The following is a 1,112,640-nucleotide window of genomic DNA, read 5'->3' as shown; positions in this document are numbered from 1 at the left end:
TCCATTCCATGCTCCATGGTTCCCCAAATCCTGGGGTGTCAGGGCTGGTCCCCACGCAGTGCAGATCCAAGTGGACGCAGGAACTCAAGTGACCCTGGCTTTAAGAGATGGAGAGGGAGTCTGCCCTATTCCAAGAAAATGTTTAGCAAGCTTCCCCTCTGCACCTCTGCATTTTCCTGCTTTCTGCCTCCTACAAGGCTGCTGCTCTTCATTTCTGCTCTCGCTTTAATACATTCCTTCCTTACCTACACTCTTCGGACCTGCCCGAGAATTCTCTCTCATTCAGAGTCAAGAACCCTCCTCTATCCAGGTTGAGGTTTCACCTGGTGTGCAGGGAGAGACCTCCCATGTTGGCAGCCGCGCTCAGAAAATAGCGCCCAATGCAGGGCAGCCGGAAGGCCCCGAACTTCCTAATGACAAATCATCCCACACCACTAAACTACATGCTAATTGCGCCTTGGCATAAGGACCAATGAGACCCACCAAATGGTTATGCTAATAAGGCATATGGAGCCGCACCAACCAGGTCAGAGCATGAGAACTATATAAGCAAGCCTCTCCTTCCCCTCTGGGTCCTGCCCAACTCATTTGTTTCACAAAGAGCTGAAGAATAAAGCTTTCTGCAGAAGAATCCTGCTGTTGTTGCATGCTGTTCTTGCCGGCGAGGACAGGGCACGCGACAAGTGGTGCCGAATCCCGGGAACCAGAACATCACCGGCACAGGGAGGACCCTTCAGACATCTGGAGAGGATTCAGAACTGCAGGTCAGAAGAAAGCCCGGAGGGGTAAGTTCCGAGAAGCCCCTGCTTTTTAGGATGATGGTTGATGGTTCTCTGTAAATAAGGAGGCACCATAGGGAATGCACCGTCATTAGTCACGGCGCTGCAGACAACTCTCAAAGAGCGAAACTTGAAGGTCTCCAGCAAAGTCTTAGGATCTTTTGTGAAAGAGATAGACCATGTGGCCCCCTGGTTCATTTGTTCAGGGTCCCTCTCAATCCCGAGCTGGGACAAACTGGGGAAAGATCTTGATAGAGAGGAGGAGGAGGGTAGCCTGAGGGGAGGCACCAGGCCCCTCTGGAAACTGATTAAAGCTTGTCTGCAAGATTAGAGATGTGAAAAGGTAATAAAAGAAGGTCAGAGAGCATTGACAGATATCCAAGAGAGCATGTCAGAAACGGAATGGGAAACAGAGAGCGCGCGCGGCTGAAAAAAGGCCACAAAAACGAAGGTAAAGAAACCTCAGAGTGAGGGAGAAAGCCCGCCTAGGGCAAAAGCGAAAGAGCCCCGAGAAGCGAGTGACGATCGCCTCGGAGAAAATAGTAAATACCCCTGGAAAGAGTTGAGAGACCTCCAACTCTCCAATAGGGAATCTGAGAAGGAATTAACGTCCGCAGAGGAAGGGGAAGAGAATAAAACCGCAAAGTGCAGAAGTAAGGGAACCAGCAAAGTTGAAAAGCGGACCAAGGAAAAAATGAAAGCAGGGTGTCCCCCGACGCCCGTTGCCCCGCCACCTTACGTGAGTGGCGCACTCTCCTTTTGCCACCCAGATACTCTTCAGGCAATTAGACAAATGTTTCCTGTATTTGAGGATAATGGCGTACGCTCTCACCAGCCCCTGAGCCATAAACAAGTTAAGGAGTTAGCAGAATCCGTTCGGGCTTATAGAGTCAGTGCTAACTATACCATAGCACAAGTTGAGAGATTAACAGAGACAGCCATGACACCCGCAGACTGGCAATATGTAACTAAAGCATGCCTTTCTAGTATGGGGCAATACATAGAATGGAAGGCATTGTGGCATGATATCAGCATGACCCAGGCACGCGCAAACGCGGCCGAAGGACAGCCTGCGTGGTCATAAGATATGCTGACGAGCCAAGGACAGTGGGTAGCCAACCAGACCGCCTTCCCCTTACAGGTATACGCACAAATAAACACGTGCGCCGCCAAGGCATGGAAAGCCCTCACCAACAAAGGAGAAGTATCAGGCAATTTGACAAAAATTATTCAGAGGCTGAGCGAGCCATTTTCTGACTTTGTCGCTCGTATGATGGAGGCCGCAGGCAGAATATTTGGAGATCAGGAACAAGCAATGCCCCTAGTGGAGCAATTAGTATTTGAACAATGTACCAAGGAATGCAGACAGGCGATAACACCCTGGAAACAAAAAGGGATACATGCCTAGTTGAAAGCCTGTAGAGAAATAGGAGGGCCACTCACCAATGCGGGCCTAGCCGCGGCCATATTACAGAGCCACAAACAAGCCAGGATCACTAACAGAAGTATCAAATGCTTTCAATGCGGGAAATTAGGACATATAAAGAGAGAGTGTAGGAGCCCAGCTTCAGAACAAACAACCCAAAAGACCCCTGAGTTGTGCCCTAAGTGTAAGAAAGGCAGGCATTGGGCCAATGAGTGCCGGTCTATTAAAGATATAGAAGGGAAACCCTTAGAGTTGCCAAAAAACGCCCAGAGGGGCCCCCGTCACCAGGGCCCGCAAATATATAGGGCAACCAGCACGCAAGTGTCATTCGGGAACAACCAGGCCCCCCAAGGAGAGCCACTTCAGGTTCCGCGGGATTGGACATCCGTGCCACCACCAGAATAGTGTTGACTCCACAGATGGGAGTTCAGCCTATCCCTTCAGACTTTAAAGGCCCCCTACCACCAAATACCCTTGGGTTACTCCTAGGGCGCTCTTCTGCTGCATTGAAAGGCCTAGTAGTTCATCCCGGAGTTATAGATCAAGATTATGAAGGACAGGTAAAAATCATGTGTTCGGCTCCCAGAGGAATCTATCCTATATCCCCGGGAGACCGCATAGCCCAGCTCTTAGTTTTACCTAGTCTCCACGCCAATTATCCTGCTACCAACACGGAGAGGGGAGAAAGGGGCTTCGGCTCCTCTGACTGAGATTCAGCCTTCATAGTATTAGATTTAGCAGACAGACCAAAATTAACTCTTCAAATAGAGGGAAAGAGCTTTGAGGGAATCCTAGACACTGGAGCAGATAAAAGTATTATCTCTGCAACCTAGTGGCCCTCCAAGTGGCCTGTGACCCAATCCTCACATTCATTACAAGGTTTAGGATATGAGTCAAGCCCTTCAATTAGTGCCAAACCATTGAAATGGCGAGCCCCTGAAGGACAAGAGGGTACAGTCACCCCTTATGTACTCCCTCTACTGGTCAATTTATGGGGGAGGGATGTCATGAGAGACTTAGGCCTCAAACTCATTAATAAATACTCCACCCCCGCCCAAGGCATGATGATGGACATGGGATACATCCCTGGCAAGGGGCTGGGGAAACACCAACAGGGACACATAGAGCCCATCCTGTCCAAAGTAAAGAATGACCGTCATAGCCTGGGTTTTTCATAGGGGCCATTGAAGATGCCATGCCCATACCTTAGCTCACAGAGGAGGCCGTATAGGTTCCTCAGTGGCCCCTATCCTCTGAAAAATTAGAAGCAGCTCATTGCTTAGTGCAAGAGCAGCTCCAAGTAGGACACCTAGAACCTTCTGTGTCCCCATGGAACACACCCATATTTGTAATCAGGAAAAAGTCAAGATCATGGAGGTTGCTTCATGATCTGAGAGCAGTAAATGCTCAAATGAGAATGCTTGGACCCGTACAACGGGGACTGCCACTCCTCTCTGCCTTACCCAAAGAATGGAAAGTGCTCATAATAGATATTAAAGATTGTTTCTTTTCTATACCTCTAAGCTCCAAGGACAGGGAAAGATTTGCTTTTACTTTGCCAGCTATTAACCATGAACAACCCGATGCCAGATTTCAGTGGAAGGTCCTCCCTCAAGGAATAGCAAATAGCCCCACCATATGTCAACTGTACGTTCAGCGAGCGCTAGACCCAATTCGTAAGACCTATCCCACGCTAAAGATCATCCATTACATGGATGACATCCTTCTTTGCTCCCCACAACCAGCGGAAATAGAAGAAGCATATATAGATCTCACTAGATCCCTAGAAAATTGGAGACTGAATATAGCAAGCGAGAAGGTCCAAAAATCTAGTGTTAGCAAATTCCTAGGAGCAACCATTTACACAGATGTAATTTGCCCCCAAAAGCTTGAGATAAGACATAATCAATTGCGAAATTTGAATGACTTCCAAAAACTCCTAGGAGATATTAATTGGTTGCGCCCATACTTAAAGATACCCACCACTGAATTGACTCCACTATTTAAAACCCTAGAAGGAGACCCACAACTAACGTCACCGCGCTCCCTCACACCTGAGGCATTACAAGCCATTCGCAAAGTGGAACAGGCTTTGATGACAGCACAATTAAATAGAGTGCAATCGAATGAACCCTTTGAGTTGTGTGTCCTTCCCACCCCAGAGCTGCCAACAGCAGTTTTATGGCAGCACGGCCCACTGATCTGGATCCATCCCCAAGCCTCTCAGGCTAGGACAATAGAGTACTATCCGGCAGCCGTGGCCAAACTTGCTCTGAGAGGAGTAAAAACCTCCATGACACATTTCGGAGAGGCTCCAGCTAAAATTATAACCCCTTACAGCGTAGAACAGATACAAGTATTATGTGCTATGAACGATGATTGGGCCATACTTGCTTACAGTTTCTCAGGAACCTTTGATAATCATTTCCCTAAACATCCCCTCATCAACTTCGCCAAAAATCATCTCCTAGTATTTCCTCGGGTCACTAGCCTAACCCCGCTGCCTCATGGAAAAACAGTTTACACAGACGGGTCTAAGACAGGCACAGGTGCCTATGTCCATGATGGCAAAGTTGTGACAAAAGGCTACACGCCTGACACTCCACAAATAGTGGAATGTCGCAAAGTCTTAGAGGTCCTACAAATCTTTCCTGAACCTTTAAATATTGTGTCTGACTCCTGTTATGTAGTTAATGCAGTCAAATCTCTAGAAGTAGCCGGGCTAATTAAAGCGTCCAGCCCAGTAGCCACTTTGTTCAAACAGATACAATCAGCAGTACTTCATAGGCAATCTCCTTTGTATATAACTCATATCAGAGCACATTCAGGCCTTCCCGGGCCTATGACCCAAGGCAACCACCTGGCAGACCTCGCAACCAGAAGCATAGCCTTTCCCCTGCTAGACCCTGTCACCACAGCTTCAAAATTCCACACACAGTTTCATGTCACTGCCGAAACGCTGCGCAGGCGGTTTAGCATAACCAGGGCCGAAGCTAAGAACATTGTCCTTAGCTGCCAACACTGCTGCAGCTTCCTTCCCGCACCTCATGTAGGGATCAACCCCAGAGGTATTAGGCCTTTACAAGTTTGGCAAATAGATGTGACGCATATTTCGTCTTTTGGGAAACTGAAATATGTACATGTATCCGTAGATACTTGTTCAGGAGTCATCTTTGCCTCCCCATTGTCAGGAGAGAAAGCTTCCCATGTCATCCAGCACTGCCTTGAAGCTTAGAGCGCATGGGAGTTACCGCAGATTCTGAAAACAGACAATGGCCCAGCCTATACCTCTACAAAATTTGCTCAATTTTGTCATCACATAGGGATAAAACATATCACTGGCCTTCCCTACAACCCACAGGGTCAAAGGATTGTGGAACGCGCGAACCGCACGCTCAAATCCTATTTACTTAAACAAAAAGGGGGAATTGAAGATATACCCCCCACACCAAAAACTGCCATAGCCCTAGCACTTTTCACTATAAATTTTTTGAATCTGGATGCTCAAGGCCATACAGCAGCGGATTGCCATAATCAGTGGCCAAAAGACCCACAAGAACTAGTAAAATGGAAGGACGTGTTATCTAACCAATGGAAGGGCCCAGATCCAATCATAATCAGATCCAGGGGAGCTGTGTGTGTTTTCCCCCAGGGTGAAGAAAATCCCTTCTGGATCCCGGAGCGCCTAACGAGGAAAGTCCTAAACAAAGGAGATGACTTCGCTGTACCTCCTGACCCTGCTCCTGACACTGGAGACCCCGACTCAGGGAGTATTGAGATGGGGAATCCTGTCTGCCTTTCCTAAGCCTATGCCTGTCCATTTCAATGCAGCCGTTTTTCCCCACTTTTTCACCACCAACTCTAGTATGAACTTGCCCTACCTAGTTAAAGACACCCTAGTAGCTCCCCTGGGAGAAAACCGATCCTTCGTAACTAATGGGTCATTATGCTTCACCACTCAGAATCTAGCTGGCTGTATCTCCCTGAAACGGAGGAAATACGGATGGTTCAGTGACATAATTCTAGAGGCCAGTAGCCTCCCCGTTATGTCAGCTAAATTTGAAGGGCCTAATAAGGAAGGGAGCCCGCCCTATAAGAACATGACTATCCACCAGATGGTTCTCTGGATCAATGGCACATTTGTACACTCTCCCAGGAACAATTCCACCGACAGGCCTCGTCAACCCAAATATGCCTCCCATTGTGTGGGCGACTATGAGGGAGAGCTGTGGCCCTGGACTGACTGTCAGTCAACTGTAGTAACGTGGGCAACTGAGAGGCAGGAGTTTACCATCTCCCCAGATATGGAGGGACGGCCAGCCAATGAGGCTTGGTGGCCAGTAAAGGTGCTCGAAGGCGAGTTTCATCAGCAGCTGAGCATGAACCCCTTCCATAAATAGATGCTGTGTGGAGTCAATGGCTCGTGTACCGACCTCTCCCCCTTTTCCGCCCTCCAGGGTGGGGGAATCGGTGTAAAAAATATCACCTTTTGGTGCGAGAATAACCACATGCGCGCACACTGGAACATGATCATGACCCATAACAACGAGAACTACACGTGTTCAGCAAAATCAGGTCCAGAGTCACCTAATTCCCTTTTTCCACCTTCTCCAGTATGCGTATACCCCCCATTTCTGTTTATCTTATCCAATAGTAGCTTTAACTCCTGCTCCAATGAAACCTGCTTTCTGTCTCAGTGTTGGGATGCGCGTAACTTTACCAATGCTTTGGTAGTCCGCATCCCCCGTTGGGTCCCTGTTCCCGTAGACGCTCCTAACACCATGACTCTGTTTCGAGAAAGGCGCGATTTCGGTGTTACAGCCGCCATAGTGCTCCTGATCTCCGCGACCGCGGTCGCAGCCACCGCCGCTGGTATAGCTTTAGACACCTCCATCAAATCGGCTACAGAGCTCAATAACCTTGCAGCCTCAGTAGCTTCTGCCCTGGACCAACAGTCCACACTTGATGGCAAACTGAAAGGAGGAATAATGATCCTCAATCAACGCATAGATCTCGTGGAGGAACAAATAGAGGTGCTCTAGCAAATGGCCCAATTGGGATGTGAGCGGAAATATCGTGCCCTCTGCATCACTAGCATTCAATATAAAAATTTTACATGGGCAGCTAATCTGTCACGAGACCTGTCCCAGTATCTTTCAGGAAACTGGTCCCAAGACTTCGATGGGACACTAGAAGAGCTGCGGCGAGAAATTATCCACATCAACTCCACCCGTCTAGATATCTCCGTAGCGGAAGGACTCTCTTCCTGGTTCCTCAGAGCTCTCTCCCACGTCAAGGAGTGGGCGGGCATAGCTGGGATGGGCGTGTTCCTGCTTGGAGGTCTCATGCTCTTACTCTGGTTGTTATGCAGACTCCGCAACCAACATAAGCAGGACAAGGTGATCCTTGCTCAAGCCCTAATGGCGATAGACATTGGCGCCTCTCCCCAAGTGTGGCTCAACATGCTTAAGAAGGAAGCTCGGCTTTAGCTTGAGGTAGCTCTTGCACCCTGAGCCCATGTGGCACTGCACCAGGCCCGAGTACCTCAATGCTTAATCACAGCTTTCTTTAAGAAGCTCATGCTGCAAGAGGGTTGAGAAAAAAGGTCCAAACCCTTTGTACCAAGCGGTCCCAACGCCAGCCAGAGGATGTGAGGCAAAGCACTGCAAGAGGTCTTGGACCCCTCTGAGAGGCATGCCTGACTGCATAGGGGTAGATGCCCAGAACCCCTCTCCAAAAAGGGGGCATCAGGAAGTATGATGGAGGTCAGGCCTCTGTCTCCGCCTCTGCTGGCAAGTTCCGCCTTGAGCTTCTGTTAGACAAAAAAGGGGGAGATGTTGGCAGCCGCGCTCAGAAAATAGCGCCCAATGCAGGGCAGCCGGAAGGCCCCGAACTTCCTAATGACAAATCATCCCACACCACTAAACTACATGCTAATTGCGCCTTGGCATAAGGACCAATGAGACCCACCAAATGGTTATGCTAATAAGGCATATGGAGCCGCACCAACCAGGTCAGAGCATGAGAACTATATAAGCAAGCCTCTCCTTCCCCTCTGGGTCCTGCCCAACTCATTTGTTTCACAAAGAGCTGAAGAATAAAGCTTTCTGCAGAAGAATCCTGCTGTTGTTGCGTGCTGTTCTTGCCGGCGAGGACGGGGCACGCGACACTCCCATATGCAGCTGCCCAGCAACACTTACTTCACTGGGCAGTTACTGGATGTCGTTGATGATTGTGTAGTCAGACAAAGATTAAAATTTTGGCTCTGCTGTTCATCAGGTCTCTACCCCCAAAAAGTTCCATGATTTCTCCAAGCCTCAGTTGTTTCTTTTTAACCTATGAAATCATTTAACCTATTAATAACATCCCCAAAAATGCTGTTGGGAAGATCACTAGTCACGGTTTATATTTTTAATACAGTTACTGTCAAGTACTAAGATATTAACTGCTGTTATTTGTAGGATCCTGTACCGCTCATAGATGACTGGCCCAGTTTCCCTCAGTGGGCCAGACCTTGTTGCTTAACAGTGAAACAGAGTAAGGAGGAGGCTGAATCCTAAAATCCCTGCAACATGGCCTTACTTACTTACTTGAAATAACAGGAAATGAAATGTAGCCTAGCATGTTACCTCCACAGACAACAGTGAATTGTCAATTGAGGAAATTATGTCAATTTATGTGGAAACTGTGGAAACTGAGGATTTGAGATGACATTAAATTTGTGGTATAGTTATTTGCCCTGAATTATTTTGTAATATTCTGTTTCCCACTTTATTTCATAAGAATAGCTGTAGTGCTTCACCAATATCTGAATAGAATTGCACCTGAGATAAAAATTGTTTTATGGTCAGAGCCTTATTTGACAAAGGTACACATGAGAATATAAAAATAGTAATAAAGATAAGGACAGGAGACAGAGGCTTGATTTTGAATTACATGCAGAGGTTTTCCTGTTATGGCTGACAATAAGTACTTTTGTGTGAAAATGTAGTACCACTTATTTTTTATGCATTCCAATTTCAATTGTATCTAGTAAAAACTAAAATGAACCCTATAATATTATTTTCTTATAAGAAATGTAGGAATAATTGTCAGACTTTTGTGAAACCAGCTTTCATTTTCAAATCAGTGATAACAGTTTTTAATACATTTTCTACTGCATAATGAGAACATGCCAATATTTTAGTACTTGGAAAGAAAATTGACTGAAATTGTTTCAAAAAGTGCTTTTGAGATATGTTTCCATGATAACCATAGTGAAACAAGTTCTCTTACAAAAACAGTGTTATTTGTGAGTGATTCTAAAGAGAAATAATGCATTCTGTGTTGATATGTCATCAGATTGGGAGGAGGTATTCAGCTCTTTTCAGTAGCAAAGGCGAGAGAGAATGTACAAAAACATTTAATACTATTTCTTGACTTCCTATAAAATCTCACCTACCTCAGATTTCATCTTACCTCAGTAAGTTCTCACCTACCTCAAGACTCTTTCTTTATTTTTTCCTTTTGCTTAATAATGAATACTTTTGTTAAATATTGTTAATATGGGCTTACAAAAAAGCAATTTGAACAAATGATATTTAAAAGTTAAAATTGTATATAAAACTTCAATCCAGATAAAAGCAAAAAAGTCACTTCTTCTTTCCAACTTTTTGTTTATTTGTATAAATATTTTGGATGATGATCCAAACACTGTTTAGAAAGAATCAAATTTTCTTTGAATAATTAATGCTGCAGGATTTCTGGAACTCTCCAATATTTTGTTTTCAATGTGTCATTTAATGACTTGCTAAAAATTCATTGTATGAATATAAATTTTAATTTAATCTGAATTATTTTAAGTATATTGTATCTTTGCAACACTATAATGTTCTTTGAATAGTTCTGCAAACAAATCTTTGTGCACTTTCTTATTCCTATATGTTAGCATTTACTATATTTGAAAAGCTAGTAATAGAGTATTCTGAAAGTACATATAAAAGAATTAAATTTCCTAGTTCTTAATTAAGAATGTCACACTTCCTCCTTTTGTCTCAGTATCTACTATAATTTTCTCATTGACAAGAAGATTGAAAGACAATGACTTATAAGTGCATTCATGGCAAAAGAAGAAAGTTATGAGAGTTGAAAAACAATATGAAAAGTAGAGAAAAGCAGTGGCCTTCTTTGTAGCCATTAAATGTATGATGTAAGTTAAGAATCTTTAATGACATGGAAATGTATTTTAGTTTATATTTAGATATTAAATACTATCTTCCTTTTATTTTTAAAATATCTGTGATGAAAATTATCTCAAAGGTTCACATTTAAAATTAATTTGTTCTCTCTAAATACTTAAATACTGATATTATGAATACTTGTATGTAGTGTGTGTATGGTTTTCTTCTCTTAGCTAAGCTATCAGTAGTTTCAGAATATTCAGAAATTAAAATTTAGTTTGTGAATATATATATATATATAATATCTACATTGTTTAAGGGAAAAGTAACAAAACAATTCAAGAGTTAATGGATTTAAAAAATTCTCTTACATATCAAATGTGGTTACATGCAATCAATCTAATAGTTTTTATTCATCTTGCCAAATATTGAAAGGAGGAAAAAAAAGTGGACAATAATGTCAAGGACTGTGGGTGTCATAGTTTCATATTAGAAGACCATTTGGAAAAGGCTAGGAAAAATAAAAACTTCATTTATGACAGCAGCATCCAGTAGCACATTTGGCTAAGTACTAACTTAAAAGCATTTCCCTATAAAATGTGGCTCTATAAAAATGCTTTCTGCAAATCATAAGGCGTTAATATCCAAATTATATAAAGAACTCATATAACTCAATAGTGAAAAAACAGACAACCTGATTTAAAAAATGGGCAGAGAATCTGAATAGATATTTTTCCAAGGAAGATAAACAGATGGCCAACAGTAGCATCTCAACAGTAGCATCAATGTTGAGCAAAAAGCTGCTCAACATTACTGATTATGAGAAATACAAATCAAAACCAAAATGAGATAGTACCTCACACCTGATAGAATGGTTCTTACAGAAAAAAAACAAGAAATTAAACTGTTGCAGAGAATGTGGAGAAAGAGAACCCTTGTGCACTGTTAGTGGGAATATAAATGGTTACAGCTACTGTGAAAAACAGTATAAATACACACACATGCACACACACACACACACACACACACACAGGGAATACTCAGCCATTAAAAAAAGAAGAAAATCATGCTGTTTGTGACAACATGGATGGACCTTGAGGTTATAATGCTAGGCAAGTCAGACACAGGAAGACAAAGCCATGTGATCTCCATTATATGTAGATTCTAAAACAAAACAAAACAAAGCAACAAAACAAAAAAGAACAGAACAAAAAGCTCCTAGATAGAACAAATTTGGTGGTTGCCATTGGTAGGGGGCCGAGGGTGGGAGAAGTGGGTGTAGGGAAGCAAAAGGTACGAACTTCCAGTTACAAAATAAATAATAGGGATATAATGTACAGCATAGTGACTGTAGTGAATAACACTGTATTAAATATTTGAAAGTTACTAAGAGAGTATATCTTTAAAGTTCTCATGATAAAAAAAATATAACTAAATCCATGTTGATGGATATTAACTAGATTTATTTATTTTGGTCAGTTTTCAATATATATAAATATCAAATCATGTACATGAAACTAATATAATGTTAGATGTCAATTATATCTCAATAAAAATATTTAGAGTAAGTTATTAACATGTGAAAAAAATACTTCTCTTTTCCTATATTACACATGTTAATATTTTGCTAAAATACTGATAATGCATAGCATTTGTTATTCAAAAACTATCATTCTATCAACTTTACATTTGATTTGGTTCCCATTTATCATTAAAGAGGTGATTAATAGTTTACAGTGAAGTTTAAAAATACTTCCTGTGATGAAGTTGCATCTTCCTTTAAAGCCATCAGTAGTTTGCTATGGCTCGGGTCCTCCACTCTGGCCCCCGTTCCCCATATGGATCTTCTTTCAGCAGCTAGCGTACAATGGGCTTTTCCTGGCGGGAGGCTTTCCCGGGTGCTCCTCTCCCTCTTTCGCTTCTCTTTTTACCCAATACATTTACATTCAGCTTCAAAGTTAAGCTAACGCTGTCCTTTAAAGTAGGATTCCATGGCCATGACTTTTACACATACTTGGGCAAGCCTCCGATTTTATTCTTTTCTTTCACTTTGTGTTTTTCATTTGCCGCATTTCTCATAATTGAAATGTTTAAAAAATATGATTTTTTTCTTAATTCATGAAATCCATGAAATGTAGGCATATTAAGCTTGCAGCTCTACCGCCACCACCTGACAAATTGAGCCACCCACAATAATGATAAATATTTACTGAGAGAAGGTTAGAAGGGAAGCGGAGGGGGTACAAGTTTTAGAGCCTAGAAATCCATTCTTGTCTTTAAATCACAAAAACTAAAGAATCTTGCATTTCCTGGAGCGGAACATCTCTACATTTTCAAAGTAGTGAATAGCTAGTTTGAGTATTAGTAGGAAGAGATTGTTTACATCTTTTTTTGTTTGGCAACACAGAAAAATACATCAGTGGCTTTAGAGCTGTCAGACCTTAGTTAGCTCTGTATAGTGCTAGTTATGTGACCTCAGGCAGATTTCCTAACCTTTCAGCGTTGAGCTAAGCAGCTTGAACAAGTGTACCAGCATATTCCTTTGAGTAAAAACCTAAAGGTCAAAGTCTAGAAATCTGAGGTGCTCAGCCATATATGACCCCAAACACACATAAGTTTCATTCACATTGTTTTCCCCTTTAAATGATGTAGGAAGGAAACAGTGTTGTTATTTTTTAGGGTGGTGTAATTGTTATTGCCAATATTATTATTGTTATTACTTTAATTACTACTTTTTAATATCATTAATAATATTAGAAAACTTGCAAAGCAGAGTATGGCATTAAAATCTCCAAGAATAAATGTCAGTTAATTTAAAACAACAATCATGCATTTGGGATCTGGTTGTTGATGGTCTTCAAATACTCTAGGATAAATTTTATATCTTGGGATTACATTTACAGGTAAACTGAGACATATAATTCTAAACCATGATTAACTGTAATTTTGGAAGTGTATCTGTCATTAATTTTCCTCTCCACTCTCCCTCTCTTTTGCCCACTTTGTTATTGAACTATTTCAGGCACAGCTATCTCAAATGTTTACCACACTCAAGGTCCTAGATACATAGAGATAAAAAAGAATTCAGTTTTCTAGTTAAGAACTTCAGGCAGCTTAGACTACACAAGGAATTTTATATGCTTTGTGATATTATTTTAGATAAAGCAAAATATGTAAACATCACCTATTTCCCAAAATGAACAACAAGAAAGATTCCTATGAAGTTTATAGGTCTGGAAAAATTCCAGGTACATCATAGATACCCAATTTATCAAATATATTATGGCAAATACATGCAATGATATTCATCATCAAAAATAAACTTGCTACTATGTTGTAATAATTGATGTTACCTTAAGCAAAAATATATGTAGGCACATGCGCACACACACATATGTGTCCTCTTATATCCTCTAGTAGGCATAGAATATATCAAAGTTATAATCACATGCGTATCACTTCTTCATGAAAAAATGTGTAGCTGCTTCCTGATGGCAGAATTGCTGATAACATTATAACCAATGAGAATAACTTCCGAGCTAGGGAACATACATACACAATTGTTTTAAGATTTTTTCAAGACTCGTGAAATATTTTTGCATTAGGGACATATCCAATTGTTCTAAGATTTTTTTTCAAGACTCACAAATATTTTTGCTTTCATAAATGAAAGATTGAAGATGGTTATATATATATGTAATATGATACCTTAAAGCCAGCACTGTGAAAAACTGCAACAAACTGCCATGATTTCACAAGCTGTTCAACCATTCAACCCACCTTCCTACAGTGATGAGAAACGAGGTTCTAATTATCTTTGAAAACATTAAGATCTAATTGTCACTACTTTCAGGATGAATCAATAGTGTAAAACCTAGACTTTTATTGGCTTGATAAAAAAACTAATGTCAGCCCATAAAAATGCCTCTCTTGTTTCCTATGGTTTTGGGATGTCCTTTTGATGAAAGTTGGAATTATTTTGATCTGTTTTGTTTTGTTTTAATTGTTCAAACTCTGTGTGGACTTTCTACAGTGGTTACTTTCTTATAGATGGCTATGCAACATTCTATTCACACACATAGGTTTGAAGCCAATAATATTTTTAACTGAAACACTGAGTTATGAAATAAGAATATTGATCTATAAGGATGTTTTTCTAATTAATTCTTTGAACTTCTGGATTTATGTAGGGATGTCAGAGATCCCTCAACAGTTAGAGGAGGTTGAACAGAGAGGATGATAGGTAGTTTATCACCTGACATGAAAGGACAAAGTTCTACTCTTCACCTATGTTCAAATGCTGGACTTTTTGCATGAAATTTTTTGAACAAAATGAAAATATAATAGAAGAACTTACCCTGCTTCAAACCCACAAAAGCCCTCTTAACTCTGACTTTAAGATACAAGAGTAAGGTTAATTTCTATTTGACATGGATGAAAATGGCTCTCTGATGAGAACCTACAGATACATATATTAAAATGAATGCCAGACTAAAGATGACCTATCTGTCTTAAAGGCATGACTTTTCCTTTGTTGCTCTAATGTTAAAGAATTATTGAGCACTACTTAGAGAGACAGCTTTCATACTATACTTTCCATTGTATGAAATATTAAGGATGTACAAGACAAAATTGTCCTGGTAGTCTAGCTGAGTGACAAACAAAAGTAAATTCAAGACCTGCATTACTAGTTCTGGAAGATAAGTGGAAAATATTTGCACAAATAAGCCTTATTTATCTTTCTCTTAAAACAATTGTGTATGTATGTTCCCTACATATAGGGCATGTTTTCTTCTTTTTCTGCTCTTTGCCTCTAACACACACACACACAGGTACATGCACTCACATACATGTCCGTGTATATGCATGCAGAGACATATCCATAGACAAACCTTTACTTACCTATTTGATCTCTCAGTAAGAAGCTAAATATATATCCAGTTTGATATTTTCTTACTAAGTTCCAAACCTGAGATAGTGATAATCTTAGCCGTTTTGTAACACTTAATGGAAGGATTTACAAGACTTGTTATTGTATTTGTATAGAGCTGAGTTCAGCACTTACTAAATTGAATAGTCAATCTGAATGCCATTAGTCATTTCTCTATTACCAATATACATGTATCTTAGAAACCACAATCAGAATTAAACCTTTCTTCACCACTGTTCTAAGCATTTAACTTGCCTTTACTCATGCAATCTTCATAACAACCTTGACAAGAAAGTAATATTATCATCCTCACTGTACAAATGAAGAACCTAACTGAATTGTTCTTTCACATATAGCTAGTAAGTGCCAAAACTGATATTAAAACCAGGTACTCTAGAGTCTGCCCTTAATAACTAGGTATACATATGCCAGCAACTGTGCTGGAAGCTATCATATAATCCCACTCTACTATGTTGAATATTTTTCTATTGTCACCTGCATTTCATGGACGATGAATCAAAGCTTCAAGTAAGTTGTGCAGTCTCACATACCCAGGGATGAAGTAGCAGAAAACAGGTCATGAATGCAGTCCGTAAGACTCCAAGTGTGTACCCTAATGCATGTCGCTTGGCATTAGGTTTCCTACACTAATGAAAAGTTCTGTTAATTTCTTTAGTATCACAGCAGAAGAGGCATTTGACAACAGATCACAATATCATTCTCCAGGGCTTATGTATAAAAAGGAGTCTAGAAGAGTGAGGGGTGGACTCATTTATGTAGTTTGCAAATCCCTCACAGCACAGCAATAAGTCAGCATTTCCAAAATCCCAAGAGCAGTTTTAGCTTCTCTCTACTTGCATACAGCATCACTCACATAGATCCAATTGGAAACCATCCCTGTCTAGGAGATGATGTTCGAGGACTCAGGAAGGTAATGAATTCCAGATGAGTTTAGCCTCATAAATGTATTCTATTCAGAATTTTAAGCTGTTTATATTTTAACATACTAAACTTACGCTGAACTAATTTTTAAATTTAGCCTGCATCACCTCTTGGTGTCACAATTATTATTTTTTTTTTCCTACCTGCTGTTTGAAAGCACATTTTATTACATCACTTCTTAGCTGTCCTAGTTCTCACTCTCTTGTGGAGCAAATGTGCTTTCTTGCACTAGCTTTTGAGAATTTGGAAACAAAATAGGGTGTGGACATATGCTTGCAAAAGTGAGAAATGGAGAAATCTGAATTTTAGAATTAGAGTGTTTGGTATGGGGTGAGGGTCGTATGGAGATGTTCAGTGTTTTGTCTTGAAGGTAAATTTTTTAAATACATTATTTTACCGAGAAAATATAGGTCATTAACATTTCAGTTTTTTATTTGATTGGTTGATTTTTACATCAAAAGTTACAAGATGTTTATTCTTCCCTATCAAAGTGCATCTCTTTGAAAAAGCCAGCACATATTTTGTCATTGTCCAGCTGCTCTACCTGAGTTCATGACTACATTCCTTGCCACTTCTTATGGATCATAATGTCAATTATTGCCTGTCTCTTGCATAAGATTCTATATCTTCTTCCTCTGCTTTCTTTCTCTCTAAAAATATGTTCACACCATTTAACTTAAAGAAACAGAGCCTCCCTTGATCTGTCTACCTGTCTCCTAATTACCAAATTTCTTCTTTTTTAATTAAGTTACCATTGATATACAATCTTATGAAGGTTTTGCATGAAAAACATGTGGTTACTACATTCACCCATATTATCAAGTTCCCCCAACATCCCACTATCACTGTCCATCAGCATAGTAAGATGCCACAGAGTCACTACTTGTCTTCTTTGTGCTTTGTCTTCCCCATGTGTGCCAATCATAATACCCCTTAATCCCCTTCTCCCTCCGTTCCCACTCACCCTCCCCCACCCCTCTCCTTTGGTAACTGTTAGTCCCTTCTTGGAGTCAGTGAGTCTGCTGCTGTTTTGTTCCTTCAGTTTTTGCTTTGTTGTTATACTCCACAGATGAGGGAAATCATTTGGTACTTATCTTTCTCTGTCTGGCTTATTTCACTGAGCATAATACCCTCCAGCTCCATCCATGTTGTTGCAAATGGTAGGATTTGTTTTCTTCTTATGGATGAATAATATTCCATTGTGTATATGGACCACTATCCATTCATCTACTGATGGACACTTAGGTTGCTTCCATCTCTTGTTATTATAAATAGTGCTGCAATAAACATAGAGGAGCATATGTCTTTTTGAAATTGTGATCTTATTTTCTTCATTTAAATTCCTAGGAGTGGAATTGTTGTGTCAGATGGCACTTCCAATATTAGTTTTTTTAGGAACCTCCATACTGCTTTCCACAGTGGTTGAACTAATTTATATTCCCACAAGCAGTGTAGGAGGGTCACCCTTTCTCCACATCATTGCCAGCATTTGTTCTTCCTTGTCTTTTGGATGTTGGCCATCCTTACTGGTGTGAGGTGATACCTCATTGTGATTTTAATTTGCATTTCCCTGATGATTAGTGATGTGGAGCATCTTTTCATGTGCCTGTTGACCATCTGAATTTCTTCTTTGGAGAAGTGTCTGTTCAGATCCTCTGACCATTTTTTAATCGTGTTCTTTGCTCTTTGTTTTGATGCATGTGAGCTCTTTATATACTTTTTAAATATTTTCTGGTGTCGCTACCAAATTTCTTAGAAATTTTTTTTTACTGCCTCTACCTCCTCACAAATTCCTGCCAACATTATCACATTTGTATTGTTCAGTCCATCTCCTTGGCTGCTTGTAGCTACCACTGGCACCCTATTAAACACCCAGAATATGGCAATCTTCTTTTTACCTTCCCCGTCTCCAGCTTCTTGCCCTCTGATCCTTTCCTCTAATTAACCACTTGAAGTATCTTTCTAAAATTTAATCTTGTCACTGTTTCCCTTGCTTGAAGTCTTTTATTTGCCTCTTAGAGGCTTCTTGGTTCTGTTTAAATAATAGGTTGATAGATAAGCCCTCGAGATAAAAAATAAATCACATGAAACATTCGTTCCACATGCTATCAAGAAATAAAATTTTATAGTTGACATTTTATACTTAGTGATTCTTATGGGAGAAAAAGAAACAGAAGAAAAGTGGGTCAAAACAAAATATGCCCTGAGACTTGGTAAGATCAAGGCTTGGCTCATTATCAATGAGATCATGTGGGGGAATTTTTCTAACTTGTGGCTAGGTAATTGGTAAACAAAAATTTCAAACACCTTTACAATTCTTGGTAGCTGCTATTTTAGGAATACCAAAGCAGCCATCACTGCTGGGAGGGATGCCCTAACCATTGCAATGACAATATATTAAAATGAATTGGAACCAGATAGATATTATTATATGACAGTCACAGAGGTTCCATAGTGATAGTTACTCTGAATATGTATTACTTGTTGGAATTATATACAATATGATTTCCACCAAGAAATTACTGTTTTCCTCTCTATATATGTTTTATTTGTGGAGGATATCTTAATTTTATCTTCAGATTGCTACAAGTGCCTTTGAAAAGAGTTCAGAGCTATATTCTAGGGAAACCAGTTTTTAAGAAATGTTTTTATTTGATATTTATCAAGGTAGATGGAAGAGTAAACATTTATTTGTATATGGTTTTAAACTCTTTTTGGACATTAAGCAATGTAGCAGAAGTAAAAGGCCATAAAGTTAATTTTAGTCAATGCATTAATATTTACTAGTTCTATGATATACCTTACTATTTATACATTTAAAACTAAAAAATATTATGCACATATTCATGTGCACATGCTGACCTGAGAAATAAAAAAATTTTAGGATTAAAAATATGTTTACTACTTCCAAAATGTTTTGTCTACTAAAATGTAGGTGTATAAGATATCAAGGCCTTCCAAAAATAAATAAATCCTTAGATTTATGTAATACCTTGCAGAAGTTCTTTATGCCTATATATTCACTGTTATCCTCAAAATTATTCTGGTCATATTTTGGGTAATAAATATTTAAGTATTTATGTTTACAGAAACAGTATGTAGAGCATATAGCTATATATATGAAAGATCCTAGAAGGAATGAAATGATTAGCTAATAGCAAACAATTGGTCAGAAGAGCTATTAAATACTGACAACTAGGTGAGGGATTATCTGATCTAGAAGCAGGTAACTTGTGAGAATAAACAACCTTAGTTTTGGAGTCTCCTTTAATTCCCAGGTTAAGGATCTCCCTTGTTCACATCCTTGGCATAAATTAAAATATTTAGGGGCTTTTAAAATCTCATTTCCCAGAATGCATTCCAGTCCAATTAAATAAACATCTCTGGAGATGGGATTGGTGGTGTGAGAATATTTATAGCTCTATGGTGGTTAATAGGCATGGCAGAGACTAAGAATTACTGATGTATTACCACTCCAGGTGTGTATACTGAACATTCTTGGAAAACTCTTTCTAACAGATTTTTGGCAAAGGAGAGAGAAATGCAAAAATCTCCTTGCTCTAAACATTCAGCTGCCAAGCCTTATATAATTTGCATTCAGATGTCGTCAAGCTCCTGGGTAGGGTTTGATGGCCTAACAACTTTAGTGATCTCAACAATTTGAAAAATTGACAAAAAACCCTTGTCCAATTACACTCATGACCTTCAAATTTTAAAGTTTAATGAAGTCTAAACTGGTGAGTTACATGGAAATAAAGAAAATGGCCTGGGATTGAGGTGTGAGGTGGAATTCTGTATCCTAATAACATCAGGTCAATCTTTTTTATCTGCATTTCCTGTCTGAATTGTTTTTCTTTCCTATCTTTTATTTCTGATGTATTTTATAGTATCTGCTATTATAATCCCCAAGGTTAAATGTTCTTTGAGAATTCTGCTATACGTTTAAGAAAATCGCATTCATAATTAATTTTTTAGGTATATTCTCACATGAACAATAAAATAAGATGAGAGCTTAACTTGGGCATGGGGATGACATCATCCTATCCAAGAACCTTCTTTATGTCTTCTCATAGTTTTGCCCAAGCTCCCAGATATCCTACATCCATCACTTTCTTTCTTGGTGCCAGTTTGACCACATTCAAACTGATTTTCAGTAAGAACAGGAAATGGTGCCATTTAAACATACTCCAGTTTTATTCTCTTCCCCTGCCCAGTGGTAGTTGTGAAGGTAACAGTCTACATTCCTAGAACAAGAGGGGGAAATAATAGAGCTTGCTCTCAAAGAATTAGAATTAAGTGATTTAATAACAAATAAATGGGAGAGAAGACACAAATCTATGCAAAAGAACTTCAATTAATTTATATAGATGCTCTTCTCAAAAAAGAGGTGGAGTACAAGTTCCTTTTCCTAAAGGAACTTCTTTCTAAAAGTATAGTGTAGATAAAAAGAATAAAAAGTAATTTTGCAGCAGAGGAAAGTGGCAATAACTGCCTCAGTCACACAATGTCAAGGTCAACATCAACAGTTATAGATCCTCTAGATAGTAAGCACCCTTGATAGGCTGTAACAAAAATTGCTCTTTATGTCTGTGGTCTTTTTCTCAAAACCCATAACCTTAGTTTTATTATGAGAAAGCCATAAGACACATGTCCCAATAGAGGGGAGCCTACAAAATATCTGACTAGTGCTCCTCAAAATTACTACAGTCATCAGAAACAAGGGAAGTCTGAGAAATTGCCATAGCTAATAGCAGCCCAAAGAGACCAACAACTACATGTATTTTATAGGATCTTGGAACACAGAAAGAACATTAATTACTAAGGAGGTGGAAATAAAATATGGGCTTTAGTTAATAATGATCTGTTAGTATTGGTTCATTAACTTTATCTGATGTACCAAACCGATGTAATATGTTAATAAGAGCCTGGATGTGAAGTATATGGGAACTCTTGGTGTTGTCTTTGCAATTTTTTTGTAAATATAAAACTGTTTAAAGAGTGAAATATATTATAATTTGCTAAGAAAATAGCTGATATATTTACTTGCTTATTTTAAATTCATTGCTTAAATTTCTAAACCAAAAAATAAAGAAATATTCTTATTCATATGGCCTAGATATAATATTTTTCTGTATTTGTAAAGACCTCCCCCAATGAAAAATCACATAGAAGTCATTCTTTATGTAAAACCTAATATACAAATAAAAATCACGATTGTATTGTTCCTGGTTTATAATAGTTTCTTCACTAGATCAAAATCTGTGGGTTCTAGGAGACCTAAGAACTGATGTATAATAAAATGTTCCCTTCATCTTTGGGCTAATTAGCAGGGATTTAGAGTGCAAACTTTAAATATACACCTTTGTAAGGGATACATTATTGCTGCCTCAGTGATTTGTTTAAAGGACTGCTTCATTTGTGTAACCCTGCTTAATCTCTCTCTGTCTTTATAGTTCAGATAGCCTACATCCCCTAACATCATTCTTAGGATCTCAGAATGCTGTTTCACCCATTCTTTTTGTTTGTTTGTTTGTTTGTTTGTTTGTTTGTTTGTTTCACCCATTCTTGCAGAGAGTCATCAAACTATTTTCACTTTAGTGCCTACTTGGACTGAGTTTACAGTGATATTTTAATAAAAATCATTCTAGGTAGTCCATAACCAGATAATTAATTAATTACTTAATTGACATTAATTAATTACAAAATTGACTTTAGTACACTACAAGGATGTACTAAAAAAGTCTAGAGGTCTTCCTCTTTTTTCTCCCTTTATTTGCTCATTCATTCACCAAACAGCCCATTCATCAGTCCATCTACTACTCCTCATTCTTCCTTTTAAATTTTCACTCACTCACCTATCTATCTATTTTACATACATGCATCTATCCATTTACATACTCACCCATCTATCAATTTCTAATGTGTATGTATATTCATCCATTTGTTCACCTCTGTATTTGTCTACTCATCAATTGATCCATCCACCCACATTCCCACCCAATTTTTATTAGAGCAAATTGTAAGTTGGGCATTAGGAGGGCACTAGAGGTACAGGGAATAATAGCATTGAGCTTATTTAGACAGGAGAGGAGAAATTTTTGCAAATGCTTTCCAAAGAATTCTGATCAAAATGCATTTGTTAGCTTTAATTGCCTAAATCAGGATTCCTTAAATAAATTTTTCTCTATTTTAGCTGCACAGAGAAACTATACCATTTAGAAAAAATAAAGATACACAAGCTTCAAACTAAATATCTCAAAGCAGAATATTCAGCAGCTTAGGTAGGGTATCAATGTTTTTAAATACTTTCATATGGATTTTAGTACACATCCAACATTGGACATAGTTGACTCAGAGCAAGCATATGATATAATTTTTATTCAATACAATATTTCCCCTGGCACAGCTAAGCAGAGCACTTACATATTTTAAACATTTTAGCATCCACTGTAAACCCTATGTAATCCAAAGGGAGAGGAAAATTAAATATTAACATATTGAAAATATGTAGCAAATAAACTTAAAAAAACAAGTCCATATGTATCAGTAAAGGAAAAATAAATGTGTTTTGGAACTGACATATTTATCAAAGGAAAATAACTGTTAAATTTCAGAATAGAAATCTATTTCTCTTCATAGTATTATGAGATATCTCCCCCTTTTCCAAGAGGGAGTGATATTGAAGAAACAGTTCTGGACCCACTCTTCATTTCTTACCTTGGGTAGAGGTAAATTTGTGAGTGGCAGGCTAACAAGAGTCTAAAATGCTTTGGGCACTTTTTTCAGTATATAATTATATATATATATATATATATTTTTAAAAGCATTCTTTTACACATAGAAGAGAACCACAATATAGGATCTCAAAGAAGTAAAATCTGTCCCTCTTCTAGAAATTATAGACTGTTATCACCATTAGGGTAAAATAAGGCATGTTTTTGAAAGTATTTAATGAATAAAATTACTGTATGTTTTATTCACTGAACTAACTTTCTCTTACAATAAAATTTTATAATAAAACTTGCTGCCTAACATGAAGGTTCACATTGGAATTTTCTACATTTTATATAGAGATAATATCCTATTTATAGATGTAATAATTCCCTGGATAGTGATTCTGTAACATCTAACTGCATCTCTAAAACAGGGCCATAATGGCTAACAATAATAATTCAGAACATGAAACATAGTCTCTCAAAAGTATTGACCTTCCAAGTCACTCAAAAGATTTAGAAGATGCGTTACAATTTAAGTCTGAAAAAGTAATTGTAAAGTAAGTAGGATCTGAGGAAATGGTTTACCAGTTAAATGCTGAATTACTGAGACTAGAGATGATAGTAATGAAAGCAATTCCCACAGTTTGATAGTTTCACTCAACAAGACTAATGAGAACTCCACTGTTAAAATACTCAACTGTGGCATTTTCAAACTTTGATCAATTGTCACGTTACCGTTGAGCCCTTTTAAAACAGCTTGGTAAACACTAACACTCATGTAACCTATTTGGGAGGGAAGACCAGGACCATAACTCACCCTTCCTTTCCAGAACAGTGAGAAATGCTCTAGGCTAACCTAAACTCTATTTTCTTTGTCCTGATTTCTTGCATGAAAGGTTTCATTTATATCTTGTCTAACATTCTGTAACATTCTGTAGATTACCAACCATATTCTCTCCAACAACTGGGTGAAAAATGTGACATATTTCCCCTTAAAAAATGGTGAGCAGATCTTCATGGAGAAGGTCAGGAGACTCAAGAGTGGCAATTGGGAAAATATAAATAACTATGGGTCACCCAGTGATGATGACAATTTTCAATGTTGAATTCTAACACTTAATGATTTTTAGGAACTGCTAATACCTGAGACAACAATATTGAAATTAATCTAATTGATAACTCTACAATGGTCTTTTCCAAGTAAAAGGAAAAGTTGCACATCTTTCACTTTAAATCAAAAGCTAGAAATGATTAAGCTTAATGAGGAAAGCATTAAAAGCTGGGATAGGCTGGAAGCTGGGCCTCTTGAGCCAAACAATTAGCCAAGTTGTAAATGCAAAAGAAAAGTTCTTACAGGAAATTAAAAGTACTACCCACTGAGCACACAAGTGATAAGAGAGTGAAGCAGCCTTATTGCTGATATGGAGAAAGTTTTAGTGGTCTGGATAGATCAAACCAGCCACAGTATTCTCTTAAGCCAAACCTAATCCAGAGGAAGATCCTAACTCTTTTCAGTTCTATGAAGGCTGAGAGAGGTGAGGAGGCCACAGAAGAAAAAGTTTGAAGCTAGCAGAGGTTGGCTCATGAGGTTTAAGGAAAGAAGCCACCTGCATAATATAAAAGTGCAGGTAAAGCAGCAAATGCTGATATAGAAGCTGCAGCAAGTTATCCAGAAGATCCAGCTAAGATCATTAATGAAGGTGGCTGCACTAAACATTTTCCATGTGGATAAAACAACCTTCTAAAGGAAGAAGATGCCATCTAGGACTTTCATAGCTAGAAAGGAGAAGTCAATGCCTGGCTTCAAAGGACAGGCTGGTTCTTTTGTTGGGCGCTAGTGCAGCTGGTGTCCTCAAAGTGAAGCCAGTGCTCATTAATCATTCCAAAAATCCTAGGGCCCTTAAGAAATGTGTTAAATCTCATCTGTGTTCTATAAGTGAAACAACAAAGACTGTATGACAGCATATCTTTGTAACCATAGTTTACTGAATATTTTAAGCCCACTATTGAGACCTACTGATTAGAAAAAAAGACACCTTTCAAAATATTACTGCTCACTGACAATACACCTGGTCACCCAGGAGCTCTGATGGAGATGGATAAGATTAATTTTGTTTTTATGGCTGTTAACATCATCCATTCTGTAGTTCATGGATCAAGGAAGCATTTTGACTTCCAAGTCCTGTTATTTAAGATATGTATTCTGTAAGACTTCCATAGATAGTGATTCCACTGATGAATCTGGGCAAATTCAATTAAAAAACTGGAAAGGATTTGCCCGTCTAAGAACATTTGTGATTCATGGGAAGAGGTCAAAATATCATCAATAGGAGTTTGGAAGAAGTCGATTCCAACCTTCACGGATGACTTTGAGGGATTCAAGTCTTTAGTGAAGGAAGTGACAGCATATGTGGTGGAAATAGGAAGAGAACTAGAGTTACAAGCCTGCAGATATGACTGAATTGCTGCAAGGTCACGATGAAACCACAGGTGAGGAGTTTCTTCCTATCCATGAGCAAAGGAAATGGTTTCTCAAGATGGAATCTACTCCTGGTGAAGATGCTATGAAGATTGTTGAAATGACAACAAAGGATTTAGAATACCACATAAACTTATCAAAGCAGACTTTGAGAGGATTGATTCCAATTTTAAAAGGTGTACTGGGGGTAAAATGCTATCAAACAGCATTGCATGTTATAGAGAAATCATTTGTGAAAGGGAGAGTTGGTCAGTGCAGCAAACTTCATGGTTGTCTTAATTAAGAAATTGCCACAGCCTCCCAACCTTCAGTAACCAGAACCCTAATCAGTCAGCAGCCACCAGCACTAAGGCAAGACCCTCCACCAACAGAAAGGCTGTCAGATGATGGTTAACACTTTTTTTAGCAATAAAGTATTTTTAAATTAAGGTATGTACATTGTTTTCTTAGTCATAATGCTATTGCACAATCAAAAGACCACAGTATAGTGTAAACATAACTTATACATACACTAGGAAACCAAAAAATTCATTTGACTCACTTCATGGCAATATTTGCTTTATTTTGGGGGTCCAGAACTGAACACCCAATATTTCTGAGGTATGCCTTTATTTCTGAGGTATGCCTTTACATTCTGTTCATGCATCTGTAATTTTGGGGGTCAGCTTGTCTGTGCTATGACTGTTGTCAGCTGGTGTGGCTTGAAACCCAGAGGAGACTCAGTTCTTACTTGCTGTGACCCAGGCTTATCTGGTCATTGGTTTCCAAAAGCAGACATTCCCCTTCATTTGTGTATTTTTCCTTTCCTCCTTCCACGAGTTTTTTTTTTTCACCTATTCTTCCTTCAGAGCCTGTGTTTCCTTCACATAGCTGTCTGTGACTAGCCTGTCTTCCATAACAGCTCTGTGCTCTGAACTTCTACTACATATTGTTTGTACCTGTCATTTTATGTTTAGCAAATAAAGCATTTATTCACCTATCCCTGCCCAGATAGTCAGTGAGTTGGGTACTGGGATACAAACATTAACAGGGATGTGCTCTTCTTTCATAGAGCTCACATTTTAGAGTAGGGAGGAGTCAGGTAGGTAGCACAATTAAAATACTGTATGATGCAAAACATATAGCCATTAAAAACAATATAGCAGACCCACAATTAATACTCTGGAAAGATGCCTGCATTTTTTTTCTTAAATAAAATTGCAGGAAGAAACATATGGACTATGATTCAATTTCTTAAAGAAAATAATAAAATGATCAACATTTACATATATGTGTGTGAGGCTGCAAAAAATTTGATAAAAATGAGGAGGATCATACAGCAAGTTGTTATATATCATTGCAAAATTTGGGATTAAAATGTGGAATTAAAATTCTCTATAATATGGATTCAAATATGTAATCTTTGAACAAGTACACATTGAACAACTAGATTTTATGAGCAAATAAAAATTGTGTAATCAGGTGATATGATTATGACTAATAATTTTCTTCATAATTTTCATAAATTTAATGTAATTTATAGTTTCCATTATTTAAACCATCTTTTTCAATAAGTTTTTAAATTTGAATTTGTGATATTAAAAATAAAACAAAATAGATAATAGCTAAAATGATACATTAGTACTTCTAGAAGCATATAAAAATAAACTCATTTAATATAGAAGTATTAAAATTTGAATTTTGTTATTGTTACTGGTTACATTTAAGTCCTGTTTCCTCACCCAAACCTAATTAATCTGTCTGAATTTTTTTCTGCATTTCCTATACCCAAAATAGCATTGCACTTGTCATTTATGCTCAAAAATGATTTGTTACTCAAGGTGATGCAATACAAAGAAAGAATTGGAAAATTCAGTGCCTCTGAGAAACATTATTTTGCTTTATTATCTTTTTCAGCTAATTGGTCTGCATTTTGTTTCCAGAGAACATAAAGGAGAAAAGCTTGTCTGCAAACACTGTGCAGTAATTTAAGTCCTCTTAGTTTTCCTAATGTTTTGGCATTCCTGAAAACAGTGGTGGGTTTACAAAACATGCCGTGTTCCTCCACTGAAATACCAGTTTGAACCAACACAGGATTGCTATGATGGCTCCCATTTTGGAACCTCTCCCTGGACTGAGAGCCCCTTTAACTTTAGGAGTATTTTTCTTCAAACATACATACACAGGAAATGTTCTGAGTGAACAGCACAGAGGAGACGCTCAACAAATATGAATGATGCACTAAATATATTGGAGTAGTTTGTGGCCTCAGTGGGAGATCCTTTTATCTAAACCACATAAATGAATCACAAAAATCCACTTGGGGTTCAGAATGGAAAATAAACTGCCTGCTGAGTCCAGACACAGTCAACAGAGTAGCTTTTAAAAGAAGAATTGGAGGGTTTATCTATGAACATAATATTTCAAGTGTAGCATCATTAACAAGAGGTGTCATACATGTCTCTGTTTTATAAGGAATAATGTAACATACTAAACATGCACATGGTTTAGTACTCTGTTGTGCATGAAAATTAATATTCTAGATAAAAGATGGCAACCATTTTCAGTAAAACAGCCCAATAGTAAATATTATATGCTTTGAGGGTCGTATGGTTTCTGTCACAACTATTCAACTCTATTGTCATAACACAAAAACAATCATAGGAAATATATTTTAAAAATTGGCATATCTGTGTTCCAATGAGACTTCATTAATAAATACAGGCAGCAGGTCAGATTTATCCATGGACTGTTGGTTACCATCTTCTGTACTACATGATAATAATGATATCACTACGCCGTACTGAGATTTATGGTAACTTTAGTACCTCCTTTAAATGTCCTGTCTGGCTTTCTGTGTATGTGTTCTTACAATTTCTGTTTGGAGACTTGTTTTTTCCTGTTTAAAGTCCCTAAACTATTTTTTTAATGTATTGTTCTATATTATATTTTATATTAATTATATCCATCATATATTATATGATATTAAATAATATAAAATAATATATAACAAAACATGTAGTATTGAAATAATATGAAATACTATATAAAATAATATATAACATTATTACATATAATATTAAAAACATGCACATTTCTATGTACACTTTTAATTCGAGTATTATTAAGTATGTATTACAGTAAGTAACACAGGTATGAAAGTTTGCAATTTATTTTAGATTAACTATTTCAGGTTATGACTCAAAAAAACATTTTATTTGTTTATATTAGGCATAAAAGATCCTCGGTGTCTTAATATGTGTGATTTGCGTAAGAGTGCCTCTATCATCTTTACTTGTTCCTTCCCACCTCAACATTTGGTTTGGTCATCACAAAGTCCTCTTTCACAATACAGGTTGGCATTGTTTCAGTTATGTGCTAGTAGTCAGTCACTATGCAACTAAGAGGTTTACAAATGTGATTCCAGATGGTCATAAAAACTGATTTAATGCAATCACATGTAGATATATTCTTCATAAAGAGCTCATAAATAAACTATTTTCCATTTGATCAAGTATGTGTCATTCAACTAAAATATTTCTGGAAATGTCATTTTGATGGAAAACTCAAACTAGTTTATGGATCTCTATAGATTACATGTCCATACTGTCTCTTCACTCAGTTCATGTGCTTAATTTATTTTAAGTTTATTAAAATGCATACTCTCTGATCCCTGCCTGACTTTGATGTCACAGCCATGCCCCAAAATAATTTTAGACTCCTTTTTCCCTACAATATTTTTGGTTTTATATTTGCAGATAGCCATCCAATTTTTGAATTTGCTGGTGGGAAATTTTTGGATTCATAGAAGTCATAGATTTGGAAGGAAACTAGTTCTATTGTGTGGTCCAGTCACTTTCAACTGACTATCCTATATATTAACTACAATTAGAACAAAATAAAGCTATTTGTCTTAGTTAAAGCAAAGATAAATTCACTGGTATCCCCCTCTGATCATTCTGTCAGATTCCAAGATGATTAGACTGCAGCAAAATGCACAATGTTTCACTATAAATGTTTATAAAACACTTGAACATCAAAGCTGGAGAGGCATAGGGAAGACTGGCAGACCTGGCCATGGATTTGCATATGGCCACTCAGAAGTGGGCAGTGGTTTTGATGCATTCACAGTCCACTCCAGCAACCTGTCATTCAAGGCAACTGTGTGAAATAACATATTTCCATTAAGCCAAAGGTTATTCCATAACTTCAGAGTCAGGGTATTTCACTTTTTGGAAAGATATCTAGAATTCTATATGATTAAAAATAGACACAGCTGGGCAATTTGAGCCTGAAATCTGAAAGGGACTCACAGCAACTTCTTGTTAGGGCTCCTGTTGTGATTGTTCTTAGGTTAGAAACAGTCATTTTTGAGACATAATAGCACAGGTGACAGAAGAGGGGGTGTTGAGTCTCAAACCAATGGCTGATATAGCCTGTTTCCTCATTATTAGTGCAACCTTTACTTTTCCAATTTAGAAAAAATAAAACTAAGTAGTGCATAAGCCTGGAGAATTTCGTTTCTACCGTTTTTTGAGAAGAGTTGAATAATGCTCCTCTGCATCCTCAAAAGCATTTTCTTATTCTTATCAGACCATCTAGATAACAGAATTTTTGATACTTTCTTTGCTCTCCTAAGAAAAAGAACATATATTATAGAACCATAGCAATGTAATTAAAAACAAAAATAAATAAGATTTGAATTGTAATGTACAAGGGACATAAATGAATGTAATTTATAATGAACATGTAAATTTCAACCTTCCAGAACATGCAACCTTCTGGAAAAACTAATAAAGTAGAGGCTTGTGTGTACATGTAGAATACCATGAATGCAACACCACTTTAAATGGGGAATATTGTCATACTGTCTCATCAACTCAAGTATAAGCAGCGCAGAACTTGGTAAAGTTCTGAACAAAACAGAACAGTATTTCCTAAAAGAAGTGACTCCTAAATTCAGCTGGTAATTGCATGCTTGGAAAATTTAGTGCATACTAAACTTATGAAAAATCTTTCTGTTAAAATAGAATGAGAGGGTATTGTAGGGATTAAAGATGGCTGCATGAGAGGTGAGACAGAGACCTCCTCCTAAAACCACATATAATACAGAAATATAATTAATACAACTAATCCTGAAAGAGCAACTGTAAAGAAGGCTTCACCAGACTGCATACACCTGGAGAAAAGAGCAGAACTCATGGAACAGGGTAACATACCAAAGCTGTAACCCAGCAGGGCCCAAGCCCTTCCCCCACCCCAGTTCACCTGTGGGAGGAAGAGAAACAGAGAGGGAAGGAGTGGAGGCCTGGGACTGCTGAACACCTAGCCCTGGAAATCTGCTCTGAGAGCATGAACCTACATTCCATGGTGCTCTGATGATTTAGTGGGGTTGGAAGGCTAAGACAGGCATAATACCTGGAGAGACTCAGATTCCAGCTGCTTGTGGAAAACAGGGATTCATATCCAGCTGATCTGGGTGGGCAGTCTGAAAGACTTCCTAAAAACTAGAGGGCTGCTAAAGGGGCAAGGGTTGCCTAGAGCTTACTGCTCAGGAGAAAGGACAGGGAGACAAAATTGTCCAGGTGCACCCTGCCCAGTAGGTTGGGAGCTTAAACAATCTTCAGGCTCTCCATCCCCCTGGCTGGCTATGCAGCTCCAAGGTCCCACACCGTGATACTCAGCCTGCTGTGTCTTCCTCCGGCTAGCCTGCAACTTGCTCACAAACCACAAGCCCTGCCCTGGTGTCAGGCCAGCCAAAGGGAAGCTCCGACTATGGCAACTACAAACACAAAGGATAGAGGCTTACACCTGTGTGTTTAGCCCAGTGGTTCTGGGACTGGAGACAGGCAAAGCAGCCGGGAAGCAGGAAACAGCTCTTTCCTACCCCCAAGCACCAACAACACTCCCCTGAGACCCCCAACATTGCTCCAGGGGCTGAGCAGCTCCAGAGAGTAGAGCTTCTGGGCACTAAAGGGCACCACAAATTATGAAACATCAAAGGAACCTGGATCAAAGCAAAATTACAAATACACGTGAGAAAGATTAAAATGAAATCAACCTCATAAATCTTCCTAAAAGAGATTTCAAAATAGAAATTATTAACATGCTCATGGAGGTATAGAAAAATATTCAAGAACTCAGGAATGAATTTAGGACGGAGACGCAATTGTTGAAGAACACAGTGGAGGGTATTAAAAGCAGATTAGATATGGTGGAGGAAACGATAAATGAAATAAAAAATAGGGAAGGAAAATACAAAGCAGCTGAGGCACAGAGAGAAAAAAAGATCTATAAGAATAAAAGAATACCGAGAAAGCTGTGTGACCAATCCAAATAGAACAATATTCATCTTATAGGGGTACCAGAAGACGAAGAGAGAGAAAAAGGGATAGAAAGTGTCTTTGAGGAAGTAATTGCTGAAAACTTTCCCAATCTGGGGAAGGAGATAGTCTCTCAGGCCATGGAGGTGCACAGATCTCCGAACAGGAGGGACCAAGGAGGACAACACCAAGACATATAATAATTAAAATGGCAAAGATCAAAGATAAGGACAGACTATTAAAAGCAGCCAGAGAGAGAAATCATATCATATATAAAGGAAAATCCATCAGGGTATCATCAGACTTCTCAGCAGAAACCTTACAGGCCAGAAGGGAGTGGCATGATATATTTAATGCAATGAAGCAGAAGGGCCTTGAACAAAGATTACTTTATCTGGCAAGATTATCATTTAAATTTGAAGGAGGGGTTAAACAATTTCCAGATAAGCAAAAGCTGAGAGAATTTACCTCCCACAAACCATCTCTGCAGTGTATTTCGGAGGGACTGCTATAGATGGAAGTGTTCCTAAAGTTAAATAGGTATCACCAGAGAGTAGAGAATATAATACCTAATATATAAAGAATGAAGGAGGAAAAAAAGGTCAAAAAAATAAAAAGAACCTTTAGATTGTGTTCGTAATAGCATATGAGATAAGTTAGACTCTTACATAGTAAGGAAGTTACACTTGAACCTTTGGTAACCACGAATCTAAAGCCTGCAATGGCAATAAGTACGTACCTGTCAATAATCACTTTAAATGTAAATAGGCTGAATGCACCAATCAAAATACATAGAGTCACTAAATGGATAAAAAACAAGACCCAACTATATGCTGCCTATAAGAGACTCACTTCAAACCCAAAGACATATACAGACTAAAAGTGAAGAGATGGAAAAGGATATTTCATGCAACTATTAGGGAGAAAAAAGCAGGTGTAGCTGTACTTGTTTCAGAGAAAATAGACTTTAAAACAAAAAAAGTCACAAGAGACAAAGAAGGACATTACATAATTATAAAGGGGTCAGTCCAACAAGAGGATATAACCATTATAAATACTTATGCACCCTACACAGGAGCACCTACGTATGTGAAACAAATACTAACAGAATTTTATTAGACATACAGAGAAGGCATAATACCCATTTTCCTTAAAGTTTTCCAAAAAATAGAAGAGGAGGGAATACTTCCAAACTCATTCTATGAAGCCAGCATCACTCTAATATCAAAACCAGGCAAAGACACCACAAAAAAAGAAAACTACAGACCAATATCCCTGATGAACATAGAGGCAAAAATACTCAACAAAATATTAGCAAACTGAATTCAAAAGTACATCAAGAGGATCATACAATATGATCAAGTGGGATTCATCTCAGGGATGCAAGAATGGTACAACATTTGAAAATCCATCAACATCATCCACCACATCAAGAAAAAGAAGGACAAAGGACAAAACCACACGATCATTTCCATAAATGCTGAAAAAGCATTCAACAAAATTCAACATTCATTCATGATAAAAACTCTCAACAAAATGGGTATAGAGGGCAAGTACCTCAATATAATAAAAGCCATATATGACAAAACCGCAGCCAACATCATAATTAACAGTGAGAAGCTGAAAGATTTTCCTCTAAGATTGGGAACAGGACAATGATGCCCATTCTCCCCACTGTTATTCAACATAGTACTGGAGGTCTAGCCATGGCAATCAGACAAAACAAAGAAATACAAGGAATCCAGATTGGTAAAGAAGTGGTCAAACTGTCACTATTTGCAGATGACATGATATTGTACATAAAAACCCCTAAAGAATCCACTCCAAAACTACTGGAACTAATATCTGAATTCAGCAAAGTTGCAGGACACAAAATAAATACACAGAAATCTGTTGCTCTCCTATACACTAATGATGAATTAACAGAAAGAGAAATCAGGAAAACAATTCCATTCACAATTGCATCATAAAGAATAAAATACCTAGGACTAAATCTACCAAGGAAGTGAAAGACCTATACCCTGAATACTACAAGAAACTCCTAAGAGAAATTAAAGAGGATACTAATAAATGGAAATTCATTCCATGTTCTTGGGTAGGAAGAATGAATATTGTTAAAATGGCCATCCTTCCTAAAGCGATCTACAGATTCAATGCAATCTCCTTCAAAATACTGACAGCATTCTTTAATGAACTGGAACAAATCATTCTAAAATTCATATGGAACTACAAAAGACCCTGAATACCCAAAGCAATCCTGAGAAGAATAAAGCAGGGGGCATCTCGCTTCCAAACTTCAAGCTCTGCTACAAAGCCACAGTAATCAAGACAATTTGGTACTGGCACAAGAACAGACCCATAGGCCTGTGGAACAGAATAGAGGGTCCATATATTAACCCAAGCATATATGGTCAATTAATATATGATAAGGGAGCCATGGATATACAGTGGGGAAATGACAGCCTCTTCAACAGCTGGTGTTGGAAGAACTGGACAGCTACATGTAAGAGAATGAAACTGGATTACTGTGTAACTCCATACACAAAAGTAAACTTGAAGTGAATCAAAGACCTGAATGTAAGTCACGAAACCATAAGACTCTTAGAAAAAAATATAGGCAAAAATATCTTAAATACAAACATGTGCAACTTCTTCATGAACTTATCTCCTTGGGCAAGGGAAACAAAGGCAAAAATGAACAAGTGGGACTATTTCAAGCTGAAAATCTTCTGTACAACAAAGGACACCATCAATAGAACAAAAAGGCATCCTACAGTACGGGAGAATTTATTCAAAAATGACATATCCAATAAGGGGTTGACTTCCAAAATATATAAAGAGCTCACACACCTCAACAAACAAAAAGCAAATAATACAATTAAAAAATGGGCTGAGGATCTGAACATACACTTCTCCAAGGAAGAAATTCAGATGGCCAACAAGCACATGAAAAGACACTCCACATCATTAATCATCAGAGAAATGCAAATTAAAACTGCAATGAGATATCACCTCACACCAGTTAGGATGGTCAACATCCAAAAGACAAACAACAACAAATGTTGGCAAGGATGTGGAGAAAGGGGAACCCTCCTACACTGCTGGTGGGAATGTACATTCAACCATTGTGGAAAGCAATATGGAGGTTCCTCAAAGAACTCAAAATAGAAATACCATTTGACCCAGTAATTCCACTCTTAGGAATTTACCCTAAGAATGCAGGAGGCCAGTTTGAAAAAGACACATGCACCCCTATGTTTATCGCAGCACTATTTACAATAGCCAAGAAATGGAAGCAACCTCAGTGTCCATCAGTAGATGAATGGATAAAGAAGATGTGGTACATATACATGATGGAATATTATTCAGCCATAAGAAGAAAAGAAATCCTTCCATTCACAACAACGTGGATGGAGCTGGAGGGTATTATGCTCAGATAAATAAGTCAGCCATCAAAAGACAAGTATCAAATGACTTCACTCATCTGTGGAGTATAAGGACAAAGAAAAAACTGAAGGAACAAAACAGCAGCAGACTCACAGAACCCAAGAATGGACTCACAGTTACCAAAGGGAAAGGGACTGGGGAGGATGGGTGGGAAGGGAAGGATAAGAGGAAAATGGGCATTATGATTAGCACACATAATATTGGGGGGGGTGCACTGGGAAGGCAGTACAACAGAGAAGACAATTAGTGTTTCTATAGCATCTTACTATGCTGATGGACAGTGACTGTAATGGGGTATGTGGTGGGAACTTGATAATGGGGGAAATCTAGTAACCACAATGTTGTTTATGTAAGTGCATATTAATGCTACAATTTTTTTTTAAATAGAATGAGAGGTCCTAGATTAAGATTATTATAAACAAATTCTTTTATTTTTTGTTTTGTTTGGTTTGGTTTGGTTTATCTTGGTTTTCTAAATGACAGTCCAGCAGGGCATTTAAAAGTTGTAAAGTTGTATGAGCTGTGGAATATTTTTGTTTTGTGGAGAACAGCCCTAGATGGGCTGTACAGACTATCATCTTTCCTGTCTCCATTGTCCACGTCCATCACTGCCCTCACTTGTCAGTCACATTTCCCAGTCATTGTGGAAATAACATGGCCACACCTCCACCACCATTTTTAAAAATTTCTTTTGGACCTGGTGCCATTCCCGTTGAGAAGCACAGCTATGGATGGATTTCATAGTGGATGAACTGTTAAAACTACTGACAGAGCCTATTAATTACAACCAATTACAAAATAGTTGCCTCCAAATAAATGGAAGTTTCACCTGAAATGCTTTTCTTAATTTGCATGTAGTTTTCCTCTCTATTCTTTTTTTTTTTAACTCCTATTTATTGTTAAAGATTTCACTGGGAGGACACCTCATTTAGAAAGCTTTTTTTACCTCCCTAAACTAGGCCATGTACTCTTATAGTTGGCCAGAATAGCTTTCTCAGTCCTCATGTTTACCTTATAATGAAATAATTGATTCCCAAATCTCCAAGATTATCTGTAAGCAATCCCAGAAAACAGAAGCATCCCCAAAACTTAGTGACTATTTCACTGAAATAAACATTGTTATTTAGTTCTGAGAATGAATTAAGCCCTTTATCATTATGTTTCCCATTTAACTGAAAGTTTTGTTATTTTTGTTTCACCCTCTTTTGGATGATTCTAGTTCCTGAAGCTGCTGAAAGTCATTAGTGGCCTTCCAACTTTTAGTTATCCCTTCACAAATTAGATGGTTAAGAAAAAAGATGAGTCTGATTTATAAAGAACTATATGCATATAGTATATATGTATGTGTATATATATATAAAATGTCTCCATGTGTAATTGATTAATAATCAACAAAATATTTCTAACTCAGTAAGTGGAATTTACTTTGTCAATTGATACTAGAAAAATAACATTTAATTTTTCATACTTTACTCTGTTTTAGGAGTTAGGGATTAGAAATGAATAAAAATATGGAAAGATTTGCCCTCATGGAACTTACATTCTAGTAAGATGACATGTGAAAACTTTAATGCACTATCATCCACATAAATGCATTTTCTCATTATCACTATTTGTCCAATTCTGATGTAAAGAACAGCAGGAATACTTTGTTGGTGTGGGACTAGAGAAAGTTGAGGGACCTATTAATTGGTTGAGTTAAAATAAGTGTTATGAAATTGTTTTCAAAGTTTGGAACACACACCAATTCTCCTGATCAATATATTTCTTTACTTAACAATGCCTTTTATTACAGAATTTTTTTGAAATGATAGATTTTAGCCTAGTATTTGTTCAGACTATGGTGATATATTGACACTAAGGAAGACAAATTGTTTTCTCTGGATAGTGTTAGACTGTGGGCTTAAATAGAATTTATATTATGGCTTAAATAGAATTTATATTATAACTTAAAACCAGTAGCTATACTAAATCCCATCACCTATAGCTATCACATGCTTTATGCAAGAACCTGAAATTATTCATGCCCCATTTGAAGGGATATAAGGAAAAGTAGTTTAGAAGAGACTTTATCAAGTGTGGTAAATATCTGTTGTTCCTACCTGCTAGCTAGCCTCTCTTATTCCTTGTTTGGTCATCATATTTTGCAGGGGACACACTCTCCACAGTAAGCTTGTTGGTGTGGGTGACATGAGTCCACTCTGTAAATCAAAGAGTAACATTCAGCACAGCTCTGGCCAATGAAAATTTCATTTATAGTTTCTGCATGAGCCTAACTTCCTAGATGCAAATATGTAACTTTTGCTAGAATTAATAGTATGGCTCATCACTAGAACAGAAATGACTGCTGAAAAACTTCAACAAGCAAGGAAGAATTGAACTACGGAAAGAGAAATACTGACTTGGGATAATACAGCATGCCTGGATACAGCTATACCTGACACTCTGCATTTCTATTTTTTAGTTACATGCATCTAGAACTATTATTACTGGTCAGTTTCTACAATATTTGACTCTTTTTAGCCTGCTATGACTCTTCTCTGACTTTTAAAAAAAGTGTCATTGTTACTACATTATAAATTAAAATAACAGACAGGAATATACAATTGGCTAAGCCTAGAACACATGCTAATGATACAGCTGTAAGGCAAAGGGAAAATGAAGTATCTTTCTATCATTGTCTTCTGCAGCAAAAGGAATTTAGGACTGCCTCTGTACATGAAATATGATCAAATGCTAATAGACCAAATGCCCGCTGCAAACTTTCTAAAACTTTCTAAAGTATGTAAAAAACTTTACATACTTGTAAATTCTGCCTAACTTAACATTATTTATTTCTTTATTTATATTTATTAATTTATTATATATATTGCCCATTATACACATTAGAAATCTCTCAATCTGATAATGATATTGAGAATTCTTATTAGAAAAAAAACCTATTTAACTTAGTTGACAGTTGAAAGGAAACCAAAAATATCATGAACTTGGTAGAGCATATGTGCATAGCTAAAATCCCCCAAAAGCTTTTAGTCTGTAAAACAGAAATGAGTTACTGCAGATCTAGTAAATGTCTGTAATCTTCCTGCATGAGAATTCAAAATTCTGAGATAACTTTGAGGATCCAACTTATACCATACTTTTGTGATATGTATTAAACAGGGTCCTCTTGGGAGAATTTTGGGTAGACTTAAGAGAAGAGTTGGGAACCAAACCTCAGGAAATGGATAAGAAACAAGCAGTATAAAGATTTTAGTACATCTAGATCAGGAGATGGGCTTAACGCACTCTACGCAACTATAAAGTAAGAATTGTTGAGCTCCAATAGATTTTCATGACAAATTTCAGAATCTCAGACTAATTACGGTTGCATAAGTTAAATGTTATGAAAATGTGTACATCACATTGTTTTTAGATCTAAATAAAATTTATCATTGTCTTCAGCTGTAAACATTTCCTAAGTAAAATTAAATTTAAAATGAGAGCAAAAACACCTGCAGAAGCCTTCAATCTAAAAGTAGTTTGCTCTGTCTTACTGTGGAAATTATCTCCTGTTTAAAACGTTACTAAATTGACTGTACAAAGCCACTTTTTTTTTTGACTGGTTGGGCTCTACATACATTTAAATATTTCTTAAAATCCTTGAAAAGGTGATATGAGTCCTTCAAAGATGTAAGTTTGCAAGTGATGTTGAATCATTTACATTGATAAAAAGGGAAATTTATAGTGTGCAATGATTAATATGAAATTGAAATCTTTTACTTCATTAACTCATAGATAGATAATTTTTTTCACCTTTAAAGTTTTGGATCCCAGGATGCCACTAGCAAAAAGATGAAAACTTTTCATGTACTGTTCCTTTTATTCTAGAAAGTTGTATGTAGGTCACCATCTTAGTTAAAATGCAGATTGCATGATAGATGGTACACAGAGAGATTCACAGACCCTCTTGTTTTGAAAGAATAATGAGTTAGCATTCTGTAACCAAAATTTATGTATGTATTGGATTAAACTTTAATATGCTTTTATTGTCAGAAGACTGCCATTTTCAATGCCAGTGCAACCCTTTACTAGGCAATATAAGTATTATGATTCAAGAAGTAACTTACAGCTAGAGCAGTAAGGAGGCCAGATAAATGTGCTGTTAAGTCACTAGGAAGATTAGTTAATTCACCCATAATCACTGCTGAGGATATGTGTGCCCTGACCTACCCAGTTAAAGCCAGTATACCTACCACCTTTTCCTTGCTATTCTGCTGAGAATCCCTTGGCCAATAAAACTGTGTATTCCAGGATTATGGGTACGTGATTACAATGGTAATAAACAGATCTTTTTCTTGCCTCAACTTTGTGGAAATTTTTCTTAGAGTTTTACCAAAAATAATTTTCCTTATTGTTCAGACCAAAGATATAAAAATATATTATATACTTCCAAATCAACAGAATACATTTGCATGGTGCAGTAAGACATATAAGTATCATTTGCCTTAAAAACATTATGCTCAAACACTAACAGCTAGTCAATAGGACATACAAAGGACATCAAGAAATAATTAGATGGAATAAGTGAACAACTTGTTTATTATGTGTGCACTGATTGAAGCTGGCCAAATTTTTACAGTTGTGGACAATTCCTTCTTAATTGATTACTAGCTAAGCTCTCACGTGTACCTCAAGCAGCCAACGAAAAGCTGTTGTGTACTTAGGAAGCAAGGTGTTACATTTATTTGGTTTATTTTCTTCCATAGGCATCATTTGAGAATTCTCAATGCTGGGTAGAATGGGCAGGGTCAAAAAAATAGCAATATCGCCTCCCCTGTTATTTTAAAACAGAGTCAATTATCCTTCTCATGGCATAAACGTATTGCATTGACTGGGGGTATTGTTAGAACAATGTTTGACTTATTCCATGAGAATGACTTTAATAATAATTTAGTCTTTGCCAGTGTGAAGGAGATCAAGTTTGGCTTTTATACCATGATTCCATGTTTCTCTTTCCTCTCCAGTAGTAGTAGCCATCCTGAATTTTGTGGATATAGTTTATCCTTTTAAAAAATAAATACATATATAAAAATATATATTTTGACATATATATTAATATATGAGCATCCATAAACAATATATAGGCATTGTCCTTAATGATTTCAAGCTTTATGTAATGACTGCCACCTTGCTATATCAATGTGTCAATTCTTTTTTCTTATCTTCCTCATATTGTCAAGTAGATTTTCACAATTGATTACAACTTTTCTTTACTAGACACTTTTATTAGACCTTTATTCCTGACAAAGAGCTCCTAAAACCCTTGTAAACAGAGGTACTAGGAGCATCTTCTGTTACAATATTTGGTCTTGAATCCAGTTCCTGTCACACAGCTCCTAAATCTCTTGTATTTTCCTGGGTGATAGGAGCTTCTTTTGTTCAAGTAAAGCAACCCTTGCTGAGCTCCTGAATGGGGACTAGTCATCAGAAAGCATGATTAGATTCTTGGTAATTTCATCCTCACCCTCATTCCAGAGAAAGGAGACAGCGGTGGAAATTGAGTTAGTAATGATACCAAAGTGATTATGCCTAAATAATGAATCCTCCATAAAAGTCCCAGAAGTATGGAGTTGGGAGAGCTTCTCGGCTGGTGAACACATCCCAGCCCAACTCTGTGGGAGCAGAAGATCCTGTACTTGCTTGGGATACTTCCAGACTTCAGACTACGTATCTTTTTTTTATCTGGTTGTTCATGTGTATTCTTCATCATATCCTTTGTCATATAATAAACCAATTAGCATAAGTTAGTATTTCCCTCAGTTCTCTGAACCTTTCTACAAATTATTGAGCCTAAAGAGGGGATCATGGGAACTCTAAAATATAGCCAGATAGTCAGAAATGCAAATGACAACCTGGGGTTAGTAATTGGTGTCTGATGTGGGACAGTCTTGTGTAACTGAACCCTTATGGAATCTGATGCTAACTCCTGATAGATAATGTCAGAATTGAATTTTAGGACCCTAAATTTATCATTGTGGGAAGAAATCCACATATTCCATGTAATAGTATTACATGAGAGTAAATAAAAACTGCGTTTTTCCTAGACAGCTTCAGAGATACCTCACTCTTACAGTCTGGTGGATAGTTGTTCTGCTTGTGCTCCAAAGCATTTATTTTTCCCGTCCTCTTCCTCCTCCACTGGCCACTTCTTGTCAGTGTCTGTTGCTTCCCAAACTTTTCAGCCTAGGAATGACACATGTCTCAGTACTTGGTCCTTCTCTTTATGTACTCCCTGTCTTCATGCTCTCCTTTAAGCATAGGCGTTAAGTACCATCCATGTTAATGAATTACAAATGTATAGCTTCCAAATTCCAAATGCTTACCTTGCATGTCTACTTGGAATTAACCATATCCGACCTAACAGTCTGAAGTATACATGTTATCTGTCTCTCCAAACCTATTTCACCCACAGTCTTTCCCTTTCTATCAATGATAAAACTGTCTTTCTGCATATTCCAAACAAAAGCTATTATTTTCATAAATCACACTTTACACACTTTTTCAAAAAATTTATTTTATGAATAAATTCAGAATCTAGTATCTCATCTGCCTTATTTCATTTTTGTTAGAGACCCTCAATGTGTCATTAGTGTCATATTTACAAGCAAGACACTGTGCTGAGTTATGCAGGTGGTTCAGAGATGAATAAAAGATATTTCAAGGCATCCATAATACTATTATCAAATAAAGTTGCTAAAGTATGTTATCTAGTAATTATAATTCAAGAAAAAATAAACTTTGATTTCATGAGTGTTGACTGAGATAAAGTATTAAGAGTTTTTGTTTGTTTTGTTATAGAAGGGAAACATCTAATCTAAAACCCATCTGCTTGTAATCAAATAAAAACTATAGAATATATTATGTTTAAAAGTCTGAGCTCTACAAATATGCAAGATTTGAGACCCTAACCCCTGAATTTTCCAGCTATTTGATAATGTCCAAGTACTTGATTTCTTTGGCCCTAGTGTCCTAATCTTTAAAATATGATTAGTAATTGCAGGGTTTGAGATAAGGAAGGTAAAGCACTTAGCAAATATTTTGCATATAGCAGGTGATCCATAAATATTAACAGCCATGCTTCATATATATTACCTCTATTCTCAACAACTTTGCTCACTTTGTCTGCATTTCCAAACTCATAAGCACCAGCCTACAATGTTTAGTATTTCTCCTTCTTGCACCTTCCTTAGGCAAGCCCTTCCAAGCCTAGTGAAAATTTGCCTTTTCAGTAAACTTTTATTCTAAATAGTGGTGACACATAGCAATTTTCCTCAAGTCCATCCCCCCAAACTTGATCATTCCACTTATGTTTTGAGCTTTGTCATGCTATTCTTCAGTTTTTATATTCTAATTCCTTTTCATAATTTTACTCTCTAAAGGGACTTTACATTCCTTAAGGTTAAATCTTATTACTTCATTAACATTTTCTTTCCTCAATGTCAGATATGTTATTCATACAGAATGCACTTAATAAAGGCTTAGCCAAATATCTACACTGAAAGCCTAAAAATTTACATTAGGGGAATGTATAACATATGGACAACCCTCATTTATGTTATGATAATTCTCAAATTACACATTTCTGTAAGATAGACAGCTGTGATATCCTATTCCTTAATGCTGTGTGCAGTTTGTGTAAGTTTAAACATTTTTTGAAAGGTAGTATTTCTTAAAGCAAGCTCTGTTTTGATGGGTAGTTTTCAATGAATTCCTCTCTCAAACAAAGATAAAGTCATATTTTATTTTAATCTACCCCAAAATGTATTGCAAACACATTATATTTTTAGGAAGTCCAGTACTCTGAAGTATGAACAATATTGTTTTAATCACAGATCCAAAGATACATTTGCAAATTAAATACATTGGAATGAAAAAATAAATAAGTGCTCTTACAATGAGAAATCCTGAAAGTTTAATGTAAGGCTATAGGGAGAATAGCATCTGGTAGGCAGGTTCTGTTTACCCATGATCTCTAGAGAGAAAGGCTAATGTCACAGATATGTGTAAAAAGATCTAAAGGGCTACAGCTACATTTAAACGAAGACTTCACTGGTTTACAACCTATTTGTTCCTCAAGAACATAGTAGGATTGTTACATTTCATTTATTCCAGAGCTATTTGAATCCCATTGGAATTAAGAATAGGAAAATTAATGTGTTAGTCCTTACCACTGCTTCAGTGATTTTATCTAAATGTCTATTGAAACCATTCTTGAATCTTGGTAGAGATGACAGCTAAGATAAAATATGTAGAGTTTTCTACTAAAATCAGTTAAGAGGAATGAGAAATTTGAAGGTAATTTGACACCAAAATCAAAATATCAGTATGTAGTGTCACATTCCTCTGCTTTATGTCTCCCTCATCTTTGAGGCACCAGTTTGCTCATTCCTGTCTTCATGTCCTTATTTCTAATTTTTAAATAATAGGTATACTGCCAGTTTTGTCCATTTTCTAGTTGATGTGAAACTGAATTTTATAAATTTACAGAAATTGAACAGTGAGTGGCAACACATGCTCTAATGGGAGCAGGTGCTGTTTAAAGGACACTTTTCATACAGTACAAATGTTCCCTCTATTCATTTTTTGGCATGAAAATCACTATTTTCTTCTTGGAGGAAGCACTTGTGTTCATAGCAAACTTTATAAGCCATGGAAGAGACAGCTCCCAATGGGATGATGTTGATACTCCATGGCAGCCACCTCTGTCCGTTGCAATACTAATATACAATGGTGTTTGAAACGTCACCATGAAAGTTAGTGCTCTGGGTTGTGACTGTGATCTGAGATACATCATTTTCATTCCATCACTCATTCATCACTGAAAGTTAAATGCTTCTGTGAACCATGTGCTGAAAATAAAAAGAATCATGAGAAACTACATATGACCTTGGAGATCTCATTGTCTGTTAGGAAAATAGACACAAACACTATAATACCCTTGACTGTAGTAAACAGTTTATGTCACTGTTATGCAAACCACTTTGGACTTCCATGCAAAATGTGGCAGTCCTGAATAATCTCTGAACAATCATTTCAGTGTGGTTACATATAGAAAAATGATGGAGATCTGTGAACACACGTTTTCTTGTTTGATTACTAAAATAAAATAACTATAATGACCACAGTACATGAAGATGGTTACGCACCCTACACTAAGTGCAAAAGAAGCTTCAGCCCACATGTAATTACAGCCCCTGGAGAGACTCCAGCCAAGGCACCCTCGAATACCTGAGCAAGAAAAATCATGAGAGATAATGAATGCTCATCATTGTTTAAGGTAAAAAGTTTGGAATCATTTGTTAATATAGTGTTAGAGAAGTAATACAATTGCAAAGGTATTCGCCATTGCATTCTTCTCTAAATCTTAAAGTCTTTTATTACCTTTTATATCTAAGTTTATGATATGTGACAATTTAATTTACATTTATGGAGAAATAGAAAGTTTCAACTACTATTTTTTTTTTAATCTCAAGCACTGTGGTTAAAAATTTGTTATTTTCTCCAGTTAATTAACTTGATGATTCTGTTGAAAATCAGTTGGCCATGTATGTGTCTGTCAATATTTGCACCCTTGTTTCTACTCACTGGATTGATTTGTTTACCCATACTCTCTGTTTCATACTGCCTTGGTTATAGTAAGTTTGAAATCAGGTGACATAAGTTTTCCAAACTTGTTCTTATTTTCCAAGATTGTTTTGACTTTAATAGGTCCTTTGCTTCCTTGTATAAATTTTAGAAAGAACTTATCACTTAAAAAATATTAATGGAATTTTGACAGAAAGAAAATATAAATAAGTAAATATATATGTACTCAATGCATTCTATAACTTATGCTGAAACCCATTATTTCCCTGTATGCACAATTCATTACTTAACTACATGTTTCATTACATCTATCAGTGTGCCTAGCCCATAGCACCGTTCCAAAATGTTTTGCAGAAATGCAGATGATTTGTTTCATACTTATTTTACTATGGGATGTTTTCTTTTTTCTCTGAAAGTTGAGTTTGCAAGTGAGCCCTATCCTGGATACATATTATATTTTAGGCATTTTTTTTCAATTTAAAGTTTTCCCATTAAATGGTGAAATATTGGGTTGTTTGTACATTTTAATTCTGGAAGAAAAAAGTGTTCCAACATACAGCAGACACTTATTATATTTTTATATAAAAATGGCTTAAACACTTTTTAAAAATAGTGTGTATACTGTATAATGAATGATAAAACAGAATATTTAAATTATGTGTAAAGTTCTTATAAGTTTATACCATACTTTCCATATTGATGGAATATAAGATCTACAATATAACAGTGAAAAAAAAGGCTTCATTTTCATGTGAGAAGCTGTTAATGTTATACTCTGTCCTCTTTCACTTATGCTGTCTCATTGTATTTTGCCTCATTTAAAGTTTCTGAGACATCCTGTTATAAAGAAGCCAATTTATCAGTGTTTGAGATAGAATTTTGCAAACTAATATGACCAGTTAACCCTTTCTGGTAAAACTCCTATTAAAATCACTCAATTACAATGCTGTTTGGAAACTTACAGGCCAAAGCATGGCCCATGCACCAGCAGCATAGACATCAAGTGGGAAATGTTTATAAATGCAGAACCTCAGACACCATCCAGACCAAGTAAATCTGAATGAACAAATTAACAAGATTCTTCAGAATTTTGTTATTCAGGTTACATTTCAAAACCACTGCTTTACAATTTTGAATACTTGCTTGCAAACAAGAACTCTGACTAATAAATGGGAGTTGTTTTTGATATTACAAAAGTCAGTTAATTAGCTTTAGAAACACTCATGTAATAAGTTTGTTTTCTTCAGGAAAGTCTAAAATAGTATAACCACACAGTACATATTGAAAACTGTGTATGTGGATTGACTTATATCTCCTTGCTAGATTACAGAAACTTCCTTAAGATTGTCTTTCCACCAGATGAATGGATAAAAATATATTTGCAAAGATGTATTATTCCACAAAACTATTATTTCCTATCTTTATTGTATTGTATTCCAGATAGTAATAGACTGGCATAATAAGAAAATCTGTAGAAATTTATATCTGATGGTTCATTTCAAATTGCTGCTCATACAGCAATTACTAAAGCCATGGCAATTTTGGTGAAATAATGTGATTTTAGCACCCATCTTGCCAGATTTTTTTGCAAGAGAAAAAGTAAAGAAGGAAGGAAGGAATGAAGAAGGGAGGGAGGGAGGGAGGGAGGAAGGAAACAAATATTGTCACTGGCAAATGCTTTTGATGCCTGCTTATCTCCCTGCAGAACAATTCATACGATATATACATGAAATTGTGATTAAGATGGACAATGTCCCAACTAAAGCACTTACATTTTAAGTTTAAAAGTTGAGAACAAACAAGAATTAGTTGGCCTGGTTCTACACATCTAAGCTTCAGCACACAGAGCCCACAAGATAATGCGTTATTTGTGCCCAGCTTGGCAATTATATGTAAGGAAAGGAAAGACGATAGTGCTATGTTCTGTTGTTCTTCTACATCTATTTTCCTTCTCTACCTTCCTGTGTCCCAGTGTGTCCCAAGAGTGTGATCTTAAAGTTCCCTTGCACTCTGGGTTTGAGTTGTGTTTAGTCATTAGAAAGGACCAGCAGGAAATACAACAGTGGGAGGAAAAAAGGCAGAAACATTTATTCCCCACTCCCTCCTTGCTGGGCTTTGGGTTGGAAATGGATGAGTTCTTCTACTAAAGGGCATGGCTCCCCTTTGGCAACCCTCATCTACAGCTAGAGATTTCTATAAGGTTCTGATACCTGTTTCTGTCCCTTGTGCCTTTAGACCTGGGGGTTGTAACCACTCCTCTCTGCTACTAACCCCCAAGTATTATCCTATCTCTAGTTAATATTAACTTCCGCCGTACTCCTCTTAATAGACTTTTCATTAGATGTAACATGATCATTCCTTTTGAGCACTAATCTATTTCCCTTCTGGGAACCCCTTTAATGCATTGATTAATTCCATGAGTAGCCCCAGGAAGAGATGCTCAATATGCATACCTCAGATTGGGTTATTCATATACTCGGCAAATGAATGGGTATCCTCTTATCTGAAGAAATAGAGCACCTGGGAGATGAAGTGCCTGTAGCACCTTGTCACTATGGTGACAATGGTCATTAAATAGGAGTTTGGGCCTAATTTGATAGCTGTGACAACACTAGAGAGGGTACATAGTGTAGAGGCCAAAGTAAAAGTTTGATTGCCCTACACTGAGGCAAAGAGGAAAAACATAAAGCCTCTTAGGAATTTTAATGTTGAGAATCACACTTGAGGCCTTTCTATTTGGCAGCATAGAGGCATCCACCTGGCATTTAATGTTTTGCCTTGGTGATTTGGAGTTGCATTAACATTCCAATTTCAGGTCTCATCAACTAGAGGAGTTGACTTGACAGAATTAAGCACTAGACTGCTGGAAACTGAGTTACACTCTAATTTGGGAGATGCCCACAAGAACATGGTGCTTTACAGTAGGATTTGATATATGACTCAAACATGCAGAAATATAGTGAAGCCACTCCTGTAGCTGAAATACATGTCCAGGATTCAAAAGGTAGAGGTGAGAATCAGATGACTGATTTGAGTGTCAGAAAACTGTATTTTCACCAGTTTTCTCTAGCCGAGGCCTACTTACTATCTTGTTGTTATTCCATTTAATAGCTGTTAGGAAAGTTTTGTACCTTGTACCTATAACATTTAATTCAGTGAAGGTAAAAGTTGTTCAACATAAGATATTATTTTTAATTATGGTAACATATACAAACATAAATTTACCATTTTAACCATTTTTGAGTGTTCAGTTCAGTGGCATTAAGTATCTTCACATTATTGCACAACCATCACCCCCATGCCTCTCCAGAACTCTTTTCATCTTCCCAAACTGAGGATACTCATTCCATATCCATTAAACAAAAATCCCCCACCCCATCCTCCACCCGACAACCAACATTCTACTTTCTTGCCCTATTAATTTGATTACTCTAGTACCTCATATAATTTTACAATATCTGTCCCTTGTGCCTGACATAATGTCTTCCAGGTTCATCTGTGTTGTAGTGTGCATGCATGTGAGAATGTGTGTATATGTGATGTGTGGTTGAGGCATGGGACTGAGTTCCCACAGCTAAACCCTAACACAAGATACATGATCTTCCCCTAACTCTCGATTAGAATTAGACTCAATTGCTCTGTTATTTGTGCTAGCTATTTATTTCAGGGAATACCTTTCTCTCTGTTCCCAAAAGAAATATAAAATAAAATGATGTTTTTTTTTCACAGTTTCTGATATTTTAATTGTGATCCACAGATTTGCTAATGCAGAACATTCAGATTCACTTTTTTTCTTAAGGTAGTAATTCTTCCAGTACTAAGCATACCAGATAGCTGCTGACTGTGGCTGATTGTCCTTAGTGTTCATCTGAACAAATTAATTTTTTTGTCATAAATGGAAACATATCACTAGAGCACTGGGCCAAGTTTTGGCTTTCAAAGCTTTATCACTTCTAGTCTTTCATGAACTGCATAATAGCTCATCATTTGTCATTTATTGCAATAGTATCTTATGAAAAATATCTGCATTTGTTATTAACTGATTGTTTCTTGAGTGTCTTCACCAACATTTCTATCTGCTTTAGGAATGATTATGCACAAGTTATAAAAGTTCAGCTGGCATGACAGAATGATGAATCCTTCAGGCCCTGAAATGAGGCCTTCATGAATTTATATGGACAGGATGAATTTATTTTTCTCTTCACTTTCATACAATGAAGATTAGAAAAAGGGATTTCCTTTTGGAATCAGTTCTTTTGAGCTTTCTCCAGGTGGTATGATCAGTATCAGCTCAAAGAGCCCAATATCTTTCAAATTAAATTTGCTCTCATTCCAAACCATGATTATCAGCAGTAAACATGAAGTTATTTATAATCAGCCCTCCAGTCATTTCCTTTGCTAAACCCTGAACATACAAACCCAGAGGAAGCATTCTGATTGCTGGTTAGGTGAAGAAGTGAAATATTTACTTTCACTCACAGTGCTAGACATGTTATTTTTCCTTATTTCTTCTCCAGTTTAAGGTCATAATGAATTTTAAGTCCACTGAGGTTTCATTTCATTCAGAAAGTGCTTTTTACTCATTCTGGATCCCAGGAGAAGTTATGAGAACTGTAGCCTTGTCTCTGGAGGCAGAAAAACCTGGATTGAAATCTTGACTTCTTTCAGTGTCAGCTGTGTGATTTGGGATTTTACTTCATCTCTCTCATCACAGTTTCCTCACGCAAAAAGTGAGGATACTCTCAGTGTCTTTCTGGTAAAGTTGTTATGAGGCTTTCATTGTAGGGTTACATTAGGCTGTGCATCATCCATGTTAAATGAACAACAAGTCTTCACTTTCAACAGCATCATTATCATCATTATCACTATTGGCAACAACCTTAAATTCTGTCTATACCACAGTAAAATTGTGCCTTTCTCTTGTACTATTAATTACACATGCATTTATGCATTATCTCTTCAAACAACTTGTAACTTCCATGCTAGCAATAACTGAATTCTTATGTTTGTTGCATGATGGGAATATGGAAACAGAAAGTGTATTAGTTTATTATTGCAGCTATAACAAATTACCACAGACCTGGTGACCAAGACAACACACATACTTTCTCACATGTTATGTGAAGTCAGAAGTCTACAGTGGGTTTCACTAGGTTTGAAACAAGGGTGTCAGCAGGTCCAGGCTTCCTCCAGGGTTCTAGGGGAACAATGTTTCCTTGCCTTTTCCAAGAGCATCAGTGCCTTAACCCATTCTTAACCCATGATTCCTTCCCCAGCATGGCACCTTCATAGCTCTCTTTCCTTCCATTTCACATCACTTTCACCTCTCCTGTAGTCAAATCTCCCTCTGGTTCCCTCTTAAAAGGGCCCTCATGATTACATTCAGAGATCACACAGATGATCTACAATAATCCCCAAAGAATTAATCATACATTTAAAAATCTTTTTTATTTTCTATACAAGTTAATTTTCACAGTTTCCAGAGATTAGGATATAGAAATCTTCAGGACACATTATTCATTAAACAATAATCTGGTCGACAGAGATTCATGTCTAGCCCAATGCAAAATGCATTCACATTATCACCACATACCCCCAAAGGCCAACTCATTATAAAATCAATTTAAAGTCCAAAATCTCAACTAAATATTGTGAAAGTTGATGAAGAGAAACCTCACTGACCTGGCATCAGGAAGCCTGCAGGGGAGCTCTCCACCCCACCACTCCTTGTCAGTTGCAAACCCCACAGGAAAGAAGAGAGGGACACCTGGTACCTCATACTATTTTGGCTGCTTTAGGAGGAAGAGTTTTAGGAGGAGGGAAGAGTTCTGCCTTCCCCAGAAACAGCCCAGCAATAGCACAGCCAATGAAAGACTGTTACAACTCAGCCAATGAGCAGCCATAACACGTGAGACTCCCAGTTACCTCCAATGGACATTTTGCTTAGAAGAGTCCCCCCAACTCTCTCTCCCTCCTTTATTCTCCATACATGCTTGTGGTTTTGCCATAGCTTGCTTGTCTAGAATTGCAATTCTCTAGTGTTCCCAAATAAATCCATCTGACTGGTAAAATAACTGACAGTTTTATTTTTAAAGTTGACAATACCATGACCTGAAAAGTTTCTAAATCGTTACTCAAATCTTCTAAATCAGGTATAGATGAGACTCCAGGTATGATACACCCCCGGCAAAAATTTATCTGCATTTGTGAACCTGTGGAAATAGAAAACAAGTTATGCTTTATTTTTCCAAATTACAATGACAGGACCAGCATAGGAAAACAGTGTAACATTCCCACCCCTAAAGAGAGAAAACAGAAGCAAGAAGGTAATCACTGACCACTTAAAAGCTTGAAATCCAGTTTAGCAAACTCCAATAGAATTCAAAGCCTGGGAAAATTCCTCTGCGGTTTGAGGCTCCACCCTGTGTGCCCAAGGCTGCAACCGCTGGCCAAGCTTTCCTCTCTCACAGTCCTCAAATTCATGCTCCCTTTTTCTTAAAAGGGTCACATATCTTTGCTGCTGAGTAGGTTGATCAGCTTTTTTCCTGCTTATAGAATTTCAGAAGTCTTTCATTTTGTTATTTAATAATTTAGACACATTACTGAGCCAGCCAAATACAGGTGGATTTCCTTAGTCAAAGTGGATTGAATTTTATGTATTTATCTAGGATTAATTAATCTAAAAAACATTGGTACACTAACATGTGACCATCTAAACTACCACATGCACACATAGAAAAGAAGGCTTTTCAAGGGTACACATACACACATCTTTGAGCTATTTGAGATACAGGACTGAGATTTCTTTGTAAGTACTATAGAGGTTCCAGTACAAGTGACAGCTATTGTAATGAAGATACAAAAGTCCAAAGATCCAAGTATGATGTGAAATTAGCATTAGAAAAAGTGGTAGAAAATCCACATGGTATCACTTCATTTCAGTTTAATGTAAAATAATCTTACATATGCTCATACTGAATAAAATATATGTCATTTTGATTCTAATTCTGTAATATGGAATTTAATTAATTGTCAATTAAATCTCATAATTATTTCTAGTGATTTTATATAATATTGAATTAAATCATCTCTTCTATTACAGAAAAAAATGTATATTTAGTCTTGGTTCAGCTCACTCCTTGCAGTTTTGCTGTATCAGACTTCTCCTCTTTGACTCTGTCTTTTAATACATCACCTTTCAAATAAGGATTAGAACAGAGGCCTTCAGCTGAACTGCCCAGGGAAATTCCTTGGAATCACTGTGGAGCTTTGCAGAACTGCAGAAGACTTCTGCATTCTGTCTCTCTGAGGTCCAGGTACCCTACTCATCATCTGTAGGATAGGGAATAAGAGAAAAGGTATTTTCAGATGTCAGTACCTGTATAAATGTTTTAGATTAAATGAACTTCTGAGCTCTACCCTGAATATTATTCTGGTTTGAGGCTAATTTGGATAAAATTAAGGGATTTGGGTTAAAATGTGTCCTTTAAATTTTTCATTAAAATACTTTATCTTTCTTTCAGTTATTAAAAAATTATTTATTAAACATAGGTCACTCTCTGCCATGAAGAATAGAAATTTCTATCTCTCCAAAATTGTTTTTACTCTGGTGTACATGAGCTCACATAAGACTAGTTGCCCAACCTAAAAAGTAAGGTAGACTTGTCTTAATAGCATAAGCTTGGCATCCTGTGTTCTCTCATTTGCTAGTTCCATGACTTGGGAAGGCTACTTGATTTCTCTTTTCTTTGTTCTTCTCATCTGTCAATATAGGATAATAATAATGGCTTTTTTCATGGGATTATCATTAAGATTAATTAAATAATGCATATAAATTGTTTGACATATAACAGATTTTTATATCAAAGTTTTACTATATTTCATTTGACTAATTGAAAAACATGCATATGTGTAGTAAACAACTTTCATTTACCAGGGAAAAATTATTTTTAGTTTATTCACTATAAGATTCTTATATTTAATTGTAATTTAGCAGTGACCTAAACAAGATAACAGAAAATTCTCTGCTAATATCTAAACCTTAAAGTTATAGTAGCAAAATATGAACTAGTGAATTAATCATCTGAATTTATTTTTCATAGGAAATGGTTAACTTACACAAAACAAAATTCATAAAAATACAATTATTTTTATAAAGACAAGTTTAGCAAAATAAAAACTTATAGTCATGTCTAATTTTTGATTAACATTAAAATTGCCCCTACTTGGTACAGTTTCAAAAAAGATATAAAAATGGTTTTACTAAAAAAAATATACCACTTCTAGTATCCTTGAATCCCAAGTATTCATGTTATTAGAACCTAATTATAGATGAATATGGAATGCATTTAATGTATCTCTTATGGGTTCGATTGTGTCCTTCCCAAATTAATAAGCTAATGCTCTAACTTGCAGTATCTTAGAATGTTATTGTATTTGGAAATAAGATTTTTAAGATGAGGTCATACTAGAGTGAAGTGGGTTCCCACTCCAATATAACAGGTGTCCTTATAAAGAAGGGAAATTTGGGCCAACAGACTCACAGAGGGAGAATGCCATTTGAAGATGGTAGTTATGCTGCCATTTTTATTTTCTTATTTACAGCTGGGCAGGCCTTTAAAACAGAAGATGATACCTCCGATGGTGGCCTGGTTAGCAGATCCGCCAGTGGCCCCGCCTCCTCCTCTTCTCCCTTGGGCTCCTCCACCAAGGGCTCCTCCTCCACCATTTCTGGGGCTGAAGGCACTACTCTTTCCTCCCCCTCCTCCACGGCCTCCTGCAACGCGGCTTTTCCTGCTGCCCCCCCTTGCCACTAAGGAGTCTTCTAGGAGCATGATCTGTCTTTTCAGTAACTGTCTCTCTTCTTTAATAGCATCCCATAGGTCATTGCCCAGCTCCCCCAAGTGATCCTGAAGTGTGTTTTTCTCCTGCCTAAGTCCATCTCTCTCCTGTATAACATTTTCCACTATCTTGATCAAAAGAGAAATTATAATGTCAGCCGCTACATGACCCCCTAAGGTCTCCAAGCAGTCTTCCAACTCATGGAGGGTTCATTCTGCAGCTTCCTGTGTTTCTACATTTCCCCAGTTCTGTGGAAGGCCCCAGCCCTCTAAGAAGTACTTTACCCTAGACCAATTCCCCACTAGGGGTTCCCAAATTGGAAACCCCACATCTGGTGGAATAATAATAGGTGAAGCTGCACCCACTGCTGCTGCATCCTCTGGGGCCTCCCCGCCATCCACCAGGGGTCTTCCAGGCATTTTCTCACCATTTCTAGGGCAGCCCTCCCAAAGGTCCACCCATTATGACAGACTTCGGGTTCAGAGGATTCCTGCCGACATCCACCAGATGGAAGTCTGGGGAGGGGAAATCCCGGGGCAAAATACCTCTAAAAACCAAAATCAGTCAAAGGGTGAAATAAAGTTTATAACCCGTTTATTGCTTACAAACCACAGTCCAGCACCATCTCTCTCCCCCTGCTCTGGAAGAAGCAAGCAAGCAAGCCCCTCCCCTTAACCTCTCAGGTTCAAACCCTCCTTGTTGCCCAGGTAACCACCCATTGACATGGAGATGAACTTCTCTCCACCCCTGAGGATGTGCAAATGCACCAAAGCCAAATGAGATATTCTGGAAATGTTACAATTTTACCCACAGGAAACAATATAAAATAGGACATTTGGCAATGAAAGCAAATGTGAAGAGGGAGGAGACTCATCAGAGGTTGTAGACAGTCCTCTTGGGAGAGGCTAGCAGTGGTCTGGGAGCCACCAGGAACCTATGGCCATTTCTCTTTTTACTTCATGTAAGATGGGTTAAATTGGCATAGTTTTTTTCATTTCCTGATTAACAAATATGTTTCAATCAAGGTAGATTTGTAAAAAGAAAAGCTGAAATATAATCAGGTCCAGGTAGAGACTTGGGGAACAGGTGTCTTTACAATTGTCAGCTCCTCTCAGATGTGCTGGCTGGTCTGCAGTTCTGGGAACACGACTTCCTATCATTGTTCTAGAGTGACTGGGAATTATTGTAGCAGCAATTGTTTTAGCACTTACTTTATGGTGGCTATGTAAAACTGCTGTGTGCAATTACAGAGATTATATATCAACAACACTAGGGCCCCATATGCCTTTTGTTCATCATGAATTGGTGTACATATTTTGATAGTCTTCTGGCACATGAGGTGTCTTGAGCAGGTAAGTTATTTTATAATTCTCTTGAAGACAATATAGAGGCACATACTGGCTCAGACCTTCCTTTAAAGTTTACATACATAGTCTATTTATTCTTATGGGAATCCTTTTTGAAGGAGTGATATCCAGATTTTACAGTTGAAGAAACAGAAGTTCAGAAAAATTTCAGTTTACCCAAAGACAGTTTGTCACTGACTAATCCAGGATTTGGATCCTAATCTACTGATAAAGCTTTTATATTGCATTTTATAGTGAAAAATTTCAATCATATACAAGTAACCAGAATATACCCATTAGCCAGGCATTTGGTACCCTGGGGAGTTGAGGGAGGTCCCGGCAGTACTGGTGAGTGGTGGCTGTCACACCTGTGGTACAGCACCTCCCCACTAAGGCAGGTCTCCTTTGTTAGACATCAGCTGTTTCATTTACTCTGAAGACATCATATTCTCAGTAGAGGTCACTGTAAAAATATATGTTACATTTACTTATACAATGTAATCATTTATCCTTATTCTGCAAATTTGAATCATTTCTGTAGGGATCCTGATGATAATAATTATCACTGTGGCTGTAAAGTGGCTGGCAAGGCCAATTTTCTTAATTCGAGGCCAAGCCAATGGAAAAAAAGTCATTTCAAATGGCTTTTTTGTTGCCAACCCAGAATTTGCAATGCTCATTTTTGAATGCATCTGCATTTTCATATCTTGCATCTGTAATTGATTATTTTCATACAAAATCAGCTGATTCCCAAATAGCTAAGAACTCAATAAGCCAGATGCTTTGCAAGCACAAAGTATATATTTAAACACTGTGAAATGTGCCTACCCTAATAAACTCTATCTGACTTGCCTGCAGCTTAAAGATCTAATTCTTAGGCTGTTTAATTTGGCTAAGAGTATACTATCTTGGAATTTTAAGAAGAATACATTTTTCTTTCAAGACCCATTATCCTACAGCCATTCTTACCCAGAGAGAAAACGCACGATTTTGACTAATCATATTAAATGAGACATATAATTAGTGAATTCCTTAAAACATTATTGCTATAATATTTTATGATAAATATAAATGCGCTAGCATTACTGATCCTCTCTTACAACCCACAAATTATGCTGTGCTTCTCTCACCATAGCTTTGACCATAATAGTCTCCTGCTCAATAAAGTCTGTCTTCACATTGCCCAGCAAATCACCATGCAGCCTGATTTTATCTGTGCTGAGCAATGAGAGTGACAAAATGAGGAATGGGCAGGAGGATCTTGTTTCACATGGAATTACCTTTCCTTTATTTATTTAATCCTCTTTCACATTTCCACAATCACATTAGGTAGAGTATATATTGGATACTGAAGTTTACAGAAGGATTTTCTTTTAATGCCATTAATTTATGCTGTTAATTAAGTCACACAGACATATGGAAATGCCCCTCTCCCTAAAGCCACCCTTTTAAATTTTAAACTCCATTATGCTTTGCTCAGCTACTCAGGTTACATTAATGAATAGGCTGTAGGCAATCCCTAATGTATGAAAATATGTCATGTTAAGGGAACATACACTTATCACTAATTCTCAGTACTACATGCTATGGCTACTTCTGTGCTTTGTGGTGTTATTTATCCACACAGTTCCATCAGGTCTGATGCTCTGGATAAGGGAAAAGTTAATTTGAATCTCTAATTGAATATATCATCATTTTTATCTTTTTCCTTAAAACAGAATTTTGGCAGTGTTCTTCCCCAGTAATAAAATGTGTATTAGCCTTCATAGAGTATCCACCAGAAAGAAATATAAAGAAATAATTTATAAATGTCGATACTAGATATGCTGAGTGGATTCATTCACGATAAATATAGCTCATAGATAAATGGCTCAGTTTTGAAAATTGTTTTACCTATAGGTCCTGTATTTACCTGTTATATCTGCTTTATGTGCTCTAAGGGCTGGACTGGGGTCAAAAGCTAAATCAGGTTGAACTTAAATCATTGATCTGTCAATCAGCTGTGACACCTTGAGCAAAGTGTATAAAGTTTCCTGGTTTACTTTCTTAACTGAATGTTGTGAAAAGGATTAACTCACATAACAAGAGTCAGACTCCTAGCATGATGTTTCAACTAACTTCTTTTGGGGTATTGGCTGAGTTCACAATGACACTCTTTAAGAAGGTCACCCTATGGGAAGGATCCTGAAAGCTGTGATCCTAGCCCATAACCATAGGTTCAATGATTGCATAGCAAAAGATCACTATAGTGGAAAGATGGCCCAAGACTCCTAGAAATTTGAAATTGAACCAGTGACATTAGTGAAAGAGAAAAGTTGTGAATTACAATGTTGTATTAGTAAGAAGTATATAAAAGAAAAAATAAAAGGAGCTAGAATGAAACAGCTCAAAGAGGTAAACAAATTAAAGAAAGAAAGAACTTCCCAGAACATTTCCAGATTCTGTTTTACTACAACCTAAATTATCTGCTGTCCATGATACAAAGATATTTTAGTGTCTCATCAATAAAGTCACTGGTCTAAAGTAAATGCATACAACATAATAAATATTCAGTAAATACCAATACAACTACTAGCAAGTTATACAAATGATTTGCCAAATCTTTTACATATGAAAAAGGTGTAAACACACATGTAAATGTAAATTTAATAATTAAAAGAACAATAAGCTAAGATTTGGCCCCTTTTCATTAAGAATGTTTAAAAAATCACATACAAAAACCTAAATTGTTTTTTATCAAAAGGAAAGAAAGATATGAAAAACTACATATTTTTAATGAAAAAATCACAGCGGTAAAGATAAGATGCAGACTTCCCCAAACCTCAGGGAAACTGATTCAAAACCTAATAAAATTTTCAATGTGGACATTAACAGAGTTAATACAGATTCACAGAGAAGTCACATATCCACCCACATGCAAGATGAGAAGACCCCTGACACCAGTCACAGTCTGTTCTGAAGTTATTAGAAGGTGGTGTTCTAGCTTATTTTACAGTATATGAGCCAACTGCTGTTAAATGTCAGATAACAGAAATGCACAGAGGCAGAAATTACCATCATAAAGTATAATCAACAAAAATCAGGTCTCAGCAATACACCAACATTTGTCTTTTTTTTTTTTACTTTGGGAAGAATCTTTATAAATTGTTTGCTTGAACAAATAGACTAGTACCTGAGAAGTTGGTTAAAGATTTTGCCCTCAAACATGCATGTTTCCAGAGAGAGAGAAGCAAACCTTTCAGATCAGATTTTTAAAAAGACTGGATAGAAATAAGCTGCCTACAAAAGAAACAGGTTTACTTGGATAATAAAGTTGAGAAAGGCAAATGTATACACATTTCTGCATTTCTTGTACTTCTTCTCAAATCTAAAGAAAGTCTGTTTCATCAGTCCTACAATATTAAGATCAAAATGTGATTCACATTAAATGTTTTCCTTTCTGAATGGCTTTCTAAAAATTACCATTACTATTCTCCACTAAGATGGGTCATTACCATTTTCTCTCTGAGGGGACTTACTTGATCTGAATTAGGCACAAAGAGCTGTCCCTTTATTATCTAATAGGAAGCTATGTAGGAGAAGCATAAGCATGGGCTTGGAGTCTTCTCAAACCTCAGTCCCCTCATTTACTTCTATGTGATGCTGACAAATGACTCAGTGTGTTCAGTTATTCTTGAGCACATCATCTCTTGAACATTTTGTGTAATCTGAGGTTCAAAACTATCTATATTGCCATACAGAAATGCCTAGAATGCTTTGACCTACTTAGTTTTAGAGTCAAGCTCTAGAAATCAAAATAAACATAGGTGAAGAATGACAGCTACTTAGAGAATTCCATGTGTCCTAACACACTATATATTACACAGCTTTCCAATCCTACTCGGAAAAAGAAAAATGTGCAAATATTTGGTAGATTTCTAAATTTTCTTCCTTCAGAGATCTGTGAATTTAGTAGAATGTAAACCATGAGAAATGGATCCTTTTTTGTTCACAAATGAATCCCAGATATCAACTAGTTCACAGTTGGTGCTCAATGAAGAATTATTGAATTAATAAAATTGAAAAAATAACATCTCCTTAGTGAGTGAAAAAAGGGAAATAAGTAAACCACAAACTAAGAAACTTCCAGTTATAAGAGGCTGTAAAACTAGTTTTCTAGACCTGAAAATATGCACGTCCAGAAAATATGTCCAATGCTTTATGCACTTTATAGATAGAATTATAGGTCTCTATGTCCCAGTTTGGCTAGTGATGAAGCTGTATTTACCCCTGGAGACACCATCCCCAATGTCTACTCGGATTTAATATTAAGTAATACTAGTAATCATTATGAATCTAGGTAAGACCATGTTATACAATGAAGACAATAATTAAATATTAATTAGTGAATTGATAACAATTATTATAAAGACAGAGACCCTTAAGGAAAGGAGACTCAAAAATCTTCCGTGTCTCAAAGAAGAAGTAATATTCCATGCTATACTGTTAGGGTAATTCTTGAGGGAACCACATTGACTTTAGATATATTAGCTTCTAGAATAAACATCCTTCACATTTTCTCATTTTAAGCTTAGGTAATCACTACTAATCACCATCAAGAACAGGATTAAGCAGGGAGGCAATTAATCTCAGGAAACTATCCCTATAGCTTAATTACTGCCTTCCTGACCTCAGTGAATCCCCAATTTTTTCTTATGTTAAATGAGGACACTAGCATCTATTCACAGTTCACCAAGTGTTGCCATCAGAGTAAAGCATAGTTATGTGAAAACATAATATTGTCCCCTACCTAGAGTAACAGGTCATCAAAAGTCAGTTCAATCCTTCCCATGAATTTCTTAGCAGAAAATGATAGCTTAAAAGAGGACAGAAAATCTAAGGGGTTGGTGATTGATAAATTGGAAAAAAGATCCATCTGAATAGTCTGGGGGCTGGGCCCTCATCTTGGCCTTGGCTTTGCCATTGACTTGGCTGGTCAAGACCATGATTTCACATGGGGTCAGCTCATCTCTTCCAGGAGTTTCAGGTTCTCCACCATATAATGTGGTACTACTTGTGCCACTTCTCCCCTTACTACTTCCCTTTTCTTGTTACCTCCAGCCAAAGATATTAAGATAAAATGAGAGCCAATGTGCAAAGATTGGCCTTTCCCCCTCTACAAATAGTCTGCTCTGCAGCTAGTTGTCTTGAATTAGGGCCTCCTGTTTTCTGCTATCAACCACTGCTTCCCAGGTTGAGCTGCATGTGCCACACCCATAGGAGGCAGCCCCTGCCTTACTGTGAGAAGTCTGTGTCAGTATATCAAACTCCTTACACTTGGATAATTTTTATCATATCTAAAATAGAATTTTCCAAATTGTTTTTAATTGACACTATGATAAAGGTAGAAGCTAAGCACTTGTCAAGATCCTTCTCAATGGAGAATTTCCCCTATTTATGTCAATTAAGTTTGGGTTACACTTAAGCTTATCCTTATGTCAATGATTTTGACAAGATATTTATAAAGTTCTTCAATTTCATAACTTTCCAATTTAAATGTAAAGGAAATATATGACATTCTAAATGACAGAATTTATATGTTCAAGAGAAATGAAAACATAACTGTAAAGGTATTTAGAAGAAAACTCTCTTACTGAAGTTCATTTTTTTCTTTTGATACATGTCATTGTGGTGCTGTATTGCTGGAGTAATTTCTACCATTATCTGCATGACAATTAAAAAGACAATTTTTGTATAATTATAGAATAACACAACTATTTTTTTCTTTAGAAAACAGTATTGAAAAGAGAGTATTCTCTTCCATTCCATTGGTACAATGGTAGTTTAAACAATTTTCATAGTTTTTAATTAAGAGTCTGAATGATCTCATATAAATTTTAAAAACAGTGATGAAAAATGGTTAAAACCTTGTTCCTATGTGATAATAGGTTGGGTCCAGTGCCAAAGTCATTTACAGCTAGAATAAACAAAGATAATTAGTTACTGAGTTCTATAAGTCATGGGGCATTAAAATGACTGTCAGACTATAAGCCACTTTAAAGCTGCTTCAATAAAATGATGAGTAAAATTTACATAGCAGTTGTGGCTTATTATCAAAATGACCAAGAGTTATCTTTTCTTATTGCAAACACATGACTAGAGATGAATTCTTTCTGACAAATAAGCAACAGCTTCCAACAACAGCATACTGTGCAACTACTCTACAAGTAAAGATTTTCCTTCATTTTTCTGAGCATTTCCATGTACAAAATACATGGAATCCTCTTCATATAATTGAGAATCTATAATAGACACTTGTGGAGGTAATTAATTTACCTTTCATTCAAATACTCACCTGCATCCCATGACCTTTCATTTACCATGTTTAAACATAGTTACTTAAATGAAGTATTAGAAATTGGCTTGAATATCTAGGGAATGAATCTTCAGGTTTTTTTTAAGTCTTCAGTTTAAAAAATATCATTACTTGACACACTAATTAATTAGATATCTTCAGTCCTGATAAAGTAGCTCTGCTTTATATGTCAGTGATTCACTATTCCTTTGAGTCTCATATGTCTTCGAAAAACTGACAAAAACTATGGACTCTCTCTTGAGATTACATACCTACCCTTTCACTGGAAAAAGCAACACCCATACACTCATTTATAAATCCATACTGTAAACCACAAGACCTATAATTTGCCTGCAGTTTCAGGGGATTCTTAGATCTTTAGGACTCCAGTATGGTCCCAAGATTATAGTATTTGTACATGTAAATATGATTCTTATTATTTACTCATGCAGAAGGACAGGTGGCCAATTTACTTAAAACAACAGGCAGACCATGAATGCATTTGGCAAATAGGAAGAACCTGACACAAACAAAGCTTTTCATCTTTCTACCAGAGGAATATGGAGTGGTAAACTGCATTTCTGTTTTTAAAGTTGTACTAAATTTATGTTTAAAATAATAACTGAGGATTTGCTAAGCCAAGCAAATGTGTGAATCTAATACATAATGATCACATACTCTGTCAGGCATTTGGCATAGCAGATTGGATGAGAATATTGAACCCAGGAGCCACAATACAATAGATTTTTGTCTGATATACTGTAGTTGAATTGTCAAGTGAGGTAGCTATACCCACATGTGATTACTGAGCCCTTGAAATGTGGTAAGAGCATCAAAGGAACAAAATTCATATTTTTTATGTAAACTTTTTAGAACAGTTTTAGTTTCACAGCAAAATTGAGAGAAAGGTACAGAGATTTCCCTTATGCCCATGTATAGCCTCTTCCATGATCAGCTTCCCCCACAAAAATGGTAAGTTTGTTATGATTAATGAGCTCACATTGATACATCATAATCACCCAAAGTCCATAGTTTATATTAGGGTTCACTCTTGATGCTTCTGGTGCTGTACATTCTAAAGGTTTGGACAAATATTTCATAACATACATCCACCATAGTAGTATCATACAAAATATTTACACTGCCTTAAAAATCCTCTGTGCTCTGCCTATTCATCTGTCCCTCTCCCTAGCCCCTGGCAACCAATGTTCCTTTTATTGCTTCCATAGTTTTGCTTTTTGCAGAATGTCAAACAGTTGGAATTATACAGTATGAAGCCTTTTCAGATTGGCTTCTTTCAATTAGTGATATGCATTTAAAGTTCTTCCATGTCTTTTTATGAATGTATAACTCATTTATTTAATTTTTAATAAACATTTAAGGCCATGTATATTTACAGAAATAATACAAAGATATTACAGAAAGGTCCTAGAACCCCTCATCTCCATTTCCCCCATTATTAGTGCCTTACAATGGTGCAGTACATTTGTTATAACTATAACTATGGACCAATATTCATATACCTAAAGTCCATGCTTTATTCATATATCCATGGTTTTACCTAATGTCTTTTTTTCTGTCCCAGTATTCCATCCAGGATACACATTATATTTAGCTGTCATGTCTCCGTAGGCTTTTCTTGGCTGTAAGTTTCTCAAGCTTCTCTTGTTTTTGATGACCTTGACATTTTTGAGGAGTATTGGTATGGGTAAAATTGCAGTATTTCCAGAATCTCTTGCCTGGCCTTAGTGCATCTCCATATCAATAGGTGTTTCCCAGGGGTGGAGATAAGTAGTCCATCTTTGTATGGGGGAGAGAGGGCATATCTTGACCAGAGAGGTTGTGTAGGGTCCCTTTTTGCAGCTGGGTTGCAAGAGACTTGGGCAAGCAGAAGGGGATGACTGCTTGTTAGCAATAAACAGCTTTCTCCCACTGTATTTCTCCCTTTAACTGATTTTGGCTTCAAAGGTAACTTGATTCAGGCTGGGAACTTACTCACCCTGTACTTCCCTGGAGTTAAAACTGGTCAGACATTTTATAGTATTTCTCTTGATAAGGATGTGTCTAATGTTTTCTAATGATTAGACTGGGATTATGAATTTTTCAGAGAAAGACAACACAGAGGTAATGAAAGTGACATTTTTACAATTCACATCAAATGGTTTACCACTATTTATTTTGACCTTAATCAGCCTGGTGATGTAAGGTTTATAATGTTTCTACACGGTAAAGTCACTACTTTTTTCTTCATTTCCATATTGTACTCATTGGAAAGAAGTCACTATGTATTCTATGCTGTACACATTTAAGGAATGGGAAATATCCATTGAGGAAAGAGAATTTCTATAAATTATACACACACATTATATATTATGTAATATAGATATAACAATATGTATTGTTATAAAATTCTATGTTGGTATTTTTGTATTTCAGTACTTAAAATATTTCAGTACTCTTTCTCTTTGTTTACATGAATTATAATGTGAAGTCTGATGTAACTCTTATCCTTGTTCCTCTGTATTTAAGATACCTTCCCTCATCCCTCTTGCTATTTTCAAATTTTTCTCTTTGCCTTTAATTTTGTGAAGTTTGAATATTTTATGCCTCAATGTAGATCACTGGCATTTGTCCTGAATGATGTCCTTTGAGCTTTGAGCACCTGTTCTTTAATGTCTGCCAACAAATTTGGAAGTTCTTGTTTATTATTACTTCAGATATACTTCTGTTCTCTTTTTCTTCTTCTTCTGATATTCTAATTATATCTATATTTATAAATTTACTCTACAGCCCTTGGATATTCTGTTTTGTTGTTTTAAATGTTTTTCTCATGCAGTTGAGTTTTTGAAGTTTTTTGACATACAAATTCACAGATTCTTATCTTAGCTGTTTCTAGTCTACCAATGAGCTCAAAACAGTGTTTTTTAATTTCTAACATTTCCTTTTGATCTTTTCTAATAGTTTGCAACTGTTTTCTTTCATTGTCTATCTTTTCTTGCATAGTGTCTATTTTTCCTTCAAAAACAGAATCATAGTTATTCTGAATTTCCTGGCAAGTAATTCCAAATCTGTGTCTTATCTAATGCTTGCTTTGATTCCTTAGACTCTTACTGCTTCCTTGAAAATGCCTGTGTTTTTTGTTTTTGTAAAAGCCAGAAATGACATGTAGTAACAGGAACTGAGGTTAACAGACCTTTAGTATAAGATTTTATGTTAATATGACCTGATGTTGAGCTATTTTTAATGTTTGCTGTAGCTTTAAGTATCAGGGACTTCAGTTGCTTCTAGCATCTTTGTATTGCCTCAACAATTGTCTTTGGGTTTTCATAAGAATTCCCCCTTAGATAGTGTCTACATATTACAACCGTGTGAGTTATAATCAGTTGCTGTTATACTGGATCTTTGTTAATGTGGTGGTAAATGTGGGAGAGGAGAAGTGTTTTATACGCTTATGATTAATTCTTTCTTTTGGTGGATATGATATGGATATGAACCTTACAATGTCTATTAGATTTATTACTATTTTTTAACCTTCATTTTCTGAGAGAAAACTGGAGGGTTCTGGGGTAAAAACTTTTGGTGAAAAGTACAGAGAACTAGAGAGTAATGTTATAATTTTGTGTTTTTATATTAGATATTAAGAGATTTTGAGGAAAATATAGAACTTTTAGAAGATCTTTAATGTACAATTCCATATTTGATACATATTTAAAAACTCAATGATTTTAGCACCCAAGAAATTATTAGTAAGAAATTACAGAAGTGTCCACCATTATGAACAATTTAGACACATGAACCAAATGATATACTCTGAAATAAGGAATGTCAAAAAGGACAGCCTTCTGATGACATTTAATAGGGAATTTAGCAAAGAAAGAAACCAAAGCACAAAGCCATCTCTTAGTAATTCATTTTGTACAAAATGCTAATGATCTCATTTGTTAACTTCAGAAACCATTTTGGAAATTGTAATGATTTCAGTATCAGAGGTCCAACATAAAATTCTTGCTGTGTGACAGGCTGTTGCTGGCAGAGCAACAAAAAGCTGCAGACTTAAAATTGTATTCATGCTTCATCAATCATCATGAAAATACACATACTGGAATTGTTTTCAAGGCCACAGGATTAAACAGGAAGTTAATGCAGACTGAATGCTTTCGCTTTGTGGACGGGGTCAGGGCAAAGTCAAGTACTAATGAAACTAACATGCTCTCAGCACCTATATAGGGGAGGACAAATATCTTTCTTTCTGCTCTTATAAATTACAGGGTCCCCTATAACAAAAGACAGATTAACAGAAGTACATACAAGTTTATGTATTTAATGTAAGTGTTACATTATATGCAAGCATTCATAAGAAAATGAAGATCTAAAAAAGAGGTTGAGACTGAGTTTTTGCTAGAGCTGATAAGTATGCAAATTTGTGGGAAAATATGATAGGACAAAAAAGATTATGAGCTAAGCGGAGTAAACTAGGGGAAATTTAGGAAGGACTGTGTGTTCAGATTCCTTTCACAATTCCTGTGTCTTCAGAGATACGGAGGTTCCTTTCCTCTGGGTCTAAGGAGGGTCCCTCCCACATGAGGCATGAAGGTCTTAGGACTTACTGCAGGGAAAGTTCAGAAAGTCCTTCCTGCATATACCATTCCTCTAATTCCTTCTGCTTAAAATATTCAATACGCCAAGGTGCCATTTTGGGGGGGATAGTGTTTCCTGAATCCCATGCCCTGCAGGAACTAATCTGCATGTGCTATTCCAGATACACATATTTTATATATTTTTTTCTCACTTTTCATGTGATGACAATGAAAGAACCTACACTAGATGGGGCAATTATGTGAATTTAGTGAAGCTAGTATAGTAATTTGAGATCCCTCATATGAAATGGCATATTTTCATTCTAAGATACTAGAAAATTCCTTTGGAACTGCTTTGGATCTAGGCTAAAGAATAATTTCAAAGAGAAATGTCTAACAATGGGAAGAAATGCATCAAATATTTTAACATCAAAGGATCTCAAAATGATGCTTTAGTGCTACCATCCAAAAGCATCTTAAAAAGACATTTATGACTGCATTCTATATAATACTTTATATACAATTAACCTATTTTTCTGAACAATTCACCTACTTCTTGGATCTTGTTAAAAGATGAACAATGTCTGCCATAAGCACGGGAATGACCACACGTTGATGGTTCCCTGACCCAAATTCCGGCATATAAACAGTCCTCAGTTCAAGTCATTTAGTTTTCTGAGTTCAATCCTCATATATTCAAAAAAATAGTTGCTCATTTCAGGAATCAAAGAAAACATATCTGTGTGTAGCCAAAGTTAATCAGTGCAATTTATAAATTTTAAGAACTGCTATATATGAAGCTACATTGAAAATGGAATTTCTTAGATGTGGTTAATAATAACACAAGTTTCCAGCTTTAAACAAAATGAATACAGAAAGAATATAAATTTCTTAAGAAAAAAAACCCATGGTTTTGAATCATGTAATTTGGCTGATTTGATGTATTATATTTTAAAGGGATAAATATATGGAATTGTGCTAACCAAAGCTACTTCAGAGAAGGCAGATACTCGCTTGTGACCTTGCATGGTCAGCCTTTAGAAAGTTTTATCTTTGGGTCCAAATACCAAAATGATAGGGAGAGGAGAGGATGAAAATAGTGACATGACTTAGCACTATGTCAGAAGCTGAAAAAGGATACAGGATTCTTGATATATGAAAACTTAATATAAGATAATACAATAATGCATTCCCCTCTCTCGCCTCCCAAAAAGTAAGGTCAGTTCAAATGTACAAGAGTCTAATAGATTTGGAATATTAAGAATGAGGTAGATGTGAATTTCTTTGCTCTCCTCCTTAATCAGACCAATCCTTGAACACCAGTTCTGATGCTCTCTTCTTGGTGACAGCCACCAAAGTGGAGTTGAGAGTAAAACATTCAAAATGATGTGAATATTATGTAATTTGAGGAATGACTGAAAGACCTGAGGAAGAGTAAAGGAAAAGAAAGATGATCCTCTGCCCATGTCTGTCCCATAAAGGGTGTGGATTTATTATGACTTAAGCTAGAATACAGAGCTATGAGTAGTTTGATAGATGTAACAGAGAAACAGAATTTGCCTTAATATAAGAAAGAACTTTAATATGACCAGAATTCTTTAGTGATGAAATAGACAAGGATTTCTCAATAGCTGAAAAATTTTCAATGATGGTCAAGATAAGCAATTGGAGAATATCCTGCAAAGCAGGGCCCCCCAAATTTAATGTGTCCAAAAATCACCTGTGGATCTTTTTAAAATGTAGATGTTGATTCCATAGATGAGAAAGGGAAAGGATTGTTTTGTATTTCCTAAAAGTACCATTTGGTGCCACTATTGCTTGTCAATGAACCACTTAGAATACAGTGTAGAGGGACTGCCTGTTTCCTTTGCAGTTTTCTTATAACCTTGAGCCTTTACTAGATCTTGATAGGCATGCTATGAACACATAATATCTCAGGTTAGAAATTTTCTCCCCCACCCCATTCTGGTAATAGAGGTAAATTTTTTTTATAGAATATGCAAGAAGAGCAAGTAAGATTACACTGCTAAATGGGGAGGATCCTTATCCCAATATGTGTTACCAGAAACACTACATTATTTTTGCCTTCTTTATAGAAGTTTTCTGAAAATTTTGCTTGTATAGCATTTCCTGGTGTCTTTTCATAAATCCTTCCATTTTGTGTCACTGCTCCTTGCTTTCATTAAAATTGTTGGAATTGAAACTTCTCACTAAAATGTTTGCATCAAGGTTATACTTAATCCATACTGCATACAAGTTTTGCCCTAGTTTATATTTTAGTAAAACTTTTTTGACAGCCAAAGAAACATATTCTTGGAAATATAATATTGGCAATCTTCAGCAAGAGTTGTAGCAAATTGGTATTTTGATACTGAATCTTCTGAAGACTCTTTATTTTCCTTTGTAATTTCACTAATACCTAGTGGCATGTTAGTATGTGATGAGGAAACAAGGAATAATGAATGGCCCTGCTGAACCAGTGGGGCATCTGTGTCAGGATGCTGTTTTTCTCAAAGACTTTCAGGCCAACATAATTAGAACTTGTGATCACAGGTGGAGTTTATGATCTTAGGATTAATAGAGAAGAAATAACAGGCCATGAAGAGTATGAAAAGATAGTCTGTTCCACTTGTAAAATATCTGGCATTTACAGAGATTATATTGCAGCATTTCTGAAAAATGGAGATATGCTTATACACAGTTTCTTAATAGTAAAGCTCTTTGGCAGAACACATATATATAACATATATATATATATATATATATATATATATATACACAAAATTTGTATTTATGTGTGTAAAGGCCCATCATATTAAAGGTGGCTGCTGGGAGAGAGAGAGGTGTGGGCATCTCTGTGTCTGTGGGGGTGTATGTAAATCAGGAATTTAATTGGCTGGTGTGTGTATTTATTAATCTGTCAAACTGCTTACATTTATATTGCCAAATAACCCAGAGGGACACATGATTATGTGATCAATGTGAAAAACAACTAAGTTCACATTACTGCATGTTTACTATGTCTGAGTTATTCTTTTAAATGTGCTACATTTCTTTTATCATTTAATTCACACATCTCATAACTCTATGAGATATGTTTTATTATTATTATCTTTAAAAATAAGAAACTTGAGGTCCAACGATATGGAATAAGTCATGCATGATTAGGCAGATCATATTAGTGGAATCAGAATTTGACCAAGGCACACTGGCTTCAGAGCCCCTATTCGTCTTTATGTTGCATGTTTTAATAAAAAGAGAAATTTCATCCTGCTTTTCTTTGGACATGAATAACATTCTGTCTCATCTTTGAGAATCTGTGGAAGACTTGCATTCTTGAGAATTTTGAACTGCTGCCATATTTCCACACTCCAGTAGAGGTAATTTGATGGAGACTCTATGGCTTCTGCCTGGGTTATATAGCTGAATTGGGAAATTCAAATACAGAGAATGTATAAATCAGGGGAATTTAAGCAGAAGCCAGTGTAAAGTAGCTGAAACAAATCAAGAATCTCTTGTGAAGAAAATGAGTTTTTCATGGAAATGAGTACAGTAAAGGAACGTAGGAAGAACATGGAATTAGACTATTAATTTTATGATGTTTTCCTTCAGTTTCTGCATCTAAGTCTCTGCATTTCTCTACATATAAATTTCAGTTGTCTGTTTTACTCTTTTGGTCCATAGGCTTCTCTGGCCCACAGGTCAGAGATACGACTTTCCACAGCTCCTAAATTTGTGTGCACAATGAAACTAACTTAACTAATCTTTGTCCTAGTACCAATCTCCCAGAACAGATCCTTAAATCAACACAATGACTCAAGTGTCTGGACATAGAAGTAACAGTTTACTTAGTTGGTTAATTAAAACAAAGATCCAAATATTGGCTACCCCAAATTAAGCTGAGATCTCATATGGGCTTGGAATCCTATAGAGAACAGTGTCCAACTGTTTAAGCAGATCAGAATGTTGAATAGATTTATTATGTAGGACTAGTTAATAACTTCTATCTTTATCAAATAGGACACAAGGTTTTGAAAGATGTAGTAATAAGGGAACAAAGGCACCAAAGGCTTTAAGAACTCTTTAGTGGAGTTTTTATAAGAATAAGGTATTACATAGAGTTTTGTTGTTGTTGACAGCCATTTGATCAACGAGTGCGAGAGATGCCCTCACAAAAAAAAAAAAAGTACACACTTCCATTTGTAAAATAAATAAGTAACCGGGTTGTAATGTATAGCATAAGAAATGTAGTCAAAATATTGTAACAACTTGGTATGGTGATAGCTGGTACCTAGAATTATCATATATATAAATGTTGAATCACTGTGTTGTACACCTGAAACTAATGTAATACTGTATGTCAATTACCCTTCAATAAAAAATAATTATCTACAAAAAAAAAAAAAAGAATAAGGTATTACAATCCTCCCCCTAGTCAAGCAACCACCAAAATTTGGAATTATAACAGCTGGATTCTCACATTTCATTCATATCATAGATAAGAACTATAAATGTGCAGGTATATTATTAACAACTGTTTTTCTGTATTAAGGGAGGGGTCCTGGTTTGTAGAACTTTCCAATTTCCACAATGTGAAAATCCTCACCATGACTGTTTAGATACCAGTGTGCATCACTGAACAAGAAGATGGGAAGAAATGCAAATAAAAGCTTCCTCTAGTCACTGTGTATCAACTGAAGCATAGCACTGGGAAGAGCCATCCCTGCAGCACTTCTGAATTCTTAACCCACAGAATCTGTGAGCATCATGAAATTGTTGTGTTTTTTACTTCTGCCACTAAATGTTGAAGTGACTTGTTACACAGAAATAGTAATGTAACATACCTTGGACTATTTTTTCCTCTTCTCAATTTCAAGTTCCCTGTCAAAAGTAGAACCTTCTCTTTCAAAAAAAAATTAAAAATAAAAACTCATATTTACTTAACTATCCACTAGCAATAAAAATATTTTTTTTCTTTCTACCGCATCTATTCACATTGATTTTTCCAAGGTCTATGTTACCTAACGTATAGCAGTGTAATATGTGTAATAGCCTCATGTTCTAGGATACAGCAAACATATATAATAAATTTCCATACATAATATAAAATAAACAAGCACATGAAAAGAGCACAAAATGGCATTAAATGATGGCATTCATAAAAATCATAAACTATAAAATATTATTGTATTTAATCTGTAAGGATCTAAACATTTCAAATTTTCTTTAAGAAGAAGCATCTATAAAGTACAGAAAGAAATGTATATCATCTCATGGATAAAAATTCTCATTACCTATCAGATTATGCTTCCATCCTCCATACCCTGAAAAGATGGTTCTGCTGAGAGTTAGTCCAGATTCTGGATTTCCTTGTTATCTCCTTTTCTTCTGAGCTCATGATTCCACATCTCAGTTTCTCTGAGATCTTTCTATTCTTATATATGAAGCCAATATCATCAGCCATTGTGGGTCTGAGAAAGGCTTCATTCATTTCCTTTGGGTGCATTTTGGTGAAGTTAATAAGATTTGGGGATGCAATCTAGATGTCAAGTACCCAAACTATAAATGAAAATAAATAGGGACTTGAGTCTGCTTGCCAAATATAGACATAATCCAGAGGAAAGCAGCAGTGGTACACAGATGAAGTAAAGATCACTGGACGTCGGTCACTGGTCACTGGGGAGGAAAATGGAGCTGAAAGTATACAGGAGTTGGTGTTAGGGCCAATAAGGGAACTACAACTGAAGTATATCCCAAAGGCTCCAATGGCACAGGCCTCTTGAAGTCTTCCTTTTATGTAAGGCATTTCCTCTGCAACAAAAGCTTTCCCTAAATACTCAAGGAGCTTGACTATCCAAAGCTACACATTGGTTTGGTAGAATATCATACTTGTAGCTTCATAGTATTTTATCCTTGAAAGGGTGGTGACTTCATACAAATAGTTAGAAATTTCCTATTTTATTACTCTCCTAAAAAGTACATACTGGGAAAAATGAATAATTTTCATAACATTTTAGAGCATTTCAGTGTCGTATTGTTATCAATACATACAACCCTATGAAATAGATAATGTTGCCACCCTGATACTCAAGAGAAGTTAAATAATATACCCAGGTATATGATGGAAATGGTTCTTATATTCAATTTTGATCAAAATGTATATATATTTTCCTTTAGATCACACTTATTCCTTGATGCTGGGTAAATTTTAAATTAAAAATAATGCATATGTAAATCTCTATTTTTTAACAATTTAAATTGCATATACTTTAATAAAATGAAAAGGCTTAAGTGCATTAAATGTCATTTTCAGTAATTAAGTACCTGTCATTTACTTGTATACTGAAGGGTTCAATCACAGCTATTTCAAAGTTACATGACAGCACTTACGATTGAGAATATATTAAAAGGGTTATTGGAAAAACGTATGAAAATATTAAAAAGTGGTCATCTTCAATTTGTGGCATCGACTGTATTATAATGTGTTTTAAATAGTTTAATTAAAATAGCCTAAGTATCTCTAACTTTTTTCTGTATCATTTGAGATTCTCTTTTATAAATAATAAAAATATCTATGTACAAGAAAGAATAACCAACTTTCATGTGTTAAACACAATTTATTCCACATGGCCAGCCTTTTAATTTGAATATATTTGTTTGTATTTTTATGGAAAAAAAGGAGAATCACAGACACTCATTATCTTCTCTTGGAACAAGCATTTTGGTTGGTGTTGGATTTGCCCCAAGGATCTAAATGCACATACGTAACCTACCCCTGGGATCCTAGAGAACATTGACATACGGTTAAAGACTATGCCACACCTCCCTAATTCTTGGGCATAATGGCTACATCAAGCTTTAAGCAAATGAAGTTGCTTGAGGATAAACTTCATCTTTCCAGAAAAAAGTGAAAAGGAAGGAATGTGAATGCATGGATCCCAAAATGCACACCCACACCCAACTCCATCACCTACCTGTTCATACAAATACCAAGTTCCCTCCTCACCAACAGCACCCTTGGGAAGAGCTTGTCCAATTTCATTCTGTGAACACAGATCCGTCTGCATGGCTGGTATTTAGTGTGCTCATTTCCTTTAAGGTTCTCAAAGTGCAATTCGTTTTATGTAGTTCATCAATCATTACTCTTTGATGTGCTTATAGCTTAAGATTCCACAAGCACATAAGCATAGAAAAGGGGAGGAAATAAACATTTTGTCTTAATTATATCATATATCTCTATGTATCTTTATGTATCACCTATCTATCATCTATTTATCCAATTATATGTGTGTGTAAATTTATATGTATATATATTGTGCATATATATGCACATAGATGTATAATTTAAAAATAAATATTTAGCTTGAGATAACTTGAGATTCATAGGTTATTTTAAGAAATAATAGAGAAATCCTTTATACTCTTCACCCAATTTCCCTCACTGGTAACATCTTGCATAACTATGATTCAGTATCACAAGGAAAATCACTTTAGTACAACCCCCCCACTTTACTATAATTGTGCACATATTATATGTGCACTATATATATATATATATATATACATACAAATTTACACACACATATGATTAGATAAATAGATGATAGATAGGTGATACCTAAAGATATATAGAGATATATGATTTCAGATTACACCAGTTTTACAGTTTTACTTCTTTACTACAATTGAGTCTATGAACACATTATGACTCTCCATTTATTTAAGGCTTCTTTGATTTATCTCATCAGCCTTTTGCATATAAATCCTATACATGTTTGTTAGATTTAGACAAGATATTTCTTTTTCTTTGGAGCCATTGAAAATGGTATTGCATTTCTAAGTTGTTTACATGATTGTTTCTAGTATACTTGACCCTTGAACAACACAGGGATTAGGGGTATCGACCCCTCATGAAGTCAAAAGTTCTCATGTAACTTGACTCTCAAAACACTTAGCAGCCTACTGTTGACAGAAGCATTAATGATAAATAGTCAATAAACACATATTTTGTATGTAATATGTATTACACTCTATATTATTACTGTTGGGCAGGCTGCCTTAAAATGTGCCACTTTGACATATTGATTACTTTGAACTAAAGCAACTGGAGAAACAGCTGGTTGCAGGAGGAATACCCTGACTCTGCTCTGTCCCCTGCTGAGACCAGAAAATTCATCTCCCATGTGACAGGTGCACTCCCTGCACCTGGATGGTGGAAGGCATCCTTATCACCAGAGAGGGAATTCAGAGATAGGCTGCATAAACCAATCTTGTTATTTTCCATGCATTCACATTCCTTCCTTACTCCAGCCCAAATGCTGTTTAGATTCCTTATATAATTGAAGCTTCCAAACAAGTTTCTTTATCCTGTCAATATCTCATAGGTCTATTTGTCTTTTCGTCTAAAATGTACAAAAGCTGTCTGGAAAAAAATTTTATGTTTCAGTTTCATTACTGGGCCTCCATACCTATATAATAAACTTTGATTTTATTTCCTGTTAACCTGTTTTATGTCAGTTTGATTCCTAGGCCAGCTAGAAGACCCTTGAAGGTTAGAGTAAAATTCTTTCTGCCCAGCATTACAGTAAAGTAAGCTTGAGAAAAGGAAATGTTTCTGCAAATTGTCTCAAATCTCCAAAATTTTTCTAATATATTTATTGAAAAAATCTGTAAATATGGACATGAGCAGTTCAAACCTATGTTGTTCAAAGATCAACTGTGTATAAAAATGTGATTATTTTTTGTATGCTGTTCTTTTTTTGTGTGATCTTGACTTAGTTCTCAGAGGTTTTCTTTCTTTTGTTGTTTATCATTATATTAGAATTATTAATACATGGTAGCTATAGGTCAATAAGGATTAGTAAGTAAAATCCAAATCCATAGTTGCTAAGTTATGAGTAATCATAAGCAAAGAAATCCAGTCATCTTAATTAGAAAATGTTAAGCAACAGTTCCTAAGTAAACTGATACTCATCAGTTTGCATTTTCTAAACTAGTAATTAACATATTTAAATAACTTATTTATTTTTCTTATTTAATATATTCAGTTAAATAGTTATTAGTCCCGAGCTTAAGTTTATTTCTTTTTGCTTTTTTGTGTGTGAATTATTGTGCCCCTTTATCTCCTCCTCCCTCTCCCCCACCTTACACAACCCCTCCCCGTTGGTAACCAACCACTGGTCTCTTCTAGGTGTCTGTGAGTCCACTGCTATTTTCTTCCTTCTGTTTTGTTTTGTTTTTATACTCCACAAATAAGTGAAATCATTTGGTGTTTGTCTCTCTCCACCTGGCTTATTTCACTGAGCATAATACCCTCTAGCTCCATCCATGTTGTTGTAAATGGGAGGATTTCTTTTCTTTTTATAGCTGAATAATATTCCAGTGTGTATATGTACCACATCTTCTTTATCCATTCATCTATTGATGCACACTTAGGTTGCTTCCATATCTTGGCTATTGCAAATAGTGCTGCGATAAACATAGGGGTGTTTCTTTAAATGTCTTTTTAAATCGGAGATCTTGTTTTCTTTAGGTAAATTCCTAGGAATGGAATTACTGGGTCAAATAGTATTTTTAGTTTTAGTTTTTTGAGGAACCTCCATATTGCTTTCCACAACAAATTATTATGTTTATTTTTCCTTTTCTCTGAATTCCTATGGAATTACATCCACATGCCCTCTGGCTGTTCTTATTACTTCATAAGGTACTTTATATGAATTTTAGACCTACTTAGTTTATAAATTAATGAATGCAAAATTTTCAAAATGATGGTTGCAAAAAAAGAAACTCTAAATTAGAATGCTACCATTCTAATTCTATAATCATGAGAGATGCAATTAAATGTAAGTTAACTGAAACAATATGGTGGCCTGAACAAAAATGGTAGCAATAGAGAAGTGGAAAATTTGAAATTTTGATTGGGATAGATTTGTTCTTATTTATATAGTGAGTATGTTGGGTTGGCTCTTTCCATTTAGAAACTAGCAGTATTAGAGAACTGTACATATTTTTTCTACTGTTTCAGGGCCTTTCAGGGAGAAAATTTAGAGTAAAATCACAATGTTGAAGACCCTAGCAATCTTTTATCCTTACAAAATTCTTCCCTGGAAGTCTTATTTCTGTGGTGGATAGAACCATTTGCTCTTACACGTGAAAAAGGTAAATAGGTAGATGGTAGATGATGGAGTACAAATTTGGAGATGAAATTTAGCATATTATTCCACAGTCATCATTTAGGTACAACCTTTGGATATTTTTTTAATTTTTATGATAAAGTCTTCCCAATCCAAAACAAATTTGGCAATAGGTCAGTGTTTGTTAAACAATATAGTGTGTTATGTTATTTCATGAACTTTTGTACATTCAGAATATTTCATAGAATTATATTTTTTGATTATGTGCTTTTCTCTAACCTATACTAGTTAAATTAAAATGCATCTGATGACCCACCGTAGGATCTGCATCCTATTTCAAGAGAATATCAGGGATAGTTTCCTATTTCCTTTAACAAGAAAAATAAGGGCGAATCCATTGGTGGCCTTGAAGTTTATAGAAACTATGTTTTGCTTCTTGGAAGAGTATTTGTTATTTATCCCATATCTATATGTCATTTTCTCAAGTACAAGGCTTCATTACCACAACAATTTGTTGCAAAATGAAATCTATTTTAGAATAGAAGTAATCTATGTTCAATATCAGATTTGCCATCCACCACTCCTTCTTCTTAGTGTCATTTAATTATCAATATTCTGTTGCAGGGATAGATAGGATCACTGAGAAATTTTTACATTATTTAGCAGATGCTAAAGAAGAATAGGATTTTGTAATTATTACTTAGGCTGTCCTACTTGGTTTCCACAGTACTCTCCTGAGGAATAATAAAAGTGAATGGGAGAATATTAATGGAAAAGCATCTGATTCGAAAATTATTTTAACTCCATAGGAGTATTTGACATGTTCTTTATGAGGAAAAATTCTTAGACCAAGCATAAGAAGTAGAATAATAAAACTTTTTGTGTGTGATAATAATCAAGAAGGATTTGACCAGAGTACAAGCTACTTGTCACTATGAATAAATTGGATCATCTTTATATTCACAGCACCAGAGTTTTAAGGGGCTTTAAGTGCCCTGCCATCCAACTGCTTGATTTTACAGTGGAGGCAAACTGAGCCCCAGAGCAACTGAATGATTTGCCTGGACAAGCACCTGCAATATTCACCTCTTTTATTACATAGAATAAATATTCTTCTAGTTTTACTAATACCTTTTTGGTGCACATTTTCATGTCCTCTGCCACATTTCCTTGTGAAATATATTATTTCACAGCAAATAAATATAAGATTTAAATATGAAATTAGAGGTTGAAAAACCTTAGGTTATTTTTTATTTATGCAAATAGGAAAATTCTGACACCTAGAAATGTAGAACTCCATGAAAAAACAGGTTAAAATATCAATCCTGATCTTTGTCATAAGATTCAGGGTGTTTTTTTTTAAAAAAAACTCTTGCCAGATACTTTTCAGATATTGTCAATTATCTCCCTACCCATCTTTTAACTTTTTTTCTCTTCATGGGAGTTGGAGTTGGAGGGGATCAAATATTGAAATTGTGTCTCTGTTCAAACTTTTGCATTTATATATATATATATATATATATATATATATATACATGTCTAGAAAAACGCATATTAATCTGTCTAGAAAAAAAGCATATATATATATATATATATATATATATATAGATCACATCCTATACATCTTTTGCATCCTATTGTTTTATTCAATATTATATAATCTAAATCTAGTTTATTCATGTTACTTGATGAATAGAATTTTATTATATGACTTTACATAGCTAAATTTGTTCATCACTCTTTTCAGGCACATTTCAATTTCTAATTTTTCAATAATATTCTTTTGGCTGTAACAAACATCCATCTGCACAATGAAATATTGTACCAGATAGTGTTAAACAATCCAAGAAGACTGATTCAACTTTATATAATGTGAGAGACAGATTGAATTCAACTCTCCTGAAACACTTGGAACAGATTTTAAGCTTTAGGGTGAGCTAGTAGAGAATTACTTGGAGGAGTTAGGGGGAGATTGGTCAGTGGGAAATCAACACATTGAGTCATTCCTGAGTTGTCCAGTGTTTCTCTCCATGAAGCAAAGTGTCCTTATCAGAGTCTGATTTCTACCCTCTTACAAAAACAGGGATATAAGAATGTGATCTTTCTTGATGATTAGTTTTCAAAAGAATGGCTCCCTTATAAAACTGGCAAGAGGGTGGGAGAAGATTTACATGTCAAAGAGGCAGAGAAAGAATTTATAATTGCAAGTTTTCTAAAGTATATCCTTAAAAAAAGTCAGGCAACAAAGTTGAGTCAAATTCAGGGTTATAGTGGGACCATCTGGATTAACATGCACAAGTTTATTCTATATTTAGATGTGTAAATAAAATTGTTGTTCACAGGATATCGGTACCTTCAACTTTACTAGATATTGCCAATTTCTCATTGAAGTGTTTTACAAATTTTGATTCCAAACAGTAGTGTATAAATGCTGTCATTTCCTAAAATCATTACTAACATTTGTTTTTTCTCTGATATCTATTAATATTATGCTAGCCATCTATTTTCATTTGACAAACATTTTCTTGATTTCTAGTAATGTTTTTGTGTCTATTTGTGTCTATTCCTCTTTTGTGAAATGACTTTTCAAAGCCTTTTCATATCCAAATTTTTTCCATTAGGTTGTTTGTCTTTTTTTTCTTATTTCTTTGCAGGATTTCTTTAGATACTCTGGTAAATAATCCTCTCTTGCATTAATGTGTTAAAACATTTTTTCAAATATCTGATTAGTTTGTCAATTTTGCTTATTTTTACATAATAAGAATGTATTGATATATAATGTTGAATTTATCAATCATTTCTCTGTGCTTTTTTTTGATTTATCTAAGGAATCCCTGCATATTCCAAAATCATGAAGGTTGCTGCTTAACAATTTCTTCTAAAAAATATACTGCAAACCTTTTTCTTTGAAAATTATTTTTGTTCAGAATGGTTTTTCTCTGTATATAGTGAGATTCTTTTTTCTCCTCACAACACATAAGCAATTTTTATGAACTATTTATTAACAAATGAACTATTTCTTCACTTGCATTATAATGTTAACTCTTCAATTATATATTCTAATATGCTTAGGGATTGTTTGCTCCTGGACTCCACATTCTATTCACATTCCTCATTTGCTTTATCTATCTCTGTACAATGCAAGCCTGACTTTCATATGCTAGACTTATATACAGCCCACTGGAATGGAGCAGTGAACAAAATAGGGAGAATCTTTGCCCTCCACATTATTGTGGAGAGAGATAAGTAATAAAAATGATTAATTAAAAACAGAATGCTTGTTACTCTACAAGAAGTTATGTCAAAGAAATAATCAATCTTCCCATGTTTTCTTCCATCTGCTACTTCTGTAGCTTTTCTTCTTCCTTCCTAATTACAGCTCTTTAGTAGAATTCGTGCCTCATATCGAAAATTACCGAGTATCATAATTCTTCCAAGTGGTGAAGATACCTCAAGACAAATGCTGGGCATAGAAGCCACAGGGCATAAATCTGCAAAGAAGTAAAAAGCTAACCTTTTCAAAGAATATTGCTTCTCTCTCACTTACCAACTTTACATTTCCCTGTATGGCCCTGGAAGACTGCTGGTTAGCCAGAGATGGGTAAGATTCCTCAAGGGAGGAACAACCTAAGACAGGCACAGTCACAGGGGGGCCATCAGGTGAGAAATTGGGGATCAACAGAGGTGAGGCTTAGAAGCTCACCCCCCCCCCCGTTTTGAGAGAAATCTTTTGCATCCGTGGATGTTTTGCTGCCCTTGTCTAGCTTGGATTAATACTTAGTCTACAGGCACACACCTGATCGTCTACATTTGCCCTCTTACAGCACTAAATTATGCTTTCTATCTTTATCTTGCATCTACCTACCACTTCAGCATTTTATTTAAAAAAAAATAAGGGAGAAATTGTGGGATTCACATATAAATCAAGTATAAAAATCAAATGAATAATCATACCTGACTTGATTGTTTATAGTTTATGATGTGTGATCAAAAAAAAAACCATTATGACTTAGGTTTTAGAGATAAATCAAAAAAGAATTCAGAATGGAAGGAATTACTTTTTTTTTAAGGGTGGACAACATATTCATCAATGAAAGAATTATATTTAAGTAAAGATGTAATGTTGCTGAGGAGTAAGCCATTTCCATACTTGGGGGAAAGAGTTACAAATAAATTCAAGAGTAGGGAGACAACACCTGAGGCAGGAATGTGCCTAATGTGTTTAATGAACACCCAGATGGACAAAACAGCTGCAGTAGACTGAGATACCATTTGGCAGACAATTTTAACAACTTTCACTTTTACTTTGAGAGAAATAGGGAGCCAGCAAAAGAATTTTGAGCAAAAGAATGATAATTGCACTTACAAATTAGAAGAGTAATTTTGATCACTAGGTTGACAGTACAGCAGTGAGATAACAAGAACAGGAGCAGGCAGAGAATTTGGAAGCTATTTTAATACTCAGGTATGAAGATGGTGAAATAATTGCTAAATAATATATATTTTAAGGTGGAGATAAAAGTATTTTCTGGTAAATCATAAACTGTCTTGAGCATGAGTGAAAAGTAAAGATAACCTGAAGGTTTTGGGGCCTGAAAATTAGAGGCATTTTCATTTTCCAGCTGTTTCTTTGAAAGAGTGAAATTTTATTAGATGTTAGATTTTTAGTTAGATATTAATAGTTAAATTTTATTTGAATATTTATTTAATTACATAGGTAAATGATAATTTCATAGAAAAAATATTGTCCCTATTTTATTTTTGCAAATCATTTGGAAATTCTTGACTCTTTCATTTTGGAAAGGAAGTTTTCTATTAGCTTGTTCAACTCTGGGAAAATCCTGATATTGTAGCTGTCACTGTTTTGAATACTTTAGCAGTTTTACTCTCCTACAGAATAATTACTAATTATTTACCTAGGAAAACATCATTAATAAAACAAATTGTATCTCTATTGCCTAACCAGAGTTCTCTTAACTAAGATTAATTTCAGATAATTTCCATTTTCACTGGACTAGCCTCTTCAGAAACCATTTTTAATTAAACTAAAACGGGCATTCAAGTAAATCGTATACAATTACCTATATAATCAAGAAATTGAAAACTGTGACATAACTTCTTTTAATCAAAACAGAAATAGCTTTAGAATCTAACATGACAAGCATTCTCCATTAGTAAAAGAATTTCTAACTAAAAGAATCAAAATTATACAAGAATAAGATATTTAAATGCTTTGAGTATGAACCCAAAAAATAGATATAAATGATAAAATGGGCTTTCATACTTAAATATTCTCTTGTGACTTACAGAAATAATTTCTATATAACACATATAGTAATTAAGAAATATTCCATTATTCAGGATTACTTTAGATTTTGATGATTTAAATAAAGAGAACATAAATTACCAAGAGTTATAAATTGATGTAACAAAAGAAAGTCAATTGAAATATTTTAGTCTATTTCAAATGAAATATTTCACAGATATTGCTATTTATCTAAATTTTTGAAAAAAATATACATAATTTCAGGGCAGAAATAATTTTAAATGCTCCTAAATTAACCATGATTAATTTTTACTTCTTTAATTCAATATTCATCTTAATTAGTACATACACATTTAAATACTTAGGTATTTACTGATCACTTTTAAATTATTTTTAATAAAATTAAACACCTACTTGGTTTTCAGTCCCAAGGGAAAAAAAGTGAAAATTCAGAATTAATTATTGCACCAGAACAGTATTTCTAAAAAGTCCCATTGAATAAAAAACTGTATTTGCAAGTATTTATTCCATTTACTAGTAAAAGAACTACAAAACAAATGCCACAGAGACATTAAAAGTATTAATAATTTAAAACTTATTGCAATACACAGAAAAGATATTTATCAATTAACTCCCTGTAACTTCTATGGAAAAGAGTGAAGATGATTCTGTGGGTGAATCCTCACAATCTCTTCATTTGTGCTTGTGTGTTCTATGTTATAAGTATAAATCATTAGTGCAGTTGCAATACTACAGTTGATTTCCTACAAAACTTTGCATCACCTGGAAAAAAATAATTGATTTAGTGACAAGAGGTAGAAATAGGTTAGTAATTATATTCTAGTTGACTATGTCCCATTGCCCACTTAATTTATTTTGTTACCTCATTGCTTTTGAGGGAGAGATAACTGGAGAGAGGGAGAAAGGCAGGAGGGCAAGTGGGGAGTGGAGGAGAATGAAAAGAAGAGAACAGGAAGGAAAAGAAGGGAGGGAGGGAAAAAGGAAGAAAGAAAAAGTAAACATTGGGAGCTTAATCTGAACCAGCCCTAAATTTGAATACTATATATGTAATATATTCAGTTCTTACAATAATATCATAAAACAGGTAAAACAAATATGGTAACAGGCACAAATATGGTGCACACAAACTCAGCAGTGCAAAAGCTAGATTTGAAACCAGGCAGACCACTTCCACGGACTCTCCTCAATGACTCCCCTAAATGCCTATAGTCAAGAGTATGTAGTCTCCAATTGAACATTTCCAACACTTCCTATTTTCCCACACCCTCACACAAGCATGCATTTATTTCTGTGGTAAATGAATTGAAGAAAACAGCACTGTGGAACAGTGAATGATTTCAGACTTAACATACATAAATTATTTTTTTTCTGCAGGCCAGAGTCTAAAACAAACCATGGCTTGGGGTATGGTGGGCTTTATCTCCTTCTCCACCACACTTAGTCCTCAAAGCTACCATAAATTAACTTAATCCAAGTGAATGTGATGTGCTTGTTTTCTAATCATATCTTCAAGACATTTCCCATAAGAAGATTATGGCTCCTGAACCCTCTTTCCTTTATAGATAGTAAGTAAATGCTACAGGTTAAGATATTTGATAATAAAGATGCTTTTGATGCCTATAGTTACTTCAGATTACCAATTTGCCGAATAAGACTTTTATTTCCATCTTTTCCTCAAGAAAAATAGCCTTGATTTCCCTAACACTAACTGCAAGCAGTATTAGAGACATGTGACTATTTACAGTTTCTGATCACTCTGATACCTATTCTAACAAAGAAACCACAAAATAATTAGAAACTCTTCTTTTTTATTATCAATGTGTATAAGACGCCTACTTATTGGTAAAAGTTAGGGAAGGAATCAGGAAAACAGCATACCGGTTTGTCAAGTGTTTATCCTAAGGGCCAAGGTGACAAGGAAATATACTATATATATTTTATATTCTATAAATAGATAACATAAGTTACCCAATCCACCATATACAGTGCAGGTAACTTGCCCAGTGTCAAAATTCACTAATAAATTCAAGATATAGATAATTCTGAACTCCAGGAAATGTAGGGAACATTGATCTTTGATCCTCTGTATCCAGACAAGAATGTTCTCTGGGCCAGACTTTTGTTATGGATCTCTGTAAATGTAAATGCTGTACAGCATCACTTACAGAGAATGAAGCAATTTTGGTGACCACATATCTACATTTTATACTCTGATAACTATATAATATGATACTTTGTAGGGATGAGAAGCACATCTATACATTCCATATATATTTATCACAGTCAATCCTAGACATAACAGGCTCAACCTGCTAAAAAACACTTAATACTAAGTTATTTTCCCACTCCTAATTACCATTAGTGTGTTTTTCAATAAGTCTGTCATTGTAATATTTAGTAATCATCTCTCTTCCTTCCTTCCTTCCCTCCATTTCCTTCTTTCATTTTTTGCTTCCATACTTTCCTTCATGGACTTTCACTGGAAAAGTAGGAAATGGATTTCAGTTTTGCTGTTAACACTTTCTTTTCACTATGCACAGAAAATAACAATCTAAAGGAATGATGACAGGTCTCTGAAATCTCCCCAAGTCATATCAGATGTAGCAGGCACCTAATATGCCTCTGTCAAGCACTGCAGAGGAACGAGGCTATGAAAAAAAATTTTAGTGTCTGGTACCATTTATATGTGGAATTTTTTTAAAAGCTGATTCCACAGAAAAAGAATAGAATAGAATGATGGTTGCAAGAGGCCAGGGGGGAGAGGGAAATGGGGAGATAAAGGTCAAAGTTTCAATTACAGGAATAAATTCTGGATCTAATGTACAACGTGGCGACTATAGTTCATAGTACAGTTTTGTGAACTTGAATTTTACTAAAAGTAGATATTAAGAGCTCTCACCACAATAAAAAGTTAACCATATGAAGTGATGGCTGTGTTAATTGTCTTCATCTTAGTAATCATTCTACAATGTTGATGTATATGAAATAATCATACTGTACACTAAATATATAGAATTGTATTTGTCAATTATTTCTCAATAAAGATGGGAGAAAAAAGAAAAATGTTTGTTTTCAGAATCTGTTCCGAATGTGAAATTTAAAATTTTTTTTATCTAATTAGAAGCATAGATAGAAGGAGCATGCGATTGTAGGCAATGAACCCAAATGCTGTTTTGGTATCCCTCACAAGAAATGACACTGATTTTGAAAAAAAAATTTTTTTAAGTATGTGGAGTCATATTTAAGATCTGAGAAAGTTACAGAATATGGAAGATTTTCTACTCCATTGGGTGTGACCTTTGAGGAAAAGGCAAAAGTTATTCCATATTTTCTAAATTAGGTATTCATTGGTAAAATCTACCTGGGTAAGATTGTATTTTTACAAGAAGGTAAATAAAGATTGTATTTTTGTTGTTTTACTTAATATTGATTCCACTCAGGATTAGAGTAGTTTTTATACTGAAGAACAAAAAAAAATTTATATGGAACTGCACCATTCATTAAAGAAATGAACTGTTTTCATGAAATTGAAGCACACATGTAAAATGAACTAAACCAGTAAAAGAACTGTGGTGTAATAAATAAACTAATGACATGACTAATATTACCATAAAATCAATGATCTAGTAGAAATTGGAAAGTATCTATCATGTGGGAAAAAAAATGAAGTTGGAAATAAGCATCAATTTTAAATTTGGTATTTACATTCTAAATGTATGTCCCAGGAGGAAAATAAGTTCCCAGCCTGGGGCAAATAAATCTTTGAAGCCGAAATCAGTCACAGGGAGAAATAACATGGGAGAAACCCATTTATTGGTTACAAGAACTCAGCCACTCCTGCTCACCTATGTCTCTTGTGACCCAGTTGCAAAAAAAGACCCACCCCACCAAACCTCTCCAGTCCAGGTGCATGCTTGCTCCCCACTCCCCTTGTAATCACCTATTGATTTGGAGATGGACTACTTCTTTCCACCCCTTGGAAACACCTATTGATATGGAGATGCACTAAGGCCAGGCAAGAGATTCTGGAAATATTGCAATATCATTGCAATATTATTGCAATATTGAAATATTGCACTAGATTTTGGAACAAATTTCATATGCAGAAATGGTTCAGGTTAAAATTGAATCTAAAAGTATGTATATATTCTTTCGTTTTTAGTACAAGTACTTCTAATGTGTTCTTTATTCTTTCATGCTGTGAAATTTACTATTTTAGATATCAGTCACACATTGAGAAAAATTAACTTTTATTTTAATCTTACTGAACTGTTTAATCAGTTTTATTATACCTACAATAATTCATCTTTAAATAGCTTGTCCAAAGCTCTGGAGAGATGAAGAATATGATTAAAATGCTGGGTAGAAATATTGTCACATGAGTAACAGCCATACTGAATGAAATAGTGTATCTTCCCTTAAGTTCTTTATTCATATAAATTTTACATAGTTTTAAATGTAATATGTTGCTGTTTCTATTTATATTATAGATTGCATTTCATGATTTAATGATTCAAATCATTCCATCTTGCTTATGTGGAACTGTAGGATCTGAAGAATCAAAAGTTAGCATAAGTACAGCCATCTTAAGGCCTAAATACCACCCCCTAACCCAAAAGAAGGAAAATCATTAGAATCTTGAAAAACAAGTTAGTTAGCCTGTGTCAATTGTAGTGACCTTTAGTTAGCTAACCGTAAATCAGTTAATCATACACGCCTAGCTTATCTTACTAGAACCACCCTAGACATTCCGTAGGTGATCTCATCTAACCAGACCCCAGGATGTGGCGCCAGCAAAAGATTTATGAGCCTATAGAAAAAACCCTGTATTGTGATTATGGAAAATTCTACGCCTTTTGAAAATGCTATAAAACCTTCTGCCTTAGTGTGCTCGGGGTCCTCGTTGAGACCTGCTGCGACAGGCTGACTTGGACCCCAACTAGTTGGCTTCCGAATAAATTCCTCTTGCTTGTTGCATCAAGAAACGTCTTTGGTGAGTGATTTGGGGCGGCGCCTTCCTCAGGGGAATCCAACATTTGGGGGCTCGTCCGGGATCATGCGCTCACCCCGCTTCACTCCCAAAGTCGCTCTTGGAGGAAGAGGTAAGATTAGTGGCGCCTTGGTTTGTCTGTGTTCTGTTTTCTGTTTTTCAGTGAGACCGGTCAGAATTCTGAAAGGGGGTACCCACTGTCTGGCAGCTGTCCCGATCCCGTAAAGGGGTCGAGACTGCGGTCGGTAGACGTACTAGGAGCACCGCAGGCTGCAACCCTGGGGGACGCCTCGGGGAGGTTGGGAGGCCAGGGACGCCTGGTAGCCTCCCGTCTGTTTTTCCGGCAAGGTGAATCTGATGAGATAGGGTTGATTTTCAGGTGCCAGGAATATCAACCCTCTGATTCCTTTCGGTTTCTGTTTGAAAATCTGAGAAAAAACAAAAAGCGGCCGCTGTGTGTCTAATCTGTGTGTGTCTCTGTTTTTTGTGTCTTTCATGTGCCTAATAATTGTTATACTGACAAGGGGACAGACTCAGACAACCCCCTAAGTGTGTAAATGAATATATCTTTCTACCTCCGGATGGTATTAATGAAATTGATTTAAAGACAAGCGCTTGTGAAAATTGAGTGTTCTAAAACTTCCAGAAAACCTGGTAAAAAAGTGTTAAGCATTAATGCTAATTTGAGTTTGCCTGAGGCGGGCATGTCCTGGTAGTTGTCCGCTGCCTGAGTTTACCTAGAGTCATTTGAGTCATGTTATCTGCTAAATCTTTTAAGAATAGAATGCTTAGAAGCTTGGCTTTGTCTAGTGTTCAGTGGGGGTCTTGTGAGTAGGCTAGCATAGTTGTTGCAGGTAGGTGAACTGGATAAGTGTGGCAAGTGAACACCTTTTAAATTGTGTGTTGCAGTGTGTATGCCTACCTGCAGCCTGAGAATCTTTGTAGTAACTTAAAGCCTTAGAGTTTTGTTAAGTTGAGAAGATGTGCTCTGTGTTTGCTGGGAGATTGTGCTGTGAAGCTCATGGTTGCAGAAATTGTAGAATGTGTTCGTGAGTTTGTTGGTCTAGAAAATGTTAGTTTGACAGTTTGCAGTGTCCTGCTTCTCAGTGTTCACTAGAAGTTAAAGTTTCTAATGGTTTTAAGTTCTAATTAAAACCACTTAAAGTAATAAAGAAAACATTTCTCTATGCTAAAAGATGTATGTTTTAATAAGAAAAAGTATAAAAAATGAAAACTCTTCTGCATGCTAAAGAATGTATTTTGTGATAAAAGAAAGTAACTTTGTTCTAAAGTACAGCTATTTATTTAAAGAGAGACAAAGAGAGAAAACAGCGTGGTGCCTTTTGTTGTAGAAGATCCGCTCAGCCTGTTGCTTTGGGGGGAGGGTTAGGATGTTTAGAAATAAAGTGAGATAAACCCAGTCAAGCCGCAGGCAAGCCCAGGCATAATTCTCACCGGCTTATGTGCTTGGGACCATGGGGCAAATGAAGAATAAATTACTATATTCTTACAGATATAGTCATGCCTAGTGAAATTAAAGCAAGTGAGTCTTGATATCAAGTGCACAGCAAAATTAAAATCTCGTTTCCAGTTAAACAGTTTTCTTTAACTGTTAGTCTGCTCTTAATGTTGAAAGATCACAGCAGTTTCTCATGCTTAAAGTCTCAGTGAGTTGCCATGAAATCGTAATGTTAAAAGGACTAAAAGCTAAAGTTTGTTAGTTAACAACTGCATAACCTTTATTTGCCTTTGAAATATTTTGTTATTAAAAATGATTGCATGGCCTGAAAAATTGAATTCCTAAGCAGAATAGTAACAAAGCTTTTTTCAGCTGATTAACTGCACTTAGTTAACAAACCAAAATTTATTAAACTGTAGAATCTGGACAAGATTATGTTTCTCCCAGAAAAACAGGTTTCACTGTGAAGGTTTAGATAGACGAACGTGTGACCACTTTTGAAAAAAGTTGTAATAGATTTTTTGAGAACCACCAGGTCTTCTTGTTTAATTTATATGCTGTATGTTTTAAAAAAAAAAACATGGGGGAATCTACTATTAAAGAGTAAAACATTCTTGAAGCTTTCAGAGAAGACCTGTAAACTTAAGCACTTTCTCTGTTTTTTGTATCTGGTCTTAGACACTTATGCTGAGTTATGTTCTTATTATTTTCACTGTTTGTAAGCTATTGATTGTAAGCCAAAGGTCATCATTTCTCAGTCCCTAAATGAAAAAGTAAAATGCCTGATCTCTTTCATCTCAAAGCATATTTCTGGTCATATCTGAATATCTGTGTGAAAGAAAGAGACATTTAAATTTGAGATTCTGCTTAAACTTTTAAGTTGAATTTGACTATAGCCATATTCATTCTTTGTATGTATCTCTAACAGGTCTTTTGTATGCCTGGTAATATTATACTCTGCCTTGAGTTTAGACAGTTCTTTCAGCTAAATATGAATTCTTATTGTAGCTTTTTTCCCTTCCTGAAGATGAAAGCAGAAGAATCTACCATCTGCTACCATTCTCTCAAGAATGCTTAGTAACCTAGAATTAGTTTGACTTTCTGTATGTTGTCTTTAAAAATTGACAGCAGCAGTCTCCCCTGCTGCCCCACTTTTTAAGATATCTCGTTTACTGTGCTGAGTATATAGACAATAAATGTGTAATGATAATTCTAAAAAAATTAAATGCAAAAAGGTGCTTTTACCTCTAGTTAACTCTGATATTTTCCAGAGGGCCCCTGGAACATGTCAGAAGAATTTTTTCTCACTAGACAAAGTATTTGACTAATTTGGCTTATTTATCTGATATATATATATATATTTATTTACCAAGAAAGCACTGTCAAAGAGAATGATGCTAAACTTTGTTACTGAATGTTTTGTATTACAGAAATATCAGAATTTCCTTATGTCAACTGTTTTACAGTAAGCTCTCATCATATCTTTAACCATTGTCATTTGTAAGTCTTTTGTCATTTATAGTATTATCCCTAAACTGGTAAAGAACTAGATTTCAGCAGAACAGGTATTAGTTACATAAGATTACATAAACTAAAGAAAATGATTTTGTGTCTTTTTGTTTCAAATGTTGCTGGTAAAGTGTTTTAACCTTGTTCTCTTAAACTGACAACAGTTTAGTAAATGACTATCTTTATGAGCAGAATTGAAACATCCTTCTCTCTACTTGATCCCTCCAGAGTTTAAAAACTTTCAGTGACTGTTTTTGTATTCCATGGCAGTATGTTTATTTGCACGAGTTCAATAAGAATCTGCTTTCCTTGTGAGAAGACTACTTAAGAACACTGGTTATACTACCAGGGCTTTGACTGGAATGTCGTACCTGAGAGACATGTGTATTAACTCAGATGTGAACAACTTTAAAGAACTAAGATTGACTTTATAAAGCCAACAAAACCCCTTGGAAGAACTGGCCTGGTACCTTGCTTACAGAGTTCCCAGCAGCCTTACCAGGTGAGTAAAGAAGGTCACTTCCTGGCAGGTGCAGAGACCTCGAGAAGAGAAGAATTCATCCAAATCTACAGGTACTGCAGGCAAAGCCTGATGGCAAGTCTGGCTTGGCTGTCTGGCCTCAAGAGGCCTTTAAAAGTTCAATCTGAAATTCCTTACAAAAAGTTCCAGCAAAGCATATTTAAAAGAGCCTGTGTAATCAATTGCTCTTCTTGCTGCACCTGTGCAAATAATCAAGCCAGCTGTTAATTATTTTCTTAACCTAGTTACTTCTGGTAAAAATGAGAGTGATTTTAGAGAGAAGTATCGTTTCAATAATGCAGCCTCCTTCCAGAATAAAAAATCCAACTCCAGATGTTGCTACATAACCTAATAACACAATTTGTTTTATCTTGCCTAGAAGCCACAAAACTGCAAATAGTAATAAAAATGAAACCCAGAATAGAAGCGCCAGCCTTCTGAAGCCCTCTCAACTGACCAGTGATGGAGACCTAGCTGCACCCTTTACTGCGCCCCCTTCTCAGCATGAAGCAGCCAGAGCGGTCATCACCCCTCTTCCCTAGCAGCAGCTAGAGTCTCTATCTGTAGAAGAAAGAATGAGACCATACCCATAGCCTTCCCTGGTAAAAACAGGTATTTAATCCCTCCTCCCGAGGGATAGTGGGCTTGTAACACTGGAGTGACCCTATGTGTCTCTACTTCTGCCTTCAACTCCTCCCGTGATTTCTGTATCATGGTCCAGCTGGTGCCCAGGTTGATGTATCATGATGATCTCTCATTCGTAGCTGAATTTGAACCTAAGCATAGATATAAGAGAGAGCCGGTCTCGCTGACCTTAGCCGTGTTGTTAGAGATAAGAGTCGCAGCTGGAGTGGGAACGGAGGCAGCCGCTATTGTTCAAGGGAACCAGCATTATGAAAGACTAAGGACTGCTATTGATGAAGACCTAAAAACCATAAAGCAATCCATTACAAAACTTGAAGAATCTCTGACTTCCCTCTCTGAGGTAGTCTTACAGAATAGACGAGGGCTAGATCTGCTGTTCCTAAAAGGAGGAGGACTGTGTGCAGCTTTAAGAGAAGAATGCTGCTTTTATGCAGATCATTCCGGGATAGTAAGAGATTCAATGTCAAAACTTAGAGAAAGGCTAGATCAGAGGAAGAGAGAGCGAGAAGCAGGCCAAGGACTGTTTGAATCTTAGTTCACTAGGTCCCCGTGGTTTACAACCCTGATATCCACTCTGGCTGGGCCCCTACTCATCCTTGTGTTGCTTCTAACTTTAGGACCCTGCATGTTAAACCGGTTAATAACTTTTGTTAGAGAAAGAGTGAGTGCAGTTCATGTACTAATGTTGAAGCAACAATACCACTCACTCAACTCACAAGAAGATACAAACATTCCATGATTGGAATGCCCCAAAAAGAGAAGTGGGGAAATGTAGGATCTGAAGAATCAAAAGTTAGCATAAGTACAGCCATCTTAAGGCCTAAATACCACCCCCTAACCCAAAAGAAGGAAAATCATTAGAATCTTGAAAAACAAGTTAGTTAGCCTGTGTCAATTGTAGTGACCTTTAGTTAGCTAACCGTAAATCAGTTAATCATACACGCCTAGCTTATCTTACTAGAACCACCCTAGACATTCCGTAGGTGATCTCATCTAACCAGACCCCAGGATGTGGCGCCAGCAAAAGATTTATGAGCCTATAGAAAAAACCCTGTATTGTGATTATGGAAAATTCTACCCCTTTTGAAAATGCTATAAAACCTTCTGCCTTAGTGTGCTCGGGGTCCTCGTTGAGACCTGCTGCGACAGGCTGACTTGGACCCCAACTAGTTGGCTTCCGAATAAATTCCTCTTGCTTGTTGCATCAAGAAACGTCTTTGGTGAGTGATTTGGGGCGGCGCCTTCCTCAGGGGAATCCAACAGAACTTTATTCATAGTAAACTTTCTGTAATAATAGAAGAATTGTTCTTCCTTGTGTCCCCCACAGAGCACTGAATTGTCCACTTTTTTCAAATGGATTTGTTTTGGAATTTTTGCCTCTCATGTGTATCATTAATTTCCTGTGCATATTCTCATTTTCATTGAACACAAACATGCTTTAAAAATAACCATGTTTAAAACAAAATCACTCTTCCACCCCAACTCTGCACATATTGCCATTTCCTGAATTATTTTACAATCTCAAAATATTTGCTTACATTTGTTATCTCTCTGTACAATTCATTCTTTTCTCAACTTTTTTCCATTCAAACTTAGTAAGGTCTCTAATGACAATTATGTTGCTAAATTCAGTGAATAATTTTTAATCATCCTCCCACTCAATCTTTCAACAGCCTTTACTATGGTTGGCATCTCCCTTTGTAACATTCTGTTTTCTAGCCTATCCTGAACACCACGCCCCTCTAGTACCATTCCTCCCTCATTGTGCTCCATCTAAGTTTGCTTTGTTATCTTCTTCAGGAGACTTCCAAATGTTGATTTGTTCCAGTGCTCAGTACCCAGTCTTCTGTTAAATTTGTTTTCTCACTGAATGCCAGGTTTTTCATGAGATGTGCACTCTGATAAGTTTCTGATCCACATCTCTAAAACCCAGAAACTGTGACTCAAAGAAGATAAAAACCCTAATATGAAAATTCTTAATTATTTTTCAGAAATTATCAGGTATGAAATAACTATTGACTATGAATATGCGGTGAACAAGAAATCTGGTCACCCCTTCATGAAGCTAATTTGATTGTGATGTCCATTTACATTTTTTAGATAAAATGAGTGTTTATAGCCAAATATACAAATATATCTCTTCTAAATCCTCTTTTAACTCCAGGGGGAAAATATGTTCCCAGCCTGGGGCAATTAACCTTTGAAGTTGAAATCAGTCAAAGGGAGAAATAAAGTGGGAATAACCCATTTATTGATTGCAAGCCGTAATCTACTTCTGTTCACCCGTGTCTCTCACAAGTGCAGAAGGACCCCACCAAACCCCTCTGGTCCAGATATGCCCCTGTTCCCCCGACCCTTGTAATCACCTGTTGATGTAGAGATGGACTACTTCTCTCCACCCCTTGCAAACAGTTATTAAATGTATGTTAGTAATTCTAACAAAACAGCAAAATAGAGTTAATTAGTTACATTAAAATAATTGGATAATATTTGGGGAAAACTATATCTAAAATTTTAGCATTTATCAAAGATTCTCTAGATAAATTATAGAATCCTTTTTTTCTTAAATATCAAAAATGTTACACTGTGGTAAATTTTCTCAAATAGACATCCTGCTGCATAAATGCCCTAATTAATGATATAGAGAAAGACTTCATGGTCAAAAGAAAGATTAGGAACCACGACTGACTTCTTCCTCTCAGAGGTCTACATTACTTATTAGTAACATTTTACTAATAATGTGAATAATTCAGTGGGAGAAATGTACTTCTTAACTTTTGTTAGCCCAAATGTTTTCAAACATATTTGATTTACAGAATATGTTTCCAGTAATACTGACTTTATGTTATTTTGGCACAAGTGTCCAGGGATATAACATGTTGAAAAATATAAATCACAATCATTGAAAAATGAGTCTAAAGATATAAATATTAGAGGTGTGGGTAAAACTGCAGTATTTCCAGAATCTCTCTCCTGCCCTTAGTGCATCCCATATCTGGGCTTTAAAATAGGTAGTTTTGGCATAATTCATTCAGATTTAAAAATCAAATTGTAATTCTGATGAAAAGGAAAAGCTTACTTGGTACCAGTGATCTCATAAAGGTATTCAACCACACTTAACATCAGTTTACTTATGTATAAAATAGGATTGATGAAAGAATCCTCTTTGTAAGGTTATTTTAAGAATTGGATACTCAGCAGTGAAGTTCATGGGCATACTATGCCCTGTCATTATTATAATTATTAAATTATTAGGTTTTTTTGTCCTACAGTTAAGGACATTAGCTCCTGAAGTAACATCTCCTCTTTGTGTTGCTCATAGTGTGGAATAAGAGTTTTGGCTGCTCAACCTGTCTTATAAGTCGAATCTTTTTGATGGATTCATTCACAGAGCTTCTGTGAGACGTTGCTGTCTGGCTCAGTCATACTTAAGTCTTGACACTCTAACAGCTTCTTCTAATTCTCAGCTGTCTGGAACCTCCAAACACATTGGTAATCCTCAGTACCTCCAACGTGCTTCCATTCCCATATTATGTTGCCTATTTATTTACCCACAATAATTTTATCTCCCTGGGAGATTCTGCTGGTGAATTAGAGAGTTCATGCATCATAAGACAGTTCTGCTAAGGAGGCCAAGAAAATAAGCATATAAATAATATGTACTTTTTTTTTTTACTTCAAGCATTATTATCATTCTTCTTGGGAGCATTATGTTTGGTAAAATTGGAGTTAGGTTGGTCCATTCACATGAAGACTCATTCAGAAAGGAAGCCTGGTCTTCAGTAGTGTGTCAGTCACTGACTGAAAGTATTCAGGAGAGTGCTCACTGAATGTCTTCTTTCTCCAAACTCTGACTGAAACTGGATAAAGTGATTTTAAACATACACCATTTTCTCAAATGTAATTTAAATACAAGCAGTTACAAAGTATTTTTCCTAAAAACAGTGATTGCAATTCATTAAATTAGCCTACATATAGTTTTTAAAGTGTAGTAAAGTGTTAAATCATTACATGCCCTTTCATTAGCTTCACTATATATTATTAAAGTTTATAGTATTAGATTCCCTAATAGAGTGCATCCCACTTTTTAAGACCTTTAAGTCAGGTAATTTAAGGTCCCTCTGTGCAGAAATACAATGATTAAAGACCTTCATTCTGACATGATCTTGATTCACTAAATGACATAGTTCATTAGTTCCAAGGTCTCTTCCTGAATCTTCAATTCACTTTACCCATGGAGTTAAAGCATATTTTAAATAAATTTTCCTCTCCCAGCTAAAGTTTTACTACAAGCAAAATGTATTGGAATTGCTGTCAACCTAAGCAGGTAAGAAGCTTAGCTTGTATTAGGAGGGTAATAACAGTTGGAATAATTTTTCCTGTGTAGTTCTGCTGTCTGCATGGGTCATGACTTTGAGGTAGTCATTTTTTAATCAGTGCTTTCTAAGTTTTCTTTATTAAATATTATATATATATGTATATACACACACATATGAATATATATATATGTATGTATGTATGTATCAGCAAATAAAATATTTAAAGTAAAATGCAATTAGTACATATACTATAAATATGAGCTAAATGGAATAAAAAATACCTGGTACAGAAGAATTATATAGTGATGGGGATGACATTGCTGGTTGGGATGACATAATAAATATGAAATAACTCAGTTATTAAACCATGCACTTAATGCTTGTCTATTGTGTGCTAAACTCTGGGCTAGAAACTGGGCATATAATCATGAATGGAGTCAGTCATGATCTCTGTCTCCATGGAGTTAACTTATACAAAGGTGACTAATAAACCATAATTATTATAAATTCATAATATAATTGTGGGGTAAATGGAAGTTTTCAAACAGAATTTCTGCATGGGCTTGATAGAAAGATGTATACAAGGGACTGTTTGCACATCAGTGTGATGTGTACGTATGTCAGAACTACCTCACAGGATTGCCCACCAGGGCTAAGGTTTGGCCAGTAGCCATTCTCTCCTCACTTCTTTTCCTGGTAAGTAATTGGTCAGATGCAGGCCAATTACCAGGAACCTACCCACAGAGTTCCTCCCAGGAGCAAGGGGCAGGGGTAAGTGGAGCCTATGCTGCAGCCAGAGAGAGAGACAGAGCTTGGGGGCTCAAAGAGAGGGCAAGGGCAGGGAATGGAATGCGCTGAGGGAGAGAGGCCGGGTTTGGAGCAGAGTGCTGCCAGGGAGAGAGATTGGGCCATGAGAATAAACCTTTAAACCCCTTCATTTCCAACCCCTAGCTCTTATTTTGGTCTCACTGATTCAATATATAGAACTTGCCCTGGGCAGGGAATTCCCTTCCTCCCTGAGCTACAATAATGAATTTCATCATATACTCCATAAGATTCTAAGAGATATGCCTGAAGTTTTTTTGGGAAAAATAAGAAGAGAGAAAACCAGATATTTGACCAAGTTCAGGAAATATAGATGAAAAGCACAGTAGATATTTTCCTTTAAAGGCTTAGCAAATACAGTTAAGGCAAATAAATCCCAAGCCTTTGAAGTGAATCTGGTTTAATGGAGGACAAAGTTAACATTTGTGTAAGATAGAGCAATGTTGGTATGTCAGGATATTATTAAATGCACTCAAGAGCTCTAGCATGAAATTGCTGTGGAGAGAGCTGAGGCTCTATTTACCAGTTTGTTATAGAAAATAGTGAAATTTTTAACCCCCTTTATGGACAGAAAAACCCACATATCTATATTGGGGGATTTTAGTAGATTAGATTATTTTTCAAAATATTCATTCACCCTTTCCTCCCCTGTGGAAAGATTATTTTACCAGTTGGGTTGGTCATGTATCTTGCTGCAAGTAATGGGATGTCAGCTAATGTGAGATGAGCAGTGGCTTGCAATGTGCTTGTGGAATTGAACTTGTGCTCTGCCGAAAACTCTACTATAGCCATGAGAAAGTAAATATTCCTCTAGTAGCCATGGCCCCTTCAGTGGGAATCAAGAATAAATTCATCCTGAGCGTATTTGAATAACATTCACAGCTAAATATGCAGCTACATACAGAGCCACTCAAGAAAACCCAGCTTGTCAGCTAACACCTTAGGATATGTACAGCTGTGATAACTAGAAAAAATTGTTGCCTTAAGTCACTGAGTTTATGTAGTTTCTTATGCACTCTTATACCTAATAAACATAGAAATTAGTAACAAACAGAGAATGGTGCTTTAACAAAAACCTTAACTATGTGGCAATGGATTTTTCTGCCAGGTAGTAAGGAAAAAGGAGGTGTTAAGCAAAGCACCCTCCTCTTAATGATCATATAAAGAGGGTGGAGTAAGTGTAAAAAATTTTATCCAATTGTATGGGAAAATCTCTGCAGGGTTACCCATAAGAGAGGATTGAGAATGTAAGGTTGTTATTGGTATACTTGTACAAGGGATGAGATTAAAACATTTAATAAGTGGAAAAGAAAAGGTAACATCCAACTTAAATAGGTACAGCAAGTAAAAAATGCATTTTGGTCATAAACAACTGGCATGCTTCTCCAATTTTTTTTTTTGCTTTTCCAATTTCTCTCCATGATGGAAAATTAGGTTTGATTCCCAACCCCCAACTAGATCATGCTAAAATATAAGATATACCCAGAGTCAGTATATGCCACCAAAACTTTTTTCAATTAATTTTTTGGCCACCTTGTAAAGGTCTATTCTGTTCACCCACTATATGTTGCACATAAAGAAATAAAAAGACACTTTGGATATTTGCCTGCAATAATCTCTCCACTCTGAAAGTCTTCCTTATTCCTTACTTAATATAAATCCATTTTTGGTGCATGTTATCAGTTACTTTCCACTTGCTTCACCAAGATCTTCCTTCTACTTTTTTCAGCCTTGTTCTGTGCCAGAGTCAGATGTCAGGATTGCGTGATGCAGGTGCAAGTCCACGCTGGTTTCCAGTTAGACTCACTAACTGAAGAGTAATGGTAATAGGTCATAGGGAGAGGGGAGAAAGACATTTGGGAACTTCAGTTTTATGCTCCACACCCAGCTCTGTTCACTCACTCACTCTGGGGCAGTTATGTTCTGATCCAGATATCATGTTCTGGTAGAATACCCCAATTCATTTACGAGAGAGACTGTACAGCAGACAGCTTTCCAGGAGGCCCAGAGCAAGATAAAGTTTTGCAGTGGACACAAATAATAACATACCAGGCCTGCCAAAAAACCTTTAGGATCTAATGACAGATGAAGTATTCGTGACAGATAGGAAAGTTGTAGGGAACCTTGAAAATGTTCCAATAGGAAAAATGGAGCGGAGTTGTTTCTGGGTTCTTGTAAAGACTTATCAATGCCTAATGGGATACCTAAGGACTATGGAAACAGATGGATATAATGAACTTCAAGTTACCTAATTCACCAAACGATAAAGTAGGATGCATAGTTGCATTCTATTGTTAAACAGAAATCATACAAAACAGAAATACAACAAGTATTACCTTTGTCTGGAAGACACAAAGAAATTGAATGGATACAAAGACACTCATGGTACCTATTCCCACTACTTTGTTATCTCTCCCTCAGCATAATCCAGTGGCTTCATGTAAAATTGCCTATGACAAGTTGATTAGGAAAGAAAAAAGTATAGGCCTAGTTTGCAGACGGGTTTGCACTGGGTGTTCACACCCAACAGCAAGAGGATGGCCATACATTATAGCTGCCCTCAGGGATTCTCTGAAGGACAATGGTGAAGAAAAATTGTCCCAGTTATTAAAGCTACAGGAAGTGTGTCTTACTGTCTCCTTCAATAGGAGAGATGGCAAAAAAGGAGATCTTTACTAACTGATGCACACTGTCTAATGGGTTGGCTAGCTAGTTAGGAAATTGAAATTAAAATTAAAGTGACACAAAAGTATTAGGGCAAAGTGTGAGGTTAATCCTCCTGTAATGAACACGAACATGAAGATATCTGTATCCAAAATAAATCCTCACTAAATGCTGTTCATTGGTTCTTCATAATGAAATAGAAAAGATAGCCCATTCTTTTGAAGTTGTTCTGCCTCTTTCTCAGATTCCAGAATTTACCCAATATCTGCAGGTACAAAAAGACTATGTGGCAGGAATGGTATATATGAATGCACTTAACAACATGTTATTTCATCAAGACTGCTTTGCTCTTACCACTTCTGAGTGCCCAAAATGCTAACGTCAGAGGCCAAACTGAGATCTCATCACAGCTCTGTTACTCAGGGAGACCAGCCCACCACCGAGACGTAGTTTGATTGCATTAGACATGTGAAGCAAGAGGGCAGCAAATTTGCCTCAAATAAATAGATTCTTATTCTAGATAAATTTTTTTTCTTCCCTGAACAAAGCATATCTATCATTAATACCATTTCTGGACTTATAAAATGTGTGTTAAATATGCATGGTATTCCATTATGTATTTTATTGAGGAACTAATTGTTAAGTGAAATATTGGCTCACACACAAAATTGACTCATCTTACTATATGCCACATCACTTAAAGAAACTGACTTGATAGGAAGCAAAATGGTTTATAGACCTTTATTTTTGGCACTTAATGGGAAAAAAACCTTGAATTTTTGGGTATTGTCCTATAGGATGTGAACTCTCTGTCTTAAAATAACGCCAAATTTTGGTGTTTTCCCCGCAGCCAAAATAGATGGATCTAGAAACCAAGAGTGGAAGCACATGTAGCCTGTTTTACTATTTTACCTAATGGTCCACTTCTAAAGACACTTTATTTACTATCCCTACTACTTTGCAGTCAGTGTGTAAGGAGACCTACTAACTCAGATAGGAACTTTTCTACTAAGGAACATGGTTGTGGTTCTAACTGCTAAGGTACAAGCTACTTTGGATTTCTCTTTTTCATGGCTTTAAGCTTTTCTCTCCAGGCTTTACTAACCTTCAGTAACCTCTTCCTTCCTCTTGCTCCTCTCTGTCTAGAGGTGGAGACAACTTCCTGATGTTCCTGGGACTTCATATAGCTTGTAGATACCTTCATTACTATAAATAACCTTTCATTAATTTCTCTTCAGTTGAACTCTTTAACTGTGTCATCCTGCCTATAATGTGACTGCTACATGCACCCATGAAGTTCTTCCAGAACTTTTTCTTCTTTTCTTCCAATTTTCTTTCATTAGGCTCTGTCTGATCTATACTTGCATTAAAATGTCCCAGAAAGAGATGATGCTGTTCTTTGATATAGATAAAATTTTATATATATAATCACTTCTGATTAAATTATATTTTTCTCTTTTTTTTAAGAATAAATCTTTATTTCTAAGATGACTATACTTTTTAATAAAGGTATCATTGATATACAATCTCATGAAGGTTTCACATGAGTAACATTGTGGTTTTAACATTCACCTATATTATCAAGTATCCACCCCACCTGATTGTAGTCACTGTCCATCAGCAGAGTAAGATGCTACAGAGTCCTTACTTGTCTTCTCCATGATGATGCTTTCCCTATGACCTATTTTTACTGTAATTGCTAATAATACTGCAACTTAATACTATTCTACTTCCCTCCCAACCTACCCTCCCACACCCCTCCCTTTTAATAACTGCTAGTCCCTTCTTGGAGTCTGTGAGTCTGCTGCTGTTTTGTTCCTTCAGTTTTGCTTTGCTGTTATACTCCACAAATGAGGGAAATCATTTGGTACTTGTCTTTCTCCACATGGATTGTTTCACTGAGCATAATACCTTCCAGCTCCACCCATGTTGTTGCAAATGGTAGGATTTGTTCTCTTTTTATAGCTGAATAATATTCCATTGTGTAATGTACCACCTCTTTATCCATTCATTTACTGATGGACACTTAGATTGCTTCCATATCTTGGCTATTGTAAATAGCGCTGTGATAAACATAGGAGTGCATCTGTCTTTTTCAAACTGAAGTGCTGCTTCTTAGGGTAAATTCCTAGGAGTGGAATTCCTGGGTCAAATGATTTTTATATTTTTAGTTTTTTGAGGAACCTCCATATTACTTTCCAAAATGGTTAAACTTATTTACATTCTCACCAGCAGTGTAGGAGGGTTCCTCTTTCTTGGCATCCTCACCAGCATTTGTTGTTCCTTTTCTTTTCAGTGTTGGCCATCCTATCTGGCTTTGTAGTATGGGTTGGAGTTGGGGAACATAATTGTATTTTAAGTTTGCATTTCCCTGATAATTAACAATGTGGAGCATCTTTTCATGTGTCTGTTGGCCATCTGAATTTTTTTATCGAGGAAGTGTCTGTTCATATTCTCTGCCCATTTATTAATTGGGTTATTTGCTTTTTGGGTGTTAAGGCATCTGAGTTCCCTATATACTTAGGATGTTAACCCCTTATTGGATATGTCATTTACAAACATATTCTCCCCTACTGTAAGGTGCCTTTTTTTTCTGCTGATGGTGTCCTTTGCTGTATAGAAGTTTTTTAGTTTGATGTAGTCCCATTTGTTCACTTTTGCTTTTGTTTCCCTTGCCCAAGAAGATGCATTCAGGAAAAAGTTGCTCATGTTTATATTCAAGAGATTTTTGCCTGTTTTCTTCTAAGACTTTCATGGTTTCATGACTTACATTCAGGTCTTTGATCCATTTTGAGTTTGCTTTCATGTATGGAGTTAGGCAATAATCCAGTTTCATTCTCTTACATGTAGCTGTCCAGTTCTACCAACACCAGCTGTTGAAGAGGCTGTCATTTCCCCATTTTATATCCATGGCTCCTTTATCACATATTAATTGGCCATATATGTGTGGGTTTATATCTGGGCTGTCTATTCTGTTCCATTGATCTATGAGTCTGTTCTTGTGCTTGTACCCAACTGTTTTGATTACTGCGGCTTTGTAGTAGTGCTTGAAGTCAGGGAGTATAATCCCCCCATCTTGGTTCTTCCTTCTCAGGATTTCTTTGGCTATTTGGTGTCTTTTGTGGTTCCATATGAATTTCAGAACTATTTCTTCTAGTTCATTGAAGAATGCTGTCAGTATTTTTACAGGGATTGCATTGAATCTGTAGATTGCTTTAGGCAGGATGCCCATTTTGACAATATTAATTCTTGCTACCCATGAACACAGGATGTATTTCCATTTATTGGTATCTTCTTTAATTTCTCTCATGAGTGTCTTGTAGTTTTCAGGGTATAGGTCTTTTACCTCCTTGGTTAGGTTTATTCCTAGGTATTTTAATCTTTTTGATGGAATTGTTTTTCTAATTTCTCTTTCTGCTAGTTCATTATTAGTATATAGGAATGCAATAGACATCTGTGTATTAATTTTGTATCCTGTAGCTTTGCTGAATTGAGTTACTAGTTCTAGTAGTTTTGGGTGGATTCTTTATGGTTTTTTATGTACAATATTATTTCATCTGCAAACATTGACAGTTAATCTTCCTTACCAATCTGGATGTCTTTTATTCCTTTGTGTGTTGTCTGACTGCTCTGGCTAAGACCTCCAGTACTATGTTGAATAAAAGTGGGGAGAGTGGGCATCCTTGTCTTGTTCCCAATCTTAGAGGAAAAGCTTTCATCATTTTGCTGTTAAATATGTCACCTGTGGTTTTGTCATATATGGCCTTTATTAAATTGAGGTACTTGTCCTCCATACTCATTTTGTTGAGAGTATTTATCATGAACGGATGTTGAATTTTGTCAAATGGTTTGATGATCATGTGATTTTTGTCCTTTTTGTTAATCTGGTGTATGATGTTGATGGGTTTTTAAAATATTGTACCATCTTTGCATACCTACAATAAATCCCACTTAATCATTTTGACTGATCTTTTTGATGTATTTTTGAATTTGGTTTGCTAATATTGTCTTGGGGATTTTTGCCTCTATGTTCATCAGTGATATTGGTTTGTAATTTTATTTTTTTGTGGTGTGTTTGCCTGGTTTTGTATTGGAGTGATGTTAGCCTCATAGATAAGTTTGGAATTATTCTCTCCTCTTCTCCTTTGGGAAAACTTTAAGGATGATGTTTACTAGGTCTTCATTAAGTGTTTGATAAAATTCAGCAGTGAAGCCATCTGGGACAGGATTTTGTTCTTAGGTAGTTTTTTGATTCTTAATTTAATTTCATTACTGGTAATTGGTCTGTTCAGATTTTCTGTTTCTTCCTGGGTCAGTCTTGGAAGGTTGTACTTTTCTAGAAAGTTTTCCATTTCTTCTAGGTTATCCAGTTTGTTAGCATATACTTTTCATAGTATTCTCAAATAATTATTTATATTTTGTGGTGTCCATAGTGATTTTTCTTTTCTCATATATGATTCTGTTTATTTATGTACACTGTCTTAATTCTTGATAGTTCTGGCTAGGGGTTTATCTATTTTTTGTATTTTTCAAAGAACCAACTCCTGGTTTTAATGATTCTGTTTTTTTAAAATTTATTCTTCTCAATTTTATTTATGTCTGCTCTGATCTTTGTTATGTCCCTCCTTCCACTAACTTTGGGTCTCATTTGTTCTTCTTTTTATAGTTTCATTAATTATGAGTTTAGACTGATCTTATGGAACTGTTCTTATTTTCTGAGGTAAGCCTGTATTGCAATATACTTGCCTCTTAGACCAGCCTTTGCTGCATCTCACATATTTTGGGGTGTTGAGTTGCTGTTTTCATCTTTTTCCATATATTGCTTGATCTCTGTTTTTATTTCGTCCTTGATCCATTGATTACTTAGGAGAATGTTGTTAAGCCTTCATGTGTTTGTGTGCTTTTTTGTTTTCTTTGCATAATGTATTTCTAGTTACATGTGTTTGTGGTCTCAGAAGTTAGTTGGTAGAATTTCAATCCTTCTCAATTTTCTGAGGCTCTTTTTGTAGCCTAGTATGTGATCTATTCTTGAAAATGTTCCATATGTACTTGAAAAGTATTTGTATCCTGCTGCTTTTGGGTGGAGTGTTCTGTAGACATCTGTTAGGTCCATCTGTTCTAATGTGTCATTCAGTGCCTCTGTCTCCTTACTTACTTTCTGTCTGGTTGGTTTGTCCTTCTGAGTGAGTGGTGTGTTGAAGTCTTCTAAAATGAATGCATTGCATTCTATTTCCCCTCTTAATTCTGTTAGTATTTGTTTCGCATATGTAGGTGCTCCTGTGTTGGGTACATAGATATTTATAATGGTTATATCCTCTCATTGGACTGACTCCTTTATCATTATGTAATGTCCTTCTTTGTCTCTTTTTACTTTCTTTGTTTTGAAGTCTATTTTGTCTGATACAAGTACTACAACTCCTGCTTTTTTATCCCTATTAGTTGCATGAAATATCCTTTTCCATCCCTTCACTTTCAGTCTGTGTATGTCTTTTGGTTAGAAGTGAGTCTCTTGTAGGCAGCATATAGATGGATCTTTTTTGTTTTTTATCCATTCAGTAACTCTGTATGTTTTAATTGATGCATTCAGTCCATTTACATTTAGTGTGATTATTGATACAATATGTACTTATTGCCATTTCAGACTTTAGATTAGTGGTTACCAAAGGTAAAGGGTAGCTTCTTTACTATCTAGCAGCCTAACTTAACTCACTTTGTATGCTATTTCAAACACAATCTAAAGGTTTTATTTTTCCTCCCTTCTTTTTCTTCATCCTCCTCTCTTTATATGTTAAGTGTCATATTCTCTACTCTTTGTTTACCCTTTGACCTGACTTTGTGGTAGTTAATTTAATTTTACCTTTGCTTAGTAATTATTTGGTCTATTTCCTTTTATTGGTTTTGTTTTCTCTGGTGACAGTTATTTAGCCTTAGGAGCACTTCCATCTAAAGCAGTCCCCTTAAAATACACTGTGGAGACACTTGGTGGGAGGTAAATTCTCTCAACTTCTGCTTATCTTGAAATTTTTTAGTCCCTGCTTCAAATTAAATGATAGTCTTGCTTGGTAGAGTATTTTGGTTTGAGGCCTTTCTATTTCATTGCATTAAATATATCATGCCACTGCCTTCTGGCCTGAATGGTTTCTGCTGAGAAGTCTGATGATAGACTGATGGGTTTTATTTTGTATCTGATCATTTTTTCTCTCTCTCTGGCTGCTTTTAATGCTCTGTCCTTTTCCTTGATCTTTTCCATTTCAATACTATATGTATTGGTATTGTCTTCCTTGGGTCCCTTGTGTTGGGAGATCTGTGTACTTCCATGGCATGAGAGATTATTTTCTGACCCAGACTGGGGATGTTTTCAGCAATTATTTCCTCAAAGACACTTTGTATCCCTTTTACTCTCTCTTCTTCTTCTGTTACCCCTAAATGCTAATATTGTTCCATTTGGATTAGTCACACATTTCTCTCATTATTCTTTCATTCCTAGAGATTCTTTTTTCTCTCTGTGACTCACCTTTGGATTCCTGTTCTCTAATTTCTCTCTCATTTAACATCTTCTCTACCTCATCTAATCTGCTTTTCAATCCCTCCATTTTTATTTTTCATTTCAGATAATTTATTTTCAAAGTTTCTATCTCCTTATGAAAGTACTCCCTCAGATCTTGATTATTTTTCTGAGGCTTTGTGAGCATGAGTATGATTTTTGTTTTGAAATCTTTGTCAAGAAGATTGATGATTTCAGTTTCACTTAGCCCTCTTTCTGTTGAGGGGTCTTGGTTTGTACAAGTTATTTTGCCCTTTCATATTTCTAATGATTATTATGGAATAAGAACTTTGTGTAGTTGGTGCCCTCTAGTGCCCAGAAGCTCTACTCTCTGGACTGGCCAGCACCTGGAGCAATGGTGGGGGTCACAGGTGAGTGGTGCCAGCACCTGCTGGGAGGAAAGAACTCTTTCCTGATTTCTAGCTGCAGTGCCTGCCCTCCATTGCCAGGGCCAGTGGACTGAGCACACAAGGAGTTGCCTCTGTGTTATGCCCTTGTAACTTCCATGGATGGGCTGTCCTCTGGCTGGACTGACACAATGGCAGGAGCAGCAAGTTTGTAACTGGTACTGCTCAGGAGGAAGGAGCGGCAAGCTGCATATCACAGTGGGCGGCCTTGGTGCTGCATTGCCAGCCATGGGAATGGAGTGCCTGAAGCTTCTCTAAGTTCCCAACCTGCTGGGGCTGAGTGTACCAGGACAATTTTATCCACCTCTTCTTTCTCCTGAGCAGCAAACTCTGTGTAATCCTTGCCCCTTTAGCACCACTCTCGCTATTGGGAAGTCTTTCAATGTTCCTCCTTTTCTTTTGTCCCAGAGTCTCCTGTTGTGGGTACCTCTTCTCCACAAGTGGCTGGAATCTCAGTTTCTCTGAGTACCCCTACTGTCTTAGCTTTCCAACCCCACTAATCTCCAGAGCAGCATGTAATGTGGTTTTATGCTCCCAGAACAGATCTCCAGGGCTGAGTGTTTAGCAGTCTTCGTCTTCTGTTCCCTCTGCACTCCATTTCTCTTCTTCCTGCCACTGAGCTAGGGTTGCAGGAGGTCTTGGGTCCTGCCAGATCACTGATTTGCTACTTTACCATTTTCTGTCTTTGAGGTCTTTTCTTTTACCCAGATGGAGGCTGTCTGTTGCAGTCTTCTTTCCAGTTGCTTTTTCAGGATTAGTTGCATTTTCTGTATTTTTGTGTTATATGTGGTTTTGGGAGGAAGGTTTCTGCCTCACCTCCATGCTGCCATCTTTGTCCACTTATTGATTAGTTTTTATTTAATATTCTTTAGTAAAGAAAGTTCTATCAGTTTAACAGTCTCTTGTCTCCCACAACGAAAGCCATTTTGAGACAGTTTGTATGAGACAATACCTGCCAAATATATTTTTTTGAATGTGTTTGCTGTACCTTGGTACATTCATTTTGTAAACACAATTATTTGTTCATGCTTTTGGTGTTGTAAAATGTATCTACCCAGAAAAGGTGAATATATTCAGAGAAGAACACTTGACTGCTTCATTTAACCCACTTAATTTAACTAGAATCCCCAAGTTCAAGGACCTATCGATCCTACCAATCAAGTAATTAATTACTCAAATGTCAATTTCCTTAAATTTGGGAGCCATTTCCAGTATGTTCAGCAGTGCATTTATTTGATTATTCTGGTCATATCAATACCCTAGTTTTCAGTTATCATTAAAACCATTAATTTAATAATATGTTTGTCATTAAAAAGTATGAGTCTAAGATTATTAGTTATACATGAATGGTTTTCTTCCATGAAATACTGCTTTCTTAAATTTCTCTTTTAAATATAGCATGTTATCTGTTTCTGTGTATTTATTTTCTAGAATTCTTTTTCCCAGTTGACATTCCACTAACTTAGATACAAAAAAATGTTTAAGGATTTTTAACAAGTCAACAGTTTTCCCAAGGTGGAATAAATCCATGAGACCTACATAGAATCATTCTCTTTTTAATGGTAAATTATCTAATAATTGAGTCATTCATTGAGGATTTTTTCAAATAGCCTGGTAAATATCAGTTGTAATGAATTATTATGTCATGTACTAAGTTATTCAATGGCTTTTCTTAAGATTATATAGATGAGGTCCAAAATACTAACAAGTATAGAAAAAAAACCTACAATAAACAATGCATTAGCTAACACAGAATATAGATTTGGGAAAATGAATATAATTGGTTGCTGTGGACCAAACATTTCTGGGATGGTTGTAAATCTGATTCTAATAGTGCCTATAGAATTTCATAATCCACAAAGATTTCAACAACTGGATCACAGAATGACTAGAATATAGAATGAATAGAAATATTAATTGTTATGTAACTTTGGGTTCAAAACAGACAAATTTATAATTGACAAGTTACTGATAAAGTAATACAGTTTCATGAAATTATGACTTGTACATCTACCTCAAATATATTATTGCTAAAGGATCAAAGTTGTTTTCTTGACTCTTGGAAAAAAAGGACAACTCTATAAATGTACATAAAATTATATTTTAAATATCTTGCTTTTCTATCAGGATTATAGTCTAAAACTGTATAAAGCAACAATCAGCTGAGTGTATATAACTCAACTTTTGGTTGGATGGATGAATGGATGGATGGATGGATGGGTTGATTGACTGATAGTTATTCCTCTTTATTTACTATTCCTTAAAACCTGTTCAATTGTATTTCTGTCAGTGTGTACATGTGCATGTATTTTACTTTTAGAGCAAGTGCACTTGAAATTTCTTTAAAAATTTTTTTTAAACAAAGAAGAGTCAAGGTTAATTTAATGAATAAAAATCTATTTCTCTAACAAAATTTAATAATTGACTCATTTGTCTCAATAAATCATAAAACATAAAACTTACACAGAAAACTAATGCAAGACAAAATTTTGAAATCTAAATACCATGTATTTCTACTTAAGAAATGCACAAAAATATTTTGCTTACAAATGGCAGGGTATTTTAATAACTACTCTGAGAAGAATCTAGAAAAACTATTCAGCTCTGATTTATCTAAACCAAAAGTATTAGGTAATGTAGTACTGAAAGAAGTAAAAGCTAAATCTTTCCAGTGACTTTATGTGATTTTGTTAAACACAGAACAATAATCAAAACTCAAAATTATCTCAATTTTCTTTTTTTCTGAGTGTTGGGGTCTAAGTGTTTCTACTTTTTCACCTCTCTAAACATTCTTTTTATCTTTGTTTCATGAGAAATGTGTGCAAGCTTTGTTTTAGTTTTGTTGTTATTTATTTATTTGCTTATTTGTGGGGAGAGGCATTTCCTTCACTCTCAAACTTTTGATAAACAAATGAAGTCACACTGGAAGCCTAGCACCAGTCAGGGTGTACATAAGGTGCCAGAAGAGGAAACTGATTCATTCTAGCATTACATTCCAGCTAGAAGTTCACAGGAAAGGATCTACTATAGTAGATCTAGGAGGTGCTTTCTATAATCAAAACCAAAACCTGCTCATGACAGTAGTGTTGCTTGAGAGGCTTTCTTTGTGCTTCATTAAATAGGACTTTAAAATTTTACCACTTGAGAACAGATCAGATAAATTAAATTGAAGAAAGGAACAGGTGACTCACTCAAATTTTCAGATCACTTTTAAGAAAGTCCTATCACTTTAATGCATATAGGAAGGACAAAATACAGACAAAATTATAAACATTAGTGTGATTTACAAAAGTATATCAGGTACTCAGGGTGGGTTTCAATAGATAAGAAGGGCTTCAGTCAATACAAACAAATTCAATTCTACTGGACAGTTCTTTCTTTGTAATAAGTAAAATATTTTTAATATAAAAGAAATAGAAAAGCTATTTTCTACTAGCATTTTAAAATGGCAATGATCTGTATGCTTTCAGATACAACAATAATGGAAATCATGAAGTAATTTACAAACATAATCATCAATCTCTCTAGAAAAAAACCTCAACATCTTATAAAGAAGATAGTGTCACTGAAAACTAAGATATAATATTTTGTTCATCAGAAAATCTCATTTCATGCATTAATGTCAGTATTTTTCAATAAGATGGAGTGCTTTTACTTGAAAGCACACCAGGTGTTCATTATTTGAACCTTCATTTTTGATAAGCATCCTAGGTAATTCAGAAGCTCAGGGAAGTTTGAATTCTGTGATTTGATAATTGTCAAATATAATATAAATCTTAGAGTATGAAATACAGTGTGAAAACTTTTCTGAATCTGTTCATTTACCCTGAAACCCTTCTTGTGTAGCACATTCCTTAATACCACAGTCATGAAAAAGACACTAGTATATACTGTAGGGTGGGTTACTTTACTAATGTAAGCATAGATAATTATGAGGATAATATCCTTTTATCATTCAGACAAACATCAGTTATTAAATTTGAAAATTAAATAAAATGATTGATGGCTGGATATATCAGCTACAACCTTGTCTGTACCTTGATCTTATTGATAAAAACACCTTTAAATTTGTTTTCTTTGTACTCCTCAGAGATTATGAAAACTTAGTAAGATAGTGTTCATAAAATTTTCATTGTTTCTTGGGAAAGTAAGAGATAAAGACTAATAATTATAACTTGCAAGTATCATATCTTAACTGTCTTATCAACATTGTAGCTATTGTTGAAAACAGCTTTCACTTTGTAAGAATACAAAGAGGGTATGAATTCTTGTTGGCATTCTCTCCTCCTCCCTCTTATTGCAAAAAGCACCCCCACTGCCTTGGAAAAAAATAACCATGAAAAGTGCCCAAGGTGATTTCCAGTGCTGAAATCAAGGAGAATTGCCTCTTTTCCTTTATTATAGTAAAAATTCAACATACCAAAAATAGTACCTGGATTGAAAAGTTACCCTAAGAACAGCATGTGGCCCTGTAGGGAAGTCTCCCCCCACCCCTCTTCCCCTACTGTTCTATGAGGGTAGCTCTCCACTGCTTTACCCCAAATATGTCTGGCCTTGAAAGACCTGAAAACACAGTGTACCCATTAGTAAGGATCTAGATAAGGGCCTTGAAGACCACACACCTGGTCATGAAGGCCACATGCATGTGTGTGTCTTCAATACTGATGCAACCATGAATTAGCACTATAGCAGTATAAGAAGTACAGCTTTATGTGGAATAAAGTGGCTTCTTTTGAGCACTCTCCATGACAACTCCTGCCACCTTCTTTGCTTTTAACTTCACCCCAAACCTCAATGGAACCCCCAGACCTCAACACTTGGCACTGTGAGCAGGATGAGGTAGATGGGAATGAGAGCAACAGTCTTTTCTTGCCTGGGCATGGAGCGGTAGATGGAGGAGATGTGGCCTCCAGCCTCTATTTGGTACCCGGTGGCAACATACTTGACCACTTGGGCAGTGCCAGAGGATTGGGAGTCTGTACAGTCACCCCCAGAGGCTGTACAGATGGTGTTGGAGATGCTAGAGTCTCTAGTTCCTCCAGCCCACCAGGAACCAGCTGGGTGAGTGGCGTGGATGTTCCTGATGGTCTTCTGCCATGCTGCACATGAAACTGTGGAGTTGCAGCAGCAAGTGCAGAGTCTCCAATGGAAGAAGGAAAACTTGGAGCAATGGCTAGTGGCCATCAAACATATGTTACAGGGATTGGTGAGTACTGCCCTGTCATCGCGGGCTGAAAGCCCTGAGTGTGGCCAGCACTGTTGGTTTTGCGTGCTTCCCCCACCATGCAGCAATGCATGGAAATACAAGAACACATAGATGGACGGTCGGGAGGCAGCCGGGCCACCCCCTGATAGCTACTCGGCAAACAACATACACAATGTATATAGCCATGGAATTGCCATATTTGGCCAAGCAGTGTAAGCAACATTTGGGGGCATCTGTGCCTACCTGGCTGTTGTGGCTGTGGGATGAGGGCACTGAGAATACTGAGCTCTCACCCTCTGAGATGTCACAACTTGCCAGCATAGCAGCCATAACCTCTAGGCAGCACATATTGCAGGGCCCCAGTTGCACAAATCCACATGCTGGCAATAAGACCCTGATAAATTGGTTAATGGCTGCAGCAAAGGTGGTGTGGGATACTCCAAGGGACTTGCCATAACATGAAACAAAATGGAGCACCCTTCTAGAGTTGGTACATGTGCTCTGTGAAATGGGTATGAAGCAGATGATGTTTGCTCCCCATTACTGCAGTCCAGATGAAGAACTGTTAATATCTCGTATGAACGATCTTGTTCTAGCCAATGGTCCTGCAGATACTGGAACTTCTGCTGCGTTGCTAGTACCATATACTTACCATCCAGTATACGAAGCAATGTTGGCATTAGCTTACTTGGGAGACGTAGAAGTAAAGCAACCTCAAGTGATAAAGGAGAGAACTAACATAGTGAAGCAGCACAAGGAAAAAATAAAATAAAACAATAGTGCTGGAGATGGCCACAGCCATATAAGAATGGGCTTGGCAACAGGACATTGTATGGCAATTACATGTGCCATATTGACCCCAAGCAGCTGGAATGATAGAAAGATATAACAGGCTGTTAAAGGACAAATTGAAACATTTAAGATGGACGCAGTGGGTGAAGCACTTACTGTAGCAGTACGCTGGCTGAATGCGCAACCAAGGAAAACTGGGGGAAGTCCCATAGAGAGTTTGTTGGTGGCTTGTCGTATGTCTTCAAATATTTGCAACAAGACCCCAGTGAGTTGCACTCCCAAAACCTCAATAGCAAACCCTGGACACTGACAGGCCCAGAGAAGCAACTTCACTTGTAGATGGCTCCAAAAGGGTTTGAATGGGAAGCTTAGTGGCACTAGAAGGTCAGAATAGCAGAAAACTGAACTGTTACTGTAACTAAGACTCAATTAAGTAAGCCAGACCCTAAATGCTAAACCTATTTAGGATAACTGTCTACCAAAATAGGAGATTTATATACTATTAAAAACTCTTCTCTAGGATTCCTTCTAAAATCCCAAGTATGATCACTACCCATACCAAAATCCAGGAAAACAACAATTTGAATAAGAAAAGACAATCAAGTGATGCCAGTAACTACATGAATCAGATGTTAGATTTACCTGACAAGAATTTTAAAGCAGCTATCAAAAATGCTTCAAATATCAATTTAAAATTTTCTTGAACAAAAAAATTAAAAGCCTCAGCTTTTTACTAGAAAAGAAATTATAAAGCAATACACGTTTTACAAAAGACAGGATAAAGAAGAAAAATCACATGATCATTTGACAAAATTCAACACCCATTGATGATTAAAGAAGAAAAAAGTCTTGTTCCCTATGTAAGGAGCTTGGAAATCACCTGTCCATCGAAGAATAAGTGAAAAGCTAAACTGATGAAAAATAAACAGCTCTTCTTGATCCATAAGAGGGGAGGACACAGGGCAAAGAGCTGCCCCCGAGATTGGAGAAACAGGCGACTATAAGGACTGAAGCTTACAAAAGCACTCATGAATGGAAACAGCCTGAGAAGCAGAGCAGGGGTAAGAAATTCCGAACTATAACTAATCAATTATTGGAGGCTCAGTGCTCACAATGCAGAGTTAAAAGCTCCATGGGGATCCAGTCACAGGTGGGGGGAGGGTGCACAATACTGTGAGATTTACCTCCAGAAGTTCAAAATGATTCTACAATAAATATAAGAGAAAAATCCCTTCCTGCTTCCCACAGAGAGAAAGAAAGATGAATTATTTTGAAGTACACCCAGAGTATGTTATGTTATTATCCTTAACGAAGGCTGCCTTCAGGAGGAAGTGTTATCCAGTGCCTGACTGACATGGAGGAAGGAAAATACTCAACTCCATCCTGCTCTAGTCTTCCATGTAGGACCCAACTCCAGCCTGCTCTAGGACAGAGTCCTGTCCCACAAAAGTAGGGAGAAAGAAACTGAGAAACACTTGTGGGGTTCACAGTCTAGAGGCACAGGCTCACCAAGAGTGTGACTGAATCGTAGGACTACAGAATGCTTCCTCTCTGCACTCACAGCACCACCACATTACCAAAGGCCTGTTCATAGAGATTCCTTTACCTCTTATATGTGGCTATAGAGAAAAAATTACAAGTCATATCAATATGAAAAAAACACAATTTGAAGAGACAGAGCAAGTGCCAGAACTATTCATGGCAGGGAAATAGGAATTACCACACCAGCAATTTAAAACAACTATGATTAATATACCAAGGATTCTCAAGGATGAAGTACACAGCATGTAAGAACAAATAGGCAATGTAAACAGACAAATGGAAATCTTAAGAACTAAAAAGAAATGCTGAAGATAAAAAAACTAACACAAATGAAAAATGCCTTCGATAGGGTAATTAGTAGACTGAACCTGATTGAAGAATCTCTGAGCTAGAGAGTTTATCAGCAGAATCTTCAATTATGAAAAGCAAACAGAGCAAAGACTGAAAATCAAAACAAATAAAAACAAACCCAGAATATCCAAGGATGGCAGGGAACAAACAAATGTGTAACATATGCTTAATTGAAGTAAAAGGTTTACAGATCATGAAGAAGAAATAAAGCTGTCTTTGTTTGCAGATGATGACATGATTATCTATGCAGAAAAAACAAAAAAATTATAACATATGATAATACAAATAGTATACAGATAATGTAATGCTATTTAACATTAAAAATAAATGAACTATTATGCCTAAATGCATATTACCAAGTGAAAGAAGTCAATCTGTAAAGTCTATAAACTTTATGATTCCAACCATATGACTGCCAGAATCCAAAATAAGAAGTCTGTAAAGTTGTTGCAGGGTGGAGGGGAAGGATGAGGGTGGATGAACAAGTGGAGCACTGAGGAATTTCATGGCTGTGAAAATACTCTGTGTGATACCATATGATTGATATATATCATTACACATTTTCCCAAACCCATAAAATATACATTAATAGTCAACCTTAATGTGAACTACAGACTTTGGTAGTTATGAGACATCAGTGTAGGTTCATCAATTGTAACAAATGTCCCACTTTGGTGGTGGATGTTGATAATGTACCTGTGGAGTCAGGTGGTATACGGGAAATCTCTGTGTCTTCTTCTCAAGTTCACTGAGATTAAACTACTCTAAAAAAAGTATTAATAAAAAGTTAAAAACAAGTATTAGAAAACCAGGAATAGAAGGAAACTTACTTAAGTTGATAAAGAGCATCCATTAAAAAAGAAAAAAATTACATATGATAAAGGAGCCATGAATATGCAATGGAGAAAAGACAACCTCTTCAACAACTGATGTTGGCAAAAATGGGCAGTTAGATGTAAGACAATGAAACTGAATTATTGTCTAATTACATACATGAAAGAAAACTCAGAATGAATCAAAGACCTGAATCTAAGTCATGAAACCATAAAACTCTTAGAAGACAACATACACAAAAATTTCTTGACTATAAACATGAGCAACTTTCTCCTGAATGTGTCTCCCTGGGCAAGAGAACAAAATAAAAATGAACAAGTGAGACTACATCAAACTAAAAAGCCTCTGTACAGCAAAGGACACCATCAGCAGAACAAAAGACATTCCACATTATGGGAGAATATATTTGTCAACTATTTATTCAATAAGGGCTTAACATCCAAAATATATAAAGGATTTGCTTGCCTCAACACCCACAACACAAATAACCTGATTAAAAAATGGGCAGAGGACCTGAACAGACACATCTCCGAAGAAGAAATATGAACGCCAACAGGCACATGAAAAGATGCTACATATCACTAATCATCAGGGAAATTCAAATAAAAACTGCAATAATATATCACCTCACACCAGTTAGGAGGGCTGTTTTCCAAAAGAGAAGAAACAACAAATGCTGGTGAGGATATGGAGAAAAGGGAACCCTCCTACACTGTTAGTGAGAATGTAAATTGGTTCAACTGCTGTGGAAAGCAATATAGAGGTTCCTCAAAAAATTAAAAATAAGATTCTCAAGATGGCAGCATGAGTAGGGTGGCAGAAATCTCCTCCCAAAACCATATATACTTTGAAAATACAGAGAATACAACTATTCCTAAAAGAGTGACCAGAAGATACAGTACACCAGCCAGGCTACATCTACATCTGTGAGAACTCAACATCTCATGAAAATGGTAAGACACAAAGCCATGACCCGGTGTGACCTGAGCACTACCCCACCCTAGCTCTCTGGCGGGAGGAAAAGACAGAGTGAGGAGGGAGTGGAAGCACAGGATTGCTAAATAACCAGCCCTAGTAATCTGAACGGGGAGCACAGACACACATTGCATGGTGTACTGGATATTAGAGGAATGGTAAAGCAAAATCCGGGACTAAGATTGTGAACAGGTCCCCAGGGCCAGCTGCCCTGGGACAAAAGAAACGCAGGGTCTTTAAAAGCATTAAAGGGAAAAGGGTTTAACAGGATGACAAAATTGGCCTGACACACTCAGCCCAGCAGGCTGGGAACTTTAATGAACTACAAGAACCCTAACCCCCTGGGTGGAAACAAAGCACTGAAACCCCTTATGATGATAAACACCCTGCCACCAGCACTGCAAGTGAACCAGCTGACCTGCCATTGCTGCAGAGTAACCAGAGAGCAGCCCTGCCCACAGCAACCACACAGAGGCTTCTCCCAGCATGCAGCTAACTGGGCCAGACCCGGAGGCTGCCTCCTGCCTGCAGATGACCAACACAGACAGCAGAGACCAGTGCAGAGTCTGGAAGGCACAAAGGGGATTTATTCTCATGATGAACATGTGCTAATTGCCTGCAACCCCCGCCAGTGCCCTAGGCCATTATGAGGGCTGCCTGCCCACAGCAGCTCAGGGTATTAACCCAGAGGCTGCCCCCTGCACATGGTTTACTGGCACAGGCAGAGGAAATTGGTGCAGAGTCCACAAAGCACATAGGGGCTCTGTTCTCATGGCAAACACACACTGCTTGCCTGCCAACATTGCCAGTACCCTAGGCCATGAGGAGGGCCACCCCATCCATAGCAGCTCAGGGGAAAAACCTAGAGGCTGCTCCCATGTGGTTGCCCAGCAAAGGCAGTAGAGATGGACAAGGTAACCAGCAAGCAGGAAGGGACTTTGTTCTCCCAGCTGACACATGTGCCACTAGCGGGTGATGACTTCCATCACCATGGAAACTTGTTCAGTCCAAAATCCTTCAAACACTGGAGGTCCTAGCCACAGCAATCAGGCAACACAAAGAAATAAAAGGCATCCAGAATGGTAAGGACAAAGTCAAACTCTCCCTGTTTTTAGATGACATGATATTGTATATAACAAACCCTAAAGAATACACTTCAAAACTACTAGAACTAATATCTGAATTCAGCAATGTAGCAGGATACAAAATTAATACACAGAAATCTGTTGCTTTCCTATACAGTAACAATGAGCTAACAGAAAGAGAAATCAGGAAAACAATTCCATTCACAACTGCATCAAAAAGAATAAAATACCTTGGAATAAACCTAACCAAGAATGTGAAAGACCTATACCCTGAATACTACAAGACTCTCAAGAGTGAAATTAAAGAAGACACTAATAAATGGAAATTCATCCCATGCTCTTGGGTAGGAAGAATTAATATTGTCAAAACGGCCATCCTGCCTAAAGCAATCTACAGATTCAACGCAATCTCTGTCAAAATACCAACTGCATTCCTCAATGAACTGAAACAAATAGTTCTAAAATTCATATGGAACCACCAAAGATCCCAAATAGCCAAAGCGATCCTGAGAAGGAAGAACAAAGCAGGGGGAATCTCTCTTCCCAACTTCAAGCTCTACTATAAAGCCACAGAAATCAAGACAATTTGATACTGGTAGGAGACTAGACCCATAGACCAGTGTAACGGAATAGAGAGTTCAGATATTAACCCAAGCATATATGGTCAATTAATATGCAATACAAGAGCCATGGATGTACAATGGGGAAATGACAGCCTATTCAACAGCTGGTGTTGGCAAAACTGGACAGCTACCAGTTTTGTAAGTGAATGAAACTGGATTATTTTTTAACCCCATACAGAAAAGTAAATTCAAAATGGATCAAAGGCATGAAAGTAAGTTATGGAACCATAAAACTCTTAGAAAAAAACATAAGCAAAAATCTCTTGGACATAAACATGAGCAACTTCTTCATGAACATATCTCCTTGGGTAAGGGAAACAAATGCAAAAATGAACAAGTGGGAGTATATAAAACTAAAAAGCTTCTGTACAGCAAAGGACACCATCAGTAGAACAAAAAGGCATCCTATAGTGTGGGAGAATACATTCATAAATGACATATCTGATAAGGGGTTGACATTGAAAATATACAAAGAGCACATGTACCTCAACAAACAAAAAGAAAATAAGCCAATTAAAAAATGGGAAGAGGATCTGAACAGACACTTCTCCAAAGAATAAATTCAGATGGCCAACAGGCACATGAAATGATGCTCCACATCGCTAATCATCAGAGAAATGAAAATTAAAACTACAATGAGACATCACCTCACACCAGTTGGGATAGCCACCATCCAGAAGACAAACAACAACAAATGTTGACAAGGATATGGAGAAAGGGTTACCCTCCTACACTGCTGGTGGGAATGTAAATTAGTTCAACCATTGTGGAAAGCAGTATGGAGGGTCCTCAAAAAACTCAAAATAGAAATACCATTTGACCCAGGAATTCCACTCCTAGGAATTTACCCTAAGGATGCAGGAGCCCAATTTGAAAAAGATGTATGCACCCTTATGTTTATCGCAGCATTATTTACAATAGCCAAGAAATGGAAGAAACCTGAGTGTCCATCAGTAGATGAATGGATAAAGAAGAAGTAGTACATATATACAATGGAGTATTATTCAGCCTTAAAAAGAAAAGAAATCCTACCATTTGGAACAACCTGGATGGAGCTAGTGGATATTATGCTCAGTGAAATAAGCCAGGTGGAGAAAGACAAGTACCAAATGATTTCACTCATCTGTGGGGTATAAGAACAAAGAGAAAACTGAAGGAACAAAAGAGCAGCAGCGTCACAGAACCTAAGAATGGGCTAAGAGTTAACAAAGGGAAAGGGACTGGGGAGGTTGAATGGGAAGGGAGGGATAAGGGGGAAAGAGGAGCATTATGATTAGCATACATAATGTAGGTGGGGGGTGGTGGAGGCCTAGGGAAGGCAGTATAACACACAGAAGACAAGTAGTGATTCTATAGCATCTTAATATGCTGATGGACAGTGACCGTAATGGGGTATGTGTTGGGGACTTGATAATGGGAGGAGTCTAGTAACCATAATGTCACTCATATAATTGTACATTAATGATACCAAAATAAAAAATAAAAAATATATTAAATATAGAAATACCATTTGACCCAGATATTTCAGTCCTAGGAATTTACCTGAAGAAAATAAGATCCCTGATTTGAAAAGTCATATGCACCCCTATGTTTATCAGCACCATTTACAATAGCCAAGATATGGAAGCAACCTAAATGTCCATCAATAGATGAATGGATAAAGAAGAAGTGGTTCACATACACTATGGACTATTATTCAGCCATAAAAGGAAAAGAAATTTTGCTATGTACAACAATATGGATGGATCTAGAGGGTATTAAGCTCAGTGATAAGCTAAGCAGAGAAATACAAATACCAAATTATTTCACTCATTTGTGGAGTATAAAAACAAAGCAAAACAGAAGGAACACAAAAAGCTGTAGACTCATAAACACCAAGAAAGAACTAGTGCTTACCAAATGGGAAGGGTTGGGAAGGCTGGGTGGGAAGGGAGAAGGGGACTAAGGGACAGTATAATTCACAATCACAACATAGGTACTTCACTAGGATGGTAGTACAACACGGAGAATACAATTAATGACTATAATATCTTACTACATTGTTAGACATTGACTGCAGTGGAGGGGGTGAGGGCTTGATAATATGGGTGAATGTTGAACAACAGTTTTGTTTATGTGAAACCATTATAAGTTTGTATATAAATGATATTTTAATTTTTAAAAATTACAGGTAACATCATATTTAAGGGTGAAAGACTGCATGTCGCTAGATCAGGGACAAGAGTGTCCACATTCACCACTGCTATCCAACTGAATATTGCAAATCTAGTTGGCAAAGTAAGTTAAGAGAATGAAGTAAGATGATTACAGATTGAAATGGTACTGCTCCTATTTGCAGGTGACATGATCATTTATGTACAAAACCCATAGGTATCTCAAAAAACATTTAAAAATTAATGAGTGAATTAAGTTTGTCTGCAGGATAAAACCTATGTATATCAATTGCATTCCTAGACTACTAATAAATATGACATTACCACATTAAAAATACAATATAACTTGTATCATCCGAAATTGAAATGACTAGTTGTCAATCTAACAATAGATATACATGACATATCCTTAAAACTACAAAATGCTGGTGAAATAAATCAGAAGAATATAAATAATTTGAGAAAGATGCAATGTTATGGATTGCAAGGCTCCATGTAGTAAAGATAGAAATTCTCCTTAAATTGAGCCATAGCTTTAACACTATTCCAGCCAAAATTTCAGCAGAGAAAATTTTATTCTAATATTCATACTGAAAGGAAAAGACCCTAGAATAGTTAAAAGAATTTCCCAGAAAGGAGAAATGAAGTGTGAAGAAACATTCTTCCTGATGATATAGTTAAAACTGTGTGGGAATTAGCTGAAAGATATGCATATCTATGCAATAGAATAAAGAATATAGATATGGAGCTACACAAATATGCCCAATTAATATTTTACTAACAATCTGACATTGAAATCTATCTGGGGAGTCTTATTCCAACTATATTAAGTGCATTTCAACTTCCTAATTCTATCATTGATTTCCTTCTCACTTTATTCCAAAAACAATTAATAATGTGAAACAATTAAAAGTATATTTTAGATAACATTTTGTAGTCAAAAAGAATATTTGTATAAAAGAGTATTTTAGCATTAAACAGATGTACTACGTAATAGAGGAATATAAGACACTTTGAAGTAGTAAATTTTAGTATTAATGTTATCTATTTAAAGTAATGAACTGTTCATTCATTTATAAGTTCCATTTTACAACTGAATAATGAAACCTTTTCCCAAATAAATCATCTCATTTTGTGACTGAAACTCATACGTGTGAAGCTTGATTTATTGTTCAACATCTTTTGTTTCCAATTGTCTTTTTTCCCCCATCTTCTGCACAATACAAAGTGCTTACACAGCAAGATATCATATGATCTTATAATTTTAATGTTCGTTTATCACAAGCCAGGAGACAGTTAACCTTGAAAGTTTGCCCATCAAACATACTGTCCAGAACCTAAGAGGGAAGGATAAAGCAAACAGAAACCAAACAAACAAACAGCAAAATGGTTATCCAGTTTAGCTGCCACTACAGATATACTGTTCCATTGCCTTAAAAAGAAAACTTTGCCTTGACAGTAGAAAATGAATGTTGCTTGATTGCAGGAGGCTGTCTTTCAGTGCACAAGACTGTAAAGCATTTCTCATGAAGCCAACTTAAAAATTCTGAGCTATGGCATCTAGTTCTCTGATTCTGAGATGGGTGCAAGATTATCAGTATAAATAAAGTGATTTTAATTAGAATGTCAAATGTCCCACAGGTTCCAGTGAGTGTGTCAGGAATTCAAACCCTATGAGCATCCCACTCTGTACTCTGGAGTTTTTCCTAACTGCCCATAATGTGGGTCACCTTCAATTCTGCTATAGGTTTTGGGCACAGTTTTACAAAAGTAGCCATGTCCTCTAAGAATTCTAATAAAAATGGGGGTGGGGTTTGGGATTGGGAAAGATCAGATATTGTACACCAGCCTGTGTTTATTTTAGGTTTTGCTTCTCCTCTTACTTTCAAAAATCTTTGGTTCACTGCCAGAATATCTTCCCTGAATTGTTGCATCAAACCACATATTTCTCTAAATTATTCACAGTCAGCCTAAAAAGGTGTTTTCCTAAATCATAGGTCTTACCATATTATGTAATACACAAAAATTATATCAAAATAAGGCAAAAGTAATCATTTTCAGCCAAAACTTGACTTCCCATTTCCTGGTAGGATATCATCCAGACTTCATAGTCCAAATGGTCTACATTTAGAGCCTTTTATCCAAGAACACTATTGCTCCCAGTCCCTGTAACTACTGTGCACTAAATGTTGCAGATTCAGCATGTCACTTGTTCTCCTATCCTGCTCTGCAAGTTCACATTTCAGCACTTTGCTCAAGAACTCTGTAAGGTGGCCCACATGGCTAATGACTACTTTTTTAATGAGCAGTTTAAAGGACAACGCCCCAAAGCTAATGACTTCTGTAGCATTAAAAATGTTATGGGCATCCTTTCTATCCTGCTCTTTTCCCTGATCCTCCACCAGAAAACATTATCACAGAACTTCAAGGCAATTAAGTCTAAATTTGTCTCCCCCTAGAATATTCTTGTGCATATAATGCCAAGGAATAGTAGGAGATTCTTGAGTCCCAAGGAATCAGGTGTGAAGGAAAGAACAATCAACCCCAAAAATAGAGAGTGCCTTCTCTATTGAGAAATACATTCCAAACTGGCTTTTCTAGGTTTCCATGCTTGAGCAAATGTACATTTGGAAATCTGATGCTTTTTATGGTCAGTGTAAAAAACATGGTTTGCCAAATTCTCCATGCAAATTCTACTTCTGTTTGCACCTGGAATGATGAGGGAGAAGGAAGTCAAGTTAAGTATACAAAGATGGATGAGACAGTTGCATTAATTAAGTGAAATGAGATTCAGAATTGTGACCAATATACTCACCTTGATAAATCTTAACAAAGGCATCATCAGACTAATAAAAACAAAAAGAATCTGCATTCACTTATTCAGAAATGCAGGCTTACTTTCCATGAGGCTCGGTATTCTGAGTCAGACAGGAGTTGCAGGAGGGTCCTTGTGCCTTTCACTCAATTTTTCCTGGGTGTCCCTGGCAAGGAGGAGGTCATCTACATACTCGAGGAGGGCTCGGTGTGTAGCTTCCCTCAGAAAGTTGGCAAGGTCTGAAGTCAATGCCTCTCCAAAGAGAGTGGGTGAGTTCTTGAACCCTTGTGGAAGCTGCGTCCAGGTTAACTGCATCTGCCACCCCATGTCTGGTTCAGTCCATTCAAAGGCAAACAAGAGCTGGCTTTGAGGGGCAAGCCAGAGGCAGAAAAAGGCATCTTTAAGTCTGGACAAGTGAACTATTTCGCATTCTCTGAGATCTGGCTGAAGAAGGTATACAGATTTGTGACCACCAGGTGTAAAGAAACAGTCACTCTGTTAATGGCTCTCAGGTCTTGAACAGGCTGGTACTCTCCTGGATTTTTGACTGGTAGAAGTGGGGTGTTCCAGGGTGACTGGCACTCGGTTAGAATGGCTGCCTCTCTGAGTCTGATCAGGTGTCCCTGGATGCCTGCTCTCACCTCTTGTGAGACAGGGTGCTGCCGCTGTCTTTGTGGCTCTGAGAATAGTTGCAGCCTTTTTCACTGAAAGGGGCTACAGGGAGGGTGACCACAGAGTGTTCTGCCCCTGTGTCAACTATAAAAGTTATGTTTTGGCCCCCCATTTTCACTCTGACCGTGGGCTCATGGGGGCCGAGTGTGAGAGAGCCCAGTCCTTGTCAGTCTGAGTCTGTTTCTGCCAGGCCAATGAGCCTTTCCCTGTGAGGCTCCTCCTGGCAGCGACTGGGCCTTGGGGCATTGCCTCAGTTGGGGCATTCATTCTTCCAATGCCCTTTTTCTTTACAGTAAGCACACTGGTCCCTGGCTAAGGGGGTCTCGGGCTTCCCCACTCTTGGTGGCTGGCTTCTCTCTGCTTTCTGCCCCTCTCTCTCTTTCAGAACAGCTGCCAGGAGACTGGCCTTTTTCTTCATTCTTTTTTCAGCATCCCTGTCAGCTTAATTTCTCTGTTCATGTATACTTTGGTGGCAATTTCAGTCAGCTGTGTGATATTCATCCAAGCGAAGCCCTCAAGTTTTTGGAGCTTTCATCTGATGTCGGGGGCAGCTTAGGCCACGAATGAGGTGTTTACCATCTGTTGGCTCCCTGGTGTCTTAGGGTCAAAAGGGGTATAGAAGCAATAGCTTCACACAGTCTCTCATAATAGTCCCCAGGAGACTCTTCTGGTTGTTGAGTGACTGAAGAAACTTTAGTCATGTTCGCAGGTTTTTTGGACCCAGCTTTGACCCCCTGGAGGAGGGTGTCCTGATATTGGTGGATCTGGTGCTGTCCCTCAGGGGCGGTGAAGTCCCTCTTGGGGTGCTCCTTCAGGACAGCAATTTCAGCCCATGCACCCTGACCAAGGACTCCGGCTGCCTGCTCTCTTCCATTGTGTGCAGGGTGTGGAGAAGCTGTTGACATTTTCTTTAGGTTGGCTAATGGATTTGGAAGAGGGATTACATAAGATCAACCAGGGCTTGTGACTTTTCTGATGGGGTGTCAGTTGTGGAGAAGGGTTGATAGTAAAACATGGACTGGCTGGGCTGGATGGCCCCATACTTACTATGTCTTTCAGGCCCCACATCTCTTGCCCTGGCATCTGAAGGGTGCCTGCTCCTGGCTGAGGGTGCAGTCTGGCTGCTGGTCCGGTGGGGAGTGGGTTCACTGGTTCTGGAGTTGGTAGGGAGGCTGATGGTGGCAGGGTATCAGGGACAGGGGGACTAGGTGCTAATGGCCTTTGAGGCACATAAGGCCGGGGCAATATTAGCTCTTCCTCTGGGTCACCTGTAAAAATTTGTGGAGGCTCAGGCTTCTGTCGATTCTTTGCAGGCTTCTTTGTTGAGGCAACTAAGACCCTACCCTGTCCCTGCCTATTGCAAGCGAATCGCACCCAAGGGGGAAGAGTCTGGGCAACTTTTAACCAGGGGTTAAAGTATTGGGAACTGATTAGGAAGACCTGGATCTCTAGGGGTGACCCGCCAGGCTCAGCGAATTGTTGGGATATCTAGGGTTCCTTCTGGAGGCCACCCTACACTAAAGGTGGGCAATACAGATTCACACAGGGTTTTCAACCTGCCAGGAGTTAATTTTACTCTGTAGTTTTCTGAAAATCCCTTCCTGAAATTCTTGATCATAGTGTCGAGGACTGTGGGTTTCCTATGCCCTGACCCCATGATGTGTCTGTGGACGGTGCTGCGACAACAGAGAAGGGATGGGGGCCTCCTCTAGCGAGGAGACCAGTCAGATGCCTGTCTGTTCATGCTCCTCACAGAGACTTTGGCCAGCCTTGACTAAGGTGCACCCTTCTGAGTTCCGGGCCAGGTCAGCCAAAGCTGAATCATCAATATGCCGTGATGGCTGACCGCGAAAGCAGATGAGGGCCCATGCAGATTCCACAGCGCAGGCCATGGAATCACAGATTCAGTGCAGACTGAATGACTTTAGCTGCTCTGCACACACACACACACACACACACACACACACACACACACACACCACACGCACACACACACCAGAGTTTAAACATTCCCCCCCTCGGGAATGTCTACCTGTGAGACTTCTAATAAGTCTCCTAGAGGTGTTCAGGCTCCCCTTCCACCCCAATGGGTGGGACTGGCTGGGTCAGGGGCCCCAGGGCCTTACCAGATTCAACTCTGGAACCAGGTCCTCACCTGCTAAGCCTCCTTGAGTCTGGTGGGAACAGCGGAGCAGGGCTGGCCCAGGGCAACTGGACGTGAGACTGCTGAAAGATCAGGCAGGGCGTGCCTTCTCCACTGCAATTTCCTGTTCCTTCACTGCCCCGCCATTTTCCCCAAACCAGTGGCAACAAAGGGTCAGTGCAGTTGGGTTTCCCAGTCAGGGAACCAAATGTTAATGAAAATACTGAAAAAACCTGGACTGGATCACTGACAGAAGAACCAAGCAGCCCTCAGAGGTCTTGGAGCGTGAGGCTTTATTTCACACCGGCGGGCTTAGAGGAGAGTAATCTCCCAAAAGCCTGAGCCCCAATCAAAGGCAAAGGGCACAATAAATATCTTTCTGCTTCTATAACACTCCTTCATGCACAGCAAGTGAGCAGGCAAGAGGGAGGGAGTTTAGGGAGTGAACATTGGGAACCACGCTCGGCAGAGCAGGAAACCAAGGGAGTGTTTTTTTTGTTGTTTGTGTTGAGGAGTGGGGGAGACAGAGGGGAGCCACCCTGGCTAGATTGCTGTCCTTGTAAATCTTTCCCTATCAATTTCCTTGTGTCCTATTCTTTATTGTCAACATTCCAACATTAAAAGGGCAAGGACCTCAAAATAGATTTCACTTCATGAGGGTGATGTAAATATTAAATGTAATAACAATATAAAGCCCATAGTACCTGGAACATGCTACATTCTTAATATACTTTGGCCACCTATTATCATTATTGTAACAGTTTCCTTACACATAACAGACACATTCCACAGGGACACAGACATGCACATCCACTAAATTATACTTGTTTATTTTGATTATTGTGATCTGTCCAGTTTATAAGAAATTTAGTTATGCATTGACTTTTTCTGACATATTTACATATATTTGATGTCATCCTCACCATTTTTATTTGCCAAACAAAAACAACAAAATAAGCTCACTGTTGGCTAGAACATGATGACATTTAAGTCATTTTGCTCTTTTTCTTGCAATGCTGTTGTAAAAATAAATTGATGCAGAGATTTTGGCTTTAAAGAAAAAATATCTTAAATAATTTTATGATCAATTTTTCACTTTGGAGTTTCCTCTTTGATGTAAGTAATCTTCAATTATGCTAAACTTTTACATGGTAAAAAAGATAGAAAATGAATAAATGGATAAATATAAGTAGATGGTTAATTAAATAATAATACAATATCATAAAATATTTTTAGTCATGAAGAGAGCATTTCTTAGGAATGTTTTAGGAATGTGAAAAATGTTTATGGTAGAAGGATAAAATACAAATTATTTAGATGGTTGTTATGACTATGTAAAACAAGCTGGTCACATAAAAAAAGGAAATAAAAGGTGGCATCATTAACATAGTTACTTTAGGTGGGGGGAGTTAGAGGTGATATTTCTTATGTATAAACCTCTACTGTTCATAATTTTTGCAGAAACTTCTGAGGACTTGAAATCAAATCATTTGTAATTGAGAATCTTTGTTTCTCTGGAAATAAGGTTTCTGATACAATGAAACAAAGCACAAGTGTTTGGATGCTGCTGAAGGTGGTATGAGGAGACTGGACTGACGGTGATTGATCACTGAACATGGAAATTCCACCTTTTGGAAAATGTCTACCAGGTAGTTTTTTCTTCATCACTCACTACAGAACTACAAGTCAAGGAGAACAAACTCTTCTTAATGGATATATTTTGGAATTGTCATATTTGTTGGGGAAGGAGGCAGGGGAAAGAGAGAGGGATGGATGCAGGGAAGAAAAGGAAAAGAGAATGAAAAATATCAAATTATTTCTTTCTCTTGCTCTTTACCTCTCTTCTGTCTCCCTACTTCCCTCCATCTCCTTCTCTCTTATTTTTCCACTCTCACATAGCAAAGGAGGAGAAAAGGACAACAAAATGTAATCCACTGAAAGCAGAACAAACTTTTAGTAAATACTAGAATGAAAATTCAGCATGAACTGATCTAACCTGAAACTCTGTTATTTCCACTCAGTAGAAAACATTCTCTTTGGAAAAATACAGCATCAGTTGAGGTGGGGTAAGAATAGCACCATTGATATTAGGCAACCCTGAATTAAATTTCAGTTCTGCTACTTGATAAATGCCTTCAGAATAACTACTTAAGTACTTGATTTTAGTGCTATCAACAGAAAGAGCAGGCTAATAATATATAGCTCAGGTACTTCTTGGAAATGATATATTCAAGATATGCATTTAAAAGACCTATCATTTAATATTAGTTCAATCTCTTTTTCCTTTCTAAATCCACCTTCCCTTCAACTCTTTGTTTCTTTTATAATGAAATTATTTTTAAATTAGCACATATTAATGTACTAATCTAGCTATAATTAAAAAATAATTTTTATGGAGCTATAATTGTTCTTTCACTTTAAAAAGAAGTACTGCCATTTATAAAAACACAGAATCTCTGTGTATAGATGGTTCATATACTTATTCATAAATATATTTAAACTAGTACAGTGCTTAAGAACACAGGCTCTACATTCTGCATCAATTTAAATCAAAGATTATTTTTCTTGAATAAATGGAACTTTCATATCTAATTTCCCTTTATCCATTTTAAATGAAGCAGTACATTGTACTTTGGAAATAATGCATATACATATATGCAGTGGGTAATTGATTAAACATTTGAGAACTGCTTGCTATAGTAAAGGAAATAAAAAATAGAAGTGGTAAGCTTAAGAATTGAACAAAAGAGTATAATAAAAGCCTAGGCACAGGTCTTCAAAACACACTATCTTGGTTTGTTAAAAATTCAGCTTGATTAGAACAGGTACCTACCTTTGGAAAATCATATAATAAAATATGTGCTTCATTAGGATATCATGCACAAATTCAGCTGCTTCAATATGCAGCTTGCCCATTTAATTATACAGAAGACCTAGGGAGGAGCACAGCTGGGTCTGTAAATTATGAAATGGGATCAGCGGTGAATGTATCTTTATTAAAATGATTATACATCTTCTCTCTAACATACAAATCTCCACTAACCATATCAAAATAATCAGTTTATTTCTGTGTTTTTTGACAACAATCTGCCATCTGCCAAATGTGATAATCTAGTAACGGAAGTATGTAAGTTAATATCAAAACTCTTATATAGATAAGTACTTATTTAAAAGTAAGTAAATCTCCCTAATTACTTACCTCTTTGTATGAAAAGCAATCCATGATGGGAGGGGTATTTTACTGGTGTGTTCCCAAATAAAGTGTAGTAGGGAGAGAACAGGCTTTAATCTAGATTGAGTTCCAACTCCACCTGGTACCAACTGTGAAAATATGAGTTAGTTAAAAATACACAGATTGCTAAATTTTTTTATAACACAGAATAGTAAAATGAAGTACCAGTAACAAAAAAAATGAGATTACCAAGTGTAAATCTGACTTTAAAACAAACTAGAAAAAGGAAATAGATTTCTGGAGAAGTCACTGTTTTATCTCTATTTCCTCATTCTTACAGGTACTTTTTCACCATTTCTGGACCATTGAAAATGTCACAAACTATTCTTTGTTTGTGGATTAGTGTTTGCAAAACACAAACTTAATCGCTCTGTAAATATAAGTATGATGTTTATTCTTAAAATGTAGACCCTGGATTGAAATCAAATAAATGCAACACACATCTGAGAACTGCATAGTAGTTGGAAAACAAATATGAATTAATTTCTGCACCATTTCTGGAGGTAACATAGAGAAAAGAGGGAAGAGTTTTCCCACCCCATTTTCAAATTCCTTCACTACTTATTAATAGTATCAACTTGGGAAAGTTTCTTTATTTCACTGATGTTCTGATTTTTCTTCTGTAAAGCAGATAATATCATTCCTATTTTAAAGGGTTGTTGAAATATTAGATTAAATAAAAATACATGAAAATTTCTGATGAAATATATTGTCCATAGATGATCAATTATGTTGTTTGTCTCATTCCTATTATTTTCCCAGACTTCCTTTCTTTTAACCAAAATGGCTATATGTTAAAAATGAATGCATGGGTCTTATGAAGTTGGAAACTGCAATATTTACTTATTTTTACTTTGCTATTTTTGGTGTCACATTGGCTCAAACATAGCTGTCAGGTAATCAGACCAGACCATCAGATCTACCATTTGAAAGTTTTTGACTATTGTATGTGCACCTTTGGTTTCAATGCAAATATCCCATTTGGAAATTATTGTTAAATCAAATTTGTATTAAGAGGGACATATACCAAGGAGCCCTGTAATGGAGGGTGGCAACTTAATTATGGAAAGGCCTTTAAATGGGACATGCCATTTCTTTGATTGTTTGTTTATTACAGTGACAATTCTCTGGAAAAAATAGGAAGAAATCATAAGTAAAACCAATAGTGGGGTTTAGATCCTGCAGTGATTCATTAACAAGCCTTGGTGTCTTGGTTGAGTTGTTACTTATTCTCCCTCTCTGTATTACTTTGGTTTTATATTATAAGAGAGGCTTATTAAATTGAGTATAAGTCTTTTTTCTGTAAAACCCCTAAGAACACAGCAAAATCCAAAGGAAATTCATAATTAGCAAACAGAAACTATGGCAACTAGAATTATCTGTATCAGATGTGTTTAAGTAATCCTCTGAAACCTGGCCAAAACACAGCCATTTTGATGAATGAAGCATTTTGGGACAATTATTATATTACTACTACCATTTATTGTATTTATTACAAAGTGATACTAGTATTGTTCAGTAATTTAGAAATCTTCAGATATTGGAATAAAATAGGGAAAAACAAGAATGATATGAAGGGAGACAAAAGATTCTGAATCAAAGTGATAAATCTGAGGCTTGTTGATGAAGCCAATAAAGAGTGTTAGACTGGGAAAGAGTACATGGGGGTAGCAAGACTGATTCTCTATTAATTGACCAGATGACTGTAGGCAGCCCGTGCTCCCTCTTTTCTCAATTTCTACTCTAATTGTTAATTTGGAGTACAATAATTATTTTGAGATATGATTCTTTCTAGCTCTAAATAGATATAATTCTATTTAATAAATAATATTAAACACATGCTATGACAAGTCTTTTTATAGATGCTGAAGGGACTACAATGATTTGTATGGTCTGTATTCTCAAATTCTTTCAATATACAACAAAAGAGAGGACATTTAGAGGTAGTTCAAATTCTAGTTAGAGGACTTATGACTAGATAAGATAATGAAGACCCATTTTCAATAAGTACAGCCTCAATTTTGTAATACAATACTAGATGGCGTTAAGGGATATTTCTGACAGGTTGAGAAAGGAAGGCAAATGTTAGGTCCCAGAATCGGGAGGAAGAATATTAGAAGGGATATTTTTTTGAGGTGGTCTTTGAAGGGTAGGATGAAGTCTGACAAACTGAGGCCATAATGAGGGAGGGAATTCAGGCAAATGAAATAACATGGGCTAAGACACGGAGGTGGAAGTCCAAATTATGATCAAGAAACAGTATGTCAGCCGATTTGGCCGGTTGTAGAGTAAGAGGAGTGTAGATAGGAGAGATCATGCTTGAGAGAAAACAAAGAGGCTCCAGTATTTAAAGTGAGTGTGCATTTAACTGAGCAATTCATGGGGAATCATGTAAACATTTTTAATGGAGTATGGCATTATGAGGTTCCTGCCAGAATGATGTGGCAGTATGAGGACTGGAGATAGGAAAGAATTTGATGAGTGAATACAGTTAAAGGGCTGTATATATATCTAAGGGCTGTATATCTAAGGGATGTACTAAGGAGTCAGCAGTGGTGATGTGACAAAAGACCTCTCATTTGGAGAAAAAAACATTAGAACCTGCATAATCTGAAAACTTCAACTGAAATAGAGACAAAGGAAAAGGGGTTTAGTTAAAATAAAAAGAATTTAAAGCATTTGCAACTCCTAGGAAAGACTGAGAGCACTAAAGGCAGGGCATAATCAAGGACCAAGTTAAGTATTTATTCTAAATAACATTTATTTAACATTCAATATTCTTCTTCCTGAGAAAATGTAGTTACACCTACACAATAAAGCTAGTGAGAACTGAAGTAAACACTAACATTAAAACAATAATCTTTTCTGACATTCACAAAATAAGTACATACAAGTCTGCTAAAGAAGGAATTAAATTCTTTACCCTGGGGTATAAAGATGGTGGCATGAGAAGTGAGACAGAAACCAACTTCAGAAACCATATATAAAAGGAAAATATAGCAAATACAGCTAATCCTGAAAGAGTGACCAGAAAGAAAACTGCAACAGACTGCAACACCTGGGGAAAAGAGAAGACCTCACAGAAAAGAGTAAAGTAGAAAGGCAGCCATCTGGTGGGACCCAATTCCTCCCTCCATGCCAGCTCAACAGTAGGAGGAAGAGAAGTGGAGCAGGTGGGTGGGTGGAGGCCTAGGACTACTAAACACTCAGCCCTAGAGATCTTCTCTGTGACCATGAACCTACACTACATGCTTCTCTGGAAATTAGTGTGGCTGGCAAGCAAAGAGAGGCAGAATACTCAAGAGAGACTGAGATTCCAGCCATTTGTGGAGAGCAAGTACCCACAAAGGACCACTCTGGGACAAACGAAAGATGAGCACTTTGAAAGATTCCCAACAGCGAGAGGGCTGCTAAAGCAGCAAGGATTACAAAGAGCTTGCTGCTCTGGAGAAAGAACAGGTGGAAAAAATCATCCCGGCATACACAGCCCAGCAGGTTTGGAACTTTCAGGAGCTTCAAGCACTCCATCCCCCTGACTGGTAATGCCTACTGAGGCACTGCATCATGATACACAGCTTGCCACTCCTTCAACCCAGCCAGCATCAGTTCACAAATCTGCTGCCCCTGCCATTGCACCAGGCCAGCTAGACAGTGGCCCTGACTATAGCAGCTACAGGGGTGTAACACAGAGGCTCCACCCAGCATGCTCAGCCTACTGGTCCTGGCAGTGGAGGTAGGCACTGCAGCGGAGAAGCAAGAAAGAGCTCTTTTCTCCCAGCAGGCAAAGGCACTGCTCACCTGTGACCCCTACCATCACATCAGGGGTTGAGCAGCTCCAGAGAGTAGAGCTTCTGGGCACTAGAGGGCACCACTTACACAAAGTTGTTATTTCATATTATTCATTACAAATATGAAATGGTAAAAGAACCTGGTACAAACCAAAATCCCACAAACACCAGAAACAGGGCTAAGTAAAACAGAAATCACCAATGTTCTTGATAAAGATTTTGAAAAAATATCATAAACATGCTCACAGAGCTACAGAAAAGTATTCAAGAAATCAGGGAGGACTTCAAGAAAGAGATAGAAACTTTGAAAAATACAGTACCTGAAATGAAACATAAAATGGGGGGATTGAAAAGCAGATTAGATAAGGTAGAGGCAATGGTAAATGAAATAGAAATTAGAGAACAGGAACACAAAGAAGCTGAGGCACATAGAGAAAAAGGTATTTCTAGGAGTGGAAAAATAATAAGAGAACTGTGTTACCAATACAAATGGAAAAATATATGCATTACAGGGGTACCAGAAAGGAAGATATAGAAAAAGGGATACAAATTGTCTTTGGGGAAATAATTGCAGAAAAATTCCCCAATCTGGGGAAGGAGATAGTCTCTCAGGCCATGGAGGTACACAGGTCTCCCAACACAAGTGACCCAAGGAAGACAACACCAATACAATTATTAATTAAAATGGCAAAGAACAAGGACAAAGGAAGAGTATTTAAAGCAGCCAGAGAGAGAAAAAGATCTCCTATAAAGGAAAACCCACCATCAGGCTATCATCAGACTTCTCAGCAGAAACCTTACAGGCCAGAAGGCAATGGCATGATATATTGGTATCAAACCAAGAATACTCTACTCAGCAAGACTATTATTTAAATTTGAAGCAGGGATTAAACAATTTCCAGATAAGCAAAAATTGAAGGAGTTTACCTCCCACAAACCATCTCTAGAGTGTATTTTGTAGGGACTGCTCTAGATGCAAATGCTCCTAAGGCTAAATAGCTTTTAACAGATAAAATAAAACCAAAGTAAAGGAATTAGACCAATTAATTACTAAGCAAGTGCAAAATAAAGTCAACTACCCCCAGTTAGTCAAGGGAGTCAAGGGATACACAAAGAATACAGAACATGAGATCTAATATATAAAGAGAGGAGGAGGAAGAAAAAGAATGGAGGAAAAAAAATAAAACTTTAGATTGTGTTTTAAATAGCACACTGAGTATGTCAGACTGATAGATAGTAAAGAGGCTACCACTGAACCTTCAGTAACCACAAATCTAAAGCCTGAAATGGCAAAGAGTACATATCTATTGATAATCACCCTAAATGTAAACAGAATGAATGCACCAATCAAAAAACCTAGAGTTACAGAATAGATAAAAAAACAAGACTCATCTGTATAAAAAAGCAAGACTCACTTCAAACCCGAAGACATACACAGACTGAAAGTAAAGGGATGGAAAAGATATTTCATGCAACTAATAGGGAGAAAAAAGCAGGAGTTGCAGTACTTGTATCAGACAAAACAGATTTCAAAACAAATGAAGTAACAAGCGACAAAGAAGGACAGTACATAATGATAAAAGTGTCAGTCCAACAAGAGGACATAATGATTATAAATATCTATGCACCCAACACAGGAGCACCCAGATATATGAAACAAATACTAACAGAATTAAAGGGGGAAATAGAATGCAATGCATTCACTTTAGGAGACTTCAAAACACCACTCACTCCAAAGGACAAACCAACCAGATAGAAAGTAAGTAAGGAGACAGAGGCACTGAATGACACATTAGAGCAAATGGACCTAAGAGACATCTACAGAACATTCCACACAAAAGCAGCAGGATACACATTCTTCTCAAGTGCACATGGAACATTTTCAAGAATAGATCACATACTAGGCCACAAAAAGAGCCTCACTAAATTCAGAAGGATTGAAATTGTACCATCCAATTTCTCAGAACACAAAGGTATGAAACTAGAAATAAATTATGCAAAGAAAACAAAAAAGCCCACAAACATGGAGAATTAACATGTTCCTAAATAAACAATGGATCAAAGACTGAATAAAAACAGAGATCAAGCAATAGATGGAGACAAATGACAATAATTTAATACCACAAAATCTGTGGGACACAGCAAAGGCTACACTAACAGGGAAGTATACTGCAACACAGGCCTACCTCAGAAAAGAACAATCCCATATGAACAGTCTAAATCAACAATTAACGAAAGTATAAAAAGAACAAGTGAGGCCCAAAGTCAGTATAAGGAGGGAAATATGACAAGTAGAGCAGAAGAAAAAAATCGAGAAGAATTAAGTAATAGAAAGAATCAATGAAACCAGGAGCTGGTTCTTCAAGAAAATAAACAAAATAGATAAACCCATAGCCAGACTTATCAAGAAAAATAAAGAGTGTACACACACAAACAGGATCAGAAATGAGAAAGGAAAAAATCTCTATGGACACCACAGAAATACAAAGAATTATTAGAGCATACTATGAAAATGTATATGCTAACAAATTGGATAACCTCAAGGAAATGGACAGCTTTCCAGAAAAATATAACCTTCTAAGACTGACCAAGAAAGAACAGAAAATCTGAACAGGCCAATTACCAGCAATGAAATTGAATTGGTAATCAAAAACTCCCAGGGCAGAGCCAACATGGTGGCGTGAGTAGGACAGTGGGAATCTCCTCCCAAAAACATTTATTTTTGAAAATACAACAAATACAACTAATCCTAAAAGAGAGACCAGAAGACACAGGACAACAGCCAGACTACAGCGAGAGCCCAGTGCCTGGTGAAAGGGGCAAGATACAAGCCCCAGCCCGGGGGGACCCGAGCACACCTCCCCCCAGCTCCCAGCGGGAGGAGAGGAGTCAGAGCAGGGAGGGAGAGGGAGCCCAGGACTGCTAAACACCCAGCCCCAACCATCCACACCAGAGCACAGACACAGTGCATGCGTGAGGTACTGGATACTAGGGAAACAGAGCAGCAGGACTGGTGAGTGGGTCCCGAAGGTGATGCCCCTGTGACAAAGAAAAGCAAGTGCTTTTTGAAAGTCTTAAAGGGACAGGGATATAACAGCTGGATGGAAACAACACAGGTCACAGTCCAGCAGCTGGAAATTACAGGGAAAGCCAGGGGCACTAACCCCCTGGGCAATAGCTCTGAGACCCCTCATGGAGGTAAACAGCCAAACAGGCCCCATCCATTACCCCTCTTGGATGCTGCGAAAGCAGAGAAGCAGCCTAAGGCCAGCCCCGCCCTCAGAAAGGGAGCTTCCTCCACACCAGCCGGGCAAGACACAAAGACCCAGTCTATACGTAATTACCCAACACAAGCCACTAGGGGTCGCAGTTGTCCCAGTAAAGAAAGGCCAGTGCAAGTGGAAAGTTTGCTCCCCCCCCAGCTGACAGTCAATAGCACCCATCAACATGAAAAGGCAAAAAAATATGATCCAGAAAAGACTAACCCAGACAGCTTTGGCATTGCTACATCTCCCCTGAGAAGGAACCTGGGGAGATAGATTTAACGAGTTTTCCTGAAAAAGAATTCAAAACAAAAGTCATAACCATCCTGATGGACTTGCAGAGAAATATGCAAGAACTAAGGAAGGAGAATACAGAAATAAAACAAGCTCTGGAAGGACTTCAAAAGAGAATGGACGAGATGCAAGAGACCATTAATGGACTACAAAACAGAGAACAGGACCACAGAGAAGCTGATGCAGAGAGAGATAAAAGGATATCCAGGAATGAAAGAATTCTAAGAGAGCTGAGTGGCCAATCAAAATGGAACAATATCCGCATTATAGGGGTACCAGAAGAAGAGAGAGAAAAAGGGATAGAAAGTGTCGTTGAAGAAATAGTTGCTGAAAACTTCCCCAAACTAAGGGAGGAAATGCCCTCTCAGACCACAGAGGTACACAGAACTCCCATGACAAGGGACCCAAGGAGGGCAACACCAAGACACATAATAATAAAATAGCAAAGATCAAAGACAAGGACAAAGTATTAAAGGCAGCCAGAGAGAAAAAAAAGGTCACCAACAAAGGAAAACCTATCAGACTATCATCAGACTTCTCAACAGAAACCCTACAGGCCAGAGGAGAATGGCATGATATACTTAATGCAATGAAACAGAAGGGTCTCAAACCAAGACTACTGTATCCAGCACGATTATCATTTAAATATGAAGGAGGGATTAAACAATTCCCAGACAAGCAAAAGTTGAGGGAATTTGCCTCCCACAAACCACCTCTACAGGGCATCTTACAGGGACTGCTCTAGATGGGAGCACTCCTAAAAAGAGCACAGAACAAAACACCCAAAATATGAAGAAGGGAGAAGGAGGAATAAGAAGGGAGAGAAATAAAGAATAATCAGACCGTGTTTATAATAGCTCAACAAGCAAGTTAAGTTAGACAGTGAGATAGCAAAGAAGCTAACTCTGAACCTTTGGTAAACACAAACATAAAGCCTGCAATGGCAATAAGTACATACCTTTCAATAATCACCCTAAATGTAAATGGACTGAATGCACCAATCAAAAGACACAGAGTAATAGAATGGATAAAAAAGCAAGATCCATCCATATGCTGCTACAAGAGACTCATCTTAAACACAAAGACATGAACAGACTTAAAGTCAAGGGATGGAAAAAGATATTTCATGCAAAAAACAGAGAGAAAAAAGCAGGTGTTGCAATTCTAGTATCAGACAAAACAGACTTCAAAATAAAGAAAGTAACAAAAGATAAAGAAGGACATTACATAATGATAAAGGGCTCAGTCCAAGAAGAGGATATAACCATTATAAATATATATGCATGCAATACCGGAGCACCAACATATCTGAAACAAATACTAAAAGAACTAAAGGAGGAAATAGAATGCAATGCATTCATTCTGGGAGACTTCAACACACCACTCACTCCAAAGGACAGATCCACCAGACAGAAAATAAGTAAGGACACAGAGGCACTGAACAACACACTAGAACAGATGGACCTAATAGATATCTACAGAACTCTACATCCAAAAGCAACAGGATACACATTCTTCTCAAGTGCACATGGAACATTCTCCAGAATAGACCACATACTAGGCCACAAAAAGAGCCTCAGTAAATTCCAAAAGATTGAAATCCTACCAACCAACTTTTCAGACCACAAAGGCATAAAACTAGAAATAAACTGTACAAAGAAAGCAAAAAGGCTCACAAACACATGGAGGCTTAACAACACGCTCCTAAATAATCAATGGATCAATGACCAAATCAAAATGGAGATCCAGCAATATAGGGAAACAAATGACAACAACAACACAAAGCCCCAACTACTGTGGGATACAGCAAAAGCAGTCTTAAGAGGAAAGTATATAGCAATCCAGGCATATTTAAAGAAGGAAGAACAATCCCAAATGAACGGTCTAATGTCACCATTATCGAAATTGGAAAAAGAAGAACAAATGAGGCCTAAGGTCAGCAGAAGGAGGGACATAATAAAGACCAGAGAAGAAATAAATAAAATTGAGAAGAATAAAACAATAGCAAAAATCAATGAAACCAAGAGCTGGTTCTTCGAGAAAATAAACAAAACAGATAAGCCTCTAGCCAGACTTATTAAGAGGAAAACACAGTCAACAAAAATCAACAGAATCAGAAACGAGAAAGGAAAAATCATGACGGACCCCACAGAAATACAAAGAATTATTAGAGAGTACTATGAAAATCTATATGCTAACAAGCTAGGAAACCTAGGAGAAATGGACAACTTCCTAGAAAAATACAACCTTCCAAGACTGACCTAGAAAGAAACAGAAAATCTAAACAGACCAATTAGTAGCAACGAAATTGAAGCAGTAATCAAAAAACTACCAAAGAACAAAACCCCCGGACCAGATGGATTCACCTCGGAATTTTATCAGACATAATACCCATTCTCCCAAAAGTTTTCCAAAGATTAGAAGAGGAGAGAATACTCCCAAACTCATTCTATGAAGCCAACATCACCCTAATACAAAAACCAGGCAAAGACCCCTCCAAAAAAGAAAACTACAGACCAATATCCCTGATGATCGTAGATGCAAAAATACTCAACAAAATATTAGAAACCGAATTCAAAAATACATCAAAAAGATCGTACACCATGACCAAGTGAGATTCGTCCCAGGGATGCAAGAATGGTACAAAATTCTAAGATCCATCAACATCATCCACCAGATCAACAAAAAGAAAGACAAAAACCACATGATCATCTCCATAGATGCTGAAAAAGCATTTGACAAAATTCAACATCCATTCATGATAAAAACTCTTAGCAAAATGGGTATTGAAGGCAAGTACCTCAACATAATAAAGGCCATTTATGATAAACCTACAGCCAACATTATACTGAACAGCGAGAAGCTGAAAGCTTTTCCTCTGAGATCAGGAACTAGACAGGGATGCCCAGTCTCCCCACTGTAACTTAACATAGTACTGGAGGTCCTAGCCACGGCAATCAGACAAAACAAAGAAATACAAGGAATCCAGATTGGTAAAGAAGAAGTTAAACTGTCACTATTTGCAGATGATATGATACTGTGCATAAAAAAACCCTAAAGACTCCACCCCAGAACTACTAAAACTGATATCGGAATACAGCAAAGTTGCAGGATACAAAATTAACACACAGAAATCTGTGGCTTTCCTATACACTAACAATGAACCAACAGAAAGAGAAATCAGGAAACAACTCCACTCCCAATTGCATCAAAAGGAATAAAATACGTAGGAATAAACTTAACCAAAGAAGTGAAAGACTAATACTCTGAAAACTACAAGTCACTCTTAAGAGAAATTAAAGGGGACTCTAACCAATGGAAACTCATCCCATACTCATGGCTAGGAAGAATTAATATTGTCAAAATGGCCATTGTGCCCAAAGCAATGTACAGATTTGATGCAATCCCTATCAAACTACCAGCAACATTCTTCAATGAACTGAAACAAAAAATTCAAAAATTCATATGGAAACACCAAAGACCCCAAATAGCCAAAGCAATCCTGAGAAAGAAGACTAAAGTAGGGGGGATCTCACTCCCCAACTTCAAGCTCTACTAAAAGCCATAGTAATCAAGACAATTTAGTTCTGGCACAAGAACAGAGCCACAGACCAGTGGAACAGACTAGAGACTCCAGACATTAACCCAAGCATATATGGTCAATTAATATTTGATTAAGGAGCCATGGACATACAATGGCAAATGACAGTCTCTTCAAGAGATGGTGCTGTCAAAACTGGACAGCTACATGTAGAAGAATGAAACTGAACCATTGTCTAACCCCATATACAAAAGTAAACTCAAAATGGATTGAAGACCTGAATGTAAGTCATGAAACCATTAAACTCTTGGAAAAAAACATATGCAAAAACCTATTAGACATAAACATGAGTGATCTCTTCTTAAACATATCTCCCTGGGCAAGGAAAACAACAGCAAAAATGAACAAGTGGGACTATATTAAGCTGAAAAGCTTCTGTATAGCAAAAGACACCCTCAATAGAACAAAAAGGAACCCTACAGTATGGGAGAATATATTTGTAAATGACAGATCTGATAAAGGCTTGACGTCCAGAATATATAAAGAGCTCACATGCCTCAACAAACAAAAAACAAATAACCCAATTAAAAAATAGGCAGAGGAACTGAACAGACAGTTCTCCAAAAAAGAAATACAGATGGCCAGACACATGAGAAGATGCTCCACATCGCTAATTATCAGAGAAATGCAAATTAAAACTACAATGAGGTATCACCTCACACCAGTAAGGAGAGCTGCCATCCAAAAGACAAACAACAACAAATGTTGGTGAGGCGGTGGAGAAAGGGGAACCCTCCTACACTGCTGGAGGGAATGTAAATTAGTTCAACCATTGTGGAAAGCAGTATGGAGGTTCACCAAAATCCTCAAAACAGACTTACCATTTGACCCAGGAATTCCACTCCTAGGAATTTACCCTAAGAATGCAGCAATCAAGTTTGAGAAAGACAGATGCACCCCTATGTTTATCACAGCACTATTTACAATAGCCAAGAATTGGAAGCAACCTAAATGTCCATCGATAGATGAATGGGTAAAGAAGATGTGGTACATATACACAAATGGAATGCTACTCAGCCATAAGAAGAGGGCAAATCCTACCATTTTCAGCAACATGGACAGAGCTGGAAGGTATTATGCTCAGTGAAATAAGCCAAGCTTAGAAAGAGAAATACCAAATGATTTCACTCATCTGTGGAGTATAAGAACAAAGGAAAAACTGAAGGAACAAAAACAGCAGCGGAATCACAGAACCCAAGACTAACAGGTACCAAGGGGAAAGGAACTGGGGAGGATGGGTGGGTAGGGAGGGATAAGGTGGGGGAAGAAGAAAGGGCTATATTAAGATTAGCATGCGTAATGGGGGGTGGGAGAAAGGGGAGGGCTCTACAACACAGAGAAGACAAGTAGTGATTCTACAACATTTTGCTATGCTGATTGATAGTGACTGTAAAGGGGTTTATAGGGGGGACCTGGTATAGGGGAGAACCTAGTAAACATAATATTCTTCATGTAAGTGTAGATTAATAACAAAAAAAGAAAGAAAGAAAAGTGGGATTACTCCCTGATAGGATAAAACTAACTGTAAATCAACTATTAATGCATGCTGTAAATAACCTTAATTTTGATCACTTAATGGGTGTCAGATGATTGGCTATGGAGGTACATTTTTCTGATAATATTCCTTTCTCTTAAAAAAACAAAGCAGTTCCTGTGTGGTGACCTCCAGTGAGTTCTACACAATGGTATAAAGGGCATATCAAAGTGTGGGCAAAAGGTCTGTTTGTGTTTATACAGAGGATCAAAGCCTAATTTGGCTCCCCAGAAAATGAATTAAGATATGATATGAAGAAGAACTTCCAACATCAGCATTCTCTGGAAGACTCATACCAGAAGATGATCATCAAAAAACCTCAACAATGATCCAGGTGCTGCTACAGCTGTAGCTGCATTCACCCTACTGGTTCCTGGACTTGCCATGGGAATGAAGAAGGAGATATCTAAGCTGGCCTGTGCATACAGTAAAACAACAAATTTGACTGGATCTATACTGTAGGAACTCAACCAAAAATTAGGAGACGTGCAAGTTGTAGCACTCCAAAATCTTACAACTACAGACTATCTACTGTTTAAATAACACATGGGATGTGAACAGTTCCCAGGAATGTGTTGTTTTAATTTTTCTGATTTTTCTCAGACTGTTCAAGTACAGTTGGACAATATCCATCATATCATAGATAAATTTTCAGAAATGCCTAGGATGTCTAACTGGTTTTTCTGGTTTCACTGGAGATGCCTGGTAATTATAGATCTGCTTTGGTTATGTAACTGTATTCCTGTTATGTTAATGTGTGTGCACAATTTAATTAGTAGTTTAAAACCTATACATGCTTAAGTTACTCTACAAGAAGATATGTCAAAGAAATAATCAATCTTCCCATGTTTTCTTCTGCCTGCTACTTCTATAGATTTTCTTCTTCCTTCCTAATTACAACCCTTAAATAGAATTCGTGCCTCATATCGAATTTACCGAGTATCATAATTCCCCCAAGTGGTAAAGATACCTCAAGACAAATGCTGGGCATAAAACCCACAGGGCATAAATCTGCAAAGAAGTAAAAAGCTAACCTTTTCAAACAATATGGCTTCTCTCTCACTTACCAACTTTACATTTCCCTGTATGGCCCTGGAAGATGACTGGTTAGCCAGAGACGGGTAAGATTCCTCAAGGGAGGAACAACCTAAGACAGGCACAGCCACAGGGAGGCTATCAGGTGAGAAATTGGGGATCAACAAAGGTGAGGCTTAGAACCTCACCCCCCTGTTTTGAGAGAAATCTTCTGCATCCTTGGATGTTTTATTGCCCTTGTCTAGCTTGGATTAACACATAGTCTACAGGCACACACCTGATCATCTACATTTGCTCTCTTAAAACACTAAACTATGTTTTCTACCTTTATCTTGCATCCACCTACCACTTCAGCATTTTATTTAAAAAAAATAATAATAATAATAAAGGGAGAAATGTGGGATCCACATATAAATCAAGTATAAAAATCAAACAAATATTCATATTTGACCTGATTGTTTATAGTTCATAACACGTGATCAAAACTGAAAGTTTCTGTGATGACTGCCATTGTACTGTTCACCATGTAAGAACTTGTTTGTTATGCTTCAGAAGATTGGAGACTGTTGAGAATTAGGCTTGGGGTGGATTAATGATTGTGCATTGAGCATTGACTCCCCTATACAGAATTTTATTGTTGTTAACAACCATTTTATCAATAAATATGAGAGATGCCCTCTCAAAAAAAAAAAAAAAAACTCCCTAAGAACAAAACCTCCATATCAGATGGCTTTCCTGTTGAATTTTATCAAACATTTACAGAAGACCTAATACCCATTTTCCTTAAAGTTTTCCAAAAATTAGGAGGGAATACTTTCAATCTCATTCTATGAGGCCAGCATCACTCTAATACCAAAACCAGGTAAAGACACCACAATAAAAGAAAATTACAGACCAATATCCCTGATGAACACAGATGCAAAAATAGTCAACAAAATATTAGCAAACCAAATTCATTAATACATCAAAAAGATCATCCATGTTGATCAAATGGGATTTATTTCAGGATGCAAGGATGGTACAATATTCGATAATCCATCAACATCATCCCCACATCAACAAAACAAAGGATAAAAATCACATGCTCATCTGCATAGATGCTGAAAAAGCATTCAACAAAATTCAACATCCATTCATGATAAAAAATCTCAAAGAAATGGTTATGGTGGGCATGTACCTCATCATAATAAGGCCACATATGACAAAAGCAAGAAGCTGAAATCTTTTCCTCTAAGATTGTGTACAAGACAAGGATATCTACTCTCCCCACCTGTATTCAGCATAGTTCTGTAGATCCTAACCATGGCAAGCAGAAAACACAAAGAAATAAAAGGCATCCAGATTGGTAAGGAAGAAGTTAAATTGTCACTGTTTACAGATGATATTATAAATAAAAATACCTAAAGAATCCACCCCAAAACAACTAAAACTAACAACTGAATTCAGCAAAGTTGCAGGATACAGAATCAACACACAGAAATCCATTGCATTCCTATATACTAATGATAAACTAGCAGAAAAAGAAATCTGGAAAACAATTCTATTCACAGTTGCATCAAAAAGAATAAAAATATCTAACCAAGGAGGTGAAAGACCTATGCCCTGAAAACTACAAGACACTCATGAGTGAAATTAAAGAAGACACCAATAAATGGAAATACATCCAATGCTCATGGATAGGAAGAACACAGACTGCATGAACAATGGAAGAGAATAGAGCACCCGGAGATAAACCCAAGCATATATTGTCAAATAGTATACAACAAAGGAGCCATGGACATACAATGGGGAGATGACAGCCTTTTCAACAACAGGTGTTGGCAAAACTGAACAGGTACATGTAAGAGAATGAAACTGGGTTATTGTTTAACTCCATACACTGCAGTAACTTGAAATGGATCAAAGACCTGAATGTAAGTCATGAAACCATAAAACTCTTAGAAGAAAATACAGGCAAAAATTTTTGAATATAAACAAAAGCAACTTTTTTCTGAACATAACTAGTTGGGTAGGGAAACAAAAGCAAAAATTAACAAATGGGACAACATAAAATTAAAAAGCTTCTGTACAGCAAAGGACACCATTAGCAGAACAAAAAGGCATCCTACAGTATGGGAGAATATATTCATAAATGAATATATCCAATAAGGGGTTAACATCTAAAATATATAAAGAACTTACACTCAACACCCAAAATGCAAATAACACCATTAAAAAATGGGCAGAGGACATGAACAGACACTTCCCCAAAGAAGAAATTCAGGTGGCCAACAGGCACAAGGAAAGATGTTCCACATCACTAATTATCAGAGAAATGCAAATTGAAACCACAATGAGATATCACCTCACACCAGTTAGGATGCCCAACATGTAAAAGACAAGGAACATTAAATGCTGGTGAGGATGCAGAGAAAGGGGAACCCTCCTACACTGCTGGTGGGAACGTAAACTAGTTCAACCATTGTGGAAAGCAATATGGAGGTTCCTTAAAAAACTAAAAATAGCAATACCATTTGACCCAGGAATTCCACTCCTAGGAATTTACCCAAAGAAAATAAGATCTCAGATTCAAAAAGACATAGCACCCCTATGTTTATCACAGCAGTATTTAGAATAGGAAGACATGGAAGCAACCTAAGTGTCCATCAGTAGATGGACAGTAGATGAATGGATAAAGAAGAAGTGGTACATATACACAATGGAATACTATTCCGCCATAAGAAGAAAACAAATTCTACCATTTGCAACAGCATGGTTGGAGTTAGTGGGTATTTTGTTCAGTGAAATAAACCAGGTGGAAAAAGACAAGTACCAAATGATTTCACTTATTTTTAGAGTATAACAACAAAGCAAAACTGAAGGAAGAAAATAGCAACAGACTCACAGACTCCAAGAAGGGCATTTGTTACCAAAGCAGAGGGGTGGTGGAGGGTAAGTGAGGAAGGAAAGAGAAGAGGAGTGAGGGGCATTATGTTTGGCACACATGGTACTTGGGGTTCCCGCGGTAAACAGTATAGCACAGAGAAGACTAGTAGTGACTCTGTGGTATCTTACTATGCTGATAGTACTGCAGTTGATGTGGGGTGACTTTATAATATGTGTGGTTGTAATAACCACAATGGTTGCCCATGTGAAACCTTCCCAAGATTGTGTATCAATGATACCTTTTGGGTAAACTTTTGGGTAAAGTTTAAAAAAAACTTTACCCAAAGAGGCAACATATCAATTTTAGCATCTTTCATTTTTGTTGAATAAGCACAAAAATGAATAGTGCAACTTATTTCTATGAACTGTATTTGTTGTACAATAGTACTTAAACTACATTAAAAGAAATTAAAAATAGTACTCTTCTATTATTATAGCATTAGTTATTTTTATTTCTCTGGGTTCTCAAAGTCCTTGTTCTTATCCATATGAGCATATATTTTACCCAGTGAAAATTACAATGTCTACAGTATTTTATATTCCATACTTTATACATATAAATTATAAATGTTTTTCATGTTGCTTTGTGGTATATACATTTATATTTTAAGTGTCTGAACAATATTACATTGATGTTTGTCAAAAATTTAGAATTATTCTTCAGTGGCTGAAGTGTTAAGCTCTTTTTTAGGTTTTTGTTTATTAGACTTAATATTGTGATGAGCATCAGTCTGCATATTACAAGCCTCTGCTCTAAACTGATTATAATATTTCTCATATCTTAATATTTTTCATATCTTTCATGCTAGGCTGTTAAATCCAGCTGTGTAGACATCTTTTCTTTTCCTCCATTTCATCTGCAGAAACTGGAGAATAGAATGCCTCTAATAAATGTTTGTGTGTGTTTTATTTTTCCTTTTCATCATTCATGAAAAGGGAGAATAGTATAATGAAGAATAAATACTGAATGAAAGGGAAATGAAAGGTTTTATGGATAGCAGATTAGGGTCAAAATGTGGCAATTTAATTTCCTACATACATATGAGTCAACAAATATTTATTTAGCAGCAACTATGAGACATTTTGCTAGGAACTGAAAATTAAAAAAAAAGAAGAAAAAAAAGAGCCAACCTCAAAGAACACATAAGCAAGTTCGTATTTGTTCTCATTTTCCTTCTTCCTTCCTAATACCCACTGATACCTTTCTGGAGGCTTATTGCTTGTCATGAGAAAGCAAGATGCATCCCATGTACATTTGGCATAATACATGCCTTGCTCTGTCCAACTTATGAGCATGTGAATCAAGTTAATTGAACATTTCCTCCCTTCCTCCCTGGCATTTTATTATAAGACAATATGTAACAGCTGAAAAATGGTGGGGTGCATTCATTCCAGTAGTGGGCATTGCCCAGATCTTCTAATCACAAGACTTTTCTTTTTTTCCCATTCTTATATCCCAGGCTTTGGAAAACCTTTTGTTCCAGTTTATTCGGAAGCTTGTTTCTCCCCTCCTCTCCTTAATACTGTAAGATGCTGAGTTTTCAAATAACCCCCTTGGCTTAATGTGTATCCAGAGTCAGTGTTTTTGACTGTAACCAAAGAGGTCTCTGTTGATACAGGAATCAAGCCAATGATTCCACAATGAGAAAACTGGGCAAGGGCTGAGGTAAAAGTTTACATTGAGAAACTACGAGAGGGAAACTGACCCAGCTCAGAAAGTAATAGCAGCCTAGCCAACACTGATGGTCACTTCAAAATATTTGCTAATATACACCTAAAATAAAGATATATCATTGTTTTAATTAATGTGCATCTGTTTGTTAACTGTATTTTTCTCCTGCCAGTATTGTGCATTTAAAGAAATTAGCTTAGCTTTTAATGTGGAATAAGAGGAAGGACTATGTCCAGAATATAAGGTGCCTTTGTCAGTTTTATTTAAAAATTAAAAAAATTTTTTTTCATGTTGAGATGAAGGTCCTGGCTAACCACATAGAGGAGCAGGAGGGCTGAACTGCTGAGTTAAAGCTGCTGGTACACAGGCAATCGGCAGGAATGAAGGAATGACACTGTGACTTCTCTCTTTAACCAATCCTGCCCATTAAGCAACTGACATTTCTGACTTGTTAACATCTATAAAAGCTCTACAGTTATCTTATTCATTTAACTTTAAAAAGCCATATGAAAATATGGTGACTACTATACTTTGAAACACTTCTATTATGTAATCGAAATTTCTAAGAGGGTAGAACTTAAATGTTCTCACACACACACACACACACACAAAAGTGAAGCAAATGGTGTGTTAATTAACTAGAAAGTGGGAACCCTTTCATAACGTATACACATATCAAATTTTGTATATATACATATATATATTTTTTGAGAGGACATCTCTCATATTTATTGATCAGATGGTTGTTAACAGCAATAAAATTCTGTATAGGGGACTCAATGCACAATCATTAATCAACCTCAAGCCTAATTCTCAACAGTCTCCAATCTTCTAAAGCATAATGAACAAGTTCTTACATGGTGAACAAGTTCTTACATAGTGAATAAGTTCTTACATGGTGAACAGTGCAAGAGCAGTCATATCACAGAAACTTTTGGTTTTGATCACGCATCATGAACTATAAACAATCAGGTCAAATATGATTATTTGTTTGATTTTTATACTTGATTTATATGTGAATCTCACATTTCTCCCTTATTATTATTATTATTACTATTATTATTTTTAATAAAATGCTGAAGTGGTAGGTAGATGCAAGATAAAGGTAGAAAACATAGTTTAGTGCTGTAAGAGGGCAAATGTAGATGGTCAGGTGTGTGCCTATAGACTAAGTATTAATCTCAGCTAGACAAGGGCAACAAAACATCCATGGATGCAGAAGATTTCTCTCAAAAAGGTGGGGGTGAGGTTCTAAGCCTCACCTCTGTTGATCCCCAATTTCTCACCTGATGGCCTCCCTGCAACTGTGCCTGTCTTAGGTTGTTCCTCATTTGAGGAATCTTACCCGTCTCTGGCTAACCAGTCATCTTCTGGGGCCATACAGGGAAATGTAAAGTTGGTAGGTGAGAGAGAAGCCATATTGTTTGAAAAGGTTAGTTTTTTACTTTTTTGCAGATTTATGCCCTGTGGCTTCTATGCCCAGCATTTGTCTTGAGGTATCTTTACCACTTGGAAGAATTATGACACTCAGTAATTTCAATATAAGGCATGAATTCTACTTAGGGGTTGTAATTATGAAGGAAGAAGAGAAGCTATGGAAGTAGCAGACGGAAGAAAACATGGAAAGATTGATTATTTCTTTGACATATCTTCTTGTAGTGTAACATAAGCATGTATAGGTTTTAAATTACTAATTAAATTGCATGCACACATTAACATAATAGGAATACAGCTACATAACCAAAGCAGACCTACAATTACCAGCCATATCCAGTGAAACCAAGAAAACCAGTTAGGCACCCTAGGCATTTGTGAAAACTTATCAATGATATGATGGATATTGTCTAACTGAATTTGAATAGTTTGAGAAAAATCAGACAAATTAAAACAACACATTCCTGGGAACTGTTCACATCCCATATGTTCTTTTAACAGTAGATGGTCTACAGTCCAAGATTTTGGAGCACTACAACTTGCACTTCTCCTAATTTTTGGTTGAGTTCCGACAGTATAGATCCAGTCAAATTTGTTGTTTTACTGTATGCACAGGCCAGCCTAGATATCTCCTTCTTCATTCCCATGGCAGTCCAGGAACTGGTGGGATGAATGCAGCTACAACTGCAACAGCACCAGGATCTTTGTTGAAGTTTTTTGATGATCATCTTCTGGAATGACTCTTCCAGAGAATGTCGATGTTGGAAGTACTTCTTCGTATCATATCTTAATTCATTTTCTGGGGAGCCAAATTAGGCTTTGATCCTCTGTATAAACACAAACAAACCCTTTGCCCACACTTTGATATGCCATTTATACCATTGTGAAGAACTTATTGGAGATCACCATGCAGGAACTACTCTTTTTTTTTTTAAGAGAAGGGAATATTATCAGAAAAATGTACTTCCATAGCCGATCATCTGACACCCTTTAAATGATCAAAATTAAGGAAATTTAAGGCATGCATTAATCAGTGATTTGCAGTTAGTTTTATCCTATCAGGGAGTAATCCCCCTTTTCTTTCATTTTTTTTGTTATCTTATCATTAATCTACAATTACATGAAGAATATTATGTTTACTAGGCTCTCCCATATATCAGGTCCCCCCTACAAACCCCTTTACAGTCACTGTCCATCTGCATAGCAAAATGTTGTAGAGCCACTACCTGTCTTCTCTGTGTTGTACAGACCTCCCCTTTCTCCCACCCCTCCATTATGCATGCTAATCATAACACCCCCTTTCTTCTTCCCCCCCATTATCCCTCCCTACCCACCCATCCTCCCAGTCCCTTTCCCTTTAGTACCTGTTAGTCCATTCTTGGGTTCTGTGATTCTGCTGCTGTTTTGTTACTTCAGTTTTTCCTTTCTTCTTATACTCCACAGATGAGTGAAATCATTTGGTATTTCTCTTTCTCTGCTTGGCTTATTTCACTGAACATAATACCCGCCAGCTCCATCCATGTTGTTGCAAATGTTAGGATCTGTTTTTTTCTTATGGCTGAGTAATATTCCATTGTGTATATGTACCACATCTTTATCCATTCATCTACTGATGGACTTCTTTCGTTAGGTTTATTCCTAGGTATTTTATTCTTTTTGATGCAATTGTGAATGGAAGTGTTTTCCTGATTTCTCTTTCTGTTGGTTCATTGTTAGTGTATAGGAAAGCTACAGATTTCTGTGTGTTAATTTTGTATCCTGCAACTTTGCTGTATTCTGATATCAGTTCTAGTAGTTTTGGAGTGGAATCTTTAGGGTTTTTTATGTACAGTATCATATCATCTGCACATAGTGACAGTTTAACTTCTTCTTTACCAATCTGGATTCCTTGTATTTCTTTGTTTTGTCTGATTGCCGTGGCTAGGACCTCCAGTACTATGTTAAATAACAGTGGGGAGAGTGGGCATCCCTGTCTTGTTCCTGATCTCAGAGGAAAGGCTTTCAGCTTCTCACTGTTAAGTATGATGTTGGCTGTGGGTTTATCATATATGGCCTTTATTGTGTTGAGGTAATTGCCCTCCATACCCATTTTGCTGAGAGTTTTTATCATGAATGGATGTTGAATTTTGTCAAATGCTTTTTCAGCATCTATGGAGATGATCATGTGGTTTTTGTCTTTCTTTTTGTTGATCTGGTGGATGATGTTGATGGATTTTTGAATGTTGTACCATCATTGCATCCCTGTGATGAATCCCACTTGGCCATGGTGTATGATCCTTTTGATATATTTTTGAATTTGGTTTGTTAATATTTTATTGAGTATTTTTGCATCTACATTCATCAGGGATATTGGTCTGTAATTTTCTTTTTTGGTGGGGTCTTTGCCTGGTTTTGGTATTAGGGTGATGTTGGCTTCATAGAATGACTTTGGGAGTATTCCCTCCTCTTCTATTTTTTGGAAAACTTTTGGGAGAATGGGTATTATGTCTTCTTTGTGTGTCTGATAAAATTCCGAGGTAAATCCTTCTGGCCCGGGGATTTTGTTCTTGGGTAGTTTTTTGATTACCATTTCAATTTCTTTGCTTGTAATTGGTTTGTTTAACTTTTGTGTTTCTTCCTTGGTCAGACTTGGAAGGTTGTATTTTTCTAGGAAGTTGTCCATCTCTTCTAGGTTTTCCAGCTTGTTGGCATATAGATTTTCATAGTAGTCTTTAAAAATTCTTTGTATTTCTGTGGAGTCTGTCATGATTTTTCCGTTCTCATTTCTGATTCTGTTGATTTGTGTTGATTCTCTTTTTTCTCTTAATAAGTTTGGCTAGAGGCTTATCTATTTTGTTTATTTTCTCAATGAACCAGCTTTTGGTTTCATTGATTTTTGGTATTGTTTTATTCTTCTCAATTTTGTTTATTTCTTCTCTGATCTTTATTATTTCCCTCCTTCTGCTGACTTTAGGCCTCATTTGTTCTTCTTTTTCCAGTTTCGATAATTGTGATGTTAGACTATTCATTTGGGATTGTTCTTCTTTCTTCAAGTGTGCCTGGATCACTATATACTTTCCTCTTAAGACTGCTTTCACTGCGTCCCACAGAAGTTGGGGCTTTGTGTTGTTGTTGTCATTTGTTTCCATATATTCCTTGGTCTCTATTTTTATTTGTTCATTGATCCATTGATTTTTTAGGAGCATGTTATCAAGCTTCCATATGTTTGTGAGCCTTTTTGTTTTCTTTGTAGAATTTATTTCTAGTTTTATACCTTTGTGGTCTGAAAAGTTGGTTGGTAGAATTTCAATCTTTTGGAATTTAGTGAGGCTCTTTTTGTGAACTAGTATGTGGTCTGTTGTGGAGAATGTTCCATGTGCACTTGAGAAGAATGTGTTTCCTGTTTCTTTTGGATGTAGCATTCTATAGATATCTATTAGGTCCATCTGTTCTAGTGTGTTGTTCAGTGTCTCTATGTCCTTACTTATTTTCTTCCTGGTGGATCTATCCTTTGGAGTGAGTGGCATGTTGAACTCTCCTAGAATGAATGCATTGCATTCTGTTTCCTCTTTTACTTCTGTTTGTATTTGTTTCACATATGCTGGTGCTCCTGTGTTGTGTGCATTTATATTTAGAATGGTCATGTCCTCTTGTTGGACTGAGCCCTTTATCATTATGTAATGTCCTTCTTTATCTCTTGTTACTTTCTTTGTGTTGAAGTCTATCTTGTCTGATACTAGTACTGCAACCCCTGCTTTCTTCTCTCTGTTGTTTGCCTGAAATATGTTTTTCCATCCCTTGACTTTTAGTCTATGCTTATCTTTGGGTTTAAGGTGAGTTTCTTATAAGCAGCATATAGATGGGTCTTGCTTTTTTATCCATTCTATTACTCTGTGTCTTTTGATTGGTGTATTAAGTCCATTTACATTTAGGGTGACTATTGAGAGATATGTACTTATTGCCATTGCTGGCTTCTTTAGATTTGTGGTTACCAAAGGTTCAAGGTTAGCTTCTTTAGTATCTTACTGCCTAACTTAGCTCGCTTATTGAGCTGTTATATACACTGTCTGGAGATTCTTTTCTTCTCTCCCTTCTTATTCCTCCTCCTCCATTCTTCATATATTGTGTGTTTTGTTCTGTGCTCTTTTTAGGGGTGCTCCCATTTAGAGCAGTCCCTGTAGGATGCCCTGTAGAGGTGGTTTGTGGGAAGCAAATTCCCTCAGCTTTTGCTTGTCTGGGAATTGTTTAATCCCGCCATCATATTTAAATGATAGTCGTGCTGGATACAGTATCCTTGGTTCAAGGCCTTTCTGTTTCATTGCATTAAGTATATCATGCCATTCTCTTCTGGCCTGTAGGGTTTCTGTCGAGAAGTCTGATGTTAGCCTGATGGGTTTTCCTTTATAGGTGACCTTTTTCTCTCTAGCTGCCTTTAAAACTCTTTCCTTGTCCTTGATCCTTGCCATTTTAATTACTATGTGTCTTGGTGTTGTCCTCCTTGGATCCTTTCTGTTGGGGGTTCTGTGTAATTCCATGGTCTGTTCGATTATTTCCTCCCCCAGTTTGGGGAAGTTTTCAGCAATTATTTCTTCAAAGAGACTTTCTATCCCTTTTCCTCTTTCTTCTTCTTCTGGTATCCCTATAATACGAATATTATTCCTTTTGGCTTGGTCACATAGTTCTCTTAGTGTTGTTTCATTCCTGGAGATCCTTTTATCTCTCTCTATGTCAGCTTTTATACGTTCCTGTTCTCTGGCTTCTATTCCTTCAAAGGCCTCTTGCATCTTATCCATTCTGCTTATAAATCCTTCCAGGGATTGTTTCACTTCTGTGATCTCCTTCCTGACATCTGTGATCTCCCTCCGGACTTCATCCCACTGCTCTTGCATTTTTCTCTGCATCTCATCCCATTGCTCTTGCATTTTTCTCTGCATCTCTGTCAGCATGTTCATGATTTTTGTTTTGAATTCTTTTTCAGGAGGACTGGTTAGGTCTGTCTCCTTCTCAGGTGTTGTCCCTGTGATCTTTGTCTGCCTGTAGTTTTGTCTTCTCATGGTGATAGAGATAGTTTGCAGAGCTGGTACGAGTGACCGCTGTGAGAGCTTTCCTTCTTGTTGGTTTGTGGCCTTCGTCTCCTGGGAGAATAGCGACCTCTAGTGGCTTGTGCTGTGCAGCTGTGCGCAGACAGGGCTTCTGCTTCCTGCCTGGTTGCTATGGGGTTTATCTCCGCTGTTGCTGTGTGCGTGGCCTGGCTGGGGCTCCTCCAAAATGGTGGAGCCCCGTTTGAGAGGGAGCTGCCGGGAGGCTATTTATCTCCGTAAGGGGCCTCTGTGCTCCCTGCTGCCCAGGGGGTTAGAGTGCCCAGAGATCCCCAGATTCCCTGCCTCTGGTCTACGTGACCTGTCCTGCCCCTTTAAGACTTCCAAAAAGCACTCTCCAAACCAAAACAACAACAGCAACAATGAGAGAGCGAACAGAAAAAAAAAAAGAAGAAGAAAAAAGAAAAAACACGTAATTTTTTTTTTTTCCCCTCAGGCACCGGTCCCAGGCACCCGCTCACTGGTCCTGCTGCCCTGCCTCCCTAGCACCAGGGTCCCTGTCCCTTCAAGGCTTCCAAAAAGCACCCGCCCACTGGTCCCGCAGGGAAAAACGCGCGATATTGTTTGTCCTCAGGCACCGGTCCCTGGCACCTGCTCACCAGTCCCGCCGCCCTGCCTCCCTAGCAATGGGGTCCCTGTCCCTTTAAGGCTTCCAAAAAGCACTCGCCTAAATAAAAAAAAAAAAAACTGCTCCAGTTTCTTTCCACCCGCTGGGAGCCGGGGGGAGGTGCGCTCGGGTCCCGCCGGGCCGGGGCTTGTATTTTACCGCCTTCGCAAGGCGCTGGGTTCTTGCAGGTGTGGATGTGGTCTGGATGTTGTCCTGTGTCCTGTGGTCTCTATTTTAGGAAGATTTTTCTTTGTTATATTTTCATAGCTCTATGTGTTTTTGGGAGGAGATTTCCACTGCTCTACTCACGCCGCCATCTTGGCTCCGCCTCCATCTTTGCCATTTTAATTATGTTTCTTGGTGTTGTCCTCCGGGGGTCCTTTCTTTTGGGAGTACTGTGTATTTCTGTGGTCTGTTCAATTATTTCCTCCCCCAGTTTGGGGAAGTTTTCAGCAATTATTTCTTCAAAGACACTTTCTATCCCTTTTTCTCTCTCTTCTTCTTCTGGTACTCCTATAATACAGATATTGTTCCTTTTGGATTGGTCACACAGTTCTCTTAATATTGTTCCATTCCATGAGATCCTTTTATCTCTCTATGTAAGCTTCTATGCATTCCTGTTCTCTGGTTTCTATTACATCAATGGCCTGTTGCATCTTATCCATTCTGCTCATAAATCCTTCCAGAGTTTGTTTCACTTCTGTAATCTCCTTCTGGACATCTGTAATCTCCCTCCAGACTTCATCCCTTAGCTCTTGTATATTTCTCTGCATCTCCGTCAGCATGTTTATGATTTTTATTTGAATTCTTTTTCAGAAAGATCCGTTAGGTCTGTCTCCTTCTCAGGTGTTGATTCGTGATCTTTGTCTGCCTGTAATTTTGCCTTTTCTTGGTGATAGAGATAGTTTGCAGAGCTGGCACGAATGATGGCTGGAAGAACTTTCCGTCTTGTTGGTTTGTGGCCTTCCTCTCCTGGGAGAACAGCGACCTCTAGTGGCTTCTGCTGGGAAGCTGGGTGCAGACAGGGCTTCTGATTCCTGCCTGGCTTCTATGGAATTTATCTCTGCTGTTGCTGTGGGTGTGGCTTGCCTCTGGCTGCTGCTCCTATATTGTGGATCCCCTTTGGAGGGGGAGTGGCCGGGAGGCTATTTATCTCCATGAGGGGCCCCCGTGCTCCCTGCTGCCCAGGGGGTTAGAGTGCCCAGAGTGTCCCAGGATGCTTCCATCCGGTTTTGGGGTCTCTGTCCCTTTAAGACTTCTAAAAAGCACTCACAAAGAAAAAAAATTAAATAAAAAAAAATTAAGCCACTTGCTTTTCTTTGTCCCTGTTGTTGGCCTCAGGGACCCACTCGCAGGTCTTCCTGTTCTGTTTCCCTAGTATCCAGGACCCCACGCATGCACTGTGTCTGTGCTCTGGTCCGGATGGCTGGGGCTGCATGTTTAGCAGTCATGGGCTCCCTCTCCCTCCCCACTCTGACTCCTCTCCTTCCACCGGGTGCTGGGGTGAGGGGCGCTCAGTTTCTGCTGGGCTGGGGCTTGTATCTTATCCCCTTTGTGAGGCACTGGGTTCTCGAAGATGTGGATGTGGTCTGGATGTTGTCCTGTGTCCTCTGGTCTCTATTCTAGGAAGAGTTGTCTTTGTTATATTTTCATAAATATATGTGGTTTTGGGAGGAGATTTCTGCTGCTCTACTCACACTGCCATCTTGGCTCCACCTTTAAATATCTTACATTGTATAAATATCTTAGAATTCTATTTGTCAATTGCTCCTCAATAAAGCTGGGCAAAAAAGCCATATATGAATTCAAACAATGCAAAAGAATTATATGCCACTTCTCCATTCTCACACTTTATCCACTGCATGAGAACAAAGTAAAAATATTAATTTTCCTTAAGTTCTGAAAGACACTGTCTTGTTGATTAAAGAGCGATGTGTAATTAGAAAAAAATGAGTATGGTCTTTGAAATAGGTTCCTTCTGAAAATGAGATGGGTATTTCTGAAAAGAAATTTTATTGCCTCTGATACATTAACACCATAATGAGATGCCATTAACTTTGGGAAAATAGAATGAGTTTTGAAGTCAGAAAAAAATTGATGTCTGACAGTGGCTTAGGAATTTAAAGCAATGGGATGCCAGCCAAACTGTGTAACTTCTCTGAATCTTGGCTTCTTCATCTGACAAATGGGAACAAGGACACCTTCATGTAGGGTTTTTTATACAAATGGAGAAAATAAGCATTCAATGTGTTAAGCATGTGTTAAGACACTACAGGAAGCTATTGTAGACACTACTATAGCAATTGTTATTTGAAGTCCTTGTTTATCTGAAAAAACAGAGATTTCTACATGTCTCTGGGAGGCATAGGCCAGAAGAGACTTCTCCTTATAGTAATTAGAAACATTTTAGGTACTCATTCCTAAACAGCGAGTGTATTCTAGGACCCAAGTGAAGCTATGCATTTGAATATTCCCTTAATAGAGTTTTCCAAGGTTTCACTTGTATTTTCTGTTGAAAAAAACAAACCTAGGCATTTAAAATCTCCCTGAGAATCCACGGTAAGTATTCTAAAATCTTCCTTAAATAAATGTTTCATAAATTGGTCAAACTAGAATCCATCATGGGTGCTTGTTAAATCCAAATTTCTGAGAAAAACTGTCTTGTATCCTTTGCTTGTCCTTCAGTAGAATGTATAGCATACAAATTACACAGGTTATTTTGCTCTAATTTACCTGCCTTTTTCTGCACTTCAGTACATATTTTTATACAAAAGAAAGGAAATGTAATAAATGATGCCTAAAATTCTTTACAAGGGTAATCTAATTAAAGGAAAAAAGATGAGACACACCAAGCTCTCAGTAGGAGATCCAAAATGATGCTTTGGATGGTGGGGGGCACAAATCTGAAAAATTATTTCTGACACTGGGCTCTCAATTTTATGATATTAGCAATTAAGTACATTAAGTACTTGATATATTCCTAGTAGCTTTATAGGCACTTTATATGCAAACCTTCAATTTATTGTATCAAAACCATATAAGACAACCAGATTCAAAGTATTTAAGTATTTGTCTATGTACTTAATCATTCATTCAGCTACCTTTCCATTCTGCTACATTTGTTCAGCACTCATTCATCCATTTGTGGTTTTCTAAGCCCCAATTTCCTTGTGAGGTGCAGGACCTAAAGAGATAAGTATATAACCTTTTTTCAAAGAGTTCACTATATTTACTATATAGGTATTAAAATAAGCAATGTTGACATCATAGAAGAAGGTATAAGATTATCTCATAAAGTAGGTATAGTGACTACACTCAAGTAGGCATTAAGGACGAGGCTGACACAGAGGACTAAGTTATCCACTCCACATGCACAGAGTTAAAAGAAGAATTCTTGAAGACAACAAGGGTTGAAAAATGTGTGGCAGGAAATGGTGGTACTGTCCACATTGAACATTAAGCAATTACTGTAATTATTTAGTAATTGATGACCTAGGAAATAAAACAATAAACATAATTGTATAATTATGCTATGATATGTATTATTTAAGCACATTTGAATGAAATACTAAACACAAAATATCTGGAAATATCCTTAAAAGGCACACAGTGAGAGTGAAGTTTAAGGCGGAAAAAAGGAACTCCATAGTAGGAGTGACTGAAAAAAAATTGCATTAACTGTGACCAAAGTATTTATTATTGAAATGTTCTTTTTTCTACTCAATTAAGATATAACTCTTTCTTTTTATTTATTTATTTATTTATTCATTTACTTATTTTGATATTGTTAATGTACAATTACTTGAACATTATGGTTACTAGACTCCACCTATTATCAAGTCCCCACCACATACCCCATTATAGTCACTGAACATTAGCATAGTAAGATGCTATAGAATCATTACTTGTCTTCTGTGTATATACTGCCTTTCCCATGTCCCCCCCACCCCCGCCAGCTATATTATGTGTGCTAATCATAATGCCCTGTTATCCCCCTTATCCCTCCCTTCCCACCCATCTTCCCCAGACCTTTTCCCTTTGGTAACTCTTAGTCCATTCTTGGGTTCTGTGAGTCTGCTGCTGCTTTGTTCCTTCAAATTTTTCTTTGTTCTTATACTCCACAGATGAGTGAAATCATTCGATACTTCTCTTTCTCTGCCTGGCTTATTTCAATGAGTATAGTACCCTCTAGCTCTATCCATGTAGTTGCAAATGGTAGGATTTGCTTTCTTCTTATGGCTGAATAATATTCCATTGTGTATATGTACTACATCTTCTTTACCCATTGATCTACTGATGGACACTTAGGTTGCTTCCATTTCTTGACTATTGTAAATAGGGCTGTGATAAACATAGGGGTGCATATGTCTTTTTCAAACAGGGTTCCTGGATTCTTAGGGTAAATTCCTAGGAGTAGATTTCCTGGGTCAAATGGTATTTCTATCCTTAGTTTTTTGAGGAAACTCCATACTGTTTTCCACAATGGTTGAACTAGTTTACATTCCCACCAGCAGTAAAGGAGGGTTCCCCTTTCTCCACATCCTTGTCAACATTTGTTGTTGTATGGCTTTTGTATGTTGGGCATCCTAACTGGTGTGAGGTGATATCTCATTGTGGTTTTAATTTGCATTTCTCCAATGACTAGCGATGGGAACATCTTTTAATGTGCCTGTTGGCCATCTGAATTTCTTCTCTGGAGAAGTGTCTGTTCAGCTCCTGTGCCTATTATTTAATTAGCTTATTTGCTTTTTGTTTGTTGAGGTATGTGAACTCTTTATATAATTTGGATGTCAACCCCTTATCAGATATGTCATTTATGAATATATTCTCCCATACTGTAGGATGATTTTTTGTTCTACTGATGTTATCCTTTGATGTACAGAAGGTTTTCAGTTTGATATAGTCCCACTTGTTTATTTTTGCTTTTGTTTCCCTTGCCCAGGGAGATATGTTCATGAAGAAGTTGCTCATGTTTATGTACAAGAGATTTTTGCCTATATTTTTTTCTAATAGTTCTATTGTTTCATGATTTACATTCAGGTATTTGATCCACTTCAAATTTACTTTTGTGTATGTAGTTAGACAATAATCCATTTTCATTATCTTACATGTAGCTGTCCAGTTATGCCAACACCAGCTGTTGAAGAGGCTGTCATTTCCGCACTGTATATCCATGGCTCCTTTATCATGTATAATTGACCACATATGCTTGGGTTTATATCTGGACTCTCTATTCTATTCCACTGGTCTGTGGGTGTGTTCTTGTGCCAGTACCAAATTGTTTTGATTACTGTGGCTTTGTAGTAGAGCTTGAAGTCAGGGAGCATAATTCTCCTGTTTTATTCTTCCTTCTCAGGATTGCTTTGGCTATTTGGGGTCTTTTGTTTTTCCTTATGAATTTTAGAACTATTTGCTCTAGTTCACTGAAGAATGCTGTAGGTATTTTGATAGGGTTTGCATGAAATCTGTAGATTGCTTTAGGCAAGATGACCTTTTGACCATATTAATTCTTCTTAGCTAAGAACATGGGATGAGTTTCTATTTATTAGTGTCCTCTTTAATTTCTCTTAAGAGGGTCTTGTAGTTTTCAGAGTATAGGTCTTTCACTTCCTTGGTTAGGTTTATTCCTAGGTATTTTATTCTTTTTGATATAATTGTAACTGGGATTGTTTCCTGATTTCTCTTTCTGCTAGTTCATCATTAGTGTATAGGAATGCAACACCTTTCTGTGTATTAATTTTGTATCCTGCAACTTTGCTAAATTCAGATATTAGATCTAGTAGTTTTGGAGTAGATTCTTTAGGCTGTTTTATGTACAATATCATGTCATCTGCAAACAGGGACAGTTTGACTTCTTCCTTGCCAATCTGGATGCCTTTTATTTCTTTGTGTTGTCTGATTGCCGTGGCTAGGAACTCCAGAACTATGTTGACTAAAAATAGGGAGAGTGGCCATCCTTGTCTTGTTCCTGATCTTAAAGGAAAAGCTTTCAGCTTCTCACTGTTAAGTATAATGTTGGTTGAGGGTTTGTCATATTTGGCCTTTAGTATGTTGAGGTACTTGCCCTCTATACCCATTTTGTTGAGAGTGTTTATCATAAATGGATATTGAATTTTGTCAAATGCTTTTTCAGGATGTCCAGAGATGTTTATGTGGTTTTTGTCCTTTTTGTGGATGTGGTGGATGATGTTGATGGATTTTCAAATGATGTACCACCCCTGTATCTCTGGAATAAATCCTACTTGATCATGATGGATGATCTTTTTGATGTATTTTTGAATTCACTTTGCTAATATTTTGTTGAGTATTTCTGCATCTATGTTCATCAGGGATAGAGATCTGTAATTTTCTTTTTTTCTGTTGTCTTTGCCTCGTTTTGGTATTAGAGTGACGCTGGCCTCATCGAATGAGTTTGGAAGTAGTCCGTCCTCTTCTATTTTTTGGAAAACTTTAAGGAGCATGGGTATTTGGTCTGCACTAAATGTTTGATAAAATTCAGCAGTGATACCATCTAGCCAGAGGTGTTGTTCTTATGTTGTTTTCTGATTATCAGTTCAATTTTGTTGCTGGTAATTGGTCTGTTCAGATTTTCTGTTTCTTCCTTGGTCAGCCTTGGAAGGTTGTATTTTTCTAGAAAGTTGTCCATTTCTTCTAGGTTATCCAGTTTGTTAGCATATAATTTTTCATAGTATTCTCTAATAATTCTTTGTATTTCTGTGGTGTCCATAGTGATTTTTCCTTTCTCGTTTCTGATTCTGTTTATGTGTGTAGACTCACTTTATTTCTTGATAAGTCTGGCTAGGGGTTTATCTATTTTGTTTATTATCTTGAAGAACCAGCTCCTGCTTTCAGTGATTCTTTCTATTATTTTATTCTTCTCAATTTTATTTATTTTGCTTTAATCTGTAATATGTCCCTCCTATTGTCTTTGGGTCTCATTTGCTCTTCTTTTTCTAGTTTCATTAATTGTGTGTTTAGACTGCTTATATGGGATTTTTCTTCTTTCCAGAGGTTGTCCTGTATTGCAATATACTTCCCTCTTTGCACAACCTTCACTGCATCCCAAAGATTGTCTGTTGTTGAATTATTGTTGTCATTTGTCTCCATATATTGCATGATCTTTGTTTTTATTTGGTCATTGATCCAGTGATTATTTAGGAGCATGTTATTAAGCCTCCATGTGTTTGTGGGCTTTTTCATTTTCTTTTTGTAATTTATTTCTAGTTTCATACCTTTGTGATCTAGGAAGCTGGTTGGTTCAATTTCAGTCTTTTTGAATTTACCAAGGTTCTTTTTGTGGCCTAGTATATGATCTATTCTTGAAAATGTTCCATGTGCACTTGAGAAGAATGTATATCTTGTTGCCTTTGGATGCAGTGTTCTGTAGATGTCCGTTAGGTCCATCTGTTCTAATACGGTGTTCAGTGCCCCTGCCTCTTTACTTATTTTCTGTCTGGTTGATCTGTCCTTTGGAGTGAGGGGTGTGTTGAAGTCTCCTACAATGAATGCATTACATTCTATTCCCCCCTTTAATTCTTTTAGTATTTCTTTCTCTTACTTGGGTGCTCCTGTGTTTGGTACATAGACATTTATAATCATTATGTCCTCTTGTTGTACTGACACCTTTATGTAATGTCCTTCTTTGTCTCTTGTGACTTTCTTTGTTTTGAAGTCTATTTTGTCTGATACAAGTACTGCAACTCTTGCTTTTTTCTCCCTGTTAGTTGCATGAAATATCTTTTTCCATCCCTTTACTTTCAGTTTGTGAATGTCTTTGTGTTTGAAGTGTGTGTCTTATAGGCAGCATATAGATGGGTCTTGTTTTTTATCCATTCAGTGACTCTATGTCTTTTGATTGGTGCATTCAGACCATTTACATTTAGGGTGCTTATCAATAGGTATGTACTTATTGCCATTGCAGGCTTTAGATTCGTGGTTACCAAAGGTTCAAGGGTAATTCCCTTACTATCTAACAGTCTAATTTAATTCACTTCTTGTGCTATTACAAACACAACCAAAAGGTTCTTTTCTTTTTTTCCTCATTTTTCTTCCTCTTCCATTCTTTGTATGTTATGAATCATATTCTATACGCTTTGTCTATCCCTTGGGTGATGTCTATTTAGCCTTAGGAATACTTCCATCTGTAAGTGTCCCTCCAAAATGCACTGTTGAGGTTGTTTGGGGGAGGTACATTCTCTCAACTTTTTCTTATCTGAAAATTGTTTAATCCCTCTTTCAAATTTAAATGATAACCTTGCTGGGTAGAGTACTCTTAGTATGCAAGCCCTTCTGCTTCATTGCATTAAATATATCATGCCACTCCCTTCTGGCCTATAAGGTTTCTGTTGAGAACTCTGATGATAACCCGATGGATTTTCCTTTGTATGTGATCGTTTTTCTCTCTCTAGCTGCTTTTAATAGTCTGTCCTTATCTTTGATCTTTGCCATTTTAATTATTATATGTGTTGATGTTATCGTCCTTGGGTCCCTTGTGTTGGGACATCTGTGCACCTCCATGGCTTGAGAGACTATCTTCTTACCCAGATTGGGGAATTTTTCAGCAATTAACTCCTCAAAGACACAATCTATCCCTTTTCCTCTCTCTTCTTCTTATGGTACCCTTATGATATGAAAATTGTTCTATTTGGATTTGTCTCACAGTTCTCTCAATATTCTTTCATTCTTAGAGGTCCTTTTTTCTCTCTGTGTCTCAACTCCTTTGTATTCCTCTTCTCTAATTTCTATTCCATTTACCTTCTCTTCTACTACATCTAATGTGCTTTTAAATCATCCATTGTATGTTTCTTTTCAGATGTGGAATTTCTTATTGATTGAATCTCCAACTTAAATTTGTTCCTGAATTCTTGAATATTTTTCTGTACCTCCATAAGCATGTTTATGATTTTTATGTTGAACTGTCTTTCAGGCAGATTGGTGAGTTCAGTTTCATTAGGCCCTTTTTCTGGGGTTTGTGATATTTTGGTCTAAACCATGTTCTTTTAACCTGCATATTTCTGTGTCATGCCCAGTAGTGCCCAGATACTCCAGTCTCTGGAGGTGCTCAGCCCCTAGAGTGAGGTTGGGGGTCATAGGGGATCAGAGCTGGAGCCTGAGGGGAGGAAAGATCTGTTTGCTGATTCCTGTCTGTGGTGCCTGTCTCCAGTGTTAGAGCCAGTGGGGCGAGGAAACAGGTGTAAGCCTCTGTGCTTTGCCTCTCTAGCTGTTGTGGGTGGGGCCTCCCTTTGGTTGGCCTGACGTCAGCACAGTGACTACAGTTTTGCTAACTGGTGCAGCAGGCTAGGGGGAAGGCTCAGCAGGCTGCTTGTCACAGTGGGGGAACTTGGAGCTGAGTAGGAAGCCAGCGGGATTGGGTGCCTGAAGTTCCTCAAAGTCCCCAACCAGCTGGGCCGAGCATACCCAAACAACTTTGTCCATCTCTCTGCTCCCCCCCACAGCAAGCTCCATGCAAACTCCGCCCCTTCAGCAGCCCTCTCACTGCTAGGAAGCCTCTCAGACCACCTCCCTTTCCCCTGACACAGAGTAGCTGGCTGTGGATCCCCTCCTCCACAAATGGCTGGAATCTCGGTCTCTCAAGTACTCCACCTGTCTGAGCTCCCCAACATCCAGAGCACCACACAATATAGGTTTCTGCTTCCAAAGCAGAACTCCAGGGCTGGGTGTTCAGCAGTCCCAGGCTTCCACCCCCTTCCCTGCTCCATTTCTTTTCCTCCCACCAGTGAGCTGGGGTGGGGGAAGGGCTTGGGTCCCGCGGGATCAAGGCTTTCATATGTTACCCTGTTTTGTGAGGTCTGCTCTGTTCGTGAGGTCTTTATGCAGTCTGGTGCAGCCTTCTTTCTTGTTGCTGTTTTAGGGTTAGTTGTATTATTCAACTACATTTTCATACTATTTGTGGTTTTGGGGGGAGTTCTCCATCTTACCTCTCATGCCACCATCTTGAATCTGATAGTTAGCTCTTTCTTTTGATCAGTTTTTAAATACTGGAACCTAACATGTGTTTCTTTAAAAAGATACTGCATTTAATTAATCACAGGTCTCATGTACACTCGAAGTTAAGAAAAGGAGAAAATAACAAAAGAGTAGGGTTTTTGTTAAAATCACTTGGGTGACTCTAATGTCCAGTAATGTATAATGATACTGAGATCCCTTTCCACATATATCTAAAAAGAAATAAATCCTACAAAGGTTTAATTAACACTTCTATGCCTTTGTGAAGTCCTTGGATGAAAGGTACTAAAAGAGTATTAAATATTATAACTAATATTATAAATTTTAGATTTTAGCTTGCTTTTCAATAGTTAGAGATTCACGATTTGAGAGTGTGATACCACATATCAGGGGTGCTGGTTATTATTAGGCACAAATAAATTGTTTGAGTAAATTTGATCACACTGACTCTGAATTTAATTACTAATGGAATTTATAAAAAAATCCTAACAATCACAAAATGTCTTTTGGGCTGAGGGTCAAATAAAATACCTTTAAATGTGACTGTCTTGGGGCTCTACTTGATTTATACTGGAATAAGAAAATGTGAGTGACAAAAAGAAACATTGGTTATTTGGACTTATACTCCCTAAAAACAAAATAATTGATTACAATTAAAACTAATTAAAATTGAATTAAAGTAAAACATTTTTAAATGGAAAAATTTATCCCATTGATTATGGCTAATGATTTGAAGGTGAAGCTTTATGGTTTTATGCATTTTTAAAAAATTTATTTCAACAATTTTTGAGTTTCTGAAACAGATACACACATGTAGGATGAAACTGCACTGTTTTAAAAACATTTAAATGAGAGGAGAATTTGTTACATAATGATTACAGCAAGTCCTAGCTAATAGTTGCTGTATGAATTTATGACATATTACTACATTTTTGTGCCATAATTTTAAAGTTCAAAAACTTGTATATAACTTCAGTTCCTTTTTAAAAGGAGACTATAAAAACAACTATTTCTCTTAAAAAAATCATTCCCCTCTTTCCTCAAATATATGAGGAAGGTAAGTTTGACAATTAGTTTGTCATTCATAGAATTTGGAACCAGGAAGCCTGAAATGGAATCCAAGCTTCAATATTTGGTTGGTTTTGTAGCATTAGGCAAGATATTTATTCTCTGTGCTTTAGTGTTCTCATTTGAAATTAGGTTGATAATAAAATGTATTATTATTATATTTAAGTTCATTTATGAAAAGTGATTAAAATAGTGCTTTCTGCATTGTAAGAATAATCTTTCAGCAAGTAATTACTTTAATTAATATTTAGCTATTCCTATTGAGATTTTTAAAAGTATATTTCAACATATTTCAACATATTTTAAACATATTAAAACATTTTTTGTGCCACTCAGTGAAATATGAAGGCACTTAATTAGACATTTTTGAGAGATTTTGGAAACAAGTGAACAAAAATAATGACTGCTCATGTAGCAGAAATTCAATTTTAAACCCATAAAGGTTAGTTCATAAATATTAAAAAGAAATGCAGACTGCATGAAGTAAAATTTACAGAATATCCCTTAGGCTATCAAGATGGTACAGTAACAGTTCCTGGACAATTAAATTTGGTGATTGAGAAGGAGCATTCACTATGAAAATGGATTTATAATGAACTTTCTCTGCAAGTGGACATCTTCTAGAAATTAACTTACTCTATTTTGGACATTCCAAGCTGAGTGAACAAAATGAACTGAGGTCCCTAGGCATGAAAGTCATTGACTTGTATTTAGATGTGAATGGGGAAAAGGGTAAGTGGGACTGAAGTTAAGAAATTATGGGTTAGAAGGCTGAATTGGGCCACATTGTAACAAGCCATATTTAGACTTGATCTGGTAGTTGCTGAAGACCTGATGGTGGTTTCTAGATTGGGAACTTACACGATGCAGATTGGTGATTTAGACAGGGGAAGCCAGTACTGTTGCCAAGATTGGAGGGAGGGAAGAAATCAAGAGAAAGGAGAGAAGGTCAGAGGCTATGTCTCTAGGCCAAATGATTGGCAATTAAGACCTGATCTAAAACTGTGGCAACTGGAATGTAAATGAAAAGCATTAATTTAAGAGAAATGCACAATGGCTGTGGAGAAGCAAATATATCCTCCCTTCAAAAAGTTCTAATTTTTTCATGAAGTCTTTTAACTTTTTATATATTCTAGAATCTGAGTAGGGGCAGGGCATTTCCTAGTGGTATACACATGAAACCGTGGGGAACCCCTTTGTGTTTTTTCCACACAACAGTAGAGCAGTAAAACTCCTTTTAGTTTCCCAGACCCAATTCCAATGTGGATATGTGTGGGAGGGGGTCTTCCTATGCATAACACCAAGCTATTTCTAAATCACAGCAGGGTGTCACAGAACTAATTCTGATGCTATTTGCCTGGAGACAGCACCAGACTTCTCCGATTAAGGGCTCTGTCCTACAAGACTGACCTCCATTCCCAGTCCAGATGCCAGATGCAAGCCCCAGGCAGTTATCTGTGCTTCTGGAACAACTGGCTACAGATTGAAGGTTCCAACGACCTCCCCTTAGGTTCAATTAATTTATTACAATGACTCAGAGAACTCAGAAACCACTTATAGTTTAATAAAGGATACCACAAGGATACAAGTTAACAGCTAGATGAAGAGATACATAGGGCAAAGCACCAAATAAAGGAGCTTCTATCCTCATGGAGGTTGATACATGGAGGCGTTCTGGTTCCCCAAGCATGGAGGCTCTCTCCAACAGAGAAGCAGGATGGAAGAGAGAGATATGTTCTTCTCATGGGTTTTTCTGAGGGTTTCAATGCATAGTCATCATTCACAAAATCACTGGCCATTGGTTGATTCATCTCCAGTCCACACCCTTGGGTGGAGTCCAGAAGTCTCTCATTAACGTGACAAGACACCCATTTCACCTTCAAGGCTCTGAAGTGTTTTCAGGAACTGTGGATGAAGACCAAATATACCTGGGAAATACATATTTGGTCATCTGACTCACTCAGATGACCAAATATGTATTTCTTATAACTCATTTTATTGCATCCTTAGACTGGTTGGGATCTCCCCCTCTGCCAGGGGGTTTTAACTCTTGGGCTAATCCACACTCAGCCTCCAACGTGTTACACTTGCAAGGAATTTTTAAACTCAAGAATCACAATGAGCTCTTACATTCAGTGGGTAGAAGAACTGTAGTTTAAATGTACAGAAAAATGATATTGGCTTTGATAGACAGTGGGATATTGCTAATGAAGAAAATATTTAGTTTTGCAAAAAGATGAGCATAGACTAAAGTCTTCATCTAAACAGCTCTCCCAGAGGTTCTCAAAGACCTCCATGTTCTCAGATCCATCATTGGCCCACCTCTGAATGTCTGTTGGTAAGCCTCACCATTGTTTGCCATGGTCCCCATGAACTAGCTTTTTCTTTGGCTTCTAGGACTCACTTTTCTGGTTTTCCAGCTACTCTGGCTTATCCTCCTCTTCTTGCCCTTTAAATGCAGCAGGTCCTCAAAGCTCTGCCCTGGACCACTGCATTCTCTCAGTCTATATTCCTACTCGCTGAGCTATCTCGCACACACCTAGAATCTCCACTACCCATCTAGACACAGATTTCTTTTTCACAAACATGTGTCTCCCACCAGACATCTCCTCCCAATCCAAGACCCTGATATCCAACTGCCAACGGACATCTACTCTGGCATAGCTCCTTCTCAGGCTTCAGGTCTCAGCTAAATTTTTACCTCCTCAGTGTTGCCTACTTGACCAAGATACCCCTGATTTTCTCTGTTCTAAAGTTATTATTCTTTCCTTCAGATTACACCTGAATTTGTGAGGTTTCTCTGTTTACTTTACTTTTAAATCCCTATTGAAGAGAATAGTTCCTTGTCTATTTTTGCACCATAATTATCTTACTATTAATCCAATGAATGCCTAGTGTTGAAATGGTAGCAGGCAGTAAGAAAGCCTTTGTGGATTGAATCAACAATGTGGGGAAATTAATCATTTTTTAATGAGAAACATACTATTTAGATGATAATTATATCATTTTCAAATAAGAAGGGTTTAGATAGGCTAATAATGGCCTGCCAACTCTCTGTTAACAACAGCCCACCTTATTAAGAATCCTTCTTCAGCAATGTATGTTCTCTTTCTCAAATTACCCAAAAGCTACTCAATTTCCCTATGTAAGGAAATATTTCTATCGCTGATCAAACCCTGATATTTGTTGACTCCCACTGACTCTCAGTCTTACTGAAGGACAGGAGTTAATCTGATGTGATGATAATAAAGTATAGCAAATATTAACATTAACTTATTTCACATAATAATAATATTCTGTGGATTAGGGGAAGGGTGAAATAGGTGAAGGGCATAAAGAAGTACAAACTTCCAATTATAAAATAAATAAGTCTTGGGGATGAAAAGTCCAGCATAGAGAATATAGTCAATAATATTGTAATAAATTTGTATATTGACAGTTGGTAACTACACTTATGATGGTGAACATTTAATAGGTACATTGTCAAATCACTACTTGTATACCTGAAACCAAAATAATATTGCATCTCAACAATACTTCAATAAAAAAATAGCTGAAGAATCCTTCACATCTAACATTTTATTTGCTCCTTTCAAACAACAAGTTCTGGCATGATGACTAGAATTTTATATATGAAAATCCATGACTCAAAGTTTTCACAAGGATAAACTCTGATTTAGGAAACAAGGCAGAATGAACTAAGACAATTCCTTATGCTCTTCTCTCCCACCCAGCTCTCACTATCAAAAACAGTTAGAAATGCAGATAAAATATAGCCAGAAATACAAATCTGAGCTCAAATGAAAGAAAGTGAAATCCTAGATGACAAAACGAAGAGGGACATAAAACAATAGGGGAAAACTCATATGAATTTGGGAGCAATTTAGGTGGCTTACTAACATTCATTCAGTGATAGAAGTTATGGCTTCGGGGGTAAGAGAGACACAGGTGAGGATTTTCATTTCTGCGACTAAGTCCCCCAAATAACGTGGGACAAAGAGATGACCTCATTACTTAACTCACTGCATCAGTGAAGCCATGGGACTTTATTCTCTGCTTAAGAAAGTAATGCAGAAAATAAATTATAGTCCATGCTTCAAATATACCAGGGATAAACTTCTTAAAACATTTCCTATTATTTCCTTTTCATAAAATCTCCATTTAAACAGAGGGCACCCTGAGGCTTGAAATTACAACATAGGTCAGGTCATCCTCAGTCCCTGGAACTATGATTTCTAATCATATTTGGCATCCAATTTTAAAAAGTATCTTTAAGTACAGCCATAAATAGAAGCAGCCTCTATTGTTGGAGACATGCATTAGAAACTGGACAGATGTGCTTTTCTTACTGATAATGCCTTGCCAAGTCGTCTAAGACAGTATAAGCATCTGAAAAGATGGGTTTGGGGGTGGTGAAAAATAGTGGAGAGAATGCTAAAGTGAATGAATAGCACCTAGAAATGTTTTTCAAATTAATCACTCTGTTACCGTTATAATCATTACCATTTTAATTAATAAACAAACACAATCATAGAAAATGTGTGTATATTGTTCAATATTGTATAATCAATATGTACCTTAGTTCTGACACATGGAAGGGCTCACCAGATTTTCTCAATGAATGATTTAATAAACATGATGCATGTTTATATATGTTTTAGTTTTTTCTTTCCCTTTATGGCAGTGAGGAGAAAAAGGTACATGCTATTTCACTGGCAAAGAAACATCAAATGAAATAGATTGAATTATTGTTTCTATGGGCATTTTTGGCTGATGGCTCCCTTCTGACTCACAGGAGACCAGAAAGCCACAAATTGCCATTTCAGGAGTGAAACCAGCCAGCTGGCACTGAGCAGCTTAAACGTGTCCTCTCTTTTGCATATTGCTGTGGAATAATGGGGATAGTCAATGTGATAGGGTCAAAAATATCTTGACCAGGATCCAAAATCCATATATTTTGAAATAAAAGACATTAAATATTCAGGTCAGGTAGAGAGCAACAATTATTATTATCTTGTTATCCAAGGACCATATATTCTTTTTATTCAAATCTTAGCTCTTCTTATGACATCACGTATCAAAAAATTAGATCTATGCCAGTATTAAGGTAGAGTTTGCCTTAATTGATCTTTCTTGAGTGCATTTTTAAAACATAAGATATCACTGCATTCAAATACTGAAAACAAACAGCAGCCTCTTCTCAGGCTTGGGTTACCCAGTCCCAACAGCAGGATCTGTACATTTACTGTACAACACAATATCACTACATGTTCATTTTGTAATGTTGGGCATAATTGTTTTCAATCTGTAGGTTACTGCTTACCTAGGGGTTTGCTAGATCCAAATGCCTTCTGATGATATCAACACTATACAATGTAATTTACTCCTGATCTTACAACCTACTCCAAGTATAGGCTTGTATTTTGACCTGCCTCTCTCTCCCCATACCCCAACAACAAATCCTTCCAAACTGTTTTGCAATTAATATTAAAATAAAATGTAAACTCCTTACCTAAAGAGCCTATATAATCAGACTCCAATTATTTCTTTAACATAAACTATTACCTACCCACCATGTCCTTTTTTCCTTTCTCAAAAAGAGCAACTTCATTCTCATCTCAGAACCTCTGATATTCCTGACTGTAATATTCTTCTTGCAGTAATTCACATAGCTATCTTCCTTTTAACATTTATGTTTCATTTAAAATATCATCTTCTTGATGAAATATACCTGATAACCCTTGCTTGCTACTTTCCAGTCTAAAAGACATGATCTATCACATTTCCATAGAACTCGCAGCTAGTCTTATCAAAAATATTTGTTTCTTTATTTATTGCACAACTTCCTCCTTTAGGTTGTAATTTATTTGAGGGCAAGTACTTTTTTTGATGTATTTTCTTTATTTTCAACAGTGACTGGTAAATAGAAGACACTCAGTAAATTAAAAAGAAATGTACTGATGAGTGCCTTCTATTTAGAAGGCATGGGTGTCTTAGAACTAAATATAATCCACACCTGTAGTCTTTTCTTGAGCAATATAGGAAAACAGAATGCTTTAACTAATACATCCTCCTTCATCTTCTCTATGATCATTAACTGTTAAATGAAGTATAATGTACATATAAAGAGCATACATTGTAGTATGTGAAGATTGATACATTATCCAATCTTAATATATGCATAACTAGTATCTAGATTCAGAAAAGAATATTACACAGATCAGAAACTGCCTTCTTGCTCCCTTCCAAATAATGACAGTAGAGATAGTCACCAAGAATACTGTAAGGGGGAAGAAAGAGAAGATCACAGAGGGATTTAAATTCCAGGTTAAAAGCTTGTTACTTTCTCAGCAAAGATTAAGAAGCATTCAGTGTTTTCTAATCTGAAAAGTCTTTAGAGTTATGCTTAAGATGGGTCTGAGAATGACAGAAGCCATCTCACAATTGGGAAACTGTTTTATTGTGTATATGAGAGGTTTTAATGGAGAAAACAGAGTAAGTGACAGGGAAACATCTACCAAAGATATGCTGGTGCTGGAATGTACAGGGTTCAATGATTGCTGTAGTGTCAGTGTAAATAGGTAAGGGAGGCAAGCTCAGAAAATAAAGACCACTGTGAAGAATTGTGGAATTGAGACAACAAGCTTGGTTTTGAGACTAAAGGTGCAAGTATTATGTTCAGGCTCAGGAAGCAACTTTTCACTTAGAAACAAATACCTGGGATTCAGGAATAAGTATGGGCTATTCAATGGAAAATTAATACATGTATTATGAAAAGCATAGTAGGAAATATATGAGTACATGTGGTCACTAAAGAAGTAGTTGCAAATAAAATCGGAGCAGAGAATACTATAAAATTCCCAAGTCATGCCAAAGAGAGTAGGATGAGGAGCCAGCGAATAGGTGGGTAGACATAAAAATGGATAATTGAGAGTTAGGCATCCCAGGTGATAAGGGACAACAGAATTCCCAGGAGGCAGTTGTGTTTATGCTGGGAAAGGACACAGAGAAGTCCAGTAAACAGGTGATAAGAGAAGCCATTTAAATTATCTTCTTAATTTATAATTGTCCTTTATCTTTCTGTCCTTGTCTACATTTAAATTGTTTTTAAATTGCCATTTTTCCTGTTAAAGTTTAGGAACAGCACCAGTCTTTAGTTATGGTTTAAATTCCTGATGTCAACATTCAAATTTGCTTTGTAAATGCTGTTCTATTATCAGAATAAATTTATTAATTTCCTTATTCATCAAATGTGGTTGGTTATATAACAACCACTTTTCTTAATATATACGATTATATATTATACATTTATAACGATATGTTATTAAATATATAGCAATAACTTTTCTTTGTACTCGAGGTATAATGACAAGGAAGACAATTCCATCCCTTTATAGAGATTATGTTATAGTCAGAAATATAAAAAATCATGTATAAATATCGAAAGATCATTTTATATAGCAGTAAGTGCTATGAAGAAAATAAAGCTGCAAAAGCAATTAGAATGTAGTAAATTTAATTGATGAAAACAGTTTTTCATCCCTCTCTGGAACTATGTCTTTGCATATAATTAAGGATTCTTTTTCCATCAGGAGATGAAGTATATTTCCCCTCCTATTGTTCTTGAAATTGGCTACTTATATTGGCAAGTAGGATGTCAGCAGACATAATGTAAACAGACATTTGTAAAGTGCTTATGTTTGAATTTTTCTGTATCACTTGTGCATCATCATAAAAGACATGCCCAAGGAACATAGTTGAGAACACTTACCCAATTTCAGGTTGTACTATAAATCTACCATGAACAAGACAGTGTGGGTATTGGTGAAAGTACAGACATATAGATCTATGTAATATAATAAAGAACTTAGAAATAGGCCCACATAAATATGAGTGATCTGATCTTTAAAAAAGGAGCAACACCATCCAACACAGAATGAATGACCTTTTCAATGACTGATGTGGAACAAATGAATATTCACAGGCAGAAAATTCAACCTAGAAATGTACTTTACACATTTCACAAATGCCAACTCAAAATTGATTATATATCTGATTGACAAGTGAAAAACTAAGACCTCTGGGAGAAAATATAGGAGATGTTCTTTGTAGCCTCGGGTTTGATGATAAATTTTTAAATACCACAGCAAAAATAAGATCTATGGGAAAAAATCAAGATAAATTTTACTTTATTTTCATAGCCAGAAAACAATGAAAATATGTCTTAAATTCACATTACTATGTAAAAGTAGTAATCTGAAATGGCTACATATTGTATGATTCCAATTATATTAAATTTTGTAAAAGACAAAACCATAGAGATGCTAAACAGATCAGTAGCTTCCAAGGGTTCAGAGAGAGAGGGATAGAGTTGAATAGGTGAAGCACAGAGGCATATTTAGGAAGGTAAACCATTCTAGGTGGTACTGTAAGGAAGGAATACATGACACTATCCTTTTGTAGAACTTAGAACTTTAAGCACTAAGAGTAAAACTTAATGTATGCACATTCTTAAAATATAATTTAAGACATTGGGGGATGATAGCATAGAAGGCAGAATACCAAGAAAAAAATAATCAATCTAGCTACATTACAAACATATGAAACAATGCCGCTGAAGGGTTTGAGATAGAAAGGTGCTGACTAAAGTAATTTTGGAAAGAAGCGGAGTATCTGTAAACCTCAGGGTAAAAAGGACTGTCCAAAAGTACTATATTCTAGTTGGCAGAGCTATTTCTCTCAGGGGCAAGACTGAAAATTATGAAACTGGAATTGAACAATTTCAGTAAAAGGATGGAAGATGGTGGGAACCAGGGTTCACATCATTGGAGTGAGAATTTACAGATAAACAAGTAATCCAGATAATAATGGATTAGACATCAAAATGAATACATGCTTTATTTGCTACATTTACAGATAGCTATATATGGAAATATTTATAGATGTGTGTGTATACATGCATCAGTATTAACACATGTATATCCTTTGTTAGCTGTGTGGTACTAGAAACAGTGACATCCCAAAGTCAGTGACTATACCTAGTGGCTAAATGCTGGTTTCTAAAGCCATCCCTCCAAAAAAAGGAGTAGGGCTCCTTAGAGAAAAGACTGATTCTCAAACTGGGGCAAGAAATATATAAGAGAATCTTACACAGCCAAAAAGTAAGAACATCTTTAAGACATACCTCACAATAATTGGGGTTTGTCAAAAGTATACAGGAACCAACTGAACTTGAATTTCCAGTCACCAAAGATCGGTTTGAACAACAAAAGAAATAGTTTTGCTTATAACCCAAAGTAAAAAATGAATATCCAGAAGTCCATAGTGATATAATAAATGATTCAATACATACTTTAATTGGGGGAGGATTGACAAGCTCCTGTGCAGGAGAACTCTAAAGAATTTATGAAGGTTCTTTGTCTTCAAGGAAGTAGAATATAACTTCACTTCTTATAATGTTGTCTGCATAGGACTTTCTTTCTCAAAAGTACAAACAGATACAGCATCAGTTCCACTTTACATTGGAGAAATCTCAGATACCACCTCAGTGATGTGATTCCATTCAATATCAACAGTGATATATCACGTTGATTGCATGTTTCTTTGATATTGTAAAATGAAAATGACATTTTACCTCTGTGGTCTTCCTTTCAAAAACATATCACCTCAGTCTAGTCATGAGAAAAACTTCAGACAAATCTCTTTGATGGTTATTCTGGAAAATGTCTAATCAGTACTCCTCAATACTGATCAGGTTATCAAAACAAGGATAATCTCAGAAACTCACAGACCAAACAAGCCCAAGGGGATATACTGGTCAAATGTAATGAGGTATCTTGGTTGGGATCCTGGAATAGAAAAAGGATATAAGGTGCAAAATAAGGAAAATGAATAAATTGTGAATTTTAATAACAGTACATCAATCTTGGTTCATTGGTTGTATCATATGTAACATACTAATGTTAGATGGTTATGGAGTAGAAGGGGACTCTCTTTGAACCTTACATGTTGCATTGTGAGCTAATATCCAGCATTCTTAATGTTATCTACAGTGAATGTTCAAAACTACTTATACAGAATCAAATTTAGCCCGTTTTCTCTATCTATGAACATGCTAATTCCTGAGGTGCTTTTTATTTCTGGAGAAAGAGCAGAGCTGACTTGGTGGCAGATGAAGTTTGGAACAGAAGAGCTGAGGTTTAAATACTGACTCTACCACTTAGAGGTTCTATAACTTGGGCAACTTACTAACCTTTCTATGCCTCAAATCTCACTTCTGTAAAATGAGGGTAATGATAGAAATATCTTCATATGATTGTGATGAGAATTAAATTAGTAATTAAGTTCATAAAACACTTGGAATATTGAGACATCATAAGCATATAAATATTTGATGAATAAAAATGAATATGGTTTTTACTTTTCTTTTACTTGCTATTGACATATCATAAAAAGAGTAAAATTAAGCAGTCCAGAAAGCTTGTGATCTGGCAGAGATAATAAATTCCAACAGAAATAGCAAATATGACTTTAAAGATACAGAGCCACCAGTTCCCAGGATTTCCATTGTTTAAACTGTTCAGGGCCTCGGTGAACCTGGTATAAACTAGCTAAGTGATCTTGGGAGTAGGAATGTTGCAGAAAGAGTAAGTCAAGGTGATTACTGGAATTGTAGATCACGTCCCATGTTGTAATAGAGTTGATCCTGTTCCTAAAGGTATCACCTGTTTGCATTAAAGTCATAAAAACACATATTAAGGGAGTATGATTTCACAGTGTTGAATCAACAGAAGACTTGAGGGTTTAAGGGCTTTATTAATTAGATTTGTATTACTTGCTTTAAATGAAGTTAACTAAAAAAGTTGCAAAATCTTATTTTAAGCTTCTCTGATAACATAGATCATAATATCATAAAACCTATCTTTTTGTACTTAGAGCTTCTAACACAGATAAAATGTTAAAGGCAAACAGAGGCATAGTAAGTCCAGAGACAATATGAACTATAATTTAAGGTGTGACCTGGAGGCAGACTATAAGGATGCAAGTGGAGGGCAGCAGAAAAATGCACTGATAATAAGGTCATAATATTCAATCTATTTGTGTGACTGAGTTGTAAATTTGGTTCCAAACTTCCTCAAAGCCAAGTGTAAAGTAAAACCCAGCCTGGTTTATAATTCTCAGTATTAAGAAATAGAACAGATACCAGAGATATAGAAGGAGCAAAGCTATTCAAAGCAATAAGCTCCAAACAAAATTCTCACAAACCAAGGTCATAATTCAACTCAAGAAAATTGATTATACCAGGAACCAAGATAATATAGTCCAAATCCAAGGTTCCTCTTAAAACAAGGAAAGCTGCAGTATTTTAATGATTTTCATCCCAAGGCACACAAAGTGGCATGAACTGTCAGAAGCAACTCTTTTTACCCAATTATGTGTACTCTATTTCATTCATTCTCACTCACACTTTAGAATGGGCTGAATATAAGCAGGGGAGAGTCAGTTCAATATTCTTTGATGTGAGAGACTAGAATGTTTCCCTCACCATTATGTTTTTAATGCAGCCAGCAGTGTCTGACATATAATAGATATTTTGTATAAATAAACAATTTAAAATGATATTTAAAAACTCAATCTTGAGTAATATTGGGCTAAACTGAAGGGATGTGGGGGCAAGCATATGTTGCTGAATACTGCCTAAATTCTCAGTTTATTCAAAGACAGACTGGTGGGGAAGCACTAAGCAATAAAAGCTAAGTATCAAAATATTCATGTCCACATTGACTCCCTACGGCACTGCCCATTTTTGGAGATACAACTGGGGCTGTACTACTGCAGGTAAGCTCCAGATCAAGTAGATTGACTCTCTGAACACGTAGGTGAAACAGATCCAGGGAATCTTGGTTTACTGCAAGCATACCGGCCTCTCTAAAGTCATAATAAGGTAGTATGGGATTGTCCCAAGACTTGGGGACTTTTGGTGACATATTGATCAGGAACTTTGGATATAGCAGCATAATTAAAAGACCTTGAGAGACAAAGCAGTGAGGACAAGATGTAAAGGTGAACCACAGTTGAGAAATTCTAGGAGAAACATTTATACACAAAAGGTTGCTATTTGACTACTATTAAAAATATGTAACCTGTCCATCACCTTAGGACCGACAACAATGCACAAAAACATAATGGTTAGAACAATGTAGAAACCTGAGGGGTAGTTCAAAGGGTTATGGAAAGAAAATGTTAGACCTTCTCCCCCAATCCCTGCTTCTTTTCCTCTTTCTCTCTCTCTGTATAGATACAGATACGGATACAGATTTAGATACACAGATGATATATAGACATAGCTAGTATATGTCCATGAGTGTGTATGTGTAATTCCTTTATTCCATTCTATTTGGGGACTTGTTTATAATGCAACAGTATAGCAATCATAATAACAATACTGTATTAATAATATCCCTTACTTACTGAGTGTTTAATATATGCCCAACATCGTTGTTAGCACTTAAAACATAGAGTAAACAATTCTATCCTCACCACAACTGTATAAACATTCTTACTCATCTCATAATGAAGTTTACAGTGGCAACTGACAAAATAACTTACCTAAGGTCACAAGGCTAGAAAGTGTCAGAACCATGACAGAATCAAAGCAACCTGGTTTCAGAGCTGGTCCTTTTGACCATTCCTGAGTACACATATATAATTTATAATTTAAAAAATATGAGCAGGAGGTGGAGCCAAGATGGCGGCATGAGTAGAGCAGTGGAAATCTCCTCCCAAAAACACATAGAGCTATGAAAATATAATAAACAAAACTCTTCCTAAAATAGAGACCAGAGGACACAGGACAACATCCAGACCACATCCACACATGCAAGAACCCAGCACCTTGCGAAGGGGATAAGATACAAGCCCCGGCCCAGCGGGACCCAAGTGCCCCTCCCCCGGCTCCCGGCGGGTGGAAAGAAATCGGAGCATTTTTTTTTTGCTTTTTTTTTTTGGCGAGTGCTTTTTGGAAGCCTTAAAGGGACAGGGACCCCGTTGCTAGGGAGGCAGGGCGGCGGGACCAGTGAGGGGGTGCCTGGGACAGGTGCCTAAGGACAAAGATTACCACGTGTTTTTCCCTACGGGACCGGTGGGCGGGTGCCTGAGACCGGCGCCTGAGGATGGAGGAAATCACGCGCTTTTCCCCCTTTTTTTTCTCTTTCTGGCGAGTGCTTTTTGGAAGCCTTAAAGGGACAGGGACCCCGGTGCTAGGGAGGCAGGGCGGCGGGACTGGTGAGCGGGTGCCTGGGACTGGCACCTGAGGACAAAGACTATCCCGTGTTTTTCCCTGTGGGACCGGAGGGCGGGTGCCTGAGACCGGCGCCTGAGGATGGAGGAAATTGCACATTCTTCCCCTTTTTTTCCCTCTTTTTGGCGAGTGCTTTCTGGAAGCCTTAAAGGGACAGGGACCCTGGTGCTAGGGAGGCAGAGCAGCAGGACCAGTGAGCGGGTGCCTGGGACTGGCACCTGAGGACAAAGAATATCGCGCATTTTTCCCTGCAGGACCGGTGGGCAGGTGCCTGTGACCGGTGCCTGAAGATGGAGGAAATTGCGCGTTCCCCCCCCCTTTTTTTTTTTTTTCTCTTTTTGGTGACTGGTTTTTGGAAGCCTTAAAGGGACAGGGACCCCGGTGCTAGGGAGGCAGAGCAGCAGGACCGGTGAGCGGGTGTCTGGGACCGGCGCCTGAAGACAAAGAATATCGTGTGTTTTTCCCTGCGGGACCGGTGGGCGGATGCTTTATGGAAGCCTTGGAGGGACAGGGACCCCGGTGCTAGGGAGGCAGGGCAGCAAGACCAGTGAGCAGGTGCCTGGGACCGGCGCCTGAGGAAAAAAAAAAAAATCGTGTGTTTTTTCCATTTTTTTTTTTTTCTGTTCCCTCTCTCATTGTTGCTGTTGTTGTTTTGGTTTGGAGAGTGCTTTTTGGAACTCTTAAAGGGGAAGGACAGGACACTTACACCAGAGTCAGGGAATCTGGGGATCTCTGGGCACTCTAAATCCCTGGGAAACAGGAAGCACAGAGGCCCCTTACGGAGAAAAATAGCCTCCCGGCTGCTTCACCTCCAAAGGGGCTCCACCACTTTGGAGGAGAAGACCCAGCCAGGACACGCCCACTGCAACGGCGGACATAAACTCCATAGCAAATGGGCAGGTAGCAGAAGCCCTGTCTGCGCACAGCTGACAAGCATAAGCCACTAGAGGTCGCTATTCTCCCAGGAGAGGAAGGCCACAAACCAACAAGAAGGGAAGCTCTTCCAGTGGTCACTTGTACCAGGTCTGCACACTATCTCTATCACCATGAAAAGGCAAAACTACAGGCAGACAAAGATCACAGAGACAACACTTGAGAAGGAGACAGACCTAACCAGTCCTCCTGAAAAAGAATTCAAAATAAAAATCATGAACATGCTGACAGAGATGCAGAGAAAAATGCAAGAGCAATGGGATGAAGTCCGGAGGGAGATCACAGATGTCAGGAAGGAGATCACAGAAGGGAAACAATCCCTGGAAGGATTTATAAGCAGAATGGACAAGATGCAAGAGGCCATTGAAGGAATAGAAGCCAGAGAACAGGAACGTATAGAAGCTGACATAGAGAGAGATAAAAGGATCTCTAGGAATGAAACAACACTAAGAGAACTATGTGATCAATCAAAAAGGAATAATATTCGTATTATAGGGGTACCAGAAGAAGAAGAAAGAGGAAAAGGGATAGAAAGTCTCTTTGAAGAAATAATTGCTGAAAACTTCCCCAAACTGGGGGAGGAAATAATCGAACAGACCATGGAATTACACAGAACCCCCAACAGAAAGGATCCAAGGAGGACAACACCAAGACACATAGTAATTAAAATGGCAAGGATCAAGGACAAGGAAAGAGTTTTAAAGGCAGCTAGAGAGTCACCTATAAAGGAAAACCCATCAGGCTAACATCAGACTTCTCGAGAGAAACCCTACAGGCCAGAAGAATATGGCATGATATACTTAATGCAATGAAACAGAAGGGCCTTGAACCAAGGATACTGTATCCAGCACGACTTTCATTTAAATATGATGGCAGGATTAAACAATTCCCAGACAAGCAAAAGCTGAAGGATTTTGCTTCCCACAAACCACCTCTACAGGGCATCCTACAGGGACTGCTTTAGATGGGAGCACTCCTAAAAAGAGCACAGAACAAAACACCCAACATATGAAGAATGGAGGAGGAGGAATAAGAAGGGAGAGAAGAAAAGAATCTCCAGACATTGTATATAACAGCTCAATAAGCGAGCTAAGTTAGGCAGTAAGATACTAAAGAAGCTAACCTTGAACCTTTGGTAACAACGAATCTAAAGCCTGCAATGGCAATAAGTACATATCTCTCAATAGTCACCCTAAATGTAAATGGACTTAATGCACCAATCAAAAGACACAGAGTAATAGAATGGATAAAAAAGCAAGACCCATCTATATGCTGCTTACAAGAAACTCACCTTAAACCCAAAGACAAGCATAGACTAGAAGTCAAGGGATGGAAAAACATATTTCAGGCAAACAACAGTGAGAAGAAAGCAGGGGTTGCAATACTAATATCAGACAAAATAGACTTCAAAACAAAGAAAGTAACAAGAGATAAAGAAGGATACTACATAATGTTAAAGGGCTCAGTCCAACAAGAGGATATAACCATTCTAAATATATATGCACCCAATACAGGAGCACCAGCATATGTGAAGCAAATACTAACAGAACTAAAGAGGGAAATAGACTGCAATGCATTCATTTTAGGAGACTTCAACACACCACTCATCCCAAAGGATAGATCCACCGGGCAGAAAATAAGTAAGGACACACAGGCACTGAACAACACACTAGAACAGATGGACCTAATAGACATCTATAGAACTCTACATCCAAAAGCAACAGGATATACATTCTTCTCAAGTGCACATGGAACATTCTCCAGAATAGACCACATACTAGCTCACAAAAAGAGCCTCAGTAAATTCTAAAATATTGAAATTCTACCAACCAATTTTTCAGACCACAAAGGTATAAAACTAGAAATAAATTCTACAAAGAAAACGAAAAGGCTCACAAACACATGGAGGCTTAACAACATCCTACTAAATAATCAATGGATCAATGAACAAATCAAAATAGAGATCAAGGAATATATAGAAACAAATGACAACAACAACACCAAGCCCCAACTTCTGTGGGACACAGCGAAAGCAATCTTAAGAGGAAAGTATATAGCAATCCAGGCACACTTGAAGAAGGAAGAAGAATCCCAAATGAATAGTCTAACATCACAATTATCGAAACTGGAAAAAGAAGAACAAATGAGGCCTAAAGTCAGCAGAAGGAGGAACATAATAAAGATCAGAGAAGAAATAAACAAAATTGAGAAGAATAAAACAATAGCAAAAATCAATGAAACCAAGAGCTGGTTCTTTGAGAGAATAAACAAAATAGATAAGCCTCTAGCCCAACTTATTAAGAGAAAAAGAGAATCAACACAAATCAGCATAATCAGAAATGAGAATGGAAAAATCACGACAGACTCCACAGAAATACAAAGAATTATTAAAGACTACTATGAAAACCTATATGCCAACAAGCTGGAAAACCTAGAAGAAATGGACAACTTCTAGAAAAATACAACCTCCCAAGACTGACCAAGGAAGAAACACAAAAGTTAAACAAACCAATTATGAGCAAAGAAATTGAAACGGTAATCAAAAAACTACCCAAGAACAAAACCCCGGGGCCGGACAGATTTACCTCGGAATTTTATCAGACACACAGAGAAGACATAATACCCATTCTCCTTAAAGTGTTCCAAAAAATAGAAGAAGAGGGAACACTCCCAAACTCATTCAGTGAAGCCAACATCACCCTAATACCAAAAGCAGGCAAAGACACCACCAAAAAAAAAATAACAGACTAATACCCCTGATGAATGTAGATGCAAAAATACTCAATAAAATATTAGCAAACAGAATTCAACAGTATATCAAAAGAATCATACACCATGACCAAGTGGGATTCATCCCAGGGATGCAAGGATGGTACAACATTTGAAAATCCATCAACATCATCCACCACATCAACAAAAAGAAAGACAAAAACCACATGATCATCTCCATAGATGCTGAAAAAAACATTTGACAAAATTCAACATCCATTCATGATAAAAACTCTCAGCAAAATGGGAATAGAGGGCAAGTACCTCAACATAATAAATGCCATATATTATAAATCCACAGCCAGCATTATACAGAACAGCGAGAGGCTGAAAGCATTTCCTCTGAGATCGGGAACCAGACAGGGATGCCCACTCTCCCCACTGTTATTTAACATAGTACTGGAGGTCCTAGCCATGGCAATCAGACAAAACAAAGAAATACAATCAATCCAGATTGGTAAAGAAGAAGTTAAACTGTCACTATTTGCAGATGATATGATATTGTACATAAAAAAACCCTAAAGACTCCACTCCAAAACTACTAGAACTGATATTGGAATACAGCAAAGTTGCAGGATACAAAATTAACACACAGAAATCTGTAGCTTTCCTATACACTAACAATGAATCAATAGAAAGAGAAATCAGGAAAACAGTTCCATTCACCATTGCATCAAAAAGAATAAAATACCTAGGAATAAACCTAACCAAAGAAGTGAAAGACCTATACCCTGAAAACTACAAGTCACTCTTAAGAGAAATTAAAGGGGACACTAATAAATGGAAACTCATCCCATGCTCATGGCTAGGAAGAATTAATATCGTCAAAGTGGCCATCCTGCACAAAGCAATATACAGATTTGATGCAATCCCTCTCAAATTACCAGCAACATTCTTCAATGAATTGGAACAAATAATTCAAAAATTCATATGGAAACACCAAAGACCCCGAATAGCCAAAGCAATCCTGAAAAAGAAGAATAAAGTAGGGGGGATCTCACTCCCCAACTTCAAGCTCTATTACAAAGCCATAGTAAACAAGACAATTTGGTAATGGCACAAGAACAGAGCCACAGACCAGTGGAACAGATTAGAGACTCCAGACATTAACCAAAACAAATATGGTCAATTAATATTTGATAAAGGAGCCAAGGACATACAATGGCAAAATGACAGTCTCTTCAACAGATGGTGTTGGCAAAACTGGACAGCTGCATGTAGGAGAATGAAACTGGACCATTGTCTCACCCCATATACAAAGGTAAACTCAAAATGGATCAAAGACCTGAATGTAAGTCATGAAACCATTAAACTCTTGGAAAAAAACATAGGCAAAAACCTCTTAGACATAAACATGAGTGACCTCTTCTTGAACATATCTCCCCGGGCAAGTAAAACAACAGCAAAAATGAGCAAGTGGGACTACATTAAGCTGAAAAGCTTCTGTACAGTGAAAGACACCATCAATAGAACAAAAAGGAACCCTACAGTATGGGAGAATATATTTGAAATTGACAGATCCGATAAAGGCTTGACGTCCAGAATATATAAAGAGCTCACATGCCTTAACAGACAAAAAACAAATAACCCAATTAAAAAATGGGCAGAGGAACTGAACAGACAGTTCTCTAAAAAAGAAATACAGATGACCAAGAGACACATGAAAAGATGCTGCACATCGCTAATTATCAGAGATATGCAAATTAAAACTACAATGAGGTATCACCTCACACCAGTAAGGATAGCTGCCATCCAAAAGACAAACAACAACAAATGTTGGCGAGGCTGTGGAGAAAGGGGAACCCTCCTACACTGCTGGTGGGAATGTAAATTAGTTCAACCATTGTGGAAAGCAGTTTGGAGGTTCATCAAAATGCTCAAAACAGACCTACCATTTGACCCAGGAATTCTACTCCTAGGAATTTACCCTAAGAACGCAGCAATCAAGTTTGAGAAAGACAGATGCACCCCTATGTTTATCGCAGCACTATTTACAATAGCCAAGAATTGGAAGCAACCTAAATGTCCATCAGTAGATGAATGGATAAAGAAGAGGTGGTACATATACACAATGGAATACTACTGAGCCATAAGAAGTGGAAAAATCCAACCATTTGCAGCAACATGGATGGAGCTGGAGAGTATTATGCTCAGTGAAATAAGCCAAGCGGAGAAAGAGAAATACCAAATGATTTCACTCATCTGAGGAGTATAAGAACAAAGGAAAAACTGAATGAACAAAACAGCAGCGGAATTACAGAACCCAAAAATGGACTAACAGGTGCCAAAGGGAAAGGAACTGGGGAGGATGGGTGGGCAGGGAGGGATAAGGGGGGGGGGAAGAAGAAGAGGGGTATTAAGCTTAGCATGCATGGAAGGGGAGGGAGAAAGGGGAGCGTGGGCTGCACAACACAGAGAGGACAAGTAGGGATTCTACAACATTTTGCTAAGCTGATGGACAGTAACCGTAATGTGGTTGTTAGGGGGGACCTGATATAGGGGAGAGCATAGTAAACAGTACTCTTCATGTAAGTGTAGATTAAAGATTAAAAAAAAAGAAAGAAAGAAAGAAAGAAAAGGGGGATTACTCCTTGATAGGATAAAACTATTGGTAAATCAAAGATCAACACAGGCTTTAAATATCCTTAATGTTGTTCACTTAAAGGGTGTCAGATGATCAGCTATGGAGGTACTCTTTTCTGATAATATTCCTTTCTCTTAATAAAAAAAAAAAAAAAAAAGCAGTCCCTGTGTGCTGACCTCCAGTGAGTTCTGCACAGTGGTATAGAGGGCATGTCAAAGTGTGGGCAAAGGGTCTGTTTGTTTCTACGCAGAAGATCAAGGCCTAGCTTGGATACCAGAAAATGAACTAAGATACGATATGAGGAGGAGCTTCCGGCATCAGCACTCTCTGGAGGACTTGTGCCGGGGGATGATCATTAAAAAGCTTCCACAGGGATCCGAGCTATGCTGCGGTCGTTGCTGCGTCCACCCCACCATTTCCTGGACTTGCCATTAGAATGAGGAGGGAGATGTCTAGGCTGGCATGTGCATACAGTGAGACAACGAATTTGACCAGATCTGTACTGTTGGAACTCAACCAGGAGTTGGGAGGGGTGCAAGGTGTAGCACTCCAAAATCTTATGACTATAGACTATCTATGGTTAAAAGGACATATGGGAGGTGAACAGATCCCAGAAATGGGCTGCCTTAATTTGTCTGATTTTTCTCAGACTGTTCAAGTACAGTTGGACAATATCCATCATGTCATAGACAAATTTTCACAAATGTCTAGGGTGCCTAAATGGTTTTCTTGGCTTCACTGGAGATGGATGGTAATTATAGATTTGCTTTGTTTATGTCACCGTATTCCTATTATGTTAATATGTGTGTACAAATTAGTTAGTAGTTTAAAACCTATACATACTTAAGGTACTATACAAGAAGATATGTCAAAGAAATAATCAATCCTCCCATGTTTTCTTCCATATGCTACCTCTATAGCTTTTCTTCTTCCTTCCTAATTACAACCCTTAAATAGAATTCATGTCTCATATCGAATTTACCGAGTATCATAATTCCTCCAGGTGGTAAAGATACCTCGAGACAAGTGCTGGGCATAGAAGCCACAGGGCGTAAATCTGGAAAGAAGTAAAAAGCTAACCTTTTCAAACAATATGGCTTCTCTCTCACCTACCAACTTTACATTTCCCTGTATGGCCCCAGAAGATGACTGGTTAGCCAGAGACGGGTAAGATTCCTCAAGGGTGGAACAACCTAAGACAGGCACAGTCACAGGGGTGCCATCAGGTGAGTAATTGGGGATCAACAGAGGTGAGGCTCAGAACCTCATCCCCCCTGCTTTGAGAGAAATCTTCTGCATCCATGGACGGTTTATTGCCCTTGTGTAGCTTGGATTAACACATAGTGTACAGGCACAAACCTGATCATCTACAATTGCCCTCCTACAACACTAAACTATGTTTTCTGCCTTTATCTTGCATCTACCTACCACTTCAGCATTTTATTAAAAATAAAAATAATAATAATAATCAAGGGAGAAATGTGGATCAACATATAAATCAAGTATAAAAATCAAATGAATATTCATATTTGACCTGATTGTTTATAGTTCATAATGTGTGATCAAAACCGAAAGTTTCTGTGATGAATGCCCTTGTACTGTTCACCATGTAAGAATTTATTCACTATGTAAGAATTTGTTCACCATGTAAGAACTTGTTCGTTATGCTTCAGAAGATTGGAGACTGACGAGAGTTAGGCTTGAGATGGATTAATGATTGTACATTGAGCATTGACCCCCCTATACTGAATTTTATTGTTGTTAACAACCATTTGATCAATAAATATGAGAGATGCCCTCTCAAAAAAAATATGAGCATATTTAGGACTGTGTGTTCAAGAAATTTAATAGGAATGACTTTTTAAAAATACTGAAGACCATTCATATTATTAATATGTTTAAGATCATTCATTTAATTAGGCTAATGAATTAATGAGATAGAAGTACTTAATAGTGACTGGAAGAACAATTGCTAGAATTGAATTGCTATTATACAAGATTCAGCTCCTTTTAAGTATTTACTAAGCACGTGTGTTCTGTTCAGTTACGCTGCTCTATATGCTGTGGGTAACACTTGATGTAGATAGCATACACATAAAGATCATGTCTGCTTGCCACTTTACCATCTTTTTAAGGAGGTGGAAAGTCAATAATCCCTAAGTGCGCATGTGAGTGCGCGCGCGCGCGCGCACACGCACACACACACACACAATAAAACATTAAAATTAAGATTAACTTTGACCCTCAGGTTTGTGTTATAACAGCTGGTCCTATCAATGACGTTATCTTGTGATTAACAATGAGAGAACTGCTCTTGAATCACTAACATATGTGTATGGAGCAATTTAGTTTCTGAATTAGGTGGCAATAGTTTAGCCTAACATCTGGGTAATGTGCTTCTAAAAATGAATTTCATTTTAATAGATTAAAGTTATATAAGTCTCCTTTGGGAAAAAGAGCAGACAAACTGAAATTTTCTCAAATGTATGAATTATATGGAATACAAATTTTTCTAAATGAGATCATTTCTATTAAATTGGGATGTGTATATATGTGACACTTTTGGACATGTAAGAATATCTAAAGTAATGGGTATTCTCTTAGATATCTTTTGTAACATTTTCCTTTTATTCTTTCAAGAGAACATGGTTTTCTTTCTGTTGTTGGCTTTATAGCATGTATGCATATATGTATTGTATTATGTTTTTTTGGTGTGTTTTGTGGGAGAATGAAAGGATCTGTATCACCTATTTTTTCAATGATAGATTTTAGATTGGACTTCCTCATGTACACAGGGTGGCCTATGATTTCTTAAATCAATCCCCTCCATTCAATCTTCCAATAGATTTTTAATAACCTATTAAATTGAAGGCATTTTATAACTTGCATAGTATTTGAGGAGAGAACTACACCTTGCTTTTCTGTCCTTTCCTCCCATCCATCTTTTCTTTCTTTCTCCACACCTTTATTTAGTGTCATTATTTAGCTAGAGAACAGCCAACAAATACAAAACAAAATAAGATAAAATCCCTGACTTCATGAGGCTCATATTAAAAAGCCTCTTTAAACATTTTTTAGTCACCAGTAAACCTATTTCTAGCATACAGCAGTGCACCAAAATGTATTTTTTTGATATCATTAATGTACAGTTACTTGAACATTATGGTTATTAGACTCACTCTATTATCAAGTCCCCCCAACATACCCCATTACAGTCACTTTCCATCAGCATAGTTTTGAGGTTCCATTTCAAGTCTCGTGAACTTCATCTTTACTATTAGAATTTATTGTCAGAAGAGAGATTTTGATCAGGCAGTGGCTGTGCTCTTAGCTACTCAATCTCCTTCCAAGAAGTTACTATATTCTCCACTTTTAGGACTAGGTATGTCACAGTATATTAAAAATTCAATGCAAGCATGTTGTGCACCAATCATGAAGAAGTTTATAACTGAATATTGCATTTTCACAGCAGATAAGTTTGGATATGTCAAGATCATAACCACATTGGCATTATCTTATGTGCCTTGCCCCAAGTAATAGTCATTTATAATAAATTTTGTCTTTCTTTAGTGGATTGACTGTGCCAAGCTCTTTCACATCCTGGGACCTTTGCATGGCCAAGCTCATTTTGCGTAAAAGACTCTACAATTAGGAATATTTATTGGCTCTTGCTTATTCTTTAGCTTTCAGCTGTAATTCCATTTTCTCAAAGATGTCCATCTTTGATCATCCTGGTATAATTTTGACATACAATTGTATTTCTTTTAACATATTATATTTTTCTTCCAAGTATTTTACCTAGATGTGTAACAAATTACATAACAGCAAGCAAGAACCAGTAGAACTGTTCCTAAATGCTGGGCTGCCCTTTTGGGAGAGGTGTTAACCCTTTAGTTTCTGGATAATGGTAAGTACAGAAAGATTGAGAGAAATGGGCCAGGGTGACCTAGGTAATGACTATTTACCAGGTGCTACAGAAGCATTCAATATTTTAAGCATCTTTAATGCTATGCTGGCACATACTGTTGTATTTCAGTCTTCATTATCATGGTTTTCCATTTATCTCTCTACCTGTGTTATTGTTTATTGCAATTTCTCTCACTGGATAATATGCTCAATGACAATAAAAACTGCGTGTGTTTCAATAACCATTTAAACTGTAATGGTGAGGGATACTGGTGAAAAAACAAGTGACTGATGCTGATGCTTGATCCTCTACTACATATTCTACTAAGTAAAAAAAAAAAAAAGGTTCTGTATTCTCTTCCAAAGCACCTTGAATTAGTTTCCCAATCTGTCTTTCTTTGGAAAGCTTTACTCTCTAAAAGTAGTGATGCTCTACGCAGTTGAGAACTGGAACTCACTCTTTAACAGACCGAACAATGCTTCTCTAGGAGCCATTATGGTTCATCGTGTGATTGACTTGACAGACAATAGCTATGCTTCCTTCTACCATGCACAGGAGTTGATAGTTTATTCATATCATGAGCAAACTTGCTGAACAGCTAGGCATAAAATACATAATAAAATTGTGTAGGTGTCGGAATTACTAAGTTAGTGATGAATATTTTCTATAGGTACTTTATCCAGTTTAGTATGATTGAATGTAATGGTCCTCTCTATCTGAGCAAATCATCTTGCTATTTCACGGCTGAATGGACACAATTTTTGAGCGTGTCACTGAAAAAGTATAACAGCTGTACTGGCTGTCGGTCCCCAAAATCCTGTGAAAATATTTGCTTTAACCAAAAGAATTATCTCAAATTCAGCAGGTAAACTACCACATATTAGCTTTTCCAAATCTCCATTATTCAAAAAATATTTTTATATGAATTCATTTTTAATAACTCTGGGAATTGTAACACATTCTTCTGCCTTGTTGCTAAATGTGAATTACTTATTTTCCATTGAATCTACAAATGGAACCAATTATACAGGATGTAGCAATACAAATGGGATGCAAAATCCTGTGAATTATCTGGAGCCTCATAAAGTTAGGGCACCTGGCTAAGATGGGTCAGAGAACTTTGAATCTATGTTAGTATTCAATGTCTTATGTAATTAATCATCTATTGTGTACTCAATATGTTTTTTAAGAAACACATCCATAGTGTTAATTATATGCAAGTCCTTTTTCAAGCAATTTCAAATGTTGTTACATTTAAAACATTAACAGTATGTATTTCAATTTTCACTTTTTCTAAGAAGGGGCTAAGGAAACTAATATGGCTAGTAAGTTACAAAACACAATCATAACCCAGATCTTAATGATTCCAAAGCCCATCTTCATTTCCCTCTACTCCCTCCTGCCTTTTAATTTTTTGTCTGTAATGTTATCTTTGCCCTCCAATGGATACTGCAACCTGCTTTTCCTTCTCTCTCCTGTAATGTCTAAATACCTTACTATATTTTATTTTATTTTATTTTATTTTATTTTTTCTATAACATTTAACTTTCTAAATACCTTACTATATTTTATTTTCTTTTTTCTATAACATTTGGTTTAATATAAATATGTTTTTGAGATGTATTTAGTATTTGGTTCGTAATCATTGGCTATCTCCATCTACTGGAATATAAGCTGCGTCAAATGAGATATCACGTCTCATTTGTTCACTGACATACCATAAACATCTAGAACAGTGCCTGGAACTAGACTTACCATAAAGTGTAAATCCTACAATGTGCAAGATTGACAAAAAAATCAATATAAACCAACGTAGTCACAGTGTGTAATTATAGTTGTTAAAAAATACTACATACATTAATGAAAGGAGAAACCATACATTTTATAATGGACTTGCATTTACCAAGGAAGAAGAAAAGGCCTGATTTCTTTATACTTCATTCTCCTTATGGTTTTATAGGAAATTCCTTCTCCCTCTTCTAGGAGGAAATACTACTGAAATAATACTGAAGTTATATTTCTGGATTTTCTCTTCACTACCCATTAATGGAGGCGGGGGATTTTTGTGAATGGTGAGTTAAGAGTCTAAAATCCACTGATCCTTTATTCTCTAATCAGCAGAGTTAAGGTAAAATCATCTGCTGCCTGGTGATTTCTCTTCGTTCCCTCTTTTGGAACTCCCACCTGGGTCATAAACATTCTTCCCCTCCTAATCTCTGGATAATAAGCAGAACTGATTTTCAGCATAAAGCCTGCTTTCTGGAAGCATATTTGGAGCCCATCTCTCTTTCCTACTTCAGGATTTTATGAAAATTAGGCTGCAATATGCTCTGTAGCTAGTCTGGAATGTGTCTTCTCATATGCAAATATGGATTTAAGAAGCAAAGGTAATGAGTGACAATAATAAATGTGATATAAAATGCTTATGGACTCATATTGACTGCTGTAAGTCTGGAGTGGTAGCTAAGGGGGATGTTCATGGAGAGCTTTGTGTGCCATGGTGAACCAGTAAGGCTTGGACAGATATGAGGGATTTGAGAAAGGAGGAAATGGGCACATCTGCCTTTTGGGCAGAAAACTATTCAATCTGTGGAATAGGAGGCAGGATAATGAAGAAAAACTGGGACAGGGGATCTGTGTGATAGGCACCTCCAATGGTTCAGAGGAGGTGATAAACTCTAGAAAAGAATAGTGGCTGTGGAATGTCGAATAATCTTTAGAGTGAAATATTTATTTTAACTTCATATCCTCATAAATAAATGTACAATCATTATCTCAACATCTCTTATATTCCCTGCTTCTGATTCCCAGAATTAGATAAATAAGATCATCTGCTTCATTGTTTTGGGGTTTTCTTATTAGTAAAGCAACAGGGAGGACGTGGAAGCACTGTGCTTGGACATCTGAATAGTTGCAAAATCTCTGAAACTGGCAAATAGGAATCTCTCCTGAGAAATACTGCTTCTCATCAGTAGCATCTGGCAGTGCATTCTGAAAAATGTCTTGCAGGTTGCAAAGGGCTTAGGATTTCATTGCAAAACTTTCAATGGGGAGAATCTGCCTTTGCTGCTTTCAACATGATTGCCCCTGAGTCAGAACTTTGCGTACATGTGGTTATGGGGATATAAATCTCATTTAAGATGTTCTATCTGTAGTAAATTTTGAATAAACTCAGAAAGCTATTACCACTCATGCATGGTAGGATTTAAAGTCTTTACCATGGTAGACAAGGCTCCTCACTATCTCTGTTCTCGCCGGGTCACCGCTGATGTCTTGCCCTGTTTGCCACATCCATGCTGGTTTCCCACACGTGTCTCTGTGTTTGTTCCTGTCATTGCCTCTGCCCCAGTCTCCCCTCCCAGATTCCTACACTGGGCTGAATCCTTCTCTTTCTAAATTCACTTCAAAGTTTAGTTTCTCTTTGAAACATTTCCGATTCTCCACAACTCTTTCAACCCCCACAGGCTATCTCCTTAATCTGGGCAAAGTTTTCTAACTTGGTACTTTTCCAGTTTATTTTGAGAATTTTACAAATTTTAATGCACACATGATCAGCAAATCAGCATATCAAGTTTGCTTAGGAGAGTCTCAAAAAAGAAACCAGATTATTATAGCAAAAACTCTTTAAGCATTTAATAGAAATTAGAGAGCTTCCATCTGTTATTCCCAGAAAAACATGGTAGAAGCAGTTGATAAGAAAAATGTAATCAGATCTCTTTTTCCAGAGAGCAAAAGGAAACGAGTTAATGACCAGTGCTTAGTTCTTGTTCTCAATATCCGTTTCTCTTCCTTAAAAAGTAGGTTTACATAAAATGTTTATTTTGACAAAATAGTCCAGTGATAATCACATTTCAGAAATGTTATGAAGACCTTGCCTTTTGATAGCATGTTACATACTAGAAAACAAAAGCTGAACCCCCTCTTGAATGGACTTAAGGAGTTTTTGCTTCTATAATGTTTAAATAAACAAAATAAATATTTTACCTCAGGTGAAATCAATGAGTTGCTCTCTATTGACCTGAAGGGACAGCTATGTACCTATAGGAAAAACTGGCCTGAAGTATAGTTCCACATGACACAAAGACTGAAAAATATAAGATTCTGAGCTAAGAAGGTACAAGATATTTCTTCAAAGAGAAAGAATAATACTTTCATACTCTCATAAAATAGTTCAAAAATTCCTTGTGAAACACATTTTTGAAAAGTGAATAGCAGTTCATTGATAGTGGAGGAAGTGAATTTCAAACAGATGGCTTTAAAGAATCTCCTGCATTTGCATAGTAAAATTATGTTTAAGTGCATATCCCCATATACTCTCATTGAACCTGTAAAATAACATTGAAGAACATATATCAATCAAACCCTTTACAGAAAGGAAAATTGATGTCCAACCAGTTTTAGAGAATTTACTATCTCATTTTTTAAATAACGAAAACAACCCAATTTATCTGCATTCAAAAAATATATCAAGTTATATTTCCAGAAAATGACAAGGATTAACAAAATATTCAGAAGAAAAGGCTACATATATGTAATAAATTCTAAGTAAATTGGTTGAGAAGATTCTATATTTAAAGCTGTAAAATAATTTTCTTAGAAGTATTTTTTTTCTGCCTCTTTTACCATGTAACACTTCTGGCCCCTTAGTAGCTTCTCTTTCCTACAGTATATTGGTCATCTGGTTGAATCCACGAAGGTCTGATATCACGAGAGGGATTAACAATATAGAAAAATAATTTCTGATACATCAGAAATGTATTCACATGATTGCCGGAAGCCATGCTACTCAAGCTGTGTAGCAAAGCTCAGGCTGGAGGAAGACCCCCGCAAAGCACCTCTATTACCCACCTTGATTTTGTTTTTCTTCATTATACTATTGGTTTTGTTTTTTGCTTGCATTATTGCCAAGAGCTAAGCTAACCTTTGCTGAGCAGTGTGGAAAGGATGAGAACATAAGTTTCCCAGGAGCTTTTCAGGACAGTGCTCCTAAAGAATGGAACACGCAGGGGCCAAATGGCGATCTTGGCATAAAGTACCAAAACCTGCTGTTAGTTAGTCAAACATTGACCACCCCATTTCCACTGAGAATGCCCCCCTTGTCTACAATGCTAGTGAAACTACTGATGGAAAGTTTTCTAGAAATAGAGTTATGAGAAAATATTGAATAGAATAACCCTGTTGACACTTAATTAATCATCTCATGTTTTCTTCCCTCTGCTACTTCTATAGTTTGTTTTTCTTCTTTCCTAATCACAGCCCATTACTAGAATTTGTGCCTCATACGTGAAATTACCAAGTACCATAATTTTCCAGGAAGTAAAGATACCTCAAAACAAGTGCTGGGCATAGAAGCCACAGAGCATAAATCTGCAAAGAAGTAAAAAACTAACATTTTCAAAGAATATTACTTCTCTCTCACTTACCAGCTTTACATCTTCCTGTATGGCCCGGTAAGATGGCTGGTTAGCCAGAGACGGTAAGATTCCTCAAAGGAGGAACAACCTAAGACAGGCACAGTCGCAGGGGGGCCATCAGGTGAGAAAATGGGGGCCAACAGAGGTGAAGCTTAGAACCTCACCCCCCCAGTTTTGAGAGAAATCTTCAACACCTGTGGATGTTTGGTTGCCCTTGTTCAGCTTGGATTAAGACCTGGTCCGTAAGCACAAACCTGATCATCTACACCTGTCTTCTTACAGTTCTAAATCATGCTTTCTAACTATATCTTGCATTTACCTACTACATTAACATTTTATTAGATTCACATATGAAGTATAAAAATCAAATGAATAATCATACATTTTATTTGACGTGATTGTTTATAGTTTAAGGTTTGTAGTTAAAACAGAAACAGTTTCTATATGAATGCCCTTGCATTGTTAACCATGTAAGAACTTGTTTAGTCCCTGCAGTAGTGGAGTCATGGAGACCTGTGTAGCATATGTTAGGGAGATTTTAGTATCCACACAGAAGAAAGAGAAATGTAGATAAAAAGGGGAAATTTAGTTTGCTGCCTACTGTGCTCTATAAAGGGGTATAAAGTGAAGATATGAGTTTATGATTTTAGATTGATTATAAATTTATTAAAGCTTCTAAGAATATTTTTGTGGGAAAGAATCCTAGCTAACTGTGGCACTAGGTGACCTGTATTTCACCCTGAGTTGATAGACTCCATAGTTGCTGCTACATACTGCACGCTCCTACGGTCACATGCACTACTTAGAAACTGCATTGCATAGAAACATAAAACACAATAGAGTACATGTTGATAGGAAACGTTTTGGTCAAGGAACAGAAAAACAATCACCTGTCTAACGCATCCCCAACCATGAATAGATTAGAAAGGAGAAGAAAGAAAAAAGCTTGCCTATACTTATTAACCAACTGCCTATACTAATTAATCATCAGAATAATAAAAAATAATCATATCCTTGTGCAAAATAGTATAAATAAAGCTGTCATCGGCACTTTGTTGAGAGACCACCTCCATCTGACTCTGTGTCCTGTCTCTCCATACACTGACTCTGTCTCATCCTTTTGGGCTTCACCCCCCGCTGCTGGAGCTGGACTCCGGCACATGATCATTTTCAACTTCAGTAAAATCTCATACTTCTAGTTGTTTATACATAGTGGAAAATGTGGGATGTATACAACATTGTGGACTAAAGGAGAAATTATTCAATGAAGAAGAAAAAGGGCTGTGTATTGGTGGTTGTGGTTTCAGATCAGCTTTGCCCTCTAACTGTTGCCTGGGTGGCATGAGTTCAAAGCTTTAAAACATTGTTAACAGCCTCCTAAAATACTCATCCTATCTTCCACTACTTTTCCCATTTGCCTTCAACCACCATTTAGCAAGAAGTGATTTCTCATTTCTGCTAAAACCACAAACACTCCTGGGAATGGACACTAGGTATTCACCATTCACTTAAATTCTCCTTCCTGAGAGGATTTGAGAAATTGAGTGTAGAGAACAGAGGAGTTAGATAGTGAGAGATGATAGGACAAAATGACATAAAACAAACAAAGACAAGAGAAAGAAGGAGAGGGGCAGCAGCAAAATGGGAAGGAAAAGAAGATGGTGAGTACAGGGGTAAGTCACAGTTACTTTATTTACAAATCTGAGCATATACGCTCTGTGGGTATCTCCACATTAGTTTCTGCTAGGACACAGATGGATTTTCCAACAGACGTAGGTACGAAGGAAATGGTTTAGTTGTGGTGCACTGATCTCCAATCACTTACATTTAAAATAATAGTGAGGGTAATCCTGTTAATATTCTGCCTTGGCAAATTAAAAATTTGACAGTTTCATGTCAGTTTCAGTGGTATTTATTTTCCATGAATTATTAATTTGCATTCTTTGATTTAGATTATGTCTGTGTAATTATACCTCTTATACTACTGTCTGATACTTAGAAGACATTGTGAACCATAATTAATTGAATTGATGAATTAAATTTACCACAAACTCCATAAAAGTGAGAGAACACCCCTATTCCAGGAATGCTAAATTCTAAATGTACACTTTAAACAAGTAAATAGGTATATAAAGCAAATTATTCAGTTATAATGAACACATTGCAGTGCATTTCTATATTATGTAGCATTAATAGATGAAGCCCTTAGGCATTAATAAACAGAAATGTAAATATAATGTGTACCCAAGGTTTTATGAAGAAGGAAGCATTTAAATCATTCTTAAAGCAAAAGTCTATAAAGTACTAGAAAAATAGATTTTTTCTCTAAATATCATGTTAGGTGAAATGCTCTAACTGAAAAGAGTTTTTTATGAATAAGATAAAGTTAATTAAGTTTACATTAAAATTTAACTTAGTTTTATACAAGTGTTTTACATATCACATCTTGAAGGTCTTATCTGAGCAAAGCATAAAGTCTTGTTAAATATTTTCAAATTCTAAATTCTTCATCAGTTCTCAGTGATAAAGCTCTTGTTTCCTCAGAATAAAAGTAAAAAAAAAAGCCTCTTATCAAAGAACATTCCTCTCATGTCCTGGGTACTCTTGAAAAACCACAGCACAGTTTTAAAGTCCACCAGGATACTGTATCATTTAGGGGCAGACTAAATGCCCCTATTATGGCTGTTCACATTTTTGCCCTTTTCACTAGACCAAGCAGCTTCTTACATTTAAGAATTACATTTCCTTAATTTTATTTTATTATATTTAAATTCTTATGTCATCCTCAGTGAAAAGGACAAATTAGACATTCAACAAGTGTTTATTGAATGATTTAATTAAGTACATAATGGAGGAGTTGTGATCTCAGTCTTAGGGCTTTATTTCTAAAATACCAAATATTGAATCATCACAAATATTCACACCACTGGCTACTCTGGATAGGATGTACTATATTACATCTGGATTGCCTTAATCCAGATGCATTCAAAATATTGCCATTAAACAGAAGTATTAGAGGTTTTTCTCTAATATTTTAGAGATGGAAATATTCATAGAAATGTTTTACATGTGTCCATATAATGAATACATTTTAACCTTCTTCTTGACATTCAGATCTCTATTATGAAAGTAAATTAATATACCAGACTCTAACGATAATTTTGCTTCTCTTTTCAGTGGCTCCAAATGTATATAAACATCTATACAGGGTATTTACCTAGATTTACAGTTTTGTAATTATAGAATATTTTAAAATTTCATATTTAGGAATAATCAGTTTTGCAATAATTTATTTCAGATAAAATAAAGTTATGTTACTGTCTAAATGAATCATCTTTCCAGTTGATGTCAGTGAATGAGTTTTTCAGCACCTCATTATGCTAAGTTTAGGTATGAGGTCCCCCATGGCCCAATTCTGATGTGCTCTCAGAACTCAACATCTACTTACCACAAAATCCTTATTCATAAATCAGGATTACAAGACTGATTGAATTAATTGCTACTCACCACTAAGCAACTGCTCAGTTAATAAACAATGATTCCATTTGGTCATCTTAACATGCAAAATAACACATCTATGTCTGTTTATATCTTCCATAAATACCTCAGGGAAAAATAATTTCTATCCTATCGTTTGTATAACATTCATATGGAGTCGTTTTGCTCAAAGCAAAAAAATCATTTGATTGACTGGCTCTTGTAGATGCTACATCAATTGCCTCTTAATATTAAGTTTGTGTATTTCATCTGTTTGTTCTGTGATTATTAAATTGCAGACATATGTTTTGATGAGGACATGTTCTTATTATCACAGCTATGTCCCAATATAATGTTAGGATACTGTACTTCCCTAGTACATTTTTAGGATCATTTTTACGTGTAGTTACCCCATTTAAAATTTATAATTGGCAGTGTTTTTAGTATTCATATGGTTCCCCTCATATCTGGAGGAGATCTTGTATACTAGTGGTCCTATCACCTTCATTTAGAGTATAATGCTTCATGTTGAAAAACAATGTATTTCAATCTTAGCAAAGATAAATTAATTTTCTTTTGTTCATTCTGTCACATCATCAGGTGATTAGGCAGCATAAGGAGTGTTTCAGTAAAAATATTCACAATTTTGGCCAATGTACCTGGACAAACAGGGTCTGAGCCTAGACATGAATATCCACATAGTGACCTATAAATGGGTGGTGATTATGATACCCTGTGGCAGTTAGTAATTCTAGGCAACTGTGTAAAGCAATATATTTCTATCATACTAAATTTCATAATCAAAGTTTAGTAGTTAGAGCAGAGTTTCTCAAACCTTAGAGCATACTTGAGTCACCTGGAAAACTATTAAAACACAAATTTCTTTGCAAAGTCCCCAGCATTTCTGATTCAGTAATCCTAGTATGGGGCCAGATATTTTGCATTTCTAAACAAGTTCCCAGGTGATGCTGAAGCTGCTTTACAGTTAACTACATTTATTTATTGTAAATTAAACAACTTGTGAAATGTATATTGAACCCTTGCGAAATACTTTATGTTGATCTATAGACAGAGTTACATAGTCACAGACTAGGCTCAGGTAATCAGGCCAGTGTGTATGTATGTTTCTTCCATATGGTGATCTGGTAAGAATTTTAAAGTTACATTTACTGTAAGACAAGCCCAGTAATTTCTTCAATTTAGCAAGCTATGGAGCGAGAACTGAATAACTGTTCTTGCACATACATGAGTTTAAGACTATTGGATGGAAAGAAAAAACAGTAATAAGAAATGTTTAATGTTAGCCCAAGGGGTAAATGGGTTTGAAAGTGAAAGTTTTATTTTTGTACAATCTTTAGAGAGATAAGCCTGTTTTACAGGCTGGTTCCATGGGCAGGCCAAGGTGATATTAATTGAAAATCTGGATCTTCCTTAGAAAACAGTTTGGAATGATTGATATCATGCTCTTTCCTATGACTGTTATATGTCATTTATTGCAGAGCAACTTGGAAATAGTTAACTTGAAGAATAGGCCAAATTGGGTTGTGTTGTCTTTACCACTGGTTAGATGCTTTCAGCTTGATGTCTGTTCAAATCATTCTTGAGCCTGAGTAGAGCTAACAGACAGTTTTAATATGAACTGCTTAGCATTTTCCATTAAACAAAATTTGTTCAGGGATTTGGATAGGAAATGTAGAAGTCTATTTGACGCCCAAATCATGATGCACCTTAACTAGAATCACCCTTATCTGTTACAGCCATCATCTTAAGCGCATATTTGCTTTTTCCTATCTGCATGCTTTTGTTTATAACTCTAAATCATAGTATACTGCCAACTTGTCTTTTGGGTTTTAGCTTTTTAAAAACTGAGTAATAGCATTACAGTGATCACAGGCTGAGAGACCAGGAATTTTGTGAGGGGAACAGTGGCTCCTTATAGGAAACATGTTGTGCCACACAAATCTTCTCTTTTGAAAGTTAGTTTCATCCAGATGAACTTTCTGCATGTGAATGAATATTTTAATTTTTCAGGCAACATTTTGTGTCTACATAATGTGTCCTTCTACAGGGTTATATCGGATGAATCTCTTTTACAGGGATACTTCAAGTACTCCAAGCTCAAGGCTACCTTTCTGCATATCTACACTGGCCTCTAACAGCACATAAAATATCACCCTTCAAAGTACTGTTCTTTACTGAGGGGAATCACCACATAGTCATTCATCTATCAAGCACTCATTGAGTATTTGTATGAACTAGGTATGAAGGCATAACTCAAAATGCTTGACACAAGGTTTTCACTTAGTATTGGAAAATGGATATAGAACTTTTTTAAAAAGGGGATATATCACTATTTACAATAAAGCATATTTTTAAATGCATATTTAAATATGCACATAAGATATATATTCTGATATTAGAGAATGATATCAGAAAATATTTGGCAGATAATATTAGCAATTCATGGCTAATAAAATTTCATTATATTTTATGACCATGGAGACATCTGAGCAGATGTATGTGAAGATCTTTTATTCCAATGAATCCTCTGAACCTCTTCAATCTAAACTCTTGGCTCACCCCTCTTTGTAAATGGTAGCGATAATCTCCCCTACCATGGAAAAAAATGTATAGGCCTTTCCTCCACAAGACAGCATCTGCTTTCCTTAGGACCTTCCCTATCTGCCCCTCCTGTTTACTAAGTTTATAATTAGAGTTAAGCCACAGTATAACCCAGCTTGAGATATGATGAACCTGTTAAAGGAAGAAAAAACTAATACTACAAATGAGCTGCAAGACTCAACTAGTATGTTCAACCTTTGGGTTTCCACCACTGCCCAGCCACTCTGACTATACACACAGATCTACATAATCAGTCAGGTTAGGATAAATCATGCTGTGCTAATAACAAGTGACTCTATAATTCAGAATCTAATTAACTTATTACCATCACATTAGTTTATTTACTATACAGCTACCAAGGGGGAACTGCCACCAAAGTCCATGAATTCTTCCCTGTGGCACCCAGACTGATAGAGCAACCCCAGTTTTGAGCAATGATTCTCCTTACAGAGAGAGAGGGACACACTGGCTCTTAAATCTCACTTTAAAAGCTACCCATATCACTTCTCACATTTCACTGGTGAAGCAAGATTTGAAGCCAAGTTGGCAATCATCAGGACAGGTAAGTATTTTAGCACAGACAGGGAGTATTTCAAACAGTAATACAATGTGCCACATCTAACTACTTATTTTTAATGGCTGAAGAGTACTCGAGTATGAATGCACTCTAATTTATTTACCACTTTTTCTACTGATGAATATTTTGGTTGTCCTACGTGCATCATTACAAACTATGCTGAACAGAACATGTATCAACACATACACAGTTGTCCAAATATAATTTTAGATTAGGTTTAATAAATCCAAAGAATAGAATTATTTCTCTGATCTGAAAATCTTCTGATCAGCCTTTATACATTTCTTCCTCTGACATTATTTTTTTTTCTTTTTCTTGCATTTTTAAATAGCTTCATCCCTGTACAAGGATGTGACAAAAAATGCAACATTTCAATGGTAAGGCAGAGTATAGAACCACCTTTACCTCTGGTCTTTAAGAAATGAACGTTTTTATGTTTAGCAAATGCTATCCTGCATTGGAGAGGAGCAAGTATTGTCTGCTATGCTCTGATATTTCTTTGCTTTCCACTGTTTTGTCTTTCTCCTTGCACACAAAAATTGCATAAGAAATTAGTTATTTATAACCCCTGTGACTACATTGGGTCTAATAGGTGAATTCTGAACAACTCTGGGATAACTTCTATTCCCCCACATCCACCCCAAGGCCTAACATTGAGCTGATGTTTCTTGCTTACATAGAATAATACCATTCTTTTCCAATTCAGAGATCAAATTTTGTGTAACATTCTCCTAATCCAGAGAATAGGTGTCAAAGAGGTATTATCAGAAATAACTCAGAAACTGGCAAACATATATCACTATAAATACTTTAAACCCACATGCTTATTTGTGGTTGTAAGTCTTTGCAGTATGAAATAATCCTATTTTGTAGTAGGGTGAAATCACAGTTTACATATTCAAAATTAAATATAATATTTCATGTGCTATACAAAGTGTACCATTTTAAACAATTTTCAATAAAAGACATATATGCCTTCAGTTTTTAATCCTTCATTAGTCATGAAAATTATGTTGAAAGTCATTTCAGGCCGTAAGGACAATTGCTGGTTGAAGGTTTCTGAAAATGAGGGAAATGAAATGGGTCTGTGTTCTCAAGCACACATGGAGTAAGTGGGCTTATGTAAAAGTTGGAAAACCTTCTTTTCTATAACAGAAGAAAAAGGAGAAAGCACATGAGTGGATGCCTGCAAATTTCAAGTTTTTGTATGGATCAGTTAAAGGTTTTCAGAACTGATAGGCTGAACATGGCAGAACCTAATGGTAAGGAATTAAAATTCTGTCATCAGGCACCCTACATTCAGACTTAGGCTCTAATACTTAGGAATTATGTGACATACAACAATTTACATGAACTCATTATACCTCAGTGTACTTAGCTGTAAAACAATAATAATAGAATCTGTGTGTTTTTAATTAGATTGATTAAATCTCAAAACCATTTACTTTCAATATTACTTTAGGCATAAAACATATACAACTCCATTGCTTGGATTCTTTGATTTAAAATGGGCACAAAAATGTCACTTAACTCTTTGGCTTGCCATTAGGATTAAATAAATACATCAAATAAAGTGTTGTTGACATTCAAAAGTGTGACTGCTTCATTGCTTTTAGATATTGAAACAAGCTACTTCAGGATTTTTTTATTATTTTCTTCCCTAGTACTAATTTTAGTTTTATATGGTACTTAAGAAAATTATCAGAAGTAAGGAGAGATGGAGGATACCAATGTAATATGGAAGGTTGGAGGGCTATCAATTCTCCCTTTATAGGCACACCTCAGAGATATGTGGGTTTGGTCCCAGACCATTGTGATAAAGTGAATATACCAATAAAGTGATTCCAATGAATTTTTTGGTTTCCAGTGCATATAAAAGTTATGCTTACACTGTACTGTCATCTGTTCAGTGAGCAGAAGTGTTATCTGTAAAAAAAAGTAATGCACACATTTTAAAAACTACTTTGTTGCTGAAGTATGCTAACCATCAACTGAGCTTTCAGAAAGACATAATCACAAATCACCGTAATAATAATGAAAACATTTGAAATATTGTGAGAGTTAGCCAAATGTGACACAGAGACAGAAATGAGCAAATGCTGTTAGAAAAATGGTGATGATAGACTTGCTCAAAGCAGGATTGCCACAAACCTTCATTTTGTAAAAAGTACAGTATTCTGTGAAGCACAATAAGAAGAGATATGCCTTATATTTAACAATAGTAAACTGTGTAGAATATCTACTCTGAAAATTATTCCCTGGTTTTTATGGCAACAAATTTGTTGTTGAGTTTTTTCTATTTAACTCAGCTGGATTCTCTAAAATAGCATCTGAATATTAAACAATGAAATGATCAAAATTGTTTATAGTTCAATTTTCCTATCCTGGTCTCATAGACTGTTTCTTAACCTAGAGTCAGCACTTGGTGTTTATAATACTTCCCAATGGGCCTCTTTAGGGGTGGACAAAGAGTGGAGTTCTGTAATCACCCTACAGATAGGACTTTCATTCCATGAAAACCTTGTACTGAGTCACTTTAAACAGAGAAGGTTAGTGTCTTCTGATTTTTGGGAAATCGCTCCAAACTTTCCCTGGGAGGCCTGGTCACACAGTGGAGACCTCAGTACCTTATCTTTTGATCTGTGGTTATATATTTTCCCTAAATGGATGGAAAATAACAAAAGGATAATGATACAGGTGAATAACAGTGGGGTGGCAATAAAAGATGCAGTATTTCAGAAAACAGGATGGACAAGGGAAGAGATTTTGAGCCAGAAAAACAAACAGTCTGGTACTACATGCTGTCCTTGGCAGATTAGAGAAAACAGTGGAAAAATTTGCATTTGAGACATTTTTTCAAATGAAAGTCACTAGTGGATTTTAGCAAATGTTTCAAATCCTTAAGATCATGGAGTATAAACCCTTATGGTGTCTATGACAAAACTTAGCCTCAGAGAGAAATAAACACAGACATGGTGAGAGATCCCTCCTGCCTTCTCCTTCATTGCCCTTCTGTGACTAACATTCCCTCTCTGCTGTTGTTTTTTTGTCTCTGTTTATCATCTCATTTATTTCCAGATGTGCTGCAAAATATGGAATTTTTGGTCAGAGTGATGTAGTTTCATCATGTTTATTTTTCACTATTTATCCCTTATAAAACTGAAAACATTTTTGTGAAAATGAGGAAAGTAATAACTACCTCACAAGTCTGAGTGAATTATTATAGGAGCCATGGAGAACAATAGATTAGGAAACAACTCCCAAATAAGCTCTAATAAGGGAACTTTCCTGCCTCGAGTCAACAAATATGGTGACCTATGCTGGCTGGATCTCAGAATTACCTTAGGCATGACTGCTAAGTGACTTACTGTCACCCACAACCTTTTGAAGAGGACTGTGTGGTAGCTAACTTGCTCCTGTCTTAGAATTGTGTGTTACGTTTTTTCGACATAAATAACTTACCATTTTAGTTTACAGGTCTCCATATTAAGAGCAGAAACAACTTCATCCATGTTTGCAATTAAAGCAGATCACTAGATCCTGGACTTGAGCCTGACCCAGTATTAGGTGAGTGTCCCAGGGAAGTGAGTGAATGCATTTTTTAATTGGAGAAAGCGTGACTTCTTTTTATCAGACGTGGACTATGAAAAAGGCTCTTTGGATATTTATTAAGAATTCTTCCTCACTCTGTATGCATATGCCACTCTTCTCATAGGAGATGTCTGTTTTCCCTCTCCTTTAATATGGACTGATTTAGTGACTTGCTTTGGCAAACAGAACGTCGGCACTTGTGCTAGCTATGTGTCTAGCTTTAAAAGACATGGAAGTTTCCTCTCTACTGCTCTTAGAACTTGGGAAATAAGAAAAGAATAGAGTCCATGTGGGGAAGAACTGAGGTGCCCAAGCAAAAAATAAGCACTTACCGGAAGACATGATGAAACCTTCTCTTACCTTTTAACTTCAGCCTAAGTCTCAGCTGTTGCTGTAACCTGATGACCCCAGCGGATGTGACATGGAACAAGAGAACCACCATCTGTGCTCTGACACATGAGACATAAATAGGCATTATTTTAGGCCATTAAGTTTGGGCTATATTTTTATACAATAGATAACTGAAATGGTTTATTAAGAAAACAACTCATTTCAATGTCAGAAAATATAAATGCTTTTTGTTTTCTTTAATACCTATTCATAAAAATCCTTTAATTATCATGATAATAAGAACATAAATGATCATGATACTTTATTCAATGTTATGGATTACATTTAAAAACTTCAATTCTGAATTTGAACACTGTCTCTGCAAATTAAGAGTTATTTTACATATTTCTGGTTCTTTGGCTAATTCTGTGCTATTAATGAATGAAATGGAAAAAAATCAGTTTTTGAGTGGAAATAACATTCTAATTTCAAGCAGAACTAATCAATAGAAAACTACGAATATTTTTACTTATATGAATGGGGGTAGTCTGGTCTTAATCAAGTCCCATCTTCTGCCCCAACATTAGTTTCTGCTTGTCAGCTTGATAACATTCCATTAAAAGAAGGGCTTACTTCTAATTTAAAAACTAGGATACTATATCTCCAATTAATGGCAGAACTATCCTTGAAGTTGGTAAATCACAGCAGTATGCTGGACACCAGTGATAGCTCTTTCATTCATTTTTTTCAAATGAAAATGGATATTTGATCTCTGGTTATATCAAAAGAGTATTTGAAGATGTCACAAGTTACATTAAGAAGTACAAACTTTTATAAAGCACAGGAGAAGAGAATAGCAAGTAATGATACTATCTTTGAGTATATATATACACAGACGTTTTCATACATTTTATATTCACACATTTATATATTATGTATATATATATTTATATTATATACCATATATATTATATAATTATATAATATCATTTACAATAAGTATATATAATATCATATACAATATCATATAACATAATTTATATGCTAGTTAGGCTGAGGTTCAGCTATAAGTAGCCAAAAAAAGTGTAGATTAGAAAAGGATGTATCTATTACATCTGATTTGGGTAATTTCAGAGGCGAGAGTGGGACTCTGCTATGTTAAGGACCCAGGTTCTTTCTACTTTATGAATCTGTTATGCATAGACTCTATTTCTAAATTTACCACATGATCTCCTCCAATATTATGCTCACAATTCAGCCAGGGGAAAATAATAAAAGATGAATTAAGGGAATGCCCTTACCATATAAAGAGATTTCTTAGAATTTACATGTCAGTTACTTTTTATTGGACAAAAATTAGTCACAGAATCACACTTAAGTGTGTTGGAATTCAGTTGTATAGATTTAATACATGACATTCATGTTTTCATTATAAGGAAGAAGGGAATATGTACACTGGGATATAATATTTATAACTCGACTGAGTACTTATTGTAAATGATTTGCTAGTTAATTTCTTGTAGACATTCCACTTACATGATACATGGATACTGCTTTTTAGAAAGTTCACACATTTTATTTTAATCTATCTAAAGAGAAGATACATTCTTTGCTATGTAATAAATCTAAATGCATAGGTATTTATCTTAATATAGCTGGGAGGGGCCAATATGAAATTAATTTATATAATGAAAATGAGGACTTGGCCATTTGATAGATGTTAGAGAATAGAATAGAATAAAATAGAGTAGAATGGAATAGAATAGATCTGAAGATATGGGAGAGGCTCTTCTTGGTATGAACTCTGTAATTTGGAAGAAACTTTAATATACAGTGGCTCAGGCAGAAATTACAAAGGCTTAGAAACTCGAGAATAATCTCTTCTTTCCAGAAATTTAATTTTGAATAACAAAATGAAAAGCGATGTGAGCATAATATCACATGTTTAGTAGAAGGCAATTCTCTATGCAGAAGCCTCTCCTCATGTCAAAAAATACATGTAACATTCCAAAGCTAAAATCAAGAGCAAAGGAAAAAAAAAAAGGAAAAAAACCCTGGACATTTAGGTCACTCTAAATGGTTTGAAATTTGTTTTAAAGGAGATGTCCGACTAGTTTCAACCCATTTCATTTAATAGGTCGCTGTGGTATGATTTTATACTATTTTTCTTGCTTGTTCTGGAAATATAGCATTGTGTTACTAGTCTACAGACTTAAACATGCCCAGGAATTTAAAAAGCAGCCTTTTTCTCCCCCTCCTGTCTTTAGTTTTTTAATCAAGACATACATAATTTATGCTCCTATACATCTAGAACCAGCTATACTCTGCAGATATTTTGACCCCAACCAGATGCATATTGGAACTGGCTCACAACATTGTCAAGCAAATTTGAAAATCTTCAGCTTATCTGTTTTATCAAAATTCATTTTCCTTGCCTTTCCCTGATCCTCACATCACCACAGTTCTCACTCTGAGTTGTTCGGATCTCCCACTTGCCCCTTTTACCAGTGCCTGAGGTCTCCTACCAACTGGTGTCTGAATATCTGACCCATGACTACCTTGAATGGGTGTCCTTAGGTCCTCCTTACATATTTCACAGTCCCCGGCCACCAGACAGTCACCAGCAAGATAAGGCAGCCCACCTCAGACTGTGTACTTTGTTTAGTGGGGAAAACAAAACAGAACAAGACTTATGATTTTGAACAAAAGAAAACAATTTTGTTTTGGAAAAACAATGGCTCAATATATGGGTTTGCCTATATATTGATATTTACTATTAATACATTAATTTAATTGGATTGTCAAGATTTGTATTAAACACTTCTTGTGAGTCCTGCTGTGTAACAGATGACCCCAAAGCACAGGGCCTTAAAACAACATGTTATTATGTCTGGCAGGGGTTTTGGTGTTAGAAATACAATTGGGGGGACTTTGAGTTTCCACTTCCCCATGTAAGGAGCTTGCAAGTCACCACTCCTTCTAATAAGTAAGAAGCTAAACAGGTTGAAAAGTCAAGTTCTTCTCATAAAGAGGCAAATACACAGAGCAAACCACTCCCTCTAAGCCTAGAAAGAAAGGCAAGTGGATACAGGGAGACACAGGTACCAGACCTGAGACTCATGAGCTGAAACCACAATGGAAACCAGTGTCAAGATAGGAAAAACTGAACCCCACGGTATATTAAGGACTTTGGGAAAGAATGATGTGTCAACATGGGTTCATTCTTGGTAAAACATGTACCATTATGCATATGTAGGGACAGGTTATTTGGCAGATTTCTGTACTTTCATCTCAATATTGTTGTAAACTTAAAATTGCTCCATAAAATAAACTCATCATATAAAAAAGGGAAAAAAAGAAATTCAGACAGAGTTCTGCTAAGTGCTCCTTCTCCTTTACATGATTTTGATTAAAGTCTTCAATAGGGTAGAAAAGGGGATAGTCCTGAGCATCCAAGTTAGCTTTATTCACTTATTCAGTGCCATTTATGGAGGGGGACAGCTGGAAGGATGGGTGGGCTTCTCACCCGATGCTCGGTGCTCCCAGGTAGTGCTCATAGAGATGGGAGACGGGATTTGAGTTTCTTAAGTTCTAGTCCCTAACCTTGCACAGGTCTTCTTCACATTTTATTGGTCAAAGTGGTTAGAGTTTGCCCAGACCAAGGAGATGGATGTAGTTACGTCTATGGATATTAGGAGTGTCAAAGAATATATAGGACCATTAATTTACCTCAGTAAAACTTTACTTAGGTTCCAGAGTAATGGGAGCAATTCGTAGTTGTGAAGCAGGCCAGTAAAGGCTATAAAAAGATGGTCATTGACATGACTTCTTTGTGGAGGTGTAACACTGAATAAAGTTTTCAAATGTTAAGGTTCATTTTCATGATCTATAATGGCATGTTCTACAAGTTCTACAAATGTCAAAGTTAGCTGGTCATGGCAGGGCTTGACTGGGGCAAAATGATCAAAGAGTTCAGCCCACGGGGCTCTGCTGATTCTCTAGCATCACTCAATACCACAAGAATGCTTTTTTTTGTCTTAGCCATTCCAAATTTCTTAAAATCCTATGAACCCACTGTCAAAATATATGTTCTTATATCTTTATGGCAATGCACAGCCATCAGCATTCATTTCAATCAGTGAAATCCCATTAGTATCTGTAAATCAAAATTAAGAGTCCCTTTTTTTTTCTTGACTCTCATTCTCATTTAATTCCTATATTTCTGAGTTCCAGTAGCCCATCAAGCATCTCTCTATTAAATCTCAGATGTATCCAGACTGATGTTGCAATCCCAGTGTCTTCTATAAGGCTTTAAGCACCTTTGGCCCAGAGAAATTGAGATTTCATATTTTACCTTTCCTAGCACGCCCCTCCCCCAACAGTGAGATCAGTATCCAATGAATGTTTGCTAATTGAATGACTGGTTAAACAAATGAGGCATATTTATGTCTGCCCTTTCCTCAACTACACAACATCTGCTGCCATTTAGTGTCCTAAATGGTACCCTCTCCTCCTCAACAGCAAGTAGCTTTCTTTTAGCCAGTCCTTTTTCACCTGCTGCTTCAGCACTGTTTCCTCTTTATCCTTTGCTCTACTTTCCCCCCACCACCATGCAAAACCCAATGAAAAACTCTGTCATGGATCCAGGTCCAAACAGGAGACTGCAGCCCTGACTCCAGTACCATTGCCTCTGCCCTCCATTTCTCTAGTCTAGGGATGACAGTGCCTCCCTATTGTTACTCATCTCTGTTCCTTGTTTGGCTTCCCAGCTCTTCCATAACTAATTTTCTAAATTAATTTCCCTCCTATTTTAAATACTCAGAGATGTTTCTATTTTCTTATTTGTAGCTTGACAAATACAGTCCCTAAAGGAGTAAAATTTAGAGCCATGGGTAGAGGTAGCAAAACTTTCAAGGTCAGAATGTAGTTTTCCTGATATATTTTTAAGTAAAAACTGTATGTTTTCTTAAAGACTACCATGATTCCACATAATTCATTTCAATCATATTGACTGAAACTATTACTAGTAATCTATGTACAAATTAAAGTAATAAAAAATCGACATGGACATAATGAATTGACAAAGTAATTATAATTGGATTCACATAATCATTAGCCTAGCTTCTTCTATGTCAATTTGTCACCCACTTTCAGCTACAGAGCCAACCTTAGCTCATAAATCTAGAAACTTAATTTCATTGTGTAAGATGGGACTAAATGTCCATTACTCAAATGCTATTTTCCATGCTTATAGCTACATTTGATATCCTTGGCCCACATTTAATAGATAGTTCATTAATTTTTAAAAAAATCCATGACTTCCACTGGAAATTGAAAAAAAGCCCCTTCCATTACCTAAAAAATGTTTGTAATGAAATAATTTTCTTCTTACAAAATCTGAAATTTGAATCATTCTCAAGAATTAGAAACAAGAGAATAGAAATGACAGTTTTATCAGAATTTCAAGTACCAATAATAGCAATAACAATTATTGAGGAAAACATTCATTGAAGTTAGGTGACATCAACAATTAAATTCATTTTTCTTTCAGTGTTGATCCTGTGAAATACAGTGGGTGGGAATATCTATATACAGTGTATATTTCCCATTAAACTTGTAGTGTACAGTGAATATAACATTCAATATTCCTAATACCTTAGTAATTACTAGCAATTTATTTTTGATGCTACATAGCATTTTTTAAAGCATATACACACTCACATATTTATTTATGTATGTCTATATGCATGGTTTTTGCTTTTGGTTTGTTTAAAGATGTCATCTGATGACAAACTTTCTTTAATTGCAAAAAACAGTATTTTCAATAAAAATTTAAATTAACCAGCTTAACAGACATAATTATTTTTTATGTGTAGTTATTCCTTATCAACATTAATTTGCATACATATGAATATATGCATACAATTATACACTATACTTAAGTAGTAAATTTTGAGTCCTACCATGTACCAGAAGCTAAGAGTATAGATGAAAAAAAGAAAAAAGAGGCCCTTTTTGCCCTTAAGAAGCTCACAAATATGAATACAGAAACTGTTCAATTTTTTTCATTTATGTGTATTTCATATTTGATATTGCCATATAATATTCTTGGGAAATAGGGATCAAGTAGAAAGCTGAAAAAAAAGTTAACACATGAAAAGCTTAAGAAACAAAGTGACACAAACCAAAACTGGAAATGCATGTGCTAGTGTATTGACCTTTTTTTCCTGAGAAAAACACACACACATGCACACACACACAGTTTGCTGTACATATCTATATATATGAAAAGTCTTACAATGCCACAAACCAATATTCCCTCTTTCCATGTTAAGTGGTTCACCAGTATTAAAAGGACTAATTTACATAGTATTGGTACTATTCTTTAAATAACTGAGAGATGTGTAATATTTTAAAGAAATACCATGTATTTTAATAATACATAAATGAGTGAATATTAAATAAATGTTTAAAAAATATTCCCAAGATATAAACTAGAAGAATTAACCCTATATTGAACAGGAATGCAATTTAACTATAAGTTTTACCTGAATGAATTAAATAACCATGAAGCTGGTTAGTCTATCATTGTGCAGAGAATCTTGCTTACACTTTCAAACCAATGCCCTCTGTTGAAAGTGTAGGACTATATAGCCTTTGTAAAAAGAGGATTTTCCAGATAAAACCCAAAGTGCTGAAAGATAAAACAATATTAGAAGGCGTAGGATAAGCTAATTTGCGAATGAGGATCTGACTTTTATGTCATTTTGAGGAGTGCTTGTAATTATTATTCTTATAGTAACTTAAATTCTTTCTTTGGAGGAAACATGTATTTGTGGTGGTGTTCACATTGCTGTTAGAATAAAGGGAAAAAGAAGAGAAAGAGTGGATATTAAAATGAAAGAAAATAAAACGGAGAGGAAAGTTCCTTCTTGCTATATTAACTTAGGGATATACTGAATGGAACAGTCTTGTTCATACTTGCTTGTATTGTCTCTTTTGGAATAACTATGTCTCCTTTTCTAATTCCCTAAGTCTAAGATTTATTTCAACAGTGAACTCCAAGACTATCTCCAGGAAACCTTCCTTGATCTTGCCCACCACGAGTCTGAAGTATGTGCCCTTCCATTGTGCTGCTGTGGGTCTGGGCTGTTTGGCAGCACAAGTAGTTTTCACCCACCTGCATAAAAATCACTCACATCTACTTCTTCCATTAAACTGAGGACTTCCATTAAAACTGAGAAACCTTCCATTAAACTCCCTGACCACAAACATGGTCTGATCTGTTTCTTATCACTAATATTTAACCTGGCACCACTCAGTGCTAACATTAACTTTATACATTAATTCAAGAGCAACAAAATGAGCACCTATTATATACCAGGCACTGTGGCAGGCACCAATGACACAACATTGACCAAAACCAGACACATGGGTACCTGCCCTCATGCCCTGTGCAGACTGAGCAAAACTCCTGGAAGCGATGACAAACACAAACACACACCACCTACATCAGCAACACTGAGGAGCACAGTCATGAACAGCCATGTTCAGTTCGCTGCTATAGCCTTGTAGGATGTCACCAGTCAGCCTGAAGTTCTAGTATCTGGGCAAAAATTTCCTTTCATTTTAGTACTTTTTAATATGACAAATGACATTGGTTCCAAATCAGAGCTCTGCCATCAATCAATCATCCTGAATCTTGAAACCCTTTCTCAGAGCACAGGTGAGAATAATAAATTCATTTAGGACAAATTTTCTATTCTATACAATGCATGCTAACTTACAAGGAAGAAAATTTTCACATTTCAGAAATGGTCAATGATAAATGAAATAAATGCCAACTGAAGCTTTAAAACAATTATAACTGAGTAGTATACTTTGGGAATTTCACAAGGCAGGGAGAATTTGGCCTGTCACTGTCAGCTCGTTTTTACCAGAATCTGCCTGGCGCAGGAGAGACACACTTTTCAAAGATATTTTCTGCCTCTCATCTCCTGGTTGATATTTATGACCCAATGCAGTCTTAGAATTAGACACAGACTCTGAGACTCATGAAATCCCTCTATGAATTATCTAGGAGGATATTGTGAATCTGCTTTACCAAGTCCCTCAATTTTAGAAACAAAGTTGCTCATACTAAGATGTCAGTTCTTCTGAACTTTTTTTCTCCTGTCTCCTTCCCTAGAACTCTATTTCAGATAGTTGGAGATTTATTATTTTTTAAGCATTTAATAATGTATTAACACATATTTATAGATCACCTGCTATATACCAGGCACTGTTCTAGAAACTGAGACTATACCTTTGAGCAAAACAGATCATATTCCTGTTCATATGGAACTTATAACAATGGAAAGTTTATCCAGGTATCATATGTGGTTTTCCTAAGGATTATGTTACTGCTTATTACTTATATTAAGTTTTAAAAAATTGACATACATAAAGTTAAGAGAAAGTGGTCTTAAGTATAGAAAAACAAAAACAAACATGAAATGGGACAAATTCTTATATTATTAAGACCTTCAAAAATATTTCTCTTTCAGTGTACTATAAGAAAGTGTAGAGGTAATATACTAAAAATAAAATGCTGATATCACCCAAACCTCTTATCAAAAATGTTATTTAAATCATACCTTTAAATACTTATATATTAACCTTTATACTTAGATATTATATTTATAGAGAATTTATGTTAAGAAATCCTTATGTTCAGTATGAATGTTGTGAAAACTGTCACCTTAAAAGATTATTTATCTACTTTCTCAATGTCCTTTATTCCACCCTTAGTACAGCAAATACTAAACTACTCTAAAAATATTGCTATCAGGTGGGAGGATATGAAATATTTATTGAGTACAATCACTGTAACTCTCCATAAATGTATCTTACTTGTTTAAAAATGAAGACCAAAAATCTATTTCAACATTCAGGAGTAGTTAGGGCAGATCTATTGTTCAGGTAGAAACCAGTTAACTCTTAACAATTTTCTCTCCTTTCTCTCTGCTAGCCAAAATAATGCTTTTGTGTATCTCTACACATTTTTACTTACTGCATTTCTACTAGGGAAATATCTTGAAAGCAGAAGTGCCTGCCTACACTCTAATTGTTTTGACTAGATTGTGTGTGTATGTAAATTTTATTTTATTATTTCTTTGCTATTACTTGATGCTTATTCCTTGGATAACATGCTAAAATGGGAAATTAGAATAGAAACTATTATGGGGTGAAAAAAGGCAATCTGTGATGACTAAGAGCATAGTAAACTAACGCAACTGTAATGGGATGAATAGGATTTGCTGGAGAATGGAGGAAAGATCCACAATCTAGGAAAACATCTTAAATTTCAGAAAAGTAGCAGGAGTGATCCATCACTCACACAGTACCTATTCTGTGTCTTTCACTGCCCTTTGCAATGAAAATATTTAATTGAAACATATTCACAACACCATAAAAACCCTTTTTAAAGGGTATTTGACTTTTATAGGTTAAAGTGCAGAAATTGAGATAAAAATCAAATAATAATTCATCCAAGGACCCCAAGCAAGGGATTACACATTGATCTGGGATTTGAAACAAGGTGTTTCTGACTCCAAAAGGAGCCCATTAGCTTTTACTTTGATGAAACAGGTCGTGGCAATGCCCGATCTCTGAAAGTTCAAACTGAGGAAAATACCTCTGGAAAGCTGGCTCTAGGAAGGTTTAACTCTATTTTGGTAAAAATAATATACATAAAGTATGTTTTAATGTTTTAATGAAAGCATTAAACCACAAGCACTAGATTGCATGCAAGATATTTTTTGTATTTGATTTGTCATTTGTTATTTTTTAATAATAACAGCTCAAGTTTACTGAAGAATATTTTTTTAAATTTAGATATAAATACAAAATAGTTAAGAATTATACACACACATATATTTAATGGTTCCTGGAATTTAACAGTATTATAATACACTGGTTTCTGGAATATATGGTGGTATATACTCAATATATATTTAGTATACTCTTATAATAGTATGATAGTATAATTGTTTCTGGAAAATATATATATATACCTTTAATCCCCATACATACAGCTCTTCAAGATAGCAGGGTGGGTATCATCTCCATATAATATATGAGAGAACCACGGCTCACAGAGATGAAGTATTTTACCCTAGGTCTCACATCTAATTAATGGAAAAGCCAGGTTTTGCATTGCGTCTAACTACTGACTTTAAAGGTGGTTCATGCGGCCTCTAAGGATGCAGAACAGGTAGTTTGGGCACAGACCTAGTGCAGCGCACAGGCGTCTAGGCCCTCTCCTGCTATAACGCTCTGCTAGAGTGACTGCATACAAGCGTTTTAATTCTCAAAAATCAGAGCCTGGCAATTTACACATGGCTTTTGAAAAGTGTGAACTGCAGCTTAGGTTTATTAGAGGGAAAATCAATATCAGATACAGTTAAAAAAAGACTGACCTTTGAAATCAGGCAGATCTGTGTTTAAATACCAGTTCAACTACTCACTAGCTAAATAATTCTAAGCAAGTTACTTGCCGTCTTTCAATTCTAATTTCCACACGCATAACAGGAGAAGCAGCCTGTATATCATGGCATTGTTTTGTCAATTGTGAGAAATAATGTATATAAACCCTGAGCATAGTGTCAGCTATAGTTCAAATGTTTACTTAAGCGATGACTTCTTCTAATACTTTAAGCTTGATACCTTGGTACGTGTTTTAACTTCCAGAATGCCAAGAATATATTCTTCTTTTTCATCCTAAGGCTCCATATTTGAATACTCATTGTAAGAAAAGCTTTTCTTACTCCAAATATTTTTCATTTCCTCTGAGTGGAACAAAAAATAAAAACCAACTAAGGCAACGTATTAGGAGATTAAGGTCCTTTCAGGGTTTGGTGTTCCTTTATTCATTTATTCATCAAACATCAAATGGGAAACTTATTTTGCCAGACTTTGTACAGGCATATTGTCAGTTTGGTTCCAGAAAATTGCAAGAAAGTGGATATCACAATGAAGTGAGCCAAATGAATAATTTTTTTCCCCAGTTCATGTATAAGTTTTGTTTGCACTATGCTGTAGTCTATTAAATGTGCACTAGCATTGTGGCTAAAAAAAATTAAAGTACATACTTTAAAAATTTTTACTGCTAAAATATACTAACCAACATCTGAATTTTTAGCGAGATCATCTTAACAAATATAATGATGAAGAAGTTTGAAATAGTGTCACCATTACTCAAATGTGACCGAGACATGAAGTAACACTGTTGGGAAAATGGTGCCAATAGACTTGCTCGAGGCAGGGTTGCCGCAAATCTTCTATTTCTAATAACTGTGAAGCACAATAAAGTGCAATAAAGTAAGGTATGCATGTACTATATATGCAAATAAGAAAGTGCATAAATATAAGCTCTGGACTCTAAGAGTTTATTGTCTGGTGGGGAGGGCAGTGCACTTACAGGAAGCTAATTATCCAGCTTAATAAGTAAATCACGTACTTTGAGCACAATAACAAATGCATATCAAGGATATAGCGAGGAACTAGGTAGAGGACAGGATAGAGCTATATAATGAAACATTTTGAAATATGTGCTAGGGAAAAAAAGGATGCTTCTGGAAAAGAGAGATCCACACGAAATAGCATGGGAATGTTTCCAAACACAAAAGTGATGACATATTAGTGGATGGATTTGAAGCTAATTGGAATGCTGGAGAGAAGTCAAAGGAAGGTGGTCCAGCAATTCCACTGAGAAACTGAATGCATTTAAGCCAGCCTGAGAGCAACATCTTGTATCCTCTGGATGTTTTGTTTAAGTGTGTAGGTAAGTCAACATGGTAAACATCCTTTGAAGTATCCTTCCCTACTAGGAAGGAGCTGGCAGATACAGATAAATAGGCCATTTTTATTGGTATATCTAGACTTTTCCATAGCAGAAATAAATTACCACCAAAAGGGGACTTAATAAACTCTTAAAAAAGTTATTAGTATTATATCAGTTATAATGATATGTAGAATCACAATCATGGGAAGGAGGCAATTATTAAACATGTTAAAACTATATCTTCAAATAGGGAAGAATAAATCATTGTTAAAATGTCTTTTTGTTACTTCACTTCAAAACTTTATATTGTTTTACTTCTAATTCCTTTAAGCTATCTCACATGTCTGGGAAAACCCTCACAGCTGATTTAGAAAAGGGGAATGAAAGTAATAATTTCTGAGCAGCTGCCATATACTACATGCTTTCAGGCCCAAAAATTCTGCTGTGTTCTGCCTCTTCCTCCCTCCCTCTGCCCTAACCCCTAGTAACCTTGACCTTTTTACTGTCTCCATGGTTTGCCTTGTCCAGAAAATACCATATAGTCAGAATTGTATATTATACAGCCTTTTCAGATGAGCTTCTTTCACTTAGTAATATTCATTAGAGTTCTTTCATGTCTTATAATGGCTTGATTGCACTTTTCTTCTTAGTGCTGAATATTCCATTGTCTGGATATACCATCATTCACTTATTGAAAAACTTCTTGGTTGCATTATTACCAAAACATTTTTATTACCCATGTTTTGGTAATAATGAATACAAATATTACTGATATCCATTTGCATGTTTTTGTGTGGATAGGTCTTCAGTACATTTGGGTTAATATCAAGGTTCATAAGGTAAGAACATAAAAGAAAGTGCTAAACTGTCTTCTAAAGTTGCATACTATTTTGAATTCCCACCAGCAATGATAGCTTCTGTTGCTTCATATCTTTGTCAACCTTTGATATTGTCAGTGTTTTGGGATTTTGGCCCTTCTATGAGGTGTCTTAATTTTCAATTTCCTAATTATATATGATGTTGGGCATCTTTTCATATGCATATCTATTTTATTTTTGGTTATTATTCTATTATATTTTTTCTATTAGATTTTTTATTCTAGTCATTTTATTAAGAATAACAAGAGTAAGTAGGTTAGAATATAACCTATCTTTATATTCTAGATGAAATTTTCTTCTAGTATACTTTTATCTCTTATTCACTTCAATTCATTTTTGTTCATCTTTTCAATCCTACACTCCAGGTATTTGCGCATGTCTTTTACACATCTTATGAGACATTCATTTCTGAGGCTTTAAATTTTCTCTTTTTTCCTGATCATGATTGACCACTCATGTCTAATCGCTATTTATTTTTTATAATCATTTCTTTTACATGATTAAAATAAAAATAATTTTAAAACAAAGTAAAATATACATCATAAAGATGGGAAATAAATAAGTAAAAGTGTATTTCAGATGACTTGTCAAAAGCCTAAGAAATCTATGAAATAACTCCTAGAAATAATAAGCAACTTAAATAAGGACACACAATACAAGACCAATATTCAAGAATCATTTGAATTTGTCTATATTAGAAGCAAACTATTAAAAATGTATTTTAGCAGTTTATAATTATATACCATCAAAAAATGAAATTCATAAGAATAAATTTAGTAATAAATGTGTAATTGTCTACTTGAATACTTCAAAATATTGCTAATATAAATTAAAGAAGACTTAAATTAATAGATGGACAGGAGAAACTCATATTTATGTATTGTAAGACTCAACATATTTAAAATGATAATTCACCCAATAAATATACACACAGCAAAAATCTCATTTAAAGTCAGCACGTTTTGTCTTTTTTTCAGCAGAAATTGAGAAACTGTTTCTAGAAATACAGAATACTTTCTGTATTTATATTTCCAAATAAATTATGAAAAAGAAAAACATTGTAGAATCACATTATCAAGATAATTGTGAAGTTTTAGTTGTGAAGAGGATGTGACGCTTGCATCAAGATGAACAGATAGATCAAGGAAAAGTACACAAAGCCCAGAAAAGAGCCACACTTTAAAAGGCTAATTGATGTTGTAAATGTGCCATAATAATTGAATGCTTATCAAAATCCACCCTGAGAAAGTAAATAAGCAATCCATAGACTGAGAAAAAACACAATGTGTGTGCATGTATTTATACTTTACTATGTGTGTGTGTGTCTTTGTGACAAACTGTTATCTAGAATATATAATTCCTTAACTTAGTAAGTAAAAGACAACTACCTAATAGAAATATGCTCAAAAGGGGTTGGATCCTTCATAAAGGATGTTATACAAATGGCTGAAAAGCAAATTAAAATGCACTCAAAATCATTAGTCAAAAGTGACTTGCAAAGTAATTACATTACCAACAATGAAAGGTCTTAAATAAAAAAGACTGAAACATAAATACTGGTATGAATGTAGAGTAATAGGAATGCTCTCACATTGCAGATGGGTAATAATAAATACTATATATATATATATATATGTACATATACACACACACACACACAATGTATTCTATAGTGCATAAACTATTATAACCACTTTTAAAAAATTGTGGTAGTTTGTCCTAAAACTAAAATATAGTTCTCAGTGACTTATACTTGGAAAAATACATATATCCACAAAGAGAAATTCATGTGAATGTTCAGAAGAACTTTATTCATGATAAATGATTTTAAACAGTTCAAAGTTCATTACCAGGAGAATGCAAAAAAAACCAAAACAAAAAAACTGTCTATGATACGTTCATTAAATGGTACATTGCTCAGCAGTAAGAGTAGAACAGTCATTGATCCATGCAAAAATACTGATGCTTTTCAAAAACTGTGCAGAGGGAAAGAAGACTTTAGGATATGCTAAGTTAATATATGATAAAAATCATCATATTAGTTGTTGCATCTGGCAGGGGCTAGGAGAAGCAGAAATTGATGAGATGGGATGTAAGTGACTTTTCTGGGGTTATGGTGATAATTCAATACCTTGGTAGTTACAAAAGATGATCATTTGTTAGAACTCATCAGATAGTACACTTAAGATGTGTATGTTTCACTAATTGCAACTCCACCAAAAGAAAAAAAAGGTCAGTGAAAATACTGAACTCTGGTTAAACAACATTTGGGTTGAAATGTCTAGAGGTGAAGTGTACTGAGTCTCTAATTAGTGATCAAATATGCCCAAGATATGTTGCACACATGAACTTCATCCATAAATAAGAGATAGATGAATGGACAGAGAAATACCTGGAAGGGTAGATACATGTTAAAGCAAATATAAATGTTTATTGTAGATTGTATGTGATGTTATACAGTCTTTCCAAATCTTCCATAAATTTGAAGTTTTTATAATAAATATGAGGGGGTATGCAAAGTGGTAACATTAGGATAAAATATGTATTTCGAGGCATCCAATAACTCATCAATTTGGTTAACATAAAGTTCTTCCAGAATAACTTTTTTATAATGCTGTGAATATTTTATCCTCCAGCATTAGCCTGAATCAGAATCAGAAAGACAAGTGTAATATTTGTTGTCTGTGTTAACGAAGGAGACTATCTGTGTCTTTTTTGGTACAAGGGTTTAGAATGAATCTGGTTTAATGAAAACAGAAGTATTTGATGTATTGCATAGGGTAACAAGACTCCTCAGTTTACATTTTAAACAGAGATGTCAAAAATATTCAAGGACACATGACATTTTCTATGCAGTAAAAAAGCTACAATATGCGACATGAGAATATTTTAGAAATTATTGCATGGCACTAATTGAGCTGTTTAAAGCAAGATTTTTATTGCAGTCTTTCAGTTTAAACATTAGAGAACTTCCAGGTCACAGTTTTCTCATTCAAGGGAAATACAATTCATACATTTAGTTTGTGTTTCCAAGAGATTATTAATTCTGACCTACAAAGACAGGATAAAAACAGCTCTGTTCTCTCTTTAGAATTATATAAATACACAATATAAGACTAGGAAAAGTCTTCAAGATCACCTTGTTAATTGCTTTTCAAATTGTTTCCTTGGGCCCCAAACATGTATAAAGCAGCCTCCAAATTTGACATAGGGAATTCTGGTCCCATTTCAATTATAGAAACTTCCTTTTTATCTGTTTAATAGATCTGGGTTAAAGGATTCTATTTGAAAAACAGATCCTCCTGCAGGAAAAAATGCATGCCTCATATAATAATTTATTCATTAACAGATTAAGAAACTGACAGAAAAGGTAGGTTAAATGGAAAGAGGTAAAACAACTATCTCGTACCAGAACTAACATGGCTAGCCTTCCTCCTGCCCTTCAATTCAGTGCTGCATCTGATACTCCCCAAACTACTGTAACATTGCACTCCTCTTTGCTGTTTGATTTTACTGGATAGCATTATTTCCTCCCTATCACAGAAATAAATTAAGCTTCTACAGTGAAAATACAAAACAAACAAACATTGAATTTGATTGCTAAATAGCACCATTTCTGCTGTAAGTGGGGCTGTAATTCTCAAACCTGGCATGCATTAGAATCACCAGAAAAACAACTGTTTAAATGCGAAGCCCTGAGCTCCCAAGTCCCGAGAGTCTGATGTGGTAGAGTCGGGAAAGAGCTGGAGAATCTGTGTTTTTACTATGCAGTTTAGAATACAGGATCCTCATGTATATTTTGAAGCTATTAATTCAAGAAACACACTTTCAATGTTTGGTGTTTCCTAAACCTGGTTGATCAGACACTCATCTGAAGAGGTTTTAAAAATCATGGATTCCTCAGCTAAGAACTACTCATCTCAGACTCCCTAAAATGAGACCCAGGATTTGTGTTTAAAAAATTCTGAGGAAGCCAAAAAAAAAAAAACAAGCATACAAACAAAACCTACATCTGTGGAGTCTGAATTGAGAAGCCATGTTAGTTGACAATATTGTGCACTCATAGACATGCTGTTTTTTAAAAGTTAGGTATCTCAAGGAGTCCCTTTAAATTGTGCTTTCAGGACAAAGCCAGTTGGGATCTACAAAAATTAGAGTGAATGTTTGTTTTGGGTAATATCTTCAATGTCACTGCCACAATTACTGCTTAGATTTATTATTACTATCCTTCTTATTGTAACATTTTTGTAATTCTTTGAAGGTTTAACAAATATACATGGGGGGCTTTACATAGAAACTAGTCTGTAAGAACAACCAAAAAGGCTTTTTTTCCCCTAAAATTAGATGAGAGATAAACTATTTAAATCCTCATCTAGGACAGCAGTATCTGACTAGATAAAGTGTGCCACTTTTCCAGTTCACAGATTCATTTGTCACATAGATTGGGGTCAACCCACAGGTCTGACATGCCAGCATAACTGCTTGTTACATTATTCATAGGGCTTGGTGGGGTATTAAGGGCTTTGAATGTTTTCAATCTAGTCATTTCTTATCAGACTGTGGAAAAGTGGTATGCCCTGAAGCCACCATGTACTCTGTACCCTCTCTGTCTTCAAAGATGTGTAGTTTAGCTGCTGTACAGAGACATGCATAACTTTGATACCTCTTCTTACACTTTCATTCAATCTCTTCTTTAAAAATTAAGATACATACAATAAATGCACAAATATTAGTGTACAGCTTAGTGAATTTTGATCTGTGTGTACCCTCGCGCAACCATCACCTTGATCACAATATCAAACATTTGCACTAATTTTTTCCCCCTTCACCTATTTCACCCATTCTCTCCACCCTCCATCCATATGGTAACCACTAGTCTGTTCTCTGTGTTTATTACTCTATTTCAGTTTTGTTTGTTTATTCACTTGTTTTGTTTTTCAGATTCCACATATAAAATAAATCATACAGTATTTTATCTTTCTCTGTCTGACTTATTTCATTTAGCATAATATCCTCTAGGTCCATCCACGTTGCCACAAATGGCAAGATTTCATTCCTTTTTATGGCTGAGGAATACTCCACTGTATATCCTTGCCACATCTTTAACCATTCATTTATCTTTGGACACTTAAGTCATTTCCATATTTTAACTATTGTAAATAAAGCTGTAATACATATAGCAGTGAATATTTCTCTTTGGATCAGTGATTTTGTTTTCTTCAGGTAAATTCCCAGAAGTGGAATTGTTGGGTCATATGGCATTTCTATTTTTATCCTTTTGAGAAATTTCCAAACTGGTTTCCATAGTGGCTGCACCAGTTTGCAATCCCACCATCAGTGTATGAGGTTCTCTTTTTCCAGTGTCTTCTCTTTGAAATAATCCTCTAACTATCTGCCTGGAAACTCTTTTACATCTTGAGATCCAGTTCAAATAACACATCGTGTTGTTTTCCCTGAAACTCTCTACGTTTCTCTTAAATGCATAATTAAGTCTTATTCTGTTATCATAGAATTGTAGAAACTTTTGATTTTAGCATCTTAATTAAGGTAATGGGTCTGAAATTCCTCACTTGTACAATGAGGTTTTTAACAGTATCCATGCCATACAAATCTTGGGAAGATTAATTGGAATAACCTATATACAGTGTTAGAACAGTGTGTGGCATGTAGTAAGTGTTCTGCAAATACTAGCCATTAACTACTACTCTATGGTACTTATTACCTTGAACTAAAGCAATTGGTCTACAACTGTCTTGATAACTAAACAGCAATTTTTTAAAGGAAGGCAAAGTGCCTGAATAAAATGGAGAAAGCACCTCAGAGCAGTAACTTGTATGTGGTTGCTACTTGGTAAATGTCAACTAGAGTTAATAGGAATATTGAAGTAAAATTTCTAGGGCAGTGATTTATAGTCCAGAACCAGTCAGAATTATGGGGAATCAGGCATGGTAACAAACAGGTTTTCGGTAAAGGAGTCATTCTAGTACCTATGCCACAGAGCCTGCTTTTCTGTCCAGCACTAGAACAGCTGCCAAACCTTACAGTTCATACATATTTCATTAGGATAGCAGATTAGTTTTCCATGGTGGCAGTGACAAAGCCCCACAGCCTGAGTAGTTTAAACAGAAATTTCTTGACTCACAGTCTGGAGGCTACAAGTCAGCAGGGTTGGTTTCTTCTGAGGAATAATGAAAATGTTTCACATCTCTCTCCTAGCTTTTGATGGCTGCTCAGCCGTCTTAGGTATTCCCTGACTTGTAGAAGTACCAACAGATTCTCTGCCTTTATTTTTACATGTCAGTTCTCCCTTTGTGTGTAGGTTATGTGTGTGTGCAGATTTCCCCCCTTTTTTACGAGCATACTAGTCATATTGGCTTAGCGTCCACTCTAATGGCCTCACCTTAACTAACTCTCTGGCCACCAAATGATTTCCAAAAAAGGTCATCTGTTGGAGGTTAGGACTTTATATATAAATTTTGGAGATACTCAGTTCTATCCAAAACAAACTGATTGGAAATTTTAACACAGGTTATCCTATGTAAATAATTTTTCCAATGTTACCTTTGAAAAACATATCAATTCCCAAGACCATTTTACCCCAGGGTCACTGGAATTTCTCTGGTCCAGAACATACCCGTTTTTCTGATGTATTTTCTTTCAAATCTTCATATTTTCATGATAGCCTTGAGTCTCATCTCTGCTTTCATAACAAGACTTAATGGACACATTTGAGTCCCAAGGAATTTTGCACAGGTATGATGAGAATATTTATTTTCACAAAGTGACACCAATCTGATACAAATTTTGCTGAAAGACTGGGGCCAAAAATTATTAAGTAACTATCATATAACATGTATAGATACAACTGAACTCATGAAATTTACACAGGCTGCAAAAGCATTTTTATTAATAAATTTGGATTAAAGAAGAGAAAATACATTGAAAAGATGTATTGTAGTAACCCTTGATTTTGACATTTGATGTCTCTAGTGATACACTGCAGAACTGAAGACTGTCAGATCAAAGTGCATTACAGATGCTGGATAATTTCCAGTGAATACAGATGTCAGTAGCCATAATTCAGCAGCTATTATAAGCCCCATCTGAATCTATATGCGGTCTTTCTTTCTGCTATTTTTCCTGCAAACCACTAACTTTAATGAGTCTCTGAAAACAGCTATAGCATAGAAGACAAGGCTAGCTTAGTTAGAGATGTGAGCAATTATATCATTTTTGTTCCTGTGTTCCTCTTATAATACAAGTACAATCACAAAGATGAGAATTTTAGAACCATTCTAAAAAAATTAAGGTAAATATTAAAAATTATCCCCATTTTGCAAATAAAGAAATAGAAACAGAATTTATGTAAATTCTTCAAACACTTATGCTTAATGAGTGACAAAGCCAGGACTTGGATTCATGAATCTGTTTACTTAAAACTGCACTATGGGATCACAGGAAGATGGCGGCATGAGTAGTTCAGAGGAAATCTCCTCCACAAAACATATATATTTATGAAAATACAATAAATGCTACTATTTGTAAAAGAGACATCAGTGGATATAGTACAACAGCCAGGATACATCTACATCTGTGAGAACTCAACATCACACGAAGGGGGTAAGATACAAGCCACGACCAGGTGGGACATGAACGCTCCCCCACCCCAAAACCTGGAGGGAAGAAAGGAGTCAGAATAGAGAGGGAGTGAGAGCCCAGGACTGCTAAACAACCAGCTCTAGAAATCTGCACCCAGAACGCAGACACAAGGTGCACAGGATGCTGGATATTAAAGAAACGGAAAAGCAAAACCTGTGGGCAGGTCCCCGCAACTGGCGCCCCTGAGACAAAAGAAAAGCGAGTGCTTTCTGTAAGTCTTAAAGAGACAGGGACCTAATAGCTGGATGTAGTTGTCCAGGCAGCTGGGAATACTGGGGAAACTTAGGTGCCCTAAACCCCGGGGAGGCAGTGCAGCTCTGAAGCCTCTCATAGCACTAAGCAGCCTGCCAGTCATTCCTCCAACTGGCACAGACCCCGACACACCGGCCCAGTAGCGGGAGAGTGGCAGTGCATGCCGGGGACGGCAGTGCCAGAAGGGACCAGGAGCAGATCCGTGCGCCGCAGGAGAGGCATGTGCTAGCCTGCAGCAGTGCAACCAAACAGCCCAGGCGCAGCTCGTGCGCACCTGTGGCAATGAAGCCAGAGGAGCCTGGTAGAGGCCTGCGTGGAAGAGACCTGTGTGCACCTGCAGCGGAGCCAGAGGGAGCAGGTGCTCTCTCAGCAGCCAACAGGAATCCCAGCCCAAAGCACAGCTGCCTGGGCCAGACCCAAAGGCCAATGCTGCCACACAGCTGCCCGTCAGGGTCACCGCTAGCATGGAGGAGTGCACCTGGCATGCCTGCCACTCCCCACAGGGCTCTGCACTGCTCTGATGGACCCCCACCCACAGCAGCTTAGGGGACTAACCTGGTGGCTGCTCCAGGAGTGCAGGTAACCATCACAGGCAGCAGAGAAGGGCAAGACATACAGCAAGCAGGAAAGGACTTTCTTCTCACAGCTGACACACCTGCAACCTGCCTCCAGCCACTGCTATTATCATGAAAAGGCAAAAAAATTTAGTCCAGTCCAAGATAGTTCAAACACCTGAGAAAGGATCTGCAGAGGCAGACCTAACTAGTCTCCCTGAAAAAGAATTCAAAATAAAAATAAACATGCTGACAGAGCTGCAGGGAAATATGCAAGAGCTAAGGGATGAAGACCAGAGGGAGATAACAGACGTCCAGAGGAAGATTACAGATGTCCGGATGGAGATTACAGAAATGAAACAAACTCTGGAAGGATTTAGAAGCAGAACGGATAAGATGCAAGAGGCCATTGATGGAATAGAAACCAGAGAACAGGAACACATAGAAGCAGATGCAGAGAGAGATAAAAGGATCTCCAGGAATGAAACAATATTAAGAGAACTGTGTGACCAATCCAAAAGGAAGAATATCTGCATTATAGGGGAACCAGAGTAAGAAGAGAGAGAAAAAGGGATAGAAAGTGTCTTTGAAGAAATAATTGCTGAGAACTTCCCCAAACTGGGGGAGGAAATAGTTTCTCAGACTACAGGGCACACAGAACTCCCTAGAGATGGAATCCAAAGAGGAAAACATCAAGACATAATAATTAAAATGGCAAAGATCAAGGACAAGGACAGAGTATTAAAGGCAGCCAGAGAGAAAATAGGTCACCTACAAAAGGAAAACCCATCAGGCTATCATCAGACTTCTCAACAGAAACCTTACAGGCCAGAAAAGAATGGCATGATATATTTAATGCAATGAAACAGAAGGGCCTTGAACCAAGGATACTGTATCCAGCATGACTATCATTTAAATATAATGGAGGGATTAAACAATTCCCAGTCAAGCAGAAGTTGAGGGAATTTGCCTCCCACAAACCACCTCTACAGGGTATCTTAGAGGGACTGCTCTAGATGGGAGCACTCCTAAAAAGAGAACAGAATAAAACACCCAACATATGAAGAATGGAGGAGGAGGAAAAAGAAGGGAAAGAAATAATCAGACTGTGTTTATAACAGCTCAATAACCGAGTTAAGTCAGACAGTAAGGTAGTAACACAAGCTAACCTTGAACCTTTGGTAACCATGAATCTAAAGTGTGCAATGGCAATAAGTACATATCTTTCAATAATCACCCTAAATGTAAATGGCCTGAATGCACCAATCAAAATATACAGAGTAATAGAATGGATTAAAAAGCAAGACCCATCTATATGCTGCTTACAAGAGACTCACCAAAAACCCAAAGACATGCACAGATTAAAAGTTAAGGGATGGAGAAAGATATTTCATGCAAACAACAGAGAAAAAAGCAGGTGTTGCAATACTAGTATCAGACAAAATAGACTTCAAAATAAAGAAAGTAACAAGAGATAAAGAAGGACATTATGTAATGATAAAGGGCTCAGTCCAACAAGAGGATATAACCATTATAAACATATATGTCCCCAATAAGGAGCACCAATATATGTGAAACAAATACTAACAGAATTAAAGGAGGAAGTAGAATGCAATGCATTCATTTTGGGAGACTTTAACACAGCACTCACTCCAAAGGACAGATCCACTACACAGAAAATAAGTAAGGACACAGAGGCACTGAACAACACACTAGAACAGATGGACCTAATAGACATCTATAGAACTCTACATCCAAAAGCAACAGGATACACATTCTTCTCAAGTGCACATGAAACATTCTCCAGAATAGACCACATAGTAGGCCACAAAAAGAGCCTAAGTAAATTCCAAAAGATTGAAATCCTACCAACCAACTTTTCAGCCCACAAAGGTATAAAACTAGAAATAAATTGTACAAAGAACGCAAAAAGGCTCACAAACACACGGAGGCTTAACAACATGCTCCTAAATAATCAATGGATCAATGACCAAATTAAAATGGAGATCCAGCAATATATGGAAACAAATGACAGCAACAACACAAAGCCCCAACTTCTGTGGGATGCAGCAAAAGCTGTCTTAAAAGGAAAATATATAGCAATCCAGGCATATTTAAAGAAGGAAGAACAATCCCAAATGAATAGTCTAATATCACAATTATTGAAACTGGAAAAAGAAGAACAAATGGAGCCTAAGATCAGCAGACAGAGGGACATAATAAAGATCATAGAAGAAATAAATAAAATTGAGAAGAATAAAACAATAGAAAAAATCAATGAAAACAAGAGCTGGTTCTTCGAGAAAATAAACAAAATAGATAAGCCTCTAGTCAGACTTATTAAGAGAAAAAGAGAGTCAACACACATCAACAGAATCAGAAATGAGAAAGGAAAAATCATGACGGACCCCACAGAAATACAAAGAATTATTAGAGAATACTATGAAAACCTATATGCTAACAAGCTGGAAAACCTAGGAGAAATGGACAACGTCCTAGAAAAATACAACCTTCTAAGACTGACCCAGAAAGAAACAGAAAATCTAAACAGACCAATTACTAGCAACAAAAATGAATCAGTAATCAAAAAGCTACCCAAGAACAAAACCTCTGGGCCACATGGACTTACCTCAGAATTTTATCAGACATACAGAGAAGACATAATACCCATTCTCCTTAAAGTTTTCCAAAAAATAGAAGAGGAGGGAATACTCCCAAACTCATTCTATGAAGCCAACATCACCCTAATACCAAAACCAGGCAAAGACCAACCAAAAAAGAAAACTACACACAAATATCCCTGATGAACATAGATGCAAAAATACTCAACAAAATATTAGCAAACCGAATTCAAAAATACATCAAGAGAATCATGCACCATGAGCAAGTGGAACTCATCCCAGGAATGCAAAGATGGTATAACATTCGAAAATCCATCAATATCATTCACCACATCAACAAAAAGGACAAAAACCACATGATCATCTCCATAGATGCTGAAAAAGCATTTGACAAAATTCAATATCCATTCATGAGAAAAACTCTCAACAAACTGGGCATAGAGGGCAAGTACCACAACATAATAAAGGCAATATATGATAAACCCACAGCTAACATCATACCGAACAGAAAGAGGCTAAAAGCTTTTCCTCTGAGATCGGGAACAAGACAGGGATGCCAACTCTCCCCACTGTTATTTAACATAGTACTGGAGGTCCTAGCCATGGCAATCAGACAAAACAAAGAAATACAAGGAATCCAGATTGGTAAAGAAGAAGTTAAACTGTCACAACTGTCACTATTTGCAGATGACATGATATTGTACATAAAAAACACTAAAGACTCCACTACAAAACTACTAGACTAATATCAGAATTCAGCAAAGTTGCAGGATACAAAATAAACACACAGTAATCTGTAGCTTTCCTATACACTAACAATGAAGTAATACAAAGAAAAATCAGGAAAAAATTCCATTCACAATAGCATCATAAAGAATAAAATACCTAGGAATAAACCTAACCAAGGAAGTGAAAGACCTATACCCTGAAAACTACAAGACACTCTAAAGAGAAATAAAAGAGGTCACTAACAAATGGAAACTCATCCCATGCTCCTGGCTGGGAAGAATTAATATCGTTAAAATGGCCATCCTACCCAAAGCAATATACAGATTCGAAGCAATCCCTATCACATTACCAGCAACATTCTTCAATGAGATGGAACAAATAGTTCAAAAATTCATATGGAAACACCAAAGACCCCAAATAGCCAAAGCAATCCTGAGATGGAAGAATAAAGTGGGGGGGATCTTGCTCCCCAACTTGAAGCTCTACTGCAAAGCCATAGTAATCAAGACAATATGGTACTGGCACAAGAACAGAGCCACAGACCAAGAGACAGAATAGAGACTCCAGACATTAACCCAAACATATATGGCCAATTAATATATGATAAAGGTACCATGAACACACAATGGGGAAATGACAGTCTCTTCAACAGATGGTGCTGGCAAAACTGGATAGCTACATGTAATAGAATGAAACTGGATCACTGTCTAACCCTATACACAAAAATAATCTCCAAATGGATCAAATACCTGAATGTAAGTCATGAAACCATAAAATTCTTAGAAAAAAACATAGGCAAAAATCTCATGGACATAAACATGGGTGACTTCTTCATGAACATATCTCCCCTGGCAAGGGAAGCAAAGGCAAAAATGAACAGGTGGGATTATATCAAGCTAAAAAGCTTCTGTACAGTAAAGGACACCATCAATAGAACAAAAAGGTATCCTACAGTATGGGAGAACATATTCATAAATGACAGATCCGATAAAGGACTGACATCCAAAATATATAAAGAGCTCACACACCTCAACAAACAAAAAGCAAATAATCCAATTAAAAAATGGGCAGAGGAGTTGAATAGACAGTTCTCTAAAGAAGAAATCCAGATGGCCAATAGAGACATGAAAAGATGCTCCACATCACTAATCATCAGAGAAATGCCAATTAAAACCACAATGAGATACCACCTCACAGCAGTAAGGATCGCCATCATCGAAAAGACAGACAATAACAAATGCTGGCAAGGGTGTGGACAAAGGGGAACCCTCCTACACTGCTGGTGGGAATGTAAATAAATTCAACCATTGTGGAAAGCAGTATGGAGGTTCCTCAGAATGCTCAAAATAGAAATACCATTTGACCCAGGAATTCCACTTCTGGGAATTTACCCTAAGAATGCAGCACTCCAGTTTGAAAAAGACAGATGCACCCCTATGTTTATCACTGCACTATTTACAATAGCCAAGATATGGAAGCAACCTAAATGTCCATCAGTAGATGAATGGATAAAGAAGATGTGGTACATATACACAATGGAATATTATGCAGCCATAAGGAAAAAACAGATCCTACCATTAGCAACAACATGGATGGAGCTAGAGGGTATTATGCTCAGTGAAATAAGCCAGGCAGAGAAAGACAAGTACCAAATGATTTCACTCATATGTGGAGTGTAAGAACAAAGGAAAACTGAAGGAACAAAACAGCAGCAGAATCACAGAACCCAAGAATGGACTAATAGTTACCAAAGGGAAAGGGACTGGGGAGGATGGGTGGGAAGGGAGGGATAAGGGTGGGGGAAAAAGAAAGAGGGCATTACGATTAGCATGTATAGTGCATGGGGGGCATGGGGAGGACTGTGCAACACAGAGAAGACAAGTAGTGATTTTACAGCATCTTACATATGCAGATGGACAGTGACTGTGAAGGGGTATGTCGGGGGAACTTGGTGAAGGGGGGAACCTAGCAAACATAATGTTCTTTCTGTAATTGTAGATAAATGATACCAAAAAAAAGGTGAACAACAAAAAACTGCACTGTGCTTATAACAGCAGTTAATTTCTCTAATTCCATTTCATCTTGAACTGACAATTCAGGTAACATTTATTTTTCACTCTGCGCCTAATCCTGGGTTACACCTGGGGTAGGAGCTGTGACAGCATGTGGATGTGGGCTCTCAGGTAGCAGATTGTGGCTTCAATAAGGGAGAGAAGCAGTAAAAAGTAAACAGCAAAAAAAGTTTATATAAATACATATAGCTTTAGTGCTAAGAAAGTAAAAGAAGTAACATGACACAAAGTGTGCCTGGGCAGAAAGATTGCTTTAAATAGAAGAAGATGATATATTTGGGGTGAAACTTTGTTTGTAAGACTTTAGTTAGGAGACAGACCAAGGGGAAAAGTGTTCCAGGCAGTGAGAACTGCAAATTACAAGGTAACAAGTGCTGGTATTTACAACAAATGTTAGAGAACTCAGTGTCCTGGGGAAGCATAGGAATTGGATGAAGTATGTGTGTGTGTATGTGTAAAATGCATAAGATATTTAATAAAAATATAAACACTACTATGGTATTTTAGGAAGTTTGAAAAGAGAACATATAAGGAAAAACAGCATCCCAGTATCAGTGACAGACAGGTATTCATTTCTGAAGGAACCTCACTGAGGCTGTGAAAATTGCCATCGTTACTGAATTAAATTATCTATTAAGAAGAAAAACTGTTGTTTTGTGGTTTGTAGGGAATGATGAGCTGAGCCCTTCAAATTATTTTATTTTATACTAGCCAGTATATAAGATATGGCAAAGCAAGTTTTGGCATATTCAGAAAAGTCATTTCTCTCAAATGTCAATAAGAATAACAGCATTATTTGTAACCTTGTTTTCCTTTTTTCTCTATAAAACTGGAAGTTTATTACTCAAGAAGCCTGGCCACAATGCACCCCTTATTAAATATCTGTGCCAGAATAGAAAATCTCATTCCCTTAAAAGTGTCAGCGGCAGCTATGTCCTGTTAGTGTTGGAAGAACAGATGCTATGCAGATAGAAATAAGGTCCATGACCCATCAAATCTGGGAAAACTGAATCAGGCAAAATGAAGCAGGCTTCTTTCCTGAAAGTCTTACTGGTACCTTCTATATATGCATGGCAACTATAACATGTAGTGTTCCCTGTATTCATGGGAATAAGAAACATCTCAGAGATATGATCACACTGGGGAAAATGAATGTAGCAAAAAAGCCATTTGGCATTTTTGAAATTTGAAATCTGCTTGTCTTTGATAACCTTGGGTAAATTAGTTAACACTCAGAGCCTCCACTTTCTCATCTATAAATAAGACATAATGGATATATACCTTGTAGTCCTTTGTCATCATTTCTTTTATATCTCTTATGTAAGTGACTCATAATGATATTGTTAACATTAAGAAACTGAATTATAGAAGATATCTTATGTACTTTACTAAACAAACACTGCACCTGAATAATTATCTAAAATGAGCTTTCTAAAATTTAGCCTATGTTCTCTCCTCTCTTTGCATTTCTTGACTTTTCTCACAGTTTATGGAACAAATTGATTCTCTTCATTTTCACTTCTCTTTAGATAACTCAGAAATCGACATCTAAACTCTATCCATTATATAGGTCCAGCCTCATATTTTGAAGAGCCTACTCCACATTTTTCCCCAGCTTTTAAATCTTTAAATCATTTCAATTTTACTAGTATGTTCCATAACCTTCAGTATATCATAGTTACTTTTAATATGCCCTATCTGCCCTGATATTTATTTATTCATTTTAATACATATTTACTGAGAAACATGCTCAGTCATTAAAAAAATAACTATTGCAAATGAGGTATCAATTCAGTGAAATGGGCTAAATAAAACAAAATACATATTCATGTAGAAGGCATACCAGAGTTACAATGACATAGAAGGAATAAATTGATATAAATCAATTAATGATTAATAAGTCAACAAAAGTAATTTAAAATTTTAGTGATTATTTAGTAATAAGGATTTTATTATTTATAGTTATGATAATTATATCTATTACATAAAACATGTATTACATAGAACATACAATAGGGAGACAATGTGGTCTAACCATCTGGTTGACTATTTTCACTCATTTCTTCCTTTTCTAATATCTATATGCAACAAACAGAAAATCATTTAAAATGTTTATATCTAATTCTGTTGCCCCTGTCTTACTGCCTATAACATTGCAATAGCTTAATCATTATAATTAGAGAAAAAATTCAAATGTACACTCTGCTTAATATATATGACCTGGATACTGCCTGTCTCTTAAATCCACATTATAGTCTCTCTCAACAGATTTCTAAACTCCAGCTAAACCAGCCTTCTTTCTGTTTCTGAGATTTTCTCCCTTGAAAGCCTTTTCATTTGTTGACTTTACTTTGAAGATGAATATGAGATTAAGAGTGCCATGATGTTCTAGTGATTTTAGTCATCTAACTGACATCCAGGTATAGCTACGTGATTGTCAGTCCTAGTGCAGAATGAAAGTATGAAGTCCTTTGTTAAAAAAAAAAAGAAAGAAAGGTTGTTTTAAAGAAAAAGAAAATATAAAGCTTTTTCCTCTGTTCTGTGCTGTGGTCTGTCTCTCTATTTGTGGGGCACAGCACATGTTATATGGGAATAGGGTGGCAAGGGCCAATAGACAGGATATTGCTTATTTCCCCTGCTCATGTGTCTGGTCTATTGTCTCATCAGACTTCACTTAATCAACAAAGTCAAAAATAAAATAATCAAGAATTTCAAGTATTAATCTAATTTAAACTAATTTAATTTCAAGCATTAAACTAAGTGTGGAGCTTTCTGAGAGCGAAGTTTTGTGAGTTGTACATGAAGCCAGACATTCTCTTATCTATCCTTAAGATGCTCTCTCCTAAGTATAGAGTGAGTGATCTCTTTAAATAAAATACAGATCATGGAATGATCTTCAATGACCTTACATGATTTTAAAAATATTCACTTTTTTTTTTAGTATTAATACCTGTAAGAATGACTGACATAGTAATGGTTTAATAAGTATTTGATGAATAACTATTTATGAGGATTATAAATCTAGGTTAATATAACAGATGAGGTTAAATGCATCATGCTCATTAGGTTTATTTGGCCTCTGCATTGTTCAAAACTGCTCGCAGTGACAGAATTCAAATTTTAATTGAATTAAGGAAATACTATTTGCCCATTAACTATAAAGTCATAGATAATTTGTTTTCAAGGATGGCTGTAAATTACATTCACAGAATACATTGTGTATATGTACCACAACTTCTTTATCCATTCATCTACTGATGGACACTTAGGCGGCTTCCATTTCTTGGCTATTGTAAATAGTGCTCTCTTCTGTTGAGTGTGTTCTTTTATGTTGGCTTTATACTCAAGAAATATATACCCACAGAATAACCATGTTTGTGTCTTGTAGTCCTCTAAGATTTCACCCTACCATTTTTTACTCAAATGAGAACATCATCTCAATATTTTGAGCAGAACTCCTAAAGCTAACTCTGGCTCACATTAAATCACATGTCCATACCTGAATGAATGACTTTGATTCTGTTAGACTAAACCTAGACCACCACAAACCTTCCTTAAAAAAAAGTCTAGGTCAACCATTGTGGAAAGCAGTATGGAGGTTCCTCAAAAAACTCAAAATAGAAATACCATTTGACCCAGAAATTCCACTCCTAGAAAGTTACCCTAAGAATGCAGCAGCCCAGTTTGAAAAAGACATATGCACTCCTATGTTTATCACAGCACTATTTACAATATTCTCTGTATTTTAAAATTAGCTAGTTAGGAAGGAGCTTAATGCCATCTGCAACCTTAATTTCTTTTTTTCTATATTGCATGACATGTTCTCAGGTTTTAGGGACTAGGATGTGGACATATTCGAGGGTCAATATTCTGCTTACCATGAGTATACAAGGAGGATGGTAGGTACTGGCTGTTTCTGCCCAAAATGAGCTCCTCTAAGGGCAATGTTTATGATAGAGCTCTCCACTGGAATGGCTGAAACTTTCTCTGAGCTGTATTGAACTATGGGGATCATCCTAAATGCTCTTCCTTCCTTCCTGACTTCTTTTATGGTCCTCAGGTTTGTATTATTTTCTGAGGTGTTCATCTGTCTAATCTTGCTTCCTCCTCTGTGTTTTACAGGTGTGACCTCCAGTAGATCTCCTGTGCCTCTGCTTGGGGTCAGCATCATGCAAAACCCAAATCAACATGAGTGTTGAAAAGATACCAAACTAACATGAAAAAATTCACTGTTCCCAGTCTGATGAGGGTGTACTACTTTATGAATTCATTTGCTTAAATATACTGATTTACCTACACATTAAAAAATCTACCATTATATTAGAAACATGATGAACTAATATTCACACTAAAATATTTGTAAAACTCATCAGCCTCTTATTGAGTAACAGAATCTTCTTGTCTCAGTGACATGAAATGGTATAAAAAATAAGTATGCTTTTTCTGAAATAAACCACCTTTACTATCAGAGGCAGTATTTTAGCTATGTTGCATGTCCTTACAGATAATCAGCCCTGACTAGTCTGTATTGCCCCTTCAACCTTAGATTAAGAAGGTTCAATAATTAGTAATTCAAGCTGTTTCTTTCCAAGAACCACTGAGGACTTCTTAGGAAAAGGCAGATTTTGAAAAAGGAATAAAACTGAACATTACACACCACTTAAAATTGGCTACTGGCCCACCTGTCTTTCTTAAAGTATGCTCTCTGAATAGTGTTCATTTGTTACTGCAGTGGTTTTACTGAACAGAATCTTGTTTCTGCCTTCTCTAACTAACCAGCAAACCATTTAAGTAAAATGGCACCCTGGCTGAGACCCCTTAAAATAGAATGTGCATACACCTGGGAGGTCAGTGGTTGAGAAGTATGAACACAGTGGCTGCACTTACAGAGCGTTTATTCACTGGTGACTCATTATTTTTCTTTTCAAGTGTGTAGAAGTATCAATGCCATTAGTAGGCAAGGTCAGGGAGGTTATAGGCAGCTATTTGAGGATAAGAAACTTCTAAATCAGTCAGTTCAATTGAAAAAGTCTTTTTATTTTGGACCCTACAGAGGACTTTGGGCTCAAATCCGTCAATCCTGAGGAGCATTGCAAAGCTGTTTTCGTGTCATAGAAATTTCACACCTGAGCTTGTGATCTTGTCAAAACTATAACAACTACACTGTAAAATAGGAAAACAATCTACTTCTGGCAATAAAACTGAAGTTATTCTCTGGTTAAAATAAAGCAGTACAAAAGGCCTGTGTATGAAATTAGATATTTTTGTGTTAATTGTTGAGAAGCTACTTATATAGCTAGTTTCATTAGTTCTACAATTACTGATATAACAATTAACCACTTACGTGTGGTTAAATACAGTGTGTCAAGCAAATTTTAATCAATTAACTTAATATTTAAAATAACCTTCTGGAAACTGTTAAAACAGTAAGAATAGAACATCAGAAAAGGAATAAAGAGAATGATCAACTTAAAGAATGTGAACCTGCATCATGACCTGTGAGTACTATACAGACATTCAGCAACAACCTGCAAGAACCACAGAGCAGTGGCTGGGAGGAGAACTAATGCCTTACATTTTGATCATGTCTCTCAGGGTGTGAGAACCTGATCAAAGAGAGGTACCGTTAAAACCAAAACAACAGGCCTCAAATGGAGTGACTGATGCTAAGCCGTATGTCACCAAACCAAGATTTAATTACAGTTTTGTCTCTCCTAAGAAATGGAACCTTAAATCAGATAATCAGAAATCACCTATTTATCTGATAAGGGGTTACCATCCAAATATATATAGAACTCAACACTAAAAAAACTCAATACCAAAATAACAACTAACCCAATAAAAAAAATGGGCAGAAGACCTGAACAGACATTTTTCCAAAGAAGAAATACAGATGACCAGATGGCCAATAGGCATATGAAAATATGCTCCACATCGTTAATCATCAAGGAAATACAAATAAACCACACAATGAGATATCACTCCACACCATTTAGAATGGCTATGATCCAAAAGACAAGAAATAAAAAATGTTGGTGAGGATGTGGAGAAAAGGGAACCCTCCTTGGTGAGAATATGAACTGGTGCAACCACTGTGGAAAGCAGTATGGAGGTTTCTCAAAAACTATAAATAGAAATACCATACAACACAGTAATTCCACTTCTAGGAATTTATGTGAAGAAAACAAAATCCCTAATTTGAAAAGATACATATACACATCTATGTTTATTGCTGCATTACTTACAATAGTCAAGATATGAAAGCAATCAAAGTGTCCATCAATAGATGAATGGATAAAGAAGATGTGGTACATATACACAATGGAATATTATTCATCCATTAATAAAAAAGAAATCCTGCCATTTGAGACATGGATGGACCTAGAGGGCAATATGCTAAGTGAAATAAGACAGGTGAGAAAGACAAATACTGTATTATCTCACTTATTTATAGAGTCTTAAAAACAAAAGAAAACAAAATGAACAGTAGACTCATAGACACTGAGAAGTGGCTGGTGGTTACTGTGGGGGAGGGGTTCAGATGGGTTGGTGATGAGGGGGAGGAGGATAAAAGGACACAAAAATTTCAATCATAATATAAGTCAGTCACAGGGATGGTAGTATAACATGAAAAATATAGTCAGTGATTCTGTAATACCCCTCTTCATTGACAGATAGTAACCACACTAGAGAGGGTGAGAATTTAATAATATAGGTAACTGTTGAATCACTCTGTTGTACATTTGAAATCAATACAAGATTGTATCTCAATGTTACTTTAATTAAAAAATTTAAAAAAGAAATTCTGCATCCCCTTTGAAGATTGTGGTTGCACAGTGCCTATTTTCTGAACCCAATTAACAGAAAAACATATAAAATTAATAAAAATATAATTAGAAAAGTAAAATGTAAACTAAAAGGTAGATAAAAATGATTACATTTTTGAAGTGTCTAAACAACTTATGATTAAAATATATTGCAGTGGAAATAATACAAAAATTAGATGATACTGAAAATGCTAATTGGTATTTTAAATTAATTTTTGCAATTTTTCTCTGAAATACAGAGAAGACTTTCTGTATTCAGCAATTCGTTTATTTCAGGAAGATCTCTTTGAAATCCTTCCATTTTTTATTTATTCTTTTCCCTTTCAATAATCTGTTCTACTATTAAAAGACACCAATTATGCTACTTTGTTATGTATTTCTGTCATCTATATTTCATGTCTATAATTTGATATTTTATTTAAACTATATTTTCAATTTTCATTCCATTTTTTAAGAATATTCACTATGTCTCTGACTAGACATTCAGTATGATCTGTTTTCCATTTCTTCTGCTTCCAGTGTGACTTTCATGTCCATGGTGCCTTTTTCTCTTCTACTTATTTCTGAATGTCTTCTACCTTACTTTTTTTTCTGCTTTCTCATGAGCAAACTTACTTGTCCATATTTCCGTTTTATAGGAGACATATTTCTCCACATTCATGGGAACTATAACACCATGAATTTCAACAATTGCTGTGGCACAATTATTCTAATGTGATTAGTGAATATTCTTTACCTGCTTTTTTACATGCCTCTGTCATGTTCTACTTCTCTTTTATTTCCTCATTAGCATATTAAAGAAAACACAGTATTGCTTTCCTCTGTTGAATATTTGTACTTAAGAAGCTGTTTTTCTTGATCTTTTATTTGTTAAAGTATTTTGTTAGTGAGTCATTAAGGAAGTGACCTGACTCAGCATTAGTTTTGGATTTTCATCATTATCTCTCAACCTATTTTCAGACATATTTGCCTAAGGGTATATGTTTGAGGTGAAAATAGAAGTTCCTATGGCCAAAATCCTTATCTTACCCTAAACTACTTGATGTTGTAATTAGCCTACTTCTAGGCTACTGCTTCCACGCTTGTAGGCAATGAACTATTATTGAGCAAGTCACTATTTAAAGAGCTCTGCCCAGTGCTCCGGGTGGAGGCAGAGATGGAGGTGGATTGTGGACCTGCAGACTGCTAAATGCAGATATCATCCTACTGCTTGACTTATGTCAGTAGAATAAAGCCAGGTATAAACCCTTTTTACCCCAATAACTTTCCATTGTCATTTTGCCAAGCCGTCTCACTGACTCCACAGTGAACTTGCCTGGGGTTGAAACCCTCAGGCATGCAATGTTCATTGCAGACTAGTAGGAATTCACTCTGGTCATCAAGGAATCTCTTCCGTTCATTTGGCTCTGCTTCTGAAATTTCTCCTTTAACATTACTGGGTCAACTCCTCTTTCCAAATTATGGGTTTGCATTGTGCGTTTTTTAATTTCATTAAAATATCGTTTCTATTTTTTGTGCTTTCAACTGTTATTATAATTACATTCATAGATGAAAAGGCTTTATACATTAACTTTAAAGAGGCCCTGTCCTCTTAATAAAATGTTCTTATTTTTTCAATGAACTTTTCATTGTGCATCAAAAAAAAAAAAGAATGCACATTTTAAGACACTGTTCATGATATGAGTGTGCTACCAATTTCCACAACATAGAGTATTAATATTTGCTGGAAATTGATTTGTGACACAGATATGTTATACTGTAAAACTATTTCCTAATGTTGAAGTTTTATCTCCATTACACAGTCAGCAGAATGAGTATATGACCTTAGTGACCTGAATCCAGCCCTTAGGTAGAAACAGAGCCTAAAAGTTATTTAAAAAATTCTAAAACTCATTGCTTACCTGCTTTCTGCATTCATATTAACAAAATATGTATTATTCAAAATGTCATTTACTTGTTTAAGAATATAATGCATGTCCTTCACTTATAATAGCAAATTAATGAGTGCTTGCTTCTGAATCTTTATATTCTGTTAACAGTACATTAAAATTTGCAGACTATTTAAAGATAAATGAAACAAAATAAAAATTATCTCCTGCACATCAAGTTTTTGCATTCAAAATTTTGACTATTACTAAATAACATTTTATCTTTCTCAAGGAAAAATGGCCTTAAGAAAGGTTTGCCAAATATTCTTAAGAAAAATATACTGAAGAATCACAAAAGAATGGAGAATAAACACCAATAACCTCAGAACCCTAAAGACATGTTGCACAAATGAAATTAAATTTGCTCAGTATTCTGTTAATCCTGAATTTTATCTTATTCTAATTACCTGACTGCAAAGTGTTTAATTCTTATGAACTTCATTTTGCTTAATAGCAAAGTATGAGCAGTCACAAAGTTAGAATGAGGATTTATGAAAATTTCTGCAAAACATTTGACACCCTGGGGTTATGTAGGAATGGCTGAATAAATAGTAAATAAACATAAAAACAGCAAACTCAGTATTAGCAATAGGAAGCAGAGAAAAGGACAAGCAGGAGGAGAGAAGTATGGGCACCAGTCCGGCTTTGTTTGGTGGATTCATATTTTATCAGAACTCCGTTATTGAAAGGAAAGGAGCCACACATAGCAGCAATTCACCGGAGAGTTCCGCTTTATTAGGGAAAGGTGCTGGGTTATATAGGAGGGGGCATGAATTGATTGAGGTGTCACTTCTACGGGGCTGGTGGCTGTTGGCTAGGTGCTGGGATTGGGAGGGGGGCGAGAGGTGATTGGGCTTCAGGTGGCGCCCGCGGGAACTGAGGACCCAGAAGAGAAGCCGGAAGTTTGCCATCTTACTGGTGGGGACCCTTCATTCACCCCTTTCTCCTCTATGGGTTTGTGGACGTTGCTTTCTCTCTGGCTGCTTCCTGCTGAACAGGGGCGGAGAAGGGAGTGAGGGCTTGAGGATTGGGAGGAAAGGGTTGATAGGACTCCCCGCAGTAAGGACGAGTAGATGTGGACTTCTTCAGGTTTGGAAATCAATGAAGGTTTCCTGTAACCATAGGTTGGCCAAGAGGATATGGGTGTCAGGAGCCAGGCGTCTGCGACTATTGTTTCCAGGAACAGTTTCCAGTGGAGAGAGGGGTCCATCTCAGGGTGTGGTGAGGAGGTCACGTGAGGGTGAGGGATCTTCTGTGGCCAGAAGCTGGTAGTTCCTTCTGTGGCCAGAAGCTGGTTGAAAGCTTGATTAGAGATTTTTCCGACTTGGGATTTGATGAACTTTATTATACAGGGTAAGAAGAGACAGGCGAGAAGAATGATTATTATGGGGCCTGCAATGGGCCAGAGCCAGGTGAGGAGGGGGTTTGTTAGTATTGACGAGAATGGGTTGGAATTGGAAGCAGAGTGGAGACTGGAGGCAAGGTCGGTGAGTTTGGTAATGTCAGTTTCTACAATGCCAGATTCGTTGATGTAATAGCAGCACTCTTCCCAGAGGAAGACGCAGGTGCCGCCCTTCTCGGCTGTAAGCAGATCTAGGGCCCGCCGGTTTTGAAGGGTGACTTTAGATAGCAAAGTGACCTGTCTTTGGAGAGAGGCTAGAGAATTGGCAGTGGATGTCAGGGCTCCCTCAAGTTTGGCGTTGAGATCTCTAACTGCCTATAGAGAGTGACCCAAGGCTTCTCCCGAAAACCCTGCCCCAATGGATGAGGTGATCAAAGAGCTACTGACCATGATGGGAAGGAAAGCAGCTCTTTTTGTGCGCGAGGGCAAGGGAGGTTGGAGCTCAAGAAATTCTGCCATGCTGTAAAGTGTTAACTGTGGGATTAGGGTGACGAGAATGCAGAGTGTATCGGAGTTGAGAGGCAGTGAGTTGAAAAGACTGCTATTACACTAAAAGAAGTGTCCCGGTTGCGTAAAAGTCTTAGAGCTGGAGGTAGGGGTGTAGATAGAGAGGCAGTGAAGTGCGCTGGAGGGGGGTGGAGTTGGGCTTACACAGTGGTGGATGGTGAGATTATCTGCGTATTCTGGTTCCCATAGGGGTATGTCTGCCAGGGGGCAGAGGGGTTGTCTTTCTGCATGGAAGGAGTAGTTGGAAATATTAAGGGGCACGGCGGCCAGCAGTGGGCGCTGTAGTGATGCGCACAAGAAACAATTGGCTGTGTTAAGGGTGTGGTTGAGAAAGATGGTGGTGTCCTGAATGAGCTGTAACGAAGAGTAGGAGAAATGGGAAGAGGGGTGGGGATAAGAAGATGAAGAGGCCCTATCAAGAGTTTGGATAATGACTTTTTCAGAATGTCTGCTATCTGATGCAACTTGAGAGATCTGGGAATGAGAGGGAACATACTTTCGAGAGATATGAAGGGTACTGTGGGGGGTCGAGGACTCCCCATAGTAAACTGAGGCTGTGACTCTGGCAGCCCATCGAGAGTCCCAGGGATCTGGGATTGATAAGGAGAATGAGCTGTTGGGATATTTCATGAAATGGTTGGAGGAGTAATACTGTGGGTACTGGAAGTTACCTATGTAGTGAATGGTGCAAGACTAGTAGGGACATCTCCCATAGGTATCTGGCCATCGCCTGCAATAGGCTTGTTTTTGGTCATAGAGGAAGCAGAGGTAGGGAGAATAAGGGTAGCTGCTAGTGAACACTTCGGTGGAGGGAGGAAAGTGGAGGTATAAAGGCTCAGAGCAGCTTTTCAGAGGGCAGTCTGGTGTGGCAATGAGGGCAGTAACTTTTGTTTGATGCTGTGTGTAAGTCTCTCTGACTTTGAATCGCCATACAAAGGAGGCTGGGGTGGTGGGGAAGACAATAGGAATGAGGAAAAAAAGGCGAGAGAGCAGTAAAGGAGGAAAAAGTCATGATTCGGGTATGGATGGCAAAGGGGGTGAACGGGATTTTGGAGGAAAGAGGACAGTAAGGTCAGGAGTCTGGAGGGAGGGAGAGTCTGTAAACTTTTGTAGGTTAAGAGATCTTTTAGGTGATGTGGGGACAGAATGGTAAGGGGCGCCCTGAATGTCAGTTTATGAGCTTCTTCCTGCAAGAGCTGTCTAGCGGCTAATGCTCGTAGGCAGGGGGCTCATCCCTGAACTGTGGGGTCTAATTGCTTGGAGAGATAAGCTACTGGGGGGCAAAGGATGGGCCATAATATTGGCCTAGGACTCTTAGAGCTTGACTGGACCTCTCATGAATGTATAATGAGAAGGGATTCGACAAATCAGGAAGATGGAGAGCTGGGGCTTCCACAAGGGCTTGACAGAGCTTAATGAAGGAGTGTCGGGGTGAGGAGGGTAATGGTTTTTTAGGGGGGCTCTTGCTGAGGTTGTATAGGGGTCTTGCCAACAGGGTGCAGGGAGAAGTTAGGGACCGGGCCCCATCAATCTTCTTCTGCCAGCCCCACTACAGCGGGCTTAGGATGGGGGTTGTTCGTCCAGCCTCCCCTTCGGGTGGTTGGGCAATCAGACCCCCAGTGGCCCTTTTTGTGGCATCTGGGGCATGGGGTGGTAGGAGATCTGGGGGAGGGGCACGCCCTTGACCAATGTCCCTCTTTTCTGCACTTGAAACAAGCTCTTGGGGGGGCTTGTTTGTAGAGGGGTGCCCAGGTTGTGGTTTTATCAGCTGGGCCAACATCTGGAAATTGGCCTGATCAGCCTTTTGTTTACGGCATTCTTTCTCCTCCTCCCGCTTATGGAAGACTTTAAAGGCCACTGTTAGGATCTCAGTCTGTGGGGTAGCGGGGCCCTGTTCTAACTTTTTGAGTTTAGCTTTAATGTCGGGGTAGCCTTGAGCTAGGAAGTATGTCATAAGGACATGTCTTCCTTCAGGTGTTTCTGGGTCCAGGCTGGTATACTGTAATAGGGCTTGAGTGAGTCTGTCTAAGAACTCGGAGGGGGTTTCATCTCTCTTTTGAATTATGTCTTGGAGCTTTTGAAAATTGACTACTTTACAAGCTGCCCTTTTTCAGACCTGCTATTAAGCAGGAGGCAAAAATATCTCGAGAGCGGAGACTCATGGCAGTGTTATAATTTCAGTGTGGGTCTTGTTCGGGGACAGCAGTGGGGCCAGGGGGATAGGTGGGGTCAGTCCTGTGGGTTTCAGTAGCCTGCATTTGGGCGAAGTCCTAAACTCGTCTACGCTCTTCAGGGAGGAGAGTATTGGCCAGGAGCATGATAATGTCATGATGTGTGAGGCTGTAAGACTGGAGGGTCTATTGAAACTCCCTGATGTATGTCATGGGATCAGTGGAAAAGGAACGTAGGCATTTCTCTAGGTGGGCTAAATCTCTTAAGGAGAAAGGGATGTGAACGCGCATGCTGCCTTCGGATCCTGCTACCTCCCGGAGGGGGGGCGATAATTTTGGGAGGCTCTCGGGACTGAGTCTGAGGGGGACTGAAGGGTTCTGGCTCAGTCTGTGGGGGAGTGACGCGGTCTAGCCATGCCTAGTCGAGCAGGTCCTGAAGTGCAGAAGGGGGCAAAGAAAATAAAGAAAGATAGAATCAGACCCACATGTCGCCAGCTAGCAGCCCAGCTGCTTACTTCTGCCGCTCTAGTTGGGCTTGAACTCATGACTCTGAATTAAGAGTCCCATGCTCTATTAACTGAGCTGCAGCAGGGCTCTAATTAATTGCTTATGGAATACGTAAACAGAATGTTCTTTGTTCTCCATTCCTGCCACATCTGCAAGTGGGGGAAGGGCATATTTAGAAGCAGGGGTGGTGTTTCTACACATCTTCAAGGTCTCCCTATTTTCAGAGTGAGGAGTCTTGGCAAGATATGTTTTTGTGGACAGATAACTTCTAAGGACTGCACCGGTTGTTCTCTAGCTTGTGCTTTCCCATGCTGCGTTCAGACATGGGGGAAGGTGCTTTCCCATTCTCCCTACAAACATGTGAGAAGACAAAGGCGGTCCCTAACAGGGGAGAAACAGGTGATGAGGGCAAAGACGGAGGAGGCTCTTGGGACCTAGTTAAAGGGGGGCTGAAAGGCTCAGGCTTAATCTGCAGGGAATGAAGGTGGAGGAGGTGAGATGGGGGAGGAGATGGTTGGGGAGGAAGGGAGAAGGGCTGTTGTAGGAGAAGAAGGGGAAGGGAGTGAAGGGGAGGCTTCTGCGGGGGCGGCGGCTTGCAGGCTAGGAGAACTTGGGAGGGGGCGGGGAGAGGAGGAGGCGGAAAGCTTCGATATAGGGAATCTCCTTCCATTTTTTCAGGTGCTGGCAGTAGTTAAAAAGATCGCAAGTGATGTTAGGATCAAGAGTTCCCCTTGCAGGCCATTGGTTTTTATTGTCTAGGGGGTATGTCGGCCAATCTTGGGAGCAATATTTAAGGAGAAGTTTTGGTTTTATATCAGGCATCAGGGAGAGGGTAGCCAGATGCTTAATCAGGCATTCAAGAGGTGAACTTTCAGGGAGGGATGAGGAGGCTCCCATGGCTAAAGGACAGAGAAGGAGACAAACAGGGGAAGACGAACGGAAATCCTCGGACTGGAAGCAGACCACAAGGAGACAAAGGGCGTCCCCGATGATCCTTGGTGGTCTGCGGAAACTCGTATACGAGTTGGAATTTCTTGGGAAGTGTGGGTTGTCACCCAAACTTCCCTAAGAAGGCAGAGTGCCGGAGTCACGAGGTACCTAGCGCTAGGCGTTTTTGGCGGACGGAGCAGAAGGAGGAGGGGGGGAAAAGGGAGCGTTCTCATCGACAAAGGAGTCACCTTGTTTATGGCTGTTGGAGGGGGGTGCCTGAGAGTCGGCCGCAGTCGTGAAGGCCTGAGGTGGGGATTTATGACTGTCAGAGGAGGGGCCTGAGCGTCCGCCGCAACCGTAAAGGCTTGAGGCGGGGATTTATGGCTGTTTGGGGAGGGGCCTGAGGGTCCGCTGCAGCCGTGAAGTCCTGAGGCGGGGAGCATTCCCTCCTCATCCCCGAGCGTCAGGGCCTTGCCGGACGATCACGGTCAATGGCACTGCGATAGCTCGGGGAAGAGTGGCCCACTCCGGAGGGAAAACTTACCTAAAGGCCAGAGAGGAGTGGTGAGTGTGATGAGCCTGCGCCGGAAAAAGAGGACGAGGGCAAGCTGCTGCTGGTGTCGGGGGAAGACGGGGCCCAGTTGGGGTGTCCCGTCTCCCGGGTTTCGGCACCAATGAAAGGAAAGGAGTGACACATAGCAGCAATTCACCGGAGAGTTCCGCTTTATTAGGGAAAGGTGCTGGGTTATATAGGAGGGGGCATGAATTGATTGAGGTGTCACTTCTACGGGGCTGGTGGCTGTTGGCTAGGTGCTGGGATTGGGAGGGGGGCGAGAGGTGATTGGGCTTCAGGTGACGCCGGCGGGAACTGAGGACCCCGAAGAGAAGCCGGAAGTTTGCCATCTTACTGGTGGGGACCCTTCAGTTATGATACCAGGTCTTTTGTGGAGTCCTCAAGTACACTGGGTACAGCCAATCTTCACTCTGTAAGGGTAAAATCTACTCTGTGCTTCTTGCACAGATTGTTGTTTATTGATTTTTTTTGAGAGGGCATCTCTTCATATTTATTGATCAAATGGTTGTTAACAACAAAATTCTGTATAGGGGGTCAATGCTCAATGCACAATCATTAATCCATCTCAAGCCTAATTCTCATCATTCTCCAATCTTCTGAAGCATAACGAACAAGTTCTTATGTGGTGAACGAATTCTTACATAGTGAATAAGTTCTTACATGGTGAACAGTACAAGGGCAGTCATCAGAAACTTTGGGTTTTGATCACGCATTATGAACTATAAACAATCAGGTCAAATATGAATATTCGTTTGATTTTTATACTTGATTTATATGTGGATCCCACATTTCTACTTTTATTATTATTATTATTTATATTTTTAATAAAATGCTGAAGTGGTAGGTAGATGCAAGATAAAGGTAGAAAACATAGTTTAGTGTTATAGGAGAGCAATTGTAGATGATCGTGTGTGTGCCTGTAGACTATGTGCTAATCCAATCTAGACAAGGGCAATGAAACATCCACGGATGCAGAAGCTTTCTCTCAAAACAGGGGGGGTGGTGAGGTTCTAAGCTTCACCACTGTGGTTCCCCGATTTCTCACCTGATGGCCCCCCTGTGACTGTGCCTGTCTTAGGTTGTTCCACCCTTGAGGAATCTTACCCGTCTCTGGCTAACCAGTCATCTTCTGGGCCATACAGGGAAATGTAAAGTTGGTAAGTGAGAGAGAAGCCATATTGTTTGAAAAGGTTAGCTTTTTACTTCTTTGCAGATTTATGCCCTGTGGCTTCTATGCCCAGCACTTGTCTCCAGATATCTTTACCACCTGGAGGAATTATGATGCTCGGTAAATTCGATATGAGGCACGAATTCTATTTAAGGGTTGTAATTAGGAAGGAAGGAGAAAAGCTACAGAGGTAGCATATGGAAGAAAACATGGGAGGATTGATTATTTCTTTGAAATATCTTCTTGTAGAGTACCTTAAGCATGTATAGGTTTTAAACTACTAAATTGCACACACATATTAACATAATAGGAATACGGTGACATAAACTAAGCAAATCTATAATTACCAGCCATCTCCAGTGAAGCCAAGAAAAGCAGTTAGGCACCCTAGGCATTTGTGAGAATTTGTCTATGATATGATGGATATTGTCCAGCTGTACTTGAACAGTCTGAGAGAAATCAGACAAATTAAAGCAACCCATATCTGGGATCTGTTCACATCCCATATGTTCTTTTAACCATAGATAGTCTATAGTCATAAGATTTTGGAACGCTACAACTTGCACCCCTCCCAACTCCTGGTTGAGTTCCAACAGTACAGATCCAGTCAAATTCGTTGTCTCACTGTATGCACATGCCAGCCTAGACATCTCCCTCCTCATTCCAGTGGCAAGTCCAGGAAATGGTGGGATGGACGCAGCCACAACCGCAGCATTGCCCAGATCCCTGTGGAGGCTTTTTGATGATCATCCCCCGGCACAAGTCCTCCAGAGAGTGCTGATGCTGGAAGCTCCTCCTCATATCGTATCTTAGTTCATTTTCTGGGTAGCCAAGCTAGGCCTTGATCTTCTGCATAAAAACAACCAGACCCTTTGCCCACACTTTGACATACCCTCTATACAACTGTGTAGAACTCATTGAAGGTCAGCAGACAGGAATTACTTTATTTTTATTTTTATTAAGAGAAAGGAATATTATCAGAAAAGAGTACCTCCATAGCTGATCATATGACACCCTTTAAGTGATCAAAATTAAGGATATTTAAAGCATGCGTTAATCTTTGAATTATCAATAGTTTTACCCTATCAAGGAGTAATCCCCCTTTTCTTTCTTTCTTTCTTTTTTTTTAATCTTTAATCTACACTTACATGAAGAATACTATGATTACTATGCTCTCCCCTGTACTAAGTCCCCCCTAAAAACTACATTACAGTCACTGTCCATTAGCATAGTAAAATGTTGTAGAATCACTACTTGTCCTCTCTGTGTTGTACAGCCCTCCCTCCTCTTTCTCTGCTTGGCTTATTTCACTGAGCATAATACTCTCCAGCTCCATCCATGTTGCAGCAAATGGTAGGATTTGCTCTCTTCTTATGGCTGAGTAGTATTCCATTGTGTATATGTACCACCTCTTCTTTATCCATTCATCTACCGATGGACATTTAGGTTGCTTCCAATTCTTGGCTATTGTAAATAGTGCTGCAATAAACATAGGGGTGCATCTGTCTTTCTCAAACTTGATTGCTGCATTCTTAGGGTAAATTCCTAGGAGTGGAATTCCTGGGTCAAATGGTAGGTCTGTTTTGAGCATTTTGATGAACCTCCATACTGCTTTCCACAATGGTTGAACTAATTTACATTCCCACCAGCAGTGTAGGAGGGTTCCTCTTTCTCCACAGCCTCGCCAACATTTGTTGTTGTTTGTCTTTTGGATGGCAGTCATCCTTACTGGTGTGAGGTGATACCTCATCGTAGTTTTAATTTGCATTTCTCTAATAATTAGCGATGTGGAGCATCTTTTCATGTGTCTGTTGGCCATCTGTATTTCTTTTTTAGAGAACTGTCTGTTCAGTTACTCTGCCCATTTTTTAATTGGGTTGTTTTTTGTTTGTTGAGGCATGTGAGCTCTTTATATATTCTGGACGTCAATTCTTTATCGGATCTGTCATTTTCAAATATATTCTCCCATACTGTAGGGTTCCTTTTTGTTCTATTGATGGTGTCTTTCACTGTACAGAAGCTTTTCAGCTTAATGTAGTCCCACTTGCTCATTTTTGCTGTTGTTTTCCTTGCCCGGGGAGATATGTTCAGGAAGAGGTCACTCATGTTTATGTCTAAGAGGTTTTTGCCTATGTTTTTTTCCAAGAGTTTAACGGTTTCATGACTTATATTCACGTCTTTGATCCATTTTGAGTTTATCTTTGCATATGCGGTTAGACAATGGTTCAGTTTCATTCTCCTACATGTAGCTGTCCAGTTTTGCCAGCACCATCTGTTGAAGAGGCTGTCATTTTGCCATTGTATGTCCATGGCTCCTTTATCAAATACTAATTGACCATATATGTTTGGGTTAATTTCTGGAGTCTCTAATCTGTTCCACTGGTCTGTGGCTCTGTTCTTGTGCCATTACCAAATTTTCTTGATTACTATGGCTATGTAGTAGAGCTTCAAGGTGGGGAGTGAGATCCCCCCCTACTTTATTCTTCTTTTTCAGGATTGCTTTGGCTATTTGCGATCTTTGGTGTTTCCATATGAATATTTGAATTATTTGTTCCAGTTCATTGAAAAATGTTGCTGGTAATTTGATAGGGATTGCATCAAATCTTTATATTGCTTTGGGCAGGATGGCCATTTTGACGATATAAATTCTTCCTAGCCATGAGCATGGGATGAGTTTCCATTTATTAGTGTCCCCTTTAATTTCTCTTAAGAGTGATTTGTAGTTTTCAGGGTATAGGTCTTTCACTTCTTTGGTTAGGTTTATTCCTAGGTATTTTATTCCTTTTGATGCAACTGTGAATGGAATTGTTTTCCTGATTTCTCTTTCTGTTGGTTCATTGTTAGTGTATAGGAAAGCTACAGTTTTCTGTGTGTTAATTTTGTATCCTGCAACTTTGCTGTATTCCGATATCAGTTCTAGTAGTTTTGGAGTGGAATCTTTAGAGTTTTTTATGTACAGTATCATATCATGTGCAAATCGTGACAGTTTAACTTCTTCTTTACCAATCTGGAGTCCTTGTATTTCTTTGTTTTGTCTGATTGCTGTGGCTAGTACCTCCAGTACTATGTTAAATAACAGTGGGAGAGTGGACATCCCTGTCTGGTTCCCGATCTCAGAGGAAATGCTTTCAGCTTCTCGCTGTTCAGTATAATGTTGGCTGTGGGTTTATCATATATGGCCTTTATTATGTTGAGGTACTTGCCCTCTATTCCCATTTTGCTGAGAGTTTTTATCATGAATGGATGTTGAATTTTGTCAAATGTTTTTTCAGCATCTATGGAGATGATCATGTGGTTTTTGTCTTTCTTTTTGTTGATGTGGTGGATGATGTTGATGGATTTTCCATTCTTGTTGTACCATTCTTGCATCCCTGAGATGAATCCCACTTGGTCATGGTGTATGATCCTTTTGACATACTGTTGAATTCTGTTTGCTAATATTTTATTGAGTATTTTTGCATCTACATTCATCAGGGATATTGGTCTGTAATTTTCTTTTTTTGGTGTGGTCTTTGCCTGGTTTTGGTATTAGGGTGATGTTGGCTTCATAGAATGAGTTTGGGAGTATTCCCTCTTCTTCTATTTTTTGGAACACTTTAAGGAGAATGGGTATTATGTCTTCTCTGTGTGTCTGATAAAATTCCGAGGTAAATCCCTCTGGCCCCAGGGTTTTGTTCTTGGGTAGTTTTTTGATTACCGTTTCAATTTCTTTGCTCGTAATTGATTTGTTTAACTTTTGTGTTTCTTCCTTGGTCAGTCTTGGGAGGTTGTATTTTTCTAGGAATTTGTCCATTTCTTCTACGTTTTTCCAGCTTGTTGGCATATAGGTTTTCATAGGAGTCTTTAATAATTCTTTGTATTTCTGTGGAGTCTGTTGTGATGTTTCCTTTCTCATTTCTGATGCTGTTGATTTGTGTTGTTTCTCTTTTTGTCTTAATAAGTTTGGCTAGAGGCTTATCTATTTTGTTTATTTTCTCAAAGAACCAGCTCTTGGTTTCATTGATTTTTTTTCTTGTTTTATTCTTCTCAATTTTGTTTATTTCTTCTCTGATCTTTATTATGTCCCTCCTTCTGCTGACTTTAGGCCTCAGTTATTCTTCTTTTTCTAGTTTCGATAATTGTGATGTTATAGTATTCATTTGAGATTGTTCTTCTTCTTCAAGTGTGCCTGGATTGCTATACACTTTCCTCTTAAGACTGCTTTTGCTGCATCCCACAGAAGTTGGGGCTTTGTGTTGTTGTTGTCATTTGTTTCTATATATTCCTTGATCTCTATTTTAATTTGTTCATTGATCCATTGATTATTTAGTAGCATGTTGTTAAGCCTCCATGTGTTTGTGAGCCTTTTTTTTTCTTTTAGAATTTATTTCTAGTTTTATACCTTTGTGGTCTGAAAAATTGGTTGGTAGAATTTCAATATTTTAGAATTTACTGAGGCTCTTTTTGTGAGCTAGTATGTGGTCTATTCTGGAGAATGTTCCATGTGCACTTGAGAAGAATGTATATCCTGTTGCTTTTGGATGTAGAGTTCTATAGATGTCTATTAGGTCCATCTGTTCTAGTGTGTTGTTCAGGGTCTGTGTGTCTTTACTTATTTTCTGCCTGGTGGATCTATCCTTCAGGGTGAGTGGTGTGTTGAAGTCTCCTACAATGAATGCATTGCAGTCTATTTCCCTCTTTAGTTCTGTTAGTATTTGCTTCACATATGCTGGTGCTCCTGTGTCGGGTGCATATATATTTATAATGGTTGTATCCTCTTGTTGGACTGAGCCCATTATGATTATGTAGTGTCCTTCTTTATCTCTTGATACTTTCTTTGTTTTGAAGTCTATTTTGTCTGATATTAGTACTTCAACCCCTGCTTTCTTCTCACTGTTGTTTGCCTGAAATATGTTTTTCCATCCCTCGGCTTTTAGTCTGTGCCTGTCTTTTGGCTTGAGGTGAGTTTCTTGTAAGCAGCATATAGATGGGTCTTGCTTTTTTATCCATTCTATTACTTTGTGTCTTTTGATTGGTGCATTAAGTCCATTTACATTTAGGGTGACTATTGAGAGATATGTACTTATTGCCATTGCCAGCTTTAGATTCGTGGTTACCAAAGGTTCAAGGTTAGCTTTTTTAGTATCTTACTGCCTAACTTAGCTTGTTTATTGAGCTGTTATATACACTGTCTGGAGATTCTTTTCTTCTCTCCCTTCTTATTCCTCCTCCTTCCTTTCTACATATGTTGTGTGTTTTGTTCTGTGCTCCTTTTAGAAGTGCTCCCATCTAGAGCTGTCCCTGTAAGATGCCCTGTAGAGGTGGTTTGTGGGAAGCAAATTCCCTCAGCTTTTTCATGTCTGGGAATTGTTTAATCCCACCATCATATTTAAATGATAGTCGTGCTGGATACAGTATCCTTTGTTCAAGGCCCTTCTGTTTCATTGAATTAAATATATCATGAAATTCTCTTCTGGCCTGTAGGGTTTCTGTCGAGAAGTCTGATGTTAGCCTGATGGGTTTTCCTTTATAGGTGACCTTTTTCTCTCTAGCTTCCTTTAGAAGTCTTTCCTTGTCCTTGATCCTTGCCATTTTAATTATTATGTGTCTTGGTGTTGTCCTACTTGTATCCTTTCTGTTGGGGGTTCTGTGTATTTCCGTGTTCTGTTCGATTATTTCCTCCCCCAGTTTGGGGAAGTTTCAGCAATTATTTCTTCGAAGAGACCTTCGATCCCTTTTCCTCTTTCTTTTTTTTCTGGTACCCCTATAATACAAATATTATTCCTTGTGGATTTTTCACATAGTTCTCTTAGTCTTGTTTCGTTCCTGGAGATTCTTTTATCTCTCTCTATGTCAGCTTCTATACATTCCTGTTCTCTGGCTTCTATTCCTTTAATGGCCTCTTGCATCTTATCCATTCTGCTTATAAATCCTTCCAGGGTTTGTTTCCCTTCTGTGATCTCCTTCCTGACATCTGTGATCTCCCTCCGGACTTCATCCCATTGATCTTGCATTTTTCTCTGCATCTCTGTCAGCATAATCATGATTTTTATTTTGAATTCTTTTTCAGGTAGATTGGTTAGGTCTGTCTCCTTCTCAGGTGTTGTCTCTGTGATCTTTGTCTGCCTGTAGTTTTGCCTTTTCATGGTGATAGAGATAGTTTGCAGAGCTGGTACAAGTGACAACTGGGAGAGCTTTCCTTCTTGTTGGTTTGTGGCCTTCCTCTCCTGGGAGAATAGCGACCTCTAGTGGCTTGTGCTGGGCAGCTGTGCGCAGACAAGTCTTCTGCTTCCTGCCTGGCTTCTATGGAGTTTATCTCTGCTGTTGCTGTGGGCATGGCTTGGCTGGGGCTGCTCCTCCAAAATGGTGGAGCCCCATTGGAGGGGGAGCAGCTGGAAGGCTATTTATCTCTGTAATGGGCCTCTGTGCTCCCTGTTGCCCAGGGGATTAGAGTGCCCAGAGATCCCCAGATTCCCTGCCTCTGGGCTAAGTGTCCTGTCCTGCCCCTTGAAGACTTCCCAAAAGCACTCTCCAAACCAAAAGAACAACAGCAACAATGAAAGAGAAAAAATAAATAAATAGATAAATAATTTTTAAAAAAAGGGAAAAATGCACGATTTTCTTTGTCTTGAGACACCGGTCTCAGGCACCCACTCACCAGTCTTGCTGCCCTGTTTCTGTATTATTGGGTCCCTGTCCCTTTAAGGCTTCCAAAAAGCACTCGCCAAAAAAGACAACAACAACAAAAAAAACTGCTCCTGTTTCTTTGTTCTCCGGCGTCAGCCTCAGGCACCCGCTCACCAGTCCTGCCGCCCTGTTTCCCTAGTATCCAGGACCCCATGCATGCACTATGTCTGCTCTCTTGTCCGGAATCCTGTGGCTGGGTGTTCAGCAGTCCTGGGCTCCCTAGCCCTCCTTGCTGACTCCTCTCCACCCGCCAGGAGCCAGGGGTAGGGGTGCTCGGGTCCCGCTGGGCTGGGGTTTCTATCTTACCCCCTTTGTGAGGCGCTGGGTTCTCGCAGGTGTGGATGTGGTCTGGATGTTGTCCTGTGTCCTCTGGTCTCAATTTTAGGAAGAGTTGTCTTTGTTATATTTTCATAGATACATGTGGTTTTGGGAAGAGATTTCCACTGCTCTACTCATGCTGCCATCCTGGCTCTGCCTCCTTGTTTATTGATTTTTACGATTTTTCACATTACCCTTTGAGTATTTGTCTACATCTTTGTTCTCTCCAATAGACGGAATTACAGGAGAACAAGAAACTTTTATTAAACAATGTTTGATCTCCGACATTTAGCACATTGCCTACTGCAGTTAATGCTCAGTAAGTGAGGTTTGTTCCCTTCCCTTCTCCTGATGAGTGTCATTGAGTAAAAGGAAAACAGCCATAACCAAAATTATTATCAAGGAAATTGCCACTGGATCACACTGGTGTATGACTTTGAATCAGGAAATGTCCCGTTAGAATTCCATTCAATTCTTCCTGCTTTTTGTCAATAACTAAAAACAGCTATGGAATAACTGGGAATAAAAGTATAACAAACACTTAACTTATGAAATGTGAAGTAAAGTATTCTTCATTTCCCAGGTCCACCACTCCATCACACCCCACCTCACAGGGTCATTATTGTCCTACATCTTCATGCCTTGTACCAGGGTTATACATTTTTGAAGCCCAAAGTTGTCTTCATTTTAGGCACTCTCCTTACTTTTACTTCTCAACATCCATTACCTTCATGAAATGTGTCCTGGTACAGCAGTTAAAATCATTAATAAATGACATCTGTAAAGCACTTGTCAGTTAACATATGTAATGTTTGTATATGGCATACATTATTTTACTGGATTATCACTCTGAATGAAATATATGTCAGCTATTACCATCACCCATATCTAATGGAAAAGAAAAAGAATTTCACAGATATTAAAAAAAAATGTTGCCCCACTTTAGAAAGAGAAGTAGCTTATAAACAACATGAGGAAAAACGTATTTCCATCCAGTTGCTTAAATTAAGATTGTTGACTTCTTTTAAAGAGAGCATTTTCATGCTCAACATCATTTAGTATGTGTCTTCTTTGGTAAGCCTTTTGAAGTTAGAAGATCAAAAACTATCTTCTTTTGAAATTTCAAGACACAGACTTCTCTCCAAATTAGAAAAATAAAAATACTTAGATAACAACAGAAGGAATTTATAGCTAAATGCATAAAAGTACCATGATGTCAATTTAGAAAAGAGACCAAGCTGTGCTGAAATACTTGAAACCGCAGTGATTGAGCTGGATGCAAAGATGATTAGAAAAGAATGCAGAGGACATTTTGTTTTGATTCAGGAATGATGGAAAAACTGATATGTGTTTTTAGACAGAAAAGATGGTTTCCCCTGATGAGTAATGTTTAAAGAAGACACTTAATGTCAGAATTTCCTAAATAATTATAGAATAACTTAATTATGGAAATGTCTCGACATCTGCCAAAAACATTTGGAGATTTAAGAGTTGATATGCATGTTTTTTCATTCCTTATATATGATCCTATATTAGAGATCATAATTTTTTCATGTCCATTTATTACATCTTTTTTCCTTTAAAAAAATTCACTATCAGATTCATCTCCACTGGAGCTCAAACATATTTAAGCCTCTTCCATCATAAAAAATAAACACAAATCTTAACACCTCTACATGGATATCATGAGGCATTTTAGATTCAGCAAACTCAACATTTGAATGCACCTTTCTGTCTTATCTTGTTAAACCAATTTCCCAACAAGTTTCATTTTTAAAAATCAACTTTACTTAAAAAACAAAAACAAAAACAAAACCAGCTGGTCATATTAGAAAGTTGAGTGTTGCCTTTGGGCGCTCTCTCCCTCAACAGCTTCCTTTCCATTCTGCAAGTAACCAAATCCCTTTAATCTAGCAAATATTTATTGACTTTATCTACTTATTCCCATATTCATTTCTAGTGTCGTTATTCCTTACCTAATCTCTTAATTGATATATTGCATACATTTTTCCTTTTTCCAGTCTATTTACCACATTGCTAGTAGAGTGATATTTTAAAATGCCAACTTTATTTTGATTTTACTCTACTTGTCCAGACATGATTGACTCATTTATTCTTCCTTTGCTTGGAGTACTAATTCACACTTATTTATCCCATTTACCAAGCTAACTCCTATTTATCATTCAGGATTTATTCATTTTGTGACTTCTTCAGGAGAACAAATTCTAACTTCATTAAAAGAAGAATAGGCAGCATTTTCTAATTACCATTTTTGTTCTATTTTTATGTCATAACACATGGACAACCCAGAAACAAATATAAGTCAGTTCATATAACTCAGATACTTAAATTTGTACTAAAGAAAATTATACTATATTAGGGTCATTAATATACAACTATATTTTAACAGAAAAAAATAACTAGTCAAACCTAATTTTCATCACTAAGTTATGTTATCATATTTGATTTGTTAATTTCTGAACCTCAATCATAAATGGCCTACGATAAATTTTCATGATGATATATAAACTGATCATGAGAAAGACACACAAAAAAAAGAAAATGTAAGAACTATAGTTTCTCCTAAACTATCTTTTATTTAAAAAAAAACAAAGGAATAAAGATTACAAGGAGATGACCCAAATAAAAATCAACTGTTAATGTTGGTATTTGATCAATACTTTCTGGATATATAGATTAATAAATTTGATGCAATTACCATATTACCTTAATTTGTCACTAAACAAAAACCTGATGATATAATTTTGTATGTTTTTTCATATGTTTGAGATTTTTTTAGAACTGAAATAAGTGGCAAGATATGATAATGGAACAAAATGCTCAAGATAATATTTGCTTAGTGGTACCATATGGAAGTCACAAAAGTCAACTGAATAGTCCCTGAATGATGAAAATTTATTCAAAGTTTTTGGGGAGGAGATTTCCATGCAAAGAAAGCAATGATTACCAGAGCCTAATGTAGTAGGATTTAGTTTGATACACATTAGATAGGAACGAAGGCCAATGGGGTTGAACTCAGAAACAAGTGGAGGAGATGTCAGGGAATGAGAGTTGACAGAGAGGCAGATGCCATATTATTTAGGGTCTTGTAAAACAAAGTAAGGAATGAGATTGCATTTTAAGTGAAGTTGGAAGTCATTGTAAGGTTTAAAAATTCACACGACATGAACAATTTAGATCACTCAGACTGCCATGTGGAAGAAAGCCAATTCTAAAAACTTGAGTTGTATACTCATAAACATGAGTAAATGAAATACTTATTTATTGCCCTAAACAAACATGATCACACACCTGAAATTTTTAGGAGAAAATATTAAAGAGACTTTATCTACTTAAATTATATCTGTTGTAATTATATTTTTTGGTTCTATTATGGGACTAACAGAAAGCCTGTTTTGAAATGATGTCTAATATCAGCTCCAAAACCTGTGTATAAGACAAAGATAAGTTTATTGCTTATAGTGAGAATATCTCCTCAGCAGAATTTCAGTGGTATCTTTGAGGTGGAAAGGTGAGATTTGAATTTATGGAAAATTTGAAGTTTGGCTTAAGGTGGGCTTTTCAATATAGGGGTTTGTGGTCTGAGTGAGGACAGGGTGGAAAGTGAGTGCTAGAAAGTGTCAAAGTCTTATAGAGAAAGTGTCTATAACAGTGTCAAAGTCTTACAGACAAAGCACAGCAAGAACAAACCTCCCATTGCACAGACTGGGTAAATTACTTGTAGGGAAGCAGAACACACACCATGGGGAGCTGGGGCTTCTCAGTAAGAGGGTGTTATAAATGATTTGTTGTAAGATTTGGGCTGGTGTTAAGTGATTTGGGGGAGGGTCCAAGGAAGAATGGCTTTGCACTGGATGGAAGGCCTTAAGGAATTGAGGTAATTTTATGATTATTTCAATAATCTTACTTTAGAAGAGGGAAGAATACATTGAGGTTTAAATTGTAACTGGTAAACAAACAGTAGTTATTCATTTTAGCTGAAAGAGGGAAATAATTTGTATTTTGTGGTTTGGACAATTTCCATATTTTTGTCTCTTTATAGACACTTACAAGTTGGTCCTCTTTTGTCCTGATCCATCACAGTCACAGAACGGCCTTGTCTAAAATTAATGCTCCCTGAAGCTGCTTATGTTCTGTATAACACAAAAGTCTGGCTGACAGCACCAGGACAGTGATGGATCTTTTCTGGGGCTGCTTTTCTGTTTCTCAACAGATTAGGACTGGTTTAACATCCACGTCATGGTTTTGAATTGCTGGGTTCAGAAGAGCCTTAGGTCATGCACTACCTAGTAGGGCTCCTTATTGAAGAATCATTACGATTCATTCTAATTTGGGGGAAATTAGTGTGATAAGCCATGAAGACCTTTACCTGGGAAAGAGTTTTCTGGAATCACAGAGTCAGAGTAATGCAGACCATGGGACACTGAAGTCATCCTGGTTTATATGCCACCATCTATGAGGAGAGCTGGGGGGAAGGAGGACATAGGTTTCCTCTTTAGTGTTCAGTGACCAGTCATATTAAATGGAGAAAGAAACACCTTTGTGCCACAACCTTGGAGATTAGTTTTCATTTTATAAATGAGAAAACCAAGTCTGGAGTTGGTTATATAATTAATTGGTCATGTACAGTGGGGGAAGTGGGTAGAGTGGCAGATAATGGCCAGAGCATCTCCAAAGCCCTTGTTAGCCTCTGAGTACGGAAATGCCATACTCCTTAGACGGCTTTATTATTTTAGTTAATTTTTAAAACAACATTTGGTGTCAGTAAATATCAATTTTCAGTTATTTCCTTGGAGTGGGAAAGTTACTAGTAGAACTCCCAATAAAACAGCTGTCTTTTGTCCCAGGCACAGAACCTCAGAGGCAGGCTGCTGAAGAGTTGGTACCCAGGCATACATGATCACAGTTTCTCACTTAGCCAAAAGCAATACAAACCATCACAGGGTTTAAACAAATCAAAATGAAAAATTTGAACATGTCTTTATTTTCTGTCTCCAGCCAACACAGTTTTAGCTAAAATTACAGATATTAGAAATTACTAGAGCCTTTGTTTAACAACCAGGCATATTTAACATGTTGGCAGAGCAACTAAATCTTTTGGGTCTTCTGAGGAAATCTGAAATGTAAATCCTTCTTTTGGGAGTGAGTAAAGTAAGATAAAGTACAAAGTGCATTGATGAAGAGGGAAAATGGAAATTAATTGTTGTTGCATCCTCAGTGTTCTAGGTAATGGGAATTTGGGCTTCTGATCTTTGGTGTTTATCAGTGTAAGACAAATAAAAAACCCCAAAAAAACTGAAAGGTTGGTGCTGTGGCTGAACTGAGTTTCCCCCAAATTCTATACTGAAGCTTTACCTTCCAAAGTGACTGTATTTGGAGACAAGACTTTTAGAGGTAATTAAGGTCAAATGAGGTCATTGGATGGGGCCCTTGTCCAACATGTTTGGTGGCCTTATAAGACCACACCCCCACCCCCACCCCAAGGGAAGGCCATGTGAGCACACAGGAAGAAGGCAGCTCTCTGCAAGCCAGAATAGGGACTTCACCAGACACCAAGTAAGCCAGGCCCTGATCTGAGATTTCAAGTCTCCAGAACCATGAGAAAATAAACCTCTGTTGTTTAAGCACCCAAAGCTGTGGTATTTTGTTAGGGATACCTGGGCTGACTAATTCAGTGGGTTTTATAATTAGATTCCTGTTCCTACCCTCTTTACCTTCTGCTTGAATTTGGGTGAGATGCTTAATTTCTTTGAATTTAGTTTCTAACACTGAGATGCAAATAATAAAGTATGCTTAATTATGTTTTTTTGAGAATCAACTAAGATAGTTCCTAGGACACAGTGGATGCACAACAGTTATTAAATTTCCATCAGCTTACAGATAGTGAAGTGTGCTAAGTACACAGGACACAAGTGTGAAAGAAAGGCCAATGCTGTAATAAAGATAATTGAATCCTGTATTTTTCAGTGAAAGACTTAGTCTTACTAATATTTTTAAATTTTTTCACACATATACAAATGTTTAATCAATGCCTTACTCAATGAAAAAATGTTTTCTTTTCCATTGTCAACAAAATATTTTCTCTATACACAAGTTGTTCAATGCCATTAAATGCTGTGTAAGAGATAAATACCACAGTGCTAAGCAAATTTCTTCATTTCAAAGAGTGACATAAAATCTTCAACCATAATTCAACCAACCCAGTGTATTATTAGATTTTCCTTAGCATTATTGAAGGGAGAATGTAATGCTATATTTTGAATGGCCAACATTTATTTGGGATCATAAGAGACTATAAAATTTGCCACTCTGAGAGAATAAAGTTCACCAAATTCCTTCTTTAAATTGCTAAAGAGTTATGAAATCTGCAATATGGTAGTACATTGTGAAGCTAAAAGACAAGATAATGAAGAATTTTTCAACTATATTGGCCATCGAAATCAGCTTTTAAAATGGCCCTCATAATAATAGTGATCTGTGGATCACTATTGGTAAGATAACACACAGGAAATTTCAGGGGAAAAAAAATTAATGACTTCAGCTGATTTTGAGAACTCTTGGCAACCCCATTGGGTAATCACACTGTGAACTACTTATCTACATTCTCATATGATTAATGAATATCTGCTCCTCTGGATCACTAGAAATTTATCTTGATGTGACTCAATACAATTAGTGTAGTTCTAATTAGCAACTTGTTATTTTAAAACTTCTTGAGCTATAAAGGAATGCATATAAAATTCTCAGTATCTAATTCCAGTTAACTATTACCAGACATGTGAAGAAATATGAAAATGTAACTATAGCCAAGAGAAAATAAATAAAAATATGTCAGGAACACAGATGTGATACAATTTGCATTCAAGGGCGTTGAAATAAAAGTAGTAATATCCTCAAGGTATCAAGAAAATGGGGAAAAAGTAACAGATAAATGAAATATGTATTAAAAAGTGAAACACGAAAGCCAAAAAATGTAATTCCTTAAATGAAAACTTACATAAACTTAGCAGCAGAACAGGTATTATAGAAGAAATGGCCAGTAACATCAAGACATAGCAGTAGAAATTGTCCAAACTGAAGCATGAAAAGGCAATAAAAGAAAAATAAGCCACATGAACTGTGGAAAAAATATCAAACAACCTAATATACATGTTTTTGGAATTGCAAAGGAGAGGGAGGTATTATAAATCCTGGAGACACTAAAAGGATAATAAGGGAATGTTATGTCCAATTTGACTAAATAAAGTAGAAAAAAAATTCTTGACTGAAAGAAATTCCAAAACTATTTAAAAGGAGAAATTGAATATTTACACTGGCATATATCTCTTACACATACTGATTTTATAATTTAAAATTTTCTCATAAATTAATTTCCAGTCCAAAATGACTTCAATAACAAATTTATGTAATGTTTCATAAAGATAGCATGTAATCCTTATAGTTATTCAGAAAATAGATTGGGTTGAATAATTCCCACCTGATTTTATGTGGTTATCATTGCCTTAGTACAAAAACTGGACAAAGGTGTTAGAAGAAAAACAAACTATATGTCAATATCCCTCATGAATAGAGAGCAAAAATTTCTTCAAAAAACTTTAACAAATTGAATCTAGAAACATATAAAAGCTTGTTAATAATTTCCTTTCGATCTGAAGAGATATTTGAAGATAAAGCTACCCTATCTTCCCTCTGAATGGCTTTATTGTGCTATAAAATAGCTTTTTTTTTTACATTACATTTAAATGTGGCTTTATTAAAGCTTGCTCCAGTCTCTGGGACAAGTGGTCTATATTTGGTCCTCATTTATTCCCAGAATAGTCACCCCAGATTCTTAACTGGAAGCCTGGATTATTTGCCATGGACTTTCCTTCTTCATGAAACATAAGCTCTACTTGTTATCAACCCAAGCTCAGAGAGACGACTTACTGCCTTGGAGACTCCTAATTGAAGCTTTCAGATCAGCTTCACATCCTCTCATCTAAGAGTCACTTACTGAAAAGTGTCTTTCTTGGGGAGTGGCACAGAATATCAGGCTTACCTCAGTGTGCTTCTCTTCCACTCAGCCTCTTTTGTCTTTCAGGCAGTTAGTTTCTTGGCCCTCTGAATTCCCAATTATTTCTGCCAATATCATGAAAGGAGAAGCTTTGATCAGGGTTCCAATATTTCAGTTTTTTGGGGTTTTTTTTTTGGTTTATTTCTAGGCTCTCAGCCCAACAGCATTTACACATTAAATAGCTGGAGAACACAAAATAACGGTTTTATCTCAATGGACTTGTCTTTTCTTCCGTGTTCCAGCTTCTTGGAAGCTCTCAGATGTCAAAAAATAAACTAAAAAATAAAACAAAACAAGTTTCTTCTTCTAAGAATGAATTTTTCAGTGAAATGTTTTATGCTAAAATGTATAAATAACCCAAATATTTTCACAAGTACTACCATTTTGCATTCCTTTCAGAATATATTTTCTTCAACAAATAATCTATAAATATTTACATTATTTATCATCATAATATTCTGTTTTATAAAATTTAGGTCCTACAATATTGCAGGTATTCATTCTCCATTCTATTTTAGTCCAGAAAACAATTTTAATTTTAACCAACTAAAGTTTAATCTTCCCAAAATACTGTTTTCCCAAGTCAAAACTTCTCAATGAGCAACACGGAATTTCAGATTTAGATCTTGCACTCTTTGAGTTCTCACCACTCAATTTGTTCAATTCCTTCTTCAACATTGAACGTATTACATGCTAATCAATTTACATTTGCAAATATTTTTCAGTGACTGAAAGTGACTATAGCTTCCAAAACAAAGTTTTTGATATTCCATTATTTTTCTATTTGGTTAGAGATTTCCAGCTGATTTTGAATAAAGTACAATTAAATTAAAATAATTTATTTAAAACGTAATGTCAATTATTAACAGGCACCTACATAGACATAAATAGTAATTTTCAAAGGTTTAAAGGTTTTTTTTAAATCATAGTGATGATGGACTATAAAAGAAAAATTGCAAACTGCCATGCTAACTTTTCTAATATCAAAATTTTCCATGAAATTTATAGATAAATTACAAAAAGTTTAGAGCTGAACTCAACATTGCATGTCTGACCTATAGATTTCTTCTATTTATGAAGCAGATTATCTTAGTTAGTTTGGATGAAATTTTAGATTACCTGTCCTCCATAATTAAATTCAAGTGTGTTTCTCCCACTAGTTCATTAGAGCATTACTTTTAACTGAACCTCTGCTGCACCAGAATTCATTTATTCCTGTAAATTTTAACTTTAATGTTGACTTTTAAATATGCATGCTATAGAATTTACAGTAATATCAAATGCTGCATCTTTTACAAACTGAACTTTTCAAAGTGGTATGATTTATGTATTGGATTTTAACAATGAAATTACTGGAATTAGCTAATCTTATTTTTTCATTTGAAATATATGATTATGCAACATAGAATAGCCATCATTTATCTGTTTGCAAAAGTCTTGTACTAATGAAGCCATCATATTCATAATTATTACTGTTTTTGTAAATATATACTTACATACCATACACAGGTACCACAAACTAGAAATAACATGAGTAAAATGAACTTTTATCAAGTGTTCAATGCTTCATAAAGTGATATAGATATATATATATATCACTGCACTTTCTTGAGTTTTCCTGTCTTAAATTATCTTTGGGCACAGTCTTCTGAAAATAACCAGCAACTTTTGAAATAAATATCCATGATTCTTGAAAAGATTCTTTGCCCACTGTTCTATATAATTAGTGGTGCCATTATGATGCCTACAGAAATTCAACTAATTGGATATTTTTTGATCATTAAACTTTCATTACTAATTATCTTATAAATGGAAAATCATCCATTGATTTTTCATTAAATGAACTTTTTTTTCCTGCTAATTGCTATCAAGTGGGTTCATTGAAAAATAAGAAGTACAAAAATAAAACATGTAATTGTCCATTTGCCATGTAATAAATCATAAATCTCATGTAAGAATGTTTATATTAGCACTTTTCAAATTTTAATGAACGTAACAAATCACCAATGGTGCTTAATAAAATGTAGTAGGTCTGGTGTGAGACCTGAGATTCTGCTTTCCATTTTTTAACTTATTTAAATATCATTGATATACAAAAACTGTACCTGTTTAATGTGAGGTTTTGTATTTCAAACAAGGTGAAAGTCTGAGAACAGCCTAGTAAGAGGCAAGGATTTAGAATACTCTGTTTTATGGCAGGCCTGCTAATATTTTGTCCCACATACTTTACAAACATCTGCCATAATTTTCTGTTTCTCTTGGCCCTTAGTCACTGACTAATGCCTCTTGCAGGCTTTAATACTAGCACTAAGTATCCGCAAATGCCACCACATTAAATATAGCATCCCCACAAACTCACTGCTACCCTTTGAAAGAAGTTATGCATCCCTAGCTTCTTGATGGACATATACATTGTCTTACCAGAGAGCAAACTTCTTGAAAGAGATATTCTAAGTTATTTTGATAAAGAAATATTTAGTGCAGGAAAAATGTATTGTTGATGATTTTCATTCAGTTTTAATTTTGTATTAAAGTGAGAATTATGTTTACTGCATGTGGTTTTACACTGTTAGATGAGACTTCGAAAAAGTTACAAGACAAATTGAGGGTTTACCAAGCCCTTCAACTGTATGTAATACAACTATTAACAATAAGTGTTTGCTGAGAAATGAAATAATCAGAAAATTTCAAGACAGCATAGTAAGTGGGGATATAACAAAAATCGGAACAAGTTCTGATAAACTGGGACATGAGGTCACTTGAAATATGAGTCTTAGCTTTCGTTACAAAGTGGATCCTTGAACTGAATGCCACAGTTGCTTTTCTGTAGTGACTCACACTTTTTTAAAGAACATCCTCTGGACTGACTCTCAGTTAACTATAAAATCCAGTCTCTTGATAGGTAGTTACCAAATTGAGTTTCAGTCTCAGATTTGTGAGCAAATAGCTGTGTGACTTGCAGCTTATTGTTTAACTTCTCTGAACCTCATTCTTCTTGTGGAAAGAAGAGTAAAGTCACCAATGTTTTAGAGAAGTTTAAAATTTATAAATTGTTTTGCTCATTAAGTTCACTAACACAGAAAATTGATTTATCCATTATTTAAACATTATGAAATGTATTATACATTTTTATTTTATAGTGTGAGGTACTGTGTTAAGGTATTTGAAAATGCATAGAAAAAATGTAACATGAACATAAACAAAATGAATCTGTTGTATGCTGCATGATTTCAACCACTAGAGATATTTGTGTTCTGTTTTCATGAGAGTTTGGGAATTATTGCTTCTTGGGAACTATTTATTCATTGTTGCCAAACTTCTTTACAGGATATTTTCTTTTGTGATTGCTTCTGAATGCAAATACATTGAATGGGACATATGAGCTGTATTCTGGGACACGCAGCTGATGTGCAGCAAAGCATCGCACATTCTTCATTTTTTAATTTACATTTCTACCTGTGGGTTTGGGGAGCACTCTCCTTCCCTCATCTCATTGCACTTACAAATTTACATAGGAACAATCTATGAGGTAAATGTGGTGAAGATCCCAATGGGATTCTAAGGCTTAAAAAAAAACCAAACTATATTGGGGTTTGTGAAGCAAATTATCAGGGCAATCTATTCTTCCAAGCCTGAAAGAATGTTTTCTAGTTGTTAATTTTCCCAGATGTGCCATTTTGTTTAAATTCAGGTTAAATGATCTCCTCAATTGGTTTACCTCACTTCCCAACTTATCAAAGTAGATGAGTTTTCTATGATTATTAAATTTTAATTAAAATATCATATACAAAATTTACATAGCACACAGCCTGTTCAAAGATGCCATTTAATGTTTAAAAAACATGAAACCTTTATAACACATGCCTCAGATTTAGTAACCACAATAGACTACTTCATATTCTCTATTTATTTATCATCACCTAAAGTTTGTTCTGGTTTTTACTGAAATCTTATTTCAACCTCTGATTATTCTAATAAACAGAATGTGACCCCTTATTTCCCTGCCATCTGCCAGTACCACCACTGGATTTTTACCTTCTCCAAAATTCACGGTAGCAAATAAATATTCAAGCAAGCAAATATTCTTTCTCTCACATGGGTTCATTTTTATCTCCTTAAGATGGACACAAAACTATACCAAAAGACCGAGACAGTAGGTAAATCTTTTGAAGCAGTTTTTCATAGCTAGCAAATGGAACTTAAATTAATGGTTTCCAAGTTATTTGATCAATGACTTGTCTAGAGAATGCTAAAAATTTCATATTCCATAATCCCACCTCACACTTGCTGAACCAGGAATTCTGAGACTGAGGCTGGACAGGCTGCTCTCTGCATAATCCCAATTTGGGAAAGTCTTTTATATTCAATACAAGCTTTTTTGCTATTTAAAATACTCTATTACAAAATCCTCGATCTCTTATCCTAGTTAATTCCAAAGAATTCAGTTTTAAGTTTGATGGGATCTTAGAGATAAATAATCTAAAATTTAATCTTACTTTAGCATATAAATCTGTAGAAATTAGCTACAATCCCACAGTCAATTAGTAAAAAAGATCAAGGCTGTGTCTAGCCTAAATGCCAGGAGTTGGTAGAATTTTATGTATTTATGAACAGAATAATCAGACACAGATCTAAAAAGACATGTAACTGATTGGCATTCAACTTTAATTACACTGATTTTTCCTCCTTTAATCAAAATGTCTTTTAAGTCCAAATCTAAAGGTTAGTCACTTTATCCCTTCTAGATTTTTCAGAACTTGCTCTGTACAATTACTCACACATGTCGTGTTCACATAATAAAATTCAGTTGCTGAGGATTTCAAAACCAATCAAACTGGTTCTATATACAAATCCATGTTCTCCCAAATTAAAGGTAATTACTTATAAAACAGTAATCTGACCTTACTAAAACACACACTGCACTTAGGGGATGCATATTCCCATAATATTAGTTTTTCCTTCCTCAGTTTCTTTAAAAAGTGTTCAGAAATTAACTTATAAAAAGCACTCCTACAACAAAAGGGGTTTAAAAATTGTAGTTCCAGGGGATTAAAGATGGCCATGTGAGAGGAGAGACAGAGGCTTCCTCCTAAAACAGGATACAATTAGAAAATTTAATTGGTGCAACTAATCCTGAGAGAGCAACAGGAAAGAGGATGGCGTCAGACTGCACACACCTGGAGAAAAGAGCAGACCTCACCGAATGGGGTAACATATCAGAGCTGTGGCTCTGTGGGACTCGAGCCCCTCCCCCACCCCAGCTCACTGGTGGGAGGAAGAGAAACAGAGCAGGGAGGGAGTTGAAGGCTTGGGACTGCTGAATACCTAGCTCTGGAGATCTGCTCTGGGAGCACAAACCTACATTTCATGGTGCTTTCATGAGATTCGCATGACTACCGGGTTTGAAAGTTAATACAGGCAGAGTTCCTGGGGAGACTGGGATTCTGGCCACTTGTGTAAAGCAGGGATCCATATCCGGCTGCTCTGGGACAAAAACATACCTGTGTGACTGGCCCACTGGCTCAGGTAGTGGAGACAGCCACAGTAGCCGGAAGGTGGGGAACAGCTCTTTCCTCCCCCTAGGCAACAATACCACTCCCCTGTGACCCCCAACATTGCTTCAGGGGCTGAGAAGCTCCAGAATAGAGCTTCTGGACACTAGAGGGTGCCATATACAAACATGAAACGCCAAAGGAACCTTGTCCAGAGTAAAATTGTTAATACAAACCCCAAGAAATATTTAAATGATATGGACCTCATGACTCTTCCTGAAAGGGGGTTCAAAATAAAAATGAACAACATCCTAATGGAGGTATGGAAAGACATCCAAGAACTCAGGAATGAATTCAGGTCAGAGATCCAATCATTGAAGAACACAATGGAGGATATTAAAAACAGGTTGGATACAGTGGAGAAGACAATAAATGAAACAAAAACTAGAGAAGAGGAATACAAAGAAGCTGAGGCACAGACAGAAAAAAGGATCTCTAAAAATGAAAGAATATTGAGAGAACTGTGTGACCAATCCAAGTGGAACAATATTCGCATTATAGGGATACCAGAAGAAGAAGAGAGAGAGAAAGGGATAGAAAGTGTCTTTGAGGAGGTATTTGCTGAAAACTTCCCTGAACTTGGGAAGGAGATAGTCTCTCAGGCCATGGAGACCCACAGATCTCCCAACACAAGGGACCCAAGGAAGACAACACCAAGACACATAGTAATTAAAATGGGAAAGATCAAGGATAAGGACAGACTGTTAAAAGCAGCCAGAGGCAGAAATAAGATCACATACAAAGGAAAACCTATCAGGCTAACATCAGACTTCTCAGCAGAAACCTTACAGGCCAGAAGGGAGTGGCATGATGTATTTAATGCCATGAAGCAGAAGGGCCCTGGAACCAATATTACTTTATCCAGCAAGATTATCATTCAAGTTTGAAGGAGGGATTAAACAATTTCCAGATAAGCAAAAGCTGAGAGAGTTTAACTCCTGCAAACCATCTCTGCAGTCTATTTTGGAGGGACTGCTATAGATGGAAGTGTTCCTAGGGTTGGATAGCTGCCAGCAGAGGTAGTAAAATCATGGTAGGGAGGGTGGAGCAGCTGACTGTCAGGCAAATGCAAAATTAAATTGACTATCCCCTAAGTCAATCAAGGGATAGACAAAAAGTACAGAATTTGATACCTAATATATAAAGAATGAAGGAGGAAGAAAAAAGGAGGGGAAATAGAAAAAAACCTTTATATTGTGTTTGTAACAGCATAATAACTGAGTTAGGTTAGACTCTTAGTAAGGAAAGTAACCTGGAACCTTTGGTAACCATGAATCTAAAGCCTGCAATGGCAATAAGTACATACCTATCGATAATCACCCTAAATGTAAATGGACTGAATGCACCAATCAAAAGACACAGAGTCACTGAACGGATAAAAAAACAACACCCATCTATATGCTGCTTACAAAAGACTCACCTCAAACCCAAAGACATGCACAGACTAAAAGTGAAGGGATGGAAAAAGATATTTCATGCAAACAATAGGGAGAAAAAAGCAGGTGTTGCAGTACTAGTATCAGACAAAATAGACTTCAAAATGAAGAAAATAACAAGAGATAAACAAGGACATTACATAAAGATAAAGGGCTCAGTCCAACAAGAGGATATAACCATTATAAATATATATGCACCCAACACAGGAGCACCAGCATATGTGAAAGAAATACTAACAGAAGTAAAGGAGGAAATAGAATGCAACACATTCATTTTAGGAGACTGCAACACACCATTCACTCCAAAGGACAGATCCACCAGACAGAAAATAAGTAAGGACACAGAGGCACTGAACAACACACTAGAACAGATGGACCTAATAGACATCTATAGAACTCTACACCCAAAAGCAACAGGATACACATTCTTCTCAAGTGCACATGGAACATTCTCCAGAATAGACCACATACTAGGCCACAAAAGGAGCCTCAGTAAATTCAAAAAGACTGAAATTCTACCAACCAACTTTTCAGCCCACAAAGGTATAAACCTAGAAATAAATTGTACAAAGGAAGCAAAAAGGCTCACAAACACATGGAGGCTTAACAACATGCTACTAAATAGTCAATGGATCAATGATGAAATTAAAATGGAGATCCATCAATATATGAAAATAAATGACAACAACAACACAAAGCCCCAACTTCTGTGGGATACAGCAAAAGCAGTCTTAAGAGGAAAGTATATAGCAATCCAGGCATATTTAAAGAAGGAAGAACAATCCCAAGTGAATAATCTAATGTCACAATTATCAAAATTGGAAAAAGAAGATCAAATGAGGCCTAAAGTCAGCAGACAGAGGGACATAATAAAGATCATAGAAGAAATAAACAAAATTGAGAAGAATGAAACAACAGAAAAAATCAATGAAACCAAGAGGTGGTTCTTTGAGAAAATAAACAAAATAGATAAGATCTAGCCAGACTTATTAAGAGAAAAAAGAATCAACACACATCAACAGAATCAGAAATGAGAAAGGAAACATCACAACAGACCCAACAGAAATACAAAGAATTATTAGAGACTACTATGAAAACCTACATGCTAAGAAGCTGGAAAACCTAGAAGAAATGGACCATTTCCTAGAAAAATACAACCTTCCAAGACTGAACAAGGAAGAAACACAAAATCTAAACAAACCAATTACCAGCAAAGAAATTGAAGTGGTAATCAAAAAACTATCAAACAACAAAACCCCCGGGCCAGATGGATTTACCTCGGAATTTTATCAGACATACAGAGAAGATATAATACCCATTCTCCTTAAAGTTTTCCAAAAGATAGATGAGGAGGGAATACAAACTCATCGTATGAAGCCAACATCATCCTAATACCAAAACCAGGCAAAGACCCCACCAAAAAAGAAAACTACAGACCAATATGCCTGATGAACATAGATGCAAAAATATTCAATAAAAATTTACCAAACCGAATTCAAAAATATATCAAAAGGATCACACACCACGACCAAGTGGGATTCATCCCAGGGATGCAAGGGTGGTACAACATTTGAAAATTCATCAACATCAGCCACCACATAAACAAAAAGAAAGACAAAAACCACATGATCATCTCCATAGATGCTGAAAAAGCTTTCGACAATATTCAACATCCATTCATGATAAAAACTTTCAGCAAAATGGGTATAGGGGGCAAGTACCTCAACATAATAAAGGCCATATATGATAAACAAACAGCCAACACCATACTGAACACTGAGAAGCTGTAAGCTTTTGCTCTGAGATCGGGAACAAGACAGGGATACCCGTTGTCCCCACTGTTATTTAACATAGTACTGGAGGCCCTATCCACAGCAACTGGACAAAACAAAGAAATACAAGGAATCCAGATTGGTAAAGAAGAAGTTAAACTGTCACTGTTTGCAGATGACATGATATTGTACATAAAAAACCCTGAAGACTCCACTCCAAGACTACTAGAACTGATATCAGAATTCAGCAAAGTTGCAGGATACAAAATTAACGCACAGAAATCTGAGGCTTTCCTATACACTATCAATGAGGGAATAGAAAGAGAAATCAGGAAAACAATTCATTCACAATTGCATCAAAAAGAATAAAATACCTAGGAATAAACCTAACCAAAGAAGTGAAAGACCTATACCCTGAAAACTACAAGATACTCTTAAGAGAAATTGCAGAGGACACTAACAAATGGAAACTCATCCCATGCTCTTGGCTAGGATGAATTAATATCATCAAAATGGCCATTCTGCCCAAAGTCATATACAGATTTGATGCAATCCCTATCAAATTACCAACAACATTCTTCAACGAACTGGAACAAATAGTTCAAAAATTCATATGGAAACACCAAAGACCCCTAATAGCCAAAGCAATTCTGAGAAGGAAGAATAAAGTGGGGGGATCTCAATCCCCAACTTCAAGCCTACTACAAAGCCACAGTAATCAAGACAATTTGGTACTGGCACAAGAACAGAGCCACAGACCAGTGGAACAGATTAGAGACTCCAGACATTAACCCAAACATATATGGTCAATTAATATTTGATAAAGGAGCCATGGACATACAATGGGGAAATGACAGTCTCTTCAACAGATGGTGCTGGAAAAACTGGAGAACTACATGTAGGAGAATGAAACTGGACCATTGTCTAACCCCATACACAAAAGTAAATTCAAAATGGATCAAAGACCTGAATGTAAGTCACGAAACCATAAAACTCTCAGAAAAAAACATAGGCAAAAACCTCTTAGACATAAACATGAGTGACTTCTTCATGAACATATCTCCCCGGGCAAGGGAAACAAAGGCAAAAATGAACAAGTGGGTCTATATCAAGCTGAAAAGCTTCTGTACAGCAAAGGACACCATAAATAGAACAAAAAGGCACCCTACAGTATGGGAGAATATATTCATAAATGACAGATCCGATAAAGGATTGACATCCAAAATAAGTAAAGAGCTCATGCACTTCAACAAACAAAAAGCAAATAATCCAATAAAAATATGGGCAGAGGAACTGAACAGATAGTTCTCTAAAGAAGAAATTCAGATGGCCAACAGACACATGAAAAGATGCTCAACATCGCTAGTTATCAGAGAAATGCAAATTAAAACCACAATGAGATATCACCTCACACCAGTAAGGATGGCTACCATACAAAAGACAAACAACAACAAATGTTGGTGAGGTTGTGGAGAAAGGGGAACCCTCCTACACTGCTGGTGGGAATGTAAATTAGTTCAGCCACTGTGGAGAGCAGTATGGAGGTTCCTCAATATGCTCAAAATAGACTTACCATTTGACCCAGGAATTCCACTTCTAGGAATTTACCCTAAGAACGTAGCAATCAAGTTTGAGAAAGACAGATGTACCCCTATGTTTACCGCAGCACTATTTACAATAGCCAAGAATTGGAAGCAACTTAAATGTCCATCGGTAGATGAATGGATAAAGAAGATGTGGTACATATACACAATGGAATACTACTCAGCCATAAGAAGAGGGCCAATCCTACCATTTGCAGCAACATGGATGGACCTGGAGTGTATTATGCTCAGTGAAATAAGCCAAGCGGAGAAAGAAAAATACCAAATGATTTCACTCATCTGAGGAGTATAAGAACAAAGGAAAAACCGAAGGAACAAAACAGGAGCAGAATCACAGAACCCAAGAATGGACTAATGGTTACCAAAGGGAAAGAGTCTGGGGAGAGTGGGAGGGTAGGGAGGGATAAGGGTAGGGAAGAAGAGGGTGGTGTATTATGATTGGCATGTATAATGTGGGTGGTGGGGGAAAGGGGAGGGCTGTGCAACACAGAGGGGACAGGTGGTGATTCTACAGCATCTTCCTGTGCTGGTGGACAGTGACTGTGATGGGGTTTGTGTGGGGGATTGGGGTAGGGGAGAGCCTAGTAAACATAATGTTCTTCATAGAGTTATAGATTAATGATAGCAAAAGAAAAAAGTTATAAAAAAATTTACATTTTCTAATAAATTGTCGCTGGTGAATGAAAAAAGAAAGTTAAAGGCTTCTGGATGCTTGCAACTTGAAAATCTCAAAAAAAAATTGTAGTTACAATGAAAACATTAAGTTAGCCACCTTACCACAAGTTTTAATGGAAAAGTTAGTTGGGTGCACCAGAATTGTGAAGCATTTACATTAGCTTCACGACTCAGCAAACAGGAAAATGTACAATTCAATATATACCTTGATTTCTTAAATTACCTAAATATTTTCTTAAATCAAAAGTGTTCATTCAATGAAGAAGAAATGAGGATCTGAGTGTTTCTAAAAGTGTGTTTCAGTGCCAAGCAATCAGTTATTGATAAGCAATTCATGAGACTGTGTCATGATTTTATTTGAGAACAATTGAAAGGCTTCATGAAATATAACTACAATGACCAAAGTGGAAGAAAGCAGTTGATTTATACTAAGGGGGGCCTAGATTCCAAGATTCAGATAAGGTATATTAGAATAATCTCTCTATTTCACTTTAGGAAGAGCCTTGGGTTACTGAGTCAGACTGGAAGTACATAGACTATTAGAAATTTAAAGTTCTCAGACTCAAATTTGCACAGTTTTTCAAAATGAAGCATTTATATTGCATATTTTGGTAAAGTTAGTAAGATCATGAAAACATATCAAAAATAAACAGCACCTTTATTTGATTGTAATAGCCTGAAGATGAGATCCTTGCAAAATTATAGACAGTTTAAAAGAGATATTACACTGAGCTATGATATCATGAAAATTGCTTGCTGCAGAGATATGAATATCATATGTCTGACTTCTCATTCTGAATGATGAAATAAGAAACACAGAAAGATGGAAATAGAGATAAATATAAAAGATAGGGGAATGTGCATTTTTCAGTTGCTTAACTTTCCAACAGTGTGGCTAGTCTTCAGCTTGGTTTCTAGGAAACCTAAAGACCACTGGAATCCCATAGCAATGTCCTACACAAAGGAGCCCTGCCACTGGGGTCTTTCTCTGCACCGTTGACAATGAGCACATCAGCTATGTTTCTAATTCAAGAAATGAGCAGTTGAGCAGAACTGGTGGTAGGCTAGAATATGGGTCCCTTTGTAGAGTTTTTGACCTCCAGGATCTCTCATCATTCACTATCTGGATAGAACACAGTCTCTTAAATCTGTCCCTGACATCATAATAATCACACAGGTAGAGATTCTTGCCCTCACTTAAAAGAGAATGGGGTTCACAGCCAACGTGAGAAACAATATGTCAGAGTATCTAAATTCTGGGTTTCTGGAGCAAGGTTAAAATGTGACTTTGCCACTCTCTGGGGTGGCCACAAGAAATTCCTATGCTCTTTGCCTCCCAGTTTTCCCAATGGCAAAATGAAGATAACAATACTACTGACCTCAGAATTTTCTTGTGAGGATTATAAAATACAACAGATAAAAAGCCTTGTAATGAATTTTGCAGTGGTAAGTTCTCAATAAATGTTCATTTTGTTGTTCAGCAAATGTCATCTTACTGTCACAAGTCAGTAAGTGGTAAATCTAAACTTTAAACTTAGGCCATCTTACTCTGTATATAAAGTTTCATTGCTCTATATACCACAGCTGCTTTACAAATCACATACTTTATTTTCATCATAGTCATTAATCTGTATGGGAAGAAAGCTTTACTGTTACAGGGATTATAAGACATTTCACTACACTTGTGCTTTGTAAATTGTGCTATACTAGCTGAGCGCTAGGACACTGGCTGGAGTTGAGTTGTCAAGATTACATCCTGGTTGTATATTGGGCAAGCAAGTTAACATCAACATATTAACCTCCCTGTGTACCTAGGTTTCCTCATTTAGAAAACAGGAACAGATATCTCAAAGGCATCTTGTGAAAATTAAATGAAACTGTGTGTATATATAGACATATCAATATATAGATACTTAATACTTTGTGTGTATATCTAATAAAATACATTTATATTTATTTGAATTATAAATATTTATTAATAAATGAAAATATAAATATCTATAAATAACTATATGTATGAATGTATATGTAAATTGACATGTATATATGGATGCATTAATATATGTATATATAAAATTTACACCATGCTTCATATGTGGAATCCAACCCCAAGAGTATAACCTACTCAGAATTTTCAATTTCTGAGGTCCATTATATCTGCATGAATCCCAAGATTACTTTCTATTTTAGAATATGCCTATCTACCTGGTTCTTTTTCTGTTTTTTAATGTCTTTGAGGTAGCATACGGATGTTGGTTTCTTTCAAGATCTTATTTAAGAGTTAAGTTTTTTCCCTACACATCAATAATCTATATAAACAAGCATTTCACTGATTGATGAATCATAAAAACAAAGAATTTTAAAATTCAAGAATATTTGTCTTTAGTGTTCTCTTCTTATAAAACTTTTGATGGTCTGTCCTTTTTATTTACTCTAAGTGTAGCTGGAATTTCATATTCTAATAAAATATGCCTTCTGGTGACTTTTGAATTCATGGAAAATCATGTTTTTGTAGGCTGGCATAGCACTCATTACCGTACCTATTGATTCTGTATTCGTACTATTTTTAACTGTGAATATGTCTAACTCCTCTCTTTTTTGCAAATCTACCAGAAAGCCCTAAAAATTATTTCAGCTCATATTGATTAAATGTCCTAATCCTGAGGGACTCACTTGGGTATATATTTCATAATCAGATATTATTATTCCTGGATTATGTTTCTGATTAGTTTATATTTGACTAAAAGGTTGAACCCATATTAATATGTTATAGTATAGTATAGCATCCTTGTAGTATATAGATTATGTTAGTGATACGATAGTTATGTAGCAAATTTTTCATGAATGTATGAAAATTCCTAAGATTGGACAGATTTTAGATTTCAGAGTCATGCTGACTTGAGTTTAAATCTAATTTTTGCCAATACCTGCTTGACTTTGATTTCCTAATTAACTCTTAGTAACATTACTAACCCTCAATTTCTTCACCTATAAAATGTGACTAACAATCCTTTTTTTACCATGGTCATTACAGAGATTAAATAAAATATTTAACAAATTAAGGATTTCTGGTATATAAAAGACAGGCAAAAATTTAGTCTTTTCAATCCCATCACCTTTCCAGTCTTTAGAAGAAATTTAACAAGCTTTGGAGATTATCTCTTGCTAAAGAAATGCATTTATTTATAAACCAATATTCAAAAAATTATTAATAGTCTTGGTTTTGGAATCAGATTACTCACTTTTGAAATATAAATATGCCTTTCACCATAGGAAGTTAATTTTTCTCTTTTTCTCTCATTTTCAGTTCACTTTGAGAGTCTTGGCTCTGTCCTCACTTAAACAACCTTTACAATATTTTACCATAGAATTCATCCAATTGTATGAAATATACAAGCAAAGCATGAATGAGTCTGTATGCATATTGCCTATAATAAACCTGTATTATGTAGAATGAGTAGCCTCTTGACAGCTTTCCAAGTGTTTAAATAAAGCTCTTGAATCCAAGTCACTGGCAAACTAGATAGTGAATAAAAAAGAGCAATGAGGTTTTCAAGGAGTCAGGATGCATGGTATAAGAGAAAATTGAGTTTGTGAAGGTAGGAGATGAGATCAACAGTTATTTTTTGTACCTAAAAATAATGCTAACATCCTCCTTTTAAAAATCACACTTAATCACACTAAAATCCACACTTTCAAAAGGTTGTAACTGTTCTGAGGACTTAGACATATTGCCAGAAATTATAAACAGGGAAGTCAGATTCTTTGATTCTACTTTGAATAAAAGCCCCGATCTGTACCGGGATGGCATGTGAAATGAGGACACCACTTTGAGTCTTGGTGTCCTTGCTCATAAAATCTGGATGACATTATTTTCTCATAAATGCATCATCCCCTTAAAAACAAACCAAAACATGAATAAGAATAACAAGAACAAAAGCAGCGCTCCACCTTTTGTGCTTTGCTTGTAATACAATTTTATAATGAAACCAGTCACCTCATCTCACTTTTCAGCTCTCATTTGTGAACCTTCTTTACTCCTGAATTCTCATCCTATGTCTTTATCCCTAACTTTTAGACTTAACACTTGATATGTTCCTACAGTATTGCTTTGGTTATTACCGGAAAAGATGATTTGAACTTATTCTTTTCTGCTTCTTCCTTTTTGATCTGGGCAAAATCTAGGTGAGTGTTTTGGCCTTCCTGATTTCCCCATCTCCCACAAAATGGACAAGTTAAAAAGAAATCAAAAGTTGTGAGGTAGAATCATAGCTGTTTTCAAACATTCAAAACTAAGCAACATACAAAAAGAGTTACATCCTGTAATGTTTCACAGAGATCATCTAAGACAGCAGAGATATAAATAGTAATTCTCAAAACTGAATAAACATGAGCCACAACCATAACTTTATAATCCTTTCCTCATTCCTTTTCTGCTCAGTTAAGACCAACTCATCTTTATCCTTATCACATGCCTTAAAAGACTGAATTGATTCCTCTTGGCACTTAGCTTTAAGCCTTCTAAACATCAACTTTCCTTGTCAGCTTAGAAGTCTCTTTGCAAAAATCCAGATAATAATTTGTAGCTATCAAAGTTGACTCATTGGGGTTTTGTACTATTTTACTTATTCTGATAATTACAAGCAAACAAAAAGCTACAAATCTCAAGGCAAATATACCTTTACTTTTATGAAGAGAAGCCTGCAACTAACTGTGATAGGATTCATTTATGAAAGGCAGCTTTCCATCCTCCTCTCCCTCTGCCTCCTTTCCCTCTCTTTCCTTCTCTTCCTTCCCCCTCCTCCTCCCCCTCCTCCCCTTCCCTCCTCCTCCTCTCCTCCTCCTCCCTCCTCCTCCTCCCTCCTCCCCCTCCTCCTCCCTCCTCCTCCTCCCTCCCCCTCCCCCTCCTCCCCTCCTCCTCCCCCCTCCTCCTCCCTCCTCCTCCTCCCTCCTCCTCCCCCTCCTCCCTCCTCCCCCCTCCTCCTCTCCCCCTCCTCCTCCTCCTCCTCTCCTCCTCCCCCTCCTCCTCTCCCTCCTCCTCTCCCTCCTCCCCTCTCCCTCCTCCTCTCCTCCTCCCCCTCCTCCTCCCCCTCCTCCTCCTCCCCCTCCTCCTCTCCCTCCTCCCCCTCCTCCTCCTTCTCTCCCTCCTCCCCCTCCTCCTCTCCCTCCTCCCCCTCCTCCCCTCTCCTCCTCCCCCTCCTCCACCTCGTCCCCGTCCTCCTCTCCCTCCTCCTCTCCCTCCTCCCCCTCCTCCTCTCCCTCCTCTCCCTCCTCCTCTCCCTCCTCTCCCTCCTCCTCTCCCCCCTCCTCTCCCTCCTCCCCATCCTCCTCTCCCTCCTCCTCTCCCTCCTCCTCTCCCTCCTCCTCTTCCTCCTCCTCTCCCTCCTCCCCGTCCTCCTCTCCCTCCGCCTCTCCCTCCTCTCCCTCCTCCTCTCCCTCCTCCTCTTCCTCCTCCCCGTCCTCCTCTCCCTCCTCTCCCTCCTCCTCTTCCTCCTCCTCTCCCTCCTCTCCCTCCTCCTCTCCCTCCTCCTCTTCCTCCTCCCCGTCCTCCTCTCCCTCCTCTCCCTCCTCCTCTCCCTCCTCCTCTTCCTCCTCCCCGTCCTCCTCTCCCTCCTCTCCCTCCTCCTCTCCCTCCTCCTCCCCTCCTCCTCCTCCTCCTCTTCCTCCTCTCCTTCCTCCTCCTCCTCCTCCTCCCCCTCCTCCTCCCCCTCTTGTATAATACAGATGTGAGATGCTAAACTAGGTGTCCTCTAGGTCTACTGCCTTCGTTCAGAATCTCATCCAGTCTTACATTATTATTTTTATATTTCTGTTTCCACTTGCACTAATCAGCTAAATGTCAAATTTCATACGTCTTCTGTTTGGATTTTTGTTTTTAAGATTTAGAAGTTGAAGAAATACCTTTTAAAATGATTCAAAGAAGCCATAAAAATTGCCTATATCCCTACTTTTAGAATCAACTGTCTTAAACATTTTGATATACTGGTTTCCAACTTTGTTTAATCATTGTTTCAAAAATACTAAAGAGTAATACATGAATACAACAGCTTTCTTAAAAAAATAGATTACAAATAAAGCTAACTTTTGATTTTTACCAACTTGATTTCATTTCTTTACTTAGCACTTTTCAGAAGCAAAGTAGGTTATCCAAAACCTTTAGCTGGAACAAAGGTCTCATTAACTTGCATCCTTTATATCCAGGTAGATTCTCAGTTTTATGAATTGCACTATGATCCCGTATCTCTCATGTTCTAAAACCTTGATGAATTTTCATCACGGAACACACCTCTGTCTGGACAAGAGCCTGCGTTAGACTCTTCAGACAAGGATGATTCTCCTTCTTTCAAGATCACACTATAATCCTTTCTCAGTTATAGATTTTCCCAGTATTCTGGAGTTGTTAGTTTTTATGTGGCCTCCTCTGCTGGACTTTGAAGACCTTGAGAGCAGAGGCCTGCCCATGAATCCAGCAAGATATTAGGCCTTAGCTGAATCTCAATATATTTAATTGTATGAGAAGTAGAAAAAAATGGGATAATGTATGCCAAAGGATAAGAGATGAGCAAGAGTTAACAACTTAGTATTTTTTAACTTATAAAATATAAGATGTTTTTAAATAAAATAATGAGAAGAGATTTAAAAGGTGAGAATATTTTCACAGGTTTCCTCCAGCATTTGTCTAATTCATAACTTTCCTGAAGTAAAACATTTGTTCAAGAGATAAGATTAAGGTTTTAGCACTAGAAAAATGTTCTATTAGGCAAAATGAGATTTAAAAATTTTTTTTAAAGTACCTATCCAAATCTTGAAATCAATATTTATCCTCACAAGAGGGAAAAAATAACAAGTGAATTTTCTATTTCTGTCAACAATTAGGCAGTTGATAGCTCTAAAATAAATCTTTGAAGACCTGATCAAATTATGCAAAGAGTATTTTTGTTTTCAGTTTGATGTAGTTCTAGTTGATTTTTCAGGGTGTTTTTTACATGCAAATACAACTTATTGTAGGCAATCAATGTCTGTTTAATATAAACAGAAATTAATTTGGGAAATTAATAAGCAATTATGTTTCTGGAATTACATTGATTTGGAATTGGGAAATAATTTCATGAAATACCAATAATAAACAGTACTTTAGTAATTCAGTTGCATAAAGAAGGTTAATATAAGTCCAAGAAAAGGAAATGTTATTATTTTTGTCCCTTGCTCTTTAGAATTAATGAACCTATGATCATAGATCAATTAGATAAACACTGAAGGAAAGGAATTAGTTGATCATAAACAAAGCTAAGTAACAGGAAATTGTTTTGGCATATACATATATGGTTGTGTGGAAATTATGGTTGATGTATTTTTAGAGGGACAGACCATCTCATCAATAGCAAAGCTGCCCTGCAGCATAGCAACTGACCTGCAATCTGGGACTTAATTTCAATCAAACCATAAGTTTCTTTGAAGAGTTATATGGTGTTCATAGTTAGATCTTCAGTACATTAAAAGTAATCTTATTGAACTTGCCTTGTGGTCTCATTTGGGTCAAAAAGTCTTTGGCATTTCAATGTGAGTTACACAACCTTGCCAGTGACAATCTCACTAGATATGGGCTACTCTCAGTCATAAAGCACAAGCAGGAATGTCTAACCCAAACAGGAGAATGTCAGTGAAATTAGTTCCAAAGATAGTATTGCTTGGTGTCTCTTAAATGACAGTAATACATCCAAAAAGGAAAATTTGATGACATAAAGGTAACAGTGTGTATCTGTCAGCTTTTCTATGCAAGAAACAAACAAAAAACTTATGACCTACAGTATGCATTCATTTCTTGGTCATAGATGTCTGGGTTAGCTGAGACATGAGGTTGTGGTTCTGTTTCAGGCTGCAGGCTGAGTTTAGATCTTTTCAATTATGTCTCAAGCTGGTACCTGGCTGGAATTAGGTAAGGCATGTTCTTTTCATGGCAGATAAGAACATCAAAACTAAGCACATTTGGGGTTCCTGTTTCTCTGAGTTTCACTAACATTCCTATTGACGAGAGAAGTCTCAAACCAAAGGTAACATCAGTGTTGTGAGGAAGTAAATTCTGCCCTTAATGGGAAGGAAATTGAATGACTATTTGTTAAACAGTAACACAAATGATTACATGAGTCCATTTAGTAAATGGACTTAAAATAGTAAATTGGTTTTTTAAATATCAATTTATATAAAAACTTAAACCTAAACACTAGTCTACCTGTCTACCAGAGACTATCAGTACATGGGAAGAAATTTTAAAAGTAGAGTAAGTATGCCAATAAAGATGGCTACTGAGTCTCACTAAAGTGAAACTGCTTCTGATTTCACACAAAAAAATAATCTGGCCATTCTACCAGTTTATAAGTATAAATTGTGTTTATTATTAATATTATTTCTATTTATTTCTATTAGTATTATTCTTGATGCTATGCAGCCACTAGATGTAGCCATATATTCAATACACACCTTCAGAATAATAGAAACCTGAATTATTATTATTATATGGGAACATGAAATGCCTGAATAAAGATTGCATTTCCCAACTTCCCTTGCAGACAGGTATGGACAAGTGCCAAATTCTTGTCAATGAGATGTAAGTTGTGAGAGCATAGAAGTTCCCAGAAATCTCCTCAAAATTCAGCAGTACATGCAAGGCTGAACAATAACATGGAAGAGAGTGGGGACCCTGAGGACTTTGTTGAGGAAAGCTCTGGGCAACTTAACAGCTGAATGATAAATGAGGAGGAATCAAAGGTACCATGATTAATTGAGTTGCCAAATATCAGGATCAGAACTCCAGTGTCCTGACTTGTAAACTTTTATTCTTTTCTTTCTACTTCTCTTATGAACTAGAAAATGTGCAGAGTATCCTAGAACTTGTGAAACTTTTAACATTTTCATGTTAATTTATCACCTCCAGCATATAAAAAGACTGTAGATACAACCTCATGTTAAAAAATTTTAACATGTGAATATCACTCTCTGTAGCTGGTTTCCTGTTAAGTATTCATTAGAATACTAATTTATAACTACTAACTAGGAGGTAATTATAAATAATAAAATCAACTAAAATTCCATGTTCAGGAAGCTTTCTTTTTTTAGTTATTTATCTTTTATTAAAACAATTGTGCTATATACATACCAAAGATATGTGTAAAAGGATCATATCAGTTTTCAAATGTGTTCCATTTATTTTAAAAACAAGACAGAAGAAGACTTTTCTTACAATATTCTCTTTTCAAGGGGTATAATTGGAGAATGCAGTAGAATTTGTTCTGACAAATAATTACTGCATTCCTCCAGGTCAATATTCAATGAAAATGACAAAAAAATATTTATATTTTATTACTTTACACAATTGTATACAACAATTTTTTTACAAATACCATAGCACTCTTTCTTTGGTGACTTCCTTTTTCACTTGCCTAACTCTTACTCTTCCTTTAATTTTAGTTTTAATGTTACTTCTAAAAAGCCTACCTGGATTAAATCTAGGTTAGAAGGCTCTATTTGCTCTCAATAAGGCAAGCATTTTACTCTCCTGTAACAGTTTATTTCACCTTCTAAGTTTCTAAAGAGTGGGAACTATTTCTCATTTATTTAAAATAGCATCACTGGGAATGACATGTAATAGGTGCTTAATATATTGCTTTGTAGAATGAATAAATAAATAAATAAACAAAATGCTGTACTAGGAAAAGCTACCACTAAGTTCTCAAAACAATCCAGTGGGGAAAATATTTATCTCCATTCCACACATGACGTAGTTGAAGTTTAGAGAGATTAAGTAACCTGCCCAAATTATTATATATGGAGCTACAAACACAACCACTATTTTGTCAAAATTTGTTTTTTTGCCTCACCATCTGTGACTCCCTCGAACTTTTTCTGTGTCTACTTCTTTTTCTGCCATACCTTTAGATTTTAGACTTTCATTGATCTTTTTCTCTCTCCACATATTCTGCCCACTATGCACCCTGCTTCAACTGCCATTTCCCTCCATGCCCAGGTCTGCCCATCTCCTTGACTGTCAGTCCTGAACTTTCAACTTCACATGGGGAATTTCAATTTAGATGTCTCACATTGTCTCAGGCAGCATTTAAAATAAATAAAATCTTAAAAGTCTGTTATTAGTTGTGGAAATATGAACATGATACAGGGAATGCTATCTTTATTCATTAAATTTAGAGATTATGAGTCAAAAATGAAAATTTTATCTTAAAGTTAAGTGAGTCCTCTTTCACTGCCACTATGGCTAAGATCTTATATATCAGCATCTCTATAAATAACCTTTATAAAAGTTGGAAAGAATACACAAAGCAGATAGTAGAAAGCAATGGCAAATAATGAGAGGCAGGCAGATTCTGGTGGCGAAGCACACTCCAAGGGGAGTTATCTGGACTAGGTTTCCATTTTTGCATCTTACAGCATGAGGTTGGGGACACTGGAGGAAAACAGTAGTCCTTCTGGATTATAACCGCAGTCCTGGGTCACAGCAATCCTGGTTGCTGGAAAGAGGGGACAGCCTTAGAAGAAGAAAAATAACTCGAGGAGCCCCCAGATTCTATTTGCCCATATCTCTGGCCATGGTAAAAAAAAATGTGTGCATGGAGATGATGTTTGAAGAGACATAAATACAATTATGGAATAAGCCACATGATTTTTCAAGAGAATAGCATCCTAGTCAAATAAAACTGACCAGAGAGAAGACCACACTTTGCTTGTTTTGAATTTCAGGAAGGATAGTTTGACCATTTCACAATGAAAGAGGTAAAGAATGGTACAGAGTGAAGGTGAGAGGCCAGAAGTCAATCATTTGGTTAAAAAAGAAGCCATTGGATGATTCTGGACAGAGATAGAACTTAATTTGTTCTGTACTTTATACATCTGGCTGAAGTTTAAAGTATTTAATATAGAAGGTCAAACCTGGAATCAAAAAGACTTTTAAGAATCACTTCTAATAATCCAGATTATAGGCTAAAGATACTGTTGAAAGCAATGATACTTGCTACGCTGATGGACAGTGACTGTGAAGGGGTATGTAGGGGGGACTTGGTGAAGGGGGCAGCCTAATAAACATAACGTCTTTCATGTAATTGTAGATTAATGATACCAAAATAAAAAAAAAATACTACCAAACATACAGTTATCAAGTATGTTAAATTGAAAGAAAATTTTTGCTGTGGGACAAGGTACTTCTGATCTATAATGATCAACTAACCAATAAATCATAACAAAGCAAAAAAAAAAAAAGCAGTGATAGCTTGTTGAATTCAGAGTACGTTTTTGAATTTAAATTATAAACATAATTTCATAATGTGAAGCATTAAATAAATTCAATTGCAAGTTGATAGTGCTCTGATATTTCACCCATATTTTAGCACACTAAAGTACATTCAAATCCAGAATCAGCTTTCTTTTTAACACTAATTAACTCTAAAAAGCTATCTTAGGAGATGTTCAATAAATGTCCATTTCAGAATGTTGTTTTTTATTGTGTAAGTATCCATGCTACCTGATTGGACTGCCAGGAATTCAAATCCCTCTTTAATGTCACTAGCTCTGTAATTTCGAGCAAATTAAATAACCTTCATTTTCCCAATCCTCTCATGTGTAAAATAAAAGAAGCATATACCTCAGTCATTGTCCTAAGCATTGATTGGGACCATTTATCTGGAACACTGGGTATAGCCGCTGACACTTAGAAATTCAACAAATAAGTGATTGATTATTTTCGGTCACTGGATACTATGAGAACTGTCATTGAATATTCATGACATGAATCACTTCCAAGGCTTTTAAAAAAGAACATTTTATGAAAGAAAGTGATCTGAATGTGTCCAGTGGTCAAATTATTTTCCAAGCAATTGACAGAAGGACTGGAACAAGAAAAGACTAGGGGTATGAAAAGAGAAAAAAACTTCATTTATTTCATTTGGCATTATTTTTCATAAAGAGGCACTTCAAAATGTACAAGCTCTAGGCTACAAAAAACAGGACCATCCTTGGATGCCATAATAAACAATGGTAACAAGGTCTCTGCACTAAAAGTACTTATCCTTATTTTGAATCTATCAAGAAAGTTTTACCAAATTTGACTAATTTTAGACGTAGTTGAGGCATGGCTAAAAAGATATATGATAAGCCTTAGGGCTTATTAGAGCCTCAAGCCAGAAGCTTGTAATTGGATGGCAAATGGCTCCAAGAGGTAAAGTGAGAAGTTCAGAGCAGCAGGACACAGTCATACTTGGGAATGACCATGGTCGACTCATTTGATCTCCTAGTCTTGCTTTTAGAAGTTGTATTAAGGGCTATTTGATGAATTGAGTAGAATATAATAACAGTTTCCCATATTCATTCTTTCAATTTTTTCTCACATGTTTGGGGGTGTCAGTGAAAATGAATATCTGAAATTCAAAAAATTAGTGAGTCTAAGTCATAATTATAATTAAAAAGAATTTTGAATTTAAAAAAACCTTAATGGTGCAAACTAACTGATTATTAGTTTTTCCACCAAATAAAAGAGGTAATTTAGGGATCTTGACATTTGGATTACTACAGACACGAAGACATAAAGCACTGTAAGCCATATAAAATATCAGTTTTATAAGGCAAAACTTCAGGTAGACTAGGGGGAGTACTTTGGTGGACACAGATCATCTGAAGGAGAATTAGATCCTGATTTACAACTACCCTCCAAATTATTTGCAACATTCTACATGCATTTTATGGACAAAAGTTCTAATGATGTTCTTCAGACCTGTAGAAGTCTCTCCATAGTCCCTCAAATTAAGAACGATTGTTTTGGAGCTTTTTCCACTGTCTTAGAGCAGTAGCTATAATAGCCGTGGTGGTGGGGATGGAGCTATAAACCAATAATTCTCAAACTTGTCTGTAAGACAGATCATCAGAGGTATCTATTCAGCATATAAATTAATACCCTGCATCAAAGATTCTGAATCACTGTGTTTGAGTTGGGGATTAGTATTCCATGTGCTTTTATTTTAATAAATGGGTGGTTTTCTTGCAACTTGTATTTAAGAACAACTGGTTAGAAAATTTTTAAGAACCCCAATCTTGAGTTTGAATGATGTGAAGCTTAATTTAACATATTTATTGGACAGTATCCTCGACACTAAGTAATCTGCTAATAACAGCATTTACTTACAGTCCCCACAATGGATTATTTTATTAATAATCCCAAATTTGAAAGATAAATAATTAAAGTAATTGATTCATTATTGTCTTTTCTTGAATATTGAATTTTACTGTACCTTGTTTGACTCTCTTTCAGGAATAAAAATTAATGTCAAAATATCTAAATTTTAATGTTATTCAATAATAAAGATTTGTAAAAACCCATTCATTGCTTTTTGACAAATTCTATAAGCTATTTCCATCAAAGGATACATTTCTTCACAAAAAAATTAATTAGAACACCTTTGTATTGTCACTCCATTATATAATTTAATATATTGCTTAGATAAATCCTGTGATTGCCTAATGCAATTAAAGTAACTTTTTCAATTAAAAAATTTATGTTGATGTACACACAATAGAATTAAAATAACTTTAGCAAGTATTAGAGTTTATGATTTATAGCACATAAATATCTTAAGGACACAGGAATTTAAACAATCCAGTTTTTATTCCTTAATATTTTGATTTACAAGCTGTCTAATCATTTTAAATTACTTTAATTTTCAAGTTGTTTTCAAATCTGTAAATAATATAAAAGGATCAATAACAATGTCATAAAGTTGTTAAAAGGACTAGCTAGATATGGTAATAAGTGTAAAGACTTTAGGATACTGCATGGCACATGATAAGCATTTAATAAATGTGTTTTACTTATCCTAGTTATTTTATACTAATGTAAAATGACTTTTCTTACTGTGGCAGAAAGATATCACCAATTATTTAATCTTTTCCACACAAGGAAATATGATTTAATGGAAAAAAATACTGACATGATATAAAAATTAAAACACAAATAAGTATGAGAAGTAGGGCTCCCTTTTACCAGCTGTGTGACTTGCTCTTCACATCTGGAAAATGAATATAATACCTGAACTAGTATCTCAACTCAGTAAAGTTCTCGGAGGTGTGTCAGGAATGACATAGTGAGGTCCTGCTGCAAGCTGTTAACTGAGCTTTAATGTGTTCTCACTGTTTCCACTTGAGATGTGCTTCTTAATTGGAATTAGCATCTATCGATATTGCAAATGAACTAATGAAAACAGGAGAATCAAAGCGAGATGGTAGTTTTCACTGAAAAGCACCATGTAGAGAAGTGGAAATAGAATTTGGCAGTTAAAGTTGATCTGGGACAGGATGTATAGTTTGGACTTTTTGAGTTGTTGAGTGAAAATATAGTGGAAAATGACAAGAGGGAAATTTGTGCTTGGTTTTTAGCCTCAAAATAACTGGAATCCATTTATGAAAGGGAAAATGTCATCTAAAAAAGATCTTTTTAAATGTATACAAAAAATATTTTCTTGCATAACAAAAAACGATTTTTATGGTTTTTAATTTGGACTTTGTATACAACTAAGAAATACAGGCAGTACACAGATTTTGATTAAATAAAGAAAGGATAGATAGATAGATAGATAGATAGATAGATAGATAGATAGATAGATAGATGATAGAAAGTTAGACGTGGAAATATAAGGACATCTTTAAAACATGGTCATATTATAATATTGAATACTACAGATCATTAATTAACATCTACTTTCAACTCTCTGATTGAAAAATGACAGGTCTGAGGCCCAGAGAAGTTTGTAACACTTTCAAGTTCAACCCATCTGATATTTGCAGAAATGGGATTGACTTATCATGTCAATACCACATCTCTTTGCTTCATACTGTTTCTTCTTAAGTTCTGGAACTACAAGATTCATCACTGAGTCTGTCTATGATGCGAAAAATGCAGTGATTCTTTTAAAAAACTAACTTACACATATAATATAACTACAACACTAAAAATGTTTGGAAATTTAACCATTCTTTAATAATTTTATAGGTTTCATCTTTTTTACACCTAAAGATTTCAGCTCCCCTTCTCTCCATCTCCTCTTCATGCCATGACCCCCGGCCCAGTATTTGCACAGGCAGGCCATGGCAATATTGCAGATTTGGTTCCAGACCAACCCAATAAAGTGAACATCACAACAATGTGACTCAAATGAATTTTTTTCCCAGTGCATATGAAAGTTATGCTTAAACTATACTGTATCCTATTAAATATGCAATAGCATTATGTCCAAGAAAACAATGCACATACCTTGACTAGAAAATATTTTATTACTGAACAGTGATAACCATCATCTGAGTTTTCAACAAATAATAATCACTGATCACAGATCACCATAGCAAATATAACAAGGAAAATGTTTGAAATATTATGAGAACTACCAAAGTGACAGAGACATGAAGGAAGCAAATACTTCTAGAAGAATGGCTCCAACAGACTTGCTCAACAGTTTCCCAAAACCTTCAGTTTGCAAAAATGCAGTATCTGTGACATTCCATGAAGTGAAGCACAATAAAATGAGATACATGTGAACAATTTAAAGCTCAAAAAGTAGCCTATTTAAATATTAAAACTGAATAGAATGTTTATGGCCTTGTGATTATTCATAATGCATATCATTTTTGCAACAATATACAATAAATGTGAGCTGCTTAAAGATTTCTCACACTATGGATCCCCTATGTTCCCTTGTTCTGGCAACTTCTGTTCAAATCAACTTCAACAGATAACAGAGTAATTTATGGTGATCCCTATAACCTAGATTCAGGAAAATGACAAAATTCTTTAATGGCCCTCAAATTTATGTTTTTAGGAAAGTTTTCTAATATGTGTGCCCACTGTTATCCTGTGAAATTGTATTTTCATAACAAAGGCTCTCTAGACCATAAGTTCTCACAAAGATCATTTGCTTTTCTCACATCGTAGGTCACGGAGATGCATATGGCCCCAAGTAACTGACAAGATTTGAATGTAAATTTCATACAGTTCTTTTGTTCATAATAGGAAAAACACAGTATTTATGATTTACCTGAGACTATTACTAAAGATCTAATTTCATAATATTCCTTGCATTTTAAGTTTCACATTAATTTAAAACTTAGAACTCTTATCAATAATGATCCCTGTTTACCTAAATCACAAACGTGTTTATAGAAAAGAAGTTACCTTACATTTGGAAATGATGGAATGAGCTTAACAATTGTTCACTGGAATAGAATGAATTGACCTCTAACTTGGGCCTATGAAACCCTGCAAGAATTTTAATTAGTTGGTTTTGCTACTCTGACAATTGAACAAACATATTCACATGAAGATAGTCTATGACATAAAAATATGTGCATAAACTGTCTCTGCTACTTAGAAATTTGTTGTTAATATATTCAGAAAAGCAGTTTATTGGATAATTTTCAGCTGCCTTCCATGTAAGCAGAAAACCTTAAAGTGATACTTGAAACCTGGACTGGATATCCTCCTTTGCTCCTTCAGATAAACATCCTACCTTTTTCTGTTCTACTTGGTGCAGAAAGCAGACTACATTAATCATTCATAGGCTTTTGACTTTTGCTTGATTTAGCCAATGGAGAGGAAAAACAATAAGACAGCACGAAAGTAATGAGGTCAGGGTATTTATCCTCACAGCTTCCTCCCCTGTAGAGTTTTCCCAGAAAGCTGCATTTCTGTGGTAAAAGACCACAGTCTCTCTGCACACATATCTGAAACCCCATGCAGGTAACATCTTCCTCCCTTACCCCTAAGGATCATAGTGTTGCCCTGCTTACTGGCCCTTGTGATTTATCTCTTCCTTCTCAAACCTTTCAAAATAGTCTCCTTAACATAAACTCTCTGTAAATTACCTAATATTGGTATCCCATCTACTTTTGACCATATCTGTAACCGATACAACCCATTTCCATATTTTTGTTGCTTGTTGAAATCCAAACAGTGTTTCTCCTTTTTGCCCTTTTCCTGACACTGTTGTACTTTCTGTATATCTTATCTTGATATATTAGCAATATACAGATGAAAATATGAATTTTAGGAATCATCCTAGATTCCTTCCTCTCTCTGGTCTCTTAAAACAGCATCTAACTGTTGGTGGTTTATTGAATATGCTTTTGCAAATGTGACTCCTTACCTTGAAATGTCTTTCCCTTTTGTCTTTTGGAAAATTCCTATTTTTCCTCCAAATCCAAGATCAGAAAAAAATCTCATACATTAAGCTATCCTGAATGTATTCTCCCAACCCACATTCAGATAGTGATTCCTTCTTACTTTAGCTCTGTGGTTTCCTTCTTATTTCACTTTGGTCACATTTTGCCGAATTTTGTTTATTTACATACTAGATTAACTAAATTAGTAACATACCACCTTGAGGGCAGAAAAATGTCTTACTTATTTTTCCATCCCAAAAGATTAGCACAGGACTTGATACAGAGTAAGTGCCCAATAATATTTTCTTAATCAGGTCACTGTAAATCAATATCTAGTTTGTTATTTTCTTGCCACATGGGGAGCCATCGGGATATATAGACAGAGTTCTCGTACTGTTTTCTCATGGTGGGTGGTGGAGAGAGAAGGGCAATTATCAGAAAGTCAAATGGAGTAAGAAATTCTGGGATCAAAAATTCTGCAATACTCTCCAAAAGGACAAAACCCAAGCCCTATGAATGGCATACTGCCAGTCCTGCAAATAGGGTCCTGTCATCATTCTGAGCCTTTGTGACCTAAATGGAAAACCACGACACTCTAATACATAGGCATCTTTCTGAGAAGGGGCCTGCTATTGCACAGACAATAACTTGGTAGACATTTTATTGGGCCCTCTCTCTCATATCACTTTCCCAAAATATTGTAAGTTAAGGAAATGTGTATTTTGATACTAGCATCATTTATTTTGGTAAGAAGTCTTTGGTTCCATGTGCTAGCAGGCTTTATGTTCATAAAGAACGTAAAACATTTTACAGATAGATTTTCTTGCCCTTATAAGACTCCAAACATCATAAATATTTCCAGTTTTAATCACTATTCAATTTGTTCCAATTAAAGTCAATATATTGTCTGTGATCCATTGGCCCTTTAGAGCTATAGGTTTAAATGTCCAAAAGTATCTCATGCAATCAGGACATCATTCATCTATGACCTCTTTTTCTCCCAATTGACAATTAGGACTGGACGTTTCAGTGCTGGCTTTAACAACATTTACTTTTTCATTTTGCATTCAATAATGTAAACTGAAAGTGACAAGACTCCCTACCCTAGAGTTTTGACCTGGTCATTGGTACTTTGGAATCAATAAACAATTCCTTCCAACATATAAACATATTTTTAATTAAGTACTGTAGTATTAGAAACTAACTTTGTTTTCTATAGGATATATTTCAGAGTGCTAGATGATTGAAAATAAATATTTTTTTACTACTTGTCATTTTTTTCACACTAAAAGCTAATATAATGAAACACTCCCCTATTCCATACTGGTTAAATCACTTCAGATTGAGGATGCTTATTGAATGTTTATTTTGGCATGAAGGATTGCACTTAACTTCTGGATTCTGTATTTTCCACTGCACCACAACTTTATGTTCTAAGTGCAAAAATATCTTGATGGATTTTTCAAGAAAAATATCTGCTAACTCTGTATTCTCTTGTTTGGAAAACTATATAGATTTGGCTCTAAATATCTACATTTATACTCTGCTTCCCCATGCCATATCTTACTTGTTACCTTAATTTTCTATTAAAAAAATGTAGTTTGGGAAAAAATTTTGGTAAACATGCAGAATCTTTTTTTTTTAGTAATGACTATTGATCTTCAAAGCACAGCTATTTCTTCTTTTCCCCAGGAAACCAACTAAAAATATCAATCTAGAAACTATCTTAAATTCATCATATTAAACATATATTTAAAATTACAAAGATCATATTCAATATATATTTAAAATTACAAATAAATATATTTGTTTAGTTTATGAGAAAGGCTAGACATTAAAGACTAAAAAAGGAGTCAAGGATATAAACATTTCCAGCATTTATTTCTGATAGTCAAAAAGAATAGTGTAAAATTATGGAGACTTATTCCAAAAATGTACATGCCTGATGAATTGGAGCAACTGGCATTATTTTTTCGACTCCAGTAGTTCTTTGAATTTTGCCGTCAAGTTTACCACATGTGCACTCACACTGGGAGGTATGTCAGATTAAACCTGTGAAGGCTGTTTAGTATTACATTATCAGGAACAAAACACCCTTAGTAAATTCAAAACAATGTTTTGTTGATGAGAATTTAATGACAGAAATCAAGAAAATTAAATCTACACAGGTTTTGGCTGTCATCATCTGTGTTCACAATATCCAGATACTCACTTAGATGATATTCCTTTGGGTTGAAACTTTACAAATTGTAAACAATTACATTATAAGTTCTTTGATCTTTGTTACAAAAAATGCAGATGGTTAAATAGATTGCTGACATTTTCCTTTGCTTATCTGAACTTTTGATACTATAACTTTCATCTGACATTTTCCACCAAAGATTGAGTAGACTATGTCAAAACGGTTTAGATCATTCTGTTTTTGACTTACGAAAATTTAAGTGACTATTTTCCCTTGACACCAAATTTTAATATTTTTGATTAAAAAAATTGGTAAAGAAACCTATAAACCTGTAAAGAGAACCCAAATTTGACTATGTAGACATATTCTAAAGAAAGGATATAAACAATTAGCATTTCCAGGTAAGGTCTTGTTTTTTTCCAACCAATTATTTTCATCTAGTTCATAAGCTAAGTTTATACAGAGAAATCACATTATTAAGCATAATTTACAATTTCAGATTGTACAGTGATATTATAAAGTTTACAAGATGAAGATGTAAAAAAAAGAAAAAGAAAAATCAGTTTTTTTTTTTACAACTAAGCCTTTACTATATAATAAGCTCTATGCCTAAGGAACAAAAAAGCAGCTCTATTTTGTATGACCTCCTCATGCTATGAGGGGAAAGGAGAAGGCACACAGATAATTAGTTAGGATAATGCTAGGACTTTATAATAGAAACATATGCATAGTATTATGGAGAAACTAAGATGTGACATTCGACATTTTAGAGAAAAACATGCTGTGAATTTGCTCCAACAAAAACAATCAGTGCAAGTATTTCAGGAATACCTGTACTTGCAGACTTTAGACAAAGGAAAAGCCTGTTCTCACTGCTACAGTGTACACCCATGTAATACCCTATCTCCAACTTAAATCTATAATCACCCCCCTTGCATTGTACTTATAAAATCTTATTTTTCTTTTTCACAAGTTTTACTCCTCTGGTACGATGACACCCCTCATAAATCCAACTCTCTCTCTATTCCGACATTACAGCCATGCACAAGTCTGGGGAACAACGACAACTGGCTTCACTTTAAATCCATTATTGCAAACCTCAATTTGAGGCATTAATGCTGCTCAGTAACCATATGATATGCCCCCTACCTGTTTTCTCTCCTTTTCTTCTAGATGATTCTTTCAAATTCCCCTCTCTCTTCCCAGATCTCCAATGATAGCTCCTCTCCATCATTCTCAGCTGATTATCTTATTCTCTACTTAACTGATAAAAATCAAAGCATTCCGAAGATAAACTCCACCACTCTAACCTATTTGGAGTTCACTCCTTCAATTGCACAATTATCAATTTCTCTTTCCTGAGTTTTTCCCCATAGCACTAATCACCATCTACACATTATTTTAAAAAAAAAGAAAGGAAAAATGTGTTCTGTCTTTTAGTTTTTCTATTCTATTACCGAAAGCAGTTCCACATATTAGGTAGTTGAACAATTATATAGAACAAGTGAGGGAGTTAGTGGTGGTGGTCTGTGGTCTAAGAATTCTCAAGGGCTTGGTGAGGATGCTGGGGGCCAAGGGAGGGAGCTGAGCAGAAGGTACTCTGGCCTTCACACCCACTTCGAGTAGAACAGCTCTGACTATATTGGCATTACACTCAACTTTCAGGCATTGGGCTTGGGTGCCACTCCCTACAGAACATAACTTATACTGTTCCTCAATCTACATCAAGGAGAATCTTTCCAGAGGACATCAACAAAACATGTAGAAACTTGTCCCCTGATTTGGAAATTCTCAAGATAGAGCAGAAAACTGCATTTTAAGGAATGCTGCTTCCATTTGTTCCAGGTCTAAATTTTGAGAAATATATCTTCAAGAATGTCAGATAGCATTTTTAACTTGTTTCCAACTCCAGTATTGCAAATATTTATTTACAGCTACTGGCATTCCAGCATCCTAAAGGCAATGGTGAGCCAGCATTATTACCCTTATTGTTAATTCATCTTTTCCTTTTCAAAGACATGCACCTGTACTCAGAGTTTAGAATCTTGTCGACATTTGGAGTAAAGGATGAATCTTAGGAAATTACAAAAAGAAAATAGTTGATTAACCACCAAAGCAAATGCTTCCAGGTAATGAAACTTACTACAATTCCTCACTTAGGATGTTTTCACTGTATGTACATATTTTTAAGTTCTTTTCAAAAACATTTTGCTAGCCTTCATTTATAGGGACTCATAGAAAAACTGGAATGTTTGAAAAGCTGAAAGAGTCTTAACCTCCTGATTCAGGAAAGCATCCATGCCTCAATTTTAATTAGCATTAAATAAACCTACAATATTATATATCCCTGGGATATCATAAATCTGTACTCCAACTAACATTTCTCATTTTTTGCTGGCCATTCTCATATATTTGGTTTTTAAAATGAAGTTTCCTGGGATTCAATTTTGAGAATCTTGGTTTTAACCTATGCTAACCCCATTTGTACATTATATAGTCTCATATTTTTTAAAGGCAGCTACATTTAATATTTATCAACATGTCATCTATTAACTCTAGACCCATATATCCAAATGATTACTGATTACCTCAAGCTCATTGTCTAATAGTCTTCTCAACTTAATGTATCTGACATTGAACTCATCTTCCCTTAAACATGTTTTACATTCAGCCTTATCATTTCTGTAACAGTTTCTTCAATTAATGCTTAAAATTATTTTCACTTTTCTCTCTTAGCTGCCACATCCAATCCATCAAAAAATTTTATCTTCGTGTTGTCCAAGTGTATCAATAATATGACAACTGAGCATTCCTCTCCTCCACTACTCACTGTGCTGAAGCTACTCTGGCCTTTATCTGCATTACTGCCGTGGCCTCCTGACTGTCCTCATGGCTTCTCCATTATCCCATTTGGTTCACTGATGACAGTGTAGCTGAGAGCAGCTCGAATGATAAATCAGAATCATGCCAGTCCTTCACTCACAGCACATCAGTGTGTTCCCTTGTCACTCAAAATAAAATCCAAAGTCTTAAGGACTTACAAAATCTGGCTCCAAGTAATACCAGACCTCTTCTACTATTTTTCCTCATGCTCATGCATTTTGAATAACACAGGCTCCCCTGCTGTCCCTCAAGTATAACAGAGATTCTTCAAGTCAACTGCCTTAAAATTTCCTCCCCTGGCGTCTCCTTCCCTGAACAGTGACTGGTGTTGCTCCCGTATTTCCTTCATGTTTTACTCAAACATCACTTATCATGTAAGCCATTACTGAGTACTCTATCAAAATTCCATCTCCTCTCCCCAAAACTCTATCACAATTCCCTGATTTATTATTCTCCACCACACACATCTCTACTGAACATACTTCGTTTTATATGCAATTGGCTTACTTTTATTTTTTTCACTTCTCTAAAATCTTGCATTGTCATCATCTGAGACCCAGTAAATAAAACAGAATCACAAGCCACACCCGGACTTACAAAACTAGCATCTGCATTTGAACAGGATCCTAGTTGATTCATATGCCCATTAAAATGTGAAAAGTACTGCTCTAGAAACATCATCAAAGATCAGATATCAATTATTTATGTTTCTTTGACAGCCTGGCATATAGAAAGTGCTCAATAAATGCTCATTCAATGAATGCGTAAATTAATTCCAATTTTAATAACATCCAGTTATTGAATCTCATGCTCACCTCTAACCAGAAAGATGTACTGTGAGCATAGGAAATGATGGTCCCAAGGGATCTAAGTGTATAAGGAGAATTAACGGATCTTGAGTCCTGCTGATTTTGACGTAGGATGTATTCTCAGGTGGTAGCTTGAAAGCAAAATTCTGAAGCGCAGCTTTTAAAATCAGTGTCATACCTTTTCACAGCCACTCCTATATTATTTCTCTGTGAAGCATTTGAAATTGTAGAACATATAAGCACTTGAGCTGAGAAAGTTATTAAAATATATAAAAGAAATAAAAAAATTTACATTGAAATCTCTGAGCTCAAAAGCAGCTGACCTGCAGAAGGCAAATTTTGATTTGAGCCCTGAGAGGCATTTATTACTTTACATGCTCAAAGCTGTAACTAATTACCTGATAAATAACCAAGTATGAACACAGAAACAATAATTGTCCTTGTTCAAAATTAGAGTAGTTAAAACTGATTAAATTGAAATGAAGAAATGTATCCATGGGTTTGTTTTTCTAATGTACAAAGTCTCCATTTTCATTTTTTAATTAGTGAGATTTTCATTTTTTATAAAATATATGATATACACCAATTCTGCTAACTTGGGCATGTTGATGATTCAATGCAATTTTTTCTGAAGACTTTGCAAGCTCTAATGTGGATCAGAATAGATACTCTAATGATTGCTGTCTCTTAGTACTGTGAGGAAGTAGCCCTGCCTTCTAGGATAGGCCACCATTTGGGCTGGAAGGTAAACAGTCATAGTTGGTACTATTAACCTGTTTTTATCACTAAAATTTTTAAAAGACTTTACTACTATTCATAAGAAATGGTATTTTTCAAAATTAGAGGCTTATTCACAGTCATGAAATTTTAAGTAATTTGGGGGAAAATAAAAGAAGGGTACATGCCTAATACCCAAAGGTTTCAATGTCTTATGTGAAACATTTATACTTGCATTTTGCTTGGTACTTTTGTCACTTCAAAAAACATTATTATTTGAAAAAGAATAAAACAATAAAAAACACAACCCCTGTAGGCTATCACAAAGTTCAAGAAAATAAGAAGGTAAGTTGAATGCACAAAGATAGACTATTCTATTTTTTTAAGTAACAGATGAGAGAGAATCACTCATCAGTTATGATGAAAGAGAACTCCATGTCTTGAACAGTTGGTGAAAATGGCCACCTCCCTGGACTAGGTCAATGTGCTACAAATTGCTGGCATAGTATGTAATACATGTTTTGCAATTTTTGGAGAAATTTCTAACCAACTGGGGCCTCAGTTGCCTTTTATCTAAAATAAAGGATATATTTGTGTCAGGTCCACCCTAGGTGGAATTTGCATTTTTGTAAGATCTCCATTTGAAAAGCCCTGCTGATTTACTATATGGCTTCCTGAATAGCAATTATTACCAACCACTGCTTATGGTAACTTTTTGTTTTGCATTGCTAAACTTAGCCCATTGAGCTAGATGACTTCTACAGCTTTTAATCTGATCCCAAAGTCTATCCTTTGGATTCCGTCACTTTAGGACTTACATAAGCAAGGTGGCAATTTATACTTCAAACTTAAGCTGATTTTATTACAGAGGAGAAAGGAGGTGTAACTTCTAAGCTTCTTATACCTTCAAAATTTCTATACACATCTAAATACTTCTCTCAGGGTGAAATCTGGAATTTTGGTTCTCAAATGGCTTGGCTTTAAAATTACTTTTGCATTTCTTATTCATTTTTTCTTCTTAGAAAACAATGTAAAGAAGGATGTGTTTCAATAAATCCATTTCTCCAGTGAGAGTGGTGGTAAAAACATTCAGCTTTTGGGCATAGCATGGAAGATTTCTCATGTCTAGTGACCCATGTGAGCTGCCGCATCTCTGCCTGATTGCCTGAAGAGGGTCTTTGCTGCAATACCTACATGGTACAGTTTGAGAAATTTCTATGACTGCATACCTCAAAACCTCAATCTTGATCTCTCAGAAATATGGTAAGCTATGTGATATCTTCTAGTAAAGTCCTTGTGTGCTTAAATTAGTCAGCATAGGACTTGTCTGCCTTTGGAAAATCTGACTGATTCTGAAATCAACATTTTTCCTCACTAGTTTCAAAGTCAGTTAATTTCCTCTTGAATGAGGTCTATAATACTTCATGTGTATTCAAAGACATATCAGAACAGTTAGACATGTAATAGATGATTAATTAAATAATTATGAGCTGATTGATATTAACATTACTTATTCTGGGCTCTATTTTTTTTAAATAATGTAAAATCTTCTTACCAAGTTATCAAGATCTCTAATTGATTTAAAAGTGTGTTGGGTAAAGTGTTTCATCCTCTAAATCCTTGTTTTTCCTTTCTTCATTATGCCTTAATATCCTCAGTTGGAAACTAAGGAGTCTAATATAATCAGAGACTGTGCAGAGCATTATCTCTGACAGTTCGTTTCCAATTTGCTGCCAGTGCAGTAGTTACCACAGCCATGGCACTTCAGTGATTTGATGAAATTTTAGTTCCCAACTGGCCTATTTGGTTTTCAAGAAAGGAAGTACAAAACATTATCCCTTTCAAATGAGTCTAAAGCTTGCTATCACTCTGCAAAACAGCTCATAAATAATGCATGTGAAAGTGCAGAGCAGTTAAACAGTTTTTAGGCTGAGATACTTGAACTTCAAGTTTCAGAGTTTGAGAACAAATGAGGGGTAATAGCAGGTTTGGTTCAATGTATCTGAAGATTCAGAAGATAAATTTCATACATGCTGCATTCTTTTGGTTGATCAGGGGGACAACTGCATGCACAGGAGAGAAAGATGACAGTTCCATGCATACGCCATATGCTATTCTAGATCCTTTCTCTATTCTTCTCTACCTTCTTCTGATTTTAGGGAGTGTGATTTTATGGAGCATATCACCTGGGACTCCTTTTGCTTGCCCTGGGTTTTAGCTAGTGAGAGGCAACAACAAGAATTAGAAGGTCAGAGAAAAGAGAGACATTTGTGTTCCTGGTTCTGTACTTTCTGAGCCATGGGTTGGCAATGGGTGAGTTTCTTTACTGGAGGCCACAGCTCCTGATGGCTGGTCCTCACCTCCTAGAGCTTTCTCTCAAGGTTCTGCTAACAGCTCCCATCACCACCACCTTCTCCCTGCAGACTTAGTGAGGGAGGTTGCTTTCCACTGCTGTTACCTCGAGGCTGCTTCAACTTCCCTCTTGATTGACACAATTTGTGCTTTTGTAAATAGTCTCTTCATTAAGCTCTACTCTATCATCTTTTCTGAATGTGTATTTTCCTGCTGGGATCTTGATTGATACAGTAATTGGTTCCAAGAATTGGCCTGAGAAAATAGATCCTAAAAGTAGGAATCTGGGATTGGGTTGATCATATATTTGATGAGCTCATGTTTATGTTCCCTAATAGATGAACCGAGTCATTGATAATCCATCACTTGTGGTGGCATCTTGATTACTTACATTTCCCCCAGGGATTGTTGGGAGTGGTGTGAATAGAGGGCAAGTTGCTGGAAAATGAAGTGTCTGTGCCCTGTATTTACTATTATGACAATGTTGATTAAAGAGAAATGTGGTCTAGGCTGTGGCTTTGAGCAAAGATAGAAAAAACATACAAAGGGAAGGATAAAAGGAAAATATTTACTGCCCAACTCAAGGCACAAGAGGAAACAGAAAGCCTCTATCACAGAAAAAAAAACAAAAACACAAAACCCTTATCTCATGTAGGTACAGAGCAGGCATCACCTGGCAGTCCACAGGCCCAAATGTAAAGGTTTTTGAGTTTCAGAAACAAATAATTAGAACTGCTAAATCTATTAAAAATACAGCATTGGTGGGAAACAAGTTGGACTCTGAGAAATGAAATGGAGCATTTGGGCAAAAACAGACAAGGCTGAGACATGTGGGTTCCAAAGCTCCCTGAACATTCTTTTTCAGAAGAGACATTTTTATTCATCCCTAATTTTATCACCAAACCCTCAATGATGGCTCAACCTAGTATAACTCAGACCAGAAATGAAACGCCTTGTCTAAGATGACCCAGACTAACAACGAAGAGTGATGGGACTTTGCCAATTTGAATTTAGTGGATATTGGGGAGCATGTATGAGAGTGAATCTAAGGGTGCTGGAGGAAGGGCAAAAAATGCAAAACCAGACCAGAACAATTTGATAAGACTGAGTTTATCAACATGGATGTACTTGCCTGAGATTTAATGTGGTGGTTCAAGCACTGGGAGTTGCCTTAGCAGTCTTTATTCATGCCTCATCACTCAGAAAGAGCTGGTTTGATGGAAATCTGGACTGGCTTTATAAAACTTTCATTATAATCCCACCTGGGATAAAACACTGTGTAAGATAGGAACTGCCCGGTGGGATACTGTATAGCCTTGAATATACATAGACACGGCACCAGCCTTTCCTATAGTTACAATGCACATGTCCAAAAGTGGAGATGAGAGTGTTCACTGTCACTAGTCACCTACTAACTCAAGGAATTTTGAGTTTGTTCTTTGAAGCTTGAGCTTAGTAGGTTTGGAAGGCCTACCCCTCTGAGCAGGAATACTTCCACTGGAAAAGTCATTGTCGTACCACATATATAATGCAAGTCCAAGTTACAGGAAAAGCAGTCCTTCTCCTGGTCTGAGTGATTGGCCCTGACTACAAAACAGAAAGCAGAAAGCAGCGAGATGACCAGGACTGTAGAAATCGTTAGGTTTAGTGGGTACTTCTCAGGCATTACTGCCTCGCCTCTATGGTTTCCTACTATCTACAACTCCAGTGAGTGCAAGGTTTCTTATTTCCTCAACAAATTAAAACAAATGAGAACTTTGGTTCTTAATTTCTGTATGCTATCATATTACAAATGATTAAATAAAAACTAAATCTATCAAAATAAGTAAAACCTATGAACTATGCGAAATAAAATTTCTAAAATAGAACATGTTAGCCCAACCAAAATAAAAAATAAAACATCTTTTCTTTTGTATCTTATTTCATGGTAATATCATCTGCTGAGTTAGTCGATTGATTCCTTTCTTTCCCTCTCTTCCTCCATTCACTTCACCTGCAGTACTTGTTTCTCACTTGAATATATATTCGAAGTCCAAGCGTCTCATCACCTTTAGCTTTGCCAGGCTTTACTATTAACTGCCACTTAAGTCTATTCTTCACACTGGATCAAGAGCAATACTTTAACAGTTAAACCCACCTCACATCAACACCCTGATTACACCATGTGAAGTGCCTGCAAGGCCAGGGGTGATGGACTGCTGCCTCTTTCTGTGACTTTATAACCTATCATTCTTCCTAGAACATCTCAAGCTCATTTCCAACACAGTCTTGACCTAAAAAACCAGTATCACACCTTTGCATAACTTTGCTCCTTAACTCCTTCAAGTAATGCTCAAATTTCACCTGTGAAACTTATGACCTAGCTACCTGCATGCACTTTTTTACCCAGTCCATTCTGTTTTGCTGCTTTATTTATTTCCGTTATCACTCTCTGAAATGTAATAGTTATTTGTATGTTGTCTTCTTCATCTCCCACCTTGCTCACCAAAATATAAACTCTAAATTCAAGAAATTTGTCTTGTTCACTTCTGTATCTTCAGCAGTTAGGATGGTGCCTGGAAATTCTGGACATTGAGTGTTGTTATCACGGATAATCTATTGTCTTTTCTTGGCTTGACAGGCATTAGAAACTTTCAGGCTTTTCTTCATTTTATGTTATGTTTGTCAAGGTATTAAATCTTCTCTGAATCTATTTTATCCTCTGTAAATATGGGAAAAGTTATCTTCCTTTTATATCTATGTTGATACATGTGACAGAAGAAAAAACAGAAGTTTCCCTTCACGTACTTCAGCTTTCTCAATGCCCCCCACAAGTACATGCTCCTTTAATTAAACCATAACATTCACAGCTCTAGATCTAGTATCCAATTCATTTCTTCAGTAACAAGGATGATTTTCACCATGGGCACTAAACAATATTTAGGACAACTGTTAATCTTTCTAAAATTTTAAATCACCTGTAAAAAGTAGGAGTGTACGTTGTTACAAATTGTGTCATATTTTCTTCCACGTCAAGCTCAACTCTGTACTTTTATTTTTGCCTAATCTGTATTAAAGCAAATTGTTAGACAAGATTTTATTTCTCACAGGAATAGTTAATATTCTATTGTTATTGAACCATTTGATGATACAAAATTACCAAGGAGAATCAAGGCTAAAATAACTGCAGATCTAATCACCTGCTGCAACTAATTATTACCTTGTCTCAGGTACTATCATAGTGATTGCATTAATAAAGAGCACTGATGAGGAAATGTGAAGTTAGCCCTGTTGTATAATACATGCAATTTGTAATCAGTAAAAAAATGAAATTATTTGTTATAGTTAAGAAAGGCGCTAGACCCAGTATGAAGAGCCAGGACTTTTTATAGTTTATAATTCTAAGCTTGAATCCTGGTAGCCTTATTTACTAACCATTATAATGGTTAGGGGGATAATGACGATTATCTGCGATTATATTGCAAGAAGAGCCTAGCACAAGTTTTAGTACAATAAACGGTTGCCATTATTTTTTATTATTGAAGCTGAATATAGTAAAGCATATGACTTTTAAAAACTGAAAGGCTATTTCTTAAATTATTTGGCATTTGTGATTATTACTAAACCTAGACTCTGAGCAAAACTATGTTGGTTGTAATATCAGCATTTGAAATTTACTCTTTTTTAGTTTTTTACTAGAAATGCTTCATGGTGATCTTATTATCAGGAAAAAAATAAACACATGGAAAGATACAGATAAACATAGATTTTTCTTGATGATATAAATACTTGGCTTTGGAGTACTTGCTTTTAAGATAGGCTTCTGAGTCCCTTGATTTAAAATTCAACATAGTAGATATGGTCCTAAAGAAAATCAGGGAATTTACTGTGATAGTTAATTTCATGTATCAACCTGACTGGATGATGAAGTGTCCAGATATTTGGCCAGATATTATTCTGAGGATGTTGTAAATGAGATTAACATTCCCATGTGTAGACTGAGTGAAACAGATTGCCCTTCCTAATGTGGGTGGGCCTCCCCAATCAATTAAGGGCCTGAATAGAACATAAAGGCTGACCTTAACCCCAGTGAGAGAGGAGTTTTCCTTCCTGATAATCTTCAAATTAGGACATCAGTTTTTTTCCTGCCTTTAGTGTTGATCTGAAACATTGGCTCTCCTGATTCCTAAGATTTTAAACTCAGATTGGAATTAAACCATTGGCTATTCTGAGATAACCAAGACTTTGCCAATTCACCCTGCAGATTCTTAGGACTTGCTAGCCTCTAATTATTTATAATAAATCTCTATAGATGCATGCATACACACCACATTCACTAAATGATGATTGTTTACTTACATACTTTGAATATTGAAATAATTGAAACTTGGGCTTTCAAAGAACTGGGACCATCACTATTGATATGCAGTTCATAATTACTGCAACCAACCTGCTTAAAGGCCACTTATCCATGTCTGGTACTCAACCTGACATACATTAATCTCATTCAATTTCCATGATAAGATTAGAAGACTATAACTACCTTCATGGTAAAGATGAAGAAGCTGTACAATACTTGTTTTAGGATACTATGTGAATAAAAAGATCCTTATCAAGGCTGCCTTATTTCAGAAAAAAAAAACCTTTTTCTTAGGCTAAGCATCTCTTCACCATCTCTAGATTCTTAATGGTAATTTAGATATAGACACTACTTATTAGTCCATCTGTCTTTGAAATGAGAGCCTTATCAATGCTTGGATACCCCTGTGGACTTCTGAGAATACAGGTATTTCTCTCTTGACTGCATAGATCTAAGCACTGAACTGGATATTAGTCAACTTCAGAAATATAAGTATTAATCTGGCTGTGTATCACTATTCTTTACCTTCAATTTCTGCCATATATTAAATGATATTATTTGCCATGAAAATTTCTTCATTTAATGCCTATTTTCTAAGCTACCAGTATTTTGTCATGTGTTCTTATTTTACATTAAATACATCAAAATTGAATGTCACTTTTAGCATTCTTGCTTTCAATTGAGCAAAGAGAGTTAAATCATGATTCTCCATGATATCCTTAATTATTCCTGAGCAAGTCAGCATAAGAAACCACTGTTGGGGCTTCCTGATAAAAAAGGTAAGAGTATTATCCTCGAATTAAGCATAATAGCTTTTATATCTGGAAGGCTTAACAGTAGTTTCTCATGATGTTGGATACAAATCAGTGCCTGCCATTTTTGAACCATTTCCTTTATTTTTATTTCTAACTTATTTATATAGAAAAAAGCCTTTTCTGAGATGCTTTATTGCCATAGGATATGTTTATTAAGATGAAGAGGAATAATAACCCATGTTACTTACATGCTACTTATAATTTTCAAAGCAGTTTTATCAGAGTATCTCATATGATTCTTGCATGCTATGGATAGATGCAGCAAACATTTATTAGGAAATAATATGCCTGTCCTTAAGGATTTCCAATTAGTAGGGAAGACAGAGAGGTTAAAAAGTAATTGAAATATAGTGTGATGAATGCTGGTAACACTGAGAACATCAGAAGCTACATACAAGTGGCTTACTCAGCTAGGAGTAGGAAAAACATTGGATTCTTTGAAGGGATTATATTTGGATTGAAACTTGAAATAATAGTAGTTTTAATTAAGGGAAATTGCAGGGGAAACATCTGAGGCAGGGAAAGAAGCATGGTAAAGGCATGTGAGAAGGCATGCAAGAGACAAGGATAGTTAAGATTACCAACTTGGGGCCAGAAGATACAGTTGCTAAAACCTATGTTGGCTTCTTGAGGTTGTACAACCTGGCTCAAATTATTTATATTGTGTCTCATTATAAAACGGAGACAGTAGTAGGACATATTCCCTAGTGTTGTTACGTAAGTACTTAGTAAGTCAATACATGGAAAACACATAAAACGAACTGGCACATGAGCAGGCACTGAGTACAGGATGTTAATATGTCTGGAGTAAGAGGTGGTTACAGTAGTGGAGAAACATGAAACTCAGCAGGGCAGATTTTGTCTCAATTTTACACATAAAAAAACTGGGGCAAATAAAAGTGATTTCTAATATTAAGCAATCATTTCTCTTTTTGATACACATTATTGCTTTCAGACCCATTGCAGGTTACTATTTTACTAAAACATAACACAATAAACTTTTGTAACATAATTTCTAAGAAACCACTAGCTAAATACCATGTGATTGCAAATAATCATGCCACATATTATAAATGTCACCTTGCTATAGCTGTTTGGCCATGAGATAAAGAGCAGTACAGCCTTTGTTTAGATCCTCTGGCCTAGCAGTTATAGGCTTCTTCAGATATATTTAAGCATTATTAAAAGTGTTACACAAGTTGTGCATACCAGATATCCTACCACTCACATATGGGATTTCCAAATATAGAGCTCCACAGGTAGGGTGCAGCTTCACGAGCAACAAGTTCCATTAAAAAATGTATGCTGCCTTACATGTACAGTTCCAAAAAGACTCAGAAATTTCCTCCTTTGTTTTAACTCTGTCACTAGTAGAATATCACCTTTACATCAGAATAGTTATTATTTTATGCTTTACCAATTTACTAATCCTTCTATCTTTCCTTGCATAATATAATTTAATTTTGTGATAAATCTCTGTTTCTCAGAATAATTAGAATAGGATTCACTACATTTAAATACTGGGATCACCCAACTTATTATATCAATATATGCCTGAAGAAGTCATTAATGTTAAATTTTCAAGACTATCATAAAATAACTAGAACCCTGTTAGCCATGCTGGAGAACTATGAACTTAGGACACAATTTAGCTCTAATTCTTGATTATCATGTAGCTTTTTGTTTTTCTAAGATAGCTCTCAACTTTTCCTTTCTGTAGTTCAAGAGCTACAAAGAAGGGTGATCAAGGCAAAAATCCATAGTAAATTAGTCTGTCAGCACAGTTGTAATGGAAGAACACAGAGCAGTTAACCCAGTTGGTATCCTCAACATACACTGTCACGTCAGCTCCATCCAGGCATCTCAGACTGTATTATAACATGCTGGAATGCTTTGGCTTCAGTCACACAGTTACAACTTCATTTGTGTTATTATTTGTGAAATTATTAATTTAATGTTCATGTTTTTCTAGATTAAATTCCATGATTTTAGGAATTATAGTAGTTAGATTTACCTACTGATCTTTAGTGTTTAGTTGGAGCTTGATTCATAATTGGGCAGTAAGCATTTGTTGGATGAATGAATGAATGAATGGAATGAGTTAGTACTCAGCCTCTGTTAAACAGGTCTTGTCCCCATTTCTTCAGAGTATGAGTACTTAGCCATTGCTTGAGTTTATTTTGCTCAGGTTCCTCTATTTCTTTCAAAGCACTTTATAAAGTCATGTATGTATACTCTGTTCTCCACATTCACTTACCTAAATTTTCCTTTCTTTAATTGATTAAATAACTGGAACACAATCTAATCTAGGATTATTATATAGATGAAATCTTCAAAAGGGCCTTGTGGGTTTTCACAGAGAAGTATGTTTTTATTCGGAAAATTTCCTGTGATAGCTATAGATGAGGGTTGCAGCTCAAAGGCTGGGCTTTGAATCATAATAACTCTTATCCACCACTGAAGATTTGTTCAATTAAGGTCAGAATCATCCGGTACTTTTGTGAGTACAAAGTGTATCCATCTCCCCATCTTTGAATGGAAACTATGAATCACTGGGCATTGTGGTAAACCCAGATGAATTTTTCATTGTTGATTAAAAATAAAGGGCAAAGGTGTTTTAACAGCACAGACAGAATGAGATTGGGAACATGAAAGCCAAGAAGACAGCACTATAATTCAAAAACACAATTGTAGCAGATAATATCGAAGTTGAAGAACAGCTCTGCAGAATAAGATTTGTTGGCTGGAGTAAGTAAGGGTCAGTGCTTCTTTCCCAGATTTTCTCTTTTGTGCTGGAAGCTGAGACATTTAGGCCTGCCAATGACATTACCAATCTTTCTGTGAATCATCTACATTCTTGAAACTAAAAATAATGTCATTCATGTTTTATATAGATTGAATACCTAAAATATATTCTACATAGACAATTTCTGTACTTGAGAATGAGAATTATATGCTAAAGTTTATCAACACAAGATACAAAGTTGCTAATTGTTCTTACTCCTAGATTAAAATCAGGTTTAATCATCCTGTGATTTAGGCTAGCTACTTATGTTAGAGAACACCTCATCTCTTTTTTCTTTGAGAAGAAATTTATGCTGGGTTTTACCACAATATGGAATTATTTTCCCCCAAATAAGGCACATATTGTTGATTCTGAACATTTGACCTGAGTTTTTTTCCCCCAAGATATGGATGGAAGTGATCCATCTTCAACTAAAAAAACAGACTTGAGTTAGGAGTTGGTAGGTTTTTCTTATCCCTCTTGTAGGTCTATCTGTACAGCCTCTCCATTTTGTTACAAATTATGGGAGCATTGTTAGCACCTCTTCTCTTTCTTCTTATCACCTCTAATCTCTGACAAGGTTTTTCTTAGTTCATTTCTTAACATCAGTTGCATTACTATTTATGGAAAAGGCACTGTATCATTCACTGACCAGACTTTTCCTTGAATGTCTAACACAACATTTCTGTCATTTTTGGATGTGATTCTACCCTGGGTATGGTGATGCAGATGGCCTGATTAAATGCTGAATCTTTCAGCCCTTGGTAGGGTTTATGTATTTGCCTGGATAGCCTAATTTGTTTTTCTCTTTATTTTTATCCAAAAAAGAACAAAGGTAAGGGAATTTTCCTTCATACTCTTTGAATTCTCCTAAGGCTTTTGCTGATGATATGATCAAGATCAGTTTGAGGGACCCATTATCTTTTAAATTAATTCTGTTCTAATTCTATTTCCCATGATTAATAGCAGTAAATACTGAAACAGAGATATTTAGAGTCAAATTTTTAAACTAATTTTACCTAATCCCTGAATGTACTGGCCAAGATTAAGAGCAAAGACTCGAAGGAGGTGAGGGACTTTTCTGTATGAGTGCTCAAGGGAAGTTTTCACAGGCACAATAAAAAGCCTGGTAGGGGATTAATGCCTCCTGTGTTCAAAGGACACCAAATAAGACAGCGCAACTGGAGGAAAACAAGACAATGATCATTGTCTAAAGCGGTGAGCAAAGTAGTCCTTTTGCTATTATAATGACTTTGGCAGTGTGTCTGTACTACGCCCTGAGCATTTAAAATCCTTACCCCTTAAGGGACCACATCCTTTAATTTTATCAGGGAGCTCAATGATGCCTCTTCATCCATTCTGCCTCAAAGATGACTCTGAAGACATATGGAAGACTCAATATGAATGCTGTTTTTAAAGGGGTGAAATTTTTATTCTGTGTGCTCCTGCGGCTAATGCATTGGGGTTACATGGCTGTACTTAAACAGAATGTTATCCTTGGTTATTAGGTATACTTTCATGAGCAAAAGAAAAAGGAAGAATGAAAACATTTTATGCTATTTGCTTAGACATGAAAGCAATGAGACCAAGCAAATGTAGACCAGAGCTCCAACTAGAGACAATTCTTTTGATTTCAAGTATAGGGCCCAGTCCACTGCAGCAAGCTAATGCCCTCTAATCTTGATCATGATGACCTGCCTACCAATTCAATGGTGTTCTGATCACTTATGAAATACTTACTTAAAAAATCTACTATTTGTTCGATACTGTTTTAGGCTACGGCACTATAAAAATTAAATCAAACTTAATCTCAAGGAACTCAAGTTTACCCACATATAAATGTATAATTATAGCCACATTGAGGCAGATGCAATTTCAATCATTTTCTTTAGTTACTATCATCTTCCTAAATTTGATGAAGAATAGAGAATTAGAAAACAAAGTTAGGTTTCTACAAGAATAAAGAAAATGTTTAGTTAGATGTTACGTTAAGAAATTAAATATTAAGCACACAAAAATCAGCAATTTTCTTTAAGATAACTTATGAGGATACCTGAGAAGCAGAGAAAAAAGATAGTTTTAGCCAACAATTTCAAAGAAATAATTATATACTGTGTTTCTACCCAACTAAAACAATTCTGAATGTCAATATACTCCAAGATTTCTTGGTTAAATTTGCTCTAATTATGCACTTAGTATGATTAAAGTGCTGATATTTTAGTCCATAGCTACTGGATAGGAAGCAGGGAGTGATAAACTTACATATTTAATGATAGATTCTCCAAGTGTCCAAAAGCACCATTTCTTCCATTAAAATTGTTAGAAGGATGGGTAAAATAGCAAGGCAAAATTACATTTAAGACAGAGAGAAAGATTTCTGTTTGGCAAAAGTATCACATTTTTCTCTTTCTATAGCCATGACTCCCTTCCCTTTGACTAGGCTAGTACTAGGAACTGGACTGGAGTGGGAGTGATCTGTCTGGTAGAGACAGGGCCTTGAAGGAACCGGGTTGCTATTTTCATGGACCCTAACCTTATTCTCCAAGGTTTCCAGAGTCTAGAAAAATACCACCGAAATTTATAGTATTAATGTTTCTACTTCAACTAGGAACTCTTATATCTAGAATTATGAGATTCAGTATTAATCCAAAAAAATTAACAACACTTCCATAAGGTTCAAACTAGTCCTGGAATTATTCATACAGGTATTCATTTACTTAACAAATATTTACTGGGTATCTACAGTATGCTCAGCACTGTGAAAGGCATCAGGAATAAATAGGTTAGCAAAATAGCAAGAACAGCAATATGTTTTTCGTGACCTCATAGACCTAAGCATATATTGAAAGAGATATAATTAACCAAAAATATACAAATATATAAATTCCTATCATGAAAATTGCTACAGAGGGAAAACACAATGTGTTACTATGTTACTTAATGGTGGGTCCACTGAAAGGTGAAGGTGAGTCAGAGCCAAATGATCGGGTGAAACATACCCAAGCAGAGGAGACATGCAAATCCTGCTGTGGGAAGAAACAAAGAATTTAAATGTCAGTGCAGACAGAGAAAGTAAAGAGTAGTAAGGATGTTTCAGGGAAGTATTGAAGGGAAACTTTCCTCCCTGCAGATATATTCATGAAAAAGAAACACCTGTTGGATAATAGTTCTGGCCTCTCTCTGTTTTTAAAAGACATGAATGGAGTAAATTCTCTAATTGTGAGGTTTGAAAGTAGGAAAGAAATGTATGTAAACCAGCTCTTTCCTGTCTATTTTGGAAGCCAACTTGCCTTCAGAAAGTACACATTTTCCTATCCTTCTCCAAGCTATAAATTTCAAAGAGTCTGTCTCTCCTGGGTAGGCCTGCCATTGTGGTTAAATCTATCTAATTTGGGGATGAATCATTTCCAAGTTCACCTGGCTAGCATATACACGTCATATATATAAGCCAACTCTAATGGTATTAGTAAAAGAGGATGTCGTAATTTCTTTCTTCCTGACTCTTGTATCTCAATTATTTCAAACTCAGGTCAGGGAAAAGGAGTATTTACCCACTCAAAACTTTATAGGGTAATAAGTAAGAATCAATTCATGTAAAACCTTGTAGAAAATAGCAAGAATCTTAGTTTTAATTCTAATGGCAAGGAAAAGCCATCAAAGGCTTCAAAACTATTGACTGACATATATATATATATATATATATATATATATGTGTGTGTGTGTGTGTGTGTGTGTGTGTGTGTATAATATGTATACATATATATGTGTGTATAGATTATGTAATAGATATGCACATATGTTAATGTTACATATATATGTGTTTAAATAGATATATAAATAAATAATATATAAATGTTTACTTTGGCTGCTCTGTAGAGAAGACACTGTGGTGCAGAGATTATATAAATTCAGGAAAGCTAGTGAGAAATATTAGAATAGGCAAGGCATATTTGTGTAGGTACATATTAATAGCTCTACTCTACATTTTGGGTAAATAAAAATACATATAAAAACAGTTATATACATAGTAGAGCTAACTATAGGACATTTCAAATCCAATGTCTAGCACAATGTCTGGAACATACAAGTTCACTATAGCTATCTGGCAAATGAAGAAATGAAGATGAAAACTCAACTGGGAAAAGATACATGTATCATAAAATCTCTAACTGGGATTATATATTTGGGAATATATTAATTTGCTTCTCTTTGTTCATATATTTCATACATAAGTGTATAAAACATTTCCCCTACTTAGCCAGAGTCACCAAAGCAATATGGTAAATAGAAATAGTCAATATTTAAGTTTTAATCTTGGAAATATATTTCCACTCTGTAGGATGCAATAGGCTTGAAAACTCAATAATACTGAGACAAATGATTCTTAATGTGATAAAGCTCCTTTTTTGTAGATTAATAGTTACTTAAATCATAGAAATTTACTAGAAGTTGTAATGTAAAGAAAACAGAGAATTAACACAGGTAAGTTTCCATCGGTGGAAGAAAGTAGAAAGTTAATGTGAGAATGAAGTAAAGCATTAACTGGGTGAAAGGCTGCCTGAGACAGGGCCCAGGATCCTGGTTACCTGGATTTCTGTTAAAGACAGAGACGGGATTATTGAGACCCAAAATAATTTATATATACATGGAAACAATCAGAGACATCCAGATACTCTACTTTCCTGCATTAGTTATCATTCATGGAAGAAAAATAATTAAAAGAGAAAAATCTAGAAATATGGTTAAGGTAACACTAACATTACAATAGCTTATACATAGCATTCAGGAGAACCTTCCTGTGATAACTGTGATGAATAATGGAGAGAGGTAGAGATGCTATGAAGATGTTTCATAGAGGTGTGGCATTGGGTGAAGACAAATAACTTTGGAATCTCAGAACTATAAGTAAAATAGAGGAATCACAGATTTAACCCAGTGAAGGCAATACTATGTCCCAAAGAGAATTGATAATTATATCTCAAGAGTTTAGAACCAGGAGAGAACAACCACGTTACAACTGGGAACCATCAAGTTCACGATGGCCAGTATCTAGACTTGACATCTTATCTTCTATCTCCATGAAGATACATAACCTCAAATGCTTTTGTCACTAACTTGAAAAATAGAAAAAGGAAAGAGAAGCCTTGAGAGAATAAAGAAAAGATCCCTGATAAGAGGTTTGGAATTTGATTTAGCTGGGATTTAATCAAAAGTATCTGGAATAACCAGTAAAATTATATTTAATATCTTAGTAATCAGGATTTATTTTTCATCACCTAGATTTTTTAAATCAGTTGTTGAATAGCAATGTGTGTCCTAGGCAAAAAAAAAAAAAAGTCAGTTTCTTTTTTCCTTGGGTTGTAGTATACAAATATTAAATACTTACACATTTATAGAAAACAGAATAATAGAATTATAATTAAGCCCACTGCACATAGACAATAAGTACCAGAGAATTTCAGAGGAAAATTGCTCTCTCTGGGTTAGCATGATCTAAGTTGTCCACAAGGAGAAGGGACTTAAACTGGGCCATGAATTTTGGGGTTTAGAGGCAAAAATTAATATTTGTATGCCACATAGACTGAGTTCATAGCCTAAGGTAGATTGTGCAAGACTAAGGCAGAAGACATTGGATAGTCTAGAAGACAAGATTGTATAGATCTTAGAATTTCAATTTGAGAATTTTAGAGTTCAGGTAATTATAAAGTAAGAACAGTGAAGTGTGTGTGCACACAAGTGTGTGTGTTGTGGGTGGAACAGAAAATAGTATTTTAATTTCACTTAAAGAGATTTTGTGATTTTCAAAGAACCATTAATTATTCCAGGTCAACAAAGATTGAAATTTATACTCTTACTCACATACTTCTTGTACTTGATACAGCTTTTAACCTCTTTTTAAATTCTTTTCATATTTGTAGAAGAGGGGTATAATGTACCTCTCCATGTGAGCATTAACCCATGTATGTCACTTTATGCAGTACATTGGCTTATAGTCAGTGTCCCAAATTAGTAGTTGCTTGTTGCAGAGGGCCTTTTCTTAGAGAACCTCATTATGTAATGTTCTTAGCATTCTTAGTCTTAGCGATCACATTCTTCTAAAGGGAAATTACTTTTTTTCTTTTAAATTAATACCTTGGGAGGATAGAGCCAAGATGGCAGCGTGCGTAGAGCAGTGGAAATCTCCTCCCAAAACCACATATATTTTTGAAAATACAACAAAGAAAACTCTTCCTAAAAGAAAGACCAGAAGACACAGGACAACAGCCAGACTACATCCACACCTGCGAGAACCCAGCGCCTCACAAAGGGGGAAAGATACAAGCCCAGGCACAGCGGGACCCAGGTGCCCCTACCCCCAGCTCCCGGCAGGAGGAGAGGAATTGGAGCAGGAAGGGAGAGGGAGCCAAGGACTGCTGAACACCCAGCCCCAGCCATCCGCACCAGAGCGCAGACACAGTGCATGTGTGGGGTCCTGGATACTAGGGAAGCAGGACAGTAGAAACTGTGAGCAGGTCCCTGCAGATGTTGCACCAGGGACAAAGAAAAGCGAGTGCTTTTTGGAAGTCTTAAAGGGACAGGGACCCCAGAGGCAGATGGAAGCCTCCTGGGACACATAGTCCAGCAGCAGGGAATCTGGGGATCTCTGGGTACTCTAACCCCCTGGGAAGCAGGGAGCACGGAGGCCCCTCATGGAGATAAATAGCCTCATGGCCGTTCCCCCTCCAACGCGGCTCCACCAAATTGGAGCAGCAGCCTGAGGCAGGCCACGCACACAGCAACAGCAGAGATAAACTCCAGAGCAGCTGGGCAGGAATCAGAGGCCTTTGCTGCGTGCAGCTGCCCAGCACAAGCCACTAGAGGTCACTGTTCTACGAGGAGAGGAAGGCCACAAACCAACAAGAAGGGAAGTTCTTCCAGCCATCACTCGTGCCAGCTCTGCAAACTATCTCTACCACCATGAAAAGGCAAAATTCCAAGCAGACCAAGATCACAGAGAAAACACCAGAGAAGAAGATAAACCTAACCAGTCTTCCTGAAAAAGAATTCAAAATAAAAATCATAAACATGCTGATGGAGATGCAGAGAAATATGCAAGAGCTAAGGGATGAAATTTGGAGGGAGATTACAGATGCCAGGAAGGAGATTACAGAACTGAAAGAAAGTCTGGAAGGATTTATAAGCAGAATAGATAAGATGCAAGAGGTCATTGATGGAATAGAAAGCAGAGAACAGGAATGCATAGAAGCTGACACACAGAGAGATAAAAGGATCTCCAGGAATGAAACAATATTAAGAGAACTGTGTGACCAATCCAAAAGGTGCAATATCCATATTATAGGGGTACCAGAAGAAGAAGAGAGAGAAAAAGGGATAGACAGTGTCTTTGAAGAAATGACTGCTGAAAACTTCCCCAAACTGGGGGAACAAATAATCGAACAGACCATGGAAATACACAGAACTCCCAACAGAAAGGACCCAAGGAGGACAACCCCAGGACACATAATAGTTAAAATGGCAAAGATCAAGGACAAGGAAAGAGTTTTAAAGGCAGCTAGAGAGAAAAAGGTCACCTATAAAGGAAAACCCATCAGGCTAACATCAGACTTCTCAACAGAAACCTTACAGACCAGAAGAGAATGGCATGATATATTTAATGCAATGAAACAGAAGGGCCTTGAACCAGGAATACTGTACCCAGCACAATTATCATTTAAATATGAAGGAGGGATTAAACAATTCCCAGACATGCAAAAGTTGAGGGAATTTGCTTCTCAAAAAAGACTTCTACAGGGTATTTTAGAGGGACTGTTCTAGACAGGAGCACTCCTAAGACTAAACAGATGTCATCAGAGAAAATAAAATCACAGCAAAGAAGGCAGACCAACCAAATACTAACGAAAGGCAACAAATGAAATCAACTACCCATTAAAAGCAGTTAAAGGAAACATGAAAGACCACAGAATAAAACAACCAACATATAAAGAATGGAGGAGGAGGAATAAGAAGGGAGAGAAGAAAAGAATCTCCAGACAGTGTATATAACAGCTCAATAAGTGAGCTAAGGTAGGCAGTAAGATACTAAAGAAGCTAACCTTGAACCTTTGGTAACCACGAATCTAAAGCCTGCAACGGCAATAAGTACATATCTTTCAATAATCACCATAAATGTAAATGGACTGAATGCACCAATCAAAAGACACAGAGTAATAGAATGGATAAAAAAGCAAGACCCATCTGTATGCTGCTTACAAGAAACTCACCTCAAGCCCAAAGACAGGCACAGACTAAAAGTCAAGGGATGGAAAAACATATTTCAGGCAAACAACAGAGAGAAGAAAGCAGGGGTTGCAGTACTAGTATCAGAAAAAATAGACTTCAAAACAAAGAAAGTAACAAGAGATAAAGAAGGACATTACATAAAGATAAAGGGCTCAGTCCAACAAGAGGACATAACCATTCTAAATATAAATGCACACAACACAGGAGCACCAGCATATGTGAAACAAATACTAACAGAAGTAAAAGAGGAAATAGAATGCAATGCATTCACTCTAGGAGATTTCAACATGCCACTCACCCCAAAGGATAGATCTACTGGGCAGAAAATAAGTAAGGACACAGAGGCACTGAACAACACACTAGAACACATGGACCTAATAGACATCTATAGAACTCTACATCCAAAAGAAACAGGATACACATTCTTCTCAAGTGCACATGGAACATTCTCCACAACAGACCACATATTAGCTCACAAAAAGAGCCTCAGTAAATTCCAAAAGATTGAAATTCTACCAAACAACTTTTCAGACCACAAAGGTAAAAAACTAGAAATGAATTCTACAAAGAAAACGAAAAGGCTCACAAACACATGGAGGCTTAACAAAATGCTCCTAAATAATCAATAGATCAATGAACAAATTAAAATAGACATCAAGGAATATATGGAAAAAAATGACAACAATATCACAAAGCCCCAACTTCTGTGGGACGCAGCAAAAGCAGTCTTAGGAGGGAAGTATAAAGCGATCCAGGCACACTTAAAGAAGGAAAAATGATCCCAAATGAATAGTCTAACATCACAATTATCGAAACTGGAAAAAGAAGAACAAATGAGGCCTAAAGTCAGCAGAAGGAGGGACATAATAAAGATCAGAGAAGAAATAAACAAAATTGAGAAGAATAAAACAAGAGAAAAAATCAATGAAACCAAGAGCTGGTTCTTTGAGAAAATAAACAAATTAGATAAGCCTCTAGTCAAACTTATTATGAGAAAAAGAGAATCAACACACATCAACAGGATTAGAAATGAGAATGGAAAAGTCACGACAGACTCCACAGAAATACAAATAATTATTAAAGACTACTATGAAAACCTATATGCTAACAAGCTGGAAAACCTAGAAGAAATGGACAACTTCCTAGAAAAATACAACCTTCCAAGACTGACCAAGGAATTGGAAGTTTACCTCGGAATTTTATCAGACATACAGAGAAGATAAAATACCTATTCTCCTTAAAGTTTTCCAAAAAATAGAAGAGGAGGGAATACTCCCAAACCCATTCTTTGAAGCCAACATCACCCAAATACCAAAACCAGGCAAAGACCCCACCAAAAAAAAAATTACAGACCAATATCCCTGATGAATGTAGATGCAAAAATACTCAATAAAATAGTAGCAAACCAAATTCAAAAAAATATCAAAAGGATCATACACCATGACCAACTGGGATTCATCCCAGGGATGCAAGGATGGTACAACATTCGAAAATCCATCAACATAATCCACCACATCAACAAAAACCCACATCATCATCTCCATTCATGCTGAAAAAGCATTTGACAAAATTTAACATCCATTCATGATAAAAACTCTCAGTAAAATGGGTATAGAAGGCAAGTACCTCAACATAATAAAGGCCATATATGATAAACCCACAGCCAACATTATACTGAACAGTGAGAAGCTGAAAGCTTTTCCTCTGTGATCGGGAACAAGACAGGGATGCCCACTCTCCACACTGTTATTTAACGTAGTAGTGGAGGTCCTAGCCATGGCAATTGGACAAAACAAAGAAATACAAGGAATCCAGATTGGTAAAGAAGAAGTTAAACTGTCACTATTTGCAGATGACATGATATTGTACATAAAAAACCCAAAAGACTCCACTACAAAACTAATAGAACTGATATTATAATACAGCAAAGTTGCAGGATATAAAATTAACACACAGAAATCTTTGGCTTTCCTGTACACTAACAATGAACCAATAGAAAGAGAAATCCAGAAAACAACTCCATTCACAATTGCATCAAAAAGAATAAGATACCTAGGAATAAACCTAACCAAAGAGGTGAAAGACCTTTACCCTGAAAACTATAAGATACTCTTAAGAGAAATTAAAGGGGACACTAACAAATGGAAACTTATCCCATGCTCTTGGCTAGGAAGAATTAATATCATCAAAATGGCGATCCTGCCCAAAGCAATATACAGATTTGATTCAATCCTATCAAATTACCACAACATTCTTCAACGAACTGGAACAAATAGTTCAAAAATTCATATAAAAGCACCAAAGACCCCGAATAGCAAAGCAATCCTGAGAAGGAAGAATAATGTGGGGGGGGGGATCTCACACCCCAACTTCAAGCTCTAGTACAAAGCCATAGTAATCAAGACAATTTGGTACTGGCACAAGAACAGAGCCACAGACCAGTGGAACAGATTAGAGACTCCAGACATTAACCCAAACATATATGGTCAATTAATATTTGATAAAGGAGCCATGGACATACAATGGCGAAATGACAGTCTCCTCAACAGATGGTGCTGGCAAAACTGGACAACTACATGTAAGAGAATGAAACTGGACCACTGTCTAACCCCATACACAAAAGTAAATTCAAAATGGATCAAAGACCTGAATGTAAGTCATGAAACCATAAATCTCTTAGAAAAAAACATAGGCAGAAATCTCTTAGACATAAACATGAGTGACCTCTTCTTGAACATATCTCCCCGGGAAAGAAAAACAAAAGCAAAAATGAACAAGTGAGATTATATCAAGCTGAAAAGCTTCTGTACAGCAAAGGACACCATCAATAGAACAAAACAGTACCCTACTGTATGGGAGAATATATTCATAAATGACAGATCCGATAAAGGCATGACATCCAAAATATATAAAGAGCTCACACACCTCAACAAACAAAAAACAAATAATCCAATTAATAAATGGGCAGAGGAACTGAACAGTTCCCCAGAAAAGAAATTCAGTTGGCCAACAGACACATGAAAAGATGCTCCACATCACTAGTTATCAGAGAAATGCAAATTAAAACCACAATGAGATATCACCTCACACCAGTAAGGATGGCCACCATCCAAAAGACAAACAACAACAAATGTTGACGAGGTTATGGAGAAAGGGGAACCCTCCTACACTGCTGGTGGGAATGTAAATTAGTTCAACCATTGTGGAAAGCAGTATGGAGGTTCATCAAAATGCTCAAAACAGACCTACCATTTGACCCAGGAATTCCCCTCCTAGGAATTTACCCTAAGAACGCAGCAATCAAGTTTGAGAAAGACAGATGCACCCCTATGTTTATCGCAGCACTATTTACAATAGCCAAGAATTGGAAGCAACCTAAATGTCCATTGGTAGATGAATGGATAAAGAAGATGTGGTACATATACACAATGGAATACTACTCATCCATAAGAAGAGGGCAAATCCTACCATTTGCAGCAACATGGATGGACCTGGAGGGTATTATGCTCATTGAAATAAGCCAAGCAGAGAAAGAGAAATACCAAATGATTTCACTCATCTGTGCTGTATAAGAACAAAGGAAAAACTGAAGTAACAAAACAGCAGTGGAATTACAGAACCCAAACTGGACTAACAGGTACCAAAGGGAAAGGGACTGGGGAGGATGGGTGGGTAGGGGCGTATAAAGGGGGGAAGAAAAAAGGGGGTATTAAGATTAGCATGCATAGGCGGGAGGGAGAAAGGGGAGGGCTGTACAACACAGAGAAGATTCTACAACATTTTGCTATGCTGATGGACAGTGACTGCAAAGTGGTTTATAGGGGGGACCTGGTATAGGGGAGAGCCTAGTAAACATAATATTCTTCATGTAAGTGTAGATTAAAGATAAGAAAAAAAAAGAAAGAAAGAAAAGGGGGATTACTCCTTGATAGGGTAAAACTATTGATAAATCAAAGATTAACGCATGCTTTAAATATCCTTAATTTTGGTCACTTAAAGGGTGTCAAATGATTGGCTATGGAGGTACACTTTTCTGATAATATTCCTTTGTCAAAAAAAAAAAAGCAGTTCCTGTGTGGTGACCTCCAATGAGTTCTACACAATGGTATAAAGGGCATATCAAAGTGTGGGCAAAGGGTCTGTTTGTGTTTATACAGAGGATCAAAGCCTAATTTGGCTACCCAGAAAATGAACTTAGATATAATAGGAAGAAGAACTTCCAACATCAGCACTCTCTGGAAGACTCATACCAGAAGATGATCATCAAAAAACCTCAACAAAGATCCAGGCGATGCTGCAGTTGTTGCTGCATCTATCCCACCGGTTCCCTGGACTTGCCATTGGAATGAAAAAGGAGATATCTAAGCTGGACTGTGCTTTCAGTAAAACAACAAATTTGACTGGATCTATACTGTTGGAACTCAACCAAGAATTAGGAGAAGTGCAAGTTGTAGTGCTCCAAAATCTTACAACTACAGACTATCTACTGTTAAAAGAACATATGGGATGTGAACAGTTCCCAGGAATGCGTTGTTTTAATTTGTCTGATTTCTCTGAGACTGTTCAAGTTCAGTTGGACCATATTCATCATATCATAGACAAATTTTCACAAACGTCTAGGGTGCCTAAATGGTTTTCTTGGCTTCACTGGAGATGGCTGGTAATTATAGATCTGCTTTGGTTATGTAACTGTATTCCTATTATGTTAATGTGTGTGCACAATTTAATTAGTAGTTTAAAACCTGTACATGCTTGTTACTCTACAAGAAGATATGTCAAAGAAATAATCAATCCTCCCATGTTTTCTTCTGTCTGCTACCTCTATAGCTTTTCTTCTTCCTTCCTAATTGCAACCCTTAAATAGAATTCGTGCCTCATATTGAATTTACCGAGTATCATAATTCCTCCAAGTGGTAAAGATACCTCAAGACAAATGCTGGTCATAGAAGCCACAGGGCATAAATCTGCAAAGAAGTAAAAAGCTAACCTTTTCAAACAATATGGCTTCTCTCTCACTTACCAACTTTACATCTCCCTGTATGGCCCCGGAAGATGACTGGTTAGCCAGAGATGGGTAAGATTCCTCAAGGGAGGAACAACCTAAGACAGGCACAGTCGCAGGGGGGCCATTAAGTGAGAAATTGGGAATCAACAGTGGTGAGGCATAGAACCCACCCCCCCTGTTTTGAGAGAAATCTTCTGCATCCGTGGATGTCTTAATGCCCCTTTCTAGCTTGGATTAACACATAGTCTACAGCCACACATCTGATCATCTACATTTGCTCTCTTACAACACTAAACTATGTTTTCTACCTTTATCTTGCATCTACCTACCACTTAAGCATTTTATTAAAAATAAAAAATATAATAATAATAAAGGGAGAAATGTGGGATCCACATATAAATCAAGTATAAAAATCAAACGAATATTCATATTTGACCTGATTGCTTATAGTTCATAATGAGTGATCAAAACCGAAAGTTTCTGTGATGAATACCCTTGTACTGTTCACCATGTAAGAACTTATTCACTATGTAAGAATTTGTTCTCCATGTAAGAACTTGTTTGTTATGCTTCAGAAGATTGGAGACTCACGAGAATTAGGCTTGGGGTGGATTAATGATTGTGCATTGAGCATTGACTCCCCTATACAGAATTTTATTGTTGTTAACAACCATTTGATCAATAAATATGAGAGATGCCCTCTAAAAAAAAAAAAAAGAAAGAAAAGTTTAATAGCAGAAACACTGTATAAAATTCCAGTCCTCACAGATTTACTCAGAGACACAAAAGGTTTTGTTGAAAGGCTATATAGAATTTATGTCTTTTTATTGGAATGTCAATGCTCTCTAACCTAGACCATCTAGAACATACCTGTAGTTGAAGAAGTTTCAGTAAAGTTGAGCACATTCCTTGGAAATACCAAGGGGAAACCACTGGGTATCTCTATATTCTAATATGGGCAAAGTGCTTTCTGTAATGGAGAAGAAGGTTATCGATGGCTTATTAGAGATTACTCTTTAAAAGGGCTAGTTGTGCATGAAGTCCCTAAAGACAATATTGCCCCCCAAGAATGCTCTGAGTCATCCCATCTATGTGGATTTGAGGAACATTCTTCTGTTTAGATATGTTGTCAATGTTGTTTCCTGCAATCATAATTATATTCTTTTACAGAAGACAGCCATTCCAAATCTACAGAGTAAATTTTCAAAATTTAGGGCAGTGTAAGATATTACTTCTCACAATAAATGTGATCTTCCACTTATTACCTTATTAACTTTGTAATTTATCATGTCCAGACAGCTCTGCAGCAGTTGGCTGAAAAAATCTAGTGAGAATGGTTTACGATTTAAACATGGCAGCAGCTACTAACATCCTTAAGCTGGAGCAGGGGCTATGGCCTTGGGAGTGACAGATGATATGAATCTTTACCACTGCAGTAACTGAGTAGGTCAAAGATCCTTATTCTTTGACTGTAAATTGATTTTATCTGTTGAATCTTCTAGACCCTAAGGCTCTTTATTCTTTGGGTTCTGAATGTTTACAATGATTTAGTTTAATGTGAGGATTTTTGCCATCCTCAGGTTTGGGAAATTGGTGGAAACTTTCTATTTAAATGCACAAATTCAATACAAGAAATTGTCCCTTTTAAAAACTTTTTTTGTTTGTTTATGTAAAAATTATTCTCAGTTCCTGAAAGGAAGTCAGAGTGGAAGGAATTCATTAAAGTGAGAGTAGCAGGGAATGGCAGCTACCTTGTGGGCAGCAGAGAGTGAGGAAGAACAGAGGCAGGAAAGGGAAGCTCACTGAACTCCTGAGCTGCATTGGGCCAATCCCTCGCCAACTCTTAAAGTCTGGATTATTTTGAGGCCACTATCTGCTTGAATCTGCATGGCATGGGAACTAAGTCCCTACCACCCCAGGATTTGGGGGAGCTGCAGAGCACTGGATGGAGTGAGATTATGTCCTGAGAACTTCCCAAAGACAAAGAAAGGAAATTTTCATGCAGGCTACTAAAGACCATGATCGTACAGCTGCAGTCCTGTCTGGGTCACCCAGGTGACAGGTACTTGCAAGCACAGATCAGAGCTCCCAGCAGACCCTCCATACTTATCTGGAGTAGGACAGAGAGAATGACACACTCAAAGAAAGGGGAGTGTAGGCAACCTCAGAGAGGAGGTGTGCATAAGGGTTTAGGGTTTGGGGTTTTATAGGGCTTTTTGGGTAAGGGTCAGCATAGCACATGATGTATACAGCTGACTCATAATTCCTTTGAAGTTTTGTCTTAAGAACATGGTTATTTAGGTAACTGTTCATCCAGATCTTGGCTTTCTTTCCACATAGGTTTTATTTATACCTCAGAGGTCTGTCTCCTGCGCTGGTTACAAAGTTACTTGATAAAGGGCTGGAAGAAGAGGAAGAGTGGTATACAGGTTAAGTTAAATAATGAGCTGGGCCTTTTTCACAGGCTAAGTAGATTTTACAATGGCATGACCCTTGTCTCATTTCCCTGCCCTTGAAACTTCAACTAATTAACTAATTAACTCCGTGAGTCCTTTCTGACTCTTTTGCTTTAATCTGGTTAACTCTTTGAGTCCATTTCAGTGGGTTTTCCTGGCTTTATTCTTCCTCCACCAAGCTCATGCATGGTCTTTCTGCCTAACAGTTATGTTAAAGGTTGAGTTTTGAGTTCATCCATAACAGAGAAAGTTCCCTTTACCAGGAAAGACACATTTCAGACTGTAAATGTATATACACAAGCACATGCACATGCATGCACACACACACACACACACACACACACACACACACACACACACACACACCAGAATCTTATTCAGACTTAAAAAAAGAAAGAAATCCTGCCATTTTCAGCAACAATTTTGCTAAATGCCTCATTAAGTAAGTCAGATAGAGAAAGACAAATACTGTATTTCAACTTAACCTCAGGAGAAAATTGGCTATATTTTTGTGGGTAATCCACTTCTTTTCTGAATATATTGTTTTTAACAATGTGTGACTACTGTGCATAGGGAATATAGCAGTCTTTCATATCATTATTTAGTTACTATTTATATATAGAAATACACCTACTCCTAATGTTTGTTTCATTTCTGATGATAGTGACTTTCTTTACATGAATAATTTGCAGTTTATTCACTTCGGTTTTCTTGATATACAACATTTTAAAAATGATCGTATTGATCCTTTTTTTTCACCTCAATCAATAAAAATCAAAGTTATTAGAGAACTGGTAACAATAATCTGAGGAGTCTTGTGAAAAGAAATAAACTTTCCTTAGATAGAAAATGAAATATGGGTAAATAAGCATATCATGTGTGATCCTAGATGGTGAGTCTAAAAACAGTAAGTATGTTAATTTTTCTCAAGTCCATTTATTGTTTGATTTACAAAATGCCAGTGAAAGTTGTGGAAATAAAAATTATTTGGCTTCCCTCCCATCAATACCCTCTGTGCATCAGATGCTAGCTCTCAGCTGGTTTAGGGGGAAGTCAAGCAAGTAAATCAATACAGAGTGAGGTGTGATTTATAGATTGTAATTTTCCTAGGTGCTTTTAGCTTTTAGAATCAGGTTGTTAACCCATTGGTCATCTGTCTGGTCAGAGTTCAGATATGAAGGTGACATAATGGTTTAGGCAGAAGATATCAAGGCATCTACCAAAAAGTCTTCTAGAAGTAAGAGAGTTTGAACAAGTTGAGAAATAAAGATAGGGCACATATGGAGACCATAATTTCATCTTTAGATACCTGGGGAGGGGCTCAAGATGGCAACATGAGTAGGATAGCAGACATCTCCTCCAAAAATCATATAAACTTTTGAAAATACAACAAATACAACTATTCCTAAAAGAGAGACCAGAAGATATAGTACAACAGCCAGGCTACATCTACATCTGCAAGAACTCAGCATCTCCTGAAAAGGGTAAGATACAAAGCCATGACCTGGTGGGACCCGAGCACTCTCCCCACCCCAGCTCACTGGCAGGAGGAAAAGAATCAGAGTGGGCAGTGAGTGGAAGCACAGACTACTAAATAATCAGCCCTAGTAATCTGCATGGGGAGCACAGACACACATTGCATGGTATACTGGATATTAGAGAAATGGAAAAGTAAAATCCAAGATGGAGACTGTAAGCAGGTCCCCACAGCCAGCTCTCCTGGGACAAAGAAAAGTGGGCACTTTTAAAAAGTCTTACAGGAACAAGGGCTTAACAGCTGGACAAAATCACACCAGCACACTCAGCCCAGCATGCTGGGAATCTTGAGGAACTACAGGCACCCTAACTCCCTGGGATGGTAACACAGCCCTGAAGCCCCTCACGGTGATAAGCAGCCTGCCATTCATTCCCCCTGGCCGGCGCTGTAAGCAAACCGGCTGACCTGCCAAAGTTGCATAGCAGCCAGATAACAATCCTGCCCACAGCAGCCACACAGAGTCCTCTCCCAGAGTGCAGCTAACCAGGACAGACCCAGAGGCTGCCGCCAGTGCATAGCTGCCCAACACAGACAGAGGAAGCAGGAGCAAATTCTGGAAGGCATGAAGGGGTCCTGTTCTCACAGGAGAACACATCTGGCATGTCTGCCAACCCCTGAAGTGAGCTAGGCTATCCCGAGGGCTCCCCACCCACAGCAGCTCAGGAGATTATCCCAGAGACTGCTCCCAGTGTGCGGATAACTGGCACAGGCAGTGGAAACTGGAACAAGGTCCAGAAGTTATAAAGGGGTGCCGTTCTCACAGGAAATAACACCTGGTGCATCTGCAAACCCCCAAAGGGCCTTAGGCTATCCTAAAGGCCACCCCACCCAGAGCAGGTCAGGAGATTATCCCATAGACTGCTCCTGATGTGTGAGTAACCAACACAAGCAGCAGAGAAGGGCAAGGCAACCAGTAAGCAGGAAGGGACTTTGTTCTCCCAGCTGACATATGTGCCACCTGCTTGGAACCACTTCTATTGCCATGAAAAGGCAGAAGAATCTGGTCCAGTCAAAAACCACTCAGACAACCTCAGAGAGGGGGCCTGATGAGATAGATATAACCAATCTTCCTGAAAAAGAATTCAGAATAAAAGTCATAACCATGCTGATGGACTTGCAGAGAAATATGCAAGAGCTAAGAAAGGAAGTCTGGAGGGAGATAACAGAAATGAAACAATCAATAGGTCTTAAAAGCAGACTGGATGAGGTGTAAGAGACTGTTAATGGAATAGAAATCAGAGGACAGGAATACAGAGAAGCTGAGGCAGAGAGAGATAAAAGGATCTTTACGAAGGAAAGAATATTAAGAGAACTGTGTGACCAATCCAAACAGAACAATATTTGCATTATAGAGGTACCAGAAGAAGAAAAGAGAGCGAAAGGGATTGAAAGTCTCTTTGAAGAAATAATTGCTGTAAACTTCACCAAACTTGAGAAGAAAATAGTCCCTCAGACCATGGAAGCCCACAGATCTCCAACAAAAGGGACCCAAGAAGGACAACACCAAGACATATAATAATTAAAATGGCAAAGATCAAAGACAAGGACAAAGTATTAAAGGCAGCCAGAGAGAGAAAAAAGATCAACTAAGAAGAAAAACCCATCAGGCTATCATCAGACTTCTCAACAGAAACCTTACAGGCCAGAAGAGAATGGTATGATATATTTAATGCAATGAAACAGAAGGGCCTTAAACCAGGACTACTGTAGCCAGCACAATTAACATTTAAATCTGAAGGAGGTATTAAACAATTTTCAGACACACAAAAGTTGAGAAAATTTGTCTCCCACAAACCACCTCTACAGATATCTTAAAGGGACGGCTCTAGCTGGAAGTACTCCTGAGGTTAAATAGATGTCATCAAATAAAATTACAGCAAAGAAAGCAGACAAACCAAATACTATCTAAAGGCAAAAAAATAAAATCAACTACCTACAAAAGCAGTCAAAGGAAATACAAAAGAGTACAGAATAAAACACCTAACATATAGAGAATGGAGGAGGAACAATAAGAAGGGAGAGAAATAGAGAATCATCAGACTGTGTTCATAATAGCTTAATAAGAGAATTAAGTTAGACAGATAGTAAAGAAGCTACCCTTGAACTTTGGTAACCACGTATCCAAAGCTTGGAGGAATGGCAATAAGTACATATTGTATCAATAATCACACTAAATGTAAGTGTACTGAATGCACCAGTCAAAAGACACAGAGTTACTGAATGGATTAAAAAAAGTAAAGACCCATCTATATGCTGCTTACAAGAGACCCACCTCAAACCCAAAGATATACACAGACTAAAAGTGAAGGGATGGAAAAAGATATTTTATGCAAACAATAGGGAGGAAAAAGCAGGTTTTGCAGTACTTGTATCAAATAAAATAGACTTCAAAACAAAGAAAGTAACAAGAGATACAGAAGGACATTATGTATTGATAAAGGGGGAAGTCCAACAAGAGGACGTAACCATTACAAATATATATGCACCCAACACAGGAGCACCAACATATGTGAAACAAATACTAACAGAATTAAAGGAGGAAATAGAATGTAATGCATTCATTTTAGGAGACTTCAACACACCACTCACTCCAAAGGACAGATCAACCAGACAGAAAATAAGTAAGGACACTGAGGCACTGAACAAAAGACTAGAACAAATGGACCTAACAGACATTTACAGAACTCTACACCCAAAAGCAGCAGGATACACATTTTTCTCAAGAGCACATGGAACATTTTCCATAGTAGACCACATACTAGGCCACAAAAAGAGCCTCAGTAAATTCAAGAAGATTGAAATTGTACCAACCAACTTCTCAGATCACAAAGGTATAAAACTAGATACGGATTGTACAAATAAAACAAAAAGGCTCTCAAACACATGGAGGCTTAACAACATATTCCTAAATAATCAATGAATCAATGACCAAATTAAAATAGAGGTCAAGCAACATATGGAGACAAATGACAACAACAGCACAAAGCCCCAACTTCTGTGGGATGCAGTGAAGCCAGTTCTAAGAGGAAAATATATAGCAATCCAGGCATATTTAAAGAACAATCTCAAATGAATAGTCTAAAGTCACAATTATTAAAACTTGAAAAAGAAGAACAAATGAGGCCCAAAGTTAGCACAGGGATATAATAAAGATCAGAGAGGAAATAAATAAAATTGAGAAGAATAAAACAGTAGAAAAAAATCAATGAAATTAAGAGCTGGTTCTTTGAGAAAATAAACAAAATAGATAAACCCCTAGCCAGACTTATTAAGAGAAACAGAATCTACACACATAAGCAGAATCAGAAATGAGAAAGGAAAAATTATGACGGACCCCACAGAAATACAAAGAATTATTAGAGAATACTATAAAAATCTATATGCTAAGAAGCTGGATAACCTAGAAGAAATGGACAACTTCCTAGAAAAATACAACCTTCCAAGACTGACCAAGGAAGAAACAGAAAATCTAAACAGACCAAATTACCAGCAATGTAATTAACTGGTAATCAAAAAACTACCCAAGAACAAGACCTCCGGGACAGATGGAGTCACTGCTAAATTTTACCAGACATATAGAGAAGACATATTCCCATTCTCCTTAAAGTTTTCCAAAAATAGAAGAGGAGGGAATACTTCCAAACTCATTCTATGAAGCCAGCATCACTCTAATACCAAAACCAGGCAAAGACCCCACCAAAAAAGAGAATTACAGACCAAATCCCTGATGAACATAGGTGCAAAAGTACTCAACAAAATATTAGCAAACCGAATTCAAAAATACATCAAGAGGATCATACGTCATAATCAAGTGGGATTCATCTCAGGGATGCAAGGATGGTACAACATTAAAAAATCCATCAAGATTATCTACTACATCAACAAAACGAAGGACAAAAACAACATGATCATCTCCATAGATGCTGAAAAAGCATTCAACAAAATTCAACATCCATTCATGATAAAAACTCTCAGCAAAATGGGTATAGAGGGGAAGTACCTCCACATAATAATATGACAGACCCACAGCCAACATCATACTGAACAGCGAGAAGCTGAAAGCTTTTCTTCTGAGATCGGTAACAAGACAGGGATGCCCACTCTCCCCACTGTTTTTCAACATATTACTGGAGGTCCTAGCCACGGCGATCAGACAACACAAAGAAATACAAGGCATCCAGATTATTTGTTTTGGAAGTTAATCCAGGAAAATAATTTTTAAGAAAAGGCCCAGAAGATAAGAGAATGTTGGAAGGGTGGGGGAATGATCCTAAACTTCATCAGCTAGGATTGGCTTTAGCTGAACATAATAGAATCAAATTATAATACCTTAAACAAACAAGGGCTGCCATTTTATTCTATCTCTGCTTCTACAAACTGAGTGATGGTCCACTGAAAGGATCCCATCTTTGTTTTAGATGGGAACAGGTAGGACGAGAGTACTGCCAACTGAGTCTCTCCCAGTTTTTCAGGACAATTATAGCTATCCTGGAAATTCTCCCCATTCCATAGACCATAATATAATTACATGGCTATATCTATTAGCAAGGATACATAGGAAGTATGTACTTTTAATTGAACATAAGGCCATCCCAAATAAAATTGGAGTTTTGTTAGCAAAAATCTTATTCATATTCATATATATATGTGAATATATATATGGATCTCATATATATATTGCATTGCTCTGGATAAAAAATATCATTTTTAAATGTGTGGTATTATTTCAGATCTTGCAATGCTCTATGAAAATAAGAAAAACATCAATGAGAAAGAGTCTAAATAATATACTTTATTTGAGCTTTATTGGGATTTGAACTTGGTCTGCCTAACTATACAAGCTAAAAAATAAAATAAAACCGGGACACACACTCATACTTAGACCTGTTTTTCCCAACTATACAAAATGTATTAAAGATACTGTTTTGACAGACCTGGTAACAGAAGGAACATCCTTATCCATGTCAGTTCGATGTCAAAAATAGCACAGGTGGAGTTGGTCTCGAAGTCCTAAGGAGCGTGAGTCATCACATTTTACCGGAGTGTTAACTAGCCAAAACAGGAGACGTGACTATGGGGAAATTTTACACTTTCAGAACCTTTCTTCAGTATTTATCTATTGCCTTCCATTACAAGGAAGAGAAAGAGGGTGTTTAAATATGGCCAGATAAAAATTACACTGCAGACTAGTCTATTCAGAGCATTCTATTTTTCAGTTCCTATCCTAGTGTTAATCACTTTAATCAGTTATCTAGAAAATAATTGAAAAATAAAAATAAATAGCTTACAACTCAGGGTGTCTCTTCATCATTCTTATGCCATAATTCCATACTGTTTCTTTTTATATGTCCAACTCTTGTTTTGCTTGTCTCCTGATTTATGTTTTCCTTTAAACAGTACAATCCATTATACTTCAAAACAACTTCTGTGCTATTTACATTATGCAGTTCAGAAGAATTACAGTCTGTCTTTTAAAAACATGGTTTCAAGGGAAAGGTTACCTGTTTATATTCTTGACTTTGCCTTCCAAATGCTCATTTATCATATTTCACTTCTTTAATTTAGTTTTGCCCATTAGCCATTTCAAATGCTGTCAATAGGCAGCTTTAGGAAAAGAGCATCTGGCATCATTGAAGCTGTAAACATGATCTAAAGAGTGTCATTCTCCAACTGTCCCAGTCATCTATCAAATATCACTCACTATGACATGATGTATCACTCATCCTAATGGAGGTAACCATGTTGCAAATGGAAATGCCAAATATAACAATATTTTTTCTCTTTTAGCCTTGCAAGTGATTCATAACTACCAAAAGAAGAAAATACCTAAATGTAAATTTCCACATTCATAATGTAATTTTAAAAGTTAAATGAATACAAAGAAACAATTGACACAAAAATAAAAGCAAAATTAAACATGCATGTGGAAAAATGTTCACCCTTGGGAAGCATAAAAAAATATTTATTAAAATAATCCTTAGTTACTACTTTTACACTATTGAAAGAACCAGAAATTAAAATGGATATTGCTAACAAAGTTTCAGTAAAATTGAAACACTGACATAACATTATTAATATCTAAATCAGTATAAGTTTCTTAAAAGTAGCAAGATAAAAAGTCACAATACCTATAAAGACATCAATGTGTAAAGACCTTGGGATCTGACCCCAGGAATTTATTCTGAGGTTTTAATTCAACAAACACAACATGTTAAGTTACAAAAAGATACTTATTAATGAATCATCTATCACTAAAAAAAAAGATGGGATATACTGAAATGCAAAATCATATTGAAATGGCATATAAATACCATTAATATTTATATAATAGTCATTAAATGTATGTTTATTAAAAAGACTGAGGAGAACCATGGAAGAAAGAAGCTTTTGTAATGTTACCTAAAATCATAAACTAAAATTATATTTCTTTCATTATCACATGTACATACCCACACGTTTTCTCAAAGCATAGATTCTCATAAGGGTGACCTAAAAAAAAATTTAAAGAACTATTTATAAAAGGTTTTGGTTCAATATATCAAAGTTGCCCACAATGTGTGCATGTTTTAGAATCTGGGAAGGAGTAGGAGAGGTCATCTAGATTTTTAGTTCCTAAATGAGACAGGGGCCTTATTTCATAAGATTGCAAAATAAACTTGGCAAAGTCCCAAATCAAAGTGATTTAGGACTTTAGCAGGTGTCTTAAGTGAAGCTTTTACTGTTTAACTCGTTTTTCATCTTTCTCTTCTATGGTAACCAATAATCCCGGTTTGCTGGAGAATCTCCTTGTTTTAGTACTGCAAGTCCCAAGTGCCTAGGCACACCAAGGTGAATTGGTCACCCCAAATTCTTTTCTCTTGTTGGAATTCTACCCTGACTCTTTTTATTGCAGGGTTCCATAATTTTTACTGCCTAGTAACCAGTTCTTAGTCTCCACAGTCCCCATCTTTATCCATATATTGCTATTAAAGCAGAGGTGGCATTTTTCTCAGTCAGGGCTTGGCACCTACAGATAGGAGTAGAGCAGCAGGCTAGTGGACCTGGTGGAGTTGAGGGATAAGGGTCAGGTTTGGAAAAATGATACAAGTTTTTTCAACCAATATTGTCTGTGTCTGTTTCTGTCTAAAACACAGTAGCTCAAGGATTTATTATTTCCTAAACCCCTCCCTGACCCCACATCAAGAACGTAGGCAGAACACATCAAGTATATAGAAGGAAAGCACATCTTATTGGAAAAAGTTTTACTCTTTTTTGGTCAATACATGTACTGACCTTATTGTTCTAAGAGAGCATCTGCCCTGTCTTTGCTGCTTTTTCACATACCTTCACTTCATTTGCAATTAGAGATAGGCCAAACTTGAGAGTCTGTTCAAGTTCAGCTGGGTAACTCTTTCAAAATTTTATATCTTATGATTGCATTCTTTTACCTTTGTAGTATGACCACTTAAATTCACTACGTATTTTAGAACACATAAACACATTTCAAATATCACCATTATGAATTCCTTCCTAATCACTTGTATGGTATCCTTAAGCTAATTTAAAGACTAAGTATTTTTCCTTCCCTCCCCCTTACTTTCTTCCTTATGTCACATCTCAATCTTCACCTGACATTTCATGTTATATGTAAATCAGTAGAGATCTAAAGGATGAAATATAGTGAGCAATGATTTATGTTATAAATAAAGTCATGCAGGCATAATTAATTGCCTTTTCCCCTAAGCTAATCTTTCAAGTACTCTACATGCTTTTTTTGAGCCATTCAGGTTATATTTTATGAATAAACTATAGCTAATGTGGTCCCCTAATGCATGAGAATGCAACATTTTAAGAGAATGTGCACTTATCATAATTCTCAGCCCTGTGCACAAGTTCTATCTTGATGTCATTTACCCATACACAATTTCGTCAAACCTAATGTACAAACAAGGAAAAGGTAAACCAAGTCTCTTCTAGAACAGAGAATCATTTTTTTTCTCTTCCTCCTTGAAGATGAAGGTTAAAAGTGTCTATCCCAATAATGGATTTTTATAGGTTTTCTTTAAATGTCCACCATTATTTACAAAGAAGTAATTTTAAAAGCATTAATATGGGTTTTAATGAATCAGTGTGGAATCATTCCTGACAAGTGTAGCTATTTGATTAAGGGACCACCTTCTAGAAAGTTCATACCTGCAAACGGTTTTCTCCTTGTTTTCCTCCTCCTCCTCCCCCTCCTCCTTCCTCTCCCCTACTCCCTCTCTTTACCTCTCTGTTTTTCTCTTTCTCCCCTTCTTTGTTCTTTCTCTCAAAGAACAAATTCAATACTTAAATGCAGTATATTCAGTAGCTCATATTTGGGGAAAAAAGTTCCCCCTCCACATATTTAATTTTTTTTCATAGGGGTTCTAAGGTTTTGCTTGGACTTAAAAGTTACAGTTGACTGGAGTCAGATCACAGAAATGTATCATTGGAGGAGGACCTTTTGCTTCCTAACTGGCTGAATCAGCAAGGTTATTAATAATATTGCTTAGATTAACATATTGAAGCCATCCAGCCCAATGCTGCAGAAGACCTCCAGGGAGTATCCTCCCAGAACGTGATGACACCCTTCCTCACGGCCCCCCACCCCCGCTGATGCACCTTGGCAACCATCACTCTGTTCTCAGCTTCCCCAGATGGCTGTTGAACAGATGGACAAGTCTTTAAGAAATTTGAATCAGAGATTCTGAAGTATCCTTTGTCTGGAACTAGACAATGTAAACTAAGTGTTTTAAATAATAAAAGCAGAAAACTCTCTCTGTCATGAAGGACTACATAAAAGGCATGTCTCAATGAAAAATGCAGAGGAGAGGAAAAAGCAGTGCCATTACCTATTTTCCAATTTGAAATGTTAGCACCAAGTAAATTTGTCTCTACTTGGACTCTGAATGATATCTCAGCACCCCTCCAATAAGTCTTTCTGTTTAACGTGTTCAAGTTTCCTGTAACCTGGAACCAAAATAGCATTTAACAGGATAAATGCCTACATTCAGTGGTTCCCAGTAAATGTCAGTAAAACTACCAGCCTGCCCCACAAAAAATTAGCTTCCTTTTTCAGAAAAACATTTGGAAAGAAAAAAAATTAAGTCTTTCACTGCTAGTCCAGAAATTGGGAAGAAGATCTGTATGCAAAGTGGAAAAGAGGAGAAGCTAGAACCCAACTAGTATGTCTGAAATTATTACTGTATCTGACTAAGATGAACTTCCAATAGTGGTGTTAACTATTTCCCTTCTGCTTTCCCAATCTAACATTAGTTCCTCTTTTTGCCAGCTTGAATGTGAAAACATACATGCAAAGTGGTCCAAGAAAATGTAGTTTCTAGCATAACAAGTTGATATAACACTACCCAGCACAACATTCATTTATTATAAATTAATGATGGACAAAATCAGTACTATCAGTAAGTAAAATTAAGAACCATCAATCAGCTGTGATTAAATATTTCTAGTCTATGTTCACACAGAGACAACAGCACAATAAACTGCAAAGGAAAATACTATTTATTGACCAGGAGAGTATGTGACTAAAGATACCGCAATTGAAATTCCTGATTGTAACAGGAAATTTATGCATTGTCTGCTTTCAATATTTCGAAAACTCACCCAATTATTTACCTTGATCCCCTTTTTAGATATTTGGAAGCCGAGACTCATGGTAATCTATGTATTTTATTCATGTTCATGTGTAGAAATTGATACTACATATGTCATTGCAAGATTAGCCAAGGCAAGACATAAATACTTGAAATATTTGAAATTTACACCATTAGCTTGTCCTTCTTGCCCAAAAAACCCAAAACCTTCTTGCCCAAAGAGACAATAGAAATGAACTTGTTGTAAACAGCCCATTATGTAATTCAGTTACCTAATGTAAAACCATCATATAATTAACCACCAGGGACCTAAGGCTCTTCTGTCAAAATAATACTCAGATTATGGAATCAGACACATTTGAATTTGTAACCTGTTTTGGATACATTTCTTTAACCTCTTTAAATTTTTTTAATGTTTAGTGATTTTAATGTTTACTGTTTCCTTGCCTATAAAATAGGGGAAATGAGTACATATAGTTCAAAGATTTGTAGTGAGAATTAAAATGTGAGGATAATAACGTGCTCAGAAAATATTAACATGTTAAACAAAATAAATTCCAGTTGTTATAATTAATTAAAATGTTTAATGTACACATGTACAAATGACATGCAAATATAACATGAATATATACTATATAATCAAATTACTATTAAGTGTGTGTGTTTATTTAACCTAAACTTAAATAAGGCTCAGAGGCAAAGCTAATGCTCAAATGCAGTAAGCCCATGGACTAGTGTTCAGAGATAACAACTCCCTTAGATTCTCTGTGCATTTTATTCATCTTCTATTTTATAAGTCTTAGTGAATAAGTCTTTTTATAAATTTCCTCAAACCTTTTATTGGGGAGACTCAGTTTAAATTTTCTTTAAAGAAACATTGCATGCCTTTACTATTTCTTAGATAATTTGTAACTTTTAGAATGTTGAAAATATTATTTTGAAATTGAAATATAAGCTATCTCCATAACTCTCTGCACCACATAAAATCCAACAAATTATTTCTCATAAAACCAAGCATAATTTTTCATAAATCTTTCATTTACCTGCTTTTAATATTTCACCTGGCTTTCCACATTTCATGCAGGCAAACTGACCGTATTAAGATTTATGCATCCCTGCCAAAAGCCTGTGTTTGAACAGATTCAACTAAACCCACAAGATATCGCTGATGATCTGTAGTGATGGTAAAGATTGCTTTTCATTAAAGTTAATATCAGACAATATCTAGCAATATTGGCTTAATTCACTATACTCAAAAGTACTTTTTTGTCTGAAGTTTCCAGTAAATAGCGCAAAGAGACCCTTTGTCTTTTAATGATGCAATAGGGTGGAAATAAAATTTTCATGGTTGAGTTCTACAAAACCATTGTGCCTAATAGAGTATTGATTGAAGCAAGTAGAAATATGGAGAAACAGTTGGAAATATTCCCAGGACATCTGAAAACCTAAGTAGCATTACATGCAGGCAATTCTCTTAAGAGCTGCTGTCACTTCATCTCAAGCTGTTCCTAGGGAATGCAAATGTTACCATATGATATGTGAAAAAGACCTCCTGGGAAAAAAAGTTCCTCTTGCTTAACAGAGTAAAGAGAGTGTCAAATGACTCTTTAGGCAATATTAGTCTTTTAGTTTCTCTTTGCTTTGTTTTGTTTGTTTTTCCTACATTTCATGGATGAAATTATGAAGCTTACGCTTCCAATTCTTCCCTATGACATATACACTGAACAGCTATTCTCTTTGAATCAAAGCTTTCACAGGAATAATTTTTATATGTTAAATGTGTTAGCAAAGACTGAATCTAAAGATCATTTGAGCAAGAATTTATTATGTGACAGTACTTAGAAGGTGCTCAACAAATTATCAAAATTGTTATTTAATTTGAATCACTTCAAAATGGTTAAACACCTAACTTAGAGTTACTGCTTTGCTGATGGCTCCATGAAAACTTAGACCAGGCTTGAAAAAAAATTTAGAATTCAATGAATAAAAGAAGAGCTAATGAGAATTTATTTTTCTGTGGTCTCCTACACCATAGCTTCTAACAGTTGTGTGGTGTTCATAGCTCTAACATTTTAGAAAAGAATGGAAATTTAGACATTCTATTATGATAGATCTAGAGATTAATGGTTTCTCTGAATCCAGTAGCAAGCTGTGTCCAAAACAAAAAAGAAACCTTATTTTATGATTCCGAAAGACTATACTATGATATTGTATGGACAATTCATTATAGATATTCTTCTAATCTTTAAAATTTAATATTAATGTCTCTAGTTTTCATGTCCCCAGCTCTCAAGCCCCTGGAGATGTCCATTTCTTTAACTATAAAGCTCTTACGATTTACTGCCACATTCCATGGGAAATGTAGACCTCATAAAAATGGTCAAATCTATGTTCCATTCCTCATATTTTTCTTTTGGAAATTATTCTATTTTGACACCTATAGATCTGATATTGTGTCTGATTGATAGTAACCCAAATGTATATTTTTTAATGACACTAAAAGTAATTATATTAAAGAATGTGTAGATTTGAATTTTATTGAGTCTTTCAGATACTACTGTAATAGAAGTTGATTTTCTAATTATGAAGTCACATGTAGCACAGCAGATATTCCAACTATGTTTGTGAACTTATACATTTATTGAATTGTTCATTATAGTAAAACCTCTAAACCAATAAATATCTTCCCACCTTGTCTTACTTTTGATTATATATATTTACATTGTTATATTGGTGTTAATTCAACATGTACATGTAACATAACTGTATTTTAGAATAAAGTTCAAAAGTATCTAAAGGTATAATTTTCCAAACCTATTTAAAATTATAAATTTCTAGAGGATTGTTCAAGAAAACCTCAATTAAAATACTAGCAGGTTTTGATTTAGAAATTGACCAGCTGATTATAAAATGCATGATAAAATACTAAGGTCTATAATAAAACAACTTTAACAAAAAGAAAAATGGAGTAACTACATTATTATTTTCAAGACTTTTGATGAAGAAAATAGTAATAGCATTTATGAAACAACGAAATAAGAATGTTATGAAATCAGTCAGACAGAGAAAGACAAATAGTGTGTGGCATTACCTACATATGGGAACTAAAAAGAAAACAGAAAAAGAATACAAGTAATAGAAACAGATTGTAGAATGGTGATTGCCAGGGACAGAAGAATGGGGAAGTGGGAGAGGCTGGTAAAAGGATACAAACTTTCAGTTATGAGATGAGTAAATTATGAGGATCTAATGTATGGCATGGTGACTACAGTTAATTATATGGTGTTGTGTACTTGAAGCTTGCTAAATGTTCTCACCCAAAAAACAGAAAAGGAACTATGTGAAGTGATGGATGTGTTAATTAACTTGATTGCTAGAATCACTTAAATATATATACATATATATATATATATACACACACACATACACATATGTATATATAAATATAAAATATTTGAAATGTATGTAATTGAAATGATTATTAAACCTTTTTATTTACAAAAAAAAAAAAAGAAATTATCTCTGCACAGATGATGTAGAATAGGAATTGTGAGTAACCTAAAAAATTCCAGCACAATCTGAAAGAAGAATCCAGCCCAGGTAAAAACAGAGGCTATTCTCTTTATGATCCTGTTAAAAGCAGATTCAAAACACTATTGCACAGACTTTAATATAAGACAAGTTATAGATAAATATATATAAAATACATACCACATACAGTAAATTTTAATCAGCTTGGGTATTTCTAAATGGAAATAATATATGCCCCTAAATCACGGTTAAAATTGAAATATGAGAGGCAAATTAACAGTGATATAGTCAGTATCCAAGCACTGGTTGAAACTACAAATGACCAGCTCTTTGTAACTAGACTATGGTGTGCATTGAGGAAAGGAGGGGTGGGTTGGATGGCATAATGTAATGCCAGTACTTAGTAAGCGTTCAGTAAGTGTTATCTATAGAAACCATATTTTAGCTCACTTTAAAACTTCATGGACATACAGGCTTGCACATCCACATTTTATCCACACTCCTGTTACCCATAATTTTCCAGCTCCTTATTTTATACTTTAAATTTGTATTCACCTATTTTATTGGATACATTTATTTAAATGGTCTCAAATTCTTTAATATATGGAATAAAGTATACAAAATATATACATATGTACTGTAAGATAAAGGGCAATAAACAAGATTAAATTATTTGGGTACTAAAAAAGGAAAAAATATTCTAAAAGATCACAGAGTACCATAAAGAAACACAAAAAGAGAAGACAATGAAAAATGTATATATATTAATGGAAGAGGGCAGGAGTAAAGAATATGTGAGCATCCACCCCACACTTCTGAAAAATTGTTTCAAAATAAGTTTTTCAGTAGCTGCACTGGCAGACCTCATTTAGCTCAAAGAAAAATCACAGATCTATGCAGATTCAAGATGAGAATGGCTTCTCAAGCCATACATTTCGTTTTTTATGGTTTGAACATTGTGTTCTACTTCTTCTATAGTATATTTGTCTATGTGTTTTTTAAATATCAAATAACATGAACAGACAAATTAAAATGGTCATAATAGAGCACAAGCAGCAGTCAGTCAAGGCCCAGCTGCACCAGAGTTTGTTCTGTAAAGAGTCCATAATAATGTACATAATTGACTCAAAAAAATGAGTGAAAGATTCTCTTCACATAAAGGTCCAGCTGCCTTCATAAAACTTTAATCCAATTTTTTGAAAATGTTTGGATATTCACTAAGGAAAATGTTCACCTTTGGTAAACTGAATTTAAAGAGACAAATTATATACATATGTATTATTTCTAATGTGCCTTTCAAATTTTAAAGAACACTTTTCTAAATTCTACTGGAAGGTGAAGACTGGGCCTTTGCTAAATATCTTCTTAGACTAAAAACACTTAAAAAAATAAACATTGTCCCTCTGTAAGATAGTCTGCACACATATTCTGAAGATCTTTCTTTGATCTGCTGTACTAGACATAACAATCTGTTTTTGTATTTTCTTTTAGCTTAATACATATAATGAATGAACATGAATTTTAGAGTCGAGTCTATTCTGAGGTCCTTAATGTATGATCTCATAACTCAGTAAACTACATACTAGCAATGAGATAATTTTTTGTTTGTTAGAAATATATTCAGCAGCACACCTACTTAAACAAATATAGGTGTGTTTTTCACAGCAGGAGTCTTTATAATTGTTGGTTCAACTGCTCTATTTTGCTTGCAGGACTACAACTGCTTTCATTGTTTCTTCCCCGTCATCTATTGTGAACTGGAGTTTGTCCTGTTTGTTCTTTCACAGTCAGGAGATAGCTGCTGGAGCTCCATATTTCACATCAGTGTTCAAGGCATCGGCTGTGGCTCTGCCTTTTATCAGGAAACAAAACTTATCAAGATTTCAAATAACTCCTGGAAGCAGATCTGCAGTTAGAATATCATTGCCCCTAACTTCAAGAAACGCTGTAAAATTAGGGATCATGGCTGTTGAGATTAGCATAAAGCATTTCCCATCACACAGAGAGGTCACATGAAGAGAAAAATGGATTTTACGTAGGTTCTCAATAGTAAGACCACAATAGTACTTATTCTACAGGGTGACTGTGATGATTCTATAAGAATGTATACATCTGCCTTACATGATATCAACTATCTAATTTATCTGCCTTAACTTCTCATATTATATGCCACTTGAGGGCAAGAGGTATATTCATTTTGTGTAATTATATATTTGGGTACATTTCACCATTTATTACAATGAAGATAAGAGCAATATTTTGGCAATGATAGCTTTTACACATAAATGTTTTTCTTCTTTTTTCCCTTTTCTGTCTTTTAACTTGTAAACTATCACCTATATCAATCATTAATATTTCTTGAAAAATTTATAATTAGACTGTAATCTTTGGAAGGTTTAGCACCATGGGTAAGATTCTCCAACTTTATATCACTTTTATCATTAGGAAGCAAAAATTTTAGTTTCCTCCACTTCCTCTGAACACTGAAGAAAAATACATTTTTGTGACACAGAAGGTAAAGCATTAATTACTAGTAAAAATTGAGCTTTTTTATAAGACATCTGACAGGTAAGAGCTACATTTTTAAAAATATTCCTAAGAATAAATCAAAGTAGGGATATTATAAAAATTGTAAGCTTCTTGCAAGCAAATGCAAAGAATGAAAGTGATTTATGAAGAGAAAGACATGGCAAAATAGGTCAGGTCATAACATAGCACATACATCTAATAAAGCCCTTCCAGGAATTCTGAGTGCCCTATACATTGCCTCAATGCCTACAGAGACACCTCTATTTGTCCTTACAAAATTAGTGAAAATGGTTTAAAAACTTCTAAAATCCCTACCCTTTTTGGCTTGTGGAATTGATTATTAAGTAAACTCTAAGGACATTGATTTTTTCATTTATTAATGAAAACAATTATTTGGCAGAACACTGTTCCTCAATAAAAAATATTGAATGTATGAATGCATTACAAATGTGAAGAAAATCTAAGTCAAACAGAGAAAACACCCACTTCTAGGGATTTTGTGACTTATGTTTTTAGACCTTGAATTATGCCCACCCAAACAATGTGCCAAAGGCTTTAAACACTGTAACTTATAAACTCCATCACTGGGAATTTTGCGAAACATATTTAGTGATACAGCTGTATCTACATCTAGAAGCCACACTCTTCATATCTGCTCTTCTCTAAGTTTAGGTGATCAGTAGTAATCACTACACATCTAAGCAAGACTCTGATACCCACAAAATGCAATTAATAAATGCTAGTTAGTGAACTGACGGCAAACATCTAAAAGGTAGAAACTCAATATAAAGAAGCTCAAAATCGGTCTTAAAAAGTGATCTCCACATTTATCGATTCAGAATAAGTGTTTAGAGAAGTACCCGGGATTTCAGATAATTACTGAATTAGAGGCTCTGTCTTGGTTCTAGCTATACAGATCATTTAAACTGAACCCCATCTACTTCATTAAACCCTCAGAACTTGTGTCAAATCCCTGAAAAGTGGACCCATAGCCTCTGCCCAAACACTATGGTTGACAGATTTAATGACAATCAAATCAATATCATTAAAGAGTCTAAATCTCTATATTCTTGGTAAGACTTGATTATTAGAGGCCCAGAGTGCAAAAACCAGAGAAGGTAAAATCCACAAGGAACCCATGACATAATTCTGAGTATTTTATATATCCTCCTCCACCTCACTAGGCATTTCTTTCTCACCAGAGAATTGTTTAATGAACTTGCTCTTAAAAATACCCGAGTTACATGATGTTTTATCTATGGAAATGAAAATAACTAAAAGCAGAGAAACTCTAGACTTCTAGGAGATCATGTTTTACTGACCTACAAAGTACACATTTCAAACAACATTTTTTAACAAAAATTTAACATTGACATTTGTAGACCTCTAAATCTCTTGAAACAAGTTTTAAATTCAATTTACATATAGTTATATTTGACTCCAAAGGAAACACTTTCCATATTTGCTTATTTTAATCTTAATTAATCATTAATTATTACCAACAACCTAGGTAAAAGCCCAATATACACAGAGGTAATTAATAAGTACCAATTAGTAAACTAATGGTACTTATCAAGAAGTTAGCATTCCCCTACTAATAAAAAGATACCAAATTCCCCATGACCTTAAAATTCAGACTCACTGGTTCTTACAGATTCACTGAATTACAGAATCATAACTATAAGGACCCTTAGTTATTATCTAATCTGCTCACAATGAAATGCTTAAATACTACTTCTATCCTCCCTGAGCAAGACCCACCCCCACCCAGTGTTTATATAAGGACCCAGTGTTTATATAAGGACCCAACTCATTTACTATTCAAAGGAGCAATGAGTAGACTTGTAGATGATTTTACAACATAATCAATAGAATCCAATAGATAATGCAATAGAATATTTATAATACTGAAATATATTCCAACTTAGAATATCATATTTAGTGTAAATGTCCTTTAAGAACAAAATACATTTTTAGAAAAAAACAAGATAGTTTGCTATCAGTAACCTGTACCAAGAGAAACAGTAAATAATATTCCTGCAGTAAGAGAGTGTGATTTCTGATGGAAGCTTAGAGACACAGAAAATAACAATGAGAGCTGAAATGAATGGGTAAATGTAAATGACTTCTGACTATATACAATATAAATACTAATGTCTAGTAGGGTTTAAATTATATGGATATAAATTGCTTGAAAATAGCATATATTTTAGGCATTGGATAAAAAAAGATCCATTCTTTCTTCAGGAAGAGAGTGTAAGTATCATTTAAGAGTAGAGTTGCTTAAGATAAAGATATATATATATGAAACTTTAGGCACGCACTAGTGTGTGTGTGTATGTGTATAAATAAAACCAGTCCATCAAAAAGGATGCAAATAGAGAAAAAGACAAAAAGAAAACACATAGTAAGATCGTAGATTTAAACCAAATGTATTGCTGATAAAATTTAGCTAAATCCTAATAAAAAATGAATATATTAGCTGCATTAACAAATGCCATATAGATTAGGAGAGACACAACCAGGATAGAGAAAGGCTAAGAAAGAAATGATGAAAAATTACATACCATTCAAATGAATATAAGATAAAGTAGAACTTCATACAGACATCATTACTGGAGAAAAAAGAACATTTTGTAATATTTAAAATATTGAATGCACCAGGAAAACATAACAATTTTAAATGAGTATCCCTAAATTTGTAAAGGTAGTGGAAGCAAAGTGGCAGATTTTTATCTTTGAGAACAGAGAACTCTGAGTCATACCTGGATATCATCCCCATACTTCTGCAATAACTACCTCTGGTCTTGACAGATTTCATGTTTGTTTATTTCTTAGCTGTGAAATGGGGACAATAACCCTTATCTCATTAGGAGGTCTTTATAATACAACATGTGAAAACATCTAATACTGTACATGTTATAGAAGTAAACATTTCACAGTAGGAAATAGATTTTAAAAACTAAAAATGTAAGTAGTGCTTTTGGTGGTTGGTATCAGGAAGGGATCAAGACTAAGAAGCCCGGGAGCTGGACTGTAGTCTTGGCTTTGCCATTGACTTGCCTGACTAGAACATAAAATACCACACAGGGTCACCCCATCTGCTCAAGCAGCCTCAGGCTCCCTATCATTAAATTGATGTTTAAATATGTGAATTATTACCTTCTATCCCTCTCTCTTTCCTGTTACTTCCAACCAAAAGTGTTATAAGAGAAAAAGAGGCCATCCCAGTACACAGGCATATGCTTTGCTTTTGCTTTTACTCACCTTAGGAGAAGGCATCGTATCTCCTACTGCAGCCAATGATTCCCCAGGTAAGCCCGTACGTGACACATTGTGCGAGCACTCCATGCAGTACCGTAGGAGTCTCAAATCAGCCTTTCAAACTCACTGTTTTCTTAGCCAGAATAATTTCCTACTGTTGAATTCCTTTATTACTACTGGGAGTGACTTTTCTGAATTTTCGCTTGACTCTATGATAAAGCCAAAGATAAAAACCTGCCAGGACATCTCTCACTAGACAATTTTCCCTATTTTTGGAAGTCTGGATTTCCCTCAGTCAATGTTAGTTATGCTTGGGTTATACTTAAATATTTTCTTATATCATGCTCTTGACAAGATACCTAGACATTTCTATAAATGTAGATTTCTACATTCAAATCTAAGTGAAGCACACTTCTTTCTTAATATTTCAGAGAAGTAAAAGGATAGAAAATGGTCAGCATATTTAGAAGATATTTCTCTCCAACCTTCAATGTTTTGCTTTCTTTGTTTCTTTTAATGCAGTTGTCCCAGTGCTGCATCACTGAAATAAATTCTAAATAAAGTAACAGTCTCTCATGTTGATTCAAAAACTCCATTTATGTTCTTATGGAGTGACAAATACTTCCTTTACAAAAATCGTTTAACAAAGATATTCTAATCCTTATATAAATTCTAATCCATATATTTATAACATAATTCATATATATATATATATATATAAAATATAACTGTATATGTATGTTTTAATTATTTTAAAGGAAGACTCCAAATAAGGTTATTCAAACTTCAAAAGCAGTAATACAAAACAGTTAATGCATCTGTGAGCGTGTGATCTTTTGTTGGGATCCTGCCCTGAGTCAGTCACAGCTGGCGCAGTCAAAGTGGATTAATTACAGAGTCCATGAGGCCAGAGGGCATTAAGATGACTCAGACCCTGGGATAGCCTCAATTATATAATGAATAAAATTGGCATATTTCTTCTGTAACTTTTTAATAAAATTAGAAAGAAATTAGCCTCTGATGTTCTCAAACATATGAAAGCAAGTTCAGTTTTAATTTGTAAAGTCAGAAAATGCTTCTAAAATGCTTCATGGCCATACTACAAAATATAGCAATTCTTCATTCATTAAAAAAATATTAAATATTTTCATGGATGAGAATAATATAAACAATATTCATGTCATAAGCATCTATATTGGATGGTCCTGAAAAGAGGTTTTCTCATTTTTCATTACATTTGCCTCAGCCCATGACCATTTCATCTTCAATTGTACATTTATGCAAGGTATTAATAACTATTATAATTTGATTTGAACATATATAGAACAATTGTTTGACAGTGATTATTTTGTCAATTCTGAAGTAGTTAGATATCCAGTATCATGAAAAAATAACTAAGTTTTCAAAATAGGTAGTGGTAGTGAATCAAAATTCTCAGTTGTATATATACCATTTTAGCAATTAAATGAAAATTATGGATCCCCTCTTGTGAATATATGTCCATTCTCTCCCTGGAAAAAATAATAAACATAAACGTACCACCACATACACACACACACACACACACACACACACACACACACACACACACACACACATATATGTGCCATCTGCATGAAATATCTTGGCATCCTCTGACCTGCTAAGATCCAACCATGGTTGTGTCTCTGATATTGAGAGAGATTTATGTTTTTATTTCTTTTAACAGAAGGCCAGATAGCCAATTTAATTAAAAGAAATATTACTCTGTGTTCTCCAGAATCTACTAATGGATGGAGACAGGGTATAATATGCTTATTAGGTGCTTATTCCATAAAGAGTAGGAAGCAGGATCAAACAGAAGTTGAACTGTAATGCAGACACAATCAAGCCTTGGCCAACCAAGAAAAGATTGCTGAAGTGAATATTACCTGGTAGGGTTTCCCTAAGACAGGCTGAAATGTCTGTGACTTTATGCCTCACTCTCTCTTTCAACTGCTGTGTGCACCTTGCCCTGAGATGTGAATGATGTCAAATGAAGTGACTCTCTCCTGAAGAGAGCAACCCTGAGGAGCTAATACCTTGGTATTGTCTGCTTACGACACTCCTCACCGCTAGACAACAACTACCACCTTGGTCAGTCTACTCTGGTGCCACTGAGATCCACATCTGTCTGCACATTTGAAGAGCTGCCATGGGCAACTGTATCTATTTTGGCTCTTCCAGAGCTGGTAAGTGACAAATGTAATCAACTTGATATCAAGCGACTGATCAGTCACGTCAAGGAATAGTTCCATATCAAAGGTTCGTCACTGGCTTCTGGCTGGTAGATTGGACATTTGAGAGCATCTGTAATTAAATTAGCATTGGTAATAGCAGTTCATGTTATTAGGCCAATGCATAACCTCATTCTCTATAATTTTGTTCAATTAGTTCATTTTCCTCTTGTGCTGTCAGTGAACTGGCAACTGCAAATCTGGCTGATGTCACTCAGCAAGATGTTTGTGCCTGCTGGAAAATGTAGTATCTCTTTCATGGTAAATGTGCATTAATGTATAATATAAAGTTCTTTACACTTTATGCTCATGCCCATATGTCTGTCCATATGCCAATTTCCTACACCTCCTGGTCCATAATATTCAAGTCTTTTTGCTTAGCCCCTACAAGTCAGGTAAGCTATCTGCTAAGCCCATGAGTGGGTATGTACTCTAAACTCAGGTTCTCCTTCCACATCAGGTAGACTGACAGATGTGCTTCCCACTCAGAAGAAATGTCATCACTGTATTTTAAGGCCACTCTAATTATGGATATATGTTTCTCAGCTTGCACCTATACAGAGATAGTTAACTTATCTATAAAATAATCACAAGCTTTTTCTTCCTCCAGGCAGACACATGGGATCCCTTATAAGTTATAGGCATATTTAATGAAGGGCATTGGTAAAAGAGTAATGAGGCCCATGGGGGTCTGGGCTACTGGCTCATGTAGTCTGCTGGAACACTCTAGTCACATTCATGTGTACTATTACACAATCTCAGATGTACCCTTTCTATCTTCCAGTGGTTTGTTGCCCAGCTACAAAACCTTATGATTTGGTGGGTCCAGATGCAGTTCATGATGGATAGTTCCCAACATACGGCCACTTGGTATCTCCCAAGATCTGGAGTTATGTCTCTACAAGGGGTTTATAACATGTCAGGGATTGTTTTTCAGAAAGTGTGTTATTCTTCACACATGTAATCTGCTGAATCATGACATCTGACTGAATGTATAAGATAACTGGTAGGAATGCTTTCACCACATCCTGGAATAGGTAGAGGGATCTAGTCACCACAGGAAGGTGAATGTGTAGACTGCAATGAAAGAAAAGGCATGTGCCATGTAAAGGAGATAGAGTTAGTATTAAGTCTCTAAATCTAATCTATGCCCTTCAACATTTGCAGCTCCAATCCTAATTTTCATATGCTTTTAACAGTATAAATCTAGGCTTTTCTGTTATAATATGAATGATTGTGTAACAATATATAAATTCAATCTAGGAGGAGAAATTCCAACAGTTAGAGAGCTGAACAGCAGGGGAGGAATCACCAAGGAAGACTGAAAATAAACAGTCAGAGATGGGAACAAAACTGGAAGTACATTTTCCTTGAAATAAAAAAAATAGCTAAATTAAAAGTATAAATGCTTAAAATATTCCAACAAGAGGGGAAAAAGTCTAAAATTACCCAGGGAGGTGCTTCTGTAAAAGGTAAGAGTTTGATGGAAGGAAAATACTAAAAGAAGGAATTTATATATTGCCAGGAAGCTGAATAGCTTCAGCATCTAAGTAGCAAGAAGGGACCATGGCTTATTAAAATGCAATAAAAATAACTTTCATAGCAACCTAACATTAATCTATTGTTTGGTATATGAGTGGAGTCAATGGAAAAGAAAGCATCAAATATTTAATGGCCAAGAACTCCATTCCAAGGCATTTTTTTATAGTATAGAGAGTAAGAGCACAATATCCAGGACCAAACTGCCTGGATTCAAAGCACAGTTCTAACAATTACCACTGTGTGACATTGAGCAATGTAAATATCCTCTCAATTTCCTTATTCTAAATTGCCTAGTGGTGTTGTAAGGTTTAAATATGCCCCATTGGTAATTAATGTGTATTATTACTACATTATTTAATCTTTATAGTAACTCTCCGAGATGAGTAGTATCAGTTTCTGTTATAATGATGAGGAGAAGGACACCCAGGAAAGTGACTCTTGGAAGATCTACCACTGACATATAAAAGAACAAAAATTCAAGTGTAGTTCCTCTTATTACAAAACTGGAGTTTTCTCATCCTGAGTTGTTGTCCAAGGAGAAGGACAGCATTTATCCAAGCCATACTGACACAGAGTAGATACAATATCAATGAGACATATGTTAACAAATATTTCATCCAAGGAAATCTACCAATGCCTTCTCTAGAAAGCAGTCCTAAATACTGTCCAATAAAATCATATTTTCTAGGCAGCTACTATGTGTACATCTGTCTTGGAGTCTGGTTGAAGATGATACAAGGCAATACCTAAATATAGTCCCAATGATTAATTTTCAAATCAAAACTGAATGTGGAGTAGAGTTGTTCACTTCCATTGATGTTATGGTGATAAACTCATTGTAATCTGTAGTCTGTCTCAAAGTCCTTCAAAGTTTGGAAATAAGACTTTTATAACACCTGAAGAGTAGTGCTGGTTCTCAGGGACACACTGGTAGTGATCAAGACCTGGAAACATCTAAGGAGCATCCCCTATCCTCAAGAAAACATCTCTAAAACATTAAATATATTTGCACCAAACTGCTCCTTAGCAGTAGAACAGAAACAAGGAAGAGAAAATTTCAGTGTTACAAATTTTATACTATTCTCCAGCAATGTCAATTCTTCAACATCAAAAAGTTACTTTCAAGCTTCACTAAATAACTGGATAACTAAAGAGAATGCTTACAATTTTGTCTTTTGTTTGTGTTTTATGTATCAGGAGATTTGAAGAAAAACCCTTCATAATGAGGGAGCTCAGGAATACGCAAATAAACAAACCTTGCTTGTGTTCCCACCTCAGACACTGAAGGGCCTGAGCCATCTGTATGCTGACTCTGTATTTAAACCATCCTTCCTCTCCTGCACAAGAGAGACCATGCACTTGGACTACCTTCCTTTCAGGTGAGTTGGAAGACCTTTTATAAATAATTTATTTTAGAAACTCAACAATATATAAAACCTAACAAATTATCATTATGAGGCTGCAGGGTTGCTGCTACCCTGTGAAAACAGGAATGTCATAAATCACGTTCCTAAAATGACATTTGGTTGAGAATTGATTACAGAGGAAAGCCAAAGAAAAAAATAATAAAATAAAATAATATAATCTTAAAAAGCATGACTTAACTATTATTTTTTCACAAAATGCTAATAATCTCTTTTTCTAAATGCAAGAACCACTGTAGAAATAAGACATAATTTAAAAAATAAGAGCCTGGCATCAAATTCTTGCAAGGCAACTGGCTTTCTGTCAAGACAGCAAAGTGGGAGACAAAGACATACCTTTATGCTTCATGAATCATTATTAAAATCAAACACACACAAACACACACACACTTTTATTTTTATCACAGCCACAAAATTAAATTGCCATTCAGCTTTTCAGGTCTGAATATCTTCATTTTGGGTGTATGGTGTGTAAAAAAAGTGGCTTATGAGGGACTGAAATGTACTGAATACTATGCAAAATTCTGTGTACTTCAAATACATTACCTCACATTTCATATAGAAGAAACATGTTAAGTTCTATAGAGAACACCAAGGTCAGACTGGTTCATTCTGAAACATGAGACATCATTGAATATAACATTATTCGAATTTCTGGCAAGGATAATCCATAAAATAAAGTCCCAGCTGTTAAAAAGCACACTTCTGAGAAACATTTATAAAATGTTCATCAACTGCTTTTAGGTCTTAACTAAGTAATAATTTCCTAGAGAGGTCAGATTTCTGTCAGTGACCAGAAAGTGACCAAAAACATATATATCATAAGGTATATAAGGGGCTTGTTTTGGATTGCACCTAATGATCTTCCGAATTAAAGAAAATTAAATAGCTTATATAATATGAACCTATTTATTCAAACAATTTTTCTATTTCATTGGCCCTGTTGAGAAAGAGAATAAAGGTAAGTTAAATATTATTTAAATTATTTTAAGGGACTGCTTACATTTTTTTACTAATATTCAAGTATCTGGTTAAATTATGTTTCCTTTTTGTTTTTCAGATACAAATTGTTATATTTGTATCTCCAAGGAAACATCACTAAAAAACTTGAAAAACAAGATACGCTCTGGAAAACTCAAAATGCTTTATTAAAGTTAACTGTTATCCAAATTTAAATCACTATGGAAATACAATTAATTTGAAAAGTTTTCTATTATTTTACAGAGTTAAAATATGCCAATATATCTGATTCATCAGACATCCTTAAGATATAAGACACTACCATCTAAACATATCAATAACAGTTTCTTTTTTCCTATATGTTATATAATGGATGACAAGTGAACTATATTTGTTGAGTGCAATGATGAACTTTTTGTAGCTTTAAAGATACTTTTCATTTACTGTATCACAGGATTTTATCCAATGACATAAAGATGAGTAGTAGTAGGAAAGTCAGTTAAATCAGAGAATCATGGTTAGATTCAGAACCGATCAGAACCATCTGAGAGGAAATTAAGAAAAATCTAATTTATAATAGCAACAAAAGGAATAAAACACTCAAGAATAACCTTAAAAGAGGCAAAAGACTTTTACACTAACAACTACAAAGCATTGCTTTGAGAAGATACAAACAAATGGAAAGACATTTCATGATCATGGACTAGAAGAATTAATATTGTTAAAATATCCACTCCACCCAAAGTGATCTACAGATTCAATGCACTCCTTAGCCAAATCCCAAGTATGTTTTTGGAGAACTAGAGAAACAATCCTAAAATTCATGTAAAACCACAAAGGACCCCAAATAGCTAAAATAATCTTTTGAAAGAAGAACACAATTGGAGCCTCAAACTTCTGACTTCAAAACATATTTATAAGTGATATGTGTATTGTACTAGCATATATGTCCATTGGACATACAGACCATTGGACCAGAATAGAAAGCTCAAAAATAAACTCATGCACATACAGTCATATAATCTTCACAAGGTTGCCGAGATACAAAATGGGGAAGGGATATTTTTTCTCAAAAATGGTACTGGAAAAAGATGCCAAAAGAATGAAACTGCAAATGGTAGGATTTGCTTTCTTCTTATGGCTGAATAATATTCTATTGTGTATATGTACAAATTCTGCCATTTGCAACAACATGGATGGAGCTAGAGGGTATTATACTCAGTGAAATAAGCCAGGTGGAAAAAGACAAGTATCAAATGATTTCACTCATGTGTGGAGTATAAGAACAAAGAAAAAAAACCCAAGAATGGACTAACAGTTACTAAAAGGAAAGGGACTGGGAAGGATGGGTGGGAAGGGAGGGACAAGGGAGGAAAAGGGGTACTACGATTAGCAGTCATAATGTAGGGGTGGAGGGCACAGGGAGAGCTGTACAACACAGAGAAGACAAGTAGTGGTTCTACAGCACTTACTATGCTGATGGACAGTGACTGTAATGGGGTATGTGGTGGGGACTCGATGATGGGGGAAGTCTAGTAACCATAATGTCGCTCATGTAATTGTAGATTAATGATACCAAAATAAAAAAAAAGAATGAAACTGGACCTTTATCTAATGCCATTCAAAAAAAATCAACTCAAAATGAATTAAAGAACATAAATGTAAGACCTGAAACTATACATTCCTAACAGAAAATGTGGGGGAAAATCTTCATGCCAGGGATCTTGACAATAATTCTTGAATATGACAAAAAAAGCACAGACAACAAAAGCAGAAACAGGCAAGTGGGAGTACATGTTAAGCTGAAGCATTTCTAAATATCAAAGGAAACAACAGTCAAAAGGCAACCTATGGAATGAGAAAAATATTTGCAAACCACACATTAAACCATATTTATGTTAAGAGATTGATATTCAAAATATGTAAGAAACACACAACTCAATATAAGAAAACAATTTGATTTTTAAAGTACACACAGTATTTGAATATACATGTCCCCAAAGAAGGTATATAAATGACCAGCTGCATGAAAAGGTGCTCAACATCACTAAGCATCAAAGAAATGCAGATAAAAACCACAATGTATTATTACCTCATACCAGTTAGGATGGACTTAAACACACAGACACACATAAAAAAAACAAATGTTGGCAAGAATGTAGAGAAAGTGGAACGTTTGTGCACTGTTGGCAGGAATGAAGATGGAATAGCTGCTGTGGAGTACAGTCCAGAGGTTCCTCAAAAATTAAAAATAGAACTACCATACAATCTAATATTCCTGCTTCTAAGAATTTATCCAAAATAATTAAAAACAGGATCTAAAAATCATTATTTGCTCTTATGTTGATTACATGATAGCCAATAAATGGGAAGAATTTAAATGTCCATTGGAAGATACAAGATAAAGAAAAAACAGGTATATACAGACGATGGAATATTATTCAGTCTTAAGAAAGAAGGACAGCCTGACATATGCTACAACACAAATGAACTTTGAGAACTTTACTCTAAGTGAAATAAGCCAGTAGCATAAAGACAATACTGCATGTTTCCACCTATATGAGGTATTTAAAGTAGTTAAACATAAAAACACAAAGTAGAATGGTGGTTGCCAGGGGCTGGGAAATGAAGGGTAGAAAGCAAAGTTTTATATAATGGCTACAGAGTTTCAATCATCCAGGATAAAAAATTTCTGGAGATTTGCTGGAAAAACATGCATATATATTTAATAGTACTATACTGCATATTTAAAAATTTGTTGAGAGTGGATTTCATGGGATATTTTTACTAAAATATAAAAAGAACTTATACAAAGAGTTCTTTTGTACATTTCAACTTTCTAAACATTAAGAAATTTCAAAAGATAAAGTGAATATTCAAATATAAGAGGATATATTAATGTAAGACATTCTTGGTAGAAATATAAAGCTTAATCCTCAGTCTACATACATATTAGAACTTTTGCCTCTCATAATATTTGTTAATAAAAATACTCGAATATATATTACCTTAGAGTACCTTTCTCTTTTTCCAGGAAGATCTTGCCATCCTCTCTAATCCTCCTCTTTAAATTGAGTAGCTTAGCTTTTATAATTTTGTATGATTGAGTTCCAAGTTAGGTCCAAGTAAGATTTCCTTCAAAGAAGAAAAAAGATCTATATCTTTTAAAAAAGTGTTTGAAAATTAGTGGGTTCTAGTATCTTCTTTTCAGATGAGGCACATAAAGTCCAGAAAGGCTCAGGACTCATTCAGGGTCACATGACTGGTGAGGTGAGGTTGGGTAAAGCTACTGATTTAGATCAGAATCCCTACTCTTGCCAATGTTCTCTATGTACATGATTTTACTGCTATGCATCAAAGTTGGACAAAACAACTGAAAAATTATTATGTTGAACCTAACATGGACTAGAGATGGTGACAGCAAGAATGAAAAATGAGATCTGTGTCTTTTCTCAAGAAATTCCTATCAACATAATCTAATTGAGTTTGGTGTTTTAGAAAAGATAAAATATACATAATTACTAACAAAACAATATGAAGTGTTCACGGTATATTTTCTGAAGTATATATAAAGTGATCTAGGACTAAAGATAAGTGATAATTACTTCTGCTAGAAAAGGGATATTCAGAGAAATTTTCAAAGAGGTAACATTTGAAGAGACAACAGATACTTAACAGGAAGATTAAGAAAGAACAGTGTTCCATGCAAAAGAAACTGCATGAATAAAAATATAGCAGTGAGAAGTCAAATGGAGCAGTGATGAAAACCGTACAGGGTACAAGTAAAGATGAGGCTAGACAGGTGAGCTAGGAACAGACCAATGTAGGAGGAGCATGCCACTCGGAAGAGGTTAAACATTCATTGGTAGGATAATAGCCTGGTTTGTTAGTTTTCTTGTTTTTAATTCTGAAAACACCTATGACATGCAAGTAAAGACTCACCCCTTTTAAAGAAGCTTTTGTGCAAACAGCTATACCTAAAGGTGACTTGAACAAGTGCAGCTTAGTTTCTGGACTAAAGGCTTCTGAGTATTCTAGAAGTGATGCAGATTCCCTAAAAACCACACTGGACTCAGTGAATGCAAATCTTTAGGACTGAGACCCACATTGTGCAATTTTCTTAGAACACCCAGGTGTTTTTCATGGACATTGGAGTCTGAGATCCCATGTTTAGAGTAGTGTTTTTGTAATTTGAAAGGCATAAGAATTACTTGGAAGATTTCTGGGCCCCATCCAAAAAGAGCTTGATTCTGTATGTCTGGAATGGAGGCTGATAATTTGCCTTTCTAGCAAGTTTCTTCATACTGATGCTGCTAGTCCATGGGACACACAAAAAACTACTGATTTAGAGGATTAGGTTTATAAATCCATCTATGCTCTCCCAGTTCAAAATGCCAGCTGAGGTCCAGGTTTGAATTCCATCCACTTACCACAATGCTGACAAATCGATCTCCCTAGAACAGAAATAGGACAGAAACAAAGTAACTTGGTCTATAAGTTTCATTTTAATATACTATCAGGTGAAAAAGAGTCTACAAATGAAATTCCCTTAGTTAAAAAAATTTTTTAAGGCTAACAAGAAAACAGACAAAATTTTTGTCAAGAGAGAACAGAGAGGTGGTTCTCAGTAAGAGATGAAAATGCAAAAATGAGCAGGAACATTTGCTCAGTGCCCCTGACATTTATTCTAGATTTACACTGTTTTCATCTCCTTTGAATTTTCTCATTTTGTATGCTTTCTTACCACCATACTCATCCACATCATCTATGTTAATGATGTTGATTTGTTTTATTTTTTTGATGATTTAACTAAGAGCAAAATAAATAGCATAGCTGACATGGCTGAGAAGATATGAATGTTTTGAAGAGAGTATATAAATGTACTATTCGATTAATACAAAATGAAATAAACATTATCAATAATTTTGGCTTAATATGAACAGAGTTTAGATACTGTAGTGGTTAACTCTTTTGTTTTTAGTGCTTGCAAGCCCCTAGATAACACAGACATCTTTGTTAATGTAAGTACATCAGCAGTAATGATTTTTTAAACACTCCCATTGAAAGTACAAAATGGTTATTTTGTTTTGTTTCATTTCTTTGTCTCCCCCTCCCTCCCTCACACCCTTCATCCCTCTTTCTCCCTCCTTCCCTCCAAAACATTCATCACTACCTGTAATTAACATCTGACATATCTTCTTTGGATGGATTATGGTACAACAAATATTTGCTCATATTTAAATGCTACTTTTACTAACCTTCCCAAGAAAGTAAGACATCTTTGGTACCTTGGAGCTGAAGGCCAACAGCATTATTAAACAAGCTTGAACATTCTAGATGAGTTAACCTCCAGTTAACTAAAGGAAAAGTTCACTGTTTGGGCTACCATTTTAGATTGGAATTAGCAGAGAAAAAAAAATCAATGCACACAACCATCAATTCTGTTTGATACACAAAAGAACCAATTTGGATACAAGATACCTGAGAAAAGTTGATTTTCTTTTTCTAGTTATCTGGGTTCACAAATAGAGACAGGAGCTCTTTTTATTTTTTCTCCCCCAGTGCATGAAAGACCAGTGTTCAGAGGAAAATCACTGAATATACAGGGGAAGCTAATGAGCAGAACTGCCATCAAAAGCTGTTGAATCCATGTCTGCAGACTCTTCCTTCATGACTCCTCAGGGCAGAACTGGGAATTGTTTTTCATCATCTCTAGATCATTAATTTATGAACCAAGAGGAGCAGTAAAAAGATGATCTCCAGCAAAAACAGGCAGCAAAAACTAACAGAAATTATTTAAATAAATTAGGATAATTGAAATTTTTTTTATAACCATTTGGAATGAAGCAATTAAAAAGAAACAAGAAGATGGGACTAAGGGAGGAAAAAAAAGTATGCATTTATTCATTCAACAATACTTAGAGTGCAGTGCATCAGTCTAGGTTCTGGAAATAAAACTTAATAAAACACACAAGAATGCATCTGAGCACACATTAGCAGTGGAGGAGTAAGGGAGTGCAAATGTACAGAGTGTAGGAGGCAAAACTTGCTTAACTCTGCACTGATCATTAGAATATGGCATTTAAAGGGAGAGATCATTCCTTGATTGCAAACCATCAAGGTGGAGTTCATATACATCATCCAACATGGCTAGGGAAATAACTACTTTGTAACGTGAGAAATACTAAAGGAATTAGAGAAGAGTACAGAAGTAGAACAAGTGTTATAATTAGGAAACTAAAAGGCTATCCTGAAATAGGAATAAACCTTATCTTGATTGGCCTAGAAGAATTTGGACCAAATGGATGTAAGTAACATAAAATTGATTTTTGCTTTAATAGAAAGAAGATCTTCATAATCGTTGGAGTTATCTAAAAAAGAAGTAGGGCAGCCATGCTATTGATTACCAGTGACTGAAGATTTGGGATCTGGATAAGTATTTGGAAAAGATGCTGCTAAACAGGGCTTTCAACTAATTTGCTTTTCAGCTAACATGCATCACCTGTGGATGGTGTTTAAATGAAATTTCTGAAAATGTATGACTTTACGTTCTCAACAAGCTTCTAGATGATGCCTCTGCTTCTGGTCATTGCTCACACTTCAAGTAGAAAGATTCTAGAGGAGTTAAATGCTTTTCTTTGTAGCTGATCTAAATATTCTTTCAGCGCTGAGACTTCTATTAGACATTGTCGAGCATGCCATAAACAAAGATGCTGTCTGATTAGGAATTATCTCCTTCACCCCAACCAAAGAAGAACGTTTCTGAGGAGTCAACCAGGAGAAGTGAATTGCCTCATTTAATAAGAAGGACATCCTAAATGCAGTTTGTTTTAACACACATGCTTCCCAATTTCTGCCTCCTATTTGAAGTTTAGGACCAAAATAAAAGAGATTGATTTAGGCCTTTTCCCTGCAGCCTTTTAATAGTGTTCTTTCATTGTGCTTTAGCCCTCCACTGCATTCCTTAATATTGTTGTGGATAAAACCTTTTACTGAGATATTTGAATTAGAAACACTGACTTGCTATATGAATTTTGGCAAATTGTATGTGGCAGCTGAAATTCTCAAGCAGTTTTAACACTGAAAGTCTTCAGTTGGGACTTTTTTTCCTTTTATGGGCCTGCTATAAGAAAGACCCATTAAAGATTTGGATGCTTGGCTATTAATGGTACTGGCTTGTATAAATCTTCTAAACAAGACTGTCTGACCATATCTTTCTTTAAACTTTGAAGATTTTGAACATTATTTAGTTTGACTATGATTAAATCTTTCAGTTCCCTAAAGGAAGTGTTTGCTTTTCCTTTACATGATTGATTTTGGTTATTTTTAGCTTCACTTAAGGAACATCAAGGAATGAAAGAGTAAACACTGCAGTTTTCAAAATCTGTGATAGAATACACATAGCAACCAATTCTTCCATTCTACATTCTAAGGCTTCAAATAATAGTGGGGAAAAAGTTATTATTTCTAAAGTACAATTTTCAACTGTGAGTGCTAGTATCCAAGCTAAGAACCTAGTTAACTTCAAAGAAAATATCTTTGTCATCAGATCCAGAAGGCTTAAAGGAGAAATTTAAGAACAAAAAAATCTAAGAAATGTTTAATTCTGACAGGGGTTTCCAGAAAGTCTACTAATTAACAGTAAAAGATAAAGTACATTAATTGGCTTCCTCTTGGTTACATGTAAATCATGATAAATTAGAGTAAGGAACTAAACTTCAGGCTTCACGTTCAGGTTAATAGAAACCATTCGACTGTTTTTTAAATGATGAAAAGGATACTTGACTTGGGAGGATTTAGGTGACAGTTAACTTGATTCACCCTGTTGGTAGAAAATGAAACCATATTTCCTTCAGGTTCAGATGTCAATCAATGAAAATACAATCCTTTTAAATAAATAGGTTTGCATTATCTCATCTATGTCTTTGACTTCTTTAGGAGGAGGAGGTCACAAAAGCATTGTAGAAGATCAGTTGTGGAACAGGCCTATGAATCAGAAGCACACAATGGTCTCTCAAAAATAGATTCTGAATCAAAAAGAGATTTAAGCATTACGGCTGGGAAAATAATTATTACAGGAAAAAAATGGATAAAAGGCTGATATTCTGAAGAATAAATAATCTTTTCCCCATAAATTATATATTTATACATATAAATTAAAATATATAATTATGTGCTTAAACATTATATATACATTGGTATAAATATATACCTATGTATATACATACATGCATGTGTATGCATGCACATATGTTCATACATACATATTACATGCATGTGCATGCATGCACATATTTACATATATATTTGTATGTGTATCTATGATGACAGCCAAAATTTAAAAAGCAGAATGTGAAAACCAGGCAAACATCAGGAAGAAATGCCACCAGAACTAAACAGAGGCAACACTATGCATGTTTGTAAATTATTTGTGCTAGAATCAACCATAGCAAAGTCACCAACATCAGTCTTATTCTAGACTCTCCATTTTGCATTAAAAAAAATGTTATATAGAAAATGTTTCAGATTCAGCCTTAAGTAATTATTTCACTTTACTGAAAATAGCATCCACTGGAGAGTATGCCTAACTTCTACTTCTTCTACTTAAGACCAACTAAAAAGGAAAAACTAATGTTACAAGGGTAATAACCAGGAACTGAATGGCTTGTTTGGAACTATCCTTATGCTCAGTGCTAACAGCAAATCCTCCTCTGACGGGACGTATGAGGACAGGTATATGTTGCTTGATTTGGCACCAAAGACAAGTTGAAAATCTTTGGAAATACAAAATTTAGAATTTTCTATAGGATGAAATACAGGCTGATTCCAATTTCATGTGCCTCTTTTCTGCCAGTTATTTATTCTCCTCTTAAAAAATACCGAGTTATGACAAAAGATTCTAGTGAGATCAGAGTACATGGTTTGTGGACTGTATAAACTTTGGTAATTTTTAATTTTTAATAAATATACCTTCTGCGGGATCTGTGTCTCTTTTTGACTCTCTTTGCCTCATTAGTATCTAACAATGTTTCAATTTTGGATATTTGATTAATGTATTGTTTGCATTTTTGATATAAATAAAATACTTTTAGTATAATTATTTTACTGCACTTAATTCTCATTCATTATTTCAGGCAGAGTTTAAGCACCTTTTTCTGTCACCTCTTATTTTTAATTCTTATGATCTATATATTTGCATTTTTTATTTAGAGTAAATTTCATGTTTTTAAGAGAGGCATATTTTGGAACCCTTACTTTGGGTAGAGTTTTTCTTGGTTGTTTTCCTATCTAGCATCCATCCACCTCTTTCTGCAAAGAGCACTATCAGCACATTTTCTTCTATCTATCCACCTTTCCACCCCAACCTACTATTACATTCATTTGCATTGCTTCTCTCAATGTCTCCAGCCATCTCTTCACTTAGAAATAGATGTGTCATGGTCCACACATTAAGAATATTTAACCTAGGAATTTGAATTTCCAAGGGGCGAAATTAAATTGAAAACTCAGCAATCAGATCATTTCCACTTCTTGCACCTTGGAGATGCTCTAATTAATTATGTCTATCTAGATTTCTGTACCTGCTCTGATATTATATCTCTGAGACACAGGATCTTGTTTTTCCTTTGTAACCTCCACCTTTTTTCCAGATAAATTAGAGTCCTTTTTCTCATCAGTGTATAAGGTATGTCAGTTCTTTGTGGATTGGTGATCCTATCTTTAATTCTGTTTCAGCTCTGATTTTTTAAAAATAAGTGTGCTTGAGATTCCTATTCATCCCCTATTAACTATTTACACTCTCTTTCTCAGTAATAGAAAGCTGGATATTTAACTAGTTATGTGGCCTTACATGTATAGTCATATGGCTAAGTTCTAGTCAATAAAACACAAGTGTCACTAATAAGTGCAACTATAAAGAAATGTTCTTAAAGGGAAGGTATTATGAGTTACATTGTGTCCCCTCCAATTCATGTTGCAGTCCTTTCCCCTAGAATCTCAGAGTGTAAGCATGTTTGAAGAGAAGGTCTTTAAAGAGGTAACTGAGATAAAGTGTGGTATTTATAGTGGGTCCTAATTCAACATAACTAGTGCCCTTATAAAAAGAAGAGATTAGGACATAGATGTACATGGATGAAAAACCATTCAAAGACAAAGGAAGAAGATGGCCATCTACAAGCCAAGAGAGAGACCTCAGAATGAATTCAACCCTCCCAACACTTTGATTCTGGACTTCTAGCCTCTATAGTTGTGAGAAAATAAGTTTCCACTAATTTGCCTGGTCTGTGGTATTTGTTATGAGCCCTAACACACTGATATAGAATAGGTGTATCCTTCTTTGTGACATTTTCATTCCTTTTTGCTGAAATGCGGAAGCAATGACTAGAGCTTGTGCAGTCGTCTTGAATTAAAGGTAGTATTTGCATATACAGAATGTATAAGGAAGAAGAATCATGACAAATTTATTGTAACACACCTATGTTTATCTGTAATTTTTGTCATGATAAAAATTATACTTTCTTGGAAGTAGTGTTATTTTATTTTCTACCACTACTTGTGATTACTTTAATCTAAGTCAAATTTAACCAAATATAATTAATACGTAGATACTCATGTCTTCATCTCTAGCAGGGAGATAAGATCAACCACACACAAAAAATTGTAACTTCCACTTTAATATTTCTTGTCCATAATAGAGCCACAGATACTACTCATTAACTTATTACTTATTTAGCAAATCTTAACACTGTCTCCAAATTCAGCACTCTGCTACTCCAGAAACTTTTTCTCATGTCAAATTTTTCTCAACTACCTTACTGTTTCTGAGGAATATTGGGACTTTGCAGTTAAAATGAAGACAGTAGGAAAGAAGTAAGGGTTAAGCAATCACAGCAAGGTAACTGCGACAGGCTGTCACATGACTAAGTTAAGATGAGAAGGAAGGATCCCAAGTGCTGATCTGAGAGAGTGTTTTCCTGAGCACAACTGTGCAGACTGCGGATGGGATGGCTCAGGCTCTCATCATGAGCTTCCTTATAAGCCTGACCAATAGAGAGGAAAAGAGGTCAAACCACAGAATCTTGCACATACTTCAACCATGGCAGAAGCTCAAATTAACAATCAACTGTGTTAGGAAAGAGCATTTATTTACCAAAATCTGTAAATTAGAATTAAGCACTCCTGAGCTCATCAGTTTAAATGCTGATTTATTGGCAACTTTGATTCAATTGATTTTTTTATTCTTTTTATCCTTATGAATGCACCATCATAAGTGAACAAATGTGGATAGTTATTGAAAAGGCAATACATGAAAGGCAGTGGCAACAAGGTACGCAACGGAAACTAGTGCCCTGGGTTAGTTCTAGCTGTTTGATTGTGGCATTTCAGACCCACACTCCAAGCTCAGTTTTCTTAACTCTAAGGTAATCTCTAAAGCTCCTCTGGTCCTGATTCTAGTATCCACAACAGGGAGAAGTCTTGCAAAGGGATCTGAGGAAATGAAAACAGTACCACTCACAGAACTACCAAAAGACCAAAAGAAGGCAGCTGTTAAAAACACATAGTTGTGAGCTGGTTTGTCCTTTTGTTTTCTATCATCTCACAGACTTTACCTTATCTGGAGAGACTAGGGTTACATATTTGATGGAGGTAATGAGAAAGCCACAATGAAAGTTTGGGGTTCATAGAAATACATGAAGAAACACAAATACAGCAAACGAAGCCCTCCATTGAGTGACTCAAGTGAACTTAGAAGAATTTACAGACCAAATGGATACCTGCATACTAGTTTATAGGCAAACTATCTGAGAGGAATGGAAAAATGGCTGCATATCGTTAATTTCAGAAGCATCACTATTCCACTGTCTAAGAGCAGGAGCCAGGATTTGTACCAACGCCATCTGACTCAAGTGTCGGCTGTTTGGCCCATATTATAGGCTGACTTACTGATGTGGAATATTTGATCCTGCTTTTCTGTGTAATATATAATAGCATTTCTGACCTATCCTTATGGTGCTGAAATATACAAACCTGAGAATTTAGTATTGCTGGATTATGCAATAGAGTGGAAATAAGAAATTATTTCCTGATATTATTATTTGGAGGAATTCAGATATGGAGGCTGTATTAGTTAGGAAATTTTTTGATAGAAACCAGCCCACATTGGCTTAAACATAGCAAGGAGTTCTTTGGCGGGAGTGGGGCGAACAGTTTTAAAAGGAAGTCAGAAAAGAACTGAATCTCAGAAAGAAAGTGGAGTTAGTGACTAAAAAGTAATGAGGACTATTTCTTTTTGTCTACACTCCACATCTCCAGGTTTCTAATAGTGTTAGATGTATTTTTCTCACTCTAGGACATATTGATTCACTTTGCATCTCGGGTCCACAGGGCAGATCATGATGTCTCTCTCACTGCTCCTGAGTTTGTAAGTCAACTGGACAATAATACAACTCTCTCTTGGTACTAATTTTAATTTCCCAGAAGATAGAAATGTCATTGGCTCTAATTAAGTGTGCATATTTGGTACCATCTGCTGTAGTCAGGGGAGACTTTATGAAGTAAAAACATGCCTATAGGAGGCAGTTCCTGTAAACCAGGAATTTATCAAATATTTGCAAAGTACTGGGTATTTTTGGATTAGCAGGCACCACATTACAGCTGCAACCTTTTTTCAATACAGAGACTGTTTCATAGCAGGGAGCAGAGACTTATATCAATGTTATTAAAGAAAAATCTAATTGGTGGTTTTTAACAACATACACTAACTATCCCTCCACAAGTCTCATCAACTATAATCAATTATTCATTACAATGATATTGTTTTAGATATTGTCTTAGATACCATTTCAGGTACATTATTGGGAATCTAGTAAGTATATATGCAAACTGAGCAGTGTGCTGGATTTTACTTATGTCAACTTGAAATGAAAATTTTATTTCCTGTAACCACTCTCTTGTATGTTCTCAGGTTAGAGTTGGCCAAAAGAGAAGCTCCTGGGAGATTTGGAAAATGTAAATGAAGCCATGGTCATCAGTCTCAGGTTTTCAGCATCAGATATGGTGATAGGCAGTTGCAGAGGACCCAGAAGGTCTTAGCTCACACTTTCTCTCCTCTGCTCATATCCTCCTCAGCTTCCCATTGGATACCTTGCTGACAAACAGTAGCTCTCATTCCACCACTACATACTTACCAGCAGACCCGCAGAAGTGACAGCTGACCAGTCAACAGCTTCCCACAGAGCAATCCAGAGTCTGCCTTCCATGATCGCACATCAGTTCCTGAATTCGCTTGGCTCCTCAGACTTTCTGGCAAACTCCATCATGTCCATCTAAGCCAGTGCATAAGGAAGCGGGGCTAATTACTTTTTTCCCAATTTCCCAACTCAGCCTGCCAGAACTCTTAAAATAATTGTAAGGTCTAATTCCTATAAATAAATATCATAACATAATACTCATAATGATGCTGTAACTGTGCCTTCCTGACTGGAGCTTGACTAAAATAGTGTTTTAGCACCAGAAGAGGTTCCCTCAGAAACAGAACCTCAATGATAAAAATCTGGAATTGGCTTCTTGATTTGACAAGATTAAAAGACAATGAATTCAGATTTAGGTGGACATAATATCGGCTTAAGTTGGTATTATTTATATGACTGCACTGTCAGAGAGTTTGGCTCCACTGTGTTTACTCAGACAGGTTTGAGCTTGGTTACTTGCCTGGAACATGGATGGACTCAAATGTAGCTTATGCCCTAATGAAGTCGGATGCCAGAACTTCTTTGGTATATCTTAAAGTTGTGCATTCCAATGTGATAGCAGTAACCACATTTGGTTATTAAAATTAAATATTATACCACAGTGTTATAGATGATCTGGTTGTTAAAAAATAAATATAGGAATAAATATCATGAAAACTGAATACAATCATGAAAATTCAATAATGTAACAATTATGGCAGCAGTGAAATAAAGACATCAGAACAAACTGAACTTAGACTAGCATGTCACATAGCTCTATCGCAAAGAGCAAACTACAGGGTTTTGTTTTATTTTTTAAGAAATATATTCAATAACATTGTTCTCAGTACAAATGTACATACAATGTATGTAGTAATAAAATGTATTACTATCTTAATTTTATATTAGGAAGCAAAATTTACTGGTAATGACAAAATAAATTTTAAAAAATTAAAATTAAGATCAATTACAATTGAATAAAATTGAAGTTCAGTTTCATGGTTGTTCTAGCCCATATATATTCAACAGCTATATGGAGGTAGTGGTAACACAGACACAGACTATTCACATCACTGCAGGAAGCTCTATTGGGTAGTCCTGCTCAAGAGGAAAATATCCAAAGCATACTGAGATTGGGATGCTGGAATGGATATATTACATAACATCTGCTCACCCACTCACTAACTTTGTGCTTTGGAGATGTGTAATTCCTTAACCAAGGTTTAAGGCATACATTAGTAAGTGGAACACCAGCATCCTTAATGAATTCTGCAATGGCTAATTTCTATAGGAAAGCATGACCCAGAGTTGTTGTCAACAAAAAAATTACTGAACACAACAGAAGTGATAAATGCTGGAGTTGTAGGGGGAAAGTGCTTACCCTTAACTGTCAGAGACAAACTGTGTAATGGCTACTGCGATGGGCAACAAAAACTTAGAGATCTTAGTCCTTTTAAATGTATCATGGTATCCTGGAAAGTGAAATAGATTATCAGACTATTAAATTTTTACATGAAACTCCAAAGCCTGGTGAACACAAGTCTTACTTCAGATGATCAGGGTAGAGACTTCTGGGTCCTTTACCATTTTTCAGGCTCATGCCCATTTACAAATTCATAACATTTAGAAAGAAAGGGAGGATGAGTATCCTTGAGGAAGAAGTCCTGTCCTGTCGAAAAAGGCATTCTATAAATCTTCCTTCTAGTCTTTCCCCAATGAGTCTTCATCATAGATCAGGGTGGCTGTGCACTGGGGAAGTTCAAATAATCAGTTTTCATAGATACTTGGGCATTGACTTTAAACTAAGACTAATTCCAGAAATCCGAAAATGTTATTGTGGTCTACTACTCAGGTGCAGGGTGTCACATGACTAATGGAGTTGCCTCAGGACTATCTCAGAGGATGCAGTGGGACTCACAACTCATGCTATAGCATTTTCTAAATTCTGACATGCATAACTGGAACAGAGATACACAGTAATTAGCAGAAACCTGGCTTTGGTTACCTAATCTGTGGAGTAAAGACTATTATGATAAAGGAGCCCCTAGATTTGTCTCTAACTAACAAAATGGCAAATCAAAGACAATGCTTCCTTCCTAGAGGGACTGGGAGATTAGTTTCACCATCACAAACTTGAATTATGCAGGGTCAGTAATGCCAATCATGTCCCAATTCCACTTGCTTATTTTTCTGTGCAAAAACAAATAGATATTTGTGAAAGACAGTGGGTTATTGTAAACTTAATCAGGTGGTGACTTCAATTTCCACTGTGACTCCAGATATAATTTCTTAGCTGGAACAAATCAACACATCCTGGTACCTGATATTAAGGTATTGATCTGGTGAATGTGTTTTTTTTCCTCTGCCTGTTAGTAGAAGACACCAAAAACAGTTTGCATACAGCTAGCAGATTCAGTAACACAGCATAATTCTCTCACCCCAGAGCTGTGTCAGTTATGTCTTAATCTAGCCAATGGGAACATTGATCTCTTCTCTCTTCTATAGATCATGTGTATCTATTATATTGATTATGTTCAGATGGCAGTTGAAGAGCCAGAAGTAATAACAAGCCTAGATCCGTTTGTGAGACACATATTACCCGTTTGTGTATTTAAGGGTAGAAAATAAGTATAGAGAAATTCGATCACCTTTCATGGTGATGAAGTTTCTAATTTTATACACACATATGTATATTTATGTATTTATTCTGTCATCTATGTATCTCTTCTAAGGTGAAAGGCGACACAATACTTAGTGAGACTCTTTGAATTTTGAGGACTATATGCCCTTTTTAAGAATGCTATTTCAGCCCATTTACCAAATAACCTAAAAGGTTGCCACTTCTGAATGAAACCCAAAGCAAGGAAATCTTGTTAATTGGTCTTGGCTGTTGGGAAAACTACTCTACTACAGGGATTATTTTACACTGAAGATAATTACAATGTTTGAAGGCTCTATGTTGACTAGGGATGCCATGTGAGGACTTTGGTGGGCCCCAATGGGGTGATCACAGCACAGGGCCTTAGGTTTGGAACAATGCTATTCCATTCTCTCTCACTGTATGTTATGGAAAGCAGTTTCTCACTCACAGCATTTAGAGTAGGTGGCTAATCAAATTATCCCATCAAATTATCATGTGACCTGACCTCCTTACCCTGGTGACATGTGAATTACCAGGATGTAATGTTGGGCATGCCTAGCAATACCTACCTAGGAGAAGTGGTATATGAGACATCAGGCCCAAAAAGTCTGAAAAGCATTAGCAACTGGCTCTGGCTATATCTTCTTAAAAGACAATTTTAAGGCATTTAAAAATAACTAAATAATTAAAAATATAAAGACTGTACAATTATATACATATTCCTTTACACAAACTGATGTTTCAAAATAGTCAGTATATTATTATTGTTCTACTTTCGGCAAAACACTCATAAAAAAACAAGTCTTCGCTTCTTGTAGTATCCATCTTTTCCATCAGCCTCCAAATTTTCTAGGTCTATATTATCTAGTAACGACTAATGTAATATGGATCAAGTCTTATTGCAGAAACAAGTACATGCATATATACAGTAAATGCCTAAAGCATAATAGAGCTTGAAATACAAAATATGACAGATTATAACACATGACATATGATCTGTCAAGAAAAGCTATTATTCTATCAATTCTGTGAAAATATAATAACATTTTTGTTCAAGATGGAGACTCTATAAGCAATGATAAGCAGTGTGCACCATCTTGTGGATGAACTTCCCATTAACCCAGAAGATTGTATCTCTATCCCACATTCTGAACAACGGGTCAGACTCTCCCTACTGAAAGGTAGCCTGTACTGAAATAAAGTCCTGGATCTTATTTTCCATCTACCTCTCAGCTGAATACAAGCTCAGAGGCCCTAGTTTTTCAGAGTTCTCTCTAGTTACAGATTGTAGTCAGTATAATAAAGCTGTCTGGGATGGAGGAAATGGCTCATGCATTTCTTTCAAAGCCATCATGGTGGTGTGACTAAAATAATTATATTCAGTCCAGGCATCAGGAACTCTAGACCCATATGCTATAAAGTGAAACAGTGCAGGTATAGGTTTGATTACAATTTGGGGTACAAGATTCTGAGATCAAGTTCTGGAGTAATGCTATGGTATCATAAACATATGAGGTCAAGAAAACTTTGCCCTCAGGAGGAGAATAAGAATTTGGAGGTCACACAAGTCCCTAGTAACATATAAATTGCGATTAAGAGGAATATAGAGATTAAATAGAACAGCTTAAAGACTCCAATAGTATAGACTTCCTATAGTTTAAGAAGAATGCCTAAGTTTATAACCTAACTTTCTGTATGTAATACTTCTTTTTCATCAAATTAGCCCATTTCCTCCAACCATCAGTCTTTCAGAATAGATACTATTCTTATTATCCCCACTCTACCAGTGAGGAAATTAAGTCACTGTGAGTTCACATAACTTGTATAGATTGCAAACCTAATAAAGCCTTGAAACATGGATTCAAGTGCAAAAACACCAGCTCCACAGCATGTGCACTTAACTATTCTGCTATTGCATTTTCATTATATTTTGTGATTTAAGTGGTATAAGGCCAATAATGCTTTTGCCTTTTCTATGAGACATTGCAGGACTGTCAAGAGGTTCCTAGAAGATGTAAAGGGCAATAAATGATGGAAAATAGAGAACTTAGGGACAAAAAAGGAAAATGGACGGGATGGAAGGGTGCCTAAAAAATCACATAAAATCAAGATTTAAAGGGTGTATGACTGACACTGTTTCTTAATAGAGAGATATTATGATAGAACACAGACATGGTCTTCATACAGATCTGAGATGAAGAGATACATATATTCAAATATTTTACATAACATAAACCTAACAACTCTCAGAAACCATTTTTCTTATTTTCAGGATGAGAGCAAAACTACCTAGCTTAATTAAAATATAGACAAAATGTACATATTTAATAAAATCTAGTTTTAATATAGATAAAATGTAGAGATAAGTCAGTAATTTCAATAAATGAAAATTCTTCCTTTTATATTTTTCAATAACATTTTACTTGAAATCACTATATAAACAAATCTAATAAGTTGTCTCGACAAGAGCTCATATTTTTATTAATACTCAAAGAAGATGCTAATTAGACATTAAAAGGAAAATACAAAAAACTGTCATAGACCTTTCTAAACTCCACTATTTTAAAGTATAGGAACTTGTGGATGAGGAACTTTGTAACTGAACATCAGTTTGAGTTGCAAAGAAAAAAGAGGTAATAATCACTTTGATTCAGGCAATTTATAGGAAGATTACTGACTCAAGTTCTCAGTTTATACAAACAAGGACACTGAAGCCCAGCAAGGTTGAAGGAATTGCCAGGTAGCTCGCAGCTAGTTAGTGACAGAGACAGGGTTGAATAGCAATCTCTGGGATGCATGTTATTTTTTTTTTTTACCCTAAATACTAAAAGTATACACCAGATGATAACCTCTTTAAAATAAAAGCTATAGAGAAATAAGTAGAGGGCTAATAAATAAATATACTAAACACATAAAACAGGAACAAAAGGAAAACCAAACTTCTTCATAGTGTAGAAATATTTCAAGTGGGGAATTAGCCACCTAATCTCCATGGATACACATTTACTCCAAATGCCACATAATTAAGATCATTTTTATTCATGAATGTCCTCTATGTGACTAACAGTCTTTATACAGATACATAATAATAGCCATAATGAAAATAATAGTTATTTCAAGAAAATTAAGCAAATATGAAGATAAGCAAAGACAATCTGCTACCACACATTTACTTACAAAGGAGGGCAGGGGAGAGGCAGGGAAGGAAATTGTGGATTTTATTGAACTACTCACAATTTCAAAAATATACCATGTGCTTCCTACATGAGTGTTTCGTACTCTTGTTTCCATTGCTAGTTGCCCTTGTTAGAATGAGTGGTCAAAAATGCATATTCCTATTTGATCTACCACAAATACATAAAAGTCACTTACTCTATGTAGCTTTCCTAACACCTATTGCCCAAATAACACTTGAAGTTCAGAAGTCTAATCAGTTCATCTTGTCCCCCTACAACTACTAGCTAGAACAATGTCTAGAACCTAGTAGATACAAAAATCATTTTTAATTGAGAAGTACTTTCTATAAGCTGAGCTACCTGCCGTTAAAAAAAGTATTTACTTATTTTTAGGGTCACATCGGATAGATAGGGCAAGTGTTCATTTCATGGATAGTCAATTTGATTGTAATTTAACTGGTATAAAAATTTCTGGAACTCTAAACAAAAGGATCATGAACTGTAAACTTTTATTAAGGAATTAGAATTGACCTAATTAGATTCAAAATAGAACTACAAAAAGAACCTGATGAACTAATTTATTTAAGTGTCCAATTCACTCCATACACACATCCGTACATGTATATATACATGAATATGTAGGTACACATGTGTATATATTTACAATTACATAAAAATCATTTTTTATCTAGAACCTGTATGTTTATGTTTCATATAAAATGCCTCATTTATCTAGAATATATCTGTAACTTCATAAATTATTTGATGCAGAGATCAAATCTAAAAGTAAAGAGAAATATCTTCTGAAGAATCAAAATAAACATTATAAGGCCATACACTAAAATCCATGCACTTTACTTACAAAAGAGTTTATTAAAACTCTTCAGGACAAATCTGTTTAGCCTGTTTGTAGAAACACTTGCCCCTTATTTTCTCTGCCCATGGAAGATTCTAGTGGAGGTAATTAAACTATTAATGGCAAGACCAGGAAGTTGACAATGCAGACATAATAGAACATTAATGTGAAAGAGACAGAGATAGAGAGCTGAGGAACCGAAAGACAGAAAGAGGGAAGGAAAGAAAAGGAGGAAGGAAAAAGAAAAAAAAATTAAGGAATCAAAAGAGTAAGATCTTAAATAAAAAGCAGTAAAGCAATTTGGCCCATGTGGAGAATGGCCAGTAATGTAGGAAAGGAAAAACTTGCCCATCACCCTCTGAGGTTCAGTATCTGGGGGCTTGTGAACCAAACTGACAACAGACACATTAACAGGAGAAAAATATACAAACTTACTGTTTTTAATTTTACTTGCACAGGGGTATCACAGGAAGAATTGAATATGCAAAGGAGAGGTGAGATTTGAGAGTTTACATGACATTTTAATAAGGGAAAGAAAACGGAGAAAGTGAGAAAATAAAATTAATCTGAGGGTGAGAAAACGAATTTGAGGATTGACAGATGAATTCTTGGAGGACAGAGGAAAGATCCGATAGTCTGTATCCATGTCTGTCTGGGTGTGATGACTATTTCCCTCCTGTCCTGTGGTAAGAGTCAATCTTCCCTGGTGGCTGAAACTCTCTGGGAGGGGATTTATGGTATTTTGAGTTCTTTGTTGGGAGGATTCGTTTTCAGGTGGGTAAGGGGACTTCAGAGAAAGCCTCTTCTTACATTTATTGATTCTCAGTTGTCTTCAGTTCAAAATAATCATTATGCTACTGTGGCACATTCTGGATGTTTTCATTTGGCAGCTTATTGGTCCCTGTGAATGTTATCATTTGTTGTAGAATATATTGAAATTCATGGTGGGCCTATGTCAAATAATCGAGGAAGGCCTTTTATTAATATGTTTTGCTTAGGAAGATGAGGTATATGGCTACATTTAAGTAATTCTCAAAACCAAAATGATTAAATGTTTTGATGATTGAACATTTAAGATGAGTATCTAATAATATTTGGATAGTAATGTAGTGGTAGCAAAGGCTGTGTATTCATCCAATATATTACTTATTATTTGTGCATGAGTGTATTTAATGTAAGTTCAATCCTCTGAGTTTTCTGTAACACATAAAAGCTCTTAAACATGATGTATTTAATGATACACTCCTCCACAATAAAAAAGTCCATGTGTAATTAATAAGAGTATATAAAGTTCATAAAACCAAAAATTTCCTGTAAGACTTAATAAAATAGGCTAAGCATGGAAACTAATCTACTGAAACCTTCCCATAAGTGGCATAAATGACAAGTCAAACTCAAAATCCACCAATCTTCCCTGACAATTAAATGGAAGCTCCTTTGAACAAGCTCCTTTGCCTTGCATACAAGTATTTATGCCATATTTTGAAGCTTATTAAAAACCAGAAGCATCTTTGAGAACAAGCAGATGTTTACTTGTTATACTAAAAACTGATTGCCTTTATTGTCATTTTCTTCTAATAAATTCCTTTTGTCCTTGAATAAATGATGGCATAAAATATCAGCATAAGTCCACAGATTCTAAAACTATGCAGAGTAGCAATAATTTGAAAATTGAGTTCTGAATTGAAGATCAATAGAACTCTAATAGGAGTATTTCTTAGATTACATTTGTTTTACATAACACATTCAGCCTCCTGTACAATTGAAAGTATAGAGTTGGCCCTACCTACATCCACCCACTACCTTGTGTTTTGCGTTTAATGCCTAAGAAAGTTCATCCATTGTTCTCTGAATGTTTCATATTTCTTTCTCAGAAAAGAAACTACCTCATAGTCTTCATTCTCAACAAATTTCTTTACCAAATATTAAGGTGATTTGCTTCTTTTCTCTTAGCTAGATGTCCACCTTGAAATATGACTATATTCATTCCTTCACCATGCAGGTAAATTGAACAATAGCACTTTTTTTTCTATTTTAGCCAAAACAGTAATATCAACAAGGAAATATTCTATCTTAAATATCTAAAAATATACAGTAACTATCAATTTTTCTTTCATCACCTGAAATCGGGCTGTTACATTCCTTCAGCCAACCTTTATTAGCATGTCTTTAACTTCTGTGCTGTATCCCAGAGCTATAGCAGCGAACAGGAGAAAAGCATCCTTGTCCTCACAGAGCCTGTGGTTGTGAACTGACAAAAATTAAATGTTACATCAACTAATTATTTGCGGCTTGGTAAGGTCTCTAATCAAGAAAATAAGTTGTAAGATAATAGTTTCTGGCTACAGGGGAAGCATGCTTGTCGCAGGTTCCAGGGCTTGGGTTGTATTTGCTTGTTTTTGTAGCCCTAAGCAACCATAGATGAACTAGATACAGCCTGATAGAAAACATTCTATAGATATGGATCCTTGGGCTAGTAAGTACCATTTGGGTATTTGTGGAGGGGCCTGCCATTAGCATTTACAAGAATTACCTTACTTTACTGAGCATTTCCCAAGAAATGCAGGCAGTTAATTGCAGGACTGCTAATTCACTTTCAGCCACTGTGCATAAAAATCTTAGAAAATACCTATGGTATTGCTTTCTTAAAGATCATGTACTGGAAAAAACGAAGGCATTTTTAAACTGTGCTAGAGCATTGAAAAGTTTTTTTTTAATATGCTTCCAGGTGCACTGTCTTCTGCTGTTACAGTAACCTTGTGCAAAAGGTAGAATTATCATTTTACAAAAGAGCACCAGCACACCCAGAGAGGTTAAGTAACTTATTCAAAGGAATTAAGTTATAGAGAAGGTTCCTGAGCCCATTTCTGACTCCACATTCAATATTCTTTTCTCTATATCACACTCTCTCCATGCTGGTTTGTAAATAGTAAATTTAAACACTAGTTGGAGAAATGTAAATGTAACATTTTTTAATGTTGATTTAGATACATTTGAAAGATAAAAGAAACTTAAGTGCCTAGTTTTACATTATTTCAACAGCCATTTCAAGAATTAAGAACCAGTAATTTATTTGTGCATTAAAGGGCTCACTCACAAATATTTTTCAACTTGCATGAAAATGGTGATGAATTTAGAACACATTCTGTGGATTACTGAAAAAAATGACAAAATATAAAAATGGAATCTCCTGTCCTAAGGACTATATATTGTTTTTTTGCTAATTATGTAATTGCAAATTCATTTGCAAAACATCTCTTCCAGATCTCTTCTGAGGTTCATACTAAGAGTGGTGGTTGTTTTCTTTAAGAATAATTCCTATATACCAGTCAATAAAATCCCATTCCACAGAATTCCATAGTTTTATATAATTATTTTCTCTAAACAAGTTGTTTAAACCAATATAATCATCAGCAATTTGTGGAAGACAGAGGAATCATGGAGTAATCAACAACTTTCCGAAAAAACAGATTTTGTGTGATGCTTGAATTTGTACAAAGTGTCTGAAGGATTCAAATGATGATTAAATCAGTTGCCCCAGAGCCTCCAAGGAACAATTTAAGACTTTCCTCAGTCCCGTTTTCTTAGTCAGAACACCCACAGAGGTTTCAAATGAAGGAAATGTCTTCAGGGTAGAACCCTTCTTCTTCATGGGAGAAAACAAAAATTTCCTTCTGCTCTGTATATGCATATATGGTATCTTCCCTGACATCACCCAACAAAAAAATACACACACACACACACACACACACACACACACACACACACACACACACACACACACACTCATTCCTCACAGATTATGCTTGTGAGGAGTGCATGTCTACCTTCATTATACAAATGGAGATCCATCTGCAGATACTTGTTTTGTGTTCCTCAAACTATACTCAGTTTATGTAACAGTTGCACATTTCCTTCAGCTTTGTCCTTGCACCTCAAATTTTTGGCACTGAAAATGGGACAAGAGCATTTTTTTCTAGTTAATTATATTTTATGCCTCAAAAATATAATTAACATAACAAACTAAAATGGCCACAATTATACAGTAATTCCTCTATTAAGTAAGAATCCAACAAAGCAAGGAAAGAAAAGCAAGAACAAGCTAACTCAACAGCACTGTAACTCTAAATTGCCAACGAGGCATGAATATAAGGACTGCCATATTTCCTGTGTTCCTTGTGATGAGTTCAGGACACAGTATTCTAAAATATGGTATCTTGGCATGTGTAAATTTCAAGCTAAAGTAATTTGAGAAATGCCATATATAGGAAAGACTTTTGCCCTTCCTGTGAAGCAAGACATAAAAGCTAGGAGGGAGTTTCTGATATTCTCCTAAAGCAAGTCCTAAAACCTTCATGCCAGAGGTACCCTCCCTGTACCTGAGATAAAGGAGCACCCTTATCTCTGAAGATGAGGGATACAGAGAGCAATGAACAAGCCTTGCTCAGTTTTTCCCTTAGCTCATACTCTTTGTCCTATCACATCTTTCCATGACTTTTCTCTCCTCATTAAATAAGCATAAAAACACTCAGATTTAACTGTGTCTTTGGGTCTTCCTTTCCTTATGATGGCTCCCACGTCATGTAAAACTTAATTTAAATAAATTTGTATGCTTTTCTCTTGTTAATGCTCCTCATGTTACAGAGGTCCCAATCAAGAAATTAAAAGAGTTGTGGGAAAAGATATTTTTCCTCCTTTTCAGCTTCTGGTGACTACGAAGGGATGGCTGGGACGCCCCCACGCACTCTGGAGCCTGAAGAGGGACCTGGGAAAACCAGCAGGAGCTGGCAAAGAGTAAGGATTCTTACCAAAATCAGCTCTCCTGGATCCAGTTCAGGGAGGAAGGTAAATATTTCATGCTATTGCTTCCTTCCAGATTCAGATTTGTGGGAGAAAAACATCCATAAAAAATGAGACCTTTGGATTGTGAGTCTGGTTACATTTGGTTTGGAGACTCCCATTACTTATTGATCCTTTGCCTCCCAGGAAACACTATTGCTTTCCCGTTTGTTTTGTTTTGTGTCCTGAAAGCCTGGCTTGGCTTTCGGCCTGTTGGGGAATGCCAGCCCTCGGTTGGTGTGTGCTTAGGCAGCCAACCATCCATCAGGCTGAGGCCCCAAGAATGTGATCAGGAAGGCAATTACAGGAACCCCCAGACTCAATACATCATGGTTGAAAATAAAGGTATAACAGGGAACCTAATTGAGAAACAGAGTTTGTACAGAACTAGTCACAAACAGGCCCAGCGGCGAGAGAGCACTAACTTTAATGTCAAATACTTAGCAAGAGTAGCAATTGACTTAATTGCCCCTGAATGTTTTAAAATGTAGGGTATTAGTTTATTAATGTGCTTATTTTAATTACTTGTTAGTTAACATATGTAAATTGGTTTTCCCTCATGCTTTTCCATAGAATTACATTTAGATTTTTCTTCAAGCACTTCTTACTCATTATTATTCAACCTACCTCAAATGGTGTTTGGTTTCACATGTCTCATAAATGCCCAAATTGGAAACATTTTTGCTAAAAAACAAAAGGCATATTTAAGATAGGGAGACTGATAGGAAATTAATTGCTACTCTGATGATTATCTACTTCTGAGATGGATGAATGGGTAAAGTAAATGTTGTATATACACACAGTGGTATATTACTTAGCGTTAAAAGAGAAGTGAATCCTTCATATGTGACAGCATAGATGAACCTCGAGGACATAAAGTAAGCCAGTCATAGGAGGACGATATGATACTGCATGATTCTACTTACATGAGATATAGAAAATACTCAGACTCAGAAAAGAGTTGAATGGTGGTTGCCAGCGACTAGGATGAGGAGGAAATGGGGAGCAGCTATTCAACAGGTATAAAGTTTTAATTCCACAAGATGAATAATAATCCACAGATTCATGTACAATGCTGTGCCTATTTTTAACAATACCGCATTATGAAACTAACAATGTGTAAAGCAGGTAGATTTCATCTAACGTAGTCTTACCATAATAAAAAAAAATAGTTAAGTGATAATAATGGATCATGATCCATAGAAAAAAAATATCAAGTCCAGATTGATATAAATTAATAATAAATAAGTGAGAGAGAACAGATAGCTTTTAGTAGATTTCTAATTTATAAAGGTAGAAGGAATGATAAAAACATATATTCACCATTTAGCAAACACCAAAGTAATGGAGCCTAAAATTACCACAATAAACAGGGTAATCACATATTCATAAAGTTTTCTCCAAAGAAGTACTTTTTCATCATAAATAGAAATTAGTTAACTTTCCAATTCAAAAACCTACAGCCATACCTTAACCAGCTGAACAAAGGTAACAATATCCATAAACAGATACATCAGATTATGTTACTCCTGCTATAATACACTAAGAAGGCATACAATAACAATTCTGTGGTATTTTTACAAAAAACCACATTTTTAAACAAGAGGAAACATCAGACAAATCCAAACTGAGAGGTATCCTAAGAAATAATAGACCAGTACTTTTCAAAGGGTCACAATCATAATAGACAAAAAAGAGAGGGAGAAACTTTCCTAGAAGGAAGGAGACTAAAGAGACAGAAAAATAATAATCAAGATGTGGGTCCCTGGATTGCTGTCATTTATTCTATGGTTATGTAAAATGTAGTATTTGAGAAATTGTTTGAAAGGCAGACAGAAGTGCTTTGTACTAATTTTGCAACTTTTTTGTAAGCTCAAATTATTTAAAATAAAAATTGTATTTATCATTTCTAGTTCTTAGAAATGATAGTCTAGAAACAAAATTACAATATATTCTATTAAGCTATGAGTGCAAACATTAATAGACATGTATGTGTAGATATTTATAGGAAGATAAATATAAAGCAAAAGAGTGTAAGTGCATAATTTTGGACAAAATGAAAAATAAAGCATTTAAAAAAGGGTTAAAATTTTTTACATAGTGCAATAGTTGTCTATTAAATTATTATACCCTATGTGACTTCAAAAATCATTAGAACATGTATCACTACAGTGAATTGTCAATTTAATCTTCTCTATCTCCTTATAATCTCAAAATCTTACCTTAAGAGTAGTTGTCTAGACCTATACCAAATACTTCTTTCCCAAGATTATTTCCAGGAATAATATTATTAACTCTCATGGAAAAATTGGAAAAAATACACTCAAGATTAAGAATGCAAAAAAACCTCACTGACATATTGCTTATTACAAGGGCCCTACCACTAACATGTTCATTAGATTTGTACAGGTTATTTCAGGTTATGTAAGACATTATTTTCACTATTTCTTTAAGAAAAATATGTTTTGCTAGCAGTAGTAACCCCTGTCAAGTGTTAGATTTTCCAAAACCAATATTTTGCTGGTGATAAGTAACTGTTAATGTTTTGTGTTATGTGTGTATGATAAAACCACTAGGCAAATAGATTCCTTACAAGGCTTTCATTTTCTTCAAGAACAGTTGACATTATGCAATTTTTTACTAGGATGAGTTAGCTTGCACCCACAGTGATCTCTTAAGGAGTAATACAATTAATTTTTTAAAAATACTAGCAAAAGCATTGAATTAGAAAATTATTCCTGCTCTAAAGGGGTGCTGAATATGATCTTGATAAGGAAAAAATGCTTAGGAAAAGTTTAAGAAGTACAACTTTGATATATTTTTTAATGAACAAGAAGGATTTTGCCAGAGGACAAAGTACTTGCTACTAATAACAAATTAGGGTGTTTTTACAGTCGCAGCACGTCAGAGCTGAAAGTGATCTTCCATGTCATCCCATCCAACTGCTTGATTACATAGACAAGAAACAACCTCAGAGTACTTAACTAATTTTCCCAAGTAGGTTTCAGAAACTTGAGGCTGTCATATCACACAAAATAATAATATTTCTAATTACAAAGATGCTTTATAATAATACTTTTCAAACATTGCCATGTGCCCTCTTCCATACTTCTTCATTCAGTGGGTGTTTAAGATTGGGTCAGAACTCATTTTACATACTTTAAATAAATAACTGGTATTGAAGTGAGGCTTGAAATTGAAGGTGGAAAATTTTAACTATACTATTTTTGATTTATGGAAATGAGAAAGGGCCTAAGCCTGAGAGAGGTAAAATCTTTTTATTCATAGAGGAAAAGAGTGAAGTTAACTTTCAACATTGACTTTCTTAATACTCTTGCATTTAAAGTATCCTATGCTAACATGAAAGATGCATTTGTAAAATTCCAGGCTTATTCTCTGAATAAATTGACTGAAACCTTTTAATATGTCAATCAATGTCAATAAATATTTTTAAGCATCTATTTTTGTGCCCCAAAATGTGCTAAGTGCTAAATTTGTAATAGGAATCAATTTTAAACAGTATCCCTGCTCTCTTAAAGTAAACAATCTAGTAAGGGATCAAAACATAATCAAAGCCAATGAAACAAAACAGGTTTCATTTGTGAGATCTGATATGCAAAGTGTGCTGCACTGTGGTAGTGAACAGGAAGGGCACTCTATTAGTCAACTCTTGTTAAAATAATAATGCAAAACAAGCCACCACACAATCCTGTAGCTTGATTTCTGTTCCCATCTATGATTGAACAGTTGGTTTGGGGATAGCCCGTCCATCATAAGTACCCACAAAACTGTATTAAAAATATAAACAATGTTTTTAAGAAACATGAACACAAAGCCCTGAAAAGATCCAAGGGAAAAGAGAATATCGAATTTGAATCATAAGTACTTCTATCATAAGTACCCACAAAACTGTATTAAAAATATAAGAAAATGTTTTTAAGAAACTGGATAATAAAACAAAGCCCTGAAAAGATCCAACGGGAAAGAAAATTTAGAAGTTGAATCCATTGCAAACTGAGGGAGTTGGGGAACATTCTAGGTTTTCAGAATTATTCCCTTACAGGATGAGGATACACAGTTAAGGGGATCATCAGTAAATGAACTGCACACTAGAAAAGCCAACCCTTTTCTAAGAAAGGAAACAATTTCAAAGTCCCTACAGTGTAAGTTAACAATGCCCAGAGCACAGGATTTTTGAGAAGCCAGTTGAAATACAGGTCCTGGGCTCCCATAACAAACAGTTGAAATAATTAGACAAAATATATGAAATGTCCACTTTTAGACACTGGATAACAGACAGTTCTGACAGAAATCTCTGAACTAAGCAAATGAGATGGCCTCTATTACTGCCCTGTCTTTCCAAATGGGGGCATTTTATGGTTCAAGGGGAGGTGGGTGAAGGCCAAGTGGAGCACAGAGGCTCACTGAAGTAAGGAGACTGATTCCAAGTTCAGGGGAGCTAGGATTTATGGAGAAAAATATCAGTGAGGGGAAAGCTATATGGAGAAAGTTCCAGAAATCTCTGCAGATGTCCCCTTAAATTTTGGCTTTGAAGGGTAACAGAACATGTCACCCCAAAATATATCACTTGAGGATTATTTTGAGCTGTAGACATTATAGAAGAAGCAAATGTAAGAAAAGTTCCCTGCCTTCCCCCTATTTGCCTAAAAAGTAGGATATAAATTAACTAGTGTCCTTCTTCTCCTCTCTACCAGGAAGGATAAATGCTCATCTCCAGAGACAACTTCACGCCCTTTCAGTGGGGAGAGCACAGACTGATGTCTGCATAACAAACTACTCCTGCTTACCATGCTTTCCCTGGACACCTTCCCATGACTTTCCAATGGCCTGCTCCATACCTTTGTCTTTCTATTATCTTGGACTGAAGATGGTATTTAAAACTGAATTCTAAGCCACCTCTGAGAGTTATTTATTTTTCCCTACTTATCTTTCTTGTATACATGAGGTACACTGTGAATAAACTTGTATTTGTTTTTCTTTTGTTAATCTTTTCTTTTAAAAGGGCTCCAGTCAAGAAATCAGAAGAGTAGAGGCAAATTATTTTTCCTCCCTTACAGCTTCATAATAAACTATGCATTTGTAGAGTAACTTATACAAGGCCAGTCAAATAACAACTATTGGGATTCTATAAAATGACCAAGTCTTAGAGTTCACACAGGGCTAGGAGATGTTCAAATTTTGACCCACTGAGGTAGTGGTTCAAACTCCAGAATGGTCACACCTTAATTAGAGAGTTCAGCTATCCCACATAAAGATTTATGTAAAGATTCTCAATAATGTAAAGAAATAAATGAACATTAAATAGAAAGAAATGGAAGATAAAAAAATGGAGGACATAGAAGTGATGAAAACAATTCATCTTTTTAAAATCACTCTATTGGCTTACCAATAGATACGGCCTTAAAACCCAAAAATTAGTGAATTTGAAAAAAGAGAAATGAAATAAAATATTTGTGAGATAATATCAAGACATCTAAGACACGTGTACCTGATGTCAGAGAAAAAAATGGGTGAAGGATGGGGGCAAAAATATTTAAAGAGATAATGTGCATTTCTTTTTTCAACTATCATTCAAACTCTAAATCTGAAAATCCAAAAATGCTTAAAAGTGAAACAGGATAAGCACAAAGAAAATATACCAAGGTAGTTCATATTCAAATTGATAAAATCCAGTCATAAAAAGAGAACAATATGATCAGCCAGAGAAAAGAGACAAATTATTTGTAAAGGAAGAAATGTAAGAATTTCTGCTTACTTATCAGAAACAGTGCAAGACAAATAAAATGACATATCTAACTTGCTAAAAGGAAAACAAAATCTGTCAGTTGAATTCTTTAATGAAAACAGTATTCATAAATAAAGCTGAAATAAAGACATATTGCAAACCAAAAACTACCTAGAGAATGTGTGTCCAGAAGACTTACACTTTGAAACATATTAAAGGAAATACCTTAGACAGAAGAAAATGACATAGTTGGAAATTTTGGTGTATGTAAAGGAATTAAGAGTACTAGAGATAGTAAAATGTAAGAAAAATATAAATATGGCATTTTGTTATCTTCCTATAAAACATCTTCAAAATATAGTTCAAATAAAAATTCATATAAATATATTATGGAGTTTATGTCATACAGAATTTAAAAATAAATATAGGTCCAAAGATGGAAGAGACAAATGGAATTAATTACATTGTCATAGGGTTCTACAATATACATAAAATAGTATCATATTTGAAAGTAAACTCTGATGTTATAAAAACGTCTTTCAAATCTTAGAGCAACAGTTTAAAATATAGCACAAAAATATAGCTAATAAGCTAACAGTGGAAATAAAATGGAAGTTAAAAATCTTTAGATAATTAACTCAAAATAAGGCATGAAATAGGGAAAATGGAACAAAGAATAAATGGGAGAATAGAAAACAGACTGAGATTTAAACATAGCTGTATCAGCATTTATATTAACTCTTAATAGTATTAACACATCTTATTCACAAACGATAAAAAAGCAAGGTGAAAGTATATGTTGTCTAAAAGAGAGAAATTAAAAATATAAATTCAAAGAAAAGTGAAAAATAAAAGCCTGAAAAAGGATACACAATGCAAATAACACTTGTAGGAAAGCTTTAGTGGCTATGTAAATATCAAATGTAGGTTAAAAACATGTGCGTCAAAGAACAATATGAAAAAACTAAAAAGACTATCTGGAGAATGGATGAAAATATTACAAATTATCTATCTTACAAGGTACTTGTATCTAGACTATATAAGGAACTGTTAAAACTCAATAATAAAAATAAATATAATTCAGTTTTTTAACATGGATCTTAATAGACATTTCTTGAAAGGAAACATAAAGATTGCCAACAAACAGAAAAAGATGCTCACCATCATTAGTCATTATGTAAGTACAAATTGAAACCAGTGAGATGCCACTTCATGCCTTTAGGATGGCTGTAGTGGAAAAGCCACATATTATCAATGTTTGGCAAGGATGTGGAAACATGGGAACACTTAAACACTCTGGTGGTAACATAAAATGATGCGGCCCCTTGGGAGAAGAGTTTGGCAGTTCCTCAAACACCTAGTATCATTTGACAGCAATTCTAGGTAAATAACTAAGAGAAAAACGTAGGTCCTCACAAAAACTGGGATGTAAATGCTGATAGCAACTTACACATAAGATCCAAAAGGTGGAAACAAACAAGTGCCCTTTGATGAATGGATGAATAAAATATAATATAGCCATATAATAGAATATTATTTATTCATAAAAAGGAAGAAATACAGAAATATTTCACAAGATGGGTGAACCTTGAAAATTTTATACCAAGTGAAGGAAAGCCAGTCAAAAAAGAACACATATTATATGATTTCACTTACATGAGTAGGCAAGCCTACAGAGACATAAAGTAGGTATGTGTGCATTTCAGGCTGGAGACAGGGTGGAGGACAACAGGGTGATAGCTAAAGAATAAAAGTCCCTTTGAAGTGATAAAAATGTCCTAAAATTGGCTGTGGTAATGGTTGCACATATCTGTGAATATACTGAAACTCATTACATATTTTAAGCAAATACACCAAAAATTATAGTCATAAAATCAAGGTCATATACATGAACTTGCCATAAGTTTTTTCCCATCCTTTATTTTACTCAAATTGGTCATAAATCTATTTAATATATGTGTGCCTGGATGACTATCAATTGCTTAAAAAAATATTAAACATGAACTACTACTCTTCCCAAACAGAGGATTTTTATATGATTTTCAAGTATAGAGAAGATCATTTTTGTGATGTAAAGAGCCTGAGTCTGCCTTGAGCTCCATAGAGCTCTGAAGGTGATTTGGAACGGGCCAACCGAATTCCATCTCTCTGGCCACACTTTGGTTTTTATTTTTTTTTGTTGTCACTCTCTAACTCAAGCTAGATCAACCAGAATCAATCCTAGGTCTTTTGCCAGGTCTACTGAGAAAGAGGAACACTTTTTCTGCTGAAGCTGTGAAGGAAATATGAAGGTATCTTATAGCTGGGTGAACAATTGTGCCACAACTCTGGGAGGTTCTGCCAGAAAATGAAACCCAACAGTGAGGGAAAAACTGGAGTGACAAGGAGAGTAAAAGAATGATTGAGAATCGCTTTGAAGTTTTGCATTCAGAAATCCCTGAGGCCAGGTGTTTACCACCTTACTCCCAGAAACTCCCATTCACAGGAATTAGTACCTTTCCTGTTTGCACAAATCATTTTACATTGAATGTCTGCCACCTACAACAAATGCCCTGATGTCAAATATATTATGGAACTAGATAGCTTTTAGGGTTCTTTTTCTTCTTTTAACATATCATTTTCTTACAAACACATTTCTTGAGTATGAAATCAAATGTCAAGGAGAAATACAAAATTGTTTTGAGGAAATACACTAGATGCCTTACAAAATGTAGTACTTCAGTAATTTGAAAGGTAACCTTTTTTTTGGATATACATGTTTTTGAGTATTTAAAACCATTCACAAAATTTAAAAAATATACATTCTTATATGATAGTTTCACATCAATATTGATTCTTTGGCAGAAAAAGCAGCACACATTTAAATGAACAACAAAATTTGTTGAAGGCCTGACTACTGCCCTCAATGATTCAGCATAACCAACCCCCTACATTATTACAATAGCCTCCACAAACTTTTCACTTCAGCCCTTACTTCCCAAACTCTATTCTTAACAGACCAAGTAATTATCTTTTAAGTACAGTTCTTCGCAATTCTTTGCTTGAAAATATCTAATGGATTTTTCCACTTCAGAGTAAAGGACAAAATCATGATCAATGGCTGCATAGCCTTTCATTATTGCATTCCTCGTAAGCTCTGATGATACCACGCTCCAGCTCACTGCTTGCACTAACCCAGACCCTGTTTTTCCTCAAATGTGTCGGTACCAATGGCACCCCTGGTGCCAGGGTGTCTAAGGGAAGCCTCAGTTCCAGTCATCTGAAGAGAAAATATTTATCATGTGTCTTACTGGTTATAGAGGGTTAAACAATTGAGTTAATCTTTTTCAAGACAAAGAACATGAAGATGGAGGATCCGCCTTTGGCCTTACAACCAATTCAGGCAGAAACTGAGAGGCCTATATCTTACCTCGGCACAGGTACACCATGGAGTTATCCTTGAATCTCGTTAAAATCATGAGAAAGCATGGGCAGCTATTGTTGGAGGAGGTCACTGAGAGGATGTGACCACAAGTTTCCCTGTGAGCTGGCCCTAGGCGATAAAAGCTTGTCACCTCCTCACCTGGCCTTGGGATGGGTCCCTCCCCTGTGCTAGAAGCTGCCCAGGAATGTAGTCCCGAGACAGCAATGTGTTGTTGAGACCATCTAGATGATATACATGACTGAAACCAATTAAGGCCTCTAAACTTTCAAGATTCTGGCAAGCAGGTGTGGAGATTTACTCACCTTGAAGCTGCCTAAGACCTCCTGTGTAAGTTCCCTTACTTACTGCACCTGCCACCTACCAGTCTGGAGTGATCTGTCTCCTTTGGTCTCTCCTTGCCCTCTATGCAGGGCCTGGCTTCAGATTTCACCTGTGAAGCTCCTAAGACATACACAGGTGGTTGCAACAGCTAGTCTTGTCTAAGTCATTTAGGAAAGGCTAGTTCTCTGTGGCAAGCCGTATTCCAGAATGCAATGTGGTGGGAGATTTCTTATCCATCATTGTTTTCCAGGAACAGAGGCTTCAGGTTTTAAGTTCAACGTTTTCAGGTACACAGTATCCTCATTTCCCTTATATATAAGTTATGGAAAATAAATACTCCTTTTCATGGAGTGTTTTTATTGTACTTTACTCAGTGCCTAGAAATCATTTAATATGATTTATTCATCATTATCACTACTGTATTAAATCACGACTTTAGCAAGTTAGCTCCTGAGTTATGTTCTCCTCTTCCCTCTGCTCACTGACAGGGCACAGAAACCCTTTGTCTACTTTGCCTGTGTGGAAAGACGGTGTGCTCATGGATTCTCTCCCAAAGTTTCCATGCCATTTAGTGCCTGGCTGGTCCTTACCTCCTAGATATGAGTCACGAGAGCTGCCTATAATCCTTGTTCCTCTGGGTACCCAAAGCATTTGGGTAGGATGCACTATCTTTGCAGGATGTCCTTTGATTTATCACTGTACTGGTAATTTATCTGCACTTATTTCTGAGTGATTCTATCAGTAAATTAGGAAGTATATATGATATAAGATAGCTTACCTGCCTTGAATCAAGGCAATAAATCAATAAATGTAGTTCACTTTACAGATGTAAATCATTGCTATGATTCTATCTGAATGCACCTTTGCTTTAAGTTTTCAATCAGCATTGACAGTGATTCAACCATCAGGTTGCTCGTGAATAGCTTATCAAATGCAGTCTGAAATTACTCTTCAGAAAAAAAATGTCTTTTAATGTCTTTCTAACCTAATATACATTTTTACAACTCCCATTTAAAAATGGATAATATGATACCATACATATATAATTTTCTCAGCTGCTATTTTTCTAAAGAATGGGTTTCACAAAAAGTATTCCTAAATAAGTGACCATTATTTGCAAAAAAATTAGTTTAGAAACAGAGTTTAAAACATAGTTTTAAATTATTACTTATCTCTTTGTTGGCTACAACTGGAATGACATTTGCAACAGTCCACTTAAGTTTCAGGCAACTGGAGACTCCCTTTTGGGGAATTATGATTAAAGACTCTCATTCTGACATGACCCTCAATCACAATGTAGCGGAATTCATTACCCACAAAATTCCTCATTAAATTTTTAAATCACTTCACAAGTAGAATTAAAGCCTATATTTAAATAAATTTTCCTTAAGATGTAAAGTTGTATAATGTACATAACTTAAGAGGAACAACAGTCAGCAATGCTTCTATAGTTATGAAATTTTGAGTCACATTGAAACTAACATGAAAATTAGAATAAGATATTCAGGTTACAGTACTGTCATTTTAAGGTATTATAGCATTGGATGGGTGAGTTATCCTTTTTGCATGTCAAATGTTTTGATAAACTGTAAGAAAATTGCAATATAAGAAAAAAGTACAATGATATAAATAATGCAACATAATTATAATGTGAACAGTACAATTGGCACATGAAAGTTTCTGTACTATATATAGGTGTGTGTGTGTGTGTGTATTTTTTAGGGGTCACATAATGTGACATTGACCCTGACTTTCTGAGTGAAATTATAGAAGTATGTTTAATAAATGATCATTCTTATCAACTGTTAATACAATGACTCGCTTTCATATATACTTTTAAGATTCTTACAAATAGACTACTCTTGGCAATTAACATAAAATAAATTTACGGGTATTTAAAATAATACAGAAGGTAAGATAAATCATTTCTGTTGGCTGCATAGAGAGCTAAAAGGAAGTTAAAACAAAAAAAACTTTGCTTGGCATTAAAAGAAACTTTGAATTTAGTCTCAGAATGTAAAACTGTATAAATTGATACTTATCGAACAAAGAGAAACTTTCATTAGGTTACAGCATTTTTGTAAGAACTGGTGATCTCTGGAAAACTGTCATGAAGATGGACAGATAAGTTTTATATTCCTGCACATTTTGAAGTAAATGGAATTTCTGGCTACTGTTTGTGAACAGAATCTCATTTATCTACAACTTACAATTACAGTTGAAAAGATTATTGATTTATAGCTCAATTGTGGGAGAAATTACATCTTGATTATGTTGAGACTTCCAATTGAGGTCAAGATGTTTCTCCATTTTCATAGATGCTGTTTAATTTATTTCATTAGTATTCATATTTTTCATCATACACACCTTACACATTTTCTTAGATTTTATTTTTTCAAATCTTTTAACTAAAAATTTTAGTTATTTAAAAAATTCTGTTTCCATTTAAGTTGCTGGTATATAGAAATACAAAGGAATGTTTTGTTTATTGACATGTATTTATACTGTTCCTTAACACACACTAATTTTAGAAGCATGTGTATGTGTGTGTGCATGTGTGTGTGCATGTGTGTGTTGTGTTTGGTTGGAATTGTCTCTGTAGAAAATTATATTATCTGTGAATAGGGAAGATATTATTTCTTCACTTCCAATCTATTTAACTTTATTTCTTTTTCTTGTCTCATTGTCTTATTTCATTAACAAACACTTCCCATACAATGTTTAATGGCAACAGTGAAGTAGATATGTTTCCTTTGCTCCTGATTTTAGGGCTAAAGCATTCACTCTTTAACTGTGAAGTATGCTGTTAGCTGTAGGAGTTTTGTAGATGACTTTTATCTACAGAGGATAATTTCTTTGTATTCCTAGTTGCTGAGAAATCTTGTCATAAATGAATACTAGACTTGTGAAATGCTTGGTATCATTTGATAGGATCATATGCTTTCTCTTCTTCTTAGTACTATTAATATGCAAGATAACATTGATTTGTTTACACACATTCAACTACCATTGCATTTGGCAGGTCAACTCCACCTGATCATGGCATATTCTTCTTTTTATATATTGCTATATTTTTGTTGCTGTTTACATATTGTTGAGGGTTTTGTGGCTATAAATAATGTGGGATATCGGTATGTAGTTTTATTTTTTTACTGTTTTTGGTTTTAATGTCAGAGTTATGCTGAACTCATAAAATGATTTGGAAAATACTTTTTATTTTTCCATTATCTGGAAGAAATTGTTTAGAATTAGTGTTATTTATCTTTAAATGGTTGATAAGATTTGCCAGTAATGTCATCTGGGTTTGATTTTTAATCTTAAGAATTAAATATGAATTCATTTAAAATAACTATACAAATATCTTATCTTTTTCCTATTGGCAAACTGCTATTTTATACTTTTTGAGGCTTAAAGCCATTTTTATAAGTTGTCAAATTCATGTGTGTAGAGTTGTTGGTAGTATTCCTGTTATATTTTAACTGTCTTAAGGGTCTGTAGGAATCTTTCTTCTTTTAGTATTCATATGAGTAATTTGTCTCCTCTCCTTTCTATTTATAAGTTTTCCTAAATGTTTATGATTCTTATTTTATCTGTATAATGAACTGACTTTTTTGTTTCATTAATTTTGTTTTGTTTCTTTCTGTTTAATTGATTTCTGCTATTATCATTGTCTTCCATCATCTGATTTGGGTTTATTTTGCTTTTCTTTTTTAGTTTCTTAAGGTAGAACCTTAACTTTTAGAAGAAGACTCTACAAGTGGGTCCACTTTGTCTTTATTCTTGATGATTTTCTTTATATAATTTCTATCTTTCACTGAAGAAAGAGTTTTACATTTTCCAGCTGTAATTGTGCATTTGTTTTTAATGCCTTTCTACTATCTTATATGAAAAGTACTGATTGTAAGCCACCTTATAATTTAAATTTCACTTGGAAGTATATCAGAATTTACATCATCCTGCCATAAGTATTGCAGATTGATTCACAGTGTAAGTTTCTCATTAGCAGAGATGAGAATAGATACTGAATAGAAAAAGTTGTTGGCAGTGTTAGTATTCCCTTTTAGCAGGATCCCATTAGTTTCGGTATGTTCCAGTTTTCATTTTAATTCATATTAAATTTTCTAATATTTAAACATACTTTCTAATTTTCTTTATTATTTCTTTTACCCACTGGTTACTTTGGAATGTGTTGTTAATTTTCACATATTTATGAGTTTTCCAAATTTCCTTGTTATTTATAGTTTCATTTTGTCTACTTTGTATGATTCTAATCATTTTAAATTCATTCAATCTTATATCATGGCCTAATATATGGTCTGTCCTGGAGAATGATTTGTGTGCACTTAAGATAAATATATATTTTCTTGTTGCTAGTGAAGATAACTGTTAAGTCCTTCTGCTTTATAGTGTTGCTCAAGTCTTCCATTTCCTTGTTGATATACTCTTTATTCTAGCAATGGCTGAAAATGTGGTATCAAAATCTCCAATGGTAATTTTTTTAATGATGTAAGTCTACTATTGCATTTTTTCCTTCGAAATTTTCATTGTGGTAAAATACACTTAAAATTTACCATGTTCACCATTTTTAAGTGAACAGTTCAGTGATAGCTTCATATTTTTGTGTACCCATCCCCACCATCCATCTACAGAACTCTTTTCATCTTGCAAAACTGGAACTCTATGCCTGTTAAACAATAATTCCTCATTCATCCTGCCACCTAGACCATGGTAACCTCTATTCAACTTTATATTTCTATGAATTTGCCTAGTCTATGTATCTTGTACAAATTGAATCATAGAATATTTGTCCTTTTATATCTAGTTCACTACACTTAACATATTGTTTACAAGGTTCACTCATGTTGGAACATGTCAAGATTTCCCTCTTTTTTAAGGCTTAATAATATTTCACTGTATGTATATATGACATTTTACTTATCCATTTATCTCAAAGAACATTTGGGTTGCTTCCAACTTTTAGCTATTGCTAATAATTCTGCTATAAACATGGGTATACAAATATCTCCATCTCTCATATCTTTTGTGTATAGCCAGATTTGGGATTTCTGGGTCATGAGTTGTTTTTAACTTTCTGAGGAACCACCAAATGTTTTCCACAGCAGCTACATTTTGCATTCCTATCAGTAGTGTAAAACGATTCCAATTTCTCTATCTCCTTGTCAAAAGTTACTAATTTTAGGTAATTTTACAGTTGTCATCCTAATGTGTGTGAGGTGTATTTCACTGTGATTTTGATTTGTCCAATGGTTGTTTTCTCTTTGCATTTTGGTGCTTTGACATTAGGTGCATATATGTTCATAACTATTGTATTTCCCTGATGAATTAATACTTTTACCTCATTCCAAAATGCCTTTCTTTATATGTAGTTACATTTTTGGTTTAAAGTCTGTTTTGTCTGATATTAGTTTAATAGCTTCAGATTTCATGTTTGCCTTTTGCACTATATAACATTTTCCATCATTTTACTTTCAACTTATTATTGTCTTAACCTAAAGTGCATCTCTGACAGACATGATGCAATTAAATCATGTTTTTTAGATTTTATCTAGTTTGGAATCCTTGCCTTTTGGGGCATTTAATCCATTTGCATTTAAGATCATTACTTATAAAGTAGGATTTATGTGTCATTTTGCTATTTGTTTTCCACATGTCTCATCTCTTTTCTGTTTCTCTTTCCCTACATTAATGCTATCTTTCATATTAAATAGACATTTTCTAGTGTACCATTTTAATTCAGTTGTCATTTCTCTTACTAAGTTTTAAGGTTTTTTTAATGGTTTATCTGGATATTGCAGTTAATATTTTATTTTATAATAACCTAGATTAGATTAATACAAAATTAATTTCAATAACATACAAAAACTGACCCTATATTACTCCATTGTCTTCTCTCTAATTTATGATATTATTGTCATATACATTACATCTTTATTGATTTCTCATCAACACAGATTTCTAATTACTATTACTCAATAGAGTTGTATTTTAAATAGGAGAAAGTAAAGTGTTACAAACAAAAAATATATACTGTCTTTTATATTTGCTATGTGATTAGTGTTACTGATGCTTTTTTGATTTCATCATATGGAGTTACTGTCTAGTGTCCTTTCCTTTCAGTCTAAATGTCTTCTTGTAGTATTCCTTGTAGGGCTGGTCTCCTTGCTAGCAAAGAATCTTTTAGTTTTGTTTATATGTTAATATTTTTATTAATCCTTCTATATCCACTTTTGTTGGATATGAAATTCTTGGCTAACAGAAGTCTTGAATGTGTTGAGTCACTATCCTCTTTTTCCTTTCAATAGTATATCTTTATCTTTGGCTTTCCATGGTTTGATTATGAAGTGTCTAGATCTGGATTTCTTTGAGTTTAAACTAGACAGAGTTCATTGAACTTCTTAGGTGTTTTTTTCCATCAAATTTGAAAAATTTAATACTATTATTTCTTCAAATGTTCTTTCAATCCCTTTATCACCCTCTATTCCTTCTGGAACAGCCACCATACCTATATTGGTACATTCAGTTGTTCCACGTCTTTGAGACTTGTAGGTAAGGAGACTTCCTAGCAAAAAAGATTTGCAAGTGTAATGGTCTGAGGCAGATGGAGCTTGGAGTAAATAATCAAGAAGTAGCCAGAAGGACAGCATATCAGGAGTTCAGTGAGTAAAAGCAAAGGAATGATGGGAGACAAAGCCTGTATCATAAGTGTACCTCCTTTGCAGGTAATGGCCCTGTGTGTTAGAAGAGCTGTCCACTTATTCTGATATTCTACTGTCATTGTCATAAAATCATTAATGACTTTCTGAACAATGGTCCTACATTTTTATTCTATTGAACCCTGCATATTTTGTAGCTCATTTGATGGGAGAGGACATGTTGAAAGGAATAGGCAGGAGCCAGAGCTTAAAGAAGCCCTACACTGGATTTTATTTTAAGTGAGATGTCCAAACATTGGAGAGTCCAAACAAGGAGAGTTGTGGTCTGGTATGGAGAGAGGCACAGTGGTTGAGAGCATCAACTCTGAATTCAGATGGTCTGGGTCTCTGTGCTTTGGTGTCCTCAGGTATAAAATGGGAAATTAATATGACATCTCACTGGTTGAGATGAAGACTGGGCTAAAACATACGCGATGTAGTTAGTGTAATTACTGGGACGTTATAAGTACTGTGAAGATAATTGCTCTGATGATTAGTAACACTAGTGGGATTTTAATAGTATGTATTATAAGTATGTTGCCAGCCATTTTGTTGGAGCAGCGAGAACTATAATCAGCAGGGGAGGTGTTCAAATTAGAAATAGCCAGAGGACAAGTCTTGTAGGGCTTTGTGGTGTTGGTGAGAAGCTTGTACTTTAAGTGGTGAAAAAGCTGAGAATAAAGAGTGAAATGTTCTGATTTGCATTTTATTTCCTTAGTTCTCATATCTTTACTAAAGATTTAGGCTAGTATCTTGACTCAAAGGCTACTTAGAAAAACAAAAGAAGTAAATTTTGGAATCCTTGCTGCTTCTTGATAGAGACAAAAAAGCAGCTTCACTGAATTCAAACCCGCTGCCATTCCTAATCTTTTTTCAAACATGGAAGGGCCAGAGGCCAACACCATAATATATTCAAGAAATGGTCCAAATTCAGTTTCTTTAATGGCCTAACCTCCAGCAAACATGTTGAAAGTTGTCAGATCATAATCTCTCTTGCAATCATCAATAATGACCGATTTGTTAACTGCACAGCCACCTTCCTGACAATGATGGAGACAAGCTCCTAGCTCCAGTAATTTATCTTTCTCTCTAATCTCCCTTTTCTTAATTATGGCTATAGTTTTTATTCCTCCACTAAAAGTCATCTGGGAGGTCCCTGAAATACCTAAAATCAATTATCAAATACAAAAACCCCTTGGCGTAAAGGGGAAAATGAAAATCAGAGTTCAAAACAGTTTACAATTCCATAAAAATAATGGAATGAGTAGCTTCCAAAATGGGTTATGGCTGTATAGACACCATTACAATCATTCTATGTGACAGCCTATTAGATAATTGCTTTCAGAATAATTGTTAGTATTATCAGCTATCAGTGACCATGTTCAATATTTTAAGACATCCAAGCAGGAAAATGAAAGCTATTGCCTTGCCAATTTGGTGACATCATCTGGCATGCTTACTGCTGTGCAAGTAGACCAGGCAGGCAACTTTGTTTCATTACAAGCTAAAAAGCTGTGGTATTTGGAAGACAGGGGGACACAGTTTCTGTTATAAAGAACTTGTAAATGTACTGCAAGGAAAAACCTTAGAATGCAAGTTTGTATAACTAGGTAGATCTCAATGGGAAAATGAGACATCTGTGGAAATTATAGAATGATAATTATATAGGTAACATGTTATACATACTTCAGTAGCTTACATTTCAGTTTGCATAAGTTCATCTTGAGTACAAATAACAATTCAGAGTTCTCAGATGAGCACAAGCAAACTTGTTTCAGTAGTTCTGGTAAGGCCCAGGAATCTATTTGTGTAATGCTAATATTAAGATTAAATGCATTAAATATGCTAGGTAGGTATGGCAACATCAACTTTCCACTTCTGGTTTCATGTACCTTGGGAAACTCACCTAAAGTATTTGGTTGACCACAGTCATAATCTGATAAGATGACTTACTACAAAACACATGTTTTGCTAAAACTCACCTATTCTTGTTTCAAATTTTTTCATCATTCTATTTAGGCTATTCTTTTTCTATATTAGATTTGTCAAACTTTGGGTGTATGTGTTCATTTTTTAGGAAGTAGCTCTATCAAGGACTTTAGGGAAAATTGAGTAAATTTAGTAAAATTTAAGTACAGACTAGAACTAAGTGAGCTGAATAAATGGAGGGAAAAAATCCCAGACCAGCAGGTAGTAAATACTGAGACATAAGCTTCTCAATAAGTTCAAGACACAGCAAAGAGGCCAGTATAAACGAAGACAGGTGAGCCTCAGAAAGAGTGATAGGAAATGAGGCCAAGAGAGGGAGGCCCCACACTGGAGGGTCTAATGGGCCATGATGAGGGTAATATTTTTTTAAATAGAATTTTCAGTAATATTGGAAACCACTGGATAGTTTTCAAGAGAAGAATGTCATGATGTAACTTTTTTTTTTTTTTGTAACAATCATTAGGGATACTATGTTGTGAACAGACCCTGGAGGGCAAGAGTTATACAGAATGATAATTTAGAAAACAGAGTAGTCCAAAAGTGTAAAAACTTTGTATTTGATTAGTGTGTTGGCTATAAGAATTCTGAACTTTTCAAGGGGTTTCTAGGTCCACAGAGACTTTATCTCCTTTACTTCCTCAAAAAGAAATTTCAGGACACATCAGGAAAGAGTCTGTCCACATACCCTCCTTTAATACAATGGAGAATTGGAAAGGGAGGGTATAAAAAGTCCACTTGGCTTTGAAGCTTTGAAGTGGGGATCAAGAAAGACTGAAAAGGAAAGCTGATGTTTCTATTTCCCATATGAGCATAAAAATCTTATTTCAAAAAAGTGATGAATGTGTGTAGAATAATTTTTGCCATAAAAATCTGACATGAGTCTTGGTTTTGATGAATGTTTTATTGGTCTTTTAAAGGACCCAGCAAAACCACTCACAGGCTTTGCAAGTTTAACATGTGAAAAGCAGAAGAGCATGCTTTTCTCTTTCTTTTATATAAAAATTTTTCTTTCTTTTATATAAAAATGTCATTGGAGCATGTAAATATTCTATTCATATACTTACTTAATTTTTTAAAAGAAGTACCTCATATCTCCTTGGATTATAGTCTATGAGACATCTTACTAAAATTATTATGGTTGCAAGTTAAAGTAAGTTTCTCTTTTTTTCCCCCAGACTCTATTCATTACCTATGAAGATAAATAATAAAAAACAATCTGGAAAATAATTTAGACTAGAAGCAAAAAGAAATAATTACATTCTTACAAAATTCTTAGGAAACAAATAAACAAGACTCCCATAATTTTTTGACTCTCAACAGAGGATAGAAATTAGTTATTTTTAGGAGAAAAATTGTATGACTCTTTTGTATGAATAAATGGTGAAGCACTTAATGCCATTTCTCAGAACTTAAAAAGGATAATCATATTTTGACTCATTGTCCTTAAGAAATACAAGGTCAACATAGCATTATCTAGACTAACCCAGAGTATTTCTTCAGATAATCAAAATTAAGAGTATTTCTTTGGAAGTCAAACCACACCTCCTGTTAAAGATACACACACACAGAATGAACATGTGAACAAATCCACATGCATAATCTTCCTACAGGGCATTTGTGATGTGTTTATGTACATCTAGTTACCTTAAAAATAGAAATAGGAAGTATTTATTAAATGCTTACTGTTTGTCCTATTTATGTAATCTCCTTTACTATTTAGAGGAACTAGCTGTTATTAGGAGGCATGCCATCTTATTATTCCCAATTTATCACTGCAGACACTGAAACACACAGAGGTTAGCTAATTGTTTGAGGTTACACAGGTAGTAAGAAGCTGAACTAAGAATTCCATGCAGTCTTACTCTGAACTCTCTGCTTATAGTAATGTTTTAACACTTGTAGGGTAGTTATGTGTTTATTCCTAAAGCGTTAGATGTATGTATGCAGTGAAGTAACTTTTGGAAAAGCTGACCTGGAAGTAGTGTATTTCAAGACATAAAATTGAGGCCCACATTCAGGGAGGCTTCTGAGGTTTTTTTTTTAACAGTATCTACCACCATCACCATGCCTGCCTTACCCTTTGGCCTAAGCAAAGCACATAGGTCAATCTTTAGAGATGAGAATGAGTAAGTTTCCATTGTATATTCATATCTAAGGGAATAATAGGAGACATTAAATTCTATGATGTATTAAAGAATGATAATTACCTACCAGGTCACATGGTGAGGTGGTACTTCCTAGGAAGTGTGCAGTGTGAGTCTGACAAATCTATCTTCATATTATCTGAGAAAATAAAATTATATACAGCATACCAGATCTTAAGTAAAAGCCAATTAACCTTGGCAATTGTACCATGGAGTAATTAGTATTTCATTCTGCAAGTTATAACCATGCATGTAACTGTAGTTGACCCAAATTTCAATGAAGTATATAAAGAACAAAGTAACAATGCATAACTTTATTTAAAAAAAAGATAAAAACTAACCGAAATATTTTCTCATAAGCAGACACTGGTTTTCAAATGTGTAGTAACTTCAAAGTAATCCATGCCTAGAAACTTCTACAGCAAATTCCTGTCATAAGACTTTCTCTTATTACCACTGGAGATAAATGAAAAACCTCTCTTCCCTTGATCTTATGATTTCATTCTTATTTCCCTAAAAGTGTACATTTGCTCTAGTACAGCCAGAATGGATAGTATAATTATGAGTATAATTACTTACCTCATTTTCAACAAATAAAATATACTTCAGATACTATCAGGAGAATTGCTAAAATTCCTTTGAATCTCCATGCATACAAAACCATGCAGAAAGGATTTTCCCTTTTTAGGATATCCAGCAAATAACTCCACATGTAATTAACTAATCTAGGTCTAACTGTAAACAAACAGATGTAAAGAAGTACATAAACCAACCCTATATATATGAGGGATGGGGATGATCTATATCATGGCTGATTTGAGATGCTAATTTGTTGGGTCCGTTTGTACAGCCTAAGTTAGGATAGTGTTATTTCAACTGCATTGGACATTTACTTAGCTATACATTCAGTTACCTGCTGTGATCTTAGAATCCCTGTGTTAAATCACCATGAAACATGTAAGTAGGAATAGAATCAGGACAGAAAAAAGAAGGCATTTGACTGATATATGCATAGTTTGCTGAATTTATATCCATGAACACATGCATACAGGCATGAATATACATAGAGAAGAATGTGAACACATGAAGGCACTCATATACAAATTTATGTATCCACAAATTAGAATGCTCAAAATGCCAGAAAGCATGAATGTGTATAGAAACCAATATAATAATGCCTACATCGGGCATTTGCAAACAGGAGCATGCAGGAGTATACCAAAAGAACTTCAAATGCCTACCCCACGTAAAGTGATAATGAAATGGGAAATGACAGACATTGGGATCAATGTCACAGAAGAGACAGATCTGCTCTAAGTCTTCATTCAAAAATGTAGTCTTTGTCTCTGTTATGGGAAGAATGGGGGTATTTATTCCAGGTTTCATATTTCTCTACCTTCTTATCTCTTTAATCATGTTAAGTTGAAAATACAAGCACAAAAACACATAAACAAGCTGCTCAGACCAGAAAGATAAAATGAGAGGTATATTCTTTTTTGAAGATGATGGAGTTTGTTTTATTAACTCGATAATGATTTTGATAATTTACTTTTTTTGAAAACACCTTGCAAGTCCTCAGTTCTGCTGACTCAGAGAATGTTTATTCTCTCACACCTTTCCAAATTTGCAAAAGTTAATTGCTCTAATGTGTTAAATTATCTACACATAGTTGACCCTGGCAGAATATGGATTTAAACGGTGTGAGGCCACTTATACATTAATTTTTTTCAATAAATATACTGAAAAACCACTTGGAAATTTGTGACAATTTGAAAAAAACATTTTATTTTCTCTAGCTTACTTTATTGTAAGAATACAGTATATAATACATATAACATACAAAATATATGTTAAATGACTTTTATTGGTAAAGCTTCCAGTCAAAAGTAGGCTATTAGAGTTAAGTTTGAGGAGAGTCAAATTACTCACAGATTTTCTGCTGCACAGCTACTTACGGGGCTGCTATTTCAGGGATTAAAAGAGTGGGTTTAAATTGTGCTCTTCATAACCTGTTCTCTTTATCTATTCCTCTTACCCATATTGTCCCTACCCCTTACACATACTGTACTGCTCCTCTTCTATGTGTCAGAATCACCTGGTGAAGTCACTCTCAGTGTTTTCCTAAACAAAGTGTCAGTACATTTTACTCATGTTGGAAACATGACCATTGCAAGATACTGTCTCTCTGCCAAATGGAAACTACGCTTTACATAATTAACACATTCCAAGGAAAGGCATAAGGAGAAGCTTTCGGGTTTTCCTGCCTAAACAATCGTTCAGTTAGGGGAACAAGGTTGAAGACATCGAAAGGGGCCAAACTGAAATTTGCAGGGGAAGAAGCACCAACCTGTCACTTTGAATGTGCTGCTAATTAAACAGGAACTTATCAGAGGTGTTCATCCTCTGCCCAACTTTGTTGCATCTTCTAAATTGGAGCTGGGACCATCTGCTGAATATCTGTCTCCTGACTGATTTTAATGGGAAGTGTTTTATTGAAAAAAGTGGTAAACATAAGCCAGAGTCAGAAAAAGAACAAGAAACAGTACAGATTGCTCTCTCTTCTTAATCTTGGTAAAGACATTGTTCATGGAAGTCCGCTCATTCAGCAGTAGATCAGGTACAAAGGTCAACTGTTTGTTCCAGGAGCCTCAGATAGTGCCTGATTTTCTAGGAACAAATTATTGCATTACATGACCTCCCGAGATGCCACCGTGTCTACATGACATGAAGTGAAATGGTGCTTTCAAGGGAATTGAGGAATTGAGGAGTAGGAGTACTAAGTACGGGAGAAAAGCAGAACGTATACACACCACATCTACTTTATTTCTGAGGAAAATGCTGAAATGTCACAATTGAAGTACTACACAGACATTTTTGTCAGTCATTATGATATCAAATCTGTGGCTTTTCTGAGAGAGAGAGAGAATACCATAAGTATCAGCCTGAAAATTATAATTTGTATTTTTATGAAAGGAAACAGAAGAAACCAATTTCAAAGGTTTCCATGGAAGAAACTTACATTTCATTGTCATCTATACCTAAGAGAGTCAGATATCCTAGCTTTCAAAGAAGAGAAAGTGTTGGCAATTTTTCCATATGGTGATTTTGTTTTTTGAACACTAATTCACAACTGCCTATTTGTTTGAATTCTAGTGTTCCCTTTCATACATTGTTATCTTGTATCTGAGAACACTATAAAAAATTATTTTTGAAGTTTTGTGTACCCATGCAAAATACTATATATTCATTAATCTTAGTTTCTTATTATTTTCTCAGTGAAGACGTCACACAGCCAAGATACATTCTCGCTGACTCCCCTGCCATGCGGTATGCTGCAAAGTGAACCCTGGTTTCTCTTTGTAGCAGTCATGCATTTATCTGTATCCTTCATCAGTGGTTGTCTCTTCCTCTAAACTGTAAGCTCCAGGAAGGCAGGACTCTGGCCTTCACGGGAAAGGCAGTGTGGTGAAGTGGTGAAGCACCTGGACTCCCTCAACTCATTGCCAGCTCTGTATCCCTCCTCTTCTGACTAGCTGTGTGATCTCGGGCAATTCAGTTAATATTTTCTACTCAATTTTCCCATCTGTGAAATAAGAATAGCTTATTATTCTTATAATATCAGCCTCAAATAATCCTTTGAATATTTAACTAGTAATTTGTTTTTAAATCTAAAACAGTGGGTAGTACACATTAAGAACAATAATAGTATTCATACCTACTACTTTTGCTTACTATTGGATCCTTAACAAAAAGTAAAATGGCAGGCATGTTTTAGAATCTCAAATATTTATTAAATGGACCTTGAATGAACAAATGGGAAGAAGGGTTCAGAGGTTATCTTAGCGATTTTCTAATCACTTTAGACTTTGATGCCCTTTCTCCATTAAAAGTATATGTAGAATGTCTAAGCCCAGCAAAGATATTATATAAAAGAACAGATTGTTCTAGCTGAAGGTGATGGTTTATGGAGTCTAGAATCCCACCTCCTAGGTGTTCATTTACTTCCTCAGCAGCCTTTCAGTTATGTCTGTTAAAGGACTAGGGTTCAGTAGAATGAAGAAGACAATCTCCAAAATTAAGTTCAACGACTCTAACCAAGATGCTAGAAACTAATACTAAAAGCAATTACGTGACCTGTATAGTCCACATGAATGTCAAAGCTGGTTTCAAAACACACACATGTGCCATGTAAATTATGTCTACTACATCGAGCAGCATTCCAAAATTCACCCTGAAGTGCCATATATACTCTGCTTAAGTCCCAGCCACAGGCCCACCAATCGGGCTTCCAAAGAAAAAAAGCAAAGGAAACAAAACAAAACAAAATTAAAACAAGCTTTTATTTTCTCTCCCTAAAAGACTGTCTTGTGAGTCTCTGCTGTCACACTGGAGTATGCTTTTCGTGACCTCCTTTACTTCTTCCCCCCACTTGCTGCTCTGGTTCTGAATGAATTCATCCAACAAATATTTAAGCACCTTTATGAGGCAGCTACTTCTAAGCACCTGAGACTCATTTACAAACAAAAAGACAAAAATGTCTGCCATCATGGAACTCTATTAAAAAAAAAACACTCAAAATAAAAGGTTTCTGTGACATTGGAAAAGAGAGATTGAAGAAACCTCTAGGATATTTCCACAAAGTTCTTAGCTCTTGACACACAGAAGTAAGTACTATTTTTAATGTTAATATGTTATTTTTCAATTAGTTTATGTAGGATAATTTATACATTGTAGTCTTAATAACAAATCTTTATTGAGCAAAAATAGGCCATCTTTTAGTATCTTTTATTCTTCATCACTTGACCATTCATATTATGTAACATAATCCAGATGAACAAGTACTTGGGGATATTTAAGACTGCACATATGACTAAAAAATTTCCCCTAAGTAAACAAGTATATGTTTTCATTACTCTCTAGGTCTGGCCAGCTTGCTCTACAGTGTCAATAATTATATCAGCCTTTGCTGCAATTAGTGTTAATTATAGTACCTGAGCTATAAAAATAAAAGGTTCCATTATAGCAAAATTCAAATATTGTTTTAATCCAGATACTACATTGCAATCTAAAATAGTGAATGTTCCCATCACATATAACTGTTTTAGACTTGTAATCCAGTATATTTTTATGAAACAGAATTGTGTCTATAATAGTACTGCAAAGCTAACTACCTGCTTAAAGAATGAAAAAAAAAATTAGTGATCTAGTATATTCAGTATTCAGAGATTTGAGATCACACAGAAAACCATATCTAGATGAGTCACTGAATTACTCACTTTTCTTCTGAGCAGGTTGGCCCTGGATGGATAGAGTCAGTATTTATTTAGGCCTTACAGATTTTAGGCATTGGTTCAGTTTACATAGTTACTGTTTATAAAGGGGAACACAAAGTCCAAAACAAATTCCTAACTTGGGTTGAACATAAAGCTTTAATATTTTAAATTAACTAGAGAGAAATAATTTTTTTTTGTTAGCTTTGTTATACCTATGTGGAAACAAGTTATTCCATTGGAAATTATGTTTGTTTTTCAGTAAGAATCAATTCATATTCAGCAAAACTTCAGTAATCTTTCACTGCTTCCATTACATAAAGGTATATAATATAACTATACTAACTATAGTCAACATTTAGGATAACAGTTTCTTCCACATGAGGGTATTTAGGCTATGAATGTTAAATCCTCAAAAACAACATCCATTTATATAGCTGTTAATAAAGACATAATAAGGAATGGCATCTCTTTTATGGACAAAAGCCACACAGATAAGCAAAGCATTTTAAACCTCTCTGGTACTATTTTAAAACAATTAAAAGATGGAGAGGAAATAAAATGCATTCATTAGAGTCATAGAACATACTAAAAAAAAAAAAGAATTCTGTGCTTAGCTACTAAAAGGAACTCCCAGAATATTTCTTAAAATTATTTATAAAGCACTTCTGCTATAAAATCTTTTTGTTTTGAAACAAATAATGCAGTGAATACACCACAGTAAATTCTACAAGATGCATAATGCCATCATTCAAGAAAAAAATATATACATTATACTCATTCAAAGCCTACTTGATCATACCAGTAATTAAGAGAAGCAAATTGATTACATTGGCACATATTAGAATAGGAATTTGGAGCATAGAAAAATAATTTACAAATGAAGCTCTTCAGATTTTATTAGTATTAAGCCAAATTCTCATCTTACAATGTACCCTATAAAAATTTCAGAAAATATCAGCCTGATTCTCTTTTTATTAGTTTCAAAGGTGTCTCAAAACATACCATGCTAAACTGAAATGGTGATTAACTTTCCATAGGATCCAGAGACTCTAGGAAGGAAGTTGGGGCATGGGACTGGGGTGGGAAAGTGAACCTAAATTAAAACTAAATTATCTGTTTCCCTTTCAGAAACCTTTGGAAATGGTTAGGGTTTCTGGACATACTGGAGAAATTGTAAGAAACAGCAGTTGGGAAAGTAGCAATATTTTATCTCATAAGGATGAAATGAGTTCTAGAACTGAAAAGGAGTCAGCAGGGACTTTAGACCTTGATCTTTCCTTCTATCCTGGTCACTTCATCTGAAAACCCTATGAATCAACTATAAAACTAACTCTCTTTCTTTCTTAGGTAGACTGCAATCCTAAAAAAAAAAATGACAAATGACACTGAATTATTCTGCAAGCATATTGTTACATGAATATATCACAATATTACGTTTACTATTAATGATAGTTTGCTACTTCTCCAATTACCACAATTATTTCAATATGTCATTGTGATCCAAGGTGTACCATTATTTCTCTAAATTTAAGTTCATCTATTGATTACAGATTTCATTTTATTCTATTATTATTTTTATTATTAACTATCTTCTAACACAGCCTGCCAGGATACAGTGTTCCAAATATATTAATTTTGGACTCATAGATCCTTTCTATAAAAGCAATGGTTTTATATGGATTATGCATTTGCAAATAGGTCTAACCAGTACAAGTGAATATATTTGATGCAGACAATCTAACTGGATCATTTAACCCATTAATTTCAATCTGTAATCTTGATGCTTCATTGATCTTATCAATGAGATAATTATCCAAATGTCAATTCCTGTTGCTTGTAAACTACATTTAGATTATTTAGGGGTACATTTATCTGATCAGTGCTATTATTATACAGAGCCCCAACTTCAAACACTATCACAGCCACTGATCTGTTTTAATACACATTTGTTTTCAAAATACAGAAATCTGGGTTCATTGGTTCAACATGGCTGTTTTACTTTCATCAAATCCTCATTTTTAAAATGTATATTATCAGCTTACATATTTTTATTTTGGAACCCTTTTCCCATCCCACATTCTACTACCCAATATCATACTAAAAATAATACTGGGCATTTCAAACAACTGTTTGCTAACTTGGAATAATTCCAGCAGACAACCATAGGGATGTTATCTATAGAAGGCAAAAAAATCTAATCAATCATGTCAGAAATTTAGTCATACATTCAGATATTCAATACGAAACATACTTAATCAATTGCTAACTGACTAAATCCCTCACACAATTGTCTCAACATTTAGACGTGGTGGTTTAAAATAAAAAGAATAGCAATGAACACCCTCAAATAAACAATGTACTTAGGTCAGCACAGATTCCAACCTTAGAAAAGTGATCCAACTGGTTAGTGTGGACCAAAATCTTTATGATGCAGTTGCAATTTAGAATCTAAGAATGCTGAGGATCTGCAACATTTTATAATTCTCTGGTTGATTAAAAAAATTAGATCATAAAAGTACTAGATACCCAAAGGGAACAGAGGAATTAAATATTATATATTTCATTTAAGTTCAAACAGACCAATTTATAATGGGCAATTTACTGATGAGAATGACTGTCTATGACTGCGGATATCCATTTTAATTAGGTTATTGCTTAAGGATCATAATTGGCCTGGAATCTTTTGGAAAATATGTAGGTTACTTTATAAAATTACATAAAACCATGAAAAATTTGCATGCTTTAAAAACTTAGTATGTCCATCAAGCCTGTGGTCAAAAAAGAGTATGAACACAATAGGAAATGGATGTTTTTAACACAGTTTCTTGGTATTTACAGTATTTTTTCTTCTCTCATTGCCCTCCCTTCAAAGCTGGTCAATTGTTTTTCAGGATTTTTTTTCACCTCACATTCAGGACAAGGAGGCATTTGCAATTTCTGTCAAGCAATAGAGAAAAGACAATTAGAATAGTAAAAATAAACATATTTTTTAGGTAAAAATTAAAATCCTAACAGAATAGTTAGATGTCTCAGAACTTGAGAAACTCAGTTCATATACCTATATTTATTATTAGAAAATTAACGCTGGACAAAAATAAATGCAAATATGTTAATACTTCTACTTCATGAACATACATATAATATTATCTACAAATAGCAAGAAATTTTAAAATTGTTTTGAGAAAACTTTGGATAAACCATTAAACTCTGATCAATCTAACCCAAAGTTGAGCAATATTTTGCTAAGGAAGTGGACCCAAAGAATTGCTATAATATCATATTTTTGGTCAAATACAGAATAGTACAGATAGAGTTGAGAACGAAGCTCTTGAGCTGTGTTTGTTGTTTGTTGCGGGGGGATATGTATTTCTTCCTACCTCCTCTTCCCCAAATCCTTTTACTTTCTTGTCCCATATGGAGTAATGCATGGTTTTTGTTATCTGTTTACTTTTGTTTCTTAGATGTGTCGGAGCAGTGACATAACTCTCATTGTTGTTCTGGAGACTGCAGATAATCAAACTAAAGCCTTAGTGGCAGGCATAGTGGTCATAGAAATGTCCAGAACAACTAGGTAAATGTAATATCATGTATTAGCCAATGCAACATCCCTACTTAAGGTAAAGCTGGAGAAAAATAAACAAACCCAATGGATTCAAGAAGTGCTTTCTGACATACTCAAAGCAAACAGACAAAATACCTGTGGGTCAGGCTCTGCTTTTATAGTATCACCTCTTGGGGGATTTTCTGTGTGCTTCATTGAACAGATCTTTCCCTCCTGTGAAAGCTGCAATTGAAAATAAGTCAATGAAGTTAAATTACATGAAGGAAGGGGGTAAAAGAACTCCCTTGAATTCTTCCCATTGAGACACTTCCTTCACTTTGATACAAGGTGAAGGGCAAGCTAGTGATGAAATCATCACATGAGTGGGATCTCAAGGAGAAATCAAGCATTCCCAGTGAGTGTGGCGATCAGTGCTTATGGCCGTCAGCTACTACAGTAAAGTTCAGTTGCAATGGAAAGTTCTTTCTTTGTAAAAGGTTAAAAAGAAGTAAAGAATTACAAAACTGCTATATCTTGTGATCTGTCAAGATACTAAGACTTACTTATGTCTGTGGCCTGCAGGAACACCAATACTGCCAGCGAAGAAGTGATTTAAACAATATGATCATTAATCTGTCTAGAAAAATATCTTTAATACCTTAAAAAAGATTATGTTTCTGGGAATAAGATCCTATATTTTATTAACCAGGAAATCTCATCTTGCTTATTAGTGTCAACAGTTTTGATAAAGAAGGGCTTTCAATAGGCTTTCATTCCCATTTTAACCAAAGTTAAAATATGGAATTTTCCTTTATCTTCCTTCTTCCTCCCTCTCTTCCTTTTTTGGTCTGTTTCTTTTCCTTCTTTCCTTACTGCCTCTCCTTTTCCCTCCCTTCTGTTTACTCTTTCTCTTTGTTTTAAGGACATCTTCAAAGTAACTATAAAGATGGTTTAGTTAAAGATTTTTTTTTTTTTTTTGGTGATTTCCTATAATCCTTTCCATGCATAAAGAGAGCCTAACAGGAAAGGAAAAAAGATGTCAGTGTGAGAAGTGAGGTGGAAATCTCCTTCCAAAACCACATGTATTTTGAGAATGCAGCAAACACAACTATTCCTAAAAGAGTGACCAGAAGTAAGAGTGCACCAGCCAGTCTACATCTTGGAAAAGTGAACATCCATGGAAAAGAGTAAAATAAAATAGCCACTACCTGGCGTGACTGGAGCACTCCCCCCACCCCAGCTCACAGGCAGGAGGAAAAGAATCACAGCAGGGAGGGAGTGAAGCCCCAAACTGCTTAATATCCAGCTCTAGAAATCTAATCCAGGAGCACAAACTCACACTGCATGGTGCTCTGGAGATTAGAAGGGCTAAAAACCAAAGTTAGGGTCTAAGACTGAGAACAGATTTCCATAACTGGCTGCCCTGGGACAGAAGAAAAGCAGGCGCTTTTAAAGATTTCTCAACAGTGAGAGGGCTGCTAAAGGGGCAAGGGTTTAGGAGAAGGAACAGGTGGACAAAATAGTTCCGACACACTGAGCCCAGTAGGTTGGGAACTTTCAGGAGCTTCAGGTGCTCCATCCACCTGGTTGGCAACACAGCCCTGAGCATGATAAGCAGCCTGACGCTTCTTCTTCCCTGCCAGTACCTGCATGCAAACCCGCTGACCCTGCCATTGCTACAGACCAGCAGAGGAAGCCCCGTCTACAGCAACTATGCAGCTTAACACAGAGGCTTCTCCCTGCATGGTTAACAGGCCCTGTCAGCAGAGACAGGCAGTGTAACCATGAAGCACAAAAGGACTTTGTCTTCCTGGAAAACACCTGTGACGACCACCATAGCCTAGGCCATACTGAGGGTGTCCCGTCAAGGGTAGCTAAGGGGAATAACCCAGAGGCCACTTTAAGATGTGAAAACAAAAAAAGGAACAAGAGACAAGGACATTACATAATGATAAAGGGGTCAGTTCAACAAGAGGATATAACCACTGTAAATATCTATGCACCCAACCCAGGAGCACTTACATATGTGCAACAAACACCAACAGAATTAAGGGGGGAATAGAATGCAATGCATTCATTTTAGGAGACCTCAACACACCACTCACTCCAAAGGACAGACCAACCAGACAGAAAATAAGTAAGGACACTGAGGCACTGAACAACATGTTAGAACAGATGGACCTAACAGACCTCTATAAAACACTTCAGCCAAAAGCAACAGGATAGGTATTCTTCTCAAGTGCACATGAAACATTTTCCAGAATAGATAACATACTAGGCCACAAAAAGAGCCCCAGAAAATTCAAAAAGATTTAAATTGTACCAACCAGCTTCTCAGACCACAAAGGTATGAAACTAGAAATAAATTGAACAAAGAAAACAAAAGGCTCACAAACACACGGAAGCTTAACAACACTCTCCTAAATAATCAATGGATCAATGACCAAATTAAAACAGAGATCAAGCAATACATGGAGACAAGTGAAAACAATAGTTCAATGCCTCAACTTCTGTGGGATGCAGCAAAGGCAAATCTAAGGGGAAAGTATATAGCAATTCAGGCTTATTGACAGAAGGAAGAACAATCCCTGATGAACAGTCTAAATTCACAATTATTGAAACTGGAAAAAGAAGAACAAATGAGGCCCAAAGTCAGTAGAAAGAGAGACATAAAGATCAGAGAAGAAATAAATAAAATTGAGAAGAAAAAAACAATAGAAAGCATCAGTGCAAGCAGGAGCTGGTTCTTTTAGAAAATAAACAAAATAGATAAACCCCTAGCCAGACTTCTCAAGCAAAGAAGGAGAATCTACACACATAAACAGAATCAGAAATGAGAAAGGAAAATACCACTATGGACACCACTGAAATACAAAGAAATATTAGAGAATACTATGAAAAATTATATGATAACTGGATTATCTAGAAGAAATGGACAACTTTCTAGAAAAACACAATCTTCCAAGACTGACTCAGGAAGAAACAGAAAATTTGAAGAAACCAATTATCAGCAATGAAATTTAATTGGAAATCAAAAAACTACCCAAGATCAAAATTCCCATACCAGATGACTTCACCACTGAATTTTACCAGACATTTAGAGAAGACATATTACCCATTCTCCTTAAACTTTTCCAAAAAATAGCCAAGGAGGGAATACTTCCATACTCATACTATGAAGTCAGCATCACTCTAATAACAAAGCCAGGCAAAGACATCACAAAAGAAAAACAAACTACAGACCAATATCCCTAATGAACATAGATGCAAAAATACTCAATAAAATATTAGCAAACTGAATTAAAAATGCATCATGATCAAGTGGGATTCATACTAGGGCTGCAAGGATGGTACAACAGTAGAAAATCCATCAACATCATCCACTACATCAATAAAAAGGACAAAAGTCACATGATCATATCCATAGATGCTAAAAAAAGCATGTGACAGAATTTAACACCCAATAGTTATAAAACTCTCAGCAAAATGGGTATAGAGGGCAAAGTACCTCAAGATAATGAAGGACATACATGATGAACCCAGAGCCAACATCATACTTAACAGTGAAAAGCTGAAAGCTTTTCTTCTAAGATCAAGAACAAGACAATGATGCCCACTCTCCCCACTTCTATTCAACATAGTACTGGAGGTCCTAGCCTTGGCAATCAGACAACACAAAGAAATAAAAGACATCCACATTGTTAAGGAAGAAGTTAAACTGTCACTGTTTGCAGATGACATAATATTGTACATAAAAAACTAAAGAGTCCACTCCAAAACTTCTGGAACTAATATCTGAATTCAGTAAAGTTGCAGGATACAAAATTAATACACAGAAATCTGTTGCATTCCTATACACTAATGATGAATTGCAGAAAGAGAAATCAGAAAAACAATTACATTCATAATTGTATCAAAAAGAATAAAATACCTAAGAATAAACCTAGCCAATGAAGTGAAAGACCTATACCCTGAAAACTACAAGAACTCTTGAGAGAAGTTAAAGAAGTAGCCAATAAATGGAAATACGTCCCATGCTCATGGATAGGAAGAATTAATACTATCAAAATGGCCATCCTGCCTAAAGCAATCTACAGATTCAATGCAATCCCTATCAAAAAACTGACAGTATTCTTCCACAAACTGGAATAGTTCTAAAATTCAAATGGAACCACTGAAGACCCTGAATAGCCAAAGCAATCCTGAGAAGGAAGAATAAAGTGGGGGGATTATGCTCCCTGACTTCAAGCTCTACTAAAAAGTCACAGTAATCAAGATATTTTGGTACTGGCACAAGAACAGACCCATAGATCCGTGGAACAGAATAAAGAGCCCAGATAAAAAACCACACGTCTGGCCCATTAGTATATGATAAAGGAGCCATAAATATACAATAGGGAAATGAGAGTCTCTTCAACAATGGGGTATGGCAAAAGTGGACAGCTACATCTAAGAGAATGAAACTGGATTACTGGATAACTCCATACACAAAAGTAAACACAAAATGGATCAAAGACCTGAATATAAGTCATGAAACCATAAAACTCTTAGAAGAAAATATAGGCAAAACTCTCTTGAATATAAACATAAGCAACTTTTTCATGGGCAAGGGAAAAACAGCAAAAATGAAAAAGTGGGACTATTTCAATATAAAAAGCTTCTGTACAGCAAAGGACATCATCAGTAGAACAAAAAGGCATCCTACAGTATTGGAGAATATATTCAGAAATTACGTATCTGATAAGAGCTATACATCCAAAATATATAAAGAGCTCAATAACCAAAAAGCAAATAACCCGATTAAAAAATGGGCAGAGGATATGAACAGATACATCTCCAAAGAAGAAATTCAGATGGCCTACAGGCACATGACACCAGTTAGGATGGCCAATATCCAAAAGATAAACAACAAGTGTGGGTGAGGACATGGAGAAAGGAGAACCTTCCTACACTGCTATTGGGAATGTAAATTAGTTCAACCATTGTGGGAAGCAGTATGGAAGTTCCTCAAAAAAACTAAAAATAGGTATACAATTTGACCCAGGAATTCCACTCCTAGGAATTTACCCTAAGAGAACATGATCCCAGATTCCAAAAGACATATGCACCCCTAAGTTTATCACAGCACAATCGCCAAGAAATGGAAGCAACCTTAGTGTTCATAAGTAGATGAATGGATAGAGAAGATGTGGTATATATACACAATGGAATATTATTCATCCATAAGAAGAAAACAAATCCTACCATTTGCAATAACATGGATGGAGCTAGAGGGTATTATGCTCAGGAAATAAGCCAGGTGGAGAAAGACAAATATCAATTGATTTCACTCATCTGTGGAGTATAACAACAAAGCAAAAACTGAAGAAACAAAACAGCAGCAGAATCACAGAACCCAAGAATGGACTAACAGTTGCCAAGGGAAAGGGGCTCAGGAACATGGGTGTGGAGGGAGGGATAAGGCAATTAAGGGGCATTATGATTAGCCCACATAATATGGAGGGGCATGGGGAAGAAAGTAGAGCACAGAGAAGACAAGTAGTCACTCTATAGCACCTTACTGTGCTGATGGACAGTGCCTGTAATGGGGCATGTGGTGGGGACTTGTTAATAGGAGGGAATGTAGTAACCACAGTGTTGCTCGTGTGAAACTTGAGCATAAGACTGTGTATCAATGATACCTTAATAAAAATGATAATAACTTTAAATGAATAAAAATGTACTCTAAAAATAAAAAAGACAGAGCCTATGAGTTTAACAGTTCCATGCCCACCAGGTAGCTCTGACCTTGAAGAAGTCAGTTTGTTTCCTTGGCGCCAAAGGCAGGGAGGAGACCTAAACTCTTTGAAGTCTAACATTCTGTAAATTTTATAGGTAGATGGTAACTATAGAGCTTGTATAGATTTTACTTCCTCCAGTTCACATATTAAAGCAAAGTTATTTTTATATCCTTGCGTGTGTTATATTTTATTGCTCTTAATTTAATCCAATGCTACTTCATTCTTCTGTGCCTATGTGTACGCCACACCACCTTCATAAAAGTCTTACTTGGAACATCCTGAAAACCAGCTACATATTTCTTATCTAGCATATCATTTCCACCAACTAGATAAACTCAGTCACACTTTCTGGCTTTACAGGCATGGTCCATATAAAGACTGTATCACTTAACATTGTTTTTACATGCATAAGCATGTTAGCTCTTCAATATAAGTTCCTTGCAGATAGAGGCTATATTTATCAGCTCTAGATCCCAGCTATCTGCCTACCAGATAACAAGTGGTCAGTATATAGTCTCTGAATAAATATAAATGAATAAACAAACATTGGCTATGAAAATATTTCAGTCTTTTAAAATATTAAAAAGTGCTTGATTTTTTTTATATGACCACATTTATACTTGATAGAGACTCCAAAATGGTTACACACTACCATAAGGGGTAGAATAGAAGAAAAGTAAGATAGATACTATAAAAATAAAAATCAGTAGTGAAAATGTTGATTACCTTATTATAAGAAATTTTAAGTAGACATACAAAGAATCTTCTATGCTACCTAAGAAAGAAATTTGTTTCATTTTATGTTGTATGGGTTTGAATTAGACCTGAAATCTAAAATTTCTCTGGGATATAATAATTGTTATTTTTATTGTGATAATACAATTGACCTTTGTTGCTTTTTTTTTCTTACTTGCATTCAGCCTTTGAAAAATTAATTAAAATAATTGTATGAAATATCAAGCTCAAAAAACATGATCAATACAGAAAGCAACCTGAGGAGTACAAGATTTCCCCAAATATATTTGGGATAATAGAGTTCATAGGTCATATAAGTAAGGGGAAAAGGTTTATTTAACATTGAAACTTGTATTTGAAACATTCTCCTCAGAGCCTTTAACACACAATTTCTTATCGTTCTGGTGTTGAATGATCTGCCTATATCCATGTAGCAATCACATATGGTGATTGTTAAAAAAAATGACTGATAATTCAGTCCTATTTATATCAGGCTTGCATTTTTTAAATCAGCACTCTAGCAATTCAAACACACAGTGAAATTTGAAATCCATTTCTTCATAATGCAAAATTGTATTATAAATCCCTTAGAAGGAGTTACAATATAACCATTTCCTAAATCTCTTTGCCCTAAAAACCTTATTTTTGTGTGTGGGACATCACTTGAGGTCATTGTTATAAGAAACATACTACAGGATTTGCAATGGAGTATGCTCTTTTATTAATGCAAGCATAGCTGACTCTTCGAGACAAGCCTTTGATCACCTAAACAATAAAAACTTATTAAATTTCAACATTAAAGAAAATGTGGCTGGAAGATAAATCTTTTTTGATACTTTGATCTTACAATGAACATTACCTTTAAATTTATTTTGTTTCTGTGCCTCACAGGCATTACAGAAAGTGTATGAAATGGAGTTCATAAAATTCTTAGTGTTTCTCAGAGAAGTAACAGATACAAGGGCAACACAATTATAACTTGCAGGTCTCATGCCTTAATAATCATCTCATCAACTTTGTGGCCACTGATGAAGCATGCATTCACTTGCTGAGAACAAAAAGAGGAGAATTCTTCATGAGCTTTCTCACTCTTGTTGGAAGTATCACCCAAACTGCCCCAAATCCCAGAGAACTAATAGTTAAGGAAGGGAAAAAGAATTCTACCCATTTCCAATATTGTAATATAAAGGTATTCTTGCCTAATGGTTAAAAGTGTTTTGGAGTGAAATGGATCTTGATTCAAGTTTTAGTTCTGATATTTATTCACTGGTGATCTTGATAAAGTAACTTGATCAGTTACTTATCTCTGGATCTCAGTTCATTGACTATAAAATGGGACTACTTCATAGTATTATTTTAAGGATAAAAGGAGAAACCATGTAAGAATATTCAGTATAAATACCAACAAATAGTAAGCATTCTTCTTTTCTTCCACTTTTCCTATTAGTATTAGTATCATTAATGATTATAAGCCAATAATTACGATGAGTTCTACTGAAATTACAAATATAAATAAAGTATGTGGCAGAATCAACAGCCATGCAATTCCCACAAATAGAAGATGAAGAAGAAAGCTAGAAAGAGGAGAAGAAAAGGAAATAGAGAAATAAGTCCTGATTTGAAGGGATGCCAAAAAAAAATTAGTACTAATATTTCTCTTTGACATTATAGGTATTAATAATGACAAAATTAACAAAATTTATGTTTTTCCTTGGGAGGAAAAAAGATGTGAAATAGAAGTTTCAAGATTATACAAAATTGTGTTTATATATTTAAAGATTTACCCAGTGATAAATGGGTTTGGAGTTTGTGGGTAAAACTGCAGTATTTCTAGAATCTCTCACCTGGCCTTAGTTTATCTCCATATCAATAAGTGTTTCCAAGGAATGGAGTGAAGTAGAGCATCTCCATATCAACAGGTGATTACAAGGGGGATGGGGAGCAAATGCATACCTGGACCAGAGAGGTTTGGTGAGGTCTTTTTGCAAATTGGTGGTGAGAGACACGGGTGAGAAGGAGTAGACAACTGACTGCTTGTAAGCAATGAACGAACAGGTTTCTCCCACTTTATTTCTCCCTTTGACTGATTTTGGCTTCAAAGGTTTATGAACCTATTTTCCCCCCCTGGGCTGGGAACATATTTTCCCCCCAGAGTTACAGTTACACTGGAATCACTTAATACAGAATTAAACCAATGGGTCTACTTCTAGGGAAGTTGCCTTGGAAATACATAAGGTTATTTAATTTACAACATAATGTAATCCTTAAAACAAATCCTCTTCATTTAGGGAGTGAGAGTAGGAGGTGTGATTAATGAGGAAAAAAATAGCACTTATTTAACTGTGACCAAGAAACTTACCCAAAGAGAATGGACAGAATAGGAAAAGTAATGTAGTAACATTTGCTTCTGAAAATGGATTTTTTTTTACCTTCATGGCCACACAAATGAAAGCTAGACAATCTGATGAGTTGCCTCTATTACACTTAAACTATCAGAAAACTAAGAGCCAAACTGAGTGCCCAAGAATTGCTTTATACTTTATTCATCCATTCAATGTAGGGACATGGAATAAGCATCATGATTAACATTTCCTGCCTATGATGAAAAATAATGAGATATAAATTGTATAGTAAGAATAGGAGCGACTCCATCTTAAGGCTAAGATTCGATTTTAAAAACCAGGGAGTTAGGAGGTAGGACTCCTAACATATTATGGTAATTAGCCAACAGTCTACCCTATCTTAAGACAGGAACGGCAGTCCTAAAATGGTATGTTTCCACTGCTTGAGAGTAATCACTATCTTGGAGAAGAACACAATCAAGAAATTCCTTGTGTTAAGTTTACCTTTTACAGAATATCTACAGGACTGGCTGGAAGGTGGTGTCTATCACCAGACAGAGACATCATGAAACCATATGTCAAGCCTATGCCCCCTGGCTCTTAGCCCCATTCTTGATAGCCTTAAAAGATGGACTTCTAAGCCCTTAAGTTTGCCTTCTCTCTGAGGCCACACACACTCCTGTCTAGTCTCACATCAAATAAATTTTTTTGTTGCACAAGCCAATTGTACTTGTCTCTGAACTCTTTTCCATGATAAAGACAAGAACTCTCCAACATCTACCTCTGGATGTCCTTGGAACTTTGCTATTTCATTTGGCTTTCTAGTTTTAACACAATCCTTTTCTCTCTCCCTGTTTTATTTCTGAACAGTAGGAAAGTGGAAGTTCTCAGAACATGAACTCATTCCATCCAGTGCTCTGTGGCTCCCCCAGCTCCTGGGGGTATAGGGGCTTCGTTCCCATGCAGTACAGATTTCAAGCAGACATTGGATGCCAGGTGACCCTGGCTTTAGGAGTTAGCAAGGGATTTTCCCTATGCTGAGCAAGAGTTAAATAAACTTCCCTTTTCTTCTGTTCTTCCTTCCTCTCAGCTGTCTACACAGCTGTAGACATTTGCTTCTACTCTTGCTTTAATGAATTCCTTCCTTACCTACACTCCTGTGACTTGGTTGGGGATTCTTTCTCAGTCAGAGTCAAGAATCCTTCCCTATTAGAGTTGAGGTTTCACCTAGTATGCAATAAGAGACCTCCCCAAATGCAACAGCTGCCCAACACCATTTTGAGTTCCTACTCTGTGACAAGCACTATTTTAGGTTTAGAGGTATAACAGTGAAAAAAGAGAGACAAGATCCTTATACTTAATGGACATTACAGTCTAGTCAGTCTAGTGGAGAAAGCAGAAATACAAACATAAACAGAACATATAAAAGGGAGTGTCAGAGCATGATAAGTGTGATGGTGTAAGTGCTTTCAGGTCATGTCTAATGTCATCTCAGTAAAGGTGAGCGCACAGGCTTTGGAGTCAGGCACAGGAAGCCCTAGTTCTTCCACAACTAATGTCTATTAGGGGATGTTCCATGTAACCTTTTGGGGCCTTAACTTAATTATCTGAAAACAGGGTTAATATTATATGTTACAGATAAGTTCTGTGAGTATTAAAAACACAAAATCAATATGCTTAGTATATTTGTGTAACATGTTTTAGATGTATAAGAAGCATTTACTTAATTCTTTCAGATGCTTGTAATCAGTTACTCCTCTTTCATTCTATACTTTTTAGCTTTATATGCCTTTTCATGAAATGTGCTATAAAGGTAAGAAATATTTGAGATAAATTAAGAAAGATAATTCTGTTGCATCTTAATTGCTAGTTTGTACATTCACTAGACTGGAACTCTGTTAAGTGACATGAAGACAAAAAGGTAGTTCGTGTATTTTCTTATAATTCGGGTTTCCATAAAACAAACTTGTTGGGGTTTGAGTTTATTCATCTTGGCTTTTGTCCCTGCTGCAACAAAGAATTGAAGGGCAGAGACACAGTAGTGAAGCAGAGTTAAGGTTTTATTTGAATACACTCTGAGGGAGGAGTAGACCAGAGTCAAGGTAGACAAAGGCAGATTTACTTGAATAAAGCAGAGAGGAAGGAAAAACTGGGAGGAAAGGGAAACTCAATAAATTCCTGCTCAGCATAAGACACGTTCCCTGCCAACTCCTAAAACCAGTGTCACCGGGCATCCAGTGTCTGCCTGTTTGTTTCACCAGCCAATTTATAGTGTTAGCCTGTAATAACACACACATACACTTGCAAACACAGATACAGAGCCATTATATATGGCAAAATAATACTCTGTTTTAAACACATTATCTTTAAGTCTCTTTGAAAACACATATTTTACTAATTTAATTCTTGCTAGGCATAAAACTAGGATATAGTGGTAGGCAGTAACCTAGTGTGATCCTGTGATTCCAAGCCCTGGTTGCATACCTTGTAAAACACACTACCCTTGAGTTCAGACAGAACCCATGAATATGGTAGGATATTCCTACTGTGCTCAGATTACTAGTCATCTGACTTTCAGATAATCAAAAGGGAAATTATCCAGGTGGCCTTGCCTAATCAGGATGCCCTTACAAGGAATGGGCCTTGCTGAAGTCCAAGATAATGGAACTGTGAGAAGGCTACTGGATGGGGCTACATAGCAAGGGCCTAAGAGTGACCTAGCAGAACTAAAAGCTTACACAGCCACCAGCTAGCAAGACAAAAGGGGACTTCAGTCCTACTGCCTCCGAAAAATGAATTCTGTCAACACCTGAATGAGTTTTGAAGCTGATTATCTGCTAATTCAAAATTCCAGATGAGAATATTACTGGCTGACTCCTTAATGTTAGCCTTGTGAGACCATGTGCCAGAGTCCTGACCCATGAAAAATGTGAGATAATTAATCTGTATGTGTGTTTTTAAGTCATTGAGTTCATAGTAATTTATAACTGAAAACTAATACAAATGTTATGACAGAAGACCTGTAAGTTGTATCGTGTGAGCCTAAAGTATCTCATTGTGCTGCCCTACCTTCGTTTTAATGATTTAATTATAGTTAATGTACTGGTTCCACACTTCTTGAAGGCAGACAATAGAAAAGTTTTAAATTAAAAAAAATTGGGGGGAATAATTTAAAAATAATTGTGTGGACACAATATACAGATGATTTTTTTAAATGGAATAGTAACAGATGATCTCTTCGCCAATTCCTTATGTCTTGACCTCTTCATTGCTATTAATACTGCTGCCAGTTCTTTCATTGTTTTAAAATACCCTCTGTGTTTTATTAGTTCTCATCCCTTAATGTTTTATTATCTGATCTCTTTTGTTCTTGTTTATCTCAACTCTCATGTTTATATATAAAATCAACCATTATATAATGTTGTCAAGTTCATAAAGTTATTACTGTTGCAGGTAAAACCTATGTCCACCTTACCATAAATTTGGGATCCTTCCAAGATTCCTTATTACTTTTTTCTTATTATTTACCAGTATAATGCCTTATAATTTGACAATCATGTCACATTTTACAGTTTAGCTAACACAATTTTTAACAACAAAAAATGTTTTCATACAATACTTTTTTATTTTACAAAGATAACTCAGTAAATAGTAGGTATGCATTGGGGCCTGACTAATCAGTGAGATGTATTCTCCATAAAGGGAAGAATATATGACTGTTGGTATTTTGGGTGACTAGGGATTTCCTCATGAAGGAAGTGTGAAAGAAATTGATCTCATATAATAGGTAGAGGTTTTTTCTTGTGTGTGTGTGTGTGTGTGTGTGTGTGTGTGTGTGTGTGTGTGTGTGGCAGAACCACGAGGACAAATGAGAAGTGAAAATAGAAATGTAGTGGAGCAGAACACACCAAGAGGACTACGGCAGGGACGGTTCATGGAAGAACGTGAAAGTCAAGTGTGGTGTTCTGATTCAATTTTGCAGTTATGAAGAGACAATTATAAATATCCTGCAGAAATATGCCCACTTTTCTAAGAAAGCTTATAAATTAATGCTCTTTCTGTGTTGAAATGTGAAGAGATGCATGAGCAGGACTCTAAAGTGATCATTCCATACAATACTTGCTTTAAAATGCTGTCAATAACCTGCTTCTTTCAGTGCAAGGCTTAGCATCCATGCCAGTTTTACTAGCATTCCTCTCTAACTTCCTGTCTCCTGGAGATCACCAGGATGTGTCAAGGCAGATCTCTTTTTCTCTCAACATGTCTACAGGAAGTTGAGACATGGCAATTTAAAAAATATATATACATAAATTAGATTTAAATACTCAAATATTCTGAGTTGGAGTTTCAGAAGTTATTTCATATATCCATTACTAGGTTAAGTTATGTAACTGAAAACTCCTTTTCCAAATGATTCATATTCTCTTCATGCCTGAAACTTGTATACTACATACCATCAAAGCACCCTCTACTTCCCATCACAAGCAAGATATATTAAAATGTTATCACTTCAATGATCATATATGTCCTCTGAAGAAGTAGTAAATCTTGAGTTTTCTCTTTATATACATTGACCAGAATCTAAGAAATACAACAGCAAGAACAATACTTTATATAGTTGAATTGCTATGCATAGAGAGGATTTTGTCTGAGGGCTGTCACCTTGTAAAAATGGAACTTGCAAATGAAAGCAGCTGACAGTCCATCCAGGGGTAAGGCTGTAAACCATTTTTCATTAAAATAATTCAGTATGTTAGACTCTAATCCCCCTCTTTCAGAGATCATGAGATTTGTTCCATTATTTTTTTCCTGGATTACTGAATTAAACTCTCCAACTCTCTCTAACCTTGCTTTTCTCCAACCTATCTGCAGCTCAGCCTCTGCAAGTGTCTTCCTAACATATACTCCATGATGTTAACTCGATAAAAAATATTCATATCAAAACAAGTCAAAAATATCACCTTCCACATGTACATATTCATGATTTCCCATTGCCTATAAAGTACATACTTAAATAGCACCTAAGATCCTTCACAGTACAGCTACATCTAGAGTCCCCTCTCCTAACACTCCCAGTGTAACAGCCACAAATTTTTACTTTTTTTTCAAATTTTTCAAGTAAGTTCCTATCTCCAAACCTTTGCTCAGGCTTCTTTATGACCCAGAGGACCATAATGTATTACCCATATTGCAAACTGGCAACTATAATTAAATGGGCAGGTCAAATTATAAATCCGTGGACTTGAGGTATTGAAAAGCTCTCTGTGTCCTTTCTATCCTGCCATCTCTCATTCCTCTCCTCCACACAGAGAACATTAGTATGCCAGATTGAATAAAAATTTGTCACTGCTCCAAATATCCTTTGGCCATATACAAATAAGAAGAATAAGATTTTCTAGTCCCAAAAGGAGAGATTCCCAGAGAAGATAGTGACACTCCAATTGAAAAATGCTTGCTGAACCAGCTTCCCTAGCAGTCTTCATGTGAACAATGAAGACTTGAAAAGAGTTCATTTGAAACCCCAGGAGCTTTTTATGGTTAGTATAAAAATGCAGTGCTGCCACACTGTCCACGCTGCTGCTCACCCTGTTTGTGCCGGGCATGCCTAGTTAGGAGGTTACCAGTGAAGACTAAGGGGGTGAGTGGAAGGAGGAGCTGGAGACAGTGTTCTTAAACAAGTGAGATGTGATACGGGAGCATGGTTTTTAGACTCACCTTGATGAGCCACAGCAAAGGCTCACAGATAAATGGGCATTCAAAGAATGAATCTCTGCTGTCACCTACTCAGACTCACAGGTTTTTTTTTGACTACACTGTTAAATACACACACACACTGGAACTTTCTGTCACATTGATACTGTCTGTGCCTCATTCCCCAGCACTCTCTGGAATAATGATAGACTTTTCATTCTTTTAATTGTTCTTGGCACAATCTGGAATGGAATTGTTAATCTCAGAGAAACATGAAAAATGCTGTTTCATATAAGAGATTTTATGAGTAAGCAGAATAAAATCGCGGTTAAACCCATGGGTTAAGAAGTCTGTCTTAAACCAATGTTCAAATTCTCAAATTTACTAATCACTAGCTTTGTGGTCTTGGAAAAGTCACTAATTTTTTCTTAATATCCATGTCTATCATGTGGAACTGTATTTTATAAATACATGTAAGGGTTAAGAAAATGCTCTAAAGCACTTAGCTCTGTGCCTCTTATCACTAAGATCTCAATGTATTATAGCAGCCCTGATGATAATAAAAAAAATGAATGGTATAAACAGCCTGGAACAAAGCCCCTGATACATATGAGATATTCAATGAATCCTATCTATCATTATAGCAGACTCCCTAATATTATATATTCAATAAGTGATAATTATTTATATAATAATTTATCTGGTCTACACAGTTTGTGAAGAAATACAGCTCTAAATAAAATTTTTTGGATGCATTTGCATTAATGCAATGCCTTCATCATGTCATTTAAGAAAACATATGATCTAATTACACCAAAAAAATTATAATCATTACAGTAATATGCTATTTTTTCTTGTGTCAAACAATTTATACATTTACTGTTGGCTCTTTCTTACTCTCCCTCTCTTGCTCTTTTAAAATGCTGATGTAAAAATAAACTGATGCAGACATTTAGGAAAATAATTCAGAGAGACAGATATGATGATTTTAAATATGTTCACAATCGGGTATATTTCACTTAGGATAGTATCTCTCTGAAGGAAATAATCTACAGTTAAAAATAAAAATTAAAAAATGGAAAGAAAACTGCACTCAGAAGTATTTATTATGATGTTTTATGTAACAGAATAGAAAAAAAAAGAAAATGGTTGAAAATAAGTAGGCTGGTTAATTAAATGATAAAAAGATGAAATATTTTGTAGTCATTAAGACGTGTAGGATATTGACAAATGTGAAAAACACTTAAGCTGAAAATATATAATATAAAATTATATAGTTAACATCATAACAATATAAAACAGAGAGTGGGTATGAAATAGGCAGAACTAATGCTCCTTTCTTGGAGGACATGGCTGATCTGTTACTTTCCAGTGAGATATAACCATCTATATAAGAACTATTTGTCTTTATATAGTTTGCTTATAAGATAATATGCATGTTTTTTTTTTGAAAACTTGATTTTTATTTGAACAGTGGCTAGGAAGCTAGCTCTTCCTTCTTTATCAATTTTAACCTCAAATTATTATTTTTTTTAAAGTTCAGATGTCATTGTCCCCTCATGCATGTAATTTTACTTACGGAAGAATAGAGATGTAACTTTTGTAGTGAATAACTGTTTAGTTATACAAAAGAATTATTTTCTATTTTAAGAGGCAAAAGTTTAAATGATAATCTTGAGAACTGCATAAAATTGTATAACCAAAGGCTAAGAGGCCTTTTTAAAACACTCCATCTCAATTAGGAAAAATTCAACCTGATTAGTAACATACCTATATATCTAGAACTCAAGTGACAAAATATGAAGATTGATCAGGAAAACATGCACAAATTCAGCTGTTTCAATATGCAGCCCACCTGTATCAGTTGTATAGGAGACCTAGAGAGGAGCACAGCTGGGTCTGTAAATCATGAAATGGGATGAGCCATGAATGCATCTTTATGAAGAGATGATACTGTTTCTCTCACATACACATACACACCAACACCTCAGAACAACCAGTTTGTTTCTGTGCTTTTGGGCAATGAAGTGCCATCTCACCAAATGTTATATTATGGCCATAAAAATAGGCAAAGTGCCAACAAAACTATGGAGTTTAGACAAAACATGCTAATTATTTACCTCTGTGCATGGAGAACAACACACAATGACAGCAAGGTGAGGAGACGGTAATACTGGGGTATTCCATGGTCAAGACTCCCATTTAATGTGGAGATAACAGCTTTGGAGTCACATGTAAGTGAATTTGAGTCCCCACTCCATCTCCTACTATCTGTGACAGTGTGGTACTACAAACCCTGGGGTTTCTGGCCTTTGATATTTACAGAAGAATAAATACCAACAGTAAGCATTGGGATAGTCAGTGTCAAATTTTGACATTAGAACAAATAAACCAAAAACCAAACACCGTGCTATATTTCAGCAATATTTCAGAAAAGAAAGAACATTTTAATATTAAACACCCATAAAGGATCCTCTGTCAAAAGAAATTGTTAGAGGAGAAAGATTGCTTCATGGAAAATCCACTAACATTTTATTTTTTGACCCTTTATTCAATGTCAGTTTTCTACATCTCTGTACTGTTAAAAACTTCATTACAGGCCAGCACTTGCCAGTGGAATGATGTTGGGATAATGCTACTTAACCTCATTTTTCCCTCTTTTGTAAAATGTAGATAATGATGGTTACATCAAAAATTTTGACATTGACAGGAAATGGAATAATGCAGGCAGCTTGGCTAGGTGAATGGAGTGAAGAGTTAGCTCCTCCCAGATGACAATTTCTTTAGCTCTTATTAGCTGCGTGACCTTGGGAAAATCTTACTGAGGTCCTGATACTTTATCTGTAACGTAGGCAAACTATTACCTCCCTGAAAAGGTTGTTGGAAGAATTTGATTAAATATAAAGATATATAATGGTTGCTAATAGAGTATCCTGTACATTTTAGTTGCTCAGTTTAGTTTAGTTTCAATCCTTCCTTTTCTCCTTAGCCTTCCATTCCTTCAATCAAAATGTCTGTATGCTGTCAATAAATATTGAATCCGATGAGAATAAAAACACTGATAATTTTACAACCCTGGTGTCAACATACTGACTCTGGTCATTAGAAAATCTTGACATTGGCAAAGGATTTGTTGCTGTGATTTTTTTTCCAGATCTGTGGTTCTTCCTCTCTCTCTCTCTCTCTCTCTCATCCTTTTCTGCTTATGATTTAACATGGCAAGAAAAGCGTCTCATTAACTGACCAACTATCCTTCTTGAGCAACCTTAGCCTTGGAAGATGCCCTTTCCAATTTTTTTTTCTGTTTATTTGTTTTTCCTCCTCAAGGCAGAATCCTTGACAGGACCATCAGGTCAGTCCATGTAACCTAATTTAGGGATTTAGATGATGCAGAGGTTTTCATTATGATACATGCACATCTTTGGCTTCAATGCAAATATCCTATTTAGACATTATGAAAATAAAGCTGTATATTTAGAATGACCTTTTCAAGAAGGCACTTTAAAAAGTTTAGATAACTCTCCATAATATTGCTACCTTGGCATTTATTTTGTGTGGCTAAGAGGCCTGCAGGGGCTTGGAACTGACAACAGCTCCTCCCACCAGGGCATGCCCTGGATGACAGCCTAGAGTCATGAGGAAGTCCGAGTTCCTGCTGTGATTTCCCCAGTGCTCCTGGTGATCAGCCTCTATCCTGCCTTCCAGGTCCTTCTACTTCTGGGCCCTTTGATGGGACATGAACGCCTCTTTTCCCCCTGCCAGTTAGAGTTTACCAAAATCCCTGCTCTTTTTGGTTTGAATTGACCAATCAGACTAGCCTAATCTCATAGCCCTCTACCCCTGACCCTAAAAAAGGCACATGCCCCAGGTCCTACTGCTCCATCTCTGCCAGCACCTGCCTTCACCTCTCCATGCAGCTCAGCCAGGTGGGCCTTGTACCTCCTCCAGGACTGGTGAGTAAGGGACTTTTCTCTTTCAATTTCTTTCCTTGTGATCCTTCGTGAATGTTGGTTCACCACCCAATACCCCAGGGCTCTAAATGACAAACATTAATTTGACAAAAATTACCACAGAATTAACAATCACTAATAGCCTGCAAAAAGGGAATGGCTTCTTTGCATTTTGATTATTTTATATTACACTCTATTCCTTCTCTCAGAAATGAATAATAATATTTTAAGATTTAAAGCAGATGGAATGATTTAGCAAAGATTCATTTGAAGTCTTCTTTGAGTTTATATCTCTAACACTGCTGCTTACTTTAATTTTGTTATGGATATTAAACACTTGGTTCTACTTTGTAAGAGAGGTTAGTTTTAGTTTTATCTCTTCTGACCTTCTAAAACATTGAAAGAACTAAAAATAATGAATGCAACTGCATAATTGAGCAATGTGAAATTCTATCAACAAAAAATATCTCTGACAGGTATAAAAGTCCAGTTGATTCTGCATACTTAATTAAGATATGGGGCAGGCTGGAGGCTAAAGATGAGCATGATTTTGAGGATATTATAAAGGAGAAAAAATGGAGTTCAGTACCTTGTTACTTAGAAACATGAGAGCACTTTGACTAAATTTTCTGTGATGCCAACTTTCTGTATAAAATGGAATTGTATTTATTGCAGAATATTTTACTACTATTTTAATAATCAAAAGGTAGAAACTGGAAAGCAAGAAATTTAAAGATTGAAAATGTAATGTTGAACCAAGGTGATAGCCCCAGATGCAGTTGCTAGAGAAATGGTAATGGAGAGGGCAGGGCAGGCAGGGTCTGATACCCATCTTCCCTAACCAGGCACCTCTGGGCAAGTCACATTCCTCACTCAACCTTACTTTCTTCATCCTCCATATGAAACAGTTAAATTTTGAAAAATTTAGCCCTGTTTAACTTTGTAGCTTTGGAGCAATATTAACGAGCATCTATTAAGAAGAACATTTTGCTTGGCACTGAAGGAAATACCACTTTTTTATATTCCCTGTCCTCAAACTGTTATCTAATGCAAAATGAAAACCTTATACAAATAATCAACATGCAAGATGGATTGTGATACAGGATAAAATTTGTATAAACCAAGCACTAGGGGCCACATAAAGAAGCCATTATTTACCTTTCAGGTAAAATAGGAGGTGTCAAAGAATTAGGGACCAGATTAAGCTTTGTTTTTGCATATCACTGTTTGGCCAAAATCCTTATACTAAACACTGGCATGGTTATTGGGTTTCTTTTATGTATCAAATTATTAAGTTAACCATTATTCTTAAGGTTTCTATATGATTTCTGATAAGAAATCACAATTAAGTTCACATCTTTGTATACTTTAAGGTGTTATAGGAGGATAAACATGGAGACTTACATCTAGTGTGAATAACAGAAAATTGTTCTGAAAACCTTAGGAAACTATCTACATTCCTGCATTATCTGGAGGCACATCTATTCCTTCTTGAAAATTACCACAGTAGCACCTGAAGAATGCCTTGTATGAAGCTCACCTCTTCAGATGATTTGATACAGTGTAGACGAGAATGACAATGGTGTGTGGTCTCTCAGCCCAATCACAGCAGGCATGACATGCCCAGGAAGATTTTTAACTACAAGCATCTGCCAACAACTCATTAGGGCCATCAAATATCACACAATGAATACTGAATATTAACAGTGAACTATGATTTCTTAAATCTCTTCCAATATTGCTTTAACATGAAAAAGTGCATCATTTTCTACTCACAGCTCTAGGGTTTATTTTATGTACATTTTCTCCTCTCATTTTCTTAGACAACACTTTGCTGTTAAATAAATGCCCTTTGGTCAGGGACTTGCAAGCAGGTGTAATGGCAAGAAACTGAGCAAGTGCTCTCATTGTTAAACATAAGCCATTGCCACTTTTCATTTATTCAGAAAACTAAGAAAAATTCAATATTTGCTACCTATAGGAGTCAGAAACATTGTAAAACACATTTACATTGAGCATTGTCTTAATCCCTAAGTGAAAATTCCAACAAAATGCTCAATGTCTTTAATTCTTGATATGCTATTAAACAATATGAGACACATTTGCAAACTGCAGGAAAATGGGATAAAGTAGGTATATCCTTTGCTTTCTCCATGTGAATCCAATATTATCACTTAAGTAAAGCTGCTTTCAGTGTAAATTAAACATACCCCAAATTGATAGTTCAATATGCTATTAAGCCTTAGTTAATCCATTTTGAGTTTTCTAAATCTACTAAAGGAAGCCAAAGAATCCAGAGGCATTTTCCTAAGGAGAATAAGTGGAATGAATCCACAAAGATACCAAAGACTAAGCATGATCTCTAATTCAAACTTTGGAACCTTGACCACAGAAGATACTGACATATTGAATATTAAAATTGCAGAGCCATTTTTTTAGAATGAACAAATAAGGACATCTTTGATATAATTGAATACTTTGTTTAATTTAATATCTATTATATATAATCATCATGATAAACCTACAAGAAATCAACATTAGAGTTTCTCCAATGTTTAACAAGAAATAATGACAGAAGAAAATCTAGATGGGCTTATTAAAACAATAGACATTCTTGGGCTGTACCCCAGATCTACTAATTAATAATCTGGGAGAGTGGAGCCTTAGCATAAGCAGTTTTACAGGTGGACCTGGTAATTCATAGGCATGCCAAAGTTTGAAAACTATCTACTTACATTATATAGATAAGAGATCTGAATAATAAAATCACTTGTGAAAGTGACATGTTAGGAAACAGCAAAGTTGACATTCAGATCTAGGTTTTATGTAATTTCTAGGGTTTCTCTACTGTATTATTTAGTCTCAGGTGTGACCAACAGGAATCAAAAGGCATCACTTTTGCTACTGATTCACTAAGACATTGCATGTGCTCCAATCAATTCTCACTGAGGTCACCAATGATCACAGAATCCTGGAACTGGAAGAGATGTTAACATGATAACCCCAGGATGGTCATTTTTCATTCTTCAGTCATATAATACAGTATGTCCTCCAGGCGCTAAGTCTATTTTCATATACTTTTCATGAAGAATCCATTTTTATATTTGATTGAATATTCTCCTTCACACAGCTGTCTCATTAAGCTGTGTCAGGATCTGCTCTGTAAAGTAACAATAAAGACTACTCCCTATTTCAAATTATAGTGTTTATGGTTGCTTTCGACATCTTGTAAAAGTTTTCTCTTTTGAGAAATTAATTGAAATATTTAATCCAAAAATATTTATTGAAATTTTAAGTGAGAAGCATAGCTTTGCATAAAGGAATGGAAAGTAATAATTATTGAGGGCCTTCTGTGTATCAATGGCATAGTAAGTGTTAAACTGGGCTCTTTCATTGGATCCTTTGAATAAGCTATACAAGGTAAGAGATTTTTATCTCTTTTTTTCAGAGGAGGAAAATGAGCCTCAATGGGGGTTAAATGTTCATGGTTGCATATCCAGTAATTGATTGAAGCAGAAATTAAACTAACCAGCATTAAACTTTGACCTTCCTCTTTAGCCTTCCACTTCAAGCTTTAGTAGACACACTCCATTTGTCATTGTCAAAGCAAGAAGTGTCATTTCTAGAATGGAACATACTTTACCAGTCTTGACTGATAAGCAAAGTTAGATACGGTATTTATCTTCCTTATTCTGGATATAGCATCATAATTATGTGGAATCAACATTGCAACTTCAGGTAGTTATTTTGAAAATCTCATCACAGTTTGACTCAGCTCACAGTCACTCAAAATTCCTTAGTCTCATACAAGACAAATATACAAAAAATAATTGCATTTCTATGTTAGCTATTAATAATCTGGAAATAAAATTAAGAAAACAACTCCATTCATAATAACATAAAAACAAACTTTAGGAATAAAGAAAGTAAGAAGTCCAAGACTTGTATGCTGAAAATCTGTAAAAAATCACTGAAGGAAATTTTAAAAGATGTAAGTACATGAAGAGACAGCCCATGTTTATGAACTAGAAGAATCAGTATCATAAGATGACAATTTACCCTGTCTTGATCTACAGATTCAATGCAATCTCTGTCAAAATTCCAACACGCTTTTCTATTGTAACTGACAAGATGACCCCTTGATCACAGGGACTGAGAAGGTAAGAGGAGGTAAAGTAATTAGAAAATAAGAGGAGAAGCTACACTCTGTCTGCTCTGCTCCTCACCTAAACCGGCCCAATGCTGTACTAAGAGGGCTCCTCTGAGACTACAATTTCTCCAGCGGAAAAAAGAAAGCCCAAGGTGGATATCCAGCTACCCCAGGATTGCAGGATGACTATTGGGAGGTCTACTCAGGTCCCGATTTAGGGGGATCAGTTATGGAGTATGTAGGGTTTGACATCTAGGGATCAGATAGAGATGGAGAAGGGGTGAGGCTTACAGTAACCAGCCCTCAGAATTTAGCAGATTATAGTCCTGCATGCAGCAGAGCCCAAGCAGAGATTCCAGCCAGTAGCTTTGCCCATCTACAATCCAAGTTGCATATAAAAAGAACAAACCTCAACGAAATGAGGCCATATATAACAATATCACAGATAACATCACACCCAATGGTGAAAGTTTGAAAATGATTCCTTTAAGATCAGGAACAAGGAAAGGGTGCTCACTGTCAACACTCCTATTAAACATATTACTCGAAGTCTCAACCAGAGCAATCGGGAGATGGAAAGAAATGAAAGGTAACCAAATCAGAAAAGAAATAAAACTGTCTGCTTGTAGATAATGTGATCTTATATACAGAAATCCTAAAAGCTCCACAAAAAATCTGTTAGTACTGAAAAGCAAATTCAGTAACATTGCAGTATACAAAATTAACATACAAATGTTAATAGTCTTTCTACACACTGACAATGAATTATCTGAACAAGAAATAAAGAAGACAATCTCATTTACAACAAGATCTAAAACAATCAAATAAATACTTAAGAATAAATTTAAAGAGGTGACCAATCTATACACTGAAAACTATAGGACAAAAATGAAGGAAATTGAAGAAGACACAAATAAATGGAAAGTTATTTCATTTTCTTGAATTGGAAGAATAAATTTTGTAAAAATTTCCATACTATCCAAAGCCATTTATAGATTCAATGCAATTCCTATCAAGATTCCAATAGCACTTTTTACAGAAAAAAGAAAAACAATCCTAAATTCATATGGAATCACAAAAGACCCTGAATAGGCAATACGATCTTGAGAAACAAGAACAAAACTAAAGGCACCACATTTCCTAATTTCAAACTATATTATAATAATGAACTGGGCCCCTATCTTAGACCATGCATAAAAATTTATTTGTAATGCATTAAAGACTTAAGTATAAAGCCTAAAACCATAAAATTCCTGGAAGAAAACAGAAAAAAACTCCTTGACATTTGTCTCAGCCATAATTTCATGGATATGATCTCAGAAGCACAAGCAAGAAAAGTAAAAATTAACAAGCAGGAGTGCATCAAACTCAAAAGCTTCATCAACAAATGAAAAGGCAACCTACAGAGTGGGAGAAAATATTTTCAAACCACATATCTGATAAGCAGTTAATATTCAAAATATATAAGGAACTCAAACAACTCAATAGGAAAAAACAAATAATCTTGATAGAATTAGACCAATCCACTATTATAGATGGAGACTTCAACATTCTATCAGTAACTGACAGAACAAGCAGGCAGAAAATCTGTAAGAATATAGTTGACCTGAACAACACCATACATCCACTGGATCTAATTGACATTTACAGACTATTTCATCAAATGAGTAAAATACACATTCTTCTTCAGGTCATATGGAACATTCACCGAGACAGACTGTAGGGTGGGACATAAAACTCACCTGAACAAATGTAAAGCATGCCATCAGACTGTAAGAAAACTAAACTAGAAATCAGTCATAGAAAAACAGCTGGCTGCTATATGCAACTCTGTGTACTGTTCTTCATGTATTATGTAAATCTAAAACTGTACAAAAACATCTATTATTTTTTAAAAGACAACATTAAACAAATGGAAAGGTAAGAAACATAATAAGAGAAATTTCTTTACATCATATATCTGGTAAAAGATTTATATCCAGAATCTACAAGGAATCTTACTATTCAATAGTAAAAAGACAAACAACCCAAGAAAAACCTGGGGAAAATATTTGAGTAGACATTTTACCAAAGAAAACATATGATTTGTGAATAAGTATATGAAAATACCCCCAATATCATTAACTATTAGGAAATGAACAATGAAACCTGGAATGAAATTTGACTTTACATACTAGGTTTTTCTTCTTAAATAAAAATTAGTCAATAACAAGTGGTGACAAAGATGTGGAGAAACTGGAACTCTTACACACTGCTGATTAGGACACACAACTGTGCAGCCACTTTGGAAAACCATTTCTTAAACAGTTAAGGAAAAATTTACCATGTCCATTCCATTTCTAACTATTTTTTCAAAAGAAATTAAAACATATGTCCACACATAGATATTTATCTGAATATTCATAACATTATTTTTCACACTAGCCAAAAAAGTGGAAGCAATCCCAAAGTTATCTACTAATGAATGGATAAAGAAACTGTGCTATAACCATACAATTAATCCTTTTCAGCAATAAAAAGAACAGACTGTTGAATATGTCACAACATGGACGAACCTCAAAATTATTATGCTATGTGAAAGAAGATGCAAAACACCATATATTATATAATACATTTATATAAAATTTACAGAAAAGGCTATTTAATACAGCTAGAACTAAGGGACTGGGTGAGGTGGAAACAGGGATCAACTGTAAAAAAGGCATGTGGGATTTTATTAGCAAGATGGAAATGGTTGCATACCTTGTTAAATTTAATGAATGAAATACACACTAAAAATGTGTGATTTTTATGGTATGTAAGTTATACCTCAATAAAGCTGTTTTAAAAACTGTCACATTTGGCATAAATAATTTGCTCCAATGCACATTTTTATTCATTCTAGTTATTAAGAGCATGAATCTCTTCTGCAGTAAATAGAAGTAAATAGACAAAAGTTAATTTAAAATTTCTCTTCGTGTAGCTTATGTGAGAATAACAATATAATTGTCCCAATCAACCATCATAAAAGTTGGGGTTCATGTAAGACTTCATATTTATTCCTATGTCTTCACTTGATCACAAAGTCCTCTGGATTTCTTTATTTTATACTTTTGATTTTTTGCTCTCAATTATTTGTTATTGGCTTGATTCAGGTTCTTATTTTATCTCACTTTTCTATTTCTAAAATTTCCTCATTCAGTAGTTTCTAGACTTTTGAATTTCATAGAGCAGAAAAACAAATAAAAAAACAAATGTTAATTTTGTCAAGTAAAGGGTACTCAGATCAAAATTTAACTCAACAACTAATATCTATTTTCCTTGTATAAATCTAAGTGGCATTGATTAATCTCTGATTAAAGAGAAGTCTTTCATAAAAAAGCAGACTCAGTGTTTAAAAATACACAAAACATGCAGAATATAAATATAGAAAAGTGATTGTATTTGTCAGAGCTCTCCAGAGAAACAGAACTAATAGGACATAAACAAAGAGATAGCCATGATACGTCCTCTGTAAGCTCAGAAACCAGGAAAGCCATATAATTCAGTCCGCTTCTGAAGGGCTGAGAAGCAGGGGGCTGATGGTGACTTGCAGTCTGAGACTGAAGGCCTGAGAACTGGAGTGAGGTGCAGAATTTGAGTGTAAGCCTCCGAGTTGGAAGGCCTGAAGCTCAGAAGCTCTGATGTCTGGGGATAGAAGATGTATGTACCAGCTTTAAGAGGGAAAGAGCATTTGTTCTTTGTTCTTTTTGGGCCCCAATCTTCTTTACTTAGTCTACTGATTCAAAGGCTAATGTCTTTGAAAACAACCAGACATACCCAGAAATAATGTTTTACCAGCTCTCTGGGCATCCCTTAGCCCAATCATGGTGACACAAAATTAATCATTATAAATCCACTCCTTTCAACATGCCACCCACACACTTTAAACCATGCTTAATGTCCAAAGAAAGACAGTACAAAGGCTAGAATTCTGCCTGATATGATACAACTATCCTTCTTACAACAGAAAATGCACTAATCTCTTTCCCAGAAAGGGAGGTAAATTTATTTTGCCTTTTCTTAAAGAAATTATGTTTGGAAACCTTATTTGAATTAAAGCAACCCAAATTGAAGCTTGAGTGTCCACCTTGTTAGAGTCAAGATAAAAGTACTTTCATGTTGCCAAATTGAAATGGAAGCAATACATGTAATGATATCTAACACAAATTAGAATATTCTGGATTAATTTAGATACGCCGAGTAACAATAATTCTCATAGACCAAAGATCCTCCCACCTTCTTCCTCTAAGGTGGAAGCAGGTGGTAGAATTTGTTTATTATCACTGGAGAATCCTAGAAAGGGACTATAGGAGCTATCCGTGCTTAAGATTAATCATATTCTGGGCATTGTAAATTGGGGTCATGATAGCCCACTAGTTCTCCCATGGAGAACTTAGCAAGAAATGAAATCACACATCAGCTTCCTGATTAGTTTCACATTCCTACATCAGTACTGATCTTATATATGGTTACATAATAAACAACGGATTCTGGGATGGATAATCAATGCCTACTATCAAAAGTCATAGTACAGTATTTTATCACTACCATTATGCAGTCTTATTTAGGTACTGCCCTCTTTAAAATGCAAATATAACAAGTAGCAGAAAATCTATTATTAAACAATACACTAAAGGCATCATATCTTTCCTAAAGCAATGTTTCCAAATTACAGCTCACAGATCATCTCTGCCTCTGAGTCATCCGGATTGGGAAGCAGATTGTCAGGTCCATGTTAAAAATATACAGGTTACCCTTAGTCTTACTTATTTAAATTTCCTCAGAGATTTTTCAGAATATCTAAAAAAATTTTAAAGTTTCCTACATGGTTTTTTTGATTATTTACATGTGAACTACAATGTTAGTGAAACTAGCCTGCACACAAGAATCACCTGGAGAATTTTAAAAAATAAAGAGAAGTAATGTCTAGACCCCACATACCAAGATGTTGAGCTAATTTTTCTGATGTTATTCTTGGGCAAGAGTACTTCATAGGAAGTGTACAGGTGATACCATTGCGAGGATGAGGTAAAAACTACAGGTCTAAGAAAAGGAGGCCAGAATACAACTTTTGGGAACCTAAGTAAAAAGCACAGAACTTTTCAGGTTTGCCGCCAATGGGAACATTTTTTGTTTATTTCGTAAAGTCCCAGTTCCTTGTCCTTTCAGATGCTTTGGTCACCTCATTACAAGAACGATTTGCTCAAGGCACACACATCAGTACAGAGGCAGGAAAAAGGCAATTTAATTCCTCCTAAGTCAAGGGCACAAAGCAGGCCCTTTAAGGATCAAGCCTGAGCGTTACTCATAAGGGTGCAGTCTAGAAACTTTCAAGATTTTTTGTTTGTTTTATTGAGATATAATTGGAATATAACATATTAGTTTTAGGTGTACAACATAATTTTTAAATATTTTATGAAAATACATACAGAAATAAAAACAATGTCCTTAAAATTAAGCCAATGGTCTTATCACTTAATTGGATACAAACTTTGAAACTTTAATTACATCACTAATTCAAACTAAAGTCCTTAGCTTGGGAATCCAGGAACCCTCACACTTAAGTCTCAAATTAACTTTTTAGGCACATATCCCACCACTTTCTGCACTCTGTCCCCTAGCCATATTATTCTGATATTTTCTTATCTCTGCGCCTTTGCTCACACTGTCAGAAACACATCTGTCCTTCACACTACGGCAAAAATGTTCCTTCCTACCCAAAACGTTGACTTCTTCCTCCTTTAGTGGTAATCTGTAGGGTATTTAATTTCTATTTCTCATTAACCTTATTATATTCTAAATTGTATAGTTTTGGTATATGTTTATATAAAAAATTGAAGTCAAAATTGTTGAGAAATAACTATTTCTAAATTTACTTTGGTAGCCAATAGAGGAAAAAGAAATCGACTTGGTAAACTCACGTTTCTATTCTATCTTCTGTCCTTGGATGTAATGTTTCTTTTCAATCATGAATAGTTTCAGAAGACACTTTCTACTTTATTTACCAGACTGAAACCTAATTTTGAGACAGATCAATACAATTGTTGTCCTGTGATATTTCTCTAATCCAGATATAAAAGATCTGCAATTGTGCCAAATTTTTAGAAGTAAAATTTCATTATACACATTATGAATAAAAAACTCCCAGGTTTCATATTTTCATGTTAAGAATCTCCCTTTTTCTAATGTTATGTTTATAATGCTGGGTTTATTTGCTGTATGGAGAAAATACTATGGAATCACATCTTTTGGGGTTTTATTTGTTTTTTTCTGTTTTTTTTTTTTGTAATATTTTAACAGCTTTCTGTCATGTGATTGTGGGAATGCACATTGTTACTGAGCATGTGGTCATCCTCTGACCTCCCTGGCAACTCAAGTTCATAGCACTCCTTAAGAGTCTGGTTACATTTCCTAAAGGAACACCTACTTCACTTATCTCCAACGAACACCTGCTTTTTCAAATTTAAAAGTACCATGTTTAGACAGTAGATATTACATATGAAGTTTCAATGGCAAGAACTAGAATGATTAAAATGCGTATACCCTTATTTTCATGTTGATGTTGTTAAAACCACTTTAAGTTAATCTTACGTTTTGAGAATTGCACTCAGGAGTACTCAGATATTCTTTCTTTTTTGTCTCAGCTTCAGAGCTCTCATTGCTTACAGGAATCTTTTCTTGAGGCTTGAAAGAGAAAGAGAGAGATTCAATCAGCAAATAGATTCATATGATTATTGTAAAATATGATACAAGAGCAACATCACACTCAAAGGTAAAGAATATAATGGAAATTTATATATATCAGAGACCTTGGAACTGTACCTTAAAAATGCTTAACTTTGAAATTAAATAAGATAAATTCTATTCAATTTTATATTAGTGATGTCCAATGGGATTATTCTCCCTCTGGAAATTTTCATTTTTTGCATAATAAGCTTTATTTTAAGTATCCCAGTCCCTCAAAAAGCAGGAATCCTATCTTTTATCTTTATTTTAACCCCAAATATATCTGGGAAATAGTAAGTATATACCTTATTTTCTTGAGAAAGAAAATGTTTTGTAATATCTCACTGTAATTTACATGGAGGATTATATTCACTGCAATGCCTCTCTAATCAAGCAATGCTTTTACCTCTGGAAACCCTAAATGTTATCCTAAACTTCATCTTCTTAGGAACACTAAATAAAAAACAAAAAGGGCAGTTTTCCAGGGTTCTGGCCAGGGAAGGGTATGCCATAATTAATATGTAAATATCTCTATAGCTCTAGAGAAAGCTGAGTGATCCACTCAGATTCGTGCTTCTTGGACAGAGCTGACTTGCCTATTCTGTATATTCACCAGTCTATGAGGGTGTGAACCTGCATATTTCTTTATTTGCTTAGACCTTCACTAGGGCTCTCTCTCCACAGTAATCTCCCAAGTTGCACATAGAACCACTGCCAGATGTGGAGTCAACATGAAACTTATCAGGACCCCCAGGTGGCACCAAGAAGACAGGTTTGGTGTATAACTCTGAGAAGTTTCAAGTCCTTCCAGTTTCTGCTCTGACCCCCGCATTCCTTTGCCAATAGTATTTAATAACCCATCTGTTGGCTCAATGGGACAAGGCAGATTTGGGAAAGGTATGCTACCTTTTTGCTAGGCTGCCATTCTGATGATAAAGCTTTCTCTGCTTCAAACCTGGTGAGTTAGAGATTGACTTACTGTGCGTCAGACACAAGAATTGGATTTGGAGGGTCAGTAACATGTACCATTTACTGTAGTATAGATTAAAAACTAAAGTCAGTGAACACTAACTTGTTTGGATCTGAAACTTAAATCTCAGTGGATCACAGGGAGGGGAAAAAGAGGATTTTAAACACCCACTAAAACAGACACTCAGGTCTGGTCTGGTCAGAGTACACAGGTTTTCTGCATGTTGCTTTCTGTACAGCACTGGCCTGGTTTTCCACAGGCAGACATTCATTAGCAGAGGAATATTCTTAGAAAAATGATACTTCTATAAAAATAAAAACCAAAGATACTTAATAAAACTAGTAGAATAGTAAATGAAAAAAAGGTAGATAAACCTAGTAGTATATTAGAGAAACAGTAGACAATAAAGTGCCACTGTTGACTAAAATAGTTCCTATATTAAGACAATCAAATGTTGGGTTTACATGTAATAGTAAGTAAAATAAATAAATTCTTATTTCTTTATACTGAAAGTTTAGCTTAGTTGTGTGAGATCCAAGAAGACACTGTTCCCCCATCCTTATTCCCTCATTTTCTCCTGTTCTTCCTTATTCAAGACCCCTATCTTCTGACCTCCTTTATCTATCTTTCCTGGGAATAGAAAAGAAAATTAAATTGGAAAACACCATATCTTTGGATAAGTTAGTACTCTGTGTTATATGTTTTAGGTGGGAATAAAGAGAAAAGTATTACTTTTGTCTTTGTAAAATTCACACAATCTGATTGTTATTTACATCATTAGCTCTAATATAAAGAAGATTGAGAGGAGGGCACAAGCAGAGTTGTATATATTTTGAAAGAATGGAAGTCAAAGCCACCTGGAATAATAAGAAAAGCCATGATGGAAAGGGTTATCTTTAAAATGAGGCTCTAAATGATTAAGGCCAGAATGAGGGAGTACATCCCAGGTGAAGGAAACAATAAAAGCAAAGATACGTAAGGAGAAGAATCAGTTGCTGGCCTGTTGGTTTAGAGTGGAGCAGCAATCATGAGAAAAATGCTACAAAGCAGGAAGAGGATCCGAAAATTGAGCTAAAAAGTTTGCACTAAATGTAGTAGCCAAATGGGAGTCCATTGGATATTTTAAAGCAGGCCTGTGACATAGCAAGAGCCTCTGTCAGTGTGGTGTTACGGAGGTAGGTAGGCAAACATGGAACAGAAGAAAATTAGGGTAAATAAATCAAGAAAGGAGCAATAGAAAATGACCAGTTAGATGGTAGCCAAGGCTGAACTGAAGTGTTAATTCTGGCAATAGAAAAATGGGCAGTGGCTGCATGCTGAGAGCAAAGATTAGAAACTATAAAATTGAAAAATTCTACAGAAATAGAGACACCTGGAAAAATGGTAGGTTTGTAGCAAGGAGGGTGATTTTTGTATTGTCAATAGAGAGTTTAAAAGTACTTGGGACTTTTCAATAGATAAGCACTATTGGATAGCCATGTTTAAAAAAATGAATTAACATGAATCAAGACAGCCATTTAATCTAGTTAAAATGTATAGGAAATCCACCACTTGTCTTCTCTTACATAACTACAGATTACAGACAGTTTGAAGAAACAGGTTAAAAAGAACAGGGGAAATAAATAAACACTAATAATGAAGCAAAGTCTCCCCTGGCATTCACAGTAAAGACCACCACTGAAAAAAAAGACATAAAGAATAGAATAAATCACATTAGCCAGCATAGAGAAATTTTAGTGTATGTTGTTTTGGTTGAACAATCAAATCACTGAATAAATAGTACCAACATACCTTTATAAACTTTTTTTAAGGTATTACAGCATTAAGAGAAATTGAAATATATAACTTACCCATTATTCTAGCAATAACTATTTTTATTTTTCAATGTTGTCTTCCAGTCTGTGTCCAAGTCAGCATGCATTAATATTTTGCATAGTCACATAGTCACAATTATAGTGCCTATGTAATTTTTTATTGTTTTTACACATTTGACATACATGCTTTATACATCTTAAGGATAAATCTAAGGATATATCTATCCTTTACATGTCTAAATAATATTTCATAGAATGAACTAGCAAAAATGTGTATTACGGTTATAGGTTTTGATTTTTTTGAATTTTAGGTCATATAGGTCAATATTGTGAAGAACATCAACCTTCCTCATACCAGCCTACATGATAACTCATGTAATACTAGTCATTAGTTTTTAAATGTCTGACTCTCCTTAAAGGCTGGAAATCCCTGAAGGAAAGCTATCATGCCTTATTCATCATTGCATCCTTTGAAGCTAATACATATTTTACTCTCAATAAGCTTTGTTTGTTTTTATTTTTTCATCATTTATGATATATTTCTTAGGATTAAAAGAAAATAAAAATTAAGGATCATTACTGAATCAAGAGGAATGGACATGTGGGTGGTAAATGACAGAATTTTCAGAATCTCCTGCCTAGCCTTAGTTCATTTACATGTCAATAGGTTATATCCCACTGCAGAGCCTCCCAACGATCTGGGGCAAGGGGTGGAGAGAAAACAGTCATTCTCTCCTTCCCTCTGTTCCTGGTATATAATTGGTCTGGCGTCTGCCAGTCACCAAGACCCGTCAATGGAGTTCCTCCCAGAAGGGGCAGGTGGGAAGTAGAAAAAATGCCCGGACTGCATAGAGCGAGATGTGGCTGAAGAAAACAGATGGAGCAGCAGTCGGAGGAGATGGCTGGGGAGGAAACACCCTTCTGCCCAGAGCTACAGAATGTTTATGGTTAGAGAGATCTTTCCAAAATGTGGCAGTTTGAATTACTTCCAGCAATATGAGTCTTCAAGCATTTATTCATCCACTCATGAGTAATAGTGTGTTTAGATTGAAATCAGAGTTTAGAAACATACTTCCTGATCTCAAAGAGCTCCCATTTTTCCTCATTAACTGCTTTCATCAATGCTTTTATCTTCCTAATAGCTCCTTATTTCATTCTGGAGGGTTACCTGTCCCTCATATCCCAAGTATTGTTTTATGTATTAAATTCCCTGATTAATCCAAGATATTAGAACATGACCCAAGTTAGGTCATTGTTATCTCTATTCTTGAAATTTAATATTGACTCAATTGAAGCTACAAATAATTATTTCTATGTTAATTCTAGTAGGTGCCTTGCCCAAGATGTTTCCACAATAAAACCTTTCTTATGGTTCATACACCCAGCTTTCTGAAACACCCTTTATTTCTTTCCAGTCTCAGGCTCTATGCTTCTGTTTTTTCCTGGATACTATGAGATCTTGATGTTCTACCAATAAAACCCTTTCATTTAATTTGGAAAAGGTCAGTGTTGGCTGCATGTAATCACAGAAGCCTAAATGAATCAGGGGCTCAAATCAATAATATAAAACTGACAGCACAATGTAAGGGCAGAGATAAAGGTTTGTCATGGAAACCAGCAGGAAGGAAACCTAACTAAGCTGGGGAAGCTCAAAAGAATAATACCAGTATCACCAAAGATGGAGATTACATTTCAGAAAAGGTATTCAGTATCTATCTAAAATATAAATATGCAGCATATTGATAAATGTTAATTTCTACTTAATACATTTTTCTTGCAAATATTATACATTTATGAAAATGATCCCAGATTTTGGTGGTGAGGCTGAGGCAAAGCATATGTCCAGAATAAAAGGTTTTCTCTCTCTCTCTCTCTATCATCTATCTATCTATCTATCTATCTATCTATCTATCTATCTATCTATCTATCTATCTATCTATCTATCTATTATCTATCTACTTTTGTGAGTGTTTTCTACTGTGGACAGAGGATAAAAGGGGCTTCATTAACTATTAAGTTCACAAAGAGCAGTGGGGAAGAATAAGAGTATGACCTTCCTCCTCTGAAGTTTTCTAAAGTGTACCCTGTGCACAGTGGGGGGATGTGGTGTGACAACTTCTGTATGATACTGAAGTTATCTCAATTTTGCTATAGAAAAAAAAATACATGTATTAATAACTTTTAACAACTGGGGAAAATTTTATATCATTTCACAAGTGTGAGCAAAAAAGCATGAGAAGTTAAACTACTTTAAATACAAAGCATAGTAGTTAACTGAAGAACAGTCTGCATTTAACATAGACATGTAATCCTTATTACAGGTCTTTGCTGTCAGTCAGATGGCTCCTTGTGGAAAGAAGCTTATTGAGTCTGATGAATTAACAGAGAAGGGGAACTGACTTTGGGGAGAGATTATGATTCTGGATTGGCACATAAAAAATGGGCCTTGATTAAAGATGGTGGCGTGAGAGGAGAGACAGAGGCTTCCTCCTAAAACTGGATATAATTAGAATATTTAATTGGTGCAACTAATCCTGAGAGAGCAACAGGAAAGAGGATGGCATCAGACTGCACACACCTGGAGAAAAGAGCAGACCTCACCCAACGGGGTAATGTACCAGAGCTGTGGCTCTGTGGGACCCAAGCCCTTCCCCACCCTAGCTCAAAAGCGGGAGGAAGAGAAATGGAGCAGGGAGGGAGTGGAAGGCCTGGGACTCCTGAATACCTAGTTCTGGAGATCTGCTCTGGGAACACAAACCTATATTTCATGGTGCTTTCATGAGACTTGCATGACTACTGGGTTGGAAAGTTAATACCCTGGGGACACTGGGCTTATGGCTGCTTGTGGAAAGCAGGGATTCATATCCGGCTGCTGTGGGACAAAAACTTATACCTGTGTGACTGGCCCACTGGCTCAGGCAGTGGAGACAGACACAGCAGCCAGGAGGTGGGGAACAGCTCTTTCCTCCCTCCAGGCACCAGTACAGCTCCCCTGCGACCCCCGACATTGCTTCAGGGGCTCAGAAGCTCCAGAATAGAGCCTCTGGAAACTAGAGGGTGACATATACAAACATGAAACGCCAAAGGAACCTTGTCCAGGGTAAAATTGTTAATACAACTCCTGAGAAAGATTTAAATGATATGGACCTCGTGATTCTTCCTGAAAGGGTGTTCAAAATAAAAATCATCTACATCCTAATGGAGTTACATAAAGACATCCAAGAACTCAGGAATGAATTCAGGTTAGAGATCCAATTGTTAAAGAACAAGATGGAGGGGACTAAAAGCAGGTTGGATACGGTGGAGGAGACAATAAATGAAATAGAAACCAGAGAAGAGAAATACAAAGAAGCTGAGTCACAGAGAGAAAAGGATCTCTAAAAATGAAAGAATATTGAGAGAACTGTGTGACCAATCCAAGCGGAACAATATTCGCATTATAGGGATAACAGAAGAAGAGAGAGAGAAAGGGATAGAAAGTGTCTTTGAGGAGGTAGTTGCTGAAGACTTTCCCAATCTGGGGAAGGATATAGTCAGTCAGGCCATGGAGATCCCCAGGTCCCCCAACACAAGGGACCCAAGGAAGACAACAGCAAGACACAGAGTAATTAAAATGGGAAAGATCAAGGATAAAGACAGACTGTTAAAAGCAGCCAGAGGCAGAAATAAGATCACATACAAAGGAAAGCCCATCAGACTAACATCAGACTTCTCAGCAGAAACCTTACAGGCCAGAAGGGAGTGGCATGATGAATTAAATACCATGAAGCAGAAGGGCCTGGAACCAAGATTACTTTATCCGGCAAGATTATCATTTAAATTTGAAGGAGGGATTAAACAATTTCCAGATAAGCAAAAGCTGAGAGAGTTTAACTCCCACAGACCATCTCTGCAGTCTATTTTGGAGTGACTGCTATAGATGGAAGTGTTCCTGGGTTGGATAGCTATCACCAGAGGAAGTAAAACCACAGTAGGGAGGGTGGAGAAGCTGATTGTGAGGCAAATGCAAAATTAAATTGACTATCCCCAAAGTCAATCAAGGGATAGACAAAAAGTACAGAATTTGATACCTAATATATAAAGAATGAAGGAGGACAAAAAAGGAGGAGAAGTAGAAAAGAACCTTTAGATTGTGTTTGTAACAGCATACTAAGTGAGTTAAGTTAGACTCTTAGTAAGGAATGTAGCCTGGAAACTTTGGTAACCATGAATCTAAAGCCTGAAATGGCAATAAGTACATACCTATCGATAATCACCCTAAATGTAAATGGACTGAATGGACCAATCAAAAGACACAGAGTAAAAGAATGGATAAAAAAACAAGACCCATCTATATGCTGCTTACAAGAGACTCACCTCAAACCTAAAGACATGCACAGACTAAAAGTCAAGGGATGGAAAAAGATATTTTATGCAAACAATAGGGAGAAAAAGCAGGTGTTGCAGTACTATAAGACAAAATAGACTTCAAAACAAAGAAAGTAACAAGAGATAAAGAAGAACATTACATAATGATAAAGGGCTCAGTCCAACAAGAGGATATAACCATTATAAATATATATGCACCCAACAAAGCAGCATCAGCATATGTGAAACAAATACTAACAGAACCAAAGGAGGAAATAGAATGCAATGCATTCATTTTAGGAGACTTCAACACACCATTCACACCAAAGGACAGATCCACCAGACAGAAAATAAGTAAGGACACAGAGGCACTAAACAACACACTAGAACAGATGGACCTAATAGACATCTATAGAACTCTACACCCAAAAGCAACAGGTTACACATTCTCCTCAAGTGCACATGAAACATTCTCCAGAACAGACCATATACTAGGCCTCAGTAAATTCAAAAAGACTGAAATCCTACCAACCATCTTTTCAGACCACAAAGGTATAAAACTAGAAATAAATTGTACCAAGAAAACAAAAAGGCTCACAAACACATGGAGGCTTAACAACACGCTTCTAAATAGTCAACGGATCAATGACCAAATTAAAATGGAGATCCAGCAATATATGGAAATAAATGACAACAACAAAGCCCCAACTTCTGTGGGATGCAGGGAAAGCAGTCTTAAGAGGAAAGTATATAGCGATCCAGGCACACTTAACGAAGGAAGAACAATCCCAAATGAATATTCTAACATCACAATTATTGAAACTGGAAAAAGAAAAACAAATGAGGCCTAAAGTCAGCAGAAAGAGGGACATAATAAAGATTAGAGAAGAAATAAACAAAATTGAGAAAAATAAAACAATAGAAAAAATCGATGAAACCAAGAGCTGGTTCTATGAGAAAATAAACAAACTAGATAAGCCTCTAGCCAAACTTATTAAGAGAAAAAGAGAAATCAACACACATCAACAGAATCAGAAATGAGAAAGGAAACATCACAACAGAACCCACAGAAATACAAAAAATGATTAGAGACCACTATGAAAACCTATATGCTAAGAAGCTGGAAAACCTAGAAAAAATGGACAACTTCCTAGAAAAATACAACCTTCCAAAACTGACCAAGGAAAAAACACAAAACCTAAACAAACCAATTACCAGCAAAGAAATTGAAGTGGTAATCAAAAAACTACCCAAGAAAAAAAATCCTGGGCCAGATGGATTTATCTCGGAATTTTATCAGACATACAGAGAAGATATAATACCCATTCTCCCTAAAGTTTTCCAAAAAATAGAAGAGGAGGGAATACTCCCAAACTCATTCTATGAAGCCAACATCACCCTAATACCAAAACCAGGCAAAGACCCCACCAAAAAAGAAAACTACAGACCAATATCCCTGATGAATGTAGATGCAAAAATACTCAATAAAATAGTAGCAAACCAAACTAAAAAATATATCAAAAGGATCATACACCATGACCAAGTGGGGTTCATCCCAGGGATGCAAGGATGGTACAACATTTGAAAATCCATCAACATCATCCACCACATAAACAAAAAGAAAGACAAAAACCACATGATCATCTCCATAGATGCTGAAAAAGCATTCGACAAAATTAAACATCCATTCATGATAAAAACTCTAAGCAAAATGGGTATAGAGGGCAAGTACCTCAACATAATAAAGGCCATATATGATAAACCCACAGCCAACATCATACTGAACAGCGAGAAGCTGAGAGCTTTTCCTCTGAGATCGGGAACAAGACAGGGATGCCCATTCTCTCCTCACTGTTATTTAACGTAGTACTGGAGGTCTTAGCCATGGCAATTAGACAAAATAAAGAAATACAAGGAATCCAGTTTGGTAAAGAAGAATTTAAACTGTCACTATTTGCACATGACATGATATTGTACATAAAAAATCCTAAAGACTCCACTCCAAAACTACCGGAACTGATACTGGAATACAGCAAAGTTGAAGGATACAAAATTAATGCACAGAATCTGTGGCTTTCCTATACACTAACAATGAGCCAATAGAAAGAGAAATCAGGAAAACAATTCATTCACAATTGCATCAAAAAGAATAAAATACCTAGGAATAAACCTAACCAAAGAAGTTAAAGACCTATACCCTGAAAACTGTAAGACACTCTGAAGAGAAATTAAAGAGGCCACTAACAAATGGAAACTCATCCTATGCTCTTGGCTAGGAAGAATTAATATTGTCAAAATGGCCATCCTCCCCAAAGCAATATACAGATTTGATGCAATCCCTATCAAATTACCAACAACATTCTTCAATGAACTGGAACAAATAGTTCAAAAATTCATATGGAAACACCAAAGACCCCGAATAGCCAAAGCAATCCTGAGAAAGAAGAGTAGAGTGGCGGGATCTCACTCCCCAACTTCAAGCTCTACTACAAAACCATAGTAATCAAGACAATTTGGTACTGGCACAAGAAAAGAGCCACAGACCAGTGGAACAGATTAGAGACTCCAGACATTAACCCAAACATATATGGTCAATTAATATTCAATAAAGGAGCCATGGGCATACAATGGGGAAATGACAGTCTCTTCAAGAGATGGTGCTGGCAAAACTGGACAGCTACATGTAAGAGAATGAAACTGGATCACTGTCTAACCCTATACACAAAAGTAAATTCAAAATGGATCAAAGACCTGAATGTAAGTCATGAAACCATAAGACTCTTAGAAAAAAACATAGGCAATAATCTCTTGGACATGAACATTAGCGACTTCTTCATGAACATATGTCCTCAGGCAAGGAAAACAAAAGCAGAAATGAACAAGTGGGACTATATCAAGCTGAAAAGCTTCTGTACAGCAAAGGACACCATCAATAGAATAAAAAGGTACCCTACAGTATGGGAGAATATTTTCGTAAATGACAGATCCGATAAAGGCTTGACATCCGAAGTATATAAAGAGCTCAGGCACCTCAACAAACAAAAAGCAAATAATCCAATTAAAAAATGGGCAGAGGAGCTGAACAGACAGTTCTCCACAGAAGAAATTCAGATGGCCAACAGACACATGAAAAGATGCTCCACATCACTAGTTTTCTGAGAAATGCAAATTAAAACCACAGTGAGATATCACCTCACACCAGTAAGGATGGCCACCATCCAAAAGACAAACAACAACAAATGTTGGTGAGGTTGTGGAGAAAGGGGAACCCTCCTACACAGCTGGTAGGAATGTAAATTAGTTCAACCATTGTGGAAAGCAATATGGAGGTTCCTCAAAATGCTCAAAATAGACTTACCATTTGACCCAGGAATTCCACTTCTAGGAATTTACCCTAAGAATGCAGGAGCCCAGTTTGAAAAAGACAGATGCACCCCTATGTTTATCACAGCACTATTCACAATAGCCAAGAAATGGAAGCAACCTAAGTGTCCATCAGTAGATGAATGGATAAAGAAGATGTGGTACATATACACAATGGAATATTATTCAGCCATAAGAAGAAAACAAATCCTACTGTTTGCAACAACATGGATGGAGCTAGAGGGTATTATGGTCAGTGAAATAAGCCAAGTGGAGAAAACCCAAATTCCAAATGATTTCACTCATTTGTGGAGTATAAGAACAAAGGAAAAACTGAAGGAACAAATCAGCAGCAGAATCACAGAACCCAAGAATGGACTAACAGTTACCAAAGGGAAAGAGACTGCAGAGACTGGGAAGGTAGGGAGGGATAAGGGTGGGGAAGAAGAAAGAAAGGGTGTATTATGATTAGCATGTATAATGTGGGGGGTGGGGGAAAGGGGTGGGCTTTGCAACACAGAGAAGACAAGTAGTGATTCTACAACATCTTACTATGCTTATGGACAGTGAATGTAATGGGGTTTGTGGGGGTTACCTGGGGTAGGGGAGAGCCTAGTAAACATAATATTCTTCATGTAATTGTAGATTAATGATAACAAAATAAAAAAAAAACTGGGTCCTTCCATAATGTACACAACTTTGGAGGGCCTCTGTTTCTGGCTGCCCTGCTAAATTAGGTCAAGAATGCCTAATTGCAATATTTTGTTGTTGCTATTTGTTTCTTTTGTTTTGTTCTGCTACTTGTTTTAAAGCAATTTTAAGCTTACAACAAAGTTAAAAGGAAGTTACAGAGATTTCACACATCCCCCTGTTCCTAAGTGTGCACAGCTATTAACATCCCTCACCAGAGTGGTGCAAATATTAACCTACATCAACACATCTTAACCCCCTGACATCCACATTTTACATTAGGGGACACTCTCAGGGATGTATATATAATAATATAATAACATATATTCATCACTATATTATCCACACAGAGTACCTTAACTGCCCTAAAACCCTGTGTGCTTTGCCTATTCATCTCTACCCTCTTCACCCCTGGCAACCACTGTTTTTTTTAATTTTCTCCATAGTTTTTGCTTTGCCAAAGCCTCCTTTAGTTGGAATCATATAGTATGTGGCCATTTCAGGATGACTTCTTTCAATGAGCAATATGCATTTAAGGTTCCTCCATATCTTTTCATGGCCTATGGCTTATTTCTTTTTAGTGTTGGCTAATAGTCCATTGTCTGGATGCACCACAGTCCAGGACCAGATGACATTTTGAAGAATTAATACCAATCCTTCTTAAACTCTTCCAAAAAACAGAAGAGGGAAAAATATATGTCATTCATTAATATACAGTTTTCAAAACTGAGTTAATGCCCTTCTATTTCTGTGTTCATAATTCTAAAAAAGTCCTGTTATACTTCATCATGGAATTCATCTTTGATCACCTCTTCTTTCTCACTTAAGGAACTTCCTGAATAATGGCTGTAACTTGAAGGGCCAAAGGCTTCTGGCATTCCGGTTCTCTCTAGGTCTTCAGCATCACATTATTTGCCAAAGTTAGATGCCTGCTGACAGGGAAAACAGACCTTCTTATGGGATTCTGTATAATAGCATTATTTCTAAATAAGAGTCAACAAATCATTTCCTAGAAACTAAATAGCTGACTGGATTCTTAAAAACAAATCTTGGATTTTGCTTAAATCTCCATTTGGTCTAATGTGAACAGAAACTGTCTGTGATCAATAGTATAAATAAGCATTATTCTAACTATCAAAAATTATTTTTATAAGACTTCCTTGCAGCAACCTCAGTGAATTCAGAGTTATCTGAATAAATCACCTGCTATCCTCTGTGCTTTTGTCAATTTGCTCCTTCTATCCCAGTTTGTCTTCCTCCTTGACTCTACAGTCATGAGTCCTACCAGTGTCACTTGTCCCTGCTTAATCACTCCTTCCTTCATAAATACTTCCTAAAGACTGAGGCAGGTATGACATCCCTGATTCTCAGGGATGAAAAAAGATGGAGCAACATTTAATAACATTTCTGGAAGAGGAGGTATGAGAGTAAAGTTTATCTTAACTTTATGATATACCTTCATGTCAACAGTAATAAAATATGAAGAAGAAAAAGGTGTATTAGAATCTCCATTTTTGCAGAAAAGAAAATTGAAGCTCTGATAGACTCATTTGTCTGAGGCCATAATGTTACTAAATTTGGTATACTAGCTACTGTATGACTTTCCTACTACTATTATAACAAATTATAGCACACTTAGTACAGTAAAACAACACAATTTATTATCTTACAGTTCTGTTGGTCAGATGTTTGACATGGCCTCAGTGGATTAAAGTCAAGGTTTCAACAGGGCTATCGTCCTTTCTGGAAGCTCTAGACAAGAATAAAATCCTTTCCCTTTTCCAGCTTCTATAGTCAACTCACATCCTTCAGCCACAAGATCCGAGCCTCTGTCTCAAACTCAGTGATGTTGTTTCTCTGTGGTTTCTGTCATCTCAGCTCCCTCGTTCTGCTCTTCTTGCCCACATTTAAGGTCCTTTGTCCTTACTTTGAGCCTATCCTAATAAGCAAAGTTAATCTCCCTGTTTAAAATCAGCTGGAAGGCAACTTTACTTCAATCTACAACCTTAGTTCCCACTTGACAGGTAACCTAACAGAATCCACAATATATTTCTAAATTTAAAATATGCATGTATAAATAACTCATACATCTAAGAGGAAATGAAAATGTACTTTAAAAAATATACCTTAATTGGATTTCAAAAAAATGCCATATTTAAATGTTTAGAATGTAACTAAAATAACCCTTTGTAGGAAAATGTATAATTTCAATATTCTTTTACTCAATAAGAGAAAAGGCTAAATACACAAAAGGTCTGCAAATAACCCAAATGAAGTAGAAAATGTTGTTAATTAAGAGAGGAGGAACAATTGTGTAAATAGAAAACAAAGCCAGAATAGAAAGCATAAGTAGAAAAAAGAGGTTATTCTTTAAAAACTATTAATAAAATAGACAACTTCCAAGAAATATTGATAGACAAAAGCTAGTTAGAATAAGAAAGCTGTTATAATTCCATTGCAGTAGAATTTTAAAAGATGTTGTGTCAATACCACAAGTACTTTAAAACCAATCCAACCATATATGAAATTGGGAAATTTCTAGAAAATGTAATTTTGCAAAAGTTACTGAAGAAAAAAAAATAAGGAAACCAGATATTATCTAGCAAAACAGTGCACTGCAAGTTATAGGAGAAATGTGCATTAGTTGCCAATTATTGAGAAAATCAATTATCCATATTAGCAAATTTAATTTGCATATCTAAATTACACTAAAATAATTATACAGGGATTCAGTAATGAAGTGAAAACAATCTGTAAAATATTTGGAAAAAATATAAGAGAACAATTTTATGACTTCCAGATAGGGAACTTTTCCTGAGTAAAAATGTCAGTAAACACTAATCCTGAAGTAAATTGATAGGCTGATCTGACTATATGAAAATTCATTCCTTTTTATCAAAAGACATGAAAAAGATAGTGAAAAAAAGGAAAAAGCACACTATACACAGACATTGGAAATAGTTATTTGCAAATCAAATGATTGGTATCAGAATGTATAAAGGATCATTATAGAGGATCCTTATAAATCAGTAAGTGACAAAATTTAAATGAGTAAGGGAAAAGATAGTCATGTCTCATAATGGGAAAAATAAATTTTGTATTAAATTAGGAAAAGATGTCTCTACTTCTTTAGTAATCAAAGAAATAGAAATTAAGAATAAATGAGTTTCCATTTTATACTAGATCTATAAAATGTTTGGCATAAAATACCAAGTCTGGTGAAAACATGGAATGGAACAATAGTAATGAATTCTCAATATTTGTAGGAAATACTTATTTTTAGACAAGTTATTTAATATTTTTAATGTTGATAAGCACATGACCTCTGACCTTGCAACATCCCTTCTAGTTATATATTCCAGGCTATCTTACATGTGGCTGCACCTAGAAATATGGTGCAGAATGTTCATAACTTCACTGGTCATAAAAGCAAAAACTCAATTAACCCACATGTCCATCAATAGCAGAACAAAGAAATAAATAGTGCATTATCTCATACCTCAATTTAGTAGTGCACTACAAGCAATAAAAATGGATACATCCTAGAAATAAATATTCATTGAAAATAGTTACTATAAATAAGAGAATAATATGTTCACAAAATTCAAAAACAATCACAACTAGCTATACTCAACAAAGACAAATTTGCATGGGGTAAAATACATGCACCCACACAGAGAGGGTTTGGAAATTATAAACAGACAATTTAGGGTAAGAATAGTGCATGAACACACAGGTAAGGTCAGTAATATGGATAGTGCTCCAATCATGTGTTTATGTTGGTTAATGGGCTTATGTGAGTTCATTTTATTAGTATGTATATAGTGTAGATAAAAACAAACTAATTAAATGTTACATCAGTTATAAAATATATCTATTGACATGGAAATTGTTCATGCTGTGTTAAAATGTTTCACAAAACAATATGCACAGAATCATCCTGCTCTGTAAAACTGTATAAAAATGTGTATATGCAAAGCCAAGTGTATGAGAGAAAATGTGTGAGGCATTTTTTCCTACTTGTGTGTATTATAGGATTGTTTTATGAAATTTTGTTTTTAACTGCTTTTTTTCCCTGAAATAGCACAGACTACTGCTGACATTTTAAAAAATGACAAAAATTATAAATATTATACGTTAGAGCAAGATTAATTCTAGTCAGAAGAACTTTAAGCAATATGATGGAGGAACTGAGGCTAGAGGGTAGAGTTGCAGACTTTCATAGAATTGGATATTGACATGAGGAACAGAGAGATTTGGGAAGTGGATTCAGATTTCAGAAAAGATAAAATGAAGAGACATGTAGAAGAGAATGAGGTCTGTGGGAATTAAAAAGAAAGAATAGTACATTAGCATGCTCTGAGGAGAAAGTTTTAACACTGGAAGTGTGTCATATCAAGTAGTTAATGGAATTCATCTCCAGATTGAGGAATTTAGACTTTATTCATTAGGTAATGAAGAATTTAAATGGTAACTAAACTAGTTTTAACATTTTAACATCCTTAGACATAATTACTCATAGAATTGGTACTTATAACAGCAGTTCTTGCTACACAATGAAGTTAAAATTTTGTATAGAAAAAATAGCTAAGAAAATGGAGAAAAAAGAAAGGCTTTGTATTTCTAAATAACATAAAGTTGGTAATAATTATGAAGTAAAGGTAATGTAAATAAAAAATTATATCATTTATTCAAGTGAATTATTCTAAAGTAATTATGAGAAATAACTATCAGTGTTTCTAAAATATTTTGAATAAAAATATTGTTCTAAAATAAGTTACTAATTATCAGCAATAAATGTTAACATTTAAAACTGATACAAATCTTTGTTTTTTGCAGAAAGAATCATTTTAACAATAACTAATATTCTTACAGTAATAATTGCTTAATTATAATCAGGAAATGCATTTCTTATGTACTGTAGTATTGCTGACAATTTTAAGATCCTAGGATAACTCAGGAACCTGACTGATACTAAATATGTCTATGTGAGTGGCCCATATGCATGAAGAGGACTATTTGCAAATGGATTGGAAGAGTACAAGGATATGTTTGATTAAAATATGGAACAATGAGGTCAATTTAGGCAGGAGTAAAGACTTACTGGTTTAAAGCATTGAAATAAAATAATTTAGAAAGAAAACTTCAGTTTGCTTTTCCATTTTCCTTTTTTTGGGGGGAGTTTAGGGGACATGAAAATAATAGTTTCTATTTATAGAGCCCTTGTCATATGCCAGATAAATATGTTAACTGTGTGCATTGTATCCCAGCAAATGATGATGCTGCTTTTTAAAAATTATGTAAGTATAATTCAGAGTTTAAAAAATTTTCCCAAATTCAACAATCAAGCCAATGGTGGAGATCACTCAAATACTCCTTAATCATAGTGAATCTTAATACTGGACCACTGTAAAATTTAATTAGAAAAATATCGACATTTTAGATCAATAAGCTTAAGTTCTTTTTTCCCATATTCCATTTTCCAAATAAAGCATATCTAAAGCATATTAGAAAGAACAGTATTCACAGTGTAATAATTCATCTCCAAAGGTTAAATGGTTTGTAATTATCAAACTTTAATCAGTCAATTCCAATGCTAATCTGAAACTTAACTGTTACATTTTAAAATGTATGCCTTTTCATTTCACTTAAACAGAAATAGGGTAAACATTACTGTCCAGTAATATATCCTTGGAAACAAAGTTACTAGATAACTTTCAACTTCCCAGTCTAAACTTAATTTTGTGACTTTCTAATAATAAGTTTTAAAACAGAGCTTCTTAAACTGATGTCCACTGATATTAAATTATAGGTATTGTTTTCTGTGCAGAGAGTCCACTGCTATTATAAAATTATTAAAGAGTCTGAAAAATCCCAAATGACTAAGGGCAGCTGATTAAAGCACATTCCCCATTTTTTCTACAATCCTAATGCCTTGTAAGCACCCTCCCTCTTTAAGCTACTAAGAAGCATGTCATTCATTTATTTGTTAATTTATCCCAAAACTACTTATTGTGTCGCCATGGTGTGGCCAGAATGTGGCAGGCTACAGTACACGTGACTCCTGTGCTCATGAAACACCCACTCTGGTAGAAGAACTGCATGGAAAACAAGCAATTTCACAAAACATGAGTCAAGTACAATTTGGATAATTATAATTAAAGAAGATTTTAGATTGCTTTGAGAGCGTAGCACACAATGGGGTGGGCAGACCCATCTTGGGGGCCAGGTAAGTTTTCCTGAAGTGGCATTGGAAGAAGACTGAAAGATGGGCAGTGGCTTCCCAGGTGAATGGGCAAAGGACAGCCTCCCAGATGAGGGAGCAGAACAAGCACGGGATTGACGAGGGAGGAAACTTCCTAATTTAAAGGAACGAAAAGAAAGCAGTAAGCTTCAGGAAAGATGAGAAGGCAAGGAAATGCCAGTCGGAGTGGAAGGTGTGGGTGCCCCATTAATGTCTACCTAATTCTATTTCCCAAATTCGACTCTTGGCTCAACCCCAGTCATCTGTGTGATGTGGAGTTACAGCTTTCTCTCTCTCACCTCTCCGCCTCTCAGATTCCCTATATTGCCCTCTATCGCATCTCCAAAATGCAGACAGAGCAGCGTAATGAAAGACGAAGCTGAAATGGGTCATGCTGATTTTCATGTGTTGACTCCCTTCTACATTCATGACCACATGAAAACTCCTGGGTCTGGGGACAGACACTCCTTCAAAACCTGCTCTTCTTCATGGGGGTGAAAATGCAGCATAGAGAATATAGCCCATGGTTCTGTAACATCTTCCTATGTTGACAGATAGTAACTGCACTCGTTGGGGTGAGGATTTAATAATGCATATAACTGCTGAATCACTACATTATACACTTGAAACCAATTTAATGTTGTATATCAACTACATTTCAATAGAAAAAAACCTCCTTTTCAACCTCTTTCTATACCTGCCCAGTTATTCCTCCATCACTACCCCAAACCTCACCACAAACTATCTCAACACATTCTTTCGTCTTTCATTCTCTCACACACATGTGCTTACACACACACACACATCTGCACCTTTTTATATCTCACACTATTCATCATCCTCTCTTCACTTTTCCATGGTTATTTCTTCTACTTTCCCCCAAATCCATTTTCCTAATTTCCATGTATGCTTTAAAACAGTTTGACTATAACCTGCACTAATGAGTCTCCCAAATTCTTTCATGGAAGATCAAATTTTTCTTCACCCACTTTTCTTCCATAAGATTTCTTTCTCATGGGTATAGTTTAGTTTTGATTATAGATATGCATGATTATCTTTCTCCCCTTACTCCCCTTACTTAGGACTACATCAGTTAGAAATTACTTAGTTCCAAATTATGTAATCCCCAACTAAAAATAGCTTAAACTCTAAGGATTTATTGTCTCACACAAGAAACCCTAAAGTAGAGGAGTTCTGTAGTTAGGTAATTCTCTAACTCAAAAACACCACTGGTATTCAGTAGTTTTTCATCTTTATGCTTGCTATTTTCAAAATGCTCCCTCATAATTACAAGATGACTGTAGCAGTTCCAGTCTAATAACTTTCCAAATTATTCTTTTGGCTATATATACCATATGTCTCTTACATATTTTCTCTGTTATAGATAGTAGAGCCCAATCAATAGAATAATTTTAAAAGTTATTAAATTAGACACCTAGAGAAATTATTATATCATACAGATACATAAGGCTTCATAACTTCTAAGTATTTATATTAAGAGATAATGTTTGTGCTAGAGAGCAGAGAGAAAATAAGTGTTTGCAGATAATTAAAGGTAGAATCAAAACTGAAGCATATGATAATAGCAGAATACATTTACTGATATAAACACCAACACCAGAAAAATATCTCTAGAGAGATGACAACAGAAAGGAAGATGTAATTAGTAAAACAGAATGGGTACCTAGTGCTATAATAAAGAATGATTCTTCAAACCAAGAAGAAGGGAGTTTTGTTCTAAAAACCTCATATTCAGCTTTAGAAAATGGAGTGTCTGAAAATAGGCTGGTTGTAGCTGGCTTTTCTGGAGGAAAATATTGTCAATTAAAAATGGGGAAATGAATGATATTTTATTAAGAAATCACAAATGTAAAATGTTCATTCTTGGACATTTTTTTTAAACTTTTAGGAAATGATTTCAGTTGTATGTCCTAAACAAATTTTTCTCAAAGCAAAGGTCCTTTTTTTGTTGTTGATCCCTTCTGTGACCATCATAGTGAGGCCGTTATGAAACCATTTCCATTGTTATACATAAAAATGTTAGACTTCAGAAAATTCAGTTTCAAAAGGGTCTGTAATCTTAAGCACATGCTTGCTACAGCTCACAGGTGGTGGTTAACACAGGTGGAACCTATTAATGCCCCCAAATAGCATAAGGCTTTAAATAATATGTTCAATGATATTTAAATAATAGTCCACAAAAACACATTCCAGGGTGTGAAACGTTGAAGTCATTTTTAAAGTGAAGTATGTGATACTAAATCAAAACAGCACACCATTCTGCTCACATTTCAGCCTCTGACAGGGGAAGAAAGCTCAGAAATCAGGCTTCCATATCAGCTTCAAAGGTTTGCCTGACAAGACCTTAAGCTCAATAACTTATTAGCAGTCATTCACTTCAAAATCATTCATCATCTGCTCTCTTGGTGTAAGGCATGGTATTAAATGCTACCAGTGGAAGGGATGGATGAGGAAGAAGGGGGACAATAAAAACAAATGAACAGGATCTCTATCTTTACCGACATTCTTAGTATGAAACAGATATTTATCTAAATGCTACTTGTATGTTTATTAAAATATAAAAATGGAAAAAAAAATCAGAAAGGGATTTGCACATCAGTTACAGTGTACACTGATAAGGAAATTATATATAAAATAATACAAATGAAGTTTACAATGGAAATCGATGAAATGTACTATCATTATAAGAGGTTAAATAACTGCTTAAGTTTTGTGAACAACTTAATATTTCTGTGGTTCAGTTTACTCTTTAAAATGAGGGATACATTCTGTATGATGGGTGGATACATGTCATTACACAGTTATCAAAAGTCACAGAATTTATAACACCAAGAGCCTTCATGTAAACTCTGGACTTCAGGTGATGCTGATGTATCAAATGTGCATGTATCAAGTAAGGGATGTTAGTAGTGGAGGAGGCTGTGTATGGGAATTTTTTTGTCTAAAATTCTTCCAAAAGAAAAATTTATTTAAAAAAAAATGATAATAACATTTCTTCCTTCTAGAGTTTTGTGAGGATTAAATATGTTCATAAGGGTAGAGCACAACTCAATAAATGTCAACTACTAATTAGTATTGTTATTATTAACATTATTTTCTAAAATTGACCATGACAAGCAAGCATTAGTTTCATAATAAAAAGAATTAGTACAATTTAAAAAAAGTAGTTGATACAATAAATGGGTATTTCAGGTGGCCTTATGTGGGGAAGTTGGGGTTCCTATGGCCGGGATCCTCACTGAACTTAAACCACCTGATGATGTAACTGGCCTGTTGCTAGGCTACCGCTTCCGCACCCATAGGCAATAAGCTATTATTGTGCTATATAGAGAGCTCAGCCCAGTGCTCCGCGCAGAGGCAGAGACGCTAGTGCTCGACCTACTGCCGGGAGAATAAGTCGAGTAATAAACCCTTTCGCCCCAAGAACATTCTACTGTTATTTCTTTGGTCACACTGCATCCATAGTGAACTTGCCCAGGGCTGAAACAGATTGGCAGGACACCTTATGTCTGTGAGCATATAAGTATGATAAATAATTGGTAATGCATGCATGTTCAGCATATTAGTTTATGTCAAAGAATTAAAAAATGGCTAAAGAAAAAAAAAGAAAACCTGGGAAACTAGACAAAGTCTTATTAAATATACTTTTGTATATTTATGGGAATGAAAAGTTAAAGTTAAAAATTAACTTTTAAAGTTAAAAATTAAAACATTGTATCTATTATGTGCCAAGAAAATATTCAGCATATGGAAAAGCTAGAGGATATCTATTTTTAATTTGGTTCAAGTAAATGCTTGACGAAGCCAGTCATGCTTCAGACTGGTGTCAGTAGAAGCATATAGCAATTGGTGATTTTACTGGGCCATTGCTGGGGTTTTAGTAGCATCAGCAGGGCTGCTGTTTCAGGGAGATAGGGACACTTTCTCAGTTGTAAAGACTGACCCTAGATGGGGATAAAATGTTCATAATGTCTATAGGTGTGGCAAGTTTAGGCATATTGGGCAGCTGTGTGAAGAGTTGTCAGGAAGGGGTTTAAACCAGTCACATGAAACACTGTATTGCAGGAATTAACTAATAACGAAAGCATCATTATCATTTATACAATCTTATTATTCAGATTAGGGCTCATGGAGATACATGGAATAGAAGGATATTATCCTTTGTGTAAGTGAAAGACCTTGAAAAATGTCAATCAGGACTTCTTGAGTGCATAGGAAAGCAGATAAGTGTTCATGGAAGGACCCTAATCCTAATATTAATAGGAAATTGAATTCCTACTCCATGAAAATAAGGCAAATGCTGGTTTTAAAAATGTTTGACTTTGTAGGAAGAGGGTAGGAAATGCTGTCCCTTGTATCTTTATGTAAGCATGCAGGGAACTTCCTTATTACCTACATCTTTTGATACCATGGTAAACAGGTGTTGAGAATGCTTGTCCTATATATTTTAACTCTATCATGAATGATGCTGGAATGGATTAGAGTCCAAAAGTAAATTCAGACAAAGGGAACTACCAGTGGCAAAATTAAAGGTTCCCAGGAATTGAATGAGCCACTATCCATATTGTGTATTTTGATCAATAAGTATTAGATTATTTAAAAAAATTAGAAATTGGTATGTCTTAGATAACTCAAATATGGTAGTTATATCACTATTCATGAGAGGGCATAGACATTCACAGCTTTTACGTTTCATTTAAAAATAAAATTAGAATATTTTACATACTCTATTGGAAACTAAATATTCTGAATCCCATGTTCACTTTTCCACTGACTCTAGCTTAAAGGGGATAACAAACAATAGTGGAAAGATGGATTAATGTAAAGCAGTTCCCATATGAAAAAGCATGTATCTACTATGAAATCTCACAGCAACTGTTGTCACTAAAATGAGTATAATTACTGTCCATGATAGAATGACTTTATGGATGCAAAGAGCTTTGAGAGAGATACAGGATTCATGAACACATTGTAATTTGGCTAATGTGGAACCATTCCCTCTCTCAGATTCCCCATTAATTTATTCATTTGTTCATTCATCAGCTTATTTACTGTTAGTCATGATGTATTATGATGAACATTAGAAGAACTAAAATAATGAAGATAAAGGCAAGGCCCTCAGGAGTTTGCTATTGTGAATTAAACCATCAATAATTATTTGTCCAACTAATGGCATCATTGGTAAATTTCCAGGACTATCAGTGACTCCTAATTTTTGTATATAATGTAAAGAGAAGCTCAACTGATATTCTTTTATCTTTCTGTCTATAAAAAGCTAACATTAATTGAATGCTTGTAAGTGCTATACATGTTATCTCATTCAGTCATTCCTACAATGCTGTAAAGTTATTATTATTGTACTCATTTTTGAGATAAAAGATTTTTAAAGATGTCAAAGCACTTATTAAAGATTGTATCACTAGGAAGCAACAGAGCAGAGACTTAAATTCAGGTTTACTGAATAGAAGTGTTTTTTTCTTTTCTTCCATGCTATCTACTCTGTTTTATTGCAATTTTGCTTCTTTGAGTCCTTTCTCTTTGTTTTGGGATAAAACTAGCTATGGTTCTTCTACAGTTTTTATCTTTTCAGGAAAAACAGCCTTAGTTTTATTGATCTTTTCCACTGTCTTTTAATCTCTATTTCACTTATTTGCACTCTGTTCATTATTTCTTACCTTCTGCTAACTTTGGGTTTAGTTTATTCTTCTCTATCTAGTTCTTTGAGATGCAAAGTTAGTTTGTTTGAGATCTTTCTTTTTCTTTATGTAGGCATTTATCATTGTAAATTTCCCTCTTTGAACCGCTTCTGCATCCCATACGTTTTGACATGTTATTTGTCTGCAGGTGTATATATTTAATTTCTCTTCTGATTACTTCTTTGACTTATTGGTTGTTTAGGAGCATGTTGTTTAATCTCTGTATATTTGTGAAAATTTCCAGCTTTCTTCTTCTGATTCTTTTCCGGTTTTATACCATTTTGGTTAAAAAAAGATGCTCGATATGACTTTAATCCTCTTACGTTTAAGACTTATACTATGGCCTAATGCATGTTCTATCCTGGAGACTGTTCCGTATATGCTTGAGAAAAACATGTATTCTGCAGGCAGTGGTTGGAATGTTCTGTAAATGACTAGTAGGTCCATGTGATCTAATCTGTAGTAAAGTCCAACATATCCTTTTCTGTCTAAATGATCCATCCATTGTTGAATATAGGGTATGAATGTTTCATACTATTATTTTATTGTATTGTGGTCTATTTCCTTCTTCAAATTTGTTAACATTTGTTTTATATATTTAGGTGTTTCTATTGTGGGTTTGTACTTACTAATGTTATAACCCCGTGATGAATTAATCCTTTTATCATTATATAGTGACCTTCCTTGTCCCTTTCAACAGTCTGGCCTAAAGTCTATTTTGTTTGCTGTAAGTATAGCTATCCTTTCTTTATTTTCATTTCCATAAGCATGGAACATCTTCTTCCATCCATCCCTAAATGTTGGGACATCATTTTCATCCAACATTATGCATCATAATAACGGAAGAAGCACTGCTTATTTAAATATTTGTTCCTTATTTGTTAGAATACCTTTAAGGTTCTAAGCAAAGTACACTAGACTTGGCATAAGCAAACTGGGTTCATGTTTTAGCTCTTTTTTAAGTAAAATGGTTTCAGCAGTATCTGCTCTATTTATTGTCAAGAGATAATCAAACATCTTACAGCAAAGCCGTAAAGGATTATGCAAATTAAGTTTATCATCCTCATTATTACTGAGCAACTAGAAGCACAAGATAGCAATTGGAACCCAGACAATAGCCAACAAAAGGGAACAATTTGCTCTTAGAATATAACTGATGTGAATAACTTCCTAGGTTAGGTGGCAGAGACATTTAGGAAATATTCTTGATTTCATAAAGAGAAGATCAAAGAAGGCCATCTATGCCACAGGAAAGCCGAACAGTAGCACTCTAGGGGGCTCAAAAACACTGTGACTTCACAGAATCCTGAATATCAATGTGTGTCATAGAGTGGTGAAAAGAAAGGCTACCTCTCCTAATTTCCTTTGAAATATTTAAGTCCAACTCAGTGCAGTGAGGGTGGATTCCAGATGACAGATGATTCTCTGGTCCTTCATAAATCATTTCATATAATTACTTTCGATAAATATAAAGATCTTGTTGCTTACTGTTTTTGGACATTCTTTTACGGAAAGTCTTGATGAATGATCAAATTCTTTTCTTGTTTTCAAACTTCACGTAGAATCTTGTGATGCATACTTTCCCAGAGATGGGCACACAATAATATTTTATTAGTACAAATAAGTCTGAAACTAATAATATTTAGTTCATACTCATAACAACATTTTGAAGAAAATAGTACTATTATCCCCCATAACACTGACAAGGAATTGGTATAAAAAGTTGCCTCTGTTACACAGCTGATTAGTGCCAGAGTACAAACCGAAATCCAGGCAGTTTGCCTTTACAGCCTCTGCTCTTAAACACTGAATATACTACGTACCGTGTGTCATGCTATACATTCAGTACTTATGCATTTTCAGTTATTAGGCTCATGTTTTGCATTGTTAGCTCTGTTTCACAGAAGAATAATCACAGTCTGTAGTTCAATTTCTCAATATCTCACATGTGCGTTTAATAATTGGCCGAAGCCAGAATTTACAATTGGTCTGTTGTATTCCAAATTCTGTGCTCTCCTACATGATGCTCAGCACTGGGTATTTGACATTTAGTTATAGATTTCAGCACAGGTTTCCAGGACAGTGATGATAAAGAGAGATGCCAGCAAACTCAGGTTGTCCTCATAATGGAGCTTGCTAATGCCTAAAAAAGGACTATTGGAAAGAAGCATAAGCCTATATCTTAAAAAGCATTTTTAGTTTCTTTCTACATGCACTGTGATGCTATTTTAGGCAGAACAGATTAGAACCTAACCCTACCTTTAAGAAAATAGTTTAACACACTGGAAACTAGTGAATTCTAGGATATTTTCACTGATAAACCAAGGCCATAGAGTATCATTCCATTTGAACTCCCCTTCATCTATGTAAAAATTTATTCAAAGTTTCATTCATCCTCAACAACTTATTTTTCATCTCAGAAGTTGGTATGTCCCTAGTCCCTTCAAGGTCCAAGTCTTCATCTTGTGATCAGATTCATATTCCTTGATGTTTCCTCTGGAATCTTGAATCCTTACTACTTATCTCTAATTTTTGTCTTTTTATTTTTTTCATTCTTCCCTCTCTCTCTTACTGAAAGCATAGACAATCTCCTTCCATCTTACTAGTCCCCCATACATTTGTCCACCCTCCTCCTTGCCGTACCTAATTTCCTTAAAAGAATCTAGGTCTTCTCACCTCTACTTGCTCATAAATTGCTCCAAATTGTATGTCCTTTGCATTTCTCAGATTCATCCCCTCCTCTTCTTTCCCACTCATTGTCTCTCACCAAGAACTACTCTTATTTTCCCAACAATTCTGTTTGCTTCTGTCCTCTCCTCTGAATCCTTCTCCTTATATCACTATTGTAATGATCTTCTTTACATTTTAATCTTATTAGATTTCCCTTACTAAAAATCACTTAGTACATTCCCAGTGGCTGCAAGCTATAAAAATAAATGGATGAATAATTCCTTGAGAGGAAAAACATCTACTGTCAATTTAAAATAATCAAAGCAAGTTATTAAATTCCTTATAAATGCCCTTTTCTTTTGCAAGTGTAAGGAAATATCAAACTGTAGATTCAGTTTGTAGGGTTAAGCTTTTTGCTGCATATAAGGAGATAAAAGAAAAGTTAGACAAGAATTTCTAGCATCAAAGTGTCTCTTGGATTGATAATTGATAAGGGGATATTGGGGCATTTCTTGTCCATAAGTAGCCAAGCGGTAACTAGAAGCTAACATAAAACACCTTTGAAATAACTTAATCTCTGTTACATTGGAGGCATCACAAAAAGTATTACTATTTGATGAGTATTCAAGAGATTCTAATGAAAATATAGGAAAAGAATAGAGAGCCAACCATTCAGTTCTCTGGTCACTGCACTTTGGGTCCCCAGCTCAGGTGGGTGGAGAAGTGTCAGTATTTATGCAGCCCAGCTTTGGGAAGGCTCTGGCCCAGTAAGGCCCAAAGCACTTAGCCATGCACCCTCCTGCCACTGTGCTGCACCCCAGCAAGGTCAGCTCTGCCCCCGGGGCAGTGAGGGAGGAGCTCAAGGGGAGATCTGCAGGCAAGGTTGTCAGCTAAACCTGCTCCTGCTAAACTGGAAGAATAAGTTAGCAGGAGAGGATAAATCTTTAGACAAAAAGTGCAAACAAAGAGTAAAGAAGGGATAAAACAAGCCAAAATGGCTAATGAAGAAAATATTTATATTTATCTACAGAAAATGGAGAAACTAAATACCAGGGGAATCCAGCCTCTGATGAAGCCAGAGGGAAAGAAGCCAAAGGGAAAGAAGCCAAGTGTGATTAACATCACATGCCATATCTTTTCAGTAGTCTTTGTCTCCCTTTATGGACATGAAGAATTTTTTTATCAACTCTTTTTGTCAATGTAACTTTTTAGTAACTCTAGAAACATCTTTTAAAAAGGAGGGAATACTACCTCATTCCATTTTTTAAAATTGAAGTATAGTTGATAGTTGATACAATTTGGAGTCACAGTCATACATTTAATAACACCTTTGAACATTTTAAATTATTTATATTCTCACATTGTTGTTTTGTAGAATTATTTCCTAAAGAAAATCACTCCTTAATCTTGCTCTCCCTGTTACACTTTCACACACTCTGCAATATCATTGCTCTGGTGGTCCAATTTCCCTAGTAAATTTGTTAATGTCCTGTGAAAGATGAAAAATTTGAGTATGTAGTATAATGATATTGTGAATTATTGGGACTTACAATGTGGCAGCTTACCAACTTTGAAGACACTGCTACTTGATATCCTCTTAAGAAAAAAATAGCCTCTGAATTCTAGGCTAGGAAGTCACTGGAATCACTGTTTAGAGAAGAATCAAACCTGCCAGTCCTTTACATTTACAGTGCATTTATTAAAAATTGTGTGCAAATGGAAATATTTGTGTGTGGATCCTCCAAATAACTAATAAAAGCTCAAATATGAAAATAAACAACAACCAAAAAGAAAATGGAAGCTGGTGGGCCTTCTTTTGTGATGCAGATGACCCTCTGTAGTGACGTTTTCGTTTTCTCTGAATGGCAATATGGCTTCCTAGACTTAGGTAAGATAACACTTTTACCAAGAACGTTTTGTTCCTATTCATTTTTATTTTAGGATTAAATGAATTGTATCCTCATGTTCCTAATCAATGTCTTTGCAAGAAGTTCATGGAGATATTCAACTAATAGGTAATAATGTATGTTCATAGAGTAACATAAAATATATTTTAAGTTTTTTAACTTAAAAAATAAGTTTTTAACTTAAACTGAACTTCATTGCCACATATATGCCCTATCTGCTGGGAGGTAATTAAACAAGCCATTAAGACTTTCCAAGCCCAAAAGATGAAACCCCAACAAAATTCCTTAGATATGGTTCTATTTTACAAAAATGTTTTAGACTTTGCCATCATTTTAATCCTTACAATAACCCTGGACATATAAAGATCTATAATATACTTCTGTAGTATGGAAACAACTCCAATAGTAATTGTTAGCTATGAACAGACAGCTGGTAGAAAAAATGTATCTGTCTCACACAGATAGATCACCTGTGAACTAGTTGAGAAATCTTCTATTCCAGATGTGAGAACATGGAGGGAAAAGGCAGGCCTATGTCTTAGACTCCTTCCAATTTCTAGAGTAAGGATCTGAATAGCTCTCAACCTTGGCTGTAAATTAGAATAGTCTGGAGCGTTGACCAATCCTCAAATTTGAAATCTGCCACACTTCTGCTAGATTGTGTCACAACAGTGAGTGTTGATATACAGGTGTGAGTAAAGCTCCCAACAATTAAAAAATGCAGCCTACACTGAGGCCCTTTGGTCTATGGTGAGTCCAGGTGTACCGTTGAGATTTCCTGGAAATTACTTTGCAACAGATTTTTGACAGAAGAGAGGGAAATACAAATCCTCCTTGCATTAAATCTCCAGGCACCAAGCAGAATGCGATCTTCAGTTGGATGCCTTTAAGCTTCTGAATGGGGGCCACTGTTGCCTGCTACCTTAGAATGACATTTCTAACAAACTGGAAAAAAATGAGCAAAACATTGTTATCCAAGTAAATACCTATCAGAGTTGTGACCTTTACCAATGTAAACTGCAGTTAAACCCAAGGCAGTGTGCTGCATGGCAAGAAAAACACAGACAAAGGCTGATAACTGCCTGGGGGTGGTGATGAAATAATGGATTTTTGTAACACAATTTCATCATTTTTATCCACATCGCTTATCTGAATCGCTTCTCATTTCTGCTGTCTTTCGATTTCTCCTTTATGGCATTTACTCTTACAGTCACTGACATTTAATATATTGTGAGGATTCATCCATATTTTTATGCTGAAAACTGTAGTTGGACCTATTTCAATAGATGTATTCTCACATCTTAATATTAAAACATGGTAAGTAGTTTTTGTGTTTGTATTAATTAAAGTAGCATCCTATCAAAAAACTTTAAATTTTCTCTAAGTGCTACCCAGGTTTCCAGATAAAATACTTATTTAATACATTTATTGACTGTGTCAGACACCACCACACATGTTCAATGCTGTATGTGAATTTTCTTACCGAAACTGTGTGACAACTGTGTAAGGTCGGTGCTGTTAATGTCCACATTTTACATATGCAGAAGGTTCGTTTCAGAGAAGTTGCAGAAAAAAGATTTTTACTCTGATTAATATTGGCTCTTTCTTTACAAGAATCATATTTCCTTGTATTTGTGTTCAGTATCCTTATCTTAGATGTTACTGAAAAGTACAGCCTAACTGCATAAGTCTCCCTGGGCCCTCAGGAATCTTGGCTGGAACACTTGGAACAGAAACATGAGCCTTTTCTATCTTTTGATGTTTACTGTGACTGTGGTGACTGGTGGGTCTCGCACCAAGAAGCAGAAGACTCTGTGGGGGAGAGGGCGGGAATAAGCCGAGTCTCCAGAAGGCATGTGACCTGGACTGAGGTCTGGTGCAGGCAGCAGCCACCTCCTCTTCCCACAGGCCATTTCCCAGCAGAGGCACCAAGACTGGGAAGAGCAAAGACCTGCCTGCTGAGCTCTGTTCCCTCCACAGCCTGTCGTACAGAGATATCAACTCTGGGCAGGAGAGGAGAGACAAGGGGGGAGGCTGGGAACTGTCTTCGACTAAAGGACCAGGGCCCTATGCCCAGCTTCTTTCTCTTCTAGTTTAATCCTCCCCTAAACACTAAGAGGTATCTATCACCCCCATGTAGAATGACTCTTAGCTCTTAAACTCTGTATCATTCAGCTGTAAACACCAAAGACAGTATTGTATTATTAATTCATATTTGTTCACCTAACAGTGGCAGACATCTTGGCAATATGTTTCCCATTCTTCCTCCTACTTTTATATATCTTCTAAATTATACAAACTCACTTTGAAGTTTTATAATAATATGAATATAATTAAGTAAAACAGGATAATGGATATACAAAAATGATTAGTTTTCAGAATGTACAATTGAAAAAGGCTTTTAAAAATATTTATCTTATCTAAACATTTAATATGCCTCTAGCTCTACCACACAAGCAGTGGAAGAGAAATATAAATAAGTGTGTTGATCGTATAATGTTTGTACATTACCTATGATGCCCAGTAGGTCTGTCTTAAAGGCTTACTACACATTCACACACACCACACTAACACACACAGACAGGAGCATGTGATTCACTAACTCTGGGGTTAAGAGGATGCTGATTTGTACTGCTTGGCAGTTACTATTGGATAGATCCTACTGCTTTCAGTCTACCAACAATCTGGTATCACTGAACAAGAAGCTGGAAACAGATATCAGTAGCACACTGTTATACAGAATTTGTACTATACAAATCCAAAATACATAATATCCTCAAAAGCAGAGATAATAGCATAATATGATAGTATTGGTATTTACCACTTTCACTTTTAGTATAACTCACTTATTTTTAAGTATAATGGCTGTTTAACAGCTGACTAGTACAACATCTGAAAATTTAACACTCAGCTTGTACAAGTAGGTATGAGTCATCTCAGGCGGGCCACTAGAGTAATCACCATTCTAAATACATGCAATGACATGCATGTCCTGTTTTTTGAACTGATAGTCCTCAGCTCAAATACATAATGAAGAGTACCCTAAGCATTCCACCCATTAGACTATACATAGAACCATATACAAGTTAGTTCTCGTCTGTGTCCTTTGTGGTCCTTATCTCTTTTTAGTCTATACTGTCATCTCAGTGATACTGTAGATCTATTTCCAACATTTAACTGCCATTCATGGTGATGATGCCAAATCCCTTATGTCCACTTATATGTCTTCACTGAATTCCAGAAACAAATGCATGAACACCTACTGATATAGACATTTGCTTGTATGAACCATGGTTAACACTAAGCATGTTGAAAAACAGACCAATTTCACTTCTCCCTTAAAAACTCTTTTTGCCTTTTGCATCAGAGTGATTTCCTCCCTGCATAAATCCTGTGTACTGACTAGGTGACTGCAGTTCTATTCCTCAATTACATCTGGAACACCTTTTCCATTTCTGCCCCCTAGGTCAGGCCAATACCCTTCCCTGCTTGAATTGCTGAAACAGGTTGTCACTGGTTTGCTTGTTTCTACTCTAGTTAGAGTTATGTTATGCCAAATGCAAATCATATCTCCTGGCTTTTATCTTGGCTCTCCACCTGTTTTCTGAGACAATATTTTCTACACAATAATACATAATAATCTTTGATGGTTATGTAGAAATAAGCAAACCATATATTTACTTCATATGTTGAAGCCCTATATACTCTCCTTGATGCAATGGTGTTAGGAGATGGGGCCTTCTGGATATAACTAGGTTTGGATTTAGTCATGATGGTGGGGCCCTCATGGTAGGATTATTGCCCTTACAAAGAAGAGAAAAAAAGAGAGACCACACTCTCTCTCTCTTCATGCACACATACAGAGAAAAGACCATGTGAGCACATAGCTAGAAGATGGCTGTCTACAGTCCAGAAGGAGGGTCCTCATCAAGAACCGAATCTAGTAGCATCTTGATCTTGGGATTCAAGCCCCCAGAACTGTGAGATATTAATGTCTGCTACTTAAGTGACCACATCTGCAAGGTTTTGTTATAACAGCCCCATCTGACTAAAACAGAAATGCAGCAATTGTCATTTCAGATGAATTCCCTAGAAATATCACTCTGGATGCAGAATAATATAGAGCATATCGATGCATCAAGCAGAGTCATCTCCCTTAAGGAGAGGTGCCTATGCAGCCATTGCTGTATGTAAGGCAGGGGCAAGAGTCCTGAGGGATAAACAGTGTGCTATCAGAGCACTGAGAACAGAAAAAATAATTCTAACTCGGAGGGTAAGAAAAAATTCACTCGTATCAGAGAAAAGCAGGCATAACAGCTGTGGAGAAGGAAAGGAAGCTGATGGACCTGATTGAGGGTCCTCAGCAGAAACTTAAGCTACAGAACTAAAAGGTTATATAACAGGCATGAGCCAGAATTAAAATATATATAAATACCAATATATAAATTATCTTTAAGGTTTTGCCAGTATTTGTAACATTGAATGCCTTTTCTAATGAAATCTGTGGTTTTAAAAATATATAAAATATTCAATATGTATGCATGTATACACACACACATACATGCATGTATAATGCAATAAAAATTTTGTTTTTGTCAATCTTCTGGAATAAAAAAATTTAATGAAATGAGATTTGTGGGTGACTATTTTGTCTTTTTCCAGACGTGGGTTGAAATTGATTACGTGGATGTTTAACAGATTTCAGGAAAAAACATTCAAGAGTTGAAAATTCAAAAAGCCAAACAAAAGTAGATGAGACCAGCCATATATCATGGAAAATCAGAATTATTTTTTGTAACACTTATGTCACAACAGTGCTCTGAGATAGGCACTAGTGAAACACATGCAGAGTGGCTAATTGATGCAATTCTTTCACAACTGTCAGGCAGGCATGACATACTACTGTGGCTATAATTAGCCCATTCTGCAGATGTACAGTTAAATGTCCTCATCTAAAGGTTACCTTTTTTGTTTAAAAAGAAAAATTATTCCAACATTAAAGAGTTTCTCTCAAACACACCCATATCACATAATATTGAGGATTTAAAAAATATTATACGTGAGGTACCTGCAGAGAGTAAACCTCAGGTATACATGTTATAATCTCCACCACCATTGAAAAGATAAAGAATATAGGCAAAACATAAACACCAGAGAAAGTTTTAATGCTAATCTATAAAATAAAAAGCTGTATAGTACATCAACTTAGAGTTGTTGAACTTTATCTCAAACAAATGGATTATTGTGTTCTTGTTTTTTGAGAAATGAACAATTCCCAAACCAGGATCATTGAAGGGCTTCATATCTTTTTTCTGTGATAAGCCAAGGTAAATAATAAATATTCATTACTTATTTCAATGACTGGATATATTTATTCATAGTATATCAGTTGAAGTAATAGTCAATAATTTTATGCAGACATTCAGGGTCATAAAGAGCCCAGTTTTAATTGGGCTTAAACAAATATATTTCGAGTTGGGGAAAAGTATTATGTGCACATAGAATTACAAAGTGCTTTACCCCAAGTCATCAGATTTAATAAGTTTGCTTCTCCCCTAGGCTAACACTAGTTGGAGGCAGGGTACACTTCCTGGTACATGGATGAGATGGTGTGAATAGCTGTGCACTTTACCAGGGGCTAGTTCCAAAAGATTTACCCAGGATTTTTCCTGAACATAAAAATATATTATTATGCAACATTCTTTCCTGAATTTAGTTAAGTAAACAAACACTCTAGACCTAGAGTTTTCAAAGAAGGAGAAAAAATATAGGAGAAAAATACTAGCTAAAAATTTTTAAGTCCTTCAGTATATGATAAAACCAAAGAGAATGATAAAATTAAATGCAAATATATATTTTTAAATGATTCTTTGACAGAGAAACAAGATTGCACAGACTAAATATGTACAGTCCAAAATCAACTAGTTAGAGAACAAAACAGAATATTAGAAGATTTATTATGTTTCACTTATTTTTGAGTCTCCATCCTGAAAATATTTTCTCTAATTTATAATTTGTTCACAACCCCATTAATTCAAATATCAGAAATTAGAGACATAAAAAGTAAGTAAGCCACTGATGTAATTCATCATTGGATAATTGTATCAGTGATTCTCAGGTTTTGCTGAGCTCACCCTTAGAGATTTACATTAGAAGTCAGACTGGTATCTATAGCACTCATTTTAATAGCAAGTGATCTCAAAACCAATGATAAGAGAGCCAACATTTTAAAATACATTGCCCCAATCTAAACTCCATTCTCCAATAACTATTTCAGACTGTCAGCATTTATTTAAATATAAAGCCTGCAAATTGAGGGTTCTGATGATTGAAACAAATGCAGCCCTGAAACATCCCTGTGACCTTTCCAAAGGATGCTTGTGGTGGGGATTTGGAGGAAGATTTGCATAAGTTACTTGGTCTCCAAAAAGCCCCTGGGGAGCTTTTAAAAAATGCTGATAACTGGAACTCAACCAGAAAGAGTTTGACTTCATAGGTACGGGGTAAGGCCCAAGTGTCAGAATTTTCTTTTATCAGTATCCCAAGTGAGTCTAATGTACAGGCAATGTTGAGAATAATGGCCTAATTTTTATATTTTTAATTTAAAAAAATGTATCCACTTCCATAAGATGATGCTTACCTGAGGTGATGGAAACTCAAGGAGAAAATATTTTCCATATTAAACCTCTGGTTAATGCTAGAATGTTATACAAGATATTTTTGAATAGTAACAATATATTTATATTTATTATTATTTTACAATTAGATGATCCTAAGAAACAGCTGGCTCTTAAAGAAAAGTTATCTTCCATGTTCTCCAAGTGACTATGGAGACTTTACAAACTGAGTCACAATCTTCCATTTACTTCCTAATCTTCCAATGAATTTGATACCTTACTGGGATCCCTATCTGACTGAGGCAGGAGGTAACTGGTAGGGTAGGTAGAATAGGACATGTTGCCTTGGTAGAGATTGGCCAAGTGGGATGCTGACATTAGGCACTGTGGTCAGCTGGCCAAGAGGGATGAGTGAAAAACCACACCCTGGAACGACCAGCCTGAGAAAGAAGGTGGATTTCTGATTTCAGCCCAGCCCTTGCAACAAGTCCTAGGCAACCAAGTAGACTTCCTACTTTCCAGTGTTTATAATCCCCTGGCCACTGCAGCCCAAATGACTTCCTCCTTTGGAGCCCCTCCCGATTAGTGGGATTCTTCTTCTTTTCACTCCTCATTAAAAGCTTTGCTGGTTGCTCTGTACTCTTGTCTGTTGGCTACATTCTTTGTCACCTTGGAGACACGATCCTGGGAGAAACAGCACCTCAGCGGGTAACACGATGATTGCACAGAGTGAACTATGAAGACAGTACATTACTTGGTGTTACTTTTCAAAGTGTGAAAAAGGTGTACCTTGCTTTTTGTCCTTACTTCTGGAGTCACAGAATCGATTGTCCTAGGCCAAGTTGACATCTGAGTTGGAGTTGGCCTCATTAGACTAAAAGGGTGAGACTGATCATGGAAAACAGTGGACAGGCAGAGTTGTACAGTCTCCTTCATTGCTTTCATCTGCGATTCCTACAAGAAAGAGAGAAAACAATTCCTACATGTGGTTCTGATAATCATTTATCTGATTAGATTCTCCTTCTTCATAGCCTAAACTCACTCTCTACACAAATATATGTCAGTCTCCAAACTTAACTGCCTACTTTTAAATTTAATTTTGATACCCTGTTTAATGCACACAGTCTGTTTTTAGAAGCTAATGTGTTTTCATGATATGTTTTGAGCACTAAAATTTAAAAACATGTCTTACTCTTTTCCCTTGAATTGACATGACTTCAAGCAGGATAATTTGCCGACCAGGAAATACACTCTAGAGTCACTCTAAAATAGAAAATATCCTTCTTAGAAACCTGCCACCTTTCTGCTAGCATCAACCTCCTTTATTACAAATCAATCTCTTGGAAATGTAGGCTCTCGTGTTTCTCAGATTAGCCTGCACCACCATACAATTTTCCCATAAATTGGGAAAAATTAATTTGTTTCTGATAACCTCTTATTTCCTTTTGGCCTTGTTAAGTGGTAGGAATTAATGTGATGTGACTGTAAATGACATTAAAATTTCCTTATATTGGCACAAAATATGACAATATTCCAAGTACTTTCACATGCAAAAAATAATTTTATGCTTTCAAATATCTCTGAAACCAACATTATTGTTACTATTTTACTATGAAGAAAAGAAAGCTTAAGGTTCAGACTGCTTTATTTCTGGTTTACACCACAAGGCAGACTGAATCAACATAGATAACCATTGCTAAGTCCCATCTAATCTCCAACTTCCACTGTAAGTATTTTTAAATGCTAATGAGATACAAAAAATAGTAATAACATAAAGTGAGTACAAATCACAAAGAGATCCCCATGTTCCAAAATGAAGAGCCATATAACTTTTGGGAAATTTCACAGCGACACAGGGGTAATTTTGGGCATGGATATAGGTCCTAAGATAATGTCACATAAACATCTATTTTGAGACATGAGATGTGTCCTTTGAGACAAGAGAGATGAAAAGAGATATTACCTACTAGGGCCAAGATGCCTGGACCACCTGGAACATGTGGAGCTCACCCTTTGAGTGCACCATGGGCCGACAAAGCAATGAAGTCTATTGTCTCTGTCATCATATTATACTCGCCATAACACTACTGCCTTTTATGTACTCTTCCAGGAATACCTTTACATAGCTTCCTCTGTTATTTCAGTCCTATCAAGTCCTCATGGTCACTTTTTTGAGTAGTGGCTATGGCTCAGATCCTTACCAATACCCACGTCTGTGCTTTCCACTCACGTATGGTATAAGATAAGATTTATCTGTAAGATGAGAGTATTGCTAGAATAGCAGTTTAAGAGATTTCTCTCTTTGGTCATGTCAAGAGATTAACAAAAGAAAAGCAGAAAGATTAGCAGCAGCTGGCGATATGTAAGAAATAGGATAGACATGTATTTCCTTCTCTCTCATCAAACTTGTCCTGTCAAGTTGTCAAGACAAAATTAGAATCTGATAAGGACTGGAATGGAGGACTATTGTAACATGGACAGGAGGGGGCTAATCTAAATGATGACCTTTTGCTGAAAATAGTCCTTTTTACTTGCTTGCCTATGTCCCTGGATTCTTGCCATTCTCCAACCTATTATTTTCTAGGATTGATCCTGTTTGTTTCTTTTATAAAATTTATCACTAATTTTTAATGTAAAGGAACATATATACATGTATAAATTGCTTATATTGTTCAGAATTGTATATATTGCAATCTCTGATACATTAAAAGGGACTCCACATAAAGTTTTTTGAATAAATGTCTTAAAAATTTAGGTGCAAATGTCTGTATGTCAGGGAAGGACATTGACAAGCTATGTAAACAAACAGACTTCTGCTCCTATTGGATCTTTGATCCACTCTTCACTGGGCATTCCCTTCTCTCTCTACACGACAGAAGATCATGACATTGGATCCTAGGTCATGAGTGAAATATTACAGGGGGCGTGGAACAGTTTAAACAGTTTCATTTGCATATTACAGTGAGACAATGGAAATGGAGCTAATATGACAAGGCAAAGCAGATCTTGGCAAGGACTCAAAATAAATGTGGCTCTCAAACATAGACTTTTAATGCTCAGATAATACAGGAAGTAGTTATGGAAAGTTTTATTCACTATATTCATATACTGGCTCTTCTTAACACACCATGTATCTGAAAGTTGGATCTGTAATAGGCTTAAGGTATATGTTGCCAAAATAGACAAATTCCTGAGTATTGGCTGAACTTAGATGCTGAAAATAAATAATGAGCAACATCAAATTAATAGTTTCAAGGATCAATTTTCAGTAAAAACTGTTTAGACAAGACAAATTTTCCAACAGAACAATAAATGCAATGTGAATATGTTATAATTTCTTAATTATCTAAACTTTGGTGCATTCATCTCATCTACCCGCACAGGTGTCCTGATGTTGTCAAGATCATTTCAGATAAAAATCTACATCAAATAGATGTAACTCTACCTCCTCATCTTCCATAGCCATTAAAGTATCTTTCTTCTTATGCTTCAACTTCTTCTTAATCTCATAGTTTCTGATTTCATTTTTTGGGGGACCACAAGTCTATGATTTAACTTCCTATCTTAGATTCTGGCTCCATTCATTGATTATATTGTAGATTTTTCCTTCTGGAGGCCACAGACTACTGTGTGTAACATTGCCCTAATTTGGTCAGCTTTCATAACAAACAAGCAAACAACTTTCTAGTTAGTCCTAACTTAACAGAGCCTATTACTGACGCCACTCAGGTTTGGCTTGACCCAATTCCATAAGCAGGCCCAGACAATGATCATTACATCTTCACTTACACTGCTAGCTATTTAGTCTGTTTTGAAACTGCAGATTGCTGTTCACTTGAAAGTTCACTGTAACAAGTTGTTACAAAGTATACTTTGCCATAAATCTTACTGCCTATTCCTTCCTAAAGTCAGTCTTGTTTTTGCTGCCTTTCTTCTCCCCACACTAAAACCACTTTTCCCACTTGCTTTATCACAACAGTAAAATGCAAACTCCTTAATAAGACCCTGCTTGTCCCAGTGCCCTTTACTTATAGCCCATCAAACATTCCAAGCTCATTCTCATCTTAGAACTTTTACACTTGCTGTTTCCTTTGCCTATAGAATCTTTTTTTCCAAATATCTTTATAAGAAACTTCCAGCATAAATTTATATCTCAGCTTACAATTATCTTTTTGGAAACAGTCTCTGATAACCTTCTCAAGGAACACTCCTTCTTTAAAGTCTTTATCACATTTCTTAAATTGTTTCCTATGTAGCCCTTGTCATAATTGAAAATTACCTTATTGTTTATATGTTTATAGTTTTATTTATTTCTATTATAATGTAATTTCTTTCAGGGCCAGTGCCTTCTTTGAAGCATCACCAGTTTATAGCTTAACAAATACTTGTTAAATAGATAGAGCAAAGCCTCCAAAGGATAGAGGCTGGTGCTATTTTACATGAAAAAATAATGAAATGTTTCTCATTTTGTCCTGTATATTACCTAATATAAGAAAGTAATATTTTATACTTTAAAATATAGGACTTAAAATACTAGGACTTGTGCTATATAATACATAAAGCTTATATGAAATTATTGTGTTTATATATATATATACACATATATACATATATATGCATATATATATGAACTTAAGATGGTAGGAGATTTAAAAGTCTATCTATTGGGTGTCTGTGTGTTAATACTTTTCTCAGAAAAATTTATTTTTTTTCTGGGAATGAGAAAATGTACCTTGCAATGACAACTATGTCTTTACTTTCTCATCTCCTGAAAAATAAAAATTCATGAGACATTATTCATGCCTATCTTAATTAACTTCCACAAAGGTGTGAAGTCCTCAAAGAGAGGCAGGTGCAGTATCAGCTGCTGGCTTTGGAAAGACCACAAAGGGCTGTGAATGCAAAGACTTTCCCCTTAACTTCATTTCTGCCATGAAATCAAATCTATGAATCCTGAAAGGTCATTCGATTTTTGGCTCTTTAATGATCTCTAGGTCCTTTATATGTAGGGTAAATAGCATGTTCATTAATTTCTAAAGTCACATCTTCATTTATGTAGTCAATCTATAACTATTTATTATGCTTCCATCATGTGCCAGACACATCGTGACAAAAAAGAGTTCTTGTTCTTTTACTACCTAGTCCTGAGTGTCTAATTTGTGTCATCTGTAATATGGGTGTAATAATACATGCTTTCCTCAGTGAAGTTTTGTGGTGGTCAGGTGCAATAGAAACTTTTTAAAATATGAAAGCTTGAGAGACAGGTTTCCAAATCATAAAGCTGTTCTTATAGTCCAGTAGCTGAGGCTAACTGTAATTCAGAAGATACTGCCAAATAAATAGTTGGTTCTCTGGGAAACCAAGGTTGATTCTTAGATTTTGAGATTGTTGTTTACATTGGGATAGTCAAGTGAGACTTCTTTCATTAACTACATCATGAGAACCAAGTTGGAGTGTGAAGATACTGTTTTTAATAATATTTATGATGTATTTGAAGTTATTTAAAGGCCACATATAAAATTCTTAGGAACTAGACCCCTGAAGAGAGTAAAAAAGTCTCATATAAAGATGATGGAAAGAGGTAAAGAGCAATTTGAGTAAACTGTAGTTTTTACCCATTTTGAAGTGAGCTAGCATTTCTACCTGATTTTATGGCTGCAGTTTATGGATCTTGTACACATGTCATATGAGATTTGTTGACATTAACCGCCAGTACTATGAAATGCTCTTATAGTTCTCACTGTAGCAAAAAGAGTGACAAGATCCTGAAGGACAGAGAGGAAGTGTTACCATGGAGGGGATTCTCTACGATCTCATTCACTGCTAATAATTATTACTATGTTTACTGAGTATTTTCCATGTGCCAAGAATACTTTACTTTTTTGATGCCTATAATTTTCGATGTGAACACAGATGGCCTGACTCAGGAGACCTGTATGTTAACACTGTGACACAGAGCCTTGCATCCTGAGCCCAGACTGCAGCATGGCATGGCTGGCACACAGGAGCAGTGGGGTTAGACATGAGGATAGAGAAAGCACAGAATGGATAAGATGAAGGAAGGAAAATGGCATTAGCCCTGGGTTCTGTGATCCAGGCCAAAACACAGTTTGCACATGAAGTACTAGGTGGCTGCACAAGCCCATATAACCCACATATATTTAAATGTATATATTCATTCTCTGTGCTTCCATGACCTCATGGTTCTAAATGAAACCATTTCCTAATTGTTAGTGTCCCCAAAATTGTGAGAGATATAGAGCCCAAGACCAGGTATCCTAAGTGTCTACTGTTTCCCACAGCAAATCACATGAAAGGCAATTCACACCTACTGAGTCATTTCAAACCTCACTGACCCAGTGAATTCTTTGAAATCAAATCAGGGAAAAGATTCAGTGTCAGGAAGAACATTCCAGTAGTCAGAGTTGTTAAAAACTCAGAGTAGGCCGAGTTGCCTCACATCATGAGAATTCGTCTTCCTAGGACATAAAGCAAATTGCAGAGATCATGAAAGCAATGTCAGAGAAAGGATTTGAAAAGAAAGGGTGGCCTAGCTGAACTTTAGAATTATAAGTATCTCTGATTTTCTGATTCCATCAATTATATTAAGAGTCATTCCCCTTTTTAAGAAGTAACATTATACAGCATGATTTGGATGTGGTAGAGATTAGCATAAATTGACATAAACTTCTTTTTTCATAAATTAAAAAAGAAATCATAAAGTTGGAATCTTGATAAGATGAACTATATTGGACCTGGTCAAAATAGCAGGTGGACTCCCCTTAAAGTATTAAATATTACATTAATTACTTGGAAAAATATAAAATAAGACAATCACGAAGGAGTAAAGTTACTCAAATATCTAGTTATTCATACAAAAACCACCTTTGTCCCCAAAATCTAAACCTTAAGAAGGAACACCGTTAGAATTCACAGCATGTCCTTACCCATTCTTCACTGCAGTACTTTCCAGATATCCTGTTTGAAAAGATAGCTCTGCTAGATATGAAGAGGTTTGGGTCATATACAAGTGAAGTGCCACATGAGAGCCAAGAATTTTAGCTTGGTCTTTCACAACTACTGCATAGTAAGAAGAAGATACTACAACTACAAGAGTTCCAAAATGAATCAGGATTCATGTATTCCACCCCTTCTAATCTGTATCAAAACACCCATGCTGTTCAAATTGGTGGTGACAAGGCAGCCTCCTTTACTTTTATACAAACTTATGGAATGTATACAGCCTATTATTGCAAAAGAAGTCTGAATTTGACCATCTTCCTTATTTTTCTAAATAAAATGGTTGCTATGCTGTGATCACAAAAATGGAAAGCCCTTGAAAGCAGAAAGAACTATTCATTTCTTAAAATAACTTATTTTGGAAAATATAGGAGCATATAGAGCACAAAATAACAAGTGTAATATATGTCAGGAAAATATCAATCTGAATTAAATATTAAAAAGCGTCTTTTTGGTTATATAATACATATTCATCATATATAATATTTGTAAAACACATTATGTATGATAATATATGCACATATATATTTATAACATTTTATAACACATGCATGCATTATATATATATATAATATATACATACAATACATACATACTATATAATGTATGTATAGAATCCATACTATCAATTTTCTGTCTACATAATTACTGGAGGGTAAAACATTTGGGAAACAGAAGCATTTGAAAGTATCCATAGTGTTATCTCATTCTGTCTTTCTCCAAAGGCAATTGTGTTCATGAATTTGATATGTATCTTTCTGTTTTATCTATTCATATGATATATAACCAAAACAAAATGTGTTTTGTGTATTTGAATCATTGTTAAATACTATACATAAAAGTATGAGTTTTTTTCACTCAACAGCATATAGATGTATGTATAACCAGTTATAGATATACTGATGTTGATTCAAATATCTTTACATTTATTATTCATATTAAGATTTGATTATTTGAAAATATGGATGGAGAAAATATATGAAATGTATTTACAATTCTAACAGCATTTAAATTCTTTCCATTTATTAATATAAACATTGCTATATTTAGTATCTTTATGCATGTTTATAGTATATATGGATAAATGCAAATTCTAGGATACACACATTTAAAAACTGATTTTAATAATTATGCTCCCACCAGCAGTATATCAAAATATGGTTTCTTCAGACTTCTCAAATTTTTATCAATCAGATAGTGTTGAAGTAATATCTTACTGTTTTTACTCATATTCCCATTTTTCTGATGAGGTTAAGTGTCTTTATTTTTGTTATTATATTGAAATATGGCAAATCATGACAAAGTGGGTTTCGAGTGTGCTTGTAAAAATGTATATACATTTTAAAGGAATACAGTTGTATGCATACTGCATTAGGACTGTGATATCCTTCTCTTGAATTGATCCACATGAAACTTCCTTCTTATCACCAAAAATTCTTTTCTTCAATGATATTAACATTAATGCATAAGCTTACTTTGCATTACTGTTTGCAAAGCTTCATCTTTTTTCTGTATTCTTATACTTGTAGACCTCCTGTTTCTTTATATTTAAGGTAGCTTTTATATGAATCAGAGAGTTTTTATTTACTGTAGTCTTACAATGTTAGGCTTGTATTTAGAATATTTTGACCATCTTAAAAATATAATCACTGACATAAAGTTGATACTTAACATTTTGCTATTCATTTTTCTATTTTACTCATTTTTATGTCCAACATATAATTTGACTATAATGTGGTTATCTCTGTATTTTACCTGATTGTGTATTATTCATATTTTTGAGTCTGTGGTTGATGCCTTTCAAAGCTTTGGAAAATTTTTAGCCATTATCTCTACAAATATTGTTTCTGCTTATCATTCCTTCTGGGACATAAATATTTTAGGAATTTTGAAATTGTCTCATATTTTGTATTCTCCTCTGTTTACTTTCCATTTATCTGTACTTTCTGTATATTGGTATAGGTATTTGATATTAATTTTCCTTACATTTTACTAGCCTTCACTTCTACTACATTCAGTGATCCAATCTGCTATTAAACAGATCAGTAAATTCTTAATTACATGCATTATATTGTTCTAATTCTAGAATATCTACTTGATTTTTAATAGCTTTTTTATAGATTTTAAGTCTCATGAAAATGTTTATCCTTTTATCTGTTTCGTTGAGTTTTCTTCTATTGCTATATATGAAATAGTTGTTAAATTTTGAGTACTTATTTTTTCACTCCAATATCTGAATCAGCTCCAGCTCAGCTTTTCTTATTTTCCTTCTATATACTGATCAGATTTCATACCCTCACTACATACCTAGAATTTTTTTTTATTACATGTCAGACATAGTATAAAAATGAACCAAAAATTCTCTAGATATCTACCACAAGAGTGGCTCTACCCTTCCACTGTCGGACAGAATGATGGCTGATAACTCCAATCTAATCAAGAATTCATCTCAGTCAGGGGATGTGTGGAAGGTTCAGTAAAATGCAAATTACTCCCGGAATGGCACTGTTGTTTGGACATAGATTTTCCATGCTTTTGAATGAGAGCAGTGTGGACATCTGTCTCCTGAAGTCTGAAATAGCATGATTCAATTCTCAGATTCAGAGTTTCCTGTGTTAATATGTAACAGATATATATTCTAGGTATTAGAGAAGATTACGCTAGATATTCAATAAATGGGTGCTGAGTGAACACAGAAATAAATTAATTTAAAATCACTCTTTTTGTTCTGAGTGAACTAAAGAATAAGTATTTATTTCCCACAGCTTGTAAGTTGATTTAAAAATGAAAGAAAAAGAAGAAACTAAAAAAGAGAGAGTGAGAAGCATTAAGGTAGTTGGACAAATGCCATAACTATTAGGCAATAGAACAGTGATTACTAATTATGTGATCAATTTCTTCCTCTCTGTTATATTTCTCTTTCCATATACCAAATGCCTGTTCTCTATGTATGTCTCATATGAAGAGAATTGGAAAGCAAAAGTAGGCATCTAATGGGAGTTGCAGGATATTGTGAGTATATAAAACTGTAACATAATGAGACATTAATAAAGGTAAAATGAAATAGATGAAGTCAAAAAGGGGGGTAAATAAAAATTTTTTGGAATAAGTCATAATGGTAGCAAAACATTGTGAACTTTAAAAATGTGACTTGTATGATATGTGAATTATATTCAATAGAGCTGTTATAAACTGTCACCCATCTTGCATTATCTTTATATGGGCAGAGCTGGTTAAGAGAACTACCTTTTACCCTTATGCCTCTACCTCCAGAATTCTGATTTAAAATTTCCAGAGTAAACACTGTCAATGACTACTTCTATTTGTTTTATAACTCATTCATCCAGAGTTAATACACGGCATCCTTTTTGGCACTTTAAAGCATGTTTACTCATGGCGTGATAGAACAAATGTACCAGTAAGCTGAGAAATGGAGCCATGAATTCACAAAGACTGAATCCTGAGCCAATTTACTGCAACAGCAAAAACAAGGGAAGAATTGGGGCCCAAAGGGAATATCAAGCACTCCTGAATTCTATAACCATCTTACACATTCAGTGCCTGGAACTGCAGTACTAAATTGAGGGAAGCAGTGGGTATTACTCCAGCTTTGTCTGCTAAAGCCAATGTCATGATAGTTATGGATGAAAACTTACCCTGTCAAGAGCCGCTTTCTCCAACTGATTTTTGGCCACAGCTAATTTTTGCTCCAGATCAGTAAGCTGTTGGGCCTGTAAAATGAAAGAAAGGTAAGTCTTCCCAGTAAATTCTATAATCTGCCCCACTACCTTAAGCATCTTCATTCACTGCAAAAGAATAAAAAAAATGCGAAATTCATTTATAATCCAAGTTTTAAATACTGTCTAACATGGTCATTTGGTTAGGCTGGAGAAAATGGTGTGTTCCTGGTGAATATGCACTAATGCTTCCCTGGATCAAGGCATCTAGTTGCAAAGGTCCAGCTCAAGTACCTGAAAATACCTGCGGCATAAATTCATCAGTTATGTTTCTGGTTGTCATAGACCGATTTACGTCCCCCTAAAATTCACATGTTGAAGCTTTAACCATCATCACCACCCATGTGATTGTATTTGGAGATAGGGTGTTTAGGGAGGTAATTAAAGGTCAATGAGGTCATAAAGGTGGGGCTCTAGTCCATGGGACTGGTGTCCTCATAAGAACAGGAAGAGGCATGAGAGACCCCTCTCTCCATGCTCGCACAGTGAGAAGGTACCTCTGTAAGCCAGGGAGAGCTCTCATAATAACCGAATCTGCCAGCACACTGACCTCAGACCAGCCCCCAGAACTGTGAGAAAATAAATTTCTGTTGTTCAAGCCACATAGCCTGTGGCATTTTGTTATGGCAGGCTGAGCAAACTAACACAATAATATTCATCTTTTATTATTGATTTTAATCCAAGACACCTCTCTATCCCACCTAATTCCTTTACCTTTGCAAACATTTTGATGAAAGAAAAGAGCACTGGCCTCTGACTTGAAAGGCATTTTGAAATCCTGTTTCTGTTAATTGCCAGCTATAGGCTATAGTTATACATTGACAGTAAGATGCTGCAGTGAGCTCACAAAGGACCTGCAGAAGAGCCTGCCTCCCCCTCATGGCTCAGAACTTCTCTATACTGCTGGACTTTGTTTCCTACATTTAGCCCATGAAAAGGATCTAAAGCTAGAAGAATCTTTCTGCTGTTCTTGTGTGGCAAGAGGATTGAGTTGGCTGGGAAGAAGTCAGAAGCAGAGGCTCAACCACTTTTTCAGTGACCAGGGTATCTCCACTCTGGGTCTCCACTCTGGCTGCTATGATGAACAATGGGTGGGCTTGGAGCAAGGCTGTAGCCAACCACCAGCATGCCTGTTTGTCCATTCTTCTTCTTTATTCCCTCATCATATGACAGCCAGCACCCTGAGCTCTGCCCTTGATTACAGTTTTCTGCCATATGGTGACCATCTAAGAAGGGAGGAGAGAGTGAAATACTGTTCTTGATTATGAAAACCTGTGTCTATTCTGTGTATCCATGTATAGTTTTCATCTCATTATCTGATTTGGGGAGAGTGGCTTCACACTTCATTCTTGTGGAAAATAATTTCCAGAGGACATGTCCTTGAAGAGCTATATCATATGTACACTTATAAATGTACATATAATGCTTAAAAGTAAGATCATTTGGAATTGAGAGAGAGAGAGAGAGAGAAAGGAGGCTGGGTAAGAGAATGGGCTTCCATCATCAGGGTACCTACAAGTGGGGGAAGCCCCACAAACTCTGAGCCCTGGGCCCTCTGACCACTCTTCCCTTAGCCCCATCTCTGTCATTCCCATTGGCCAACTCAACACTGGGAAGACTTCAGGACCTCAGTCTCACACTGCTGGCTCCTGCTCAGGCCACCCTGCCTGCTCTACATCCTTGCTGCCCAGTCCCAGCTACATTCCTCAGCCACTGAGCATTCAAGCTTCACACTGTGACCACTGTGGCCCCTTACCCCCAACGCCCCCAGAGACCCTGCCTGAGCCAGTATCTGTCCACAGGACTGAGCTCCCCCGGACAGAAGGAGAAGAGCGGCCCTTCCTGTCCCCAGCACCTGTGCCTAGGACAAAAGTTAGAGACGACGGGGAGGGGCAGGGGGTGGGCCTCAGTTGTGCAGTAGCCAGCCTACATTAGCCCTGGCTGTGTGAGGCTCCTCAGAGCCTGGGGGAAGGGGACAGCCCATCCATGCCAGCCAGCCTGAGTGCCCCTGGAATTCTGGGCACCAGCTGGAAGAGACCTCCATGTGCCCGGCAATCCCCTGCATCTTGGCCTCCTCTCTCTCCCCCAGGTTTTCATGCCATGATTTTTCTCAGTGTCCTCTTTGGTGAAAAGCCACCCTCCCCAAGATGCTGTTGTCAGTTATCTGCATAGGTGGTGGCCTCCCTGCCTTGGCCCCTGTCCCTCCTGTGTGGTTTCAGCTGAATCCAGCCATCCACGCTGGGGAATCCACAGCCGGCCCTCCTAGCAGCTAAAGATATGAGTGTATATAATTTATAAGTAATACATATACATATATTGAATGACATGTGCTCAAAGCTTATTGATAAACTTTATGATTAAAAATTTTTGGAGACCGCTCAGAAGATTGGAAGAATTTTTTGTGCTCAAGATTACTCATACAATGAGGATAAGGAACTCATAAAAGAAATATTCTTAAGTACTCAGTGTACTCAGGCGGTTGCTGAAAGAACAATGGTAGGACTGAACTTTGTATGTGCGATTCAGTGCATCTGTTATTGTATACAAAGCACATCCTCCCAGCTCAGCAGCACTAGCCCAGGAGCTGTAGACAGTCCTCAAGAGAGACAACACAGGCCACCATTTCACCACTGGCATCTCTGATATCCTGTCTACCACAGGGCTAAGGGAACAGAAAGTCAACAGCTCCTACCTGCCTCTACTCACCCGTATAAAAGTATAAAGTCAGAGTGCCAATGTTATCTTTGGCCATCAGATTCTTTGATGCAACACCTGCTCATTTCACCATTAATAGCTTGAAAGTAATACTGAGAGACTTGGAAATGAAATGACTAATATATGCAGAAGGACCAAATTTAGTCTGCAAATTATACAGGAATAGCTTAGCATAACATCTGGTGTTAGGTGTTATTCAAAGTACATTTTAATCTATTAAAATTATAAAGTTCAATAAGCCCCTGCATTGGGTAATAAAAGTAGACATACATAATTTTCCTCAAAATCAAATTATTTTAAGTGTCATATTCCCATCATGTGTATTTGTATATGCACGCAACACTTATGGCCATTTAAATAAAATTTATGCAGGATAATTTTATATTATGTCCGTGATATTAATTCCTTAAGAACACCAAAACTTTGGAGCAAACTGTCTCACACCCTTTCTCTGTCATACATTTTAGGATAGATTACCTCAGCACTAAGTTCCAGAGGTGGGGATGTTATTTTCTTAATATCTCTATCTCAGCTCCCTAGTCAAATGATAGTGATTGGTTTAGGCATATAATTTTAACAGAAGACCAAAGACAAGAAGATATTTACTGGTGGCCTCTGGAATGAAAGTTGTCTCTATGCTTCATGTGAGTGAATAAAAAAGTATATTCTTTCTTTGGTAGTAAATATGAACATTTTTAAGCTGTAATAGGCATTATTTCTAGAATAAAACTGAACAACAGTTTTATGTCCTATAGAAGAAAACAGAGCATAGAAAATAGTAAATAAATATATAACAGAATCTGGTGACTTTAAAAACTTCTTAATCAAACAACACCTGAAATCAAATGAACCTTGCATGTTCAGTTAATGTAAATAAAATTCATTTTTCATTAGTTAAATTCTTATTACATATTAACATTTTCTGTCTTTTAAAATGAAGATTCAAAACCTCTTCTAGACGCGACACAGTAACTGGTGTTGGGCTAGTCTTCTTCCCACAATTATAAGCTAATTATGTGGGGCTTGTGAGCCTTCAAATATGGGACACTCAGTAGGTAGGACCCATACCAGTTCTACCTGAGGATAAATTTGTGGGCTTGGTGTAAAGGGCTGTGTCTCATGCATGTTACTTATAGTTTCACTGAGCTGTGGAGGAAAGACTAAATGGCTGGACTATGCAGGACAGGAGATCAGAGAAGAGTGTGGTGAGCAAGGTGGTAGAAGGCTTCCAAAACTCATTTTGGGGGGACATTCCTGCAAGTCGTTGGCTGATAGTTGGGCTGAGCATACACAGGACAATATATTACACAAGGCTAATCACAATGTAACTTTGCTTGGCTGAGAGCAGAACACACACATCAGAGGTGGAGCACTACAGGAGGATGTTAGCATTTTTGAGACATTTATAAAACTTATTAACACCACAGGCATCAAAGTGACAGCCTTTAGATTCACAGCCATACATTAGAGCAGTGGTTGGCAAACTACAGTCTGAAGGCCAGATCTGGCCCACTGCCTGGTTTTATGAATAAAATTTTATTGGAACACAGCCACTTTCATTTATGTATGTATTCTCTAGTTCTTCTGTGCTACCATGGTAGAACTGTATAGTTGGAATAGAGACCATATAGCTTGCAAAGACTAAAATATTTACTATGTAATATCATTTACATAGTACATTTACAAAAAATGTTTGCTGAGTCCTGCCCTGGTATAACATTTTCTTTAGGCTTGTTGTAATAAAGTCTAAATCAAAACCTAGACAAAATTCTGGGAGATGCAGTTGGAGGCAGATATTTGGAGGTCTAGCTCAGTCCAGTTTGAGGATTTTCTTGGACTTGGATATTATCCTGGACTTTTCACATATCTGCACTAACAAAGTATAAAGCCACCTCTACATAAAGGTGAATACTAGTGTTATAGCTGCATTATGGGACAAAAATTAACAATCTTCGCATGAAGATAAAATGAAGAATCTTTGTAATGTAGAAATGATAATGTCCAGCACAAAATAAAATCTTACCAGATATTCAAAGAAATGAAATACATGACCCAAAGTTAAGCAGAAGAGTAGACAATGGTAGCCAGTGGGTTTGGGGATAAAGCTAATGAATCATTCAGCAGAAAAATACCTCTTTGAAATTTATTTTTATGCCAGACAAATAGAATGTTTACTGTGTTACTTATTTTACTAAAAACTAACTTCTTAAATATACAGTGGAAATTGTATTATATATGTATGCAGAATTAAGAAAGAAAAATGAGAAAAAGATGTAGGCAGGGAGAAGTGTTTCCACCTATCCACCATTAAAGATTAGATGACTGCCATAGCAAATCATCCTCAACACTCAGACATCTTCTTAGAGACTTGTGTCTCTTATTTTAGTCTTGGGAGTCACGTTGGGACTTACAAGCTAATTTTTAGGTATATATTTAGATTTTTAGATCTAAATTAATGGATCCTATACTGTAAACCAGACATCTAGAAATTCTCAAACCATCTGGGAAATTTATGGATTTTTTTTCACCATGACTATCACTAAACAAGAAATTGTATACAGTGCCTTGAGGAGAACCTGTATTGAATATACTGCTTTGATATATGATCTGGAAGTATCTCAGTTTTTTTTTTTCTTTACTGTGGAATTTATCTACTTCATGAAAGTAAAAACCTTTCCTAAGTTACTATGAAACTATTTTGTCTTTAGTTAAAATCTTTTGTCTTTGTCTATTCTAAATTTTCTAGGTAGCAGTAACTGCTAAGAGTTATGGCCTCAGATCATAACAGACTGTATAGTTATTAATTAGAAAGGGATTGAGAAGAAATGCTGGTCATCTGACCTGTGTCTTTCTAAGGCAGGTATTCCATATACTTGTATCTTTTAAAATCCTGTATAAGGATTGATCCTTCAAACTACACAAATAGTGTGCTGATTAATCATAGAAATGAATTATTTCAAATAATTGTGAGATAAATAGAAATAAAGTATAAAATACTTGCAGTTTCTGTATATTTATGGGCTTATTATATTTACATATATTCTCTTACCTAATATTGGCCTGTGTTTTTATTTTTTCTCTCTGCTATCACACAATAACAAATGCCATTTAATAAATAATAATAAACACCATTTTGTAATTATCACACTGTGGCAGGTATGTGTCAGTTCCCCTTAATTACCTCCCAAATTTTATCATTAACCCCAAGCTGTATAGTATTACCCATATCTGACAAATGAGGGAAAAAGATCAAAGAGAATAAAGATATAACAAAGTTTTGGTATAAAATCTGTCTGACTCCAAACATACTACACTAGGTTTACTCTTTCTCTAAGGACTCAAAAACTATGTTGAACAACACAGGCTCTAGGTACAGACACAAAGTAGACAACTTTAGTCCATGACAGTTTTAAGTTTTTTTAAACATTGCTCTGTCCTTATTTCTTTTTCCATGAAATATTTTGTTTTTTCACTGCTGTAGAACATTACTATTTTTTATCAACAAAAAGTGTGTTTGTATTCTACATTTTTTTTTAATTCCTCTAATGGGCAAGCCCTTTAAGACAAATGTTCTTCAATAATTGAAAAAATCCTCTGGCTCACCACAGGCCTCACTGTCCTGGAGCTTTCTGTATTATGTGATAGTTGGTTATTGCTTCTGGAAAACTGCCCACTGTGACCTCTCAAAAACCTTCCACCCCTCCTTCATTTATTCTATCTCTGTTCCTTTTTCTTACTACTTCTTTGCCTTATATTCTGGTTCTTTGTCCTCTTATCTCTACTGAAAGGTGAGGATTCATGAAAAAGCTTAGTTCTTATTATACTTATGACTCATCAAACAGTCCTATCTCCATGTCTTTCCAAAACCAGAAAACATTTACAAATTCAAACCATTTTTAAAATTTCTTGAAAGATATGTTGAATCATCACATGCTTATGATTCCTCAAAATCAGCCATTATAAAAAGAAAGTTATAACCTTCTCTTCACATTATTGTCAGCAGTGCATCATATTGGTTTCTATTAATGCTGTGATAAATCATCGAAAGGTTAGTGGCTTAACACAAATTTATTATCTTAAAGTTCCAGAAGTCAGAAATCCAGAATAAGTCTCACTGGGCTCAAGTCAAGGTGTTGACAAACCTGATTTCTTCTGGAAACTCTAGGACAAAATCTGTTGTTTCCCTTTCCCAGGTTCGAGGCTGCCCACATTCCCTGGCTTGCTCGCAGCCACACGACGCCAACCTCTGCTTTCCCGGACGTGTCATCTTTTCTGACTGACTCTTCTGCCTCCTTTTTATAAGGGCTTTTTTCATCACATTGGAACCACTTAGATAATCTTTGATTTTCTTCCCATGTCCAGATCCTTAACCTATACGCCTCTACAAATTACCTTTTGCCAAATAAGATAACATATTCACAGGTTCTGGGGATTAGGATGTAGACAGCTTTAGAGGGTCATTATTGTGTGTCCCCAAAACACCATCTCTGCCCCAAACTCAAAACTAGTTTTCTTCCCATGTCCCTTCAGTCATAAATGCCATTTGTACCCTTTCTACTGTTTTTATTATGATTACTAAAGTAGGTCTTCATTTCCACTCTTTACTGGATTGCTGCAACTGTTTCATTATGTCCCCTGCCTTAGTCTCTGCTCTTCTCCCACCTCTGCCAGAAAGGAATCCTATACACCTACACCATGTCTGTTTCTCATGACCCTTTCTTTTAACCTTTTTCTACCTGATCAAATAAAACAAACACAAAAACAAAAAAAACTTTTGTTTTCCTCATAGTTTTTACAGTAAAATGCAAACTCCATATTCAGTTTGAGGCTCTGTGCAGTCTGTCCCTGCACTATCTTTAGAGGCTGTTACTTTTGTTTGCTTAGACAGTGTACCTGACCCACGGCCAACAGCACTGTTGCTCACTGCTCCTGGTCACAGAATTAGTCTAGGATATGTCCAGCTTCTTCAGGAGAATTGCCCTGAACAAGTTAAGGAGTAGCAGTTCTTCAGGAAGGCCTGTGTGAAGTTGTATCACAGATGTGCGCTGTTAGTTTAGAATTTATAGATTGTTAGGTTAATCTGGATGATAATTTCTTCATTTTATTTTTTATTATGTGCTTCATATGTATAATTTTTTCACTAGATTTTCTCCTCTCCCATTCAATCTTTCAATAGGTATTTATTGCAGGCATAATAAATCCCAGGCACTTTATACATTTTATATCCATTAATATAGCCTCCACCCTTTCTTCCTTCCCTCCCTACTTTTTTCCCTTCTTTCGCCCTCCCTTCCTTCACCCCTTGCTTCCTTCGTTCCTTTTCTCACATCTTCATTTACCAGGTATCATTTTCAACACCCTGATATGAGATCAGTTGCAAATACAACATAAAGAAAGCACTTCTATATTAAATGCATCTCAGAGTCTAAAGGGCTTGTTAAAAATTTCTTTATTCATGACTACAACTACTAATGTATCTTTCACACAGTGAAACAACAAACTTATATTCATGTTCTATTTAAAGTCACAGGTACTCAAACTTACTGGTAGAATTGCAAGTGTCTTACTAGACTGTCAGAAGAGAAGAGAAATTTTGAACTTAGAGCATTATATAATGTCTCATTGGCCTTGTTTATACTTCACTGAATAAGGCATGTTCTTAAGCACCTCGGGATCTTCACATACTCCTATTCTTTCTGCCTTAAATCATAGAAAATCCCCTGTTGTCAGGTTTCCCTTGGTCAATTCCCATTCATCCTTTAGATAGCAGCAAAAATGCTAATTCTCATAGAGATCCATTTCTGACCTACAAGTATAATTTTAGTATTCTTGTTATATTCCCTTGTGAAGTACTATATTTTTTTCTTCCTATTACTTTAGCCAGTTTTGCTTTTTTAACATAGAAAATGATTGGTATGATATGTATATGAACCAATAAAATGTGACTCTGCCCTGAATGCTAAGCAGGACCCTGGGAGTTCTCTGTTTGACAGGTGTCTAACAGTCTCTAAGCAGCGGCACCATGAGAGCTCTAAGTGGGCTTGCCACACTCCCATAGATTTAGCCAGGAAGGAGATGTGAGCCCAGATCAATTTGGACAGCTTATGACTCACACTGAAAGCATAAGGAAGATCAGCAGGGCATTGGCAATCCATGTGACTAGTATCATTGGATGACATCAAACCAGGGGTGCCGTATGACAGACAACATATGTGATGTGTCTCGCACCACTGGGGATCCAACGCTAAACTACAGCAAAGCACAGTTATAGCCTACAGCTGTACCCAAACGAGTGGGAGCGGTGTGATATGGGAAGTCCTATGCCTCACTGGCATGAGAAAGGAAGATAGGAAACTGCTTCATGGCAGCCTCTTGCAGGACAGGGAGGTAGATGGCAGTCTTATGATAGCTCCTAAGACTACCTATCCTATCTTCTGTGGAAGGTCACAGGGCATTCCACCAACTATATATGTTAGCCTTGCCTGTGGGATATATATGCATGGTTATCAGGGTGTTACGGCACAGCCAGTGTGCTACATCAGGTGTTAGCCATTTATTGCTGAATGATAACTAAGTGTCCAGAGAGGCAAAGGGTTCCAGGAGAGAGGCCAGGATGAAGGAGGCAGTGGTTATTTACCAGTTAGTACAGAAATGTTTCAATATTTGAACAATTGGCATGCCTATATTAATGCATACTGTTTAAATTAAATCCATATTTATTGCAGTTGTCATCCATCCCTTTATGACTGTTAATGGTTCATTCCCTCAGCAGACAATAGGATCAATAGGATCAATCACAATATGAATTGCCTTGGTTTTGCGAGCCACTGAATCAATTGTTAGAATAGTGCAGGGGGCCAGTAGATGCTTAATAAATATTGGATGTACGAATGAGTAAATTTGATGCTGATGTTACATACTGTACTCAGGAAACAGGTGTTTCATTTTTCCCCAGAGCATTTCTCCCCTCATTTGTGTCAGAAGAGCCCCAGTATTTACAAGAACTATCTAGTTGAACATTTTGAAGATTCGAGTCTTCCCTTTATCGTTTCAAAGAATGCTCCTCTAGGAGCCTTTTCAGTCCACCATGTAAATCTCTCTGATGTTATCTGACAGTTAATTGTCATGACAGACAATGGCTGCACTTCCTCTAACAGGCACAGGAACTGATGGCTTAACATTAGTGACAAGAGCACTGATGGCACAGTGGATACAATCCAGCACAAAATTTTGTAGATGTCAGGATTAAGTCAGTAGTAAATTTTTTTTTTCTTTTCTCCTCTCTCTCTTGTTTCTGTTGAGTTTATTTGTTTATTTATTTTTTATTTTGGTATCATTAATCTACAATTACAGAAAGAACATTATGTTTACTAGGTTCCCCCCTTCACCAAGTCCCCCCAACATACCCCTTCACAGTCACTGTCCATCTGCGTAGTAAGATGCTGTAAAATCACTACTTGTCTTTTCTGTGCTGCACAGCCCTCCCCGTGCCCCACATGCACTATACATGCTAATCGTAATTCCCTCTTTCTTTTTCCCTGCCCTTATCCCTCCCTTCCCATCCATCCTCCCCTGTCCCTTTCCCTTTGGTAACTATTAGTCCATTCTTGGGTTCTGTGATTCTGCTGCTGTTTTGTTCCTTCAGTTTTCCTTTGTTCTTATACTCCACATATGAGTGAAATCATTTGGTACTTGTCCTTCTCTGCTTGGCTTATTTCACTGAGCATAATACCCTCTAGCTCCATCCATGTTGTTGTGAATGGTAGGATTTGTTCTTATGGCTGAATAATATTACATTGTGTATATGTACCACATCTTCTTTATCCATTCATCTACTGATGGACACTTAGGTTGCTTCCATTTCTTGGCTATTGTAAATAGCGCTGCGATAAACATAGGGGTGCATCTGTCTTTTTCAAACTGGAGTGCTGCATCCTTACGGTAAATTTCTAGAAGTGGAATTCCTGGGTCAAATGGTAAGTCTATTTTGAGCATTTTGAGGAACCTCCATATTGCTTTCCACAATGGTTGAACTAATTTACATTCCCACCAGCAGTGTAGGAGGGTTCCCCTTTCTCCACAGCCTCACCAACATTTCTTGTTTGTCTTTTGGATGGTGGCCATCCTTACTGGTGTGAGGTTATATCTCATTGTGGTTTTAATTTGCATTTCTCTGATGATTAGTGATGTGGAGCATCTTTTCATGTGTCTGTTGGCCATCTGGATTTCTTCTTTAGAGAACTGTCTATTCTCTGCCCATTTTTTAATTGGATTATTTGCTTTTTGTTTGTTGAGGCGTATGAGCTCTTTATATATTTTGGATGTCAATACTTTGTCAGATCTGTCATTTATGAAGTAGTAAATATTTTGAATAAATATAATTTTTTGCTATGTGAATCTGCCTGAATGTCATCTCCCTGTGCAAATACTGCCACTTGAAGGCTGGATGAAGCCAATTGTTTAATTTTGTCACTGTCAAAGTACAGCAGCTGCTCTAGATGCTAATCCTAAACATCTTTTCAAATTCTTTTTCCATTAAGTGAATTTTGTTGAAACCAGCATTTATTAAAATACCTACATACCAGTTTATCAAATTCCCTACTATTCTCAATCTTTACCCTCTTAAATTCATGTGAATGCATTTTTCACATGTTTCCATGGATTATTTCACACCAGACTTATTTTTTTCATTTGAATTTAAAATTGGAACCAAAAAATACAGAATTTGGTAAGTAAGGGGCAAGCCCTGGAAATGTGGGATTTGCCCAGAGGAAAGCAGAGCTTTGCAACCTATGTCAACATCTCACCTCTCCTGTAATTATATAAAACATGAACTGCCTTCTTTTAAGCACCTTTTATTTTTTTCATATACACTAAAGAGTGCTTAGGTCAGTTCTAAACAATTTACACATATTTTTAATAGTAAAACAACCAGGCAAAGTAAGCATTCTTTATTGTTTTTACCGAATGTGCAAACAGAAATTTGTGAAGTTCAGCAAACTATAGAAGAAATAAATTCAAACTCAGTTATTGATTATTTCAAAGCCCACCCTTACCTCTTACAAATTCCTCACCTCCTTTAATTGTTGGTTCAAGTGTCCCTGCTTAAGGAGTCCATTCTAAACTCTTAATATTGCAAACGCCTCACTTCCCACCTGGAATGCCTCATCTTCTATATCTCTCTATTTTTTCTGTTTCCTGTAGCAAATGTTTACAATTATGGATAATGGAAAGCCCTTAAATATAACCTAAATATGTGTTTTCTTTTTCCTTTTCCATTTACCAGCTTTAAGAATATCAACAAGACCCTTATTTTCTCACAACATCCATTTTCTGTAAAATGGGAATAACAGCTGTAAGGCTGGAGGCACTGGAGGGAGAAGGGTGAGGACAATGCAGGCGTAGCAGAGACAGCACCAAGCAGCTCTGTGCCATATGGGGAAGGAATGAACAGCTCTTCCTAGATTCCAGTCCCATGACGCGTCGACAAACACCGGATGCAGACCCCCTCCATCCCGAAGGAGACCTCCAGCTGTCCATCACCCGACCCTGAGCCAATAAAAAATTCCCCACATACCGCTGGTGGCCCACTTCCCCCTCCCCTCCCTGTGCTTATCAAAACTCCCCACCTATCTAGTTACGCGCGACTTCCCTGGCCTATAACTAACCAGACCCGGGAACATCGCCAGTGAATTGTGCTCAAATAAACTGCCTGGTCCTTTGTTGCATCTCGTCACCTGCTTATTTTGGCTAGAATTTATCTTACAATAGTAACAATGAGAATTTATGGAATACTTATCACACGCCCAGAACTGTGCTGATATTAACATATATTTTTTAAAGGTTTTCAAAAACTCTTTGTAAGTATTGTTGTCACAACCACTTAGCAAAGGAGGCAAGAAAACCTTAGAGAGGCTCCACTTACATGGTCCAAGGGTGCCTTAGTAGGATTTGGTGCTTGGTGTTCATATATCTGATTCCAATACGTTTATCTATTTAATACTACTGGTCTGAGGTAATACAATATAATGCATATTTTTGTTTCCAATCATGCTTTTCTGGGCTTCATTGCATTCCAAATAGTAAACTGCAGTGGGACATGAAACTTGCTCCCTCCCTTTGACCAAGAACATCAATGTTGAAAAACAAACTGGGGTTTTCATGGGAAAAATATTTCATTAAACTACCACAGACAGCACAAAAAGAAAACAAGAAAAATTTTAAATACATGTCTTGATTAATCGATTTTTCAAGTGAACTATGTGTCATGGGTCACAGTCTTAAAAATTTAGAGCTACCAAGAACTTTAAGAAAGTTAATTAGCCTAATCCCTCGGTGGGATTTCCTTCTTGGGAAAATAGTGCTAAAATGTTTAACTGCAACAAAGGTGCGTTTCAAGATTTAAATGAGGTGATACATTCAAAAACGCTGGCACAGCTTGCTATTTACTTATTTATTTATTTGGGTCTTAGGGGTGATTACCAGAAAGTTAGAGGTGTCCATTTGGTTTCAGCTAAAGTTTGTCTTTGTAAGCCAGGTCATTAGTTATATTGCTTCTCTAAAGACAAAACAAAAACAAAACTTTAGCTTCTGCTGGCCTTCCTAGCATGTCACTGGTCTATCCTCACAGTTATATGGCTTGTTGTTGAAACTGTCACAATGGGTCAAAATGTTTCTTCTGTCTGTCTTGCATCTGTCGCTTTGCTTCATTCCCTTAACCTACACAGGGCTCAGGGTATTCCTGTGTCAGTGAACATCATCTAACTCTGATCATCATAATTGGAAAATGAATGAATGAATAAACCTCTTCTAAATAACACCTTTTTACTGAACATGGGAAAATCATTTATTTTCCCAGGCAATTTTGTAAGCTAACATTATTAAGAAGTGTTATGAGATTTACTGTTCCTCTTCCTTCTGTTTCCTATTCCTTCATTCATTCATCCCATTCATTCCCTAATCTTCCCATCCATTAGTTCAGCTACTAGTCACCTCATTCTATTCATCACATTTCCTTTCACTCACACACCTTTTATCCTATTATCCATGCATTTCTCCATTTACCTACTAACACATCCATCCACTTACTCATCTCCCCATTCATGCATCTCTCTTTTCATCTATCCATCCATTATCCATCCACTCATTCACCTATTCAACCCAGAAACCTATTCAAACAGCTCAGGACATTTGAGATGCAAAAATGAGTTACATCAACCTCATTTTTGATAAGAAAAGAGAAGAAACTTTATTCTTTTGGTTAGAGAATTCAAAAAAGTTTTGAAATTATTTCCAAAGTTTCTGATAATTTCTTGCCTGTGCACATTTAAATCATGAATCCTTAGACTGATTTACTGTATATGAAAATAACTACTCTCCAGGACAAATCATCTGAGCCAGAATCTTAAGTGGTTTAGTGAGGGCTTCAGTGTTTTGAAATATTGGAGCATAAATTGATGTAAATTCAGCATTAAGAACCAGTCAGACAAAGCATATGGTGTGGTTCTCACTAAAGATCATGATTCGCCTAACATGCCTCAGTAGAACACACGCATCCTTACTTATGTTTAACAATAGTATAAAAAGACAAAGGCAGAGGAAACCTCAACATCAGTATGCTCAAAATGTGTCCAGAGGGGATAGGGAATGGGGGACTAAGATTGATGTTTTCAAGGATACAAATGCAATGAGTAGTAAGTAAGCCATAAAGATCTAAGGCACAGAATAGTGAACACAAAAAAATTTTGTACTGCAAAGTTGATAAAAGACTAAAACCTAATTATCCCAACTACTAAAAAGAAAGGATAATTATGTAATGTGATAAAGATGCTAATATTGCTACAATGGCAGTCACATTACAATAAATAAATGTATCAAATCAACGTGTACAAGTCAAATGTACTCGATGTTTTGTGTCAAATATATTCAATGAAAAAATCAATACAAAAAACTTTCATAAATGTGCTAAATTCTAAAACCACCACAATCACTGGTGTTAGTGATAAGAAAACAACATGTTTTAGAACTGTCTTAGTTTATGTTTGTCAATAGAAAAGAAACCAGGTCTCCCCCGCTCTTCTCTCTGTGTCTCTCCCTCTGCAAATATGCTTTGCATTTAAGTACATAATCATTTTTGTATATATATATAATTTTTCCAAATAGCTTATTATGAGAAAACCGTGTGTGTAGATACAAGAGGAAGCTTCCTCTTCACTCTACAGAGCCAACAACATGGAACAAATACCTCTGGATTTTCTCCCCACTGTTTTTCACTCAGGGAGGGGGGTTTATGAGTGATGGACTTTCAAGTTTCCAAATATCCATGAGTGCTCTTTGTATATTCAGCAGGATTAAGATCTATTTCCTGTTGTCTTTTTACAGCCTTAAGGAAAAAAAAATACCTTCTAACCTGTGAATGATATTCTTTAGGTAATTTAGAGCCCAGGGACTGACTTCTAGAAGCAATTGTGGAGACAATCCTGCCCTGCTCTCAGGACTCTGTACTGAACATCTACTCTAATCCAGGAAAAAAACAATATTAGACCTTCATCCTTCTGATAGCTGTGCTATTTTTCAACTGGTTCAGACCATAAAGGTCAAAAGCATCATTTTGAACATATCTTCACAGAAAGTCTCCTGTAATATTTGTGTGTGTGTGTGCACATGTGTGTGTATATGTACACAAATATAAACTAAATCCAAACTAAATATATATTTATATACATATACAACATTGCAGCACTTCTTGAACTGTGATTACCATATTAATCATCTGAGACATTCCCTCCATCATCTCAACTCATTCTTCAACTGTATTACTAAGGAAATTCAGAATCTATCAGTTTGCCAACATTCATGACAAGCCAGATTCCTGCAATGTCCTTTTTCTCATGGTTTCATCTACCATATCCTCATGGCTACATTGTGTACATTCTATTTTTTGTATATCTTTCAACTTTGTCCACTCTTCTCCATTTCTATTTAGCAACTCAATCCAAGTTACTCCCATTTCCATCTGGACTGCTGCAATAACCTCACGTGCTGTAAAGAGTGAAAAATTGCAGGACTGAAACTGCTGTTGTTACAAAGACCTGCTTCCTGATTTGGTCCTTTACTTGCATTTGGAAAGGTTTCCACTATTCACTGATAAGAGTGGCTGAGTGTTACTAAAGTCTTCGTGTAAACAATACGGATTATTCTAAAAAAAACTTGCTTTCCTTCAGGGAGTATGGATTTATGGTATATGCTATGCAGATAAAATGGATAATAAAAAAGAAATATTGAAAGCATCAAGAAAACAACTTACCATGTACAAGAAACCGCCCTAATATGACTAAGAACTGCCTTCTCATAGGAAAAGCCAGAAGGCAGTGTGATGTCATATTCAAAGTGGTGAAGGAGAAAAGAAGTTATTCAAGATCCTATATCCAGTAAACCTATTTTTCAAACTTGAAGGTAAAATAAATACATCCCCAGAAAAACAACAACAAAACAATGTTGCTAGCAGGGCTGCCTTACACAAAATCATAAAGGAGGAAGTCTTTTTGATGAAAAGCAATGATGGCAGTCAGCAACTCAAATACACGTTAAAAAAAAGAGTCCCTAGTAAAGATAATTAATTGTGAAAGACAGTATATTTGCATCTCTCTCCTCTTTTCTTTTTAACTAATTATTAACAATGGCATAAAACTATGTATATATACATACACACATGCACACACACACATAGTTGTATATAAAACAGCATTGCTTCTCTAACATATAAAAATGTAATATATTTGACAACAATAATAGCAAACAAGAGAAGTAGGAACAAAGCTGAACCAGAGTAAGGAAATAAGACCTTTTGGTAAGTTAAATTCACAGGAAGAAATAAAGAGAATAAAGAGAAGCAGGAATCACAAATAAGGCTAATAAAACATATTCTAAAATTATACATTTATTAAAAATTATATAATTCCTTCTCTCAGCTTCTTTAAAAGACAAAAAATAGAGCATACATAGTCATGATATGAATAACATAATAGGAAAAAAATGGTCTGTGAGGAGAGAATGGAGCTATATAGATAAAAGATTTATATTCCTCACCAAAATGTTAGTATAAATCTGAAGGTCTGATAATTTGATATATATTATATATCCTAGAAGAAGCATCAAGAACACAGCTCAGAAAATACAGTTAAATAATTAAAATGGTTTATAAAACATTGCATTACACAAAAGTAGTCCATAAAATAACATCAGAGTAACAAAATAGTGATGAGACATAGAAAACAAAGAAAAGTGACACACTTTACTCCAACTATATAAATCATAACACTATATGTGAAGGAATTAAACAATCCAATCAGAATGCAGATTGTCAGAATGGCCAGAAAGCAAGAATCGAATCTATTTATTCTCAGCATCATTCATAATAACGAAAAATGGTACCTAATGTCTAAAATTTGATGAATAGATATGCTCTGATATGACTGAGCCTTGAAAACATTATGCTAAGTAAAGGAAGACTGCTACGAAATACCAACTATTTTATGATTCTATTTATATGAAATGTTTAAAATGTGAAAAATCTATAGAAACAAAATTAAACCAGCAGTTTTTGAGGGCTAGGGGAGAAGAATAGGAAGGGACTGCTCACAGACATGGCTGTCTCTTTGTGGTGATGAAAATGTTCTAAAACTGGATTCTGATTATGGTTGGAGAAGCTTGTGAATATATATCTAAAAAAAAACCGAATTGGATGAATTTTTGTTATATGAGGTACATCTCAATGAAACTATTTTTTAAATTAAGAATTAGCCAAGTGAAGAACAGAAGATGAAGAAAACAGAAGAAAAACAGTGATAAGAAAGGGAAAGCTACAAGAATTCTGTGATTCAGTGTTTGCCATTTGTTGGTGGGGCTGAAGGGGTAGGTAGGGATAAGCCTGCAAACCAGATGAAGGAGGTTGGATTTAATCCTGTAAGGATTGGGCATATTGTGTTAGATTTAGAAGTAGAATAATGGGCAAATTCAAAATTTAAATGGTAACCCTTCTCTTGACAGTGTGCAAGGTAGCTCAGAGGAGGAAAAATCTGTAGTCAGGGAACTCTTCCACGGATTCAGGAGAGTCCTAACCAACAGAAAGAATGTCAGGATGTGGAAAAATATTTAGAAGGAATATTTTACGATTACTTTTCTGGGTGGTTATAAATAAATGTACAGTTATGCTGGTACCATCTCTTTGCCTCTTATTATAGGCTTCAGATTTCCAGAATTAGATGAATAAGATCACCTGCTTCCTTCGTTTCAGGTTTTCCTATTACAAAAACAGCAGGGAGGAGTGGAAAGATGCAGAAAGGATGCATTTTGACATCCAATTATATTGCTAATCTCTGGAGCTGGCAAATAGGAGTCTATTCAGGGATATGCACTTCTTGCCAGAGGCTTCTGGCAATTAACACGGAAATGTGGTTTCCAGCTTGAAAAGTATTTAGAATTTTACTGAACAGATTTAAAGAGAAGAATTGGCACTCATGGCTTTCTACAGTGGTGTACCCCAAGTCAAACTTTGCATAAATGTAGATACAAGCATATAATATTCATTACCAGTAAATGAATTTATATTAATTTTCCATTAGACTCGGCAAAGCTAATAAATACTAAAATTTAAAGCCCTTACCCTGAAATACAAAACACATCAATATCTGACTTAGGCACATCTTTCAGCTTTGACTCCAGGCCTCAGGTTTTTGCCAGATCACAATTATCTTCTTTCACTATTTTCCAAATTCAAACTCCCCTGCTCTCTCATGCCTCAGGCCTCTGACCAGGCTGCTCCATCCAACCTAAGCAAAGTTCCCCAGTTTTCACGCCTGCATTATTACTTCTCTGTTCTATCTCAGTTAAGCCTCACCTTTTCTCCAAAATATTTCTTCACTGCTCCAACCATATCATACCCCCAACTATCCTTAAAAGTGGCATTAGATTTTCCAATTTGCCTACTCTCTGTATCAGTTCTTAAATACTTCCAATCCGTCCTTATATGTGTACACAAGCATATTTTAAAAGAGCATATATATAATATTACATATGCATGAATCTCACACACACATAAAATTTTAATTGAATTGAAATTTACATAATATAACACTTAGGGGCATGAGATCCTGGAGTCAGAGTACCACAACCTCTCAGATCCACATGACCGCATCTGAAGTCTGTGGTTGATAACAATACAGCATTGGCTCCCAAACTAGTCTGCATGTTGAAATTACATGGAAGCTTCAAACAATACCCATGTCTTTTTTCCATGTCCAGACATTTTATTTAATTGATCTGAGATGGTGCCTGGGCTTTAGATATTTTAAAAAATTTCCACATGATTCTAATGTGCAGACAAGTTTGGGAACCACTGCCTTGAAGAGTTGTGAGGATTACATATAGTGATGCGTGTGTGAATTAGTAGCACATTGCCTAGCCAATACTAGGCATTTAAAATAGTAGTCGCTATTATTATTTGTAGAAATTTTGAATGGAAAAAAAAAACATACTTATTTTTTTCCATGGAATAACAGTGAGGTATTTAATACAGAGATGGTGATACTCAATGATTTTATTTATTTATTTATTATTATTTTTAGTAAGGTAGCACTGATAAACAGTCACATGAGGAACATTGTGGTTACTAGATTCCCCCCATTATCAAGTCCTTACCATATACCTACCCCATTACAGTAACTGTCCATCAGCATAGTAAAATTCTATAGAGTCATTACTTGTCTTCTCTGGCTTTATTTCCTTCCCTGTGCACCCCCCAACATTATTTGTGCTAATCATAATGCCCTTAATCCCCTTATCCCTCCCTTCATATTCATCCTCCACAGTCCCTTTCCCTTTTGTAACTTTTAGGCCATTCATTCTTGCAGTTGGTGAGTCTGCTGCTGTTTTGTTCCTTTAGTTTTTGCTTTGTTGTTATACTCCACAAAAGAGTGAAATCATTTGGTACTTGTCTTTTTCCACCTGGCTTATTTCACTGAGCATAATACCCTCTAGCTCTATCTATGTTCTTGCAAATGGTAGGATTTGTTTTCTTCTTATGCCTGAATAATATTCCATTGTGTATATGCACCACATCTTCTCTATCCATTCACCTACTGATGGACCCTTAGGTTACTTCCATTCCTTGGCTATTGTAAGTGGTGCTGTGATAAACATAGGTGTGCATATGTCTTTTTGAATCTGGGATCCTGTTTTAATAGGGTAAATTCCTGGGAGTGGAATTCCTGGGTCAAATTGTATTTCTATTTTTAGTGTTTTGAAGAAATTCCATACTGCTTTCCACAATGGCTGAACTAATTTACATTCCCAACAGCAGTGTAGAAGGGTTCCCTTTGCTTCACATCCTCACCAGCATTTGTTGTTGTTTCTCTTTTGGATGGTGGCCATCATAACTGGTGTGAAGTAATATTTCATTGTGGTTTTAATTTGCATTTCTCTGATGATTAGCGATGTGGAGCATCTTTTCATGTGCCTGTTGGCCATCTGACTTTCTTCTTTGGAGAAGTGTCTGTTCATATCCTCTGCCCATTTTTTAATTGAGTTATTTGCTTTTTAGTTGCTGAGGTGTGTGTGAGCTCTTTTATATTTTGGATGTCAAGCCCTTATCAGATATGTCATTTATGAATATATTCTCTCATAGTGTAGGATGCCTTTTTGTTCTATTGATGGTGTCCTTTGCTATACAGAAGCCTTTCAGTTTGATATAGTCCCACTTGTTGATTTTTGCTTTTGTTTCCCTTGCCCATGGAAAAGTTGCTCATGTTTATATTCAAGAGAATTTTGCCTATGTTTTCTTCTACTAGTTTTATGGTTTCATGTGTCTGATCCATTTAGGTTTCTGATCCATTTTGAGTTTACTTTTGTATGTGGAGTTAGACAGTAATTCCAGTTTTATACTCTTACATGTTGCTGTCTAGTTTTGCCACACTAGTTGTTGAAGAGACTGCCATTTCCCCATTGTATGCCCATGGCTCCTTTATCATATATTGATTGACCATACATGTGTGGGTTTATATCTGGGCTCTCTGTTCTGTTCCATTGATCTATGGGTCTGTTCTTGTGCCAGTACCAAATTGTTCTGATTACTGTGGCTTTGTAGTAGAGCTTGAAGTTGGGGAGTGTAATCCACCCAGCTTTATTCTTCCTTCTCAGGGCTGCTTTGGCTATTCGGTGTCTTTTGTGATTCCATATGAATTTTAGAACTATTTGTTCCAGTTCATTGAAGAATGGTATTTTGATAGGAATTGCATTGAATCTGCAGATTGCTTTAGGTAAGATGGCCATTTTGACAATATTAATTCTTCCTATCCATGAGCACAGGATGTGTTTCATTTATTGGCTTCTTCTTTAACTTCTCTTAAGAGTATCTTGTAGTTTTCAGGGTATAGGTATTTCACTTCCTTTGTTAGATTTATTCCTAGGTATTTTATTCTTTTTGATGCAATTGTGAATGGAATTGTTTTCCTGATTTCTCTTTCTGCTAATTAGCTGTTAGTATATAGGAATGCAACAGATTTCTACATATTGATTTTTGTATCCTGAAACTTTGCTGAGTTCAGATATTAGTTCTAGTAGTTTTGGAGTGGATTCCTTAGGGTGTTTTACGTACAATCATGTCATCTGCAAACAGTGACAGTTGAACTTCTTTCTTACCAATCTGGATGCCTTTTATTTATTTGTGTTGTCTGATTGCTGTGACTAGGACCTCCAGAAGTATGTTGAATAAAAGCGGAGAGAGTGGGCATCCTTTTCTTGTTCCTGATCTTAAAGAAAAGCTTTCAGCTTCTCACTGTTACGTATGATGTTGGCTATGGGTTTGTCATATATGGCCATTATTATGTTGAAGTACTTCCCCTCTAAAACCATTTTGTTGAGAGATTTATCATGAATGGATGTTGAATTTTGTCAAATGCTTTTTCAGCATCTATGGAGATGATTGTGTGATTTTTGTCCTTTTTATTGATGTAGTGGATGATGTTGATAGATTGTTTAATGTTGTATCATCCTTACATCCTTGGGATGAATCCCACTTGATTATGATGGATGATGATCTTTTTGATGTATTTTTGAATTTGGTTTTCTAATATTTTGTTGAGTATTTTTGCATCTATGTCTTTTTTCGCTGTGTCTTTGCCTGGTTTTGGTATTAGAGTGATGCTGGCTTCACAGAATGAGTTTGGAAGTTTTCCCCCTTCTATTTTTTGAAAAACTTTAAGGAGAATGAGTATTATGTCTTCTCTAAATGTCTGATAAAATTCAGTGGGGAATCCAGCTGGCCCAGGGGTTTTGTTCTTGGGTAGTTTTTGATTACTGAATCAATTTCATTGCTGGTAATTGGTCTGTTTAGATATTCTGTTTCTTCCTGGGTCAGTCTTGGAAGGTTGTATTTTTCTAGGAAGTTGTGCATTTCTTCTATGTTGTCCAGTTTGTCAGCACATACTTTTTCATAGCATTCTCTAATAATTCTTTGTATTTCTGTGGTGTCTGTTGTGACTTTTCCTTTCTCATTTCTCATTCTATTTATGTGTGTAGACTCTTTTTCTCTTGATAAATCTGGCTAGGGGTTTATCTATTCTATTTTCTTAAAGAATGAGCTCTTGGTTTCAATTTTTCTTTCTATTGTTTTATTCCTCTCAATTTTTTAAATTTATACTCTGATCTTTATTATGTCCCTCCTTCTACTGACTTTAGGCCTCATTAGTCCTTCTTTTACTAGCTTCATTAATTGTGACTTTAGAGTGTTCATTTGGGATTTTTCTTCTTTCTTGAGGGAAGCCTCTTGCAATATACTTCCTGTTTAGAACTGCCTTCACTGCATGTTATAGATTTTGGGGTGGTGAGTTGCTTTCATTTGTCTTCATATATTGCTTGATATCTGTTTTAATTTGGTCATTGATCCACTGATTATTTAAGAGCATGCTGTTAAGCCTCCATGTGTCTGTTGGCCTTTTTGTTTTCTTTGCATAATTTATTTCTAGTTTCATACATTTGTGGTCTGAGAAGCTGGTTGGTATAATTTCAATCCTTCTGAATTTACAGAGACTCTTTTTGTGGCGTAGTATGTGATCTACTCTGAAAAATGTTCCATGTGCTCTTGGAAAGAATGTATATCATGCTGCTTTTGGGTGGAGTGTTCCATAGATGTCTGTTAGGTCCATCTACTCTAATGTGTTTTTCAGTGCCTCTGTCTCCTTACTTATTTTTAGTCTGGTTGATCTGTCTTTTGGAGTGAGTGGTGTGTTGAAGTCTCCTAAAATGAAGGCATTGCATTCAATTTCCCCCTTAATTCTGTTAGTATTTGTTTCACATATTTAGGTGTTCTTATATATTGGTTCATAAATATTTATAATGATTATATCCTCCTATTGAACTGACCCCTATATCATTATGTCCTTCTATGTCTCTTATTACTTTCTTTTTTTTGAAGTCTATTTTGTCTCATAGAAGCACTGCAATTCCTGCCCTTTTTTCCCTATTGTTTGCATGAAATATCTTTTTCCAATCCCTTCACTTTCAGTCTGTTTATATCTTTGGGTTTGAAGTGAGTCTTTTCTAGGTAGCATATAATGAGTCTTTCTTTTTCATCAAACCTGTAACTTTATGTCTTTTAATTGGTGCATTCAGTCCATTTACATTTATGGTGATTATTGATAGATATGTACTTATTGCCATTGTAGGCTTTTGATTTTTGGGTACCGAAAGTTCAAGGGCAGCTTCTTTACTATTTAATGGTCCAAACTAGCTCATTGCATTCTAACAAACACAATCTAAAGATTCTTTTTATTTTCTTCTTTTCCTTATCTTTCTCCTCCACTCTTTATAGGTCAGGTGTCATATTCTGTACTCTTTGTGTATACCTTGACTGACTTTGTGGGTAGTTTATTTAATTTTGTATTTGGTTAATACTTAGTTGATCTACTTCCTTTGTTGTGGTTTTATTTTCTCAGGTGACAATTTTTAGTCTTAGGAATACTTCCATCTAGAGCAGTCCCTTTAAAATACACTGTAGAGATGGGAGGCAAATTTCCCCAACTTTTAATTACCTGGAAATTGTTTAATCCCTCCTTCAAATTTAAATGATAATTTTTCTGGGTAGATTATTCTTGGTTCAAGGCTCTTCTGTTTCATTGCATTGAACATATCTTGCCATTCTCTTCTGTCCTGTAAGGTTTTGCTGAGAAGTCTGATGATAGCCTAATGGGTTTTCCTTTGTAGGTGATCTTTTTTCTCTCTCTGGTTGCTTTTAATACTCTGTCCTTTTCCTTGATCTTTATCATTTTAATTATTCTATGTCTTGGTGTTATCCTCCTTGACTCCCTTTGCTGGGAAATCTGTGAACTTCCATGGTCTGAGAGACTATTTCCTTCCCCAAATTGGGGAAGTTTTCAGTAATTATTTCTTCAAAGACACTTTCTGTTCTTTTCTCTCTCTTCTTCTTCTTCTGATACCCCTATAATGTGAATATTGTTCCATTTGGATTGGTCACACAGTTCTCTTAATATTCTTTCATTCCTAGAGATCCTTTTTCTACCTCTGCCTTAGCTTTTCTGTAGTCTTGTTATCTGATTTCTATTCCATTCACTGTCTCCTCTACCTTACCTAATCTACTTTTAAATCCCTCCATTGTTTCATTTCAGTTATCTCCCTCCTGAAGTCATCCCTACCTCTTGAATATTTTTCTATAGCTCCATTAGCATCTTATGACTTTTATTTTGAATTATTTTTCAGGAAGATTGGTGATTTCATTCTCATCAAATCCTCTCTCTGGTGTTTGAGGGGTTTTGTATTGAACAAGGTTCTTCTGCCTTTTCATATCCTGGAGCCATGGAAGTGGTTGCCAGCATGTGGTGCTCATTTCATCTGGGAGGACAAAGTCCCTTTCTGCTTTCCAGTTGCCACACCTGTCTCCACTATCTGTGCCAGTTAACTGCATGCAGGGAATTACCTCTGGGTTAATTCCCTAAACTCTCATGGGCAGGGTGGCCCTCAGGATGGTCTAGTGTGATGGCGGGGGTTGCAGGTGAGCAACGCAGGTTCTGCTGCGATAAAGTCTTTCATGGTTCCTGGTCTCGGCACTTCTCTCTGCTGTCTGTGCCATTCAACCACATGCAGGGAACAGCCTCTGGGTCTGGGCTGGTTAGCTGCATGCAGGGAGAAGTCTCTGAATTAAGCTGTGTAGTTTCTGTAGCTCAGGCTGCCCTCCGATGGTCTGCAGCAATGGCAGTGACAGCTGGTTTGTACATAGATGCCAGTGGGGAGGAAGGAGTGGCAGGCTGCTTATCACAGTGAGGGGCCTCTGGGTTGTGTTGCCAACCAGGGGAATAGAGCACCTGAAGCTCCTGAAAGTTCCAAGCCTGCTGGGTGGAGTGTGCCAGGAAGATTTTGTCCACCTGTTCCTTCTCCTAAACCTTGTCCTTTTATCTGCCCTCTGACTGTTGATAGGTCCCTTAACACACCTGCTTTTCTATTGTCCCAGGGCAGCTGGCTATGGGAACCTGTTCTCAGTCTCTGTCTCAAACTTTGCTTTTCAGCCCCTCTAATCTCCAGAGCACCATACTATGTGGGTCTGTGTTCCTGGGGTAGATTCCTAGGGCTGGGTATTTAGCAGTCCTGTGCTTACACTCCCTCCCAGCTCTGGTTCTTTTTCTCCCACCAGTGAGCTGGGGTTGGGGGAGTGCTCAGGTCCCGCCAGGTCATGACTTTGTATCTTAACCCTTTTCCATGAGATGTTGGGTTCTCACAGACATAGACTGGATGCTCTACTGTATCTTCTGGTCACTCTTTTAGGAATGGTTGTATTTTCTGTATTTTCAAAATATATGTTGTTTTGGGAGATTTCTGCCACACTACTCACGTTGCCATCTTTTCTCTGCCCAGCTGTCAATGTTTTATTTTTTATTAAATAAGTTATTTAAGTCAGTCTTAGGTGAACTTCATTTGAAATAGGACCTTTCAATCCTATAGGGAAATGTGGCAAAAATATAGAAAAGTATAATGCAGAGCACCAGGCAGAAGAGATGAGAACTGGGCAAATCCATTTCTCCTTATTGATACAGAGAGCTAATGAACAAGGGGAAGGAGGACTAAGAAGAGAAGGATAATAAGACATAACACTTATAGGGTATTTAATTCTTTCCTGGTGTGGGTAAAATTGCAGTATTTCCAGAATCTCTCACCTGGCTTTAGTGTATCTCCATATCAGTAGTTGTTTCCAAGGGGTATTCTATTTCCATATTAATAGGTAATTACAAGGGCCAGTAGGGCTTATCTGGACTAGAGAGGTTAGGTGGGATCCTTCTTCTGCAGCCAGGTGGTGAGAGACACAGGCAAGCAGAATAGGACACCTGCTTGTAAGAAATAAATGGTTTTCTTCCACTTTATTTCTCCCTTTGACTGATTTTGGTCAAAGATGTTTTGCCCTGGGATTTTCCTCCTGGAGTTACACCTGGGCACTGCACAAAAATGAACTCTTTGTTCCTAGACATGAAGTTAAGACCTAGAAGTTGAAAATTTTCCTGAAGTCACTCCAGTCAGTGACAAGCCCAGGACTGATTTCTGTTTTTCACATTCTAGATTCAAAGTTCCTAACTGTTGTGCTGAACTGTAAGAAAAAATAACACCACGCACCTCTTAATCAAAGGAATTTTATATGGATTTCTTATACAGGAATTCATGAATTAAGTGGCATAAAATTTGTGAACTATTCAGGGTATGTTTCTATACCTATCAGTTGGTCAATTCTCAGCTCAATCAATAATAAGCTAAGAATAAATTTTGATGAAACTGTAACAATTGGATATCAATAAAGAAAAATACCCAATCTACTAACTCATACTTTATACAAAACTTAGTTTGAGGTGGCTCTTGGCCTGAATTATGAAAGTCAAAAGACATACAGTATTTAAAAGAAAAGACAGAGGCAAACCTTTATGACCTCAGGTTAGGCAAATATTTCTTAGCTCATATATCAAAGAAACAATTATGATTTTGACTTCATCAAAAATAAAACATATAGTTACTCTTTGAAAGTCACAGTTAAAAAAATGGAAAGCCAAGCTGTATATTGGGAGATATAATTTGCAAAACATATTTTTGTTAAATAACTTAGAATATATAGTCATTACAACTCTATTAGAAAACAACCCCATGTAAATATAAAACGCTTTTTTAAAAAAGAGAAAAACATGTGAATAGATATTTCAACAAAGAAGATATACAATGTAAAATAAACATTTGAAAAGTAGTCTTTTATCTTAGGGAAATGAAAATTGTAGCCACATCCCTACCACTATACATCTACAAAGGGTAAAATTAACAGACTAATCAAATTAAGTAATGCAGGAAGAACACATCTGTCTCTTCTACTTTGCTGCCTGAAATGCAATGGTAGTTAGAAACAATTTGGCAATTTTTTATAAAATAAATGTAGCATATGACTTAATTATTCTACTCTAAGACTTACCCATAAAAAATGAAAATATATGTCTATACAAAGAACTCTGAGTGAATGTTGATTGTAGCATTATTTGTTACAGGACCAAACTGGCAACAACTAAAATAGCAGTTAGGTGGTGAAAGGAGGAAAACAAACAAACAAAAACCTGTGGTGTATTCATATATAGAAATGAAATTAGATGAAATGAATTTAAAAATAAGGAAATGATTGACACATGCAACAAAAAGGATAAATTCAAAAGTATTATACAGTTTCTATTTCTATGAAATGCTAGAAAAGGCACATCAATAGTTTTGGAGTAAGGAAAGAGGAGTGACTGCAAAGGGGCCCAAGGTAACTTTTTTGTTTTCTTAAGAGTAGGGCTATGTTGTGTGTCTTGATTATGCTGACAGTTACACAGAATATATATTTGTGACAATTCAACAGGTTGTTCAATTAAAATGATGACTTTTATTGAATTCAAATTATATATCAATAGAGCTGCTTTTAAAATAAATAAGTAAATTAGAAACTATCTTTCTGGTGGGGATGGGAAGTTATGCTACAAAAACAGTGTTGGTGCTTTGAAAGTGGGGAATTTCCCAAAAGCTCGCTTACTTGATATAGACATAAACTCCTGAAAGAAAGTCCTATTTAGATTGTTTACTGCTATATAAACTGCATCTAGTCTGAAGTATAGAAGTGTCTGACATAGAAGTTGTTTGAGAAATAGCTAATGAATGCATTAATTTCTGCTTGGCCCGAGCATATTTGCTCTAGCTTGCAGTTGTTTATTTTTTCTTCATATTTATGCAATTACAGTTTGTGATTAATATACTTTTCTCTCAACAGAGAGACTAAAAAACCAAACTTCAAAATAAGGAATGATTTTTATAATTCATTGTGTAAATTATATGCATTTTATAATAATATAAATTAAAATAATTATAAAAAATACATTTATTGTGAATAAATATCCTATCATCATTTTGGAAAAATCATAATTAGCATTAAAAACAGTAAAATCCAACTCTGGTATGAGAAAAAGCTTAGTAGAGTTATGAAATACAGTGCATTGAGAGCCAGCACCTCAGGGTGCCACAGCACCTTCATAAATGGGTGCTGAAAAGAAACTGACTTTTCACATTTACCTTCAAGATAATGAAAAGATTCATGATGCTGTGCCCAGTGTGGCACTCTGTGGATTCCCTTAATGTCCCTCCTGTCTAACCACAACAGTACCTTTCAATTCTCTCTCAGGATTGCCTATGAACAACATGAAAAAAGGGAGACAAAAAATTTATCTTTCTACTTCTGTCTGGAAATATGTCAAAAAACCAAACTACAAGGGAAGATGAAAGGCAATCAGAATTTGCTGAGGGCCTACTAGGCTGAAGATTCACATATGCAACCTGTACATGCACCATTTCTATAGCGTAGCAGTTATTTTCATTTTGCAGTTGGGAAAATAGCTCAGAAAATAGCTCACTTAAGAGTAGGAAAAAAAACGAATTATACCTAAGAACTTAAAAACACTTGGTTATCAGTATTATGACTGAAAGTAAAATTTTTTACTTCCTTTTTTTGAATAGTAACAACTACTTGTGCAATTTATATATGCCAGACACTATTGCAAGTTGATAATGTATTTGTATCAACTCATTGGATTCTCAAAACAACTGTACAATATAGAAACTATCATTAATCTCATTTTACAGGTGAATAAAAAGAGACATATATTTACTTATCTTGTTCAAATCCATACTGAAACTGATGGTATTAAACACAGGAGGCTGGATCCAGAGTCTCTGCTTTTAATTACCACAATATGCATTAGAGAAAAACAGGGAACCCAGTTGTGAAAAAACATAGGCTTAAAGAATGCCTACAAAAATGAAAACCAATGCTAGTGCTCCTGTTTTTTTTCCTTGTTACCCAGAATATTTTTGTCTACTTCTCCTTTCACAGCCTAGTAGATAACTTTATATGAGAAAATTTTATACCCCATTAAAAAGCAATACAGTTTCCATTTGTATTGAATTTCTTATTAAAAAGAAATATGAAATTATTAGTTTATAATGTGGGGGAGGGGTTTGGTCTATTTTCTGAGTATAACCTTCTATAGCATCAGTTTCTTTCATCTTTCCTTTTGTCCTATATTTATTTTAGAGTCAAGAGACATTTAAGCTGGTTACTAGCAAAAGAAAAAGAAAACAGAACAGAAGCAGGACCTGTTACTATCAAGTTACTGCTGGCATATGTCTCACTGTTTGAAAAGATAAGATGTGTCCAGGACCCATGGAAAGAGAAGAACAAATAAGAGGGAGAAGCTGATTTCCATATAACAAGCCAGGGAGAGATTCAACCATTTTCCACTGGCAAAAAGAAGCACTTCTCATAAAATTATTGACACTTTCTCTAAGAATTATTAACATCACCATCAATGCCCCTTATGATTTGGTACTATTCTGTCTTCCCAATCTTTTCTCCTGCCTCTGTCCACATGTACCATATATTTCAGCAAGTTCTTATGACAATTAAAAAGTAACACATGTCCAAACTGCCTTACCCGTGGTTAGACTGTTTTTTCAGTAATGATAGCATTCCTCACTTACTCAGTGGCTCTTTCCTTTCTTTCTACTTTCCTTCATTTCTACAAATATTTACTGAGTATCCAGCAATTATAGGCTAATTCACATCACTCTTCTATTAAATTTGTCTCAGTATAGTAGTGATCCTTGACCTCCACAAATAAGTAGATAAAGTACTTAATAAACACTTACCACATTGTATTAAAATTAATTGTAAACTAACCTGTCTTCCTTACTAGACTGAGGGGAGGACAACTTGCCATCCATCTTTATTTTCCTTATGCCTGCTATAAAATATCATCTGTGATGAGTGAAAAAGGGGTGGTGGTGGTGGTGAGATGTTACATAAGAAAAGCAAAGACACTCTTTCAGAGGCCCATATACAAAAGAAACACTAGTTAAAATAAAAGGCTGAAAGGAAATGGAAATCACCTGATTTTAAATGTTGGTTCTTCCTACCACACCAATGTTGTAGAATTTCAAAATAAAGAAAATGAAAAAGGAAACCCTTTCTCATCGGATTAATTCGATGCCTAGGGCCTTACAATTTAAAATGTGGTCCACAGACTATCAAACTCAGCACTGACTAGGGGCATGTTTGAAATGCAGAATGTCAAACCCCATCCCAGACCTACTTAATCTAAATATCCTCTTAACACGATACACAGGTGATCCCTTCCCATGGTAAAATTTATGAAATGGACAAAATATTCAGTTCATGATGCTTAGCCTTGATATAAATAAGAATTTTTATATATAGATTAGTCAAAGTTGCAGTATAGTTTTTCTTCTAAGTGGTTTTCTCCTGCAGCATGCAACGTGCTGGTAGGAAGCACACAAGTGCTTGTCAATTGTGCTATGTGGTTTACCTGAGTTGTTACAAGAAGAGCTGATTAAGCAAAAAGATTTCATAAAAAACATGTTCACAGAGTTTCCACATTATTTAAAATACCCCATATGCATATTTTCAGCCTCAGGGAATTTTCATATTTTTTATTTCTGAAAAAGGAATAGCAATAGCTGGAGGCTCAATGGGAGGATATACCAGTGACTTTGACAAAAGAAGATATTTATGCATTGTCAAGAAACTGAAAAACCTGTGTTGATGACTGTAGTATTTGTATCTGGCTAAGTAGCATGAGTTCAGAGCACTGAAATGATTTTCATTGCCTACTCAAAAACACAGTCTACCTCACCTTCCCAGTTTATTTCACCATTAGCAAGAGTTTTACTCTTGGCCAAAACCACAAATATTCCCAGGACTAAGAAATAATTACATCATGAATTTAAATTCTCCTTCTGAAGGGTTCTTAGAAGAGTAGGCATAGAGAATAGAAAGGGTAAATGGAGATACAAAATAAAGAAAGGGCCAAAACAAGAAGATTGGGGAGAAAACCACTACTTTATAGATATGAGCCTGGCGTTGCTGTGGGAGTAAGATAAACATAAAAGGTTGAGTATAATCTGGAGTGAGTAGGGGATTGTCGGAATTTTACAAGAAGAAAGAGCCCTGCCTCAGAATGTTGTGAGCCTTGATTACTGAATATTTGCAAGCAGAGACACTGCCCCTGGGGAGATTAGCTAATATCCTGCAAGCGACTAGAATTGAAGGTGTTACAGAATCGTTCTAATGTGAAGGTTCTATGTTGCTGAAACTTATATAAACTGATTTGGCTTGTTTCTCAAATGGGGTTGATTAAGTCCAAATGACAATGGTGGAGACTAAGATACCTGAGATCTTTCCTGAAGATATATATCAGGGACAATAATTAAGTGGAAGCCATAAAGACTCCCAGTGTGTGTACTACTTAGGATTCTGCCCTTGCCTTCAAAAGCTGTACAATCCTCATTACAAAACTACACAATTTATGGGGAACTCTCCCTTTTTAAATTCCTCTAAATTATGTCTGTTGAGCAGCTTTCTATCCAATTACCTTCAGAGGTAATTGGCTTTTTCTCTTTTATTGTGCATAGGTTAACAAACACCCTAGTAACTGATAAATATGAATGAAATGAATTTAAAAAACTCAAGTAAGTTCCCAAATATGCTTCTGAAATGTCTCCTGCCATGACAAAGGAGAACATCTAAATGTGTTGCCAAAAGAACTATTCAAAGGAGAACAAAAACTTGCTCTTGTTTTCTGAAATTATAATTGGCATTATCACTAAAATAAAGGATATGGAAAACAAGGCATTTAAAAAAATTATATAATGAATGAAATTACTGTATGTTTGCTTCCCTGTTCTTTATTTTTATTTTATATTCAAACTAAAAAATTTTGTTTAGAACATAAATACTCCTATAATTGCTCTCTATTTTAGAGATGAAAAACTTTTTGAGGATATTGTATGTTCTTGAGCAATACTTCTAGGGTGCTCAAAATTGACACTACAAAAGGCCATGATTTCTAATCTATGATTTTGAGGTGGGGCAGGGACATAGGACAAGTATCATGGTTAACTTTTCCTGCCTATGATGAAAAATGCTGAGAAAGGAATCCATCTTAAGGCTTAGATTCCATTTTAAAGAGCAGATATTTGAGAAGTAAGATCCCTAACATATTCTCTGGTAATCAGACAATAGCCCAACAGCCTATCTTAAGGGCAGGCAGTCTTAGCTGATATGTCTCTGCTGCTTGAGGGTAATCACTACCTTGGAGAAGAACAGATTAATCCCTTGTGTTGAGTTTATTTAGCAGAATTAGCTGGAGGACTGATAGTAAAGGAAAGGAGACATAGCATCTCTCACCAGAGATAATCACCTTGAGACCACAGGTCAAGGCTATGCTCAACAAACCACCCTCTGCCCTTTGGCTCATTCTTGAAAGCCTTAAAAGACAGAATCCCTAAACTTTCAGCACACCTCCTCTTTGAGGACACCCGCACTTTCCTTTCTTTAAGTGTATACTTTCAAATAAAGCTTTTTCGCTGTTCAAATTATTGAAGTTTGTCTCTTTGCTACTTCATTTTACTTCCAAGTCTTCACTCTGTCTCCACTTTACTCCTAATAAGTAGGAAGGGGTGCTAAGAGCTCAGATTTGGACCCATATGTTTCTGTCACCGGAGTGACCTGGACGGAACTGCCACTGTGTGATATGCTCTTAGGAGCCTACTGCTCTTACTTTGATGAATTCCTTCTTTACCTACACTCTTTTGACATGCTCAAAACTTCCGTCTTGTTCAGAGTCAAGAACCCTCCCTCTCCCTGGTTGATATTTCTCCTAGTGCTTCATCTAGTGCACAGGGAGAGACCTCCCCAGATGCAACTGCCCGGCAACAATTTCAGAACCTAAGATGAGTTCTAATCAGAAACGTTTTAAACTTTCAGTGTTCTCAGAAGAAACACAAGAGTCTCACACTGAGGAAACACCCCCCCCTCACACACACACACATTTTTTTTAATATACTGTAACTGGAAGCATTTAGGACCTAAAGAAACCAATGTAGCAGCTGGTGGCTGTAGTGCTTGGAACTGAAGTAACAGTATCCCAGGAGAGGCCCACAAGGAGAGTGATTTTCCCCAAAGGTCTCCTAAAGGCACACTTGCTCTTCATGTGCTCTAAGCAAGGCCAGGTCCAGTTAGTGGAACCTAGTAAAAGTCCAGGATCCCTCTCAGTAGAATAGCTTGCTAAGTCAAGACACACATGCAACATAATGAATAGGTCAAGAATAGGTAGGGAAGGTCAGCAATTCAATGCTCACCTCATCTCTCAGAGCCAAGGAGAAATATTCCAGAGCTAGTCTAAAGTAAATTTTATTCATTTTGATTTCCCGCAGAATTCCCAAATTTGTGCTTCATTTATTCTCTAAGATTCCTTAGCTTGTAGACCATTTTTATAAAGTTTTTGCGATTATATAAAAGTCATTATTAACTACAACAGTAAGACAATGGAGAGCAAGTCTCCAGAGAATAGATATCTAGACATTGAAGACTGGCTGCAGTAAAAATATTTAGGGCCTATTCAGGGATAGCAAGTAGGTACCTTTATCTTGAGTACCAACTGTGACTGACTTTTAGGAGATGCTTCAAACCTTGGAATGAGAATGATTTTGAAGCTAGATCCAAGCTCAATGGGAAAGAGCACTATGATACATTAATATGGTATGGAATTGGTACAGGGTATAGGATAGGCATACACATAGTTATATACATTTTTAAATGTATTTACAAGCCATGAATTACATTTAAAATGTTTTGTTTTCTTTTGTGATATGTCATAACACTTTTTTCAAATCCTGAGTTAATGTCAAAATTTGGTTAAAGTGGTAAAATTTGAAACATTATTTAAAGTTATACATGTTTTCTAAAAATTACTTCTAACATGACCATCAGCTTGGCAGTTGCAGAATACATCTCCATTTTCTAATAAGTGAACAGAGTAAGAAAGAGATAGCCTGAAATTTAGAATAAGCATGGTTTATGCCCAGTAAGAGCCAGAGAAACCTCTGCTTATAGCAGAAACTGTTGGTTGCCTCCCCATTAGCCTCTTACCTTTTATTCTACATTTAAATGAAGCAATCTTGCACAACTGAAGTGGAAAACACTAAGGTCTCACTTTTGCATGGATGCATGAATAAGTTTGGGAAGATTTCTTAAAAATTTTCTACAAAAATTATGATACTGAAGGACAAATGATTCCCTTTTATCTTCTGACTTTTTACACAACTGGACAAAAACAGCTTATCAATCTTTAGCCACCAGCATGATACAGTGAGGAATCAAAGCTTATACGTTAGTTAGCTGGAGATTGTGATGTGGAATGGTAGGAAAAAATTAAAAATCCTGGGTCCTTGCTGACATTGTTTACTTACTGAATAAGGTATAAAAATGTCATGCTTGTAGATGTCTTGTTATTTTATTTAACAAAAATACTGTTAAACAGCTTTTGAGAGAGTATTTATGCTAGGGGCATCTTAACTTATGCAACTTCTTGGTCTATTTATATACAATTCACCAGATTTCATATATGAGTGCTTCTCTCAGAGTGACATGAAATAATGAAGCTAACAAATAATGTCTCATTTTCCTATCATAAAGATGTCCAACAAATCATGAGTTTGGTAATTTCTGAAAGTTGATAAACTACTGATCTATATTCAACAGCTGGCATCTTATAAATAAATAAACCACTGAAAATTATTGCATCTCCTCCTTATTTTCTCCCAATTTTTCTTTATAGACATCTCCAAATTGAGAAGTGAAATTCAATGAATTTAGAAAGCCTCATATGATCTATCTTTACATAAATCTCTCAACTTAAACTTAACTGCTCCAGAGAGCTTGGCTTTGTTTTTCCATAGTTCTTATATTATTAAGTTAAAGCAATAAACAAGAACTAGATATTTCTTTGCAAGTGAAAACACACACACTTTTGTCAATTTCAATTACTTATTGAAATTGCTAAGGACAAGCTGAATGTAAGAGTTAAGGTATCCTGAGATGAAGAGTCTCAATATGAAAGATTAAAGGTAGACAGGTATAGAAAAAGATGGTGGCATGAAATGTGAGGCAGAAATATCCTCCCCAAACTACATATAATGCAAAAATATGGCAAATACAACTAATACTAAAAGAGTGACCAGAAGGAAGACTGTAACAGCTTACATCTGGGGAAAAGAGAAGATCTCACAGAAAAGGGTAAACAAAGCAATGATCCAGTGGGATGCAAGCCCTCCCTACATCATAGCTCACCAATAAGAGAAAGAGAAAACAGAGCAGGGAGTTAGTAGAGGCCCAGAACTGCTAAATACACAGCCCTGGAGATCACCTCCAGGAGCATGAACCCACATAGCATGGTTCTCTGGAGATTAGAAGGGTGAGAAAGCAAAGAAATTTGGAATACTCAGAGGTACTGAGATTCCACCTGATTGTGGAGAACAGGTACACACAATTGGCTACTCTGGGCCAAAAGAAAGGCAGTGCTATGAAAGACTTCCCAACTGTGAGAGGGCTACTAAAGGCACAAGAATTACACAGAGCTTGCTGCTCAGGAGAAACAATGGGTGGACAAAATCATGGTGGTGTACTCAGCCCAGAGCGTTGGGAACTTTTGGAGGCTTCAGGAGCTAGCTCCATCGCCCTGGCTAGCAATGCAGCCCAGAGGCCACCCACTGGATACACATCCTGCTGCTCCTTCCTCCTGGCCAGCAACAGCTCACAAACCTGCTTCCCCTGCCATTGCATCAGGCCATCCAGGGCACAGGCCCATCCACAGCAGCTACAGGAGCATATACAAGTGGCTGCTCCTCTGTGCTCAGCTCACTGGCCTTGGAAGTGGAGTCAGTCACTGAGGCCAGAAAGCAGGAAAGAGATATTTCCTCCAGCAGGCACTGATGCCACTCACCTGGAACTCCCGCCTTTGATTCAAGTGCTGGGCAGCTCCAGAGAGTAGAGCTTATGGGCAATAGAGGACACTGCCTACACAAAGCTATTATTCCACACTATTCTGCAAGATTATTAAGAGACAGAAGAACCTTCTTCAATCCAAAATGCCTCAATTATCAGAAAGAGGGCTCAGTGTAACTGAAATCACCAATCATCCTGAAAAAGATTTCAAAATAAAAATCATAAACATGCTCATGAAGCTACAGAAAAATATTCAAGATCTCAGGGAAGAATTCAAGAAAGAGATAGAAACTTTGAAAAATACAGTATTTGAAATGAAACATACAATGGAGGAATTTAAAAGCAGACTAGAAGAGGTATAGGAGACAGTATATGTAACAAAAATTAGAGAACAGGAATACAAAGAAGCTGTGGCACAGAGAGAAAAAAGGTTCTCTAGGAATGAAAAAATATTAAGAGAACTGTGTGACCAATACAAATGGAACAATATATGCATTATAGCAAAACTAGTAGAAGAGAAAGAAAATGGGATAGTAAGTCTCTTTGAGAAAATGATTGCTGAAAACTTCCCCAATTTGGGGAAGGAAATAGTCTTACAGGAGATGGAAGTGTACAGGTCTTCCAACACAAGGGACCCAAGGAATACAACAACAAGACATATAATAATTAAAATGGCAAAGATCAAGGACAAGGACAGAGTATTAAAAGCAGCCAGAGAGAGAAAAAAGATCACATACAAAGGAAAAGCCATCAGGCTATCATCAGACTTCTCACCAGAAACCTTACAGAAGAGACTTGAACCAAGAATACTCTACCCAGAAAGATTTTCATTAAAATTTGAAGCAGGGATTAAACAATTTCCATATAAGCAAAAGTTGAAGGAATTTACCTTCCACAAACTCTCTCTACAGTGTATTTTGGAGTGACTGCTACATATGGAAGTACTCCTAAGGCTAAATAGATGTCATCAGAGAAAATAACACTTGGGTAAAGGAAGTAGACCAGTTAATTACTAAGCAAATGCAAAATTAAATCAGCTACCCAAAAAGTCAGTCAAGGTATACACAAAGAACACAGAATAAGACACCTAACATATGAAGGGTGCAGGAGAAAGAAAAGGTAAAGAGGAAAAAAAGAACCTTTAGACTGTATTGGTAAGAAGGTAATAAGCTTTTTAAGTTAGACTGTTAGATAGTAAAGAAGCTGCCCTTGAACTTTTGGTAACCACAAATCCAAAGCCTGCAATGGCAATAAGCATATGTCTATCAATAATCACCCAAAATGTAAATGTACTGAATGCACCAATCTAAAGACACAGAGTTATGGAATGGATTAAACTGCAAGACAACCTGTATGCTGCCAACAAGAGACTCAGTTCAAACCCAAAGACATACACAGATTAAAAGTGAAGGGATGGAAAAGATATTTCATGCAAACAATAAGGAAAAAAAAGCATAAGAAGAAATACTCGAACAAGATAGAATAGACTTCAAAATGAAGAAAGTAACAAGAGACAAAGAAGGATATTATACAATGATAAAGGGTCAGTCCAACAAGAGGGTATAACTATTATAAATATCTATGCACCCAATAGAGGAGCACCTAAATATGTGCAACAAACACTAACAGATATAGAGTGGGAAACAGAATGCAATGCATTCATTTTAGGAGACTTCATACACCACTCACTCCAAAGGACACATCAACCAGACTAAAAATAAGTAAGGAAACAGAGGTACTGAACAACATATTAGAACAGATGGACCTAACAGACATCTACATAAAACTCCACCCAAAAGCAGCAGGATACACATTCTTCTCAAGTGCACCCAACAGAGGAGCACCCAAATATGTGCAACAAACATGGAACATTTTCCAGCATAGATGAGATAGAAGGCCACAAAAAGAGCCTCAGTAAATTCAAAAAGATTGAAAATGTACCAACCAACTTCTCTAATTACAAAGGTATGAAACTAGAAATATTTTATGCAAATAAAACAAAAAAGCCACCAAATACCGGGAAGCATAACAAGATGCTCTTAAATAATCAATGGATCAATGACCAAAAAAAAACAAACAGATCAAGCAATATATGAAGACAAATTAAAACAACAACTCAACACCCCAAAAAATGTGTGGGATGCAGCAAAGGCAGTTCTAAGAGGAACATATATAACAATTCAGGCTTATTTAAAGAAGGAAGAACAATCCCAAATGAACAATCCAAATTCACAACTAATTGAAACTGGAGAAGAAGAACAAATTAGGTCCAAAGTCAGGACAAGGAGGGACATAATAAAGATCAGAAAAGAAAGAAAGAAATTCAGAAGAATAAAAAAATAGAGAGAATTAATGAAACCAAGAACTGGTTTTTGAGAGAATAAACAAAATAGGTAAACTCCGAGACAGACTTATTAAGAAAAAAAGAGTCTACATACATAAACAGAATCAAAAATGATAAAGGAAAAATCAATATGGACACTGCAGAAATACAAAGAATTATTAGAGAATACTATGAAAAATGATATGCTAACAAACTGGACAACCTAAAAGAAATGGAAAACTTTCTAGAAAAATAAAACCTCCCAAGATTGACCCAGGAAGAAACAGAAAATCTGAACAGACCAATTGCAATTACCAGCAACAAAATTGAATTGGTAATCAAAAACTACCTAAGAACAAAAGGTCTGGATCAGATGGCTTCACCACTGAATATTATAAGACATTTAGAGAAGACCTAACACCCATTCTCCTTAAAGTTTTCCAAAAAGTAGAAGGGGAGGGAATACTTCCAAACTCATTCTATGAGGCCAGCATCACTCTAATACCAAAACCAGGCAAAGACACCACAAAAAAAAAGAAAACTACAGACCAATATCCCTGATGAACATAGATGCAAAATTACTCAACAAAATATTAAGAAACAGAATCCAAAAACACATCAAAAAGAGCATCCATCATAACCAAGTGGGATTTATTCCATGGATGCAAGGGTGGTACAATATTTGAAAGTCCATCATTCATCATATTAACGAAAAGAAGGATGAAAACCACATGATCATTTCAACAGATGCTGAAAGAACATTTGACCAAATTTAACATCCATTCATGACAAAAAAAAAAAACTTTCAACAAAATGGTTATAGAGGGCAAGTACCTCAACATAATAAAGGTCATATATGACAAACCCACAGCAAACATCATACTTAAGAGCAAAAAGCAGGAAGCTTTTCCTCTAAGATCAGTAATGATACAAGGATGCTCACACTCCCCACTTTTATTCAACATAGTACTGGAGTTCCTACTCATGTCAATCAGCCTGCACAAAGAAATAAAAGGCATCCAGTTGGTAACAAAGAGGTTAAACTGTCACTGTTTGCAGATGACATGATATTGTACATAAAAACCCGAAAGAGTTCATTCCAAAATGACTAGAACTAGTAATTGAATTCTTCAAAGTTACAGGATACAAAATCAATACACTGAAATCTGTTGCATTCCTATATACTAATGATGAACTAGCAAAAGAGAAATCAGGAAAATAATTCCATTTACATTGTATCTAATAGAATAAAATACCTAGGAATAAACCTAACCAAAGAGGTGAAATACTTATACCTTAAATCTATAAGACACTAATGAGAGAAATTAAAGAATACACCAATAAATGGAAATTCACCTCTACTCATGGACAGGAAGAATTAATATTGTCAAAATGTTCATCCTGCCTGAAGCAATCTACAGATTCTTTTAAATGCCTATGAAAATACTGACAGCATTTTTCAACAAACTAGAACAAATAGTTCTAAAATTAATATGGAACCACAGAAGATCCTGAATAGCCAAAGCAATCCTGAGAAGGAAGAATAAAGCTGGGTGGATTATACTCCATAACTTCAAGCTCTACTACAAAGCCACAGTAATCAAGACAATTTGGTACTGGCACAAGAAAAGACCCGTAGATCAATGGAACACAATAGAGATCCTGGATATATACCCGCACATAGAATATTGTCAATCAAAATATGGTAAAGGAGCCATGCATATACATTGGGGAAATGACAGCCTCTTCAACAACTGGTGTGGCAAAAATGAACTGCTACATGCAAGAGAATGAAACTGAATCATTGTCTAACCCTATACACAAAAGTAAACTCAAAACCGATCAGAGACCTGAATAGAAGTCATGAATCCATAAAACTTTGGAAGAAAATATAGGCAAAAATCTCTTGAATATAAACATGAGCAACTTTTTCCTGAACACATATCCTCGGGCAAGGGAAACAAAAGCAACAATTAACAAACGGGACTACAGAAAACTGAAAAGCTTCTGTACAGCAAAGGACACCATCAGCAGAACAAAAAGGCATCCTATTGTATGGAAGAATATATTCATAAATATCATATCTGATAAGGGGTTAACATTCAAAATATAAAAAGAACTGACATGCCTCCATATCCAAAAAGCAACTAATGCAATTAAAAAATGGGCAGAGGATCTGAAAAGCCACTTCTCCAAAGAAGAAATTCAGATGCCAAACAGGCATATGAAAAGATGCTCCACATCGCTAATCGTTAGGGAAATGAAAATTAAAACCAGAATGAGGTATCACCTCACACCAATTAAGATGGCCAATATCCAAAAGACAAACAACAACAAATGCTGGCAAGGATGTGGAGAAAGATGAACCCTCTTAAACTGCTGGTGGGAATATCAGTTAGTTCAACGATTGTGGAAAGCAATATGGAGCTTCCTCAAAAAACTAAAAGTAGAAATATCATTTGATCCAGTAATTCCATTCGTAGGAATTTATGCAAAGAAAACATGATCCGAGATTCAAAAATCTCTATGTTTTACTTTTTTTTAATTATTATTTTATAATTCCATTTATATATGGTAACTGGAGTAGTCAAATTCACAGGGACAGAAAAAAGAAAGGTAGCTGCCAGGGGCTGGAGAATGAGAGAATGGGAAACACAGAGTTTCAGTTTGGGAAGATGAAAAAGATCTGGAGATGAGGGTGGTGATGGTTGCACAGAAGCTTGAATGTACTTCATGCCACTGAATTGTACACTTCAAAATTGCTAAAACAGCAAATTTTGTGTTATGTATATTTCACCACAATAAAAAAATAAAGCTATTAAATAACCTGCTATAACAATTTCATGTAACTTTTGTTGCTATTTTGGATCATATAAAGAATACATGTTTAATGACACAACAGAAAAAATACAGAAAGTCTCCAAAATTAAAGTGATTCATACTTTCATCCCCCAAACTAGCTGCTGTTAATATTTTGTTGTACAATTTCAGTCTAATTTTTCCATACATGTTTATTTACATATATACCATCATACATTTTGGAACTTTTCTCTAATAATTGGAATTATTATAATTATTCTAATAATTGGAATATCTAAAAAATTGGAATCTTATTCCTCTCTCAGTCTAGTAATTCTTTTCCCATCTTAAAATACGACAAGTTCCTGTTGTCTAAATGTTTTGTATTCAAGCTACTTATTCACATAGTGATTCAACAGTTAAGTTATAGGCACCTATTTTCTGCTTTTTATTCCCCTATGAAGATGAAAAATGTTACAGTGAACAGCTGATGACCATGACCTTAATATTCTTGATCACATACCTATCCATTTATCTACTCCTCTATCCATCCATTAATCCAGTTCTGGTGCATTTTAAAGTAAACTGATACTCAGGATCTGTCTCATTATTTTATTTTATTTTGGTATCATCAATATACAATCACATGAGCAACATTGTGGTTATTAGGCTCCCCCCATTATCAAGTACCCAGCACATACCCCATTACAGTCACTGTCCATCAGCACAAAAAGATGCTATAGAGTCACTATTGTCTTCTCTGTGCTATGATGTCTCCCGTGTCCACCCCCATGATCTTTGCTAATCGTAATGACCCTTATTTCCCTTCCCCTCCCTTTCCAGGCAACCCCCACACCCAGAGGCTTTCCCTTTGTCAACTGTTCTGTAGGTTCTTGGGTTCTGTGAGTCTGAGTTGTTTTCTTCCTTCAGTTTTTCCTTTGTTCTTATACTCCAGAGATGAGTGAAATCATTTGGTACTTGTCTTTCTTCACTTGGCTTATTTCACTGAGCATAATACTCTTTAGCTCCATCCATATTGTTGCAAATGATAGGATTTATCTTCTTCTTATGGCTGAATAGTATTCCATTGTGTATATGTACTACCTCTTCTTTATCCATTCACATATTGATGGACACTTAGGTTGCTTCCATTTCTTGGCTATTGTAAATAATGCTGTGATAAACATAGGGCTGCATATGTCTTTTTGAATCTGGGATCCTGTTTTCTAAGGGTAAATTCCTAGGAGTGAAATTCTTGGGTCAAATTGTATTTTTAGTTTTAGTTTTTTGAGGAACCACTATACTGCTTTCCACAATGGTTGAACTAATTTAAATACCCACCCGCAGTTGAGGAGAGTTCCCCTTTCTTCACATCCTTGCCAGCATTTGTTGTTCCTAGTCTTTTCTATGTTGGCCATCCTAACTGGTGTGAGATGATATCTCACTGCGGTTTTAATTTGCATTTTCCCGATAATTAGTGATGTGGAGCATCTTTTCATGTGCCTATTGGCCATCTGAATTTCTTCTTTGGAGAAGTGTCTCTTCAGATCCTCTGCCCATTTTTAATAGGGTTATTTGCTTTTTGGGTGTTGAGCTGTGTGAGTTCTTTACATATTTTGGACGTTAACCCCTTGTCAGATATATCATTTACAAATATATTTTCCCATACTGTAGCATGCATTTTTGTTCTGCTGATGGTGTCCTTTGATGTACAGAAGTTATTTAGCATGATGTAGTCTATTTGTTTAGTTTTTATTTCCCTTGCCCAAGGAGATGCATTCAGGAAAAAGTTGCTCATGTTTATATTTAAAATATTTTGGCCTATGTTTTCTTCTAAGAGTTTTATGGTTTTATGACTTACATTCAGATCTTTGATCCACTTTGAATTTACTTTTGTGTATAGATTAAGACAGTAATCTAGTTTCATTCTCTTACATGGAGCTGTCCATTTTTGCCACAGCAGTTGTTGAAGAGGCTGTCATTTCCAGAATGTACATCCATGGCTCCTTTATAGTACATTAATTGACCATATGTGCTTAAGTTTATATCTGGTCTCTCTAGTCTGTTCCATTGGTCTATGGCTCTGTTCTTGTGCCAGTACCAAATTACCAAATTTTCTTGATTACTGTGGCTTTGTAGTAGAGCTAGAAGTTATGGAATGTAATCCACCCAGCTTTATTCTTCCTTCTCAGGATTGCTTTGGCTCTTCGGGGTCTTCTGTGGTTCCATATTTTTTTAGAACTATTTACTCTAGTTTGTTGAAGAATACTGTTGGTATTTTGATAGGGATTGCATTGAATTTGTAGATTGCTTTAGGCACGATGGCCATTTTGACAATATTAATCTTATCCATGAAAATGGGAAGTGTTTCTGTTTATTGGTATCTTCTTTATTTTCTCTTATGAGTGTCTTGTAGTTTCCAGAGTCTAGGCCTTTCACTTCCTTGGTTAGGTTTATTCTTAGGTAGTTTTTTCTTTTTGATGCAGTTGTTATTGGAATTGTTTTCATTTCTCTTTCTGCTAGTTCATCATCAGTGTAAAGGAATGCAACAGATTTCTGTGTATTAATTTTGTATCCTGCAAATTTGCTGAATTCAGATATTAGATCTAGAAGTTTTGGAGTTAATTCTTCAGGGGTTTTTATGTACAATATCATGTCAGCTGCAAACAGGGACAATTTAACTTATTCCTTGCCAATCTAGATGCCTTTTCTTTGTGTTGTCTGATTGCTGTGGCTAGGACCTCCAGAACTATGCTGAATAAAAGTGGGGAGTATGGGCATCCTTGTCTTGTTCCTGATCTTAAAGGAAAAGCTCTCAGCTTCTTGCTGTTAAGTATAATGCTGGCTGTGATTTTGTCACATATGGCCTTTTTTATGTTGAGGTACTTGCCCTCTACACCCATTTTGTTAAGAGGTTTTATCATGAATGGATGTTGTCTTTTGTCAAATGCTTTTTTGGCATCTATGGAGATGAACATGTGATTTTTGTCCTTTTGTTGTGGTGGATGATGTTGATGGATTTCCGAATGTTCTACCATCCTTGCATCCCTGGAATAAATCCTACTTGATCATGATGCCTGATCTTTTGGATGTATTTTTTAATTCAGTTTGCTAATAGTTTGTTCAGTATTTTTGCATTTATGTTTATCAGGGATGTTGGTTTGTAATTTTCTTTTTTTGTTGTATCTTAGCCTAGTTTTGGTAATAGAGTGATGCTGGTCTCATAGAATGACTTTGGGATTCTACTATTTCATTTCTAAGTTTTGGAAAACTTTAAGGATGGCTATTAGGTCTTTACTTAATGTTCAGTTGTGAAACCATATGGTCTTGGAGTTTTGTTTTGAAGTAATTTTGTGATTACCAATTCAATTTCCTTGCTGGTAATTGGTCTATTCACATTTTCTATTTCCTCCTGGGTCAGCCTTGGAAGGTTGTATTTTCCTAGAAAGTCATCTATTTCTTCTAGGTTATCCAGTTTGTTACCATATACTTTTTCATAGTATTCTCTCACAATTCTTTGTATTTCTGTGGTGTCAGTAGTAATTTTTCCTTTTTCATTTCTGATTTCATTTATGGGTGTAGACTCTCTTTTTTTTCATTGATACATCTGGATAGAGGTTTATTTTGTTTATTTTCTTGAATAACCAGCTCCTGCTTTCATTGGTTCTTTCTATTATTTTATTCTCAATTTTATTTATTTCTGCTCTAATCTTTACTATGTCCCTCCTTCTACTGATTTTGGGCCTCATTTATTCTTCCTTTTCTAGTTTCATTAATTGTGAGTTTAGACTGTTCATTTAGGATTGTTCTTTCTTGAGGTAGACCTGTATGGCAATATACTTCCCTTGGAGCACTGCCTTTGCTGCATCCCACAGATTTTGCAGTGTTTACTTATTCTTATTTGTCTCCACATATTGCTTGATCTCTGTTTTTGTTTGGTCACTGATCCATTGATTATTTAGGAGCATGTTATTAAGCCTCCATGTGTTTGTCGGCTTCTTCATTTCCTTTGTGCAATTTATTTCTAGTTTCATACCCTTGTAGTCTGAGAAGCTGGCTGGTACAATTTCAATCTTTTTTAATTTAGTGAGGTTCCTTTTATGTCCTAGTATATGATACATTCTTAAAAATTTTCATTGTGCACTTGAGGAGAATGTGTACCCTGTTGCTTGTGGATGGAGTATTCTGTAGATATCCATTACGTCCATCTGTTTTAATACATTATTCAGTGCTTCTGTCTCTTTACTTATTTTCTATATGGTTTATCTGTCCTTTGGAGTGAGTAGTGTGTTGAAGTCTTCCAAAATGAATGGATTGCATTCTGTTTCCTCCTTTCATTCTATTACTTTTTGTTTCACATATATAGGTGATTCAGTGTTGGGTACATAGATATTTATCATAGTTAATTCCTCTTGTTGGATTGACCCCTTTATCATTATGTAATGTCCTTCATTGTCTCTTGTTACTTTTTTTCTTTTGAAGTCTATTTTGTCTCATACAAGTACTGCAACTCCTGCTTTTTTCTCCCTATTAGTTGCATTAAATATCTTTTTCCATCCTTTTACTTTCAGTCTGTGTATGCGTTTTGGTTTGAAGTGAGTCTCTTGTAGGCAGCATATAGATGGATCTTTTTTTTTTATCCAGTCATTGACTCTATGTCTTTTGATTGGGGCATTCAGGCCATTTACATTTAAGGTGATTATCGATAGGTATGTACTTATTGCCATTGCAGGCTTTAGATTTGTGGTTACCAAAGGTTCAAAAGTAATTACCTTACTATCAAACAGTCTTTTTTTTTCCTCCTTTTTTCCTTCTCCATTCTTATATATTAGGTATCATATTCTATACTCTTTATCCCTTATTGACTTTGGGGGTAGTTGATAATGATTTTGCATATGTTTAGTAATTGTATTACTTTGCTGTGGTTTTATTTCCCCTGGTGACAGCTATTTAACCTTAGGAATAGTTCCATCTAAAGCAGTCCCTCCAAAATGCATTGTAGCGGTGGTTTGTGGGAGTTAATTATCTCAGCTTTAGCTTATCTGAAAATTGTTTAATCCCTCCTTCAAATTTAAATTACAACCCTTCCAGGTAGAGTATTCTTGGTTCAAGGCCCTTCTGTTTCATTTCATTAAATATATCATGTCACTCTCTTCTGGCTTGTAAGGTTTCTTTCTGTTGAGAAGTCTGATGATAGCCTGGTAAGTTTTCCTTTGTATGTGATCCTTTTTCTCTCTCGCACTGCTTTTAAAAGTCTGTCCTTATCCTTGATCTTTGCCATTTTAATTATTATATGTCTTGGTGTTGTCTTCTTTGGGTCCCTTGTGTTGGGAGAGCTGTGTATTTCCATGGCCTGAGAGACTATCTCCTTCCCCAGATTGTGGAAGTTTTCAGCAATTACCTCCTCAAAGACACTTTCTATCCCTTCTTCTTTCTCTTCTTTTCCTGGTACTCCCACAATGTCAATACTGTTCCGTTTGGATTGGTCACACAGTTCTGTGAATATTCTTTCATTCTTAGAGGTTCTTTTTCCTCTCTGTTCCTCAGCTTCTTTATATTCCTCTTCTCTAATTTCTATTACACTTACCATCTCTTCTACTACATGTAATCTGCTTTTAAATCCCCCCATTGTATGTTTCATTTCAGATATGGAATTTCTTAGTGATTGAAATTCTATCCTAAATTCGTCCCTGAATTCTTGAATATTTTTCTGTACCTCTATGAGCATGTTTATGATTTTTATTTTAAACTCTCTTTCAGGAATATTGGTGAGTTCAGTTTCATTTGGCCTTTTTTATGGTGTTCGCGAGATTGTTGTTTGAACCAGGTTCCTTTACATTTAATGTCTGATGCCCTTACTACCCAGAAGCTCTAGTGCCTGAAGGTGCTCAGCCCCTGGAGTGATGTTGGGAATTGCCAGGGAGTGGCACTGGTGCCTGAGGGGAGGAAACGGCTGTTTCCTGATTTCTGGCTGCAGTGCCTGTCTCCACTGTGAGAACCAGTGGGCCAGCATACAGGTGTGAGCCTCTGTGCTCTGAATCTGTAGCTGCCATAGGCAGGGCCCTCTTCTGGCTGGGCTGAAGCCAGGGCAGGGACTGCCACTTTGTGAGCTATTGCCAGCAAGCCAGGAGGAATACGCAGCAGGCTGCAGTATCATAGTGGAGGAGCTGAGTAGCCAGCCAGGGGAATGGAGCACCTGAAGCTCCTCAAAGTTCCCAACCTGCTCAGCAGAGCACACCCTGACAACATTGTCCATCTATCCCTTCTCCTACACAGCAAGCTTTGTGCAAACCCCACCCCTTCAGCAGCCCTCTTGCTGGTAGGAAACCTCTGAGACTACTGGCCTTTCCTTTGTCCCAGAGCAGCTGGATGTGGATCCCTGTCCTCCACAAATAGCTGGAATTTCAGTCTTCCCAAGCATCCTGCTCGTCTTAGTTTTCTAACACCACTAATCTCCAGAGCACCCTACAATGTAGGTTTGTGCTCCCATAGCAGATTTCCAGGTCTGAGTGTTCAGCAGCCCTAGGCTTCCACCCCTTCCCTGCTCTGTTTCTATTCCTCTCGCCAGTGATCTGTGGTGAGGGAAGGGCTTGGGTCCCACTGGATCAAGGCTATGGTACGCTACCCTGTTTCATGAGGTCTGCTCTGTTCTCCAGGTATATGCAGTCTGGTTCAGCCTTCTTTCCTGTTGTTCTTTTAGGATTAGTTGTTTAACTATATTTTCATAATATATGTTTTTTGGGAGGAGTTTGTCTGTCTCACCTCTCATGCCATAATCTTGAATCACTCCTATGCACCTCTATGTTTATCGCAGCACTATTTACAATAGCCAAAACATTGAAGCAACCTAAGTGTCCATTAGTAGATGAATGAATTAAGAAGATGTGGTATATATAAACAATGGAATATTATTCATCCATAAAAATAAAACAAATCCTACCATTTGCAAGAATATGGATGGGAGCTAGAGGGTATTATGATCAATGATATAAGCCAGGCATAGAAAGACAAGTACCAAATGATTTCACTCATTTGTGGAGTATAACAATAAAACAAGAACTGAAGGAACAAAACAGCAGCAGATCACAGACTCCAAGAAGGGACCAGCGATTACCAGAGAGAAAGGGGGTGGGAGTGTTGGGGGAATGGAACAAGAAAGGCACTAAGGGGTTTAATGATTACTACACATAATGTAGTGGAGGCACAGGGAAGGTAGTAGAACACAGAGAAGGTAAGTAATGACTCTATAGCATCTTGCTATGCTGATTGACAGTGACTGTAATGGGGTATGGTGGGGGGACTTGATAATATGGGTTAATGTAGTAACCACAGCATTGCTCATATGAAACCTTCATAAGATTGTACATCAATGGTACCTTAATTTTAAAAAAAGGTAGACAGGCAAATGCATCAGGTTTCATACTTTTATCTATTTATCAAATAAAATGAGCAAAGTGCTGAATGGTAGGGATCAGTAAGCAATAATGAAAATTAATTCATAGTTTTCATGGTATGTTGGATAACATCTTGTAATAGATGAGGTCAAAGGCATAGCAGGAAGCATTTATGAAAGAGCAAATGGCAAGATATGCCCAGGTTCAAGCCTCACATTGGATGAGTATTCGATAAATACTGCCTGACATCATAGGAAAAACTTCCTAGGATTCTAAGCCAAAAGTAAAGGTGCTGTAGTAGAGACATAGGTCATTTCCTATTGTTTACACTGGGAAAACTGTAGGATTTTTAAATAAAATGGGGACTTATTTCTTTTTCATTTATACCTGATATTCATAACTTAGGCTGACCATTGCAGTAAGAATATTTTTAAAGAGAAATATTACACACAAAATTGCACTTATTATTTATTAAACAAATTATTATCCCTACTTCTAAGAGGCTAAAACTCCCACTTTACTACATTTGGCAAAGCAAATGCCTCTAATAGCCCATGTTCTTATCTCCCCTGGGAGATAAAAGCATCCATCTGTGTTAGTTTTCCTGGTGCTACTATAACAAATACCAGGAACTAAATGACTTAACACCACACAAATGGATTCTCTTACAGTTCTGGAGATCAGAATTCTGAATTGAATTTTATGGGACTAAAAGCAAGGTGTTGGCAGGGACTGTTCTTCCTGGAGGCTTACAGGGGAGGAAACTTTACATTGTCTTTTCTTCTCCAGCTTCTGTGGTCACATAACCTTCACACTTAGGCCTTCTTTTCACTCTCATAAGGACTTGTGTGTTTATATTCCCAATCTCCTTGGATAATCTGGGATAGCATTCCCATCTCAAGATCCTTACTCAATTACATTATCAAAATCTTCTTTGCCATAAAATATGACATTAAAGGTTCTAGGGACTAGCAAAGGGATATCTTTGGGGGCCTATTATGCAGTCTACCACATCCAGAGTTCATGGCAATATAGGTCTCTACTTGGAAAAGAAAAAAGTATCAATATCTAAAACCAATCAACAATGATTATATATGAAGACTTAATAATAAAGAGATTTATGCAGGATCTCTGGAAGCCCAGAATAGAACATAAATGAGGCCCACCAGTGGACCTCATTTTGGAAACTTGCTCAATGTATGCTGTCCTTAATGTAAATATTCTGAAAGACAATATTCTTCATTGTTGAATTAAAGTAATTGAAGGTTACAAAGGGACTTTAAGCATGTTGGAATGATGCCTGCCTTTAATTAAGAATGTACCCAGGAAACCAAATCTGCATTTATCTCTATTCACAAAGTAGGCAAGAAAATGAAAGCATGTACAATGCAGTCCAGTACAATTCTGATTCTTGTGAAAATCTAGAAATTGAATTTAAATTAAACAATATTTTAGATAATTTACATATTGGGCAACAAGTTGGAAGGGGAGGGGAGAAATATGCTCACCTTAAATAATAAGTCCTTCTTCCCATAACGAAGCTCCTTCAGCTGGGCTTGAATTTTTTTTGACTGCAAGAACAGAAGCATGGATTAGTGCCTGCATTTCATTTATATTTCCAAATCTGAAGATTAAAATTCTTCAAACTATGCAGGAATGATTTGCAGCCAAGCAAAAGAGAGCTGGTCTGAAAGTGAAACAATAAAGCTTCATCTGTGGTTTGGGAGTCAGATATCCAGCAATTCTATCCAGGAAGAGAAAACAAAAGCCTATTCAAAGGAAGCATATTGTTGAAAAGGTAATATTGAAAGAAAGTAGTTTATTGCTCTTCTCCCTAAACCTCCTGCCTCCCCCAGACAAAAGAATACACACAGAATTTCAGCCACCCAGACATGTTCAACAATCCAGTTTTAGATGCTAAATATATCCATGCATATATATGCCTCAGTTTTTCACTGCTTTTCATTTACTTGTTTTTTAAGATGAAATATGAATTTAAATTGGCAATCAAGTTTAAATTTGACACATGTCCAAAGGGAAGGCAGAAATCAAATGGGACAGGGGATGTGGAAAGCCGCCAGAAAGCTGAGATGCTGAGGTGAACAGGGTTTGCCTTTTAGAAGCACGTACTATTTAGAAGGCCCATTACAAATATAAAAATGTTTATAACAAAGAAATCTTTCTCAACAGACATGTTTGGTCACCATATGGAAATATGTTCTGGTAAAGCACAGCTTATGATTATGCATTCCCATTTTTACAGAGCAGAACCAATTTCAAACACTCTACATAAGGACCTCTGTTATTTATCTTCCTACATCTAGGATTATAGGTTCTGATTCTCTTGCAGAAGAAAGAGAACCCAATCCAATAAATCATTATAGTCACATAAAAATGATATTTGAAGAAATAGCAAAATAGTTGAGTGGCAATGTAAAATAGTAGAGCAACTTTGGGAAACAGTTTGGCAGTTTCTTATAAAGTTAAATATATACATATTGCATTATGCAACAATTCTTTCTAGGTATTTGCCCAAAAGAAATTATAATATATACATAAATGTTTATAGTATCTTTATTAATAATAGTCAAAAGATGGAAACAACCATGTCTCCATTAAGGATAGTAATTCATGGAGGATAGTAAAGAAATTATGGCACATCCTTGAAATGGAATTCTAGAATGGTGTTGAACAATCTTAAAAAACGAATTAAGTACCAAAACATGTAGTAATGTAGATGGATTTCAAAAGCATCATATTATGTGAAACAATCCAGTCACTAGAAGCTATGGTTTGTATAATACCATTTATATGATATTCTAGAGATGACAAAAGTATGGAGACAGAAATCAGACTTGTAGTTGACTTGGAATGGGGGGTGGTGAGGAAAATTATAAAATAGCAAGAGGGAAGTCTGGGGGTAATGGGAATGTTTTGTATCTTCTATTTTAAAAGTAGCCGGACATTGTACATAAGAAACACAAGATCCTCATTGAACTATTGTGTTCTAGGAAACTGTGTGGATATGAAAGCCTTCTTTAATTAGTAAAGCACACTCATATTTTTAAAATATTATAATTTTCCAAGCATACATTAAATGTACATGAATCTTCCACTGAACCAGCTGCAACTGTACTGTGATTCAGTTTCCTATTATATTCAGGATATTTCTAACTATGCAAAGTAGAAGAGTTCACAAATTGGGAGGCTGTGCTTAGATGGTGTTAAAATTACTAAATCATTGCTGGAAGCACCATCAATTAGAGTAGAATCTGAAAGTGTTGTGAGGAATACACTATTGAAAGCTTCTAATATTAGAAACAGCTTTTTTCACAGACTTTCCTGTCATGAGTCAATTACATTACACGATCTATTGAATTAGGAAATCCACAAGAGAGAACAAAAAGAAAAAATGAAATGGCAAGAAAGAAAGGAGGGAAAGAAGAGGAGAATAGAAGAGAGTGGAAGTGAGGGGAGGAAGAGGGCAATGAGAAAGAGAGAGAGGGAGGGAGGGGAGAGGGGAGAAGGGAAGAAAGGAAGAGTTTGTTATGCATTGACAATTTGGGATTATACAATTAAACTGTGTAACCAGAGGCAGCAAGGATTCATGGCTTCTTATAAACTAGTTACTATTTTTCCATTTCCATAAAAAGGCATTCTCGTTTCCTTTATGTATTTAGTGGAAGTGAAATGCACGATATAATGAATATGAAGAAAAAGCACCATCATTGTGGGTATTGATATGGTTGGTACTGGCTCTTAATGAAAACTCATACTTGAGCCCTTAGCCCCTTGAATTTATATTTTTATTTCAGGACTTACATTTAATACAACTCTGTTCAGTTTCTCAAGTGCAAAATAATATTTCACACAGTATCTCTCATTGTTAATTAATTTCATCTTCAAGAGATATCCTGGTTTTCATGAGTATCCTTAATTTTGTGCTATTGATTTCATTAAAGGATTATTTCTGTTATCTTTCTCAGCTTCAAATTCACAGTTGATTGACATTTTCTCCCTTCTGTCCCAATTTGCCATCCAAGATTCATTTTTAGCCATAACAGTCTCTTAGGAAAAGATGCTCTCATATTTATCCAAACTAATGTTGACCAATATTAATGGGGAATAAGAGATTACTACTACATGTGGTATACATGATTTGCCCAACTTCACTTCTATTCTTTCATATAATAGATGCTCTTTTAAATGTCAAAAAGAACACATTTTAATCATTTTGGGTGTTTGTTTTTTTCATGCATATTTATACTGACAGCACAGAATGTAATTTAAACTTTTTCATAACTTGGATTCATTATCAAGACATCAGTTTTTGTGTAGTGCAGTGATTCATTCAGAAACTATAATTAAAAACCTAAATGTATTTTTCTACACTTAAATGAACAGCAAGATTTCCTGAGCTTAAAGTTATTTAAAAATAAACTTGTAGAAATTTTCATCACATTCATCACTTCTCTGAATTACATATTGCAGTCTCCTCCCAATTTTCAGTGAGTTCAAAAGCAAACTCCTATCTGAAGATCCGATAAAAGTATGCAAACTAAGAATAAACACATCTTGAGTGAGTGCATCTCTATTTTGCATTGTACACTGATTTGAAACCTAGTCGACACTTGGGCAGTTTTCTTTTAGCTTGTTAGTAGCATTTTGAAAAGTTAAAATTGGCAGATGGATAATCTTCAATTGAGATATTACTATATTGGGAATTTCAGTAATTTTCTTTTATCTATGTTAATGATTTTAAATGTAATTTTAAGTTTGGTGCCTGGGAATCATGAAATCAGAAGTCACAACCTTCATGAAGTTCACAGTGAAACTAAGTTTTGTGATAACGATGATGATTGGGATGATGATGACTGTTATAATAAAAAGAAGAGGAAGAAGGTGAAGAAGACAAGGCAGGAGAAGGTGGCCGTGGCAGCATATTAGCTAGGCTGTGGGATATTTCCTCCCTAGAATTTCATGTTAAAATAGCCTTTCTTTGTGAAATAATAATTTATTTCATGATGATTATAGTGGTATTTGTAGTGTTCTCCATTTTATTTTTAATATTCTGCCTTTGTCAATTAAAACATTGGCAATCCATTAGATATCAGTGGGATTTGGATATTTTATCTTTGTAATGATTTTAAATGTAATTTTAAGTTTGGTGTCTGGGAATTATGAAATCATAAGTCACATGAACTTCATGAATTTCACAGTGAAATTAAAGTTTGTGAAAAGGAGTATCTTTTAACTTCTGGAACCCACCATTCTTGTTCTACTCAAACCTCTTTCTTTCCCCCTTCAAAGGCATCAGATCTGCACTGTGGTATGAAGAATCTCTTGCCTGTTTATTATTATTCATAGGCTTTTCCATTAATAAATTTCTTGTACAACAAATCCCATCTTTGAGTGTGCTTCCAGGAAGATCCAGCTGACACAGTGACTCTTGTCTCCTCTCCTTGAGGTGTAAAGAATCACATACTGTGAAACTCTATCTACTATCTCATACTAAGAATTACTGACTTGGAACTACATGTCTTAAATATTACATAGGGAATTATAAAATACAGATTGATTTGTGAGATTAGGAGCATAGGGAACTGATTTTAGTTAAACCTGGATCAGCCAGAATGACATTTTTTTCCCCTAAGACTTTCATGAGACAATTTTCCTGCCCATCAAGTGTAACAAATAAATATGTTTGTTTCTTAAGGGTTATGGTCAACCCCAGAATTCTTATTCTGTCAGTCAGTTGTCATTGCAAAACATTGTAGACATCACACAGAAGAAACAAAAAATTGAAAATTTTATGGGCTTCCAGGTATTTGCTATTAAGGAAATCCTGATAATCCAGTTAAAGAAGAAATCCAGAAAATCATTTTAGGAAGTAACACTTAAATAGCTTTTTTTATTTCCTGGATATGCAATGTTAAAACATCCACAAATATTTAAAAGCCTGAAATATGCTTTCATTTTGCATTCCAATGTTGTATTTATGTTAGGGGGAAAAGTGACCAGATGTCTAGGTTAAAAAAAAAAATATATATATATGTATTTGGCAATAATGTTAAAGTGAGAAAAAGAGAAATTTTACTCACCTCTTCTGCATGGAGGCCACATAGCTTGTTTCCTGACAAGAGTTTGGTTTTCAAGCTTTTATTCTAAGGAAAAAGAAAAAACATAGTTTTATCCCAAAAAAGTGATAATCATTAACAATTTATTTAAATATGTTTTCATCATTTCTATGTTTTGTTCATAGATATGTCCTTTATGATACAAGATGTCAAGATTTGTATAAACTGAGTAAAATCTGTAAGGTGAAAGACTGCAATATAAACTTTATAATGTTTCCTTTATTCAAAAAAACATTGATGCACTGGCATTAGTGCATTAATTTAAAAAGGATGGAATTTAGAGGGGGAAAAAGATGGTGGTGGCATGAGAAGTGGGACAGAAACCTCATCCCAAAAGCACAAGTAGTATGAAAATATAGCAAATACAACTAAATCTGACTGACCCAAAGACTGCAGAACAGACTGCCTACATCTGGGGAAAAGAGAAGACGTCACAGAAAAGGTTAAAGTAGCAAAGTTATTATCTGGCAGGAAACAAGAACTCCTCCAACACCAGCCTACAGGTGTGAGAAAGAAAAACAGAGCAGGGGGGAGTAGAAAACCAAGATTGCTAAACACCAATTCCTGGAGATCTGCTCTGGGAGCATAAACCCACATTACAGGGTGTTCTGGAGATTAGTGGGGTTGGAAAACAAAGACAGGCAGAATACTCAGAGAGACTTAGATTCCACCCACTTGTGGAGAACAGGTATGCACAACCAGATTCCCTGGGAAAAAAGAAATGTAGGAACTTTAAAAGACATCTCAACAGCAAGAAGGGCACTAGAGGGGCAAAGAGTACACAAAGCTTGCTGCTCAGGAGAAAGGGCAGGTGGAAAACATCATCCAGGCATGCTGCGCCCAGCAAGTTGGAAACTCTCAGGAGCTTCAGAGAGTCCATTCCCCTGGCTAGCAATGCAGCCTTGAGGCCACTGACATATGCAGCCTGCAGCTATTTCTTACTAGCAGGCACCAGTCCCACACACCTCCTGCCCTCACTATTATGCCAGGCCAGCTGGAGGTTGGCCCAGCCTGCAGAAGGAGCATAGCACATAGGCTCCTCCCTGATTGTATGTACCATGGCCCTGGCAGTGAAGGCTGGAGCTTAAGCTTGGAAACAGGAAAGAGCTCAATACTCACAGCAGGCACAAGTGCCACTCAGCTTCAACTCATGATATTGTTCCAAGTCCTTGGTTGCTCCAGAGAATAAAGCTTCTGGGCATGAAAGGGCACTGCCAATGCAAAGTTAACATTCCATAGAAATCACTAAAAAAATTAAACAGCAAAAAATTTTGCAAAATTGAGGAAAGGATGCCAGAAGGAGGACTAAGTGAAACTGAAATCAAAAATCTTTTTGATAAAGATTTCAAAATAAAAATCATAAATATGCTCAAGGAGCTACAGAAAAACATTCAAGATCTCTGGGAGGACTTCAACAAAAAGATAGAAACTTTGAAAAAAATAGTGTCTGAATGAAACATACAATGGAGGGACTTAAAGGCAGATTAGATGAAGTAGAGGAAATTGTAAATGAAAGAGAAAGTAGAGAACAGGAATACAAAGAAGCTAAGGCATGGAGAAAAAAAGGGATCTCTAGGAATGAAAGAATATTAAGAGAACTGTGTGACTAATATAAATGGAACAATATGCACATTATAGGAGTACCACAATAAGAAGAGAGAGAAAAAGGGATAGAAGGTCTCTTTGAGGAAATAACTGCTGAAAATTTCCCCAATCTAGGGAAGGAAATAGTCTCTCAGGCCATGGAGGTAAACAGATCTCCCAACACAAGAGACCCAAGGAAGACAACACTAAGATATACAATAATTAAAGTGGCAAAGATCAGGTACAAAGACAGAGTATTAAAAGCAGCCAGAGAGAGAAAAAAGATCACATACAAAGCAAAACCGATCAGGCTATCATCAGACTTCTCAGCAGAAACTTTACAGTTCAGAAGAGAGGCATGATATATTTAATGCAATGAAGCAGAAGGGCCTCAAACCAAGAATACTCTACTCAGAAAGATTTTCTCTTAAATTTGAAGCAGAGATTAAATAGTTTCCAGATAAGCAAAAGCTGAGGGAATTTACCTCAAACAAACCATCTCTATGGTGTATTTTAAAGGGACTGCTCTAGATGGAAGTGTTCCTAAGGCTAAATAGCTGTCACCAGAGAATACAAAACAGGATAAAGGAAATAGACCAAGCAATTACTAAGCAAATGCAAAATTAAGTCAGCTACCCACAAAGTAGGTCAAGGGATACACAAAGAATACAGAATGTGACATCTAGTATATACAGAGTAGAGGAGGCAGAAAAAGAAGGGAGAAAAAGAAAGAATCTTTAGATTGTGTTTGAAATAGCATAATAAGTAAGTTAAGTTACACTGTCAGGTAGTAAAGAAGCTGCCCTTGAACCTTTGGTAATAAAGAATCTAAAGCCTGCAATGGCAGTAAGTACATTTCTATCAATAAACACCCTAAATGTAAAGGGACTGAATGCAACAATCAAAAGAGACAGAGTTACAGAATGGATCAAAAAATAAGACCCATCTATATGCTGCCTACTAGAGACTCACTTTAAACTCACAGACTAAAAGTGAAGGGATGGAAGGCAATACTTCATGCAAATCATTGGGAGAAAAAAGCAGGAGATGCAGTACTGATATGAGACAAAATAGACTTCAAAACAAAGAAAAGAACAATAGACAAAGAAGCACATTATATAATGATAAAGGGGTTAGAACAATAGGAGCATATACCCATTATAAATACATAGGCAACCAATATATAAGAGCAACTAAATATGTGAAACAAATAATAACAGAATTAAAGGGGTAAATAGAATGCAATGCATTCATTTTAGGAAACTTCAACACACCATTCACTCCAAAGACAGATTAACCAGACAAAAAGAAGTAAGGAGACAGACGCACTGAAGAACAAACACATTAGGACAGATGGATCTAACAGACATCTATGGAACACTCCACCCAGAAGCATCAGGATATACATTCTTCCCAAGAGCACATGGAACATTTTACAGAGTAGATGACATACTAGGCCACAAAAAGAGTCTTTAAATTCAGAAGGGTTGAAACTGTATCAACCAGCTTCTCAGACCACAAAGGTATGAAACTAAAAATAAATTATGCAAAGAGAACAAAAAAGCCTACAAACACATGGAGGCTTATCAACATGCTCTTAAATAATCAATAGATCAACTACCAAATAAAATCAGAGATCAAGCAATATATGGAGACAAATGAAAACAACTCAACACCCCAAAAATCTGTGGGATGAAGTGAAGACAGTTCTAAAAGGAAAGTTTACTGCAATACAGGCTTGCCTCAAGAAAGAAGAACAATCCCAAATTAACAGTTTAAACTCACAATTAATGAAACTATAAAAAGAAGAAAAAATAAGGCCCAAAGTCAGTAGAAGGAGGGATGTAATAAAGATCAGAGCAGAAAGAAATAAAATTGAGAAGAATAAAAAAACAGAAAGAATCAATGAAACCAGGAGCTGGTTCTTCAAGAAAATCAACCAAATAGATGAACCCCTAGCCAGACTTATCAAGGAAAAAAAAAGAGTGTACACATATAAACAATCAGAACTGAAAAAGGAAAAGTACAGACACCACTGAAATAAAGAATTACTATACTATGAAAAATTATATGGTAGCAAATTGGATAAACTAGAAGAAGTGGACATTTTTTTCTAGAAAAATACAACCTTACAAGACTGACCAGGGAAGAAACAGAAAATCTGAACAGACCAATTACCAGCAATGAAATTGAATTGGTAATCAAAACACTACATAAGAACAAAATCCCTAGGCCAGATGATTTCACTACTGAATTTTATCAGACATTGAGAGAAGACATAATACCCATTCTCCTTAAAGTTTTCCAAAAAAATAGATGAGGAGGGAATACTAGTAAACTCATTCTTTGAGGCCTTATTAGTTTAATACCAAAACCAGACTGACACCATAAAAAAAGAAAATTAAAGACCAATATCCCTGATGAACATAGATGGAAAAATCCTCAAAATATTTGCAAACTGAATTCAAAAATACATCAAAAAGATCATTTATCATGATCAAGTGGTATTTATTCCAGTGATGCAAGGATGGTACAGTATTTGAAAAACCATCAGCATTATCTACTACATCAAAAAAAGGACAAAATCACATGATTATCTCCAAAGATGCCAAAAAAAGTTTTAGAGAAAATCTAACATCCATTCATGATAAAAACTCTCAACAAAATGGGTATAGAAGGCAAGTACCTCAACATAATAAAGACCATATATGACATACCAACAGCCAACATCATACTTAACAGCAGTAGCTGAAAACCTTTCCTTTAATATCTGGAACAAGACAAGGATGCCCACTCTGCCCAGTTTTATTCAACACAGTACTGGAGGTCTTATCCATGATAATCAGAAAACAGAAATAAGTATAAGGCATCCAGAATGGTAAGGAAGAAGCTAAACTGTCATAGTTTGCAGACAATATCATATTGTACATAAAAACCCTAAAGAATCTACCCAAAAGTTACTGGAACTAATTACTGAATTCAGCAAAATTGCAGGATGCAAAATTAATACACTGAAATCTGTTGCATTCATACATGCTAATGATGAACCAGCAGAAAGAGAAATCAGGCAAACAATTCCATTCACAATTGCATCAAAAATAATAAAATATCTAGGAATAAACTTAACCATGGTGGTGAAAGACATATACTCTGAAAACTATAAGACCCTCATGAGATCAATTAAAAAAAGATACCAATAAATGTAAATCTATCCTGGGCTCATGGATAGGAAGAATTAATATTGTCAAAATGACCATCCTGCCTAAAGTGATCTATGGATTCAATGCAATCCCTATTAAAATACTAATAGCATTCTTTAATTAACAAGAAGTAGTTCTAAAATTCATATGGAACCACAGAAGACACTGAATAGCCAAAATAATCCTGAGGAAGAAGCACAAAGCTTGGGGGATTATGCTTCCTAATTTCAAACTGTACTACAAAGTCACAGTAATCAAGACAATTTGGTATTGACACAAAAACAGACCCAAAAACCAATGAAACAGAGTAGAGAGCCTAGATATAAATCCACACATATATGGTCAATTAATATACAATAAAGGAACCATGGATATTCAATGGGGAAATTACAACCTCTTCAACAACTGGTGTTGGCAAAACTTGTCAGCTGCATTTAAGAGAACGAAACTAGATTATTTTCTAACTCCATACACAAAAGCAAACTCAAAATGGATCAAAGACCTGAATGTAAGTTATGAAACTATAAAGCCATAGAAGAAAACATAGGCAAAAATCTCTTGAATATAAGCATGAACAACTTTTTCCTGAACACATAATCAGGGAAAATCAAATTAAAACCACAATGGGATATCATTTCACACCAGTTAGGATGGACAACATCCGAAGGACAAGAAAGATCAAATGCTGGAGAGGATGCAGAGTAATGGGAACCCTCCTACACTGGTGGTGGGAATGTAAATTAGTTAAACCATTGTGGAAAACAGTATGGAGGTTCCTCAAGAAACTAAAAATAGAAATACCATTTGACCCAGTGATTCAACTCCTAGGAATTTACTTGAAGAAAATAAGACCCCAGATTCAAAAAGATATATGCACCCCTATGTTTATCGGAGCATTGTTTACACTAGCCAAGATATGGAAACAACCTAAGTGTCCAACAGTAGATTAATGGATAAAGGAGATTTTGTATGTATACACTATGGGATATTATTCAGACATAAGAAGAAAACAAATCCTAACCATTTGCAACAACGTGGATGGAGCTAGAGGGTATTATGCTCAGTGAAATAAGCCATGTGGAGAAAGACAAGTACCAAATTATTTCGCTCATCTGAGGAGTATAAAAGCAAAGAAAAAACTGAAGGAACAAAACAGCAGCAGACTCACAGACTCCAAGAAAGGACTAGCAGTTATCAAAAGGAAGGGAGGGAGAAGAGGATTAAGCAACATTATGATTAGCACACGTAATGTAAGGGGTCACAGGTAAGGCAGTGTAGCACCGATAAGACAAGTAATGACTCTATAGCACCTTACTACACTGATGGACAGTGACTGCAATGGGGCGGAGGGGGACTTGAATAATATTGGTGAATGTTGAAATCACAATGTTGCTCACATGGAACGTTCATAAGATTGAACCTTAATTAAAAAAGAAAAGGATGGAACTTTATTTGGCCTTACATTTAACTGTTTTATTATATTTATATATATTATTTTATAGAATAACTTTAGTTTAAAATCTGCAATTGGTGCTTATTTCCAAAAGCACCCATCTAAACAACAAGAATTTATTCCTCCTATTCTCTGGTTTTTGACCTTCTTGAACCCTATTATAACATGGCGACAGGCCCATCAATGTCTGCATTCCTTTTAAATACTATTTTTCATTCCCTTTTCTAATTCTTGATACCTATGCATTTCACTGAAAGGGCTTCTTGATGCTTAAAAATTATTTCTTCTTCTGGGTCTCATAAGTTGTTCTCTCTGCTGGGCTTGACTAGTTACATTAAGCCTTTGACCTCATCATAATGGACCTAGATTTACTGACCAATGTCTGTTATTTGTGGCATGGAAGCCATATTTCCTCTTCATCTGTATCTAAATGCTTACAGCTATTCAATGATATCTGACTTATTACACTAAGGCTTTTGTCTCAGTATCTGATGTACTTTTAGATAGGCAGGAAAAAGGAGAGCAGAAAACTTTGTAACCACAGGATTTATATTTTGTATATTGTCTTTACAGGAGCAGTGTAATGGAAAAATACATCTCACACATAGTGACTCTAAAAGAGAGTTAATCTGATGAGCATTATCAGCAAAATGAACAGAATTTATGCAGTGAATAAATACCTGAACAAACAAATATATCAAATTTAAGAGTTCTTCATTCACAGTTGCCCCTTATTTTGAACATTGTTTCCTATTTTATTTTCCTGTCATGCAGAGAAGGCATATAGCTTCTTTAGTATAAAAGCATCCTTTATCTAATTTTTACTCTTTAGCTAAGACTTGAAGTTCCAAAAAAGCTCATTCAGAATTTCAATATCATTCAATGCTTTACAGAAATGAGGAGTTATCTTGATTCACTCAAGTAATGTCTTTTTGCTAATATTTGTAATCATCATACAATAAAGTACAAGATTAGGGTTTCTAAAGAGAATTTAATATATCTTCTTCTTGTATTTAAGAGCTTGTAAAGTACAACAAAGGGATACATACTGATGTTCTAACTGCAGTGTTACTCACTCTAGGTTAAAAAATACGTTTTTCTTCTGTTCATGTCTATTTGACATACGCAATCTCAAATTTTTCTAACATAATGGCCTATTGTTGCCTTTTTGATTTTTCCTATTGTTTTTGTACATAGAGATCTCTTCGCTATCTCTAGGAATTTGTTATTATAATTTTCATCTTTTTATGGTTACAATATCTGGGTAGAAAGACTGGTGAAATTCAAATTCCATCTATAGTTTATTTAATAGTACTATGTTACTGTTAATTTTCTGGTCCAATACTGCATTATCACTCTATGATGTTACATTAGAGGTTTTGGTTAAAGGTACACAGGAATATTCTGTATTAATTTGCTATGCTTTTTTCTATGTCAAAAAAATTATTGCAAAATAAGAAATTAAAATATCTAAACATTAAGATAAATTAAGACAAATGAATAAATACACAAAATTTAGACAAAATGAGTGAAGCATTTCCAATATGTGATTTTATGTGTCAGCACAAACTGTGTACACCTGAGTAACTTTATTAGAAATAATCATAAATTAATAATACATTTGAAAACTAGTGTGTGTGGTCTATTTCACTTATACTGGCATCTTCACTTAAAGCTTTTCCCCCTTTTTTCCCTTCCTTTCTCCCCACCTCCCTCCCTTCTTTCCTCCCTTTCTCTGTCCATCTCTCTTTCCTTTTGTTCATTCTGTTCAACTCCAAAGTAACAGATAAAGCAGTGAACAGAACATTATTTTACAGAAATGTTTATGATAGATTGGGACAATGAACATGGATTGGCACACGGAAGATTGGTTACTACTCAACATGGATATCTGTGTGGCCACCCGAAACTGAGCAGTGATCATACTGTGTGTTCATGGTTTGCTCCAGCAGCTGGTAATTCTGGGCAACCATGTAAAGCAATAGCAAAATGTTTACATTAAGCTAAATATCATTTCCAGAGCTTAAGAATTAACATATTTCACTATTTTGAAATATATTCATAACTGGGGACAATGAATTATAATTAATTGCTGGAAACAGGGAGACTGTGAAGGCCCATACTGAGATTTTCTTAGATGGCAGTTCTTCAGAAGCATGGATGGGAGAGAGCACTGAAAAAGGAACAGTAAGTCACAGATAATTAATTCACCAATTTAACCTTTTCACACAAGATCAGTGATCATACATTTTAATTCCAGAAAGAATTATGGCTTGATATCTTATAGACATTAAGAACATAGCTTTCACAGTTCTGTAATCAGACTTGTGTGTCATTTTATCTACCCTTTAGACAATGGATCTTATTCCTAACCAACCTTATGATGCTTTTTTAAGATCTAAAATAACAATTTATACACATAATTACATCCAAAATGCCAGGATCCAGTTATGATTAAGCCTCAAAGACATACAAAGAAAAGTAGATTAAAAGTATCATCAGTTGTTTAAATATCTGTTTTTCTGCCTGGCACATTTCTACTCTCCCTTCTTCTAATAACCATACCTTGAATTCTCTTATGAGAAATATTTTTCCATGTTAATCCCATGGCTTGTGTGACACTAACTCTACCCTCTACATCAAGGGAATGGGTAAGGTCAAGCCCAGCCAGAGTCCTGGTCCAGAAGTGGTAAAGTAATATAAACCTTGCTTATTCAAATATGTCTTTTATTGAGGAAAAGTGCTGAGGGTCATCACGAAGTCATACCTTTCCTGAGAATAGATGTAACATAGAAAAAGCACAGCATGTAGACGGGTCTTTTTTCTTTATCCATTCAGTGACTCTATGTCTTTTGATTGGTGCATTCAAACCATTTACATTTAGGGTGATTATTGATAGGTATGTACTTATTGCCATTGCTGGCTTTAGATTCATGGTTACCAAAGGTTCATGGGTAATTCCCTTCCTATCTAACAGTCTAACTTAACTCACTGCATATGCTATTACAAACACAACCTAAAGGTTCTTTTTTTTCCCCTCCTTTTTCTTCTTCCTCCATTCTTTATGATAGGTATCCTATTCTGTACTATTTGTCTATCCCTTTGATAAATTCTATTTAGCCATAGGAATACTTTCATCTATAGAAGTCCCTCCAAAATGCCCTGTAGAGGTGGTTTGTGGGAGTAAATTCTCTCAGCTTTTGCTTATATGAAAATTGTTTAATCCCTCCTTCAAATTTAAATGATAACCTTGATGGGTAGAGTGTTCTTGGATCAAGGCCCTTCTGTTTCATTGCATTAAATATATTGCATGCCACTCCCTTCTCACCTGTAAGGTTTCTGTTGAGAAATCTGATGATACACTGATGTGTTTTTTCCTTTGTTTGTGATCTTTTTTCTCTCTCTAGCTGCTTTTAGAAGTCTATCTCTATCCTTGATCTTTGCCATTTTAATTATTATATGTATTGGTGTTGTCTTCCTTGGGTCCCTTGTGTTGGGAGATCTGTGCACTTCCATGGCTTGAAAGACTATCTCTTTCCCCAGATTGGGGAGGTTTTCAGCAATTACCTCCTCAATAACACTTTCCCTTTTTCTCTCTCTTCTCCTTCTGGTACCCCTATAATGCAGATATTGTTCCATATGTATTGGTCACACAGTTCTCTCAATATTCTTTCATTCTTAGAGATCCTTTTTCTCTCTGTGCCTCAGCTTCTTTGTATTCCTCTTCTCTAATTTCTATTTCATTTACCATCTCTTCTACTTCATCTAATCTGCTTTTAAATCCCTCTATTGTATGTTTCTTTTCAGATATGGACTTTCTTAATGATTGAATCTCTGTCTTTAATTCATCCCTGAGTTCTTGAATATTTTTCTGTACCTCCATGAGCATGTTTATGATTTTTATTTTAAACTCTCTTTCAGGAAGATTGGTGAGTTCCATTCCACTTGGTCCTTTTTCTGGGGTTTGTGAGATTTCGGTGTGTACCAGGTTCCTTTAACATTTCATAATTCTATGTGGTTCCCTCTAGTGCCCAGAAGTTCTAGTCTCTGGATCTGCTCAGCCCCTAAAGTGAGGTTGGGGGTCATAGGGGAGCAGTGCTGGTGCCTGGGTGGAGGAAAGAGCTGTTTCCTGATTCCCACTTGCAGTGCCTGTCGCCAGTGTCAGAGCCAGTGGGCCGAGCACACAGGTGTGAGCCTCTGTGCTTGACATCTCTAGCTGTTGTAGGTGGGGCCTCCCTCTGGCCAGCCTGACACCAGCACAGTGACTGCCCATTTGTGAGCAGGTGCTGGCAGGCCAGGAGGAAAGTTCAGAAAGCTGCATGTCACAATGGGGGTCTCAGAGCTGAGTAGGCAGCCACAGTGATGGAGCACCTGAACTTTCTCAAAGTTCCCAACCTGCTCGTCAGAGCACACCCAGACAATCTTGTCCACCTATCCCTTCTCCCATGCAGCAAGCTTTGTGTAAACCCCGCCCGTTCAGCAGCCCTCTTGCTGCTAGGAAGCCTCTCAGACCGTCCATCTTTCCTTTATCCCAGAGTGGCCAGAATGGATTTCCATCCTCCACAAATGGCCAGAATCTCAGTCTCTCAAGTACTCCACCTGTCCCAGCTCCCCAACCCCATCAACCTTCAGAGCACCACACAATGTAGGTTTGTGCTCTAAAGCTCACATCCAGGGCTGGGTTTTTAGCAGTCTTAGGTTTCCACCCCCTCCCCGCTCTGTTTCTCTTCCTCCTGCCTGTGAGCTGAGGTGGGAGAAGGGCTCGGGTCCTGCAGGATCAAGGCTTTCGTATGTTACCCTGTTTTGTGAGGTCTCTGTGCAGTCTGGTGCAGCCTTCTTTCCTGTTGCTGTTTCAGGAATAGTTGTATTAACTATATTTTCACACTATATTTGGTTTTGGGAGGAATTCTCTGTCTCACCTCTCATGCCACCTTCTTGAATTTGCTAAGTTTTCCAGGAAACAGAGTTTTTCAGTGGATATGAATAAGGAGGGGGCTGTGTTGAAGCCCTCACAAGTACAGGACATGCCATTCATCCAGGGGGCCATGAATAGGAATGTACTTGTCCCTAAAGCCATCAGGGATAGCTGCTTTTCAGCCTCTATGACTCCAAACTCATCTGAATTATTAATAAAGCCCCACTTCTTGGAGAAGTGGATCTTCAATGTTAAAAACTGGAACATGGCCTTGCCTAGAGTCTCAAATGCACGCTCCTTGTTCTGCTTTTGGTGTGGATGGACACAGTGATTTGGGAAATGTGGGCACTGGCCACAGCCCCCAGAGCTTTCCTAAGGCACAGTGTCTGAGGCCTAGATTTAAGACAATGCAAGATCAGATATGAGTGTCCACTGGAAAGAACTGTCTCCAAGATCCCTTAAGGCAACCCATATAAGCAGCAGGGCACATATGTTTCTAAGGAAGCTGCTATTTGCAATTGTTGCACATCAGGGCCCCATATGGAAGAGCACATGGTCAGCTTACTTAACTGCGAAGACAATCATTTTAAAGTTAAGTGTTTCAGGTAACTACAAGAGATACATGCAACAGTGTGAAAATATCAATTATTTATAAAACTGTTAAGAGAGAAAACAAAGGAATAAGTAGATATAAAATAAGAAAAAATATAAACCTTGGAATGAAAAGGCATTTATTTATAGCCATTAGAATAATTCTAAATAAAAATAAAGCTATACATGGTGGGAAAAAACAAACTTACCTGGACAACTTTGAAAAGAGAATTAGTGACTCACGGCCTAATCTGAGGATTTAATTTAGAATTTCCACAAATGAAAAGGTGTCAGTGTATGTGCATGTGTATGTATACAGTTAAAGGACATGGATAAATAATTGATGGTCTGAAATAGTATGTGTCAAATTGGAGTTCTTAAAATAGAGAATGATGCAGATGCAACATTTAATTCTGAATATATATTTTATCATGAAGCCAATTACACATACTGAGTAATTTATATACATTGTGACAGGAAGAAGAGTCAAGAATGCTCTGAGATTTTTAACATGAACAATCAGTAAGATGGTAATTGTCCTTAACTGAGAAGGAGAAGCCTCTGGGTGGAGGAGCCTTGGGGAAAAGATGCCACTAATTTTGGGTTCCTTAAATTTGAGATGACTACACATAATGTATGAGTGAGCAGCTGGAGTTTAGAAGAGAGATATAGGCAAGAGATATAAATTTGGTAATCATTGTCAGAGATTGTATTTAAAGCCATGATCATGAATGAGATCACTGAGGTAGTGAGGAGAAAGAAAGAGAACGTCCAAGTACTCAGCCATGTACTTATTTCAGAGTTGAGATGTCTAAGAAGCAATGGGGATTGACAAAAGGCCGTTGACAGAGAATTTTAAAAAGAAAGAAAACAAAATTAAGAGTGGTATTCTATCCATAAACTAATGTAAAAAATCTATATCATAGGGAGATGGAATGATCCACTATGTCAAATGCTGATGATAAAAGAATAAAGACAAAAACCAAGAATTATCCCAAGGATTTAGCAGTAATGAGATCATTACACAAAGTTAGCAAACATTTTTAAAAAGTCCATATGTCGTTTATGGATGCATGCACAAATGGAATTGTATATCAAATTTAGACTAGGAGCATATGAAGAAAAACTTGGTCTTTCTCCCACTTTAACAAGACCATCCCTTATTAGTGGAGTCAAATTTATGGTGATACTGAAACAAAATCTATATTCTGTCAATGACCCAATCAATTCAATGTATGAAACTATCAACCTATGTAAGCTTGGAACACAAAAGCAAATGATAAATCTGTTCTTCTCGTGGGAGGAGAAAAGAAACCCAGGTATTAAATAAATCATCTATATTTGAAATTTATAACAGTTGAACTTTATTGTCTAGTTTGAACTACAATGTCATATCTTACTAGAACTACCTTAAAAAGAATGAATAAGATCACTGAGGTAGTGACAAGCAAAAATGGAACAAAACAATTTTTAAAGTTCATTGCATTAGCTTTAAATGGCATAGTTTTGATGTCTTAGGCATTTCTGCCATTTGTATTTGAATGTGGAAATATATTTTAACATTTTTTTATTCTGGGCCTGAGTGAATGGTAAAATGTATTTTGGTAAAACCCCAAAATCAGGAAAATTCTCCTACAAAGCCAAAAAGAGCTACCATTGCTGTAGCTACTCAGTTGTGTTCCTAGGATGAAATAGTTTTATGTGCTGGGAATTCCCAGAGGAATTGCAAAGGTAGGAATGCAGTTGTTCAAGTCTTAACTGGGCAGATCAAGAAGACAATACCTTCAGGAGTAATTAAAAATGAATTAATTGATCTTTCCTAGTGATTTCACAACAAATTAATTTGCTTAATTACAGCTCTAGGAGGAAAGTTATTCTATAAACCATACTGTATTATCTTGCCTGATAGGCTTTGATTGCCTGGTGAAAGTGCATGTACGTGTATTAAAAACTCAAAGACTGATTCCATATTTCTGTGTGCATTTTGGTTATTGTCTGTGCATTACACAGTAGAAATCCAAGACTTGTTTTATTTTTTCACAAGCAGAGGAGAATTTGCAAAAATTATACCCCATGATGGAGAAGAACATGGGTTCTAGCAGGTGTCAGACCTGGACTAATCCCAGCACTACCACTTAGTAGTTCCTTGAACATGGGCAGGTTAAATACCATCATTGAGCCTCAGGTTTGTCCTACCTACAATAGAGAAAATTAAGAACATTTTGCTTGTAGGGCTGCTGTGAGCCTTCAATGAAATGGTGCAGGTAAAGCATTTTGTACAATACGTAGCACAAAATAAGCATTCAACAAATGTTTACGTGAACACGTACACTCAAAACCCAGTGATTTTTTTCCAGCTTTATTCAGGCACAATTGACATATAACATTGTCTAAAGTTAAGGTGTATGACATGTTTACTTGATATGCTTATATACTGCAATATGATTATCACCATAGCTATAGCTAACACCTCCATCACCTCACATAATTACCATCTCTTTTTTTGTAGTGAGAACATTTAAGATCTACTCTATTAGCAACTTTCAAGTACACCATACAGTATTGCTTGCTATATGCACAATGTTGTGCATTAGATCCCCAGAACTTATTCATCTTCTAACTGGAAATTTGTCCCCTTTGATCAATATCTCCCCATTTTTCCCACCACACCCAGACACTGGTAACTGCTATTTCACTATCTGTTTCTACAAATTCCTCTTTGTTAGATTACACATATAAGAGCTATTATGCAGTATGTGTCTTTCTCTGAATTATCTCACTTAACATAATGCCTTTGCAAAATGGCAGGATTCCTTCTTATGCCTGAATAATATGTTTTGATATCTTGACTGTTATGAATAATACTGCAATAACCAGGGGAGGGAAAATATCTCTTCCATATCCTGTTTTCATTTCCTAGGATATCCACCCAGAAGTGAGACTGCTCAATCGTAGGGTGCTTCTGTTTTTAATGTCTTGAGGAATCTCCACACTCTTTTCCATGGTAGCTGCACCAAGTCACACTCCCACCAACACGGCACTAAGGTTTGTTTCCCTTTTCTCTACATCCTTACCAACACTTGTTATCTCTTGTCTTTTGAATGATAGCCGTTCTAACAGGTGTGTGGTGATACCTCACTGTGGTTTTGCTTTGCATTTCCCTGATAATTGGTGATGTTGAACATCTTTAACTGTTGGCCATTTATATGTCTTCTTTGGAAAATGTCTATTCAGGTCTTCTGCCCATTTTTTAATCAGATTTTTTTTTTTTTACTGGTTGTATAAGTTTTTTATTCTCCCTATAAAATCTGCCTAGAACTTAACTGCTAATTGAATCTATATAGGGGCTTTAGATATGCTGTTGACTTTGAAATCCAAAATTGTTCCCACCTACTTGAAATACTGATTATTTCAATCTATTGTTTTATGTATTGTGAGATCAGATATTGTTTTATTTTTAATAAAGCTAAACAGGTTTTTTTGTTTATTTTAATAGATTTTATATTTTAAAATCATTTTAAAATGTTCACTGCAAAATTGACAGAAAGTAGAGTTTCCATGCACCTGATATCCTCATATGCATTCAGCCTCTTCCACTATGAACTTCACACAAAAGAGTAGTACATTTTAATCAATGAACCTACACTGAAATGTTATTATCACCCAAAGTCCATAGCTTACCTTTGGGTTTACTAGTGTTGTATATTTTATGGGTTTTGAAAAATGTATAAAAGCATGTATCTGCCATTATAGTCTCATAGAGAATAGTTTCACTGCCCTAAAAAATTCTCTGTGCTCTGCCTATTCATCCCTCCCTCCCTCAAACTCCTATTAAACAGAAATCTTGTAATGTATAAATATGATTGTGGGACTTTCATGTTAAATATTCAGTGTCATGGCTTCAGTGACATACAGGGCTAGGGCTCCATTGGGCTAATCCCAATGTGCCTTTCCAGTCTCCTTTTCTAGTTATTTAAAATTTAATAATCCTGCAACTGTAATTGCACTCCCAGGGACTGGGCATGCTGTGATAAGAACAGTGACTGCTAGTGCTACACAGACTTTCTCCTTTGAAAGGAAATTATATCAGTATGAATGTTTTTGCATGTGAATGAGTATTTTGATCTTGGAGGAAACGTCTGTGTTCAGAGTACATTCTGAATGCTTTGGAGGAGGCAGCTACTCATATGTTGATGCTGGAGGAATTCAGGGCAAAGTTACCTCTCTCCTTCTCTGTTTTGGCCTTGAATGATGTCAGGAATTTCACCATTAAAGTTGGCACCCTTGTTTTTTATTTTATTCATTTTATCACTTGTTTGTTTGTTCACAAATATGAAATAAGTGCTCCTGTAACCCTCATATGACATGTACAGAGAGGCAGTAATATACTCTATCAATGCTCCACATCACATGTCATTAGGGAATTGAAAATTAAAACAGCAAAAAGATAACACTACACGTTTTTTAGAGTGACAAAAATTCAAAACATTGACAACACAAATGCTGCTAAGGATATGGAACAACAGGAACTCTCATTCACTGCTAGTGAGATTACAACTGTTTCTACTACTTTGAAAGACAGTTTTTTATAAAGCTTTATACAATCTCACCATATGATCTACAATAATAAATGCACAAGGATGCTTATAGCATTTTATTCATAATTGCCAAACTTGGAAGTGACTGAGATGTCCTTTAGTAGGTGAATGAAATGAATGAATAAACTATGGTATATTCAGACAATGGAATATTATTCAGCACCAAAAATATGAATAGGCATCTTTTCATCAATAGGGATGAATAGGCAGAGCAAAGAGCACAACTATGAAGCCATGAAAGACATAGAATAAACTTAAATGCACATCACTAAGCATGGGAAATCAATCTCAAGGGACTACTGTAAGATTCCAGTTTATATGACATTCTGGAAAAGGCAAAATTATACAGAGACATTACAAGATTTCTGTTTAATAGGAGTTTGAGGGAGGGAGGGATGAATAGGCAGAGCACAGAGAATTTTTTAGGGCAGTGAAACTATTCTCTATGAGACTATAATGGCAGATACATGCTTTTATACATTTTTCAAAACCCATAAAATATACAACAACACTAGTAAACCCAAAGGTAAGCTATGGACTTTGGGTGATAATAACATTTCAGTGTAGGTTCATTGATTAAAATGTACTACTCTTTTGTGTAAAGTTCATAGTGGAAGAGGCTGAATGCATATGAGGATATCAGGTGCATGGAAACTCTACTTTCTGTGAATTTTGCAGTGAACATTTTTAAATGATTTTAAAATATAAAATCTATTAAAATAAACAAAAATCCTGTTTAGCTTTATTAAAAATAAAACAATATCTGATCTCACAGTACATAAAACAATAGATTGAAATAATCAGTATTTCACTCTTTAAAACAAATACATTGGAGCCCATGTAAAATATATATTCCTTGAAAAGTAATATCAGTATGATTAAATAAAAGGGTATTAATGAAAACATTTTTTAAAAATTTATAATAAAATGACTGTAATTTTCATAAAGTGGACTTACACCACAGAGGGCTCTTCGAAAGTTCCTAAAGTAGAAGATTGTTAAGTTCAAATCTGTCAAAATAAGGGCTGTACAACAGAGATCACAAATTCAACTATAAATATCCTTATAGTATTTCCTAAAATGATACAAGAATAATAAATAAGCACACTAAAGGGGATACTAAAAGTTTTTCAAATTGACATATTTCTACAAATGTACATATTTTAAATATGTAAAATGTATACAATTGACTGTGTTTCTCTTCTTTGGTCCTCATAAACTTTTCATAAAATCTACTCACTGAAATTCCAATATGTATATAAAAGCATTTTACTTTATTGCAGGTACCATTCATAGCAGCAAATCCTTTTTCCATTTTAATTAATATTTACATTGGAACTTGAGTAATTATTTTCATTCTATGACTGCAAGTTTTGACTCCTGCTTCTAAAATTGTTATCCAAACAAGAGAAATATACATAATAGTTTAAAATTATTCACTTTTTACTGAATGTCTGAAGCATTTTGATTTTAACATCAAATTTCTTTCACCTTTTTCTAGTTATTATTTTTATTCCAAATACACAAAGTCAAATGCTCTAGCCCTGGTCATGAAGGACTCACGCAGAAGCAGAAACTTGACTTGTAGTGAAGATTCCCCCTTACACATGACTCTCCCCTCCGGCCCTCACCTGGCACACACAGAGAAAGGGTCAGATCTAGCTTTCTCTCTGTTCCACTGCATAAACTTCTCTTGCTAAGAGAGCTGTTCTACCTCTTTTTTTCTTTGCAAATACTCAGCCCTTCCTTTTTATTATTGCTAAATAACTTTAGTAAAAATGACTTTTATTTCCCATAAGATAAACCAACAATCTTAGTTGAATGAAAGGTAATATAATTGAACTTTAAATGCATCAACTAATCAAAGACTTGACATGTCATCATAAGGTATGATTACTTCAAATGATTAAACCCATGTAAAAGTGAGGTGAGGACACTTAGATGAAATGAATCTTTTAACCTCAAGGGAAAAACAAAACAAAAAGCCAACATTTGAACCCAGGTTTTGACTTCCATCAGGTCTCCTATCTCCATGGCCCAGGTTCATAAAAATTATAAAAATTCCCACCTCTCATCCAAAAGTGCATCTATGTACACAACAGCTTAGTTATGGAGGAATTCTCTCCTGTGGAGCAATTATCGCCACGTAAAGCAGAGCACTTCACAGGAACATGTGAAAGGACGTATTGCTGTGTGGAGCAGTGCCACAGTAAAGAAGAAAGGCAGAGAGGCTTCCTCTTAAAAAAGCAAAGCAAACAAAACAAAACAACAAAACCCTGAAACAGCTAGGAAATGTCCCAACATTCAGCAAAGCCTCAGAATTATAATAACAAACAAGATGCAGTCTTCAGAATCTAGGCTTTTACAATCTAACCCCAAATGTGTAGAAAATGAGGGGGACCCTAAATCTAGAGAGATATAAACACAGAAATAGTTTGCTTATACACACCAAACTATGAGGGACTTGATATAAGTGTGTGGGTCTCAAAACACATTCTCTGAATCAGCAGCCTCCTTAGCATCACTGTCTCTGAGGTACTTAGAAATACAGCTTCTAAGGCCCCAAATTGACTCAAATGTACCAAACCAGAAACTCTGAGAATGAGGCCTGGTTGTCCACATTTAATAAGCCTTTCAGGTAATCCTGCTTGAGAATCCAAGTTTGAGAAGCTCTGCTGAAATAAAATGTAGTAACTTGCCCCAGATTTGTATATACAGAAACTAATGGACATCTCATTTCTAGTTTTGTGCTCCCAGCTAAATAAAATCTGTTTAGTTCACATCACTTACAAAAATTCTAAGTTAGTAACTCCCATTCTTTTACTGACACCTTGAGTGATTTTAAATAATACAGACTATTTGACTAACACATGGCTACACTCAAATGCTACACTAGTAGCATTACTAAGCAGCCCTCTCAGATATGATAAAAGCACACCCATATATCTTTCTGGCTGTAGTATTTTGATGGGCTATTTTTCATGATGATGGGAATCCGATTCAAAAAGCCTTTAACATAAACCTTGCACATTCTATTCTTCATGAATAATAAATCAGCCATCCAAGTAACCTTTCTAATATCCACTTTCAGACCTTCCCTTGGTACTTGGTAAGGGCTTTGGAACTCATCATTGCCCCTGCTTGACTTGTAATGATGATTCGCAGCAAGCTCATCAGGATTCCGATGCCAAATGTAGACTCAAATCTCACTTAATGTTTAGGGTTGGAGGTAGATGTTTTTCTAAGTTACTCTGCCACCATTAGCATAGTATCTTTATCATACAGTCAGTGACTTACAGTCATAAATAATGATTTATAAGTTACTCATTAGTAATAAAAATAACTGCAAGAATGTTCACTTATAAAGTTGCAGGCATTTGTTTCATCATGCATGAGGATAGTGCTAGAATGCCCATTTTGCAAGTGAGATGACTAAGGCTGCCATTCCATATTATAATATTGTATCAACCTAATCCTGAGTGCTTATTTGATGCTTTCCTTATGGTAATTAGAACACATTGGGTTTAACTCTGTGCAATAGAGACCCAGAGCAGCAGAATCTTAAACAAGAAAGAAATTTCTCTTTCTGACATAAAAGTCTAAGTGTTGTCACTTTATTCCTTAAAGGTGTTAAAGACCAGACTCCTTCTCACTTGATACTTTGCCAGGTCCCTAGGGGTTGTCCTCACCTGTTTGGTCCATGATGTCCTTACTACTATTATCAATTCCACCATCAAGGAGAAGGGAAAGAAAAGGAAGAGAGTACATGTTTTTCCTTTATGATCATATCCTGGAAAGTGCCAACATCTCTTCTGTTAATATAATAGTGGCCAAAACTTCTGTACATGCCAAGCCAGCTGCAAAGGAACCTGGGAAATGTTTATTTTGAGTGCCAATTTGCTCATAACAAAGTAGAGCATCATTTTGGAACAGAGAGAACACTGCTACAGGGAGAGAACTATCAATTTTTGTCATATTTGGTTATTCTTTTCTCTCCCCATTTCAGACCCTGGATCTTAATTCTTAAAAAGAGAAAATGAAAACTGGTAAATAACAAATCTTCAGTATTGAAGTTTACAAACAGATCATATGAGAAGCACATTCATCCACCTAGTGCCCTGCCACCTATGAGTCTGCAGAAATCAATTAACCATGAATTTTGTTTCTTGCTCCCAAGCCACTTATTATCCATCTGTTGAGAATATATCACAGATGAAGGGTTTAGTCAAGATTTCTCACATTGGGATCCTCTAATCACCTTCAGAATCACCTAGAGTATTTAATAATAAATCAGAATTCTTGTTCCTGCCCAGACTGCATCAATCAGCATTTTTGGTAACATGGCCCAGGACACTACATTTTAGCATTAGTCTCAGAGGAGTCTTATTAAGCACATTAAGCTTTAAACCCCCACAGAATATGCAGAAGAAATCAACAGGTTTTAATTTGTTCAGAATCTCTGTTTCATCTTACGTCCCCCATCCCCAGTGGCCTTCTGCAGATTCTGCCAGATGGTCTTCCTATGCTATTAATCCCTGACAGGTGACAGAGCTCACATGTTACAGAAGGAAGATACATACAGTCTTCAAAAAGAATCAGACTTTCACAGTTACTATTTTATACAAGCTTCTGAACAATCCTGTGAGAGCTAGCAAGATGGAGTATCCTATTTATTAGACAAGTAAACAAAACTGACACTTAAAGAGGTTGAGAGACTTGTGTAACGTCACACAGCTCTTCGGAAGTAGAAGCAGACAGATTGTTATCTGACCTCGGGTCCTGAGTTCTTTTCTACTTTCTTGCAACTGTGTCCCAAATACTAAGGTTTAGAGCATAACCCCAAGGTGGCTTCAGCTCTGCAACCTCCGACCCATGAGAATGTTCCTCTGACACCTCTCTCCTCAATACCTGCAATTTATCCCAACTAGAAGGCCTGCTAAACAAATGTCAATGCAAATAATATCTAAGGTCAAAGGGTTTTCCTGAGGAAAAAGGGAGGCAAATAATGCTGAGTGTCTCCACCAGGCACTAATCAAGACTCTTCACATAACACAAATCCAACCACTCACACTTTGAACACCAAAGCTGTTGTCATTCTTTCTGACTTACCATACACTGGGCTTATAGTATATAAATTAACAATGCTCCTGCATTTACCTTTATTTTCTTCTAACTATATTTAAAAATGTGAAAAATATTTACTACCTAAGAAAGTCATGAATGGTGTAGGATTTCAAAATCACTACATGCCATTTCACTTTCAGAATTTGGAAAGACCTGCAGCTTGTACAAATCTTGTTGCCAAATTTGGTTCTTCCTGTAGTATGCCTGCTGTGATTTGTGCTTTTAGACTAATGCTGGGGTTTTAAAGCATTAGAGCCGGTGAATGAACTGTCATCACATCTGTCTTAATTGTATTTCCATCTGCTCATGCAGTGTGCACCTGTACTTGGCTAATTAGACAAGAACAAGGGAAAAAGTTTTCTAATACTGTTCTTACAGTCAAAATCAAGACTTTTCTTATTGTATCGAGTGCTAGAGATGAGAAAAGGCATGGAAGAGAATTTGCAAGATCTATGTTTTTAGTACCACGTCTACCATTTACAAATCGTCACTATTGGGCATAGCTGTTCTGTGCCATGTCTAAACCTAGGTTTCTCCTTCTTGTAATTGTGCCTGCCTTTTCACTGTTAGTGTGAGAATAAAAGCACACAGTAAATGTGCAAGTGCTTTGTAGATATAAAAAAATGCAATTTTCATATGCCATACATTCATATGTCACTGAGACTGAAGCATAAACTAAAATTTCTAGAGTGTAGTATTCTCCTAAAATATGGGGCTTACTGGTTGATTGAAGAAAAAAAATCCATGTGTGCTTCTACTACTTCTATATGCTTAAATTACTCTCCATTTTGGTGAGTATAAAATAGGGGATCAAAACATTCAGGAAGAGAACAGTATAGAAGAACTTTTAGGTATTAACATTTTACATATGCTTTTTAATCCTCCAAAATGTTTTAAACGCTTCCAAAGGATTAATAGATGCACTACTGAGCTTCTATAGCCAGGGCAAGAAACAAAATGCTTAGATCGGGGAGTACAGCTGAGACTGCAGCAAACAGACCGAGCAAATACAGCATGAAATCCTTCCAGATGGATATAAGGATCCATAATTAGCAGCAAACATTGTGCAAAGCATATTAGAGGGAACAAATCTCCTTCAAATGCTACGGAATTTAATGAGCACTGGTGCAGAAAGGGAATTTTTACTAATTGTAAGTAAAGACTGAGAAAAACCTGCAAATGGTAATAATTACTCTAATATAAGAAATCAATAGACCAATGTAGAGTGATGTGGGGAGAGAGAGTATCTGGACACATGACAGGAATCAGAACAACCTGGAGCTTTATTATAACAAGGAGTAAGAAGGAGGAGGAGGGGGAAGAGGGAACTCAAGAAGAGGGAGGGCAAGGAGTGAGGAACAGGGAGGAGAGAGGCAGGAAGAGGAGGAGAACCATGCAAGAGCAGACTTACACGTAACTAATGGGAAGTCCAGGTTTCCATCACTTCTGTGTTATGGTAGGATATGGAAAGATACTTGTATAAGAAATTGTGTATCATTAGTTTGGGAAATTACTTCCTAAAGTAATTACATAGCCTATTTCACATGAATCAAATCTTACCCCAAAATGTGGGTCAGTCATTCCCAAAGAATAGAAATAATGAATAGGAATAGGAATAATGGAATAGGAATAATGATACCATCATAAATAATTCTGTGATTAATAAATTTGAGAACTATTGCTCTTTGCTGGAGGGCATCTCAGAACCTGATTTAAAGACAGCCTGATGAGTCTTCCAGGGTAGACTAGAGGTCTTGGTATTTCTAGTAGAACTCAGACACCCCTGAAAAGCCTTTCTGACAATTAAAATCAGTGCTCAAGTGCTCAGAGGCGATATATTCAGGCTGACAGCACAGCTTACAGAATGGGTGATCTCTGGAATCAGGTATACATGATCACTGATTGATGGTAGCAGACTGATAGGAGACAACAAAGACTAATTACAGGCAGATAAAAAGGAGCATTATATTACTGGTTTAAGGTCATTAATGGAAACCATTTCCATAAATGAAATTATGGTGGTTGACAACTTCACTAGTAATCAACATAATTCAAATTCACAAGACATAACATTTCTTATGCATCAAAACTGTTTAAAAAATTTTATGGGAATATGAAGTCCATAATAAGATAGGGAAAGTGGAAGTATATTTAGGGCATTTTTAAACACTACATTTTAAGCTCTGTGCAACACTACTTAAAATTTGTATAACCCTTTTGAGAAATAATTTGACAGTATATTTAACTAGTATCACATTTTGATTATGCTATAACTCTATTACCATTTCTTAAGAATGGACCTAAAAATAAAATAAGGAAAAAGGAAGCTTTAGGAAAAAAGTTGTTTATCACCCAATATTTTATAATAATAAAAACCGTGAAAGCAACATCAATGTTTTCCAGAAGGGATGGTTAACTGAATAAATAGACATTCATCCCATGGCCAATTCATCTCCTCATTGTTTCTCTTACACTTAGATTGTAATTTGGGATACTAGTAGAGACCGACAGCTATTACATTTCATACCAAGGAACCGATGAGGATCAAGATTCCAATCAAATGAATCTTTGTTTTTGAGAAAAGATATTAGCCAAGAGTAATCCCTTTAAGACTTACATATAACTGTTATTCTGTGACATAGGTTAAAAAAGAATGAATTTGTTGACTAATAATGAGCCAGCAGCATCAAAAGCAGAGAATTTAGTATATTTTTAGTGGATTTATTAAGTCTCTTTACTTAAGCCCTTATTCCCAAACCACAGAATTATGCTTTTAAGAGACAAGTAACTGATACAGATGTTTGCTATCTCACAAAAGGCATTTGCGTGTGTGTGTTTGTATACTTATGTCTATTTCTATACAAATATATACATACATGTATATATGTAGTTGCTCCATACTCAAGATTTTGATAGGTGTAGGATGGCTGGAGGACAACAAGCAGAGCCCGTGAGAACTCAGGCTGGACAGAGAAACAGCCAAGATTACACTGCAGTGACTATTACTCCAAAATATTCTCAAAGCGTTCAGAATTCTGGCAGAAAGTGTCTGATCAAGAATTTTAGGGAGCAAGAGGACAAATAGCAGAAGGTTCCTGTCTCAGCTCCTCTAATCAGAAGGCAGCAGCAAGAGGCAGTAAGACTACAGTCAAAGGGAAATTCTTCCATATAGGAAACGGGGTAGGTTGGATGTTTAAAGCCAGAAATTGTGTATGCTTGCTACAATAGCCCCCAGGGCCGCTTTGTACTCACCAGGGGCAATCACAAAAACCCTGAAACATTCTATTCACAAGATCATACCTTTTATAACAATCAAGCTCTCCTCCCCTTTTTTAGAGGTATCTGGTTATTCCCACCCTAGATTACTATCTACTGGACCATGCTTACACGACTTCCAGCTAATTTTATTTAGGCTGCTCTCATCCATCAGGTCTTACCTGCTTTTATTTAATTTATCACTCCATTTGCCAAGTGGATTGCTGTATCTGATTTCTGCTTAGTTACCTCACTAGGAATGATAGTCACTGAATCTAAGGTGGTATTATCCTTTAAGAAAAGACACAATTCTCTCATTTTTTCCTCTAATCAACTAGCAAGTTCTCAATGTTATTTTCCATTTATTAGGTTATCCAATGCATCCTATCACTGATGACTGTTAATAATTTTGAAAATATCTGTAAAGAATTTCCCTAAAAAGAAGAAATGTCTTAAATACCAAGATAGATTGTGCCTCAATCTCTCTTTAATCCTATCCAATTCCAGTATATTTGCTGAGATTCTGTGATATACCAGAATTTTTTTTTGAGGTTAGGACTGCTAAATGCATTGAGCACATTTTTCTAAAATTGGTATTCAGTCTTATTTTAGTTTCAAGTATACAACACAGTGGTTCAACAGGTACCCATATTATTAAATCCTCACCCTCACTAGTACAGCCACTATCTGTCAACATAGGAGGATGTTACAGAATTGTTTATACCAGACATTCTGATTGGAGCTGGGATGTGAAGATGAATGAGGCCTGCCACCTGCCTTCAGTACACAATGCATTGAGAAATATAGACACAGATTGAACAAGCTATACTACTGACACAGTAAATGCTCGTTATTAATATCAACTAGGTTTTATAGAACCCAGAGAAGGGAAAATTGGCATTTCTGAGAGACTGGGAAAATTTCTCAGAAAAAATAATATATGTCTTTTACTCTGAAGATTGCAGTACATCTCTCCTTTCATTCTCTCTCTCTCTCTCTCTCTCTCCTTCACACACATACACACACACACACACACACACACAATCCACTTATAACCTAATCGGTGTCAAACCTCCCTTGAGCAAGCAGGAATCCTGGACCCTTTAACTTAGGCTCACACTGAAGCTGAAACTAAGCACAAGCAGAAAAGACCTGAGAGAAATTTATAAAAGTTTTCAATCTGGACAAGAGTGAATCAGAGACTAAAAAGGTATCTGACATATGAAGTTTGATTAAGGAAAGAAGAATGTGAGGGAGGGAGAGGGAAACACTTTGTGGCAATGATAGAAGGAAAAACAACCATTTATGATGATACATAGCCTTGTCCCTGGGCTAAGAGGGAGATTTAATAGTCAGGTTACTTTAGGGGAAAACGTAGGGTTAGGGCTATACTTAAATCAGACAAGGTTAAAACAGAGAGGGACTGTTTCCTTAAAAAAAAAATGGAATAAACTTCAGTTTTATATAGCAGATTAATGCCATGACATACTTTCTGTTTAAAAGGCTATTTGTTCCTATCCAACATCAATACCATTTCACCCTCTACAATTTAAGCTCTCCTTCCATTTGCTTTGCCAGTATGTGTAGGGAAGAGTATTTTTAATTCAACATCTACTGAAATTACCTGACCAGATCTCAAAACTTCAAAAGGCAGACTGTCATAGGGTGGAAAATCTCTCCCATTTTTGGGATGATTCCAAAAGATAGTTTGGGAGAGGCACCAAAGAGGCAAAAACACATGGCCAAATCAATGATATTGGTTGCCTGAGCAAACTCTTGGCTGGCTTCAAGATATTTCTATAACTTTCCTTATTTTGATGTTCTTCCAGTCTTCTGATTACACTTAGGAGAAAGCTTCTATTAGATAGTCATGATCTTTAACACCTGCTAGATGCTATTGACAAGAATAGTGTGAATGTGTTTGAGGTGAGTCCAAGGTAACAAGATTGCAGGTGGAAAGATTCAAATGGCGCTGTGAGCAGCTACAGGGAATAGGTGGTACTAAAGTTTAAAATTCTTTCTGGGGAGGTTTTATTCACCCTAAAGTTGCTACATTTGGATCTAAAGTAGGTACTCATCATGGCATAGCATTTGTAGCATTCTGCCCTAGATTATTTTCTTTATTTAAATTATGATGATGATCCGAAAGATGTAGGAAAGGTGCGATTAGAAATCCTTTGTTTATGAGATGGCTGGATCAGATTTAGTTAGAACTATGGGGATCCTGGCCATTCATTGGAATAAGAAAATATATATATATTTCTCAAAGGGTGTATCATCTTTGAAAGAGTAACCTAGGATCTTGTTTATACTGGTATTCCATTAGAACTGATCAGTTGTAATATTGGAGAATAGGGCACCAACTTTACATCTTAGAAAGAGCGCCCAGTTGACTTATTGCACCATAGTATGACAGCTACTGACATAGATGCATAGAGAGTAAGATGTTTGCCTTCATCTCTGTGTATATATGGAAGAAACTTCTGAGGTAATGTCTTGCCAATGGGTTTCATACCTGGGCAAGTTCACTGTGGATTCAGTGTGACCAAAATGACAGTAGAATGTTCTTGGGGTGAAAGAGTTATACCCAACTTTATTTCCATGGTGTCAGATCAATCACTAAAATCCCATCCACTCAGAGTGAGTCTGCATGCAGCAAGCTGGTTTCTGCCTACACAGCCATCCTATGGACCTCTCAGCGCACACAGCTGTCCTCTGGGTCTCTGTCCTTGGTGCTGCCACCACTCCAGCCTCTGCTTTGCTCTCCTGCAGCCTTGCGGCCATGCCACCATGTTGCCCAGAGCACAGGGCAGAGCTCTTTATGTAGAGTCAATAGCAACATACTGCCCACATGTGTGTAGTGAGCTAGCCAACCAGGGCCAGGTGAGAATCCTGCCCACAGGAACTTTGATTTTATCACACTCCACCCCTCCAGGATTCTCTCCTCTCAATCTATGTGCCCTCAATCATCTGCAATGGTCCCTGTGCAAGGAAGCTGGAACATTGTAACTAAATTCCATAATCTATGACCAGTTCTATTCAAATGAGTTAACCAAAAGGACCATGGGTGGGCCTTACAATACCCACCTTCTCCAGCCTCTCCAGAAAAAGCCTTGCAGACACACAGGCCAAACTTGTTGCTTTATCTCTGCCTTCTGCTTTGTCCTCAGTAGCCAGAACTGCTGCTCTGGTCTCAGTTGTTCCCACAGCTCCAGTCATCCAATTTCTTTCTGTCTGCTCCTGCCTTTTCAAACCAACCCACAATCTGGATCCTCACAACCTTCATGGGGCCCTTTAAATTCCTCCTTCCAGAAGCAGAACATATTTCCTTTTGTGCCTGATAGAAGCAGAGCATGGGGTGCCCCACAACCTGAGGAGGGGGCTGCACCTCTCCTTAAAGAACCTGTGGTTGCCGAGTCCTTCTGGCTTTACACCAGCTTTCAACCAGGTGGGGTCTCAACTGAGAAGGGGCCAATGCCTCCGGCACTGGCAGGGCCTTCCAACCTCACCTGTTTGTCAGTCCTCTGCTCCTCCATTTCTGGGGCTGATGGCTGCACTACAGCCTTCACCTGTACCATGGCACCTGGCAGCCTGCCCTCTCATGCTGCTTCTTCTCGTACTGCTCCTTCTCAGGCCGCTGCTCCTTCTTGTGCTGCTTCCTCTCGGGTTACCACGACATCTGTTACCATTTCCACAGCACTTCGTAGTGACAACATTTCAGACAGCAGCAAATTTTCTTTCTCTTGGGGTGGACTCCAGTTCTCCACCCCTTCACAGTACCACATGTCCACTGGGGGAAACTCGAGTGTCTCCCCATCCATAGGTGCAGCTGCTGAAACACTCCTTCCACGAGAGCAGCCTGTCCTTTTTCCTCTGTCACCATTTAATCCTGCCAACTATGCCAACTGTCTTGCCAATGGGTTTTGGCCCTGAGCAAGTTTACTATGGATTCAATGTGACCAAAGAAATGACAGTAGAATGTTCTTGGGCTGAAAGGGTTATACCCAACTTCATTTCCAAGGTGGCAGGTCAATTACTAAAATCCCATCCACTCAGAGCGAGTCTGCATGCAGCAAGCCAGTCTCTGCCTCTGGGCCTCTCAGCCCACACAGCCATCTTCTGGGCCTCTCAGCCCACACATCTGTGTGGCCTCTGTCTTCAGCACTGCCACCACTCCAGCCTCTGCTCTGTTCTCCTGAAGCCTTGCAGCCATGCCACCATGTCACCCAGAGCACTGGGGCAGAGCTCTTTATATAGAGTCAATAGCAACATATTGCACCCATGTGTGTAGTGAGCTAGCTAACCAGGGCCAGGTGAGAATCCTGGCCACAGAAAATTTCATTTTATCCACAGGTAAGAAAACATTAGATTTCCTGTAACCTTCCAGTCCTGAGAACTTATCCCAAGTTCCCTGAAAAATAAACATCATGAAAATTAGGGCAGTGAGGCCATGTCTTACAGGACACCTAAAAATAATAGGAGCATTTTAAGTCCAAATGAGATTGAAGCAGTCCTGCCAAAGGCAATTGAAGGAACCTGAAACCGACAGCCACACCTAAAGTAAGTTTATACCTCATAGTAAGGATAGGTCTACTGTTACAGTACCTAATCAAGAACAACAGGGATTAAAGAGACAACACCCAAACTTGAATGGCTCACTGAGAATAAAATGAAAATTCCTGGGGCCAGGATCCTCACCTGGCCCTGGTTGGCTAGCTCACTATACATGTGTGGGCAATGCATTGCTATTGAGCTCTGCCCAGTGCTCTGGGCAACACGGTGGCATGGCTACAAGGCTGCAGGAGAGCAGGGCAGAGGCTGGAGTGGAGGCAGTGCTGAGGACAGAGGCCCAGAGGACAGCTGTGTGGGCCAAGAGGCCCAGAGGATGGCTGTGCAGGTAGAGAGGCTCAGAGGATGGCTGTGCAGGTCAAGAGGCCCAGAGGCAGAGACTGGCTTGCTGCATGCAGACTTGCTCTGAGTAGATGGGATTTTAGTGATTAACCTGCCACCATGGAAATGAAGTTCGGTATAACCCTTTCACCACAAGAATGTTCTATTGTCATTTCTTTGGTCACACTGAATCCACAGTGAACTTGCCCGGAGCTGAAATCCATTGGTGAGACGCACGCGCGCACACACACACACACACACACACACACACACACACACACACACACACAGAGCAGCTTCTCTCTCTCTCTCTCTCTCTCTCTATATATATATATATAAAATCCAGTACTTCTTTGAAATGTTGCCAAACGAAAATTACAGCTGGTACATCTCTGGGGGCTGGCTGATAAAAGGAATACTTCCTCCTTTCTGGGGTGGAAATATACTCTTTTATTAATTCATCCTCTTAAAGAAAATGAAAAAAGCCTATGGTCCATAATTTATACTCTGTCACTTAATTCAGTTGTGTACTAACTGTTCAAAAGATTTCCTGAAGCCAAGATATGTTACTCAACTTTTGTTAGTGTTTTGAGTTCCTGGGAAACAAGTCTTAAGAGTAGAATTGATACCATTAGCAGCACCTGTACACTTCAGTATGGCCTCAGTCTATCTCCAGATTCATTTACCATCAAACTCCTAGGAATTTGGACAATCTCATTTTCTATTTAATCTGAATATTTTTTAAGCACTGTGATTGTATTTCTACCATTTCCTCACATTCTATACTTCTGCTCTGATTGAAAGCCTACAAAGTCTACCAAGCCAAGCAAAAATATCACCATTCCTATGAAGCTTTCCTGGATTTCCAAAGATCTTCAGACAACTTTCTCAGTTTTACTGTGTTCACTATTATGTTGACAGATGCATCTAGATTTCCAACTCCAAGACTGTACATGTAAACATGGCATGGTACCTTTTTTGTTTTGTTTTGTTTTTTCCTTTCTGCAAGTAGCATAATGCTTTGCAGAGAGTTGTATTTGATAAACATTTTCTACCACATCTCCCCTTTCAAATAGATTTGTTATTTTACAGAAAAAAAATGTGGTTTTATGTATTTACTAAATAGATTATTAAATCTGGCAGATGTCACTTTGGGTTTTGAAAGAAACTCTCACAGTTTTCCCTCAGAACATTCTATTTCAAGCTGATTGTTATCACCAAGAGAATAATAAGATAGTTACTGTGGGCTTCAACATGACTTGTGTCTAATTTCCTTCCCTGATAGTGTGGTTATACAGGGAATTACCTCCATGAGTACATTAAGTTCTTCCTGTAACACAGGAATTGTGTGGAGCTCTTTAATTATGGTCCTTTGAGAACATTAGGGAAGAAAAAAGGACTAAAGAATGTTCATGACAATTGTGAAGAATTTAAGGTACAATTAAGAAGAAATCTTAAAAATAATCATGCCAAGAGGATTACTAGAAAATAATAGTAAAGTTATTAAGTGTAAATGAGGGCAAATATGTCAAAGAGCCATATAAGAGGAAAGTAAGAGAGAATTGGTTGTGGCTTGGGTGGCTTTGGGTAAGCCCAAGACAAAGTGTTGAATACCTGGTATGTTCCATAGCCCTTGCTAGGAAAGACCAAGAAAGAAGAAACAAAAGATGTAAACTGTTCAGATTTTAATTTTTAAAAATCATTATTTATTGATTATTTTTCATTAGCAGATTGACCACACTGAAGGTTAACATGTATACTATTACAGTATTACACTTCTCAGATGACATGATATATATAGAAAACCCTAAAGGCCCATCAGAAAACTATTAGAATAAGTGAATTGAGTAAAGTTGCAGGATGCAAAATTGATATACTGAAATCTGTTGCATTATACAAATAATGAACTAGGAAAAAAAAGAAATTAAGCAAATAATTCCATATACAATTGAGTTAAAAAATAATTTAAAACCTGGGAATAAATTTAACTAAGGAAGTGAAAGACCTACACTCTGAAAATTAAGACACTGATGAAAGAAATTGAAGACAACACAAATAAATGGAAAGATATACCATATTTATTGATTGGAAGATTTATTTTGTTAAATGTCCATACAACCCCAAACAACCTACAGATTCAATGCAATCCCTATCAAAATACCAACAGTATTTTTCACAGAACTAGAACAAATAATCCTAAAATTTGTATGGAACCACAAAAGGCCTGAATAACCAAAGCAATCTTGAGAATGAAGAACAAAATTGGAGGTATCACAATCCCAAATTTCAACTATACTACAAAGCTATAGTAATCAAAACAGTTTGGTACTAACATTACTATAGACAAACAGATCAATGGAACAGAATAGATAACCCAGAAATAAACTCACACTTACATGGTCAATTAATCTATGACAAAGGAGGCAAGAACATACAATGAGAAAAGATATTCTCTTCAATAAATAGTATTGGGAAAACTGGACAGGTACATGCAAAAGAATGAAACTGGATCACTTTCTTACACCATACACAAAAGTAAACTCAAAACATGTTAAGGATATAAATGGAATATCTGAAACCAAAAAACTCCTAAAGGCAAACAGGCAGGGATCCCTTAGACACTGGACTCAGCAATATATTTTTTGGATCTGTCTCTTCAGGCAAAGGAAACAAAAGCAAAAAATACTGTTAGGACTGTATCAAACTAAAAAGCTTTTGCACAGCAAAAGAAACCATCAACAACATGAAAGGTAATCTACTGAACAAGAGAAGATATTTGCAAATGATATGTCTGATAAGGGGGTAATATCCAAAATACATAAAGAACTCACACAACTCAACACCAAAAAAACATATAATCCAATTAAAAAGTGGGTAGAAGAACTAAACACATTTTTCTAAAGATGTACAGCCAGCCAAGAGACACATGAAAAGATGCTCACCATTGCTAATCATCAGGGAAATGCAAATCAAAGTCACAAGGAAATGTCACCTCATGCCAGTTAGAATGGCTAGTATCAAAAAGATCAGAAATAACAAGTGTTGCCAAGATGTAGAGAAAAGGGAACCTTTGTGCTCTGTTGGCAGGCATGTAAATTGGTGCAGCCAGTATGGAAAACAGTATGAAGGCTCCTCAAAAACTTAAAAATAGCAATACCATATGACCCAGTGATTCTCTTAATTATAATATTCTAGACTAAGAGTTAATGATATAGTCTCTCCTGAACCCAGCCCCCTCTAAACTGCCGGTTATATACATTTCACTTTTATTTTTACTTCACTGAAATAAACTCAATTTTTTTCACTCAGATGATAATCCTGTTAGTAACCACAATTTGTTTACCATTTTATCAGTTGATGGACACTTGGACTGTTTTCACTTTTAGGCTATTATGAAAACTACTGCTATGGATATTCATGCACAAGTTTTGATATGCACATGGATTTTCATTTCTCTTGGGTATGGAAATGATTGGAATTGCTGGATCTTATGGTCATTCTGTGTTTATAATTTTGAGGAATGGCCAAACTGTTTTCCAAATCAGCTCTACCATTCTACATTTCCACCATCAGTGAATGAGGATTCCAGTTCCACAATATCTTTGCACACTGTGATGGTTAATTTTATGTGTCAACTTACGGAGAAGGGATGCCCAGATAGTTAATAAAATATTAAATTGGGTGTGTCTATGAGGATGTCTCTGGAAGACATAAGCACTTGAATTAGTAGACTGAGTAAAGAACTCAACAATCTGGATAGCCATCATCCAGTTTGCTGAGGACTTGAATAGAACAAAAAGGATAAGGAAGCACATGTTCCCTTTCTCTGCTTGAACTGAGATATCCATCTTTCACTGCCCTTTGACCTTAGTACTCCTGATTCTCAGGCTGGCATGTTTAGACTGAGATTATTTACACCATCAACCCCTTCACCAATTTCCAGGCCTTTGAATTCATATTTATACCATCTCCTGGTCCTCAAGCCTGAGAATTTGTATTTAGCTACATCACTGGCTTTTCTGGTTCTCTAGCTTGCAGACTGCAAGTCCTGGACTACTAGGGATTCAAAATCACAACAGCCAATTCCTATAACAAATCTCCTCTTTATATATATATATCTTCTTACATATAACCTTGTATGTGAGTGCATGTGTATCCTATTATACATATATACATATATATATATATATATTTCTATTGGTTCTGCTTCTCTGGAAAACTCTAATACACAGTAGTACTTGTCTTTCAGATTTTATCCATAATTGTGGGTGTCAGTGGTTTCTCAATTTTTTTCCAGCTTTACTGAGATATAATCAGTACATAATGTTATATAAATTTAAGGTGATTTGATACATGTATGTACTGTAAAATGAGTCCCACAATAAGTTTGATTCACACCTCCATCACGTCACATAATTACCTTTTCATGTGTGTTGTTAGAGTACTTAAGATCTACTCTCCTAGGAATTTTCAAGTGTATAACACAATACTACTAAGTAGAGTAACCATGCTGTATATTAGATAGAGCCCCAAAATGTATTCATCTTATAAGTGGAAGTATAAATCCTCTAACATCCTCCCATTACACCCTCTCACCAGACCCTGACAACAACATTCTATTCTCTGGCTCTGTAATAGTTTTCTTAGATTCTACATATAAGTGATGTCTCATTAGTTTTGTTATGTTTTATTTCCATTTTTGTTTCAAGACAAATTTTATTTCCCTTTTGATTTCTTCTTTGATCCACTGGTTATTCAGGAGTGTATTTTGTAATCTACATACTTGTGACTTTTCTAGTTTTTCTGTTTAATTTCACATCTCTGTGGTCATAAAGATACTTGGTATGATTTCAGTCTTCTTAAATATGCTAAGACTTGCTTTGTGAGCATCTATCCTTGAGAATGTTCCATGTGCACTTGAGAAGAGTATTCTGAGGCTGTTAGACGGAATGGTTTTTATATGTCTGTTAGGTCCATTTAGTCTACAGTTAGTTCAAGCCCCATGTTCTGTATTGATGCTTCTGTCTGGAAAATCTATCCTTTGTTGAAAGTGAGCTATGGAAGTTTCCTACTATTATTGTATGGTTCTCTACACAACCTTCAGATGTTTTTATTTGATCAATGTATTTATTTTCATATTCCTTGAAGTTTTGTATTTATGTATTCATATTTGAAGAAGTCACCTTCTCTTTTCTTTATCTACTAGCTTTTGTAGAGAAATACCTTCTGTCACCTGTGCTAAGGATTCTGAGGCTTCCTGACTTTTTCTGTGGGAATCCTGTTCCATTCTTCTTGTTCTCTCTTGTGTCAGAATTCTTATTCTGTCAAGGGCTGGCCAACTGCTGACAACCTTCCTTCTGCTTTTTCTAGGTCAGGGTGAATGCTCAAGTTTGTGGCCTCTTCCAGGCCCACGTCAAGCTGGCTTTCTGGGAGGTATCCTCAGTGGCTTGTGCGCTGGCCTCCTATTGGATTCTGTGATGCAGCTTGTAGGGCCTGCAAACCTTTCATGCTCTCTGGAGCTCTATCAGCTGCTGTCCTATTTGCTTTCCCGCCCCTCAGTCAGAAAATCCACCTCAGAATTCTAAATGGGGCTAGAAAGAAGTGGGTCTTTCTTGCAGTTTCCTGCACAGAAGCCTGGCACTCACACTTTCACTTTACCACACGGGTGAGATCACGGTCTGAGAAGATTTCTTTTGGCACTGAGCTCTGAGACCTTTGTAAAGGGGTGATACAGAAAAGGTGAAACTGTCCCTTTCACCCTCCTCATTATATCCAATCTCTGATATTTTTGCTCCAGTAGTATGCTGAAACTTCTCTGCTGGACTCTTGGACTTCCACAAAGGATCTTTCATCCATGCATGATTGCCTAAATCTGTGTTCTTTGGGGGGTAGATGGTAGAAAACTTATTCCACTGTGATAATGACATCATTCTTCTCCTCAATGCACTTTTGATTTGCATTTACTTAATGCAATTTTAATGGCTTATTGGTAACCTTGAAGGTATGCCTATTCTTTGCCCATTTCTAATTAAGTTTTTATATTTTTATTATTGAGTTGGAAGAGTTCTTTATATGTTCTGGATACAAGTCCTTTACTAGATATGATTTGTAATAGTGTATTCCATTCTGCAGGTTATCTTCCACTTTATTTTGCCCTTTGAAGCAAAAATATTTTCAGTTTTGATGATATCCAATTGGTCTACTTTCTTTTTTCACTTATGCTTTTGTGCTGTATCTAGGAAATCACTGGCTAAACAAGTCATAAATATTTACTCATATGCTATATTCTCATTTTTATTCTTTTAGTTTTAGCTCCTAGATATACATCTTTGATTGATTTTGGCATATTTTTGCATATGATCTAGCCAGGAGGAATGGGGGAAGTTCTTTTCAGTGTGTGATGAATGCCAAATGTGAGTTTCATAAGTGATAAAGAGCTACCATGCTATGTCAGAAGACAAGCTTCCCACGTACCCACTGTGGAGGGTCCTCCAAGTTTCATTTAGGTCTGTCCCAGATGTGGCATGCTGAACAACTGTCCACCTGTTTGCTGTGAAACAGAAAACCACTAAAATCCATGCTAAGTTTATTTTTTTCCAAAATCATTTTGTTATAGGATAGAATTAGTATCTTCTTTTAATCATTGTACTGTTAACCTCAAGTGATCCTCTCTTCCAATTTTCCAATCAAAATCTACCTATTATTCCTTTAAAAAAAATGTCTTAAATACCTACACTGCCCAGGCACTATGTTTTCTGATTGGGGTTTCAAAATTCAGTTCCAAAAGGTAGGGTACTGAATGAGATGAGTAGGGAAGACATAGGATTCAGGATAAGTAATATGTATAAGTAAATACAGGAATCTCTACAAGAAGGGTGTATACAGAGAGAGTGATTTGGTACCACTAATAATTCATTTCTGTTTAACTCAATTTATTCCTCTTCCCATATTAATTTAGGCCTTTCTGTACTATGGTATACTGGAATAATAGTAACATATATGGATACTGATCAACTCTGTACCATGTACTTATGAAGATCATTAGTTGGAAAAGAGGAGGCAGTGAGATAACAAAAGCAAAGTAAGCGGTAGTAGGTGTGGGTTGTAGTAGGGAGCAGTAACGTGTCTACGCAGAACAGGATCAGAACATCTTGGGCTCATTTGTACTGTGTTATTGGCTAATTAGTGGGCCGAGAATGAAGGTAGGTATAAAATCTCTCAGTAGACTATAACAAACAACAGAAATGTGACTGAGTTCAGCCACTATGATTGTTGTGTTAAGTGTGTTCTATCTCCTAAGACCATCACATTTTAAAATGGAGGTGAGATAAGCCAAAGAATGAAGCTGTAAATATGGAAGTATATAGACGGACTGGAGGCTATTTTAGGTTTTGCTTTTTCTTTGTACTTTTCATTGCTATTGTTTATATGTCCCCTCCCCTCAAAGAATGCCAGCTCAGCACTGCTCAGACTGCATCTTACTCTGTTTTGCATAGGAACATCCTTCCGTCCTAAGGATTACACAGTTCACAGGCTTTTTATCCTTCCAAAGGTAAGAATGTAGCAATATGTTTTTTAACTTTATATGGATCATTTAAGTTCTTTGAATTTGGCCATAAATCTTTTATTTTTCTAAATCCTCCTAGTGAGACAGTCAACACATGTAGATACACAAAGTAATGTGCCATTATTTTACATTCTACTTTCTTTAGGAGTTATGATAGCAACTCATAGAAACTTTCTCCCTCAGTGAGAAAAGGCAATAAATTAGTCCTAGTAAGTCACTTAGGGTGCCTTGGAAACCATTGTGCTGCTTGAAAAAGAATAGTTTTATTTTTACAGAGACTATCAACATTGTAGTTATGATTTGTCAAGAACAAGAAGTAAGACAGAAAAAAATAATTATATTTTTCATTCTGGGGAGGGAACAAGGCTTGGACAACAAAATTCAGTTAGAAAGACAGAAAAGGGTACTTTTCTAAAGAGGTTTTTAAAAGTGTACTCAACAATTTAGATACAGGGTATGTGGAAGATCGTGCTTCTTTCTGGGAACAGTTCTAGACTTTATGTGGCATAGTCAACCTGATAAATGTGATGAAAACTATGGGTCCTCTCTCCAGAAAAAATCATATGCATAGTAGCATATAATAATCTGCATATTCTGACTTATGATTTCAGGTTTCTGGAGAGACTTCCTGAATCCCACTCATGAACTGTGGATTCAAAACACTTACACTAGGATATATCCCAATGAAGGCAATCCTAAAAAATTGCTGGGTCTATATAAGATTATATGAAGACTTGATAAATACTCTAGGGTTTAAGTTAAAAAATATAAGAGTTACAGCAAAGGGGTGAGAATGGGGGTGGGGGAAGGGTGCCTGGGACCATTCTAAATTACTTTAAATTATAGAAGGACTTTCGTGGAATTTATGTGTTCACCTGTGAATGCAGCTTCAAATGGTGCAACAATCAGAGTCCACATTTACCAAGTGCTTATACTTCACTGGGTACCATTCTAAGTTCTTCATATATATTAACATTTTTTTACATTCACAAAAATTCTAAAAGTTTCTGTACCATGAAGCACAGAAAGAAAAATAACCTCTGCAAATATTTGTACCTTGAAAGGGGCAGTGCCAGGAATCCAACCAAGAGAACTGGCTTAGAGAGACCAAGATATCATAATCTTTTGCTGTACAGCCCTCACTAGTGAAATGTGTGGAGAACAAGAGTTTGACTCAATATAAAGAAATGCTTGATTATAATTAAGCTGCATCACCATAATTTTCCTTTCAGTCATGTTTTTCATATTAATGTTAAAATTATTGTGAAGAATTTACTCATTATGTATGTTCTGAAAAATTGTGTAGGATTAAATAAATTTGTTCTAATAAATTTTGGTAAAACTTATTTCTAAAATCAAAATCAGATGCCCCCGACACCCAGTTTCTAAGATTTTGCTTGTTTGTTTGTTTTGGGAACAGCTCTAAGAACTTAGTTTCTTTAATAGTTCTATCAATTCATGGTATTTTTTGAATCAATTTAGTAAGTATACATCTACATATTTGTGTAAGTATTAAAACATATTGTCATTATTTTTTTCAGAGTATTCTCTTATTTTGCATCTTTTTATATTCTCAGTTTTAATCTTTTGGTACTTGTAATTATATCCATTTTTCATTTATAATATTGCTTATTTTAATCACTTTACTAACCAATAGCTTCAAAGTTAGATGCTTAGCTCATTAATATTTTAGCTAATCTTTTTCATATAACAATTTAAATATACATTTCTCCTGGACTATTATCACAGATACATTATACCAATATTAATGTTGTATTTTCATTTCTTTCAGTTCAAGTATTTTTAAAATGTCACTATTGCTTCTCCTCTGACCAATGAGTTATTTAGAATTATTTATTTATAAGCAAAAAATAAATAAATTTTGACATAGCTTTGTAGGTTAAGGGTCACAGACTATGGCTGGCAAGTTACCAATTTTTTTTTGTAGTTGAAAGGAGTATTTTCTAATTGTTGGCTGAAGTGGTCAACATTTGCGTATTAAATTAATTCTATTGCCTGTGCTTTAAAAATAGCGTACATCTTTACTGGTGTTTTCCTCCAGCTGACATATTGGGTACCTAATTCACATGTTGTACTTTAAACTCTAATAGCTATTCTTCTTTATAATTTAAAAAGCTACTTAATTGGATTCCTATATGTTTAGATTCATTATACAATCCCAGGAATTGAATATTCTCACATTAAATAAGGATTCACTTTTTTAATAATGATTTTTGTCTTTATAATTTTGTCTGATGTTAATGTATTTACTGCAACTTTATTTTAGCTGTTTTTCTGGAGATGTATTTTCTTCTATTTTTTTACGTTTGATATTTTTGGGTACTTAGAGCATATATTTGCATTTTTAAATGTAATTGACAATATTCTAGATGTTTTAGTCTACTTACATTCATCATGGTGATGTATTTGGGTTTCCTCATACTATGCCAATATTTACTTTACATGTTGAATAGTCTTAGGGGAGATATTATCATTGTCATTACATTTTTGTAACCCAGAGACACTGAAAAGGCAGAAGGCTTTCCTTAGCTGTCCCTTTTACCCATGCACTGTGCGCATAGCCCCTTTGGGTACCCCAGTTTTGTGCAAGGGCTTATGTTTAGCAGCTGGGCTCAAGGCCTAGACTTTATGTGCCAGTTAATCTTGTATGTAACTGTAATTTGAGCATTTACCCCTAGGATATTCTTGACTTCAAATTCAATTTTGTTTCAAATGCTTATTTGTCTTTGGGGGTTAATTTTCTCTCTTGAGAGTTTGAATAGCATTTAAAAGAATATGTGTTACAATTTATGATAATCAAAATGTATTGAGCAGAAGGATTTTACTGAATATATAATTTGTCACATGGTCAGAACTGAATTCCATCTGCTCCTTCTTCACTTTTTTTTTCAGTTCTTTTTACCCACCATATCTGCCCCTTAACAAAGATCCTTCACAACACAGAGTTATTACATCATTGCATACTACATTTTTCTCACAGGAATTAAGAATAAACAATGACATATTAAATCCAATGATATTTTGCAATAAATAACCTGTATAACTGTATTTCTTATCAACCTGCAGAAATGTTGAGCCTTTTGGCTAGTGTCATACTAACATTTGGTTAGCAAATGTGTGATTCTTGATAGAATGATGCTGATAACTCAATTCATTAAAAGGACATAGAATGAGACTTTACTTAAATAACAGGTCTCTGAAATACGATTTCTCTGTTGTCATTTATTCAATATATATGTAGACTTGGGGAAATCACTTAGCCCTGTGGTCTTAACTGACTGCACATTTGAATCAGTTGTGGATCATGTTTTTAAAAAAATATAATTCTGAAAACCCATCTCCAAATATTTCAAGTAAATTTTTCAGAAATAGAACCTAGAAACAGAATAAGGGAGAGGCCTGAGTGTAGATAATTTTCACAAGCTTCACAGATGATTCTATTATCATACAGGACTAAAAACTATTGATTTAAGAACTTATCTATGGGACTTTCCCATCTGCAAAAGAGGACTGTAGACTTAGATAGTTGTTAAGATTCCTTCTCACTCTCATGTATTATGGTTTCTTTTTTCCATTTTTTATAGAGCTTTATAATTTGAACAAAACCCAGTATAACAGAAAATGTAATATCAGAGAACCACTAGGTCTCTTTCAAACCTTCCCTTTATGAGACTCTGCCCTTTTCTAGCGTGCTCCTATTACAGAGCATGCTGACATTTGTCTTTTGACTAGGATGAACCTTACTCTGTTTAAGCCTAAAGGAGGGATGTATAGACATTATAAGAAAAAAGGCTAAGGAGAATAAGAAGGAAAAATATTGAATAAGAATGAAAGATATTAAATGATTTTTCAAATAAAGCCAACAGCACAGATCCAAAGCTCTTAGACTTTGATTCTAAAAAATATTGCTCTTTATATAATTAGCGAAAAAAAATCACCTCTTTTCTTTCCCCACATAGTCAAAGTGCTATTACAGAATTAAGAAATATTTGTTGTTTTCATTAATTTATCAGCATTATAAAAAGGAGTACTGAACCACTTTTCTTTGTGGCAAAATATGACAAAGACTAGATGTCATGATCGTTGAGCCAATAATCAATACAGAACTTTCATCTAGAAATGTTCCTATTACTAAGCTGTGTTGTCAGTACCAAGTATAACATTTAAGCCTTTTTTGCATTTATACTGTACCCAACTTACTATCATTTTGATTCCCTCCTATAGAGTGTAAAAGATCACAAAGAACAAACTGAAACAGCTATAATTTGACTGCCATACAAAGGTACCCCTAGAGTGTATGATGTCTTCAATTCTTTGTTAGTTTCAGGGGAATTCACAGTCTTTGAAAGGAATTGTGTTTTGACAGTAAGATGCCTATGAGCAGATGTCACCAGGCTTCCTTCAGAAACAGTTGCAATGATCATTTAGCAGTGACAAAGGATTCCATAAAGAAAAAAGCCTAAGGATTTTTTTCTCATCATCAATACTGAATTGTATTATAGTATCAAATTCAGCAGCACATGTAATTTAGGATATTAATGATTCATAACTTGACTATATTTAGCACGATATTTCATAGTGTTTCAGTCTCTGGAGCCTAGGTTTAGCCTCTCTAAAAATAAATGGTTTCTTAACAAAAAATGATAAAAAATAGAACAAAGATATTTAATCCATTCACATGGGTCTTATTCCCGAAAACAGTAGACCATCAACAAAACAAGATTAGTGATTAAAAACCAAGATTAGTGAATAAAGGAGACATTTTCCAAAGGGCATAAAAATACACAAAATGGAGTTCCTAGAGGATCACTTCTACACGAGTTGGAGTCCACCTTTTAATAAACTATTTGAAAGAAAATATACACAAGAAATGAAAGATAATTACAGGTAGAACTCAGATATGATAATTTTGGAAAGTAAATACTCAAGAGAATACAATCTACAACTTTATTTCCTCATACGTAAAATTGGAGTGATCACTGTAATTCTATCATATGGCTGTTAGTAGGTTAAAGTGAGATATCAAGTATAAAGACTTAAAACAATGCCCAGAACATTAAATGCTAACAGTAGCAGCAGTGATTGCAGGGATGTGAAAGGAAAATAACCTTAATTTTCATCAGGTATGAGTTTGATGAAAACATCAAAATTCCTAAAATTGTAAGTAAACCTTTCTGAACACACACATTTTTTTTTCAAGGAGGGGGGTCCAAATCTTTTCTCATTCTCCTTGATGTACTGAATAGCTCATGTGCTATACAAATGCAGTTTGAAGTGGAAAATCATTACACATTTAAGCTTCTTAACTTAATAATTTGGAGAGAAACTGTTTTTTTAACAACTCTTAGTGGTCAGATAAGATCAAAATTATAAGCCATAAAAGTGAGCTGAAATGTTTTTTCCTTGTTTCCTAGGAGCAAAAGCCAAAATGCTCTGCTATTACTTCCACAACCTACACTATTCAAAGTCTTCATAAGATATGCATTAATAGCCAAAGCAGGCAGGGAGAACCAGCTCTATATTTAGAATCAGAAAACCTGAACTGTGTCTCAGCTATTCTAATCTTGGAAAGGTGACTTATTTAATCCGAGTCTCTCAATTTATCTCCAAAAAACAAAAATAGGATAAACTGAGCCACATCTCCCTCACCAGATTGTAAGAATACAGTAAGTCAAAATATATATCAACATTTTATAAACATATTAAATACTGCAAAATAGGGATGATTGCTATGAACAGTAATGGTAAAATAGACCTTTTACCACATTAAGGCCATTAGAGTACAGTAATTCTTTGAATTGTGGGTATCAGATGTAGTTTATCTTGCTTTACTACGTATCAGCTATGCGATCTTGGGAAAATGCATTAAACTTTCTTCTAAGCCTTAGATCACATATTAAATGGGAAAACAACAACATATAAAATATAGGGCTGTGGAATATAAAAGGATTACTGTCATGCCTGATACATACATGTTCATTATATATTGCCTATTACTATTCTTATTGCCCTTACACAGACTTATTATGCAACTGTATCTAAAGTCTAGTTTCTTCATTGGAAGAGATTAGGTTTCTACCCACAGGAGTATTGTGAAGATCAAATACAAATACTCTTATAACTAAAAGCAAAATACTAGGGTGTGGAGCAGTGGACAGAATTACTACATAGTGAGCACATAGGACTAGAAACTCCAAGCAGATCATTCCATTCTCCAAGTCACTTAGCTTCAAACCAACCCACAAGTTGTACCCATTTTATAGATTAAAAATGCTGAGATGATGATAACTGAAGCAAGTTGGCAAATCAGGAGTTCAAAATTTTATCTCTCTGCCCTTAAAGCCTGATTCCATTCATTTTGAAATAAACCACTGGAGTTTCCAGGTACATGGATTTCCTAGTTTGAGACATTATTTTCCCATAAGTCATTGAAAAAATGCAGAACAGTTGTCATCCTGATATATCATATCATATCATTGTCAACCCTGGTTATCTAATAACATCCTACTTTTGTCCTCATTCCACATGTCTTTGGTTAATAAGAGCCTACTCTGAAAGACTCTCAGGTCTCAGATCATGGTCTCAGAATCCATAAATACTAATTGGAAGGTGCATGTTCTACCCTGTCTGTTCAGAAGGTTTAGCCAACACCCTGCTCTTTCTGAGTAGGCACTTCTTGTCAAAGTAAACCTGAAAACATCATGTATTATGTTTTTAGATAACACAAATCTCTTATTTAATATATTTTATAAGTCAATTAACTAGAATTGTATGGTTTATGCCTGTGAAGAAAACACAAAACATGATTAAAATGGTACTAATTATAAGAGATAGTCTACCATATATAAGAAGTGGCAGGGGAAAGGGAAAGAAGGATGGTCCACAGAGGTAAACTGGACATTGAAGGGTTCTATGTACTGTTCTTCATCAGTGCAAAGGTTGCCAGTTGTTGGTGCCTTTGTTAATGTTATTATTATTATTACTGATTATACATTGAAAGACTCTGAAGGTAATAAAACTTACAAAGCGAATTAAAGAAAAGTTTATTTTCCTTGAATCATTTGAGTGTTAGTTGCCAACATTATGCCCAGATATTTCAGTGTACTAACAAGAATATCCTCAAATTAACATACATATAAGCATCTACCCGCCAAAAAATAAGCATGAATGCATTGCTACCAACTAGACTTCACTTTTACCAATTATCTGAATAAGATTCTTTATTATAAAACCTTCCAGAAGTACATTTTGCATTGGGTTGTCAGGTTTCTTAGTCTCTTTCAAACATCCTAAGCCTTTTTATGACTTTTATGACCTTGATATTTTTGAAGATTTCAACTGGTTATTTTGTAGAATGTCTCTTATCTTGAGCTTGTTTGATATTTCCCCTTGATAAGATTAAACCTGTGCAATTTTGGGAGAACTACCACATAGATAATGCTGTGTTTTTCTCATTATATTCTATGAAACAGTACCCTAATTTGATTTGTCGTTTTACTGATGATATTAATTTTGATTTAGGTTGTATCTGCCAGGCATCTCTGCTATAAGATTACTCTTTTTCCTTTTGTAATTACAAGGTAATTAATAGGTATTTTGGGTGAAGTATTTCAGGACTATGTAAGCATCATAATCTTCAAACTTCCCTTTCCCATTCCTCCCCTTCCCTTCTCTTCCCTTTCTTCCTCTCTCTCCCCTATCCTTCTTTATTTATTCTTAGCATGATAAATGTAACATATTTTTTCTGATTATACAAATAATTCAGGGTCATTATTGAAAATCCAAACAATATATAAAACTAAATAAAATAAAAATGCATTGAATTTTGAGGACAAAATGTTGACTCAAGAAAGGAAGTAGAAATCTCCTCCCCAAACCACATATAACATGAAAACAGCAAATACAACTAATCCTGAAAGACTGAGGAGAAAGAAACTGCAAAAGATAGCTTACATCTGGGGAAAAGAGAAAACTTCATGGAAAAGAGTAAAGTAGCAAAGCTGTGAGCTGGCAGGACCTAAGCCCCCCACAAACCCCAGCTCACAGGCAGGAGGAAGAGAAAAGGAGTGAGGAGGGAGTAGAAACCCAGTACTGCTAAATACTCAAACCTGGAGATCTACTCCAGGAGCACAAACCTACATTGCATGGTGCTCTGGAGATTAGAGGGGTTGGAAAGCAGGGACAGGAGGAATACTTGGAGAGATGAGACAAAAGAAAGGCAGGCACTTTGAAAGAATTTCTAACAGTAAGAGGGCTACTAAAGGGGCAAGGATTACACAGAGCTTGCTGCTCAGGAGAAAGAACAGGTGGACAGAATCATCCTGGTGCCCTAAGGCAAGCAGGTTGGGAACATTCAGGAGCTTCGAGCACTCCAACCCCATGGCTAGCAATACAACCCCAGGGCTCCCACTATGATATTCAGCCTACCAATCCTGTTCCCTGCCAGCAACTGCTCACAAACCAGCTGCCCCCACCATCACACTGGACCAGCCAGAGGGAAGCCCTGCCTACAGCACAGCACTACAGGGGTGTAATGCAGAGGCTGCTCGCTGCATGCTCGGCCCTCTGGCCCTGGCAGTGGAGGCAGACACTGCAGCCAGGAAGCAGAAAAGAGATCTGTCCGGGCAGGCACCAGCAACAATCACCTGACTCCTGCCATCGCTCCAGGGGCTGGGCAGCTCCAGAGAATAGAGCTCCTGGGCACTAGAGAGCAACACTTACATAAAGTTACCATTCAATATTATAGAAGTAGGAATGAAACATCAAAAGAACCTTGTTAAATCCAAAATACCTCAAACATCAGAAAGAGGGTTCAGTGAAACTGAAATCATCAATCTTCTTGATAAAGATTTCAAAATAAAAATGATAAACATTCTCACGGAGCTACAGAAAAATATTCAAGATCTCAGGGATGAATAAAGAAATAGAGACATTTAAAAAATACAGTATCTGAAATGAAAAATACAATGGAAGGATTTAAAAGCAGATTAGATGAGGTAGAGGATAGAGTTGATGGAATAGAAATTAGAAAACAGGAATACAAACAAGCTGAGGCAGAGCAAGAATAAAGCATCTCTAGGAATGAAAGAATAACAAGATAACTCTGCAACCAATCTAAACAGAAAGATATTGGCATTATAGAGTTACAAGAAGAAGAAGAAGAGAGAAAAAGGGATAAAAATTCTCTTTGAGGAAAAAAATTGCTGAAAACTTCCCCAGTCTGGGGAAGGAAATAGTCTCTCAGGCCATGGAAGTGCACAGAAATCCCAACACAAGGGACCCAAAGAAGACAACACCAAGACATACAATGATTAAAGTGGCAAAGATCAAGTAAAAAAACAGAGTGTTAATAGCAGCCAGAGAGAGAAAAAAGATCACATACAAAGGCAAAACCATCAGACCATCATCAGACTTCTCAGTAGAAACCTTACAAGCCAGAAGGGAGTGGCATGATGTATTTAATGCAATGAAGCAGAAGGGGCTCAAACCAAGAATATTACACCTGACAAGATTATCTTTTAAATTTGAAGAAGGGATTAAACAATTTCCAGATAAGCAAAAGTTGAGGGAATTTACCTCCCACAAACTATCTCTACAGTGTATTTTGGAGGGACTGCTATAGATGGAAGTGCACCTAAGGCAAAATAGCTGTCACCAGAGAAAATAAAACCACAGTAAAGGAAGTAGACCAATTAATTACTAATCAAATGCAAAATTAAATCAGTTACCCACAAAGTCAGCCAAGGGATACACAAAGAGTACAGGATATGACACCTAATATATAGAGAGAGGAAAAGGAAGAAAAAGAAGGGAGAAAAACAAAACCTTTAGAGTGTGTTTCTAATAGCATAATAAGCAAGTTAAGTTAGACTGTCAGATAGTAAAGAAGCTGCCCTTGCACCTTTGGTAACCAAGAATCTAAAGCCTGCAATGGCAATAAGTATACATCTATTGATAATCACCTAAACATAAGTGGACTGAATTCACCAATCAAAAGACTTAGAGTTACAAAATGGGTAAAAGAGCAAAACCCGTCTATATGCTGCCTACAAGAGACTCATCTCAAACCCAAAGACAAACACAGACTAAAAGTGAAGGGATGGAAAAACATATTTAATGCAAATAATAAGGAAAAAAGCATAGTATGAAATACTTGTACCACATAAAATAGACTTCAAAACAAATAAATTAACAAGAGACAAAGAAGGACATCATACAATGATAAAGGGGTCAGTTCAACAAGAGGATAAAACCATTATAAATATCTATGTACCCAAAAGAGAAGCACACAAATACATGCAACAAACACTAATAGAATTGAAAGGGGAAATAGAATGCAATGCATTCATTTTAGGAGACTTCACACACCACTCACTCCAAATGACAGATCAACCAGACTAAAAATAGGTAAGGAGACAGAGGCACTGAACAACACATTAGGACAGATGGACTTAACAGACATATATAGAAAACCCCACCCAAAAGCAGCAGGATACACATTCCTCTCAAGTGCACGTGGTACACTTTCCAGAATAGATCACATACAAGGCCACAAAAAGAGCCTCAGTAAATTCATAAAGATTGAAATTGTACCAACTAACTTCTCACATCACAAAGGTATGAAACTAGAAATAAATTATGCAAATAAAAGACAAAAGACCACAAACACATGGAGGCTTATCAACATGCTCTTAAATAATTAATGGATCAATGATCAGATTAAAACAGAGGTCAAGCAATATATGGAGACATATGAAAACAACTCCACACCCCAACTTCTATGGGATGCAGCAAAGGCAGTTCTAAGAAGGAAGTATATTCCCATACAGATTTACTCAAGAAAGAAGACAATCCCAAATGAACAGTCTAAACTCACAATTAAGGAAACTAGAAAAAGAACAAATGAGGCCCAAAGTCAGTAGGAGGGACAAAATAAGGATAAGAGAAGAAATAAATAAATTTGAGAAGAATAAAACAATAGAATCAATGAAAGCAGTAACTGGTTCTTTGAGAAAATAAACAAAATAGACAAACCCCTAGCCAGACTTATCAATAAAAAAGGAGAGTCTACACACATAAACAGAATCAGAAATGAGAAAGGAAAAATCACTACAGATACCACAGAAATACAAAAAATTATTAGAGTATACTATGACAACCTATATGCTAACAAGCTGGAAAACCTAGGAGAAATGGACAACTTCCTAGAAAAATACAACCTTCTAAGACTGACCCAGGAAGAAACAGAAAATCTGAATAGATCAATTACCAGTAATGAAATTGAATTGGTAATCAAAAAGCTACCTAAGAACAAAACTCCAGATCAGATGGCTTCACTGCTGAATTTTATTATACATTTAGAGAAGACATAATACCAACCCTCCTTAAAGGTTTCCAAAAAGTAGAAGAGGAGGGAATATTTCCAAACTCATTCTATGAAGCCAGCATCACTCTAATAACAAAACCAGGCAAAGACACCACAAAAAAAGAAAACTACAGACTGATATCCCTGATGAACATAAATGAATTATACTCAGCAAAATATTAGCAAACCAAATTAAAAAACACATCAAAAAGATTATCCATTATGATCAAGTGGGATTTATTCCACGGGTGCAATGATGCTATAATATGTGAAAATCCATCAACATCATACACCACATCAACAAAAAGAAGGACAAAAATCACATGATCATTTCAATAGATGCTGAAGAAGCACTCAACACAATACACCCATTCATGATAAAAACTCTCAACAAAATGGGTATAGAGGGCAAGTACCTCAACATAATAAAGACCATATATGACAATCCTACACCCAACATGACACTTAATAGCTAAAAACTGAAAGCTTTTCCTCTAAGATGGGGAACAAGACAAAGATACCCACTCTCCCCTCTTTTATTCAGTACAGTACTGGAGGTCCTTGTCATGGCAATCAGACAACACAAAGAAATAAAAGGCATCCAGATTGGTAAGGAAGAAGTGAAACTCTCACTGTTTACAGATGACATGATACTGTACACAAAAAACCCTAAAGAATCCATCCCCAAACTACTAGAACTAATAACTGAATTCAGCGATGTTGTAGGATAAAAAATTAATACACAGAAATCTGTTGCATTCCTATATACTAATGATGAACTAATAGAAAGAGAAGTCAGGGAAACAATTTCCTTTATAACTGCATCTAAAAGAATAAATTACCTGGACTAAACCTAACCAAAGTGGTGAAAGACCTATAGCCTGAAAACTACATGACATTCATAAGAGAAATTAAAATGACAACAATAAATGAAATTACATCCTGTGCTCATGGAGAGGAAGAATTAATATAGTCAAAATGGCCATCCTGCCTAAAGCAATCTACAAATTCAATTTAATCCCTATCAAAATACCAGCAGCATTCTTCAATGAATGAAACAAATAGGTCTTAAATTCATATGGAACCACAATGACCCCAAATAGCCAAAACAAGCCTGAGAAGGAAGAATAAAGCAGGGGGAATTATGCTCCCTGACTTCAAGCTCTACTACAAAGCCATAGTAATCATGACAATTTGGTACTGGCACAATAAGAGATCCATAGATCAGTGGAATAGAATAGAGTGTCCAGATATAAACCTACCCATATATGGCCAATTAATAGATTATAAAGGAACCATGGATAAATGAGAAAAAACAGCCCCTTCAACAACTAGTGTTGGCAAAACTGGACAGCTGCATGCAAGAGAATGAAACTGGATTATTGTCTAACTCTACACACAAAAGTAAACTCAAAATGGATCAGAGACCTGAATGTAACTCATGAATCCATAAAACTCTTAGAAGAAAACATAGGCAAAAATATATTGAGTACAAACATGAGCAACTTTTTCCTGAACACACTTCCTTGGGTAAGGGAAACAAAAGCATAAATGAACAAATGGGACAATATCAAACTAAATAGCTTCTGTACAGCAAAGGACACAATAACAGAACAAAATACATATCCTACAGTTGAGAGAATATATTCATAAATGACATATCCGATAAGGTGTTAACATTCAAAATATAAAAAGAGCTAACCTGCCTCAACACCCAAAAAGCAAATCACCCTTTTAAAAAATGTGTGGAGGATATGAACAAACAATTCTCCAAAGAAATTGAGATGGCCAACAGATAACAGGAAAAGATGCTCCACATCACTAATCATCAGAGAAATGCAAATTAAAACCACAATGAGATATCACCTCACACCAGTTAGGATGGCCAATATCCAAAAGACAAACAACAACAAATGTTGGCGAGGATGTGGAGAAATGGGAACCCTCCTACACTGCTGGTGGGAATATAAATTAGTTGAACCATTGTGGAAAGCAATATGGAGGTTCCTCAAAATTAATCTTAAAAGTACCATTTGACCCCAAAATTCTATTCCTAGGAATTTAAACAAAGAAAACAAGATCACAGATTCAAAAAGACATATGTTCCTCTATATTTATTGCAGCACTATTTACAATAGCAAGGGATGGAAGCAAACTAAGTGTCCATCAATAGATGAATGGATAAAGAAGAAGTGATACATATACACAGTGGAATATTACTCAGCCATGAGAAGAAAACAAATCCTACCATTTGCAACAACATGTATGGAGCTAGAGGGTATTATGCTCAGTGAAATAAGCCAGGCAGAGAAAGACAAGTACCAAATGATTTCACTCATTCGTGGAGTGTAAGAAGAAAGCAAAAACTAAAGGAACAAAACAGCAGCACACTCACAGACTCCAAAAAGGTAAGAGTGATTACCAAAGGGAAGCAGGTAGGGAGGGTAGGTGGGGTGGGAGGGAGAAGGGGATTAATGAGCATTATGATTAGGACACATAATGTAGGGGTGTCACGGGGTAGGCAGCGCAGCGCAGGGAAGACAAGTACTGACTCATAGCGTCTTTCTATGCTGATGGACAGTGGCTGCAGTGGGATATATGGGAGGGACTTGATAATATGAGTGAATGTAGTAACCACAATTTTGCTCATGTGAAACTGTCATAAGATTGTATATCATCATACCTTAATAAAAAAAAAGAAAAGCATTGTTTCACAACATAAAAAAAATTGAAATTATTCCATGATTATATAACCACCATAATCGAGTTGGTGAGCAACCCTTTGCTGATTTAATGGTTTTTAAGCAGTCTCTCTGGGTTGAAAACTTGATCATTCAAGAACCCCTTTTTTTTTCTCTCTCCTACCCTTCCTCTTCCTTCTTCCCTTCTTTCTTCCATACCAGTAAATTTTCATGGATTATAGTCTATTATTATCATTATTTGCTGTTTTTGTTTTGTTGTTGCTAGGTTTGTTCCAGATATGGCTATTTGACTGACTTACACTGGATTTTTTGTCCTTTTGTTTGCCCCAAACATTATTTGAGTAATTTCTTATTTCCCATACAATGAGATTTTTCAGATGCATCCTGTACTTCCCCTACCCTAGCGCTGGACTTAATAATTTCTCTAAGGAGTATTAGTTCTTTATAGTGGTATATAGTATATAGAAAGTGAAAGCTGGGTCCCAGGTGGGCTCATAACTGTTGAGATGTCACTGATACTAGGCCCTTTGGGTGGCAGAGCTATGAGATATATGTACGTACATACATACATTATATCAGACATACTTAGAAACACTCCTTTTAGTCATATGCACTTATACATGGTCATACTCCAATAATAATCTAACACTACAAGTTTTCTCCTTTTCCATCTTTATAACTTTCTTGTCAGATAGTAAGAAACCTGCTTCCATTTAACTTACATATTTAATTATTTAAACAATGCTCCTGTATTGAAGCAATTCCTGTTACTGCTATTGCCCATCTATAGGGAAACTTCTCACTCCATGTCAGCTGGACTACCTATCCTTGCTCCTCTCCCACGAGGCCATCCTCCTTCCTGGCTCAGGCTCTGGTCCCCTGTGTTCCCTGCTTTGGGATAACCACTTCAACTTCCTTGGTCTCCATCAAATTTGATATAATTTCAATTTCACTAGTTGGAAAATCAGAGTTTGTTTTTTAATATTACATGTTCAACTATTTAATGTTCCTTTAAATACTATTTGGTATAAACAAGCTTAAGACTTGATAATTATTGGTAATGTTAACTACAGTGACCACTTAATGAGTGCTTACTCTATACTTGGCAATGGGCTAAGACCTTGTTATATGTGTTCTCACCTAATCCTCTCTAGGCCTCAAATCAGATATAGTTGTTGTTATCATCATCATCATCCACATGCTTATGAGAAAATTCAGGCCACATAACTCATGCATGATAACTATAACCCTAGCTTTGAAAGTTGCATAGTCAGAATTTGGACCCAAGTCTGACTACAAAGCACATATTATTAACTAGTGCAATACTGAGCTTTATGGCATCTGCATTTCCATCTGGAAGGCCATATAATCTGATTGAGATTTCTTTTCATCTTTCTTTAGAATTTCAGAGTGAATTTTTTTCAATAAGAAAGTTATAATTTTATAAAATTTTTTATAAACTTTATTTTTTATATAACTTTATAAAGTTTTTACATAACTTTATAAAGTTTTTGTATAATTTTATAAAGTTATAAACTTTACAATAGGTTAATATTCACTTAGAAGATTAATAAATATTAATAAAATATGGATTATTTGGCAACAAATATTACATAAATGCATGCTATATTAAGGAAAAGAAAATGCTGTGGTTGCTAATGTTAAACTTCCTAAAAGTTATAACATTTCTTAGACCTTTCTGTGCTAGGAATATGAAATATCAGGGGACCACAGGGTTTAGTGTGTAATGAAATGGGCACCAGGGAACTTGGATTCCTATATAATTATGCCAGTTTTGACTTAATTACCATATGCAAACCATTTTCACTGTCAAAGCCCTTTATTCTATTCTCTGAAAGCAGAGTCATTTAACTTAGGTTATAAAAGTAAACTGTACCTTCAAAAATCCAATATTTAATAAAATTTCAAACTTTACCAAGTATAAAACAGGTACTACTTTTAAGAACCATAAATGCATGTTATTAATGCAAATATTTTGTTTTCCTTTCTTATGCGATAGTAACCCAGATCTTTTCCTGTTTTGATTTTAGCAATTCCCATTGGTTTAGTAAATGTTATCTTTCAGAATACTCTCCTGTTCTGCCATTACCATTTTTTTTCAGTTCTCCAATTTGCAAATTTGAAATGAAGGAAAGTAAAATCAGTTTACAACAAGTGTTTAGTTACAGTCATTCCAAGACACCTTTGTAAGTCTTTTTTTCCTAATCTAAGTAAATATACACATCTATACACACACACACACACACACACACACACACACACACACACACACACACACACATATATATTTCTTTTTTAGGTTTTCCTATTCCATTGTATCATTCCTTTCTTGCTAACTATGGCTGTACCCAGGAAACTACAGCATATTACTATAGGGATCTCTGATTCAACTACTTCAAATTATCTCTGAGGTCACTGAAGCCCAAGGAGGTGAAGCACTTAGTGCAAAAAAATCACTGAAGGAGTTTTTCAGAACTAAATATCCAGATCTCTGGATTCCAAGTTGAGTGTTCTTTCCATTAAACCATGGTCACTACACAAGATACTAAAGTATAATGGACTCATTCATTTTATTTATGTATATTTAAGAGAAATATATGGTAATGTATATATATCCAACTAAATATTATCTTCTTTCAACTCTGACAGTATCACTATAAACATTTTTAAAACTGATTTTTTAGAACTTACAGTAAGGTACTATATAAGTCACAAAAATATCCTAATTATATTACTTTCTAATTATATATAGAATTTTGTTTAAACCAAAGTATTTCTCAATCTTCAGTTGCCATGGATACTAATGACTTTGAGTGATTTGTCATTTTTTGTATATTTTCTGTTATGTCCTACTGCTTCTGAATGAAAAAAGAATGGGTCATTAATAATACTATATAGAAAACTAGGCCATGATATATGATATTCTGTTTTGCATTTTCAAAGCAACTTTTTGAAATGGAAAATATCCACTTGGAAAAATAAGAGCTATTCTATGTATTATAAAGTTTATTTCATTTCCTTAAAGATACATTAATATCCTATAAGCAGACAAGATAACATGTTATTTATTATCTTGTTTCTCTTTCAGTTGAGGATCACAGCTAATATAGAGGATAATCATTTAATATATCTACACCAAGTCAGGTAATAACATCAAAATTTTCTACTGTGAAATCTCCTTTTATGTTTGGTTCTATTCATTTCTCAAGGTCCATTTTCTCAATAATGGCTTTCATTACCCCATAGATAGATTTGACTTCTCTTTTCTTCTATTACATATAGGAAGTACTCTGATGTATTGCATCAATTCTATTGAAGTAAAAGCTCTTAGGGGATGAATACCTTCATATTTCACTCATGCATTCATTTATTCTACACATATTTATTTTTACATATAATATATACCCTTTCACTATTCTAGGCACTAGAGACGTATCAATAATATGTTGGCATGGTGTTCATGGAGACTACCTATTACTTGAACCCTCACTGTCTCTTCCCAGAATCCCAAAAGCCAGCATGTACATAATACATACACTATTTTACTAGAAATGCATGACACTTCTTTAGTAGACAGACAAAAAAAAGTGAGGGTGAAAAACTGCTATACTTTAGACTTTCCAGAATTTTTAAATACTTTCTTTCCTCACTACAACTGGTTAATTTTCTTTGTTTAAAGATAATAGGTGCACACAACAGAAATGCATTTGGATACTCATTAAATGACGTTAAAATGTTCATGGTCATTAAGTTTGTGCTTGACTCCTAGTCCTAAACTCGTCTTTGTGTCTAATCTTAAAAGATATTCAATTACTAACATTACAAGTTTATGGAAGAGTTAAGATTACCCACAATATATTTCATAAATTTTCTTTCTTCCCTTTATTTAAGGATATGTACTATACAACCTCTCCTTTCTTTCAAAGTTCTCTGAAAAGCATCTTGTTCTGATTTTCTAGAGCTAGCTTCTGAAGTTGTTCCTGAATTCCTTCCTCAGAGATGATAGTCCCATTTAAGATCTGAATTATTCTTAAGAACAATGCCTACAGAAGTGACTTTGTCACTGGTCACACAAATTCACTGCACAGGAAATTTCTACATCCAACCTCTCCAGAAAAAAGTTACAGAATTACTCTACCTTTTGAGTTCAAGAGCTTACGCAATGAGTAAGATCTTATGTCACAATAGGACAAGAGAAAAGAATAAGATGTTGTTTTGTTCCAAGGATTTTCTACCAACAGACCTGATATATAAAGAAATGCTGATATAACATGTTAAGTGCTAGGTAATTGGCCCTTTGTTCCCTCCATTTGAGACAGAGTACACCATAATGGTTAAGACTCAGGTCTGGAAAACAGACCCCTTGTGCTCGACTCTCAGCTTTGCTCCTGACAAACAGCTAGGTTCTGGACAACACCAAGTTCCAGTGTATTCATTTCTAAAATGGGGATAAATATATACCTAATTTTTAGAGTTCTGCATATTAAGTAATTTCATGTATTCAAAGTCTTCTAACAATATGACATACAGTAGGCTTTCTATTAATATTAGCTATTACCATACATTAAGAATTTTCTGTGTGTCTAATACATGCCATTCACTGTGTCAAGTCCTATAGCCAGAGCAGTGAAGTAAACTTGGTTTTGGCCTATAGTCAAGTTGATATTATAAGAAAATAAATGGTTAATTGCAATCTAGTGTGATAAGTTTTATGTTAGGAGAGTAACAGGGATAATGAAGGGACAAAAGAAGAAAACTTAATTCAAAACTGAGTGAGGAAAAGTAGGCTATCAGAAAGCTGATGAGGGGAAAGTGTCTCCTAAGCCAAAACCTGAAGGATGATCGAAGTGATTAAAAAAAGAAAAAAATGTGAAAGTTTATGTCATAGTAGTTTGCAATAGAAGTAAATATATAGGCTTTACCCTCTTTATCATGTTTTCTTAATAGAATTAATATTTGATTTGTATGGTTTCGCTAATCCTTAATCAAATCAAATGTTTTATTTTCTTAACTGGATTTAACTATTTTACTGAATCTTTAAATCTATTTCTTAACACATCATTGCTATCATTGCTCTTCTATCTCCCAGGAGAGGACTAATTTCCTCCTCTAGCAGAAGAAATACTACAATGAAAAATGCTTACAATAAGATACAAGTTTTACCCACCTACAAATGTGTCTTGCAGGAATTTTGTGTCAGCTGTTAACCTTGGTCTGGTCTGTCCAAATCACATTCAGTTAGAACATCAGGCATTTATCTTTTCAAAGCCAGCCCTCTAATCAAGTAACACTCACACTGTCTAAAATCTCAGATAATTGGGTTCCTCTCTGGAAACTTTAACAAGACAGTAGTTGAATACTTTTCTTTCATTTTGTTTGTACAATTTATCAACATTTCTCTTGATAGATATACATTCATTCGACTGTCTACCTGTCTCAGGAAGGATGCTGTCACAGCAGGGACCATCCCCAAATAATGCTAAGATTCCAGTTTCACTTCTGTAACTCTGGGGAAAGGAAATCTGTGGCAAAATACCTCCAAAACCGAAATCACTTAAAGGGAGAAATAAAGGTTAAAACCCATTTATTGCTTACAAACTGCAATCCGGGCCGTCTCTCTCTCCTGCTCAGGCAGAAGCCAGCAAGGTCTGGCTGCTCTCCTAGCTTTTATGACATTTTTTTTCATTTGGTAATGATCCCTGCCCACCCTCAAACCTCCTTATTTTTGCTAAGGTCTTGTTAAGCATTCTCTCCTCATTTCATCTTTCTTATTTGAATCCCCTCTCTTTGTTATTCCTTCATTTAACTTTTGTTTACTCTTTGAAGACAGTTACTCAGGCATATCTGCCTCTCTCTGCTTCTCTTTTCATAGGGAATAAAATAGTTGGCAGGGGAGCTTTTCTGTCTCAGCAGTCATCGAGTTCTTCCTGAAGGAAACTAGCAGGGTTGCATTCTGCCAGGGTCTCCCTTTAAAAAAGATGCAGGAGAACACATCAACATTTTTGTTCTCTCCCTTTGATTTGCAGGTGGAACCCAAAGCCACTCATCCCTGTCATTTCTACAGCCATCTCAGAGCTCCATTTACCTCCTACATGTTGCTTTTTATAAATCCTAAGTAAAAGCACTGCACACAGTAAGTTAAAAGCAAGCTAAAAGTAAACTGACTTTTCTTTATGGCCCTCGTGACTCCGACGCCCACCCACAATTTCCCAGCCCAGCTTGAAGATCTCTGGGAGCTGCCTCTCCTCTTCCTCTGGCTTATGGAAAATAAATGCTGGACTGTTGCTGAGAAATCCCAGTTTGAATTTTGTTCTTACATTCACCAAGGTTATGACACATCACTCAGAAGTTGATAAAAATACACCAATCCACGTACACTGACAAGCAAGACAAGTAATACCAGGAGATACATTTTTCTTCCACAGGGATAGTAGACATGAAAAGTACATGTACAGCAGGAGATCAATAACTGGGATATCAGTAATTTTTCCCTATTATGAACTTAGAGTTGTACTGTTTTTCCATTCTAAATCTCTCTCAATGGTGAATCTTTCTATGTTCAATGGGATAGTAAATATAGTGAACTTTTATAAAGGCAATTAAAAATACCTTGAGCTATTAGAAGCAGTCTCTAAGTTTATTATGGCCTTGAACATTGTAACAGATCAATCATTCGATAATATTTATGCATTTTGACCCAAATACCCTCTCATTGTTAGAGATCAAAAGCAAATGTGACTAGGTAGAAAAGCAGACTTGAAAAAGTCATTATTAAGATTCTAGCCTTGTGACCAAGCATTTTCCCTTTGTGTCCTTCAAAATGAGTCATTAGGGCATCACTCATTTTACCTATCATCCTATTTTTTTCCTCCTTTTCAGTTTTCTTTTCTTTCTTTCTCTTTCTCTGTTTCTTTTCTTTTATTTGACTCACCCAAAAACTTATACGTTACATATCTAAAGCACACTTAAATTGCTATTCTGCTTGGTCCAGTCTAATGTATGGATCTCTGTGGAAATTTCTTGTAGTCTAAAGTGTGGGCATTCATTTCTGTCCTCCTCTGATTATGTGTCACACTGGTGGTTAGCAACAAAGTCTGGGTTTCTAGAAAGTCACCAAGGACTGCCCATAAGCCTCTGCTCTTACACATAAATTAATACAGATAAGAAGCACTGGGTACCTGTTATCAGTGCAGAGCCCCAGATCCTAGCCTCTGGCAGTATCAGTACCAACAAGTCCTTGCATGGTCTGGTTTCTCCCTACTTCTTCAGTCTTAACTTGTACCAGGCCCTGCTGAAACCCTTCCTGTTCCAGACTATTGTCCTACTGCAACTCCTTTTGTCTGATATGTTCCTCTTGTTTCACAGCCTTTGAATGTCCTATTCCTTAAAAAGAACATGTTATATTACTGAATTCGGATCTGATTCCACTGACAGAATGTAAGAACCAGGAAGGCAATAATTTTGCCCTCATCATTGTTGGTAATTAAATAAATAATATATATGAAGTTTTATATATTAAATAATGTTTTTCTGCTTTTCTACCTGGTCACATTAGATAAAGAATATATAAATTGTTAAGTTTTCCCAGTGACCCTTTAGTTTGTCTATAAATAAAATTTTGAAAAAAATATTTAAGTCCTCTTGCACCTCAAGAAAGCAGAAATCTCCCTTGTTCTTCTCAGTATAACTTTTGAATTCTGACTTAACTCTGTTTTGACAAGAAACTCTAGTTCCTAGAAAACTCACATGTACTGGTGTTTAAATCATACAAAACTAAGGTCCTAACTTTAATATGCTATAACCTATACATTTAAAAATTAATCATCTAATATCCTACATCATTTGTTTTAGAAAGTAATCAAACCTACCTCCTGTATTTAGTTTGCATAACTTTCCTTATTGGAGATTACAATCAATGCAGTGAAATCTCCAGTGAAACTCCAGACCCTTCAGTTTATGGTCAAGTAGGTGTTTAGAGTAAGCTGAGCAATATTACAGTGGCAAACTGATTTGCTGTCTCATCATTAAAGTTTCTGCCAAGACACCAGTTATATGTTGAAGGTAATGTAACCTGGCAAGAGGATTGAAAACAGAAAAAAAATAAAGTTTAATACTTTCCCAGAAGTTTTCTAAGGTGCTATGAATTTATAACTCTGAGGAAGTTTCTCTACATATAACAGTGTGTGTGTGTCTTCTGTAGGGCTTTTGACAGCATAGGGAAGATATAATCTCTCAATTTATTGACAGTCAGTTTGGGTTTCCTTTTCCTTTAAAATATTCCTGAGTCTCAAAGGATCATAACTACTATAACCACATTCAATATGTATAAGAATACAATTACAGAGCACCAGTCCTGAGAGCTTAATATAAGCCAGGATGAGAAAGACCGCTCAAAAAATCCTCAATTACTCCCTAAGCCAACTGTTACTGAGATTTTAAATATGCACTTCACTTATAAACTAAACAATTATAAACTAAACAATTAATGAAAGCAGAATGTATTCCAAAGTACACAGGAATCTTCCATAATACTGATCCCATTTAAATTTGAGAGAAACTGGAGGCCAGCATGTGGGGCTACTATGGAGTAAGTAGATAAGCAAGTATTACTTTTTAAAATTTGTGTGGATGGAAACAGCCCTCACCCAAGGAAAATTTATAGTTTTTCCTCAATATTCTCTTCATTCTTTAAAAATGAAAGACTCTACCTTCCTTGTCTTCAGACATTACTTATGCTTTATTGAAATCATTTTGATGTCTGGCATTTCAGTACCAAGGAAAATGTCAAGCCCAGTGCCTCTTAAAAAGGGAATTGTGCACAGAGATGCTGAAGACCAGTTCTCTGACTGACAAGGCAAGAAAACAGAGGGAGGGAGGATCTGGAAAGGGGTGGATGGGTAAGGAAGAAAATGGAGTACAAAGTGATTGGGCTCTCAGCTGCTTGGAGGTGTTGATGTAGGTATCAGGGTGATCTTGAGGAAACCATGTTACAACACAAATGGTACCACTAAGTTTTGCCCTAAATGGAATGAGGATATACTGGGAATGTAAACGTCTCTCATAAATTGTCTTATTTAATAGAAACATTTCATAAAGCATTTCACTATAAATTAAAAAAATAAGAATCCACATTAAAATTAAATAGATGAAAAAGTTATATAACATATTAGATATTCTAGATAGAACATTCTGCCTTGAACTCTATGTGTATATGTGTATGTATGTTTGCTTATGAATCGATATGTGCTTGTGAGTGTTCCAAGCATCCACTTTAACACTGTTTCCCTGGATAAAACTGACATGACATATAGAGCCTATATTTTCATTAACTGAAGGGTAATATATAACAAGCAGTTTTCATTTTGGCATGAAAATATAAAACACTGTATAATTTATTTTGTTATTATAATTAATAATTGAAAATGATTTATTATTCAATATCATGTACTCTGCATGAACACAAAATGAGATTTTTGAAAGCACATAACTCACATATTGGAATACCATAAAAAGCATTTCCAAGAATTAGATTATTGTATAAAATACATATGTTTACAGCTTTTGAAAGGAAAAGCTGCTGTAGTTTTTAACACTCAAATTTTCTCATAAGACTTTAGAGTTGGAAGTAAACTCTACAACTACCTAATGAATTCATGTAATTCAACTAAGATCAGTGTGATTTGGAACGTTTCTTAGTAAACTATTTCTTAAGGAAGAGTAACAATCATAACTCAGGTCTTCTGAGTCATCTCCCATGGCTCTTTCTCAAATACCACATGTCTTCTCTAAGCAAGTACCTCCAGTCTTCTCTATCACAGTACGATATGATCCAGCAATCCAACTTCTCAGTATACATTCAAATTAATTGAAATCACAATCTCAAAGAGATATCTGTATTCTCATGTTCATCCCAACACTATTTACAGTAGCCAAGTTGTCAAAATGACCTAACTGTCCATGGATAGGTGACTGGTTAAAGAAAAATTGGTAGATACATTCAATGGAATATTACTCAGTCTTATAAAAGAAGGTAATCCTTCTACTTGCAACAGCATGGATGAACCTTTGAGGGCATTATACTAAGTGAAATAAGTCAGGCACAGACAACCAAATACTGGATGATCCTCTTAAGGTATTTAAAAACAGATCTTCAAACTTGTAGAAGCAGAGACTAGAAAAGTGGTTACCAGAGGCTGAGGGGTGGGAAAGAGAAGTGAGGTGGTGGTGTTCAAAGGGTGGGTATAAAGTTCCACATATGCAAAATGACTTAGTTCTAGGCATCTGCTGTATAGACTAGTGTTCATTGTCAACAATATTGCATAGTACACTTAAAGACATAAGAGGGTGGATCTCATGCTAGATGTTCTTACCACAAAAAAGGGGGAGGCACACAAGGAACTTCAGAAGTGATGGATATGTCTATTATCTTGATTATGGAGATGGTTTCATCAAATTGTTTATATTAAATATGTAAAGTTTTTGTATACCAATTATTCTCAATGAAGCTATTTAAAAATAGAGAAAAAAGAGACTTTCATCTAATATGCACACACATATACACACAAATATACACACACTCCTGTGATGAGAGTATGCTGTAAAAGGATATTTACAAAAATATGCAAGAAGGAAACTTAAGGAAGAATGGTGTACAAGTGGATGGTGTGTATGCTGTTCACAATGGTAAAAGCAGCAAGAAAAACTGAGGCTCCATTCACTATGATCTATTTCAAAAAAGGGCTGGAGGAAAATGCAGGCCAGAGGTAACTATGACCAGATCACAGAAACAATAAAGAAAACATAATTTAACTTCAGCCTTCTACAGTAAAGGAAATAATGTTTCAAAAGAGAAATAATATCCACTGAGGGTCTGCTCCGCTCTGCATTGCAACAGGCACTCTATACAATGCCTTTGCATTTAATCCTCCTAACAGCTCTATAAAGGTCATGTCCTATCTCCATTATTCAAAGGGGAAAATAAACAAACACAAAACCGAATCTGCCAATGGTTACACAACAAATTCAGTTTATCAGGATGTGAACAGAGGTTAGCGACTCTGGAAATTATATTGTATTTTGCCATTAATATGAGCGAGTGTGGTCTGCAGCACTTCTCTGCACCTTACCTGTAGTTCCCATCATTTTAAAAACAATTCTCATATTACTGTCCCTTCAAGGAACCTGAAAGTACACTCTTTTTACCTTACAGGCTGCTTTTTTTAAAAACTGAAAATGTATTAGGAGATAGTCTTTAAAGTTTTAAGATAAAATTGAGAATTTTTTTCCAAGGAGTCCAGTAGCAGATGGAAAGCAGCAATAAGCTAGATTTAACTGAAAAACAACATAAAGCCAAGTGAGAGCAAAAGAAAGGAAATTCCAAACTTAATATCAGCTGAAATGGTAAGGAAGCTGACAAAATAGTTAATAGGAGTACAGTTTGAATAGAGTCAGTTTAGAACTCGAAATGATACTGATATAATGATCTGCAGATAGCATTTGGAGGACCAGACTAATTCACTCATTTATGCATTTATTCATTCACAAGTTCTTAAATATGTACTGTGTTCCAGTCACTTGTTTAGTATTGGGACATGTGTACAGTTGTGGAAGCCACACATCACAAAACATAGTAATTAATGCAATAGGATAGGGAACTACAAAAAATTGGTAGATAATCTCCTGCCCCACAAAGAGGAAAACAATCACATAAACAATCTATAGGGTAACTGTTACATTTGCTTCTAAAATTTGCTAATTTTTAAGACAGTAACTTCCTGAAAATATGAGACAGTCATTTTTGCTGATCATTCTTCCTGTGACACTGTTGGAAAGGCATTCCAATGTCTTTTATGCTCTAATTTGTTGTTTTGCAAATCCATTATTAATTCAAAGTAGACTGTGAATCTGATTGTACACATCTATTTTCCAGGCTCATAACTTTCATTGATGTCAGTGTCAATTGTGAATATCACCAAGTCCCTCTATGACAGAATAGATTAAGTATCTAAAGAAGAGGTGGGTCTAGGTAACTTTAATTATTATCCAATGCTTTTCGTGTCAGACTTGCTCTTTGTCCTCTAATCCATCCAACTATTTGCACTATCTCTAAATCATTCTTGCCTCCATTTGCTTCCCACACCACTTTATCAAATCAGTTATCAAAGTCATCTAGGAAATGATTTCCAAATCCCTGTCTTTTTCACTAATCCATTGCCAATTCCTTAGATTTCATTTTTAGTTAGGTCTTGTCCCTACTTTCCTTTTGGAAAAGGAAATGTTATTTCCACACAAAGGAAATGTTAAATCCACTCCCTACATGAGTGTGAAATTACCCTTTCTAGAGCAAATCCAAATGAGGTACTTCCTTGGGTTAAATTCTCCAGTGGCTTTCCATCACCTCTGGCTCTGAACTACTTTTCCATTCTCATCTCTTATCCTTTCCAGGGATTTCTTGAACCACCCCCTTCTACCAACACACATCCAACCAAATGTACACCATGCTTCCCCCAACCTAACATGTACTTCCTCTTATCCTAATGTCAGATATGCTGATTTCTGGAGTTTTCTTTCAAGCTCTGCCTGATAGACCCCAGTGCATGCCCATGACAGCTCTAATGCCACTTTCCTACTGAAACTTTCTCTTAAGTCCACAGGCCAAGTGCTGCCTTGCACTGTATGCATTCACCTGTTACAGTTGTTTGCATGCTTTATTAGAAAGGTTTTGCTCTTTGTCTCAGTAGGTTGAAAGCTCTTTAAGAAGACAATCTAAGCATTGTTTTTCTTGTCTATATCAAATATTATAAATAAATGTCAAATGAGGGAAGAGGGAATTAGTTTCATTCTCACTCTCAGCTGCCATGACACCTTCACACAGCCTTCCTGTACACTCAATAAAATGTAGGAATAATATTAACACCTCTCACAGGAAGTAAGGAACTGTCACTCTCATTTTCTATACCTAATATCTTTTACTCATATTTTAATGTTTCAGGTGGAAAAAAAGAGTCTCATTGTGGGGAAAATCATTACTATAGAAACATCTAATGTTCAACAACTGTACAACTTAACTTTCTGATATATATTGTTGCTTAGTAAAAAGTAACATTTCCTTACAAATAACTCTGAGGAAAAAAATCTCTGATAAAGTGTAAAGGGAAAATCTAGCTTCCAGCAGGTGATATGAATTTAATTAACAGACTAAATTACACTCTATACCATGAATGTTTTATGTTATGTAAAACATAAAATGCAAAAAGTAATTGAAAATGGAAAACTGATAAAGCACTCTAGATAAAATACAAAACAAAGTTTTAAACTTCAGGCATTATTATTAACACATATTCCCTTAAGGGTTTAAGGGCACATATGTCAACAGAGATGTCCAAGTGGCTAAAGCATCCATACATTACATATAGGATTTGGATATTTGAGACCAAAAGTAGTTACTCACCTAACAATCTAAGAGTGTTTTTCCTCACACAAAACAAATTGAATCCTGTTATTTTTTTCCCACTTACCTTCTCTAGGTGATCCCATTAAAAAAAAAAAAAACAGAAAGAAGGTAACTCCTGGAAAGTCCTTAGGTGGTACATTGAGTGCATATCAAAGCTTGTTCCCAACACTTTCTGGAGTCATTTCCTGGTACTCTACCCTGCCCTCTTTCTGCTCCAATTTGTAGTGTCTCAAACATGCTGTGCTAGCCAACTTTTCTTTCCCTTTCCATTATATCTACCTCAACCTTTCTTACCACAAATAAACAAATCTTACCTCAGAGTCCTCTCCCCCATGAAATCTTTTTGACATTCCCAAACATTCAAGCATTTCCTGTCCTGTAAGCCCATTGTAACCAAATGGTATTAAATCTGATATTATTTCACATTTTCATTATTTGCTTATATACCTTATTAATGTGGTCAATAAATATTGAGCTATTGCTATGAGTATTGCAGTTAAAATAATTAAAAGAACATTCATGGTTCCTAATTTCTGCAAACTTACAGTTATATAACAGTAACAATAAAATATATGATTGAGGATTAAGGAATATATGAGAATATACTGCAGAAGTAAGCCAAGTACAGGGGTCAAGGGAAGCTTCTCTGTGAAAGTGATGTTTAAGCTGAAGTCATAAGGATAATCAGAAGTAATGTCTGTTGCCTAACACAGCCAGATCACAGTAAATACTTGTAGATTGAACAAATAAATGAAAAAGTAAATCATTTTTCTATATAATTTCTGCAAACTTCCAACACCTTTTTAAAGAGATTGAATGTTTAAAGGCTCAGGTTTTATCCTTTAAAGATAAAAAATATATTTTCATGCAAATAATTTAGAGTAGAATCCAGAAATGACTGTGGCCCTACTTACGTCCCATCTCCCACTTCCAGGATACTGCTTATTAAAGCCAGAAGAGTATGTGATTTTTCAAATTTCCAACACTATGCCAATTTCTAAAAACCCATTCTTTATCTATAGTATAGAAATAAAATGATCCCCCTATTCTTCAACTTGGCTAATAGAGTCAATTAATCATCCTTATAAAGGCAAAGGAAATTGTTATGCCTGAATTTTCCTAACTATGCAATCACTTCTGCTGTCTTCCTTCTTGATTCAAAGAACCTGGACATCATCCACCTTCAAAACACGTTATCCATCTTGCCATCCACTTGCAAAGATGGTCGAACATTTCCCCACTGACAGCCAACTCTATTTTGCCAATCTATTTAGAGGAATGGAGCTAAAGTTGTTTTCAAGAACTAAGTTGCTGCCACTCAAAGGGCTTGGGGGAATTTTCTAGCCTAATGCCTTAGTATTTTTAGTTGAGCATAATGTGGCCCATGCCTGCCATTTTCCTAAATCACTAATTCAGTAAGCATATGTAATCTGCCAGCAGAGACAAAAAACACACTAGCAAATCTTATTACCTACACATTTGCAGAAATGAGTTGGAATATGTTTCCGTAATACATGAAAATATTACAGTGCATGACTGGCTTCCACTTGGAAGAGAAAAAACAATGAGTGCAAGGGATTGTAATGCACTTGCTAATTCCATTTCCTGAACATTTTTTTTTTTACTGCATTTTACTCTATAATTGGACAAAACTGCCATGTCTTGTCTTTGCTGAGGACAGAGGTCTGCAACCTGTACTTCAGACTTGAAAAAGTATCAATCTTTTTATCATGACTTTCTTCAGCAAGGCAAATTCTCTTAAGATCCTCAGCAATTTTGGAGAATTGATTTCACTCTTCAAAATCTTGTGTTCCCAACCTTTGGTTTAATTGGGCAGTATATGGGCTTTGAAGATAGGAAGATCTTTTGAAATTTGGATTTCAGATTCCAACTCTGCACTTATTCTGTAATTTTCATTGGACTATTTAACCTAATACTGTTCCTCATCTGTAAATTAGGTGTATGTTTTTTATGACATCCTTAGACAGAGAAGTATAAATGGCAGAGTTGGAATCTAAGATCAAAATTAAAAGATCCTTCTTTCCTCTTAGTTATTACACTTTGATGCATCTCTAGATAGTTTATTATTATTGATAATATGCATTTATTGCTCATAAGAAATATGTAAAACTGAAATATTACTATTGTTATTTTATAGATGATGGAAATGATCAACAAGGGAGTATTGTTACTTCCCAAATTAACAAGTGATGGAATCCAGTTGTCTGGCTTTGTAGCACATAACCAAAGTGCCATACTGCTCTCAAGTGATTTTGTAAGAATTTATCTTTCTAAATGTAATCCCTAAGGGCAGACATTATGTCTTACAGCATGTAGCTGGATGCTAAAAATCAATGTTACTTATTATCTTTAGCTGAAATATTAATACAGTTATCAAATAGTTTTTAAAAAGCTTTAAACATGCCAAATACTTAAAGAAAAGCAAACTTTACTGCAGAAACTGTATCATCTACATGTCATGTCTATCTGTCTATCATCTGTCACTTGCAAAGTAAAGATAATAATAGTACCTAACCCACTGGTTGTCATGAGAATTAAGGGAGGTAATTCATGTTTGTAAAGCACTTAATACAGTGCTTACCAATTACTGCATGATGGAGCAAACTCTGAATCCATATATTTCACTTCATGGCATCAATTTAAAAAAGAATCAGTCTTTTGTATGTGTAAGATTTTTTTTATATACTGCCATATTTTGCTGGAGTCTTTTAATAGTACATATATATAATATGTATATGTATATATATTCTTATATAGGTAACTTATTAGTATTATTAAATAAGATCAAGATATTTTCCCAGTACAAAAAAAATTAGAAATACTTTAAGTACCAATAAATTTTACTTCAGTTCTTGTCCTGGTTAGCATGACTAGCTTTTTCACACCTTAATCTGTTTCAAGGCTCTGGAAAGCACTCGTTTCTATTTAATCCCACCACTCATTGCTGGAATCTAAACTTTTACCTTATCTGATGTCACTATCAGAAAGATACAAAATGTTAAAGCTGAAACAATAGAAGATTTTAGAGCTAACATGGTCCAATCATCATTTTTGTAAATGGAAGTACCAGGCTCATAAAAATCATTAATTTATTTATTAGAAAGAAAAGAGAACATGAGAGAGAGGCACTAAGACAAAAGAACCTCACTCCTAAGTGGAGACTTGAGCATTCCCACCTGGCACATAAACCATTATGCTGCATTTAGCATTCAGCATTAAAAATTTAAATACATCTGGAGTTTATTCTCTGGCTCTAATCTGGGATGGACACTGAGCATTGCTACCCTGTTTTGTACAGGACATTTTGACAAAGCTATTTTAATAATACGCAGAGCATTATGCACTTGAAAATGCATGATGAAGAGTGATGTCAGCCCTCCAGGAAGATGGTTCACTGAGCTAAGTGGACGCTGAGAGGTCTGAAGATGAAAACAAATTCATCTGTCCTTACTTTAAGAGAAACATTGCTGTTTTAAACTGCTAAAGGCTGCTCAGAGAGAAGCAAGAATCTTCTAGATGCAATGTGGCAGAAGAATCTTCTACTCTTCTTTATATGTGCCCAATGGCTTGGAAAGTTCCATTATTAAATCGAATAGAACTTATTACTGATGGCTTTTAAAAACTCCTCACTAAAAGTAAACATTTAATGTATTAGGAAATTCAACTCACTCTTCTTCAAAATGCCTAAGGCTAAACTCCTGATTACAATTCATGGTTATCATCTGAGATACATTTTTTTATAGTTTCTTTCAGGATGCATCAAAAGCAACATAGAAAATATTTTTTGAAACAGTAAAAACAACAATGGATATACAAATTAAAAATAGATGGGTAATTGATTTGCAGTTCTTTTACTTAAATTTGCAGTAAGTTAGCATTTTGTAATTAAACTATAGAAATAATGACATTGATTGATAAGTCCTTGATAAGGAAATTTGTGTGAGGGCGTCTAGTTATGAAGAACTGAAAAAATTTCCACTTTAAATTTAAGACTATATGTTTAAAAGACAAAGATTTTATCTCTCATTCTCAGGCTAAGAAATCAATATTGTTCAGGAAATGCAATTTAAAGATAATAATCAATTTTGCCCTCATATTGAGCCTTTAATAATATTGAGAAATTCCTAACACTAGAATCTAAATCTTGCCTTTTGTGCATGCTAAACTGGAACTACCATAAGCCATCTGGGACTCTGTACTAACAAACCATTTTCCTGTTGCGGGTCAAGGAAGTAATCATTTGGAAGCAGGGTAGAATTTTCTCTACAGGTAAACTGAAAGGAAAAGAGCCAATCTTCAGAGAAAATTCATTTCAGAACACAAGAGAACATTCATTCACATGTATCAGAAAGAAGTCACATTCTTCCACAAAGCCTTTGTGGACCACATATATACTCTACAGGAATAAAGAGGACTCCTCTTTATGTCTCTGGACTTTTTATGACAGAAACCACTTGATCTCACTTGTCATTCATCCATTCAATACATACTTATGAAGTACTCTTATTTGCCAGTATCTACACCAAGACCCAGGTTGAATAAATAAATGTTTGTACAGTCCAGGGAACAAGGCAAATACAGAAACAACTTTAATCATTAGTATTATTATCTACAAAGTAGACAATTAGAGAAAGAAAGGAGGTAATTAATTCTCCTGATGTTAGGGAGGTAAAGATAGTAGGAAAGCATCCACAGAAAAAAAATAAGCAATTTTAACTTACACGATGTAAAAATTTGAAGTGACCAAAATATAATAATAGCAACTAATATTACCAATTGCTTGCTATGTGCTAGGCACTGTGCTAAGTGCTTTAAAAAGATTAATCATGTCACTTAATCCTCATGACAACCATTGAAAGATTTTCTCAACTTTACAGGTGATAAACTGAGGAAAAGTTCAGAACTTTGCCCAAACTCATGTTGTGGGAGTTGGATTTGAGCACAAGACAAACCGTGGCTCCTATCTATTAAACTCTGCTGTCCCATATACATGGAAGAAGAGATGTTTTAGATAATAAATATTCAAAAGCCAGACATGTAAAACAGCACTGAGTAATTATGCATCTCTGGAGCAAAGCCTCTGTTTGGGAAGCAGCAGGAATAGGGCTGAATGGAAGCCACAGGTTCCAAGCCAGGAGGTCTGTGTATGCCGTATGTATTGAGGATGGAATAGAGAAATACAAGACTGTCAGCCGGGAGGTCAGATGGGAAATGATCACATTAGTCAACATGAAAGAATAGTGGCATTTTGAAATAAAACAAATAGCTAATTAGTTGAGGAGAACAACTGGGTAGAATTTGGAGAGGGCATGAATGTGAAGAGTGAAGAAGGAAAAGACTAGAATGACTTCCAGGCATATCACCTGGGAAGCATGTATACCATAAACCATGACGAATGTATGAGAGCTGTTTTCCAAGAAGCCAGATCTTCAGGTTTATTACAAGTAAGGTTTTCATGTGCATCTTTAATATATGCATGTGCCTAGTGAAAGCATAACCTACTAACAAGAGATCTCTTTGAGAATGCATGTCATTTTTCATAATGCTTTAGTTGGGCAAAATTACTACATTTGTTTTACTTTTGTACTTTAAAAAAAAGTCTTCCTTCATCCTTAATCCATGCAAACTCACAGATAAAATCTAATTTCACCTTTTCTGTGTGTGACATTCAAGTAGCTTTACAGACTTTATCTTACCAATATTTACATTGTCTCTGTGAGTTGTGCCATGGAACAATTTATCCTTATATTTAGGGGGTAAAGAGAGATTAAGTGACTCATTTACGGAGTTAGAAATAGAAGCTCAGTCTCTGGAAACAGCTCGTTATGTGTAAAAACAACTGGAAAATGCTTACTGATAATTTCATGTGTTTGAGTTGCTGGAGTCTTTATTTACCAGTAAACAAAGCTCAAAAGCTCAGAAGCTCAGAAGCAAGAGGACTGAAGATGACTTTTTCAAGAGAAGCATTTTAAAATTTTTTCTCAATCCTCATAAGCCTGTCCACTGACCTGTGGTCTCAATAAACAACAATCTCAAGCTGATGTTTGACATCAATGAAATATATACACAGAAATGTGGACAAAAATATTCATTGTATACAATTTGGTTTTATATCAAACATCACTCTGAAGTCCATCCTAGTAAAATAGAATGAAAAATATATTTCATACAAATATATTTCTACCATTGACTAATGCTTATGGATGGGTCTGCCATACAGTCCTTATTATATCTTGTTAAACAACCCTGAGCAAACACTACATGTCATTTTCTTAATGAAGTAGTTCATCAGTCCAGGGGAGAAATTGCAAATTGCCACTTTCTCTTCCTTTAGTCATCTTTCATCTCTTTGCTTCATGGGGTCTTTCAGGTTCGCACACTCACTGAACTTCTTCCCACCCTTCTGGCTCCTCCTTCTCAGTTTGCTTGGCTCATCTTTTCATTGCCTGACTTAAAAAGAGTGAAGTATTCTTTGGCCCCTTTTCTCTTTTATCTATCCCCACTGCCTATGGATGATCTTAACTCATCTAGGCAGGACATGGTGGTTGCTTGGGCCACAGTAGAGTGCCATAGAAGGGAAGAAAAGAAAAGTCCGCATACAGGATATATTTAAAGGTAGAACTATCAGGACTCCCAAAAGACAGATTATAGGGTGCACATGAAAGAGAAGTATTACAGATGACGCCATGATTTGGGGTTGAACTACATAAAGAATAAAGTTGCCATTAGCTCTGTTCGGTGAGACTGTGAGGTTAGCAAATCTGTACTGGATGGCATCAGCAAGTGAGTTGTGGATATGCCACATTTGAGAGGTTGTTCAGTTTCTTAATTAACATTCGATCAAGGAAGCAAAACCAGTACAAGTGATTTGGAATATGGAATTTACTTTAGGCATTAAACCTCTCACAGTTAAAGGAGATGGTGAAGTAGTTTATGGAAGGCTACTACTTCTGAATCTGATAGTGAGCCTAAAATCACAATACAGCACCAGGGATGGCCAGCAGAGAGAAACGCTGGAAGGGAAACGATGTGAGCAAGGACAAAGCAGAACACTCAAGAACTACGCGAAACCTACATCATCAAACTGGAACACAGGTGGACAAATGAAGCTCATGTTTATTCTTTCCTGTCTCTAACTTCAACAATGAGCATGACCTTCAGAGGAAGCTGGCACTGTCTGACAAGTAGCTCGTGGTTCAGGAGTCAGAGAAGCTGAAAGAGACCAGATGGGAGCTGTAGGAGCTAGATCAACAAGCTGAGTAGAAATCAGTGACACTGAGCATGTACTGTAGCAGTCCTTGGCATCCCACACGATCTTCAGAGCATAAAAAGCTGTTTTTCTACAGCCATTCTCATGGCTTGCCCTTCACTTCCTTCAGAACTTTATTTTGAGGTCCTCCCAGAGCACCATTCTTCATTGCAATCCCACTCTTTCACACAAAATCCTCATCCCTGCTTTATTTTTGCTGGTATCACTTTTTCTGTTACATATATAGATATAAATATACTTATATATAAAGATATAAACTTATGTATATAAATTTTTGTCTCACCCACTGAAATGTAAGCTTTATGAGAGTGGTATATGGCTGTTCTATTAACAGTTTTTCCCAATCTGGCACATGGTAGGCACTGAATAACGTTTGTTGAAATACATGAAAAAATACTAGCTTTACAATGAAATAAAATGGCCTGAAATCTTACAGATTATATTAATCAGGTTCTATGGAATTCCATCCAGAAAGAATGATTCATATCTTGATGTAGACACTTGAAAATAGCTGTGTCTATTTCATTTACTGGGTTGAATCATTTGGAATTGCAATTTTTTATTCTTCTTAGACCACAAAAATAGAAATTTTATATAGCTTAACTGATATATTAAATATGACTCAGGAAAAATGCACAGTAATATGAATAAATCTATAAATAGTTACCTGTGATATGTTTGTATGTGGATTTTCTCTTTTGCGTTCTTGAAGTTTACGAATGTATTTCTCAATACTGAAATCTAAACAGATACCAGTAACTTCATAAAAAACAAAAACAAACAACAAAAAAGGCTGTTGGCCACCCAGAAAACAACTACTTGCAAACATTACTGTGTCTGTACAGATGTATGAAGATTCAATGCTGACACTCAGTACTTCAGGGGGGGAAACCATTCCTCTGGACTCAACTGGGCTTTTGCAGCATCATGAAAAGATCATTATTTAAGAGCAACTTTTCCCCATTGTAAAAATATAAAAAGAAAAATTCAATAATCTACTGAATATTTAAAAATAGGGACTCATATTCTTATTTATACCCTTGTAGTATATCATTATAATCATTTTTATATACTGGTCCCCTGAGCAAACCGAGCTACTTTACAGTGGGACACACACACACACGTGTGTGTGCAAACACATAGATAGACATGAGTGAAATAAAAAATATGTATTTTGTCACGTTCCACAGAGAAAAATAAAGAAAAACATTATATAAATCTCTCAGTTTAAGAAAGCAAGTTCTCATGTTTCAACCTACATGATTCATTCTCTATTTGCCCTTAATCTGTGCAATTCTTATGCAGTCTGTTTCTTACAAACACTTAAATATGTAGAGACTAAGAAAAAAAATCATGAAGGAGGACAAAGTGTCCTTGGAATTTGAGATGACAATTTAAGGGAGATGTTTAAATGGGAAAGGTAATAGGATGCTTAATGAGTATATATATAAAAAAAAGGAAACTAACTGGTGATCACCTGTGACATGTCAGCAAATTGCTGATTGGCTTCCTCAGCCATTCTGCAAGGTAAGACTATTCAGACTCCACATTGGAATGACTTGAGGTCAATCAAACTACCCAAGCTAATACGCTTTTTATTTACTTATTTGTTTGTTTAAATTTTGCATTTTGAAATGATTTGAAGTGATTTGCATGATTTGAAACAGTTGTAGAATCACACATTTAGGCTTACATTGGGACACAGCTCTCTCTGATAGGAAACATTTTGTTTTGCCAATGAAACCATGACGTATTTTCTTAATTGAAAATTTACTAATGACCAGTAACACATTAAGGACATATTCTTTTTCCAAAAGAGAATGAATTTGTCCTTTTGCCAAAATGAAATGAAAAGACTAATCATTAAAAAAGTATTCTCATCTCTAAGCCATAGAAATTCTAAATTTGCATAGCATCTCTATGAAAACTTCAAAAAGAAAGCAATCTCTTTAATAAAAGCATCCTTAAATGTAAAACATGACTTTGAATGTTAATATGCTCTTAGGTATTAAAGTCATTTGATGAGTTGGTTATATTATAGCTGTTATCATTTTACATACTTGATTACCATATACTGATACTGAAATACACATATATTGAACTTAAAAAAATCTTTTTCTTAATTTTATATTTGATACCTGGGATGTGTTACATTTAACTCTTCAGTACATCAGGAGTTAAGGATTATAGATATTTAACTTCATTTTGAGTGGTACTGAAGGTAGAGGCCAATTCATACAGGAAACACAATTAAATTTTACATTAGTGCATGAACCAGACAGGTTTATTCCTGCAATGTGCACTGTAGAGTAATTTTATATAATAACTTTAACCAAGGCATTAGATTTTTAGCTTAATATCCTAAAGGGAATGTGATATTGAGCTTTGGAGTCAAAAGTTGGGTTTGAAACCTGTTTCTTCCATTTACAGACTGGCAGAGAAAGAATTAAATTTTCTAAGCCTTATTTTGTCAGATACTATCTACAGGAAAGGTTATGTGAATACTGGAATTTGCCAACCTTCAGAATCAAGTACACTGCAAATCTAGTCAGAAGCTTAAATAAATACAAGATAACATGTTAGTGACCTTCAGAGAGACATGAGCTTAACATTATTGGAATTTATACTGTCTAAACCTCCCAAAACTACCTGGAAGTAGGTGGGCTTAAGGACATGACAATAGTACCTATATTGTCAACCTCTGTTTCCATAGTTAATTACAATTAGAAGTGGTCATATAAGTGAAAAGGCTTTATAAACTCTAAAAGACTCACAATATCCATTACTGTTTCTATTTCTATTGCTATCATCATAAATTCTGTTTCTCAACTAATCCACCAGGTTGATAATGCAGAGTATAAGCTTCCTGCAAAATCACACTTCAAAACAATTAAAGAGTGACTTGGATTCTAATCGATGATGAAAGTTTTATTTTACTTTTGACCTCAGCTCCTTTTGTCAAGGTAAACACCGTAACCACTGGACTACATCATCTCGTCAGTGTCAGTGGCGTGGGCATCACAATGAGCTATAACCAGAGAGTGATTCTGGTCTGACATATCCGGACCACCTCTCTCCTCTTCATGGTCTATGCTCATTGAGGGATAGTAAGTCAGTCTGTTTATACTCCAGTATGTTTAAGAAAATTATTAATTACATGGCTCTCTATGTTTCATTTTTGTTGTTGTTTTGTTATTAAGCCAAGTCCTATCTTTCAAGGAACTAATACATGATTCCATAAAGGTCTATATAAGGAGCTTATTGTTGTCAGAGAGGAGAGGATTAAGGTTTTTATCATAAAGTTTATCTGGGATGACTTCTATATTCCAAATCCTGTTTCAATACACAAAGCTAAAGGAATAAAAGCTGTTAGGTAAGTTGATCAAAATCACATAAGGACATTATCAACATAATTATAAATAACTGGCAATCACATATTTTTGGGTCCACATTGCCTTATCTCTTTGAACATAAAATGGGATTTTATTTTAAATGAATAAATTATATTGTTATGGACTTATTGTTTCCCCATTTGTAAAAAAGAAGCATTTGGGTCTGATCAGCAAATCCCACATAATGCACTGATCTCATACAATGTCCCAGGGATTGATGGTCTAAAAATTTTGAGAAAAATCACTATTCTGAATATATTCTTGCTAATAATAAGCTCTGGGTATGGTGAAGGTTAATTTGTAACATTTGCCAATTTCTGTGGTGTAAATATTCCCACATGGTCCAATATCAAGCTACCAACAGCTGAACAACTGACTCAGAAAATTCCTGCATATTTAACAATCAGCGAACACTAACTGATAATAGGCATCTCCACCATATCATGGTATGTTCCTACACTGAAGCTACACATTCACAAAATGATACAATGAGAAAAATTCTGGAGTTTAACCTAGTCTTTTCCCAAATACTTTTGACCATTAAATGCTTTTTATGAATTATTATCTACTTAATCACTTTCACAGATCATAATGTTGGCTTGTCCCTATCTTCTCACCCTGGTCTTTCTAGCAAGTCAGTCCAACATCTAACTCACATTACCTGTGTTTCTTTGCTGTCTTTGGCTCTCTGCACTTTTCTTGCTTATGTTACAAGACAGAGATATCATGGAATTAAAATCCCTGGATCAGCCCCAACCAATATCTAAGATAATTTTTACAGTGTCCTCAAAAGTCTTTCTAGGATGAATAAATGACTTTGCTCTTAATTGTCTGCCTTCCCTCCCTTGTCTTATTTTTCCATCTCCAGCCAGTACTTATTACACTTCCCAAATAACTAATGTGGGTTTTTGTCTCAAAGTCTGCTTCAAGGAAAATCTAAATTAAGATGCACAATTTGGAAAATGGTGGGCTAGAAAATCTCAGTGACCACTGTGGCTCTAATTTTCAAAGATCAAAATATATCCAGAGATCATTTTGGACTTCTTCAGACTGTAAGCCACCTGGCCTTTTAATCACTGTGTCTGGCTTGACTCACCTAATAAATGTCTGCTGAGGTAATTTTGTCTAAGAGCAAACCCAAGAGATGCTGGCAAAAGAACGAGTATGAATTGGGGTGCTTCCTATAACCTTCCTAACCTCGGGCTCCATCTGAATCTCCTGCATATCTATTGCCTCCTTAATTTGCCAGTATTTGCCCTCCTTCTTTGTCTTGTCATGGCACTTGTTTTGTATGTACTTCAATATTTCAATATCTTTCTCTAACCTCTTTATTCTTTCAGATTGCTCAATGATTAAGAAATATTCATTTCTCATAAGTCCTTCCAATTCACAATTGTACACTTGTTGGAAAAACTTCTTTATAAATTCAATTGTAATGTTGCTTTTTGGGACTCCACCCTACACTCTGCTAGATGCTTATATATACTTCAGTGCTTATAAAAACAATCTGGGGTAATATTATTAAACCCATTTTGCAGATGAAGAAACAGGCTCAGAGAAGTTAAATAATTTTACAAATTTGGGACAGTTATTAAATGGCAGAACCAGGCATTTCCCTAAAATCTATGCTTTTTTTATTAGATCATAGTGTTTGTTATGTTTAAAAAGCAATAAATAGACTTGTAAAAATTTTGCTTATATCCCATACTAGGCTATTATTACCAGAATACTTGTAAATTCCTTCTCATAAGCATTCGAAGTAGCATTTTCTCAGTCTCCTTTGTGAAGCAATATGGAGGAATGAGAACTGTTCTTGAAAATCTATTTTTCATTAGCTGTGTTACCCTGGACCACATGCTAAATCTTATTTATAAAACCTTCATATCATAACCGTTATAACAATAATGGCATAGTCCACAATATTTTTATAATGGACAGTCTAAATTAACACATTTAAAATGCTTCACATAATTTCTCCAGAATGAACACATTGCTAAAATCTGAAACTATTATTATTAAAGAACATCTGACAGTTGTAAGACTTGAATAAAAGATATCTTTGATGGGGTATCAAAGAGGCTTTGAAAACACATTGAGGGTTTGGGATGTGTAGATAGACAGCTCTATTCCCAGAATATGGAATTAATATTCCTTTGCTCTGATAGGAATATGATTCTATGATTTTTAAAAATTACCCCTGTTGAGAATACTTGTACAAAGTCTTTTATCAGTATCTCCTTTCCATGAAGATTTTAAGGACAAATACAATAAAAAAAAAACATTTTATGATGTACATGAAACAAAAAAGGCTTTGCAAGGTTAAATCTATGCTGCATTTTAACTACAAATCATTTTCGGCTGGTGGTAAATGCAAGTAGACTTCACAGGAGCTTTTCGTTGTACATTCGCACTAAAAATATAAAACTATAAAACAGATTCCAACAAAACAAAATAAATTGCTATTTGTGGGTTTGAGGAAGAATTATAGAAAAATCAAATCTGAAAATACAGTTTAATTGATATCCTTATTTTTAATGAACTTTCCATCTGGGATTATATTAAAATTTACACGATTTTCCCAACAAGTCTAAAATAAAGTCCCATAGAACCAGTCCTGTCAAGTGCTGCCTAGTCTCTGAGCAGGAAAAATAAATCAGAGATGAAGCAGCATATGATCTGGAAAGCAAAACCTCTTTAGCTTCCCTCAGTCTTTGTTGAATTGAAGGAAGGTATGTGAATATAACATAGGAGGTTGGCCTTGCATTACTGTATCTCCAGACATGCTCGTCTAGGGAATTTAGTAACCTCTGCCTGGACGGTTACCCTGAATGTCTTCCATTCAGTGATTTTTGACAGTAAAAAAAAATCACACACCCAGGTGGTTTTCTTTATTCTCTCAAGTTCCACTTTGTTCTGAGTGACATCACAACATGACATAATGTGACATATAGTCAAGGATTGTTGGTGAGGCAGGAGAAGGGTGCCAAATAGGTCTTTCACAAGATGGAATTACAAATATTAAATCTGGACTCCTGCCTTGCCTTAGTTCCAATGATGTCTAGAATTATTTAGTTAATGAGCCAAATTAATTAAGCACTTCTATTAAAATTCTCACTTACTGTAGAAATCAATCAGTAAGATAAGCTCAATGCCCAAACTTCAGGAAACATTACATTTTCTTAGTCCATTCTGATCAAAAAAAGTAATAAAAGTTACTTTTATATCTGAGTAGTAATTCCTACTACCAGAAAGAAAAAATATTTTATCTTATATGCCCAATATTATTCAGATACCTATTATATGGATGAGGAAAGTGAGGCTCAAGATGCTAGGTTAGTTCATCATAGTCACAAAGTTGGTATGTGACAGAGCTAATACTTGAACCCACTTCTGCCAGACTCAAGACCTAATAGCTAAGTCCTCAACAAGAAAACAATATGAAATCAAGTGGCCTAGTTTGAATTTAGTAGCTTGTATGATTTTGTTCCCCTATGTATACCTCAGTTTTCTCTTTATATAAAGGTAAAAAAGTTTCTGACTCACAGGAATGTCATGACAGTTGTGTGAGCTCATGTAGATGAAGTGCATAAAACAGTGCCTGGAACACTCATGGGCTCAGCAAGGGTTGTTTTTAGTATGTTGGTGACCATGACAATGATAATGATGGAGGAGGAGCAAAAAGCACAAAAGACGACAATGGGATGTGGGCCTTGCCATGATGAGTAGCTTTCTCTCCAGTGGGTGAAGCTTCCACGGCCATAAAAAATTAACCTTGCTTGAAAATCGCTCGTCCCTCAGCAGCTCCTTTTCCCTTAGAAGCAGTGCTAAACACAACGTCCACCAGCCGAAATAAGCCTGACTATCCTGTGCACTTACTGCACCAGTGGGACTGCTTTGGCCACTCCTGTCCACTAGTTACAGCATTATTTATATGGAGGATGCATCTTGTGTGCACTCCAGAAGTTAGATATTCGATTATCCTCCCCCTTACTCCACTCTCCCCAAGCTCTAGGAAAGCCTGTCCCCCATCCTAACAAGAAGCAGTGGGGAGGGGATGCTCGGCAGGCAGGAGAGAAGGCCCCAGGCTTCTGTAGTTGGTAAGCCCAGTCTGCAGAGAGCAGAGGGAAGTCTGTATTTCCCATCTGAAGTCTTATCTTGCCCACAAGGCAGATGGGAACTTTCAGACTCCTTCCCTGTTGTAAAAATTCATTGCAAATTCCTCAAATTAAAGTAGAATGAAATATGCTCTGGCTACAAAGAAGAAACCTAATGATAACTTCAATTTTTCAAGCAAGAAAATAAACATATAAAATAAAAAGTATCTGTGTATTTCACAGAGAATCCCTGCCAAAAAACAAACAAAAGAGACCTGAAACTTTTTAATGACAAAACAAAAGAAAATCAGAACAAAATTCCCTCCATTATTATGGGCTATCATATTTGGAAAATTGGTCCTACTCTCAGATGGTCTCTTTCCTTTGCATTTTTCTTAATATCATGTCAAACTTAGACCACTGTTGTTTTCTTTCACAAACAATGAAGCTTTTAAGATGTACTGAAAACAACAAATAGGAGTGCAATTTGATTAACTGTACTCAACTGTAGCCCATAACTCTTATTAGTGACTTGTCAGCGAATTTCTAAGACAACTTGGTTAATAAATAGAACCCCTAAACTAAGTCAGTGGTTTCAGAGGTTTTCTGGAATGAATCCTATATGTTGTTATTATCTTAGTGATATGAAATTGAGATGCTAATGACAAAATGTTTTACCCTTAAGCTGCTATCAGTGAATAGATGGGGAGCATCTTTATCGTAGACTGGTTTACCATTAGCAGAAAGAGCTTTCAGATTTGAATCTTGTAATTTGCTTTTTGATTTTGAACAGGATTCCTAAAACTCCGTGAGCTCCAGTTTCTTCATATGTCAAATGAGAAGACTTTCCTTGAAAAATTTCTTTTAGGATTAAATGAGATGATTTACAGAAAAGCAATTTCAAACCATGTTTACCAAATTTTGGTATTCAAGAAAAGGTTATCATTATCATCCTCTTCACTGACTTCATCCTCATCAAATGTGGCTTTCAAAATTTCTACCTTTCTTGACTTAACAAATCTAATTCTGAGTTAAGTCAGATTCTAATTGTGGGATGCCAAAATTTTTAGTAAATAAAGGGCAATTTTGTTAATAAAGATTTAAATTAACACATAGGACATCTCTGCATGGGAAAGAAATTTACATTTATTAAGTCACTATTCTGTGACAAACACCAATGGCCATCCCATGATGTTCTTAGGGGGATTTCCCGCCGTCCAAATATCTCCATGCCAAAACCACCCCTCACAATAAACAATTAAACTTAATTGTTTAAAGTTCAAATGTCTGATTTAAAAGCGTATGCTTGCTTTACAAATATAGCATTTAGAAAATATGCAGTTTTATCCTCAAATCTGATCAAGATTCACAAGGCTCACATATTTAGAAAATTTAGTGCCACCTTCACCAGGCATTAGATACTTTACTCACACTATTTAGTTTAATACCCATAGCATCTCATTAAGTAACTATTTTATAGATACTATAATAATGTTTTCAAATTATAATAAACTTGCCAAAAGCTATTCAAATACTCACCAAAGAGTGAGAGAATGTTAATGGACAGACCCAACTAAGATAAGTGTTATGCATATTATACAGTTGTAAAGTTATGGGCATGGTGTAGCTATAGTGTGATGACATATGAGTGTGTGTGGCAACTAGAAAGTGTATCACAGTGGGTATGAAGTAATAGGCCACAAAAAAAGTCATTTCAAACAAAGATGAAAGTCCAGAATCTTTCATTATTTAATACTGTAATGGGATAACAGTGAGGACTCATAGTTATTCAGTGCTTTACAACTGCCCTATGAGTGATACCATTGCTTTTCCCATGTTATTCAACAGGGCTTGAGGCACAAGATGTTTGAATTATTTTTTCTAATGTCACACAACTAATGAGTGATGAGCTAGGATTTCAACATAGAGGCCCTGACTTGAACCTTGAACTCCTATTCACCATGTCTGTTGTCTCCAAACCTCAGCCTGCTTTCTACATATAAGGATGGATTACTGTGCAGGATAAAACTGGAGTATGTAAATAGTGTGCTCTGCTCTTGAGAAGGATTTATTTTATTTATCTATGTATCTGCATAATCCATTCAACTAAGCTTTGCTAGCTATGTACTTCAAAACAAACAAAATCTGTGTACTATCTAAATCATCTCAAGTGTGAAGCAATACTTTACTTACAAAGCTATTATAGGAATCTGGATTTTTATCATCTAAGGAAGTTAAGTTCATCATGGCCACAAGAAAGCTGAACTCAACCAGACATCACCAACAACCTGATCACAAGCCAGTTCTACGGATTTTAGGAATTCCATTCAGGGCTCATGTGCTGTAGATAACTTCTGGACCTCTTTCTTTTACTATCATTTTTGTTCTTATTTTTTCCTTACCTTTAAACACACACACACATACTGGTTTATTAATTCAAAGCCAGATAATAGTTGTAGTTAATTTAATCTTTTATAAGCAACCTATATCAGTTGGAAAAATGAAATATACAAGTTGTTTGTGGTTAGTGATAAAATAATGTCATGCCTCCTGCCAAAAAAAAAAAAAAAGGTAAAATTGGAAAAGCAGCAGAGAATATAGAAAGGTAGAACATGATAAACAAACAGAAAATTCAAATTATTAAAAAAGACAAACCCAGATGATATTGGAAGAATGCAACTTGCTTTGCATGTCCCATTTGCTTAAGGTCTTGAAAACAGCAGAGCAAATTTCATCCCTAGAACATATGCTCCTGCTTATTCAACAAGCTTGTTCACCTCACTGTGCTTCAAATGAATGTGTCCTGGGTCCAAAATTCAAAGTTGCACTCAAAAGACAAATTTTTACCACATTTGAGAAAACTCAGCAGTATTTTTATGCAGGGTCTAATGCTAGGCCCTGGTCTGTGGAAGGAAAGAGGTCTCTTGGAAACTCGCACAGCACAGAATGGAATTTGGCTTATAACCACTCACAGTCAAGGAAATGAGGTCACAGTTGCTACATGTCAGTGACCTCTGCAGCCAACCAGGAATATGCACGCATGTGCGCGGCCCAGTGAGGTGGTGTGTAATTCTTGGGTGCTTAGAGATAAGAGATTGACAGTGAGTCATATAATCCCAAGGTGGTCTGCTTCCCTGTGTTTCCCATAGCTTTCCAACTGATCTCAAGATTAAGGCCCAGAAACATAGAAACACTGTACAAATAAAGGACAGGAACTCTAGAACACTGAAATACTGACATATCTGCAGCACAGAATACTGTAAAAAGCTCAGGTCCCAGTCAGAATGTCTGGTTTAGTTGTGAGATTTACACTGAATCCTATAAATTATGAGAGCTTCTGTTTCTTAATCAGTGAAATGAGTTTAGTACATTCACCTTCACGTGGGTATTAGAATCATATGTAATAAACTCACAAAAATGCTCTGTAAGATGTATTCTTTGCACAGTTGTTAATTGTTATTGCTATTATTCTTTATTCATGTGTCATATATTCTTTTAATATGGTAGGTATCAGGTATAGTTAGTGAATAATTAGTAAACTTTCTGAACGTAAAAATAAATCTTTTATCACTGACTCACAACCAATTATTCCCAAGAGAAGAAAGCAGAGTGAAAAGCCAACCAACAACTGAAAAGGGCAAAAAGCAGCATTTCTGAAAATCTGAAATCACACTTGTATAATAGAAGTGATGATAGTACAAAATAGTAGAGATTCCTCCAACAGATAAGTTTCATCATTAAATCATGCATATTATCTATGTGAACAGTATGTTAGTAGTTAAGAAACAAACAAATGAGTTGTCTCAATAAAGCAGAAACACTCGAGAGCAAAATGGTATAGGAAGTTAAGAAACTAAATTTGAATTCTATTTTTTCTGCTGAGTTATAACAATATTCAACTTCCATGTGTCCACTATCTTCTACATAAATAAACAAACAAAAAAAACCATCAAAGATGTAATTCAAGGTCAAATGATCCCTAAATCAATTCAAACTCTAAAATCCCACAATCTTGAAATTAACTTCTTGGTTTACAAGGTTATTGTGAATGTCACTTTTATTCTTCTGTTTTTTTGATGGCATGACATCTCATGTCTTTTAACTCCAATTATACATTCAATATAGCACTTTGTATATTGAAAGAACCTTAGGAGAAAGATAAGTCAGAGGATATAATATGTGCATCTTGTAGATGAAAAACTGAAGCATAATTAAAACAACAAAAAAATGACATTATTTTTCCAAATCATGGCACATTAAAATGACTTTAATCCATAACCACACTTTATACAGCCACAGTTCTGGGTTCATTCTAAAGTGCTAAATATCACAATATGTGGGAATATATTTAGCTAGGTGACTAGAGCACAATGGTCAGGACTCTGAGGTTGGAATTTTAATATTCATTAGATTTGTTAGTCTCTTGATTCCACTTTCATGAGCTCCAATCCCAGCCAATTATGAAAATGCACACTACAGGGCACTAGCAGGAATGGGAGGTAAAAATGAGCATGCATTTGCACCCATTCATCCTTAACTATTAAAACCCAAAGTACAAAAAGGAAGAACTCCACCTCAGCCCCTCAAGGATAGTATGTTAGGTGTAGAGTGAACAGGTGAAGTATCACAGTAGACTACATGGAGTAGCATAATATGCAATCAACTGAGGAGGTTCAGGAAACACCACCCCCAAAACATGGTGTCTCGGCATACTGAATACTTTAAACTGAAGGAGTTTGAGAAGAAGGCAGAAGCAGTTAGATCACTCTGACCTTCCCCTTATTCCCTGAAATAAATTATAAAATCCTCATTTGAGAGGAGCCCTCCCTATGCCTGGGGGAAAAGGGGCAGCCTCCTCATCTCTAAGAACAAAGGGATGCCACCCAGAATCTCAACCACCAGGCCTTGCTGAGCCTCCCTCACTTTACCACAACTGCCTCTACTCCTTCACCAGAGTTCCACACACCTGCCCATTCTTCATCAAACCTAGCATAGAAACTCACAGGCCCGACTGCATCTTTGGGTCTTCATTTCCTTATGAACGTTCCTGTGTCATATAAAAGTTTAAGTAAATGTGCAGGCTTTTCTTCTGTTAGTCTTTGTGAGTTTAATTTTTCAGACAGAGACCTAAGAGGGTTGAGGAAAACTTCTTTCCCTATAAATCTTTCGATTTTTCTACTGTAGGAACAGGATTTAATGACACTTCCTTCTCAGACTCTATAAATCAGTGAAGAGGAACTGACAAGGCTAACAAAGCCAGCCTCTTTGGTTAGATTATTCATCTTTCTGTAGAATCATATAGAGAAGTTGAGATTTTAAAGGCATTATCTTTACTTATCTGTTACTTGAAATGACAAACACAAAGTTAGGGTTAAGGAAAATAGATTCTGGTTGCTTCTCAAACTCAGTATTAGGAAGAATATTTTTCTGATTTTCTATTAATAAGTGAGAAATGGTAATCAGAACAGAACACAAGGGAGAAAGGAGAAACCCCCTGTGACCAGGTTTGCAAAAGATAATATAACATCTCTTAAGGCAGCTGGTAAAAGCATGTTAGAACAGCTGCTGTTGCCTGAGGAGCATTTAATAGATAGGATGAGGGTAAAATAGAGGAAATAACTACTGAGTAATGAGTGGTATCTTATAGGCAATGAGATTGACCAAAACAACCTTAGCATTCCTTCCACTTGACTAAATTTTAGATAGGCTTTCTTGGCTCTGAACCCTGACCTCCATTTTTTGGGGACATTTATTTCAGTAAACTTGTAACTACAGATTCTTCCTTGGCCCATTTGAAATGTAAATATTGAAAAAGCCTCTTGCCAGTTTTACCACTCAGGACTACCTTCCTCAAGGATGTGAGGGCCATTGCTCTGAAATGTGATGATGGAAGCTCACACTCCTACTTCCAGTCTCCGTGGGAAGGTAGAAACTCACCTTCTCTGGGCAGGATTAGCAAACACAAGTGGCCTAACCTTGAGAAAAACATCTGCACACTCAAGAATAACTCAGTGTTGATCATCTCACTGATCAACCTCTCCCCTAACTTCCTCTAGTACTTTTCCGTTAGTTTCCCCCAGAGATTAACAATCCTCCTGCCATTTGTGTCAGCAGAGTGAACTCAGATTTTGTTCTGACTTCTCTCCTCTATTGCAGTAGCCTTGAATAAAATTTTCATACCTGGTAGTGCAATTTTTCTTTGGCAAGATTTCCTCTTCTGTAGCTGAGAACAAGGAGGAAACTTACAAATCTTTTCACTGCAGCCCATCTGTGAGTAGGGCACATCCCAGAGAGGTGCAAGTAACAACACTAACAGAACATATTTACATGGGAAGTGCCCACAGAGCGCAGATGCAGCCCCACTGGATTACTCAGAATTGTTTAGAAATTGATCACAACATAAAATCCTAAAGCAAATAAAATTATAATTGATCACCCATCTGCCGAATAGTTCAATATCTTAAAGCCAAAGTTTGAAAGTAGGAAAGATTGAAGTATCGATAATTAGTACATCCACAATGATACAGAGAAAAAAAAATCTGACTTTGTCCAGTATGGCACTTAGATGAGCATGGGATACAGAATGCTTTACTGCACATCAGAGTAAAGCACTGTGAAGAAACTAACCCACAGTTTAGTTCCTTAGCTAAAATTCAAACTTAGATCTAACAAGAATTTTCAACAATAAGGCAATGGAAGACAGTAGATCTGGAAAGTGGATCAGCCTTCCAAGAAGCAAGAACCAGATCTTTCATTAGGAAAATGGGGAGGAATCCAACATACAAGCTGTGGAAACTACTTCAAGAGAAGCTTTCTATCTCATCTGGGCTGTCTCTTTAGCTGGAGTAGGAACCAATCTCAAGGCTGTCACTGAGACCGTACAGGTCGGAGCAGGGTGTGGGTTGAGTAGGAACAACTGTAGTGCTTTGATTTTGTGCAGGAGGGACGAAATATGGGACTAAGAAAAAATGCCAAAAGTTGACAAAAGGAAACTATCACTTAATGGTATATTTGGATTTTAGAGCCAGATAAGTCTTGGTTCAAGTTCAGTCTCTGCTTTTTACTACTTGGATAAAATTAGGCATGCTATCTTACTATGCTGATGGAGAGTGACTGCAACAGGGTGTGTGTGTGGGGGGGACTTGATAATATGGGTGAATGTAGTAACCACATGTTTTTCATGTGAAACCTTCATAAGAATGTATATCAATGATACCTTAATAAAAAAAAATTAGGCATGCTAGTAACTTCATTGAGCTTCATTATGTTTTCCTGTAAACTAGAGATTATAAGATTTGCCTTACTGGATTGCTCTAAAGATGAGAGGTAATTATGCCGTAAATTTAAGCACAGTACCTCCCATACAGTAGACGTCCACTAGAAATGGTTTGTTACGACAGCCTTGCACAAAGTTTCATGCCTTTGAAAGTAAAAATGTAAGAAACAGGTTACTGGAGCTCATTAAACTTTTCTATACATAAAATAATTAGACAAACTTTAAATGAAGAGCACCATTTCAAAGTTCTGAAAGGTTAAAAAAAGAAAGGAAGAGAGAAGCTGCTATTTGAATTGAACAAAAATACACTTATTCAGAAAGGGACTTGAGCATTTGGAAAAATTCCTTGACATATGCTTACTGTATCAACATCCTTACCATATCAAAGATGCTCAAGTTCACTATGGTTTTCAGTGTTTGAGATCTGGATCACAGAAAGGATGTTTCTGATAATTTCAAGCTCTCTAAATAACAGAACTACAGTTTATAAAATCTAAAATGTTGATTTGCAAACTAATTCCCCCTTTCTTACAAAAGTAAATAACTAGTTAATTCTTTACTTAAGATAGCCAATGGACTAATTTAACCCTTTTTGATTGCCAATAACAATGTTTGCTAGGAGTTATATTAATTCTAGTACATTGTGAGATGCTGGAACATACACATTGAATGAACTATGGAGTTTGTCATGACAGAGAGATGATAAATATCAACCATAAGAGCTGCTTAACATGCTAGTAGTGACATTAAAAAAAAAGAAGAAGCTTTTAGAGCTACTGTATGCCTCAAGCAGAAGCATATATTGAAAGAGAAATAAAAACCTATTTACAGTAAAGAATTTAAGCATCTGTTTATTCCAATTGTACTTAGAATAATAAATATAATAGATGATGGATAGGTAAGTTATAATCAAGATTTTGATATTGGTCTCTGAATTTTAAGCAGTTATTCTCATATCATGACATAATATTGACAAAATATATTTACCAGCTCTCCCTGCCAAGTTTTATATATATATATATATATATATATATATATCTCATACAGAAACCACACTAGAGATAGACTGAAAATGTCATTGTGTCTCATTTAAAGATGTAGTTTTGAAGCTAAATATAAATTTATAGTGAAAAAGATTCTTGAAAGCATGGCAGTCAAAAATATAGAACAGCTTTATCTGATTAAGACTTCCTTATTCATTCAATACTGAAAATAATTTAAAATAACATATTTAGTATAGCATCACTAAGGTAAGATTTCATTATTTCTTTTGAAACATTAACAAGAACCTCATATGTGGGTTGTGAGAAAGAGAGGCATCAAAGAGTACTACAAATTGTTTATCTCAATAACTTCCACATATGAGGAAGATAATAGTAGGCACTGCTTTCGGTCTTCCTAAATTTGATATGTTATTTTTAAGCATACAAATAGGTATGTTGAATAAGCATTTAGATAAAGTATTTGAAGTTTATGGGGGTGGTCCGAGCAGAAAATATGAATATGAAAAGTATCCATTAGTCAATGCTACTCACAAACTTGATACAGAAAAAATCACTTAGGGAGTGAGTACAAAGGAAAAAGAGAAGAGGTTTGAAGACTGAAGTCTGACATCAACAATGAAAGAGCTGGAGACAAAGCTTAGCTATCAAACCATAATGAGTTGGAGTGGTCAGGGTGAAAGGAAATGATCCCAGAAAGATGGAGTCATCAAGGCCAAGTGAAGCATATTCCCTAATAATGGGATAGTGATCAATTGCTTAAAATATTACTGATAATTTAATTAACATGATAACTGCTAACTAATATTTTGATTTAGCAATACAGAGTTTATTGTTGACCTTGAAAAGAAAGAGCTCTTTTTATAGAGTGGGATCTACTGTGAGTTTGGAGGATGAAAATATATATAAGCAAATAGGCAGTCTTTCACAGAGTTTTGCTATTAAAAAAAGTGCAAGGAAATAAGGTAGCAACTGTAAGGGAATATAGGGTCGAGGCATGATATTTGAAAGAAAAGTGATAACACAGCATGGTGTTTATGAAACAGAGAGAGAAACTGATAATATATAAGAGAGGAGAGATAATGATTAGAAATCGTTCACTATGAGTGGAGTGTAGATCCGAAGGACAAGTGTAGGGTAATTTACCCAGCATCAAGAATGAAGGCAGAGTAAGTGGGTAACAATGCCGACAGACTATTAGACATGTTGGGAGCACCTAAAAGATTATTTCTTAAGATGTATTAATCAGGTTTCCATCAGAAAACAGATGGCACCATCAAATTAAGATCATTTTGAGCAGGTTTAATTGAGGGGTTGTTTGCCAAGATGTAGGGAGTGTGCAGAACCACCATGAGATGCAGCTCAGTGGCTTGAGGCTGTAACCACTTCAGGCATGCAGGGACAACAGAAGAGAGCAGACATAAATCCAAGAGAAGAAAGAAAAATGGAGAGCTTTACCTTGGGAGGAGCTGTGAACTGTGGCTGAAAATCCTGACCGCCTACCTATGTAAGGAAGGTACACAAATACACGACTTCACTAGCTCTTTTACATCTGCTGCCAGGGATTCCCATTGACCAAACCCAACTGGAAGCCCAAGACAACAGAGCAAGTTGATGCAGTCCTTAGTGTACAAATTTATAGGGTACACAGCACTGTAACTATGGGTGGGAAGTGGACCTGGAAGGGTAAACGATTACATAGCACAGATGCTTGATGCATATTTCTTGATGAAATAAGCAGGATATCATAGTTTATTTTATGTGTCAACTTGGCTGGTCCACAGTGCCCAGACATTTGGTCTAACTATTATGGATGTGTCTGTGAGGATGTTCTGGGATGAGATTTACATTTAAAATGGTAGGCTTTAGGTAGATTGCCCTCCATTAAGTTGGGAGGGCCCCACCCGGGAGGGCTGGGAGGGCTGGGAGGGCTGGGAGGGCTGGGAGGGCTGGGAGGGCCCCACCCAATCAGCGGAAGAACAAAAGAATGACATCCCCGAGCAAGTGGACATTCTCTATAAGAGAAGAGCCTTGAGACCTGAACTGTAATATTGGAGCTTCTCTGGGTCATCAGCCTTCCAGCCCATCTGTAGACTTTGTAATTACTAGCCTTCATTATCATGTGAACCAATTCATTAAAATAAATCTCCCACATTCTCCTCTTTCTCTCCACATATATATATTTCTCTTCACATACAAACGCCAAGTCATTAAAATAAATCTCCCACATTCTCCTCTTTCTCTCCACATATATATATATATTTCTCTTCACATACAAACATATATATATATATATGTATATTTGTATATACTTATACTATATCATATATAAATCATACAGGCATTTCCTATTGCTTCTGCTCCTCTGGAAAATCCTTATGAATATAGAGGGATATCAACTGATAGTGTGGTTTGAGGATGAGTTTAAAGTTTGAGTAGAGAGAAGAAGTATAAAATAGACATCTATCATAGTAGAACAATTAATGGACTGTGCAGTGTAAGACTGCAGAACTGCTTAGCCGCAGTAAGGACCCACTTAAGACCATTGATCATAAGTTCAAAACAAGATGAATCATCATGCTTATTTGATTTTCACCAGCCACAGACTCCTGTATTATGGTAGGCATAGAAATTTTGATGTAATTGAATTTTGGATTTACCCATGAATGTATGGCAAAGGAAGGGAAGTGCAAAAAACAAATGAGGCACAAGATCATGAAATGATTAATGGACAGTAAAAAAGTTGTGAGATCAATGGGTGCATGTCTGGAGGTCTAAGATAAACTAAGTTTTAAACCAAAATTCCAAATGGGTGCCCTCATTCATTAACTAAGAAATATGAACACACTGATGGTCAGTAAAATAAATATTATGTCTCAGTGCTTACTCTTAAAAGACATGCATTTGGTTACAGCAGTGTCAATGTGTTCTATAAATTATTTCTTAAACAGACATGTCATGAAGAGAACACATTAGTGGTAATTTTCTTTAAAATTGAAATCTTAACAACAAACCATCTTACATCTGGAATTTTTTAAAGTAATACTTAGGAAAATGACATGCTTCTAGTCGATTAGGTTTGGGATCTAAGTCTCACACACACATATGAATGTATGGATGAGTATATATAAATATTTGGATAAATACATATGTATGACACCATATATATTATAGGGATAGACAAATTACTGAAGATAATAGGACAGAGTGGAAAATGAAAGATAGAATTGGAGACGGAACTAGAGATATTCCAAACAAGTTCGAGTCTTGCTTTTCATCTCTTATTTTTACTTATTCATTTTGCATGCTGTGGTGCTTTAAATAGTTGTGAAAACAATCAAATTTTCAGAACTTTCTGTCCAGTCCTAATTATCCTATCTTGTTTTTGAAGTTCCTATGTAATTGTCAGAAAGGGCATTTAGCAGGGAGAATTATTAAATAAATCCAGGTTGTTCCACTCAGGGACATGCTTGACAGCAGCTCTTTTGTGGCAATCAGGGCTTTGCATAAAGGCAGGTATCAGCCATCACCCACTTTTGATAATAAAGATTATGCCCAGGTATACCACAATCAAGTATGTGCATTGACAACCTAGTTTTGTTAGCTGTAAGGGCACTTATTGACTATGAACCTGACTTTTACATCTGTTTCTAACATACTGCAAAGAAAATAAAAATGAGAGAAGGAAGGAGCTTGTAGAGGAAATAAATTAAGGTGGGTGTTAGAGGGAGAATCATGAAAACTGTGAGTCACCAGAAACAAATTAGTTTGAAATATCAATTGAGCACTTTCTTCCACAATTCCATCATTGCTCACACTGGCATTTGTAATAAATATAAACGAAAAAAATCACTTAACAACAATATGCAATTGTACCTATTTTACTGTTAACTCACGATGATAATAATTATGTTGATTACAGCTAACATTGATTATTATGAGCCAGCGATTGTTCTCAGCATTTCCTATACATTAAGATTTTCATAATAAATCTATGAGAAATGATTATCTCTATTTTATACTTGAAGGAAATAAAAATGGGCCTCCCCAAACTGCTGAATTTATAACCAATATACATTCAACTCAATTTCTTTTAACTTCAGTATCTGGAGTCATGAAAAAATACAACTGATACTTAAGTGTTGAGCTTAAGACTGTGCAATATGCAAAACAGTCAAACGAGCTAAAGAACTTAGTGGGCCATAGTTTCAGAAGGATGCCTGGTTACAGCTGTTGAAATACTGTCTTTTTTAAGTCATTACAGTAGACAAAAGAACATAAGGTCAGAGCTTGTATTACTTGAATTAACAGAAACATTTAACTAGCCCAATCGTTCCTCAATTGTATTGACTAATTGGGACGGAATTAAATAAAAAAAAAATGTCAATCCTCAATCCTGTGTTTTAGTGGCAATCATTATTTTCCAAGTGTATAAAGCTTACTAAAGAATATACAAATAGCATCATTCTATTTACTTACATAGGAATTTCTTATAGGAAACTTGATTTATCACAAAAATACTTCAGAAAAAAATTTAGGTAAATCTGTAATTCATTCCAACATAGAGATAGTCTTTCTAATCATTAAATCAATCATTATCTATGTATCTATCTAGATAGATACATCAACACATAGAATGTCTTTAGGTAGGGCCCAGGTGTTATAAATAAACAGTGATTAATCTAATATTTACCAAAATGTGTTGGTACTATAGAAAATTTATATAAATTTCAAAATACTAATTTGAAAGAAAAAAACATAATCTATTCCATCTACAGAATGATCAAGACTGTATTTGTTACATATTACTGTATTCTTTCCTTTTTCCCATGATGAGAAAATAGAAAATAATTTTCTAATATTTTATTTTGTTCCCAGTTTTTTGTTTCTATATTGAGCATGCACGCATGAATACAACTATAATTGGAAAATAAATTAAACCTTTAAAATACCTTATTAAATATGTATATTTAAAATATTTTAACATATAGTTTATAATACATAATTATGTAATACTTATAACATTTATTATATTACTAATAATGATAATGTAATATATTATATGTATATATTTATACACAGATATCATAAACATAGATCATGAAATACAGTATATGTTTTTTGTTTTTAGGTTTCCAAGATGCATACTATAATCTCTTCCGGGCCCTGAGGGATTGTGAGAGTTTACACAAAAAATGCAGTCATTTGCCAGGTGACAATGGGGACAGTGATCCCACCAAGCAAACATAAATTAATACAATGATGTGCTCAGTGTTGATCCCTGACTCTACCTGAAGGGTTAAAACGTCAAACTTATAAGTGCAAACTCAAATAATTATATTTGGAGAATGCTTGCAAGAAGCCGTTCTGTAGTTTACTGTGAGTTATAGCTAGTGCCAGTTTGAAACAAGCAACCACAAAGGATCAGCTTAGTTTTCTTTAACCTTCCAGATTTTCATCTGTAAAAGGACCATGGTGGGCTTGATGAGATCTCTGGTTTTAACGGTTTATGTATAATATTGCTTGTGGTAGAATCCTAGCCATAATTTTATTGTCAGATATAATGATTTGTTTATCTTAACTGAGTTTTCTTTTCTTTCCTAATTACAGTAACATGTTAGGACTGAATTGACCACCACGATCCTCATGTCAAGCTCATTAAACTTCCTAATGAAGTGTCAGACATTTCTAGAGATACATCATTAATATTTCCAAGTAAATAACAATGTCTTCATAGGTCACAGGCTATTTAAATTACCCAATGAAATATTTTCAAGCAACACACATACTTTATTCAATAATTCACATGTTGACACTTACAATCAAAACTGGCACACTTTTTAAACACACCATTAATCTTATATGTGTCTTCCCATTCACTTATTCAAGCCTAAGATACTAACTCTTTTTCTTCCTTCCTTCCTTGGTTTCTGCCCCCAAGGAATTTAGAGTGTTGCAGTTTCTGTTTCTCAGAAAGTAACAGATAAAACAGCCACGTTAACAGTAACTAGCCAGCAATGTGATAAAGCCACAAGAGATATGTGCTACTTGTGAAGGGAACAGATGAGGACTGCAATCAATTTACATAGGAGGGGTCTGAAAAGACATTACAGAGGTGTCTTTCCAAGATGAAATGGCCTGAATGATGTCTGATGGCAGGGAGGAAATATGCGTGAGAGATGGAATCTACAGATATTTGGAATGGGCTCTACACTCTCACAAAGCTGTGGAATTCATATTTGGATCAAGTTTGTAGTTTTCCAAAAGGCTGATCCGAAGTGAGTGTCTAATATCTGGATATGTGTATATGTAAATGTATTCATACATATTTGCATATGTGTCATATGCCTAGTTATGTTCCCAAAGTGACAATATGTTAGAATGGTGACACAATCAAACTTTTGCACAGATTCTACCTTTCTATGGTCTGAGGCACATAGTACAAGAAATAGTTCCATATAGCCACCAATTAACCTCTATCCTGTTTAGGTGGAGGGCTCAGACACTCTGAATTAATATGAATTTCATAAACCCATAAGGTTTTATCCCATGGCTCTTGTGATAAAATTAACAGATGGGAGATTCTAATTCATTATTGCTAGTCAACGAATTTTCAACTTGCTTTTGAAAGGAAACAGCTATTTATCTTTTTGTGGCACAATCAATGAGCAACTCCCAAGATAGAAGAGGATGTTTACAAAAAAAGTAACTGACCCAACACTGCTAAGTATACTGATGACAATGCATCCTTAGAATTTTTTATTGTCACCACTTTTTCCCAAGGAAACCTTCAAAGATTCTTAATTAAAAAGAACTTTAATAGATATTTTCAATGGTGGTAAAAGGATAAGGATTCTAATCTTATGAACTAAATAAAAAAAAATTTTTTTAAGTAGAATACAAGGTAGTTCTTCTATCCTTCATTATGCAATCTAGGCTCTTGAGTAAAGACTATTTAATAGGTAAAGGTGTCATGGAAGGGATGAAACCCATTTCAAGTTGGGACATGAAGCTGGGTAGGCATATAGGTTCCAGGAAAAATGTTGTATCCATGATGCACAAAGTAGGCAATAATGCCATGAAGGAAGGGCAGAAAAACAATACAGTAATAATGAATCACTCAGGGTTGAAAACAAAGCAGTTCTCCCATTTCCTTATAGGTACAGGGAAAGAGGTGATCTGTTACCTAGTGTTATACGACTGATGCTTCCCTAGTGCCATTTTTACTGAGAATTTGAGTGTAGCAAATAAATATAAAATGAGAAGTGTGAGGATCCTTAATATGTTTGAAATTAGGGTGGAATTCTATGCAAAGGAAGCATTGCTAAAAAAAATATGGTGATACAAATTCATTGTGCATGACTTGTGATCTGAAATTATGGAAATATTGATTACATGCTCTGATCTAAGGGATAGTAGGGAAACAAGAGAGGGTGATAGGAAGTGACAGGAGCATTTGTGGTTCTCTGGATACATTTTATTTTTATCCAATATCTAGTCTAATATCTAGTCATTCTTTTGCAAATGAACTTTTCTTTCCTGTGGGAAGTCCGTCTGTTTTTTCAGTAGGGTTAATCCTATCTAATAAAAGGGTTGAAATGTGTCTCATGCTTGGCCAAATAAAGTGATCTTCCCTGAGGTTTTTCTGCTGGTGCAGTTTGAAAAGACTGTCTCACTGGGCTGTTGTTTCTAAGCTGGTAGTATGTTAACCAGATGGTTCTTGGTCTTGTCTGTTTTGTGGAGAGATAGTTTGGGATACAGAGTGAGACCGTCTAGAAGTTAGAAAAAGAGTCCTAAATTACCTTGGTATTTTTACTTAAGAAAAATATGGAGTGTTTATTTAGAACTATTTCCTAAGCAAATATTTACGTAGCATTGCTGATTGCTGAACTAATTTTGTTTCAGAACCCAATAACAACAGTAATTATGACAATAGTTTTTATTTGTTAAGGGCTAAAATATGTGCTAAATATCTTAAGTGCATTATTTTCTCCTTTACTGAATTAACAACATTCTGAGGTACATAAAGCATATAAAATAATGTTGATAAAAACATAAAATTAAGAAGTCAAACCTTCCCCTTTACTTGAAGCATGACAGAAAACACTAGATACTCCTTTATCTGAGAACAGAAACAGTGACCCAGGTGCAGGCAGATGCACAGGTTACAATTTCAGCTGAGAATCATTCTTAAAATTACATACAATTTTAGATGGAGCCATCTAGCCAATATTATGTGGCAGGAAATTAAGACTTGATAGAATTAATAGATTGCAGCAGTAAATAAAATGAAATTTCAGGTAAATTGTTATCTCTCATCAGCCCTGGCTTATCTCTGAAATGCTGAGTAAAAATTCTGTGTCCTTGCTAAATACAGTTCACTGACACAGTTGTATCTGATCGTGGAAATTTCCAGATTTGTTTTTCTATATACTACACTTTGGCTCTGTCAGACTGATTGCCCCAATGCCTTCTTATGATACATACTTACAACATTGATTTGGGGACTAAATGTAAATATATGCTATATGTAAGTAAACTGGCTTGAAATTGGATTCAGCTATAATAATGAAAATTAATTGCTTTCATCATACCAAATGACTAAAATTATTTCATTTTGCAAAGTTAATTTTGAAATAGCAACCTTTTCTATGTTTGTTGTCAAATGAATAGCCATAAATTCTAACTCTTTCATTCCTTTCAAAAGACACCCCTTTAATGAAGCATTCAGTGGCCACCGCACTGAGTAGGTTTTTGCCCTCATCTGTCACCTGGTAATATTTTATTATAAAATACTTACTTTAATCTGTCTTTTACTATAGTTATTTTATGCAATTTTTATAATTATTACTGTATTGTTATATATTATATGGAAAAATGTTACTAATTATATAATATTAAATTATATTCTTATATTCCTCATGGTCAGAGATTGCTTTTCATAATTAAAATTTAATAATATTCATAGCCTTCCAGAAACTAATGCAATGTTGGGACAATATTGGGAATTAAGGAAGATGCTTATTCTAGAAATGAGCATATAAATTTTAGGTATGTATCTAAACTTTCATAGACAAATTACAATTTATAAAATGTTTCCTTTTTCCCTGTTAAAATTTGGCTAAGATGTACACCTAATAAAATGTTCCCTCCTTGCCCATATGAAAAGAAAATGCCAAAACTGTTTACCTGAAAATTACAAAATGCCATAGATGGTAGATTGGTTTGAATAGTATCACCCCAAAATTCATGTTCACCCGAAACCACAGAATGTGACTTCATTTCACAACAGGGTCTTTGCACATATAGTTAAGTTAAATGCAGGTTATACTGGATTAGGGAGGGTCCTAAATTCAATAACTGTTGTCTGTATAAGAGGAGAGAACACACAAAGACAGAGACACACAGCGGCAGTCACATGAAGACAAAAGAAAATTCTTGACAAGCCACCGAACAGGAAGGGTTGCCAGGAGGCATCAGAAACTAGAAAGCGGCAAGGGAGGATTACTCCATAGACCCTTCAGAAGAAGCATGGTCCTGCCAGTACTTTGATTCTTGACTTCTAGCCTTCAGAATTGTGGAAGAGTAAATTCCTATTGTTTTAAGCCACGGAGTTTGTGGTTCTTTATTTCAGTAGCCCTAGGACCTAATATAGATGGGTTGCATTAAACTTCAAATACTGGTTATACCATTAACGGTTGACTGAAATACCTCAGAAATAATCACTTAACAAAAGACAAATCAGCAGGAATAAAATGAAAAGGTTGTAATGGAATTATCTGAAAACATCTAAGGCCTTCCTGGAGTCAATATATATTTGACTAGAGCTCTTACATCTCTGCACCTACAGGCAGCCATGAGAGTCCATTTTCAGGATGGTGGCCCTGAAGCCCTCAGTCACATCGTGAAATAACCCATCAAGTCCACTTGAGTGTTTACTGAGGCAAGAAGAAGGAATAATTTATTTTAGAGAGATTACAGTCCCAGAGTTGAATCAGAATGTGTTTCTTAAAATTTATTAGAGATTTCTCCAGATCACTGGTTCTTGAACTTCATTATTTTTGTTCCAACCATCTGAGAATTCAGACCCCCTCCTTTGAAAAATACTCATAGTACCTATACTTTTTTTTCTGTTATCTTATAATTTCAGGATGATCAAATATTCCTTGATGACAATCTTTATGTCTGGTAGGGTTTCTAAGCACCCCTTTGTAGAGGATAGTAAATAAGGGAAATCAGCTTCAATCTCCAAATCTGGAGATAGTCTCCAATGTTTATTCAATTTATTTAATTCATTAGTGCTAAGAACAGACCTCAGTGTGGTTTTAATGTATTCTCATTGTACACAGAGTTCTGGCCTTGTTTTTTTTTGTGTGTGTGTGTGTGAAAATGTGATTCTAATTGAGGAAATAATTAGCAACTTGGGCAAAAGCAAAGTTAAAATTACATGGCAATAGGCAACATGTCATGTAAACACACAAAGTGTAACATGCACACATCCACAATTGAATGCTCTATTAGTGGTACTTATGGAATGTTTCTCAGCTACTGAAAACCCTTCAATGCTTGCCTACTGTGTACTAAAGCAGGTTACCAAAGACTCTAACCCTTTATTAAGAAAGCTGTTAATATACAGGCTTGCAAATTTGGGGACATTGCTTCTATAATGTGAATGCTTTTCACAGCATTAAAGCCATATTTCAAAGGAAAAATCAAAGCAAACAAATTAGAAATAAAACTAACTCTATTTCTGAAATTTACTGCAGCTCCAGGGCAGATATAGCTTAAGTTTTGCTAATCAGACATGATCCCTGCAATATGTAGAAACAGAAATTGTTCACATACAAAGACAGGCTAGATGCTCTCCATTGCCTGATGCACGAAGGATGGAACTGTGTGATATCAGAGTCTGCAGGGATGGAGGCATCAAGTTGGCTGGCAGTTTCCTGATCTTGGTAGAGGCAGCCTTGTCCTCAAACAACCAGCTCTGGGGTGTATTTGTCGAGTCGTTCCTAAAGTTCAGCCCACAGATCTATATGCAGTTCTAAAGATTTTGTGTAATCTCTATATGGCCTAATAAATCCTTTCCTTCTTATCAGAGGATTCTTTTTGTCACAGCTAAGAAAAAGTTTCCATACTGCCCTTAAGAACCCATGTTCTATTCCTTGTATGCCTGAGTATATGTCAATGGCTACTTGGAACTATTTGGAAATCTGCAGATTGGCCAGTGACTTAACCATAAAACAAAACATAAAAGGAGATGAATTCAGTTTTAGTAGGAACCAAAGGAGGCTGATATAGTTATTCAGAATAGGGTTAAACTATTTGAGCCATGCAAAAAAACAGGTGAGCAAAACGCTGAGAGACTAGAAAGAAAAATGGAGCCATGAAGCAGTGAGAGGGAAAGAGAAAGAGAAAGAGAAAGAGAATAGTTCAGATGAATTTCTGTTTCAGCACCAGGCAGGATGAGATCCACTTTTATGATTCCTGACTTTATTATTACTGTTTTATTTTTTTCATATGATTCCTTATCTTATCCTTACCTTGAACTATCTTGAATGAGTATCAGGAAATAATCAATCATAAGAATCAACAGTAAAACAAACCACCATAGCAGAGAGTGGTGGTTTGGGGGAGAGCTCTCTCCCTCTTTTCCTGCCTTTCTTCCTTCCTCATTTTTTTCTCTCTCCTTTCCTTTCTCTTCTCATCCTTCTTATCTGCATCTATTCACTAAATCTAAATCAAGTATTGCCAACTATGTACTCCTTCAAAAGTCCTCAACATTATCAAAACTACCCATTTCATTAAGAAGTTTCAACTAATTAAAGATGCTTGTTCCAATGCCTAAGTTGTCTAAGATTTCAATACCTATATTATTTTACCCATCTCTTGAGCCTTTCTTACATCTAGGACCATTACAGGCAAACTTATTTTATCCTGGCAGAGAATTGGATAAAATTAAAGAAAAGCAAAGAGAAGATGTTCTGCAAGTCAAAGAAAATTCTAAACTTTGGAGTCTATGAGATTAACTATTTGACATGATGGAACAGTTTCATATATGTGGAAGTCAGAGAAGGGAGGCTGATATTTTTGTTTATTTTCTAGTACAAATTTTTATATTTGTTGCAAACAATAAATAAATACAAAATACAGAATAAGTAATTGAATATACAAAGATGGAATGAGAAACATCAGAGCTAGAGACGGATTAAGAAGTTATCAGAAAACTGGTGATAAGTCTACTATAGATCAATTTTGGCAATGTGAGAAATCCCACATCATGCAGATTTATACACTGAAACTAAAGGATGTATAGGGAAACTGTGATTAGAGACCACTTACTATGTAATTTTATAATCATAGCATTAACAAAATAACAACTACTAAAAAAATACAACCATAATTTAATATTTTCTATTACTTATCCCAAGTATCATAGTCAGTCCTTTGCAGCTTTACACTAAGGATTTGGTGTTCCTTTCTAAAAGGAATTGACTTCTATTAAGGTATATTATCATCAAAATTAAAACCTGAGACATATTTTCATTAATCTCTTGTTTTAATGCAGAGGAAAAGTCTTAACAGAGTGCTCTATGCTCACAGTTTAGCTAGATTATCTTGGTACAGTGAAAAGCATTTCTTTTAATGTTTTGTAGGAACCTAATCACCACTATAAGCACTAATGGGAAGCCCTTCTCTGTGTTTTCTTCCATCCTTTTGTTGATAAAGACTTCTCTAAAATTTGACAAGTCTTTCCCCTGACTGCTGCAAACCTTAACAGGTTGGGAAAAATTACATATAAGCCAATGTGAGTTTTAAAACTTACTGACATCATTCTACCACTTATTAATTGCTCGTATGGTTATTTGGTACAAAGAAATACACACTGTGATGGGACAGATTTGATTTGAATATTCCAGGGAAGAGAATATAAACAGAAAAGCAGAGGACCAAGGTTGGAAACTTGGAGAGTGCCTAAATCTCCATGGAGCTTCTGTGAGTAAAAAACAATCCAAGACACAGAATAAAAGTGAAGCTCCTGTGAGGACAGAGAGAGAGATAAAGGTAAGACAGAAAATAGATGAAATAAAAGAGCTGGAAATGCTCTCTGATTAACTCTTAGCTCAACTCTTGCCGGTCTCACTTTCATTTTCCTTGAAAGAAAGCTATTTCTTTTCATGTTCATTCTCACTTTGCTCTCTCTATATTCTCCAATGTTCTTTCTCACTCATGATTTCAGGTTCTGAAGGGTTCTGCCTCATAATCTTTGAGTTACAGGCTCCAGGTAGCCTGTTCCAGGTATACCTGCCTGGATGGAAAAATCAAAATGCTTTCTGCACTACATAACATTTAAAGAAACAAAACAAAACAAAACACGTGTGAATATTTTCCCACCTCTCCAAAGGGAAATCTTAAAAACTAAATTCCTAGACACTAATGTAAATGTACCTCTTAATAGTTACTTTCCCACATGGAAAAAGTTCTGATTGTTCCTTAAGAACTTTTCAAAAGTCCCTTTTCCAATGGGACTCCCCAAAATCCTCACTCAGAAGATTCAGGAAACTTCAAGCTTCTCCCAGAAATCTCTTTATACCTTTACGTCTCCCTCATCCCTCTGTATTTTGTTTAATTAATTAACCTGTTTTTTTTTCTTATTTCTGAACTAAAATCTTCCAGGCAATATTCATATAGTTTTACTGTATAAAGTACATGTTAATTACTTTGTTCAACCACTACATACTGATCATTTGTCAAAAGAATAAACCTAAACATGCAAGGAATTAATATAAAGGAGTCAAATGAAAAGCATTCAGTTGATGATGTATCTTCACGGTTAGGTTTTGTTAAAGAAGTCAAAACCTTTTCTTGATTATCAGTTTTCATCTTGCAGGTTTTCAATATGATGAAAGTGAGAAGTAGTAAATTTAATTACAAAACTTATCTTTAGTAGATATTACTTCTGTAGAGTTGTATTTCTTTTAGAATTATCCTAGTCTATGCACACAGAAAATTTATATTGCACTATAAAAATACCCCCTAGAAACTCTTATATTATGAAATATTTTGTTAATTCTTATATGTACTTGTTATGAATAATTTATAGTTTGATTTTGAAAGTACTTCTTCCTTAGTTGAATTCTAGATTTAAGAAATTTATCTAAGATTAAAAGTTGATTGATGATACTAATACTGAGATACATTATCTACCTATAATCTTATTAGCATACAACTGCATCCACAGTTTTGTGTGTATCAGTGCATGTGTGTGTGAATGTGCAAATATACTTTTTAAAAAGTTTTAATTATGACTTTAACTTTGTTTTAAATGTTCCCTGCATCTTAAAGGATCTGTAGAAGTTTTTGACTTGTGTAATTGGGCCTTCTCAGTGAGCTCTCACTGAGCCCAATGAACAAGAAAGTATCCAGTACTCCCAGTATGCTGGTAATCCTGGTCTGCTGATAGTCTCCTCTATAAACAGGAAACCAAGAAGATTCAGGCCTTAGGGAAAACATTATCAAGTCCACCCCATCACACCTTCATCAGAAGACTCAAAAGAAAAAATAATTAAAAATAAATGAAAATACAATAGAATCATCAGAAAGCCATTTAAATTTTTCTTGCTTTCCTTTCTCCTATTTATTCTTTGCACATTTGATAAACCATTTTAATGATATAATCAGAGTATAGATGGTGAGTTTTGATTCCAAAGCATTTTGGAAAGTCTGTTTTTCAACCTTGAGATACCAAGGTGGAGATCCTTTAGGAATGATATAGCTCATCTATTGTTAAATTGTCTCAAAAAATAAAATGAAAGAAGGAAAGAAGGAAGGGAAGACTAACAAAGGCTAAAGTGATTTATTTATTCAAAATTAACCATAATTAGTGGTATTGATTAAGGAAGATGTGTGATCAGTTATGGTTTAATAGTCCTAATGAACTAATTACATTAAAAAACAAAGGAAATAAAGAGGTGGAAATTGAAATGTGATGGAGAAATTTTAGAAAATTAAGTAGTTGTATAACAAGAGAGACAAGGAATCAAAAGAGGGAAATATTCAGTATTTTGTAGAATCTTTACATTATAATGGCTATAATGAAAGTTCTAGGTTCTTTATATTCGAATCTATATTAGTCTAAGATGACCCTAAATAAATTTTTAATTCCAGATTGGCTTTTCATAACATGCAATTAATTTCTAGCTACCTTTCTTCACTGCCTTTAATGACATTTGATAGATAAATAAATCTATGAAATGAAAATTAATTTTTGATATTAGCCTGAGCAAAATTTAATTAAAAGGGAAAATGACATGGAAAGGCACGAACTAATATCACATATAAAGTATGATTTCTTTGAAATCCTTAATCTTATAGATCCTCTCCATTATTACATAACTGAAGGCCAGATTTGCATGTGACCTATAATCTAAAGTTTGTCGTAAACCTATATGTAGGCTTGTGTATATTTTTTGGTATATATGAAATTTGCCTGAAATATAAGTCTTACCTCATTCTGGAGATCTCGGATCAATTTGCTCTTTCTTTCCACTTCAGTCTTTAAAAAATTAATCTGAAAATGAATAGAATATTATGTAGATCTTTCAAATTAATTTCTATAACTTTTATAGATTTACTTTCATGACTTTTGAAGTATAATCAAATAATTATCTATCAACAAATATTGAAAAAGAACAAAAGATTAAAACTTTCACTAAACAAACTTTCATTGCCCAATTCATACACATATCCACAGATTATGTAAAAATATCCTCTTTAGACACAATAAAAGAATCATTTTTTAAAACTGAGAAACCACTTATGTTTTGACTGTGATTCACTTACCTGTTTAAACTTTAGTCCAAAAAATGTGGTTCTTTAAAAAACAAACAAAAGCAACTAGATTTGGTTAGGATTGGGCCTAGTAATCACTATTCCTAAAATACTCTCTAGATAATTTTGACATGTGGCCAGGTCTGGAGTAATTGCATAATGATAGTCCTGACCTGAAAAGCATGGGATGTTATAAATACTGTACCAAAGAAACCATGATATTTCCTTCTGAATATAATATAATTAGGATCTGTAAATATAGGCCAGTTATTCAATATATAAATGTAGTATCTTTATCTGCCTGAGTATTTTGAAAACAAGTCAGAATAGCACAGTAGTTAAGATCTGAGGCTTTATAGTCACTCAGGATTCACTATGATAAAAACAATCTGCATGATAGTGGATGAAACATTTCATTTCTCTAATGATTAGTTTTTCTGGTAGTCACATTTTTTAAAAAGGTAAAGGACACAGAAAATTAAGTTTACTATTTTATTTAATGAAATATATTTTATATATCATCTTGACTTGTAATGGATTATTGATATAATTGACATATTTTGAAATGTATCTTTAAAATGTACTGCATGTATTTTATGGTACAACACAATTTGAGTTAGCCATTTTATAATGCCCAACAGCTTCATGGAGCTCATTGTTATGTATTAGACAACATAGTCTTAGTGGACCCCTGCAATAATATAAAAGACACTGGTAATGTGGATTACTTCTGGAGATGGACTGAGTGAGTGGAAATTGGTTCAGGAATAAAGGTAATTTTCATCATATATACATATTAAAAAGAAATAGTTCTGAAACATTTTGAACATAAAATAATAAGAAGTTAATATGTAAAATTCCTCTGGGTTCACCCTAAGTACAGACATATATAAATATTTTGTCCAAATCTCTTCAGACTTTAAAGAAAATGTTACACATATTTTAAAGTTGTACTTAATTTTTCTTCCTTCCCTCTCCTCAGAGGTAACCACTATTTTAAAGCTGATATATATTAGTATTGTGTGTGTTTTTGTACATTTTACTCATTGTGTGTTGGGTAACACATGTTAGCAGCTCCTCTTTTCTGGCTGGTGTAGGTGTCCCTGTATTACCATTCCTTCAAATGGTAATGGAAGTCTAAACCAAACAATTTTTGATGGTCAAACTATATAAAAGACAGATACAGAAGCCTAAGAACTACTGTGTCCATTGTCTTGGCCATGATGATTTTCAAGATAACTCTGAATCCTAAAGATACTGACAGCAACCCAAAAATGTGAGTAACATTCATTTCCCATTAGGGAGACAGTTTAATTTAGTTGATAAAACAGAAGTATCACTAGAATTCAAAATTAGGTATGTACACAGGAAGACTGCCTGTCCAATAAACCTTTCACACTCATTTCTACTGTTTCGTGGGGGTCTCAGCCTATAGATAAGCAATGGTGTGGCTGGACTGGCCCTTTTGGTTCTTAGTATGACTGCAAGGCCCCCTTATTAACAATAACCATCAAGAAACTGAAAAAACAAGATTAGTTACTTACAAGTCCTAGAAATTACTTAACACACTGGGGCCAACATCAAGGTCACAGGTGGTGAAAGACAGAGGGAAGGAGGAGGGGAGCATGGGCAGCGGTTTCTGCTTTTACTGGGGTTGAGGGTGGGGGCCTAGGGTTTCATGAGCTATATGGTTTCCACATTTTTTATTGGTGAATTTAAAAGATAAGAATTGGAACAAAAATTCTCAATCGTAAAATAAGTTGGTCATGGGGATGGTAGTACAGCATGGAGAATATAGCCAAAGATTCTATGATATTCTCCTATGTTGATAGTAACTGCACTGGTGGGGGTATGATTTAATAAAATGAGTAACTTTTGAATCACTGTGTTGTATATTTGAAACAAATATAAGGTTGCATATCAACTACTTCAATTAATAAAAAAAAGGAATTCAAAGAATTTAAAGTGTTGGAATAGAAAAAACAAGCAGCCCAAAAATCAGTTATTGAAATCAACCAAGATCTCTGAAACAAAGGAGTCTGGGATTTAGGGGGGAAGGGGAGGAGGCCTGGCTGTTTATCTAGTTGTGTGGCTGGATATGGTGCAGATTTACCTTTAAGTCACAAACTACTTAAAGCCATCTTGCTTTTATTAATAACCTGCTCTTCCACTGACACCATTATTTTCCCCAAATCTTCACATTTTTGATACAATTCAGTATATGTTATCCAGAATTAACATAGTCTCAATTAACTTACCTTAATTAAGACTAAGAAAAATATATTGCAATATCAAGAATATAAGTATTTAAATGGTAAACAGGACAGAAAAATCTTGAGAATGCAATACTCAAATATTCAGGACCTAAAATATATTCAGAATATTCAAAAACTATTAGCATTTTGAAACCATTGGTCTTGAATTCCATCAGGTTTTAATATGCCTGGAAAAATAAGCATTTCTAGCAGATAGTTATGAAATAATTCTGAGACAGAAAATACCATTTATTTACTTTGAATAAAGAATAAAAGAATATAGCAATACTTTACTCTTAATGAGAGTCAAAGTTCGAAGCTAATTCTTGCTTTAGACTAATTATGTCTCAGGGCAAGGTAAGCTATAAAAATTAACAAGAGTAATGAAATGCATCTAATGACAATTAATATCTTTAATTATTCTGGTTACACCTGAAAGTTCATTATTCCTTACTATCTGTTAGGGTTTTCATGAGGAATACAGGTTTGAAAGATCTGTTATTCTACTGTTAGGGATAAGCAATGATCAAATATTCATAAAAAGTATTTAGAAACAAAACTAGGTAAAGCCAGCTTTATTGCTTTCTCAATTTAATTTTTCACAAGTTTATCTTCTTTTATATTTTTGTGATTTAAAAGCAATATCACCTTTAAGTTTCATAACATTTTAACAAGGACTTATCAGGTGATGTGGTTATTTGCAACATTTTTGCATAAAATATACAATCTTCCATTTTTATGGAAAAAGGCACAGTAATAACATATGTGATCAAGAGCAGCATATAAGATTATTGAGAGCATAAGCTCTTAAAACTGAAATAGCATATCTGCAAAATGAAATGTAATTTTCCCTTTATTTTTGAGATTATTATAATCTCAAGTTATTGTAATCCTCTCTCATCCAACCTTCAATTACACCAAATAGAGTCTTTCTAGCAGAGAAAATAATTATTGAGTTACTTACAATAGAGATGTTTAAAAATACTTATTAATTTGATAACTAACCTAGATCTTCAAATACAGAGAAAAGGCACAAAGCATTTTGTTTGAGTCTACCAAAATTAGGAAGAGGTGATTCCAGTAATAAGGAATCTGTCTTTTCCTAGATTTCACCAGATGTACATTAAAAAAGAAAAATAATCATAGTTTTAATAAATATACATTATTATCATATTTGTCGAAGTTGCTGTCATCTTTTTCTGGACTCTGAATTAGAACATATCAGGCATTCCATTCAAAACATAGAACACATTCCCCAGAAGAATACATAAGTATTATGTATTTCAGTCACAGATGTTTGCATTCATTGATCCTGTTAATATATTTTGTTAATATACTCTTGAATTTACTTATATAGCGTTTTTGCATCTACATTCATTAGTGAAAATATCTATTAGTTTTTTTATACATATTGTCATTAATTGCTTTTGGAAATGCACATGAATGAGATGAGAGGTTTTGCTCTTATTTTCCAGAAAATATTTGCCTATGTTAGGAATTAACTCATCTTTGAAAAGTAGCTATAAAAACTTCTGTGTTCTTTATTTTAGGTAATTGGGTATTGTCTCTAGTATTTCCAACTAGGTTTTTTTTTTTGAAGTTTTTATTTCCCCCTATTTTTCAGGGGGAAAAAAAAGTCTGTCCTTACTTCTCTGAAAACTGGAAAGTTTCTTGTCCTTCCTGTGCATTATTAATATCTTCCTTATCTCCTTGGGTGTATCTAACATGTTTAACTTATATTCTAGTTCATCTAGTCTGATAAATCTGCTTCAGAGTACATGTGTGGTCCAATGTGTAGTTTTTCTTTTTAATATCTCTGTATCTCATACCTCCAATATCCTGCTATTTTTGCTTCTTAGATTATTTTCTCTTTGGGTTATTGGCTACTTTGGGTGGTATTATGTATAGGAATCTTCACTTCAGCAGAGCTTTTATATTGCAATGATTTTGCCATAATGACACTAGAGACCTGAGATATTGCAGCTGACCCAGGCTGGAGAGAGAGGTGACACTCTCAAGGAAGAGTGGGGAAAAGCAGAAGAGCAGAATGAAGAGATGTCCTCCAGCCTACCCTCTCCTGCATCATACTGTTGCCATCTATCACAGCCAAAAGCAACCACCCCTCCCTACCACAATTCACCTACTCTCATGAGTCATCTGTCTTCCCAGGAGTTACTCATGATTTAATTTTTTGAGTTTTCTGCTTGTTTATTTTGTCAGTCTTTTGGTCATATTTGCCCCTAACATCTATAGTTTTTCAAAGGTTGATTTGGGAAAAAGGAATTAACAGTATCAGCAGTATGTCATCTAGAGGCATTGAGAGAGTTATTCCACAAATATGCATTTTCGTATGTGCTTCTGATGATGATGGGTGACAAAATGGAGATGGTTTATTCTAGGATTCCTAGTTCTTGGTAAGAGGCTAACAAGTATTTGTCAGATGGATATATAAGTTATATGCCTCTGATAAAATCACAGTGTCAAACATGACCATTTTTCATACATTTTGAATATAAAAATGTAGGAAATGAAGTCTACCATTGAAGAAACAGATCAGAAGTTTGAGAGTATATCACCCATAGAAAGACACATAACACAATCTTTTTTCTCAGATGATAGAGAGGTGAATATGCTTGCATATGAGTATGTGTACTGAATGTGTACACATGAGTATGTGTAGAAATGTACTGAAATACATTTCTACAATGCTCTGTAACAGTATGTAGCTTCTATTAAAAAAATTGGAAAACAACTGAATATGTAATTCATTTAACCAGTTTTCTAGACGAGTGGCTTTAAAGTGAACATCTTTGATATTTTGTTTTGGTGTATTTGTTTTCTGAATACATTACTGTAAGCTATCAACTTGTAAAATAATTGAAGAACATTATTAATGATGACTGTATTCCTTTTTTGTTAAATTGGTATTTTTGGGTGTTAAGAAGATATACTGTCAAAAAATCTTGTTTTTAACAGCAAGTTTATAAAACTGTATCCACTCTTTCTTTACTCGAGTAGAAGACATAAAGAGGCAAAAATAACACAAATAATACACTAGTGATGGGTCTGCATATGCTATTGTAAAAGGCATAGAAAAGTGTCTCACGTGAAAAGGCACTAAGTCCATGGAAGTCAGGGAGGGAACCCAAAAGACAAATGCTCTGCCCTGTGGAGCGTTCCAGAGATTTCTTGTTGAGTTGTCCAATATTAGGTGAAAGAATGGGCATTGGTCTGTGTAGGAACAGAAAAGCTGTCTATGTCCTAGACTAATGTTCATTTGCCTGGGGGATCAGTAAAAGTCTAGAGTGTATTTTCATGGATTACATAAAGTTATTATCAGCTTCCAGTCCAAAATAAGAAGTTGATAATTCTTTTAAGGGGTCTACAACCACATAAGGAGAGGCTCCTTCTGGAGAAACAGAGCTTTGGACTCTAAAGTTGTCTGAAATTTACTCTCTTCTATTCTTCGTTTCCCATTCTCTCATCTCCTTTTATGTCTTCTCACAGGAAAGACCAAAGACCAAAATAGTCCCTTTTCACTTTCACCTTAGGCCATTACTGGTAGAACTACCTTTGAAGTTGGTCATTTAGAAGTCTTAGTTTTCACTGTGAGCTCTTTCTATAACGCATACATTTTCTAACTTTGTCATCAGATTAGAACGGGTGTATAATTTGTTAACTTCAAGAGAAGAGTGAAGCACAATTTCTGATATTACTTCATATCACTTAGTTATACCACACACGCACTCACACACAACATATCTATATATGTGCATATATATTTTCATATACCTATATAATAATTATATACAGACATATGACTTTTAGATTAGCCTTTAAAATTGACAAAAGCAAACAAAAATAAAAGTCAGTCTTCAATTAAGAAAATGTAAGCCAATGGTAAAAAGGTCACCTCAGTTATCTAGTAGTTATTAATAACAGTGAAAAAGAAGCCATGTTTGCCCTTGAGAGTTAATAGGTAAAATGTCTGATTCCCATTAAAAAAAGTTTCCACTTTTCTGAGAACCTGAACTCAGTCTCAAACAGTATGGTCAGCTTTTAAGAGCAGATATTGGCAACTCACAGCATGGTATCATTAATTGCATAAAGGAATTATTTTGAACAGCAGTATAGGTAGTTGAGGAGATAGATCATCATAAGTTATGAACAATGGTATATGTTATTTTAATTTTACTTTTTTTCATATTCTCATTCTTCTCCAATTCCTGATAATTTTTATAATGATATTAATAGATAATAAAGGGGTTACATGATTGTAAAGGTATAATGTAATAGTAATGATGATGATGATGATAATTGGTCATAATATTGTGACTTATAATAATAAGTATATTATTTTGGTCTTCATCCAGAGTTCCTGGCTCATAGCTCCTTAAAGCCCTGGAATTCCCTAAGTGTTTTGGACTGCACCTAAGGATGGGGTTGGTTACCAGGAGAACCAAGCATGTGATTAGAGGATGGGAACTTTCAGTCTGAGGACAGGAGAGAGCTAGACATTGAGTTCAATGACCGGTGACCAATGATTTAGTCAATCATGTGTATGTAATGAAGCCACATGTAATCACAAACTAAACTGTTTTGTATATAAAACTGACATGTTTTCTACAATAAAAGAGCCTCAGAGATATAAAATAACTTCCTTATATTTACTCAGCTAAGAAGTGGTGGAGATGAAATTGTAAAGCAAAGGAGATAAAGAAGGGAAATGACACCAGCTTAGTGCTTACTATCTACTATTTGTCAGATATGATTTAAGGGAAATCGTGTTTTTTATTTTAATTTGAATCATCCCCAGAATTTTGCAATCAAGAAAACTTGCAGATGTTGAAGAGCTTGCTCAAATCCACAGAGCTAGCAGATGACCTACTAGGAATTTAAATTCAGAATTAAACTGAGAAAACTCTCATTCTGGTGCATAGGCTCAGTTGTGCATCCATTTAGGCAGTTTCTGGTTTAGTAGAGTATTTTGGTGAGAGTGAGGGAAACTCTTCCTCAAGATTCAATGTTGGCCATCAGGAAAGCACTACCAGTATGGAGAAGAGGGGCAAGGGTGTCTCGGCCAGTACTGCCTCCTTCCTTTTTCCAACTATGCATCCTTTGTCCATAACATTCCCACACTTGGATATTCTAACTTTGTGCACTCTCAGAAGTTATGGCTTCCTTCTTTTTAAACACAGTATACTGGCATAACACATCGGAATAATGACAGGTTCAGGCCTTAGCTCCTCCAACTACTAACTGTGTAAATACAAGCAAAAAACTTACCTTTTTGAGTTATTCGTTTGCAGTAAAATGCAAAATCAAAAACAAAAGAAGCCAATAGTGTGTATTTTATTGTGAGGATCTGAGAAAACAGTATGTATGAGCCCTTATTTCTACTCTAACTTGTGTCATTTGTGGCCAAGCTGGGAAAAAATGAAAGATTAAATGTGGTAGTCAAGACAAAAATGGGATTGCAATTAGGACCACTCACAGGCTGAGTCAAATGTTCATACACTATATTTGAAAACAGACTCAGGTCCTGGAAGCAAGATAAAATGTCCAATCCCCATATATGGAACCTATGGTGGGCCGGGGGAATAAGGTAGAGAAACCAAGTTGTCAGCACTGCCATCGAGGGCAGCAGCCCTCCTGACTACAGTGCATGTTAGTTGCTAGAACTGAAACTTAGGGGTCGAGGGAACATCATTTTGAGAGAGAAAATCTGGAAGGAAGTTGGATTCTTAAACTTTGGGGTGTATCAGAATCATCTGTGGAGTTGACTAAATAGATGGTATGGCCCTGCCCTTGAGAGATTCCTATTCAGTCGGTATGGTTTAGGGATCTGTATATTTAACTTAGTTTCAGGTCATCCCACAACTCAAGAGCCCCTGATGTGGGACCTGACACCAACACTCTTGTCTGACTCTTGCCCTCAGATTTTCATTCACAAATCAGGGTGGGAAATTAGAAGACCCCTAAGAATGAGTATAATACATTTTCTTATAATGAATGCTGACGAAGTACTTTTATGATCTTGGTGACTGCATTTTTTATTGTATTTTCATTTTTTTTTCCACAAGTGTGTTTGTTCCATAGTGGTTTTGAAGAAAAATTAACAATTTCCTAGCCCCAAAGCAAAGGACACAAAAAGAAGCGCACTTACAGTAGCCTGCTGTTTTTCTGCTTTCTCAGATGTTTCTTTAAGTTGATTTTGCAGGACCTCCTGGAGAGACTTCATTTGTTCTCTAGGTTAATAGAAAATAGAGAACAAAAAAGAGACTTAATAATAATTCTGTTATATCCTATGTAGGCTATGAAAGGATATTTTCCTATCTACATACATTTGGGAAACAAATAAATAGAATTGAATAAGGACACAGTTAAGCATACAGAATGTATTTCAGGATTCTGGTAATAAAGGGTTCTCCTTCCCATGCACGTACTAAAAGCAAGCTATATTTTAAGGAAAGTACCTTGTTATTGTGCCCTATAAAGAATCCCACTGTTTAAATTACCTGTGAGCTGCATAATGTGTTAAATCAATATAATAATTAGAGTTGAAAAGCTAATTTTAGAGACAGCATGACAGGGTGTGAATGTGGCGATTAGAAAAAAGTTACCACAGACTTGCTGATAAGATAAAATTACACTTCCCTTTGGATGTTCCTAATAGATTAATTCCAAAGCATTGTGCTTTAGACATCCTTTATAAGGTCTGAGACATTTTGTAAAACCAAAGAGGAAAGTATTTGTAACTTGAGGGCTGCCTCATATGTTGGGAATAATAAAAGAAGTCCATATACCTTGTGCTCAAGCTCACTAACATACATGGACCCTGTCTCACTTGCTAAAAATATAAGTACTTCCATAGGTATCATTCTTCTTGAGGGTTTAGAATTTGGTCATTTATGACAAGTCATACTATCTTTCTGTGCTTTCATTTTATCAACTAAGATACCATTTCAAGAAGTTCAGGTATCAGATAAGAATTAATGTATGAGTGTGTGTGTGTGTGTGTGTGTGTGTGTGTGTGTGTGTGTGAATTTTGGCCAGAGGATAAACTTCTTCAAAGTAGCATCAACAACCAAATGGAAATCTTTTCTAATCTTACCAGCATCCAAACTAATATAAAATGCCAGGTCCAGTGCATGAAGACCGCCCCTGGAACTTGGGTGTGACTACAACATGGAGACTGGGGGTGGGGGAACCTCCCTCAGTCTCATGTCCTTCATCTATTAAGTGAGCACAGTGATAGCGCTCCCTCAGGTCTGTGGTGAGGTCCTGATGACGTCATGTAGGCAAATGCTTAGCTCAATGCCTAGAAATCAGTCACTAGTATGACCGCATTGTCCCAATCATCAGTGCCACTCAAGTCCCTGTGGTCATTCTCTGATGACCACATCCTATGCAGCAGCAAGCTGTCCTTTCATTTAGGTTTCCCCAGATATCCTACTCTAGAAGCTCTTTGATCAGTCTTGATTCAGGAATATCAATGAAAGGCTGTATGATTATAGCAATCAATTTGCATTTTGTCAAAGCTAAATGTAATTGGATCAAGTTATAATGCAATTATAGTCACTTTGGTTCTTAGATAATTTATGTTTGCTTGAGTGAGGCTTATAACATGCTTTTGCTTATAGTGGATTTTAAGTCTCAGCTTCCATTTGCTACCTCAAACAGGTTTCATTTACCAGAATTGTTTCATATACACACATTTAAAATCTGGACTTCTATTACTGTTTCTGATGTTTTCCACAGAGATCATTTGTGGCATAATATAATACAAGAAAATATAATGGTTATATATATATATATATATATATATATATATATATGAGATTGTGTTGCAGAGCCTATGTACTGAAACTTCACAGAATCATTATACTACTCCTATTGAAAGAGAAAGGAAGGAAGGATGGAAGGAAGGAGGGAAAAGAAAAAAGGGAGGAAGGAAGGAAGGGTCTAAATGCTATCTATGTGCTATGTGCTCTCCCTCAACACTCAAATCTTCAAAAGTACTGAATGAAAATACAATCAAACTATTATATTTCCAACTGATAGAAAATACAGATAATTGTTATAATTATTATCTTAATATTATTTTTGGATTTCAATGTTAACATTTTCATTTTTTAAGTGATACATTTTAAATATTAGTATATATATATATATATATATATATATATATATATATATATATATATATATATATATATATATATATATATTCAGAAATTCCCACATACTGATATTTGTAGGCAATGTAGGAAGTATGACAAAAATAAACTGTGAAAGCTGTTAACAAAAATTAGATAAGGCAGAAAATTCCACATCTTTCATGGCAAGGAAAGCTATCAGACAGAATGGTAAAGCAGGCCTTTTGCATCCTCTGAACCTCTCCATCTCTTTTGTCTTCCATGTTTGTTTCTGTACTTTCTCACTGCTCTCTTGCTGGAGATGACCCTAAATATTGGGCTTGCAAACTTAGGTTAAGTTGTACTCCTTTGAGAGATGATCCCTGATTTAGTTGGTGGATCACCCCTGTCCAACAGCTGGGATTTTCCCAAACTAGGCTGAGCTACTCCAAGGTCCTATTTGGTACTCAACTGAAGCTTTAAAGAAGTGGAGGCTCCCGTGATACCTGGGATAGGTTGCTCAGATGCTGAGTACTTATTAGCACAGGATTTTAAGGTTATAAGGGATCTTAAAGGACAGATATTTCACATAATTTCCATCCCAAATTTTAAATATTAAAACACACCCAAATCACTCTAGAGCAAGACATTTTTTTAAATGGTCACCAACTTTTATGGTAACTTGCCACGGTCCCAGGCATTATTCTTTTTTTTTTCTTTTTCACAGAACACTATACTGTAAAATCTTTTAGTATGCAGAGTCCAAAACTTCATTCTAGAATGTCCACCCACCAACCGCCATAGAGAATAAAGTGTTTTACTGCTTTTTTCCCTCAAGACAGTCTTTCAGACTCCTCAGGGCACTCTCCTATCCTCCAGAATCAGTATTTTTGTGGTTACTTACTCTCACTCCTCACATAGTGTGGTTGAAAACTCTCTCCATCAACCTAGAAACTCTTCTGTGAATATTATCTAGGCTATCTAAATATTTCTGAAGGTGTAACACTCAAGTCAACACAACTTTTGTGTTCTCTTTCTCATACACACACATACCACACACACAGACATACACACACACACACACACACACACACACACACACACACACACACACACACACACACACACACACACACACACTCCTTTCTCCGTCTGTCTTGACAGAAAGGCCCTCTGCTGTCTCCACATGGCTGTATGTGGCCATCCCATATCCTCTGAGTTTGAGACTAATTAGTTGTCCCTTGATCACAGTTTCAAGATGGAAATTCTAACTTAGTTTTGTTTTAGTGGTCACCTCTGAGCCTATTAACTGTGTCCAGAGATCAGTCATAAAAAGCAGCATGCCACCAAGGAGCCACTCCTGTGGGTAAGAGCCAAGTGGCAAGGATCTGAGAAGACAAGGGGTTTTTGGGAGCTGGCTATATAGCCAAATGACATCTATAACATTACACTCTTTCAGACTCAGATAATACATCTAAATTTGCAACCAGTTAATATTTTGTATTCTTAGATGATATTTTTCCTCTTACTATCTATTAATATCTCTTATTTTTGAATCAAGATACATAGCCTATTTCACATTCAGATAACCATGATTTTTATATATCTCTAAGTAATCAGAAAACATTAGTACAGCAAATGTCAGACCCTTTTTAGAAATTACCTATTGTTAGAATTTATCGACTTTTTCTGTTCTGACCTTAACTGTGTACACTACATAGATTATGCATCTTAAGCAAGCTTTCCAATTCTGGGTAAAATTTGAAATCTCAATACCAAAATATCTCCTCCATTTAGTCCTTTGATTGAAAGACTCAGTCCATCATGTGGTAGTTTGTATACCATACCAAATGTGTGGGATGAAGATCTGGAATTCTTACTAAACCTAACTATGCTGTCCCTGGTTTATCTAGATATTTTGTGTCAAGTAGAAATAACCAAGTATAATTTAGGACAGTATTAGCAAACCAAAGTACAGATGGTCCCTTCTACATATCATAATAAGACTGTCTCTTCACCTGTGTCTCTTTTGCAATGAAGAAAGGAACCTTTATTGTTCTTTTTCTTTCACTCCACGGACCTCATTGCTGAGATCTCCCTGTCCTCTTCTCTAAGCTATCTTTCCTCCATCTGGTCTATGTCTCTTTTTTTAACCCTGAACAATGTTCACAAAATATTTTCCTAAAATACTTATTTAACTTTTATCATTCTCCTACAAAGCCTAAAATGGGTTCTCTAAGTTTGAGCCTGGAGTCTACTCTGGATCAACTTTTAAAAGTGTCTCTGATCCCAGTCTACACAGGCAACTGTATTTTCTGGTTTTCCCTAACTCACTCTGTCTTCTTCAGTCACTGCAACCTTCCCAGTGGTGCTGCACAAACATTGTGCTGAGGTCATTTCTATTTTTCTATTTTTGTTTATTATCCTTTCCCACCATGGAATGTTCTACAAAAAATAATAATTTTCAGTATCTCTTGGTCTATTTTGACTAGTTACTTCTATTCAAAATGCTGTCTATAATTCTCCAACATTAACTCAATGAACCACAAATACTTGTTTAATATTGAATATAAGTGCTTTAAGAGATGGCTTATTTCAAACCAATGAAATCATTTACAATGATGCACTTTTGGAAACATGTTCAAATCAATACTTTATACCAGTTCTTTATATAATGGACTTTGAAGAAAATTTCATGTTCAAGAAATATTAATTTCATTAAAAAATAAAAAGAGTCACTATAAGACACTCAACATATTTTTAACATGTTATCAATTCAACCCAAACATATGTCAATGAGAGGTTTCTGGATCAGTTGGTGAGGACAGTGAAGATACAAGATGGTGGGCAGGGACTACACAGTACAGTGTGTGTAAACTTTTTTAACAGCTCTTTGCTTTGTGATCAGTGAACTAACATGAAAGGGCATGGATACTGAGTAAGACACAGCATAGCAAATTCCAATGAACACAATGCTCAGAAAATCATTTAATCACTTTTAGCAACAGTTTCTGTCTATTAAATGGAAATAACATTCTCTATAAGGTAATTGTACAGTTAAATAAGAAATATCAGCAATAGTTCCCACTTAATGGTGATTATGTTACAAGACCCCCAGTTGATATCTAAAACCACAGAGAGTATACAATCCTATATATAGTATGCTTTTTCCTATATGTACATATATTTGTGACAGAGTTTAATTTATAAATTAGGCACAGGAAGAGAAAGAAGAGATTAACAATAACTAATAAAAAAGTAGAACAATTATAACAATCTACTGTAATAAAAGTTATATGAACGTGGTCTCTCTGTCTTTCAAAATATCTTGTACTGTATTCACCCTTCTTGTAATGTGAGATGACAAAAGCCTACATAATGAGATGAAGTGAGGTGAACAATGTGGGCACTGTGGCATAGCATCAGGCTACTATTGACCTTGTGATGATGAATCAGTACAAGGATTAGAATCATCTATTCCCTAACCACAGGTTCCATAGGTGACTGACACTGCAGTAAGTGAACCTGGGGGTAAGGGAGACTACTATACACAACATCTGGCAGAACCTCTAGCAAAGGTATAACAAAGGCTAACTTGTTTCTACCTTAAAGTACCTTTGTTTCCCTTTGGAAAGCAATTTCAAATCATACAGCTTTTTACACTGCATAGAAATCTATGTCATAATACATTTCCTTCAAAGATAAACAAACACTAATAACATTGTACTAATTCTGTCGAAATTGTTAATAAGATTACCCCATTCCTTAGCACCCCCACCATTATCACCATGACCAAGTTTTGATACTATTAGAATGGGCCCACTGAAGTCAAAATTATTGGACCTGTTTCCTGATGGGCAAATTTATCAGGGTCCATTCTACTAAGATAATAGAGGAAATGACTACAGATCCATAAACACTCGAATTGTGATCTGCAGATAAGCAGTGTCAGCATCATTGTTGCCAGAGAACTTGTTAGAGATGCAGATTCTCAAGCCCCACCCTGGATTTACTATAGAAGAATCTTCATTAGAACAAGATTCTCATACATTCAAGGATAAGTAAGAAAAATAAATTAATGCATTTAGAATTAACTGATTTTTGTGAAGTTTCTGAATGAAGTTTCTTTGACACTATGGAAAAGAAAAAAAAGAACTGAGAAAATGAAAACATAGTTTTACCTTTGTTTCTGACCTATTTCCAGAAGCTTCTGAACATCTGTTTTGGCCGATTTTTCATCATTTCTCAAAGTCTGATAAGAAAAGTGGGAAAAAGAAATCTTATTCAAGTGATAAATGGAGGGTCACTTTACTCTTGCCTGTATGTCACAAGGTATGACTGCACTTATGCCCTAGAACAAGAATGTTCCTGGAACAAGAATGTGCAAATGAGGTCCTGATGGTCCTCATGCCTCTAAGGATGTACACAGGAATTTATGACACCAAGGAGTGCGTGTGTTGCACAGTGGGTAAAAATAAATGAGCTGAGTCTCAGCCTTCAGAAGTTCGATGAAGAGAAAAAGACTCTCTAAATACTTAGGTCTATTTATAAGTGAAAACAAAATATATATTTGGCTCCTCAATTGAACTTACACTATGTTCTCTGTAAACATGTTAAACCAGCTCTGGTGTAGTTTCTATAAATACAAGGGCACAGAAAGGCCTCCCTGAATAAGGTATGAAATAACACAATTCAATATCAAAGCAGCCAGAAAGCGTATACCTGCTTGCTCTTGTCTATTATTCAGTAATGCGTTAGAACACACAGAAAAACTAGGGTCATAAAAAATTGTAATTGAGCTATACAGATAGAGTATAAAAGGGGAGAAATATACCATCTAGTCACTAGTATTTATTTACTCTGGCAAATTCAGCATTCACAGACCATGACTTCAAACAGAAAAGCCCACTGAGCTTTTCTCATTAAAGAATCTGTCCCATTAAGCCTTCCCTAACAACTTTCTTATTTATACTCAATAAAGTATTTAACTTTAGGGCATCCTATCTTTCTTGATACTGAAAGTTGAAACTGAGAGTTAATAATATTATTTGTAGGAAGAAAAATTGTGACAGGGAGGGAATTGATAATAGAGAATAGCAAATACTTTGTTTACTTAATAATTATTTAACAAATATCTATCACAAATTATGCAAAGAGATGTGCAAAGGGAGCATGTCTGCCTTTACCAGTTTTTCCAATCTAATGATAAAAATAGATACTTTTCATATAGTAAGCTAAGCATTCTAATAGGGATATGGGTGGGCTGAACTGCATAAGAGAAACTTTTTCCTAAAATAACTGATAACTGATTAAGGGACTATTAGGAAGTGACCTCTGTTTATCTGGAAAGAATAGCTTCATTATTCAATAGTGAATAGTTTCACTATAGGAAGTGAAGGTACTCTACTTATCTGAAAAGAACAGGTTTACATAAAATACAAAGAAAGCAGGCTGGGAATTGAAGTGTGTGTGTGCAGGGTAGGGAGCACCAATCATGGGATTTACTGGTCAAAGTGCATCATGGTCATATGACTGAAGGCAAGTCATAAAACTTGCCCGTGACTTCCTTAGGTGAAAAACAAGGATGAGAATTTTGAAGAGCCATCTCTAGACAGTTATTGGAAAACTCATAGGAGAAAATAGATGCATAAGAGCGCTTAGTGAAAAGTGCAATAAAAATATGCATATTCATTAATCGGCCATCTTCTGTACTCTGTATTCTTCAGGAAACCAAGATTAAAAAGGTAGGGGATTGTCCTCAAGATTTAAAATTAAAGAAACTGAAAACAAAACAACCTACCCACCCTCCAAGGAAAAATAACATGGGATGCAAAAATGAAAATGGTAGCTATGCAGATGGAGGTCAACAAGGTGTATCCAATTAGAGGAGCTGGAGTATACTTTATTTTTATTTACCCAGCAATGTCCAGGGAAGTAAGATATACTTCTTGGAAAACATTCTTAGTTCCTTTAAGGATACCACAGTTTGATATACCTGCTAATTAAGCAACATAATGTTTGATTGACATATTATCATCCCATCCGGGTATTATGGTTACAAAGATGAATAAGACTTTCAAAGCCCCTGTTTTCATGCAGTCCCATTGAGAAAAGAAATATATATATATATGTATATATAATATGCACAGATAAATACTATGGACTATATAGTTATCCACTAAGTTTGAAACCCAGAAACACCACTTATTAGATGTATGACTAGACAATTCCTGAGCCTTTTTGATTCTTATTTTCTCATTTTACAACAAATATGACATTATCTTAATTTTGTAGAGAGGTTACTAAAGGATTTAATAAGATAAATGAAAAAACACTTTCCACAGTGGTTGGTACAAAATAAACAAAAGGCATTTAAAAAACTGCAGCTACATTAAGTGGTAGGATTGTTACCCTTTCAAAAAAATGTAACTCTATGAAATTATGCATTTCTATCATGCAATTTTCTAGACTGTAATTAGGCATCTTAGGCTCCTGGTATGAAGACCCTGATTGTCCTGGGGATACTGTGAACACTGGCCGCTCATGGGTACTTCACCAGATGCTTGAAATACTCTCAAAGTGCCAGGTGTTCCACGCTTCTGAGAAAGTGCAGATATCTCGAATATTCTTTACAGTCTCATATAACTGGCGAATTCGTACTTATTAAGGTGTGGATCTGGATCAACCTCTTATGGAAATCAACTTGACCTTCTTTTAACCTAGTCAGTGCTCCCCTAATGCTCTATACGTGCTTCCATCATAGCACTGTTATTCCTGTATATTCATCCCACTGTCTGTCTCTGTGTCCTCTGGGGTGCGGGTGATGCTTTTGCTTTTATTTTTATGATCTCAAGATACAAACAAAACTTCTGGAACAAGAACTTGGTGTTATATACCAGGTCTGCTGCCTAACTCCCTGTGCTCTTGATAGTTTCTTAAGCTTTCTCTAACTCTGCTGTCTCATCTACAAAATGAAAATAATAGTAATCATGGCATTTTTGTCAGGTGAAAAAACTAAATTGAAATTTTTGAAGGAGTACCAACCACAAGACCTTGACCATGTTCAATCAGTAAGCCATAATGTTTACTGACATGCTCACCATCATTATCATCACCCTCATGGGAAGAGAAAGCTAAGGACAGCAGTGACTCCATGTGGTTCAGTGCAATAACTAACAGGGTCTAGAGCCAGACTGCCTGCATTTAAACTCTGGCTTCCCTGACATTCAAATTAACTTATCACCTCTAAGCATGATTCCTCATTAGTAACAAGAAAAATCACAATAATAGTATCTACCTCATTGTCTTGCTTGAGTATTTCAGATCTAGGCTAGTTCACTATGGATTTGGTGAGGCCAAGAAATGACAGCAGAATGTTTTTAAGGTAAAAGGGTTTATAACTAGCTTTACTCTCATGGTGGTACGTCAAGCACTAGAATCATGTCTGCATCCAGCAGTCTTCAGGTCTATAATTCTCCACATCTCTGCCTCCCCCAGAGCACTGGGCAGAGCTCTCTATATATTGACTCAGTCAATAATAGCTAATTGCCTATGGTTTTGGAAGCATTAGCCAAGCAATAGGCATTTACATCATCAAGTAGTTTAGGGTGAAGTGAGGACCCTGGCCATAGGTATTTCCATTTTCCCTACACTCATAGATACAATATATTATGAAAATTAAATTCGATAATACAGTCAAAGCTTTCAGTAGACACTATGTACTCAGTAAATACAATGTGGAAGCCAAATATTAAAATATATTATCAGGTACTTCAGAAAATTATTCTTATCAAATACAGATTTTGTCTTTGGTTTTTTCAGATTTCACTGACTGTTAATACATTTTCACGGATGACACTCTCCTTTCTAAGGCATTTACCCATGTTAGTAATGAGGCTTATTAAAGAATCCTCAGAATTATCTGTTGTAGAAATCAAAATTATCTTTTAGAGACCATTCACACATTCATTTAACTCTTAATCATAACTACTTTTCATCATTTTATAATATAAAAAGCAAAGGGGTCAAATTGATCTTAGATGCTATGCAAAATGGATGGCTTTGCCAAGCACACAGTTTTCTCATTCCTCAATTTGCAAACCACAGATTCCCAGACTGCACATCAAATGATCTTTCTTTTCAAAGTTAATATAGTAATAAATAATAATTCCCATGGACAAGCCCAGAAACATATTCAAAATTGGTAAAGTATGCAAAAAACTTCATATGTTAATCCACCAAGAAAACACAAGTGATTCCTCATCCTTTGCTGCTGGGAAATGAGTCTTCATCTCACCTGAAGGTTGACTTTAATTCCATCAAGTTCTCTTGATGTCTTTGTCAGCTGACGGAGGATGGTGCTTCGCTCCTTAAAGACTTCTTTCAGCTGCTTTTCTAGCTCTTCATAGTCCTGTCTAACACAGAAAGAAAAGGCATGAGAGCCCACAAATGCTTCCGCTTAGATTGAGACACAATAGCCCTTGTATGGAAAGCAAAAGCCAGATTAATTGAACCTTAGTTACTAAGGTTTATTTTAATGTTTTTATCTAAAAGGGGAAAATTGAAAACCAAAGTTTTATAACAAAGGTGTCATTGAGCAAGGAGGACTATCTAGCCTACAGAGAGACTTCACAATAATATTGTTCATCTTGCACATGTAAACAAACATAGTTCATCAGATACCTCTTGGAAAACAGTTATTTTCCATTATTTCACCACAATTTTTCCAAAGTCTTTTCCTTGAAGTTTTACAGCAAGAGATATGATTTAAACCAATGTAGTCATAGACAGGATCTGACACTGGAGAGAGAAGCTTGGTGGTAAAGCCAGAAGAGAATGTAGGGACTTCGTTTCATCCTTGGTTTGTAGGGAAGGAAAATAATTGAAAAGGCATTGCTTTCCAAACATGTCTAAGGATCTCTACTACTGCAAGAGGTATGAAACAAAATATCTATAAAAATCAACCAATAAATACAGTATTACAGTAAAATTTGAACAGACTTGTTAACAACATAAAAGACTTACTAATGTCAGTATCATATGTATATGCTGTCATGCCAATGGGTTTCAGCCATGGGCAAGTTCACTGGATTCAATATGACCAAAGAAATGACAGTAGAACTTTCTTGGGGTCAGTTATACTCAACTTTATTTCCATGGTGGCAGGTCAATCACTAGAATCACGTCTACTCAGAGTGAGTCTGTACACAGCAAGCTGGTGTAGGGAAGGCCCCCTCCCCCACTTCCCATACTATTCTACGAGGACAGCTACGAGGTACATGAGAAACCTGTTGTACCCCTGGGAAAGAAGCTAGATAAGGGCCTTGAAGGCCAGATGCCTGGCCATGAAGGCCACATGCATGCACATCTTAAAACACTTATGTAACCATGAATTAGCAGTATAGCAGTATAAGAAGCACAGCTTTGTGCAGAATAAAGTGGCCTGTTTGAGCACCCTCCATGACAACTCCCACTTCCTTCTTTGCTCTTTGTGTTGCCCCCAAACCTAAAAGGTAACCCCCAGACCCTGACAGCTGGTCTCTGCCTCTGTCCTCAGCACTGCTGCCACTCCAGTTTCATCTCTGCTCTCCTGCAGCTTTGCAGCTGTACCACCATTTCTCCCAGAACACTGGGTGGAGCTCTTTATATAGAGTCAATAACAATGTATTGTCCACACTTTTGTGTAGTGAGCTAGCCGATCAGGGCCAGGTGAGAATCCTGACCATAGGAACCTTCACTTTATCCACAATGCATACATGTGTTTTCATTTTTCTCATCCAGTCTTTTTGTAAAAAGAAAAGACAGGTATCACAATTATCATTTTGCAAATATGAAGAATTGGGCTCACAATGATCAAGCGACCCCTCCAAGATCCTATTCAAGGAATTAATGTGAATGTAGCATGTGTCTGTGTGTGTGTATTCACATGTTATGACCACTGTGTGTGCAGGACAGGGAATATAGACAAGCAAGAGATAATCACCAGTGCAGCTTAGAACTATAACTGATAGGGAAGGTTAAGATGACTAAATTAGAGCATATAGGAGAGACATTAATCCAGGGAAGATTTTCTGGAAAAAGTGATATAAAGCATATAAGATGTACATTGAAAGATAAGTAGAAATTAATTGTATGTAAGGGGAAAGCATGTGTAAATATTAATGAAAATGGGCTTACTGAATTTTTTAAAAGTGCATAAATATCTGAAGGTTTGGAGTTCTTAGTGGGGGTAAGAGATTTCCTGCTCAAATGAGGATTTGGAAAGCATGAGCAAAAGTATGCAAGATTCTTAAGTGAGGGTTAGAAATCTGGGCAGATTTGAAAACAAGGGTAAGTATTTAAAAAGTAAGGGTATTAAACAGGTGTTGACATGGTCAGATTTATGTTTGGGAAGATTTCCCAAGCTGAAAACTGGGGAGTGAACGGGAGAAGGAAAACCCTGGAGAAAGGGAGGCCATCAAGGGAGTTACCATGGCAATAAATTAGGGACAATGTTGTGGCAGATTAAATTAGATTAAAAGCAGTGGAGGCAGGGAATCATGGACTGATTTCAGCAAAACATGCAAAATTGTATCAATAATACATAATATTTTTCAAAATTAATTTTTTCTGTGTGTGTGCTATGGGTAAGAGTAGGAAGCTATAAGTTATTAATGATGCCATGTTTCTGGGTTAGGCAACTATTGGACACAAACTTTCAATGAGAAAGAAGTCATAGGAAGAACAGTTTTTTAATAAGAGCTGGATTGACAAGTTCAATTTTAAATGTGTAGGAAAATGACTTAAATTCTCTCATTCTTATCTATGAAAAGCAAACAATACTGCAACACTAACACTGAGTTCACCCAGATTGTTATGTGTTAAATAGAGAAACTTATATAAAGCTTTTGAACCCACAGCTGACAATTAATTAAAAAATATATAAAATTATACAAAATTCTGAGATAAGATGATTCTTGGAGTCACTGACAATCTTAAGCCTAAAAGGTGCAAAAATGTTTTTTTTGTGTGTCAGTGTAGTTTCAGAAAGGTTCTCATCTCTGTAGAAAGTTTAGAAGTTTATGATATGCAGAGGGAGTCTATCCATGGAGAAGAGACACTGGTGCCACTTTGTCCTAGCTTGTTTAAGTGGTCACACAGTGGAAAGGTTTCCCTTACTGCTACTCCCACTGGAAAAGAATGTATGCTGTTTAATATCGTTGTGAAAGAAGTTAACAACCCTAACTAACCAGGAAGAAAAAAAAAGAACACATATGTGTGTGTGTGTGTGTGTGCATGCACACGAGCATGCGTGTGTATGTAGTTTAAATTCTAGCTTGCCCTTAAAGGGTATGGAGCTATTTTATTTTCTCCACCACCCCCCTCAATAAATACTAGCATTACTTCTTTATTTAAGGAAATTAAGCACACTTACTGTGACTTATTTTTTTTAAACCTAGTTTTTGAGCTTTGTCTGAAAACCAGAAATAGCTAAAACATACTGCCTGCCTTCATGGAGCTCTTAATTAAAGTACATAGACACAAATACATAATTGCAATTATTTGTGATAATTTATGTTAATAACACTAATTAAGTTCAGTGGTGGTGAGTAGATGGGTTGTTCCTCCTAACTGGTAGTAGAAATCCTTTGTGATTAAAGAAATCCATACCAGAGAAAGGATGGCTAGGCTACTTTTAAAAAGTAGTAGAAAATTTCAGGTCTTATAATAGCATTGGCATGGAATGTGAGACCATTAATCACAGAGAAAAATACTCGATCGATGTGCAAAGTTTTTGTTAACTTCATGTATCTATACAGAAATACATTTCACTTGGAGTAGAGGAATCCAGAGCTTTGCATTCTGTTTGATGCATGAAATGAATCTTTTGCTTGATGTCTCTGACTGATAGGAGGTACATTGATATGCAAGCCTCTTATGCTGAGTGGTTTCAGATCCTGCCATTCTGCATATTGCATGTAGTCAGACTTTCTAAAGCAAAGAGGGGGGAAAGCTCTAAGGTTTGCATGGTATCTCTGATTCTACAGAGGGAAAACTACAAAGGCATCTTTAGAATAACAAACTCACCATCTTTCATTTAAATTAAATGTTTCCTTTCAGGACTTCACAGTGGTTCAGAAATCTCAGCCCACTGATTTTTACTGTCACTCTAGAAAACACTGGCAGAGGCCTATTAGAAGTTAAGCGAGTCTGATCCCAGCAAAAGATAACCATAAGTTAACCTGGGAACAAAAAGAAACCCTCTCACCCAAAGGAGTAAATTACTATTACATTCCAAGGTAGGGACATATAACAAGAGAACTGGATCATGGCTCCTATTTACTTAAACTTCTCATGTTCTAAGGATCTGATAAACCAACAGCTGAGAGAAGCAGACACTAGAGCAACTATTGAATCCACAGCTCCTCTCCATATGCGCATTGCTGGTGAAAAGAAAGAACCACTATGTTCTCCCCACAATTCTTGGTTATTCCCTTCTGATGGCTTTGAAGGCCTGCAAATATAAATACGGCTGTATTTGAACTAAGAGTGAAGGTACCATGAAAGGCTGTGTGCATTCCTATTTATCAGTAATCAGCTGTACCAAATAATTATGATATAGTGGGACTCTATCAGCAAAGAAGGATTATATCTAGAAAGTTTTCCAATGATTACTTGAAATTTTGAAATAGAATCCCTCAATTTATAATTTAAGATAAAGGCTACTTTTGTACTAAGTATGAATGGGTATATGACAGCTAAAAAATGTAGATATAATTGCAAACAAGTAGGTTTAACTCTCTTCAGCTTCATTTCCCAGATAGTTTCCTTCCATATATTCTTTATGGTAATTAAAATATATTTCATTCCATTTCCTCAATACTTTGTACTCTTATAACTCTGTGTCATATTTCATTTTTTTCTCCTGGAATGATGTTTAGACCCATTCCAACCAGTTAAACTCTTCATTCTTCCAGAATATGCCAAAATAGAAACTCATCTTTTCATCCTTCCAGAATGTGCTAGATATAACTGGTTGACCATTTCCTTCTTTCTTCTTTTACTGCCAGAGCCTATCCAAATTAGAGGTTGCAAATGATACACACACAATTTCTCAGTCTCCTCTGCAACAAGAGAATGGCCGTATCATGTGAGAGATCTAGACAATGAGAGATAGGAAGAAGTTTCCTGGGTCTTCAGGACAACCAATAAGCTCTTGTGTTTTTTTTTTTATCTGGTATTTTTAAGAATGGTGGTCCTGTAGGGTGTATTTGATACAGAGTTTAGCCTGAAATATTGCACATACGCATAGAGCTCTGATTATACAGACTGGCCACTTACTAGTCATGTAAATTATTTCATTAATATCTTAGTGCCCTGTTTTCATAATTGAAAATTGCAGATATTATAAACTTTCTAGAAGTATGATTGCAAATATTTTTGCAAAAGATAGTAGAGGGGAAAGGAATGAATATGTGGCTACAACTTCTCTTTTCCTTTTTTGGCAAAATAACAATTTGGATGTGTAAAGATGGGCCCAGAGCATATTGTTAAACAAATGGCCTATTTTTACCTGAAGAAATCCAGAAAAAGAAGGGAGAGGTGTCCTGAAGGAGTTATCATGGTGTAGAGGGATAATGAATAAAGAGATGCAAAGATAAAAAGATATTACTTAGGATGAAAGGGATTAAAGATGGTGGTGTGAGAGGAGAGACAGGGGCTTCCTGCTAAAACTGGATACAATTAGAAAATTTAATTGGTGAAACTAATCCTGAGAGAGCAACAGGAAAGAGGACGGCAGCAGACTGCACACACCTGGAGAAAAGAGCAGACCTCACCCAATGGGGTAATATACCAGAGCTGTGCCTCCACAGGACCCGAGCCCCTCCCCCATCCCAGCTCACTGGGAGGAAGAGAAATGGAGCAGGGAGGGAGTGGAAGGCTTGGGACTGCTGAACACCTAGCTCCAGAGATCTGCGCTGGGAGCACAAACCTACATTTCATGGTGCTTTCATGAGGCTCACATGACTACTGGGTTGGAAAGTTAATACAGGCAGAGTCCCTGGGGAGACTGGGATTCTGGCTGCTTGTGGAAAGCAGGGATCCATACCCGGTGGCTCCGGGACAAAAACATACCTGTGTGACTGGCCCACTGGCTCAACAGTGGAGACAGGCACAGTAGCCGGGAAGCGGGAAAGAGCTCTTTCCTCCCTCCAGGCACCAGTACCGCTCCCTGCAACTCCCGGCATTGCTTCAGGGACTGAGAAGCTCCAGAGACTACAGCTTCTGGACACTAGAGTGCGCCATATACAAAGGAACCTTGTCCAGAGTAAAACAGTTAATGCAACTCCCGAGAAAGATTTGAATGATATGGACCTCGTGACTCTTCCTGAAACGGAGTTCAAAATAAAAATCATCAACATTCTAATGGAGGTAAGGAAAGACATCCAAGAACTCAGGAATGAATTCAGGTCAGAGATCTAATCATTGAAGAATACAATGGAGGGTATTAAAAGCAGGTTGGATATGGTGGAGGAGACAATAAATGAAATAGAAACTAGACAAGAGGAATACAAAGAAGCTGTGGTACAGAGAGAAAAAAGGATCTCTAAGAATGAAAGAATATTAAGAGAACTGTGTGACCAATCCAAGCAGAACAATATTGGCATTATAGGGATAACAGAAGAAGAAGAGAGAGAGAAAGGGATAGAAAGTGTCTTTGAGGAGGTAGTTGCTGAAAACTTCCCCAATCTGGGGAAGGACATAGTCTCTCAGGCCATGGAGATCCACAGATCTCCCAACACAGGGACCAAAGGAAGACAACACCAAGACACATAGTAATTAAAATGGGAAAGATCAAGGATAAGGACAGACTGCTAAAGGCAGCTAGAGAGAGAAATAAGATCACATACAAAGGAAAGCCCATCAGGCTAACATCAGACTTCTCAGCAGAAATCTTACAGGCCAGAAGGGAGTGGCATGATATATTTAATGCCACGAAGCAGAAGGGCCTGGAACTAAGATTACTTTATCTGGCAAGATTACCATTTAAATTTGAAGGAGAGATTAAACAATTTCCAGATAAACAAAAGCTGAGAAAGTTTACCTCCCACAAACTATCTCTGCAGTCTATTTTGGAGGGACTGCTGTAGATGGAAGTGTTCCTAGGGTTGGATAGCTGTCACCAGAGGTAGTAAAACCACAGCAGGGAGGGTGGAGCAGCTGATTGCGAGGCAAATGGAAAATTAAATTGATTATCCCCAAAGTCAATGAAGGGATAGACAAAAAGTACAGAATTTGATACCTAATACATAAAGAATGAAGGAGGAAGAAAAAGAAGGAGAAATAGAAAAGAACCTTTAGATTGTGTTTGTAACAGCATACTAAATGAGTTAACTTAGACTCTCAGATAGTAAGGAAAGTAAACTGGAACCTTGGTAACCATGAATCTAAAGCCTGAAATGGCAATAAGTACATACCTATCAATAATCACCCTAAATGTAAATGGACTGAATGCACCTATCAAAAGACACAGAGTAAAAGAATGGATAAAAAAACAAGACCCATCTATATGATGCTTACAAGAGACTCACCTCAAACCCAAAGACATGTACAGACTAAAAGTCAAGGGATGGAAAAACATATTTAACGCAAACAATAGGGATACAAAAGCAGGTGTTGCAATACTAGTATCAGACAAAATAGACTTCAAAATAAAGAAAGGAAAAAGGGATAAAAAAGGACATTACATAATGATGAAGGGGTCAGTCCAACAAGAGGATATAAACATTATAAATATATATGCACCCAAAACAGGAGCACCAGCATATGTGAAACAAATACTAACAGAATTAAAGGAGGAAATAGAAGGCAATGCATTCATTTTAGGAGACTTAAACACACCGCTCACCACAAAGGATAGATCCACCAGACAGAAAATAAGTAAGGACACAGAGGCACTGAACAACACACTAAAACAGATGGACCTAATAGACATGTATAGAACTCTACACCCAAAAGCAACAGAATACATATTCTTCTCAAGTGCACATGGGACATTCTCCAGAATAGATCACATACTAGGCCACAAAAAGTACCTCAGTAAATTAAAAAAGATTGAAATCCTACCAAACAAATTTCCAAACCACAAAGGTATAAAACTAGAAATAAATTGTATAAAGAAAGCAAAAAGTTTCACAATCACATGGAGGCTTAACAACACACTTCTAAATAGTCAATGGATCAACAACCAAATTAAAATGGAGATCCAGAAATATATGGAAATTAATGACAACAACAACACAAAGCCCCGACTTCTGTGGGACGCAGCAAAAGCAGGCTCAAGAGGAAAGTATATAGCGATACAGGCATAATTAAAGAAGGAAGAACAAACACAAATGAATAGTCTAATGTCACAATGATCAAAATTGGATAAAGAAGAACAAATGAGGCCTAAAGTCAGTAGAAGGAGGGACATAATAAAGATCAGAGGAGAAATAAAATTGAGAAGAATAAAAGAGTATAAAAAATCAATGAAACCAAGACCTTGTTCTTTGAGAAAATAAACAAAATAGATAAGCCTCTAGCCAGACTTATTAAGAGAAAAAGAGAATCAACGCACATCAACAGAATCAGAAATGAGAAAGGAAACATCACAATGGACCCAACAGAAATACAAAGAATTATTAGAGACTACTATGAAAACCTATATGCTAAGAAGCTGGAAAACCTAGAAGGAATGAACAACTTCCTAGAAAAATAAAACCTTCCAAGACTGACCAAGGAAGAAACACAAAATTTAAACAAACCAATTACCAGTAAAGAAATTGAAACGGTAATAAAAAAACTACCCAAGAATAAAAAACCCGGGCCAGACGGATTTACCTCAGAATTTTATCAGACATACAGAGAAGATATAATACCCATTCTCCTTAAAGTTTTCCAAAAAATAGAAGAGGAAATACTCCCAAATTCATTCTATGAAGCCACCATCACCCTAATAACAAAACCAGGCAAAGACCCCACCAAAAATGTAAACTACAGACCACTATGCCTGAAGAATGTAGATGCAAAAATACTCAATAAAATATTAGCAAACCGAATTCAAAAATATATCAAAAGGATCATACACCACAACCAAGTGGGATTCATCCCAGGGATGCAAGGATGGTACAACATTCGAAAATCCATCAACATCATCCACCACATCGACAAAAAGAAAGACAAAAACCACATGTTCATCTCCATAGATGCTGAAAAAGCATTCAACAAAATTCAATATTCATTCATGATAAAAACTCTCAGTAAAATGGGTATAGAGGGCAAGTACCTGAACATAATAAAGACCATATATGATAAACCCACAGCCAATATCATATTGAACAGCGAAAAGCTGAAAGCTTTTCCTCTGAGATCAGGAACAAGACAGGGATGCCCACTCTCCCCACTGTTATTTAACATAATACTGGAGGTCCTAGCCACAGCAATTAGACAAAACGAAGAAATACAAGAAATCCAGATTGGTAAAGAAGAAGTTAAACTGTCACTATTTGCAGATGACATGATTTTGTGCATAAAAAACCCTAAAGACTCCACTCTAAAACTACTAGAACTGATATTGGAATATAAAAAACTTGCAGGATACAAAATTAACACACAGAAATCTGTGGCTTTCCTATACATTAACAATGAACCAATATACAGAGAAATCAGGAAAACAGTTCTATTCACAATCGCATCAAAAATAAATACCTAGGAATAAACCTAACAAAAGAAGTGAAAGACCTATACCCTGAAAACTATAAGACACTCTGAAGAGAAGTTACAGAGGACACTAACAAATGGAAACTCATCCCATGCTCTTGGCTAGGAAGAATTAATATTGTCAAAACAGCCATCCTGCCCAAGCAATATACAGATTTGATGCAATCCCTATCAAATTACCAACAACATTCTTCAACGAACTGGAACAAATAGTTCAAAAATTGATATGGAAACACCAAAGACCCCGAAGAGCCAAAGCAATTCTGAGAAGGAAGAACAAAGTGGGGGGGAGATCTCAGTCCCCAACTTCAAGCTGTACTACAAAGCTGTAGTAATCAAGACAATTTGGTACTGGCACAAGAACAGAGCCACAGACCGGTGGAACAGATTAGAGACTCCAGACATTAACCCAAACATATATGGTCAATTAATATTCGATAAAGGAGCCATGGACATACAACGGGGAAATGACAGTCTCTTCAACTGATGGTGCTAGCAAAATTAGACAGCTACATGTAAGAGAATGGAACTGGATCACTGTCTAACCCCATACACAAAAGTAAATTTAAAATGGATCAAAGACCTGAATGTAAGTCATGAAACCATAAAACTCTTAGAAAAAAACATAGGCAAAAATCTCTTGGACATAAACATTAGTGACTTCTTCATGAACATATCTCCCTGGGCAAGGAAAATAAAAGCAAAAATGAACAAGTAGGACTACATCAATATATATATCAATATATATCAAGCTGAAAAGCTTCTGTACAGCAAAGGACACCATCAATAGAACAAGTTACCCTACAGTATGGGAGAATATATTCATAAATGACAGATCCAATAAAGGCTTGACATCCAAAATATATAATGAACTCATGCACCTCAACAAACAAAAAGCAAATAATCCAATTAAAAAATGGGCAGAGGAGCTGAACAGACAGTTCTCCATAGAAGAAATTCAGATGGCCAACAGACACATGAAAAGATGCTCCACATTGCTAGTTATCAGAGAAAAGCAAATTAAAACCACAATGAGATATCACCTCACACCAGTAAGCACAGCTACCATCCAAAAGACAAACAGCAACAAATGTTGGCGAGGTTGTGGAGAAAGGGGAACCCTCCTACACTGCTGGTGGGAATGTAAATTAGTTCAACCATTGTGGAAAGCAGTATGGAGGCTCCTCAAAAAGTTCAAAATAGACTTATCATTTGACCCAGGAATTCCACTTCTAGGAATTTACCCTAAGGATGCAGCACTCCAGTTTGAAAAAGACAGATGCACCCCTATGTTTTTTGCAGCACTATTTACAGTAGCTAAGAAATGGAAGCAACCTAAATGTCCATCTGTAGATGAATGGATAAAGAAGATGTGGTACATATACACAATGGACTATTATTCAGCCATAAGAAGAAAACAAATCCTACCATTTGCAACAACATGGATGGAGCTAGAGGGTATTATGCTCAGTGAAACAAGCCAAGCGGAGAAAGACAAATACCAAATGATTTCACTCATCTGTGGAGTATAAGAACAAAAGAAAAACTCAAGGAACAAAATAGCAGCAGAATCAAAGAACCCAAGTATGGACTAACAGTTACTAAAGGAAAGAGACTGGGGAGAATGGGAGGGTAGGGCGGGGAAGAAGAAAGGGGGTATTATGATTAGCATGTATAATGTGGGGTCTGCGGGAAAGGGGAGGGCTGTGCAACACAGAGAAGACAAGTAGTGATTCTACAACATGTTACTATGCTGATGGACAGTGACTATAATGGGGTTTGTGGAAGGAACTTGGGGTAGGGGAGAGCCTAGTAAACATAATATTCTTCATGTAATTGTAGATTAATGATAACAAAATAAAAATTAAAATAAAGTAAAAAAAAATAGATATTACTTAGTAAACAGTGGGAAACCAGGAACTACGGAAGAGAAACGTGATACTCAGGAAATATCTAGAAGCAGGTTAGGACAGACTTTCACAAATAAGGCTGGTTTATAATGTGCTAAATGTTGCACTGATTTCTGGGCTATGCCGGGTGCCTCAATCCATCAGTACTCACAGTTTTCAAGATTCATCTCATGTTAGTTATACTCTATTAGAAGAAAGTGGGGATGTGTAGGGAAGCCTTCCCCCACCTTCCCTGCTGTTCTGTGAGAACAGCTGTCCACTGCTTTAGCTCAAATATGTCTGGTCTTCTAAGGAGCTGGATATGTCTGGCCTTGTCCACGAAACCTTGAAAACACAGCGCATTGTACCTATCAGTAAGAAGCTAGATAAGGGCCTTGAAGGCTAGATACCTGGCCATGAAGGCCACACGCATGCACTTCTTCAATATTTATGTAACCATGAATTAGCGCTGTAGCAGTATAAAACATACAGCTTCATGCAGAGTAAGGTGGCTTCTTTTGAGCACCTTCCATCACAACTCCCACCACCTTCTTTGCTCTTCACATTGCCCCAAAACCTCAAAGGCAACCTCTGGACCTCAAGAGACTGCCCTCTACTCTGGGGTCACTACACACAAGAGATTAGAGAATTGAGAGAACACAGAACAGAGAGAAGGGCAGCATTCAGTGTTTAGTGGAAGTGAGGAAACTTAGCAAGCATTCTTGGAAGAGATGGGTGACCTCAGTGAGTCCTGCTGTTACTGAAGAGGGAGAGATGCTGATTTCCCTCTTCCCATGGGACACAATGGACTCTTAAAAATAGTTTTAAATACATATGAAAGAGAAGTCTTGGCAACTTCCACACAGCTGACATTTCTGTTAAAACAAAATAAATAATACACACCAAACATTCAATACATGTTATATTAACAATTTGTTCCCCCATCACCTGGCCAGAATATTAGAAAAAATGGTCATTATCATCTTCATCATTAACATCATTATCTTCATAAAAGCAGATTATACGATAGGACATTTGCTGACAGGCAATTTTCTGTGCTTTAGAGAATGACTGTTCCTTTCTTCACCTGGGGAGGAAGTGCGAAGCACCAGTCACCACACAGCTCACAGTGAAAAACTTCCCTTTGCCCTAGGAGGCAGTCTCACCTAGGGGGTTATAAATCTCAGTTTAAGCTTTCACTCAGCACTTTCTAAAGAGGCAATCAGCAGCTTTAGGACTCTTTTATCCCCCGGCATTATGAGCACATATTTCAGATTCTACACTGCTTGAATCTTAGTCAGTGTGCCATATTTCCAGTTTGTCCTAGGTTGCCCCAGTAGATAAAACTGATGTGTAAAGAGAGCTTCCTGAAACAGATGCCAACCTCAAGAGGATTTGCAAGACAATCGTTCAGGAGCCAGGTGATAAGGAGAGACCTATGGCATCTGCTCCTCTTCAGGACATGATGACTGCCATGCAGTTTGCTAATGACGGAGTGTGACCACAACATGGGCCTGGAGTTGGGAAAGGACCTCTTTTGTTATAGTTCCCACTATTCTCATAAAGTTGCAGGCCAGCCTTGTCAGCAAAATGTTATTATGTCCTATGTCATTTTCATTTGAAAGTATGGGCAAGCCCATCAGAGATTATAAATCTATGTTTATACAGATTAAATTAATAGCCACACTTGAAAATGTAAACTGTCACTTTCTAATGGTCCAAGCACTGTAGCATATGCTTATTAATCGAGGTGAGCAGCAGTGACAGTGGGCAACATTCCAAGTAGTGGAGGTCATTTGCAACACTGTAATTGCAATTGTTCAGCTCCTTTTCCAACTATCTGTTCTAAAGTCTGGTCCATTCACTTGTCAATTTATTGCCACTAAGTTGCTATTTCAAATAGTTTTCAACTGGCACAGCTATTTTTTATTACTAAAGTGTCTCAATGAATAGACAGAGGAAAGTCTAATTTCAGTAGATTGAAACCAAATCTTTAAACCCCCCCAGTTCAGATTTTAGATCAAGCTACTAGTTCTGTGAGCTCATAAATTTCATAACTTGTCTGTTAGTCTTCACATCCAGATTGGTTTTATTTTCCACCAAATGATAAACAGAGTTGTAAAAAAAATTAAGGGAAAGTGAAACTTGACTTTGAAGCATCCTGCCACCCACCCTTTTTCACAATTCTTCACTTTTGTCCCACTCCCCATGTTCTTCTCCTACATGCTTTTTTAAAGGGGCATGAATTGGTTCTAAATTCAAAATTCTAAAATAGAACAAAACACGGGTAGGAAGGTTTTAAAATCTCCACTTTTCTTGGTATGAGAGATCAGCAGAATAATTTTATGTTTTATTTTCTTTTAAAGGAGGAAATGAAAAAAAACAAAAATTTCCTCAGTGTATAGTGAGAACCGTCAAGATTTATAGATCAGTGTAAGAATATATGTATTTGTGTGTATGTGTAGATGGACAGACAGACAGACATGTGTGAGCCCAAGGCTCATAATTAGGTAATTATATTATGTGGGTAATAGTTCTTCTGCTGAAGGTTTCTTTTCAAGGCTAAAATACCTGTAGAGATTCTGCAATTACAGATAAGAAGTCACATCTGCACTTCATGTATTCCTTCATTGTCACTTTTAATATGATTTTTTTTAGGAAGTTTAGAGAATTAGATGATCCATTTTGTCCTCCACTCATTTCAATGCAAAATTAAATTAACTAAAATGTGCATAATAATATTCCCTTTAGAAATGTTTTAAGTATTAGTATATTATGGATTTAAATATGTGGGTATACAATAAAAATTTTATTAAAACCACAGAGCACTTATTTTACACTCTCATATATAAGCTCATTCAACTCACTGACAGATATTTCAGACTCCAATGAAGATAAGTTTAAACTAATTAATGCCATGGCAAAAAAAATAAATAAATTAAAACATGTTATTCTCACCCACGATCTTATTTTTTACTTTTACATTGTATGTTTAAGAACACTTTTAAAATACATGTGGAAACAGTAATTTGGAACATGTTCTTAACACAAGAGATAAATTAGAATTTTGGACAGAATGTTAATTTGTAGGAAAGAGAAAATTGATCTATGCTGCACTGACCTTGCTCAGTTTTCATGGCAAGCATGGGATAGTCATAATACTTTGAAGGACCTTTGTGACAAGCCCAGAGTGAAGGGCCCCCACCAGTAAGATGGCAAACTTCTGGCTTCTCTTTGGGGGTCCTCAGTTCCCGCCGGCACCACCTTTAGCCCAATCACCTCTCGCTCCCCTCCCAATCCCAGCACCTAGCCAACAGCCACCAGCCCCATAGAAGTGACACCTCAATCAATTCATGCCCCTTCCTATATAACCCAGCACCTTTCCCTAATAAAGCGGAATTCTCCAGTGAATTGCTGCTGTGTTGCTCCTTTCCTTTCATTGGTGCCGAAACCTGGGAGACGGGACACCCCAACTGGGCCCTGTCTTCCCCCTGACACCAGCAGCAGCTTGCCCTCATCCTCTTTTTCCGGTGCTGGCTCATCACACTCACCACTCCTCTCTGGCCTTTAGGTAAGTTTTCCCCCCAGAGTGGGCCACTCTTCTCCGAGCTATCGCAGTGCCATTGACCATGATCGTCCGGCAAGGCCCTGACGCTCGGGGATGAGGAGGGAACTCTCCCCGCCTCAGGCCTTCACGGCTGTGGCGGACCCTCAGGCCCCTCCTCCAACAGCCATAAATCCCCGCCTCAAGCCTTTACGGCTGAGGCGGACCCTCAGGCTCTTCCTCCAACAGTCATAAACACATTCACCGTCCCTTCCATCAGTGCTGAAACTTTTTAAGCAAAATTTCCCTGGGGTGGGCCACTCTTCTCCAAGCTATCGCAGTGCCATTGACCGTGATCGTCCGGCAAGGCCCTGACGCTCGGGGACAAGGAGGGAACTCTCCCCGCCTCAGGCCTTCATGGCTGTGGCGGACCCTCAGGCCCCTCCTCCGACAGCCATAAATCCCTGCCTCAGGCCTTAACGGCTGCGGCAGACTCTCAGGCACCTCCCCCCTCCAACAGCCATAAACGAGGTGACTCCTTTGCGGATGAGAACGCTCCCTTCCCCCTCCTCCTCCTTCTGCTCCGTCTGCCGAAATCTGTTCTGTCTGCCGAAAACTCCTAGCGCTAGGTACCTTGTGACTCCGGCAAACTGCCTTCTTAGGGAAGTCTGGGTGATGACCCACACTTCCCAAGAAATTCCGACTCATATACGAGTTTTCGCAGACCACCAAGGATCATCGGGGATGCCCTTTGTCTCCTTGCGGTCTGCTTCCAGTCTGAGGATCTCCGTTCATCTTACCCTGTCTGTCTCCTTCTCTGTCCTTTAGCCATGGGAGCCTCCTCATCCCTCCCTGAAAGTTCACCTCTTGAATGCCTGCTTAAGCATCTGGCTACCCTCTCCCTGACGCCTGATATAAAATGAAAACTTCTCCATAAATATTGCTCCCAAGATTGGCTGACATACCCCCTAGACAATAACAACCAATGGCCTGCAGGGGGAACTCTTGATCCTAACATCACTCGCAATCTTTTTAACTACTGCCAGCGCCTGAAAAAATGGAAAGAGATTCCCTATATCGAAGCTTTCCGCCTTCTCCTCCCCCTGCTCCCTCCCAAGTTCTCCTAGCCTGCAAGCCACTGCCCCCGCAGAAGCCTCCCGTTCACTCCCTTCCCCTTCTTCTCCTACAACAGCCCTTCTCCCTTCCTCCCCCACCATCTCCTCGACCCCATCTCACCTCCTCTGCCTTTGTCCCCCGCAGATTAAGCCTGAGCCTTTCAGCCCCCCTTTTAACTAGGTCCCAAGGGCCTCCTCCGTCTTTGCCCTCATCACCTGTTTCTCCCCTGTTAGGGACCGCCTTTGTCTTCTCACATGTTTTTAGGGAGAATGGGAAAGCACCTTCCCCCATGTCTGAATGCAGCATGGGAAAGCACAAGCTAGAGAACAACCGGTGCAGTCCTTAGAAGTTATCTGTCCACAAAAACATATCTTGCCAAGACTCCTCACTCTGAAAATAGGGAGACCTTGAAGATGTGTAGAAACACCGCCCCTGCTTCTAAATATGCCCTTCCCCCACTTGCCGATGTGGCAGGAATGGAGAACAAAGAACATTCTGTTTATGCATTCCATAAACAATTAACTGGAGCCCTGCTGTAGCTCAGTTAGTAGACCATGGGACTCTTAACCTCAGAGTCATGAGTTCAAGCCCAACTAGAGTGGCAGAGGCAAGCAGCTGGGCTGCTAGCTGGCGACACGTGGTTCCGATTCTATCTTTATTTTATTTGCCCCCCTTCTGCACTTCAGGATCTGCTCGACTAAGCACGGCTAGGCCACGTCACTCCCCCACAGACTGAGCCAGAACCCTTCAGTTCCCCTCAGACTCGGTCCCAAGGGCCTCCCAAAATTATCGCCCCCTCCGGGAGGTAACAGGATCCAAAGGCATTGTGCGCGTTCACGTCCCTTTCTCCTTAGGAGATTTAGCCCAACTAGAGAAAGGCCTAGGTTCCTTTTCCACTGATCCCACGACATACATCAGGGAGTTTCAATGGACCCTCCAGTCTTACAGCCTCACACATCATGACATTTTCATGCTCCTGGCCAATACTCTCCTCCCTGAAGAGCGTAGACGAGTTTGGGACTTTGCCCAAACACACGCTACCAAAACCCACAGGACTGACCCCACCTATCCCCCTGGCCCCACTGCTGTCCCGGAACAAGACCCACACTGAGATTATAACACTGCCATGGGTCTCTGCTCTCAAGATATTTTTGCCTCCTGCTTAATAGCAGGTCTGAAAAAGGCAGCTCGTAAAGTAGTCAATTTTCAAAAACTCCAAGACATAATTCAAAAGAGAGACGAAACCCCCTCTGAGTTCTTAGACAGACTCACTCAAGCCCTATTACAGTATACCAGCCTGGACCCAGAAACACCTGAAGGAAGACATGTCCTTATGACATACCTCCTAGCTCAAAGCTACCCCAACATTAAAGCTAAACAAAAAGTTAGAACAGGGCCCCGCTACCCCACAGACTGAGATCCTAACAGTGGCCTTTAAAGTCTTCCATAACTGGGAGGAGGAGAAAGAATGCTGTAAACAAAAGGCTGATCAGGCCAATTTCCAGATGTTGGCCCAGCTGATAAAACCACAACCTGGGCGCCCCTCTACAAACAAGCCCCCCCCACCCCCAGGAGCTTGTTTCAAGTGCGGAAAAGAGGGACATTGGTCAAGGGCATGCCCCTCCCCCAGATCTCCTACAACCCCATGACCCAGATGCCACAAAAAGGGCCACTGGGGGTCTGATTGCCCAACCACCCAAAGGGGAGGCTGGATGAACAACCCCCATCCTAAGCCCGCCATAGTGGGGCTGGCAGAGGAAGAATTGACGGGGCCCAGGGGCTTCTCGCCTGACCATTTCCATCACCAAACAGGAGCCCAGGGTTACTTTAATAGTAGACGGTCGCCCCATCTCCTTCCTCCTAGATACAGGAGCCACCTTCTCAGTCTTGCGAGAATACCAGGGCCCTACCACGCCAGCCATTACTCCTATAGTCGGGGTAGGAGGTAAACAGATTTTCCCATTAAAACCCCCCCTTTTATGCACAATCCTAGACAATCCCATACCTTTCTCCCACTCCTTCCTGGTTATACCCCAGTGTCCCATCCCTTTACTAGGACGGGACATCCTTTCTCTCCTCCACATTTCCATAACTATATCCACTCCCACAGCCCCCAGTACTCCCTTTCTGATGGCCCTCATAGCCGACAACCCCCCTCTACCCAATGAAAGCTCCAGTTCCGCCCTCATACACCCTGTAAATCCCAAAGTTTGGGACATTACAAGGCCCTCCGTGGCCCTATATCCCCCTGCCTCTATCAAATTACGTGACCCCTCTCAGTATATCTGTCAGGCCCAATACCCCCTAAACACTTTAGCCCTCATAGGCCTCCAACCCATCATTCAAGATCTCTTAAATAAAAATTACCTTAGACCCACTCACTCCCCATTTAATACCCCCATATTAGCTGTTAAAAAAACCAACGGATCTTTCCGTCTTGTCCAAGACCTTCGCCTCATCAACATAGCCGTTGTCCCTATCCATCCCTTAGTTCCAAATCCATACAGCCTTTTATCACAGATCCCTGCCTCGGCATCCCACTTCTCAGTCCCAGATCTCAAGGACCCATTTTTCTATCCCTCTAGACCCCTGCTCCCAAGATTTTTTCATCTTCACCTGGATGGACCCATACACAAGACATTCTGAACAACTCACTTGGACAGTTTTGCCACAAAGCTTCCGAGACAGTCCCCATATTTTTAGACAGGTCCTAGGTCAGGACCTCAAACAGTTTCATCATGATCACTCCAAGTCCACCTTATTACAATACATGGACAATCTTCTACTCTGCAGTCTCTTGTGGGAACAGTCTCAACTTGACACTGCCTCCCTACTTAACCTTCTAACTTCCAGAGGTTACTGAGTATCCCCCATCAAAGCTCAAATCTCTTCCCCTCCTGTCACTTACCTCAGATTCCTTCTATCTCAACAAAGAAAGTCCATTACCTTAGACAGAAAATGGCTCCTCTCTGACCTGCCCGTTCCCAAAACCAAGACAAAAATCCTTTCCTTTCTAGGCCTGGCTAGATATTTTAGAGTGTAGATCCCTAACTTCTCCCTGTTGGCAAGACCCCTATACAACCTCAGCAAGAGCCCTCCTAAAAAACCATTATCCTCTTCACCCCGACACTCCTTCATTAAGCTCAGTCAAGCCCTTGTGGAAGCCCCAGCTCTCCATCTTCCTGATTTGTCGAAGCCCTTCTCATTATACATTCATAAGAGGTCCAGTCAAGCTCTAGGAGTCCTAGGCCAATATTATGGCCCATCCTTTGCCCCAGTAGCTTATCTCTCCAAGCAATTAGACCCCAAAGTTCAGAGATGGGCCCCCTGCCTATGAGCATTAGCCGCTAGACAGCTCTTGCAGAAGGCAGCTCATATATAGATTGACATTCAGGGCGCCCCTTACCATTCTGTCCCCACATCACCTAAAAGATCTCTTAACCTACAAAAGTTTACAGACTCTCCCTCCCTCCAGACTCCTGACCTTACTGTCCTCTTTCCTCCAAAATCCCGTTCACCCCCTTTGCTATCCATACCCGAATCATGACTTTTTCCTCCTTTACTGCACTCTCGCTTTTTTTTCCCTCATTCCTATTGTCTTCCCCACCACCCCAGCCTCCTTTGTATGGCGATTCAAAGTCAGACAGACTTACACACAGCATCAAACAAAAGTTACTGCCCTCATTGCCACACCAGACTGCCCTCTGAAAAGCTGCTCTGAGCCTTTATACCTCCACTTTCCTCCCTCCACTGAAGTGTTCACTAGCAGCTAACCTTATTCTCCCTACCTCTGCTTCCTCTATGACCAAAAACAAGCCTATTGCAGGCGATGGCCAGACAACTACAGGAGATGTCCCTACTAGTCTTGCACCATTCACTACATGGGTAACTTCCAGTACCCACAGTATTACTCCTCCAACCGTTTCATGAAATATCCCAATGGCTCATTCTCCTTATCAATCCCAGATCCCTGGGACTCTCGATGGGCCGCTGGAGTCACATTCTCAGTTTACTACAGGGGGTCCTCGACCCACCACGGCACCCTTCATATCTCTCGAAAGTATGTTCCCTCTCATTCCCAGATCTCTCAAGTTGCATCAGATATCAGGCATTCCGAAAAAGTCATTATCCAAACTCTTGACGGGGCCTCTTCATCTTCTTATCCCCGCCCCTCTTCTCATTTCTCCTACTCTTCGTTACAGCTCATTCAGGACACCACCATCTTTCTCAACCACACCCTTAACACTACCAATTGTTTCTTGTGTGCATCACTACAGCGCCCACTGCTGGCTGCCGTGCCCCTTAATATTTCCAACTACTCCTTCCATGCAGAAAGACAACCACTCTGCCCCCTGGCAGGCATACCCCTATGGGAACCAGAATACGCAGATAATCTCACCATCCACCACTGTGTAGGCCCAACTCCACCCCCCTCCAGCGCACTTCACTGCCTCTCTATCTACACCCCTACCTCCGTCTCTAAGACTTTTACACAACCCGGACACTTCTTTTGGTGTAATGGCAGTCTTTTCAACTCACTGCCTCTCAGCTCTGATATACCCTGCATTCTCGTCACCCTAATCCCACAGTTTACACTTTACAGCGGCAGAATTTCTTGAGCTCCAACCTCCCTTGCCCTCGCGCACAAAAAGAGCTGCTTTCCTTCCCATTATGGTCGGTATCTCTTTGATCACCTCAGCCATTGGGGCAGGGTTTTCGGGAGAAGCCTTAGGTCACTCTCTATGGGCAGTTAGAGATCTCAACGCCAAAAGTGAGGGAGCCCTGACATCCACTGCCGATTCTCTAGCCTCTCTCCAAAGACAGGTCACTTCGCTAGCTAAAGTCACCCTTCAAAACCGGCGGGCCCTAGATCTGCTTACAGCCGAGAAGGGCGGCACCTGCGTCTTCCTCCAGGAAGAGTGCTGCTATTCCGGCATTGTAGAAACTAACATTACCAAACTCACCGACCTTGCCTCCAGCCTCCACTCTGCTTCCAATTTCAACCCATTCTCATCAATACTAACAAACCCCCTCCTCACCTGGCTCTGGCCCATCGCAGGCCCCATAATAATCATTCTTCTCGCCTGTCTCTTCTTACCCTGTATAATAAAGTTCATCAAATGCCAAGTTGGAAAAATCTCTAATCAAGCTTTCACCCAGCTTTTACTCAGGAACTACCAGCTTCTGGCCACAGAAGATCCCTCACCCTCATGTGACCTCCTCACCACATGCTGAGATGGACCCCTCTCTCCACTGGAAACTGTTCCTGGAAACAATGGCTGCAGACGCCTGGCTCCTGACACCCATATCCTCTTGGCACCATTGGAATCAACAGGTCCTCGACCTATGGTTACAGGGAACCTTCATTGACTTCCAAACCTGAAGAAGTCCACATCTACTCATCCTTACTGTGGGGACTACTATCAACCCTTTCCTCCCAATCCTCAAGCCCTCACTCCTTCTCTGCCCCTGTTCAGCAGGAAGCAGCCAGAGAGAAAGCAACGTCCACAACCCCATAGAGGAGAAAGGGGAGAATGAAGGGCCCCCACCAGTAAGATGGCAAACTTCCGGCTTCTCTTCGGGGGTCCTCGGTTCCCGCAGGCACCACCTGAAGCCCAATCACCTCTCGCTCCCCTCCCAATCCCAGCACCTAGCCAACAGCCACCAGCCCCGTAGAAGTGACACCTCAATCAATTCATGCCCCTTCCTATATAATCCAGCACCTTTCCCTAATAAAGCGGAATTCTCCGGTGAATTGCTGCTGTGTTGCTCCTTTCCTTTCACAGAGTGCCCCAAGATGTAAGGATTTTCCCTCCATTCATGAAAAGTAAATCATTTGAAGAAGGCCGTGGGGACCTATTCTGAGCAAACTATACTAAACAGTATCTTTAAGGAGAGGGGAAAAAGAAAGAATGACCTCTTCAATTGACATCACACTGGAAACTGCTTCGGTGGACTGAATGAGGCGCCATGCTTAGCTCCGTCCATCGTGAGGCAGACGAAAGCTGTCCCACTCACTGCAGTTCACTTACTTAACAAACACCTCAGTGGACGCCGAATGTCAGGACCACGTCGTGATTTGGCACCCGCAGTGCTCACAGGAGCTTGTTGCACATCTAATAGGCAAACCTACACAGGGTCATTTTGACTCAAAAAGCAAATGTTGCTCATATTCATGAAGGGATTGTTTAACAAAAAGAAATCAGTAGGTCAGCATAGATTTTCCTAAGGATGATAGTATAACATTTCATAAACAAAATAAACAGCATTGTTTAAGCTCTTTCCTAGCAAAGCACAGTTAAATACAAGTTCAACTCTTTGTAGTTTTCCCCAAAATGACCATATCAGGTTTGTTTCACATACTCTCTCCTTTTCCCCTTAGACTCTAGAGCATAGGGATTTTTCTGGTAATACTGTCTCCACATGCTTTTTTGTTGGCACACACACACGTGTGTGTGTGTGTGTGTGTGTGTGTGTGTGTGTGTGTTGCAGGTGGGTTAGACAATAAGATCAATCTAAGATTATCCTTGATCAGTATTTATTTTTATTCTCATTAAATTTTAAGTTTATATTGGACCTAAATGTGTCAATCATTAAAACATCCAATCATTCTTTTTTTCTACAACTCAATTTACTTAAGCATACCTTACATCTACATGACTGAGCCCAAGGGAATTAGCCTTATAATTAGAGACATTAAAATATTTGGGGAATTAATCTTTATGCAAACATGATGAAGTCTGAAAACTCCCCTACTGTGTCTATTTTACTAGCACTTTCTATCACTGTTCTGAATAAAGCCTTCTAAAATGAGGCTATTCAGATTTAAAGTTTCATTAAAAATGGAGTCAAGAAGCCTAGAAGGAACTCTCATACAGAGCCTCATAGTCAGACTCCAAAAAGGATGAAGGTAACTTTACATAACCCAGCAGGAGACAGCAAGAACTTCACCTTGACAACAGCCCAGCCAATAAGAAACCACCACACTCAGCCAATGAGAGGCTGTCGCCACCCTGAACTCCAACAAACAGCTCCTCCCAGTTTTCTCCTTTCCTCCATAAAAGTAAACCTCTTTCCTCTGTTCTCTGGACTTGCCTATGATTTACACGAGTGTGCTTGGAAATTCTGTTATTCCTGAATAAACTTACTTGACTGGTAAAATAGCCAGCCCTTTTTTTCTTTAAGATCAAAAAGACAAGTGAACAAAGTCTTTGTGTAATGGTTTTAAAGTAAAAGGTCATGTCTGTATGTGCGGTGATTTATTATCCTCAAAAGTCCTCATCCCTGTCAGATCTGTTGGCGGACTCTAACAACATCCAGTTGACATAGGGTAAAATGCATACTTCTTACTGCCTTGTTCTGCCCAAAGGAGTCAATCTGATTTTCTTTGAACAGCATTTTTAATAAGATGCTTTCTTATTCAAATACAGACTCCCTCCTACACAGGGCTTCCCATTCATACAAACTGAAGTATACGATCCTTAGCCTAGTGTGCAAAGCTTTTTATAACTGGGCTTCAATCAATTTTTCCCATATCTGAGCAATTCACAGTCATAAAAGAAGCTTCTACTCTTGTTGAACTTGTATATCTGTCATTCCCCTAGTAACCTCTGCCACTGGAAAACAATTCCAAGGTAAACTTCTATCTAAAATGCTCTACTCTTCCATTCTTTCTCCGTATCACAGGCTTTGCTTTTTAAAGTACATGCACATTTTAAGTTTCCATTCAGACACTATCTTATCCCAAAGAGATCTGACCTTCCTCTAAACTTGTAAAATCACTCGTTTTATTTTTTTAACATTAAACCACATGTACACACACGGACATTCCATTATATTCTTTTGAAAATAATAACAATGAATAAATTCTCCTCACATGTACTTTCTCTTCCTGCCATGTTTCCCTTCCCAAAGGTAATGACTGTTATTATTTTGGAGTATATATTCAGAAAGCTTTTCTTAAGTGTCACTTGGAGTTTAAAGGTAGATATTCCCCTCTTTCCATATAATTAAGTCCTATCTTACTGATTCTAAAACTTCCTTTAGTCACTTAAGCATACATAAGCATACATTTCTGATATTCCATGTGAGAATATATACATCTTCTACATTAATTTAAGCATTGTATAATATTTCTTATAATGGATATAGCCATATTATATTATATTATACTGATAGACATTTAGGGTATCTCTAGGTTTTTCTTATTGCTAAGCAATGCTAGAATAGGGAACACTTTTGTATGTAATACTTTTAATTCAATAAATATATATTAAGGTGAGTTCTAGAAACTTAGGATAAATCATTGAAAAAAACGGAAAGCTGACATTGTGGAGAGGAAAAGGATAGGAGATACAGCACTGAGTAGGACAGCCAAAGTAAGCCTTTTTGAGACTGTAAGGCTTGAGCAAAGGCTAAAATAGGTAAAGGAAGTTAGCTGAACAGATATATGGGGGAAAAACATTTCAAACAGAGGAGTCAGAACAAGTCCTTAAACTGAAACCACAACTAACATGTTGGAGGATCATCAAAGACACCCAAGTAACTGGATCAATGAACAGCTGGGAAGAGAAAATTCAGAGTCCAAAGAACATAGGACTATTAAAACAATGTAAGACCTTTACTTTTCACTGTGAATAAAATGTGCAACTATTAAACAGAAACAAAAATAAGTGAAATTTCTCTATCATATCGTATAATTGCTTTAAGTTTTGCTAAGTCACCCTCTCTAAATTTTGCATCACTATCCATGTCCACCAATAATATATGTATACATGAGATAGGTAGAGAAGAAAACGGAGAGGGTAGTCCAACCCCACATACCTAAGTCCTCACAAAATGCCTTGTGACTTGGACAACTATCTCTGTAAGGCTCTAAAACATCTTGTTTTTTATGTCAACCTATTGTTTTTAACAAGTTTTATAGTTAACGAATCCTAGGTTTAGAGGCCTGTTGGTCAGATAATCAATGAACCAAGACACAAAGGACTTGTGACATGCACATAAGGAAAATTTGGTGTCCAATACTTGCCTTTCTTCATTATAATACTAAATTTCCCACCCCTGGGTGGTTTCATATGCTAATGATACATGAGATGATGCTGCAACATAGATGCATGTAGATGATTTAGTTGTGCATGTGCTAACTGAAATCTTCCCTAATTCATACTAGGTGACCTAATATCTAAGGAATAAGCATTTTCCTTCCCATAATAGAGGCTTCCCTGATTCTTCTCAGGACTGATTCTTGTGAGCAGCCCACCTTGGTCTATCAAGGTGTTTCAGTTTCCTCACTTCTCTAATAAATTGCACTGCTTGCTTGCATATTCCTAAGTCTAGGGGTTAAATTCTTTTTATAGATGAAGACAAAGACTGAGAACCGGGCTGTAGGGTCTGCAATAACATATGCACATGTCTCTTCTACTTCGTCCTAAATATATCTGGGGTTTTGTCAATCCTTTAATTTCTTTAATAATTTGATTTCTTTACACTGCATTTTTCTCATAACTAGGGAGGGTAGACATAATTTAATATATTTATTGGCTATTATAATATCTTCTCAATCTGAATCACATATTACATATTGATAGCATTCAGCTTTTTAAATGTACTCCTATATATAATCCCTCAACACATTTTCAAAGACATGAAGCACAATGATTTTTTGCCTTTGTCTTTGCTTTTCTCTGATACATTCTAGACTCTACTGGAACTCCAACTAGTTTATATGCAAAACAAAAAGTCTTTCAAAGGAATAATAAATGAAATACGTAGTTCCCTTTTTATGAAAATCAAAGACATTTATTTTTCATTGTAAAAATGTTCTATTATGCAACTCTCTTTGTATGAAAATAAGATTCTTCATTTCCTTATAATCAACATGTAACTTAATTTTCCTTCCATGTCCAGCAATAATCAGTTTTTATCTAAGATAAAATATATTTGGAAAAGTAACTCAAGTCCATGTACCATACATCAGTTCTCTTTAAGTTTCTTTCTATCTTTAAAACATTCTATCCTATCAATTTCAAAGATTTATTGCTTAGATACTCCTGTGTGTGCGGGAGATGAACTGCCTTTATTATCTATTAAGTTAAAATTCACAGAAAATATTGTCATTCTAGTGGTGTAATGGTGCAATAAATCACCCAATACTGTAAAAGCCCATGCTGCTTTTTTTCTCTGTTTTTTTACAAAAGATATTGATCAAGCACAGAGTACAGGGGTATAGCAGAATGAATGAAATTAGAGAGTAAAAAAAATGTAAAATTAAACAATATATAAGACTAGTATTCTTAGTTATTTCAATGGTACCCAGTATTCTAAAAAAACTGATTTTTGCTCACTTACAGTGAAGAACATATAACTTAGCCTTTTTTTGTAAAACCCAGGAGAAATATAGTTAATGTCATAGGAAAAATGAAATAGCAGCTGGGAAAATCAAAAAGACTCACGTATTTGCAAGGGAAATGCCAAGTGATTTTAACCTTATGTGTATTTTCCCTGTTTTATGTGTAAGAAAGTAATGATTTAATAATTCCCTAAATGAGAAGAGTAATACTTAGCATAATTTGTGTCAACATTGAGTACATAATGGATTAGTGTAAAACAATTCATAGTTTTAATTTTTATGTATGTAAACAAATGGCATGAAATGAGCTTAGTAAAAAAATGTATTTTTTTTTTCAGCTAAGTATTATTACAATGAGGAAATCGGTCTAAATAGGAAATAAGGACATTAAATGTATTGTAGAGACTAAGGTATGAATGTGTTTGCTTTATCTAAGCTCTCACCGTGGACCCACAGTACCCACTTAGCTTGCTGTCTGGAGATTGATTTCTGCTCAAGGCCTGGTTCCACTGAAATCTACATCTTTTTACCTTTGCCAATTAATGTGACTTTTCTCTGGTTTATCCACCCATCAGGTACAGATTCAAAAATTAAGAATATAATGATAATAATAACAATAAAAGCATTCACCAATTGCTGACAAAGGGCCACATACTGTCTTAGTACTTTATATACATACCATTTAATCCTTCCAACAAATCAGGCACCATTGTAATCTTCATTTTCCTAATAAGGAAAATGAAGTCAGAGAAATTAAGTGCTTGCTCAGCGCAGAGCGGCTGGCTGGTGAGTTGCAGAGTCAGGGTTTGCTCTCGGGAAGTCTGTCGTGGAAGCATCAGGCACTGCTGTAGGAAGGTCCAGGCTGACACTGCCAGCGTCTGTCCCACAGGTCTGATGACTGGACTTCAGCTGGGCATTTGAGAATCCTGTCTTCACATTACACCTACTTTTGATAACTGGATCCCTTTCATTAATGTATGTTAATAATCAAGCACTGATCAATTCCCAGGCTACCACTGAGTCTCTCTTTAGCCCTTTATTTGCTTTTTGATGAATCTCTTAAAATCCTGTTCCCCATTCAGCAAATGGGGCCTACCACGTGATGTCAGGCTTTTCTACTCCAATGAAGATCATTCCATATAACTAGCATCTGGTTTCCTGCTATGCTTAAGAAATCTGTAGCTACGTAAGAGAGGCATGGTGCCAGTTGTGTTTCCGAGCATTCTTTTCTCATATGTGATTGTACCTCCTGAATAACATGCTGTTTCTTGGATATTCAAAACCTGAAATTGATTTTGCTATCTCACTGTTAGATTTATTCTATATCCAGCTGGAAAATCTACTTAAAGATTCCAACCCCTGCTTCCCTGTCTTGTCTCATTGTAGTCATCAGGGCTTCTTCCGTCATTTTCTCCCCTTCATATAATTTAGATATATCTACAAGTGCATTTTTATTTATATTTTCCCTTTTCTTTCTTTTTTAACTCTTTGGAACTGGGCTCTAATCCTTATCCAAAATACATCTTTCTCAGGTATTCATTCCCTTTTCGTTGTAATTTCCATTTTTATCAGACTTTTTTTTCTATTTCTCCCTCTGTGCCTCATTTACTCAAAGTCTTACTTCTCAACCAATTTAATAATTACTGCTCAGAACTGTACATACTGTAAGAAATACAGTGATGATTCCTAGAGAACATCTGAAAAGGTCTAGAAAAAGTATAAACCTTCTTTGTTATACATGTATTTCTCTACTTTTAGGGGGGATGCTCAAACATTGGCCAGAGTGAGAAATAAAAATAGGCAGAGACATCGGTTCTCTTAAATCAAGTATGAGGGATTGTCCTCACTATAATAACAATGTAATGTTGCTTATATAGTCATATTGAAATAACTTAATAACCACACTAATTATTAATTGTTATTAATTTAATGTCTGATAACTCAGAATTGGTTTTTCAGACACTGCCCTTCTGTGAGACCTTATTCCAGGTCTTCAAGGTAACAGGGCTCTGAATGAAAAGACTTTGCATAATGCCATTCATCAGATTCAGGGGTCAGGCAGCTGCATATGTATTTTAAACAGTTGTACTTAGACATTTAGAACATAGTTGGGTGACTGATTTTTTTAAAAACACATTTGCTGGGATGCTCTTCTATATCACTGGGAGGCAGGTTTTTCAGAGAACATATGTAATATGTATCCTATTGTATCTTATAACTGACATGAAGTATCCCAAAGATGCCTTTGAATTGTTTATGTTAGGGCACTGTCTTGTGAGTAACTGCTCCAAACCCTGAAGTCACCACACTTAAACAGAGAATGTGATTTAGAGAACAAAAGATAAGGTGCAACAGTAAGCTTCCAATGGTAAAGAAAGCAATTCAGCCAAAATTTTGCTTTACCTAGTTAACTATTTCCTTCCCAAATTCTATTGAAAACATGACTCCCAGTGTTTTACAAGACATTCTTTCACACTACTTTCCTGCATACTGAAAAGCTTAAGAGGGAATCTCCCAATTTCAATAATTTTTAACATGATTTATTTAGCCATTCAATAATGAAGAGCAAAATAATTCCTTAAATTTGGGAGGAGTGGATGCAACAATATATGAGGGTGTCAAGCATAATACTTCTCATTTCCAGTTCAACTAAATATTGAGTAATCTAAGATTTGCTTTAGTTCTCCTTCAAAAAGTACTGAGGACTACATCAAGAAAGGACATTAGGTAACCCAGATTCACAGTTCATTTATTTATTTAACAATTTATTCACTCATTCAATAAGCATTTTTTATTACCTGCCATACCTGCCAGACACATCATTATGGTAGAAATGATAACACATCAGTGAGCAGACCATAAAACCCACCCTGAAAAATCTCAGTCTATTATATCTATTATATTCATGGGCAAAAATGATGCCTGAGTAGGATTCTGTGGGAATAGAGTGGAGAGATATCCAAAATAGACTGTGTTGCCTGGGCCATTACAGTATTTTAGACAGAGAATGATGTTTGATATCAGTAAGTGTGGAAGAGGAGGAAATAGATACTTTGTTATAGCTAGATGATAGAGTACATGCAAAGGTACATGGGAAGAGGTAAGAAGATGTGATTTGCTAACATTTCAGTGGGCTGGGGAGAAGGGTATATATGTGGGAAAGATGAGTCACTAATTAGGTAGGTGCTAGATTGCAAAGAGCTAAGGACTTTGAATTTTGTACCAAGAGTTATAAAACTATCTTTCATGACCCCAGAATTCATCTGCGCATTGGTGTGTTATGTGCAAAACACTTTTCCAAAGAAAATGAGAGAATAGAGGTAACCTAGATAGTTGGGTTTAGGATAAAGATGTATAAGGCTAAGTAAGGATAGTATTAAAGATTCGATTTAAGAAAGAGTGAAAATTGAGGGGAAGAAAGCAAGGATATTATAGAGACATATATTCTACTTCCTGAAATTGTCTAATATGTTGATGTGATCCATAAAACAAAACAAAACAGAGGCGGAGCCAGGATGGTGGCGTGAGTAGAGCAGTGGAAATCTCTTCCAAAAACCACATATATCCATGAAAATATAACAAAGACAACTCTTCCTAAAATAGAGACCAGAGGACACAGGACAACATCCAGACCACATCCACACCTGTGAGAACCCAGTGCTTCGCGAAGGGGGTAAGATACAAGCCCCGGCCCGGCGGGACCCGAGCACCCCTCCCCCTGGCCCCTGGCGGGTGGAGAGGAGACAGCAAGGAGGGAGAGAGAGCACAGGACTGCTGAACACCCAGCCCCAGGATTCCAGACCAGAGCACAGACACAGTGCATGCGTGGGGTCCTGGACACTAGGGAAACAGGGCAGCAGGACTGGTGAGCAGGTGCCTGAGGCCGACGCCAGAGAACAAAGAAACAGGAGTGGTTTTTTTTTTTTTTGGTGAGTGCTTTTTGGAAGCCTTAAAGGGACAGGGACCCCAATACTAGGGAAACAGGGCAGCAAGACCGGTGAGTGGGTGCCTGAGACCGGCAACTGAGAACAAAGAGAATCACGCATTTTTCCCTTTTTTTTTGGCGAGTGCTTTTTGGAAGCCTTAAAGGGACAGGGACCCCAATACTGGGGAAACAGGGCAGCAAGAACAGTGAGCAGGTGCCTGAGACCGGCGCCTGAGGACAAAGAAAATTGCGCGTTTTTCCATTTTTTTTTTTCCTCTTTCATTGTTGCTGTTGTTGTTTTGGTTTGGAGAGTGCTTTTTGGAAGTCTTAAAGGGGCAGGACAGGACACGTAGTCCAGAGGCAGGGAATCTGGGGATCTGTGGGCACTCTAACTCCCTGGGAAACAGGGAACACAGAGGCCCCTTACGGAGATAAATAGCCTCCCGGCTGCTCCCCCTCCAATGGGGCTTCACCATTTTGGAGGAGCAGCCCCAGCCAGGCCAGACCCACAGCAACAGCTGAGATAAACTCCAAACCAACCAGGCAGGTAGCTGAATCCCTGTCTGCACACAGCTGCCAAGCATAAGCCACTAGAGTTCTCTATTCTCCCAGGAGAGTAAGGCCACAAACCAACAAGAAGGAAAGCTCTCCCAGCTGTCACTCATACCAGCTCTGCAAACTATCTCTATCACCATGAAAAGGCAAAACTACAGGCAAAGATCACAGAGACAACACCTGAGAAGGAGACAGACCTAACCAGTCTTCCTGAAAAAGAATTCAAAATAAAAATCATGAGCATGCTGACAGAGATACAGAGAAAAATGCAAGAGCAATGGGATGAGATGCAGAGAAAAATGCAAGAGCAATGGGATGAAGTCCTGAGGAAGATCACAGATGTCAGGAAGGAGATCACAGAAGTGAAACCAACCCTGGAAGGATTTATAAGCAGAATGGATAAGATGCAAGAGGCCATTGAAGGAATAGAAACCAGAGAACAGGAACATATAGAAGCTGACATAGAGATAAAAGGATCTCCAGGAATGAAACAACACTAAGAGAACTATGTGACCAATCCAAAAGGAATAATATTCATTTTATAGTGGTAACAGAAGAAGAAGAAGAAAGAGGAAAAGGGATAGAAAGTCTCTTTGAAGAAATAATTGCTGAAAACTTCCCCAAACTGGGGGAGGAAGTAATCAAACAGACCACAGAAATGCACAGAACCCCCAACAGAAAGGATCCAAGGAGGACAACACCAAGACACATAATAATTAAAATGGCAAGGATCAAGGACAAGGAAAGAGTTTTAAAGGCAGCTAGACAGAAAAAGATCACCTATAAAGGAAAACCCATCAGGCTAACATCAGACTTCTCGACAGAAACCCTACAGGCCAGAAGAGAATGGCATGATATACTTAATGCAATGAAACAGAAGGGCCTTGAACCAAGGATACTGTATCCAGCACGACTATCATTTAAATATGATGGCAGGATTAAACAATTCCCAGACAAGCAAAAGCTGAGGGATTTTGCTTCCCACAAACCACCTCTACAGGGCATCCTACAGGGACTGCTCTAGATGGGAGCACTCCTAAAAAGAGCACAGAACAAAACACAGAACATATGAAGAATGGAGGAGGAGGAATAAGAAGGGAGAGAAGAAAAGAACCTCCAGACAGTGCATATAACAGCTCAATAAGTGAGCTAAGTTAGGCAGTAAGATACTAAAGAAGCTAACCTTGAACCTTTGGTAACCACAAATCTAAAGAAGCCTGCAATGGCAATAAGTACATATCTCTCAATAATCACCCTAAATGTAAATGGACTTAATGCACCAATCAAAGTAACAGAATGGATAAAAAAGCAAGACCCATCTATATGATGCTTACAAGAAACTCACCTCAAACCCAAAGACAATCATAGACTAAAAGTCAAGGGATGGAAAAACATATTTCAGGCAAACAACAGTGAGAAGAAAGCAGGGGTTGCAGTACTAACATCAGACAAAATAGACTTCAAAACAAAGAAAGTAACAAGAGATGAAGAAGGACACTACATAATGATAAAGGGCTCAGCCCAACAAGAGGATATAACCATTCTAAATATATATGCACCCAACACAGGAGCACCAGCATTTGTGAAACAAATACTAACAGAACTAAAGAGGAAAATAGACTGCAATGCATTCATTTTAGGAGACTTCAACACACCACTCACCCCAAAGGATAGATCCACCAGGCAGAAAAGAAGTAAGGACACACAGGCACTGAATGACACACTAGAACAGATGAACCTAATAGACATCTATAGAACTCTACATCCAAAAGCAACAGGATATACATTCTTCTCAAGTGCACATGGAACATTCCCCAGAATAGACCACATACTAACTCACAAAAAGAGCCTCAGTAAATTCCAAAATATTGAAATTCTACCAACCAATTTTTCAGACTACAAAGGTATAAAACTAGAAATAAATTCTTCAAAGAAAACAAAAAGGCTCACAAAAATATGGAGGCTTAACAACATGCTTCTAAATAATCAATGGATCAATGAACAAATCAAAATAGACATCAAGGAATATATAGAAACAAATAACAACAACACAAAGCCCCAACTTCTGTGGGATGCAGTGAAAGCAATCTTAAGAGGAAAGTATATAGTGATCCAGGCACACTTAAAGAAGGTAGAACAATCCCAAATGAATAGTCTAACATCACAATTATCGAAACTGGAGAAAGAACAAATGAGGCCTAAAGTCAGCAGAAGGAGGGACATAATTAAGATCAGAGAAGAAATAAACAAAATCGAGAAGAATAAAACAATAGCAAAAATCAACAAAACCAAGAGCTGGTTCTTTGAGAAAATGAACAAAATAGATAAGCCTCTAGCCAAACTTATTAAGAGAAAAAGAGAATCAACACAAATCAACAGCATCAGAAATGAGAATGGAATAATCACGACAGACTCCACAGAAATACAAAGAATTATTTAAGACTACTATGAAAACCTATATGCCAACAAGCTGGAAAACCTAGAAGAAATGGACAACTTCCTAGAAAAATACAACCTTCCAAGCCTGACCAAGAAAGAAACATAAAAGTTAAACAAACCAATTACGAGCAAAGAAATTGAAAGAGTAATCAAAAAACTACCCAAGAACAAAACCCCGGGGCCGGATGGATTTACCTCGGAATTTTATCAGACACACAGAGAAGACATAATACCCATTCTCCTTAAAGTGTTCCAAAAAATAGAAGAAGAGGGAATACTCCCAAACTCATTCTATGAAGCCAACATCACCCTAATACCAAAACTAGGCAAAGACCCCACCAAAAAAGAAAATTACAGACCAATATCCCTGATGAATGTAGATGCAAAAATACTCAATAAAATATTAGCAAACAGAATTCAACAGTATGTCAAAAGGATCATACAGTATGACCAAGTGGGATTCATCCCAGGGATGCAAGGATGGTAAACATTCGAAAATCCATCAACATCATCCACCACATCAACAAAAAGAAAGACAAAAACCACATGATCATCTCCATAGATGCTGAAAAAGCTTTTGACAAAGTTCAACATCCATTCATGATAAAAACTCTCAGCAAAATGGGAATAGAGGGCAAGTACCTCAACACAATAAAGGCCATATATGATAAACCCACAGCCAACAGTATACTGAACAGCAAGAAGCTGAAAGCATTTCCTCTGAGATCGGGAACCAGACAGGGATTCCCACTCTCCCCACTGTTATTTAACATAATACTGGAGGTCCTAGCCATGGCAATCATAGAAAACAAAGAAATACAAAGAATCCAGATTGGTAAAGAAGAAGTTAAACTGTCACTATTTGCAGATGATATGATACTGTACATAAAAAACCCTAAAGACTCCACTCCAAAACTACTAGAACTGATATTGGAATACAGCAAAGTTGCAGCATACAAAAGTAACACACAGAAATCTGTAGCTTTCCTATACACTAACAATGAACCAATAGAAAGAGAAATCAGGAAAACAATTCCATTCACAATTGCATCAAAAAGAATAAAATACCTAGGAATAAACCTAACCAAAGAAGTGAAAGACCTATACCCTGAAAACTACAAGTCACTCTTAAGAGAAATTAAAGAGGGCCCTAACAAATGGAAACTCATCCCATGCTCATGGCTAGGAAGAATTAATATCGTCAAAATGGCCATCCTGCCCAAAGCAATATACAGATTTGATGCAATCCCTATCAAATTACCAGCAACATTCTTCAATGAACTGGAAAAAATAGTTCAAAAATTCATATGGAAACACCAAAGACCCTGAATAGCCAAAGCAATCCTGAGAAAAAAGAATAAAGTAGGGGGGATCTCACTCCCCAACTTGAAGCTCTATTATAAAGCCATAGTAATCAAGACAATTTGGTACTGGCACAACAACAGAGCCACAGACCAATGGAACAGACTAGAGAATCCAGACATTAACCCAGACATATATGGTCAAATAATATTTGATAAAGGAGCCATGGACATACAATGGCAAAATGACAGTCTCTTCAACAGATGGTGCTGGCAAAACTGGACAGCTACATGTAGGAGAATGAAACTGAACCATTGTCTAACCCCATATACAAAATGAACTAAAAATGGATCAAAGATCTGAATGTAAGTCATGAAAGCATTAAACTCTTGGAAAAAAACATAGGCAAAAACCTCTTAGACATAAACATGAGTGACGTCTTCTTGAACATATCTCCCCCGGCAAGGAAAACAACAGCAAAAATGAACAAGTGGGACTATATAAAGCTGAAAAGCTTCTGTACAGCGAAAGACACCATCAATAGAACAAAAAGGAACCCTACAGTATGGGAAAATATATTTGAAAATGACACATCCAATAAAGGCTTGACGTCCAGAATATATAAAGATCCCACACACCTCAACAAACAGAAAACAAATAACCCAATTAAAAAATGGGCAGAGGAACTGAACAGACAGTTCTCCAATAAAGAAATACAGATGGTCAACAGATACATGAAAAGATGCTCCACATTGCTAATTATCACAGAAATGCAAATTAAAACTACAATGAGGTATCACCTCACACCAGTAAGGATGGCTGCCATCCAAAAGACAAACAACAACAAATGTTGTCGAGGCTGTGGAGAAAGGGAACCCTCCTACACTGCTGGTGGGAATGTAAATTAGTTCAACCATTGTGGAAAGCAGTATGGAGGTTCATCAAAATGCTCAAAACAGACCTACCATTTGACCCAGGAATTCCACTCCTAGGAATTTACCGTAAGAACGCAGCAATCAAGTTTGAGAAAGACACATGCACCCCTATGTTTATCACTGCACTATTTACAATAGCCAAAAATTGGAAGCAACCTAAATGTACATCGGTAGATGAATGGATAAAGAAGATGTGGTACATATATACAATGGAATACTGTTCAGCCATAAGAAGAGGGCAAATCCTACCATTTGCAGCAACATGGATGGAGCTGGAGAGTATTATGCTCAGTGAAATAAGCCAAGCGGAGAAAGAGAAATACCAAATGATTTCACTCATCTGAGGAGTATAAGAACAAAGGCAAAACTGAAGGAACAAAACATCAGCGGAATTACAGAATCCAAAAATGGACTAACAGGTACCAAAGTGAAAGGAACTGGGGAGGATAGGTGGGCAGGGAGGGATAAGGGGGGGGGAAGAAGAAAGGGGGTATTAAAATTAGCATGCATAGTGGGGGAGGGAGAAAGAGGAGGGAGGGCTGTACAACACAGAGAGGACAAGTAGGGATTCTACAACATTTTGCTATGCTGATGGACAGTGACTGTAATGTGGTTTTTAGGGGGTCTTGGTACAGGGGAGAGCATAGTAAACATAGTATTCTTCATGTAAGTGTAGATTAAAGATTAAAAAAAAAGGAAAAAAAAGAAAGAAAGAAAGAAAAGGGGGATTACTCCTTGATAGGATAAAACTTCTGGTAAATCAATGATTAACGCATGCTTTAAATATCCTTAATTTTGATCACTTAAACTGTGTCAGATGATCAGCTATGGAGGTACTCTTTTCTGATTATATTCCTGTCTCTTAAAAAAAATAAAAAAAATAAATAAAATAAAATAACAAAAAAAAATGCAGTTCCTGTGTGCTGACCTCCAATGAGTTCTACACAGTGGTAGAGAGGGCATGTCAAAGTGTGGGCAAAGGGTCTGTTTGTTTCTATGCAGAAGATCAAGGCCTAGCTTGGCTACCCAGAAAATGAACTAAGATACATATGAGGAGGAGCTTCCGGCATCAGCACTCTCTGGAGGACTCGTGCGGGGGGATGATCATCAAAAAGCCTCCACAGGGATCCGGGCGATGCTGCGGTTGTGGCTGCATCCATCCCACCATTTCCTGGACTTGCCACTGGAATGAGGAGGGAGATGTCTAGGCTGGCATGTGCATACAGTGAGGCAATGAATTTGAGTGGATCTGTACTGTTGGAAGTCAACCAGGAGTTGGGATGGGTGCAAGTTGTAGCGCTCCAAAATCTTACGACTATAGACTATCTATGGTTAAAAGAACAAACGGGATATGAACAGATCCCAGAAATGGGTTGTTTTAATTTGTCTGATTTCTCTCAGACTGTTCAAGTACAGTTGGACAATATCCATCATATCATAGACAAATTCTCACAAATGCCTAGGATGCCTAACTGGTTTTCTTGGCTTCACTGGAGATGGCTGGTAAGTATAGATTTTCTTAGTTTATGTCACCGTATTCCTATTATGTTATATGTGTGTGCAAGTTAGTTAGTAGTTTAAAACCTATACATGCTTAAGGTACTCTACAAGAAGATATGTCAAAGAAATAACCAATCCTCCCATGTTTCCTTCCATATGCTACCTCTATAGCTTTTCTTCTTCCTAATTATAACACTTAAATAGAATTCGTGCCTCATATCGAATTTACCAAGCATCATAATTCCTCCAGGTGGTAAAGATACCTCGAGACAAGTGCTGGGCATAGAAGCCGTAAATCTGCAAAGAAGTAAAAAGCTAACCTTTTCAAACAATATGGCTTCTCTCTCACTTACCAACTTTACATTTCCCTGTATGGCCCCGGAAGATGACTGGTTAGCCAGAGACAGGTAAGGTTCCTCAAGGGAGGAACAACCTAAGACAGGTACAGTCACAGGGGGGCCATCAGGTGAGAAATTGGGGATCAACAGTGTTGAGGCTTAGAACCTCACCCCCCCTGTTTTGAGAGAAATCTTCTGTATCCGCGGATGTTTTAATGCCCTTACCTAGCTTGGATTAACACTTAGTCTACAGGCACACACCTGATCATCTACAATTGCTGTCTTACAACACTGAACTACATTTTCTACCTTTATCTTACATCTACCTACCACTTCAGCATTTTATTAAAAATAAAAAAAATAATAATAATAAAGGGAGAAATGTGGGATCAACATATAAATCAAGTATAAAAATCAAACAAATATTCATATTTGACCTGATTGTTTATAATTCATAATGCGTGATCAAAACCGAAATTTTTTGTGATGAATGCCCTTGTACTGTTCACCATGTAAGAACTTATTCACTATGTAAGAATTCATTCACCATGTAAGAACTTGTTCATTATGCTTCAGAAGATTGGAGACTGAGATGGATTAGGCTTGAGATGGATTGAGATGGATTAATTAGAGAATTGGGCTTGAGATGGATTAATGATTGTGCATTGAGCATTGAGTCCCCTATACAGAATTTTATTGTTGTTAACAACCATTTGATCAATAAATATGAGAGATGCCCTCTCAAAAAATAAAAAATAAAAATAAATAAATAAATAAATAAAGAAGAATAGTAAAAAAAAATAAACAAACAAACAAAAAACAAAACAACACAAAAAGATTGCTATGTGGGGCTTTCCCCTGAGTTCAAGAACTCTGGAAGGAATCCTGACTACTGAATGAATGTAACAGTAAAGGGATAGTGAGTTGTGTTTTGAATATTCTTTGTTTGCATGAACTTTACATTAACTGGGGTTGCTCATATTAGACCTGTTTAAGGAGGTAAGCTGAGTTAGCTTAGGAACAGTGATACATACAAGAAGCGCTGTGGGTGGGTAGATCATGTGTGGTGCCATTGAGAAGAAATAAGTACCATGGTTACGAGAGAGAGAAACCAAATATCCCTACTTACAGGCAAGGGAGTACATGAGGCAGTGGTGAGAGAGGAAGTAATATTTCCTGGAAATACATAAATTTCCCATCTACAGGGAGATGCTGACAGGAGTGACAAGAGCAATTAACATTTCCATTCTTTGTACATTTTTGCATCACAGAGATTACAAATAGTAGATGATCAATTCCTACTACAGATCTTCCTCAGTTTATGACGGGGTTACCATCATTGGGAATTTGCCCTCAGGATTTTTATGGCTGGCTGGGAGCTGTGCTTGATGCCACTGTCCAGCATCATGAGAGAGTATCCTACCATATATCACTAGCCCAGGAAAAGATCAAATTCAAGATTCAAAGTACAGTTTCTACTGAATGTGCATCATATTTGCATCATTCTAAAGATGAGAAACACTAAGTCAGAGCATCCTAGGTCTAGGACTATCTATACTTGGCTGGTAGTGGGGAAGCTAAAAGAGAAGGAAAAATGGTCAAAATGACAAAAATAATTTAAAAAGAGAAAAGATAAGGAGAAGAAGAGTGTCCAGAGTAAAGTCTCCCCTCCACACACACAAAAGGGAGGGCATACACTGCTAATGTCCTTCTTGCAAAAAAGAAGCAAGGCTTATTATTTTAACACTTTCTAAGGCTGCTCCCAGCTTCCCTGTTCTGTTTCAGGTAGCAGCACTAAACTTGCTTAGATGGCAAACATGTCAGAAGGTTTATAAAAATTTTTAAAAGTTCACCCCAGGGAATCTCCTTCATGGAGCAGGATTAACAGTGCCCTGAGCATGCTTCCTCAGTGGGCATACTTATCTAGTCTAACCCAGACTTCTCAGTGTCTCAGTCGTTTTTTAACCACTTCATTTCTTACAAACAGAAATGGTCAGTGCACTAAAACTACATGTCCCAAAGTCAGACAGGGAATGAGATGGTAGAGGAAATGGTATTCATCTCTTCTATCTTCTATCAATAGCATTGCAGGACTAGATTTCTTAATTGTGCTTTAAAATTAAACTGGAGAAATTTTGTTGTGGGCCTGTGATCTTAGACCTCTCTGCTCAACCTTATCATAGTGAGTGGCTAGGAACGTTATACACCCATTCTCAAATAATGTTCACATAATCCATGTAAAAGACACATTTTTGTCTTCATTTTTTGGATAAGGGAACTAAAGCTCAAAACCTAGACACAATTGTTTTGCTCAAAATCACAAGACCTTGTCATGTGTCATATGGGTTTGAACCCAGGTTTCCTGACTCCAAAGTCCAAAATCTTTCCAACACCCAGAACTGCTTCTCAAATTTTGGACTATTGTAACATCAACTGTCATGATCTTGGGACTCTTTTCATTTATTCACAGAGAAGTTCTAAGGTGTTTTACTCACAAAGTAGGAAGACTTAGGAGGTTAAGTATGCAAGTTAAGAACCGAGAGAAGAGGCATTTATTTCAAGCTTCCCATTTTTTAAAAGAATTCTCCCTCTCTTATGGCACCTATACACTCTATAACCTCCCTATATTTACTAGTTCATGCATAGGAGATAGTAATACAAATGCAATAGGTATTAGATTCTCAGTGCATCTTGTTGGTGAATTACTTAGCCCATCCAGTCTAACTGTAGTCTTAAATGTGTTTTGGATCCACCCATGTTTATTCTTCGTCAGGTAGAGGTGAATGACCTAGAAGAATTAACCTCATTTTTAACACATCTTAAATTAATAGACTGGATATGTATAATTCTTATGCTAATATAAAATGTTTTAACCTTTACTATCCCTGAAATTCAGTCTATTTCAATTTATTTGTATTGCACACCATTTGCATTTGTTCACCAAGTACTACAAAGTTAATATGATTTGATTTCATGGCATTTTTCTGAGAATAAATTGTATTCCTCAAATAAGAAAACATCACCTTAAGCTAATAGTTACTTTGGTTAAAATGCAAAACATCTAAATATACGTTGAAATATTTGTAGTTTTTCTTGAGCCAGATAGAAGAATTTCAGTTCCACTCTAAATTATTTCCATTGATTCTCCTTATCTGCATGACATTTTAAGGAGTCCTCAGAATAAGCAAAGACAGTCTTGAGTTAACAACAATAGGACATATTTTTAAGATATTCCATATTCAGAAGCTTTTACTGTGAATATAGTGAAGATGGGTGAATAATACATTATATGTTCAAAGGGAACAAAAATGTAAATTCAAAAAGGTTCAGTCCTCACTTATACTTTTTACCTAAATTAGGAAGGTACATTAGCACTACGAATGGCAGCAATTATGGAAAAGCCAAGCATATGCTCTCATTTAGCATCATATCAGCTCTTAACTATTCAAGAAATTATATATTAAAGAAGATTTATCTAAGATTTTTAATGTTCTTCTCTTGGTTCTATAACCAATATTTACACAATTGTTTTTATTTATTGAAAGGCAGGTGGGCAGCCTAGACAAAAAGAAGTGCTGAAAAGTCTGCTATGTCTTTTCACTACATTTTCTTTTCAACTCCTTGAGCAAACATTAAATTAAAGACTGTGAATACTTAATGGATTATTTTGGACTTGAATTAATCCCATTATTCCTGTCACACATCAATCAGTAATACAGGTCAGTTTTACTGATTTAGGGGGCTTGCTTTTACGAGAATCTTGATTTCCTAAATATCCTTTGATAATTTGACAATTTATTGAAAATATGTTATTGAAAACTAATCACACTTTACTTTTCAATGTTTATTTCTACTCATTTTTAGTGGAAGTGATTTCAAAATGTCATTAATATAGATCCTTTCATTTGAACAATTTATTTTTCTGTTCTTTTATACATCAGTGTCACAAAATTAGATGGTAACTCCCAGCATGTTTAATCACACATACTTCACATGGTATGTAAAAACATGGGAAATACTCATTTACCCACTTATTAACTCATCTAGTAGATCCCAGTGAGTGCATATTATGTATATAATAGCGAATAAAGCAGATACAATTCCTACAGCTAGGAGTTTATATTCAAGTAAAGAAAAAAATTAAGCTAGTGACTGTCATCTTAGTAAATAAGGGTTATAGTAAGTCACCATATGAAAACATTGCAGAAACACCTATGTGTTACCTCCATATTCCATGATTCTCCTAAAGGTTGAGGGCAGATTGCAAAAGTTTAGGACTTTATAAGAATGAGAACAATAAAACTGAGTAAATGCAACATTAACTCTACCATACTTCTAAAAAATAATCTTTTTTTTAAACTAGATATTTATTTTAAAAATCCTTAACATGGAATAAATAAAAAGTATAACACATGAGAGAAGACACCACTGTGATTTCTTCAACAATTCACATTTAGGTCAATGCCTGTCATCTAGACAGGGCTAGTTATGTTTTTGAAATAAACAATGAATGGATAAAATAACTAGGGACATATACTGAAATTCCTCTATTTCCATGTCTCAGTTCAATAATGTTTTATGAAATGTAACTTGTCTACATTATTACTACTGTTACTTCAAGTTATCATGTGCTAAATACCTAATATGTCATCAAAACTTTCAGTATGCTTATGAGGAAATTATGATATAGCATATGAACAAACAAGACTTACAGAGGTGAAATAACTCGTCAAAGGTCACATTTGCAATCACGAACAAAGCTGAGATACAGACTCTCCTCTGTCTGACTCATCTGAAGTGACCCACTGTCTCTGGTGAGCTCCTTCAACTAGGGCAATAACTGAATTGTTTCCACCCATATGTTATTTTGACTCAGTGAAAATAAACCTGCTTCGCAGCGGCTATCTCCTCTATAAGCTTACTGAAAATGTTACTATGATTAGAAGTTAGAAATAAAAGATCGCTCTCACAACTCATTTTCCAGCTAGAGGACATAACACTTAGTCTAAATGCCAAACATTGCTCTCTGGCAGAGAAGGCCGGATGTCTGGTTGAAGCACTATGTCTTATTTTGCAGAAAATAACCTTTCAAGGAAGAATAAATGCTTCTCGATGATATGAACTCTTACAAATAAATTCACCTCTCATTTGTCAAGCTTAAATTAACACTGGGAGATGTGCTATGCTCTCCAGAGGGACTGAAAGCCCTGCCTTTGAGACAACCTTGTTCTCTTCTGATACATTTCAAAGTTAATAAGCATATATTAAAATAAAAATCTACCTAAGGACCTGTGTTATGCTAGATACTATGGATGATTTTTCTTAAAGGGGAATGATGTATAAGATTTGGAGCTTAATACTAATTAACTTAGAAGAGTCAGGACTATATAAGACACCATTAGAGTGTTTAATAAATGTTTTAGGACAATTACAGTAAACACACTGGGAATAGAGTAAAAAGGAGAAAAAAAGGAAAAGCTCTACATCAGAGGCAGACATTCTGCTCTGGCTTGAGGTCTAATATTGCATACTAGAAAGGGTTTTGGACTGATATTCCTAAGAATTGGTTAACTATCACTTAGCTGTGTGAACACAGATATTCATTTATTCATCCATTCTTTTCATTCATTAAACCATGAATGATAGATACAAAAGGTATTGAATACCTACTATGGGCTATGCATAATGCTAGACACTGAGTATATTTTTGAATAAAATGTGTATGGAACTTGCCTTCATGGAGTTAGCAATGGTCAAATAAATAAGCCACAAACCATCTGCCTATCTTTCTACTAAACCTCCAAATCCCTCCCTCCCTTGCCTGATAGACAAACACAGATACCCACATGTGTGAATGTATATGTATGTGTCTATTAGTGTATGTGTCTATTAATGTATGTGTTTTATATTCACATTATAAAATTGTAGTAAATACCTTATAGAAAAAAAATAAGGAACAATGAGAAAACAAAACTACAGATAGACCTACCTATCTGGAGTGGTCAGGGAAAACACTGCTAGAAAGTAACCTGAAGGTCTCGAAGAATGTGAGAATGCCTGCTATGCAGAGAACAGGGGCTTTAGAATCCCAGATGGAAGGAGGAGCTTGTGTGCAGGCTCTGAGATCAGAGCAAATGTGGGATGTGCAAGGACATGAAAGGGTTATTGTGGCTGGAAAAAGGAAGGAAGCACAAGATGAATTAAATAAAGATCACATGAAGGTAGGATCATACATGGATTTATGAGATTAGAAAAATTCTTCTAAGAGCAAAATCTAATATTAAGGAGTAATTTAGGATTTTAAAGATTTTGATGGTTTGTAAACTTCTGGGGGAGTTTAGATTGGGAGGAACAGGGAGGTTCTTATGGTTAAGTACCAAGCAGCTGAGGATGGAAGCTTAGATTAAAATAGTGACAGTGGAAATAGACAAAAATGAATACAGTGAATATATATTTAGAGGCAGACAATTAGAAAATATATGATCTGTTGCTTGTACTCTCCATGAAAATGTTCAGTTCCATGATTTATAATATTCTTTTAGATTAGAAGTTTTATGAAACCTATGAGACTTTAGCAAGGAATATCAGAAAATCAGATATCACTAGGAAGGTGTTAGCACTACTTCTGCATCAAATGAAATTTGTCAGATCCCAGCAAAGTAACCCAGTTTTGTTCATTTTCCTTATCTTTTAACTAGAGGTAATAAATACCATTTTGAATTTGTTATATTCCAATCTCTGAATTACAACATTTAAATTATAGTGTAAACAGCTTTTGTTATAGGTAGTTGGGTTATATTCTAACTAATGCTTTGGGATTTGGTGAAAATTTTGTAAGTAACAACAAAACACCTAAGGAGAACATCTTCAATAAACCATCCATCAGTTATTTAATTTTGATTTAATGATTTTTCAGAAACTGTATCATGGACATATGGGCTTCATAGGAAAAATTTCAGCCTATAAAAACTATTTCTCTCTTAAAGCTTTCATGATTCAATATTATTTTACTGATAATCTTTTCATCTAATTCTGTGGCATGAAGTAAGAGCAAAATCTGCCATTAGCAGTTTGCTGTTTTGTATGTTTGGAGAAATATGAAAAAATTTAGGAATTTTATAATATAAAGTTATTACAATTTTAAAATGTCCAATCTGTTATTCCTTGAAAGTATTCTTCAAATAATTTTTACAAAACTTTTGCTCTTATTGTAATGATTGATAGTAAACACATATTAAAAAATAATTAATATTGCATTAATACAGAAATTTTTGTTCAAAAGCTAATGTAGTCCTTGTTGGATGAAGAGATGATACTCCATTTCCAACTCTAATGGCTCTATTTTGAAAATCCTCTATGGTATGCTAATTTTCTGTTGAACAAGTCAGCATATATTGCAAACCATATATAATGTTAAAATTCTATAATGTAAAAAATTAGCAAATACTTGACCCTCTGGTGATTACTTTATAGTTTATAACAATAATCCAAAAATCATCTACAGTCCAGATAATTATCCTAAAAATTCACAGGAACATTGAGGTGCTTTCTATTCCCCAATAGCAAACATTTTTTGAAAGCATTACAGTACAAACTTCAGAAATGCCAAACATGCTTCTTTTTGTAAGTCTGTTAGAAAAAACAAGGTCTATTTTTCACAATGGCTTTGGTCCATGGTATAAAATCATTGTTCAGATAACCCAATTCCACTTTAAAGGATTTATTGATTTACCTTGTACCTGAGTTGTAGCCTAATTTTCATAAAGTGATTAGAGGACAAAAAACAAACATTTAGGTCATGTCCACTGCGGAGATGGGATTGTATCAGTTTCTAACACTAAGGAGGTAGATTTCAAAAGCTTGGCTCACTTCCTAGAAACTAGATAAATATTCCAGTTAGAGCAAAGTATACATCAGACATGAAAAATATTTCTAGGTAAAAATAGAGTTTAGATGTTTTAGTTATATTGCAACATTATATTTGCTGTATGAGGAACAGGGAAGATTTTAACTAAAATATATGAAATACCTCTTAACAATTCCACCTCTGAGGCAATGACACAAGGGAAAATCCCACTGGATCTTGCAAATGGAATTGTTAAGTGGTACAAGGTGGAGGCAGGAGAAAAAGGAAATCAGATGAAGTAAAAACAGAGATGGACACAGGAAAGGTAAAACGCTGATTATTTATTTTCTGAATAGGTCCAAGGGCAATAGCATCTATTGTTTAGAAATATGGAGAAGTAAAGTTTGGGTCAGAGTTTGCACATGACCATGTGAATTCATTTAAAAATGCATTAAGTAGGAACACAAAGAAATAAAAGGCATCCAGATTGGGAAGGAAGAAGTTAAACTCTCCCTGTTTGCAGATGACATGATATTGTACATTAAAAAAACCTAAAGAATCCACTCCAAAACTACTAGTTCTAATATCTGAATTCAGGAAAGTTGCAGGATACAAAATTAATACACATAAATCTGTTGCATTCCTATACACTAACGATGAACTAGCAGAAAGAGAGATCAGGAAAACAATACTATTCACAATTGCATCCAAAAGAATAAAATACCTAGGAATAAACCTAACCAAGGAAGTGAAGAATCTATACTCTGAAAACTACATGACACTCATGAGAGAAATTAAAGAAGATACCAATAAATGGAAATACATCCTGTGCTCATGGACAGGAAGAATTAATATAGTCAAAATGGCCATCCTGCCTAAAGCAATCTACAGATTCAATGCAATCCCTACCAAAATAAGAACAGCATTCTTCAATGAACTAGAGAAAATATTTCTAAAATTCATATGGAACCACTGAAGACCCTGAATAGCCAAAGTAATCCTGAGAAGGAAGAATGAAGCAGTAGGGATTATGCTTCCTGACATCAAGCTCTACTATAAAGCCACAGTAATCAAGATAATTTGGTATTGGCACAAGAACAGACCCATAGACCAGTGGAACAGACTAGAGAGCTCAGATATAAACCCAAGCATATATGGTCAATTAATATATGATAAAGGAGCCATGGATATACAATGGGGAAATGACAGCCTCTTCAACGGCTACTGTTGGCAAAACTGGTCAACTACATGCAAGAGAATGAAACGGGATTATTGTCTAACCCCATACACAAAAGTAAACTTGAAATGGATCAAATACCTGAATGTAAGTCATGAAACCATAAAACTCTTAGAAGACAACACAGGCAAAAATCTCTTGAATATAAACATGAGCAACTTTTCCCTAAATATCTCTCCTCAGGCATGGGAAACAAAATAAAAAATGAACAAATGGGACTACATCAAACTAAAAAGCTTCTGTAGAGCAAAGGACAGCATCAGCAGAACAAAAAGGCATGCTACAATGTGGGAGAATATATTCATAAATGATATATCCAATAAGGGGTTAACATCCAAAATATATAAAGAACTCACATGCCTTAACACCCAAAAAACAAATAACCCATTTAAAAAACGGTAGAGGATCTAAACAGACACTTCTTCAAAGAAGAAGTTGAGATGGCCAACAGGCACATGAAAAGATGCTCCAAATCACTAATCATCAGAGAAATGCAAATTAAAACCACAATAAGATACCACCTCAAACCAGTTAGGATGGCCAATATCCAAAACACAAGAAACAACAAATGCTGGTGAGGATGTGGAGAAAGGGGAACCCTCCTACACTGCTGGTGAAAATGGAAAATTGGTTCAACCATTTTGGAAAGCAGTGTGGAGGTTCCTCAAAATGCTCAAAATAGAAATACCATTTGACCCAGGAATTCCACTTCTAGGAATTTACCCCAAGAACACAGCACTCCAATTTGAAAAAGACAGATGCACCCCTATGTTTATCGCTGCACTATTTACAATAGCCAAGATATGGAAGCAACCTAAATGTCCATCAGTAGATGAATGAATTAAGAAGATGTGGTACATATACACAATGGAATATTACTCAGCCATAAGAAAAAAACAGATCCTACCATTTGCAACGATATGAATGGAGCTAGAGGGTATTATGCTCAGTGAAATAAGCCAGGCAGAGAAAGACAAGTACCAAATGATTTCACTCATATGTGGAATATAAGAAAAAAAGAAAAATGAAGGAACAAAACAGCAGCAGAAGCACAGAACCCAAGAATGGACTAACAGTTACCAAAGGGAAAGGGACTGGGGAGGATGGGTGGGAAGGGAGGGATAAGGGTGGGGAAAAAGAAAGGGGGCATTACGATTAGCATGTATAGTGTGGGGTGGGGCACGGGGAGGCCTGTGCAACACAGAGAAGACAAGTAGTGATTTTACAGCATCTTACTATGTTGATGGACAGTGACTGTGAACAGGTATGTGAGGGGGACTTGGTGAAGGGGGGAGCCTAGTAAACATAATGTCCTTCATGTAATTGTAGATTAATGATACCAAAATAAAACATAAAAAAAAGAAAAAAGAACTCACACATGACAATGCCCAGAAAGGAAGTAACCCTATAAAAAATGTGTGGAGGGTATGAACAGACATTTCTCCAAAGAAGAAATTCAGATGGCCAACAGGCACATGAAAAGCTGCTCCACATCCCTAATTATCAGGGAAATGCAAATTAAAACCACAATGAGATATCACCTCACACCAGTTAGGATGGCCAACATAGAAAAGACTAGGAACAACAAATGCTGGTGAGGATATGGAGAAAGGGGAACCCTCCTATACTACTGGTGGGAGTGTAAAAAAGTTTAACCATTGTGGAAAGCAGTATGGAGGTTCCTCAAAAAACTAAAAATAGAAATACCAGTTGACCCAGGAATTTCACTCCTAGGAATTTACCCTAAGAATGCAGGATACCAATTTGAACAAAACATATGCTGTTCTATGTTTGTCACAGCACTATTTACAATAGCCAAGAAATGAAAGCAACCTAAGTGTCCATCAGTAGATGAATGAATAGAGAAGATGTGGTACATATACACAATGGAATATTATTCAGCCATAAGAAGAAAACAAATCCTACCATTTGCAACAACATGGATGGAACTAGAGAGTATTATGCTCAGTGAAATAAGCCTTGTGAAGAAAGATAACTACCAAATGATTTCATTCATCTGTGGAGCATAAGAACAAAGCAAAACTGAAGAAACAAAACAGCAGCAAACTCACAGAACCCAAGAATGGACTAACAGTTGCCAAAGGAAAACGGACTGGGGAGGGTTGTTGGAAAGGGAGGGAGAAGGGAAATAAGGGGCATTATGATTAGCAACATAACATGCCAGGGGAAGGTGGGGGAATGGGGAAGGCAGTACAGCACCAAGAAAACAAGTAGTGACTCTATAGAATCTTACTACACTGATGGACAGTGACTGTAATGGGGTATGTGTTGGGGACTTGATAATATGGGGGGAATCTACTAACCACAATGTTGCTCATGGGATTGTATATTAATGATACCAAAAAAAAAAGAATACAGATAATAAAAAAGCACTAAGTTAAACAATAGAATGGGTGTAAATGTCACTGTACATGTAAACTAGTAAAAAAAAAAGTCATGGCAATTTACTTTTCAATTTACAATTGAAATGAAGACTAGGAACACAAAAATAACACACATTAATATGAACTTCTTTTGCAAGAAAGAATGCTGCTCAGATTGTTTTTCCTTTCTTCAAGGAGACCAAATCTTGTGAGAAACAGTTTGTGAGACCACATGGCAGCTGCCACTATCAATCCATTTTTCAATCACAGAAAGAAGTAAAAGAGACTTTCACTTATTGTATCTGGGAGAATTGTGAATTGCAGAGAACATCCCACAATATTGAGAAATCTCAAAACTGTATGCCTTCACTGCATTTTGTTTCTTTTATTTGCTTTTGTGTTGTCCTTGTTATCCTCCTGATGGTGCCCAGGAAAACTGCCAAAATGAAGAGGGCTAGGGGCTTCTGCCTGTCCAAGTGTCAAAGAAGGAGCAGCAAAAGGTCACCAGCTGACTCTCCAAGGGAAGTGGCAAAAGGAAATAAAAGAAAAAACAGATTATGGACACATGACAAGTCCTTGGGACAGAGAGAAAACCAAATAAGTAGGTTTTAAGGGTGTCATGTCAACAGTGCCAAATGCAGCTAAAAATACCAACTCAACAGTCACCGTGATGCTTAAAATCATATAGAACAAATGCCCAGGACAGTAACTAGTAAATATTAAGTTGATAATAAACCTAGTGATTCTCATCCCTTAACAATATTATTTTTAAAAATATGACTACTATATAAAATAGTTTCATGTCAAATATTTCAGAATTCAAAAGAAAAACAAGCAAAGGATTTAACATTTTGGAGGTTCATGGTCATGTTAATGAGGAATTTCAGTACAAAGGTTGTCTTTGTAGCCAGATTGAGGGAGTTTGGCGGTGAATGGTAAAGATACTAGAGCAGCAAAAGAACTCTGAAACTGTAAGACTTCTAGAAGAAAACATGGAGAAAATGAATCTTGACTCTAGCATTGGCAAGAACTTTTTGGATATGACACCAGAAGCATAAGCAACAAAAGCAAAAAGAGATAAACAGGACTACATTAAACTAAAAAGCTTCTGCACACAAAGGAAACAATCAGTGAAGTGAAAAGGCAACCTATTTAATGGAAGAAAATATTTTCAAATCATATATCTGATAAAGGTTTAATATCAAAACTATATAAAGAACTACTACAACTCAATACCAAAGAAACCCTAATAACCTCGCTTAAAAATGAATGTAAGACCAGAACAGGCATTTCTTCAAAGAAGATACACAAATCTCCAGTAGGTATATGAAAGACTTCAACATGAAAACACAAACTGAAACCACGGAATACCCATTAGGATGACTAATACCAAAAAGATAAGAGATTGAATACGTGGCTGAGGGTGTGGAGAAAAGGGAAGCCTTGAACATTGTTGGTGGCAATTCAAAAGCTATTACAGAAAATAGTATTGAAGGTCCTCAAAAAATTATAAAGAGAAGTACTATATGGTTCAGCAATTATACTTCTGGGTATATGTTCATAATAATTGAAATCAGGATCTTGAAGAAATATCTGGATTCTCCTGTTCATTGCAGCATTATTTACAATAGTAAATACATTGGATAACCTGCATGTACATAGATAAATGGATAAAGAAAATGAGGTATAATCAAAAAATTGAATATTGTCATTCAGCTTTTAAAAAAGGAAATCATGTCATTTTTCAACACATGGAGGAACATGGAGGACATTACACTGAGTGAAATAATCCAGATGCAAAAGAACAAATACTACATAATCATACTTATTATATAAGGAATCTAAAACAGTCAAACTCATAGAAGCAGAAAGTAGAATGGTGGTTACTGGCAACTACAGGAAAGGGAAATCAGGGAGGCATTGGGTAAAAGGTGCCAAGTTTCAGTTATATAAGACTAAGTCCTAGAGATGCAGTTCTAGAGTCTACTACCCAGCATTGTGTATACAGTTAACAATACTTCAGTGTATATTTAAACATTTATTAAGAGGATGGATATTATGTTAAGTGTTCTTATCTCCAAACAAAAAAAGGAAGGGAGGATTATTTTACAGGTGATGTTATGTTTATGGCATGGTTTATGGTAGTGGTTTTACAAGTGTATCCTTATCTTCAAACTTGCTAAGATGCAATATGTACAATATTTTTGGTCTGCCAATCATACCTGAATTTTTAAAAAATCCTAGATACCAAGAACTTTGTTTTGAAAGGAGGGAACTAATATGGTACTGATCATGTAATTTTGCCCTCTGTGAGACATTCCACAACATCTAGAGATGTTTAATCATATAATTAGAGGTGCATGTGTCACATCTGCTACACATCCTGTAAAGATTAGACAGGACCCCACAACAAAGAGTTCTCTGGCCCTAAGTGTCAATATTGCCTAGACTGGAAACCTGGAGCTGAAAGATTCACGAGAGGTTTTGTTAATTTGAGGATGAAAAACAAAACAAAACAAAACGAGGTGTTCAGTGAAATAGAATGCATAGAAGAGAAAGTGTAACTGAAGAAACAAGATCTTTAAGAAGGAACCATTTTTGAATCCAAATAGAAGTGTCCTCCCAGCTATCCCCACCCTTACTCCCAGCTGGGGACACGGAGGGCCCTCTGCAACCGGGTGGGAAGACGAAAGAGACTGAACATGGGAGAACGTCTCAAACCACGTTAGTCTTCATGGAGACAAAAACAGAGCATATTCTCATGCAGTCAGACAGCAAAGATGGCAAATATTTTAAAATGGCAACTGATGCGGTTTTCAACATTATGGTAGTGACCTTTCTCGAGAAAGAAAGATTAGGCAGTCTTAAAGTGAATGTAATGTTTGAGAGGTTAATGAAAAGAAATACTTGAAAAATTTTAAAATTAAGAAAGATTGTTTATAATAGATATGCTATCTATAATATGGGACTGCAGTGTATTTTTGGTAAAGATTTTTCCCTCTTTGTATTTGTTTTTTAAGTAATAACTGATGAGGTGGTAAATCAGAAATTTTGAAGAGAAAAAAGTCTGAGACTTAATCATAATTACTTTAGCTGATAAATATGTAATCTTAGACAACTCAATCTTAAAGGGCCTTATCCTAAACAGCTTTTTTGTGCTTTTTACTTAATTCAATTAAATATAATAAATTACATACAATAGGATGTGCTAATATATGCAACAATTGTATAAAATAGCCTGGGTATCTTTGAGAAGGAAGAACAATGAGGGAGAAATAGCTTTAGTAAAGAATGGAAATTCATTATGAATTCTAATTCAGATTGGTATTGGCTTAATTACAGACAGACAGCTACACAGAATCTAGCATACTCAAAATCAGTATAGGAAGCTGGATTATTCAATCAGGGGTTGACAAATGACAAATGCTTAACCCTTTTGAGAAAAATATAAATGCTAATTTCATATAAACAAAAATGAATATCTAATTGGTATTATTTTTGTAATGAAATGAAATGAAAGGAAAAATCAAAACCAGATGGAAACACTTTAAAATAATTTTGAAGTGAAGATGGTTTCCTATACATTAATTAAAAGCTCTAGAAATTAAGACAGGTTTACAAATTTATAAATATAAATGCAAAATATCTAGCTACAAATAAATATGGGTGTGGGTATGTATATGTGCTTTCAAATGACAGCAGATGAGGAAGAATTCCAAGGGGCAATTTGGTAGGTAGTCTGCACTGGACTGGAGGGGTGAGCATTTGATGTGATAAATTAGATTTAAGGCTCACATACTAGAGTCAGCTGGGCCTGGGTTCCAATGCTGATGTGACCAATCTTAAATATTCAACAATACAAAGCTTTAGCTCATCTGTACAATGGGGATGAGAACATCACAAAGTTAACTTAGAGTGTCTTTGAAAGTTTTTAAGGCCATAATAATCCTCACATAAGAAAAGACAATAAAATAATTGCTATTTTAAAAATATATACTTAAAGTTAACAGCAGTAAGCTCTGTGACTTCTATGATACCAGTACACTGTTGACTCCAAACCTAGTGTTGCTTGTATGAACACTATATATTTAACTACAAAAATGAAAATGCAAGATTATACCAGGCAGCTTCCCTAAAAAAAGATTACCTAGACCATATTTTACTATTTCCATTTAACTTACAGCATTGTCTTTAACTACATTTATTTACTGGAAATAAATTGCTTTAATGAAATATGTTTTAATTTTTAAAAATGATTTCATAATATGGACAGATAAACATACAATTGATTGCTGTCTCTGTATGTTTAGTATCCTACCATTAGATATTTAAAGTGAAAAGGGCATGGCCAAAGATAAAGGGGATCTGCTATTAAGTAAGGTCTTCAACTGAAATACTTTTTCTCCTCCCTTTTCTTTATGACAAGATTTTCAAGATTAATGACCTGCCCTAAAAGAATCTGCCTTTTTAAAGTCTAGGAAGGGACCAGGTGCTTATTAGATATAGCACTCGTGAAACACAGTTCCTCAAATACTGAACATGAACATCACACCAATAAACCACTGAGGTGTAGCTACTGGCAGTTACTACAAAATGTACCTGCTTAAAATAAACCAGATCGTACTACTCTCCTACCCACAAACCTAAACATATTTACATATTTGAGGGTGGCCATTTTCACAACACACAACATAGGGATAGAAAAAAAAAGAAAAGTTTATTTGGCAGTTTGCTCTAATGGTTTAAAACAATCATAGCATTAATTATAAACTCCAAAGTTTAGCTCTATGAAAATGTACAGCTCATTTAAAAGCAAAAACAAAACAACTGGGCACAAGAATAATAAATGGCTAATTTGGAAGAGGGGAATAACTGATGCAGGGTTTTGTGTGTGGGGGGGGGTGCTGCTAATTTTGCTTTTGGACAAACTTGGGCACAAGCATTACTTGCCCTAATTCCCTCATTCTACTGATGAGGAAACTGAAGTCAAAAAAGAACATTTTTTCTAAGTCATAATGTAGCCACTGTCAGATCCAGAGCTTAAACTCAGATCCTCTGATTTCCCTTTCTAGTGTTGCACCTTGCTAATCACTGGTAAGAGGTTAATGAGATTTGATTTCATTAGGTGCTTAAATCCAGCCTTTCTGCTTAAGGGAAAAAAATTAATGAAAAACTCAAGCTTGACTACAGTTTCTGAACACTTTAAAACCTCTAGTTGGAAAATGGGGCATAATAAACATTTAACTATCCAGGAAAATATGATGTATACTCAAGTTCTAACTATGCAAAGTCACAATTTAACCGTTGCTTGTACATTCCTGAGGAAAGTTCAATTTCAGAGTTAAGATGTTTATAAATAATAGAACACAAGGGATCTGCAATATAATAGGTATCTATAGTTTGCTGCCCTCTATTTTTCCCTCCTAGTAAAAGCACACTGCTTTATTCAGGGGAGTCACTTTTGTAGGTTTTCTGTCACATAGAAAGCTATCAATAAAAGGATTCCATAGCTTTGGCTACAGTAATGCATTCAGTGATGGGTACATAGTCCCAATCTGTTCAGAATATATCCAGAAGTTTTTCAAGAAAAAGTGGCAAAAAAAGATGTTCTCTTTCTGCAGGTGTTGGTGTTGCTAATTTGTGTAGATATGTTTCTAGACCTTCCAGCATGTCAGATTTCTCTACATGGAGAGAGACAAATTGAAAAGAAAAGTACAAGGGGACAGACTAAAGATAAATGCCCACCAAATCCTGAGGGACATCTTCTGAGTTCCTGCATCCAGACATCCCTGGATGTCTTACATCCCAGGAGGCTTATTCTGGACTCTTCAATGAGACCATTAAGTTCCATTTTTATACTTCAGTGTTGAGGTTGAACTTCTATGATTTTTTAAGCAAAAGATTCCAGATAGTAGCTGCAGTGAAACTGGTGATTGAAAGGTGAGAAAAGCACAGTGGTTTTCTGCCATAATTTTCTCAAATGTTCCCCATGAACTCTAAAAGCAGGATGTGTTTGTCCCCTACAGTACCTAGGATGATCTGGTCATTCTGGGTGATATGAATGCCTGACTTGGGCCTTACAGTTATCACTACTGTAAAGGTTAATTATAAACTCTTAGAGTAAGTATCTGTATCATGAATTCTCTTCATTCCTTGAGCTTTTGCATTGGAGAAAGTACTGAAAAGAGTAAAAAAACTTGATTTTAAGATGCACAGATTACTAAGAAGCCAATTCTATTTGGCCCAAGGCACACAGCAGCCTTCTCAAGGGCATGGTGAATTCCAAGAGTCTGTTTGTCTGCTCAGCTGGTATATTTCATATTTTTTACTAAGCCTACTTACCACTCACTATGTTTGTTCAGATCCTTTGGTTGCTGAGAGTTAAATGTTTTCAGAAATGTGTACTTCAAGACAGAAAATCTTAGGAATGAAAATCAGCTCTTTGAATGTATATATTCTGTGTCCTCCCCACCCTCAGCTCCCTTCTACAGAGTTCATATTTTGACTTCTTATACATAGCATGCATTCAAAGTGAATATTTAAATGTATATATTCAAGAATATATAAGTTGGGGAGCTGAACTGTATATTTTGAATATGTGAATGAAGAGTTAGGGTATCCACATGGGAAATATTTAGTTAGGATATCCTCTGGGAAATATTAATAATGTCATTTAACATGTATATAGCACTTTTCTGTTATAAAAGGATGTTTCTATATGTTGTCTCATTGTATGCTCACACAGACAAAAAAAAACTGTGAAAGAAAACAGTTGATGGGGCTGAAAAGGTGAAGTGACTTGCAGAGAGCCATAGAGTAAGAGAAAAATGGAATGAAGGCTGGAAAGAGAAGTATAAGTCACTTCATGAATTCTTCCTAACAAGCTTTCTGTCTTCCCCAAATTTTTCAAAAGAATGCTAGGTTTTGTTTAGCTGTTTAGCTAAAACAATCCTGCATCATCTATACAGTAGTAATCACACTAAAAAGAGTATTCATTTCCAAACATTGAGGACAATAACTTTTTTAATGAGCCATTCTGTGGGTACTGCCATTTCCATGATTCAAACCCGAATCAATCTCGGAGGGAAACCTCTCTTCCAGGTAAGGGGAAGATATTCACATATACAATTTCCTCTTAATTTTCAAGGCTTTTATATACAGTGTTAAAAAATTAAATCATCTCAGAACAGCAGCTGCATTCATTTTAAATTCACATTTGAATGTTAGCTTATGGACTGTGTTCAATGGAGGTCTAATGTATTCATCTAATTCCTTCTTTTTCAAAGCTGAAGAGATCTCTTTAGATCTTATCCCTATGATATGAACACTTTGGTACCATTTCCACTGCAAATTGGGCCTGCGTTTTCAGATATTTTCATGTGATTCTTCCTTATAAAATAAGTGACTACAGGCTTGGGAGGGAGAAATTATGTACAGGCACCAGGCTTTGCTTCTGTGTTACCACTGCTTAGGCTCTTCTTTACCTGAAATCCTCCATCTCCACCTATAAGGTTCCAGCTTGTAATGGTACCCACTGTTCTTCCCTTCTTAAATCCTCCTTTTCAGAAAAATTAGGAAAACAAGTCCATTTACAATTGCATCAAAAAGAATAAAATACTTTAGGCATAAACCTAAACAAGGAGGGGAAAGACCTCTACTCTGAAAATTATAAGACACTCATGAGAGAAATTAGAGAATACACCAATAAATATTCATGCTCATGGATATGAAGAATTAATATTGTCAAAATGGCAATCCTGCCTAAAGCAATCTACAAATTCAATGCAATCCCTACCAAAATACCAACAGCATTCATCAATGAACTGGAACAAACTGTTCTAAAATTCATATAGAATCACAAAAGACCCTGAATAGCCAAGGCAATCCTGAGAAGGAAGAATGAAGCTGGGGAGATTATGCTCTCCAACTTCAGGCTCTACTACAAAGCCACAGTAATCAAGACAATTTGGTATTGGCACAAGAACAGACCCATAGATCAATGGAACTGTATGGTCAATTAATATATGATAAAGGAGCCATGGATATACAATGGGGAAATGACAGCCTCTTCAACAGCTGCTGTTGGCAAAACTGGTCAGCTACATGCAAGAGAATGAAACTGGGTTATTGTCTAACCCCATACACAAAAGTAAACTTGAAATGGATCAAATACCTGAATGTAAGTCATGAAACCATAAAACTCTTAGAAGACAACACAGGCAAAAATCTCTTGAATATAAACATGAGCAACTTTTCCCTAAATATCTCTCCTCAGGCATGGGAAACAAAATAAAAAATGAACAAATGGGACTACATCAAACTAAAAAGCTTCTGTACAGCAAAGGACAGCATCAGCAGAACAAAAAGGCATGCTGCAATGTGGGAGAATATATTTATAAATGATATATCCAATAAGGGGTTAACATCCAAAATATATAAAGAACTCACATGCCTTAACACCAAAAAAACAAATAACCCATTTAAAAAACGGTAGAGGATCTAAACAGACACTTCTTCAAAGAAGAAGTTGAGATGGCCAACAGGCACATGAAAAAATGCTCCAAATCACTAATCATCAGAGAAATGCAAATTAAAACCACAATGAGATACCACCTCAAACCAGTTAGGATGGCCAACATCCAAAACACAAGAAACAACAAATGCTGGTGAGGATGTGGAGAAAGGGGAACCCTCCTATAATGCTGGTGTCAATGTAAATTGGCTCCACTGTTGAGGAAAGCAATATGGAGGTTCCTCAAAAAACTAAAAATACAAATGGCATTTGACCCAGGAATTCCACACCCAGGAATTTACCTGAAAAAAAAAAAAACAAGATCCCTGATTTAAAAAGACATATGTACCCCTATTACCCCTATGTTTATGACAGCACTGTTTACTATAGCCAAGAAATAGAAACAACCTAAGTGTTCATCAGTAGATGAATGGATAAAGAAGAAGTAGTACATATACACAATGGAATATTCTTCAGCCTTAAAAAGAAAAGAAATCTGGCCAATTACAACAACATGGATGGATCTAGAGGGTATTATGCTCTGTGAAGTAAGCCAGGCAGAGAGAGACAAATGTCAATGATTTCACTCATTTATGGAGTATAAAAACAAAGCAAAATAGAAGCAACAGAATAGCAATGGACTCATAGACACAAAAAAGGGACTAGTAGTCACCAAAGGGGAGTAGTTTTGGAGGGTGTGTGGCAAGGGAGAAGGAGATTAAGTGGCACTATAATTCACAATCACAATATAGGTAGTTCATGGGGATGGTAGTACAGTACAGCATGGAAAATACAATTAATGACTCTATAACATCTTACTATGTGATAGAGAGTAACTGCACTGGAGGGGGTGAGGACTTGATAATATGGGTGAAAGTTGAAGCACTGTGTTGTATGTTTGAAACCATCATAAGATTGCACATCAATGATACTTAAAAAAAAATTTACCTTTCTTCCATGTCACCTCCAACCTCATTTTTTAAACAGTACCCCCTCCTCCCCAGGTTGTCCTATTTAAAAAATGTGGAGCCTTCACATTTACTATGAATGAAAATAGAAAAATTCTTCTAAGGAATAAGTTTTTGAGTTTCACAAATGTTTGGTAAATGATCAGACTGCCCACATCAGTAAAATTACACTTAGAAATCCCACCAAAATAAATAACCAAAAACAAAGAAAAAAACTTGTGTGTAAAGATGAAAGGCACATTGTATGTGCTAGTGAAAAAAAAAGGGCAAGAAATATACAATAAGATTAGAAATGAATTACTACATTGCTACTCAATGAAATAAGACTCAGACGTTAAAAAGATATTTGTAAAGTACTTTCACTTTTGGGAAAATTATAATATCAAAGAAAAAATTATATTACAAAACTATCTGAAAATATATTGATCGATATTCTAAATATGTGCATAGACATAAGGCTATATGGCATACATCCAAAGATTAAGAGTCATTACTTTTGGAAAGTAAGACTAAATGTTTATTTAATCGGTAAATTTTTGTTTAATTTAGAACATTTTTGTTTTCTAACTTTTCCAAATAATTAGCCATTTTAATGAATTCCTCATATATTTAGTCTTAATTGTCCATTATAAGTATATCCTAATTTAACTGCAGGATATTATATCAAAAGCACACCATTGTCTTCTGCCAAGGTGCTGCCATTTTGATGAATGATTTTAGTCTAATTATTTTCTGAAGTCAAACTTGTTTTTTTGTCCAGAAATTTTTTTAAAAATGTATAACTGGAGGGAGCCAAGATGGTGGCGTGAGTAGGACAGTGGGAATCTCCTCCCAAAAACATATATATTTTTGAAAATACAACAAATACAACTATCCCTAAAAGAGAGACCAGAAGACACAGGACAACAGCCAGGCTACATCCACACCTGCGAGAACCCAGCACCTGGTGAAACAGGTAAGATACAAGCCGCAGCCCGGTGGGACCAGAGGCCCCTCACCCCAGCTCCTGGTGGGAGGAGAGGAGTCAGAGTGGGGAGGGAGAGGGAGCCCAGGACTGCTAAACACCCAGCCTTAGCCATCTGCACCAGAGTGCAGACACACAGTGCATGCATGGGGTGCTGGAAACTAGGAAAGCAGGACAGTAAGACCTGTGAGTGGGTCCCACAGCCAGCACCCCTGGGACAAAGAAAAGCAAGTACTTCTGGAAAGTCTTAAAGGGACAGGGACCCCACAGCTGGACAGAAACAACACAGGTCACAGTCCAGCAGCTGGAAATTACAGGGAAAACCAGGCACACTAACCCCCTGGGCAACAGCTCTGAGACCCCTCATGGAGGTAAACAGCCAAACAGCCCCCTGTCCATTACCCCTCTGGGGCCCCACCATAGCAGAGTGGCAGCCTGAGGATTGCCATGTCCACAGCATGGGAGCTTCCTCCAAACCGGCAGGGCAAGATACAGAGACCCAGTCTACATGCAATTGCACAACACAAGCCACTAGGGGGCGCAGTTGTCCCAGTAAAGATAGGCCAGGACTAAGTGGAAAGAGTCTTGACTCTCCCAGCTGACAGAGTCAATAGCATACCACTGCACATATCAACATGAAAAAGCAAAAAAATTTCATCCAGACAACACTAACCCAGACAGCTTTGACATCTTCTACATCTTCCCCTGAGAAGGAACCTGGGGAGATAGATTTAACCAGTCTTCCTGAAAAAGAATTCAACACAAAAATCATAAACCCGCAGATGGACTTGCAGAGAAATATACAAAAACTAAGAAGGGAGAATACAGAAATAAAACAATCTCTGGAAGGAATTCAAAGCAGAACAGACAAGATGCAAGAGACCATTAATGGACTAGAAAACAGAGAACAGGAATGCAGAGAAGCTAATGCAGAGAGATAAAAGGATCTCCAGAAATTAAAGAATTTTAAGAGAACTGTGTGACCAATTGAAATGGAACAATATCCGCATTACAGGGGTACCAGAAGAAGAAGAGAGAGAAAAAGGGATAGAAAGTGTCTTTGAAGAAATAATTGCTGAAAACATCCCAAAACTACGGGAGGAAACGGCCTCTCAGACCACAGAGGTACACAGAACTCCCATGACAAGGGACCCAAGGAGGGCAACACCAAGACACATAATAATTAAAATGGCAAAGATCAAAGACAAGGACAAAGTATTAAAGGAAGCCAGAGAGAAAAAAAAGGTGACCTACAAAGGAAAACCCATCAGGCTCTCATCAGACTTCTCAACAGAAACCTTACAGGCCAGAAGAGAATGGCATGATATACTTAATGCAATGAAACAGAAGGGAATCAAACCAAGACTACTGTATCCAGCATGAATATCATTTAAATATGAAGGAGGGATTAAACAATCCCCAGACAAGCAAAAGTTGAGGGAATTTGCCTCCCACAAACCTCCTCTACAGCGTATCTTACAGGGACTGTTCTAGATAGGAGCACACCTAAAAAGAGCACAGAACAAAACACCCAACATGTGAAGAAGGGAGGAGGAGGAATAAGAAGGGAGAGAAATAAGGAATCATCAGACCATGTTTATAATAGTTCAATAAGCAAGTTAAGTCAGACAGTAAGACAGTAAAGAAGCTAACCTTGAACCTTTGGTAACCACAAACTTAAAGCCTGCAATGGCAATAAGTACATACCTTTCAATAATCACCCTAAATGTAAATGGACTGAATGCACCAATCAAAAGACACAGAGTAATAGCATGGATAAAAAAGCAAGACCCATCCATACGCTGCTTACAAGAGACTCACCTCAAACCCAAAGACATGCACAGACTTAAATTCAAGGGATGGAAAAGATATTTCATGCAAACAACAGAGAGAAAAAAGCAGGTGTTGCAATACTAGTATCAGACAAAATAGACTTCAAAATAAAGTAACAAGAGATAAAGAAGGACATTACATAATGATAAAGGGCTCAGTCCAACAAGAGGATATAACTATTATAAATATAAATGCACCCAATACAGGAGCACCAGCATATGTGAAACAAATACTAACAGAATTAAAGGAGGAAATAGAATGCAATGCATTCATTTGGGGAGACATCAACACACCACTCACTCCAAAGGACAGATCCACCAGAAACAAAATAAGTAAGGACACAGAGGCACTGAACAACACACTGGAACAGATAGACCTAATAGACATCTATAAAACTCTACATCCAAAAGCAACAGGATACACATTCTCCTCAAGTGCACATGGAACATTCTCTAGAATAGACCACATACTAGGCCACAAAAAGAGCCTCAGTAAATTCCAAAAGATTGAAATCCTACCAAACAACTTTTCAGACCACAAAGGCATAAAACTAGAAATAAATTGTACAAAGAAAGCAAAAAGGCTCACAAACACATGGAGGCTTAACAACATGCTCCTAAATAATCAATGGATCAATGACCAAATCAAAATGGAGATTCAGCAATATATGGAAACAAATGACAACAACAACATAAAGCCTAAACTACTGTGGGATACAGCAAAAGCAGTCTTAAGAGGAAAGTATATAGCAATCCTGGCATATTTAAAGAAGGAAGAGCAATCCCAAATGAATGGTCTAATGTCGCAATTATCGAAATTGGAAAAAGAAGAACAAACGAGGCCTAAGGTCAGCAGAAGGAGGGACATAATAAAGATCAGAGAAGAGATAAATAAAATTGAGAATAAAACAATAGAAAAAATCAATGAAAACAAGAACTGGTTCTTCAAGAAAATAAACAAAATAGATAAGACTCTAGCCAGACTTATTAAGAGGAAAAGAGAGTCAACACACATCAACAGAATCAGAAACGAGAAAGAGAGTATCACGATGGACCCCACAGAAATACAAAGAATTATTAGAGAGTACTATGAAAACCTATATGCTAAAAAGCTGGGAAACCTAGGAGAAATGTACAACTTCCTAGAAAGATATAACCTTCCAAGACTGACCCAGAAAGAAACAGAAAATCTAAATAGACCAATTACCAGCAAAGAAATTGAAGCGGTAATCAAAAAACTACCAAAGAACAAAACTCCCGGGCCAGATGGATTTACCTCAGAATTTTATCAGACATACAGAGAAGACATAATACCCATTCTCCTGAATGTTTTCCAAAAAATAGAAGAGGAGGGAATACTCACAAACTCATTCTATGAAGCCAACATCAACCTAATACCAAAACCAGGCAAAGACCCCACCAAAAAAGAAAACTACAGAACAATATCCCTGATGAACTTAGATGCAAAAATACTCAACAGAATATTAGCAAACCAAATTCAAAAATTCATCAAAAGGATCATGCACCATGACCAAGTGGGATTCATCCCATGGATGCAAGGATGGTACAACATTCGAAAATATATCAACATCATCCACCACAAAAAACAAAAAGAAAGACAAAAACCACATGATCATCTCCATGGATGCTAAAAAAGCATTCAACAAAATTCAGCATCCATTCATGATAAAAACTCTCAGCAAAATGGGTACAGAGGGCAAGTACCTCAACATAATAAAGGCCATATATGATAAACCCACAGCCAACATTATACTGAACAGTGAGAAGCTGAAAGCATTTCCTCTGAGATCGGGAACCAGACAGGGATGCCCACTCTCCCCACTGTTATTTAACATAGTACTGGAGGTCCTAGCCATGGCAATCAGACAAAACAAAGAAACACAAGGAATCCAGATTGGTAAAGAAGAAGTTAAACTGTCACTATTTGCAGATGACATGATATAGTACATAAAAAACCCTAAAGACTCCACTCTGAAACTACTAGAGCTAATATCAAAATTCAGCGAAGTTGCAGGATACAAAATTAACAAACAGAAATCTGTGGCTTTCCTATACACTAACAATAAGCTAATAGAAAGAGAAATCAGGAAGACAATTCCATTCACAATAGCATCAAGAAGAATAAAATACCTAGGAATAAACCTAACCAAGGAAGTGAAAGGCCTATACCCTGAAAACTGTAAGACACTCTCAAGAGAAATTAAAGAGGTCACTAACAAATGGAAACTCATCCCAAACTCCTGGCTAGGAAGAATTAATATCATCAAAATGGCCACACTTCCCAAAGCAATATACAGATTCGATGCAATCCCTATCAAACTACCAACAGCATTCTTCAATGAACTGGAACAAATAGTTCCAAAATTGATATGGAAACACCAAAGACCCCGAATAGCTAAAGCAATCCTGAGAAAGAAAAATAAAGTGGTGGTGGTGGGGGGATCTCACTCCGCAACTTCAAGCTCTACTTCAAAGCCACAGTAAATCAAGACAATTTGGTACTGGCACAAGAACAGAGCCACAGACCAATGGAACAGAGTAGAGACTCCAAACATTAACCCAAACATATATGGTCAACTAATATTCGATAAAGCGGCCATGGACATACAATGGGGAAATGACAGTCTCTTAAACAGATGGTGCTGGCAAAACTGGACAGCTACATGTAAGAGAATGAAACTGGATCACTGTCTAACCCCATACACAAAAGTAAATTCAAAATGGATCAGAGACTTGAATATAAGTCATAAAACCATAAAACTCTTAGAAGAAAACATAGGCAAAAATCTCTTAGCATAAACAACAGTGACCTCTTCTTGAACATATCTCCCCGGCAAGGGAAACAAAAGCAAAAATGAACAAATGGGACTATGTCAAGCTGAAAAGCTTCTGTACAGCAAAGGACACCATCAATAGAACAAAAAGGTATCCTACAGTATGGGAGAATATATTCATAAATGACAGATCCGATAAAGGGTTGAAATCCAAAATATATAAAGAGCTCACACACCTCAACAAAAAAAGCAAATAATCCAATTAAAAAATGGGCAGAGGAGCTGAATAGACAGTTTTCTAAAGAAGAAATTCAGATGGCCAGCAGACACATGAAAAGATGCTGCACCTCGCTTGTCATCAGAGAAATGCAAATTAAAACTACAATGATATATCATCTCACACACGTAAGAATGGCTACCATCCAAAAGACAAACAACAACAAATGTTGGTGTTTGTGGAGAAAGGGGAACCCTCCTACACTGCTGGTGGGAATGTAAATTAGTTCAACCATTGTGGAAAGCAGTATGGAGGTTCCTCAAAATGCTCAAAATAGAAATACCATTTGATCCAGGAATTCCACTTCTAGGAATTTACCCCAAGAATGCAGCACTCCAGTTTGAAAAAGACAGATGCAGCCCTATGTTTATCGCTGAACTATTTACAATAGCCAAGATATGGAAGCAACCTAAGTGTCCATCAGTAGATGAATGGGTAAAGAAGATGTGGTATATATACACAATGGAATATTACTCAGTCATAAGAAAAAAAACAGATCCTACCATTTGCAACAACATGGATAAAGTTAGAGGGTATTATGCTCAGTGAAATAAGCCAGGCAGAGAAAGACATGTACCAAATGATTTCACTCATGTGGAGTATAAGAACAAAAGAAAACTGAAGGAACAAAACAGCAACAGAAGCACAGAACCCAAGAATGGACTAACAGTTACCAAAGGGAAAAGAACTGGGGAGGATGGGTGGGAAGGGTGGGATAAGGGCGGGGAAAAAGAAAATGGGCATTACGATTAACATGTATAGTGTGGGGGGTGGCACGGGGAGAGCTGTGCAACACAGTTAAGAGAAGTAGTGATTTTACAGCATCTTACTATGTTGATGGACAGTGACTGTGAACGGGTATGTTGGGGAGACTTGGTAAAGGGGAGAACCTAGTGAACATAATGTCTTTCATGTAATTGTAGATTAATGATACCAAAATAAAATTAATAAAAAAATGTATAACTGCACTTTTCTTAAATGTTACATGTTATCTACAAGTGAGTCTTTGTCTTGCTAATGGGTTTCAGCCCTGGGCAAGTTCGCTATGGATTCAATGTGACCTAAGAAATTGACAGCAAAACGTTCTTTGGGGTGAAAGGGTTAATTACCAGGCTTGTTCTCTGGCGGTAGGTCAAGGACTAGCGTCTCTGCCTCCACCCAGAGCACTGGGCCGAGCTCTCTACATAGCGCAATAATAGCTTATTGCCTAAAGGTGTGAAAGTGGCAGCCCAGCAACAGGCCAGTTACATTATCAGGTGGTTTAAGTTCAGTGAGGCTCCTGGCCATAGGAACCCCAACTTCCCCACAGTCTTACAGTCATTATCTTAGTGTATGGACTCATATGAAGAGTTGTATCCTTCATCATAATTGGAAAATGTTTTAAAATAATACTGTGTCTTTGATTATTTTCTCAAGTATCTGATTTATTCTCTAGAAGCTTTTATAGAGCTATGTTGGGATTTCCTTTTCCTTTTCCGCTGATTGCTGGAGGAAGGTTTAATCTGGATATCCTATTCTATAAGTCTATATTCTAGCTTAGTTCCTTATGCTATTGCTATATATGAATTTTTTAAAAATACCTTTTTGTTTATCTTAAAATCTAGATATTTAAGTGTAAGCCTTTCAAGTACATCCTTAGGTACTTTTAAAAAGAATTACATAAGAAATTTCCATGATCTACAGTTGATTTTTGGGGCAAACTGTTTTGTATTGCGGATCTGCCTCCCCAAGCTCTGAAGCTAAGGATTGTGCTTAAAGTCTTATATTTGCCCAATTAACACCTTGGGTTTTGGTTGCTCTGTTTAATTGTTTCAGTTTTAGTGCTTCTCATCTATCAATCAATTGTTTTTATTCTTTTTACCAGGATTTTTTGGTGATCATTAATTGGATGCTTTCTATAGCCTTTGAAATTCCCTTTTTCAGTGTCTCTGTATTGTTTCAATTTACTATAAACTGCATCTGCTGATTATGGACAAAGTGTGGAAATTACTGTGCAGAGTAAAAAAGGTGTTTTCCAGGATTGAGGTTTTCTCTTAGGAATAGGCTATCTCTTTCCTGCTCCTTTTCTGGTGCATGTCGACTTTAGGACATTATCACTATTTTTTAGTTTCTTAACCAACTTCAAAGAAACGTTACAAGAACAATATAATGAATTGAAAAATATCCTTTTACTTAGGTTTACAAATGGTTAAATTTACCATATTTGTAAAAACATCATTTAAAAATGCAATAGTTCAATAACAGATCTTAGGGAAATGGGAGTCTGTCTCTCATCAACCCAAGAAATAGAGGCTAAAGAGGGACTGGAAGCATAAAGGAAAATTGAGCTCAATGGTTCTAGCAACATTCAGTTCCAACGCACTAAAAAGTACAGCTGTGCTGACAAGCAGACAAGGGAGAGCAGAGGTACGTGCTGATTCAGCAGCCCCAGCTGTGCAGGGTGACGTCTGATTCAGGCATCTGGCTGCAGCCCATTGAGCAAACCCCACAGAACATAAAAAGGGCTATAATTGTTTCAAAAAGGCACCAGGTATTGAGTATGTTTAAGTTGGCACAATTCTCAAAGAGTTTCAGGTTTATATGCCAACACTGGATTTATCTCCTAATTGTCAATCACATGGCAATGGAGCAAAGTAGCTCAAGCTATTCTCCTGTGAGTTAATATTTTATTATTGTCAGCAGATCAGGGAGAGCACAGCATGATAAAAACATATATCATATTTTTAGATATTAATGCATTAAATTTAAATATATGAAAAGAATGATGCTAAATATTTGTGTTTTAAAACACACCTATACATGTAACTTAGTGGCTAAAATCAATGTCTCTAGAGTTAGTTTTCTCCTCTCAAGGTAGGGCTTCAATGTTTTTGATGGAGTAAAATTACTGAGCAGTGTGTGACTATCATCCAAGCAGAATATGCATTTCTTTGCTTAAACATACAATAGAGACTCAAGTGTCTATGTTTCTGATAAAAATCAATCTCCCAAACATATTAATCAACGTGCACTTCAGGTCTTTGTTTAAGCAGAATTATTTTTCATCTTTCATCATATTATGCCCAAATGTTCTTTGAAAGTAGTCTAAAAGAATAGAGTTTAGAAATATTATCAAACTGTTCCTCTATTGCAACAAGTAGCATAATAAAACACATATTAACTGAAAGGACAACCTGTTTGAGTGTTTCTGGATAACTGAAGATAACAGCCAATGTATTTTCTGTTTCAATACAGATCGTTTGTACAAAGTCTTTCTAAAAAGCCTCAGTGCATAGTCTTACTTAGAAAGTACTCTTTATGAGCAGAGATTTTTCACCTGAGTGCCTACACTCTCCTCAAGCAATCTAGATAGAATTGAGCGTATCTGAAATTAGTTGTAGAAAAATTACACCATTATTTTTACTAACCTAAAGCTAAAACTTAGTATTTCCTTCATTATGAATGCCATGAACATATCATAGCAGAATTAGAAGTTTCAGTTTTTATGACTTTGTCACAGAAGTAAAACACAGATGTTTTCACATCATATTATGGTTGTGGCAGAGGATCTACATATTTAGTTTATGCTCATTAGTACTTTGAAGTCACAGAAAATATCAGACCCATTGCTAGAATATCTTAGGTGTCCTTTTTTTCTGTTGCTGCACAACAAACTTACCATAAACTTAGTGGTTTGAAACTACATAGATCAGGTGTCCAGGGAGTTTAACTGGTTCCTATGCTCAGGGTTTTTACAAGGCTGAAATCAAACCAGATTTTTATTTCATCTGGGGTTCAGGGTCTTGTTCCAAACTTACCTGGCTGTTGGCAGATTTATTTTCTTGTAGTTGTAGAATTCATGGTGGCTTGTTTGATCATATAAAGTTTCTCTGTTGCTTCCTGTCACTGCCTTTAGGGCTTCTTTCAGAGAGTTCACCTGATTAGGTGAAGGCCACTCAGGTTAACTTCTCCTGTGGTTTCTCATAGTCAGCTGATTATGGATCTAATTACAAGTACAAAAATCTTCACCCTTGCCATACAATGCAAACCAATCACAAGAATGACCTTCATTACATTCAAATGTTCTTCTCATACTCAAGGCAAGGAGCTTAAACATGAAGGGACAGGAATCATGGGGTCATCCTAGAATCCTTCCATATAAATTGAGTGTTATGCTAGTGAAGCAGCACACATACTACAATGTCACAATTTTCTAACACTTTGGTAACTGTATTGGTTCTCTTAATCCCATGCATTTTATTTTATGTATTTGAAAAAATCATTCTGAGAAGAGTTCCATAGACTTCACTGTTGCAAAATGATATATGGGTCAAAAAAAAAATTAAAAATCCTAGTTCTAAAAGAAATCCATTTATTCAATTGCTCAGTCCAAAATTTAGAACTCATCTTGATTATACTTTTGCTTATAGTCATATTTACCACATCTGTTTGTCTTGTCAGCTTTCCCTTAAAAATATTTCAAATTTAATCATTTAATCATCATCCTACCATCCCTCCAAATTATGTCTCCATTATCTTTCACTTTGCCTATTACAGTAGTCTTCTTAAATAGCCTTTTTGTTTTTTTTCTTTTCTTTTCCCCATATCATTATCCTTTTGAAGAATGTAAATTAAATGAAGTCCTACATCTGCACTGAAAACTCCACTGGCTTACCATTTATGGGGAAAATGAAGGTCTTATGGCCAGGATCCTCACCTGATCCTGACCTACTTGATGATGTAATTGGCCTGCTGCCAGGCTCCTGCTCCCACACCCTAGACACTGAGCTATTATTGACTGAGTCACTATATAAGGAACTCTGGGTGGTGGAGGTGGATTATGGCCTGCACACTGCTGGATGAAGACATGATTCTAACAATTGACCTACCACTGTGAAAATAAAGCTGAGGATAAAACCTTTTACCCCAAGAACATTCTGTTGTCACTTCTTGGTCTCATCAAATCCATAGTGAACTTGCCTGGGGCATGTTTTCTTTTTTTTTTTATTGTAATGGCAAGAAACCATTACACTAAGGAAAAGAAAATACAATGCTATTCATAATGTCTGTGGAGCAAGGAAATTTGGCAAGACAATGCCCCTGGCTGTGGCAAAGATTCCATGCCCTATAACCCACAGAGCGTGTGGATAATTACATGGCAAATGGACCATGGAGTTGTAAGTAAGGTTATAGACATTAAAATAGGGAGATTATCCTGAATTATCCTGGTGGGCTCAGCCTGTTCTTAAAAGCAGAAAACTTCCTCTAGCTGCAAGCACAGGAAAGATGAGGCAAAAAACAGAAGAGATCAGAGAAATTCAAAGTGTGAAGAGGACTTGGACCACTGTCTGTGGCTTTGAAGTTGGAGAAAGGGATCCACGAGCATAGGAATAGGGGCAGCTTCTAGAATGCAACCAGCCAACGTCCAGCAGTGTAAAGTGACCCAGTCCTACGACAGCATGAACTCAATTATCCCAAGAACTGAAATGAGCTTGGGAGCAGATCCTTCCTCAGAGCTTCCAGGGAGTAATTGAGCCAGCAACTTAAATTTAGCCTGGTGACACATGTCTCCAACTTCTGACCCACAGAGCTGTCAGAAAATAAATTTGTATTGTTTTAAGTGATTATTTGTGGTAATGTGCTACAGGAGAAATAGAAAACTAATGCAATACCCCACATGGGCCTTATTAACCAGGTCCCATCCTACATCTCTAAATTGATTACAAGCTTTCATTATTTGCTTAGCCACATGAGCCATTTCCTGGGTATGCCTCTAAATTAGTGGTAATATACTGCAAAGCAATAAAAAGTTAATAAAATGGGAATATTTGCTTTGATACCATTTTATAGCAAAAAAGTAGCTATAATGTATTTTCCTAGAAAGTTAGGAGAGGCCTGGTCAATACTAGGAATCTGACACCAATAGATGTACATTACTCATTTTGAATTTAACCTATTTTGATTTGAAAAATAGAAAACTTTAAATAATTACAGCATACAAGTTCTTGGATATGTGCCTTCATTTCCTCAAGAAATGAACAAGTACATTGAGGCCAAAGAACTCTGTTCAAATCTAGTTAATTTTGCGGAGTGGGCAAATCACTTGAGATTCCAGTGTATGAGAGACCTCACTTACAAAACCAAGATAATCTTTAAGGGAGCAGTTACGGGAAAACAGATTTATCATATTAAAACTCATTTAGCACAGTGTCCAACATCTGGGAGACACTCAAAAAGTGTTAGCTTTCTAAATTTGTCTCAGAGATTGCTAAGAAACAGAAAAGGATTTTTAAAAAGTCACAGTTAAATATCACTTAGATACAGTCAAGTACAGTGGACAGATGGGCCAGTCACTACATTCCAAACACTGGCACTCTCTTCTAGCAATTCAGACCACACGTTTCCCCTTGAGATTTCCTACATAGCATAGAAACTAACAACGTGTCACTCCACTCTGCATATGTTTCTCTATGATCTTAAAAGTACAACAGTTAATATAATATTTTACTAATTTTCATGCTATTACCTTTTATAACACCCTCTCAAATACCTATCATCTAAAGAGATTATGATTTCTATGCCCTGTATGTCTAATATTGCCTGACAATCTCTCACTAGCACTTCACTTCCCAGATCATAATCCAAAATATTCCCTACTCCTCTAGTTATACAAAACACTGTAAAACAGAAAAGCTACAGAATTGATACCATTGTCAGGACATACACAGAGAGCTGCTTCCCAGGTCCTTTACAGTTGCATAAGGTGCTTGAAGTAATGAAATCATGCATAATTATAATTCAATCTACATGCATATATTTAACAGAAGACCAATTTTTGTCTTAACCTCTGACAAAAGTCCCTGTTGGCTCAGCCAAGCTCAAGGTCTTAATTATGCCAGGGTGAAATTGAAACAAAAAGGTCAAAATGAAAACATCTTTTCTTTTCCATGGTTAATTGTCACTTCCCAATAAAACTGATGTTCAAAGAAATCATAAACCTTACTTTTTATATTTTTCTGCAGCACACTAGTCTTCATTTTTCAATACAATGAAATTATATAGGAACTCATTTATGCTTATTTATGGCTCATTACATGTCAATTATAGGTAACAGTGTAAATATATGCCCAAAATGTGAAAAAAATAAATTAAAAGCCAAGGTACATCTTTCTACCAAATTCTCAATACATTCAAAAAGTTAAGAAAAAAATGTATTTGTTTATAATAAAATCATCAAATTTTTACTTACAAGAAATTACTAATGATGAGGACAAATAATTCAGCTCCAATGATATTCAACAGAGAATTATTATAATAGTACAATATATGAAATTAGTTAAATAAAATGTTACACACAGGTTACTGAGTATTATTAAGGGAATCTCCATAAGATGTCCCCAATTGGCTTCTATACTTATAAATTGTCTTTCTTCCAGTTACTGTATATGAACAGTCTGGCCTCCAACTTTGGGCCCACCTCATTACACATGTACTTCTTCTTATTCACACTTTACTCAATGACTTATTAAGAGCTAAGATTATATGCAGAAAGTTGTTAAAATTGTTTCAATATTTTTATTCAAACTCAAGATAAATAGCTACATTTCAAAATGAAGCCAGCAAATATATTAGTACCTGATATGCTGTCTTCTTCTTGTAGACAGCACTTCAAATTATCCATTTTCTCTTCTATATCATAATTTTTCTTAAGCTACAAACTTGTCACAATTTATGTCATTAAACACTGTCTTAGGAAAACACACAAACAAGCAAATAAACTCTCTCAGCCTCACAGTATCATCTGGTTATTATCCAGTATCTCTGGTTCATTTTGTAAGAAAATTTCTTCAAAGAATTCTCTAAACTTCAATCCCTTTTCTTTCTTTCTTTCTTTTTTCTTTTTTTATTAAGGTATCATTGATATACAATCTTTTGCTCAGGTTTCACATGAGCAACATAGTGGTTACTACATTCCCCCCTATTATCAAGTCTCCCCCACATACCCCATTGCAGTAACTGTCCATCAGCATAGTAAGATACTAGAGAGTTACTACATATCTTCTCTGCACTATACTTCCTTCCCCAGTCCCCCCTTATATTATGTGCTCTAATCATAATACTCCTTCATGTCCTTATCCCTCCCTTCCCATCCACCCTCCCCAAGCCCTTTCCTTTGGTAACTGTTAGTCCATTCTTAGGTTCTGTGAGTCTGCTGCTCTTTCATTCCTTCAGTTTTTGCTTTGTTCTTATACTCCACAGAAGAGTGAAATCATTTGGTACTTGTCTTTCTCTGCCTGGCTTATTTCACTGAGCATAATACCCTCTAGCTCCATCCATGTTGTCGCAAATGGTAGGATTTTTCTTTTTTAAGTTGCTAATAACTTCTAGATTACTGAAACTGATGATCTTTTCTCAATTTACATCTTAGCTTGATCTGTAGGCAACATTCTATGCAAGTTTCCCCAGGCTTTTTAAAATTGGCAAATATATATATTAAAATATACAGTGTGGTGATTTGATGTACATATACACTGTGAGGTGATACCAGAATAACATAATTAAGAAATCCGTCGCCTCACATAGTTAACTTTGTGTGTGTGTGTGTGTGTGTGTGTGTGTGTGTGTGTGTGTGTGTACATGAGTGGTGAGAATGCTTAAGAGCTACTCTCAGCAAATTTCAAGTATACCACACTATTTTCTTCTCAAAACTCTCTTCACTTGGCTTCCAGGATCTATCACTTCTGTTTCTCCTCTTGTCTCAGTGTGCATTACTTTTCAGCTTCTGCTGCATTTCATTCTCACATACCCAATGCTCCAGGTATCAGTTAGGGAACTTAATCCCCTCTTATACCCTAAGTAATCTCAACTAATCTCTTATGACTGTAAATGTCACAATTATGCTAATGAATCCAAAATTAACAATTGTAGGACCTCTCCCCTGAATTCAGACTTATGTAGGGAAGTGACCATTAACATCTTCACTTGGATGTGTAATGGGCGTATGTAACAAGACCCAAAATAAATTCTTGAATGTCCTGCTTCCCCCAAATCTATTGGCTGCTTCATTAATATTCCTCAACTCAGTGAAATAGCAACTACTTTTAGTTACTCAGGCCAAAAGAAAAACACACTTAAGCCTCCCTTGACTCATTCCTCTCACTTTCAATATTCAGTTAGATCAAAGAAAAAGTTAATGAGAGGTGTTAAAAAAATATACCCAAAAATCTAATAACATATACAGTGCTACCACCATGCTCTGAACTAACATCATCTGGTGTTACCTATTCTATTGATCCAGCATAACTGGTGTCCCTTCTTCTTCCCTTGTCCCACATAGAGCCTATTCTCAGAACATCAGCCTGAATCATCTCCGAATCCACGTCACACTCCATCTCTTCTCTGAGCAGGGCTCCTTACTTGTCCCTAAACCCAAAACAATCTGCTCTCCACAAGCACACATTGCTGATTGAGCTCCTTAATTCCAATGTTTGATATAATTATCAGTTTTCCACAAAAAACATATATTACTGGTATAACAAAAAAAAATCAACAAAAGTTATTTAAAATATTAATACTTTTTTTATTATCAAGAGGCTTGACTTCTAATAAGTGAATGACACTATACCATCTGCTACTTATCAAAAATGTACAGGCATAAAAGCATCAAAATGCATAGTGTAATAGTTAAAATTGAATCATTATCATGAAAGATCAATCACTCCAGTTTTTCCCTATGGAATTATTATGAATATATTGGTTTTAAAGCTTCCCTCACTGTTCATCTAGAATATGACTATTATTCTAGCCTCACTTCCTACTAATATAAACTATTTTCATTTATCTTTCAGCTTGCCATGAGGACATATGCAATTTCTTAAGTATTATCTATAGGTTTTCAATTCAATCTTTTCTGACTATTTTCCTACAAATGGAATATGATATTCCTCCCTTGAACATGTAGGTAAGCCCAAAGTATTCTTCACGATCTACATAAGATGATAACTGCTCTACTAAATTCTCTCATACTGAATTACCTATCCCCTTACAATCCACTTGTTAAAATTATTAAGTATTTTAACATATTCTTCTTGAATTATTCGTATCTTCCCAACTTAATAATAAGATGCTTTAAGGGAATCTGTGGCAGAACTCGAATACTGGTTTCATATTAGTCAAAGGGAACAGAGTTTTGGTTTTGAAAGATGAATAAGTTCTGAAGATCTGTTCAGTATAGTGACTTACAGTTAACAATACTGTATTATATGCTTAAAATTTTGCTCAGAGGGTAAATCTTATGCTAATTTTTCATATCACAATAAATAGGCTTGGAGGAAACTTGTGGATGTGATGGATACACTTATGGCATAAATCGTGGTGATAAATCTTCCCTGGTGTATACCTTTCTCTAAACTCACTAAGTCATATAAATTAAATATAGTTTTTTGTATGTCAATCACATCTCACCAAAGTAATTGAAAAGACAGGTTTAAATCTCCTCTTTAAAGATAAAATACTGTATCAGAAACAACAATGTGTGTGTGTATGTATGTTTGTATGTATACATGTAGACAGAAAGAGACAGTAAGAGATTTTAAGGAGTTAATTCATACTATTGGAGAGGCTTGGTAAATCCAAAATCTATAGGGCAGGCCATTAGGCTGGAAACTCAGTGAAGAGTTGCACTTTGAGTCCAAAGGCTGTCTGCTGGCAGAATTCCTTCTTGCATGGGAAATCAGTCTTTTTTGAATAAGGCCTTCAAGTGACTGGACTCATATTATGGAGTATAAGCAGCTTTACTCAAAATCTATTGATTTAAATATTAATCTCATTTAAAAAATAGAATAGAATAGCTTTCCCAAACATCTAGGTACTGTGGCCCAGCCAAGTTGAAGCATAAAATTAATGACTGTAAATATTACATTACTTTAGGTAAATTCATTAAATTTCTTTTCAGCTTCTCCATAACTAGAAGGAGGACAATAAAACTTACTTTGCATAGTTACTGTGAAGACTTAAACACATAGTATATGCAAATTGGCCCAATAACAGAGCAGGTATTCAGTAAATATCACATGCCTCCTCTTTTCACCTGGCCTGTGGTAAAAATCCATTAACTTGAGTACAACCAGTAAGTGTTGTTTTTGTTTCTGTGTGTGTGTGTGTGTGTTTGCATATGGTTGTGTCCATATGTGTTTAAGTACTTACCAGCTGGAAGTTCAGTCCTGTGATACTGTGCTAGACACTTTAAAAAATGGAACAGAAGATATAATTCCTACTTTTACTGAACTAATAAGGTCCTACAGAGTGAACTAATATGCTGCTAATAGAAAACAGGGAAAACAATCTGTCAAAAGATGCCAGGTTGAAAATAATTGCCAATGGTCCATTTGATTAGTGTGAGCAGAGTAATGCTATTAAAGTATAGTTCACAAGATAAATGAAGCAAAACAAGCCTGGATTTATAAACTTTGAATTGTTGGAAAGCATAAAGGGACAGGAAGATATTAAGAGGAAGGAGAAAAGGAGAGGACAAAGCATGGAAAAGGAAATGGCCTTGCTGTGGAAGAGGAGGGCAGGGAAGGGACTCACCATTAAATGCTAGTAGAACCTGTGCTGGGAACTTGACAAGTTAGTTTTACTTTCATAAGAAATAACAAATTAAGACTTACTTTGAAATTTAAGAAATTTGTCCAAGGTTAGTTTTACTTTCATAAGAAATAACAAATTAAGACTTACTTTGAAATTTAAGAAATTTGTCCAAGGTAACAAAGTTAAGAAGTTCATGCACAGTTTATGATACATATTAATCCAAAAATACTCAGACATCCAGCTTATAAAGACACAAGTTCTCACCTTAACGGTTAAACATAAATTTTGCTAGATCTAAATCTCACCTGCTTATGGGGAATTCCAGCGCTTTGCAAAGCACTCTCAAGTATTTCTTTGGTCCCTAAGGGATAACCTGGTGAGTGTTCATTAATCATTTGGGGCTGCATTGCTCTGGCTTCTGCACTGCTGGCCTTTCCTGTTTTATACAGTTGAAGATTTCCCTCCCACTAGGTCTATGATAGCCCATCAGAATCTTTTAAAATGTGGTGAATGGAACAGTTACAGTTGCCTTCTTTACCTTTTTGTTCATTTCCTTTATGTGTGCGTGTGTGTGTTTGGGGTGGTGCTTACCACACTCCCAAGTATGATTAGTGTGTTTGGATGTTTTGAAAAATCATAGTAACTATGCTAGATTTTGTGGAATGTATTAAATTCCTGGGAGATTGATTTAAGGTGATTGAAGTAAAATAAAAATGCAGATATTTTATTTTAGTTTACCTGATATTTTTGGACTCATTTCAGTTTCATGAGGAGGTGGTCTAAGATAACTGAGAATCTGCACAGCACAGTGTTCATCTGGAGACATTACCACATCTAACCAATTATTTCTGAGAAAAGGCCAGGACCCTGATGGAATTTGATTGCAGAAGTGAATCCAGTACTATTTGGGAAACAGTGAAGGATTGTGCATAAATGGAATTTGACATTGTTTTCTAGAGGCCTTAATAGCCATGAACAGATAAAGGAGTGTCAGCAGAAGTATGAAAGCAGCGAATACAGTCTCAGTATTTATTGTGAAGATTAATTTATCGCTGCTCCACAAGAAGATATAAATCTAAAAAGAGCATGGAGTGATTTTTAACAATCTATAAATAGCTTAACTATGGTAATTCTAGAAATTCCTGAAAATTAAATGAAAAGTTCTGAAAGAGTAGGACACCCAGCAGCCCAAGTTTCCAGAAACATAGGAATAATAATCTTATTATCTCAAGCCTAGAAAACCACCTGTTACTTGAGACTTTAAGTTTTGCCTCTAATAGAAATGATCTTTTATCATAACTATGGTCCCACCACTGGGCCCCCTGAAACAAAACTCTTGACTGAGGAGATGACATCCATGACTTTTACTGAAGGCACAGGACCAAAATAGAACAGAGATTTATCTAAAGCCAAATATGGTAGTGACTCTTTGAACACTTGAAGAATCCAGACTTTAAGGTCATAACACTTCTAAATAGTGCCTCAGTGACAAGAACATTATAAAAAAAGAAGCTATCATTGTAGATTCAGATTAGGTGTCCTTCACACAAGACTATTTGAAATTGGAAATTTAGTATTCACATAGACTCCATTAAGCCCAAGCCTTCCCCATTCCTCAGCCTTCTAGGACACTTGTCCAGGTGCAAGAGATGCTTCACATGAGGTGGGACTGAGCTAGCACTTAGAGAAATTACCCTCTTTAAGGGAAGTTGTCTCTTAAAGAGAATAGGCCAGAGATAGCAAAAATCCATAGTGTTCCTACCGAGCCCTTTGGGATCCCTGGAAAAAATAGTACCTACTTTGCCAGGCACTTCTTATGCTTGTGGGACAGATTATACTGGTAAGTATGTCTGGCCACCTACCCAAGTCACAATTTCTTAGTAAAGAAAGTAAGACCCAAGGGATGGAAATTTATTTTCTTTCTTAAGAAAAGCTTCATAAGGGGGAAGAATAAGTCAAAGTATTAAATTATATATGTTCTTCCCATATTTTGATTTTCCTCAATTTAAGCAGATGTTCTGACTTCCTGCTTTGTCGTATTACAGATCAGTGACAGGATGAGAAGAGGTCTAGAATCCCCTTATTAAAAAGGGGAAACCCCAATGATGAATGGCAATTAATTTCTCATGGGAAGGATCCATTAACGAAAATAAACAAATCATGGAATATTTCTTGCTCACCTGTTTTTTGTATAGTAGCATGATTAATACCAGTGATTTGGATTTATTCATATAGCCCTTACAATTTCAATTTCTAGTATGTACACTGTTCCCAAGATCACTACTCAGTTATAATTCATGGCCTCCTCTGTGGTCTCCCACTCTTGGAACTGACTCCTTCCTTGCAGTTTCATTTAGCTTCTGGAAGTAATCTTCTGTCTAAGGTTGACAAAAGTGCCCCAATAAATCAGAATTTATGTATTATCTGGCTCATGTATTAGTTTCAGATGTTAAAAGATTGTTCAAGTAAATTGTTGGTTATGTCATAGAAAGAAGACCACTGGCTAACACACCAGATCAGCTGTATTTTTTTTTTACAACAAATCCATTGAATATATAATATCTATGAGAGACAGCAAGAGACAGAAAGAGGTGAATGGATGGATGCATGGGGGGAGAGATTGAGAGCTGGGAGGCTGAGGAATTAGATTTTTAATCTCAAAATTTAAAAAAACAAAACTATGTTTTTAGTAGTGTTAGTTGGATTAGCCATAAGTGAAAATATTGAAGATAATGTTAACAAGAAACAATTTGCAACCATGGTGAATAAAAAGAAATGTAATAGTTATAACCACCATGATTACATGCATGGATAAGCACATGAATATACATTCAATCTACAGAAATTTAAGACGTAGGGAAATGTCTAGGCCTATAAATATAAGGTAGGGCTAGCTTTGGGAATTTTGAATTAAAGATGGCATATGCATTTAAACAGAAAAATGTTTTGTGTCAGTGGTAGACATTAATCTAGCACTTAGATCAGGTTAAGTTACAGAATTAAAAGCCTCACCAGAAGAGGTAAATGAAGCCATGAGACTAAAGCAGAATGAGTCTAGCCAAATGGATTCTCAGAAAGAAAAAGGAGTTGGCACAGCAGGTGGAGAAAGGAGTTTCAAAAGTGAAACTTTGATGAAAATGAGGACAGATGGTGTGGCGAAATGATTAGCTTTCTCCAGACACCTTGCCTCATTCAAATGATTGGAGGTGAGGGTCAGGGGATACTATATAGCTCTTGAATATTTAAGGAGAAAAGGAGATATTAAAATATATACAGTTTGACATTTTGGCTAAAATAAAACAAGGGTTGAAGCAGTTAAAGAAAATACAGAAACAAAAAAGTTTTCCCAAATTAATGAGAGGCAGTCATAGTGGCAGTTGTTATCCTTGAGACAAAATAAATAAAACAAAAAAGGAAATCAATAATTTAATTTGAGAAACTTAAATAACTTCATAAGTCCTATACCCAAGTTGATCTTAATTTTTCTCTGTAGGTATGATTTGCAATTAGTAAAATATTTAGTATATAGTTACATTTCACTTTATTTCACCAAGTTGAAAACAATCTACTTTGTCATGAGAGAAAATAATTTCCAGAACCTCTCTGGGACTGCCATGTATTGGTTAAGCATATATTCTTTGGAAAAACAATGCTATTAGTTTTCCATGAGTTTTAATTTGATTTAGTAGGAATTTTTTTTTCTTTCTTGTTTATTACTGGCTACACTCTAGGTCCTCAAACTTTAATTTCTCTGTACATTTAATTAACTTATTTTATTTAAAAAAAGCCCTCAGTGATTGCAGGTAGAAAAATAAAGAAAAGTGCTTAAATTATGTAGGTGCCAAGCTAATTAAATAATGTAGGGGTTGGAGGAGAACTTCTCAGACTGAAGAGACAACAGCAAAGGCCACTGAGTGATGATGAGTTTGTCATATTTGAGAAAGAGAAAGTCGCAATGAGCACAGAGAAGGGTAGAATGAAATGAGTTGGGGGACAGTATCTCAAGAGGCATTAGGCCCACTTACTATTTACTTTCCTACTAGGACTGAATTAAAACTTCAAAACTCCCAAGTAATGAAAAGTTAACGATGCCTCTTCCGCACATGTAAGCAATGAAAATCATAAATACTAAACTATAAATGAGTGCATGAAAGTCTAACAAATTCCTGTTGTTTCCCATGATGAGTACTCCAGCATCCACTAAAGTAGTTCATCAAATGAACTCCACTTCTTTTTTCAATACAGCCATGATAACATTGCAGGGAGCATAGTCTCCTGGTAAACACTAGCTTTCCCAGCTACCTGGCACCTCAGATGAACGATCAGACACAGATACGGCCAATGAGACATCAGCAAGTCTTTTGAAGGGTTGTGGATGATCATTTGCCTTACTGATGAAAGAGGAACAGAAGTGATTAGTACCCTACACATTCAGCCCCCTCTTCCTTCCTTAACATGGATGTGGTAGTCATCTTACAACCACAGGACTTTGAGGCAGAAGCACAGGAGTCTAAACCCTACTATGGAAAGGAGTAAAGACAGAAAACCGTGATGGCGTCACTGTCCAACTGAACCAATGCTGGTAACAGTACACGTCCTGACTTCTGTTTAGATGAAGATATTAAACCCAGTGTATTAAGACCTTGTTGGTTGGGCTTTCTGTCATGTAAAATAAAACAAACAAACACTAGTATGTACTTTAAAACACTAATGTAATGATTCATTGTATTTGACTTTTTTTTCTTTTGAAAATCGAGTATAAAATACCCACTTAATGTTTGCAATTTTTAAATGCACACAGTGATTGTGCTCAGTCTAGTGACTCTGAGCTCAGTGAACATACACGCACAGGAGGCAGCATTCATGGAGCTCTTACGGAAGCCAGCTTAAATCCTTAAAGCTGGATTGGTATGATGGCCTCAGCAACATGGAGGCTGGTGCTGTTACAATTCACATTTTCCAGATGAAGAGCTGGAGGTTCCAAGGTGTAACCAGCCCACAGCCATACAACTCATGAGGGACAGACCTAAGTTTGAATTCAGGTTTGTCTTCCTCCAGGGGCCCTGTTTCTAATCACAGTTCAGTACAGCCTCTGCCTCCTAAAATGAATGAGCCATTTGATTATAGAAGATTTAATGAACCAAGATAATGAGATTTTCCTAACACTTTTTTATGGAAAAAAAGGAAAAGAGAAAAACCTTAAGAGTACACAAACACAGACAATATGTATAGTCAAGTGTTCTTGCTCACTGTTTGTAGTTGTCTATATAATTAAGACTTACTACTGTCAGTAACAAATATTACCACCATTGAAATTGAAAACAGTCAAGTAATATACATGCTTTAATTTTTATGAAAGCTATTTCAGGAAAAAAAAGCACTGACAGATTGCTAATAGACCAGACTAGCAGGCACTCTGCTAATTAGGTAAACTGTACAGTGTATGTTTCAGAACCTGAAATTTGTGGAAACCTTTCAACACAAGGACCACAGCTGCCAAATGCTCTTGAGTTAAGGTTCCCCTGTTGCTATGGCATAATTCCAGTGCCCTGTGTACCCAAGAAACTCCTGACAATCTACATTTTAAAGGGACATAAGTGACTATAGTCCTACATGTTCAACAGCTAACGATTATGCAAATAACTGATATGACCAGAAGGGAGCCTTCAAAGAAATGGGTTATCAAAAGATAACTGGGTTGTGATATAAAGAAAAATATCTGATTTTTTTCACCAATGGAAAGGGAGGTGGAGGTTGCTGAATATCTATCTGACTGTACAATTATCTTGTGGTCTCTCTCATTGAAAACATGTTTTCTTTCTCTCACAAATTTGTAATTAGCAGTAACAGCCTCACTGTCAACTGGGAATGCAAACCATTGTGGGACAAAACACCAGCAGGCTACACAGTCACTAATATATATTAACAGGAATTGAAATTTAGAAGATACATTTTAAATGAGAGTTAGGCAAATAAAAAGACACAGGCGAGAGAGAACCAAGATGGCAGCATGAGTAGAGCAGCGGAAATCTCCTCCCAAAACCATATATATTTTTGAAAATAAAACAAATACAATTATTCCTAAAAGAGAGACCATAAGACACAGGACAACAACCAGACTACATCTACACCTGTGAGAACCCAGCACCTTGAAAAGGGGGTAAGATACAAGCCCCAGCCCAGCGGGACCCGAACACCCCTCACCCCAGCTCCCAGTGGGAGGAGAGGAGTCGGAGGGGGGAGGGAGAGGGACCCCAGGACTGCTGAACACCCAGCTCCAGCCATCACACAGAGCAGATACACAGTGCATGCGTGAGGTGCTGGAAACTAGGGAAACAGGACAGTAAGACCTGTGAGTGGGTCCCTGTAGACGGTGCACCCGGGACAAAGAAAAGCAAGCGCTTTTGAAAATCTTAAAGGGACAGGGACCTCACAGCTGGACGGAAGCGTCCAGGGACACTTAGCCCAGCAGCTGGGAATCCCAGGGAACTCTGGGTGCCCAAACCCCCTGGGAAGCAGCACAGCTCGGAGGCCCATCATGGCAATAAACAGCCTCCCGCCCAGTCCCCCTCTGATGTGGCTCTGCCATATTGGAGAAGCAACCTGAGGCTGGCGACGCCCACAGCAACCGTGGAGCTCCACAGTGGCCGGGCAAGAATTAGAAACCTCGCCTGCACGCAGCTGCCCAGCACAAGCTGCTAGGGGTTGCTGTTCTCCCAGGAGAGGAAGGCCACAAACCAGCAAGAAGGAACTTTCTCTTAGTCAACACATGCACCAGCTCCCCACAAATACCACTATTGCCATGAAAATGCAGAAGAATTTGATACAGACCAAGATCACAGAGGCAAACCCTGAGAAGGAGATAGACCTAACCGATCTCCCTGAAAAATAATTAAAAATAAAGCTCATAACCATGCTGATGGAGCTGCAGAGAAATATGTAAGAGCTAAGGGATGATGTCTGGAAGGATTACAGAAATGAAATAATCTCTGGAAGGATTTATAAGCAGAATGGATAAGATGCAAGAGGCCATTGATGGAATAGAAACCAGAGAAGAGGAACACATAGAAGCTGATGCAGAGAGAGATAAAAGGATCTCAAGGAATGAAACAATATTAAGAGAACTGTGTGACCAATCCAAAAGAAACAATATCCACATTATGGGGGTACCAGAAGAAGAAGAGAAAGCAAAAGGGATAGAAAGGGTATTTGAAGAAATAATTGCTGAAAACTTCCCCAAACTGGGGAAGGAAATAATCGATCAGACCACGGAAGTGCACCGAACCCCCAACAGAAGGGACCCAAGGAGGACAACACCAAGACACATAATAATTAAAATGGCAAAGATCCAGGACAAGGACAGAGTTTTAAAGGCAGCTAGAGAGAGGGAAAAGGTCACCTACAAAGGAAAACCCATCAGGCTATCATCAGACTTCTCAACAGAAATATTACAGGCCAGAAGAGAATGGCATGATATATATAATGCAATGAAAGAGAAGGGCCTTGATCCAAGAATACTGTATCCAGCACGATTATCATTTAAATATGAAGGAGGGATTAAACAATTCCCAGACAAGCAAAGGTTGAGGGAATTTGCCTCCCACAAACCACCACTACAGGGTATTTTAGAGGGACTGCCCTAGATGGGAGCACTCCTAAGACTAAATAGATGTCACCAGAGAAAATAAAATCACAGCAAAGACAGCAGACCAACCAAATACTAACTAAAGGCAAAAAGTAAAATCAACTACCCACAAAATCAGTTAAAGGAAACACAAAAGAGCACAGAATAAAATAACCAAAATATAAAGAACGGAGGAGGAGGAATAAGAAGGGAGAAAAAGAATCACCAGACAGTGTTTAAAATAGCTCAATAAGTGAGTTAAGTTAGACAGTAAGATACTAAAGAAGATAACCTTGAACCTTTGGTAACCACAAATCTAAAGCCTGCAATGGCAATAAGTACATATCTTTCAATAATCACCCTAAATGTAAATGGACTGAATGCACCAATCAAAAGACACAGAGTAATAGAATGGATAAAAAAGTAAGACCCATCTCTATGCTGCTTACAAGAGACTCACCTCAAACCCAAAGACATGCACAGACTAAAAGCCAAGGGATGGGAAAAGATATTTCATGCAAACAACAGGGAGAAAAAAGCAGGTGTTGCAGTAGTACCAGACAAAAAAGACCTCAAAACAAAGAAAGTAACAAAATATAAAGAAGGACATTACATAATGATAAAGGGCTCAGTCTAACAAGAGGATATAACCATTATAAATATATATGCATCCAACACAGGAGCACCAACTTATATGAAACAAATACTAACAGAACTAAACGAGGAAAGAGAATGGAATGCATTCATTTTAGGAGACTTCAACATGCCACTCACTCCAAAGGATAGATCCATTGGACAGAAAATAAGTAAGGGCACAGAGGCACTGAACAACACACTAGAACAGATGGACCTAATAGACATCTATAGAACTCTACATCCAAAAGTCACTATTTACAATAGCCAAGAAATGGAAGCAACCTAAGTGTCCATCAGTAGATGAATGGATAAAGAAGATGTGGTACATATACACAACAGAATATTATTTAGCCATAAGAAGAAAACAAATCCTACCATTTCCAACAACATGGTTGGAGCTAGAGGGTATAAATAAGCCAGGTGGAGAAAGACAAACACCAAATGATTTCACTCATGTGTGGAGTACAGGAACAAAGAAAGACTGAAGGAACAAAACAGCAGCAGAATCACAGAACCTAAGAATGGACTAACAGTTACCAAAGGGAAAGGGACTGAGAGGGATAGGTGGGAAGGGAGAGTTAAGAGTGGGGTAAAAGAAAGCGGGTATTACGATTAGCATGTATAATTTGGGGAGGGGGCACGGGGAGGGCTGTGCAACACAGAGAAGACAAGTAGTGATTCTACAGCATCTTACTATGCTGATGGACAGTTCTGTAATGGGGTATGCTGGGGGGACTTGGTGAAGGGGAGAATCTAGTAAACATAATGTTCTTCATGTAATTGTAGATTAATGACAATAAAATTTTTAAAAAATTAAAAAAAGAGGGCAAAAGAAAAAGACACAGGCAAAGAAAAAGTAATGAAACAGGCATTAGAGTCAGAGGTCTATGAAGTGATAGCCATTAAATAGTGACCACTCCTGAAGCTTCAATAATAACAAATGTATGCTGTATTTTTTCAACTGTTTTGTTTTTCATCTTAAGCCCTTTGCCAGCAACTATGGATTTCACTTTTGTGTTTTTATCTGTTAATTGGGTCTGGCAAGATTTCACTCAAGTGACAAAAAATAAAATAAAATGAGGGATCCAAACCAAACTAATAAAAAAGAATGATAAAAAATTTATATAGTGACAGTCAAGAAATGCACCTGCCTTCCTTTCTGATTTAGTTTCCTGTGATCAAGCACTTTAGTTGGATGGTCTGAACACTGGCATCAATGTTGATGTTGTATGTCTATCCCTGCTTGAGTTCTCTAATTGTTCATTCACTTGCTTTGTGATCTGAATGTAGGGTAAAAAAATGTGCATAAAACAAATGGCCCACTGCAAATCAACTTGTTATCATTTTAGCCATCTATTCTAGCTGCATCCATATGGTTTGGGTAGCTGAGCAAAAGAAGGCAGAACTGGGACAGTACTGCAGCATTCTTCTTGATGTAGCATGAACAGGAGGACAGCAGATGTGGATTTACCTTTCAATGCACAATTGTAAACAGCATCTGAGTGGGCTGTACTGGAGTGTGAAGCAAAAGCAGACTGTGAAGGGCTTGCCCCCATGCTGGTCTTACAGCCCTCATCTAAAAGTTACATTTGGTAGTGTGCAAGCAGCCTCAGCTGCTAAAACTGACATAGAAACACAAGAAAGAACCAGAAATTCCTTCCATCCAAACAAGACAATGGGAGTGTTGGCTGGAAAGCAGGAAAGTCTAGGGTTTTACATACTTTCAAAGGAAAATAGAAGTGGGTGGAAGTATTTTGCCTGCATATTCAGACCTGGGCTAGGATGGGAATTCTTTAATCTGTAGAAGTGATTACTAGCCATGGATCATGGAGGGTAACTGTGAAAATTACCTGCAAATTTGAAAACAGCATCACATGGAAAAGGGAATATAATTTGTTCTATGTGGCCCTGGAGTTCAAGCTGATCTGGTACCAGTTGAATGAATGGAGGATAATTACAGTGTCAATGCAGGAATAATCCTCTATTAATAATTACAGTTATCCCAGAGGGTAATGCACAACCATGAGGAACATAGAGTATCCTATTACTAGAAGTATTCAATAAGAAACTCCAACAAACATGGTGTATAGAAGTCCCATCTTAGATATGTCTCTTCCAACAATCAGTGATTAATTCATGTGTTACATATGAATTAAGGATATCACAGCAAACCCACTCTCTTCCACCTGTCTTGCAAAGCAAGTGCCCAGGAGCTGTTCAGGACTTGATCTATGTTGTTAATGATTTTTCACTGACTGTCAAGGTCAATAAGTAGTTCCCATGTAGCTGACATGAGGTAGGAGGATTAAAGGGAGAACAAAATCTGCAATATGCATTGGCAAGAAAATTAACACTTCCCTAGTAGTAGCTACATGGGGCAAGAATCTTTGTTTTATGGTCTACAGGATATAACTGGTTCCTACTTCTGGTTCTAGCAATAATTCTTATACTTATGGAACATGTATTTTCCTTTTCCCAGTGCTATCAAATCATCCTGGTTTTAGTTTTGAAGTATTTTTGAATTCTTCCATGTCCTTAATCTCTTTCCATTCTGTATTTCCAATTCTAATAATTTAGGCTGTCACCACATTTTGTCTATACTTTTGCCATCCAGAATTCCTTCTGCCTCCCTACTGTATATGCCAGATATTTAAATTCAAATATGAGCATATTATGCTCTCATATGAAATTATTTAGTGGATCTGCACTGTCTATAAAAGTGGTTTCCAGACATTTCTAGATGTGGAACCATATATTCAAATAAAATTGGATGTGAGAAGTCTCAGTGGGTTGAAGAAGATTTGAGTAAGTGAAGAACAGGAGACTTTTCTTAGGGCAATGAAAATATTCTGTATGATGATACAGTAATTGTGGACATATGATACTATAAATTTGTCAAACCCGTTGAATGTTCTGTGCAAAGAGTTAACTATAATGTGTACAAAACAGGAGATCCCAGGGTAAAATTCAGAATGTGAAAAAATCTAACTATACTACAGTTATACCAGATAAAGGCACATTTTTACTAACTAAAAATCAAATATCTTAAAGCTTTAACTCTCACCTGTTTCTAAAGCAATGAATAGTGTATTGGAGAACCATTTAATTACAGTATTTTGAAACTGAATGTTCTAGGTAAAAATCATAATCTTATACACATTTATTTTTGTACTTTAGCCTGTATATTTGGTGTACAGAAAGCTCTGATTTTCAAAGATGATTTTCAAAGGTGAATGATAATAGTTATGGTATTTGTACACCAGAAGTAGCAAGATGGCCTTCAACTAGACTGATCTGAAAGTTAAAATAAATAAATAAATTATATATACACACACACACATCTTTTTATGTGTCTGTACTGAACCACTAAATATACCCTATTCACTTTCTCTAATTTGTAAAAATTTCATTTTAGGGGAAATAATGAATGGTTACTGAATCAATTTAGATTTTTTTTTCCAGGGTGAGCATACCTATTCAAACACATTTAAAAATTTTTAAGATGTCCAACAATGGCATTAAAAAATTCTCAGAAACTTGCACTGCTTATTTTTTTCTTACAAATTCACCCAAAATTATAAAAGTGAAGTTGCTTATTGAGAACATATGTTCTTTTAATTTCCTTAATGAATTATGTACTAAGCAAGGTGGTAGCTCTTCAGGTGTGAATCTTCAAATTGAGCTCAGTTATACTGCTGAAAATTTTAGCATCTCCTGCAAGTTTAGAAATCACGTTATATTAGAGAGCCACTTAAATAAAGGATTTTCTTTATCAGGGAAAAATAGTGGGATTTTTTTGTCACATTATAAAAATTTGTACCACTACTTTTTCTTAGAAGAGGCTATGCACTTCAATAAAAAAAGGAAATTTTATAAATCATCTTGCATTTCATTAGAAATAAATTTATAAAGTCAACAACTTAAAAACTTAATGAAATTCACTATTTATAGGTTATTTCCCAACATTTTATCAGTGGCATTTTCATAACTACTAATTTATTTATACAATGTCCCATTTAAGCATATTTCAATAACAACTTTAATAAGACCTGGAGCTCCCACAATTTCCTAATATTACTTTTACACCATTGATACAAATCACATTATATATTTCACACCTTAATCGATGTGCTAAAAATTCATCTAAATAAACCAAACTTCTTATTTTTTAGATATATGACATGGTTTTATGTGTAAATATAAACCATTTTATTTCATAAAAATCTTACTGTTCAAAACAAATCATTAGATATAGTAGATACAAAACTTAATACGATTAAGTCTTTGCTTATCATCTCTCTGTCAGGAAGGGAGGTCCTTTATATAAAATAGCAATTTCCCCAGCCAGAAACCTAGCTTCTTATCTCTTGTACTGTATAATACTGTATATTTGGTTACATGTCATTAGTGGCCAAGATGGCCTTAACTTTTCCCTCAATGTGCTTAAACTTTGTACAGGATTCTTCCTGACTCTAGCCCCCTGAATGCCATTCTCTTAGAACATTTGCTTTAAAAAATTCCCTTTGCAAATATTTTGTTGGGCTCTCTGAGATATAAATCTTCTATAATCCAAAATAGTCTCTCTAGGGCCTGGGAGTCACCCCTTTGAAAAGTAATCACCAAAGGAGACAGCACTCCCATACCTTACCTCCATTTTCTGTGGGAATATAGGAACCTACTTGCAATGAACAACAATTAGCAAACACAATGGATAACTTTTTAACAAAACATTTAGCATAATGTCTTAAGAAAATGCACAGGTACTATCTTAAGTAAAGAATTCACAGAGTTGCAGCTGAATTATCATTCTGCCTGGTTGCACTGAGGTGTAGAAGAAAGGACCCACAGATGCTAGCAGAGAGAGAAAGGCAAAAAGGTTGGAGATAAAATGGAACTGCAGTGATTAAGAATTTCACACAGATTCACAGTAGGTGTAATAGATCATCTGTCCAGAACTACCTGTAGTACACCAAACAAAAACAACAACAAAAATGAACAATAGAAAACAGACTAGTAAAAGGCAAACAAGGAAAACAAAATAAAGGGAACATATCATATATGTAGAAGACAGCTGAAAAATTGAGGTTGGAAAAAATATAATTCAAGGACAATAGTATTATTCATTATAAAATGTTGCTATATGTCTTTAAGAAAATCAAATCAATATGACAAAGATGTGAAGATACAAACACAGAAAGTTGAAAATGTAGACTGCAGAATTACAACAAACAGAGATACAAAATGATTCAATTTTAGAAAACAAGTAAGCAAAATAGAATTAGCAACTAATAACATGATTGAAAATTAAGCTACTGCTGTTGAGGGTAAGTCTGTCATTGTGAAGACATGACAAATAGATTGAAACAGTGCAGAGAAGGTGAGCAGCTAGTGTTTTTGGAGAGGAGCTCTTTCACAAGTTTTAAAATTTTCCTTTTTCTTCTGTTGATTGGTCTGATTAGATTTTTTTAAATGCTCTATGTTGATTTTGTCTATAATTCTTTTTTGAGGAAATCATCTGTTCTGCATAAAATTGAGAAACAATTCTCTTTAATTTGCAAGTATTTATTTAATTGGATAGCTGTGATTATTGGCCCATTTTCATTCCTTGTTTTTGTAGAGATTTTTTTTTTTGTTCTTATTAGGTTAGTTAAAGTTGCACCTATTAATTTTATTTTTTTAAATAACCAGCTCTCATATTTCCTTAATGTTTCTAATTTTTTCTACTTTATAACTAATTTCCAGTTTCATCATAAATTATTTGTTTACTTGCATTAAGTTACTTTTGTGGTTCTAATTTCTGAACAAAATGCTTAATTTGTTTCTTTTCTATCTCCCTTGTTTAATACTATTATTTTTAAGGCTAGCAGCTGCCATCTAGCTCTGCTTCAGCCACATGTTAAATTTTGTGAACTTTGAGTTTTTATTTTTACTTTTGCTAGTTTGAAATTTTAGCTTGGATGAGTTTGTCAAACAAGTCTTTTCTTAGGAGTTCTTTAGAAAATGATTTCCTTTAAAATATACTGGAATTTGGATGTCTGTATTTTTATTTTTAAAAATTATTTTTTTTATTAATATATAAAGTGTGGACTAAAAAAGAGCTGACCATCACCCTGTGAACGATCAAAAGAGATTTCTAGTCTTAACTATTGCAAGTTCATTTACTCTGGGTCTCAAGATGACCACCCATGAACACTTAAGCTTTCTAACTGTATAATATCATTTGTTAGTTAAGTTAAAAGCTAAACAATTGGTATCAGCATTCCTGCTAAAAGTAAGCAAGAATGTCTGTGTTTCCCCTTAATTTTGTTAGGAGGTACAATATATGTAGGCAACCCCTACTCATTTTTTTTTGCAACACATATCTTAAGTAAATGAAATGTACCCCTTTGATGTTCTGTCTTTCTTTTGTCTCCTTGAGGATATAAAACCTTTGTGTATGATTTGGACCCTTTGAAATCTATCTGTTATGCACCCATAGGAGTTATATTTTCTCATGAGTTCTCAGTTTGGCTCAAATAAAGCTATATTTATGTCAATGTGATTTTAATGAATTTTTGTTGAGAATGTTATTTCATGGTAACAGACATTTAATCTGTACAGTTTGTACTTTGGGGAACTTATGTGGCTTTTGTAGCTAAATATATAATCAATTATACATATATATGTTAGGCAGAAAGACAGAAATGAGTGGGATGAAAAGAAAAGAGGGCCCCCACAAAGATGACTCAGGGAGTGGATCCGATAGAGCCAGGAAGCCAGAAATGACTCAGAGAGCTAATCAGATGAAGCCACAGGGTCCAAGAATGACTCAGGAAATGTCCAGGATCTCCCCAGATAAGAAACAACAGAGGCATAGACACAGCACAGACCCTGTCCTCATTTCACCAATCAGAAAAAGCCTAGAGAGCTGACAGCTGTCAATCAGGTGCCTCTGCCCTGTCAAAACCACATAAAAGAAGCCTCAGAATAAGCATCTGGGCCTGTCTCATCTTAGGCAGACCCGCTCTGTCACTCTATACAGAGTGTATTAAAACTTACTTTGCTTTCTTTACTTGGTTTCTTGTCTCATTATATCTGACTTCCCTGCAACACCGAGCAGAGTTCTTTCCTTCATAACATATATATATACATATATTATTTACAATTTTAAGGAAAATATTTATCTGATTCCAAGTTGTATAAATTCACTACATATTAGAGCTGTGTTTTTAAAAATAGTGTTTTCTTACACACAATCGTGTTTTGTTATTGGCTAATTAAATGAGATGGTTTTATAATACTTTCATGCAGTATCTATCCATTCCTTCTTTATAGTTTTTGTTTTATGGACTTTTATATTTGTTAAGTCAAATGATTGTATGATATCAATCAGATGCTGATCTTCTATTTATTTCTTTTAGCCATAACCATTTTAACTTTCTACTTTACTGACTCAAAAATTGCTAGTGTTCATATATATACACACACATATATGTATGTCTTCTATAATTACTAATTTTTAAAATCCAGTCTGAAAATCTTTCTCATAATACATGGGCTAATCCCATTTTCATTCACTGAAATTACAAACATACTTAACTTAGCACTTTCATATTATCTCAGTAATATATTTTGTTTTTAAAGCTTGTTTTATTTTCTAACTTTTATTACATCTGTTTGTATGTATGTGTATGTGAGCTAATCTCTGAAGAATGGACAGAAGGGTGATGGCAGGAAAAATAGAGACCATTTAAAAATCATTTAAAGTAGTCCAGGCAGGTGATGACAATGGGCTGGCCTAGACTGTCAGTTGTGTAGATGAAGAGAAGATAATTTGTCTTTAATTGTGTAAATCTACTAGGGTTATTTCAAGTACTCAACATTTTTAACACATCATGTGCTATCCATAATTACAGGAGTTACTATTTGCACATTTTACAGAGAAGAAAACTGAGGTGCAGAGGAGTCACTCATTTCATGAGACATAGATCAGATCTAGGATTCGAGACCAAGAGTGTAGGCTCAGACACCATACCCTTAACTTCTATTCTACAAATAAATTGTGCTATCTATCCTGGGGCTCCATGTTGGTTCTCTCCAATTATTATTATTTTTGAATAGAGGATGTTCTCACCAGTCCAAATATTTCCTAGAATTATCACTGACATTATCACTGAGCAGGAAGCTGTGGCTGCAAGCATCTTCTGTTTGGGGAGCTGATGCTTACTCAGAACAACATCATGCCATCAATCAGGCAGATAATACTCTGTTATCTTGCAGCCTGCAGTGCCACTGGACAAATAAGAAAATCTTCCTGGTTCCCAGAGAAACCTCTCTTGTCCCAGGTTATTTATTTCTTTTAGGAGTAATTTATATTCAAATTATATTATTAGGCTGAACAGTAATTAGAACCTCCAGAGTAGAATGCCCCCCAGGGTGTCTCCTCCATACTGCCACTCTGGAGACATGTTCCTAGTAAGGATGACAAGTCTCTTCTGCAGTATTTTTTTCCCAAGGCCCTCCTTTCCTATCATTCCACCATTACCCAGTGTTTGCAAAGGCTTTCAAAACTTTGCCTGCACCTCAGGCCTTGCTTTTCAACTAAAGCATTGCTGTGGGCCCCCTTGGGGTCTACTTTTAGTCCATGCTGCCTGTTTGCCTAAAATGTCCTCCCAAGCATCCTGGGTTGACTTGCTCCAAGCTTCGCAGTGTCTGATAGCCTCTCTTTTCACCCCATTTCATTAATTTTCTTCCTTTTTATTCTTTTAGCTTCAACTGTTTTATAGATGACATTGAGATAGAAATACTGTACTCTGACATCTTTAACTAAATTAGTATTAGTTTAATTTAAAATGATAAAAGAAAAAAGCATACTTTCTAAACAAATACATTAAATATGATATACTTGACTGTGTAGTTTGGTGACAAAATATATTTTAATGTAGACTGAAATGTATTTATATGTTACAGCTTGTAAATACACACAGAATTTTATGCTCTGATATTTAATATCTTATATATTGCATATGAAAATCAACTTTTAAAACATGCTTTTTGTGTTATGAAATGGCAAGATGAGAGCAAGTGTTTGCTGTTGTTTTTTGGTAGTATGTACTTCTGAAATTACATGTTGTGTTATTCTTTTTACACACAGAAATAAAAAGTCAAATTCTGGAATTATTATTTCACTTTCTTGTTGATAATAACTTTTTGAAGTAACAAGGATAACTTTATGTTATGTTTAAAGATGCTATGGTGCCTTGCCAAGGTATGATCTCTTGAGAGACTGAATTACAAGTATATACATCTAATCTTTAGTACCTGTTGTTCATCTTTAGTAGATTTGAACTAAGAAGTACATGACTTTAAAATCAAAGGAAACAAATAAGGTAATTATTCTATTTTAGGTTTTGTTTAAAATCTTTTTTTAATGGGATAAAAGGTCAATGCCATCTTTAATTCTGCAGACAAGGCAAACCCCTATCACTTCTCACTTGCAAACTCAAATACCTATAAGGGCCAGACAGGCAGCAAATGAATGCAAATGAGAGAATAGAATGAGGTGGAAAATAAATTAACGTAGCTCTTCTACTTTATTGTTCATGTACTATTTTTCATAAAGTCATGAACCCAGAAAGAAGCATTTTAATTTAAAAAAGCAATTGTGTAAAACAATAGGAAAACTTGCAGATGATAGTTGGTCCCAGTATGAGGGAAATAACAGGTAATGGGAACTGGAGAAAATAGGAAGCAAATACTTGATCTTTTTGAGTACATCCACGATACTTGCCATATATTCTGATATGTAAGTATTAGCCACAACATCAATGAAAGAAATCATGTTGACCAATTCTGTAACAGCCAAACAAAGTACCTCTACATTGTGGTGCCAGGTCATGACCTCTACCGGATTATGACCTCTACGATGTTTGTTCCTCACCCTTATGGTTTGTCCTAAAACTTCAAGAGTACATTGCCACATTTTGAAAAGTATCTTGTTTATTTATCCCTATGTTTTATTTTATCCAATTTTTGGCTTTTCTTATACTTTGTTCTAAGTCCTTTATTAACTCATAATTCTTAAAAATATTACTCACATATAAGATAACTTTAAGAGATGGGATTAAAGATGGTGGCGTGAGAGGAGAGACAGAGGCTTCATCTTAAAACTGGATACAATTAGAAATTTAATTGGTGCAACTAATCCTGAGAGAGCAACAGGAAAAACGATGGCATCAGACTGCATACTCCTGGAGAAAAGAGCAGAAATCAGCAAGTGGGGTAACGTACCAGAGCTGTAGCTCCACAGGACCTGAACCAGAGCTGTGGCTCTGCAGGACCCGAGCCCTCCCCAACCCCAGCTCACCGGTGGGAGGAAGAGAAATGGAGCAGGGAGGGAGTGGAAGGCTTGGGACTGCTGAACACCTAGCTCTGGAGATCTGCTCTGGGAGAACAAACCTACATTTCATGGTGCTTTCATGAGACTTGCATAAGTACTGGGTTGGAAAGTTAACACAAGCAGAGTTCCTGGGGAGACTGGGATTCCGGCTGCTTGTGAAAAGCAGGGATCCATATCCGGCTGCTCTGGGATAAAAACATACCTGTGTGACCAGCCCACTGGCTCAGGCAGTGGAGACAGGCACAGCAGCCAGGAGGCAGGGAACAGCTCTTTCCTCCCCCATGCACCAGTACCACTCCCCTGTGACCCCTGACATTGCATCAGGGGTTGAGCAGCTCCAGAGTAGAGCTTCTGGACACTAGAGGGCATCATATATAAACATAAAACGCCAAAGGAACCTGGTCCAGAGTAAAATTACTAATACAACTCCCAAGAAAGATTTAAATGATATGGACCTCGTGGCTCTTCCTGAAAGGGACTTCAAAATAAAAATCATCAACATTCTAAAGGAGGTAAAGAAAGACATCCAAGACCACAGGAATGAATTTAGGTAGGAGATCCAATCATTGAAGAGCACGATGGGGGTATTAAAAGCAGGTTGGATATGGTGGAGGAGACAATAAATGAAATAGAAACTAGAGAAGAGGAATACAAAGAAGCTGAGGCACAGAGAGAAGAAAGGATCTCTAAAAATGAGAGAATATTGAGAGAACTGTGTGACCAATCCAAGCTGAACAATATTTGCATTCTGGGGATACCAAAAGAAGAAGAGAGAGAGAAAGGCATAGAAAGTGTCTTTGAGGAGGTAGTTGCTGAAAACTTCCCCAATCTGGGTAAGGACATAGTCTCTCTCAGGCCATGGAGATCCACAAATCTCCCAACACAGGGACCCAAGGAAAAGAAATAAGATCACATACAAAGTAAAGCCCATCAGGCTAACATCAGACTTCTCATCAGAAACCTTACAGGCCAGAAGGGAGTGGCATGATGTATTTAATGCCATGAAGCAGAAGGGCCTGGAACCAAGATAACTTTATCCAGCAAGATTATCACTTAAATTTGAAAGAGGGATTAAACAATTTCCAGATAAGCAAAAGCTGAGAGAGTTTACCTCCCACAAACCATCTCTGCAGTCTATTTTGGAGGGACTGCTATAGATGGAAGTGTTCCTAGGGTTGGATAGCTGTCACCAGAGGTAGTAAAACCACAGTAGGGAGGGTGGAGCAGCTGATTGCGAGGCAAATGGAAAATTAAATTGACTATCCCAAAAGTCAATCAAGGGATAGACAAAGAGTACAGAATTTGACACCTAATATATAAAGAATGAAGAAGAAAGAAAAAGAAGGAGAAATAGAAAAGAACTTTTACAATGTGTTTGTAACAGCATACTAAGTGAGTTGTTAGACTCTTAGATAGTAAGGAAAGTAACCTGGAACATTTGGTAACCATGAATCTAAAGCCTGAAATGGCAATAAGTACATACCTATCAGTAATCACCCTAAATGTAAATGGCCTGAATGCACCAATCAAAAGACATAGAGTCACTGAATGGAAAAAAAAACAAGACCCATCAATATACTGCTTACAAGAGACTCACTTCAAACCCAAAGAAGTGCACAGACTAAAAGTCAAAGGATGGAAAAAGATATTTCATGCAAACAGTAGGGAGAAAAAAGCAGGTGTTGCAGTACTAGTATCAGACAAAATAGACTTCAAAACAAAGAAAGTAACAAGAGATAAAGAAGGACATGATATAATGGGCTCTGTCCAACTAGAGGATATAACCATTATAAATATATATACACCCAACACAGGAGCACCAGCATATGTGAAACAAATACTAACAGAACTAAAGGAGGAAATAGAATGCAATGCATTCATTTTGGGAGACTTCAACACACCATTCCCACCAAAGGACAGATCCACCAGACAGAAAATAAGTAAGGACACAGAGGCACTGAACAACACACTAGAAAAGAAGGACCTAATAGACATCTATAGAACTCTACACCCAAAAGCAACAGGATACATATTCTTCTCAAGTGCACATGGAACATTCTCCAGAACAGACCACATATACTAGGCCACAAAAAGAATCTCACTAAATTCCAAAAGACTGAAATCCTACCAACCAACTTTTTAGACCACAAAGGTATAAAACTAGAAAATAACAGAACAAAGAAAGCAAAAAGGCTCACAAACACATGGAGGCTTAACAAAACGCTTCTATATAGTGAATGGATCAATGAGCAAATTAAAATGGAGATGCAGCAATATATGGAAATAAATGACAACAACAACATACGGCCCCAACTTCTGTGGTACGCAGTGACAGCAGTCTTAAGAGGAAAGTATATAGCGATCCAAGTATATTTAAAGAAGGAAGAACAAACCCAAATGAATAGTCTTATGTCACAATTATCAAAATGGAAAAAGAAGAACAAATTAGGCCTAAAGTCAGCAGAAGCAGGGACATAATAAAGATCAGAGAAGAAATAAAACTGAGAAGAATAAAACAATAGAAAAAAATCAATGAAACTAAGAGCTGGTTCTTTGAGAAAATAAACAAAATAGATAAACCTCTAGTCAGACTTATTAAGAGAAAAAGAAAATCAACACACATCAACAAAATCAGAAATGAGAAATGAAACATCATGACGGACCCAACAGAAATACAAAGAATTATTAGAGACTACTACGAAAACCTATATGCTAAGAAGCTGGAAAACCTAGAAGAAATGGACAACTACATAGAAAAAATACAACCTTCCAAGACTGACCAAGGAGGAAACACAAAATCTAAACAAACCAACTACCAGCAAAGAAATTGAAATGGTAATCAAAAAAGTACCCAAGAAAAAAAACCCCAAACAGGATGGATTTACCTCAGAATTTTATCAGACATACAGAGAAGATATAATACCTATTCTCCTTAAAGTTTTCCAAAAAATAGAAGACGAGGGAATACTCCCAAACTCATTCTATGAAGCCAACAACACCCTAATTCCTAAACCAGGCAAAGACCCTACCAGAAAAGAAAATTACAGACCAATATCCCTGATGAACATAGATGCAAAAATACTTAATAAAATATTAGCAAACTAAATTCAAAAATTCATCAAAAGGATCATACACCATGACCAAGTGGGATTCATCCCAGGGATGCAAGGATGGTACAACATTCGAAAATCCATCAACATCATCCACCACATCAACAAAAAGAAAGACAAAAAACACATGATCTTCTCCATAGATGCTGAAAAAGCATTCGACAAAATTCAACAATCATTCATGATAAAAACTTAGCAAATGGGTATAGAGGGCAAGTACCTTAACATAATAAAGGCCGTATATGACAAACCCACAGCCAACATCATACTGAACAGCAAGAAGCTGAAAGCTTTTCCTCTGAGATCGGGAACAAGACAAGGATGCCCACTCTCCCCACTGTTATTTAACATAGTACTGGAGGTCCTAGGCATGGCAATTAGACAAAACAAAGAAATACAAGGAATCCAGATTGGTAAAGAAGAAGTAAAACAGTCACTATTTGCAGATGACATGATATTGTACATAAAAAACCCTAAAGACTCCACTCCAAAACTACTAGAACTGATATCGGAATATAGCAAAGTTGCAGGACACAAAATTAACACACAGAAATCTGTAGCTTTCCTATACACTAACAATGAACTAATAGAAAGAGAAAACAGGAAAACAATTCCATTCACAATTGCATCAAAAAAAATAAAATACTTAGGAATAAACCTTACCAAGTAAGTGAAAGACCTATACCCTGAAAACTACAAGACACTCTTAAGAGAAATTAAAGAGGACACTAACAAATGGAAACTCATCCCATGCTCCTGGCTAGGAAGAATTAATATCGTCAAAATGGCCGTCCTGCCCAAAGCAATATAAAGATTCGATGCAAGCCATATCAAATTACCAACAACATTCTTCAACAAACTGTAACAAATAGTTCAAAAATTCATATGGAAAAACCAAAGACACCAAATAGCCAAAGCAATCCTGAGAAGGAAGAATAAAGTGGGGGGAATCTCATTCCCCAACTTCAAGCTCTACTACAAAGCCACAGTAATCAAAACAATTTGGTACTGGCACAAGCACAGAGTCACAGACCAGTGGAACAGATTAGAGAATCCAGACATTAACCCAAACATATATTGTCAATTAATATTTGATAAAGAAGCTGTGGACATATAATGGGGAAATGACAGTCTCTTCAACAGATGGTGCTGGCAAAACTGGACAGCTACATGTAAGAGAATGACACTGGATCAGTGTCTAACCCCATACACAAATGTAAATTCAAAATTGATCAAAGACCTGAATGTAAGTCTTGAAACCATAAAACTCTTAGAAAAAAACATTGGCAAAAATCTCTTGGACATAAACATGAGCAACTTCTTCATGAACATATCTCCCTAGGCAAGGAAAACAAAAGCAGCAATGAACAAGTGGGACTATATCAAGCTGAAAAGCTTCTGTACTGCAAAGGACACCATCAGTAGAACAAAAAAGTACCCTACAGTATGGGAGAATATATTAGTAAATGACAGATCCGATATAGGCTTGACATCCAAAATATATAAAGAGCTCAGGCACCTCAACAAACAAAAAGCAAATAATCCAATTAAAATATGGGCAGAGGAGCTGACCAGACAGTTCTCCAAAGAGGAAATTCAGATGGCCAACAGACACATAAAAAGATGCTCCACATCGCTTGTCTTCAGAGAAATGCAAACTAAAACCACAATGAGATATCACCTCACACCAGCAAGGATAGCTACCATCCAAAAGACAAACAACAACAAATGTTGGCGAGGTTGTCGAGAAAGGGGAACCCTCGTTCACTGCTGGTGGGAATGTAAATTAGTTCAACCATTGTGGAAGCAGTATGGAGGTTCCTCAAAAAGCTCAAAATGCAAATACCATTTGATCCAGGAATTCCACTTCTAGGAATTTACCCCAAGGATGCAGCACTCCAGTTTGAAAAAGACAGATGCAGCCCTATGTTTATCGCTGCACTATTTACAATATCCAAGAAATGGAAGCAACCTAAGTGTCCATCTGTAGATGCATGGATAAAGAAGAAGTGGTACATATACACAATGGAATATTATTCAGCCATAAGAAGACAACAAATCCTACAATTTGCAACAACATGGATGGAGCTATAGGGTATTTGCTCAGTGAAATAAGCCAAGTATAGAAAGACAAATACCAAATGATTTCATCTGTGGAGTATAAGAACAAAAGAAAAACTGAAGGAACAAAACAGCAGCGGAATTACAGAACCCAAAACTGGACTAACAGGTACCAAAGAGAAAGAGACTGAGGAGAATGGGAAAGTAGGGAGGGATAAGGGCGGGGAAGAAGAAAGGGGGTATTATGATTAGCATGTATAATGTGGGGGGTGGGGGAAAGGGGAGGGCTGTGCAACACAGAGAAGACAAGTAGTGATTCTACGACATCTTACTATACTGATGGACAGTGACTGTAATGGGGTTTGTGGAAGGAACTTGCGGTAGGGGAGAGCCTTGTAAACATTATGTTCTTCATGTAATTGTAGATTAATGATAACAAAGTAAAAAAAAGATAACTTTAAGTACAGAGAATTAAGTCATTTGCTCAAGATCACATTTCTAGTCATTTTTAAGCCTTGTATACACACACACATTTGTATTATTTCCAGTCTATGTTCTTAACTTGAGTTAATAAACTAGTTTAGACTTCATCCTTTAAAAGACAGAAACAAGTATTTTACCAGTTAAAATTAAAAATACATATTTATGCTTTTTTTACAAAATGTGAAATATATCAAAAGTGATGATTCTTATGTAATGGTAATTATTGTATAGGGCACTTACAAAAATGTTAATGGTTCATTTTCTGAGAGAAAATCCATATTGTTGTTACATCATTGTATAGATATACGTAGTCACATTTAAGGACATTTATTCATTTGTTTTGAAACAGAAAATATGCGATGCTTAAATATATTGAATAGGCCAAAATTTATAATATTCTATGATGCTATGGTGCCTTGCCAAGGTCTGATCTCTTGAGAGACTGAATTACAGGTAGGTACATCTAATCTTTAGTACCTTTTGTTCTATAAATTTTTCTATATAAATTTTTCTATATAAAACTTTGACAAAGGTAAATTGAGATTTAAAAAATACATTTGTATCTGAATTGCATTTCTTGAATGAATATTTTAATTTATACCCATAAGGACTTTTTCATAATTATGACATAATATAATGCTAATAGACAAATACATAAATGATAGTTTTTCTCTCAATTATCATATGCATTTTAGATTCTGATTGATGTTTGGAAGTAGTGGCTATATAATTGAAATGGAAACGACCTTTCAGAATGTTATTTTAAAATTTTTGAATGACAGTAGCCTTTGCTAAAAATAAAGTGACACCTAAAGTCAACCTTATATATTTGGGTTTGGTTTGAGGTAACCTAGTTTTACTTCAGATATTTGAAAGCATTGTATTCACATAGGGAAGATTTTGTGATTCCTACCTGAGATTCCTGAAGACATATATCAAAAAGCATACTTGTCCTATTGTACTGATAATAGATCAGTTGTAATGGTAGAGAGGAGGCCAGATAAATATCAATAATCTTTTTTCCTATATGCAAACTCCATAACACTTAAAACATTTTTTCCCTAGGAGGTACTCTGCCAACACTTCTTTTAAATCTCCAAAAAATACTTATTGGATCAGAAAACAGCAAGCTTTTTCACAAAACACCAAAAGCTTAATCTTTCCTATATCCATCACAATACCAGGATATATGGATAATATTCTATTTTGATTTTACATAATAGATTCCTGATATCCACATGAGTTCTTCTAAATTTATCTGACAACTCCATAGTGAAATACCTTACAAGCTTTTAAGTGAACTCATAGGTGTTGGAGTAAAGTTAACCAACTTTACTCACTTACGAAAGCTAATATAAAATACAAATACCTATAAATGCCTCACTTCCATAACAACCAAGAAAGCCTCTCTATACCACATTTCCATTTTGGATCAACTTCCAGTGCCAGAAATAGGCAGCAGAGGGCTATCTGCTAGCTGATCAGGTTTAAAGACGGATTCATTATAGTCACATATCCTCCTTCCTGTGCTAATTTGTATTGTCAGCCAAGATGATACATTTGCACTGCCTACAGAATCCAGCACATTGCTTTTAATATGTGACATATGTTATATATTATTCATATTATACATATTCTCTCATGTTAACTTCTTGCTTTGTGTGTGTATGTGTGTATTTGTGCAAGTATGTATGTACAATCACACACACATTTTCTTGTCCTTATTTTTCTACATGTGGTAGAAAAACCATCATGAGGTAATTACTTAGCAAATGTTTTTATAATAAATAAATCAGGGACTCAGGTGCACCTAACTTAAGGAAAAAGGAAAAAAAGAAGACTTTCATGGACCCAAATTCTGGTTAAAGTCTTAAATCTGTAAGTGTGTCTCTATGAAATAACAGGAAAGATATCAATGCTCATTCTCATTTCCATAGCAATCCACAACACAGGACTGGATAAGGGTCTGCAGTGCTTTGAACAAGTCAGAAAAGCCTGTGACGAAGACCAGAATATTCCTAAGGAGAAACACAAGCTACAAGCATAGAAAAGGGATGTTTCCAAATGTGTGTGTGATGATTTTATGTGCATTATCTTTGCTCCAAAATTTAAAGACATGGAAACAAAAAGAGTAAGGCAGCTGTCACTGCTTCTTATTCCAAAGTACAATTTACTGTGTAAGTTCTTCAACTTGGATGAACCATCACAAGCTGAACATAGTGTTGAGGACTGAAAATCCCCTAGGCAGTAAATATTTCAGAGTCTAATTTGAATAGCTTTGATTATGATTAGCCTACTTATAATATATAATAATAATTCATCCAATTCAGTTAAACACACACACACATTGGGGGAAGGTGCTGTAGTCCCCTGCATTACATTTAGAGGCGTGAGTCTGCCACCACCACCCCCGGCCCCAGTATGGTCTGAATATTGTCAAGGAACACCTCTGCCTAGCATTCAGAGGCATTGCAGGCAGCACTACACTGTAAGGCCACCTGAGCCCAGGGTCTGGCTCCCCCTCTGTAACAGGCTCCAGCATCTAAATTGCCAGAACTTCAAAGAGGTCCCATTTTGCAAGGAAGATGCAAGTTAAACTGTCTCGAGATGGGTGTTTGAACCAGAACGCTAGTTACCTACCTACTACAAGAGACCATCTGGCTTTCGTGTTCTGCCTCTGCACAGCAAAGCAAATTGCTGACAGAATATTCTTAGCCAGCCTGGGATCAGAGCAAGGGGAGTCAGTTTAAAGAGTCACATATCTAACTAAAAAAAAGGGTCATATCATCATTCCTGTTCTAGTGATGTACATGCTCTTCCGAAGAGACAGGCTGGTACTAACGGAAGAGCATGGTGCCTCTCACAACGTCTGAATGAGTACTGTCAACTCCAGAACCAGGAAGTTCACTTTTTAAAGCTGAAAAACTTCATTTCCACAGAAACATTTTTCTGATATTCAGTCATCTGCTGATGACAGAGTTTTGCTGGCCTAAGAGCCACTGAACATGCCTTTGCCTCTGTCTGCTCTGAGGTGTTAGATATTGATTTAAAAATTTAATTCTCAGAGAATAACATCTCCAAGTTTCCTGTACTATGGAAGCATATGTATGTTGTATGGGCTCATATCTTTAATAAAAGCATTTTAAATAGGCTGATTTACTTTTGTCTTTCCACTCAAACAAAGGTTAATGTATTAACTTTGCCCTTTATGTTAGTTAAATAACAGAAAAACAAAAGCACCTGCAAAGTCTACTTAATTCAGGCTTCTGATTCAAGCATGCTTTGGGATTTTTTTTTCCCAAATGAAATAACCATGACAGAGGGTCTCTAACTTAGGAAGTGGAAGTATCCTTCCAAAATGAAATTTGAGTGTTGAGCTAAAATAAAATTCTCACTGGTGTGTTTAAGATATGGGACATAGAATTTATTTTACTATCTATGCAATAGAGAATAATGTGTCACCTAGTGGATATGTAAACAAATCCTTGCCTTAATAAGGTAGTAGAAATTATGATACCTTAAAGTTCCATAAAGATTCCTTATTAACAGAGAGCAGCAAGTTAGCTTACTTATTTAATTTTTCTGTAAGAGAAGGGAGTAGATATTTTAGGCTTTGGGAGTCATACAATCTCTGATACAACTACTCAACTCTGCATGAAACTAGCCAGAGATCTTATGTAAACAAATGAGTATGGCTGATCCTACCGCTACCTTATGTGAAGAAATAAGAGTAGGCCAGATTTGGCCTGAGGGCTAGACTTTGCAGTTTCCTAATATAAAGAAAGCCAGAACATGGTGTTCCATCTGACACATGGAGTAACATGGTACTTTCTGTGAATTTTTTTATACATCATCTCAGACTTTGAATTAAAGCTTGATTTTTTTTTTTTAGCCATGAGAAAGTAAAGGAGATTTTCAACTTCTTGATGCCTATTAATTAATATAATGTTGATCAGAGTTCAGAAACAAGATGTCACCTTCTATTGATTTTTAACAGTCATTTTGATGTTAACTAGACTTCATCATTATATTAGCCTGTGGAGATGTTGAACAATCTTTTCTTCACAAATAATTTGCTAAAGTTCAGTAAAGTTTAGATAAAAATAATCAAACTGGCTGTGCCATTCACAAATCAGTGTGATTCATTGATTGTGGTCTCTACCTCACCTTTATAACTGGCTGAAAGGTTATTTCCTCCTTGATAAAACTCTACCAGGAATTGAGGTAATAGGAACTATTGATGGGATGTCTAAAGGGGAAAATGCAATTATAATTTATCGTGCAACTGTACTTGAGGATATATTTTAAGACTTCACAGTTGAAGCAGTTTAATTTGTTTTCTCCTGCTTCTAAGTCAGTATTTTCAAGTATGCTGAGCACTGGAGGATGCTGCTATATAGTTCCTGAATTTCTTCACAGATTATAGGATGACACAGAATATAGACAGGCTCTTATCTGATACCCCTTATCTTGGCTGAAACCTGATTCTCTTCTGGGTCCAGTTTTTCTCAGTGGAGGAGGGCAACGGGAACAGGTGCTGTCTGTTAAGGAATCAACAGTAGCCACTCCTCTACTCAGCATTTTATAGGCATTGCCTCATTTATAAGGACAACAACTTGTGAGGTTAGTACTTTATCACAGAAGCAGCTGAGGTGCCTAAGACCCTAATTAAATTATTCAGAGTTAAAACCTGAATGTGACATCATTTGAGCTCCCAAGCTCTGGCTCTTAACTCCTCATGTTTTGACTCTCCATACACCCTAAGACCACTGGAGTGGAAACATGGACATTCCCCAAGGGATTTTCACTACATGCTATTTACTACATCACTATGCTCTTGAACAAATATGTTCTCTGAAACTCATGCCACCCAGCTAATCTACACTTTTACTTCTTCCTCAACACCAGCTGTGGACCTGGTTACTCTCCTACCTCATTTGAGGGCTCTGGCCCTGGAACATATTAGAACATTTTAATGTCTGTGTGGATACCTATGACTTATTTCTCAACATAATACTTCTTAATATTTTCTCCAAGGACTTTCACTTCAGCCAGTAGAGGATGAATCTGGACTTTATCATTTCCCTCAAATACTCCACCTATGAGATGAAATCCTCCATTTTCCATGTTCAACATGTAGCTTCATTGCTCTTTCTCCCTCTTTTTTCTCATTAATCTTATTATTATTTTCCTACTCCTTGATATCTTCATCTTACTATGACTTATTAGCCTATTTATCTGTTTCACTTCTCAAAAACAGGCTAATAATAATGGTAATAATAATAATACTATCATTTTTGAAAAACTACATACCAGCTACTTTATAAAGCACTTTCTATAATAATATCTGGGGCTCAGAGAAGTGACTCAAACTATCCATATTTATTCCACATGGAAACTCCTGCTGATACATGTATTAACCATTACAAAATCCTAAGCATGATTTCCAGGGAAGATATCAGGGGGAACAGTGGGGATGGACAGTTTTCAATATTTAGTGACAACATGGCCATCTTGTGGGTACTTACTGAAAATAAGGCCTGGATCTAGGTCAAATTTCTGGTAAATCAAACCATGATTTGACTTTTTTCCTTCACTTACGCTGCAGTAATTTAATTTCCCCACCCCCTTTAGTGAGTTTGTATATGTGTGTGAGTATACATGTGCATGTGTGTTTGTGTGTCTGTGTTCCCCATACAGCTTATCTGCAGCAATTCACAAATGGGCCAAATGTTCATAACAATAAGTGTTATAATAAACATACAAAACAATGTATGTACTATGTACATTAACTGTTCAAGAGTTTGGTGATTCTGATAACCATATCCTAGCACCACACCTGGAAAAATGTCATCAACCTGAAATGGACCACTTTCAGAGACAATAACATACTTTAAGATTTTGACATTTTCAAGGCAATTTTAAATTATTCATTTCACACAGCTGCATGGATAGGTAGGCAGTATAGGAATTCAATAATTTATAAATTATTTTCAAGTGAATTTCTTTAGTTCCAATACTACCAGTGAGCCAAAGGGACAGGTATTATCACTATATCAACTTTAAATAGGATAAAATTGAGAACTAGAGAGATAAAATACATGGTTGAAACTAAAATGAGATTCAGTATAACTATACTAAAAACTGCATATAAATTTATTTGGGGAGCCGACATGGTGGCATGAGTAGGACACTGGGAATCTCCTCCCAAAAACATATAGTTTTGAAAATACAACAAATACAACTAATCCTAAAAGAGAGACCAGAAGACACAGGACAACAGCCAGACTACATCTACACCAGCGAGAACCCAGCACCTGGTGAAAGAGGTAAGATATAAGCCCCGGCCCGGTGGGACCCAAGCACACCTCCCCCCAGCTCCCGGCGGGAGGGAGAGGGAGCCCAGGACAGCTAAACACCCAGCCCCAGCCACCCGCATCAGAGCGCAGACACAGTGCATGCGTGAAGGGCTGGAAACTAGGGAAATAGGGCCGCAAGACCTCTGAGCAGGTGCCGAAGTTGATGCCCCTGTGACAGAGAAAAGCGAGGGCTTTTTGAAAGTCTTAAAGGGACGTGGATTTAACAGCTAGACGGAAACAACACAGGTCACTGCCCAGTGGCTGGAAATTATAGGGAAAACCAGGAGCACTAACCCCCTGGGCAACAGCTCTGAGACCCCTCAAGGAGGTAAACAGCCAAACAGCGCCCCCCCGCCATCCATCACCCCTCTGGGCGCTGAGAAAGCAAAGAAACAGCCTAAGGCAAAACACGCCCACAGAAAGGCAGAAAAGAAAATTCCTACACTTCGGCAGGACAAGACAAAAAGACCCAGCCTACACGCAATTACACAACACAAGCCACTAGGGGTCGCAGTTGACCCAGTAAAGAAAGGCCAGGAGCAAGTGAAAAGTTTGGCCTTCCCAGCTGACAGTCAATAGCACCTGTCAACATGAAAAGGCAAAAAAAAAAAATGATCCAGACAAGACTAACCCAGACAGCTTCGGCATCTGCTACATCTTCCCCTGAGAAGGAACCTGGGGAGACAGATTTAGCCAGTCTTCCTGAAAAAGAATTCAAAACAAAAGTCATAACCATGCTGATGGACTTGCAGAGAAATATGCAAAAACTAAGGAAGGAGAATACAGAAATAAAAAAAGCTCTGGAAGGACTTCAAAACAGAATGGATGAGATGCAAGAGACCATTAATGGACTAGAAAACAGAAAACAGGAATGCAGAGAAGCTGATGCAGAGAGAGATAAAAGGATCTCCAGGAATGAAAGAATTTTAAGAGAGCTGAGTGACCAATCGAAGGAACAATATATGCATTATAGGGATACCAGAAGAAGAAGAGAGAGAAAAAGGGATAGAAAGGGTCTTTGAAGAAATAATTGCCAAAAACTTCCCCAAACTAGGGGAAGAAATGGCCTCTCAGACCACAGAGGTACACAGAACTCCCATGACAAGGGACCCAAGGAGGGCAACACCAAGACACATAATAATTAAAATGGCAAAGATCAAAGACAAGGACAAAGTATCAAAGGCAGCTAGAGAGAAAAAAAAGGTCACCTACAAAGGAAAACCCATCAGGCTCTCATCAGACTTTGCAACAGAAACCCTACAGGCCAGAAGAGAATGGCATGATATACTTAATGCAATGAAACAGAAGGGCCTCGAACCAAGACTACTGTATCTAGCACGAATATCATTTAAATATGAGGGAGGGATTAAACAATTCCCAGACAAGCAAAAGTTGAGGGAATTTGCCTCCCACAAGCCACCTCTTCAGGGCATCCTACAAGGACTGCTCTAGATGGGAGCACTCCTAAAAATAGGACAGAACAAAACACCCATCATATGAAGAAGAGAGGAGGAGGAATAAGAAGGGAGAGAAATAAAGAATCATCAGACCACGTTTATAATAGCTCAACAAGTGAGTTAAGTTAAACAGTAAGATAGTAAAGAAGCTAACCCTGAACCTTTGGTAACCACAAAGTTAAAGCCTGCAATGGCAGTAAGTTCATGCTTTTCAATAATCACCCTAAATGAAAATAGACTGAATACACCAATCAAAAGACACAGACTAATAGAATGGATAAAACAGCAAGATCCATCCATATGTTGCTTACAAGAGACTCACCTTAAACCCAAAGACATGCACAGACTTAAAGTCAAGAGATGGAAAAAGATATTTCACGCAAACAACAAAGATAAGAAAGCAGGTGTTGCAATTCTGGTATCAGACAAAACATACCTCAAAATAAAGAAAGTAACAAAAGACAAAGAAGGACATTACATAATGATAAAGGGCTCAGTCCAACAAGAGGATATAACCATTATAAATATATATGCACCCAATACAGGAGCACCAACATACCTGAAACAAATATTAACAGAACTAAAGGAGGAAATAGAATGCAGTGCATTCATTCTGGGAGACTTCAACACACCACTCACTCCAAAGGACAGATCCACCAGAAACAAAATAAGTAAGGACACAGAAGCACTGAACAACACACTAGAACAGACGGACCTAATAGACATCTACAGAAGTCTACACCCAAAAGCAACAGGATACAGATTCTTCTAAAGTGCACATAGAACATTCTCCAGAATAGACCACATACTAGGCCACAAAAAGAGCCTCAGTAAATTCCAAAAGATTGAAATCCTACCAACCAACTTTTCAGACCACAAAGGCATAAAACTAGAAATAAACTGTACAACGAAAGCAAAAAGGCTCACAAACACATGGAGGCTTAACAACACACTCCTAAATAATCAATGGATCAATGACCAAATCAAAATGGAGATACAGCAATATATGGAAACAAAAGACAACAACAACTCTAAGCCCCAACTTCTCTGGGACACAGCAAAAGCAGTCTTAAGAGGAAAGTATATAGCAATCCAAGCATATTTTAAAAAGGAAGAACAATCCCAAATGAATGGTCTAATGTCACAATTATCGAAATTGGAAAAAGAAGAACAAATGAGGCCTAAGGTCAGCAGAAGAAGGGACATAATAAAGATCAGAGAAGAAATAAATAAAATTGAGAAGAATAAAACAACAGCAAAAATCAATGAAACCAAGAGCTCGTTCTTCGAGAAAATAAACAAAATAGATAAGACTCTAGCCAGATTTATTAAGAGGAAAAGAGAGTCAACACAAATCAACAGAATCAGAAACGAGAAAGGAAAAATCATGACGGACCCCACAGAAATACAAAGAATTATTAGATACTACTATGAAAACCTACATGCTAACAAGCTGGGAAACCTAGAAGAAGTGGACAACTTCCTAGAAAAATACAACCTTCCAAGACTGAGCCAGAAAGAAACAGAAAATCTAAACAGACCAATTACCAGCAATGAAATTGAAGCAGTAATCAAAAACCTACCAAAGAACAAAACTCCCAGGCCGATGGATTTACCTCAGAATTTTATTAGACATACAGAGAAGACATAATACCCATTCTCCTTAAAGTTTTCCAAAAAATAGAAGTAGAGGGGATACTCCCAAACTCATTCTATGAACCTAACATTACCCTAATACCAAAACCAGGGAGACCACACCAAAAAAGAAAACTACAGACAAATATCCCTGATGAACGTAGATGCAAAAATACTCAACAAAATATTAGCAAACTGTATTCAAAAATACATCAAAAGGATCGTACACCATGACCAAGTGGGATTCATCCCAGGGATGCAAGGATGGCACAACAGTCCAAAGTCCATCAATATCATTCACCACATCAACAAAACGAAAGACAAAAACCACATGATCATCTCCATAGATGCTGAAAAAGAATTTGACAAAGTTCATCATGCATTCATGATAAAAACTCTCAGCAAAATGGGAATAGAGGGCAAGTACCTCAACATAATAAAGGCCATCTATGAAAAACCCACAGCCAACATTATATTGTACAGCGAGAAGCTGAAAGCTTTTCCTTTGAGATTGGGAACTAGACAGGGATGCCCACTCTCCCCACTATTATTCAACATAGTACTGGAGGTCATAGTCATGGCAATCAGACAAAACAAAGAAATACAAGGAATCCAGATTGGTAAAGAAGAAGAAGATAAACTGTCACTATTTGCAGATGACATGATACTGTACATAAAAAACCCTTAAGACTCCACTCCAAAACTACTAGAACTGATATCGGAATACAGCAAAGATGCAGGATACAAAATCAACACACAGAAATCTGTGGCTTTCCTATACACTAACAATGAACCAACAGAAAGAGAAATCAGGAAAACAACTCCATTCACAATTGCATCAAAAAAAATAAAATACCTAGGAATAAACCTAACCAAAGCAGTGAAAGACCTATACCCTGAAAACTACAAGTCACTCTTAAGAGAAATTAAAGGGGACACTAACAGATGGAAACGCATCTGCTGCTTGTGGCTAGGAAGAATTAATATCGTCAAAATGGCCATCCTACCCAAAGCAATATACAGATTTGATGCAATCCCTATGAAACTACCAGCAACCTTCTTCAATGAACTGGAACAAATAATTCAAAAATTCATATGGAACCACCAAAGACCCCAAATAGCCAAAGCAATCCTGAGAAAGAAGAATAAAGTAGGCGGGATCTCACTCCCTAACTTGAAGCTCTATTATAAAGCCATAGTAATCAAGACAATTTGGTACTGGCACAGGAACAGAGCCACAGACCAATGGAACAGACTAGAGAATCCAGACATTAACCCAGACATATATGGTCAATTAATATATGATAAAGGAGCCATGGACATACAATGACAAAATGACAGTCTCTTCAACAGATGGTGCTGGCAAAACTGGACAACTACATGTTGGAGAATGAAACTGGACCATTGTCTAGCCCCATATATAAAATGAACTCAAAATGGATCAAAGATCTGAATGTAAGTCATGAAATCATTAAACTCTTGGAAAAAAACATAGGCAAAAACCTTAGACATAAACATGAGTGACCTCTTCTTGAACATATCTCCCCGGGCAAGGAAAACAACAGCAAAAATGAACAAGTGGGACTATATAAAGCTGAAAAGCTTCTGTACAGCAAAAGACACCATCAATACAACAAAAAGGAACCCTACAGTATGGGAAAATATATTTGAAAATGACAGATCTGATAAAGGGTTGATGTCCAGAATATATAAAGAGCCCACACGCCTCAACAAACAGAAAACAAATAACCCAATTAAAAAGTGGGCAGAGGAACTGTACAGACAGTTCTCCAAAAAAGAAATACAGATGGCCAACAGAGACATGAAAAGATGCTCCACATCACTAATTATCACAGAAATGCAAATTAAAACTACAATGAGGTATCACCTCACACCAGTAAGGATGCCTGCCATCCAAATGACAAACAACAACAAATGTTGTTGAGGCTGTGGAGAAAGGGGTACCCTCCTACACTGCTGGTGGGAATATAAATTAGTTCAACCATTGTGGAAAGCAGTATGGAGGTACATCAAAATGCTCAAAACAGACCTACCATTTGACCCAGGAATTGCACTCCTAGGAATTTACCCTAAGAATGCAGCAATCAAGTATGAGAAAGACCAATGCACCCCTATGTTTATCGCAGCACTATTTACAATAGCCAAGAATTGGAAGCAACCTAAATGTCCATTGATAGATGAATGGATAAAGAAGATGTGGTACATATACACAATGGAATACTACTCAGCCATAAGAAAAGGGCAAATCCTACCAATTGCAGCAACATGGGTGGAGCTGGAGGGTATTATGCTCAGTGAAACAAGCCAAGTGGAGAAAGAGAAATACCAAATGATTTCACTCATCTGAGGAGTATAAGAACAAAGGAAAAACTGAAGGAACAAAATAGCAGCAGAATCACAGAATTCAAGAATGGACTAACAGGTACCAAAGGGAAAGGGACTGGGGAGCATGGGTGGGTAGGGAGGGATAAGGGGGGGAGAAAAAGGGGGTCATTAAGATTAGCATGCATGTGGGGGTGGGAGAAAGGGGAGGGCTGTACAACACAGAGAAGACAAGTAGTGATTCTACAACATTTTGCTACGCTGATGGACAGTGACTGCAAAGGGGTATATAGGGGGGACCTGGTATAGGGGAAAGCCTAGTAAACAAACTTTTCATCATCTAAGTGTAGATTGATGATAAAAAAAAACAGTTCCTGTGTGGTGACCTCCAATGAGTTCTACACAATAATATAAAGGGCATATAAAAGTGTAGGCAAAGGGTCTGTTTGTGTTTACACAGAGGATCAAAGCCTAATTCGGCTATCCTGAAAATGAACTAAGATACGATATGAAAAAGAACTTCCAACATCAGCACTCTTGGGAAGACTCATGCCAGAAGATGATCATCAAAAAACCCCAACAAAGATCCACACACTGCTACAGGTGTAGATGCACTCATCCCACTGGTTCCTGGACTTGCCATGGGAATGAAGAAGGAGATATCTAAGCTGGCCTGTGCTTTCAGTTAAACAACAAATTTGACTGGATCTATACTGTTGGAACTCAACCAAGAATTAGGAGAAGTGCAAATTGTAGCGCTCCAAAATCTTACAACTACAGACTATTTACTGTTAAGAGAACATATGGGATGTGAACAGTCCCCAGGGATGGGTTGTTTTAATTTGTCTGATTTCTCTCAGACTGTTCAAGTTCAGCTGGACAATATCCACCATATCATAGATAAGTTTTCACAAATGCCTAAGGTGCCTAACTGGTTTTCTTGGTTCCACTGGAGATGGCTGATAATTACAGGTATGCTTTGGTTATGTAACTGTACTCCTATTATGTTAATGTGTGTGTGCAATTTAATTAGTAGTTTAAAACCTATACATGCTGAAGTTACTATACAAGAAGATATGTCAAAGAAATAATCAATCTTCCCAGGTTTTCTTCCGCCTGCTACTTCTATAGCTTTTCTTCTTCCTTCCTAATTACAACCCTTAAATAGAATTCGTGCCACATATCGAATTTACCGAGTATCATAATTCTCCCAAGTGGTAAAGACACCTCAAGACAAATGCTGGGCATAGAAGCCACAGGGCATAAATATGCAAAGAAGTAAGGAGCTAACCTTTTCAAACGATAAGGCTTCTGTCTCACTTACCAACTTAACATTTCCCTGTATGGCCCCGGAAGATGACTGGTTAGCCAGGGACGGTAAGATTCCTCAAGGGAGGAACAACCTCAGACAGGCACAGTCGCAGGGGGGCCATCAGGTAAGAAATTGGGGATCAACAGATGTGAGGCTTAGAACCTCCCCCCACCCCCTGTTCTGAGAGAAATCTTCTGTATACGTGGATGTTTTATTGCCCTTGTCTTGCTTGGATTAACACATAGTCTACAGGCACACACCGAATCATCTACATTTGCTCTCTTACAACACTAAACTATGTTTTCTACCTTTATCTTGTATCTACCTACCACTTCAGCATTTTATTAAAAAAAATAATAATAAAGAGAGAAATGTGGTATCCACATATAAATCAAGTATAAAAATCAAATGAATATTCATATTTGAACTGTTTATAGTTCATAATGCATGAGCAAAACCGAAAGCTTCTGTGATGACTGCCCTTGTACTGTTCACCATGTAACTTTCACTATGTAAGAATTTGTACTCCATGTAAGAACTTGTTCGTTATGCTTCAGAAGATTGGAGACTGATGAAAATTAGGCTTGGGGTGGATAAAGGAATGTGCATTGAGCATTGACCCCCCTATACAGAATTTTATTGTTGTTAACAACCATTTGATCAATAAATATGAGAGATGCCCTCACAAATTATATATATATATATATATATATATATACACACTTCCAATTGTAAAATAAATAACTGGGATGTAATGTATAGCATAAGAAATATAGTCAAAATATTGTAACAACTTGGTATGGTGATAGCTGGTACCTAGAATTATTATGTATATAAATGTTCAATCACTGTGTTGTACACCTGAAACTAATGTAATACTGTGTGTCAACTACCTTTCAATAAAAAATAATTATCTAAAAAAAAATTTATTTGAACACAGAGTTTTAAAATTAAAGACCATTCACAAGTGAATTAAAAAGGAGTAAGAATTCTCATTTCAGTTTCCATGGTAAAAGTCTGGAAATTACTATTTCTTAATGTTGGCAATACACACAAATGGTGGAATCAAATTCCTAACCTAAATGCTTTTATTTCTATTGACTATTTTCTATGAAATTACAGATAATTAGATTTTGGCATTAGACTCACTAACTAAAATCTGTCTATTTAATTAAGCCTGAAACTAGAATCCACAAAGTACTTCTGGAATTAAAGAAAACAATATCAAGCCATCCAAAATGAGAAACAGAGAATAGAAATAGAAACGATGCTTGTTTTAGCAAATATAGCTCCAAAATACTCATACAATTTGTAAGAAGTACTGATGATTTTGAAAATACCTAACTATAATTTTTACACTACTATTTTTTCATAAATATTATATAAAAATTCCAACATTTTACATGATCTTATGAAATGTCAGCAAGCACAAATAATACATTTTTTAAAAATGCCAGTTCCTTTCATATTTAAGCCACTAGGCCAGGTGCTCTAAGGATAAGCAAAACCTGGTCTTGTTCCTCAATAAGCTGTCAGTCTAGTATGGAAGATGCTATACATGCCTATGAAAGCAACCTTATGCAAAATGCTAAGTGATTTAAATTACAAAAAAGAAAATAAAACTATGAAAGGCAAACTAAGAAATTTCTAAGAATGCCGTGATACCTGAAGCATAATGTCAAATATCATGGAGATATTTTCACCTATAGAATGAAATATTGTATAATAACCCAGAGGTATTCAGTAAGCAGTAGTATAGAAGTATAGGTACATCGACTTCCAAAAAGATGGAGTTGGTGTACTTTTCCCTATTTCTCCCAGTCAGTATAACTAAAAGCCCTAGTAATTATATAAAAGACAAATGAGACTGTGAAAGGTAGAGAAAAGGAAATAGGCTAGTGAATGTGGGACTCAAGCAAGTAAATGCTGGTGAATTACTTGGTTTTCTTTTTGTCCTAGGCCAGCAAAGGTGTAGTGACAGACTAACCTCCACTTTTACCAGGCTGTAATGACATAGTCCAACCCCTGCAACATGGTCTTGTCAGAGAAGGGCTTCCATTCCCAGTGAACAGTGACAACCACTCCCCAAAGCATCAGGGAAGACTTGTGGGTAGCCTGGACTTACACCCCAACTAGCAGTAATAGAATTCTTCCTCCCCTGCCACCTGTGTGGCTACCACATGTGGCCTAGTGGAGGGTCAAGACTTTTCACCACTGCCCAGAGATAAAAAGGCCATACATAACCTGCTCTCCCCATAAGCCATTGCAGGCTGTGCAGACACTGAAAACTCCCCTGTCTGCCCAGCAGTAATGAGAAGTCCCCCTCTCCCTTACGGTGTCAAAGGAGGTTTCATGGGAAACTGGTACCTCTATTACTACTTAACAGTACCAAGGCATTGTCGTCTTACTTTAATAGAGACGTATCAGAGGAAGCCAGCTAAAATAGACCATTTAAATAAGATACAGAGTTTTATAACATAATGCCCCAAATATCCATGTTTCAATGAAAAAAAATCACTTATCATAGCAAGAACCAAGAAAATTTCAACTTGAATGAAAAAGACAATAAAAACAAAATTCGGATAACAGAGATACTAGAAGTATCTGATAATGATTTTAAAGAAGCCAACATTAAAACGCTTCAATGAGTAATTATGAACATACTTAAAACCAATGAAAATGTGGAGCCCCTCAGAAAAAAATAAAAAGGAAAAAGACAGGATACCTGAATGTAATTTTTATAATTAAAAGATACAGTAACCAAAATAAAAAATGCAATGGGTATGCTCAAATGCAGACTAGAGAGAAGAAAAAAATCAGCACACATGAACACAGAATGATAGAAATTACCCAATATAAGTAACAATTAGTAAAAAGACTGAAAAAAATATTATCAGAGATTCTGGAATCTTTGAAACTCTGACAAAACATCTAACATCCCTGTCTCAGCAATTGATTGATTACTACACAGAAATCTTCAAAGATACGGAACTCAGACCATCAACCAACTGTATTTAATCAACATTTATGCAGTACTCTACATACCAGCAGAATACACATTCTTTTTAAGTAACCATGGAACCTATACTAGGATATAACATCCTGTTAGCCATAAAACAAACTTCAACCATTTTAAAAGTATACAAATCATGTGCAGTGTGTTTGTTGTCTGACCACAGTGGAGTCAAACTAGCAATGAGTAAGCAAAGGTAAGAGGCAACACTTAGAACCTGAACATCATACTTGTAAAAAAAAAAAAAAAGACACAACATTTTAAAATGCATTGATTTGAATGAAAGTGAAATTGCTTCATATCAAAACTGGTACACATCACAGGTAAGGCAGTGCTGAGAGGAAATTTTATAGCACTAAATGTTTACATGAGAAAAGAGGAAAAGTGTCAAATGAATCATCTAACCTCCTCCCAAAAACTCTATCAAAAGAGCAAAATAAACCCAAACCAACCAGAAGGAAGGAAATTATGAGTGTTAATAAATTAAATTAAAAACAAAAGATATCACAGAATATTGATGAAACCAGAAACTGGTTCTCTATAATGATCTATAAAACTGACAAACCTCTAGCAAACTAACTGCAAAGGAGAGAGGACAAATTGACAATATAATTTCATTCAAAAATGAAACAAAGGATATCACTACAGCCCCTACAGATATCAAAATAGAATAATACAAATAACTTGACAATTTGGATGAATGATACCTACTCCTCGAAAAGCACAAAATACCATAATTCATTTAGTGTGAACTTTGAAGTTACAAAGTATGAAGTATGAAGAGCTCTGTAACTATTAAAGACAACAATTATTTATAATTTGTAATTTAAAAACTCCAAAAATAAATTGCCAGCCCCAGGTGTCACTGGAGAATTCTACCAAATGTTTAAAAAAGAATTAGCACCAACTCTATACAATATTTTACAGAAAACAGGTACACTTCCTAATTCATTTTATGAAACTAGTGTTACCTTGATTTTCAAAACCAGACAAACATAATAATAAAAACAACAAAAAACAACAACAAAAAACCCTACTGATCAATATTCCTCATTAATGTGGGCCAATAATCTTCAACAAAAAATTAACAAATAGAATTCAGCATGGTGTAAGAGGACTAATATGCCATAATCAAGTGGTGATTATTCCTCACATGCAAGGTTAATTAAATATTAAAAAATTATAGTATTAGTAGACTCAAGATGAAAAATCACATTGTAGAAAAATCATTTGGCAAAATCCAATTCATGGTAAAGCTCTCAGAAAGCCAGGAATAGAGTAGAATTTCCTCAACCTGATAAGCATAAAAAAACTCACAACTATCATTACAATTAATGGTATAAGACTGAATCTGTTCCCTTAAGATTGGGAATAATGCAGATACCTGGTCTTACAACTCTTATTTAACATCGTATTGGGTGTTCTACCAGTGTAATAAGGCAAGAAAATGAAATAAAAGACATATAGATAAGAAGGGAAGAAACAAAATTATCTCCATTTGCATATAACATGATTGTTTAATATAAAATCCCAAGAAATCAGAAAAACAAATAAACAATGCTCTGAAACTATTAAGTAAATTCATCAGGTTCTAGGGCATTGCTTATTTGTTGTACAGGATATACAGGATTTTTATGCTCAAAATTTTAAAAAGCTGATGAAAAATAATACTCTAAATATATGGAAAGACTTAACCTCTTTCATGGATTGGAAGACAACATAATAAAAATGGCAGTTCTCTCTAACTGATATACAGATATAACACATTCTTATCTAAACTCTAGAAAAAAATTTATAGACATAGGCATACATATCAAAGGCAAAGTATAAAAAATACATAATTTTTAAAAGAATAAACTAAGAGGAATCAATCTACTCAGTTTCAAGACTTACTGTACACCTATTGAAATCAGTAATGTGTGGTATTGATGTAGGAATAGCCACAAAGATCAGTGAAACAATACAGAGAACTCAGAAATAGAACCCAGCAAATATGTCTGACTGAATTTTAACACAGGTGTGAAAGGATTTCCATTGTGGAAAGACAGCCTTTCCCACAAATGGTGCTAGGGCAATTGGACTTTCATGGCCAGAACAAAACAAAAATAAACATGCTGACTTTAAATGTTATACTTTATTCAAAATTTAACTCACAGTGGATCATAGAATTTAGTGGAAAATATATAAAACTTTTTGGAAAAGCAAAAAATACAGAGAGGAAAAAAGCAGGGGAAAATTCTGGATCTAAAGCTAGACAAAGACTTGATACCAAAACTATGATCCATAAAAGGAAAAAATGATAAGTTCTATTTCACAAATATAAAAAATTTACCTTGGTGTAAGATCCCAAAAAGAGAGTGAAAAGACAACCCATAGTCTGGGAGAAAATACTTGCAAACCATGAATACCACAAGGAGCTAATATATAGGATATATAAAGAATTCTAAAAACATCTCCAATTAAAATGACAATAGCAAACATCTAACTAGAAAATGCACAGAAGACTTAAAGAGACATTTCACCAATGGAGATACACAGATAGCAAATAAACACATAAAAAAATATTCAACACCATTAGCCATTAAGAAATACAAATTAAAAGCATAATGAGAGAACAACACCAATTAGAATGCCTAAAATTTTTTAAAAAATGCATTACAACACAAAGGGAAGAATGTGGAGAAACTGGACAACTAACATATTGTTGGTGGGAAGGTAGGAGGATACAGCTGCTCTGGAAAGCTGTTTGGCAGTTTAACTTAAAACTAAACATACTACCACCATTCAACCCAGCAATTGCACTCCTGGGTCTGTATCCCAAAGAAATGAAAACTTATGTCCATATAAAAACCTGTTCAGAAATGTTCATAGCATCTGTATTGGTAATAGTCCCCAAACTGGAAAAACACAGATATCCTTTAATTGCTGAATGATTAAACAAAGTGTGGTACATCCAAATTCCCAGCAACAAAAAAGATAAATGGTGAATTTAAGCAATGATTTGGATCTCTAGAGAATTATTCTGATTGAAAAACAACAAACTCAAACTTTTATATACTGTGTTATTTCATTTATGCATCATTCTTCAAATAACAGCAATTTAGAAATGGAGAAGGGATTATAAATCCAAGACTAAACAGGAGCATGTGAGTATGACTAAAAGGACAACTCAAGGTATCACTGCCTTGATGAAGCTGTTCTGTATCTTGATGTTCTCCATTGTCAATAGCCTATTCATGCACACTAGTTTTGCAAGATGTTACCATTGGAGAAACTGGGCAAAGGTATATCAGATTCCTTTTTACCTCCTCTGTATATAGATCTACAAATTATCTCAAAGTAAAAAATTGTAAAAGTTAATTAAATAAACAAATCCCTAATATTTATTTTGAAACCAATAATAAAATTTACTGTGATCCAAAATTAAAATGTCAAGACATTCTATTAATGACAAGTTTTAAACTTGAACTATTATACCTGGAAAGTGACTTGAAGATCCATTCATTAATTTAGTTATACATTTAACACATAATTTTTGAGAGATATTAGCATATGTTAGACACCATTCTGTATTATTATAAGAGAACTATGCACAAGGCAGATAAAGTCTGTGATGCCAAGAAATTACACTTACACTGGGGAAATTATAAAGAAGCAACCAAATAAGCAAGGTGATTTTTAAGTGATAGTGAGTACAAGAATAAAAAGTAAAATAGGGTGTTGGTGTGATAGCAATGGGTAGGGACAGTCAAAAGAAGCTACATTTAGGTGAATCATTAAGTAATATCTCTGAAAACACAGAGGATTGAACCATATGGAGTTCCAGGGGAAGAGTTTTTCCAGGAAAGGGAAAATGCAGCACAAAGACCTTAATCAGAAACAATTTTCATACATTTGAAGAATATAAAGATCCTTGTGACTAAAGAAAAAAATTAGCAGAAGATGACATCTGGGAGATGGGCTAGAGCTAACTCATGGAGGGACCTATTTTTCAGAGTAAGAAATTTGAATTTTACTAATAGGGATGATGAAAAGCTTTTCCCCTATTTTATGAGGGTAGTTAAGGCAGAAAATGAAATAATATGTTTTGAACATTGCAAACTGAGATAGATTGTATGTGGGCCAAGACTGGACATAAGATCAGTTAAAATATGTTGCACAGATCCAAGAAAGAGATGATCATAGCTTAGATTATGGTAGAAGAGACAGTGGCAATGGAAAGAAGTTGATTGAAAATATGTTTTCTAGAATAGAGAGGACTTACAGAAGATTGAATGGACTAAATGGGGTGGGGGCTGGGGGAGAAGGAGGAATTGAGAATTTCTTGTTTTTTTAAAAAATTTTTATTTAGATATCATTAATGTACAATTACTTGAACATTATGGTAAGAATTTCTTGGTTTTTGCTTAGACAACTATATAATATAGTTGCTTTTAAAGATATTAGATTTCAGAAACAGGAAAAATCCCAAATGAACAGTCTAAACTCACAATTAATGAAACTAGAAAAGGAAGAACAAATGAGGCCCAAAGTCAGAAGAAGGAGGGACATAATAAAGATTAAAGCAGAAATAAATAAAATTGAGAATAATAAAACAATAGAAAGAATCAATGAAAGCAGGAGCTGGATCTTCAAGAAAATAAATAAAATAGATAAACCCCTAGCCAGACTTATCAAGAAAAAAAGAGAGTCTATATGCACAAACAGAATCAGAAATGAGAAAGGAAAAATCATTACAGACACCACAGAAATAGAAAGAATTATGAGAGAATACTATGAAAAATTACATGGTGGCAAACTGGATAACCTAGAAGAAACGGACAACTTTCTAGAAAAATACAACCTTCCAAGGCTGACCCAGGAAGAAACAGAAAATCAAAACAGACCAAATGCCAGGAAAGAAATTGAATTGGTAATCAAAAAACTACCTCAGAACAAAACCCCTGAACCAGATGGTATCACTGCTGAATTTTATGAAACATTTAATGAAGACCTAATACCCATCCTCCTTAAAGTTTCAAAAAAGCATAAGAGGAGGGAATACTCCCAAACTCATTCTATGAGGCCAACATCACTTCAGTACCAAAACCAGGAAAAGACACCACAAAAAAAAGAAAATTAGAGACCAATATAACTGATGAGCATAGATGCAAAAATACTCAACAAAATATTAGCAACCCAAATTCAAAAATACGTCAAAAACATCATACATCATGATCAAGTGGGATTCATCTCAGGGATGCAAGGATGTTACAACATTCTAAAATCCATCAACAAAATCCACTACATCAACAAAAAGAAGGACAAAAACCACATGATCATCTTCATAGATGCTGAAAAAGCATTTGACAAAATTCAACATCCATTCATGATAAAAACTCTCAAGAAAATGAGTATAGAGGGCAAGTGCCTTAACATAATAAAGGCCATATATGACAAATCCACAGCCAACATTATACTTAACAGTGAGAAGGTGAAAGATTTGCCTTTAAGATTGGGAAAAAGACAAGGATGCCCACTCTCTCCACTTGTATTCAACATAGTTCTGGAGGTCCCAGCCACGGCAATCAGACAACACAAATAAATAAGAGGCATCCAGATTGGCAACAAAGAAGTCAAACTATCCCTGTTTGCAGATGACACGATATTGTACATAAAAAACATGGAAGAATCCACTCCAAAACTACTAGATCTAACAACTGAATTCAGCAAAGTTGCGGGATACAAAATTAATACACAGAAATCTGTTGCATTCCTATATACTAACAATGAACTAGCAGACAGAGAAATCAGGAAAACAATTCCATTCACAATTGCATCAAAAAGAATAAAATACCTAGGAATAAACCTAACCAAGGAAGTGAAAGACTTATAGTGTGAAAACTACAAGACACTCTTGAGAGAAATTAAAGAAGAAACCAATAAATGGAAACACATCCTGTGTTCATGGATAGGAAGAACTAATACTGTCAACATGGCCATCCTGCCTAAAGCAATCAACAGATTCAATGCAATCCCTATCAAAATAAAAACAGCATTCTTCAATGAACTAGAGCAAATAGTTCTAAAATTCATATGGAACCAAAAAAGATCCCAAATAGCCAAAGAAATCCTGAGAAGGAAGAATAAAGCAGGGGGAATTATGTTCCCTGACTTCAAGCTCTACTACAAAGCCACAGTAATGAAGACAATTTGGTACTGGCACAAGAACAGGACCATAGACCAATTAAAAAGACTAGAGGGCCCAGATATAACCCCAAGCATATATGGTCAATTAATATACAATAAAGGAGCTATGGATATACAATGGGGAAATAAGAGCCTCTTCAACAGCTGGTATTGGCAAAACTGGACAGCTAAATGTAAGACAGTAAAACTGGATTATTGTCTAACCCCATACACATAAGTAAACTCAAAATGGATCAAATAACTGAATGTAAGTCATGAAACCATAAAACTTTTAGAAAAAAACATAGACAAAAATCTCTTGGACATTAACATGAGCAACTTCGTCATGAACATATCTCCACAGGCAAGGGAAACAAAAGCAAAAATGAATAAGTGGGACTATATCAAACTAAAAAGCCTCTGTACAGCAAAGGATACCATCAGTAGAACAAAAAAACATCATACAGTATGGGAGAATATATTCATAAATGACATATCCAATAAGGGGCTGACATCCAAATTATATAAAGAGCTCACACACCTCAACAAACAAAAAGCAAATAAGCCAATTAAAAAATGGGCAGAGGAGCTGAACCGACACTTCTTCAAAGAAGAAATTCAGATGGCCAATAGGCACATGAAAAGATGCTCCACATCCCTAATCATCAGAGAAATGAAAATTAAAGCCACAATGAGATATCACCTCACACCAGTTAGGATGGCTACCATCCAAAAGACAAACAACAACACATGCTGGTAAGGATGTGGAGAAAGGGATTCCCTCCTACAATCCTGGTGGGAATGCAAACTAGTTCAACCATTGTGTAAAGCAGCATGGAGATTCCTCAAAAAACTAAAAATAGAAATACCATTTGACCCAGGAATTCCACTCTTAGGAATTTATCCTAAGAATGCAGAAGCCCAATTTGAAAAGGACATATACACCCCAATGTTTATTGCAGCACTATTTACAATAGCCAGGAAATGGAAACAATCTTAGTGTCCATCAGTAGATGAATGGATAAAGAAGATGTTGTACATACACACAATGGAATATTATTCAGCCATAAGAAGAAAACAAATGCTACCATTTGCTACAACATGGATGGAACTAGAAGGTATTATGCTCAGTGAAATAAACCAGGTGGAGAAAGACAAGTATCAAATTATTTTCACTCATCTGTGGAGTATAAGAACAAGGAAAATAACTGAAGGAACAAAACAGCAGCAGAATCACAGAACCCAAGAATGGACCAACAGTTACCAAAGGGAAAGGGATTGGGGAGGATGGTTGGGAAGGGAGGGATAAGGGGGGAAAAGGGTCATTACGATTAGCACGTATAATGTAGGGTGAGGGGACATGGGGAAGGCAGTGTAACACAGTGAAGACAAGTAGTGATTCTATAGCATCTTATTATGCTGATGGACAGTGACTGTAATGGGGTATGTGGTGGGTACTTGATAATAGGAGGAGTCTAGTAACCATAATGTTGTTCATGTAATTGTATATTAATGATAGCAAAATAAAAAATAAAAAATATAATTAAAAAAAGGTATTAGATTTCAAGCATTGAATTAATTCATGCATTTAGTCAACAAACATTTATTATGATCTATTAGGCCATCGTATGACAAGTGCTACATTACTGGATAATGAAGTGGTTTAATGTAGCAAGGGAAACAGGCTGACAGCAACATGCAAAATAGAGGTGAAAAGAACATCTACAGAGAAGGCAATTATCTGTGTCTGAGAGATTCAGAATGGCTTCCAAATTTACTAATAAAACTTTTTTTGGGGTACTTAAAATGCATAAAGATTTCACTTATAAAGAGGGGGAATTTTGGAAGTTCCTCCAGACAATGAAAAAACAAAGGCAAAAGCAAAGATTTATTAAATAACTAGGGACTAAGTCAGAATTACAAATGTCTTTTGAATGACAGTATTTTGATAATTTCACATCATTCTCTTTGTAATTTCCCTTCCCTTCCTTATTGTTAAAAATCACTTTATTGTTCTCTCCTTTTCTCAAATCCTTAAGTCAGAAATTGTCATTGTCCACATTATCTATGTATGGATTCATTTTTCAAAGTAATGTAGATTTGGCTAATTACAGACTTTGGTTTCTTTTTCTCCCACATGCATTTTAAATTAGACATGCCCAGGTCTTATTTTTTCCAAAAGAATGTGGACTGGGACTCATTAACAACAAAATTTTCCTCATTCCAAGCTTGAATAATGAAAACGTAAATGTGGTTAGCATTTAAACTTAACTACACATATTCATTCATTTATTCTGTCATGCCTTTTCCATTTTTATGGTTTTAAGATTACCCGTTTAGTAATTTTTAATGCACTAGAGAGAGAAAGAAAAGAGGTGTGTATGTGAACCTGTGTGTACAAATGTCTGAGTGTTTCAATGACCTTTTCTGGCCAAAAAATGAACTCATCACCTTCTTGTCATAATGAAATCACTATTTTATTGTATATATATATATATATATATCTGAAATGTCATTTGTTCTCAGAATCCAAAGGTCAGGAATGCACTATTGACATATTGATGGTGCAAACAGGATCGCTATCCAAATAGCTGTTAGAGTTGTGAGAGACAGGAGGTCTCCAGGTAACTGGAGAGAGAGGGGGATGACTGCTGGAGTTCTATGAATATTCATGCGGTGATCCTACAGTAGAAATGGCAGGGACACTGTTCCTGTGGATAAGTCGAAAAAGATGCTTCAACTGTTTGCCAAACATTATGTTTAATAAATGTTAGCATCATTAGGTTTTTCTAACTGGGTAGGAAGCAAAGATCAAGTTGAAGAATTCCAAGAGTGGGTAGTTTTCTACTGAAGAAAGGGATAGATATGCCTCACTGTAGAAAATTAAAGATAAGTCCAATATATAGAGGTTTTCAATTCTTGAAAGAATATGCCATGAAATTCCCATGAAAATCTGTTTGCACAGAGGAAATTAAATATAACTAATTATGTAAAGAAAAATGGGTTAGATGATGGATATTCTTATCCAATTAAAATGTGTTTCTATCCAGAGGAGAAGAAATGATTCAACTATTCACCTATTTATAGATGTATTGCCCACCGTCAATTCTCTTTGAAAGGAGAATGAAGTTGCCTCATTTACAAAGTTGCAGCAGTAGATGAGCAAAGTTGATGTCTAAATCAAACTATAATTCTGAAAGGAGATACTAGTCCTAATAGATTACCTTGAATTAGATATGATTACAATAGAAATTAAAGTAGGTCACATTTAATGCAAATATATCATAGCAAAACAACCCCTTACTTACACAGAGTATACATTTCATTTTTTTAAAGGAAGCATTAGGTAATTCTAGAATTTTTTTTCCTATAGTACAGTCATTTGAAATATAATCTGTTCAAGACTAAATTAATTAATTTCCATCAAACATGTTCCTGTGCAGCATTTTCTATTTCTGATAATGACTGTCCTTCCCCAAATTTGTCCAAGTGTGAAACTGTAACCAACATTAGTTTCTCCCTTTCTTTCTTCTAATCCCATGCCATCCAAATGATCACATGTCAATTCAATGTTAAATTTAACTGGGTTTGAATTCATTTTCAATAGCCAAATTATTTCCCTGTTTCTACTTTCATCCTTCTTGACTTAAAATTTCATAATTTTCTCCTAATTCATTTCTCTTGCTCATATTTTACACCACATGATCTTTTAAGAGCATATAAATCTTAACATGCTCCTTTATGAAATCATTAGGGACATATTTTACAAAGTCCAAACTTCTTGGCATCATACATGTGGTCTGATTCAAGAATTGTCTCCCAGGATTATCTTAATATTTCAATCACCCAAAATTATTTGCCATTTCTTAGATATGCCCTGCTTCTATGAGAGCCCAAACATACAAAGAACAGTTATATCTCTGTGCATTCACTTTCTCATTTGTAACATTGTGATGAATATGGCAGATACACCTTGGCCTGTTATGAGTATTGATTCTTAGATAGCATTTAGGAATAAGCATGACATGTGAGGCATGCTCAATAAATGCTAGATATGAGGATATTGATGACTGATTGTGTTGAAGAAAAATACTTTCATAACTTTTGTAAATGCCCTTTTTATTTTCCAGTAACAGCCTCCATTTCTACCACAGTTATCTACTTGGCAAATTGTGATTCAATCTGACACAATCTAACAAATCTTTCCTAAGCATACCCACATCTATTCTAGCACATATCACAGTGCAACATTAATGTTTACATTCCCATGAGTATATAAAATATTTACATATTATACTTCTGTGTGTTTGTGTATTTAATGAGGGCAAAATAGCACTTACCTCACTGGATTTTATGAAGATTATAAGGTTAGATATGTAAATTCCTTTGAATAGTGGACTATGCAAGTGTTAGTTTTTGTTATATTTCCCCCTTAAACATTGTTTCTTAAGAGTGAAGATTGGCATTATTACAACTCCAGTAGCTAGTAGAACCTTGGTACATAGTAAGGGTTAAAAATTTTTGAATGAATGATCCAAATGTTTTAATTTTACAAGATTTAAAAATACAAGCCAAATGAAAATCATGTCTTTTCATTCAGATGGAAAAAGTTGTGTAAATAAGGGATATTGTAAGAATTCAAGGCATAAAAACTATCACCTGCTTATAAACATAATGTATCCAAAATAGGAAAAAAAGCCAGAAGTTCTAAATTCCAACAATATCAGAACTTACTCTATTTTGCTGTTTTTAAGCTGCTCTAAAATATTCAATTTATGAAAGCTATGAATACACAAAAGAGGTTTAGCTCTAAAGTGGAACCAACTCAAGAACATCATTAGAATCATTGGATTTTGTGGAGATTTATGTTCTTGGATATTCTTTTCAAGCCACTATAAACAAATGTCTCCTCACAGAGCAAGGATTCTTGGATAGATTGATTCTTTAATTTCTTCATTCATTCATTCATTCATTCAACAAACACTTACTTATTCATCAGTGTTGCCTAATCAGTTTCCTCACAAATAGCAAAGTATTACCAGATAAAAAGGATATTTGCAATTTCATTTATTTTAGATTTATCACCAATGATGTTGTTTCTTATAGATAACATTCTAAAATTTAAGAGAAAAAATTACCTAATAATACACTCATTAATATGATGTGTTTTTATAAGACACTTATAAACTATATGTAACCCTTCCCCATGGGAATTTTAAGGCTAGTAGGGTGACAGATAATAAACAATCACAATAAATAAACATATAATTACAAATTGTGATTGTGATATGAAGAAATACAGAGTGATATGAGTGAATACAAAAGTATGGATTAATTTAAATTAATGCCTTTGGAAAGGCCTCATACAAAGGCTGTATTTTAGATAAACAATGAAGGTGGGCCCAGAGCGAGGGACAGTGTAGAAGAGATCGAAAATCAGTATGGCTGGAACTGAGTGAGAACAGAGTACAGAGACACTGATAAGAGTAAGGATCCTGGAGTTGGCAACCAGATCCTGAAGGAACTTTGAGGCCACAGTGGGGACTTTGAAGTCAATGGTAAGATTAAATAGGAAAGCCATTTGTTTACATGTCTTACCCTTTCACTCCACAGTCCTTGAACTCAAGGGATGTGTCTTCTTCATTCAGTGGGGACATATTTTGGTTAAAAAAAAGTAATTTTGGAGTCAGGAAGAAATGATTCCAAGCCCAGGCTCTATCATTTCTAAGCTATATGATTTTGATCAAGGCTCTTAAAATATTTATATGTAAAATGGGGATATAGATATGCCTCCATCGCTGTGTTTGCATGAAGATAAAATGAGATAGGGCAATAATAGGCATTTTTTAATTATTTACTAGTACTGTTAATATCATCATATCCCCATCACCAGGCACACTGACTGGTCCATGGCAACCATTCTGTAAATAGCTACAGAATTTAGCTGAATTTTTACATAGCAAAAACAGCTATAGAATTTTCATGAAAGTGGGATATTGTACCCCTGAGCAGCTCTTACCACCAAAAAATGTTTTAAGGATACAAGAAAAAACGGAATTTTACTTTAAAACACAAATGAGAATGTGTCTACATGATTCGGACTCATTCCCCTAGCCTGCAATTCCTCACATCTTCTATCTGCCCTTTATCACCTTTTAATTTTCCTGTTTCATTATTTATTGCAATTCTATTTATCAAAGTCACAATCAACAGAAAACAGTATAGTCAGCATTCCAAGATGCCCTAAAATTCCTGGAAATATACTATTAAACACCTTAAGTTGCTATTGGTACAGCAAATTCTGGACGACCTCTCACTGGCCTTATAGCAACAGGCCAGGATGAAAAATGGAGTTTGAGCTCTCTAAGCACTAGAAGCTAATCAATACCTCTTTGGGCAAAGACACAACGTTCAATCAGCTCAAGTCACATTTTGCTCTCTTGTAAAGGCTCCACATGAATTTCCCATGTCAGCTTCCCAGTAATGGATGGCAATGCTGCAGAGAGAGGATTATTGCACTGCCCATTGGCCCCTACCCAGTGAAAAGTCCCATCACTCATGTTGGCCAAGCTGAGGTCTCATTATGAAGAAAGACTGTATGTCCCTCTGAGAATGCAAAGACACTAGGCTGAATATGTGACAGCCAGTTGCAGCATCTTAAATTATCCCAGTGGTCCAGTTTGTCTTTAATGTAGTACACAGAGAACTTTATGGATATTGTCTTTGCAGGAAAAAGGTAAGACTTCATGTAACATACATCCGACACCACCAGAGCTGACCACAGCACAAAACCCAACCCTAGAGAAAAATGAAATGGCTACCATTGCCTGCAACTTGAGAGTCTTCCCCACAATCCCCGTTTCCTGAATGTATTTTTCCATCCTCATCACACTATTAACTTTTCCTCTTATTTGGGTATATATAAAGTAATTATTAAAATGCTAGGAGCCAAGATGGCGGCATGAGTAGGACAGTGGGAATCTCCTCCCAAAAACATATATATATATTTTGAAAATACAACAAATACAACTAATCCTAAAAGAGAGACCAGAAGACACAGGAAAACAGCCAGACTATATCCACACCTGCGAGAACCCAGAGCCTGGTGAAAGGGGTAAGATATAAGCAGCAGCGTGGCGATACCCAAGGCCCCTCACCCCAGCTCCCCGTGGGAGGAGAGGAGTTGGAGTGGGGAGGGAGAGGGAGCCCAGGACTGCTAAACACCCAGCCCCAGCCATCCACACCAGAGCGCACACACAGTGCATGCGTGGGGTCCGGGATACTAGGGAAACAGGACAGTAAGACCTTTGAGAGGGTCCCAAAGCTGACACCCCTGTGACAAAGAAAAGCAAGTGCTTTTTGAAAATCTTAAAGGGACAGGGACCCCACAACTGGATGGAAGCATCTTGGGTCACAGTCTAGCAGCTTGAAATTCCAGGGAACTCTGGGCACACTAACCCCCTGGGCAACAGCTCTGAGACCCCTCACAGAGGTAAACAGCCAAACAGCCCCCACTTCATTACCCCTCTGGGGCCCCACCATAGCAGAGTGGCAGCCTGAGGACGGCCATGCCCAAAGCAAGGGAGCTTCCCCCATACCAGATGGGCAAGATACAGAGACCCAGTCTACAGGCAATTGCCCAACATAAGCCACTAGGGGTCGCAGTTCTCCCAGTAAAGAAAGGCCAGGACCAAGTGGAAAGTCTTGGCTCTCCCAGCTGACACATGAGTCAATAGCTCACCATTGCACCTATTAACATGAAAAGACAAAAAAAATTTGATTCAGACAAGACTAACCCAGACATCTTCAACATCTTCTACAACTTCACCTGAGAAGGAACCTGGGGAGATAGATTTAACCAGTCTTCCTGAAAAAGAATTCAAAACAAAAGTCATAACCATGCTGATGGACTTGCAGAGAAATATGCAAAAACTAAGGAGGGAGAATACAGAAATAAAACAAGATCTGGAAGGACTTCAAAACAGAATGGACGAGATGCAAGAGACCATTAGTGGACTAGAAAACGGAGAACAGGAAGGCAGAGAAGCTGATGCAGAGAGAGATAAAAGGATCTCCAGGAATTACAGAATTTTAAGAGAACTGTGTGACCAATCCAAAAGGAACAATATATGCATTATAGGGATACCAGAAGAAGAAGAGAGAGAAAAAGGGATAGAAAGTGTCTTTGAAGAAATAATTGCTGAAAATTTCCCCAAACTAGGGGAGGAAATGGCCTCTCAGACCACAGAGGTACACAGAACTCCCATGACAAGGGACCCAAGGAGGGCAACACCAAGACACATAATAATTAAAATGGCAAAGATCAAAGACAAGGACAAAGTGTTAAAGACAGCCAGAGAGAAAAAAAGGTCACCTACAAAGGAAAACCCACAGGCTATCATCAGAATTCTCAACAGAAACCCTACAGGCCAGAAGAGAATGGCATGATATACTTAATGCAATGAAACAGAAGGGCCTCGAACCAAGAATACTGTATCCCACACGAATATCATTTAAATATGAAGGGGGGATTAAACAATTCAAAGACAAGAAAAAGTTGAGGGAATTTGCCTTCCACAAACCAAGTCTACAGGGCATCTTACATGGACTGCTCTAGATGGGAGCACTCCTAAAAATAGCACAGAACAAAACACCCAACATATGAAGAAGGAGGAGTAGAAATAAGAAGGGAAAGAAATAAAGAATCATTAGACCATGTATATAATACCTCAATAAGCAAGTTAAGTTAGACAGTAAGATAGTAAAGAAGCTAACCTTGAACCTTTGGTAACCACAAAGTTAAAGCCTGCAATGGCAATAAGTACATACCTTTCAATAATCACCCTAAATGTAAATGGACTGAATGCACCAATCAAAAGACACATAATAGAATGGAATAAAAACAAGACCCATCCATATGCTGCTTACAAGATACTCACCTCAAACCCAACGACATGCACAGACTTAAAGTCAAGGGATGGAAAAAGATATTTCATGCAAACAACAGAGAGAAAAAAGCAGGTGTTGCAATACTAGTATCAGACAAAATAGACTTCAAAATAAAGAAAGTAACAACAGATAAAGAAGGAAATGATATAATGATAAAGGGCTCAGTCTAACAAGAGGACATAACCATTATAAATATATATGCATCCAATACAGGAGCACCAACATATGTGAAAAATACTAACAGAATTAAAGGAGGAAATAGAATGCAATGCATTCATTCTGGGAGACTTCGACACACCACTCACTCGAAAGGACAGATCCACCAGACAGAAAATAAGTAAGGACACAGAGGCACTGAACAACACACTAGAACAGATGGACCTAATAGACATCTACAGAAGTCTACACCCAAAAGCAACAGGATACACATTCTTCTCAAGTGCACATGGAACATTCTCCAGAATAGACCACATACAAGGCCACAAAAAGAGCCTCAGTAAATTCCAAAAGACTGAAATCCTACCAGCCAACTTTTCAGACCACAAAGGTCTAAAACTAGAAATAAATTGTACAAAGAAAGTAAAAAGGCTCACAAACACATGGAGGCTTAACAACACGCTCCTAAATAATCAATGGATCAAGGACCAAATCAAAATGGAGATCCAGCAATATATGGAAACAAACAACAAAAACAACACAAAGCCCCAACTACTGAGAGATACAGCAAAAGCAGTCTTAAGAGGAAAGTATATAGCAATCCAGGCATATTTAAAGAAGGAAGAACAATCCCAAATGAATGGTCTAATGTCACAATTATCGAAATTGGAAAAAGAAGAACAAATGAGGCCTAAGGTCAGCAGAAGAAGGGACATAATAAAGATCAGAGAAGAAATAAACAAAATAGAGAAGATTAATACAGTAGAAAAAAATCAATGAAACCAAGAGCTGGTTCTTCAAGAAAATAAAAAAAATAGATAAGCCTCTAGCCAGACTTATTAAGAGGAAAAGAGAGTCAACACACATCGATAGAATCAGAAACGAGAAAGGAAAAATCATGACGGACCCCACAGAAATACAAAGAATTATTAGATACTACTATGAAAACCTATATGCTAAGAAGCTGGAAAACCTGGAAGAAATGGACAACTTCCTAGGAAGATACAACCTTCCAAGACTGACCAAGGAAGAAACAGAAAATCTAAACAAACCAATTACCAGCAACGAAATTTAAGCGGTAATCAAAAAACTACCAAAGAACAAAACTCCCGGGTCAGATGGATTTATCTCGGAATTTTATAAGACATACAGAGAAGACATAAAACCCATTCTTCTTAAAGTTTTCCAAAAAATAGAATAGGAGGGAATACTCCTAAACTCATTCTCTGAAGCCAACCTCACGATAATACCGAAACCAGGCAAAGACCCCACCAAAAAAGTGAACTACAGACCAATATCCCTGATGAACGTAGATGCAAAAATACTTAACAAAATATTAGCAAACCGAATTCAAAAATACATCAAAAGAATCGTACACCATGAACAAGTGGGATTCATCCCAGGGATGCAAGGATGGCAGAACATTAAAAAATCCATAAACATCATCCACCACATAAACAAAAAGAAAGACAAAAACCACATGATTATCTCCATAGGTGCTAAAAAAGCATTCGAGAAAATTCAACATCCATTCATGATAAAAACTCTCAGCAAAATGGGTATAGAGGGCAAGTACCTTAACATAATAAAGGACATATATGACAAACCCACAGCCAACATCATACTGAACAGCGAGAAGCTGAAAGCTTTTCCTCTGAGATCGGGAACAGGACAGGGATGCCCACTCTCCCCACTGTTATTCAACATAGTACTGGAGGTCCTAGCCATGGCAATTAGACAAAAAAAAGAAATACAAGGAATCCAGATTGGTAAAGAAGAAGTTAAACTGTCACTATTTGCAGATGACATGCTATTGTACATAAAAAACCCTAAAGACTCCACTCCAAAACTACTAGAACTGATATCGGAATACAGTAAAGTTGCAGGATGCAAAATTAACACACAGAAATTTGTGGCTTTCGTATACACTAACAATGAACCAATAGAAAGAGGAATCAAGAAAACAATTCCATTCACAATAGCATCAAAAAGAATAAAATTCCTAGGAATAAACCTAACCAAAGAAGTGAAAGACCTATACCCTGAAAACTATAAGACACTCTGAAGAGAAGTTACAGAGGACACTAACAAATGGAAACTCATCCCATGCTCCTGGCTAGGGAGAATTAATATAATCGAAACAGCCATACTGTCCGAAGCAATATACAGATTTGATGCAATCCCTATCAAACTACTAACAGCAATCTTCAATGAACTGGAACAAATAGTTCAAAAATTCATATGGAAACACCAAAGACCCCGAATGGCTAAAGCAATATTGAGAAAGAAGAATAAAGTGGGGGGGGGATCTCACTCCCCAACTTCAAGCTCTACTACAAAGCCATAGTAATCAAGACAATTTGGTACTGGCACAAGAACAGAGCCACAGACCAGTGGAACAGATTAGAGACTCCAGACATTAACCCAGACATATATGGTCAATTAATATTTGATAAGGGAGCCATGGGCATACAATGGGGAAATGACAGTCTCTTCAACTGATGGTGCTGGCAAAATTGGACAGCTACATGTAAGAGAATGAAACTGGATCACTGTCTAACCCCATACACAAAAGTAAATGTAATATGGATCAAAGACCTGAATGTAAGTCATGAAACCATAAAACTCTTAGAAAAAAACATAGGCAAAAATCTCTTGGACATAAACATTAGTGGCTTCTTCGTGAACATATCTCCCTGGGCAAGGAAAATAAGAGCAAAAATGAACAAGTGGGACTACATCAATATATATATATCAACATATATCAAGCTGAAAAGCTTCTGTACAGCAAAGGACACCATCAGTAGAACAAAAAGTCACCCTACAGTATGGGAGAATATTTTCATAAATGACAGATCTGATAAAGTCTTGACATCCAAAATATATAAAGAGCTCATGCTCCTCAACAAACAAAAAGCAAATAATCCAATTAAAAAATGGGCAGAGGAGCTGAACAGAGAGTTCTCCAAAGAAGAAATTCAGATGGCCAACAGACACATGAAAAGATGCTCCACATCGCTAGTTATTAGAGAAATGCAAATTAAAACCACAATGAGATATCACCTCACACCAGTAAGGATGGCCACCATCCAAAAGCCAAACTTTGTCTTGATTGTATCCTGCAACTTTACTGTATTCCGATATCAGTTCTAGTAGTTTTGGAGTGGAGTCTTTAGGGTTTTTTATGTACAATACCATGTCATCTGCAAATAGTGACAGTTTAACTTCTTCTTCACCAATCTGGATTCCTTGTATTTCTTTTTTTTGTCTAATTGCCATCGCTAGGACCTCCAGTACTATGTTAAATAACAGTGGGGTTAGTGGGCATCCCTGTCTTGTTCCCAATCGCAGAGGAAAAGCTTCTAGCTTCCGCTGTTAAGTATGATGTTGGCTGTGGGTTTATCATATATGTCCTTTATTATGTTGGTACTTGCCCTCTATACCCATTTTGCTGAGAGTTTTTATCATGAGTGCATGTTGAATTTTCTCGAATGCTTTTTCAGGATCTATGGAGATGATCATGTGGTTTTTATCTTTCTTTTTGTTTATGTGGTGGATGATGTTTATGGATTTTTTAATGTTCTGCCATCCTTGCATCCCTGGGATGAATCCCACTTGGTCGTGGTGTATGATCCTTTTGATATATTTTTGAATTCGGTTTGCTACTATTTTATTGAGTATTTTTGCATCTACATTCATCAGGGATATTAATCTGTAATATTTTTTTTGGTGGGGTCTTTGCCTGGTTTTAGTATTAGGATGATGTTGGCTTCACAGTATGAGTTTGGGAGTATTCCCTCCTCTTCTATTTTTTGGAAAACTTTAAGGAGAATAGGAATTATATCTTCTCTGTATGTCTGATAAAATTCCGAGGTAAATCCATCTGGCCTGTGGGTGTTTTTCTTGGGGAGTTTTTTTATTACTGCTTCAATTTCTTTGCTGATAATTGGTTTGTTTAGATTTTGTGTTTCTTCCTTGGTCAGTCTTGGAAGGTTGTATCTTCCTAGGAAGTTGTCCATTTCTTCTAGGTTTTCCAGCTTCTTACCATATAGGTTTTCATAGTAGTATCTAATAATTCTTTGTATTTCTTTTGGGTCCATCGTGATGTTTCCTTTCTCATTTCTGATTACGTTGATTCTCTTTTTCTCTTAATAAGTCTGACTAGAGGTTTATCTATTTTGTTTATTTTCTCAAAGAACCAGCTCTTAGTTTCATTGATTTTTTCTATTGTTTTATTCCTCTTAATTTTATTTCTTCTCTGATCTTTATTATGTCCCTCCTTCTGCTGACTTTAGGCCTCATTTGTTCTTCTTTTTCCAATTTTGATAATTGTGACATAAGACTATTCATTTGGGTTTGTTCTTCCTTCTTTAAATATGCCTGGATTGCTAAATACTTTCCTCTTAAGATTGCTTTTGCTGCATCCCACAGAAGTTGGGGCTTTGTGTTGTTGTTGTTGGACAAGGTTCCTTCGGTGTTTCATGTTTGTGTATGGCGCCCTCTAGTGTCCAGAAGCTCTATTCTGGAGCTGCTCAGCCCCTGAAGCAATGTCAGGGTTCGCAGGGGAGCGGTACTGGTGCCTGGGGGTAGGAAAGAGCTGTTCTCTGCCTCCCGGCTGCTGTGCCTGTCTCCATTGCCTGAGCCAGTGGGCCCGGCACACAGGTATGTTTTAGTCCCAGAGCAGCCAGATATGGATCCCTGCTTTCCACAAGCAGCCCGAATCCCAGTCTCACCAGGAACTCTGCCTGTATTAATTTTCCAACCTGGTAGTCATGCGAGTCTCATGAAACCACTGTGAAAGGTAGGTTTGTGCTCCCAGCGCAGATCTCCGAAACTAGGTATTCAGCAGTCTCAAGCCTTCCTCTCCCTCCCTGCTCCGTTTCTCTTCCTTCTGCAGGTGAGCTGGGGTGGGGGAGGGGCTCAGGTCCCGCAGGGCTTCATCTCTGGTACATTACCCCGTTCGCTGAGGTCTGCTCTTTTCTCTAGGTGTGTGGAGTCTGACGTGTCCTCTTTCCTATTGCTCACTCAGGATTAGTTGTGCCCATTAAATTTTCTAATTGTATCCAGTTTTAGGAGGAAGTCTCTGTCTCTCCTGTCATGCCGCCATCTTAATTCAGCATTTTTATCCACAGTATTACATTGGTTTATGACACTGTTTTTATATTGGAAAAAAATACCGCTCTATATTTTCATAATAGAAAACAAAACTAAATTTTAAAAAATTTTCCTAAATACAATTTTGAACCTCATAAAAACTAAGTTCAACTCACCAGATTAAATAAAAAAGAAAGACCCCTATATTGGGCAACCTGATTTAAGAGATAACAATAGCTTTATGTCATTAATTGTTTTTGTTTCATGTTATTTTTTCTTTTAATTAAAATTTCTGGAATGCATAGAAGTGAATTTCTGATTCATTACATTGCAGCCACTCTAATTAAATAAGAGAATTATGGAGTTTACACACCTGTTGATGTATGACCTTCCAAGCACTTTTATTGTACAATATATTTGTTACATACTGTACTTCCTCTTACATCTAAACACGACATCATTTAAGGAGAGTGGGAATTATCACATATTTAGAGAACTAGCAATCTCTCTAAAGCACAGTACCTATTCCCAAGGCCCTAACTGTATCAGTGAAGTTAATTGAGAGACTGATGAATCTTCATTGAGGTCATGGTACAGTTACCGTGACGCTTTCACAGAAGGCATGATTCTGACTTTGTAATTAAAGAATCCAAGAGCAAAATTTGCTCTGAGCAGCAACAGTGCTTCATGCAAAGGGCAAATGTCAGTTTATTAGGAATATATCACTGCGTGCATTAAATAAGAGTCTAATCAAGGATGTAAAGGTGTGGAAAAGGAAGGAAACCAGGTCTGATACCATACCTACCAGACTTCAGGTTTTCTTAGTGTTACCAAATGGCTTTTTTAATTTAAAACTCACAATATTTGTGGATGGAAATTGTCATTATTTATATTTTTCAGAGGCAACTAACGACGATTAAGTAAATTACCCAAGTCTCTATAGTAGGAGATGGAGATGGATTTCAAGTTCCACTGGACTCCAGGTCCCATAGATTATACCTTGTAAAAATAACTCAGGTGAGTGAGTCCCTGAAGCTTCTGAAACTGTAAACTCAGGCCTACAAAATGCCAATCTTTTATTTTCTCTTTGACATAATCTTTAATGTTTCCTTTCTTTTTGGTTGTTGACTGGGCTGGAGACAAAATAAAGGAAAGAATGCAGAACAGGGGACACAGAGCCTTTTGTATGATATAAAAAGTAAGTGACAAATACAGGACTGAAGATTTGTTATATAAATGGAATCACAAGCAAGACAAGGTCAATATTCCCACTTTCAGGAACCAGACTAACACACACATGCGCGCGCGCGCGCGCGCGCACACACACACACACACACACACACACACACACACACACACACCATGTCTAAACTTCTAACGAAAGCTATCCTTTCAGTGGATTAGAACATCGCTAGCTATTATGTATTTTCAAATATCTGTGCAAATGAATCATATAATGCCTGTTCAAGCATTAGATTTTTAGTTTTTATAGCTACAAATATGCTTCAGTATCCCCAAAGGATCAATGATCCAGGAGACTTAAAGAACAGTCTGCAGAAACACAGATCAAGCAAAAGCTTTTTCTAACACCTCAGCATGGTACTTACATGAACCCCCACAGGAGAAGAAATGCATTTTAATAAAAATTGTATCATCTATGTATCTTATAAAAAGTTATTCTTTGCCCATCTAAATACCAACTTGCTACTATGTTGTGGTAGCGAAGAAACAAGTGACCCCTTAAGATCTTAGATTTCCAATCATCTTTAGTCAGTTACACTGCTGAATTCTTGCCCTGGCTCATAGTCCTCTGGGGGGTCAAAGGTGCATTAATAAGCCAGAGGACAGATGAGAAAACTATGGACTTAAGAATGGAAAAACAAATGGAAAGGGGCCAGCATCTTATTCCTCTCACTTACTGGATAAATTTGAGTAAATATTCATTAACCTCTTTGAGCCTCTATTTCCTTTCCTGTAAAATTGGAAACACCGTTATCTCTTTCTTTGTCTATTTCATTCATCTCTCTCTTCAGCTGTCTACCTAGTTGTTATATCCAGTCGTTAGCCTTAGCTAACTACCAGTTAAGTACTGTTTTGTTTTTCATTATTCCCTGGCCATGAATCACTTTATCCAATTAAATTTGGAGGATTGGATCCCTCCAGAGGAGTGATCTTCGATGCCTGTTTGTGAGGTTTTGTGTGACCTCAGGAGGGATCTTTTTAGCTTGTTCTTTCTCTAATTCTCTCTGGTGAGTTTCTAGCTGGCTTTTAAGTTTAGCTTGTTGCTCTTACGGTGCTCCCTCCTCTTCTAAATTGCTAAGATCTAAATTGTTTTCCAGAGCACTTTTAGTCTTCAACTTCCCCACATCCTGTTCCAAATAAAAACAGTTCAAATGCTTTTATAACCTGCAAATTATACAAACACTCTCTACAGAACTAAGATTAGTGTGGCCCACTTCTCTCCACGGTATCTTTTTTAAAAGCAGGTACTGGGCTGTGGCAGTAGCATTTTTTAAGTCACTTCATATCATGGAATTTCTGCCCTTTGAGGCTGATAGGAGAAGGGTAGTGCCTATCATCTAAGCCTGACACACCGAGGGTAAATCTTGCACCCTAGAACTTTAGGGCTGGGGGGAGAAAGAGAGCCCCAGACCTCTCATATGTTGTTGTCTGAGTTGGAGCCTCTGCAAGGTGAACAGGCAGCCTTACCAGCCAGAACAGATTTAGTAACCCTTGCCTGTGATCTGGCGGCAAGAAGAGGGCTGTGTTCCTGGCTGCACTTACCCCAAGTAATGCTTCTATGCACTGAGCTGGCAGATGGTGGCTCAAAGACCACAAACTCCCTGTTCCCAATGAGCTTTAATACAGACACCTAAACAAGTATTTTTTTTTATTTTCTGTATGCTCTAACAACAATTTCCAGAAACTCACAAAAAACTCATCACTGATAGCAGTTGTTTGCTTTACTGGGGAGTGGGTTTCTAGTTTCTAGGGCTCTTCACACAACCACTCCAAAAATTATCTCTATATGTGTTTCTAAAATAGTCTTCTCTATCACCTATGGGAAGGCTGTCCACTATGGCAACAAATACCACAAAATATCTTAAATCAAAGTAGTTGGTTGGAAGATTCCTGTACATAAAAAATGTAAATTCTGAAAAATGTTTTACCACTTTCTTTAAAAAATTTGCTTTTCCATATCTAATTACTTGTAAGATAACTGTATCTTAATAAAAGGCTTCTTTGGATTTAAGTCTATAGGTTTTAACTAGTTTTAGTCACTGTAATATTGATCAAGTTTCACAAAAGTATTCAGAAATATCCCCAAACTGTGTGTGTGTGTGCAGGATGTGCACGTGTGTATGTGTATGTCAGCATGTGTATAGCTAAGCATTCTCAAGTCAGGTACTTTTCCTCTGATTAATTATATAATCCCAACTCCTCAAATTGCTTTTTTAGAAAATATCCTCATTCCATAACTCACAAAAATCTTAAATTATTTTTACTATTCTTATATCCTTCTGAATGTATTGAAAAATTTTCACTAAATGCAATGATATTTTCTTGTTGTCTTTATTACTTTTTGACTTTACCAGGAGAAATGATACAGCCAATCCAAAATCGTTAGCTAACTATTTTTTTAAGCATCATGGAAATTATGAGTTGTCTTAAGAACCACTTAGTTTCTACACCATGTATCTCTATAGTGCCTGATGTTATTCTATTTTCACATTGTGGAAATGTACTCATATTATGCTAAACTGGCAATTAATGCCATGACTTTGGCAAGTGGGGATTGAGGAGATAATGCTGTCAATCCTTTGACTTGCTATTTTAGACCCGAACAAGGACTCTAGAAATTAAAACAGAGATATAGATAGATAGATAGATAGATAGATAGATAGATAGATAGATAGATAGATAGATAGATGAACATGTAGTTAATAAATGCCAAGGAATTAGGCAAGTATATGTTAATTAAAGCTCTATGAGAAAACTATCTAAAATCCTTTCAGTAACATAATTATATCAACTCCATACTTTAATTCTTAAAAAGCATTTCTAATCATAGGAGAGAGGATACAGTAATGTTTTCTTCTTTTCTCTATACAAATTCATTGACAAATTTAACAATAAAAAGAAGGTGAAACTTTAAAGTTTTAAGACCTCAGATTCAAGGCATAATATATCCTAAAATATAAAGTTATTTTTTTCATAAATAATTGTGATTCTTTGTTTTGATAAATCTCTTGAGCTAAATCAGAGACAGGATTTGCTTATATAAAGGGGTTTTCTTACATAAAATGGTTCAGTTTAATATCTATATCATAAACCTCTAAAACTCAGCATGGTTCTGTCATGTTGGTGCCACTCTGTGAGAAACACAATTTCAAAGTCTCTGTTATTAGTCAGAACTCAGTAAGGTGCCCTTAGAGAAGAGAGGCATCACTTCTTCTTTATACCAATTTTAAATTTACAGGCTGGTTTTGGGGATAATTAATAATGTATATCTCTAGCCCTCTTTTGCCAGATCTCTCCAGCTCAATCAGGAGGAAATTTCAATTAATATCCCCAAAAAAGATAAAATCTGAAATACAACTTTGCATTTGAAAAGCTATTTCATAAAGTAGCTGCCTCAAACATTAGACACAGCATACAATCAAAGTGGAGACTGCCTCTATCACACCATAGTGGGCACATAGAGATGTATCAAAAGTATAGTGCATGGACTTCTTAAAGAAAAAAAGTCAAATAAGGGAACATCCTAGGGATTGATAACCTCAGATGTATGACGTGTTATTAGTTGTTGACATTAATTTCAGAACTTTGAGAAAAGTACAAGACCACAAATCTAAATACATGGCCAAGGCCAAACAAATGGTAACTGGCTGGGCTAAACCCGGAGCCCAGCTGGTCAGTGTCACAGACCAGACTGTTATCCACCATGTTAGCACTTCATTTTCAATATTTCCACTTTGCCCATAGAATACCTTGTAATTCCATTTCCATTATTTCTACAGGATACCAAAAAAAATGCATATTAGAAGAAGAGAAGGCTGAAAGGTATTCTAATGTTATAGTTAGTTTATTTTTGTTTCATTTTAGTATGAAACTCTCATCTCAGGAATAACAGGAAAAAAACATTTTTTTAAATCACTATTCCCTGGGTAATGTTAGATCTTCAGTAATTATATGAGTGAATTGACTTATCCATCAGATAGTAACGACAGTGCTATGTCCAGATATATCTGCAGTGTGCAATGAAGGACAAAAGACAGATAAAAGAAAGGTATGCCTTTAAGAAACTCACACTTTAGTAGAAAAAGGATGGTCTCAACACTAAGACATGGCAGGAAATGTTAAGTACTATGAGACGCAGCATGTTGGCAAAGATCAGAGGGTAGAGTGACACTCTTCATTTTATTTAATATTGAGTTGGAAGGAAAGCTAAACCAATATTTATTATTGCATTGTAATTTACACTCAAAATCTATCCCCACAACTAAATATGTTGTAGATAATGTCCTTTAAATCTCACTTTTAAAATAGTGAAATTCAGACCTAGAAAGGGTATGTAATATAATAATGTGCCTAATATCACAAACTTAAAACAAGTGGTAAAACCAGAACTGAAACCATGTCATTTGACTAATTACAAACTCTGTATTTATGGATTTTTCTCCCCTTATTGCATTATAAGAAAGCTTTATAGAATATATGTAGGCTCTACCTGAACATAAATTAACTTGGATAATTGAGGCAATAAATATGTACATCTACTTAGAGTATTTTTAAGTCAGATCACATCTTCATTTATTAGACTAATGAAGATATAGAAAAAATAAATGCTTACATTAGGTTATATGTTTACATATGAACATATCTATACATAGCTAGACATTGAAAATTTTCCCTTTTCTCTCACTACATATTTTACAAAATATTTCTTTGGAAGGGCAGCATGGTCCTGAGAAGAGTCACATCCTCTATTTCCAGGTGCAAATAGCTTCTTCTGAATTCACAATGTGATAATTTTTTTGTGACGTATTTTTGGTTCTCACTTGGATGATATTCAGATATCCCAAAAGAATATTAACATTTGGAAAGCTTATATAAAGATTCCTCTGACATGTAAGCTAATGAACTAAATCTTCTCCTAGAAAACTGCTTTCCTTTCAAAAAATAAGAGTCAATCTGAGGCTTCTGGGTCACTCAGAAATATCTTTTGGTATCATATACTGGGGGCCAGATACAAAGGCAGTGATATGTAACCATACACCTAGGATGTTCTTCCCAGGCTGAAATTTTAAAACAAATACCTTTACATTTTTCTACCCTTGGTAATTCTACCATAAAAGAGTAATTTTTATCCTTTGTGAAATAATACAAAGAAGAAAACTCCACCTTCCTCTTTATTCCTTCTCCCAGGAATGAAGAGAAACTTATCTGAGAGGAGTCATTCATATTAGAGGGAAAGTTTGGCTTTAGAGGAATCATAAGAGAGCCTGGCTGTGGCTGTACATCCATGGCACTTTTCAGCTCAGCACTTTCAATAATAAAGTTGATATTTTACTTACTGCTTATATTTTCTAATTTTGATTTTAGGTTAGAGGGTACATCATGGCTACGAGCCATGATCACCCACAAAATTTAACAAAATTTAAAATGAAGCTTTAGAGGCAAAATCTCTTTTCTGTTTTCTAAATATGAATTTTCCAATAGGAAAATGCCCAATAGCAGTACAATATATTCAGATTTAGGTCCACTTTTTAAAAAATTTATAAAAAATCATGTGTCGGGAAGAGCCTAGTAAACATAATATTCATCATGTAAGTGTAGATTAAGATAACAAAAACAAACAAACAAAAAAAAGCAGTTCCTGTGTGGTGACCTCCAATGAGTTCTACACAATGGTATAAAGGGCATATAAAAGTGTACGCAAAGGGTTTGTTTCTGCTTATACAGAGGATCAAAGCCTAATTTGGCTACCCTGAAAATGAACTAAGATACGATATGAAAAAGAACTTGCAACATCACCACTCTCTGGAAGACTCATGCCAGAAGATGATCATCAAAAAACCCCAACAAAGATCCACGCGCTGCTACAGGAGTAGCTGCATTCATCCCACTGGTTCCTGGACTTGCCATGGGAATGAAGAAGGAGATATCTAAGCTGGCCTGTGAATATAGTAAAACAACAAATTTGACTGGATCTACACTGTTGGAACTCAACCACGAATTAGGAGAAGTGCAAATTGTAGCACTCCAAAATCTTACAACTACAGACTATTTACTGTTAAAAGAACATATGGGATGTGAACAGTCCCCAGGAATGGGTTGTTTTAATTTGTCTGATTTCTCTCAGACTGTTCAAGTTCAGTTGGACAATATCCACCATATCATAGATAAGTTTTCACAAATGCCTAAGGTGCCTAACTGGTTTTCTTGGTTTCACTGGAGATGGCTGGTAATTATAGGTATGCTTTGGTTATGTAACTGTACTCCTATTATGTTAATGTGTGTGTGCAATTTAATTAGTAGTTGAAAACCTATACATGCTGAAGTTACTATACAAGAAGATATGTTAAAGAAATAATCAATCTTCCCATGTTTTCTTCCACCTGCTACTTCTATAGCTTTTCTTCTTCCTTCCTAATTACAACCCATAAATAGAATTCATGCCTCATATCGAATTTACCGTGTATCACAATTCTTCCAAGTGGTAAAGATACCTCAAGACAAATGCTGGGCATAGAAGCCACAGGGCATAAATATGCAAAGAAGTAAAAAACTAACCTTTTCAAACAATAAGGCTTTTCTCTCACTTACCAACCTTATATTTCCCTGTATGGCCCCGGAAGATGACTGGTTAGCCAGAGACGGGTAAGATTCCTCAAGGGAGGAACAACCTAAGACAGGCACAGTCTCAGTGGGGCCATCAGGTGAGAAATTGAGGATCAACAGAGGTGAGGCTTAGAACCTCCCCCACCCACCCCCATTCTGAGAGAAATCTGCTGCATCCGTGGACATTTTATTGCCCTTGTCTTGGATTAACACATAGTCTACAGGCACACACCGAATCATCTACATTTGCTCTCTTACAACACTAAACTATGTTTTCTACCTTTATCTTGCATCTACCTACCACTTCAGCATTTTATTAAAAATAATAATAATAAAGAGAGAAATGTGGTATCCATATATAAATCAAGTATAAAAATCAAACGAATATTCATATTTGAACTAACTGTTTATAGTTCATAATGCATGAGCAAAACCGAAAGTTTCTGTGATGACTGCCCTTGTACTATTCACCATGTAACTTATTCACTATGTAAGAATTTGTTCTCCATGTAAGAACTTGTTCATTATGCTTTAGAAGATTGGAGACTGACGAAAATTAGGCTTGGGGTGGATTAATGATTATACATTGAGCATTGAGTCCCCTATACAGAATTTTATTGTTGTTAACAACCATTTGATCAAAAAAAATAGGACAGATGCCCTCAAAAAAAAAAAGTACACACTTCCAATTGTAACATAAATAAGTAACCGGGATGTAATGTATAGCATAAGGAATATAGTCAAAATATTGTAACAACTTGGTATGGTGATAGCTGGTACCTAGAATTATCATGTATACAAATGTTCAATCACTGTGTTGTACACCTGAAACTAATGTAATACTGTGTGTCAACTACCCTTCAATAAAAAATAATTATCTAAAAAAAAAAATCATGTGTCAGTAGTACCTGTATCTCTTTTCTTGTCTATTAGAGACACATATTTATCTGTTTACTTGTGAGCACCTATGAACAATCCTGATTTTCTATCATAGTTAATAATTAACATATCTTGCCAAGTCACATGGATTTTAGGAGATTTCATGTGTTTTTATCACTGATAATTGCTAACAAAAATGTAGCTTATTTAATACTTGCTCATAGTATTCAGTGAAACAAAATTTATATCTTTTTTATAGTAACAAAATTTACTGGGTGATGAATATTCAAAACAATTTGAATAGGCTAACTAATAAAATAATATGACTTCTCATATTCAGCTTTCTTAGAAATACGTGTGTTTGAATCAGAGCAAAATACTTGTAGTCTATTAAGGAAGTGAGTAAAAAGAAAACAATACAGGTCTTAAATTAATTAAAGAAGGAGGCTTTTAGACTGAGGTGGCTCTAATGCCGTGGTGACCTATGTAATAGCAAACCACAATTTAAGCTTGTAAATTCCTCAGAATTATGAAATTGAGACTTTGAAGATAAACAGTCACAAACGGCCAACTAGGATTTAACTATAGCCAAACAATTTATTTCCTATCTTTGCTTCTATGTTTTCTCTATGTAGGTGTTTTCACTCTCCTATTGGTGGAGTGCTAACCACTTCTGGTTTGGCACTAATGGATTTGAATTGATTTTTCCTAAAATAAACACTTACAAATTTTAGTATGCCTCAGTTTATCACTTAACATATGGAATCAGGGTTATTATCTATATTCTAACTTGACAGAGATATGCATTATATAGCTTAAATATATATTATATAAATTATATATTTACTATTGCTGCTTAGCAAATTACCACCAGTTTAGCAGCTTAAAATAGCAAATTACCACCAGTTTAGCAGCTTAAAACACCCATTTATTATTTCACAATTACATAGATTAGAAATTCAGCATCACATAGCTGGAATTTCTGTACAGGGTCTCATAAGACAGGTACAAGCATTTTGCTCCTTTCGGTGGTAGCTAGGATAGAATCTATTTCCAAAGTTATTTTCACTGTCGGCAGAATTCAGTTTCTTGAGTCTATAGGACTGAGGTCTCCATTTCTTTGGTCCATGCACCTCTCCATCTTCAAATCAGCAGCGGCATGTTGAATCCTTCTCACATTGCTAAGTCCCTCTGGTTTCCCTTTCTGCTTTCAGCTGGGGGTGGGGGTAGCTCTGCCAAGCTACTCCACGATAGTACTCATCTTAGCCCAGCCAAGATGCTACAGGATAATATCCATCCTTTCAAGTCAACCAGTTATAAACTTAATTTCACATGTGAATTCCCTTCAACAAATAAGCTAACATACTCAAAGAATCAGATGTGGAAGGTCATGGAGGTGAAAATCCTGCCAAAAACAGTACATAACCTTAGACAAGATATTTCAACTTTCTGGACCATAATTTTTTCATTGAGCCTAGAAAGTCTACCTCCTTTTTCAATAAGTAATGTAAATGCCAACTGTTAGCACATCTACCCCACCCCTCTTTGCCCTTCTGTTTACATTTATAGGACATTTTCTCAGCACCCACCAATGTATTAGGGCTTTTACACACATGATCTCATTTATTTCACCAAATGCCAGTAAGTGGCCATCATCTTTATGTCATAGATTTGAGCACCAATAGGTTGATAACTCGCTTAAAAGTACACACCCCCATTAATTTCTTTCCAGTTCTGGAAGCTAAAATTTGAGATCAAGGTTTTGGCAGGTCCATGTTCTCTCTGCTAGCTTCTGGGGGCTGCCAACCATCCTGGTGTTTCCTGGTTTGCAGATGTGTAATTCTGCTCCTGCTGTCACTGCTCACCTTCTGCTGTGGGTCTGTCTCTCTATGTCAGACTCTCATCCATATGTGTCTTTACCTGTGTCTCCTATCCTCTTAAAAGGACACCAGTCACTGGATCCAGGGCCTACCTTACTCCAGTAGGACCTCATCTTAACTTATATTAAAATCCAATTTTCAAATAAGGTCACATTCAAAAATACCTCAAAATGTTTTTGGTGGGAGGTGGGCACCACACAGCTGATGTCTTAAAACATAAGCTTACTTGAAAACAGAAGTATTGATATATTCATTTCTCCCCACTGACATCCGTACTTAGTGTAAAAATAAATGGCAAAGGATTTTGTCTTATGAAGAAATGGTAACTACAGAAACAACTCAAATGAAGTGAGACTTTTTTTCTTCATGTACTACAAAACACAAAGCAGGTGCTTGATAAGTGTTCGCTACGTGACTACAGAATCAATGAATGATCACTCTTTAGTCTAAACTTATCTCTAATGTGATACCATGTAAGGCAGAAAGGGCAGAAGTGGCAGGAGTTAAACCACAGACACTGCAAGAAAATGCATTTTAGTGCTTTACTTATAATTGAACTTCAAGCCATAAAATACTAGGGCAGTTCTTATACTTATCTAGTTTGATTCTTTGCTAATTTTTGTCATAACAAGTAATTACTCTTTTTTGAAGGCTTATCATGCCCCACTCTCCCTTTTAATCTGATTACATTTGCACACTTGTATTTAGCTCTGTAGCATCTAACATATTTTGGAAAGTACTGAACAGGGGGTCAGACAGTCTGATAGTTCTGAGTATATAGGCTACCTGCTGACCAAGGATTTGGATTAAAGAAAATCAAGAATGTTTTATCTCATATGGACCTATTTTGAAGGAAACTTTACTATAGCAAACATGTGTTATACTATGCAAGAGCTTTCCCTATGAATTGAATAACAACCCAATTTAAATTTATAATATGAAAGTGTGTGTATATATGTATAATTTTGAGGAAAATGCTGATGAATTGAAATTTTAAAAATATGAATCTTTGTGTATATATATATATATGTATATGCACAGTCTTACAGTATGCATAAAGTTTAAATTTCATTTTATATCTGCATGGTAACTCTGTCATAATGCATATGTATTGCTTTAGACTTGACCCATTTCCTCTTTCTAATAGCACTCACAGTGGCAATCCTTTCTTGCAATGACCACTTCACCACTGAACAGATAAAAACACTTCATCCCTAATCATGAAATAGCATGGTGACATAGGCCAACTGGATATATCCTCCTCATATTTTGACATATTAGCTGAAAATTAATTAAAAGTTGTTGGAGTTCCATTGTTTCCAGATAGGAACATCTTGAATTTTGATAGCAAGTCATACCAACAGCAAATTGTCCTGAGATTATTGTTCCTGCAGTTTGGGTCCCTACATTCTAATCCCTAGACAGCATCTTGTTCTTGATGATTCCCAAGCCATTAGTTTCAATCTTTTATAGACTCTCTGAGGGACAGAGATCATTCCAAATTTTTTTCTTTATTGATTAAAACAGACAGATCTGGAGTCAATTGCTAACTGACACTGTCTATGGATTCCTGATTAAATTTTCTTGATGTCATTTTAGGTTCACTATAATAAGGCACCAGGCTACTTTAGCTGATACCCAATTAACTTGTTAATAAACTACTTGTTCCCAATAAGAAACATTATCTGCCTAAATATATTAATACCCTGTCATTGTTGATTGTGGTGCTACTCTTCCCTACACTGGAAATATCCCCCCTAGATCCTATTTCTGGTATAAAAAACCCTATTAATCTCTCATAGGCCAGCTCAAATACAATAATGCCATGATTCTTACCAAATATCCCAGCAGACTTAATCTTTTCCTCTCTTAAGACATCTGAAAAAATAAAAATATGACTTTAGAACTCATTCTGACTTCTATATGGTTATTTGTAGGATCATATGACGTAGTTACAGAAGTAATATATTGTTTAATATTTAGAAGAAAAATAAAGTGCAGGTAGACGTGAGGTCATTGAACTGATTGGTTTTAAGAGATATAAAGCTGATGCCTTGGAATTATATTCCTGTCTGTTGTGGCATATGGAGCTGAAATGGACAAAAATGGAAATATTTACAGATATCATTAAGATTCCACCACAGTTTGTAAATTCTCCAGTTCACAGATAAAGCTAGGCTACTTTGGCATGTAGGAGAAGCGATATAAGTGACACTCCAACATGCACATGGAGTCTCCTGTCAAAGTTTTAACAACTAAAATTATTACATTTACTCCAAGTTTATGGAGCAAAAAGTAGTCCAGGAACAGGGCACTGACATGAGGCTTTCTCCTGTGCTGACTTATGAACTTCTTGAAAACAAAGCAATAAATATTAGTTAGTTTAGATTCCATTGTCAAACTCACTTGCCATCTTTTCCTTAAAATAAACAAAGCAATAATCTGCTTTAGTCTTCCATTGCCTCTGCAAGTCTCTGGAATGTCCTGACACTTTCCTTACTGGTTTATGAATAGCCATAGTTTTGCCTTCCTAACAGGCTTTTGTGAAGCATGGACTCATTTTCTAAAATGCAATTGTTTAATACTGAAGTCAAATATTTAAAGATTAATAACTTCCACTGCAACCAAGTTGCTAACTGTTCTTTGGTTTTGAGGTACAGACACTCTCTAGCAGAAACTGGACAGCATCCAGGCCTGATTCCCCATAAAGTACCTCACCACTGAAGAGAAAGAATTTGAGTTACTACTGACCTAAGCCTAATATAAATCAGTGACCTAGAAAAGCTTCAAGTCCCAATACCAATTAGATCTTCACTGCCTGTGCTTCTTAGCTCCTGCTGGAGCACCTGACATTTTGAAGCAATTAGAAGGCATCTGGATCTGTAAATGCACTCTATGTTGGTACTCAACAGAGCTGCACTTTTGTGCATCAGCCCACGTAATAAAAGCCATCAGAGCTGCCCACAAACTGTGACCACCTCTTTTTTTTAGAACATAATAGAAATGACCCCATATATTGACAGAGATTAAACTTCCTCTTTGCTAGAACTTGAGAAGCACAACATTCCCCATCCCCAAATATGATCTTTTTAGAACATATAAAAGTGTTCAAACCCTCTATAGTCAATGCCAAATTTCTGTGTTAACTTATTAAGCCCAATGTATCGGTACAGATCCTTTACTTAGGAGAGTTTAATATGTAATTATTAAACATTGATAAGTAAGTATAATGTTGTTTATAGAATTAAACCACATTTCATTTGGGGGAAACAAATAAGACCTAATTCAGGACAAGTAAGGGAAGGTAGGGCTGTTCATCTACAGGGATGACATGTCTTACTGGGACACTAAAGTTTGGGTTGCTGCATAACTTGAGAGTATGTTTTTTCCTCAGGGCCCAAAAGTGTGAGTGCAAATGCTAAAGCAAAAATGGGAATTTCTTGTTTGTTTAATTTTGTTTTTCACTCCTGTAGTGTAGATGTTTAACATAATGCATGGGTTTCTCAACATTGCTATTAGTTTTATTGCCTTTCCAAACACTATCCATGACTCCATCAAAACAATGACCAAGGTTTAAAATCATTAAGACTCTTGACAGTGCACAACACTGATCTTGGCATAAGAGGCATGGACTTTCTCTAGGACATTTTCTTTTCTAGCTTCTCTTATCAGTGATTCAAATTTGTCACTTTAACCACATAAATTAGGAAAGATCTAAACAAAATTGAATGTAATTTTTTATCCAAGTAAACACTAGTAATTTAGATAAAAGATATTCATCATTGTTTTTATTTGTAAGCATTTATGTGCTTCTAAGTACAGAGTACTCTAGAAGAGATATGCAGAGGTGATGTAAATATGAATTGAATCCTGTTCTCTGGAAGATTATAGCTTCCAAAGATGCCCACAACAGTAGATTCAATCACAATTTCTCGCAGTGTGACCGCAAATCTCTCAACAAGGAGTTTAATTTCTCTTCCTCTTGAATTGGGGCTGGCCTTAGTGATTTACTTCACTAACAAAATTCAGCAGAAGAAATGATCTGTGATGTCTGATGTTAGTCAATAAAAAGTCTTCCAGCTTCTGCAAGAAACTCTTGGAACACCCACATTTTGGAAACTGGCCGTAGGAACCCAGCCTCTAAGTTATGAGAAGCCTAGGATGACTCACCATCTCAGTTTGCCCAACACTGTGTTGGTTCCCAGAATGTGGGACTTTCAGTGCTAAAATCAGGAATTCCCTGAGCAAACCAGGACAAAGTGGTCACCTGGAAAGAGAAAACATTTGTAGCATTGCAGACGACAGGCTCAGCTGAGTGCCCAGCCACTCAACCAGCAGCTATGTGAGTGAGTTATCTTGGGGAGCCATCAGTTGACATCTGACTGCTTCATGACAGACTCTAAGGAAGAACTAACCAGTGAGCAGAGCCTCATCCATCTGCAAAATCGTGAGAAGTAATAGTAAACTATTATTGGGCAGTTTGTTACTTAGTTAAAGATAGCAGAAATAATGGTATACAATGCCAAAAATGTGTGATTGCAAATTGGATTTGTCAGGCAAGTAATTTATAGTGTAAAGTAGAGAGTGAAAAAATGGCATATGAAAGATTGATATGTAGTGTCATCTAAACTGAGAGAAGTTGATTTTAGCTTAAGGGCCAAAGTGATTAGTCTAAGCATTTTGAGGGAAGTAGCTGTCACGTAATGTCTTGGGCATGCAGAGTGAAGAAGGGAAAATGAAAGTAAAGCACTGCAGATACAGCGTACAGTGAAAGGAAAGAGATGGGAGTGAGAAAATAAACAAGAACATGGTAAGAACAGAGGGATAGGGAAACAGGGCTGTAAATTAATTTGAGAATCACATGATGAATAATCCTGACTGCATATATTTAGAAAGAAATTGAGAGGCAGGCAAGTCTTAGACTGACCTAATAGTGCTGTCTACTGAGGATGGGATCCATGGGAAGAGCTTAGAGTTCTACTGGAGAGCATCGCCACCAGCCCCCTGAGACTTACTAAATGTGAACTGTCATTTAAAACTCTGAACAGGCCAAGCCTTCTAAATAGGATTCCTCATTTATCTCCACTACCTTTCCCATTAATATTTGGAACTAAGAAGCACAGCCTCTAAAGATAAAGCTTCATATTCAAAATTGTTCAAATCTTATGGGAAAAAAGTAAAAGTCCATTTGAGGCAGCAGGGAGCTCAAGAATAGGTATTGTTTGACTTGTGTGCAACACTGACAGACGTCTGTAATGAATTCTATTCTTAAAGGTACAAAGCATTCTATTGAAACACTGGCCTCTTTTCTGTGAAATTTTCGTTCTCTTTGCCTATCCCTGTTATTACATGTCTCTGACTTTTAAGGGGAATGTTTTACTATGTCTCCTCACATTAGGTAAAACCTTCACAGCCAGCATATTTGAGAGGTCATTTCTACTGTGTTCCTTTTCAATCCACTGAGCAACACCCAGACAAAGGTTCTCTCCCAGCACACTCCCATTGCCTGGGTTGGAGTATACAGGCTGTGCAGCAAATGTGTCTCCTATTAGGGTTTAGCATTCAGAATATCATGACAGAGGCGTACATTAAGGCTGGGGAAAAAGTCTTCTGGATCTGTATCAGATCATGTGTAGTGCTGACAGTCATGTCCAGACAATGAGAACTGAGAAAATATAAACCTAGAGAAATATCATAAAACACACAGCTTCCCTTAATCAGTATGTCACAAGGTTTTGCTCACAACATTTTGGTTCTCTTTCTTAAATAAACAACTCCATTTAAATGTATTGTAATGCAGACAGTACTCCTGCTGGTTTATTTGCTGTAAAATCAAAATTTCAAATCAAATGTAGAATCTTCCACAAATTCTAATTACCAAGAGTCATGAAAAGGGTAGATCTGATTGAATGAAACACCAAGAGACTTATGACAGGGTGTATTAGAAATGTCTGTTGTTAGAAAGAGTCACTCTAAAGATCCTGGCACAATATCCCAGTTAGGGATGTTTGCTTAGAGTAAAACCAATGAAATTCACAGTGAAAAGTGCAACAGCTGAAAGGTAACCATACGCCCTCACTACACAGTTCACTTTCCCCAACGGTTCTTTTATTACGGAACATCACTGTGGGCTGAAAGGGACTATAATGAAAACTGGTAAGCATTTGTTTTTAATTAGAAAACAATATATTCTGAGCAAAACTGTTCAAATATTTTTAGTGAATATCTTAGAAAAAAATATTTTTAAATATATTTGATTTTTATTTTATTGAATGCCACAACCATATTCCCCAAAGTGCACCCTGCTGTATGGATGTGAATGTATTCAACTTTATAGAATGATATTCAGATGTTCTCTACTTCTATCATAATTTTTCAGATGACAAAGCAGAACTGCTGGGAAGTTACATGACTTTCTCAAGGTCATACAGTTGATCCCAAGCTGCGGCCATGCCATGAATTTCAGACATTCCACATCTTATCCAGCTTCTTGGAGCAAACTAAAAGGCAAAGTCAGAATTTGAACAATCAACTCTGAAGTCCATTGTTGCTGTACTTTCCCACCATCACAGCTTCTTTCTATGTATCTATTCAAAGAAATGCAGAGGAATAGCACTTGTGACTGAGATATCTGCACTCCAAAATTAGACTAGAAGGTAATTGAATTGATTGGTATATACAGCTATCAATATATTGGAAGGAGACAGGCAGCAGTAGAGGAAATGGAAAGAGTTGAGCTTTGTACGTGGGCTGACCTGAACCTGACGCATGATTCTGCCTTTACTTGGTGTGTGATCTTGGTCAAGGGTTTACTTTTCTTCATTTTGGTTTCTCCACACGAAAATGGGGTAACGGTGCCCATTTTGAAGAACTAAGTGTACTGTAAATCTATTCAGTACCATATATATTATAAATGTCCAAAATAGTGAGTATAATTCTTATATTTCAAATCTGTATGTAAGCTGAAGAAGGAATGTTACTAGAAATCTCTGCATGTATAACCCATGCTGAAAATAAGGCAAGGTAGTACCAAAAATATTCATGGGAAAAAAGCATATGCTTTGGCATTGATTTTACAAAGTATGCATATGGTTAGTGCACTTCCTTTTCTGAATTCTCTACCTTTTTGAAGCTACTTGAATGTTACCTCTGTTTAGCAAGAGTGTGACATAATTACTATTAACACTGTGGCTTTCTCTTAAATCATACTTTAGAAAGAGGAAGAGGATCAATCTTTGTAAGTTACTGAAAAAGTATTAATCACTATATTTTATCTCTATTACAAGCTACAGAGGATAATAGAGTCATTGATATAAAGTTAATTAAAATTATTAATAAAAAACTAGGGCTTAATAATTGATGGTATGCAATGAAACAAACACCTAGTGAAGAAATATAAATACATATACACATAGTAGCTCTATCGCCATATGAAGTGATAAAACATAGTTTATAAAGACTCCTATTCTGCTACAGTTGTATACCTTTAATAATTGATTTTGAGAAGTAGATGATTTTATTATAATAGTATTCTATAAGATGTTTACATATTTTGATGGAAAGTTGAATGCAAAGTACACGTATCAGGAAAGTAAGCTTTTATTTTTGAGATTAAAGGAGAAAACAGAACAATTTTAAATGCATATAAATCAAACTAAAATACATCAAGTATTAAAACCCTAACTAGAATATTAAATTTTAGGAAAAAGCATTCAACCTTTTTTTCAAATCCTGATTATTTCAATTGTAAACATAGTTGCTGTCATTTCATGCTCAATATTCAATTCAAACATTGAAAATGTCCAGTTTTTAATCAAATGAGCTCAAAAGGTCCCTGTTCAGCATTCAGTTATAAGCCAAATTGAAAATAAATAAGATTAAGTCAAGGTCACACTAAGCAAGAAGAGAAAATTTCTCTGTCATACATAATTTCAAGTGGTGGTCTGACTCTTTTAATGCTAACCTACAATTTTGCATGTGTTTCACATGATTCAAAGAAAATGGGAAGGCTTTATAAAAATAATAATGTAAGCACCAGTTTGAGAATAAATTAACATAGAGTCTTTTGAATTCCATTGAGTGTATTCAACTCTCCATTCAGTTTATACAATACCTACTTGAGCCTGCCTCAGCAATAAACTAAGACATCGGGTGTGTGATGTCAGAATACCTTGCAAGAGCAAGTTAATAAATCACAGATAATGGGATCACTGAGCCACAGGATCTTTAGAGAATATTTAGTTCAATACTATTCATTTTAGGGAGGAGGAAATTCAGGTTGCTAAGTTTTTAAAGCATTTCACTTATTCTCACAGCAGCTTTGTGAACTAGGGACAAGCTAGCTAGGGAAACAAAACAAAGAGAGTATCCTTTGCTAGGTCACTGGAGGCCACAGACAACCTGGGGGAGGCCAGGATCTTGAAGAGAGTCACAGAAAACCCATAGATATCTGGGTGATTAATTAGAGATCCAAGAGTAACTAGGAATCTAGGGAATGATCAGACCATCAGACGCCATGTCCAATGGCTATCATATTATGAACTCTGGGATTTGTTTGGGCAAAGTTTATTTACAGCAAGTGGAAAACAGAATGAGATAGGCAAATGGCCAAATTAATAATTGAAGTCCAAGTTGGTCCAGAAATATAGCCCACCAGCAAGAAAGTAAATAGATGCTTGCTATTTCAACTACAGGTGAGGCCCCAAATGGCTAGCAGACACTATTATTAGTAGTATTTAGAGGCAAGAACACGGATATGAGGCTGGGATGTTGACTTTGGAAGAATCACATATCCTCTCTGGGCCTTGGTTTTTCATCTATAATAGTAGCTTCATCAGAGACTTGTGAGGATAAAAGAAGAAAGTTATGTAAAGTGTTATTAATGAGGGCTTAAAGTCCCATAAATGCTCAATGCAAAAAGTTATTAATATTAGTATTATTGTTAGTATCCTTATTTTAAATTTCTTTTTTTTTAAAACTTCATTTTTTTTGTTTTTAAGTAAGCCTGAACCTTAGATTAGGATCCAGGTAACAGGCTGCGGTATTTCTCTGGTGACTTAAGTGTCTTATCCAAGGTCACTAGAGACAGACTAGAAAGCCAGATTCCTTCCTCCAAAGCTGTATTTTGTTCCTTTTGTTATCCACATTTCCTTCAACTATTTCTTAAATTAAAGAAATAAAATCCAATTTTCTTTATATCCTCAAAGGGCTAGTTAAATGAAGTCACGTGTTACTACTCAGGTTACCCATTACTGTCAATCTCAGTTTCAGGAAACTACCTTTCTTGTCAGGAGATTTTTAATTTGCTGATAAACAGAAGGCCCTAGCTTTTACTTCTTTAATGCCTCACCTTCTAGCGTAGGTAACAGTATGGTCCCTGAGTCAAGGATGGTTCAGCTGATTAAGGAATAAATGCTTAGTCTTCTAGTAAAGACATTTTCGTCTTCAATATAAAGTAAATATCTGCAACATAAATAAAACACATTGTAATTGAAGATAAGAAAAAAAGAGCAAAGTTGTATTTATAGATTTATGAAGAACAAAAAAAAAAGTAAGAAATTAACATTGGAAAATACTCTCTGCCTTCCCAAATTAAAGTTGTTTTTGTTTCTCTACATATTACACCTTGGACTCATCTGGTTGGACATTTCTACTGGATGACCTCTCCCCACTTCCTGAAAGGAAAATTCAGGTGAACATATAATGTTCAGCATCATGGAACATCTTGGAAAACTTTCCACTACTTCTATATATTACGTGCTGTGCACTCCCCTCCCCTCTGCTCCCATAGCGCCCATAGGTCACATATGTTAATTTCAACAACAAAGCTAGGCTTGAAGTCAGAGACTGTGTCTAAATTAGTTCTCTGCTCCACTATCAAGTGCAGCAACAGGTACCTGGTAGTTACTCAATAAATAGTTATTATGAATTTAGTTATTACAAGATGCTTTTAGTTTCCAAAAATATTTGTAAATATTTTCTGGTAACCTTTATACTATTGTATTTCACAACTGGTTTCAGGAAACTGATAAAGAATCCACCCCTAGTACCAGAAATTACAGATGGGAGTTGCCATGGAGTAGAACAGCCACAAAGTTTCTCTAAGAATCAGAAGCCTGGAAGGAAGCCCTCCATCCAGATAGTGTCTCTTCTCACCCCCTCTATCTCCTGCTTTCTCATCCTGGAAGAGTGGTGAACTTAATTGTGGGCAGGAAAGTCTGAAATGGAATATTTGGGTGAAATCATCACCTAATTCTCCCTTAGACAATCCCAATTTAATACCCATTCCCCACCCGCATTCCACTCAAAGGCTCTCTGGTCCTTTCACAAGGGAAAGATTTTATGTACACTATCAAGGGTAGGTTCATGAAGAAATATGTTTGAACCTGAGAAGAGAACCTAGACAGGCCCACATTTATACTAATTAGATTATAAAATAAAAATAACAGAACTTGTATATTTATGCCCAATTAGCTAACCCTCCACAAGGAAAACAGCCATAATACAAATTGTTTTGACACATTACATAGGAAAATTTCCCCAGCTTATTTTTTAAAGGATTATTTTCGATACTTCATGAAATTGTGTGTTTATTTCCTAATTTGTGATACCTACCTAAGAGTAGAAGCTTTCGATAATTCAAACTCAACAAATATAATTTGGCTTTAAATTAATACAATGAATTAATATGAGTTAGAAATAATCTTCCCTGGTGTTAATAACATTTTAGAAAATAAATACAAAACTCATAGATCCCCAAAGAATATATGTAATTTAATCCTCTATGCAGGCAATACAGGATTGGGTTCCCTAGTGAGGAATAATTACTCCCTGTAACTTTCACACATTTGAATTTTAATACTAATAGCATCATGCTTGATCCATTCATAGCTTTTTAATTTAAAATGAAGTGCTAAATCTTAATGTTCACAAACAAGGTCATTTATCTTTTATTAAGCACATAAACAGATCCACATTTATTTCATGAAAATATATGACTTTTTAATTGTTATTGCTTCTTTGAAATTCAGGTCACCAAAATTAAGATAATAAACACATTAGGGGGGTCTAAATCAGTCTTAAAATGATTTTGTTGCTATGCCTAGGAAGAAGATGTATTTTTTTTAGAATTTATTTATAAAATAAAACTCAGATGTCTTATAAAAAGCAAATATCTATGTGAATTTCATAAATAAGACCACTCTAAGAAAACTAAAACAACACAGAAGCATATTAGCTTCAAGAGCGGATAGTAGAAGTTAAGAGAGTACGGTGATAAGAAATTATTGAGTTTTAGATTGAAAAGAGAGTTGAGATTCATTGCTTTATCTATTTACTATGACTGAACACCTAACCTTCTGCTGACTTACCCTTCTATTTCCATAGAAAGTGCAGAGAACCACAATTAAAAACACTGCCTCTTTTCTTTTATTAATTCCGTGGGTTTTAGTCCCTCCTTTACATCTCCATGAAAGGTTTTTGGGAAAGTAAAAGAGGAAGGATGACAGCTAATTTTGTTGGACTAATAGGCATAGTGAAAAATTTGGGAAAGAAAGTTTAGCATGAATGGTAAAGGGTAGAGGCCAATGGAATAAAAAATGTATTTTGAAGTTTCCTCTGGTTCATTTCTCTCCCAATGAACATGGCTAATTGTAAATTGGCTAATTTTTATTTTTATTAATCATGCAATATTTAGTGTTAGAAGCAGTATTCTGGGATCACATCCCACTGATTCAGTCTCCTGTGAGAGTAAAACCGTATCTTGAACAAAATAGGTCTGTCTGAGAGCGACTCTCTTCACCATTGTATGTAAGTGCTACGTTTGGTTACCTAAGAAGATTCCCAAGGGCTCATAAAAAAAAAAGAATTTTCCAGCAGAGGCCAGGGAACACAAAAGGACAGAAGAATTTGACTTTTCTCAATTATAAAAGAGAAGAATAGATAGCACTTATTTTAAAGGAGTGTCATAAATAAAACGGTTTATGAAGTACAGAAATGAGAGTAAAAAAAAAAGCTGAACTGGGAAAATCCTTTCTGTTAATTTAAGAAATGCAGTGAGACATAAAATGATGACTCAAGGAACTAACAGCAATAAAATTCAATTTGGACCAGACACTGGCTATTGATTTACAAGCAGGCCTCAGTCTTGATTTCTGGCTGATGGCAGCTGGACAAGCCCAGTCAAATATAGTTTCACTGAATGTATGAGGCAATTTTTCTTTTTTCTTCAGAAATGACAACACTGAAGTCTTACTGTGTTTTGAGGTGTGCAAGTCAATTAAATAAACACTGAATATAATCTGAGGGAGTAGAAGAGTCTAAATGTTTTCTTCATTTTTCACCAAATTTACTCACGTTTACACTGACCTAGTAAATTGTTGTCATTCCCACCACACAGAGGGAGCCTCTAGGTGTTCTATGTAGGTGATGACCAGAGAATGCCAGGCTCCTCAACCTTCACACCCAGGCTCTGCCACTTATTGGGTATGACCTTAAGAAAGGAAGTCCTTATTGATAAAATAAGTGTAATAGCATCTACCCCACTGAGAATGAAACTAGATCACATAGATGACATGCATACAAGAACTTAGCTCCTTTTAGTTTTCCTTATATAGCTATTCTTTGGCTTCAAACCCTAAATGTGGCCATAAGGATACTGGCCAGTTAGGATTGATTATGTCTTTTCTTTGTCTTCTCAGTTGTAGTTTCAAATTCTCTCACCTTTCTTTAGAGGTTTATTTATTTTTAAGCCATTGTCACCTTCGTGGTTTCCTTCTAAGATAAGCTATAACCATGTACCATAACAAGATTTAGAAGAAGCGAGGTTCCCTTACTAAGTTTTTGTTGGTGTGAAACACAAATTTACTTACATTATATATAATTATATGTGCATATAATTAAAAGACCTTAAACAAACACCATGCAAAATAGCAGACTCTTCAAGGAGCCAAATGCCTGCTCTAAAAACTGTAAGGTGGACATAAAAATAAAATGTACAATCTTCTGCATTAATGAAACTGAAAGCTTAACAGTTACATACAACTTAATGGGAAATTGTCATTTTTTTTCCTGAAATATAAATATTGGAAGTTCAAGAAGTCAGCATATTTTTGAGTATTCACCAGTATACTTTCGGAGAAAATAATAAATGGCAAGTTAAAAAGCTGATACAGAACATTTAGCTGAAACAATAAACTAATAAATGAAGCTTACAAAAGCTGTGCTAGCATCTATGCAGCTTCAGCCTAAGGTAAGTTGATTGTTAGAACATGTGTTGTTCAAGCTGTAAACAGAAGAGGGGAACAAACATCCACAGTCAAGTAAATCTGAGAAATATTTAGCTAAATTGAAATTAAGCAGGTCTGATTTTGTTACTTCATTCATTATGCTCCCATTTACACTGAATTTCTTCATATGCAGCATGAGCAAACATCATACAGAATCACACGTAGCATGTGTCATACTCATATCACATGCAGTTCCACATTAAACACTTTGTGTTGATTTTTGTTGTTGAAGTGGAATGTGTATGTATGTGTGTGTGTTTTCATAACCTCTGATGAGAATAGGAAATAGAGCATTTTCAAAAGTTATTTGACCATAGAATACTTTTTCAAAGGCTATCTAATAGAAATACAGTTCTAGATAATACACTGCAGAAATGAATCTGGCCTAATTTATAATCCTTCCCTATTTTCAGTTCTGCTGATGACTGCAGTGACAATAGCAAACCACTGCAAAATCTTGAGATTCCTTTTATCCTGAAACAGCATCTCTCAAAAATAAAATGCTTTGTTGCATTCTTATTCCATGAAAATTTAGCTTGAAATAAAAAATTTTTATTTCACCAGGAGTAACCAGAAAATCTCAAGAACTATGGAGATAAATATTTAGTAGAATAGCCATAAGAACCTGACTTTGACTTTTAGCTATGCATCAGAGGCAGTGAGTTACTCAGTAGTGACATTTTCTTCATATGCAGCATGAGCAAACATCATACAGAATCACACGTAGCATGTGTCATACTCATATCACATGCAGTTCCACATTAAACACTTTGTGTTGATTTTTGTTGTTGAAGTGGAATGTGTATGTATGTGTGTGTGTTTTCATAACCTCTGATTAAAATAAATTGTGAATTTCACAAGAGAAAAGGTCCCCTGTAATCATTTTTGCATTTCCAGACCTACAATTGTATCTATAACATAAATGGAGGCTTAAGTAAATGATTCCTGAATTGATTCAGCGCCTTTTCAAATCTTCACCTAATTTCCACTTTTGCAGTGTGCATTTGACACACCATACAAATCATCAAAATTTTATTAGCCAGTAACATATGCAGGCAGTAGGGTAGGTGCTAGGGATACTACTATCACTAAAGACCCCATCATCAAGGAGCACACATGCACACCACACATACATAAACTCCAGAGCACATGTTAATTACTAATGAGAAGATAATTCAAATTTCTCTTAGGAGGTCAAAACAACTGTGAAAAACACCATTACTTCACAAAATCAACAAAACATTATTGAGAACTCAGTTTGATCATGAGATATTAAGACACTTATCTATACTTAACCACTTAGGGAGCAATAGATCAGATGTATAATTACAAAATGGAAAGTGTCCAGCTGTTTTCTTCTCTGGTGAGCAGAAATAAATGGTTGTCAATTTCAGTACAAGAGTTGGTAGTGAATATAAAAGAACTACTTTCTAACATCTCAAGCACTGGAGGATTATTGGATGCAATGCCAGATAGGCCACTAAATAACTGAAGTGGACAGCGGTGGCATAGAGGTGAGTTTATGAGATATATGGGTGCGGGATGGGACAGATTTAAAAGAAAAAGCTGGCAGGTTTCATTTGTTCTCTCCAGAAAAGCCCAGAATTTGGTAGAATTTTATTTTTCTCACTGACTTTTCTCTAGTCTTTAGAGAGTCTAGTACATGGTAAGTACTCAATATATATGTATTTTCATTAATGAGAGAACAACACAATTAGAAATAACTGAAAAGCAGGAACACCTCAACTTTTCCTGGTCACTCACCTAAAATATAGCCAGTTTCATTTTCCTTCTAAATAAGTCTGAAGATGAGGAAGATGGTGAATGTCTGTTTTTCTTTTAGTAGGGAAATAAAATCTAGAATGAGAACATGGATATTTGGGGTACAGGGTGCCACATAGACTTCTCCTTGATTATTTGAAATATGAAACATTGAAACAAGATATTTCATAGCAGCAGGTGATAGTTTATCTCCTGCGAAGTCACTCACACAACCCATCTGTTCCTGCTCTTAACCAATATGCTATATGGCCTCTCTTAAAACAGACCTTTTCTTTGGAGTCTGGACCACTTTGTAAAGAAGAAATGTTGGCAGAGCAGAGAGCAAGGGGAAAGAGTTTAAGCTAATTTCTGGCAACTGGCTAAGAAATCACATTTGTTTGTTTGCTTCTTTTTAACACTGCTGTTTATTAAAATAACCCTAGAGTATTGTGTATGTCTGTGTGTGTGTGTGTGTGTGTGTGTGTGTGTGTGTGTGTGTGTGCATGTTTTTAGGGTGGTTATATATAAAACATTAGAAGAACTCTGAGGAAGATATGGAAAGAAGCCTGAGAAGATAACCAGGAATTGGCCACAAGGAGAAACCATGCTCTACCTTACTAATACCATTATTGCCCATTGCCCACCTTAGTCATATCTGAGAAATGGCTGCATGTCCTCTCTTCTAGATCTCTCTTTCAAGTGTAAATACACTTTGAGCATGTGCCCTAGTTTTATATATTCTTTTTTATTTTCTCATGATCAAAGAGATAATTAGCCTCATTTACTAAATTATGATTTCACACAAGATAAACATAAGATTTCTAAAAACTTAAAAATTTTAACCTAGACCAAAATATAACTGTTGGTAATCAAGCACATATTTTTCTAGACCTGTGTAATGAAGGATAATTGCAATAATAGAGAACTACAGTGCTAACTATAAACACTTGGAAAACATTTATAAAGTTTCAAGTGAGGGCAGGAAGAAATCAGTATTTACTGAGTTCTTATAATGTGCAAGGACTTGAGATATCTTCTTAAGAATTAATTCTTTAATTCATTTTTAATTTACATAAGACATCAAGTTGATGAAAATGGAAGAAGAGATTTGGGCTACTGTAACTCATTTTAGAAAATCCTAAATCTAAATTTTACAGTAAAATGTGAAACACACATATCCCACATCCTGTGGTTTCAATAAGTTTCTACTTCCATCCACCTCTACAATGTATCCTTCGACAGAAAAATATCTAGGGATTACAGTGAGCCAAAATACTCTTTTAAAACAAATGTGAGAATTGCTTGCCTAAGACGCCTTTGAAAAATATTCATGAACAACAAAAAAATTGTATTACATATAAACAAAATGATCTGTTGGATGACCAGCATGTTGTTCCAGTTAGAGAACTCAGAACTTAATTCTTTTATGAATGATATCATTAAGAAGAAGAGTACAAAGCTTATCTTGTCCAAAATGAAATCATTCAAAATACAATCATGGTTGGGGATGAATAGAAAGCATGTCCAGTATGGTTAGAAAGGGAGTTACTGCTTAGGGGTAATGAGTATGGGCTATGGAATTGGCCTGGACCGGGTGGAATCCCTGCCAGTGACTTGCTGACTATCAGGGAAAGTGATTCAACTCTGCACCTCAATTTCCTCATAACAAAACAGTACAATTGCATCTAACTCTTAACATTGTGAGGATCAAATGATGAATATGAGAAAGTACCTAAGAAAGCCAGGTACATAGTAAATGCCCAATACAGGTGAGCAAATATTTGCATATCCCAGTTATTTATAGATTATTACTGTATTTGTTGCATTTTAAGTGTAATGTAGTGTTTAAAATGCACAAACTCAGATCATTTGTACTTTGTTTGCTTGTTTTTCTTTTTTTTTAATGACAACATTTTCTTCATCATTAAATGAACTGCTATGTTGTCAGTGAAAGAGCGTACACCAAGTATTGATAAAGGCTTTATTTCCCTTTGAAGAAATACAATGACACTAGACTTTGTACATGCATGATTATAGCTTGCTAGAACTTTGAACTATACCACTCAAAATTGAAATGAACTAAAACAGTCTCAGGGCTTTGAGGAATAGATTTATAATTGACGTCTATGTAATTATTCAACATATGATATCTAGGGAAAAAAATTATAATAAAAATGAGATTTACAATTTTAGGCGGAGCCAAGATGGCGGCATGAGTAGAGCAGCGGAAATCCCCTCCCAAAACAACATATATTTTTGAAAATACAATAAAGACAACTCTTCCTAAAAGAGAGACCAGAAGACAAAGGACAACATCCAGACCACATCCACACCTGCAAGAACCCAGCGCCTAGTGAAGGGGATAAGATACAAGCCACAGCCTGGCGGGACCTGAGCACCCCTTATCCCAGCTCCTGGCAGGAGGAGAGGAGTAGGAGCCAGGAGGGAGAGGGAGCCCAGGACTACTAAATAGACAGCCCTAGCCATCCGCCCCAGAGCGCAGACACAGGGCATGTGTGGGGTGCTGGAAACTAGGGAAACAGGACAGTAAGACCTGTGAGCGAGTCCCTGCAGCCAGCAACACAGGGACAAAGAAGAGCGAGTGCTTTTTGGAAGTCTTAAAAGGACAGGGACCCCATGGCCACACGGAAGCATCCTGGGACACAGTCCAGCAGAAGGGAACTTCGGGCACCCTAAACCCCTGGATAGCAGGGTAGCTCAGATGCCCCTCACAGAGATAAACAGCCTCCTGGCTGTTCCCCCCCCCAAAATGGCTCCACCATATCTGAGCAGCTGCCTGAGGCAGGCCACACCCAGAGGAACAGTGGAGATAAACTCCATAGCAGCCCGGCAAGAATCAGGAGCACTGTCTGCGCACAGTTGCCCAGCACAAGCCACTAGAGGTCGCTGTTCTCCCAGGAGAGGAAGGCCACAAACCAACAAGAAGGGAAGTTCTTCCAGCCATCACTCGTGCAAGCTCTGTAAAGGCAGTTAGAGAGAAAAAGGTCACCTATAAAGGAAAACCCATGAGGCTATCATCAGACTTCTCAACAGAAACCTTACAGGCCAGAAGAGAATGGCATGATATATTTAATGCAATGAAACAGAAGGGCCTTGAAATAAGGATACTGTATTCAGCACGATTATCAGTTAAATATGAAGGAGGGATTAAACAATTCCCACACAAGCAAAAGTCGAGGGAATTTGCCTCCCACAAACCACCTCTACCGGGTATTCTAGAGGGATTATTCTAGACGGGAGCACTCCTAAGACTAAACAGATGTCACCAGAGAAAATAAAATCACAGCAAAGAAAGCAGACCAACCAAATACAAACTAAAGGCAAAAACTAAAATCACCTACCCACTAAAAGCAGTTAAAGGAAACACGAAAGAGCACAGAATAAAACAACCAACATATAAAGAATGGAGAAGGAGGAAAAAGAAGGGAGAGAAGAAACGAATCTCCAGACAGTGTATATAACAGTTCAATAAGCGAGCTAAGTTAGGCAGTAAGATACTAAAGAAGCTAATCTTGAACCTTTAGTAACTATGAATCTAAAGCAAGCAATGGCAATAAGTACATATATTTCAATAGTCACCCTAAATGTAAAAGGACTGAATGCACCAATCAAAAGACACAGAGTAACAGAATGGATAAAAAGCAACACCCATCTATATGCTACTTACAAGAAACTCACCTCAAACTCAAAGACATGCATAGACTAAAAGTCAAGGGATGGAAAAACATATTTCAGGCAAACTACAGAGAGAAGAAAGCAGGGGTTGCAGTACTAGTATCAGACAAAATAGACATCAAAACAAAGAAAGTAACAAGAGATAAAGAAGGACATTACATAATGATAAAGGGCTCATTCCAACAAGAGGATATAACCATTCTAAATATATATGCACCCAACACAGGAGCACCAGCACATGTGAAACAAATACTAACAGAAATAAAGGTGGAAATAGAATGCAATGCATTCATTTTAGGAGACTTTAACACACCACTCATCCTAAAGGATAGATCCACTGGACAGAAAATGAGTGAGGACACAGAGGCACTGAACAACACACTAGAACACATGGACCTAATGGACATCTATAGAACTCTACATCCAAAAGCAACAGGATATACATTCTTTTCAAGTGCACATGGAACATTCTCCAGAATAGACAACATACTAGGTCACAAAAAGAGCCTCAGTAAATTCCAAAGGATTGAAATTCTACCAACCAACTTCTCAGACCACAAAGGTATAAAACTAGAAATAAATTCTACAAAGAAAACAAAAAGGCTCACAAAAACATGGAGGCTTAACAACATGCTCCTAAGTAATCAATGGATCAATGAACAATTTAAAATAGAGATCAAGGAATATATGGAAACAAATGAAAACAACAACACAAAGCCCCAACTTCTGTGGGACTCAGAGAAAGAAGTCTTAAGAGGAAAGTATATAGCGATCCAGGCACACTTAAAGAAGGAAGAACAGTCCCAAATGAATAGTCTAACATCACAATTATGGAAATTGGAAAAAGAAGAACAAATGAGGCCTAAAGTCAGCAGAAGGAGGGACATAAAAAAGATCATAGAAGAAATAAACAAAATTGAGAAGAATAAAATAGAAAAAAATCAATGAAAACAAGAACTAGTTCTTTGAGAAAATAAACAAAACAGATAAGCCTCTAGCCAAACTTAGTAAGAGAAAAAGAGAATCAACACACATCAACAGAATCAGAAATGAGAATGGAAAAATCATGACAGACTCCACAGAAATACAAAGAATTATTAAAGACTACTATGAAAACTGATATGCTAACAAGCTGGAAAACCTAGAAGAAATGGACAACTTCCTAGAAAAATACAACCTTCCAAGCCTGACCAAGGAAGAAACACAAGAGTTAAACAAACCAATTATGAGCAAAGAAATTGAAACGGTAATCAAAAAACTACCCAGGAACAAAATCCCCGGGCCAGATGGATTTACTTTGGAATTTTATCAGACATACAGAGAAGACATAATACCTATTCTGCTTAAAGTTTTCCAAAAAATAGAAGAGGAGGGAATACTCCCAAACTCATTCTATGAAGCCAATATCATCCTAATACCAAAACCAGGCAAAGACCCCACCAAAAAAGAAAATTACAGACCAATATCCCTGATGAACATAGATGCAAAAATACTCAACAAAATATTAGCAAACCAAATTCAAAAATACTTCAGGAGGATCATAAACCATGACCAAGTGGGATTCATCCCAGGGATGCAAGGATGGTACAACATTCGAAAATCCATCAACTTCATCCACCACATCAACAAAAAGAAGGACAAAAACCACATGACCATCTCCATAAATGCTAAAAAAGCATTCGACAAAATTCAACATCCATTCATGATAAAAACTCTCAGCAAAATGTGTATAGAGGGCAAGTACCTCAACATAATAAAGGACATATATGATAAACCCACAGCCAACATCATACTAAACAGTGAGGAGCTGAAAGCTTTTCCCCTGAGATTGGGAACAAGACAGGGATGCCCACTCTCCCCACTGTTATTTAACATAGTACTGGAGGTTCAAGCCACAGCAATTGGACAAAACAAAGAAACACAAGGAATCCAGATTGGTAAAGAAGAAGTTAAACTGTCACTATTTGCAGATGATATGATATTGTACATAAAAAACCCTAAAGATTCCACTCTAAAACTACTAGAACTGATATCAGAATGCAGCAAAGTTTGAAGGATACAAAATTAACACACAGAAATCTGTAGCTTTCCTATATACTTACAATGAACCAATAGAAAGAGAAACCAGGAAAACAACTCCATTCACAATTTCATCAAAAAGAATAAAATACCTAGGTTTATTCCTATAAAAATAGTGAAAGTCCTATACCCTGGAAACTACAAGACACTCTCAAGAGAAATTAAAGGGGACACTAACAAATGGAAACTCATCCAATGCTCCTGGCTAGGAAGAATTAATATCGTCAAAATGGCCATCCTGCCCAAAGCAATATGCAGATTTGATGCAATCCCTATCAAACTACCAACAGCAATCTTCAATGAACTGGAACAAATAGTTCAAAAATTCATATGGAAACACCAAAGACCCCGAAAGGACAAAGGAATCCTGAAAAAGAAGAATAAAGTGGGGGGGGATCTCACTCCCCAACTTCAAGTTCTACTACAAAGCCATAGTAATCAAGACAATTTGGTACTGGCACAAGAACAGAGCCACAGACCAGTGGAACAGATTAGAGACTCCAGACATTAACCCAAACATATATGGTCAATTAATATTTGATAAAGGAGCCATGGACATACAATGGGGAAATGACAGTCTCTTCAACAGACGGTGGTGGCAAAACTGGACAGCTACATGTAAGAGAAAGAAACTGGCCCATTCTCTAACCCCATACACAAGAGTAAATTCAAAATGGATCAAAGACCTGAATGTAAGTCATGAAACCATAAAACTCTTAGAAAAAAACATAGGCAGAAATCTCTTAGACATAAACATGAATGAACTCTTCTTGAACATATCTCCCTGGGCAAGGAAAACAAAAGCAAAAATGAACAAGTGGGACTATATCAAGCTGAAAAGCCTCTGTACAGCAAAGGACACCATCAATAGAACAAAACAGTACCCTACTGTATGGGAGAATATATTCATAAATGACAGATCCGATAAAGGTATGACATCCAAAATATATAAAGAGCTCACACACCTCAACAAACAAAAAATAAATAATCCAATTAAAAAATGGGCAGAGGAACTGAACAGACAGTTCCCCAAAAAAGAAATTCAGATGGCCAACAAATGATAAGATGCTCCACATCGCTAGTTATCAGAGAAATGCAAATTAAAACCACAATTAGATATCACCTTACACCAGTAAGGATGGCTACCATCCAAAAGACAAACAACAACAAATGTTGACGAGGTTGTGGAAAAAGGGGAACCCTCCTACACTGCTGGTGGAAATGGAAAATTGGTTCAACCATTGTGGAAAGCAGCATGGAGGTTCCTCAAAATGCTCCAAATAGACTTACCATTCGACCCAGGAATTCCATTTCTGGGAATTTACCCTAAGGATGCAACACTCCAGTTTGAAAAAGACAGGTGCACCCCTATGTTCATCACAGCACTATTTACAATAGCCATGAATTGGAAGCAACCTAAGTGTCCAGCAGTAGATGAATGGATTAAGAAGATGTGGTACATATACAGAATGGAATATTATTCAGCCATAGAAGAAAACAAATCCTACCATTTGCAACAACATGGATGGAGCTAGAGGGTATTATGTTCAGTGAAATAAGCCAAGCAGAGAAAGAGAAATACCAAATGATCTCACTCATCTGTGGAGTATAAGAACAAAGGAAAAACTGAAGGAACAAAACAGCAGCAGAATCACAGAACCCAAGAATGGACTAACAGTTACCAAAGGGAAAGGGACTGGGGAGGATGGGTGGGTAGGGAAGGATAAGGGGTGGGAAGAAGAAAGGGGGTATTATGATTAGCATGCATAATGTGGGGTGTGGGAGAAAGGGGAGGGCTGTGCAACACAGAGAAGACAAGTAGTGATTCTACAACATTTTGCTATGCTGATGGACAGTGACTGTAATGGGGTTTGTGGGGGGGACTTGGTGTAGGGGAGAGCCTAATAAACATAAGATTCTTCATGTAATTGTAGATTAATGATAACAAAAAAAAAGAGAAAGGAAAGGTGGATTATTCCCTGATAGGATAAAACTAACTGCAAATCAATGATTAATGCGTGCTTTACATATCCTTAATTTTGATCTTTTAAAGGGTGTCAGATGATCAGCTATGGAAGTACATTTTTCTGATAATATTCCTTTCTCTTAAAAAAAAAAAGCAGATCCTGTGTGGTGATCTCCAATAGGTTCTTCACAATGGTATAAAGGTAATATCAAAGTGTGGGCAAATGGTTTGTTTGTGTTTATACAGAGGATCAAAGCCTAATTTGGCTACCCAGAGAATGAATTAAGATATGATATGAAGAAGAACTTCCAACATCAACATCCTCTGGAAGAGTCATTTCAGAAGATGATCATCAAAAAACTTCAACAAAGATCCTGGTGCTGTTGCAGTCGTAGCTGCATTCATCCCACCAGTTACTGGACTTGCCATTGGAATGAAGAAGGAGATATCTAAGCTGGCCTGTGAATACAGTAAAACAACAAATTTGACTCGATCTATACTGTCAGAACTCAACCAAGAATTAGGAGAAGTGAAATTTGCAGTGCTCCAAAATCGTGCGACTATAGACTATCTACTGTTAAAAGAACATATGGGATGTGAACAGTTCCCAGGAATGTATTGTTTTCATCTGTCTGATTTTTCTCAAACTATTCAAATTCAGTTAGACAATATCCATCATATCATTGATAAGTTTTCACAAATGCCTAGGGTACCTAACTGGTTTTCTTGGTTTCACTGGATATGGCTGGTCATTTTAGGCCTGCTTTTGTTATGTAGCTGTATTCCTATTGTGTTAATGTGTGTACGCAATTTAATTAGTAGTTTGTTGAAACCTATACATGCTTATGTTACTTCTCAAGAAGATATGTCAAAGAAATAATCAATCTTCCCATGTTTTCTTCCATCTGCTACTTCTATAGCTTTTCTTCTTCCTTCCTAATTATAACCCTTTAGTAGAATTCGTGCCTCATACAGAAAATTACCGAGTATCATAACTCTTCCAAGTGTTAAAGATACCTCAAGACAAATGCTGGGCATAGAAGCCACAAGGCATAAATCTGCAAAGAAGTAAAAAGCTAACCTTTTCAAACAATATTGCTTCTCTCTTACCTACCAACTTTACATTTCCCTTGTATGGCCCCAGAAGATGACTGGTTAGCCAGAGAGGGGTAAGATTCCTCAAGGGAGGAACAACCTAAGACAGGCACAGTCGCAGGGGGGCCATCAGGTGAGAAATTGGGGATCAACAGAGATGAGGCTTAGAACCTCATCCCCCCGTTTTGCCAGAAATCTTCTGCATCCGTGGATGTTTTGTTGCCCTTGTCTAGCTTGGATTAATACTTAGCCTATAGGCATATACTTGATCATCTACATTTGCTTTCTTACAGCACTAAACTATGTTTTCTACCTCTATCTTGCAATCTATCAGCATTTTATTTAAATAATAATAATAATAATAATAATAATAAGGGAGAAATGTGGGATTCACATATAAATCAAGTATAAAAATCAAACAAATAATCATATCTGACTTGATTGTTTATAGTTCATGATGTGTGATCAAAACTGAAAGTTTCTGTGATATGACTGCCCTTGCACTGTTCACCACGTAAGAACTTATTCACTATGTAAGAACTTGTTCATTATGCTTCAGAAGATCGGAGACTGTTGAGAATTCGGCTTCGGGTTGATTAATGATTGTGCATTAAGTCCCCTATACAGAACTTTATTGTTGTTAACAACCATTTGATCAATAAATATGAGAGATGCCCTCTAAAAAAAAAATACAGTAAACATAAATGGACCATTAAAAAAAAATGAGATTTCCACCTACACTTTGCTCACAATATATATGGCAGTAAAATGAATAATAGTGATAAAACTATTTATATCAGTGGAAGGAATTCTGCTTGTAATACTTAAACAAAATTTCCTGCCAAATTAAAAAAATTCTTATTAACAATATATAGTACATCTATGAGTGCATTTTGCTAATGAATGCTCTTCATTTCGTAAACAGAATAAAATTTATAATTTGGTAAGGAAGTCAAATTAGAGAGAGACTCATTAAGTCTGAAGAAGCAACACTAAGCATTGAATAATTCATTAGCTGTTTAACACATTTGCTAAAAGAAATGCAAATTACTTTTATTACTGAGCGCATTCTAAATTTTTTTGTTGTTTTGTGAAAGGAATATATTTTTTCAATGTGAGACTCAAGAAGTTTAATTGTAAAGTGATTAATATGGATCTTTTGCTAATTAAATCAGCAGAAGATTTAGGCTGACACTGCTAGGTGCTCAAATTAAAGGACTGTCCTATTGCATTAAATAGAATGCATTTATTACAGACAAACTCTCAGCCTCTTTATTTGATATGACAGGCAATACAGAAAGAAAATGAATCTTTCCAGTGTTGTAGGCAACAGATACACAGCTGTTTTACTTCTAATTGCCTGATCTACAACTTTTGAAAGAATTAGAAAGAGTTTAAATAAGGTTGTCCTTAAGTAGAACCAGAATGTAATAAAATATAAAGTAAGTTCCTTCTCAGTAAGTTAAATGATCCCTTAGAATTGAATAAAGAAAAAGGATTGCACATGTGTGCATAAACATCTGTGGGTTATATTCAAACATCATTAAGCATGAGGAAACTCGTGAAATCTTAAATCTTACTAAGCAGAAAATAACAATTAGGCTATTCTGTAGTTAAGCGTCATTTAAAAAATGGGTATTTAAATATTCTTTAACCAATAAATTTTAATAAATTTACAAATTTATTAAATTTTCATACTGGCTACTAAGCTGAATGCTATGAACATAGGTATAATGAGCAGATGTAGTTCTTGACTTAAAGTCCCTTATATCATTTTGAAGGTTATTTTTGGGATAAAGACATTCTTTATCAGGTCATTAAAATACTGCCTAATATAAAATATGTATTAAAATACTAGTTGCAATATGAATGTACTGACAAAATATACAGCAATTTCAAACATGTGATTTTATAATTTTTATCTAAACAAAGAAGTTTTGTGGCTTCCTAATATTGTCACAGTATCTTTTTAATTTTCCTCTAAAGGGATACAAATACTTACTTTGACTTTCTACATGGCAATGCTCTTGAACAGGTAATTTTTAGCGTGCTTTTCTTTGTATTTTAATAAAGTTTGATTCCAAGTCATCTCTATCTGGTATGCAATCTACCAATCAATATGTCATCCCTCTTACGTGACTTCTAAACAAGGGACTAAGAACAAAAATCCATATGATCACAAGATTATTTCATTTCTACCATTATTCCACAGAGTAAGTGGGTTTGTGGAGTATGGCTCTGTAAAGCAAAGCATTGAAAGTTGAAACCAGAAGCAGTTTGATCATATACAATAACTTTGCCTTGTACAACTCTGCAGGGACAGATTCTATGCTTTACAAAAGCAGGAGAATGGAAATTATAGCTGATCAACATTGCCATGCTAGTCTTTAACACTATTCAACTCCTGAATGTAGTGGTGTCATACCTACAGTATCTCTCCCATTCTTGAAATTTTAAATTGTCATCTGACATGTAATTGCAATTCACTAAAGAAGGGTCAGTCAAATTACAAGTGACTTGTGGGTTCTAGTTATAAAAAAAATTACACAAATATAATGAAGTTAAAACATTCACATGTGCATTGTGTGCCAACACATTTAACTTTTCAAGATCCTTTCAATTCTCATTGATGTAGTGAATATGCCATACTTTCCAGATTTACATGATCTAACTTTTAATATAGCATCAACACAGCACTCTATTATATCTAGTTTTAAAATAATGATGTAACCAGGAAAAGAAAGAATACTCTACAAAACAGAGATTAAGAGCCTTAGGTTTGGAATTAAACAAATCTGGTTTCAACTTCTAGCTCTGCCTCTCAATAACTAGGAATGCAATTGCTGGTTACGTAGAAAACATATTCTTAATTTTTCTTCATTACAAGTATCCTGATACTATTGATGAGAACAAAGGATGAATACACAAAGTATATTATGATCCATGTCACATATTTCTGAATATATGTACGCAAAAGTTGTTGTCTGGGGTTTTGGGAAAAGCTTCTTAAAATGGAGTGAAATAACAACATTTATGTTTGACTTTTCCTTCTTTTTTTTTACAATATGGAAGGGACACAGTCTGGTAGACTTCACAAGGAGAAAAGCACATTCCGAGGATGGCTGAGTTATTAGAAAGAAAGAAGTACAGAACTGTGATGGCATCATGAAGCCACCATCCCAGACCTGGGTGACTACCTCCATACTGCTCATGATAATGGGCAAAATAAAACCTTTTTTTAAATTAAAGTCACCATTTTCTAAGTTTCTTTCTTGGAAGTCAATGTAATTTCTAACTAATACACTAACATGATTATGCCAAAGGCATAATTATGAATCAAAATACCTCTGAATTTCAGTGTTCTCATTCATAAAGATTTTAATTTCAATATAAGTCATAACTTATAAATGAATAATGTCATAACATTTTGATTTTTAAAAGGCTATTAGACTAAAGAAGGTGTTATTTTAGGCAGCTGCTAATTTTTATTTTGTTTTAAATAAAGTGTGTGTTAAGATATTCACCATAGCAAAATTGATAATGATTTTAAGAGGCAATTTTAAGTAATAGCTATCAGATTGAGCAAATAAATGACAACAGCAAGGACTCTTAAATGTTCTGTGAAGAAAGGCATCATTTATTCATTGTTTGCAGAAAGCTATTCTTTAAACAAAATCAGCGATTTCTTCTGATTTAATATGCGGTTAAGTTTTTAAAAATAGTAATATTTGCTTTCATTATATTTCTTAGAATGATGGAAGTTAACATTAGTCTTATTACAATATTCATATCTAATATGCCAAACAATTTTCCTGTATAAGTAAAGAAGTTAACTTGGTTAAGTATATGTACCAGTTCCCTCATTTCAACTGTTCTACCTACCTATCTATCTGTCTGTCTGTCTATCTATCTATCTATCTATCTATCTATCTATCTATCTATCTATCTATCTATCATCATCTATCTACCTATTTATCTATTTATCTGTCTGTCTTGATTATATAATTATTATTATTGGTTTATTTGGATGACTGGTTTCCATTTGCAATTCAGGTATGTTCTGATTTTCATTTTGTCAACTATTTTCAAAGAAGTAATTTTTAATGTTGGCAATTAGGCATAGTTTGTCCATATGTTTTTTTTCCTTTAACCAATCTTTATGAAAGTCTCAAGTCTTATTATTACTTATTCTTTAGTTCCCCTAACTATATAACATCTGTGATTTAGAGCAAATATGTCAAATTACACTAAAAAGCAGCCCTGAGTGAAAACTGAGTTGAAAGGTTAGACAGTATTTTTAGCAAATGTTTAACTAGAAAAATGTGAAGGGAGGACTGAGCTCTTTGTAGGTTAAGTAGAAATTCGTTTATTCCATTCATTGATCTATTTAAAATCGACTAGTTATGAAATAACATATACAGCGTTATGATAAAAATGGAGATTGCAAATTTATCAAGAGTAAGATCCTTACCAATTGAATTTTAAATCTTCCACTTTCCCCCTACCACCCTTGGAAATATTATAAGGGAAAGAGAAAAAGGTAACAGAAAAACATTTTTAAGGAATATGGACAGGAATAAATAGAGAGGCAGCCATGGAAGACAGAAACATGGAAAGGATGTAAGGCAATGAGGCAGTGTCCTGCGATGATTACAAGTATGGCATGTGGTTGAAGATAAACCAGATATGCAGACTCTTATATTATTGGATAATGTGATCTCTTTCTCCCAGTATCTCATTTTATCCTATGTGTAGTGGTAATAGAATGTACTTCAGTGGGTACTTTGGAATAGTTAATATAGTGTCTATTTAAAAAAATCAGTCATACATGGCAATTATTAATACAGGGCAGAATATATCATAGGAATCAGAGTCTTGATACTCATCCTGTCCTAAATCTGTGTTGAAACATTGAGGAAACCAAAGCCAAGCCAATGAAAGATAATAATGATGTCAAAGTAAATGAGCTTATTATTTTAAATACCAAGAAATTTCACCCTAAATATATGTCAAATGATATACTCCAATACAGCAATCAATTATGCAAATACAGAAAAAGGAAGAAGTAACCAAAGATAATTAGAAGGAAATATGTAGGGTCATGATGGGCAACATGAAAAGTGGAGTTAGAAAGGGCCGGGTAATCCCCATGGATGTTGACTTTTCCTGCCTTCCCTCCTGTTTTGAAAAACTAGATGACCCTTCAGCAGAGCCCTGGTTCTAGTTTGGTCATCTGACTTTGAAAAGATGAAGCAAGATTAAAAATAGTCAAGCTTCAAAAGGTGAGAGATAATGATGGAAAGAAATGCTCATGAGAAAATGAAAGAAATGTTGTAATTTAGCAAAGAATAATCTATAAAGACCAATGCAACTCAACTTTCTCCTCAACTGAACTTCAGACAGGTTTCTTCCTGACTGTATGCCATTTACAAACTTTCAATTATAAATTCTTTCTCTGTTCCTTTAGGATGTAAATCTTCTTCCAGGAAGGTCTTTCTCAAAAACCTGGGAGCAATCTCTATGAAATATAATCATTATATTTTATATTATATATACAAAATATAATAAAATAAGTGGCCTAATCACACTGACCAATCTTTTTAACACTGTCCAATACTTTTCTACCAGCTCACCCCAGTGGTTAAAATGTCTGCTGCCTTTTGTTTCAAGGGAGTTAAGTTCAGTCTGCCTTTCCTATTGTAATAGTCTTTAATAAAGCCTTTCTTGAGTAAATTATCCAGTGTGATTTTTCTTTGACAGCAATTTAATTTGTTCACAATAATACTAAGATTTATTTTTAATTTCCTAAATAGCAAAAAAAAAAAAGTATGCTTATTTTCTAAGTCATATGTACACAGCTAAGAAATGTGAAAGTAAAAAGTGAGCTCAGGCACAAATTAAAATAAGAAAATAATGCAAATAGATTTAATAAAGATTCCTTTGTGTAATAAAATATTGAAACAGGCAACCTCTGGGCTCTCTACTTTCAACTTCTAGTGTATATTTTCTTGGCTATATTTATAAAGAAGCAAACTATTTTGTCCTAAATGATTAATAGAAAATGAGGAGATGAACCATTGTGTACTGAATATTCAATGAAAACTCCTCACATGTTTAAATACTTAACCTTAACTAGTCATGCATTGAATATGTAATGTAATATAATATAATATAACAGCACTAAGTGGAAAGCCAAAATCAGTTTCTTAATTAGCATGATAATGTAGAATTGCCAGAAATTAAAAACAATAGTAGTTGCGTACTTTATGGTACTCCTTCACATGCTATGGTAAACCCTTCACATGTATCTTTAAAAAAAAAGTGAAAGCTTTTTGGAGGAAAAAAACTTTGGGAAGCCCTGATTATTACTGCCACTTTACAAGTTTTAAATGCAGGCTTAGAAAAGAACATAGAATTAGTATATCTGTGAAGCTGGAATGTAAAACCAAGTGAACATAATGTCCAAGTTCTGAGTTAGGATCCCAGCTTTGCAATCCCTGTAAGAACCATGAGATAGAGTATTTGAGACTCTCATGTGCTGGAGAAGTATGTAAAAATGAGCATTTTCAATACATGAGGTTTTTTTCTAAAGATCTTTTCATTCTTAAGTACCAACTTATTCCTTGGATGTTTTCTGCCTTAAAATAATACACTTGAGAAATAATTAGTTTTTTTTAATTTAGCTATTTATTACCAATTTATCATGGCTGAATGCTATATTTGCTCATACATTCACTGCAAACCAGCTAAAGAATATTACAATCTTTCTCTTGAGCTTAAGTACTTATTAAAATTGTGCCTGCATAATGAAAAATACCATATGATCTCACTTATATGTAGAAGCTAAAATAGTCAAACTCATAGAAGCAGAGAGTAGAATAGTGGTTGCCAGCAGGTGCAGGTGAGAGGAGTGGGTTAAAAAGGGAGGTGACAGTCAAATAGAACAAAGTTTCAGTTACACAAGATGAATTCTGGAGATCTACTGCATAGCTTAATGCCAATAGCTAAAAATATTGCATTGAATAATTGAATATATAAAATTTCTGCGAGGGTAGCTCTTAAGGAAAGAAGGTAAGAAGGGAGGGAGGAAAGGAAAGAAAAACAGAGTAAAAGGAACGAAGGAAGGAAGGAACAAATGAATGAATAAACAAATGAACTTTGGGAGGAGATGGTATGTTTATGGTCATGATGATGTTGATGATTTCATGACTGTAAACTTATCCCCAAATATTGGACTGTATAAATTAAATACACAGCTTTGTACATGTTAATCATTCCTCAGAATATACAGATTTTTTAAATTGTGTCATATATCTAAGGTTGAATCTTCTCGAGTTTAATTGCATTCCTGTGCTTGAAGAAGAGAAAAAGGAATTAAACATTTTTTTCTGCACAAGGTTTTCAAAAGCATAAAATATCTTGTGTCTTTAGATAATGGGAAAACATTTTGCAACTGAGCAATTAGGCCTTTTAAAGAACCACCCAATTTAAATTGTGAATAGTGAGGGACTGAGGATATTTTCATCTGAGATCCCTGATACAGAACAGGTATCAAATTGCCTCCCAGATTACAGGTTTCACCCTTCAGTTTTGTTTTCAGCTTTTGTACGCCACCACCCTTGAACACAGAGAAGACTCACATATGTGATGATAAAGTGTAAAGAAAAAATTGGCTGCCCATGGTTTATGCATTTTCAGATTTAGAAACAGAGTTCCCTCTTTCCATTTGACATTGAGCAGTTTTATGTTTACACAAAGAATAATGAGCCCCTTATTTATGCATGGCAAAGCAGGGCTGTAATGTGCCTCCAGAGTAAAATCTCCTTTGTTTTCTAGAACAAAAAGTATACAAACTGAGTTGTTTATGACTTCTATGACTATTACAATTTGTGTAATATGATAAAAAAAATGGCAAAAAGATTGAGGTCTGAATTAGCAACTTTAATTAAGAGAGATTATTTCTTTAAGGAATTTACAAGTATAAAAATAAGATTTCTACAATGTTCTCCAAATTGAAATAACCCAGTTCATGTAGGATAGTTTAAGTTGGACAGTAAGCCTTGCTATATGCTCATTCAAAGCAGAGTAAGTATGACACTGACATCCTCACAGTATCACTCACTTACTGTGCCCCCATCCTACACATCCATGGCTGGTCATGCTTATGTGTTTCATCCAATGCTTATTTTGTATGAGTATGTATATCACCTCCAGAATCCAGAGAGTGAAAAATTCACTTAATTGTCCTCACCCATTAACATGGAAATAATGACAACCTTGCACAGTTTTGCAGAGAATAGTACAGAAACAATTGTAAAAAGGACACCCAGTGAGCTCCTCTAAAAGGGACAATGAAATTTATATATGAAAGTTTCTAAACTGATTGTGTCTTCCTGGAATGATCTTCTTACAGATGATTTGAGGAAATAGAAGCATATCATTCTGACAGGAAAGTCTGGGGTAAAGCAACAGCCTAATAATCACACCCTACTATCTCCCTATCTCAAGAGATGGATAAAGATTTCAAAACCCTGGTAAAGTCGGGGGAAGATACAAAAAGACTTAATAGTTCTTACTTATCAAGAAATTAAACAGAGAATGTTTGACTTAAAAAATCATAGATTAAGAGTAAAAATAAACACATGCTTCAAGACATTTTATGTATTTTTTAATCTGTGAAATGACATGTTCATAATGCTATTTACACATACCAAATTACCTATTAATTTGTTTATGATTTATATCAGGAATACCTAATATTTGGGTTAAGGGATTTAACTCCCCATTTCGAACCAAAATTACATATAAGAATTATTTATAACAACGCTCAAGACAGCCACTAACTCTTATCTGGAGACAGCATTTTAGTTATATTTATTTGCTATGACAAACTTTGAGATTTGGGCAGGGAACATATAAAGTGACATACTTTTATGAAATATGCATGCCTCTCCTAAGGTATGGTAGGAGGGATATAGTAGGCATTCACCAGATAAAAACCCTGGAAAGCTGTTTGGTCAAGTAACACAGGACACTTTCCAATTTGCTTTTAGAAATATCTTCCCCGGTCTGAGAAGCACCAGCTAAAGAAGTTCACTTTCTCATATGTAATAAATCACAAACTTTTAGAGCTGCAATGTGAAATGAGACACCTCATCCAACCTTTGATAAGGCACATCCATTCTCTGTGCCACCACTAAGAGCAGAATTCCAGATTCTCAGTGCATCTATAGCTGGGTAAATCACTGCTCCTTGTGACAGCCCATCTGATCTTTGAGCAGCTTAAATTGCTAGATTTTTCTTCTTTAACTAGAATAGTAGTCTATTTCTCTATAACTTTCATCTTTCATACACCGATCCTATTGCTGCCCTATGGGACCCCACAGAGTGCCTTACTCTCTTCACATGTTAGCTCTTTCAGTATTTGAACATGGGTTTTATTTTCCATATTAACCTTCATGTCTTCTCTAGATGTATGATTTCAGATAAATCCTTTTATATATGGCTCTAAGCTCCCTAATCTATAAAAGAGAAGGTTTAAAGCAATTTAGTAGTAGAATGCTTCATATATGACAAGTGAGTGGAAAGTTTAGGGCCCCAATTATTGGTTTTCCCACTTGCTTTCTTTGGAACCCCTCAGGCATATATCTGTGATCAGCATTGCAAACAGCTGGAACACTCTGGGTTCCACTTTTAATATATTTCCATATTTTGCATTTTTTTGTTACTGCTGTTCAGGAAACTGGATGGTTTAGATAACTTATGTAGCAATTCTCTTAAGTATTACATTGGCAAACACTGTATCTCCTGATAAATTGAATTATCTTTCCTTTTCTTCAAATACTTTTGCTAAGGAGCAATTGTTTAATAAACTTTTAAACTTGAAAACCACATTTATGAGTCTTCTAGTTTTAATATTGTGAAGAAGCCTAGTATTAGATCAACATTTATTCACATACAGGAAGTGAAAGTGTTTTACTGTATTTTTGTTTTTGTTTCTGTTTGGTGATGAAATAATTACTTGTTAGCTTTATTTTGCTGTTGTCACTTTTTTTGGTTTATGTATTTGTAATATTGCATATTCTTGAAAATTCAAACTTCTATTCCAGCTGGATTATTGGTTTTATCTTTTAAAACATTGATGTGGCAACAAGCAAGAATTTTGGGAGTGTGGCATCTGTGAATTTATATTCTATATATGGGTTATATTTTCCATTCATCCATTTTCATGAAATACTCAAGATAGGTGATCATAAGAGATACTTTATTGCTCTTAATCATCATAAATCTTCCTATACCAGAATTTGTTTTGTTATTTGCCCTCCAAACGTTTACCTTCAAGTCTGATATATATGCTGACAAGGATAGGGAGTAGAATTTCCCTTCAGATTCTTCATGGTTTATTTTGAATCTCTTTTGGGTCTTAAGCAATGACAGCTTTAAAATAGTTTCTGTCTTTAGATCTTTTCTTCTTTTGATGAATCTGCTGCACTGGGAGCCAAGATATGCAGCAAGGCTTCCTGTCAGCAGCCTGCACCTTAAATTCAGAGGATGATTATATCTAGCCTTCTTCCCCATGGTCATCTGCCTTGCATATCAATAACAATCTTAATTGTGGGGCAGGGGATGCCTTTAGTTTTGTTTGTTTGTTTGTTTGTCTGTTTTAATATTTTCACCATACTCTTTAATGGTAGAGCCCACAGCAGTAAAAAAGTAATATTTTGTGGACTTAATGGTCTCACCAGTTTTTCCATGCCTGTCCTTATTTCCATATCTTGGATCACTAAATTAGGCAGTCTTAATAGACTTTTTCTAGGGTTGTTTGAGGAACCCATTCCTTTATGGATCAATAGACCTAATTTATCCTAAATACATATCATTATAATCATGAGAATCAAATAACAAATTTTGTCCCTGATAGCCAAAATGAGAAAATGTCTCTTGATCATTCACTTGTAAAGGATATTATTAGCTGAGAAGATCAAATATAATTCAAAACAGTGTGAGAAACCTTCTTTCTGCTGGTTACAGGTATAATTATTGATCTTTTGTTACCTGAAAGCAAAGCCTTTGTTGATCCTCAGATACTGTATCAGCAGCAACTTGTAGATAAATGAGACTGACCAGCTATGAACAAATGTCCTATTTTCCTCAGACTTCTAGCTTGGGGCAAGTACACACACTGCTCTTTCAGAAGGCTTGTATGGGACCAAATTAAAATTTCAATATCAAAATGTGCATGAGAATGGCACCTTAAAAAAGAATTATTTATCTAATCTATCCAGATTATTTTGCATTACTTTAACAGTCCAAAAAGAATGCTGTATTTTTAATATAGTAATTTGATGTAATTTTAAATCCTAATTTCAGTGGTATTAAAAACAAACTTTATGATGAACACAGATGTAAAAATACTCAACAAAATTTTAGCAAACTGAATTCAAAAATAAATCAAAAAGATCATCTACCATGATCAAGTAGGATTTATTCCAGGGATGCAAGGATAATACCATATTAGAAAATCCATCAACATAATCCACCACATCAACAAAAAGGACAAAAATCACATGATCATCTCCATAGATGCCAAAAATTTTGCATTTGACAAGATTCAACATCCATTCATGAAAAAACTCTCAACAAAATGGGTATAGAGGGCAAGTACCTCAACATAATAAAGGCCATATATGAAACCCACAGCCAACATCATACTTAACAGTGAGAAGCTGAAAGCTTTCCTTTAAGATCGGGAACAACACAAGGATGTCCACTCTCTCCACTTTTATTCAGCAGTTCTGGAAGTCCTCGCCAGGACAATCAGACAACACAAAGCAATAAACGGTGTGACTGGTAAGAAAGAAGTTAAACTGTCCCTGTTTGCAGATGACATGATATTGTACATAAAAAAACTAAAGAATCCACTCCAAAACTACTACACCTAATATCTGAATTCAACAACATTGCAGAACACAAAATTAATGCACAGAAATATGGTGGACTCCTATATACCAATGGTGAACTAACAGAAAGATAAATTAGGAAAACAATTTCATTCACAATTGCATCAGAAAGAATAAAACACCTAGAAATAAACCTAACCGAGGAAGTGAAAGACCTATACTCTGAAAAACAAGACACTCATGAGAGAAATTAAAGAAGATACCAATAAATGGAAACACATCCCTGCTCATGGATAGGAAGAATTAATATAGTCAAAATGGCCATATTGCCTAAAGCAATCTACAGATTCAAAGCAATCCCTATCAAAATACCAATAGCATTCTTCAACAAACTAGTGCAAATATTTCTAAAATTCATATGGAACCACAAAAGACCCCGAATAGCCAAAGTAATCCTGAGAAGGAAGAATAAAGTAGGGGGAATGATGCTCTCTGACTTCAAGCTCTACTACAAAGCCACAGTAATCAAGACAATTTGGTACTGGCTCGACCCATAGATCAATGGAACAGAATAGAGAGCCCAGATATAAACCCAAGCATATGTGGTCAATTAATATATGATAAAGGAGCCATGGGCATACAATGGGGAAATGATAGCCTCTTCAACAACTGGTATGGGCAAAACTGGCAGCTACATGCCAGAGAATGAAACTGGATTAGTGTCTAACCCCATACACAAAAGTAAACTCTAAATGGATCAAAGACCTGAATGTAAGTCATGAAATCATAAAACTCTCAGAAGATTACATAGGCAAAAATCTTCTGAATATAAACATGAGCAACTTTTTTCTGAATTCCTCTCCTTGAGCAAGGGAAACAAAAGCAAAAATGAACAAATGGGACTACATCTAACTTAAAAGCTTCTGTACAGTTAAGAACACCATCAACAGAACAAAAGACATCCTACAATATGGGAGAATATATTTGTAAATGACATATCCGACAAGGGGTTAAGATCCAAAATATATAAAGAATTCACATGCCTCAACACCCAAAAAGCAAATAACCTGATTAAAAAAATGGGAGGAGGATATGAACAGACATTTTCTAAAGAAGAAATTCAGATGACCAACAGGCACATTAAAAGATGCTCCACATCACTAATTATCAGGGAAATATAAATAAAAATCACAATGAGATGTCACCTCACACCAGTTAAGATGTCCAGTATCAAAAAGACAAAGAACAACAAATGCTGGTGAGGATGTAGAGAAAGCTAATTCAACCATTGTGGAAAGCAATACAGAGGTTCATCAAAATACTAAAAATAGAAATACCATTTGACCTGGCAATTCCACTCCTAGGAATTTACCCAAAGAATATAATTTCTCAGATTCAAAAAGACATAGGTACCCCTATCTTTATTGCAGCACTATTTACAATAGCTAATATATGGAAGCAACCTAAGTGTCAAGTAGATGGATGGATAAAAAAATGTGGTACATATACACAATGGAATATTATTCAGCCATAAGAAGAAAACAAATCCTGCCATTTGCAACAACATGGATGGAGCTAGAGGGTATTATGCTCAGTGAAATAAGCCAGGCAGAGAGACGAATACCAAATGATTTCCCTCATTTGTGGAGCATAACAATGAAGCAAAACTGAAGGAACAAAACAGCAACAGACTCACAGACTCCAAGAAGGGACTAGCAGTTACCAAAAGAGAGGGGTTCGGGGAGGGTGGGTGGTGCGGGAGGGAGAAGGGGACTAGGGTATTATGATTGGTACACATGGTGTGGAGGGGATCATGGGGAAGGCAGTGTAGCACAGAGAAGGCAAATAGTGACTCTGTGGCATCTTATTACACTGATGGGCAGTGACTGCAGTAGGGTATGGGAGGGACATGATAACAGGGGTGAATGTAGTAACCACCTTGTTTTTTCATGTAAAACCTTCATTAAAGTGTATGTCAGTAATACCTTAATAAAACAAAACAAAACAAAAAATTTTACCTTTTTAGTGGTGCGCTTTATGCTAACATCCCCAAATCCAGTGACCAGATGCCACAGGATACAGGTTTTCATCTTTGGAAGAGGAAGAAGAAAAACTTCCAAGACTTCAATATTTGCATTTTGAAGCCTGTGAAGTGCTCTGAAAGAGCTTGGTTTTTGTTTTATTCAAGTACATGTCTTTGAGAGGAAAACTTACATATTAAAACCTGAAATCCTGAAGCAAAACCTAAGGAAAGGCAATAAATGAAGAGGGCAGTTCATTGAACTAAAAGTCAAGCTAACTGAATTGTTCTTGAGTTTAACTTGAATTCTCAACTTGAGCAGCTAACTAATTTACCTTCCTTAGGTTTACATTTCCTCTTTTAAGGGAAAAATGGAGGAGTTCATTTTAGAGACTAACATATATTATTTCTGCTTCAGAAATAACTCTAATTAGAGTATAGTTATAAAATGCATAATTCATAAAAAAGTGAAATAAAATGAACACTCTAAAATAAATAAAATACCAATGAAAATTATACAGCAGGAGCTATTTACCTTTATTGTTATACTACTGTTATTTTTATTCTCCAAACCATTTTTTCCCTCATTTTTTTCCATTTCTCTATGCTAACAAAGAAGAGTTGGTTTCCCTGAAATTGAGGTTATCGTCAAATAACCTACCAGAATAATCCATATTGCCATACAATTGTGTTGATAGATGGATAGAAGGAACTATGAAATAAGGGAGCAAATTATGTGAAATTTGAATCTTTCCAACAACATAGTGAGACAGAGACCATGGTTTTTGACAGAGTAGGGTGAGGGCTTCCGGAAAAAGACCCCTACCAAAACTCCATGTTAAACAATTATGCAAAGCCAGAGTCACATTAATTCTCTAAAGTAAAAACATCAAACAAGGAATATAAGAATTCTTCAGTGAGATTAGTGAAAACTAAAAAGCCAAGAGCAACTTGACCTAGAAGTTTGAATACTCCCCAGATAAAGTATCTCAGCATAGCCTATATTTTCACTGTATCAGTTAGAACATACCACTGTAAGATTTACTTTAGCACCTGCTCAAAGGCCCAGTTTATTCAGGAAGAATTCTTTCTTAAAGCTAAGACTGCATTTTAATCAAATGGACAGTGGGTCAGCCCTCATTGGAGGCAAGGCAGACAGTCTTGATTAACATGCTTCCAGGCAGAAGCTGATAGCCTAGAATAGAATCAAAGCAGTAAATTTCCTGTATTAAGCTTACTTTGAAGAATAACCCAATGATAAGAAACTTAGTATCTCTTCAAAAATAAACATTTTGGGACCATCTGGCAGGTGTGCATCCCTAGTCCTTTGTCTCTCAACCACCTATAAATCCCCTAGACAATGCACCACCCCGGGCTCTCTTGTCTCCTCCTGGTGCAAGCCAGGAGCTTTTTCCTCTTACTTTGTCTCTAAAGAAAAGCCTCTCCCTAGCTCTCCTACCTTGAGTGTTTGCTAAGTTCGTTTTTTGATTCCACATACAAGAACCCCGGCATCAATAGTAAAACTATCCCTAACTTAAAATGGAAGAATTTGAAGCATACTGACATGTAAAGTCCATGAGAACAGGTCTCTAAATTCACTTTCAATAGAGTCCCTTTACTCTCAGAATGAATCTGACATGTTACATATTTAATTATTTGTCCTCTGCCTAACCTTCTACATCAAGTACATTTGTATTCATTTTATAAAATTACTTGTGTTCTATTTATATATTTATATTTTATTCTATATATTAATATGTAATTTTCTTCAAAAAAAGGCTTATTATCATAAATTGTTATACTACATATAGTTCTATACATTCTTTCAATTGTGGTGAACTATAATCTACAGGAATTTGCATGATACATTTATTTTCAGGCAGTTCTTTACAATGCTATAGATACATTGCTTATTCTGAGCTTATTATTATGTCCATGTTTCTTCAAAAAAATTATTATCCAGACATGTAACTGATTTTCTCATTTATAAGACTTTTTTGCTTGTGTTTCAGGATATCAGTAAACGTGTCTAATTTAGTAACATCCACAAACATAACCAGTAGAATTTCTTTCACAATTGTTTAAAAATTATTTAAATATTACATAGAAAAGGTTTTGGCAAGACCACCACATTTATTTTGAATTTTACTTATCATTGTTAGACATCATTCATTACTTAATTTGATGCATGCCTGAATGAATTAGTTATAATCTTGATTTTTCTTCATAGGTTTGGATATTGATTTATCATTTTTGATCAAGATTTGGACTTTATACTAAAGCCATTGTTTGGTACTTAATACAAAGTAACATTTTTCCTTCCATTTATATTACTTCTCAATAGTTTTCCATAAACTTACAGTTTATATTTGCTTCCATTTGACAGCAAGTGAAGAAAGATTGCTGTCTAGTCACTATAGTCTAAGGACAGTCAACACTAAAAGTCATACCTTCAGATACACAAGTCACTTTGCTCAGAACTATAAACATGCCACTCTTACAACACCAGGCTTGAACAGGTCATATTTATATTCTATTAACTCACAATTTGCCAAGATGCTGATATTCCCACTACATAATCATTCGTCCATTCACTGATCCAATAATATTGTTTATTTATTACCAGTCAACTACAGTGCTAAGTTCTGGAGGCAAGAGCAATAGGATTCCCATTGTCATAACACCTACTGCCTGATGGAGGATAAACATAAGTAAACAATTCCAACATAGTGGGATAAATCCTCCAGTGGGGAAATTGAGGATAGTATGAGAGCACAGGAGAAGGTTCATGAAATGGGACAGAAGGGAAGGTTTTTTAAGGGAAATGGTAGCTAAGACATTAACAGGTAAGAAAGGCCGAGTGAAGTGGCTGGAAGAAAATATAGAATATTCCAGGGAGAGATGTTAACAAATGTAAAGACTAAAAGTAGCTTGGAAGTTTCTGGGGAAGAGCTGGGGAAATTAAGTTAGTACCAAAAGGCAAGAACATGTATGAGTGCAAGAAAGAAAGGAAGTGACAAAAGATGGGGTTGGAGCAAAATCGTTTAAGGTCATGTATACCATGTTTAAACCATGTAAATGAGGATAAAAATGAAAATAATCTAATCAGTATAAACATATGTTAATTTCCACTCTGCTATTAGTTTTCCAGGCAAACAACTTCCCTGTACTGCAATTCATTGAGAGTATTGCATCTCTCCTACCTCTCTGGAATGTTATCTTCCATCCTCATCTTAATTGATGGTTCCTTCATACAGCACAACGCTTACAAAGTATTTCTTAAGTAAATGCATTTCCTCTCCTCTCTCTGAATCTGTATAACTATTTTTTCTTGATATGCTATGCCAAAATCATCCTTGACATAGTGATATTTGTAAGCTTAGCTTCTCCTACTAGACTAGGTCCTAGAGAGAAGGTACTAGATACTTATTTTAGCATCCACCTTACAATGCAGCTTCATAAATTGTTAAACTGATGAGTATTTTATCAATAACAATGAAAAATTAAGAAAACAATTCTTAAGAAAACTTTCAAGTCATAATAACCAACAAATACATAATTAAGCATTATTTTCAAATTTTGAACCCTGTTTGGCATGGGGGGAGAGCAAGGGTGAAAATGCATCTGTGATTTTTCTTGTTAATTTCAAATTCTTAGCATTAGTTTAGAATTTTGATGATATTGAAACTGCAATTAAGATATTTTTTAGGTAAAAAATCACCATCAACCACTCACAAAGAGATTGAACAGCACTACACTAACATGTATGTGAATCAGTTCACAAAGACTCAAAGCTCAAAGTGGGGTAAAGATAACCAGTTTGGGATAGTGTGTCTTTTTCAGGACAACTCCAGCCAGTTATTTGAGTGCTGTGTTTGAACTGAATGTATTTGTTTCATAGATTTTGTTGAAATAGACTCTGAATTTGACTTTTAGGTAATTAGATGCCAAGGACTCTATTGTTTTATGAATATTATCAGAGGTGGGAGAGAGAGGGTGAGTTCAGTCCTCTAAAATTTCTTGTAATTACTTCTCTATCAGTAGTGTGAATACAGTATTTGTAGGATGACTGGTTGCACTTGAGAATTTTACCATTTGGGTATTTTTCCTTTGTGCAAAATTGAAGGATATATACAAGTATAAGAGCAATAGAATATTTGTTTAGGATTTACTAAATTACAGTTTATATATATTATGTACTTTTTCATACAAAAGTCCTGAGTTAGGTATCCTTATTGTTCCATTTCTACAGATGAATAAACCCTTCTTCTATATACTATTTTCCAGTTATTGAGACTGTCTTCCATATTTCTTCTAAATGTTCTACACTTTAGGCAAATATACTTAGTTTTTTCATCTATTCCTTGAGATAATGGGTTTTGAATTAACTTGAATGGGCTCAGTCTAGGGTTCGTTGTTCTTATAATCCAGCAACCAAATCCACCCACTGCACAAAAGAGAGCTTCACTAGCAAAGTATGAGCTTCACTTACTTTCCTCTGAACACAGTATGTTATGTCTCATAAGACCATAATAGTTTTCTGAGAAACCAGTTTCAATGATGTCTTACTACATTTATGACAAAGATTATAAAATGTTTTTCTAACCTGCTACTAGAAAACTACATCTCCCAGTTTTGCTACTATTATGTGCATCCCAACTTTAGTAAGATAAACTTTAGTGATAATTCTAGAATTGGTCCATTTACAATATAGCCTGTTGCAAACTTGATTCCGAATCTATTAATCCTAACCTAAAAGTCTGAATACCTAATGCCCAGTGTTTTATGTCATAAAACCACAAACTTTCTATCTGGGTGTCATTTAGTCAATGATTAACAGTTATCATTAATTAAGTAACTGTTGACAGAAATGCTGGGAATGTTCTTAGTAGTTAGAAAGATCTAGAAATTAAATTTTATTTTCAAAGGACATTATAATAGATTGCACTGAAAGTGAAAAAAGCTTATAAGGCAATTTTATCATTATTATAAGACAAATTGAAGTTTTAAAAATTATAGGCAACTATTATAGAGTAATATTTCTTAACTCTTACCAGATATAAATATATTTGAGGATAAGTATTACTTAATTCTATTAATGTTAAACAACACTTTATAAAACCACTTCATTCTGAAACACGTAGGACAATATTTTCTTCAGTTTTCCACTATATTCCACTGGATACAATTAAAGCCATACCATACATAAAATAATATAACAATGAAGAAATGGCTCATAAGAAAATAGGACTCGATTAAAGATGGCAGCGTGAGAGGAGAGACAGAGGCTTCCTCCTAAAACTGGATACAATTAGAAAATTTAATTGCTGCAACTAATCCTGAGAGAGCAACAGGAAAGAGGACAGCATCAGACTGCACATGCCTGGAGAAAAGAGCAGACCTCAGTGAACGGGGTAACGTACCAGAGCTGTGGCTCCATGGGACCCAAGCCCTACCCCCACCCCAGCTCACTGAAGGGAGGAAGACAAATGGAGCAGGGAGGGAGGGGAAGGCTTGGGACTGCTGAATACCTGGCTCCAGAGATCTGCTTGGGGAGCACAAACCTACATTTCATGGTGCTTTCATGAGACTCGCATGACTACTGGGCTGGAAACTTAATACAGGCAGAATTCCTGGGGAGACTGCGATTCTGACTACCTGTGGAAAGCAGGGGTCCACATGTAAGTTCTCTGGGACAAAAACTTACACCTGTGTGAACGGCCCACTGGCTCAGGCAGTGGAGAAAGGCACAGCAGCCATGAGGCAGGAAATGGCTCTTTCCTACCCCCAGGCACCAGTACCGCTCCCCTGCAACCCACAACATTGCTTCAGGGGCTCAGAAGCTCCAGAATAGAGCTTCTGGACACTAGAGGGCACCATATACAAAAACATGAAACGCCAAAGGAACATTGTCCAGAGTAAAATTGTTAATACAACTCCCAAGAAAGATTTAAATGATATGGACCTTGTGACTCTTCCTGAAAGGGACTTCAAAATAAAAATCGTCAGCATCCTAATGGAGGTACGGAAAGACATCCAAGAACTCAGGAATGAATTCAGGTACCCACAAGGGACCCAAGGAAGACAACAGCAAGACACACAGTAATTAAAATGGAAAAGATCAAGGATAAGGACAGACTGTTAAAAGCAGCCAGAGGCAGAAATAAGATCACATACAAAGGAAAGCCAATCAGAATAACATCCGACTTCTCAGCAGAAACCTTACAGGCCAGAAGGGAGTGGCATGATGTATTTAATACCATGAAGAAGAAGGGTCTAGAACCAAGATTGCTTTATCCAGCAAGATCATCATTTAAATTTGAAGGAGAGATTAAACAATTTCCAGATAAGCAAAAGCTGACAGAGTTTACCTCCCACAAACCATCTCTGCAGTCTATTTTGGAGGGACTGCTATAGATGGAAGTGTTCCTAGGGTTGTATTGCTGTCACCAGAGGTAGTAAAACCATGGTAGGGAGGGTGGAGCAGCTGATTGCAAGGCAAATGCAAAATTAAATTGACTATCCCCAAAGTCAATCAAGGGATAGACAAAAAGTACAGAATTTGATACCTAATATATAAAGAATGAAGGAGGAAGAAAAAGGAGGAGAAATAGAAAAGAACATTTAGATTGTATTTGTAACAGCATACTAAGTGAGTTAAGTCAGACTCTCAGATAGTAAGGAAAGTAAACTGGAACATTGGTAACCACAAATCTAAAGCCTGAAATGGCAATAAGTACATACCTATCGATAATCACCCTAAATGTAAATGGACTGAATGCATCAATCAAAAGACATAGAGTCACTGAATGGATAAAAAAACAAGATCCATCTATATGCTGCTTACAAGAGACTCACCTCAAACCCAAAGACATGTACAGACTAAAAGTCAAGGAACGGAAAAAGATATTTCATGCAAACAATAGGGAGAAAAAAGCAAGTGTTGCAGTACTAGTATCAGACAAAATAGACTTCAAAACAAAGAAAGTAACAAGAGATAAAGAAGGACATGACATAATGATAAAGGGCTCTGTCCAACTAGAGGATATAACCATTATAAATATATATGCACCCAACACAGGAGCACCAGCATATGTGAAACAAATACTAAGAGAACTAAAGGAGGAAATAGAATGCAATGCATTCATTTTGGGAGACTTCAACACACCATTCCCGCCAAAGGACAGATCCACCAGACAGAAAATAAGTAAGGACACAGAGGCACTGAACAATACACTAGAAAAGATGGACCTAATAGACATCTATAGAAGTCTACACCCAAAACAACAGGATACACATTCTTCTCAAATTCACAAGGAACATTCTCCAGAATAGACCACATACTAGGCCACAAAAAGAGCCTCAGTAAATTCCAAAAGATTGAAATCCTACCAACCAACTTTTCAGACCACAAAGGTATAAAACTAGAAATAAATTGTACCAAGAAAGCAAAAAGGCTCACAAACACATGGAGGCTTAACAACACGCTTCTAAATAGTCAATGGATCAACAAACAAATTAAAATGGAGATACAGCAATATATGGAAATAAATGACAACAACAACACAAAGCCCCAACTTCTGTGGGATGCAGTGAAAGCAGACTTAAGAGGAAAGTATACAGCAATCCAGGCATATTTAAAGAAGGAAGCACAAACCCAAATGAATAGTCTAATGTCACAATTATCAAAATTGGAAAAAGAAGAATAAATGAAGTCTAAAGTCAGCAGAAGGAGGGACATAATAAAGATCAGGGAAGAAATAAACAAAATCGAGAAGAATAAAGTAATAGAAAAAAAATCAATGAAACTAAGAGCTGGTTCTTTGAGAAAATAAACAAAATAGATAAACCTCTAGTCATACTTATTAAGAGAAAAAGAGAATCAACACACATCAACAGAATCAGAAATGAGAAAGGAAACATCACAATGGACCACACAGAAATACAAAGAATTATTAGGGACTACAATGAAAATCTATATGCTTTGAAACTGGAAAACCTAGAAGAAATGGACAACTTCCTAGAAAAACACAACCTTCCAAAACTGACCAAGAAAGAAACACAAAATCTAAACAAACCAATTACCAGCAAAGAAATTGAAGCAGTAATCAAAAAACTACCCAAGAAAAAAACACCCGGGCCAGATAGATTTACGTCGAAATTTTATCAGACATAAAGAGGAAAATATAATACCAATTTTGCTTAAAGTTTTCCAAAAACTAGAAGAAGAGGGAATACTCCCAAACTCATTCTATGAAGCCAACATCACCCTAATACCAAAACCAGGCAAGGAGCCCACCAAAAAAGAAAATTACAGACCAATATCCCTGATGAAGGTAGATGCAAAAATACTCAATTAAATATTAGCAAACCGAATTCAAAAATATATCAAAAGGATCATACACCACAACCAAGTAGAATTCATCCCAGGGATGCAAGGAAGTTACAACATTCAAAAATCCATCAACATCATCCAGCACATAAACAAAAAGAAAGACAAAAATTACGTGATCATCTCCATAGATGCTGAAAAACCATTTGACAAAATTCAACATCCATTCATGATAAAAACTCTCAGCAAAATAGGTATAGAGGGCAAGTACGTCAACATAATAAAGGCCAATACAATAAACCCACAGCCAGCCTCATGCTGAACAGCAAGAAGCTGAAAGCTTTTCCTCTGAGATCGGGAACAAGACAGAGATGCCCACTCTCCCCACTGTTATTTAACATAGTACTGGAGGTCCTGGACATGGCAATCAGACAAAATAAAGAAACACAAGGAATCCAGATTGGTAAAGAAGAAGTTAAACTGTCACTATTTGCAGATGACATGATATAGTACATAAAAAACCCTAAAGACTCCACTCCAAAACTACTAGAACTGATATCGGAATAGAGTAAAGTTGCAGGATACAAAATTAACACAGAGAAATCTGTTGCTTTCCTATACACTAACAATGAGTCAATAGAAAGAGAAATCAGGAAAACAATTCCATTCACAATTGCATCAAAAAGAATAAAATACTGAAGAATAAACCTAACCGAAGAAGTGAAAGACCTATACCCTGAAAACTATAAGACACTCTGAAGAGAAGTTACAGAGGACACTAACAAATGGAAACTCATCCCATGCTCTTGGTTAGGAAGAATTAATATCGCCTAAATGGCCATCCTGCCCAAAGCAATATACAGATTTGATGCAATCCCTATCGAATTACCAACAACATTGTTCAAAGAACTGGAACAAATAGTTCAAAAATTCATATGGAAACACCAAAGACCCCGAATAGCCAAAGCAATCCTGAGAAAGAAGAATAAATGGTGGGGATCTCTCTCCCCAACTTCAAGCTCTCCTACAAAGCCATAGTGATCAAGACAATTTGGTACTGGCACAAGAGCAGAGCCACAGACCAGTGGAACAGATTAGAGACTTCAGATATTAACCCAAACATATATGGTCAATTAATACTTGGTAAAGGAGCCATGGACATATAATGGGGAAATGACAGTCTCTTCAACAGATGGTGCTGGAAAAACTGGACAGCTACATGTAAGAGAATGAAACTGGAACACTGTCTAACCCCATACACAAAAGTAAATTCAAAACGGATCAAAGACCTGAATGTAAGTCGTGAAACCATAAAACTCTTAGAAAAAAACATAGGCAAAAATCTTTTAGACATAAACATGAGTGACTTCTTCATGAATGTATCTCCCCGGGCAAGGAAAACAAAAGCAAAAATGAACAAGTGGGACTATACCAAGCTGAAAAGCTTCTTTACAGCAAAGGACACCATCAATAGATAAGGTACCCTACAGTATGTGAGAATATATTCGTAAATGACTGATACGATAAAGGCTTGACATACGAAATATATAAAGAGCTCACATGCCTCAACAAATAAAAATCAAATAATCCAATTAAAAAATGGGCAGAGTAGCTGAATAGACAGTTCTCCAAAGAAGAAATTCAGATTGCCAACAGACACATGAAAAGATGCTCCACCTCGCTAGTTATCAGAGAAATGCAAATTAAAACCACAATTAGATATCACCTCACACCAGTAAGGATGGCTACCATCCAAATGACAAACAACAACAAATGTTGGCGAAGTTGTGGAGAAAGGGGAACCCTCCTACACTGCTGGTGGGAATGTAAATTATTTCAACAATTGTGGAAAGCAATATGGAGGTTCCTCAAAATGCTCAATATAGACTTCCCATTTTACACAGGAATTCCACTTCTAGGAATTTACCCTAATGATGCAGCACTCTACTGTGAAAAAGACAGCTGCACCCCTATGTTTATATCACAGCACTGTTTACAATAGCCAAGAAATGGAAGCAACCTAAGTGTCCATCAGTAGATGAATGGATAAAGAAGATGTGGTACATATACACAATGGAATATTATTCAGCCATAAGAAGACAACAAATCCTACCATTTGCAACAACATGGATGGAGCTAGAGGGTATTATGTTCAGTGAAATAAACCAAGCGGAGAAAGACAAATACCAAATGATTTCACTCATCTGTGGAGTATAAGAACAAAAGAAAACCTGAAGGAACAAAACAGCAGCAGAATCACAGAACCCAAGAATGGACTAATAGTTACCAAAGGGAAAGAGACTGGGGAGAATGGGAGGGTAGGGAGGGATAAGGGGGTGAAGAAGAAAAGGGGTTTTATGATTAGCATGTATAATGTGGGGGGTGGGGGAAAGGGGAGGGCTTTACAACACAGAGAAGACAAGTAGTGATTGTACAACATCTTACTATGCTGATGGACAGTGACTGAAATGGTGTTTGTGGGGGTCTTTGGGTTAGGAGAGAGTCTAGTAAACATAATTTTCTTCATGTAATTGTAGATTAATGATAACAAAATTAAATTAAATTAAATTTAAATTTAAAGAAAAAAGAAAATAGGACTCTCTCTACCCACATGATTTTAGTTTTCTACATTTGCAGTTTTCAAATTGTGATTTTTCACATCTTCTCTCTTGGTACCGTAGACTGGATATAGGAGTTACAACTTAGCTATCAGCACTTTAGCATCACATTTACAAAGAAAAGCAAACATCAAACTCCCAGTCTTCTGCACACAACAGAGCAAATGCACCAGGAGGAAAAACAGTTCCCTCACATGGCCTGAACAAAGGCTTTCTTCCTCAGAAGAAATACTTTCAAGGTCTTTTTAGCCCCAAGAAAAATAGAGGACATTCATGAACATGGCAGTTTTACTCATCATTACTCACAGACAGAAGTTGTCACTAAGGAGAATGGCTTACCCAAGTAAAGCATAAATGAAAATAGATTTTTAAAACTGTTTCTTAAGACTTTATTTTAAGGGTCAGCTTTAAATATACAATCTAAAAGGTGAAATATGCATAGATTTCTTACATATCCTAACCCCTATACATATATAGACTCCTTCATTGTCAACACCTCCAACTAGAGTGGTACTTTTGTTACAGTTCACTAATCTACATTGACACATCATAATCACCCAAAGTCCACAGTTTACATTATGGTTTACTCTTAGTATTATATATTTTATGGGACTGGATAAATATATACTGACATGTACCCATCACCACGGTATCATACAGAATATTTTCACTGTCCCAAATATCCTCTGTATTCTTCCTTTTTAGCCTTCCATTCCCATCCCCCTAAACTCTCTGGCAACCATTGATCATTTTATATTTTGATAGTTTTGCCTTATCAGAATGTCACATAACTGGAATCACACAGTATGTGTAGCCTTTTCAGATTGGCATCTTTCACTTAGTAATGTGCATTTAAAGTTCTTCCATGTTTTTTCATGAGTTGGCGGCTCATTTACTTTTAACCACTGAATCAAATTCCATTGTCTGTATGTACCACAATTTGCTTATTGAGCACATCTTGGTTGCTTCCAAGTGCTAGCAATTATGAATCAAGTTTTTATAAACATCTGTGTCCAAGTTTTTGTATAGACATAACCTTCAATTCCTTTGTGTAAATACTAAGGAGTATGATTGTTGTACTCTACGGTAAGAGTATGTTTAGTTTTGTGAGAAGCTGCTAAGCTTTCTTCCAAAGTAGCTGTACCATTTTGCACTCCATCAGAAAGTAATGAGAGTTCCTGTAGCTCCTCATCTTCCTCAGCACTGGGTGTGGTCACCAAACACCACTCTAAGTGTGTGCAGTGGTATCTCATTGCTGTTTTAGTTTGCAATCCCCTAATAACATATGATGTGGAACATCTTTCTATGCACTTATTTGTTGCTCATATATCTTCTTTGGTGACATGTTTGTTAAGGTCTTTGGCCCATTTTTTAACCAGATTGTCTGCTTTTTTATTACTGAGTTCAAAGAATTCCTTATGTTTTGATAACAGTCTTTTATTACATGTGTCTTTTGCAAATATTTAATTCCAGGCTGTGGTTTCTTTCTCATTCTCTTAACTTTGTCTTTCACAGAGCACAAATTTTTTATTTTAATGAAGCCCATCTTATCAATTTCTTCTTTCACAGATCATGCTTCGAGTTAATTTTTGTGAAGAGTGTAAGGTTTCTCTCCAATTTTCTTTTTTTGCATGTGGACATCCAGTTTTTCCAGACCACTTATTGAAAAGACTATATTTGCTCCATTGCTTTGTCTTTTCTCCTTTCTCTACAATGATCTGGCTATGTTTATGTGGGTCAAATTCTGGGATCTCTGTTCTGTTCTAGTGATCAATTTGTACATTCTTTCACCAATACTATACTGTCTGGACTACTATAGCTTTATTGTAGTTTTAAACTCGGATAGTGTCAGTCTTTGTTCTGTTCCTTCAATATTGTATTGGCTCTTCTGGGTCTTTTGACTCTCTATATCTCATTTCATCAGTTTATTGACATCTGTAAAATAACCTGTGGGAATTTTGATTGAAATTGCACTGAATCTATAGATCAATTTAGGAAGAACAGACTTCTTAACAATATTTAGTCTCCTATCTATGAACATGGGATGTATTTCTATTTATTCAGCTCTTTGTTTTTAATTCATCAAGCTTTTGTAGTTTTCTTCATACTGATCTTGTACACGTTTTTTTTTTTTTAGATTTATACTTAAGTGTTTTTTGCATGGGGTGCTGCTAACGTAAATGATATTATGTTTTTTAATTCCAAATCCACTTATTCATTGCTGGTATATAGGATAGTGACTGGTTTATATATATTAACTTTGTACACTGTAACTATGATATAGCACTAATTGCTTATTAGTTCATTTTTTGTGGGTTATTTTGGATCTTCTACATAGTCATGTCATCTGTGAACAGAGACATGAGACAGTTTTTTTCTTCCTTCCCAATCTGTCCAACTTTTATTTGAATTTGTTTACTGTTTTATCAAGAACTTGCAGGATGATGTTGAAAAAGAAGTGGTGGAAGACACACCCCTGTCTTGTTCCAGACATTAATGTAAAAGCTTTAAATTTCTCACCATTATATACGATGTTAGCTGTAGGTTTTCTGTAGATGTCCTTTATTAAGTAGAGAAAGTTCCTCTCTACTCCTAACTTATTGTGATTCTTTATCAAGACGGGGTATTGATCAAAACAAAATCTTTTTTCTACATCTATTGATATGATCATGTGCCTTTTCTTTTTTAGACTGTTGATGTAATAGATTACGTTAATTGATTTTCCAGTGTTGACCAGGCTAACATATCTATCTAAGATAAATCCACTTGGTCATTTTTTTTAGGTGTGGGAGTTTTTTGTTTTGTTTTGTTTTGTTTTTAAATTGAAGTAAAATTGAAATATAATAGTGTTAAGTGTACTACATAGTGATTTGACATCCACACACATGCAAACTGCTTTGGTTTTAAAAGCCACTTGCTTTCTATAGCAAAAAGCTTGCGCGTTGTATTGAGTTGAACTCTTTACAAGTGATAATTACACTCTTCCCAAATTGCTATCTTTGGAGAGAGAAGACAGCTTCTTGCCAAACCATCATGAAGAGAACTACTAAGACAGGTCATTATAAGGGTGAGTCTTCAATTACCTCAGCACCAAAGAAAAGAACTAATTTAAGAACTGAATGACCCACATTAACCACCCCACAGCTACTTTTCATAGAATAATTATACAGCATAATTATTTTTATACATTGCTGGATTTGATTTGCAAATATTTTGTCAAGGATTTTTGCATCTTTTCATTCATGTGAGTCTATAATTTTGTTTTCTTGTAATGTCTTCCTCTGGTATTAAAGTAATTAAAGTAAAATGTCTTCCTTTTGGTATTAAAGTAATACTGGCCTCACACAATGAATTAGCATGCATTGCCTTAGGTTCATGTCTTCCAAAATTATGTTAAATAGTAGCCAAAAGGGTAGACAAATGTGTTTGCTTACATGTTTGCAATAGTGTTTTGACCAAACTCTGCCAAGTTAAGGAAGTGTTTCTCTATTCACAATTTATTGAGAATTTGTATCATTAAAAGATGTTGAAGTGTATCCAATTCTTCTTCTTCAGGTGACAGTTATCAGTAGAAGTTGAAGCAGCTTGGAATTTCTATGTTAAATACTATTTGATTATGATGCACTTTTGTATGTTTATTTTTTTATGATATTATGTCTATATTTAGAAGGAAAATGGGCCTTCAGTTTTTCTCTCTTCAGTTTCCTTATCATGTTTTGTCCACTACATTACACTAGTCTCATAATGTAAACTGATTAGCTTTTGCGTTTCTTTCTATTTTCTGGCAGGGCCTGCATAATGTAAGAATTAACTACTCTTGAAAAGTATGGTAGAATCTGAATGTAAAGCTGTTCAGGGCTGTTATATTTGTGTTGATTTTGGTATTTGTTTTTAATGGAGATGGGAAGGGTGACATATTTAACTCCCATTTCTCAATTTCTTTAGACTTACTGATTTAGTCAAAACTTCTACTTCTTCTTGAGCTAATTCTAGTAATACTATTTTTCCTAGGAATTTTCCTAGGAATTAAACAATCTCTTTTGTTTTTCTCTATTTCATTTATTTCTTCCTTTACCTTTATTATTTTTTCACCTTGTTTCTATGACTTTGTTATTTTGCTCCAAATCTTGAACTGAATGTTTAATTAACTTAAATGTATTAATAGATCTGAAAGTACATTTCCCATAATGTAATACTATGATTGAATCACATTTTGACATAGAGTGCTTGTTATTTAGTTTGTTAGGTTCATTTCATATTTCATATCTATAAAATACACCCATTTAAAGTATCTTTAAGTATTAAAACAGAATTGTGCAACAATTGCTACAATCTAAACATAGATTATACAATCTAAATCTAAACATCCCCAACACCCCAAAAAGAAACACTAACCTTTTAGCAGTGTTTCCCTATTCTTCCTTTCCAACCCAAGTTCTAGCCCCTAGGAACCAATAATGTAATTTATATTTTATGGATTTGGCTATTCTAGACATTTTCATAAATGGAATCGTATAGTATATGGTCTTTCATAACTGGCTTGTTTCACTTAGCATAATGTTTTGAAAGTCCATCCATGTAACATGTTTCAGTACTTCATTCTTTAAATTGCCAAATAATTTTCATAGTATAGATATACCATATTGTCACTTTGTTTTAAAATTTCATATGCTTATGATCTCTCTTTTAACCAAAGGATTATTTAGCATTATATTTTGTTTTACTTTATCTTTGTTGTATCCAAATATGTGATTTAAAAACAAAACAAAATTATCCTCTTGTCAGGAAATTTAATTACAATCCTTTCACAATTTGTGAGTATTATAAATTGAATATTCTCCTAAATTATACAAATTAGTATTCTATGGAAGCTTTTTCTAATCCTAAAGTAACAATAGAGCTGGTTTTGAAAATAGTCTTGTGAAAAATTATAGTCGAAATCTCAAGAAGAAATAAAGTTTTGGCTGTCCTCAATTTGTTCACTTTTTCACTCAAATACACATAAAATAATTTCTATTTAGGGTTAAAGCACTAAAAACCATACTTATTTTTGTGCCTTAATGTAGAAGTTGCCCCAGTTAGGGAAGATATCTACAGGAAGGACCTGTTTTCTTCCATTAAAAAGAGATTTTTCAATAGTGGAATACAGTCTTTGCTTCTAGAAGTGGTCAGGCTGCATTGGTATCTGATACATACTGAGACACCTGAGGCCTCAGATGAACTCAGATGCATCAGATATGGAATACGAGGTATCCTAATACTCATTCAAATTTAAATTCTCTATTAAGCAGTTCCAGAAACTTATCCAGTTAGTAAAATCAGTTCCTTTCTTGTATTATTGTTAGTCAGACTTGAAATAATGTGAGCATTGATTTCTTACATAAACCAGGGTATAGTTTTAAAAATAAGACAAAATGAAACTTCAAAACTATTCATCAAAATTTGCTTTGGATTTATGGTTTCGATACATAAATGTACACAAGCTCTATTTAAAAATATTTCTCACATGCTATCATTTCTGGTAATTAGAGTCAGAGGAACTAGTACATTTGAGTTACAGTAATGAGACTGACATGTCACTGCATAGAGCACTGTAATAGAGAACATAAATGTTCTCAAATTCCTAGCCATTTAAAATTTTTATGTAATAGTATGAAGATTTTAAAAAATCATCATACAGGACTCACTTTTGAAATCAAACATTTCACTGGAAGGTGGGTTTTCTTCTTTCAGTATGTGCCTGTAGAGTTTTTCTATCCCAGAAAAGAATGACTCCTTATGCATCCATTCTAAATAGGAGAAATTTTGTTTCTTTATGTTTTACTGAATATTCAAGGTGATGTACCCAAAACTACCATAAACAGCAACATGAACATTTAGGTGGCTTTAGCTAGTTATGAGCATTTAGTGTCATATAATTTGTCTCATTTAAAATTATCTACTTCAACAATGTCTGAATTTAGCTACCCAGGAATACTGCCATTCACATGGGCTACATCTGTGTTCACAGCTTATTTTCAAATGAGATGCTGGGAAGCCCTCCATTTTCCGAATCCTTGAAATAGCTCCAAATTCACAAAACCTGTGACCTCTTTTACCAGAAGTGTGGTCACAGACACAAGTACTTTTGCAAGTGACCTATGATCTGCAATGGTTTTCCCATAAAAATACTAGTAGGTTTATTAAGGTAGCTAGAATAAGTCAATGTATCTCTTTGATAAATTCATTCCTCATATTATAAATATATCAAACACATTTTCTAGTTCTTTGTAAAGCATCCATTCTCTTATACACAAATTTAAACTATCTCCTATGATCATCTCACTTGTAGTTAAATGTATGGACATTCAAAAATACAAACCAACTTTCCCCCCAATATTTTCTGACAATTTTTCCAACAATTATGACAAGTAATTGTCCACTTATATAATATTTAATGCCATGCCCCATCTTCCTGGAATGCCATGGAGAGACAGGTAATAAAGATTCCCTCTTTTACTTGAAACAGAAACCTCATGACATTAGGCAACTCTAGCTAAGGATATACCTCCTCAGGTTTCACTGCTAAATAAATGCAGTCTTTTGCACTGATCTTCACCACAAATCTGTGAGTGAGAACTAAACTGGTGACACAGACATTCAAAGGAACAAAGAACCATCTATATCTATGAATGAAAATGTTTATCCTTCGTTATTATACTAGTAAGCAAGCATATCGCCACAAACTATTTTATATTATCATGAGTAGCACCCAAATAAGGGCTTTCCCAGCATTTACCCTTCTTATGTTGTTTCTTTGACTATGGAAATTAAAGATCTATCCCCACTGTGTCTCCCCATATACACTCTTCATAATAGCTCTAACGTTTTTTTCACACAAAGGAATATTCTTCAAATTGATGTTTAACATTCAGTGAAAACACTGAAAACATTACTCTCAGTTTGGTGAATTTCATATAAAAACCAAATGTTCATTCCTCTGGGCATACGTCTCCCTTTTTTTGTGTCTTAAAGATGATCTTCTCTAACACATTCGTTGTGGGCATCGCTTTGTGACTTTCAAAATCCAGCAGTGTCTCTCATATGTTCTGTTCCCTGCCATATACTGGAATCACCCACAATTCCCAAATTCAACTCAAAAGCCTTTCTTTTCCAGCAAGGAGAACAATGAATACAATGAATATTGAGGCAAAGAGGGAAGGTAGGTAGAGACAGTAATACTGTAGTTCTTTCATATCATTAGTTCTCTCTGTAATCATTCTTTTCCTTCCTATCACTTTTAATTCCTGGTCATGTTATCCCTGGCTTCCTGGGGGCCTCTCTCTGTTTTACGCATTGTTGGAAAGGGTACATCACTGACGTATTTATTTGGAATGTAGTTAAACTAAATAAGAATTGAACTCTTTGATAAATCATTTACCCTTTGGAATATAAACATATTATATTTCTCAGAATTGTGTGTAATTACAAATAACAGAAACTCCTATTACCATGACTTAAATAAATAGTTATTTTCTTACATGAATATAAAAGTAGTTATGCTATGGATGGTTGAAGCTGCTTAATGAAGATTTAGGATTTCAGATTGTGGAATTTTTATACTCTTCCTTGCTTAAAATACAGGTCTTCATCATTATGCTTGTCATAATTATCAGGAGTCACATGACATGTATAAGTTCATATGACTTAGGCAGAATTTGTTTTGTTCTTTGTCTTAAGGTTTCTCTCCTATCCTCACTTCCAAAGTAGTTTCCTTCTCTTAAATGATCTTGATTCACATATGGGATCTCAAACTGAGAGTTAAATAAAACTTTGTTAGGTAAAAATGTTTGGCTGAAAATGAATAAAGATGGTAAAAGAGAAATTGGTTACTTCGTAAGCTCAGCACACAAGATTGTTTTCTCCAGTGGATCTTAGGTTTATTAATAGGAAAGAAAACCAGCAGGTCCCAGGTTAACTGTCAAAGACACGCTGCCAAATCATGACTAATAAATCTTATTTAACTTTCTTTCTTTACACAGCCCGTAGTGATCTGATACCCAATCCTCTTAGCTTAAAAAGCTATAGGTGGATGCAGCCACCTATAGAAAATATCTATATTTAGGAAGTTTTAGAAATTCAGTTTGTAAGACTTTCAATGATCTGCATTGCCAAAGGCTATTAATGAAACAGTTGAATCTTTACTGTCAATATTTTCTAGGTGACACGGTCCATTGCATTGTTCAAAACCGTTAAAGAAGATCCTAATGAGAATTGTTGGAATTCAATGCCATACAAATTTATCTTCTTCTTGAGAGACTATGTCTCTCCTTGTTATAATTATACGAAGATTTATAGGTGGTTCCCTTATCTTTCATAGATGTAGGAAGTCCAGACCATTTAGTTCCTTCACTATAAAGATTATTTATTCCTTCCTTTTTAAAGTTCTTATATGCTCTTGCTAGATCAACATGTATATGTATTAGTGTGTGTGTATGTGTATATTTTGCTTCTTTTAATTTGTATTTCACATAAAAGCATTCGAGAAAGAGGTGTAATACAAGGAAAATATTCATTCTAAAATTCATCTTGATGAAAACACCTTAAAATTCCACCACTAGCCTGGCACTTAGATATTGTAGAAATTGGGAGATTTGTATTCAACAAACAGAAAATGATGGAGGAAGCAATTTCCTTTTCATTCCCCCAGAGTTGATTTGGATATAGAGAAGTTTTATTCACTATATTTTATCTAAATAGGTGCATATTTTTAAAAGTACCCTAAGGAGTGATTACTGTCCTGGTAAACTCTTTTTTTTAATCCTTGTTGTTCTTATAAAATAATGCAATAGAAATATATAGAGTACCAACTGTGGAGGTACATAAGAGGGATGCAAACATATTGAATGCCCATGTGTTATACATCGATTATTTCACATAATCCTCATATTCAGCATGGTGGATATTATTATGCTGAATTATCCACATTTGAACACCAAGAATAAGAGTAGTAATTAAATAAGTTGCTACAAATAGCTAGGAAATGGCAATTCCAAAATTTATAATAGAAAGCAAATTATTATTGTTTTAAAAATATTAAACAGGGCTCTAAAAAATGTTAAATAAGGCTTCTCCTGCCAAGAGCCCTGGGAGAATAAAAGAAGAAAGAGCTAAATAAAATCTATAAAAGAAGTCAGCAAGAACGAATTTTATATCACATATTTTATATCGGGAAACCAAAATATTTTAAATTCCAGGCATATCCTTTCTAAAGTACATCAGATAAACAGAGAAGACAGGTTGAAAGACAATAAAATTATTTAGGGTCTTGGAGGTTCTATTTTAAGTGAAACTAAGAACAAAACAACTAGTTGAGCATTATTTTGGCAAATAAACAAATTTGAAAATATCCATTTCAAAGTAATATAAACAGTTGAATGAATAGCAGATAATTATTTATCACAAATATATAAATGATCAAACACTTTTAAAATCAATGATCAACACCAGAGAAGATAGATGTAAAATGGATGGAACCTCTCTCATGGAGAATTTCATGAAACTTCTTAAAACATAATTAGAAACCTGGTAAAGACATAGGGGAATATCTTGCTTTTAGAATGTGTGAGGGAGATAGTAGTCAATGGAATTCATATGTAGAAGAAAATCACTGAGTACTCATTTTTTGGGCACACACACACATATACAATATGAGCCCTAAAATTTTAAACTGAAGCCCTCCTATACACACACTATTTTTTAAGGACGGTATTATTAAAGTTTTTCAGATTAGACATAAAAAACAAATTGATTTGTTGTCTTCAGGGAACAAATTGATTTGTTGTTTTATTAAACAAGTAAAATTTGAACATAACTATCTCATTATTTATGTTTATTCAATTTTGGTCTTATTTTATTTTTTTGCAAGTTCACAACTATGTTTATTATAAAATCTTATGTAGCAATTACATAATTTAAACATCTTAACATAATAAATTCCAGGATCCCTGGCCTGCAAAGAAACCTGATTATCCTAAGGCATTTGTGATTGTGAAAAACAGTAGTATTTATATGTGTTTTGGATTACAGTGTGTTTTAGTTTATTCTACATCATTCTTGGCATCCTTGCTTTTAACTGGGAGGTAAGTAGACATAACAGCTTAGGTAGTGTAATCTGTCTTGCAGCGAGACAGTGGTAAATAAACTCAAACTGAAATACTGATTTGGTTTCTCTGGGTCACCTCAAAATATTATTGCTCCCAACCTCTGCTTCTCAAATTATTGAATCCTTACTTTGAGTCCTTTAAGAATGTCCATTTTGTAATTCTTAGTTTAAAGAAATAAATATCTAGAATTATAATCAAACTAATACATTAGATATTTATCCAGTTAAAAAATTAAGTCAAATAATAAACATTCAGTATACTTGTCTTGAGAGAGAAAGGGAACCAATATCAAGACCCATGTAGAGGAAAGATGATAGTTAAGTGAAACAGATTTAAGAAATTTTTTTTTTTGAGAGGGCATCTCTCATTTAATGATCAAATGGTTCTTAACAACAATAAAATTCTGTATAGGGGAGTCAATGCTCAATGCACAATCATTAATCGATCTCAAGCCTAATTCTCATCAGTCTCCAATCTTCTGAAGCATAACGAACAAGTTATTACATGGTGAACAAATTGTTACATAGTGAATAAGTTCTTACATGGTGAACAGTACAAGGGCAGTCATCACAGAAACTTTCGGTTTTGATCACACATTATGAACTATAAACAATCAAGTCAAATATGAATATTCGTTTGATTTTTATACTTGATTTATATGTGGATCCCACATTTCTCCATTTATTATTATTATTTTTATTTTTAATAAAATGCTGAAGTGGTAGGTAGACGCAAGATAAAGGTAGAAAACATAGTTTAGTGTTGTAAGAGAGCAAATGTAGATGATCAGGTGTGTGCCTGTAAACTATGTGTTAATCCAAGCTAGACAAGGGCATTAAAACATCCACAGATGCAGAAGATTTCTCTCAAAACAGGGGAGGTGAGGTTCTAAGCCTCAACACTGTTGATCCCCAACTTCTCACCTGATGGCTCCCCTGCAAGTGTGCCTGTCTTAGGTTGTTCCTCCCTTGAGGAATCTTACCCGTCTCTGGCTAACCAGTCATCTTCCGAGGCCATACAGGGAGATGTAAAGTTGGTAAGTGAGAGAGAAGCCATATTGTTTGTAAAGGTTAGCTTTTTACTTCTTTGCAGATTTATGCCCTGTGGCTTCTATGCCCAGCATTTGTCTTGAGGTATCTTTACCACTTGGAGGAATTATGATACTTGGTAAATTCGATATGAGGCACTAATTCTATTTAAGGGTTGTAATTAGGGAGGAAGAAGAAAAACTATAGAGGTAGCAGAAGTAAGAAAACATGGGAGGATTGATTATTTCTTTGACATATCTTATTGTAGAGTAACTTAAGCATGTATAGGTTTTAAACTACTAATTAAATTGCGCACACACATTAACATAATAGGAATACAGTTATATAACCAAAGCAGATCTATAATTACCAGCCATCACCAGTGAAGCCAAGAAAACTAGTTAGGCACTCTAGGCATTTGTGAAAATTATCTATGATATGATGGATATTGTCCAACTGTACTTGAACAGTCTGAGAGAAATCAGACAAATTAAAACAACCCATTCTTGGGAACTGTTCACATCCCATATGTTCTTTTAACAGTAGATAGTCTGTAGTTATAAAATTTTGGAGTGCTACAACTTGCACTTCTTCTAATACTTGGTTGAGTTCCAACAGTATAGATCCAGTCAAATTTGTTGTTTTACTGAAAGCACAGGCCTGCTTAGATACCTCCTTCTTCATTCCGAAGGCAAGTCCAGGAACGGGTGGGATGGATGCAGCTACAACTGCAGCATCGCCTGGATCTTTGTTGAGGTTTTTTGATGATCACCTTCCGGTATGACTCTTCCAGAGAGTGCTGATGTTGGAAGTTCGTCTTCATATCGTATCTTAGTTCATTTTCTGGGTAGCCAAATTAGGCTTCGATCCTCTGTATAAACACAAACAGACCCTTTGCCCACACTTTGATATGCCCTTTAAAACACTGTGTAGAACTCATTGGAGATCACCACACAGGAAGTGCTTTTTTTTTTAAGGGAAAGGAATATTATCAGAAAAGTGTACCTCCATAGCCAATCATCTGACACCCTTTAAGTGAGCAAAATTAAGCATATTTAAAGCATGCATTAATCGTTGATTTACAGTTAGTTTTATCCTATCAAGAAGTAATCACCCATTCCTTTCTTTCTTTTTTTTTATCTTTAATCTACACTTACATGAAGAATATTATGTTTACTAGGCTCTCCCCTATACCAGGTCCCCCCTATAAACCACTTTACAGTCACTGTCCATCAGCATAGCAAAATGTTGCAGACTCACTACTTGTCTTCTCTGTGTTGTACAGCCCTACCGTTTCCCCCCTATGCATGCTAATCTTAATAAACCCTTCCTTCTTCCCCCCCTTATCCCTCCCTACCCACCCATTTCCCAGTCCCTTACCCTTTGGTACCTGTTAGTCCATTTTTGGATTCTGTAATTCTGCTGCTGTTTTGTTCCTTCAGTTTTTCCTTTGTTCTTATACTCCACAGATAAGTGAAATCATTTGGTATTTGTCTTTCTCCGCTTGGCTTATTTCACTGAGCATAATACCCTCAGCTCCATCCATGTTGCTGCAAATGGTAGGATTTGCCCTCTTCTTATGGCAGAGTACTATTCCATTGTGTATATGTACCACATCTTCTTTATCCATTCATCTACCGATGGATATTTAGGTTGCTTCCAATTCTTGGCTATTGTAAATAGTACTGCAGTAATCATAGGGGTGCATCTGTCTTTCTCAAACTTGATTGCTGTGTTCTTAGGGTAAATACCTAGGAGTGGAATTCCTGGGTCAAATGGTATTTCTGTTTTGAGCATTTTGATGAACCTCCATACTGCTTTCCACAATGGTTGAGCTAATTTACATTCCCACCAGCAGTGTAGGAGGGTTCCCCTTTCTCCACAGCCTCGCGAACATTTGTTGTTGTTTGTCTTTTGGATGGTAGCCATCCTTACTGGTATGAGATGATATCTCATTGTGTTTTCAATTTGCATTTCTCTGATGACAAGTGATGTGGAGCATCTTTTCATGTGTCTGTTGGCCATCTGAATTTCTTCTTTGGAGAACTGTCTGTTCAGCTCCTGTGTCCATTTTTTAATTGGATTATTTGCTTTTTGTTTGTTCAGGCATGTGAGCTCTTTATATATTTTGGATGTCAAGCCTTTATCGGATCTGTCATTCACAAATATATTCTCCCATACTGTAGGGTTCCTTTTCATTCCATTGATGGTGTCTTTTGGTGTACAGAAGCTTTTCAACTTAATATAGTCCCACTTGTTCATTTTTACTGTTGTTTTCCTTGCCCAGTGAGATATGTTCAAGAAGAGGTCACTCATGTTTATATCTAAAAGGTTTTTGCCTATGTTTTTCTCTAAGAGTTTTATGGTTTCATAACTTACATTAAGGTCTTTGATCCATTTTGAATTCACTTTTGTGTATGGGGTTAGACAGTGTTCCAGTTTCATTTTCCTACATGTAGCTGTCCAGTTTTGCCAGCACCATCTGTTGAAGAGACTGTCATTTCCCCATTGTATGTCCGTGGCTCCTTTACCGAGTTTGGGTTAATGTCTGGAGTCTCTAATCTGTTCCACTGGTCTGTGGCTCTGTTTTTGTGCCAGTACAAAATTGTCTTGATTACTATGGCTTTGTAGGAGAGCTTGAAGTTGGGGAGAGAGATTCCCACCATTTATTCTTCTTTCTCAGGATTGCTTTGGCTATTCAGGGTCTTTGGTGTTTCCATATGAATTTTTGAATTATTTGTTCCAGTTCACTGAAGAATGTTGCTGGTAATTTGAGAGGGATTGCACATCAAATCTGTATATTGCTTTGGGCAGGATGGCCATTTTGACAATATTGATTCTTCCTAGTCAAGAGCATGGGATAAGTTTCCATTTGTTAATGTCCCCTTTAATTTCTCTTAAGAGTAACTTGTAGTTTTCAGGGTATAGGTCTTTCACTTCTTTGATTAGGTTTATTCCTAGGTATTTTATTCTTTTTGATGCAATTGTGAATGGAATTGTTTTCCTGATTTCTCTTTCTGTTGGTTCATTGTTAGTGTATAGGAAAGCTACAGATTTCTGTGTGTTAATTTTGTATCCTGCAACTTTGCTGTATTCCAGTATCAGTTCTAGTAGTTTTGGAGTGGAGTCTTTAGGGTTTTTATGTACAATATCATATCATCTGCAAATAGTGACAGTTTAACTTCTTCTTTACCAATCTGGATTCCTTGTATTTCTTTGTTTTGTCTGATTGCCATGGCTAGGACCTCCAGTACTATGTTAAATAACAGGGGTGGGAGTGGGTATCTCTGTCTAGTTCCCGATCTCAGATTAAAAGCTTTCAGCTTCTCACTGTTCAATATAATGTTGGCTGTGGTTTTTTCATAGATGGCCTTTATTATGTTGAAGCACTTGCCCTCTATTCCCATTTTGCTGAGAGTTTTTATCATGAATGGATGTTGAATTTTGTCAAATGCTTTTTCATCATCTATGGAGATGATCATGTGGCTTTTGTCTTTCTTTTTGTTGATGTGGTGGATGATGTTGATGGATTTTCGAATGTTCTGCCATCCTTGCATCCCTGGGATGAATCCCACTTGGTCATGGTGTATGATCCTTTTGATATGCTGTTGAATTCTGTTTGCTAATATTTTATTGAGTATTTTTGCATCTAAATTCATCAGGGATATTGGTCTGTAATTTTCTTTTTTGGTGGGGTCTTTGCCTGGTTTTGCTATTAGGGTGATGTTGGCTTCATACAATGAGTTTGGGAGTATTCCCTCCTCTTCTATTTTTTGTTAAACTTTAAGGAGAATGGGTATTATGTCTTCTGTGTGTGTCTGATAAAATTCCGAGGTAAATCTATCCGGCTCTGGGGTGTTGTTCTTGGGTAGTTTTTTTATTACCGTTTCAATTTCTTTGCTCATAATTGGTTTAACTTTTGTGTTTCTTCCTTGGTCAGTCTTAGGAGGTTGTATTTTTCTAGGAAGTTGTCCATTTCTTCTAGGTTTTCCAGCTTGTTGGCATATAGGTTTTCCTAGTAGTCTTTAATAATTCTTTGTATTTCTGTGGAGTCTGTCGTGATTTTTCCATTCTCATTTCTGATTCTGTTGATTTGTGTTGATTCCCTTTTTCTCTTAATAATTTTGGCTAGAGGCTTATCTATTTTGTTTATTTTCTCAAAGAACCAGCTCTTGGTTTTTTGATTTTTGCTATTGTTTTATTCTTCTCAATTTTGTTTATTTCTTCTCTGATCTTTATTATGTCCCTCCTTCTGCTGACTTTAGGCCTCATTTTTTCTTCTTTTTCCAGTTTCAATAATTGTGATGTTAGACTATTCATTTGGGATTGTTCTTCCTTCTTTAGTGTGCCTGGATCGCTATATACTTTCCTCTTAAGACTGCTTTCGCTGCTACCAACAGAAGTTGGGGCTTTGTGTTGTTGTTGTCATTTGTTTCTATATATTCCTTGATCTCTATTTTGATTTGCTCATTGATCCATTGATTATTTAGAAGCATGTTGTTAAGCCTCCATGTGTTTGTGAGCCTTTTGTTTTCTTTGTAGAATTTATTTCTACTTTTATACCTTTGTGGTCTGAAAAATTGGTTGGTAGAATTTCAATATTTTGGAATTTACTGAGGCTCTTTTTGTGAGCTATTATGTGGTCTATTCTGGAGAATGTTCCATGTTCACTTGAGAAGAATGTATATCCTGTTGCTTTTGGATGTAGAGTTCTATAGATGTCTATTAGGTCCATCTGTTCTAGTGTGTTGTTCCAGGCCTCTGTGTCCTTACTTATTTTCTTCCTGGTGGATCTATCCTTTGGAGTGAGTGGTGTGTTGATGTCTCCCCAAGTGACTGCATTGCATTCTATTTCCTCCTTTAATTCTGTTAGTATTTGTTTCACATATGCTGGTGCTCCTGTGTTGGGTGCATATATATTTAGAATGGTTATATCCTCTTGTTGGACTGAGCCCTTTATCATTATGTACATTGTCTGGAGATTCTTTTCTTCTCTCCCTTCTTATTCCTCCTCCTCCATTCTTCATATGTTGTGTCTTTTGGTCTGTGCTCTTTTTAGGAGTGCTCCCATCTAGAGCAGTCCCTGTAAGATGCCCTGTAGAGGTGGTTTGTGGGAAGCAAAGTCGCTCAGGTTTTGCTTGTCTGGGAATTGTTTAATCCTGACATCATATTTAAATGATAGTCGTGCTGGATACAGTATCCTTGGTTCAAGGCCCTTCTGTTTCATTGCATTAAATATATCATGCCATTCTCTTCTGGCCTGTAGGGTTTCTGTCAAGAAGTCTGATGTTAGCCTGATGGGTTTTCCTTTATAGGTGACCTTTTTCTCTCTAGCTGCCTTTAAAACTCTTTCCTTGTCCTTGATCCTTGCCATTTTAATTATTATGTGTCTTGGTGTTGTCCTCCTTGGATCCTTTCTGTTGGGGGTTCTGTGCATTTCCGTGGTCTTTTTATTTCCTCCCCCAGTTTGGAGAAGTTTTCAGCAATTATTTCTTCAAAGAGACTTTCTATCCCTTTTCCTCTTTCTTCTTCTTCCGGTACCCCTATAATACAAATATTATTCCTTTTGGATTGGTCACATAGTTCTCTTAGTGTTGTTTCATTCCTGGAGATCCTTTTATCTCTCTCTCTCTGTCAGCTTCTATATGTTCCTGTTCTCTGGTTTCTATTCCTTCAATGGCCTCTTGCATCTTATCCATTCTGCTTATAAATCCTTGCAGGGATTGTTTCTCTTCTGTGATCTCCTTCCTGACATCTGTGATCTCCCTCCGGACTTCATCCCATTGCTCTTGCATTTTTCTCTGCATCTCCGTCAGCAGGTTCATGATTTTTATTTTGAATTCTTTTTCAGGAAGACTGTTTAGGTCTGTATCCTTCTCAGGTGTTGTCCCTGTGATCTTTGTCTGCCTGTAGTTTTGCCTTTTCATGGTGATAGAGATATTTTGCAGAGCTGGTACGAGTGACAGCTGGAAGAGCTTCCCTTCTTGTTGGTTTGTGGCCTTCCTCTCCTGGGAGAATAGCGACCTCTAGTGGCTTGTGCTGGGAAGCTGTGCACAGACAGGGCTTCTGCTTCCTGCCAGGCTGCTATGCAGTTTATCTCCACTGTCACTGTGGGCGTGGCCTAGCTCGGGCTGCCGCTCCAAAATGGTGGAGCTGTGTTGGAGGGGGAGCTGCCAGGAGGCTATTTATCTCTGTGAGGGGCCTCTGCGCTCCCTGATGCTCAGGGGGTTAGAGCGCCCAGAGATTCCCCAGATTCCCTGCCTCTGAACTAAGTGTCCTGCCCTGCCCCTGTAAGACTTCCAAAAAGCACTCTCCAAACCGCACAACCACAGCAACAAAATATATATATATATATTAAATAAATAATTTTAAAAAAAAGAAAAAAGCACGATATTCTTTGTCCTCAGACTCTGGTCTCAGGCACCCACTCACCGGTCTTGCTTCCCTGTTTCCCTAGTATTGGGGTTCCTGTCCCTTTAAGACTTCCAAAAAGCACTCAGCAAAAGAAAAAAAAGGCCGCTCCCATTTCTTTGTTCTCTGTCGACAGCCTCAGGCACCCACTCACCATTCCTGCTACCCTGTTTCCTAGTATGCACACTGTCTGCGCTCTGGTCCGGATGGCTGGTGCTGGGTGTTCAGTAGTCCTGGGTTCCTTCTCCCTCCCTGCTGACTCCTCTCCTACCACCGGTAGCTGGGGGAGGAGCGCTCAGGTCCTGCTGGGCCAGGGCTTTTATCTTACCCCCTTCGCGAGGCGCTGGGTTCTCACAGGCGTGGATGTGGTCTGGATGTTGTCCTGTGTCCTCTGGTCTCTTTTTTAGGAAGAGTTATCTTTGTTATATTTTCATAGATATATGTGGTTTTGGGAGGAGATTTCTGCTGCTCTACTCACACTGCCATCTTGGCTCCAATCTCTTATTTTATTTTTTTAACAGATGATTTGATTATATAATTTTATCTGAGAGTTTAATATAATCAGTGAAAAGTGCAAAAGTTAGATGATTTAAGATATTTACATAATTAGGACACTTTAATATTTTAATTTCAGAATAGTCTTGTGTTGTTTTTATCATATTTAAACTATAGAAAATCTGTGTTTACACTTGAAGTGCTTATAGGGCCAGAACTCACCCTCCCCCATTGTCCTCTAAGCTCACTGTATGTTACAGAAAATCACTGTGTAAGAGAACAAATTGCATACATATAAATATACCAACAGGAGGATATACTAGCTGCAGTGATTTTTTTGTACTTGGATAATGGATGGAAGTAGAAGGGGGAACAGTTCATGGTGTATGTGATATTTGAGATTGTTCTTAGGGGAGAGCAGCATCTCAAAGGCAGGGGAAAGAGTAGAGAAATGGGTTTAGAACCACAATTACTTCAGTGTTTTGCTTAGATAGTAAGAGCCATAGTTAAATATTAAAATAAGAAGTATTTTTATCCTTCAAATATGAATTACAGTTAGGAATTACAAAAATGTTGTAATATAACAAGGCTGCCTTTGGGCTGATTTTATTTTCACTGTTTCTCCGCATGTTTCATTCTGATGATTTGAAGTTCATTTAAATAATGGACATAATATCATATTGACAAATAAATAGAATAAGTACATTTGAAAACAGGTTCACATTTGAATGTACTACCTGACTAAAAGCTGTTACCATATTAAATATTTTATATAGAGGACAGATTTATTAATTTGCTAAATACTTATTAACTAGTATATACCTAGAATTGTTCTACAAAATAAGTAAGCAGCTGTGAACAAACAAAACTTAAACAGGGGTCATACTTTAGCTAAGAGAAATAGAAGACAGGTAAACAAACTAACAATTTAATGTCAGTAACAAGTGACACAAAGACAATATCAAATAGCATCATGTTAGAGAATAAAGGAAGGGAAAAGAGGAAAACAAATAAAAAATCAGGGATATTCTCTCTGGGGAGCAGTTATAACTGTTGAACCTCAAAAGTGAGAAGACACCAGCATTTTGAAGTGAATTAAAATGTTTTAAGCAGAAGGGACATGCAAACGTCTCAAATGGACAAATACTTGATGTGGCCAATATCAATATAACTGGAGGATTTTAGAAATGGAGTGACATAAACTGTTGATATTCTAAAAATCTAATTCTACTTGTTATGAGAATAATGACATTTAGAAGTGAAAGTAAAAGAAAACTACTAGAAGAGGAAAGACCACTTTTGGATGGCAAACAAAAATTCTGACAAATTTGAAAAAGATATTTGCAACTTATATAACTAGCACAGGGTTAATATATGTCTACCTATGTATCATCTATCTATGTTTACATGTATTTATCTATCATGTTTCAAGAAAACAAGAATAACAATCCTGTGTTCCCTCAGCAGAGTCTGAGAACTCAACTCAATGCTGATGCTATCTGACTGGAGACAGCACCAGATTCCCAAGGTTAAGGGCTCCATCCTACAAAACTGCCCTCCACCCCCAACTCCAGACACCAGTCCTAAACGCCAGGCTGTTACCTATGCTTCTGACAAACTGGTTACAGATTGGAGGTTCCAACAGCCTTCCCCTTATGTTCAAATAATTTGTTAGAGCAGAAAACAAAATTCAGGAAAACACTTACTTACATACGAGTTGTGGGATAAAGGGTAAAATTTCCAGACTCTCTCACCTAGCCTTACTCCATTTGCATATTAATGGTGTTTACCAGTGCAGGGCCTCACCGTGATCTGGGGCAAGGCTTACAGAGAAAACAGACATTCTCTCCTCCCCTCCATTCCTGGTAACTAATTGGTCTGGTGCCAGAGAGTCACCAAAGCCCTGCTCATAAAATTCTTCCAGGAAAGGACAGGCAGGGGAGAAGAGCACATGCCACAGCCAGAGGAAATGGATGGAGCCGGGCCTGGCTATTGAATCCGAGCAAGCTGTAAGCAATCAAAATGGTTTATCCCAACCTGCCCTTGCCCTTGCCTTACGTCAGTTTCACCGGATTCGTAGGAGAATTTGTTAAGGGAGGAGAACCCCTTACTCCCAGAGCTACTACACCAGTTTAATAAAGGATACCATAAAGGATGCAAGTTAACATAGGGCAAGATCCCAAATGAAGGAGCTTCTATCCTCGTGGAGCTCAGGGCCTGGCTCAGTGGCACATGGAAGTGTTCTGATTCTCCAAGCTTGGAAGCTCTCTCCAACAGAGAAGCAGGACACAAAAGATAGATAGGCTCTTCTCATGGGTTTTGTGAGGGCTTCACAGCATAGTCATGATTGACTAAATAAATATCATTGGCCATTGGCCGATTCAAGTTCCAGCACCCAACACTGGGTGGGTCCACAAGTCAGTCGTTAACATGACAAAACAACCATTTCACCTCTGAGGCTCTGAAGTGCTTTTAGGAACTGTGGGTGACCAGATACACATTTCTTATAACTCGTATCACCAATCCCATAGAAAAGTGGGCAGGTATTTTGAACTTTTAGTTTATATAAAAAGACATGCAAATAGACAAATATATTTAGAAATGACTAACCCTATCTTTTTAGTGTTGGCAAAAATCCCAAAAGTTGATCCTAATTTATATCCAAAAAACGTGCCCCAAAGTTAAATTGGTAAAACTATAAATTGATGTGTACGCAAGAATATTCAGTGCAGCAAAAGTGAATGAACAACTCAAACATCCATCAACTGCAGGACTAGTTGACTGGACTATGGTACAATGAGACAAAATTTTAAATAAATCAAATACAGATATTTCTTTTTAGAAGAATTTTGTAAAGAGTCATAAAATGAGAGCAATAGCTAGGTAGGGATATGAAATCAAAAGAATGTATTTCTTTTTACTATGAAGATACTACATATTTATTTTTAAATTTCATATGCATGCATACATATGTGTGCATATGCACGCAGGTTGTTGTTTAGCACAGGAGTGATAATCTAATAAAAAATCAAATTGCAGACCTAACAACCGTTACAAATGTTAAGCAGAAAAAATTGGCAGGAAAAATATGCTAATGCTGAAGCTCAGCATTTCACTTGCCTTGAATCCCTAAAGTGATGAGAATGATGTAAATCTCTGTGAATTCATAATCATGCACATTGGTTGAGTACTATTAAATGAGGAAAGGTGCTAGTATTAAACTTTGCCGCCAAGAAATGGAGGGAAGAAAAATGACAAGAATTAAACATATATTAACAGCCAGGATTTGTAGGACATTTCAATCAAAATGTGTAATGTAAAAACAATGTTTTGATGCACTTTTAAGAAAAATTTAAAAACCCTAAAACTTGACTGCTTTGCCCAGAGTGTTTGGCGATCATTAATATTTTCAAGATTGTAATAGAAATAGTTATTGGTAGTCTAGGAACCTATTAGCAGTAGACAAACAATATTGCTAATTTTCAAAAAGAAAATGAAATTTCCAAAATTTTTAAATCTTTTAAAGATTTATTTAGATAATTTGACAGGCTCTCTATATTTAATGACTGCCACCTCATTTTGCATTATAGGCTAACTTTGTAAAACAATCATACTCATTTGCCCTATTTAGTTGGGTTAACGTCACCACCTGTGGAGAACTGCTAGTGTATTACCAGTGATCTCAGATAAAATAATACTTTTACATTTTTATTACTTAGAAATAAAAGGGAAAGCCTTATACCTGTTGATTCCTGACCTTGAACAAGTATACATTAACCTTTGTTTGACGAGGGCAATTTATTGGCAGAGTAGTGTCTATTTCTAATGATGAATAGTAATTATGTGTTTATATTCTAATTTGATTCTCAAAAAACATTACTTACAGGGTTTTTTTCAGATGCCAGAACTTACAGCACTCACTGTCAGGAGGGCTATGATCAGCACTCAGAGATTAGTAGGATTAGTATTTGTTTTCCCCCTTGGAAAGCTGACAGGTAAAGGTTCTTTTGCTATATGGTTGAATTCAGCTATTTGATATCATGAACTGAGCACTTAAAGACAAAGAAGGCATACATTAATTCATTCTAGTTATTGAATGGCCACCTTGTACCTGTTTCTTGGCTAGGTCTTGTGTACAAAGACATAAGGATAAAAATAGACACAGTCTCTGCTTTATGGAACTTAGGGTCCCACAGAGACAGAAACCCCACAAAATTGCATCACTAACAATTAGATAATTAGAAACTGAAATAAGTTCTATGATGTGAAAGATGAATATGGTATAATGGGAGAAAATGACAGTAGTGACTGATTAGGACTGAAGAATAGGAAAAAAGTGTCTCTGAAGTGGTCAGGAAGATAAGTTATCTACAAAATATAAGAAGAATGGTTAGAATGTTTGGAAGTTTTTTATTTAACCCAGGATGCTACTGATTGTTGATCTAGTATGTACGTAACTCTATGCTCAAATAGGAATACAATGTAATATCAGATGGCGCCTCTATTTTTCAGGGCTTTATACTGAGGGCAATTAGGAATTATTTTGTCTTTCTTAGCAACCACAGAAATATGACCAGAAAAGTCATGTAAGGTAATTTATTTAACAGTATTTGGGATTTTGAATGGGTGTATGTCATCTTTAAAGCATTTTTGTCTTAGAAAGCAGAATCTCCAAGATGCCTTATTATGGTCCCTCCATAGAAAAGGACCAGACAGTGGGATCAAATGAAAATGAATATTTTGTTGAGCACTGAGGAGGAGCTGAGCTGGCCTTCAAACAGGTCACTACCTCTCTTTAGGAAAGAGGTGCTTCCCCAGGTTAAAATCATCCTTAAAAACATTATTTATATTATCAGCATTTATAAGGCATCCCTAAAACATGTTTCAAAGAATGCTGCTTCCATGAGATGTTCTCCGTTGTCTAAATTAATTTGGTAATTCCTGCATATTTATCCTGTCCTTAGAGGTTCATGTGCAGTAGTATACGGCAAAGATCATGAAAATTTCTACAGCAAATAAACTTGTTTAACTTTCTCAAAGCCAGTGTTTCTTCCAAGAGGATTATTTTGTTCATTTAGTGCCTATTAATGTCTACTGAAACCAGTGTCCCTTGAAACATGCTGAGAAATATTATTTTGACTCTAAAGAATCATTTACTTTCTTTTCCATTTTCATTAGCCATACAATTTCATGAATGGAAACTTTTACAGTGCTTCAACCAAAGCAAAAAGATCCCACATACTATGAAGAGAGGATTGAGCCATGTTTTCAATAGCAGTCACTTTGACAGACCTCTGCAAAGACATCTAAGAAGGAACGGAAGTCCAGCCCTGTGAATTGGCAATTTCCTGCTTCTTAGAACACTGATCTCTATGGTCACGATACCAAATCCTCTAGCATGACCAATTATAAACTGCAGTCTATTCAACTCTATTTGTATTCTGACCTTTGCATTTGAAAGATTTTTAAGACTCTTCTCTGAGAGATTTTTAAAGCTATAAAGAAGGGTGAAGCATTTGCAAAGAAAATGAGGCGATGACCCAGAAGCAGACTGTTCAGTGACCCAATTTGTAAGGAAAGAAGAGCAATGCTCATTGTCAGCTCTGATTTTCTCAAGGCTGGATTAAGTGGGGTTTGTGTGTCTTTGTGCATAGGAGGAAGGATGGAAACTGATGAATAAAGACACTGAAAGAACAAAGATATTTCCAGAAGATGCCAACAAACTGTGTGTGTGAGAGAGACAGAGACAGGGACAGAGACCGAGAGACATATATATACAGTGAAAGAAAGAAAGAGGGATTCTTATTTAACAAATGTAAATGGAGACTCTCACATTGTACTTACCCTTAAACTATTACAGCCTGAACTATCCACAAACATATCCAGATATACAGCTACTTGTCAGAGAAGGTGGTTATAGCACTTCACCCTTGAAGCTTGGAAAAAATACATTTTGATAAATGAAAATGCTTTAGAACTAATATATAATTCATTAAAATAAAATTTTAACTCTTTTAAACAATTCATTACAATCTGTATTCTTATGGAGACCTTCACAGAAGGTCTGACCATTGTCTGCTCTTTTTCAGCAAAGTGTGCCAAGATATGTCTGCTTCTTTTTCGGAAGATAAACCATATTCAGTATCTTCAGAATATATTGCTTGGAGCTTGTTTGACAATTATGATAGTTTCTTTCAATGTTTCTATTAAAGAAGAGAAACTTGGCTCCCTGAATACTTAATACGGTAAGAATTACAGTGGGGTCACCACTGATGCATTGCTTTTACTTCAATAAAGATAGTAAAAAGCATCAGAAACCCATTCTGAACAGACTTTAGCTATGAGGATGTATCTCTGGGATTACCACCCCCATGTTTAAGTGGCTAGGTCACTTAGAGCACTGCAGAATCCCACCTGCAGATCACAAAATTGCATTTCCTCAAATATTGTCTGAATATTGCTGCATGGTAATAGGGAACAAAGGGACCAGGGATTGTTTATGGATTGGCCCATTTCCTCTGAAGACCTGAAACTTTGGCCTCTGTGAATAAAAAGATCAGAATAAGGCCTGACAAGAAAGACAGGTCCTTAAATAGAAATAAAACCCAGGTTAATCATTAGTTCCTAATAATCACCATAGCTATCTAGTACTAGTAAGTATTAAAAGGATGTGGCTGAATGCTCTTTAAGTTTGAGATATTTTAGCAGTCATGTGGAACATAGTCAAATGAAAATTACAGTTTTGTATCATAGATCATAAAAACCAAAATAAACAGTATTTTGTAGTAATTTATGTCTCTTAAATTGTCTTTTGCCATAATATATTTTTACCTTTTTTAAAAAGAAGAGGAAATTAAAATTGCAACCCCAAACCAAAGTTAGACCTCCCACTTGAATCATTATTCCAAAACCACAGTTTTTGAGTCAAGGAATCACACCTGAATGAAACCTGAATGAGTCAGACTTCAGGTAGATTGTCAGCACTAGAAGTAGTGATACATACTCGCTACCTTTTCTTTTTTGGGGGGGTCATGACTTGTATAATTAACTGGTGCTAATTGACTTATTAGTTTTGTAGCCCTGTGGGAAATGAAGTACTTCACAGTAGGATTCTTTTAGGAAGCACAGAGAGACACACATCAACTCATGAGCAGTCATGGATATCTCCTTTAAAACTATGTTTATCCTCTATGAAAAAAGTAAAAAGAAAGATGATAGGAAGGAAGGAAGGAAGGAAAGGAAGGTGGGAGGGAGGAAGACAACACACTTTAAAGTGAAAAATATTAAATTACCCCTTTGGCATTTGGAAATACATATGCTGTTTTGGTTTGGGGGCTTCATTAAAATGATGGATGTAAAGAAAAAGGGTCTCTGTCAATGTTGTTTTGGTCTCAGTGATAGGCAAAAGGGTGCCTTCCTGAGAAAATGAAGATTGAAAATTTTAAAATTATGTAGTAACTGTAAATTATATAATTTCAGCATATGTCTGTGTATGTGTATGTGCCGACAACCAAAGATTAAGCTGAATTTTTTGACCCACTTCTAGTAAACCTCCAGTTTAATCTTGTATTCCAAATTCTTATTCAGATTTTTTTCTTCTGTCCTCATTTATGCATCAGTTTACTTTGGAGTTTTGTAAATTAATTCTTTGTTGTTTGTTTTGTTAAACTTTGTTCCTACATGCATATTTTTTATACAAACACTCACACGGACACAAGTATACACACATACATCTGTCTATATTTTAATTGCCTTAAAACATAAATAAAAGTAAAATAAAAATAAAAGTAGTTGTTGAGCTATTGAAAGAGAATGACAGTATGACTGAGGACTAAGGAAGTTCACTTAGCATATGGTTCTTCCAATTCTACACGCGTTCAGTTCTGAAAACAACATCATCACAACAGCAATCAAATTAGAAGGAATTTGAACTAGCAAAATGTGTGTCAGTTTCTCTACAGCAAAGGTTTTTATTCAGTGAAGACCCCTTTAAAAATATTGAACACTAACAGAAGAAAACTTTAGTAAAGGCAAAGAGAAGGCTGAAATTGTTTTAAGGACACTTTCACTGTACCTGTTTCATGATCCCATTATCCTAGGCTTATTCATAAGCTGTGTAAACTGTGGACTTTTCAGAGTCAAATGGCTGTGATTCAATGATACTGAGATCATGATATGAAAACATCAGACAAGGATGAAATGTAAGTTGACCTCTTACCTGGATAGCTTATTTAAATGACATATTAAAGACCAGAGCTTTCATACCCTCCTCACTGACCCAGAATGCTGTCCCTATTTATTTTAATTTTTTAAAATTTCTAATCAATATTTCATGATTAAGTGAAACATTTTACTTTATGGTAACCATACTACTAACTGCTTCCTACACAGATGCTGAGCCAAAGAATTTGAAGGAGTTTACCAACTAAAGTAAAAACAATGTTGCTCTTACTCAATAAAAATAGCATTTCTATGGCTTACAGTGGATTTCAGGGAAAGGTTGATCATTATGACCTAAATTCTATCTAAGGGATTAAAGCTCTGAATTAGAAAGAAAAAAAAGGTAACTTTTTCAACTAGATGCCTCTTAAGTTAATAGAATGTAATCTTTCTGAAGAGGTCTTGTTTGTAAAGGAAAGCCCCCACTAAGACATATTTCTTCAAAGTTTAGTTTTTCGTGGGGATACTTCACCCTTATAATCAGACCAGGCATTTTTGACATTAATCAGATTATACTACCTTGGTGACCAGCACAAGAGACCAGGAATTGTGACTTGAATTGCAATGTGCAGGCTATACAACTGTATTTCATTTAAAAATATTTTTATGTTATTTTTGTAATGGCATGTTAGCATTTAACATCTTTTTCACTTAGAAGATGATGAACTGATCAGCTCAATTTCTGAAACACCTCTAATATCTAAGAAAATTAATTTGAGAACTATAATCTTATCCCATAGCAGCATCTGTCCAACATTATTTGTTGAGGGTAAATTAAATTCTGACTCATCCATGAGATAAATGAGTGGAGATATCAACTCAACCTTTCACTGCCCTTGTGCTTCACCTGACCTCTGGTTTTTAAAGAGGCTTGATACAAGAAGAATATATTAAGAATATTTAATTTTCCATTGTATTAAAAATATAAATAGCATTTGCACTTGTATCTAATACTTTTTGACTTCTGCCTTTAAGATCAAAGATTAAGGATCGTTCACTGGGGTCAGAGTTAATGTATTATACAGTAACAATGCAGGCTTGTAATAAAAGCCAACTTTATTGAATCTTTACTTACTCAGAGAGATTAGGTAGGACCTCAATTAAATATTATTATCTCCTATGGCTCATTTACCTGTGAATATTGGTTACCAGGATCATGATTTAGAGCTAAGTAGGCAGCTAAATACTTTAATGTAACAAAATGAGAACCATTACTAGTATCAGCAGTGTAATAGATTCTGGTTTCAAATTATTTTTAATAAATCAAAGATTGATATTTTAAGTGAATTAACACATATTACTTTATTCACTAAACACCACTGAACTCATTACACATGATTCCTATGATAATAGGATTAACCTAAAATGTTGAAGGTAGATTTGAACTCATTATACATGATTCCTATGAGAATTTATCTAAAATGTTAAAGGTATAATTTATATAAAGGTAAAGGTGATCTATTGAGTAGATTTTTTTCATTTGTGCTTGTCTATATTTTCCACATTGTTTGCAATGCTATGAAAATAAAATATTTTATTTTGAAAATTAGACATTGCTTTAAATATAAAAGAGCTATTTCTTCAAGCCCTACACACCCAGAACTTGCTTACAGATACACTTAACAGGCTCTACAACTATATTTATATCTTCACATTAGATGAATGAAAAAGAGCCTTCTTCTTTGAGGAAAATATTTTTTTAAAAATAGAGCAATATGAGATAAAGACTTGATAGAGCTTTTAGAATCAGGTTAATCAAAGCATGACAATTATTATTGACTCTGTTCTGACAACAAGTATTGAAAATTCTGGTATGAATTTAAAAGCATAGATATTGAAGGGTACATTCCTTTTGTGAAAACATCGTGACAACAAACTGGTTCTATAGCTTTCTTTCAGAACTTTTCTTCAATATGCTCCTTTTAGGTAAGATACCCTCCTAATCAGCTGTCTGTACCTATTAGAAAAAGTCTGAGCCACTTACTGCCAAATATTAAACTACTCAAAAAAGTTTCCTTCACGTTATCTAATTTCTTCTATTTTTGTAAAAAAAAAATCTTTTCTGGTAACTCATTTGGTGGAGGTTACATATCATTGGACAAAGGAAACTGACTACATGTGCACAACTACAAGACATTTCTAACATCTCCAGAAATATGTTTCATGATATAGTTTTAAAATCATATCCCTACTGGTATTCAATGGATGTATCATTTTCAAAAGAGAATCTAAATAGGAAAAGAACAGCACCATCTGTTTTGAATTGCAAAGCAGATGCTCCTTCATTGTGATCTGCTTCACTGGAACTAAAGTTATTAAACTTGTAATTCCAAATATATTTCCTCTTAACTAAACTAAATGTGGAGATTTCTATGAAAGTTATCTCATTACTCTGTGAAAAGTAAGACGGGCAATGACAAAGTGATTCATACAGTAAGTATATGTCTAGAGTTCATATCCAGTGTTTTCTCCCCCCTGAAAACATTGCCATAGAGACTGTCAGCCTAACTTCTTTTTATTCTCCTGATGTCCTCAAGCATAACTATATTGCTATAGAACAGTCTGTTTTCTCAAAAGGCTACAGCAAATGGCACTGTCTATTCACAGAGATATTGAAGTATAGAAACACACACTTAGGGATTTAAAAACATACTGCCTATTTTCAACATTGTTTCTCTTCCCTCTAGAACTGACCGTGGAGGCTGGCTGGTATAGACCCAGCCAGTGTCTCCACTCTCTTGACTTGACTGCAATCTTAGGACACCTTTGGAACAGTGTTTGCCATAAAACCTAAGTTAGATATAAGTTTAAGGACCCGGGACTCCAGCAATTTTTGACAAGAACATATTCAATGATAAAACACAATTTTAAAATAAACAGTTTAGGTATGCAGCTCAAGAGATGAGTCTTCATTAGAACATTTTTATTAACCTCTTCTCTTTACCACAGCATAACGTAAGTTGTACCTTCTTGTTCCTTCTATAACATTCTAAATGCATATTTGTATAGGCAGGTCTACCCTCTACTAACTATTAAGATCTTTACAGAAAAAAAAATCTCTCCTTTGTACTGTATATTCTTACAATGCAGGATCTCCAGCCAATTCATCTGTGAACCTACAGTACTAGCCAGCAAACTGATTCTCATTCCAATAACCAAGAAGTATCTTTTCAAGTAACTTCTATGTTCCAAAGATTTTTCTAGTTCTGGAAAACTTAGTGAGTCCCACAAGCTCTTAAGAGAAAATGAGGGGTAAAAACAAAAAAAGGCAATTTATAAAATGCTACTTATTAATGCAACTTCTGCCACAAAGCTTTAAAATCTACAATAGCAATAAAGAAGCTTGTTTCATGCTGTTAACTCATTTTCCAAATATATTTCACAACAAATTCCATTTTTTTGTACATTTTAGGTACATAAGGACTACTTCATCTAAACTTTCTGTAAATACTCATCTTGATAAATTTTCCTTTTTCACATCTCTCATTAAGACTCCAAAGATTCTTGTGGTCTGAGGGAGAGAGTTGTGTTCTGGAAGTAGACTTGCGCATGTGATCTGCTGCTATGTCTGGGATTTACAATACTGCCACCCTGGCAAGTGCTTATCCCTCTGCTAGTAAAATGTTATTCCTAATCAGCACACCAGGACAAATAGATGTGCTGGTAAATATTAACACGTTTTGGTTGAAACACAGTGTGTCAACTTTTGAAAGAACAGGTAATTATCTGGGACTGTAGCCCAAACCATTCATAACAAGGTCAGGTAAAGGTAAGAGTATTGCTTTGGTGGTGTCCAGGTTGACAAATATATATTCTGAGGGAGGGTTTTGATTGCATGAGGTGGAGACTGTATACCCTGAAAGAATAACTGCACACTACTCCAGAGAGATTTTCCATTTTTCAAATTAGACCAAGTCAAACTCTCTATGTGCAACTGATCAAACACATGTAATCTAGATTATTCATTTTAAATAAGACCTCAGAGATTACCTGGGCAAATCACTCTCATTCAAGGCTTGAGTTCAAGAGGTGAAGCTTTGAGAGCCACCCTGAACCCACTGGAGTAGACAGTGCTATGCCCTGAAGAAGAGGTAAACAGAATTGCCTCAGAGATAGCCTGGTGAAATCCACTCATGATGAAAACAAGTATTTATTTTAGGTGATAAGTGACTGTATGAGTAGTAGGGTGAAGAACACAAACTCTCCTTCAAAGTGATCTAAATATAATCTCAGGTAGGCTAGATATGACTATCACTAAGTAAGAAAACAGGAATTATTCAGTCCAAAGGCTAGGAAAGAGGGGGAAAAAGAAATAATTTGCACTGGCCAAGAGGAGAAATGGAATGTGACTAGCCACTATGTAGATGGGAAATTAAGTCATAGTGTGTTTGGGATGACTCATTTCTGAGGCGTGCTCATCTTCTACTGCCAATGAAAGCTCATCTGGATTGTGGTAACAAGCCCAGGCTCTTAACCTATTTGTTGAAGGACAGACATGTGACTAAATCCTACATGTGGCCCTGACCCACTGTGAGCTTTGTGCCAATCCCTAACTTCCTCAAGCTTTACTCTCCTCATCTGTAAAATGGCAGTAACAGAAGAATCTGTGCTGTGAAGTTGTAGGAGGACAAAATATGGGATGAGCTTAGCACAGTACTGAAACCCATGACAATTCTTTCAATAAAAGAACAGCTGCTACTCTTATTATTACGACCTGATCGTAACTTGGCTACTCATGAATATTTCCCTGCAGAGGGACAAGGCAATGATTGGAAAACATTAGAATCTATCACCACTGAATTTTTATTTCTTCTCAGTGACAATACTGGAACTCTATAGTTTGACCTTTTATAGGTTTAACTAAAATAAGTTATCATCTCTGCTAACTTGATTTATTTTGCGGTATGCTAACAAATATGAAGTTTCTGAGCTTTTAATGGTATATCTAATGACTATCTGATTGCAACACTCAGGTTTCTTAAATCAAGTCTGATTCTTATGTAAACGGAACTTATGTTAGCACATGCTTCATTGAAAATTGACCTAAGACAGAGGTTGTGGTTGAGTTTGAATCCCAGTCTTGCACATTGCTAGTTATGTGACTCTGGATGAGCTATTGAGAATTCCTTATAGTAGTTTGTTTCATTTGAATTGGAAAAATAGCCAGTCCAAAAGTCCAGATGTGAAAATTAACAAATAGCAGATTAAAAACACCTGGCACTTACACATGCTTAATATATGCTTCTTTTCTTTACCATTCTATTGTGGAAATCAATGCAAAACTTGAAATGATTTCTATGGAATGTGAGTCTTATGAAATATGAAATTATGTTGCCATTCAAGTTGCAATAAACTCTGTGATTCAATCCATGCTCTAAAACTGTGTTTTTTTCTTTTTAAATTTGATAATTTCTTGTTGCCACATAAATTATTTTTATCTTGTGTTCCTTCCTAATACAAAATAATTAAAAAATCATGTTTTCTGTGTTCTAACTTGAATCATGTAAGTGAAATTTTTTTTTAAAAAAGTGGTTGCCTGTTCAAATAATTATCGCAAAAGGTTACGAATACTGTGTTCTTTTTTTACATAAAAGCTTTATCTTATTTCAACTTTATATTTATTAATTTTTCTACATATCTAAACAATGACTTCAAAATATGAACCATTTCAATGAAGGCATAAATCCATCTCTTATTATTTTGAGTCAATTTTACTTTCTTAAAAATCCATTTAAGAAGGTTGATATTGTTAGATGGTTTAAGGTAATTAGAAGAGAATTTAATCTTTACTTATTAAAAAATAACTGTGTGTTTCTGCTTAAGGTTATTTTCATGTTGTGTCTGAAGAATAAAGAAAAATTTTTATGTGTCTACCACTTACTTTACGTAAGAGGCTCTTTTTAAGTATATCTCATTTCTGCCTTTTTATCTCAGAAAATAATTTTCCTTCTGTAAAATAACAATGTCCATCATCACCTGTTTTTAAAATGACATACTCCAGAAATTAGTTTTGAAATGTGGGCTACTTAATACTTTCTATCTATTAAGGTTCTACTGACTTGGGAAATAAAATATAAGTACTGTATGAGAAATGATTCTCTGAGATGAAAGGACACCTTACTAATGGATAAAATAATAATAAATAACAATAGAGTATAATTAGTCAGTACTTATGTATTACATTATTACCTTATTTAACTTATTTTTGCTAAATTAAATTAATTTATTACATGCAATGTAGAGATGAGTGTACTAAGACTTAGATAAATTAGGAGACTTGCTTTGTTTATTCAGCTAGTCAAAGGTGGAGCCAGAATTCAAGCCCAGGGATGGATGTCTGAGTCTTACATCTAGGTCCTTTATTACTTTAGTTATAATTGTTAAAGTCCTTTGATTATTTTGAAGAAAAAAAATTGATCTGAAGGTGTCTGAAAGTATATTATCTTTTCTATAAATGTTCAGTGAGGATTCTGAATTCACTTGACTTTAGTGAGGGAACTGAAGACCTGTCTCTGCCTCTTTTTCTGTATCTTTGCCTATTCCTCTTTCCTGGTCTCTCCCTCTCTCTGACTTCTAGCTGTGTCAGAGAGAACCTCCCTGCCCCCAGCTATTTAATCGAAAGAGAATTTAAGTAGGCAAGTAGGCTGTTATTTTTAAGAGTCTGGGATAAGTCAGGAGATATAATAAAGAGCAGTGTGTAGCTTCTCCCTCTTTCTTGAAACAAATCTAAGAGAAATTGCTAAAGATTATTAAAGGACATGAGCATTGAATGGGCCTATTATAGTTGTGAGAATATTAAGTTGATGAGTGAAATGTCAGAAGATGATAGTGGATCTTAATGTAAACTTACTTAGTTGTTGTCAGCCATTCCACTATTATTTGTTCCCACTTCAAAGCTAGTCAGTAAATAGAGAATGGCTTCATAAACTCCTGTGCTCTCAGGCACATCATCCTCTTTTCTGAGGTTGTGCTTCATATTTTGACTATGATTATTCTTCAGACAATTATACTTAAGGATTGTTAACATCACTCCTCAAACACCCTGCACTTTATTCTGAACGAGTCTTGAGTTTTAGAGAGTCCTGTCCTTGAAAGAAGAATGAAATCTATCATCTGGAGCAATCTAAGAAATTGGATGTAGGTTTAGGGAAAAAGACTAAGATTTTAATGAAAGCTTATTTGAAAGTTTTATTGTTTTTATATGTTAACAACATTTTATGCTTAGGTCTATTTAAAAAATTGAAGAAAGGAAGAAAGAAATTACCCAGAATTAGGATTGGGTTAGGAACATGTTGAAACAGCAGACCTATTACTTCTCCTTTTGAAGCTATCCTTGTGAAAAATCCATCCAAAAAACAGTTTCAGTGAGACAGTTCTGTACATGTAGTAGAATTTGTTGTCTCTCATGTCTCTCATGTTGGTTTTTCTTGGGATTTCATTTGCTTATTTGTTATATGAGGGATTATTCTTTAGTTTATTTTAGGAAAGCACTGCTCTCTCAATATAGTTAACCTATAATAATATGCACTTTCTAAAAAGAATAATAATAAAACAATTGCCTTTTTTCAATAAATATTTGATCATTTTTTAAAAATTTGTGAGGGATCAGAATTATCAGAGAGTTTTTCATTTCAGCCAAGCTGTAGACATGAAGATATGGGCAGCATAGGCCTGGATATATTTTTGCTCCTCTCTACTAACTCAGTATAACAATAGCAGCAGCTGATGATGTCAGCCAGTTACAAATGTCTTACCTTCATTATCTGATTTCTCTAGTTTCATTAGTTTCCTTAGTTTATTATCTGATTTCAGAAATGTCATAGTTGTGTGACTGTCAAGTATCATAACAATGCATTAAATACCTAATATATAGGTTCTTCAATTTTGGAAAATTTGAATGGAACTGTTTTGGAGATATTACTCTCAAAAGAAGAAATCTGCTAGAAAGACAGCCATCAAGAGGCAATGGAGTTATTACCAACAGAATTAAATGAAGCATGCTTTGCAAAAGGTTGTTACCTACTCTAAAACTCACTAATGTATGACCAAAAGGAGTGTTTTGAAATTATTATCAACATGAGGGGAAGGCAGACTTAAAAAATAATTGAAATTAATATTTGTGTTCTGTAATTGCATTTGAACATTACTTTCAAGCTATCTCTGTCATAGAAATCAGGTGTGATTTTTGTGTTTTCTTGTTCCTGGGATGCATGCATATAACAAGCTGCAAGATTATTGTGCTTGCACAGAAAAACCTTTGTGTGTAAATTTAAATTTCAGTAAGTTGTTAAATAATAGTTAATGAAACTTTAACCCATATAACCTCTGTCTTAGGTCAGTTTTCCTAAAAGTAAAGCCCAAGAGGACCTCCTTTTGGAAATCAATTTACCAGGGTGAGTGAATACTTTTAAAAGAAGGTGAAAAGCAAATAAAATGGGACAAAAATGTTCAGCAAAAGAAGCCAAGATGGCAGCATGAGTAGGACAGTGGGAATCCCCTCCCAAAAACTTAAATATTTTTGAAAATACAACAACTACAACTATCCCTAAAAGAGAGACCAGAAGACACAGGACAACAGCCAGACTACATCCATACCTGCGAGAACCCAGCGCCTGGTGAAAGGGGTAAGATACAAGCCACAGCCCGGTGGGACCAGAGGCCCCTCACCCCAGCTCCCGGCGGGAGGAGAGGAGTCGGAGCAGGGAGGGAGAGGGAGCCCAGGACTGTTAAACACCCAGCCCCAGCCATCTGCACCAGAGTACACACACAGTGTATGGATGGGATCCTGGATACTAGGGAAACAGGAGAGTAAGACCTTTGAGTGGGTCCCAAAGTTAGCGCCCCTGTGACAAAGAAAAGCGAGTGCTTTTTGAAAGTCTTAAATAGACAGGGACCCCACAACTGGACGGAAGCATCCCAGGTCACAGTCCAGCAGCCAGAAATTCCAGGTAAATCCGGGTGCACTAACCCCCTGGGCAACAGCTCTGAGACCCCTCACGGAGGTAAACAGCCAAACAGCCCCCGTCTATTACTTCTCCGGGGCCCCGCCACAGCAGAGCAGCAGTCTGAGGCTGGTCACACCCACAGCAAGGGAGCTTCCTCCATACTGGCTGGGCAAGATACAGAGACCCAGTCTACACACAATTGCCCAACACAAGCCACTAGGGGTCGCAGTTGTCCCAGTAAAGAAAGGCCAGGACCAAGTGGAAAGTCTTGGCTCTCCCAGCTAACAGACGAGTCAATAGCTCACCATTGCACCTATCAACATGAAAAGGCAAAAAAATTTGATCCAAACAAGACTAAACCAGACAGCTTTGACATCTTCTACATCTTCCCCTGAGAAGGAATATGGGGAGATAGATTTAACCAGTGTTCCTGAAAAAGAAATCAAAACAAAAATCATAACCATGCTGATGGACTTGCAGAGAAATATGCAAGAACTAAGGAAGGAGAATACAGAAATAAAACAAGCTCTGGAAGGACTTCAAAAGAGAATGGACAAGATGCAAGACACCATTAATGGACTAGAAAACAGAGAACAGGAATGCAGAGAAGCTGATGCAGAGAGAGATAAAAGGATCTCTAGGATTGAAAGAATTTTAAGAGAACTGTGTGACCAATCAAAATGGAACAATATCTGTATTATAGGGGTACCAGAAGAAGAAGAGAGAGAAAAAGGGATAGAATGTGTCTTTGAAGAAATAATTGCTGAAAACATCCCAAAACTATGGGAGGAAATGGCCTCTCAGACAACAGAGGTACACAGAACTCCCATGACAAGGGACCCAAGGAGGGCAACACCAAGACACATAATAATTAAAATGGCAAAGATCAAAGACAAGGACAAAGTATCAAAGGAAGCCAGAGAAAAAAAAGGTCACCTACAAAGGAAAACCCATCAGGCTCTCATCAGACTTCTCAACAGAAACCCTACAGGCCAGAAGAGAATGGCATGATATACTTAATGCAATGAAACGGAAGGGCCTCAAACCGAGAATACTGTATCCAGCACGACTATCATTTAAATATGAAGGAGGGATTAAACAATTCCCAGACAAGCAAAAGTTGAGGGAATTTGCCTCCCACAAACCACCTCTACAGGGTATCTTACAGGGACTGCTCTAGCTGGGAGCACACCTAAAAAGAGCAAAGAACAAAACACCCAACATATGAAGAAGGGAGGAGGAGGAATAAGAAGGGAGAGAAATAAGGAATCATCAGACCGTGTTTATAATAGTTCAATAAGCAAGTTAAGTCAGACAGTAAGACAGTAAAGAAGCTAACCTTGAACCTTTGGTAACCACAAACTTAAAGCCTGCAATGGCAATAAGTACATACCTTTCAATAATCACCCTAAATGTAAATGGACTGAATGCACCAATCAAAAGACACAGAGTAATAGAATGGATAAAAAAGCAAGACCCATCCATACGCTGCTTACAAGAGACTCACTTCAAACCCAAAGACATGCACAGACTTAAAGTCAAGGGATGGAAAAAGATATTTCAAGCAAACAACAAAGATAAGAAAGCAGGTGTTGCAATACTAGTATCAGACAAAATAGACTTCAAAATAAAGAAAGTAACAAAAGATAAAGAAGGATAATACATAATGATAAAGGGCTCAGTCCAACAAGAGGATATCACCATTATAAATATATATGCACCCAATACAGGAGCACCAGCATATGTGAAACAAATACTAACAGAATTAAAGGAGGAAATAGAATGCAATGCAGTCATTTGGGGAGACATCAACACACCACTCACTCCAAAGGACAGACCCACCAGACAAAAAATAAGTAAGGACACAGAGGCACTGAACAACACACTAGAACAGATGGACCTAATAGACATCTACAGAACTCTACATCCAAAAGCAACAGGATACATATTCTCCTCAAGTGCACATGGAACATTCTCCAGAATAGGCCACATACTAGGCCACAAAAAGAGCCTCAGTAAATTCAAAAAGATTGAAATCCTTCCAACCAACTTTTCAGACCACAAAGGCATAAAACTAGAAATAAATTGTACAAAGAAAGCAAAAAGGCTCACAAACACATGAAGGCTTAACAACACACTCCTTAATAATCAATGGATCAACCAAATCAAAATGGAGATCCAGCAATATATGGAAACAAACGACAACAACACAAAGCCCCAACTACTGTGGGATACAGCAAAAGCAGGCTTAAGAGGAAAGTACATAGCAATCCAGGCATATTTAAAGAAGGAAGAACAATCCCAAATGAATGGTCTAATGTCACAATTATCGAAATTGGAAAAAGAAGAACAAATGAGGCCTAAGGTCAGCAGAAGGAGGTACATAATAAAGATCAGAGAAGAGATAAATAAAATTGAGAAGAATAAAACAATAGCAAAAATCAATGAAACCAAGAGCTGGTTCTTCAAGAAAATAAACAAAATAGATAAGCCTCTAGCCAGACTTATTAAGAGGAAAAGAGAGTCAACAAAAATCAACAGAATCAGAAACGAGAAAGGAAAAATCATGACAGACCCCACAGAAATACAAAGAATTATTAGATACTACTATGAAAACCTACATGCTAACACGCTGGGAAAACTAGAAGAACTGGACAACTTCCTAGAAAAATACAACCTTCCAAGACTGACCCAGAAAGAAACATAAAATTTAAACAGACCAATTACCAGCAACGAAAATGAAGTGGTAATGAAAAAACAACCAAAGAAAAAAAAACCCAGGCCAGATGGATTTACCTCGGAATTTTATCAGACATACAGAGAAGACATAATACCCATTCTCCTTAAAGTTTTTCAAAAAATAGAAGAGGAGGGAATACTCCCAAACTCATTCTATGAAGCCAACATCACCCTAATAACAAAACCAGGCAAAGACCCCACCAAAAAGAAAACTACAGACCAATATCCCTGTTGAACGTAGATGCAAAAATACTCAACAAAATATTAGCAAACCGAATTCAATAATACATCAAAAGGATCGTACACCTTGACCAAGGGGGATTCATCCCAGCAATGCAAGGATGGTACAACATTTGAAAATTCATCAACATCATCCACCACATCAACAAAAAGAAAGACAAAAACCACATGATCATCTCCATAGATGCTGAGAAAACATTCGATAAAATTCAACATCCATTTATGATAAAAACTCTCAGCAAAATGGGTATAGAGGTCAAGTACCTCAATATAATAAAGGCCATATAAGATAAACCCACAGCTAACATCATATTGAACAGCGAGAAGCTGAAAGCTTTTCCTCTGAGATCGGGAACAAGACAGGGATGCCCACTCTCCCCACTATTATTCAACATAGTACTGGAAGTCCTAGAAATTGCAATTAGACAAAATGAAGAAATACAAGGAATCCAGATTGGTAAAGAAGAAGTTAAACTGTCACTATTTGCAGATGACATAATATTGTACATAAAAAACCCTAAAGACTCCACTCCGAAACTACTAGAGCTAATATTGGAATTCAGCAAAGTTGCAGGATACAAAATTAACACACAGAAATCTGTGGCTTTCCTATACACTAACAATAAACTATTAGAAAGAGAAATCAGGTAGACAATGCCATCCACAATAGGATCAAAAAGAATAAAATATGTAGGAATAAACCTAACCAAGGAAGTGAAAGACTTATACCCTGAAAATTATAAGACACTCTTAAGAGAAATTAAAGAGGTCACTAACAAATGGAAACTCATCCCATGCTCATGGCTAGGAAGAATTAATATCGTCAAAATGGCCATCCTGCCCAAAGCAATATACAGATTCGATGCAATCGCTATCAAATTACCAACAGCATTCTTCAATGAACTGGAACACATAGTTCAAAAATTCATATGGAAACACCAAAGACCCCGAATAGCCAAAGTAGTGCTGAGAAGGAAGAATAAAGAGGGGATCTCACTCCCCAACTTCAAACTCTACTACAAAGCCATAGTAATCAAGGCAATTTGGTACTGGCACAAGAACAGAGCCACAGACTAGTGGAACAGAATAGAGACTCCAGACATTAACCCAAACATATACGGCCAATTAATATTTGATAAAGGAGCCATGGACATACAATGGGGAAATGACAGTCTGTTCAACAGATGGTGCTGGCAAAACTGGACAGCTACATGTAAGAGAATGAAACTGGATCACTGTCTAACCCCATACACAAAAGTAAATTCGAAATGGATCAGAGACTTGAATATACGTCATAAAACCATAAAACTCTTAGAAGAAAACATAGGCAAAAATCCCTTAGCATAAACATGAGTGACCTCTTCTTGAACATATCTCCCCAGGCAAGGGAAACAAATGCAAAAATGAACAAATGGGACTATATCAAGCTGAAAAGCTTCTGTACAGCAAAGGACACCATCAATAGAACAAAAAGGTTTCATACAGTATGGAAGAATATATTCATAAATGACAAATCCGATTAAGGGTTGACATCCAAAATATATAAAGAGCTCACACACCTCAACAAACAAAAAAGCAAATAATCCAATTAAAAAAATGGGCAGAGGAGCTGAACAGACAGTTCTCTAAAGAAGAAATTCAGATGACCAACAGACACATGAAAAGATGCTCCACATCACTTGTCATCAGAGAAATGCAAATTGAAAACACAATGAGATATCATCTCATACCAGTAAGGATGGCTACCATCCAAAAGACAAACAACAACAAATGTTGCCAAGGTTGTGGAGAAAGGGGAACCTTACTACAGTGCTGGTGGGAATGTAAATTAATTCAACCATTGTGGAAAGCAGTATGGAGGTTCCTCAAAATGCTCAAAATAGACTTACCATTTGACCCAGGAATTCCACTTCTAGGAATTTACCCCAAGAATGCAGCACTCCAGTTGAAAAAGACAGATGTACCCCTACGTTTATTGCTGCACTATTTATAATAGCCAAGATATGGCAGCAACCTAAATGTCCAGCAGTAGATGAATGGATTAAGAAGATGTGGTACATATGCACAATGGAATATTACTCAGCCATAAGAAAAAAACAAATCCTACCATTTGCAACAACATAGATGGAGCTAGAGGGTATTATGCTCAGTGAAATAAGCCAGGCAGAGAAAGACAAGTACCAAATGATTTCACTCATATGTGGAGTATAAGAACAAAAGAAAACTGAAGGAACAAAACAGCAGCAGAAGCACAGAACCCAAGAATGGACTAATAGTTACCAAGGGGAAAGGGACTGGGTAGAATGGGTGGGAAGGGAGGGATAAGGGTGGGGAAAATAAGAAAGGGGGCATTATGATTAGCATGTATAGTGGGGAGGGGGCACAGGGAGGGCTGTGCAACACGGAGAAGACAAGTAGTGATTTTACAGCATCTTACTATGTTGATGGACAGTGACTGTGAACGGAGATGTAGGGGGGACTTGGTGAAGGGCGAGCCTAGTAAACATAATGTCCTTCATGTAATTGTAGATTAATGATACAAAAAAAAGTAGTTAAAAAAAAATGTTCAGCAAGTAAGTGGTCCCAGCAGGAGGTTAGCTTCACCTGGTCCAGAGGGGAGCTTTGGAGCACAAACTGCACCAGAGGGACCACATACACTGAGGCAGGGGGCATTCTGTTTCTACCTGCATATCAGTGAGACATATGGCCATTGGCTGTGGAGGTGTAGGACAGAGCATAGGGGAGCTGGAGGATGGGATCATGGAGGGAGAGGATGTATAATACTTGGTGGTTAGGGAGGAGGCTGAATTAGGCACAGGGAGTTAGGGAAGATGGGGGAGAAAATACATAATACGCAGGGGCAGTGGGCAGGGCATTGTTAGGGGAGGTCAGGGATGGGAGAGGGTAACACTGAGAGAGAGGGTGATTAACACTCAGGGTTGGCAGGAGAATGTCATGATGCTCAAGGTCATATTTCTGGAGATGGGCATTTGTGAGCCATTGGCAACCCAAACAGCAAATGGCGAATGGGGATACTCCCAGTGAGAGAATCTGGACCAGGGACCAAGAAGGTCCATCACAGCATCTAAAAGCATTTACCTGATTTACCTCCTCCATCTCTAGAATGTTGGATGTTGGGCTGAATTGATACCCTGCCAACAATATGGACTCACTATGGTATTTTCCCTGCTTGCTGTGTTCTAACTCTATCCTTCTTTACAGAGGCAGGAACTTAGTCTTGAGGACTTTTGAGGCTACCTGTATCCTCAGAGATCAGGATTCCTGATCCTGACACAGGCAATACTGTACAGTTATCATACAATTTTATAAGAGGCTAAAAATGTAGTGTGTGTACCTGTGCTTACACAGTGCCTGCTCAAAGGCAGATGTGTGTCATTTCTTTGTGAACACAATAGTGTCCTAGTGATAATGGAAAATTATTAAAAAAAGTATTTGTAGATGATAACATGTTAGTTACATATAAACTTTTAATATAGAATTGCTTGGCCTACACAAGTCACATCAAATTTTAATCCAAATTTATATCCATAAGAAGAGCTTTTTTTTAAAAGTATAGAAGATGGGCAAACTACTCATCTGCTTCCCCCTAAGTTCTTACTGTTGTACATAGAGTCCATGACTTTGCATTATTATAATTATTACTATTATTTAATCTTGGTGCTATTACACATTGTTGTTTTCTTCTTAAAATTTATTTCCTAAGCAAAATTTTTGCCTAAAAACTTCCCTCTAACTCTTGAAACCTATAGGAAAGTTATTTGCTTCTGTGACACCTTCCACAGTTCGCCCTCCTCTAGTCCTGGAGGTGGAGAACTTTACTCTTCTGTTTGGATATTTAGTCTCCCTCACTTTTTATAAAGGGTCCATTCTTAAACATCTGAGCTCCCAAATTCTTAACTTTATTTCCTGGCATATATTAGTTTCTTACTAAGTATTAATTGGATTAATTTACATACCCTTTTTTGCTATTAAGCCAACCAGTTGCCAAGTTATTACTCTTGCTGGATTCCAAAAGTGTTATGTATAGGTTGGGGTCCTTGAATCTAGGAAACTAAACCTCTCCTGTAGGAGAAGAATGAATTACAGCAGACATGGCCTCACCAGCACAACTATTGCTTCCTTCCTTTTACCTCACACATCAAGGGCTACTGGGCACACACAGTATATGATTCCATCATCTGCTCCAGGAAAAAAATAAAAATAAAATTTCAGGATGAATGTATAGCCCCTGTAAAAGAGGCCCTGGGTTAATTGGGTAAATTTCGAAGATTTTATGACAGCCTTCCTGGCTTAGTCTCTGCCAGGAATCTGGGAAATGGCATATAACTGACCCCCAGAATCCTTCACTTTCAGGCACTCAGAGTTCAAGTCAGCAGAAAAATCAAAATGACAGTGATTACTCACAACTTTGTTCTTACTATTATTATTCACTCACTCTCCTCTTTGGGACTCCTAACTCCAAGTGATAAGAAAACTTAGCTTTTATGTTCAACTCTTATGTTCAATAGCTTGAGGCTGTCCCATCCAGGCTTTGGCTTTCCTTGAGCTAGACACTCCAACAGCTGTTCATTTGAGGGGCTTATTTCAACATTATTGCTTTCTCCAATACTAGTGGGGAGAATTCTTTAAAAAGTAATGTTCTGGCAATTAGTTTCATGTAATATTCCTGTGTTGTCAAAACCTCCTCATCCTTGAGAATATCCAGTAAAAAGAAAGAGGACTGAAAACCTAACCACAGAAATATGTTAATAATTTTCTTTATATAACAACATACAGTATAAATTGAGCTGGTTCCATATAGAGATGACAGCAAACCATTCCCCACAAAGTGAAATTCATAATCAGCTAGCTGAGAAGTGGGCTAGAGAGAGACTGGACATGAACTCCTTTTGCATTTTCCCCTTACACCACAGCACGCCTTTCTCATTCAACCCCTTAGGGCTGCCTGCCTTAGCAGCTCCCCTAAGATGTGGAAACAGCTTATTTGTTCAGGATCACTCAGTTCTATGGCAGGCTCACTTATTCTGTATCCATTCTTTTCATGTTATTATACTCTCAGTTTCTCTAGGGAAGAGAATAAGGCTCTCATCATTACCAACTATCTCCCTCTTCTTGCCATTTTGTCTTGTTATGTCCTTTTTATTGCCAGAAAAACAAAAACAATGACGGACAATTGTCACTGTTCACATTCAGTGGAGGATTTTTCACTCATCAATTCAGACCCCTCTTCCACAAACTAGCTTAACACCGGTGATGCACCAGTAGCATCTGTTTATGGGCACTGTGCTTACCACTCTCCTTCAAAGCATTCTATTTTCCAAAGATCTTTTTTATCCCCTAGATGTGCTTTTTAGTAGTAATGCAGCCAGAGAATCCTGATGATTTTTGCCGGATGTACTATACTTGCACACATCAAAACATCAAATCTGTTCTATTTTTATTTGATCCTCCACTTAGCATTCTGTCTGGAAACTCTTATTTTCCTAGCCTATCACCTTTTCATCACTTCTTTGGGATAAACACTCTGCACATTCCGCCTCTGTAAGGTTGTAGGGAGATAAAAGTTGGGGATTTTCTGAAAGAGCAAATTCACATATTTCTACCAGAATTCAGACTTTGCTTAGTACCAGTTGGATTCATCCACTGATCTCCCATGGTACAATTTAGACTTCAGAATCAGAGTTTAGAATCCAAATTCTGGTCCTGAAACTTATGGTAGCTATATGGGATGATGGACAGAGGGGAGCGACAGACAAAACCATATTGATATTGCATTATAAAGGTCTTGAGCATATTAAAAAAGAACAACCTTTGCACTTTAAATTCTTTAGAGGACAATCACACTAGAAATATAATTTAAAAGTGGCTACTGATAAATTTATGTTTTGCTAATATCTGAAAATACTTTAAGATACAGTTGTTGGCCTGGAACAAATCTCGTTCATATCTTTCTCTTACTTGCTACATTGATTTTTAAAATAAAATAAAATAAAACTTTACCAGTGGTTATTACAGGGTCATAACCAACCATCTTATGACTGTAGGTTTTCTTTCATGTATAGATGTTTCCACCTCAGACATGGTAATATCATTTGTGAATTCAAAACCATGTAAAAGTGACTTCATTGTTGGTTACATGGCATGTCACCATATACAATTTTCATTCTTTTATCTTTAAGAGAAGTTTTTGATGTTAGCTTGTCTCCATCAGTTGAAAGAAAATCACATTAATGTCTCAGGTGGCAAAAACAACAAAAAAGTCTCTGTTTTGTTAAAATAATCGTCATCAAAACCAAGATTCAGAGTAAAATTGTGCCAGAAAAGAGAAACATTAAAGCCAGAAAGCAAAAGACCCATTTTGTCAAGCCAAGCTATATTACATTGTTGGGTAAATGTAAGTTTTCAATCAGAATTTCTCGGTTGCCCCTGATAGTGATAAGCAAACAGGGCCTGTTTATATAACAATGGAATGTTTACCACTGCTGGTCTTACTTTGGGCAAGGGGTGGAAATTAACAGCCATTCTCTTCTCCCCTCCATTCCTGGTATCTTATTTAATTGGTCTGGTGCTGGCCAGTCACCAGGGACCTGCCCATGGAGCTCCTCCTGGAAGGGGCGGGGAGAAGCAGGTCTGCATGTGCAGCCGCAGGGACAGACGGAGCTGGCTCACCAGCTGGGCTGCAGAGGGAGGACTTGGGAGCACATCAGGAGAAAGACGGACCTGAGAGAAATAAAAACCTTCCCCCAACCTGCCCTTTCACTTGTCTTCCTTCAGTCTCATTGGATTTATGGGAAACCTGCCCTGGGCAGGGAAACCCCTTCCTCCCGGAGCCACATACATATAAACTAGTATCGAACTTAGTGAGAAGTGTTAAAAAGTAACCAAGTAAGAACTCAAAGTCATTGTGGTTTTTTCACTTACATTCAGGTTAAAGAATGACTTAGACATTTAAAATGGAAACCACCATGATTACTCATTTGTAATATTTTCAGAATGCTTTACATTTGTTAGGTAAGCTCAAGATTATGCTGTTCTCTCAAATTTTATGAGACTGAAGCTAGATTGGCAATAAAACATGTAATATATGAGTTTTGTTTGTTTTCTTTTTCCTTTTCTTAATTGTACTATTAACTATTGTATCACTTTGAAGAGTACTTGACATCTAGGAGGCTCTATTTATACATTCATAAAATGAAGAAGTAGGGTAGGAAGTAAAGACCCACTGAGATCTGAAATGTTATGATTCCAAGAAGGTTCTTAAGGTTCATACTGTCAATATTTGGCCCCCATTCCTACTTGACTTTTCAGCCTGTGACCACCACCACATCCTTCAGCAACCCTGTGGAGACACCTGACCTAACCCTTGGGCTCTTCCTTTGTTTCTGGCTCTGTGGAGGCTTCACTGCTTTTCCTCGTCAGTCGGACATCCACGACTCATTATTTCAGTCTCTCTGTCATCATAATCACAGTATCTCTCTCCCAGTTGGACAAAACTGCAGAGAAATTTCTCCACCCTTTTTTTTTCACCCCCTTGAGGGAAGGATCCTTGCAAGGGGGAGAATTTTGTAAAAAATGATAGCCCCTGGAAATTCAGGATCCAGACATAAATAAATATGGATGCTAGTTGTGTATCATCACTGTGTGATTTAAAGGCTAACCTAACTAGTAGATATAATTCCCTAATAATAACATAACTTACTTAAAAATTTATGTATCATCTATACTATATATTCTATTTCCACCTACATACACAAAAAGTAAGGAAAAACAATGAAGCAAATTGTCTGATTTTAATTATTTACTAAATATTTAAGCATATGTTTAAATACTTGTTATATATAAACCACAGTATAAGGCCACGGGATGCATGTGAACCTTGTGTTTAAAGTGGTTCTTCAGAAAACACTAAGTTCAAGGTTCAACCACTTACTGATATTATTTTATTGTTGGTAAATATCTAGTAGTATATAAAATAATCATTAGTTATAAATACCTCTATTTTTTTAAGCTTAAACTATTCCAAAGAGGAAAACTTCTTTTGGAGTAATGGGAAGTATTTATCTAGCAGAGAATCAGAGAAGCAGCCAGAAGGGGAGTCAAAGCCAACATGACAGAGCTTCCAATGTCTATTCTCCCTTTGTCTTGTAGTAACGAAAAATGAAACTCTGACTTTGACCTGAGCATTTTGCCCAGGTAGGGAGCCTGCAAGCCCCAGCTTCCCTACTGGTTAGGGCAATTCTACTAAGTCTAGCAAATGAGAAGTGTTCATAAAATGAAGATGGTATATCCCTATTCCATGCTGCTGTTCAAAAGGATTATTTGAGCTCCAGCAGCCCTACTGGATCATGGTGGCAAGGGCTACAGTAGAGCAGAGAGCTGGATGGAGCCTTAGTCCCTATGCACAGGGCCAACTTGTCCATTAGGCACAGTGGGCACAGTAACCATGGTCCAAGATACTGTTAGGGACCCACAAATATTAAAAATTTTTTAATCAAAAATTTTAAATGAACTTTTTGGTTTAAGTACATATAATATCACTATATTCATCTTTCTATCAGCACAGTCATAAAACATCTACATATCCTTGGTGAAGGAGGGAGTAGATGAGGGTAGTAGTACCTTGGGCCCACAGAAGTTGTGATGCAACCCTGCTTGCTGACCTTGGAGAATCAGTCAGGCCTGCATTTCCTACCTCTACATAAGCCTTATGTGATAGAGAAATAAACTTCTATCTTGTTTCAGGCACTGTAATTTGGAGTTTTCTGATACATACAAAGAAAGTGAATCTTATCTGATTAAAGTGGTAAGGTTTACTCACATTGAGTTATGAATGAGACAAAAATATAGGACCCAAACCATGTACGAGAAAACATGCCAAACATTGTGTAGACACCACCTCCCTTAATCCTGCCAGGATGGCAGCCTTTGCTTCATCTTCCAGAAATGAAAACAGGGAGCACCACAGTCTAAAGCTAGGTTGCTCTGAACTGCCAGACTCTGCCCTTTCCTTTAAGGTACAGGAACTAGCCCACAGGCATGTTACAGACTGCATGTTTGTGATTCCTCCAAATTCATGTGTTGAAACTCTGTCACAGGATGGAATTAGAAGGTTGAAGCTTTAAGAGGTAACTAGGTCATGAGGGCAGAGCCCTCATGATGAGATTAGTGCCCTTGGAAGAGATGCAGAGTGTGTTTCGCCTCTCTGCTCTCACTTCACAGGGATGCAACAAGAACCCTGCAGGCTGCAAGCCAGGAAGAGTGCTCTCTCTAAACATTGGATCTGCCAGCACCTTCTTGGACTTTGCAGCCTCCAGAAATGTGAGAAATAAATGTGTTGCTTAAGCCACCCAATCTAGGCTATTTTGGTATAGCAGCTCAAGGTGACCAAGACAAAGTAACTCAGCCTCCTTTATACTTGCATTTTCTAGGTCCCAAGGTTACTTTGGTGTTGGAACAGTGGAACTCGGCCCTGGGTCTGGGCCACCCGTCTGTCATTATTAATTTTCTCCCCATCTATAAAAAGATTATTACTAATTGTTACACAGGGCGATGTGAAACTGTATGAGCATGTATGACAAAAATGCCAGATATTAAAAAAAAAAAATGCCAGATATTATTGTGTCCCTCACACAATGCCTACTCCCTCGTTCAAATCTTTCCTTGACAATTCTTTTAATATGTCATTTGAATAAAAGAGCATATATGGGAAATGGATACATTACTAGATTTTCAGGTCCAATTCCCCATAGGGGAGAAAGTAAGTGGACATATAGGAATCACTGTAGCGATGAATGGAACCAAAGCTACAACAGTGTATTACCAAACAAAGCCTTTTTTCAGGAATACAGTCTCAGAAAAGTATAAAATCTGTTTATAAACATATATGTATATTTTGTTAAAATATGTATTATGTTTGCTATACAGCATATATATATATATATACACATATGCATATACATAGATACATATATCTCTCTGATAATCATTTTGATGTAAATTCAAGTCAGTTTTGTTTTAGGTGACAATTTTGAGATATGTCAGTCTATAAATGAGTTAAATCTAGAACAGAGATATGACTGTATTGTACTTTGTACTTTATAGTGCCATCTTCTGACTACCAGCGGAAGTGCAGTTCCCATAGAACGAGAGCACTTAAAAGTTCCTATGGAAAATCTGACTGCTATTATTATTATTATTACTACTATTATCATTATTATTACTACTACTACTAATATTATGTGGCCAGTCTTCAAGATAGATTTTTATCTTGATGAGTCTACTAATTTTCATATCTGTAAAATAAAAGGTGACACTACAACACAGGGATATTCTGAGGGTTTGCATGCAAAGAGAGGGTATAAAGGTACCATGCACTGAAGCCCCTGGTTCAGGCATCTCTGTGCACATATAACACAAGTTTCTTTCTTACACTAGTGTGAATTTTATTCTCAACAGAGTCTTTGTTTCTGAGTTACTTTCCAAGTGTCTGACACCAAGAATTTCAATATTAACTTTCATTGCCTGAGGATCCTGACCTTGAGGCTTCCCACATCATGAATTCAAATTCTACTACTATGTTTTAGTAATTTTGTAACCTTGGATGTATTATTTTCTCTAATTCTTAATGCCCTAATCTATGAAGTACCTTCATGAAGTCATGGAAAAGCATTAAAGAAAGTAACCCTAGAGAACTGCATAGTACATTTTTTCTTATTTATTGAAAACAAACAATAACCTTTGACTACTGTTACTAATTTTTAAATTAAGTCATGAATAAACTAATTGAATTAGAATTATGAATAGTTGAGACAGGTACTCGGGATCACACAGGTAGGTGTTGAGCTGCAATTAGAATGCAGATCAGTTTGATTCCTACCACATGTTCCTAAGTCCCATAGCTAAAATTTGGATGCCCTCTGAAGCCAGACAATAGAACTCTGTAGTTCACTAGTTGGGATTTTGGGAAACAATGTTCACAAATAAAGATAATATTATACACACATATTATTATTTTCTTTCACAGTGAAATCAAAATAAAATAAACATTTTAGTTAGAACTTTAAAAAAAGGATCTTCTATCATCTTTAGTTGTGAGCTTGGAAGGTATCTGAGAAGATGTTCTATTTTTCTTTCCTTCCCTTGCTGTATAAACCAGAACCCACAAATGAGGCTAACAACACAGGCTGACACTGACTCGCTCATTCCAGTGCCTCACGTTACACACTAGGAGGCGCTGTAGCATAGAGATTCAGAGCATAGGCTCTATCTGGTGCTATTTGGCACTGGAATTTAGAATCCATTACTTAGTTTACAACATTGGGCAGGCAATCAACCCCTATGTACCTTAGTTTCCCTATATGTAAAATGGAGACCACATCAGTAACCACCTCAACAGTTTACTGCGAGGATTAACTGAGTTGAAGGTATACATAATTGTTAGCTAGTATTTATTATTTCATCATTTTTTTATTCCTTTCTTTGTTACTCGAGAAGAACTGATTCTGCAGAGAGGAAAAGAAGTAAGGCAATATTGCTGGCATATAGGTTCACATTCTATTTAATCCAGAAAATAAATCCAAAAAAACTGTTTTTCCTCATCATGTAAAACCACCTGCTGTTAAGGAGGGTTGAAGAGATAATCAAAACTTTCATTTTTACCAGGTGAAATATTATTTCTACTTGGTCTGAAAACTCTGATTTCCTGACCCAAGTGGGAAACAACAAGCTATACAGCTTCACATGCAGGTCTTGATTTTCACTGCATCTGTATCATGTAACTTGGAGTGATGAACATTAAGGCAGAAGGTGGAGTTTTCATTCTTCTCAGAGTATCTATAAGATTTCACCTCACTTTCCAGTACTTTCTAAAGAGTATGCTTCCTGATAAATCCACATGATATAGTGCATTATATCAGTTTATTTTAGCATTTTCTCAGCCCTCTGCAGCTTTGTCAGTTCTCTTTTTATAATAAGTCAGAGAAGTATTTTCATGTAACTTGACTGAAAAATAGAGCCTGGTATATGACAAGAGATTCAAGTATTAAATTTATTTATATATGTGAAAATGGGTGTGATTTTTGCCAAAACATAACCATTGATTCATCCTCCTCACTTCAGCTGCAATGTCCATGCTGAATAAATGCCAAAGACATCAAAGTGTTCTAGACTTGATAATTCTCAAATACAGAAGCATGAAAAATTTCCAGTCTTTCATGTACATCAGAAGCATCTGAGTTTCCCATTAAAATGAAAACTCCCTGGCTCCTTTCTCAGAGAATCTAATCCAATCTAAATTTAGGGTAGGAACTAGGAAGTTGCTTTGTTAAAAAGCAACCCAAGAGATTCTCATTTATGTACACTGAGGAGTATACTTTGAGAAACATTAATATGAGGACATATATATTTTCTACGCAGGAATATTGAGATTAACTAGCAAACTTTTATATTTATTATAAAGGTTTCAATTCGGCTGGTCTTCAAAATCATAATCTTTTGGCTGATTTATTTTAAGAATTAAAAGAAAAAATCAGATAACCTTTTAAAACGAAGGTACATAGAACTTACAACATTATATTAATTTCAGGTGTAATTTTAAGAATATTTTAATTGTAGCCTGTCTCACCTCACAAATGTTATTTGCCAACACAGTTTAGTTTTGGTGTTATTTATATTATACATTATTTTTCTTCAGTGACTGTTTATACAGAAATTAAGCTCTATAGGCTGGGCAGTAGTTTCATTCATACAGCAATGCTTAGAATGATGGATGGGCTAGAATCTGACCACTTCCCAGCTGGGAGAATGTGGGCCAGTCATTTAATGTGTCTAAAACTCAGTCTCCCTCACGATAAAACACATATAACATGTCACGAGGAAGTACGTGGTGACAGAAATAAGCATTTACTCTACTTAGTGTCAGGGAAATTAAATTTGTCCTTAAAAATACTGGCTGAACTTGTAACTTACATTTGTACAAAATGGCCAATTGTTATAAAGATGCATACAACACAGACAAGGGATTCATTATCTTCCAATAGTTTTCAAAATTGTAGTGTTTGAAAATGAAAGTTTGCCACATTTTTTATGTGAATTTGTACAATGAGCTCACATTTCACTTTGTGGCACTTGAAGGAAAAAGCTACATGCTCTCAACAATGTAAAGATTCCGCAACCATATCTGCTTCTTGACAACATCATCACTTCAATTTTTCTTGCATTTTCTATTTCTCTTATAATTCAGAGCATTTTTACCCCTCTTTCCTGCTCAATACTAAAGACTTAGTTTACTGCAAAGACCAGCAATGAATGACTGCAAACAATGAAAACATGAAGGCTAGTGATGGAACTTTCTTTTCCACTCCTACCATCTACCTATGCACACAGCATTCAATCCCAACATGCTAGGTTTCTCATGTCCCCCTGCCAGACAGCTCTTTCTTCTCCACCATTCTGTGGAGGTCATGACCAACTTTAACTCATTGTGAGACCACTTAATCATAAAATTGTAGAACCCCTAACTTGTTAAAAGGCTTGTTGGTGTTATGCTGTCCTAGTACAGGATAAATCCCTTTGGGTAAATTTGAACCATCTATAAAGGCATTAATGTGATATTATAATATCATAACTTTATAATGGTATTAAGGTAGTATAATTTTATTAACTGTATTTAATGTTTAACCATATTAGCAACATAATTTGGAGCTTTCAGACCAAAACAGACCCAAAAAGGCTAGGTCAGATCATACTAGTTTCCTTTATTTTTTCTTGAGTATGTTGCAAGTGTTTAAATCAGCATTCCTGAAATTGGTTAAGATGATCCATTATTGACTTTCACTATGGCCTCAAATTATCTTCATTTACATAGGGTAAAAGTAAAGTTTTTTTCATCTGTAACAAGACAGAATAGAGATGAGGTAAAAAAATTCTTCACTAGCACTTCTGTCTTGCCAATATCAGCATGCAGATTTTATTAAGGACCACTCTTTCTAAAACGAAAGTACACTCTGATAGGGTAAAATCTGATACATTCAATCAGACAATATAAGAATTGAAATATATTGAGTTGTATTTCTCTTAGCTTACTCAATACTCCTGACAAATCTATGACAGAGGCATTGTTACCACCTTTTTATTGATGAGAAAAAATGTGGCTAAGAGTTGTGAACTGACATTTCTAAAGTCAAGTAACTGGTAAGGTTGATCCAAAGTCTGGTTACATAATCTTTGAATTTAATCCATATTTTAAATATTTCCTATAAATATTCCAGGACAAATATTTCCTGTAAACGCTACCGTATTGATCAACTACTCTCTTAGTAAGTGCTTCCGCTCAGAGTATGTTTTGAGCCTGAGTCTAAAGGGCTGAAATTAGAAAGCCTCATAGCCCTCTGGAGGACAGGCAGGAGGACATCACAGGATGCCACATCCTCTATCAGGACAGGAGATAAAGGCTGGCCCAGAAACTCCTTAGCTCAATTGCAAGGACTTCTTTGGAAGGCAACAAGTCAGTGCATGTTTTTGTTCCCTTTTTATTCCTAAGGATCGATAGCTGGGCTACATTCCCTCCCTGCCTCCAGCAGAACCTTATCACGAAATAAAACATGATTGTGTTATCATTTTGGCTGCATCAGACAAGAACTTTGAAATTCATTTAAGGAATCTTTTTTGATATTTTGATATTTAGAAAAATCACTAAATTAAATGTTAATTGCTTGAGGTTTTCAATATAAAATCAACAAGATAGTAATCTCTACATACAATAATAGCTAACATGTCTTAAGATCTCCTGAAGGACTACAGAGTTTAGCTATGTGTAAGCACTGAGAATGAACTTAAATACGTTTTCTTCAATCCCAAATGCCCTAAATATTGTGCATTATTGTTTTGATTTTATAGATGAGAAATTCAAGTCTCAGAGTACTTAACCAATCCAAAATCAGGCAAAGAGCTTGCCATATGTACCTGTAGGATAAAATTTATGACCACCTGACTCTAAAAAGGTTACCTAACTATAAATTGCCCACAGCTGTGACAAAAATGTAGCGACATGTGAACCAAATGAAATGTAATGGACTATATATTAAAGCTGGATGTGAACATAATTAGTAACTTACGTTTGTAAGAGAGTTAATTATTCTGCCCATTGAACAAAACCACACAGTTACAGCATAGATTTAATAGGTGAGGAATGTATAAGCAAATGTTGAGCTAAGAATTATACTTACGGATAATAGTTTCAATGAAAAGATCACAAAGGCATCAGAAATATCACCTTTACAACAGAACTGAAAAATCAACAGGAACCCTTACAAGTGTATTTCTTCAGAGGTAAACTGTATGCAAAAGTGAGAACTCATACATGACTGCTTTGGGATTGGAAAATGACCTGGGTCATATTTTAGGCCAGCTCACTCTTCAAAAAAAACAACTGAATACCAACAAACAAATGATGTTCAACTCCTCATTACTGTAATTACCTTTGACTATAGCCTGTTGTTCTCTGGTAGTACGTGACCAGGTAATTTGTTTTAAAATTAATGTGGCTTGACTGCAGATGAGATATGTCACTGAGCACAGTCACATGACAGAACAGAAAGAGAATGGGGTAAGTTCTGGCTTCTTGTTTTGGTTTCTCTCTGTAGCCTTCTACAAGTCTCAGTTACTCTGGACCCTAGTTTTCTCACATCTAAAATGCAGGGCTTTGGACAAGAACACTACCTTATATTCACAACATATTTCCCAATAACAAACTTTAAAATACACTCAAAGAAGTTAAAACAATTGGAAGCAACACCAAACAAGTCAGACATAATTGTAATGCAGTCACTACCTATGGTATAATGATGCTTCCCAGTGTTTATGAAAGCATTTCAGAGCATGTTGTTTATTTGGTTGACCTTCAGCCTGTGTATAAATGGAATGGTTTCCTAAAATCATGAAGCAAAGTTCTTAGATGTCCAGTAAACATGTGCCCTTTCTCTGATGCAGATTTAACATGATCTGGGCCTTTCATTTTCCCTTAGCAGCAAATCATACCCTGTTCTAAGATCCACTCAACTGACAGATGTAAACACACATTCACACACACACACACACACTGTAATTTATGGGAAAAAATATATTTTTCATTTAATGGTCAAAATTTCATGGTACAACTATAAACAATATGCATAGCACCTTTTAGGCACTTTGTCATCAAAATACTTTTGAAAGCCTAGTTACCAGGTAGTCCTCATTACTTCTCCTGCTTCTCCTCTTCTTTGACAATCTTTTCTCTTTTGGATGAGGACTGTGATTCCTGTTAATTTTGTGTCATCCAATTGATTGGTATCCAGGTTTTCATTTATTCTATGTCCAAATCAATTGCAGATATAAACTATAAACAATTCCCTAAAATATATGCAAAGTAATTGAGATGCAGAGATCTCTAAAATTTTGTTCAAAACTAGCTTAGTATAATGTCCATTTCATGCAATGATTCTTATGACAGATTAGTTGGACTCTTCTATATCAGTGTTTCTCAAACTGTTCTCAGTAGAAAAAATAAACTTCAATGTTACTTTCTTCCTTAATTTTTCTAAGTGTTTGTATCTCTTACAGATTACTAATAGATGAGAAATCAATTAACAAGTAGAAAATGAACCTGTAGAAACTTTTAGAACAACCTTTTCTAGTAGTGTAAAAGCATCTTTATTAATTGATGCTGTGCTCATAGTTTTGATTTGATATTATGATTTATGCATTATAAACACAATTAAATTTTATTAAATAGATATACAAGTTAAGTAGCTAAATATATTCTTTTGTGCTCAGTTATATTCTATATGTTAAATTAAATATAGCAATCTTTTTATGGTGTTGAAGTGCATAGCACCTTTTAGGCACTTTGTCATCAAAATACTTTTGAAAGCCTAGTTACCAGGTAGTCCTCATTACTTCTCCTGCTTCTCCTCTTCTTTGACAATCTTTTCTCTTTTGGATGAGGACTGTGATTCCTGTTAATTTTGTGTCATCCAATTGATTGGTATGCAGGTTTTCATTTATTCTATGTCCAAATCAATTGCAGATACAAAAATTTTGTGACATAACAGTACAGTAATAGCTATGCTAACCCCTGTTGAGCACTTACTGTGTAATCCAGGAAATATTGTAAACTCCATTTACCTAACATCACAGCTAACAAGTGCTACTTCACATTAAAGTCAATTACAAAATGTTACTTCTCTCATTGTCCTTGGAAAGCAGATATTACACTTGATACTCTGTAATTGGTATTATTCACTTTCCTTTATTCTCACTTAGAATTTTGTTTAAAACTTCTGTTGTTGTTATATAAAAGTTCTGTTAAATTTTGTCCTATATATAATTCTTTCTGCACATGACTTGATGACAGGGACATAGACTTCTAACTTATATTTTATTGCCTTGATGCCTTATGGAGTAACTGACTCATTACAGGCACACTTTCAATGTGTAATAATGAAAACATCAGAAATATCTCTCAAGGTTATGAAGACAAGTTGAAACAGATTTGTTGATTTTCCAGAGAAGAAAACTTAATATTAAATATTACCTATGTAATAAGATAATGAAATGATACAGCCTTATTTATCAAAGGGATTTTCGTCTAGAAGACAGTGAAAAACAGGCATGCATATGCACACCATACACAAGTGCTCTCAGAAAATAGATGAGAAAACATAATTCATTACAACTGCATACCCCTCAGTGGTTGCAGTAATGTTTGCTTCCTGGTTGGTAGGTAAAGTTCTTCCTTTCAATTACATGGAGTTTGGTCTGGGACAGTTTTACAGTCAACTCATAAATGCTTGAGATATCTCTTTCATTAGCCATAGGAAAAATTTAATCTACAAAGATAATCACCAAGTAAGTCTAAAACACTGCTACTGGAAATAGGCAACTGAGGTCTAGAATTGAAATCTGACAAGTCAAAACATCTGTTTGTTAGTATCTTCTTAGTCTAGAAAAGACATTTCTCTAACCTGATTATACAGAACAGTGCAGTTCTTATCACAAAAGAATGCATGTAGGGCCACATAAAGGCGTGTGGGGGCAGACTTGCTGTGTGCAAGTCTTGGGAAAACACACACACATTACTTTAGGTCAATTTGGGTAAGTTAAAGTGAGACTGCTTCCCATGTCAGATTATTTGCTTAAAAATAAAAATGTTGGTACTTACTGTGTCTTTATTGTGATTCTTGTCTTTCCTTCATCCTATACATAAGCCTTATTATGAGCAAAGATTAAGGCACAGAGGAAATAGGAGCCTGGAGAACCTTCAATCTATAGTATCATCTAAAAATAAATTCCAAAGTAAACATGCAGAGCCAATGCTGATCTGAGGGTCCCAGAGAGACCTCTGGGGTGACTTGTGTTGGGATGACTGTAACCTACCATCTGCTTCAAGTCCTTGCTTGATAGAAAACCACCTGAAGTCAGTAGACCTTCATTCCTCCCCTGCCATGTTTCTCTCCCCATTAAGTCATTTAAAACTCAGTAAACCAAATGCATCAAGAGAAGAATCACAGCAATAAAGGAACAGAGGTTCAGCAGACTAAAGCACAAGCTTTTCCCAGCACTCCATGGGTTCCTTTCCACCAAGGACTTCTAAAGATTTTTACACCTTACTATTCCTTTCAACACCTACACTATTTCTTTCTGAAGTGAATTGCTGGCTGCCTTGGCATAGCAACTTAATACTTTTCCAGTATGAGGCTATTTAAAAAGTACAGTCATTCTACTCTGAAGCTATTAAACCAAGACATATGTTTGCTTTCTTTATCACATTTATTTGTGCACAGGTTAAATGGGTCTCAGTATTAACTACATTATTCATAACATTAACTTGATTTTTTGAATTTATATATACTTTTTAAACAGGAGAGACCATATGCTAAGAAATTAAACAATTCTTTGTAACTCTATGGGGTTTAGCAATAAAAGAGAGGACAATTTTGGGCTATTTTTGAAGGAGAATATCTAGCATTCTTTCAAGACAAATAAAGTAAGTCTGATTGGGGGATCACTGTTCACTATGGTTTAAATTATGGAAATTTTGTGCTTCAGCATCTAAAGCTGTTACAAAAAATGTAGGGCCTGAGCAAACAGAAAGCTATTCATAAACTCATATTTAAAAGACAGAATTGTTTTAGAGATTTTCCTTCTTGTGTATAGAAAACTTGTGCAGTAACTACCTCTAATTGCAGCATTTGTTTGAAAGAACAAATGCCTTTACTTTAAAAGAAACCTGAAGTTTAAATCTATTGGAAAGATAACAGCAAGGTATTAAAGACAGATGCCCACAGAAAGAGATGTTGAAACAAATGTGTTTTGTTTCGTTTTGTTTTTGCCTCAAGATCTTAGATCCACATTCCTGGCACACTGAAAAGAGCTTGACTAAAAAAGGCAAGTGATAAAACCCAAAGACTATAGGAAAATCTAGCAATTGCCACCCTCTGCTATGTGCTCAATAAGGTCTAGGCATATGAAATGCCATTTGCTTCACATATAAGAACACTGATTAAGAAACTAACAGAAGTTTGGCTAGAAAATCCATCGTCACAGGTGGCTATGGCTAAGCTACACAGCACAATTTTTCTCAGAAGAACAAGAAGCTCACCTCTACTAATGCAACTGTTCTGGCAAAGCCTGTCAGTTTAGGTTCTAACGTGCACATTAACCACATGCCTCCAAGAACTCTTAAATGTTACAAAGAGAATGGGCTTCTACTAGAATTCACTAAAACATAATCCCTTCTTGCAAAATGGCATGTTGATAGTACCTATTCATTATCAAATCTCCTCACTTTCACAAGATAATCTGGGTATCCAGGAACATAACTTGCTACAGAGTAATCACAATAACAAGACAAGCCACTGATTATGAAGTTTCACTTTTTGAAGCCCTGAGTGCTGTTTTTGCTGAATAGGCAAGAAGGAAAATTTAAAGACCTGTCACAGTCTTCACTACAGCCAATATTGCAGAAGTCTCCTGTCTAAAGTAAACTAGGAATGACTAATTCTAATTCTTCTTGTAATAAATGTGCTATTTCATAAATTTTATCCTTATAAAATTAACACTTTAATAAAAGGCAAGATAATGCTGTTTATTTTTGTATTATATAACCAACACTGAAACTTTGGAAGCTAGAGACTGTAGAGCTTTCTGAGTCACTTATATTGAAGCATCTTTAAGAAGTAAATGTAATTTTGAACCACTACAGATTTTCTCTCTTTTTAAAAATCACTGTGGTCTGGGTTCCCATTATTTAATTATTTATTATTTTATGCATATGTTGACAGATATCTACCTGTTTCCAAACTTTGAGAATTTCCTTAGTCTAAAGGACTCCACAAGTAATTGTTAAACTACCACAGAAGAGTTCAGAATAAATGGCAAGACATGTCAAAGAAAAATTGTGATGCACAATTTACACTGAGTTGCTTAGAACTAAACACAAGTAGTTAAATGGGCTCTGTAATTAGAGCTTATTAAGACAATGATTATAGTAATTGGAGTTCTTGTAATACTGGGAAGCAAAGTGATTTTAAAACCAATTGCATTTTGTGAACTGAAAAGTGACAATCAACTCTTAGAGAAAATTAAAAAGATACAACTCATATTCCATTTTAGTCTTGGAAAGTCAACTGGGCTTCTTCATTTGCAAGGAAAGACTAAGTTCATCACTATTGCAGCTAAATCCAACCGTCATCACACTAAAAGGAAAGTTTGGTTACATGACTCTAAATTAGAAATGGAGTCAAGAATTTTACTGGCTTTATTTTTCATAGATAATGAGTTTTCTTCATACTTTCAGAATTAGGTATAACCCTATTTCCCCGATTCATTTCCTATCAGACACACAGATAATGTTTCTATTCATACAGATTTGAAAAGATCCTCATCTTGTGTGGGTTATTTTATTTTATAGTAGCCAAGGGAAAGAGGTTGCTGCCAATATGATGTTAAGGGCATGCAGAATAAAGGCTCAGTCCTGGGCAGTGAAACAGTCCACCTTTGTACTGCTCTTGTGGAGGAAGAATGCAAGCCCATCACCAACTTTGGGACTTGATCAACAGGGGGGAGTCACAAAACTCAGTCACTGTATTTTAAACCTCCACTAAAAATAGCTGCTCTGTGCTGCCTGGGGCCTAAAGTCCCATCTGTGGTCAGTGATGGAGTACAGTACATAATTGTTTCTGACTAGGGTCTCTGCATCAGCACTCTGAGATTGTTTTCTAACTTTTAATCGCCTTGCGTGCTCTTTAATTAGACCTGTTCACAAGAGAGCAAATGAAAATGCTTACCACTAAGCCTACTCAAGACCAAAACAGGCCATTTCACAAGTCCAGAACTTTTGTGCAAGGCTTGCTATCTTCCAGGATTGATCACTTTTCCCAGGTTCCTGTACCTTAATATCAGATTTGGGTAAGGATGGAAGCTCTATGGCTCTTTAAACAGCTCCAATGTAAAAAGACACTGCCTGGTGACAATTCCCTCCTTGTCTGTCTCCTTTCTTAATTGGTTTTTTACCCGTGTGTTATCTGTTTGCTACTAGGGCTGCGGGGAAACATGTTATCTTTGGAAAAGAAAGCACTTGGTTCCCTCTCTGGAAGGAAGACTAAGACTTGCTCTAAGGGCCGTGATTACTAGAAAAGGGCTTTACTCTCCCAGAAGGATTTACCAGCCCGAAACGTAGAGGGACCCTCTAACTTGGGCGGGAGATGCAAACAGCTGACGTGTCCGTCCTTGGCCCTCACAGGTGACCTGCGGGAGGACCAACTCGCACCTGCAGCGCCCCTGGGCTCGCGTGGCTCACGTTTCTGACTCACCTGGTGCTGAGGACCAGCGCCGGCAGGAGGGACAGCAAGCAGCGCGCGGGGCTCAATTTCATGCTGCCGTCCGCGCGGGTCCTCCCTCCCTCGCTGCCTCCGCTCTCCCTGCTCCTCGGGTCCTGTCGCTCCGCGGTGCCCGGCTCTGTCCCGGCCGGCGAGGACCCGCTCCAGCAGCGGACGGCAGCGGACGGACGGACGGACGGCCGCTTGGCGAAGGCGGTGCCGAGAGCAGGAGTATCCTCGCGAGTGATGTCACCGGCGAGGCCGGCCCGCCCGGATTGCTGGGCGCCGCCGCCCCCGAGCCCCGAGGCGCGTTGTCACTAGCGCTGGAGGCGGCGCGCGGTGAGGGCGGGGGGCCCGGTGGGGGCCCTGCGCGCGGGTCTCAGGGCTGCGCTCACCCGGCTGCGCGCCCGCCGGGGGCTGGTCATTGATTCCCGCTCCTCCCCAGGACGCGGCGGGGCGGGTGCGGACGCGGGGGGATCCAATCCCGCGGTAGTGCGGCCGGCGCACTCGGCAGGGAGACCGAATTCCCTGGGAAAGCAACTCGAGATCCAGGCAGGGGGCCCTCCCCGAATAAACAGTGGAAGGACGTCGCTCTGGAGTGTTTAAAATATTATTCTGATTAGAAATGCATAATGATTCGCCGGATGCGAATGGAAGAAAAGCAGGAGTGAGCAGCGTCCAGAAATGCACTCTGAGCCCATGCCTTTGCAGTTTTCTCAGCCGGCAAACGTGGACTATAAAGAGGTTTGGGGACACTTAAGACGTTTGCTGCTTCCGAGTTTTGATGATTTCTGGTTTTCCTCTAATTTCAATCTCTCGCCTGTAAATTTGTAATAGCAGCTGGCAGTGGAGTTGGAGACGGTGCCCCAATTTCACTCACCTGAAGGGGTACCGTTCTTCAGGTGAGGAAACGAAACTTAGAAATTCATCAAAATGTAACAGTAGTTAATTGGGAAGCGTGGTATTGGAAAGCAGATGTTATGTGTCATTTTGTTTCCATATTTTCCAAACTTCTGTGATAAACATCTGATATTTAATAAGCTTTATTTTGAAAAATTAGGAAAATAAAAACAGAACTCTAATACAAAATAAATTTTTTGCAAAAGCACTTCTGGAAAACAGAGCCAACTTCATTAACTAAGATGTTCAATTCTAAGATCTTGAAAACATGGTATGTTTTTGATATTCCAGCATTGTATCCTGGTTACATAAATAATTTTATAAAGCATTTCTTAATACATTATTTCACTTACTCTTCATAAAAAGTATCCTAGAGAAATATAAATTACTATCACCCTGTTATCAAGATGAGAGAACTGAAGACCATCAAGTCCTGAGCTGTGTTGTGTTTTTTAAACAAAAACACTGGGTTCTTCTGAAACTTAAGTAAACCTTACTATTGCCAGAACATCACAACTAGTACAACTAACAAAGTGATTAAAACAAAGTTGATGTTCAATAAAGGCTGAAGTGCACCAAAGGCCCACTAAGGCAAAGGTCAGGTGGACTCTAGGAGTTCTTATCCAGAGTTTTCAGCTCACATTCCATTTATTCAGGGGTAAGCCATTTATAGTAAAATTTAGATGAATCACCCTTTTTAATCTAAATTTTGAAGACATTATTTGTAGGAAAACATATTTATTATAAAGCTTTATTTAAAAAAGGATACAAATTTAAAGAACTAACCATCAAATTTACTGATTTGTTTTTGATTTTGCTCTTAATGGAATCAACTTTTAAGACATTTACACAGAAGAGACATTGCTTTAAAATCCCAGGCCACTAAAATAGATGAGTCACAACTTTTGCAAACTGGATACCAGCCCCTTGGGCAATAGTAGGATCTACAACAAATAGTTACATATAAATTAACTCACTTGTTAATTTCACGTCATTTATTAAGAAAAAAACTGCACTACACTTTGCTAAAACAGAACTCTGACTCCAAAGGAAAATACGTATTTCAGTTTGCTAATAACAGAATTGTCAATAGATTTCCTGCTCAGTTTAGAAGGTGATCCTTTAAACTCAACAAAGACATAGGACTACTTGGTATTAAAAAAATGTATATATTAGAAAATAACATATTTACACATATTTGTAGAACACATTTTGTTTACATAACAAGTTTGAATTCAGTATCTTCTGTCCAAATCACAGAAACCAAGTGTGGCTGTCATTTCTATTACTCTCCTCTTTTGCAGTTGAGATGACAGGTTCAGTTAAGTAACTTGCTCAAGGCCACTCTATAACTTGTATAGTGGATGGAGATGGTATTCAAATTCAGTATGCATCACTTCAAAACATTTGTTTTCTTGAGGAAATGTTTATAGATATAGGTATAGATAAAGGTTTATCTATCTAGACAGCGATAGATATATCTATGTAAGACTTTCCCCAACCTAAATGATATCACTTTTCATTAGCTGTACAATATAAAACAACCACCAGACTACTGTAGATTATCAACCAAAAAAGGAAAGTATCACAGTGAACTTTGTTTAGACTGTGTCTTACAGTTAATGCTGCATCTTCATATTGGATACCTCATAAAGAATTACAATGCTTGTTGGCCTTTGTGCATTTTCTGCAAACAGGAGAAAAAAAAAGATATCTAACTTAGAAGGGACTGAGAGCATCAAGAAGCACATCTTGGAAGGTGAGCCTAAGTGAGATTTTGGAAACTTCTGCAGATTTAGAGAACCAAAATATTATATTCTCAATTGAAGTATAGATCTGCCTCTCAGCAGAAGTCGTTTCTTCTTGGGGAATTACAAAACTGTAAGTCTCCATCCCCCAACACATTCTGTCCACATTATCGCAGGAAAGCTCAAATTCAGAATTGATTTTATGGCTTCAGAGGGTTGGTATATGAATTTTAAAGATGCATCAGCACAGACAGCAGCTTCACTTAGCTGAAAACATTTGTCCTATGCTGATTCCCAGCACTGAGCTCAGCAAAAGTTGTTTGTAATAACTGTACCCAAGTCTGCATAAAGGACATGGAGAGAGAACACATTGTTATACTGAGAAGCAAGTCTCCATTGAGATTGGGAGATATAGAGCCTATATTTTTAAACAGCTTTATTGCGATTTAATTCAGGTACCAAAAGCTTCACCATTTTAAAATATATGATTCAATTAACATATCCACAAGGTTATGAAAGCGTCACAACTATCTAATTCCAGGACATTTTCATCACTCCCAAAAGAAAGCCTGTACCTATTAGCAGTCACTTACTAACTCCATTTTCTTGTCCTTACCCTTGACAAACACTGATCTAATTACTGTCTCTACAAATGTGACTAACTCCTGACAAATCAAATAAATTGAATCATACTATATGTGGTCTTATGTGACTGGTTTCTTTCACATTCATTTTTCAAGGTTTATCCATGTTGTAACATGTAACAGTACTTCATTCCTTTTAATTGCTGACTAATGTTCCATTGCAGGGGTATACTACCTTGTGTCCATCCATCAATTGATGGGCATCAGGGTTCCTCCCATGTTTTGGCTATTATGCACAATGCTGGTCTGAACATGCATATGAAAGTTCCCATGTGAGCATCCATCTCCAATTCTCTTGGGTATATACCTATGAGAGGAATTGCTGGGTCATATGATAAGACTATGTTTATTTATTTATTTATTTGAGACACTGCTAAGCTATTTTCTGAAATAACTATACCATTGTACATTCCTACTAGTAATATATGAAGGTGTCGATTTCTGTTAATCCTTGCCAACACCTGGTATTTTTCAGATTATTTTCTTTTTTATTATTATAGCCTTTGTGGTGGTGTGAAGTGTTATCTCATTGTGGTTTTGATTTGTATTTATCTGATGGTTAATCATACTGAGCATCTTTTCATGTTCTTATTGGCCATTCATACACAATTTTTGGAGATTTTTTTATTCAAATTCTTTGCACATTTTAGTTATTTGTGATTTATCTGGGTTGTAAGAGTTCCTTATACATTCTGGATACAATTTCTTTATTAGATATGTAAAGATATATATAAAATTACATAAAGATATATAAAACATTTGCAAATGTTTTATCCCAACTCATGGTTTTCATTTCCACTTTCTTGGTGTCATTTATAGCCAAAGGGTTTTAATTTTCCTGAAGTCCAATTTACCCTTTTTTTTTGGTCACTTGTGCTCCTGGTATCTAAGAAGCCTTTACTTCAGCCAAGATCATGAACATGTATGCCTATTCCTTCTTCTAAGGGTTTTATTGTGTTACCAATGATCCACTTGGAGTAAATTTTTGTTTGTTATGAGATAGGGGTCCAATGTCATTCCTTTGCTTGTGGATATCTAGTTATTCTAGTATCGCTTTTTTTGAAAATATTCTTTCCCCCATTTAATTGCTCAGCACTCTCTTTCTCTCAGAATGTTTTCATCATTTCTTCATTTCCTTGTCTACTCTTACATTCTAAGCTCTGATATCCTCCAAAATTTTATCTTATATCCTCTTTTAAAATTCCGTATTTTTCTTCCCAAGGTGAACTTACCACTTTAATGGTATTTACTATCTCCAATATAGTTATGAACTTAAAAATGTATCTCAATCATAGACTTCTTCACTGAACCCTTGCCTAGGTTTCCTTTGGGTACCCCCAAAGTCAAACTCGATCACACTGAATTTTTGTTCTTCCACTCTGTCTGATCAGCATTCTGTAACTTCTTCATATCTCCATCAACTCAGTCATCCAAGTTACAAACCTAGGATTCATCCATTACTTTTAAATGCCACTTCTCCTACATATAGTCAATCACCGAGTCCTACAGATTTTACTTTCTAAGTATTTCACTCTAACAATCTCTGCTTCTCTGTATTAAACATATATTAAATAGAGTCACCAGTCTGTATTACCTTTTGATTGTCTGTTCATCATCTTTTGATTCTGAAATGTGTTCCCTACTCTCAGCTGTATTTTCCTCAAATCCATTTCCACAGTATGGCCTACTGAGCTACAATACTTTTATTGCCTAAACTTTCCTAGGAAATTACTCTCAGCAGTATTTTTAATACCTATCTGTTCTCTGTTCTTTCTTTAACTTGAATGTTGCACTCAAACAAAGAAACAGAAATATTCCTTAATGAGACTTAACAATGTTTCATGTTACTGAAGTGTCTTCCTGTCTTCCTGAAGTGTTCTCTCACTCACCTTATGTGTAGCTTACTTTAATCATTTAAGACTCATCAAGGCCATCACCTCTTTCTAGAATACTTTCCCTAATCCATCAGCCACCACAAACTTGGTGAGTTCTCCCTTTTCTGAGTCTTATGACATGTGGCAGATTGCCTTGATATTACACTTATAATGTTATTTTGTAATTACATGTTTCTGTATGTATATGCTAAGAATCAGAGAGAGGCATTTCTCACTTTCTCAGTGATAAGGGAAGAAAGGGTACTGTAAAAATTATATTTGTATGTGTGTATGTTCAAAATTAATCATTAATTTTATTCAAATATCTGTATACCTGGGGTTTAAAGACATTATAAAAAGATATTTTACATGGTTCATCAAAGATGTGTTTCCAGTTCTTGTAATTAGTATTTTATTGTTGCTAATGAAACTATCTACAAAGAAATTTCCTCTAATATGGCCAATTATCCTTTACATTTTTGCCAAAATACATCCTAATAAAAATAAGAGAAATAAAAGGTTGATTCAAGAAACTGCACCATAAAAAAAAAAAAAGCAAAAGGAAAGGAAAAAAGACCAAATCATATGCTCTCTAATTCTTTAGAGCTGAGTCACACGAATTGAATGGCTTCCACCTCCTGAATTCCCCACCTTAATAAGTCATCCTGCTGGTTCATACAAATGGTGAGAAATCTATACAAGGGCCCTGGAGAGGGGCTTCTCCAAGAAGGATTTCTTCTACCCTATACTAGTTGCCCTGGAAATAACTCTGTGTCCTCCTCTTTTCTAGCATCACCATGTATAATGAGTTATCCTGGGATTAGGTCTATTCACTTCAAAAAAAAAAATAGAATGGTAATAAAACAATTGTCCTACTTTCCTTTATCCAAATGTAGCACATATACTATAAATCTGCTTTTGGCAAACAATTATATTAGGAATCCATCAGGGTACTGGACTTCAATGAATCCTTTAGGAGCACAAAGACATATTTTGTAATGAGCACAGATATGCTCTAATATATAAATGTTAAGCCTTTTTTAAGTATTTCATAGTTTGCAGTATATTTAAAAAGGAATCTGGTCTGTTCAACTGATCCAATCAATGGATCAATTAAATTCCATCTAACTTTTTAAATCAATGGCGTCTCTTATTTTCTGTGAGTAAGTGTGTGATCCTTTTGCCACAGACATTTGTCTATCTCAGTGAATTTCTTAATACAGACAAATTTAAGACCCAATTTAGTCCCTCTTCTATGATTGTATCTTATTATAGAACCACTGCTAAACAAGATTTCTGAGGCATAGCTTCTCCTTGCTCACTGGATGTAACATTGGGCATATGGTTTTCAAAGACATCCTTTTATCCAACATGATATTTAACTCCAAATACAATTAATGATGAGAATTCTGCTTCTGGACATGAAGGAATAATTGGTATCAGACTTGTCCTCCTACAACAAACAAATATAAAATTTGAAAAAAAAATGAGATGACTATTTTGAGGCATTGGGAAATAGGAAAAGGAGGATCATAGAAAGAAAGCCAATGCTTACACCAGCTTTCTTAAAAGGAACACTTTAACTACCACAGTACAGAAAGGTGGTATACAAGGGAAACAATAGTCCAACTGTACTAAGGTAGAAATCAGAGTTCCGATCTGGTAAAGTACCTCGGATCTGGTAGTCAGGAAGAGTACCAGGGAAGGAGAGGCTTTGCAATGACCTCCAAAATACTGCATGGCAGTTTACCATGGGTCCTCAGCCAAGAGCTGGGCTTCATTAACATAGACCAGACTCTGAAGGTTCTGCTAACATGCAGTTGCAGTAAGTCTGGAAGAGAGATACGAGAGTTCTTGAACTACTGTGAGATACAGGAATTCTCATCCAGCCAGAGAGGAAATTCCCCAAGAGAATTTTACACATACCTCAAGGAGTTAGTTGAGACTCCAGAAAAACCAGGCTTTTGGAGTAATAGCCATGCCATAGTATAAGATATAACAAAGAACTGAAAGAAAGCTGATATAGACTCACAATAAAAATAATTTTAAAAAGCTTGACAGCATTGATAAAAGCCACCAATAATTAAAAACTGTATCAAGGAAAAACTGAACATCCAGTAATGGAAACAGACAAAATTTAGAATCTCTCTAATATATCCTTCACAATGCCAAGCATATAAACAAATATTAGATGCATGAAAAAGCATGGAAATGTACTCATAGTCAAGAATAAAAGAAATCAACAGAAATAGAACACCCAAAAAATGCAAGTTTTGAAATTAGTAGACAAGGAGTGCAGAGAAATTTAAGCTATAAAAAAAGAAACAAATGAAAATAATAGATTAGACAATAAAATTTATGACATAAAATTGGAAATTTGAATACTGATGAACAAAAGGTTAGCAGACTTGAAGGCACATAGAGATAATCTGACCTGAAAGAAAGAGAAAATAATTGAAGAACTATATGAATAAGGATTTAGTGAACTGTGTGGGTGTGTGTTCTATCAAATTGTCTAATAAAAATATTTGGTGTTTAAGAGGGAGAACAGAAAATGATTGACACATAAATTATTTATTTTTTAAATGATGAAAATGCCAAATATGTTTTAAAAACATAAATTTTCCTTCTGACAAGTTCCACAAAATTTATGCAGGGTAAATAAAAAGAGAACCATACTTAAACATGTCATACTCACACTGCTAAAGAGAAAAGTAAAAGAAAATATCTTAAATAGGAACATAATATACAAGGGAATCTCAATACTCATGGCAGATTATCAAAATAAACAATGGAGTGGATAAGACAATAGAATAATACCTTTAAAATGCAGTAAAACTGAGAATCCAGATTGTTATATTTAGCAAAAATACCCTTCAAGAATAAAGGCAAAATAAAGAGGATTAAAGATGGTGAGAGGTGAGACAGAGGCTTCCTCCTAAAACCACATATAATACAAAAATATAATTAATACAACTAATCCTGAGAGAGCAACAGGAAAGAGGACTGCACCAGACTGCATACACCTGGAGAAAAGAGCAGACTGCATGGAACAGGATAACATATCAAAGCTGTGCCCCAGAGGGACCCAAGACCTTCCCCCACCCCAGCTCACCAACAGGAGGGAGAGAAATGGAGCAAAGGAGGGAGTGGAGGCCTGGGACTGCTGAATACCTAACTCCGGAGATCTGCTCTGGGAGCAAAAACATTTCATGGTGCTTTCATGATATTCTCATGATTATGGGGTTGGAAAGCTAACAGAGGCAAAATTCCTGGAGAGACTAAGATTCCAGCTGCTTGTGGAAAGCAGGGATCCATATCCAACTGCTCTGGGACAAAAGCGTATACCTGTGTGCTTGGCCCACTGGTTAAGGCAGTGGAGACAGGCATAGCAGCCAGTAGCAGGAAACAGCTCTTTCCTCCCCCCAGGCACTAATACTGCTCCCCTGTAACCCCCGACATTGCCTCAGGGGCTGAGCAGATCCAGAGTAGAGTTTCTGAACACTAGAGGGCACCATATACAAATATGAAATGCCAAAGTAACCTGGTCCACAGTGAAATTAATATAACACCTGAAAAAAAATGATATGGATCTCATGACTCTTCCTGAAAGGGAGTTCAAAATAAAAATAATTAACATGCTAATGGAGGTACAGAAAGGTATTCAAGAACTCAGGAATGAATTCCAGTTGGAAATCCAATCATTGAAGAGCACAACGGAGGGAATTAAAAGCAGACTGGATACAGTGGGGGAGATGATAAATGAAATAGAAACTAGAGAAGAGGAATACAAAAAACCTGAGGCACAGAGAGAAAAAAGGATCTCTAAGAATGAAAGAATATTGAGAGAACTGTGTGACCAATACAAATGAAACAATATTTGCATTATAGGGATACCAGAAGAAGAAGAGAGAGAGAAAGGGATAGAAAGTGTCTTTGAGGAGGTAATTGCTGAAAAATTCCCCAATCTGGGGAAGGACATAGTCTCTGAGGCCATGGAGATCCACAGATATCAAAACAAAAGGGACCCAAGGAAAACAACACCAAGACATATAGTAATTAACATGGCAAAGATCAAGGATAAGGACAGACTGTTAAAAGCAGCCAGAGAGAGAAATAAAATCACATACAAAGGAAAGCCCATAAGGCTATCATCAAACTTCTCAACAGAAACCTTACAGGCCAGAAGGGAGTGGCATGATGTATTTAATGCAATGAAGCAGAAGGGCCTGGAACCAAGATTACTTTATCTGGCAAGATTATCTTTAAATTTGGAGGAGGGATTAAACAATTTCCAGATGAGCAAAAGCTGAGATAATTTAGTTTCCACAAACCATCTCTACAGTGTATTTTGGAGGGACTGCTATAGATGGAAGAGTTCCTAAGGTTTAATAGCTGTCACCAGAATAATAAAACCACAGTAAAGAAATACAACAGCTAATTACTAAGTAAATGCAAAATTAAATTAGCTATTCCCAAAGTCAATGAAGGAATAGACAAAGAGTACAGAATATGAAAGCTAATATATAAAGAATGGAGGAGGAAGAAAAAGGAGGAGAAAAACAAAAGAACCTTTAGATTGTGTTTGTAATAGCGCATTAATTGACTTAAGTAAGACTCTTAGATAGTACTAAAGTTAACCTTGAATCTTTGGTAACCACGAATCTGAAGTCTGTGATGGCAATAAGTACATACCTATTGATAATCACCCTAAAAGTAAATGGACTGAATAAACCAATCAAAAGACATAGAGTCATCCTCTGAGATCGGGAACAAGAAGGGGATGCCCACTCTCCCCACTATTATTCAACATAGTACTGGAGGTCCTAGCCATAGAAATTAGACAAAACAAAGCACTACAACGAATCCAGATTGGTAAAGAAGTTAAACTGTCACTATTTGCAGATGACATTATTGTTCATAAAAAACCTTAAAGATTCCACTCCAAAACTAGAAGAACTAATATCAGAATTCAGCAGAGTTGCAGGATACAAAATTAACACACGGAAATCTGTGGCTTTCCTATATAATGACAATGAATTAATAGAAAGAGAAATCAGGAAAACAGTTCCATTCACAATGGCATCAAAAAGAATAAAATACCTAGGAATAAACCTAACCAAGGAAGTAAAAGACATATACCCTGAAAACTACAGGACACTCTTAAGCGAACTTAAAGAAGATGCTAACAAATGGAAACTCATCCCATGCTCTTGGCTAGGAAGAATTAATATCATCAAAATGGCCATCCTGTCCAAAGCAATATACAGATTCAATACAATCCCTATCAAATTACCAACAGCATTCAACAACAAACTAGAACAAATAGTTCAAAAATTCATATGGAACCACCAAAGACCCTGAATAGCCAAAGCAATCCTGAGAAGGAAGAATAAAGTGGGGGGATCTCAATCCCCAACTTCAAGCCTACTACAAAGCCACAGTAATCAAGACAATTTGGTGCTGGCACAAGAACAGAGTCACAGACCAGTGGAACAGAATTGAGACTACAGACATTAACCCAAACATATATGGTCAATTAATATACGATAAAGGAGCCATGGACATACAATGGGGAAATGACAGCCTCTTCAACAGTTAATGTTGGCAAAACTGGACAGCTACATGTAAGAGAATGAAACTGGATGATTGTCTAACCCCATACATAAAAGTAAATTTGAAATGAATCAAAGACCTGAATGTAAATCATAAAACCATAAAACTCTTAGAAAAAAACATAGGCAAAATCTCTTGGACATAAACATCAGTGACTTCTTCATGAACGTATCTCCCCAGGCAAGGGAAACAAAAGCAAAAATGAACAAGTGGTACTATATCAAGCAGAAAAGCTTCTGTACAGCAAAGGACACCATCAATAGAACAAAAAGGTATCCTACAGTATGGGAAAATATATTCATAAATGACAGACTTGGTAAAGGGTTAGCATCCAAAATATATAAAGAGCTCATGCACCTCAATGAACAAAAAACAAATAATCCAATTAAAAAATGGGCAGAGGAGCTGAAAAGACAGTTCTCCAAAGAAGAAATTCAGACAGCCAACAGACACATGAAAAGATGCTCCACATCACTTGTCATAAGAGAAATGCAAATTAAAACCACTATGAGATATCACCTCACACCAGTAAGGATTGCCACCATTCAAAAGACAAACAACAACAAATGTTAGTGAGGTTGTGGAGAAAGGGGAACCTTCCTACACTGCTGGTGGGAATGTAAATTAGTTCAACCATGTGGAAAGCAATATGGAGGTTCCTCAAAAAGCTCAAAATAGAGATACCATTGGACCCAGGAATTCCACTTCTAGGAATTTACCCTAAGAATATAGCAGTCCAGTTTGAAAAAGACAGATGCACCCATATGTTTATTGCAGCACTATTTACAATAGCCAAGAAATGGAAGCAACCTAAATGTCCATCAGTAGATGAATGGATAAAGAAGATGTGGTACATATATACAATGGAATATTATTCAGCCATAAGAAGAAAACAAATGCTACCATTTGCAACAACATGGATGGAGCTGGAGGGTATTATGCTCAGTGAAATAAGCCAGGTGGATAAAGACAAGTACCAAATGATTTCACTCATCTTTGGAGTATAAGAACAAAGAAAAACTGAAGGAACAAAACAGCAGCAGACCCACAGAACCCAAGAATAGACTAACAGTTACCAAAGGGAAAGGGACTGGGGAAGATGGATGGGAAGGGAGTGATAGGGTGGGGGAAAAAGAAAGGGGACATTATGATTAACATGTACAATGTGGTGGGGGGGACACAGGGAGGGCTGTGCAACACAGAGAAGACAAGTAGTGTTTCTACAGCATCTTACAACACTGATGGACAGTTACTGTAATAGGGTTTGTGGGGGTGACTTGGTGAAGGGGAGAGCCTAGTAAACATAATGTTCTTCATGTAATTGTAGATTAATGACATCAAAAAAACCCACAAAACACATAGGGTCACTGAATGGATAAAAAAACAAGACCCATCTATATGCTGCCTACAAGAGACTCACTTTAAACCCAAAGACATACACAGACTAAAAGTGAAGGGATGGAAAAAGATATTTCAGGTAACTGATAGGAAGAAAAAAGCAGGAGTTGCCATACTTACATCAGACAAAATAGACTTCAAAATGAAGAAAGCCACAAGAGACAAAGAAGGACATTAAATAATGATAAAAGGATCAACCCAACAGGAAGATATAACCATTATAAATATCTATGCGCCCAAACCAGAAGCACCTACATATGTAAAAAAAATATGGACAGAATTAAAAGGGGAAATAGAATGCAATGCATTCATTCTAGGAGACTTCAACATTCCAGTTACTCTGAAGGACAGATCACCAGACATAAAGTCAGTAAGGAGACAGAGGCACTGAACAACATATTAGGACAGATTGACCTAGCAGACATCTACAGAACTCTACACCCTAAAGCAGCAGAATATACATTCTTTTCAAGGGCATATGGTACATTTTCAAGAATAGATCATATGCTAGGACACAAAAAGAGCCTAGGTAAATTCAAAAAGATTGAAATTGTGCCAACCACTTTCTCAGATGCAAAGGTATGAAACTAGAAATAAATTATGCAGAGAAAATGAAAAATCTCACAAACTCATGGAGGCTTCACCACATGCTTCTAAATAACAAATGGATCAATGATCAAATAAAAACAGAGATAAAGCAATATATGGAGATAAATAACAATAATAATTCATCACCACAAAATCTGTGAGACACAGTGAAGGCCATGCTAAGAGGAAAGTATAATGCAATACAGGCCTACCTCAGGAAAGAAGAACAATCGCATATGAGCAGTCTGAAGAAAAACAATCCCATATGAGCAGTCTTAACTCACAGTTAGTGAAACTAGAAAAAGAAGAAAAAATGAGGCCCAAAGTCAGTAGGAGTGACATAATAAAGATTAGAGCAGAAGTAAATCAAGTACAGAAGAATAAAACAATAGAAAGAATCAATGAAAGCAATAGCTGATTCTTCAAGAAAATAAACAAAGTAGATAAACCCCTAGTCAGATATATCAAGAAAAAAGGAGAGCCTACTCACATAAACAGAATCAGAAATAAGAAAGGAAAAATCACTACAGACTCCACAGAGACATAAAGAACTATTAGCAAATATTATGAAAAATTATATGCTAACAAACTGGATAACCTAGAAGTAATGGACAACGTTCTAGAAAAATACAACCTTCTAAGGCTGACCCAGAAAGAAAGAGAAAATCTGAACAGCCCAATTTACCAGCAACAAAATTGAACTGATAATTAAAAACCTACCTAAGAAAAAAACCCCTGGACCAGATGGCTTCACTGCTGGATTTTATCAAACATTTAGTGAAGACCTAATACCCATCCTTAAAGTTTTCCAAAGAGTAGAAGTAGAGGGAATACTTCCAAACTCATTCTATGAGGCCTGTATCATTCTAATACCAAAACCAGGCAAAGACACCACAAAAAATAAAATTACAGACCAATATCCCTGATGAACATAGATGCAAAAATACTCAACAAAATATTAGCAAACCAAATTCAGAAATACATAAAAAAGATCATCCATCATGATCAAATAGGATTTATTCCAGCGATGGAAGGATGGTACAACATTCAAAAATCCATTAACATCATCCACGACAGCAACAAATGGAAGGATGGTACAACATTCAGAAATCCATCAACATCATCCACGACAGCAACAAAAAGGACAAAAACCACATGATCATCTCCATAGATGCCGAAAAAGCATTCAACAAATCTCAATATCCTTTCATGATAAAAACTCTCAACAAACGGGTATAGAGGGCAAATACCTCAACATAATAAAGGCCATATATGACAAACCCACAGCCAACATTATACTTAACAGTGAGAAGCTCCAAGCTTTTCCTTTAAGGTTGGAAAGAAGACACATATGCCCACTCTCTCCACTTCTATTCAACATAGTACTGGAGGTCCTAGCCATGACAATCGCAAGGAAGAACTGAAACTGTCCCTGTTTGCAGATGACATGATATTGTACATAAAATACCCTGAAGAGTCCACTCTGAAACTACTAGATCTAATATATGAATTAAGCAAATTTGCAGGATACAAAATTAATTTGCAGAAATCTGTGGCATTCCTACACACTAACAATGAGCTAGCAGAGAGAGAAATCAGGAAAACAATTGCATTCCCAATTCCATTAAAAAGAATAAAATACCTAGGAATAAACCTAACCAAGGAAGTGAAAGACCTATACTGTGAAAACTACATGACACTCATGAAAGAAATTAAAGAAGATACCAATAAGTGGAAACACATACTGTGCTCAAGGATAGGAAGAATTAATAATGTCAAAATGGCCATCCTGCCTAAAGCAATCTACAGATTAAATGCAATTCCTATCAAAATACCAACAGTATTCTCCAACAAACTGGAGAAAATCATCCTAAAATACATATGGATTCACAAAGACCCCGAATAGCCAAAGCAATCCTGAGAAGGAAGAAGAAAGCTGAGGGGATTATGCTCTCTGACTTCAAGCTTTACTACAAAGCCACAGTAATCAAGACAATTTGGTACTGGCACAAAAACAGACCAATAGAACAACGAAACAAACTAGAGAGCCTAGATATACACCCAACCATATATGGCCAATTAATATATGATAAAGGAGCCATGGACATACAATGGGGAAATGACAGTCTCTTTAACAGCTGGTGTTGGCAAAACTGGGCAGCTACATGCAAGAGTATGAAACTGGACTATTGTTTAACCTCATACACAAAAGTAAACTCAAAATGAATCAAAGACTTGAATGTAAGTCATGAAACCATAAAACTCTTAGAAGACAACATAGTCAAAAATCTCCTGAATATAAGCATGAGCAACTTCTTCCTGAATGCATCTCCTAGAGCAAGGGAAGCAAAAGCAAAAATGAACTCATGGGACTACATCAAATTAAAAAGTTTTTGTACTGCAAAGAACACCACCAACAGAAAAGGATATCCTACAATATGGGAGAATGTATTTGTAAATAACATATCTGACAAGGGGTTAACATCCAAAATATATAAATAACTTTCATGCCTCAACAATGAAAAAGTGAATAACCTAAATAAAAAATGGGTAAAAGATATGAAGAGATAGTTCTTCAAAGAAGAAATTCAGATGACCAACAGACACATGAAAAGATGCTCCAAATCACTAATCATCAGGAAAATGAAAATTAAAAACACAATGAGATATCACCTCACACCAGTAAGGATAGCCAATATTGAAAAGACCAAGAAAAACAAGTGCTGATGCAGATGTGGAGAAAGGGGAACCTGCCTACACTGCTGGTGAGAATGTAAGCTAGTTCAACCACTGTGGAAAGCAGCATGGAGGTTCCTTAAAAAACTAAGAGTAGAAATACCATTTGACCCAGGAATCCCACTCCTAGAAATTTACCCTAAGAATGCAGGAGCCCAGGTTCAAAAATACATATGCACCCCTATGTTTATCACAGCACTATTCACAATAACAAAAAAATGGAAGCAACCTAAGTGTCCATCAGTAGATGAATGGATAAAGAAGAGGTGGTACATATACACAATGGAATATTATTCAGCCATAAGAAGAAAACAAATCCTACCATTTGCAAAAACATGGATGGAGCTGGAGAACATTATGCTCAGTGAAATAAGCCAGGCAAGGAAAGACAAGTATCAGATGATTTCACTCACCTGTGGAGTATAAGAACAAAGGAAATACTGAAGGAACAAAACATCAGCAGACCCACAGAACCCAAGAATGGACTAACAGTTACCAAAGGGAAAGGAACTGGGAAGAATGGGTGGGAAGGTTGGGATTAGGAGAATAAGGGGCATTATGATTAGTACACATAATGTAGTGGTGTAGTGGTGTGGGAGCACGGGGAAGGCAGTAAAGCACAGAGAAGACAAGTAGTGACTCTATCCCATCTTACTATGCTGATGGACAGTGATTTTAATGGGGTATGTTTTGGGGACTTGATAATGGGGGGAATCTAATAACCACAATGTTGCTCATGTGATTGTATATTAATGATACCAAATCAAAACAAACAAATAAGCTAGATAACAGTAAATAAAAATAAATAAATAAATCAAAGACACTATGTTTTTGGTAAAAAACTGATTATTTATGATATCATTTATATTCCTAATAAAATGCTGTCTAGGAAAGTATGCATTCATCCATCCATCTATCTATCCACCCATCTATCCATTTATCCAACCAATATTTATTAACTTCCTAATAAATTTTACCAGTCAATCACTGATTGTGTGAAGATTCCAGTGGAGCTGAAATTAAGGTAAATATGAAACTTCAAAATAATTGAAAAATTTTCTGAAACAGTAAGCAAAATTTACTATTTGAGGGTTCTACCTCAGCTTTTGGATTCAAGAAACCTTCTGAATGAAGGTACCATCTATATACATCATGAGGGATAAATTTACTAAGAAAAAAAAGAAGGCTGCCAGTGTTGATCCAAGTGCATAATAGAGCTCTGGTTCTACAGACAAACTTTCAGTTTCAATATAACATTGCCTCTCACTAGTTCTGAGACTTTGGGAAGTCATCACCATATTCTCTGGGAAATAAAAGTGTCTATGTCACAGAGTTACTGGAAAGATTAAATATTGTCTTGGGGGTCCCATGACTACCCTCAAGTTCAGGGATTCATGAGGACTCCCAGAACTCTGCAACGGATTATATTCATGGCTGAGAATTATTACAAGGGATACAAAGTGATCAACAGAAGAAAAATTTCAGTTGACAAAGTCAGAAGTCAGGTGCAAGGCTTCTGATTCCTTCCCTTACCAGTCTCACAGGATCCTCTTTTTCTCTATCAGAGAACCACAGGGACACACACTAGATATATGTGCATGGAAGCACACTGAGTCTCAAAGGTTAAGACTTTTTTTTTTTTTTTTTTTTTTTTTGAGAGGGCATCTCTCATATTTATTGATCAAATGGTTGTTAACAACAGTAAAATTCTGTATAGGGGGGTCAACGCTCAATGTACAATCATTAATCCATCTCAAGCCTAATTCTCGTCAGTCTCCAATCTTCTGAAGCATAACGAACAAGTTCTTACATGGTGAACGAATTCTTACATAGTGAATAAATTCTTACATGGTGAACAGTACAAGGGCAGTCATCACAGAAACTTTCGGTTTTGATCATGCAATATGACCTATAAACAATCAGGTCAAATATGAATATTCGTTTGATTTTTGTACTTGATCTATACGTTGATCCCCCATTTCTCCTACTATTATTATTATTTTTATTTTTAATAAAATGCTGAAGTGGTAGATAGATGCAAGATAAAGGTAGAAAACATAGTTTAGTGCTGTAAGAAGGCAAATGTAGATGATCAGATGATCAGGTGTGTGCCTATGGACTAAGTATTAATCCAGGCTAGACAAGGGCATCAAGACATCCACGGATGCAGAAGATTTCTCTCAAAGCAGGGGGGGTGAGGTTCTGAGCCTCACCTCTGTTGATCCCCAAATTCTCACCTGATGGCCCCCCTGCGACTGTGCCTGTCTTAGGTTGTTCCTCCCTTGAGGAATCTTACCCGTCTCTGGCTAACCAGTCATCTTCCGGGGCCATACAGGGAAATGTAAAGTTGGTAAGTGAGAGAGAAGCCATATTGTTTGCAAAGGTTAGCTTTTTACTTCTTTGCAGATTTATGCCCTGTGGCTTCTATGCCCAGCACTTGTCTCAAGGTATCTTTACCACCTGGAGGAATTATGATACTCGGTAAATTCGATATGAGGCACGAATTCTATTTAAGGGTTGTAATTAGGAAGGAAGAAGAAAAGCTATAGATGTAGCATATGAAGGAAACTTGGGAGGATTGATTATTTCTTTGACATATCTTCTTGTATAGTACCTTAAGTATGTATAGGTTTTAAACTACTAACTAATTTGCACACATATATTAACATAATAGGAATACGGTGACATAAACAAAGCAAATCTATAATTACCATCCATCTCCAGTGAAGCCAAGAAAACCATTTAGGCACCCTAGGCATTTGTGAAAATTTATCTATGATATGATGGATATTGTCCAACTGTACTTGAACCATCAGACAAATTAAAGCAGCCCATTTCTGGGATCTGTTCACATCCCATATGTTCTTTTAACCATAGATAGTCTATAGTCATGAGATTTTGGAGTGCTACAACTTGCACCCCTCCCAACTCCTGGTTGAGTTCCAACAGTACAGATCCGGTCAAATTCGTTGTCTCACTGTATGCACATGCCAGCCTAGACATCTCCCTCCTCATTCTTATGGCAAGTCCAGGAGATGGTGGGCTGGATGCAGCCACAACCGCAGCATCGTCTGATCAAAGGTTAAGACTTTTATGCAGCACTCATCTCATAGGCACATTCCCGTTATGAGACCAGCTATGATAACTGAAACTCAGGACACAGCATAGATACCAAATGTACATTATAAATCTTGTTAAGCCATCCTAACAAGCATGTGCATCATATCCTGTTGTTCTCCAAGCATTTCCTATGACATCATCAATCACTAACCTAAAATTAAACATTTCCAGGCATTGATCAAGGATACATCATGATTCCAGGCTGTCCTGGAAGCATGCAAGGATTCATAACCATACCTTCTATGTTTGTTGCTCCTTCAACTTGAGAGTTTGAGAGCTAACATGATTTCCTGGCAAATAATAGTATCTGTATCACAGGATCACTGTAAAGATTAAATATATCTATAGCAAAGGAAATAGGGAACACTTAATAAGTATTAGCTATAAGTATAATAATTACAGATACAGTGTACTATTATTAGGAAACTACAAACACTTCATGCTCTAAAGTGAAGAATATTGCAATAGTGTTTAGAAGGGAGTATATAAGTGGGTAGAAGAGTGAAAGAAATGCTGGAAGTGAGTCATTTCTTAAGAGACCTTCATTATTATTGGAAAGAACTTGAATTTTATTCTGGAGATGATGGATAGCCACTGAAATATTTTAAACAGGAAAGTTGTAGTAGCCTCCAAGATAGTTAGTAATGATCCTGCTTCCAAGCCATCTACACCATAATTATTTCCCTTCTACGAAGTGCTAGTGTAGATCTGAGACCAGTGAAACATGGGGAAAGTAAGTCACTTCATTTGGTAAGTCATCTCTGCTTTGTGTTCTCTCTCTCTCTGTCTTTGATCACTTACTGTAGGGGAAGCCAGTTACACACCATGGTGTCGCATGGACAGGACATGTAGTGAGGAACTGAGACCTGCCAAGAACCAGCGACAAGCACAGGAGTGAGTCTGGAAGTGAGTCCTTTAGCCCAGCTAAGCCTTGACATGACTGCACCCTGGCTGAAAATTGGAAGGCAAACTCATGAGATAACATAAGCCAGAACTATTCAGCTAAGCTGCTCTTAAGATTCCTTATCAACAGAAAGTGAGATAATAAATTTTTGTTTTATGGTGCTATGCTTTACAGTAATTCTGTATGCTCCAATAGGTTATATAATAGATAATATCAATCCATGATATGACCAGGTATATTTTTATATTTAATATATTAATTTATATTTAAATTAAATTAAATTAAATATTCAAATTAAAATAAATATAAAATTTAACCTTAAAATTTTTATATTGTAACTTATTTTGGGTACAGACCTTAACTTACTACTTGTTAAATCCTACTGAATTTTTAGCATTTGGAACTGCAAAGCACTTTGTAGATCCACTTGTTATTTTTTTCAAGCACATTTTATTTTCTTTAATAACGAGTGTAATTATATATATTTATATATATATTTAATAATACATATATATAATTATTTAACTTCCACATAATGTTTTAATATTTACATAGTGCTTTTTAAGAAAAGAAATTCATTTAATCCTCAGTACAATTCTGTGGAGTAGGAATTCTTATCTCTGGTGTATAGATATAAAAGCTGAGCTCAGTAAGTTATATAACTTGTCCACCGTTCTACAGTTAACAAGATTCAGGGCCTTGATTTGAACTCAATTTATTTATTTTACAGACAGGAAAATTGAAAGCCTGTAACTAGCCCAAAGTCAATATATTTTGTTGATAGCTATAAAGGGTGTGATCTCAGGTTTTCTCCTTTCCAAACTGGTTCTTTTCTTTTTTACTTAAAAATATTTTTTTCTCTATATCATTCCCCCTCTATAGGCAATTTAGTTTCTTTTACTTTATCTGTACACTAGATTAAAAATATGGCATTATGTACAGCTGTACACTAGATAATCTGCAATGCTAGATTAAAAATACAGCATTACATAAACCAAGTAAACATTTTGGGATTTACACTCATTTTCTTTACTTTTCTTAATTAAATTAATGTTATCTAAGCACATTAAGTACCAAATAGTAGATCTACAATACCTGTTATAAACAAACAATATGTAAGTTCTCTAATTTAATAAGCTCTCCCATATTTAAATTTTTGCTGTGAAAGATTTTCAAATGGTATTTTCTCCATTCTCCTTGTGATTAAAATTGCCTATCAGTTTTATTAAAACGCAGAATTTTGGTTGTATATAAATGCAGTCTCAGTAGGGAAAAAAATATAGTAACAAAAATTTCATGAGATTAGAATAGTACTGAAAGAAACTATTGATACACATTATTTTCCCACTGCTAGGAAGCAGTATACATTTGCCTTGGTCTTTCCTGTTTGTTTTCCAGAAAACCCCAGAAGTAAACTATACCCTTTGTTAGCTTTTATGGCATTTATTCCAAAGATCCACACCAACAAACAAAATCATTTTCCCTAACAATGGCAAAGTCTTACACCTCCTCAGATCACATCTCAAGCATGCCTGTGCGCTACTGAGATCAAAGCTGCAAATTTCATGTGAAAGCACAACCAAAGTTCATGACCACCAAATACCTGTTGCTCTACTTCTTTTTCTGTGTAGGAAATAAGTACATGAGTATATTATGATTATCTGATACTCATAATATATATGTATATATGCCTATATAGTACAATTACATATAATATATGTATATATCCTATATTGTCTATACAGTATATATATTGCATTATATATTGTGTATAATATATAATTCATATAAAAATTATATAAATTCATTATGTAAAGCTTAGTATCATGTTCAGTCTTAGTGGAAATTTGCCCTTATGCCAGCTTGCTCTACCCCTATTATCCTGCTTCTATAGATTAACATTGATTTTTCTTTGGCAAAACAGCTCTATTTTCCCTCAGTTGTGACTTGAATGGGGCTCATACAATGTCCCAGTTTGAGAAGGTAGATGTACTTCTCAAGACTAGCTAATCAGCAAGGTCTGTATCTGGTCACAATATCGGCTTAAGGATGGCCTATTGAGAGTACATGGCAACCATGTTTAGAAATCTATGACACAGATCAATCCATCACAAACATCACACGTGCATGTTAAACCTTTCCAAATCACATTTAAACTTTTGCTTTACCTATTTTGTGTGGCTTCTGTGATATTCAAAATTGATAATCTATTGCTTATTCCATTTTGATTTCCTTCCACTGTTAGCAACTAGCTCTGATACCTCTTTTATGGCAGATATTGATTACATCCACTTGACAGCTTTCAACGTTTATTTTCTACACTGTTTCCCTAAATTTCCAGTTATATTTTCTTGCTTTTTTGTTCCACAACTAGAAATATTCAGATGTCTATTATTTTCATACATTGCTTGATTGGAATTATGTTAGGAGCATTTCCCCTCATTGTATTTTAACACTTCAGCATCTGAATGTGAAAGTTAAGCATAAAATCCATGTAATATTTAAGTCTGTGTTTAGGTCACGTCTTTTTATTTTCATTTGATAATTTATCTTAAGTTTACATTCCCTGAATTCGATCTTCATGCCATCTATGGAAATCAGGTTGCCCACTAAACGATTACATGGATTTATGCTGAGGCCTCAGCTATTCACAGCAAAATCAATCAGATTCAAATAGAAAATGCACCTATTTGAAAGAAACTGATTGCACAATTTTTTGGTTACAATTGCATAAAAATGTAATGGATAATGAAAACTTGGTCTTTACAGCACTCTGAAACTCTTAAAGTATGTAGGAAATAAAGACAAATGGTACTATTATAGTAGATAGAAAAATACTGCATAATGAGGTAAAGGACATCTAAGGTCACTGTGATGATAAGATAGCTGGTATTCTGATATAGAACAAAAAATATCAGTTTATCAGTTTACTGTCCTAATTACTATTATTACTCTGCAATCATTTAAATCACATACCAGCTGCACTGGGCATTTTGTTAGGTACTGTGAAGAATGTGATATCACACCTTTGAAGTGGAACTTCAAATTTCTTGCTATTTTTCTTCCTCTCCTGATTTTAATGTTGACTGAGACACAAAAAAAATCTTAAAAATAAAGTTGCCTATTACTCTACAGGTCTCTTCCTCATCCTCTATTTCTGTTTAGGAAATGTCACATCCTTTTCAGTCATGGATTTCAGAATCTTCCCTTTATGACACCAGTAATGCTTTTCTCAAGGTGAGAATGAAAGTCCTTAATGCAGAATATGGAGTCAAGTTAGGGTTCACTACACTCACAGGCTGAGATCATTTCAGTGTCATGCTACATGGGGAGGGCAAGGGAGGACAGAAAGCTTTTCCTTTCCTTAGGTCCTGTTCTTGAATTATATCTCAGGTAAAGAGAGGTGATCTGGTAGGTTCAGGCAACAAGAAGTACAGAGGAAGTCACTCATTTGGTCAAGTGTTTTCTCTTTTTTTGGCAGATCTTCGTTTCATGTTGTTCTGAGGGGAAGTTCTGTATTCTAAGTAGGCACAATGAAAATGAGCCTTTCTGAGATAGATGCATATTCAAATGAACTACCTTTTGTTGAATACTTTCCATGTGCCGGAAATTACAGGAAAAATATTTATTCGTTTGAGGTAGCTGGTAACAGTTGAAACAGTTCTACATTTGTTGTCTCACTTAATTTCATTTAATCTGCCCACAGCCAATATTGAAAGGCTGAGAGATCTGTGAAATTTCACAGAAATTACACTTGTGATACCCATCTTGGCAATAGGCACTTGCATATAGGGAGGCAGTACATGGTAATGGCTAAATTTTACATGTGGCACCTGTGTAGTCTTGGACAAATATTCTTGACCTCATCAACTATAAAATCAGAACCATTATAATTGTCATCTCTTAAAGTTGTAGAGATTGAATGAGATTGGGCATATAAAGATCTTAGTCCAGTATCTGCCATGGATACCTGACATAGGTACCTGCCTAATGAACATTATTGATTGCAATGGATACTATGGCGTTTTGCTCTTAATCCTTTCTCAAGGCCTACATATGGACTATCTGCTGGAAATAGCTGTTGCAGAGGACTCAGAACCGTTTCCTTCAGAGGGAATTGTCATTTGCTGTAGAGAACTGCCTTGCCCAATGTTACCCACCCAGGAGTTGTCTTTCGGACAATGACAGATTCATATTTAGATGCCAAGGCTCAAATTTCTTGCTCAATCTGGGAAAACTCTCAAGTGCCATCTCACAACAACAAAGCTCCTTAGAGGATTTGCTGGGGTTTCAGTTGCTTTGTAGGTCACCTTCTCTTGTCTAATCTGACTTTACTTCCTTTCAGGTGTATCCCTTGAGAGTTCTTTCTGATAAACCTGTATGCAACACTTTGTCTCCAGCTGTTTCTAGGGATCAGCTGATAATCCAACACACTGATAATGATGATAATAGTGAAGGGTCTGTGTGAGTGGTGTGGTGATGATTTCTACCCCCAGTGTTAACTCTATTGATGACTTCTGGTTACCTCAAGTCCTGAAGCACAGGGATTAAATAAACAGTATTAGAAAATACAGCCTGTTCCAGCAACAACAAACTATTTAACTTATTTGAATCATGGTTCCTAGTTTCTTCACCTGTAGAATGGATATATTTTGTCACCTGCCACATGTTAGTTTTTTTCAGAACTAAAACACATACAACTTGTGTAATATTTTGCCTGTAGTAAATACTCAATAAAGCTTGTATCATTATTCTAAGTCTCAGTGCTTTCATTTGAAAAGTGAAGATAATTATGTTTACCCTATATATCTCCCACAACACTGGGGAGAGCAAACGATGCAATAAAAGTGAATAAACTGTTACCAATACCACACAAACATAAAACATTCTTCCTATTTTTTACTGTACCAAAGAATGAGATGCCAATTGTGGCTCTAACTTTTTTATCTTAGAACCTATCAAAATAATGGTGAAATGCTACTTCAGAACTATAACTGAGGAGGAATCTTGGCTGGTATACAATAATGAGGCAAGAGAACTGAAAATAAATTAACCCATATATTTTTTCTTTGTTGTTTATGATGGGTTGGACCTGTGACCTTGGATAAGTCAAGTAATACATCTGAGCTTCAGTTATTTGCCACTTACTTCAGAGACAGATTGTATGATAAAAAGGTAAGATTGTTAGTGAAATAACATTTGCACAGCCCTTAGAGATTCTTAGATGAAAGATGCCACCAAACAAAATGCATTATTTCACTATTATTTAGTTGGGGAAAACAGCATAAAGTGTCTTCTCAGTCAAAGCTTTTAACAATGGCAAATAAAATCAAGGTGTTGTATTGATTCTCCGGACTTCCTTTATAGTTAAGGAACAGAATTCCTGACCTTTTCTAGAAGTTTCAAAGGGCTATTTTGACTAAGTAACTGAGTAAGCGTCAAGTACATAAAGACAAACTCTAATGATAATAAACCATTGTATTTGTAAATTATTTTATAGTTTAATATAAGTATAAAGAAGAGTTTAAAATTCCAGAATCTGATGCCAGCTATTTTGAAACCTTGGTTCTAAAAGGTATTAGCTGTATAACTGTGAGAAAAATTACAGAACTTCCTCTCTTTGCCTCAGTTACTTATCTATAAAATTAGACTAATAGTATTATATTCTTTATTGAGTTGTGAGGATTAAAAATAAAGTAATTAAAATGTTATCTCATATAAAAATCAGTCACTATAGGTTAAACTATTTTTATATGTAGCTTAATGGAATTTTGAATTTGACAAAGTCAAGCAACATCATGAGATAAATAGCACAATATTTTCAAGATAGAAGAGGTTTGTACAATATTGCGACAGAGTTAGGGTATAAGCCCATATTAGTTTGTCTCATGAAGAGCGTGCCTAAGTGAGCTTTGGAAGTCATAACGAAAGGAGGGGGGACCCTTTCATAATTTGAATCCAATTAAATGCAATCAGTTAGTTGGAGCAGAGTCATAACTTAGAACAGAGCCTTTCCAGTCACCTGGAACTCTCATCTTCCCTGTCACCTGAAGCTGTATTTAATGTACTTCATGCATTTATGGAAAGTTTTTCCTGAAGGTTGACTTAAATTTACCACTTATCTTCTCACAAAACTGTATCTTCTCATTCTTTCTAAGAAAGATTAGGTCTCTTTTTGATATATGTTAGTTATCTCTTATAAAGAAAATACATAAATTCCACACAGGAAATTGTTTTAGAAAATTGTGATGATGCCAGAAGCAAATGGAAACTATCTCTTAAATCCTTCTAGAAAGCAATACCAGTGAGTTATCTTAAGCCTTAACATTACCTTAATTTATCTTGAATCACTCAGTCACATATATTTAAATGATATTAGCATTGGAATATTTTAACAAAAGGAAATACATTTAAAAGATGGTAGGAGTTTGTTTATATAACACTTTCTCTAAGAGCTAAGTATAATGGCACTAAATTAGTTCATTTTTTTCCAGTAAAAGAGAGAACATCAGACTATGATATATAAAAATCGTTAGATGCCTTGATGGTTGAAGATTTAAGAAACCAATGGATCTTCACTTAGCTGGTATTAGGATAGACTCTGACCTCATTTTAGCTCTTTGTTGACAGTTTTTCAATAAATTCTTTATTCTGGCCTTCCTTCAATAGTCACCTGAATAGCGATTTATTATTCAAACTTCCTGAGTTCAGAGATTACAATCTAGATGAGGTAAATGTTAAACTGCTGTAATAAAACGACCACCAAGTACAGTGGACTTACATAATAAGGACTTATTTTTCTCTTACTCAATTGTGCAGAAGCAAATAATCCAGGGCTGGTAGGCATCTATCCTCAACACACGGATTGATAAATTGCTCCAGTCATGATTTCCAAAAGAGCAGGAAGAAGGAAAAATCTCTAAGAACCTGATCCTGAAATAGGTATCTGTCATTTGTGTTATATCCGATTGGCTGTACATGGTCACAAATAAAGGGAATTTGAAAAATGAGATCTCTAGCTGAGTGATGCAGCCATTTAAAACTTCAATTTGAGATCCAGTTGCATTACTAAAAGGAAAAATTGCATCCATCCGGTTGTTGTTATTTGGATATAGGAGAAATACAAATTATAGCCAAAGAGAGGAGGAAATGTGGATATCAAAAGGGTATTAATCCAATTCCTTGTTGATCTCTCTTCATATACCCAACGAACAAACATTCTTTTAAGCTTAATATCTAGCCTTCTTAAATAACAAACATTCTCTTGAGCTTAATATCTAGCCTTTTTTAAAAATGTATCTGCACTTGATCTCTAGATGATATTAACCAATCTCATAGATTACATAATATCTGTACATCTATAAGACATTGATTTATTATAGCACTCTAGCTTGGACCACTCTTCTGCACACTATACATACTTGTGCCTATTTGACAGTCCCACTTGGATATCTAAACAGCATAACAAAATGAATATATATCAAACTGAATTCCTGATTTCTCCAGATTTAGCAAATGCAACCCTCACTGGCTTCTTTATCACAGTCCATGGCATCTTCATCCTTCCAGCAAGAGGGATGGTCAAGAAAAAAAAAAGTTGGCATCATTCTTGGTTTCTTTCTTCCTCTCACATTTTCCCTCATAAATCATCAGTGAACTCTGCCAGCTTTCCTTCTCTCAGCAATTCAACTACTTCATATTATCTCCACTACATACACCTCAGTCCAAGCCATCTTCATTTCTCACACTAGATTATTTTATATTCTAGTTCTCTTTAGGACCACCCACAGTCATTTTTCAACACAGCAGCTGAAATGATCCTTTAAAATGAATTAAGATCATATCATTCCACTGACCAGACCCTCCCCTTAATTCTCATCACACTCAAAGCAAAAGACTGTCCCTGTCCACCGTCTGTTCCCTCACTCTCTCTCTGAACTCATCTCCTTGCTTCCTTGAAGCACTTCCCCAGAGACTTCCTTGCTCTTCACCAAACCTACCATGACCTACTTTCAAGTTCTTTGAAACTGTTATTTTCTCTGCCTGAAATATTTTTTCTTCAGAGAAACCTACAGCTGGATTCTTTATCTCATTTAGACCTCTGATGAAATCTCACATTATTAGGGATTTGTTCTAGTTATCGATTTATTGCCTCGACTCCACACCCATCCTTTAATGGCCTATTTTTTGCTATGGGAGCTGGTTGCTGAAAATTCTACTTCTTTGCCAGCTGGCTCCCTGTCAAGTTCTGTCAATAGCAGATACTGGAGAGAGAAGGCAAGGATGAGGAAAAGGCTACTTTCTCTTTCTTCACGTTTTTTTTTTCTGGCAAGTTCAGGATGGTCTTTTTTTTAGCATTTCCTATGATAGTGGACTGTGTTCCCCATTGCTGGATGACCTCCAGAAAGCTTCCTTTTTATTGTGGTAGACTGCAGTGTGTTTTGGCAGCAAACAGACCATCTCTTTAGTGGTCTTAATATCAGTCTTGTGGGGGTTTTTCTCAAAGTGTCTAACTTTCTTCCTTGTTCAATTTTCCCTTTGCTTTAGTGGTAGAAGATACCTTCCATAGTTCCTGTCTTTTTCACACTTCAGAATTTTTTAACCTTTCAGTAGTTAACTTTACCTAATTTTTAATTCTTTATATGAACTTTTCTTTTTAATATAAGAAATATTATATTATGCACTTCTTATTTAATGTAATAAATATTATATTATAAATATAATATGCTTTCTTTCACTTGACTAGATCTTGATACATTTGTTCTAATTTATTTTCCTCTTTATTTAGCTGCATCTCAGCTACTAAGTATTTATTATTTGAGTTTCTTCATTATATCCCTAAATTAACATGTAAGCTTCATAAAAGCATTATCTTCATTTCTTTCAATCATGACATTATCTCCACTCTAGACCTAGAATGATATCTGGCGCATAATATTTTCTGTTCAATGAAAATTTGTTGAAATAATTAATTTTTAAAAGGAGAAGTAAAGTATCTCCAATTATATATAGATTATATGGAATGGTAGAAGTTCTGCCAAGAACTTTAAATACATGGTATATGAGCATAGTACTTGTATTATTCACAAAAACATCTGTTTTCCTAACATATGAAATATTTTTTAATTTTAAACTTCAGTATCTGAAAATAAATGCAAATAAATAAATGTTTCTGTATAATATTTACTATAAATGAATTTAAGAGGTCATGTTCACTCATTAAGTAGCATCCATATTTTTGTCTTTTATTAATTTCTTTGAATTAAAATATATTTCAATACATTTCTAAAAAATAATATGAATAACTTCTAAAAAGATATTATTAATCCACAAATATTTATTAACTAAAACTATATGTCAAATACTGTGCTAATTTCTGGATGGAAGAAATGGAAGAGAAAAAGAGAAAATGAGAGAGACCATGGAAATTAAAATCTCTCACAAAAGATAGACAATACATGGGCAATACAAGTTTATCCTGAAGGTTATGATTGGAAGGAGGTGAGAGTGGGGCTTATTCCAGGAGGAAGGGCATCTCATGCAGTAGAACTAAGAGAGATCATGTTTTTTTGAAGAAATCAGATAAGTTCAGCTTGGCTGGGTCACAGGGAATCAGGGAATATAATGGAGAATGATGAGATGTATGACCCAAGAATGAAGCCAAAGCCAAATTGCAGAGGGATGTGCTACTAGCCCTCTATTAATTTATTCCAATGGAAGCCACTGGAAGATGTTAAATGGAAAGTACTATATCAAATTTGAAGTCTGGAAAATTATTCACCATTGCAGTTGTGGGATAAATGAAAGTTTTCATTCAGAATTTCCAGACTTTCCTGCCTGACATTAACCATTTACATACTAATGGATGTTAATAGCAGCAGAGCCTCCAGTCCATCCAGGACAAGTGGTGGAGAGAAAGTAGTCATTCTCTCCTCCCCTTCATTCCTGATCAAATTGGTTTGGTGTTTGCCAGTCACCAGGGACCTGCCCATGTAGTTCCTCCCAGAACGGGGGGGTCGAGGAGGAGAGCACATGCCATAGCCAGAGGAGATGGACGGAGCCAGACCTGGCTAGTGAACCTGAGAAAGTCATAAGAAACAAATCTCTTTAACCTAACCTGCCCTTCCCCTTTTCATAAGGAGTTTGTTTCGGGTGGGGAACCCCCCTACTCCTGGAGCTACAGCAGTGTGGAAAAAAAGATTGGTGCAGTTAAAATGTTTGCAGAAGACATATATGGTCTGTTTTAACAGGCAAGGGAAAACATTGTGGTGGTATTAAGTAAGGCAGAGACAGGTGGAATTTAGAAAACTGTGTAAGTTAAATATCTATTTAAAATACCAGGGCAGGATGTAACAATTCAATGGAAATGTGGATAAAGGAAAGATGAAATCAGTCCTGCATGGGAGAGATACAGATATCAACCAGTCTGTGTACAGCTGGATATCTTAAATAGAAGATATATAAACCAAATCAAGTCCACATATTAAGTGTGGAGCCATAAATAAGGAAGGAAGCCTGGAGGTACATGATGAAGGAAAATAGAATTATTCACTCATTAATTCATCATTCATCAAATATTGATTAGGTGCTTCATTATAGCACTAATGAGTGGTCATTGTATTAAAGAAAGGGTATAAGCACTAGGTAACTGTTCACCATCTTTTTCATAGTTACTACAGATCTTCTTTCCTATTGAGATCCATCACTTGTGACAACTTTAGCTTCTTCTGTCTTGTGTTTAATATTTTATTTTCTCCTTCAAAGATATGCTCTATCTTTTTTCCCTATGTTTTAATCAGTAAAAATCTGACATATCAACACATTTCCTTACCCCCTTGCTTCTGGCTGAATTGAGAAAATGGAGGAATCTGTAAAATATCTCAGGGCAGAAAAATAATCTATGTCATTTTTATTCCCCTGGGTCCTACCTTGTGGTGTCCTCCAAGGAATGACTATGTCCCACTGTTAAAGAGTACAGATCCTGTCAAGACTCTTGTCATCATTATTCTCTCTCAGTTTTTTTTTTTTGTTTAACTTCTTTATAGCCTGTCCTTTCAGACTTGAGTTTTCTAAAAAGTGATGATTCTGAAGCTAAAATATCTAAGTATGAGATTACTACTATTACTGTGTGGTATAAGATATACGTTTTTTCATTCAGTGAGCTGATTATACTGCAGTGTGATTATATCAACGTTTTAAATTTTGTTCCTGGATAGTTGATATGAGCACTTATTATAAAAGTTGAGTGAAGTTTTAATCAGTAATAGAAATATTTGGTTCTGGAATTAAACTGAATTTAGTGGAAGAAAAAGAAACACTTCACAAAAGGTAAAATATGGAAAATAAAATTTCATGTTTCTTGTTTGGTACTCGCAAGCAGAGTCTGAGATGGAAGTCACTGTGCAGGAAACTGATTAAAGAAAGTGTTCATAATTGACATTTGTGAACGAAAGGGAAATAATCAAGATTTGGCAAAGACACAATGGTAGCTGTGATGCAGTTCAATTGGACCCCATGGGAAATTCTGAAGATGAAATGACACTTCAAAGCTTTTCATCATTTTTCCCGTATTGGGTTAGGAGGGTCCAACTGTAGGACATGCAACCTTGGGCAAGAAAAACCTTATTTCAGACCTAGAGGCAGTCTCCAAGGAAGTTGACAACTGAGGGATGTCAACCAAAGAACTCCCAGCATCTGGAATTATAGGTCTTCGTTCTGGAAGGTAGATCTTGGCAATGTATCCTACCATCCACCATGTTTGGTATTCTGCTTCTAACATGTAGTCTTTAAGATTTGTATATTAAATTCCAAAAGCTATTGTGTCTATGGTTTTAGTTTTTGAGTCATCTGCTTACTCATTTGAAAGTCTAGCTCAGTAACATACTTTCTTCTTCTCCACTCTACCTCTCATACTACTTTATCACACCTTACCTATTCCTAGACCCTAAAATATAGAAATACAACCTGACCCATCAGATGCTAATAATATGGCATTATTAGTATTAATTGATACTAATTTAATGGTATTAATTGATATTAATGATAATTATATTAAAATAGTAATTAATATTAATATTAATTGAAGCGATTAATTCTGTCCATTTTTCCAGCTTCACAACCTATGACTTCCCAGGAAGCTCTACCTCATATACCCACAGAATTACTTGTAAATCACCAAAAACAAACTTTGTTTCATCTTTCTGTCTGTTAACATTCAGGTTTTTCTGACTGAACAATCTTTCCTCCATCTGTATCTAATTAAATCTTACATATATTTTAAGATTATGCTCACAGATTACATAAATCACTATGCAAGTGCTGTTTGCCACACCTTGTACTTCTGCCTCCCTATCATTTTACATGTATCTTTAATATTATTTATATTATACTGTGGAATAACTGTTGGTTTGCTTGTTTGACACCTTTTCCTGACTGCAAGCTCTTTGTACAAAGGGATTGTTTATTTTATTCTGCTTCAAACATATGGCAAGACATCTGGCCCCAAACAGACTTATAGATATACAATTAGTTTATGTTGAGTAAATATTTGAAAATATCTAAAATAATAGTGCAAACTTTAAAAGGACAAAAAGGAAGACACAGGATTTCTCTGCCTAGCTGTTTTTTACTAAACGTAAGTGCTCAATGTGTGAATCGTTAACATTATTGATGAAAATAATAATGTCTTGAGGATTTCATGGTCCCTGCCAGCTCTAAAATTCAATAATTCAATAGTTTTGTATATTAATAGCGTTATAGAGAAAAATCAGTGAGTAACTAGAAAGCATTGCCTTGCCCCACTCCCCTTTTTTCTTGATACTTCCCCACAAGCAACTCTGAAACTGGCTTGTATTATAATGCCCACATGGCACACTGATAATACAAAAAATGACACTTCCTTTTTTGAGCCTTGTTATTTTTTCCTTTACATGTAAGTTGGCATAAATTCTAGCTTTCTGATACTTTATGTAATAATCCTGACACTAACCATAACCATAATACAAATATAGGCCATCCTTTCATTTAACAAATCTTTATTTGGAATCTATTTCATTCTATATACTGTCACAGATGCAGGAATTCTATTAATGAACAAGACATATCCAGTTCTTGGAAACTTAGTAGAAGAAACAGACAATACACCAATCAATACATACGTATTTGATACACATTTAGCTTTTTGCATCATAACTGATAATAATAAAAAGTGAAGCAGGGTAAAAGGATCGAGAATGATGGAGGATGGGGAGCACTTTATACGCTGGTCACAACATACCGAGTCATCTACTAGGTACTTACTATTTTTTTTGACAGAACAAAAACAGAAGAAGTAGATTTCTCTTTTTATAGTAAGATCTTTGAGACTAAGAAACATTAAGAAATTGCCTAAGCACACAATAATCTAGTGGTGGAGGGTGCAGTAAAAAAACAGATATTCTTAGAGAACACACAAGGACACTTAAAAAGATCCTTCAACTTTCAAATGAATTTTCAACCCATGTAACTTTAATATTCCCTGCAAGGTCAGTTCAGAGCCTTCACTAGCATTAATCAATTGACACCAAGAGTGTAGGTATAAAAGAAGAAATACAAACCTTTTCAGGAGCAAGAGATAAAGTGAGCCTCTGAACAGTAAGGAAGTTACCTGCAATGAAGTAAAAAGAATGTCTTAAGTCACCGCAAGAATTCAGAAAGGCAGCAGGAAAGGAAAGACAAAAATTAAAAGAAATGAGTAAAAAATAAAAGTAAAAAATAAATCTTAGCAATTGGTTTTACTTCTCATTTTTCATTATTTTTTCTAGGAAAAATAAACAAATGTTTTGGACCTGTTCTAGGAAATACATAGTTATAAGCCAGGTTCTCTTTTTTTCATAGTATATAAATATAGAGGAGGAAATATAACAGATGCTCAAATGTTGTAGTGGTTTTATGAAAGCTAACAGCAAAACATTTGACACATCTAAACCTGCCTGCAACTGCTTTGCATTTATATAGCACTCAGCATCTTTGACAAACATATTTTTACCATCACTGAAGTAAGCCACCCCTGCAAACCTCATTTTGCAAATGAATAATAAAATGCCACACAAAGGAGCCAGGATCACTAAATTTTAGATGAAGAAGAGACTTACGGGTTTATCCAGCTCAGAGTTCTTATTTTAGGGATGAGACAACTGAGTCCGTGAGTGAACAGTTGATTTGTTCAAGGTCCCAACATTTTCAATGGCATATTTAACCTAAAAGCAGTGCCTTTTTATCACTAGTCCCGAGCTTTTGTAGCTACCACTATTACTATACATGTGTAGTACAGACTTCACACATCATTGAATTACAGATGCTCAAAGCCTGGCAAAAAGGATGCACTTAAAAAAAAATGTTGAATGAATAAATTTTGATCTTTTCTTTTTTATCTCCAATCTTTTTCTTTCTTTCTAAGCCTGTCCCCAGCCCCCAGCTTCAGAAGGGGGAGGCTTCTTCTCTCCATCTTTAAATCCTCTCTTCATAGTGGATCACAATGGAGTGGACCCCATCCAAATAGAGTCTTTATAGTGGTTATTCAGAATGCTAACTCACAGGGATAACATTTTTCTGTGTTAGTCATGGTGGAGTGAAAATGAATGAAAAGTCAGCTGGGCCATCTCCATTTGGCCCTTGGCAGGTGGAATGAATAAAGGAGGTAACTTTAAGGGAAGTTCAAAATGAAGCACATGTAATATTTAATTAGGGACTTCTAGTTCTGGTGAAACTAGCATTGGCTGATGGATCTTCCCCTTAAATCTAATCTCATGCCAAAGAACAGAGAAGGAAAGAGCTGATGAACCCAGTAAATCATTAGGGACACAGAAGATATTTAAGTTTTGATAAATGGTGAGCAGAAGGAGGCAATGCACCTCAGGTAAAAGGAAGGTTGGAGGAAACGTTTCTAGTTTTTTTCCTTTACCCAAGTTGTCCTTGATAGTTAATTGTCCAAGTTCCCAGAAAATGGAGCCTAAGACAAAACCTTATGTGCTATTTTGTTGTGGTTGGGAAGTACAATTTAAGGGAAACAGGAATGAGAAAGAGGTTACTGAGGCAGGGACCACTAGTCCTTATGCTCACTGGGCTACATGAAGAGCAGCCATCTGAACTACAGACTTACCTCACCTAATAGCATTTCTCCATAAGCTGACAACTTACACAACTTTTCAGATGATTGTTCATTTTTAGTGTAATAAAAACTTCACCTCCAAACACTATATGTGTGTGTGTATGTATATATATATACACACACTATATACTATATATGTGATATTTTAGATAAATATATATACTAAGGATTGATACTTTGACATAGTGTCCAATAATAACATATCTGTCTACCAGACCCAGCAGATTCTAGTTATAGAACATCATATGAAACAAATCTGAATTAAAGCATGTTTAGGTGAACCCAAAATCATTTTATTTGTCCATATACAAAAGCTACAAGGATGAAGAAATAGTATTAAATTAAAAATAAGTAAAAATGTAAAAAAAAAACTATAGCCTCCATAATAAACTGAACTTATAGTAGATGCTATTTCCAAGATGTTAAAAATGCCTGCTACAGAATGAGAAGTAACAACATAAGTTATACGAAGGCTATAATAAGAGACATGACAATACCGAGAATAAATAAATCCAGCAGCAGATCAAATTCAGCAAGGTGGAAAAGCAGAGCTTTGAACATAAGAGGTTGGGTAGAATTTGGATTAACTGACAAGTAGGATAAGAACATTTTGGGCTGAGATGTTCATTTCATATATAAATGCATACCTAAATATAGGCACAAATGAGTTGGAGTTTTTGGTGATAAATGGAACACTCCTAATGCAATGGGCAGTTTTTCAGAAAGAGTGGGAGTTTGGAAGGTATAACAATTCTGTGCATTTAAGAATGTGTATGTGTGTGTATTTCATATTGTGTGTGTGTAGCATAAGAACAGTGTAAAATTTGTATGAAAAGATAGATTACAAACAAATCTGTCAAACGTAAATCAGCCAAGATATCGTGAAGTTTCTTCCAAATTCTCCTGTGCCTTGCTGGGTGCAGCCTCCTATATAAGTCACTTATTGGGGATAATATTTCCAAATTTTAACATAGAGGAATGGCTGGTACCTCTCCACTCCAGGCTGTCTTGATTATTGGCCTCTCTGAAAGAAGCCCTTTCATGAGAAAAAAACAAAAACAAACAAACAACAAAAAACCAAATTGCCTCTGAATTCTCTAGAACACTCACTATCGTTTTAGCTCATTTGAGAGTGCAGAAGAGCCATGATCCAGATGAGGGGAAGCATGCACTGGAAAGCAACAATTCAAAATACCATTTACCATTCACAAGTAAATGTAGAGCTCTCATTAACCATGGTTTCAGAAGTGAAAGTGCAGGAAGAGCCTATGGCTAAAATGAAAGTGAGAGCAATTTCTGTGCCTATACACTGTAAGAGGCCATCTGTCCCCTTTGGGAAATACACTTTGATTGCCAAGACTTCAAGTTACTATTATAATATTTCTTACAGCCTAGTTTGCAATAATTTAATTTGGCCTGCAGAAACAGAGTTAATGGGCAGTTGCGCCCCACCATCAATAAAAACTTAATGAGCCCAAAATTGATCTAATCAATTCTCTGTCACTAAAAGGCTTACTATACCCCAAATCTGCTCTTTATTCAATTTCCTCATCCTGGACAGGCCAATCATGATGCCTATTTTGCCATGGTCTTGTACCTATGGACAACAGATTTGCTATAACCTTCAGAGAGGAGCACAGGCAGGTCTCCAGCTGCTTTGACTCTTAAATCAGCCACAGCGGCTTGGACCAGTGGCAGGCATTTAACCCAATGACAGTCAATCTATTATAAAACTGGGCCAGAGATTACCATGTGCCTCCCAATTTCCATTACCTTTCTCCCTTCTAGTAAACAAGCCCCCTAATATTTAACTGGAAACATGGTTGTTGAGCTCAAAGATTACATTTCTTTTGCAAGTTAGCATTGCAAGTAAGTTCTGGCCAATGAGATGAATGAACAAGAGAAGCATGGAAGTTATTCTAGTTAAGGTTTCTCTTTCCCTTCCCTTTCCTGATGTTTAGAGTGTAAATGAAATGGCTTAAGTGTCACAGCCATGATGTTATCTTGGAAATAGTAGCTACATTAAGAAGGATGCTGCTTACTTGCCACATCTTCCAGGCTGTTTTACCTCCAGACTTCTTTAAAGTGAAGACAAGAAACTCCCACTAGCTTAAGTCATTATTTTCTTTAAAGTGAAGACAAGAAACTCCCACTAGCTTAAGTCATTATTTTTTGAGACTTTCCTATTCTCAGCCAAAAACGATTCTAACAGAAAACACTGGCTTGTGGCCTGTGACACAGGATTGACAGTAAGCATGAAGGAATATAAAATAGGCCCATTATAGTCTCTCCCTTTGGAATTGCAGATGTAAGTTTGGAAAGAGGAACATGGTTTACAGTTAGAACTGCAACAAAACTGCACCAAGACATGGTAGCTGTATCTGTGTGATGATAATGCAGTGTCTTAAATATCAACAAATTCCTGATGTAGCAGGGACCAGAAGACATCTTGACCTCTATCACAGCCTTGGAACTCGAATCATCCCGTCTTTTTGAATCCTGGCACTATGACAATTACTGGAGTCCTGTTAAATTTCAAAGTTTTTTTACCAACATGTATATTATTGCAACAACACCCTAATTATAGGAGCAATTCTCAGAATAAGAATTATTTCACACGTTTGTTTTCTTTTCATGGTCTTCTTAACTCCTGGATGCATGTGTTTTCTGTCCCTTCCATATAATCATTTGCAAAGACCTAAGGCTCTGATTTCACAGTATCTCCAAAACATATGGAACAAAGTGGTGAAATCTATGCATTAACATTCTAATTAACAGGACTAACTTTATTATGATATCTTGTGTAGTCATGAAAAATACAAGGTTTATACAGAATGCATCTCTGTAAAGTTCAACATGTATGAATGAAAATTTTAGATTGGGTGAGAAAAGGATATGAAGATTCAGTTATTTAAATTGCATGGTGGCTTAAATGTTATGGGGAAATTCAACTCCCTATCAATGCCTGAGATAAACTGAACATATTCTTATCATTTGCAGATATTTTTTATTTTATTAAATTTTTGTCTGAAAGGAAATTAGGGAATTTCAGAAGGATGCAATGAAGTAGACATTTGAAACCACCAATTAACTTCTGATTATTATTATATGCTATAGTTTTTCAGGATGTTACCTTTGAGAACAACAGGGTAAATGGCAAACAGGATCTCTCTGTATTATTATAAAGACTTGTAAATCTATAATTATCACAAAATTAAAAAAATAAAAAATAACACCATTAAAAGTATCATGAACTACAAAAAGACTAAGAAAATTATCAAATAATTGCAATAGAAAGGCAAAGAAGAAATTTGTGACAATGCAAACAGACTTTCTGTCCTTTAGTGATCCAGAGAAAGGGAAGCCTGAACAGAGTCTTAAAATGATAAGTCACTTGAAAAAAAGAGAAGCAGAAGTGAAATGCATTCCAGGTAGAGTAACACAACTGACAAAAAACATGGGAATAGGGATGCACATGGCATATGGGGTAGGGCAGCAGATCAGTGATGACTGACTGTCAGATATACCATAAAATGAATTCATTCAAAATAGTCAACAGCTTTTTTTTCTTGCCAGGATTCGCTAACTCAGGCAATAAAACTTTAGTAGCAAGTATCACTTCCTTTCTAAAATATCATCACTCATCAAATGAATCCTTCAACAGTTCATTCACCTTCCAGAAAATTCTCAAAACCCCAGATTGCTCAGACTGTCTCATTCAATAACACTTCATCATGACATACGGACTTCATCATTTTATCTTAAGAACTTTATAGACCTTGGCTGCATTTGTTGCTGTGAGTATAGTTGGAGCATACTTCTGACAAAATAAAAAAAATCTTACTTCCTCACCTAATCCCAGTACTGTTTAATTAATTCACTTCTAGAGGCTCCCCCATTATGGCAACTAGTTTCTTTTTATGCCAAAGGAGATTATTTTAGCACAATGAGTAAAGAATACTCTTCAAATATGTATATATACAATTTTAAGCAGAAATATATAAGGATTTATTTGTAAACAGAACTTCAAAATGGATGAAGAGCTTAACTAGACTTGAAAGCCTGCTAACACACTTCATTTTCAGAACAGATTTTCCTGAATCCAGCAGTACTTATCTGTGGGATCTCTCTAAGATATACTTATTTCTAGTCATTTTTATTTCTCATTTTATCACTTTATTCATAACAATTAGCTTATGTAATATAAATAATTTATATAATAATATTGGAATCTGTTGTTAATCTTAAAATCAAAAATTACTAAGTTACATGACATTACAATATGATTTTTAGATTACTATTTCCAGTCAGTGGCTGAATTATTGTTTGTTTCTAAAATGCTAAATGGTCAAGAATTTTTTCATGTTACAATAATCCCTTATGATTAAATATTAAATGCAATTTCTCAATGTGCATCACTAGTACCTTTTTATTTCACATCAGACAGTAGTTTGATCATGAAGAAATTTGTCATAACTATTGACAGGTGAGTAATGGATGGGGTCATCGAGACAGAGAGAGGTTTCATGAGTTTTTGAGGTTGCACCAAGAATGTCAGGCTTGGGATTGAAACCATTATCTTATAAAGAGGACAGAGGAGTGAACTGGCATTTACTGGCTATCTACCATGGTTCTGGCAGTGTGGTAGGCACTAGAATCAAATTTTATCTCATTTTACCAAGGCAGAAGCCCAAGGAACTGTTGTTGTCATCTATACTCATCCCATACATAAAAAAATTGAGAACCAGAGAGACAAATCAATTTACTACAAATCATCTTTCTAACATGAGAGCTAGGAAGAAAATTCATGTTTTCTGACTGTCAGTTGCACATACTGCTCTCACTGCTAACTATAAACAGTAATATTATCTAACATATATTAAATATTTGCAAAATAAATACAAATAAACTTGCAAAATAAATAAATAATTTGCAAATACATCTAGTAGGCTGTCTTTTCAGTTTGTTGATGGTTTACTTTATATACAGTACAAAAGCTTTTTAGTTTGATGTAATCCCATTTATTTCAGTTTTTGCTGCCCTTGCCTAAGAGAACTGGTTTAAAAGTATATATATATTACTAAAAGCAATGCCAAAGAGCTTATTGCCTATGTTTTCTTCTAGGAGTTTTATGGTTTCAAGTCTTCATCCACTCTGAATTTATTTTCCTATTTGGTATAAGAAAGTAGTCCAGTTTCATTCTTTTGAATGTAGCTGTCAGTTTTCCCAACACCATCTATTGAAGAGACTGTCTTTCCCCCATTGTATCTTCTTTCCTCCTTTGGCATAGATTAATTAACCATATATGTGTGGGTTTATTTCTTGGCTTTCTATTCTGTTCCATTGATCTATATATCTGTTTTCACGCCAGTACAATACTATTGTCTTAAGTAATGTTTAATGGCTATTGTTTTGTTTTCTGCAAAGAATCCCATCCTTCCAAAGATAATAAGAATGCACCTTCATTCCAATCAGAACACTTCCCAGCATTTTTCTTTTTTTAATTGGAGCTGGAAGAGAAAAGTTTTTTTGTCCTCTATGATCATGCAGCTGTAAGGATATGAGCCTGGGATTAGGTGGCCAGCTCAAAGACAACAAATTGAGGGAAAAAAGTTTAGGAGAATCATTTTTATTTTAAAAGCGCTGTTTCCTATTAGAACTACAGCTCTAGAGTCAGATTTACTTCTATCCAGGTGGCAATTTTTATGTTTATTAATTATAATGCTGCTCATTTTTTTGTTTTGTTTTCATTTAGCAATTCATAGTTTTTTCCTTTTACTTGAATAACTTTACCAATAAAGGACACCTTTACACTCATTGTTTTATTCAAACCTAAAAACCAAACATAAGATCGTTTGTTCATTCAATACCATTGAGGCCTTTTGCACCAGATACTATTCTAGGTGCTGAAGGTACAACAATGAAAAAAAAATCAGGCAAGGCCTTTACCTTTGTCCTTATTACAAGGTAGAGAAATTGAGGGCCGGGGATTTAAGTATCTTATGGAAAGTTGTTCAGTAAACAGTAAAGAAAGAAAATGAAACCAGGTCCATCTCAGGTTCAGAGTTCAGAGTTCAAGTTCCCATTATTTGGGAATGATCCTAAAGAGAGCCTGTTTTTATCTTCCATTTGGTCTCTAGAACAACTCCAAATGCTAATTAAAGTATTAAATTTGATTCATGGTTGCTTAAAAGTAGAGTATTGGTTTGTCAAAGAGTGGAAGAGTATGGAACTAACTCATCAACTGAAAGCTTTCTTCTTTACTTAGTCAGTTTAGACTTGGCTGTGTCTAAGATGGATAGAATTAAGAGGGAAACTGATTCTCAGATAAGACTCTGTAAGCACATTTTCCATATTAAACCTTATATTTTATAAGAATTTGTTATCTCACAGTGTGATATATGTCTAAGGCATCCTATTTCAAATACTTTATCTCAAGTTTAGAGAACTCATGAAGCTTAATTAATGGTTAACAACTTTGCTGAGAGAGAGATCTAGGTGTGTTCAGTTTTACAGTCAAACTTACAGATATTTCATGAATTTATTTAATACAAAATTAAATTTTATGAATTGTTATCATGAAATACAAGTAAATACTGAAAACTAGAACTCAGGGTGGTGGGAAACAAAACAGATCTAGAGGTATTAGTCATAGGTTTTCAATGAGTTTGCAGATCTTTCTAGAGATATTTTTGTGAGTGTTTCAATTCATAATTGTCTTTCTCAATGTCATCTATATCCTTTAAAGAGAAAATCTTATTGAACAAACTAAAGTCAGGAGTCTTTGCAAAGGTAGAAAGGTCTTCACCGAAAGTAGGAGAATTAATAGAGGAGAGAAAAAGAGAGACAGATAATCTTGGAAGGATGGGCAGATGGAGTTGGTCAGTGAAAATTACTACAAGAAGGGTAGCCAAGAGCTTCTTATAGGATTGGTGGTACCTAGTACTTCAGCTGAAGTTTAGGGCATGTCTGAGCTATATCCCATAACACCCCTAAAAATTAAGGATAATATTTAGTAAACATATTTCTAAGTTTATGGCTGTATTTTCAAGAAAGCAAAGGAAATCCGCAGGGGGTTAAAATCAAAGAAAAGTCTATAGCACAGAGCAATTCATTGCATGGCATAAATCCATGTGGCAATTTTAGTGACCAAATGTCTTCAGTTTTAATGGCTATGAGGAGATAATGAGTCATGGCCTTAGACTCACAGAAAAGAGATTTGGAACTGATATCCCCTCATATAACCTCATTCTTGAAGGTCTGGATGGAAAGGATGAACTTACAAAATATTTATAACTTTATAGAGAAACAAAAGATAAATTGTCTGAGCCTTGAAGACAAGTAGGAAAAAAATGTTTCCCCTAAGAAATATTAAAAAATACCTTTCTTAATCATCAGTGTTGAATTTAGATTATATAAAAATTCTACAAAAATTGCTGTGGTGGTTTTAAAATATTAATTCAATATTAATATCATAACTAAAATACATTTTTTGAATTATAAGCACCAAAGTATCTCATGAATAAAAAAGAATCCACAATATATATTAAAATGTATATAAAAATATTTAACACTGCTGATGATTTAAATACCTTATTTTAATACTTGGGGTATGCCTAAAATGGTGATTATAGTTAAATTTATAAATATGAATATAGTTGAAACAAAGGCTAAAAGTTGCCAAACCAAACTTTCAAGTTAAACAAGTAAAAGAATAAACCAATAAACACTGAAGACATGAAATAATAAAAATAAATTTTAGTAAAATTTAATGTTAATCAAAATGAGTTTATTAAGGTAATAAATATATTTTAACATTATAAACTATTTTATGGAAGAAAATCATATTCTTCTTTCAAAACATCCACATAAATAATTTAATACATGCAATATTTACTCTAACGTAAGATGGAGATTAGCCCAGAAACAACTAAAGAAGTCACACTTCAGAGTCATGACTATATATGCACTATGCTGAGCAGTACATCTCTAGGACTTATCCAATTATTTCTTGCACAAATGAAACTATAAACTCTTTGATCAACACTTCCCCGGTTCACTTTTCCCCCAGCCACTGGTGATCTCCACTCTCCTCTCTGTTTTTATGACTTCAACTATGTTAGATTCTTTTATAAGTAGAATCCTGTAATATTAGTTCTGTGCCTGGATTATTTCCCTTGGCATAATGTCTTCTAAATTCATCCATGCTGTAGCAAAGGGAAGGGTTTTCTCCTTTTTTTAAGGCTGATTAATATTCCGTCCTATGTGTATACTGTATTTTCTTTATTCATTCATCTGCTGATGGACATTTAAGTCATTTCCAGGTCTTTTTTTCATGTAAATAATGCTGCAATGAACAGAGGGGTGCAGATATATTTCTTTAAGATCCTGATTTCAGTTTCTTTCAGTACACCCAGATATGGAATTATGAGATCATATTTTTATATCTACTTTTTAATTTTTTGAGGACTCTCCATACTGTTTTCCATAGCAGCTGTACCAATTTACATTCCAAGAGACTCTACAAATTGACATAAATTTGCCAATAACCATTAGTCATCAGAAAAGTACAAATTAAAACCACAATTTAAGAGTACTACACACTCATTTGAATAGCTAAACAGAAATTTGACAGATACAGATAAATATATAAGTAGAAATGATACTCACTTTTGTGAAAATACAGTGTATTCATTACTCACATATACACTCATGATATGTAAATTGGTGCAATCACTTTGGGAAACTGGTAATATCTATTAAGCTGCACCGATGCATACTTTGTTTCAAAAATTCCATTCTTATGTATATATCCAACATAAATACATACATGAGTACTCTACAATATATGTGCTTGAGTATTCAGAGCAATGCTATTCATAAAATGCAAAAACTGGAGAATATATAAATTTCCATCAGCTCTGAAATGAATCAATACGTAGTATGCAAAACATTAAATACTGTTTATCAGTACTGGTAGAAGGATTACAACTACACATACCAACACAGATATCATGAATACAATTTGAGAAAAGGATACATAAAGCAAAAGAGTACTCCTGGAGGGTTCCCATTTTCTAAATTAAAATTGTTATAAAGTTTTAAAATAAGGATTCCCAATCTACAGTTTTAGAAAGTAAGAGTAGTCACCTTTTTTGTGTTGGAGGGGAAGGGGAGGCAAAGTGACTGCCAGAGAGTACAAATGCACATATATTTGTGGATGCTTCTTATTATTTCTGTATCTAGGTGATAATTACATGAATGTGGACACTCTCCTCCATGCATTTTGTAATCTAATAAAGAAATTCCTAAAATAAGTATGTAAGAAATTTTAAATCAACTCAATTGTATGATAAAAATTCTTAGTACATATTTTATAGATATAAAGAAAACTACTTAAACTTGTTGAAAATATTTACCCAAATCTATGCAAACTCCAAAGTCAAAGCTTTCACTTTCAAATTAAGAACAAGAAGAGAAAGCCCAACCAGACCAATCCTATTCAACATTGAACCAAAGGTGTAATCAAGGCAGTAATAGAAAATATATAAGGATTAAGAAAACAAAATGGTCAGCATTTGCAGAAGTCTACTTGGAAAAACAAAGAAAACAAATAGAAAAAATATTAGAATTAATAAATGAGTTTTGCAAGTTGCTAGATTTAATATCAACATAAAGATCAATTGCATAGTTTACACCAGAGAGAAAATTATAAAAAAGCAATAAAATGTACTATTTTTAATAACAATAGAAAACATAAGATACTTGGAAATAAATCTAATATATGGATGAGATTCTGGGGGGAATATATAAAATATCAATTAGAGACATTACAGAAGATCCACTTATTGATCTCCCAAGTTTTGGGGAGGAAAAACTCAATGATTTAATAAGTAAATTTTCTTTCAATAACTCTTTATGGGTATATTTTATTGGGGGGGAACATTATATATCACAGGGAAATGACATGTATCATTAGAAAATAAATAAGTGTATTAAAACATTTAATAAATGGTCCTGAAATAATCCATCACAAATATTATAAAAATAATGTTTACCATTATCCACAAAAAATTAATTCCAGGTGGATTAGCAACATATACATAGATAAATTGTATCACGATTAAACTCTATCCAAGAAAATATTTGTGAGAATAGGGAAGACTGCAAAAATGTATGTCATATAATATTCCATTTATATCAAATCTCAGACATGTAAAATAATTGTATATACTATGTACAGATGCAAACATATAGAGCAAAATTATAAAGAGAAGGCATGGCGAAGATATGTATGTGGTTGTTGGGGAGGGGAGGGTGAAGTAGGCCTTACCACCTAGTCTCTCATTATCAGATACAGAAATTAGATTATTGTTGGACTTATATTTGGAGACAATGGCAAATTTAGGAAGAAGATATGCTGTAACACTGTTTATAGAACTCATTCTCTATATTGTCCTAATCCAATTATTTAAGTCTTCAAAATGTGGATATCGCGATAAAGAAATCCTAGCTCTTAACAGCTTTCTTTAGTGCCTTCTACTAGCACTGTGGTTGTTTACCCAACAATCATTTCTACTTTCTTTCTTGGAAAAAAAATCAATTTATTTTAATCCACTCTTTTCTCAAGGAATTCAGGAGTTAATCCTGATAAACTAAACTAATCAAGATATTCTGATTTATCTTTTCAGATTCAGATTAGGAAGGAGCACATGATCAAATTGTAGTAAATGAGATGTAAAAGGATTTATTTCTAGAAGCTGATTAAGTGATTCTCTTTGTTTGGCATATATTGTTGTCATTGAAGTAGTGCCTGAAAATTTAGTTTCAATTTTGTAACCAAGAAGAGGACTTGGTCAGCATGGGGGTCATAGCAGAGTGGAATATCGGAAATGAAAATAAATAAAAGTCTTTAGAGACATCCTTAAACTGTTCAGTTAAACAAACTTGGAACCACACCACCTTAGAACCCTATTGGCCAATGGCCTGAGCATCTCAAACATCCCTGTTTTGGCCCCTTTCTATTTCAAGATCCTAAGGTTTCCAAAGAACTTGATGTCTTTCAAAGTTGTTTTTCAGCTAATTTCCAGCTAAATTAATCACAAACTATTCTAAACCAGTTTGGTCTGCACTGAAGGAGCAATGCCTGGCAGAGATGAACCAAGAAGTGTCTGAGAGTTACCTATGCCTCATCATTATAGTAAAATTCCCACCTAATGGAGCTGCACAGCAAATGTATGCACAAAGATGTATGTAGAGCCATATTTCAAAGTGCACCTGGGCAAATACACCCACCTCTATATGTGATGACAAAACTTTCCCTTTTTAATATTCATCTCCATTGTTCATGGAGTCACAGCTTTGGAAGTGATTCCCACGGTCTTATTTGCTGCAAATGAAATGTAATTTGTGTGACAGCTACTGCTGTGAGGGATCTTTATTTCAACTCACCAAGAAGCAAAATCATATTGGGTCACTAACAAAACTCCTGGCTCTATGAATTATAAAATGTCCTTATTAATAAAGCCAATTTGACATGAGTTTTCTATTACTTGCATCATAAATGACAAAGAATCAGAGTAAATAAAATACACTAGTGGTAACCAGGATGGCCGTTAGATTCTCTTCAGCTTGACTAAACTTTCAACAGGTTTCTTCCTAACTGTTGGTCATAGACTTCCTTTCTAAAAAGCATTTACTTTAGAAAAATTTTACTTGTGAATTCTTTCTCTTCCCCTTTGCAATATAAATCTTTCAGATTCTTGCCAGTTTTACAACCCAGAAATATCTTTCTTAAAGACCTGGGAGCCATCCTTTGAAATGTAATCATCAAAGAAGAGAACAACCCTATCTCCCAGTCTCCATAGGAGCATAGAAACTAAAGTTAGATAAGATTTATTTAGAAAATACCCACGTCCCATCACATTTACCTAAATCCTCACTAATATCCTACTTTTCCACCACCTCCTTCCAGTGCTTAAAAACTATCCCACTTTTTGTTTCAAGGGAGGAGTCAAGTTCAATCTGTCACCTCTATTGCAATAATGTCTCAAATAAAGAAAGTTATGAATAATATATCCCTTGCCTGTTTAACTTGCTTGGTGGTGTTTCCTACCATGCAATGTAGTAGGGAAAAAAAGCTACACTGCTTTGAGGATCAAAAGTCAGGAACCTGATTTAAAATATAGCTGCAAATGAAAATTCCCCCTAATGTATGTATTTATTCTTTCAAATACAAGATGTTCTATTAGATATAATAGAGAATATCAAAGAAAAATAAAATTGTCCTCAAGGAACTTACAGCCTAAGGGGGGTGGAAAATAGAGTTAAGACAAATAAATGTGATAACAATACTAGGTAACATTACTAAAAGTGTATCCATCTTAGATCCTGAAGGTTTAACAATAAAGAGTTATGGGGATATAGAGGAAGGAGGGCTCATTATCCTACTAGAATTAGAAAAGACGTAAGTAAAGTTTCCTTTAAAAGGACATTTGAAATGCTCTACATTATAAAGCAATGGGAATTAGAACAGGTTCCTATTGCTATTCACCTGCATAGCATAGCTATAGAGGGAATTAAAGTGCCTATATGATCAGGGGACAGGATGCAGCACTTGGCAGGATTGTAGGTTCCAGCTGCTTGACTTTGGGCAAGTCCTTTTTTATCTCTAATGCTCAGTTTTTGTTCCTGTAAAGCAAGGAATATGGCTGGATGATTAAGAAAATGTCTTTCAGTTCCAAAAAAATTATGCTATTTTATAATACAGTTGTAGCTCAATTAGGTAAGAAATTAGTCAGCATTGTTAATACTTGCATTAACATAGTTAAACTATTAAATAATTTACAAACATGTATTCATCAAATAGGCAAAGAAGAAAGCTTTTGAAAGAAACTAAAAAAAGAGAGAGAAAGACATTTTTGTAATCTAATAGCAAAGTGGCACCACATTTGGCTTCATGGCTCATTGGGTCTGAATAGCCTAAGATATTTTTACTCAAGCTAGTCTAGCCAATTCTTCTTTGTTAGAAGTCACTGAAGTGGTATCCCTTGGTACTGGAGTCTAAGCCAACTGGTTCCTCTTAGTTGTGAATTTTTCAAAAGAAAAACTTAGTGATGCGGTAAAAGGGGAAATAGAAAGGGTTATTCTAATTTCCACTTATTACAATAGCAATAATGCCATTTCAAGCATAGGAGTTCCTAGGAGAAAGTGATCAGGACACATTTTCAGCTTCCTTGTTTATGCATGATAACATACTTGCTGAGTATCAATTGGTACAATTAACTAGTTTTGGTATTAAATACTTGTCCCATAAATGGAGCCTACAAATTTGGCATCTCAAAATGACTGTAGGCAGACAAATGTCCTCATAAAGGCATATTTGGTTGCCAAACTTTTTTTGGAACTCGGCTCTTAAAAATCAAACCAAGTGAGTGGATTTGACTGTCAGTATGGTAATTCCTTTTTTTTTAAATTTCCATACTACAAATGCATTCATTAATGATCTTTGGCATCTTTACATAATTAACTCACTGTTTAACCACACATTAACCCTTGAAATTACAAAGGAAGTACCATGTTAGCTTTTTATATCTGACTGAATTCACACTGTCTAGGGAAAATAATTTCAGTATCAAAAATAAATAAATGATGACATGTCATTTTAAATATAAATTTGTGTCTATTAACTTTCCATAAATATAATGTCATGCTCTGGAATGAGTCTTAAGGAGTAAAGGTATTCAAATACAGAGCTTAATCGTATCTGATGTATCCTCACTAGTCTTTTGGCTTCTCTTGTTGTACAGAGGTAATATTCATGATGGAACTGTCAGGAAGTGGAAATATTTAACCAGCTGATAGTTGATTATAATTCCAGCTAAGCATCCTGCTTTCTTACCCTTGGGAAAAAGTTCAATAAGAATGCAACTGTGGTGAACTCAGAAGAAGGCTGAGCTCAGGGGTTAACAAACGCAGAGTCTTTCACTAAATGGCACTTCTTTAAACCTCTAGGAGTCTCACTTCTCTATCAGTAAAAAAAATAAATTACATTCTTATGGCACCTTACTATTTCTAAAGGATATCAGGAGCAAAAATGCTGTTTATTATCATAAGTTTTTTTTGTTTCAATTATTAAAACTTGGTGAGAGGAGAAACTTTCTTGTTTCGAATTGTGTGAAATATTTTGTAACCTCTGTGACAATTTTGTTGAGTTAACCTATCACTAGGCTAATGAACCTGCACTGAAAAGGTCAATTTAGGAAGGGAAGCTTTAAAGTAAAAGATAAGGTCAGGTAACTAGGCAGACATGAGGGGTCCTGCCCTGTCCTGGACAAGGTCCTCTCCATTTCCACGTACTCCCTTGTCACCAGACGGCAGAACATACCCCTTAACCCTCCTGTTCATGGTTCAGTCTGCTGCCTTATTGGGGCCAAACAAATGTAAAAAGCCCAACCACCTAGAGGTTCATTATACCATAATATAAATTTATACTGTGATTTTGCACCCTCCTGCCCCCCCCTTTAAGGTTTCGCTTGGGTACTTATTGGTAAGCGCCTGCACACTAGGAAGAAGGTTATATGACCTGAAACTGTCAATTAACATGTCAATTGAATGAAGTAAGGGGCTGGGGAGGATTTTCTACTATTTTAAAAACCAACTCTAACCCTAATAGCAGGGTTCCAGACAATCCACTCTCTTGGAAGTGTACTTCACTTGGCTCAATAAACTCCTATGACTTAAGACTGTTTCAAGTCTGTCTCAATTGAATTTTTTCCTTCAAGAAGACAGGTCTAAATGAAGCAATAACAGTAATATCACTGATTCCTGCTGTTAATTGTCTATAGACAGAGGATTCATTTCCTCTTAAAAACAAATTCAAGTTCAAGAACAAAATGAGGTGAAGATGAAGAGACATGGTCCTCTTCTTGAGTATCTGTGGAACAAGGTAAGGTTGGTGACCAAAGCTAGCTGGGAAAGTTCATAAATCTAATCTGAATGATTTAGAAAGAATTTGCTTCCTTGTGACATGTGTTCTTTGGTATCTTAGAAGACATATCCAACAGAGCCAGGCTACTGGAGTTGGTCTTCTATCCCAGACACCAATAAGTTAACAAAAGGGAAATAAATGGAAGAGGACTATGAGGAAAGTATGCTTAGAGGTTCAAATTTAGTGCTAATGGGAGATCTTTAATGGCAGTGTGTGTGTGTGTGTGTGTGTGTGTGTGTGTGTGTGAACAATGGAAGAGTTGTCAGTTTGTTTTGTGAAATAAAATGAAATTGTGTGGTTCCCCATAGAGGTCCCATAGACAAAGGACTGTGAAAGCTGCAGAGGTCTAAATCAGCCAGGCTAGCTCATGCTGTGCTGTGCTGTGCAAATGCCCTGTAGCCATTCTTGCCTCATAGGTCCTCACCCCTCAACTATGACCAGAGAAAAACCTGTCTGAAATGCTCAAAAGAAGGTAAATTTATCTGGCTTTTGTGTCCCTGGTAGAATCCTTCAGGAAAATAATGAGCAATCCTAATCATTCCTTCCTTTCACATATATATCAGAGTATTCATTGCCTTTTGTTTACAGCAGTGCCTGATGTTATCAACTGACATAACCTTTTCTCTGCATCCACCCCATTGTAGAAAAAGTATTAAAGATGTTCCCAACCACAAGGACTCTGCAGCAGTTTATCAGAAAATGCTGAGGGGTTGTTTTTGGATCATGGTCCTCAGTAAGACACTTAATAATATTTTTCTCAAACACAAGAGTCATGTTAATTTCAGTTGACAGTTTATTAAAAGAATTAAAATCTCTTCTTGGGCAAATCATTTCCCTATTTGGGCCACTGTTGAGTTGTGAATGAAATACTCAGGCAATTCTAAACTTTTACTTTCAATATCATTGAAACTTCTTGAAGTTACCTCAGAATTCCAAGATAGGAAATAGATAAAAATCATGGGTGAGACTCGTGAATCTTGACTCACACATCAAAGAAACAGCTGAAACAATTTATTTTTATTAAGGTATAATTGATATACAATCACATGAGCAACACTGTGCTTATTATATTCCCCCAATTATAAAGTCCCCACCACATACCCTATTAGAGTCACTGTCCATCAGCACAGTAAAATGCTATAGAGTCACTACTTGTCTTCTCTGTGCTGTACTGCTTTCCCCATGCCCCACTCTCCACATTATCTGTGCTAATCATAAAGCCCTGAATCCCCTTATCCTTCCCTTACCACCCACCCTCCCAAGCCCCTTTCCCTTTGGGAACTGTTAGTTCATTCTTGGGTTCTGTGAGTCTGCTGTTCTTTTGTTCCTTCAGTTTTTGCTTTGTTGTTATACTCCACAGATGAGTGAAATCACTTGGTACTTGTCTTTCTCCACCTGGCTTATTTCACTAAGCATAATACACTGTAGCTGTTGTTTGAGAATGGTAGGATTTGTCTTCTTCTTATGGCTGAACAATATTCCATTGTGTATGTGTACCACATCTTTATCCCCTCATCTGCTGATGGACACTAAGGTTGCTTCCATTTCTTGGCTATTGTAAATAGTGCTGCGATAAACATAGGGTTGCATAAGTCTTTTTGATACTGGGATCCTGTTTCTTAGGGTAAATTCCTAGGAGTGGAATTCCTGGGTCAAATGGTATTTCTATTTTGAGTTTTTTGAGGAACCTCCCTACTGCTTTACACAATGGTTGAACTAGTTTATGTTTCCACCAGCAGTGTAAGAGGGTTCCCCTTTCTCCCCATCCTAGCCAGCATTTGTTGCTGTCTTTTGGATGTTGGCCATACTAACTGGCATGAAGTGATATCTTGTTGTGGTTTTAATTTGCATTTCTCTGATGATTAATGATGTGGAGCATCTTTTCATGTCCTGTTGGCCATGTGAATTTCCTCTTTGGAGAAGTGTCTGTTCAGGTCCTCAGCCCATTTTTTAACTGGGTTATTTGCTTTTTGGTTGTTGATGTACATGAGCTCTATATATATTTTGGATGACAACCCCTTATCAGATATGTTATTTAGCAATATATTCTCCCATACTGTTGGATGCCTTTTTGTGCTACTGATGCTGTACTTTGCTATACACAAGCTTTTTAGTTTGATATAGTCCCACTTGTTCATTTTTGCTTTTGTTTCCCTTGCCCAAGGAGACATGTTCATGAATAAGTTGCTCATATTTATATTCAAGAGAGTTTTGCCTAAGTTTTCTTCTAAGATTTTTATGGTTTCATGACTTATGTGAAGGTCTTTGATCCATTTCAAGTTTACTTTTGTGTATGGAGTTAGACAGTAATCCAGTTTCATTGTCTTACATGGAGCTGTCCAGTTTTGCCAACACCAGTTCTTGAAGAGGCTGTCATTTACCCATTGTACATACATGGTTCCTTTACTGTATATTAATTGACCATATATACTTGAGTTAATATCTGGACTCTCTAGTCTGTTCCATTGGTCTATGAGTCAGTTGTTGCACCAGTACCAAAAATCTTGATTACTGTGGCCTTGTTGTAGAGCTTGAAGTTCAGGAGCATAATCCTCCCCGTTTTATTCTTCCTTCTCAAGATTGCCTTGGGTATTTGGTGTCTTTTGTGGTTCCATATGAATTTTAGAACTATTTGTTCCAGTTTGTTGAAGAATGTTGTCAGTATTTTGGTAGGGATTGAACTGAATCTGTAGATTGCTTTAGGTAGGATCACCATTTTGACAATATTAATTCTTCCTACCCAAGAGCATGGGATGAATTTCCATTTGTTAGTGTCCTTTTTAATTTCTCTCAAGTGTGTCTTGTACTTTTCAGGGTATAGGTCTTTCACTTCCTTGCTTAGGTTTATTCCTAGGTATTTCATTCTTCTTGATGGAATTGTGAATAGAATTGTTTTCCTGATTTCTCTTTCAGCTATGTCGTCATTAGTGTATAGGAATGCAACAGATTTTTATGATTAATTTTGTATCCTGCAACTTTGCTGAATTCAGATATCAGATCTAGTAGTTTTGGAGTGGGTTCTCATGGTTTTTTATGTACAATATCATGTCAACTGCAAATGGACAGTCCAACATCTTCCTTGCCAATCTGGATGCCTTTTATTTCTTTGTGTTGTCTGATTGTTGTGGCTAGGACTTCCAGAACTATGTTGAATAAAAGTGGAGAGAGTGGGCATACATGTCTTTTTCCTGATCTCAAAGGAAAAGCTTTCAGCCTATCTCTGTTAAGTATAATGTTGACTGTAGTTTGATCACACATGGTCTTTATTATGTTGAGGCACCTGCCCTCCAGACTCACCTTGCTGAGAGTCTGCACCATGAATCGATGGGGAATTTTGTTGAATGCTTTTTCAACAAATATGGAAATGATCATGCAGTTTAGTTCCTCTCCCCATTGATGTGGTGGATGATGTCGATGGGTCTTTGAATATTGTACCATCCTTGCATCCCTGAAATAAATCCTATGTGATTAAGATGGATAATCTTTTTGATGTATTTTTGAGTATGGTTTGCTAATGTTTTGAGTATTTTTGAATCTTTGTTCATCAGGGACATTGGCCCATTATTTTCCCCCTCTGTGGTGTCCTTGCCTGGCCCTGGCACTAGAGTGATGCCAGCCTTGCAGAATGAGCCTGTGAGCATTCCTTCCCTCTATACTTTCAGGAAAACCTCAAGGAGGATGAACAATAGGTCTTCACTATATGTTTGAAAAAATTCAGCAGTGAAAACATCTAGTCCAGGATGCTGCTCTTAGCCAGTTCTTTGACCACCAGTTCAATTTCCTTGCTGATAATTGGTCTATTCAGACTCTCTGCCTCTTCCTGGGTCAGCCCTGGAAGGCTGCATTTTTCCACAAAGCTGTCCATCTCCTCCAGGTCATCCAGTTTGTCAGCATATAATTCCTCATAGTATTCTCCCACAATTCCTCGTATTTCAGCAGTGCCCACAGTGACCCCTCCCCTATCATTTCTGATTCTGTTCATGTGTGCAGACCCTCCTTCTGAGCTGACAAGTCCAGGCAGGGTTCCATCCATTCTGTTCACTTTCTCGAAGAATCAGCTCTGCTTTCATTGATTATTTCTATTGTTTTATTCTTTCTGAATTTTATTTATTTATGCTCTTATGTTTAGTATGTCCATCCTTCTACTGACTTCGGGCATCATTTGTTCTTCTTTTTCTAGTTTCATTAATTGTGAATTTAGACTGTTCATTTGGGATTGTTCTTCTTTCCTGAGGTAGGCCTGTATTGCAATATACTTCCCTCTTAGCACAACCTATGCTGTGTCCCACATATTTTGAAGTGTTGAATTATTGTTGTCATTTGTCTCCATATATTATTTGATCTCTGTTTTTATTTGACCATTGATTCATTGATTATTTAGGAGGATGTCATTAAGCCTCCATGTGTTTGTGTAATTTTCTTTGTGTAATTTATTTCTAGTTTCATACCACTGTGGTCTGAGAAGCTGGTTCATACAATTTCAATCTTTTTGAATTTACTGAGGTTCTTTTTGTGGCCTAGTATAATATCTATTCTTGAAAACATTCCATGTGCACTTGAGAAGAATGTGTATCCTGTTGATTTTAGATGGAGTATTCTGTAGATGTCCATTAAGTCTATATGTTCAAATATATTGTTCAGTGCGTCTGTCTCTTTACTTATTTTCTGTCTGATTGATCTGTCCTTTGGAGTGAGTAGTGTGTTGAAATCTCCTAAAATAAAGGCATTGCATTCTATTTCCACCTTTAATTCTGTTAGTATTTGTTTCATATATGTAAGTGACCCTGTTTTGGGTGCATAGATATTTATAACAGTTATATCCTCCCATTGGACTGATCTATTTATCATTTTGTAATATCCTTCTTTGCCTCTTGTTACTTTCTTTGTTTTGAAGTCTATTTTGTTTGATACAAGTACTGCAATTCCTGCTTTTTTTCTCAATATTAGTTGCATGAACTATCTTTTTCCATCCTTTTACTTTCAGTCTGTGAATGTCCTTGGGTTAGAAGTGAGTCTTTTGAAGGCATGATATAGATGAGTATTGTTTTTTATCCATTCAGTGACTCTAAGTTTTTGATTGATGCAATCAGACCATTTACATTTAGGGTTATTATTGATAGCTCTGTACTTATTGCCATTGCAGGCTTTAAATTCATGTTACCAAGGCCTCAAGGGTAATTCCCTTACTATCAAACAGTCTAATTTAACTCACTTAGTATACTATTATAAACACAACCTAAATGTTCTATTTCTTTTCCTCCTTTTTCTTCATCCTCCAATCTTTCTATATTAGGTATCATATTCTGTACTCTTCGTCTATCCATTGATTGACTTTGAGGGTAGTTGATTTGATTTTGCATGTGCTTAATAATCAATTGTTCTATTTTGCTATTGTTTTATTTCCCCCAGTGACAGCTATTTAGCCCTAGGAATACTTCCATCTATAGCAGTCCCTCCAAAATGCACTGAAGACATGGTTTGTGGGAGGTAAATTCTCTCAGCTTTTGTTTATCTGAATAGTGTTTAATCCCTCCTTCAAATTTAAATGATAACCTTGCTGGGTAGAGTATTCTTGTTTTGATGTGCTTCTGTTTCATTGCATTAAATACATCATGCCACTCCCTTCTGGCCTTTAAGGTTTCTGTTGAGAAATCTGATGATAGCCTGATGGGTTTTCCTTTGCTTATGTTCTTTTTTCTCTCTCTAGCTGCTTTTAAAACTCTGTCCTTATCCTTGATCTTTGCCATTTTAATTATTATATATCTTGGTGTTGTCTTCCTTGGGTCCCTTGTGTTGGGAGATCTGTGTACCTCCATGGCCTGAGAGACTATCTCCTTCCCCAGATTGGGGAATTTTTCTGCAACTACTTCCTCAATGATGCTTTCTGTCCCTTTTTCTCTTTCTTCTTCTTCTGGTACCCCTATTATGTGAATATTGGTCCATTTGGATTAGTCACACAGTTCTCTCAATATTCTTTCATTCTTAGAGATCCTTTTATTCTCTCTGTGCCTCAGCTTCTTTGTATTCCTCTTCTCTAATTTCTATTTCATTTACCATCTCTTCTACTACCTCCAATCTTTTAAATCCCTCCATGTATGTTGAATTTCAGATATGGAATTTCTTAATGACTGAATCTCTGTCCTAAATTAGTCCCTGAGTTCTTGAATATTTTTCTGTACCTCCAAGAGCATGTTTATGATTTTTATTTTGAACTCTTTCAGGAAGATTGGTGAGTTCAGTTTCATTTGGCCTTTTTCTGGGGCTTGTGAGATTTTGGTATGAAACCAGTTTCTTTGCTGTTTCATATTTCTATATGGCGCCCTCTAGTGCCCAGAAGCTCTAGTCTCTGGAACTGCTCAGCCCCCAGAGTGACGTTGGGGGTCACAAGGGAGTGGCGCTGGTGCCTTGGGGGAGGAAAGAGCTGTTTCCTTCCTTAGGGCTGCAGTGCCAGTCTCCAGTGCCTGTCTCCAGTGTCAGAGCCAGTGGTCTGTGCACAGAGGTGTTAATTTCTGGGCTTTGCCTCTGTAGCTCTTGTAGGCAGGCTTCCCTCTGGCTGGCCTAATGCCAGCAGAGGGACTGCCAGTTTCTGAGCCAGTGCTGGCAGGCGAGGAAGAAGATGCAGCAGGCTGAGTATCACTTTCCCAACCTGCTGGGAAGAACACAGTCAAACAACCTTGTCCACCTATCCCTTCTTCCACACTGCAAGCTCAATGTAAACCCCGCCCCTTCAGTAGCCCTCTCGCTGCTAGGAACCCTCTCACACTGCCCGCCTTTCCTTTGTCCCTGAGTGACCGGATGTGGATCCCTGTCCTCCACAAATGGCTGGAATATCAGTCTCTCAAGTATTCTGCCTATCTTAACTTTTAACCCTGACTAATCTCCAGAGCACTATGCAATGTAGGTTTGTGTCCCAAAGCAGATCTCTAGGGCTGGGTTTTCAACACTCCTAGATTTCCACCCCCTTCCCACTCTATTTCTCTTCCTCATACCAGTGAGCTTGAGTGGAGGAAGGGTTTGGGATCTGCTGGATCAGGGCTTTGGTACATTACCCTGTTTCATGAGTTCTGCTCTTTTCTCTGGGTGTATGCAGTCTGATTCAGCCTTCTTTCCAGTTACTCTTTTAGGATTAGCTGTTTTAACTAAAATTTCATATTATATGTGGTCTTGGGAGGAGTCCTCTGTCTCATCTCTCAAGCTGCCATCTTGAATCAATCTCCTCTCCATATTTAGAACTATTTGCTCTAGTTCACTGAAGAATGCTGTTGGTATTTTGATAGGGATTGCATTGAATCTGTAGATTGCTTTAGGCAGGTTGGCCATTTTGACAACATTAATTCTTCCTATCCATGAGCATGGGATGTATTTCCATTTATTGATATCTTCTTTAATTTCTCTCATGAGTCTCTTGTAATTTTCAGAGTATAGGTCTTTCACTTCCTTGGTTAGGTTTATTCCTATATATTTTATTCTTTTTGATGCAGTTGTGAATGGAATTATTTTTCTGATTTCTCTTTCTACTAGTTCCTAATTAGTGTATAGGAATGCAACAGATTTCTGTGTATTAATTTTGAATGCTGCAACTTTGCTGAATTCAGATATTAGATCTAGTAGTTTTGGAGTGGTTTCTTTAGGGTTTTTTATTACAATATCATGTCTTCTACAAACAGGGACAGTTTCACTTATTCCTTGCCCATCTGGATGCTTTTTATTTCTTTGTGTTGTCTGATTGCTGAGGCTAGGACCTCCAGGACTATGTTGAATAAAAGTGTGAAGAGTGGGCATCCTTGTCTTGATACTGATCTTAAAGGAAAAGCTTTCAACTTCTCACTGTTAAGTATGATGTTGGCTGTGGGTTTGTCATATATGGTCTTTATTATGTTTAGGTACTTTCCCTCTATACCAATTTATTGAGTTTTTATCATGATGGATGTTGAATTTTGTGGAATGCTTTTTCAGCATCTTTGGAGATGATCATGTGGTGTGTGTCCTTCTTTTTGTTAATGTGGTGAATGATGATGGATTTTCAAATGTTGTACCATTCTTGCATCCCTGGAATAAATCCTACTTGATCATGACGGATTGCCATTTTGATGTATTTTAAATTCAGTTTGCTAACATTGTGTTGAGTATTTTTGTATCTATGTTCATCATGGATATTGGTCTGTAATTTTCTTTTTTTGTGATGTCTTTCCCTGATTTTGGTATTTGAGTGATGCTGGCCTTGTAGAATGAGTTTGAGAGTATTCCCTCTTCTTCTACTTTTTTGAAAACTTTAAGAAAGATGGGTATTAAGTCTTCAATAAATGTTTGATAAAATTCAGCAGTGAAACCATCTGATCCAGGGATTTTGTTCTTAGGTAGTTTTTGATTACCAATTCGATTCCCTTGCTGGAAATGGGTCTATTCAGATTTTCTCTTTATTCCTGGGTCAGCCTTGGAAAGTTGTATTTTTCTAAAAACTTGTCCATGTGTTCTAGGTTTTCCAGGTTGTTAGTATATAATTTTTCATAGTATTCTCTCAGAATTCTTTGTATTTCTGTCATTTCCATAGTGATATTTTTCTTTCTCCTTTCTGATTCTGTTCATGTGTGTAGACTCTCATTTTTTCTTGATAAGTCTGGCTTGGGGTTCAGCTATTTTGCTTATTTTCTCCAAGAACCAGCTTCTGCTTACATTGATTTACCTCCATTTTATTTATTTCTGCTCTAATCTTTATTATGTCCCTCCTTCTACTGACTTTGGGCATCATTTGTTCTTCTATTTCTACTTTCCTTAATTGTGAGTTTAGACTGTTCATTTGGGATTGTTCTACTTTCCTGAGATAGGCCTGTATTGCAATATACTTCCCTCTTAGCATGGCCTTTGCTGCGTCCCACAGATTTTTGTGGTGTTCAATTATTGTTGTCATTTGTCTCCATATATTGATTGATCTGTTTTGATTTGGTCATTGATCCACTGATTAATTAGGAGCATGTTGTAAAGGCTTAATGTGTTTGTGGGCCATTTTCTTTTCTCTGTTCAATTTTCTTCTGTTTCAGACCTTTGTGATCTGAGATGGTTGTACAATTTGAATCTTTTTGAATTTCTGCTTTTGGGTGGAATGTTCTATACATGTCTGTTAGTTCCATCTGTTCTGATGGGCTGTTCAGTGCCTCTGTCTCCTTACTTATTTTTGGTCTGGTTAAACTGTCCTTTGGAGTGAATGGAGTGTTGAATCTCCTAAAATGAATGTGTTGCATTCTATTTCCCCCTTTAATTCTGTTAGTATTTGTTTCATATATCTAGGTGATCCTGTGTTTAGTGTGTAGATATTATAATAGTTATATACTCTTGTTGGACTGACCACTTTATTATTATGTAATGTCCTTCTCTGTTTTTTGTTACTTTCCTTGTTTTGAAGTCTATTTTGTCTGATGCAAGTATTGCAATGCCTGATTTCTTCTCCCTATTGTTTGCATGAAATATCTTTTGCCATCCTTTCACTTTTAGTCTGTTTATGTTTTTGGGTTTAAAGTGAGTCTCTTGCAGGCAGCATATAGATGGATCTTGCTTTTTTATCCATTCTGTAACTCTATGAATTTTAATTGGTACATTCATTCCATTTACATTTAGGGTGATTATCTACAGATATGTACTTATTGCTATTGCAGACTTTGTATTTGTGGTTAACAAAGGTTAAAGGGCAGCTTCTTTACTATCAAGCCATTGACTTTAACTCACTTTTGACTGATTTTGTGGGTAGCTGATTTTATTTTGCATTTGGTTAGTATTTAGTTGGTCTACTTCCTTTGCTTTGGTTTTATTTTCTCTGGTGACAGCCATTTGGTCTTAGGCACACTTCCATCTAGAGCAGTCCTTTCAAAATATACTGTAGAGTTGGTTTGTAAGAGATCAATTCCCTCAACTTTTGCATATCTGGCAATTGTTTCATCCCTCCTTCCCATTTAAATGATAATCCTGCCATGTAGAATTTTCTTGGTTCTGGGCCCTTCTGTTTCATTGCATTGAATATATCATGCCACTCCCTTCTGTCCTGTAAGGTTTCTGCTGAGAAGTTTGAAGATAGCCTGATGGGTTTTCCTTTGTAGGTGATTTTTTTCTCTCTCTCTCTTGCTGCTTTTAAAAGTCTCTTTATCCTTGATCTTTGCCATTGTAATTAGTATACATCTTAGTGTTGTCTTCCTTGAGTCCCTTGTGTTGGGAGATCTGTTCACTTCTATGACCTGAGAGAGAATTTCCTTCCCCAGATTCAGGAAGTTCTCAGCAATTATTTCTTCAAAGACACTTTCTATCCCTTTTTGTGTCTCTTTTTCTTCTGGTAGCCCTATAATCCGAATATTGCTGTTTGAATTGGTCACACAGTTATCTTAATATTCTTTCATTCCTAGAGATTCTTTTCCCTCTATTTCAGCCTCTCTGTATTCCTTCTCTCTGATTTCTATTCCATTCACTACCTCCTCTACCTCACCTAATCTGCTTTTAAATCCCTCCATTGTTTGTTTCATTTCAGTTATCTCCCTTCTGAATTCATCGCTTAGCTCTTGAATATTTTTCTGTAGTACCATTAGCATGCTTATGACTTTTATTTTGAATTCTTTTTCAGGAAGATATGTAATTTCAGTCTCATCAAGATCTCTTTCTGGTGCTTGAGGGGTTTGGGATTGAACAAGTTTCTTCTGCCTTTTCATAGTTCTGAAGCAATGAGAGTGGTCGCCAGCAAGTGGTGCGTGTACCAGTTGGGAAGACAAAATCCCTTCCTGCTCACCAGTTGCCAATCCTGTCTTTGCTCTCTGTACCAGTTAATCACTCACCTGGAGCATCCTCTGGGTTAATCCCCTAATCTTCTGTGGGCAGGGTGGCTGTCAGGATGGCATAGGACATGGTGGAGCTCACAGGTCAGTAGCGCAGGTTCCACCATGATAACAAAGCGCCTTTGTGGTTCTTGGTCTTAACGTCTGTCTCTGCTGTCTGTGGTGGTCAACTTGTGCACAGGGAGCAGCCTTTGGCTCTGGGCTGTTGAGCCATGTGTAAGGAGAAGCCTCTGCATTAATCCGTATAGTTGCTGTAGGCAGAGCTGCCCTCTGGCTGGTGTGCAGCAATGGCAGGGACAGCTGGTTTATGTGTAGGTGCTGGCAGGGAGGAAGGAACGGCAGGCTGCTTATCACAGTGAGGGGCCTCAGGGCTGCATTGCAAAGGTGGGGGATAGGGCACCTGAAGCTCCTGAAAGTTTCCAGCTTGCTGAGCTGAGTGTGTCTGGATGACTTTGTCCACCTGCTCCTTCTCCTAAACCCTTGCCCCTTTCACAGCCCTCTGACTGCAGAGAGGTACCTGAAAGTGCCTGCTTTACTTTTGTCCCAGTGCAACCAGATGCAGGAACCTATTTGCAGTCTTAGTCTCAGACTTTGCTTTTCAGCCCCTGTAATCTCCAGAGCACTATGCAATGTGGGTCTGTGCTCCCTGGGGTACATTTCTAGGGCTGAATATTTAGTAGTCCTGTGTTTCCACTCCCTCCCAGCTCTGATTCTTTTCCTCCCCCTGATGAGCTGGGGTTGGGGGAGTGCTTGGGTCCCACCAGGTAGTGGTTTTTTACCTTATCCTTTTACATGAGATATTGACTTCTTCCAGATGTAGACTGGCTGTTGTACTGTTACTTCTGGTCAGTCTTTTAGGAATAGTTATATTTGCTGTATTTTCAAATTATATGTGGTTTAGGGAAGTGATTTTCACCACAGTATTCACGCCACCATCTTTTTCTCTCTTGCCACCATAACAATTTTTAATGGAAGTTCTAACATATATTCAAGAAACAGATAATCCCTGTTATACATTCAAAAAATGCAGAAAGGGAAGATCCCCAAAAGTATTTTATGAAACTCTTATAATATTGATATCAAAAAAATAAGAGAATGGAATATTTTAGGCAAATATTTTGAGCCTAACTACAAAAATTCTAAGTAAAATATTATTGAAGATATCAACATATTAATATACTTATATATGTATTTTATATATTTGCTTATATGCATACACATACATGAAATATGGTTTATAGCAAGATAACATTTTGATAAACACTGTATTATTGATCTTGAGAGTGAGGAAACAGTCTTTCTCAAACATTATTGGTATGAGTATAAATTGATATGATCTCTATGGAGGAAACTTTATCAATATATATCATAATTCTAAATGCATGATCCTTTAATTCAGCATTTTTTGTTTTCCTATAAATAATCATACATATCTTAATTACATATGAATAAGTACATTCATTGCAGTGTTATTATTTGTGCTAGCAAAATGTTAAAACAGACAAAATGTCCTGCAGAAGAATGGACAAGTAAATCATAAAATATTAATCTAATGGAATTCTGTAGAGCTGATAAAATTGAATCAAAGAAAAATTTGATGCACTGGTATGAAAAAATTTCCCTATATTGTTAACTGAAAACAAAATGCATTACTATAGAGGTCATATTATGTAATTATTTGTGCAAAATTACACAATTACATATATTTGAAAATATATAGCTTATCTCTGAAATGAAATTACTAAATACTGTTTGCTTGTTCGAAGATACCTGTGTGGTTAGAGAAACAGGTGGAATATTAATCATGCTTTTTTCCTTTTTTTCTCTTTCTGATCTTTGACATCTGAAGCCTTACAGACTCCAGCGAGATGAAGGCTAGCCAGTTCCTAGAGACAGTAAACTACTCAGAACATTCTTTTCATGTGCAAACCAACCAATCAAGAACCATATCCCACCCACTACTTTATCAAACTCTTAGACTCTATGCTGCTATCCCCGGTTCCACCACAGGGCAATATACCCAGCCACAGAGGGACAACCCTTTGGTCCAAAGTCTCCTAACATTTAAACTAGCCAATTCTCTATTTGTTTACGCTGCCTCCCTTATTCCCTCCTGTTGAAACCACACTAAAGGCTCTTACCCATCTATTCCCCTCACTCCCTTTGCTTCCAGCCAACCCAGGTGCTTCCTGGTGTGTCCATGTGTCAAGTGGCCTCTCTTCTTGAGACCTGTAAGTAACAATCGTTTTAATATCAGTACTGTGTGATCTGCTGAACTCAGCAGACTTGAATAATAATAAAACAATGTAAGAAGGAAATATTTTTCATTGTGTGTCTTCTGCAATTTTTGTTGTTTTACTAATTTTAGATATTACCTATTTTAAATACTTTATGAAACAAGCTGAATGTCATGATTTAATCTGAAGAGTTTCTGACATATATTAATATTAGCAAAAATCTCAAAACAAATATTGTCACTGAAAAGTGATATATGCATGTGAAAAGTAAAAGTATATAATTTCTGGCAAAATCCAAAATAAAGTGTTGAACTATGTGTTATTATTTATTATCCAGGAGAGAAATGTGCCCTTGTCAATAAAAGGAAAAAGGACTTTAGTAAGGCAAATTAGAAAATATTAATAAAGGGCATAATAGAAAATCTGAACAGACATATAATGTTCATATGTGTGCTGATTAAGTATAGTAAAGAAGCCAATTTTCCCCAAGTTAATTCAGAATTCAATGCGATTCCAATTAAACCTTCTACCTACTTGTTGTTAACATTCATATGAGTATAAATGTCCAAGAATAGCCAAGCAGTTTTAAAGATGTCTAGAAAATAATTTAGCTATTGATATTAAGAATTGTAATAATGCTAGCATAGTTCAATTGTGTGGTATAAGCATAAGGATGGACAAATTAAACGATAGAACTGAAAAGGGAGCTCAGAGAAATTCTTATCTGTAGGGAAACTTGTATATGTAAGCAGTAGTATTACAAATCAGTAGGAAGGATGCATCCTAGTAAACAGCACTAATAACATTACTTATCAATAGGGAAGATCTCTAACTCACATCACTCATAGATACATTCCAGGATTTATATGACCCAAATATGATAAATAAAACTTTAAAGCTTTTGGAAGAAAATATTGGTGAAAATTTTGATGACATGTGAATAATAATAATCCTTATGGCTTATTGGTCCATTCTCTACCTAATCTCCAGGGTAAACAAAATAATAATAATAATTATGGCTTACTGGTCCACTCTCCACCTAATCTCCAGGGTAGTCCACCTTCCACCTAATCTCCAGGGTAAACAAAATAATAATAATAATAATGGTTTATTGGTCCACCCTCCACCTAATCTCCAGAGTAACCTTCTGCAGATCTCTTAGGGCTCAAAAGAGAACAACTGCTGGACTAGTTAACTTTCTTAATGTCACACTGCATTGAATTTCTACAAAACTTTCATGAGGAATACAGGGCAATATTTTCCCCATTTTACAGGTGAGTAACTGAGGCACAGAAAGGAGATTAACATTTGTCCAACTCCATACATGGATGTGAAGTAACAGATTCAAAAATCATAAATCTTAGAAATGTACTTTATATTAAAATGTAGAAAAATGTCAACCTTCATGCATTCTGGTATTGCACAGCACTACAATTATTATCTAGTTTTTTGAGGGTTATTTGATTTCATCTTAAAACACATGCTCGTGTTAAAAGTCATAATATTTTGCTTCTGAAAAATCAACATCTTATAGATTTGGAATATAATAGGAGTATTTCAACTTCATTGAACATCAAACAACAATTTCAAATTCATTTTAACCCAAGCATAAGATGCCTCAGAACAACAGTTAAGAGCTACATCTCCACATGGGAAATCTTCACAGGACAATTAGCTCTAATAATTTGTTATAATAAAAATGAGATTTGGATTGTGCCAGGATTCACTGGAATTTTAAACTATCTTGTGTGTTTGAGCATTTTCCCCCTTTGAATAGGAAATCCGTCAAAGGTACCATGAATAGCCCTCATTAAAGAATAAAATGAATTAAACTTTTATAACTGTCTAGAAGAACATACTGGTCCTCCTATATTGATTTACCCTGCAAATAAAACAGACAGTCTTCAGTACAGGAGTTGTTCCATCACAAATATCCATCAACTGACTAAGTGCTGTGAAAAGCATTTTAATAACAAATAGTCCAGTCAAAATTAATCTTTTCTAACCCAATATTTCTATTATAGTGGTTTTGAATTAGAATTTATGCTTAAAAAATTGTACCTTATAGATTCCACTGTGATACCCTTAAAAGAAAAGGCTTGTATTCTTACCACTTTTCAAATCTCCCATATTTGCATAGAGTCCCGATGCATAAGGAAATTCAAAAAATATAAAATTTGGTTTTCCAAATCCGTACTAAAAAAAAGTATTTTGTCTATGGATATACCAAGAACTTTCTCTTTTGTCTTTCCTTTAAAAGAAAATTATGTTTAGCAAAATATTACTGTTACTTGTATTTTTAAAATCTAACATAATAAAGCTTCACTATGTAAAAATCTATGATAGTCTAAGGCCCAACTAGGGACATTATATATGTATATTGCATAATATTCATAACAACTTATGAAGTAGGTCTCATTATTTTTCATTTTCAGTTGAGAAAACACAAATGCAAGTAGATTAAGTATTATGTATCTGATACTTAAACACTTTAAATTTTAAAAAGGAAAAAAAGTATTGACTTTTCAAGCTATGAGCTTCTGTACATTTGCTGTCTTCAGCTTCAAGTATTGTTTCCTGGACTTTTGAAGTTTGTTCTCATGTGATAGTTAGTGGCTTCAAGCATCTCAGACATCATCATAGGCCATAGAAAAAAACCTTCCACATTCTCTAGTTAATCAAGCTCTCTAATCAAGTAGGCTACTAATGCTACTAACTGTTCCAGGAAGTGCCTGTTCTCATCGAGTTTATTCTCAGTCATTGATAGTCAGTTGCTATGAAATTAAAGCTAGAATTCTGATTATGAGAAATGGAAGTGAACATGGCTATACGTATTATACATTCTATGTGTTTTGGTACAATGGGTTCTTGTTTGTTTTGGCTTCAGGAAAACCAATCTGGATAAGCAAACTAATAAATTTGAATCATGTGCTGCATGATTCAAATGCAGCGCAACTTCACTCTTATTTTTTGAAATTAATTCTAGAAAGACACGAATTAAAATGCATAATTCTTCAAAGGCAAGATTAAAGTTCTATTTACTCAATAAAGATTAGATTGATTATTTAGCTCTCTTTATATATATATATATATATGCATGTATTATATATATATATGTGTGTGTGTGTATATATATGTGTGTACATATACCCAAACATAAAATTCAAATACATAACAAACATATATATATATAACAAACATGTATGTATAACAAACTCATATATATATTTACTTAAATTTATTTAAATATATATATGCATAGTATATGTAAAGGTCAATCTCATTTATTTTTTGGTAATATTACTCTTCAAGATTATTTGAACTGTTTCAAGATTACTTAAACTGCTTTAAAAATAACTTTGTGATAATGATTTACCTATTCTCTGAGATAAATTTTCCTTTCTAGGATTTTTTTCCTCCCAATATTTAATCAAGACCTAGAACTTAGAGATTAAAGAAAAGTTAGCCTTTCCAAACCTCCAAAAAACAAAAATACAATAGGACATTTAAAAAACTTTGTGAACTCACTTTACACAAGTTTCTGTAAGTATATTTTTCTAAAGCAATTGAGCTATTTGATCATTATGTGCTTCTTCACAATTATTTATTTCTAACCAGAAAGAAAAGTGAAGTTCTTGTCACAAAGATTAAATTCTTGAATTTTTGGTGCACTAGCATCTAGGGAGAAAATTTCCTCCGAAAAAGCATTTGTATATTTTGTCCTATTTATTTCACTGGCTTTCAAGTACTCAGATTTTAAAGTTCTGTCATTAAAAAATAAGATTATTTGATACGGGAATGTTTAAATTTTAACAAAACTTGAAGCTTTTCTATACTGCACATGATTTTACAAAATGGTGTCTTGATTCTTTAAAAAAAAATATTCCAAAAGTAGCTTGTTTCAGTTAGCAAGGACTTTTATATGTATTGTCTTTTCCAATTCTCATATTTCTGTAAGTAAGTTACTATGTTTCATTTTAAAAATGACGACAGAAGCTGAAGAGTGAAAAGTTTTATCTATAATGCTACTAACGGGCAAGTCTAAATGGCCTTTAATTTAAACAATTAATTTTAATTCAACAAAATTTTTTTCCCACCTCTTACTATATGACTTTAGATATGATGAACTTCCACTCATCTCCCTTACAGCAAACATAATGATTAGTGGGACTGACTTACTCCTAGCTACAGGCATTGCAACTTGGTGAGTATTTCCAATCAACATTTCCATCTCCTTTGCTATTGTTAGTGTTTCAGGTAATGGATTATGACCCTGGTTCATGTTAGTCAAAACCCACAATAACTGGCTCAGACGTAGCTACTTAGGCATTTCAATTATGATTGACACCATGAATTTACATTTGATGTTTGAGGAAAAGATTCTTGCAGTCTCTCTGAATGTTAACAGAGAAGCATGTTGTTTCCTGATCTGATATTAACTCTCAATAAAAACAAAAGAGGGCAAAGTGCACTTAAAGGAGGCAGAGGGGAGCAAAAAAGGGAAACCTGGTCCTTGGATGTCACCAGTTGCCGTAAGGGGCTGGATCAAACTGATGTTGAAGATCACTGTGCTTCTAAATTTGCAGGTCACGTGACCTAATTAAATCCCTCCATTATTTAAATCATTTTCTTTTGGATTTCCTTTTACTTACAACATAAAGTAACAAATACTGTTACTTCCTTAGTTTAAAACAGTTGTTTTTTCTTGTACACAAAGTCAAGTAAAAACATCGTCTAATTTATAGTCACAGGATTTTTAATTTATAAAGATGCAATGTTTGATGTTGTTTTGTTGACTTTATTCAACAGTGTATCTTGTTATCTATTTTTTTCTCCTGACTCTTTGCAGTAGAAGACATGCTAAACAGCAGTTTTTCTCAAATGAGATTGTTGTAGATGTTTATGAAATTCCCAAATGCCCTCTCTGCTGTGATTAAGGAACAAAAGTACACAGGACCTCAGTTCTGCCAATCACTCTTACTGATAGCAGCTGAAAGTACCTTTGTGTCAAGATAGTTGCCAGCCTGAAAATTATCACCCAAAACTGAGGACACATGTTTGGATTAATGACAGTGACTGATTGAGACTGGTTAAATGTATATATGATAATATGAAGAAGAAAATCCATAAATGAGCTTCACTGGGCTAAATAAAATGAATAAGTGATACAGTAGTTGAAGTCATAACTCATGTCACCAGCAGGTTAAAGGTATGCAAATCAAAGCAGAAATGATTTGTGCTTGGATGGAGCCCCTAAATCTAGTAACATAAATTTGGGACCTAGAAACCTCAGAATGCCACATTACAGGGGAGAAATTTGTATCTATAAATTAAACTGCAATAGGTTTTCAAGAATCAAGTAAACTGAACACAGAGAAGACAAGTAGTGACTCTATAGCATCTTATTTTGCTGATGGACAGTGACTGTAATGGGGTATGTGGGGGGCACTTGGTGATGGGGGGAGTCTAGTAAACATAATGTTCCTCATGTAACTGAAGATTAATGGTACCAAAATAAAAAAAAATGAATCAAGTAAACTGATGTCATATCTAAGCAGTGATGCATATAAGTCACCATACAGTTTGAATCAAATACAATTGAGACATGATAAGCTAAAGAACTAAGGTTTGAGAAACCTTGGAAGATATACAGATAAGCCCAGACAACAGTGTCACTTAAGGACTCTATCCCATATTTCCCACTGTTTCCCATGGCCAATTTTAACCCATAGAATTATATTTTGTATGTCTGATACCCAGGTCCACTCATTCTCCTCCTCCATCATTCTTTAGCAATGGTCTGTAGACTGAAGCTGGCATTTCCCTTGACTCATTAAGTTTTAGGTTGTGTTTGCCTTGGGTCAGAGGAGTAAAGAAGCTACTGAGTGAATGTGGGTTGGGGGTATTATGTTATTATCTTCAGAAGTTCCTATATAGTGTTTAGTTTAATTTTTCATATAGCACATTTCATTCTTTTAAATGTATAGTTCTTTGAATGTAGACAAATGTATACAGATGTGTAACTGCAATGAACAAGATACAAACTTTCTATCACCTACCCAAATTCCCTAATGGTACCCCTTTTTAGTCAGCTCCTCATCTTCACATCTAATCAGGACGCTTTTGATCTATTTTCTACCTCACCAAAACTTCATATAAATGGACACATAAAGTGAGTAGCCCTTGAATCTGGCTTGTTTTACTTATTTGAGATCCATCTATGACATTGCATGCATCAGTAGTTTATTACTTTTGATTGCTGAGGTCAAATAGTTTTGATGCACTGCATTTTGTTTATCCATTCACTACTGGAATGGGATTTGTCTTGTTTCCAGCTTTTGGTGATTCTGAGCAGAAGTGCTGTGCACTTGAAATAAACGTTCATATGCATGTCTTTCTATTAATATGTCTTCAATTCTAATAGGTAAATTCCCTGGAATGGGATTCTGGGAAGCATAGCAAGCATATGTTTAACTACTTAAGAAACTGTTTTCTTGAAGAGCTGTATCATTTTTCATTTCCAGCATCCACATATAAGGGAGTTTCAGATGCTATTTATCCTTGTCAGCACTTATTTTGTCAGTTTTTGTTTTGTGTTCTTAACCATTCTAATAAATGTGTAGTGATGTCTTTTCAAGTGCTATTTGCCATCTGTATAGCTTCTTTAAGTAATTAGTCAAATATTTGGTTTACTTTTTACTGAGTTTTGAGGGTTCTTTATATAGTCTGTATACAAATACTTTGCCACATGTTTGATTTACAAATATTTATACCAGTCTGTTGCATGCCCTTTATTTTTCTTAAGACTGTCTTTCAAATATTAGAAATTTTTAAGCTTGGTAGTTGCTTTATAAAATTATTCTTTTTATTGAGTGTGGTTTTGATTTTTTATCTAAGAACTTTTTACTAACCCAAGGCTATATGATTTTTCCCATGTTTCTTTTAGAAGTATTAAAGATTTTTCATTATGTCTATGATCCATTTAGAGTTGATATTTTATAAGGTACTTAATAAGGATGGAGGTTCTTTTTTTACATAGGCATATTCAAATTTTCTAGCATTATTTGTTGAAAAGACTATTCTTTTTCATTGAATTTCCTCCTTTACAGTTAGTTCTGTCAAAAATCAATTAAACCTATCTGTGTACTTCTATTTATAGACTGTTTTGTTCCACTAATCTATATGTTTATTTTTTTGTCAACATTACATCAATAACTTTAGCATTATGAAAGCCTTAAAAGCAAATACTGTGAATCTTCCCTTTTTTTTCCTTTTCAAACATCTTTTGTCTAACATAATTCAAGGTCTATTTCATATAAAGTTTTGAATTCGGTTGGTGAAATCTACAAACATTTCTGATGGGGATTTGGTTAATATTAGATTGAATCTGTTGATTATTTGGGGAGAAATGATATTAACAACATTGAGTCTTTCAATAAATTGAGAGTATGTCAGATAGTTTAGCTCTCCTTTGATGTGTTTCATCTGTTTCTGTTTTTTTTAACAATTTCTCATTTTAGTATACAAAAAGGAACTTGACTTTTATATATTCACTTTTGAATTTAGTTCAAATAAAAGCAGAATGGCTTTCATTAATTCAATTATTATAAATATATTTCCAATCAATACAGTTACTACTTATTTTCTTGCCTTAAGCTATCCAGTGCTTTCACCCTTAGAATCTGGGATCTGTGGCTATGACCAAGAGAGTGTAGTAAAAATGACTCTAGGCAGTTTCTGGACCAATATCTTAGAAAAATGCTGGCTTCCACTTCCTCTATTTTGGGACACTCATTCTTGGAACTTGCCTAAAATACCTGAAGAAGCAAACCCATAAGGCTTAGGGGGAAAGAAACCAATAGCCACCACCAATTTGCCAGCCTTATGAGTGAGTCACTGTGGAACCAGAACTTTAAGACCATCTGTACCACTCCAAATGATGAAGCATGGCACACAGATGAACTGTCCCCACTGAGTCTCACCCAAACTCAGTTTTGTGAACAATAACAACAAACAAGATATTCTATTAAGCCACCATATTTCAGGGATGCTTTTGATGCATCATTAGTTACATGAAATAAGTCATAAAAATTCTCACCCAATCTCCATGTTTATAAACATGTGAAGTCTTCAGAGAGTTCCTGTTATAAATAAAAAGTATTTAAATAACTATATTATGAATGTATATAAGGAAATATATAGCAAAAATATTATTATCACTCAATAATATAAATGTAGAACAGCTTTTATGACTTTTGAGAGGGTGCAAAAGCCAGTATTTGGAAAATGTGGACACACTATGTCAAAATACATATTAACTGCTTTAATAAAGTGTAAAGTGAATTCTGGGAATAAAAATGCATATCCTATCTGCCATGTAATTAAATAAATATGAGACTAAATATATACCTTCTATACCAAATATATATTCTGTACCATCATAATAAAATATATCCTGATATATTTCTGGAGTTAAGTTTAAACAAACAACTGAATATAAAAATATTTTTTGTAGACTTATTTATCCTTTCTATCAGATCACTGCTATCTTTCAGGTGTCTCTAAAAACTAATTTCTTCAGGCCAAAAAATCTGATGAGGTATAAAAGCCATGAGCCTAGGATTGGTTTCTTTTCTATTCTACTCATGAACATTCAACAACTTTATATCATTCACGTAATGGAACTTAAGATCCGCTGTCCACTCCACACAGTGTCCAGTGTTGTCCCTGTCAGTCATTATTGAAGTAACTGCCAAAAGATAGTTTGTAAATGTTATATGGTAATTTTATCTCAATAAAGCTGGAAGAAAAGATTGTTAGTGAAATTGGTATTTAAATATTGCTTTGTATTATCTGAGATCTACATTTCCTGTATACACTTCAAGACATTCAATGCTAATATTAGTTTTTATTTTAAAAATTAATGAAGTAAGTATAAAAGTATAGTTATTGTGGGATTTTGCCATCCCACTTCATGACATTCGTTCTAGATTTACTACAACCCTATGTCTTGGATTTATAATCTTTCTCTTTCCTTTAAACACTTGTCCTTATTGCTCCATGAATTATTAAAGTATTCTAGAAATTCTCTAGCTCTATGATTTCAAAGTCTCTGTCTTATTCTTTCACTTGGAAACAGTAAAAATACTTTATTGTATCACATTTTATTAAGGTGTTAGAGATATAATTTTCTAAAATATGTTGACTTATGCTATTTGCTTTGGAATAGGTTCCACAGGAAGTATTTAATTCACTGCAATTTCATGAAATTTTAAAATAGAGAATTAAAGTGGTTTACCTTTCAGCACACAACTGGCATCTCATATACAGTTTAAGTCATACTTAGATTGAAGATAGTTTGATCACCACCATTGGTCCTGTGACATTAATAAGCACAGCAATTCCAATAACCTCATTTATAACTCATGTGACTTTAGAAACAGACCAATTCCAGCTATGATGCCACTTAGAGAAGTACAGGTCCCTTTAATTTATACATAAGCCAAAATTCTATGTTTTCAAAAATATTCTTGACTTGGAATATCTTAAAGGGATTTAATTAAGTTAAAATAATTGTTACCTGGTATCACTGCTTTCCTTAGAACTTACTTCTAGAAAAAAAATGTTAGAATTAAAAGATCTTAGGAAAAGTTTTTTGTCAGGTGATTTATTGTCACTATTTAAGACTATGTCCAGTAACCAACTGAATCCACTTACATAATATGAATTTGCATTACTGAGCCTAATTCTTTACACCTCTCAATACTTATGTCCTTCCTTTGCCATTTGATTATGATGCCACCAAAGAAATGGAGTATATTTTCTAACCCCTTTACTCTTGAGTTCAGCCGTATAATTTACTTTCTCCAGTTGCATGTGGTAAAGATGAGTTTTTCCAGTCCCAAGTCTACATGTTAAGAAACCTTGTGCATCTTTGTTGGGACTCTGGGCTCTTTACCATCGCTATATGAACACCACTGGATTGGCCTGCTGGTCCCTGGGGAACAATGAGAAGTGCACATAGAACAGAGCTGCCCCCACCTGGCTACAGTGTATAAGTATGCCCAGGCAATAACAGCCAAAATCAGCCAACCTTAGGTTGACAGAAAAGACTGTGGGTTAAGTTGTGGCATAGTTAGTTACAAAGTAAGACTAACTAATATACTAAAATGGTTAGACTGGAATGAACACTATGGGAAGAGTATCCTGCATGAAAAAGCTGCAGTTCCATAAAGTGAGAAATGTAGAAGAACCAGGCAGAGTGGGCCATTTGTAAATGTAGAAGCTGGGTCCTGGAATACGGATTTCATTAGATTGGTGAAGTTTAAAGAGAGGGACTAACAGTTTCTGTGTACTTGCTTTGTCTATGCTAAGTGTTGAAATTTACTCAAACTTCTAATAGCAAAGTCATTATACCCATTTTGTGTTTAAGGAACTAAAAAACTACATTAAATTAATTATTATTATTTTTAAAGTAAGGCTAAATTTACATACCTAGCATGTAGCAGAGGTGGAGTTTGAATACTGGACCAAATGACTAGACAACTGAAAACCTCCCTACTTAGGTCATGCATAAGATTTTGGTAGACTTCATGGCAAAGAAGGATGAAGAAACACCCTGCCATTATATAGGTAAATAATTTTCACTGCACAGATTCTGTGAATATTGTATATTTAAAGGCTTTTCTATAACCCTGCACCTTTATTAAGCAACAACTCAAGAGGATATAGAACTTTACCACAATATTGTTTGTTTTATGAAACCTCAGATTCCCTGAGGGAAAGGTTGATATCTCAGAACTAAAATAAGTTGAAAAGTTCTCAATATATGCAAACTTACAATTCCTGTGGTCAAGATATCAAAGGAGCCAGCTTCCCTGTAGGTGAAGTAAGATGTCACCTTCCTCTCCTCTTTCCTCTAAATACTAGGTTCTTGATGGCAAACCGCAGTTAGTGTTCTTTTCTACCACTTTGAAGCATGCTGATATATCCAGTCTCCCAAAGCTAACCCTTTCCTCATTACCAGTATAGAGGTGCTGATGTATGCCCCTGCATGGACCACAGTCCTGACCCACATTTGGCATTCAAATTCACCCTAACTTAGCCATTCTCAGCCAGTATTTTTTAATAGAACCTCCTGGCCAGAGAGTGGCCATGTCTGGTGTAGCCTAGTTAAGGGTTCTTCCAGAATCAAACTCAGTCCTTGTGATAGCCACCCTCAAGGTGGCCCCTAATAATCCTTGTCCTCTGGCATTCAGTTTTTGTGAGGTTGCCTCCCATATTAAATCAAGGGTAGCTCCGTGTCACCAATGTCAAAAAGCAGAAATAATATGTGTGACTCCCTAGGTTAGACCATATAAGCAATAGTCCTCTCTGTCTTTGTCTCTTGAACAGGTCGTTCTGTGAGAAGGTAGCCACCCTTCCATAAGGACACTCAAGAGCTCCTTGGAGAGGACCAAGCAGAGAGAAAAATGGGGCCTCAGTAACTGAAAAAATTAAGGGATGTCAGTGCAAAGACCAAATTAAAGGTGTAGCTATATATTAGATATTAGATAGTCTTAAAGTACCCTCCTAATAAAGAGCAAAGGAGATAATTACAAGGTGAAAATGCAAAGAAAAAAAATTTTTTAAGTGAGTTTTAAGTGCCACACCAGATTTCAAGTGCCAAAGAAATCATTAGTTAGATTAAAAACTCCAGATTCATTTAGACTTAAACACTCTTCAGTCCTCAATTTTCTTCAAGTAGTAAATAGGCTGAGAACACTGCACTACATGCCAAGGAGGATATATTCCCCAATATCTACTTCAGATATGGCAAAGTAGAGAAAAGAGATGGAAAAAAATCTCCCATAGATTGTTGTTAAAGGTCATGGAAGGAAATGGACAAAGGGAGTCCTAAAAGCAGAATCAGCGGCTAGTCATAGACCATAACCCACCCCTCACATACAGTTTTATAAAAACCTGAATTCCTATATGTGCTAAAGTCCAGCTATTAAGTCAAGAACTTATATGACCTTATTGTAAGTAGAGAGCCTTTCCGTGTTAATCACAAGTAGTTTCACTCAAGCAATTATTTACTACTGTTTCAAACTGCCTTACACTCATTGTATTTAAGAATACTCGTTCAATTAATTTAAACACTGATTGGTTTGCATCTCTGGCAGATGGGCAAAATACTTTTTTTTTGTAAAACAATATATTTTAAAATTCAAAGTTTATTAAAAATGTTTAAGTCATAGCATATCAGAATATATTTGCTTTCACCAGTCTAGAATAATTCACATTTGGATGGAAGAGTTGCCTTAACTAAGGCCACATTTTCAATATTGGGAAAGTAGGAATATGAAAAAAAATCACAAAATAAAGTAAAAAGTCAGCTTATACCCTCCTTTTTGTCATTTCCGTTGGATATATATTTATACTTCTATATGCAAAGCACTGGACCTCTTGAGTTTCAATTTTCCTCCGAACAGAAAAGTCAAGGATGAGATTTTGTCAAGCTGTTTTATTTTCTCAGTCTTAAAATTGATCTTAATAGATATTTTAAAACTACAAGGGCACTATTCCCATTTATGAGGGTTCCACTTCCAAATATGAATTTGGGGAGGAGACATTCATCTGATAGCACAAGTAGAACTACAACTGTTATACAACCTTAAACTCCCAATTTTAAAAAAGGTATTTTTTCAACTTTTAATTAAGTGAGGTATGACACTTACAAAATATTAGTTTCTTCACAAAGATATGGAAGTATATAGAACATTGAAGAAAATGGTATTTTATTCATTATTTTATTCAAGTTTTTATCTGGGTTATTTTCACTCTTACTTTAAGTCTCAACTTAAGCATCATTTCCACAGAGAAGTCTTAGTCAGTCTCTGACTTGGTCTCCCTGCCTTATAATCTCCTATGCACCTTCCTCTATCATATTGCTATCATTTGTTGTCACACCAACTGACTTTTCCATTCATTTATATGCATCCCAATATCAGGCACTGTACCTATTTTTGTTCACCACTCTACTGCTTGTTTCTTGTATACTAGGAAGCACATGGGAGGTGCTCGCTTTTTTAAAAAGTAAGTTTCAGATAATGATAAAAGATAATGATTATTTTAATGGAATTTTTAAACAAGTGCAATAGAAAAGGCTCCATCAGGGAAGGGACTCCAAATGAGATCTGAGTTGCTGAACAGTAAACAAGGCTAGAATGGCAAGTAAACAAATGCAGGTCTGTAATCACAGCAAATTGTGGCACACACAGTAGACTGTGGATGAAGCATCATCACATGTCAGGTGGAGAGTGCCTGGATATGATTTTAGACAGATGATAGGAACTAGTTTTTGATAAACTTCCTATTCTACCTACAGAGTCTTTCATTTATGTCTGAGGAAGCACTGAAAAACTGTAATCAGGAGAATGACAGGATCAAGTTTTTATGTGAGGAAAAGCAGGTTTTCAGGGGATTTCAGAGTTGGCCATAGCAACTACCACCTCCAACCTGAATATATCCAAATACTATTTAGCTAGGGGATGTGGACTGTGAAGTTAAACTAATTATACATACATAAAAACAGAGGAATATAAATTTATAATATTATTGGAGCTCAAAATTGTTCCAGATTTCTTTGGTATTTTATCTAGACTGCGTTGCCAATTTAGTTTTATATTACCTTGCATGTTTGAGAAGTAAATTTAAGCCTATAAAATTCTTCTACCATAGAGTGTGATTCTTTCCATTGATCTAATTCATATCACATTCCTGAAACTATGTTTTCCCTTCACATATTTATCACAAGAGATTTTTTAAATATCTTACACCTGAGCATAAGCACTGTACAAACATTTGTTTTTAAGTAAGCAACAGGATAATCAGCAAGTTAAGTTTTATTATTATTAAAACATAGATATTTCTGTAGTAAAACACACCCTAAAATAAGATTTCCATTTTGGCACAGTAGTAAAAAATAAGGAAAGGATGCTATATGTAGAAAATTAGAACATGTGCTTGTTGCTTTTTGTGATAACTGTTAACTTTAAATTATTTTTACATTAATTACCTGAAAAGAATGTCTAGTTGAAGGAATCATGGTGTCTTGTTAGAATCTAATTCACTCATGTGACATTTATTGAGTGTCAGATATACACACTCCCTCTTCTAAGTATTATAGAGTCACAGTGAAGAAAAGCTCATCGTTTTTATCATAAAAGAGGACAAAGGTCAAGAAAATCATTACAAAAGGTAACTTTTGTAATTGATTAATACAGATTGCTACAGAAGTCCCTTAGTTTAGAAAAAGTCCTATCAAATGCAGCATCTACGCCAGGGTGGTAGGCTTAAGGCATGGATAGGAAGTCAGCAGACAGAGCCTAACCAAAGAAAAATGGTAGTGGATTTAGGAAAATGAGGAAATGAATCTCAAGAGAAGCACAAAGAATGTGTGTGCATGTATGTTTGAGTAATGTTTGTGTGTGTGTGTGTGGTGGTGGTGGTGGTGGTGTGGGATGGGGAGGGGTGCGTAACTTGAAGGAGTTGCAGTAAAGTACCAAAAGATGAGACTGTAAAGTCATCTTAGAGCCAGGTCATGAAGGATTTTGGATGGCTTGCTTTAGGACAATTCTAGAAAGACTGACCAGTTAGGAGGCAGATACGGGACTGGAATTGAGATGAATTTTGATGATTTTTTTTTTAATATGGAGTCTATTGGAGGGAGTAAATCTAAAAATGGTGTTGTGGTCAGGACCACTAGCCAGTTTGATAGCAATGTTATAGTTAAAGACCTCAGGGAAGGCATTTACAAGAGCATGATATGCGATTATAAGACTTTAGAGACCAGGGCTTGCTAACCTTTATCCAGAATGTTTAGTCCGTTCTATAAACAAAAGACCACATAGAAGTGAAGCAAATAGTGACTACCTAAATGCATAGCCTTAGGCTGGAAAACAGGAAACAAGATTTAAGTTCTACTTGGTGAATAAATGAATAATTAGCAAGCCAAATCATAGGTGGAGGAATTTGGATATTGTTATGGGATACACAAAATTAGTATGTCAGAAAAGTGATACCTTCTCTTAAGAACTACCAAAATCCACAAAGCAAGTACAATGTTAATATAAACTATTTGGTGATTACTTTATTTCCAGATTAGATAGAAAATTAAATACTATTTGTTTAGACAATTTGTTAATCTATTCTATGAATGAATTAATTAGTTTTCCCTCTGACATGTAGCATTTGTAACTATACATTGTTATTAGTTACAAAAAGTACATGGTAAGTGCTCAATACATATTTGTGAAATGAAAGGCTGACTGGATATATGTATTTGCTCAGCTGTTAAATTCAGAGCACTGAGGTCTAGAAACAGATCCTTTTAATGCAACTTTGATTTACATTTATTATCTAGTTGTATAACTATGTGATCATTTCAGTTGATATTGCTGTAATTAATTAAAAACTCCACAAATTTACTTTTTAAATTTGTATTTAAGGCTATACTTCCCAGTAGCTGAAGTGAGCTTCAATACTGGAGTGTTCAAGAATTACTGTAGTTGATGAGATAATGGGAGACTGATATCTCCTCTTTAAGGCTAATACTGTCTCATCTTGGTCACAGTCCTGGGGATCTCAAAGATCATACATTTCTTTCTGAGAATTAAATCAACTCAGACAATGTGTCTGTATGATAAACATGAAAGCTGGTGACAATTCTCTCACACGTCGAGGACTGGGTTTGTTCTAACAAGACAAAATTCTGCAGTTATTGGGGAATTTGATGTCATGATATGTACAACCTGATAACTCTGAACTTAAAAGGCTGCGAAATGTGAAACACAGTAGTAAGAAAATAAAATACAAATTTTGGCTACAGAACACCTGACTTTGCTTGTATCCCAGCTCTGCCAAGTATCAGATTATCATTCAAGATATTCTTTTGTTCATTTGTTCAATAAATGATACATCCAGTGGAGGAAAATAGAAAGTATGTAGGAAATCAGACAATCAGCATATGAGGCAATACAATTGTGTCTGCATAAGAATGTGTCTTCTTTTAGCTTAAGCTTAGTTACCATTTGAGATGAAACCAGAATGCTGTGAAGTCAGTTAAATGAAGTAAACAATCTGATTACATTTATTCCCTTCTAAAGCTGGGTTTATAATATCTACTTTGTAAATTAGCTCTTAAAATTAGGAAGAATAGAACATGGGAGGAGAGTCTTATGGTGGATGACACACATTAAAAAACTGACATACATCATCTAATGATGATATTTGCTATAGTGGTTGGTGATGGTAGTACTATTAAGCAATATTTTAAACAGTGGATCTTTGAAAGGTGAATTATTACTTAGAGAAGTAGTTCAGAGCAGAAGTTTATTTAGAATCCTTTTCCAGAACTGTGGTTCTTATTCAAGAGTTTCTTTACCTGTCTGGAATCTTACAAACACTTGCTGGTCTCAGAATGGAACCTACCTTCTTTATCATGCTTTCGTTCCCAGAGCTGACTGGATTGGCTATGGACGTAATGACTTTTTCCTGCCAAAGTCTGGATTGTCCTGGCTCTGTCAAACAGGAATTATTTTACAGAATCTCTCATATTATTAAAGTCTAGATCCTAAGTGCTTCCAACTACCTACTGAGTGGTGAGCTTTCAAAACAGATTATCACCTTTTTACATGCAGTTCCTTCATTTTGTTATCTGTAGCACATTTTTATTTGCAAAAGGCAGTTTAGGGTTGTAGAAAAAGCAGTTATTTGAGATTACTTGAATGTCCAGTAAAATGGAAAGATATAAGAAAATTTGGGGAACCCAGAATGGGAAACTGAAAGGTAAGGCAAAGTTCAGTAGTTTGAAACTGCATGAGTTTGCCCTGAAGAATAATAATACTTAAGTTATACTTAACAAGTATAATGAGCTTTAATATAATTAGGAACATCAGAGGGTCATTCTAGTTAATCGTAACTTTTTTTTTTTAATAAGTTGTTGGTATTCAATGTAGGAGTCTGAGCTGAATTACTCGGGACAAGAGAAGAGTGGCTGGCTATGTTCTGCCAGGAGCAGGCTTCCACTGCAGAATGAGTCCTTCGGTCCCCATCAGGGTGCACTCTTTGCTTATAAACCATGAACAAATTTTCAAGAATATAATTTTAAGGAATGCCAGATTTGTAGTTTGCCTGCTATGCTGATGTTCAGGGCAGAAGACCTAAATCTGGAATATTCTTTCATTTTTTTAGTAAAACCAGAAGTAAAAATATCTAGTGCCAGTGAAACCTAGACAAGGCAGTATATGCTTAGTTTTTGACAAAGGCAGTCAATGACTCCTTTTTATCTGCAGTAATCTTCATAATTGCACATTCCCTGATGCAAAAACAGTGGCTGGCACCTAAAATGCAATCAGGATATTGAATGTGTTCTTGTGGAGTAGTTAGAACATAAAGAAGAATGGAATTCAGTTAGTGTAGTGTCATGCAAACAAAAAGAGAGGATTTTAGTGACTATAGAAGCACAATAATTTATGTCTGTATTTTCAGAAAAAGTTCTTTTAAATCAATTCACTTAGGAATTGTCCTAATTATTGTTTTAGTCTTCTATGTTTGTACAATATGCATATGATAAAATTATTCTGAAGTTTGGAAGACATAAAATTACTGACCTAAATGTAACATTTCAAATGTGTTTTAAAATTCTTTAAAATCCTTTGCCTGGAGCCTACCCCTCCTTACTTTACACAGACATTCATGCCCTTTAATTTTAATTTCAAATTTCCTAGTTTTATTAATTTTGCTATTAGGTCATAGAATTACTCTTCAAAATATCTGGCGGTAAATTATGATGAAACTTTAGAGTGAGGAGTGAGAAAAATGATTCCCATCTTTGGAATTAAAATTCACATGTACTGTTGTGAATTTCACGCTACAAAATAGATCATCAACAGAGAAATTGGTAATCAAAAAAGTAAATGTCCTAAATCACTTTTATTTGACTTATGTAGAAAAACATTGTCCTTAAAACACATTTTCTGACTAGCAAATAGTGTATGAGTTGCTGCAGCCAACTTACACATAACACATACATGTGGAGGAATCGTAAAAAAAAACTGTTGGATAATGTTGAAAAATAGCAAGACAGATATATGTATACAATATAGAAACATTTCTATGAAGACTTTAAAACAAGCAAAATTAATTGGTTCTATTTTAATGGGTCCATATGCATGACAATTCTATTTTAAGTAGGCAAGGAATGATAAAAAGTTTAAAAAGCAAATGCAGCGTAAGGGCTACTTCCTGAATGGGGGATGCTGGCGGACGAGGTGGAATTGGAGAACATATTGGCAAAATAATAGCTCTTAAGTAAAATAAGTTCCGGTTGAGGATGGTGGCGTAAGGATACCGGGCTCACTCCGCTGTGGCACGAACACGCCAGTTACGTGTGGAAAACTTCCTCTGAAAGAAACCCACACACGGGCCAGCGACGACGCCTCTGCGATGGCGGAGGAGAGGCCTCCCGCAGCGAGGCAGGTAGGAGAGGCTGGGACACACTCCCGTCGGCGGGGTGCACAGCCCTGAGGGGCGAGAGGGCAAACCCCACATCAGGCACCCCAACCGTTATGACCGCACCTGAGAAACAAGCCCCGAAACACCTCGCTTGGGGAACCACTGGGCTCACGTCCAGGAAACCCACGGAACCAGCCACCGGAGGAGGCCCCTCGGAGGGCGCGCGCCGGCTCACTGGCCCCGGGGCGCAGCGCGGCGGCGGCGAGGCGGGCGGTCTGTGTGCGGGAGAGGTTCCTGCCGTCCGGGAGATGGCCTGAGGGGCAGGCCTCTGCTCCGACGCTCCTTGGGGTCGGCTGGGGGCTCTTCCGGGACAGAAGCTGGCAGGTGCCGCCCTTGCGCTGTCTTTACGCTGCCGCGCGCGGACCGCCCGCAGCTGCCGGCTGAGGAGCTTCACGGTGCCGGTGCCCTGGTGTGGGGGGGCTGCCTACGGAACCCTTCCATCACCCGGCCCTGGGGGCCAGCAGGGCTTGGGCTCGTGGCCCCACAGGACTGTGGGCATCTGCATGCTTTAAAAGCTGCCGCCGAGGGTCCCGCTTCCAATCAGTCTGAGCTGAGGTGCTGACTGAGTTCGCGCCCTCTGGGACACTGACAGGTCTTGGCACACCCTCAGCTACTGGGAGGCAAAAAAAAAAAATTGACTTGGACAATCACAAAGCTTCTAGAGACAAGAGCTAGGACAGGATTGAATGATAAAAGCTCATCTCCCACCGGAGGCTACTCCTTCAAGAGTGAATACAATGGCTTGCTTTATATATATACTTAACTTATATATGTTTTTAAACATATATATTTAACTTACGTATTTTTAAAAACACATATTTAATATGTATTTTTAAATATACATATTTAACTTAAATATACATAAAACATATTTAGTATATTTAATGTATAACTATATAAGTAACTATTTTTAAGTTATATCACATATCTAAGTAATGTATCTGTAATTTATATATAGTTAAATATACTACTTTATATAATTCAGATATTTTATGGTTAAATGTAACAAGCATATACCTATCATTAAAATATGATTTTAAAAGTATCTATGCATCTATACACATTATAATAATTAAAAGACACTTTAATGATATATACTTTTGCTCAGGAAATTTCCAATCCTGGGCTCTAAAAATGTAAATTTAATTTAGCCTTTTCTTTATCAATATTACAAAAATTTCCATGTCATAAGACTAAAGAGAAGTTCAATTCCTAAATACTGATTTTCGTCTGTGACCAAAGACCAAGTGGATAATCAAAATAAAGTACCTTATTTCAGAAAACACTTGCCTCACGTTTATACTCATGTAACATGTTTTACTCCCCAACATATTATTTTCAAATTTTTTTCTAAATACCAAGTTATAGTTTTATGATTAACAATTAATGAACAGTAAGCCCTCTCTCTGACAACAGTTTGACCTCAAGTGCTCTGAATTTCAGTCACTACATCTTTAAAAAGAGAAGTTTAGAGTAATAAAGCTCATCCATCTCTAAAGTTTTGTGATCCCAGCTGAAAAGCACCAAGTTTGATATTTAGTCTTTCTTCAATCTTACATGAAGTTCTAAGAAACATTTATCAAAGTTTGGGTCTTCCTTTACAAATGAACCAAAAGGTAAGAAAAACACGTCCATCACTGCTGACTTCAGACCCTGTTCTCCAATCACATTCATATCTATGCAAATATATTTAAATCAATTAGCTGGATAATTAAAATAGTCAGAGAACAACTAGAACAAAGGTCAGGCTCACAATTTGTGTCTGTGTTTGCTCTCTTCACCTTATTAGTCTGGTATTTTCAACAGATTCTCTTATAAGCCTATTAGTTATTCCTGTACAAAGCATTACATTTCAAGCATACTTTGCCTTTTGGATATGTGACACTGTTAACTGACAGCAAGATATTGTAGTGATCTCTAACAATGATAATTTCATAATGTAGAATTGAATACCGTATTTTATGAGGAGGAGTCGGGTAAATGTGTGTGTGTGTGTGTGTGTGTGTGTGTGTGTGTGTGTGTGTGTGTGTGTGTTCATGTTTATGTCAAAGAAGCAGGTGGGGAATAGACACAATTTTATTTCACATGACATTAGCAATTTATGTATGAAATTAAAGGATGCAAATGATGGAAAATATAATGGACAGTCTTATAAAGCTGAAAAGAGATAGCTATTTTCCTGTGTTCTCCTAAGTTTCAAATCTAATAGCAAACAAGGAAATAGGGCTTATTGAGAGCCTACTTAGAATTTTCACTTGTATGACCATATTTAATCTTTATAACAATTCTAAAAACCAGTTGATCTAATTACCAGGAAAAATAGATTAGGACACCGCAGCTTACGTAGCTTTCTCAGGGTCACAACTGGTTCAAAGAAGATTCTTGAATTCAGATCTAAGTCAAAGCACCTGTTTATCCACTGATTCTGAGAATAACCAGTGATACTAATTTTCTGACCAAAGTCCTTTCCATGTTTTTGTTCAGTACCTATGTGGCAGATGGATATTTAAAAGTTCAGTGCAAAATCATAAGTAGTACAAGTTTCATTGAACTGTTTAAATCATTGCAGTTGTATTTATTTTATCCTTAATGTGCATGCATTGCATTTCCATAGTTGTTATTAATAGTCTATAAATCTTTGTTAATATTACTTTTTTGTGCTGGGAGCTTGTCTATAATAAGAAAACATTCTTGAAGGCATAGAACTAACTAACCCTCATCACCCTATCAGACAAGGATAATTTAATCCAGCTTTATATTTATTTTTATTGAAGTACATACAGTAAAATGCACAAATCTCAGTGTATATCTCTATGCATTTTGACACCCCAGCCCTCCCTCCCCATAAGCAACCATTAGTCTGTTCTATGTGTTTATTAATCTTTTTTGTTCATTTGTTTTGTTTTTTTGATTCCACATGTAAGTGAAATCATGTCATTTGCCTTTTTCTTTCTGACTTCAGTTAGCATAATATCCTCTAGGTCTATTCAGGTTGTCACAGATAGCAGGATTTCATTCTTTTTTATAGCTGGGTAATACTCCATTATGTTTATGTATCATATCTTTTTAATCCATTCATCTACCAATGGACATTTAGCTTGCCCCCATATCTTGACTATTGTAAATAATGATGCAATATACATAGGAGTTCTGAATATACATATATCTTTCTGAATTAGTGATTCTGTTTTCTTCAGGTAAATTCACAAAAGTGGATTTGCTAGGTCATATGGTATTTCTATTTTTAATTTTTTGAGGAACCTCCATACCTCTTTCCATAGTGGTGACACCAGTTTACAATCCTACCAACAGTGTAGGAGGATTCCCTTTTCTCCATATCCTCACAAACACTTGTTATTTCTTGTCTTGTTGGTATTAGTCACTTTGACTGGTGTGAGGTGATAATTTCACTGTGGTTTTGATTTTCAGTTATCTGATGATTAGTAATATAGACCATCTTTTCATGTGTCTATTGGCCATCTGTATGTCTTCTTTGGAAAAATGTCTATTTAGGTCCTCTGCTCATTTTTTAATTGGGTTTATTTGTTTTGTGTTTTTTTGGCATTAAATTATATGAGTTTGTTTTTTATATATATTTTACATATTAAGCCTCTAATTTGATACATAATTTGCAAATATATCCTTCCATTCTGTAGGTTGTCTTTTTGTTTTGTTGATGGTTTCCTTTGTGGTACAGAAGCCTTTTTAGTTCAATGTAGACCCATTTTTAAATTTTTGCTTCTGTTTCGCTTGCCTGAGGAAATATATCCAGAAAAAAGTTACTAATGCCAGTGTTCAAGAGTTTACTATCTATGCTTTCTTCTAAGAGTTTTGTGTTTCAGGTCTTATTTTTTAGTTTATTTTTGTGTATAGCATAAGACAGTGATTCAGTTTTATTCTTTTGTAAGTAACTGTCCAGTTTTCACAACAACATTTACTGAAGAGAGTCTTTTACCCATTGTATATTCTTGCCCTGTTTGTCATATATTAAACCACATAGGTGTGGATTTATTTCTGGACTCTCTATTCTGTTCCATTGACCTGTGTGTCTGTTCTTCTGCCAGTACTGGACAGTTTGATGTTAATATAATTTTGTAGTATAGTTTGGAGTCAGGGAGCATAATACCCCAGCTCTGTTCTTCTTTCTTAAGATTGCTTTGTATAGTCAGGGTCCTTTGTAGTCCCATACAAATTTTAGGATTATTTGCTCTAGTTCTGTGAAAAATGCCATTGGTATTTTGATAGAGATTACATTGAATCTGTAGATTGTTTTAGGTAGGATGGCCATTTTAACAATATTAATCTATGCTCTCAGTGAGCATGGACTACCTTTCCATCTATTTGTATCTTCTTCAGTTTCTTTCATCAATATCTTGTAGTTTGCAGAGTATAGGTCTTTCATGTCTTAGGTTAGATTTATTCTTAGATATTTTATTCTTTTTTATACTATTGTAAATGGGATTTATTTTTAAATTTCACTTTCTATTAGTTCATTACTGTATGTAGAAGCACCACAGATTTCTGTTTGTTGATTTTGTATACTGTGACTTTACTAAATTCATTTATTCTAATAGTTGTTTGGTGGATTTGTTATGGTTTGGAGTGAATCCAGCTTTGTTATACCCTGGCAGTGACACCGAAGCTAGTAGTAAAAGGAAGATCTAATTGTTTTTATACAGGCATTCTGACTCCCTGTCCCTCTTAGCAGACTATAAGCCCCTTGAGGACACAGACTGTATCTTTTTATTTCTTTGGCCCTGGTCTTAGAGTATTGCATGGCATGTATTAGATATTCAATACTTATATAATTCAATTACTACTCCTTGAGATTTTCTGTGCATTAACTTAATTGAGGGGCGGTGATTCTACTGTATATAATGATATGCTTTGGAAGTTGTCAATAATATATAGAAACAAAAGAAAATATTAGGTGATAATTTAATTCCTCCAAGTTTATATTTTCTCAATGTTCTGTGTAGCATTTTTCAACTGCCACTTCCCTGCTCTATTGAGTAATTTTATGCAACAACTTGAATAGACCATGGTACCCAATGTACCCAATTTTTTGTAAAACACCAGTTAAGATGCTGTGAAGATACATGTTTTTTTTTAAAGAAATGACTAACACTTAAATCATTAGCCTTTGAGTAAAGTAGATTGCTCTCTATAATGAAGACCTCATACTAACAGTTGAAGGCCTTTATAGAAAAGAAAGAAAGAAAGAAAGAAAAGCCAAAAAGAATGAAGTCCCTAAGGAAGAAGAAATTCTGCCTTCATAGTGCTTTGAGATTTGAGCTGTAATACCAGCATGTCCCTATGTCTCTAGCCTGCCAGTCTGGCCTGCAGATTTCAGACTTGCCAGCCCCCATAATTGTGTAGGCCAATTCCTTAATACCCATATATGCATATATATGTACATAAGTATATTAGATAAAATACACAGTATATTCTCATATATACATACACACATCCTATTGGTTCTGTTTTTTCCTATGGAGAATCCTGACTTAAACACCTGCTTTGGAGGCAGTGTTTTATCAATCTTACACTCAGTTCTTTCTTTACTCTTCATTTACAACAGGAGCAGTAACTCTTTCTTTGTAGTTCTCTCCCTTTCTTCTTTCTTATGTCTGGCACCCTGAAAAGAAACATCTATCTGTTATTCTCTAAAGTGTAATAGGTATTATGGGGACACAGCAGCTTCTGTAAAGCAGCGTATTAGAAGTAAGACAGGGCTAGGATTTGAAGACAGTTCCATCTCTCACTAGCTGCATAGTCCTGAGTAAATTAAGCTGGTTTAGTTATTTTTGGGTCAAGTTTTTTTTATTACCATTAAAGGTGATGCATGTGGGGTAAGATCTTTAACACCAGGTTAAAAAGAAATGATCGATATTATTATGAGCTACTTCATTGGGTCAGGAAAATAAAATGTCAGTAAAAGATACCCTTATATTATAATACTACTGCTATAGTTATAGTCCCTAAAATCAATTGCTACTGACATTGCTGGACGATTTTACATTGATATTTTTCAAATACACTTATTCAAGATAAAATAAGTTTGATGCCTCAGTTTCAAGATTTTTTTCTGAAGCAGATAATATGATGAAAGAGTAAAACATGACAAATAAGATTCTAGTATGTCGGGATTGTTTTGATCCAGCTTACTCCATTAGCACAGATAATTGTTTCCAAATTGTTATACATCCTTGGATATTGACTGAGCACGTTCTGCACTGTGATAAATTGTTTTAAATATCCTAAAGCCTCGTATTTTAGCAGATATCTCAGCAAGTCAGCAGCATTTTCTGTGGTACAGTCGGAATAGTTTTCAGCTAACCCCCTCTTTCTTCTTTAACATTATCACCATGGGCCACATCTCCATAGGCTCTTCAGGGAAAAGTGGCTCATAAAAAGCAAGTTTACATCTGCTTTTGGTTCATCTGTGTCCACATGTAGTTTCACTCCTTCACCTGCCGTGATCGATAATCCTGCAGAAAAATGCACTGGTGTTTCATCACCATGTGGATGTCTCAGCTCCACTGCTGTAGTCATCCCTGTCTTATATCATGTCTCAAATATGATCAAAGAAAACAGAAGCAAAAAGTTTTGTCACAGATGCTGAAGGGTTCCATCATCAGGACTGACTGCTACAATATATGCATTAGTCCCAATAAATATAACCTGTTTGTTGAAATGTGAATTATGGTCCTTAACTTTAATTTTAAAGCTGAGACTTGTGGGAAGATTGCTTCTCTCAGCCTTAGTGGAAGCCAAGATACCACAATCACTATTGGCTACCTATCCAAAAGATAATTGATCCACAAGTGTTGCTTATAAAGTCCACTTGTTATTTGAAAAAAAGAATATTTCAATCTAAAGTGTTAACATGAAACATATTAATTTAAGTAGAGAATTCACAGATAACTTCTCTTTAACAAATTCCTCTTATTAAAATATAATTTCTTGCTAATTGAATACAGGTCTTTTTTAAAAAAAATAAAATAGCAGCAGCAGCGGAATACAGGCGCAGCGGAATACAGGCTGCTAAAGAGTTTGTCCCAGGGCATTTATTATTCATTTTTATGGAGAGGACGGGGTGTACAGTGAGATGAAAGGGGGTCTTAGGAGATTCTGAAACAGATGTTCCTTCCTGGTAAAAATGAAGAGCCATAAAAAGAGGAATCCATTTAATTTCTGCCCATCCCCACCCCTCCCCTTTCTTCCTTTTTGGGATGCAGTTTTGTGAAATTGTAATGGCTGGAGATGTGACCGAAATGTTCAGGACATGAAGAGATGTATTGTCAATCTTCTTTCCACATTGTGGAAAGATGTGATATCTCTGGGTTATTCATATTATTGCTAAGTAACTACCCTGAGATCAAGACTTTCTAATACATATTTCTTGTTAGAGGATACAGTGTCTGTTTTTTTAGACCTGTTTTAGTTGGAGATTGTGTTTCTTGCAGCCTAAAGCTTTTTAGTGATAAGTACGGGGTCTAGTTCCCTCCTCACACCTTGAGAGGGATGGGGCATTGGTTGACGGGCGGTGTTAAGGAAGGAGCCTAGGGAGACAGAGCTGGGTCAGGAAGCAAAAACCTGAAGTCCAAAGGGGAAAAAAAAATGAGTTTGTCATTTTTATAACATAGAAATCTTACAGTTTTGAGCAAAAGGAATACAATGTTTCACATGAAATCCATGGGGTGCATTTGAGTCTTGATACGTAAGAGACAAACCAAACTCAGAGTTACTCCAGAAAGAGGAGAAAGTGCCAGAGCAAGAGTCAAGCTAAGAATCTAAATAAATGCACGGAAAAGACTAGGGTGCCCAAGGCTGTTAGTTACTGGATTCCTTATTAGCACCAAAAAAGTTAGTGAATCTACTTTGAAAGCACAATTTCATAGAGATGTGTGGATTCTTGTTTCCAAAATCCCAGTACCCTTCCAATTCCTCTTTCTGTACACATCTTCTAGGGCAAGGGAGAGGCAGGCAGTGGAAAGCTCCAATTTTTTGATTTCCTGTGATCATTTTTTAAGATCATCAAAAATACCAGTCTTCTTGCCCAGCAAGTGAGATGCCAAGAATCTGCATAGGGCTTTGACTTTAAGTCAAAAAGCCTTTCCTGAAAGTCTTCTATGAACTCATCTGTGGATCTGTTACCATCTTTCAAGGAAAGATGATGCCATATTATATGGGGATTTTTATAAAACCCACACAAACAGAAAGCAAAAGATGCTGTATCCTGTAAGCTAGTTTATTCCTTTAAAAGTGATCTTGCACATTAAAATTCAGTAGTTATTTCTCTAACAGTGTGAAATAGACATCCATTGATTTCTTTCATTGTAGTAATTGAAAAGATTTGGTTGACCATTCTAAAGTAGAGTATAGAAATCTTCACTTTGAAATGAAGTTTTGTTTATCTCCACATCATTTGTCAAGACTTCTCAGAATATATGAATGTAAGCATCAACCGCTGCATCAATTAGGGTAATTAGTTCAATTAGTGGAAAGCAATGCTAGCTAATATTAGCAGAAAATGTATTCAGAAGTGTCAGGCAGCTCTCAGAATCCTTGGAAGAGACGGAGAACCAAGGCAGAGTTACTTGCGGCAAAGGACCAGTATTGCCCTGGCACAGACACTACTGTTGTAGCCACTGCAGATGAACACTGGAGCTTACTCCATCCACGCTGGACACTGCCACTGCCTTCAGAATGGTCACCCCTGAGGCTTCTGCAACCTGGGGTAGCTGAGGTCCTGATGCCAGCCTCAGCAGAAGGGATTTGGAATAGTCCTCAGTTCTTTACGTCAATAGCATTTTACTCAAATTTTGGGGTGAATGTGTGTGATCAGAGGATTCTGGGTTATGTCAGTTAGCCTGATTGTTGGACAGGTTGGGAGACTGAATATCTAACATTTTACATTTTGATAGAGGACTTTGTTTCATTAGGAGGAAATTTCCTAAATGCAGCAAGGGGAGTGGCTCTTAACTGCCAAAACAATGACAAATATCCACATAGCAGCCATTTTTTTCTTTTCACTGTTGATTGTTTGCTGTAGTTATAATTTTCTTTTGTGAAAAACATAACATAGGTATACTATAACTGATTCACTGTCAGTGAGTATACCTTCAGAGGGTGATTTTCCAGTAGATGGTAGAATCTTGATTCCACCACATGAAACACCCAAAAACTCATGCTATTTCCATGATTGTCTGTGGCCAAGGACACACACTTAAGAGTCTGGGTTGTAATGATGAATAGTCTAGACAGAATATACAACAAATGAGCAATGCATCTGTGTCCTGATTTTGTGGATCTCCCTCTGATACTAGATGAGCTAAGTGGATACTGTAACTATATCCCTGTTCCCTAGGAGATTTTACAATGCCCTTCCAGCAGAACTCAAGCCAGAGCTTCACACAGAATGGAATTGAAATCAAGTGAATAGCCTATTATTGTGGGGTAAACTGTGCCTTTCCAGACCCCAAACTAAAGCAGACATGACATCCATTAAAGGTTATCCCTTCAGTAAGATAAGGAAATCTTTGAGACTAATTAAGGTCAAGCAAGTTGGAGAGAAGGTTATGTGACAGACCATATTTGAGAGCCCATCTGTAAGAGCAGAGATTTCCTAAACCAGCTGAGTAATAAATTTTCTCAAAAGTTATGTAAATGAGATTCTGAGTTATGGCATAGCACACTTCTCTCTTTCCTGATATAAGAAAAATACCCTCTGTGTTCTTGTTCCTTTTTATTTTATATTAACTTTGTTATTATAAGTTGGGCTAAATAAGTTGCAGTGCCAAGTGTAAAGTGAAAATGTGAGGCTTCTTGTTTCCAAATTGAGAAAAAAATGTGCTGTTAATGTTATATAAACATTTTCCTTTCTTCAATACATGCTCTCTATTTATCGTGATGGTTTTAATTACAGTTGAACCTAGAACAAACATGTCTGAAGTTCATGGATCCAATTCTATGTAGACTTTTTCAATAAATATATTGAAAAACTAGGAAGAGAGTTGAAACTATTTGGAAAAAAAAAGCTCACAAACCATGTAGCTTAGAAATTCTGAAAAAACTCGAGAAAAATGTATGTCATTGAATGCTTAAAATACATGTAAATATTAGTCTATTTCATCATTTCTTACCACATAAGCAACAGTAGACTATTAATAGTTAAGTTTTTGGGGAGTCAAAAATTATATTCAGACTTTCAACAGCATAGGGATCAGCACCTCTACCCTCACATTATTCAAGGGCCAATTGTATTATTAATAGTAATCTAAGTAAATAAAAACCAAAACTTTAAATTATTAACATGAATTTTATATTGGACAATATTAGTCTCAAATACTTTATATTTTTTTGCAGTTTTAAAACTTTATAATTTTAAATGCCTTAATGTTAAAAGAATTTTAAATGCTGATTTAAATAAGAATATTTAACTTGTATGCAGAATCACTGGAATTACACACTTGCATTTTGTAACTCTACATGCATATGTATTTTGTTCTTAGAAGAGTGGAAATATTCTTATCAAAACAGTGGAAACACCTCTTGACACATGCACACCCTTCTCTCTATGTATCTCATGAGTCTCTCCATTTAGCTTACTAGTAAGTAAAGAACAAAAAGGAAAATGAACTATGAGTTGCTCATTCCCTTTTCTGTCATCTTTTCTATGTCATTTGGCTGATACAGGAAAAAAGGATGAGGAAGAAAGGATATGGTAGGGTTACTTGGTCATTCTTGTCACTTTGAGTGCCACTGCTTTCTTTCTGTATTTGGAGCAAGGTTTCCCTGCCCTTGACTTAAGTAGTAATGATAACATAGTTACATTGTACTGACTTTTAGTATCACTAAACCCCTGGGTTTTCCATAATTCTGTCCAAGTAGAACAGCATGAATAATACACATAAAAGAGAGCAACAGGGAAGTGGGGGCAGGGGTCACATATGCTGTTTATATCTCCTCTGTCCTTATAAATGGTTCTATTGTTCCACCAGACTTTAGGAAGAAAAATAGGTTCAGAGATAATTGTATTAATAATTTCAAGATGGCCCGTGAAACGGGCCCTGATTTCTTTGTAAGAGACTCTCAAGGAAGCACCTTTTGTGTTTATGTTGTTGAACTAAAATATTAGTCATTTCTCTCCTGTCTCTTTTTTACTCTCTTCCTCCCCCTCCCCATCCTTTTCCTCCTTCTTTCTTTCTTTACCTGGTGCAGCACCACGCTGGCCTAACTTCTTGGATGGAGAAAGTGGGAGAAGGAAGAACTGGAAGATAATTAAAACATACACTTTTGAGTACTCTAAAATCACACTCTTCCCTCATATCAACTCCAGTTTTCTTCAAAGCTTGTATGACATATATAATTAAAATTATTTCTTATTTTGTACTATCGCTTCAGTATCCCTTACTAAGAAACCCTCAGAGGACTCAATCAGCCAGCGTCCTATTTATGCTCTGATATGTTGCAAATTTGTAAAAGACAAGTTATATTCACTCTGGTTTTGTGGCCTCCCTTCCCTCTACCAGGCCAAGATTAGATGTGTGCCATATGCATATAGTTTACATGGACGGATATTGTCCATCTGTAAATCTCTAGGCCAAGATTTCACTTATCTCACAGACACTTACTGCATAATTTCCATTACTATAAATTAAAAGTTCTTCTGAAACATACAAATATTCAGACTATAAGATAACCTTAAACTTATAGATTTTTAAAGCATATGAACTTTGGCCTTTCGAAAAGACATAGATGTACCATGCCTCATATGATGTATGCTTTGCAAGGTTCCATATAAATAAAAATTGATAATCAGGTTTTAAGTGAATTCAAGGATTGTGATACTTAAATCCTCTAGTGAATTCATTTGTAAAGGGATAATCATTCTCTAATATATTTTCTTTTGGCGTTTATAATTTAATTTTTAGATCTTTTGTCTATATATTTTTTCAATAAACCTTATAATTAATGCCATTTTTCATCTTTTATTATACTTCAAGTGTCTGTGAAAAGCTATGAAAATACAGTTTGTTGAAAGTCTTCACAGGTACCAGACGCAACATTTTGAACAGGTTATTTATTAAATTTATTAAATACAATCCATGTGGTGGGTATTATCTTCATGTTAGATACCAAAAAATCTAAGGCATAGATGGCTTAAGAGACTTGCCTAAAGTCACACAAATTTTAATGCCAAGTCTAGAGTCACTTGCTGAACTGCATCAATTTATTACTGTATCTATAAAATAGGTCTGATTCATTTTGCATCTGCTTATGTATACTCAATGAATTATTCCAATAGAGGACTGAGAACCATTCATAAGCATTTTCAATATCACACAGTGTGATTATAATACCACTAAATAAGAAAGAAAAAGTTCATTGTAAAGGAAAATGCTTCTATGACAAACATTTATTTTTTCCTGGTTGATATCACATATTTCTTTAAATGTGCAAATAAATTCTAGACATATATTTCAGAGAGTCATTGTGTATTTTTAAAACTGTATATGCATTGAGAAGTGGATATTTGTAACCACATAGAAGACTTCAAGTTGACTACAGAGCTTAGTGCTGCCTGATTAAAAGCAGGTCCAGATGCTAACCTTTGCTCATGAATGTTTCTCAGACAGCATCATTCATGTTTCTGCTATCATTTCCTAGGCAAATGTAAGCTTCTTTGTAAATCTATTTATTTTTTCCTTTCCAATCTAGTCAAAGATGCATATTTTTTCATCAGCCCTACAATTAAAACATTTACATCCTCAGCCCTACAAATTAGAATTTCAAAGTTCACTTTTGAAACTGCACATATCACATTTATTTATATCGAGAAATCCTTTTCAAAGAATACAGAGGTAAGTTTTTTATTTTATTAATGAGTTTTAATTTTTTAGGTTGAAACTGATGTTTTACTAAGATTTATTTTTATATTCCCATTTATAAATACTTGGGGACTATACTGTATACTATGCTTGTTAATATTGCTTTTAAGTTGATTGGTTCCTAGATATGAGGAACAAACACCTTTCACATCAAAACACTTTAAGACTTATGAGTTGTGATGGTGATAGCCAGATGAATAGTCTTGTAGAGGCATTGTGTCATATAGTGTGTGTATGTGTATTTATGTGTGTATGTTTGTGTAGAAGTCAATGTCTATTTTCCATGTCTATTTTCTGTGATTAAAAATTGTCTCCCAGTAAATGTATAACTGAAAAATATCCAACCAGATCTTTACACAGCCCTTATATAGTAGTATACTTTATTTGTAATTTTCCTAGTTTTGAGTATGAACTGTCACAGACTATAACTACAGCATTAATTTATTAACAGGTTTTACTTTCAGATAAAAATGAACATTACTACATTGACAATGTCATCTAAATTTTAGAAGTATTCAAATGTGAGGGAAAATAATTATCTTTAGATCAAAGAAATCCAATATGTGTTTATATCCCCATTATACAGTGAGTCTTTTTTCAGGCAGGAATTGATCATTTTAATTTCTTTTCATTATTTTCAGATAGTGAGAAAATAGACAAATCATTACTAATGGAAGATATATGCCCTATTTTTTTTTTGAAAAGAGTATATTTTTCATAGCTTTTAGTTTTGCTAAAAACTATGAATATGTTTGGTTCATGTGATTGTAAAGTGAAAATTATTGGATGAGTACCCGTAAAGAGCTGCTCCGTAGGGTCCCAATCATGCTGCTGCACATCTGTGGCCGAGCACAGCACTGAAAGGAAAGTTGTTCTAATGCCCCTCAAATAACTCCTGGAGCCTATACCTGCATTGTGGAACTGACAGGACCCGGGGCACAGGATAGTTCTAGCCACTTACTTGAGACATGTCTGTAGCAGTAAAAAGAGGATCCCGTGGAATGTCTTGGTGTGGATAAAGTGAAGGTTCCTATGGCCAGGATTCTCACCTGGCTCTGGTTGGCTAGCTCACTACACACGTCTACGCAATATGTCGTTAGTAACGCTATATAAAGAGTTCCACCCAGTGCTCTGGGCAACAGTGGTACCACTGCAAGGCTGCAGGAGAGCAGAGACGAGACTAGAGTGGTGGCAGCACCGAGGACAGAGACTGAGACAGCTGTGGGGGTAGAGAGGCCCAGAGGCAGAGAATAGCTTGCTGTGTGCAGACTCGCTCTGAGTGGACAGGATTCTAGTGATTGACCTGCCACTGTGGGAATAAAGTTGGGTATAACCCTTTCATCCCCAAAACGTTCCATTGTCATTTCTTTGCTCTCTTTGAATCCATAGTGAACTTGTCTGTGGCTAAAACCCATTGGCAAGACACTTGTTATCAGCTGTATTAATCAGCTTTTGGCTTAGAAACCAGCCAGTGTCTGTATAGTACAATGGCTTGTGCTGGAGCAACCGAATTCAGGTGACAGGAGCAGTTTTAGAATCCTACAGAGACCAGGGCTTTATCTAATTTCTGAATTCAGACTGATCCTTTGCCATGAATAAGCACTCATTCATGGATATATCTGGGGAAAGATGCATCTGGGGAGAGAAACAGTATTATGAGGGATATAAAGTTCTATTACTAAACGACCAGGTGATGAAGCTTTGAATTAGAAAAGTTAACTGGCTTAATTATCATTATTATATATTAAAGTGGTAGCTTTGAACCCAGGTTTGTCTAAGTTCTGGCCTTTTAAGCATCATGTTTTAATGTTTATAACAGTCGCTGTCCCCCTTCCTAAGGGAGATAGAGGAGACATCTTAAAGCTGAGTGTTAACTTCTACTGTCTTTATCACCCAGTGGTATTTTGGAAGCCGTCTTCCAATCCTTTACCTTGTATTGCCACAAGGGGGCATCCATAGAACTCTGAGGAAGGATCCAATAAAATTAACACTCCATGGGAGGAAGTAAATACTTGAGTTTCCCTCCAGGCCAGTGGTTCTCAAAGTATATCCCTCAAATCAGTAACATAAGCATCACCTGGGAATGTGTTTAAAATGCAAATTCTTGGGCTGTTCACCATATTTACTGTATCAAATCTCAGGGGTGGAGCATAGTTACCTATATTAACAAGCCTCTCAGGTGATCCGATAAATGGCAAAGTTTTAGAACCAATGTTTCATTGGTTTATAGTAAATATGTATTTTTTATTCATGAATATTAGATGATTTTTCTTTAATTTCCCCCCACTTTGAGAACCATTGCCCTAGAATAGATCTCTTTCAAACTGACCTACTTGTGAATCACAAGATCAACTTAGTAAACCTATGAAATAATACAGAAGGTAATAAAACAGTACATTGTACTTAAAAAGAGAAAAATGTCTATTGTGAAAGTCTGCCTTTAGCTGGGTCATGATATAAAATATGTACCTTACTATGGGCTATTGTCAGAAAGCCACCAAAATGCTTGAAAATTAAGATATATTCTCTTGACAACATACAGTACCACCACGGTATTGTCTGAGCTGAGAAGGATAAGGCGAGCATAAAAGGAATGCTCATCTCAGGAAGACAGAGTACATAGAAGGAATTCTGTCATGGAAACCAGTACTGTAGTAAGGAGGTACACTGATTAGGAAAAAAAATCTACATGTAAGCAAACAAAGTCCCTGGGCATTCTGTAACCTAGAGAGAAATTCCCTGTGTAGTCTAATAGGAGATCACTAATACACTTTGACCTTAAGGGAAATATCATTCCCAAACTATTATAATTTGGGATTGCTTGATACACCTCTGGTGAAAAATCTGCCCACCTAAATATCTTCTTTTGGAAAGGTGTATCCTACATCAGGGGTTCAGGTATTCCCATTATTAAGAAAGAATATTTCCTATTACAAGTACCAACAGGTGGAATCCTGGGTAATCCAGAGTTTAGTTTGTAGAAATCTTCTACCAGGAGATAATTGTATCTGGAGACTAGAAACATAATAGTCTCTGGACAGGAGAAGCTCATTCAGGTCTTACTTCCCAGTGATCAGAAATTTTGCTCTTAAGGATGATTTTCCTCTTCCTCAACTATGGTCACTAACTGTTAGGCATTAAGCTCCCGGAGCTAAATACTACAAGACAGACTACGTGACAAGTTGATGCATGCTTTAGGATAACACTAACAGAATCAGAAGAAGGTTTTTATACAGACATACATTTCAATAGAAATCACAGGAAAACAAGTTAGAACCATAGAAATATGGAAACCAATTTACAACCATCTAATATTTAGCAGCCCTCTACCAGGGTGAAATAAAAATATCCCTCTAGAGCCACGTTTCTCTACCTCTATGCTGTTGACATTTTGGGCAGGTTAGTTCTTGGTTATGGAGGTGGTCCTGCCCATTATAGGGTGTTTAGCGACAGCTCTGGCTAGTCACTAGATGCTTCTACCACCTTCATGAGCAATTGTCATAATGAAATTGGCTCCAGATACTGCCAAATATCTGGAGCAGGAGTTGGCAGCAGTGCTCGGGATGTGCTTGTATCCTACCTCATTGAGAACTAGTGAACTTGATCTTTAGGCTTTCAGAGGAACCTGAGGCTTTTTTTTCCCTTAAAACACACACAGTTCAGGTTTTCCTTGTCAATATATTTATTCTTAGAAGATACTGAAAATGTTATTGTTAAAAATATCCATCTATGTGCCACCTAAAAACATCTCTTACTCTGAGTTACATTTAAACCATACTTTAGGGAATGCTGGTTCAGTGTATGCCCTTACCCATTATCTGTGTGCCTTGGTACTTGCTTTAAGGAAAGCTCTTACTATAGGAAAGGAAGAAGAAACCTACTTATGCTACTACCTAATGACTTGGAGAGCTAAAAATTAGTTGTCAAAATCACTTGACCAACTATTTTATTTAATAAATCATTTTATACTGTTCGCAATTTAATTTTTTGTACTGAGATCATGAATCAATTTTTCCCCATACTATTCACAACTCTTTTTTCAGGCCTATTACAGATACTGGAGAGAAATATACTCATTCTTCAACTCCCTCTAGAGATGATAATGCACTTAGGTCTACAATTAGATGTAATTGAAAGTTGTTAGGTGGGGCTTACAAGAAAGCTGTTTTTAGATTTAAATTAATCTTTTTCATCTTTTACTCTGTTTTCTCCTGTGTGGGTAATCTATGGATCTGGAAGTGAAGCAGCCATTTTGCTTTCATGGAATAAAAATCTTGAGAACAAATACCTGTATGATTATACAGAAGTCCTGTTTGCTTTTTTGGGTTCCCTATGGCATCACTGTGCTTGTTTAACAGCCAGGAGGAATCCAGGAATCACTTATACTTGCTTTTATAAAGTGTGTAAAACATTTTTTTTTCTTACAACATTATTTATTGGGTTTTAATTATTTATAGACAAATACATTTTCAGTTGATACAGAGAATAAGACTATCCCTAAAATAAGTTAGCTAAGAGGCAGCTAAATATTCAGAGCAGTAGTAGCCAGAATGTGAACTCATGGAAATATACAGAAATGTTTCATCAATCACTAGATTTTTCATGATTCAAGAAATGGAAGATAGCTTAATAACATCAAATTCTTAAGATGTACTAAGTCTATGTATTATCTAGATTGCTTGCATTATTTGTGTAGTCCACATTCATATGTACAAATATATTTATTTTACTGGAATATAGCAGAAGAACGGAAAAGGAAGGAAAATAACCAACATGTTTCTATGTGCCAGAAATTTTAAGACACTTTAGAAGCACTGTGTTATTTAATCTTTACAAAAACTTTATAACATATGAATAATTATATTTTAGAGAGGATACTGACATTTCTAGAGGTTAAGAAATGTGCCCATGGTTTCCAAGTTAGCAAGTAGAACCAAAAGTCCAGGCAGAATGTTCCCCTCCTAACATTTTACTGAAAGTGCTGTTACTTAGGGGGTCTTGCCTGAGTGTTTCAGCCCTGGGCAAGTTCACTACAGATTCAGTAAGACTGAGAAGTGAGAATAGAACATTCTTAGGGTGAAAGGGTTTATACCCAGCTTTATTCTCCCGATGGTAGGTCAAGAGTCACATCTACATCCAGCAGTTTGCTGGTCCATAATCCATCTCCATCTCTGCCTTTGCCTAGAGCACTGGTCCAAGCTCTACATAGTGACTCAGTCAATAATAGCTTATTGCCTATGGAAGCCATAGTCTGCAGCAGGCCAATTACATCATCAAATAGTTTAGGGTCAGGTGAGGATCCTGGCTATAGGAACTCCCATTTTCCCTGCACCTAGACTTTCAGGAGGGAATGTGGCTGTGCTAACACCATGATTTTAGTCCATTGAGGCCCATTTTAAGTATGACTGCCAAAAATGTAAGATAATATATTTGTGTTGTTTAAGTCACCAGATGTGTGATAATTTGTTAGAGGAGCAGAAGGAAAATAATACGGAGACTAAAGAAACATGGAGATAACTGAGGGATTCACTGCAGTAATTAATTAAAGAAGTAACAGTGGCCTGGAGTAAAGTGATAATAGAAGAGATGGTATACAAATGATTGAATTATAGATAATTCCTGGTATTTTGGAGGAAAATTATATGAGTTACAAGTGGATTTTGTGTTAGATGTAAGATAAAGATTGTAGTCAGGGATAAAGTGCAGCCTTTTAGCCTGAGATACTCAAAAGAAGATGTTGCCATTTATTGATATGTGGAAATTCTGGGAAGAGATGGAGGAAGTGCCTTTGAACATCTGAGTGAGGTTGTCAAATACCCCATTCTCTTTTCCAGTCTAATTTCAGGGATGAAGTCTGGGCTTGAAAGATAAATTTATGAGTAACCACTTGTCTTGCCAATGGGTTTCAGCCCCTGGAAAGTTCACTATGGATTCAATGAGACCAAAGTTATGAAAGTGGAATGTTCTTGGGTTGAAAGGCTTATACCCAACTTTATTCCCACAGTGGCAGGTTAATCACTAGAATCCTGTCCACTCAGAGCAAGTCTGCATGCAGCAATCTGGTCTCTGCCTCTGGACCTCTCTATCAGTGCAGCACTCCCCTGGGCCTCTCTACCCCTGCAGCCATCTCAGTCTCTGTCCTTGGTGCTGCCACCACTTCAGTCTCATGTCTCCTCTCCTGCATCCTTGCAGTCGTGCCACTATGTCACCCAGAGCTCTTGGTGGAGCTCTTTATAGAGTCAATAATGACATATTGCCCACACATGTGTAGTGAGTTAGCCAACCAGGGCCAGGTGGGAATCCTGGCCACAGGAACCTTCACTTTATCCCCACCACTTTTAAATGACATTTAAAGCCAGGACAGGGGGAACTATCTTCAAATGGAGTAAATAAAGATAGAAAAGAGGCCTAAAATTCCAATTTTCAGAAACTAATTTTAACAGAGAACTAGCTAAGGAGACTAAGAAGCAGCAACAAATAAGGTAGGATAAATGAAACAAGTGAATGTGATGGTGTGGGGAAAATGGAAGTTCCTATGGCCAGGATCCTCACCTGACCCTAAACAGCTTGATGATGTAACTGGCTTACTGCTAAGCTACTGCGTGCACACCCATAGGCAATAAGTAATTATTGACTGAGTCACTATATAGAGCCCTGACCAGTGCTCTGGGCAGAGGCAGAGCCGGAGGAAGATTACAGACCTGCAGACTACTGGATGCAGATGTGATTCTAGTGCTCGACCTATTTCCAGGAGAACAAGCTGGGTAATAAACTCTTTTACCCCAAGAACGTTCCACTGTCATTCCTTAGTCTCACTGAAACCATAGTGAAGTTGCCCAGGGCTGAAACCCATTGGCAAGACAGATGAGCAGGCTAGTAAAGGACAGTAGGAAGAGGACTGAAAAAAAATGTAGCACATGTTAATGAATAGTTAATATGAGGACTGAGAAATTACTAATGATTTTAGCAATGTGTGTGTCATTTGTGGCCTAGTGTGTGGAAATGGAGTTTCCTGTGACTGCGGATGTGATTCTAGTTCTCAGCCTAGCACCAGGATAATAAAGGTGGGTATAAACCCCTTTACCCCAAGAACATTCCATTGTCATTCCATGTCTCACTGACTCCATAGTGAACTTGCCTGGGGCTGAAACCCTTAGGCAAGACTGTAGGTGAATATGTTTTATTTTTTATCTGCTTCTAGGAAAATGCCTTTTCCTGCATTTCTTGTCTGTGATCCCCTCCTCTGTCTTTGAAGCCAGCTGCAGAGCATCTTCAAATCTCCTTGACTCTAAGTCTCTTGCCTCCACTGTCACTTATAAGGACCCTATGATTACATTGGTCTCACCTACATAATACAGGCTAATCTCCCCCATCTCAAGACTCTTAATCATGTCTTCAAAATCATTTTTTGCCATTTGTAAGGTGACACATGGGGACCATTATTCTGCCTACTGCAGTCCTCTACTGTTTATTTTTCACTCAGCTGTCAAGAGTTCTCTGCCTACACACTGCCTCTCTACTCTTTATTCTTTGAATGTGCCAGACTTTGAGCTTGATATTAGCTGTTTTCTCTTCTTGAAACTCATCTATCCAATATATTTCCATGACTTGTTTTTTCCCTCACCTTCTTTAAGTCTTCACTATAATGCTATCCCAGTGAGACCTTTCTACCCGCCCCTCACCCAAGTCCCTAATTCATTTCCCTGTCTGATTTTTCTTGAGGGCACTCATTACACTAATATTCCATATATTTTACTTAGTTGTTTTTATTTATACCAACACAGGTAAGAATGTCTGAAACATAGTAGGTACTTAATGTGCTCAGAGTATTCTGGATTTAATCAGTAAACCAGTTTTGAAATCTAAATTTGCCTGATTTAAATTTATGGTCTTTCACCTGCATGTATTCCTCAATGGTCAGTTTATAAACCATATCAAGTAGAATTACCTGGAGGTATTTGAAATTCAAATTCCTGTGCCTTAACCAATATATATAATGAATTTAAATTTTCTTGCGATAGAATTTAGTAATCTACATTTTAATAAGAATTCCAGGTGATTCCTATGCATTCAGAAGTGTGACAAACCATACAGCACACAGAAATTATGGGGAACACAGTTTTTGTAGTATTTTAGTGAGTATTTTGGGTATCCAGTGTAGTTTTCATGAGGTAAGTAATATATAAAACTACTTGTTTCCTCACTACTCATCCAAGTTAAATACCATCAGAATTTGGGAGTAGATATTGTGTTCTCTTTCTAGAGAATATTTTTTGTACTAGAGAGTATTGCTCTTCCTTCTGTTGGTGGAAGAGATTTCCACAGAGACCTGAATCACAAAAAAAGTTATTGGCAAACTTTCTGTTTAGGACCAGAGAGTAAATGTTTTAGGCTTTGAGGGCCACATGCAGTCCTATCCCATATCATATTTTGCTTTTCTTCTTTTTAAACCCTTAAAATATAAAAATCATTCTTATCGCATGGTCTGTTAAAAATCAAACCAGGCCATGGACTGAATTTTATCCAGGGGCTGTGTTTGCTGACTCCTGTCATAGAGCATTAAATGCCTTTTCTTGTGACCCGGGTGTATGATCTGTGTGAATAATTGTATTTAATGTCTAATTTTACACTCTGATTCACCATTGTAACATTATGAAGAGCTGTTTCATGGGAGAATATTTCAAAGATGCACTGGAGAATCATCTAAGTGGGTTTTGCTCTTTTTTTTGTTTATTGGGGAAGATCTGTCATAGAATCTTTAGAAAGAGTTAATGGAATTTGCAGTGTTCTAATAAGATGTCTGATTCTGTATTCTTGTCAGTCATTCAGGGCAGGATGAGGTCAGATCTGCTCTTGTTCCAACTCCCATCCTTGTGTTTGGTATCTCTATACTTTTTCAACATTCATTTTTTACAAACTTCTAAGTTTAATATCACTAAGTTGGTGTGTCAGCGATTACTTTGATGTTTTACATATTGTACCACTTCATTTGCCATAGCTTCAAGCATAACTGGCCTATATTGAAAGCAGAGAGCATAGTTGTGTATGCCTCTATGCATGGTGTTTGAACAGGGTTGGAGAGAGAGGGAAGGAGAGAGATCAAAAGACCTGTATCCAGGTAGGAGAAATTGTGTTGCCCCACTCATATACTCTATTCTAAAATTTCCAGTATCTCTCTTACTGGTTGGCATCCACATTTCCCATTGCTGTCAGTGTCTAGTGGCCCACAGTTACCTGACTGCTCCAAAAAACTGACCTTCACTGACTATAGTGTTTTCTAACCCTGCAAGTTATATTGACCCCTCTCTTTGAATAACCCAGAGCCAATGATAGATTGTTACAGAGAAATAAAGGGGAATCCTCTGACTTCAAAGAGCACAACAGTGCTGATCATTTTATTCCCAGATACCTACCTCTGTGAATTAAGCCAAAGCTAAGCATTTCCTGAAACCGTATTGTTTCTCAGCTTTTTACCCTTCATTGTTCTGCTTTGTTCTTTTACCTATAGGTTTTTAATTTTCTTTTTTTCTTGGCAAGCACTCTATCAGTAAATAAATTTCGAAGGAAATATGATCTTCACCTCTGTTTCTAGGAAGTGTAGCTGAAAAGAGTAGGTGCCAGACATGGCCCGGGGAAGCCAACTCTAAGGATAGGATTTTGGAGCTGAATGGACCAAAAAATCTCAATAAGGACACTGTCACTGCTGGTGAATGGAGTTTTGATAGTCCTTAGAATCCACAGCAGTGTATCTGCCACGATGTTTAACCTGTAGTGAGTTTGACACAGTTAGTACAGATACTAACTGTAACTGTCAGTCCCGTAGTACCTAACTGTAACATTGATTAGATGTTAAAAAGAGTTTGAAAAGCATGGGATAATGAGTAACTATTATACAGTCTATAATTCTATGTCTGTTACTAAGTGCCAGTGATTTACTGAAGAGAAAAATCTATTAATCCACAATTTAAAGCAAAATGTTAGATTTGGTGAGCCTCCTCTACATCATTTAAAGAGACATCATCTCTTGCAATTTCAGTACAGATAGACCTGAAAAATAAACCATATAACCTACCTGTAAGATTGATGAGATGTTAAAGAAAGATGCATTCTCAGTGGAACCAAATTCAATATGCCAAAATCCATAAACTAATAAGGAAATTGTGGGATTTGAAACCTGGGGTGGAGAAAAGTATGTAGATGAACCGGAAAATGAACACTTAGATACTCTTAACCCTTTTGTGTGTATGTATAATCAATACATCATCCAGACCAGAAGGGCAATCAGGGGTCCTCTGCCTCAGTGTTTTTTTCTGGAGATCATTAACAGGACATGATGAGTCTAGGGGCAAGACATTTTTGTTCCTCTGTGATACTGTGCTCTGGTAGAGATGAATCCCTGAACTAGAACATCAAGTGGATGTGTAGCCTGAAGAGATCATTATAAGCTAGGTTGTGTCAAACCCCAAGACATAAAGTATATTGAGCCCAGATGTAATAGATCATAAGATAAAAATAGCACATATGGAATTGGGCTTGAATAGATCCAGAATATGTAAGGTAGTTGCTTGAACAAATTGCTCAGCTCCTTATATTCCTATCACTCTTCTGTCAATGCATCTTGCTCAGTTTACACATATTCTCTGATGTGGTATTTCTTATAACAATATTTCAGAATAAGTAAATCCCAGACTTGGTTCAGAGATGGAGTATCTACCGTTTGTTGATGTAAATGGCAAATGAACTGCTGTACCTCTAAAGCCCAGCTCTGGATGGTGCTAAAGAAACAGATTAAGGGAAAATTCTCCAGTGGGTATAACTTGGTCAGTGTACTTACATATACACTTCATGTAGAAAATAATGTAGCCAAGTTACTGACATATTTGAGCCTATGGATGGTGAAGAATAGTTTTGATGATTGAGCACAAACCAGTGAGGAGCAAATTTAGTTTAGGGAAAAATAAATTCGACAAAGAAGCATATATCTTCTTACATTGAATACAAGGGGTATATATCTATGGGCCTTAACTATATGCTTGACAGAGAACATATCCTGTGGAAAATGTACTGTATAACTAAGTGGATGTGATCACTCATCCAACTGACATGAGCAAATAGTGTCTTTGGACACTTTATTTGTGCAATGGACTAATGAATGAAGTAGCCATGGTAGCGAAGACAGAAGTGTCACATGAGCCCAGTAGCATGGAATCCCTCTCATCAGGAACAATCTACTCTGTATTACTGTGTATACCATAATGAAGCTTTTGTTCCATAGTGAACATCAGAAAAAGTATCCAATCAGAATTTTGTCCCCTCATTTGGTGGTTGCTGTTACACTTTCTCAGGAAAAATGCTGTTTCAGGATTCTTGCCACTCCTTTTTTGTGGGTGCATAGTGGGGAAGAGAAGAGTTATAAGAAGGAGCAAATCCTCCACATACCTGCAGCCCGCAAGGGCTCCACACTCACCAGCCTACATCTAGTCTTCCCCTTGATACATAAACCATTCTGGCTAAGTTCTTCCATTTGTGTCTGGCTGCATCCTTTCTCTCTCCTTATATTTTGGGCTGGATGGTTGCCCTGTGACCTCAGCTCTCTGACAGACTCAAGAAAAGTTACGAACTTGCAATCTGTTGACATGACTTCTTTTTCTTTTTGCTATAAGGGTGGGTGCAATTCTCCTTCCACTTATTCCTAAGCAGAAATCAAAACTCTATATGTTTTCTTTAGTTTGCTTTATACCTGAAATATGAGTATGTTTCACAAATGCAATATAGTTTTTCAACAAAAAGAACATATTGCCAATGGATTTCTGTGGCTTCCACCATGTGAATCTTATAATTCTCTACTTAATCCTTAAGAAGATGTTATGTTTTGGGCTTTACTCTGTAGAATCTTAGATATATCAGATAACTCAATGCTCTTCTGGTCACAATTGTCTATAAATGAATATTTATCAACAATTGTAATTATTTATTTGAATGGTCTTATATACTCATATCCTCCATTGTCTGTTTTTAATTCAAAGGAAGAAGTGAGAGAAAAGAGAAAGAATGAAAACAAAGAAAGAAATGGAGTGAAAATGTGAGACTTAAGGACAGAGTCCAACTTATTTTCTCAGTAATAACCATCTTTAGGTAAATTAAGAAACTGAGCTCCATCTGCTTTATATGTGTAATGGTGGAAATAATACCTATCTTACAAAGCAGTTGTTGGAGTATATCTGATCTTCTGTATTAAATTCACTGTACACAGTGAGTGCTAATTCCCCCCCCTCTGTTTTTTAACCATACTAAATCTAGTAGAAATGGAACAGTTAGAAAACAATACTTAATTCCCTTTGAAATTACCATTCTCATCTAAAGGGGATTTTAAGCTAGATTATCTAAACTGATCTGGGGCAAAGATGTTGTACCTGGTAGTAAAATCACCTATGAAACTGTGATTTTGATTTTTATCTGTGGATTTTTTTTTTTGGTTTGCATGATTGGTACAACCTCTGGGAATACAAATTATTAAGACATGATGACTAGAAACGTGATGAACTATTTTGTTTTGTATTTCCCATGACTGCAGTGATAGTAGAAGGAGAAAACATCCTGCATGACTATGCATTCAGATAGGATTTTTAACTTTCATCAAGTTCCTAGGGTATTACCTCATGAATTCATAGCAGTATTTAAATACATGTTTGCCTCCCAGGGACTTCTTTTTTTTTCTCCCCCTCACAAAGCTTGGCTGATTTCTGAGCATTCTCTACTTCTGCATATGTAATTGTTGCTTGGATAAGTTCTGTCGTAAGATTATTATCAATATCTTGCTCAGTTTGTAGACTGCTGGAACAAGTTTAGATAAAAGTAGCTAAAAAAAACTACCTTGCTCTTTATTTCTTTACCTACATAATACTTCATGTACCATTTTGTTTGCTGTGAAACATACCCTTGATTACATACTGTAATGAGCTTCTTGTAAATATTATAATTATAATTTATTTTATTAAAAATGACTAGTTTTTGTAATGCTGACCTCTGATTAAAGCTTTATATTGAAGACTTACTGAATAATAATAAACTGCCATCATGATAATAGTTATTCCAATGCAGAAATAGTCTCATGTATGCAAGCTTATAAATTAGTCATATATAATGATGAACTAGCAGAAAGAGATATCAGGAAAACAGTTCCATTCACAATTGCATCAAAAAGAATAAAATACCTAGGAATAAACCTAACCAAGGAAGTGAAAGACCTATACTCTGAAAACCATAAGACACTCATGAGAGAAATTAAAGAAGATACCAATAAATGGAAAAACATCCCATGCTCATGGATAGGAAGAATTAATATTGTCAACATGGCATCCTGCCTACAGATTGAATGCAATCCCTATCAAAATACCAACAGCATTCTTCAATGATCTAGAGCAAATAGTCCTAAAATACGTATGCCACCACAAAAGACCCCAAATAGCCAAAGCAATCCTGAGAAGAAAGAATAAAGCAGGGGAGATTATGCTCCCCAACTTCAAGCTCTACTACAAAGCCACAGTAATCAAGACAATTTGGTACTGGCACAAGAACAGACCCATAGACCAATGGAACAGACTAGAGAGCCCAAATATAAACCCAAGCATATATGATCAGTTAATATATGATAAAGAAGTCATGGAAATACAATAGAAAATTGAGAGCCTCTTCAACAGCTGGTGTTGGCAAACTGGATAGCTATATGCAAGAGAATGAAACTGGATTTTTGTCTAAGCCCATAAACAAAAGTAAACTCAAAATGCATCAAAGAGCTGAATGTAAGTCATGAAACCATAAAATGCTTAGAAGAAAACATAGGCAAAAATCTCTTGAATATAAACATGAGCAACTTTTTCCTGAATGCATCTCCTCAGGCAAGGGAAACAAAATAAAAAATGAACAAATGGGACTACATCATGCTAAAAAGCTGTACAGCAAAGGATATTATCAGTAAAACAAAAAGGCATCCTACAGTATGGGAGAATATATTTGTAAATCACATATCTGACAAGGGATTAACATCCAAAATATATAAAGAACTCATATGCCTCAACCCCCAAAAAGCAAATAACCCAATTAAAAAATGGGTGGAGGATATGAACAGACAATTCTCCAAAGAAGAAATTCAGATGGCGAACAGACACATGAAAAGATGCTCCTCATCACTAATTATCAGGGCAATGCAAATTAAAACCACAATGAGATATCACCTCACACCAGTTAGGATGGCCAACATAGAAAAGACAAGGAACAACAAATGCTGGTGAGGATGCGGAGAAAGTGGAACCCTCGTACACTGCTGGTGGGAATGTAAACTAGTTCAACCTTTGTGGAAAGCAGTATGGAGGTTCCTCAAAAAACTAAAAATAGAAACACCATTTAACCCAGGAATTCCACTCCTAGGATTTTACCCTAAGAATGTAGGAGCCTAGTCTCAAAAAGACATATGCACCCCTATGTTTATCACAGCACTATTTACAATAGCCAACAAATGGAAGCAATCTAAGTGTCCATCAGTAGATGAATGGATAAAGAAGAGGTGGTACATATACACAATGGAATATTATTCAGCCATAAGAAGAAAACAAATCCTACCATTCGCAACAACATGGATGAAGCTAGAGGGTATTATGCTCAGTGAAATAAGCCAGGTGGATAAAGACAAGTACCAAATGATTTCACTCATCTGTGGAGTATAACAACAAAGCAAAAACTGAAGGAACAAAACAGCAGCAGACTCACAGAACCCAAGAATGGACTAACAGTTACCAAAAGGTAAGGGATTGGGGCGGGTGGGTGGGGGGTGGAAAGGGAGGGAGAAAGGGAATAAGGGGCATTACAATTAGGACACATAATGCCCTATGTGTAGCAGGATGCACAGGGAAGGCAGCATAAGCACAGAGAAGACAAGTAGTGATGCTATAGCATCTTACTACACTGATGGACAGTGACTGTAATGGGGTCCTGATAATGGGGAGAATCTAGTAACCACAATGTTGCTTATGTAATTGTGTATCAATGATACCAAAATAAAAATAAAAATAAATTAGTCATATATATATATATATATATGACTGGTATCAAAACTAAATATGTTATTACATGAATTTCCTCTCATTATAGAGAATATAGTAGAGAAATTAAAGAAGTAAAAATTTTAAAAAGTGGAAAGCTCTTTTACTATCCTAATATAATTATTTTCATTTCATGTATTCATTTTTGTACACTCTCCACATTTTGAAAGACAGAATAATGACCCCCTAAACACAATACTCACATACTATACTCACAGGTGTAAACATCACCTTACATGACAAATGGGACTTTGAAGATGTAATCAGGATTATTGATTTTAAATAAGAAGATTGTCCTATGTTATCTGGAGAGGCCCAATCTAATCTAACATGAGATCTTAAAAGCAGACAATCACTCATCTAGAGAGGAGAGGAAAGAAGAAGAGGGGTGAAGCTGAAGGAATGATTCAAGTGTGGACTCATAGTTTCTGGTTTTGAAGATGAAGTAAGGGGGCCACGAACCAAGAGATGTGGGTGGCTTGTAGACACAGAACAATGCCAGATGACAGGTAGCAAGGAAATGGGGACCTTGGTCTTATAACCATGAGGGATTGAATTCTGCCAACAACCTGAATGAGCTTAAAAGCTTAATCCCCTCAGACACTCCATCAGGAAGCAGGCTTGCAGTTACCTGTCTTTTAGAGTGATGAAACTTAGTGGAAATTCTGATCTTCAGAATTGTGAAGTCATTAATCTGTGTTGTTTTAAATGGCTGAAGTTGTGGTAATGTGTTACAACAGCAATAGAAATCAAGACAAAACAGATACCTGCATATGGTATTTACACAGTTGCAACCATCATGTATATGGAATTTCCACTTTTTAAGTCAATAACACTTTCCCCTGTATCTGTGGGGCTTTATAATTATGAATGTCTATGCTGGACTACTCTGTTGATGTTCCACAATTCATTATGCCATCTCTTTATATTATGTCTTTGTGTCATTTCCTAATTATATGTCTGTTTACCTATTTATCTATTTATGGTTTGTTGTATTGGAGATAAGTGTATAATAGATTTTGAACACATGTACACACACACTTCAGGAACAATAATAATACATACATGGCTTTTGCTAGGTATTTTATCTTTTCATTTATTTATTTTTCTAAAGGGAGTATACCAATTTAAATAGTGTCTTTGAAAACTTATATGATGTTAGAGGTGTTAAGACTATACAAAAGTCACCTTGTTTACTTATGTAACCTGGGAGTCTGGTTCACTTTCAGTGTAGAAGGGAGTCACAAAAGTGTTTTATTGAATTTCACTCTTATTTCATTTCCCTCTCTAGGATTTACTAAATCTGACTCTAATGTGGGCTCATAGCCTTTATTTCTCTAGTTTTAAAATTATATGTAAAACCTATATATGGCAGAACTACTGAAGGAAATATTAAAATTGATAGAGTTATATTGAATTTCAAACTCTCATATAAGATGGTAGAATGACATTCTCCTTGCCACCATTTTGAATGTTTTAATGCTGTAAAAATGAAGGTAGCGCAAAGAGTATCCTGACCCTATATATACTTTATAAGAGAATGAAGAAGAACCTGTTTTATAATATTTGAACTCTTTCACCTACTTCTAAAAGACAAATGGATCAAGAGAGTAGAAAAGCATATTGGAGAGAGGTTTATTTAGATAGCTGTTTCTGTGCTATAAGTCCCCTTATGGAGAAGGATATAAGGGGGCTGCCATCTGTCCCCTCGTTTAGTGAATAGGCTTCAGAAGTCCCACATGATTAGGTTTGAAATATGTTTCCTATAGTGATGACACAAATACCTGATGACTGACACAAAAACCTAAAAAATTAAAAATGGTCACTAACTGAGTCAACCTCCAGTCCTGAGAAACCTAAATGACAAGGCTTTGGTGTAGTTCCCTCAAAGTAAGTCTGTATTGGGATTACCAGCACTGCCAGCATTAGGAAAGGCTAAATTGGCCCAATTTGAGTCTATGCCCTGAATGCTATGCTATTCTGTTTACATGAAGTACTTAGTAGAGAAAATTTTGTATCATGGAGTGGTTAAGATAGAAAAATAAGTAATTTAAAGAATAATATGTTCTGTTAATAAACTGCAGAAGCATATCAGTTACAATTTTGGTAGCAAGAAGCAGTTGGGGGGAAATCGCTTATTTAAACAACTAGATTGAACTTCAAAGTTAACTGTTTGGAGAACATTGAAGATGGGTATGTTGAAAAACCTTCCTACTGAGAAATTTTGTGATATTTCCAGTTTTCTTTAGGATCTCCCACCCCTAATCAATTACCCTAATCATATTCTCACATCAAAGTTTAATCATAATTTTAACTTTTACATATATTTACTATGTAAAAAAGCAGACACATCATGAGATTTGATGTTCATTACACAGTACACAAAATCCTTTGAATTTGGCTGCTGGACATTTAATTGGGCCTTCTCACTGGCTAAAGACCCCTTCTTCCATCATCCTTGCAGAACATATTGTTAAAATCCTTAACTTTTCAAGAGTACAAATAGATACACACAAAACAACAATCAAGTTATGTTCATTGATATTGTACCTTTTGCTTTGAATGACTTTTGCTCCCCACACAAATTGTCCCTGTATAACTGCTCCTTGATTAAGGGTTTCCATGTAGGAAATATTTCAAGACTCTTTCTGACTTTTGTAGATGGCCCCTTTTGTGAGATTAAGGCATTCTATATATATCACTTAGTAGAAGTTTTTATAACCATTGGTTAATTTATGTTTCCAATATTAAATTATGATCTATGAAGAAAGAGAATGGGTTTTTAGAAAGTTGTGTGCTCATGTTCATCTCAATACCTGAAACAGAAAAGGAATTCAATAAATAGGGGGTTATTATAAGGTTTTAATGGGTTAATATATGTAAAATACTGAGAGCAGTATATGATACAGTATAAACATTGTGTAAGTGTTGTTTTCACAATTATTAAAGGAAATAATATAGTGCATTAAGGACTACTCAGATTCAGTAACCCTAGGACCAGAGGTGAAGATGCCAGAGAACGTTGACTGATGAATTAGAAATACAGGAGATGTGAACAAAACCCTCTTTCCACTTCTGCAATCTCGATGTCAATATCATACTAACCCCAAAGCAGCTATTGATCCTCTCAGTGGGTACACTGATATGGAAAACTATGATAAAATTGCTAACTTTGTTGAACATGATTATACAAAATCTTGAAATCAGTGGGCCCCGTCAGGGATGGACTCTCCAACCTATAATCTGAACTTCTCATATACAATACAGCGTATATGATTTAATGGTGTTATTCTGTAGCTCATATTGGTTTATCTACCAAAATAAGGCCTTTTTAAAAGCATAAATTGTCAGCTCCTCAAAGGGAAAAAGTTATGTTCTTCTCATTGTTTTATTTCCAGTATATAACACCATAGATTCTCATACACTTTTGTACTCCACATAAAATCTGTACTCAAATATGTTCCCATAGAACATTTATTCTTACATAATTTGTTGAATGTTCCAGATATGTTTAAGGCATTAATATTTATCAAGATACTATCATCAGCATGAATCAAATACTAAAGACATGCTAAATAACTACAGCAAAGACAAAGACATGTAAATTCTTGAAATGTGTTGCTTTGCACATGTTTATAATTTGTTTTCATTTCTGTTTTTAATAAATAGATCTGTCATGCATGTTTAAAGTTCACTCTTATTTTGTTTCCTCTTAGAATTAGATTCAGCAAACCTTAACATGGCTGAAAGCTTTCTTGAAAGCTAAAAACCTTAAATGATTTTTTGACAAGTGATGGAAAAAATATCATGTCACTGTTAACTATTCTTTCTCTCCAAGGATATAAATAGGCCTTTTAAATGTTGCCAGACATGTATTTTTATGTTACTACACAGTGTAAGATCTCACACTGCAAGAAAAGTTATTTTCACCATAGAACAGAAACTTTCTTAAAATGGTCCTTTAGTTAGCATTTAGCCACATCAATTAGAGGTTGCTGTGATGAGACTCAGAAGTTCCCAAATTCCTTGATTCAGTGTGTATAGGGGAGTTTGGGGGAGGCAGGGTCAGAGGGCAGTAGTCAAACTATTATATCCAAGAAAGAGAACATTTGTCAAAATATTTCACTTTTCAAACATTTCTGGCATTGTGAAACCACAACTTATACCATAATATAATACAAATAAGAATGCTTTCTGAAGTCTGTGCTAAAAATCTATGGCCATCTGTTATCCTAAATATTTCTTTGAGTAACAGAATGCAGTCTTCTAGTGGACCACATGCGTGGTTCTATTTTGTCTTTCACCAGTATTCACATGATGTACAACTGAGGAATGCATATCATCTCTCATTTGTTTAAACACCCCAGTTCTGGGGGCTGCACACGCAAGCCATTAAATGATAGACTATATTTCTCCTTTCCCCTGAAGATTATTGTTGTGCACGCAATTTGTTGAGAGTATTCCTTTTTGTTATCAGTGCCAAATGACAGTAAATGTTCATTTCAAGTTATTTTTAAGCATTTTAAATATTAAATTACATACAGTAAAATGCACAAATCTTAGTATAAAGCTTGATGAATTTTGACATGTATATACACTTATATAACCATTGCCCAGAGCAAGATATCAAACATTCTAACTTTTTATGGTATTCATAAATACTCATTTTCTGTTACTGTTGGAAATTGGGAGTTGTTTTGAGAGACTATGCCATAAATTAAATATCTCCTGACATACCACAAAAGTATGAGTTATAAAGACTAAGATTTAGGAAGACAGGTGCCCTTCCTTATCAGTACAGTGTCCTAACTAGACAGTTGAGCTAAACCATGTTATAGTGGCATGCTGAGAAAGCAGAATTTAAGGGCAGAAAAGTTGAAATCTGATTACATCTCAGTTTGGCTTCTCCCAGTAAAATTGGGGGTGTTTTAAAGACAGCTATACAGATAGAACAAGAATTTCCATTTCACCTTTATAAAATAGTTAATAAAATAGCTATTCAAAGTGAACACATAGGAAACTTTTCTTAATGAAATACAAAAAGTTTCTGAGCTTTTTCTGTGTCATCTCTTTTCCTGAAGTATTTAATATCCGTTTACTATTCAGCTCTGTACAATATAGTCATCTGTACATGTGTGACTAAGATTTTTCAGAACTCATTTTTCAAAATGCAAATATTTTAACTTTTAATTAAAAAATAACTGTGTTTTGACTTTGGAGTTCTTCTTTGGTAAGAAATTTTGAGCTTTTATGATTGTCTCTTCCTCCTTATTGTTTTTGGCTAGTCTCAGTGTATTTGTTTTCAGTTCTCCATGTATTTTTACTAATGACAAAATTAATACAATACTGAGTTCTTGCAGTTGTGTTTAGTTTGAAATTTGAAACATTTTTAATCAAGTGGTATGTTATTTCTTTATTTTGAGACCCAGTATGAGGAATAGTTAACTGATGGAATAACTGAGGAGAAAAAAAAAGCCTTTTTCTTCCTTTTATAAAATACAGTAAAATTAAAATATATATGAATTTCAAAAAAATCACAATCACTACTTAAATACCTACAAAGAAACTTGAAATCAATGTGTTTTCTTACATTTGATAGACGGTTTGAGAAAATGGTGGTAGCTGCTGAAAGGCTGGGAAGCCTGGAGTTGATTACATTTGGTATATATTTTTATATAAATCACCTAAATGATTTAAGTATTACTTCATTATCCCTTGTGTCATGATTTTGCATCTCCATCTCACCTTTCGGACTCCCCTACATATTATTAATTGATGAGAGATCTGACAAAAAAATTAATAAAATATAGTTGAGGGAAGAAGAGGAAACACTTCTTTCCTTTACCATGTTAGTAATAAAGTTGTGAGCTCTACCATTTTCATCCATGCATTTCATACCAGATTTAAAGTAGAATATCATGAAGAATAAGAATGTGTTTTCCTGGAAAAATCCAATGCCCAGTATTTCTATAGCAGATAGACATGATTAGAAGATGAATAAAATTCTTTCTTTCCTTCTACTTTGATAAATAATCATTTATGGTGACCTGGGTGTTCAGGTTTTGATTTAAAATTCTTACAAGGAAACCAGGGAGTTCTACCCAGAAATATGGTTGAATAGGGAGAGCTGACTGCAGACCCTAAAACATTAGCCTGCCCAGTTCTTCATTTGTTGTGCCAAGGATGGCTTTAAGAGCACACTGTAGACCACTTGGCCTGCATATCCAATCTCAGTTCACAGTCCTTTAAAAGCACCCTTAGGCATTCAGTTGCACACACCAGAAGTGCTGTCTACTTTGGGAGGATAGAACTGGGGAAGAATCTTAAACAAGCTATAGAAGGAGCCATGAATCTGTGTGCAGGGCATTGTAAGCCCAAGTACCAGTCAGTGAACCAGAAGAAGGTGAGGAAGAGCTCCTAGGTTTTATATACCCTCTGCCCTGTATACTCCTTTCTCCATGGAGAGGGGCACAACAGAAGGGCCAGAACAGTGCCCCTTGAGGTTTAGAAAGCAGAGCCGAGGTCTCTCTTGCTTTGGGCCTAAGGGCAGTTTTACAGGAGGACCTCAGATTAATATATCTTTCTTATCAATTGTTAGCCATTTGCTCTTAGATAAGTGACTTAACCACTCTAATCTCTAATTTAAAGCCAGAATAATTAGATTTGAACCTCTGCTCCATACCTAATTGCTATATAAATGTGGACAAATTACTTAATCTACAAGATGTAAGTAATAATGGTATCTACTTAGGGGCTGTAATAAGGATTGAGTTCATTTTTATGAAGTGCTTAAATAGTGCTTAGCACATGGTAAGCATTGTAGGTATTTGCCTAAAGTAATAAAGTTTAACACCTAAACGTGTTCTTATATCCCTCATGGCATGGTTGCAAGGATTAAAGAAGATAATCTATGCAGTTCTTAGTCAAGTCCTTGACTCACAATGAGTGCACCAAATTATAACTAATAATATAATACAACAATAAAGAAGACATTGCACTCAAAATACACATTGTAAGATTAAAAATCATAGGCTTTTTACATTTTTACTGTTCAGTAGCTTAAGAATACATTGAGATTTTACTTTTAATAGCCAATAATACTGCATTTTATCCTAGTGTTGCTTTTAAATTCCAAGATATACTTCCCTTATATTTCATTTAATTGCTTTTTATGAATATTATTCATGTGATAAGGAACCAATCCATTGTCTTAGAGCATGAGTGCTTGCTCTATGTCCAAATTAGTGTGAAGGTATGAGGAGTGTAAGAAAGCATCAGTCAGATACATGAGCCCAGTTTTTTTTCTCTGAAGCAATATTCTATGCACAGTGACAAATACTTAATGAACTAATGTTATCTTCACAAAATAGGTTCAAGTCATGGTGAGTTGATATATTAAAGTACATGTCCACTGCATTCTTCTATAATTTGGTTTAGATTTGAACTTGAGAACTAATAACTTTATTTTCTTTGGTATTCATTTCTTGTATTCAAACTGAAGAGAAATGTTTCCTGATTTAATATAATAGATGGCAATTTGTCACCTGGAAGTTTCAGTATTTCCCATTTACTTTAAATGAATGTTCCTAAGAGAATTTATAAAGATGCATGTAAATTTGGAAAAATACCGTACTCATTGAAAATCCTAGATTAAAATATCATTCATAATTCATGTGATAGAGATAGAGAGATGTGTTATACCCCCATTTAAAAGCTATTTAGAAAACCTTACTATGGAAATAAATTACTTGTATATGCAGTGGTTGCTGATTGTGTTTAAATGATTCAACACTAAATTCTTAATAAGAGTATCTTAAATTATTTATTAGACATTTATATGGATCTAAACTTACACTTTAGTGCTTTTACACTTAAACTCTTTTATAAATATTCAGTCTAATAGTCCTTACTACCAACTCTTTTCTTACATTTCTTAAGACCATTATCTCTCTGTCTCCAATTTAGGGGAAAAAATATATATATATATGTATATCCTAGTAAACTCCAATTTCCTTTGGAAGTCATTAGTCAAAGGGCACATGGATAGCATTTTGAAATATAAAAAGGCAAAGATAAATTGAGACAAAAGATCTGTTTCAGGAAAATAAGGACTTACCTGAATCTCTAGTATGTTATAAAAAGTTCATATTTTAGAGCTTCATAAACATATTTAAACACCTTTTAGTTTAAACTTTTAGCCACCTTGAGACTTATACAGCTCTCCAAGTACAAACTTTTTAGAATTCTTGCATATAATTTAATTAATAAAAAATGACATCACCCCAATAAGAAAAAAGTTAAGTGCATATCTTTTTTTGTATCATTAATCTACAATTGCATGAGGAACATTATGTTTACCAGACTCGCCCCATCAAGTCTCCCCTACATACCCCCATTACAGTCACTGTCCATCAGCCTAGTAAGATGCTATAGAATCACAACTTCTCTTCCCTGTGTTGTACAACCCTCCCCGTGCCTCCCCCATGTACATTATATCTGCTAATAGTAATGCCCCTTTTTTCCCCCGTATCCCTCCCTTCCCACCCATTCTCCCCAGTTCCTTTCCCTTTGGTAACTGTTAGTTCATTCTTGGATTCTGTGAGTCTGCTGCTGTTTTGTTCCTTCAGTTTTTTATTTGTTCTTATACTCCACAGATGAGTGAAATCATTTGATACTTGTCTTTCTCCACCTGGTATTTTTTTTTTTTCCACCTGGCTTATTTCACTGAGCATAATACCTGATAGCCCCATCCATCTTGTTGCAAATGGTAGGATTTGTTTTCTTCTTATGGCTGAATAATATTCCATTGTGTATATGTACCACATCTTCTTTATCCATTCATCTACTGATGGACACTTAGGTTGCTTCCATTTCTTGGCTATTGTAAATAGTGCTACAATAAACATAGGAGTGCATATGTTTTATTCAAACTGGGCTCCTGCATTCTTAGGGTAAATTCCTAGGAGTGGATTTCCTGGGTCAAATGATATTTCTATTTTTAGTTTTTTGAGGAACCTTCATACTGCTTTCCACAATGGTTGAACTAATTTACATTCCCACCAGCAGTGTAGGAGGGTTCCCCTTTCTCCACAACCTCTCCAACATTGGTTGTTGTTTGTCTTTTGGATGGCGGCGATCCTTACTGGTGTGAGGTGATATCTCTAAGCACATATCTTATTTGGAAACTTTATGTCCAATATTTCTCAAAAACTTTGTAAGAGTAAAATAGTTTAAAACTCTCAAACCTAATATAGTGTCTGACTAAAACAAAACAAAATAATCCTCCACTCCTCTCCTGTACTTATTTCTACTAGAACTACTTTTTCTCAATATTTGAATGTTTATATGCTGTTTTCTCTATTTTTCCTGAAACATTTATTAAATTGCACATTAATATATAATGTAGAAAGATATATATGGTAGAAAAAATATATTTATGACATATATGGGAAATATATATAAGTTCACACATACATATGCACATATATTTTTATATCTATATGAAACAAAAATACTCATCTAGATTATACTTAACTCTTAGGAAATAAATTTGAAAGCTTACATAGAGACTGACTTCAGATCTCAAGTTTCAGAATAAAATGTTGATAAATATATTATTTGGAACCTGTCATTGCTTAGGAAGTTCCTGCTTATTTTCAGAGCAAGATACTTGCTTTATTTTCTAATTTAAAGTAATAGTTATATATTAGTTAAAATAATGCCTAAAAAGTGATTCCCAGATGTATTATGGCTGAAACATAATTTGTGCTTGTTTATTATTCATACACTAGAGAGGTGGTTCTTCAGTTGGTTGATGGCTTTTCTCCATTTCTAATGTCACCACATTAAGTGGCCTATACTTTTGCAGTGCTAGTCTGTGTTACATAAGTGAATGAAAAGAGTCTACAATTTGAGGAGTTTTGGCCAGCCAGTGCAGAAGTGGCTCAGTCAATTTCCTCAGATTTGGTTGGTTAGAAATCAGTTGCATGGCCACACCCAACTGCAAAGGAGGCTAGGATATGGAATATAGCAAGTGCTCAAAAATAAGAAGAAATAGATTGAATTTTATTTGCAGTGAAAAAGACATAAGAAATCTGAGGATGTTTTAAAGTAACAAACTACTGTTAAATGAAAATACTTCTTAACTTAGTAAGAGATATATATATATATATATATATATATATATATATATATATATATATATATATATATGGCCTCATAGTTTCCCTGAGTTGATGTGGATATCTTTATAAGAATAAAGAATGACAAACAAAATTTATGTCCATGATTTAGAGGCAGCCACTTGAAAATTAATTAAATGTCAATAAATAGAAAAGGAATAGCATGAGAAGATTACCACAGCGTGAGGAAAAGGTTAATTCGAAGATAATAGTATGAGGAACAAGAACTGCTGGGAGGGAAAAACAACCATTGTTGGAAATACTGACCTCTTCGAAAAACAAACTTAACGTTTACATGCAGTGTGTTCACATAAAAGAGCAGAGCAACTTCAGATGATTATGCTTCTTGCACACCACAGACTGAGGTACACATGAGTCTGAAATCCCAACTAGTCTGTGATGGCTAACAGTGTGTTGGGGGAAACACTAAGTCGGCTGGGAGGAAGGGGAGAGCATTTTCTTCGCAAAAGCACTCCTCTCCTGAACACTGGAAGGAAAGGTGTGGTGGAAACTTTTCTAATTTATCTGCCTAGAGCAGGCATGTCTCCAGGTTGCAGAAATGCCCCTGTAGGCTAGTGGAGACTTTAAGTAGGGTGGAGAAGAAGGATGAAAGAGAGGTCGATGAAGATTCCAAGTGGACGTGATATCCCTGGGGAAGGTCAGGAAATTCCAAGATATTTCGATATTTTTGCCCTTTGACTTGAATTTCTTCTCATGTAAAATGAGAATTAGACTAGAGTTTTGTTTTCCTTTTTTAGCTCTAAGCATCTATGATTTAAAAATATATATATACCTCATGACTTCCTACAACTTAGAGTCAAAGATTTTGTTGTAAGTTAATGGTAAAAGATAAAATATTTATTTAATTATATGATCTTTTATTTTCAAACTCTTGGGTCTTAAATTTTAATATGGATGACCCAAGTTTGAGGGAAATCTAACTCATCTGGCATAGATTTTTATCGTCTATAAATCTACAGCTCACAGGATGCATTTTAATTATTTTAATATCGCTTAGTTCAAAATTTATTTGGAGGACTCAAAACTTTGTCATTTGAGAAATGAAAATTGCATTTTAATGTATGAGTTAATGCTGCTGCAACCAAAGAAATTATTTAAGTTTTGATTAAGCAACCATTAGTTGAGTCTCCTAAGTCTTATTGTGTTGAATGAATCTTAATTATTTTTACCTGATGACTGAAGAGGAAGCCAGTGCTAGGCTCAATGCCACCGAATGCTGGTTTTATAAAATCCAAGAGCTGGTTTTAAAAAACTTCAAAGATTTTTTGACATTACTGTTTGATATATAATAGGAAATTTTATTTTAATGTCACTTTAGCTGCAGAATTGTACAGATACAACCTTTGTCCTAAAATAAAGAATAAATAATGACAAAGGATAAATAAACTCAACGATTAAAAATTATGCACACAAATTAAACAAATGATGCAGTGTCTTGCTTATGATTTCTTTATTTTCCATTTCCCAAAAGAGAGTTGAAAGGAAAACAAACAAAAACCTGCTTTCACACTGAGCATTCTAAGATTATTTGATTAATGTAAAAGACAAATGATGTGAGTCCACACAATATACACAATATAAAAATTGAACATTAGTTATAAGAATAGCCAGCCATCGAATATATCTCTGAAAAGTTATGTTGGGGAGGAAGAAATTTTCTGTACCCCTCAAGGTTTTTCTACCTAGTTTAAGAATCAAATTGAAATGAGACAGATTAACAGGAGAAAAAAACAAAGTTTGATTACCTACGCATGCAGAGGCCCAATAATGTAATTGAGACCCAAAGAAATGACCAAGACATGCAGCTTTTATGCATTTCAGGCAAAGAAACATAAATCTGTGAGAAATTGACAGGACAAAGAAAACGTATGTATGTCTGGGAGCTTAATTATTAAAGAATTGTAAAGGGCATTTGGCCCGGGACAGTAAATTTTTAAAAACTAGCAAGGTTTGTTTATATGGGCTTCTTTGGCCTTGAATTCCCCATCTATGATAAGGATGTCTCTTTACCTCCTAGTGCAGGAAGGGCATTATTCCCATGGAGATTTATTTTCTGGGTTCAAGGTGAAGGGGACAATGGTGGGTCAGAATATCCCTCTTGCTTCTGCTGTTTCTCCAGTCATTTTAATTCAAAGTAATCAATATGTTGAAGCAGCATATTTTCAGGCAGCCTGCCTTTGGTCCCTACAGTTGCAAATACTGTCTTTCCCAACACAATTTTAAATGCATATACTCTTCTTACCCCCACCCCACCCCCACCCCAAAACAACACAAAATTTTAAATAGCCTATTAACTTTTTTACCTAGTTTCAAGGTCTCTAATTCCAGTAAACACCCTCCCACGAGCAGAATCTTGAGTTTTATCCATGTGTTTGTAGGTTTATGCATTTTCTGATCTTTTCATGTAACCACTGTGTGATACTTAATTTTAGTATCCACTTGACTGGACTAAATGATGCTCATATAGCTGCTATATTATTTCATTGTGTGTCTGTGAGGGTGCTTCCACAAGAGATTATAATTTGTACTTGTAGCCTGAGTAAAGAAGCTTGCTGTCACCAAAGTGTGTGGACATCCAATCCACAGAGGGCCCAGATAGAACAAGAAGGCAGAAAGAAGGGAAATTTTTCTCTTTCTCCCTGAGCTGGGACACACCCATCTTCTCTTGCTCTCAGACATCAGTGTTCTTGATTCTTAGGCTTTTGGACTTGGACTGGAATTTATGCCTTGACTTCCCTGGCTCTCAGGCCTTTACACTACACCTGAGTTACACCACCAGCTTTCCTGGTTGTCCAACTTACAGTCAGTAGAGTAGATTCTCGGATTCTTGGCCTCTATAATCATGTGAACAATATATATGTGTGTGTATATATATATATATATATATATATATGTATATATGTATGTACAAAACCCTATGGTGGATGGATTGTATAGAGAATAACTAGCACTCTTTCTCAGGCCTTGACCAGTAAACAGTCTCATAGTTTTTGTAATCCTTTGCCAAGCACTTTTGCTGGGATTCCATTCACATGGGCAAAGATTTGAGTATTCATCTCTACAGTGGTTGTTCTTTCCAGCCAGAGGATGCAGCAGAAGTCCATAATTCTATAATTTTATTAAAGAGGTATTTGTATTTCTCAAGACTTCTAGAGCCCTTCGCTCATAAATTGTTTTGCTCAGGGATGTTCAGTAGACCATTTCTGGATGTGGTAGTGTTACCAAGTGAGATGCTGTTTTTCCCAGGATCAAGTCTTGGAGGTGACGAAGAAAGAAGCGCACAGACAAGAGTACAGAACAAACAGCAAAGCTTTTAATAGGGAGTGAAAAGAGAAGAGCTCCTTATAATCAGGAGGGGCTCCAAAGAGAGGAGGCCATTTAGGGTTGCAGTGGCCAGGCATTTATAAGCACATCAAGGAGGAAGTCCACCTGGTTGTCTAGGACCTGTTGCTAGGGCTGACTTGGGGAGTCCACTTGGTTGCCTAGGGCTTGTTGCTATGGATAGAGTGGGGGATCAGGAAACCCCCTTGTTTCTCAGGCTGGCCATTCCAGGTAGTGATACATGTGTTCTGCTTGGCTGGCTGATCACAATGCCTGATGTCAGCATCCTGCTTGGCCGATCTCTACTGGGGCAACGTGTCCTCTTCTGCCTTTCCCAGTAGCTACCTCCTGTCGCAGTAGCATTGTCTCCTTTTTGCAGATGAGAAAACTGATAACCAGAGAGGTTATGGAATGTGTGCATGTTTACATTGTTATCAGCAAAACTATTGGTATTTAAACCAAGATTTGTTAACTCTAAATCCTTCTTCTTCCCATTAGAGGACTTAGCCAAAATCTCTGTGTTTAAATTCTTAATTTTTCACTTACAAATATACTAGTACTGTAATACACACACAAACACACATACACACACACACACACCTACACAAGGTGCTCAATAATACATGTGGTTAGTTATTCTTAGTTAGATTTTAATGTAGGGGACTTATTTAAGGCACAGAAAATATATTTAAGTGTAAAGTATTAAAAAGGCTTACTTTGTATTAATTTAAGAGCTAAGTCTTCAGTGACAGATATTGCTATTTCTGTGTAATTTCCATTCCCATTAACAAGAACATTTTCATACACAAGCAGATACCATGGTATGGAACAGGTACTTGTGTGTTACAATTACCAATTCTGAATGCACCAATGGGTGCACTGACTTTAAATTTGTAAAAGTTGCTAAATGTATTCGGTTTTGCTGAATGATATTTCCTTAAATCTTCATCTTGCTACTGTGAGCTAAGTAGATAGGAATTCTTTGAATATCCTCTTACTTGTCCTGTACCTTGTTCTATTAAGTGGGGCTGGATTTTTTAGAGTCTTGGACATGTACACTTTCTATCTTCCAGACACCACTTTTCTCTCTAGAGGAAGAAAGAGCAAAATCACAACCAGGAAAAAATTTTATGTTCATGTCTGATCTAATATGATAAATTATCTCAGGAAATAGAGACTAATAATAAGAGAAAACATGCAGAAAATGGTCTTTAAAAGAAAAACACAGGCCCAATATAGATTCACGTCTCCTAGACCATGTCACCAAACTGGGGCTTAAGACCCAACCAAATTGCAGTTTCAACCTCTCCCAGGAGATTAAACCAATCAGTTTGGAAATTCCTGTGAGGTAATCTGCATAGACATGCTGCTTCTCAAAAGGGAGGATGACCTTACCTGAAACAATCCCTGGCCTCTTTTGCTAATAGCTGTTTGCCCCACTACATTGCTTCTAAACAGCTGTTTTATACAACTGCTCAGAGCATTTCTCTGCTTGCTAGATTGGGTCCTGCTAGATTCATCAATTATTTAATAAAAACAATTAGATCTTCACATTTACTTCATTGAATTTTGTTTTTTTTAAATGGAAAACATTTTTAAAAAATTTTACAGGGTCTCCTACCCTATCCAAAGAGTCCACAGAAACAAACCAGTCTTTTAACCATTTAATTTTGATACCAACCCTAATCTTATATTTTCAGATTTTTAATTTTAGGAATTATAGAAAACATGGTCAGATGACCACAAACAGAAGGATGTGTTCTGGTGAAGACTTGAGTGTAAAGCTTTCAGTTTTAGAAAATACTTATATGATTGAGCGTTTAAGTATAATTAGCAATCCTATAAAAGTATTTATATGAGATCTCATTCTTTGAAATTGGTCATTACAGGCAGTTGCTAGAGGATAATCAAAAAACAACTAATATTGTAAATTTGTATAAAATTGAACACAATATTTAGCACCAGTTTTAACATTGACTTGATATGTCTACCCACATTGCTTATAATGGTTGTAAAGGAGGAAAAATAATTTTCCCTCTACCTTTCTAGGTTCTTGGCTGAGATACTCCCTGTAACAAAAACAGATTAACAGGAGAAAAAGAAACAAAAGTTTAATAACACATATATCTACTATATACATGGAGATACCCAGGAAAACTGAGTAACTCCCTGAAATGGCCTGGCCATCACCTTAATACCATATTCAGCTAAAGACAAAACAAGATTGTTGGGATGGGGTAGGGAGGGCAGTTATGGGGGGTTATCAGGAGCACAAAAAACAAGGTTGAGGCTGTTATGTAACTTCAGGCTCCTGCTTTTTCATTTGATAAGAGTTTGTAGTGATTTAGTCATCCTCCTTTCTTAGTTAGAGAGGGAAACACCCTTACAAATGTACATTGCCCTTATAAATGTAATTGTTCAAAAGGGTAATTTCAACTCAGTATTCAGAGCTTCACCTGTACCTACTGTTAAAAATAACCAGCTCAAGATAATCCTTGTGCCAAAGAAGCATATTTTGGTGTTTCAAATTCTGTTCCCCTTCAGGGTGGATTTGTTCAAAATGTTATTTGTGCCAGTATGTTTTGTACTTTTCAGGAAGGGAAATAAGTAATCCCATGTTTTGTCATTGAGCTAATTGATTTTCCAGCAGTAATCATTGCAAATTCTTTAGCTGTGTTAAAAAACAAAATTAACCTAAGTAAAGATCTAACTGACTTTATTCAATGATTAATGAATTGGGCAGCATGTCTTCTAGCAAGTAGAAAAGAGTTTACAGGAGCTATACAAAATGCAAGGATTTTGTAGACAGACCAAGAGTGGGATATGGAAGTTAAAAGAGTTCTATTTTCAGGCAAGGTTACCTTCCCTTAGGTGAAGGCAGGGTCATTTTATATTACAGATTACCTTAGTAGTGCTGATCAGGAAATTCCACACTAATTTGTTTAAAATTATACTTCTGAGTGAGGCTGAAACTGCAGTTAGGTTTTATAGTAAGTTTTGGTGAGATTTAGCAAAAGTAACTCTATTTGGAGGCTTATTGTTTCTTTTTACCAGCTGTCAATAGACATTTGCTCTTTAGGTTGTCAGCCAAAATTGAGCTGTGGTTGTCACAAAACAGTATCAGTGTTGTTTTCAATAGAAAATTCAGGGAGCAAAAAGAATATTTTGAGCAAGAAATTGAGAAGCAGCCATAGCTGCTTTAAATACAGCCAGTGGGAAAGATTTGCCTTTATTCTTCAGAAGGTTAATTTTAAGAAAATATTTTCAAATATGGGAATATTGTCTCTGAAAACTTTTAATCTATGAAACTTTCAGTCTATGAAAATAAGTTATATTTTACTTTCCTCCAGGCCTTGGGGCATAGAAACTGATGAATGACCATTTGTATCATTGGCTTTTTAGTAAGAAAAACATTTTACAGATAAAATGCAGGTAAAGAATGTCAACCAAAATAAAGAAAAGTGTGATTTTTTTTATAGCTATTTCTTTAATTGAAATTAAATGTATAGTAAATTATGGGTAAAATTGCAGTATTTCCAGAATCTCTAGCCTGGCCTAAGTGAATCTCCGTATCAGTAGATGTTTACAGGGATGGAGAGCTGTACTCCATCTCCATGTCAATAGGTGATTACAGGGGTGGGGGAACCGAGGGTATATCTGGACCAGAGAGGTTTGGTGGTGTCCCTTTTTACAGCCAGGTTGCAAGAGACACGGGCAAGCAGAAGTAGACAACTGCTTGTTAGCAATAAATGGATTTCTCCCACTTTATTTCTCCTTTGACTGATTTTGGTTTCAAAGGTAATTTGCCCCAGGCTATTTCCCCTACAGAGTTATACCTGGCATAGCTGGCAGGACCTCTGAACATGAAATCTATCTTCATGGGTGTGACACTTTGATGGCCTCCACTAGAGATGGTGGGGAGATACAAGAAAACCTCCTGTGGTTGGTGGGGAGGTCCCAGTGGCTGCAGAAGTAAAGGGTGTGGCTTCACCTGGGAGCCCCCTATCCACTGGGCTTCCACTTGGGGAGGCCCTTTTGGGAAATTGGTCTAAGGTAAAGCATCTCCTAGATGGGTGGGCCCTTCCCACAAATTTGGGGAGGGTGGAAATACTGAAAGCTGTGGAATTAGTCCTCCATGAAATAGTAGAAGACTTCTTAGAGGACCTGAGTGGCTGCATAGCAGCTGGGATTGTGGGATATTTGTTTCAAGATAGTTAGAAGAGTTTTTGAGGAAAGAGATACTCTTTGGCTGGAGAGAGAGACATTTTGGCATAACTAGGAAAATCTGGGGAATGACCTATGGTATGCCCTTAAGAAAAAGATGCAGTTATTGAGGAGATGGGACATGCTTCTGAAAGATACGTTAGCAGTGAGAAGAATCATTGTTGCAGGATGCTGGTGGGGAGGGGTAGGAAGGAGTGGTGCCTTCAGCCCCAGAAATAATAAAGAGAATGTTGGGGGGAAATAAAGGGATGGAGGAGAGGGCAGAATTCTTGTTGAGGCCACCCCCACTTCCTGAATTAAATGCCTGCCTGGGTGTAATTAAGAAAGAAAAATGCAACAATAGTGAGCTCCTTGGGGAGGAGTCATACCCTCCCCAGGTTGTGGAGAACTCCATGCTCCAACCCTATACCCAGGATAAGCTGGTGGAAATTATTGTTTAGAGCAGAAGCTGTTGGACCTCTGCCTACATGGCTTTTGCATCTCTGGGATATGGGGTGGAAACATTGTTATGTTGGGTTCTAAAATGGGTAGAGTGGCTTTTCTGATGACTCACCCTTCCTTCTGGCAGTGGTTCCAAAGTGCCTTCACACCTTAGGGAATCAGGTGCTTCAGGACTGGCTCACAGCAGCCATCAGGGCAGTTTGGCATAATCAAGGTGATTTACCATACTTACTCACTAGCTGAAAAATGTATGCAGAGCTCCAACAGGTATTAAGGGATCTGGGAATGAAAAATATCTTCTGTAATAGGGACCTCTAGGGCCATATTATAAGGACTTCTTCACTGTATGAATGAGAAATCTGTGCTTCATACAGCTCCCCTATCTCTCCTTGGGTCTCTAGTGACTATTCTTGCCTTCCACATAGGCAACCCATAAGTGAGGCTACTTGTACTTTCATAGATCTGGGGGAGGTTGAAACAGTAAGAGTACAGAAGGAAATAAGGATTAAGACTTAAAAGAGAGATTTGGGATTAAAGATGGCAGCATGAGAGGTGAGAGAGAGACCTCCTCCTAAAACCACATATAATATGAAAATATAATTTAATACAACTAATCCTGAAAGAGCAACAGGAAAGATGGCTGCACCAGACTGCATATACATGGAAAAAAGAGCAGGCCTCACATAACAGGGTAACATACCAAAGCTGTGACCCGGCGGGGCCCAAGCCCTTCCCCCACCCCAGCTCACCAGTGGGAAGAAGAGAAACAGAACGGGGAGGGAGTGGAGTCTGGGACTCCTGAACTCCTAGCCCTTGAGATCTGCTCTGGGAGCATGAATCTACATTGCATGGTGCTCTAGTGATGTAGTGTGGTTGGAAACCTAAATAATACCTGGAGGGATGGAGATTCCAGTTGCTTGTGGAAAACAGGGATTCATATCTGGCTGATCTGGGCAGGCAGTCTGAGAGACTTTCTAAAAGCTGCTAAAGGGGCAAGGATTGCACAGAGCTTACTGCTCAGGAGAAAGGATAGGTAGACAAAATGGTCGGGGTCCACTCTGCCCAGCAAGTTGGGAGCTTAAATGATCCTAAGGTGCTCCAACCTCCGGCTGGCTATGCAGCTCCAAGGCCCCCCACTGAGATACGCACATGCTGTGTCTTCCTCCCAGCTAGCCTGCACCTGGCTCAGGCTCGCAAACCAGCAACCCCTGCACTGGAGTCAGGACAGCCAGAGGGAAGCCCCGCCTATGGCAGCTACAAACACAAAGTGTAGAGGCTTACACCTATGTGTTCAGCCCACTGGTCCTCTCAGTGGAGACTGGCATAGCAGCCAGGAAACAGGAAACAGCTCTTTCCTCACCCCAAGCACCAACACCGCTCCCCTGCAACCCCAATATTCCTCCAGGGACTGAGCAGCTCTAGAGAGTAGAGCTTCTGGTCACTAGAGGACACCACAGACAGATTATGAAATGTCAATGGAACCTGGTTCAAAGCAAAATTATGAATACACCTCAGAAAGATTCAAATGAAATAGACCTCATGGATCTTCCTGAAAGAGATTTCAAAATAAAAATAATTTACATGCTCATGGAGGTACAGAAAAATATTCAAGAACTCAGAAATGAATTTAGGACAGAGATGCAATCATTGAAGAACACAATGGAGGGTATTAAAAGCTGATTAGATTTGGTGTAGGAGACGATAAATGAAATAGAAAATAGGGAGGAGGAATACAAAGAAGCTGAGGCACAGAGAGAAAAAAGGATCTCTGAGAATGAAAGAATACTGAGAGAACTGTGTGACCAATCCAATTGGAACAATATTCATATTATAGGGGTATCAGAAGACAAAGAAAGAGGGATAGAAAATGTCTTTGAGGAAGTAATTGCTGAAAACTTTCCCAATCTGGAGAAGGAGACAGTCTCTCAGGCCATGGAGGTGCACAGATCTCCCAAAAGGAGGGACCAAGGAAGACAACACCAAGACATATAATAATTAAAATGGCAAAGATCAAGGATTAGGGCAGACTCTTCAAAGCAGCCAGAGAGAGAAATAAGATAACATACAAAGGAAAACCCAATAGGCTATCATCAGACTTCTCAGCAGAAACCTTACAGGCCAGAAGGGAGTGGCATGATGTATTTAATACACTGAAGCAGAAGGGCCTTGAACCAAGAATACTTTATCTGGCAAGATTATCATTTAAATTTGAAGGAGTGATTAAACAATTGCCAGATAAGCAAAAGCTGAGAGAATTTAGCTCCCCAAAACCATCTCTACAGTGTATTTTGGAGGGACTGCTATAGATGGAAGTGTTCCTATGGTAAATAGCTGACACCAGAGGTAATAAAAAGGGATAGACAAAGAGTACAGAATATTATACCTAATATATAAAGAATGGAGGAGGAAGAAAAGGAGGGGGAAAAAAAGGACCTTTTAGATTGTGTTTGTAATAGCATACTAAGTGAGTTAAATTAGACTCCTAGATAGTAAGGAAGTTACCTGTGAACCTTTGGTAACAATGAATCTAAAGCCTTCAATGGCAATAAGTACATACCTCTCAGTAATCATGATAAATGTAAATCATCTGAAAGTACCAAGCAAAAGACATAGAGTCACTGAATGTATAAAAAAACAAAACCTAACTATATGCTGCCTACAAGAGACTCACTTCAAACCCAAAGACATACACAGACTAAAAGAGAAGGTTTGGAAAAAAACATTTTGTGCAACTAATAGGGAGAAAAAAGCAGGTGTTGCAGTACTTTTATGAGACAAAATAGACTTCAAAGCAAAGTCACAAGAGACAAAGAAGGACATTACATAATGATAAAGGGGTCAATCCAAAAGAGGTTATAACCACTATAAATATCTATGCACCCAACAAAGGAGCACTTATATATGTGAAACAAATACTAACAGAATTAAAAGGGAAAATAGAATGTAATGCATTCATTCTAGGAGACTTCAATACTCCACTCATTCCATAGGACAGATCAACCAGACAGAAAATAAGTAAGGAGACAGAGACATTGAACAACACATTAGAACAGATGGACCTAACAGACATCTACAGAACTCTTCACCCAAAGAAGCAGGATACACATTCTTTTCAAGTGCACACGGAACATTTTCAAGAACAGATCATATACTAGGCCACAAAAAGAACCTCAGTATTTTCAAAAAGATTGAAATTGTACCAAAGAACTTCTCAGATCACAAGGGTGTAAAACTAGAAATAAACTGTACAAAGAAAACAAAAAAGACTCACAAGCACATGGAGGTTGAGCAACATGCTCCTAAATAATCAATGGATCAACAAGCAAATTAAAACAGAGGTCAAGAAACACATGGATACAAATGAAAACAACAGTGCAATGCCCCAACATCTGTGGGAGACAACAAAGGCAGTTCTAAGAGGGAAGTATATAGCAATCCAGGCCTATTTAAAGATGGAAGAGCAATCCCAAATGAATAGTCTAAATTCACAATTACTGAAACTGGAAAAAGAAGAAATGAAGCCCACAGTTAGCAGAAGGAGGGACATTATAAAGTTCAGAGAAGAAATAAATAAAGTTGAGAAGAATAAAACAATAGAAAAAGTTAATGAAACCAAGAGCTGGTTCTTTGAGAAAATAAACCAAATAGACCAACACCTAGCCAGACTCATTAAGAAAAAAACAGAACCTACACACATAAACAGAATCAGAAATGAGAAAGGAAAAACCACTATGGACACCATTGAAATACAAAGAATTATTAGATAATACTATGAAAATCTATATGCTAACAAACTAGATAACCTAGAAGAAATGGAAAACTTTCTAGAAAAATGCAACATTTCAAGACTGATCCAGGAAGAAGCAAAAAATCTAAACAGACCAATTACCAGCAACTATATTGAATCGGTAATCAAAAAAATATCCAAGAACAAACCTGGACCAGATGGATTCACCACTGAATTTTATCAGACATTTAGATAAGATATAATACCCATTCTCCTTAAAGTTTTCCAAAAAATAGAAGGAATACTTCCAAACTCATTCTATGAAGCCAGTGTCACTCTAATATCAAAACCAGGCAAAGACACCACAAAAAAAGAAAACTACGAACCAATATCCATGGTGAACATAAATACAAATGTACTCAAAAAAATATTAGGGGTTAACATCCAAAATATATAAAGAATTCACAGGCCTCAATACCCAAAAAACATACAATCCTATTAAAAAATGGGTGGAGGATATGAACAGACACTTCTCCAAAGAAGAAATTCAGATGGCCAACAGGCACATGAAAAGATGTTCCACATCACTAATCATCATAGAAATGTGAATTAAAATCACAATGAGATATCACCTCACACCAGTTCGGATGGCCGCCATCCAAAAGACAAACAACAAGAAATGTTGGTGAGTATGTGTAGAAAGAGGAATCTTACTACACTCCTGGTGGAACTGTAAATTCATTCAACCTTTGTGGAAAGCAGTAAGGAGGTATCCCAATAAACTCAAAATAGAAATACCATTTGACCCAGTAATTCCACTCCTAGGAATTTACCCTAAGAATGCAGGAGCCCAGTTTGAAAAAGACATATGCACCCCTATGTTTATTGCAGCACTATTTACAGTAGTCAAGAAATGGAAGCAAACTAACTGTCCATCAGTAGATGAATGGATAAAGAAGCTGTGATATATATATATACACAATGGAATATTATTTAGTCATAAGAAGAAAACAAATCCTACCATATGCAACAACATGGATGGAGCTAGAGGGTATTATGCTTAGTGTAATAAGCCAGGTGGAGAAAGACAAGTATTAAATTTCACTCATCTGTGGAGCATAAGAACAAATAAAAAACTGAAGGAACAAAACAGCAGCAGACTCACAGAACCCAAGAATGGACTAACAGTTACCAAAGGGAAAGGGATGGGGAGGATGGGTGGGAAGGGAGGATAAGGGAAAAAAGGGGCATTATGATTAGTACACATAATGCAAGGGGGGGTATGGGGAAGGCAGTATAGCACAGAGAAGACAAGTAGTGATTCTTAAGCATATTCTGCTAATCGACAGTGATTGTAATGGGGTATGTGGTGGGGACTTGATAATCGGGGGAATCTGGTAACCACAGTGTTGTTCATGTAAGTGTATAATAATGATAAACAAAGAAAAGAAAGAAAAGACTTAAAAGAGAGGTACAAAGGACCCGATGAATATCTTGAGGACCTAGATGTGGGTTGGTTTGATAAAGGCCAGGATAGTGAAAGAAAAACTTGATGGGCAACCCAATAGGATCTTGTTAGAACTATGGCACCAATTAAAGCCAGAGCAGCAGTTCTAGCCACTGAGGTCCAGGATGTGGAAGTCAGAGGCAAAGCCTGTGTCCCTGCAAGCCTTTCTGGGGGGACAGTACTCAGGCTTCACCTGGGTCCTCACCCCCAGAGGCAGATGAATGGGCATCTCGGTTCAAATGAGGGGAGGGTCAAGGCCTCCACCTTGGGGGACATGATGGGAAATGGAGGCCATGGAGAATTAGAAATTCATTGCTCCCCCATGAATGTACAACATGTCCTGGTACTGGTAGACACAGGAGCTGAATGTTCTCTGACTTATGACAACCCTGAGCATTTTCCCAGGACCCTTGCTGTAATTGATGGCTATTGGGGTAAAGCAATTAGAGTGAAGAAAGCACAAATCCAAGTGGGGATAGGGCATTTACCCCCAAAGGAGTATACTGTGTACATTTCTTCCATCCCTGAATATATTTTTGGGATAGATACCCTGCAGGGCCTGTGGTTACAGACCACTGCTGGTGAGTGAGTTCAGACTGAGGGTATGTATGCTAATGGCAGTTCTAAGAGGACATGCTTATAAGCACCTGCTTGTATGTCTTCATGTACCTTGGGGTGACAAATACTAAACACTATAAATTGCCTGGCAGACACAAGGAAATGAAGAAACTCTATGGAAGTTGGAGAAGATGGGCATCATAAAGCCCACTCATAGTCCTTTTAATTCCCTGGTGTGGTCTGTGAAAAAGGAAGATGGCTCCTAGCATATGATTGCAGATTACAATGAATTGAATAAAGTCATACCTGCTTTGGATGCTACTTTCCCCTCTATAGGCGCCCTTAGGGACACCATCAGTCATGATCTAGAGATGTATCATTATGCCATGACCTTCCTAATGCTTTCTTTTCTATTGACATAGTACAAAAATGTGAGGAATAGTTTGCCTTCATGTGAGAAGGCTGGCAGTTGACATTCACTGTCCTTCCACAGAAATACCTCCCCAGTCCCACTATTTGTCATGGACTTGTATCTGAGGATTTGACCATATGAAGCAAATTGCAAATGGTGCAGCTGTATCACTACATTAATGATATCATACTCATACCTAATTATCTGGCAAATCTAGAAGGTGTAGCACCTAGACTGCTGCCACATCTACAGGAGGAGAGATGGGCCATGAACAGCATCAAGGTTCAGAGACCTGGTTTGTCTGTAAAGTTTTGGGGGTTGTCTGGTCATGTAAAACTAAAAAATTATTTCAGAAGCAGTAATAGACAAAGTCCAGACTTTCTCTACCTCTCCCACTGTGGCAGTATTAGAAGAGTTTTGGGATCTTTTGGGCTACTGGAGAGGGTTTATTCTGCACTTGACACAAATTCTGAAGCCCTTGTACCACTTGGTATGAAAGGGCATCAGGCTGGACTTGGATGAAACATGTGCACCTGCTTTTACTGCTGCTAAATGAGCAGTCAAGGCTGTACAGGCCTTGCATGTAATGGACTTATCAGGGCCCTGTGAGCTAGATGTTCATGTAACTGATGATACTTATGGATAGGGCCTTTGGCAGTGGTTTGAATGGATATGCCAACTGATTGGATTCTGGTCACAGTTATGGAAAGGAGCATAGGTCTGGTACACCTTGATAGAGAACCAATTGGCTGCTGTGTACCACGCCTTGCTGGCTACAGAGCCCATTGCTGGAACAGCCCTGACCAAGGTAATAACCACCTATCCCATCATGCAGTGGGTGTGAGATTGGACCCAAAGTCCACAGAGTGGCATGGCACAGATACCTACACTGGCCAAATTGGGTGCATACATACAGCAGCACAGCACCCTCTCCAACAGCCTCGTAAGTGGAGAACTCCAACACTGTGATGTATACCAGTGGAAAGCAGGAAAAACTTGCTTTTGAGCCATTGGTAGCCAGGAGTCCTTATCAGGAGAGGAAGTCCCTATACCTAAAGATGCTTGGTGTAAGGATGGCTTCAGTTATGGACAGCCCCCAAAGTGGAGGGCTGTGGCATCCTAAGACTGAGACAATATGAGTGGAGGACAGAAAGCAGTAGAGTAGTCAGTGGGCTGAATTGTGGCAGTATGGCTTGTGATTACCCAGGAGCCCTCCCCTATAGTCTTCTGCACTGACAGCTGTGCCATCTATCAGGGCTTGACCCTGTGGCTACCAGCATGGTACCATGCCAACTGGCTGGTTGGTCACCCACCGCTTTGTGGGCAAGAGCTGTGGCAAGACCTATGGGCCTTTGGTCAGACCAAGACTGTTACTGTATATTATGTGACTGACCATTTTTCCTTTGGCATCCCCAGGAAAGGTGAAGCAGACACATTGGCCCAGGTGCATTTGCTAGAAGGAAAGCCTGTCTCTAATATAACCCAATGGTTACATCAGTATTCATTGCATGTGGGGCAAAAAACAATGTGGGTTATAACTTGTCAGTGGGGCTTGCTGTTGGCCTTTGAAGAAGTGAGCAGAGCCCAGAAGGAGTGTGTTGTATGCTCTAAGAGGGACTTACACTGAGTCCCACAGCATAATGGGACAATATTAAAGGTTCTGACACCCCTTTTCAGGTGGTAGATAGACAATGTTGGGTCTATGCCCTTATCAGAAGGATATTGGTATGCCATAACTTGTGTGGGCACAGCTACTGGACTCTTGGATACTTTTCTGCATGTTGTGCATATGAACAAATGACCAAAAGGGGCCTAGAGCGTCTCTTTGCACCCTTGAGAGTGATCAAGGCACCCACTTTACTGGACATGTATTGCAAGAATGGGTACAGCAATTAGGAATAAAGTGGAAGTTTCATGTACCATATAACTCTACCAGGGCAGGCATAATATAGAGAGGTACAATGGTTTGTTAAAATCTGCCCTCAAGTCAGACACCTATAGTCAACAGGGCTGGTTTGTTTGCTTATGGACACTGATACAGTGTTTAATGAGAAGCCCCCCCAAAAATGTGCTTTGAGTCCTGTGGACATTCTAATACACATTGCTGCCTCTCCCATACAACTGTTTGTGCTAACCAAAGAGGAGTTATGAAAGCCAGGATATGGCCAACAGAGCAACATCCTGTTGCCAGCCCCAACTGAGTTAAATCCTGGAAACTCTGTTGAGTGGACTTGGCTCTGGGCATTTTGACACATAGACCAGCTATGGCTGGCTCTTCTGGCACCTTGAGGAAAAGGCCTGGAAGTTGGCCTTGTGTGTATTCCTGGAGTAACACCAGAGTGGCCCCTAAAGATCACAGTAGTGTAACCAAAATGTCCAGGAGCTAGGAGCATCTTATGGGGAAGTTTTGTATTATCTTTATGACAAGTGCATGTACCTCTCATAGCCCTATATATTGACCCATCTGTAACTCCCACACGGAGTTATACATTGTCATGTATAACTTGGTGGTGAAGGTCTGATGTACTAGACCAGGACAAGATTTATTCCTCCCACTGTCCTATCACAGGACCACTCTCTTGCATGCTTCCTACCTGTTGGGTAAGATTTGCCTATGCTGGTTTTATTAAAACATGTATCTTATCGCCCTTAAGTTTATTTTCTTCTACAGTCCCTTTGGCCTGGACTCACTCCCTGGCTGCTGCTGCCATGTGATTATTGCTGTGAACTCCCTACCTGTTCATCTACTGGTGCTTGTGGAATGGGCAAGCTATGGACTTAATCTTTATAGAACATTGAACCTGCTGAATATTGCTGCTTAAGGATTATCATAATTTTATTGGTGGTGTTATCATATGTTACTAATCTAGTTACAGTGGTCCAGTTTTCTCACACAAGGCCCATTGCAGAAGACAGGGAACAAGTAAATTGTGAGGCAAGATTTCTGGAGGGGTGGGCTGTGGGTAAAATTACATTTCCAGAATCTCTCACCTGGCCTTAGTGTATCTCCATATCAATGTGTTTCCAACAGGTGGAGAGAAGTAGTCCATCTTCATATCAATAAGTAATTACAAGGGTCAGGGGAGTGAGGGTATATCTAGACCAGAGAGGTTTGTTGAGATCCCTTTTAGCGGCCAGGTTGCGAGAGACATGGGTGAGCAGAAGTGAACGACTGCTTGTAAGCAATAAATGGGTTTCTCTCACTTTATTTCTCCCTTTAACTAATTTAACTTCAAAGGTAATTTGCCCCAGGGTGGGAACAATATATATCTAACATATAATATACATATTATATGTTAGATATATATGTTAAACATGAAAGGATGTTTTTTGGAAAATAGTTCCATGTTAATAGATCTCGGTGACTTTGGATTCAAAAAAGGGAATCTTTTTGGTACATGCAACAATTCATTCATTAAAAATGAAATGTCCATTTGAATTACCACTTGGATATTTCTTGGAGGTCTGTAAGTTTAAAATAGAATTGAGTTCTTAGTTGCAGCTGTCTCTTTACATATCCCTAAAATTGAAAGTTGAGTTTTTCTTTTTCATAAATTCTGCTGAACCAAAGCAGAGATTAATGCTGAGTTCTTTATTCTGATCAAGATGGGCTAATTTTCTTTGGTTTGAGATACCGTTTCACCAACACAGTTTTGGGGTCAAACTTGATTATCTGAGATTAAAATCCATAGTTGTAATAGCACTGAGCACTGGATATATTGTTGGTAAATCTCCCTGAGAGCTTGGTGAGACCTCAGCCTGGGAGAGGGTTCTTGATGCTGATGGAGAAGGAATTTCTGAACAGGTTGGATGAGTGTAGGTAAGGATGGAATTCATTAAAGAGAGAGTAGTAGCAGATGGCAGCATCTGTGTAGGCAGCAGAGAGCAAGGAAGAACAAAGGAAATAAAGGGAAGTTCATTGACCTCCTGCTCAGCATAGGGCAAATCCCCTGACAACTCCTAATGCCAGGGTCACCTGGCATCCAGTGTCTGCTTGGATCTGCAAGGCATCAGAACTGAGCCCCTACCTCCCCAGGATTTGGGGGAGCCACCGACCACTGGATGGAGTGAGATTGTGTTCTGAGAACTTCCCAAAGGGATTTTCAGGCAGGCCATGATCATACAGCTGAAGGCCTGTCCAGGTTACTTAGGGTGACGGGAACTTGCAAGTCCAAATTAGACATATTAGTAACCCCTCCCTGCTTGTCTGGAGTAGAACAGAGGTGGAATGAAGAGTTGTGCTTAAGTCTGAAAAATACAATGAAATAGCAAAATAGCAAAGACAATTACCACTGGGCAAGCACAGAGATGAAACGCAGTAAGTTTGAGCAGTGAGAAGTCTTTAAGGCAAAAACTACAAACTCGAAGAAAGGGGAGTGCAGACAACCTCAGAGAGGAGGTGTGCTTAAAAGTTGGGAATTCTGTCTTTTAAGGATTTTCAAAAATGGGATAAATGTCCAGGGGGAGTATAGTCCTGACATGTAGTCTCATAATGTCTATCCCCATTAAGAGACACTATGTCATCATCCACAGTCAGTCCTCAAGATAATTCTGCAAGAAAAACTTAACACAAGTAATTTATTGAACCCGTTCCTCTCCAGGATAGTGGTTACTCTCAAGCACTGGGAACATATCCGTTAAGACTGCTTTGCCCAGCCTTAATAAATGTTGTTGGCTAATTACCATAAAATATGTTAGGAATCTTACTTCTCAACTCTGTGTTTTTAAAATAGCATCTTAGCCTTAAGATGGAGTCCCTCACATTCTTACTATGCTATTTATATCTCAGCATTATTAAGAACGTTAATGGTGATGCTTGTCCCATGTCTTTGCCCTATCTCAGATATACTTGGGGGAAGTCTTAATCATTTTGTAAATTACTATTGGTAATTACTGATCTGCAAAACATCTTCCTTTCTGAGATGAAGAAATTTACACTTGACTGACAGCATAACAGTAATAATGTGTAACAATAATAATTGTATAATTCCTCTGTGCTATTGATACTCATATGTATTCTAGAATCATTAGTTTACATCTTTTAAAAACTAGAATGTGTCATTACATATGCTCTATAGGAAAAGGCTAATAAAGGAGAGGTCCAGATCTAAAAAATTCGCAGACTAGTTTAAATCTCCTTTGCTGAAAACTTCTAGAAATGTTGGATAACTTACATAAGTCTCTTTAAATGTAGAGTTAAATTTGTAAGAAAGAAAGGAAAATGGGTAAAGGCAATGAAAATAAAGAAATTCGGTTGGTTAATAAACATATAAAAGTTTACTGAACTTTACCTGTAAGAATGAAAATTGCAGTCATACTGAGATACAATTTTACACAAACATTTTGACAAATATCAGTACCGCTGATAAAATTAAATGTTTAGATGAATGTGGCAAAATGCAAATCTTAAATATACCTAGTGAGAAAATAAATTGGTATGACTGTTTTTGTCAAACTCATAGTACAAAGGAAAGCCAAGTGTAACTATTCTCCACATATACTCTGTTTACTATAAACAGTAAATATGACTTAAATATGTTACTATTTATAATAACAAATCTTGCATGAGTCCAGGAAACAAGGGCAAAGTAATCACTGGAAGACTGTTTATAATAAAAAGAAAAAAAATCAACCATCTAATTCTCCATAAATAAGAAATAAATCAATAAGTAAATTTATTCATGCAATGAAATATATTCATTGAAATGAGGAAATTACATCTATATGCACATATATTACTATATCTTCAAGCATAAAGTTAAATGAAATATATTCAATGGAGAAATGTAAGGATAGTATTATATTCACCAAGCATTTTTAACTCACAAAACTGTAGAATATTTAGTTTTCAACAATACTTAAAATGTACATTTCTTATCGGAACATCTCTGAAACCTGGGTGAATCTTATAATCTGTAGCATAATGAGTTAATCTGGTATAGGGTTTTCTGCCTCATTGGTTATTATATACATAATTAGATATTATTATACACAAAATAATATCACGTCTTCCATTTGATAGCACCTTAGTTTTGATGAAAAACATTATTCATGGAAATAAACATAGTGGTGAACATAAAAACACACATACACAAACATGGCACTAAAAACTGAAACAATCAGCATCAATCCATGGTATAGAAAATCTATGTAAAAATGAATTAGTCCATTCCAGGAAACAGTTGCTTGGGAAAGTTAAGATTAATTCCATAAATAACTTCAGTGTTTGTCTCAAGAATATTCCAAACAATTTATCAGAGATAGAAGTCTGTTCCTCTGTACAAGTAGCTCACTTGTCAGTTTATGGAGTGAGACCCATTTCAAGACCCTCAATTTACTGTGTTCATCTTCTAAACTCCTACATCACAAACATTTTTACAATTGTAATAAATGTCCCACCTTGAAAGTCAAACTACAGGCCACTTGAAACCTGACCCAAGGCTTACAAATATCCTCTATCAAGGTAATGTTCTCCCTTTCTGCAGTGAGTTTAAATAGAGTAAATGTTGTTTTACTAAGTTGTTGTCTGGTGATATTTTGCCGAGTTCAACAACGTACACCATCTTATGCTGGTTGCCTCTTGGGAAGTTGTGAGAAGCATTATGTAAATGATTTATTTCTTTGGAATTAAGATTAGATTAGGTGGAAAACTTTTTGACGTCTGTTTAATTATACTCATTATATTATTTTCTCTGCATTTCTATATTGAAATATCTTACAATTAAAAAAAATAAAAGAAACTAGAGAGGCAACAAGATCAATTAAAAAATTGACAATGCAAATTTTTATTCAGAGGAGTAACCATCCCTATCAGAATTGGGCTTTGAATCTGATTGAGATTTTTGACTGCCTGAGTAAAAAACAACACATGGCACATTACAGAGTTCTCATTATTGAGTAATAGGATGCATATCAGTTTCTAAAGGGAGATGACATTTATCCAACACTGAATTCTATAGGTACAGCAGGTACACATTGTGGTAGGAAGAGAAATGGCTGAATATTAAAATTCAGATTTCCCAGGCCAAAACTGAAGCCAAATAGCATCATTATAGAATGAACTCTGGGGAAAAAAAAAAATTTGAAATTTTTCTCAACTATAGATGATTGATCATGGATGTTGTACATCTTTCTGGAATTTTTTCTTTTTTGTTGTATTTGAGGTAGCAAAACAAATATTCTACTTTTGTTTCATGCTGCAATAACAGAAGAATTCACAAATAGGACTTTTTAAAAGTATTTTCTGTCTAAATAAAATAGAATAAAAATTCACTACAACTCTGAAAAGTTATTTCATTTTATGTTACAAATGCAAGTACACCAAGTAGGAATATAAAGGTTGGAATCATAATTTAATGCATCTTTATTATTTTGCCTTGTTTTATTACTTATACTTGTTGTTAATTTTCTTAACATATTTTACACCTACTCTAATGATTCTACTTTGGTAGTCATCTTCCCTTTTCTCCCCTTGAATCAATTTCCAGATGGGTAGAAACTATGTTGTTCTTAATTGTTTTCAGTCAACTTTCCTTGTACATAGAAAATGTTCACTAAACATTAGTTTAATAGAAATGCATGGAAGGTATCTTTGAACTAGTATTTCCCAAAACATATTTCATGATTTATAGAAATGTAAATGGGTGATATAAAATTATTGATTTAATGCCAATTAAATTGGTAAAATCTTAGGTAACAGAAAAGAATATTTCATTGGTTTCTTTTTTAAATAATCTGGTATATTAATATGAACTGTGATTATCCAAAATGTGGTTTAATATTTCCTTACTTAAGAACTTGTTTGACTGCAGATATTTCTGTCTTTGTAAAGAAAAACTTTATACAACTTTTTATTTTATTTATACCTGTAAGACGACTACTTATCTTACTTTAGAATAAAACAATTCAAATTTTATTTTGAATAACCTCATTATAAAATATAGAGCAACTGTAAAGCTGGCTCCTTATCCTTATCCAATGCTATTTACCATATCATATTTTCTCAAGGTATTTATTAATTATATTTTATTATTAATATCCATCAGATTTTTCAATAAAAATATTATCATAAACCTAAGTGTTGTAAACTACTTGATACATTTTGTTATAAGAAGAAAATGTAGTTTTTCATAAAAATGTTTGTATCATTACTAGATTAAATGAGTGAATAAATAAGCCAGTGTTAAAATAGATTTTGTCTGAAGCATAGTTATATCCTGTGTAGTTAGAATATATTCCAAAATCTATTTGAATTAGTTTTGATTGAATTAAGCCTTTTAAATTATAATTCAAACAGGACAAATGTGGATCAAGAGCTACATTTTTATTTATGATTTATTTTATTGTAATACTCGAAAAGAATTCAAATCAGTGTTTTCAATTTTAAATATCTATCTCAAATAAGAATCTTAGGATCGATATGAGATCATGTCTCAGTGTGGGTTTCATGGGAAGCAGAGTCAGAGATGGAGATTAGTGAATAGGAAGTCTATTAGGGAATACCCTTGGAATCATCTCTGATGGAAGGGAGGGGGCAGAACTGAATGGAGACTGCAGCCCACTTTTACTGGAGGACAGTTTATTCTACAGGGAACTCTGAAGCTCAGATGACCCTTGGTTCCTATACTCTGTACTCTGTCTATTGGAGAAACAGGACTACATAAAATTTGTAGATTAAAGTTGTTTACTGAATCCTAAGGATAGCAAAGCACCTAGCCAAGAACTGACTCCAACCTGGTATTTATCTTTGCCTTCAACAGGCATATTGATAAACTTTTATCATTGGCAGACTCTTATGTTGTGGAATATCGGATAAAACCAGTAAATCCTTTGATAATATACCTACTCATGCATATTCTTTGTTATATTTTGTGGATCCCTTGGTTTAAGATGATGTTATATGGAATCTCATGCTGACGGATCACACAGTCTTTGAGTCCTTAGATGGTCATCCTGTTTGATATAATATGGAAAGGAAAGGCAAACCCATACTTGTCTTATGTATCAGTCTTTGTCACAATGAATTGAACCCTCTTCCAAGGTGGAAAGCATCAACTGAAGTAAATTAATCATCAAGTAGTCAATTGATTTTCTTCATGGATCATACTGTATTAGAACTTGAGGTTTGGTTCTATTGCTGACATTCATAAATAGTAGCTAAAGCACTTTCTCAAGTAGGAATCCATACAACTGGGCCTATGCACAGCCCCCACATCTGTGATGACAGTTACTGTGGCAATTGTAAGTTCTGGGTGCTTGATGAAAGAAAGTGATTGACTTCAGTTGAGTACAGTGTCCCTTAGTGGTGGATGCCCCCAACTGGACCTTCCCCTGTGACACAAACATCTTCACATTTAATATTATCATTTATAATTAGGTTACCAGACTGTGTATGAGGTGATAACTCATTGTGGTTTTGATTTGCTGTTTCCTGATGATTAATAGTGTTGAGCATCTTTTCATGAACCTGATAGCCATTTGAACCTGTATGTCTTTTTTGGAAAAATGCCTATTCAATTCCTCTGCCCATTTTTTTAATTGAATGATTTGTTCTTTGGTATTTAGTTGTATGAGTTATTTATATACTTTGCATATTAACCTCCTCCTATCAGATATATCATTTGCAGATATATTCTCTTGTTTAGTAGGTTGCCTTTTCATTTTGTTGATCATTTCATTCAATCTGCAGAAGCTTTTTAGTTTGATGTTGTACCACCTGTTAATTTTTGCTTCTGTTTCCCTTGCCTGGGAAGACATAGCCAGAAAAAATTGCTAAGACAGATGTCCAAGAGTTTACTGCCTATGTTTTCTTTTAGGCAGCTATTCTTATTTGTCTATAAGAAATGAAAACATATTCACAAAAATATTTTAACAGAATATATGACAGCTTTATTTATAACAATCTTATATCGGAAACTATAATTTCCATCATTAGATTAATGGATACACAAATTTAGACACATTCATACAATAGAACATTACATTTCAATAAAAATGATAAGGCCCACCAACATGATTGCATGTCAAAACATTTTGTTGATTAAACTTATTGTGCCGAGAAAAAGAAGATGGATTCAAAACAGTGCATACTGTGTGACATTTTTATATGAAGTTCTAGAATAGGGGATACTAATCCTAAATTAGTTTAGTGTTTTTCTGATTTAGTGAATGGGGGATAGGCAGGGATAGGGAATAAGGGAACATTTTGAGTTGATGGACATGTTCTATACCTTGACTGAGATGGTGATTACTTGCATATACACATTTCTCAAAACTCACTGAATGGTACACTTGAAATATGCACACATTTTCCTTAATAAAATTAAAAAAAATAAAGAATCAACAAATGATGGCAAAGATGGAATCAATATAAATTAATGTACTAATTCTAGTTTTATGAATTCGGTAAGTACTTACTCTCTGATATCAGAATCTTTCTCCTCAGACTACAGTTTTACTGGAAAGTGCTGGGTCCACTGTATGCAATTAGGTCTCAGTGGAATTTCGCAGTCAAAAAAAATTTGAGAGCCAAGATGGCGGCATGAGTAGAGCAGTGGAAATCTACTCCCAAAACCACATATATCTATGAAAATATAACAAAGACAACTCTTCCTAAAATAGACACCAGAGGACACAGGAAAACATCCAGAACACATCCACACCTGTGAGAACCCAGCACCTCACGAAGGGAGTAAGATACAAGCCCCGGCCCGGCGGGACCCGAGCGACCCACCCTCCAACTCCTGGCGGGAGGAGAGGAGTTGGAGAGGGGAAGGAGAGGGAGCCCAGGACTGCTGAACACCCAGCCCTAGCCATCCGGACCAGAGCACAGACACAGGGCATGCGTGGGGTCCTGGATACTAGGGAAACAGGCCAGCAAGACTGGCAAGCAGGCACCTGAGGCTGACGCCGGACAACAAAGAAATGGGAGTGGACATTTTTTTTCTCTTTTTTTTTTGCAAGTGCTTTCTGGAAGTCATAAAGGGACAGGGACCCCAATACTAGGGAAACAGTGCAGCAAGAATGGTGAGTGGATGCCTGAGGCTGGCGCCTGAGGACAAAGAAAATAATGCGTTTTTTTTTTAATTATTAATTTAACTTTTTTTGTTATTGTTGTTGTTTTGATTTGGTGAGTGCTGTTCGGAAGTCTTAAAGGGGCAGGGTGGAACACTTAGTCCAGAGGCAGGGAATCTGGGGATCTCTGGGCACTCTAACCCCCCAGGGCAGCAGGGAGCATGGAGGCCCATTAAGGAGATAAATAGCCTCCCGGCTGCTCCCCCTCCAACAGGGCTCCACCATTTCGGAGCAGCAGTCCGAGCCAGGCCACGCCCACAGCAACAGCGGAGATAAACTCCATAGCACCCGGGCAGGAAGCAGAAGCCCTGTCTGTGCACAGCTGCCAAGCACAAGCCACTAGAGGTCGCTATTCTCCCAGGAGAGGAGGGCCACAAACCAACAAGAAGGAAAGCTCTTCCAGCCATAAGTCGTACCAGCTCTGCAAACAATCTCTATAACCATGAAAAGGCAAAATTACAGACAGACAAAGATCACAGAGTCAACACCTGAGAAGGAGACAGACCTAACCAGTTTTCCTGAAAAAGAATTCAAAATAAAAATCATGAACATACTGATGGAAATGCAGAGAAAAATGCAAGAGCATTGGAATGAAGTCTGGAGGAGATCACAGATGCCAGGAAGGAGATTACAGAAGTGAAACCAACCCTGGAAGGATTTATAAGCAGAATGGATAAGATGCAAGAGGCCATGGAAGGAATAGAAACCAGAGAAGAGGAATGCATAGAAGCTGAAATAGAGAGAGATAAAAGGATCTCCAGGAAGGAAACAATACTAAGAGAACTGTGTGACCAATCCAAAAGGAACAATATCTATATTATAGGGGTAACAGAAGAAGAAGAAACAGAAAAAGGGATAGAAAGTGTCTTTGAAGAAATAATTGATGAAAACTTCCCCAAACTGGGGGAGGAAATAATCAAACAGACCACAGAATGCCCAACAGAAAGGATCCAAGGAGGACAACACCAAGACACATAATAATTAAAATGGCAAGGATCAAGGACAACGAAAGAGTTTTAAAGGCAGATAGAGAGAAAAAGTTCACCATCAGGCTATCATCAGACTTCTCGACAGAAACCCTACAGGCCAGAAGAGAATGGCATGATATATTTGATGCAATGAAACAGAAGGGCCTTGAACCAAGGATACTGTATCCAGCATGACTATCATTTAAATATGATGGAGGGATTAAACAATTCCCAGACAAGCAAAAGATGAAGGAATTTGCTTCCCACAAACCACCTCTACAGGGCATCTTACAGGGACTGCTCTAGATGGGAGCACTCCTAAAAAGAGCACAGAACAAAACACACAACATATGAAGAAAGGAGGAGGAGGAATAAGAAGGGAGAGAAGAAAAGAATCTCCAGACAGTGTATATAACAGCTCAATAAGCAAGCTAAGTTAGGCAGTAAGATACTAAGGAGGCTAACCTTGAACTTTTGGTAACCACAAATTTAAAGCCTGCAATGGCAATAAGTACATATCTCTCAATAGTCACCCTAAATGTAAATGGACTTAATGCACCAATCAAAAGACACAGAGTAATAGAATGGATAAAAAAGCAAGACCCATTTATATGCTGCTTACAATGAACTCACCTCAAACCCAAAGACATACAAAAACTAAAAGTCAAGGGATGGAAAAACATATTTCAGGCAAACAACAGTGAGAAGAAAGCAGGGGTTGCAGTACTAATATCAGACAAAATAGACTTCAAAACAAAGAAAGTAACAAGAGATAAAGATAACAAGAGATACATAATGATAAAGGGCTCAGTCCAACAAGAGGATATAACCATTATAAATATATACGCACCCAACACAGGAGCATCAGCATATGTGAAACAAATACTAACAGAACTAAAGAGGAAAATAGACTGCAATGCATACATTTTAGCAGACTTCAACACAACACTCACCCCAAAGGATGGATCCACCAGGCAGAAAGTAAGTAAGGACACAGAGGCACTGAACAACCCACTAGAACAGATGGACCTAATAGACATCTATAGAATTCTACATCCAAAAGCAACAGGATATACATGCTTCTCAAGTGCACATGGAACATTCTCCAGAATAGACCACATACTAGGCCACAAAAAGAGCCTCAGTAAATTCAAAAAGATGGAAATCCTACCAACCACCATTTCAGACCACAAAGGCATAAAACTAGAAATAAATAGTACAAAGAAAGCAAAAAGGCTCACAAACACATGGAGGCTTAACAACATGCTCCTAAATAATCAATGGATCAATGACCAAATCAAAATGGAGATCCAGCAATATAAGGAAACAAACGACAACAACAACACTAAGCCCCAACTACTGTGGGACACAGCAAAAGCAGTCTTAAGAGGAAAGTATATAGCAATCCAGGCGTATTTAAAGAAGGAAGAACAATCCCAAATGAATGGTCTAATGTCACAATTATTGAACCTGGAAAAAGAAGAACAAATGAGGCCTAAGGTCAGCAGAAGGAGGGACATAATAAAGATCAGAGAAGAAATAGATAAAATTGAGAAGAATAAAACAATAGCAAAAATCAATGAAACCAAGAGCTGGTTCTTTGAGAAAATAAACAAAATAGATAAACCTCTAGCCAAACTTATTAAGAGGAAAAGAGAGTCAACACAAATCAACAGTATCAGAAACAAGAAAGGAAAAATCATGATGGACCCCACAGAAATACAAAGAATTATTAGTGAGTACTATGAAAACCTATATGCTAACAAGCTTGGAAACCTAGGAGAAGTGGACAACTTCCTAGAAAAATACATCCTTCGAAGACTGACCCAGAAACATAAAATCTAAACAGACCAATTACCAGCAATGAAATTGAAGCAGTAATCAAAAAACTACCAAAGAACAAAACCCCCGGGCCATATGGATTCACCTCAGAATTTTATCAGACATACAGGGAAGACATAATACCCATTCTCCTTTAAGTTTTCCAAAAAATAGAAGAGGAGGGGATACTCCCAAACTCATTCTATGAAGCTAACATCACCCTAATACCAAAACTAGGAAAAGACCCCACCAAAAAAGAAAACTACAGACCAATATCCCTGATGAATGTAGATGCAAAAATACTCAATAAAATATTAGCAAACCAAATTCAAAAACTCATCAAAAGGATTGTACACCATGACCAAGTGGGATTCATCCCAGGGATGCAAGGATGGTACAACATTCGAAAGTCCATCAACATCATCCACCACCACAACAACAAAAAAGACAAAAACCACATGATCATCTCCATAAATGCTGAAAAGCATTCGACATTATTCAACATCCATTCATGATAAAAACTCTCAGCAAAATGGGTATAGAGGGCAAGTACCTCAACATAATAAAAACCATATATGATAAACCCACAGCCAATATCATACGGTACAGCGAGAAGGTGAAAGCTTATCCTCTGAGATTGGGAACAAGACAGGGATGCCCACTCTCCCCACTGTTATTTAACATAGTACTGGAGGTCCTAGCCATGGCAATTAGACAAAACAAAGAAATACAAGGAATCCAGATTGGTAAAGAAGAAGTTAAACTGTCACTATTTGCAGATGACATGATACTATACATAAAAAACCCTAAGGACTCCACTCCAAAACTACTAGAACTGATAGCGGAATACAGCAAAGTTGCAGGATACAAAATCAACACACAGATATCTGTGGCTTTCCTATACACTAAAAATGAACCAACAGAAAAAGAAATCAGGAAAAAAATCCATTCACAATTGCATCAAAAAAAATAAAATACCTAGGAATAAACCTAACCAAAGAAGTGAAAGACTTACACTCTGAAAACTACAAGTCACTCTTAATAGAAATTAAAGGGGACACTAACATATGGAAACTCATCCCATGCTCGTGGCTAGGAAGAATTAATATAATCAAAAAGGCCATCCTACCCAATTCAATATACAGATTTGATGCAATTCCTATGAAACTACCAGCAACATTCTTCAATGAACTGGAACAAATAATTCAAAAATTCATATGGCAACACCAAAGACCCTGAATAGCCAAAGCAATCCTGAGAAAGAAGAATAAAGTAGGGGGGATCTCACTCCCCAACTTCAAGCTCTACTATAAAGCCATAGTAATCAAGACAATTTGGTACTGGCACAAGAACAGAGCCACAGACCAATGGAACAGACTAGAGAATCTAGACATTAACCCAGACATATATGGTCAATTTATATTTGATAAAAGAGCCATGGAAATACAATGGCGAAATGACAGTCTCTTCAACAGGTGGTGCTGGCAAAACTACATGGACAGCTACATGTAGGATAATGAAACTGGACCACTGTCTAACCCCATACACAAAAGTAAATTCAAAATGGATCAAAGACCTGAATGTCATGAAACCATAAAACTCTTAGAAAAAAACATAGGCAAAAACCTTTTTGACATAAACCTGAGTGACCGCTTCTTGAACATATCTCCCCAGGCAAGGAAAACAACAGCAAAAATGAGCAAGTGGGACTCTATTAAGCTGAAAAGCTTCTGTACAGGAAAAGATACCATCAATAGAACAAAAAGGAACCCTACAGTATGTGAGAATATATTTGAAAATGACAGATCCGATAAAGGCTTGACGTCCAATATATATAAAGAGCTCATCCATCTCAACAAACAAAAAACAAACAATCCACTTAAAAAATGGGCAGAGGAACTGAACAGACAGATCTCCAAAAAAGAAATACAGATGGCCAACAGACACATGAAAAGATGTTCCACATCGCTAATTATCAGAGAAATACAAATTAAAACTACAATGAGATATTACCTCACACCAGTAAGGATGGCTACCATCCAAAAGACAAACAACAACAAATGTTGGCGAGGCTGTGGAGAAAGGGGAACCCTCCTACACTGCTGGTGGGAATGTAAGTTAGTTCAACCATTGTGGAAAGCAATATGGAAGTTCCTCAAAATGCTCAAAATAAACTTACCATTTGACCCCGCAATTTCACTCCTAGGAATTTACCCTAAGAACACAGCACTCAAGTTTGAAAAAGACAGATGTTTATCGCAGCACTATTTACAATAGCCAAGAATTGGAAGTAACCTAAGTGTCCATTGGTAGATGATTGGATAAAGAAAATGTGGTACATATACACAATGGAATATTACTCAGCCATAAGAAGAAAACAAATCCTACCATTTGCAGCAACATGGATGGAGCTGGAGGGTATTATGCTCAGTGAAATAAGCCAAGCGGAGAAAGAGAAATACCAAATGATTTCTCTCATCTGTGGAGTATAAGAACAAAGGAAAAACTGAAGGAACAAAACAGCAGCAGAATCACAGTACCCAAGAATGGACTAACAGGTACCAAAGGGAAAGGGACTAGGGAGGATGGGTGGGTAGGGAGGGATAAGGGGGGGAGATGACAAAGGGGCGTATTAAGATTAGCATGCATGTATGGGGGGTGGGAGAAAGGGGAGGGCTGTTCAACACAGAGAAGACAAGTAGTGATTCTACAGCATTTTGCTATGCTGGTGGACAGTGACTGTAAAGAGGTTTATAGGGGGGACCTGGTATAGGGGAGAGCCCGGTAAATATAATATTCTTCATGTAATTGTAGATTAATGGTAACCAAAAAAAAAAAAAGAAAGGGGTTTGGTCCCTGACAGGATAAAACTAACTGTAAATCAACGATTAATGCTTGCTTTAAATATGCTTTATTTTGATCATTTAAATGGTGTCAGATGATCAGCTGTGGAAGTACATTTTTCTGATAATATTCTTTTCTCTTAAAAAAAAAAAAAAAGAAAAAGAAGCAGTTCCTTTGTGGTGACCTCCAATAAGTTCTTCACAATTGTATAAAGGGCATATCAAAGTGTGGGCCAAGGGTCTGTTTGTGTTTATACAGAGGATCAAAGCCCAATTTGGCTACCCAGAAAATGAAATTAGATACGATATGAAGAGGAAGTTCCAACATCAACATACTCTGGAAGAGTCATTCCAGAAGATGATCATCAAAAAAGTCAATAAAGATCCTGGCGCTGTTGCAGTTGTAGCTGCATTCATCCCACTGGTTCCTGGAATTGCCATTGGAATGAAGAAGGAGATATCTAAGCTGGTCTGTGCATACAGTCAAATAACAAATTTGACTGTATCTATACTGTTGGAACTCAACCAAGAATTAGGAGAAGTGCAAGTTGCAGTACTCCAAAATCATGCGACTATAGACTATCTACTGTTTAAAGAACATATGGGATGTGAACAGTTCCCAGGAATGTGTTGTTTCAAATTCTGATTTTTCTCAAACTATTCAAATTCAGTTAGACAATTTCCATCATATCATAGATAAGTTTTCACAAATGCTTAGGGTGCCTAACTGGTTTTCTTTGTTTCACTGGAGATGGCTGGTAATTGTAGGTCTGCTTTGGTTATGTAACTGTATTCCTATTATGTTAATGTGTGTGCACAATTTAATTAGTAGCTTAAAACCTGTACATGCTTAAGTTACTCTACAAGAAGATATGTCAAAGAAATAACCAATCTTCCCATGTTTTCTTCTGTCTGCTACTTCTATAGCTTTTCTTCTTCCTTCCTAATTACAACCCTTAAATAGAATTCGTGCCTCATATCAAATTTACCGAGTATCATAATTCTTCCAAGTGGTAAAGATACCTCAAGACAAATGCTGGGCATAAAACCCACAGGGCATAAATCTGCAAAGAAGTAAAAAGCTAACCTTTTCAAACAATATGGCTTCTCTCTCCCTTACCAACTTTACATTTCCCTGTATGGCCCCGGAAGGTGACTGGTTAGCCAGAGATGGGTAAGATTCCTCAAGGGAGGAACAACCTAAGACAGGCACAGTCGCAGGGGGGCCATCAGGTGAGAAATTGGGGATCAACAGAGGTGAGGCTTAGAACCTCACCCCCCCTGTTTTGAGAGAAATCTTCTGCATTCGTGGATGTTTTGTTGCCCTTGTCTAGCTTGTATTAATACTTAGCCTATAGGCACACACCTTATCATCTACATTTGCTTTCTTATAGCACTAAACTATGTTTTCTACCTTTATCTTGCATCTACCTACCATTTCAGCATTTTATTAAAAATAATAATAATAATAATAATAATAATAATAATAATGAGGGAGAAATGTGGGATTCACATATAAATCAAGTGTAAAAATCAAACGAATATTCATATCTGATCTGATTGTTTATATTTCATAATGCGTGATCAAAACCAAAAGTTTCTGTGATGACTGCCCTTGCACTGTTCACCATGTAAGAACTTACTCACTATGTAAGAACTTGTTCACCATGTAAGAACTTGTTCGTTATGCTTCAGAAGATCAGAGACTGATGAGAATTAAGCTTGGGGTGGATTAATGATTGTGCGTTGAGTCCCCTGTACAGAATTTTATTGTTGTTAACTGTTAACAACCATTTGATCAATAAATATGAGAGATGCCCTTTCAAAAAAAAAAAATTTCAGCACTCAATCTGATACTTATAAATAGACCTTTTCCCTTTCCAAAGTGCAAGAAAACAAAACAAAGAGGAAAGGAAAGGAAGAAAAGAGAAAGAAAGGAGAGAAGAGGAGAAGGGGAAGGGGAAGAAGAAAGGGAAGGGAAGGAAAACATTCACATGGGGATTTTGAGAGCAGATAATTTGCTGGATGCCTGGAGCAGAAAGGGAGTTCAGAATCTGTAGTCAGGAATCTGGCATTGGAATGATTAGAAGTTTGAGTTTCATAGTGGTAGTCAGGCATGGAATAAGAAGAGAATTTTCAAATTGCTGGGAATCATTCATGCCTCACTTTTATGAACTTGTTGAGAAGCTAACCAAGCTTAATGATCTGAGAAGAGAGGTAATGCTTGGTGGATTTTTATAGCTTTTTCAAGGTTCTTAAATGATACATAATGTTCTTAGATATAGCAAACTTTTGAAGTAAAGCAAATATTCCATAACCATTATTGGTAACTTAAATTAAAAAATAAGCAGACAAAATAAATCCATTTCAAGATTCAAGTAAAATATTGTCAGATACAAACATGGAATTTGGAGAAATGCTTGTGTCATTAATTTCACACTGTCATACTATCTTTTAAATATTGTCTCTAAAAGTACTGAAATTTGAAGAATAGAATGACTGGCATTTTCTTTTGGCACTAAAAACACTCTTTTCTAAAAATAAAAATATCAGTATGTTATAAATTGAGGTAATATTTTCCTTGAAGATTTTAGCTAATTATGCAGACTGTTATTTGTGTTTTTCCCCCTCTGGCAAGGTATAACCATTTGAAATTGTGTATGTAACATATAATATAATGCTTAATTCTAGGGAAAGTACAGTGTGGAATTTTGCCTCAATTAAAATATGATTTGAAATGATTTATTTGGATTTATTCAATACCATGGAAGTAAAAATAAAATAAATAAGTATTTTTAATGTAGAAAAAAGAAGATCAATAAAGGGTGGAATATATACTTCAAATACTTGCTATAAGATCTTGTATAATTTTGGGGGTAGTCAAGAAATGCAGTTTTTTGGTTCATTTGTTTTACACAAAGTAAATACAACATTTATGTTTGTTTGTTTTTATCTGTTTTTTGGGTTTTTTTGCCATAGCAAAAAGAAAATGTTTTCATTGATTTTAGTGTTAGGCAAAAGGAGGGTAAACATTACTGATACTGAAATCTGAGAAATCTTTGTGTGTGTGTGTGTGTGTGTGTGTGTGTGTGTGTGTGTGTGTGTGTTTAATAGAATAGGTGTCTGAGTTGTTGTGGAGTACATCCTTAATAAATAAAATATAGACTCAATGAATTTTCTAGTTTTTCCTATAAGAAAAAAGTTCAACTAGTTCAGCTAAATCAATTTCATAATGGGCCGAAGTATTGCATTTTTAGTGTATAACTTTCATATGATTTGATTGATAAGCTTTAGCCACCTGGAAGTCTACTTCTCAGTCTGGGTTAAGAATACACCAATGGAGATATGTGTTACTGTGAAATGCCTTGAAGATACCAGTCTTTTATTAAAAGAAACATCATGCCATCAGTATTATGGAATAACTATTCAAATTCAGTATAATTAGAAAGAGAGAGATTTCAAATGATTTTTAGCATATCTCCTCCAAACATAACGAGGGTTACACTTGTGAAAGTGCTTGAGAATTGTAACTCAGTAGATTTAAGATGAGATTATGTAGTGTGTGGGTGGGAACTAGCTCATACTGGCTCACAATACCAAATTTTGTTAGGCATTTTATGAGCCTATTTTTGAGAATAGTTGTTATTAAATATTAAATCACACCTCCAATTTTTAAAAGTATATTTAAAGTGAAGATAATAAATATTCACAAGTCATCCCTTCCTAATTATTTTACTCTGTGTTACTCTTATGTATGCTCTTCAGATTGTTTATATCTGTGTTTCCGAGTGATGCAAATAACATATAATGATTATTATTGAATGTTTCTGCTCAGCCCCACATTCACTGATGTCACAGTGACAGTTGAAAGTGGTCATAATTGCTGTATTTATACTTTAGGTATTGCAAAAACTATAAACTGGTTTTCTTCTTTTTCTTTCTTTTTTTTTCTGGAGGGAGTTTTTTTTTTTTTTGAGAGGGCATCTCTCGTATTTATTGATCAAATGGTTGTTAACAACAATAAAATTCTGTATAGGGGACTCAATGCACAATCATTAATCAACCCCAAGCCTAATTCTCAACAGTCTCCAATCTTCTGAAGCATAACGAACAAGTTCTTACATGGTGAACAAGTTCCTACATAGTGAATAAGTTCTTACATGGTGAACAGTGCAAGGGCAGTCATATCATAGAAACTTTCGGTTTTAATCATGCATCATGAACTATAAACAATCAAGTCAGTATGATTATTCATTTGATTTTTATACTTGATTTATATGTGAATCCCACATTTCTCCCTTATTATTATTATTACTTTTTAAAATAAAATGCTGAAGTGGTAGGTAGATGCAAGATAAAGGTAGAAAACATAATTTAGTACTGTAAGAGGGCAAATGTAGATGATCAGGTCTGTGCCTATAGCCTAAGTATTAATCCAAGCTAGACAAGGGCAACAAAACATCCACGGATGCAGAAGATTTTGGAGGGAGTTTTTAATATCTTCAAGATGTGCTCCATTTAGCTCAAAATATTAGGCTGCATGGCAGGCTACATTTCCTTCCTAATCCCAACAGTGAACCCAAATCCATACTAATATCAGCAGAGTTTCCATTAAACATGACAAATGTACAGCCTAGAGATAGGTAAAGCAGATATAAAAGAAAAGAAAATTGCCTAAAGACAGTGCTTTACATTGGTTAGAAACTTTGGTTTACATTCTAAAAAACTGAGGTAAAATGCTGGTGTTCTCACTTATCAAACGTTTTATTATGTCATTTAATCTAAGACAATATTTTTATATGCATAAAAGAATAAGTACTACCTCACAGGTAATGCAAACACTGGTTTGTGTGCATGTGTGTGTGTGCAAGTGTGTATGGCTCTGTGAAGTTTCACCGTATGCATAGTTTTGTGCCAATGACACCACAATCTAATGCTCAACTGATCCATAAGCTAAAGACACTGACATGTTACCCAAAACTATTCTCTGCCTCCATACTCTGCCCTTGATAGTCACTTTAAAGTGATGTATCCTTTTGAGGTTTTTGGTTTTTACTCCCATAGGCAATGTATTGGTCCAGTCTATCCACATTGTTGACAGCATTTGCATTATCAACTATTATTTCATTTTAGCCATTCTGGTAGGTAGGTGCTGAAACCTCATTGTGGTTCTAATTTTCAATTCTCTAATGGCTGATAAGCTTGAATATATTTTCTTTACATCCTCTTCATTAAAATGTCTAAGCATGTATTATATACATATATATATTTCTATACTTATATAAAAATATATTTATATTTTGTCCATTTTGAAAACTTTTTTAAAATGTTGGTATTTGAAAGTCCCATAAATGTTCTAGATAAAAGACTTTTAATGGATATGTAATTTGCAATTAAATTCACCCAGTCTTCAAATTTGTCTTTTCATCATTTTAATAGAGCATTTTGTATAACAAAAGATTTTAATTTATGTTGGGCTCAGTTTATGAAATTTTCCTGTTATGGATTATGGTTTTGGTATTAAGTCTAACACCTCTTTACCTAGCCCTAGTTATAAACTTTTCTCTCCCATGTAATTTCTCTAGAAGTTTTGTCATTCCACATTTTACATTTAACCCTATGATCCACTTTGAGTTGATTTTGTTAATTTTAAATGATATGTGAGGTTTAGATCAAGGTTCTTTTATTATTTTTTTGTCTATGGATGTCCAGATGTCCAATTGCTTCAGCACAACTTACTGAAAGAATTATCCCTACTACATTGAGCTGCTTTTCTCTCTTTGTCAAAATTAATTGATTAATTAGGTGTATTTGTGTGGGTGTATTTCTGGATTTGACATTGTGTTCCATTTTTCTATTTGTTTATCTCTGTGTCAGTATCATATTCTTTTGATTACTGATTACTACAGCTGTATGATCATCTTTATCATCTGGAAAAGTGAATCCTCCTCATTTATCCCTTTTTCAAAATTGCTTTATCTCTTCTAGAGCCTTTCCTTTTCTGTATAGATTTTAGAACAGGTTTTTCAGTGTTTACAAAGAAACTTGCTAATATTAGATATGAATTGTTTTAAACATATAGATCACTTTAGGCAGAACTGACATTCTCATTATGCTGAACCTTCCAATTCATGAACATGATATGTCCCTCCCTGTATTTAGGACTTTGTTGATTCATCAGTATTGTACAATTTTTATCATATAGATCTTGTTCACATATTGTTATATGATAGGATTACACCTAAGCAATTCATTTATATTTGAACAATTGTACTTGGTATTGTGTTTTTAATTTTTTTTAATTTCCACTTTTTTGCTTTCAGTATATAAAAATGGAATTAAAGTTTTTATCTTGAATACTGTAACATTACTGAACTCATTTATTCAAGTATTTTTTTAAATTGTGGATTTCATGAATTTTCTATGTAGACAGTCATATAGTCTACCAATCAAAGCAGTTTTGTTTCTTCTTCTCCAGTCTGTATGACTTTTATTTCCTTTTCATGGCTTGTTACAATGGCTACAACATCCAATAATATAAGGAGAAAATTCATCCACTGCTAACCAAAATGTATAGACTATTTTGGCAAACTGGTACAGTGTGGCTCAAGGCCCTGAGCATGGAAAACACTAGCATGAGAATATAACAAGCATCAATCTCCAAAAAGCTAGAATTGAAATTTGAATTAGAATTTGTCATGAAAACAAGCCCTCCCTGGAAATACACAAGATTTGAGTAACTTAATAGAACTGTATTATCTGTATTTATTCATAGAGCACATCCTCTTGATCACAGGGTCTCTTTGCTGGGGTATGTGGTGGGATTTGTGGACCAGGGTGCCCGCAAGCATGAGTGAATGGTCTTTTCTGGTATAGGGTGGTGATGATGTGGACAGAGGAAAGCTGATATGATACCTTCCAAAAATGAGGCCTAGGGGCTTATATGCTAGTTGTAATAACTTGGAAATTTTATTGCAGACTGAAGTGAGATACTAAATAATTTTAATACAAAAAATATGGATTTTTACTGTTAACATAGCTATAAATTAAGATTTGACATAAATAAGAATGATCTGCAGAATGTTCTTTTTTCCAGTCTTTTTCTAAGACTAAGCAGTCAGAGTAAAAGGAGTAGAGAGTTAAACTGTATGTGATTAATATAGATTAATTTGAGCTAAGGGATAATTCCATATTTAAAATTTTAGCCCTTAGAAGATGCTGGACTCCTAATAGAACCCGCATAGTTCTTTCCCTCTGAAATAGATCACATTTCCTACTTGAGCATTCATAGACTTAAAATGAATGGAGGAAGAAATTAAGACTTGCTAGTAAAGTTGTGGATAATGTAATAGAGTTTGAGTGTTTGTAGAACAAAACTCCCATTTACCCTTTGCTATTTCTTCTTCAAAAAAGCTGTTCTCAATTTTTTTGATATTTTTTTCTAGTGGAAAACTATGTTTTGAGAGAAGATAGCCACTACATATTCAAATAGATAACTATATTCCTATTTCAATACAGTTGCACTGAATGTGCAAATGTATATCATTCAGACCACTATTTATGAAGAGCTTGAAAATGCAGATAACAGAGCTAATGCAACTCTAGGCTTTTATTTTACAATCTAGCTAGGCATCCAGAAGGCAAACTTACTATTTTTTTTTTCTACTTCATTATCATTGCAAGTCCTTGAAGTTGTGCTGAATTCTATTTTGCAGATGTCCTAAGGGTTGAGGCTACAAATGCCATACGCTACAAAAATAAAAAAAGTAACTTTCACAGCCAACATAGTTCAGGTAGATTTATCACAGGGAAATGTGGCTTTGTACTGCTTCTGTAAATTACAATGTCTGTGGAATAGATCATTAGGGAAAGGGAATCATTCTCTTTGTATCTGTACTTGGCCTGAAGATAAAATTTTAACGGACTCTATTTCATGACTAACTGTAGTTTAGAAGACTGTTTCCTCGTAAACACTGGCTACATCCAATAGTCAGTTTTTTATCACTCCCTGGTGTAATGGCATTTTGTACCCTACATTCCAACCTTACATCTTTGGTCACATTTTTTCCACATTCAAATACTTTCCTAATTTCTACATTTAATAAATTTAATTTGTGATTTAAAAGATTATTAAAGTCTGATCTCCATGGAGTTTTCCCTGACCACCCTATATAAAATTATCTCTTGTTCTTCTTTATAACATTAGTTGTCCATTACATCATTTAAAATGTGACTTCCTGCTTCTAAATTTGGCTCTTTTATGTGCAACTGTATCTGTTGGTTTCTGCTAATAGGATTCTCAACTCTTTTAAAACGGAATCATATCTTATACATGAGAAGAAGTGCTCCCTATTCTTGACTCCAGAGGTCATGAGAGGACTTTTTTTCTTGCTAAGGTTCCTACCTAGTCTTCAAACTACAATGATAGGCTAAAGCAAGGGTCGGCAAATTTTGGCCCATAGGCCAATCCCATTGGCTGCCTATGTTTGTAAAAAAAATTGTATTGGAACACAGCCACATCCATTCATTTATGTACTGTTTATGGCTGCTTTCCTGCTGGCAGAGTTGAATGTTTGAAGCAGAGACCATGTAGTCCACAAAACCAAATATATTTACTAAATGGCCCTTTATGGAAAAAAGTTAGTCAACCCCTATACTCAAGACATAAAATACTACCTTGGAGTTCCCCTCTCTCTTCTTGCTTATGCTGTTATTTTGGTGAGGATAATGGTCTACCAGCATTACTTCCATATATAACCTTCCCTACCTGGTGTCCTTCCTCAAATAAAGACCTGCCTTGTTGGATCACAGCAATTTTATGGATGCTATATTTGAACCTAAGAATAAAAGCTTATTTTAGAAATCGTTTGACTTCCTTTTTGGAACCACTGAAGGACAAGGCTTCAAGCCATTTTTCCTACTCCTTACCCTGACCCCAATGCTCTAGATGCTCTGTGAAGGGAAGGAAGGCAGTGGAATCCTGGCTCAGTTGAATGGAAACCATGCCAAATGAGATGAGAAAGGTAAGAGTTTCCATAAGGCTTTTTCCCTGGTCATGAAGCACAACCTGAGTAAGAAACTACAGAGAAATTAGAGAGACATGTTTTCAATAAAGGTTGTGAAGCTGAAAGAAAATTTTCTAAACCATTACAGTAAAAATTACATTTCAGTCAACTATATTGGAGGGGAGACTGAATTATCTCCCTGCTCTTTCTATAGAAATTCTTAGTACAGAATTGTCACATATGATGTGATGTAGGGAAAATGGAATCACTATTGCCGGGAAGCTCACCTGACCCACTGCACATGCACTTTGCCATCTCTTGCGTACCTACTGTGGAAACGCAGTGTTGTCTTAACGCTTCTGTAATACTTGGCCCACTGCGCAGGTGCACCCTTACAAACGTCCTGGCAGTGAGCCCCTATAATCTATGCTGTTTTGAAAGGGTGACCACCCTCTTGTGTACAGATTTGTGGATGCGGATATTATTCCAGAGCTCAACCTGTGGCCCCGAGAATAGAGCTTGGTTATGAACCCTCTGTCTAATGTTCATGGTCATTTTTCGGTCTTGCCAAATCCAGTGTGAACCTGCCAAGAGCTGAGTTCCTGCACTACAGGTGGCCTTATAGTATATAACTAAAGTTTTGAGCAGAATAATATGGTAGAGGTGAGACATTTAGCTAATTAAATGCTCCAATTACATTATTTGGGGGGATTTTATAGTAATTTGGTATTTATAGATCTTTACAATTAATATGTTCTGTAATTCTGTGTAAGTATTCACTTGTGTACCTAATTTTGTAAACACTTATGTATTTTTCTCCTTTAAAAATGCTTCTCAAAATGTTGATCTACTCGAGTGGGAACTTCATTAACTACCACCTAGAGACTCCATCTGGATGTTCCAGAGGCAGCCGCGTTCAAAATAAACATATCAGGTCTCCACTGTCTCAAACTTTTTTTTCTTCCTGTGTTTCTTATTTCTGAAAGTCAGGAACATCTATCCATTTACTCTAAACACTAAAGCAGAGTCTCTGTCTCTGGAATGATTTCTGTAACCTTCCCTCCTCTCGGGATAAGATAGTTGCCCTCCTTTAAGCTCTCCCAAGTGCTTATATCTTACTCTAACAAGGAACTCATTATCATGTACTTCCAATTTCTGTTTATTTGTCTTCTTTCTCATCAGACCCTTAAGTCCTCTAGGATAGGAACTAATAGGACATTATAGATTCATTGTTTAGTATGACTTATAGTTGGCACTATAAATAACATAAAAAATTTTATAAAGCTTTTCTAACACATCCACAAAAATGCCATCTTTATTTCATAGTTTCATTGATTTGGTGAGTCAATAAACAAATATTGGGTCATAGATTAGAACTATGCTAGATATGGGGAGCACAGCAATGAATAAGATGCAGATTTTCCTTCAATGGCAGAAAAAAATCAACTTCCATTCTCTTCCTAATAGCAATTAACAACTTTTCCTGAGCACTTATTCTGCTCTGGCAACTCAACTGAATCAACATATGTGATCCTCATACCACAGGTAAACATTGTTAATTTATTAACACATTTTACAGATGAGGAAATCAAGGCATTCAATAAAAAAGAAGGCTGTCCAAGGTTACCTAGCCAGTATGTGGCAAATTGAGTTTTAAAATCTAATTGGAGGGGCAGTTTGACCCCCAGATCCTCTTTAACTACCAAACTGCTGTTTTTAGCAGTAATTAGCAACTTCCGTAGGCCAGTGCTTTGGCTATCAGGGATACATAAATTCACTGGACAGTAGAGCAAGACAACCAACATTCAATGAACTAAAAATAGAAGTAAACTTCTATCCAAAATAAATAACATTTTACATGTGATTTATGTTTTTTAAAGTTTTGTTATGTAACCAAGTATTAAGTCATAATTTATAAAACAGCATAAGAGATAAGCAAGTTAAAATAATGTTAAGAAAAAGTAAATGGACAATTCCATTATATACAAATAATGTTTTCATTTTTCATTCTATTCCCTTATATACCAATATTGGTCAATAGAATTATTTGTCAACAAATTTAAATTTAGGCAGCCATATGTGACTAGCGGCTACCATGTTTAATAACATATTTCAATATCAGTGTCATTTTTTTCTTTAAATTTCTTTTATTGTCTACCTAAAATTTCACCTGGGGAATGTTATATATTTAACTAGACTCTCAGTTTTGGATATTTAGGATATTCCTAATTTTTTACTTCTAGAACAAATCCTACAGTTAAATTTTTATTACATATCTTTTTCTGCTTTTGTATACATGTATGTATATCTTTTCTGTTCCAAGAAACTAGTGTTCATATAAAACATTTATCTGATGTTAACAGCAATGGTTCTGAAAAGTTTTTAGATTTTGTAAGTATGAGTTATACTAGTATAAAATTGAGTCATGATTTTGTCTTAAAGTTTATGGATGCCATAAAATAATAAATCATAACTTAGAATCTACCCTGCCAAAGATATTACACAAAATATTTTTCTGTCCTTTTAGCCCTTGCTTGAATTTATTGATCACCTCTTTGCTATCATTGTTGTAAAATTTTAATTACAGTCATCAGATTGCATCATCTTTCTATAGTTTTTTTCCTATTAAAATTATCTCTATGATACCATCAGTCTATTAATGAATACTTTCCCATTTAAAAGATACTTGAACTCAGGAAACAATGGCTAGCTTATACATAGCTCTTTAGATATAGGTATCTAATTCGGATCAGGGTTTGTGAAACTTATACTAGACTCTTTTTTTGATCCTCTAATAACTTTCTTCTAGCAGTATACTTCAAGGTAACTTTTCAGGCATCTTGACAAAGGAATTACACCTTTTAGTCATGCATTTCCTCTTAATTTTCTGGAGAGTTGTTCTCACTAGTAATGTTAGAAACATTAAATCTTAATGTCCTTTTATTACAGTTACCTAAATGTGTTATCACAGCATGGTTAGAAATTGGCTTTTTTTTTAATTGAAGTATTGTTGATATAGAATCTTATATTGGTTACAACAGCTACCCATATTATTAAATTCTCACCCCCACTAGTGCAGTTACTATCTGTCAACATAGGAAAATGTTACAGAATCATTGGCTATATTCTCCATGCTGTGACCACCTTACATTTTGATTGAGAGTTTTTGTGCTGCTTTATCCCCCTCATCCTCACCACTGACCCACCCAATCCCTCCCTCATTGTAAGCACCAGTCACTTCCCAGTGCCTATGAGTCTACTGCTATTTTGTTCATTTTGTTTTGTTTTGTTTTTATATTCCACATGTAAGTGAAATCATATGATATTTACCTTTCTCCACCTGGCTTATTTCACTCAGTATAATACCCTCTAGGTCCATCCATGTTGTCACAAATGGCAGCATTTCTTTTTTCCTATGGCTGAATGATATTTCATTGTGTATATGCATCACATCTTTTTTATCCATTCATCTATTGATGGACACTTAGGTTGTTTTGATATCTTGGCTATTGTAGATAATGTGGCAGTAAATATAGGGGTGCATATATCTTTTCAAATCAGATTTTGTTTCTTTTGGGTAAATTCCTAGAAGTGGAATATACTGGGTCAAATCATGTATCTGTTTTTAGTTTTTTGAAGAACCTCCATACTGCTATCCACAGTGGCTGCACCAACTGACATTCCCACCAACAGTGTAGGAGGGTTTCCATTTTTCCACATCCTTGTCAGCATTTATTATTTCTCTCTTTTGGATGGTGGCCATACTGGTGTGAAGTGATATCTCATTGTGGATTTGATTTGCATTTCCCTGATGATTTGCTATGTGGAACATCTTTTCATATGCCTCTTGGCCATCTGTATTTCTTCTTTGGAGAAATGTCTGTTTGGATCCTTCACCCATTTTTTAATAGAGTTATTTTTTTTCAGTGTTGAGGCATATGAGTTCTTTATATATTTTATATGTTAACCCATTATCAGATAAATCTTTTACGAATATTCTCCCATACTACAGGTTGCATTTTTGTTCTGCTGACGATATCCTTTGCTATACAGAGGCGTTTTAGTTTAATGTAGCCCCACTTGTTCATTTTTTATTTTGTTTCTCTTGCCCAAGGAGATGTTTCCAGGAAAAAGTTGCTCATACTTATGTTCAAAAGATTTTTTGCTTATGTTTTCTTCTACGAGTTTTATGTTTTCATGTCTTACATTTAGGTTTTCTATCTATTTTGAGTACTTTTTTATATGGAGTTAGATAATAGTCCAGTTTCATTCTCTTGCATGTAGCTAGATCCAGTTTTCCCAGCACCAGTTATTGAGGAGGCTATCTTTTTCCCACTGTAAATTCATGGCTCCTTTATTGTGTATTAATTGACCATATATGTGTGGGTTCCTTATACTGAGCCATTGATCTATGGATCTGTTCTTGTAGCGGTACTATACTGCTTTGATTACTGTAGCTTTGTAGTATAGTTTCAAGTCAGTGAGTGTAATACCCCCAGCTTTGTTCTTTTTTCTCAGGATTGCTTTGACTATTTGAGGTCTTTTGTGGTTCCATGTGAATTTTAGGATGATTTGCTCTAGTTCATTGAAAAATGCTATTGGTATTTTGATAGGGATTCCATTGAATCTGTAAATTGTTTTGAGCAGGATGACCATTTTGATATTAATTCTTCCTATCCATGAGCACAGGATAGATTTCAATTTTTTGTGTCATCTTTAATTTCTCTCCTTAGTGTCTTATAGTTTTCAGAGTACAGGTCTTTCACCTTGGTTGGGTTTATTCCTAGGTATTTTATTCTTTTTGATGCAGTTGTAAGTGAAATTGTTTTCCTGATTTCTCTTTCTGCTGGTTCATTGTTAGTATATAGGAATACAACACATTTCTGTGTATTAATTTTGTATCTTGCAACTTTGCTGAATCCAGTTATTAGTTATAATAGTTTTTTGGTGGAGTCTTTATTGTATCTGCAAATAGTGACAGGTTAACTTCTTCCTTACCAGAAATTGTCTTCTTCTTTCTAGCACTTTTCCTAACCTGGCTAACAGCACCATATATTTATTATTTTAACACCTTGAAGTTTGCCTTTGAACTCTGCCCTCAACCCCAGTTATTCATATATATGTATATTTTGTATATCTAGTAAAGTACATAGATAAATATTCTATATGTGTGTGTGTTTACATTTTATATTGGAAAAAGCTATCTCCCAAAAATATACTTTACATTGCAGCAAATGCGTGGCATAAGTTTTCCTTTCCTTTCACCTCATTTTATCCTTCCCTACATTCCTCTAGATCACTGTATCATTTCTTTACTATATTCATTACACAGTCTGTTTTCTCTTTACTTAATACTACTGCCAAACTAAAATATATATATTTCTATCATATACTTCCATGCTTAAAAGTCTTACATAGCTCCCCTTTTCCATTAGGATTAAGTTTAAATACCCTATGATGACAATTTCATTATCTGTGCAATTGCTTTCCCCTCTGAAAGTATCAAAGGGTAAATGAGATAACATCTGGATACAGTGAGTAATGTGCCCCCCCACCATACCCATGGCCTCATTTTTAAGTCCTCCCAATATTTTGCCTCAGTATTCTTAAATTTTACTAAACCTTTCCCAAATACCTACAATAACCTATATACTGTCTGAACTTCTAGGATGAATAAAAGATAGAGAGTGATAATATTTCTGAACTTAATGAACTTGTGTCTGTAATCAATGCAGAGACAAGGTAATTGAAGCTCAGAGAAGAGAAGAAAGTTGCAGAAGATACAGCAAATCAGGAGGCAGGGGCTGGATGGCAAAAGTAATTTTCTGAGAGAGTTCTTCTCTATTCTAAATAAATGTCTGTCAGTGGCTTTTATCAAGGTAATGAGGAGAAATTGGGTTGTTTAAGGAATATCACTCTCACTGAGAATGTGAGCTGGAAGGATTAACACTGAGGAAAGAGTCTAGCAGAAGTTATGAGGAATAGTGGGGAAGCAGATAGCAGTGACATACTAGAGACAGGGAAGAATTAGAAATCTGGCAGACAACGTCAGCTAGATTAGATGGGAGTGTGTGGTAGAGGAGGGAGACAGTGGCATCAAGAATGATCAGGTTTATAGGTTGAACCACTTATTGGATGACTTGTATTTTACTTTTCCATAGCATTTCCTCATTTCTTTGTGGATCCACTAGATGGACTTCAGATATCTTAACCACACAGAACATGACATAGACTTATTTACATCTTTCCAAATTTTCCTTTTATAACAGAATTGCTAGTAAATGTTGGATTGATAAGCATATACTTAAAAAAATGAAAGTTGCTTGCAGGCAAGTGAAATCTCATGGATATTAAGTGCTGTGATGTTATATATAATCATCTCAGTCTCATTGAACAATACCAAAGTTACATATTCACATCTATGGTGAAAATAGTTTTTTAATATAGTAAAATTATATTTTACTCCAACTATTTGCTCATTTCCATTTTAGTCTATTTTTATTTCTTTACTCAAAGCATTAGATTCTCTGGATATTTGGCTTATGGAGAGGGATATTTCAGTCAACACACATACAGAGAAGCTTGACCTTACCTGGTGAAAGAACAGAAATATAACTATCACTTGGTTCCTCATTTCATGTGTTACTGTCCTCCAAGTAGTAAAGAACAGTCATTCAGCAATTATTTGTATCTACTGTGGGTTAGTTACTGTGTAAATAAATGGTGATTTAAAGAAGAATGCAGTATAATTACTGATCAATAAAAGTCTCCATTAGCAAAGCAATACTATGTAAGAAGATAAATCTAATACAATGGGATAATGCAGGCATGGTTGGCATAAATACATTCGAGATGTTACCCTTCTTATTCACTGCCACAAGGTGGACATACACAAAAGAAAAAGACTTTATTTCCTCTTGATTCTGCACTTGACTTCACAATGTTTCTATGTAAGTTCACATAGCTACTAATTATTTTACATTGACACATGAGTTGAGCCTATTTGCCGTCAATGTGGGGTTCTTATTACAGGTGTGAAACAACAATTGGCCAAACAAAGAATTCTCTCTGGTATTACTGACTCAATAAATTTCAGTCTAAGTAATTCTGATGTTTGATCCTTCCGTTTAGAAATTGTGAGTTGAATGAATAACAACTGGAATCTTGATACAACTATATTAGCATAAATGCAAGCCCCATGAGGCTAGTCCTTAATAAATGCAATATATCCTTTTATAATGCCGGTTTTATGTGAAGCATGTTGCTCACCATATATACAGAGGGGCACCTTTTTTGTTACATTACCCATATCTTCAGATTTTTTGTTTTCTCTAGAAGCTGAATAAAACCATTGGCAGTGCTCTCCATTCCATTTTAGCATTTGTGTGTTTTTCATGATTTTAATTTTTTCTCCTAAGTATTTTTTTTTAACAATTACGTGAAGGACATTATGTTTACTAGGCTCCCCCCTTCACCAAGTCCCCCCAACATCCCCATTCACAGTCACTGTCCATCAACATAGTAAGATGCTGTAAAATCACTACTTGTCTTCTCTGTGTTGCACAGCCCTCCACGTGTCCCCCCCCCACACTGTACATGCTAATCGTAATGCCCCTTTCTTTTTTTCCCACCCTTCCCTCCCTTCCCACCCGTCCTCCCCAGTCCCTTTCCCTTTGGTAACTATTAGTCCATTCTTGGGTTCTGTGCTTCTGCTGCTGTTTTGTTCCTTCAGTTTTCTTTTGCTCTTATACTCCACATATGAGTGAAATCATTTGGTAATTGTCTTTCTCCGCCTGGCTTATTTCACTAAGCATAATACCCTCTAGCTCCATCCATATTGTTGCGAATGGTAGGATTTGTTTTTTTCTTATGGCTGAGTAATATTCCACTGTGTATATACACCACATCTTCTTTATCCATTCATCTACTGATGGACATTTAGGTTGCTTCCATATCTTGGCTATTGTAAACAGTGCAGCGATAAACATAGGGGTGCATCTGTCTTTTTCAAACTGGAGTGCTGCATTCTTGGGGTAAATTCCTAGGAGTAGAATTCCTGGGTCAAATGGTGTTTCTATTTTGAGCATTCTGAGGAACCTCCATACTGCTTTCCACAATGGTTGAACTAATTTACATTCCCACCAGCAGTGTAGGAGGGTTCCCCTTCCTCCACAACCTCACCAACATTTGTTGCTATTTGTCTTTTGGATGGTAGCCATCCTTACTGGTGTGAGATGATATCTCATTGTGGTTTTAATTTGCATTTCTCTGATGACTAGCGATGTGGAGCATCTTTTCATGTATCTGTTGGCCATCTGAATTTCTTCTTTAGAGAACTATCTATTCAGCTCCTCTGCCCATATTTTAATTGGATTATTTGCTTTTTGTTTGTTGAGGTATGTGAGCTCTTTATATATTTTGGATGTCAAACCTTTATCGAATCTGTCATTTATGAATATATTCTCCCATACTGTAGGATACCTTTTTGTTCTATTGATGGTGTCCTTTGCTGTACAGAAACTTTTCAGCTTGATATAGTCCCATTTGTTCATTTTTGCATTTGTTTCCCTTGCCCGGGGAGGCATGTTAAAGAAGAGGTCACTCATGTTTATGTCTAAGAGATTTTTTGCCCATGTTTTTTTCTAAGAGTTTTATGGTTTCATGACTTACATTCAAGTCTTTGATCCATTTTGAATTTACTTTTGTGTACGGGTTAGACAGTGATCCAGTTTCATTCTCTTACATGTAGCTGTCCAGTTTTGCCAGCACCATCTGCTGAAGAGAATATCATTTCCCCATTATATATCCATGGCCCCTTTATTGAATATTAGTTGACCATATATGTTTGGGTTAATGTTTGGAGTCTCTATTCTGTTCCATTGGTCTGTGGCTCTGTTCTTGTGCCAGTACCAAATTGTCTTGATTACTGTGGCTTTGCAGTAGAGCTTGAAATTGGGGAGTGAGATCCCCCCTACTTTATTCTTCCTTCTCAGGATTGCTCTAGCTATTCAGGGTCTTTGGTGTTTCCATATGTATTTTTGAACTATTTGTCCAAGTTCATTGAAGAATGCTGTAGGTAGTTTGATAGGGGTTGCATCGAATCTGTATACTGCTTTGGACAGGATGGCCATTTTGACAATATTAATTCTTCCTAGCCAGGAGCATGGGATGAGTTTCCATTTGTTAGTGACCTCTTTAATTTCTCTTAAGAGTGTCTTATAGTTTTCAGGGTATAGGTCTTTCACTTCTTTGGTTAAGTTTATTCCTAGGTATTTTATTCTTTTTGATGCTGTTGCAAATGGAATTGTCTTCCTGATTTCTCTTTCTATTAGTTTACTCTTAGTGTCCAGGAAAGCCAAAGATTTCTGTGTGTTAATTTTGTATCCTGCAACTTTGCTGAATTCCGATATTAGCTCTAGTAGTTTTGGAGTGGAGTCATTAGGGTTTTTTATGTACAATATCATGTCATCTGCAAATAGTGACACTTTAACTTCTTCTTTACCAATTTGGATTCCTTGTATTTCTTTGTTTTGTCTAATTGTCGTGGCTAGGACCTCCAGTACTATGTTGAATAACAGTGGGGAGAGTGGGCTTCCCTGTCTTGTTCCCGATCTCAGAGGATAAGCTTTCACCTTCTCGCTGTACCGTATGATGTTGGCTGTGGGTTTATCATATATGGTTTTTATTATGTTGAGGTACTTGCCCTCTATGCCCATTTTGCTGAGAGTTTTTATCATGAATGGATGTTGAATATTGTCGAATGCTTTCTCAGCATCTATGGAGATGATCATATGTTTTTGTCTTTCTTTTTGTTGATGTGGTGGATGATGTTGATGGATTTTTGAATGTTGTACCATCCTTGCATCCCTGGGATGAATCCCACTTGATCATGGTGTATGATCTTTTTGATGTGTTTTTGAATTCGATTTGCTAATATTTTGTTGAGTATTTTTGCATCTACGTTCATCAGGGATATTGGTCAGTAATTTTCTTTTTTGGTGAGGTCATTGCCTGGTTTTGTTATTAGGGTGATGTTGGCTTCATAGAATGTGTTTGGGAGTATTCCCTCCTCTTCTATTTTTTGGAAAACTTTAAGGAGAATGGGTATTATGTCTTCTCTGAATGTCTGATAAAATTCCAAGGGAGATCCATCTGGCCCAGGGGTTTTGTTCTTTGGTAGTTTTTTGATTACCGCTTCATTTCTTTGCCTGTAATTGGTTTGTTTAACTTTTGTGTTTCTACGTTGGTCAGACTTGGAAGGTTGTATTTTTCTAGGAAGTTGTCCATTTCTCATAGATTTCCCAGCTTGTTAGCATATAGGTTTTCATAGTACTCTCTAACAATTCTTTGTATTTATGTGGGGTCCGTCATGATTTTTCCTTTCTCGTTTCTGATTCTGTTGATTTGTGTTGACTCTCTTTTCCTTTTAATAAGTCTGGCTAGAGGCCTATCTATTTTATTTTCCCAAAGTACCAGGTCTTGGTTTAATTGCTTTTTGCTATTGTTTTATTCTTCTCAATTTTATTTATTTCTTCTCTGATCTTTATTATGTCCCTCCTTCTGCTGACCTTAGGCCTCATTTGTTCTTCTTTTTCCAGGTTCGATAATTGTGACATTAGACCATTCATTTGGGATTGTTCTTCCTTCTTTAAATATGCCTGGATTGCTATATACTTTCCTCTTAAGACTGCTTTTGCTGTGTCCCACAGTAGTTAGGGCTTAGTGTTGTTGTTTTCGTTTGTTTCCGTATATTGCTGTATCTCCATTTTGATTTGGTCATTGATCCATTGATTTTTTAGGAGCGTGTTGTTATGCCTCCATGTGTTTGTGAGTCTTTTTGCTTTCTTTGTACAATTTATTTCTAGTTTTATGCCTTTGTGGTCTGAAAAGTTGGTTGGTACGATTTCAATCTTTTGGAATTTACTGAGGCTCTTTTTGTGGCCTAGTATGTGGTCTATTCTGGAGAATGTTCCATGTGCACTTGAGATGAATGTGTATCCTGTTGCTGTTTGATGTAGAGTTCTGTAGATGTCTATTAGGTCCATGTGTTCAAGTGTGTTGTTCAGTGCCTCTGTGTCCTTACTTATTTTCTGTCTGGTGGATCTGTCCTTTGGAGTGAGTGGTGTGTTGAAGTCTCCCAAAATGAATGCATTGCATTCTATTTCCTCCTTTAACTCTGTTAGAATTTGTTTCACATATGTTGGTGCTCCTGTATTGGGTGCATATATATTTATAATGGTTCTATCCTCTTGTTTTACTGAGCCCTTTATCATTATGTAATGTCCTTTATCTTTTGTTACTTTCTTTATTTTGAAGTCTATTTTGTCTGATACTAGTATTGCAACACCTGCTTTTTTCTCTCTGTTGTTTGCATGCAATATCTTTTTCCATCCCTTGACTTTAAGTCTGTGCATGTCTTTGGGTTTGAGGTGAATCTCTTGTAAGCAGCATATGGATGGATCTTGCTTTTTTATCCATTCTATTACTCTGTGTCTTTTGATTGGTGCATTCAGTCCATTTACATTTAGGGTAATTATTGAAATGTATGCACTTATTGCCATTACAGGCTTTAAGTTTGTGGTTACCAAAGGTTCAAGGTTAGCTTCTTTAGTATCTTACTGTCTAAGTTAACTCACTTATTGAACTATTATAGACACGGTCTGATGATTCTTTATTTCTCTCCCTTCTTATTCCTCCTCCTCCCTTCTTCATATCTTGGGTGTTTTCTTCTGTTCTCTTTTTAGGAGTGCTTCCATCTAGAGCAGTCCCTGTAAGATGCCCTGTAGAGGTGGTTTGTGGGAGGCAAATTCCCTCAACTTTTGCTTGTCTGGGAATTGTTTAATCCCTCCTTCATATTTAAATGATAATCGTGGTGGATACAGTATTCTTGGTTTGAGGCCCTTCTGTTTCATTGCATTAATAATATCATGCCATTCTGTTCTGGCCTATAGGGTTTCTGTTGAGACGTCTGATGAGAGCCTGATGGGTTTTCTCTTGTAAGTGACCTTTTTTTTCTCTCTGGCTGCCTTTAATACTTTGTCCTTGTCTTTGATCTTTGCCATTTTAATTATTATGTGTCATGGTGTTGCCCTCCTTGGATCCCTTGTCATGGGAGTTCTGTGTACCTCTGTGGTCTGAGAGGCCATTTCCTCCCCTAGTTTGGGGAAGTTTTCAGCAATTATTTCTTCAAAGACACTTTCTATCCCTTTTTTCTCTCTCTTCTTCTTCTGGTACCCCTATAATGCATATATTGTTCCTTTTCGATTGGTCACTCAGCTCTCTTAAAATTCTTTAATTCCTGGACATCCTTTTATATCTCTCTGCATCAGCTTCTCTGCTTTCCTGTTCTCTGTTTTCTAGTCCATTAGTGGTCTCTTGCATCTCGTCCATTCTGTTTTGAAGTCCTTCCAGAGCTTGTTTTATTTCTGTATTCTCCCTCCTTAGTTCTTGCATATTTCTCTACAAGTCCATCAGCATGGTTATGACTTTTGTTTTGAATTCTTTTTCAGGAAGACTGGTTAAATCTATCTCCCCAGGTTCCTTCTCAGGGGAAGATGTAGAAGATGTTGAAGCTGTCTGGGTTAGCCTTGTCTGGATCAAATTTTTTGCCTTTTCATGTTGATAGGTACAATGGTGTGCTATTGACTTGTCTGCCAGCTGGGAGTGTCAAGACTTCACTTGGCTCCTGGCCTTTCTTTACTGGGACAAATGCAACCCCTTGTGGCTTGTGTTGGGCATTTGTGTGTAGACAGGGTCTCTCTGTATCTTGCCGGCCGGTATGGAGGAAGCTCCCTTGCTGTGGGCGTGGCCAGCCTCAGGCTGCTGCTCTGCTGTGGTGGCCCAGAGTGGTGATGGATGGGGGACTGTTTGGCTGTTTATCTCTGTGAGCGGTCTCAGAGCTGTTGCCCAGAGGGTTACTGCTCCCGGAGTTCCCTGGAATTTCCAGCTGCTAGACTGTGACCCGGGATGCTCCCTTCCAGCTGTGGGGTCCCTGTCCCTTTAAGACTTTGAAAAAGCACTTGCTTTTCTTTGTCACAGGGGCGCTGGCTTCTGGACCCGCTCAAAGGTCTTACTGTCCTGTTTCCCTAGTTTCCAGCACCCCACACATGCACTGTGTTTGTGCTCTGGTGCCGATGGCTAGGGCTGGTTGTTTAGCTGTCCTGGGCTCCCTGTCCCTCCCCGCTCCGACTCCTCTCCTCCCTCTGGTAGCTGGGGTGAGGGGCCTTGGGTACCGCCAGGCTGCAGCTTGTATCTTACCCCTTTTACCAGGCGCTGGGTTCTCACAGGTGTGGATGTATTCTGGCTGTTGTCGTGTGTCTTCTGATCTCTCTTTTAGTATTAGTTATATTTGTTGTATTTTCAAAAATATATATGTTTTTGGGAGGAGATTCCCACTGTCCTACTCACGCCTCCATCTTGGCTCCGCCCCCCATCTCTCCTAAGTATTTTTAACTGCAACGAATCTGGAAATGAGTTTTACACTCATTAAAGGGAGGTAGATTAAGTATTGAATCAAGGCTTAGAGCAGCTATCTTTGTGTTTTGTGTGCTGTGCAATGATGATGTCTCAGGCTGTCAGTCCTCGGAGAGGCAGGGCACCCACTTGTGTGTAGGTTGTCCTCTTTCCCACATATATCATTCAAAATAAAATTTTGGGGTCAGATGGATTATTTGAAGTAAACCCTTTTATAGGCTAAGTGCCAGGGAGAAAGATGCATATAAGAGATTTAAGGATAGCATTCAGAATTTTAAAAGTAATGACTCCAGGAGTTGAAGAATAATGTCTGGTCTTAGAAGGTGCTCAATAAATTTTTACTGAATGCTGGAATGAAAATCTAATTGTAAGACAAAAGTATAGAGCTTGATCTCCCTGAGGATTACAAAGCAAATCACTTTACCAGCTAACAGAGAGACAGGTTGGAATAGAGAATCTAAATTTTGTGTTAATCTTAACAATTTAGCATTGTATGATTATGTGACGGATGCAGCTCAAGCATGACTTATTCTCTGTAGTGTATTAACCTAAGCAAAGTTTTTGTTGGTTACATGTCTTTTAAAAATTTTAATTGTATGGTTCTCAAATATTTAGACCAGATAAATCAGAATTACTTACAGAGTGTATTAACAATACATGTTCCTGGAACCTGTTACCTTCATATTAAGGTTCATTAGTTCAGAACTGAGGCACTTATATTTATTTTTAAATGCTTACCAGAAAAGTCTGATATGCCACCAGGATTGGAGTCCATCTCAGTAACTCAAATCACCATCCTATTGATAGCAGTGCCTCAGAGAGACCATTGGCTACCATTTTCTTTAATTTGTCTGATAGAGAGTCATTATTTTCCAAACACATATTTTTACAAAATACTTTATCTATTAGTGCTGGAAATTTCCTTTGAATCCAAACTTGCAGAGAGTTAGAATATCTGTATGCTAAGCAGTATCTTGCATGCTATAAAATATAGAACACATTGAAACAAATTTAGGGAGGGGGGAAATCCAGAAATGTGAATGTGCATAATCATTCACTAAAGAGCCACAGGTTTGTGAGATTTTCTATACTTGCTCAAATACAAAATTAAAGATATCAAGAATAGAAAATTATCACTATTAAGTTTTTCATTAAGTGATTTTGTTTTATTTAAAAAACATTTTCAAGTTTATTTTATTGATGTATATTATCATTTTGAGGGAATCAGATCAAATTAATTTCAGATAAGTTTTTCCTATTACAAAAAGGTAGGTTTTCCTTTCAGAAGTTGTCAGATACACCAGAGAAAAATTCCTATTAACAAAATACTAAGGAGTTTAAAAAGTAAAATATGTCATTTTCTCAATTACCACATATTCTTAGTATGTTCTTAGAAAAATCCCTTTTTTTCCTTTCTTAGTAATAGAGTATTAGTTCTTATATTTCTTTTATAAAATTCCATTTCTTAGTTTCCTTAAATTACAGTTTCCAAAAATAATCTTCTATATTTGTTAGAATTATCAGCATCCCTCTTCTGATAATTAGTAACCTCAGTCTTCACTGACATAGAGACATTAAGGGAAAAGAGAGGTATCTTGTTCAATTCATACCTTCTTGATGGATTTCCATCTTAAAAATGTGGCTTTGTTCTTAGTACAAGTTTTTGGTCATTTAATACTGTTTATCATTTTATAATTCCATTGGCAATGGTATTTCCAGAAGGTAATAGATGGGGTCAATGAATAAAGTCACAGATCAGATACATTTGCTGATTTCCTTCACTTAAGAATAACTCTTTTATTTTGGGCCTGTATGACAAAATGAGCCCTGGATGCCTAGATACTTGTATAGATAAAGGGATTCTAGTAGATTATGCTTTGGCTCCACCCCATATGTCCTATGCTGGGAACTGAACATAATTTTTTTAAGCTTTAAGGAAACAGTATTTTATACTTGCTTTTTCTAACATGAAGATAGAGTAATTTTAGATGTTCACCTCCATGACACCAATATTTCTACCTTCCTGTATCCATGAAATAATTCATTTCCCTCATCATTTCACTCGTAAATTAGTTCCATTACCTGTCAGAGCTTATTTGGTTCCAGAGAACAACTTTCATCAGCTCCTTTAGTAGCGAAGTGACTTATTCCTTTGAAGTGCATATAAGCTATTAGATACTTATATATATTTTTCTAATTCCAGACCTGTTCCTCTCTACCCCTGAAAGTGAGGAGAAAAGAGTGCAAAACTCTCTAATATTAAATCAAAATTAAATACTTTATCTTAAAGAGAGGTATTGAATTGTATTTGCATAAGTAAAACATACTATTTTATAAAAAGATCTTTCAGCTTGAAAATGAGCCAGAGTAATTCCTGTTAGTAGTACATTATGTATGTATATAATGTACATATATATGTATATAATACCAATCCCTTGAATTCATGACTGTAATATTAACAAATAATTAGTAAATATATTGGTGTAGATAATAAAGCCATTAGTCTTGAAATCTGAGAATTATCTATTAGGACAATCAAAGACCTGGTCCCATTTAAGAAATAAATAGAAAAAAAAGAAATTATTGAAACATTATATTCTATTCTTTGAAAATGGAATGTTTGAAGATTTAGAAAAAAATAGGTCACTCCTTTACTCTATGAGTCTTAGTACAAATGTCTTCCATTAACATTTTGAGAAATTATTTGATAAAGACTAAGATCATTGTATTCTACTCTGTGAATACAAATTTTATCATATTAGCTGGTCAGACAATTGTTAATTAATTGAAAACAGGGGATCAAGGGTTGGGGAAAAAAAGACAGGAAATGCAGGCATTTAATTATACATATTTTTGCTTTTGTTTTTTCCAATGTAGCTTTCTGGGAAGTAACATAATTGAAAGCAAAGTGCATTCCCCACCTCTTAGAGCAAAGAGATGTTGAGGAATTGATAAGAGACTTTAGGAAGCATTGTTATGCTTTGTGGTATTCATATGAAGACATTGTGGTTGGTGGTATGTTTATATAATTCTGTCTAGTGAGGAGATTGAAACCTACCTCAGAATGCATGAGGGGAATTTTTCTCAGTTTATAATGCCCACTGAATAAATAAAAATATTGTTAGGTATTTATGTCTCTAGATTCAGTTTTTTCCCATGTTTGGATGCACAGTGATACCTCTAAGTGGAAACTAACCAGGAAAAATCATTGTACTTTGCTTTCCTTGTCTCCTATATCAGTCAAGAGTTCAGTTAGGAAAACAAAAGCCACTCTTGAATGTTTGCGTAGTGAGAGAATTCACATAGAAGTGATTTCCTTCAAGACAACTGGAAGGGCTTGACAAGTGGTCACAGACGCTCACTATTAGTTCAGGGACTTGGTAATAGGATGTGAAATTTGCTCCTGCCATAGGTCAGGAAACTGCTCAAAAATGTTCAAAGTGACCTGAAACACTGAAAAGGTGAGATTTACTGGTAAGACCCACCAACTGGTGTAAAATTTCATGTCGGAGAAAGCGCTGGCTGCCTGCCATTGCTACAGGAAACATAATGCTTTTGCCTGCCAAGGTATCTTGCATGTCTTCCTATAATTGAGGCAATATAAATTGGAACTGTACCAAAAAAGAGATTCTGGAGAACCCTAGACTTCCAACTTTGTGACACAGGGGAGAAAACTGAAGGGGACAAAATTGATGTGGAATGCAGAAAACCTAACACAGTCCCTTTCCCTTTCTTGGCATTAAAGATTTCTTATGCACCTTTTTTGATAATCATCTCTTGTCTAGAATTCATTTAAAATAGGTATTTGTTGTGGACAAACACACTGTACAATATGTGGAAGAATTAGATATGATTAATTCATAGCCACTGCCCCCTGTTGAATATGCACATTATTGGCTGTGTTATGAAGAAATTTTTAATAGGACAGCGTTTGAATAGCAAATGGTTACAAATGATCATTTTCAGCTGTGGCACAACCCCATGGCAGAATCCATGAACTTTAGAAGTGTAAATTTGGATTACAGCTCCATTACTTCAAATTTGCATAAAATACACATAGTATTGTTGAGCTACCATTTTCTCCTACATGGAAAAAATGGTAGTTTACCATCTACTCTAAAGATTGCAATGAATATTAAATAAAAACATAAATACATTTTTTCACAGTACCTGTTACATAGTAAGTATCAACTAGTTAACAATGTTTTTTCTCATCTTTTCTTAATGAAAAGTAGCAATATTACTGTGTAAAATAGGAAAAAAATCTAGACAGTCAGAATATGTACTTTAAATTTTGAGGAAAATTATGATGCTTTGAAGGATGAAAGCTTAAGATATCTTCATGCAGGATGACACAGTGTTAAGTCCAAATTAGCACTGGAAAAAGTACAAAAATATTATTAAACAACAACAGACAAAACATTTTGGTATCTCTTAGGTACTGTATCACTGTAAGGCTCTTTCTTCAGAAATTTGCAGATATTACATATTTTATGTAATTCACACAGAAATCCAAAGAGGTAGATCTACTTATCTTTCCTTTGTGGTAAGAAAACTGTAGCTCAAAAATGGTGAAAGGACATGTTCCATGTCATTAATGAATTATAGAGCTCCACTTTAATACTTCCTGTCTTCCAGCTCCTGTCCTTTTTTCACACTTTCAGTCAGACTTGGCCCAGAATGTATGTGGTGAATTAGAGGTACTGCAAGAAGTATCAGAAGACTTAGATTGTCCGTGCTGCTTAGAAAGAATCAAAGTTACTTCCTTTCTGCCTGTAAGCAATGCCAGGGCAGATATCAGATAAAAGAGAAGATGAAAACAATAAGTGAAAGAAAATGTATCTCCCAACTTTCCTTGTAGTAAAACTTGTTCTGTGAGCTATTAGGGATTAAGGGATAAGAGTGATATTAACAAATAGCTAAAAAGAGCCTGTAATTGCTTAGTCAATCATACATGCCAGAAAGAGAGAATATAGAACATCTGGTTGTGTTCTTCAGAATGGTTGGAATATTTATAATAAGCAAGACTGTTGCAAGGATAGTGAAGCAACCATGGGAAGACACCTCTCATCCTTAAATTTTTTTAATTTTTATTTTTGGTTATATTAGTATAAAATCACATAAGCAACATTGTGGTTACTAGATTCCCTCCATTATCAAGTCCCAACCACATACCCCATTATATTCACTGTCCATCAGCATAGTAAGATACTATAGAGTCACTACTTGTCTTCTCTGTGCTATACTTCCTTTCCTATGCCCCCTTACATTATGTGTTCTAATCAAAATGCCCCTTATTCCCCTTCTCCTACCCTTCCCACCCACACTCACTAGTCCCTTTACCTTTGGCAACTGTTAATTCATTCTTGGGTTCTGTGAGTCTGCTGCTGTTTTGTTCCTTCAGTTTTTGCTTTGTTCTTATGCTCCACAGATGAGTGAAATCATTTGGTACTTGTCTTTCTCCACCTGGCTTATTTCACTGAGCATAATACCCTCTAGCTCCATCCATGTTGTTGCAAATGGTAGGGTTTGTTTTCTTCTTATGGCTGAATAATATTCTATTGTGTATATGTACCACATCTTCTTTATCCATTATTTCTATTGATGGACACTTAGGTTGCTTCCATGTCTTGGTTATTGTAAATAGTGCTCTGATAAACATAGGAGTGCATATGTCTTTTTCAAACTGGGCTGCTGCATTCTTAGGGTAAATTCCTAGAAGTTGAATTCCTGGGTCAAATGGTATTTCTATTTTTAGTTTTTTGAGGAACCTCCATATTGCTTTCCACAATGGTTGAACTAGGTTACATTCCCACCAACAGTTTAGGACAGTACCTCTTTCTCTGCATCCCTGCCAGCATTTAGTTTTTCCTAGTCTTTATGTTGGCTGTCCTAACTGGTATGAGGTGATATCTCATTATGGTTTTAATTTGCATTTCCCTGATAATTAGTGATGTGGAGCATCTTTTCATGTGCCTGTTGGCCATCTGAATTTCTTCTTTGGAGAAGTGTCTGTTCATATCCTCCACCCATTTTTTAATAGGGTTGTATGTTTTTTGGGTATTGAGGCCTGTGAGTTCTTTATATATTTTGAATGTTAACCCCTTGTTGGATATGTCATTTACAAATATATTCTCCCATACTGTAGGATGCCTTTTTGTTCTGCTGATGATTTCCTTTGCTATACAGAAGCTTTTTAGCATAATGTAGTCCCATTTGTTCATTTTTTATTTTGCTTCCCTTGCCTAAAGAAATGCATTCAGGAAAAAGTTGCTCATGTTTATATTCAAGAGATTTTTGCCTATGTTTTCTTCTAAGAGTTTTATGGTTTCATGACTTACATTCAGGTCTCCGATCCATTTTGAGTTTACTTTTGTATATGGGGTTAGACAATAATACATTTCATGCTCTTGCATATAGATGTCCAGTTTTGAAGAGGCTGTAATTTCCCCATTGTTAGTCCATGACTCCTTTATTGTATATTGATTGACCATATATGCCTGGGTTTATATCTGGGCTCTCTAGTCTGTTCCATTGGTCTATGGATCTGTTCTTGTGCCTATACCAAATTGTCTTGATTACTATGGCTTTGTAGTAAAGCTTGAAATCAGGGAGCATAATCCTCCCCACTTTATTCTTCCTTCTCAGGATTGCTTTGTCAGTTTAGGGTCTTTTCTGGTTCCATATGAATTTTAGAACTATTTGTTCTTATTCATTGAATAAGGCTGTTGATATTTTGATAGGGATTGCCTTGAATCTGTAGATTGCTTTAGGCAGGATGGCCATTTTGACAATATTAATTCTTCCTATCCATGAGCATGGGATGTGTTTCCATTTATTGGTATCTTCTTTAATTTGTCTCATGAGTTTCTTGTAGTTTTCAGAGTATAGGTCATTCACTTCCTTCATTAGGTGTATTCCTAGGTATTTTATTCTTTTTTGATCCAATTGTGAATGGAATTATTTTCCTGATTTCTCTTTCTGCTCCTGTATAGGAATGCAACAGATTCTGTGCATTAATTTTGTATCCTGCAATTTGCTGAATTCAGATATTAGTCCTATTAGTTTTGGAGTGGATTCTTTAGCTTTTTTTTTAGGTAAAATATCATGTCATCTACTAACAGGGACAATTTAACTTCTCCTTGGCCAATCTGGGTGCCTTTTATTTCTTTGTGTTCTCTGATTGCCATGGCTAGTACCTCCAGAACTATGTCAAATAAAAGTGGGGAGAGTGGACATCCTTTTCTTGTTCCCGATCTTTAAGGAAATGGTTTCCGCTTCTTGCTTTTAAGTATAACGTTAGCTGGGCATTTGTCTTATATGACCTTTATTATGTTGATGTACTTGCCCTCTATACCCATTTTGTTAAGTATTTTTATCATGAATGGATGTTGCATTTTGTCATACTTTTTCAGCATCTATGGAAATGATCATGTGGTTTTTCTCCTTCGTTTTGTTGATGTGGTGGATGATGTTGATGGATTTTTGAATGTTGTTCCATCCTTGCATACCTGGAATAAATATTACTTGATCATGATGGATGATCTTTTTAATGTATTTTTGAATTCAGCTTGCTAATATTTTGTTGGGTATATTTTTGCATCTATTTTCATCAGGGATATTGGTCTGTAATTTTCTTTTTTTGTCTTGTGTTTTCCTGGTTTTGGTGTAAGAGTGATGCTGGCCTCATAGAATGAGTTTGGGAGCATTCTCTCCTCTTCTACTTCTTGGAAACCTTTTAGGAGGATGGGTATTAGGTCTTTACTAAATGTTTGATCAAATTCAGCAGTGAAACCATCTCCAGAAGTTTTTCTCTTAGGTAGTTTTCTGCTTACCAGTTCAATTTCCTTGCTGGTAATTGGTCTATTCAGATTTTCTGTTTCTTCCTGGGTCAGCCTTAGGAGGTTATATTTTTCTAGAAAATTATCCATTTCTTCTAGGTTATCCAGTTTGTTAGCATTTAATTTTTTGTAGTATTCTCTCATAAATCTTTGTATTTCTGTGGTCTCCATACTGATTTTTCCTTTATCCTTTCTGATTTTGTTCATGTGTGTACACTCTCCTTTTTTTGTTGTTAAGTCTGACTAGGGGTTTATCTATTTTGATTATTTTCTTGAAGAACCAGCTCCTGCTTTCATTGATTCTTTCTATTGTTTTATTCTTCTTGATTTTATTTATTTCTGCTCTAATCTTTATTATGTTCCTCCATCTACTGACTTTGGCCTCATTTGTCCTTCTTTTTCTAGTTTCATTAATTGTGAGTTTAGACTTTTCATATGGGACTGTTCTTCTTTCCTGAGGTAGGCTTGTATTGTAATATAGTTCTCTCTTAGCATGAACTTCACTGTGTCCCACAGATTGTGATGTCATCAATTATTGTTGTCATTTGTCTCCATAGATTGCTTGATCTCTGTTATTATTTGGTCATTTATCCATTGATTATTTAGGAGCATGTTATTAAGCCTCCATGTGTTTGTGGGATTTTTCATCTTCTTTGTGTAATTTATTTCTTGTTTCATACCTTTGTGGTCTGAGAAACTGCTTGGTACAATTTCAATCTTTTTGAATTCACTGTGGCTCTTTTAGTGGCCTAGTATATGATCTAGTCTTGACAATGTTTCATATGCATTTGAGAAAAATGTGTATTCTCTTGCTTTTTCATGGAGTGCTCTGTAGATGTACATTAAGTCCATCTGTTCTAATACATTGTTCAGTGCCTCTGTGTTCTTACTCATTTTCTGTCTGGTTGATCTGTCCTTTGGAGTGATGGTGTGTTGAAGTCTCTTAAAATGAGGGCTTTCAATTCTGTTTCCCCCTTTAATTCTGCTAGTATTTGTTTCACATATTTAGGTTATCCTGTGTTGGGTACATAGATATTTATAATGGTTATATCCTCTTGTTGGACTGACCCCTTTATCATTATGTAATGTTCTTCTTTGCCTCTTGTTACTTTCATTGTTTTGATCTCTATTTTGTCTAATACAAGTACTCAACTCCTGCTTTTTTCTGCCTATTGGTTGCATGAAATATCTTTTTCCATCCCTTTACTTTGTTTGTGTATGTCTTTGGGTTTGAAGTGAGTTTCTTGAGGGCAACATATAGTCGGGTTTTGTTTTTTTATGCATTCAGTGACCCTGTGTCTTTTGATTGGTGTATTCAGACCATTTACATATAGGTATGTACTTATTGCCATTGCAGGCTTTAGATTCATGGTTACCAAAGGTTCAAGGGTAACTTCCTTACTATGTAACAGTCTAACTTAACTCTCTTATTATGCTGTTACAAACACAACCTAAAGTTTCTTTTTTCTTTTTCCTTGTTTTCTTCCTCCTCCATTCTTTATATTTAGGTATCATATTCTTTACTCTTTATGTATCCCTTGATTGGCTTTGGGGGTTGTTGATTTGATTTTGCATCTGCTTAGTAATTAATTGTTTTACTTTGCTGTGGTTTTATTTCCCCTGGTGACATCTATTTATCCTTAAGAATACTTCCATCTATAGGAATCCCTCCAAAGTGCACTGTAGACGTGGTTTGGGAGAGGCAAATTCTCTCAGCTTTTGCTTATCTGGAAATTGTTGAATCCCTCCCTCAAATTTAAATGATAACCTTGCTGGGTAGAGTATTCTTGGTTTGAGGCCCTTCTGTTTCATTGTATTAAATATTTTGTGCACCTCCCTTCTGGCCTGTAAGTTTTCTGTTAAGAAACCTGATGATAACCTGATGGGGTTTCCTTTGTATGTGTTCTTTTTTTCTATCTCTCTAACTGCTTTTAAAAGTCTGTCCTTATCCTTGGTAATTGTCATTTTAATTACTATAAGTCTTGCTTTTGCCTTCCTTGGGTCCCTTGTCTTGGGAGATCTGTGCACCTCCATGACCTGAGTGACTATCTCCTTCCCCAGATTGGGGAAGTTTTCAGCATTTACTTTCCCAAAGACACTTTCCCTTTTTCTCTCTGTTCTTTGGTATTCCTGTAATGCAAAAATTGTTCTATTTGGATTGGTCACATAGTTCTCTCAATATTCTTGCATTCTTAAAGATACTTTTTTCTCTCTGTCCCTCAACCTCTTTGTATTCCTCTTCTCTGATTTCTGTTCCATTTACCATCTCTTCTACTACATCTAATCTGCTTTTAAATCCCTCCATTGTATGTTGCATTTTAGATATGGAATTTCTTAGTGAATGAATCCTGTCCTAAATTAGTCCCTGAGTTCTTGAATATTTTTCTGTATCTCCATGAGCATGTTTATGATGTTTATTTTGAACTCTCTCAGTAAGATTGGTGAGTTTATTTTCATTTGGCCTTTTTTCTGGGGTTTGTGAGATTTTGGTCTGAAACAGTTTCCTTTGATGTTTCATATTTCTATGTGGCACTCTCTAGTGCGCAGATGCTCTAGTCTCTAGAGCTGCTTATTCCCTGGAGTGTTGTCAGAGGTGGCAGGTAGTGGCACTGGTGCCTGGGGTGAGGAGAGAGCTGTTTCCTGCTTCCCGGCTGCAGTGCCTGCTTTCACTGTCAGAACTAGTGGGCCAAGCACACATATGTAAGCCTCTTTGCTTTGGGCCTGGAACTGCTATAGGTGTGGCCTTCCTCTGTCTGGCCTCATGCCGTGTCAGAGACTTCCAGTTTCTGAGCCAGTGCCAACAGGCCTGGAGAAATGCACAGCATGCTCTTTTATCACAGTGGGGAGCCTTGGAGCTGAGTAGCCAGCCAGGGGAATGGAAAACCTGAAGCTCCTGAAAGTTCCCAACCTGCTGGGCATAGCACACACACACAACCTTGTCCACGTATCCCTTCTCCCACCCAGTGAACTCCATGAAAACCCTGCCTCTTTAGCCGCTCTCTTCCTGCTAGGAAGCCTCTCAGACTATCTGCCTATCTTTTGTCCCAAAGCAGCCAGATGTGGATCCCTGTGCTCCACAAATGGCTGGAATATCAGTCTCTCCAAGTAGTCCTCCTGTCTTAGCTTTCCAACCCCACTAATCTCCAGAGCACCACGCACTGTCGGTTTGTGCTCCCAAAACATATCTCCAGGGCTAGCAATTCAGCAGTCCTAGGCTTCCACCCTATCCCAGTGCCATTTTTCTTCCTCCCGCCAGTGAGCTGGGGTGGGGGCAAGGGCTTGGGTCACGCTGGATCAAGGCTTTGGTATGTTACCCTGTTTCATGATGTCTGCTCTGTCTTCCTGGTGTAAGCAGTCTGGTGCAGCCTTCTCTCCTTTTGGTCTTTTAGGATTAATTGTATTAACTATATTTTCATATTGTATATGGTTTTGGGAGGAGTTCTGTATCTCACTTCTCACACCACCATCTTCAATCCCCGGGCTCATCCTTAAATTTTATTGGAGAAGTTGTTAATGTGCAATACTGTTTGTCCATATAATTAAGCATTTTTTCCTGGCTTCCTGTAGTATCCATTGAATTAAGATAGTCAAATATGATCTTTCCTTAATGGAAATAATTTAACTTTATTTCAGGAGTACTCCAAAATACTATTAATTAATGAGGAGCATTACATGGAACATTGTTATTGATATTCAAGGTTTGAGAGGTAAATTTAAATTTTCCAAGAATAATTCCTGAACAACACCTTCCCAGAAAAGAAACTATATTCTTAGAAAGATGAGTGAAAACAAGCTCTGTCTAATACAACCAATCTTGGTCAAGCACAAGACTTGGTTTTCTGTCTCCAGATTACTTCAAAGGAACTGACCAGTTCCAACTGTGAATGTGAAGGTGGCACTGTGAGGTTGGAGTCAGTTTTCTGCAATGTTCCCTTGCTGTTTATCTTGACTTTATTCACACAGTGGCAGGGGCTGGTGTTTCTCTAGTCATGTTCCACGAAACAGGAGTTGGTCCCACTGTGGATACTGTCTCTGTTAGATTAATGTGCACTGCCCTCAAATGAAAGGCAAAAGGGAGAATATCATGTGTTTTTCCCCCATTGAAAGGGGCTACAAGAGGACCAAGTGTGTGTCTCTGGATTATGAGGAATAGTACAGGTATTTCACCTGTCAAAGAATAATCATATATTTTAATATCATCCCTCACTGTGAGGCCTTACTCAAAATCATCAAAACATTTATAGTACTGAGTAGTTGGTAGGAATTTTGATTTTCAAGTTGTGACTCCTAGAAGTCACCATTTTCCCTTCAAATTTTCAATCAAGAATGCTATTTTAATAAATTAATTGGGGAATCTGTAATGATTTTGACTTACAAATTTTAAACTAAGCATAGCTATTTATTACATTTAATTGTTATATTCAAAACAACCATGTTATTTTAGTTCTAGGTAATAGCTAAGCCAAGAATAAGAAAATACTTGGAAAGAGATTGAAAGATGGATGTTTATTTATAATTTATATTTTAAATAGACCTGGTAAATGGCATACATACTTGCATAACATTATGAGCAATCTGCTTAATTGTAAAATTGTAAAACTAGAGAAATATATTAAGAATAAAAGCCAGTTAATGCAGGAAATTAAAAAATTTTAAGTTTTAAGGATTTCAGTATTTAGTTTAGTGAATTCTGTTGCACTGGCTTCTTACAGATTTTGTGTTTTGTTTTTTTAACCTCTAAACTACAATGTCAAACTTACTTGTTTGTAGTTGCAATTCAGAAGTTCTCATTCTCTCTATATATAGAATATATATACACATGTAAACAGACAACAGAAGCTTTGCTAATACTATGTGTATATATACATATACATTCGTGTGTATATATATATATATATATATATATATACATGCACACAGTGTTTGTACTTGTGTGTGTATATATATGTATATATATATATATACTGTCAGCAAAGCTTTATTTATCTGTTAGTGTAGGGAAGTGTCAGCATTCCCCGTAATCCATACTATTTGACACATGTAATTTAAAACCATAGCCTTCTCAGCCCTAAGAATCCCTCCCACTAGCAATCACTCTAAATATATTGTAAAGATGTTTTTCCTCTACAAATCTCAGTTCTTGATCTCTCATTGTCTTTTTCTCTCTCTCTCTGAATATATAAATATATATGTGTGTATATATATATATACACACACCTGTATATATACACATACACACACATACATTATATAGTTATACAATCAGATATTGTGTTATATATTATATACATAATCATTTATATCATTACATAATTAGAGAATGATTCTGTTTGCTTTCTGTATTCCCTAGGCTGAATTGCTTTTATGTATTAGGAAAATCCATAACTAAACACAGTATTTTGGTAAGCACATTTTTTCTAGCAAATTATTAACCCATATAGCTTTTCAGAATATCAGTCTTTCTCTCATCATGATACAACCTATGTCTTTCTCTTCATTTGTGCCTTCCTCTTTAGAATATTAAATTTCTAGACAGTTATGCACACAATGACTTCTTTAAGTGTATATGTGGAGAATTTCTGAGTGTATCTTTTCATATTGATGATCTACAGATACTATAGTTCCTGAGGCAAATGTTACTGTAAATACTGATATTTCTAGTATAAAATTTATATGTATTATGGTCTGCCCCTCTAAACCAGTATCTGTAGGTCCACAGGTATACTTTTTCAGGATGAGTAGGCATTAAATCAATATTCGTAGTTCACTGTTACTTCTTATTGAGCTCTTGGAATGAATAGGCCACTTTCTCTGGATAATTTCTTCCTCCTGATTTTTATGGCTTTTCTGAGGCATAAAGTGATTGGATGTGTATTTTCACTTGAAAAATGACAATATGAGTTTATATAGAAGTAGTTAACATTTGCATCCTGCAACTCTTTTATTGATGTATTTGTACTTTCTGTGTTTTGGTGGAGGTTATCTGCCTTCCATACCTTATCCCCTCCACTTAACTCTGTCTTCTTATCCCTTGAATGTGTGAATTTAAAATGCACGCTTTAAAATGTATGGTTACATGTTCATGCAGATCTTTTCTCCATGTATTACTTCCAGCAGCTTTGTTTTCATTTTTATTTGTACAGAGCTTTTCGAACATTGTAGTGACTATAACTGAATGACTTTTAATCACCCATGATAAAAAACATGCAGTATTATAAACTTAGTCATTTTATCTCTACTTTGCATAAAATTTTTATTTTGCTTTTCATATCAGAATCTTGAGCAGTTTTAAAGATTTTTTAATAGAAATAAGGCATTTGTGCAGAGATCCAAGCATTATTGGAAGATTCATTGTATCAAACCTTGGTATTAACATAAAATCTTGTTTTATAAACTTATTAATGCCTACTTAAAACTAAAGAAATGAAACTGTTTGCTTTAAATAGCAGCATACAATATAGGTTCCATTTGAAATGTTGGAATAAGTAATACAAAAGCAAAATAAAGCAAAGAAATTATGCATGGTTTATTTTCTTTTAATATTTAATGGATTGAGCTCCACATACCTACACGTGCTGAGGGACTTTCAACTTTATTAGCAACTAAGCTTTCAGTCTCTACTCTTGATAATATCAAATGTAGAAGACTCCATGATTGCATTTAAAGAGCATATCTGATTGAGAAAATGAAAGATAGAAATTATTAAAGATGGCAGTGTGAGAGGAGAGATAGAGGCTTCCTCCTAAAACTGGATACAATTAGAAAATTTAATTGGTGCAACTAATCCTGAAAGAGCAACAGGAAAGAGGATGGCATCAGACTGAAAACACCTGGAGAAAAGAGCAGACCTCACTGAACCGGGTAATGTACCAGAGCTGTGGCTCCAAGGGACCCGAGCGCTTCCCCCACTCCAGCTGTTGGGCGGGAGGAAGACAAATGGAGCAGGGTGGGAGTGGAAGGCTTGGGACTGCTGACTACCTACCTCCGGAGATCTGCGCTGGGAGCACAAACCTACATTTCATGGTGCTTTCATGAGACTCGCATGACTACCGGGTTGGAAAGTTAATACAGGCAGAGTTCCTGGGGAGACTGAGATTCTATCTGCTTGAGGAAAGCAGGGATCCATATCTGGCTGCTCTGGGACAAAAACATACCTGTGTGACCGGCCCACTGGCTCAGGCAGTGGAGAGAGGCACAGCAGGTGGGAAACAGCTCTTTTCTGCCTCCAGGTACAAGTACCGCTCCCCCGTGACCCCTGACATTGCTTCAGGGGCTGAGTAGCTCCAGAAACTACAGCTTCTGGACACTAGAGGGCGCCATATACAAACATGAAATACCAAAGGAACCTTGTCCATAGGAAAATTATTAATAAAACTCCGGAGAAAGCACAGGAGCCAGGAGGCAGGGAACAGCTCTTTCCTATGCTCATTACCACTCCCCTGCAATGCCTGACATGGCTTCAGGGGCTCAGCAGCTCCAGAATAGAGCTTCAAGACACTAGAGAACACCATGTACAAACATGAAATGCCAAAGGAACCTTGTCCAGAGTAAAACTGTTAATACAACTCCCAAGAAAGATTTAAATGATATGGACCTTGTGATGCTTCCTGAAAGGGAGTTCAAAATAAAAATTATCAACATCCAAATGGAGGTACAGAAAGACATCCAAGAACTCAGGAATAAATTCAGGTCAGAGATCCAATCATTAAAGAACACGATGGAGGGTAATAAAAGCAGGTTGGATACAGTGGAGGAGACAATAAATGAAATAGAAACTAGAGAAGAAGAATACAAAGAAGCTGAGGCACAGAGAGAAAAAAGGATCTCTGAAAATGAAAGACTATTGAGAGAACTGTGTGACCAATCCAAGAAGAACAATATTTGCATTATAGGGATACCAGAAGAAAAAGAGAGAGAAAAAGGGATAGAAAGTGTCTTTGAGGAGGTAGTTGCTGAAAACTTCCCCAATCTGGGGAAAGAGATAGTCTCTCAGGCCATGGAGATCCACAGATCCCCCTACACAAGGGACCCAAGGAAGACAACACCAAGACACATAGTAATTAAAATGGGAAAGATCAAGGATAAGGACAGACTGTTAAAAGCAGCCAGAGGCAGAAATAAGAACACATACAAAGGAAAGCCCATCAGACTAACAGACTTCTCAGCAGAAACCTTACAGTCCAAAAGGAAGTGGCATGATGTATTTAAAGCCATGAAACAGAAGGGCCTGGAACCAAGATTACTTTATCTGGTGAGATTATCATTTAAATTTGAAGGAGGAATTAAATTACAGATAAGTAAAAGTTGAGAGAGTTTACCTCCCACAAACCATCTCTGCAGTCTATTTTGGAGGGACTGCTATAGATGGAAGTGTTCCTAGGGTTGGATAGCTGTCACCAGACCAAGTAAAACCATGGTAGGGAGGATGGAGCAGCTGATTGTGAGGCAAATGCAAAATTAAATTAACTATCCCCAAAGCTAATCAAGGGATAGAGAAAAAGTATAGAATCTGATACCTAATATATAAAGAATGAAGGAGGATGAAAAAGGAAGAAAAATAGAAAAGAACCTTTAGATTGTGTTTGTAACAGCATACTTAGTGAGTTAAGTTAGACTCTTAGATAGTAAGGAAAGTAACCTGGAACCTTTGGTAACCACAAATCTAAAGCCTAAAATGGCAAGAAGTACATACCTAACAATAATCACCCTAAATGTAAATGGCCTGAATGCACCAATCAAAAGACATAGAGCCACTGAATGGATAAAAAAACAAGACCCATCTATATGCTGCTTACATGAGACTCACCTCAAACCCAAAGACATGCACAGACTAAAAGTCAAGGGACGGAAAAAGATATTTCATGCAAACAATAGGGAGAAAAAAGCAGGTGTTGCAGTACTAGTATCAGACAAAATAGACCTCAAAACAAAGAAAGTAACAAGAGATAGAGAAGGACATGACATAATGATAAAGGGCTCAGTCCAACAAGAGGATATAACCATTATAAATATATATGCACCCAACACAGGAGCAACAGCATATGTGAAACAAATAATAACAGAACTAAAGGAGGAAATAGAATGCAATGCATTCATTTTAGGAGACTTCGACACACCATTCACTCCAAAGGACAGATCCACCAGATAGAAAATAAGTAAGGACACAGAGGCACTGAACAACACACTAGAACAGATGGACCTAATAGACGTCTATAGAACTGTATACCCGAAAGCAACAGGATACACATTCTTCTCAAGTGCACATGGAACATTCTCCAGAATACACCATATACTAGGCCACAAAAAGAGCCTCAGTAAATTACAAATGATTGAAATTCTACCAAGCAACTTTTCAGACCACAAAGGTATAAAACTAGAAATAAATTGTACCAAGAAACCAAAAAGTTTCACAAATACATAGAGGCTTAACAACAGCTTCTAAATAGTCAATGGATCAATGGCCTAATTAAAATGGAGATCCAGCAATATATGGATATAAATGACAACAACAACACAAAACCTCAAATTCTGTGGGACATAATGAAAGTAGTCTTAAGAGGAAAGTATGTAGCAATCCAGGCATATTTAAAGAAGGAAGAACAAACCCAAATGAATAGTCTAACATCACAGCTATCAAAATTGGAAAAAGAAGAATGAGGCCTAAAGTCAGCAGAAGGATAGACATAATAAAGATCAGAGAAGAAATAAACAAAATTGAGAAGAATAAAACAATAGAAAAAATCAAAGAAACCAAGAGTTGGTTCATTGAGAAAATAAACAAAATAGATAACCCTCTGGCCTGACTTATTAAGAGAAAAAGAGAATCATCACACATCAACAGAATAAGAAATTAGAAACGTAACATCACGACGGACCCAACAGAGATACAAAGAATTATTAGAGACTACTATGAAAACCTATATGCTGAGAAGCTGGAAAACCTAGAAAAAAATGGACAACTTCCTAGAAAAATACAACCTTCCAAGACTGACCAAGGAAGAAACACAAAATCTAAACAAACCAATTACCAGCAAAGAAATTGAAGCGGTAATCAAAAAACTACCCAAGAAAAATACCCCTGGGCCATATGGATTTACCTCGGAATTTTATCAGACATACAGAGAATATATAATACGCATTCTCCTTAAAGTTTTCCAAAAAATAGAAGAGCAGGGAACACTCCCAAACTCATTCTATGAAGCCAACATCACCCTTATACCAAAACCAGGGAAAGACCCCACCAAAAAACAAAATTACAGACCAATATTCCTGATGAACATAGACGCAAAAATACTCAACAAAATATTAGCAAACCGAATTCAAAAACACATCAAAAGGATCGTACACCATGACCAAGTGGGATTCATCCCAGGGATGCAAGGATGGTACAACAGTCGAAAATTCATCAACATCATCCACCACATCAACAAAATAAAGACAAAAACCACATGATCATCTCCATAGATGCTGAAAAAGCATTTGAAAAAATTCAATATCCATTCATGATAAAAACTCTCAGCAAAATGGGAATAGAGGGCAAGTGCCTCAACATAATAAAGGCCCCCATATAGGATAAACCCACAGCCAACATCATACTGAACAGCGAGAGGCTGAAAGCTTTCCTCTGAAATCGGGAACTAGACAAGGAAGCCCACTCTCCTCACTGTTATTCAACTTTGTACTGGAGGTCCTAGCCATGGCAATCAGACAAAACAAAGAAATACAAGGAATCCAGATTGGTAAAGAAGAAGTTAAACTGTCACTATTTGCAGATGACATGATATTGTACATAAAAACCCTAAAGACTCCACTCCAAAACTACTAGAACTGATATCAGAATACAGCAAAGTTGCAGGATACAAAATTAACACACAGAAATCTGTGGCTTTCCTATATACTGACAATGAACCAATAGAAAGAGGTATCAGGAAAACAACTCCATTCACAATTGCATCAAAAAGAATAAAATACCTAGGAATAAACCTAACCAAAGAAGTGTAAGACCTATACCCTGAAAACTTTAAGACACTCCTAAGTGAAGTTAAAGAGGACACTAACAAATGGAAACTCATCCCATGCTCTTGGCTAAGAAGAATTAATATCATTAAAATGGTCATCCTTCCCAAAGCCATATGCAGATTTGATGCAATCCCTATCAAATTACCAGCAACATTCTTCAATGAACTGGAACAAATAGTTCAAAAATTCATATGGAAACACCAAAGACCCTGAATAGCCAAAGCAATCCTGAGAAAGAAGAATAAAGTGGCAGGGATCTCACTCCCCAACTTCAAGCTCTACTACAAAGCCATAGTAATCAAGACAATTTGGTACTGGCACAACAACAGAGCCACAGACCAGTGGAACAGATTAGGGACTCCAGACATGAACCCAAACATATATGGTCAATTAATATTTGATAAAGGAGCCATGGACATACAATGGGGAAATGACAGTCACTTCAACAGATGGTGCTGGCAGAACTGGACGGCTACATGTAAGAGAATGAAACTGGATCACTATCTAACACCATACACAAAAGTAAATTCAAAATGTATCAAAGACCTGAATGTAAGTCATGAAACCATAAAACTCTTAGAAAAAAACATAGGCAAAAATCTCTTGGATGTGAACATTAGCGAATTTTTCATGAACATATCTCCCCGGGCAAGGAAAACAAAAGCAAAAATGAACAAGTGGGACTATATCAAGCTGAAAAGCTTCTGTACAGCAAAGGACACCATCAATAGAACAAAACGTTCTCCTACAGTGTGGGAGAATATTTTCATAAATGACAGATCCCATAAAGGCTTGACATCCAAAATATATAAAGAGCTCATGCTCCTCAACAAACAAAAAACAATTAATCCAATTAAAAAGTGGGCAGAGGAGCTGAACAGACATTTCTGCAAAGAAGAAATTCAGATGGCCAACAGACACATGAAAAGATGCTCCACATCGCTAGTTATCAGAGAAATGCAAATTAAAACCACAATGAGATATCACCTCACTCCAGTAAGGATGGTCACCATCCAAAAGACAAACAACAACAAATGTTGGCAAGTTTGTGGAGAAAGGGAAATCCTCCTACACTGTTGGTGGGAATGTAAATTAGTTCAACCATTGTGGAAAGCAGTATGGAGGTTCCTCCAAATGCCTCAAATAGAAATACCATTTACCCAGGAATTCGACTTCTAGGAATTTACCATAAAAATGCAGCAGTCCAGTTTGAGAAAGACAGATGCACCCCTATGTTTATCGCAGCACTATTTACAATAGCCAAGAAATGGAAGTCACTTAAGTGTCCATCAATAGATGAATGGATAAAGAAGATGTGGTACATATACACAATGGAATATTATTCTGCCTTAACAAGAAAACAAATCCTACCATTTGCAACAACATGGATGGAGCTAGAGGGTATTATGCTCAGTGAAGTAAGCCAGGTGGAGAAAGACAAGTACCACATGATTTCACTCATATGTGGAGTATAAGAGCAAAGAAAACATGAAGGAACAAAACAGCAGCAGAATCACAGAACCAACGAATGGACTAACAGTTACCAAAGGCAAAGGGACTGGAGAGGATGGGTGGGAAGGGAAGGATAAGGGCAGGTAAAAGAAAGGGGGCATTACGATTACCATGTATAATATGGGGGGGGGGCTATGGGGCGGCCTCTACAACACAGGGAAGACAAGTAGTTATTTTACAGCATCTTACTATGCTGATGGACACTGACTGTGAAGGGATATGTGGTGGGGGACATGGTGATGGGGGGTAGCCGAGTAAACATAATGTTCATCATGTAATTGTAAATTAATGATACCAAAATAAAAAATAAATAACGTTGTTAAAAAGTTAATCACCCACAGAATGAAAATAGGAATAGGATTATAAATTTGAAAACAAAAGAACAATAATTAAAACTAGAAATTGTAGGGAATAAGACAGGCAGAAAAAACAAATGATTAAGACAGAACTAGTAACAGGTATATGGGCATTTACAAAAGATTCCTTGTTTAAAAACTCAAAGGCACATCATCTACAAATCTAAAAGACATTCTTACTAACACCTTTTCCATCATCCCCCATCCAATCTATCATCAATCTCCAAATACTTTCTTCATCTAAATATGTAACAAACACATGTATTTCCCTTTCTGCCTATTCCTACAACTCTACCTCAAGACTTTCAGCACTGCTGATAGAAAATTCTTCACTGACTTCAACCAAAAGTGACCAGGAATTTTTAGGCACAGCTTCCCATGTAGAAATGACTCTATTCTTTTAAAATTGTATCACTAAAATTGCATCATGCAAATGGTTGATATTTGTTTGAAACATTCAGACTGAAAAGAAATGGGGGCTTTTTCTGGGGATTCCAATGAAAACATATGAAAGACAATCAAACAGTAAGAGCAACAGTGCAGAACCATAGTTTTCTAATAAAATTTCTTCTATGTTTTGTTATATAATACCTCCTTTCCCATTGAGTGTTCAATACCCCTCTTCATGCTTAGGAGAAATAAAATTTGAGACTATTCACAAGTACCTATCCAATAAACACGATACAGAAGTGTTTAAGGATGATAATGAGTATAAGGAAAATAAAAAATATGTATATTATATAAATAGAAAAAGTTCTATTTTTCTATTATCCATATTCTTCTGGGGAAAGACCTGGAAGAATGTACCTATTCCATTCTTTTATTACCATTATCAAGAAAGCTTATTCATCAGCTCCTAAAGTTCTAGGTTAAAAACAGACTAATGAACAGAATTGCTCCAACAGAACAGACCCATATTTAATAAGCCACTGTTTATTTCTAAGCCAGCCAACTCTCCTTTCTTGTGTTGAGATGACACCAAAGTAGTAGGGAAAGAACAATGGCAGAAAATTGTCCCAATTTATCTAATGGCAGTATTTCAGCCTTGCTCTCTTCTCTGTAACTGGATCATAATCAATATGCATTTAATAGACATAGCCATAAAATTGCATTATTTAATACTACAATAGCTCTATGTATTTTCTCAATACTAATTTCATGTCATTTCTCCAGGATAGAAGATCTAATGACTTGTTTTGAAGAAAATAGTCATAAACCACAATGTTATTTAAATGTAATGACACTTACAATAAACCATTATGAAATAATGGTTTAAAGAAACAGAAATGTCAGCCAGAAGAACCTACAAATAGAATAAATAAGTGCATTATTCTCTCAGCTCATATTTTAATATCTTAATAAAACATTGATCTGATGTTTAAAACTTGCAAGGAAATTTCTTTAAGATATCACCTAAAACCTGAAAATAAAACATTGATATAAGGTGAATTTTTCTATTTTATGATAATCCTTCTTAAGTACTATAAAGGTTCCTTCTAAATCTGTTTTTGGAAGCCTAAAGACACAAGAATTAGAAGTAGTCTCTGCCTCAGATACTCCCCAAACAAGACTCTCAACGGTAAAAGGCCCAGCAGCCTTGCTGTTACAGGTGAGGTTGCCTAGCAACTTCCATCCACCAGGCTGAAGCTGTCTGAGTGCATCAGTTCCAAGAGCAACTTTTGCAGATCAATTACTGAGACAGAAAATGAAGACAAAAATGAAAACGTTAGTGCAGTGCCCCATATAATAAAAGAATATTCAGATATTGAAAGACAAAACTCTTGTAAAAAGCCTGTCCTTATATCTTTTTCTTGCAAAAATACATGTACACAAAGACCTTGAAAGTGAAAACTTTATCATTACAAGACTCCTAAATATTATTAGGCTAAAATCAAGAACCTGTGAATTTTTTATACTGGATCTGGGAGACCTCTGAAATGACAAAGAAAATTTTTTAGTTTATTTCATCAGAATGTAGCTTTTGTTTATTACAGGAGCTTTAGAGGGAATTGTTTCTGTAATCACTAAGGTACTTATGTCTGCAGAAAGACTTATAAATGGACAGTTTAGTTTGTGTATTATACAGCCACTTGATGACTTTCTTATTTATTTATTTATTTCTCATTTGAGCTACTAACAAGGAGACACAGCAGATTAAGGGAAAGTAAGTAAAGTGAAAATCAATCACAGCCCAAATCCAAATTCAGACTTCATCTATAAAATGAGATGTTTAGAAGAGATGTTCTCCAGGCTCTTTCCAGACATCTTCCAGTCTTCCAGCCACTACAATCCTTGTTTCATGTCCTCTAGTAATTGTACTTAATAATCCTAACAGTTATTCTCAAAGTAAAAAATGGTTTCCATTTAAAGGTTGAAAACAAAAGGCTCACAAACATTGTGTTGATTTAAATTCTGTAATCACAAAACTACATGAATATCAGAAATATATTAGAAACATATTAGTTTCATAGGGCTGCCATAATGATTACCATAAACTTGATGGCTTAAATAACAGAAATCTATTCTCTCACAGTGCTGAAAGCCAAAAGTCTGCAGCCAAGGTGTCAGTCTATGGATCCCTTCTGCAGGCTCTGAGGGATGATACATTCCACTCCTCTCTCCTAATTGCTAGCAGCTCCTGCTAACTTTGGTGCTCCTTGTCTTGCAGATACACCACTTCATTCTCCACCTGCATCTTCACATGGTTTCCCACTTTGTGTCTGCGTGTTCCAAATACCCCTGTTTTTTTCTGTTAATAGGATTCCAGTCATTGGATTTGGAGCCCGCCGTAAATCCAGGATGATCCCATCTCAAGACCGTTAACTAGATCTACAAAGACCCTATTTCCAAATAAGGTCACATTCACAGATATCAAGAGCTAAGACTTGGACATATCTTTTTGGGAGTTGACAATTCAACCTACTGCAACCTATTATTTAGGATGATTTCCTAAATCTTGTAATAATACACGTAAAACGATCAGGCAATAAGCTTCATGTTGATAATTTAGTGTGCTAAATAAACTTGCCTTGATTTAATAAATGAAAAACAATCTCTAGTCTTGTCATACAGATAATATCTTTTTCTATTACGACTTCAAAATAATAATGCAGAGAATGCAATTTCTAGTAATCATATTTTAAGAAATGCTGTCTCATACTTTAAAATCTCCAAGAGAGCTGTCCTTAGATGCTTGTTTCAATAAAGTGAATCTTGGTAACACTCTAAAGCTCTCATTTATTATGAAGATAAGTTTAGCAGTGAGGCACATTGCGCTCTCTATAGTGAATCAATAATAAAAAAAAAAAAGACCTGCATTGTTATCACTACTGCTACAATTGGTGGAATAAGGTAAATTGATAAATACAAAGATATTATCTTTTTATTTACTCTTATTCACTTATTTCATTTGCTTTACAAATTCATGTGGTAGATACTACTATTACCCTTATTTTGGAGGAAATTGGAATATAGAAATATATCAAAGTTGTTCAAGACCTCAAAACCTATAATTTGTTTGAATGCTGTAGACCAAGACATTGCTTTTTTTTTTTTTTTTTTTTTTTAGTTGGGGAGGCATCAACTAGAGTTGCCAGCAACTTACTCTACACAGCAAGTCCAAGACAACCCCAGGCTACAAATTCAAGTAATTCAGTTACAGGGTAGGCATTCTTTTTTCTTCTTTTTTTATTAAGGTATCATTGATATACAATCTTATGAAGGTTTCACATGACCAACATTGTGGTTACTACATTCACCCATATTATCAAGTCTCCCTCACACACACACACACACACCCCATTGCAATCACTGTCCATTAGCATACTAAGATGTTACAGAGCCACTACTTGTCTTCTTTGGGCTATACTGTCTTCCCTGTGACACCCCTACATTATGTGTGTTAATCATAATACTCTTTAATCCCCTTCCTCCTCCCTCCCCATCCATCTTCCCTACCACCATCCCTTTGGTAACCACTAGTCCTTTCTTGGAGTCTGTGAGTCTGCTGCTGTTTTGTTCCTTCAGTTTTGCTTCGTTCTTATACTCCACAAATAGGTGAAACCATTTGGTACTTGTCTTTGTCTGCCTGGCTTATTTATTGAGAATAATACAGGATAGGCATTCTTATTCAACATACTATACTGCTTCATCACACAACCACAAAAATAGACTGAGTTCAAAGGTAACCCAGACTAAACACTATATTCTCAATTCTCTTTGTATCTTTCTGGTGGCCATAAAACTGAGTTCTGGCCAGTATGACATATGTGGAAGCCTTAATTTTATGTTTCTTCTGCTTTGCTGCCTAGAATGTGGAAACCGCCAGTATGGATTAAGAGAAAGGGGCCCACCCCAAATGACAGAGCAGAGCCTCCATACAGTGTTAGACTACACACTCCAGAATTTATAGAACAGACAAATAAATGGCTATATTCCTTAAACCCTGTTAATTTGATGCTTTGTTTTTGCAGTCTAAATCTTACCTGACAAAGGTAGCCGCATTATCACTTATTTAGGAAATGAGGAGACCTACGCTAGGGAGTTGAAATCTGTCATTCAGCTGATGGACATGCCACTAAATTTAAAATGCAGCTGAATTACAGAGATAGCAGTATATGTGATTCTCTACATTTTCCCATTCTACATGAATAAAAATGGGAAGGTGAAGAATAAAGAAAGGCCTGTTTTCTACTGCATATGGTAATTTTATATAGGTTAACATTTTTTCCCAAAATTATATAGTAAATGTGTCATTTATTTGACATACCATACCAGCCCTAGCATTATTTAGAAAACTGCATATTTCATATGCTTTTTTATATCTACCTCTCAGTCCAAATAAATTTTTTTGTCCTCCAATTTAAAACAAAAGTATATTTTGCATTGGTGAAAATACTGTTTCAGGCAAACACAATGTTGAAGACTTAACATTAACAGTGAATTCACTCTCAATTACATCTTATTCATAATTCAAACTTTCAAATAACTTTATTCTATAGAAAATTGATTTTCAATATAATGAATTAAACATTTATTTCTTTCACATGAAAACAGAAACTCAAAACCTTTTTAGCAAATCCTATAAAATGCCTTCTATTCATATTTTGCTATCAAAACTGCTATAAAATGTTGCATTCTGCTCATTTATTATTATTTTTATAAATTATTTTACAGTAGTTCTAAAGAAAAACTAGACCTATATTCACTGGTATATTTTCATGGTGAAGGCTTCTTTGTACTTGAATCAGTCTTGGAATAGATGACTAAGTTGCTGTTATTATATGGATTAAAAAATTTAAACATACAAGAACCCCATTAAAAATGGTGGCGTGAGAGAAGAGACAGAGGTTTCCTCTTAAAACCACATACAATTAGAAAATATAGTTGGTGCAACTAATCCTAAGAGAGCAAAAGGAAAGAGGACCGTGCCAGACTGCACCCACCTTGAGAACAGAACAGACCTCATGGAAAAGGGTAGCATACCAGAGCTGTGGCCCAGGGGGACCCAAGCCCTTCCCCCACCCCAGCTCACCAGTGGGAGTAAGAGAAATGGAACAGGGAGGGAGTGGAAGGCCTGGAACTGCTGAATACCTGGCTCTGGAGATCTGCTCTGGGAGCACAAATCTACATTTCATGGTGCTTTTATGATACTAGTGTGATTATGGCGTTGAAAATACAGGCAGAGTTCCTGGAGAGACTGAGATTCCAGCTGCTTGTGGGAAGCAGGGATCCATGTCTGGCCGCTCTGGGACAAAAGCCTATACCTGTGTGCACAGCCCACTGGTTCATGCAGTGGAGACAGGCATAGCAGCCGGGAAGCAGAAAACAGCTCTTTCCTCCACCCAAGCACCAATACCACTCCCCTGCAACCCCTGACATTGCTTCAGGGGATGAGCAGCTCCAGAATAGAGCCTCTGGACACTAGAGAGCACCATATACAAACATGAAATGCCAAAGGAACCTTGTCCAGGCTAAAATTATTAATACAACTCCTGAGAGAGATTTAAATGACATGGACCTTGTGACTCTTCCTGAAAGGGAGTTCAAAATAAAAATTACCAACATGCTAATAGAGGTATGGAAAGACATCCAAGAACTCAGGAATGAATTCAGATCAGAGATCCAATCATTGAAGAGCACGATGGAGGGTATTAAAAGTAGGTTGGATACAGTGGAGGAGAAGATAAATGAAATAGAAACTGGAGAAGAGGAATACAAAGAAGCTGAGGCACAGAGAGAAAAAAGGATCTCTAAGAATGAAAGAATATTGAGAGAACTGTGCGACCAATACATATGGAACAATCGCGTTATAAGGATACTAGAAGAAGAAGAAGAGAGAGAAAGGGATAGAAAATGTCTTTGAGGAGGTGTTGCTGAAAACTTCCCCAGTCTAGGGACGGAGATAGTCTCTCAGGCCATGGAGGTGCACAGATCTCCCAACACAAGAGACCCATGGAAGACAACACCAAGACATATAATAATAAAATTGGCAAAGATCAAGGATAAAGACAGACTATTAAAAGTGGCCAGAGAGAGAAATAAGATTACATACAAAGGAAAGCCCATCAGGGTAACATCAAACTTTTCAGCAGAAATCTTACAGGCCAGAAGGGAGTGGCATGATGTATTTAATGCAATGAATCAGAAGGGCCTGAAACCAAGATTACTTTATCCGGCATGATTATCATTTAAATTTGAAGGAGGCATTAAACAATTTCCAGATAAGCAAAAGCTGAGAGAATTTACCTCACACAAACCATCTCTACAATCTATTTTGGAGGGACTGCTATAGATGGAAGTGTTCCAAAGGTTTAATAGCTGTCACCAGAGGAAATAAAACCATAGTAAAGAAAGTAAAACAGCTAATTACTAAGGAAATGCACAATTAAAATAATTATCCCCAAAGTCAATCAAGGGATTGACAAAGTATATAGAATATGATATCTAACATATAAAGAATGGAGGAATAAGAAAAAGGAGGAGAAAAAAAAAGAACCTTTAGATTGTGTTTGTAACAGCATATTAAGTGAGTTAACTTAGACTCTTACATAGTCAGGAAATTAAATTGAAACTTTGGTAACCATGAATATAAAGTCTGCAATGGCAATAAGTATATATCTTTCAATAATCACCATAAATGTAAATGGACTTAATGCACCAATCAAAAGACACAGAGTAATAGATTGGATAAAAACGCAAGACCCACCTATATGCTGCTTACAGAAGACTCATCTTGAACCCAAAGAAATGCACAGACTAAAAGTCAAGGGATGGAAAAAGGTATTCATGCAAACAACAGGGAGAAAAAAGCAGGTGTTGCAGTACTAGTATCACACAAAATAGACTTCAAAACAAAGAGAGTAACAAGAGATAAAGAAGGACATTACATAATGATAAAGGGCTCAGTCCAACAAGAGGATATGTGATGCATTCATTTAGGAGACTTCAACACACCACTCACTCCAAAGGATAGATCCACCAGACCGAAAATGTGTAAGGACACAGAGGCACTGAACAACATACTAGAACAGATGGACCTAAAAGACATCTATAGAACTCTACATCCAAAAGCAAGAGGATACACATTCTTCTCAAGTGCACATGGAACATTCTCCAGAATACACCATATACTAGGCCACAAAAAGAGCCTCAGTAAATTACAAATGATTGAAATTCTACCAAGCAACTTTTCAGACCACAAAGGTATAAAACTAGAAATAAATTGTACCAAGAAAGCAAAAAGGCTCACAAACACATGGAGGCTTAACAACATACTCCTAAATTATCAATGGATCAATGACCAAATTAAAATAGAGATCAAGCAATATATGGAAACAAATGACAACAACAACCAAAGCCCCAACTTCTGTGTAATGCAGCAAAAGCAGTCTTAAGAGGAAAGTATATAGCAATCCAGGCATATTTAAAGAAAGAAGAACAAACCCAAATGAATAGTCTAATGTTACAATTATTGAAATTGGAAAAAGAAGAACAAATGAGGCTTAAAGTCAGCAGAAGGAAGGACATAATAAAGATCAGAGAAGAAATAAACAAAATTGAGAAGAATAAAACAATAGAAAAAATCAATGAAACCCAGAGCTGGTTTATGAGAAAATATACAAAATAGATAAGCCTCTAGCCAGACTTATTAAGAGAAAAAGAGAGTCAACACACATCAACAGAATCAGAAACAAGAAAGGAAAAATCACAATGGACCCCACAGAAATACAAAGAACTATTAGCGACTACTATGAAAACCTATATGCTAATAAGCTGGAAAACCTAGGAGAAATGGACAACTTCCTAGAAAAATACAACCTTCCAAGACTGACCAAGGAAGAAACACAAAATCTAAACAAACCAATTACCAGCAAAGAAATTGAAGTGGTAATCAAAACACTACCCAAGAACAAAACCCCCGGGGCCAGATGGATTTCCCTCGGAATTTTATCAGACATACAGAGAAGACATAATACCCATTCTCCTCAAAGTTTTCCAAAAAATAGAAGAGGAGGAAATACTCCCAAACTCATTCTATGAAGCCAACATCACCCTTATACCAAAACCAGGTAAAGACCCCACCAAAAAAGAAAATTACAGACCAATATCCTTGATGAACGTAGATGCAAAAATACTCAACAAAATATTAGCAAACCGAATTCAAAAACACATCAAAAAGATCATACACCATGACCAAGTGGGATTCATCCCAGGGATGCAAGAATGGTACAACATTCGAAAATCCATCAACATCATCCACATCAACAAAAAGCAGAACAAAAAACACATGACCATCTCCATAGTTGCTGAAAAAGCATTCGACAAATTTCAACATCCATTCATGATAAAAACTCTCAAGAAAATGGGTATAGAGGGCAAGTATGTCAACATAATAAAGGCCATATATGATAAACCCACAGCCAACATCAAAACAAATGGTGAGAAGCTGAAAGATTTTCCTTTAAGATTGGGGACAAGACAGGGATGCCCACTCTCCCCACTGTTATTCAACATAGTACTGGAGGTCCTAGTCATGGCAGTAAGACAACACAC

The 1,112,640-nt window shown here is 36.1% G+C and overlaps 1 protein-coding gene, 2 long non-coding RNA genes and 1 other non-coding gene across 5 annotated transcripts; 2 read left to right on the top strand and 2 right to left on the bottom strand.

Annotated features, from left to right (window-relative positions):
• Positions 1-86,324: 86,324 nt before the first annotated feature.
• On the top strand, positions 86,325-91,660 carry LOC140844403 (uncharacterized). Its single transcript, XR_012122647.1, has 2 exons — positions 86,325-89,785; positions 90,183-91,660. It is a non-coding gene; the product is annotated as an uncharacterized lncRNA (long non-coding RNA).
• A 303,752-nt stretch (positions 91,661-395,412) lies between these two features.
• On the bottom strand, positions 395,413-910,521 carry LUZP2 (leucine zipper protein 2). Of its 2 annotated transcripts, none has more exons than XM_037027123.2 (12): positions 910,013-910,521; positions 654,060-654,177; positions 649,945-650,015; positions 643,792-643,873; positions 635,048-635,110; positions 531,711-531,773; positions 527,118-527,180; positions 476,883-476,957; positions 466,996-467,160; positions 431,733-431,825; positions 402,629-402,715; positions 395,413-401,868 (listed from the first exon to the last, which is right to left on the bottom strand). In XM_037027123.2, exons 1-12 carry the CDS (start codon positions 910,072-910,074, stop codon positions 401,764-401,766), a joined length of 1,047 nt encoding a protein of 348 aa, XP_036883018.2. In that variant the 5' UTR covers positions 910,075-910,521; the 3' UTR covers positions 395,413-401,763. The 2 variants fall into 2 exon arrangements, with proteins under 2 accessions (XP_036883018.2, XP_036883019.2); XM_037027124.2 differs by having other exon boundaries at positions 654,060-654,173; positions 910,013-910,262.
• On the bottom strand, positions 543,339-543,473 carry LOC118974082 (small nucleolar RNA SNORA70). Its single transcript, XR_005063663.2, has one exon. It is a non-coding gene; the product is annotated as a small nucleolar RNA SNORA70 (small nucleolar RNA).
• An 80,217-nt stretch (positions 910,522-990,738) lies between the features above and the next one.
• Positions 990,739-1,106,565, top strand: LOC140844256 (uncharacterized). The gene is made up of 3 exons (XR_012122406.1): positions 990,739-991,253; positions 1,016,212-1,016,267; positions 1,106,346-1,106,565. It is a non-coding gene; the product is annotated as an uncharacterized lncRNA (long non-coding RNA).
• Positions 1,106,566-1,112,640: the final 6,075 nt, after the last annotated feature.

The sequence above is a fragment of the Manis javanica genome, chromosome 11, assembly GCF_040802235.1.
Source record: "Manis javanica isolate MJ-LG chromosome 11, MJ_LKY, whole genome shotgun sequence".
NCBI classification, from domain to species: Eukaryota; Metazoa; Chordata; class Mammalia; order Pholidota; family Manidae; genus Manis; species Manis javanica.
The sequence above is the reverse complement of the archived record's forward strand: the minus strand, read 5'-3'. Positions and strand labels throughout refer to the sequence as shown.

Coding starts and splice junctions, on each gene's coding strand:
- LUZP2 (XM_037027123.2), bottom strand. CDS start 910,074: ATGAAATTGAGCCCCGCGCGCTGCTTGCTGTCCCTCCTGCCGGCGCTG. Junction 643,874..649,944: donor GAAATAGGTCAGAAACAAAG/GTAAAACTATGT, acceptor CTATTAACCTAG/AGAACAAATGAAGTCTCTCC. Junction 527,181..531,710: donor GTGGCCTCCATGCAGAAGAG/GTGAGTAAAATT, acceptor CTGTTCTTGCAG/TCAAAAAAAATTCAAGCCCA.